At 41.1% G+C, this 1,153,433-nt stretch overlaps 6 protein-coding genes and 1 long non-coding RNA gene across 8 annotated transcripts; 2 read left to right on the forward strand and 5 right to left on the reverse strand.

Moving 5' to 3' along the window:
• Positions 1-813: 813 nt before the first annotated feature.
• LOC126464487 (uncharacterized) lies at positions 814-59,256 on the reverse strand. Of its 2 annotated transcripts, XM_050096238.1 has the most exons (4): positions 58,839-59,256; positions 12,334-12,399; positions 2,335-2,394; positions 814-1,308 (listed from the first exon to the last, which is right to left on the reverse strand). In XM_050096238.1, exons 1-4 carry the CDS (start codon positions 59,196-59,198, stop codon positions 991-993), a joined length of 804 nt encoding a protein of 267 aa, XP_049952195.1. In that variant the 5' UTR covers positions 59,199-59,256; the 3' UTR covers positions 814-990. The 2 variants fall into 2 exon arrangements, with proteins under 2 accessions (XP_049952195.1, XP_049952196.1); XM_050096239.1 differs by lacking the exons at positions 2,335-2,394; positions 12,334-12,399.
• LOC126464514 (uncharacterized) lies at positions 58,362-103,317 on the forward strand. Its single transcript, XR_007585965.1, has 3 exons — positions 58,362-58,463; positions 70,055-70,160; positions 103,240-103,317. It is a non-coding gene; the product is annotated as an uncharacterized LOC126464514 (long non-coding RNA).
• On the reverse strand, positions 80,615-206,273 carry LOC126464471 (protein phosphatase PTC7 homolog). Its single transcript, XM_050096237.1, has 5 exons — positions 205,926-206,273; positions 137,071-137,250; positions 124,052-124,250; positions 94,986-95,242; positions 80,615-81,363 (listed from the first exon to the last, which is right to left on the reverse strand). The coding sequence occupies exons 1-5, from the start codon at positions 206,149-206,151 to the stop codon at positions 81,314-81,316; spliced, it is 912 nt and encodes a 303-aa protein (XP_049952194.1). The 5' UTR covers positions 206,152-206,273; the 3' UTR covers positions 80,615-81,313.
• A 54,513-nt stretch (positions 206,274-260,786) lies between these two features.
• LOC126464525 (DNA polymerase beta-like) lies at positions 260,787-318,337 on the forward strand. The gene is made up of 7 exons (XM_050096240.1): positions 260,787-260,961; positions 273,399-273,598; positions 273,748-273,908; positions 288,396-288,518; positions 288,661-288,835; positions 310,484-310,691; positions 318,057-318,337. The coding sequence occupies exons 1-7, from the start codon at positions 260,895-260,897 to the stop codon at positions 318,149-318,151; spliced, it is 1,029 nt and encodes a 342-aa protein (XP_049952197.1). The 5' UTR covers positions 260,787-260,894; the 3' UTR covers positions 318,152-318,337.
• A 22,343-nt stretch (positions 318,338-340,680) lies between these two features.
• LOC126464541 (extracellular matrix organizing protein FRAS1-like) lies at positions 340,681-811,886 on the reverse strand. The gene is made up of 20 exons (XM_050096241.1): positions 811,859-811,886; positions 704,967-705,040; positions 584,731-584,792; positions 579,212-579,361; positions 565,075-565,296; positions 546,561-546,708; positions 535,853-536,184; positions 527,901-528,015; positions 499,284-499,417; positions 467,409-467,654; positions 463,129-463,539; positions 457,990-458,288; positions 430,037-430,193; positions 422,990-423,181; positions 413,296-413,526; positions 412,798-413,031; positions 395,728-395,916; positions 394,496-394,672; positions 379,203-379,370; positions 340,681-342,362 (listed from the first exon to the last, which is right to left on the reverse strand). The coding sequence occupies exons 2-20, from the start codon at positions 705,025-705,027 to the stop codon at positions 342,171-342,173; spliced, it is 3,720 nt and encodes a 1,239-aa protein (XP_049952198.1). The 5' UTR covers positions 705,028-705,040; positions 811,859-811,886; the 3' UTR covers positions 340,681-342,170.
• A 19,232-nt stretch (positions 811,887-831,118) lies between these two features.
• On the reverse strand, positions 831,119-858,726 carry LOC126457377 (heparan-alpha-glucosaminide N-acetyltransferase-like). The gene is made up of 5 exons (XM_050093668.1): positions 858,613-858,726; positions 855,087-855,105; positions 844,965-845,089; positions 843,030-843,213; positions 831,119-831,436 (listed from the first exon to the last, which is right to left on the reverse strand). The coding sequence occupies exons 1-5, from the start codon at positions 858,724-858,726 to the stop codon at positions 831,258-831,260; spliced, it is 621 nt and encodes a 206-aa protein (XP_049949625.1). The 3' UTR covers positions 831,119-831,257.
• LOC126464603 (uncharacterized) lies at positions 843,537-844,470 on the reverse strand. Its single transcript, XM_050096244.1, has 2 exons — positions 843,942-844,470; positions 843,537-843,857 (listed from the first exon to the last, which is right to left on the reverse strand). The coding sequence occupies exons 1-2, from the start codon at positions 844,209-844,211 to the stop codon at positions 843,570-843,572; spliced, it is 558 nt and encodes a 185-aa protein (XP_049952201.1). The 5' UTR covers positions 844,212-844,470; the 3' UTR covers positions 843,537-843,569.
• Positions 858,727-1,153,433: the final 294,707 nt, after the last annotated feature.

The following is a 1,153,433-nucleotide window of genomic DNA, read 5'->3' on the forward strand; positions in this document are numbered from 1 at the left end:
ATTTCTCTCTGCTAGCCTAATTCAAAAGCAGGTTTCACATCTAATCCTGGTATTGCTGATCCCACTGTCTGACATTTTGCCCACCAGACCTACAACAGAGTTTTGTTGCCCCTCCCCCCTCCCCTCCTCCGAATCTAAACAATATCCTTTTGAGACACTATGCTCCTTCTGCACCCACCTCCTAACCTCCTGATCATCCCCACTGTAAGACTTGCCTTTGCATCCTCTTACCACTATCTGTACAAGGCTTGTAACTGGCAAACACTTACTGTCAAAGAGAGAGCCACCTGTGAAATGACATGTATCATGTACTATCTGTTATGTAAATACTGTTCGCTATTCTGCATTGGCACATTGGCATGATTATTATCAACTTACCAGTTAGGATGAATGGGCATAGACACAGGGTGTATACTGGCCACAATATCCTGTAGCAGAACATGCTCTACAATGTGACATTGCTGCAGAGAGTCTGCATCTGATCAGATATGCTTGCCTAGGATGCTAAGGCTGTATGGTAGGGAACATTTGACAAGGGGAGGATGGCAACTGTCAAAATGTGAGTATTGTTGTTTTTTAGTAGGTTTAATGTGAGCAGAAGTAGGTAGCTGATCTTCAGCGAGGATGAAGTCAACGTCAATGAAAGTTGCACAGGATCTGGAATAGGACCATGTGAAATTTAAATGGGAGAATGTGTTTAGAGATTCCAAAAATTTTCGGCATCATTCTTATCATATGTCAATAAGGCAAAAATTTCATAAGTGGATCTAAACCTAACAAGACTGATCTATGGAAACACTATAGCTACTTTATTATTTACAAAAATATTACATCAAATTCGCAACATGAGAATATGTTCAGAAATCATCGTCGTCATTGTTATATGTGTGCATCATCATCACTATAAGAGAATCTCTCCATCAGTTTTTTTTCCCCAATTTGATGTTCTGAAGGAAAGTTGGACGGAGTATGAAACCACAAATGCTAATTTCAACTAGGAGTTGCCAGGATTCCTGATGAATGAACCACATAGCTGCCTCTGGTCAAGAGACCCATTTGAGCATCAAGTAATGTGTCATTGATTACTTTATCAGCAAACATTAGCTGTTGTGGAGTTAATTTCCTCAGCTTAACTGCGTAACCCTTTGCCAATGTCAGGAATTCATCATCTTCAGCTTCCAAATACCGTGTGGGCATTATAAAACGATCGTGTGATTGAGGAGCCATCATTACTTTTTTGCTGGATGCTGCAAATGAAGAACTGGATGTTTGCTCTGATGAAGTCAATCCGGGTGTGTGAACTGGAACCTATACAAACAGAAATATTTGGTCAAAATTAAGAATGAAAGTACAGAGTTAAATTTAAAAAATGCTAAATACACACTTTCAATTAAAGTTTATTTGTTATGGTAAATACCTATATACACTAAATGTAAATAACTGATTATTTCAATTTCAGGTTCCTCCAGTTGAAGGAAGGTGCTCGTAAGTTTCTAGGAAAATGACAATCTTTGCTCTGTCTTGGAGTGGCTGATGGAAAACACACATTCACATAAAGAAACAAGCAAATTCTGACTCTCTTTACATCAGCTACAAAGGCACATTAAGCTTCGTATTAAGGGCAATGGGTGATACAAATTATGAAGTTTTAATGGCTGCCATTGGAATGAGCCAGACTGATGTGATTAAAAACGTGCATATCTACGACAGTCTCAAAAAGAGAAGAGAGAGAGAAACTAAACATTCAATTTTCTGAGAACCTTTCAAAAACCACCTAGACTGATCCAGATATTTTCATTTCTGACGAGACATTCCAGTTGAAGGGTATTTTAATGAAGACATATTCTGTTTGCTCAGTGATGAATTACATATATCGTATCCCTATAGCAAGGAGAGTTCTTGAAATTGTTTTCATAATTTTGGTTTCGAGTTTCACAGTATCATACTTGGAAAGCATATCACTCTATTGCCTATGACTGTAAATACCGTAGTTATATATACCAGTAGTTATAGCGTGCTCGTGTTAACATAATATTTCATGAAGACATTTCAGCATTTATGTATACCGGTAATCAGTGGCTTCCCAAATGAAGATTTGGAATCTCAAACAGCTTCGAACAGTTGCAGTTATGCTTCTTCTATGTCTGCCTCTTTCCCGCAATCACTTTGACAGTTAAGGAAGAGGTGCAGGCAAGAGAATAAGGTTCGGATATTCACTTTCTTTTTTCTTGAAGAGGTGCAAGGCAAGAGCATAAGGTTCGGATATTCACTTTCTTTTTTCTAAAATACAAAATTAATATGGTATTATCATTTTATTGTTGCATGTCCACTTACCGACATTTCACCGCCTTGAGTATCAGCTGCACTAGTTGATTCACCTCGATCCGACATTTTCTGGTGGAACAAAAAATCAGTTCGTTGAAATACCAGAGACTCTGAACATAACTCCTTTAATCATTAACCTTCCATAATTCTTACCGCAAAGAGGACCTAAGGTTGTTTATTTTTTTCACTACACTATCACAAGTCGCATCTGGCTCTAGACATTTCAGTTTTTGTATTAAAACATTGTATGTGGTCGCTTTTTTTCCACAATTGGAATAAGCAGCACATTTTGTATCCCAAAGTTCAGAGAGATTCCGGTAACAGTCAATAAAATCTAAAAGTGCATCTTTCTTTTTCATATATGTCATGATTGTGACGGAATGGGGGTCTAGTGACGACAATTAGATTATCAGAAAGAACTGCACAGTTTATAGTCACAAAAGACAAGTCTGGCATCCTGCCTGTATTGCGCAGATATCTCTGGTAATCGTACAGTTTATCGCTCTGACATGATGTCATATGTGATAAACTGCGTAGTTAAATTGAAGGTATGTAGATACCTTTAATAAATTTACCCAGCCAGTTAGTTACCGGTATGCACATCCCTCAGTGAAGTTTATCGATGAGACAAAAGAAAATAATGGCATCAATTACGAGTATGTCAATGTGACAATTATAACAAAAATAAAATAAACATGTTTTCAGTGTCTGCAGAAAACTGTGTGTACAGTCACTATTTACAAAAAGTCTATATTTATTCTGTATTGCAGATTCTAATATTTACTATTCGTGTCATTTGTGTGATAACAAGGATTAATATACAAAGCTTGTAGGTACTGTAACACAGAGTCTATCTTCAAACTTTTGCAAAATTCGTACTTCATCGTCAATAATACACTACATTTGTCTTTCTTAGAAATGTTTGGCAACAGTATCCCAGTTCAAAAAAAAATTGTTTCCCATTAATCTCATTGTGTAGGGCTTCCTACGTGATAAGATGAATATTTTTGAGAATTTTCCAGCGCATACAAGTGTTTGCACGTCATGTAATTCGTGGTAAATTATGAACTACAGTTGAGTATTCTATAAACTTTAGAAGCTACTGTATATCTTTCCAGAAAATCATTTCCCCTTATCGCAGTGCTGGCACTTCTGTGATTAGTGCAATATTCCCACATTTTTCCGCTCACTGACCCCATTGCTCCTAACCTAGTGTATGAAATTTTACGATCGTGACAAATTTTGCTCTTATGAATTCAAGTGACAAATTTTGCTCTTATGAATTCAACTACAGCAATGTAATAAAGTGTATTGCACCGTTTATGACTGTCAGTTGTATTCCCTATTAGTTTCCCCTTAAACAATAGCATATATTATCAACATTTATTGTACAATCCACATTGTTATGCGGCTCTGTTATGTTGCAGTCACAGTGGCACCGATATCGGTGAATTCCCCCAACGACCGACATTGGACAAAGATGGTCCATCTTTTCAAATCAACATGCCACTTAGGCTCTGGTCACATAGTCAGTCCCATCTCCCAAACGTACAGGCTCCAGATGACAATCATTGAAATTCAAATCAGTTTGTTTTTTCGCTCAAATTGATGCCGTTCTTGCACATGAAATATGGAACGTGAGAAACTGATAAGTTTAATTCAAGAAAGAGTGAGTGAGTGGCAGCCTGAGGGTGAAAATATCATATTTGGGATATAGTCTGGAATCTAAGGACTGAAATCACAGGTTTATTTAAAACCTCAGATAACGCACAATCTTTTTTGGAAATTTTAGGCATAGATTATAACCTCAAAAATTAATTTGTTCAAGAGAAGAGGATGGCATGTCTATTATGCTTATAGCTACTGTACTGGATGTTTTTGTGGTAGGTTGTCATTAGTTGTGTACAAATTATTATTACTGCTTAGTGGTGTTTCATACCAGTAGCCTAGTAATACTGTTAATATGAAGTGGTTTGCGAATGTGGTGTAGAATATATATTGCCACTATTACGAGCTTTAGTTTTTCAGAACATCTTATGCTACACTTTATGCTTGTCTTTCACTCGTGTGCTAAAGGGCAGTCACTGCAAGTTAACTTACATGCATTAGCACAACTTTACATAAATACAGCAAAAACAGTATGTTGCATTTAATTACCACCACAAATTATCTGAAGTATGTAACAGAACATTTGTACCGTCATCTCATATACTCTTAAAACTTGTATGGTTATTCCGATAACTGAGGACAGAGTGTATAGTACTCACCATGTTCTTCACGAGACAGGAAAGCTTTTTTAGGTGTGGGATTATAACCTCAAAAAATAATTTGTTCAAGTGACAAGGATGACTTATCTTTTGCTTAAGTTACTGTAATGGATCTTTCTGGGTTGTGGTAGTGGACATCAGCTGTCTACAAATTATTATTACTGCTTACCGGCGTTGTTTTTATGGCAGTAGGGTGGTGATTCTGTTACATGAAATGGTTTGCAAATGTAATGTACGTGTTTCCACTTTTCAGTGCTGTATGTGTTCAGAGTATCTTACTCTAAACTTTGTCTGTCTTTCACGCGTATATGAATGAGTCATTGAAGGTTAATTTATGTATGCCTGCACAATGTTAAATATATTCAGCAAAGAGATTTTGAGTAGCCCCTACTTGTAGAGGTGAGAGTTGAGGTCTATTAAAAAATCCAGTTCTCACATTAAAGATGCAGTTCTGGTTCAAGCAAAACCACAAGTGACTCTTTTATATTTGACATCTGACAATTACATCTTTCTAATAATTGGGCCTATATCACATTCTGGAAAATACAGTTTCAATGCTTGTGTGTGCTATGTTAGATGTTATTTACGATGCTCTAAAAACTAATTTAAAATCTAATATTTTCACTCCTTCCCCCCCCCCCCCCCCCCAAACCGAATTTTGAAGCTGTGCAAGTGCACTAAGACACACTGTAATACTGATTTTCTTTATTAAAAGCAACATTCTATCTGAAATAATACTGCCACAAGGAATATTGATACCTGTGGACAAGGGCAATGCTACCATTGTTTTGGACAAGCAGGGTTACATTCAAAAGATGCAGTGTTTAATGTCTGATTCAGCATATCAGAGGGGGAGGGGGGGGGGGGGGAGAGAGAGAGAGAGAGAGAGGAGAGGAGAGATTCCTTATCGCTGGAGACTATCAAGAGTCTCAATTCTTATTGGTCATATTTTGTGGAAATATGATGTAAAGTGTGTGTTTCAACTACCATCAAATATCAGGGTTCTTTTAGGTTCCATAAAGGGCAATCTAGGCTTGCATAAGATGAGCATATACCATGTTTCTTGCAGTTCTGGCGTGTCATACATTGGTCAGACTACAAGGACTTTGGAGGACCAGTGTACTGAGAGCATAAGTGGCACACATTCTCACAACATCCGAGCAGATTTGCCATTGTCTTGGCACCAGTCATCCAATACAGTGTACTGAGAGCATAAGTGGCACACATTCTCACAACATCCGAGCAGATTTGCCATTGTCTTGGCACCAGTCATCCAATACAGTGTACTGAGAGCATAAGTGGCACACATTCTCACAACATCCGAGCAGATTTGCCATTGTCTTGGCACCAGTCATCCAATACAGTGTACTGAGAGCATAAGTGGCACACATTCTCACAACATCCGAGCAGATTTGCCATTGTCTTGGCACCAGTCATCCAATAATATATAACAACATGGAGGTTCTGACATACACTTCATCTACATCTACATTTACACTCTGCAAGCCACCCAACAGAGTGTGGCGGAGAGCACTTTATGTGCCACTATCATTACCTTCCTTTCCTGTTCCAGTTGCCTATGGTTCGTGGAAAGAACGACCGCCGGAAAGCCTCCGTGCGTGCTTGAATCTCTCTAATTTTATATTTGTGACCTCCTCGGGAGGTATAAGTAGGGGGAAGCAATATATTCGATACCTCATCCAGAAACGGACCCTCTCGAAACCTGGACAGCAAGCTACACCGCAATGCAGAGCGCCTCTCATGCAGAGTCTGCCACTTGAGTTTGCTAAACATCTCCGTAATGCTATCATGCTTACCAAATAACCCTGTGACAAAACGCGCCGCTCTTCTTTGGATCTTCTCTATCTCCTGTCAACACAACCTGGTACGGATCCCACACTGATGAGCAATACTCAAGTATCAGTTGAACGAGTGTTTTGTAAGCCACCTCCTTTGTTGATGGACTACATTTGCTAAGGACTCTCCCAATGAATCTCAACCTGGCACCCGCCTTACCAACAATTAATTTTATATGATCATTCCACTTCAAATCATTCCGCACGCATACTCCCAGGTATTTTACAGAAGTAACTGCTACCAGTGTTTGTTCCGCTATCATATAATGGGGAAATGCCCCCCCCCCCCCCCCACCATCAAGGGAGCAGGTGTAGTCTTCCAGCTCTGAAAGGTGACCTGAGTTTGCAGAGCTGATAGTGCCAGAAATGTAGTGGCGGCATAAGACAATGTCATACACATAGGATGCAGGCGTTCAAATTTTCTCTTAGCCTCAGTGTAGGTCAGTCAGTCCAGGGTCTTGTACTCCATGATTCTCCTTTCTTTCTGAAGAATCGTGCAGACAGGCGAGCAAGGTGAATGGTGCTCTCCGCAGTTGACACAGATGGGAGGCGGGGCACTTGGAGTATTGGGAAGTGACGTGCGTCCGCAATCTTGGCATGTGACGCTGGAAGTACAGCGGGAAGACATATGGCTGTACTTCCAGCACTTACAGCACCGCATGGGAGGGATATAGGGCTTTATGTCACACCGGTAGACAATCACCTTGACCTTCTCGAGCAATGTATCACCCTCAAAGGCCAGGATGAAGGCGCTGGTGGCAACCTGATTATTCTTCGGACCCCGGGGGACATGCCTGATGAAATGTAAACCTCGCCACTCTAAATTGGCCCACAGCTCATCGGCGGACTGCAAAAGACGATCTCTGTGAAATATGGCACCCTGGACAATATTTAAGCTCTTATGGGGCGTGATGGTTACGGAAACATCCCCTAGCTTGTAACAAGAGAGTAACTGCCGTGACTGGGCAGACGATGCTGTTTTGATCAAGACTGACCCAGATCTCACTTTAGACAAGGCCTCCACCTCCCCGAACTTGTCCTCTAAATGCTCAGCAAAAAACTGGGGCTTCGTTGTCATAAAAGATTTCCCAGGGGGATGGGCATCGACCACTTGGCATATGTTGGGAGTTAACGGTGCAGGAGGCTACAACCAACAGGGTACATGACAACCCCATCACAATGGATTGGCTACCATGCTGGATATCAGGTGCAAAGAAGTCCATGGTCATCGTCGACACATAAATCGACACTGCATTGTGCATGTTGGAAAACGCACCCAGGAAGGTGACCTCGCCCAAGAGATGGAGAATGGGCAGGATTGCAATGCAACGACGAGCAAGTGGGCTAAAGATCTCAATGCATGATGGACACGATGCACTTTGTAAGGTGCCCTTTCCCAACTGGCTCGCTCTTCGGGAAAATTTTGAAGAATGGAGGTCAAACACAACAGGGGACCATCACATAAAGGCCGAAACGTGTGGAACTCCTTTTAGTCGCTTCATACAACAGGCAGGGATACCTTGGACCGATTCTAATCCCTGGACCCACAGGGGGGAGATAGCAGGTGTAAAGCTGAACAGTTGCCGTAGCTCAGCCAGGCAGTGGAAAATAGGCAGTTCCACTGGAGGATGATGTTATCATGAGACTAGGAAGGCATGGAACATTCAATGAGGAAGTTTTCGCCTCAGAGTCACCTGCTGCCACCGACTTTTTGCCTGAGCTGTCTATATCCATTTTGTCTGGGGAGATCTAGGTCCTCAGCGGATGCCAAAATCTCCACCCCATCCTCAGACACAGAGCTTGTAGGTAGCGGTGTTGTTCATGCCACCACAGTTTCCTAGGTCTTAGGGGTTTTTCTTTTTGGATTTCTCTCGCTGCTCCTTGGGTTTCCCTGACTGGGAGGACTTCACTGGCTCGTCTCCTGGACTAAGGATGAGCGTGAAGCCCTACGACCAGCTGCTTTTGGGCTCTTCAGCCACTGGCGGGTGTTATCTATCCCACTAGCAGAAACCTGGGAAGGGAGTGACCCAAGGGACCTCTTCTTAGTCAGAGAAGCTGAAGAAGACTTAACACTTCTCCAGTTTAGAAGTGGGGATGGACATCCCTGATGGTTAGAGGGGTGTTGCTCCCAAAGTAGGTGGTGCAGGAGCAACAGGGAGGGAAATGCCCCGACCATCGAGGGGGCAGGTGTGGTCTTCCAGCTCTGAGAGGTGACTGGGTTTGGTGGAGCTGATGGTGCCAGAACTGTTGTAGCGGCGGTGTAAGATGATGTCATCTGTACAGAATGCGGGCGTTCAAATTTTCTCTTGGCCTCAGTGTAGGTCAGTCGGTCCAGGGTCTTGTACTCCAAGATTTTCCTCTCTTTCTGGAGAATGCTGTGGTCTAGCGAGCAAGGCGAATGGTGCTCTCTGCAGGTGACACAGATCGGAGGCAGGGCACATAGAGTATTGGGATGTGATGGGTGTCCGCAATCTCGACATGTGATGCTGGAAGTACAGTGGCAAGACATACGGCCTAACTTCCAGCACTTAAAGCACTGCATCGGGAGATGGATATAGGGCTTTGCATCACAGCAGTAGACCATCACCTTGATTTTCTTGGGCAATGTATATCCCTCCAAGGCCAAGATGGCACCGGTGGCAACACGATTATCCCCCGGACCCCGGTGGACACGCCGGACAAAATGTACACCTCGCCGCTCTGAATTGGTGTGCAGCTCGTCAGACTGCAAAAGGAGGTCCATGTGAAATATGATACATGGGACCATGTTTAAGCTCTTATCGGGTGTGATGGTTACAGAAACATCCCCCAGCTTGTCACAAGCAAATAACACCCGTGACTGGGCAGAGAATGCTGTTTTGATCAAGACTGACCCACCTCCCCAAACTTGTCCTCTAAGTGCTCAACAAAAAACTGAGGCTTCGTTGTCATAAAAGATTCTCCATTGTCTCTCAAACATACAAGGTACCGGGGCGAATAAGATCCACTGCCATCCTTAGCCTGACGTTCTCCCATGGTGTGGCCAGGGAGGGGAACGATTTGGGGTCGTACTTTTGTGTGTTGAATTGAGCTCTTGAATGCTTAGAGACTGCTGGTGTTCCATCACCAGCAAGAGATGATGGACTACGCATCATCACGTGTCATCTGCCCTGATGGCACCCACTCCGAACAGGGGCCCTCCCCACGGGCACCACCCAGCCAGAGCAGAGGCCACCTGACAAGATGGCCATTGCTAGGAGTCCTGATACCCCTTCGCATACGTGGGAAGTTAACAGCGCAGGCGTCAACAGAGCGATCCCTATGTGGTCAGGGGGCTCCAACCAACAGGGTACATGACGGCCCCACCACAACGGACTGGCTACCGTGCTGGATATCATCACTGACACAGAAACAGACACTGCATAGTGCAAGGTGAAAAATGCACCAAGGAAGGTGTCGTCGCCCAAGAGATGGAGAACGGGTGGGACTGCGATGCGACGACGAGAAAGTGGGCTAAAGATGTCAATGCACAATGGACACAATGCACCATGTAAGGCGCCCTTCCCCAGCTGGCTCGCTCTTTGGGAAAATTTTGAAAAATGGAGGTCAAATCCTAGAGAGGACCATCACATAAAGGCCAAAACGTGTGAAACTCCTTTTTATAGCCTCTTATGATAGGCATGAATAACTCGGACATATTCTTACCCCTCGACCCGCAGGAGGGAACACTGATATTAATAAAACCTTGCTGAAATAGTTTTTGTTCATATTTTCATTGATGTCTTAGTGAAAAAATAACATTATAAGAAAAAATGCCTATTAGTCTCTCAGACTCACATCAAGTGTCTACCATGATAAAATAGCTTGGGTATTCTAGGGTTAATACTGACACGTACAGGTGCACTGGTCAAATCCAAAAGGCACTTAAAATGATATGGCAGAGGCCATCGGATTAATTTTTAGCTCATATGATGGTAAATGATCCAATTTTTATTTGTTTTAAGTAGCTGTGAAAGATTGTGATGGTATGCAAAGAATAAATACAAAACTTTATTATGTAACCATGAACGGGGCATGGACAAAAATATGGAAACATAACACATTACAATGCCTAATACAGTGTACGAAATACTCTGAAATTCAGAACAGCTTCTAACTGTCTTGGAATGGATACATACACGCTGTGTGTGTGGTTTTGAAAGGAGATGTATACCAATTTAACTCCAAAATAGGGACAAGTTCAAGTAATGATTATCGAGGTTGATAGCAATCACTCACGCTTCTCTCCAAAGCAGACCATAATGACTCAATAATATTGAGATCCAGTGGCAAGGCACATGTGACAATTCATCCTTGGGCTCACAAAACCAGTCCTGGGTGATGCGAGTTGTGTGAACAGGGGACCTTTCATCTTGGAACACAGAATCACCATAGGGGAACAAATATTGTACAATGGGATGTACCTGCTCAGCAAAAACAGTCACATAATCATTCGCAGTAACAGGGCTTTGCAGACAAACCATGGGACTCATTGAATGCCACGATGTGACTGCATAAATCATCACTGAATCCTCAGAATGTTTCACTCTTGGGATGTAAACTCGGTCAAAAATTGGAAACAGTGTGAAACTAGACTCATCTGATCAAATTATTTTCTTCCATTGCTCCAAAGCCTGAAAGCCTGAATTGGCATTCATGGTTAGCGGTTTTGGAATGCCAGCTTGACCTGTAATTCCCTGCTTAAGGAGCTCATTTCATGCTATTTTGGTGGTGACAGGATTCACAAGCCTGCTGTTCAGTTCTGCAATGACTTTTTCAGCTGTCGGCCTTGTATTTTTCATCATAATTCTCTTCAGTGACCTTCATTCATGAACACTCACCATACACTTTTGTCTGTGTTTGACTTAATGGATGATGATTTTCCACTTGCCCTGTATGTGGTATAAATCTTCAACACAGTGCCTCTTGAAACTTCAGCTACTTTGGCTATGGAAGCACCTACCATACGACCACCCACAATTTGTCCACAATGAAATTCACTTAACTCAAACATAATGCACTCACAGAACATACACACAAAATTCAAGCTTTCGCAACAAACTGTTGCCTCATCAGGAAAGAGGGAAGGAGAGGGGAAGACGAAAGGAAGTGGGTTTTAAGGGAGAGGGTAAGGAGTCATTCCAATCCCGGGAGCGGAAAGACTTACCTTAGGGGGAAAAAAGGACAGGTATACACTAGCACACACGCACATATCCATCCACACATACAGACACAAGCAGACATATTTAAAGACAAAGAGTTTGGGGCAGGTATACACTAGCACACACGCACATATCCATCCACACATACAGACACAAGCAGACATATTTAAAGACAAAGCCCCAAACTCTTTGTCTTTAAATATGTCTGCTTGTGTCTGTATGTGTGGATGGATATGTGCGTGTGTGCTAGTGTATACCTGTCCTTTTTTCCCCCTAAGGTAAGTCTTTCCGCTCCCGGGATTGGAATGACTCCTTACCCTCTCCCTTAAAACCCACTTCCTTTCGTCTTCCCCTCTCCTTCCCTCTTTCCTGATGAGGCAACAGTTTGTTGCGAAAACTTGAATTTTGTGTGTATGTTTGTGTTTGTTTGTGTGTCTATCGACCTGCCAGCGCTTTTGTTCGGTAAGTCACCTCATCTTTGTTTTTATATATAATTTTTCCCACGTGGAATGTTTCCTTCTATTATATTGATATCAATAATGCACTCACATCTACACAAAACACTGTTCTGATGGTGAATGACACTTGTAATGTCTTTCTGGACATCTTACTGAGCATAACCTTGACAAATGTTAGAAACACGAAGATATCTTCAAGGGAAATGGAAATTTTATTCCAATTTTTTCTCTCGTTATAAACACTTACCACTTTCTTGTGTGCTGCAGCTTCAGATCTTAATGGAAACTTGCGATCCTTGTCACCTAACAGATCCTGAAATTAAAACAATACTAGTGAGGCTAATTTACAATTATTTGTTTAGTGTTCAGATAAACATTGCACTAGTCAAAATGCAGCAGCTTTGTGCTGTTCTCTGACATATTCAGAAAGAGCTGGAAATTCCCCTGACTGCTGTCAAAAAATTGGAATGTGCTTCGAGTGGGTGTATTGAGCAAACCACAGAGGGTCATGTATCAGAGATATCAAATAATATCGTCTGCAATGGATATTGTATCCTCTGCAAGAAGTATACAGTACAGCATCTGTCATGTTTGGCCACTTGACGGTGAGTGGCAATCAGTCGTAGGTCTAGGGATCTTGTACACAGAACGCAAGTGTACAGGGAGAACTCAGGGTATAACCCCATCCCCTTAACCAACAAGTTTTAAGTTTATCTTCCTAAAACTGAGCCAGTCTGACCACTGCCGAGTCTCGTGTCATGAGGAAGCAAATACAAAAGGGTGGGGTATGTTAACCATGGGCAGTTCAAATGCACAGTGAATGATGATACGTCTTAGGGAAATGGCAGTAAGAGCTGGGAAGGCTCACCTTGTGCTCTCTGTGAGAATATCTGGAGGTCTTATCCAACAATGAGAAGAGGCTGTTCCAACAGCCATTGAGGGAACAAGATGTAGTCAACTGCTGGTTGCAGTGCATTTTGAAATAAATGATGCCTGTTATCTGGGGTCTGAAAACGTACTTGGATCATTCCACTGACTGGCAGAGACAGTTGAGAAGGCCAGCATTGCTCAAGGAGTTTCAACAACTCTCACAATCCACAAAATTTTGCCCAGAATTGATAGGGGCCCTTTGGTTCTGGGCTGAGTAGAAGACTCAGTAACAAGCTAAGGTGTGAATAACTGGACATATGCCATAGGGTTAACAATTGTAGGACCCCTAAATGGGTCAAGGGTGCACCACACATCAGAGACTGCTATTGAGATCGCTGGCTGTGTGTGAAGTGTACACAAAGGCTTTTTAGTTTCAGTAACTCTCAGTCCAATCCACATAATGATAACTGTAGGATACTCCAAAGTACTAGTTTAAGAACCATAGAAACGGCCCTAGTGATGAAATGATTAAAATCCTAGTGATCAAATGGCAAAGCATTGGTAACAAAGTTGCATAGCGTGAAGCAGTCTAAAAATCAAAAGAGCTTGTATATTATTAGTTGCAGAAAGGTGGCTAAAACCACAGAAAGACAGCAATGACATTTCTGGGGTAAATCTAAGTGTATATCAAAAGGACAAGCTAATGGCAAAGGGAGGTGCTGTATTTGTCACAGTACACAAGGAATTCAGATCCACTGAGAAGAAATTGAAGCTTCATGCAAGATTGTTTGCACAAGACTAATTTTCAAGGGTGGGCATAAACTTGTTATTGGATCTTTCTATTCACCACCAGACTCACACCTAGGTATAAGTGAAAACTTTAGAAAAAACTTCAGTTTGCTAGTATGTATGTCATCATCAGAGGAGACTTTAAACATTGTCATTGGGACGATTACAGTGGTCAGAATGACGAGACATCCTGCAAGACATTACTAAATCCCTTCTCTGAAAACTACTTGGGACAGGTAGTTTTTAAACCTACTCATGATGATAATATATTAGACCCAGTGGCAACAGACCTAACATCTTTGTCCACGTTGAAACTGGTATCAGTGATCATGAGGCAATTGGAGCAACAATGATTACCAAAAGTACAAATGCAGCTTAAACAAATAGGGAGATTTACATATTCATTGCCTAAACAAAGAACTGGCTATGTCATATCTCATAGACAAATTCAAAGCATTTACCTCTTGTCATCCTGAAAGCCATGTATAATGGGAATCAGGTGGATGTAGTATCTCTTAACTTCCAAAAAGCATTTGACTGCACACCACACCCACATTTATTAACCAAAGTATGATTATATGGGGTACTAAAGAAAATATGTGACTGGATTGAGGAGGATCCCTAGATAGGCAGGTAGCAGCATGTTACCTTGACTAGACAGAAGTAGAAGTAAATTCAGATTTGCTCTAGGAAGGTGTGTTGGGACCTTTGTTGTTCATGTTGTATATTAAAGACATCACAGACAATATTACGAGTAAACTCAGACTTATCTCAGATGATGCAGTTATGTATAAGGGAATATTGCCTGCAAAAGTTGCGCAAATTGTCACTCAGATCTTGATATCATCTGAAACTTATGCAAAAACTGGCAACTTTTTTTTAAATATTCTTGAATGTAAAATTGTGTATAACACAAAATGCAAAATAGTAATATCCTATGACTGCATCATGAGTATCAGTTGTAATCCATCAACTCATATAAATACCTGGGTGTAACAATTTGTACAGATATGAAATCAAACGAACGCCTACAACAGTAGTACGAGCATATATGCTGACTAGCTGGGTAAAGAGAGTCAAAGAATGTCCCATAGCGCTTAGAGCCATTTGAGTAAAAGAAATTATTCAGATAGTTAAAAAAGAGGAAACCTGGAGACACCTGAAGGTTTTGGATAGATTATATAGTGGTAAGACAGAGGTTTCTATACCAGGTTTAAAATGAAAACCATTTCCAGGGGCTGACATAGCCTTTGACGATAATTTATTGGTTATGAACTGTAGATTAAAGCTGAAGATATTGCAGAGAGGTAGGAAATTAAGGAGATGGGATCTGTATAAATTTTCAAAATTGGAGATTGTTGAGATTTTCAGGGGAAGCATTAGGCAACAACTGTCTAAATCAGGGGAGACAAATAAATTAGAGCATAAATCAGTTGAAGCCCTTGAAAGAAGAAATAGTGAAAGCAGTGGTGATCAAAATATCAGAAAGACGAAGAAAGAGTTGAAAATAAATAATTTAATGGTATCAACACTGTCTTTTGTGTTTAAATATTAATTACAGTCACTGTGGTTCCTCAGTGGCATCAGAAATCATTAAAAAGACAAAGCTTAGTAGATATACTTGCATAAAGCATGAGATATTGGTCTAATTGACAAAAGGGAAAGTATAAGAATGCAATCAATGAAGCTCACAGAAGGGAGTACAGGCATCCAAAAAACAAGATTGACAGAAAATGAGAAATGGCACAGCAGGCTGGCTGGTTGGTGGGTTTAAAAGGAGGGGGGGGAGACCAGTTAGGTCATCGGTCCCTTGTTCCGAATAAAACAATGTCACAAGGGTGAGAATAAAACATGCAAGACTGACAACACAAAATGGAGAGAAAGAAAAAACCACAAGAACGACGGAAGGGCAACAAACACTTAAGTGGAAAAAAGGGAGAAGAAACGCAAGAAACAGGTAGAAGAGATTAAAATGACAAAACAGATTACCACAGCTGGCTGACCACGAGAATAAAAAGAAGCCCCCACTCTGCAATGCATTAAAACCTTCACCCAAAAAGCACTAGGGTGGAGGACACAGAGGGACAAAGGACATGCACTAAAATTTAGATCAAATGATAAAACCCACCCTCACGAATAAAACGTAAAATTAAATCAGCCGATGAGGCATTGTCGGATACAATTAGCAACAATGAGTCCAGTAAGCGAAGATTTCATCGCACAGGGCAGTGGGACAGTGCAACAGAATATGGGCCACTGCCAACTGGGCACCGCATCGACACTGAGGTGGGTCTTCACAGCACAGGAGGTAGCTGGCAACCACCCAAGCATGGCCAATGTGTAGCCTGTGCAGAACCACAGATTCCCTGTGAGAGGCCTGCATGGAGGACTGCCACACATTCGTAGTCTCCTTAATGGCACGCAGCTTGTTGTGCATACTGAGACGATGTCATTCTGTCTCCCAAAGCTGAAAAACCTGGGGATGTAAAAACGAACACAGGTCAGATATTGGAATGCCGATCTCCATAAGAGGTTTCCGTGTAGCCTGTTTGGCCAGCCTGTCTGCAAGTTCGTTGCCTGGGATTCCGACATGTCCTGGGGTCCACGCAAACACCACTGAACAACTGGACTGGCCAGGGGTGGGAAAAGGGGACAGTAATGTAGATGCGCACGGGAACCGTAGTCTGCGAAGTAACTGGTGAGCAATTGTGCACACCTGACCTGCAATGGAAGAACTCTCCAGCCTCCGCACTGAAGCTGGTCACTGGACTCATCCTAAAAGATCCTGTCACTAGTCAAATGCCACAGTGGTGCACTGGGTCGAGTAAATGCAATGCTGAGGGCACCGCTGAACCATAAACCAGACTCCCATAGTCAAGGCAGGATTGAACAAGGGCTCTGTATAGCTGCAGCAGCTTAAAGTGATCTGCACCCCAGTTGGTGTTGCTCAGGCAGTGGAGGGCATTGAGGTGCTGCCAGCACTTCCGCTTAAGCTGATGAAGGTGAGGAAGCCAAGTTAATCGGGTGTCGATAACCAGTCCTAAAAATCTATACGTCTCCAGTACAGTGAGGGGATCATCAGTAAGGTAAAGTTCTGGTTGCGGATCAACGGGTCAATGGCGACAGAAGTGCATAACACACGACTTAGCGGCTGAAAACTGGAAGCTGTGGGTTAGAGCCCATGATTGGACCTTGTGGATGGCTCCCTGTAGGTACCGTGCTCAGCAACACCAGCATTGGTGGCGCAGTAAGAAATGCAGAAGTCGTCTGCATACAGAGAGGGTGAGGCGGACAGCCCTACAGCTGCTGCTAGACCATTAATGGCCACTAAAAATAGAAATACACTCAATATAGAGCCCTGTGGGACCCCATTCTCCTGGATAAGTGTGGCGAGGCACCAACTTGGACACGGATAAAGTACAAAGTGACAGGAAATTCTGGATAAAAATCAGGAGCAGGCCTTGGATACCCCACTCGTATAATGTGGCAAGGATAGATTAGATTATTTTTTCGTTCCGTAGATCCGTGCTGAGGAGATCCTCATGGATGTGGAACATGTCAATTTTTTTTTTTTTTTTTTTAAGCTGAAATAACAATACTAGTAGTATGAATATATACAATACATCATTTGTTTCTATTAAAAATTTTGTCAATGGAGTAGAAGGAGTTGGCCACTAGTAAGTCTTTCAGGCTCCTTTTAAACTAATCTTTATTTGTAACTAAATTTTTTATGTTTGCTGGCAAATTATTGAAGATGAGTGTTCCTGAGTAGTGGACCCCTTTTTGAAATAAAGTAAGTGCTTTTAAGTCCTTGTGCAGATCATTTTTGTTTCTGGTATTGTATGTATGAACTGAGCTGTTTGTTGGAAAAAGAGATATATTATTTAGGACAAATTTCATTAAGGAGTAAATATACTGAGAGGCAGTAGTAAGTATACCCAGTTTCTACAGCACGTCCGTGAATTTACTCCACAAATAATACGTATTACACGCTTTTGGAATCTGAAAACTTTTGTTTGACTTGAAGAGTTACCCCAAAATATTATACCATATGACATTATGGAATGAAAGTAGGCAAATTATGCAAGCTTTTTTATTTTTATGTCGCCTATGTCTGCTAACACTCGAATTGCAAATATAGATTTGTTAAGGTGTTGCTGCAGTTCTGTGGTGTGCTCCTCCCAACCGAATTTATTATCAAGTTGTAATCCCAGGAATTTAAGACTGTCAACCTCTTCCATCTGCTCTTCTTCATACTTTATGCATATGCTGGGTGGAAATCTCTTACAGGTTCTGAATTGCATATAGTGAGTCTTTTCGAAGTGTAATGTCAGTGAGTTGGCTTTAAACCATTTACTAATATCCATGAAAATATCATTAGCAGATCTTTCTAGAACTACACTCGACATACTATTTATTGCAATATGATGTCATCAGGTGGTGTCATACACTTTTTGTACATAAAAAAAAGATGGCAACAAGGTCTGGAAAAGGCTGTTTGGATGGCAGACTCGAGGGACACAAGACTATCAGTGGTAGAGTGACCCAGGCAGAAGCCGCCCTGGCACAGAGCCGTAGGCCACGTGACTCCAGGGTCCAGAGCACTGGAACGATAGTGCTCTCCCACCATTGCGATGGAAAGATGCCATCACACTATATCCGGTTGAAGATCATGAGGAGATGTCGTTTGTAGTCAGTTGAGAGATGTTTAATCATATGATTGTGGATCCGATCAGGCCCAGGAGCTGTGTTGGGGCAATGTGCAAGGACACTGAGGAGCTCCCACTCTGTAAATGGGGCGTTATAGGGTTCACTGTGGCATGTAGTGAATGAGAGGATGTTCCCTTCCATCCGCTGTTTGAGAGTGCAAAAGGCTGGGGGGATAATTCTCGAGCAAAGTGCTCGGTAATCATGTTTGCATCAGTAGATAGCACACCTGCTGGAGTCTGGTACCCAGAAACTCACTTCATCTCTGCCCAGACTTGGGAAGGTGACATATGGTACCAATGGTCGAGACGTAGCTGTCTCAACACTCCTGTTTCTGCCTTTTGATAAGCTGGCGAACGCGGGCACGGAGCCATTTAAACGCAATGAGGTGCTCCAGGGAAGGGTGCCGCTTATGCTGCTGTAGAGCTCGCCGACGCTTCTTAATTGCCTCAGCAACTTCCGGCGACCACCAAAGGACTGTCTTTCACTGGGGGGCACCCTAAAGAACAAGGGATCGCTTTTTCCGCCATAGGAATGATCGTTGCAGTTACCTCCCACCACAACGATGTTACCGTGTGGGGGGGAGGTTCAATGGTGACAGCAGAAGTGAAAGTTTCACAGTCCACCTTGTTTAAAGCCCATCTGAGCAGGCATCCGTGAGCCTGACACCAGGACAATGACAGGAAGATGGGGAAGTGGTCACTACCACACAAGTCGTCATGTGCTCTCTAGTGGATAGATGGGTGAAGGCCAGGGCTGCAAACCAAGAGATCAATGGCCGAATATGTGCCATGTGCAACAATGAAATGTATGGCGGCCCCATTATTTAAGAGGCAGAGGTCGAGTTTGACAGTAAATTTTCGACATCTCAGCCTCGGCCAGTAAGAACTGCGCCACCCCACAAGGGGTTATGAGGGTTAAAATCTCCCAAAAGTAGAAAGGTTTAGGGAGTTGATCAATCAGTGCAGCCAATGCATTCAGGGCTACTGCACCATATGGAGGAAGATATATGTCGCAGACAGTTATTTCCTGAGTGTCGTTATCCTGACAGCCACAGCTTCAAAAAGGGTTTGAAGGGGGGCACGTTCACTGCATACTGAGTTCAGGACATAGATGCAAACTCCACCTGACACCCTATTATAGTCACTACTGTAATATCCCTTATAGCTGCTGAGGGCAGGGGCCTGCAGTAACAGGAACCAGGTTTCCTGGAGGACAATGCAGAAAGCAAGTGTAAAGCTTGACAGTTGCCGTAACTCAGCCAGGTGGTGGAAAAAACCGCCACAATTTCACTGGAGGATGATGTTATGGTGAGGCTGGGAAGGCATGAAGTGCGCAACGAGGCAGGTTATGCCTCAGGGTCACCTGCTGCCTCTGATTGAGTATTTGTAGCCATTTCTATGGTGAATGAGGCATCAGTGAGATCCAGGTCTGTAGGGGATGCTAAGATCTCCACTGCATCCTCAGATGCAGAATTTATAGGGAGTGGTGGTGTTGGGGCCACCAGAGGGTCCTGTTTCTTAGCAGATTACTTCTTAGTTTGCTTGCTCTCTCGCTTCTCTTTAGGGGCTTGCTGGGAAAATTTCTCCGAAGCAACTCCAGGCATGGAGGAAAACCGTGAAGCTCTTCGTCCAGCAGCTTTTGGCTACTAGAGCCACTGGTGAGTGTGCCCGTGGCATTAGTGGAGACCTTGGAAGAAAGTACCTCAAGGGACCCCTTCCGCAAGAGAAGTGCCAAAGGAGGCTGTTGCTTCTCCAGGAGGTGGGAGGGGACCAATGTCCCCTGCATTTGGGAGGGCCTTGCTCCTGAATTAGGTGCTTTGGGAGCAACAGAGGAAGATTTGCCCCCTACCACCAAGGGGGTGGATGTATTCTGGTGGCCCGGAGGGCCCACTGTTCTTGGCACAGAGTGAGGAACCGCTAGCACTTGGGACAGCGATGGTGATGTAGTTGCAGCGTATTTTCACATCAACTGAATGGGGTGTAATCCAGGGTCTTGTACTCCATAATTTTCTGCTCCTTTTGGAGTACTGGGCAGTCTGGCGAGCAGGGGGGGGGGGGGGGGTGCTTTCCACAGTTGATGCAAGTGGGATGTGGCACACATGGAGTATCTGGTGCAGTGGATGTCCACAGTCTCAACATGTGGCACTGCAAGTGCAGCAGGAAGACGTGCCCAAACTTCCAGCACTTGAAGCACCGCATAGAGGGAAGGATGTATGGTTTAACATCACAGCTGTATACCATCACCTTGTCCTTTTCTGGCAATGAATCACCCTCAAAGGCCAAGATGAAGGCACTGGTAGCAGCCCTGTTGTCTTTGGGTCCCCTGTAAACACGCCGGATGAAAAGAACACCCTGCTGTTCTAAGTTGGCATGGAACTCATCGTCAGGCTGCAAGAGGTCACAATGGAAAATAATCCCATGGACCATGTTGAGACTTTTATGGGGAGCGATGGAAACAGAAATATCACCCAGCTTGTCACAGGCGAGTAACGATCGGGATTGGGCCATCTGAATCAAGACTGCGCTGTTTCGCATCTTGGACAAAGCTGTCACTTCTCCAAACTTATACTCAAGATGTTCAACGGAAAATCGAGGCTTCATTGGAGGAAAACAGTCCCCATCGGTTCTGCTACAGACTAAAAACCGAGGTGCATATGGCTCTCTCCGTTCTGTAGCTCTACGTTCCTCAAATGGTGTAGCGAGGGAGGGAAACAATTTAGGGTTATACCTGTCGGCATTGTATTCTATCTTGCCTTCTTAGAGATGGCTGGTGTCGTACGGTTACCAGCAAGAGATGACTTAGTCTGCTTCACTGCGGGTCATCCGCTCTGATGCCACCCACCCCAATCAGGGGTTCTCCCCATGGGCACCACCCAGCCACAGCAAACTGGCATGATGGCTGTTGCCGGTAGCCCTGATGCCACAGGAAGACAGGCATCTACTCCTTGGCATACATGAGGAGTTTACGGCTCAGCATCAGAAGAGCGATCCCTGTGTTGTCGGGGGGCTACCACGAAATGGGTACATGACAGCGCCACCAGAACAGACTGGCTACCATGTTGGATATTAGATGCGGAGAAATCCAATATTGTCATGGGGGTGAAAGAGGACAGGAGACAATGGAAGAAAGTAACATACCCCGGAAAGTGTCCTCACCCTAATAGTTGAATTGCAGGTGGAGATGCAAAGCCATGACAAGAGATTCACGAGATCGAATCCAAGGGCACTCATGCACCATGTAAGGCGTCCTTCCCCATATGGCCCGCACTTCTGTAGAATTTTGGAAGTGACAGGTCAAACCATAGAATGGGACCTGAACTCACAGGGCTGAAAAGTGTGGACTCCTTTTAGTCGCCTCTTATGACAGGCAGGAATACCTTGGGTCTATTATAACCCCAGGACACTTAGGGTGGGGTGGAGGGGCGGGGGGGGGGGGGGGGGTGACAAAGCAGGAATGGCTACATAATAAACAAGAGGCTGTAAAAGCACGCTTGACTAGGGCAAAGATGGATACCACCTACAGGAAAATTAAAGAGGCATTTGGAGAAAAAGAACATTTATGAATGTTAAGACCTAAGATGGCAATCTGATAGGCCTTCTAAGCAAAGAAGATATACTGAAAGGTGGAAGGAATAGAGAGGCTCTATACAAGCAAAACAAATTTGAAAACAATGGTATAGAAAGAGACGAGGAAGTAGATGAATATTATATTGAGGATCTAACACTGTAGGAAGAATTTTATGGGGCACTGAAAGACCACAGTCAAAACGTAACCCCCAGAATAGACAGCATTCCCTAAGAGCTACTGAGATGATTTGAAGAGCCAGCAATGACAAACCTATTCTAGTGACAAACCTTCAGATTTAAAGAAGAATGTAATATTCCAGTGCCAAAGAAGACAGGTGTGAATATCACAGAAATACCTGTTAGTTGCAAAATACTGACTTTACAGAAAAAATATTAGAACTGGCAGAAGCTGACCTCAGAGAAGATCATTTTGGGTTCCAGAGAGACGTATGAATGCACAAGGCAGCACTGACACTGACAAACCTAAGTTTATTGCATTTGTTGATTCTGAGAAGGAAGAAAACAACAGCTATTCGAGAGCATATCACTGAATAAAACCACTTGGTGATGAACAAGGCACAAAAAATACAAATTTTGCACATTGCACTAATGTTTCAAGCATGATAGAAAAACTGAGAATTATTACAGCAAAAAAAGACACCCAAATCATATTTTAAGCAAACAAAGAGATGTAAACCAAAACTTTTATTTTTTTGAAGAGTCGACTTCCTGATAATATCCTGTACTCAAAAGAATATTTTTGTTGTTATGTGTTTCTCATGATGCACAAGAGCTGATATTGCAGCTCCAGCTTTCCTGTTTGTTCTGTGGGCATCCAGGACATACAAGAGCTTCTAGCCCATCTACACATGATCGTCACATCAGTCCAACTGAAAGGAATAAAAAGAAAACAAGAGCTCACCTACAGATCGTAACCACTGGCTGCTGCATTAAGATGTTTCTCATTCAGTTCTACTTTTTCGTTTTATGGTCCCTTGATGGCAAAATTATTTTACAATCAAGTTTATACTTACATTTTTTTACTTTATTTTTTTTTTATAATTTTATAGTCTCCTTAATTACAGTTGTGAACAAACACATTTGTTTTGTTTTATCAGTTGAGTGATTCCCACAGTTCCAGTAATCATTTACCTTACTTTCTTGACATCTACATCCATACTCAGCAAACTACTGTGAACTACATAGCAGAGGGTACTTCCGATTGTAGCAGTTTTAGGGTGTCTTCCTATTCCATTTATGTAGTGGGAAGAACGACTGCTTAAATGCCTCTGTGCATGCTGTAATTAATCTTGTTCTCATGATCCTTACAGGAGCAACAAATTGGGGGTTGTTGTATATTCCTAAATTAGCTCTTGAAACTTTGTAAGAAGGCTTTCACAATATAGTTGCATCTACCTTCAAAAGTGCCAATGCAATTTCTTCAGCATCTCTGTGGTTCTCTCCCACAGGCCAAACAAACCTGTGACCATTCATGCTGCCCTTCTCTCCATTATATGTTCAACTAGCTTATCATCCACTGCTTCGCTCATGTAGACTGTATAGCTGGCAGAGATTTTTTTGTTTTTATTTAATCGAATTTTTTATGTTGTTCACAAATTTCAACACATTCTAAGCTTCTCACGCTAATTAAAGCCAAATAACCATGATGTTTTCCAAATGTACTTCTGACCAAAAAGGATTCTGATAGCTGGAGTCCAAAGTTTTTTTTCATCATGCTTATTGCATTCTTGTGGAGATATTTCCATAGTAACTTTCATCCTCTAACAAATATTTCTTTATATCTAACCAAGAAATAAAATACCAATTTTTGTAAATTTAGCTTTAAAATTTTTAATGTAACAAAATATTTTCTTGAAAATGTTCATCCCCTACTGCACTCCCTTAAGGGTTGAATTTCTGAAACATGTTTTTTTTTACATATATTTTATTTCTAACCAATAAGTCAGATACCAATTGCATAGATGCAACCGTAAAAATCCTTTAGTCATTCTTCATTAATTATTTATTTTAAAAAAAATTTCACCCACTGTTCTAAAACCCTTGTTGTTGTCGTTTGTGGTCTTCAGTCCTGAGACTGGTTTGACGCAACTCTCTCTAAAACCCTTAGTGGATGAATATCTAAAAATGCTGAAATGTATTCTTTATTTTCTGACTGAGAAACCAAATACCAGTTTTCGTAGTTTTAGCTTCAAAATTCCCTTAATAGTGAAATACTTTCAAAAAGCCTTTCATCCCCTATTTTACCCCCTTAGGAGTGCAATATCAGACAATCCCTTCTTAAACGATGCCTGCAGTATAAGAACTACACCCTCTTCAAACTCGCCAAGTTTCTATCCTTAGCGATTTGCACCGGGCAGTGACGAGTCAGTGAATCAGTCTGATCCTGTTTCACCCCCTTAGGGGTTGAATTTCCAAAAGGAATGAAACAGGTATTTTTTTAATTTCTAACTGAGAAGACAAATTTAAATTTTCATAGATTTAGCTTTAAAAATGCTTTCATAATAAAATGTTTTCACAAAAAAATTTCCAGGAACACTGGAACATTTTTTTTTTTTTTTAACCAAGAAGTCATATACAAGTGTTCATAGATAAGCTTTAAAAATACTTTAGTAGTTCTTTAACTACATATTTTCAAAAACCTTTCATCCACTATTTCACACCCATAGAATTAAATTTCAAAAATTCTGAAACAAACATTTCTTTATTTCTGACCAAGAAACCAAATACCAATTTTCATAGGTCTAGGTTCAAACTGCTTTAACAGTGACATTTTTCAAGAAAAGCCTCCATCCTCTATTTCACCTCCTTAGGGTTGGGATTTCAAAAACTCCCTTTATAACAACGCTTAACGTATAAGATCTACATCTCCAAAATTCAAGTTTTTATCCTTAGTAGTTTGGGCTGGGTGATTTAGTAGTTTGGGCTGGGTGATGAGTCAATCAGTGAGAACAATGCCTATTAGCTCTACTTGGTATGGGTCCCACACACTTGAACAGTATTGTAGGATGGATCACACCAGTGTTTTGTAAGCAGTCTCCTATGTAGACTGATTGCATTTCCCTAGTATCTTAACCCCCCCCCCCCCTCCCCCATGAACCATGGACCTTGCCGTTGGTGGGGAGGCTTGCGTGCCTCAGCGATACAGATGGCCGTACCGTAGGTGCAACCACAACAGAGGGGTATCTGTTGAGAGGCCAGACAAACATGTGGTTCCTGAAGAGGGGCAGCAGTCTTTTCAGTAGTTGCAGGGGCAACAGTCTGGATGATTGACTGATCTGGCCTTGTAACATTAACCAAAACGGCCTTGCTGTGCTAGTACTGCGAACGGCTGAAAGCAAGGGGAAACTACAGCCATAATTTTTCCCGAGGACATGCAGCTTTACTGTATGATTAAATGATGATGGCGTCCTCTTGGGTAAAATATTCCGGAGGTAAAATAGTCCCCCATTCGGATCTCCGGGCAGGGACTACTCAGGAGGACGTCGTTATCAGGAGAAAGAAAACTGGCGTTCTACGGATCGGAGCGTGGAATGTCAGATCCCTTAATCGGGCAGGTAGGTTAGAAAATTTAAAAAGGGAAATGGGAGGGTTAAAGTTAGATATAGTGGGAATTAGTGAAGTTCGGTGGCAGGAGGAACAAGACTTTTGGTCAGGTGATTACAGGGTTATAAATACAAAATCAAATAGGGGTAATGCAGGAGTAGGTTTAATAATGAATAAAAAAATAGGAGTGTGGGTTAGCTTCTACAAACAGCATAGTGAACGCATTATTGTGGCCAAGATAGACACAAAGCCCATGCTTACTACAGTAGTACAAGTTTATATGCCAACTAGCTCTGCAGATGATGAAGAAATAGATGAAATGTATGACGAGATAAAAGAAATTATTCAGGTAGTGAAGGGAGACGAAAATTTAATAGTCATGGGTGACTGGAATTCCGTGGTAGGAAAAGGGAGAGAAGGAAACATAGTAGGTGAATATGGATTGGGGGGAAGAAATGAAAGAGGAAGCTGCCTTGTAGAATTTTTCACAGAGCGTAACTTAATCATAGCTAACACTTGGTTAAAGAATCATAAAAGAAGGTTGTATACCTGGAAGAATCCTGGAAATACTAAAAGGCATCAGATATATTATATAATGGTAAGACAGAGATTTAGGAACCAGGTTTTAAATTGTAAGACATTTCCAGGGGCAGATGTGGATTCTGACGACAATCTATTGGTTATGAATTGCAGATTGAACTGAAGAAACTGCAAAAAGGTGGGAATCTAAGGAGATGGGACATGGATAAACTGAAAGAACCAGAGGTTGTAGAGAGTTTCAGGGAGAGCATAAGGGAACAATTGACAGGAATGGGGGAAAGAAATACAGTAGAAGAAGAATGGGTAGCTCTGAGAGATGAAGTAGTGAAGGCAGCAGACGATCAAGTAGGTAAAAAGGCGAGGGCTAATAGAAATCCTTGGGTAACAGAAGAAATATTGAATTTAATTGATGAAAGGAGAAAATATAAAAATGCAGTAAATGAAGCAGGCAAAAAGGAATACAAACGTCTCAAAAATGAGATCGACAGGAAGTGCAAAATGGCTAAGCAGGGATGGCTAGAGCACAAATGTAAGGATGTAGAGGCTTATCTCACTAGGGGTGAGATAGATACTGCCTACAGGAAAATTAAAGAGACCTTTGGAGAAAAGAGAACCACTTGTATGAATATCAAGAGCTCAGATGGAAACCCAGTTCTACGCAAAGAAGGGAAAGCAGAAAGGTGGAAGGAGTATATAGAGGATCTATACAAGGGCGATGTACTTGAGGACAATATTATGGAAATGGAAGAAGATGTAGATGAAGATGAAATGGGAGATAACGATACTGCGTGAAGAGTTTGACAGAGCACTGAAAGACCTGAGTCGAAACAAGGCCCCAGGAGTACACAACATTGCGTTAGAACTACTGACAGCCTTGGGAGAGCCAGTCCTGACAATGCTCTACCAAATGGTGAGCACGATGTATAAGACTGGCGAAATACCCTCAGACTTCAAGACGAATATGATAATTCAAATCCCAAAGAAAGCAGGTGTTGACAGATGTGAAAATTACCGAACTATCAGTTTAATAAGTCATGGCGGCAAAATACTAACACGAATTCTTTACAGACGAATGGAGAAACTGGTAGAAGCCGACCTCGGGGAAGATCAGTTTGGATTCCATAAAAATATCGGAACACGTGAGGCAATACTGACCCTACGACTTATCTTAGAAGCCAGATTAAAGAAAGGCAAACCTACGTTCCTAGCATTTGTAGACTTAGAGAAAGCTTTTGACAATGTTGACTGGAATACTCTCTTTCAAATTCTGAAGGTGGCAGGGGTAAAATACAGGGAGCGAAAAGCTATTTACAATTTGTACAGAAACTAGATGGCAGTTATAAGAGTCGAGGGACATGAAAGGGAGGCAGTGGTTGGGAAGGGAGTGAGACAGGGTTGTAGCCTCTCCCCGATGTTATTCGATCTCTATATTGAGCAAGCAGTGAAGGAAACAAAAGAAAAATTCGGAGTAGGTATTAAAATCCATAGAGAAGAAATAAAAACTTTGAGGTTCGCCGATGACATTGTAATTCTGTCAGAGACAGCAAAGGACTTGGAAGAGCAGTTGAACGGAATGGGTAGTGTCTTGAAAGGAGGATATAAGATGAACATCAACAAAAGCAAAACAAGGATAATGGAATGTAGTCGAATTAAGTCGGGTGATGCTGAGGGAATTAGATTAGGACATGTTGTTGTTGTTGTTGTTGTTGTTGTTGTTGTTGTTGTGGTCTTCAGTCCTGAGATTGGTTTGATGCAGCTCTCCATGCTACTCTATCCTGTGCAAGCTTTTTCATCTCCCAGTACCTACTGCAACCTACATCCTTCTGAATCTGTTTAGTGTATTCATCTCTTGGTCTCCCTCTACGATTTTTACCCTCCACGCTGCCCTCCAATACTAAATTGGTGATCCCTTGATGCCTCAGAACATGTCCTACCAACCGATCCCTTCTTCTGGTCAAGTTGTGCCACAAACTTCTCTTCTCCCCAATCCTATTCAATACTTCCTCATTAGTTATGTGATCTACCCATCTAATCTTCAGCATTCTTCTGGATTAGGACATGAGACACTTAAAGTAGTAAAGGAGTTTTGCTGTTTGGGGAGCAAAATAACTGATGATGGTCGAAGTAGAGAGGATACAAAATGTAGACTGGCAATGGCAAGAAAAGCATTTCTGAAGAACAGAAATTTGTTAACATCGAGTATAGGTTTAAGAATCAGGAAGACATTTCTGAAAGTATTTGTATGGAGTGTAGCCATGTATGGAAGTGAAACATGGACGATAAATAGTTTGGACAAGAAGAGAATAGAAGCTTTTGAAATGTGGTGCTACAGAAGAATGCTGAAGATTAGATGGGTAGATCACATAACTAATGAGGAAGTATTGAATAGGATTGGGGAGAAGAGAAGTTTGTGGCACAACTTGACTAGAAGAAGGGATCGGTTGGTAGGACATATTCTGAGGCATCAAGGGATCACCAGTTTAGTATTGGAGGGCAGCGTGGAGGGTAAAAATCGTAGAGGGAGACCAAGAGATGAATACACTAAGCAGATTCAGAAGGATGTAGGTTGCAGTAGGTACTGGGAGATGAAGAAGCTTGCACAGGATAGAGTAGCGTGGAGAGCTGCATCAAACCAGTCTCAGGACTGAAGACCACAACAACAACAGTATCTTACCAATGAACTGAAGTCTGCTACCCGCTCTACCTGCTACTGAGCATGTATGACCATTCTGTTTCATGTTTCTACATATTGTTAACCCAGGTATTTGTATGAGTTGACTGTTTACAATTGTGGCTTGTTGGTACGCAAGTCATAGGGCACCATAGTTTTTCATTTTGTGAAGTGCACAATTTTACATTTCTAAACATTTAAAGCAATTTGCCAATCTTTGCAGCACTTTGAGACCTTATCAAGATTTCATTGAAGATTTTTGAAGCTTTTTAGACAGTACTTCATTATAGATAACTGCATCATTTAATAAGAGATTAATATATTAATATTATCTGCAATGCCATTAGTATGCAACATGAACAGCAAGGATCCCACTACACTTTCCTGGGACATACTCGAAGTTATTTCTACATCTGTTGATAACTCTCCATACACGATAATTTGCGTCCTCCCAACAACGCAATCTTCTGTCCCTTCACAAATGCCACTTGAAACCCATATGGTCATACTTTTGATAATAAGGGTAGATGTGTTACTGAATCTAAAGCTTTTGGGAAATCAAGAAATACTGCATCTACCTATCTGCACTGATCCACTGCTTTGTTGATGTCGTGTAAGAAAAGTGGGAGATGGATTTTGTATGACTGATTGTGGCATTTATGCCCCAAGTTGACCTACATTTTAGGGCTATAAGGTTTTACCATACAGTATAGAAAGGCTCACACTGCTGTACACCAGCTAGGAGTTACGATTGGTAGCTATTCCCATCCCATACAACAGAGTGTGAGAATGAAGGAGCGAATAGGAGCTGTTTAGTACAGGAGCTTACAGAGAATCTGGTGATTTATGTTGGGAGACTAGGTGGCAGACACGTAACTTTCATTATTAGATAATGGAAATGGAATTATGACAGTATTATGAAAATGATAGGTTACAACTCACCAGACAGAGGAGAGCTTCAGTTGCAAAAAAAAAAAAAAAAACTGCTGTACATTTGAGTTTTCGGCTAAAAGGCCTCCTTCTGAAGTAGAAAACATGCACACAAGCACAACTCACACCTACATGATCAGTCTCTGGCTGCTGAGGCTGGTTTATACAAGACTCGAGTAAGATTGTTGACATTATCCATACTTATAGGTTCCTAACCATGGTTCCAGTAATTTCAAAATCAAGCTCACACTGCAGTTAGAATATTATTAGTCACTGGGCAGCTAAACTGAATCAAAAACGTGCCATGTGCAGGCACATGCAAAACACTGAAGCTAACTCCTCAGGCAGTTTGTTCTAAACTCTTGAGAAATTCACAGACAGTCTTCAAGTAGAATTCAGGCTGACAACACGTACTTACTGCAAGTGAATATACTATGTTCTTCAATTTAAGCAAAAGCATTATTCATTCATGTGCAATCTTGTGTGTGAGTAATTTCATGTGGTCATTAAGGTCATGTGAAGAGTTTTGAGAGCCTGCAATGCTGCTCTGTAAGCGAAGATTAGGCTCCTTGATCATCGATCCAAATATTACTTTTAGACTGGCTCTATAGCTTTTATTTTTCCTTTGTTTCATTCAACACAAGGTGACATCTTTTTAACTAGTGTTGAGACTTTCCCACAGGTCATTTCAATTTAAAGTGGATTGTCCACATGTATGAGTCCATGATTGACGGAAGAAGAAGAAGAAGAAGAAGAAGACGACCAGTTGAGACACTGAGACAACTTTACAAAATGAGAGGTAAGCCAGCCTCTTAATGGTGAATTAGGGAACCTGCAGCTTGCAGATGTGCTGGACCTTTGCTTTATGGGTTGGTCAATGTATCCCTCCACATGCAACAATTTGTGAGGAACAACTCATGCTTTAGGATGTCTGAAGGAATGTGTCATAGCAGGAACTTTCCTTGTATCTCATCCTAATTAATTAATTAGCTAGGCAGTAGGTATATATTTAAAAGGAACCACTACACACGACATACTGACATACCTTGTGTGCTCCTGCAGTGGCGATTATTATTATTTCCCCCCCCCCCCCCCCCCCCTACAGCAGGTGAATGTCAAGAATAAAGGACAGTAGATTTGTGGATTGCTTCTCTCACCTTTCCTTAAGGTGAGTGTGTCCTGTGCTTTGTTTTCTATTTGAGGGATCTAAGGTAGATTATGATTAAAAAAAAAGGGCTAACTCTATCACAAATTCAGTATAGACTCTATCGGGCCGCAGAACTTGGTTCAAATTTAGCAATTTCAGCTGTTTCTCAACACCACTGACACCAATATCGGTATCAGCCACCTTTGCAGTAGAGTGAGAATTAAATTGGGCAATAATGCTGGATTTTAATTTGTAAAAGAACATTTTAAGATAGAGTTCAGCATTTCTACTTCAGCTTTCCTTACCTTCAGTTTCAGTCCATGTACTGTCTGTGAACGTCTACAGACTACACATATGACCAGAATCTCTTTGGGTTGTATGAGAGATACTTCAATACTGTACTGCTACAGTAGCAACTGAAGACTTCACGCATTGCTCTCTCGACAGCCAAATGCGTTTCATTCAGTATCTCCCTACCTATTGCCCTATGTTTTGTTTTACACCTATTATACAGTAGTCCCTGTTTCTTCACAGTGATTGTATACTGTAGGTAGTCCCTCTCATCATCAACCGTTCCATTAGGTACATATCTATTAAGTGCATGGTCAACTATTTTTCTAATCGTGATCCACAGTTCTACTTGATCTTCTCCATTGTTAAATGTTTTGAGTTTCTTATTGAGATACAACATTACTGCCTGTTTATCTAGTTTTCTGAACATCTAAATCCTTCTGCTTGTTTTAGTTTCCTTTTGTACTCTCATAATAATTGTTGCAACAACTGCGTCTTGATCACTGATACCAGTTTTTATGTGGACATCCCAATGTGGTCAGGTCTATTTGTTACTATTAGATCCCATATATTTCTGTCACGTGTGGTCTTCCAAACAATTTGATACAGGTAGTTCGCAGAGAAAGCATTTAGTATTTGGAAAATAATTTTTCCTGTAAATATGCTGTCAAGTTAATTACAGATTTTTATGTCCTTACTTGCCAGTAATTTCTTCACAGCTATCAGCACGCTCTCTCTCTCTCTCTCTCTCTCTCTCTCTCTCTCTCTCTCTCTCTCTCTCTCTCTCTCTCTCTCTCTGAAGGAACAAATGTCAGCAAAGGTTCAGATTGAAGAGTGAGTTGTTTGTAATGAATGAATGAATCAAAAGTAAACTGGAAGAATAACAGCATGGTAGTGCATAAATTATATTGGAAAAGGGTCATGGTATGGAGGAAAATGGGAAAAGCCTGTAAATTTATATACAAAGTACATGACTTAAGGAGAAATTTAGGTATAAGTTCACACAGTACAAAAACATTCACAGCAAAGACGAACAAGGAAAGGTTATGAAAAAAGACCAAGGAGAAAGAGCAAAGCATGATATTACACCAAATGGATGAAAATTGCTTAAAATGGCTTAACGTTGGTTCACACCTCTTAAGTTCAGAAGCACTGATGTTTTGAAGGACGATCCAGGTGACTTAATGGTGAAACAAGCAACTCAAGTCTACACTATCCCCACCACCACAGTACTTTATTTATTTATTATTTATTTGTCCCGTAGATCAAATCAGTACAATGGCTTGTACAACTGATATGGGATAAGTCAATACATATATACAGTTTACAGGAGTCTAAAACAGTAAACTAGAACAAAGACGAATGAATATTTTACGTTACCTACAAATTATGTTACTTAAAGTTACAGCTTTACAGAGAATTGTTACATGATGTGACAAAATTGACTTAATAAAATTCAGCTTTGATACATTATAATGCACTAAGACAATTTTGATTCCAAATATTCCTGGATGGTATAAAAGCAGTCTTTTAATAAAAGAGATTTCATCGTCTGTTTGAATTTATTTATTTCTTGGATTTCTTGTATAAAAGTTGGAAGATGGTTATATAATTTTATTCCCATCCACTTGACACCATCACTGTACAGTTTTGTTGAGTGGGGAAGTACAGGGTGATTCAAAAAGAATACCACAACTTTAGGAATTTAAAACTCTGCAACGACAAAAGGCAGAGCTAACCACTATCTGTCGGCGAATTAAGGGAGCTATAAAGTTTCATTTAGTTGTACATTTGTTCGCTTGAGGCGCTGTTGACTAGGCGTCAGCGTCTGTTGATGCTAAGATGGTGACCGCTCAACAGAAAGCTTTTTGTGTTATTGAGTACGGCAGAAGTGAATCGACGACAGTTGTTCAGCGTGCATTTCGAACGAAGTATGGTGTTAAACCTCCTGATAGGTGGTGTATTAAACGTTGGTATAAACAGTTTACAGAGAATGGGTGTTTGTGCAAAGGGAAAAGTTCTGGACGGCCGAGAACGAGTGATGAAAATGTAGCACGCATCCAGCAAGCATTTGTTCGCAGCCCAGGAAAATCGACTCGCAGAGCTAGCAGAGAGCTGCAAATTCCACAATCAACTGTATGGAGAGTCCTACGAAAAAGGTTAGTTATGAAACATTATCGTCTGAAATTGGTTCAAGCACTGTCTGCAGCTGATAAGATTAAAAGAATCGATTTCTGTGATTTTATCCTTGCTCAAATGGAAACAGATGAATCTTTCGTTTCAAAGATTGTGTTTAGTGATGAAGCAACTTTCCACACTAACGGGAAAGTCAACCGTCACAATGTCTGTATATGAGGCACTGAGAATCCGCGGGAAACAACTCAGTATGAACGTGACTTGCCTAAGGTGAACGTTTTCTGTGCCATTTCAGCCAATAAAGTTTTTGGTCCCTTTTTCTTTGAAGGTGCTACTGTAACTGGACTACAGTACCTGGAGATGTTAGAGAATTGGCTGTTCCCTCAGCTCGAACAAGAAGCACAACAATTCATATTTCAGCAGGATGGAGCGCCACCACATTGGCACTTATCTGGCCGTAACTACCTGAACGTCAACTACCCGAGGCGATGGATCGGCCGCCAGGCAGCCCGTGACAGAGCACTTCATCACTGGCCTCCAAGAAGCCCTGATCTTACCCCCTGCGATTTTTTCTTATGGGGGTATGTTAAGGATATGGTGTTTCAGCCACCTCTCCCAGCCACCATTGATGATTTGAAATGAGAAATAACAGCAGCTATCCAAACTGTTACGCCTGATATGCTACAGAGAGTGTGGAACGAGTTGGAGTATCGGGTTGATATTGCTCGAGTGTCTGGAGGGAGCCATATTGAACATCTCTGAACTTGTTTTTGAGTGAAAAAAAAACCTTTTTAAATACTCTTTGTAATGATGTATAACAGAAGGTTATATTATGTTTCTTTCATTAAATACACATTTTTGAAGTTGTGGTATTCTTTTTGAATCACCCTATATTCTCAGAGAGGTTTTTGATCTTGTGTCATAATCGTGGTAATCCATATTTTTGCTAATTTTGTTGATACTTGTTTTGGTAAAGATTAATAATTCTAGTATGTATTGGCATGGGAGAGGCAAAATATTTACTTTCTTAAATAATGGTTTACAAGTGTCTCTTTGTTTTTTGAACATAATTGTTCTGACTATCTTCTTTTGCAGTTTAAATATCTTAATTGATTCAGAATTTTGGCCCCAGAAGATGATTCCGTAGTTAAGTACAGCATGAAAGAGTGCATGGCACATTGTGGTTAGGGTACTTGTGTTAGTGATGTTCCTTATTGATCTAATCATGAAGCATACCTTACTAAGTTTTGTGCTGGTAACATCAATGTGCCTTTTCCATGTGAGTGTATCAGTAATAGTGACCCCCAAAAATTTTATTTCATTTTCAAGTTTAACATTATTTTTTCCTGTGATATAGTTGGTAGTAATGGATTTCTGTTTTGGGCAGTGTGGAAGGTTATTCCAATTGTCTTTTTTGCATTAAGAAGCAGCCTGTTACTTTGAAGCCATCGACTTATTTGATCTGTGGTCCTGTCTATATTAGATTGGAGAATTTGTTCGGACACAGATATGAGTACAGAGGTGTCATCAGCAAACAAAAGGGTTTTTGTGTCTGGTAGGCTGTGAGGAAGGTCATTTATGTAAAGTAAGAACAGCAAGGGGCCCAGGACGGAGCCTTGGGGAACACCTTGCTTTATGGTATGTATGGAAGAATGTACAGTGTGTAATATTATTGGTATTTCCGTCCTACGAAAGCTTTGAGTACCCTTTGAAAGACATTTGTTTTGTATAATTTACATAACTGTAAAGATGCGCATCTAGCGCGGACGCTAATACATCGATTGCGCAGTCAAAGAAACATTTTAACAGAAGCTGAACTGTCATTCCGCTTTGATCTAAATAAAAGATGACGGTAGAAAACTTTTGTAGATCTTCAGATTTTGATGTGCTTCTGCTTGTTATGTGAAAACGTAAAGGAGGTCGACTTTAAGTTAAAAAAAAAAAGTGAGCGGTCTTGCTAGCGTGCAGACAACATTATTAATTAATAAAATTAAAGTAATTTATGTTTGAAACTGTAAATCAGCAAGTTATTGTTATCGGAGGTGTTGAACAGTGCAAGAATTGTCTTTAACGAAAGGAGAAAAGTAGTGACTATAATTTGTGAAAAAAAAAAACGTGAACCAAGGAGATAGCACAGGACAGGCTGAAATCTGATCGCACCATAGTGTTAGAAAAGTAATTATGTAAGTTGTATTGTTTATAAATAAGCCCTAATTTGCTAGTGAGAATTGTTTGAATATATTTAGTGTTTACCAGACTTCTTATTCTGTTCTTTTCCTTTATACTTTTTTATCCTCCATGCCATATTATTTTTATAAATGTCAAACAGCCTTTATTGCAGCAGAGAATACTGCGGCATCCTGGTCGTAGACAGAAGGCTGCTCCTTGTCTTCTATACAATTCATAGCTGCCCCATTTATTAATTATTTCATTTGCAAATGCATTTTTTTTTTTTTTACTGTTCATTGTGAAAGGTCCCTTAGGTAATTATAAAATTTGTACTAATTACGTAAAGAAATCCGGGTTGTTCTTTTCCAAATAATAGAAGTCTTTGCGTAATCAAAACCTAGCCTCCTTCTAACAACGATCAGGAGCCGACCAGAAGACGGACGTCTTCGACCGCTTTCGTGTCTCCTGTGGCAAAGCTGTGCCAGACTGGAAACACGACATTCTAGTATGAAATACCGATTTAAATTGATAGAATTGAAATATATTTAACGAAAGAAAAATAATACTTTTTTTTTATCATACTAGATCTGGCTCCCGAACAGGGACTTGATAAAAAAAAAAATTTAATCTGTTCTGTTATTGTTTCATGACACCATCCGGTGGACATCGGGAAGCCGTAAAGGAAGTACTGAACGAAACCTAGGAAGTATTGAAAAAAAAAAAAAAATTCGAAAAGTAACAGCAGTGCGCAAAACGACTGATGTAAGTACGGTTTTCATTACGCATAAAATCTCGCGTCTTGTATAAAAAAAACTGATTTCCGGAATTTCTTTCCTTACTGCTTCATTTTATCCTATCGCTGTTATTTCCTTGCAGAGTTGCTTATTTACGTAGTTAGAATTCATTTCTGATCATCTCTTCATGCAAAGTTTATTTGTTAGCATTATTAGCATCTTCATTGTTGCTACGGTTAAGAACACAAGATGGATGCCATAATAGCTGGATTAAGTGTCTAGTAGGTGTCTGTCACTTATTTTCAAAGTTAGGTGCCATCTTGTCTTCTACCCGGTATAGCTCTGCAATTGTCACCTACCGCGGTGTGACGTTTGACTATCAGGAAGCGTCGCAGCGTGAGCATCTGAGAGTTGACGATCGGCGTGCCGCGAAATATTTCTTTGAGCAGTTACGTCACAAACTTGAAAATAAACATGGCAGATGACAAAGGAAAGCCGACAAACAGTGTGGATGACGGTGATGACACTGTTGTCAAGTCATATCCACTACGTTCGCGAACGGGAACAGGCATTCGCGAATGGAGAGAACGGCAGACGATGATGGTGTGCGTGACGTATCGTCACAGCAATCATCGTCACAGCAAGCGGGAGAAAATTCGATGGTTGAAATGATGAGAATTTTTTTTCAAGAAAGAGAACAGGAGAAACTGGAAAGGGAAGCTTATAAATTACAAGAACAACGTGATAGAGAACAGGAGAAACTGGAAAGGGGAGCTTATAAATTACAAGAACAACGTGATAGAGAACAGGAGAAACTGGAAAGGGAAGCTTATAAATTACAAAAACAACGTGATAGAGAACAGGAGAAACGGGAAAGGGAAGCTTATAAATTACAAAAACAACGAGCTAGACAAGAAAGGGAACAGAAAGAAAGGGAAAAGGAACGGGAGACAGAGCGAAAATGGTTTGACCTGAATACCATGATTGGTACAATGAAAAATAGGTTAGATAATATTGATGCCAACTTAGAGGCAAGAATAAGGACAGTCACGGTGGAATATATCTCGGAATTAAGTAGTAAAGTTAATGAAAGGATAGAAGGTATTCTGCAGAAGGTAGATGCATGTGAGAGCATAGTAGGTAACGTACACAAAGACATCAAAGTACAAATCGAAAGTTGCCAGGCAGTTACAACAGAAGTTTCAAAAAAATCCGCTGAGGTCGGAGCTAAAGTAAACAAGCTTGCAGACAATGTCGTCACTCTGCAAGGCCAGGTCAATGACCTAACACAGGTGCTATCCGAAATAAACATTGAAAAGAGGGTGAATGATGCTGCAGCCAACGTACGTTCCACGATAGGAAAAGAATTTGTAGAATGGGTCGAGACTAAGGAACAGTACATAGAAAACAAGGTTCAACACGACTTAAAAGAAGCCGTTAAGTCAGCCACAGTTGAAGTTTTAGCTGCTCCAGGTACATCAGGAGATACGATTCTCACTGAATTAGGAGAGATTCGTAGAGTTTTTCACCGAGATCTTCCCGAGTGGAAACGACACCTCACTGAGGAAATTGAGCAGTTGAAACGACAAGTCAATGATTTTCCTAATGACAATAGAAGTGAGCATTCACACTTGCTTTCTTCAGAACATGAATACAATAATAATCCCGTCTCTCGTGCAGAATTCTCTCCACTTGTACATGGACACAGTAGTAAGAATCCTTTAGTACGCAACCAGAATGATCAAGTAACTCTTGTCGAACTCATGAAAGAAGAAAGCGTTCTCAAGCACCGCGTGTTCCAGCCTTTTCTGCCAGAGAAACGCAACATCAACCCAATGGTTTTTCTGAAGTCATTTAATGGTGTTTTTCCTGAGAGCTGGGATGACAAGCAACGTATGCGCTTTATAGTAGGTTACATTGAAGGAGAGGGTTCTGTCTGGGGAACAGAAGTAATTGACAGATGTAATAATTACGCTGACTTCGAAAAGCAATTTCTGAACAAATTCTGGAGTTCAGGCATACAACAACGCCTTAGAAAGGAAGTATATAATGCTGCACCGTTTAATACGAGAAGTGCTGGTCTCCGTAGGTACTTCGAGAAATACCTGCGAAAAATACAATATTGGGACACGCCCATTTCCCCGAAGGACGTAATTATGATCCTTAAGTCAAAGCTACTGGTATCAATCAGGGAGAAGTTAGTAAATGTCAGTGACGACGACACGGAGGCTTTTCTGTCAGTACTTGACAACCTTGACATGATTCAAGAAGACGTGCATGCTAGTGCGCGGAGTAATTGTAATCTTGGCCCGCATACTACACAGCCGCACAGTGTAGGCGCAGACTCAGGTATGTCATACCAACCCAACAACAGTAAAGGACACGACGTTCCGTGCGATAATAACAACTACTATCGCCGTAACGGGAAGCAGAAACATAAATTCCAGGATCAAAACAGGTACCACCCCATATACCAGACAACACCACAGCAATACGGTAATTCACCAGTTAATTACAATGATCGCTATCACTACAATAACAATCGCCAAAATAATAATACTTTCAATGGAAAAGGACGTTGGATTAACACCAACAGTCAACAGCAGTATGGTAACCAGCCTAGATTCCAGCACTGTTCTCAAGGGAGAAATCCTCCAGATCCTTCCAAGCAATACAAACAACAGCATGCTCCAAACTTTAGGAATAGTCCTCCACCTTTTACTAACTACCAAAGTCAAAATCATGAACCTCAAAATTCTCGCATCTATTATGCCCGAGCAAACCCGCCAACACACACCATCTCGACTGAAATTCCGGCAAATAGCTCGCAACGTAGGTGGAATACGGAAGCAAACTTCGTACCGAGCGTACCGCCCGGTACTTCAAAAGTAATTGTGAGCGAAATTCAATCTAATGAACATGCGAAAAACTAAAAACACACTTCGACTAGTTTCACACCTTCAGAACTAATCTCCAGGCAAAAGGAAAGCAATGAATGGACTGATCCTATCCCCAAGATACAAGGTCCAGAAGTCAACCTAGATAATAAGTTAAGACAAGCCCTGATCTCTCTCACAACTCATGCCAATTTAAGAAAAAAGGCATTTGACAAGTATGTCAATAAAGTTCTGTCGTATCGCCTGAACGAGCGTGTTCTTCTGAGAACACACTTCAAACCATTTCTCATCTTACGTAAAAATCGTAAGTGGCAACACCTATACGAAGGACCGTTTATTATAGTCAGGAAGCCACATATTGGTTGTTACGTGTTGGCAGATCCAGTTAGTGGACGAATAAAAGGACTTTACCACCATGTAGACCTAAAGAAGTACCATGAAAAACATTAAAAAAATATATCATTTATTATGTTAAGCTGCAACTTGAAACAAGAGTGTGATCTGTTTAGAAAGTATGTGAATCAACAGCATGTACATGTATTCTGCAGGTGACGTAATCATTTGAGTGAGGTGGACACAAAGTAATGATGGAGCTTGAAAGATATGAAGTGATTGAAGAAGGTACTCTACGTATTTGGAAAATAAGATTTGCTTTAGTTTTAAGGTAGTTTTAAGTTTCTTGAGCAATAGAAGACTGCAGTCGTTGAATTGAGTAAGGGATGTGCCAAAGTGCCACCTGCTGTTTTAGTTTTAAGTTATGGCAAATCTCCTTTTTACCAAGTAGTAAAGGTTTTCTTTAAATCCCTCATTCAGATCAAAATGTCCATATATGTGAAGTATTAACCTAAGTTAAGCTTTCAAAGGACTGATATTTTAAGTCGCTACAACCATGTACGATGCAAAACTGATACATTGTAATCTGTAGATTACACAGAGTATAAGCAGCAACATATAGTTAATGTACAAAGAAATGAATAATGGTACCCGCATCTGGAGAGCAACTTTAATTTATTTATTACTATGAGTCAACCAGTTAAGAAATTTGCATTTATAATAAGAATTAGGGCCTGTATTGGAGAAACTTAGAGAGACTATTCCTATGTCACGAGTATTATACAGAAACCTTCGATATTAAGACACCTAGTTGAGGACTGAGATAATCTGCTTATATTCTTCTGCTATGTCCGCATGCCGTGATTTTGAGATATATTTGAAGATGCTTTGGGAGCGGATTTGTGCGACATTTTAATACTGAAGTCAAGTTATGCCACGTGGATGACACTAAAAACGGTGGAGCCGAAGAATGAATTTGCTAAACTGATTATTTCACCTATTATTTATCTTCGTATCTTTCATTTCCTTGCACTATCCTATTGTAGTTTTCTTCTTTAGCATTCTTACCTTTCTACCCTACCCGCTAGGGGAAGAAATTTGGAAATTGGTTCAAAAGACTTGACTTGTGTATGTTGTGTGTATTGACGATCGTGGCTCGTTGGTTAATGCGTATCTGCAGTTACTTATCGAAACGTGATGTAAATCTGATTTGCTGTGAGCAAAAGCATCCTAGGAAATAGGAATAATTTTCCCGATTTCTGTTAGATGAAGTTTTGAACGTAAACTGTTCGGCACGCCAAAGTGGGTATATTTTACTGATTATTGATGTAACCGAGAAAAAAAAAAAAAAGGCTGTTACAGAACAATAAGAAAAGGAAAAGAATCAGATTTAAAATATATATAAAATCTAACATGCTTCAGAAGCACCATTCAGAATAGCAAACACGTTTTTCGTTAGGTCTTGGACAGTAATAAAAAAAAAACTATGTATATTTTGTAAATGATCCTTTCATGATAAGTAATTTTAGCATTACCTGTGCTACTCTGTGGTATAGATACACCTATATATACACGTATGGATTGCTGCGTGTGACTCAGTGACAAAATAATGGACACGTGTGTAAAATCGTACTTTGACACATGTATGGACACGAAAAACTAGTTATCTCTTGTGTGAATCAAAACTGTAATAAACTTATGGACACGAGTGATGTTCCGCGTGTGAAGTAGCATTACAAGTATTCTCACGTTGTAACGACGATACAGTGACTATCAGTCAAAGGATAGACAAGCTATTGTACTCACTGAAATAGGTGACAGTAGTCATTTTCATCGATGACTGTTCTTCGTCGCTGGTGCAGTCAATTTACCGTCCAGGTTGACCATGTCGCCTTGTCGAGCTGCTCCAGTACCCACGATTCAACAAAATGCACAAGTTAAAAAAAAAAAAAAAGGTTGGCAGCCACTGAACTATCTACCTCGTGCAGGACGCGGACTGCCAACGCTGTCAAACCGCCAGTTCGTTACCACGTGACTGTGAAGCACTGTGGCAACATTTAATGACTGCTCGCCGGCTCACACTCAACAATAAGCATTCCTCTCCATAACGGGCACAAGTGTGCTCCAGATTTGAGATGAAAATGGACATAAAAATAATAAAACGTTGATAAACTACGCACGATTTTACTATATTTACATTAAAAGGACACTAATGATGACTTTTCCTTAACCATGAAAATTGCTACGGCAATATTGCTAAATACATTGCTTAAGAAAGACCTGTACAAGACGAAACGTGTTTTGCTAATATTTGCTAACGAAAGGACATAAAACCTAGACACAAAATATGAATAATATACAATGTATATGTACATAGTCTATGTAGTAATTTTTATTGTCTTAAATTCTTACTCTATATTCCCTTAGATTAAGATGCTAGTTAATGAGCAAGTCCTAATACAGATTTTTTTTCTGTATTTTCATGTGCTGGAACATGAATTGGAATGAGATTAAGACAGCCACCAAACTGACTCATTCGTCATTGAACCAGTCATCAACTTTCCTGATTCCCGACATGACCCGATGGATCGTCGAGTCAAGAAATATCACTTCCCCCTTCACATAGTGAAATTCCCAGTGTTTTCACCAGAATGTGAAAAGGTGATCCCCAGTTTTAGTGCAGTGAAAAGTGACAGGTGATGAAAGAATTCCCCTGTGAAAATCATCCGAGTCATAGGAAATACTCCCAACTACAAAGTGAAGAGTGGCGTCGCTACGAGAAAGACTGATAAAAGTTTTATGTTCTGTTCACAATTGGCGGAAATGCACCAATGCTGTAATAGAATTTTTTTTTTATTGTCAATATTTAGGTATATTTGTGTCTGTATGTGTATTTAATTTGTACTTGTATCTATGTTAGTATTTCAATGTTTCAATTGACTGAATGAGAGTAATTCTTGAGAACACGCAAAAAAAAGGAACCTATGTTAAATCCTTGAACACTTATGATGGCTTCATGCCACAACCAAGTTTGTTAATGATCAAGCAACTGTGAGCACTTTTGACGACTTAGTGTGAAACGTATATAATTCTATATGCCTTACGTTATGTTTGTTTTGCTCCCTACAAGGAGAGATCCTTAAGTACTTCATTCACTAAGTACGTGAATCCAATAATATTATGACTGCGCGTGAGTCGTAACGATCTTTCAGACTCATTACTCCTCACGCGGGAAGCGATGTAATATTATTGGTATTTCCGTCCTACGAAAGCTTTGAGTACCCTTTGAAAGACATTTGTTTTGTATAATTTACATAACTGTAAAGATGCGCATCTAGCGCGGACGCTAATACATCGATTGCGCAGTCAAAGAAACATTTTAACAGAAGCTGAACTGTCGTTCCGCTTCGATCTAAATAAAAGATGACGGTAGAAAACTTTTGTAGATCTTCAGATTTTGATGTGCTTCTGCTTGTTATGTGAAAACGTAAAGGAGGTCGACTTTAAGTTAAAAAAAAAAGTGAGCGGTCCTGCTAGCGTGCAGACAACATTATCAATTAATAAAATTAAAGTAATTTATGTTTGAAACTGTAAATCAGCAAGTTATTGTTATCGGAGGTGTTGAACAGTGCAAGAATTGTCTTTAACGAAAGGAGAAAAGTAGTGACTATAATTTGTGAAAAAAAAAAACGTGAACCAAGGAGATAGCACAGGACAGGCTGAAATCTGATCGCACCATAGTGTTAGAAAAGTAATTATGTAAGTTGTATTGTTTATAAATAAGCCCTAATTTGCTAGTGAGAATTGTTTGAATATATTTAGTGTTTACCAGACTTCTTATTCTGTTCTTTTCCTTTATACTTTTTTATCCTCCATGCCATATTATTTTTATAAATGTCAAACAGCCTTTATTGCAGCAGAGAATACTGCGGCATCCTGGTCGTAGACAGAAGGCCGCTCCTTGTCTTCTATACAATTCATAGCTGCCCCATTTATTAATTATTTCATTTGCAAATGCATTTTTTTTTTTTTACTGTTCATTGTGAAAGGTCCCTTAGGTAATTATAAAATTCGTACTAATTACGTAAAGAAATCCGGGTTGTTCTTTTCCAAATAATAGAAGTCTTTGCGTAATCAAAACCTAGCCTCCTTCTGACAACGATCAGGAGCCGACCAGAAGACGGACGTCTTCGACCGCTTTCGTGTCTCCTGTGGCAAAGCTGTGCCAGACTGGAAACACGACATTCTAGTATGAAATACCGATTTAAATTGATTGAATTGAAATATATTTAACGAAAGAAAAATAATTTTTTTTTTTATCATACTAGAAGTGCTAGCTGTACCTGAGAGCTTAGTTTCATTTAATTCGACATATTGCTGTCGATCTTCCAGATAGCCTTTAAACCAGTCATAGGCATTTCCTCTTATTCCATAGGAATGCATCTTTTGCAAAAGTATACTAGGTATGTTAACAGTTTGTTGACATCCGTTCTGAAAAGTAAAGTTGGTGGTAGTCATTGTAGTATACAACATAAGGAGCAGGACATCAAAAGATCTAAAACATGCTACAGAATGTGGGCATAAGGTAGAAAAGCTCTTTAAGAGGTGAGGTAGCATATACACAGTATTAATCTTATCTATGGATATGACTTAAAGAGGTTGTATCTTTGGCACAGAGGCCGATACTGTGTGATACTATGGTTACCTATCACTGCTTTGAAGGGACATAATTCAATTTGGTTTGAGCTATGTTATCTTGAGCTTATATCCAAGTACATCCTTCATCAAGGTAGTTTCAGGATAGAAAAGTGCTTATGAAATTGTTAGCGCAGATGTCACTCTCAAGAAGTCCAAGTACTGGAAGGGATAGCAATTATTGTAATAAAGATGCTGCTACAATTTTTTATGTTTAATGTGCATAGGTATGAAAGTAAGCAGAAGATTGATAGTTATCAAGAAAAGTAGCTTTCAATATGGGGAAGGGTATAAAATAATATACAATGACAGAAAATTGCATTGGCTGCTTAGGTAGAGCTCTTACTGGGACCTACAATTTCTTATTTATGCTACTTCTCATAACTTTCATCTATCCTTAGTTTAACCTCATCTGTATCACTGATTATGAGGGTTGCAATGTCACCCGCCAATCTTATCATTTATACATTTTCACTCTGAATTTTAATCCCATGCTTGAACTTTTCTTTTATTTCTGTTATTGCTTCTCCAGTGCATAGATTGTACAGTAGGGACAAAAGAGGACATCCCTTTCTTGCAACTTCTTCAACCCTAGTACTTCTTTCCTGGTCTTGCATTCTTATTTTTCATCTTGGATTTTATAAACATGGGTTAACAGTCATGTGTATGGGGCATATACTGTTTCCAAGAAGTGATGTGGATTTCTCCTCGATTTTGCGAAAATAAATTTTTGTCAAAAATTTATTTTTACTACTTTATTCAATTTAAAGAAGAAATAAATTTTGGAAAGTGATCGTTTGACACAGAAAAGACATTTGTTATACCATTTGCACATAAAGCATAGCTACATACACATTTCCAAGAAGTGATGTGGATTTCTCCTCGATTTTGCGAAAATAAATTTTTGTCAAAAATTTATTTTTACTGCTTTATTCAATTTAAAGAAGAAATAAATTTTGGAAAGTGATCGTTTGACACAGAAAAGACATTTGTTATACCATTTGCACATGAAGTATAGCTACATACACATAAGATATTTTGCATAGTGAACCACAGTGTGTTAAAGCTTGAAGCACGGGGTGACACACAAACCTACATTACACTCACTGCACTCATAAGAAGTATCTTTCCTCCCAACTTTCCCAGTAATGTTCTTTTGTTTTCCACTACACACTACACAACGTCTTTGTGCTTTCTTCTTCCCTTCTGTCCGCCCCGGTAGCTGAGTGGTCAGCGTGACAGACTGTCAATCCTAAGGGCCCGGGTTCGATTCCCGGCTGGGTCGGAGATTTTCTCCGCTCAGGGACTGGGTGTTGTGTTGTCCTAATCATCATCATTTCATTCCCATCGACGCGCAGGTCGCCGAAGTGGCGTCAAATCGAAAGACCTGCACCAGGCGAACGGTCTACCCGACTGGAGGCCCTAGCCACACGACATTTCCATTTTTTCTGCCCTTCTGCCATTTAAACACTGTTCGGAAAATGTTTCTGCGACAATCGAGCAATCGTTGCAGATCCATGAGAATCCTCAATTCTCTCTCCTCTCTGTAACACTAACGCAGTGCAGACCTCCTGTATAAACTTAGGAGTGCTCAGTTTCTTCTCATTGATGCAATTGTGCAAAATACAACCATTGGAAACTGCCATAATTATACAGTGGATGGCAAGCTTTCCCCACCACTTCACTGTTTTGTGATCAAGTGCTCCATATGAAAGACGCTGATCAAAAAGGTCTACACCAGCTTTATGTTTGTAATCCAGCACTGCCACTGGCTTCAACTTCTCATTGCCTTCTCTTGTAGCAACAGGCTACACTGAGGATGTGTGCCTGGTACTTATCATCCACACATCCCTCTTGTCTTTCCATCGCAATGCTAGCACATCCTTCTTGCGGCGAAATATTTGTTCACCCTTTTTGAGTTTACCCTCTTTGAGAGCCTTGGACAATCCTTTTCTGTTTGGCATTACAGTCCCTACAAGACCAGTGTTGGCTCTAGCCAGTTCTTCGGCTAGCTGAACACTGGTGTAAAATCTGTCAACATATACAGTGTGGCCCTTACCTTGGAGTGAGCCGAGCAATCACTTTACCACTGCAGAAGCACTGTTGTCCAGTTTATCGTCCCTTCCATGGTAAACTTCAAAGTTGTATATGTACCCAGTTTCGGATTCTGCAAGAATGTATAGCTTCATGCCATATTTGTTTGGCTTATTAGCCATATAAACTTTTGAAACCTACACGCCCTCTGAAAGGACACATACCTTCATCACTGGTTAGCGCTTCACCTGGTTGATAACTTTCTTTGAAATTCCTTACCAAATCATCCAGAAGAGGCCTGATCTTATGAAGGGCATCAAAGTCTACTTCACCTTTCTTTTTTTGCTTTGAATTGTCATTTATGTGGAACATAGACAAAATATTCTGAAATCTGTCCCTTGACATAATATTGGGGCAAAAATTGCAGCTAACCACTGGATCACTCCACCAGTGACTGGCCATACTTGGCCTCTCACTGATTGACATGTGGAGGATAATAGCCAGAAACGTCTTTGTTTCAGCAATTGTTGTCGTCCTCCACTGCTTGAATCTAGAATTGGGCCCTAATTTGTTTTGAGCTCTCAGTGTGGCCAGCTTCTGTCTAGCATATAGGTTTGTTTGTTCCTTCATAATTGAAATAACCCTGTCATTTATAAAATGAGAAAAAAAATTTAAATATTCACTAGACTGACCGAGTCCTACATTATTTAGCACACCATGAGACCCTGTAAATACCAAAATGTTTGGTGTTTGATCCACTATAATCCAGTCATCCTGTGCAATGTCACTCAATCTTGGCCTCTTTCGACACGACAAATCTGTGTCTGAAATAATACAGAACGTAACAGAAGAAACCGCAACATGAACTGTCTTGTTCTGCATCGATTTAGTAAGATGTTAGACTTACATGGACTATCGTTATTTTCCGGCATTTCGTTATCACCGTCACTATCGAAATCCGAAAAATCATCATCAGTAGGTTCAGCAAGTACTTCTTCAATCATTTTTCGAAGTTTTGCATCCTCATCACTCGCCATTGTGAGTGAAAAGAAGATAAACAAGCTAAAGCCAAAATACTAGCGCCAAAATCAACGGTAAACAAACGACAGGACACCACAGAACACGTAACATACGCGTGAAAAACACACGTGAATTCATTCGGAAATATATACGGATATATCGCATTACCTCACTAGGCGCTGCGATCTAGCGCTAATATGATGAACTACAAGCATTACAGGACCTACAGGTTGTAGCGGGAACGCTAACAATGTGTTTGAAACCCTAAAACAATGTGGAATGCGGCGGGACGTAATATTACGGCGGCCGCATTTTCTTCGTTTCCGCCCGCGACGTAATATTACGGCAGCGCACGGTAAGTGTTAGAGGGTCTCAGGAAATCACAGAAAGGGTATCCGTCTAAAAGGGGGCAAGTAACATACAGTAAGGTAGTTGTAGAAACGATTGGTATTGTAGTTGTAAATTCTTGTAGATGTGTTGGAAAAGAACCAGAGTGCCAAGCTCTAATAGAAAGCACTGAAGCTCAAATAGTTATAGGTATGGAAAGCTGGCTAAAACCGGAAATAAGTTTAGCCGAATTTTTTTCAAATGACAACAGTGTTCAGAAAGGATAGATTAAATACAGTTGGTGGAGGAGTATTTATTGCTGTCAGTAGTAGTTTACCTTGTAGCAAAATTGAAGTAGATAGTTCCTGCGAAATAGTATGGGTAGAGGTTATATTTGACAATCGGACTAAACTATTAATTGCATCGTTTTACCGACCCCCCACTCAGAAGATATAATTGATGAACAGTTCAAAGAAAACTTGAGTCTCATTTCAAATAGGTACCCCAATCATACTATTATAGTTGGTGGTGACTTCAATCTACCCTCAATACGCTGGAAAGATTACATGTTTAAAGCTGGCGGCAGGCAGCTGAAATTGTACTAAATGCTTTCCCAGAAAATTATTTTGAACAATTAGTACATGAGCCCACTTGAAGTAAGTGGTTGTGAAAGCATTCTTAGGAACAAATAATCCTGGACAAATAGGGAGTATCATGACAGTTACAGGGATTAGCAACCAAAATGCTCTTAAAGCCTTTTTAAGAGACAGTCTCACTCCTTCTGTTCTGATCATATAAGTGTAGAAAAGATGTGGAATGATTTCAAAGAGATAGTATCAACGGCAGTTGAGAGATGTATACCACATAAATTAATAATTGATGGTACTGACCCCCATAGTACACAAAATAGGTCAGATCGCTGTTGCAGAAGCAACGAAACAAGCATGACAAATTTAAAAGAATGCAAAATCCCCAAGATTGGCAAAGTTTTGCAGAAGTTTGAAAGATAGGGCGTACTTCAATACGAGGTGCTTATAATAGTTTCCACAACGAAATTTGGTCTCAAAATCTGGCAGAAAACCCAAAGAGATTCTGGTTATACAAAAAGCACACCAGAGCCAAGCCACAATCAATTCTTTCACCGCGCAATAGCACCGGTGGAGTCACTGATGGCAGTACCACAAAAGCAGAGTTATTAAACATGGTTTTCCACAACTCCTTCACCAAAGAAGAAAAAGTAAATATTCCTGAATTCCAAACAAGAACAACTGCCAAGATGAGAAACATAGAAGTAGATACCCTCGGTGTAGCAAAGCAGCTGAGATTACTTAATAAAGGCAAGGCCTCTGTTTCAGATTGTATACCAGTCAGGTTCCTTTTGGAGTATGCTGATACAATAGCTCCATATTTAGCAATTGTATATAACTGCTCGCTCACAGAAAGATCTGCACCTAAGACTGGAAAATTGCTCAAGCCACACCAATACCCGAAAAGGGAAATCGGAGTAATCCGCTGAATTACAGGTCCATATCAGTAATGTTGATTTGCAGTAAGGTTTTGGAGCATATACTGTGTTCGAACATTATGAATTATCTTGAAGAAAATGATTTATTGACACATACTCAGCACGGATTCAGAAAACATCATTCTTGTGAAACACAGCTCTTTATACTCATGAAGTAATGAGTGCTATCAACAGGGGATGTCAAATTGATTCCATATTTTTAGGTTTCCAGAACGCTTTCAACACCATTCCCCACAAGCGTCTTCCAGCCAAACTGCATGCCTATGGAATATCACCTCAGTTGTGCGATTGGATTCATGATTTCCTGTCAGAAAGGTCACAGTTCGTAGTAATAGACAGAAAGTCATTGAGTAAAACAGAAGTAAGATCCAGCATTCCACAAGGAAGTGTTAGGCCCTCTATTGTATTTAGATACGATATCTGTATGGTGCATAAAGTATCAATTGACCCTGAACAAAGAAAAAGTGTTAAGTTATTCATATGAGTACTAAAAGAAATCCACTAAAATGCGGTGTGGGATCCACATCAGGTGGAACTGGCAGATAACATTGAAAAAGTTCAAAGAAGTGCAGCTTGTTTTGTATTATCACGAAATAGGCGAGATAGGGCCACAGGCATGACATTGGAGTGGCAATCATTAAAACAAAGGCGTTTTTCCTTGCGACAGGATCTTCTCATGAAATTTCAATCACCAGTTTTCTCCTCTAATTGCTAAAACATTCTGTTGGCACCCACCTACATGGATAGAAATGATGATTACGATAAAGTAAGAGAAGTCAGGAACCGCACAAAAAAATTTAAGTGCTCATTTTTCCTGCGCGCCGTTCAAGAGTGGAACAGTAGAGAAACAGCTTGAGGGTAGTTCATTGTACTCTCTGCCAGGCACTTTATTGTGATTAGCAGAGTAATCACGTAGATGTAGATGAATTTCGAGCATCTTGCATGGTTTTCCTTTGTCGAATGCTCTTTCTAGGTTGACAAATCTTGTGAATGTCTCTTCATTTTTCTTGGTATCATTTTAAATTGTTGAATGCTTATTTTTTTTTAACTTTTGTTTCCATTAACAAGCGTAACATTGAAACTGCTTCTCAGGTGCCTTTACCTTTCCTAAAGCCAAACTGATTGGCACCTAACAGATCCTCAGTTTTTGATTTTATTCTGCTGCATGTTATTCTTGTCAGCAATTTGGATGCTTGAGATGTTACACAACTGACTGGACTGTAATTCTGGTCTTTTTGTCTTCAGAACTGTGTGGATTATATTTTTCTGGAAGTCTGATGGTATATCTTCAGTCTCATTGATTCTCGTGTGAACTTGAACAGTCACTTGATTGCCACTTACCTCGATGAGATAAGAAATTCTAAAGGAATGTTATCCATCTCATCTGCTTTTCCTTACTGCAAGTCTTCCAAAGACTGGATAAAGTCTGACTATTAGCAGACTCCTATTTCTTCTTCTATCAAGTAGTCAGATATTTCCTCGTCCTCGTAGAGGCCTTCAATATACTCTTTTCACCTATGCACTCTCTCCTCTGTGTTTAACAGTGGAATTCCTATTGCACTTTTTAAAGTTGATACACTTGCTTTTAATTTCAATGAAGATTGTATTGTTGAGATGAACAATCACTACTGGTTGCAGTCAAATTCCTATACCTTGCAAATCATTTGAATGTTTCTTTTTTAGTCTGCCACTAAGTCTTTATGAAATGTCTTTAAATTTTTCACATTAATTATGAATTGTCTCTTAAAAATTATTATGAGAGTAATTATTACCTGCGCTCATCACTTACATGCCAAAACTTTTCTGCACCTAGCCTTACTGATGGAAAAAAAATTATTTCAAGCTTCAGCACTGTGGAAGTGTTAACAATAACTTCTTTCAGCTTCTTTCTGTGCAAAACAAAATCTGTTCCTTTGTAATGTCACTATATTGTGAACTGGTACCAGCAATTTAACTATATTTGATAAACAAAATGTTCCAAGTCAGAGCAGATCCTTGTTCACATCAGAATGTAATGTTTGTACATTCTTGGTTTCAGAACTCATTTCTGCAAAAATCTAAAATCAATTGCTTTATACACTTGGCCCTAACTAAATTATTGGACTGACACAGCATTTAGCTGTCCCTAATCCAGAATATTAAGAAGCTGAGGCTCATCTTAAACCCATGAACTTGAACATGAATGCCATTAGCCCAGGAACTCACAAAATGACACCTCCCAAGTACTTGTGAAGAGGTTTGTGCAGGATGTAGCCACTGTGTTTCCCATTGCTATATACCTATTCCGTAGGTATGTTTAATCCCATTTAAGCAAAATAATTTTTGATAGAGAGAAATTTATTGCACTGATTAAGAATCCCCATGTTGCGGTCAGAGGGATGCAGGGAAATGATTTCAGAGGCAGAGAACCAAGCACACAGGAAGTACCATTAAGAGTGCTATGACACTGATGGTGATAATGTGAGTGTAATGTGTGAGTGAGTCATGAACTGATTTCAAGAAGTCCACAAAATTGTTACTGTTCATGATAAAGGTTGGTCTTTTATGTGCAGTGTGTCGTAATAGTTGGTCTAATCGAGACACATTTAGTAGTGGACTTGAAGCTTATAATGACAGGACAACCATAATGGTTCTATGTTTCCTGAAATATATAAGTGAGGAGTGAATGTAAGGTTGTTGTTGTTGTGGTCTTCAGTCCTGAGACTGGTTTGATGCAGCTCTCCATGCTACTCTATCCTGTGCAAGCTTCTTCATCTCCCAGTACCTACTGCAACCTACATCCTTCTGAATCTGCTTAGTGTATTCATCTCTTGGTCTCCCTCTACGATTTTTACCCTCCACGCTGCCCTCCAATACTAAATTGGTGATCCCTTGATGCCTCAGAACATGTCCTACCAACCGATCTCTTCTTCTAGTCAAGTTGTGCCACAAACTTCTCTTCTCCCCAATCCTATTCAATACTTCCTCATTAGTTATGTGATCTACCCATCTAATCTTCAGCATTCTTCTGTAGCACCACATTTCGAAAGCTTCTATTCTCTTCTTGTCCAAACTATTTATCGTCCATGTTTCACTTCCATACATGGCTACACTCCATACAAATACTTTCAGAAATGACTTCCTGACACTTAAATCTATACTCGATGTTAACAAATTTCTCTTCTTCAGAAACGCTTTCCAGGTAGGGCACATATAATTCTTGGGATGACCCAATATAGTTTATACGGCCTTGCCTTGGATTTGACTGCTAGAATTGTGGAGGCAGATTTAGTACGTACACAGTACTATGTGCCTTGTCTGAAAGACTGAGCAAATTAAAAAAAGCTGACAATTTTGTGTGTAATGGAACTAGCATGTGCTAAGGTGCACCTGTATAGCACTCCACTCTTGATATTTCTGACATACAGTATAATCCCACTTTTATGTTCCCGAAATTAATGTTTTCTTGCCATTTATGTTCAGAATGTTAATTCCCACCTGCTTTTGCATTGTTATAATTTTAAATTTCCTGTCATTTATGCTTAATGGAACAACATTACTAGAGGGGAAAAAAAACAGACATGACACTGACAAGGTGTTGGCTTTCAAGAGGGGTTTAAAAGAATTACCCAGTGAACTTTGAGTTCTGATCTGCCTTGTTCTGAATAGGCAAAAGTCATTAAAAGTTGGAAAAATTCATGCCACTAGTGATTAGCGAAGTGACAGGGAGAACAAAAATTCTGATCTAGTGAGTACATAGTTATCAACACAGAATCAAAGAGGGGTTATGCAAGAGTAGGCCTAATAATGGATAAGAAAATAGGAATGTGGACAGACTTCTATGAACAGCATAGTGAACACATTATTGTACCCAAGATAGGCAAGAAGCCAACATCCGCCACAGCAGTGCAAGGTTGTATGCCAACTGTCTCCACAGACAATGAAAAGATTGAAAGAATGTACAATTAGATAAAGGAATTATTCAAATAGTTAAGGGAGACTGGAATTTGACAGTGGAAAAGAAGGAGAAGGAAAAACAGGAGGAGAATATGGACTGAGAGAAAAGAATGAAAGATGCAGCTGCCTGGTAGCATTCTGCACAAAGCACATTTCAGTCATCACTGACGCTTCGTTTAAGAGTCATGAGAAAAGGATGTATACATGCAAGAGACTTGGGGACACTGGGATGTTTCAAATTGATTACATAATGGTAAGACAGAGATTTTGAAAGCATATATTAAATTGTAAGGCATTTCCAGGGGCAGATGTGGGCTCTGGCCACAATTTATTGGTTATGAAATGTCAATTAAAACTGAATAAATTGCAAAAGGGTAGGAAATTAAGGAGATGAGACCTGGATAATTGAAGGAACCTGAGATTGTTGAGCATTTCAAAGGAGCAGTAGTCAACAATTGATGGAAATACTGGAAAGAAATACAACAGAAGAAGAATCGGTAGCTTTGAGAGCGTGTGGAAGGCAGTAGACGACCACATCAGCAAAAAGACAATAAAACAGGAGGTATTGAATTTACCTTATGAAATGAAAAAAAAAATATATGAAAATGAAGCAAATGGAAGGGAATACAGGTTTCTCAAAAATGAACTGACAGAAAATGCAAAATTGTTGTGCAGGAACTGCGAGAATACAAAAGCAAGGCTGTAGTAGCGTCTGTGACTAGGGAAAAGATAGATGTCACCTGTAGGAAAACCAAAAAGACCTTTGGAGAAAACAGAAGCAGCTATTTGGATATCAAGGGCCCAGATGGCAAGCCAATACTAGCAAAGAAGGAAAATTGAATATTACCTCACTATCAGTTAAATAAGTCATGGGTTCCAAAATAATGACATGAATTATTTATAGAAGAATGGAAAAACAAGCGAAAGTCAACCTTAGGGAACATCAGTTTGGGTTCTGAAGAAAAAAATGAACATGGGAGGCTACACTGACATTATGCCTTATCCTAGAAGATTAGTTGAGGACCTGCAAACCTACATTTATAGCATTTGTAGATTTAAAGGAAGATTTTTAAAATGTTGTTTGGAATAAAGTATGAAACTGCAAAGATATCAGGAATAAAATAAAGGTACAACTTATACAAAAACCAGACTGCAGTTACAAGTGTCAAAGGACATAAAAGGGAAGTAATAATTGAGAATGGTGTGAGACAGGGTTGTAGCCTATCCCTGAACTTATTCAATCTGTACATTGAGCAAGCTGAGAAGGAAACCAGAGAGAAGCATGGAAAGAGGGTTGAAGTTCAGCAAGACAAAATTAAAATTCTTAAGTTTGCCACAGTTATTGCAATTCACATAGATGACATAAGATGAACATCAATGAAAGTAAAGCAACGTTAATGGAATGTAGTTGAATTCAGTCAAGTTGTGCTAAGGGAAATGGAGTAAGAAATTATAAACTAAGAGTTGTAAATGTGATTTACTATTTGGACAGCAAAATAATGATGACAGCTGAAATAGAGAGGAACTAATGTAGGATAGTAATAACAAGAAAATCATTTCTGAAAAAAAGAAAAAATTATTAATACCTGTTATAAATTTAAGTGTTAGGGAGTCTTTTCTGATGGTGTTTATCTATAGTGTAGCCTTGTACTGTAGTGAAACATAGACAATAAGTAGTTCAGACAAGAGAATACAAGCTTTTGAGATTTGGTGCTATAGAAGAATGCTGATTATTATATTGGTAGACACATAACCAATGAGTAGATACTGAACAGAATTGGGGAAACATTAAGTTTATGGCACAACTTGACTAAAAGATGAGATTGGTTGACAGGAAAACTGGTTGGGGTAAATTTGAGTGTATATTGAAAGGATAGGCAAATGGGAAGTGGAGGTGCTGTATTTGTCACAGTGGGCAAGAAACTCAAATCCACCAAGTAAGAAACTGAAGCTGTGAGTGAGATTGTTTGGGCAAAACTCAGTATTAACGGTGGACAAAAAATAATCAGATCCTTCTATTGCCCACCAGACTCAGCTCCCAATGTAACTGAAAACTTCCTCAGTTCACTTGTACTTAAGGTCCCCAGTCATTCCATAATCATCAGTGAGACTTTAATCATCCAACAATTAATTTGGAAAATTAGTTTTGTTAGTGGTGGGTGTGATAAGGCATACTGTGAAATTTTACTACTTGCCTTCTCTGAAAACTGTCTAGAACAGACAGTTAGGAATCCCACTCCTGATAAGAATATATTGGATATAATGGCAACAAACAGACCTGACCTCTATGAGGATGTCCACATCAGAACTGATACCAATGACCATGATGTGGTTGGGACAGCAATGATTACCAAACACAAAGGACAACTAAAACATGAGGAAAGATATACATGTCCAGTAACCTAAGTAAAAATTCAGTAGTGTCATATCTCAGTGAGGAAATTTAAACTTCCAGCACAGGGCAGGAGCATGTAGAGGAATTATGGCTTTAAATGAATAGTTGACCATGCACTGGATAGATATGTAACCAGTAGGGCAGTTCATAATGGGAGGGACCCTCCATAGTATACAGACATGGTAAAAAAGCTTCTAAAGAAACAGAAATTACTAGCAATGCTGAAATTGATTGTAGAAAAGCAAAATCTGAAATCCAGAATGAGATTTTCACTGTGCAGCGGAATGTGTACTGATATGTAACTTCCTGGCAGATTAAAACTGTGTGCCCGACCGAGACTCGAACTCGGGACCTTTGCCTTTTGCGGGCAGGTGCTCTACCAACTGAGCTACCGAAGCACGACTCACGCCCGGTACTCACAGCTTTACTTCTGCCAGTATCTCGTCTCCTACCTTCCAAACTTTACAGAAGCTCTCCTGCTTTTTTGCAAATGATGCAGTTATCTTTAATGAAATACCGTCTGAAAGAAGCTGCATAAATATTCTGACAGATCTTGATAAGATTTCTAACTGGAGCAAAGATTGGCAACTTGCTTCAAATGCTCAGGAATGTAAAACTGTGCACTTGACAAAATGAAAAAAATGTATCCTATGACTATAATACCACTGAGTCACTGCTGGAATAGGTCAAATCATACAAATACCTGGGTGTAACACTTTGTAGGGATATGAAATGGTATGATCACATAGGCTCAGTTGTGGGTAAAGCAGGTGGTAGACTTCAGTTTATTGACAGAATACTGGCAAAGTGGGATCAGTCTACAAAGGAGATTGCTTACAGATCAATTGTGCAACCAGTTCTAGAATATTACTCAAGTGTATGGGACCCATACCAAGTAGGACTAACAGGGGATATTGAACGTATACGGAGAAAGACATCATGAATGGTCACAGGGTTGTTTGATCCATGGGAAAGTAACACAGAGATATTTAAAGAGCTGAACTGACAGACTCTTCAAGATAGATACACAATATCCCACGAAAGTCTATTAACAAAGTTTTAAGTACCGGCTTTCAATGATGATTCTAGGAATATACAGGGCATTTGAAAAAAGAACGCCCTAGTTTTAAGTATAAATTCAATGGGAAAATTAATGAAAAATTGCATCAACGAGTATATATCATGAAAGAGAATTCCTTCAAGTTTTGTTCGATGTTGCAGGCTTCAATGTGCCCTGCACACATTAAGACGATATTCCACTTCTTGCCACATATTCCGCAAAATTCAGGTGTAACTGCCCCAACCGCCGTGACTATTCTTTCCTGTAAATTAATGATGTCTCTTATCTTTTCACTGCACACAACATTTTTTTATGTGGCCTCAAAAGATAAAGTCCAGTGGTGTTAAGTCTGGGCTCCGTGGTGGCCGAGGTATTGGTGCTGCCCTGCCTATCCACCACACACATCATCATACACAGTACCTTTAGGCATTCCTAATGTGGACTACGTCTGGCCAATGACTTCTTTGGGCTCCGAACACATAAAACACGGATCTGTTGAACATCATCTTCAGAAGTTCTCTGTCTACCTGGTGATTTTACTTTTAAGACACTACTGGTTTCCCCAAAAGACTTTAGCCAATGACGGATAGATTTTGCTGTAGGTGGTTCACCATGAAACTGATGTCTAAAATTAAGTTGCACTGTTATAACTAACTCAGGTTTCACAAGCCAAATAACACACCACACTATCTGTTGCGACGTACACATTGTTACCAAGTTGCACTGCACTGCACGCACGCCTGGACTGAACTGAGGAAAAAAAAAAACACAGCACTGGTGCCGTCTCAAGATCAAGCAGACCTGCCAACTGCAGGGGAGCCAAACTTGGCGAGTTGGTGAATCAAACACCACATACTGTGTAACAAATGCAAAATTTCCAGGAATGAATACTGATTCTCAGCTGAAGTGGTGTGAATACCAAACAGAATGTCATCAGCATGTTATGCCCTTAGGATCCTATCATCAGTGTGTAACATGCAGTGTCTTTTAGTTAGATACTATTCATATGTACACTCAGTTCTTAGCTATGGCATTCTGTTTTGGGGAACAAATGCACAAAATACGAACACAATTTTCAAACTCCAGAAAAGAGCCATAGGAATAATAACCAAAAATAGTAGTTGAGCCCATTGTAAAGTTCTGTTCAAAACACTGGGGATTTTAACTGCACCATGTGAATATATTTACCATTTAGTTGTACACATCAAAAATAACATTGGTAATTACTGCACAAACAGCTCCATCCATGACCATGGAACAATAGCCAGACTCACATTTACCAAGGAAAAATAAACATAAAACTCAAAACAGCATTTTCTTCCAAGAAATAAAAATGTACAAAAAATTACAAAATCAGATTAAAGAAATTGCAGAAATACACTTATTTAAAAAGGCAGCTAAAAAGTATCTGTTATGCAATACATTTTATACATTGAAGGATTACCTAGATAAAACAGAGAATAGGTTTGGTAAAAAAAAGTTACACAAATTATTATTATACATCCAACATTCCACATAACACCTTCACACTATATTTTCTCCCCCTTCTTTTTTCCTTTTCTATAACTAGTTACCCCCACGCTATGCATAGCACAACACTAACACCTCTTCCTGAGCTCAACATCTGTGGCATTACATTATTCAATAAGCTATTTGTAAAAATAAAAAATTGTACGCCAAGGGTAAGTCTAATGACTGGTTCTAAGTAGAAGTCTGTAAATGTATGCGTATACGAATTAGCTTATTTTAAATTGGTCTAAACTTGTAAATAGTTTGACATGTCCTATAACCTAGTATAAAGAGATCTACAGATGAATAACGCTGCTGCTGCGAGGTCATTAGGTTGTGAAACTTGTTTCCTGGAATCAGTTTCGCGAAAACGGTTTCGTATACAGCGATAGACGAAGCGACACCAGTCTACGTTTCGAGTTTCGTCGTTTTTGTGTGCAGCAGACTCTTGCCTGAAATGAAAGTTTTGGCAGATGCACATGTTAGGGCCTAGTGGCGGAGTTAATGCTTGTTTGCGTGAAATCGCTGCGTAAGTAAAGAAATGAAAGACGTAGTTGGATTAAAAAAAAAAGTCTGCTCTGTTGCTAAGCGACATTGTTAAACGAAATTACTGCGGGAGACACGAGAAGTTATTTCAACCATTTGACAATGTTACCAGAACAACTCACGTTTCTGCTGAATGGAGTTAAGGCCGCGATAAACAATAAATCTACTAATATGTGTGAAACACTGTCGCCAAATCTGAGTCTACATATAACTTTCCTTTTTTATTATTACTCGTCTGTACAGTAGGCTATGTATTTCGTGTTGCAAAATCGATTCAACTGTTCGTGATGTCATGACTCAATTAGTGTCTGTAATGAACTACTGAGACGTCATATACTAAATACAGAATTCAGCTTACCAAATTTGTGTAATTTTTCCTCTTATAAACAATCTCCCTTAAAAAGGAATCCGCCAGCTCGAACCATGGAATTTTTGTCTTGTAGATACGGTCTGTTCCACAGCTAGATGATTTACTTGCTTCCATTTTTCGTAATTCATTTGTGTATGTGTTTCTAATTGAATGAATTTTGGTCTGCAGCTCAGGCATCGTTAATCCATCCATGTTCAAGTCGCGCAGGATGGCCTCTAGTGCAGCGGCACGTTGTTGCTTGTTTTTATAGTCAGCATCGTTGAAATCCCACAAGCACCTATGCATAGCATAAATGTCCAAGAAGCGAATAATTTGCTCCGTACCCCACTTCATGTTCAACTTTGGCATACTACCGACAACACACCTAACCTCAAACCACACACAACTACAAGTTTCGTGTCGCCATACGTGGAAGTCGAAACTGTTTTCTTACGAAAGCGACTTGCGCAACAGCGCGTCGCGCATGCGCACTAGTCGGTAGCGCAGTTTCGAAACTTGGTTAGCAGCCTGGTACCGTCGAATGAATTAGCCTTCATTAGGCAGCCTCGTACCTATCTTTCAAACAAAAATCACTTAATACATAGCAGTTTTGTAAAATTACTTTTAAAAATAACGTTAGTATGTTCTGAAACAATGAAAAAATCACCTAGTAACACGCAAAGACATCAAAGATGATTTATTTATTCTGTATAATTTTATGATGTTCTAAAAATATGAGCAAAGTAGCCTCTGCAGTCGGTTACTTTGACCAATGTAAAATAAACATTGTTTTAAGACAGGATAACAGTTTGGGTTACCTTGTAGGACCAATAAAAATTCAAGGCAGTGTAACCGTTTATTTAAGCTATGAAAAAGTAACAAACATGAACAAAATTTGAGTTTGTTTGTTATCAACAAAAAGGCCAATGATTGATTAGTAATGTTGGTGTGTCAAAATGTCGGTAGCTAGGCATATACCAGAAAAATATTTTGCCCAAATTCGCCACTATTGACCAACTCTGGCACTGGGGTCATTCCACGTTAAGTGTCCTGGGGCTCCCAGCTCGACCATCTTTAATTTTGATGAAATTTGTACAGGGTATACCTGAGGGCCCTACATGAACTTATGCAAAGTTTCAGGCTCACCTGTAGCTTGGTTGAGGTGCCAGAGCCATTTTCGTGAAGACCACTTTTACAGAGAAGAAGAGTCGTGAAGAAATCGTTAAGTTTGGCATTCCACTGTTCCTAATGTAAAAGAGCTAGACTCTTCCTTCTTGGTATAGTGGTACAACTTTGTGTGCTCTACACACAAATGTTGCAAGTAGTGTTCAGAAAGCAATGCATTTGACATAATCTCAGTTCAAAGTGGGCATCAAATCATGTCACGAGAAATTAGCCCCATAGTTTAACGAGGCATAAGTAGTGGAGAAAGTGCGCTATGGACCTGGTCATTTGCCAAACTACTGTCTTTCTGGATGCTTAGTATATCACAAATTTTGGCCCGGCTTGTGTGTTTAATTGTTGTGCTACCATCCTGTAAATTTGCTAAAAAACATGAATGTATCATGTGTTCAAAGTCATGTATCTCAAAATGGACACCTACCACATTACATTCAGTAACACCATTCAACAGAGCACATTTCATTCTATTAGAAAAACTTATTTTCTTTTTGGTGTCTCTTTGGGTAAGGTGCAAAAATGTCGCCTAAAATTTGGAATTTTGTTGATTATGTCTTCATTGTTTAAATATTCATTTTGCTGTATTACTGTTCGGATAGATGGAGAAAAGACTAAAAAACAGAAATACTTACTACTGAGCAACTTAAAAGAAATGTTTGTTGCGTACCGCAATAAAAATGGACCTGAAATTGGATTTTCCAAATTTTGTTAATTAAGGCCGAAGTGGCGTGTGACTGTAGGCACAGCTGGTTCACATTCAGTTTGTGTCTGCACAATACATCAGAATGTGAAACTAATGTTGGCAACTAGCCCAATGAAGGAAGAATACAAAATTTTACTGAGCAAAATTGTCTGTAATTTGGAAACAAAGGATTGCATGCTTCATCACTATGAAGTATGTCCAGAAACAGAAGCTCTAAATGAATATTTGGAAAGTGCTGTTGCAGATATTGATGCTGAGGATACAATTCAGTTCAAATAATGCATTCACACTGATAGAGATACACTTGAAAGCAGAGAAATGACAGTTGAAGAATTCATTGAACTATTAGTTACAAAACTGTCGGCCCTTTCTACTCACTGCCACTTTGCAAAGCGTCAGAGCAAGCATTTGCAGTTCACTAAAGAAGGTCTCAAACCAGGAGAATTGATTATATTAATGGATTTTGCAGAAAATTACTCCTTTATTATCCAAGACGCAGTGCAGTGATTCCAATGGGAAAATAGTCAAGCTACAATACATCCATTTGTCATTTACTACAAAGGTAATGAAGACCTAAAGAGTGTCAGTTACTGCATAAATAGTGATTGCCTCCGACATGACACAGTTGCAGTGCATGTGTTTTTAACGTACTTGATCAAATCCCTTACGTGCATTTTTAAAGAAATTAAGCATATTCATTCCTAAATCTTTGCCATCATCAAAAAGATTTTGGCATTACTTCAGAATGGAATTTTTTTGGAACAAGCCATGGGAAATCAGCATGTGACGGAATTGGGGGCACAGTTAAGCGTTTAGCAGCAAGAGCTAGCCTTCAACGACCAATTGACGACCAAATCTTAACACCAACTGATCTGTTTGAACATTGCAAAAAAAAAAAAAATCTTCATGGCATTGAATTTATTTATATTAAAAAAGAAATTATTGAAGATGCAAAAATTGATCAAGAGAAACATTTTGAGAATGGATGTACAGTGTCTGGTACAACAGACCATCACCATTTTGTGCCAATTGATGAAAAGTGACTTAAGATTCACAGAGTATCGAATGGTACATTGTCCTTTATATCAAATCTTAAGCAACATGCTAAAGTTGCTACTAAACATGTTGCCATTAATGAACTACAGCCTGGCCAGTATGTTGGTTGCGTTTATGATGGAAAATGGTGTATAGGAAATATCTGTGAAGTTTCATGTGAAGAAAAATATGCCATGATTAATTTCATGCATCCTCATGGTGCTGCTCAATCATTTCATTGGCCTGAGGTCAACACGAAAGTGCAAAATGGCTAAGCAGGGATGGCTAGAGGACAAATGTAAGGATGTAGAGGCCTATCTCACTAGGGGTAAGATAGATACCGCCTACAGGAAAATTAAAGAGACCTTTGGAGATAAGAGAACGACTTGTATGAATATCAAGAGCTCAGATGGAAACCCAGTTCTAAGCAAAGAAGGGAAAGCAGAAAGGTGGAAGGAGTATGTAGAGGGTCTATACAAGGGCAATGTACTTGAGGACAATATTATGGAAATGGAAGAGGATGTAGACGAAGATGAATTGGGAGATATGATACTGCGTGAAGAGTTTGACAGAGCACTGAAAGACCTGAGTCGAAACAAGGCCCTGGGAGTAGACAACATTCCATTAGAACTACTGACAGCCTTGGGAGAGCCAATCTCTGACAAAACTCTACCATCTGGTGAGCAAGATGTATGAGACAGGCGAAATACCCTCAGACTTCAAGAAAAATATAATTATTCCAATCCCAAAGAAAGCAGGTGTTGACAGATGTGAAAAGTACCGAACTATCAGTTTAATAAGTCACGGCTGCAAAATACTAATGCGAATTCTTTATAGACGAATGGAGCAACTAGTAGAATCCGACCTCGAGGAAGATCAGTTTGGATTCTGTAGAAATGATGGAACACATGATGTCCTATCATCCTGTCCCTTCTCCTTATCAGTGTTTTCCACATATTCCTTTCCTCTCCGATTCTGCGTAGAACCTCCTCATTCCTTACCTTATCAGTCCATCTAATTTTCAACATTCGTCTATAGCACCACATCTCAAATGCTTCGATTCTCTTCTGTTCCGGTTTTCCCACAGTCCATGTTTCACTACCATACAATGCTGTACTCCAGACGTACATCCTCAGAAATTTCTTCCTCAAATTAAGGCCGGTATTTGATATTAGTAGACTTCCCTTGGCCAGAAATGCCTTTTTTGCCATAGCGAGTCTTTTTGATGTCCTCCTTGCTCCGTCCGTCATTGGTTATTTTACTGCCTAGGTAGCAGAATTCCTTAACTTCATTGACTTCGTGACTATCAATCCTGATGTTAAGTTTCTCGCTGTTCTCATTTCTACTACTTCTCATTACCTTCGTCTTTCTCCGATTTACTCTCAAACCATACTGTGTACTCATTAGACTGTTCATTCCGTTCAGCAGATCATTTAATTCTTCTTCACTTTCACTCAGGATAGCAATGTCATCAGCGAATCGTATCATTGACATCCTTTCACCTTGTATTTTAATTCCACTCCTGAACCTTTCTTTTATTTCCATCATTGCTTCCTCGATGCACAGATTGAAGAGTAGGGGTGAAAGGCTACAGCCTTGTCTTACGCTCTTCTTAATACGAGCACTTCGTTCTTGATCGTCCACTCTTATTATTCCCTCTTGGTTGTTGTACATATTGTATATGACCCGTCTCTCCCTATAGCTTACCCCTACTTTTTTCAGAATCTCGAACTGCTTGCACCATTTTGTATTGTCGATCGCTTTTTCCAGGTCGACAAATCCTATGAAAGTGTCTTGATTTTTCTTTAGCCTTGCTTCCATTATTAGCCGTAACGTCGGAATTGCCTCTCTTGTCCCTTTACTTTACCTAAAGCCAAACTGATCGTCACCTAGCGCATTCTCAATTTTCTTTTCCATTCTTCTGTATATTATTCTTGTAAGCAGCTTCGATGCATGAGCTGTTAAGCTGATTGTGCGATAATTCTCGCACTTGTCAGCTCTTGCCGTCTTCGGAATTGTGTGGATGATGCTTTTCCGAAAGTCAGATGGTATGTCGCCAGACTCACATATTCTACACACCAACGTGAATAGTCGTTTTGTTGCCACTTCCCCCAATGATTTCAGAAATTCTGATGGAATGTTATCTATCCCTTCTGCCTTACTTGACCGTAAGTCCTCCAAAGCTCTTTTAAATTCCGATTCTAATACTGGCTCCCCTATCTCTTCTAAATCGACTCCTGTTTCTTCTTCTATCACATCAGACAAATCTTCACCCTCATAGAGGCTTTCAATGTATTCTTTCCACCTATCTGCTCTCTCCTCTGCATTTAAAAGTGGAATTCCCGTTGCACTCTTAATGTTACCACCGTTGCTTTTAATGTCACCAAAGGTTGTTTTGACTTTCCTGGATGCTGAGTGTGTCCTTCCGACAATCATATCTTTTTTGATGTCTTCACATTTTTCCTGCAGCCATTTCGTCTTAGCTTCCCTGCACTTCCTATTTATTTCATTCCTCTGCGACTTGTATTTCTGTATTCCTGATTTTCCCGGAACATGTTTGTACTTCCTCCTTTCATCAATCAACTGAAGTATTTCTTCTGTTACCCATGGTGTCTTCGTAGCTACCTTCTTAGTACCTATGTTTTCCTTCCCAACTTCTGTGATGGCCCTTTTTAGAGATGTCCATTCCTCTTCAACTGTACTGCCTACTGCGCTATTCCTTATTGCTGTATCTATAGCGTTAGAGAACTTCAAACGTATCTCGTCATTCCTTAGGGGGAAGGAAAGACATGATACCGTTCATTATATTGAGACTACTGACAGACCTCCTACCTCTTGCAGGCCGGGATATTTAGCCCCAGATTGCCTCAAAATAGCAAAGGCAGAATTTGACTGTATGTTGCGCGAAGGTGTAATCTGGCCTTCCAACAACCCTTGGTCCTCACCATTACATCTAGTGCCAAAGAAGGAGGGTGCACAGAGACCATGCGGCGATTATAGAGCCCTGAACACCCGGACAATACCCGATCATTATCCTGTACCCTTGCGTGATTACAATTACGCATTGAGTGGCTCAGTAGTGTTCACTGTGTTAGACTGTGCAAAGACCTACACACAGATACCTATAGCCGAATGTGACAGTCCAAAGACAACCATCATCACTCCTTTTGGGTTATTCGAAAGCATGTTCATGACTTTTGGAATGAGGAATGCCGCACAGACATGGCAGCGCTTCATAGATTCTGTGCCACAGGGTTTACCTTTTGCGTTTGCATACGTGGACGACATTTTGGTTTTTTTTGTCGTTGCCTGAGGAACATTGCCACCATCTAACAGAAGTATTCAAGCGATTGGAACACTACGGAATTGTGCTCAATACCTCAAAATGTGTCTTTGGTCAGCCTGAAGTAGACTTTCTCGGTCATAGAATTTCTGCGGCAGGATCGCTACCACTACCTGAGAAGGTGGAAGCCATTTCGCGCATTCCAAGACCTGCTACAGCCAAGGAACTAATGCATTTCCTCTGGATGTTAAATTTTTTCCACCGCCATTTGCCACACTCTCCTGAGCTACAGGAACCTTTAGTCGCAGCGCTAACTGGTCCGAAAGCCAAGGGTAACGCACCCATAACTTGGACTCACGAAATGACTGTCGCATTGGAAGCAGCCACGAAAAGCATCGCCAACGCAGCCCTGCTGGCACATCCAGATCCTACCGGCACATTAGCACTGGTAGTCAATGCTAGCCAGACCGCAGTCAATCCTGTGTTGCAGCTACAATGTAGTGACACGTGGCAGCCACTCGCATTTTTTTCACACAAGTTGACAACCTCACAAAGACTTTGGCGCGCATACGACAGAGAACTTCTGGCCATATACGGACCTATCAGGTACTTCAGACCACAACTAGAAGCACGTGACTTTGTTATCTTTACGGATCACAAGCCACTAACATATGCATTCCGTCAGAACAACATGAACTGTTCCCCCAGACAACACAACCAGCTCATATTTATTTCTCAGTTTACCACTGATATGCGTCATGTATCTGGGATCGACAATGTAGTGGCCGACTGTTTGTCCAGAGTCAGCAGCATTGCCAATACGATCGATTACGCCAACCTCGCTGCAGCACAGCAAGCTGATGCGGAATTACAAGCGATTCTGTCAAATGGTGAATCAGCGCTGGACCTGCAGCTGGTAGACATTCCTGGAAGCGACGTAAAGCTATATTGTGACATGTCCACATCGAAGCTGAGACCCTTCCTACCTCTGGAATTTCGGAAGGACGCTTTCCATTCGCTGCACAACTTATGTCACCCATGCATACGAGCTACGACACGATTAGTAACAACGCGTTATGTGCGGCCTGGAATGCAAACGGCCTGCCGCGAATGGGCGAGATGCTGCTTGAAATGCCAGCGTACCAAGATAAATCGCCACGTCCACTCACTGGTAGGAAGCTTTCCAATCACGACAGCACGATTCACACATGTCCACATTGACATTGTTGGCCCAATGTCATCATCTGATGGTCACAGTTATGTACTTACGATGATTGATCGGTACACTCGATGGCCAGAAGCTGCACCAGTGGACAATGTTATGGCAGAAACTATCGCATTCGCCTTCATCACACACTGGGTGTCATGTTTTGGTTGCCGCTGCACATTACGATGGACAGGGGACATCAATTCGAATCTGATTTGTTTTGAGAGTTGACAAAATTTTGTGGTACACTTTACCATTGGACAACGAGCTACCACCCTGCCAGCAATGGTTTAATAGAGCGATGGCACCGTACCCTAAAAGCTGCCCTAATGTGTTATGACTCCAGATGGACCAAAGCAATTCCTATGGTATTACTTGGACTCCGAAGCACATTCAAGCCAGACCTGGATGCTTCTTCAGCCGAATTGGTTTATGGCGAAGCATTACTAATGCTGGGAGAATTCGTCACTACCGACGCTCTCCCGAACCCTATGGGTGACCAGCCGGAATTTCTCCGCCAACTGTGACAACATGTGGCTCACCTCTGTCTGCAGCAACCTTACCGACATGGGACTCCTGCCACGTTTGTCCATCGTGACCTATCCTCCTTCACACACGTCATGTTACGAACAGAAGGTATTAAACCCTCGCTTCAATCACCATATTCTGGCCCACACTGTGTCATAACCAGAGAAACCAAGACCTTGGATATCTTGATCAATGTGAAACTGACCACAGTCTCCATTGACCACGTGAAACCAGCGTACGTCTTTCCAGAAGCAACGACACCTGACCTACCACAACTTCCGCCTCACTCAGCAATCACTCCGACAACGTCGTTGCCGACGCAGCCAGGGGCCACAGTTGACCCACCACCATGCACCTCAAGATAAGGACGACATGTGAATTTTCCAGCAGGCTATTTGGAATGACGCTCCACTTCCACCATGGGGGCTGATGTGGCATCTTCTCTCATCATCCAGTGCTGACATGCTCGGGTGTTTGAAAGTACAGTGCTGCGAAACTTTCCTGCTGGACGCCAGAGATGCTATACACAAGCAACATTTGTTCTGTGTTTTATTCTTTTATTGTTGATTTCTGTTTCCACGTTCTACCCTGTGGCGAAAGCGTGAATCCAAGTGTGTTAGATACGAGATAATTTACCGTACTGAACTTTTCTCACTCCTTCGCACGAGTTATCAATTGCAGTGTAATATTGTCTGTTCTGACTGCAGGGTTTCGTGAATAAATTATTCCATCAAGCTGAGACAAGCCTACTTCTCTTATTCAGCCTACAAGCACACACAGATGTTAAACTGTCAATCACGGTAATTCAAACAGGTACCGACACCTATGTTTGTTATTTCTCCACACTGAAGACTTTTATTTATTTATTTATTTTGTCCACTTACTGAGTTTCTCATTCTACCACTGCATACTTTTAGTGAAACAGGGTTAAAAACAACACAGATTCTTAGTATGATTATATTTGAGTTTCTCCAACAGAATATTGTTAACTGCACAATGCAATGCTTTGGACAAGCCACAGAAAATGTTACGCAGTTGTCAATATTCTGTCTTTCAGATTTTGTATAACCTGATTTGTGTATCCCTTAAGAAATTCAAATTGAAACTGAGTGTCAAATTTTGGGAAAGGCATGTGTGTGTTCTTTAGCACAGTCTCTTCTAGTATCTTAGAAATGACGGTAAGTAGTGAAATCCACCAGTACCTATCTTACTAGTTTTCTTGTAAGACGTTTCTCATAGTAGTCTATTTTAAGCACATTTGGAGAAAAAAAAAAAAAAAAAAGAGGACACCTGTGATACTAAAGTGCTACTTTTGTGACAAAACGCACCAAACATACATTGTACTCCCGAATATTTGTGTGCAGATTATCCAGTTTGCAGATTATTCCTATACCTAAAAAAAATGCAATATCTTTCTCTAGCAAACAACAATAAGCAACACAGTCATGACGATAAGTGCTATTTCCATTGTTTAAACAACTGCCAAATGACAACAGAATACCATTTCCATTATTATCGGACAACCTGTTCTGTGTAAAATGAAAACAAACTAAGTTTTCTAATGTTAATAAGCATGTAAGTGTCAACAGAACAAGTTTAAAAAATTCATAAAAGAGATGGTGGAGAAACTTAGGAAATATGAATTGGAGTTAAAAGAAAATTTGGAATTAATTGAAAGATTTGAGAAGGGGAAACTGCTGCAAAACTAAGTGCTGATTATGGTACTCGAATGCAATCTGTTGGTGACATTAAAAAGAATAAGCAGAAAATACAGAGTTTTGTCAGAAAACACAATTCTAGTTCTGGACCATCTGCATGAGAAAGCATGAAGAGATCTACATTTGATGAATTAGATGCAGCTCTTTTGCAATGGTTTAGCCAAAAACAAGCAGAAGATGTCATTGTTTCAGGCGTGATGTATGCCGAAAAAGTTAATTTTTTTTTTTTTTCACGGAGCTCTAGGGTTAGAGGGAGTATTTAATGCCTCATCTGGATGACACACCAGATTCAAACATCAGGTGGTTCGCGAACTTATTGTGCAAGGACAGCAGCCTAGTATAAAAGTCACAGCAGCTGATTCTTTTCAGGAAGAGTTCCACAAATTTGTGGAAGAAGAAAATTTCACACCAGACCAAATTTATAATGCAAATGAAAGTCATGAGTACTGGAAATATCAACCAACCAGAATCCTTGATTTTAAGAGCAAAGTCTGTGCTCCTGGATATCAGCTGTCTAATGAACACTACAATTTTGTGTATCACAATTGCTACTAGCAACCATAAAGTGAAACTACTGCTGACTGGAAAAAACAATAAATAAATAAAATAAAATAAAAACTTTGTGCATTCCAGGATATCACAGCTAAGGATCTCTCTCTGTCCATTTGTCATGACAACCAGAAAGAAGCATGGATGGATACTGAACTTTTCACAAACTGGTTCCGCACCCATTTTGAACCCCAAGTTCAGCATTTTCTAGAAGAGAAAATACTGCCACAAAAGGCTGTCCTATTGCTTGATAGCATCCCTTCAAATCTCAGTGAGAGGATTCTTGTATCTGATGATGGTCTCATCGCAATTATACTCTGATAAAATTACTTGATAGTTGGCACTTCATGAATTTGAGCTAATTTTCTTCAATCAGAGCGCTCAGTGTCACGCCCAAACCGTTCACCGCTACCGAACTGCCACAACAATTTGTCAGTTCACTTCCAATTCCTTGTCAGGCATTCTTTCTTGATGTATTCGAATCCTGAGTCATGTGTCAGGCACTTTTATTTTGTATTTCATCATACATGATAACCACACCAAAACAACACACGCACATAACAATGACACTAATGAACCGCACATTTCACACCCAGCTCTAACTAAACACTACTGGATTCTTCCACGCAACATGTGATTCATGGTCACATAAGCAGTTATCATAATCACAGAGATCACCTTACATTATATAAGCACCACAAGACACTGGATGAAACCAAGTTTTTGGAGGCTGCAATTCATCATTGCAGCTGGGTGGTGATAGTCAAAATTATGACATACTGACTCAATGTTGCTCCATAGCATAACGGTTAGCGCATTAACCTGCAATGTAGGAGGTTGTAGGTTCTAACCTTGTCAAGTGACAATTTTTTTTAATTTCTAAATCTAATCAAAGGAGTTTATTATTTTTTGAGTCAATTGGTGTAAAAGTAATTTTTGTTATTTCTAATTCTTTGCCACATCATTTTCAACATCGTATTGACTTTTTATTCGCTCTTATTTTTCTACCTATCATTTTTTCAGCTGGAATCTACCTATGGAACCTATAACCTACAACCAAGTGCCAATGAGGACTGCTCTTCAGTTGGTAAAGTGGCAGCTTCGGTAGGCAGTGAGAGGATAGTGCCAGGTAACCAGTGACAGTAAGATATTACAGTTTGCTGGAATTGAGTGTTTCGTGTCTTGAGTTTGTTCATAGATATTAGCTTTAATAGCCATGAACAAAGTGATCATGTTTTTAGTTCTGATGCAGATTTCTGACCCCCACTTTCTCGGATACATTGTACTTCACGAGTTTAAATTCAGGGCTACAAAACACGTCTCATGTTTCAGTTCACTCATTGGTCAGCATTAACAAATCATCTCACAGTGGCCACTTCTGACATTGCTCCACATTACGAATTGACAGCATTTGTGAAGTAACTTGCTGTGTTTGTGCATTACCTATAACAGAGCAGTAGCCAGTGGCTGATGTTTTTGTTTTAGGGTGCAAAAGCAACTAAGATCATACTCACCCATGTCAAAACTGTAGAACATGAAGACGAAGAGAGAAGTTAGAAACAATTACACATCAATCCCTGTTGATGGAAGAGAAGACAGCTAAAAAAACCGGGATGTGGAGAAAGATCTATAAAATGTGCCATAGAGAAACAGAGGTCCTGAACTAAAAATTAAATGGCCTGCACCATATTGCTACGACAGATAAAAAGTTAAATATGGTCAACAGCCTGCACTTCATTCGTTAAAACAGTTGGTAACTCGGATGGCAAACACAAATGAGAATGTAAGGGCAAACACAAATGAGAATGTAAGCAGTTAAAGAAGGGGCATTCCGTCAGGAAATGGCATACTGTCAAAAGTCGAGCGCAATGTACACAGTGGTGGGGCAGCGTCACTTAAACGGTGAAGGCTAAAAAGACAGTGCCCAATACCCAACCTAATTAAAATGATCTCCTCGAGGCGAGAGGGCCGAGAGGAGGTCGTCCAAGATACTGGGAGAGGCTTAATAACCTGGAACTTGTTCCCATGAAGGGAGGACCAGTGGTGGTAAAGTGACACCAACTGCTGACAGATGGCAACATAAAAGATCATTGGAGGGAATGTGGGCTGAGATACGAGGATTGCAGCCTTGGCAGCAGCATCAGTGGCCTCATTTGCTGTCAGACACATGTGACCAGAAACACACACAAACATCACATGATCCCATTAAGAGTGAGCAAGTGACAGCTTTCCTGGACCTGCTGCACTAAGGGATGGACAGTGTACAGCACACAGAGGCTGTAAGGGAACTAAGAGTGAGTAGATGATGCAATTGAAAAAGCGTGCATTGTCAGATGAACTGCGTGGCCTGATAAAGGGTGAAGAGCTCTGCTGTAAATGCTGAGCAGTGTTCTAGAAGCAAATACTGAAAAACGTTGGCGCCACTGACGAAGGCACACCCAATACCATAGACAGTCCATGAGCTATCAGTGTACACAAAGCTTCTGTCATGAAGTTCCATGTGAATGTTGTGAAACTGAAGGCAGTAGAGTGAGGTTGGAGTAGTGTCCTTAGAAAGCGAATGAAGGTCAAAGTGAACACTGGCTGTTGCACGAAGCCAAGGTGGTGAAGGGTTCACATCCACCAGGAAAGTTGCAGGAAGCAGACGCACAAACGAAACACCCATAGTTTAGTTTCAAATGAAGAAGGAAACAGTACAAAAGAAGAAGCTCGTTTCGAACAGCTACCCAGGAAGTATAATTGAGGATACGTAGGACATTGATGGGCCGCATACAGCTGGCTGCCAGGAAAGATGTGGGATGACCAAGAAAGTTTCCTATTGGGCATGAGCCCCAAGAATGTCAGTTTCAATGAATGGAAGAGCAACAGGCCCAACATGTAAAGACAGTGGAAGAAACAAGCTGTGCCACCAGAAATTCATACAAATGATTTTGTCAGTGGGAAAATGAAAGCCATTGTCAATGCTCCATGAGTAAAGACAATCACGACATCGCTGAAGACACTGCTCAATGAGACAGGTCCTTGGAGAACAGCAATAGATGGCAAAATTGTCAATGAAAAGGGAGCTGGAGATGCCCGGCGGGAGACAGGACATTATAGGGTTAATGGAGATAGCAAAGAGGACGATGCTCAGGACATAACCCTGAGGCACACTGTTTTCCTGGATAAAGGTGTCCGACAAGGCAGAACCCACACATACTTTGAAAACTCTGTCTTTTTAAAATTCCAAAACAAAGTGGGGCATGCGGCCTCAGAAGACCCACATGTAGAGAGTACGGGGGATACCTGCCCTCCAGCAGGTGTCGTGGGCTTTCTCCAAATTGAAAAACATGGCCACAGCCTGGGATTTCCACAGAAAAGCATGCATGATATGGGTAGACGAGTAAGTCAACTGCAGAACAGCACATTTGAATTCCACTCTATGCAGTGGTTAGTAAACTGTGAGACTCTAACCACCCTACCAGCCGGGCATGAATCATGTTCCATCACCTTGCAAACACAGCTGGTGGGAGAAATTGGGAGGTAGCTGGAAGGAAGGTGTTTGTTGTTACCGTGCTTGGGCGTGTGTATGATAGTGCTTCATGGCAGCACCTGGGAAACGTGACCTCTGCCCAGATGCAGTTGTAGCTATGAAGTAAAAAGTGCGTACCCACAAGAGAAAGGTGATGCATCATCTGAATGAATGTTAACAGCGTCTGGCCCTTGGGTGGAGGACCGGGATGAAGTGAGAGCATGATCTAGCTACCTCACAGAAAAGGTGGCATTGTAGCACTCACGAATCTGGGAAGAGAAGAACATCACCAGAGCCGCCTCCACTCATTTCCGATGGAGGAAGGCAGGGTGATAGTGGGAGGAGCTCAAAATCTCCACAAAATGGTGGCCCAAGGTGTTGGAGATAGCAATATGGACAAGGTTACATTGTCTGCTACTGTAAGGCCGGATATTGGGGAATGGATCTTGGTTCGGTCTACATGACGGAACTGTCAAAAGAGTGAATGAAATCCATCTAGCCTTTTTGCTATCCCAAGGAATGCATCGACACTGTGCACACAACTGTTTATAATGAATGCAGTTTGCCATTGCAGGATGACAGTTAAAAACGCGGACAAAATGTCTCCGCATGCAAATGGTGTCGCGGCATGCCTCAGTCAATGAAGGGACTGTGAAACAGCATGGTAAAGAGGAAGTGCAAGGAATGGAACATTCTGCAGTGGTAAAGATAACGTTCACGCGATATTCTACCTGATCATAACGACCGGGGAAATTGTGTTTGTCGAAGGTCGCCAGGGAGAAGTAAACCCTGCAGTCAGCCTTAGTAACCTGCCATTTGGGTGAGCACGTGGGTGGGATGTGTATCAGTAAATGGATAGCACACAGGAGATAATCACTCAATTATGTATGAAAGAGAACGGACCATTCAAGCTGATTGGCAAGCTGGGCAGTGCAGGAGGATAGATCCAAATGGGAATAGGTGTGCATGGAGTCTGAAAGGAACGTGGATGTTCCTGTGCTAAAGCAGGAGAGGTTAAGTTGACTGAGAAGGTCAGCCAAGGGGTCACCTCTCTGACAGGTTCTGAGAGAACCCGAAAGGGGATGGTGAACATTAAAAGTCACTGAGCAGAAGAAAGGAGTGAGGTAGCTGCCCAATAAGCTGGAGGAAGTCTGCCATGGAGACATCGAATGATGGAGGGATGTCAACAGTACAAAGGGAAAAGGTCAAGTGAGGAAGGAAAAGGTGAACTGTAACAGCTTGAAGACAAGTAGTCAGGGAGATGGGTTGACTTTTGACTATGAATGTCATCCCGTACGAGCAGCATGGCTCCCCCATGAGATGGAATACTGTATTGCGCACGGAGGGCACGGGGAGGAGGGGGGGGGGGGGGGGAATGCAAGAGCTCAAAGCGGTTGTGAGAATGCAATTGTGTTTCCTGAAGGCAGAGAACAAATGGATGCTGTGATTCTAGGAGCAGCTGTAAATCCTCTTTGTTGGATCAAAGACCATGAACATTCCACTGGAGGAGAGTCATGATGAGGAAAAAATGAAGGGGTGTCATCTTGGCGGCTGCCGAGTACCAGCTTTCAAAGACTCATTGCTACAGGTCACAGAGGCAGGGGGATCCTGCTCCATGAGGTCTACAGAAGCATTGGCATTCTTCCGTCGGCCTGCAGAGTTCAGGGCAGAAAAACGGTTGGTGGTGTGCGCTAGCTATACAAAGATTGGCCGGGCAAGGGTATCACTTGGCGACACTGTCTAAGAGGATCTTAAAGGCAACAAACGAGAAGATTGTTTGCCTTTGTTCAACTGAGTGTTTCCAGTTGGCAGAGGAAGACTCAGATGATGTTTGTTGGCTGGAGGGCTGTAGGAAGTCTTCAGAGTATTCCTTCTGTCCTTTCCAGCCTACCAGTTGTGTAGTTGGTGACCTTGCCCCGTGAGGCGAAAGTTTGGTGGCTGTTGCACGGCTGGAGGAGGAGAGGGGGACGCTACAATGACACTGGGTGATTCACAACCGCAGTGCTAAATTTGAGGTCACATGTCTGCATCGCCATGTCCTTTGTGGTGCAAGATGTAGCAAGAACAGTACTGTAGGAGTCAGATGGTAGAACAATGGATTTCCAACTAGCCAACAATTAGTGAGCGAACAGGTAAAGCACGTTTTCCTTCACCCACATCTCCTGGACAGTCCGTGCATAATACATGGGATAATCATGGAAGGCGGCAGCATGTTCGTCATTGCAGTTGGGAGAAGGAGGCAGACCATCGCCCTTGTGAGCATCCCTTCCACAGGTTACACATTTGGCTGGGTGTCAATGGGACTCTCGAGTGTGGTTGTAATGATGACACTGGACAAAGTGTCCCAAAGGGACACCTGACACAGGGAACAATGAGCAATTTGGGAAGCTAGCAGCAGCTCAGGCAATCACCCCTCCCTGGACCCGGCCTACACCAGCGTATACATGCGAAAACTCTACCTGTCAACCAAGGGCTGGGAATCGTGCGTTCCCCAGTCACCTGTTATGCGTGAGATGTGTGGGTCAGCTTTCAGAAGCACACAGGGAGGAAGAAGAAAAAGAGGAAACAAACACAGAAGCGGAGGAAGGATAGGAGAAGGTGAATTAAGAAAGAAAAAATGAATGAAAAAACAGTGGAGAATATTCTGATATTGACTACCAAAAATGCAGAATACATTTCCAAAAACAGCCCAGACATGTTCCCCAAGGGAGGGGAAAAAATAAAAAACAGCAAGAGGACAGACATGCAGCATGGAAGGGAAAAGATGCTGCAAAGGGTGGAACCCAATGGTAGCCAAGCACAAACCTGCAAAAGAGTGGTGAATCCACTGGGGAGGGCAATGTGGTAATACTATCAACTATCAAGTAATTTTAAACAGGGTCCTAATGTAACTCCCATTATACACAAATCAAAAAAAGTTTTGCATCACCCCAGTTCCCAGAACTCCTGAAGGTAAACGTTGACTGTGGATATTGCATCACAGACAAAGTCCCTTTGACTGTTCGGAGATGTCACTAAACCTGTCCAATGATGGAGACAACCATGCATGAGCAGCACCTATTAGACGGAGGGGATCCGACAGCCGATCAGTTCCAGTCATTCCATCAGGAAGGAAGTACACGGCTTGTGTTGTCTGTAGTTCAACCACGCCTAGATGGTCAATACTGCAGTTCAATTGTGTCCGCATTGTTGCTTTGTGCCAGGAAGGGCTCTCAACAAGGGACGTGTCCATGCATCCCAGAGTAAACCAAAGCAATGTTGCTTGGACATGCAGGAGATACAGAGAGACAGGAACTGTCAATGACATGCCTTGCTCGGGCTTCCCAAGGGTTACTACTGCAGTGGATGACTGCTACCTATGGATTATGGCTCGAAGGAACCTTGATAGCAATGCCACCATGTTGAATAACGCTTTTCATGCAGCCACAGGACGTCATGTTATGACTCAAACTGTGCGCAATAGGCTGCATGATGTGCAACTTCAGTCCCCGACGTCCATGGCAAGGACCATCTTCGCAACCATGACACCATGCAGTTCGGTACAGATGGTCCCAACAACATGCTGAATGGAGTGCTCAGGATTGGCATCAAGTTCTCTTCACTGATGAGTGTCGGATATGCCTTCAACCAGACAACCGTCGGAGATGTGTTTGGAGGCAACCCAGTCAGGCTTAATGCCTTAGACACACTGACCAGCAAGTGCATCAAGGTGGAGGTTCTCGGCTGTTTTGGAGTGGCATTATGTGGGGCCAATGTACGCCACTGGTTGTCAAGGAAGGCGCTGTAACTGCTGTACGATAGTGAATGCCATCCTCCGACCAATAGTGCAACCATATCAGCAGCATGTTGGCGAGGCATTCATCTTCATCTTCATGGACAACAATTCGTGCCCCCATCGTGCACATCTTGTGAATGACTTCCTTCAGGATAACGACATCGCTCTACTAGAGTGTCCAGCATGCTCTCCAGGTATGAACCCTATCAAACTTGCCTGGGATAGACTGAAAAGTGCTGTTTATGGACGAACTGACCCACTAACCACTGTGAGGGACCTACACTGAATCGCCATTGAGAAGTGGGACGAACTTGTGGATAGTATGCCACGATGAATACAGGCATGCATCAGTGCAAGAGGACATGCTACTGGGTATTAGAGGTACTGGTGTGTACAGCAATCTGGAGTACCACCTCTGAAGGTCTCACTGTATTGTGGTACAATATGCAATGTGTGGTTTTCATTAGCAATAAAAAGGGAGGAAATGATGTTTATGTTGATCTCTACTCCAATTTTCTGTACAGGTTCCAGAACTCTCGTAGCCGAGGTGATGGAAAACTGCATCAGAAAAACTGTGGTTTTGGACGCGTCTACCAAAAATGCTAGTTGACAAGGATGATCTAGTGCCATTCTGGAAGACACTGAGAATTCTAAATGCCATAAACGGGATTTCTGATATCTGACAGGAAGTCAAGTTCTGAACACTAGTTCAATCATAGAAGAAAGTTCTTCCAAGTAAGTGATTTACAAGGTTTCAGTGATGAAGGAATAATGCACATATAATGACTCTGGCAACAGGTTTAAACAGTTTTGAATATGTCAAAGAAAACCTGAATGAGTGGCTGAGGATCAACGCATGTGAACCTGGCTTCCAGTACTTGAATGATGCCGAAATTATGACTGCTGCTTCACATTCACTGTCTTCTTCTTCTTCTTCTTTTTCTTCTGTTGTGTATTTGCGGATGAAGACAGTGTCCTTGTGCCATTATACTGTACAACAATGTGTTGGTACTCTTCTGGATTATATAAGCCAGAGGGAGTTTGAGTACAATGACTTTACTGAAGCAAGAAAAATTCAAAATGCCCTGCAAAAAAATGTCAGCTCCTCTCAGAAACAGACCAGCATCACAGACTATTTTAAGGAAGAAACAGGCCTACTTGGAAAAACTTTCACACAAAGAACACAGGTTCGAAAATATCTCTATTGTGTGTGTTTGTTCAATCATTCATACATCATCTTCATCACGTTACCCCCTATAATCAGGGGTATATTGTAGGTGCAAAATAGAATTTTAATTACACCCTTCAGATATTATCATCCTAATGGAAGTTTTTGTTTCTGAGAATTAATTACATTCTTAATTTCCTTGTCAGGGCATGAAAAAAATAGCTGATAGGAATGGAAAAAGTCTGTAAATCTCTAATGTTTCTCGAATTCCTCACAACTTTTCTTTAAGGATGCCTGATCAAATTCAAGAGTTCAATCACACTGTGAGTGAAATGATTGTCTGCATTCTTAACAAATAGGGCAAGACTGATTTAGGGCTGGAGGTTTAGCCTACAATTCACAGTGAATACAACACATTCAATCTGTTGCGGAAGGAGTGGGGGACAGTTTGAGATACCATTTCACTTGACCCCGATCAGTCAACTGATATGATTAAAGAAAGAGCACTAGAAGTACGTGACGTATTGTAGCTACTTGACTGACGGGAAAGTGCTGGATTCAGTCCACAACTACGAGTGGCTTTCGATAAATAATACAACACTTTTATCTGAAAGCAGGTTGATTTTATTCAGGATTCCAATACACCATATTATTCCACACTCTTATGGCTACAAAATCCAGTTTTTCAACTTAATGTCCATCCAATGCGATAGCCTTACGCCACCTAACGGGAGGGCCTATATGCCTGATGGCACCATCCCACTGGACGACATCTGAACCACCGCCTTGCTACATCAATAACCTCTTCATCATTCACATACTGCTTCCTGTGATGTGCATCCTTCATTGAACCAAACAAATGGAAGTTGGAAGGTGCGAGATCCCAGCTGTAGGGCGGATGAGGAAGAACAGTCCAATGAAATTTTATGAGCTCCTCTCTAGAGCGCAGACCTGTGTGAGGCCTTTTATTGTCATAGAGAAGGAGAAGTTCATTTGCACTATTATGGCAACAAACATGCTTAAGTCATTCCTTCAATTTCCTGAGCGTAGCACAGTACACTTCAGAGTTGTAACCTGAGGGAGGACGTCAAACAGAATAAACACTTCCGAGTCCCAGAAGGCAGTCACCATGATTTTATTGGCTAAGGGTGCACCTTTGAACTCTTTCTTCAGAAGTGGCATGGTGCCACTCCATGGACTGCCTTTTTGTTTCCGGTTCAAAGTGATGAAACCATGTTTTATCACCTGTGTATGATGTTCGACAACAAATTGTCATGATCAGCCTCACAGCATGCAAGCAATTCGGAACATTTGGTCCTTCGCTGCTCTTTATGGTCTTCTGTCCAGTGGCGAGAAACCCAGTGGACACACACTTTCAGAACCCCAACTGGTGGACAAGTGTCAGCACTATCAACAGAGTCATCCACCTGAGCTGTGAGGCATCTGATTGTGATCTGTCAATCACCTCAAAAGAGTATCCACACATTCCAACGTTGCAGGAGTCACAGCTGTGTGTGGCCAGCTGGCATGTGGGAGATTGGACAGGTTTGCACAACCTTGTTGCAATGATGGCAGACACCTTGCCCAACGGCTCACCATGCTTTGTTCACTGCCAGGTATCCATAGAGATTTTGCAAGCCCCTGTTAGTGTCTACAATGCTATGGCTTTCCACCTAAAGAAACTCAATGACAGCTCTTTGCTTGGAAAGCACTTCAATTACAGACACCATTTTGAAGGCTATGTATAGCACCATCACCTATTTAAACTTCAAGAAACTATAGGGGCTGAAGTGGAAATATTCAACCATATCTCACAACAAATTCCACATTTCTTCAACTGAAACTGGCTGAGAAAAAAATGTGTTGCATTACTTATTGAATGCTCTCGTACTACTACTTCAAACAGCAGTGACATCTAAATGGATACTGCCATGTGGAGTCAAATTTGAGCATATGCATAACATTAGGATCCATACAATATTTATTTTTACTGAATAGGAGTTTTTGCACACATTAAGGGCTGCAAAAAGGTAATCATGGGCTTTGAAATATTTTACAGATGTTTGGAACAGTGAACTTACATTCAAGAGAACTCTTGTAATTTTGTCATTTATATAATGTAGAGTATTGTTCAGTGAAAAACACTGTCTCTGTAGATCATTTCAACTGTAATTTGTCATTTGTGGCAGGTCCCATGTCTGAAGTTTTGCTATATTTTATTTTATCTTTGTTAGTTACATTGTGAATGTATTTTTTTTTAACCATGTCACTGTGTTGAAGAATCATCTGCTGTGTACTGTCTGCCTGGAGTTGTACATGACTGCCTTTATAGTAGGATGTGGTGTCAGGCAGCAAGAAGGTTCTGCCTGTATTTCACACACTGATTAACAGCTTGTATATCTAAATGCAAATAAATCAAATATGGGACTACTTATACACCAATCCCCCTAAGAAAACATTGTCTGGCAGATTCCTGGGAAGAGTCAAGGAGGAGGTTGCTAGATTACATTTATACATTTCTTAACAAATTCAGTTATATGAAAAGGGTGACTGAATATTTGCAAAGGCATACAAAGCTATTAGGGAAGTTCTTAATGGCATAGTATCAGTATCAGGCTCCACCAAGAGTAGTCATGGCCATGACAGGATAAGCTATTTATTTTGTTGTATATAGTGAAATTCAGTAGCTACAAATGTCATAAGAAATTAAGAAATGTAATTTCATAATTAAATTATTTCAAAATAATGACTACTCTGACTGTAATCCTGAAAGAACACTATTATTGACAACAGCTTGGGCTGTCCTTGTTCAAATGGACCAAAGGTATTTCGCAATGTGACAGCTCTCTACTAGCAATTTTATCTTGGCTTAAATTCCTGGCAGCAGAAACTAAACACATGAAACAGGCAGAAGAGGAGGAGAAGTAAGGGGAAAATATGTAACACCAGGAAAAACGTAAAGCAATAAAAATTTCAATGTAACTAAACATTTTGAAGAAAACTACGACAAATAATAACTTAAGATACAGGCAATTGCATGTAAATCTTAAGTTTACAGCATATTATTAATGCAAAGACAATTTCTGAATTGCAGGTGTTCATAATCTTCATATGAAAAAAAATCGTACATGACATGTTTATAATTATTTTATTAACTGTTTCACAGTTTGTTACATAATTGCATTTTCTGTCATTTACATCACTTCTTGTGTCTTATTTTCCACTTAAATCACTTCTGCAGCTCATTGAAGCTGCAGCATAACATATTTCATTGAATATGATACCATTCAGTCTCAAGGAAAGTTCCAGGAAAGGAATAACAATTTTTAATCTATCACAGTGTGAAGCACTGATGTATCTTAGCTGAATCTGCAGATATTACAGCTGACACATAAAGGCATAATAAATGATGTCTTCACAAAAATGTCTTTAATATGTAACCATGCAGGGGTATAAATATAAAAATGAAAGATGACAAAAATTAATGTAACATGCACTCCCTACACAGTACAAACAATGCAACAGGCACTGCTAGGAAGCTTTCCATTAAAGAGCATCAGTTTTACTCATTACTCTGGACCCACTGTCAGTCTCTGCAAAAGAGCAGTCAGCAAGTATTCTACACATCAGATATGAAGTACCCACTCATCTGTGTCAGAATTCAATACCTCTCGCAATCAGCACTTCAATGATCTAATGCCACTTCTACTTAGTTCTACACTGTAACATGACAATGAGACACTTCTACATAACATGCCTAATGTGTCTGAATGCACAAGACAAAATGTTTCAGTGCAGTGGACACCACCATCCTAAATGATATTAGTCTCATATAGTAACTGTTGCCAAGAGCACTGTTATATCATCTGGCTTCCCACCTGAAAATAAGACAGTTACATATGTAATTCAGAAATACCTTAACTGTTACCAATCACATTCAGAAGGAAAAACAAATATACAGAACAGAATCATATAAAATATAGTGAAAGAGGTTTATATTGTAGATTGTATAATGCAGTTTATGGACAGAAATAATTAATAGCTCTTTTACCAAGGAAACCTATGAAACACTCTTTTATTACATGTATGTAAGTCATCAACAGTTACATAAAAAAAAAGAATTAAAATGTATCCTTTAAACACACACACAGTACAGTGTACATAACTTCCTCCCCTTCCATTCCCACAATGTCACCAAGGTGAAAACCTAAATGGCTCCGATGTTTCAAATGATCACCTTCAATTTAAGACTAGTGAAATTATGTACTAAGTTATCACCTGGAATTACCATGGCTAGGTTAGTTCTTGATAGAATAATTTATGGCAAATCTGCCTATCCATTATTTAATTCTTAATAATACAGTCACTATGCAGTATTTGGATGTCAAAATTAAATCACTGCTGCATACTGTGCATCACATGTCATGTGACTGGTTCAAGAAAGTAAACTAATCTTAAATGTCATTCTAAATGTGAAGATAATTGCTATTATTATATCTGAAAATGAATGGTGATTTCAATGACAATGGAAACTTGCAGCTGTCACTATTCAGCTCAGAAGACAACTATGCTGAACAGTCTAATTTACAGAGCTAGGACCAATTTGGACAAGGAGCACCTTGACTCCAAGATGAACGACACAGGAAAATTAAAAGAAATGCTGTGATCTATTAAAATATAATCTCAAGCTGAGAATGCTATGGATTTATAATATTCTTGTGAGAGTAGCAACAGTTACATGAGTTAGTCTGTAGGGACTATTGTTGATCACTGTGTTTAACATCAGCATCACCTGAAGTACAGGAATTTTGAAAAATATGTTGTGCCTGTTACATAAAAAAACTTGGCATTTTATCCAAATTAGATGCTGCAAGTTTATTGAGAACTTTTTATCCATCACCCTGTAAAGTTTCTTGAGCCCTGGGCTCCATAGATCTGAATCAATCAAAGTATTAAATTAATATAATGGAAGGAAACATTCCACGTGGGAAAAATTATATATAAAAACAAAGATGAGGTGACTTACCAAACAAAAGCGCTGGCAGGTCGATAGACACACAAACAAACACAAACATACACACAAAATTCAAGCTTTCGCAACAAACTGTTGCCTCATCAGGAAAGAGGGAAGGAGAGGGGAAGACGAAAGGAAGTGGGTTTTAAAGGAGAGGGTAAGGAGTCATTCCAATCCCGGGAGCGGAAAGACTTACCTCCTTTTTTCCCCCTAAGGTAAGTCTTTCCGCTCCCGGGATTGGAATGACTCCTTACCCTCTCCTTTAAAACCCACTTCCTTTCGTCTTCCCCTCTCCTTCCCTCTTTCCTGATGAGGCAACAGTTTGTTGCGAAAGCTTGAATTTTGTGTGTATGTTTGTGTTTGTTTGTGTGTCTATCGACCTGCCAGCGCTTTTGTTTGGTAAGTCACCTCATCTTTGTTTTTATATATAAAGTATTAAATTAGAACAATTTATGCCACAAGTGCTTTGTCTCCTAAGACTGGCAGCCTAAAAAACTTAATTTTTATTTAGCATTGTTCATAGTTAAGTTACTGAACAAAGTGTTGAACTGGGCTTAACTTCAATATTAAACCAAACGGAAGGAGGTTATCAACAATAAACAAGAGCAAGAGCCTCTTGCAAAAACAACATGGGAATAATTGGTGTATTACTTCACTAAAAGTGCAGTAACTTCAATTTGCAGGGAGGCAGTATAAACTGGTGTTTTGAGTGAGGTTTTTGTTCGGAACATATAACAATTTTCAAGTTGGTGATTAGATTACAATCTAAAAGTACAGCTTAAATAGCTGTGAGTGAAACAAGAAGCAGTGACATTTAAATACAATCTCAATCATCCATACTTTTGGTGCTTGGTTGAGCTGGGACCTGACAACGGAGCTAAGATTTAACTGCACGTTCTGCTCCATATTAAGTTCTATATATGTACATGTCACATATCAAGCTTAATATACATGGTATGTGTAAAAATTTTGGTGAATGCTATCAGACAGCAAATAAAACGTAAGATACAAACAAATGTTCTTTATTGCCCTTCAAAATAGTTTCCACACGGTACAACACACTTTTGACAGTGCTCGTACAGCTTCTGGAAACTATCAGCAAAGGCCTCCTGTGGAATCAATCACAGAATGGCTGTCACATGATCTTTGATGGCATTCACGTCCACACAATTTTCACCTTTCATGGCCACCTTCAAGTAGGCAAACAGGAAGAAGCCTGCAGGAGCCAGATCAGGGGAGTACGGATGGTGTTCAAGAATAGTTACCATCTTCTGCACCAGGTATTGGTGCACACGACTCATACAGTGTGCAGGGTGCATTGTTGTGGACTAGCATCCATTTTCCAGTCTTGTGCAACTATGGCCAAACCTGCTGGATATGCTGTAGCAATCTGTTCAAAACAAACCGGTAAAATGCAGCATTAATGGTTTGATTTGCAGGAATAATTTCCTTGTGGATGATGCAGTTATTGTCAAAGAAGGTGATCAACAATGTTTTCACCTTGGATTTTTGCAGACAGCTTTCTTTGGTTGCGGGGAGGATGGTGAACACCATGACATCGATTGCCATTTTTATTCTGGATCGAACTGACAGCACCAGGTGTCACATCCTGTGACAATGGTGTTCAGAACCAATGAATCCTGGTCACCTATGAATTTTTTTAAGGGAGCAAAAACAACCAGAGTCACATACGCCCATGTCAAAACTATCGAACACAGACAGAGAGGAGTTGAAAAACGACTACATCTCAATCCCAATCAATGTAAGAGAAGACAGCTAAAAACAGGGACATGGAGAAAGGTCTATAAAATACACCATAAAGAAACGGAGGTACAGACTAAAATTTGAATGGCCTTAGCCATATTGCTAGGATGGATGAAAAGTAAAACACAGTCGACAGCATGCGTGTCCTTTGCTAAAATGGCCGATAACTCAGACAGGAAGCTTAAGTGGGGATTCCATCAGGAAATGGCAGACAGTTAAAACTTGGGTGCAATGTGTAAAAAGTGGTGGGGAAGTGCCACTTAACAAATGATGGCTCAAAAGGCAGTGCCCAATATGCAATCTAGTTAAAATGACCTCCATGTGGTGAGAGGGCCAAGAGGAGGCCATCCAAGCCGCTGGGTGAGACTTTTAATAACATGAAGCTTATTCCCATGAAGGGAGGACCAGTGGTGATGGTAAAGTGACGCTGCCTCCTGACAGATGGCAACACAGAGATCATCGGAGGGAATATAAGAACCAGTGGGCTGAGGTACAAGGACTGCAGCGTTTGCAGCAGGGTCAGCAGTCTTGTTTCCTCTTGGACCGACATGACCAGAAACCCACATAAACAGCACAGTGGCTCCACCAAGAGTGAGCAAGTGACTGTTTTCCTGGACCCATTGCACTAAGGGATGACCAGTCTACAGCGCACAGAGGCTTTGAAGTGCGCTGAGGGAGTTTGAGCATATGACAACTGAAAAAACTGTCGCCAGATGTACTGCGTGGCCTCATACAGGGTGAAGAGCTCTGCTGTAGAGTTGGTGACAGAAGCCAATGCTTGAAAATTCTGCGCCAATGACTAAGGCGCACTCGACACCACAGTCAGTCTGAGAGCCATCGGTGTGCACAAAGGTACTGTCGTGAAGTTCCATGCGAAACTGAAGGTGATAGAGCAAGGCTGGAGTAGTATCCTTAGGAAGGAAATGAAGGCCAAGGTGAACACGGGCCGCCACATGATGCCAAGGCGGTGAAGGGTTCACACCCACCAGGAAAGTTCAGGGAGTGAAAAGTTAAGCTGCTGGAGCAAGAGCCAAAAAGAGAACTCCAGGAGGTAACAGAAGAGGGATGTGCCCCACACTGGCGATCAAAGGTGTCATCAAAGAAGGAGGCATAGCACTGGTGGCCATGCTTGGCTGACAAACCACATGCATACCTCTGAGGAGAAAGTCACAGTGGTAGAACAGCGGTAGTTCAGCAGCTTCTGCATACAGACTCTCGATCGGGCTAGTGTAAACAGTGCCAGTGACCAAACAGATGCCACAATGGCAGATAGTATTGAGACATCATAAGAGGGATGGGCACGCAGACGCATAAACAAAGTACCCATAATGTAGTTTCAAACGGACAAGGGACAAGTAAAAACGGAGGGGAGTGGTTCAATCTGCGTCCCATGAAATACCATTGAGGACACACAGGACATTGAGGGATCATGTACAGGGAGCTGCCAAGAAAGACACATGGGAGGACCAAGAGTTTTTCCTATCAAGCTTAAGGCCCAGTAATTTCATAGTTTCAACAAATGGGAGAGCAACAGGCCCAAGATGTAAAGACGGTGGAAGGAACCAACTGTGCCGTCAGAAATTCGTACAAACAGTTTTGTCAGTGGAAAAACAAAAGCCATTGTGGATGCTCCATGAGTAAAGGCAATCAAGACATTGCTGAAGACTCCATTCAATGAGACAAGTATGTGGAGAACTGCAACAGATGGCAAAATTGTTTACAAAAAGGGAGCCGGAGATGCCTAATGGAAGACAGACCATTATATGGTTAATGGCGACAGCAAAGAGTATGCCACTCAGGACAGAACCCTAAGCCACACTGTTTTCTTGGATAAATGTGCCTGACAAGGCAGAACTCACACGGACCTGGAAAACTCTGTCTGTTAAAAATTCCTCAAGGAAATGGAGCAGGCAGCCACATGTGTAAAGTGAACAAAGGATACCAGTCCTCCAGCAGGTGTCCTAGGTTTTCTCCAAATCACAAAACATGGCCACAGTCTGGGATGTCCAGAGGAAACCATTCATGATATGGGTGGACAATGGACAAAGTGACGTGATGGTCAACAGCAGAATGGCACTCTCAAAATCCACACTGTGCAGTGGTTAGTAAAGTGCAAGACTCGAGCCACCATACCACCCGGGCATGAATCCTATGTTACATAACCTTGCAAATAGAGCTAGTGAGAGAGGTGGGACAGAAGCTATAAGGAAGGTGGTTTTCCTCACCGGGCTTAGGTATGGGTATGACAGTGGCTTCACGCCAGTGTCTTTGAAATGTGCGCTCTGCCTAGATGCAGTTTTATGTACTATGCAGAAAGTGCTGCAACATCTGAATGAATGTTAACATAGCATCTGGCCCTGGGGCAGAGGATTGCCATGAAGTGAGAGCATGATGTAGCTCTCTCATAGTAAAGGCGACACTGTAGCAATCACAATTCAGAGAAGAGAAGGATATCGCCCGAGCCTCCTCCACTCGTTTCTGGAGGAGGAAGGCTGGGTGATAGTGGGAAGAGCTCAAAATTTCCACAAAATGGCAGCCCAAGGTGTTGGAGATAGCAAAAGGGTCCACGATGACATCGTCCGCTAATGTCAGGCTGGAAATTGGGGAACGAGTCTTGGTCCTGCAGGGCTTTTGGAGGCTGATCCACGACAGAGGAGGGAGTGGAACTGTTAAAAGAACTAGTGAATGAAATCCAGCTAGCTTTTTTGCTATCCCGAAATATGCGACGACACTATTCACACATCTTTTTATAATGAATGCAGTTTGCAATTGTAGGATCGTGATTAAAAACGCGGAGAGCACATCTCCACATGCGAATTGTGTTGTGGCATGCCTCAATCCACGAAGGGACCAGGACATGGCATGGTAAAGAGGAAGTGCGGAGAATGGAACGTTCTGCAATGCAATGGTAATTATAAGCTTTGTAAGATAATGCACCTGGTCATCACAACTTTGGATATCGTGTTTGTCAAAGGTTGCCAGAGAGAAGTAAAGATGCCAGTCGGCCTTAGTAAGCTGCCATTTGGGTGCGCACACAGTTGGGATGTGTGTCAGCAAATGGATAGCACATGAGAAATGGTCACTCGAGTAAGTGTCAGAAAGAATGGACCACTCTAGATGATGGGCATGTTAGGCAGTGCAGAAAGATAGATCCAAATGGGAATAGGTGTGTGAAGAGTTGGAAAGAAACATGGGTGCTCCTGTGTTCAGGCAGAAGTAGTTCAGTTGATAAAGAAGGTGAGCCAAGAGGGTATCTCTCCAACAGGTTCTGGAAGAACCCCAAAAGGCCACCGAGTAGCAGAAATGGGGGAGGTATCTGCCTAATAAGCTGGAGGAAGTCTGGCCTGGTGACACTGAATAATGTAGGGATATAAATGGTACAAAGGGAAAATGACTGAGGAAGAGGCAAACTGCGACAGCTTTAAGATGGGTAGTCAGGGAGATGGGTTCACTGTTGACTATGAACATCATCCCTTATTAGCAGCAAGGCTCCCCCATGAGATGGAATGCTGACCTCAGGGGGAGGTCAAAATGGACCAGGAAGAAATGCAAAAGCTCAAAGTGATCATGAGGACGCAATTTTGTTTTCTGAAGACAGAGTACAAGGGGATGCTGCAATTCTAAAAGCAGCCATAAATCCTCTTTGTTGGATCGAAGGCTGTAAACGTTCCATTGGAGGAGAGTCATGAGGAGGAAAAACACAGAAAAATGGTTGGTAGTGCACTCCAGCAACACTGAGGCCGGCTGGGTGAATACAGGGTGTTACAAAAAGGTATGGCCAAATTTTCAGGAAACATTCCTCACACACAAAGAAAGAACATATGTTATGTGGACATGTGTCCGGAAACGCTTACTTTCCATGTTAGAGCTCATTTTATTACTTCTCTTCAAATCACATTAATCATGCAATGGAAACACAGCAACAGAACGTACCAGCGTGACTTCAAACAGATTGTTACAGGAAATGTTCAAAATGTCCTCTGTTAGCGAGGATACATGCATCCACCCTCTGTCACATGGAATCCCTGATGCGCTGATGCAGCCCTGGAGAATGGCGTATTGTATCACAGCCGTCCACAATACGAGCACGAAGAGACTCTACGTTTGGTACCGGGGTTGCGTAGACAAGAGCTTTCAAATGCCTCCATAAATGAAAGTCAAGAGGGTTGAGGTCAGGAGAGCGTGGAGACCATGGAATTGGTCAGCCTCTACCAATCCATCGGTCACCGAATCTGTTGTTGAGAAGCGTATGAACACTTCGACTGAAATGTGCAGGAGCTCCATCGTGCATGAACCACATGTTGTGTCGTACTTGGTAAAGGCACATGTTCTAGCAACACAGGTCGAGTATCCCGTACGAAATCATGATAACGTGCTCCATTGAGCATAGGTGGAAGGACATGGGGCCCAATCAAGACATCACCAACAATGCCTGCCCAAACGTTCACAGAAGATCTGTGTTGATGACGTGATTGCACAATTGCGTGCGGATTCTCATCAGCCCACACATGTTGATTGTGAAAATTTACAATTTGATCACGTTGGAATGAAGCCTCATCTGTAAAGAGAACATTTGCACTGAAATGAGGATTGACACATTGTTGGATGAACCATTCGCAGAAGTGTACCCATGGAGGCCAATCAGCTGCTGATAGTGCCTGCACACCCTGTACATGGTACGGAAACCAACTGGTTCTCCCGTAGCACTCTCCATACAGTGACGTGGTCAACGTTACCTTGTACAGCAGCAACTTCTCTGGCGCTGACATTAGGGTATCGTCAACTGCACGAAGAATTGCCTCGTCCGTTGCAGGTGTCCTCGTCGTTCTAGGTCTTCCCCAGTCGCAAGTCATAGACTGGAATGTTCCGTGCTCCCTACGACGCCGATCAATTGCTTCGAACATCTTCCTGTCGGGACACCTTCGTTCTGGAAATCTGTCTCGATACAAACGTACCGCACCACGGTTATTGCCCCGTGCTAATCCATACATCAAATGGGCATCTGCCAACTCGCATTTGTAAACATTGCACTGACTGCAAAACCACATTCATGATGAACACTAACCTGTTGATGCTACGTACTGATGTGCTTGATGCCATTACTGTAGAGCAATGAGTTGCATGTCAACACAAGCACCGAAATCAACATTACCTTCCTTCAACTGGGCCAACTGGTGGTGAATCGAGGAAGTACAGTACATACTGACGAAACTAAAATGAGCTCTAACATGGAAATTAAGCGTTTCCGGACACATGTCCACATAACATCTTTTCTTTATTTGTTTGTGAGGAATGTTTCCTGAAAGTTTGGCTGTACCTTTTTGTAACACCCTGTATATCACATGGTGACACCGTCAGAGAGGATCTTCAAGTCAGCGAAGGAGAAGACTGTTTGCCTTCTTGGAGCATTTCCACTTGGCAGAGGAATACTCAGATGTTGGTTGGCTGAAGGAAAGTAGGAAGTCTTCACGGGAGTGTTCCTTCTGTCCTTTCTGGCCTGCCAGTTGTGTAGCTGGTGACTTCACCCATTGAGAAGAGAAATTAATGGCTTGTTGCACAGCTGAATGAGGGGACAGTGATGGTACCTTCACAATGGGTGATTTCACAACCTCAGAGCTGAACTTGAGGTCGCATGACTGCATGGCCATGTCCGTCATGGAGTGAGACACAGCACAAACAGTACTGTAAGTGCCAAACAGTAGAATGCAGGGTTTGCAACAAGCCAATAACTTGCAAACGACTGGGTAAGGAACTTTTTTCTTTTATCTGATCTCCTGGACATCCCTCTTGTCAAGATACATGGGACAATCTCGAGTGGAGGCGGCATTGTCACCATTGAAGTTGATACATAGGGGATTGAAGTTGATACATAGGGGAGGAGGAGGCTGACAATCGCCCTCATGTGCATCACTACCACATGTTACACATTGGCCAGGTGTCAATAAAACATTGAAACAATGACACTGGTAGCAGTGCATCGGGGTCAGAACGTACAGTCTGACTGTGGTAACTTGATAGCCTGCTTTGATCTTTGATGGAAGCACCACACTCTGAAAGGTGAGAAAAAGGGTGCGTTTGGGCACTACGGAGGAATCTACCTTCAACAGATGGATGGCAATGACCCCCTGATCAGAGAGGTGTGTTTGGATTTTGGCCTCAGTCAGACTGTCGAACAGCCTAGTGTAAATAACACCATTGGAAGAATTCAGAGTTCTATGAGCCTCAACACAAACAGGATAGCTGTGGAGAAGCAAATCAACAAGCAGTTGTTGTGCTTGAGAATCAGAAGTAGTTTCCAAATGCAAAGCGCCATTCCACAAACAAGAGCAAGATTTCACAGTGCCAGCAATTGCATCAATGCACATGGAAGTGAAATCACCAGCAGTTTCCATCCGTTTTGCTTTCTTCTTGTCTGCGAGCTTGTGCAGCACAAATCGGGTGCACATCTTCCGCTTACCTAAATCATCGCGGACGATGTGTATCGTGACCTTGCTTATGCCCAATTCCTCCACAATCAATCTCAGAGTCCGTCGCTGATCTTGTGCCAGCATTTGTCGCACTTTCTCTAATTTTCTGGGGTTCTGCTTGTCAATGGCAGACCTGAATGTGGCTCGTCCTTAGTTGTTTCCTTCCCTTCACACAACTGTTTAAACAATTCGTAGACAATTCTTCTGCTCATGGCTTCCCTCCCGTACATCTGCATCAACATTTCATGTGTGTGTGTTGCAGTCTTCCCCAATTTGTAGCCAAACTTTATGTTTAGGTGTTGCTCCATTGCGCTGTGACACTTCCTCTCACACTGACCACATTCAACTGGTCACAGTCTGTTTACACAGCCAGACACATGCAGTGCATACCATATATTGATTCTCCTCAAGTCTCTGAAGACCAATGCGCATGCACGCACACATGTGCCAAGTTGCCGTTCAGATACAACACCATTCACCGAAATTTTTAGACACAAGATGTATGTATGTGTCATTAATTGAATATTAATTGCATATTTCAAGAAATTGCATGGGAACTATAATTCTGGATTTTTTGCTACAAAAGCATGAACTATGTATGCGTTAATCAAATGAAAAACTTATGAGAGACCAAAGGCATGAAATGTTCTTAAAAAGTAATTTCCTAGCAATTATATTATCCCTGATTTACTCAGTTTTTAAATGATCCCTTAACAAGTGCAAAAGATGGGTTTCACTATATTTCATTTTCAATGCTAGCAATGTATATCTCCCAGCTTTCTCTCTGCAATTTTCTTGTCAGTGTTTTGGTTCAGTTTTGTTGTGTGTTGACCTGTTCCCTACCATGGGGTTGTATGTTTGCTGCTACTCTTTTAAAGTTGTTTTAATTTCTTCATTCCGTGATTTTAAACCTTGCTTCCCGTTTTTATTTTTCTCTCCCTTCTCTCTTTCCAAGAACCTCACAATGAAATGATCTGGGCAATACCACAACAACAATGAGCAACTGTCCTTCCAACAGAATGGCACACTACTATTGAGACACACTGTATTTCACAGACATTAAGACACTACAGACTGTAAAACACACTAAGTTTTAAGCAGTTTTTTCAAATCATCATTAAACTGATCTAGCACAAGAAGCGAACTCTTTCAATAAAGCACCTTTCCTTCTCTCCCACACACTGTTAAATTCATAATTTCATAACAGCCTCGTCCATCCAACCCTTGTCATGTACGTGAACACCACCACCTGATAGTATTTCAGAAGACTTTGGCACTGTTTGCACTTGAGAATTATCACTCTAGTACATTTAGTGGACAACAGTCCAGTGCATTTTTTCATGTTCACTTGTTTTTATAGTTTTAGCACCTTTCATGGAAACAGTTTTGTTACTCAGCCCATCAACTGTCAGAAGTTTCATCCATACTCACTATTTGGCTTAGTTCCAAACGGGTTTTCTTTCAGTGTTGAATAATAAAGAGATGAAAATATAATATTTTGGTTTTAGTTTGCATGCTAAGTCCATGACTCTTCATAAACCTGTAGCACCAAACAACTCCATATTTAAAGTCTGTTAACTGTAGCACTAGCTTACGAGCATGTGTTTGAATCGTTTTTGTATCAATTCCAATGCCATTTCAATGGTGTCCTTAAGGTGGGAGAGTCACTCTGCACAGAATGCAGTTGGAGCACCCCAGAGCACGGTACGTGGTGGGAGAGACACCCTCTGCATCTGACCAGTACCACCTCACCATCCATTACCCCACAATAACGAGCAGCATAGATGAGATGATTGAATTTTAGAAAAGATAAAACATTAAAGAAATGGCGAACATAAAAGGAGAAGCAAAATAAAAAGGTGCGATGGGTAGGGGCTAGGACAGACTGCTGAGGAAGGGCCACCATGGAAACCTTGAGCCAGAGCAGGTGGTCCGAGCCTTCAGGCAGTCAATGAGGCCAAAGTGCCCCACCTCACAGAGATGAGCAGAAATCACCACAATGGGAGAAACGTAAAACCAGGTCAGTTGCTTTGGCATTGCCTGCCAGCACCAGAGGCAGTTCATCAGGAAGGTTAAGAGTTTGCCACAAAGCAGCCAAATTTGGGCAGTCCAGCAGGATGTGGGCCACTGTGAGGTGGGCACCATATCGGCAGTAAGGTGGGTCCCACGTCAGAAAATGTGATTGTGGGTAAACCAAGTGTGGTTAATGTGCAGCTGACAAAGGACGGGAGACACCCTGTGAGACGTGCAGAGGAAAGGCTGCCATGTGGTTGTGGCCTCCTTTATTGCTCTCAGTTTGGGAAGTCAAGGGCAAACCTTTCCAAGTTCCAGACATCCAACAATTGATGGCATATAGTCAACAGAAGTCCAGTTCTAGGATTCCTATTTCCAAAATCAGCATCCTGGTAGCCAACTTTGGCAAGTGATTGGCATGTTCATTCCCTCAGATCCCAACATATCCAGGGCTCCAAACAATCCAACTTGATGGAGGTCACAAAGAAGATCCTGGATAGCTGTGACTAATGAGTGACAAGGGTAGCACTGGTCTATATCCTGAATTCTCCTCAGGGGCTCAATGCAGATAAGAAGCACTTTGCCAGTGCAAGAGCGAGCATGGCTAGGGCTTGTCTGATGACTACCAATTCAGCAGTGAAGACACTGAATCCATTTGGCAAGGAGCACAGTTCACTGCATCTTGCATGTGTGAATGTATAGACGGTTTGTCCACCGATCTTTGAGCCATTGGTGTACACAATTTCTGAACCTAGAAATACATTGAGAACAGCCAGACACCATGGGGTCAACTGAATCTTTCAGGCCAAAGGATAAATCGAGACAGATCCAAGGTCAGGGTACACGTCATGGCGGTGTATGCGATTGCTCTCTGACAAGATGTGACACTGAGGGAAAGTAGAGTTCAGAGCAGAGACACTACAGCCTAACTGCAATTGTGACTCCAGTTCTGGGTCTCTGTTATGGAAGGTGGAGCTTCCTACAAGGGAAAAAGACAATTGTTTGTGTGCCTATTAGGGGAGCTGCGAATGCGTGTGGCATAACTCAGTAGCTGTTGCTGGCACCTGAGCCATGAGTAGGCTCTTCACGGGGCTAGTTCAAAAGGCTCTTGTTGCACGTCTGAGTCCATAATGGAGTATCAGGTCCAGTGACTGTAATGCTGAGGGCAATGCCAAACCATATGCAAGACTGCCATAATCGAGATGGGACAGTATTGGGACTTTGTAAATCTGCAGAAAATCTGGTCTTTTATAATCTTAGTTTGAATGCACACTTTTCTTCCAGCCTGCTGTTGGTCACTTAGACTGTCTTCAGTTTTTGATCCTTTCCACCCATTTACAGACTTTTGTATTTCTTAACCTGCTGTATCCATTCCTGTAAAGTTCAGACTGTTTCACCATCTCAGTGATATGGTAGGATGCAAGTCATTAGTGGCATCACCAAGTTTTACAGTCTTCTATGCAGAAGCACCTAATGAACCAACACTGCACTGGTGTAAGTACAGACATTTCCAAGTCAGCTATAGTAAAATTCCTGATATTTCAAGTCTTTTCCTCATAATCTGGCATTCTCTGTAAAACTTTCTTTTTCTTGTGTAAGACCATATCAACACATATTTATGACTTATGTAAGGTGGTGTTCTAAATGTTTGCTCTCACATCATGAGGATGATAATCTAACCCAATAATCTCATTTCACCTTCAAGCACTGCCAGTCACCTAGTTTAGACTGTAGAATGACATTTCTTGTTTCAATATGACACATGATGATCTAATCTTATCTGAATATTTTGGGACTGGTGATTAAAAGATACAAGGACTCAGTCTAGCCACATCACAGAATCTGTTATGAAGAGGAGGTGGAAGTATTAAACTGCAGGTAATCTTATTTATGTGTGAGTTAATTGGGCATAAATGTCAGTACAGGTTTGGCTGATGTGGATGCTCATTTCCAGGAAAAATTTATGAGCTCTGGATATGAGGCAGTTGAGGTACAGTTGATAGAACTAATTTAGGCATTAAAGTTAAACTCCTCTGCTTTCTTAAACAACAGCCCAGACTGCAAATAATGGCAGCAATACCTCTGTTAAAAAAAGGAAATGGAATGCATGTTCTGGAAGGTGAGTGAAACGCTATTGTTAATTAATTAACTAATTTTCAAATTTGCAGTGTAGGAGTAGTTGTATCAACAGAAAAGCATATCAAAAATCATCATCTATTATCATCTAATACACTTAACTTACCAATTGCTTCAATACCATTGTGGCGTGCATTCTGGGCAAATGGTGACAAGAAATTACTATCAAATGCTAGCGCACGGGCCATGAGAGCAATGGAATTTGCAACACCCTGAATCTTCAGTGGGTCACTTTCACCTTGGATCTTGCACAACTCTGCCAGCAGTAACTGGTCAGGCACATTGTCAAAAACACCATCTGTTGCCAATAGGATGACATCACCATCTTCAACAGGAAAATTGGATGTATCTGCAGCTTCAGGCCTGGAAGGAGAAGAGAGAGTAATAAGTACTGTAAAATACTGGAATGATTAATAACTGAAACATCCTGGCAGATTAAAACTGTGTCCTAGTATAGAATACTAACTCTGAACCTTTGCCTTTCATGGACAAATTCTCTACTGCCCACAAACCACTCTCATAGTAGTAAGTTGTGGACTGCATCTGGATAGTTCCATTGGTAGAGCATTTGCCAGCAACAGGCACAGCTATCTGGCTTGAAACGCTTTTGGCATACGATTTCAATCTGCCAAGAAGGCTCAGCTCCAATGCAAACTGAAAACTAATAATTGCTAGTATTTTCTTCCTCTGTCATCCTTCACTATCACTTATCGATTCACACCTTTTTCCTGGATCGAGGTGTCCAACAAGGCAGAACCCATACACACCTTGACAACTTGGCCTTTTAAAAATTCCTGTAGGAAACAGGGCAGTCTGCCATGGAAACCCACCTTTAAAAAGTACAAAGGATACCAGTTCTCCAGCAGGTGTCGTAGATCTTCTCCAAATCTAAAAACACGGTCTGGGATTTCAGCAGAAAACCATTCATGTCATAGGTGGACAAAGTAACGAGATGATCAACTGCAGAATGCTGCACTCTATATCCATACTGTGCATTCATTAGTAAATTGCACGACACAAGCCACCATACTAGCCGGGCATGAATCATACGTTCACCCACCTTGCAAACACAACTGGTGAGAGAGATGAGGCAGTAGCTAGAAGGAAGGTTTTTTGTCCATACCGGGCTTAGGTATGTGTATAATGGTGGATTCATGCCAAAGCCCGGAAAAAGTGTCCTCTGCCCAGATGTGGTTGTCCGTGTTAAGCAGAAAGTGCTTGCCCGCAAGAGAAAGGTTCTGTAACATCTGAATGCGGACAGTGTCTGACCCTGGGGTGGAGGATCAGAATGCATTGAGAGCATGATCTAGCTCCCTCATAGTAAAGGCGGCATTGTAGCACTCACAAATCAGAGAAGACAACAGTATCACCCGAGCCTCCTTCGCTTGTTTCCAATGGAAGAAGGTAGGGTGACAGTGGGGAGAGCTCAGAACTTCCACGAAATGGTGGCCCAAGGTGTTGGAGATAGCAATAGGGTCCATCGTAACAGTCTACTACCTGTAAGACCGAAATTAGCGAATGGACCTTAGTCCCAGATAGCCAATGGAAGATGGCCCACACAACATAGGAAGGCGTGAAACTTAAAAGAACTAGTGAATGAAATTAAGCTAGCTTTTCTGCTATCCCAAAGAACATGACTACACTTTGCACATGCCTGTTTAGGATGTCTGTTAAAAACGAGGAGAGCAAATCTAGGTGCGAGAATTGCATTGCGTCACACCTCTGTCTACTGAGGGACTGGTACATGATGTGGTAAAGAGGATGTGCAAGGAATGGAATATTCCGCAGCAGTAAGCAGAACGTATGTGAGATATTCCAGCTGGTCATCACAACTGGGGAAATCTTGTGCTTCGAAGGTTGCCAGGGAGGAGTAAAACTGCCAGTCAGCATTAGGCCAGTATTACACTATCAAATTTCTTTGTAAAAATTGATATGTCAAATATTTATGTCAAAGAAGTTTGATGGTGTAATAGGGCACTTTGTCAAATCTCGTCTGTTGTCAAATTGATCATATCTAGGGCCTTGCTGTACTTTTGATCATAAAAGTCACTTGTCTTCTGTTCACTGCAATGTGACATGTTACCACGTGGAGCGCTAGCATTGCTTTTAACAGTTTCAAAAACTACAAAATTAATAGAGATGTATGAAGCTGATGAGGTGCTTTACAACGTGAGGCACCCTGGGGGGGGGAGGGGGGGGGGGGGAGGGGGCGGGGAGGGGGGGGGGGGGAAGAGAGAGAGAGAGAGAGAGAGAGAGAGAGAGAGATTAAGAAGTTTTTTTTTTTTTTTGGTGGGGTTTAAGGGCGCTCAACTACTGAGGTCATTAGCGCCCAGTCACAGTTATTAGAGCACATGGAATCTAGTAAAACTCAAGGGGGGGGGGGGGGGGGGGGGACACCAGAAAGGCTTGACAAAGAGGCAGATAAAATAAGTAAAAAAGATTAGATGTCATCGGACAAGCCAGTCAAAGTTATAAAACGCAGAACACGAGCAGCTGCTCGAGCGTCATCAGCTAAAATATCCGGTAAAGTAGATGGCAGGGTCAGGACAACACGAGATTGACTAAAGCGGGGACATGACAATAAAACATGGCGCACTGTTAATGCCTGACCACAAGGGCACTGCGGGGCTGGGTCACCGGAGAGCAGGTAGCGGTGGCTAAACCGGCAATGCCCAATCCGCAACCTGGTCAGAAGGACCTCCTCTCGCCGAGATGGTCGGGAGGAGGTTGTCCAAGCAGTTGGGAGCGGTTTTACTGCCTGGAGCTTGTTTCCTTGGAGGGATGACCGAGCATCCCACCACAATGACACAAGCCTCTTACAAACATCCCCACGAACGTCAGATGATGGGACACAATGGGAGGCTGACTGAGGCAGGAGGACTGCAGCCTTGGCTGCAGCATCCGCAGCCTCATTCCCAGGCACTCCTACATGTCTGGGAACTCACAGTTGAGGACTCGCAGTCGAGCAGCCGACCCGAGCGGAACGCTGCTCTCTGCACCTGGCGTAGCTGCCCGCGGATAGCTCCTTGGAGTGGTCCCCAATAAGCTACAACTGGCGTAGCTGCCAGTGACGCTCTTCTGAGCGGCACGAACCCGCGCAAGCTGCTTAACGCTTTCGGACGCTAAGTGGCAAGAGCTTCGGCTCCACTTCCTGCAACTTCGGTTGCAAACCTCCCCAGCGGGACTCTCCCGTTCTTTGGTAGGGTAATCTCAGTGTCAGGGGCCCGTTCACGTCGGATAACCCCGCGCACTGTAGGCCGCTCTCTTCAACCCGCGCTCTCTTGCGCCGCGCATTGCACTCCGCGCAGATAGGTCGTAGGGACACCCCTCTTCTGTAGGAACAAGATACACAGCGCTTTCGCTAAAAAGCATTATTGTCGCTCCTTAAAAAGAGCAAAATTGTCGTGTTCCATCCTTCCCTATCCAAATAAATAATTACTCCTGAAACAGCGAAGATGTCCGATCTTTCCTGTGCTTCCCCACCACTCACCCGCAGCAAAGCTGCAGCACAAGAGGTGGTAATGCCGGCTACTCCCGCCATCATTTCCGTCCCACTGTCCACCTTCCAGGAGCAGGTTGCTGCCCTAAAGGACCAGCAGATCGCGGAACAGCTGGAGCTGATCGCAGAGCTGATGGGCAGCGAAAACACACAAACAGAAACACCCACACCACACACACACACAGGCACCTGCTGAACAACAGAAGGACATGCCCCCTATTTCACCTCTGGCGGCCCAGGCACTGACGGAACCGGATCCAGAGCCGACAGAGGATACAACAAACACAGATGAAGACGGGCTGTGGCAGCAGGTCGGCCCAAGGCGCAAACAGCAGCCAACTACGCAAACAAGTGAGCCCACAAACTCACGAGGCAACGGCCGAGCGCTGCTGCCAACACCATCCACGCCGCGAACAAACAATAACAACACAGGGACCAACACAAACAACCCTGCGACTGCAGCAACCACAAACATACACGCAGCTACGCAGAACACGAACAACACCGCGACTGGCTTCCCACCGGTCATCATTCACAACTATGGAGACCGAAGTCTCCTAAACAAAGAATTTAACAATAAGCACAGCCCCACAACATACTACTCTAAGCTCACCGGGGAACACGCCGCACTGTACGTGGCGAACAAGGCAGACTACACGAATCTACTGGACTTTCTCAAAGAAAGGAAGGTAGAACACTTCACGTACAGGACAGTCTTGGAAAAAACACAACAGTACGTGATTAAGGGGATAGACTCACGAACCCCGACCGACACGGTACACAACGAACTCTCTGCTCTCGGGTGGGAGTGCATTTGGGTAAACCGGATGTCAGAGTTCGGCACAGCGAGACCGTCACATAACTACATGGCGGAGCTGGCCGACACGGCCAAATCCCGCGACCTGCTGAAGTTAAAATTATTTCTTCACATGGTCGTTAATGTAGAGGTGTACAACACGCCGCGCACCCCCCAACAATGCCACAACTGCCAGCGCTATGCGCACGCGGGTATCAGATGCGGTCTCGCACCCCGCTGCCGCATTTGCGCTGGCGGTCACACAACCCAACGCTGCAAACTCCCCAATACAGCATCTCGCAAGTGCGCCAACTGTGGTGCTGCCCATCCGGCAAACTACAGAGGGTGCATTGCATACAAAGCAGCTCTGAGGCGCAAAATCGCGAAACATGCGAAACCAACCGCCATCACAGTTCCAAAACCGCCCCCGCGCCCAGTAAGAAGTGGAATATCTTTCGCTGGAGCGGTCGCTGGCAGCCCCAGCAGCGCGGGACGGTCAGAGGAGCCCCAGAGCTCAGAACACGCTCAGCAAACACCCCCAGCAACAGACACACAACAGACAAGCACAACAAACGACACCACACCCGCACCGGGCACACCACGCGAAACAAGCAACAACACCACCCTACCCCCTGAGATCGCGAACTGCAGCCCACCACAGGCTACAGAAAACGCACCCACACAGGGACAACCACAGCGCCAGAGGAGGAGGAGAAGGAGAAACAGCCGCAGCACGAGGAACACGACCGCACCACAACAAGTACACAGTCAACAGAACACCAACACCCACGAACACATCCCGGACACCAACTCAACAACCCACATAACACACCCACTCACCTCAGAAAATACACAGGCGCCCACAACTGCCACACGAACAACCGACTCGCAGGCCAGCCCTCACCAAACGCCAACACTGGAACAAGCGGCCGCTAACACGACCAACAACTCCCAGGCCGACATGACCAACATCACAACAACATTCCAGAGAATAATGGAAACATTATTCCCCGGACGCACGACCACCGAAATAGTCACGAAGATTATGGGGTGTGTCTCACAACTCTTCATGCAGTTCATGTCGGGTACGCTCAACTGGACTAGCTTCCAAGCCACTATCACACCGCTCTTTACACTACTACATGGATAATACACCACACCATACCCGAAACGCAGACTTAAACACAATCACACAGGTCCTGTTTTGGAATGCCAACGGGATCGCAAACAAAAAAAGCCAAGATGGCCGCGTTCATGGAGCGAAAGGGTATCCGAATCGCTCTTGTGAACGAAACACTGCTTACGCCTCGCAAACAACTAAACCTCCCAGGTTATTGCGTCTATCGTACCGACCGAGCGGATGGCAGGAGGGGAGGCGGCACGGCAATCATTATACACAGAGACATAGACCACACGAACATCGAGCTCCCAGCACTTGAAAGACTGGAGGCTACGGCCGTTAGGGTCAAGTTCAACGGAGCCAATACCACACTGGTATCGCTATACAATCCTCCTAAAAACATAGTAACACGCGATATCAGCACAGTACTCAACATGGCACCGCGGGTAATAGCCGCTGGAGACCTCAACGCAAAACACCCCGAATACGAACCTCCAACGGCAAGAAACTGTACGAACACGCACTAGGCCGAAACTACATTATACTTGGGCCGGACGTTCCCACGTTCGTGCCTACACAGGCCCGACATAGGCCAGACGTGTTAGACATAGCCCTCATAAAGGGCATCACATGCACACTCAACCTAACGGTTGAAAACGATCTGGACTCAGACCACATGCCTGTAATACTGCACATGGAAGAGACACTGCAGGACATCGAACCACGCAGGATGCTTAACTACAAGCGTGCGAACTGGACACTGTTCAAGGAAACGCTTGATAGTCGCATTCCTGACACCCACGAAATTAACAACACACAGCAAATCGATGAGGCTGTGGAGGCTCTCACAACTGCCGTCCAAGACGCAATGACTGACGCCATTCCATTTACAACACCAAGACAACACTCGACGGCCCTGCCCCAGGAAATCCTGGGCCTTATCTCAATGAGGAACCGCCTCAGGAGATACTGGCAGCGTACCAGGCGCCCGTTCTATAAACTGCACGTCAACAGACTCCAGGGCATAATACGGAATAAAATCCAAACATTCAGAAACGAACAATGGGGACAGAAACTCGCTCGGCTGGATACCACACGTCCTGGCGTGTGGCAGCTGGCCAGACACTTCACCAGGGAGAAACATTACATTCCCACGTTACAAGGACCAGACGGCCCAGCCTACTCCGCGACGGAGAAGGCAGAGCTTATGGCCACAACACTTGCAGCGTCCTTCATGCCGAATCTGGTTCCTTCAGACCCAGCATTCACACTTGAAACGGACCAGGAGGTTACACGACTTGTAGCCCAGCCCTCGCGCGACGAAATCAGACGTGCTAGCACAAATGAAGTCACATGGGCTATCAAGCACACCAACGCTAGAAAAGCCCCTGGGCCTGATGGCATTCAAAACCGTGTCCTCCAGGAGTTCACGGATAAAGCCGTAGAATACCTCACACACCTAACGAATGCCATCCTGACACACCAACACTTCCCTGACTTTTGGAAGGCGGCCAAGGTCCTGATGTTCAGGAAGCCAGGGAAAGACCACTCCCTCCCACAAAATTACCGACCCATCAGTCTGCTGTGCTCGCTCAGCAAGATTGTTGAGAAGGTAATACTAAAACGTATCACTACGCATTGCATCGCCAACGACACCCTAAGACCGGAGCAATTCGGCTTTAGGAATCACCACTCGACAACACAACAACTCCTCCGCGTAGTCGAACATATAACACACGGCTACAACATGAACAAAGCCACAGGGGCCATGTTCCTAGACATCGAAAAGGCTTTCGATCGTCTCTGGCACAACGGACTCATACGCAAACTAAGCGAAGCTGGTTTCCCAGACGGACTCGTACGTCTCATACACTCATATCTCACGAACAGATGTTTCAACACTAACGTGCAGGATAAACAATCAACACAACACGGTATCCAAGCTGGAGTACCCCAAGGAAGCATTCTGGGGCCCATCTTGTTTAACCTGTACATTAATGACTACCCAGCGACACGAAACACGACGTTAGCCGTCTACGCGGATGACACAGCCATCCTCGCGCAAGACTGGAAACCGTCGAACATCAACTCACGAATACAGACAGCACTCAGAACAGCTGAGCCTTGCCTGGAGCGATGGCGTATTAAAGTAAACGTCGACAAGTGCGAAGCAGTTCTGTTCACACGCAGACCGAAACTACTGCGCAAACACCAACACTGTAGACCGATAACACTACATACACGCCCAATACGTTTCCGAGAGAACGTCAGATACCTTGGTGTCTGGCTAGACCGGAAACTTACATGGGGGGACCACATCGAATACGTTGCCAACCGAGCGCACGCGAGGCTCAAACAGCTCTACCCAATGCTCAACAGGGAAAGCACACTGAATAGGAGGGTGTCGAGGTCCTTATACACGACACTGATTAGACCTCTGATGACGTACGCAGCTCCCGTCTGGGGATATGCAGCTCCCACATGACTGCGCCGCCTGCAGATCATACAGAACAAAGTGCTACGAATCATTAGCAATGCTCCACGCTACACACGCACCGTGGATCTTCACCATGAATACCGCCTTGATACCCTCAAGGAAGTATACAAGAAACACGCCACACGACTATACAGGAACTCGAGACACTCGAACAATCCTTTCATCCTCACTCTGGGAAACTACGATCACAACCACAGGTGGAAACACAAGCGACCAAAGACACTGCTAGCTAGGGCATAACCACCTATGGTAAACTAACATACGCAAACAGCGACAAACGTCGGTAAGCCCCTGCATATCAGCAATACTGACTGGCAGCTACCAGCTGCTATTAGAGCCGACGAGCTCGCCCACAGACGCACGAACAATCTCCCAACACTCCCTCACACTGTGCCTCCGGTATATGACCTATCGGACACAAGACCGATAACAAACATAACTGTTGCAGGTTGCAGGACGCTGAACGAGGACCCTGTACCAGCACCCAGCGCCAGCCGCCGAGCAGCACAAACGCACAACGTCAAGGTATCGACATGCATGATACCCACTACTAACAAAGCCTATCCTTGCACAACCTATCGCAGGCAGCAAGACAACCGCTACTGCTCTTGCCGCCCGACCTAACTTTCGCAGAGGTTTTTTTCCCTTGGCTCTGGCCTTGGCACTTTTTTTCCTCTGCCCTTCAAACCGCTACCCTTCGTCAGATTTCGACCAATCTATCTCCAGATGAGCGCGTATTAATGGTTAATCCTAACCAGACGTACACAAACATCGCAGCACCCACATCCTGCGACACCTCACTTTAGTGAATACTAACCCTTATGCAGAGATGGCAGTAGACCTTTTGTGTTGGCCATCATGCCGGTGTGGGCGTGGAGGGGCTCCACCTCTTGTGAAAAAAAAAGGGAACTCACAGAAAGCTGACAGGAGAACCATTATCAGCAAAAGAATGGAGGGACTGCTGGATCCGTTGAACCAAGGGATGGACCGGATAGGGAGCTCCAAGGCTCTGAAGAGCACTGAGTGAGTCAGAGCAGAGTACATATGATGAATGGCGGTGGCGGCGGGCATACTGAACGGCCTGATGGAGAGCAAAAAGCTCGGCCGTAAAGCTGGAACATTGGTCGAGGTGCCGGTATTTAAAGGTGGCGGCCCCGACGACAAAGGCACAGCCGACACCATCGTCAGTTTTGGAGCCATCGGTGTAAATAAAGGTGTGACCAGCAAGTCGAGCACGAAGTTCGACAAACCATGAGCAATACACTGCAGCCGGAGTACCCTCCTTCGGGAGTGAGCTGAGGTCGAGATAAATATGAACCGGAGCCTGGAGCCAAGGTGGTGTCGGGCTCTCACCCTCTCTGAAGGTGGTAGGGAGGGCAAAATCCAATTGTCGAAGCAGGCGACGGAAGCGGACTCCGGGGGGCAGCAGGGCAGACACATACAACCCGTACAGACGGTCGAGAGAATCGGCGAAGAAGGACTGGTAAGACGGGTGGTCGGGCATAGACAACAGCCGGCAGGCATACCGACACAGCAGTACGTCGCGCCAGTAGGTCAATGGTAATTCGGCAGCTTCTGCATAAAGACTCTCGACAGGACTAGTGTAGAAGGCTCCGGTCGCAAGACGTAACCCCCGATGGTGGATGGAGTTGAGACGGCATAAGAGGGATGGCCGAGCAGACGAGTAGACGAAGCTCCCATAATCCAGCTTCGATCGGACTATGGACCAATACAAGCGAAGCAGGACAGTGCGATCTGCTCCCCAAGATGAACCACTAAGAACTCTGAGGACATTAAGGGAACGTGTACAACGGGCCGCCAAATAAGAGACATGCGGAGACCAACAAAGTTTCCTGTCCAACGTGAGCCCTAGAAACTTAGTTGTTTCCACAAATGGGAGAACAACGGGACCGAGATGTAAGGATGGTGGAAGGAACACTTTATATCGCCAAAAGTTGATACAAACCGTCTTCTCTTCAGAAAACCGGAAGCCATTTGCCACGCTCCATGAGTATAGGCTGTCTAGAGAACGCTGAAGGCAGCGCTCCAGGAGGCATGTTCTCTGGGCACTGCGGTAGATCGCGAAGTCGTCGACAAAGAGAGAGCCTGAGACATTAGGTGGAATGCAATCCATAATTGGATTGATCGCGATGGCAAAAAGGGCTACGCTCAAGATGGAGCCCTGAGGCACTCCGTTCTCCTGGAGGAAGATGTCGGACAATACGGAACCCACACGTACCCTAAACTTTCGATCCGTTAAAAAGGAATCAATAAAAAGGGGCAGGCGACCGCGTAAGCCCCACCTGTGCATAGTGCAGAGGATACCTCCTCTCCAACAGGTATCATAAGCCTTCTCCAAATCGAAGAACACGGCTACCGTTTGGCGCCTTCGCAAAAAGTTGTTCATGATGAATGTCGACAAGGTCACAAGGTGGTCAACAGCGGAGCGGCGGCGACGAAAGCCGCATTGGACATTGGTAAGTAGCTGTCGAGATTCAAGAATCCAGACTAACCGAGCATTAACCATGCGCTCCATCACCTTACAGACACAGCTTGTAAGAGAAATGGGGCGGTAACTAGAAGGAAGGTGTCTATCCTTCCCGGGTTTGGGTATAGGAACAACGACGGCGTCATGCCAACGCCTGGGGATCTGACCTTCGGTCCAGATGCGATTGTAGGTACGAAGAAGGAAGCTTTTGCCCGCCGGAGAAAGGTGTGCCAGCATCTGAACGTGAATGCCATCTGGCCCCGGAGCAGACGACTGGGACAGTGCAAGCGCACGTTCGAGTTCCCGCATAGTAAAGGGGGCATTATAAGTTTCCAGATTCAGCGAGTGGAAGGAAGGTCGCCGAGCCTCTTCTGCCTCTTTCCTGGGAAGGAAGGCAGGGTGGTAATGGGCGGAGCTTGAAACCTCCGCGAAAAACCGGCCGAAGGCGTTGGAGACAGCCACAGGATCAACGAGGACCTCATTACCTGAGGTCAGGCCAGGTACCGAGGAGTGGGCCTTAATGCCCGACAGCCGGCGCAGGCCACCCCATATGACAGAAGAGGGAGTAAAACTGTTAAAGGAGCTGGTGAAAGAGGCCCAACAAGCTTTTTTGCTGTCTTTGATGACTCTACGGCATTGCGCTCTGAGTCGTTTGTATCCAATACAATTCGCCAACGTAGGATGGCGGCGAAAGGTGCGTAAAGCAAGTCGTCGAGCACAGATAGCGTCTCTACAAGCCTCGTTCCACCAGGGGACGGAAACGCGACGTGAAGAAGAGGTGGTACGAGGAATGGAACGTTCGGCAGCATTGATGATAACAACCGTGAGGTATTCGACCTGACTGTCACAACTGAGAAAATCGTGGTCCGGAAAGGTCGCCAGGGAGGAGTAAAGTCCCCAGTCAGCTTTCGGTATGTTCCAGCTCGAAGGACGTGGGGATGGGGTGTGGTGCAGGAGACGAACGACACAGGGGAAGTGGTCGCTCGAATAGGTGTCGGAAAGGACATACCACTCGAACCGACGGGCAAGAGTGGTAGAACAGATCGAGAGGTCCAAGTGGGAGTAGGTATGAGTAGAGTCCGAGAGGAAAGTCGGGACGCCAGTATTGAGGCAGACAAGATTGAGATGGTTGAAGACATCCGCCAAGAGTGAGCCTTTTTGACAGGATGCAGGAGAGCCCCAAAGGGGATGATGGGCATTGAAGTCGCCAAACAATAAAAACGGCGGGGGAAGCTGAACAATCAGGTGCATGATGTCAGCCCGACTAACAGCGGATGACGATGGAGTGTAGATGGTACAAACTGAAAAAGTAAAAGCAGAAAGAGTAATACGGACAGCTATTGCTTGGAGTGGGGTGGTCAATGGGATGAGATGGTAATAGACATCGTCCCGAACGAGCATCATGACCCCACCATGAACTGGGATACCATCCACAGGGGTGAGGTCATACTGCTCCGAGGTATAGTGGGTAAAGGCATTACGGTCAGTCGGGCGCAACTTGGTTTCCTGGAGACCAAGGACGAGCGGACAGTCCAGGCGGAGGAGCAGTTGTAATTCCTCCCGATTAGATCGAATACCTCTTATGTTCCAATGTGGGGCCATCGCGGGTCAAAAAAGAGGAGGAACGAGACGGGGGAAGAGCTGGTCACCTCGACGGCCACGGAGGGCCTTGTTTCGAGGGAACACCGCTACAACCGGCGGGTGGCGGATCCTGTTCCATCGAGTCATCGCAAGCTGCGGCCGCTGTCCCTGGTTGTGTAGGAGGGGCAGCATCATTTGCCGACGAGAGGCCAGCTGAGCGCCTGGCAGCAGAGTGTCCCGGCGAAACTGAGGACGGCCGGGAGCAGCGACTCACGGTTGGAGCGTCAGGCGAAACGCGCCGGGGTGGAGAGGGGGATAGAGACTTCTTCTTGGAGGCCTTCTTGGAAGTCCGAGGAGGCACAGCGATGGTGGGCTGGACCCGAAGAAGGTCCTCACGCGCGGGGTCCGTTTTGGAACGCCGGACCTCGGAAGCTGGGGTCCGGAACGTTTCCCCGATGGACGCCTGAGAAGAGGATCGCTTCTCAGGTGGTGGGGAAAGGAGGAGGAGGAGGAAGGGTGGCCCCTGGGGCAGAGGGGGCGGGGGCCACGAGGGAGGAGGATTTGGAAGGGAGGGATTTGGGAGGCGGAGGCAGAGACCCCGGATGGGGGGAGGAGGCGGAGGGGGGACAGGATAGGGGTGAGGATACCGCGGAAGGAGTGGACACAACTGAGGCAAACGAAGTGGTCAACGGCACGGGATGGAGGTGGTCATACTTCTTCCTGGCCTCAGAATAAGAGAGACGATCCAAAGTTTTGAGTTCTTGTATCTTCTTCTCCTTCTGATATGCAGGGCAGTCTGAGGATCTAGGCGAGTGGATGCCAGGACAATTAACGCACCGAGGTGGTGGGGTGCATGTATGTTCCTCACGAAGAGGACGTCCACAATCGCCACAAAGGGGCTCAGCCTCACACTGTGACGACATGTGCCCAAAGCGCAAACACCGAAAACAGCGCATAGGAGGCGGGACGTAAGGTCGCACATCGCACCGGTAGCACATCACCTTTACCTTCTCCGGGAGAACGTCCCCCTCGAAGGCGAGGATAAAGGCCCTGGTGTCGATGCGACGGTCTTTGGGGCCGCGCTGGACTCGCCGGACGAAATGCACGCCTCGGTGCTCCAGGTTGGCCCTGAGCTCCTCATCAGACTGCAGCAGGAGGTCCCGATGAAAAATAACCCCCTGCGTCCTATTTAGTGCCAGATGCGGGACAATGGACACTGGGATGTCCCCTAGGAGGTCGCACGCCTGGAGCGCCACCGACTGTGTGGCGGAGGTGGTCTTTATAAGAACGGAGCCCGAACGCATCTTACTGAGAGCCTCGATTTCCCCGAAGACGTCCTCAATGTGCTGAACAAAGAACATGGGCTTGGAGGTGGCGAACGTCCCCCCAACGGTTCGAGAACAGACCAAATAGCGGGGGAAGTACTTCACCCCAAACCGGCGGGCCTGTCCCTTCTCCCAGGGAGTGGCCAAGGGGGAAAGGGCAGGAGAACCAGAACTAGAGACAGTACCTTTCCTTTTGAAAGACTCGGCCGCAGAGCGACCTGATACGTGTTGACGTTTCATCTGCGAAACGTCCGCCTCGATGCCACCCACTCCGACCAGGGGCTCTCCCCACGGGCGCCACCCAGCCTCAGCACGGGCCACCTGGCAGAATGATCGTTGCCGGGAGTCCTGATGCCCCAAGGAGACGGGCATCTACTCCTTGGCCGACGTGGGGAGGGTGCAGCTCAGGTATCGGCAGTACGATCCCTGTGTTGTCAGGGGGCTACAACCTAGAGGGTACATGACGACCCCACCACAACGGGCTGGCTACCGTGCTGGATTTCTGGTGCCATGGAAAGTCCATCATGATTGTAGGTGCAGATGGGGACGCACTATGGGCGTAACTTGTACAACCCATCAGGCGTTTAGGCCCAATTTGAGGAATAGTGGGTATGGTTATGGTTACAACGCCGGTACAATGCTGAGTGCCAAGGTCTTAGTGCACTGAGGACCAGTGGTACACCACGTAAGGTGTCCTTCCCCAAAAGGCTCGTACTTCTGTAGAATTTTGAAAAATGGAGGTCAAACCCCAAGGGGGACCATCACATGGAAGGCCGAAACGGTTGGAACTCCTTTTAGTCGCCTCTTACGACAGGCAGGAATACCTCGGGCCTATTCTTACCCCAGACACACAGGGGGAGATTAAGAAGATTGAAGACCTAACCTAACCCAACCCAAACCTCTCCTGTAGCAAGGAATCTGGGTGTTACAGTAAGCCTGTCTTCTGCAGATATAACAGTTCTTAAGTGGGTATTGTGCTTTGTGATACGAGGACACACTTCACTGAGCAAATACTGAAATCTTTGCTCATCCATTCTTAAGTAATTTATGTACAACTTTATGTCCTCCACTACAAGCTCACGTAACAAGTTTTCTTGAATGCTTTTATCGTCTTCTTGTAAAACACACGGCTTCACCAAGGTATGTTTCATTTTTTTCCCCCGCTTCTCTTCCACATGTGCACACAGTGCAATTGAGGTATATGCAACTGCTGCGTTTAATAACAAGTTGTTGTTGTCACCCATCATGAACTTTGACAAAAAAAATGATGACAGTGTAATACCCCTTTTTGCGCCATGTCAAAGATCTTTGTCAAATAAATTTGACAAATATTTGATCATATCTTCGATCAAATCTTTGACAAATAAATTTGACAGTATAATACCAGCCTTAGTGAGCTGCCATTTGGGTGTGCACAGAGGTGGGGTAGGAATCAGCAAACGGATAGCACATGGGAAATGGTCACTCGAGTAGGCATCAGAAAGAACAGACCACTCAAGATGATGGGCAAGCTGGGCAGTGCAGAAGGAGACATCCAAATGGGAATAGGTGTGTGAGGAGTCAGAAAGGAAAGTAGGTGCTCCATTGTTAAGGCAGAAGAGGTTGAGTTGATTAAGATCAGCCAAGAAGGCATCTCTGACAGCACAGGTTCTGGGAGAACCAGAAAGGGGATGATGCACATTAAAGTCACTGAGTAGCAGAAATGGGGGGAGATATCTGCCCAATAAGCTGAAGGAAGTCTCCCCTGGTGACATCGAATGACGGAGGGACATAAATGACACAGAGGGAAAAAGTCAGGTGCGGAAGGACAAGGCAAACTGCAACAGATTGAAAAGGGGAGATGGGCTGACTGGTTGTCTTCCCATATGAGCAGTATGATGCCCCCATGAAATGGGATGCCAACCTCAAAGGGAAGATCATGAAGAGGAAGAGATGTAGGGGTGTCATCTCAGCGACTGCCGAGTGACATCCTGTGAAGAGCCACTACTACAGGGCACAGAAACAGGAGGATTCTGCTCCATGAGGTCCACAGAAGCATCTGCTTGCTTCTGCAGTTGGTCTGTGGAGTCCAATGCTGAAAAAAAGGTTGGTGGTGTGCACCACCGACATGGAGGCCAGCCAGGCTAAGATATCATGTGGCGACACCATCGAAGAGGATCTACGAGTCTGTGAAGGAGAAGATCATTTGCCTTTGGTGGACTTCAAGCTTCTCCAGTTAGAGGAAGACTCTGGTGTTGGTTGGCCGGAGTGACATAGGAAGTCATTGCGGGAGTACTATTCCTATCCTTTCCAGCCTACCAGTTGTGTAGCTGGTGGCTTCGCGTTTTGAGGCGAGAGTGTTCGGCTTCTTGCACAGTTGCATGGGGGGATGACAGTGCTACCTTGACACTGGGCGATTTCACAACCTCAGAGCTGAATCTGACGTCATACGTCAGCGTGGCCTTGTCCTTCGAGGAGTGAGGGGTAACAAGAACAGAACCATAGGTGCCGGACCGGAGCATGCAGAGTTCATGACTAGCCAATAACTTGCGAGCGATTGGGTAAGGCACTTTTTCATTTACCCGGATCTCTTTGACAGCCCACTCATCAAGATACATGGGACAATCCCAAGAGGAGGCAGCATGGCTGCCATTGCAGTTGATACAGCAGGGAGGAGGAGGCAGACAATCATCCTCACATGCATCCCTGCCACAGGTTACACATTTGGCTGTGTGTCGACAAGACGTTCTAGTGCGGTTGAAATTATGATACTGGTAGCAGCGCATTGGGTTCAGAATGTATGGCTGGACTGTGATAATTTCATAGCCCGCTTTGATCTTTGAAGGAAGCACTGCTATATCAAAGGTGAGAGAAAGAGTGCAAGTGGGCACTAAGGAGGAATCTACCTTTCTCGTTACCTGGTGGATGGCAATGGCACCATAAGGAGAGAGGCAAGATTGGCTTTCGGCCTCGGTTAGACCGTCGAACAGCCAACTGTAAATAACATCATGGGAAGAATTCAGAGTTATATGGGCCTCGACACAAACAGGGCAGCCGTGGAGAAGTGAGGAGGCAATCAGTCATTGTTCTTGAGAATCGAAACTAGTCTCCAAAAGCAAAGTGCCATTCCATAAACAAGAGCAGGATTTCACAACAGGGCCGGCAATTGTATCGACACCTTTCTGAATAATAACCAGATGTACCATGGCTAAGAACTGACCGTCTTCAGTATGTGAGACAATGAGGAACCATGGTGCAACGGGAAGGGTCTAGATTATTCTCTCATTGTGAGAAAATCCCCCATGATTACCAGTGTCTCTGATGGCATGCTCCTTCTGTGAAGGGCTCGCACCCGCATTAGGTGATTGTTTATACCTCACGAACACCTGACAGAGGGACCCCCAGATATGTTCCCCAAGAGAGGAGAAAAAGAATAGCAAGAGGATAGACATGCAGTGTGGAAGGGAATGATGCTGCAAAGGCTGGGGCCCCATGGTAGCCAAGCATGAACCCACCAAAGAGTGACGAGCCCCCTGGGTGGGGGGTTATGAAAAATCTGTATATCATCATTCACGAGTCAAACATTTGCTGTTCTTTCATATTAACATGTGGTGGTGGTGGTGTGTTAAAAAGGGACTAAACTACTGGGTCATCAGTCCCTCCATGTCATGAGATGAACACGTAAAAAGCTAAATACAAAAGAAGTTGGAACTTGGCTGCTCCAACTATATAAATAAGTCAAAGAGTTTAAAAAAGTGCATGACAATAGTTGTAATACGATCGGTAGAAGATAATTGAGATAATCAAGGCAGTATCATGCACAAGAGGGTTTAAAGGCAAAACAAAGTGACGGGGGGATGGGGGGGGGGGCATAAAGTTGCCTGCAGTCACATGGGGGGTACCCACCACAGAGTGAGGCTCTCCCCCCCACAACCACCCCTGACACTGAAAGTGGGAGAAGACATAGTTTAGTGTACAATCCGCTGTCTCTCTCAGGAAATACAACACTTGGGTAGTGGCTGTCTTGACATCTGCAAGCACCTGAGGTAGAGAGGTAGGCAAGCTGGGAACGTGCCATAGCTTGGCCAGCAGGGCGCAGTCAACAAGAGCATGTGCTATTGTCAGTAGACTACCACAACTGCAATGAGCAGGATTCTACGAACACAGAAGGACTTCTGTGTTTAGTCTGTAGTCAGCACGACACAATGGCACCTTTCCGAGAGGCCTGGAAAATGTAAGCCACATCTTAGTAGACGTCTTACTTGCTCTTAACTTGTTTTGGTTCCTAGTAGCCTGCCATTCCAATTCCCAGAGCCTCAAAATACTGTGTCAAAGTTGTAATCTGCTTATGTCCTACTGCGTGTGCAAAAGCATAACGAATCTTGTCATTGACTTTCAATCCATCGTTTAGATGCATACTGAATTAGAATAATCGTGGAGGATTGAACAAAACAAGTGTCAGAAGGGTAGAATCAACTTCCTGCTTGAAACAAAAAAGGTCTATTTGTATCATAGGACAGGGTACAAGTGGGGTGTGTCGAGAGGGAGCCCTAGGAACATAAAGGAGGCTGTTGGAGGTCCTTTAGTAGAGTATCAAGTCAGATCCCAGTTGTCTACCCAGTTTTAGGCAATGCACAAACAGTTTGAACTGTTGTTAATGGAACAGAGTTGAGTGACATACCGTGTAATTAGCCAGATACTGTTGTTGTCTAAACCGCAGTGATGGGGCACCAGCTTACACCAGGCGGCTGTTAACAGGACTTGTATGGAAGGCCCCTGTTGGCAACCGCATGTTAGTGTGGTGAATAGGATCCAGCAAGCTCAGCACCGATGGTGCTGCTGACCCATAGGCAACGCATCCATGGTCCAGAGCAGGATAAAATCAGTGCTTTGTAATCTCTGAAGAATTATACAGTCCATGTCCCACAAGGAGTTACTAATAAAACTGTGAGAATTTAGCTTCTTCACGCAAGTTGTCTTGAACCAGCGGACATGTGGCAACCAAGTTAGGTTGTTGACAAATAGAATACCAAAGAATTGAAAAGTTTCAGTGACTTCAAGAAACTGGTCACCAAGATAAATTTCTAGGTGTGATTGCAAAGTCTGGAGTTGGCAAAAATGCACAACTTGTGATTTTGCAGAAGAAAATTGATAGCTGTGATTCAGGGCCCAGTCATGTACTCTTCAGGCAGCCCCCTGAAATTGGCGCTCAGCGATGCACAGTGATGCGGAGGCTTAGTACAGGCAAAGATCATCGACTTACAATGATGCAGGGACTGTGGGATCCCACTGCATTTACAATACCGTTGATAGTAATAGCAAATGGTTTTACACTCAGAACCAATCCTTGAGGGACTCCAATTTCCTGTATTATTGATTGCTGAGAGTCGGAAAACATGGAAAAGTTGGAGAGATAGGAAATTCTGGATAAAAATGGGTAAACTGCCCCAGAAACGTCACTCATGCAGTGCAGATAGTATGCAAAGACACCAGGTGGTATCATTATGCCTTCTGTAGGTCAAAGAACACAGGAATCAGATATTGGTGATGGGTGAAGCTTTGCACACTGCACATTCCAGACAATCCATACGTTCTGTGGTGGACTGGAAAGCCTGAAAGCCACTTTGGAATCGTGATATATGCCCTTCAGCTTCAAAGTACTAACAAAGATGGCAGTCGACCATACATTCATATAGCTCACACAGCCCATTCATCAGAAAGACTGGCCAGTACTTAGTTAAAATATGTGGATCCTTTCCCAGTTTCATGACAGGAACAATAATATCTTCTCACCATTGAGAAGGAAATTCTCCTTCCTGCCAAATACGATTGAAAAGCCTGTGGGTATGTTTCATGCTGTCGGCACAAAAATGTTTCAGAATTTGATTGTGGATTTTGTCGGGTCCATGGGCCATATCTCGAAACTCTGCCAAAGCACTATGAAACACCTTCACTAAGAGGAACACTGTATGACAGGACCATGTGCATGAAAGGATAGCGGGCAGCACTCAGTGAGGATGGTAATCACTGCAAGTGGACACTTCAGTGAAGTGTGTCGCAAAATATTAGACAAGTACCATGGGATCAGCGCAGATATTACTATTGACACGGATGCGAGAAACCATCATGGGTGGTGGTTGGCCATGAATTTGGAGGAGTTTAGTCCATACTTGGAATGATGGGGTGTGGGACTGCATAGATGATACATATTACTCCCAACACTCCTGCTTCCTTTTCTTTATTAAAAACCGCACTTTCACCCGGAGTCCCTTGAATGCTGTTAAATAATCCAGAGATGGGCAGTGCTTGAGCCACTTAACTGCCCTGCGGTTTTCCCCAACAGCTGCGGCTATATCTTCAGACCACCACTGCACCAGCGGCCGTTAGGATGAGCTGGAGGAGTATGGTATCATGCTGCAGCAGCACGAATAATATTATCAACAGTATCCTGTACAACTTTGTCAATATCTGTTGCATGAATAGCTGCAAATGTGGCTGCAGAGTAGAAAGACTGTCAGTCAGCTAGAAAGCTGCAACCAACACAGCACATGTTCCAGATTTCTGTGAGTGAAGAGGGGGAGAACGATAGGAAAATGGTCACTGTCACAAAGATTGTCATGGACACACCACTGAACCAGGGATAAGATATTCAGGCTGCAAACTGTGAGATCAATAGTTGAGTATCTTCCATGGGCTGCACTGAAGTTTGTTGCAGCTGCAGTGTCGAGTCGGCAGACATCCACTTCTGAAAGGTCTCTCTGCGAGACATAGTGTCGCTCCTCCACAGAGGATTATGAGCATTAAAGTCCCTCAGTATGATGACTGAGGAGGTAGCTATTCCAGTAACTCTAAAAACTGATGGTAATGGAAAGGTCCGTCTGGGGGTGGGCACACATTAAAGACTGTCACCCAAATTGACAAGCAGACACTAATGGCCACGGCCTCTAGCTCAATGGTAAGGGGCACCTGCTCACTGAAAATATCAGAGCATATGAGGGAACAAACCCCACCACATGTTCTCTCAACAGTAACATGACTGGTACAGTAGGGTTTGTAGTTTTTCAGAGCAGGGAGATGTGTTGCCATAAACCACGTTTCCTGAAGTGCTATGTGCCAGTTACGAAATAAGTAGCCCTTAAATGACAGAGTTAGGTCAGATGGTGATAGTAGCTGTTACTGAAGGAGCTTTGGAGTCAGGTCTGAGAAATTGGCGAATGGAGAAGATGGGTGTGATTACTCCTCTGACAGGTCACAGTCCACCTTATTATGTAATACAACATCAAGGTGCAGGGTTGGGGAGCAGAACATCAGAAGCCTCTGAAAGTAGTTTATCTTGCTGCTTATCCTCCTTATCCTTGCGAGATTTAGATTTCTGTGAACATTTCCCCATTTTATCTTCCAGAGCAAAGAGAACCATACTTTTCTTTGGCCTGCAGCCTGTGCCTGTGTGTGCAAAAACTGAGACCATATCATTCTGATGAAGACTTTCAAACTTTTTCTTTGCCTCTTGATAAGACAGGGAGTCAAGTGTTTTATACTCTCGAATTTTCTTCTCCCTCTTAAGCACTGAGTAGTGCGATGAATGAGGAGGGTGCAGTTCTGGACAGTTGACACACTGAGAAGGCTGATCAGAACAGCTACCCTCCCACTGACGTTGGTCACAATAGCTACCCTCCCACTGAGGAGGATGGTCACAACAGCTACCCTCATAGTGTGCTTGTCCACATGCCCAACAGATATCCTCATTAAAACAGCGGGAGGACATGTGTCCTAACATTTGGTACTTAAATCATCTCATTTGAAGAGGAAAATAAGATCTGACATCAAAACCTATAGGCCATGACCTTAACCTTCTCAGGGTGGTTGGGGGAGGGGACCAAACAGTGAGGTCATCGGTCACATTGAATTAGGGAAGAATGGGGAAGGAAGTCGGCCATGCCCTTTCAAAGGCACAATCCCGGCATGTGCCTGAATTTAGGGCAATCACTGAAAACCTAAATCAGAATGGCCAGATGCAAGTTTGAGCCTTCTCAGGCAAGATGTTGCCTTCGAAGGCCAGGAGAAAGCTCCAGTGACCACTACATTATCTTTCGGTCCATTATGGATGTGGGCGAATAAAATGGACTATATGCCATGTCAGATTAGTAAGCAGCTCTTCATCAGTTTGTAACATTAGATCCCAATGGAAGGTAACACCTTGAATTCTATTGAGCTTGTTACATTGAGAAATGGTGACTGGTGTATCTCTATCTTTACACAGGCCTGAAGTTCCTCCATGTGACTGGTTGGTGTGTGATGTTTTGATTGGCAAAGATCCATTTCTCACTTTTTCTATTGCTACAACCTCCCCAAACCGATCTTCAATATTTCCAATGAAAAACAGCTCTACTCGGTGTTATGAATGGTTCACACAATTTAACAGAAGTTAAAGATGACCCTCATTCAGGACGCCCTTGAAACTCTACTGACTATGTTCATGTCAGGAACGTCAACAAAATTATGCATACCAACTGAAGACTGACTGTCCGAGAAATTGCAGAAGAATGTAATATTTCTGTTGGATCATGTCATTAAATCCCGACACATCATCTTGGAATGCATCATGTTGCTGCCAAGTTTGTTCCACAGCTCATGAGTCAAGAACAGAAAGACCTCCACCTTGCAATCAGTGAAGAGCTTTTGGGTTGCGCAAATAAGAACAAGACGTTCCTTAAGAGAATCATAATTGCTGATGAGATGTGGGCCTCCTGTTATGATGTTGAGACGAAGGTTCAATCTTCACAACTGGTTGGAACAGGTTCCAAGACGAGAAAAAGCTCATCAGGTCAGGTCAAATGCTGATAGTTTTCTTTGACTTTGAAGGATTAGTACCTCATGAATTCGTACCACAGGGACAAACTGTTAATCGATGATACTATCGGGACGTGTTGCAACACATGCGAGAAAATGTGAGAACGGTTGGCCTGAAATGGTTGGTCGGTTGGTTGGTTGGTTGAGGTTTAAGGGACCAAACAGCAAGGTCATCAGTCCCTTGTTGCAAATATGCGCCATTCCGCTAATGGGACAACTCAGTAAAGTCAGAACAATAAAACGGAAAAAGGGAAAAAACAAAAAGGCAGTCATGTTGTCAGTGGTAAAAAACAAAATGAGGGAAGTCGGCAAGAGAACGAACCCAACACTATGCTGAAGCAGCATAGGCAAGACCACCTGTGACTTAAAAGGTACAACTGCTATAATGTAGAAAGTACGTATGGGAATAGAAAGACTAACCAAGCCTTAAAAATGTAAAAACAGAGTAAAAGGGGAAGAAAAGAGGATTTCGGTCAGGGAGGTGAATTGGGAATCTCCGAACACTGCCTACAGTGTGAGACACCCAAACACTCACCGCCCTGCCCCAACACCAGAGAGAGATTAAAAACCTTAAAACTGAGAATAAAAACCACTTTCCCGGAGGAAACCGAGAACCAGAGAGACCATCCGGGAATCGTCAGCCAACATCAAAGGTAAAGTGTGGGGGAGCCTGTACTTAGCACGCAGAGCCAAAAGAAGGGGGCATTCAACCAAAATGTGGGCTACTGACTGGAAGGCTCCACAACCACATAGTGGGGGTGGCTCATCACGCAAAAGAAAACCATGGGTCAACCGAGTATGGCCAATGCGGAGACGACACAGTGTGGTCGAGTCCTTTCGGGAGATGCGAAAGGAAGAACGCCACGGGCCTGGTGTCACCTTAATTGCACGAAGTTTATTAGACAGGGGAGTAGCCTCCCAAGAACTGGCCCATGACTGTGCGAAGTGGGATTTGATGTGAAGCCGTAAATCCGCTGCAGGAGGGGCTACAGAAAACGGGGGGTAAGTAACTGCTCCCCCAGCCAAACAATCAGCGAGCTCATTACCCGGCATACCCACATGGCCAGGGACCCAAAGGAAGTCAATAGAACAAGCAGCACGGTGAATATCAGCGAGATGGTCATGGATGGCAGAGACCAAGGGTTGGTGCGAAAAACACCGGTCAATAGCAAGACTCATCGAGTCTGTGCATAACAAAACGCGGTTTTGTTGGGACTGTTTAATAAAGGTAAGGGCCTGGGAAATTGCCATCAATTCCGCAGTAAACACCCCACACGTAGGTGGCAGCAGATGACTTTCCGTTCCAACAGAGGACGTAAAGGCATACCCAACACGATCAGCAGATTTAGAGCCATCAGTGTAAAAAACAACAGCATCCCGAAACTCCCACAAAATTTGGCGGAAAAAGGAATGGAACACCACCGGGGGGATGGAATCTTTCGGACCGCGGTGGAGATCCATCTGAAGTCGAGGCCGAGGAACTAACCAAGGAGGGGTGGAGGGGAGGGAGCGAGGAAGACAGGACAAAGAAGGAAGCTGAAAATCACGGCAAAGAGACGCAAGGCGGAGCACAACTGGTAAACCCGCCCGAGGGCGGGAGTCGGGTGGGCGACGTCCATGGTCTGGGAACAGGATAGAATAGGAAGGATGAGTGGGAGAGGAACGGATAGTGAGTGCATAAGACACCAGAAGCTGGGACTGCCGAACAGAAAGGGGGGGGGGGGGGGGGGGGGGAGATCCCAGCTTCAACTAGGAGACTATCAACAGGGCTAGTAGGGAAGGCACCGGTGGCTAAACGGATACCACGATGGTGGACTGGATCCAGCATGTGCAGTGTGGAAGGAGCAGCTGAACCATAAACTTGACAACCATAGTCCAAGCGAGACAGAACTAGAGCATGATAAAGACGGAGGAGGAGGGAACAGTCCACACCCCAAGACGAGTGGGCAAGGAAGCGAAGGACATTGAGTTTACGGAAACATCCTACCTTCAGGAGTCTGATATGGGGCAGCCAAGTGAGCGTGTTGTCGAAAAGAAGACCCAGGAAACGAAACTGTGGGACCACAGGCAAACGTTGTGCAGCGAGATAGAGCTCTGGATCAGGGTAGATCGTAGTACGGCGACAGAAGTGGACCACTCATTATTTTAAAGGAGAGAATTGAAACCCGCGTGAGAGGGTCCATGCAGAGGCACGCCGTATAGCTACCTGGAGCTGCCACTCTGCAGATGCCATCGAGGAGGAACTAACCCAAATGCAGAATTCATCCACATACAGGGCAGGGGCGACCAAGGGACCGACAGAGGCCACATGTCCATCGACAGCAATGAGGAAAAGAAGGACACTCAAGACAGAACCCTGTGGGATGCCCGTCTCCTGGGTCCGTGGAGAACTAAAAGCAGTACCAACTCGAACTCTGAATGACCGATGGATCAGGAACTGGCGGATAAAAATCGGGAGTGGGCCCCGAAGACCCCACTTATGAAGGGTAAGTAAGATGTGATGGCGCCAGGCCGTGTCATAGGCCTTGCGAAGGTCAAAAAACACTGCAACCAAATGGCGGCGCTGGGAAAAAGCCTGCCGAACTGCGGATTCCAAGCGAAGTAAATGATCGATTGAAGACCGTCCCTCTCGAAAGCCACACTGGTAAGGCGACAATAGATCCCGAGATTCGAGGACCCAAATGAGCCAACGGGCTACCATCCGTTCAAGTAACTTACAAACAACATTGGTCAAACTAATTGGCCGATAGCTGTCAACAGAGAGGGGGTTCTTACCAGGCTTAAGGACAGGAACCACAATGCTATCCCTCCACTGAGAAGGGAAGTCACCCTGGAGCCAGATACGGTTAAACACCCGAAGAAGATGTTGCCGTTGTGGAGCACTGAGATGTTGAAACAGTTGGTTATGAATGGAATCTGGGCCAGGGGCCGTATCATGAGAAGAAGATAGAGCAGAAAGAAATTCCCATTCAGTAAAAGGTTCGTTGTAGGATTCTGGCTCACAAGGAGTGAAACATAAGGTGGAAGCTTCAGCCAGCTGTTTTTGATGAAGGAAAGCAGCTGGATAGGAGGCTGACGCTGATGCCACTGCAAAATGGGTCGCAAGATGTTCTGCAAGAACTAATGGGTCCGTACAAATGCCATCTGGGAGGTGAAGGCCCGGGAGGGTGGACTGCCGATGGCAACCTTGGAGAGAACGAAGTGTAGCCCATACCCATGACAGAGGGACAGTAGAACCAAGGGAAGAAACAAATCGTTCCCAACATATCCGCTTACCCTGTTTGATTAAATAACGGGCTTTAGCACGGAGGCGTTTAAAGGTAGTAAGGCTGGCTACAGATGGGTGCCTCTTAAAGTGTTGCAAAGCTCAACGGCGATCACGGATGGCAATGGCAATGGCCGTATTCCATCACGGGACTAGCCGGCGACGAAATGGTCCAGATGAGCGCGGGACAGCAAGGTTAGCAGCGCGAACAATCGCGTCAGACACGTCACGTAAGATGTCATCAATACAATCCGACAAGGAGGGAGAAAACTCGACCTGTGCAGTGTATAGAGGCCAATCGGCATGGTGGAAAGACCAACGAGGTAACCTGTCCATCGGGGAGCGGGAAGGGAGCGTGATAATCAACGGGAAATGGTCACTCTCACAAAGGTCGTCGTGTGGCGACCAGTGTAATGAAGGGAGGTGAGAGGGAGAAGAAAGAGAAAGATCAATGGCAGAAAAGGTACCATGACCGGCACTGAAATGAGTAGGGGAGCCATCATTAAGAAGGCACAGGTCGTGGTCTGCAATAAATTGGTCTATAAGAAGACCTCGTCTAGATGGAAAGGCACTGCCCCACAATGGATGATCAGCATTAAAATCCCCAAGAAGTAGGAAGGGAGGAGGAAGTTGCTGAAGAAGGGTGGATAAGGCAGCAGGTGTAAGAGTCCTGTCAGGAGGAAGATAAAGATTGCAAACTGTGACTGCAGAGTCCAAGTGGACCCTAACAGCAACCGCTTCCAATGTAGTTTGGAGAGGAATCCACATGCTAGCAATGTCTGTACGGACCAACGTACAAACGCCACCAGAAGCCCGCAAGGGTCCGACCCGCTTTCGACAGAAAACACGGAACCCACGGAGGGTCGGCGAGTGAGCATCAGTAAAATGAGATTCCTGGAGAACCACACAAGCTGCAGAGTAGGACGAAAGAAGGGATTTCAATTCCGGAAGGTGACGATAGTATCCATTACAATTCCATTGGAGAACAACAGAACGATGGTTTAAATGAGGGCTGAACATGCTAAATCCAGTCCGTCAGGTCCCCACCCGTCACCGACAAGGAGGGGGGCGACATCCATGAACGTCAGGTCAGAATCCGGTTGTGAAGTCGGGGAAGGGACCTCCAGTGACACCAGAGGCTCTTTGTCCCGGGACTTATGTTTCTTCTTCTTTTCAGGCTGAGATTGAGGAGGGCTGTGTGGCATAAAGGAGCCAGATGCAGCAAGATCAGGAACAGAAAGAGACCGGGCGACCTGGGGGCCGACAGACCGCGGCTCTTGCGGTCGCCGCGCGGCAGCAGACCTTTGACCTGGAAGGTGCCGGGAAGGGGCATCCCGGGAGAGGCGCCCTTGACCGGCAGACACCGAAGGAGTGGGAAACTTCTCCGGCTGGGGATGGGGAGCAGCGCCCATAGGAGAAGGTGTGGGAGCTGCAGGGGAGGGGGGGGAGGAGAGGGGTCCGGGATGGGGGTAAGGAAGGGGGAGGAAGGGGTGAAGATGTAACCAAGGCGTAACTAGATGTCACGGACACAGGGTGCAGTCGTGCATATTTCATACAGGCCTCTGTGTAGGTTAAACGATCGAGGGACTTATACTCCTGTATCTTTTTTTCTTTCTTATATACTGGGCAATCTGGTGAACGTGGAGAATGACTACCATGACAATTTACACATACAGGAGGGGGAACACAGGGACTCCCCTCATGGAGTGGACGTCCACAGTCACCACAGAGAGGGTCCTGGGAACAGTGAGAAGACATGTGGCCAAAACGCAAGCACTTAAAACACCTCATAGGAGGTGGGATGTACGGCTTCACATCACAGCGATAGACCATAATCTTAACTTTCTCAGGAAGGGTATCCCCTTCAAAGGCCAGGATAAAGGCACCAGTATCAATACGATTATCTTTAGGATCCTTCTGAACACGCTGAACAAAGTGAACACCCCGCCGTCCGAGATTGTCCCGAAGTTCCTCATCAGTTTTAAGGATGAGGTCCCTGTGAAAAATCACACCTTGTACCATATTTAGAGACTGGTGAGGGGTAATGGACACAGGAATTGTGCCAAGATGGGTACAGGCACGAAGGGTCGCAGATTGGGCAGCTGAAGCAGTTTTTATCAGCAACGAACCCGACCGCATCTTGCTCAGGGATCGCCAAACTTGTCTTCAATGTGTTCCACAAATAATAAAGGATTGACACTGGTGAAAGTATCTCCATCAGTCCTGGTGCAAACTAGATAACGGGGGAAAGGTTTTGCCCCTAGACGACGGGCCTGACCCGCTTCCCAGGGGGTAGCCATGGAAGGGAAGGCCGAAGGGGCAAGAGAAGCAGCACTTGAGGAATCAGTTCCACGCAGAGAGACGGCCACAGAAGAACGGCCAGAGTTTTGGACCCGTATGCGTTTCATCTGCATAGCGTCCGCCCTGATACCACCCACTCCGATCAGGGGCTCTCCTCACGGGCGCCACCCAGCCACAGCAAAGGCTGTCTGGCACGGCGGCCATTGCCGGGAGTTTCGATGCTCCAGGATGACGAGCAACCACTCCAAGGCATGCATGAGGAGGTCACAGCTCAGGTATCAGAAGTGTGATCCCTGTGTGTTCAGGGGGCTCAACCAAAAGGGTACATAGCGACCCCACCACACGGGCTGGCTACCGTGCTGGCTATGCACCCTAGCATCAGACAACGACGAAAAGGTGGAATGTACTAGAAGGGCACACGTCGGAGACACTAGGTAAGGTGCTCTTCCCCAAATGGCTCACACTACGGAGGAGAAATTTTGTAATGGAGGTCAAACCCCAGAGGGGGACCAAGGACTGCCAAAAGGAGGAGATGATTACGCAACAAAGCCGGAGAGTAAATCCAACAGAACCAGGAGGATAGCGGGGACCAACATAAGCAAGGACACCAATAGAGGGAGAGGAGAGGGCGAGGGGAAAGGAGCATGGAGGGGAAAGGAGGGGAAGGGATAGGAAATGCAGCCCGGGAGAGAAAGAAGGCTGCAATGGCTCAGGGCCCCGTGCTCGCCACGCACGAATCCACAAAAGAGTTGTGGACCCCCTGGGGGGTGGCCTGAAATGGGGTGAGACAATTCACGGCTCTTATATCACGATAATGCAACCATACATTCTTCCCCTTGGCACATGACTATTGTGCAAAAAACAAAATTACTGTGCAGCCTCATCCTTCATACTCTCCAGACCTAGTACAGCATAGTACATGAGAAGCACACACTGGGGTGGCCCTTACTTTTCAACATCTGACAGTTCTGCTCCCAATCCCTTATCTTGTTCCAACCAATAAAGAAAATGATCCATGAAGACTTTAGCAAATATATCTGCTTCATGCACGAAGTAGTCCTTCATGTAACACATAATTACCAATGGTGCATGAAAGTCTTTGTTCCTGACATTTTTTATGTTCAGCTCCAATCCTTATCTTTATAAGCAGCAGTAAGTCTTTTTTTTATCTTTCCATTAAAAACAATTTATTTCCCTTACACAAATTCATTTGAATATTTTGATATCAGTATTTTTTATGGTACACTATATCTATAGCTAATTTATCTCAATATTAAGTTATGGTCAACTGAACTGCCTCACTCATGCATAAACACTTCTGGATTACAAAATTTAAATATGTTATGTAATAAGGAGGGCCACAACCACTATAAATATTTGTTATTTCATCTGAGGCAGAGATCACCAGACAGCTAAATAAAAAACTTTTATTGACTTCTAGATTATCTAAAAGCTTCTAATTGATAGTTACCTGTCAGAGAGGACAAGCCCAGTGTGGCCAGGTGGTGGCATTGACAGCTGGAAAGGTGTATTAAAGTAGTGCTGCTGTTCTTCAGATCTGTGCACCACCTGTCCACGGCGTACGACAACAAACCCAGAGTCTCCGATGTTCGCTGTGTATGCCATGTGTGTCTCACGATTCAGCACAACCACGCATGCTGTGGTACTACCTGCAACACATTTGAGAATATTTTACCCATGTCTGATACGACAATTATTGTCAGACTTTTGTTCCTGTTTCTACTGGGAAAAATATTAGATATACTGAAAATCTAAATTGACTTACTGAAGTTTACATACGGCACAGCATTTGTAAATCTTTTCACTAATTATAAAACACGAATACTATTAAGGATACTAGCTGAAAATTAAACCCAATTAGCTTGGTCATTTTCATTTATTTTCTGAATTCCAACTAACAATCTCAAGTGCATATCATTAGCTTATTCAAATTATTGTTATAAACTGGATTTGATGTTTTGCTTTTGGGTAAAATGATGAATAAGTTTTGTGGCTATACAACACCCATACATGCTACATATATGTCTCTGTGCAACAAACACCCTCTGCAACAATGGAATGTTTTCCCTAGTGCCTCACTGATTGATATTCAACATATTATATGCCAACTTAACAGCCCTTTAAAGCCGAATGGCAAGTCAGTTGAAATAAGTAGAATTTTTGTACAAATACTGACTTGCCTTTTCAGGTTACTATTTCCATTCAATATGGCCGTAGGAAAAAAGGGAAGAACTTGAAAAGGAAATGGTCATTGAGAAGATTGATTCAGCATACAGAAAAATCAAAACAACTTTCATTGAACTTAATACCAAGTAGTACGAATGCAAGAGGAATTCTAGTGTCAAGCACAGACGAGAGAGTGAGTAGATGGAAAGCATACACAATTTGCTACCAAGGGACTATTCAAGTTGGTTCCTGTCTGGCGACATAGCATCATCAGACTTTTTGAGAAGTATAATCCACAAAATCTCAAAGGTAACAAGGGCAGATAGATCAAGAACAAAGTGCTCAGATTATAGAGGATCCAAGATAACTATTTCGTCTTCCACCCCTACTGTTCAAGTCAATGCACTGAAGAAGCAATGACTAAAATAAAAGAAAGATTCAAGTGTGGGATTAAAATTCAGAGTGAAAGTGTATCAATGATCAGCGTCGTCAATGACATTTATATCCTCAGTGAAAGTGAGACTTGTAGGACTTGCTGAATGGAATGAACAGACTAATGGGTATAGAATACTGATGAGGGTAAAAGTTATGAATAGTAGCATAAATGATATTTATTTACTATCAAAAACAGTCTTGATCACAATTTATTTATTACAGTGACCGGTTTCAACCACTACTGTTGTCATCATCAGACCTACAAGTCATAAACAAAGCTTTAATTAGAGGGCTATGTACATTAAAGAAAATACATGAAGTTACAAAGCTATAAAATGAAGAATTACCAACGAGTAAAAACCTCCTGCTGATAGTAAATCACTACTGGAGAAACCAGTGCACATCTTACTATATATAAAGGAGGCTCCGCCAACTTCTAACAGAATGATGTCATTGCTAACCAATGGCTTATCAGTTGAATAACAATGTAAAATTTCTTAGTTAAAAGAACATTGTCAAGAAATGAAAATAAACACACACTAAACTTACCTTGTTCGAAAGCTATTGTCAATTAAGAAGCTTTAAAAATATTTAAACATGTAGGATAAATGAACTTTGGTTTGACAGTACATGAGTTGCTCTCTCAAGGCCTGTTAGTGAACCATTTGGAACCACTGGTTGCCATGGTGAAGTTGGACTCCGTTCCAAAGATGTGGCAGCAGGCTTCTTTCTAACAAAGTTGTTGTGAAAGTGGAACGGCGAGGACTGTCACGTCAGATGATGTATCATTGAGCAGCAACATGTCTTTATTGAAACGATTTTCAATAAGTAGGCTGCAATAATCGTTAACTGACATGTGCAGGACATGCTGCACAGATACGATTTACTGGTGTAATAAGAGACTTCCATTTACATAGATTACATAATAATTCTTACAGATCAATACTAAGAAGAAAAAAAAAGAATCAAGAGGGAACAGTAGTTGTGCACATTTATGAAATATTGTCTATCAAGTTCATATGTAGATTCCATTTTTTTTATTGTTAATGAAAATGAAAGGAATTTGAAATTATAATACTACAAGCCATAGTGTCAAAAGTAAAGGAATGTGAATTAGCAATATGCAGTCTTAAAGCATATAAGCAAACATTCTAAAAACAGATAAATAACAGTCATAAATAATGTTTGGCGAAATAAAATTACGAAGTAAAGATAAAATATTTCCTAAAGGTTTGATAATTTTAAAAACGAGGGACAGATGAGAACATTCTAAAGCAGATCGTCAAAAAGCTCAAAGAAATGTGTCTTTGAATTCAAGTTGCTCATTTAAAACAGATAACGGTTTACTTCTGTGAAGTGAATAGATTTCAATTTCTTCTAAAGTATTTAGCAGTACTCCTTTTGGCACAGTATGTAATATTTTCAAATTGTTAGAAATGCAACCCTCAGAATGATTGTATCCATCAAGATGTTGACCAAATATTGATTTGGTATGTGCAGTACCACTAGTATGTTCCTTAAAACGTGTTGGAAAGTTACGGCCAGTTTGGCCAATGTACTGTTTCTCACAGTCATTACATAGTATTTTGTAAACACCTGACTTTTGGTATATATTTGATTCCCCAATTGTGTGTTTCAGTTTCACCTGTAGTGGGTTATTGGTTTTGAATGCTATTGTCACATTTTTATTCTTAAATTATTTATTTATTTTATCTGAAATAGGTCCCATGTATGTCATTTTAGTAAATCTCTTCTTGGAATTTATAACAGCATCATTTGTTTGTTGTAATTTTTGATATAACAGATCAACCTGATGGGCATTGTTTAATTATTAAATAATTTACATCCAAAACTTGTATTTACAGTAGAACACAAAAGTAACAATGTATTAATTTCCTGGACCTCACAATTGCAAACAGGAATGGAAAACAATTTCTATTTATAGAAAACCCACATCAACCAAAATAATAATAAATGCTTCATCATGCCATCCATTAAAATACAAACTGGCATTTTTTTAAACAGTAATACATAGGATATTGAAATTACCTCTTCAACCTGATGCAATCCAGAAGGAAATTGATACCTTGAAACAGATAGTAGTTGCTAACAATTATAATGCCCATCAGGTTGATCTGTTATATCAAAAATTACAACAAACAAATGACGCTGTTATAAATTCCAAGAAGAGATTTACTAAAATGACATACGTGGGACTTGTTTCAGAAGTCATAAAATATGTCAGATGTCATTAAAGAAGAAGATGAATATTGTTGTTATTTTGGATTTCAGGGAGATATAACTCCACATCAGAGAAAACAGCTGAAACATAATCTGGAATATAAATTTTCTTGTATTGCATCACATTTAAAATTATTCTGGGCCTCTGAAGACGCCAATGCATCAATTTATTGCACCCCTTGCTGTGTATTTGGAGGTCTGATACATCCAGATCCTTGAGATGGTCAGTAGTACATGTCCTGAATAGCTTGGTCGCTTGAGGTAGGAGATAGGGGCTGATCCATAAACCAAGCTGCCATAGTGTAAATGTGATCTGAAAAATGCCTTATAAAACTGTCAAGGCATTTTGAACATACAATGATTTGAAGCCCTTTGCTCACAGGAATATCAAGTGTGGAAGCCAGGCTAATTTTGAGTCAAATAATTGGCTCAAAAGCACACAGTGCAGTTAAAATGTAAAATATTGTCCCCCAATCATGAGCTACGGCTAGTTAGAACTTTGACAAGCATGGTTAAAATTGACACACTTTAGTTTCTCTGCTGAGAACCAAAAATCAGTTTCATTGGCACAAGCTTCCAGCCTCTTGACAGTTAGCTGAAATTGCCTCACTGTTGTATGTCATCATCTCCAGTACAATTAAACTGTCAAGGGCAGAACAGTAGCACTTGAAACTGCACTCTGAGTGGCACAGGTTACCTCAGGATTCAGAAGCCAGACGAGGCATCATCTGACCACGCATTGGAGTGTCTAACCGATGTAACTGGTATGGGCTACACTCTGATAACTGGTATGGTAGGTAAAATCCTTGCCCGGCTTCCATAATGGAATTAATATCGCCTCCTTCCAAGTCGTGGGGCACTGTCTACCAAACCAGATCTGATTACAACAAGAAAAAAGTTTTGCTTTGGCTTCAGGATGCAAATGATGCATGATGAATCTCATCAGGTCCTGGAGCAGTGTCTTTGGCCACAGACAGCTGATTCGAGGTCCCAGACGGAGAATGTAAGATTGTAGACCTCATCACATGGGTTACACAAGAAGAAGTGGAGCCACCTACTATCTCCCTGGTTCTACAAAACACTTGCAATGCAGGAGTTTGTCTGGGTGACACGGTGGCGGTAAAAAAGTGTTCTGCTAAAAACAGAGCCATGTCTTTAGGTGCATCCACCAAGACCCTATTTCTCAATATGACTATAAGAGAGGTGTACCGCCCTTGCCTGAAATCCACCTTACTGAGTCCCAAACGGACTGATTAACCGAAGTTGTATATTCCTTCCAGGAGTTCCCCTTCTGCTCATTTATCACTTGCCTTACTTGTGCTCTCGCAGATCAGAAACCATAAAGGTTTTCTCTGATTGGATGACGATTTAATTTCCGCAAAGCTGTGCATCAGGTTCTGATTACCAAGTGGTATTTGCTATTCCATCAATGGACAGACTGTCATCTGAAGTGGTTGCTAGACTGTGGAATGGAATCTGCAGCAGCCCATTTGATGTCACGGCTGATGTGGTCCACCATCTCCTGGGCACAATCATGTTGAAACTTCCTGGCAGATTAAAACTGTGTGCCGGACCGAGACTCGAACTCGGGACCTTTGCCTTTTGCGGGCAGGTGCTCTACCAACTGAGCTACCCAAGCACGACTCGCGCCCCGTCCTCACAGCTTTACTTCTGTCAGTACCTCGCCTCCTACCTTCCAAACTTTACAGAAGCTCTTCTGCGACCCTTGCAGAACTAGCACTCCTGAAAGAAAGGTTATTGCGGAGACATGGCTTAGCCACGGCCTTGGGGATGTTTCCAGAATGAGATTTTCACTCTGCATCGGAGTGTGCACCTCCCCCACTCCCTCTCCCAAACCAAAGATTTAAAGTCACTTACTTTGGTTTTCTTCTTCTTTTATGATATGTTACACATCCTGGAAGATCTCCTCCCTATGGATCAGTTGGAACGAAAAGTACATCTAATCCAATTTAACCCATCCACACTACCCTACATAACCAAGTTAACCAGTCCTCCATGAACGGAGTGTGATTAACCCATCCCTTCTTTTAGTCAAGTTATGCCTAAATTTCTTCTTTCCCCCAATTTGCTTAAGTACCTATCAATCAGTTACTCCATACACTCATTCAATCTTCAGTATTATTCTATAGCACAAGATTTTGAAACTATTTTCTTGGCTGAATGGTCTATTGTCCATGTTACACTTCCATACAAGGTTATACTCCAGACTTCCTAATATGCAGTGTTATTACCAATAAGTGTTTATATCCTGCCTACTATGGCAGTCAGTTACTTTCCTGCTCAAATAACAAAACTTGTCGATTACTTTTAGTGTCTTTGTCTAATCTAATTGTCAGCACTGTTTGATTTAATTTGACTACATTCTGTTACTTTGTTTTACTTTTGTTGATGCTCATTATATAACCTCCCTTTTATTTTCTTAGTGTTGGAATTACTGTCTCATTTCTACAGAAGTAGTACCGACTGGGCCAAACAAAACAAGCTCAGAAAATATGTCATACAACTAAAGATAGGCAACATGACATATCATCCACACCTAGGGCCTATCTTCAGGTGGTGGTGGTGGTGATGGTGGTTGTTGGGATGTTTAAGGGGGACTAAACAGCGAAGGTCATCAGTCCCCCATTCCGAAAACAGGCGAGCCGAAAATTTGCGGAGCAGGTAAAAAACCAAAGGGGGAAGGAGACTCCCCACCAGGCACTAAAAGAACACAAATGCAGCAACAAACACCACAGACAAGAAGAGTACAGATGAACACCAGACAGAAAGAAATAGAAGAAAAGAAGATGGCCGGAGACTGGTTGACTGACCACGAGAACAAAAAAAAGGGAAAGAGTCAACCATCCGACTACACACCAAAACAGCAACAAATTTTGAGAGACACGAGGACAAAAGACACAGAAAGGGAAAGGTGCAGGACCTCCCTAAATAGAACCATAAAAAGGACTACCACAGATAAAATTTAAAACGTCATCAGCCATGGAGGCATCGTCGCATAAAACCAAAGGCAAAGTGCCCGGGAGATTAAAAGACTGCCGGAGGGTGCGCAGTCGGGGACACTCCAACGAAATGTGGGCGACCATCAGCCGGGACCCACACCGACACAGGGGGGGATCCTCCTGACGCAAAAGATGGCCGTGCATCAGGTAGGTATGGCCGATGCGGAGCCGACACAGGATGACAGTCCCTGCGAGAAGCCCGCAGGGAGGAGCGCCACACATCGGTCGTCTCCTTAACAGCCCGCAGTCTATTCAGGGATGTCATGCCACGCCACTCAGCAGTCCACATCCCAAGCACCTTACGGCGCAACACCAACTGCTGATCGCGAGCCGTGAGGCCGATCTCCAAAGCTGGAGCATCGATCGCCCCTTTGGCCAGCCTGTCAACACGTTCGTTCCCCGGGATGCCAACGTGACCTGGTCCAAACAAAGACCACCGAACGACCAGAACGGGTAATGGCGGAAATAGATTCCTGAATAGAGGACACCAGAGGAGAAGAGGTATAGCAGTGGTTGATGGCCTGGAGGCTGCTCAGGGAGTCACTGCAGATGACGACGGACGTACCTGAGCAGGAACGCATATGCTCAAGAGCGCGCAATATGGCCACCAGCTCTGCAGTAAAAATACTGCAGCCAGCCGGCAAGGAGCGCTGTTCAACATGGGCAGCGTGAGCAAAAGTGAAGGCAGTGCGACCATCAACCAGGGAACCATCAGTGTAGACAGTCTCACAGCCCGAAAATGAGGCGAGGAGCGCAAGAAAACGGCGACGGAGGGCCACAGGCGGAACCGAGTCCTTGGGTCCCTGTGCCAAGTCCAGACGGACGGACGGACAGCCGGGGCAAACACCAGGGAGGCGTAGGTGCACGGACCCGGAAGGGAGGCAGAAGAGGGAATGACCCCAGTTCCGACAGCAGGGACTGGATGCGGACAGCTATGGAAAGCCCAGACCTAGGTCGCCTTTCGGGCAGATGGAGGACCATGGCAGGGAAAATCAGGCGATGATTGGGATGGCCCGGCAAGCAATGCACGTGGACAGCATAGTCGGCGAGCAGTCGATGGTGGCAAATCTGCAGCGGGGGAACCCCGGCCTCCTCCAGGAGACTATCCACCGGGCTCGTACGAAAAGCGCCAGTTGCAAGCCGAACCCGACAGTGGTGTATGGGGTCTAGCAACGTCAACACTGAGGGTGATGCAGACCCATAGGCCAGGCTCCCATAATCAAGCCTGGACTGCACAAGGGCTCTGTACAATCGCAACAGCGTGCAGCGATCTGCACCCTTGGCTCAGGCAGCGGAGTGCGTTGAGGTGCCGCCAGCACTTTTGCTTCAGCTGAGTAATATGAGGAACCCATGTGAGCCGGGCATCAAAGACGAGTCCTAAGAAGCGGCAAGTGTCCACCACTTCAAGCAGGCGGCCGTCGAGGTAAAGTTCAGGATGAGGGTGGACCGTCCGACGCCTGCAGAAGTGCATAACTCGAGTCTTGGCTGCAGAGAACTGAAAACCATGAGTCAGAGCCCACGATGCTGCCTTGCGAACGGCTACTTGCAGCCTGCGTTCGGCGACTCCCGTGGTCGTTGATCTAAATGAGACGCAGAAGTCGTCGGCATACAAAGAAGGAGACACCGACGACCCCACGGCTGCAGCCAGACCATTAATGGCCACGAGAAATAAGAAGACGCTGAACACCGAGCCCTGTGGGACCCCATTTTCCTGTGTATAAGATGAACTAGAGGCGGCACCAACTTGCACCCGGAAAGAGCGGCGCAATAGAAAGGTTTGAAGAAAAGCCGGGAGCCGACCACGAAGACCCCACTCATGCAACATAGCAAGGATGTGATGCCTCCATGTGGTGTCATACGCCTTCCGCAGATCAAAAAAGACAGCAACGAGATGCTGATGTCGGGCAAAGGCCGTACGGAGAGCAGATTCCAGCCGCACCAAATTGTCTGCAGCAGACCGGCCCTGACGGAAGCCACCCTGGGATGGAGCGAGGAGACCACGCGATTCAAGGACCCAACACAAACGCCGCCCCACCATACGTTCGAGCAATCTGCACAAAACGTTGGTGAGGGTAATGGGACGATAGCTGTCCACCGCCAGCGGGTCCGCACCGGGCTTCAAGATGGGGATAATAAGACCCTCTCGCCATTGCGACGGGAACACGCCCTCGCTCCAAATGCGGTTAAAGATGGTTAGGATGTGTCTCTGGCAGTCCCTGGAGAAATGCTTCAGCATCTGCGCGTGGGTGCAGTCTGGTCCTGGTGCGGTATCAGGGCAATCGGCGAGGGCAGCAAGGAATTCCCTCTCGCTGAAAGGAGCATTGTATTTTTCAGAACGACACGTGTGGAATGATAACGGCCTCTGCTCGGCTCGCTCCTTTAGAGAGCGAAAGGCGGGGGGACAAGTTGCAGTCGCAGAGCTCTTAGCAAAGTGCGCAGCAAGGTGTTCAGCAATGGTGGCAGCGTGTGTGCAGACAGCGCCGTCCAAGGAGATCCCAGGGACACCCATAGGGGTCTGGTATCCATAAATCAGCCGGATCTGGGACCACACGAGCGAGGGGGAGACACAGGAGCCCAAGGATGAGACATACCTCTCCCAGCACTCCTGCTTACGCTGTGCAATAAGACGGGCCAAGGCACGGAGCCTCTTAAAGGCGATGAGGGTCTCCAGAGACGGGTGCCGCCTATGACGCTGGAGAGCCCGCCTACGGTCACGAATAGCCTCAGCGATCTCTGGCGGCCACCAGGGTACAGCCTTCCTCCAAGGGAGCCCAGAAGAGCGGGGGATGGCAGCCTCGGCCGCCGAAATGATGGACGTGGTTAAGACACGGACCACCTCGTCAATGTCACCCTGTGGGGGAGACTCAATGGTGGCAGCGGAAGTAAAAGCCGGCCAGTCAGCCCTGTGGAGAGCCCAGCGGGGCAGGCGCCCAGAAGAATGACACTGGGGCAGTGACAAATAGATGGGAAAATGGTCACTACCATACAGGTCAGGATGCACTCTCCAGTGGAGGGATGGGACAAGTCCGGGGCTGCAAAGAGAGAGATCGACGGCCGATAATGAGCCATGGGCCACACTGAAATGCGTGGGAGCACTGGTATTCAAGAGGCTAAGGTCGAGCTGAGCCAACACATGCTCCACGGCACGACCGCTGTCATCGGAGACAGTCCCACCCCATAGAGGGTTGTGGGCATTGAAATCGCCCAGTAACAAGAAAGGTGGCGGCAATTGGGCCAGCAGCGCAGCCAACTCATGCTGCGCGACATCACCATCCGGTGGAAGGTAAAGACTGCAGACGGTAATAGCCTGTGGCGTCCACACCCTAACAGCGACAGCCTCTAAAGCCGTTTGTAGAGGGACAGACTCGCTATGAAGAGAGTTAAGGACATAGATTCAGACGCCACCAGACACCCTTTCATAAGCTGCTCGGTTCTTATAATAACCCCGATATCCACGGAGGACGGGGGTTCGCATTGCTGGAAACCAAGTTTCCTGCAGAGCAATGCAGAGGAAAGGATGAAGGCTGATAAGCTGGCGGAGCTCAGCTAGATGGTGGAAGAAACCGCTGCAGTTCCACTGGAGGATGGTATTAGCCACGGCTGAGAAAGGCGTGACGGGACTGGGAAGGCAGATTACGCCGCTGGGTCACCCGCTGCCTCCGATTGAGCACCTGCGCTAGTGCTTTCCATGGCGTCTGAGGGACCGGTGAGACTGAGGTTCTCAGCGGACGCCAGAATCTCCACCTCATCCTCCGATGCAGAGCTTGTAGGAAGCAGTGGTATGGGTGCCACCGCAATGTCGTTAGCCTTGGGGACTTTCTTCTTCTTCTGTTTCTCTCGCTGTGCCTTCGGTGGTTCAGGCTGGGAGGGCGTCACTGGGTCAGTCTCAGGCACAGACGATGACTGTGTGTCCCTACGACCAGGGACCGGCGGTTGTTTGAGCCACTTGCGGCTGTCGGCTTTGGTACCGGTCGGAACTTGCGAAGGGAGGTCCCCTAGAGACCCCTTCCTGGCGAGAGGAGTCGAAGAAGTCTTACGCTTCTCCGGATGGGAAGGGGGAACTGACGTCCTCGATGGTTGGGGGGGTGTTGCTCCTGAAGTAGGTGGAGCAGGAGCAACAGGGAGTTTAGTGCCCCCCACCATCAAGTGGGCAGGTGTGGTTCTCTGGCTCTGAGAGCTAACGGTGTGTGGTGCAGCTATAGGAACTGTAACAGGAGCGACAGTGGAGGCATAAGTGGACGTCAGTCGTACTGCATGCAGTCGTTCAAACTTACGCTTAGCCTCAGCGTAGGTCAGCCTATCCAGGGTCTTGTATTCCATTATTTTCCGCTCCTTCTGGAGAATCTTACAGTCCGGTGAGCAAGGGGGGTGGTGCTCCCCGCAGTCAGATGGGAGGCGGGGCACATGGAGTATCAGGATGGGACGGTCGACCACAATCGCAACAAATGAGGCTGGAAGCACAGCGAGAAGACATATGGCCAAACTTCCAACACTTGAAGCACCATATCGGGGGATGGATATAGGGCTTGACATCACAACGGTATACCATCACCTTGACCTTCTCAGGTAACGTGTCACCCTCGAAGGCCAAGATGAAGGCACCGGTTGCAACTTGGTGATCCCTCGGACCCTGGTGGACGCGCCGGACGAAATGGACCCCTCGTCGCTCTAAGTTGGCGCACAGCTCGTCATCGGACTGTAAAAGGAGATCCCTGTGAAAAATAATTCCCTGGACCATATTTAAGCTTTTATGTGGGGTGATAGTAACAGAAACATCCCCCAGCTTCGTACAAGTGAGCAAGGCTCGTGACTGGGCAGAGGATGCTGTTTTTATTAAGACTGACCCTGACCGCATCTTGGACAAGCCCTCCACCTCCCCGAACTTGTCCTCTAAATGTTCGACAAAGAACTGAGGCTTCACAGACACAAACGATTCCCCGTCAGATCTGGTACAGACGAGATATCGGGGCGAATACCTGTCGCTCTCATTCATAGCCTTTCGTTCCTCCCATGATGTGGCGAGGGAGGGGAACGATTTGGGGTCATAAACGTTGCCTTTAAAATGGGCCCTCGAATGCTTGGAGACTGCTGGTGGCTGGCCACCAGCAAGAGAAGATGTGCCATGCTTCACTGCGTGTCATCCACCCTGATGCCACCCACTCCGACCAAGGGCCCTCCCCACGGGCGCCACCCAGCCACAGCAAAGGCCACCTGGCAGGATGGCCATAGCCGGGAGTCCCGATGCCCCAGGGAGATGGGCATCTACTCCTTGGCATACGTGGGGAGTTAACGGCGCAGGCATCAGTAGAGCGATCCCTGTGTTGTCAGGGGGCTACAACCAACAGGGTACATGGCGGCCGCACCACAACGGACTGGCTACCGTGCTGGATCTTAGGTGCAAAAATGTATGAGGTCGTCATCGCAGCTAAAAGCAACACTGCACAGTGCAGCATGGTAATCGCACCCAGGGACGTATCCTCGCCCAAGAGATGGAAAACAAGCGGGACACCATTGCAACGACGAGAAAGCCGGCTAAAGGTCTCAATGCACGACAAAGACAGTGCACCATGTAAGGCGCCCTTCCCCAATTGGCTCGCTCTTCGGAACAATTTAGAAAGATGGAGGTCAAACCCGAGAGGGGACCATCACATAAGGCAGAAAAGGTTGAGACTCCTTTTAGTCGCCTCTTACGACAGGCAGGAATACCGCGGGCCTATTCTTACCCCCGAACCCGCAGGGGGGCCTATCTTCAGTTGCATGATGTATTTTCTGGGTCAGCTTTGTTTGCTCACTCTGTATAACAACATTTTGCCCCCATATTTAATACCTGCAACCTTTAAAATTTCAAAGAGTGTATTCCAGTAAACACTATCAAAATATGTCCCTAAATCTATAACTGCTATAAATGTATGTTAGCCTTTCTTCAACCTAACTTCTAACATTAGGCATAGGATTCGTGCTGCCTCGTGTGTTCCTGTACCTCTACAGTACCGAAACTGATCTTCGGTGCTGTCTACATGGCTACTGGGCAATTCACAATTAAGTGACTGGCAGAGGGTTCATCCTCTATTTCTGTGCCATTCACTCTCTAAGAGCACATGGGAAAAACGAACACAAATATTTCTGTATAACCTCCAACTTCTCTTATTTTATTATTATGATCATTCCTCCTTATACTGATGGGCACCAAAAAAATATTTCCTTCAGAGCATGAAAGTATTATGTTGGTCTCCACCTACATAGACGAGAAATGACCATCATAATAAAACAAGAGAAATCAGAGCGTGCACAGGAATATTTAAGTGTTCATTTTTCCCATGCACTGTTTGAGAGTGGAATGGAAGAGAAATAGCTTGAAGGTGCTTTGATGAACCCTCTGCTAGGCACTTAATTGTGAACTGCACAGTAATCACGAAGATGTAAAAATAGACTTCAGTTCACCTGAAAAAATCATGGTCATATCTGCAACAATATTTGTTCACAAGAATAAGTAACTGACAAGTAATTTTTATGAAACTTCCACTGTCAGCCATCTGTGTCCATGGAATCCTGCAAATCAGTGAGAAGGAGATTTAAAGAATAGAAAAAGTGTAGAGTAAGCACTCACCAAGCACAGGCCGCTTGTCTTCGAGCAGCTCATAGTACGAGCTGGCAAGCAGCGCCGCTGGCTCAGATGGTGCAAACCTGCCGTTGCAGACTAGCCGCTCACAGGCACGCATCAGTGACGATGAGAACTCTCCCGGATCGATTCCATAATGCCTCCAACCACCAACACCGTCCGCCACACCTGTGACATAACGGACAACCCAGACAGTCAAGTATATGTTGTGACACACACTGTGGAAGAGAAATTAAAATCTGACTACATAAGTGCAATAGTGCATCCCTTCTTATATTTTCTTGTTATGTAAAATATCACATCCAGGGAAAATGTAAGAATGCTATCATCAGCCTTTAAAAGAGGCCATCTGGAATTATTCAGATTCAAAACCATTAAAAGTCAGTGTTTGCCCCTGATAAATGAATTCCTACACAATCCATACTTGTGAAAGTCTATTGTCAATTTCCGAAGCCATTGGCAACTTAGCATCAGATCAGGTGAAGAATGTGTGTGGCATATACGGAACTCAAGTACATAATCATCACGTCAGCAATGTGAATCTGGTCGAGCACCAAAGGAGCCACAAAAAACATTAATATCTTAACTACTATACAGCTTGGAATGTTTGCTGCTAAGTCACACCACCACCACATATGGAATAATTGTGCTAGTAAATATGGTAATATTTTAATGTGTGGTCCATAAAGGTACACAGACAGCTGTCACTCAAAAATTTTAATTATAAGTAAATGATTCAACATATTGAAAATCAGTGCCACAAACGAAACAAGTCTGATAATTCTGAATGAAAGAAAATACAAGGGACTGGTAACCTTGCAGACTACCTGTGAAGGAAGGAAGGGCATTACTACAAGATTATCTTTTTTAGAAGAAGACTACATTAGTACCTGAAATTAGATAATCAAGGAATTGTTAAGAACCATACAGTTAGAGATGTTTAAGGGAATATTGAGTGTTAATGTGAAGAGGAACATAGATTATGATAGGTGCCAATTAGCATTGTTAGTTGTTATGGGAGTATGCTATCTATTAAGCAATATGTTGACGGGAAGGAAACTTGCCAAAATAATGCCTCAATATAATGAATTCTCAGATTTGAGATAGCAGACTTTTTCAGCTAATTGCACCAGACTTGAGACAGTAGACTTTTTCAGCTGATTGCACAGATACAGTATTCTCAACTCCTGAAGTTCTAAATTTTGCAATTATACTATGTTAGGTGGAAATTTTGACACATACAAAAATATTTATTCGCAGATGAATGCCACATATACTAAAATACAAAGTGCAACACATTATTCTAGAACATTGCCAAGCAACGACAGCAACTAGTACATTGGCAGCCGGTTCTCATGTACTAATATGCTAAAGCACAGTGTAAATATCTCACTAAAATTATGTCATTTCACTTTCAACGAGAGCCGAAAATTGCACTATAATTGTGCCATTTTCCTGTGAATGCATATTGGTATGCAAATAAAACAGAAGAAAACTTGTGTAGTGCTCTTTCTGTGATAATTAGAAACCAGTGTCAAGCACTGAAATGACAGTCAGCTGCACTATGATCAACTCAGAGGAGCAACACAGCTATCTGTTTTCTACTGCACATGCTCTGATGTAACGCCATCCCTTCTGCCACTCCTTGTGCTACATTGCTCACAGCACCAGGTCAGTATTTTTCTTTGAAACTGCATGTAGTGTATGGTGCAAGTATAGGTATGGGAACTCTTAAATAAAAGAGTAGCTGTCATGACTTGTCCTACATCAGAATGTACTGTTTATTTACTATATGATTACCGGGACCAATAAAACTCAACTCTACTCTACTCTAGCACTTTGGGTGAGGGGTCTAAGGTAGAGTGTTAAATTTTGGACCTGGGTTCAATTCCTGCTAATACTTTTTCCCCATTTTATTTTATTCCTCACAATCATAAAATTTAAAAATAACTATTCAATTTATGGACATAAAATTAATATATTCAATTTAGTTACAATTACTACACTTTTAAATCAAAAAGTAATTGATTGGATGCTGGTAAAACAAGTGAGAGTACAAGAAAATTTCGAATGAAAGTGTTTTCTGCACTTGACCTGCTAAAGAGGCCCTTTTCCAGTAGATCTTTGCAGAACAAAGTGAGATTTAAAGTGTTAGGCAAATGTACTTCAAACGTGAATCTAACAACAGAAGAGCATGGGACTGGCGCACCGATCTTGCTTATGTAATGCTGAAAATTTCGAACATTTTGATCAGTTTCTTATACGTTCTGAACCAATCCACAAGTCTGAATAATCAAACACTCACAGAAATCTGGAAGATGATTTATCCCTAACTATTAAAGAAACTGAAGAAGCTTAAAACCTTATAAAGCCAGCTGAGAAGAGGCTATTACAGCAAAACTTCTGAAATGGTCCCCACCAAATTAAAAAATGAACTAAAAATCTTTGAGAAAACTTGGAAAACAGAAAACCTCCAGGATAGTGCCAAGAGGTCTTGATACATTCACTGCATAAGAAAGGTGATGACAAGACGTAAACAACAGTGAAATTTGTGATGAATTTTATATAACCTATGTTCCCAAATTACACTAAACAGGATAGAAAAGCAACACTGGAGACTAATTTACGTGAATATCAAGAATTTTTGGAAGGGCAGATCATGGGCTGAACAAATGTTTCATCTTAAGCCAATAATTTGCCACAGATTAGTGACTTCAAAAGTTCAATATTTTTCTCCTGAAATTGTGTGTAGCATAAGAGATTTTTTTTTTTTTTTAAGGAACTGTTGTCATGAGTCCATTATAGACGAGTGGTCCAAAGCATAGAGTGGTAATTTATGGATCCAGGTTTGATTTCCGCAGATACTAACGCATTTTATTTCATTCCTTGCAATGTTAAGCTGTTGACCATAAAATTTTAATATGAAGTGTGGTCAAAACATGACTGGATTTTTTTTAAAAAATAGAATTTACTTGTATTCATCAATATCAATTTTGTTCCCCTCCGATATAGTACACCTGTGCCAGTGCTCTTTCCAATCCTGGAAGCACTTCTGGAAGCTACTTTTCGTAATGGCATTCAGCTCCTTCAGCTATTCTGATTTTATCCCATCAAAGGTGGCAGAACGACGTCCTTTCAGGGTTCTCTTCAGCCTCGGGAATAGAAAGAATTCGCAGGGGGGTCCACGTCCAGCAAATATGATGGCTGGAGCAACACAATGGTTATATCCTTTACCAAAAAAATCACGAACACACATTGCGGTGTGAGCGGGAGCGTTATAGTGATGCAATTACCAGGAGTGGTTTTGCCAAAATTTTGGATTGCTTCACTCAAACTGCGCATAATTTCCAGATATTATCCTTTATCGACTATACGGGAAAAAAAAGAAAAGAAAGAAAGGACAGTGAGAAGAATCTTCATATGTGATAGAACTTGTCGAACTTTTTTTCGATCTTGGATCTTCATGCAGTTTCCATTGGGACGACTGGATCTTTGTTTCGACATCTTTTCCTTATACCGATGTTTCGTCGCCTGTTATAATCTTTAGACGTTCTGGATCATTATCGACATTAATCACCAATTCCTGAGTGTTGTCCACGCGACGTCGTTTCTGGGCGAAATTCAACGAGTTCGGAAGAAACTTTGCTGCGACACGTTTCATGCCCAAATACCTGAAAAAAGTTGCTTGGTATGAGACAGAGGAGATGCCGACGTCATCTGCAACATCTCTGATGGTGATTCGGCAATTTTCCACAACCATTTTCTTTATACTCCCACAATGTCGTCAGTAATTTATGTGCTAGTGCGTCCAGGGCGGTCGTCGTCGTCTTCAATATCATCTCGACTCTTTGAAACGTTTATACCACTCGTAATCTCTGACTTATTCATGAGGGACTCGCCAAAAATCAAAGTTTTCGAATTCGGTGCGGCACTTTATTCTATTTTTCAAGAAAAATTTAATATAAGTTCTTTGGATCCATCTTAATCGGAAGAAAAAAAAATTGCCCGAACATTCGAAAACACGTACAACCTTTCCGACTGTCAACAATAAATTAAAGATTCAAAACAGCTGAAGATGCAAACATAGATCAGAAACATGTGTACCAATAAGACAAACTTTTTCGAAAATCGGATATATAAGAAACGCGAAATTGAAGAAAAAATTTCGTTACTTTTTTATCACCCCTCGCATATTTGAACAGTTACATTTACATACGTAACATGAATAAATGAAATTTAGTTACGATCATTACCCTTGAAGTCAAAAGCGCACAGGCTACCATATTTTAACACGTTGGCGTCCCGAGTAGAGGGCTCTTTGTTGCGAGAGCGCGGCTGCTATTTGGCGCCCGGCGTCGGCACCGGCCGGCGCTCGCGCTGGCACGGCGCCCTGCGTCACGAGGCGGCGTCCCACGCGTCGTCACGCGGTCCGACCGACGCCAACAGACGCGCGTGCTCCCTCACGTGACTGGCACGGCGCCCGCGCTGCGTCCACTTAGGTGGTGCGCTCCCCTTATGCCTCGTGTTCGAAGTGAACCACCCTCTATTCCCCGACAATTGCAGCGCAAATACACTACTGGCCATTAAAATTGCTACACCATGAATATGACTTGCTACAGACGCGAAATTTAACCGACAGGAAGAGGATGCTGTCATATGCAAATGATTAGCTTTTCAGAGCATTCACACAAGGTTGGCGCCGGTGGCGACACCTACAACGTGCTGACGGAAGGAAAGTTTCCAACCGATTTCTCATACACAAACAGCAGTTGACCGGCGTTGCCTGGTGAAACGTTGTTGTGATGCCTCGTGTAAGGAGGAGAAATGCGTACCACCACGTTTCCGACTTTGATAAAGGTCGGATTGTAGCCCATCGCGATTACGGTTTATCGTATCGCGACAAAGCTGCTCGCGTTGGTCGAGATCCAATGCTGTTAGCAGAATATGGAATCGGTGGGTTCTGGAGTGTAATACGGAACGCCGTGCTGGATCCCAACGGCCTCGTATCACTAGCAGTCGAGATGACAGGCATCTTATCCGCATGGCTGTAACGGATCGTGCACCCTCGTCTCGATCCCTTAGTCAACAGATGGGGACGTTTGCAAGACAACAACCATCTGGACGAACAGATCGACGACGTTTGTAGCAGCATGGACTATCAGCTCGGAGACCATGGCTGCGGTTACCCTTGACGCTGCATCACAGACAGGAGCGCCTGCGATGGTGTATTCAACGACAAACCTGGGTGCACGAATGGCAAAACGTCATTTTTTCGGATGAACCCAGGTTCTGTTTACAGCATCATGACGGTCGCATCCGTGTTTGGCGACATCGCGGTGAACGCACATTGGAAACGTGTATTCGTCATGGCCATGCTGGCGTATCACTCGGCGTGATGGTATGGGGTGCCACTGGTTACACGTCTCGGTCACCCTCTTGTTCGCATTGACGGCACTTTGAACAGTGGACGTTACATTTCAGATGTGTTACGACTCGTGGCTCTACCCTTCATTCGATCCCTCCCAAACCTTACATTTCAGCAGGATAATGCACGACCGCATGTTGCAGGTCCTGTACGGGCCTTTCTGGATGCAGAAAATGTTCGACTGCTGCCCTGGCCAGTACATTCTCCAGATCTCTCACCAACTGAAAACGTCTGGTCAATGGCAACTGGCTCGTCACAATATGCCAGTCACTACTCTTGATGAACTATGCTATCGTGTTGAAGCTGCATGGGCAGCTGTACCTGTACACGCCATCCAAGCTCTGTTTGAATCAATGCCCAGGCCTATCAAGGCCGTTATTACGGCCAGAGGTGGTTGGTCTGGGTACTGATTTCTCAGGATCTATGCACCCAAATTGCGTGAAAATTTAATCACATGTCAGTTCTAGTATAATATATTTGTCCAGTGAATACCCGTTTATCGTCTGCATTTCTTCTTGGTGTAGCAATTTTAATGGCCAGTAGTGTATTTTCTGAGTTTTACATTTTACCGCCATCTGCGTTATTTTTTTGTTTGCCCCATCATAAGGCTTATTTCCTCAAACAGTTTTCATAGCGTTACAAACTGTTTGAGCGAATAAAAACAAATTTTAATGGTTATTTTGCATAATATTCACTGCTCATGCAGTGAATGCAGTTTGATTTAAGTTAACAGTTTTAATTTAGTGGCGATATAAGTGGCAACGTGGAACAACACGCCACAGTCATCAGTTAAAAGAACATGCACATGTGCCACTCCTATTTACAAGTTCTCGTTACTGATCAACAAGGAAAGTAGCGAAATCTTACAGTCTATACTGTCAGAAAGTAAAATGCCAATTAATAGCTAGCAGCAATAGCATTAAAAGGACACATTAAAAGTGGGGTCATTTTAAAACTGCTAACCAACGGTGACAACTAATCATGCTTACATTAGATAAGTCCTGAGACGCACTTTACATCATGAAAGACAGGTATATTTTTTAATTAGTGGGGGCACAGATAATGCCACAGTACTATAATGCGCCATAGTCATAGGATAAAATGGAAACACGCAACTTTCATTAAGAGAGAACAATTTTACAGCTGTGTAAAATGAACTGGGTGGACCTTGCGGACCTCACTATAGGAAAGAGGCATATGCCGTACATTCGTTAAGGCTATTGAAGGCCACAAAAAATACTGACCCGACAAAAAATAGTATACATGTGTGGCCTACAGTAATCAGGGACCAGAAAGAGAAGGAAATGAGGCTGGGCGCTGCTTCAGAAAAGAAAAGTTATTCAGCAGGACTGCGTGCTTAAGCGCAGTTGGCTGGTTGAAAATGCCCCAGACGGATCACGGCAAATGCTGCGGATGATTTCTATTTCTTATAAAATGTTTAAAACCGAGCCGTTACGTTGAATATGTTGAATCCTGCAATTTGTGTTTAATTTGAAATGGAATGGTTATAATCCTTCAGGTGTCAGTGAGAGCGGATTTGGAATTGCTAAGATCCTGATGTTCTCTGAACCATATGTTAAAGGAACGGCCAGTTTGGCCTATGTATGAGGAAGGGCACTCACTTTACTGGATGCGATAGACGCCCGATTGTGCGTAACAATTGTCTGGTTTCGTGGTGTTTCAATAGATGCCCGATCTTACGCGGGGTGTAGAAGGCGTATACCCCCTCTTTTCTAAGCCCTTTGCCAATCCTGTCAAATATAACACCTACACACGGGATTCCGAAAAAAAAAGTGTTATCAATATTACAAGATGACAGGGCAATCCCGTACAGATCGTTGGAAGCGCCTTTCGATTGCATTTGCTGATGAACATCAACAACATTTGGCTGGCAGCCATTAGCATGTGCTATGAATTTAATGGTATCCAACTCGCACTGGTAATTTTCTTTTGAGAGAGGGACTCTGGCCGCGCGGTAAAGCATAGCACGAAGAGCTGCCATTTTTTGCTACTTTGGGTGAACTGGCGAGCAAAGAATAATAGAACTAGTCGTAATTGGTTTTCTAAATATGTTGAAGTGAACACTACTGTTCTGTAACGAAATTTCCATATCTAAAAATGGGAGTGTAAAGCCAGAGTGGTATCTAATGGTACACAATCTTGGGGGTGCATTTTGCTAAAGTCGTGTTAAAAAAGTTGCAGCTGGATGTCGGTCCCGTTATACAAAAGTATGATGTCATCTACGTATCTTTTGTAGCATACTACTCTTTGAAGATGTTGTGGGTGGGTAGAAAAAAAACTTATGTTCAATGTGATTTATGTAAATATTAGCTACTATACTAGCAATGGGGGATCCCATATATTACAGTCCAGGACAATTCTGAGCAAATGTAGGAATTCGGTAATTTTTGTGAATCTAGACGAGAGAACATCCGTAAGTTTGACTGAATAATAGGAATCACCTCTTTATTCGGAATATTCGTGTACATGCTTACGATGTCGAGACTTGCTAGATTCTTATCACTGGTTACAGTTACATGTTTGAGGTGGGTAATTAACTCATCTCCATTCTTAATGGCATGATCATCATGGAAAAAATAATGCTTACTGAGGACACTTTGCACTTCCTTAGCCAATAAGTAATCTGGGGCATTAATAGCGTTATGACTGGCCTTAAAGGAGCCTGTGGCTTACGAAGTTTCACGACGACCCTGAAAGTTTGCGTTCTCGGATTCATCGGTATTAAAGGTTTTTTTTAAAAAAAATGGGGCGAATATCGCATCTGTTTCTTTAAATGCCTCCTTAATTCCGCGACGAAATTAGCTGTGGGGTTAAATGAGTATTTTTTGAACTTAAGGCTGGAGAGGAAGTCCTGTGCTTTTCGTACGTAGTCGGCCTCGTATAGGGCTACTGACGTGTGGCCTTTGTCTCCCCGCACAATTATGGCTTGGTTCTCATGAATCTTCCTGTTAATGTCGCTCAAAATGGATTGGTCCCGTGCGTGGAAATACTTCTTGTGAGGACCGCAGTGCTTCTGATTTTTATGATTTACTGTGCCAAGTTCTAGTGCAATGGCTTTATTCAATTTTTGACAGACTGCGTTTTTTGTGGGGTTGTCTGACAGCCTGCTCCAGGGCAACGATGGTATGGGCCACCAACGAAGATGCCCTATGTTGATTAAATGGGGATCCGAGACTATGGGTTTGCCTTTTATTTAGGAAACACATTTCCTCGCGATTAAAAACGATGCTAGTTTGTTTCTCAACAGTATGGTAAAAATTAAAATTACGTTCAGTAGCTACTTCTAAAGCAGAGTCAAACCTCAGACCTAATATTTCCAGATTCCTCACATGATGACTAGTAATGTTATCCTTGAGACAATCAATGCGATACATAATACGCGCATACGCGTCGTCAAAAATAAAATGGGTCAGTTCATTAGAAAATTTAAGGTGCATTACATAGGCTTTCTTATTTAAGACATCTTTTTCTGGATATAAAGGTCTAATTTCTTTAATTATATCAGTTTTCAGGAGATGCTGAATGTAACATGGTGAGCTACCAGTAATTCTATTGAACATTCTTCTGATAAAATTGGGGATCACGTTACATGTTAGACACATTTTATTAAAATTAATGGCGGCTGATGTCAGATCGAGTCTCTTGCGTAAATTCAGAAATTCGTGATATATTCCAATTGCCCCGCGCGGTATTTTACAACAAACAGTCCTGTTGGAAGAACATCCGCAACTGAGCATTATAGCAGAGGTTGAAAATACCGCTTCAGTTGTAAATTTCTTTATTTTCACGCGACCGGTTTCGGTCTGTTATAAGCCCATCCTCTGGTGTCTTACTGGAAATAGCAAAAGACTTTTACCAAAGTGGTGCACATAAGATCATAATGAACGTCTCAATCCGTAGACCGCCAGCTGGCTTCTAGTAGCTGTCCCACAGAAGCCGCTGCTGGCGTCGAGTATTTTTGTTCTCTAATTGAAGATGTGTCGACACTACAGCTGCAACACGTTTAAGTCTGAGCAGCAGCTCTTGGGAGGGTATTATACGACCCACGTTCAACACAGAGTAGAAAGAATCCAAGGCAGTTCGAAAAATAAAGAGTGAAAACGTATTAATGAGCGTTTGCTGCGGTGACAGTCATTTCAGGGCGACTTCATACATTCCGAACACTGCATTACTTTTTACGGATTTCAACACATATTATACACAGACTGGTGACTGAAGACATAAAAAAAATATACCATTTCTTCCTTCATGCGAATGTAAACTCTTAACAGCGTTTACAAGCTTGTTGTTCACAGCGGATGGTAGTTTGCACTAGGTCAAGGCAGAGTGAAACAATATACACATTTCCTTGTTAGTTCAAGGCCGAAAATAATGCACGAACAAATACATCGATTGTAACATTGCTCACAATCGTCAAATTACTTCCCAATACGACTTAAGATGAAGAGTAAAACTAATGAAGACGATGCATCTGGAACTTTACTTCCGGGTTATCTGCATGCAGCTGGCAATCGTTTGTACTGTAACTTGAAAAGCGTGTTATAATATGCAGTCAATGGAGAAAGTTAACGAATGAGTAATAATTTATAAAATTTACTATGTCGTCGTCGTCGTCGTCCGAAGACTAGCTTGGCTCAAATGGTTCAAACGGCTCTGAGCACTATGGGACTTAACATCTTAGGTCATCAGTCCCCTAGAACTTAGAACTACTTAACTAACCTAAGGACATCACACATCCATGCCCGAGGCAGGATTCGAACCTGCGACCATAGCAGTCCCGCGGTTCCGGACTGAAGTGCCTAGAACCGGAAGACTAGTTTGATGCAGTTCTCCAAGTTAGTCTATACTGTGCAAGCCTCTTCATCTCTTCCAGAAACTGAAAATCATCAATGAGGCCTATAACTATGGAAATAATTGCTTATATCAGAAATCTCTGAAACGCTACGGAAAGTCGAAACAGCCTCCAGCGGGCTCGACAGACAACGCCTTTTTGATAATACGTCAGTAACAACATGAGATATTACGAGAGTTAGTCAAAACAAATGCACCAAACAAGAATAATGAAGCCTCATAACGTTCATGGAAGGAGAGGGGGGGGGGGGGGGGCGGCGGCACGTGTCTACGTATTGCATGTTTTGACTTATAAAACTGATCCTAATTTTGCTCGCGAATATTTAATTAGTGGTTCCAACCATATAAGCTATGATGATTAAAAACAGTTGAAAAGATAAAACTACAAATGAAATGATTGTTTGGCATTATTGGCCCGGATGCCTTGTCTGGGGTTGTTCGGCCGCCTAGTGCAAATATTTGTTTGACGTCACTTCGGTCTCTTATGTGCCTTTGTGATGAGGTTAAATGATCAGGACAACACAAAAATTCAGTCTCAGATTGAAGAAAACCTTCGATCCAGTCGGGGATCAAACCTGGGACCGAGCGATCTGGAGTCAGTGACGCTAACTAATACAGTGGTGGAAATTAGTATTAAGGCACGTGGTTATCTGTGGAAAAACAGGATTATTTACATATTTGGTACTGCACGCATTTTTCCTCGCACAGCTTAAAACAAAGCAAAACAAAATACATTCTCATTTTACCATTAGCACTGATACTTAAGAAATTTAGAGAAACAATACAAACTTAGGGGTGGAAATTTATGTAAAGGCGCTTATGAATTATTGTTAGAATAACCTAACGCAAACGGTAAATAGATCACAACTATGACCGTGTATTTAGTCGCTCCTCCATTGTTCTTAGGAACTGCGAAAATCCTCTTATGCATTTATTATATAGGACAGTGATCTCTTCATTCGAAACTTATGTCCACTCCATTCGAATTTCAGTTTACAGTCCGGCCACAGTCTCATACTGTCGTGCGCAGCGATAAACACGTCGTGCTGGAATCCCCCCCCCCCCCCCCCCCCTAGATCCTCTATAGGATTTAAAGCCGGACTTCTCGATGACCAGCTCAGAAGTGGAATTCCTTTACCTTGCAACCACAACTTTGTTTTGGCGACATGCGAATCTCAGCGTTATACTGACACAGTAAATCATCATCATCAAATACCTCATACATTCGAACCAATTCAATTTCTAAAATTCCTGTATAACCATCGGACTTCACTGTGGAGTGCAACCATGCTATGTTGGTCTTGCCTTTAGTACAAAATGCTGTCCAGATAATAACGTTGTCCCCGCTACAGTTTCTACTCATTCGAACGTATTCTGTGCATAGATCATGCCTGGAATACTGAAAGCCATCTGGCCCATCCAAATTCAACTACTAATCAATTAAAATTAGTTTGTTCGACTCTTAGTGTCCACGACATATGTTCTTGCGCAAACTTCAGTCGAGCCTCCTTAGGCGCATTGTTTAAAAGTGGCTTATGAAGCAGTTTCTTGAACGCCAGCTTCGTTTCTTGAGCCAGTATTTGCCTGATGTGTCTGTAAATCAGCCACGATTTGAGAGGAACACTAGCTGTTGACTTTTGCTTTACGCAGAATCAAACGCGCATCTTACGCTGGCAGTTTTCGTGTCCGGCCCTTTTTGCCATACTGAGTACCCTATCTGACAAAATTATCAGTAACATTGGTGGAACGCCCATCTTTTAGCAATCTTGCTATTAGACAGGCTCATTTCTTTGTGAGCTTTAAATTTGCTTGCTCGTAACCCGACAGAAGCTTTCCATGCAGCATTATCAGAGTAATTGCTGTACGACGTTAGCAGACAACTCCATACTGTAACCGTAGCGACATGTAACGAACTTGCCTTTATACCAATTTCCCTCTTTCCTACCCGAAAGACTGCCTTTTTCCAATTTTTACGTACTCGGCCTAATTCTAATGGTGAAATGAGAATGTATTTTGTTTTGCTTTGTTGTAAACTGTACGGGAAAATGCATGCAATACCAAACACATAAATAAACATGATTTTTCCACAAATAACCACGTGCCTTTACACTGATTTCCACCACTGTAGACCACGAACTGCTGACAATAAAACCACAGTTTCAATATTTTATGCACGATGCGCTCCAATTGCACAAGCTCTCGCCAACATCCGCACGAAATCAAAGAGTTATGTTCGAGGAACACAAAAAAGTTTTTAGTACTCTGGAAGAAAGTGCCAAGACTCGTTAAGGACGAGCCGAAAACCGAGCAAGCAAGGAATTCCTTTTAGCTGTAAAGCTATCAAACGGGTGCAGTCTAGTACGCTCCCTTACATTCGGAAGGAGCATGTTTCAACTCCCCGGTCAGCAATATTAAGATTTGGTTCTCCTAATTCACTTTAGATAAATGTTGTGGTGTACTTAATCCTCGTCAGTTCACAGTTTGTGCTCTGTCTTAAACTTGTCGTAGGCGGGACGTTAAACTCTACCTATCTTCCTTGAATTCACTATAGCACAAGTGTTTTCGACAGCTCCACATGCAGGAAAAGCTACGCGCTTTTTGGAGAAACCAGTACTTATGTACCGGGGTCACAGTCAGCAGAACTAACTTGTCTGAAAATATGGGCCAAACCAAAGTAATATTTGTTAGAGGGCGCCATACCGCAACATGGTAGGAGCAGCACTGTCCGAGCTGTTATTCACGACTTGCGGCACCAGTGTCCTCATCCGCCGTACCTCAGTCCGCAGCTCGTCGTCTAGTGGTCAGCATTGCTGCCTCTGGATCACGAAGTCCCGTTTTTGATTCCAGGACGAGTCGGGGGTTTTCTCTGCCCGGGGACTGGGTGTTTGTGTTGTCCTCTTCATTTTGTCTTCATTCGGGAAAATGGCGACACTGGACAGTGAAAAGATTGGGAATTTGTACGGGCGCTTATAACCATGTCGTCGAAAGCCCCACAAATTAAAATAATCGTCATCGTACGCCATACATCGCCGCCAGCGATTTCAAGCGACAAAAGAAGGGAATATCGTCTGTTGTTACGGCGACGTCTCCCCTTAAATATTAAGGGCAAGGATGGATTGCACGCCTCGTGGACTTCGAATTAACTGCCCGAGTATTTGCCTGAACCGTTTTAGAAGAAAAACCTAAATCGAGATAGCCTGTTCGGGATTTACCCTCTACTCTTTCGATTATGTCATATACAAATTGCGGTTTCCTCGGCCGGTCTCAGCGAGTGGTAGCAAAGGCCACTGTTGATTTTGGTCCGCTCACCAAACTGGAATATTTTTTGTTTTGAAGATCCCATGACGAGTTTCGAGAGGAGTTGACTATGACCGCCAGTGTCCCCCTCCACCCTCGCCTTCTCTTTGTGAACAGTTACATTATATACAGTAGCCTTACTCCGCAAACGTGCGCACGGACAAAGAAAGCAGTTTATGCACGCTTCTGAATTATTATCTAGCAGTACTTTCCAGCATTTCACCTAAATTCGATGGACATTATTCCACCACGCTGCGTTTAAAATATTTTACTTGTACTCCTAGTTTAGTGCACTGCAAATTCTCAAGTGGATCCATAGTACCAGATGTGGACACATTGTATTCGTTTCATTAAAAAAAAAAATAACCACGTTCCATCCATATTTGTGCATAGCACGGTCGCCAATGGCCACCATTTTTAATGTTTACCGCAGATCACGCTGTACAGAGTGTTTGGAAATTCCCGTTACAAACTTCTAGGGCTTGTAGAATGGAGTGAGCACATAATACTTGCAATAATAACCAATGTTCGATAACATACCGTTTCCGTTCTACATAGGTTTGAAAACATGTTTCCTAGGTAGGTTTGCAACAGGGTAGTCATGGTGGGCGGTGGTTACGTTCGATTGGCTGATGTCACCTAACGTCTATTGGTACTGTAACCTGTTTCGAACATTAGTCACGTGTCTGTGAGTGTTCAGCAACATGGCCGAGTACCGTTTGCCGAAGACGCAGACATGATCCTTCTGAATGGCGAAGCTCACGATAATGGAAGAACTGCACGGCGCCTTTATCAAGATATTTCTTCACATCGTCCAACTCCATTGCATATCCTTTTGGCAACAATAACGCAACGGCAGTATACCTTCACTGTCGGCAGGCGTGACTGGGGTGCTCCGGAGACGCCGCGGACCCGGATTAGAAGAGCCTGTACTGCATCACGTTGAAGAGAACCCGTCAACGAGCACATAAGCAATTTCTGTGGCTACTGATGAGTGGAGATGTACAACTAGTGATGTGATCGTTAACGCTTAATCAGTTACTTGTAAAAGTGATCGTATTAGCAAAATGTTTTTAAATGGTTGTGGAACGGAAACTGAACGTTTCGGGACATGAGCTCAAATTCAAAATACTATCTACCTACTCCCCTCTACAAGTCCTAGAAGTATGTAACGGGAATTTCCGAACACCCTGTATACAAATAAATGGTTCAAATGGCTCTGAGCACTATGGGACTGAACATCTGCGGTCATAAGTCCCCTAGAACTTAGAACTACTTAAACCAAACTAACCTAAGGACATCACACACATCCATGCCCGAGGCAGGATTCGAACCTGCGACCGTAGCGGTCACGTGGTTCCAGACGGAAGCGCCTAGAACCGCACGGCCACACCGGCCGGCCCCTGTATACACTTGTGGTTCATGGCACTGCCATATATGCATGACTGCATGGGAAAATCTTAACTCGAGTTACAGGGATCTGTGGTAAACATATCAAGACTATGACTGCTGACCACCGTTCTGTGCACAAATAGTGCATGTCACACGATTTGTTTAATGTAACGAAGACGATGTATCCACATGTGTTACTATAGATCCATAGGAAATGAGCAGTGCCCGAAACTAGCAGTGCAAGTAAAATATTTTAAACACAGCCCTGGTGGAATAATGTTGTTCTTCAAATTCATTGAGGTTGTTGGGCCCACCCAGATGAAAATGAATAATTCTAAACACCTACCTATACTACATTGTCAATACAGTGAGTAAAAACAAACCAAGTATGACAATCTGTAAGTTATTTTTACCTTTTCACATTCAATCCCGCATCTCTTCAGCTAATCGTCCTTAGTCTTTGACGTGGAGTTCTGAACTATTTTATTCGTCGAGTAGCAATGTGTCATTCTTTAGTGGCGTGCGTCAGCGACGCCACCTAAAACCTAGGGCCTTCTGGCCTCGGGCTGCAGCTTCTTTAGACCGGACTCCGCTGCCTCCGGGTCACGGCAGCGACTGTGGCCGCTGCTGCTTGACACAGGCGGCGCCATCCCCACCAGACAGCTAGCACACAGCCAGCCAGCCTGCCGGCCCGCCCGCCCCCAGTATTACTGCATCACGGGCGTCGCCTTGCGCAACGAACAGCTCGCCACGCTAAGTCACACAAGTTAGCTGGTGCGCGTGCAGACGCAAATAAACATCCTCCATCGCACCGTCAGCGGCTACTGCGCGAGCATCTGACTCCGCGGATGGGCAATTAGTTGATTACGCATTGTGAGCCAATTTCGAACAGAGTGTGCACTGCAACAGAGTGATACTGAAGTACTGAGCTATTTCACCTCTACAATATGTCAGAAACTGTTGGACACGCTAAGGAGAGAACTTGAAGGTGAAAATGTAGTAGATTAACCAGAAAATAACTGCGGCAGGTTAGTCAACGCACACCGCTAACTAGAACAGTTTAAATCAATGGTCGTCGAACTGCGGCGCGAACCAAATGTTCGTGCACAAGGCGGTTCTCAAACGTATTTTATACTACAGTACAGCAATATGCACCTAGTAGCAAACAGTCGAATTCAAAAATATCAGCTACCGTTAAGAGTTGGGAGTGGTGTTCTGCTCAGCAACAAACGAAAATATTTACAAGGACTGTAACATTTTAAGATGTGCTTAATTTTAAATGACGTGAACTAGGTAAAATTGTCGGCTTCTCTCATGGACAGAGAGGTAAACTTTAGCATAGCTACTGCAGGGTTAAAGGATATGAGGTGTGTGTGTGGTGGTGGGGAGGAACAATGTTTTATAGTTTTTCTTTCAGTACTGACAACTTAACGGGAGTGCGTGAGTCGTACCTATCAGCGGCTATGTTATAAATTTCAGACGGAAGTAACGTGGATTTGTGAATGCGCATTACAAAGCCCACCCGTCATATTCAAATGTGGTACGCATTTCCAGCGAGGAAGACGAAATTAAATTAAGGCTGTTGTAATACAACGCAATGGCTAGAAGAAAAGTGACATTCAAATCATTTGGTAAATATCTGTGGTCGGGTCTCATATTGCAGAATGCATGTAAGCACAATTATTGTTAATCACCAATTAATCATCCACTCATACAACAGCAACAGGCAATTACAGCGCGACTAATTTAGGGTCATTGAGGGACGCGGCAGTCTCGAACAGCTGACACGAAGTGATCCGCGTGGTGCTGACTTCTAACGACCTGTACTTCCGGCGGCCAACTCATTGCGCCCTTACTATATCTAGTCTATAGGGGACCTATAATATACAAACTTATGTAGGTTACCAGTCAGTAATAAGATCGATACATGTACGGTTCGAGGTGCCGCCACACAATGTCAGCAAGAAAGCTCGACGACCATTGGTTTAAATAAATCAGCGCACACGCTTCCCTTAATGCGGTTAGTGTGCACTGATTTTGGATCGGTGTATAAGTGCATGGCGTCACTGCGTTGAGGAGCATTCGTTTTTATTTATTCAATTGTTTTTCCTTCAGTATCCAGTTTATTCACTGCGAACAGGAGCTCGTATGTTGCTAACAGCTCGTTTTGGTCATTTCCAAGGCGAATCAGTATGGAGTGTCATGTACATCGAACTAAACACTTACGACATTTTACTCTTCGACTTAAATCGAGGATCTACTGAGGCAGAAGCCACGAGAAGAATTTGTGGTGTTTACAGGAGGGAAGCCTTTGCTAAGAGGACGGCACGGACAGGGTTTTCTTGTTTCCGAGAAGGAAACGTTCTGAATACCACATTTTTTTTATGAAAACTACCTAAATCAGTTGGTTCAAAGCAATCCCCACCAAACAACGCAGGATTAGCAAAAGGTATGGAATATGATCAGATCACATAAATATTGTGCCCCATTTGCATTCATTGGGTAAGGTCCAAAAATTGGATGCACAGATAGGACCAGTGTAGTACCCATATGTACTTCGCTGACTTTTCCGTTTGACTTTTAGGCAAAAGCAATTCCTTGGAGAGCACAAACAACACATCCCGCGAAGGATGATTGTTGCATATCCTCAAAAAATCATGTTGCGCGTTTGGTGAACCAAACTGGCATTCTTCATTATGGATTGCTACCAAGAAATGAATGCAGCGTATACTAAACAGCTACGACGACTCGGTGTTGCAACTGAAAATAAAACAGTTAGTAAACGTGCTGTTACTCTACGATATGCACACCCACATAAGGCCAGATCAACACACATGTGGTTGCTCAACTTTGTTAGGAACCGCGTCCTCATCCTCAAGATTCACCAGACTTACTCCCTTCTGGTTATCATCTTTTCTGGCCTCTTTCTAACAACATTCAGAACAAGCGTTTCATGATTAACCTTTTCTTGGCAAATGGATAACACAGTTCTTCAACTAGAAACCGTAACAGTTCCGCAAGAGAGACATTGAACTTTTATCTGAACGCTGGCAGGTGGTCACTGACAAAGATGGTGATTATGTCACTGAGTGAACCGTGAGAGTTATGATGTGGTGCGTCAATCTTGTTATTGTGTTGCAATGTAATATACTGCAATAAAAGAAAGGCGTTGTAAAAATGGTACAAACTTCTGCATCGACCCAATACTTAATGTGTGTCCATTCAATAGACATTTTACTGCGCCAGTGTACGTTTTGAAGTAATAATTTCACCATCACAGCTTCAATTGTTACGAAGGAAGTTTTAGAACACTGGTAATTGCAAATTGTGGTGGAACATATAAGGCGATTTAGCTGCCCCTACCTTTCAGTTTTTTGTAACCCGCAGTGCCTTCAAATACTACGTGCAAGATTTTCATATTCTTTCACATGCTAAATGCAAATTATTAGTCCAGCAGAAAAAATAAACAGGACTTACTTTGGAGGAAATCTAAAGTAATTGCATTTTTTACTGGCATACGTTTTCACTAGATGCTGTAGTTATTTAAGAAAAACGTACAAAACTGACCTTCAAACATGTTCTTGAGTAACTCAAACTGTGGCCTCCAGCGAAAACATATACCAGGACAAAATTTAACTAGATTAAATTTCCTACAGAAAGGTACTGTTCATTTTTCTGTGGGGCTAATAGTTTGCACAGAGCAAGCGAGAAAATATGAAACCCTTGTGAGTGGTATATGAAGACACTGCAGGTTGCATAAAACAACAATAGGGGCAGCTGACTCACCCTGTCGAAGAATTACAGATTCTAGCGAACTGCCATAGCAATGAAGGTCGTAAGGTCGTCACATAATGACCGAGGCGCCGATATCATTCCGTAACTTCGAAATGTGTGTGCGCGCGTGAAAGAGAGAGAGAGAGAGAGAGAGAGAGAGAGAGGGGGGGGGGGTGGGGGGGGGGCGACTGAACGACGAGGTTATCAACGCAATGGGGTAGTAAAAACGTTGTTGGAAGGACAATAGGCACTGTGACTTCACTTTGTTTACAGTGGCTGTTTTGCCAAGAATGGTCACTATAGCTACCAAGGAGTTTATTTATGTCCTTCAGCTGCGCTGTTATTTTGCCAGTAACATGATCAAACATTTTACTTACTATTCAGGATATACTAAAATGAATTTAACATTCTCGTTTCCAAGAGACATCCCTATTATAGATAGACTGCTATATTTATAATTTTTATCACAACGAGACAAAGTCGATGTCGGCACCATGCAGTACGGAGAGCGCAGTATTAAACACGGGAGCACATTGCACTATAATTTCGACAACTAACACTGCCGGCAGCAGTTTCTTCTGGTGTCGTTCCGCCATGTTCCCCTGTAGCGAAGATTACTTTGAGGTATTCTTGAAACGTCGAGCATTCTTCCCATCTTTATATTAATAAGATTTTGAGTTTACAAAACTTCCTGAAGCATTTTATCTCATTCAAGCACTACTACTAAATCTCACGTTCAGTCCTTTGTATCTGAATTATCTATTGCAAGGTACCAACATTTAAACTGTCATTAATTCTGCCTCATTGAACAAAACGTTCTTTTATTGTGTATTACAACATCAGCAACAACACAGTCCATAACAAAGTTAAACACTGTTTTACAGTACAAGTAACACTGTTTGTGTGTATTAGTAGGTTATGGGCGAATGAAAAATGCGCCCTGAAATGAACTAGATTAACACTTAAAGCAATGACGGCAGGAGGGTGGATGGGTCGCATCATATACACCACACAACACATTCAAGCCTCCCGCACTTAACGGATATTAGTAGGAACATATTACGGATGACTGCTGCTGAATACATGAGATTCATCCAATGCCGGCAGAATGACAAGTTTTAGACGGCTTTGAAACTAGTACGTTCAACCAGCGAACTGGTTCACTGAAGTAGAGCAAAGCATCCACGAGAACACACACGATCAACACTTGTGTCAACCGCTATGTCTTGCCACTAGACGACGAAAGTGGGTTTGTAAGTCTAACACTAACCTCCTAAGTAGTTAGTATAGTTAGCAGTGCGTTGTGAATGGCTACTCGCAACGGTTGTGTTTAGTCTTCTGTCACTAGAGTTCGTGTGACCATACGCCCGCAAAACCCGGATTGTTCGGGTTCTTCATCATTACATACTGTGTCCAGCAAAATTGTTTACGGAAGCTCAAAAATTCCAGGAATTAAATTTATATTTTGTGTAATTTTACATGTTTTTAGAGACTTCGCTCGATTAAATGGAATAAACGGGATACATAATTACACTATCAGTATTGGCACTCAAACACTATTATGAGCGGCACTGCGGCTAGACTGTAGTTGTATTGTTGTAGCAGTTCAGAACTTGCAACTTGATGCGAGTTATAAAAACTGTCCGATAGTCGCGTCACTTAGCACTGTCATTGTCAGACTAGTGTAGTATAGTGTAGTGTAGTGTAGTGGCTGATGCTATGTCAGACAAGCTGTACCAGTGGCTTCTTGTATTATTCGTTCACAGAGATCGTAACAATTGCAAAATACTTGTTTGCAACACCAGCCCATAATGCCAAGGCAGAAAGGACATTTTCGTTCACAGTTATTCATCGGACTGATGAAACGTACAGAATGGAGAAGGACCCTTTCGAAGCAATGCTGCAGGTCTTTTACAACTAAGAAATCGACTGTGTACAATTCTACCACTACGTCTCAAAGAACAAATACATAACCAAGAACGATGAAAGAAGTGAAAAATACCCTGTTCTCCGAGGACAATTAGCCCATCTACAAGCGCTCAGTAGTATTTAAAGCCTGTGTCAATTTTATTTTATTAAAAGTTCGATTGGCTATAATTTTAGAAATCATAAATTTGTTTTTAGTATGTATGTTAAATAATGTTGGTTAAAAAGACAATTTAGGAATCACAGTACATTTGTTTTCATCCTTTTTTCGACCAGTAAATAGGTAGTCACTGGGTTAACAAAATGTATTAACAAAACAATATTAAAAATTAAAATACCTCGGTACATTTGGGGGCAGGCTCCATTGGAACTTGGCTGCTTGTCATGGATTTCTCCGAAAATGATTTGGTCATCATAACTAGAGAGCAATATCACTGATCGTGACACATTCTTCTCGGCTTAGGAAAATTTCTGAATTTTTTCGAGATATAATTTTTCTGCAGGAACAGAGGTTTGTGTAATATCCTCACATATGTAGTTACAAAATTTTGTGTCACAAATATCTGGTTATTTATCAGTTTCCTGTATCGCTCTAACAATAGTGTAAGAATTACACTGCTTCTTTTAGCATCATTAAGCAGCAATGGATGACGAGACTATCACTTAGTTGATGATGCTCTTTTACTCTGACAGAGTACACGCCGACTTGATCATTTGTAACAACTGTATGTCGGACCGAGACTAAGGACATCTTCCTTTCGAGGGCACTTTTCTTTCCTGTGCAGCTAGGCAAATACACAATACAGCATAGAGCAAACATACATGTCAGTTAGTCGCAGACTTCTCAATTTTTTGTCAAACATCTTTGCACTTCCGAGCGGGGAAGAGTTAGCGGAAATGTGAAGCTTCTAGATCTAGTCGTTCTATGGCTGTGCTACACGACTTAGTTACTAAAAAAGGGTGCTCGTCGCATAAAGCAGGTTTTTTAGTTTGAGTCCACGACCAGTAAATTTTTGTCTATCTAAAACTGAAATTAACCATCCCATTATCGTGCTTACTAACTAGTTTTGAACATGCACAACGTACTTCTGTCAAAGTAATCAGCATACACCGATGGAAAGAGTTACACCACGAAGCACAAGTTCGATGTTTATCCAGCTTTCTGGAGATGTTTATTAATAATTCAACTCTCATTCCATTCGGAATGATGTCCATCACCAACATCTGAGTGAACCCGACACTCACGAACACACATTTGCCTTCATTGTAGCATGGAAGAAAACACCACTCTCCATATGTTATATCGAGGAATTTCTTGCTGTGCTTGAAACACAGGCAGTCTATGTTCATAAAGATTGCTGGCTGAAGACTCATATCTGTCTTACCATCGCACTCCAGACACCATGTGTGACAAAAAGGGACAGAGCACGCATGCATCTGTGGTGTGAACTGCAATGGAGAGTCTTCCATTATCCTCCTGTAATATTCCATTTGGTAACCTGGTCATGAACGGTACGACAATATTACCATTTTCACCAGATATGGTAATTCTTGAAAGGCGGTTGAATGTTCGTATATCAGTCCTGTTGTCATATCTAGTAAGCAATCGCACGAAGGCTCCAGGAGTTGAACAGGCGCAGATCTCGAGAAACTCTGGTTCTGATTACCTTTCACCAGGTCTTCCACGTGCACACTGGCGTCGATCTGACCGACACAGACAAAAGCGAGACTCTTAGCTGATCATACCAGTGAGTGCCCCAGCTGACTGGCTCCACTCCGAGCAAAGTCTCTGTTGCCCTACTATGGCGTTAACTGTCACGACGAACAATATTCGAGAGCTCCACCCAGCTCCCACTTCTCTTTTCGTCATAGTTCGTAGCGAAACACTGCCTGTAACTTCTACTCTGACTGTCGTCATCCTTCTAGTCATCAGAACCAGAAGAACAATCCAACAAACTTTTCGTGATGGGCTACTGGTTAAGCGTTTGGACTCATAGAAGGAAAAATGAAAGGACAGCACAGGGTCTATAGTGAGCACAGAAAAATTTACTCCTGCGCCTGACAGGCGCTTACAGAACAACACAATTTAAGACTCTGCTGGTGATACTAGACTTGCTACCTCTGGACCTAGCCGTAAGAAAGAAAGGTGCATAATGGTGCTCAAAAAGGGCGAATATGATACGGTAAAGGAGATGATGGGCACAAGAACGACCTCGAACATAGAAGTAATAGCTTGCACTGACAGACAACAGAAAGACTGTGGGACAGGACAAACTGAGAGGATAACATACCATTCCTTCCTAACAAAGGAAAGATTACTGAAAATACGACTACGCATCACACAGTTGTGATGATAATCAGCACCCGAGATCACATCCTCTGGAAATGTGCCATTAGACAAGGTGTTACAGACCAGTACAGGAACATCTTTGGTAATACAAATATGAGACAACAAGGAATGAGAAATGACGTAAGGAATGAGGAACTGTGGTATAAGTGACATCGGTACCAGCTGAAAGTATCAGCTTAATGAACTACAAGCCTATGTGGTTGAGAAACAACCTAGAAGAGGCCATACAGTATGACAACGAGACGCACCATGGCAGAACGTCCATCTACAGCAATCTTCGGGAAACAGTGAGGAGATGAGCCTTGGGGGAGGACCAGAGACTAACAGCCATATCCCAATCTCTATCTGTTGCATCTGTATCTTAGAAAGCCAGACGCTAAATATCCAAACAAATGAGAAAACTAGGTTTCTGATACGAAGTGGTGTACTGCATTACAGTGTTGTACAGTAGAATACTAAAAATTTAAAGTGTAAAATTTGTGATCCAGCAATGTAGCATGGTGCAGCAGGCAAGCAGGCAAGTACCTTCTGTATTCCAGATGAATATTTCTCTCTGTGACAGATAGTCAAGCGGCAGTATGTAGACTTTTTCTATTTAAAATCACTTTTTTTTCTTTTTATGCAGGTATTTTATGTAGATTTTCCGCCCTTAAACACTATTATACTAACACATTTTAAATTATGTTAAATATTATGTGCTATATTCATGCCAATTCATGTGCGACATTTGGTCTTTTTTTCATCCAGATAACAGACTAAAAGAAAGCAAATATATACATAAATAATGGTCTTCAGACAAGAACTGCGCCGACGCTTCTAGCCACACTGCTGTCCTACCTAGTCACCAGCCAGTCAGCTGCCAACTGTATTTGCGATATGCCAGCATGATGCCCTCATATCTCAAAGAAGGTGATCAGTTCTACACGCACGTTTCCTTGGCATGCTGTATTGCCATCTCCTGGTGAAAAGCATCAGTAAACGTCAGACACACCCAACAGCCATCCTTCATCTATACGAATGGCTCTCTTTCTGCAGTGTAAATAATTTCGCATAAGGATGTAATTTTAATCAATATATCCTGCGGGCATGGAAATCCTCGAGTATCAGTTTGGTGGTGTTAGGTCAAGGTGTTCATGGTATAACGCTTTTCATTTCCAACAGTGTACCTTTGGCCATTTCAGAGCACTTAGCCGTGCAATGACACTGGGCAAAGAAAGAGAAACAGCAAACTACTGAGGACTGGGAACATTATTCGGGGAGACGACTTGTCTCGCTAAACGTGCAATGAAATTCGGCATTATGTGCATCACACTACACAGCGTGAATCATGGAGAACAGCATCTGATTCGTGGTGCAGGCTGTAAATGGCTTCGTGAATTTCTAGACGTTGTTTTAAAATCTAGAAAATAGGCCATCTAGTCGAAATAATAGTTTACAAATCTACGCGCCGTAAATCTCAACAACAACAACAACACATATCTACCCGAATTCAAAGTCTTGCAACTGTAACTGATGCGCATATAGAGTGCTGACGAGCAGTGACATTATGTCTGACAGCAACTGAAAACCTAAGGATTTACGAAGTGTCAAACGTTAAATAAGGTACCCTGCAAACCTCAGATGATATGTAATAATTATTTAAAAAAAAGAATCTTTCACTTTTTTCTTCATACAGGTGCAGTAGAAGACCATCCCCGATGTCGTCCAAACATACGTTTATATCTGAGTGGATTAATAGTCTGCTGTGGGTTGTGCCGCTCCATGGAGGGTCTACTATTCCACTATATTTTTAACTTTATAATGTAACGTTACAGAGACGATATTCAAGTTTTTCTTTTGAATAATCTGTACCTGGGAACAACCCGATATACGGAGTGATTCCGTGATGTTACAAAATTTCAGGGATGATGCAGAAGGTTAAATGCATCAATTTGAAGTTAAGAACCCTGTTCGGAAACGACCGAGTCGAAAGTTATAAGTGAAAATCGTTGTCATAGCTCTGAAGGTGGAATACGTGTACCGGAGCTGCTGCTGCAAAAAATGTACAGTACCCATCTTTCAGAGTTGATAGTATGGACCAAAGAAGAAAAAATGTCCAGTAAATATGGGCTCTAAAATGCATACCTTAAGAGCTATGGGCATTTGTCCATTACAAGAGATGTGTCTCGCAGTAGCGAACATGAATAAGTGCTTATAGCTCTTAAGGTATGCACTTTAGAGCCCTTCCTCACTGGATATTTCTTCTTGTTTTGGTCCATCGTATCCATTTCTCGAAAAATATTCATGGTTGTTTTTCTGTAGAAAAATGCAAATGTTCAATGGCCTTGCTGGTTGGGATATTCTACATGCGTGTTCAGCCAATCCTCCTCTCGTCATGCTCGATGACCCCTTTCCTTGCGGATATATGAGACACCTCTGAAAGTGGCCTGGGCCTCAACTTAACAACAACGGCATCTGTACATGAATCACATTGTCACAGGTATCACAACAATTTTCGCTCATAACTTTCGAATGGGCAGCATCCGGACCTGGATCTCTTCTCAAACTGGTGCATTTACCCTTCTCCATTATCCCTGAAAGTTTGTAAAATCACGGTGTCACCCTGTATCAATCAAGCATAAGTAGCTAGCAGTGTACGAATTCAGAAACTTTCTGTCTAACAAACTGAACGGTTCTTGGTTTTCCACAGTTACGGCGACTGACGAAGTTGAAATTTGCAGGAATAGCGTATGGTAAGCGTAGTGTCGTGCGCCTGTTATAATTCTCCCGCGGCGGCGGAGGTTCCCACAATTTCATGGGAACGCACTACTCCCACGAATGTACTTTCATTGCAATGTTTACTCCTCAGACTGTCAAATCTCTTACAACTATTATTTCATAACGATGTAAGACTATGATAACGCTCTGTAGCAATCCGAGTACTTCTGATGCTTCACTGACTCTTAGTTACTGACCAACAGGAGCTACCGATGCAGGAACAGAGTCTTAGTTTCACGTAGCCTTGTGTGTATGTAGGCGCATTACAGGGAACACACGAACTCAACAGCTACATGCACGTTACGAGAATATTGCAATGACGACTAAACTTACGTGACCGATAACACACCCGTCAAGCGCTAGTACATAAACGGCAACGAAGACAAACTTATGAAGTATGTTGGCGTTAGCTGTTAGCATTGCGCAGCCTCTAGACACTTAGCACCTGATTTTTCTACGCTGCATACGCTTTCATCACCACTGGGCTTTCAGCAATACGTTCCGCAACAATAACCGAGTTACAAATGAACGTTTTTATACGTACACGCATGACTAACAGTCGACAAAAATGAGACTTGTCTTTTTTTCTTTAAAAAACTTCTGGGAATTTCTGAGTTTTTAATATCGGTGACTCATTGCGAAAGAGACAAGAACTATTCACACATGCACGCGTCTGCAGAATTTCAACTCCCGCTGTATGCATGAAAGTTACTTCTGCTATGTGGTGGATCGTACAGAGCTGTGGCAAATTATTAGCTGCGATAACGTATGTTTTCGCCAGAAACACAGGCTATAGAAAAGCATCCGATACTTTCTAGATAACACTTTCGCTCCCAAGGGAAAGGAGTGGAGTTAGTTCTGGGCTTGAACCAGAAGCACACAAATCGATGAGACTAAACACTATGCTCATCGCTTCCTGTAGTGCTGATCGAGTCTTGCCCGTAAACCATGGAATGACAAAAAGCACATAAAATTGTGAGTCTGGTTTACGCTAGGGCTGAGGTCAGATTTTGGCGTCAGTCGGTGAGAGTTGCCACTTGCTGTAACTGTTCATTATGAACCATCACCTATCAGCCAGCAAGTGGAACCGGCTTGAACTAGCTCTACTTTGGTGAACAGGACTGCCCGCCCAATTCGCTGTCTTCTTTCAGGCTGGCAGTGCCCCGTACATCAGGAGCAACAGTTTCAATCCACACATGGGCAAGTTTTTCTTCCCTTCAGACACCTGCGATACAGCTAAACTCTTCGTAACAACATTATACAACTATAATTGCGTAGGCTTCCGCGGCCAGAGTCAGTCGACATAAAAGTTTTCTGGGTATGGTACCGCGTCTTATTGCACAAAACTACTGCTGCTGAAGGAAAACCAACGTTTCGGCCACGGTTGCAGCGGCCTTCTTCTGGGTCTAATGGTGCGCTCTAGCTATGCAGTGTCCTTTATATTCTGTTGTTACTGTTCACTGCGCATGCCACTGCGTCATAATTTTAAACAGGTAGTTAGTTTCATTGGTCACTTAAGGAAAAGGAGAGTGAACTTTATTATTCTCCCTCCACCGCAATAACTTATTTTAATAAAGTTCCCTCTCCTTCTTCCTTAAGTGACCAACGAAGCTAACTACCTGTTTAAAATTATGACGCAATGGCATGCGCAGTGAACAGTAACAACATAATATAAAGGGCACTGCATAGGTAGAACGCACCATCAGACCCAGAAGAAGGCCGCTGCAACCGTGGCCGAAACGTTGGTTTTTCTCCAGCAGCAGTAGTTTTGTACATTATGACGCGGTACCATGCCCAGAAAACTTTTATGCCGATTATACAACTAGCATTATGATAGCTGCTATGACTTTAGTGGGAAAGGTGTTATCCCATACACTCACGGCGGAACGGCAACAGCTAATAAAATTAAGCTAGTATACGATGTTACCAAGCATTCCAACAGTCATAGGAACAGTAAAAGAAAATTACTTCTACAATAACACTTCCAACCACAAACTCAAAGAATAATTTCTGGAAATCAGAAAACAATTGCACCTAGAGGTGAACTTTTCAAGGTTTGTTCTCCCGCACTGGTTGAATTTCTATTAAAATCATTTAATGCCAGAAAGCATTTTGTTGTCGTGAACCCCAACGAAACATTTTACAGCCCTGCATATTCAGTTAATATTCAACCGGTTAGATAGTGTATCCTCTGTTAATTATGAGAAGGTGGAAGAGATTGCATCGCGTAAATAAGCACAGGATGAAATTTGCAGCAGAGCGCTACCGAAAAAAAATCTTCGAACTTGGAAAAGCAGTCAGCAACCAGAAGAATCATACCACAGTGCTTTACAAGGGGTGGTCCTATTGGAGACTGTCTTCTTGACTAACTTCAACCGAGAAGCGGAGTAATCTAGTAATTTATCGGAGCAGGTACATTTTAATACTTATACATACCACAGCCCAAGCTAATATTAATATTTTCGCAAGCACAGGGCAATGTGTCAGAAAAAATGCTGTATACATGCATGGATTCAACAATCCAGTTTTGCGTTTCCCGAAATCTCTTAAGGCAAATGTCGCGAAGTTGTTTCGAAAAGGCCCATCTGATTTTCTTCCCTATCCTTTCGTAATCCGAGCTTGTGCTCGATTAATAATGGCCTCGTTGTCGATGGGACGTTAAATTCGACGTCTTCTTTCCTGAGCCACAGTCAGTCTCGCTCTGAAAATAAATACAGGAAGTGGGAAATGCTGAACCGCATGGTCACAATAGTGGATGTAGCTAATGAGACTCTCTTGCGTGAGACTCTACCTGTGCATAACCAGTTCTTATCCCTGAGGTGGAAGAAAGGTTAACGCTAGAATTAGGCAGGAGAGAGAGAGATACAGGATATACAGTGGCTGACAAACAGACGGTATCTCAATGATCTAGGTTTAATTCCACATCATTTTGCAATATGAACTGGAATGAGGCTATGAGACTACTGTTGATTCGACTATTAGCTGAAGAAGTCACGTTCAGCGGCCCCTTCGGAGTAATCCAAGGGTTAGGGTTATGTACATACACTGCTTTATCTCATCACTGCCACCATCACAATATCGGCGGCCCTCTCCACTAAGCAGCGGCACGAAAGACAACTCTCACGTCGTGATGGAAAGGTGCCAAAGTGACCCACGAGAGAAGGTCTTTCCTGTTAACATTGCAGAACCTAACTTCAATAATAGAAGGAAACTTTACTTCCGAAAAATAAATAGCGACAAACTGGTGAGTCTCATCGGGGAAAAAACCGCATCATCCGCTGTCTTTCAAGAGCTACCGGTCAGCGCTAAAATTGGAGTATCAGAATGTTTTCTTTGTTTTTGCTGAATAATCATGAGTGCATCTTAACGCACTTAAATGAATGTTAAAAGTGTAAAACATGTTTATTTTTTGCTGAACCTAACGAATCACGATCTCTGCAACACCTTGTGAAATACCTCTATCTTCTATTACATCCTCATCGCTCTGAGCGTTAATTTTGCTACATGGACATGCCGAAAAAACCATCACATACACAAACAACATTTGTATACCGTTAGTCGGTTTCAATACATGTTACAGCCATAACTCTACAGACGCCACAAGCACTGCCGGCCGGGGTGGTCGAGCGGTTCTAGGCACTACAGTCTGGAACCGCGCGACCACTACGGTCGCAGGTTCGAGTCCTGCTTCGGGCATGGATGTGTGTGATGTCCTTAGGTTAGTTAGGTTTAAGTAGTTCTAAGTTATAGGGGACTGATGACCTCAGAAGTTAAGCCCCATAGTGCTCAGAGCCATTTGAACCATTTTGAACCACAAGCACTTCTTTGCCTGCGCACATCATCGACACGGGAACAAGTAATCATGATATTTTATTGCTGTTTTAAATTTTCTAATACGCCACAAACCGAGTTATCGTTAACACATTTTTGCGAAGTTTCAGCGAAAGATATTTAACTGTCTTCGAACAAAAAAAAATTTTTTTTTTAAGTATAGCGTTATGCCGTTGGGGAACAGTGATGTGGCCGCAGCTCGTGGTCGTGCGGTAGCGTTCTCGCTTCCCACGCCCGGATTCCCGGGTTCGATTCCCGGCGGGGTCAGGGATTTTCTCTGCCTCGTGATGGCTGGGCGTTGTGTGATGTCCTTAGGTTAGTTAGGTTTAAGTAGTTCTAAGTTTTGGGGGGACTGATGACCATAGATGTTAAGTCCCATAGTGCTCAGAGCCATTTGAACCATTTGAACAGTGATTACAGTGAAACTTTGTACCTCATAATAGTTTACTTCGATTACACAATTTGTAATCAATGATAAGTTTCGACTCTCTCACTTATCTTCATATCAGTGCAACACAAAAACAAAAATACACAGAAGCGATAAAACATACGCATAAAAATACATGAAACATACAAATTGCTGTATACAGCTCATGAATAAACACATCAAAAAGGTCACTGCAAAATGCAGTGCGTTCCGGATCTTAGTACTGCACGACATTCGTATAAATAGCTAAGCATAACGTGTTATTACGCAAGCGAGGTAATCAGCAAATTGGTCGTCTTTTGACATATGATAGAACACACGGCCTACTGTCTCCTAATACACTGTACATAAAACTACATGTAAACAATCTAAAAAAAGACATAAGTTGCATACTTTGTAAACATACTTATTATTTCACTTGTCTAGCTGCACGAGATGCTTCAGTAGTTGTAATGATCTGCATTTTGCAGTGAGTTTTTTTAGTATTTTTATGCATTAGTATATTGCAGCGTTATTTCATTATGTTTAATCGTTTTATATAATTCCTTTTATTAATTTTGTTGCATGGATCTGAAAACGACACAGTCGAAACCGATAATCAATAAAAACTGACGAAGCCAGACCATACTACCCTCCAGTTAAAATAATCACAGCTGTTCTGTGGTATGGCTGCAGTAAACTTTGCAAACATTTCCGCAAATTCATAATACACTTTGACTACCATAAAGCTTTTAAGTTGGTCAATTTTGAAGGAAATCTGTGATGTGGGACGCATGTGTCCCACTAACCTGACTAGATCCATGTTTTCTTGTGAACGTAGAATCTTCAAAATTATACTTTTGTTTGCAGAACGATTTTATCAGGATGGAAAATATGGAAGCAAGTATAACAAATCAGTATCATAACTTATTTTTGTGACAGTCAAAAACATGGAATTTCGCACTCTAATTTTCAACTTAAAATTTCGAGATGGGTCTGACGTATCTCATAGAAATGTTTTCTACAGTATATGAAGTTTTTCAGGCATGTATGTCCCACTAAATGTAAATTATGTACAAACCAACAGAATTACTTAGGAGTTTAGTGATATTTTAAAACAATATCGATAATGCATAAGAAAACACAATTAGTTTTTCAGACTTTCTTGGAACAGATTTGATCGGGCTTTCGTGATGCGGACGCACTGTACCAGGTATAAGCACACGCCCCTTCATTTGTTCGCTCACAGCCTGTTATAAATCCACTCCATGGTTCTTAGTAGTCTCCAAGTGTCGAAACCTCGTTAGACAGATGTGGCATATAGAATTCCGAGCACTCAAAAACTGCGTATTGCTTTAGTGGGACATTGTCCCATAAACAATGAAAATATTAAATGGCAGAAAATAAAAACCACCACCATTGTTCTGTCGAGTGGTTCATACACTGACAACCAGTTACTGCAGATAACTTAGTGCATTAAAAATTCCCTTTTCCACATGCATGACTCTTAACATGTTTTCTGCTTTCCACACTTATGAATCATTATAGTCATAAATATATCCTTTGGGTTGCCAACAAACCTCTTTTTTTTTAGCATTTAACCGCAATGGATATTGTTTCTAAATGTTTAGACCTTGTAAATAAATTTAAAAACGGTCTGCCTTCCGCACAATCACATGAAACAGTACTGAATTGGGAGCAATGGTATCGTGGTGACGCCGGGTAATTACTATATATCTATAAACACAATTACAATCGTAATGAGTTGTCATTCCACCACAAAATGGGATTATATAGTAGTATGTTAGTACGGTCCTGGGCGTTAGAAACATAGAACTACGATGCAACGACGGCTGAAAGAATTTATTGGCACCAAAATAGTTCTAGCTGTACTGCTTCCATGAAGAAGTACTACAGCTCGGCCACATGCATGTTGTCTCACCACAGACCAAACTATATATACTAGGGTAGCAAAATGTTCACGTCAAGTCAGTGTTCTTGAACTGGGGACACACTGCGAAAGAAGCCTCTAACGAGCTACGCTACAGACGAATCCGACATCATCCAATAAGAAGTGTAAATCTCTGCTGATAACGGACATGTCTCAATTCATGTTTAGTTGTCCTCGGCGGGTAACCTCTGAAAGCACTTCAAGGAAATTTGAAAATTTATCTAGAAATGATAGGAAAAAAAAATTCTATATAATATGCTCCTTAAAGTGAAGACCACTACAGGTAAATGGTTTTATGCATTACTGTATGGTGGTCACGCTGACTGATAACCCACTCAACACAACTTTAACAACCTGGATGAGAACAAGGCGATAATTATTACCTTCTTAGATAATGCCTTTTCGTATGTTTGACCAGATGGACGATTCCTTTCTAGGATGGATCTGGTTCTTCACAAGACGAGGCGAACCACTGTTATTTTTTTTAAACAATAAAGCTGTTTATCACTGAGCACGAAAAAATGAGAAAAGAAGACGTCACAGCCACAACTAGAATGAGCTCTGCAGAAGGAAACGGAAGCAATGGGGAGCGGTCTGGCATCAACACTTCAAATATTTGTCTTTCTTATTTACGTGAACTCGCTTCGGAAATGGAGCCATAAATACTAACAAATTTTTAGACGAATAAATCGACGATATAAGCATTAGCCAGTCGAATTCTTCACATTTTGTGAAGTGACAACACATTTATTAAAAGAACGTGAATTATTTCAGCAGACTGAGTCGAACAACTACTTCAGATCACTGCCAAGGGTGAAAGATGCGATACGTGAAAAAATTCTGGGACGGACTGAGTACTGAACTCCAGACTTTTGGTCTGCATGCTTGACACTTAATAACCATCGAGTCACGTTATCGGCGCAATGTTCTTTTTCCTATGAAGTATACGTTCTCTTTCCCTTGACATTAACTCGCGATAGTAAATAAACATACAGATTTAACAATAGCTCGCGAGAATAAAACAGATTTACTAAATTTAGTAAATTTTTGAGCAAACTTAGTCTGGTACCCCAAATCAGTTTCTTGGAATTCCGAGGAGATATTCCCAACAACCACAGCAGAAATTTGTTGCTGTGTTAACTCCTTTCGATGCGACATGCAGCACAACAATCACCAGAGTACCCACGAGAATCGCGTCTGCGAGGGAGAGCTGACTTCCCACAGTAAACATCGAGAATGACGTCATGCAAGTGGCTAGCGGTTGACAGCAAGCGCTCAGAGTGCATTTCAATGAAGCTGTTCACATCGAGAGCCGCAGACGCAGCTGTGGTCCTCTTTCGAGGAAGCTAATGTCATTCTAGTTGGCCTGCACATCTCTTCTTTCAAGTATAGATACTTTACTGAACGTTACCTCGCTGATGGATGGCAAGGCTACAACGAAGCCTCATCGAAGGAAGGATTATCAAGTAAAATTTCAACTAGCGGTTCAAAAAAGTTTTCGGATCTACAGACTTCACACAAGAAATGTGTTGAGAGTGGGGAACGGGGCGCAACTAATGTGTTTCGCGTTGAATGACGAAACAGTTTCAAGATTTCACGATAAACTGCTTTCTGCAGTCAGTATACATTAAATGTTATGGCTTTCTTCAAACTAATCTTTAATTAACGCGTCTGTGGTCGAGAGGCAAGATGTGAGTTTGGTTCGCTAATTGCTTCTAGGATGAAGAGGAGGGGTAAAATCAGTGGGGCAAAGGACAACCGCCACTTGTTGAGTTAGTCTTAGATCTAAACACGCATGTAACAAAATTTTCGAAGCTATTGCTGATGGTGGTTACTTTAATAGTAAAAAACAAATGGAACTTTATCACGAGTTTCAGGGCAAAACTTAAAATTCCGATGAACAATATGGCAATGCGACCATGGTTGCAGTTCTCATGAAAGAGACGTGGAGACAGGTAACATTCACCTTCCAGTGTTATAGGGCAGTAAGCTGCAATCAGCTGCTACCTCGGGGACTGAACAATGAAAAAGTGGAATAGAATGAAAGACCGCAATAGTAACACGAGAACCTGAACAGCCGAAGAAACGATTAGTCTCTAATCAACTACAATCGCACGTGTCACCACAGTTTTGTGAATAAGTACAATTTTTTAAGCCGTGTTTTGTGGGAGCACAGGAGTCAAAACACAGTCAAAAGTACTGAAATATTGTTCATGTTAGTAGCTTAGTAAACTTAACACAAGGAAAACAATTCACACATACTTATTATAGACACGTGTTTAATGAGGGCAGGTGGTCCCAAGTGCCGCTGTTGAAGGAACCACCTTGGCATTTGCCTAAAATTACTTAGAAACATCACGTACAATCTAAAACAACGTGACTCGAAAGGGCATGAGCCTCTGTTCACCCGGATTTCGGGCCAGTGTCTTAAATACTCTATTTCATTCGGTGCTAACAAACGTACAACCGTCTTACGTTTCTATATACTTTGCATAAGTTAGCTGAATACACGAAAAATAGTTATACGCTATTGGTTTACTCTCTCCACACACCACTCACACTTGCAATTGACTTTGGGCCCACGACCATGCCATCACGACTGTAACATCTCCACGTCTTCCTTTCTGCCTGTCTGAAACCGAGTCATTATTCCATTATGATGTGAAAGAAGTTAATCTCAGGAGCCGGCCGTGGTGGCCGAGCGCTTCTAGGCGCTACAGTCTGGAACCGCGCGACCGCTACGTCGCAGGTTCGAATCCTGCCTCGAGCATGGATGTTTGTGATGTCCTTAGGTTGGTTAGGTTTAAGTAGTTCTAAGTTCTAGGGGACTGATGACCTCAGAAGTTAAGTCCCATAGTGCTCAGAGCCATTTAAACTCAGGAAAATGGTGAAACACTCGTACTATGCACTGGTGATCATCATCATCATCATCATCATCATCATCATCATCATCATCAAGCAGCTGAGGTAGATCACTGTCTCTGTACCGAAGTCAGTAGCAAAATATCAGTACAACAGCTTTGGTGGTTTTGAAACGTTTTTTGTAAAAAATCATTCGTGTGAAAGGTGGGAGGCGAACATCACAACACTTTATGACGCGCTTCGACAGTCCGGGCTTGAACGGTTAAAACAATTTTAAAAAATCAACTGACTGGGTTAACATGGTTTACGGTTTTTCCTTAATTTACCAAATGTGGCTTAGAATCTACACCACGAACAATGCAATGATATTATGATCCTCTCTCATCATCATCTTTAAGAAATAGCGACGAACGTTGAAGAAACCCTTCTGGGAGAACGTTCGTTTCCCTGTTCCGTGGTGAATGAGCGACAGGTGACGCCATCTTCCATTACGTCATGCGTTGCGTAGCTGCCCCAGGAGGAAGTTGTCGACCCGCCTTCACAGGGGCATCACAGCCACCAGTACGGCAAGTAGCCTATACATCGGCTTTACACACAACGCGCCGACATTTCAGCTCATTCGTGCGCTAGTGCAGTTTCGTATTGTTGAGAGGTACCGAAGAAGAGACTAAACGAGATACAATGTTCTAGTTTTCGACTAATTTCGACAAACATTCCTCTGCTGTATGGAATATTTCATTCCGAAAGGAAGTTGACCGCCTGTTAAGACCTTTAGTCCCGCACAATCGCACTGAGCGGCTGAGAAACACTGACCAGTTTTGGAAGAGTAAGGGAGAGGGGGGGGGGGGGGGGGCGGCATAGACAGCAGTGGAGTGAAGATTCCAGTCGGTCCTTCAGATATCCTCCAGTGCCGCAAACACATATTCGGGTGCAGGTTTGTCCAATGCCACCACTTTCGAACTGCCTGCCACTAACGTCCGCTTGAAATGCCACTCCACCACGTTAAAACTTTTCGTTGCAGGATGCGGCATATTTACAAGCTTGTACTAAATCTGCTCGACGCTCTCTACTTTTCTTCGAAGAGAAATAAGGCGCAATATACAGAACAAAAAACCATATAATCGGCGTTTGAAGTGCGCCATCCTCTAAATTTCGATTGCTTGGTAGTTCACAAGCATGATCTGCTAACACTGCACAAATGGAACCTATGAAGTACTGATCTGTCTTTCTTTCTAATGCAATCACGAAATGATACGAGAACAGTGCTTAGAAATTCTGATGGGCAATGTGGCATAATACAAAAACTATTCGTCGTGATTGTAGCCAGCTGTTTTTCCACATTCTGCTAGCTGCTGTAGTCACGTGACCACCTGTCTATGATGATGACGACGACGTTAATAGTGACCCGGAAGCAATGAATGGGGAGGCTCGGTGACGCAGCTAGGCGGATAAACTGTTCTGTATTATTTACGTGACGGGGGAAAAGATAGCGCCGCGCTACATCTATACTTCGCAAATCACTTTATAGAGTGTGGCGGGGGGTAATTCCACTATCATTTCCCCCCGCCCTCTCCCCTTTTCTATCCCATTTATGAAAGTTGGATGGAAAGATTAATTATCATTAATTACGCGAGCTCGAATTTGATTTTTTTTTCCGCCAGTGTCATGTCGCGAGATGTGTGTGTAAGTAATGGGTTTCCTGATTCTTCTTGGATGTACACACACAAAATTTTAACTTAAGCCTCTACGTAATGCATAACACCCGTCGTGCCTCGTTTGCGACTGTAGTTTACCACCATCTCCGTAACACTCGCGCGCATACTAAACGGACCGGTGACGAAACACGTCGCGCTTCTTCCGATCGTCTCTATATTTTCCTTCCCCCTCCCCACGCCCTCTGCTAATCCTACCTGGTAAAGGTTCCAGGCTGACATGCAATACCAACGCTCACATATTGAGTATGGAACTGACTGAATTCTGACGAGCAGACAGACGCCTAATGTTCTGAACACGCCATGTATCTGAATGGAATCTCTACACTGTGAGATCATCTACAGTAAGTTAGTATTCTGAAAGATTTAGTCTGTAGTCGACTACATTATGAATGAAAAAGGAAGTAAATTGTTCGTCATCACTTTTCAACACATTAACTGAAAAACGATCCCTAAGAAAACATTCCCACATAAAACAGGCTGTCAAGAGAAATACAAAAGACCAGGAAAAGTGAAGTGACAAGCTTCAACATCCACTTCTTTGTTTACTGTTATATTAACAAACACTCTTAAAATGCAGAACGTAGATAGCGCGTAGTATCACGTCAGTTAGTGAGAATCATTCGGGTGTAATACATGTCAATGACGTTTAGAGCCATTAACACCAGTGGAAATACAATCTAGGTCCGGTGTTTAGCACAAACCAGGAAAAATCAAACTCTTCAGCTGGCATATCAATACCGACAATTGGTCACCACTAACGTTTTCTCTGGTTTTTTACAGTTTTAAGACTATACTGGGATGTGCAATTACACCAGGTAGGATAGTGTACAATCATGACAGTGGAGTTAACATACAAACTTATGAGAAACCTCTTTAGGCAAATAACTGTCAGACGCAGCAAATTTTCCAAACCCTCTGGCCTGACAAGGGTTTCGCAACCCTAAAACAGCCATCAACCGTGAGCGTGCACAGTGAAACTGTGTGGCTTCTTCGGCTCGATATGGTGAAAAACGCTTGCTTCATACCGGGGAGCTGAGGTCTGTTAGTATTGCTGCTTGTTACACAAAGCTTGACTACACAGCGAGGTGGCGCAGTGGCAACACATGGGCTCACATTCGGGAGGACAGCGATTAAAGTCGCGGTCCAGTCATCCAATTACAGATTTTCCGCGTTTCCCACCAATTACTTAACGCAAATGCCGGGATGTTTCCTTTGATACGGACACGGTAGATTTCCTTCACTATCCTTCCCCAATCTGAGCTTGTGCTTCGTCTCTAACGATCACGTCGTCGACGGGACGTTAAATTCTGATCTTCGTTCAACAAATATTTATTTTTAAACTATAAAAATAAGCAATTTATGCCGTGTCATATACGACGCCATTGTTCTAGGCTTACGAAGCAGCGGTAGTGCTCATCTTCAGTCCAGTTACGATCAAGTTTATACGTGACAGTTTCCTGCCATTTTGCGTATCAGAAAATGCGACAAGAAATCGTGTGGCCAAACAATATTTCGTCACTGACAGTCGTGACAGCAGTAACAAGTATGTTCCAGTAACACGGTACGAAAGGTTGTGAAATAAACCTCAGTAGCCAGTAAGACGTTTATCACGCGGCAAACACGCGAGACATTCGTTTTACGATTGAATGAATCACTCAACATCGTATTATTCTTTGGCATGTCATCCTCGGACTTGTTCGTAAAACTATGAACGTCAGCGTATGGAAAACTGACACCATTGTTAGTGAAGTCACGTAACCCCCAAACTATTTGTCGAAGCTGCGAACACGTGTCACTAGGAAATAAAATTTAATTATAAAACAGCGTGCAGGCGGTGGCACGTAATTTTTATATTTATTAGCCTGTGGTGAGCATACCAGTCAGCCAGAACGTTATGACGCCGGCAGTACAGCTGATGTTTAAAAAACTTGTTATTCATAAATGTAAGATTTATTAGATACAGGAAAGACTGGCAGCTGTCTTTTAGTTACAAAGAGAAAGCAATCTAGTCTTAGGATATCCAAATAAGCATGTATTTGTAAAAATTTAAAAAAGCAATACAGATTAAGTCCAACAATGCAGAAGTACATAATAAAGAGAAAAAATACACCACAAACTAAATCTACACAACTGTAACAAAAACGTTACTTCATCAACACAAAATGCCAAAAATCCACTATTTATTTCAGCATTTCACCAATGCCTAATGCTGGAAACATAAGTTGCGTTAAAGTTTTGGCAGAAATGTAAATATAGTCAACCTCATAATATCATACAGAAGTACATCGAAGTAAACTAACTGCTCAGGAGTATCCCAACACGTATTAATGGGAAGTTAACGTGAGATGGTTCACCATTCTCCTTTATGACTGCTTGAACTCTGCTAGAGACATTTTCAGTGAGGTGCCTGAATGTCTGTGGTGGAGTGGCGACCCAGTCTTCCTCAAGAGGTGAGACGAGAGACGGTAGCGTTGTTGGACGCTGGAGCTAAGTGTACTTCCTAACTCATCCCAAAGCTGTTCCACTGGGTTAAGGTCGGGAATTTTATTCTCCACAGACTACTGCCTCACACATTCTGCTTTCTGCCACAGTGCACTGTCATGCTGACACAATCATCTCCGGACTATTCCTCTACTGTATGCAGTACACAACGCTGTTAAATATTTTCATATACTTTCACATTGAGCGTTTTCTCAAGTGCAATAAGGAGACTAACTCCTAACTACGAAAAACACACCCATACCGTAACACACCTCCATACTTCACTGTTGGGACTACACATGACGGGGGATAAATTTTTTTCTTCAGGCAGTCAACAAATCCAAACCCTTCCATCAGACTGCCACGAGGTATGGAGTGATTCATCATTTCAAAGCAGTCGTTTCCAGTCATCCACTGTCCAGTGGCGTCACTCTTTACACCACTTGAAGTGTCAGTATTGGCAACAGGAATGCGTGGCTTATGAGGACCTGCTAGATCCGGTCATTCTGCTATCTGAACTACTGCTAGCATGTGGAATTCCCGAGTGATTCCAACCGCTGATTTCACGCTCTACCATGCTCGACCGTGTCTGTCCGTCATGACATAAGGTCTGTCTTATCTTGGTTGATACGTCTTTGTTCCTTTGCGTTTTCACTTCACTTCATAGTCACTTCTCCAACGGTCGCCTGATTTAGGAAAAAGCATAGGAAATTTATAGCAAAATGGCTGGACGAGGATTAGAAGCATCCTCCCTTGAAGACTGAGTAAATGTCCCAGCAGGAGACTGCAAACTGATCGACAAAACGAAACCGATATTCTCCTGAGAAAGGAAATGAGGACCCTCGTGTTCAATCGGAGTAAACAGGCTGAAAATTAATAATATGTTAATGTCTGTGCCGCGCCATTCAGAACCAACAAATGTGCTTAGCGAGTGACTGCCTTACGGAACCGGAAGGTCCGGTTCCACTCTCCCGAAGTATCGAGATTTCTCCTTGTTGGTAGGACGACAGGATCTGCTTACCGTCATTGAGTACAAATGAGAAGCTTCTTGAAGAGACAGCGGCTCCGATTTCGAAATCCGCCATTATTGAGAGAAAGAGTTACATGCTAACCACAGGCCTTTTAAGTGCCACGTCCGACAGACACCTCATGGTAGAGGAGGAGGAAGCAGATACCCGAATGCCGTGCGCAGCCTCTTGAGTCTGGGTCTGGTCGCGGAGTTTAGTTTATATGCCTAAACCCTTCCTCTCATTTCTCAGGAATTATTTCTATTTCATTACATGAGAAACTACGCAAATTGCTGTTGAGTATCTCCGTGATAATCACGCCAAAAAATCGCCGAAATAATCTCCCGCAGAATGTCAGACTAAAACCACCTTCCCGCCACCTCACTCACCAAGAGGCTGCAGTTTCTGTTTAAACTAAAGAATGTCCAGTCGATTCGATTACTGGGCCAGCATTGAAATATCACATAGGCGCAGGATCGATGGATTGATCGAGAAAGTTCTTGTCAGTACCAAAACACTACATTTACATTTAATGCATTGCATTGATCCTGTGTGAATAAACTGATGGAAATAGCTATGCAGCGAATCGTTTGCTGAACATTTCGTTCCGGAATAGAGAAAACGTAACTGTGCTTTTAAATACAACTCGCGATACACAGTGGAGTTTTCAGCGTACTGGCATATGAATGAACTTTGATATCGTTACAGATCCGTGTCGAAACGCATATTTACTGGTGAATTCTTTGTGACATTTTAGCTCTCTATTTCGCAACGCACTCACTATCCCAGTTAACTTAGCCTTTCACTCCCAGACAAATGTTAAGCAATGATATCGATATTCTAAAGAGTCATGATCCCGAGGCATTTTTAAAAGTACTTTCCTTCCATATCAATAGAACTACTACGATTAATACCGGAACTCCGAGAAAACAATCCTCCAGTTTTAAAACACATATCGCAACAAATAGCCAAGAAATCAACCAACGACGGCCTCTTTATACAAAGCGAAGTCTATCTTAACTCCCCGACATCGTAAGCTCTTGCTCCCCGTTCCTAAATTGTCAAAAATTAGGCTTTTTGACCTTATGAATTTATTTTCGTATTATACACGGTCTAGTCCCCTTAATGTAACCACCACCTATGTTCGTCGTCAATGTACAACAACTACTCACAGACGGAAGGTGGCAGCACTAGCAATGGAGGATATCTTGAGTGTTGAATGTCGGGGAGGGGGCGGGGCGGGCGGCGCGAGGAGACAATGTCGTAATGCGGAAACGGAGCGATTTATAGGACGTCCAAAAGGACATGGTAATGGATTTCGACCCAAGGGTGGAAGCATTTCCGAAACGGCTACGTTTTTAAACTGTTCGCGTGCCGCTGGGGTTAATGTATGCTATGCACAGAAAAATGGCGCTATCCAAAATCGGTGCCGAGGGAGCTGCGGTGAACCACAGACCACAGATGACAACAGTGAACGACGTCTGTGGAAATGTGTACTGGTTGACAGACATGCAACTACTGAGCAACTGATTGCTCAGATGAACCAAGCGGTTACCAACAATGTCTCCTCAACGACCGTTCAGCGAACGTTACTGTGTATGGACATCCGCAGTAAACAGGCGACAGGGTCATGCACCCATACCAAATGATGTTCATAGGCGACGAAGACTGGAATTTGCATGCCAATACCGCAACTGGACGTCCACCGAGTGTGCGACAGGGAGCCTTTACAGATGAGTCACGTTTTATGCTCCAATGAACAAGATGGCTGTTGGAGTTTTTTTGTTACGGCTTTAGGGCGCAAAACTGCTACGGTCATTAGCGCCCGGTCTGTGACTTAGGAAAAGGTAAAAAAACGGAACTGGAAACCAGCAGCAATGGGAACGAAACTAAAAAAACTGGAGAAACTAAAAAAACTGGAGAAACTAAAAAATCTGGAGAAACTAAAAAATCTGGAGAAACTAAAAAATCTGGAGAAACTAAAAAATCTGGAGAAACTAAAAAATCTGGAGAAACTAAAAAATCTGGAGAAACTAAAAAATCTGGAGAAACTAAAAAATCTGGAGAAACTAAAAAATCTGGAGAAACTAAAAAATCTGGAGAAACTAAAAAATCTGGAGAAACTAAAAAATCTGGAGAAACTAAAAAATCTGGAGAAACTAAAAAATCTGGAGAAACTAAAAAATCTGGAGAAACTAAAAAATCTGGAGAAACTAAAAAATCTGGAGAAACTAAAAAATCTGGAGAAACTAAAAAATCTGGAGAAACTAAAAAATCTGGAGAAACTAAAAAATCTGGAGAAACTAAAAAATCTGGAGAAACTAAAAAATCTGGAGAAACTAAAAAATCTGGAGAAACTAAAAAATCTGGAGAAACTAAAAAAACTGGAGAAACTAAAAAAACTGGAGAAACTAAAAAAACTGGAGAAACTAAAAAAACTGGAGAAACTAAAAAAACTGGAGAAACTAAAAAAACTGGAGAAACTAAAAAAATTGGAGAAACTAAAAAAATTGGAGAAACTAAAAAAATTGGAGAAACTAAAAAAATTGGAGAAACTAAAAAAATTGGAGAAACTAAAAAAATTGGAGAAACTAAAAAAATTGGAGAAACTAAAAACATTTCGGAAACTAAAAGTGTATGGCGTGAAACGCCTGAAAGCAAATGTCCTGCAACAATCGTCGGGAGATTCCTGGCCGGAGGAGGGAGCGTTATGGTCTGGGGAATGTTTTCGTAGCATTCCCTGGGTGTTCTCGTCATTCTGGAAGGCACTATACATCTATCCGGACAATGTCTACCATTACATGCAGTTTGTTTCTCCTGAGCACGATACCATCTATTAATACGGTACAACGAGTCACACAGCTCGCAGTGTACGTGGGTGGTTCGAAGAACACTATATGAGTTTACTGCACTCCCCTGACCACCAATCACGCCAAATTTAAACCCAATCGAGAATCTGTGGGGCCTCGTCGATCAGGGCCTTATGCGCGATGGATCCTCGACCTAGAAACCTAGTGTAGCTGGCCACGGCACGGGAGTCAGCATGGCTGCACATCTCTGTCGATACCTTCCAGAACTTAACAGACTCTTCTTGTACGTCTCGCTGCGGTCTCCGCTAGCAAAAGATGGTTACTCATGCTGGTCACAGGTGCTCACGTTAATGTGACTGGGCAGTGTTTTTAATACTAGTTTATACTGATGTTTAAGTGGTCATGTTGTAGTTAATAGTTCAGTGGTAAGTGCATACACATATACGACTAAATGCTGATCTACTTAGAGTTGCAAGAGTCAAAAATAAAAGTTGTTCATTCTAATATTTGTGGAAGTGATTACATTTAAGGACACAAATCTAAATTCAAATCGAACACATTATCACGCAAAAATGTTATTACTAGGACGCCTATTACTCAAATGAACGAAATGAGGAAGAGAACGAAAAGAACAAATAACGTACAAAAATACAAGTCTGTACTGAGATTCCTTTTGCGACAATTTCAGACCGCTTAGAACGACTTTCCGGCTGTTCACGAAAATCCCATCAGGAAATCCTTCAGGCAATTCTGTCAGTCTCTAAACAGCGAATAATGAACGTCCAACAATATTGTGTGGGTGGGGAGGGGGGGGGGGGGCGGGGGTGGTTCAAAAAACACTTCATATGCTTTATTTATGCAACATACACGACTAAAAAATTTAAAAACTCTTCAGGTTCCTGTTTGTCCATTCCTATAATGCAATATCACAGACTGCAAATGTTGCATAAGAATTTAAATTATCAGCAACTTGCGTTAATTCATATTTTCGCAACTTAGAGAGTTCGCATCTAGTTCCCTTCATACTCTATGTCGCAACTTTCGGTGATTGAATTTAGGGTTACTGATAATTCGATATGCATTTTAATTAGAGAACACTGCAAGCTTTCCATACACGTGGTTAAGAGAGAGAGAGTACTCAGAACTGAACCACAGAACGTCAGGGCCTCGTTCGGCGCCCTTCGCATTTTCTTCCTCTCTGTAATTCTGTCTCCTGTCTTTCGTCCATTGAGTCACTTTCGGCCTGAGTTTTTAGTTATAAGTAGTAGTAGTAGTAGTAGTAGTAGTAGTAGTAGTAGTTGTTGTTGTTGTTAACTGGTCCGCAGCTCTTAACTTTATTTTCTCCTTTTTCAGTTGATTCTTGTCTACGTAGAACATAGCGCAAGGCACCACACACACATATCCGGAGGAGGAACTTAAACCGGTGGCCATTTGTTTACGAAGCTAAAATGTAATAGACAGGCACGAAGATCAACCGGGAACAATATGATATAGCAATGTCATGTCTGATGGCCACATTGGCGGGATTTTTAACTCTTGAGAAAAATGACGTCTGACAACATGCAACGTCCTCACTCAGAATTTCACATGGGACAATTATTGTCGAAAACAGTGCAGGAGCCATAAGACACATACGTCTTTCCACTCTTACTGGTTAAGAACTACCTGTTCAATTCTTCATCAGTCGTGACTTCAATCATCATATGAGAAATCTAAACCCAGTTGCCTATAAACGTTTCCAGTCTTACGCTGTTCACTCTAAATTCAACAGGGAAGTAAACAGTGCACGTGTATTTCTCCGCATTTTTTCTACATATGCATACACACACTGCAAACCAGCGCGTGGTACGTGGCGGATTGTACCCTGTACCATTACTAGTCATTTCCTTACCTGTTCCACTCGCAAATTGAGCGTGGAACAAGGGAAAAAAAGCGACCATCTACATGCCTACGCATGCCTCTCTTATCTTCGTGGGCCGTATGTGAAATTTATGTTGGCAGCAGTAGAATCGTTCTGCAGTCAGCTTCAAATGCCGGTTCTCTCCGTTTTCTCAATAGCGTTCCTCGAAAATAAAGTCGCCTTTCCTCCAGGGATTCACATCTGAGTTTCCAAAGTATCTCCGCAATACTTGTGTTTGTTAGAAGCTACCGGTAACAGGCCGCCTCTGAACTGCTTCGGTATCCTATAACGTGACCTGGTGCGGATCCCAAACACTACAGCGGTACTCGAGAGGGTCGCACTGGTACCATCCTGCACATAAACAACGCCATGTTGAGCACAGACACGTACGTGCTGTTATAGGCCAATGGCAGGTTGGGGTTGCAATCACGTCGCTTACACATAGCCTTAGCGGTTGATACATGCGCGATTCGTTAAAAGGATGAACTGCAGGCGCGCAGAATAGGCCTAACAACAAATTCCATTTAGGACTATTTGTAAGAACGACGAAATAGTATCGGTAAAAACCCGTATTTGTGAATTCTGTAGTGTCAGTAGCGATTTTTTTTTAGAAAAACTTCTCGTACACGTCAACCACAGTCTCTTTCTCGTTACCGGTACTTTTTAGCGACTTCCCGCGCATGTGTTTTACAACAGAATACGGAAAAACGAAACGATACGAACGTGACTAGAAGGATACAGGAAGCTACTGGCAATGAGATTTGAAGCAAAAACTACACGAGTTAAACATTTAACGCGGTGATTGGCGAAATGAGGGAAGAAGTTCAGTGCATCAGCAGACCTCGTTGCGTCATTCACACTAGAATAACAACGAAATAACTTATATACAGTGTTGCAGCAGTGGACTTCCATTCGCAGGTGGTGTCAGGCCTGCATCACGATTCGCAGTCATAATTTCGAACACACTCTTTGATGACAATCGTTTGTCCTTATTTCTTGGTTACTCCTGTACTAAGCGTAATAAACATGTTTTTTTTACCCTGTTCGTGTCCTTCCTTTCTTGCATTTTGTGTCCGTCATCACCGCGAAAGCAAAGCGTTTCGACCATGCGCTGCTACGTGATTTTCCATCGTCTAGGTGTACGCTCACTCCCTCCCTCCCTCTCCTGAAAATTTCTAACCGCTGTGTTGAGACATCCTGTGTAAGTAGGGCTTATTTCGTGAAGCGCCACAAGATGTAGCGTAGGTACACTGCGCCTGACGGCCAATCACAGACTGCTGAGCGGGGGATTGTTTACATTAAGGGTAAACTTAGGATGAATACATCGCAGGTGTTCTGCAGTTCATCACAGGTTCTTTTTTTTCTTTTATTACTTTACATTCCGTACCTCTGATGGCAGAGTGGGCTGTTGTAGTAATGACCCACTGGAGAGTTGGGGAATTTTCAACCAAGCATCGGCAAGCCGGTCGATGGAAATATCTGGGAGAGTATTACTAGTTCAAGTACTTGCCTTACAAACCGAGGAAATCTCCGGAAAACGTTGATAAAAACAGGGGGATTGCAACTATTTAATTTAGCCCTGGGACACCTCTCAGACAAAAAAAATTGAGAGCCAGCCTGATGTATGTGAAAGTGTATTTGTTTTGCGCACACAATGTAGCGTCTATGATTGCTCCACATGTGGAGTGTACCTATGCAGTGCACACTGAGCGCGATTAATCGGCAGTGTGGGTGCATCATTTCTTCAAGTGAGCTGTGCTTCGAAAACTGAAGACGTTTGCATCAACGCTCTCTTCACTTCATCTGACAACTTCCGTTAAGTTAATACTCGATTTCTGTCAGTTCTCTTTAAGTTTTGAAAGGAAATTAAAACCCTGCACATGAAATATTCCTTGGTTACTAGCAACTATGTACACAAGACGAAGTTAATTGTATAGCGTTACTTAAGCTCGAATACTATAGGCAGGAATGCGCCCGTATAGAAATATGCACCCAGCATGGAAGTAATAAAGCGCCTCTGAATAAAAGAGCAAGAATAACAATTGTAGAGCAACGATGATGTAAGGCTGTCAGCCTAGCAGTGACATCATTCTGAGGTGCGCCCTCTGAACTGCCATCATCGATACATGCGGCGTTGATGCCACCTTTGGAAGTGCTGGGTGCGTAGCTGCGACCGGAAATTCCACCGGTAGTTTGATCGGTGAGGCGCCTCCATCGCGCGCTCCTCGGGACTACTGCAGAACCTCTGAAGACCCATACCATGCCCACGCCGGTAACACCAACACAAACTGTGATGAATCCTGTAAGCATTTAGATACAGATCTGACAACGTGACGAATCGAAAGCACTAAGGTGCAGCTCCATGATTCTTTGTGATGGGGTGGGGAGGTGTGGGGGTGCGTCACAATTTGTTACTTCCCGACTGTCTAGTGAGCATAGGTCTGCCGATTATGGCTATGCGAGCGTGTAACTGGGGAATACGGTTTCGATGAGTAGTGTCTGCCGACATTCGTGAAAGCTAATTATTTTTTCTTGGCGGATGGTCTCAACTTCCTGTAGTTTGCCGGTTCTGCCCGCGGACTGTGTCGAATTTGTTGTTAGCAGCACATACAGTCAGTCTGAACACATACACTCCTGGAAATTGAAATAAGAACACCGTGAATTCATTGTCCCAGGAAGGGGAAACTTTATTGACACATTCCTGGGGTCAGATACATCACATGATCACACTGACAGAACCACAGGCACATAGACACAGGCAACAGAGCATGCACAATGTCGGCACTAGTACAGTGTATATCCACCTTTCGCAGCAATGCAGGCTGCTATTCTCCCATGGAGACGATCGTAAAGATGCTGGATGTAGTCCTGTGGAACGGCTTGCCATGCCATTTCCACCTGGCGCCTCAGTTGGACCAGCGTTCGTGCTGGACGTGCAGACCGCGTGAGACGACGCTTCATCCAGTCCCAAACATGCTCAATGGGGGACAGATCCGGAGATCTTGCTGGCCAGGGTAGTTGACTTACACCTTCTAGAGCACGTTGGGTAGCACGGGATACATGCGGACGTGCATTGTCCTGTTGGAACAGCAAGTTCCCTTGCCGGTCTAGGAATGGTAGAACGATGGGTTCGATGACGGTTTGGATGTACCGTGCACTGTTCAGTGTCCCCTCGACGATCACCTGTGGTGTACGGCCAGTGTAGGAGATCGCTCCCCACACCATGATGCCGGGTGTTGGCCCTGTGTGCCTCGGTCGTATGCAGTCCAGATTGTGGCGCTCACCTGCACGGCGCCAAACACGCATACGACCATCATTGGCACCAAGGCAGAAGCGACTCTCATCGCTGAAGACGACACGTCTCCAATTCGTCCCTCCATTCACGCCTGTCGCGACACCACTGGAGGCGGGCTGCACGATGTTGGGGCGTGAGCGGAAGACGGCCTAACGGTGTGCGGGACCGTAGCCCAGCTTCATGGAGACGGTTGCGAATGGTCCTCGCCGATACCCCAAGAGCAACAGTGTCCCTAATTTGCTGGGAAGTGGCGGTGTGGTCCCCTACGGCACTGCGTAGGATCCTACGGTCTTGGCGTGCATCCGTGCGTCGCTGCGGTCCGGTCCCAGGTCGACGGGCACGTGCACCTTCCGCCGACCACTGGCGACAACATCGATGTACTGTGGAGACCTCACGCCCCACGTGTTGAGCAATTCGGCGGTACGTCCACCCGGCCTCCCGCATGCCCACTATACGCCCTCGCTCAAAGTCCGTCAACTGCACATACGGGTCACGTCCACGCTGTCGCGGCATGCTACCAGTGTTAAAGACTGCGATGGAGCTCCGTATGCCACGGCAAACTGGCTGACACTGACGGCGGCGGTGCACAAATGCTGCGCAGCTAGCGCCATTCGACGGCCAACACCGCGGTTCCTGGTGTGTCCGCTGTGCCGTGCGTGTGATCATTGCTTGTACAGCCCTCTCGCAGTGTCCGGAGCAAGTATGGTGGGTCTGACACACCGGTGTCAATGTGTTTTTTCCATTTCCAGGAGTGTACATGGAAGGTAGCACTCAGAGAAGCGTTGGAAACTGTTCTGTGTTACACATTCGAGGGTGATCCCAAAGTAATGTCCCAATTTTTAAAAAATATAAGGCAACGTTTATTTACAATAAATTGTACATTGTTCTGAAGCTTGAACAATTTTCTATTTTTCCACATAATCGACATTTCGATCGGAGCATTTTTGTGAACGCTGTAGCAGTTTTTGTATGCTCATGTCATACTAGCCCGCCGCCATGCTGTTGGAGAAGCGATGGACCTCATCTTAGACACTAAAGCGCCTTCCAGCCAAGGGTTTTTTTTTTCTCACCTCCATCTCGGGGAACAAGTGCTACTTACTGGGTGCGAAGTCTGGACTATACTGTGGATGTTGCAGAAGAGCCACAGTTTGACGTGCATAGTAAGGGGGGGGGGGGGAAAGAGCATTGTCGTGTGTCGTGGAGAAGGCTTGTGCCCTTGCTCAACATTCCTCTTATTCGGTTCTGAAATGCCCGTCAGAGATTTTTAATTTCTGACAATACTTGTCGGCATTTACTGTTGTCCCAGGAACCATGAAGTCAACCAGCAATATCCCCTTTCGATTCCAAAATACGGTTGCCATGACTTTACAGGGCAGATTGCGTTCTTTTGAATTTTCGCAGCTTCGATGAATCGGAATGCCGCCACTCGCGTGACTGTTGTTTGATCTCAGGTGTGAAGTGAAAGGGCCAGGTTTCATCACCGTGTGTGACTATTGAATCCGAAAGTTATCCTTTTCATCTGCATAGCTTTGAGTTGACAAAGTTTCGACGCGTTACCGTTCGTGGTCTTCTTGCAGCGTTCTTGAGAACCATCTTGCACACACCTTCCGAAATTTCAACACTTCAGTCAAAACCCGGTGAATGGCCTCCGAGAAACCTCAGGAACAACACTGCAGAGCTCACAGAGTGTGGTCCGCCTATCCTGAAGCACGATTTGTTCAACCTTTGAGGGATACGACCTGCAAACTCTTGCGGAAATTTCTGACATCCATTAACGACTCTCCACACGCCTCCATCAACTATCGATGAATGTCGATTGGTTTAACGCCTTTTGCACTCAAAAACCGAATAACTGAATCAACTTCGCACCTGGCGGTAGTGGCTAACGGGAGCTCCATTACAAATGGCTGGCAAGGCAAGACTGAAAGCTCAAGCGGATTTGCGGTGGTTCTGAAGAGATTAGTGGGCACAAGGTGAGGGAAAAAACAGTGTGGCCAACAGCCAAGGAAACAGTTTCCCTGAGTCCCCAGTGGTTTGGAGACAGTAATTTTGGGATTAACCTCTGTGTTCCCCTAATGCCTCGCTTGTCAGAGTAGTACATGAATAATCCGTGAACTACCTGCGCGATCCAGGAGGGCGATCCGGGCCTGTAAGTGTTTCGATGGTTCCTAAACATTTATTCGACTGCTATTCTAACTGTAAAGTGCGAGAACGTCTCTTCAACGACAGCTGTCCTAATTCGTCAATACAGTCAAGCTTTTAGTTCAACCAGGTAAGGACGATACGTTATTGCACAGAATGTAAAGATGGGAGATACAAGCTTGGGGAAAATTAAGAGCCATTAGCAGACGAGGAAAAAAAGTCAAAACAATGACATACGCCTGCCTTATGTTCATCGGGAATCTACAGAACCCATATCACGCAAAAAGACAGAAAAAATTAGTAGTTATTGGGTTTAACGTTCAGTCTTCATCGATATCATTGGATACTGAATATTAAGCTTGAATTCATTTGGTAAGGGATTGACTTTGCTGGCAGACACCTGGATTGAGATACCAACAAAAAACCTAACTCACAATGGTCGGATAAACATTTAAACCTCATTTTTCCGAATACGAGTGCAGTGCCGTCTTGACGACAGCGTCTCCTCTCAACATGGACGTATATGTTCTATGGTATCAGATTTATACATAAGACACTTTCGATTACATTATAAGTCGAATTTTCGAAATACCAAGCGATACCAAGTGCGAGGCACTTAAATCTTCAGAAGTGGAAATAGTTTACCGACGTAAATAAGTTTCGACACTATAGTCCCAAGTAAGAAACAGCGTTAGTGACGGCTGCTAGGGATAGAGCAGTGACGTAGTACGTTCCCGAAGCTCGAAGACTGGCACACTTGACAACTAGAAGTCTTTAAGAGAGAAAGTTCGGTTTATTCCACGAGTTAAACGATGTTGCGTAGGCTGGAATAGCACCTTTTCTGTTCTATTGCGGAGCATTTACGTTCCATTCTGGACCTCAGGAAATTTAAAGCTTTCTGTACTGCAAAGCTCCTGTATACTGAAACTGCTTCGAGACAAATATCGATACTTATGCTACATACGGGAGAGAGAAGTGTTTCTATTTGGTGGCGCGTTGATAGTAACACTTGATAATCCATCTTGTAAATCGGGAATCAGAACAATATGGGTTTGATCAGTTTAAATTTGAAAGGGTACGGGGCTTTCAATGGTCATAAAAAGAAAGGCTTTGTAATAAGCGACAACACGAATCCAACACATCCACCATACTGCTCACATCCGAGGAAGTCAAGCGACAACCGCTTGTATTTGATCTGTTTTTGAAACTTTGTTCAAGATCACTCAGAAACTTTGGAAAGACCTCTCTTGACGAACTCTGCTCAGTAACCTGTCCCTGAAACCGTTGAGTAAACTCTGAAGCTTCTCTCGAGTATAATTGCCCCATTTCAAAAATGTTTCAGTATGGACCGATACCCCATTTCATTCCGAGGTTCTTCTTCTCTGCACATTATCTTCCGTTCGTTCAACAAATTAACGGACATGCACCAAACATTATTAGTGCAAATATACAGGGTGGTCCATAGGAGTGGGACCACCATTCTAAAAAATAAAACATGTGGATGACCAGAAATTTGAAGTCAAGTAATATGAAATGGGAGAGGCTATGTCACCAACATGGTGACCATTTCAGATGATGTCTTGGGCGTAACCCGTAATTTTAAAACAAAGAGTGTCACGTAACGCACCAGATAATTGCGCGGGAAACACAATGATCCGTCATCTGAGTATAGCTTTAGTCATTCTCAAGCTATGGATGATGTTTCTTCCTGACAGGTACTGTTAAAGCTGGTGGCGTCACGTCTAACGCATTGAAATCGTCATGACATTCGGAGAGAGCGAATGCAGGTAATTTGCAGGTAAGTTCAACCAACGCCACTCACACGGACCACTAATCCATTACTCCGCGCAGTAGTGAAACTTCTCGCGATATTCCGCGAAACTGGCTCTGACGAAGGCAAACCGAAAGCCGGACGATCGAAAACGGCTGCGGATGAAGTAACATAAATCGCCGATGCGGTATCGTTCTGCAAGAGAACAGATGCCGTAATCGCCGCATCTCGCAAGAAACAGATCGGCCGTACATCAATAAGGATAATTCTGGTCACACAAGTGTAATCGTTAAAAAATTCAAATGTGTCAACATTTCACAGACGACGATCTAGGTTGTCGGGTTCAGCCTGCGAAAGTTTGACAAGCTGGACGAAAAAAATCGTTTCCACTGTGATGTACTATTTAGGAATGACGCTAATTTACTAGTACGTATGAACGGAGAGGTAAGTAAACAGAAATCACAGATACTGGTGAGATGTCAATCCTTGCTGGGTGGATCCATCGAAGATTGTTGGTTTATCGAAAGTGATTATTTGGTTATAGTTAATAGTCGGGTGATGCTGAGGGAATTAGATTAGGAAATGAGACACTTAAAGTAGTAAAGGAGTTTTGCTATTTGGGGAGCAAAATAATTGATGATGGTCGAAGTAAAGAGGATATAAAATGTAGACTATGTAGACTAGCAATGGCAAGGAAAGCGTTTCTGAAGAAGACAAATTTGTTAACATCGAGTATAGACTTAAGTGTCAGGAAGTCATTTCTGAAAGTATTTGTATGGAGTGTAGCCATGTATGGAAGTGAAACATGGACGATAAATAGTTTGGACAAGAAGAGAACAGAAGGTTTTGAAATGTGGTGATACAGAAGAATGCTGAAGATTAGATGGGTAGATCACATAACTAACGAGGAAGTATTGAATAGGACTGGGGAGAAGTGAAGTTTGTGGCACAACTTGACTAGAAGAAGGGATCGGTTGGTAGGACATGTTCTGAGGCATCAAGGGATCATCAATTTAGTATTGGAGGGCAGCGTGGAGGGTAATAATCGTAAAGGGAGACCAAGAGATGAATACACTAAGCAGATTCAGAAGGATGTAGGTTGCTGTAGGTACTGGGAGATGACGCTTGCACAGGATAGAGTAGCATAGAGAGCTGCATCAAACCAGTCTCAGGACTAAAGACAACAACAACAACAACAACAACAACAACAACAACAACAGTTAATAGCTTCTACAACGAAAATGTAGCGAAATATGGCAAAAAGTACGAACATTCTGGTTATACGTGAAGTACACCAGGATAATTAATACCTTCACTGCGCGACATTAATCATAATATTACCGATGACAGTACCACTACAGTGGAGTTACTAAACAGTTTTTCGAAATTCCTTCATAAAAGTAAATATTCAGAATTCGAATCAAGAAAAGCTACACACATGTGTAACTTATCTGCCTGAAAATCTATTTCGTTAGCTCTGCTCTTTGCTGGCTTCCTTCTTATCCTGTGCATATTATTCCTGTGTCTTTCTAATAACACTTTTTTGCACATTCGCTGAACTATCTTGGACACCGTCTGTCGGTACACCTTTTAGGGTACAATTCAACTGTTCTGTTCGCGTTCTTTCACGAATCTCCACAAAAGTAGCATGTCTAGTTTCTCTTGGTTTGTCTAAGATAATTACGTTTTGAGACTAACCAGCACTCAATGTAATTGAACGAGACAGGCAGAATGAACGTTACATTTCCGCTATGCCCCTCTCATACCGGTATTCCGGTGGCGCAACACTGTTTCCTCCTTATTTGACAAGATAATGAACCTTATTGGGCAATGAAATTGAGAGAACAACCGCATAAGATAGCAGTCAGTTTCATACGTAACACAGATAAAGTCTAAGTTCGAAATATTGTAATTACTCAAACTAATAATCCTATTTTGAATGAGTGTCCTTAAGAATTACCGTAACACCATTTTACAAACATAATCATCAAAATAGGCTATAAATAGTTTAATGGGGACTTCCTCACACTTCATGTTGGTGAAAACAATTACAATGTCTTAAATGCACAAACCTTTCCCCGCCTGTTTGTGACTCCTCCCTGAGCAAACCGTCCGACGTTTGCTTTAAGTACGTTATGCTGTAAGACGCGAGGCCACAGCACGTCGTGCAATACTAGAGTTGTCCCCACAACAGTAAACAGGCTTCATAACATGTAACTTAAACCAGCGTGTCAAGTGACTGAGCATTTTTTTGTTTTGTTTTGTTTTGCTAATGCTCTGCTGGTTTCACCGTCGTATGAATGCCTTCCCTTCCCCTTCGGTGCAGCGCGAGCAACAGACACCAAGAAAAGTAGCCTGCCAAATTTTAATTACGACGGAGAGAAGTGTCAAGTATATTATTACTATCTTCCATCTGCGGCTGCACTTGCGTATAGGTAGTTTTGTTCTGATGAGTGATGGTAAATAAGCTACTGTAACTGCAATAACGTTAGCGGGCCTCTGCGTGCCTGTTAGGATAAGCATAGCTCGTGGCGTGCTCGGGATGTACTGAGCCACAATAACGTTGACTGGTAAGTGCACCGTGTCCAAAGATTTGGAGGTTAGTACGCCCATGCACCATTTGACTCACCTGGACGACCAAATACATCAAGTACCACCATCTTGCTGGCTGCATTAAGCGTTCTCACCTCTTAGCAAACGAGGTTACGTCTAGAATCACTAGTCACACTGAATCTGCCCTCGTCGGAGAACAGCAACATGACACCACTCCTTGATAGTCCAGTCCCTATGCTCCTGGGACCATCGCAACCGGTGCGCCTACGTGCGGGTGTCAATGGAACACAACGTACTGGTCGCCAAGCAAAGAGACCCTCCCCCCCCCCCCCCCTAAAGCAGGTGACGTGCCACGGTGGAGAGAGAGAGAGAGAGAGAGAGAGAGATTGGGTGGATTTTAGTCCTCTTAAATGCAATTGCGATTGCTTTCGCTGTCTGACGTGCGTCCATCTTGCCTGCAGCATAATGTAGCCGTCGTCTGCTGTTGTAGGTGACGACGGTCGAGCAGCATCTCTCTTTCAGGAAGCAGTGCCAGTGGTTCGGAACGCTCCCCATGCGCGTGAAACAAAGCTGTGAGTAATACCGAACTCCTGGCCTACACTCTAACACTTCTTCCAGTGTCTCGATGATTCTTCCCAATGTGGAATCATTCAAATATTGTCTCCGGACCATCTTGCAATGAAGACCACCACCAGAAGACACTGTAACTGCTCACTGATTTTCTCTCTCTCTCTCTCTCTCTCTCTCTCTCTCTCTCTCACACACACACACACACACACACACACACACACACACCCCTTTCTCGTCCCTTCAACTGCCCCATTTGGTGCTACAGTCACGCTGACCTTACGCGGTTTGACGTGGAGCATTCCGTGCACGGCTGGGAGACCTCTGGCAATAACGCTCCCGCACTGTCATTCGTTCCCACCGTGTAGTTAATCTATATGTTACTTTATCTCTCCAGCCTTTAAAGTTTCGCAGAGCAGTGTACTTTTGACTCAATTCAAAAATATCTGTACTACCAGTCTTTGTGAAACACGTCATTTACTCAACAAACGTAAACATGCCGTGGAACATATACACCAGTAAGCTCATATTACACTTCGTCAGGGTAGTGGAAAATTCAGTTATGAAAGATGTCATGGAGGGGGATTTTATAATAAGAATAATGCTGTTGATTTCCAAACTGAAAAACATAAGGAACACATATCTGCAGAAGATATCTTAAATCATGTTCGTTTTGCTAGGTACGAAGTTACTGTTCTCGCCTCTTGTGCCAATAAACAACAATGGTTCAAAAAACTTAACTGGATACATTTTAAATTATAGTAAGACCAATATAACGCATACTACCTGACAAAAGTTGCGAATTCAGAAGACATGATAGGATGTCAATGTACACTGTGATCGAAAGTATCCGGACATCTGGCTGAAAATGACTTACAAGTTTGTGGCGCTCTCCATCGGTAATGCTGGAATTCAATACGGTGTTGGCCTACCCTTAGCCTTGGTGGCAGCTTCCACTCTCGCAGGCATACGTTATATCAGGTGCTGGAAGGTTTCCTGGGGAATGGCAGCCCATTCTTCACGGAGTGCTGCACTGGGGAGAGTTATCTATGTCTGTCGGTGAGGCGTGACGAAGTCGCGTTCCAAAACATCTCAAAGGTGTTCTATAGGAGTCAGGTCAGGATTCTGCGCAGTCCAGCCTATTACAGGGATCTTATTGTCGTGTAACCACTCCGCCACAGGCCGTGCATTATGAAAATGTGCTCGATCGTGTTGAAAGATGCAATCGCCGTCCCCGAATTGCTCTTCAACAATGGGAAGCAAGAAGGTGCTTAAAACATCAATTTAGGTCTGTGCTGTGATAGTGCCGCGGAAAACAACAAGGGGTAAAAAAACCCTTCCATGAAAAACACCACCACACCATAACATCACCGCCTCCGAATTTTACTGTTGGCACTACACACACTGTCAGATGGAGTTCACCGGGCATTCACCATACCCACACCCTGCCATCGGATCGCCAAATGTGTTCCGTGATTCGTCACTCCACACGTTTTTCCACTTTTCAATCGTCCAATGTTTATGCTCCTTACAGCAAGCGAGGCGTCGTTTGGCATTTACCAGTGTGATGTGTGGCTTATGAGCTGCTGCTTGACTATGAAATTCAAGTTTTCTCACCTCCCCCCTAACTGCCATAGTACTTAGTGTGGATCCTGATGCAGTTTGGAATTCCTGTGTGATGGTCTGGATAGATGTAAGCCTATTACACATTACGACCCTCTTCAACTGTCGGCAGTCTGTCAGACGAGGTCGGCCTGAACGCTATTGTGCTGTATGTGTCCCTTCATGTGTCCACTTTACTATCACATTGGGAACAGTGGGCCTAGAGATGTTTAGGAGTGTGGAAATCTCGTGTACAGACCTATGGCACAAGTGACACCCAACCACCTGACCACGTTCGAAGTCCGTGAGTTCCGCGGAGCGCCCCATTCTACTCTCTCACGATGTCTAATGATAACTAAGGTCGCTGAAATGGAGTACATGCCAGTAGGTGGCAGCACAATGCACCTAATATGAAAAACTTGTGTTTTTGGGGATGTCTGGATACTTTTGATCACATAGTGTAGCTTCGTACGCGTGCACATCATCTGACAGCCACCAGAGCTACTTCGTACTGTTACGTTTAGTATTGTTATCAGGCAATATCGAGACTTGCCAGTCATTCAGACGTGATAATTGCCCGAGGTTAGACTGCACCGGACCGCCAGGGTATGCATACTCCTCGACAAGGCTCCGGTCGACCACATCTGACCACCTCACCTCAAGGAAAGATCAGCGTATTGTGCACCGAGAACATCGTGATACACAGTTATGCCTGTCATCCGAGAGAACGTAATGGACTCCCTGCAAAGTGCCCTGAGATCCTGCAGCACTTGCCGGACCAGGGAATTACCATCCCATGCGTAGGTAGCCGTTAACACAGCATAAACGGCTGCATTCGGGCTGCGGCGTAACCAGGAAGCACGGACTGTTGATTAATGGCGCTGCATTGTGTTAAGCGATAATAGCATTTCTACACTACCCCAGAGGGCCATCGTCGGCGAGTATGGCGGCGACCTGGTGTGAGGTCCCATTCTTCCCAATGTTCTGGTAAGGTGCAGCGGTGTTATTCCCGGCGTTACGGCGGGGAGCCGTTGCGTGGGTTAATGTGGCAGTTATTGAGGGAGCTCTGACGGCCCAAACGAATCAGCACACGCATCCAGACCAGAGGGGGTGTAGCATCACACTTACAAGACGGCTCATACTGCCAAGTTATTCGTAAATTTTAGTCGATTTTGTAAGCACCGCAATAACAAACACACTCTGAACCTGTGAAGTTTCGCGTCTCCTTTCTCTTCTGGGTGCTTATTTTCTTTTTCAGGCAATGTATATGCAACACATTCCAAAGGACAAGGTACAAATGACAACATAACGAGTTAATGCGTTTATTGTCCGAAATGTTTACAACAAGTGTAAATTAACAGTTTTTACTTGTGAATATCGACTGTTAATGCACAAGCCTATTCACATCAGGCAAAGCATACACATGTTTTAACTAACTGTATAAAGTTTTTACATTTAATATTTTCACTGAGGCAAAAGGTTTATACTATTTAAGCGGTATCAGCCGAGATTGGCCATTGTCATAACAGCAACAACAACAACAATAATGATAATAATCTACTTTATCAGCTCTATAGCCAAGGGATAGCATAGAAATGAAAATTTTCATATCAACTGAAGCAGCATCAAGGTGGGATCAAAGTAACGTTTGTCAGACTGGATAAGTCGCAAGATGTAGGTGTCATACGGGAGAAAATTACCCCATGTTTTACGCGCAGACGAGAGAAGTCTGGGCACAGAGTTGGAAGAGTCTACAGCCATAGCTTAATTAAAAATTCCATTTTAATTAAAAGATTTCTTTAAAAAGTTTTAAGAACCCATGTCTCTATAAAAGACTTCGAAACAAATGGGATGTGAAGATGAATTACAGTACCAAAACGATACGACGAAATATCAAGGTAGAAGTTTTTGGTGATGTAAACTTCAAGAAATACGAAGGTTATTCAGTAGGCTAATATAAGTAAGTATTTGATGGTGCATGCTGTGACAGCATGAATAAAAACATCAGTTCCATAATAAACATGGAACAGAATGCACCGACATTTGAAAACTGGGTGGTGCTTGTGTTCAAGCCCCACAGCGTGCCAGGTGACAACCACACTCCTTGAGGACGTCGGTGGAAGGACTCCTCGCGGTCAACAGGGTAACAGCGGCTTAATTTTCTCCACTGAGAAACTTACATGTTTCCTCCTTTTCGCTGTATAAAAGTAACGTCTTCTACGATGTCTACTCTGCTTAACTGCATGTAGAATTTGGACATTTTCTTTGATAGGTCCGGTGTTATGTCCCTCCTCTTCAGTGTGTAGACCCCGTTCTCGGCACACGAATGCTTTTTAACAAAACGCATGTTGAATACTCGGCCAGTCTGGAACTGTATTCTGTAGACTCCTGGATTTTTCGTACTTTTACTTGAAAGAGTAGGGCGAATTTTAGATTTCAGGTTACTGTCTGTTTTAAAAGCGACATTAAATTTTTTCCTGCTGAAGATATGAGCCCCCTAATGCGATGTGTTGCCGGTGTATCTGTTTATCCCGTTACAACAAACTTTCTTTCCAGATTTTTTATGTAGTCTCTCGTTTGTGTTTGTAATTGCACCTAGCGTTTTATCTAATTTGAAAAAGCATTACTCTCAGACAATCCTGATGCTGCTTCAATTGGTATGAAAAGTTATTTTTGTTAGCCCAAATGCCTAGACTTGACACACCTCTCTTCTAATTCTGATTATGGTTTACAATATAAAACTTTTGTGTAATTGCGCTAATGAAAATATTCAATGTGCAAAGTAGGCTAGAAATCATGCTCGGAAGGTATTCAAGTAACTTAACACACAGTTCGGCGGTTACATGGGTCCGTAAGTTTATTCTAGGTTCAAAATACAGTAATGTCTGCCCGTAGCACGTCTTTATTCTGGTAGAGGTCACTCAAATTACAATGTCAGTTTCCCTCTATGAAAATATGACATGTGATCGTGTTCTTTTGCTTGTGGTTCTGGCGAATGCTATGGAATATGATCGTGTTCCGTTTGCTACCACGAGGACACCGTCTGTGGTGATACTATTGTATACATTTGTGTTATAATGACGAAGACACGCAGAGTCACAACAGAAGAATGTCTTCTTAGCGCACGGGTGCATGAAAGGAACGAACGGGTGAGGCATACGATGGAAGCAGGGACAATTTTTTTTAATCGCTTCAAGAAAGAATCCCAAGGGAGGCTAGTTTTCAGAAACTGAAAAGAAAAGCCTCGACAAGTGGGTCTGTGACAGATGCACAATGCAGAGGAAGACCCAAGAAATATGACGATACTGAAATCACTGTGTGTTTAAATGAGTCACTGGTTCGTTCCCCAGCAAAATCAACACGGAAGTAGTTGGCGGAGATGCATATTCCCGGAACCCCTATGCGTCGTTGGGTGAAGAAAGGTTACCATTTATTTTGACCTGACAGTATCTATGAATTGAGTGATCATGATACGAATACACGATGTGATTCGTACGAACAGTTACTTGCAGTTTTTCCAACATTAGTGGCTCGCCGCAAGGTTATGATGAGTGATGAATGCGCTGTGTATATCTAGGCGAAAGACAACACTGAGTATGATCACTCGCGAAAATCTGCGCCGGGCAAGCAGACGCATATGGCAGCGAATCCAACTCAGCGCCGAGAACGATGTTCAGCATACAGAGAAAGTTTAAAATATGTATGTAGTGTAAAAGAACATTCGTTTCTGTGTTAGTCTAGTCTTGAATGTATCTTCCTGTCAAATACAATATCTTCCAGAGCTAGAGAGTCGTTTGATGTTCCTGTTTGCCTTTCATGTTGCTATTGTTTCAACACAATAACATTAAACATTTCCTATCGTGACTTCTAGCCCACCCTGTACAAACAAAAAGTCAATCACTGTCTCCCAAAAAGATGTGATTCTGATATACGTAGGGGGCTGTAGTATACTTCTAAGAGTTCTTGAAACATAGTAGACTTTCTCAGGATAGTTTTCGTCAATCTTCAAGAGGCTGCCTGTTCTTTCTTCAGCATCTCTGGGACACTCTCCCACAGGTCAAACAAACCTGTGACCATTCGTGCTGCCCTTCTCTATATACGTTTAATATCCCCTGTTTGTCCCATCTGGTATGTGTCCCATACATTCGAGCAATATCCTAGAATGTGTTGCACAAGTGATTTGTAAGCAGTCTCCTTCCGTAGACTGTCTGCATTTCCCTAGTATTCTACCAATAAACCGAAGTCTACCACCTGCTTTAGCCACCACTGAGTGTATATAGCAATTCTATTTAATATCTCTACAATGTGTCATACCCACGTACTTTTATGAGTTGGCCGAGTATGTTTTTTTCATTTTGTGAAGCGCACAATTTTACATTTCCGAAAAGTTGCCAATCTTTGTACCACTTTGAAATTTTATAAAGATATGACAATATTCATTCCGCTTCTTTCAGACTGTACTTCGTTATAGATAACTGCATCATCTGTAAAATCTCTGAGGTTACTATTAATGTTGTCTGAAATGTCATTAATAGAGAACACGAACAGCAAGTGTCCCAACACACTTCCCTGGGGCACACCATAATATAAAGTTTAATTAATTATATGAAGTTTTAAGATGTAACATCAATATTTGTTTTGGTTACTAATTCTTAACATGTCACTGTCTATTTCTTGCTTCTTATCACAATGCCATGCATTAAACTCCTAACTAACTTTGACAGTCTTCACTGTGCAGCAACAGTTCCACCTGCCTATCTTATCTGAGGCTCCACGTGATTTCAGGAGAAGGCTGGGCGCACTCTTACGAAAAACTTCGCGGCCGCCGATTGCTTCCGCTTCCCCATCTGAGATAGTGTTTCTCTCTAACTTAGCTACGGTGGGTAGAAAAATGTTTTGCATACTGTGGTTGATGAATAGTGCCAAATACTGTAAAAATATTATCGGCCTGAAAACAGAGATTCCAAACAAAAGCATTCAGATGTAAGCACGAAACGCCATTAACCGTCTAATCAACAGAGAGAAAACCATAAGACGGTGCTGTTCACTTGCCATTAAGGACACAAGCCGAATCTGCCGCAGTTTTGTTGTTCGTGAGCAAGGGGGCGCAAATCTCTCTTGCAAGATGCGCATGCCAAACTTTTCTTAAGGTGTTTCACCAGTGCTAAGGGACACCAAGACGCTTCATGACATTAGCTAAGCAGCGGTAAAGTGGCAATATCTCGGATAGTGAGCTATGTCGTAAAGGGAGCTATTTGCGGAGCGCAAGTTCTTAGCCAAGAGCTATGTCAACGAACCATGCGGATTAACTGTCTTAGACTATGCTGTTACTAGCCCGTCTTGAAATGGATGAATATTTAACTTTCACAGATGAAAATACGGTTGGCATTAACTTTCTCCATCTCTTATTGGCAGACATGAGAACTACACATGTCGCCCCGAAAGTTCTTCGTCAGTAAGAGTAACAATTACTGTTACCAGTGATACATATGAGACAGGCACAAATGCCTTGGCCTATCATTTTTTATGTTTCTTTTAAATCAAAATACGACTTACACAGTCTCCTTGGTATTACGGAATTGAGAAACCAGTTTAAGTGAGAGTTAACAAGTAAATGATGCGCGCTGCTCTTTATCGAAGGTGCTGCTAAAGTGAAAAACTGTTTTTCTTTCCCTTACGACTAAATTTGGTTGAACTATTTGTACAAAATGTACCTGGGCGAGGAGATTACGATGTACCAAACATTTTAAACACTTCTGTTACCACACGAGATAAATATAGGACGGAGACCTAAACAAGAAACAGCTCAAAAAACAGAGCGGCAAGAAGAGAGATCTGCGAGAACAAGACTAGTAGATGATAGAAGGCAAAGGTCCCGAGTTCGAGTCTCAGTCCGGCACACAGTTTTAATCTGCTATGAAGTTTCTTATCAGCGCACACTCCGCTGCAGAGTGAAAATATCATTCTAGTAGATTATAGGTTTGACGTCGATCTGATGAACGGTTGCGAAGCCTTTTCATGGACGATGAAGTGGGATGGCGCTAAAGACACCAGAAGGAAGAAAAATATGAGCGAATACGCTCTGCCAATCACGTGTCTCACTTAGCGAAGGATTCACAAAAACGAGAGATTCACACACCATTTTACAACAGCTCAGTACTTCGTCGAGGTGAATATCAGCAGTTGGATGGAGCTGATACAGTAAAGGTACACGCGAACGGTCAGAAAAATATATAAACACTCGTTTCTTATAACGATGTCGGGCCTTCCTTGCCATTCAAAGCAGCCCGAATCATCCTGGGGATGTATACTAAATAGTAATCAATGCCATTTCATACCACTTTCACAGTTAAATGTTTCCAATTCCTAGGAGAATCCTGAAGGGGGTAAAGAGTGCTCCGCTATCTCCTCCCCCTTCAACATGAATCACAGTGGTTCGACAATATTTAAATCCATTGCTCGTGGAGGCTAGGAAAGGCGAGCTATTTCAGCCTCATGCTCATCAAGCCAATCTTTGACATCTCCTAGGCATGTGAGGAGGGGGTTATCTTGGAAAACGCACACTTCTTGTTGGAAATAATACTGAACGCAAGTATTAATATTACTTTTCCATTCTGACTGGCCACACCCATTAGAAGCTCCAAACTCTCCCCCTGCTTGCACCAACCATTACAGATCATCTACCTCGCCTCAGTTTTAAGACTATAGCTTGGATCGCTCGCTTCTTCAATGGAAACAGTAAAATGAGTGTTGTACGAACAACTGAACGATAGTTAAGTGTATGTGACGAGCAAATTTGTCAGCAGGCGTGTAGCCAGTTCTAAAGGCTCGCCCTCGTATGAGGACCGGTTTGACGAACTGGCTGGCTCAAGCGACTCCAAGACGATTCTGCTTTTGTGTGGGGGTTAGTAAGCGGCCGAGTAAGCTGTCCCAGGTCCGTTCTTCTTACCAGCAGACACATACATTTAGCGCAGGATCGAATGTAAACAAACAGCTAGGGGCTGCGGCCAAAAAATTTAAATTCTACATCTTAATTACACACAAAATATCAGCAATTATGATTTACCACAACAGAATAAATTCAACAAGAGAAATAAGTAATATAGAGTAATACACATGTTCTGCCGTTTACGTCTTCATACTAGAATTAATTTAATTTAGGAGAACTACTCCGCAACAGTTGACGAGGTCAACTATGTAAAAAAAAGCAGCAACTGGAAATCAAGGTTGGAGAGATTGTGTTTCATAGAAGAACAAACCTCCGTAACTGCAGTGCAGTAAAGGGTGTACCGACTTCCATAAATCCTAAAATGGTGTGTGTGTGTGTATGTGGGGAAGGGGGGGGGGAGGGGGAGGAGGAGAGATCTTTGATTATCGCAGGACGGATATAATAACCAAAAGGGAGACTTAATCGTTCGCCGTACGTCCCACATGTAGTTCTGCTGTTATTTCACGCAACGTTGCTCGTGTGTCAGCACACCGCTGCTCTCGGTCGTTAAGTGAGGGCCGTCGACCACTGCGTTGTCCATGGTGAGAGTAATGCCTGCCATGTATTCTCGCCCAGCTCATGACACTGGATCTCGGAATATTGGATTCCTTAACGAGTCCCGGTATAGAGTTTTCCATGTGTCTAGCTCCAACCAACATTCCGCGTTCAAAATCCGTTAATTCCGGTGAGAAAACTTTTCACACGAGTCATTCGAGTGCAAATGACAGCTCTGCCTGTGCACTGCCCTTTTATACCTTGTGTATGCGATACTACCGCCTGTTCGTGTGCATATCGCTATCACATGACTTTAGTCACCTCAGTGTGTTATCCTGATGCCCCTCCACAACTACACTAAACCAGTGTATGACGAAACCCTTTAGTTCCCTACAATTCATAGTGTTTAATACAATAACTTCTAAGCTATGAAAAACTATCTAGGAAGAAACTAAAGGGAAGCCAATTCCAAAACGCAAGATGTAGTTGTGCTGTCGTAGAATTTTTACGTCGCAAGGGCAAGTCATTGCCTTCCTTCAATTTGATAAAAGTGCCAATCAAGCAAATTTGCAACAAAGACACATTCTTAAAGCGAGAAAGGAGAGCTCCAAATACAGTGTCTTGCAGTCAAAGATAAGGCGTTGCCTTGCTGTGATATTCCGAAGGGAACAAGACTACTTTTTCTGCTCGTCTTGTACCATTCTCTACAGGATCGACACAGTTATACGTGTACTGGCAATGCTGATGACAGATGGTAATCGGATGCTCCTCCTGACACCACCCTTTTCCACCAGGGACAGGAGCACTGTAACACATTGTTTCTCGATAGATCTCATATGCAAGCGTGAGAATGTTTTCTAAATGTTTTCGAATCGTGTATTTGAGGAGGGACATGGGTACCAGGCCGCGATTCACCTAGTTGGATGTGTGCCTAAAAGCCACAGATACAGACCGGCCGGCTAAATAGCCATAGTCGTTAATCCTCGAGACTGATTCGATCCGGGGCAGGCTCGTCTCCCTATCGGGTCATGAAACGGACTATTAGAAACTTAACAAGCGCGCCTAATTATCGGACCTTTCGGGTTTTCTGCTGATATCTAATACTAAAGTCAAGGTTTCCTCACTTGGAACACATTGATATCAAACTTCGAAACAGTGAAAACTTCAATATGTATTCATCCTCCAAGCAAAGAATGCCCGTGTCAAGGCCTTTCTGAAATGCCAGCGTGTGCCAGCAACTACTACAGAACACCATTTTCAAAATTTGATTTAGTTTAATGATCGATTCAACAAATCCATTAAATAGATTTTCACAATTTCATGTCGTGTGTTATGCGTTAAATAAGACAGATGCAACAAATGCTGCCTCACTGATAAAGACAAACGAGACAGTCACTATAATTAAAAATGCAGGAAGAAACATGTCCAAATTAAGCAAACTTTGTATCATTTAAGGAGCTGAAAGCTTCGAGACTTTGGAAATTGAGTATTTTCATCACCACTTACTAATAAGAAACAAAACTGAAATCATCATTAGTTTTTATATAAAATCCTTAGCAGCTTGCAAAGAAAAATACTTGCACTGTAAATACACCAATCTTTTAAAAAAGTTATTGTTTTGGTGGTCTTCAGTCCACAGAGTGGTTCTGTTTCACTCTCCACTCTGGCCTATTCTGTACATTCCTCTTCATCTCTGTAACAACTGCAACCTTTATCCATTTGAACCTGCTTACCGTAGTAAAAGCCTACATTCCCTCTTTAATTTTTACTAAACTTCCCTCATTTACCAAAACTGACAATTCCTTGATATCTCAGGATACTTCCTGTCAATCAATTCCTTCATATGGTCAAGTTGTGCCATTAATTTCTCTTCTCTCCAATTCAGTTCAGTTCCTCTCCATTCATTATCTCATCTAAGCATCTTCAGTATCCTCATGTGGCACCACATTTCAAATGCTTCTAGTCTCTTCTTGTTTAACTGTTTATCATCCAGTATAAACAAAATTATCAATTATAATTAGAGCTATGTTGCAGCTCCCTAAAATAGTTGCACATCTGGAATGACAGAAGGGAAAGTGACATAAGCTGGTGATACAATGAGCTGAGCCACATCAAATCAAATCTGCATGCTACATTGACTTTAATACACCTGGGGTGAAAGACAAACATACTGTTTTACACGTTATGGAAACAGAATGGGCTTGAAGCTTTGGTCCTCGATGACTGCCAGAAATATTGCAGAAACGTCAAGACAAGATCACTATGTGAAGGCAGCACTTTCAGAGTGCAGTCCCAGGAAATTAATGGCAGATTAAAACTGTGTGCCAGACTGGGACTCAAACCTGGGACCTTTGCCTTTTGCAAGCAATGCTCTAGTGACTGAGCTACCCAAGCACAACTAACGACCCATCCTCATAGCTTTACTTTTGCCAGTACCCCACTATCCTACCTTCCATACTTCACAGTTCTCCCACTGAATTTACAGGACTAGCATACCTTTCTTCCTGGAATGCTAGTGTTGCAATTTTCGCAGGAGATCTTAGTGTGAAATGTGGAAAGTAGGAGATAAAGTACTGGTGGGTCATGATTTGAGCTTGAGTAGATCTGTCACTAGAGCGCTTACTTACAAAAGACAAAGTTAGCGGGTTCAAGTCCAACTCCGAAGCACAGCTTTAATCTGCCAGGAAATATACTACCAGCACACAAACTGCTGCAGTGTGAAAAGTTCATTCTTGTAGCTATCATATAATAAACAGATGATTGGGAAAACTGTTGCTATCATATAATCAACGGATGATTGGTAAAACTGTTGCACAATTTAAGTTTACTTAGAGAAAACGAATACAGCATAAGCAGTATAGTAATTTTCCTCCTCAAGCTAATCACTAGCTCAAAGCATGACCATAAACAATTCTCACTGTAGCATAAAATTTTCCAAAGTATATAAACTGAGCTGATTGAGAATACAACTCACAAGCCGAGGTACAAAGAGAAAGTGATTTAGCAGAAACACTACAAGACAAGCTATTAATTACAAAGAAAATAAAATTTTGGCTTCATCTGCAAACCCTTGTAACAGGCTGCCTGTTCAGAATAGAGCAGATACACACTAAAAAAGATATGACTTCTTTTAAGAATTACAATCCACAAATGATATTTAATATCTCATCAACAGCCATTAACTTGTGGATCATGAAATGTAGTGAATCCCAAATTGCAGAGTTGTCAAAGGAAAATACAATGATTTCATGTGTACAAAAGTGCAGCACTTTTCACTCCACTGCTCTTAATGTACAGTTTAATCTTGTCAACAGCATTTGAGAAGTTTATCTATCTACATCTTAAGAACTATTTATGGTACACATGTCGCCATGCAAAGTCACAAAGCAAACAATATGTAAGCTTAACCCCCCCCCCCCAACACACACACACACACACACACACACACACACACACACACACACACACACACACAGAGAGAGAGAGAGAGAGAGAGAGAGAGAGAGAGAGAGAGAGAGAGAGAGAACTGTATTAACTGGCACCTGACTGTTTGTAAACACAATGGTTTTCTTTTTAACATCAGAATGTTTGTCGTAGACACTTTTGTTAGGAGTATTACCTTATAGTAAGAAAAATTTCCCATATATATGCATCATTTCTTATGTTAGATGTAGCATGGGTGGTTCTGCAGATACCTACATATACTACAGAGAACGCAATTCATTCTTCTTTCGCGTTTATCAGTACTATTTCAAATTCTGCTCTATAGTGAACACTATGCGTTACAGAGTGAAAATAATCTGCTCTCAGACCAAATGAATGGGCAACTCAATAAACGGTTCGGTCCGTTAAATACAGATTTATAGAAAAGAACCAATTACTCAATATAACTAACTGCGCTTGTTGAATAGCGCAAGAGACGGAATGCCATTGAGGTAACCCACTGTTTTGAAACGAAGCTAATGAACAAATATTGTTGGGAAGGGGTGAGGGGTGCTTAATGGCGGTATACAATCTAACTAACAATACAAACAGTAAACTGTCACTTAACGCATAAACTACGATTTTAACCACGTTAGCACGTTAGATTACGGGAATAATTGTGTTAGTGGACACGCAGTGAACCTACGCCCATGACCTGTGAGTAGTTTAAACCCATACTATCGGTACCCCAGAAGTACAAGGCGTGTGATTCGTCCAGGGTAAGGCTACAGAGATCAGTGAATGTCTTTCATGAACCACACCGTATGGGATGTAAACTGATGTAAGACTATTGCCTCAAACGCACCGATAAAGTCTATGTTTACGTTGAGTTCTAGCACGATGATTGACGTAACCTTTTATTCACTGTACTAGTTTAACCAACAGCAAACGTTACTGCTACAACGAGGGCGTGATTAGTTTTAACCTGAATCTAAATTTTAAGCTGAGGATAAATCATTTTGTTACTTTTCATTCAGTGCTGAAATATACTACCTTCAGTAATCAGTAAACAAGACAAGTATTTAGTCCGCTGATTACAGAAGCCAAACATTTCTTCAAGATAACAATCTTTAGAGATCAGCATAAGTCGGCAGACCTTACACAAAACTCAATCACGGTCTATATCGATCACCGACACCCTCGGCGTTAAAGGTCCTCGATAACGCAACACGTTATGTAGTGCATACTCACCAATAACCTCCGCGGACTTGTACTTTGCAGTAAAGTACGCATCATCACCAAATTGTCCTTTCCTAAACTTGGCGTGAGAAAGTTCTTTTGGAAAACCACACACCGCAGACACTATTCGGGATTCACGTTTTCTGCTGAGATTCTGTTCACCGCAGTTCGTATAATTCGACAAGCCATTCCACAACGCTCGAGACAAAAGTCTCCCAGTCCAGACAATGGACTGCATTATCTAGGAGCCGAAGTCTTACTACAAACACTGCATTTTCACCTAACCTCATGCACTCTCACAAACACGCACGACACAAACCACTACTTGACCTCAACAGCCATCAATTCGTGATCGGAACTTTACATTCGCAGACATAACACACTCTTTGGTATAGCAAAGATAATATTAGTTGAGTTTCGGAAGACATGCAACACCTTTATATTAAGCCTATTATCAATTGTTTGCGTCTATTCCCTGCCTTCCATATAATGCTCCGTCATCTGAATTCTTATGAATATCGCACGGCTACCATTCCATGGTTAAAATCTCAAACGAACATCGGCGGGCCGAAGAACAGTGATATGACGCGGCTAGTAACATATGCCAACCTGATAATTATTAATCCGGGTTCACACAAGCAACAAAAGTGTCGTCACAGCTAGTCACATACTGCAGTTGCATGTGTCAACTCCCAGTTTTTAGTGGTGAAACTTAAGAGACGACACTTTTGTCACGCCACATGAAGTTTAGCTTGGTTGTATTTCGTTGCGCCAGTTTCCCACCACTACTGCTTCCTGGTGACAGTATTTAGAAACACGAGCATTCTGTCGCTGTTATCGTGGAGTAGTTGCTGCTGTACTCCATTCGAATTCAGTGTGTTTCTATTTTATTGGTGAAAACGATGATCAGCAGGTATAATTTCGCATGTTCTATAAATATAAGAACAGCAATGTATATTTCATTTTCTGCGTATGTATGTGGGGCAGGTAATATGTGCAAACCAATGATGTGTCTCACAGTCTTGCAAGATTTTCGAATGAATGAATTTAATGTATGTAACCAAAAAGGGCAAGTCGTATAAACAACGTAATTTGTGAGACCAAGCAGTGTACACATTGGGGATTATATGCAAGACATAGCTCCAGACTGTGATGTGGCAGATGTTAAACTAAAAATTAGTTATTCAGTATGCCTATATCAACGAATTCAATAAGATTCTAAAATCTTGGAAGATTGCCGTGTCTGCAGATGATACTTACATGCTAGCTGTTCTTTGGTTTGCCATTGCAAACAGCATTTTCGTCTATGAGTACTATTTCATCTCTAAATGTGCTTGTTTCCCCTGATTCATCCCTGTGCTAAATTTATTTTCGAATCCAACATTTGGATTTCGTCTTCCTTTTGTTTAACTCTTCTCACAATTCTAAGTCTATAATCTGCACTACAACTTTCATACTCGTCCATTCGATTTCAGTTGGCTCCATATTGAAAGCTGTGAAACTACGTAGAATTTTCTATATTTTTCTTGATGTACACTATGGTTTGGAATATATGTTCACAAGGAACAGTTAGAATTTCTAACATTTTGAAAAGTTCTCTGCAGTGGGCCCTCTTATTGCTTTTCGTTATAATTCTTACTGCTCTCTTTGCATTTTAAATACTGTTTGTCAATTCTGAGCACTGTGTCATCAGAAAATAATACCATATCTGATCACTGAATGAACATAACTAAAGTATACAGTTCTCAAACATTCATTACTGCATGCGGATACAAGGATTCTAAGTGTATAACACGTTGTGGATACCTTTTTCGAGAGTTTCATAGCATGTTCATTCCACTTCATTTGGCTGTCAATGTGCAACCCTAAGAATTTTGTTGTAGGTACATCATCTATGGAGATGTTATCTAGTTTTAAATTTAAGGGACTATGTTTTCTGTTCATTCTAAAGCATATTGTATTTGTTTTCTTTATGTTGAGAGTTACTTTGTTTTCCTGAGATCATTTGTGAACGTCCCTCAGCACTTCAGTAGAATTTTCCAGTATTTGTGCTACTGTCGTACTGGTGATTGCTGTGTTGCTGCCATCAGCAAACAATATCTTCTCTCCATGGCCGATAATGTGTGGGAAATCATTTATGTACATCAGAAACAATACTGGGTCTAGTACACTTCCTTGATGGTCCCCAGTATTGATATATTGTGGATCAGATATATGTTTCTCAATGTACTTTGAGCCACTGGATACATATTTGATTACTGCTGACTGTACTCTGTTTTCTGGATATGAACGAAACCATTTGAGAACCACTCCCCTTACTCCTAGTGCCTCTAACTTATGCAACAACTTCTGGTGGTCAACTGTATCAAATGCCTTAGACAGGTCTAGGAAAAGGCCGGATAACATTGCGGTTCTCATCTAGTGCTTCTAAAACTGTTTTTGTAAATTGTGCTATTGCAGATTATGTTCCTCTACCAGGCCTCAAACGATGCTGGTCATTGCAAGGGAGGTTGAATTTACTAGCTCATAAGCCTGTTTTACATTATTGTTTCTAACACTTTCGAAAAGCATGACAATGGGGCTATTGGTCTGTAGTTCTCAACGTTTTCTATGTCACCTTTCTTGTGCAATGGTCAAATTGTGGCGTGCTTCAGGTAGTCAGCTAAGCAACCAGTTTTGAAACATTCATTTATGATTTCTGTTAGTGGAGCTTTGATACCACTTATGCATTTTTTCAGCACACACGTTGGGATTTCATCTAAACCTGCCGAGTTTTTTTTTTTCTTTAATTGCCTGACAATATTGCATGCATCCTCATCAGTAGTTGGATGCAATACCACTGAGTGTTCTATATGCTTCTGTATTGGTTGATTAGCACTTCTTGGAAAATTATTCTGTAACGTCGTTGCAGTGCTCCTAAAGTAGGTGTTCACATAATTTGCTAATTCTTTTAGGTTACTTTCTAAGTTTTCCTTCTTCTTGATTTGTGTGTTTGTACCTCTCTTCTTCACAGTTCCGGTTTCTTGTTTCACTACAGCTCATGTAGCTTTACCTTTATTATAGGCTAAATTTATGAACCTATCGCTGGCTGATTTTTTTGCAGTTTGAGTACCTTCCTGTAGATCCCTTTGTAGTTTTTGTAGTAGTGCAAGAAAACTGGATCACTATTGTCCTTTTTAATGTAGTTTTGGTATTTACAAGTTTCAGCACTAATTCCTTTAGTAATCCATTTATTTTTGGTGGGTGTTCTAAAAGGAATTAATGCTTTGGGGATTGTTTGTTCAAATTTTAATTTAAACTCAGATATAAAATTGGAGAATTTGCAATTCACTTTAGTTTCTATATATACTCCTTCCCAACTTTAATGTGTTAACTTTAAGGAAAATTTTTGCAAAGCTGACGGAGAGTAGACTCTTTTATATATGTACAGTTTTGAATCTATTTTTACACAAGCGTTTACTGTTATAATCTGACATAAATGGTCAGACAGTCCCAGATTTTTAACAAGTACCTCACAGTTTTCTCTGCCTGTATCTAGGTACACGGTGTAATGCTACTTGAATTAAATAACCATTACAGAACCTTAACTCAACCTTTCGATGCCAGCAATATTCTACTGTGTTTCTGTAAAGTAGTTGACATATTTCTGAGACAACATTCATATTTGATTTCATTAATGTAGAGGTACTTTGAAACATATCGATATGTTTCAAAGTACCTCTACATTAATGAAATCAAATCTGAATGTTGTCTCAGAAATATGTCAACTGCTTTACAGAAATACAGTAGAATATGGCTGGTATCGAGAGGTTTAGTTGAGGTGCCGTAATGGTTATGTAATTCAAGTACCATTACAATGGTCAATGGTAGATGATGAATGTGTGGTTACTCTTGTTGCACAGTTGACTAGTGATGACATGCCAAAACTACGCAGGATATTAATAAATGTGTTACTGGTGTCATCTGTTTAAGCTGTATTTATGTTAAAGTCCCCACGCAAAAGGATATTATGTTTCAGAGTCAACGCTAGTTCTAGGCTTTCTATAAGTTTTGAAAAGAATATATCTAAATTACCACTGGGAGAACGGTAACACATAATATAGTTAGTTTGTTGGGCATATTTATAGCAACTACCTTTATTGCTGACACTTCAAAGTCTTTGTCTACACTTAGCATGATAATATCACTTCTGATCTTAAATTCAATACCATTCTTAACATAAATACAAGATCCTCCACCTTTCATTGTGTTTTGCTATAAACACATGCTTGGACGTATCTTGAATCATTTGATTATGTCATAAACTTTCTGAGTATAAGAGGTTTGTGTACATGAAATGTTAGGTTCGTGCCAAAATAATGAACTTCAACTAAGCAAATAATACCTTGTAAAGTGAAAAATATTCTTAAACCATGTGACAGAAACCTTATTCCAACGTTGAACAGTATCTTATAATCGCTTATTTAAAATACGGCTCTTCACAGCATCAATATAAATATTACAGTGAAGTTGAAATACAAAGTTTATTTGTGCCTTTAAATATCTAGGACCATTCTTAATCCTAATAGAAATCCTACATATCGGCACAATCACTGTGTAATGACTATTCTTCACAGTAGTACTAAATTTAATTACAAATATGTAATATGGAAATTTGGATCGCTCTTCAGCAGCCGCAATTTTTCTTGTTTTATTACCCAAACATGTTTCAGAGAAGGTTCTCCATCTACAGTGGTTTATTTGTTCATGTTCAATATCATATAACAATTTTTGCATGATAATACATAACAATTACTGAGATTACAGTATTACATTAGTGAAACTACTAACAGAAACATTAGTAGTATTACATACTGGTTTTCATATGGCTGCCTAATATTCGCAGTACAGCTCTAATTTTTGTCCCAATTATTGTCCTCCAGTATGTCATCTGCAATTAATAATGATTTCCAGTATTATTTTTAAGCCTAATATGAAATTATCGTTTTACTGTCGTTATTTTACGTTATGTTGTCAAAAAAATTGACTGTTTTACACTCTGACTATCGTTCTTTAGGTTACACTATTACTTTTGGAACTTGTGTTGGAGAATATGCTGATTGTGAATAGGCTCTGTGAGATGGCGAGTTGGGGGAGGGATCTATCTTAACTGTGTGTTCTTACTTTTGTACATACATAGCCCTCCCCCCTCCATCCAACTCACCATTTCACAAAGCATATTCACAATCAGCGTATTCTCCAACACATTTTCTAAAAATATGTGGGAAATCGAAAAGTAATTTACAATAATTTTATTACTAACAAGTTTAATAGGTAGAAAAACAAAACAAAATCACAAATTAACTTACATCTTTTATCGAATTTTATAGATTTCACCAACGTTCTCAGCACATTTCTCCCATCACTATAGTACTTTCAGTCCGGCCTGTTTATAGAAGCCCATTTGGTTGCAGCATAGCCATCTGTGGACTGCTGATTTCACTTCCACGTCTGCCACAAAGTGCTTATTGGCCAGGAAGCTCTTCATGTGACCATAGAAATGAAAGTCCGATAGTGCAAAGTCACGTCTGTATGGTGGATGCTTGAGCACCTCCTACCCAAATGTGGCGATTTTCTCATGAACAGGAGAGGAAACATGGGGGTGAGCATCATCATGAAAAAGTTTAACATCGTGTGTTGGGACCTTTGTCATGAAGGACGCAATGCAACTTAACCAGAGTTTTAGTGTAGACTACAGCATTCACAGTGGTCCTGTGTTCAGCAAAGTCTGCAGCAACATAATATGCATATCCCAGAACACTGTCACAAGTGCTTTACTACCAGCACTCACTTTGAATTTTTTTCATACTGGAGAAATCAGAATGTTTCCACTCCATAGAGCCCTGCTTGGTTTTGGGTGTCTAGTGGTATTCCACAACACATCACCAGTCTGGCAGTCCTGGCACATTAAAACTGTGTGCTGGACTGAGACTCGAACCCAGGACCATAGATTTTTGTGGTCAAGTGCTCTACCTACTGAGCTACCCAAGCACGACTCATGATCTGTCCTCACAACTCTATTTTTACTAATATCTGATCTCCTACCCTCCAAACTTCAGAGAAACTCTTCTGCAAAAATTACAAGAGTAGCACTCCTGGAAGAAGAAGAGTATTTGAGAGACATGGTTTAGCCACATCATGGGGGATATTTGCAGAATTTCATACCGGAAATACTTATTGCTGAACAGTGAATTTAAAACAGCCACATGAACATCAGTATGTAATACTAGAGTATACAGGGTGTTACAAAAAGGTACGGCCAAACTTTCAGGAAACATTCCTCACACACAAAGAAAGAAAATATGTTATGCGGACATGTGTTTGGAAACGCTTACTTTCCATGTTAGAGCTCATATTATTACTGTTGTGGCGTAACAAGACAGCTATGCCACACCGGAGTAGCCGAAAGGCACGCGTAATCTTAAGTAGTCTAGATAGAGGTCTGAAACAGGATACTTATTAATGGTATAAAGAAAAGTATGTAGCTACTAGAACACTTAACTTTTATCTTCATTGGTTTACAACGTTCTTGGTGATACAAGTGAGACTCTATCTTAAGGTACATGCAATGTTACAAATGGCGCCTTGCTAGGTCGTAGCCATGGACTTAGCTGAAGGCTATTCTAACTGTCTGCTCGGCTAATGAGCAATGCATGCTAACTATCTGCTCGGCTAATGAGCGATGCTTCGTCCGTGTAGTCGCTAGCAATGTCGTCCGTACAACTGGGGCGAGTGCTATTCCGTATCTCGAGACCTGCCTTGTGGTGGTGCTCAGTCTGCGATCACACAGTGGCGACACGCGGGTCCGACATGTACTAAATGGACCACGGCCGATTTAAGCTACCACCTAGCAAGTGTGGTGTCTGGCGGTGACACCACATTACTCCCCCGCAAATCGGCGAACGGTCGTGTTATAAGGCTTCCGCCCGCCGTGGGGAGGACGCCATGTTGACGTATGCGATGAGGTGGGGAGCCTAACAACAGGCGAGGCTGTGCCACCCGCACCCGGCCATTCGGTCCGAGGGGAGCTAGGAAACGCCTGAAAACCTAGTCCAGGGTGCACGTCAACATGCGGTGTATGCGCCCGTACAGAGACAGGAGGGGCCGAAGGGTCGACCTCCATTGCGTCGGGGTACCCGACGCGCGAAGACGCCCTGTGTTCCGGAGCGGGCAAGAGTGCCATGGCGGAGGACAGCTGGTCACGGGAAGCGATCGGCGGCGCGTGACCCAGGGAGGCGCTTGGCGGCTGCAGCGAAGCGTCGAATGCGGGCGGCGCCGGCGGAAGAACAGGCGGCGGCGGCGGCTGCGGCGGCGCGTCGCCATGGGGCAAAATGGAAGGCATCGTCGGTAACACCTGGGGATGAGGCGAGTCAGTAGATGGGTCCCCAGGGCGCTGACCGGACGGCACCGTCGCTGAAAGCAGATGGGGAGCGGCAGAACCCGTGCGACGACAGAGGCGCAGCTGATTGAGATGCCGACGCACCTCACCAGAGGCCCCCAAAACCAAATACATCGCGCGGCCGAGGCAGCGAAGAATGCGCCCTACGAGCCAACGCCGTGAACCTCGATAGTTGCGATAAAATACAACGTCGCCTGGAGCAAAAGCAGAAGTCTGCCGCTGCACAGGAACCTGATGCGGCGGATGTAGCAAAGACATCAAGGTTCGATGAGGACGACCATGGAGCAACTCAGCCGGCGAGCGACCATCTCGGGGCTGAGAGCGATACGATGACAAAAAGAGCAACAACGCGTCCTCCCGAGAATGCGACTCTTTCAACTTCAACATCTGTGACTTGAAAGTCCGGACCAATCGTTCAGCGGCACCGTTTGACTGAGGCGAAAACGGCGCGGATGTCAGATGTTGAATACCATTGGCCTGGCAGAATGACTGAAATTCTGCGGACATGAATTGTGGGCCATTATCGGAAACAATAGTCTGCGGAAGACCTTCAATCCAAAAGATAGCAGACAACGCTTGGATGGTGGCAGTTGACGTCGTGGAAGACATCCGGACAACAAAAGGAAAATTACTGAAGGCATCGACCAGAACCAACCATCGGGCATTCCAGAATGGACCAGCAAAATCGATGTGCAAGCGTTGCCAAGGGGAAGTGGCTTTTGGCCATGCAAAGACTTTCCGCGGCGGTGCGGATTGTTGTTCGGCACACACCATGCAAGAAGAACACATATTCGTAATCGCAGCATCGATTCCGAACCAAGTACAGTGCTGACGAGCAAGTTGTTTCGTTCGCACTATACCCCAATGTCCTTGGTGAAGAAGCCGTAAAACAGAGGACTGTAACGAATGTGGGACCACGACTCTGGACTGATCATTATCAGAACGCAACAACAAAACACCACGTCGAACAAAAAGCCTCTCCTTGTGAGCGAACCAACGGATCCTCGATCCAAGACTTTGACAAAGGCCATTGCGTAGCAACAAAACGCAAAACGGTAGCAAGGACAGGGTCAGCAGCTGTGGCTGTAGCTACACGACGAAAATCAATCGGAAACGAGTCGACCACTTCATCGGTTTCCGAATCAATGAACATGCAAGCAAGTTCGGAAGAATCGAATGCTCTATCCTCAGCAACCGGCAAACGGGACAACGCATCGGCGTTTCCGTGCTTAGCAGTGGACCGATACAAGATATCGTAGCGGTACTGCGAGAGGAAAATAGACCAGCGAATGAATTTCTGCGCTGTACGCGGAGGTACAGGCTTGTTCGGATGAAAAAGCGATGTCAAAGGTTTGTGGTCTGTGATGATGGTAAAGTGACGACCATACAAGAAATCATGGAACTTAGTAACACCAAACACGAGAGCCAAAGCTTCTTTCTCTATCTGTGAGTAATTTCTTTTCGCAGACGAGAGCAATTTTGACGCAAAGGCAATAGGGCGATCATGCGAGCCAACTTTGTGCGCAAGCACAGCACCGATCCCGTAATCCGTTGCATCTACCATTAACAAAAGGGGTTTCTGGGGATCGAATGGAGTAAGGCAAGTATTTGAAAGCAACGCCGATTTCAACTGGCGAAAGGCGCGCTCGCATTCCGTCGTCCAGACGAACGGAACACCCTTACGGCGTAAGCTATGAAGCGGAGCTGAAATAGAAGAGGCATTGCGCAGAAAGCGATGATAATAGTTAATTTTACCCAACACACTCTGTAGCTGTTTCTTATTCTGCGGCGAAGGCAATTTTTGTATGGCACGGAGGTGCTCTGGACTCGGATGTATGCCTTGGGCATTGATGACATGGCCCAGGTATGGTAAGTCACGAGCAAAAAACACACATTTGTCCTTCCGCAAACGAAGACCATGTCGGCGCAATACCTGAAATAATGTTCGTAGGTGTGCTAAATGCTCGTCTGCCGTCTTTCCGGAAATCACAATATCGTCCAAATAGTTCGCAGCAGGAGGGACCGACGCACAAATAGTTTGTAAATATTGCTGAAACAATGCAGGGGCGGATGCACACCCGAATGGCAGTCTTTTGAAGCGGTACAAACCAAGATGCGTGTTAACCACTAAGACGCGCTGGGATTCGGCGTCCACTGGGATTTGCAAGTACGCATCTGCTAGGTCCAACTTGGAAAAGTATTTACCCGGGCACAGTTTATCAAAAAGATCTTCCGGGCGGGATAAGGGAAAAGTTGCAATCACGAGTTGTGGATTCACTGTTGCCTTGAAGTCCTCACAAAGTCTCAGTTTACCGGAAGGTTTTGGCAAAATTACTAAGGGTGAGGCCCAGAGAGACGCTTGCACACGTTCAATTACACCTTGTGATTCTAAATCGTGTAATGTTCTTGCGACCTCATCACGCAATGCGTGAGGAACATTGCGCGCTCTGAAAAATTTCGGTTTCGCGTTTACTTTCAGTTCCAAATGTGCTTCATAGTTTTTAGCGCAACCTAGGCCCGGTGCAAAAATGTCTGCAAATTCTTCACACAGACGAGAAACACTGTCTGAAGGCTTAGTCTGATTCACTGATAGGACCTGATTTACAATAGACATGTTAAACAACTGAAATAAATCTAAGCCAAACAAGTTCACTGCAGTAGAAGAACGAAGAACGTAAAATGACACAAGTTTTGTGTGTCCCTTGTATGTTGCAAGAAGAGTGCACTGTCCTAACACAGGGATCTGCTGTCCTGAATAACTTTTGAACTGAACATTTGCGGCACGCAACGGAGGTGTGCCCAGTTGTTTGTACGTGTCGTGATTGAGCAATGAAACTGCAGCTCCGGTATCGAGCTGGAATGGAATGACCTTGCCATTAAAGTCCAAATCTACAAAAAGTTTATTGTCCTGCTGACGACAAGAGCGACTGTTTTGTGCAATTTGAACAGACACTGGTACAGAATCACTTGCTAACTGACGTGATTTCCGGCGACGTCGACGCACACTTTTTGTGGGACGAACACAGTCACTTTTAGAGAAAGTGGCACTGGGCGGAGTGGAATTAACTACATGAATGTCCATGGGTGAAGGTCCACGAGCCTGAGTGTCCTTGGTTGGATTCCGGCGCGAAGCAAAGGGCCTGGAATGATTAAGAGTGTCTGGTCTGAGCTTTTTCTGGCAAACACTTTGAACATGTCCTTTCTTGTTACAGAAAAAGCAAATAGCTTGGCGTGACGGGCAATGTTCACGCGAATGTCTTGTAGCACACCGCGGGCATGATTTCACTGCATTTGTGTGCTGGCGCGGCACACCTGGTTTAGAGCGTGGCGGCAGCTGCGTTGATATGCGCGAGGGCAGTTGACCGGGCCGCGCAGCGCGCCCGGCAGGCCGGGTAATGTTACACACGGCTGGCGAAGTTGCAAATGAGTCCTGAACACAGTCAAGTGTGTCTTGCCTATCCAATATGTCTATCACTTATTGAAGGGAGGGATTAACTAGTTTCAAAATTTGCTCCCGTATACGAACATCAGAAACGTTCTGTGCAATTGCATCACGTACCATTGTATCTGAATAAGGGAGGCCACATTCACATTCAAAATCACACTCCCTTGTAAGGCCTTGCAATGTTGCAACCCACTCCCTATTAGTTTGACCGGCCGTACGTTTTGTACGAAAGAAATTTTACCTTTTTGCAACTACATTGACTGTTTCTTTGAAATAGGCGTCCAATGCCGACAAAATTTCATCGTAGGACAGAGTCGCTACGTCGCGTCGGGGAAACAATTTCACTATCACACGGTAGGTGGACACACCGACACAAGACAATAAGTGAGGCTGCCGCTCGTTACCTTGAATTCTGTAGGCGGCGAGATGAAATCCAAACTGGCGTGACCACTCAGTCCATGTCTCGTGCGTCGCGTCAAAATCGCGAAACCGCGGTGCAACTGCAGGATGCGGCTGCGGGAGCGGTGAAGCGGCGGCGGCCGCATCGGTTTGCAGCGCACGTTGACCCTGGACGAGCTGTCCAAGGGCATCCAATAACGCCTGCGTCTGCTGATTCTGCAAGCGATAAAATTCGGACAGTACATCTGGCGAAGCCATGACACAAATAAATGTAAGCAATCAGAAAGAACAAAACCCTTTCCGTTGTCTCGTCGCCAACTGTTGTGGCGTAACAAGACAGCTACGCCACACTGAAGTAGCCGAAAGGCACGCGTAATCTTAAGTAGTCTAGATAGAGGTCTGAAACAGAATACTTATTAATGGTATAAAGAAAAGTATGTAGCTACTAGAACACTTAACTTTTATCTTCATTGGTTTACAACGTTCTTGGTGATACAAGTGAGACTCTATCTTAAGGTACATGCAATGTTACAAAAGGCGCCTTGCTAGGTCGTAGCCATGGAAAAAGAAAGCAAAAAGAATGATTGCTCACTATAAAACAAAGGAAGACTCAACATCTAGGACACATTACAAGAGGCGAAAGATATCAACTATTACAACTCATTGTTGAACAGAAAAATAGAAGGGTAAATGTCTTTTGGGAGACGAATGAAATCGTAGCTGAAAGATATTCAGAGATGGTATAATTGCATGTCAGAAGAGGTCTTCCATTCTGCAACGTCACATCCAGTTTGGCTATGTGCATCACCATTCTCCATCAGGAGAAGGCGCCTTAAGAAGAATAATCATGATGCAGAGGAGAAATTGATAGTTACAGCATGCTTAATTAATGTATGTATAAACTGCATCAGCGAAGTGATCACGTTGTTAAAGAAATCTCTGCATTCTTGTCTAATGACATAAACCCATAGCACTACGACGTTATGGAAACATTTGTTTTGCTCAGTGACATCAAATGTAAATGAATCATTCAGAATCCACTCATAGAAGGTAAGAAAGCTAGACTTTCCTAACCACATTCGACTTCTAAGGGTTAAAGGATTTTGGAATCAGCGCATTCAGATTTGCATCTACATCTACATCTATACTCTGCAAACCACTGTGAGGTGCATGGCAGAAGGTACATCCCATTGTATCAGTTATTAGGGTTTCTTCCTGTTCCATTCATGTATGGAGCATTGGAAAAATTATTGTTTGAATACCTCTGTGTGTGCAGTAATTCTAATCTTATCCTCATGATCCCTATGTGAGCAATAAATATGGGGTTATAGTATATTCCTAGAGTAATCATTTAAGGCCAGTTCTTGAAACTTTGTTGATAGACTTTCTCGGGATATCTTACATCTGTCATCGGACAAACCTGTGACCATTTGTGCTGCCCCTCTCTGCATATGTTCAATATCCCCTGTTAGTCCTATCTGGTACGGGCACCACGCACTTGAGCAATATTCTAGAATGGGCCACACAAGTGATTTGTAAGCAATCTTCTTTGTAGACTGACTGCATTTCCCAGTTTTCTACCAATAGACCGAAGTCTAGCATCTGCTTTACACATGACTGAACCTATGTGATCCATATTCCTTCAAAGTGTTACACCAAGTTATTCGTATGAGTTAACGAATTCCACAATGTGTTACATCCAGGTATTTGTACGAGTTTGTCCGATTCAAACAGTGACTTATTGATACTATAGTTATAGGATACTAGATTTTCTCGTTTTGTGAAGTGCATAATTTTACATTTATGAACGTTTAGAGCAAGTTACCAATACCTGCACCATCTTGAAATCTTATAAAATCTGACTGAATATTTATACACATTCTTTTATATAGTACTTCATTATAGATAACTGCATCATCTGCAAAAAGCCTGATTTTACTAGTAATATTGTCCGTGAGGTCATTAACATGCAATATCAACAGCAATGGCCCCAACACACTTCTCTGGGGCACACTCGAAGTTACTTCTATATCTCACAATTACTCTCCATCAAAGATCACATTCTGTATCCTCCCTATCAAAAAGTCCTCATCCAGTCACTAATTTCACTTGATACCCCATATGATTGTACTTTTGACAATAAGCATACATGTGGTACTATGTCAAATAGTTTTCGGAAATAAAGAAATACTGCATCTTCCTGGTTGCCTTGATCCAAAGCTCTCAGTGTGTCATGTGAGAAAAGTGCGTATTTGGTTGTACATGATCGATGTTTTCGAAATCCTTGCTGGTTGACATTGAGGAGGTCATTCTGTTCAACATTCCTCATTACGTTGAGCTCAGAATATGTTCTATGATTCTACAACAAACAGATGTCAGGTCTATAGGGCGGTAGTTTTGTGGATCACTTCTACTACCCTTCCTATACACGAGTGTGAACTGTGCTTTTTTCCAGTGTCTTGTTTGAGTGATCTACAATAGATTGTAATTAGAAGAGGGGGTAACACAGCCACAATTTCGTATGGAATATGACAGTGATTTCATCAGGCCCTAGAGCTTTTCTCAATTTTAACCATTTCAACTGTTTCTCAACACCACTGACACTAATACTTATATCATTCATTTCTTCACTGATACGAGAAGTAGATTGGGGCGATTCTCCTGGGTTGTTATCCTTTGCAAAGGAACATTTCAAAACTGAGTTAAGCGTTCCATCTTTTGCATTGCTGCCCTCAGTTTCAGTTCCTGTCTCATTCGCTAGGACTAGCTTTGGTGCCACTAACAAGCTTTACACACAACCAGAATTTCTTTGAGCTCTGTGAAAGATCACTTGACAATATTCTGCTGTGGTAGTCAATGAAGGTTCCACGCATTACTCCCTTGACAGGCAAACATGTTTCACTCAGCATATCTCTATCTATAGCACTATGATATGTTTTATACCTATTATGCAGTAATCTCTATTCCTTTAGAAGTTTCTTTAAGCTGACTGTTATACCACGGAGGTTCCCTATCATCATGAACTGTTCTATTGGGTACATATCTGTACAGTGCATGGTCAACTACGCTTTTAAACTTGAACCAAACTTCCTCTACATGCTCCAGCCCTGTGCTGAAAGTTCCTCGCTGGGATATATCACTACTGACTTTTTTTCTAGTTTACTGAAAATTTATAACTTTCTGCTTGTTTTAGTTGTCCTTTGTACTTTGGTAATCATTATTGCCATAACCATGTTATGGTCACTGATACCAGTTTCGATGTGAACATCCTCAAAGAGGTCAGGTGTATTTTTTGGCATTAGATCCAGAGTAATTCCATCACGGGTGGGATTCGTAACTATATGTTCTAGGCAGCTTTCTGAAAAGGCCTTTAGTAAAGTTGCACTGGCTGTCTCACCATGCCCATCACTAACATTATTGTAATTTTCCCAATTAATTGTTGGATGATTAAAGTCTCCACCAATGATTACAGTATGATTGGGGAACTTAACCTACATGTGAACTGAGGTTTTCTCTAAAGTCATCAGGAGGTGTGTCTGGTGGGTGACAGAACATCTATATCTACATCTACATGGTTACTCTGCAATTCACACTTAAGTGCCTGGCAGAGGGTTCATCGTACCATTTTCATAGTACTTCTCTACCATTCCACTCTCGAATGGTGTGTGGGAAAAAGGAACATCTAAATCTAAATCTTTCCGTTCTGAAGGATCCTATTAGCATTTTATGCACACCCCTGATATTGAGTCTTCCCCTAACAGTCTCTCATATAGCTTCAATTTGCACTTCAGTGGATTTGAATTTCTTGTCTACTGTGACAAATACACCACCTCTATTACCTATATACCTATCCTTTCGATATACACTTAAATTTTCCCAAAAATCTCACTGCTACCAGTTTCAGTTTTCAATTAGCTTTCTGTACCTAGTATTATGGGACCTTCACTGCTTTTTATGAGTACTTCAAACTCTGGCACATTATTGCAAATTCTTTGGCTTTTCACCATTTGTATTTTAATACTCTCACCTGTGGGAGACATTTCTATCGATCTTAAACTGATACTTCTGGGTTTCCTACAGCTATAGTTTCCTGGATTTGATAGAGTATCGCCTAATCTAAAAAAGCCTTGTGTGCACCCCACACACAGTCAGCTGCCTAAGTAGCAGCCTGGGATGTATAGTGCACACCTGACTATTTAGGGGAATCTTACAATTCTCAAAACTATGGCGCAAGTCCAGGAAGAAACGGCCCAGCATGTCACAGAACCTTCGAAATCATTGGTTCAATCCTTCCACTCGACTCAGAACCAAGGGACCATGATCAGTTCTGGAGAAAATTCTGCCAATTTTAAGCTTCGTTGAAACTCCAAACTCCACGTGCAAGGCTGGTCTTCTCAACTTTCTCTCACTGGAGTGACCCAGGGATGACCTCAGAGACCAGACATAAATGAGAAACCAAACTTATTCTTAAAGGCCAAAGGAATTAAGCATCAAACCATAGTTCCCTGCACTCCAGAACAAAATAATATTGCCAGTAGTATAATAGACTGATAATAGAAAACATGATATGTTTAATATTTGATGTGAAATAACCTGTGAAATTTAGGGAGAGAACCGACCCCCACCACATCTTGTCTTATTAAAAGGTTTTCAACAAAAGCTTTGAACTGTCTGATGCCAGGAGGAGCTTTCTTAGAGAAGAAACCAAACCTGAGATTATTCGATAACAGTGTGCATGTCTACAAACTGATAACAAATACGCCCAAATGGGACAGAAAATGTGCTGAGTGCATACTTGTCAAAAACTGTGAATATAACAATGTGTATCCATTGTTACTACCCATTGAACAAAGAAATATGGAAGCCAGAGACATAATATTTAAGCAAGAAAGGATTTAGAAGGGAAATGGCAAGCCAGGAACCTTTTGTGATTCATTGAAACCAAGTTGAATACTTATTTTATTCACAGAGGAGTAGAAGAAGTAATTAAATCGAACAAATTCAGAGAAAATTGTGTCAAAACCACAAAATATTGAGGTGGAAGACTACTCAATGGACACCATACCAGCAAAAAGCCTCTCAGAAAAATACGTATCAGTTTTTACTGGAAAATGATCGCGAACCATCTCAATAAGTTCGAGAACTGCAAATTTTCCTGATAAATAGACCATAGAAGATGGAATATTATCCATCTTACAATGCAAAAGATTTGCAGGAATCAGATACCTCAACTTAAGCTGAAAACTTGCAGTCTAATGACTCACAGAATTGGCTTTCTGCAATAGATGATCTACAATCACAAACAGAAAATAAAAAGGGAGCATAACGATTGATACCAACTGATCTATAAAGTGAAAAACAGATTTACAAGAATAAAGCATCCTCTGTAAGGCTCGCTTGTCAGTTAAGGGCAGTGGACATGTGAAAGTTATCTACCAAGACAAATCAGTAATGCAGTACAATACACTTAGTTATTTACTTACTCTAGTTGCTGAATAATAGTTAGATATTGATCACTTAATATAGTTACTTCGTTTTTAAAAGTAACTTGACACAGGAATTTTGTCTTAAACTTCCTATGGTTGAGTAAAAGAGGAGTACAGTAAAAGACTTAATCATTTAAAGCCTTAAGATAATAGTCTAGGGAGTTAAACAGGAAAATTGCAGTAGCAATGTAAATCTGATAATTCTCTACTAAGTTTTAATTTCAGCAGACCAAAAACTAACCCCTAAGTTTACCAGAAACATCTAGGTAGTTTCACATTCAACATAGTACTTTGGATCTTCCAAAAAAATCAAAGAAGTTCTGTATTCAACATAGCAGTATACATAGGCAACAAACTGTTTTAGTGACAACTCACAGCAGGAAACGAAACAGAAACTGAAAGAAAAATTTATTCCAGATTAGAAATATCAAATTGCCTACAAACCTGAGTATCAAGAGATAGCAGACATAGACCTTTATGAATGGACTAGACCCAAATCAATTGTTGTATAACAACAAAGGTGCAATTGACCAATTAAAGACAGGTGGATTGCACAGATCGTACCAAACAAGGAAAAATCGAATCAGGGGTCGTATCTGTGAAGCAAATTTCATGAATAGAATATTCCTGGACATGGTGGAAAATCCACACCAAGAACCAGTTATCATTAGTTAATCCAAAGATATAGATTATGAAGATGATGCATTGATTCAAATGGAAGTATTGGAAATTATGAATTGAAATTCATGCATCTAATCAAAAAATATGTTTTGGAACTGTTGCTATACCTGTTGCTTTAGGCCCTTTTTGTAGTAATTCCATTGACGTATATTGTATAAAAGTTTGTTTTAGATTCACTCTTTCTCAATATAAACCTGTGTTTTCTTAGATTCAAAATATAACAGCATTTTTGTGGGGAAGTAAAAACTGTCTAAACAAATAAATACTAGCATATCTTCTGAAATATAGTCTGATTTAAGCATAAGTAAGTAATATCTTCTTCTCATACAATAGTTCAATTGCCAGCTATGCTCAGCTCAATTGCCAATTACAAATATCTCTGACTTGTGCACTGAGTACTGTCTTGCACATGTCATTTTGAAGCAAATTAATTTGAAGCTACTGAATGAGATGATACAAAAGTTGAAAATATTAAATTATTACTATTATTATTTTTATTTACTATCTATCCTTAAGTATTAAAATGCAATAAATGTTGTTGTATTGTATATATACAGTTACATATACAAGTAAATAAATAACATACATGGTGTAAAATGTATTTTCAGGTCGTTATTGGCTATGCAGCATACTGCATAGGATGTACTCAACAAATTCGTATTAATAAGTTTAATCTAAATGAAATTATTATTAGTACTTAAGATCATCTTTAGGGCACATTTTGAACTGTTCTGTTCTATAATATGCTTTTTCTGTATTTTTAAACACACTTAGTGATACAATGTGTGCCTGTACTGGCAACATGCTAAATAGTTTTACCTACATGCGTTTGTAAATATCACAGTTTTATTAAGACCCGCGACTGATATTGATGTGCTGTTTGAGATTTGTGTGATATTGATGGACAGATAATTATGGTTTGAAACTGTGTTTTTTTCTGTGTATGTTACACAATGTAATATAAAAAGGGAATTTTTAGTTTTTTGAAGTATGGTCTACAAGACTCATTGTTTCTGACTCCACAAAATCGTCTGATTGCCTTGTGTTGCCTAATGAGAATTTGTTTTGCTCCATTGAATTTTTGCATAACAAACTGGCATATCTCAAGTTGGTGTGGGAAGGAACATATTATATCTTAAGAAGTAGCTTATTCATAAAACAAGACTTTACCCTACCTAAAAAATACTTAACATTGGCTAAATTAGTACCGGTACATATATAATGAGTATGATTTTTCGATTGTAACTTGGAGTCAAGAAGGATCCTAAGAAGATTAGGTGAAGTAGAGTCATTGCTATCATCTTTAATATTGCAATTTTTCAAGATTAATACACAGTTCATTGATTTGGAACCACTTACTGGCTGTTCTGAGATGATCTCTTCTTTCCTTCTTCAATGTTTCTAAGTCTTCCAACTGTAACAAAAGTGGCACAATCTGTATAGAGTGTGGATTTACACAACGTAATGGTGGGCAAGTCATTTACATGTATGTCATCAAGAGAAAAGGTCCAAACACTGACCCTTGTGATAAACTTTGCATGATATCCTAGACATTATATCTCATTTTGTTAAACCGAACAATTTTTTTCTGTTACTCAGGTAGAATCTGATCAGAGATAGTTCTGAGTCATTAAAACCAAAGTAGTAGCATTTTTCTGGGGGGATTCTATGGCTGACAGAGTCAAATATCTTGCTGATATCGACAAATATAGTATTAACAGATAATATCGATTGGAGTAAAGGAAACAGTATTTTCAGCTGATTTTACTATTGACAAGCTGGCCCTGAACCCATATAGTGATCACTAATAACATTATTTACAAATTGTAAATGCAAACTGTGTGCAATATGACAAAGCATTTGGAAGGATTGTACAAGAAAGATTGAGCAGTAATTATTAGGACAAAACTTGTCAACTTTTTTCTGCAGAGGAGTAACGACTGCCATTTTTAAGGATGAAGGGCAACAGCCACCAACAAACATCCAGATTGTAAGAAAACGTGATGTTTGTACTATTATAACAACAATCTTCTGATCAAAAAATTGGAAATACCATAAATGTCTTCTGATTTTAAGTGTCTTAACTTTGCTGTTCCATTTGTAATCTCGCTTACTTTTACTTCATTCCATTGAAAGACAGTGGGTACAACTTCAAAATTGAGGAGAAAGGAGTGTCATGCACGAATATAATTTATTTGTTCAACACATCATCAGCAATTATTTATAACCTCTACCTGTGAGTGTGCAAGGAGCATCTATATCTATCATTTGTTTTTAGTACAGAGGCAATATGACGACTCACCGAGCTTACACTACACACACATAAAATGTATCAGAGGATTCACTGTCAACATCACCCTCCCCCCACCCCAAGTGTCAACGACATCTATGGTGGCAACGTATGGAGGGCCATGAACAAGTTGTGACTTGAGGCCTACTTGGAAACATTAGCTAAGGAAGACTGCTGTCTCTGTACCAGTGTAAGTCTCAGTGGGGTAGAGACTGGCTTGAGTCTTTCAGCGGGTATTGTGATGGAAGAACCATTGATGTCAAAATACGAATGTTTCATCGTGACATGCAAATACCATGTATGGAGCATCGTATGGTGGTTGGAGAGGTTTCTGGATGGCTCCATGTGAGACGAAAACCTGTTTCCAGGACTGTAAGTCACAGAAAATGAATGGCTGCTGTTCTTTTGAAACAGCAACACAGACCTTGCAGATCAGTGAGTGAAGATAGTAATACTGTTTGATGTGTTAGTAAAGAACTCCCCAGTAGTCGAAGTGTTTGTCTACACACTAAGTCCGCCGTTATTGCCCTGAGAAACATTGCACTGGCGAACAGGTCCCTTGCAATGTTTCTCAATGTTTTGAGAACAAATGCTCTCTTCACAAGTCGTGCAGTGGCCCCTACTCCTTAATGAGAGAGGCTATTAGGAGGGGAAATTACGTGTCTGTGAAAAACTGGCATAACGAACCGCCGCGCCTATGGTGTTGACACATCGCAGTACAGCGCAACATTTCAACACGCTATTTGAGTGCGTCGGAGCTGCAAGTCTGACGATGTTTAAGGTGTAAAGTATACCTTCAATTTGCTGTCTTCTTCCTGGACGTTGGCAAGTGCGATGAAGTCAAGTCTCTTTGCGATGACGTCAATACAAAATCGTGCATCAGCTGCTCTATTCTTCCCACCATCAACATGTTGACTATCCACTGTATATTACACAATGAAGTCCAAATGCTGTAATTGGCGCGGTATTGCCTTATCTGGCTCCTGATGGAAAGTGAACACAATTGACTTATGGTCTGTGAGAAGCATAAAATGTGTACTTTCGAATATGTACCTAAATATTTTGATTGGGACATATGGTGCATAGAGCTCGTGGTCACACGATGACCAGTCTGGTTGCGGTGCTGATAATTTTTTGATGAACAAAACTATAGGTTGGCAGTCACGTTTCACATGTCGTTGTAAGGGAGCTCCGGTTGCAGTTGATGATGGATTCATCTTAACTGCAAGAGTTGCATCAGGTAGAGGACGAGCTAACAATGCAGCCTCTGCAGTAGCAGATATCACTCTGGCCAAAGATTCTTTCTTTTCATCATTCCACTGTAGTGCGTCTCCACATTTAGGCAAACCAGGCAGCATTTCATTGAGGCGCGCTGCCAACAATGTACAGTTGTGCACAAAAGTCGACAAAAGTTTGTCAAACACAAGAAACGGTGTGATTATTATATTTAGGGGGCTGGGGAAACTGAGGAATAGCTTCCACTCTTTCTTTAAATGGAAGATTTCTTGTGTGTTTATGAGGTACCCCAATAATTTTGGTTCAAATGGCTCTGAGCACTATGCTACTTAACTTCTGAGGTCATCAGTCCCCTAGAACTTAGAACTACTTAACTAGCCTAAGGACATCACACACATCCATGCCCGGGGCAGGAATCGAACCTGCGACCGTAGTGCTCTCGCGGTTCCAAACTGAAGTGCTTAGAACCGCTCGGTCACAATGGCCGGCCTTTATTATGCATTAGTCTTTGTTTCTTTATGTGTATCTTTACAGTTGCTGTATACCATGGATCATCCCTCCCATAGTGAACTATTCTACCGTGTACATAGATATCCGATGCATGGTCAACTATTCTTTTAAACTTTGGCAATAGTTCCTCTAAATATTCCTGAGTTAAAATTTGCAAGTTCCTCACTGAAATATGGCACTACTGCTTCTTTATCTAGTTTAAGGAACACATATATCTTTCTACTTGTTTTAGTTGACTTTTGTCCTTTCGATGCGGACATCCTCAAGGACACTTGGTCTGTTTGTTGCCATTGACTCTGTTTCTATCATGAGAGGGGTTCCAAACTGTTTGTTCCAAGCAGTTTTCAGATTAGGCATTTAGTAATTTTTCGCAAGATGTCTTTCAGGCACACCACTAAAAAATCTGAAATCATCTCAATCGAGTTTTGGATCATTAAAGTCGACTCTGGTGTTTAGAGTGATTGGTGAACTTACACACGATTACTTACGATTTCACTGAAGTGGGGTGAGATCAGTAGAAGGATCCAATTATAATTTTATGTTTATCCACTGAACTAAGTCTTGCCTAAACAATCTGCATATAATTCCAATTTCCATTGCAGTGGATTTGGGTTTCTTGTCTACTGCAACAAAAACATCAACTCCATTTCCCAGGAACTTATCCATTCGAAATGCACTTTGATTTTCCACAAAAATATCACTGCGGCCATTTTCAGATTTTAACCAGCTTTCTGTACCTAGCATAATTTGAGCCCCACTGCCTTTTAGAAGCACTTCAAATTATGGCACTTTGTTGCAAATCCTTTGGCAGGTAACGACTAGTACGTTAATTCTCTAGCCGGTGTGTGGTATTTATTTGCCTTTTGGTGGTATTTCTTTGGATATTGAAACTTCTGGGTCTCCTACCGCCATCGTTATCTGAACTGGATGGAGAGTCAATAATCTAAAAAGCCCTTGTGTGCACTGAAACTGGGTAGTAGCTTCTATGTGTAGTGCACACCTGCCCCACTTAAGGGGACCTTATAATTCTCAACCCTGTGGCGCAATTGTAGGAAATCATAGTCTAGCTTCTCACAGAACCTTGGCTGTCTCTGGCCTTCCAATTGGCTGATAACCAGGAGACCACAATCTGTTCTAGGAACAATGCTGCAGAATATCTGCTTCATTAAAACTCCATGAGCAAGGCTGGTAGTCTCTAGCTCTGGGAAACTGGATGTTTCTTTGACACAAAACTGTTACAAATCGGTTACTTCTAGGACAGCTCCGAGCGATACAACCTGTAGCCTTTCTACTTCAGTGGTGTCAAGCAAGAGCTGATTGGTTGGCAGAATGTAGGTCTGTTGTGTTTTCTGATGAAAGCCACATCTGCCTCAATGCCAGTGAAAACCATGTGCTGGTTAGGAGGGGGCCAGTTGAAGGTCTTCAACCAACCTGTCTGCGTGCTAGACACACTGAATCTACACCAGGAGTTATGGTCTGGGGTGCGATTTTTTTTTTGACAGCAAGAGCACTCTCGTAATTGTACCACACAACCTGTCTGCAATCTGGTGATTTGGCCAGCTGTGCTGCTATTCATGAACAGATTCCATGGGGTGTGTTCCAACAGGATAACACTCGCCCACATAGGGCTGTTGTCACCCAACATACTCTACAGAGTGTTGATACGTTTCCTGGACCTGCTTGATCACCATATTTGTCTTCAATTGAGTACATGTGGGACATCATCAGATGACAACTCGAACATCATACTGAAACAGCATTAACTGTCACTGTACTGACGAACCAAGTGCAACAGGTATGGAACTCCATCCCACAAATTGGCATCCGGCACCTGTACAACATAATACATGCAACTTTGCATGCCTGCATTCAACATTGTGGCTGCCACACTGGTTATTAATGTACCAGAGTTTCACATTTTCAGTGACTTATGTTACGCTTACATTAACCTGTGGTTTTACAATGTTAATCATATAAATATATTACATAGACGAATAACTTACCAAAATTTAATTACTGTACATTAATTATTTTTTGGTGTTGCTTGATGAATGTACAGCTGGCTTCTAAGGAAAATATGGCGTTATGTCACATGCTAATGTAGAATTTAATGCAGCACTTTCTGTACTCAAAAAATTGGCCTACTACAGTAAAACTAATCACATAGCGGTTTAGTTTCTGGTTTTTCTTTACAAACACTTGATAGTTTAGCGCAATCATTATTAAAAAAGTGGTTTTACTGTTTACCTGTACATAGTAAATTCTTCATAGCACATTTTCATGTGAATCACTACTCAAAGGTTTATACCTTATACATCTTCTCAGTTCAAGGTGGTCTTTCTGATACTGGCATGTTCAGTGGGTACAATTAACGTCTCCCTTACCAATTCTTCTAGTGTAGATTCTTCCTTGGGCCTGTATGGCAGTGAATTTATCCTAGTGTTGACTTCTTTCCTGTTGGTTAATAGATCTGGCAGTATATAAGAGGTGCGTAAATCAGCAATTTATTTACTGTGAGTTCAAAAGATCTGATAAATTCTACCTAATGTGTTTGTTGTGGCTTGCATATATGTGTATAAATCGATTAAACTCTTGGAAAATACGATCAATTGCATCACTTTGCAGATGAAATTTTGATATGAGAATATGTGTGATATTACAGTTTTGTAGAAAGTCTTTCCATTTTTTACATGTGAACTGTGATGCATTTTCTGTTAGAAATATGACAGGTTTGCAAACTGTTGGCATATAGTGTCTAAGATTCTTTCTGATAATGATAATGATGGATGCTGCTGTGGTCTTTATGGCTTATAACTTGAACTATTTCGAAAAAAGGTCATACTGTGCAAATAAGTACATAAGTGCACATTGTACAGAGGGTACTGGACCTGCAATGTGGATGGATACCATTTGTAAAAGTTGTGTTGGTAATACAGAATGCAGTTCCTCCTAGCGACACTTGCTTGTGGATCTCGTCTTTGGATATATCAAATAAATGTTTAACAACTGTCCTAAATATATTCACATATTGAAAGGTGGCTACACTGAGTCACAGCGCCAGAGATTGCGTCAAAGAGTTTAATTCCACCGCCTCCACTGGCAGTGCTTGTTCAGAAGTTGCTGTGGGAAGTAGTAGTTCTGAGGTTGCCGTAGTCTGTGCTTGTTGAGAGGATGTCGATAGCAGTACTAGTTGTGAGCATGTCGTGTGCAGTTGTTCTGATGGGCTAGACAGCCGATGCTGTTCGAATGGGGATTTTGTAATGATCAGATTAAATTTTTCGTTAATATATATGAAGGTAAAAAACATTTTTTTTTTTATTTTTTAAATTTCCTAACTAACAATGTCGCTTGGTCACAGGTTCAGTCAACAAAGCATCTGGCTTGTGTTCATGTATTAGAGTGTAATTCTGGTTTCTATGTGCAATTATAGTATTTCTGGTTTTTTTAATTACTTCATTGGAAATGATGCTTAAAATAACTTGTCTTATTGAGGAAGAACCATGCCAGATGTGTATGTTGAATCACACTTCCACACACAGAACAGTTACACTTGTGCCTTGTTGTTTCGTAGCTTTTATAGTTGCTGGGGACTTAATTAATTAATTGTACTAACGGAAATTTCCTTTCATTCTTTGTTGTTATTCTATGCAGTCAGATTGCGTACTAATGCTAGTCAGGGCCAACCGGTTACGAGACTGCATAACCGGACACAGCTACTAAAATTAAAATTATTTGCATTCTATTTAATTAAGCCCCCATGCACGTGGCGACCGCTGCTTCGGATCGTCCATTGGAATTCTTTTGATAGTAAAAATAGCAGACAGTAGTATTGTTGTAGTAATTTGTAGTTTAGTAATTGTAGTCTATATTGCATGTGTACATTTGGTAATTGAACGTTTGTAGTTGTCTTGTCATTCTTCTGACGGTATTTTTGCAGACTTTAATTTTTGATGTCATGTATATGGGTTTGACAATTTCGGGCAATTGTGAAGGTTTTAATTGTTCGTTAGGCGTGTTTGTCGGGAAGTATTTCGTGTGAATAGTATTGTCGGTGATAAAGTGTCATATTGTGTGTAATTTTCGTATAGTGACGAGTTTTGTATGTTTTGTAAATGATTACGTGATCGATGAAAAAGGCAAAAATGATGGATAGTCAGAACGACGAAATTGTTAACATGGCGAACTCGCCAACACAGGAGAACAGCAAGATGAATAATGAAGTAAAAAATAATTTAATAAGCAGTTCAAAACTTTTCACAATCAAAAAATTTTCAGAATACGAGATTAACGACAGAAGATTCTGGAATAGTATTGAACACAGATAGCTTTACAGCTTTGACGGAAGAAGTTGGTTTTGCGGGAAATGTTAGGAGCGAAAACAATTTCGAACCAGTTAATATTGAGCAGTTGATGAGTGCAACATTAAATTTGGGATCTGAATTAAAAACAGATATGGGAACATTGACAACATGGTTAGAAACTGATATGGGAACAATGGAAACACGGTTAGACTCACTGGGATCACAGTTAGGATCTGAATTAAAAACAGTGGCAACACGGTTAGACTCACAAATAGGAACAATTAAAACAGAGATGGAAACAATGGAAACACGGTTAAACTCAAGAATAGGGACATGTTTCAAAAATATGAAAGATGAATTAAAGAAAGAAATTAGAGAAGAAGTACAACCGATTTTGAATTCTCACAATAATAGTTTAATTTCAATAGAAATTAGACTAAAGGAACAGGATAGAGTACAGGAAGAAAGAGATCGCGTGATAGTACAAAAATTTTCAGAGTTAAATTTACAACGTGCACACGATAAGGAAGAAATATTTGAGAGAATCGCGGAACCCGTACCAAATGACAGAATAAATAATCTAACGCAACAATATGAACAGCTAACTACCAAATGTGTCAACACTGAAACCCGAGTCGCGACACTTACGGAAGACGTAAATAAACAGAAAGAAAAAATAGGTGACTTATCGGAAAGAGTTGAGGAGATTTCAGATAAATTGACAAATCTTAGTTTACAGGGGGACAGTGATTCAGATGATACAGCTCCATTGCCATTTGCAGAAACAGAAGAGTACCAGAGAATAAATAAACATGTTGAAAATCAGGGAAAATTTAATGAACCCGTTAAAATGGAATTTTAGGCATTACGAAAGCAAGTCAAACAAATTGAAGGCGAAATCGTAGGAAAAGACAGCATAAGAAATTTAGAATCACACATAGCAGAGGGCTTTGAAGAAAATAATTTATTTCATTTTCGAGATGCAACAAGAGAGCGCCAGGCGCGCGAACTTGACAATAATCGACATTCGGACTGGGACAGACGCGGTAGGTCTTTGTCGCCACGAGGCGAAAACTTTGACTATAAACACTTTTTAACTGTTCGGAAATTTAAGATCTTTCTCAATTCTAAGAATGTCATCCATCCATGTTCATGGTTAGATCAATTTATGTACGCAATTCCACCAAATTGGCCACCAAGTCACAAACTGGAATTTATGTGTGGATATTTAGAAAACGACTGGCGACGCGCATGCGCGCACTTACTAGAGATTGTAATAATTTAAATGATTTTTATCATGCATTTCTATCGGCATATTGGTCCGAAAACACGCAGGACAGAGTCAAACATAGTCTTATTATGCAGCGTAATTTTAAACAGTCGGAGTTCCGCACGCCGGCAGAATATTTTGAAGACATGATTCGAAAGAATCAGTTCCTTTCCAACCCTTATAGCCCGACTGAATTAATTCGCATTTGTTTAACTAAGCTGCCACAATCAATAAGACAAATTGCTTTAGCCGGAAGATGTAAAGACGACATTGAGACTTTTAAGACTTTGCTACAAGACCTTGAGTATGACAACGACGACGGGACTTCTTGTAATTTTTTCAGTAACGGTAATCACAATAGATTTTCAGAGAGAAGGGATAATGATCGGAACGGACATTATATGGGTAATTTTGAGAATGACAGGCGAAACAGACAGGACAATAGATACCAGCCTTATGACAATTACAGACGTTCTAACAGAAATTACACAGACAATTATAATAACGGAAATTCCTACCGGAATGATCAATCATACAGAAGCAGTAATCAGTATCATCAAGACAGAAATTATTCATACAATAATAGCAATTCTTACTACAGAAATAACCAGGGTAGTAGATCTAACAGTAATTTCGGAAGTGACAGTCGAAATTACACAAGAAGTAGTCATGCAGATAGCCAGGAAAACAGAAAATTTTATAACAGACACAACCAAGAATTTACATGTAACAGACAGGAGGGACCTAATTGGCATCCTCCGCGTGACAGAAATTCAGAGAGACAATTGCAAATCGTAGAAATTGATACGCGAAATGACGCGAATAATCAGAGACGTGACGCAAACAATTGACAATGACTTGTAGCTTCGGCTTCTGGCAGCAATATAGACGGTTCAGAAAGTAATGACACTACGACTTTACACTACGTACGCCTGGAAGACATGAGAGACATTTTGCTAGACGAAAAGGAAAATAATGTAGACGCATTTTTACATCCTGTTATTGAAGTATGTGTGGGTAAGATTAAGTTCACTGCGGTTTTAGATTCTGGGAACCCATTGAATGTTATTAGTGAATCAGTTTTTAGTATATGTGTAAGAACTGTTGCTTGTCCTGTGTTACCTGTTTCTAAAACTACAATTCGAGGAACTATTTCTGGAGAGAGTGTGGAAGTCAAACAACAGACCAACCTAAATTTCATTTGTCAAGGATACGAATTTTCTGCTAATTTTATTATTGTTCCATTACTCAATACACAAATTATATTAGGTATGGAGTTTCTTAACACACATAAGGCAATTTTAAACTTTGAAGAAGGAAGTGTGAATTTGACTGTTGCCGCAATGCCGAAATGTTTCAAATTTTTCGAGTGTTTAACAAACTCTGAATCAGACACAAAATGTTTAAGGTTTCTTACTTCTGATGTTTTCGCTGAGTATTATGACGACAATGTGTTCATTCATGACAACGACAATAGATACAGAGACGCGATGGATGATATAATTAATAGCGAAGAATTAATTAATGAAAAGGTTAAGAAAGCTGAAGTGTGAGATGATGTTGCAAGAGAAGAACTGCACCAAATTTTGACTTCACATGCTACAGTATTTAGTCATCACACAGGAACTATACAAGGCTTACAATATTTATATAAAGTAAAAGAACACACACCATTTCGAGGAAAAACGTACGCTATTCCTTTGGCTTATAGAGACAAGGTTAAGAGTGAACTTCAATACATGTTAGATCAAGGCATTATTGAGCCGGCAGTCAGTCCTTATACCAGCCCATTACATGTCGTTCTTAAAAAGGATGGGTCAATTCGTTTGGTTCTGGATTCCAGACAGGTAAATAATATCATCATTCCTGAAACTGACTGTCCACAAAATTTAAATGAACTTCTTCAACATTTCCATGGAATTAAAGTTTTATCCACGATTGATATGCGCGCAAGTTTTTGGCAAATAGAACTCCACCCTGATTGTAGAAGATACACTGCCTTTTTAGCCTTTGGTAACTGTTACCAATTTCGGAAATTACCGTTTGGACTTACTGTATCTTCTGCAGCATTCATTCGTAGTTTAAACGACATTTTACCTGTTTATATTCGTGACAATATTACTTCATATGTTGACGATATTCTTATTGCTAAACGTTCTTGGAGTGAGCATAACAAAATTTTGGATTCATTATTACGTATTTTTGCAGGAGTTGGCATTACAGTGAACTTGGAAAAATCTGAATTTGGTCGTTCTCAGGTGAAATTTCTTGGTCATATTATTTCTACAGAAGGTATTCTTCCTGATCCAGAGAAACTAGACGCTTTTCGTAATTATGCTGTTCCTACTACAAAACCTGATGGTCGTAGTTTCCTTGGTGTCTGTAATTTTCTTAGATGCTTTGTTAGATTGGACGATTTGGCCACACCTCGTGTATGTGAACTTTCTTGAAAGAATTCTAATTGGTGTTAGGATGAGGAAGCTCAATCAGAATTTCAACAACTTCGTAATGCTTTAGTTGCTGCTCCACTTCTTTCACATCCGGATTTATCTAAAGATTTTTGTTTGGCGACGGACTCATCATACAAAGGCCTAGGAGCACACTTATTTCAAGAGAATAGCGTACGTTTTTCCTCGAAATGGTGTGTGTTCTTTTACTTTATATAAATATTGTAAGCCTTGTATAGTTCCTGTGTGATGACTAAATACTGTAGCATGTGAAGTCAAAATTTGGTGCAGTTCTTCTCTTTCAACGTCATCTCACACTTCAGCTTTCTTAACCTTTTCATTAATTAATTCTTCGCTATTAATTATATCATCCATCGCGTCTCTGTATCTATTGTCATTGTCATGAATGAACACATTGTCGTCATAATACTCAGCGAAAACATCAGAAGTAAGAAACCTTAAACATTTTGTGTCTGATTCAGAGTTTGTTAAACACTCGAAAAATTTCAAACATTTCGGCATTGCGGCAACAGTCAAATTCACACTTCCTTCTTCAAAGTTTAAAATTGCCTTATGTGTGTTAAGAAACTCCATACCTAATATAATTTGTGTATTGAGTAATGGAACAATAATAAAATTAGCAGAAAATTCGTATCCTTGACAAATGAAATTTAGGTTGGTCTGTTGTGGTGCAGAAAACTATTGCATGTGGAAGTCGTGTTCTCTCTAAATCAGAAAAGAATTATTCGATTACGGTACTTGAAGCCTTTGCTGTTGTTTGGGGTTTCACAAAATTTGGCATATTTTTGTATGGCAGACATACTAAGGTTTATACCGATCATCGAGCTCTGGAATTTCTTATGTCAACAAAATTAACACATGGAAGATTGTCACGATGGGCGCTGTATCTACAGGAATTTGATTTTGCTATTGTTTACATACAGGGTTCTTCAAATATTATTGCTGATGCTTTATCACGTGCACCTATGGGTTTGAAACAAAGTGCTGAGGAGGACTGCAAAGAAAACAATTATTGTTTGATGTATATTCAAGGTGTTGCGTTTGAAAATTTTATTTCGTCTTCGCTCCAGGACATCGCTAAGGAGCAAAATAAGGATCCAATCTGGAAGGATATTAAGGAGAAGTGGAGGAGAAAGGAAAGCATAGCGATTAGACAGTATTATTTAGTTCGCAATGATATTCTTTTTAAACGAAAATCGGTCGACAACTCTGTTTGGTTAGTTTGCATTCCTGATGAGTGGGTTAATAAATTGTTTTGGTATACACATTTCAGTTATGCACACTTTGGTCCCAGAAAATGCTTTCATAAATTACGAGAAAATTGCTATTTCAATTATATGGAAAAACGTATTCGATCTGTTCTTGCCAAATGCAAATTATGTCGAAAGGCTAAGCCGCCAACTATTTCTCACAGAGCACCGTTGTTTCCTATCATTCCAGCGAAATTAAAGGAGATGGCTGCAGTCGATTTGTTCGGTCCAGTGGTTCGTTCTACTAATGGTTTTGCATACATTTTGGTAGCAGTGGAATTGACATCAAAATATGTGTGCTTTACACCTTTACGCAAAGCAGCAGCTCGTTCAGTATCTAATGCCTTCATCAAACATTTTCTTAAAGAATTGGGTCATGTTGATAAGGTTATATCAGATATGGATCACAGTTTCGCTCTAAAATTCGGCTTCATACTCTACGGCGTCGTAAGATTAAACAAATTTTCATTTCACTTTTTCACCCTCAATCTAACGCTTCAGAGAGATGGATGAAGGAAATCAATAAATTGTGTCAACTTTATTGTCATCAGAATCACAGAACATGGGATCAGTATCTTCATATTTTTCATAACGTTCTGAATGAACTCCTTAATGATTCAACTTCTTTACCGCCTATATTGATATTAAAAAATAAAGCACCGACAAATCGCATTTCTGAAATAGTTCCTTTTCCGCCTACACGGAAACTGTGGCATTCTGAAGTTGTGAACCTGGCTCTGCAAAATATTGCATCTGCAGCTGCTAGAAGAGAGAAATCAGCTAAACGTCCTGGTCGTTTAAAAACCTTGTCAGTTGGTCAAAAGGTGTTAATTAAGTCTCATCGTTTGTCTCACAAAGGAAAAGGCTTGTGTCGCAATTTTTTTCTGCTTTATAACGGTCCATATAGAGTTCGCAAAATTATTCATGATAACACTGTCGAATTAGAAACTCTTAAATCTCGGCGCTCTAAGGGAATACATCACATATCGAAAGTTAAAATTTTTGTGGAATGACATACTTTCGAGAAACCAACAGTTATACATAAACACACGGAGAATACAAGGATACCGCGCCGTGTTCCGGCGGCGGCACATACTCAAAGCAACAGTCAAGTCTGCGCGCCGCACAAGGCAGTCGTTGACCGCAAACAATTACTTCCTACGTCACGCATACCTACAGCTGATCGAGCGCTCAGTGCGAATGCACTGACAGCCGTAAACAAATACACAGTCTAATTTCTCTGATTCAATTCAGTATAAAGCTATAGTGACTTGATAAATTATGTTATTAACGTTCAGTATTTTTCAGGATACGGTTGTATAAAATATTTAAGAACTTCAGGTAAATTCTGTGTGAGTCCGACGTTAAGAGGACTTGCTATCGAGAAAATTTCAGGAAGAATCTAATTTCGAAGAAGAAACTAATAAACTAAAAAGGTAACTATTAATTGAGTTTATTTTTCAGGTAACATATTTCCACTTAGGTACGTACTTTAGACGCAATTTGCTGCTCGCAATTACGTGATTCATACTTTGTGCTAAATTTCATGTTCTATGAATTTACTTGTGAATCGACGGGCTTGCGTACATTAACTGATTTTGACAATGATTGATTAATGAACAGGATTGTTATTTGTGTATATTATGCATTGCATGGCTGCTACGCTTTTTCACTGATGTCACATTTTTTTTAATTGTGTGCCTGCTGTGCTTATTTATTTAAATTATAATTGTCATCTGATTAATTGTTCTGACTGTGGTTATGTATGTAAGTTATACTTTGTGATTTATCTGCTTGCGCCTTCATGTTTACTTATTAAGATTACATGTGAACATTTATTTGCTTATGCTGATATGATGCTAATGACCTGTTTATTATGTAAGATACATATTTGCTGCTTTGCATATGGATTGCATATTTACGCATTTCTGTTTTGTTGTCATAACTACTCTTTAATTTCGTATATAGAAATGCTGAAATACGGTGTATGAACACGGAGTTTAGGTCACACTATGGTATTAATTATAGATTGTACGCTTGGTAGAGCCTCGTTATAGGGATTGTGCTACATCCACTTGTTGACATTCTGTTCTCTACTGGTATATTTACTCGTTGTTGCATGTTTTGCTTATGCCCAGTGCCTTATATTTTAAGATAAGAAAATCAACTGCAATAATGCTACGAACGACATTGGTACAAGAAACTTCATTGAAGTCATATGAGCTGGAGGTTTTATGGAAGCTGTATAAATGTATGCTAACAGGAAGGAAGCTAACCACGTGACATACCAACACTAGGTTTAGACCATTGACAGTTATTACACTGCATTCTTCGTGAGCAACTGAAACAGCAGTGACACTTGACAAAAAAAAAAATTTACTCCACATGTTTGCTTCTGTCTTGCCATGATTTTTGAAGTGGTGTACACACTGTGAAATATTACGATCAATCACATTCCATACTCATACTTACTTACTGAAAGTTATTCAAACTAAAGGCTGTTAGAGTTCATGTATGCATTTCTCTTATTTAATGATGGACAAGGTAACCGAAATGTATTTTATAATTCATAATGAGTAGAAGATTTGGGTCAGATGGATTACACAGAGGTTGTGTGTGGACATTGTGTCTTCGGATTGTATGGGATGATGAATTGAAGTTTGCACTAGGATTTTATCTGTACTTGTTCGAGGAGACTGACTAGAGGAAAGAGTTGTTATGGAGGTGTAATGATATTGGTGATAAGGTTAACATGTATCGACGTATTGAAGGGGTATTATTAGGATATTTAGATTGTGTGAAGTTGATGATTATTGGAGTTTTGGTGGACAAGAGGTAAGGTAAATGATATTGATGATAAGGTTTATATGTATCGATGTAAGAGGTATTATTGAAGTATTAAGTTTATGTGATGATTATTGGAGTTTTGGTGGATAAGAGGTAAAGTAAGTGAGGACCATATTTTTTTGTTGGTTTGTATGGAACAAGGTGGATGAAGATGGCAGACTAGAACACTCAAGTGGAAGGAAGATCGTCACACACACTTTGTTAAATCACTAAGCAGTATATACTTTTTTTGGAGAGAGGCACACTGACAGTTGTTCAGCAACTGTACGTTTTGATTTGGCTTGGCAAACATTGGTCTTGACATGATGACTATTACGTTGACTAACTATTATTGTCTGTTATACACTGTTGCTACTACTACTTGATACACATGTAGAACATCAAATCTTTGACAGAATTGCATTTACACAGTTAACACTATTCAATTACACAGTAGTAATTAATGTGGATGAAAGATGAGTGAGTGTGTTTTGTGTGTTTTCCCTTCCTAATCCCAAATAATTGGTACCGACCTATCTCCTAAATATTATTTTACTTGAAACTTCCTGCAGATTAAAACTGTGAGCCCGGCCGAGACTCGAGCTCGGGACCTTTGCCTTTCGCGGGCAAGTGCTCTACCAACTGAGCTACCAAAGCACGACTCACGCCCGGTACTCACAGCTTTACTTCTGTCAGTATCTCGTCTCCTACCTTCCAAACTTTACAGAAGTTCTCCTGCGAACCTTGCAGAACTAGCACTCCTGAAAGAAAGGATATAGCGGAGACATGGCTTAGCCACAGACTGGGGGATGTTTCCAGAATGAGATTTTCACTCTGCAGCGGAGTGTGCGCTGATATGAAACTTCCTGGCAGATTGAAACTGTGTGCCCGACCGAGACTCGAACTCGGGACCTTTGCCTTTCGCGGGCAAGTGCCCTACCAAACGAGCTACCGAAGCACAACTCACGCCCGGTACTCACAGCTTTACTTCTGTCAGTATCTCGTCTCCTACCTTCCAAACTTTACAGAAGTTCTCCTGTGAACCTTGCAGAACTAGCACTCCTGAAAGAAAGGCAAAGGTCCCGATTTCGAGTCTCGATCGGGCACACAGTTTTAATCTGCCAGGAAGTTTCATATCAGCGCACACTCCGCTTCAGAATGAAAATCTCATTCTGGAAACATCCCCCAGGCTGTGGCTAAGCCATGTATCCGCTATATCCTTTCTTTCTGGAGTGCTAGTTCTGCAAGGTTCGAAGGAGAACTTCTGTAAAGTTTGGAAGGTAGGAGACGAGATACTGACAGAAGTAAAGCTGTGAGTACTGGGCGTGAGTCGTGCTTCGGTAGCTCAGTTGGTAGAGCACTTGCCCGCGAAGGGCAAAGGTCCCGAGTTCGAGTCTCGGTTGGGCACACAGTTTTAATCTGCCAGGAAGTTTCATATCAGCGCACACTCCGCTGCAGAGTGAAAATCTCATTCTGGATTATTTTACTTGTTTGTTGTGGCTTGCACCTATAAATATTATAGGTTTACTGGTATTCGTGTATTTGTAACAGTTAATATGACAATTATCTGATATCATTTGTGTGTTTGTTATAATTTGTATGTTTAGTGTAAGAGCATTAATAATAATTTTGTAAAAGCAATTGTGTGTGCCTTCAAACTGTTGTCCGTGCTTTCACATATTAACATTGGTGGGTGCCACTTGGAAATGTTCAATTTCTGCTGATAGACTCTGATGTACTGTCTGATTAGTGGTAGTGAATATTATGGACTGTTACTTGCACCTGTTCAACATTGCTGGGTGCCACTGATGGAACTGCTTCTACTGAAATGGTGTCACTTGTTGCTGTCTGCACCTGTTCAACATTGCTGGGTGCCACAGATGGAACTGATTCTAATGAAATAATGTCACTTGTTGCTGTCTGCACCTGTCAACATTACTGGGTGTCACTGATGGAACTGCTTCTACTGACATAATGTCACTTGTTGGTGTCTGCACCTGTTCAACATTGCTGGGTGCCACTAATGGAACTGCTTCTACTGAAATGATGTTACGTTTTGATGTCTGCACCTGCTCGCCATTTTTGGGTGCCACTGTTGGAGCTGTTTAATTACTGCTGATGAAATGTTATGAGACTGCTATTTGCACCTGTTGACCATTGCTGGGTGCTACTGCTGGAACTGTCAACTAGTCTGAGGAGTGCTACTTGTTTATTGAACTATTGAAAGGATTTTATGTGAATATTTGTATAAACTGATTTTTTGTGTATTATAAGACTCTTACCAACACCTATTCGTCATTGCTGGTGCCATTGATTGAATGATACTTGTGTAAACTATTATGTAAATCACATTTGTATTCCCTACTGTATTTTATATTAGGTTATTGAAGGGTCAGTGCAAAGCCAACATTTATTTAGATATGTGATATTTACTTATTAATATTATCTTTTATTTTTGTCTGTATTTTTTTTGGACGAATTTGGTGGTATTTTCACCACCAATGCTGGCAAAAATACCATCAAATTCTAGCCCGTGGAGGAGGGGCATACGAAAGGTGGCTACACTGAGTCACAGCGCCAGAGATTGCGTCAAAGAGTTTTATTCCGCCACCTCCACTGGCAGTGCTTGTTCAGAAGTTGCTGTGGGAAGTCATAGTTCTGAGGTTGCCGTAGTCTGTGCTTGTTGAGAGGCTGTCGATAGCAGTACTAGTTGTGAGCATGTTGTGTGCAGTTGTTCTGATGGGCTCGACAGTTGATGCTGTTCGAATGGGGATGTTGTAATGATCAGATTAAATTTTTCGTTAATATATATGAAGGTAAAAAACATTTTTTTTATTTTTTTAAATTTCCTAACTAACAATGTCGCTTGGTCACAGGTTCAGTCAACAAAGCATCTGGCTTGTGTTCATGTATTAGAGTGTAATTCTGGTTTCTATGTGCAATTATAGTATTTCTGTTTTTTTTTAATTACTTCATTGGAAATGATACTTAAAATACCTTATCTTATTGAGGAAGAACCGTGCCAAATGTGTACGTTGAATCACACTTCCACACACAGAACAGTTACACTTGTGCCTTGTTGTTTCGTAGCTTTTATAGTTGCTGGGGACTTAATTAATTAATTGTGTTAACGGAAATTTCCTTTCATTCTTTGTTGTTATTCTATGCAGTCAGATTGCGTACTAATGCTAGTCAGGGCCAACTGGTTACGAGACTACGTAACCAGACAGACAGCTACTAAAATTAAAATTATTTGCATTCTATTTAATTAAGCCCCCATGCAATATTCAGAAAATAAGAATGAAGGTTTCGCTTTCTCAAACATTTTTTGCACTGTAGTGCCCCCAAACATAATGAATAAGGCAAATTAAAGTGTTCCTGCAACTATTTGGTACACACACACACATGCCAGTTATTGCTTGGCGCATTATGTCTATAGAATTATACGTTATTCTATAATTTGTAGTGTTATAGGAGTTTCTCAGATGATTTTGTTTTCACGTTATTCCATCTAGGATCTGCACCTCGAATTGTAGCCATGTTAGCACACATATAAAGATAGTATTGCCTATCTGGAGTGTCTTTGATTAAAAGAATCTGGAAATCAGTGATTTGTTTAGGTAAGTTAGTAATATCATTTAGACCTTGTGGTAGATGTGACAAGGCATCTGCTACTACATTGTCTTTACCTTTCACATGCATTATTTCAAAACCATATTCATGAAGGAATGCTGTCCACCTTGCAATTCTAGCAAGAAGTAGCTAACGGGTCAACAAGAAGTTTAATGGTTGGTAATCACAAAATACTTTAGCATGTTTATGATAAGTGTAGTAGCTAAATTACTTGAACCACCATATTGTGGCTAGAGCTTTTAGCATAGTAGTCAAAAAAACACACATTAATGAAAGCGTTCAGTTTTCAAAACTAATAATTTTAACTTCATGTCTGTTATTTTACTCAGGAATCAGAAACTCACAGGCCAACCAAGTCCAGAAAAAAGTGGTTCCATTGCAGTACAAAAATCTAAATTCATGTCAGGATGACAAAGGATTTCAGAAATTAGTAATGCATTTCCTATAGTATCGAAATATTATTCCTGATCCAAAACCATATTACATTTTTCTTTAATAAACTTAACAGTGCTGGGCTATTCAGCAATTGAATCGGAGCATAATGATGAAAAAATGAACAGAGACAGATGAACATCTTTAATTGCTCCTTTGTTCTAGGAGTTGGAAAATACACTCCTGGAAATGGAAAAAAGAACACATTGACACCGGTGTGTCAGACCCACCATACTTGCTCCGGACACTGCGAGAGGGCTGTACAAGCCATGAACACACGCACGGCACAGCGGACACACCAGGAACCGCGGTGTTGGCCGTCGAATGGCGCTAGCTGCGCAGCATTTGTGCAACGCCGCCGTCAGTGTCAGCCAGTTTGCCGTGGCATACGGAGCTCCATCGCAGTCTTTAACACTGGTAGCATGCCGCGACAGCGTGGACGTGAACCGTATGTGCAGTTGACGGACTTTGAGCAAGGGCGTATAGTGGGCATGCGGGAGGCCGGGTGGACGTACCGCCGAATTGCTCAACACGTGGGGCGTGAGGTCTCCACAGTACATCGATGTTGTCGCCAGTGGTCGGCGGAAGGTGCACGTGCCCGTCGACCTGGGACCGGACCGCAGCGACGCACGGATGCACGCCAAGACCGTAGGATCCTACGCAGTGCCGTAGGGGACCGCACCGCCACTTCCTAGCAAATTAGGGACACTGTTGCTCCTGGGGTATCGGCGAGGACCATTCGCAACCGTCTCCATGAAGCTGGGCTACGGTCCCGCACACCGTTAGGCCGTCTTCCGCTCACGCCCCAACATCGTGCAGCCCGCCTTCAGTGGTGTCGCGACAGGCGTGAATGGAGGGACGAATGGAGACGTGTCGCCTTCAGCGATGAGAGTCGCTTCTGCCTTGGTGCCAATGATGATCGTATGCGTGTTTGGCGCCGTGCAGGTGAGCGCCACAATCAGGACTGCATACGACCGAGGCACACAGGGCCAACACCCGGCATCATGGTGTGGGGAGCGATCTCCTACACTGGCCGTACACCACTGGTGATCGTCGATGGGACACTGAATAGTGCACGGTACATCCAAACCGTCATTGAACCCATCGTTCTACCATTCCTAGACCGGCAAGGGAACTTGCTGTTCCAACAGGACAATGCACGTCCGCATGTATCCCGTGCCACTCAACGTGCTCTAGAAGGTGTAAGTCAACTACCCTGGCCAGCAAGATCTCCGGATCTGTCCCCCATTGAGCATGTTTGGGACTGGATGAAGCGTCATCTCACGCGGTCTGCACGTCCAGCACGAACGCTGGTCCAACTGAGGCGCCAGGTGGAAATGGCATGGCAAGCCGTTCCACAGGACTACATCCAGCATCTCTACGATCGTCTCCATGGGAGAATAGCAGCCTGCATTGCTGCGAAAGGTGGATATACACTGTACTAGTGCCGACATTGTGCATGCTCTGTTGCCTGTGTCTATGTGCCTGTGGTTCTGTCAGTGTGATCATGTGATGTATCTGACCCCAGGAATGTGTCAATAAAGTTTCCCCTTCCTGGGACAATGAATTCACGGTGTTCTTATTTCAATTTCCAGGAGTGTACTTTATTGCACTTGTTTTACTAGAACTGGATGTTATTTCTATAGGAAATATAATGTGTCCTAGAAATTTAATTTCTTCCCAACCAAACTTTGATTTTTGTAGGTTGACTGTCACTCCAGCCTGTGAATATTGATGTAATGTTCTATCAAGCAAATCAAGATGTTCCTCCTACATAGTAGTAGCAATTAAGATATCATCGACAAACAGTGTCGCTTTTTCTAACAGGTCCTTCTAGTGTAACAATAAACACTAGAACTTACATAGAGTCCAAACAGAAACAAGCAAAGGTAGTAACTTCTGATAGTATGGACAAAAGCCATATACTACCTAGATTCGTTACACAGTAGAATCTGATGTAGAAAGATCTGAGGCTGATGATAGAAAGTGTACATCATGAAATTTCTGCAATAGATCCTCTAAGCTCTCACATTGGCACAAATATCTTGTTAATGTTACATACATCTGGAACTAAATGAATTAATCTACTGCTAGTAATGGACTATATCACAGGTACTGAAATGTTTCAATGACATTCCAATGAAGAATTTGTCTTATTTCTCGAGCATCAGCCTCTTGTTTCACCCAAGGGATAGAGTAAGATTTTTGGCAAAATGTTTCGTGTGCCCTCATGTTCATGTGGTACACATAAGTATTTATTATACCTGATTTTTCTTCAGAAACTTGTAAATACTTTATAAATATATTTTTTTAGTTTTAGTGGCCTTTCTAAACTGGGGTAAGAAGATTTCATTACTTTATCATGGATGAAGGTTTTCTTGTTTTCACTCTGACCACAAAGACCAGAATAGTTATTTTCAGATGTACATTTTCACTAATTATTTTCAGATGTACTCTACAGTTTCACTAAATTTATATTAATATCTGGTAATATTTACAATGTTTCACTGGGGCTTGTACTATACAGAGATTTCTATACTACCTGGATGCTGAACTTTGGCTGTCTAGTCGTGTCAGCCGTAGATGCTCATATTTCGTTTCTCACCAAACTACAACATGGGAGCCAGGAACTTTCACTAGAACATCAAAAGAAAATACCTTTCGATTCTGCTCCCACATCAGCCTATTACAACACATATTGACATAAAGTTCAAAACAAGAAATTAGTCTGCAGTTCTTTGTCACTTCCAGACTGATGGAAATTTGTTTACCAAACTGCAGCATGGCGAATGATACCAAACACATGAATCTGCAAACATGCTGCAGTTCTATACTCAGAGACCAAATTTCTACATCCAAGTTGTATAGATATCAACCACAACAACTTTGCTCTCAGTGCAAAGATAGCATTTCCTCAAATAAAGACTAATATTCCGTCCTTTCAACAGAAAAACTCCATGCAAACTAAACATTCCGCTATGGCACCCCTCAAAATGAGGATCAGGCATAATATAACTCCATTTCTTATTATGACAACAACCAGTGTCTTCCACCTGACAAGTTGCGATCTTGTACACAGAGTTCTGATATATGGCAGTTCTAGTAAGTCAGCACTTTGTTTATCTCCTTAATATTGTTAAATAAATTCTATGGTATAACATTAACAGAGGCACCTGTGTCTAGAATGACTGAAGTAGGAATCTCCCCTACTACAGCCTTAACTGAAGGTTGAACTAATACTCGTGAGTTACTAGAAAACATATGTTGATCCACTGCCAATTCACCTCTTATATCAATTCCATCATTATATCTTAACAGAGTAATGTGATTGCCTCCACCCCATTAAGCAATTATCATTGGTGGACTTAATAAGGTCGCAATTTGTTTGAAAATATTTCGTTGTTAGTAGCTGGCTGTGCCTCATAGGTTACTTCAGTAATATTTACTAACGGGCATTGATTTTGCCAGCTGGTATTAGGCAGAGCATGGGGCATCTAATTATTCTGTGGGTGAATGTTATTCATATCCTCTTTGTCCTGGTTTGCATTAAGTGGATCCAGTAACTGTTGCTGTTATTTTTATAAAACTACCCACTCCATTTCCTGGATAGCCAGGATGAAACCGATTATTGAATAGTCTTCTGACATTATTTATTTATGGCGGCTGGTGTTCAGTACCAGGTAATGTAGGAGGTGACATCACTTGGGCAGTATGATAGGCATGTGGCTGACCTGAGCTGTGATTCTGCATGTGCAGCTGATTTGACTGTGGCGCACTATTGTGGCCATTACTGTTATCACGACTGACCTTTACATCTTCATAGATCAGGTCTATAGAGTCAAGTTTGGACACAAAATGTTTTAGATTATCTTCTGGTACATGCACTAATTTCTAGCGAATGTCTAAAGGCAGCATCGCCTTTGGAGTTTTCAGCATATCTTTATAAGAAATTGGCTCATCCCAAAAGCGAGTTTTGTTTAAATACTTCTCAAAGTATCTGCTGAGGTTAAACTGTTTGACATAAAATATTAAAGTATAAAAAAGTATTAAATACCTGTTTTCTAGGCCTTTCCTGGTGGCATCCTGACTAGAGATGGGCAAACTCGTTCATCCTTGAGAACTAGTTCACTGGTGAACATTCCTTTTTAGGAACCGCTCATTTTTACAAATTCACCGTTCATTTATGCGTGGTATATGGTTCTTAAGAAAAATGGAAAACTAATAGTGTTTTTGCCAATTGGAGCGTTATGTGACGGATGATAGGCAATTAATATAGGGTGGCGCACAGAAAACCAGCACAGAATACAGACTGCTCGCCAATTACGCTCGATTTGTTGCCTGTTATGAGCAGGAAAAACAAACAGATGAACATGTAATAATTAGGTAGTAAAGAAATAACAAATAAACTAATACAAGCAACAACTGCAAACAATAGATAACGATTGTTGGGGGACTATGGGCAGTCTAGTACTTGGAGCCTATTTTTCGTGCGCCAGTGTGTACCACTGAATATTACATTGTAGAAGTAATCATATTACAAAATTTGACACCAGACACACGATTGTGGAGTGTGGGATTCATTCTGTTGTAAATCGGCCTGCTCCATAACAATGAACATGCCGTTTTAGCTTGGATAAAAAAAAAAGACGTAAAATAGCCGCTCGTCTGTGCCGTGCCGACTTCCTTCACTGCCTTCTTCGAAATATTGTTGTGGAGTTGCATATTAGGTGTTTCACAGCTGTCATGGGAGCGAATTCCCTGTCACAGTTTTCTTAACGTGATCAGCAATAGCTTAAAGTAGCACATCATGGAGCAATGTTTTGTTTAAGAGAATGCCGTGTGCATTCCACTATGCCTTAAAATTTGTTTTCTGCATTATCACTTTGGAGAAAGATTAGTCAAAGGCTCTTTATGACTGATTCATTTTGTTTATAACCAAAAAGTATTCTCACTTCTGATTGTTTCAAACTTCAGATTTTTCACTTTCAGTATCAGTTTAACGTTACTATAATCCATTTATCATAAGAATAAAGTGATGTAAACAAACACAAATGCGAGGATTGGTCAGAAGCCATAGCACACGTACATTGTGTTGTTACGCACTTGGAAGTAGGTCTTACTTATGTATTAGATATCTTATTACTAAGTTATGTTAAATGAAATTTGTTGTTTTTGTGGTCTTCAGTCCTGAGACTGGTTTGATGCAGCTCTCCATGCTACTCTATCCTGTGCAAGCTTCTTCATCTCCCAGTACCTACTGCAACCTACATCCTTCTGAATCTGTTTAGTGTAGTCATCTCTTGGTCTCCCTCTACGATTTTTACCCTCTACTCTTCCCTCCAATAGTAAATTGATGATCCATTGATGCCTAAGAACATGTCCTACCAACCCATCTCTTCTTCTAGTCAAGTTGTGCCACAAACATCTCTTCTCCCCAATCCTATCCAATACCTCCTCATTAGTTATATGATCTACCCATCTAATCTTCAGCATTCTTCTGTAGCACCACGTTTCAAAACCTTCTATTCTCTTCTTTTCCAAACTAGTTATCGTTCATGTTTCACTTCCATACATGGTTATGCTCCACGCAAATACTATCAGCAACGACTTCCTGACACTTACATCTATACTTGATGTTAACGAATTTCTCTTTTTCAGAAACGCTTTCCTTGCCATTGCCAGTCTTCATTTTATATCCTCTCTACTTCGACCATCATAAGTTATTTTGCTCCCCAAATAGCAAAACTCCTTTACTACTTTAAGTGTCTCATTTCCTAATCTAATTCCCTCAGCATCACCCGACTTAAGATTGAATAACATCGGGGAGAGGCTACAATCCTGTCTACTCCCTTCCCAACCACTGCTTCCTTTTCATGTCCCTCGACTCTTATAACTGCCATCTGGTTTCTGTACAAATTGTAAATAGCCTTTTGCTCCCTGTATTTTACCCCTGCCGCCTTCAGAATTTGAAAGAGAGTATTCCAGTCAACATTGTCAAAAGCTTTCTCTAAGTCTACAAATGCTAGAAACGTAGGTTTGCTTTTCCTTAATCTAGCTTCTAACATAAGTCGTAGGGTCAGTATTGCTTCACGTGTTCCAATATTTCTACAGAATCCAAACTGATCTTCTCTGAGGTCGGCGTTTACCAGTATTTCCATTCGTCTGTAAAGAATTTGCGTTAGTATTTTGCAGCCGTGACTTATTAAACTGATAGTTCGGTACTTTTCACATCTGTCAGCACCTGCTTTCTTTGGGATTGGAATTGTTATATTCTTCTTGAAGTCTGAGCGTATTTCGCCTGTCTCATACATCTTGCTCACCAGATGGTAGAGTTTTGTTAGGACTGGCTCTCCCAAGGCCGTCAGTAGTTCCAATGGAATGTTGTCTACTCCCAGTGCCTTGTTTTGACTCAGTTCTTTCAGTGTTCTGTCAAACTCTTCACGCAGTAGTAATAGCTTACCCATTTGTTATTCATTATTAAACCGACTCCTGCACTACCCTTATTTGATTTTGTATTTATAACCCTGTATTCGCCTGACCAAAAGTCTTGTTCCTCCTACCAGCGAACTTCACGAATTCCTACTATATCTAACTTTAACCTATCCATTTCCTTTTTTAAATTTTCTAACCTACCTGCTCGATTAAGGGATCTGACATTCCGTGCTGCAATCTGTAGAACATCAGTTTTCTTTCTCCTGATAACGACGTCCTCCTGAGTAGTCCCCGCCTGGAAATCCGAATGGGGGACTATTTTACCTCCGGAATATTTTACCCAAGAGGACGCCATCATCATTTAACAATACAGTAAAGCTGCATGCCCTCGGGAAAAATTACGGCTTTAGTTTCCCCTTGCTTTCAGCTGTTTGCAGCACCAGCACAGTAAGGCATGCAAGCCTCCCCACCAACGGCAAGGTTCATGGTTCTTGGGGGGGGGGGGGGGGGGGGGGAACGAAATTTAAACTATTCAAATATATTAACAGCCATCAACGTTTTTCTTAATCATGAATTAGCTGCATAGTTTTTATTTCAAAAATCTTGTACAGTCACAGACTCTACAGCGTTTTACTCTAATTGTAGTGCTATTAATGCGCAGTATGAAAATAGCTGAGGCTGCTTTCTGTTCCATAGTGAAACACGTGCGTGAACATGGTTAAAAGTGCCGAGAAATAGGCTCTTCTTAATGTTTTTCATAAATTTATGGAGATAATCGGTTTTGAAGTTTTCTCAGAGCTGTATATATTGCAGTTGATGAGGAAACTCTCATTGGACGTGTGGCGCATTCGGTAGCAGAATGAAATGTGACTAACTGCGGTTATTTCAGCGTTGGTTTAAATCTCCTCAGTATAATTTTTTTCCGTTAAATTTGAAATACCTACATGTCGTAATTATAAAACTCACCACCATTTTTATGAATAATGCTCATCTTCTTGTTTCTAATTACATAGTGGACGTGAAATTTCTGTTTCCATTTCAACTACAAAATGTTAATTATCGTTATTTTATGAAGGACTGTTCATAAAAGTTGTTTAAATTAAGAAAACATAACAATTTAATTTTTAAGGCTAAAATGAAAAACCAAATCCTCTTTATATGGACTATGTCCATCGTTTTATACCATAGGGGTAGATATGTATCATAGAGGGATGAAAAACAACCATTTCCACAGCATCGAGCACATCACACAAATGCTGATTTTTACACTTGCTACTGTACCATTACAATATGAACCCAACAGAACTGATCTGGAGCCAAGCTGCAGGATTTGGCCTGAGAAGTGACAAGACTGTTAAGCTGCCAGATGTATTGGAACTAATGCACGCAGCTTTTCCACATGTCATTGGCGAACGCTAGCGTGATATAGAATGGCTCGTCATAACAGAAGAGAGAATGCTGCGCCTGGTTGGCTTCGTGGGTTCTGTTGATGATAGGCTCATTATCAGTGTAGCACTTCCAGAACTGAAATGTATTCCTCGGATTCGGATAAGCAAGGAACTTAGAGATTACCAGACAACTGACGGTAACTAATACCTTCAGTGTCTTAAATATTAACTATACGGTAAAATCCTTCAATATTCTCTTACGTTCCACACAGCTTATGCAAAAAGATTACTCTGTGGTTAAGTCAGGAATTTTCATCATTATTGTTTTTAATTACAATAGTAAGTTAGCTAAAAATGATAACGTGTTTTTCGACTAGTCGTCTAATGAGCGTATTGTGGGAGATTTGCAGTGTATTATTTCATTATGCTTAAAAATTAAATGACATTTGAAGCTGTATTGCTCCGTTGCTCATCTTTTTTTACATGTGAACTGCAGCTGGCCACGCCACTGCAGGCTAGCTGTACCAGCTGACTGGCCAGTGCCGCCAAAGCTAAATGTGCCAATATGGCTGTTGTCCCGTATTATCAGTAAGTCGATGTGCACGTAACACACAGCACGGAACACACCCTCATTATCCTACTTGACTGTACTTGAGAAAGCTTGGCTGCACTCCCACGTGAAATGGAAATCCAATGAGGCTCCAGCAAATGTGGAAGAATGTATAGTGCAATGTTTACATCAGGTTTATTCTTATGATGAATGGGTTATAGTACCCTATAAAAATATGTTGTCTAAATGTTTTACTGTTTCATTTCTTAACTTATTGGCCATTTTCTCGAATACATGTTAAATGCTATCATAAAATGATATAACATTAGATCATCAACTTCAGAAATGTGTCACGTCCAGAATCATATTAATAACACAGAGATGTTTACTTCAAAGAATATAATCGTGAGTCATGCCTGTATTGTGTATTAAAGTAGTCTACCCATAACAAATACGAATATTGAGTCTATATCAATCATATTGCGAAGAGTTCTGGTGGCATGGCACATCTCAAAAGTGATCAATTAATTTATATCAAGAATGGCCATTTTAGAGTCTTGCCCCCTCCGTGGAAAAATTTCTGCGGACACTCTGCACTAGTAGTGTTGTACCCTACAAACACTACATTTTAGACTATTGGATTAAAATTGTAGAAATAGTTTTTTAAAATTAAATTCATAAATCTCTTTCTTTCATGATACAGACACATTTCCAACAAAAAAAGTATTGCAGATAATACAAAAATTGTAGTATTTGAATAAATTTTTACATTTTATAAACTCAAGTGGGGTCAGACATTTTCGAAACATGTGCTACTTAAAAATGAATTTGTGATTTGAGTAAATGTAAACGAGATTAGAATGAACTCAAAGTAGTCAGACTGCCCTGTAATTCCTCCAAATGATTATGAACAGAATTTGAAATGTGAAACTGGTACAAGAGACTATTTAGATAAATTAATTTCGCTTCATTGTAAAAATATTTAATAGATCCTAGAACACATATATACAAACTTAAATATTGCCATTGATAAATATAATTTCTGAAATTTTTGATGGCTCCAATCGACTTCTTTTTTCAATCAGTGTTTGTCTAATTAGGGCCAATGAATATAAATGTGGGTAAAGAAGTTTCCTTTGTTCCCACCACAACAGTGGATCACCATCCATCAGGAGCAACATATTAGAAATGTATTTAAATGTATTCGTCCATTTCAGTTACAGCCGTAGCCTTAGAATCATAAGTTTGTATTGTTTTTGCCACTTCATTGTCAAAGGCTTTCCACAAATTAAAATTTGTTAATGTTGGAAAAGATGATGATGATGGAAGTCCGTTTGAAAAGGGAAGTTACTGAAGCAGATTCATTAGCTTTTTCTTGTGCTAATAGCTGATGAACTTCACTCACGATTCTATTATATGCCTGCATATACTTCTTGCTTCCTGCTGTAAACCCTTTTTTTAAAATCATGGATAAGGTAACATTGCTTGGCCAACTACATACGACGTATTAGGGGGGGGGGGGGAGCACCCTTCCTGATTTTTAAAGGTAGAAATGAAGTTTAAAAGCATCTAGGTTAAAACGTCTGTTTTGGCAATGACACAGCTTGCTCAACGCTCACCTCTTTAGTTACTTCATAAAAGATTTGAATTGATGTAGTTGAATGTCCTATGCTATCCCTCTTCTCTGGCGTCAGTTTATGTTCATCGTTTCCGAGAACAGCTATAGTGGAAATTATGGGCAATTTGTTTCCAAAAACAAATACTAGCATGTCAAAAAGCGAGTTCCATCACTTGGGGACTTCTTGTTTTAGTTTTAGTATCGGCAGATTCATTTGCACTTGCGTTTCCTGGAGTTTATTCATTGCAAGTGAACTTTTTTTGAAATACTGAACGAGACATGTAATCTTTTCGTCCACCCTCTCGAATGGTTTTATATCCAATTTAAAAATTAAATGTATACTGTGTGCGCGTAACAGGGGATGTGCGCCCATTTACAAATTTTGAGCACAGCAACCATGTTAGCTGCATTGTCGGTTACAACTGCCACTATTTTGTTGTTTATTCCCCAGTTGGTCGCCTCTCTTTGTAGAAAATTATCTATGTTTTCTGCAGTGTGCTGAAGTGAAAATTCCAGGCAACCCAAGACATTCAGATGAAGTTTCTTGCTATCATCCATACAGTGTGCAGTTTTCCAATAAAACTTTGATTGTTCAAGGAAGTCCATGCGTCAGTTGTCAGAGCGATTGCTGTTTTCAAATTCAGTTTTCCTCGTAAATTATCGTGCAGTTGATTGGGTAGTTGTGGCAGCAAGCTGGTGGAAAGGGTTTTCCTACTTGCAAGCTGGTAATTGGAGCAGAGCAGGGAAACAAACTTCCTAAATTCTTCCACAATGCTGAAGGGAAGGTATTTCTTAAAAATCATTTTAAGTAACTATAAGTTGATTTCTTTGCTTTTATAAATTGGGAGGGGCTTAATAATACTGACAAAATTTGTCGAAGATGACTGTCCTCCTCCTATTGAAACGGGTTGAAAGGTGGCAAATGCAGGCATCCTGCTGATCAGATTGTTCGACAATAGCGAATCAACATCGCTGACAGATTCACTCACAGAAGCCGAGGAGTTAGAGCATAGGGTGAATCGCTGGCGAGATGCAGTTGACATCATAGTGCTTGTTTCAGCACATGTTGACGATGGAGATCTAGATCGGAAATCCGTCCTCTCCAGTGGCACTGTGGAGTGTTTCTTTATAAGATGCGCTTTTAAATTACCCTAGGAACCTCCAGCAACATTTATGATGGCTTTGCAATATATGTATTCTCCTCTATCTACTTTTTTTATTGTAGTGATACTACAATACAGCAATTGACTTTTGTAATACTATTATAATTTCATTACTAACTCACCTTAAAAAGTTACCTTGAAAAGTCTGAAAGAGAATCTCTGTATTCATTGTACAAACCATTACAAATAAATATTGATATGTAAAACTACACATGATTAAAATAGCTGGAAATTGAATATCAGGGAATGGTGTTGATCGAGTCAATGATAAAAGATTCAAAGTATCATTATGGTTGCTTTTATGACAGTTTTAAAAGCTATGATTTCTTTTCTTGGCTACCACACTTCCCTCTCCTTTCCCCAACTGGGCTACATTCCATGTAGAAAGGACCTGTGAAATTTCAGCTCAGTGAGATCAGGGAAACGGAGGCCCCTGGACCATAAAAATTTGAAAACCCTGAAAAAATATTAAGTCCGCTCAAGTACTACTTATGCACAACTGCCTGATAAATTCATTGTTTGCCTAATGTAGACAGATTGTTTACCTAGAATTTCTTAACTGAATGCGTTTTCCTCATCGCAATAGCCGACCGATGTGGCCGAGCGGTTCTAGGCGCTTTAGTCTGGAACCGCGCGACCGCTACGGTCGCAGGTTCGAATCTTGCCTCGGGCATGGCTGTGTGTGATGTCCTTAGGTTAGTTAGGTTTAAGTAGTTCTAAGTTCTAGGGGACTGATGACCTCAGATGTTAAGTCCTATAGTGCTCAGAGCGATTTGAACCATTTTTTGAACCTCATCGCAATATTCGTGTGACGGGCCAGTAAATACGAGCATACAAAAATGTTACTCGGTGGCCACAAGCTCAGATAAAGACTAACAGATAGACCACCAGGCTCAGTGCGGACGGAAGTACGGATTTACGGAACCAAAACCTGTTTACGACCCAGCACAACCGCTCCAGAAAACAGTCGCCTTTCGGTTTCGAGGGAAGGTCGTAGAAAGTGCAAAATCTTTGTTTTCTGCTCGTTTACATAAAATAATTCACATTCGCAAGGGAATTGCTCACGTTAAATAAGTGGCCAGTAAAGAGCCGTCTATCAAACAAACATTAATAGTTTTCTTTTGCAATTTGCTGATGTCTGCATCACATTATCTATGCATTAAAGTGCCATACTAACTGTGTGGGAATTGAGGATTTATTTATATAAATCGTGACTTCCGACACAGGAGCTCAGAAACGGCATACTAAAATCAGAACCTTTGTACAGCAACAGTGGCGACTACATAAAGATGCTGGAATATAATCTTAACTTTATAAGTGAAAGAAAGAGGATGGGGGAAGGGTTTGTGAATGGAATTACTCATCAATTATTTGAGAAACAGATCTTCTAGACGAGCACGGGCAGTGAGCCAGCCATGTTAATGAGTGGAACGAATATGAAATTTTACAATTGCGTTTTACTGTACCTAAAATATAAACTTTACACAGCTGTACCTGAAAATAAAATGAAAGAGAAATCTGTTGCTTGTTCAATGTTAATAATTATGTTTAACGTAATATGGAAAAAGTTTCAAAGTCACTTTTATAAGTTTCTCTTTAATAAGTGGAATACCATGGCCTCTAGCGAAAACTTATCCCAATATGATATTTAACTACATTAAATTTCCTACAAAAAGAGGTCCTATTCGTTTTTTCTAGCATTAATAGTTTGCGTGTAGAGATCTGGAGAAGAGAACATGAAAATCTAATGTGACATGCATGGGCTATAGCTCAAGTAATCTTGTAAGCCTGTTTGTGGCTGTTTCCCAACTTAATATACCATAAGTGTCTTGCATAAAATTCTTTGTCTCGATTTCCTCTACACAACTATGCTACGTTGTAAACAATAATGGTCTCTGAATTCCTAGGTGAAGTAGACACTTTATGGAAGTATATTTGCCTCACACTCTTAGTAAAAAGTAGGTTCTTATGTTGCATTATTAAAGTTAATGGAGCAGTTAAGTTCACAGTAATAAAATTTTTGCTTTGAGAGCTCCTTCTGAGCAAATATTTTTGAGATAATAAGTAAATAAAGTTTTATGGCAATCTACATCTTTTCAAATAGGAGGCACTACCTTTTCCTACTGAGCCAAAATGATCCGCAAGTCACTTTTCTTTTTTTTTTTTTGCAAAGAAACCAAACTAGTAGGTAATGCAAATTGGAAACAACCAAACATAAAACAGATTAGAGCCTTTCTAAATGTAGTGTTTTATATATGAAACATACACGAAAATCGTTTTATATGAATTTTCTTACACTACAAATTTAGCTAATTATTGAGAGCTAGTTGTTAAATCAAGTCTATGAAACCATATATATATATATATATATATATATATATATATATAACAAAAAACTTGCCTTGTTATAAATATGTCTTCTGCTGTTGATCGAAATAATAAAGTGAGCTGATATGCTCTTTTATACCTGAAAAGATGTATCTATTACATGCAACTTAATTTTTATATAATTTACATAATTATAAAGTACTTTTTAATTACCAGTCGTCGACGCTGAATAGCCCGAATCAGAGTTCAAGAACGGTTTGAAACAGATGTAGAACGGACGAGCGCAGTGGACGAAACGAACAACTAGATACTGAACTAAGTAGGAGCAGTCGGCAGTGGAAATGCGACGAGTGGTCACGCGGAGAACGGCGAGTGCGACCGAGGGAGAACGAGACAGAGACGAGAATGGGACCGAGGCTCGAACGAGACCGGGCGATGTGCCATTGAGGGGACGAGACCGACCGTTTCTCGTTCCCAGGAACTGTAAGTAGACCACCGCGACCGAAGTGGACTATGAAAGACCGTTCCTTAGAATTCGTTCCTCAGGCCTTTCGTTCAGCTTGGTGAACCGTTCCTTTGGACCTGTTAGTACGTGAACTACCCATCTCTAATGCTGACCAGTACTTAGATCGAAATACTCTTTGAAACTGTTCATATGTTTGGCAAGATTCTGGCGTTTGCGTTGCCCAGAGGGCACCATCATCCTGAATATAGCCTGTTGTGCTTCAAGGAAGACAGAGGACACTAACAGTGTAATCCCTACTTTTCACAGTAAACAATTCGGCGATAGCCCATTGTAATTCATTTCATTACTGTACATCATGACAGGAGTATTGTAAGTATCAAATCTTCTATTAGCTGCTGGAGGGGTGCCATGAATTACTCTTCTAACTGCCGGCAGTTTCTGCTGTGTGTTTGTGATTTGCATTGTAACTTGCTCTCGCCAATCTGGCAATCTTTGATTCAAGTAGTTTTTATGTGTTCTAATTCTGACTTTATTGATTCACTAGTATTGTCCTGTGCAGACATTGCAGCTGTGACCAATTCATTTTTCATGTGTGCTAATCCTGAATCTAATTTGCTATTAATATCTTTGTCTTGTGTGGAGGTCATTACGAAAAGTCATCAACAATGTGCGTGCACTGATCATCAAATTCTTTCTGTACTTACAGCTCCCTGCTCTTCCACAAAAGAGTTAGCTTTATTTTATAACTCATGTATACCATCTGTTAATTGTTTTTGACCTTTGCCAAAGAATGTATGACATCTGGAGACGTTTTTAACTGTGCAACTTCACTTGGAAAAGGATTACACTGTAGTGACAAATTATAAAATTATTAGTCATTTTTATTAAATGATTGGATTGTTTTTCTAATTGTGCTGATAGGTTGTTAAAGTTCGTTTGTTGTTCAATTTTGAGGCTTTCTATACTTTCTTCCACTGTCTGCAAACTTTTCAACAGATGCATAATTGGATCAACTGGCTGATTAATTATTTGGACGCTAAATTCACATGAAATATCGTCCACTGGAGCATTTACGTCATATAAAACATCATTGGGCTGAACAGTTACATTACATAAAATGTTTTGTATGTGAATTTCACCCTCACATAAATGAACAATTACAGCATCTGTCTCGCTTTCAGAGTAAAATTCTATATTATGTTATGAAATGTGTGAATTTTAAATTTCTGAATAAGGTAATTCACTTTATTCGATGTCAATTTCCACATCATGATTTCCTCCCATAGCCATTTCAATAGTCTTCGCTATTTCTACCATTACACAAAATTTAAGCAAAAAATCATTAAAGAATTGTAAGTAACTTATGATCCAAAAAGTCTCTACATAGTAATAGTGCTTAATATTTACAATTAAATAATCAATAATTAAGGATTGTGCATATAACAATGTGATGTGGCTTCCACCATTACATTTTTATATCTTCTTCCTCTTCCTCTTCTCTGTAGGACCCCAGGTAGCCCCTTCATGGACTGCATTTTCCTCTTCTTCTCCCAGAACCTCTTCATTCTTTCTCTTCTTCTCTCCCATTCTTCTTCTGAGATCTTCAGTTTCCATTTCTCCTGTTGGCTCCGCTGGTGACACTCTAATCTTTTCCTGTATTCCTCTCTGTCATTCCAACCAGTCCTTCCAAAGTTCAACAACCCACTTGGTTCCTGTCTTTCCCCTTGTCCTCCCTGTTGTTTCCCACACTCTCTTCGTCGTTCTGTCCATACTCATTCTAACTACATGTCCAGCAAACCTTGACCTTTTGAGTCTGATTTCCCCGGGTATTGTTCTCATGTTCTGGTACAATTCTTCCCTAGATCTTCGCATCCACCTCTCTCCACCTCTTTAGGGACCTAGTATTTTTCTCACTTCTTTCTCTGGTTGTTCCTCCCCATTTCTTCCTAGTGTCATCGTCTCAGCAGCATATAATACTGCATTCCTCACCGTTGCCTTGTAGTGGCTTATGTTTGCCTCTATAGATATATTCTTTTTTTTATATCCTACTAGAACAGCCATCTTGTGGTCAAAAATTACTGTAGAATTAGAATTAGAAGTCGGGCTATTTGAAATTAGATAAAAATTTTCTTTTTAATGGACGAAGATCTTAAAGTTGAATGCTGTACACACATGATAAATAAGGAAAAATGCTGTTGTTATTATCTTGCATAAGAATATGATGTAGATTCCTGTTAATAATTCGCTTCTTTCCCTTTTTTGTAATTGAGTTTCCTCTATTGATATTTTATTCCAGTTCATTTTTCGTTAACATTTATTCTGTACTGTCTTGTCTAAATGAATGCGACGATCATAGAACATTAAAACGAGACCATGTAAAATATATAAATGTTGTGTTGCAATTTCGCCATTAAAATTCTGTTTCTTGAATATAAAAGGTTAATGTTTAATTATTTGATAACTAACAAGAAGAGAAAGTTGAGTTATCTTAATGACGTGACCTAGGAAAATCGTTGTAACCTATGGTAGCTGACTCGCTGTAAACAGGTTGATGCCTGACAGTGAATCGATATTTCAGTGCATTTATAGGCTTTATAATGGAGTGGTTCCTTATAAATCGTGGGACTTCGCGTAATAAATTTAAGATGAATGCAAGTTCTATTATTGACCATGCGATATTCATTCAACGCTACTGTAATGGCAGCTGGTCAAGGTCATCACCGTTTTAGCACCTTACAGTTTAAATCATCACTCACCATGACAACAGCTGTAAAAACAGGACAAGAAGTCATAATAATATTAAATAAAACATCATTTTTTTTAAAGACTATAGTATTAATTTACGAAACAGAAAATAAACATCTTAGAACAGTCGTAGAGCCAGGAAGCGCGCGAAAAAAGGGTGAATTATAGGATGCTAAACTTTTTCTATCACTTTTTTTCTTGGCGAAATCCAAACGATTATTCTGAGTTTAAACGTCCCACCATAGAGTAAATATTCACTCTTACAAGCGTTCATAATAATATCTGTGCATTGTGGGGCTATATTGTTCGATACCTTAATGAATCCTTGTGTATTTTCTGTAAATATGTACATGTGAGATGGCTGTATGTTGAAAATGACAAAAATCAATATCAAACCAATAATCATAATAAAGTTCGAGTTTTGGAAACACGACCTTTTACTCACAAACGATTCGTGATATCGATACCAAGCAATTGTCATATGTTTGTTTGAAATATCGATTCGTTACTTGTGTCGATTTCTATGTTATTGTTTGGTATTTTGAAAAGTTCGAAGTGAATTACATGAGACGGATACTTATTACGTTGAATTAAATATTGTATTATTTTTAGTCTGCAGTTCAAATATGAGTAAAAGAAAGGCCCAATCTAGTGAAAACAACCCTAATCATGATATTTGCGAATTATTACTGGGTGAGCTCAATGATGGAATTGTCATCGATTTGTTGTGTTTGTTTTTATCAATTTGTGCCGTAAAGAAATCAGCATTGGAGAACACACAAGCAAAAAGCTGCCCCCATTGTGTGTAGTTTACTTAGTTCTGGCATGCAACGTAGCGCTGCATTTCGATTCCATATAGGGCTTATATTTTATCTCCCACTCCGCCTCCCTATTACGCCTATCCTATACTACTACGTTATATGTTCTTATTTTCAGAAAATATACTTTTCTTCAATAGCGAGGTTTACCTCTTTAGTCTGCAGTGTAGTTGAAGATAAATTTCGTTGTTCGTTCAACATTATGTCTTTATTAGCCAAACCAATTTCCAAATGTTGGGTTATCCGAGATTGTACGAAAACAAGGAAGCAGCAGCAGAAATATTATTTATACTCGAAAACATCAAGTTCAGTACACAAAATAAAACAAAATGGCTGACATATCAGTCTGAAGAACTAATGTATTTCTAATTGTAGTATAAACCAATAGACAATACTATTTTCTCATATCAGTCTGAAATTTAGAGATGTATTTTTAACTTCTCAATTGCTTCAAATAATTCATTGGAAAATAATGTTCTTTGTTCAAAAGAAGTGATTAGTAAGAAAATTGTGTGTTACAATAGATTTTCCTTCTTGCCCAGGTTTCAGAATGTAATTGTGTAATGTGGTGGTCAGATTTTCAACAAACTCTTGTCTAGCAAAAGGCAAGAAATTGGGAATTCTTTTCAATTAAAAACATATCTCATTAGCTGCTCTACAATTTATGTGAATGTGTAGATTCAAGGTTTGAATAATTTCTATTAAACACATGGCAAGTAACAGTGTTTGTCATATCTACAGAATTGTCTAACTAGCGATACAGGTCGTGAATTAATGGGGGTTATTTTTTGTGATCTGACGTACTTGTTTAACATATATAATGCCTTGATATTCACTTCTATGTCACTTATTGTCTCTGGCAATTACTAGTAAAAAATGCCAAATTGCACTGTGGTTTTGGAGTCCATGTTAGACTGTAGGTCTTCCTGTAACTGATTTAGTAGGTCAGTTCAAAACGTTAAAGAAAGGGAAGGACGTATGGCTTGTGGTGGGACCATACCAAGTAGGCCTGCAGCACTATTAGTTTTCAAACCAAAATTGCTTTATAATTTCAGAAAATTTGAAATTGACTAAAATGTTCAGGACATCATAATTCCATATTGATGATCTGTATCATCATCCAGTTTCTCATTTCTTCTATGTTTATTTCTGCAAAATGGAATATGCCTTAATGCATCATTTTTTTTAAACTTAGTGTATAAAAACATTGGGCTAAGTATTTGGCAGTCCATAATCACTCGTCTAACAGAACCTTATTTACTGAACTTTTGCTTTCTATTTTGACAAGGTTTCATTAATTTGCATAAACATCTCACAATACTCTAGGAAATTTGTTCATGATGTTTGTTCAGTGTCACATCCTCTTAATTATAACATTATACTGTATCTAGGTTTTGTTATTTTATCATGCAAGCTTAGCCATACCTTATTGTTTGTCATTTTTAAGAATAAAATTTCTAAACCACATTTTAGCTATTATTGTGTGAGACAGTTTTGCTGTAAATCAGTTGCATTATGTCTATTAAGAAAAAAAAAAGTTGTACCTTCTCAGAACAAACGATTTCTGACGTCGAGAAATGATATGATAAATCAAGAACAATAACCTGCACATCTTTGAAGTACTCCATCACTAACTTTCCTGCACGTTGAAAAGTGTACTCTATTTTTTGAAAAGAAGCGTAGATTTCATTAGGTTATTGAGAACTGCCATGTGAAGAATGTGATGCATATTAAGTGTACATGTGGTAGAGGGTTTCATTTTGTGTTAACCCATACATTTAAGCAGTCATTGAGCTTAGTGAGACAACACCAATAATTAATCATTCTTAATTATTTGCATGTTTTGGAGCATGTTTACAGTTTTTTACTTTTATGTACTGTGTGTCAGTTGATTTACAAAGATCTCGGTGAGTATATAGCTATATTCTGATTATTTGCAAGAGTGACTTGTATCTATAATCATATCAAACTTAATGTTGGTCATGAAAGGCACAATGAAAATACACTTACGCATTAGCTTTCGGCCACATCTTTAGTCAGAAAGAAACTTTTCTGACGAAGACTGTGGGCGAAAGCTAATTTTAGCTCTGAACAGGAACATGTAGAAGAACTGACAGACGTGCCCAGTAGAACTGTTTGTGTTGGGAGGGACTCTCCATAGGATACAGTCACTGTAAAGGAAATCGTAAAAAAACAGTAACTGCTGCATAGCAGGTGTAAAACAAAGCAGAAGGCTATAGATAGAGATGTTGAATTAAACTAGTTTGGCTGTCAAGAGTGCAATCCATGAAACCTTCAGTGACTACCATACCAGAATAGTGTCAAAAGATCTTTCACAAAATCCAAAGAAACTCTGGTTGTATGCAGTGGCTGTTACTGGTACCGAAGTTGGTGTCCAGTCAGTTGTGGACAAAATAGGAACTGAAACTGAGAGTAGGAAAGCAAAATGAGAAGTACTTAATTCCACTTTCAAATGTTGGCATGATTATTACCTCTGTTTAATTCTCGCACCACTGAAAGGATTAGTGAAATAGATATTAGTGTCAGTGACATTGAAACAGCTGAAAGCCTTAAAATTGAACAAAGCTCCAGGGCCTGGTGGAATCCCTATCAGATTCTGTACTGAAATGTGGCTGAGTTGGTCCCACTTTTAAGGAAAATCTACTGTAGATCCCTGGAACAAAAAACTGTACCTATTAGTTGGAAGAAAGCACAAGCCACACCAGTCTACAAGTATGATAACAGAAGTGATCCACAACACTACCGTATAGACCCTTAACATGCATTTATTGTTGAATCTTAGAACATATTCTGAGTTCAAAAGTAATAATTTACCTTGAACAGAATGACCTCCATGCCAACCATCCAGGATTATGAAAACGTAGATAATGTGAAATCCAAATCTCACTTTTCTCATGTGGCATACTGAAAACCACAGATCAAGACAGTGAGGTAGAATTCCGAAAAACATTTGATTCAGTACCACACCTGTGGTTGTAATCAAAAGTAAAATTGTATGGAGTATCAACTGAAATTTGTGGAAGGATTAAGATCGTTTGGTAGGGAGAACACAGCAAGTTATCCTGAATTGAGAGTCTTCAATAGACATAGGATTTAGATTTTCCTGACCTTGCAGATGATATTAATAATAACTTCTGACTTTTTGCAGACAATACAATTATGTGCAGTGAAGTAATGCCTGAAACAAGCTGTGCAAATATTCAGTTAGATCTTGATAAGATTTCAAAGTGGTGCAAAGGTTGGCAACTAGTTTTAAATGAGGGCAGCACAAATTATCACAGGTTTGTTCATTCCAAGCAAGTGCATCATGAAGATGCTGAAATAACTGAACTGGCATGTGCATGAAGATAGACACAAACTATCTTTCTAGAGCCAACTTTAAGTGAGGAATTTAGGAATATATTACAGCCTTCTACGTATTGCTCCCAAAGGGATCAGGAAGATGTGATTAGACTACTTACAGCATGCACAAAGGCATTTAAGCAATCATTTTTTCATGACCTAAATGTGACTGGAATAGAAGAAAGCTCTAATAACTGGTACAATGGGAGGTGCCCTCTGCTGTGCACTTCACAGTGGTTTGCAGAGTGTTGATGTAGATATTAACTGAAAACTGCCCTATGACATAGAAACAGTCATGAATTAGAAGTCATAATTTTATAATTGTTCATAATAGTCATTTAGAAACTTTAATTTCAATTTAAGTTCATATACTTTTCAGTCTTCCTAATTTGCCCCTCAAGTGGTAGTTGGGTGAGGAAGTTCAGTTGTCCAACCCATGTTCCCACCATGCGTGATAGTCAATGAAAAGCATATCCCTCAACTTGTGTCTTGAAACGGATGCCGTTGTCACAGTGACATTTCAGCTGTGGCTACAGCCCAGCCATCTTAACGAAGCGATGACCCCAACTACACTTCATTTACACAGCTTACTCATTTAGGCCTACATTCACCCATGTCCTGATATTTTGGCACTGTATTACTGAGTTTCCATGACTGACAGGCAGTCACTGAAGCATATGTACTATTTACCCAAAGGTTTTCAGTTTATATCGACTGAGGGCTAACCTAGAGAAATTGTGGTAGAAATGCTTTCTTTGTGTAACCCTTTGGCTATCACTTTCATTGCTTCCATTTCAGTGTTCTGAAATTGTAACCTATTGTTAGTGACAAACATGAAAAGAAATAAATGTTTCATTCATAGTTGTTAATGTGCTTAAGTAGTAGTTACTGGAGGCCAGGGGATATACAACACACATTATCTGCATTACACCTTTTCATGTGCACAGTAAGTGCCCCAAGTGTTTGTAAAGCACCAAGAATCCACACATTCTCTTCTGATCACTCCAATTAATTATTTTCGTAGTCAACTTGTTTCAGTTAAAATTACTTATTCTAAAGCGGTACCTTGAATAGCATTCATACATCCCTTTTTTATACCAGTGCAACATGTATGTCTTTATTTTAAATGCCGGTATGTCTTGCATATTCACTGTACAACATAGCATAGAGTTAACTACTACTTTAATTATGTTGATCTAAGATTGTGCTTTACGGATTTGACTTAGCTTCAGTGTTGTTCATAAGATTTTGATAACTTTGTATGAGGTGATACAAATTGTAACAGCATGTAAGACAGGTGAAAACTGTGTGCTAGACTAGGACATGAATGATACAATACCTTTTTGAGCTGTGCTCTTCCAGTTGGACCATATGACCATTCATCTAAGGGCAGCTCACGTGTTTGTATGTCTTTACTTCTGTTGTAAACTTTAGAGACTTCCTCTCCATAATTATGTAGCACTAGCACCTTTGAGAAAAGAATATGGCGATCTAATGGATTTTTGTAACCCATAGCTTGTGATGATGTCATTCTCTCTGTCAGATTTGCGCTGTAGTGACAACACTAAGGCTGTGCTAAAGTCAATCTCTGGTATATTCTTTACCATTAAGGTTCATGGGTTTTGCTGGATAGCCTCTGAAGGGTTCTGACATGGCACTGTTTGTAGTGGTTTACTCAAATAAATTAGACATCCGGGTTAAGGTTCACATCTAGCACATAATAATCACTTGTCGCAAATGATCATCACAGTGTATTCTCTGCTGAACTGCTTAACTTGTGGTACTATCACTCCTGGAAGAAAGTGTATTGTGGAGACTTGGCTTAGCCACAGCCTGGGGGTTTGTTTCCAGAATGAATTTTTCACTCTGCATGGAGTATGTGCTGGTATGAGCCTTAATATCAGTTAAGGTACTGGCAGAAGTGAAGCCGTGAGGGAGTGTCGTGAGTCATGCTTGGGTAACTCAGTCAGTGAAGCACTCAGCTGTGAAGGACAAATATCCCCAGTTTGAGTCCGGTTCTTTTCACAGTTTTAATCTGCCAGGAAGTCTTATATCAGTGCAAAATCTAGTGCAGAGTAAAGAATTCACCCAGGAAACAATCCTGCAGGCTGTGTTTAAGTCATGTTTAAGATGTGTCCTCCTTCCAGAATTGCTAGTAAGTCAGGAAGGTGGGGGATGAGGTCCTGACAGAAGTGAAGCTGTAATACCAAGTTGTGAGTCCTGTTTCGGTAGCTCAGTCAGTAGAGCACTTGCCTACAAAAGGCAAAGGTTCCAGGTTCGAGTCCGGTCTGGCACACAGTTTTAATCTGCCAGGTAGTTTCATATCAGCACACACTACTGAAAAATGAAAATTCATTCTGAAGGAAGTAAGGAGGTAAACTGATTTGCATTCACAATACAAAATATAATGAAGTCACAAGGCCTGGGTGCCTTGGCTGTATGTGGAGACTTTAGTTTTCTACATATAATAGTTACGTCTTCTGCTTCATGTATCAACAAAATTTGTGAACTGGTTTGGTGTGGTCTTCAGTTACTTGTAACTTTTGTTTTGGCACCAGTGGGGCGTGTAACTGATGAAAATGAGAGTACCAACCAACTAAACTAATCCAATTGTGACTCATATTCTTTGACATTCTTTGATAATTCTATATTTAGAATTTTTAGTTGAGATGTAGAAAATTCTTGTATTTTGTTGCCGGGTCTGCCTGATTATCCATGTGGTAATTTTGTTAACATTTGTTCTTCATAACTTGTATATATGTATGTATGTCTTTATTAATGCATTAACTTACTCACCACCACTTCCAAACAATAATCAAAGGATAAATACATAGATTTCATTCAGTAGACGGAGTTGCTTCCCTTGAACACTTTGTGATGAATTTAACACATACTGGGTTGTAAATTGAATTTTAATACCTAGTTTCTGTGGTGTGGTGCTCTTCTGCTTGGACCACAGATTGACCGCAGATCGACTCAAAGCTTCAGCTAACTGGTAGTTCCATTCCACACCAATAATGTTCACTGCAGCATGTCACATAAAGAGTTAAGCCAGTGGTTGGCACACTGGACTCGCATTCGGAAGGATGACGGTTCAATCCCGCGTCCGGCCATCCTGATTTAGGTTTTCCGTGATTTTCCTAAATCTCTTCAGGCAAATGCCGGGATGGTTCCTTTGAAAAGGGCACGGCCGACTTCCTTCCCTAATCCGATGAGACCGATGACCTCGCAGTTTGGTCTCCTCCCCCAACACAACCCCCCAAAGAGTTAAGCCAGCTAATTGTGTTATGCTAATTAGGCATGAAAAATTATCGGAAAATAACATTTTAATTTTTTAAAATAGTAATAACATTATTTCCCCCCTCCATGAACCACGGAACTTGCCGTTGGTGGGGAGGCTTGCGTACCTCATTGATACAGATGACCGTACTGTAGGTGCAACCACAGCGGAGGTGTATCTGTTGAGAGGCCAGACAAACGTGTGGTTCCTAAAGAGGGGCAGCAGCCTTTTCAGCAGTTGCAGGGGCAACAGTCTGGATGATTGACTGATCTAGCCTTGTAACACTAACCAAAACAGCCTTGCTGTGCTGGTACTGCGAACGGCTGAAAGCAAGGGGAAACTACAGCCGTAATTTTTCCCGAGGGCATGCAGCTTACTGTATGGTTAAAAGATGATTGCGTCCTCTTGGGTAAAATATTCCGGAGGTAAAATAGTCCCCCATTCGGACCTCTGGGCGGGGACTACTCAAGAGGACGTCTTTATCAGGAGAAAGAAAACTGACATTCTACGGATCGGAGTGTGGAATGTCAGATCCCTTAATCAGACTGGTAGGTTAGAAAATTTAAAAAGGGAAATGGATAGGTTATGAATACACTAAGCAGATTCAGGAGGATGTATGTTGGAGTAAGTACTGGGAGATGATGAACCTTGCACAGGATAGAGTAGCATGGAGAGCTGCATCAAACCAGTCTCAGGACTGAAGACCACAACAACAACAATAACATTATTGAATATGACAGTAAAATATAGCTTCTGGTTTTGACAGAATAGGTTTTTCTTGGTAATATGTAACTTTTTTATTTCTTTGCATTGAAGAGAAAGATCATACCACAGTGACTAGAAAAAAACTTAATAATATGGTAATGGAAAGTTATGGTGGACTGTAGATAATTAAGGAGTAAAGGTAACAAACTCACTGAATAGTGGAGGCACTGAGTTGGTAATAGCCACATAAACAATACTGAAAACTACTGAATAGTGGAGCCACTAAGTCAATACACACACACACACACACACACACACACACACACACACACACACACACACACACAATATATATAAAAACAAAGATGAGGTGACTTACCGAACGAAAGCGCTGGCAGGTCGATAGACACACAAACATACACGCAAAATTCAAGCTTTCGCAACAAACTGTTGCCTCATCAGGAAAGAGGGAAGGAGAGGGGAAGACGAAAGGAAGTGGGTTTTAAGGGAGAGGGTAAGGAGTCATTCCAATCCCGGGAGCGGAAAGACTTACCTTAGGGGGAAAAAAGGACAGGTATACACCTGCACACACGCACATATCCATCCACACATACAGACACAAGCAGACATATTTGGTCTCTCCTTCCCTCTTTCCTGATGAGGCAACAGTTTGTTGCGAAAGCTTGAATTTTGTGTGTATGTTTGTGTTTGTTTGTGTGTCTATCGACCTGCCAGCGCTTTCGTTCGGTAAGTCACCTCATCTTTGTTTTTATATATAATTTTTTTCCCACGTGGAATGTTTCCTTCTATTTTTTATATACATATATATATCAGGAAATATATAATTTTTCCCACGTGGAATGTTTCCTTCTATTATATATATATATATATATATATATATTATATATAAAAACAAAGATGAGGTGACTTACCGAACAAAAGCGCTGGCAGGTCGATAGACACACAAACAAACACAAACATACACACAAAATTCAAGCTTTCGCAACAAACTGTTGCCTCATCAGGAAAGAGGGAAGGAGAGGGGAAGACGAAAGGAAGTGGGTTTTAAAGGAGAGGGTAAGGAGTCATTCCAATCCCGGGAGCGGAAAGACTTACCTTAGGGGGAAAAAAGGACAGGTATACACTCGCACACACGCACATATCCATCCACACATACAGACACAAGCAGACATATTTAAAGACAAAGAGTTTGGGCAGAGATGTCAGTCGAGGCAGAAGTGTAGAGGCAAAGAAGTTGTTGAAAGACAGGTGAGGTATGAGTGGCGGCAACTTGAAATTAGCGGAGATTGAGGCCTGGCGGATGACGAGAAGAGAGGATATACTGAAGGGCAAGTTCCCATCTCCGGAGTTCGGATAGGTTGGTGTTGGTGGGAAGTATCCAGATAACCCGGACGGTGTAACACTGTGCCAAGATGTGCTGGCCGTGCACCAAGGCATGTTTAGCCACAGGGTGATCCTCATTACCAACAAACACTGTCTGCCTGTGTCCATTCATGCGAATGGACAGTTTGTTGCTGGTCATTCCCACATAGAATGCGTCACAGTGTAGGCAGGTCAGTTGGTAAATCACGTGGGTGCTTTCACACGTGGCTCTGCCTTTGATCGTGTACACCTTCCGGGTTACAGGACTGGAGTAGGTGGTGGTGGGAGGGTGCATGGGACAGGTTTTGCATCGGGGGCGGTTACAAGGGTAGGAGCCAGAGGGTAGGGAAGGTGGTTTGGGGATTTCATAGGGATGAACTAACAGGTTACGAAGGTTAGGTGGACGGCGGAAAGACACTCTTGGTGGAGTGGGGAGGATTTCATGAAGGATGGATCTCATTTCAGGGCAGGATTTGAGGAAGTCCTTTTTTCCCCCTAAGGTAAGTCTTTCCGCTCCCGGGATTGGAATGACTCCTTACCCTCTCCTTTAAAACCCACTTCCTTTCGTCTTCCCCTCTCCTTCCCTCTTTCCTGATGAGGCAACAGTTTGTTGCGAAAGCTTGAATTTTGTGTGTATGTTTGTGTTTGTTTGTGTGTCTATCGACCTGCCAGCGCTTTTGTTCGGTAAGTCACCTCATCTTTGTTTTTATATATAATTTTTCCCACGTGGAATGTTTCCTTCCATTATATATATATATATATATATATATATATATATATATATATATATATATATATATATTGTTTATGTGTCTGTCAGCAAGTCAACACCTATACCATTCAGTGAGTTGTTACCGTTATTCATAAATTATGTACAAAAATGTTATTAAATTGCTTAAACCATTGTTAGTCATTATTTATATACTATGGCAATGTCTTTAAAATAAAGCAGTCTTTAGCTTTTAAGAAAAAAAGTGGGAGGTTCATTCGCACATTGTGTGCAGCTCTTGGCTGTTAGCTTCTCATAATCAATAACACAAGGAACAAGCTGGGATTACAAATAATTAGAGCGAAATAGACAAAAGTATAGAACGAAACAGTGTGTATGAATTGCCTGTTTCTAGTTTACATAGCTTTTGAGAAAGCATTCGTCTCATATTGATCAAAATTGCTATGTAGAGCCCCTGAAAAGTAAGGTATTGGTTCATTCTGCATCACTGTACCAAAAAGTAAATATGTTCAGTGCTACACCTTCATCAGGATAGTAGGAAATTCAAAATTGTAATAGGAATCAAACAACATGAGTTCAGATCACCAAAACTCTTCTCAGTAGTCACTGGGAAAGGATTCAGATTCCTAATCTATTGAAAATGAAGACAAAATACATATAATTGGAAGATATGGAAACCCCATTTGTTTTAGCTGATGGCACTGAACTCTATCCTGCCATGCAGATACACTTCAAAACCAGGTGCATGAACTTAATGCAAGAAGTTTGAAAGTGAGCTTCAAAATCAAATTTAGTAAGACTAAAATAAGAATGTAGACACTGAAAAATTAATTTTATAAATCTACAGTAAACTCACAGAACCAGTTGATGGGTTTTTATACTCAGGACAGTTGAAGACAATGGGATTATTATCAGATGAGATAAAAAGGAGAATCAATGTGTAGTGGTTGCCCACTGTAGTAGACAGTTGTTAATGTAGCTTCTTTGACATTTTTAGTTAGTCCTGAGGCTGCAAATGCACCCAGGGCACAAAACCAGCAGGGAGTATCCACTGGAGTGGACTGCATGCATTTTGAGCCTCAGGACTAATTAACAGCACCAAAGAAGCAACATTAACAGTTGCCCACTGCAGTGGAAGATTGCACCACAGGCTTAGAAAGGGCTCAGAGTGCTTATGAATATAGTACTGAATACAGCATATACTTTTTAAATAAAATGAAAAGGATTTCTCTATAGCTTCTGTTGAGTGATATGCCATTTTCTTGTCTTTCACTTGAATTTCCATAAAAAGGTGGGGAGAGGGAAGGAGAGGGTGAAAAAGTAAGATAGAGCTACAGTTAATTCAAATTTTTGTTCAGCAGGATTACAATAGGCATATAAAAGGAGATTGGTCGTATAATCATTCATTCATCCATCCATCCATCCATCCCCACATCTTGTTATGTCAATCCCATCACAAGGAGAACCTCAGGGATGTGGGCTGAGTCAAGTTATACATTAAGAGGGGGAAGAAACATTGTTGGCTACTTGTGTAATATATACTAACAAAAATAATGACTAGCACTAATCTACTCAAACTGATAATTGGGGCGTCTAGATGACAAGATATATTTATGTTAGGAGAAAAACAGTTCCTGTGAAAGAATCTGCTGCTCCTCCTCATGGTCTACTCAGCTTCTGTTTTTATCCAGTATTTCAGACAAAGAATTTATGTAGCTTTGCACAGAGCACTAATACAAATATGAAAGGTTTTCAAAATTTACATTCTTGATTCCAGTCATTCTGATAAATTGTATAAGGAGTGGCTAATGAGGAATTCTTTTAATTTGTTTTTAAATATTTGCGAATGTGCAATTTCCTGTCTGATGTTCACTGACAATCTGTTTAGCACTTTTGCACCAGAATATAAAACTCCATTCCATATCCTGATTCATAGTCTGTTTGGAGTTGACGACTGTGCTGGTATGGGTACACAGATTCTCATCAAATTACTTAAATTAATCACTGTTAGAGGTGGCCAGTACGTGCATGGATGATGGTCCAGGTAAAATTTTGTGCTGTTGATAATTTTCCCCTTGACTTTATGGCTGGTGCCGTAAAATCACTGATCACCAGTCTTTGTGCCTATGTCCTCGATAAAATTCCAAACTGTTCTGCAGTGTCTCATCTAGTGAGGGCATGTGCCATTGTTGATGCTGATCCACCCATCGAATGGGGATGTTAAGCACGGTGGCCCCATTGATGCTCTTCAAAAGGAATAGGCTATGTGCCAGCACTGGGTTTTACCCTCTCTCTCCTCATTATCTCCAACACAAATACGAAATGACACTTTGCACACATACACACCCATTACATTCATCTTCATTTAACAAATACACTTTCCCACACACCTCTCATACTTCATGTAGGAAAGGGCATGCAGGCGTGAAGATTAGGGAAAATCTTTCCAATTAGGTGGCTGAACCTGCCCTTTGGGGTTTCCCAACCATTCATGCTATACGACTTTCCTTTTAGTCTACTTGGAAATTATACCTTCTAATATTGTGAGTATGAATTGCTGAATCCATCCTAAATTTATTCTTGTTCTTAATCACAAGTAGCATTAGTGTATGTATTGGAATGTAAGTGTAAAAAGCTCTAGGTCACTGAAGAGGCTTCTGCAAGATGTTTGTTTATTAACTTTAAGTAATATTCTTACTAGATGCTTCTGTAGAATAACCACTGTTTTCACCTTAGCTGCAAGTCCCCAGAAGATTCTGCCAATAAAACATAATGAAATACAACCTTACTTCTTTTTTTCTGCTTGATTACTTCTGAATAGTTGACATGACACATCTCTCATTTTGATTAGAGTTGGCTGATTATGAGCGAAATGTTAGTCGCAATATCCACAAGTATAATGCATACCGTAAAGCGGCGTCAACTCTTGCGGCACACCCTACACGTGTCACATCTGGTGCAGAAGCTCGAAAGCTGCCGGGAGTGGGAGAAAGAATTGCCAAAAAGATAGATGAGTTCCTGGAGACAGGGAAGCTGCGGAAAGTGGAAAATGTAAGTGTTTTTGAAAGCTCCATGTTGAACGTAAGTCTTTTTAGTGGACTTGTCGAAAATATAATTTTTCAATTGGAGTAAAGCACAATTGTTTCAATGGGCACTTGTGTCTTGATGAATTTCATCTTTTTCCTTAATCTTTGTTTCAGATTAGAAATGATGATTCTTCAAAAGCAATACATGAGTTAACAAGAGTTTCAGGTATAGGACCAGCAAAAGCAAAAGAACTTGTTGATTCTGGTATTAAAAGCATTGAAGATTTGAAGAAAAACAAAGAGAAGCTTAATCATCACCAGCTTATTGGACTGAGGTGAGCTTAGTAGGGTTGTTTATTAGTGCTTCTGTTGGAATAATGCTAAATTAGTCTGGTATCATAATTGTCACTTACTCTGTTGTTGTAACTGCTAAATTTTCCTTGTACAGTTAAACTGCAGGTTTTGTCTTAATTTATGTGAGACTGACACATACTAGAACTTCCTATTATATTGTATGGAAGACAGGGTAAAACTGTTCTCAACCCAGACATTGTTTTGAATGTTTCAGCACGTTACTGTTGGAAGTGGTATGCTCTTGTCTTCCTCCAACATTTGAACTAATTCGCTCAGTCAGCTATTGGGAGCCTTACAGTTAAATGTGGATTTTGAACAGCAGTATAACTTGCCATTTTTCATGTTAACAAAACATTGTCAGTAGTAATGATAAGTGACCACAAAAAAAGGAGTGACTGAGGACTGAACCTTGGAACTTTGGATTTGCAATTGCAATTTGTTTACCCATGGTAGCCACTGAGACGTCTCTCTGTAATTTAACAAGAAGGCCACAAGGGATAGAAATAGTTTCCAGTAATATGCTGCCGAGATGACAGCACCAGGTTGTTGGTAATGATTTGTTGTAGTTCTCTTTTCTGCACCGAAGTTGGTACAGAGACATTTGAGATTCCATATTTATCCAGAAAAAGTCCTCGCATTAGTCCACAAGTTTATGATTCTCCAGGAACTTTCTATCTGATGTCTATGATTTTAATGAACTGCATTCTGAAATAGCTAAGTCGGTAATAAAGAGGAAATTGTAAAGAAACTAAATTATTGCATGAAAAACATTCATTATCCATTCTGTTTTTACCTGTAATGTGCATGGCAGTCATGAGGAAACTTAGCTGGAAAAGGATGTAAAACTTGAAGAAGGGGTGACTAGCTTGATATTTATTTGATATCACTCAATAGTACTTGTATCACATGTGAGAGGACTGACGTACCCTAAGTTTACTTTGTTTGTGTCATACTGGTAGCGTTGTAGTTTTAGGGTGTGATAATGCAGATTATTGCAGGGCTGTATATTATTAGTAGATTCATGATTTGCAAACTGTAAATCTGAGTACTGGGTGACAAAATAGTTCTGGTGAAGAGATTGGGTTGCTACTAGTGTACGAGCATAAATCTGACTAGTAGTGTACACAAGAGGGAGATTTGAATTTTGAGATTTTCTTCATCTACATTTTCCCATCATACTTAATACTGAATGATGTTTCAGGAGTGCAGCCAGGTTTTCTTCTGGGCACCTGCCAGATATCTTCAGGTGATCTACTGAAGACTGCCTTTGTCTACCTGTCATACACATTTTATTTGCACACAGTAAGCATTTTGCACATATGTCATGACTGTATCAGCAAGACCGACCACACTTCCTTGATGGTGGAAATTTACTGCCTCAGTGATCTGTCTTGCGGGTATGACGATGGTGCAAGCACGGAACGTAGACAATGTGCTAATTAATTGTGTGAATATGTAGTTAGTGTCAGTCTTCGACAGCTCACTTGTAGTTTTCTGGCAGGTGCCCAGATGAAATATCATGCTTGGTAGAAAATGTTGACCAGCTGCAGTCTCGAAACAATGCTAAGTAGAGAGAAGATATTTGCATATGATGATACTTTTGATTAGATGGGCTGGCCGGAGTGGCCGAGCGGTTCTAGGCGATACAGTCTCGAACCGCGCGGCCGCTACAGTCGCAGGTTCGAATCGTGCCTCGGGCATGGATGTGTGTGATGTCCTTAGGTTAGTTAGGTTTAAGTAGTTCTAAGTTCTAGGGGACTGATGACCTCAGAAGTTAAGTCTCATAGTGTTCAGAGCCATTTTGATTAGACAGTGATGTGCTACTCACCACATAGAGGAGGCTTTGTGTCACAGATGGGCACAGTGAAAAAAAATGTTAGAAATATTTTCAGCTTTCAGACACAGTTCTTGTTCAGAATTAGAAAACGCATGCATGCATACACACACACATTAGAAAACGCATGCATGCACACACACACACACACACACACACACACACACACACACACACACACACACACACACACACACACACATGCAGCCACTGTCTCTGTGCACTAATATGCGTCTGGATATGGCGTGAGTAGCAATCTAGCTGGAGTGGCTTGTGGGGGTAAGGAAGAGGTGCAGAGTGGGAAGGGGGAGGGATAACATGGTAGGGATGGGGAAAGATGCTAGTGCTGTCTGTGAGACCCTGCAGGGATGTGGTGAGGACAGGATAGGGCTGCTAGATGCAGCATCAGAAGGGAGTTTGGGGGGGGGGGGCTGTGGAAGAGACAGAAGTAGAGAAGAGGAAAGGACTGTAAGTAAACTGGTGAGATACAAGGCATGTGTAGTACTGGAATGGGAGTGTGGGTAGGGACAGGTGCTGGAGGACAGAGACTAGGGAAGGATGAGACAAGGGGGCTTAAGGGAGTGAAGGATATGTTATAGGGAAAGTTCCCAACTGCGCATCTCAGAAGAGCTGCCGTTGGTGGGGAGAATCTAGATGGCACAGGCTGTGAAGCAGTCGTTAAAGTGAAGCACACCGTACGGGTGGGCATGTTCAACAACTTGGTGATCCAGCTGTCTCTTGGCCACAGTCTGGCTGTGGCTACTCACGCAGACAGACATCTTGTTAGTTGTTATGCCCACGTAGAATGTGGCACAGGAGTTGCAGCTAATTAGGTAGATCACATGGCTGCTTTCACGTGTGGCCCTGCCATTGATTGGATAGGATACACTTGTGATAGGACTGGAGTAGGTAGTAGTGGAAGGATGTTTGGGATGGATCTGGCATCTGGGTCTGTTGCAGAGGTGTGATCCATGAGACAAGTGGTTTGGAGCAGGGGTGGCATAGGGACAGACAAGGGTATTGGGTAGTTGGGGTCTATGACGGTATAAGGGAGGCACAAGCAGCCAAGTCCAAATCTTTGTGATTACTGGAGTCAAAGGGGCACATTTTATAGGCTAGAATCAGGCTACAGACAGTACTGAAAGAAATTAGAGCAGAACAGGAGCATAATATATGTAACATTTTCCAGAAAAATAAAATTAATTTGTTTCATTAGAACATTAAAAGGTCGAAAAACAAGATAGATGAGTTTCTTGTATGCCTACAAGATGTGGAAAATTTGAAGTGATAGATATTATTTACTATCTGATCGCCATGTACCCAAAGAGATGGAGAAGTTAAATATCAGGAACTGTACATTTGCGTCATTTTCATGTAGACTTAACATGGAAAACGGAGGAGTTGCAACATGTGTAAAAGTTGGACAAAAAGTCAGTCATTGAAACAAGTAGCTTTTGTGTTGATAAGAAACCAGAAGCATTGGCTTGTGAGTTGTTACTGCAGATTACTTTTTGATGATTGTAACAGTCTACAAATCCCCTCTGGGAAACTTTCAATTTTAGTAGCTAATATTCCAACTCACATACAGCAAGATTGTGGGGCATTGATGACATTTTTGTTGACAGTACTCAGTCTGAAACAATTAGTATGTACCCATTGTGGACGATTAATTGAAATAAAAAAAAAACATGGTCCCTTACAACCCTGAGTCAGATTCACACAAAGCAGTGAGGCTTATTAATGAGAACAGGATACAGTGCTTTAAGAGTAAGTTAAAAGAGGTGGTGCAGGATGATGTATATGCAGAAGAAAGATATGCTAATGTCAGATTCAGTTTATTCTACAGTAAATTTGTGTCAATATTTGAAAGTTACTTTCCAAAAAAATTAGGAGGCAGGACAGCAAGTCACTATACAATAACACAATAACAATTAAACTAAATGACAATGTTGTGATGGATAATTCACAAGTGGCAAGCGCTTTTAACAGTCACTTTATAAATGTAGCAGCAAAAGTAGGATTAAATGGTTCAGTTAAGGAAGCAAGAGAATATATTAGGTTGTTGCATAAATTTGTGGCGTTTTCGTTTTGCATGTTGGTATTCTAGTTGCTATGGGTTCACTTATTGAATGTCATTTTTTATTTGTAGTTCACTGTTGCTAAATAAGTTTACACTTTGTGTAATTTTGTGAGTGGAACTGTGGATGCTAGGAAATGGAGTGCCAAGTGGAGAAATTGCAACTATTTTGACTTGTTCTTCTGTTTGAGTTCAATAGAAGGGTGGCAGCAGTGGGGGCAGCCAGAAACATTATCTTCTTATATGGGGATACACAGCGATAAAATGGTTTTCTTGTTTGAAGGAGGACTTGTATGGCATTATTGACCTTTCACAGTCAGAAAGGCTGTTTGGCTTCGATGAATTGTTTAAATGCATTAATCCACAATGACCCATGTCAGTGTGCGTGAGAACTGACAGATGTGATGAACTGTGATCATTTTAGCATTACGTGACATTTGCATGCAATTGGGAAGGCTAAAAAATCATGTGCATGAGTACCGCAAAACCAAAATCAAAAACTTTGTGGGTGGCCATATGTGCATTTGTACTTGCTTATCATCAGTTGGCTCTTGAACAATATTGATTCTTATCCAGATCATTACTGGTGACAAGAAATACACACATAAAAAAAAGGTTTGCATTGCCTTGGTTCCGAGAGTTTCGGAACATGTACAGAAAACTGGAATAGAGATCAACATAAACATCATCTCCGCCATTTTTATTGCTCATGAAAACTACACATTGCATGTTGTACCACCATACAGAGAGACCTCCAGGGGTGGTGGTCCAGATTGCTGTACACATTAGTACCTCTAATACCCAGCATGCCTGTATTTGTTGTGGCATACTATCCACTAGTTCATTAAGGCACTGTTGGTCCAGATTATCTCACTCCTCGATGACGATTTGGCTCAGATCCCTCAGACTGGTTGGTTGGTCAGGTCGTCCATAAACAGCCCTTTACAATCTATCCCAGGCATGTTCATTGGGATTCATGTCTGGAGAACATGCTGGCCACTCTAGTCAAGCGATGTCCTTATCCTGAAGAAAGTCACTCACAAGATGACCACGATGGGGGTGTGAATTGTCCCCATGAAGATGAATGCCACCCCAAAACAGCAGGGAACCTCCACCGTGCTGCACTTGCTGGACAATGTGTCTAAGGCATTCAACCTGACCGGATTGCCTCCAAACACGTCTCCAATGATTGTCTGGTTGAAGGCATATGCGACACTCATTGGTGAAGAGAATGTGATGCCAATCCTGAGTGGTCCATTCGGCATGTTGTTGGGCCCATCTGTCCCGCACTGCATGGTGTCACGGTTGCAAAGATAGACCTCGCCATGGACATCAGGAGTGAAGTTGCACTCATGCAGCCTATTGTGCTCAGTTTGAGTCATAACACGACGTCGTGAGGCTGCACAAAAAGCATTATTCAACATGGTGGCATTGCTGTCAGGGTTCCTCCGAGCCATAATCCATAGATAGCAGTCATCCACTGCAGTAGTAACCCTTGGGATGCCTGAGCGAGGCAGGTCATTGACAGTTCCAGTCTCTCTGTGTCTCCTCTATGTCTGAACAACATCACTTTGGTTCACTCCGAGACACCTGGACACTTCTCTTGTTTAGAGCCCTTCTTGACACAAAGTAACAATGCCGACATGATCGAACCATGGTATTGACCGTCTAGGCAAGGTTGAACTACAGACAACACGAGCCGTGTACCTCCTTCCCGGTGGAATGACTGGAACTGATCGGCTGTCGGACCCTCTCCGTCTAAGATGCTGCTCATGCGTGGTTGTTTACATCCTTGGGTGGGTTTAGTGACATCTCCGGTCATTCAAAGGGACTGCGTCTGTTATACAATATCCACAGTATATGTCTATCTTCAGGAATTCTGGGAACAAGGGTGATGCAAAACTTTTTTTGATGTGTGTAATTTTATGTTAATGTAATTTCCTTACAGGAAAGGAATGGTTGAGTTCAGAGAAAACACAACTCCTTGTACAAAGATCTGTGTACATTCATGCAATCCAAGAACAATGACCAAGAAGACTGTGTGAAGTAATGCTACTCCATGATAATGGCCTCCTGCTTTCTGGTAGACTGAGCATAAACACTATAGAGGAGGTGGGTTCAGAAGTCATTCCACACCCACTTTATTCACCTGATCTTGCACCTTCAGAACTTTGTTTCTGGATGAAAATGCACTCTGAACATGGCTTGACAAGTTCTTCACATCAAAACCGTGTGATATCTACAATTGAGAAATCAACAATGTATCCCAACAGTGACATACTGTTGTAAATAGTGAGGGAGGATATATTGATGACTGAGGTCTCTGTTATGTGTATTTGTTGTGTTTATTAAACTTATGGAAAAACACTGTGAACTTATGCACCAACCCAATATTAAAAATGTAATTCCACTAAACTTTAAACAACTAGATGTAGTACCTACATCCTATCCTGAAATTAACAGAATTCTAAAAATTCTAAATAACCAAAGCTCATGTGGTGTTGATGGAATTTCAAGCAGAATTCTGAGAAGCATTTCCAACTTAATAAGTAATAACATTAGTGGTATATGGAATGCATCACTGGCACAGGAAATTTTTCCAAACAGTTTAAAATATGCAGTTATTAAACCATTTCGCAGGAAAGGTAACAAGACAGACTTAAACAATTATCTTACAGTTTCCTTACTGAGTGTTTTTCACAAATATTCCAATAAGTAATGTACTCAAGATAAGTGGAAACAATTTACTTAGGTTTGTATTCCAGAAGAGTTGCACAACTAAGAAGCTGTTTACACGTTCATTCATCAAATAGTACATGCCTTAGAAAATGAAATATTGCCAGTTGGCATTTTTTGTGATATTTCCAAGGTGTTTGATTGCAGAGATCATGTTACTCTCTTAAACTCAAGTTATGGTATTGATGGTTTTACGCACAACTGGTATGAATCATAATTAAGAAACACGATTCAGAAGGTTGTGCTGAATAATACAGACAATGTAAGCAGAGTAAAAAATGTTAGTGTCTGGGGAGAAATCACAAAGAGAGTACCACACAGTTCAATTTTACACTCACTATTAGTCCTTATATATGAAAATGACCTTCCACTTAACATTCAGTAAACAGAATTGGCATTTTTTTTAAAGACAATAGTAGTGTTATGATAAGCCCCACCAGAAAGAAAGCAACAGAAGTGATTATAAGTGATATTTTGCAAATAATTATAATGTTTCTCTAAGAAAATGGACTGTCTGTACCATTTGGGGGGAAAAATGCAGTGTACATATTGGGTTATGTAAAATAAATCAAGTCATACCAGCAATTGATGTAACACATGGGCAGGAGTCAGAAATAGGGTAGAATGCCCAAATATTTGGGGGTACATTTTGATGAAAATTGAAATTGAAGAAGCGTATTACTGAGCTCCTCAAACAGTTAAGTTCAGCCACTTTTGCTCTTAGTATTATTGCTAATCTTGGAACAAATGAATCAACCTCCTGACATATTTTGAATACTTCTACTCAATAATGTCTGAGAATAATTTTCTGAGGCAACTCATCACTTACAAAGAAGGTATTGATTGCACAAAAGTGAGCAGTAAGAATAATATGTTGTGTTCACCAATAGACATGATGTAGTACCCCTTCAAGGAGCTAGGCATTTGAACTGCACCATCACAACATATATGGTTGCTAATGAAATTTCTCATAAATAATCTTTCACAATTTGGGATCAACAGTGATGTCTACACCTACAACACCAGGGACCGATGACCGTAGCAGTCTGGTCCCTTTAAATCCCCCAAACCAACAAACCAACCAACCTACAACACCAGAGGCAAAAATGACCTTTATTGCCTTTTATAATAGCTGTCAGTGGTTCAGAAAGGAGTTCAGTATACACCAACAAAAATTTTTGATCATTTACCAAATAACATAAAATTTCAGACGGTTAGCAAAGCAAATTGTAAATCTAACCTAAAATCACTTTCCTGGACAACTCCTCCTATTCCATTGATGAATTTCTATGTAAAAACTGGTAGCCAGTATAAAAAACAACTGTTTTTATAGTTTAGTGGGATGAGTAGGACTAAAACATTAAGCGTTCATTAATGTTAGCACTAATTTTGTATACATACCCTCTAAACTGACTCATTCCACATCACTTGATAAAAGAACCTTTGAGGCGATCTATGGAAAATGTAACTAACTAACCACTGTGTGAGGAGGATGTTTTGCATTTTTATCATCCACTATGGATCCTTCCACAATGATATCTGTGTGCACAAATTTTGTTGGTCCATAGCATGTACTGACCTACTCCTGCAATACCGTATAAATCAGCCCCCATGCATTACCTCCTCTCTGTTATCTGTAAAATTCTCTTTTCCAGAGGCCTTACCTTTTGCTCCAATTCCAAATTCAGTCAGGCTTGTTGAAGACATTGTCCTTTTCCTGGAACCTACAGTTTTTCATGACGAACTCTACAAGTTAGACTCAACCAAAAGCGAATATAGAACTTTGCCTGACTCAGTTTTGCACCTCCGACAAACTGTGGTTCAGCCCTACTACTCCTTTTCAACTTTGCCTCGCTCTTTTACCCCAAATCCCTCAACATGGAGACAAACCTCACATCTGCTGAAAGAGCTGCAGTCCACCACCTAAAAACTTATTCTGACCTTATAACTATACCTGCTGACAAAGGCTCCACCATTGTGGTTATAAACTGCAGGAATTATGTGGTGGAAGAACTCTTCCAGCTGTAAGATTTGTCCACCTACAAACCCTGCCACAGTGACCCCATTCCAGAAATCCATCAATATCTCCAGTTCCTCCTCAGGCTTGTAGGTGCATCCCAGCACCTCTCCACTGAGTCTATTTCTCTACCTTACTCCCATCATTCCCAACACTCCTACCTTCTACCTGTTTCCTAAAGTTCATAAACTGAACCCCTAAGGTGGTTAATTGTGGGTGGTTACTGTTTGCTCACAGAGAAAATCTCTGTTCACATGGATGAACACCTTCAGCCTACTACCATTAACCTAACCTAACCTCCTATACAAAAGATACCAACCATTTCATCCACCAACTCTATGCAGTTCTTCTTTTTTTACCACTTGATGCCATACATATCACTCTTGATTCCACCTCTCTCCACACTATCGTCTCCATTGTCCACACCTTTGCCACTATTGAACTCTGCTTTTTCCAATGCCAGATTGATTACAAACCCACAATCTCATTCCTGGTCACCATAACGAGCCATATCCCAGTACACAATTATTTCTCCTTTGAAGGCATCACCTACAAACAAATCCATGTTACAGCAGTTGGCACCTGCATGGCACTGTCTTATGTGAACCTATTCATGGAACACGTAGAGGAAGCCTTCATAACCACCTACTTAGTTTATATTCATTGGTGACATCTTGTTGATGTGGACTGAAGTTGAGGACCCCCTATCCATATTCCTCCTGAACCTCAGCAACTTCTCCACCGTTCCTTCTCAGCTCAACAAGCCACTTTAACAAGCCACTTTCCTCAGTGTCAATGTCAGTACCTCTGTCCACACCAAACCTACCAACCACTAACAATACCTCAACTTCAACAGATGCCAGCCACTCCACACCAAGAAGTCACATCCATAAAGCATAGCCACCTGCTGATGTCACATCTGTAGTGGTGACCAGTCACACTTCAAATACTCCTGTGTGTAACTGAGGCCTTCACGAACTGAATTACTCTCTCAACATTGTTCAGAAACAGATGTAACATGCCTCATCTCACCAGTCACCTATCATCCTCCACATTCCCACTGTCCGGCCACAAAGGAGCACTCCTCTTGTAACTCAGTGCCACTCAAACTTGAGCAGATAAAATACATTCTCTTTCAGGATTTTGAGTACCTCCCATTGTTCCCTGAAATGAGAAAAATCCTTCTTATTGTCCTCCCCACCACTCCCATAGTGGTAATCTACCACCCACCCAGCTTACATAATATTGTTATGCAGCCCTACTCCATCCCTGCTCCCATCCCTGTGCTTCATGCCTCATATCCCTGCTACAGACTTAGATGCAAGACTTCTCCCTTACATCCTTCCACTACCACCTACTCCAGTCCTGTCCCAAGCATTTCCTATCCCATCAGGGCTGCTTGTGAAAGCAGCCATGTGATCTACTTACTTAGCTGCAACCACTTTGCTGTATTCTACATGTGCATGACAACTAGCAAGCTTTCTGTCTGCATGAATGGCCACTCCTGGGCTGTGGCCAAGAGACAGCAGGACCACACAGTCGCTGAACGTGCTGTCTAACATGATGTGCTTCACTTTAATAACTGCTTTGCAGCCTGTGCCATCAGGATTCTTTCCACCAACACCAGTTTTCTGAATTGCATTGGGGACAGAATTCTCTCCAACATATTCTTTGTTCCCGTAACACCCCATGCTTCATCCTTCCCGAGTCCCTTTCCTCCACCACCTATCCTCTTCCATGCTCCCTCACTAAACACCTTCTATCATGCCAAGACATGTACATAGTCCTTTCCCCTTTTCTACTGCTCTTGTCTCACTTTACACATTCACTCCCCCCTCCCCCAAACTCCACCCACAGCACAGCCTCCTGACGCTGCACCCAGCAGCCCTGTTCTGTCTCCACCATATCCTTGCACGCTTCCACAGGCTGCACCCACATCTTCCTCCGTACCTACCACACTATTCCTCTCCCTCTCATATTTGCCTTGTTACCTCCACTACCCTTCCCAGCTAGACTGCTGTTCATGTCAGATGCAATCATGCCTTAGTTCATGGAGACAGTGGTCATGTCTGTCTCTGTGTGTGTGTGTGTGTGTGTGTGTGTGTGTGCGTGCGTGTGTTTTATACCTCTGAAGAAGAACTTTGTCCAACTGAACTACTTCCAGCATTCTTTTTCATTGTGCGTGTGTCTAGCTCAATGCTTAGTGCCTTCTCTATGTGGTGAGTAGCAATCCATCCTTTCCATATTGTTGTTATTCCATTGTGCACTTTCCATGTTTTATATTTTTTGTTAAATCACATGTGAGCAAGTATCTGAAAATAAATTAATATGCCATGTACAGTAGTTAGTTTCAGTTGACATAGTTGACGTTGACGGGAACTATTCTCTTATATGTGCAGCTGTCTGTATTGTATATATGTGCTTCTCTCCTATGTAAAATGTATGCGTAACAGGTGCATTAACAGAGAATGATAGATCAGTATATGAGCAAAATGTAATCACAAATAGTTATAAAATTATTTTGGTAGTATAACTGACTAAAGCCGTATTTGTTTTGTAATCATCATACAGTTATTTTATTGTCTTCGATACCAACCTACAGCACAAATGCTGGTTAATAGCTGTAAACTTGGAATAGACCCGTACTGTGATTGTAGGCCCTGCAGGCATTACTTATTGTTATTGTCTAAGTGTATGCTGGAGCTGCACTATTTTTAATACTTGGTGGTATTGTCATACATGGCAAATTGCTGACTTGTATTTACAGGGTAGAGCAAGTAAAAGTGGTCCAGAGAACAGAGTTCCAGGGTACCAACAAACACAGCAGAGGAGAGGAAATACAGTGCTAACCTGACTATAGCAGTTGTTGAAAGTAACCACTATTCATCTCTTGGTACTTGTGGTCCCAGGTCGGCAAGTTGCTGAAGGCAGATCAAAGGTGGACTGCTGGAATTGCTGCAGTTTGTTGCGATACACTTAGACTCGAGGGCTCCCCATACAAAATAACCACACATTGACAGCTCAGGTGACGTGGGTGGCCATCTAGGGTGGGCCACGGCCAGACTGACCTCAGCTAACAACTCTTGTCAGATGTGAAGATTGTATAAATGTCCTCCAACATTCGGCTGGCTGTATGGGCAGTTGCTCCATCCTGTTGGAAGTAACTGTAGGTCTTTTACTTCAACATTAATGCTACCACAAATGGTTTCAAAATGTTGGAAATATAATGCGCTGAACTGTGTCTGATGAAGGAAGGTGGGACCAGTAATGCAGCATGCAGATACTGCACACCTAACCCCTAACCTTCTGACCATGCCATAGTGTTTTGTGGAAGTTAAGCAGATTCTAATACTGCACAAAACGTGATTCTGTGAGTTGACACAACCATTTGGGTGAAACCAGGTTTCATTAGACATAAAGAACAGATCCATGTACAAGCTATTCGTTGTTATCTCAGTGGACAGCCACTCACAAAACTAGAGGCACTGAGGAGCATCTATTGGTTTTAAGACATAAACAACAGACTCTTCGAGGGATGCATATGCAGTCCCAGGTGGAGTATTTGTCTGTGTGATCGATGTGATATGCTGGTTTCTTGTGACAGGCATTGACTTGATTTGGTAGGACTCTGAAGCATTTTCTGATGAACTGCAGCTACATTTTGTGGTGTGCGGGCGTGTCTTGGAATATTTTTTTACTTGTTTGAAAACAGATTCTGTCTGTCACCATTTTCGCACTAAGCTTTGCAGGGCACTCTTTGCTGGCACTTTGACACCATTAAATTTCTCAGCAAACAAGTGACCATGCTATTTCCATGAATTTGTTGTCACATAACTTTTCTTAATGAACACCTGGTGCTTCACTGTAAGTACCATAATCCCATTTGCACTGCTCCACTCACACTGACACAGCCCGAACTACACTCTGAACTGGTGTGGACCACTTGGCATGCGTACATGTCATGTGCACGTCACGGGATGTGGTTATATGCATACATTCTTATCCAGTCATATCCACTAAAATGGGCCACTTTTATTTGCCTAACACTGTAGTAGTATAAGAGAAAGACAAGTGGAAGTAATAAAAATAAATCAGAGAAAGGAAAATATAATCAAAATAGGAAATGTATTGTGTTAAAGATAAAAGGAAGTGAGAACCACAACAATAAAACACATATAGCAGAGAAGATAGTTTTGGATTAGATTTACACATGAGCATATTACAGAGTTCCTGCAAATGTTTGTACCAGACATTAGGGACATGATTCCTAGGATCAGAAACAGACAACATATTCATATGAACATTTGTCCTACAGATGGTTTGCCATGAGTTGTTGGCAGTGTGCGTGTTGTATCATGAACTGCTACTTCAGCATACTACAGTGATACATTTGTTGTAAAAAACAAATATGTTTGTGTATTAATATGCATAAGTCATCTATGGTCACCCATGCTAACAGCGTATTGTTTCTTGGAGGGATGACACAGTTTTTCAGGAGAAAGAGAACTGAGTGGTGCAACAGGGCAGCTAGTTTGTCATGCGTTGGACCTTGACATTATTGAGGCCCATTTTGTCTTTAGTAATGGAATATTTTCACCAACAGTTGCCCCACCATGTAATTCATGGTTGGTAAGGCACACTATTCACAGTGGTTGTTTGGGTGCACTAATGTACTTGAGATCCTATACTTAATCCAGTGGAATTTTGACAGTGGAAACACATGGAAACTGGTGTATGTTGTTCCAGTTAATAACTTGAGTGATTTGCAGTAGGATATCCACAATATCTGTGTAGCTGTTTAGCAGAACCTGGATATCGTCAATGGCATAACGTGTCCATGTTGAGACATCGCCACATATTCAATGCTATCTCCTGCAGTGTGACCACTGTACCTCCTGTTATACTTCAGCATGCAACTGAAATGCAACTGAATAACAATATGTCATGTGATATATGTCAAAAGGAACATTTTGTTTTGTTCCTAGGATCCTGTGATACTTGTTAGAAATCTGTATAATACTGAAACTCTGCCTGTCAAATGATGACCTTGTTGGGAGGGGGGAATAGTTTTCAGCCAAACTTAGTTTTAAAAGATCTGTATTTTGCAAAACATGGTTACTTTTTTCCTTTCCTTCCTTCCTTTTGTTTATGTGTGCACCCAAACATTTCAGCATTTATTTATTTATATACCTGTCCTCATCAATATCTGTCTATTTTCATTATTAATACATTTATATCATATGTTATTAGTCACTAGTATCTATGCATATGTTTTGATGTTTTTAGTGTTTAGTTTCTAATACATATTTTTAATGTCTTAACCTATAGTGTAGCTCTTCAGAAGCAGACTGCCTGGAATGTCAAACCTGCTTAGTGGATGTGATTAACTGCTGGGTAAATTGGAGTTCCCAATTAGTGTGCTTCCTCTGGTTTTCTCCGTAGTATCATAGGTGGGGCTGAATGAATATGTTGCTGACCAGAGGACAAGGAGTATGCAGTGCATTGGTATGTCATTAGATCAAAAAAAGACAGTGAAAGGAGTTCACCACAGCTCGGTCTGTTGTGCCTATGACAGAGAGAAGCACGAACAAGTAACTTTACAAGGCGCAGTCTCTCTAAATGTAAAACGGCATGTGCTTTCTTGAAAATGCAATTACATTTGTAATCAAAATTTTATAACTATTATATGTCAGCATATTTTCTGTGATAACAATGCCATGTTTTAGAGAGAGAGAATAATAGACTTCTTCAAATATTTCACCGTCCTGCTCTGTTGTGTACCATACTGTTATATTTTGGCTCAGGTACTTAGAAGACTTTGAGAAGAGAATACCCAGGGAAGAGATCCAACAGATTGAAGCTGTAATTAAGAAACAACTTGCTGACAATGATGAAAAGTATGTGGCAACTATATGTGGAAGTTACAGGTAGAAACTTTTATGAAATTTCATGTAGGCATTTAGCTTCTATATTAGACCCCCTATTCTCCTACATATTCTTTTCTATGCCCCTGTATATGTTTGTGGTTAAATATTTCAAATTTTGACTATGAAACCCCATTTATTTCAGGAGGGGAAAGGCAGATAGTGGAGACATCGATGTACTAGTGACTCATACTGACTACATGTACACCACCAGAGATAAGAGCCACAACAAATCAAAAGTGTTCAAAGATGTTGTTGCGTCACTGGAGAAATGTGGTCTCATTGTTGATACCATTTCACAAGGTGACAGTAAATTCATGGTGGGTACTCTGCAGATATATACAAGTTTTTGTCCTAAAAAGAAGCCTAGTTGTATTAAGCAAACAAAAAACTTTTTTAGCCTTGTTCCACAACTTTATTGTTACTGTCGACCTAGGTTTCAGGTTATAATCCCATTTCCTAGTAGTTATGTATTAGTACATGTGTATTATGTGTTAAGAAATGGACTTATAATATGTAAAACATGTTGTAAAGTAATAATAAAATGTGTGAAACAAGGCTAAAAAGGTATTTTGTTTAGTTAATACAATACAATGTTTCACCTAGAGCCCAAAGTTGAATCAATTAAAAAGAAACATAATTATATAGACACACTGGATAAATATCTGTTGTCTACTTTAAGAAAAAAATACATCATGGAATTGTGGTTTGATGCCATTAAGAAAATCCAGTAATCTGCATGATAAAATAAATGTTTCTGTTGAGATATTAATCCTTTATAGGCCTGAAGACATAACAGAGATGTTAAGTGTGGTAAGAGCAGCATGTGATAGGTGTAATATGCTAGATTGGAGGTACTAGCTAATATGGAATGATTATATTTGAAAGCCAGCACAAGTCATTCAAGAACTTTTCTATTGAAGGACTACGAGAGACAGTTGCATTTCACAGATCATAATCTGAGCCACAAGGGATACACTGCAATGCAGTGTGCAATGTGCAGCAAGAGCATTGTTGCCTGTAGGCCAAAATTGCAACTATTGCTTGATTAAGGAATGTCAGCTGTGGAACTCTGTTGCACTCGTTTGCTTAAAGTATTTTCAGTGTTTTATTATTTGAGGCAGCTTGTCTTTTCAACCATTGTCATTGAGTAGTTTACCCCTAGTTTTACTCTTAATGCCATCCTTAAAAGCACATATTGCAGTTTGTGGAGTACAGGTGCCCATTGCTGTTTTGACGTATGGGATCTTGGTACAGATTCATTATTTTGAGAAATGTTCAGAATTTTGATTAGTACCAGGAATTAACTATTTATCTCAATACAGCACTAAATATCATATGAGAAGCTTTTCTAATGGGTTAATGTTACGGATTTGAGAGAGGATACAGAACACATAACAGAACTTATATGAGACAGTGCCTTCAATCATATTGGCAACAGTATATTTCTCTTGTGAAAATCTCATAGTCAGCTCAACTGTCAGTACTTCTTAGGCTACGTTATTAGCTAACTAATTTGGTCATTGTCTACTCGTGGTCTAGTGGCTACCTCTGGATCATGGGGTTCTGGGTTCGATTCCCGGCCAGGTTGGGGATTTTCTCTGCCCAGGGACTGGGTGTATTGTCCTCCTCATTTCATCATCATCATCATCATCATCATCCTCATCATTTGTGACAGTGGCTAGCTTGGACTGCAAAAAAAATTTGACTGTGAAAAAACTTGTGACTTTGTTCGGGCGCTGATGACCATGCAGTTCATCGCGCCACAAATTAATCATCATCATATTCTCTTGATCGACTGGCACAATACAAGGTGACATTTAGGCTCCCAAATGGACAGATTTGTCTGCCAGTTTCTTCGAGGTAAACTTTAAAAAGTGTAAGCAAATCACCCTCATACTCTTTTTTTATCTGAAGAAACAACATACATACAGGAGTGGGGAGGGAGAGGGGGGGGGGGGGGGAAGAGAGAGAGAGAGAGAGAGAGAGAGAGAGAGAGAGAGAGAGAGAGAGAGAGAGAGAGAGATCCACACATCCATGCACACATTGTAAAAACACAATGGGCTATTTCTACCTAAGAATATTGTGGTAAATCTTGAAATGACACTTAGTGAATATCATTTTCAAAATATTAGAGTGACTGCATGTTGTAAGACGCAATATGTATTTATCTAGTGCAGGGTCAGCCACACTGTGTGAAAACACACATTTTGTGGCATGTGTTTGCAACTGTAGCAGCTATAAAGCTAAGTTCTGTCAAATTTTTTTGTGGACTGTATTCAAATATTAAATTTAGTAGTTTTCAATTGTTCGTCCAAATGTTAGCAGTGTGTTTACATTTTGCGGCATGCAGTTGCAGCTGTAGTGCTTATGAAGTTAATTTCTGAGAAAGTTGTTTGTGCACTGTTATACTGTTATTAAATTTAGTAGATTTCAATGGTGTCTTGTGCTGTTTATGTCGAAATAACAGTTTACCAAACTTTTGGAAACATTCGCTTACTTTGTTTTTTAGAGTTTTCTGTGTGTTGAAGCATTTAGTAAACTTTGTGCAGCAGTTTTAAGCTGATGTTTCTTATTGTTTATAGTGAAATATTTCCGTAAAATCTTCATTCCCTGTTTTAACTTCAGTGAGTGTTCCAATGGCTGCTTGGATTTTTGGTTTTAGCTAGTAACATGTGTGAGGTTTTGTTAGTATTGGTATTACTTCTGGTTGAATAGTATTAATGAAAGTTGTTACTTTCTTAGTAGAGTGGGAATTTTGAGACCAGTATTGTTAGTTCTATAAATAGTTCTGCTGGTGTAGTTGAAGTTAGGTAAAATAGACACTTAGTTTTTTTCAGTAACTGTAAAATTTTACTGTAAGTGAGAAGTGTGGGCTTTGTTGTAGGTTTATGAGTAGTGGGTTACAGTGTGGGATTTGCTCAAAGTGTTTTCATTGGGGGGAATGCAGTGGGGAAGCCAGTGGGCATTCTAGCCAGATACTCTCTTGGGAATGCAGAATCTGTAGTAGAAATAAGTTGATAGAGGAGCAGGAGCATAAGATCTGCACCCTTCAGGTGCAGTTACAATGAAGGGTGCAGTTACAATACGCAAAGAAGGAACTATATAGTTTGAAGAGGGTAAAGAATGCTGGAGAATGGGAACTGGCAGTTGGCAGGAAGGCAGTTAGGAGGAGGAGGTATTCAGATAGTTGTATTTTGCATATCTGCAATAGATTGGACCAACTGTTAAGAGTTGGAGCCTCTTGCAGCTGTAGGCGTAGGAAACATGCAGCAGTCCTCAGCAGTTGCAAAGTCACAGAAAGAAGAAGGTTCTGCTGCTAGGTAGTCCACATGGTTGAGGTGGGGCCAGCAATTGCAGGAAGTGTTGGGGAGTGAGTACCAGGACGCCAGCATTGTGAAGCCTAGTGCAGGGCTGGGTCAGGTGACTGACAGCTTGCGAGAGTTATTGCAGGAATTTTGTGAAATAGTATCAGGTAGTGATTGTGGGCAGAGGTGGGAATAGTATTGATAGGGACGGGGAACATGATGTAGGTGGTGACCTGGTAGAGATAGCTACTCAAACTGGTGGTACAAATGTGCATTCCATGTAACTGTTTCAGCATCACAAACGGCCTTATCTTAATGCGGCTGCTGGTGTCTTAACATGGGGCTGGAGAAGGCACTGATGGCAGAGGACATGGGTCACAATGCAGTGGTGCCAGTTGAGTCTATCAGTAGATCGAGTTTTGCTAGGCATGTCCTGCACCTCAATAGGTATGGGAAGGGGAGGCTGGCAAAGCTTATAGTTGACAGTGTAGTGGGTGGTGGTGGAATCACTCATTGGAAAATTCCTGTAGTAGTTGGTGTTAGAACTGCACCTCTTTTAGATTGAAGTCAGCTTTAGGTATACCTGCTTAAAGGCAGTCACTCTAATTAAGGAATCACCTTCAGAGAAGGTCAGGTATCCTAGTAGAGAAGGAATTAGCATATTTCATCAAAATATAAGAGATAAAGTTAGTGAACTACTTATAGATGACATTATTGGTATATCAGAGCACTACTTAAATAATATGGCAATTCAGAGTCTTCCTTTACCAGGGTACAGATTAGCTGGCTGTTTTTCGAGGAGTTCCTTGCGGAGTGGGGGAGTAGCCATGTACGTAAAAAAACAGTATTCTGTTGAGTCCGTAGACGTATCACGGCACTGCACTGAATAAATATTTGAATGTTGTGCAGGGCAGTTGAGTTTAGTGAAAATGAACTTCTAATTGTTGTTGTTTATAGGTCCCCTAACTTTGACTTCAGAGCATTTCTGTTCAAGCTAGAGAGGTTTCGTGGTTCACTTTATAGAAAGTACCAAAAATTAGTTATATGTGGTGACTTCAGTATTGATCTTGTGCTTGATTGTGCAAGAAAAAGATCTCCTAAACTCATGTGATCTAAAGCGGACTGTGTTTTTTCCAACTAGGGTGCAAGGGAACAGTAGCACAGGCATAGACAATATTTTTATTCATTCTTCATTACCAGATGGGCATTCTGTTAGTATATGGGAGAATGGCCTTTCAGACCATGATGCACAAAGTCTAGCACTAAAAGGCTTTTGTACTCAAACAAATGTCACATATAATTACAAACTACGTAGCAAAACTAATCCAGTGGCAACAGAGTTTTTTAAACGTCGTTAAGGAACAAAAGTGGCAGGATGTTTGTAGTGCCGATAACATAGTTGACAAATATAATGCTTTCCTTAACACATTTCACATGCTCTTTGAGAGTTATTTTCCATTAGAATGTTCTAAACGTGGTACTAGCAGAAAAAGGCAGCCTGTGTGGCTGAGTAGTAGAACAAAGTGGGAATTGCATCAAAATGTTAGAAGTAGTCACAATCAGGCTACAGTAGCCCGTTACAAACAGTATTGTAAGGTGCCTAAAATGTTATTAGGAAGGCAAAGAGTACGTGGTGTGCAAATAGAATAGCTAATTCACAGGATAAAATTAAAAACGTATGGTCAGTTGTGAAGGAAGCGTCTGGGTTCGTAGCAAAAATATTTCTGTTACTGATAAATCAGATATATGTACAGTATTTAACAATCATTTTCTGAGCATTGCTAGTGAATTAAATAACATATCTTCTATAGGGAATCACATAACTCTCTTGGAAAATGCCTTTCTGAGACTGATGTTTGAATTACTCATCTGTGATACTGACAAGGGGGAAATTGAGTCAGTAATTAAATCTCTGAAGACTAAGGACTCTCATGGATATGATGGAATGCCTAGAAGAATCTTAAAGTACTGTGCTGCACATGTTAGCCCTGTACTTAGCCATATTTGTAATTTACCATTTAAGAATGGTCAGTTTTCTCAATGATTAAAGTACTCAGTAGTAAAACCCCTTTACAAAAAGGGAGAAAGGGATAATGTAGACAATTTTAGACCTATTTCTATGCCATCAGTGTTTGCAAAAATTATTGAAAAGGCTGTGTATGTAAGGAAAATTGATCATTTTATATCACATAATTTGTTATCAATAGTACAGTTCAGTTTTAGAAGTCATTTAACAACTGAAAATGCAATATTCTCATTTCTCTGTGAGGTACTGGATGGATTAAACAAAAGATTTCAAATGATAGACATACTTCTTGACTTAACTAAGGCGTTTGATTGGATTGATCACAAAATATTGCTCCAGAGGTAGGACCATTACGAAATACAGGGAGTAGTTCACAATTGGTTCATCTCTTACTTTAACAACAGACAGGAAAAGGTCAATATTCACAGTGTTGAGAAAGCCTGTGATGTGGGGTCTGAGTGGGGTATGGTCAAATGGGGTGGGGGGGGGGGGTGTCCCAGGGATCAGTGTTGAGGCCACTTCTGTTGCTTATTTGTATAAATGATATTCCCTCTAGTATTACGGTTAATTCTAAAATATTTCCGTTTGCTGATGACACTAGCTTGGTAGTAAAGGATGTTGTGTGCAACATTGGCTCTGTTTCAAATAGTGCAGTTCATGACGTAAGTTATTGGCTTGTAGAAAGTTAACTAATGGTAAATCACAGTACGACTCAGTTTTTATGGTTTCTAACACACAATTCAACAAAACCTGATGTTTCAATTTCAGAGAATGGGCATGTGATAGTGAAACTGAACAGCTCAAATTTCTAGGTATTCAGATGGATAGTAAGCTGTCATGGAAAGTCTACATTCAGGATGTTGTTCAAAGACTTAATGTTTCCATTTTCACTATTTGAACAGTATCTGAAGTAAGTGATCATTTGACACAAAAATTAGTCTAGTTTGCTTATTTTCATTTGCTGATGTCATATGGTATTATATGTTGGGATAACTCTTCCCATTCTAAAAGGATATTTTTGGCTCAGAAACAGGCGGTTCAGGCCATAAGCGGCATAAGTTCGCGAACCTCTTGTCGACCCCTGTTCACTAGTCTGGGTATTCTGACATTGGCCTCTCAATATATATATATATTCTTTACTGTCATTTCTTGTTAACAATATCAGCTTATTCCCAAGAATTATTAGCTTTCACTCAATTAAAACCCGGCAGGAATCCAATCTGCATTTGGATCACACTTCCTTAACTCTTGTGCAGAAAGCTGTGCAGTATACTGCTGCATCCATTTTCAGTAAGCTACCACAAGAATTCAAAAATCTTAGCAGGAATCAGCACACTTTGAATTTGAAACTGAAGAGTTTCTTTACGGGTCACACCTTCTATTCTGTTGAGGAGTCCCTTGAAAAAATTAAGCTGATTCTTACGTTATATTGTTTATTGCGTTTACTTCAACTTATGGCTTGATTTTTCAGGTCCATAAACATTTCATTTTATCTGTTATTACTTTTATGTTGTTATATCATGTACTGACACCTTCCATGATCTTGGAAATTTGCTCCTCAATTTGGTCCTGCGGAACTAGGTCAGTAAATAAATAAATAAAAATGATGTGTGGGCCATGACTTGGCCTGTCTCAGCTTTGCTCAGTCCTCCTCAGAAGTATCTGGTACAGCACAACATCAGTTTAGTGTCCCGGAGTGGCATTTTTTGGTCAGCATGGTTCTCTTTATTTCAGCTGAATTGTGGTGTCAGCACTGTTTTCTCTTTGGTATTTGTTCATGGTATGAAGGATGTTCACAGACCCAATGGCTGTTTACACAAAAAGAGGTAATCTAGCAATCTGTTGCCACAAGTCTTTAAAAATGAATGGGACTGACAGTAGAAAGTGATGAGAATTCTTGGTATGTGTTATGCAGTCACATAATTGACATTATAGTACCATGCAGAAAGAATTTAAAGATTTAGTTGACAGTGAAAGAGCACAGATGGGATTCATTGTTCTTTACATCAAAAACCATTTGTCCTAAATTGGTGGGCATGTAGCACGTGAAGAAGTAGGAAGTACATATAGTAAAATTTCCAACGTCTTGTGCATTATTCCTGTGAAATTGAAAGAAGAGTATATAGACTTTTATAATAAATGATTGGAGTGATTTCACAGATTTTCTGTAGCTGTATTATTTGATGTACTGCTACAGGATTTTGCAAACAAATACAAAAACTAAATTTTTTTCCCCCTTCACATTTTACAAGTGCTCCATAAGTGCCCCACTACTGATTCTACAGATATCAAGTCGATAATCAAGTTTTTCCCACAGTTGGCACAGCATGTCCCAATCAATCAGTCCAAAAGTACTTTTGATGTGAAATCGCAATTGTGGTAGGTTCGTTGGTAGAGGAGCCATAAATACAGAATATTTCATATAACTCCAGACAAAAGACTCATATGAAGTTAGGACAGGAGAGTGTGAAGGATATGACATGAATTGATGATCATCAACCCCACCGTGACCAATCCAGGGACGTCCTGAAGCTTTAAACTGCACTTATCATCACCTAATGGAATTGGCAGTTGGTGGATCTTTGTTGAACTTCTTTCTGGAGTATCATTGCAATGTTATGGCAGACTGATGTGAATGCATTTCAAGCACAACAAATGCTTTCTCAGTGCCATCTTGCCTAACTCCTCACTGCTGCACTCTCATGACAGAAATCTGAAGTGCAGCTGCAGTAGTACCAAACCTCTTGTGTTCTTCTATGAGGAGTGGTGAGTTTTCTAACAATATATCAAATAATGTAGCAACAGTGAATTTATGAAACCACTTCAGTCATTTGTGATAATCTTGTATTATTGCAGAGTATGTTGGCTAAGTCAAAGGGGATGCCTGAAACATTTTTTTTTATTTCAAACCCACTATTGAATTTGTGAAGGAAAAAGAAGTGCAGGAACGAAAATTAGAACATTCAGAATGGATTGCAGAGCTTGCATTCTAAGTGGACATGACTGCACACTTCCCACAGTAAGACATTGCAAGATGAGAAACAACTTATTTCTGATTTGATGGGATGCATTGAAAAAGAAAATCACATTGTGTAATGGACAAATTCTGACAAACACAGACCGGTTCCGTAAGTTCACTAGCATCAATGAAGATGCGAGGTTTGAAGAATTCATTGTAGCCTTGGAAGAATTACAAGGATTAGTTTTTTAAATGTTTTGAGGACACTGCAATTCTTACATCTGTCTTCGGGCTGTTTTCGAAACCGTTTGCCATTTCAGTTGAAAGGGCCTTGTGCATGTGCAGATTGATCTACAGTGTAGTTCCTGCTTTAAAGATAAATACTTTTACATTAAAACTATGCAGGATAACTACTTTGTTTCCACGTCCTCATAGTTAGATTGCAAACATGCTTTAATATTTGTGCCAACATATATGTGTGAAAGGCTTTTTTTGTATTATGAAACCAAATAAGTCATGACTGTGTGGCAACCTGAGTGCGAAAATCTGTGAAATGTCTGTGTGTGTACGTACTCCAGCTGAAAATTATATTAAATCTTCAGTGCACCAAAAATAATTAAATAATAGTGAAAATTTGTTTTGTTTGTGTTTTATGTTGTTGGAAAATATGAAACCAAGTCGTATTCAGTGTGAGTGTATTGCCCTCTAAATACAGTTTCCCCCATTCGCCCCTCATCCCCCTTAGACAGCATGCTGTGTTAGTGGAGAAAGTGTGCACCCAGGCTAAGTGCTGTTGTGCCATAGAGCAAGGGCATGGCTCACAAGGCAAATTATCAGCTGCTGCTGGTGTAGTGAGTATGTTAGTTATTTTTGTGCAACGCCTGCTCTGCAGCACTGCAGCAGGGACGATACATACATGGTTCTGAATGTGTGTGGTTTTGTTAAATAACTCTGTGGAAGGGTGTTATCCAAAAGCTTAGCAATGATTTCTTTCTGTTTTATGTGCTTGATGACCATTCAGTGTCACATCCCTACAGTGAATGGTTACCTTTAGCTCCCTACTTTCATTCTATATTTTAGTGCATTTTAGCTTCAGTGAGATCTCTGAAGTCATTTAATAAAATGCCCGAACCCCAACACCATACTGCCTATAAAATCCTCTAAGTACTGAAAGGTTTCGTACTGTCTCAAAGGCAACAGTCCTGCTCCCTACTGCCCACTCCTTTGCCTGACAATTTAAGCATCATATCTCTTCACTATCATTACAATTGCTGTTTACCCCTATTTTGATTATGTCTTATTTCGAACTGTCGATGACTGCACTGATAAATTGACTTTTGGTGTGAAATTAAACCATTGGGAGGTTGACGAACCACAACATCTCTGATCAGCAATTCTGCATATGATGTCTTCCACTCATAACAAGCAGAATTATACATGTGATTGAGGTCCTGGAGGTTGGCAATCCATCATGCATGTGATTAACTGATTTATGTAGCACATGAGTTAAAGTGCAGTTGAGCTGTCACAATGTGAGTTTGCCAACCATTTGATTGAATCAACATTTTACCAAGATACCTGAATTTAGAGTGCCCTTAGTTTCTGGATCACTTTGTATGACTGACTACACCATGACAGTGATAGAATATTCTTAGAGATAGTACCAATAACCTAATTAACCTTGAAGGAAATTGCGTAAATATGTATCCCGAGTCCCCTTAGACTCATCAAAACTGTTAAACAATGTATATGGAGTGCAGATGCCAAGTCCTTTTGTTGAACCATTTGTTGCTTTATGTATTTTGTCACTGTAATTGCTGCTGGGACAGGAGCATTTTTTGCTGTTATAGCTTCTGTTGTACCCACTGGTGCAATAACTACTGCTGAAGATGACACTGCTGTTATTGCTACAACTTTAATCGTTAGTGCCACTGATTGAGAAATTTTTGTCCATAATGCAAGCAGGTTACAGTCCGTGGCATCAGAATTCTGTGTCTCTGCAGGTACACCAAATCCCCGTGTATAGAAAATGACACTTCAGACTGCAGCACACTTACAACTAAGTCCAAGTCACAAACTTTCAAAGAAAGTGTGAGATTGCCATAGCTGTTGTAGACTGCGCTGACCAGTATCATCTGATGTGAAATCCAAATACATAAGCACGATGTTTATCAGCAGATAGTTATGGCCGAAACTATTATCTTCATAAATGGTAATGATATGATTTGACCAGCAATGGTGCATAGGTATTTAACAGAATTGGACTGTCCATTTCACGTGCTTATTGAGGTCCTGGCAGGTGTAACTGGTACTACCTATACGAGTCGAAACACTTTTTTATTTGTTTATTTATTTATCTGTCTATTTTGTTTCGAGTTGCAAAAGTACTGTAGAGTATTTTAAGTTAGTGTCAGTAGTGATAGTTTTCCTAGTAGCTTTAGTCAGTTAAGATTATAACTGTGTTACCCTGACATCAGGTGTGTTGCATACCTAGCAGGCGGTATCTCATTTTGATCACCTTGTCTGCATATGCGATAAGTATCTTACTAGATACCCCGAGTAACCGGACACTTGCCTTCAGGTGCCACGCTTAGAGGTCACTAAGATTTTACGAAGCATCTCTGGAGGTAGCAGGTGTAGTCAGTTTTCAATTGGTCTGTCACAGCTTTCAATATGACATTTGAAGGTTGCCAAAAAAACATACTTCAGTAACTTCTCAATTTTTCAAAAAGGAAAAAAACCATGCAGTGCCTGATCAGGAGAATGTAGAGGCTAAGATACTACAGAAGTGCTGATTTTCACTTTAAAAAAAAAGGAAATAATGGTGTATTGTGTGCAAGCGGTTTTATTGGTGCGTTCCACACTCACCCAAAGAACTCATTTCCTGTCTCTGAAGACATTCTTGGTAAAACTGCTTGTCATGACTTCGTTCCAAAAGAATCAAATCTTAATGAATAATGCTTTGCATATCTCAAGGTAAAGTAGTAGTTTTTGATTTTGGGTTAGATCATCGTTGTTTTCAAAAGATGTTTGTAGCTGGAAATAAGCTACTCTTCACTTTGACATCTAGTCCCAGTTTACACTCACACACATGTAATTTAATTTTTGCAGTAGCTGGATGTATACTACTGTTGACTGTAGCAACTTGTTACAATTTACACTCACACAGATGTAATTTAATTTTTACAGTACCCTTTATCAATTCCGAAGGACTCCAGAAGATTGGAACCAAGTTAGATGGTGCAGTTGTAAAGCACAGGATATACGTTTGGGAAGATTGGGTTCAGATTCCTGTCTGGTCATCCAGATTTAGGTATTCTGTAGTCTCTCTAAATTAATTGAGCAGAATACTGTGATGGTTCCTCCGAGAAGGAGATGACCAGTTACCATCTCCAATTTAAGCTTGTGTTCCATCCCTGAGGATCTTCTCATCACCAGGACATTGAATCCTAATATTGCTTTTTCCCCCAAAAGATTTACCGAGCTTTCTGATCTTCTTTTTGCTGTACTCTGCAAGCCATCATATGGTGTGTGATAAATTGTCCCTCTTAATGACCTCCACACAAACTTTCACGTACTCACTAATTTTCACTTACGGCCAATGGAGAGATGAGTCTAATCCAGGAGAGTTGTCTTTCTTATTAGATTTCATCTTCAACTTTCCCACAATTCTCTAAAAGGAACTCCTTGCATTCTCGTCCAGCAGAGATACAGTATCTACATATCTACTGCTTTTTGATGAAGATGTCAATGTGACCAGCATATGGCGTACTGCCGTGTGTCGAGTCAGAAGAGGCCATTGCAGATGCTGACTATGCTGTGCTACCATGTGCCATCAAACAGCCTATAAAGTCCACCACAATGTATGTCAGAGCAGATAACTCAGCTATATGAAGTTGAGTAGTGATGACCTCATTGTGTAGTTGGATTTCTCTTTGGACAGCTTGTACTCTACTGTTGACTGATTTTGCTATGTTTACAAATAGGTTAACTCTCTACTTCTCCTGTGACATCACTCAACCCCATCTCCAGGCAGTTATGAACTCCAGATGTAATCTCCATGTTTTCCAGCTAATCCACCACTGTTTAGTGGTTGTGGCCTCTAAGACGAACACCAGTTCGCAGGACTCACATTCTGTTGATTGTACACTAGAACCTGAGCACCACTTTGACAAACTTTTGTTTGGTGTGTCTAACATACAGCGTTTGTTTTAATCTTGTGATACACAGAAAACATTTGCTATCTTAAAATGTGAGCTTCCAATGAAAGTGTATCCATGTAATATTGCTAAATGCTCAGTCATTTCTCTTGTATTTTCACAAAGTGTGAAAAGACACTTTGGCACACTGTGTGGCCCAACTTTATTTGATTAATTTTAGTGATGTATTACAAAACTGAAACGTTAGGCAACATTACATAGTGGTAGTAGGGAAGTCCTGTGTACTCTGGCTGTTGAACAGATCTTTTCCTCTGCAGGAAGGAAGTTTGTGCCAGTGAGCTCAAACTTACCATACTGTGCAGTGCACAAGCATTTTCATGGTAATTTAAATCAGTCTTCTGTATGTGCAGTTGTCCACTGTAGGTGATGTTTGCAGGTAGTGTGTAGCATTGTATTGTGTTTGTGTTGTTTGTGAGGGTGATGAGGGAAGGGGTCTTCAGTCTGAAGACTGGTTTGATGCAGCTCTCTACGCTACTCAATCCTGTGCAAGCCTCTTCATCTCTGAGTAACTGCTGCAACATCCATCCTTCTGAATCTGCTTACTGTATTGACTCTCCACTCTCCATCTACGATTTTTACCCCATACGCTTCCCTCCAGTGCTAAATGGTAATCCTGTGATGTCTCAGAATTTGCCCTACCAACCAATCCCTTCTTCTAGTCAGGTTGTGCCACAGATGCCTGTTCTCCCCAATTCTATTCAGTACCTCCCCATTAGTTTTGTGATCCATCCATTTGATCTCCAGCATTCTTCTGTAGCACCACATTTCAAAAGCTTCTATTCTCTTCTTGTCTAAACTATTTATTGTCCACATTTCACTTCCATACGTGGCTACACTCCGTATAAATACTTTCAAAAAACACTTCCTTACACTTAAGTCTATACTCGATGTTAACAAATTTCACTTCTTCAGAAACACTTTTCTCACCATTGCCATTCTACATTTTACGTCCTCTCTACTTTGACCACTTTGCTTCCCAAATAACAAAATTCATCTACTACTTTAAGTGTCTCATTTCCTAATCTAATTCCTTCAAGATCACCTGATTTAATTCTACTTCATTCCATTATCTTGGTTTTGCTTTTGTCGATGTTCATCTCATACCCTCCTTTCAAGACACTGTCCATTCCTTTATTTCTTCTCTCTGGACTTTAATTCCTACTCTAATTTTTCTATTGTCTCCTTTACTGCTTGCTCAGTATACAGATTGAATAATGTCAGAGATAGGCTTCAACCCCATCTCACTCCCTTCTCAACCAGTGCTTGCCTTTCATGCTACTTGACTGTTATAACTGCCATCTGGTTACTGTGCAAATTGTAAATAGCCTTTTGCTCCCTCTGTTTTACTCCTACCTTCTTTAGAATTTGAAAGAGAGTGTTCCAGTCAATATTGTCAAAAGCTTTCTCTAAGTCTATAAATGCTAAAAACATAGGTTTGTCTTTCCTTTACCTATCATCTATGAGAAGTTGTAGCGTCAGTATAGCCTTGTGTATTCCTACATTTCTCCAGAATCCGAACTGATCTTCCTCAGGATCAGCTTCTACCAGTTTTGCCATTCTTCTGTACAGAATTCGTGTTAGTATTTTGCAACAATGACTTATTAAAATGATTGTTTGATAACTTTCACACTTGTCAGCACCTTCTTTCTTTGGAATTGGAATTATTATATTCTTCTTGAAGTTTGAGGGAATTCGCCTACCTCATACATCTTGCTTCACCAGATGGAGGAGTTTTGTCATGGCTGGCTCTCCCAAGGCTATTAGTAATTCTAACGGAATGTTAACTATTCCCAGGGCCTTGTTTTGACGTAGGTCTTTCAGTGCTCTGTCAAATTCTTCATTCAATATCATATCTCATCTTCATCTACATCCTCTTCCATTTCCATTATCTTGCCTCAAGTACATCACCCTTGTATAGCTCCCTATATATTCCTTCCACCTCTCTGCTTTCCCTTCTTTGCTTTAGCACTGGTTTTTGATCTGAGATCTCGATATTCATACAGATGGTTCTCTTTCCTCGAAAGGTCCCTTTAATTTCGTTGTAGGCTGCATCTATTTTCCCCCTAGTGATGTATGCTTTTAAATCCTTACATTTGTCATCTAGCTGTTCCTGCTTAGCCATTTTGCACTTCTTGTTATTCTCATTTTTTAGATGTTTGTATTCTCTTTCATCTGCTTCATTTACTGGATTTTTATATTTTCTCCTTTCATCAATTAAATTCAATATCTCCTGTGTTACCCAAGGATTTTTACTAAGCCTCGTCTTTTTATGTACTTGATCCTCTGTTGCCTTCAATATTTCATCTCTCAAAACTACCCATTCTTCTTCTACTGTATTCCTTTCCTCTGTTCTTGCCAATCATTCCCTAATGCTCCCTCTGAAACACTCTAGAACCTATGGTTCTTTCAATTTTATCCAGGTCCAATTTCCTTAAATTCCTACTTTTTTGCAGTTTCTTCAGTTTTAATCTACAGTTCATATGGTGAGAGTCTATATCTGCCCCTGAAAATGTTTTACAAGTTAAAATCTGGGTCCAAAATCGCTGTCATACCATTATGTAATCAATTTGAAACCTTCCAGAGTCTCCAGGTCTCTTCCACTTATACAACCTTCTTTCATGATTCTTAAACCAATTGTGAGCTATGTTAAATTAAGCTCTGTGCTAAATTATATCAGGTGGCTTCCTTTTTCATTCCTTTCCCCCAGTCCATATCCACTTACTATTTTTCCAGTTTCCCACGACTATTAAATTTTTGTCTCCTGTAACTATCTGAATAATTTCCTTTATTGCATTTTATGTTTCTTCAATCTCTTCATCATCTGCAGAGCTAGTTGGTATATAAACATGTGTTACTGTAGTGGGTGTGAGCTTCATGTTTATCTTGGCTACAATAATGCTTTCACTACACTGTTCACAGTAGCTTATCTGTATTTCTACTTTCCATTCATTATTAAACCTACTCTTGCATTACCCCTTTTTGATTTTGTGTTTAGAACCCTATATTCACCTGACCAGAAGTCCTGTTCCTCGTGCCACCAAACTTTACTAACTCCCACTATATCTAACTTTAATCTATCCATTTGACCAAGTGAGGTGGCTCAATGGTTAGTACACTGGACTTGCATTCAGGAGGACGGTGGTTCAAACCAGTGTCCGGCCATCCTGATTTAGGTTTGTCATGAGTTCCCTAAATCACTTCAGGAAAATGCTAGCATCGTTCCTTTGAAAGGACATGCCTGATTTCACTCCGTATCCTTCCATAATCCGATGGGACCGATAACCTTGCTGTTTGGTCCCCTCCCTCAAATCAACCAGCCAACCAACCCATTCCCCTTTTTAAGTTTTCTAATCTACCTTTCCAATTAAGGGCTCTAACATTTAATGCCCTGATCCATAGACTGCCAGTTTTGTTTCTCCTGATAATGACATCCTTCTGAGTAGTCCCTACCTGGAGATCTGAATGGTGGACTGTTTTACCCCTGGGATATTTAATCCAAGAGGATGCCATCCATCATCATTCAACCATACAGTAAGGCTGCATGCCGTAGGAAAAATTACAGCTGTAGTTTTCCATTGCTTTCTGCTGTTTGCTGTAACAGCACAGCAGGACTGTTTTGGTTGATGTTATAAGGCCAGATCAGTCATTCATCCAGACTGGTGCCCTTGCAACTACTGAAAAGGCTGCTGCCGCTCTTCAGGAACCACATGTTTGTCTGGCCTCTTAACAGATATGCAGTTGTGGCTGCAGCTACAGTACCTACCTTTATTGCTGAGGCATGCAAGCCTCCCTATCAGTGGCAAGGTCCGTGGTTCATGGGGGGACTCTACATTGATAAAATACATTTCACTTTCACTAATAAAATGACACTCATATATATTTGTGATATCTGCATTACAGTACCTGATGGTATTGAAAGTAACTGAAAGTAATCAATTTTATTGATACACCAAGGTACATATGCTAGCCTGCATTCTCTTTTGCCAAAGGAGAAATGCATAGGATTTGACAAACTTTATTGCTTCATTGATATTTATCTCATGATTGGGACAAAAAAGTGAGCAATCTTTGTTCAAAAGAATACTGCAGTTTCCCACAAAATTATTTTCTGACTGTGTTTTGCATAGTAGTGGTGAATGTTTCGCATCAGTGTTAATTCTTCCACTACCACGAAAAAGAGTTCATTCAAAATTAGGAGCTTTGTCAGTTAAGTTCATATGGCATCCCAGAATGAATTTATCCATATTAAAAGCCTGTAATGATGATAGTGTGTTGTTTGTGAAAGGACATTATCTTTTAAGCAGTTTATTCCATACAAATAAAGTAGGTTTTTATGGTAACATCTAGTATTGATGCCCAGATGTGTTTTTCTGTCTTCACAACTATTAACCACAGCTTGTGGTGCAATCTTTATGAATATGTTTAACCTATCAAAATTGCAGGAGAAACTGAGTCGATAAAAATTCCACTTTATGTCAGCTGATATACTGCTTGACAATCAAGTTGCAAGACACAAGAGAAGAATGAATATTGACCATTTGCAGTGCTGTGGGTACACTTGAGACAGAAAATACTGACAGCGAGACTAGGAAAAACATATATATCAAGGAACTGTAATTTGTTGGTTAAAATTTGAGTATGAGGTTGTTGACCATGCTAACCTGCTTACTGTAGTCTAATCTTGATCTACCTCTTCTATTTTTACACACTATACTTCCTTTATTATCAAATTGGCTATCCATTAATGCCACAGGCTGTCCACTATCAACTGAATCCTTTGTTTAGTCAATTTGTGCCTCAAATGAATTTCTTACTTAGTCTCATTCGGTATTTCTTTATTATTTATCCAATCTTCCCATCTATTCTTCAACATTCCTTTGTAGCATTACATTTCAAAAGCTGTTATTCTCTTCTTGACTGTATTATTTATCATCTACGTTTCACTTCCACAAAAGGCTACACAGCAGATGAATATTTTTAAAAAATTTTCCTAATACTTATACTTGTATTAGATATTAAAATATTTCTCTTTTTCAGAAACTGATTTGCTACTGCCAGTCATCATATTATTTCCTCTCTACTCTCAGTGTTGTCAGTTATCTTGTTGCCCAAGTAGCAGAACTGATCATCTACTATTTAAATTTCATAATCTAATTCCTTCATCATTGCGTGATTTAATTTGACTACATTCCATTACCCTTGTTTTAATATTGTTGCTACTCATCTTTTAACCTTTTTCCGAGACAATTTTCATTCCCGTCAACTGTTCTAAGTCCTTTCCAGTCTCCGAAAGAATGAAAATGTCATCAGCAAACGTTAGAGTTGTTATTTTTTCTCCTTAAACTTTAATTTCCTTTTCAAATTCCTCTGTTTACCACTAGTCTCCTTGCTCAGTTTACAGATTGAACAATTTTGTGTGTGTGTGTGTGTGTGTGTGTGTGTGTGTGTGTGAGTGAGGGGGGGTGGGGGGGGGGGGTGGGCTATAATCCTACCTTCAGAATTTCAAAGAGTGTACTCTGGTCACTATTGTCAAATGCTTTCTCTAAATCTACAACTGCTACAAAAATATCTTTTTAAGATAATGACAATACTATGAAAAGGATAGATTGCTACTCGCCATATAGTGGAGATTTTGAGCTGAAGATAGACTGCCAAAGACAGTGGTCGTGTGTGTGAGTTACGTTTGTGTGAGTGTGCATGTTGATGTTGTTTAATTCTGAAGATGGCATTTGTGACTGAAAGCTTACGTGTTTGACAGTTTTTTGTTGTTGTGCCTATCTGGGACTCAGCATCTCTGCTATATATCTTTTTCATAATATTGTAATTATTCCATCCTGAATTTTCCATTGTTTGATTTTTCTTTTTAAGATAAGTTGTAGGGTCAGTATTGCCTCACATGTTTCTACATTTCTGTGGAATCCCAAGGTGGGCTTCTAGAACTCTCTCTGTTCTTCTGTAAATAAAATTCGTATTAGTATTTTGCAACCATGATGTATCAAACTGATGGTCCAGTAATATCAATATAATAGAAGGAAACATTCCACGTGGTTCAGTAATATTCACACCCATCTTCTTTGGAATGGGAATTATTGCATTTACCTGATGGTATGTTGCCTGTTGCATATATCTTGCATACCAAATGGAATAGTTTTGTCCAAGGGTCTCAGTAATTCAGAGGGAGCGTTGTCTACTTCAGGGACCTTGTTTCGACTCGGGGTTCAATGGTGTTCAATTGAATGCTTCAAATACTATGATATCTTTGGTCTCATCTTCATTTATTTTCTCTTCCCTTTCCATAATATTGACTGAAAGTATGTTTCCTTTTTATAGCTCTTATATACATTTTTTCCACTTTTTCACCTTTCATTCTTTGCTTATTACTGGCTTTTGATCTGCACTTTTGATATTCATATCACCATTTCTCTTTTCTTCAAAAATTTCTTTGATTTTCCTATAGGCAGCATATTGATTTCCCCCAGGCTTTGCATTTATCATAGGGTCTATCCTGTTTCAACATTTTGCACGTCCTGCCAGTCTTATTTTTATATGTTTATATTTGCTTTTGCTTACTTAACTTTTATATTTCCTCTTTTTCACCATTCAGTTCAAGAATTTGTATGCTACCCAAGGATTTGTAGTGGGCCTTATATTTTTGTTTGTTTAATCTTCGGCTGCTTTCACTATTTCATCTCTGAAAGCTGCCCATTCATCTTCTGTCACATTCCTTTTCTCTGTTTCGTCCAGCCACTTGTGTAATGGCCCCTTTAAAAACCTCAGCATCTTTCATATTCATTACTTATTTATTTATCTATGTATCTATCTATCTATCATGTGCTGCGAGACCATATGAGTCCAAAGCGACTTTGTAATGAAAGGAGTAAACACGTAGTTTACAGGATGCTGATCATAAACAAAAAATTAAAGAATTACCGTATTTACTCGAATCTAAGCCGCACTTTTTTACCGGTTTTTGTAATCCAAAAAACCGCCTGTGGCTTAGAATCGAGTGCAAAGCAAGCGGAAGTTCTGAAAAATGTTGGTAGGTGCCACCACAACTAAGTTCTGCCGTCGAATATATGTAGCGCTACCCAGGCATGCTTTGTAGGCACAAAGATAAATACTGGCGCCAAAACCTCTGCGTCAGTAAATAAATTAAAAAAAAAAGGTGGAAGACGAGCTTTTTTTCTCTGCCCCGAGTTTAGACTACTGCATTTTTATATATTATCCAACGAAGTAAATACAAATTCCGTATTGTTCATCTTCGAATGTAGCAGAATTTCAATGTACTATGAAAATCCGACTGGCAAGACTGTTTGGGATGTTCGTCAATATGGCCAACTCTACGTTCTGAATTTTTTCCTACCTGTGAGAAGAGATGTTTGCTAATAGGAACCTGATGAAATGTGAATCACATGCAGTATTCTCTTCACCATAAGAATAATACGAATATAAACATTTTGCCATGTATTCTTTCGTGTTTCCTGCTATCTCATTTAAATCCTGTCTGCCTAATAAACTACGAAACTAGAGTGAGACAACAGCAAACGTGGAAGAAATACATATCGTGTCATGTTTATATTCGTATTATTCTTATGCCTAATAGTGATACAGTCAGAAATGAAGCACGGCAACTGACTAGATTTTTAAATCTAAGATGACTCTAATTTCTGTGCAGAATTTGATGTTCTAAAGAAGCGGCCGCAAAGATTTTCAAACACAGAAAAATTTTCACGTAACTCTCGTTCAGAACATGTTCAATCATACGCAGTCTATTATTTTGTTCTTGTTGATAATTATCAAAGAAAGCAGCAGTGTAAGTAACAACAAATAGCAGTCTCTTGCCATTGTTTCGCTAATGAGACGATTCCTCTCTTCTTCTTCTTCTTCTTCTTCTTCTTCTTCTCTTTTTTTTTTTTTTTTTTTTAATTGTAAGCGGCGGTAGCGCGCACAAAAGCAAGCCATGCCACGAGCGGCGACAGGCCATAAACACGAACTACCAGAATGTGACAAACAATGCATGACACAGTACAGTAATGCATTTTCAGCTTAGAGTGATGTAAACACCTATAACAAAGAAAACGGCACTTATCAGATCAAAGCAAAATAAGCAATCGATTCAAACCAGCGAAGCACGTGAAAAAGGAAGGGTACCCATATAAATACGGACGGAGCACCTGACGCATAGCAATGGCTACCTGGTAAAGCTTAACTGCTAAGCTTACAACTCGAACCAAACTACTGTAGCTGTATCGTCATTCATTTGACCTAAATTGTGTCTCTTATTACAATGGACCAACTTTGTTTCGATTTGGAGGTGTGGCCTAAAAGATTCGAGTGCGGCTTAGAATTGAGTAAATACGGTAATAGAACACAAAAAAATTGTGAGAGAGTGTACGAATAATTTAGACATTATAGAGGAAATTCCTTGACTATTGTGAGGAGCTCCTGTACAGAATAAGAGTGTTCCAGGAGGAAACCTTTATAATTGGAAACCTGTTGGAAATGAAACCTGCTGAAATAGTACATACTTTTCTGTACAAAGCTTCAGGAAGTGCTATCGCAAGCCCAATTTTTTTTTCTGCCTAATGTTCACTACAGAAATGTTGCAGTTCCTTCTGAATGAGTCAGTTTATCATTGTCATATCTTCTTAATTTCCCAACTTTCTGCAGATTCTTCAGTTTCAATCTGTAATCCATGACCAGTAAATTATGTTCCGAGCCCGTTTAATGATGTAATAAACTCAGCCGCAGAAATCATTAGCAAGTTACATAATGTAGTAGTGTACTTGTAACAGTGTTTGAACAGAAATCCTTTGACAAGGCACTCTTTGTCTAACAGTTCATGAGCTCTATGGACCAGGAACTTAAGGTTGACATTTCCCCATGAGTGATAGTGATTGGCTCAAGACATGGAGTGAAAGGTTTACCTGCATAGGTTAGCTACATACATTGTTGTCCAGGAATATGTATGCGTGTTTCTTAACCAGTGCATCAGATAAAGGTACCTGACCTGTTTCTTCATTGAGTTTCAAAGAGTAGGTGATATGTAACAGTAGAATGATGATAAATACACTGTTGGATTTTTCCAAGTAACTAAGGTTAAAGGTAGTGATCAAAGATCATGCCCTACTATGTACTATTTAGAGTTTAATTTCTATGAAGAATCCTTTGAATTTATTAAATATCATCATAATTTAATTGCTGCAACACAAAACAATATTTAATTTCTAAGTATTAGTCATTAGACTCAGTATTTCACATAAAATGTAAACTTTTTGACCTTCACAACAAGAAATGATTTTGTCATCTACTTTAAGAATTGTATTAATTTTGTGTTTCAAAAACTTTACAATGAAATCAATCTTGGAAATAGGTCTTTTCATGACTACAGTATTATGTTTATATAGTTATAGTTTTTCTATTGATGCTGTAATAGATGTCTGTATTTTCTGCAGGGTGCATGCAGGTTGTCTGGAGTTCAAAAGACATCCAAAGAGACACCAGTGAGACGACTGGACATCCGTTTTATACCATATGATCAGTTCTACTGTGCTATCCTGTATTTCACAGGTTCAGACTTGTTCAACAAAGAGATGAGAACACATGCTCTGTCAAAGGGCTTTACACTGAATGAATATTCATTACGTCCTGTTGGAAGCACAGGTATCTTAGTTACAACATTGTCACTAAGTAGTGATGATATTTATATATTACAGCAATACTCATTACAAAATTTCTTCAGTTCTGTCTTGTAGTTATTTTAGTTTGTGGAGAGGAAAACTAATATTTGACAATTATGTTTGTAACTAGCCTAAAACAGTTAATGTTTCAAAAACTTTTTAATCAGTAATCTGGAAAAAGGAAGATGTCCTCTGTTGTTGGTGAGGAAGATGTCTTCTCTTGTTGGCCTGTCAAAAGTGTTTCTTTGTAGCCAGTCATGGTGAAAGTAGTAAGAAAAGAGAAATGATATGTGTCTTGTCACCACTTGACATGTCTGTGTACTGTGGGATGTGACACATAAAAGCATGCTTGGGTTTATAAGTCGGAAGGGAGTGATAAGAAATATTGGCACTGCAGGACATCCAGCAACTTGGAGTGTCAGCTAAAAGAAGTCTATACAGATGTGGTAATGATAGTAGGAATTGAAGGAACTAAATTAAGGAATAATTTTATGTTAAGAGAGTACATTACTCTAAACATTCCCTTTGTATGTTCAATTATTCTTACCTCTGTCAGGTGAGTGGAAAAGCCTATGTTTCAGTGTAGTGTGTATACAGTTTATTCAGGAGGAAAAGAACCAGTTACGTGTTATTTTTTGTTCTGCTATAGTAGCGGGAATTGACAACTTGGTTCTTTCTTTCGCTTTTAATATAGTTAATAGCCTGCTACTGATGCTGTTATAGCTTTCAGAGCTCATCTTGTGCGTTATTCCATGTGTTTCAATGCTCGTCTTCTGCTGAGTGAATAAAAACAAAGCATAATTTATTATTAAAAAGGTTCAGTGAATATTCATGAAATAAACCCAAAAATGTAGGTAACATCCACATTTTACAGTTTGTGGATTTCACATATTCAGTAGGAGATGTGGTCATGAGTCACATATATAGTAACATGTTGTAGTGCAAGGCAGTAAGAGATAATTAAAAATTAGTTGTAGTGTGAGGAGAAATAATGGATCATTAAAATGAAACTTGGAAGTTTACTTTCTGTAGCCAATTCATTTATGATGCAACTGATCTTTTTCTTTTCAGATTTGCAATTTATTTCAGTTTATGGTGAATTTATTTTTAGCGACTGATGAGATACAATTATACGACACTAAAACCTAAAGTTTTCTGTGTGTTTGTGGCAGGACAGAAAATATTTGGAGAATGGTGCATTCGAGAAGTTTAACATGTCCAGTTTTAGATACAAACTGAGTTACATTTTTTTTTAAATTTGTACATGAAAGAAACTGAACAAAAATTCACAAATGATTTATTGATACATTAGTGTTGTTCTTCATGGTTAACTGTCCACAATGTGTGTGATAAAGGTAATGAGACTGACAACAGTGCAAGTGATCTGGCAATGCTGTGTTGTTCTACTTGTGTATGCCAATGTGTTCACCTCTTCTAGATGCTCTGTTCCAGTTTCAGTTCTGTTCAGCAATCATGTGACTTTTGAGAGTGCCATCAGTGAAGTTGCATGTTATGAAAATGGAACAGCAGAATTTAGAGCAATGTTATGCAATCAGGTTTTGTGTTAAACTTGGGGAATCCACAAGTACGATCTTTGAAAAGTTGAAATAAGCTTGTGGGTAACTTTCCTTATCAAGAGCAGAATTTTTTTTTGGTGGCACATATCATGTTTGGAAGCCCAAGAAAATTGGAAATGAACCTCACTCAAGGAGACTTTCGTCTTCAAAAACTGATGAAAATGTCCAACAGGTGCGTGCTCTTGTGAACTCAGACTGACGTTTGACAATAAGGATGATGGGTGACTTTTAAACTTAGACACTCCCACCATACATCAAATTTTGACCAAAGTTTTGCTCATAAGAAAGACCTGTGTCCAAATGGTGCTGAAAAGTCTCCTGACTGAGTAGCAGGAGAGTCAAAGAAACATGTTGATATTCTTGAAAAGATTGGTTCAGTCCTGCGATCACAAGTGGTGAATCTTGGATTTTTGAGTATGATACAGAGTGGCAAAATGAGAAGTGGCACACTGAGACATCTCCTTGACCGAAGAAAGCCCAAATGAGCAAATTAAAGATCAAGAGAACATTGATTTGCTTTTACTATAGTATGGGCATCATGCGTAAAGAATTTGTTCCTCAAGGACAAACTGTTGACCAAGTGTTTTACAAAGATCTGCTTGAAAGGCTAAGGAAAAGGGTGTATTGAGTGAGACCAGACATTTCAAACAAGTGGATGCAGCATCAGGACAACACCCCATGTCGCATGGCTACTTCCATCACAGAATTTTGACCCCAAAAGCCATTCCTGTTGTTCCACAGCTCACCCCATTCACTTGGTCTGAGTCCTCGTAACTTTTTTCTGTTGGCAAAATTGAATGTGAGTGACATTTTAAAGGTGCTATCAGTTGACGCCTTTCAGTGCTGCTACCAAGACCGGGAACAATGCCTGCCAGTGATAGCTGCTGGAGGAAACTTCTTTGAATGGGGCAATAGTGTTGTTTGAAAAAAAATATGTTAAAAAAAGTGTTGATAGATAAAAAGTAAGTCTCATTATTTTTCTCACACACCTCTTATGCTAGGTGATAGTAATGACTGCATACTCACTTTGCATCAATAGTGGTTGAGAAGGTAGAAGAAAGAAATTGTCACCTAGTGGCAGCACACAATATGTACCTCCTAATGTAACTGTTATTAGATAACCACATACATTTTTTTTATGAATAATGGAAGGTGTGAGGGTGGTAATCACACTCTGTATAGTTAATTTGTTGGGATATTGACAAGCATATAAAAAGGAATGAAAATGATGCTGAACTTTCAGGCACTGGATAATGTTTTCAGTCTTGTGCATGTTCCTGTTGATCACTCAATGCTACAACTATACAGTGATTGTGTACCTTTTGACCTTCCATTATTTGTATTCCAACCGAGACTCCAAGGACAATTCAATATGTATATAACAATTACAAACAGCTATAACTATTTAATGCACAGTGATAAGAATTAAAGAGAATAAAAAAGTTCATTTTTTAAAAAGAATATATACTTTATAGGATTTCTATACTACTACTCTTGGTCACATGGACATTGTCTAAACAGTAATCCGTTTCACTCCATCATTCTGAAACACATGTGAAGTAACTGATGCGAGCGTCATTAGAAATGTACATTTTGAGTTCTGGAGTTGATATTGACAAAGAAAGCACAAGACCTTTATGTAACCTGCCAAAAGAAATTCATTGCCTCAGGTCTGGAGATCTACATGGCCAAGAGCAGAATACAGTGTCATCAAGTTGCACAAACATCCTGTTTCTTCAAATTGTTGATGTCATCTGTGGAGGTTATTGCTATTTGTAGATGCTTGATAGCATTGCTGTTGAAATCTTCTTTGCACTGTGATGACAGAACAACTGTTAGAATTTAACATGCAGAATACCTTCTGTGTGGTATCCACCATTCTCACTTATGATATGAACTTTCCACATATGAATCACTCTGCACGTGCTGGGGTGTGATTTACTGTACTTGCACAACAATCAAAATTTTTATCTTTTTTTTACTATCTATAATTGTTATTGATACATCACTATGTGTTAAATAGTTATAGCTGTTTGCAGTTTGCTATAATCATTTTGAATTTATCTGAGCACTTATTTTATGAATTTTTCTCTTTTGTAGACAAGGAAAGGTTGTCTGGAGACAGCTCTCTGTTGGTCCAGTAATTCTTGTTGCTTCCATTTCTTACACAGGTGGAAGTATGTTTTTATTTTAGAAGCTTGTGGAAAAATTCCAGCCCAAAATATTGTAGAAATTGGATTTATTTTTGTATTATGTTGCTAGTATCTTAATGTCTAGAATTTTCTGAAAACAAATACCAACTACAGTTTCATAATATCTTTATTTCTTAATGGAATATATTTTTCAAACCAACAATTCATTTCATGGCATCATTGCTAAAAAGAAGAATTATCTTCACAGAGATTTAAAGTCAGTTACTTTGGTCCAGAAGGGTGTCCATGATTCAGGAATACACATTTTCAATAACTTATCAGCAGCCATAAAAAGTTTAACTACTGTACTAATAAAGTCCAGTTGTAGAGAAGCCCAAATGATTTACTGCTGGCCAACTCCTCCTTCTCCATTGATAAATTTCTTAGCAGAATCAAGTGATGTGTACATGTTATTATTAATATCAAATATGGGAGCATTTTGTACAATGTGACATCTGTACAACTTCAGTGCAGTAATGTGATCAATGTAAATAAGTGTTGTAAAATGATTTTTCTATTTGATGTTGTGTGGCTACAATAGCCTAAGAGTTGTCATATGCGCCTTTGTTTAAACATCTACATGTTTTGTGGCAAATTTGCCATTAACTTTTAAATGTAGATGTGTGTAAGGTTTTTGATGTAATTGCACTTCCATGAAAATCATTTAATTTAGAATCTGTGGAATATACAAAATCATACTTTTTTTGTAAATATTATTGTGTAGTCTTGTTTCCTGACATGTTCTACATGCTAGAGGATCTCCTCACTATGGATCTATAGGAATGATAAGTACATCTATTGTAATCAACTTGCAACTGTTAGAAAAATCTCATTGGTAGTGACTACTTGTTCACGTGTGGGACTTATCAGTAAAGTTGCCCATCCCTTCCAGTGCCCTCATAGTGTGAATCATGTTTCTGACATGCTCATGCTTCAAGGCATATGGAAGTCTAGTAATTGCCCATGATTATGGAAGTCAGAGACCTGTATTTGTCTCAGTTAATGCTAGTTTGGAGACAGGTAATGGATCAACAGGATAAACCAGAGCATTAGATACCATCCCTTGACTTAGACCAGTGATGTCATAACAAGTCCCAAGATGCAGCACAAACATGATTTCTAAATGCTGGCCAAGGATGTTACATGCTCCCATTGTGCCAAAAATGTACATCAAATAGAGAATCATACAAATTATTAATAATAAATATTGAAGTTAATGGGGCAGTGATAAGAAATTAGCACTTTTGCACAAGGACAAACTAATATCTAAAATAACAGCCACAAAATCATGTTGCAGCAAAATACACAAAACAAAACAAGAAGGGAATCACAATACCATGGCTGATTTGAAAGACGCAAAAAAACACAAAAGTATTGCAAACCGACTACACTGAAGAGCCAAAAGAATTGGTATACCTGCCTAATATTGCGTAGGGCCCCTGCGAGCACGCAGAAGTTTTGCAACATGACGTGGCATGGACTCAACTAATGTCTGAAGTAGAGCTGGAGGAAATTGACACCATGAATCTTGAAGAGCTGTCCGTATATTTGTGAGAGTGTGGGGGTGTGGAAATCTCTCCTGAACAGCATGTTGCAAGGCATCCCAGACAAGCTCAATAATGTTCATGCCCGGGGAGTTTGGTGGGCAGTGGAAGTGTTAAACTCAGAAGAGTGTTCCTGGAGCCACTCTGTAGCAGTTCTGAATGTGTGAGGTATTGCATTGTCGTCCTGCTGGCATTGTCCAAGTCCGTCGGAATGCACAATGGACATGAATGGATGCAGGTGACCAGACATCCCATATCACTCCCAACTGCACACTCCCCACACCATTATAGAACCTATATCAGCTTGATTAGTCCCCAGCTGACATTCAGGGTCCATGGATTCATGAGTAGTCTTCATAACCGTATACATCCATCCGCTCAATACAATTTGAAATCAGACTCGTCCGACCAGGCAACATGTATCCAGTCATCAACAGTCCAATGTCGGTGTCGACGGACCTAGGCGAGGCATAAGCTTTGTGTCGTGCAGTCATCAAGGGTACACGAGTGGACCTTCGGCTTGAAAGGCCCCTATCGATGATGGTTTACATGCTGACACTTGTTGATGGCCCAGCATTGAAATCTGCAGCAATTTGCAGAAGGGTTGATTTTTGTCATGTTGGAATGATTCTCTTTAGTTGTCATTAGTCCCATTTTTGCAGGATCTTTTTCCAGTCACAGCAATGTTGGAGATTTGATGTTTTACTGGATTCCTGATATTCAGGGTAAAATCATGAAATGGTTGCAAGGGAAAATCTCCACTTCATTGCTACCTCAGAGATGCTGTCTCCCATCTCTCATGCGCGTACTATAACACCATGTTGAAACTCAGTCAAATCTTGATAACCTGTCATTGTAACAATGTAACAACTGCGCCAGACACTTGTCTTCTATAGGCGTTGGTATTCTGCATGTTTACGTATCTCTGTATTTGAATACACATGCCTGTACCAGTTTCTTTGGTGTTTCAGTGTACAACTGGTATTGAAAACATCACTTAGCTCAACTTAAGAGACTGATAACAATACAGAAAGCCAAAAACCAATATCAGTATAAAAATGATACGAATACCATATATGTCTATAAGGAGGGGCAAAAGGAGGCACTTCCAACCCTTCCTCTGGGATCTGAAGCATACATTTTCTATTCATTTCTGGATTCTCACATGCTTCGTGATGTGCATGGATAACCATCAATTCTGTAATATATAACAAGATCTTTGTGGAACTAAAATTTAGTTCTTGTGGTACGACACGTATCAAGACTGACAAACTCTTTTAGGTAATAAGTGGAACTCATTTATATCATAAATAGAAATTTTTAAGTCTTGCCATCTCCCCAATCTCCCTTCCTCAAAAATGTTATAATGCCCATGACCAATACATAGTGAAATATCACAAGACCTAATGAAATGTGGTATCAAAAGCCTCACCTGATCTGTATAGCTCAACATAAAATGCCAATACCAATACAAAAGCCAAAAACTGATAGCAATACAAAAAGTCCAAAAATGATGCCAGTACAAATAACCACAAAATGTGGGAATTGGTGAAACACTGTATCAAAATAAAACAAATAATTAATGGTTTAGCGTGACTATAACTCACAAACTGACCCCTGTTCTCTGAAGGCAAGTAGCATGCCATTCAAGAATTTTATATTCAAAAGGAAAAAGCATTCATAAATAATTCCAAGTTCATGTAAACTGTTATCACCACTTTTGCTCGTTAGTAGGGCAGTGAAAGATGATGTTTAATTACTGACTGATTGGGATTGTAAGCTCATTAATGAATAATGTGACCCATGGCAACTATACTGTCTCATGGCCCAAAACTGATGAGGAATATTAAAGGCTCAGGTTAACTCTTTTGATGTACGTACTCCTTGTTTATCTAGGAAGAAACGTTCAAGTACATACATAATGTCTTTGAATGAGATTCAGTCTGTGAGGTTAGAAGTGATATGCAACACTAATGCTGCTTTGATGTTTCCTTGAGTTATTGTAGCTAGCTAGTGCATAAATTAACTGTTCCAGGTGTGGCTGGTGAACCGATTCCCATTACTAGCGAGGAGGACATTTTTAACTGCATTGACTTTAAGTATAGGAAACCAGAAGAAAGAGACTGGTGAACAGAACTGCTCAGGACAGCTCTAGAGTACACTGATGTACTTATATAATAGGAATAGAAACCCAGTACTTATTCATGTCTTTGCTTAAAACTTTCGATTGAGAGATTGTCTGATAAACTGTATTAATTTAGCACATTGTAATAACTGAAAAATTTTTAATACAAGATTTATGAACATCCAAAATAATTGTCCAGTATTGTCAACTTACCTCTCCTATATCCAATTTATCTGTATTTATTTAGTTCATGAATGACCTTTAGTTGAATTTAATTTTATATGATACTATAGGAAATATTATGAACAACAAGTGTGCATGTCATGTAGGTCATACTCAACACAGAAAACACTCAATAGTATAATCAAAACAGTTGCACTGTAGGAAATAATCCTAAAGTGCAACCAGATTCATTATATTAAGTAACGCCATTAATTACAAAGAACAATATACACAAATTTGACTTAAGAGATACTCCTTAAGACCGTAAAATTCCTTTTCCATCAGATAGTTTCTGAGTTACTTTGGAAAGTTAGTGTCATGTGTACTATGATGTAACTTTCTGGAGAGGCTTCTTAGTAAGCTGATTCTCAAGTACTGAGGTCCTGTATCAAGGATTGTCAGCCAGTGGCGTATGCTTCGTATCTTGTTCTTCCTTGATGTGTTGTGGGTACAGCTGTTGATAAAATATTGATATATTGATATTTTTTCTCAAAAATATTGATTTGTATCAATAGTGAAAAGGCAATATCGAGTGCCGATATTTTTATTTTATATTATATTTTTTTTTTGCAATTTTGGGCAAATATTTGAAATTGTTCTTTGAAAATCGTAGTAGAGCATAATTTTACTTTCACTGTGTGAAGGAGTCTTACAACTTTTTGAGCTATCATCATGTCCAGTCTCTCTCTCTGATTGTGTGGAGCAAGTATAGGTGGCACAAAGAAGAGGTCCAATTGCCCTGTAGGGGTGGGGGTGGGGGTGGGGGGGGGAGGCGGGAGGGTGGGGGGGGGGTGGCAGTGGTAATCGAATAACAAGATTTCTGATGTGAAGAAATAGCACATCAGTTGAATTAAGAGACAGTTTTTCATGCAACTAGTGTGCTACTTCTTCATTTCGGCATTCTTCAAAAAAATGCTGGAAATGATGAACAAAAATATAAATGACAAGATTGGTCTTTGCGGTGGGTGCATATGTGAGAGGGGAAATGCCGACGTAATTGGCACTTGGCACTACTAACAGAAACTGCAATGTTTGCCTTCACCATGCAATTTTGACACTACAACATTTCGCAGAAATGAAAAAAATAGGGATGTTGACATGAAGTGTTTGGATCAAACTGGATATGTGATGAAACCAAATGACAGACCCATTGGGCACCCTTTCTTTTGCCACTAACATGTAGTTACCATTGTTAGCAAAGTGGTTATTGCTGTGCGTTTTCCTTTCAATTCTTGCTCTAAGGGAGATAAGGAGGCTGCTAGCTTGTTGATGTACAGAATAACTAATAATAAATCAATATTTAAATATGCAGCTCTAAAACCAGCAGTATGTTTACAATGTGCAGCCAATATTTTTATAAGACAGTATGTCGACATTTTTTTCGTCGCTGTATCAAAACTTTTTTTGATATATCGAGGGCTGATAATGATATTTTTTAAAATTTTGATTTATTGGATTCCCAATACTTTTAATTAAAATATCAGCAGCCCTAGTAGCGGGTATGTACATTAGCATCAGTATGTATTACACTCAGCACTGATGAAAAGCTTCATTTTGTGTATGTGTGATAGAGCAGTGCTAAATTATTCTAGCGTGATTTTTCTTTTATTGATATTTATTAACAGGAACCACATAATGTGAAGAATTACCATTATTCCAACAGCAACTAAGCAATACTGTTGTATGGCAGTGACAGTCAGTGTGGGCCAGGGTGATGCTGTTACTGATGATGGAGTGCTGGTTTTTCTTCATGTTCCACTGGCACTTTTAATACATACTGATTAAACAAATATCAAGACAGACTAATTTGGGACCACTCTATTGAGTGGGCATATACAATTCTACTTTAAAAATAATTTTATGGTGTTCATGAAAGACATGATCGGCAGTATTTGTTGGGCTTACTCCAGCTACACACTGCAAAAACTAAATGCAAATATCTGCGGAAACAAGATTCTTAGAGCAGGTGTCCACTAGCAAGTAAATCTCCACAAGTCACTTATATGAGCTACTTCTGCAAGTTATTTGACATTGAAACTCCCCCAGCAAGTTGACTTCTGCAAGTTTCATCTACTTGCTGAATTAGGTTCCACAAGTTAATGGAAACACTTCCTAGCTTGTTGCTGCAAGTGCCTGCCAAACAGGCCAGTCTCTGGAAGTTTTTCTCAATCTTGCAAAAGTTTTGTATGTTGAATGGCAATACGAAAGTGTCAGTGTCAGAAAGAAGAACAGTGCAGAGACAGATGGACAGAAAGAAATGTACTATAGGAGCCACTAAACATAAATAATTAGTAACTATCAGCCACAAAAGTGCAAAATGAATCTACTGATTAATTTGTTTCACCAGAAGGGGACGTAGAATGACAGTATAGTCATCTTTAAATTTTAGCATGAACATAAACATTAGTAATAACTACTATTTGCAAAAATTGAAGAGTAATTAAAAGGTGCTCTTTTGGTGACACAGCTTGCAACATTTTTTGATATTGTTTTCAAATGAAATAACGTTTGGAATAAAAGTAGTAAATATTGTTTGCAAAAATAATAGAGTAATTAAAAGGTGATTCCAAGGTGATACAGATAACAACATTTTGGTATCTTGTTTTTGAGTGCAATACATTTGTAATAAAAGTAATAAACATTGATTGTGAAAATGTAAGAATAAGTAAAAAGTGATCTCTTGGTGATACAATTTGCAGCATTTTTGTGTCCTGTTTTCAAATATTTTATTGTACAATAGACAAGAGATTTTTGGACATTGCATACGAAACTCTCAGAAAGTTTTTAATCTGAGTGAAGTCAACTGATTTTTGATCATTCAGTAATGTTTCTTGATAATTTATATATGTATCCATCGTTATTTGTTCACACACACATTTTTTTCTTTTCTTAACTTTTTGATTTTCTTAACTATTTTTTCTTCAATAATAATAATAATAATAATAATAATAATAATAATAATAATGCAACAACAATGGTGGGGACTGCTCTGGTTTTTAACCATGACACTGTAAACATCTACTTGCCTATTCACCATGAAACTCTAGTGGAAACAATAGTTTCTTGCAGCAAGTTTTGGTGATAAACATATCAGTAAATTAGCCTACTATGCCTTTTCATTCACTACTTTCATGTGGCATCATATTTTGGGGCAATTCGTCATTAAAAGAGAAAGTATTACTTGCACAGAAGCATTTAATCAGAATAATAGCTGGAGCACACCCAAGATCACCTTGCAGACCTTTATTTAAGGAACTAGGGATATTCACAGTACCTTCGCAACACATATATTCACTTATGAAATTTGTCATTAATAGCCCAACCCAATTCAAAAAAACAGCGAAGTGCATAGCTACAGCACTAGAAGAAAGGATGATATTCACTATTCTGGATTAAATCTCACTTTGTCACAGAAAGGGGTGAATTATGCTGCCACAAAAATCTTTGGTCATTTGCCAAATAGTATTAAAAGTCTGGCAGATAGCCAACCAACAATTAAAAGCAAATTAAAAGAATTTCTGAATGACAACTCCTTCTACTCAATAGATGAATTCTTAGATGTGAAGTAGTAAGTGTAAATAAAAAAATAAAAAATACACAAAAAATAATAAAAAATTAAATTACTTAATTAATTATTTTGTGTAAAGAAAACTTAGGTTAAAATGGCACATTCCACATCATTACGAAATGTCATATTCATGATCTATGGAACAAGGATTAATGTATGTATGTATGTATGAAATTAGCTTGCCAAAGCGACTTGCTGGGAGCAATGGTCAGTATTCAAGGATATGACAAATGAATGAACATTCGAAACAAAAAAGTCTGGTAAACATGGACTCTAAAATGCATACCATAAGAGCTATAAGCACTTGTTCATATTCAGTACTGTGAAACACATCTCTTCTACTGAATATATGCTCATATCTCTTAAGGTATGCATTTTAGAGCCCATCTTTGGTAGACAGTTTTTTCTTTTTGGCCCATACTACCTCCTCCCAAAATATGAAAAGCAACGAGCTTGCAGTAGAAGAGATTCATTTCACGGTATTGAAGATGAAGTAGTGCTTATATCTCAAAAGGCATGCATCTTGGAGCCCATGTTTACTAGATTTTTTTGCTTCGAGTGATCATTACCATCATGTCCCTGAATACTGACCATTCCTTTTGTGACACCTTGTGTGTTTGCACACCTACATAAAGATGTCAAAGTTAAGATTCCTATAATTCTGAAGCAGTTTCTGCATGTTTCAGAAGGCCACCTTAAAATTATACTAACATTTTTTTCTCTCAGTGTAAACTCTTTTTGCTTCATGACTATTTGAGTTTCCCCACACTGCACCTCTGTATGACAGGTGTGGTTTAAAGAGTCTTTGATATACCATGCATGGTAACTGTTTGTCTGCATAATGTGATAGCAGCTTCATTATGAATATAATGAAGTCCTGTTTCTTACAGATAGAATTAAAAACTGTTTCCATTTAATCTCATTATTTGCATTAATGCCTAAGAATCTAGTGGATTCTATTTGTCCCAGTCTTGTTTCAACTACCTCTAAATCCACATGCTCAGACTTCTATCTGTTTTAGAACAATGCATACATAATCTTCTTATAACTAGTTCATTTCCCGTGAATCATTGGACAGTGTCATTTGCAGAAATATATGTGCTTCATTCAAGCCTTTCCGCATTTTGAGCACTATTCAGTACTGCCATGTCATTTGCATACAATATTTTCTTCTCTTTCAGTTTAACTCCTATATCATTTTATAAATAGATTACACAGCAATGTCATCATTACTGAACCCTGTGGCACCCCATATTTCATGCTTCTGTTTCTGACTGGTATTTGTTGCCAGTTGATACACACTGGTTACTGTTGCGTTGGTGTGATTGTATCCACTCTCCTGATTGCCTTCGAATGCCATAATTTTACTATTTTTGTATTAGTATTTCATGTACAGTGGTGCTGAATGATTTGGAGAGATCCAGAAACATTGGGAATACATCTTTTTTTCATCTACTAAGTGTGTAATTTATTTCTGTCAGTTGACAATATCTGATTTTCTGCATTTACCCTTTCTGAAAGCATGCTGTGATACTACAAAAATGCTGGTTTGTCCAGGAAAGAGCTAATTTGTTATACATAAACATATCAAGGTTTTTGAGAACCTGTTGTCAGTGAAATTGGTCAGTAGTTGTTGGTGTAGTCCTGATCCCCTTTCTTGTTTTTATGGAAAAGTTACACCTCTGAAAGAGCTGTTTTCTGTGTCCAGCCATTGTATGATCATTTATTCACTTACTGGCTTATTGTTATTATGCAAATTGGTTTTCCGTCATAAGCAGCTGATTTCTTGGACTTAAGTTTTCTGTATATTTTTCCTTAGTTCGTCTTTTGTGACTGCTTTCAAGAACTATATAATTTTTGGTACCGTAATGCTGTTCCATTCTGGGCTGTTTCTTTCCAGTTTTAAGCTCTACCACATTTAGATAATTATCATTGCATATGTTTGCTACTTCTGTACCATCTATAACCATTTTTCTGTCTATTTTCACTGTTGTGGACTATGTTCTTTGTTTGAGCCAACTTTTTCCTTCTGTCCTGCTTTAATTATTTTCCAGGTTGCCTTTAATGTTTTTTTTTGAGCTTGTTATGGTGGTGTTAGTTGCTTTTGCTTTTGCATCTCTCATTACTTTCCTATACTTTAATTATAATACTTTGTAGTTTTCAGTGTTGCCAGTCTGTCTCAGTCCATGCAGCTTCCTACATTGTTCTAATATTTCACTGATTATCTCCGATGTATGATCCTGCAGCTCTTACTTTGATGAATGTAACATTAAATGATATTTAATTGTAGTAATAAATAAATCATACTTTTCATTTACATTCTGTGCTTGTTGGGTTTTGATCTGGTTTTTCCTAATTAATATTGTTTCAAAGATGTTAATATTTTGCTAACTGATTATCCTGACTTCTTTAGTTGTTTTTATTGAGTGTGCTGTGATGTCATTACTTGTATAAAAGCATACCAGCTGTCTGTGATGATCACATATTTCTGTCTGAACTTCATGTGACTCGTAGCCACTTCTACTAATATTGATAATGATATTGTCAGTAACAGTCTGACCCTGAGAAGTCACTCTTTTTAAAACAAATGTTGTTGCCCTAACATTATAATGTTGTAACAGATCTTCAAAATCATGTCTTTTGTCATTTTTTCATGTCAGTATTAAAGTTTCCACATAGAACAATTTTTCTCTTCATATTAATTCATAGTGAGTTTGCAATTTTTTCAGGAAGATGCTACTATTGCCACCGTATATCTGTATATACAAAACACTCTTAAGTCATCTGTTATTACACCAATAATTTCAAAGTATTTTTCTTTAGCTATGTGTAATCTCATGTCTTCATGGTTTAATCTTTAGGAGCTTTCCTTTTTTAACATACAGCATGTTAAAAAAAAGTGTTCCATACATAGAAAGGTAATAGTGTGGACCAAAACACAAGAAAAAGTCCAGTAAACATGGGCTCTAAAATGCATGCCTTTAGAGCTACGTGCATTTGTTCAGTAGAAGAGAGATGTTTCACTGTAGCAAAGATGAAGAAATGCTCATAACTTATAAGATATGCAGTTTAGAACCCATGTTTACTGGAAATTTTTTCCTCAGATCAGTCCATACTACCATCTCTCAAAACATTGAAAGCAAAGACGTGGCAATAGAAGAGATGTGTGATGCATATGTCTGGTTGTATTTCACGTATTACTACTTCTGCTTCAAGTTTATTGGATCTTCTGGTATAGTGTTTATATGTAATTTTCCTTTTGATGACTGTGTTCTGAAATTATACTCTATAGTACCTCCTTTTTTGGTTGGTTAGCTTTCTCAGCAAGAGAATCTGATTTTTTCTCCCCGTTAAGCCATATTAGGTTCACTGTTTCGATTATTTTGCAGACATTAGTAAGCATTCTGCCAGATGTTACAGGTTTGTCTATTTAAATAATGATTATCCTTTCCTAGGCAGTTTTCACATAGGAATTTGTTTCGATGTATGAAAACTGCCCAAGACTATGAAATTCTTCTTTGATGGCACAGTTTATCTTGCAGATATATTTACTGCTCAATATATATTTGTTAGTGAGTATTTTATGACTGAATCACAATGGCACATGGACAACGGATAGTACTTTGGGTACTACAGTCCAGTACTGAGAAAATGGTGTATCTCCAGATGATGTCTTTCCATTAACAAACTACATTTTACATAGCTGAGTGCTAAATGAATGATGGGAATTACTGATAGTGAACACTGATTTTTCATGCTGCTGCCTTATCATAAAAGTCACTGTGTTAGCAGGGGAGGCTAGATGAAATGAAGTGACCCCTATTCAAAAAGTTTTAAGTCTGTGGAGAACTCAAACATATAATGGAGTGTTATGACACCCAGTCAACTATTATCACTCATGATCGCACTGCTAGACTCCCAACAAGTGCAAATCTTCTGTTTCCCCACTGATTTTCTCCTGCATTTTCCGCAATACATGGAAACTATTCTGACCCCCATGCAAGAGCTAACTGGAGTATGAAATATTTAAATTTAAGTGTTTTGTGAAGTGGCTAATGCACCATTTCTTGTTTAGCGAAAATCCAGCATTAAGCATCTGTTTACTGATGTATTACAAGCTTTTATATTTTGTGTGTGTGGTTGTGTGTTTGTGTGTGTGTGTGTGTGTGTGTGTGTGTGTGTGTGTGTGTGTGTGAAAATTTTTAGGAAATATTTTATGTTTTTATTCTACAATTCTTAATGCTTTTGCTCATCTTAGCTCCACTCATCTCCACAGACTTGGGAATGGGTGGTAAAGACCTTGCTGTTGTGCACCCAAATAATTCTGTCATCATGATGTGAAATATTTCATTCAGAAAGTGTGAGAGTAATGGCAGAATCTGATAAACTATATGCATCCCATGGATTGTGTTAAATGCTGTGTGCCTCAAGGAGCTCAGATACCAATAGCTGAATTGGGATTGGGCAAACCTGAGTGTTGAAACTGTAAGCTCTTCAGTGCCACTAGTCTAGTGTCATATCTTTGATTTTGGTTCATTGTGGTAGAAATGTCATTGAGAACAGAAATGTTGGGTTAACCTCTGAGCCCAGTATCATACATTTAATGAAAATGGTTTTCAATTGTAAGCTGAGAGCATCAGCTCAGACACAAATTGTAGAAACAAAAGACCTAATATTACTAAGTATCTTCTACTTGTTGTAAAGACAGTAGAGAGAAATTAGTAAAGGTGATAGTGAGGGCCACATTGAAGGCTATTGGTAGGAGCAGGATTAAAATCCCATCCTGCCATCCTGATTTAGGTTTTATATGTTTTCTGTTAATTGGATAGTTCCTTTGAATAGGTCATAGATGATTCCTGCCCTATCTCATCCAATCCATTTGGCCCTCTTCTTTAATGACCGTATTGTCAGTAGAACATTGAACACTAATGCTTCTCCTGTATAAGCAAAAATCTCCCATTCATAGATTTTCTGAAAGCAAAGTTTCTCCCTTCTCATCTTACGTCCATGCCAAGCTGTTGATCCTGCCATGTGACCAGATACTTGCATGCTACGGTCACTGTTTGCAGGCAGAGAACAAAAGCTCGGTCCATAGCGAGACTTCTGCTGATCTAGCCTCGATCAGTCTCCATCTTCTCCTCGCGTTGTCAACATTCTTTGCTGCTCTGCACCCACACTGCTATGGGCATGCCACATGTTGCCGCATACTGCAAAATTTTGAAAGACACCCACGCCGCACCATCTCTATTCCTGTCACTCAGTGGGGCCTGTAAGTGGTCTTTCGCCACATCTTCTGCCAAAGACTATTAAATCCACACCTCACATTGGAATATCATTGTGTTGGTGAAACGCGGGGGTGCTACCTTGCTCAGCATCTGCCTTTTATACTACAATGCATCTTTTTCCAGCACCAGCTACACCAGCAAGTGACGTGGTTCAGAAATTACGAATTTTGTTTCTTTATTGTTGCGTAATCGGTAATTAGATGTGTTCCTTGACCATGTATGAACATTTTGCTTTGTGTGGCACCTACCACATTTGCTCTGCTATTTGGTAATCGACTTATAAGTTAGGTAAGGAAACATTCTTGCACTGGTGACCTGACAGTAGAATCCGTTGACTTAATTTCCTATTTCAGCATGGTGTCAGCTATTTCGTTCTGTCAGCACTCATTTTGACCCTCGTACTTGTGTGTACCCCACCAACAACTTCTATTTTTGTGCACCATACACTAGTGTTTCACATCATGAGCAATTTGTCTTGTGTGTTTTGCCATCCATTGTGCAACCTAGTGGCGAAGACTTCTCCCTCCACCCCAGCCGACACCTCATTGCACATGGCTGCTGATCCAGCATCACATGTCATCACCGAGCTGACAGCGTGCCTCACAGAACTGAAATGCAGCAATGCTGACCGGTGTGCACAATTAGCGGTGATGCGATCACTTGCAGACACCCACAGGCAACAGACTCCACGCCAATGCCTGCACCAGCCCCTGCTTCTTCCACCTTTACCACCATCCCTCCCTGCCTCGATACACCGCTGCCCATTGTCCTGCAAGCCGCCACCACTCCATCAGGCCATGCAGCAGCTCACCTACTGCCTTTCAGTCCATGGGGCCTGTGCCTGTGCCTGTGGTTTTCCTCAATGGACGCCATCTTCGCCAGCTGCGGCATCACCCATGACACCACCAAGTTCACTGTGGTGATCAGCCAGCTTGAGCTGACATACGCAATGGAGATCCACAACATTATTTCATTGCTCCCAGCCACAGACTCCTATGAGACACTTGCTGCCACCTAATGACATAACTCACATCACGCGAAATGTAGCACATCCAGGTTCTCCTTTCCCTTGAGCAGTGTGGCGGCCAGAAACCTCCACAATTCCTGTGTCATCTCTGAAACCTGACAGAGCCACACACGGTCTCCAACTGCTTTCTATACAACATGTGGCTGGCTCGCCTCCCAGCCCCATTACAGATAACTGTGCCGATGCATGCCAATCTCTCCCTCACTGATGCCACCAGCCTCACCAACCAGGTTCATGAGACACTGGCCATCCTGCCTGCATCTGTCACCAATGTGCACAAGTCCTATCCACACACGGTGCAGCAAGCTGGCGGTCACTCTGCTGGCCACCTGTTTTGAGCCGTCCCCTTGCTGCTCGGAGGTATAAGACATCCTTGCCCACCTCAGCCCCAACATGCATTGCTGCAAGCAACCATGATCTGCCTCAATTCTGATTGCCACCATCCATGCAGCTCCAGCTGCTGGTGCAACGATGGCTATCACCACTGCAGCTCTAGTCGACCTGCTGACACCTCTCTTGACACAACCGACCTCTGCTAGTATCGCGAGCGTTTTGGCACCGATGATGCAAACTACTGGTAGCATGCCAATGGCCACTGGGATCAGATACGCCCGCCCATCTGTTGGCTTATCTCTCAGTTCCTGTTCGTCTGTGATGCTCACTCTGCCACTCCTTTCCTGATTAACGCAGGCTCTGAGTTGTCTATCTTCCCACAGCAACTTATACGGGATGCTGGCACTGCCTCAGCCATCTTCCTAATGGCAGTGAACGACTCCACCATCACCACCTACGGCATATATCGCGGCGTCCTTGACTCAGTCTGCAACGGGAGCTCCCTTGGATCTTCACCGTCACTGACGTCATTATTGGAGCGGACTTCATCAGACATTACTGCCTGCTCCCTGACATTTCAGGCTGACACCTCGTTGACAGTGGCACTGGGAGGTGAATGAAATGCACCACTTGTATGACGTGAAGCAGACGACGTATTCTGGCCCATACACGGACATACGAGTGCAATTTTATGCTCTCACACACCCTTACAGCCCAACTCGGGATGTCTGTCATTCAACTGTCCACTACGACACCACATCTAGACCACCTGTTATTTGCTGGCCATGGTGTCTACCACCTCACAAACTCATGATCGCCAGGACCGAGTTTGACGAGCTGCTCGCTGCCAGTGTGCTGCGTCCTTTGAAGAGCCTGTGGCATCCACCCTTCACCTTGTCAAGAAGAAGGATGGTTCCTGGCATCCATGCGTCAATTACCAGAAGCTAAACGTCCACACCATCCCTAACTGAATCACGGTGCTGTTCTTACACAGATACAACAATACACTGGCTGGAATACAATTTTCAGCACGATTTGCATGGAGGCTTTTACCCAGATTCTGGACACACTCACAAACATCCAGAAGACTGCCATCATCACACCATTTGGACTCCATGAGAGTGCCTTTATGACCTTAGGCCTCCGTAATACCAGCCAAACATGGCAGCATTTCTTTGACGACATGTTGGACAGCTTGCCCTGCTGTTTTGCCTACTTCGATGACATACTTGTGCTTTCCATGATGCCCAAGGAACACTGTGAGCACCTCCACAGCATTTTTAAAGCCTCCAGGATGCAGGCATCATCATCAACAAAGCAAAGTGCATTCTCGGTGCCACCGAGGCTGCTTCAGTTAACAGTGGGCTATGCCACCAACGGCACGTTGCAGCCCACATCACTTCCACAACAGCATTGTTTCACATGCTTCCATTGCTGCACCCTGGAGCTGCTTTCACCTGTCCTCACACCAGACACACTGCTGATTCACATCTGAAGTGCCCACCCAGCTGTCAAACGTAAACCACCAGGCTGTCAACCTCTCTTCACAGCCAACTGGCAACAACACTATGCCCTTGCCTGCACAACCCTGCACTGGCAATAGTGCCCAGTGCCTGCCCACCCATACGAGTGCAGCACTGAATGCAGGCTCAGGGTGCCCCAGCTTGTCTCCACTCACCCCACATTCCAGCAGATTCTTCATTGCTTGTGTCGGCTGCCAGTTCTGCACCTCTGCTAGCTGTCACACAGTGGACCCATGATACTGACAGCTGGCTGCCCCACCCATTTTGCACTCAGCACCCTGAAGTCCGGCGCCCATCCCCATCGCATGACCAGCAACTGCAAGGATGATGCCATTGCCCACATCCTCACCATGGGTAAAAGACATGTCACCCACCAGTACCAACCTTCGCTGTCACCACCTTGCTCACCACCCGAACTCCGTTCCCATGGGAGGGGCAAGGGGGGAACTGAGTGGTGGCCTGCTATCTTAGCTGTTCTGTATGTCTTTAACTTGCAATAACCATCTGCTAAGGCAGTGTGTTTCTCCCTTTGCATGTTACTTCTGTTGCAAGCTGTCGATCATGCTTTGTGACCAGATACCTGCATACTATGATCGCTGGCTACTGGCAGACAACAATAGCTTGATCCTTAGTGAGACTTATACACTTAGCCTTGACCAGTCTCCATCCTCTCCTTGCAACGTCAACATTGGTTCCTGCTCCGTGCCCACACAACAGTCATGCTATGTGGCAGTATGCACCGTGAAGTTTTGAGAGACATGCACGCTGTGCGCCATCTCTACCCTGCTCTGCTGGTAGGTGTGTAAATGGTGTTTCATACAATGTCTTGTGCCAATTCCATGCCTCGTGCCAGAATATTGTTGTGCTGGTGACACTTGGGGATGAGACTGACACCTTGCTCGTCATCTACCTGTTCTGTTGTGCCACACCTTTTTCCAGCACTAGCCACACCAACGACTGCCTGTGCCTTGGTTCAGAACTTATGAATTTTGGGACCATTTCGTGTGTTTCTTTGTAGTTGCACAGTCGGTAAATAGATGTGTTCCTTGACCACATGTGAATATTGTGCTTTGTGCAGTGCCTATCTTTTCTTGCTTTATTATTTGATAGATGACTTATTAGTTAGGTAAGGAAACATTCCCACAGAGTGTTTCCAGTAACCACAGAAATTCATCACTAAATGTCAGGAAGTGTGTTGTCTTGTGCAGAGATCTAAAGCATATCAGCATTGGAGATTCAGAGAAAGAATGGGAAGGAGAATATTTCACTGATGTGAGAAGCATGATAAAGAAACTCAATAGCAGGACTGGGAAAAAAAAGCCATGTCTATATTGTTGTGGGCAGTGACACATAACGTTGGGTTTCATCTGCTTTGAAGTAAAGTCTCTCATTCCTTATCTAATGAACTGCTTCAGATTTCACTACATTTCATGTAAAGAGCAATGTTTACCTGTGGGAAACAGGCAAACAGTCCCTTAGGCAGAAGTGTCTTGTTTGACACAAAACATATGTGAACGGATAGGACAGTCATCCACTCTGGCATTGAGACTTCCAGAATTTATTGAAGGAAATAAGTTAAATGAGATAAAAAGTTAGAAAACTCAGGACAAAAAAGTTTATCAGCTTCAAAATCCACCTGTCCTTGATGTACCCCTCACTTCTGTAGGAAAAGAAAGAAGAACGGAGGATGGAAAGAGTACATCAGTGTTAACATTAAAAAATATAGCAAATGTGTACTTGTGGACTATGTACCTGAAATTTTCTTAAGTAGCTCAACTATGACAAACACACACACACACACACACACACACACACACACACACACACACACTTGAATTGATGTGTAAAGGATAGCACAAGCATTCGTCTATTTTTGTTAATTTATGGAACACGAAATTCTTACCTTTATTTATTGTTTATAAATAATGTTTCTTTTCTGCAAATATAATGATGGAAAATTTATGATACTAAGTATCTGTATCAAAATGGATACTTGTCTGATAAACTGTAAATTAATTTATTCTGTCTTTTGTTCATGTGCTTCTGCAAAGAAGTGAACTGTGCATCACTATTTTACTGTGTAGACTAGTGGTTAGAAAATAAATAATCGTTTTAAGTCTTGTGTATATACTTGTGCTGGACAGCTTCCTAGTGTAAATTTTGCCGTCACCAGACTGCCTCGTCACCCGTCGTGTGACTCATTTGAGTGAATGACTGTTGACTACTCAATGTACCTGCAGCCACCAAGCGGCAGGAAGTGGCAACAAGGGTAGCGGAGTACGTGTGGAGTGCACATGTGGGTTTTTTAGGTTAGAGAATTCCCTCCCTAGGCCCGACAAGACGCTTCCTGAGATGCGCAAGGTAGGAGTAGGCAAAATGCAACAGGGAATAACAATATTAATCTGCTAATAGTAAACTGCAGGAGCGTCTATAGATAGGTCCCAGAACTGCTCTCATTAATAAACGGTCACAATGTCCACATAGTACTAGAGACAGAAAGTTGGCTGAAACCAGATGTAAACGGTAATGAAATTCTAAACTCAGATTAGAATGTATACCACAGAGACAGGCTGTACAGTGAACTGGGAGGTGTGTTTATAGTGATAAGAAGTGCAATAGTATTGAAGGAAATTGATGGAGATCTGAAATGTGAAATAATTCGGGTGAAGGTTACAGTTAAAGCAGGCTCAGACGTGGTAATTGGATGTCATGTGACGAATACCTGAAGGATAATTTGGAAAATATTTTGAGTAGATTTCCCCACCAAGTAATAGTTCTGGGTGGAGATTTTAATTTGCCAGATATACACTGGGAGACTCAAACGTTCATAACGGGTGGCAGGGACAAAGAATCCAGTGAAATTTTTTTGAGTGCTTTATCTGAAAACTACCTTGAGCAGTTAAACAGAAAACCGACTCGTGGCGATAACATATTAGACCTTCTGGTGACAAAGAGACCCGTACTATTTGAAACAGTTAATGTAGAACAGGGAATCAGCAATCATAAAGCAGTTACTGCATCGATGATTTCAGGCGTAAATAGAAATATTAAAAAAGGTAGGAAGATTTTTCTGTTTAGCAAAAGTGACTAAAAGCAGATTTCAGAGTACCTGACAGCTCAACACAAAAGTTTAGTCTCAAGTACAGATACTGTTGAGGATCAGTGGACAAAGATCAAAACCATCGTACAATATGCGTTAGATGAGTATGTGCCAAGCAAGATCGTAAGAGATGGAAAAGAGTCACCGTGGTACAACAACTGAGTTAGAAAACTGCTGCGGAAGCAAAGGGAACTTCACAGCAAACATAAACATAGCCAAAGCCTTGCAGACAAACAAAAATTACGCAAAGCGAAATGTAGTGTGAGGAGGGCTATGCGAGAGGCATTCAATGAATTCGAAAGTAAAGTTCTATGTACTGACTTGGCAGAAAATCCTAAGAAATTTTGGTCTTACGTCAAAGCGGTAGGTGGATCAAAACAAAATGTCCAAACACTCTGTGACCAAAATGGTACTGAAACAGAGGATGACAGACTAAAGGCCGAAATACTATATGTCTTTTTCCAAAGCTGTTTCACAGAGGAAGACTGCACTGTAGTTCCTTCTCTAGATTGTCTCACAAATCCCCATTTTCAAGAAGGGACGTCGAACAGATGTGCAAAACTATAGACCTATATCTCTAATGTCGATCAGTTGTAGAATTTTGGATCACTTATTATGTTCGAGTATAATGACTTTTCTGGAAACTAGAAATCTACTCTGTAGGAATCAGCATGGGTTTCGAAAAAGACGATCGTGTGAAACCCAGCTCGCGCTATTCATCCATGAGACTCAGAGGGCCATAGACACGGGTTCCCAGGTAGATGCCGTGTTTCTTGACTTCCGCAAGGCATTCGATACAGTTCCCCACAGTCGTTTAATGAACAAATTAAGAGCATATGGACTATCAGACCAATTTTGTGATTGGATTGAAGAGTTCCTAGGTAACAGAATGCAGCATGTCATTCTCAATGGAGAGAAGTCTTCCGAAGTAAGAGTGATTTCAGGTGTGCCGCAGGGGAGTGTCGTAGGACCGTTGCCATTCACAATATACATAAATGATCTTGTGGATGACGTCGGAAGTTCACTGAGGCTTTTTGCGGATGATGCTGTGGCATATCGAGAGGTTGTAACAATGGAAAATTGTACTGAAATGCAGGAGAATCTGCAGTGAATTGACGCACGGTGCAGGGAATGGCAATTGAATCTCAATGTAGACAAGTGTCTGCGAATACATAGAAAGAAAGATCCCTTATCATTTAGATACGATATAGCAGGTCAGCAAATGGGAGCAGTTAATTCCATAAATTATCTGGGAGTAAGCATTAGGAGTGATTTAAAATGGAATGCTCATATAAAGGTGATTGTCGGTAAAGCAGATGCCAGACTGAGATTCGTTGGAAGAATCCTAAGGAAATATAATCCAAAAACAAAGGAAGTAAGTTACAGTACGCTTGTTTGCCCACTGCTTGAATACTGCTCAGCAGTGTGGGATCCGTACCAGATAGGGTTGATAGAAGAGATAGAGAAGATCCAACAGAGGGCAGTGCGCTTCATTACAGGATCATTTAGCAATCGCGAAAGCGTTACGGAGATGATAGATAAACTCCAGTGGAAGACTCTGCAGGAGAACGCTCAGTAGCTCGGTACGGGCTTTTGTTGAAGTTTCGAGAACATACCTTCACCGAGGAGTCAAGTATATTGCTCCCTCCTACGTATATCTCGTGAAGAGACCATGAGGATAAAATCAGAGAGATTAGAGCCCACACAGAGGCATACCGGCAATCGTTCTTTCCACAACCAATATGAGACTGGAATAGAAGGGAGAACCAATAGAGGTACTAAAGGTACCCTCCACTACACACCATCAGGTGGCTTGCGGAATATGGATGTAAATGTAGATGTAGAAGCCGAGAGGATTTGTAGCAGAGCAGCAGCAGCGCTTGTTTGATAAACTGTAAATTAATTTAATTTTTGTTTTATATTCACGCACTTTTGCAAAGAAGTGAAATGTACATGTGTATTATACTGTGTAGACTAGTGGTTAGAAAATTAATCGTAGTTTTTATTTTTGTGTAAGTCTTGTGAATATCTTTGCGTAGGGCGGCTTCCTAGTGTAAATTTTCCTGTTCCCAGAAACTCCGTCACGTCACTAAGTTTTAATTTTGTGCTAGTAGACAGCACAAAGTTCAGATCAGTGCATTCTAGTTTGAATATTTATGTCATGCAGTAACTTTTCGGCAAACAGGATTTCCAATAACAGGTATCTGTAAGTACATCAACTTCAGTAGAGATATTTATTTCTGTTTAATAGCTTGTGGTCTCCAAGTACAGCGAGAAATCTGCATAGCAACTTTTAGTGTTACTTTATTCTTCTTTGGTATATGTTCAGACTCAGTAGCGCCATTTGAAACCCTATATCTATTTTATACACAGTACGATATGGCTAGGGACTGCGCTTGTTGTGAGCAGACACGAGGAGAGTTGGTTGCTGTCCATAAACAGCTGGAAACTGCGTTGGCTACTGTCGACAAGCTTCTAGCTAATGCTCAAAGTTGCGGTGATGTCAGGGCGTCAGTGATGAGACCTGCGACTTCTTTGGTGCCAGTGGAATCCTCTGGTGACCCAGACTTCACTGCGGCTTCTTATACACATCATCTGACCGGACCGTCCTCACTCCAGAGTGGGTGGCAGACAGTGTTGGGTTCACATGTCCCTGGGCAGAAGGCAAAAGAGGGAGCAGGCTGTGCAACTGGCTCCCTATGTCTTAGCAACAGGTACGAGGTGCTCACCTTTGTTGATGATACCTCTGAGCCAGCACATGATGCCTCTCCTGTTGGGCCAGCAGTCGATTTTCCTGCCCAGTCTGGACAAGTACAGAGGGTGGTTATGCTAGTCATTGGGAGCTCCAATGTTAGGCGGTTGATGGAGCCCCTCAGGGAGATTGCAGGTTAGATGGGAAAGAATTCCAGTGTGCATTCGGTATGTTTGCTGGGAGGTCTCATCTGTGATGTGGAGGAGTCCCTGCTGGTGGCTGTCGAGCGCACTGGGTGTAACTGGCTGCATGTAGTGGCACATATTGGCACAAATGACGCCTGCTGCTTGGGTTCTGAGACCATGCTCGGCTACTTTCGGTGGCTGGCTGATTTAGTGAAGGCAAGTAGCAATGCACGCGGGGTGCAGGCTAAGCTGTCTATTTGTTGCATCGTACCCAGGGTTGATCGCGGTCCTCTGGTCTGGAGCAGAGTGGAAGGTCTAAGCCAGAGGCTCAGACGACTCTGTGATGGTATCGGATGCAAATTTCTCGACCTCTGCTATTGGGTGCAGAATTGTAGGGTTCCCCTTAATAGGCCAGGCGTGCACTACATGCAGGAAGCAGCTACTAGTGTAACATAGTACGTGTGGCATGCACATGGGGCTTTTTTAGGTTGGAGAACCCCTCCCTTGGGATCAAAGATAATTTGCCTGTTAAATCAGCCACAGTGACCTCAGAGAATGTTGGTCCTCGTAGATCAGAGATAGAAAAGATTAATATGATTTTAGCAAACTGCAGGAGCATCCAAGAAAAAGTCCCAGAATTAGTATCGCTTACTGAAGGTTATAATGCACAGATAGTATTGGGAACGGACAGCTAGTTGAAACTAGACGTTAATGACGATGAAATCCTAAGTTCAAATTGGCAGCATATTTATTTCAGTAAAAAATTCGATAAATTCTAGCTAGGTTATCATGGATTCCGAATATGAATTAATCTTGGTGAAATTAAATATCAAGGAACGGTCAATAATGGTGATCAGATGCTTTTATAGACCACCTGGGTCAGGATCTGTAGTTGTAGAGTGCTTCAGACAGAACCTGCAGAATATCATAAGTAATTTTCCTGACCATGCCATTGTAATACGGGTGACTTCAACTTGCCAGATATAGACTGGAAGTGGCATGCCATCAAAACTGGTGCCAGAGACAGGGAATCATGTGACATTGTTCTGGATGTCTTGTCCGAAAATTACCTTGAGCACATAGAGAATCAGCTCATGAGGGTAACATCTTAGGCCTCCTGGCGACAAACAGACCTGAACTTATCGAATCAGTTAGTGCAGAGGAAGGCATTAGTGATCATAAGGCTGTGACAGCATCTATGACGACGGGTCTTACAAGAAATGTTAAGAAAGGTATTAAGATATATTTGCTCTGCAAGGGTGACAGGATACAAATTTCAGAATATCTCAGCAGTTAGCATCAAATATTCGGTAATGAGGACAAAGATGTGGAGAACAAAGAACAAATGGAAAAAATTCAAAACCATTGTTCAGTGTGCCCTAGACAAGTACGTTCTGAGTAAGGTTTTAAGGGATGGGAAAGATCCACCATGGTTTAATAGCTGTGTTAGAAAAGCGCTATGTAAACAAAGAGCACTTCATCTGAGATTCAAGAGAAGTAAAAACCTAGCTAACAAAAAAAAGCTGAATGAAGTGAAAATGAATGTAAGGAGAGCAATGAGAGAAATGTTCAATGATTTTGAAAGTAAGACGTTGTCAACTGACCTGAGTAAAAACCGTAAGAGATTTTGGTCATAGGTAAAATCAGTGAGTGGATCAAAATCATCTATTCATTCTCTCAGCGGACACACCGGCACCAAAACAGAAGGTAACAGAGAAGGCTGAAATACTGAATTCAGTCTTCCAAAGTTGTTTCACCATGGAAGATCGTAACACTGTCCCTCCTTTCAATTGTTGTGCAAACATTAAAATGGCAGATATTGAGATAACCGATCACAGAATTGGAAATCAGCTACAACTGCTTAGTAGTGGAAAGGCTTCAGGTGCGGATGAGATACCTATAAGATTCTATAAAGATTATGCAAAAGAACTTGCTCGCCTTCTAACAGTAATTTATCATAGATCGCTTGAGCAATGAAAGGTACCTAATGACTGGAAAAATACGCAAGCCATTCCCATTTTTAACAAAGGCTGTTAGACAGATTCACACAATTATAGACCTATATCTTTGACATCAATCTGCTGTAGAATTATGGAGCATGTTTTATGCTCAAGAATTATGACTTTTTTGGAAAATGAACATCTCTTTTATAAAAATCAACATGGATTCCGCAAACAGAGATCCTGCGAAACTCAGCTTGCTCTGTTCCTCCATGAGATCCACAACACAGTGGACAATGGCGCTCAAGTTGATGCTGCGTTCCTTGATTTCAGTAAGGCATTTGACACCATGTCGTATTGCTGTTTAATGAAAAAAATACAAGCTTATGGAGTATCGGAGCAGACTTGCAATTGGATTCAAGACTTCCTTGCAGATAGAACTCAACATGTTGCTCTTAACGGAACTAAATTGACAGATGTAAAGGTAATATCCTGAGTACCACAGGGAAGTGTGATAGGACTGTTGGTGTTTCCAATATATATAAATGATCTAATAGAAAGCGACAGATGCTCTTTAAGGCTATTCGCAGATGATGCAGTTGTCTATACGAAAGTAACAATGCCAGAAAACAGAATTTGCAGAACGACCTGCAGAGAATTGATGAATTGTGCAGGCTCTGGCAGTTGGCTCTGAACGTAAATAAATGTAACATATTGCGCATACATAGGAAAAGAAATCCACTACTGTACATCTACACTATTGATGACAAACAGCTGGAGACAGCGTCTGCCATAAAATATCTAGGCGTAACTACCCAGAGCGACCGACCTTAAGTGGAGTGACCATATAAAACAATAGTGGGAAAAGCAGACACCAGACTCAGATTCATCAAAAGAATCTTAAGGAAGTGTAACTCACCCACGAAAGAAGTGGCTTATAAGGCACTTGTTCACCCGATTATTGACTATTGTTCATCTAACTGGCATCCCCATCAGGTGGTACTGATAGAGATAGAGAAGCTCCAACAAAGAGCAGCACATTTCATCACGGGATCGTTTAGCTGGCGAGAGAGCGTTACGGAAATACTAAACAAACTCCACTGGCAGACGTTACAAGAGAGACGTTGTGCATCACGGAGAGATTTACTATCGAAATTTTGGGACAGCACTTTTCAGGAGGAGTTGGACAACATATTACTTTCCCCACATACATCTCGCATATTGACCATGAGGAGAAAATTCGAGTAATTAGAGCCTATACAGAGGCTTACCAACAATCATTCTTCCCATGCACTATTTGCTAGTGGAACAGGGCTGGAGCAATCAGATAGTAGTACTGAAAGTACCCTTCGCCACACGCCATTAGAGCATGATGTAAATCTAGATGTGGATCACAACTCATGTAACATAGATGTTAGGCAGTGGGTAGACATTTAGAAAAGTCCAGTTAACAACTGAATTTTGGTCAAAGCCCAAAAATAAGCTGATGTGTGTGTGTGTGTGTGTGTGTGTGTGTGTGTGTGTGAAGTCATCTCAGATCTAAAATTTGGATAACATCATATGAAGTAGAGAGCACATTAAAGATTTATTTTTTTCATGATGAATATGATTTCAAACACAGAGGAGCATTTAATCATTGTCTTATTTCCAGTGCTCAACTGATATAGATTTCAATAGCTTTAGTGTGGTTGTAAAATGAAGTATTGCAGTATGTACTTAAAACTCTGTTAATAGGTAATTGTTAACAGTGACCAGTTGCAAGAAATTTTATTACTTATTTCTGCAGAGATGATTAAGCAAGGATTTCTTAGATCCACAGAAATGCATGTTAGATTTCTCCAGTAGATATCAATACATTTTTGCCCTTTTTAATAGTAAGTATGTTTCTGTGTGGTCCCTTTGTTTCAGCAGTGTTTTTATACCAGAGCATGTTACTGTACTTGATATGTTCCGAGGAGCCAAATGTTATCTTCTTGTTGCCAATAATAAATGGTGTGTTAGGTGACCAGAGGATCTATTGCAGTAGGAATCTGGACAGACAAGCAAAACATTAGTTGGCACGAGTGCACTTTAAATAAATACATTGTGCTCATTTTGTGGGTCGAGAAATGCTACGTTGTTGACGAGGGCCAAATATCAGCAACTCGGTGTAACATTTGGCACCAACTAACAACATTGAAGTACTCTCAGGTAGCAGACGGGTGCCCAGGTTTCTGCCATATATAATGCCATCATCTTCAGTGGTTGGTGGCATGCAGGTTCTTTATTGGTGGTGATATTCCAAGTGCCGCTCGCGCTGCCCACAGAAATATTCGAGGCTTCGGCTTCAGCAGTATTGATAGGCTATGATACTACAATATTATTGATTTATTTGAACCAATGCTTTAGTAAACACTGCCTCCCCTCTCCTCTCCTCACTTAGTCTATGTCTGAGTTGTAAAGCATCAGATATCACTGCAGAATAAAATATGAAAGTCTTACAGATCTTTCATGACTGAGCGTAATTACAATGGCTGTAGGTTTCAATACAGTGCTAATAAAGGATTTTTCTTTTTGTGGAACACTGTTTTCATTTATCATAGTTTATTATCAGGAAATTAAATAATAACATTAACTTTTTCTAACAATTTATTTCAATACCAGAAGTACAAAAGTCATATTAACATGCAGTTAAAATTAAATATTACCTTAATTTTTTAAAGTAATATGAATATACAGGATAATAAATTGTAACAGTTACCAGTAACTGTTTATGCCATGGGAAAGATTTGTACTGTGCTCCTTTGATTTTTCTTCATTAAATTCTAATACATTGGTTGTAGCAGTGACGACATAGTAGCAGCAGCAGCAGCAGCAGGAGTAGTAGGTACAATAATAATAATAATAATAATAATAATAATAATAATGTATTTAATGGTGGATAACCAAGTTTGTGAAGTTATAGATTCCACCAGTACAGAACTTATTATAAAATCCTAGAAGGAAGATATTTTCTTGTTGTTAAAGAAACACTGTATAAGATTAGATAATGTGTGAGCTTGGACATAGAGCATTTGATGTGATACCTCCTGGTAGAATTTACAGATTCCATAAATTAGTCTATCATTATTCATGAATCACATTGGAACAAGGAAAGAGCTAACCAGCAACAAAAGCTCCCTAAAAGATCCAAAAGCCAGATATGATATAAAATATGGCATGTGTAGCAAGTTGGTACAACACTAGTATACTCATATTGGGTGCAATAGCTACTCATAAATAAAGCTATATTATTGAGTTAAATATGCCATTGAATATAATATTAGGCTTAGATAGTTAATAAATTATTTTTGTGCTAATTAAATAAATGCAAGAGCAGCTGCATTAAATTCATTTGTCATAAATAACAAAAGGACTGAAGATGGCTTTTTAACATATTGGCTGTATGTGGACTTGTAATATGGGTCATAGGAAATGTGTTCAATCTAAGCAGCTATCAAATTGTAGTAACCAGCAAAAAATGTTTTCTATTTGTTTCTCAGGAAACTGTATAAGTGGTAGCACTAATTTCCAAGTTTCGGTGAGGTGTATCTTAGGCCATGTGAACACTGGCATGATTAATTGTGCTGTGTCGTGCACAGTTGTTGATTGCGAAAGATTGTATGTAGTGCACTGTTCATGGACATGAGTGGCTGGCAAGCCGGGTGTGACCAATTTTGTGGGTGCAACACAAATGTGATAGGAAAAATATGTAATTTAAGAAATTTACGATATGGTCACTGTGTTTCCCTAGGGAACATGGGTTGTCGGTGTACAGTTGTGTATCTTTCACTGTTTTATCTGCCTTTTTTTTATAGAACTTAACACTGAAGCAACTATTAAGAAAGTGAGACAATCAGTAACATTTTTTTAAAACAATAATTCAATAAATCTGACAATTCTATTTCAGTTATTTGATTTTCAGCTCTATTGGTAAGTCAGAGATCGGTGTCCTTGGTAATTTTAATTCTCACTTTTAACATTCATGCAATATCTAATGTGTGAGATTACAGTTAATCTCAAAAAATACTAGAATCTATAGTTGTCCACATAGTTAGTTCCTCCTCTGTCTAAAAAACTTAATAGTGGCAACATACAATGATATCACTACATGAGGTAGTATTTATAATATCACACTTCAGTGCCTTCGTTAGAAGCAAGGTCATTCCACACAGTGACTGGTATAGCTCTCAGCAGCACTTGTTGCTTCCCAGTATTGGGGCTTTGCAGTGAGCTATTGAGAGGGGCAACGACATCAGAAGTAGGTTGCCTTCTTGACTGACACAGTGCTCCTCCCAGGCAGCAAGCAGTCAGAAGAATTACCTGGACAAGAAACAAAGGCATTATACAGTTGGATCATTACAGACAAGTAGATTCTGATAGCTAATAAATATAAATATAAATGGAAAATAAATGCTTTTGGTAGGATTTAATATCAAATACAGGGAAACAGAGAAACACTAATTACAGATGCCAGCAAAAATATGCAGAAATGCTATATTAAATGGAACATTACCATCAGAGCTCTGATACCAGTGCAAAGTGGCATCAAAGCTTTCTTAACAACTGCTTTCTTTTGTTATACAAGTCAGTCTGTACATCATGTCTGCAGTTCTTAAAACAAACTAATTTCCAACTATTTTAATTTTGAACATGATCGATATGAGTTATGACTGTCAATTTATGTATGAATTGTGATTGAAATTTAGATGGAGTGTCATTTTTCAAGCACACATATAACTGGATCCTATTTCATTGCAGAAGAAATGATTATTATTGCTGAAAGAAAAAAAAGTGATGTTTGAAATCTGACACATATTGCTTTGTTTGGTGGTGGAATTAAAAATGCTGTCATTGTAGGACACTTAAATATGTGTTCCAAAGTGTTCAATATGTATGCTTGGAAATGACAAACTGTTGAAACTGCATTTACAACCAATAAATATATTGGCCATAAGTGGTAATTATGTCCAAAAATTATTGCTATTGCCCCTTTGTTAATCAAACAGTTTTATTGTGTGAAGAGCTTTGTACGTCTATATACATGACTGCATATTTGCAGAGTTTCATAAAATAAGAGTACTTGACTTAATCACAGAATGTAGACACGGGATAAAAATATCACATGCTAGAAAGATAGCTCTAAATTGTTTGATGAAAGGACTAGCTTTAATCTGATCCTGGAAAATTCACTATAAGCACTATAATGTGTCATCAAAGTGGCAAAAACCACGTACTATGCACAAAAAATTCAAAATTCCAAGAACAAGGCAAGAAAAATCCAGAGCATTATTAGGCATGAAATGAATAAAACTGGCAAGGAAAATGATATTGAACTCACAAATGGCAGTAGAAGTAATACAGATGATATGAAATTAAAACCATTGGCTATTAAATCCAATGGATTCTTCCTAACAGTAACTGAGAACTCAGGGGGGGGGGGGGGGGGCAAAAAAAATATTGAAAGAAGATTTATTTATTCATCCGTGGAACAATAAATATTGTATGGATGTCGTCAGTTTACAATACATGAGCACACATTTACATTTACAATGAAACAGGTTTCTCATATTTTGTGTAGTTTTTATAACAAGTCATACACACATTTATAATTACATAATATTTTGGTGATAATGTCATATGTTGCTAATAATCTACATCTATGTTAAATATTCTTTTGCAGTATAACAACTTTTACTTACTAGAAAGGTTTTAAGCTTTTGTCTGAAAGTGAGGGGCTCATTTATTTCTTTAATTTCTTGTGGTAATTTGTTATACAGTTTTATCCCATTATAAAATATACTTTTTTGCGTCTTTGCCTTGTTCTTTCTATCTAGATGGAGGTGGTGACAAGCTCTTGTTTCATGGTCATGTATTAGGCTTTTTGTGTTGTACATGTTGAGATTTTTCTTAATGAACATTATGTTCTGAAAGATATACTCACAAGAAACAGTTAGAATTCCTAGCTTTCTAAATAATTCTAGACAGTGGGCCCTGTTGTTGCTGTTTGTTATTATCCTTATGGCTCTTTTTTTGTACTTTGAACACAGTTTGTATGTTACTGGCACTTGTTCCCCAAAACATGATCCCATAGATCTGATAAAGTTACTTATACAAGTGATGTATACTACAACACAAGACATTAGTTTCGTTTACTCATTTGTTAGAGAGATCATGAAAATCATTAGGTTACTAAAAGGTAGTTATTCTTCTGGTTATGATGGTATCTCAGCCAAAGTATTAAAATCTTGTGCTCACTTGGCAGCACTGTCCTTGAGATACCATTATAAGCAGTCAATGAATCAAGGAATATTATCTGAAATACTGAATTATGCAGTAGTAACAAAATATACAAAAGCGCAAGTAAGTGACCTCTAATTATAGGCCAACCTCACTTATTTCCATGTTCTGGAACTTTTTTTGGGAGCCTTACAACAAAATACTGAAACAATTCAGTTTGGCTTCCTCAGAGACTTCTCTGCCAACCATACAATATGTGATCTCAAAAACTCAGTTCGTGTAGAGCTAAATGTAAAATTCTGCCAGGGAAATTGAAATGATAGTACATTAAAAGTCTTCCCCTTGCATGGATGAAGTAATACCTTAACAACAGAAAAGAGAGTGTCACATTAGCAAATGTTACAATGGGAATAAGATAAAATTCAGAGTGGGGAACCTATTAAATATGGTGTGCCACAAAGCTCAGTGCATGGCCTAATCCTACTTTTGTTCTAAATTAATGGTTTCCTGAGGAAATTGAAGAACTCATAGAAAACAGTAATGTTTTGATGTGATATGAGTTTATTGAGAAAAGTTCCAAACACATACATACCATACGCAGTCAGGAAAATAATGGAAGAGGCTTACAACTGGTTCACAGCCAGTAGCTTAAACCTTAATCTTGCAAAAACTCACACAATCCCATACAAATAAAAATGACTAACAGGTAACAGAACTAGAGATCAATAGGCATACACTGGATGAGGCTCCATGTGTGAAGTTCCCACTTCAGATGGGTAATAAAATGATGTGACACCAGCATGTGGGTAAGGTAACAAGAAACCCCAACTCTGCACGCTTTGCACTCAGAAATTTCTGTCTCATTGTTGACCTGTAGAAAAAATTGCTACTACACTTTGACTACTTTTTCTCAGTTCAGTCCTATGACAATCTTCTGGGGCACTTGAGCTGAGATGAAATAAGAGTTTATTCTACAGAAACATGCAATAAGATTACTGTGTAAAGTTGTAACTGATGATCTTGCAGAGACCTGGGAGTCTGATGTTTATACACTAATACATATTCTCCCTAATGTTATTTGTGGTTAATAACAAGAGTGAATTAGGATGGACTGAGCAATTGACAACCACCTTGCTAGGATCAGAAATAATTTCAGTATAGACTATGCATCCATCTGTAGGATTCAGAATGAAGTTTTATATTCTGGTGCCAAAGTCTACAATATGTTGGCAGGGGCCATCTGGCAGGAAACTGCAAGTCCCCACACAATAAAGAATACATCTTTAGCCATTCCTTCTACAATATATCTGAATATCTGGACTCAGGAATGTAAATTCTGTGTAACTAATGTGTGTATCAGGTAGATCCTAATATTATCAGTATGTAGACAGCTAATAGTGACCTGTCTAAAATTAAAATCATTCTTTGAAGTATTAGATAATAACAGCCCCTGAGTAGTATAGGAGTAGGATTGATGGAACATGATGCGTGAAAGAATGAGTGAATGAATGGATGAATTATACCTTAAGAGATCCCTGTAAAATTAGATTTGAGAAACATAGATTACAGACAAACCATTGTATGGGAGTCAAGGAAAGCTTTTTTTATTGTATATAAATATTAACTCAGGTTGTGGGAATGGAGAGCTATTTTTATGGTGTTTTTGTCACGTTCATCTGTAGTAATTTTGAACCATAGAAAACTTCTGTATGGTGATGAGAGCACAGAGGATAAAGATTGTAACTGCTTCATCATAGAGTGCCTTATCAACCTTGAAAAGATCAAAGGATGCACTGACTGCCCATAAACCACACACACACACACACACACACACACACACACACACACACACACACACACACACACACACACATAAGGAATGGAGATCATGTTCTCATTGTTTGACAGTCATAAAAAATGGAATGTCTTTGGAGATTTGAAATGGTGCATCAGAACGTAAATGTATCAAAGGAAGCAGGAGACTAATCTTTTTAAATGTGTATGTATGTTTTTGAAGAAGTCCAAGAAACCTAAACTTTATTGAATCAAAAACATTAATTTTTTCATTTAGATCCTTTAAGCCCAAAATTGGATCCTCAATTAAACACCCATATGCATTGCAAATACAGTAAGGCTCAGAATGGAAGGCAGTAATACTAATAATAGCAATAATAATAATAATATTAATAATAAACCCCGTGGAGGCCCGGGAAAAGAATAGGCCTCCGGTATGTTCTGCCAGTCGTAAAAGGCGACGAAAAGAACAAACCACTAATAGGGCTAACCCCCCTTTCAGTGTGATTACTTGATTCAGGACAGAACTAAAGAAGCCTCGGACAAGCGCCGTCATGGTCGGGGACGACGCTTGAACCCTATGCCCGCCCACAATGGTAACAACACTGCTAGCCAACTGGAAAATGATTTAAATCCAAATAGAGGTGTTTTGCAGGATATGCTTCCTGCAACCACCCTAGAAGGAAAACAAAGACAGAGGATGAGATGGTCAGATGAAGTTAATCGACACCTCATGTTCTGTTATTACCAAGCAACAAACCTAGGAACCAACACAACTGGATACAGATCGCAAGTATACACAACATTTATTACCAGATACCCGGAATTAAAATTTTTAACAGAACAACGACTAGCTGATCAGATCCGTGTAATAATAAAAAATAACAGGATACCCCAGTCAGAATTAGAAAACATCAAACAACAAGTACAACAAATACTGGAACAAAATAATGTGCAATCAGAAGAAGAAGAAAATACAGTAATGGACTCAAACATCCCAGAGCAAACAAACAAAGAACAACACGCATCAATTAAACAATCAGAGGAAAACGAAATCTTAAGACAGCCACCAGAACAAGCACAAATAGAACACGAAGAGACACACGTGTTAGATATAGAAGAGAAATTTCAGCTGACATATATAGAATACAAAGACACAAATACAGACATCAGACCATTCTTGCATAGACCGCCAAATAACCCACAAGTCGAAACAACAATAAAAACTATCAACACAATCATACACAACAAAATAAATGAAAATACAACTATGGAAGAGTTACAACTACTGGTTTATATAGGAGCACTCACTACACTAAATATACACACTAGGCAGAGATCAGAACAAACCAATACACAGAAGAAACCCACAAAACCAGCATGGCAACGCAGGCTACAGATCAGAATAGAAAAACTGAGAAAAGACATCGGACAGCTAACACAATTTATAAGAAATGAAATATCAGACAAAAAACGAAAAAGGTTAGGTAAAATCTCACAACAAGAAGCAATAGAGCAATTAGATGAAAAGAAGCAGAAATTACAAGCATTGGCCAAACGACTTAGAAGATACAAAAAAAGTGAAAATAGAAGGAAACAAAACCAAACATTCAACACAAACCAAAAGAGATTTTACCAAACAATAGATAACACACACATTAAAACAGACAATCCACCAAACATAACAGACATGGAACACTTCTGGAGCAACATATGGTCAAACCTGGTACAACATAACAGGCATGCACGGTGGATACAAGCAGAAACAGACACATACAAGATGATACCACAAATGCCTGAAGTGATAATTTTGCAACATGAAGTCACCCAAGCAATTAATTCTACTCACAATTGGAAAGCCCCTGGAAAAGATAAAATAGCAAATTTCTGGTTAAAGAAGTTCACCTCAACACATACACATCTAACTAAATTATTTAACAGTTACATTGCAGACCCATACACATTCCCTGATACACTTACACATGGAATAACGTATCTGAAACCTAAAGATCAAGCAGACACAGCAAACCCAGCAAAATATCGCCCCATAACATGCCTACCAACAATATACAAAATATTAACTTCAGTCATTACACAGAAATTAATGACACATACAACACAGAACAAAATTATCAATGAAGAACAAAAAGGCTGTTGCAAAGGAGCACGAGGATGTAAAGAGCTACTGATAATAGATACAGAGGTGACATATCAAGCTAAAACTAAACAAAGGTCACTACACTACGCATACATTGATTACCAAAAAGCTTTTGATAGTGTACCCCACTCATGGTTACTACAAATATTGAAAATATACAAAGTAGATCCTAAATTGATACAGTTCCTAAACATAGTAATGAAAAATTGGAAAACCACACTTAATATCCAAACAAATTCAAATAATATCACATCACAGCCAATACAGATTAAGCGTGGAATATACCAAGGAGACTCATTAAGTCCAATGTGGTTCTGCCTTGCCCTGAACCCACTATCCAACATGCTAAATAATACAAATTATGGATACAATATTACTGGAACATACCCACACAAAATCACACATTTGCTATACATGGATGATCTAAAACTACTGGCAGCAACAAATCAACAACTCAACCAATTACTAAAGATAACAGAAGTATTCAGCAATGATATAAATATGGCTTTTGGAACAGACAAATGTAAGAAAAATAGCATAGTCAAGGGAAAACACACTAAACAAGAAGATTACATACTAGATAACCACAGCGACTGCATAGAAGCGATGGAAAAAACAGATGCCTATAAATATCTAGGATACAGACAAAAAATAGGAATAGATAATACAAATATTAAAGAAGAACTAAAAGAAAAATATAGACAAAGACTAACCAAAATACTGAAAACAGAATTGACAGCAAGAAACAAGACAAAAGCTGTAAATACTTACGCCATACCAATATTGACCTACTCATTTGGAGTAGTGAAATGGAGTAACACAGACCTAGAAGCACTCAATACACTTACATGATCACAATGCCACAAATATAGAATACATCACATACATTCAGCAACAGAAAGATTCACATTAAGCAGAAAGGAAGGAGGAAGGGGATTTATTGACATAAAAAACCTACATTATGGACAGGTAGACAATTTAAGAAAATTCTTTCTAGAACGAGCAGAAACTAGCAAAATACACAAAGCAATCACCCACATAAATACATCGGCTACACCACTACAATTTCATAACCACCTCTACAACCCTTTAGATCACATAACATCAACAGACATGAAGAAAGTAAATTGGAAAAAGAAAACACTACATGGCAAGCACCCGTATCATCTAACACAGCCACACATCGATCAAGACGCATCCAACACATGGCTAAGAAAAGGCAATATATACAGTGAGACGGAAGGATTCATGATTGCAATACAGGATCAAACAATAAACACCAGATATTACAGCAAGCATATTATTAAAGATCCCAATACCACAACAGATAAATGCAGACTTTGCAAACAACAAACAGAAACAGTAGATCACACCACAAGCGGATGTACAATACTAGCAAATACAGAATACCCCAGAAGACATGACAATGTAGCAAAAATAATACATCAACAACTTGCCATACAACATAAACTAATAAAACAACACGTTCCCACATACAAGTATGCACCACAAAATGTACTGGAGAATGTTGAATACAAATTATACTGGAACAGAACCATTATAACAGATAAAACAACACCACATAACAAACCTGACATCATACTCACCAATAAAAAGAAGAAATTAACACAACTAATTGAAATATCCATACCCAACACAGCAAATATACAGAAGAAAACAGGAGAAAAAATTGAAAAATACATCCAACTGGCTGAGGAAGTCAAGGACATGTGGCATCAGGATAAAGTTGACATTATACCAATTATACTTTCAACTACAGTAGTCATACCACGCAATATCCACCAGTACATCAATGCAATACAGCTACATCCAAACTTATATATACAACTTCAGAAATCCGTAATTATTGATACATGTTCAATTACCCGAAAGTTCTTAAACGCAATGTAACATATACCGTACAGTTAAAAGGAAGTGACGCTTGACCAAGGTCCACGTCACTTTCATTCCGAACCAGACCTAAGGTCTGAGAAAGGAAAGGTAATAATAATAATAAACCCCGTGGAGGCCCGGGAAAAGAATCGGCCTCCGGTATGTTCTGCCAGTCGTAAAAGACGACGAAAAGAACAAACCACTAATAGGGCTAACCCCCCTTTTAGTGTGATTAGTTGGTTCAGGACAGAACTAAAGAAGCCTCGGACAAGCGCCGTCATGGTCGGGGACGAAGCTTGAACCCTATGCCCGCCCACAATGGTAACGACACTGCTAGCCAACTGGAAAATGATTTAAATCCAAATAGAGGTGTTTTGCCGGATATGCTTCCTGCAACCACCCTAGAAGGAAAACAAAGACAGAGGATGAGATGGTCAGATGAAGTTAATCGACACCTCATGTTCTGTTATTACCAAGCAACAAACCTAGGAACCAACACAACTGGATACAGATCACAAGTATACACAACATTTATTACCAGATACCCAGAATTAAAATTTTTAACAGAACAACGATTAGCTGATCAGATTCGTGTAATAATAAAAAATAACAGGATACCCCAGTCAGAATTAGAAAACATCAAACAACAAGTACAACAAATACTGGAACAAAATAATGTGCAATCAGAAGAAGAAGAAAATACAGTAATGGACTCAAACATCCCAGAGCAAACAAACAAAGAACAACATGCACCAATTAAACAATCAGAGGAAAACGAAATCTTAAGACAGCCACCAGAACAAGCACAAATAGAACACGAAGTGACACAGATGTTAGATATACAAGAAAAATTTCAGCTAACATATATAGAATACAAAGACACAAATACAGACATTAGACCATTCTTGCGTAGACCACCAAATAACCCACAAGTCGAAACAACAATAAAAACTATCAACACAATCATACACAACAAAATAAATGAAAACACAACTATGGAAGAGTTACAACTACTGGTTTATATAGGAGCACTCACTACACTAAATATACACACTAGGCAGAGATCAGAACCAACCAACACACAGAAGAAACCCACAAAACCAGCATGGCAACACAGGCTACAGATCAAAATAGAAAAACTGAGAAAAGACATCGGACAGCTAACACAATTTATAAGAAATGAAATCTCGGAAAAAAAACGAAAAAGGTTAGGTAAAATCTCACAACAAGAAGCGACAGAGCAATTAGACGAAAAGAAGCAGAAATTACAAGCATTAGCCAAACGACTCAGAAGATACAAAAAAAGTGAAAATAGAAGGAAACAAAACCAAACATTCAACACAAACCAAAAGAAATTTTACCAAACAATAGATAACACACACATTAAAATAAACAATCCACCAAACATAACAGACATGGAACACTTCTGGAGCAACATATGGTCAAACCCGTTACAACATAACAGGCATGCACGGTGGATACAAGCAGAAACAGACACATACAAGATGATACCACAAATGCCTGAAGTGATAATTTTGCAACAGGAAGTCACCCAAGCAATTAATTCTACTCACAATTGGAAAGCCCCTGGAAATGATAAAATAGCAAATTTCTGGTTAAAGAAGTTCACCTCAACACATTCACATCTAACTAAATTATTTAACAGTTACATTGCAGACCCATACACATTCCCTGATACACTTACACATGGAATAACATATCTGAAACCTAAAGATCAAGCAGACACAGCGAACCCAGCTAAATATCGCCCCATAACATGCCTACCAATAATATACAAAATATTAACTTCAGTCATTAAACAGAAATTAATGACACATACAACACAGAACAAAATTATAAATGAAGAACAAAAAGGCTGTTGCAAAGGAGCACGAGGATGTAAAGAGCAACTGATAATAGATGCAGAGGTGACATATCAAGCTAAAACTAAACAAAGGTCACTACACTACGCATACATTGATTACCAAAAAGCTTTTGATAGTGTGCCCCACTCATGGTTACTACAAATATTGGAAATATACAAAGTAGATCCTAAATTGATACAGTTCCTAAACATAGTAATGAAAAATTGGAAAACCACACTTAATATCCAAACAAATTCAAATAATATCACATCACAGCCAATACAGATTAAGCGTGGAATATACCAAGGAGACTCATTAAGTCCAATGTGGTTCTGCCTTGCTCTGAACCCACTATCCAACATGCTAAATAATACAAATTATGGATACAATATTACTGGAACATACCCACACAAAATCACACATTTGCTATACATGGATGATCTAAAACTACTGGCAGCAACAAATCAACAACTCAACCAATTACTAAAGATAACAGAAGTATTCAGCAATGATATAAGTATGGCTTTTGGAACAGACAAATGTAAGAAAAATAGCATAGTCAAGGGAAAACATACTAAACAAGAAGATTACATATTGGATAACCACAGCGACTGCATAGAAGCGATGGAAAAAACGGATGCCTATAAATATCTAGGATACAGGCAAAAAATAGGAATAGATAATACAAATATCAAAGAAGAACTAAAAGAAAAATATAGACAAAAACTAACAAAAATACTGAAAACAGAATTGACAGCAAGAAACAAGACAAAAGCTGTAAATACCTATGCCATAGCAATATTGACCTACTCATTTGGAGTAGTGAAATGGAGTAACACAGACCTAGAAGCACTCAATACACTTACATGATCACAATGCCACAAATATAGAATACATCACATACATTCAGCAACAGAAAGATTCACATTAAGCAGAAAGGAAGGAGGAAGGGGATTTATCGACATAAAAAACCTACGTTATGGACAGGTAGACAGTTTAAGAAAATTCTTTCTAGAACGAGCAGAAACTAGCAAAATACCCAAGGCAATCACTCATATAAATACATCGGCTACACCACTGCAATTTCATAACCACTTCTACAACACTTTAGATCACATAACATCAACAGACATGAAGAAAGTAAATTGGAAAAAGAAAACACTTCATGGCAAGCACCCGTATCATCTAACACAGCCACACATCGATCAAGACGCATCCAACACATGGCTAAGAAAAGGCAATATATACAGTGAGACAGAAGGATTCATGATTGCAATACAGGATCAAACAATAAACACCAAGTATTACAGCAAGCATATTATTAAAGATCCCAATACCACAACGGATAAATGCAGACTTTGTAAACAACAAATAGAAACAGTAGATCACATCACAAGCGGATGTACAATACTAGCAAATACAGAATACCCCAGAAGACATGACAATGTCGCAAAAATAATACATCAACAGCTTGCCTTACAACATAAACTTTTAAAACAACACGTTCCTACATACAAGTATACACCACAAAATGTACTGGAGAATGATGAATACAAATTATACTGGAACAGAACCATTATAACAGATAAAACAACGCCACATAACAAACCTGACATCATACTCACCAATAAAAAGAAGAAATTAACACAACTAATCGAAATATCTATACCCAATACAACAAATATACAAAAGAAAACAGGAGAAAAAATTGAAAAATACATCCAACTGGCTGAGGAAGTCAAAGACATGTGGCATCAGGATAAAGTTGACATCATACCAATTATACTATCAACTACAGGAGTCATACCACACAATATCCACCAGTACCTCAATGCAATACAGCTACATCCAAACATATATATACAGCTACAGAAATCCGTAATTATTGATACATGTTCAATTACCCGAAAGTTCCTAAATGCAATATAACACATACCGTACAGTTAAAAGGAAGTGACGCTTGATCAAGGTCCGTGTCACTCCATTTTTAACCGGACTTAACGTCTGAGAAAGTGAAGGAAATAATAATAATAATAATAATAACTGCCCACCTCTGCAGTTAAAGTGAGTGCTTTTTGGGATAGGAAATGATGTCTTTATTTACAGCTATTGTTACGTAATGGAAAATACAGTATGGAATAATGACAATATCATGAAAAAGGATAGTGGCTACTCAACATATGGCAAAGATGTTGAGTCACATATAGGCCTGTGGGGCCAAAAGCTTTGACAGTCTTTTCGTTGCGTCTATCTGCAATATAGCATCTCTGCTATGTGGTGAGCAGCAACTTTTCATAATATTGTTACATAAGGGTAATATCAGGCCGGCCATGGTGGCCGAGCCGTTCTAGGTGCTTCAGTCTGGAACTGCACGACTGCTACCGTCCCTGGTTTGAATCCTGCCTCGGGCATGGATGTGTACGGTGTCATCAGGTTAGTTAGGTTTAAGTAGTTCTAAGTTCTAGGGGACTGATGACCTCAGATGTTAAGTCCCATAGTGCTCAGAGCCATTTGAACCATTTGTAATATCAGATGTGGTACTGTTCAGTGCAGGTATGTTACCCTAGAATGAGACTGGAGTCATATTTTATTGTTTGTACACGTCTATACTTAGTAAAACTCTCACATACAAAAAGAATTGCTTTTGTTTATGATGACATTGAGTGTCAAATATATCTCAAGATGGGAGTGTCAACTTAGTTCAAAGAATAATTTCAGATCGTAACACAGGTACTCAAGTAATCAGCTTTCTAAGGAATATGTCTCATATACTTTAATAGGGTACATATTGCAGAAATGTGATCCTTCTTGAAACAGAGGTATCTGAGAGCACAGGACACAAGACAAAAATATTGTTGGTATTCTGTACAAGTCAAAAATTCTCTAATTTTACCCTTGAGGTCATTAGTGAGATTTCAGTTGGATAAAGGAAGAACCATGAACCATGGACCTTGCTGCTGATGGGGAAGCTTGCATGCCTCAGCAATGCAATAGCCATGCCATAAGTGCAACCAACCGTAATGTAGGAGTATCTGTTGAGAGGCCAGACAAATGTGTGGTTCCTGAAGAGTGGCAGCAGCCTTTTCAATAGTTGCAGGGGCAACAGTCTGGATGATTGGCTGAGCTGGCCATGTAACATTAACCAAAACAGCCTTGCTGTGCTGGTACTATGAACAGCTGAAAGCAAGGGGCCATGCAGCTTTACTGTATGGTTAAATGATGATGGCATCATCTTGGGTAAAATGTTCTGGAGGTAAAATAGTCCTCCATGATGTCCAGGCGGGGAATACTCAGGAGGATGTTTTTATCAGGAGAAACAAAACTGGCATTCTGCAGATTGGAACGTGTAATGTCAGACCCAATAATCAGACAGATAGGTTAGAAAATTTAAAAAGGGAAATGGATAGATTAAAGTTAGATACAGTGGAAATTAGTGAAGTTCAGTGGCAGGAAGAACAAGACTTCTGGTCAGGTGAATACAGTGTGATAAATACAAAATCAAATAGGGGTAATGCAGGAGTAGGTTTAAAATAATAATAATAATATGGGTAACAGAAGAGATATTGAATTTAACTGATGAAAGGAGAAAATAAAAAAATGCAGTAAATGAAGCAGGCAAAAAGGAATACAAACGTCTCAAAAATGAGATCTACAGGAAGTGCAAAATGGCTAAGCAGTGATGGCTACAGGACAAATGTAAGGATGTAGAGGCATATGTCACTAGGGGTAAGATAGATACTGCGTACAGGAAAATTACATGAGACCTTTCGAGAAAAGAGACCTGCTTGTATGAAACCAGATAGCAGTTATAAGAGTCGAGGGGCATGAAAAGGAAGCAGTGGTTGGGAAGGGAAAGAGACAGGTTTGTAGTCTATCCCTGATGTTTTTCAATCTATATATTGAGCAAGCAGTAAAGGAAATAAAAGAAAAATTTGGAGTAGGAATTAAAATCCATGGAGAAGAAATAAAAACTTTGAGGTTTGCCAATGACATTGTAATTCTGTCAGAGACAGCAAAGGAACTGGAAGAGCAGTTGAATGAAATGGACAGTGTCTTGAATGAATGATAGAAGATGAACATCAACAAAAGCAAAATGAAGATAATGGAATGTAGTCGAATTAAGTCAGGTGATGCTGAGGGAATTAGATTAGGAAATGAGACACTTAAAGTAGTAGATGAGGTTTGCTATTTGGGGAGCAAAATAACTGATGTTGGCTGAAGTAGAGAGGATATAAAATGTAGACTGGCAATGGCAAGGAAAGCATTTCTGAAGAAGAGGAATTTGTTAAAATCGAGTATGGATTTAAGTGAAGCCATTTCTGAAAGAATTTGTATGGAGTGTAGCCATGTATGGAAGTGAAACATGTACGATAAATAGTTTGGACAAGAAAAGAATAGAAGCTTTTGAAGTGTGGCGCTACAGAAGAATGCCGAAGATTAGATGACTAGATCACGTAACTAATGAGGAGGTACTGAATAGAATTGGGGAGAAGAGGAATTTGTGATACGACTCGACTAGAAGAAGGGATCGGTTGGTAGGGTACATTCTGAGGCATCAAGGGATCACCAATTTAGTATTGGAGGGCAGCGTGGAGGGTAAAAATCATAGAGGGAGACCAAGAGATGAATACAGTAAGCAGATTCAGAAGGATGTAGGTTGCAGTAGGTACTTGGAGATGAAGAGGCTTGCACAGGATAGAATAGCATAGAGAGCTGCATCAAATCAGTCTCTGGACGGAAGACCACAACAACAACAAATGAAGATGTTTCTTGGCTCTCATTGGAATGTGATTTCTTGGAATTCTATGACTAAAGTTCACTGTGGTAAAAACTGAATTTCTTTTAGAGTCTCCATTCATAAATAGTCTTTACCTCTTCATTTAATCTTAATTGGCAACACACTCAGACTAACAGTAATCAGGAATTGGTTAAATTAAGGTTTCGTAAGTGATATCCTTAGCTTAGCTTTCTTCTAGTAAGTCTCAATATGGCATCTGCCTTCCCATGGCATAAATTGTGTAATTCCACTTTAAATTGTTGTGAACAGATATTCATACATACTTGATGGTTGTGACTGATTACAATGACTGAACTGCAATTTTTTAGTTACATGTAGTGGGTCTTTCTGACTGTTTATGCAGATTATGCTACATTTATTTGTGTTCATGGCCAGTTTTCTAGTTATGTCACCTCCTTGTATGAAACTGCATTGCCTACGAATAGCCTGGTGGGGAGGTATAAATATAATTTTACGCCGCCCACATATCTGTGGATTTAGCTTCCAGAAGAGAAAGAAAGCGTTATGCTGAGTTGCTGAGAGGCACAACAAAAAGACTGTCACAACATAAGCTTTTGGCCAACAAAGCTTTTGTCAAGAATAGACAATGGACACACACACACACACACACACACACACACACACACACACGCACAAATGCAACTCACATGACCACACTCTTTGGCAGCTTGGACTATGAACAGCACCACATGATGGGTTAGGCAACTGGGTGGGTGTAAGGAAGAGGCTGGGGCAGGGAGGGGGAGGGATAGCAGGGTAAGGTTGGGGATCGATAAAGTGCTGCTGGGGAAATGTGGAGGAATGAGGTGGAGAGAAGGATATGCAAGCTAGATCCAGTCAGGAGGTTAGATGGAGAGTCGTGAGAAGCGGGGAGGGGGGGGGGGGGGAGGAGTAGCGGAAAAGGAGAGTAGTAAAAAGACTGCGTGTGTTGGCGGAACAGAGGGCTGCATAGTGCTGGAATGGGTACAGGGAAGGGGCTAGATGGGTACAGACAATGACTAATGAAGGTTGAGGCCGGAAGGGTTACAGGAATGTAACCCCTCCCCCATCTCTTCCCCAACCACTTGTGTGAGTGTGTGTGTGTGTTTCAGTTGTCTGTTTTTGACAAAGGCCTTTTAGGTCAAAAGCTTATTTTGTGACAGTCCTTTTGTTTTGCTTATCTGCCACTCAGCGTCTTCACCGTATGGTGAGTACCAACTATCATGTTCATAATTCTGTTACTTCCATCCTGGATTTTCCGATGTTTGATAATAAGCCTTATGAAACTCGAAAAGTAACCTTGCTGTGAAATGAGGGATATCCTACCCAAGATCCTTCCCACCCTCCTAAAGTGTTGAGCTGTCCTCCTTCCAATCTCCACAACATCCTAATTTATCCCTTTGTCACCTGATCCCTGTGGAAGACCCAGGTGCAAGACTTGCCCAGCCCACCTACCCAGCACTTCCTATTCCTGTCCCGTCACTGGCTTGTCCCACCCTATTAAGGACTGGTACACTGGCGAAAACAGCCATGTCATATTTAGGATGAGTGGCCTCTGCAAAACTGTGGCCAAGAGCATGGTATACCACCCTGTGGTACAACTTGCTGTTGAACATAACCTGATTTCAATGGCTGCTTTACAACCTAGGCCATCTGGTTCCTCACTTCCACTACCAACTTCCCCAAACTGCGTAGATGGGAGTTATCCTTACAACATATTCTTCTCTCCTGAACTTATCCCAACCTCAACCTATGGCAACCTAGTGTCCCCACATCCTGTCTTATCACTGTAACAGTTGCATTCCAGTCCAAGCTGCCGGAGATGGCAGTCATATGTGCATGAGGTGGGCTTGCTTTTATGAATGTTTGTGTGTTTTCTTTTCTGAAGAAGGCTTTTGGCGAAAGTTAGATGTGTAACAGTCTTTTGTATCAATCTATCCTTTTATTAATGTTGTTGAATTGAATTGAATTGAATTGAATTTTATTTGATCCTGTAAGATTACATTGTGTACAGTAAATGTACGTGTAATATAGGACATGTCAAAGTATTAAAATTCTTTATCAATTATTTTTCTACACCTTTAGCTTACATTTTGCCCCCAGGGGCTCAGCATTCATTTGCTGAGTACGGGCTTGGCGACCCCGGGGTCCTGAGCTGGGGACTGGTCGGCGCCGCCAGTCTCCTGTCACCGTAACCCCCGGTCATGCTTCAGCGACCACCGTATGGTGCGGCGGTGGAATGTTGTGTGCTGCGGGGAATGGTAATCTTGGCTTGACCGCCTGGATTGCGAGGAAGGCCGACCTCTCTAAAAACCCCTCAATCTTCCGGTGTGCTCTGCGCCTATGAGATGCATGGCTGTTGAGGTGGAACAGTCGCAAGCGGGCAACCTCTGGGGCACCTGCCGCACCCCAGTTGTATCAGGCTTACTCAGGCATGCGGGGCTCTGTCTGAGCGGACCTTTAGTTCCCTAGCTGCTCGTGGGACCGCAATGGACCCTTCGACCTCTACATTTCCCCCTACCAGTGGCTTGGGTGGGCCACTGGTAGAAAAACACACCCCATCGAAGAAGCGACTTCATGCTGCGAGTCCTCCAGCGCCTAGTGTTGATCGAGATTTGTCAGACTGTCGTAACAGAGCACATGCTGATAATCAGACTGTGTTTTTGATTATTAAACGGAAGGAGGGTAGCTTTGAGAGGGTTTCTCCCTTTTACATCCACAACGGTCTTGAGGGAATTGCAGGAACACTTAAATCTGTGAAGCGACTGCGCAATGGGACTCTGTTAGTTGAGACATCTAGTTCCCGTCAAGTCGCTTCTCTTCGGAAAGCAACCTGTCTCGGTGAGTACGCTATCGAGACCGAGCTTCACTCCACTCTGAACTACAGTAAGGGTGTTGTGACATGTAGGGACCTGGTGGATATCCCCACAGACGAGTTAAAATCTGAATGGGCTGATGAAGGTATTGTTGACGTGCAGCATATTATGAAACGAGTCGATGGGGACCTAGTCAAATCCGACTCGTTTATTCTCACGTTCAGTTGCCCATGACTCCCAGAGCATGTTAAAGCGGGGTTCTTACGTTTGCCAGTAAGGCCATATTTCCCTAACCCAATGCGCTGCTTTAAATGTCAGGGCTTTGGGCATACTACGTTGGGGTGCAATGGGATAACCACTTGTGGTAAATGTGGTCAGCCTGCCCATGAAGGAGCTGATTGTTCATCGCCTGTGAAGTGCGTGAATTGCTCTGGGAGTCACCCTGTCTGGAGCCGGGTCTGCCCCATCTATCTTGACGAACGGGAGATACAGGAGATTAAAACATCTAAGCGCATCCCCTATGGTGAGGCCAAGTAGCTCTTTAAGGCCATGCAACCTCCTGTGTTTACTACATCTTTCGCATCCGTTCTGAAAAAAACCGGTACAAATGGCCACTGTTGCTACGCAAACTGAGGTTGCTAGTGTTAGCACTAATACCTGCATTTGCCAGTGCACTTGTGCTGCTGCGGTTGTTTTGCAACCTGCGGCTCTCCCCGCAACGTCGGACAAGGCTGTGGTTGCTGACATTGGGGTACTTCCTCCCTCTCCCCATATGGGGCCTTGTGCCCAGGCGAGTAATGCTCCACCTGTTGACAAGGCTCTGCCTTCTAAGCCCCCCAAGACAAAGATGCCGAAGCTGAAGGTTTTGCCACCTGCGGAGACTAGTCAGGGTCAGTCCGATGACGAGGCCATCATACTGTCTGACGTCTCCCGTGGGTCGTCATCGGAGCTGATGGACATTGACGTCGACCGGGGGTGATCTTCTCGCCCCAGGAATAAATCTCTGGCCAGTACGGGCTCTCCTCCAAAGCACAGAGGCAGGGTGAGAGTTCAGCCCCCCTGATCACTGGCTCCCATATTACAGTGGAACCTGAATGGGTTCAGGACGCATGTGGCCGAATTACAGCTCCTTGTACGAGAGTGCCCTTTGTGCTTATGTCTCCAAGAGACACATTTTCGGGCCACTGATGCTCCTTCTTTACGGGGCTATACCATCTATCGGAAAGATGATCTGACCGGGGAAAGGGCAAAGGGTGGTGTTGCGGTTTTTGTCTGTGACATGCACCCCTCATCTGAGCTCCCTCTCGTTACAGACTTGCAAGCAGTTGCAGTTGACCTTCTTGTGGGTTGGAGGCTCGCAGTCTGTTCACTTTACTTACCACCTCAGGATGCGATAGACTCTGAGGCTCTCGCAGACCTTATTAGCCAACTCCCCCGCCCATTTCTTCTTCTGGGGGACTTCAATGCTCATAATGTCTTATGGGGCTCTTCAACTACTTGCCCCAGGGGTCGCATTCTGGAAAGCCTCATGATGTCTGAAGAACTATGCATCCTCAACTCTGGTGCTCCCACTCATTTCTGTACTGCTTCTGGGTCATCATCAGCTATTGACCTTTCCTTTTGCTCTCCAGCACTCGCGGATTCTGCTCTGTGGGAGGTTGCTGCAGACCTCCATTCTAGTGACCACTTCCCCCTTTGGATTCGCCTCCTGGGTGAGGCTATGGCATTACCAGTGCCGCCCCGGTGGCACCTCTGCAGAGCTGACTGGACACTTTTCAGCCAACTGGCTGTTTTGGAACACCGTGCCAGCATCCACGAATGGGTAGACCATGTTACAGCCGTGATCTCCCATGCTGCTGAATTGTCAATTCCACGGTCATCCGGTCGTCCCAAGAGGCGTCCTGTCCCTTGGTGGACCACTGAGTGCCGCTCAGCCATCCGAGCCCGCCGTGAAGCTCTGCGCCGCTTCAAGTGCCGTCCCTCAGCTGACAATCTTGCGGCCTTTCGGGTGGCAAGGGCCAAAGCGCGGCGAGTGATTAAAGAGAGTAAACGACGATCATGGCAATCGTTCTTGAACTCCATCTCCCGCTCCACTAGTTCTACGAAAGTATGGGAAGCCATCAGGAGAATTTCCGGGAAACTCGGCCAGCTACCTGTCACGGCATTGCTGCATCAGGGAAGTCTCCTCACGGCGCCGAGAGACATTGCCCAGACACTGGCCATGCATTTTGCGGAATCTACCGCTACTATTAACTGTGATCCAGATTTCTGCTGCTACCGCACTGCCATCGAGAGGGGTCACTTGGACTTCCGGTCTCCAAATTCTGAACCCTACAACTGCCCCTTCACAATGTGGGAACTGGATTCGGCGCTGTCTGAGGCTCATGATACTGCGCCTGGCCATGATCAAATCCGGTACAGCATGCTGCAGCACTTGTTACTGCCTTCCAAGGAAGTTCTCCTGAATTTTTTTAATATGATATGGTTATCTGGCACATACCCTGACTCGTGGAAGGAGGCGATTTTGATCCCCCTCCTCAAATCGGGGAAGGACCGAACGCATCCCAGCAGTTACCGAAGTATTGCTTTGACGAGCTGTGTCGGGAAGACGTTAGAACGCATGGTCAACCGTCGCCTGGTTTGGCTGCTCAAAACCAGGCAGCTCCTTAGCCCCTCGCAGTGTGGCTTTCGGAGATGTCGTTCAACTATAGACAACTTGACCCTGCTTGAGGCGGCCATCCAGCAGGCCTTCCTCCGTAACCAGCATTGTCTCGGTGTCTTCTTTGACATTCATAAGGCGTATGACACTACTTGGCACCGCCATATCCTCAATCAACTCCATGGGTGGGGTTTTCGTGGCCGTCTCCCCATCTTCCTTCGGTCCTTTTTTTCCCACCGCCTCTTTTGATATAGGGTTGGTAATGTGCTATCTGATTTGTATGTGCAGGAGAATGGTGTTCCTCAGGGAAGCGTTTTAAGTGTCACCCTCTTTGCTGTCGCCATTAACAGTATCACGTCCACTATCCGGAGTCCTGCCCAATGCTCCTTGTTTGTGGACGATTTTGCTGTTTTCTGTTCTTCCTCCAGTCTTGTCACTGCTAGTCGGCAGTTGCAGCTTACGATACAGCGATTAGAGGCATGGACTGCGAAGACGGGTTTTACCTTTTCTGCCGACAAATGTGTGTGTGTTCATTTTAATCGTTCTCGACGTCTTTTTACCTCCCCTGAATTGCGTCTGAGGGACACCATTCTTCCTTTTAGCGACACTGTGCGGTTCCTGGGCCTCACTTTTGATTCCAAACTGTCGTGGTTGCCTCACCTTAAAGACGGCCCTGAAGGCACTGAATATTTTGAAGTGTCTGAGCCATCGGTCCTGGGGAGCAGATCGGGCGCGTCTGCTGCAGTTTTATAGGGCTTTCGTCCGATCGCGTCTTGACTATGGTTGCACTGTGTATGGGTCAGCAAGGCCTTCGTATCTGAAGATACTTGACGCAGTACACCATGAGGGTATCAGGCTGGCCACTGGTGCCTTCCGTACCAGTCCCATCCCCAGCCTGTGTGCTGAGGCAGGGGATCCGCCGCTCGCCATCCGGCGGAAACTCCTCATGGTGCGACGGGTGTGTCAATTCCTTGCCTGTCCTACATCCCCTGCGTACCCTACCTATGCCCGACCGCCTATGGAACGTCTCTTTTCCAGTCGTCCCAGGGCAACGAGACCATTTGGGATTCGTGCCAAGCATTTGCTTGAGTCCCTTGGTGTGGAGCGTGTGGCCCCCCAACAACAAGGTTTTACTCGCCTGCCTCCCTGGTTGCTCCAGAGGCCCAGCGTCCTTTTAGACGTGTCGGAGTACCGGAGGAGCTGCACTCCTGCGTTTGTTTTTACCTCCTTATTTTATGATATTTTAAACCAGCATCCCGACCATGTACCAGTATTTACGGATGGCTCTAAACAGGGGGACACTGTTGGTTGTGCTGTTGTTTTCCCTGATCGACTCGTCAAGTTACGGCTTCCTGCAGCGTTTACCATCTTTGATGCCGAATTGTTTGTGATCTTGCGGGCATTGGAGCGGATGAGATGTGTTCCCAGTCGTAAGTTCCTCATCTGTTCTGACTCCCTGAGTGCCCTTCAGACCATGCAACACTTGTACCCAGCGGATACGGTCGTCCAGAACATCCATGATGCCCTACTCCACCTGCAGCGGCAGGGGAAGGAGGTTTTCTTCTGCTGGGTGCCGGGGCACGTGGGTATTAGGGGAAACGAACTGGCGGATGTGGCTGCCAAAGATGCATGTTCCCTCCCACATGTTGTTGACTGTGCCATCCCCCTCCATGCTGTTACCTCCCTCCTGCGTTTTCGCGTTATGCGTCAGTGGGAAGAGGAGTGGCTGGCAGTTGGTGAAAATAAGCTGTGTCTGGTCAAGGCCACGACGCGGCCATGGCGTACGTCCTACCAGTCATGCAGGCGGGATGAGGTTCTCCTCACTCGCCTCCGCATCGGGCACAGTCCCTTCACACATGGTTTTTTACTCCGGCGGGAGGATCCCCCCCTCTGCAGTGCTTGTGGCGTCCAGATTACTGTCCACCACATTTTACTTGACTGTCTTTTATTCTCTGACCAGAGGGCGGTGGTTTCTTTGCCACCGGATTTGCCCTCTATTTTGAAAGACGACGCAACGTCTGTGTTTAAGGTTTTACGGTTTTGTGTCCTGTCCAATTTGTTGCCACGGCTTTTAGGGAGAGGTTTTTAATGTGCTGCTGGATGACTGGCTCACCCAGATTTTAGGTAAGAGGTCAACCAGTCACGTCTACCTCCTTGTTTCCCTTCGGTTTCTGTCCTCCCTTCCTTGTGTTTCCTTTCCTTTTTTAGTGCACTCCTTCTCCTCTTGTTTTGCCTCTGTATGTGAGGATTTGGAACTGCATCAGGTCTGTATCTTTTAGCTGTTCCCCTTGTTCGTTGTTCGTCTTAGTCCTTTCACTGCATGTGTTCCTGTTTTTATGCGTTTGGGCGCTGATGACCCCGCTGTTTAGTGCCCGTAAACCTCAAACACACACACACACACACAGCTTACATTTTTACATAACTGATAATCAGTAACAATATATACAAATTTAGTGGCATAAGTATTCTGCAACACTGTAAAACTCTTTTTCAATGAGATAGTCTTTAAGTTTGTTTGTAAATTCATTGTGAAGTACACTATCTTGCAGGGTTTTGGGTAGACTTCTTAGTAGTCTGATACCAGAGTACTGGGGTCCTTTTTCTAGCATTGCCAGTCGGTGGGGTATGCTCCGTACTTCATTCTTCTTTCTTGTATTGTGGGTGTGTACACTAGCATTTGTAATCCAGTCCTCACTACCTTTTGTGATGTACATTATTGTTTTGTATATATACAACGATGAAAAAGTTAAGATACCTAAATTCTTGAAACAGTTTCTGCATGTTTCAGAGGTCTTTATTCTTAAAATGGTCCTCATTTCTTTTTTTTGTAATGTGAACACTCGTTTTGTCTCTTGTTTGTTTGAGTTTCCCCACACCGTCACTCCATACTGTAAGTATGGTTCGAAAAGTCCATGATACACTGTACACAGAAGGTTCTTGTCTGAATACTGTGATAGCTGCATCATTAAGAATATGACAGAGCTCAGTTTCTTACAGACATTATTAATATGTTTTTTCCATTTCAGTTCATTATCCACAAGAATACCTAAGAATCTAGCAGATTCTACTTCTTCCAGCCTTGTTCCGTCAACCTCTAAATCCATGTCTACAGCCTTTTCCTTGTTTTTAAACACTGCATACATAGTCTTTTTTAGATTTATAACCAATTCATTTTCCAACAGCCATTGAGCTCTGACATTTGCAGATATGTATGCTCTTCTCTCAAGCTGTTCCATATTTTGGTCACTATTTAGTATTGTCATGTCATCAGCATACAATATTTTCTTTTCTTCCTCCTCAACACCTATATCATTAACAAATACATTAAATAACAATGGCCCCATTACCGAACCCTGCGGCACTCCATATTTGATGGATTTGGTTTCTGATTGGTACGAGTTTGCTAATGATACATACTGCTTGCGGTTGCACAAGTATGATTTTATCCATTCACCTGGTTGCCCCCGAATGCCATAGTTGCTTAATTTTTGTATCAGCATTTCATGGTCAATGGTGTCAAATGCCTTTGAAAGATCCAGAAACATTGCAGAGACAACCTTTTTCTCATCTAAGGACTGTAAAATGTATTCTGTTAGACTGACAATTGCTGATTCTGTAGATTTACCCTTTCTGAAACCATGTTGTGAGGTCATGACAATGTTATGTTTGTCCAAATAGTTAACTAATCTGGTATACATAAGCATTTCTAGGATTTTTGAGAAACCTGATATCAGTGAAACTGGTCTGTAGTAGTTGGGATCATCCTTACACCCTTTCTTGCACACTGGCACTACCTTCGTTATCTTCAGTTTTTCTGGAAAAATTGCATCTCTGAAAGAACAGTTTGCTATGTTCAGCAGTGGTGTTATTATCTCCTCACATACCAGCTTTATTACATGATTTGATATTTCATCATCACCAGCTGATTTCTTGGACTTCAGTTTCTGTATAGTTTTCCGCAATTCATCTTCCGTGACTGGTCTTAAGAACATAGTACTGCATGATCTTTTTGGTACCTTAATACCCTTCTGTTTTTGACTATTTCTTTCCAATTTTAGGTTTTCTACTACACTGATATAGTTATTATTCAGTATGTTTGCTATTTCCATACCATCTGTGACCACTGTGTTGTCTACTTTAATTGACCTAATACCTTCTTCTTTGTTTGACCCATCTTTTTCCTTTCTTTCAGCATTGATTGCATTCCAAGCTGCCTTTGCCTTGTTTTTTGAGTTCGCTAGAGTGGTGTCAATTGCTCTTGCTTTTGCTTCTCTTATTGTTTTTCTATACTTCTTTTTTAACATTTTATAGTTTTCAGTTTCGCCCATCCGTCTCACGTCCTGAAGCTTCCTTCGCTGTTCTAGTATTTCACTCGTAATCCACTGTGTTTGATAATCAATGTTAAAAGAGAGCCCAAACAGACAAGAGAACAAAGTAAATTCATGCCTCCACTCTATCTATCTCTATCAATGAAATCATTCACATACCAAAAACCTTCAAAAAATGCCCTCAGGAATTGATGATATTCCAGATGTTATCACAAAGGAATGTCTTACAAATAACTCTTGGAGAGATAATTTTGATAGGAACTTTATTATTACTTTTTGCCAAACTCACTGAATGAATCATATACAACATATTAAAGAAATTTCTGGACAAGAACAAAATGCCCCACAGAGTTTCTGTAAAAATAAATGCTTGACTAGTGCCATCTATAGTTTATTACAAAATGTCCTAGATGAACTGGACAAAAAACAAAATGGTGTTGATATTTTCTTAGATCTAAACCAAGCTTTTGACTTTGTGGACTATAGAATCCTGTTGGAAATGCTCCAAAAGTATGGCATTAGAGGCACTGCATTAAAATGGTTCTTCTCATGCATAACAAATCAGAATCAGAAAGTAGTAGTAACATACAAACTGAATGATAGCACTTGAACATATTTTTTCAGACACAGGAATAATATAAAGTGTAGTCCATCAAGGATTCATTCTTAGGCCTATTCTTTTCCTTCTGTACATAAAAGACCTAGATCTAAACATTGACTCACCAATAAATACATTGTTTGCAAATGATGCTAACATCCTTCTAAGAGAGAGAACTGTGACACAACTACAAACAAATATAAATAAAGCTACAGACCAGCTGAATGACTGGTTTGGAGGAAATAAACTAATAATAAATACATCCAAAAGAACTGTTCCTAATTTCTGTTTAAAAGGGAGAGCCTTCAACATCTCCATCACAATAAACACCAGTGGAATTACACTCTCATTGGAAACAAAAATGTAGGCATATTGCTTCAACATGATTTTGAATGGCAAACACATAACAAAAACAAATATGACACTGAAGAAAGTATGCTACAGTCTAAGTTTGCTTACACGTAAAGCAAGCTTCAACACTGTTTGATTGCATACTTTGCCCAGTTCTGCAGTGTTCTACAGTATAGGATTATATTCCAGAGTAGCACAACTAACTCAGTCAGCTTCTTCACCCAAAAGAGGGCTTTAAATGCAATACGCCATGCACAAGAAACAAATTCCTGCAGGCTCCGCTTTCAGAAATCTTCAGTCCTCCCACTCCCCTAAATTGTTACTCTAGAAATTTGCAGACATGTGAGAGAATTTAAAAGAGATAAATAAAACTTAAATGTGCATGAATGTGACACCAGGCAAAAAGACAAATTCCATGTCCACTCACTAAGAAAAACAGCCCTTAAAACCTCCACTACAAGTGGTGCAATACAAATGTACAATGGCCTGTCTCATAAAATAAAAGTTATTTCTGCATTTTCAGTATTTTACAAAACCCTAAGGGCATTCTACTTTGATCACAACTTCTATTCAGTGGCAGAATTTTTAGATCATATGAAGTACAACAGACTTGAAGCAAGAATACACAGAACCTGCTGCTTCTAAAGCAAGAGCAAATAGTGTGTGTGTGTGTGTGGGTGGGGGGAGGGGAGGGGGGGGGGGACACTTGTGAATGAATGACAAATGACGTCTCACTATCTGTAGAGATTTACTGGTTGAATGAAGAATATATAATAAAAGAATGGAAAATCCAGGATGGAGTAATAACAATATTATTTTCATAATACTGAACATACATAAACCAACACAAGAAAGACAATACTGTTTCCACTGACCAGGGATCCCAAACTTTTCCTCTGATGGAATGGTGGTATTTGATGGAATACACTATTTATTTTGAAGGTTAATAAAATATAAAATGAGAAAAACATGCTGTATTCAGTGATTACTTCAATTTTAAATCATAACAAACAACACAGAAATCATAAGAGACAGCCTACATTACACTTGTTCATCCTCTGCTGGAATATTGCTGCATGGTATGGGATCGTTACCAGGTAGAATTGACAGAGGACATCGAAAAAGTGCAAAGAAGGACAGATATCACGCAATAGATGTGAGAGTGTCACTGATATGATACATGAGTTGGGGTGGCAGTCACTGAAACAAAGGCGGTTTTCTTTGCAGCAAAATCTATTTACAAAATTTCAAACACCAGCTTTCTCTTCCAAATGCAAAAATATTTTGTTGACAACCACCTACGTAGGGAGAAATGATCATCATAATAAAATAAGAGAAATCAGAGCTCGAACGGAAAGATGTAGGTGTTACTTTTTCTCATGCACCATTCGAGAGTGGAATGGTAGAGAAGTAGTATGAAAATGGTTCAATGAACCCTCTGCCAGGCACTTAAGTGTGAATTGCAGAGTAACCACGTAGATGTAGATGTAGATAATAAAATTTTAAGAAAAAAACATATTATTCATATTTTTTGTGGAATACTTATTTACTTCCAGTGGAACATCAGCGTTCTACATCTATATCTACATCTGTACTCTGAAAACCACTGAAGTGCGTGGCTGAGGGCATGTGTCATTGTACCAGTTATTAGGGCTTCTTCCTGTTCCATCCACGCATGGAGCATGGGAAGAATAGTTGTTTCAATGTGTTTGAGTGTGCTGTAAATATTCTGATCTTATTCTCCCAATCCCTATGTGAGTGATACATATGGGATTGTAGTATATCCATAGAATAATAGTATATTCATAGAATCATCTTTTAAAGCCAGTTCTCAAAACTGTTAGTACACTTTTTTGGGATAGTTTACATCTATCTTCAAGAGGCTGCTAGTTAAGTTACTTCAGCATTTCTGTAACACTTTCCCAAGATTCAAACAAACCTGATATCATTTGTGCTGGCCTTCTCTGTATATGTTCAATATCCCCTGTTAGCCCAACTTGATACAGATCTGACACACTTGACCAATATTCTAGAATGGGTTACACAAGTGATTTGTAAGCAATCTCCTTTGCAGACTGATTGCACTTCCCCAGTATTCTACCTATGAAATGAAGTCTACCACCCACTTTAGCCACAGCTGAGCTATGTGAGCATTCCATTTCATATCCCTACAAAGTGGTGCACCGAGGTATCTATATGAATTGACTCATTCCAACTGTGACTTATTGGTATTGTAGTCATAGGATATTACTTTTTTTCATTTTGTGAAGTGCTCAATTTTACTTTTCTGAACATTTAGAGTAAATTGCCAATCTTAGCATCAGTCTGAAATCTTATCCAAGGTCTGACTGAATATTTATGCAGCAGCTTTCAGACAGTGCTTCATTATAGAGAGCTACATCATCTGAAAAAAGTCTTAGGTTATTACTAATATTATCTACAACATCATTAATATAATTCATGAACAGCAAGGGCCCCAGCACACTTCCCTGGGGTACACCTAAAGTTACTTCTGCATCTAATGATAACTCTCCATCCAAGGTAACATGTTGTGCCCTCCCTACCAAAAAGTCCTCAATCCAGTTACAAATTTCATTTGGTACTCCATATGAGCATACTTTTGACAATAAATGTAACTGTGGTACCGAGTCAAATGTTTTTTGGACATCAAGAAATACTGCATCTACCTGACTGCTTTGATCAAAAGCTTCCAGTATGTCATGAGAGAAGTATGAGTTGAGTTTCACATGATCAATGTTTTCAGAATCAATGCTGGTTGGCACGGAGAAGGTCATTATATTCAAGATGTGTCATTATGTTTGAGCTCAGAATACATTCTAAGATTTTACAACAAATCAATTTCAAAGATATTGGATGATAGTTTCAATACGAGAGAAGGAAAGTTGCTACTTCACCATATAGCGGAGATGCTGAGCCACAATAGTCACAGTAAAAAGATTCACACAATCATAGCTTTTGGCCATTAAGGCCTTTGTCAGCAGTAGACACACATACACACAGGCACACACACACTCACGCAAGCGCAACTAGGACACACATCTGCAGTCTCAGAGAGCTGAAACTACACTGCGAGCAGCAGCACCAGTGCATGATGGGAATGGCAGCTGGGTGGGGGTAAGGAGGAGGCTGGTGCAGGGAGGGGAGGGATAGTATGGTGGGAATGGTGGACAGTGAAATGTTGCGGTTTAAAGGGAGGGTAGGAGAGAAGGTGCGGAGGGGGGAGGGGGTGAGTAGCGAAAAGGAGAGAAATAAAAATACTAATACTAATAATAATAATAATAAAGGAAATTAAAAGACTGGGTATGGTGGTGAAATGATGACTGTGTAGTGCTGGAATAGGAACAGGGAGGGGACTGGATGGCTGAGGACAGTGACTAGCGAAGGTTGAGGCCAGGAGGGTTACGGGAACCTAGGATGTATTGTATGAAAAGTTCCCACCTGTGCAATTCAGAAAAGCTGGTGTTGGTGGGAAGGATCCATATGGCACAGGCTGTCAAGCAGTCATTGAGATGAGGGGTATCATGTTTGGCAGCGTGTTCAGCTACAAGGTGGTCCACTTGTTTTTTGGCCACAGTTTGTCGGTGGCCGTTCATGAGGACAGACAGCTTGTTGGTTGTCACGCCTACATAGAAAGCACACAGTGGTTGCAGCTTAGCTTGCAAATCACATGACTGCTTTCACCGGTAGCCCTGCCTTTGATGTGATAGGTAATGTTAGTGACCGGACTGGAGTAGGTGGCGGTAGGAGGATGTATGGGACAAGTCTTGCATCTAGGTCTATTAGACAGGTATGAGCCATGAGGTAAGAGATTGGGAGCAGGGGTTGTGTAAGGATGGACGAGTATATTGTGTAGGTTCCACTATCGTCATCTTCCTCAGATTTCATCTCTTTTTTTTCCCTCTGTGCATCTATTTCGTACACGTATTTGGGTGTTTTTTTGTGTAATTTTTCAGACATAATTCTTCTTTCTTACGTATTTTTTCGCATTTTTGCACCACCTTGCTCCTTCCATCTGCATCAATACGGAAAAGTTTCCTTATCCCTAGCCAGATCCCAGTCCCACATACTGTTCCTGCCTTGTTGCTTAGCTCATGAAATCCCCCCTAGTGGCCTTACCATCAAATTACCCATCTCTGGTTGCCACCCCTCCTTCCACAATGACCTCTACCTGTTCAGATTCCACCAATCCTTAGCCCTCACCAACATAGTCCTGCAAAACCATATCAACCAAGCCCAATCCTCCTTGCAGTACCTTCTCTCCATCAGCAAAATTCTCCTGCTATATAATCCCAGATTCCTGGAACCCATAACACACATTGAAACTCTTGCCCTTCAGGAATTTAAGCAACATGCATAACGCCACCTCAAAAAGCTCTCCATCCTGCTCACTTCCTACTCCTGCCACTGTCCACCACTTCTACAACAACCTCCAAACCTCCCCCACGCCCCCTCATAGCTGACAAACCTTGTCTCGCAGACCTACTACACTTACCCCACCCTCCGAAACTCCCTCCCACCACGACACAGAGCTCAAATCCTAAACAGACCCACAACACAGTCACGAATCTTTCCTCCAGAAGCCTTAGTCCCACAGAAATATCAGTCCTTTTCAAAGGCCTCACCTTTTGCCCCACTCCCAAATTCAACCATGCAGGACTAGTTAAAGACCTTCTCTCCTTTTCCCGGTCCCTACAGTGGAAACACTTTTTCACCACAATCCTACCAATCAGACTCAACCAAAGACCAACATTGAACCTTGCCTAACTCAGTTCACTCCTCCATCCAACTGTGATCATCCCCACTGCCTCCAAACCATCCCCTGTTAACTTTCCAGAATTTCTTATCCTTGAACCTTGCCTCACCATCATTTCCCAAATCCTTCGACATGCATACTAACCTCACATCTGCAGAAAGAACCACAGTCCACCATCTAAATACTGATCCCGATCTTATAATTCTACATGCAGACAAAGGCTCCACCACCGTAGTTTTGAACCACAAGGATTACATGGCAGAAGGACTCCGTCAGCTGTCAGATACTTCCACCTATAAACCATGCCACAGTGATCCCATTCCAGCAATCCAGCAGGATCTCCAGTCACTACTCAAATCGTTAGGCCCATCTCAGAACCTCTCTCCAGAGTCCATCTCTCTACTTGCCCCTACCACTCCCCGCACTCCTACCTTCTACATGCTTTCTAAAGTCCATAAACCCAACCACCCAGGACACCCCATTGTGGCCAGTTACTGTGCCCCCACTGAGAGAATCTCTGCTCTCGTAGACCAACACCTCCAACCTATTACCCGGAACCTATCCTCCTATATAAAAGATACCAACCATTTCCTCGACCGACTCTCCACAGTTCCTCTCCCTTTACCACACGGTGCCCTGCTCATCACTATTGATGCCACCTTCCTGTACACTAACATTCCTAATGCCCTTTGCCTTACTGCTATTGAACACTACCTTTCCATATGCCTTATGGATTCCAAACCAACAACCTCCTTCCTAGTCTCCATGACCAACTATATCCTCACCCACAATTACTTCTCCTTGGAAGGCATTACCTACAAACAAATCCGCGGTACAGCTATGGGTACCTGCATGGCACCATCCTATGCTAACCTATTCATGGGCCATCTAGAGGAATCCTTCCTAAAAACCCAGAATCCTAAACCACTCAGCTGGTTCAGATTCATTGATGACATCTTTGCTATCTGGATTGAAGGTGATGACATCTTATTCACATTCCTCCAGAACCTCAACAACTTCTCCCCCATTTGCTTCACCTGGTCCTACTCAACCCAACAAGCCACCTTCCTAGATGTTGACCTCCGCCTCAGAGATGGCTATATCAGTACCTCCGTCCATATCAAACCTATTAACCACCAGCAATACCTCCACTTCGACAGCTGCCACCCATTTCATACCAAGAAGTCCCTTCTGTACAGCGTAGCCACCTGTGGTCGTCACACCTGCAGTGACGAGCAGTCTCTCTCTAAATATACCGAGGGTCTTACGGAAGCCTTCACTGACCGTAATTGTCATCCCATCCTTGTACAAAAACAAATCTCCCATGCCTTATCTTTCTAGTCTCCAGCACCTCCCAAAGTCCCACAGTCCAGCCACAGAGGAGCATTCCCCTCATAACTCAGTACCATCCGGGGCTGGAGCAACTGAATTACTTTCTCCGCCAGGGTATCGATTACCTCTCGTTGTGCCCTGAAATAAGAAGTGTCCTACCGACTATCCTTCCCACCCCTCCTACCGTGCTATTCCGCCGTCCATCGAACCTACACAATACACTCGTCCATCCTTACACAACCCCTGCTCCCAGTCCCTTATCTCATGGCTCATACCTGTGTAATAGACCTAGATGCAAGACCTGTCCCATACATCCTCCTACCACCACCTACTCCAGTCCGGTCACTAACATTACCTATCACATCAAAGGCAGGGCTACCTGTGAAACCATTCATATTATCTACAAGCTAAGCTGCAACCACTGTGCTGCGTTCTATGTGGGCATGACAACCAACAAGCTGTCTGTCCTCATGAACGGCCACCGACAAACTGTGGCCAAAAAACAAGTGGACCACCTTGTAGCTGAACACGCTGCCAAACATGATACCCCTCATCTCAATGATTGCTTCACAGCCTGAGCCATATGGATCCTTCCCACCAACACCAGCTTTTCTGAATTGTGCAGGTGGGAACTTTCCATGCAATACATCCTAGGTTCCCGTAACCCTCCCAGCCTCAACATTCGTTAGTCACTGTCTTCACCCATCTAGCCCCCTCCCTGTTCCCACTCCAGCATTACATGGCTACCATTTCACTGCCACACCCAGTCATTTAATTTCCTTTATTTTTATTTTTATTATTATTATTTTTATTTCTCTCCTTTTCACTACTTACCCCCTTCCCCCTCCGCACCTTCTCTCCTACCCTCCATCTAAACTGCAACACTTCAATGTTCGCCACTCCCACCATACTATCCCTCCCCCTCCCTGCCCCAGCCTACTCCTCACCGCCACCCAGTTGCCACTCCCATCATGCACTGGTGCTGCTGCTCGCAGTGTAGTTTCAGCTCTCTGAGACTGCAGATGTGTGTCCTAGTTGCGCTTGCGTGAGTGTGTGTGTGCGTGTGTGTATGTGTGTCTACTGCTAACAAAGGCCTTAATGGCTGAAAGCTATGATTGTTTGAATCTTTTTATTGTGCCTATCATGGCTTAGCATCTCCGCTATATGGTGAGTAGCAACTTACCCTCTCTCATATTGTTACATTCCATCCTGGATTTTCCATTGGATGATACTTTTGTTGATCACTTCTACTACCCTTCTTGTAGATGGATGTGTCCTGTGCTTTTTCCAACTACTGGGCACAATTTTCTGTTTGAGGGATCTACAATATTTTATATTTAGAAGAGTACCTCTCAGTTGCACATTCAGTATAGAATTTAATAGGGATTCCATTGGGCTCTGGAGCCCTGTTCAATTTTAATGACTTCAGCTTTTCTCAGTACTACTGATGGTAATACTGATTGCACTTATCTTTTCAGTGGTATGAGGATTGAATTAGGATGATTCTCTTGTGTTTTCCTTTGTAAAGAAACATTTGGAAAAAAAGAGTTAAACATTTCAGCTTTTGTTTTGCTACTCAGTTTCAGCTTCCGTCTCATTCGCTAGGGACTCGACACTAACTTTGGTGTTGCTAACAGCCTTTACATATGACCAGAATTTCTTTGGATTTTATGAAAGATCATTTGACAATATTCTGCTATGGTAATCATTGAAGACTTCATGCCTTGCCCTCTTGACTGTCAAACGCATTTCATTCAGCATCTATCTATAGTCCTATGCTTTATTTTACATCTGTTATACTTTAGTCTCTGTTTCTTTAGAATTGTCTTTACAGTGACTGTATACCATGGAGGACTCATGGAACACAGTTTGGGAAACTCTGCTATACACTCTAATGTAATAAATGTATATTTTAAAAACTGTACAGACTATCATCATTCAAGCTGCAACAACAGCTCAGTTTTTGAGTCACTTCTACCCCAAGAAAAACATTTAAGTACATTTTCATGGTCTAAAATTACTCCCCACAATATTAGTAAAGCAATTAACAAGCTTGGAAATTCTAAAACAGAGGAATGTTATGGAATGACTAACTTTGTCATAAAGAGCATAGCAAATAAAATTAAAATTCCATTGCTTTATCTAGCCAAGACATATGTGGCAGATGATATTTTCACAGAAGCTCTTAAAATCAGTGTTACTCTTTTGATATTTAAGAAAGGAGAAAGACACCTCCCTGGTAACTATAGACCAATGTCAATTGTTCCAATTGTATCAAAAATAATAGAATGCTGTATACACAGACAAATACATGCATATTTTGAAAATAACAGGTTACTGATTGCAAACCAGTTTGGCTTTAGATTAGATCTGTCAAAAGTAAAAGCAGCAGGAAATCTGTTAAATATTATACATGTGGTATACTTATATTCTTGAGCTAAGCTATCTACTGAGTGTCACACAATCCTACCTTAATAAAATTAGCTCACTATGGAATTAGAAATAAATTGTCAGGTGTATTTAGAACCTATCTGACTGGCATGCTATGCAAGTATATGCAAATAATTGGACATCACACTTGCTGAATATAAAAAAAGAAATACCACAGGGGTTGGTTCTTGGATCCCTTCTCTTCAATTTTTATATAAATGATTTCTCAAGTTATATACCATGTGAGAATGTGCTGTATGCCAGTGACCTCACACTGATAACAACAGATAAAAGCTTAAAAAGTGTTCAAAATTACAACAGAGAAATAACCAAGATGACTAAACACTGGTGCTAGCCAACCAGCTGCCCATTAACAAAATAAAAACAAGACAACTATATTTAAGTCTCAGAACAACGAAGTCTGAGAATAAGAATGTGAAGTTACGTGGGCTTGAGGTTTATAAAAGACTGTTGTGTGATGGACACAGAAATTACTTAAGCAATAAATTAGCAAGAGTATATTTTTTTTTATATAAATTAAGATGAATTGTCAATAAGAATCTGCTACTATACTAGAAAGCCATTAGTGTGTTCTACGTCTGCGCCCCCTGCCCCCCCCCCCCCCCCCCCCCTCAGAAAGACTTGCAGAAAGAAGTCTGTTCAGATCATTAACATTCTGACAGTCCCCAGCCTCTACATCTACAGGTGTATAATTTATCCTACAGAAAATCTAAACAAATTAGACTAAGAAATAGACCACATCTACACAACGCAATGGGGGGAGGGGGGGGGGGGGATACCTCAAAAGAAACCAAACTTTTTTTTTTTTTAAACATATTTATTCACATTCAATGTACTCTCCGCTTGCACTAATACACTTGTCTAATCTTTTGTTCTATTTTTCTAAACATTGTTTAAATTCATGTTTTATGATGCTTGACAGTGCCTCCATCATTTTTTCTTCACCTCAGCAACCTCAACAAAATGATTTCCTTTCATGTCTCCTGTCCTCGTCAGAAAAAAAGAAGTTGCAAGGGGCAAAGTTGGGTGAGTATGGGGGCTGAAGAACAAGAGTCATACTATTTGTGGTCAAGGGTTGTTGTGCAGACTTGGCTTTGTGAGAAGGGGCTGTGTCACAATGGAAGAACCAGTCACCTGACTGCCACAAATCAAGCTGCTTATGCTACACACTGTTGCTCAGTATTTTCAAAACTTCCAAGCAGAAAGCCTGGTTAACTGACCAACCCTGTGGAACAAACTCTGAATTGATGACCTCTTCTCATATAAAAAAACCAGTCATCATTGTTTTAATGTCTGATTTCACCTGACAAGCTTTCTTGGTGTGAGATGAATTTGAAGTCTTTCATTGGCTTTGATTGTTGCTGTGATTCAGGTTCATAAGCATAGCATCAAGTTTCATCCCCAGTGATACTTCTGAAAAAAAATTTGGATCATTTTGTGACTCTTCTTTCCAAGCACAGCATGCCTCCATGTGTCTTTTTTTTCTTCAGCAGTCAGCAAAAATTTGGCACCCACCCTTTCCATTCCCAAATCTGCCACAATGCACTCACTGCACTGAATTGAAAGTCACTCTATCATCAACCTTCATTGACAATCCCATGATTTTTTTCAAGATTTTCAGGTGTTTGGGCCAGTGAAGGTTGACCAAAATGAAGTTCATCACCAACTGACATTTCACAATTTCTGAAATGGAAAAACCATTCAAAGACTTGAGTTTTCCCCATAGCATTGTCCTCATACACTCTCTTTAACATTTCAAGAGTTTCTGTTCCATTTTTTCTGAGCAAAAAGCAGAATTTCACCAGCATATACTGTTCACAAAAATCTGCCATTGCAAAAATGGCAATCACACAAAACAGTTGTGACTGTAACTTCTGTCGAAACTAGGCCTGACCTTCAGCAGTATCAATCAGCTTACTGATTCTGGAGTGTTTGCTCTATGTGCTCATAGTGGCAAAACATGGTACTACGAAAGCTGTGCCCACCAAAAAATTAGTTTTTTTTGGGCCCCCTTTGTAATCACATGATAGATTTACCATACTCAAGGCTTTCTCACACACAGATTAGACAAATCTTCTTTGCAGATGTAACTCACAAATTTGGGCAGCAGCCATTAAATTTCTGAATGCTAATGCTACTGGCTATAGGAAGTCTTTGAGGTTTTCATGACATTATTGTTCCAGAAGATAATGGAAGACCCTGTGTTGCCCATATTGCCCAGGCCTACCTCTACACAGAGGCTGTCTGACTGCTGCCCTGGCCAACTCACTTGCCAGATCTACCACTCTTTTAATACATTTGATCGTAGGTTGCCAGGAGACAGGTATGCCACCATTCACATTCCACTTAGATTGATGAACACTGGCATAGAGTTGAAGCTGTGTTATATGACATGTCCACAGCTGACTTAGTTTGGCTCAAATCCAGATAGGAATATCAACAATGTAGGAGAATACAGATTGCTACTTACCATAAGGAAGACATGTAAAGTTGCAGACAGGCACAATTGTAAGACACTTACATAAAGCCACACATAAGTGAGCACACCTCACACACACACACACACACACACACACACACACACACGACTTCCAACTCCAGCATCTCGGGCTGCGATGCAACTATCATGTGGGATGCAAGTAGCAATCAGACATGGCAGTCTAGTCCCGGTACACTCCATCAGACAGCATTCGTCTATCTCTCCACACGTACACTACTATCCTTACCCCTTCCCCACCCCCTCCAGATTGCTGCTTGCATCGAATGTGATATTTGCATTCCAGCCTGAGATGCTGGAGTTGGAAGTCTTGTGTGCATGAAGTGTGCTTTGTTGTGTGAGTGAATAGTGTGTGTCCCTCTGTTACTGATGAGGGCTGTGGATGAAAGCTTTATGTAAGTGTCTTTTAATTGTGCCTGTCTGCAACTTGATGTGTGTTCTTTATGGTAAGCAGCAATCTGTGTTTTCCTACATTGTTGTTAGTTTGACTCAATGCACACCTGGGTTAGAGCCATTGTTGCCATGAGATGTGACAGCCCTATGTATTAAATTTCACACTCTGTACACTCCAAAATCAATTATAAATATTACATATTGTTCCTACCAAAAATTAGTTTGTTCTAGACATACCCCAGCAGCTGCAATAAATGTTCCTGGAGCCAACACTTCTTTTGCGTGAGGTACGTTGATGGATGGTTCAAGCAAAAATGGTTTTACAGTTGAGGCATTCTCTGGCAGTCCATTGTCTACACTTCTTGTATATCGTGTGGCACTTCTTGGACCAATACTGTACAATGCCTGTAGAATTAAAGAACATGTGCATAAAGTAAATATCATTAGCTGTTTGATGCCAAGAACATGTTTAGTGCCAAGAACATAATAATTTCACCCTTGATTCAGAATTTTTCCATTTAATTTCTATTATGTATGTGTTGTAATGTTAAATGTTTAGTTAGAAGACAAAATAAAAAAAATTGGTCAAGTATGAGTAGGCCTCTTGCATTGAGGGGTTCTGCAGAAACTTAATTATGTATATGGACAGATTATCAATCCTCAGAACTGAGGATCTCAATGATTTTGCCTGTTAATGATATTGATACTGACAAGATACCAGTCCCAGGAATTCCAAGACAATATGAAGATCTGTACAGTAGTTCTTGATACTAGCCCAGACATACAAACAGAAGCAAGAAAGGGACTTATGTTTATATATAGAGAAAGAGAAGATTTAAGAAAATATTTTTATTACTTACTAAAATGTGACTACAATTTACATTTTATGTTGGCATGAAGTAATACTTTCTATTATGCTTCTGACAGATGATGAACGCAATGTAAATCCCAAAGGCAAAAAGAGATTTTTTGTGTGATATAATTTTTCCTTTACTTGTACTGTAAAACCTTGCTTCTTGATGATTTCATGGTTCTAGGTCAATGGACGTACTCAATAGGTTTTAGTGAGTAAGTTTATGGATATCAAAATACGTAACATAAATGGCTGTATCTTTTGATTGCACTGACTTAAAAACTTAAATGTTTTACACTGTCAATGGATTGTAAATTTTAATATGTGAAATGATTGTCAACTTGATAAGTTTACCTGTTTCTGAGAAATATGTTTCGAACAGACAAATAAAAAATGACAAAAAAAAATATTTTTTCATTTGGTGTAACTTCTTGTCAAATTTAATTGTTCTAGCTCAATGGGAAATACTTTAGAAATTTTGATGAGGGAATTTGCAAATATCAAAATATGTGACATAAATCAGCATATCTTTAGAATGCAATGACTTAGAATATTAAATGCTTTGCACCACCAAGCGACCAGAGACATTAGTATGTGATGTAAATCTGAATCCGATATATCTACCCATTTGCGAAAAAAAGGATTCTTACCAGTGTACAGATAGACAGACAGACTGACAACATAGTGATCCTGTAAGGGTCCATTCTCACCAAGGTAGGGAATCCTAAAAAAATGTATTATAGGGTAAAAAAAATAGACACATTATGAAACTGAGAAGGGAGAGTCCACTTAACTTGTGAGCAACTGATCTAGATAAAACGGTTGTGAAGGGGAGAAACCATTTCTGTCTTCTTTTACTGGTCACCAGTATGGCAGTCAAGCACAAGATAGGTGAGACCAATGTTATCATCACATTTGCCTGAGGCCAGATAGTTGTTGCCTGATGCGTAGGGCACAACACTTTACACATGCCACCATTTCATGGGTGTACTATGAGTTCTTCAGTTAGAGGAAAATCAATGCCACTGGGGTGAACTGTCATGGACAATGACATGTTGATGACATGGATCACTGTTAATTACACTGAATGATAACAGTAGGTAGATGACAGTACTTCACTTGCCAGTTCAATGCTGTGTAGCAATTGTACCATAAAGAACCACCACCTCTCTGCAACATACAGAAGCCACTGCTCCACACACACACATCTTTGCTCACTACATGTCACAGGGCACAGAAAATAGTATGAGCAGGGGAGTGGGATCACTGGAAGCATGAACTACAGAAAAATGTATCTTAGGCTGACAAGTCACTTACTACAAACCAAGTGATGGTTCAAGTCTCTCAAAAACCACATGAGGTGGCACATTCTGCTTGCCAGCAGGACATCCTTTAGGTATTCTCATGTGGGGGATGATCACTGAAATAAAATGGGGCACCTGGTACATCAGCCACTGTCTCTCTGGTGAAGAGTACAGCAACATACTATGTGTTCATGTGCATCTGTTTGCCTATAGCACCCAGCAGGTGACCTTTATCTTCAGTGTGACAGTGAACTTCCTCATTGCTCTTTAACTGTACAGAATCATTTGAGCAACACTGCACAGACAGTAGAATGCATGTTTGGCCACTCAGGTCACCTAACTTTGAATCCATTGAGCACATATGGCACATCTGAATGAGATGTCTATGTCTTGGATTTACTGCTGACCAGTCTTCATGAGTTTGGGTGGTAGTTAAACTGTCATGGATCAGGAGGGCTTCCCAGTGTGTCCAGTGTCTCACAAAGTCCATGTATAACACTGCTGTCATAAATTCTGAAGGACTGAAGGGGGGTGCTGCATATTTATAGATAGATGTCTTCAATTCATTTCCACATGTGTGTATGAACTACAGCAAAATTCAAACACAAAAAACACATTGACATGTTGTCGTGGAAAAATCAGTGTACTTGTAATGAGCTGTGTACGATACAATGCGAGAAGACAAGGAGAGGTCATTCTGAAGAGAGGCAACATTGTCAGCCAACTGGGAAAGAAGAATAAAAAGGAGAAGAAGAAGAAGAAGAAGTGAGAAAGGGCCAGACTGCTTCATTCAAGACTTTTATGGTATTTTATCTATGTGATAGGTAGCCTTCTAAATGCTAAGTGTTTTTCTCAAAACAATTTAGTTTGTGATTGGCAGGTACTTGAACAAGTTGTGGCAACTGCATGACCTCATAACTTCTTCACATCATGTTGCATCTCCTCTGGCCTGAGAGAATTCAATGATTCATTTGTGAAGAGGGTCATAAAGCTGTCATATTCTCTTCTGAGGCAAGCAGGCCCACATTTATTGTACCTGGTCTTTGATATCCCGTATACTGACAGTGGGATGGAGCTGATGTTTGTGCTGGGCCCACAAGTATTCTGTCAGGGACATATTGGGCGATCTTGTTGACTGCAGGATTACAACACCATGTAGACATTTCATATGTATCATGTGGGCAAGCACTGTCCTGTTGAGAAATGGCACCTTAATAATATCACATGAAAGGTAATACAAGAGGACACAGGTAGTCTGTGACGTACCATTGTGCCACTAGAACTTCCTCAGTCACTACCAGCCATGACCTGCAGTCGTACTTGATGGTTCCCCACATCATGATTCTTCCTCTTCTTTTCAGTGATCACAGGCCCTGTAGAACATGCACTGCATCAGTGATCTGCTTACATCTTATTCTGTCTCTCACTGTCTCTTTCCATCCTGTTGGGATTCCTAATGCTGCACCATCCTTCTCTGTGTCATCTTTCCACTGTGTGTGAAGTCATCCCAATGGTCTTGTTGTTTTGAGAGTGCCCTCAAATGCCTTCTTGGGAATTCTGTTGCTTCCATTCTAGCTGCATGCCCAGCCCATCGTAGTCTCCTACTTTTTAATTTCTGTGTGACAGTGGGTTGCTTCATTAACTGAAAAAATTATGTGTTCTTTCAAACTTTCCAGATATCATTCTCCATCACAGGTCTCCAGATTGTTCTCATCACATTTCTTCCAAAAGCATTCAGTTTTTCTCTTTCTTTCTTGGTAAATGTACAGCTTTCCTGACCATACAGTACTACTGGGCATATGGTGGTGGTATATATCTCCATCTTTGTGGGGATTAACAAAGCTTTACATTTGAATGGGCTGTTTAGAGCATACAGACATCTTGAGCCTGAGGCTATTCTCTCATTTATATCCAGTGTTATGACATTTTTACTGCGGAAGTGCAATCCAAGGTATTTAAATTCATGAAATTTTCTGAATATAGAATGGTGGTCAATTTAAAAGTGTAGATTTTGGTTTATGACTCAACCTATTTCCATATATTCTGTTTTCTCTTAGGTTATCAAAATCTCATTTTACTGGCTCTGTGCCTGAGAGATCTGTACATGTCTTTTAGCTCTTATTCTGTTTCATTGAATAAGACTACATCATCTATGCATGCCAGGAGTTTTACTTCACTGTGTTCAAATCAGAGACCATTGTAGAGCTGTAAATTACTCTTTAAAACCATTTTCTTCACTGCCAGATTGAAGAGAACACATAAAACAGTATCTCCTTGTTGTAAGCCTGTTTTCATTGGGAAGTTGGGGAATATGGATCCTCTGAACTTCACTTCTGCCTGTGAGCCATCCATGCACAGTTGTATTATCCTAATGATTTTACTGATATCCTAAATTCTCTTAGTATGTTGTAGAGGCTACTTCTGTGGATGCTATCATAGACCTGCTGGAAATTGTATGTTTTCATTAAATTCCCAGTATTTCTCAAAATTCTACCACAGAATAAACAGTTTGTTAGTTGTGGAATGGTTTGGTTGAGATCCAGCCGGGTATTCTTGAATAATGTTTTCTGTGTAAGGCTTAATTTTGTTAAGAATGATCATTGACAGAGCTTTGTATGTTATGTTCAGCAGACTGATTCCTGTGTAATTTACACATCTCATTTTGTTTCCTTTATTGTGTATGGGGCAAATTATTGCAGTTTTCCAGTCTTCAGTAATGTTTTAGTTTTTGAGATCATTGTGATAAGGTTATAAATTTCTTTGTGTAGTTTGTTTTCACCTCTTTTAACATCTCTGCTGATATCTGGTCCTTGCCTGCAGTCTTGTTGTTTTTCAGCTTTTGAATGGTGTGTACCACTTCCTGTTCTGTAATGCTGTATTTGTCATTATTACTGTTGTTACTCTCAATCATTGCACAGTTGAAGGCTATGTGAGGGTCAGTGCAATTTAACATTTCTGAGAAATACTCTTCCCAGATTGCAGAATATCTTCCAGCTGTTAGTGTATTTTGATTTTTATGTTTTATGAATATGTTTTCACTTGGATAACCTGTCTTCCTGTTCTTTGCATACTGAAACTGCGTCTTTGATCCTCTATTTCTGCTTTCCACTTCTATAGATTCCAAGACTCTAGTTAGATATTTCCTTTTCTCTGTTTGTAGAACTCTTGCTGTCTCTCACCTCACTGTGTTGAATGTCTCTCCCCTGTCCTCACTCTCCATATTATGCAGCCGCAGCATCCTGGCTTTTTTCCTCTTTTGCACTGGTCTCTGACATTTTTTGTTGGACCATTTCTGTTTCTCCAGTTTCTCTTTCTTGCCCAATGTTTCCTCTGCTGCATCTGTTACTACTGTCTTCATTCTTTTCCAAATCTTCTCAACACTGTTTTCCTCCCCAACTTCTTGCAATGCTGTAAACTGATTAATAATTTCAATCATGTATGTTTCTTTAACAGACAATTCCTTCAGGAATTCTACATTAAATTTAGGTTCTGGCATGGATTTTGGTCGTTGATTCCAAATCATCTTGATTTGCCATAACATGGCCCATTTGATTTACAGTTTTGCCACCTGGAGAGCACCATATACCTTTGTGACTTTCTTTGTGGGGAAGCATCATGGAGCAAATTCACATATTCTTTGACAATGTGAAGTTGATCATTTGTAATCCATTTTCATTTGTGGTGGAGTGCTTCTATGTTTTCCTGTTGTGGCAGTGAACATATCCTCTTTACCTATTTTTCCATTAAAATGTCCTAGGATAATTCTCACACCATGACACCAGGATTAAAACCACTGTACCTCTCCAAAACATCCAAAGGGTAGGACCTCTCCCCAGATCGCTGCCATACTCTTCAATGATGGCTTGCTGATGATATTACCCAGGGCAGTGCAGGAATGCAATTCATTGCCGAATACAATGCAATGCCATTCATCAGCAGTCCAAGCTTCCTTGTCACAGCACTACTCCAAATGCAGCATTTTGTGTTGTGGTGTTTATTACCTAGTCTAGCTGCTGCTAGCCTCTGATCACTGGTGCAGGGTGACATAGAATGTTGCAGGAAGTCAAGTACTTCTCATCAGATGGCAGGCACAGATGCAAAGTGATTATGATATACTTGGGGCATATAACAATCTTCCCATGTGGTGATCAACAGAAACCTTGATGATGAATATTCCTGTCCTAACATTCCTGTGCAGTCCAATGTTAGACCACTATCACTAGAAAATTGAAGGCCCACAATGAGGCTTCTTTCAAACTATGCCAGGTGCTAATGAAGCTGTCTCACATCAGTATGCAGCATCTCCATGTCCTTTACAATTATCATTCAACATCTAAAGCCATTCACACTACTTGTTGTTGTTGTGGTCTTCAGTCCTGAGCCTGGTTTGAAGCAGCTCTCCATGCTACTCTATCCTGTGCAAGCTTCTTCATCTCCCAGTACCTACTGCAACCTATATCCTTCTGAATCTGCTTAGTGTATTCATCTCTTGGTCTCCCTCTACGATTTTTACCCTCCACGCTGCCCTCCAATACTAAATTGGTGATCCCTCGATGTCTCAGAACATGTCCTACCAACCGATCCCTTCTTCTAGTCAAGTTGTGCCACAAGCTCCTCTTCTCCCCAATTCTATTCAATACCTCCTCATTAGTTATGTGATCAACCCATCTAGTCTTCAGCATTCTTCTGTAGCACCACATTTCGAAAACTTCTATTCTCTTCTTGTCTAAGCTATTTATCGTCCACGTTTCACTTCCATACATGGCTACACTCCGCACAAATACTTTCAGAAACGACTTCCTGACACTTAAATCTATACTCGATGTTAACAAATTTTTCTTCTTCAGAAACGCTTTCCTTGCCATTGCCAGTCTACATTTTATATCCTCTCTACTTTGACCATCATCAGTTATTTTACTCCCTAAGTAGCAAAATTCCTTTACTACTTTAAGTGTCTCATTTCCTAATCTAATTTCCTCAGCATCACCCCATTTAATTCGACTACATTCCATTATCCTTGTTTTGCTTTTGTTGATGGTCATCTCATATCCTCCTTTCAAGATACTGTCCACTCCGTTCAACTGCTCTTCCAAGTCCTTTGCTGTCTCTGATAGAATTACAATGTCATCGGCGAACCTCAAAGTTTTTATTTCTTCTCCATGGATTTTAATACCTACTCTGAACTTTTCTTTTGTTTCCTTTATTGCTTGCTCAATATACAGATTGAATAACATCAGGGATAGGCTACAACCCTGTCTCACTCCCTTCCCAACCACTGCTTCCCTTTCATACCCCTCGACTCTTATAACTGCCATCTGCTTTCTGTACAAATTGTAAATAGCCTTTCACTCTCTGTATTTTACCCCTGCCACCTTCAGAATTTCAAAGAGAGTATTCCAATCTACATTGTCAAAAGCTTTCCCTAAGTCTACAAATGCTAGTAACATAGGTTTGCCTTTCCTTAATCTTTCTTCTAAGATAAGTCGTAGGGTCAGTATTGCCTCACGTGTTCCAACATTTCTATGGAATCCAAACTGATCTTCCCCGACGTCGGATTCTATCAGTTTTTCCATTCGTCTGTAAAGAATTCGCATTAGAATTTGCAGCTGTGACTTATTAAACTGATAGTTCGGTAATTTTCACATCTGTCAACACCTGCTTTCTTTGGGATTGGGATTATTATATTCTTCTTGATGTCTGAGGGAATTTGGCCTGTCTCATACATCTTGCTCACCAGATGGTAAAGTTTTGTCAGGACTGGCTCTCCCAAGGTTGCCAGTATTTCTAATGGAATGTTATCTAGTCCAGGGGCCTTGTTTCGACTCAGGTCTTTCAGTGCTCTGTCAAACTCTTCATGCAGTATCATATCTCCCATTTCATCTTCATCTACATCCTCTTCCATTTCCATGATATTGTCCTCAAGTACATTGCCCTTGTATAGGCCCTCTATATGCTCCTTCCACCTTCCTGCTTTCCCTTCTTTACTTAGAACAGGGTTTCTATCAAAGCTCTTGATATTCATGCAAGTGGTTCTCCTTTATCCAAAGGTCTCTTTAATTTTCCTGTAGGCAGTATCTATCTTACCCCTAGTGAGATAAGCCTCTACATCCTTACATTTATCCTGTAGCCATCCCTGCTTAGCCATTTTGCACTTCCTGTCGATATCATTTTTGAGACGTTTATATTCCTTTTTGCCAGCTTCATTTACTGCATTTTTATATTTTCTCCTTTCATCAATTAAATTCAATATTTCTTCTGTTACCCAAGGGTTTCTACTAGTCCTCGTGTTTATACCTATGTGATCCTCTGCTGCCTTCACTATTTAATCCCTCAAAGCTACCCATTCTTCTTCTACTGTATTTCTTTCCCCCATTCCTGTCAATTGTTCCCTTATGCTCTCCCTGAAACTCTGTACAATCTCTGGCTCTTTCAGTTTATACAGGTCCCATCTCCTTAAATTCCCACCTTTTTGCAGTTTCTTCAGTTTTAATCTACAGTTCATAACCAATAGATTGTGGTTAGAGTCCACATCTGCCCCTGGAAATGTCTTACAATTTAAAACCTGGTTCCTAAATCTCTGTCTTACCATTATATAATCTATCTGATACCTTTTAGTATCTCCAGGGTTCTTCCATGTATACAACCTTCTTTCACACCACTTATGTGCTCTAAAAGGCCTGGTCAGAACACTAAACATAAACAAAGCTAACACACTCTGGTGACCATTCTGCTAATCACAGAGAATTGTAACTGATCAGTTACATACCTTGCCAATGGTGTACATTTATATGTAGTTACACTGACATCTGACCATGCCTATTGTGTGCTTTCTTGAGATGCAGTATATGTATACAACTGCTTAGCATTTTTATATGGCCAGTCACAGCCCTGCTTGCCACACATTGTATTCATCAGTCTGAAGACTGGTGTGTTCAAGTAGCAGAACACATGGTGTGTGCGTCTGTGACTGCCCCCATTATACTTTCAACAGCAACCGCAACATATCACACTTCAGATTAATGAATAGAATGGTAACAAGCAGGGCTGTGATTGGTCACAGATACGGTTATTATCCTATGCTTATGGTTATGTTAAGCAGTTGCTGAGACTCAGATCACAACATGAAGACAGCAGAAACATGAAATGTTAGTAACATATTCTGTGGAAAGACTGCTTAATGTGCTAAGGTTGCTTCTTTGAGGATGCTACTCATTTGATAGGTGAAGCTTGTGGTGGTACATGTTGCTATTCAAGGCTCCAACATGTCCCACTTCCTTTCTACTGTGCCAATGAAAGATGTTCATGTAGAAATATTAATTTATGGTAGTGGTGGTAGAGGAAAGATTGCACATTGTGCACACATTTTTTATTGATGCACATATATGTAATGAAAATGTGAGCACAGTACAGCCACACGGCATGACAGAGGGTGAGCGTTTTACTGGTGGGGAAGGAGCTATTTCAATTTTGATATTGCAATTTTGTGTGCCATGGATGCCAAATAAGATGATGTCAGGGTGATAAGGGCTGTTGTTCTGAATAAGAAAAATTAAAAAAAAGATTGTATGGGATTACTTAATTAATTACTTATTTACTTCCAGACTTTGGGAAACTAATGATCTGTCTGTCAATGAGTTTGGTTATTAAGAGGAGAGAATTTACATGATCTACGACTGAATATGAGGTATGGGTTTACCTAACAATGGGAAACCAAGATGGAAATAATAACAATGGCTTTACTAATCATTCATTTGCAGAGTCTTGCAAATGCAATGGTCTTAGTTGTATTCATGTAATTCAGTAATATATTTGCACTTACAATATGTACTGACTACATTGGTGACTACTTTGTAACAATATATTTCATATCCATCTGAAGTTGGCCAGTGGCCCAAAATTGTAAGGAAATTAATAAAATATTTGTAGTTCGGAAAAATATATAATTACAGTATAGATTTGCATAATGTTGTGCTGTTTGAGATGAAATGTTTCCCTTCTAAGATGGCATTAAGCCATTGGTTTATGTGGCTTTAAGTATGCCATTACTTTACTTACCATTACTAAATAACCCACTGTTAGATATTTGACTAAAATAATCCAAGTCATAACTAGATACTGTGGGACATTTGCAACAACAGTAAGTAATAGAAAGTGAAAGAGATATGATATGACCTGAAAGCCTACATACTCACACAGTTTGTTTCTGAGTGTCCATCCATGCATAATTTTTAGTTGATTGACTTACTTATAGGCACAAATAGTTGTGAATGATTGTTTAAGTGTACTTGCTGTCTGGACTCCAACCATGCCAAACTGGAGCAGCTCAGAAAGTTAACATTTGTATGTCAGTTGCTTATTAATACCTGTTGATAATGACACATACAATATGTTGTCGTTGTTGTGGTCTTCAGTCCTGAGACTGGTTTGATGCAGCTCTCCATGCTACTCTATCCTGTGCAAGCTTTTTCATCTCCCAGTACCTACTGCAACCTACATCCTTCTGAATATGCTTAGTGTATTCATCTCTTGGTCTCCCTCTACGATTTTTACCCTCCACGCTGCCCTCCAATACTAAATTGGTGATCCCTTGATGCCTCAGAACATGTCCTACCAACCGATCCCTTCTTCTGGTCAAGTTGTGCCACAAACTTCTCTTCTTCCCAATCCTATTCAATACTTCCTCATTAGTTATGCGATCTACCCATCTAATCTTCAGCATTCTTCTGTAGCACCACATTTCGAAAGCTTCTACTCTCTTCTTGTCCAAACTATTTATCGTCCATGTTTCACTTCCATACATGGCTACACTCCATACGAATACTTTCAGAAATGACTTCCTGACACTTAAATCAATACTGGATGTTAACAAATTTCTCTTCTTCAGAAACGCTTTCCTTGCCATTGCCAGCCTACATTTTATATCCTCTCTACTTCGACCATCATCAGTTATTTTGCTCCCCAAATAGCAAAACTCCTTTACTACTTTAAGTGCCTCATTTCCTAATCTAATTCCCTCAGCATCACCCGACTTAATTAGACTACATTCCATTATCCTTGTTTTGCTTTTGTTGATGTTCATCTTATATCCTCCTTTCAAGACACTGTCCATTCCATTCAACTGCTCTTCCAAGTCCTTTGCTGTCTCTGACAGAATTACAATGTCATCAGCGAACCTCAAAGTTTTTATTTCCTCTCCATGAATTTTAATACCTACTCCGAATTTTTCTTTTGTTTCCTTTACTGCTTGCTCAATATACAGATTGAACAACATCGGGGAGAGGCTACAACCCTGTCTTACTCCCTTCCCAACCACTGCTTCCCTTTCATGTCCCTCGACTCTTATAACTGCCATCTGGTTTCTGTACAAATTGTAAATAGCCTTTCGCTCCCTGTATTTTACCCCTGCCACCTTTAGAATTTGAAAGAGAGTATTCCAGTCAACATTGTCAAAAGCTGTTTCATACATCTTGCTCACCAGATGGTAGAGTTTTGTCAGGACTGGCTCTCCCACAGCCGTCAGTAGTTCCAATGGAATATTGTCTACTCTGGGGGCCTTGTTTCGACTCAGGTCTTTCAGTGCTCTGTCAAACTCTTCACGCAGTATCATATCTCCCATTTCATCTTCATCTACATCCTCTTCCATTTCCATAATATTGTCCTCAAGTACATCGCCCTTGTATAGACCCTCTATATACTCCTTCCACCTTTCTGCTTTCCCTTCTTTGCTTAGAACTGGGTTTCCATCTGAGCTCTTGATATTCATGCAAGTGGTTCTCTTATCTCCAAAGGTCTCTTTAATTTTCCTGTAGGCGATATCTATCTTACCCCTAGTGAGATAGGCCTCTACATCCTTACCTTTGTCCTCTAACCATCCCTGCTTAGCCATTTTGCACTTCCTGTCGATCTCATTTTTGAGACGTTTGTATTCCTTTTTGCCTGTTTCACTTACTGCATTTTTATATTTTCTCCTTTCATCAATTAAATTCAATATTTCTTCTGTTACCCAAGGATTTCTACTAGCCCTCGTCTTTTTACCTACTTGATCCTCTGCTGCCTTCACTACTTCATCCCTCAAAGCTACCCATTCTTCTTCTACTGTATTTCTTTCCCCCATTCCTGTCAATTGTTCCCTTATGCTCTCCCTGAATCTCTGTACAACCTCTGGGTCTTTTAGTTTATCCAGGTCCCATCTCCTTAAATTCCCACCTTTTTGCAGTTTCTTCAGTTTTAATCTACAGGTCATAACCAATAGATTGTGGTCAGAGTCCACATCTGCCCCTGGAAATGTCTTATAATTTAAAACCTGGTTCCTAAATCTCTGTCTTACCATTATATAATCTATCTGAAACCTTTTAGTATCTCCAGGGTTCTTCCATGTATACAACCTTCTTTCATGATTCTTAAACCAAGTGTTAGTTATGATTATGTTGTGCTCTGTGCAAAATTCGACCAGACAGCTTCCTCTTTCCTTTCTGTCCCCCAATCCATATTCACCTACTATGTTTCCTTCTCTCCCTTTTCCTACACTCGAATTCCAGTCACCCATGACTATTAAATTTTCGTCTCCCTTCACAATCTGAATAATTTCTTTTATTTCATCATACATTTCTTCAATTTCTTCGTCATCTGCAGAGCTAGTTGGCATATAAACTTGTACTACTGTAGTAGGCGTGGGCTTCGTATCTATCTTGGCCACAATAATGCGTTCACTATGCTGTTTGTAGTAGATTACCCGCATTCCTATTTTCCTATTCATTATTAAACCTACTCCTGCATTACCCCTATTTGATTTTGTGTTTATAACCCTGTAGTCACCTGACCAGAAGTCTTGTTCCTCCTGCCACCGAACTTCACTAATTCCCACTATATCTAACTTCAACCTATCCATTTCCCTTTTTAAATTTTCTAACCTACCTGCCTGATTAAGGGATCTGACATTCCACACTCTGATCCGTAGAACGCCAGTTTTCTTTCTCCTGATAACGACATCCTCTTGAGTAGTCCCCGCCCGGAGATCCGAATGGGGGACTATTTTACCTCCGGAATATTTTACCCAAGAGGACGCCATCATCATGTAATCATACAGTAAAGCTGCATGCCCTCGGGAAAAATTATGGCTGTAGTTTCCCCTTGCTTTCAGCCGTTCGCAGTACCAGCACAGCAAGGCCGTTTTGGTTATTGTTACAAGGCCAGATCAGTCAATCATCCAGACTGTTGCCCTTGCAACTACTGAAAAGGCTGCTGCCCCTCTTCAGGAACCACACGTTTGTCTGGCCTCTCAACAGATACCCCTCCGTTGTGGTTGCACCTACGGTACGGCTATCTGTATCGCTGAGGCACGCAAGCCTCCCCACCAACGGCAAGGTCCACGGTTCATGGGGGGGTCATATAAATGACCCTCTATGATAAGCAGTATTACAGTAGGCGGTTCAGTTGAAGTGATTGACAAAAGAAGGAAGTACAAAAATGTTCAGGGAAACACAGGAATACTGTGATATAAGCCACTTGCGAATGAAATAAATAGGATATACAGGGAAGCCAAGATGAAATGGCCGCATGAAAAATGTGAAGAAATTGAAAAAGAAATGGTCATTGGAGGTACGGGTTCACCACATAGAAAAATCCAAAGAACCTTTAGTGAGACTGAAAACAAGGGTATCAATGGTAAGAATGCAAAGGGAATTCCCCAGTTAAGCACAAAAGAGAGAGCAGGCTGGTGGAAAGAGTACACTGAAGGCCTCTATGAGGGGGAATACTTTTCTGATGACACAATAGACAAAGGAATTGTGTTTTGATATCAAAGGCATAGGAAATTCAGTGTTGGAGTCAGAATTTGAAAGAACTTTGGAAGATTTGAGGTCAAGTAAGGCAGAAGGGATAGATAACATTCCTTTGGAATTAGTAGAATCATTGGGAAAAGTGGCAACCAACCAACTATTGTAGATGGTGTATAGATAGCAAGAGCAGATAAGTGCAAGAACTATTTTACAATGAGACTGACAACTTATGCAGTCAAGCTGCTGACAAGAATCATATACAAAGAATGGAAAAGAAAAATGAGAATATATTAGATGCCAAACAGTTTGGATTTAGGAAAGGCAAAGGCATCAGACCAGCAGTTCTGATGATTTGCTTGATAAGGAAACCAAGACTGAAGAAAAATCAAGACGAGTTCATAGGAACTGTTGACCTAGAAAAAAGCATTTGACAGTGTAAAATAGTGCAAGATGTTTGAAAATCTGAGAAAAATAGGAGTAAGCTATAGGGAATAATGGGCAATGTACAATATGTACAAGAACTGAGAGGGAAAAATAAGACTGGAAGACCAAGAACAAAAGGGTGTAAGACAGGGATGCAGTCTTTTACTCCTACTGATCAATCTATATATTGATGAAACAGTGACAGAAACAAAAGAAATGTTCGAGAATGGGATTAACATTCAGGGTGAAAGGATATCAGTATTAAGATTCACTGATGGCACTGCTATCCTCAGTGAAAGTGGAGAATAATTTGGGACCTGTTGAGTGGAATGAACAGTCTAATGAGCACAGAATATGGAAGAGGGTAAACCAAAGAAAGGCAAAAGTGATGAGAAGTAGCAGGAATGAGAATAATGATTAGCTTAACTTCGAAATTGGTGATCAAAAAGTCGAAGATGTTAAAGAATTCTGGCACGTTGGAAGCAAAATAACTCATGATGGACAAAGAAAGGACATAAAAACAGACAACTACAGGCAAAGAGGGCATTTCTGGCCAAAGAAAGTCTATTAGCATTAAACATTGGCCTTAATTTGAGGAAGAAATTTCTGAGAGTGTTCGTTAGGAGCACTGCATTGTATGGTAGTAAATTGTGGACTGTGGGAAGCTGGAACAGTACAGAATCAAAGCATTTGAGATGTGATGCTACATAAGAATGTTGAAAATTAGGTGGACTGATAAGATAAGGGAAGAGGTGGTTTTCTGTAGAAATGGTGAAGAAAGGAACATATGGAGAACACTAACAAGAAGAGAGGACAGGATGATAGGTCATGTGTTAAGACACCAACAAATAAGTTCTATGGAACTAGAGGGAGCTGTAAAGGGGAAAAACTGTAGGGGAAGACAGAGACTGGAATGTGGCCAAACAATAATTACTCTCTCTGAGTTGAAGGAATTTGTGATTAGCTCCATCAAACCAGTCATAGACTGAAGCTGGGGGTGGGGATGTGGGGTTTGGGGGTGGGGAATCTGCTGATTGTCAATGCTCTATTATTTTGCAGCACACAGTTTCCCCCAGGCATAGTCTTTAGGAAAGCTTTTGTAATGTATTTACTTGAATGTTGATTTTAAAACATTTGAGCACAAATCTTAGTAGTTTAATCTATTTGTCTTACCTGTAGATACCATTGATTACCAACATTCATACTATATAAAGGTGCTACTTTGAAGATGAAGCCATCAGCTCCAGGAAAATGAGTGAGCTTGCCAAAATCATCCATTTCAGAAGCAAAACGTGCTTCAAAGGAGTTATCATTGTAAGAGTCATCAGAAATTTCTGGATCATCTCTATCCTGTTTAAAAATATATAGAAACATGTAAGTATTTTCTGGTAATCAAAGAATTTGTTAATGACATCATTTGAGCCCATGTAAACTGTACATAAAATGTCACTCACCATAGGAAGGAAATGTTGACCAGTAGATAGGCACATAATTTGTGATGTGAACATGAAATGCTAATTCCACATCATTATTTTATCATGCAAATGATCCATGGAACATGAAACTAACCAAACGAGGTGTTGAACATCATGACTCAGCTTTGATACTTACCTTTCTTGTTAGGACACACACACACACACACACACACACACACACACACACACACACACACGCACACACACACAGAGTATGAAAGCCTCTTAATAATATTAATTAAAACCTACAAGTTCCTTGTATTTTCTAATTAGGAAGAGGCTGTAATAAAACTGAGAACTCCAAAAAGGAATACCTGTTGTAAACAGGAAATTTTTGTCTTAAAAAGTAAAATAATGAAAATATATTGATGTAGTTATGTAACAATTGTAAATGAGTGGAATATTTTGACTTGATTAAGTACTCAAGGTAACAGAGTTTTATGTGTATCACCAGTAAATACCTCTCATTTTCATTCTTGGAGGAAATAAAAAATGACAATTCAAATCAGAAAATGTGTTTTCAGATTGTGAGAACATGAAAAAAGAAGTGTGTTCAGCATTCTGAGTAGATTCATCAAATTAGAAAATATTGGTTATCTCTTTCATCCCAGTTTTCATAGTACCATGTCATTTTGAAGATAGAACAGAAGTCTGATGCTGCAAAAAGTTATAAATTTGAGTAAAGCAAATCATTTTTACAAAATGCTAAGTGATGCAAAGAAAAGAAATTAGTCAAGCAATTGCTAAAGAAAGAATAATTAACAGCATGAGTTCTCCATGTGCTTTGCAAAACACAAATTCTTCATTATTTACCAATGACTACTAGTTATGAAAATAAGAAGGAGTTGTTTTAACTAAACTCTGATTTCAGTGGCTTATAGAAATGTTCTATTGCCAAAATAGAAACCATTTAAGCTAAAGTAGCAGTACCAGTAATAAGATAGTGTGGCCCAGTCCTGGAGATCCCCGTAGGCAACTGGTAGGGGCAGTATCAGCATTTCCAGAACAAACATAGACACGATGTACTGTTAACTGATATGCTGAGTGCAATTGGTGGGTAGGAAGCCAAAGGATATGCCCAACAACTGTTTCCTCAGGAAAGTAGGGGCCTTTGTAATCCTGAAAATAAAAAAAATAAATAATTTTTGTTAGTCCAGATAAAGAAGTTATAATATAATATATATCATGAAATTTTTGAGAGAAATATGACTGGAACTGTCTGTTTATTTACTTGCCCTACCTTTGTACCTTAGAGGAAAACAGCTAATGCATGTGACTTAGGGTTTGCAAAACATTTTTCTATATTTGTTGAAATACAGCTGACTGAAAACCAAAATTTGAAGTATTAGTGATGAATTCAGATTTTTTTCCAGCAACTTTTTGTACTTAGTGTTTATTACTCTATGTTGGTCTTGTTTGTATTTCTTTAATAAAATATGGTTTTAGTTTGTGAAAGTCATTGCCACTCAAATGACACACAACTGTGTTACTGTTATACATTATTAAGCCAAGAGATTTGGACCACTTTCCTAACAGTGTGACGGTGCTCATTTGACATACATAATATCTACAGTCATATGTCAAAGTCCTGAATGTAAGCTAGATGGTCCTAACAATGCATGCATAGGTCTCAAAGGTCATGGACAGGACTGCAGCCTGATGACCTACACCACAATAATTTAAAATAGTGAAGTATTATTTCAGTATTGAGGTGCAGGCCCTCGTGTAATTGTAAAGATGTTGACTTTACTTTGCATGGACTTACTTAGCTGGATGGATTTACTATTCAACTGAGTTTTCCAGTAAACAGATGATATGAATTAAGTCCGCTTGAAATGAAATTAGATTTCATGAAAAGCCAGCTTCTTCCATAATTCAGTTCATCCAAACTAGGACCCATTAAATGTTAAAGGTGTTGTCCTATTATCAAGATCACTCTAAGAATGTATCCATTACTTACGATTACAAACAGCAGTGAAAAAGATCATTTTGAAAACTTAAGCTCATCAAAAACAGTTTTCATATCTTCATGTTGGATTAAAGGCTCAATATTTTGGCTTTTCTCAGTATTAAATTGATAGTTTAAGACAACTAATTATGAAGGCATAATTAGTAGCTTAGACAGAAGTGTAGGCACAAACCAATTAGCCTTAAGATAATTCCTTTTGTTATTTTGAATTTTCCATGTCATTTTTAGGGTTACATGCCTCAACAGAACCCTTATAGGATCACTTTCTTGTCTGTCTGTTTGTCTGTCTGTCTGTCTGTCTATCTGACTGTTAAAAACCACCTTTCTCAGGAATGGGTAGGCATATCAAGTTTAAAATGTATGCCACATACTGAGGTCTATAGGTCCTTGGTGATATAAGAAACTGAAGCTTCTAAGCCAAGGCCATCAAAAGATATGGCCATTTATGTCACATATTTTAATATTTGCAAACTCACACATCAAAACCTAAAGGATACTTCCCATTGTCCTAGAATCATAAAAATTGCCAAAAAGGAAGATTTCATGGCATAACCAAAGAAAAAACCCTAAAACTGTAAATTTGTAATTATCACAAATGAAAAATATTTTTTTGGTAATTTGTTATCAACTGTCTGTCTGTCCATCTGGCTGTTAAGGCCCCTTTCACTCATGAATGGGTAGACATATGTTGAAATTTACGTCACATGCTGAGATCTATGGTTCCTTGGTGGTATAATAAATGTTAGCTTCAAGTCAATGCAGTCAAAAGGTATGGCCATTTATGATACATATTTTGATACAAATTCGGTCATCAAAATCTATAGGGTACTTCCTGTTGCCTTAAAATCATGAAATTTGGCAAAAAGGAAGGTTTCACAGTACAACCACAGGAAGAAAATCCAAAAACTGTAAATTAGTTACCAATCTCGTGAAGAAATTTTTTTTGTCATTTTCTAGTAGACTGTCTGTCTGTTCGTCCATCTGTTAAAACCCCTTTTTCTCAGAAATGGGTTGACATATCAAGTTGAAATTTATGTCACATACTAAGGTCCTTTGGTGTTATAATAAACATTATCTTCTAAGTCAATGCAGTCAAAAGGCACAGTCATTTAGGACACATGTTTTGATACTTGCAAACTCACTCATCAAAATCTGTATGGTGCTTTCTGTTGATCTACAATGATGAAATTTGGCAGCAAGTAAGGTTTCACAGTACAAGTGTAGCAAAGAATTGAAAACTGTTAACTTGTAATTATATCACACGAAGGAAATATTTCTTTTGTCATTTGTTATCTGTGCCAAACTTGAAATTAAAACAATCAGTAGGCTGACTGGGCCACAAGGATAGAAGTCTGTGAACGTTTGTTTCACATATAACTTGAAACACAATATATATGTGCAGTAATTGCTCCTGTCTATTTGATGGTGGATAAATTTGGAAATGCATCATATGAGCAATACAGTCATTCCTTGCCTGAAGTTTGACTTTTACCATTGTGACATAGTAAGCCGGAATGAAGAACCATTGATTATTATAAAAATGGTCACCTGCTTCTTGCACCACTTTGTCACATGTATATTATTGAAACAGAAACATTCTGAAAGTCTTGGAATCCTGGGACCAATACCTTCCCAGTATCAATGTTGACAACAGACAAAAATTGGTGAGATTTTCTATTCCCAGAATGGGTGACTGCTTACATACATAATTAAGTTTGTATGGAACCCTCAGTGCATGAGTCCTACCAGAACCTCGCCGATTTTTTAAAATTGACATACTGATTGTTGCACAGATCAACTACGATGATGGCCAGAGATTGACCAGCACCTGGCACTGGGAAGCTGGAACCTCAGGGTGCTGCATGTGAAGGAGGCAGCCAATGGCATGGGAGTGCCTCCACAGCAGATGACAATGGGCTTGAGGTGGAGGGTGCAGGGGCAGGCTGTGGTGGCAGGGCTGCACCCATGAACTGGTAACTTCCAGTGGTAAGCAGGGGCACAGCTGATCAAAATTGTGCACCACCAGCCCATTCACTGTTCAGATATCACAAAGATGGCATCCCTGGTGGCAGACAACAGTGGCCAGTATACACTTGCTGACCAAACACCCATGCCTTGGCAACTGTGACATGAAGCGAGCAGATGAATCCGACCATGGCAGATGTGCACACCTTGGAAGGTGGAGGAACATATGTGGCTGCCAGCCATGAAGCAACTCAGCTGGCTCAACTCCCCCATAGGCATGAAATGATAGGTGCTGAGAAAACAGGGAAGAATCCACAACAAACTTTTTCATTTGGGATTTGAATGTACACTTTAGTCATTCTGCCTCACCATTTTATTGAGGTTGGAATGGGGGAGCCAGGACATGATGAATGCTGTGACAGGAACAAGACAATTGAAAGCTGTGGGAAATGAACTGGGTCCCATTATTGGAAACCACTCAAAAGCGCACAAATTGTGATATCAGCTGATGTTAACTCACATTGGAGAATGTAAGGAAACCAGCAAACTGCATCCATAACCAAGGGCCAATAATAATTCAAGAAGGGACCCACAATGCTCATATTATGCATTTCCAAATGAATGCATTTCCGTATCTGGCATGAAGTGGGCCACGGGGTAGGGATGCCCCATTGTTGGGTACACTGCTGAAAAGCCACAACAAAACAGATGAAATGCCATCAATCCCTGGCCAAAAAACATGTCTCCTATCCAACAGGTTAGTGCATGAAACTCCTCAAAGACCCTGTTGGAGAAGGCGTAGAACCTCACACCATAATACAGTGGGAATGACTACTCTGGGAGAGTGATAATGTGAGGAGAAAAGGTCATGCAAGGGGTCCAAAGACTAACCCACTGCTTTATCTGGCTAGCCCTTTGAACAAAACAGAACCATGTAGCAGAGAACCAGGTCAGCGGCAATGGCAGGTGCTACATCTGAGCTCGCAACTGGAAAATCCTTGACCACAGGCTGTGTTTCTGTATCAAGATGGAAGCAAAGCAGTTCTTCAATTGTAGTGAGACAAGAACAGCACTCAGCATTGTAGGCAGTGTTCTGCCTCATCAAGGAAGAAAGTGTAAGGCTTAAACAAGGAAATGAAGGGTATGGTCAGTAATAGGGTGAAACTTGAAGCCACAGGAAAAAGACATGAAATTCCTGGAGAGCATAGACTGTGGCAAGAGCTTCTTTTTTCACTTGGGAGTAACGCTGCTGGGTCAGATTGAGAGATTTAGAGGTGAAAGCAACAGATCGTTCACATCCATTGGCACACTGGCATGCTAGGATTACATTGAGGCCACACTGTGAGGCATCAGTCACCAAAATGATGTGCTAGTCCAGAGAGAATGTAGCTAAACAAGGGACCAAGACTAGTTTAGATTTCAGCATTTGAAAAGCATGTTCACAGTCTGGGCTCCAGTGAAAAGATACAATCTTGCATAACAAGTTATGCAGTTGGTGGGCCAACATTGTTTCCCCTGTCAGGAATTTATGGTAGTAGGCTATCTTCTCTAGGTGGGCCTGAAGCTTCTTCATGGATGAAGGGTGAGGCATAGACATAACAGAAAAGATGTGGTCTGGCAGAGGGTGAACCTCATCCCGCAAGACCTTGAACCCCAATAAACAAAAGTAGGTTGAAAAAACTGAGCTTCTGTGATGTCTCACCATAAGCCTGCAGATTGTAAGACAGAAAACAAAGTGCACAAATTTTTCAAGTGACTGACCGTGGAAGAGCCCATGTCAACAATATCACCCACGTGATTAATGTAACCCAGGACAGGCATATTCAGTTGCTCTAAAAATCGTTGGAAAATTGCAGGGCCACTAGCCACACCAAAAGGAAAGTGCAAATATTATTAGAGACTGAAAGGAGTATTCAGAACTGGAACTTGCTGAGAGTTTTTATCTACATGGACTGTTGCAGATATGCTGTAGACAAATTGATTTTAGGAAAGTAGTGGTCACTTGACATTTTTGCCAATGGCTCCTCCTGCTATGGGAGAGGATATGTACCCACCCACAGAGGGCAAGTTTCCCTGATGGCTTATGAAATACAACTAGCGGAGATGACCATTCACTAACCATAACAGGTTGCACCACTCCTAAGGCTGGAAGTCTGTCCAACTCTGTTTTCACTTCAGCTTTGAAGTCTGTCCAATTCTGCTTTCACTTGATCTTTGTGGGTGACAGGAATAGGATGTGTAAGACAGAAATGAGCCAAGCCATGAACTTCAAAGAAATATCAGTAGAAAAATTTGCAACACGCCCTATATCTTTGGAAAACTACTTCAAAGATTCCTCACACAGTGTTTCCAATTGAGAATATATTACCTGACTGGACACAAGGTGAACTGCACTGGTGATAGAAAATCCAAAGGACTGAAATGCGTCCATCTTGAACAAGTTCTCAACACCTGCATCAGCAGCCACCAAAAACATAATAGAAAGAGGCAGAAGCTATAAGTTGTCTCAACAATGCAATGTTCTGTTAGTTATAACTGACCGGCTTGTGTGTAACTGGTGTTCTGTGAGCTTAAACTCACATAGGTTTGAGAGTTCAATAACGTCGCTGCAGCACCTATGTCAATTTGTAGCCACAGCACTTGGCGAAAAACACTTAAATCAGTAAACAACTTGGGAGAAGTCACAAGCATTGGAGTCACACAGTTTACATCCCTGTCTGTATCCTGAACAACCTTCAGTGAATGGACACATGGAGACGATCTAGCCTTTCTTCTGTCAAGCCCTACAAATAGCCCTGTGCTTAGGGCACACTGAATGTTCATGCTATACAGAACAGGAAGGACAAGATGGAAACAGAGAATGTTGGCGCTGGCACTGTGGTGATAATGACTGCTTGGGCTGACCTTGGTCTGCTCGGCACTGGGAATGCATGTTTACCACTGCCACTGCCACTTCCTTGTGCAAGCTATCTGTCGTCCTAGTGGGAACATCCTGTGACACTACTGCCATATCACCCCAGTTTGATCAACTGCTGCCTAAGAAACTTCAAAAGATTCTGCTGCTTGCAAAACTTCTGCTGACAGAGGATTTTCATAGAGTAAAGCCTTCTGACTCACTTCCTTGTCTGGAGCTAAACAGATATTTGTGTTGCACACCATAGAGTCTAAATAAGAATCATTATGGGCATCAGTAATCAACTGATTCTTATGACTAAGGCCTTGAAATTAGGCTGTCTAAACTCTATATGACCGGATTCGTTTTTTACAGCATTGGTAGAATTCAACTCATGCCTCTATAATGTGCAATTATTCGTGATGTTAGTTGGACATAAACTGCACATGTGGTCAGAAGTAAGAGCTCAGGATTTTTGTAAAGGGGCAAGCCGACACAGTAACTGACACATTTTAGGTGGAATCCATGAGAGGAAGAAGGCTTTGCACAGTCTGTCACACCAAAAGCCAAAAAATGCTGTCTTTTTTTGCAAGCTTCCCAATCTTCAGTTAAATTGTCATTTGGAGGGAAAGTTGTTGGAATAGCATGGAAGCCAACAAAGTGGTCAATGATGAAGTACACTGTTCAGTCAGGGCTGGTGGCACAGTGTTCATAATGACTAAACCTAATGAAACTGCACTTAAAGACTGCACACGCAGAAACCATACCAGATTCATCACCAGTAACACAACTGCAGATCAGGGGAGACTTATCAGATGGAATGAGAAGGAAAGACTGATTGTTGGGGACTGCACCAGATGAGATTTCAAAACCTGAGAGCTTAAAGATGGAAGACAGGGTAATATGCAAGACAGAAATTACTGCTTAAACATAGTGCATGAGTTAGTAAGAATGAAAAGCTAAGTTCATTCTACGTGATAGAGGTGGGAGGCGGGCAGCAAAAAATAGACAGTTATGAAAATGAAAAATGTAGAAAAGTAAAATGGAGTGAAGAGAGCAGTAGTTACTGTGAAGAAATGCTGAGACAGAAGGAATTTATCTAAATTATGGCCTGATGGGTGGTGAGAACCAAGGACATGTTGTAGCACTACTTCCCACCTCCAGAGTTCTGAGAAACTGGTGTCGGGGAAGAATTCAGATGGCACGTGGGGTGAAACAGGCACTGAGGTCATCATTGTCATGTTGTAGAGCATGCTCTTCAATAGGGTATTTCATGTTGCCAGTACACACCCACTGCCTATGCCCATTCATCCTAACTGATAATTTCGTGGTAGTAATGCCTATGTAATGTTATACATTCCAGACCAGGATAATACTGAGTGACCAGTGGTGTGCTCCAAAGTTGTTTTTGGAGGGATCAGTAGTACCAGGATTAGATGTGATGGCCCAGGAAATTTGCTTTTGGATTAGGCTGGTGGGGTAATTATGTCCCGTGAAGGCTGAGGTGAGAATGGTCGTGTATTGCTGTAAAGATCTGCATCCAAGCAAATACATTTGCCTTGAATGCCAGTGCTGTAGGGGAGAGAACGTTGGGCATGGAAAGGATGGCAACTGTCAAAATGTAAGTACTGTTGTTTATTAGCAGATTTAATCTGGACAGTAGTAGTAATATTTGTAGCTGGCCTTCGGTGAGGATGAGATCAACATCAAGGAAAGTGGCATGGGATTCAGAATAGGACCTTGTGAAATTTAATTGGGAAAAAGTATTCAGAGATTCCAGGAATTTTAACTGGTCAGCCTCACCATGGGTTCATATGGTAAAGATGTCATCAATGTATCTAAACCAAACCAGGGGCTGAAGACTTACAGATCCCTGGAACCCTCTCCCAGTGACCCATGAAAAGGTTGGCATAGGAAGGAGCCATCTTGGTTCCCATGGCTAAACCCCTGATCTGTTTGTACATATACCCCTGAAAGGTGAAGTAGCTGTTTGTAATTATAAAGTTGATTAAGGTGAGTAGGAAGGATATCGTAGGTTTGGAATCAGGGGGGTGCTGACTGAGGAAATGTTCAGCAGCAGACATATGATGTATGTGTGAGGTGGTGGCATCAATGGTGACAAGCAAGGTGCATGGTGGGAGAGGGAGAGGGGCATGAATTTCATATGATATAGGAAATGATTGGTATCTTTGATATAGGAGGGAAGACTTTGTACTATGGGTTGCAGGTGCTGATCAATAAGGCAGATATACGCCGAGTGGGTGCTTTGAGCCAGCAACTACAGGATGGCCAGGATGATTAGGTTTTCGGATCTTAGGAAGAAGGTAAAACAAAGGTGGGGGTGTGGGGTTTGGGTGGGGTTAGAAGTTCTATGGACTGAGGTGTTAGTCCTTTTGAGGGGCCTAAGGTTTTAAGGAGGGACTGCAGGTCAGTTCAATCACAGGAATGGAATCTTGATGGCAGATGCTGTATGTAGAGGTGTCAGACAGCTGGCATAGACCTTCACAAACATACTCCTTTTGAGAATGAGATTTTCACTCTGCAGCGGAGTGTGTGCTGATATGAAACTTCCTGCAAGGCTCGCAGGAGAGCTTCTGTAAAGTTTGGAAGGTAGGAGACGAGATACTGGCAGAAGTAAAGCTGTGAGTACCGGGCGTGAGTCGTGCTTCGGTAGCTCAGATGGTAGAGCACTTGCCCGCGAAAGGCAAAGGTCCCGAGTTCGAGTCTCGGTCAGGCACACAGTTTTAATCTGCCAGGAAGGTTCATACTCCTTTTGGTCAAACACCACAGTGGTAGATTCTTTGTCTGATGGCAGGATAATGGTGGAGTCATCAGCTTTTAGGGAACATAGAGCTGGGATTTCTGCAGAGGACAGGTTAGGGTCATGTTGTAGGGACATGAGGAAGGGCTGTGAAGCAATGCTGGATGTGAGAAATTCTTTGAAGGCTTGTAAGAGATGATTTTGAGGTAGTTGTGGTGGATCAAATTGGGATCGTGGTCAGAATTGTTCAAGGCGGAGTTCAGTGTCAGCTTTACTGCTGGACAGGTTTTGGGATTGGGTTGCAAAATGATATTTCCAGTTGACATTATGTGTGAAGAAAAGTATGTCCTTCACCAAATCAACATGATCAAAAGCAGGTTTAGTGCTGAAAGTGGGACACCAGCATGACTACCACCAAATTATCAGTTAGGATGAATGGGCATAGGCAGAGGCAACATGCAGATGGCAACATGAAATATCCTGTTGCAGAGCATGCTCTACAACATGACAAGCATGACCTTGATGCCTGTTTCAGCACAAGCACCATCTAGATTCTTCCCCCAGACACCAGTTTCTCAGAACTCCTCAGGTGTGAACAAGCACTACAACATGTCCCTTGTTCTCGCCATCCATCAGGCCTTAATTTATGTAAATTTCTTCTGTCTCAGCATTTCTTCACAGTAACTACTGCTCTCTTCACTCCATTTTAGGTTTCTACATTTTTCATTTTCTTAACTGTCTATTTTATGCTGCCCCCTTCCACCTCTGTTACATAAAATGAACTTAGCTTTCCATTCTTCTTAACTCATGTATGACATTTAAGCAGTAATCTCTGTCTTGCATATTACCCTGTTTTCCAACTTCAAGCTCTCAGATTTTCAAATTTCATCTGGTGCAATCCCCAATAATCAGTCTTTCCTTTTCATCCTGTCTGGTAAGTCTCTCCTGACTTGCAGTTCTGGATGACTTTCCCAAAATCTACCCCTTTTTCCAGACCTCTCCAGTCCTTTTCCTTCACCCCACTTCCTTCCCTTTCAACTCCTCTGCCTGAGGAAGGAGCCAATCGCTTCAAAAGATTGCCTAGTTATAACCTTATTTTATGTGTTTGTTCTGCTGCTGCTTGGTGAGTTGATCCTTTATCTATCCACTTACATTAATTGAATATAACAGAGGGAAACATTCCACATGGGAAAAATATATCTCAAAACAAAGATGGTGTGGCTTACCAAATGAAAGCGCTGGCATGTCGATAGACACACAAACAAACACAAACATACACACAAAATTCAAGCTTTTGCAACCAACGGTTGCTTCGTCAGGAAAGAGGGAAGGAGAGGGAAAGACAAAAGGATGTGGGTTTTAAGGGAAAGGGTAAGGAGTCATTCCAATCCTGGGAGTGGAAAGACTTACCTTAGGGGGAAAAAAGGACAGGTATACACTCACACACACACACACATATCCATCCGCACATACACAGACACAAGCAGACATTTCCCTCTGTCCTAACGAAGCAGCCGTTGGCTGCGAAAGCTTGAATTTTGTGTGTATGTTTGTGTTTGTTTGTGTGTCTATCGACACGCCAGCGCTTTCATTTGGTAAGTCACATCATCTTTGTTTTTAGATATACAATTACATTAATTGTACTATGAGAGAGTTATGTGTCATAGTGTCTTACAGGTGTCATTGTGAACACTGGAACTGCACTGAACTGCACAGAGACTAAGTAACATATTGTAAATCCAGCTGTATCTTTGAATTTTGTTTTGTCTACAAATGAATAAATTATCAAAATGCACCATTCATTCAGATTGTTCTTTTAAGTAGTTGACTCCTCCCATTTTCCTCTATAATTTTACAGAAAAAGAGAGTATGCAATGCATATTAAGATAAGAAATATATTGCTGCATATTCGAGTATAATAAAAAGCCACATTACAGAAGAACTGGTGACAAGATTATACAATTAAAAATAATGTTCCTTCAATAAAGGTAGCTAAGAGTGGTCATACTTTTGAGTGAAGCCAGTTGAAGTGGATTTAACTGAAAGATTTGTGATTATTTAATTATTGTGAGGATTTAGCTGTTTAATGTAATGAAAATATTCCATATGAACTTTACAAAAAAGGTAGATAAAATTTTGAATAGAAAATCTTGTGATCATTGCTAAATTACCACTATTGGAACTAAAATTTATTTTAGAGAGTCACTGTTTTCATTTAATGTGCCAGATATGAATCTGAAGGTCACCATGGTCATTTATTAGATCTCTCTCTCTGTTTCTCTCTCTCTTCCTTTCTCTACTCTTGTAGTTGATTCCACTCTCCATGACCTCATGAACTAAAGCACACCAATTTCTTTCATTGTGCACTTTCTTCTGCTTTCTTCTGCAGACTTTTCAGTTTAGAATCTGTTACATTTGTGATGTCATAAATCCATCTCATCCTTTTCTGTCATCTTCTTGTCTCTTCAGTCTTCCCCAGCATTAAAAACTTTTCCAGCAAATCATGTCTTCTCAAGATTGCCCAAAGGAGCTCAGTTTTTGTTTCAGTATGAAACCTTCAAGGAGCAATCAAGCTTTATTTGCTGTAATACTGACATATTTGTTCTCTTTGCAGTCCATGTAACTCTATGGAGTTTCTTCCAGCACTACAACTCAAAGGTGTATATTCTACACTGTTCCCAGCCTTTCTTATGGTCCTGCTTTCACACCCAAGCACGGTACTTGTACAACATGTGTTTCCATTCTGTTAGTTGTAACAAAATGTTGGGTATCCAATTTGCATGTGATCAACATTCATTATTAGAAAATTATCTAAATTATAAAACCTGATGACCACATTACAACATCACTTGAAACAACTTCTGATTTAACAAACAAACTTTCACTCTTCAGTGTCATGCATGCTATAATGAAACTTCAGTTGTTATCACCATCACTGTCACCAACACCAATAAGAAGAACAAAATTATCATCATCCATCAGTAGTACAAAAATAACAAGAACATAATTATCATATCCATTAGTAATACTGGCTGATGTCCCATTCAGCAACTCCAGAGATTGTTCAGTTCTGACAGATAATTTTTCTAGTCTTTCAAGTGAGATACTGAAGCATTGTGACTATCCCAGGATTCATACTTCTCTTTAACGGGCAACACTCCATTAACCAAGCTCTCTGACCAAAACTCCAGCACTGACTCCAAAATAAGGATAAGCTAAAGTTTTAATTCATGCTGTGAAATAGACTTAGGCAATTAAACTGATAAAATGTTGCCAACAAAAGACAGAGGTCCCAGTTTGAGTCCAGCACAGTTTCAATTTCTACTTACTTATAGGAGTCTTAATTATTAGAAATAGTTTAAAACAGAGTTTGTTTAATTGATTTGTAGAGATTGATTATACACACAGATTGTCATTTTATTCTAAGACAACACATACTTTCACTACGCTTATGTTTATGTAATGTGACTTAGCGGAAATTTTCAACTTCAGGGCATGATTGCATTGCAAAGAGGCACATTAGTTGTATGATAAATACTCAAAACTTTTGTATTCATTGAGGTATGGAAGTAACTCATCTGCAGCAGAGAGAGGTCGGTTGATCAGGGCATAAACATGTCAATAGCAATTCAAGGGAACGCAGGGGCCGTGTTTAAACATGTCCTCAGCACTTGGGGAGTGGCAGAGGATGATGAGTACACTCATCTACAGAAGTTAAATTGTTATGAGTAAAGAAAGTTATTCCTAGCTTTCAGAATATAGGGTGTCCCTTCTAAAAGTCATCAGGCTTGTTTTCTCTGCTGTTTTGGCACAGATTTGCAATTTAATATGGCAATGTGTAGCTGGAGTCAACCCAAACAAACACTGCACATCATTCCTTCATATAATGCCCAGTGTTGACAGAAAGTATTGGCTTGTTTCCTGTTACAAACAAAATGTTTTTTAAAGTGGAATTTTACACATCCATTTGATAGAGTGGTCCCAAATTAGTCTACTGCAATATTCATTTTATCAATATTTATTAACAGGGACACTAAAACATGAAGAACAACCAATACTCCAGCAGCAACTGGGCAGAACTGCTGCATGGTGGTAGCAGTCAACATGGGCCGATGTGTCGCTGTTGCCATTGGTTTATTAATTATTCTTTGTATTGTAAATAAAATGCTGTGTGGCTAGGGCCTCCCGGCGGGTAGACTGTTCACCTGGTGCAAGTCTTTTGAGTTGACGCCACTTCAGCGACTTGCGTGTTGATGGGGATGAAATGATGATGATAAAGACAACACAACACCCAGTCCCGGAGCAGAGAAAATCTCTGACCCAGCCAGGAATTGAACCCAGGCTGTTAGGTATGACATTCCGTCGTGCTGACCACTCATCTACCAGGGGTGGACTTTGTATTGTCATGTACCTGTTAATGAAAGATTAATGAATTCCAGACTAGAGTAATCTGGAATCATTTTATCAAATGGACATGTAAAATTCCAATTTAAAAAACATTCTACTTGTAATGGCTAAAACCAATTCTTTCTGTAGACAATGGGCATTGCATAGAAGCTGTGGTGAGCAGTATTTGTTTAGGCAGACTCCAGTTACACATCGCAAGAAAAAAAAAGTCTGTCAAAACGCCAGAGAAAACGTGCCTGGCAACTTAAGTGGGGCACCCAGTATATGCACATATATGCACAACACAAATTGTCAGAACTGATTGCAATTGTTTTTGGTAGACTAGAAACCTAACACCCAGTGAGGAAATTTCTCTAACGTCTGACATCTGCTCACAAGATAGCAGGTGAATTCTTCCCATTTGCTATGTTTTTTTGTACTCCCATAAATAATCATTATTTTTTGTTTTCGCTAATTCATATTATTACTTTCAATACATTTATCTATTGGCATGTAACACTCAGATAAAAATCTCATGTTCTTGTTTAGACTTGATTTCACTTGAATTTATTGTCAGATTATAAAGCGTTTGTTCTGTTTACTTTGACACAATTAACTTTTATTGGGCACTCCCAATGAGAAAATACAGTTAATTGACGTTAGTACTGCAATTCACAAAGTACAAAACCCTTTGGATACAATCAAGGAAGGTGACCCACTCTAACAGAAATTGTGGCAGTGCCATTTCCTGTAAAATACTTTGGATTATCAGAAACTAATTAATTGAAGAGATAATTAGCATCAAGTTCATAAGTAGACCCATTATCCATTTCAGTTTTTGTCATAACCATTTTTAGATTCTGAACTTTGACAAAATGTTTTTGTTACCTTAATTTTTTTGTACAAAATGACATTCAGAATTAATTAATTAACTAAATAATTAATAACTTCAAGTAATTTATCCTAATTTACAATATGGTGGTACATGTAAACAAGGAGAGCCACATCATGTAAGAATAATATTGTCAGTGTGTTTTCTGAATTTCTGACCAACAACTTTTTTTATAAGCCAAAATCGCAGTAGTTCTGGTAGTTCATCCAAAAACTTTGATATAGCCAATATTCCAAATATAATGTAGCTTACAAAATAATAGTTTATTCTTACGTCGATGTTTAAGTAGTCAGATGTCACCCAAAATGGCAGTTCACAGTTAGAAAGCCCTTGAGTAAGACATATGCAGGATGCATTCTTGGTGTTGCCTCATGCCACTCCACATACTGATACCCATGAAACACAAGAACTTATTGTTTAAAGACTGTTGAGTGTTTTCTGTAACTTAAATTAATGAAAATTGTACTGAACTGTGTTGTGATTAACAAATGATACAAAAAGAGAAGTCTCCTTGTACTGTTTTTTTCCCATAATGTTTAGAATGTAGGAGTAGAGGTAGTGGCAGAAGTAAAGCTGTGAGGATGGGTTGTGAGTCATGCTTGGGTAGCTCAATTGGTAGAGCATTTGCCCATGGAAGGCAAAGACCCTGACTTTGAGTCATGGTCTGGAACATTGTTTTAATCTGCAGTAAGTTTTGTATCAGCACACACATCACTGCAAAGTGACAAACTCATTATGGAAGCATCCCATAGGCTGTGGCTAATCCATGTTTCTGCAGTATCCTTTCTTCCAGGAGTCCTGCAAGTCTCGTAGGACAACTTCTGCAATGTTTGGAAGGTAAGGGATGAATTACTGGTGGAAGTAAAGTTGTGAGGATTGGCTGTGAGTCATGCTTGGGTAGATCGGCCAGCAGAGCATTAGCTTGCAAAAGCCAAATGACCCAAGTTTGAGTCTCATCTGGCACAAACTTTAGAGCTGCCAGGTAGTTTCATATCATTACACATTCGGCTGCAGAGTGAAAAATTTATTCTTGATTTATCCATTCATTGCCTAAATTCAGGACAAGTCTCTGAAATGGTTGTATAATAGAACCATTCTTACTCGCAAAAAATGACCATGTGCCTGCCATCAATAATATTTTCCTGAAATAATTCCAGGTAAAAGAACTGCTGTGATTAATTCAGACACATGAGTATGTTACTCTGTAGCATTTTTAAATACTCTGAATTCACCATGTCTGTCATACTACAAACTTATCAGTCATTATTATTGAGAATTTTGAAGCTGTCAAAACTCTATAACAGCATTAGGGCCCAAGTTACAGATCCAACTGGATCTGCTCTGGGAGAAACAATGTTTGTGCCTTCACTGATCCACAGTGAGCTCTCTTTTGAAATAAAGAGGCTACAGTTCTACTCCAAAGTGTGCTGATGACATTAAATAAATGAGAGACAAATGCCGTAATTCACAGAAGCTGACGTGGGTAGGACCTTTTATCACCTTCAGTTTTACTTGACTTGCTTGCAAGCAAGTGCACCATACAGCCAGTTTACTGGGTAGGATCATATGATGGCTCTTGAACCTGGGTCTCTCATAGATATGACTCATGTGCAGGAGGTTGGTGGTAAAAGTGGCATAAGAATGAACCAGGCCATTTTGTAATTTCAGTCTATACAAAGTATTAGTTTGGAAAATGTGGGAAGAATTTTGGAGAACAGATTTCTCATTTCAGGTCATGATGAAAGGTCATTAAAGCTATGGCAGAGAATGGGATTTAGCTGTTAAGGACACCACATCCTCTCTTGCATCTGACTAGGCATTCTATATATTTTACATTATATTCCTCATGACACAAAAGAAGTCTTATGTTTAATGTGAAATCCAGCATTTAGATATAACAAATGACATAAATAGTGAAAACAGTACTAGCTCTTAAAAAAAATGTGCTCTAGGTTTTTTTGGGGGGAGTGGGAGGGGAGAGGGGGGGGAGGGATAATGCCCATCATAGGCTTTGTCATACTAGTAAAGAACCACTCATTGTTATATATGTATCTTACGCAGCTGGAAAGACTGGATTATGAAGAAGGGATGGTATCTCAGAGTGGGGATATGGCTGATAGTTTTGGTATTGAGGAATACTTTCTACTCACACAAAACCCTGAAACCTTGTTCAGCTTAGCCTCATTGATGATATCTTCATTATCTGGACCTGTGGCAAAAACACTATCCACATTCCTCAACACTCTCATAACTGTCTATTTTCCTGGCCCTCTTTAGCTCGTTGATTAACTTCATCTTTTATGGATGTCAGTCCCCACTACTCTGATTGCTACATATGAATCTTAAATACATCAAACCCACCAACCACCAAGAATTAATAATTTTCAGTCTTTTCATCCCTTTCTTCTTGAGTTGCAACAGATTACACTTGGTTTCTATTAACTACTAGAAAGAGACGCAAACTTTTGGTTCTTTTCTTGCTTAAATATGTAACTTTTCTGCCACAAAATGACAAAAATTCCTTTTAAAATATTATAAAGCTAGATTAAAAATATCTGCTCACCAACAGGCAGCAGGAGGAAATACATAAAAGATGTGGAAATGCATGAGCTTTCATAGCCAGTGACACTTTCTTCTGGAAGAAGGGATGAACAAAGAGGAAGACAGATCAAACAAAAGATCTTTGAGGTTTAAGAAAGGGGAAGAGTTATAGAAAACTTTTCCAGAACTCTGAATCTGGGGAAATTTCCTGGATGTGATGAGGACAAGCTGATTGTTGGCAATCCTTTTACTTCATCCATGTGCCTTTCCCTTCAGCCCTTCTGGCAGAAGGTGGAGCTATTGACTCTGGCTGCTCATTGTTCACACATCTTCATGCATTTTCCCCTGCTGCCACTTGGTGGATACATTTTTTATCTATCTACTTCATACTTTTCAAATGCTCATTATTTTCATTAAAATCAATTTACATCAAGAAAAATTAACTGCTTACTAAACAAATGTTCTTGTGGTGCACATAATGCAGTACTGACTATTCCTTTGTATTAAAAAAGAGAAAAATCTTAAACTGAATTATTGAAGCTATGAGAACAGACATAGAATGTTACTTATTTGCTTTGCTCGATTAAACATACCTGAAGATTTTCTGGTGGTCCTAGTAAACTGTCAAGGTTATTGCTGATGACAAAATGTGTCTCAAGTCCATATGACAGTGCTGCTGGTTTAGCACTATGCTGAAAATTTACAGGAATAGACAACCTTACAGGTGGTACTTGAGGTATGCAGTCACTGGCAGCATTTGGTGTGTACTGAAGCCCAGGAGCAGCAACACATGCCACAAGACTGGCTGTGTAGTTTCCAGAGTAATCCTGTCAGTGTGCATAAGGGTTGCTTGAAAAATAAATTCTACTCGAATGTTTACTATATATAAAGGGAGAGAGCAATCAAAGCAGTAAACACAAAATGTTCATTAGTAAAATATTTCTTAATTAAATGGTCAATGATGCAGAACAGTAAGAGCTGTAGATGACCAATAAGAAGCTCATATCTGAGAAAAACTATACAACTATACATAAAAATTAAAAAAAATTGAAATGACTATATCATTCTAGTACCCAGTCTTTGTATTTTACCTGGAGACTGTAATCACTAGTTGCCCTCCAAGACTGCACTGGACTGTTCCATGTTGCCTGTGACCATATGAGATGCAGTGACATGTTGGTAAGTAGTCCATGTGGAGGGTAAACAGTGGACCTCACATGAGGGGCTCCTCTGTGAGATGTCACAAACCAGCCATGAAAGTGAGTAGTTGTTGTAAAATCCAGCAGCAACCGGCCATCTGAATCGGCAGCCACTCTCTTCAGCTGTGTATAATGAAATAAATTTGTTGTGTATCAGAAATTTTAAAATAACATTGAATCAATGATATAAAGCAAGTAATTTATCTTCAGCAAACATGCTTCAGCTCAAAAAATGCATTAATAAATAAACTCTAAATTCATTTCAGGTTTAATAGTTTTTTTTAGTTATGCACAAAATGAGAATATATACAGTGGATAATAATTTTTAATATTTCTGGTCTCCCAAAAATAATGAAATTTCAATGCTAGTCCTTGTTTTGTTTGGCTATTTCATCTCTGATGAAGTTTTGTGAGGTTTTCTTTGTGTTACTGAATGTGATGAATTTTTTAGCCTTTTTTAGTAGTACTGTTTAATGTTTTTGCAGTAAAGTATTTTCATTCTGCCATTACTCCATTTCCACAAGATCCTGCATGATTATGTCATAAAAGATGTTTTGAAAGTGTGACGTGTGATGTATCTAGGGCCAGTTTTCAGAGATTGTATTATTGATTACATGTTAAAGGAATACTCCTATATAAACCCTTCCTGATATTAGATATGGAGTATCATCAAAACTACACAGACTCAATTGCCCTCTTAACATTATACAAGCTCTTTCCAAGGCCTGTGACTTTCTAGATGCCTCCTACATAACTAGAGTCTTGCCTCCATGGTGAAAAACAGTGTGTGTTGTGGTATCACTTCGAAACACAGGGTCAAACTGACAGACATCTCATTAATATTAAGAATGAACTGAGAGTGAGTGAGAATTGATTTTAACACCCATAAAAATTTGCTACTTAATGTGCTACTGTTAAGCCTAGCCAATATGATGAGAAATGTGCAAGCTTTCCTTCAAGAATGATGGATACAACTGATTCTACAACATGCAAACTTGTCTGGTGTATCACACATTGACCATATCTGGGATGCAGCTGGTTGCCAGTTATTCTTTGTGGTCATCCAACAACCACTGTTGATGTTATGTGGACTCCATTAAGCAACACACAGAGGGAAGTTTCTTGAAAAACATCCAATCCCTCTTTTATTTCATTTCACGGTATTCAGAGGTTTTAATTGCAGCATATGGGAGCTTCGTATTACACTTAGTTTCTTAATTTCTTTGCGTGTTTTTGGGTACTTGCATTGTTTAAGTCATAAATTTCGGGCATATTATAGTATTTGAGAGTTGTAGCATCAGGTTTTAGTACCTGAATAGTGTAAATTCGCGTAGTCGTTTGTCTTCTGTTTTTGTTTCGAACAGCCGGTGTCGGTTGGTCACAGCCAGTGTGCTCCCTGCCGCCGTTGGATAAGCAGCTGCCAGCAGCAAGTCGTATACTCCTAGCTCACTTATTTGTTACATAGTTTAATTCTTAATTTCTTTGCGTGTTTTTGTGTACTTGCATTGTTTAATTCATACATTTCAAGTGTATTATAGTATGAGAGTTGTAGCATCGCATTTTAGTACCTGAATAGTGTAAATTCACATAGTCATTTGTCTTCTGTTTTTGTTTTGAATGGCCAGTGTTGGTTGGTCACAGCCAGTGTGCTCCCTGCCGCTGTCGGATAAGCAGCTGCCAGCAGCAAGTCGTATACTCCTAGCTCACTTATTTGTTACATAGTTTCGTATAGGAGGTGTAATTTCGAGTTTTAGTTACTGTAATCATAAATTCAGGCAGATTGTAGCACAGTCATTAGGCATTTGTACAGGTTAGTTCATACATTCTTTGCATGTTTCCCTTGCATTATCTAGGCATGGACTCGTGTTTCAGTAAACGTTGTTCAACATCGATTAGAATGGACAGGAACTGTGATTGCTGTGTTCGGATGAGGGCTGAGTTGGCATCCCTTCACTCACAGCTGCAGGCGGCACTGACTTCAGTCATGCAGCTTGAGGCTGTTGCCAATGGGCACCACTGTGGGGAGCCAGACTTGGGTATCACGGGAAGTCAACCTCATCCCGTCTGTCCCCAGATTGATCTGCTGCTGTGGTGCCCATTGGCAACAGCCTCAAGCTGCACCACCGAAGTCAGCACAGCCTGCTGTGGTTGCCCCGGTTGCTGCCCGCAGTGGGACTGAGCCCTCACCTGTGGTTGATCGGGAGGTCATTCCAAGGCATGGCAGACAGCGAAAGACGTCCCCAGAGGCTGATCAGAAAGCCTCCCCTGTGTGTCTGACAAACAGGTTTCAGGTACTGTCTCTGGCTGAGCCAGATGCAGCTGCCTGCCATGTTTCAGAGGATGATTCTCAGCCTTCAAGGTCCGGGCAATTGCAGAGGGTGGGCTTATTGGTAGTTGGGAGCTCCAATGTTAGGCGCATAATGGGGCCCCTTAGGGATATGGTGGCTAAGGAGGGGAAGAAATCCAGTGTGCACTCCGTGTGCATTCCAGGTTGAATCATTTCTGATGTGGAAAGGGTCCTTCTGGATGCCATTAAGAGCACAGGGTGCAGCCACCTGAAGGTGGTGGCACATGTCATCACTAATGACGTGTGTCGCTTTGGATCTGAGGAAATTCTGTCTGGATTCCAGCAGCTATCTGATTTGGTGAAGGCTGCTGGTCTTGCTTACGAGATGGAAGGCAGAGCTTACCATCTGCAGCATCGTTGACAGAACCGACTGCGGACCTTTGGTGCAGAGCCAGGTGGAGGGTCTGAATCAGAGGCTCAGATGGTTTTGCGACCGTGTTTTCTGCAGATTCCTTGACTTGCGCCGTAGGGTGGTGGGGATTCGGTTTCCGCTGAATAGGTCAGGAGTTCACTACACTCAGCTGGTGGCTACATGGGTAGCGGAGGCTGTGTGGCATGGACTGGGCAGTTTTTTAGGTTAGAAGGCCTCGGGAAAGTATGCGGTGGGCTGCAATCTCAAAGGGTGCATGGCAAATACAGGACGTGCTTGGATCAAGGAACAGTCAGAATTGTAGTTGTAAATTGTTTTAGTTGTGCTGGGAAAGTCCCTGAGCTTCAAGCGCTAATAGAAAGCACAGAAGCTGAAATCATTATAGGTACAGAAAGCTGGCTAAAGCCTGAAATAAGTTCTGCAGAAATTTTTACGAAGTCTCAGATGGTGTTCAGGAAAGATAGATTAGGCAGAATTGGTGGTGGAGTGTTTGTGTCTGTCAGTAGTGGTTTATCTTGTAGTGAAGTCGAAGTAGATACTCCGTGCGAATTGATATGGGTGAAGGTTATACTTAACAGCCGAACTATGTTAATAATTGGCTCCTTCTACTGACCCCCAGACTCCGATGATATAGTTGCTGAACAGTTCAGAGAAAATTTGAGTCTCGTAACAAATAAATCCCCCACTCATACTGTTATAGTTGGTGGGGACTTCAACCTTCCCTCAATATGTTGGCAAAAATACTTGTTCAAAACCGGTGGTAGACAGAAAGTTCCGAGATTGTCCTAAATGCTTTCTCTGAAAATTATTTCGAGCAGTTAGTCCATGAAACCACGTGAATTGTAAATGGTTGCAAAAACACACTTGACCTCTTAGCCACAAACAATCCAGAGCTAATAGAGAGCATCATGACTGATACAGGGATTAGTGATCACAAGGTCGTTGTAGCAAGGCTCAATACCGTTTCTTCCAAATCCACTAGAAACAAATGCAAAATAATTTTATTTAAAATAGCGGATAAAGTCTCACTAGATGCCTTCCTAAGAGACAATCTCCATTCCTTCTGAACTGACTATGCAAGTGTAGATGAGATGTGGCTCAAATTCAAAGATATAGTAGCAACAGCAATTGAGAGATTCATACCTCATAAATTGGTAAGAGATGGAACTGATTCCCCATGGTACACAAAACAGGTCCGAACGCCATTGCAGAGGCAACGGAAAAAGCATGCAAAGTTCAGAAGAATGCGAAATCCCGAAGATTGGCTAAAACTTACAGACGCGTGAAATTTGGCATGGACTTCAATGCAAGATGCCTTTAATAGGTTCCACGACGAAATATTGTCTCGAAATTTGGTAGAAAATCCAAAGAAATTCTGGTTGTATGTAAAGTACACAAGCGGCAAGATGCATTCAATTCCTTCACTGCGCAGTGCCAATGGTACTGTTACCGATGACTGTGCCGCTAAAGCGGAGTTATTGAACGCAGTTTTCCGATATTCCTTCACCAGGGAAGATGAATGGAATATTCCAGAATTTGAAACATGAACAGCTGCTAGCATGAGTTTCTTAGAAGTAGATACCTTAGGGGTTGCGAAGCAACTCAAATCGCTTGATACGGACAAGTCTTCAGGTCCAGTTTGTATATTGATTAGGTTCCTTTCAGATTATGCTGATACAATAACTCACCAATAGATCTGTACCTACAAATTGGAAAATTGTGCAGGTTGCACCAGTGTTTAACAAGGGTAGTAGGAGTAATCCATCGAACTACAGACCTATATCATTGACATCGGTTAGCAGTAGGGTTTTGGAGCATATACTGTATGCAAACATTGTGAATCACCTCGAAGGGAATGATCTATTGATACGTAATCAGCATGGTTTCAGAAAACATCGTTCTTGTGCAATGCAGCTAGCTCTTTATTCGCATGAAGTAATGGCCGCTATCGACAGGGGATCTCAAGTTGATTCCGTATTTCTAGATTTCCGGAAAGCTTTTGACACCATTCCTCACAAGCAACTTCTAATCAAGCTGTGGGCCTATGGGGTATCGTCTCAGTTGTGTGACTGGATTCGTGATTTCCTGTCAGGAAGGTCGCAGTTCGTAGTAATAGACGGCAAATCATCGAGTAAAATTGAAGTGATATCATGTGTTCCACAGGGAAGCGTCCTGGGACCTCTGCTGTTCCTGATCTATATAAATGACCTGGATGACAATCTGAGCAGTTCTCTTAGGTTGCTCACAGATGATGCTGTAATTTACCGCCTAGTAAGGTCATCCAAAGACCAGTATCAGTTGCAAAGCGATTTAGAAAAGATTTCTGTATGGTGTGGCAGGTGGCAGTTGACGCTAAATAACAAAAAGTGTGAGGTTATCCACATGAGTTCCAAAAGAAATCTGTTGGCATTCAATTACTCGATAAATAGTACAATTCTCAAGGCTGTCAATTCAACTAAGTACCTGGGTGTAAAAATTACGAACAACTTCAGTTGGAAAGACCACATAGATAATATTGTGGGGAAGGCAAGCCAAAGGTTGCGTTTCATTGGCAGGACACTTAAAAGATGCAATAAGTCCACTAAAGAGACAGCTTACACTACACTCTTCGTCCTCTGTCAGAATATTGCTGCACAGTGTGGGATCCTTACCAGGTGGTATTGATGGAGGACATCGAAATGGTGCAAAAAAAAGGGCAGCACGTTTTGTATTATCACGTAATAGGGGAGAGAGTGTAGCAGATATGATATGGGAGTTGGGATGGAAATCATTAAAGCAAAGACGTTTTTCGTCGCTGCGAGATCTATTTACGAAATTTCTGTCACCAACTTTCTCTTCCGAATGTGAAAATATTTTGTTGAGCCCAACCTACATAGGTAGGAATGATCATCAAAATAAAATAAGAGAAATCAGAGCTCGAACAGAAAGGTTTAGGTGTTCGTTTTTGCCGCGCGCTGTTCAGGAGTGAAATGGTAGGGAGATAGTATGATTGTGGTTTGATGAACCCTCTACCAAGCACTTAAATGTGAATTGCAGAGTAATCATGTAGATGTAGATGTAGATGTAGTTTTTAGAACCAGAGTTGATATACAGTTCTGTAAACCTAATAATTTGCATATATGACATAATTGGATTGTTAAAGATCTACTCACAAAGTGGTGGCAGGAGAAAACACATAAAAGAAAGTTAAGGAAATGTGCAAGCTTTCGGATGAGGCATTTCATCTAGTGGAGCCTCCAACGATCAGTCTTTCTTTCTCATCCTGTCTGGTAAGTCTCACCTGATCTGGGATTCTGGGTGACTTTTCTGTAGCTCACCCCATTTCCTAAACCTCACCAGTCCTTTTCTTTCATCCCTCTCCCTTTTCCTTCTCCGAGAAGAAGTAGCCATGCTCCAAAAGCTTGCACCTACTCTTAACTTTTCTGTGTGTCTTTTCTCCTGCTGCCACTTGGTGAGTAGATATAGTATCTATCCAATTATATTATATTTTCAAAAACTGATTACTATTTATTGATATAATCATTTGTTTAGCGTCATGTACCTAGTCTGTGGTATAAAATTCACTTCAGTCAAGTGAATCTTGTTTCAGTGTTGTAATTTTCAGTAATGTTAGTGTAGGAGAAGGTAACTTTAACCTTACTGGACAGTGACATGACCACATTCTCAAGAAATAATTCTGAATTCACACTTTGCTAACAATTTCAAATAACTTCTTCAACAGCCTATATGTGATAGAAGTATTTTAGTCCTCTCTCCAACAAATAGACTCAAACTTAAAGACACAATCATATAGCCCCAAAAGGGTCAGTGCTCATGATATGCACAGTGCATAGAAAGCTGTATTTATATGACATAAGACGTCACAAAAAAATGAACAGAATATTATGGTGTTCATATTTACAAAATGTCAGTTGTTTGAAGATGGAACAGCTGTGTACAGTGAAAGTGTCAGTGATGAGTAACTGAAGCACAGTTCTAAACAACTTAGGCAATAAAGTTAGTTAACGAATGACAGCTTGCCTTATATGTAAATAAATGCAAGCTACTATTGATGGGGAGAAGGAAAAAAAACTGTTACCTAGAGAACAGTATTAGAAGTATGTCACTTAACTCATACACTTAGGTCTTATGTTACAAAATGGTATTAACTAGATTGATTGTGTAAAATAATATGTTTTAATGAAAACTCTAAGGATCTTATAAATATATAGCATTTATAAAGAAGACCATGTACAGAACTCATATGCAACTCATTCTTGAGCAACAATATGTGTATGATGTGTGTTCAAAAAATATCAGGAATTTTCATTGTTTGAATAACTTTATTTATTTGTCTACATTAAATGTAATCTCCTACAAAGTAGTCCCTATTAGATATTATACAGTTATGACTTAAATTCTTCCAATCCCTGAAACACTTTTGGAACTTGATCTTTGGGCTAGCTTTTAGCTCGTCAGCTGTGAACCTTTAATCTCATCTAAGCTTGTAAAACAACGGCCCTTTTAGGTTCTCTTATTTTTTGAAATAGAAAAAAGTCACACAGAGTTATATCTGGCAACTATGGAGGCTGGGGCATCATTACAATATTGTTTTTCACCAAAAATTCATGACCAAGCAATGAAATGGGGCAGGCACATTATTGTGGTGCAAAACCATGAATTGATTTGCCACAAATCTTGTTGATCTTTTTTTCTTCTTTTTTTTCCTTCTAGACTGCTTCCTACAAATGATGTAGAACTTGCAGATAGTACTCCTTACTGACTGTTTGACCTTTTGGCTCATGATGCACAATGCCATTAAATTTAAAGAAAACAATGAGTAGAACCTTCACATTTGACTGCACTTGCTTAGCTTTTTTTGGTCTTGGTGATCCAGAATGCCTCCACTAGGACAATCAAGCCTTAGTTTCAACATCATGCCCTTATGCCCATGTTTTGGCACCTGTTATGATGTGTTTAAGTGATTCTGCATTGTTGTTGACTTCATTAAGTGACTCCTGAGCAACTTGCATTCACCGCTGTTTTTATCAAAATTCAACACCTTTGTCACAGATATGACTGTCACACATTTTGTCATCCAAAACATCCAAAAAGATTTCATGGTGTGAGCCAGTTGATATGCCAACATTATCAACTACTTCTCTGATTGTGATTCAGCAATCATTCATAATCATTTCTTTCACTTTTTCCATGTTTTCAGTGGTCATTGATGTGCTGGGTTGTCCAGAATGTTTGTTGTCTTCAACTTGTTCACAGCCATCTTGGAAAGACTTACATGACTCATAAACCCTTGTTTTGCTCATAGCAGATCCATCAAAAAGAATATTCAGTGTTTCTAAAACTTTGATATATTTTATTCCATTTTTATAGCAGGATTTAATGCAAATTCTCTGTTCCATTTTTAAAACAAATCAGTAGTCCCAGTTTTAAACAAACACATCACCTTCTTGATGACTGATGACAGGCTAAACATTCAGTCAAATAATTTTCAGACATGTCAACAACAAAATTGCATGAACTGGACTAATACAACCCACAAAGCTGGAAAATTCCCAATATGTTTTGAAGAAACATCATATGTTCTGCTTAAATACATGAGGGTCTTTGAGGAAAAATACTATGTTCCTTTTTTTTGTAAAAGGTTATTGTGCGAATTTAAGTAACTAACATTTTAGATGGAGTAAAATTACACTATTTTTTTATATGGCACAGTTGCATGCCAATGTTAAGAGAAATTAATGTACAAAAATATTCAGTCAGACAGTAATTTTTTTTCCTGTTTTCCATAAGTTATTGGAATAAAATGATGAATCACAGCTGGTGATTACTTCATAGATAAGATTGTTCTGCAACACCCTCAAAGCTGCTTGATGTAAGTCCTATTAGAACATACAGTGTGTGATTATGAAAGTGATGTTCATACTTGAAATTTATTTCAATTAGTCTCCATGAGTTGTGAAGAGCTGTTGAGCAGTCACAGGTTAATGAGGATCTCCAACATATATCATGATTTGTGGAGTCCACACCATCATCAGAATTCAATGAGAAATTGTGTTAATTTAAATACTCATCAGAAAAACAGTGTAAAATTACAGTTGTCTTTGTCAACTACAATGTAATAACTAAATGGTCAGAGGTTTATTTTACAAAATAATGCACAAAACATACCCCAACTTTCCACATACTACAAATTGTGAAATTCCCATCCAGCCATCCAACTTTCAATTTCCTGTGGTTACCCATAACTGAATTAGGCAAATACAAGGATGGTTTAACTGAAATTGAGTCATATGATTTCCATCACCATCTTGTTATTAGAGCCTGTTCTCTGTCTCTAATGATCCCTTCACTGACATGATGCTAAAATATTAGATCCCATTCCTTGTCATTTGTTTCAATGAAGTAAGTTTGCAACCTTCTGTGACAATCATGCTACATTCTCATTAATTTAAATAAGTGCATGAAAGGAGCAGAACACTCATGTTGAGACTAAACACAGCCCTCCACTTGGTCGCCTATCCTCCCGTGTGGATGTCCCTGTGTCCACACCCAAACTCAAATGCACACCTACACCTACAGAGCCCATCCCCCTCCTCAAAACCTACTATGCCCTTACCCCCCCCCCCCCCCTCCCCTCCCAGCCACCAACACACAATGATTTGTTACTGCACCACCAACACACAAGGATTTGTTACTGCACAATTATTTTAAAAAGAGTAGAAATTTTGCTTCATCAGACAAATGTTTATAAGTTTTTTGTTAATTTTAAACTTACAAATGGAGCTGCTGAAAACATCTGCATTACACAGGTATTCTAAACACAATTTACTTAACTTTTATATCTGTCAAAATATAAACATTTTACACACCTGTAGAGTTGCATTCAACAGTTGCTGAAGTTTTAATTGACTGCCCCAAAGCAATGGCCGATAATGGAAAGACACCTCCAGCTCTGTCTGATGCTCAACAGTACTCCAACCAATGGGGGGTCCAGAGGCTGATAACCTTTTTAGGTATAGTGATAGAGAAACAGTCACATGGTTCTTGTCACTTCCTTCTACCTGCCAAAAGTGTTATTGTTTAGCACAGCAGTTTGTTTAGCTATTTTTATGTGGTGAAGAACACTAATTTTTGTTCTTTAGGTTCATGTTTTCCTCATTTCCTTTTAGATGTATGAAATTATATCAAATAAAAAGGTCACAATTTTTTTACATCAATTTTTAGTCCTTGATCTATCAATATTTCATGAAATGTATAGACAGTTCAGAATAACATAGGCACTGAAATATCATATTAATATATCAGTTTTATGACATTTGATGATCAAACCTAATCCAAAAATTAGTGAAATGATTGTACAGTATTGTAGCAATAACAGTTTCAACTCCAAGATAAACTATTTTCACGTGTACAAAAACTACCCCGCACTATTCAGCCTCTCTGGGGTATTACTTGTCTTGTTGCCAGGAAAATCTTTAAATTCCCTATCTGAATCCCATGAGCTGACCTAAAAAGTTTGCCAAATGCTATTGTAAAACAAAGAAAACAAAAAGGTACAAACCAAATACTGAATATCTTTATTCAGCTTTAAAGTAATCTCCATTTGCAACCATTCAGGTATGGTAATACCTATAAAGATGTTGCAAGCTTTATAACAGGCTTCTTTTAGAATTCATTGTCACATTGAGATCTCTGTCTTTGGATGTTCTTTGAATCTGTGCAGTTGTGTATTGTAAACTTGATAGTTGCTTAACTTACTCTATATTAAACTGATAGCATCAGGTCTCACTCTCAGTGATGATAGTTTGCAGAAAAGATCAATCACACACATGTCAATCAGATCTCCAGATGTGAGATTTAAAACTTTCCCGGTGAACATATTTTTCCACAAAATTTCAGGAGAACTGTCGGATGTTGTAACTTCCTGCCACAATATTTCAGCGCAGAGTCTTCTGGCCATCTTCAGGTGATACTGAGCTCTGGTATTTAAGGCCACAATGGCACATATGTGGTGGATTCACTTGGCATTGCATGTGTGCTACTTGAGTGTGTTCGATACTGCTATGTAGTGTGCTCTCTGTGGTGAAAACTCGCCGCATCGATTTCAGTTCAATTGTCTTCCCATGGTTCCATCACAGAACTACACCAGCTACATAGGATACGAAGTTTTTCAATGATTGGATTCCATGCCGAATTCAATCAAAAATGGGAGACTCAATTAATAAGAGACTCCCTCTCAGACAGTCATATTTCCAAATATTCATTAATAATAGAACCCCAAAAGTTAGAAACATGGGCCACAATTTTTGTCTCATTGTAATTCATGAAATGACCAGTGGAAATACAGTGTTCAGTGATGGCAGACTTACAAGGCTGAAGAAGGCAAGTATGCTGCTGATTTTCTACAATGTGATCCTGCACAGTATGTGTTAGCCCTATATAAGATATGCTGCATTCACACAGAATCCTGTAAACACCTGCCTTGTGCAGCTCTAGGTCATCTTTGACAGATCCTGACAGCCATGAAATTTTTGCAGGAGTGTGAAAGATTGCTTTCATGTTATATTTTCTTAGTATTTTGCCTATTTTCAATGGAATATTACCAATATATGGTAAATAGGCAGTCGTTTTAAAGGCCTCTTCCTCTTCTTTGCTCCGTTGTTTACAGGTCTGCAGTGCTCTCTCTACTTGCTGGGACAAATACCCATTCTTCAGAAATACAGTCTGCAGGTGCTCCAGTTCCATTGGCAAACTATTGGTGTCTGAGATGGCATGGGCTCGGTGAATCAATGTCTTCAAAACACCCATCATTTGTGCCAAATGGTGACAACTAGCCACTTGTAAGTGAAGGTCTGTGTGAGTGGGCTTTCTCTATACTGTATGACCAAGTGTGCCATCACTCTTAAGTCACACCAAGATGTCTAAAAACAGCAGACAACCCTCCTTCTCCAACTCCACAGTAAATTTTATGTTTTCATGTATGGAGGTCAGATGTTGTAGGATCTCTTGCAGCCAATCCAAAACATGAGGTCAAACTATAAAAGTATTGTCAACATATTGCCAAAATACTGCTGTTTTAAAAGTGGCTGAGGCAAGTGCTCGCTCCTCAGGATGATCAAGTTGTGTGGCTGACTAACAGGGGAAATGCCATGGTCAGTCTTAATCCTACAGAGTGTTACAGCAAAGTGCCATTGCATTTGGAATACAATACATATAAATGCCTAAAATATGAATGCACTATGTCATATAGCAGAAAAACGGAAGAATTCTGGTCTACCATCAGAGCTTGAACTCGTAGACCTCCCAAGTTGCGCAACTTATCCAAAATCACAAAGAAAGCATTCCATTGTGACCTATGGTCAGTACTACTGATTCTCTTACCTCTAGGCTAGCTCTATATCTAATCAGTTTAATGACTCCCTTAGCTGGCCACTGTGAATACGATTTCAGATCTCTCAGATCCTCAGTGACAAAATCAGAGATAGTCCAAACAAAAGTTCCTGTAGAGGCCATGTTGAATCTGTTGGCAGACCACTTTCTGTCTGAAACTATAAAGTTGTCCTATCATGCATTGACAATCACATACTTCATGTATGGTGGTAAATTTTATGAAGTAACCAATGAAATGTCTTCAGAAGTGGCTAATTTCTTCATGAAGCTTTCTGAGGAACACACATAAAGATGGCTCCATTTCCCCCCATCATCATTGTAACAATATGTTGTGAACAGGTTTATGATATGGCCATGTAGCACCAAAGCTACTGAAAAGTTTCTTGGTCACATGATTCGAATACACCTGAACATTTGGTTCACTCTCAATACAAAGGGAGAAGGAAATTTAAATGATTAATGGAAAATCTCATATGAGATGTGAAACAAATATAACAAAGAGATAGAGGGGTTGGCCAGTACTTACCTCAGCTCAGTACAGCCGATAGATACACATAAAACACATAAAACAGAACCGAAAATTTAGGTTCCTAGCTTTCGGAACAAATGTTCCTTCATCGGGGAGGAGAGAGGGGAAAGAAAGGGAAGAAGGGAAAGGAGATTCAGTTACTCACAACCCATGTTATGAAGCAACAGGGAAAGGAAAATAGGGAGGGTAGCAAGGATGGAGGCATGGTTGTCAGAGGGAAGCCAAAGATAATCTACTGTAAGTACTGTGCCAGCTTCAAACCAAAGAGGATGCATACAGAAGTAAAGAGGTATATAGTATAAAGATAAACACAACTATGTAGGATGAAAAGATGCGTGAATGGCTAAAGAGGAAAGGGAAAGAGGAGAAGACTGAAGAGTAAATGGGATTGAGGTTGTTTAACGTAGGTTCAGTCCAGGGGGATGGCGGGATGAAAGGATGTGTTGGAGTGCAAGTTCCCATCTCCGCAGTTCAGAGGGACTGGTGTTGGGTGGGAGAAGCCAAATGGCACATACGGTGTAGCAGGTTCCTAGGTCCCTAGAATTATGCTGGAGGGCATGCTCCGCTACTGGGTATTGGGCATCTCCTAGGCGGACAGTTCGTCTGTGTCCGTTCATGCGCTCAGCCAGTTTAGTTGTTGTCATGCCGATGTAAAAGGCTGTGCAGTGCAGGCATGTCAGTTGATAAATGACATGTGTAGTTTCACACGTGGCCCTGCCTTGAATTGTGTATGTTTTACCAGTAGCGGGGCTGGAGTAGGTGGTTGTGGGGGGATGCATGGGGCAGGTTTTGCAGCGGGGTCGGTTACAGGGGTAGGAACCGCTGGGTGGAGAAGGTAGTCTGGGAATATTGTAGGGTTTAACAAGGATGTTACGGAGGTTAGGGGGGCGACGAAAGGCAACTTTGGGTGGTGTGGGGAGAATTTTGTCAAGGGATGATCTCATTTCAGGGGTTGACTTGAGAAAGTCATATCCCTGGCGGAGTAATTTGTTGATGTTTTCGAGGCCAGGATAATATTGGGTGACAAGGGGGATGCTTCTGTGTGGTCTGGGGGTAGGAACATTGTTGTTGGATGGGGAGGAATGTATTGCTCGGGAAATCTGTTTGTGGACAAGGTCTGCGGGATAGTTGCGGGAGAGGAAAGCATTGGTCAGGTTATTGGTGTAATTGTTGAGGGATTCGTCACTGGAGCAGATACGTTTGCCACGAATACCTAGGCTAACCTCCGTAACATCCTTGTTAAACTCTACAATATTCCCAGACTACCTTCTCCACCCAGCGGTTCCTACCCCTGTAACCGACCCCGCTGCAAAACCTGCCCCATGCATCCCCCCACAACCACCTACTCCAGCCCCGCTACTGGTAAAACATACACAATTCAAGGCAGGGCCACATGTGAAACTACACATGTCATTTATCAACTGACATGCCTGCACTGCACAGCCTTTTACATCAGCATGACAACAACTAAACTGGCTGAGCGCATGAACGGACACAGACAAACTGTCCACCTAGGAGATGCCCAATACCCAGTAGCGGAGCATGCCCTCCAGCATAATTCTAGGGACCTAGGAACCTGCTACACCGTATGTGCCATTTGGCTTCTCCCACCCAACACCAGTCCCTCTGAACTGCGGAGATGGGAACTTGCACTCCAACACATCCTTTCATCCCGCCATCCCCCTGGACTGAACCTACGTTAAACAACCTCAATCCCATTTACTCTTCAGTCTTCTCCTCTTTCCCTTTCCTCTTTAGCCATTCACGCATCTTTTCATCCTACATAGTTGTGTTTATCTTTATACTATATACCTCTTTACTTCTGTATGCATCCTCTTTGGTTTGAAGCTGGCACAGTACTTACAGTAGATTATCTTTGGCTTCCCTCTGACAACCATGCCTCCATCCTTGCTACCCTCCCTATTTTCCTTTCCCTGTTGCTTCATAACCTGGGTTGTGAGTAACTGAATCTCCTTTCCCTTCTTCCCTTTCTTTCCCCTCTCTCCTCCCCGATGAAGGAACATTTGTTCCGAAAGCTAGGAACCTAAATTTTCGGTTCTGTTTTATGTGTTTTATGTGTATCTATCGGCTGTACTGAGCTGAGGTAAGTACTGGAGAAGGAAATTTGTCATTTTAGATCTTTTTCTTGAACAACAGCAAGATAAGCATCTCAGTCATTCTGTATGCCACTAGCTGATGGACACAGATTTATATCTCAGCATACAGCCATTGTAAATAGATTATTATACAGATCTACAACAATTTCTGGGAAGGACCACTTGGGTTCCAAGGTGAAACATCTGAAATGTATGTTCTGAAAGAATGGGTATGGGGTATGAGATACAATGTTAGTACTTTACAAGAAACAAAAATGGGGAAATGCAGAAGTATCACTAGATGATCCACCTATTGTTTTTCTTCCACATCTAACAAAATAGGTCGGGTCATGGAAAGATGAGGCATAAGACATTTTTTAGCACTTAAGAGTATTAAGGAGACACTGATGAGTTAAGGACTGTCTTGGCTTCAAGGTCTCTGGAAATAATCTAATTTTCCAGCCACTGTTGCAGAACACTAAGGGCAAAAAAAATTGAAAACTTGAGCCATTAGGATTTTGTGAGTACAGCCTCACAAATAAACACTGAATAATGTTTGATGATATTAAAAATCTTGTGCCATGTTTCTACGTACCAGGATTCTGTTATGAAAAAGATAGTATAAATTAGAATGTGAGAGAACAACATCAATCAGAACAGGGGCAATAATCTTAGTGATGTGTGGAAGAAAATTCTTGATACTGAAAAAATAGAGGATTCACCAAAAACTGATACATCTACCGCTGACATTGACAGTCTCTGGGTGCATGGCAAAATGATAATGTACTCTGATCAATTTCAAGCTGTCTCTCAGCTACAAAAGGCAACCACTATAGCAGCCATAACAGTCAATTGCCCCTAACAAAGACAATGAAGATGATCATCAAAAACTTGAATTTTTACTCTGATTTGATGCAGAGAATGTTTTGTGCTTATTCTCACCTTTGAATCTCAAGAGATTGTTACCAATTTTGTGGCAGAAACTGTTACATTGGATAAAAGTTTCTGTCATTATTCTTGTTGATGGTAAGCCTGATAAAGGGACATCAACATAGGTTTCCTTCCATTCCAAAAGTATTTGATCTAGTTAGAATTACATTTTTTATTCAGTTTCTTATCATTTTTACATCAACACTATAATCATCCCAATCATGGTTGAAAATTTGTGACACTGCTTGATGTATATGCATTGATCTGTTCCACTATTGTGCACATCTTCAAGTTACTATATCAATGAAAATAAACAAATTATGAAAATATAATGTAATTGGATAGGTAAAAAAATTTACTCACCTTACAGTGGCAGGAAAACACACATATAAAGGTATAGAAACGTGCAAGCTTTGGGAGCAAGTGGTTCCTTCTTCTGGCAGAAGGGTTGGAGAAGGAATGAAGAGAGCTGAAGGAAAAGGACTGGTGAGGCTTAAGAAATGGGGAGATTTCAGAAAGGTCACCTAGAACCATGGGTCAGGGGAGACTTACCAGATGGGATGAGAAGGAAAGACTCTTACCTTCTCATCCTATCTGGTAATCTTTCCTGACTTAATGTTCTAGGTGACTTTTCTGAACTCTCCCCATTTCTTAAAGCTCACCAGTCCTTTTCCTTCACTCATATTCCTTTCCCCTTCAACCCTTCATCCAGAAGAAGGAACCATTGGCTCCGAAAGCTTGCACATTTCTATACCATTATATATGTACTTTCCTGCTGCCACTTCATAGGTAGATTCTTTTAGCTCACTGTGTTTGATTTGCTTCAGCTTTGTGATCATGGATATTTTAATTTTAATTTCAGTTTGCTCTGAATGTCCTTCACACTTTAAGTTCTGTTAAATGTATTGCTAAGTTTCAGATGCACTCGTCGCATTAACTACATACATCAATTAATAAAAGTTGTACTGTACCTGTACTTCAGATTTGATTCTTCCGCCACAGTCATTCACAATTTCATTCATGTTAAACCATGCATCAAATGTCCAAAGGCATGTGTCAAGATCCAGATGAGTGTATAACTCTGGTGTTTTAACATTCTGAAGAGTGGAGTATGGGTTACTGCGATATCTGTGCAACAGGCAAAGAGAGAACACAGTTAAAAATGAATGCTTATGTATTTTCAAACAATGGAAACTCCAAGTAGGAGTATCAACAAGATAGGAAAAGAAAGATTGCCACACACACACACACACACACACACACACACACACACACAAGGAAGCATATCATATGCACAAGTGACTGCCAACTCATGCGTCTTGGGCTGAATACTGGAGTTGGTGGTCAGGTGGTCATGTGTGTGTGTGCCTCTCTTTTACTGATGAAGGCTGTTTCCAAAAGCTTTATGTAAGTGTCTTCTAATTGTGCCTGTCTGCAACTTAACATGTCTTCTTTATGGTAAGTAGCAATCTGTCTTTTACTACATTGCTGCTTACATATTTTCTTATTGGTTAACCTTCTATCAAAAATATTTAATGTCACAAAGTGTTTAAATACCTGAGTGATATGATATCATCAAGTAACTGACATTCAAATAACTCTAAACCCTTACTTTTGAATGTAAATATATTTTCAGCACAGTAATGAGCTGTAAGTTGATAGTTGTCTTCAACTGCTCTGTGGCTTACTTTATCCCATTGCAAGGTTCTCCTTTCTGATTAAATACCATGAGATAACTGATAAAATTTGTTTAATCTTTTACACCATTATTTTAGAATCACACAATCCAAATAGAAGCTGAAGTGGAAATTGTCTGTGTGTCTGATAATATACAGGAAGATCTGGATTATTCTGCGAAATGCTTCAATTTTGGTACATATGCTCATATGTTAAACACAGCAAAGATGAATGATTGAATTGGGCAGTTATCCAGGAATCTAGCTAATGTGTAACACTGCATGCACAAAACACAAATTCAAATTCAAATTAGCTAAGAAGAGGGAAAATGAAAAATGACACAACCAAGAAAAAAAAATTAGGGCAGTTGGAAGAAAGGGGAAAATAATATTCAAATGGAAAACTAAAAATGTGAAGGGTGAAAATAAATACCAAAAGTCTTAAACAAGAAGCAGTAAAATGACAGAAATAGGGAGGTGAACTAAGAGAAAAAAGGTATGGAACTGGCAATGGTAAATATTAATGTTGTATCCACAGACCCAACTAACCAACCAACTCAAGCATTCGCACCCTGACCATAACATCACTGGCCACAGTTCCTATCATGGCCGTAGGTGTCTCAGGGCATTACCGCCAATGGAAGAGGTCATGCCATGGCAGTGGTTGGGTCCGCAGCGCCCTCTGCCTTTTGCATATAAGGAGGAGCGCTGGCCCCGTGACGGACAGCCTATTGTCGATTGTCTATGCCTTTCGTGGAGTTTATAGTCAAGCAATTGCAGTATGATATTTGCTATTGTATTTGACTAGGCTCAGTACACGGATTGCTCTTGGATATTACTTGGACTTGTATTGCTGGTGCACATTTCGTCAGAAATAAAGATAAGTTATCTCTTCATTCTAGCTGGAGCAATTCTTGTCATTATTTATTTTTCGGCCAACAGACATAGCTACATCCTGGTCACTACCCATGCTTTATACAATTTGTGGTGGCTGCCCCAAAAGTACTGGTGAGGACCTTGGGTTTGGGAGCCGTCACAAAAGTGGCGACGAGGATTTTGGAGAAGCGATCGGACCTTGCCTCCTGACGTCGCTGTCAACCCCACTTGCCTCATCGTTCGCTTTTCGCTTGTGCACCATTTGCAAATTGTTTCTTGCTTGCACCTAACCAAACTAACAGAATTGTTTGTGGACATTTTTTGATTACAGTGTGGAGCGCTTCACTCCTTTGTTTCATTTATTGGTATCTTGTTCTCAACAGTTGCACTGTACTAACATGGTTATTCCCGCACCTCCACCCATACAGAGCCTTCAATCAAGAGGAAGAAACTTAGAAAGAGTATATGGCCTTACTCGAATTGCACATGGCAGCACACCAACACCCAGGTCAGCTAAAACTTTCTTTTCTCTTGGCCTCCGCTGGTGTTGAAGTGTACCGTTTATTGGAAAAACTTTTCCCGGCCTCCTGACCTGAACTTTTGCAATATGAACAGTGCATCCAGGCCTTATCACAGTACTTTGACTCACAAACTCTAGCTGCTGTGGCCAGATTCAGATTTTTTTGTTATTGCAAACAGCTGGGTCAAACTTACAAACAGTGGATCACTGACCTTAAGGGCTTAACTCGTGACTGTCGTTTTGTGTGTGACTGTGGAAAACTTTTTGCAGATAATATGATTCATGACACAATAACTCAGAATGTGCAAGACATTCACGTAAGGGAACAGATTTTGCAGATCCCCGATCCCTCTCTAGACCAAGTCGTAGCTATCTTGTAGAGTAGAGATGGATGTGAAAGTGCTCAAAATAGTTTTGACTTGCCTACCATTTGTCATGTGTCAGACGGACATTGTGTACAACAGACCGACCATTGTTGGGCGCAGTTGCCATGCACACCGCGTGCTCCCAATCAGCAAGGCGAAAGTAGCTTGCATCTCTGCCAACAGCTTTTGCATCAAAACAGACAGTTTGCTTCTTCGCGGGCGCCTTTGAAATCGTGCCCAAAGTGTCATGTGTGTCATAATGCAACAATTGCCAATCGCATAATTATTCGTGCTACAATTGTGGAGAGGTTGGACAGGTTGGACATGTACAATCCGTGTGCCAACAGCATAAATGTAACTCAATTGCTTCTCGTGCTTCTGGACACACACATTCTGTTCATGCTATTAGTTCTACAGACAACAGTGTTGAAGACAGTGTTCTAGCAAATGGTTTGCATAGTAGTGTCAATTTAGTTACTAGTGCTTTGCCACCCTCTGTGCAATGTCAGGTGAACAAATTGTACATTGAGTTGCACGTTGCCTCACATTGTGTGAAATTTCAGTTGGATACAGGCTCTTCCGTTACACTGATAAATAGCCGGGTGTATGAATTGCTAGGAAAGCCTCAACTTGCTCCACCTTCTGCTCCGCTTACGGCATATAGTGGCAAATGTGTTATAGTACTGGGTACATGTAGCATGCCAGCACAATTCCACAATGTGGCCAGGACAATTCAATTGCATGTTGTCATCGCACATTTGTGCAAAAATATTTTTGGACTGGACTGCTTCGATTTGTTTGGCCTCAGCATCCAAGACCAGATGTTAGCTGTTAGTGAATGTCCTACTCCTGATGCTGTTGTTCCTCTTTGTGAAGAGTTCCCTGATTTGTTTGGCAGTGGTTTGGGCTGCGTATGTGATTATGTTGCACACGTCACGCTGAAGGATAATGCCCGCCCACGTTTTTGCAAAGCAAGACCAGTGCCTCCCCTTTAGTTGTACTAAAGAAACCCAATGGTTCCTCATGTTTGTGTGTGGACTTCAAGAGTACAGTGAATCCACAGACAATTGTTGATAGCTGTCCTCTCCCTCACCCTGAGGAATTAATGGACAAACTAGGCATGGGCCGATACTATTTCAAGATTGATTTGTGGGATGCGTATTTGCAAATTCCTTTAGATGAACCATCCCAGGACATTTTTGTGATCAACACTCACCTGGGTCTCTTTAAATATTTGCGCCTCCCCTTTGGCAGCTCCTCCACTCCTGCAAACATTCAGTGCTACTTGTTGCAATTGACTGCCAAAGTACCTTTTTGCTCAAAGTCTCTGGATGACATTGTGGTTGCCAGTCATACTCCAGAGTAACACTTGCAGAATTTGTGTCACTTGTTTACAGTGTTGTCGGAAGCAGGGCTCAAAGTGAACAAGGAAAAGTGTGTATTTTTTCGTACTGAAATAGAATATCTTGGACATGTTATCAATGCACAAGGTGTACATCCCTTGCAGTCGCACCCTAGTGCCATTGCCAGCCTTCCTTCACCTAAGAACTTGTCTGAGTTGCAATCTGTGTTAGGCAAGATTACCTATTATCATAGGTTCATACCCAATGCTGCGCAAATAGCTGCCCCCTTGCACCGATTACGTCGGCGCAACGTTCCGTTTGTGTGGTGCCAAGCGGCATTCCAGAAACGGAAAACAGCACTGTTGAGTGATTGTTGCCTTGTACATTTCGACCCTTCTAAACCAGTTGTTCTTGCTGTGGATGCTTCATCCTATGGTTTTTGCTTCCAAATTGCTCATCACCACACAACAGAACTATTTCCAAATTGAGAAGGAAGCCTTAGCCATCATATATGGAGTAACAAAGTTCCATGAATACTTGTATGGCAGGAAATTTTTTCTTGTGATGGACCATAAGCCGTTACAGTCATTGTTTCATCCTGCAAAGCCAATCTCCCCCCTCCCCCCCCCCCCCCCCTCCCCCCTGTACCACTCAGAAATTGCAACGGTGGGCCTTGTTATCGTCAAATTACCAGTATGAAATTTTGTATCACCCCACATCTCACCATTGCAATGCTGATGTGTTGTCTTGTTTGCCAATCGCCCATGACACATCTTTTGATGAATCAGACATTGCTTGTTGTCACATCGACTCTCAAGACAGTGACGTCGTACTTAGTTTTCCTCTGGACATTCGCAAGATTTCACAGGCCACAGCTTCAGACGCTGAGATGAGTGAACTTCTGCATCTTCTTTGCATGGCATGGCCACGTTCGCCGAAGATCATTGCAAATCCTGTCGTGCTCTGTTACTTTGCTCAACGCCACGACCTGACAGTGCAACGTGATGTTTTGCTCCTGCGCTCTCCGTCAGCACAAACTTGTGTGGTGATTCCTACGGCTTTGTAACACAAAGTTTTGCAATTGCTACATCAGGGCCACTGGGTAATGGTACGCACTAAGCAACTTGCATGCCAGCATTGCACATTGTACATAGATATAGAACAGTTAATCACTCAGTGCCGTTCATGCATCAGACACCAGTCGGCCCCGCCCCAGAAGTTTGTTTCATGGCCCACACCCTCTGCGCCTTGGCAGCATGTTCACCTCGACTTTGTGGGCCCACTCTGGGGTACTCGATGGCTTCTTGTCGTGGATGCCTATAGCAAGTTTCCTTTTGTAATGGCAATAAACAATATTACTACTCAGAGTACCATCCACGCACTTTCGTCGATCTTTTGCATTGAAGGTTTGCCTGAACTGTTTGTCACAGACAATGGACCCTCTTTTGTTCCGCATGATTTTGAACAGTTTTGTGTTGATAATGGAATTGCTCATCTCACAAGTGCTCCTTTTCACCCTCAGTCCAATGGCGAGGCTGAGCAGTTTGTTCATACTTTCAAACAACAGATGAGCAAACTTCGTGCCAACCACATGAGAGACCAAGCTTTGTTACTCTTCCTGTCATCAAATCGTTCACTGCCTCGCGACAGCCCATCGCCGGCAGAATTGTTCTATGGACGTCGTCACCGAACTCTCCTCATCCTGCTTTGCGCCTAACACTCCAGTGTATTTCAAGTTGTTTTCAGGCCGCCGCCGCTGGGAGAAGGGTACTGTCATACGGTGCTTGGGGTCCCATATGTATCTTTTGTCCACCCCACTTGGCTTGCAGCGCCACCACCACAATCAGCTGCAGCTTAGCCACACTCGCTATACTGCCGTGGACCTAAATGTTGCAGACCCACATGCAGCCTTGCCCCGGTTCCTGGATGGCGGGCATCCCTCACTGCCCCCGCCCCTGCTCCCGCCCCCATCCCCACAGCCATCGCCGCTACAGGCGCCAACCCCGATGGAAGTCGACGCCATTGCCCAGGCTGCTCCAGCCCGCCCTTCGGCTCTTCCGGAAGGGGCCTCCATTGCCTTCACTTCGAATGGGTCATCGTCACCATTGCCTGAGGCTACATTGCTGTTGTCTTTGAGAGTCGGGGCGAATTAATTGGGTCCATCTTGGCTGCTGTGAGTTGCATCCTTGGGGCTGTTTCGGCTGGTTCCGGCTCCAGCGCAGGGCGAATGCCGGGATGCGGGAGTCAACAACCCCCAGCCTCGCTACGTTGGTTCTCCATCACCTCACAGTAGCCACACGCCCCTTTGTCATCAGGCCCTTGCAGCACCTGACGTCTTGGTGGCCTTTCAAGGGGGGAGGAATGTTGTATCCACAGAACCATCCAACCAACCAACTCACGCATGCGTGCCCTGACGGTGACATCGCTGGCCACAGTTCCTGTCGCGGCCGTCGGCGTCTCAGGGCGTTACCGCCAATGGAAGAGGTCACGCCATGGGTGAGCTCGGGTCTGCAGCGCCCTCTGCCTTTTGCATATAAGGAGGAGCGCTGGCCCCGAGATGGACAGTCTATTGTCGATTGTCTATTTCTAGCCTTTCGTGGAGTTTATAGCGGAGCCATTGCAGTGTGATATTTGCTATTGTATTCGACTAGGCTCAGTACATGGATTAGTCTTGGATATTACTTGGACTTGTATTGCTGGTGCACGTTTCGTCAGAAATAAAGATAAGTTATCTCTTCATCCTAGCTGGCGCAATTCTTGTCATTATTTATTTTTTGGCCAACAGACATAGCTACATCCTGGTCACCACCCATGCTTTATACAATTTGTGGTGGCTGCCCCTAAAGTACCACCGAGGACCTTGGGTTTGGGAGCCATCACAAAAATTAACTTTAGACTGGCTAGATTGTGAGGATCAAGCAAATGTTATACAGCATGTTTACAATTCTTAAGTTTTATCTGATCCTCATATACAAATGTTAACAATAAAATACACTGAGGCTGCCCCAAAAGTACCGCCGAGGACCTTGGGTTTGGGAGCCATCACAAAAATTAAATTTAGACTGGCTTGATTGTGAGGATCAAGCAAATGTTATACAGCATGTTTACAGTTCTTAAGTTTTATCTGATCCTCATATACAAATGTTAACAATAAAATACACTGATCAGTTGGGTATAGAGCATAAAAGAAAAGTATTTTAACACTGAATCAGTGGACAATGACCCAATAACATTGTTTAGAGAGAAACTAGCTTATGACCATGACTTTATCCACATGTATTTCAAACGCTAATGAATTTTGAAAAATCCTGAACCTTATTATCAATGAGAAAAAAAGACATAATAAGCTGAAATGAAGCTGTCAAAAGCATGCAGTGGTAAAGAATTGATAACAGTTTTTTAGTGTCAATTTGTCAAACATATCAAGGGCACTAGTAGCATCAACTCTACATACTTATCACTGGTAGTAGTTATACCAACTCAAGAATGAATTCAAGAATGTCTATGGATAATGGGATTAAATTGTAAACACCATTATTATGATCATAAAATATTCATAAATATTAACTTTTATGGATTATATCACTTCTGTCCTGGTTTATTTAGCTTAGTTTTATAAAATTCTGCTGTCCTGATTTTTTTCTTCCAACATAATGAAATGATCCTGACACAAAACTGAGTCAATCCACATTTTTTTAAAAAATGTCAATTTTACTCACTTCCGTGGACAACTCATGCTTGACCAAAAATTTGATTATGGCAAAATTGTTTTCACAAAAAAAGCACCTAAAGGTTCCTAAGACAGTTTCCCTGTATCTCCTATGGATTACAATTTCTCCATACTTACCCAGTTAAAGAAACACTCTGTACGTATAAATATCTCAACTTCTAGGTGGCATACCAAGATGAAACATGAACCAGATTTTAAGTTAGACCTCCAACAATACAACTGTGAAAACCTCATGCAATTTCATGCAAAAGTTTTCATGTGATACACATACAAACATAAGGACAAACAGACAAACTCCCATGGGGAGATGCCTGATAAGAAATAAAAAGACGTAGGTAAACAAAAACAAAGGTTTATTACAACCACAGTAGAGAGGTTTAGTAACAATGGAAAACTCTTCAATAAAAATAACACAGCTTCTCAGACACTAAATGAACACACAGTGAATAAACATAGTGGGACATCAACATTATGCCACTGATAATCCCTACTGATGGAGGCTGAGTGTTCAGTGTAGGTGACTGCCAGGTAGGTCTCAGGATATCGCTAGAAAGTCATAGGTCCCATTGAGGTGGCTTCAAGCTGGGCTCTATTGATTGGCTGCTAAGAGCTGGCATATGAATTGGCCCAGAGCTCCGGTGGAGCAAACTGTTGACATGTTGGCTTGCACTGCCCTATATAGCCAGGGTGCACAGGAATTTGTACCAGGCCAGTTCTGCACACATGATGTGATGGAGGAAATAGGTCCCTGGCATGGAGAGCCTCTGATGGTATTCATCCTGCTGCTTGCCATCCTTGCTGTGATTGATGCAGTTTGGGGAGACAATTCTTCATACATATGCAAACACTTGACACTTCATTGTCTGAGGGGTTGCCAAACCCTTTAGGCAAACACCACATACATTGCACAAACAACCAAACAAAAAGTCAAAAATAATTGTTGTGGCTTCTATTGCTGTTGTAAAGACCCCTCATATTAAAGTTTCTTAAATATCTCCTACGTACAGACATCAACCAGTGACAGTTTTCTTATATATACAGTTTACTAGAACATTGCTGGCAATAAATTTATAAAGCAGAAGTGAAGATGGAAAATTCAACTCTTTGATTAACATAGTCCTACATCACTTAATTAACAGACTTTGTCACAGGCATGAAACTAACCTCAGAACAGGGAAACATAATATTTAGAGACCCATAGGTATCTGTACTGAATTCACTCTTCTTTCTTGTCTGCATAAATCATCTTCCAGTGACTTTAAAAGGTGGTCAAAATTGTAATGTTTGCTTATGGAGTAGGTGTAGCAACCTTAGGTCTACAGATGTTAATATTTTGTTCACTGATGTTTATGATTCCTCTGGTTGTTTGTTTTGGTTCTGATGTTATGCCCTTACGTCTGCAGAAGCAGATAAGCTATTCTTAACGATCAGATATTTCTGTTTGGACTGCATGTGATGTAGTTATACTTGCTAATATTAGTAATGATATTGTCAATAACTGTCTGACTTTGAGAGGTCACTCTTGATGGTACAGATATTGCTGCCTCTGTATTGTGTTGTATTAACAAATCTTGAGAATATTGTTTGGTTTTGATTCTTTTCCCATGTTCATATTGAACTCTCCACATTCTCTTTTCTCTTTGAGGTACTGGATGGATTAAACAAAAGGTTTCAAATGCTAGGCATATTTTTTTGATTTAACTAAGGCGTTTGATTGTGTTGATCACAAAATATTGCTTCAGAAGTTGGACCATTATGGAATATGGGGAGTAGCTCACAATTGGTTCACCTCTTACTTTAACAACAGACAGCAAGAGGTCATTATTCACAGTGTTGAGAATGGCTGTGATGTGGGGTCTGAGTGGGGTACATTCAAATTGGGGATGCCTCAGGGATCAGTGTTGGGGCCATGCCTGTTCCTTATTTACACGCATCAAAACAAGTTTTGCATCACCCCGGTTCCCCAAACTCCTGAAGATAGACGTTGACTGTGGATATTGTATCACAAACACAGTCCTTTTGGCTGTTCAGAGATGTCACTAAACCTATCCAAGGAAGTAAACAATCGTGCATGCACTTGGAAAGAGGTACACAGCTCGTGTTGTCTGTAGTTCAACCATGCATAGCCAGTCAATACTGTAGTTCAATCATGCGTACATTGTTACTTTGCATCAGGGAGGGCGCTGCTCTCAACAAGGGAAGTGTCCAGGCGTCTTGAAGTGAACCAAAGTGATTTTTTTCAGACATGGAGGAGATACAGAGTGACAGAATTTGTCCATGACATGCCTTGCTCAGGATGCCCAAGGGCTACTACTGCAGTGGATGACCGCTACCTATGGATTATGGCTCGGAGGAATCCTGACAACAATGCCACCATGTTGAATAATTCTTTTCGTGCAGCCATAGGATGTCATGTTATGACTCAAACTGTGGGCAGCAGTCTGCATGATGCGCAACTTCACTCGCGACTGACATCCATGGCGAAGTCCATCTTTGCAACCACAACACCATGCAGCTCAGTACAGATGGGCCCAACAAAATGTTGAATGGACCACTCAGGATTGACATCATGTTCTTTTTACCTATGAGTGTTGCATATGCCTTCAACCAGACAATTTTCGGAGACATGTTTGGAGGAAAACCTGTCAGGCTGAATGCTGAATGCCTTACACACACTGTCCAGCGAGTGCAGCAAGGTGGAGGCTCCTTTCTGTTTTGGGATGGCATTACGTGGGTTCAACATGGAAGGCGCCGTAAGGGCTGTGCAGTACGTGAATGCCATCCTCCGACCAATAGTGCAACCATATCAGCAACATATTGGCAAGGCATTCGTCTTCATGGATGACAATCTGCGCCCCTGTCATGCACATCTTGTGAATGACTTCCTTCAGGATAACGACATCGCTCGACTAGAGTGGCCAGCATGTTCTCCAGACATGAACCCTATCAAACAGGCCTGGGGTAGATTGAAAAGGGCCATTTATTGATGACGTGACCCACCAACCACTCTGAGGGATCTATGCTGAATCGCCATGGAGGAGTGGGAAAATCTGGACCAACTGTGTCTTGATGAACTTGTGGATAGTATGCCATGATGAATACAGGACCAACTATGTCTTGATGAACTTGTGGATAGTATGCCATGACGAATACAGGACCAACTATGTCTTGATGAACTTGTGGATAGTATGCCATGATGAATACAGGCATGCATCAATGCAAGAGGATGTGCTACTGGGTATTAGAAGTACTGGTGTGCACAGCAATCTGAACCACCACCTCTGAAGGTGTTGCTATATGGTGGTACAACATGCAATGTGTGGTTTTCATGAGCAATAAAAAGGGAAGAAATGATGTTTGTGTTGATCTCTATTCCAATTTCCTGTACAGGTTCTGGAACTCTCGGAACCGAAGTGATGCAAAACTTCTTTTGATATGTGCATATAAATGATATGCCTGCTAGTATTTTGGGTAATTCTAAAATATTTCTATTTGCTGATGACATTAGCTTGGTAATAAAGGATGTCGAGTGCAACATTCTCTGTTTCAAATAGTGCAGTTCATGACATAAGTTCATGGCTGGTAGAAAATAAACTAATGCCAAATCACAGTTGTTGTTGTTGTTGTGGTCTTCAGTCCAGAGACTGGTTTCATGCAGCTCTCCAAGCTATTCTGTCCTGTGCAAGTCTCTTCATATTCAAGTAGCTACTGTAATCTACATACTTCTGAATCTGCTTAGTCTATTCATCTCATAGTCTCCCTGTACAATTTTTACCCTCCACACTTCTCTCCAGTACTAAAATTGTGATTTCTTGATGCCTCAGAACATGTCCTACCAACTGATCCCCTCTTCCAGTCAAGCTGTGCCACAAATTCCATTTCTCCCCAACTCTATTCAGTACCTCCTCATTAGTTATGTGTTCTATCCATCTAATCTTCAGCATTCTTCCGTAGCACCGTATTTTCAAAGTTTCTATTCTCTTACTGTCTAAACTATTTATCATCCATGTTTCACTCCCATATGTGGCTGCACTCCATACAAATACTTACAGAAAAGATTTCTTGACAGTTAAATCTATACTCAATGTTAACAGATTTCTCTTCTTCAGAAATGCTTTCCTTGCCATTGCCAGTATAAATTTTATATCCTCTCTACTTTGACCATTATTAGTTATTTTGCTCCCCAAATAGCAAAACTCATCTACTACTTTAAGTGTCTCATTTCCTAATATATTTACCTCAGCATCATCTGATTTAACTCAACTACATTCCATTATTCTTGTTTTGCTTCCTTACAAGACACTGTCCATTCCATTCAATTGCTGTTCCAGGCCCTTTGCTGTCTCTGCCAGAATTACAATGACATCGGCAAACCTCAAAGTTTTTATTTCTTTTCCATGGATTTTAATCGCTACTCCAAATTTTTCTCTTGTTTCCTTTACTGCGTGCTCAATATACAGTCTGAATAACATTGGGGATAGGCTACAATCCTGTCTCACTCCCTTCCCAACCATTGGCTCCCTTTCATGTCCCTCAACTCTTATAACTACCATCCGGTATCTGCACAAATTGTAAATAGCCCTTTGTTCCCTATGTTTGATCCCTGCCACCTTCAGAATTTGAAAGAGAGTGTTCCAGTCAACACTGTCAAAAGCTTTCTCAAAGTCTACAGATGCTAAAAATGTAGGTTTGTCTTTCCTTAATCTATCTTCTAAGATTAGTCATAGCAACAGTATTGCCTCACATGTTCTAACATTTCTACAGAATCCAAACTGATCTTCTCCAAGGTCAGCTTCTACCAGTTTTTCCATTTGTCTGTAAAGAATTCATGTATTTTGCAACAGTGACTTATTAAACTGATAATCTGATAATTTTCACACTTGCAGCACCTATTTTCTTTGAAGTTGGAATTATTATATTATTCTTGAAGTCTGAGTGTATTTCACCTGTCTCATACATCTTGCTCACCAGATGGTAAAGTTTTGTCATGGCTGGCTCTCCCAAGGCTACCAGTAGTTGTAATGGAATGTTGTCTACTACTGGGACCTTGTTTTGAATTAGGTCTTTCAGTGCACTATCAAATTCTTCATGCAGTCTCATATCTCCCATTTCATCTTCATCTAGTCTGCCCCTGGTAGCTGAGTGGTCAGCACGACAGAATGTCATACCTAATGGTCCGAGTTCGATTCCTGGCTGGGTCGGAGATTTTCTCGGCTCAGGGACTGGGTGTTGTGTTGTCCTTATCATCCCCATTGACATGCAAGTCACCAAAGTGGTGTCAACTCGAAAGACTTGCACCAGGCGAACGGTCTACCCGATGGGAGGCCCTAGCCACATGGCATTTCCATTTCCATCTTCATCTACAGCCTCTTCCATTTCCATAATATTGCCCTCAAGTACATAGCCCTTGTATAGACCCTCTATGTACTCCTTCCACCTTTCTGCTTTCCCTTCTTTGCTTAGGACTGGTTTTCCATCTGAGCTCTTGATATTCATACAGGTGGTTCTCTTGTCTCTGAGGGTCTCTTTAATTTTCCTGTAGACAGTATCTATTTTACCCCTAGTGATATATGCCTTTACATTCTTGTATTTAGCCATCCCTGCAAAGCCATTTTGCACTTCCTGTTGATCTCATTTTTGAGATGTTTGTATTCTTTTTTGCCTCCTTCATTTACTGCATTTTTATATTTTCTCCTTTCATCACTTAAATTTAGTATCTCTTCTGTTACCCAAGGATTTCTACTCCCCCTCGTATTTTTACCTACTTGTTCCTCTGCTGCCTTCACTATTTCATCTCTCAAAGCTACCCATTCTTCTTCTACTGGCGCCGTTAGATAAGCAGCAGCCAGCAGCAAGTTGTACTCTGAGTTCACTTATTTGTTTCTTAGTTTAATTCTTAATTTCTTTGCGTGTTTTTGGGTACTTGCATAGTTTAATTTATAAATTTTGTGTGTATTATAGTATTTGAGGGTTGTAGCATTGTGTTTTAGGACCTGTACAGTGCAAATTCACATAGTCATCAGTCATCTGCTTGCTTTGAACGGCTTGTGAGATAAAAGAGAGGAAAAAGAATTGTTAGGGATGGATAGGGACTGCACCTGTTGTGTACGGTTTCAGGGGGAATTGGCCACCGTCCGTAAATAGCTGGAAGCTGTGTTGGCCGTGGTCGACAGGCTCCAGGATGTTGCCCTGGGCTGTGGTGACACTGGGACACCCGAGGTGAGCACTTTGGCACCTCTGGAACCTGTAGCATCACCTGTGATCTCTGATGCCACTGTGCCCTCAGATTTGGGCATCCTTGCTGGTCAACACTTGCACGATGATGATTGGCAAACCGTGGCGGGGTCACAAATCCCTGGGCAGAAGTTGGTGCTGGCCGCAAGGCTGTACCCTTATGCCTCCGTAACAGGTTTGAGGTGCTGCCCACTGCTGAAAGTACTTCTGAGCAAGCAAGGGTGGCCTCCCCTGTTGTGGCAGTGGCCAGTCTTGCTGAGAGGTCCGGACAAGCGCAGAGGGCAGGATTACTTGTCATTGGGAGCTCCAATGTTAGGCAGGTGATGGAGCCCCTTGGGGATATGGCAGCTAAGGATGTGAAGAAAGCCAATGTGAACTCTGTGTGTGCACTGGGGAGGAGTCATCCATAATGTGGAAGGGGTCCTTCCGGATGCCATGAAGGGTACAGGGTGCAACCAACTGCAGATGGTGGCTCATGTCAGCACTAATGATGTGTGTCGCTATTGACCAGAAGAGATTCTTTCTGTTTTCTGGCGGCTATCTGAGTTGGTGAAGACTGCCAGACTTGCTAGCAAGATAAAGGCAGAGCTCACCATCTGCAGCATTGTCGACAGGACCGATTGTGGACCTTTAGTACAGAGCCAAGTGGAGGGACTGAATCAGAGGCTCAGACAGTTCTGTGACCATGTAGGCTTCAGATTCCTCGACTTGCGCTATAGGGTGGTGGGGTTTCGGGTTCTGCTAAATAGATCAGGTGTCACTATACACAGGAAGTGGCTACATGGGTAGCAGGGGCTTTGTGGCGTGGACTGGGTGGTTTTTTAGGTTAGACAGTCTTGGGAAAGATCAAAAAGGGGTCCAGTCTCAAAGGGTACAGGGCAAAGAAACGACAAGAATTGGCCAAGCAACAGTCAGTACTGTAGTTTTAAATTGTTGTAGCTGTGTTGGAAAAGTACCAGAGCTTCAAGCGCTGATAGAAAGCACTGAAGCTGAAATTGTTATAGGAACAGAAAGCTGGTAAAAGCCAGATATAAATTCTGCTGAAATTTTTACAGACATGCAAACTGTGTTCAGAAAGGATAGATTAAATAAAGTAGGTGGTGATGTGTTTGTGTCTGTTGGTAGTAGTTTATCTTGTAATGAAGTTGAAATAGATAGTTCCTGCAAGTTACTATGGGTAGAGGTTATACTCAACAGCCATACCAAAATAATAATTGGCTCCTTCTACCGACCCTCTGACTCAGATGATATAATAGCTGAATGCTTCAAAGAAAACTTGAATCTTATTACAAACAAGTACCCCACTAATACAGTTATATTTGGTGGAGACTTCAATCTGTCCTTGATTTGTTTGCAAAAATACATGTTCAAAGCTGGTGGTAGACAGAAAACATCTTCCGAAATTGTACTAAATGCTTTCTCTGAGAATTACATTCAACAATTAATTCTTGAGCCCACACAAATTGTAAATGGTTGCAAAAACACACTTGACCTCTTAGCCATAAATAATCCTGATCTAATAGAGAACGTCATGATGCATACAGGGATTAGTGAACACTAGGTCATTGTAGCGAGGCTCAAAACCATATCAAACAAAACCACTAAAAATAAATCCAAAATATATTGATTTAAAACAGCAGATAAAAATTCACTTGATGCCTTCCTAAGAGAGAGTCTCCATTCCTTCCAATCTAATTATGTAAGTGTAGACCAGATATGGCTCAAATTCAAAGATACAGTATCGACAGCAATAGATAGATTCATACCGCATAAGATGGGACTGATCCACCATGGTACACAAAACATGTCAGAACACTGTTGCAGAAGCAATGATAGAAGCATGCCAAATTCAGAAGAACGCAAAATACCCAAGACTGGTTAAGTTCCACGGAAGCTCAAAATTTAGTGCAGATGTCAATGCAAGATGCTTCTAATAGTTTCCTCAATGAAATATTGTCTCAAAATATGGTAGATAACCCAAAGAGATCCTGGTTGTATGTAAAGTACACCAGTGGCAAAAACAGTCAATACCATCACTGTGTGATAGCAATGGAAATGTTACCGGATGATGACGCCACTAAAGCAGAATTACTAAATACAGTTTTCCATAATTCCTTCATGAAAGAAGACAAAGTAAATAATCCAGAATTTGAAGCCAGAACAGCTGTTAACATGAGTGACATAAAAGTAGATATTTTAGGTGTTGCGAAACAACTCAAATGACTTAAGAAAGGCAAGTCTTCTGATCCCGATGGTATACCAATCAGGCTCCTCTCAGAGTATGCAGACACAATAAAATTTTTCTTAGCAGTTATATACACTCAATCACTTGACAAAAGGTCTGTTCCTAAAGACTGGAAAGTAGCACATGTCACACCAATATTCAAGAAGGGAAATAGGAGTAACCCATTGAATTACAGGACCATATCACTGACCTCAATTTGCAGTAGGCTTTTGGAGCATATATTGTACTCAAACATTATGAATCACCTTGAAGAAAATGACTTATTGATGCATGACCAACATGGATTCAGAAAATATTGTTCTTGTGTGACACAGCTAGCTCTTTATTCCCATGAAGTAATGAGTGCTGTCGACAAGGTATCTCAGATCGATTTCATATTCCTAGATTTCCAGAAGGCTTTTGATACCATTCCTCACAAATGACTTTTAATCAAATTGCATGCATATGGAGTATCATCTCAGCTGTGTGACTGGATTCGTGATTTCCTCTCAGAGAGGCCACAGTTCATAGTGAGAGACAGTAAATCATTGAGTAGAACAGAAGTGATATCTGGTATTCCACAAGGTAGTGTCATAGGCCCTCTGCTGTTCCTGATTTATATAAATGATCTAGATGATAATCTGAGCAGCCCCCTTAGATTGTTTGCAGATGATGCTGTAATTTACCATCTAGTAAAATCATCAGACATTCAATTCCCAATTACAAAATGATCTAGAGATAATTTCTGTATGGTGTGAAAAGTGGTAATTAGCACTAAACAAAGAAAAACAATTACGAGCAACTTAAATTGGAAACACCACATGGATAATATTGTGGGGAAGGCAAAACAAAGACTGTGATTTTTTGGCAGAACACTTAGAAGATGCGACAAACCCACTAAAGAGACAGCTTACATTACACTTGTCTGCCTTCTGCTGGAATATTGCTGCGTAGTATGGGATCCTTACCAGGTTGGATTGACGGAGGGCATTGAAAAAGTGCAGAGAAGTACAGCTTGTTTCGTTCTATCATGCAGTAGGGGTGAGAGTATCACTGATATGATACGTGAGTTGGGGTGGCAGTCACTGAAACAAACGCCGTTTTCTTTGCGGCGAGATCTATTTACAAAATTTGAATCGCCAACTTTCTCTTCCGTATGAGAAAATATTTTGTTGACACCCATCTACTTAGGGAGAAATAATCATCATAATAAAATAAGAGAAATCAGAGCTCAAACAGAAAGATTTAGTTGTTCCTTTTTCCCACGCGTCATTTGAGAGTGGAATGGTAGAGAAGTAGTATTAAAATGGTTCGATGAACCCTCTGCCAGGCACTTATGTGTGAATAGTAGAGTAACCATGTAGATTTAGATGTAGATGTAGATTTTGTTCCCCCATTCCTGTCAATTGTTCCCTAATGCACTCTCTGAAACTCTCTACAAACTCTGGTTCTTTCAGTTTATCCAGGTTCCATCCCCATAAATTCCCTACTTTTTGCAGTTTATTCAGTTTTAATCTACAGTTCATAACCAATAAATTGTGGTCAGTGTCCACATCTGCCCCTGGGAATATCTTAAAATTTAAAACCTGGTTCCTAAATCTCTATCTTACCATTATATAATCTATCTGAAACCTTCCAGCATCTCCAGACCTCTTCCACATATACAGCCTTCTTTCATGATTCTTAAACTAAGTCTTAGCTATGATTAAGTTACGCTCTGTGCAAAATTCTACCAGGCGGCTTCCCCTTTCATTCCTTACCCCCATTCCATATTCACCTACTGCTTTTCCTTCTCCTCCTTTTCCCACTATCAAGTTCCAGTCCCCTGTGACTATTAAATTTTCATCTCCCATCACTATCTGAATAATTTCTTTTATTGCATAGTACATTTCTTCAATCTCTTCATCATCTAAGGAGCTAGTTGGCATATAATATTGTACAACTGTGGTAGGTGTGGTATTTGTGTCTATCTTGGCTACAGTAATGCGTTCACTATGCTGTTTGTAGTAGCTTACCCATGCTCCTACATTTTTATTCATGATTAAACCTACTCCTGCGTTATTCCTATTAAGTTTTGTATTTATAGCCCTAAAAGGTATCAGATAGATTATATAATGGTAAGACAGGGATTTAGGAACCAGATTTTAAATTGTAAGACATTTCCAGGGGCAGATGTGGACTCTGATCACAATCTATTGGTTATGACCTGTAGATTAAAACTGAAGAAACTGCAAAAAGGTGGCAATTTAAGGAGATGGGACCTGGATAAACTGAAAGAACCAGAGGTTGTACAGAGTTTCAGGGAGAGCATAAGGGAACAATTGACAGGAATGGGGGAAAGAAATACAGTAGAAGAAGAATGGGCAGCTTTGAGGGATGAAGTAGCGAAGGCAGCAGAGGATCAAGTAGATAAAAAGACGAGGGCTAGTAGAAACCCTTGGGTAACAGAAGAAATATTGAATTTAATTGAAGAAAGGAGAAAATATAAAAATGCAGTAAATGAAGCACGCAAAAAGGAATACAAACGTCTCAAAAATGAGATCGACAGGAAGTGCAAAATGGCTAAGCAGGGATGGCTAGAGGACAAATGTAAGGATGTAGAGGCCTATCTCACTAGGGGTAAGATAGATACTGCCTACAGGAAAATTAAAGAGACCTTTGGAGATAAGAGAACGACTTGTATGAATATCAAGAGCTCAGATGGAAACCCAGTTCTAAGCAAAGAAGGGAAAGCAGAAAGGTGGAAGGAGTATATAGAGGGTCTATACAAGGGCGATGTACTTGAGGACAATATTATGGAAATGGAAGAGGATGTAGATGAAGATGAAATGGGAGATATGATACTGCGTGAAGAGTTTGACAGAGCACTGAAAGACCTGAGTCGAAACAAGGCCCCCGGAGTAGACACATTCCATTGGAACTACTGACGGCCTTGGGAGAGCCAGTCCTGACAAAGCTCTACCATCTGGTGAACAAGATGTATGAAACAGGCGAAATACCCTCAGACTTCAAGAAGAATATAATAATTCCAATCCCAAAGAAAGCAGCTGTTAACAGATGTGAAAATTACAGAACTATCAGTTTAATAAGTCACAGCTGCAAAATATTAACACGAATTCTTTACAGACGAATGGAAAAACTAGTAGAAGCCAACCTCGGGGAAGATCAGTTTGGATTCCGTAGAAACACTGGAACACGTGAGGCAATACTGACCTTACGACTTATCTTAGAAGAAAGATTAAGGAAAGGCAAACCTATGTTTCTAGCATTTGTAGACTTAGAGAAAGCTTTTGACAATGTTGACTGGAATACTCTCTTTCAAATTCTAAAGGTGGCAGGGGTAAAATACAGGGAGCGAAAGGCTATTTACAATTTGTACAGAAACCAGATGGCAGTTATAAGAGTCGAGGGACGTGAAAGGGAAGCAGTGGTTGGGAAGGGAGTAAGACAGGGTTGTAGCCTCTCCCCGATGTTGTTCAATCTATATATCGAGCAAGCAGTAAAGGAAACAAAAGAAAAATTCAGAGTAGGTATTAAAATTCATGGAGAAGAAATAAAAACTTTGAGGTTCGCCGATGACATTGTAATTCTGTCAGAGACAGCAAAGGACTTGGAAGAGCAGTTGAATGGAATGGACAGTGTCTTGAAAGGAGGATATAAGATGAACATCAACAAAAGCAAAACGAGGATAATGGAATGTAGTCGAATTAAGTCGGGTGATGCTGAGGGAATTAGATTAGGAAATGAGACACTTAAAGTAGTAAAGGAGTTTTGCTATTTGGGGAGCAAAATAACTGATGATGGTCGAAGTAGAGAGGATATAAAATGTAGACTGGCAATGGCAAGGAAAGCGTTTCTGAAGAAGAGAAATTTGTTAACATGGAGTATAGATTTAAGTGTCAGGAAGTCCTTTCTGAACGTATTTGTATGGAGTGTAGCCATGTATGGAAGTGAAACATGGACGATAAATAGTTTGGACAAGAAGACAATAGAAGCTTTCAAAATGTGGTGCTACAGAAGAATGCTGAAGATTAGATGGGTAGATCACATAACTAATGAGGAAGTATTGAATAGGATTGGGGAGAAGAGAAGTTTGTGGCACAACTTGACCAGAAGAAGGGATCGGTTGGTAGGACATGTTCTGAGGCATCAAGGGATCACCAATTTAGTATTGGAGGGCAGCGTGGAGGGTAAAAATCGTAGAGGGAGACCAAGAGATGAATACACTAAGCAGATTCAGAAGGATGTAGGTTGCAGTAGGTACTGGGAGATGAAAAAGCTTGCACAGGATAGAGTAGCATGGAGAGCTGCATCAAACCAGTCTCAGGACTGAAGACCACAACAACAACCCTATATTCACTTGACCAGAAGTCTTGTTCCTCCTGCCACAAAAGTTCACTAATTCCCACTATATCTACCTTTAATTTATCCATTTCCATTTTTAAATTTTCTAACCTACCTGCCCAATTAAGGGATCTAACATTCCATACTCTGATTCCTAGAATGCCAGTTTTATTTCTTCTGATAACATTGTTTTCAGGAGAAAGAAATCACAGTAGGACTCAGTTTCTACAGTTTCTACCACACAATTCAACAATACCCAATGTTTAAATTAATAGGGAAACATTCCACCTGGGAAAAATATATCTAAAAACAAAGATGATGGGACTTACCAAACAAAAGCGCTGGCACGTCGATAGACACACAAACAAACACAAACGTACACAAAAAATTCAAGCTTTCGCAACAAACTGTTGCCTCATCAGGAAAGAGGGAAGGAGAGGGAAAGACGAAAGGATGTGGGTTTTAAGGGAGAGGGTAAGGAGTCATTCCAATCCCAGGAAAGGAAAGACTTACCTTAGGGGGAAAAAAGGACGGGTATACACTCGCACACACACACATATCCATCCACACACATACATCCTGATGAGGCAACAGTTTGTTGTGAAAGCTTGAATTTTGTGTGTATGTTTGTGTTTGTTTGTGTGTCTATCGATGTGCCAGCGCTTTCGTTTGGTAAGTCACATCATCTTTGTTTTTAGATATACCCAATGTTTAATTTCACAGAATGGGCATACAATTATTGAAACAGAATAGTTCAAGTTTCTAGTTGTTCAGAAAGATAGTAAACTGTCATGGAAAGCCATGTTCAGGATCTTGTTCAAGACTTAATGCGGCCATTTTCACTATTCGAACGATATCTGAAGTAAGTGATCATTTGACATGAAAATTAGTCTACTTTGCTTATTTTCATTCGCTTATGTCATATGGTATCATATTTTGAGGTAACTCTTCCCATTCTAAATGGATATTTTTGGCTCAAAAATGGACTGTTTAGGCAATAAGTGGTGCAAGTTCTCGTACCTCTTGTCGACCTCTGTTCACTAGACTGGGTATTTTGACATTGCCCTCGCAATATACATATTCTTTACGGTCATTTCTTGTCAACAATATCAGCTTATTCCTAAGAATTAGCAGCTTTCACTCAGTTAATACTTGGCAGAAATGTGATCTGCAACTGAATCGCACTTCCCTAACTCTCATGCAGAAAGGTGTGCAGTATACTGCTGCATCCATTTTCAATAGGCTACCATGAGAATTCAAAAATGTTAGCAGTAATCCATATGCTTTAAAATCGAAACTGAAGAATTTTCTCATGGTTCACTCCTTTTATTCTGTTGATGAGTTCCTTGAAATATTAAGCTGATTCTTATGTTTTGTTGTTGGTTGTGTTTACTTAAACTTGTGGCTTGACTTTTTTTCTGGTTCATAAACTTTTAATTTTATCTGTTATTACTTTTATGTTGTAATTTCATGTACTGACATGTTCCATGACCTCGGAGATTTGCTCCTCAATTTGGTCCTATGAAACTAGACGCGTAAATAAATAAATAAATAAATAAATAAATAAATAAATAAACATATAACCATGCTTTACTTCATGTTCATTCTTAGTAAGTTGGCAATTCTTTTTAGGAAGATGCTAATCTTACCATTTGGTGATCTGCACACACGAAACAATCTAAAATCATTAGTCACTACACCAGTAATTTCAAAGTCTTTTTCTGTAGCTATGGGTTGTCTCACACATTTATTGTTTGTAGTCTTTAGGGCTTTCCTGTTTTAATGTATACAGAAACTCCACCACCTTTGTGTTTAGGCCCATGGAAGTAACAGGATAAGATATAGTCCTTTATTGTCCAGTGATCTACCTGGCTTCCAGTTAGACCCAGCTCACTGATACATAATACGAGGTTTGTTAAAAAAAATCCGGAACTTTGTCCACAAAATTTTTCTATGCTTACCTTTTACTGTTGTGTGAGGTCTTCTTCAAAATACTCTCCTTTGCAATTGATACACCACTCCCAATGCTGTTTGCACTGCTGGAAGCAGTCTTGGTACTCCTCTTGCTGGATTGTGTGAAGTGCTGTCTGCAAATTTTCTTTTACCACGTCTACATTGCAAATCTTTGCCCTTTCAATAGGGTTTTCAACTTTGGAAATACAAAAAACTCCACAGGGGTCATCTCTGGAGAATATGGAGGAAAAGGCAGCAAAGTGATTTCTTTACTTGTGCAATAGTCATGCATCAACAGGGATTAATATGTTGGTACATTATTGTGATGCAAGAGCCATGAATTGTCTCACCATGTTACAGGCTGTTTCCTTCTCACATTTTCTGGCAGGAGTTGCGACACTTCCTAATAGTACCACTGATTAATAGTTTGTCACTGTGTACAAAATCATGATGAACTAATCCTGCAAACTCAAAGAAAACTGTCAACATGGCTTTGACATTTGAACTGACCTGTTGAGCATTTTATGGTCTTGTAGAACCTTTCCCAAACCATTGTGAAGCTTGAACCTTGGTATCAACATCATAGTCATAGACCCACATCTTATCATCAGCTGTAATTTTCTTAATGAACATCTTGTTCTCATTTGTGTGATCCAGAAGCTCTTCACAGATTGCAAGGTTAAGATCTTTCTGGTCTTGAGTGATGAGCCGTGGGATGAACTTGGCAGCAACACAATGTATTCCAAGATCCTCTGTCAGGATTTGATGACAAGATCCAAGTGAAATGTTACATTCTTCTGCAATCTCTTGGATAGTCAGTAATTGATTGGCATGCACAATTTTGTTGATGTTCCTAATGTGAGTGTCATCAGTAGATGTCCAATGACATCAATAATGAGGGTTATCTTTAACTCCTGTCTGACCATTTTTAAGCCATGTGAACCATTCGTAATACCAAGTACAACTGAAGCACTCATCACTGTAGGCCTCCTGCTTTATTTGGTGTGTCTCTGTAAAGGTTTTCTTTAGTTACATGTAAAATTTAATGCAAACATGTTGCTCCCCTACCCCTGCCATCTAAAAATTTGCAAACTATGGGACACAACATTCCACTCAACACAACCTTGAAAAATAACTAACAGACATAATTAACAATGAAACACAGGTGTGTGCAGGGATTCCAACTGCATTTTGCTCCAACACTCCATTAGAGCAAAATTATGAATGTACCAGAATTTTTTGAACAGACCTGCACACTTAGGACTACTTCTGCTTCAAGTTTTTTGTTTCCAATATGTTGAATATTCTGATGTAGTACTTTTATATAACTTTTGTTTTGCTATGTTACATGGACTATGCCACCACTCAGGTAAAACATTACTTATGTAGGAATTAACTGCTACTCTCACTGCTATATTAAAATCATGTTCTATTATTGTGAATTTTAGTTTCTGTACGATCACCAATTGAGGGAATGTGTTTGCTGACTGTAATATATTTAAAGCTGAGATAAGACCTGTGTCAGGACACATCATTGTTCACATGGACCATTCCTAGTTTCTTACTTGGTTTTTCATATTTGTGCTTTAAATTGCTCAATAGCCTAGATTGTTACCAAATTTATGTAGGGCACAATGAAATAGCATACAACCAGCCCTACACCAGTAATTAAGTCACAAAATGTATTAAATGGTGTGTGCTTGGCCAGTGGTAGTCGTACAAGGGACATTGCTGTTGGTTGGTCTCATCCGAGAGAAAACAGCAATAGCATGCTATGGGTTTAATACAGCCCGAAGTAATGATTTAACAACTTTTTCAGTGGTCCTACTTTCGACATACGACTACTTGAAAAGTTACGAAACCATTACTTTATGCTGTATTGAATGCTCCATCACTAGTCAGACATGACATATTAAGTTGAGGATTATAACCCTTCATCAAGAAGACAAAGGTATAGAGATATCACCCATACCCTTTGTATATAGCGCTCCTACAGGTCTGAGGCACAACTGATGATGGGAGTTTCTCATTCTAGGCCAACACAGTGAGTGCAAAACTTTGATGGGAGGGATTATCTTCAATGCTCATCATAGTGAAGAGGAAGTAACATGACCCAAACATGAAGATTGTCCAGCACAACCATACAGAGTACCACTGACAAGGTCTATATCTAGGATGCTGTTGTTGGCTTCTGAAAACACTGGAAGAGGGAGCAATGCTACAAGCTGCATTGATTGCAATACATGGTGGCAATTAATTTTGCTGCCTGTTAAGTTGTGGGTCAGCATTTCAGATCTGATCACTAGCAAATAATTGTCATTTAGTAGTTACCATTTCTAGAAGCTTCTCAAAATTTCTTATGTTTGGAATATTCTGGAATATTTTATGTTCATATAAACAGTAGCAATCTATGTCCAAGAGGAATTTCTGTTCTGTCTGTACACTGGTGTCCACAATAAATATATTTTCAGTGCTAAGTGTCATATTTCACTGATGACGCTACTTTGAGGTTTGAACTTGATAGTAGTTATAAAGTGACAATACTGTATAAAGTAAATGACCACACATCTTAGCCCGCATCTCGTGGTCGTGCGGTAGCATTCTCGCTTCCCACGCCCGGGTTCGATTCCCGGCGGGGTCAGGGATTTTCTCTGCCTCGTGATGGCTGGGTGTTGTGTGCTGTCCTTAGGTTAGTTAGGTTTAAGTCGTTCTAAGTTCTAGGGGACTGATGACCATAGATGTTAAGTCCCATAGTGCTCAGAGCCATTTGAACCATTTTTGAACCACACATCTTACAGAAGAATTTTTAAGTATCTTGGAATTCTTACACTCAGTTCCCAATCATTTACTACATAATCATTTTTTCCCTCTTTTTTCTCATAATAAAAATGATTTTTTGCCAAACTGTTATTTACACAGTCATAATACAAGACACAAAAATAATTTCTATGTAAACATTCTCATTGTCTTGCGTTCAGAATGGAGTTATGTACTCTTTGATATTCAGCAAGTTCTTGACTGACAGAAAACAGGAAATTGGGAAACCCGGCAAAATCAAAATAAAATTAAAAACATACCTCACTAACCACTCATTCTACAAATTACCTAAGTATCTAAATTCAGAAGTCGAGAAGTTCTGTTAGCTACATGGCAAGTAGCAATGTTCATAATAAAGCTACAGGACAAAACCCAATGTACTATAAATAAGGCTCAGTATTTACAGACCTATGATGTATTTGCTTTGAAAAATAAGACATATATGCATTGAAAAAGACCTTCATAATCAAGTAAATATTAAGCTGCTAACAGCACAAAAACTTCAGTTCTATGGTACAACTGAAGAGACAGAAGCCTTTTTTCCCAAAGAAGCAGTTTTCTTTCTAACGTACTCAGTTAAATTTAGATATCACAAACATGTACAGCATTAAGCAGCATAATGATAGTTTATTGTTAATACAGGACACAGTCTTTCCTTCTCACCCTGTCTGGTAAGTCTGCCATGCCCTGGGATTCTGGGTGACTTTTCAAATCTCTACCCCTTTTCCTAATCCTCTTCAGCTCCTCTCCATTCATCCCTCTTCATTCACTTTCAAACCTTCTTCTGGAGGAAGCAGTCACTGGCTCCGAAAGCTTGCTTTTTTTATATGTGCATTCTCCTACCACCACTTGGTGACTAGATTTTTTACCTATCTAATTACATTATATTGTCAGGTATTCATATTATGAGTGTTATCAGAGCAAGTGATGCTATTCAACCTCTTTACATTTGGTGGTAGTCATTCATTCAAATGGACAATTGGTTGGCAGTCGTGCAACCATAAAATACTGTGCATATTTTACAGTATACCTCTGACAGGGTATGGTGTGCTTGTGATGAGACTGGATTAGAATGGCTGGATAGGCACAAAGACCAGTCCTTGCATCTAAGTCTTTGCAGGGATACTATTCACATACAGCAGACTAGGGTTGGTGGGATATAAGGACACATCAGAGTGTTTCATAGATATGTTGGGTGCTGGAGTAGCACTTCAGAATGTATGGTAAGGATTTATCTAATTCTGAGGGCAACAATATGTACCGTAAAACGGGTTGACTTTGAAATTTTAAATTCATTTTTGTAAATTAAACAGAATCTCCTGGAGATATCAACATGAAACCTTTTGAAAAGTTGCAAGAGGTGTTGCTGAATATGATAAAGCAGATTATATATTTTTATCCCCCAGGCCTAGCTAATTTTTTAAAAAATTTTTCACTGTTCAATTTCACCGCATGGGTTGGGGTCACTTTGAACATGGAAACATTTGCCTATTATGTGGGAATCATGTCAATTACTGTTAAATGACACCCCTATCATATGAAACAGCATGATATTTTGTATATAAATATAGTGTTGAAAGTAACTTATTTAGAAAAATTTGAGTATTTTTTACGAGTTTTCTTTAATCACCTGAAACTGTTCATATGATATGGCTTAGTTTGCTAATAATTGAAATGGGTGCTGAGCTAGTTATGAAATAAGAAAATTATTTAAAAACAGATCTTTTCAAAACAGTCTGTATGACTTTAATAAAATAAATGAAAAAAATTTATCACCTTTTAAAGAATTACATCTGTAAACACTCTACAGAAAAGGAAGTTGCCACAAAAGGGTGTCCACTCTAGCAGATGTCATAGACATCAAATTTAAACTCAAAATGAAGCCTTTCCCTTCTATCTACCTCAGAATCAGGTAGAATCCTACAAATGACATCTTTCTCAAAATCTGACACATTGGGAACATTCGGCCACAGAAAAAAACTTCATCTGATTCCACATTGGAATGCCATTTCCTCGTAAGTGTAATTTCATCATCTGTGATAACATGTCCAACACTATTTTACACTTTTCTTTGAAGAAAACTTCACTAAAACATGATTTCCATGGAGATGAGGGAAGGCACTGTTCAAAGTCACCCCTTGAAAGATAAGCCTCCATATTTTATTTTTTTACACCACCAAAGAATAATTTTAACATTTTATGCTTTCTGTAAATGTTCATTCAAGTGTTAACCTTGCCCATAAAAACCCATTTCAAATTCTAAACTAAAAAATGCTTCTAATAATAGGCAAATGTTTTTGTGGTTGTGAAGGACCTTACTTTTCCAGAAAATTATTTTATTTTCTGGCGTTGGTATACAATGTTATTTCATATCAACTGTCATATCATCTGAAAGTATCGATTATTGACAATATTTAATGACTCTGGACTCAGTTCCATATTTACACACTAGAGTGCAGCAATTGTTTTAAAAAGATGCTAAATTGCTGTTCAAAGCCGCCTCGCTGTTCAAAGTCACCCTACTTTACGGTAGTCAAAGTCCTGGAGAAAGATACTATTTTAATCTTTCTGAGATAGCATGTCTTGGAAATGATGTGTTACCTCATGACAAGGTACACAGCTATATCAGGGAAACAGACATTTAATGTTTTAAGTTAAAGATGTTATCTTGATGTTTCATTAACAGACATCATGATGAATTTCATTTTTGAAGTACTTAATTATATTATTACTTTCCCTAGAACTAATAGCAATAACACAAAGCTGACTGAATATTTCTGGTGCTACTTGTCACATATACTGACACATCACAATCACAGGAAGCAGTTCTGCAATAACAAACCTGTTATTTTCTTTGTCATTGAGGAAGGCACTTCCTTGATATGTGTTGGAACAGGGATTTTGGTTAATGTATTGACTCTCTCTCATGAGCTGATGTGGTGCTTCAATCGGTCCAGTAGAAATAATAGGCACTGTTCCATCAATATGTGGTACCTCCACACGAATGTGCACCTTACTGTTGTTTTGTTTTTCATTACCACTGGTGAATGTAGCTAAGAATGATGGAGCTTCATTGGAAGCTGGACACAGCTTTTTGGATCCAACTTTCACTGTTGCACTTCTCACAGGTAGACCTTCCACCTGAAAATGTAATAATCTAAGTAGGATGTTTTCAATATGACCATGAATATACAGTGGCTATTGCAGTATTCTGATTGTTGTATAAACTAATTACTAATTCTACAAATGTGATTTTCTATGTAGCTGTGAAGTCAGAGACTTAACCTGTGTCACTGATGTGACAAAATATTATCTGAGGGGAATATCAAGAGACTCAATGATTAATTTGTGTAACAGGTGTGATACACCTTTCACATTAAACATCATTTACTGTTTATATGTAACTGAATTAATATAATCACACATCCTTGATTTATATATTCTGCATGATAATGAACATGCCAAAATTAAATATTTACTTAATACAATATTGATTAGCACTCCCCCGATAACCCCTACAAAGTAGCAGTCTGGAATGTGTGTTGATGTACATGTGAATCTATAGTACTGTGTACTGCCACCAGATGGTGATGCTGCTTCCCATTGGTGGCACATTGCAGCAACACTTGTTCTGGCTTATGAATACACTGGTGGACATCGATAAGACAAAATGGAAGCAGACAAGCATGGGACAATGTTTCAAACATCCATGAGAGGTTAGCAGCAATATGTGCAGATAAGCATAAAGTCGCTGATCCATATTTTGTTGGGTATCAGAGTTCTTAGACAGCAGGAACTGTGCTGAAAAATGCAAAAGCACTCAGCATCAAGCAACTGCACACAAACTGTCACTGCCCTGTGTGTCAATTGATCATGGGGTATAGGTGAATTACATTTGATGAACTTAGAGAAGGCCATGGGTCTATCATGGGGAACACTCCACAACATTATCCATGAGGATCTGAAGAAGAAGGTGTGTGTACAATGAGGGCCCCATCCCATCTCCATTGCATAGAAACAGAAGTATGTGGAGATACATCAACAGTTGGAGCAACAGTAAAGCGAAGATCAAGTAGAGTTCTTTAAGAGTCTGCTTACAATCACAGACTCATGGTTCTTCCACAATACTCCAGAAAAGAAACATCAATACATGGAGTGGAAGTATACTGTGAGCCCTCGTCACAGACAGGACTATTCGTACAGAAACAAGTGGTAATGTGTTCTGAAATGAGGAAGGGATACTGCTGGTGAATTTGCTTGCTCCCAACATGACCCTCAACAGTGATCAGTACTATAGTTCACTGACACATTCAACTACACTGCCACCGAAATAGGAATTGTGATGTTCCGCTCCAACACGACAATGTGCAGCCATATGCCAGTGGCCAGATCATTTCCACTGAGCGTGAAATGGCATTTACTGTGCTCCACAATCTCCATATTCACTGGATCCAGGTCCTAGCAACTGTGCCATGTTAATAGCAATGAAAGAGGTCGTTGGGCTAAGGAGTTCACCACAAATTATGAACTTTATGCAATCGCCCACCAGTCATCCATGATACTCCCAAATAATGGTTTGTTACACACATACAGAAACTACCAGAATGATAGCAAAAGTGCATAGACATTGTCAGGAAATATCCATAACACAATCTGTATTCATTTGCTCAGTAAATGGTTCCTGAGGACACAAAAAAATTTTAGTGCCAATCATTTTTGAATGCTCCAAGTAAAATACGTCCTATGCTTATGTTTTTCATTATCTTGATGTGCAGTGACCTAAAGATATGCCACACCTCCCCCTCTCTCTTCCTCTTTTGTGTAGGGCTGAAATGATTAAGCATCATACAGGATAACAAGTGGGCATGAATATTTTGTGTGGATATTGGCTGTTAGCTCTTGTCTGCATCTGGCTAAAGATGGCAACTATTTTCAACAAAACATGTAACACTTTCCAGAATGAATCTATCTCTCTGAAACTTCCTGGCAAATTAAAGTTGTGTGCTAGACCATGATTTGAACCTGAATTCAAGTGTTACATGGACTATTCTCTTACTGACTGAGCTATCTATGCACAACACACCCTTACATTCTACTTCCATTAGTACCTCAGCTCCTATCTTCCAAACTTCACAGAATTTCTCCTGCAACATGAGCACTTCTTGAAGAAATGATATAGTGGAGAACTGGCTTATTCACAGCCTAGGGGACTGTTTCCAGAATGAATCTTTTGCTCATCAATATCCTTTTGTCTAGGGGTGTTAAAGAATACAAGAGAACTGTGTGGTTTTAAGATAGTGGAGAGCTACTGGCAGGAACTAAGCTGTGTGGCAAGTTGTGAATTAACCCTAGATATCTTAGTTGATAGGAACACTGCACAAAAAAGCCAAGGTTCTCAGTTTGAGTCCCAGTTTGGTACATGGTTTCATCTACCAGGAAGTTTTGAAACAGTGCACATTCTGCTGCAGAGTGACCTGCTACACCTTTCTAACACAGTATGGAAATGTCCTCATGTAGTTGTACAAATCCACTGATAACAGTGCTGTCTTTTCTGCCTGAGTAAGATCCAGAAAATATTTATAAGTTTTTTATTTCAATGTGTTTATGTTAGCTATTACTCAATATATTCACACAATTGTGTTTCATGTGGAGTTAACAGTAACCTTACAAAGTAGTATCCCCTTGCTCAAATGAGACAGGACTTTGCACAACTTTGACCACCACGATGCATTAGCTGAGGGCCAATAAAAACAAGAAATGGGAACCTCATTGTCAAGAGCCACATTGCACTTTATTCTAATAATTGAATGAAAAGCAATGAAAAAGAATTGTAGCTGTCCCAAATAACAAATGTTACAAAAATATTCAGTCCTTGTCTTACACTCAAAGGTGGTTATTGTCTGCAACAGCGCACAATCTTTTGTATGTTATTTTAAAAGTGTGCATTGGGGGTATAGTCACTGTGTATAAGGTGATTAATAAACAGTAGTTAAAGAAGAAGTATTCAGAAGAAAAACTATTTGAAGTTTCATGTTTTTGTTATTTACAAATTTCATTTATTTTACCTCAATTTAAAAGAGTTATTGGAAATTTTATCATATAAAAGATAAAGAAGGTTGAATGAATAAAACAAAAATTATGAAATCAAACAATAGAAAATCCAGGATGGAATGTAACAGTATTATGAAAAGGAAAGTTGCTCCTCACCATATAGCAGAGATGCTGAGTCACAGATAGGCATAACAAAAAGATTGTCACAAATAAGCTTTCGGTCAGCAAGGCCTTTGCCAAAAATAGACACCCCCCCCACACACACACATATGCGCATGCATGATTGCAATCTCTGGTAACTGAAGCCACACTACAGCGTGTGGATTCATATGCCAGAGACTGCAGTCATGTGTGTGTGAGTTGCATTTGTGTGAGTATGTGTGTTTGTCTGTCATCTATTTTTGATGAAGGCTTTGCTGGTCAAAATCTTATTTGTGACTCAGCATCTCCACTATATGGTGAGTAATAACTTTCTTTTTCATAATATTGTTACATTCCATCCTGGATTTTCCATTGTTTGGTTTTTGCCAGTAGAAAGAGTACAATATATTTTACATGAAGCGTTGACACTGAGAAGGATAGGTCCAAGATGGGGGCCCGATATGTCATTCACTGATACAATAACATGCAAAACTGAAATCATCATCAAGGCCAAATAGGGAATGAATCATTTTCTAGATCAAATTGTTACTACAGATGAGACAGGGTTTAGTACTTCATATCAGAAATCAGACAGTGATCAAAGCAGTTGGTGGAAGCTGGTAATCCTGCACTAAAGAGGAAAAAGTCAATTGTACCTCCTGAAATGTATATGTTCGGTATCTTCTGGGAGAAAAGAGAGATTCTTTTTACTAATTATCTTGAAAAAGTATTCTACAGGTTTTCTAGACCAACTGGATGAAAAGAATATGTGGGAAGAATCACAGATTGGAATATGTATGGAAAACTATCTTTCATCAGAAAGGTTCTTTGCCTAGATAAAGACTGAGGGATATGAAGCACAATTTTCTGGAGCATCCACTTCCATTCATAAAATTTGGCAACCTCTGACTTCTACCTGTTCTCACATCTAAAGCAGTTTCTGGCTGAAATATATTTTGAGTCTAGTGAAGATTTAGTGGCAATTTTAGACTAGTATTTTCAGGTGCTCACACTACTTAATTTCAACAATGGAGTCTGCTCACTGGAAAATGCTGCACAAATTGTATTGACAGGAAAAGGGCCAATATGAAAAAGTACTTTTTACCTAAAAATAAAGTGGGAAACTTAATAACAAAGATTGTCTACTGTTTTTTCAACAGATGTTTTACTTTCACAATGTACATTTTGAAGTCACAGCATCATTGTCAGGGTTTCAGCTGTTAAGAAAGGACCTACACTGTGATGTGAGCATGGCAGAAACATGTATCTGTGGGACTTACAATCCATTCTCAATTGCAGTTTATGAAATTGTATACATTGATGTATGCATAGACCTGTAATTTTAGATAGTTATGTGTTCAATATCTCATTATAAATACTACAATGTGTAATGTATTGTATGTGATATATAATATTAGGGAAAGGCAACCACTCACCTATAGCAGACTGGTATGTGGCATATAGAAACATGTAACAGAAAAATTTTCGCTAGCTTTCGAACTCTGGTGCTTTTTCTAGTAGAAAGTACACAAATTCACACACACAACTACACAGACACATAAATGCACACTACTGAGGCTGTTGCAAAAGTTTTATTGATAAAGCAGTTTTGTGAAAAGATTTAGCAGTTTGATTTGCTACATGTCAATTTGCAGATTACAACAATTATTTTAAAACTTTGTCTGTGAAATCAGAATTATCAGATACAATATCACTAAACTGGTAAGTTTGTCATTAGATCTAACATGAATGCATTGTACAAAAATAATAAAATATTAAGAATGCTTACCTTTTTTCCCCATTCTTCATTCAGTGGGATAGCTGTGCAGCGTATTTTGAACCCAGAAGTAAAGAATACAGGATCTAGCACACGAGGAGCATGTCTTGTACTAAGCATATCAATAGGAGCTGTAGACACTGTCCTGTAAGGATGTCCAGTACCAGTGGAAACCTCCCAGTGTACCACGATGTCTGTGAGAGGATCAGAAATACCTGCTGCTGAACACAGTAAGTTAATAGTCTGTCCATAATCTGGATGCTGCACATCACATGGTGTCACACAAGTAACGGGGTATCCTGGTTGCACTTCCATGTTATTGTCAGGAAATTGTGTTCCATTGCTTCCCCATGACAAAATAACTGGGCGTGTTGGCAGAATACGACTTGCTGCAGACCTGGAGTTCCTTGATGAGTTGTTCAGCTGCAATTTTCAAAGCCATATGTCTACAGTGTGATCAAAGGTAGAGTATGATGTAATTGTTGAGGTAGATTGGTAAACAATAAAATCACAGTGTGAGAAGTTCCATGAAATTCCTTCCTCAAAAGTAAAATGATGGGAACAGCCTTAATTATAAACAGAATTACATATGGATACACAGAATAAGCTACACATCAATAAATTCAAATCAATATTTGTGTGTTTCTGGATGAAGCAACTGTTGAAAAAGAGTATCATGAGAAATTTTCCTATAACATTTAATGGTCCTGGAAAGGTTATGGCTGAATGGAATGTTAAAGGCCAAGGCATTTCTGTGTACAAGATACTGAGGAAACAGGATAGATGGTTGTGTAGCTAACATCAGAGTTGTTCAACACATATTTTCACGTCATGCTTGTCATATGGGCTGTACTATGTTAGTTACACTGGTTGTTACCTGATACATTCAGTCTTATTCATTTCATACATTTATAAGTTCTTTTGCAGCCCATTCAATCTACTTGTCCATAAGCCTGGATCCAGTATACATGTCAGATTTCATTTGGCAAAAGAGAACTGCTTTGCTGCAGTTGTTGCTTTTGTAGTAAATACTGTAGTCAGCTTCATATTTTATTTCTGCAATGCATTATTCCCATAATGTGCAACTATACAACAATTTGACTATAAAAGGCAATTTACATTTAGTTGATTACAAATGAGCAAGAAAAGCCCGTGATTGATAGTACACCTGAATGACAGCTACCCTCTTCTTTGTCAAAGAAGGATTCTCTGCTTCAAAAAATTGATGTTTATATCATCTTTTGTTCCCATGCATTTTTGTCTCTTTGGGCAGAAGAGTCCTGCTGCATTGCAATAAACAGTGTTCAAACTGGTTAGGTGCCATTTGTCTGGTGATTGACAAGGAGTATATTACCGTAATTCAGTATTAATACAAACCATCAAAGTCAACTGAAAGTCAATGTTCAACATGTGTGGGCTTCTGGCAGATGGTCTTTATGATATTCAAACTTAATAAAAGTGAAAATGCAACAGTAAGCTCAACAAACTAGAATGGATTCAGTAAACAGGATGATATTCATCTGGCACATATCATCTGAAAAAAATTGCTGGAGTGCAACACATTTCTCTGGCTTCCATAGTGACATGCAATAAGTTCAATCAAATTCATAAGTACAGGATGTACAACTGGGCATGTGAGAAGCATGATTAAGTTTACACCAGAATATTGGAATATTTGGTCCAATGCTTCATTGAAGGTCATGCTGTAAGCCAACTTTACTGAAAACCGCAATCGGCTTAAACTGAAGACCATCCCAGATGATACTAAAGATACTCGCAATATAAACAGCATCTACCCTTTCTCTTTGTTAGTCATTATACTGGCTTTGATGATGTCATTTTACAACTGTTTGACGCAGAGTCTTTTACCATTACACAGTTTCAGTGAATTCAGTTTCTGTAGTAAAATGACTGGGGAACAAACCTTTTATTTGACGCAATGTAATGGCATTCCTGGAACATTCAAAGAATTAAAAAATTTTGCAGTTTATTTCCACACTATTATGAAAAGGAAAGCTGCTACTCACCATATAATAGCGATGCTGAGTTGCAAATAGGCACAATAAAAAGCCTGTCACAAATACACCTTTCACCCAGAAAGGCCTTCGTCAAAATTACATTACAGACACACACATACACAATCACACAAATGCAGCTCACACACACATGCCTGCAGTCTGAGGCAACTGAGGCCACACTGCCAGGCATTTGCGACTCAGAGTTACATCTTTCAATTTTTCTGTGTAGCAGAACGTGCATGTTTTGACCATTTTCCTAATGATGCACATTTGGATGTTCATTGTATTTTTTTGTGGAATCATAATGGATTTCCTCAAGTTCGAAATTGTGGTTTCTATGTGTGAAACTCCTAGATACTCAGGTGGAGTGGCCATTCTTTCTCTATTTTTTTATTCATTTGATATTGATTACCTGATTCATATTTTCTAATTGAACTTACTCTAATTCACATCTCTTTGTTAATATTTGCTTTTTGTTATTCACTTTGCCTTTCTCTTATTTGTTGAACTCCTTGAAATTTCATAAGTCATCTTTCTTTTTCTTCCTCTGTTTTGTTTCTACATTCTGCATTTCTTCTTTGCAAATTCGCATACAGTTGCATAAGCACTGTCATATGCTTTGACATTTTATATACAACAACTATTTCACAAAATAAATCATTATACAGGGAGATACAACTGCCCCTGCTGATGTTTTATGCAACCTGGAAAGTTATATTTGGTATTCAAAGACCACATGCAAGGTGTTCATATTCTTTTGCTCACTATGCACAAACTATTAGTCCTACAGAAAAATTGAACAGGATCTGTTTGTAGGAAATTTAATGTAGTTAAATTTTATAATGGATTATGTTTCCACAGAAAGCTGTGTTTTCATAGCTATTAAAAAAAAAAAAAAAAAAAAAAAAAAAAAAAAAAAAAAAAAAAAAAAAAAACCCGTACAAAAGTGACCTTCAAACACACCTCTACCCTCACACTCAGCCCTCACCAGTGAGAATTTCTAGTACATTATTCACATGAAATTCCCTCCTACCAGTGTACACAAACTTGCAACTACATGAATTATTCTCCATATTCAACCTTTTTTTGTCTCTATTGTTTGGAGTATTATAACGGCAACATAGTCAGCTGTTTCACTGATATTATTAGTGTAAGTGAGCCTGTGAGGGTGAGGGAAAAAAAATCACTTTTGTAAATGTAATGCTAAAACTAATTACATTGACAGTTCAATTCAGAGTTAGCCATTACAGCCAGTGGTTTTGCAGTCAGCAGGTCTGACAAATACAAAGATATAATTACTTATTTCATGCTGTTAAAACTCACAGAACTGTTAGGCAAAATTCATACAATCACCAATTTTACAATTTTAGTGCTCAACTGAACTGGTGATATAATAAAGCCAGTTAATAAAGACCAAAAAAGGTCCAATGTGGGAAATAATTTGCGCAGTAACAAATTTTTGTACAGTGGTAGGAGGAGTGCCATGAACAACGTACTAAAAATCCTGTCTGGTGGGGGGCTTAGTGTGGAGGTAGGCTTGTATTTGAAGATCTCTTTTGTAGGTTTTTCTTGAATAACCTGAAAACTACAATAATTTTCCTACAAAAAGCTACTGTTCATTTTTTATGAGGATTTAGGCTTATAATTACTGTAATTACTGATAGTAACATTATTATAGTGTTAAGTCGCATATATCTACAAAGGTTTTGGAAGTTTCTGGGAAAATCTGGTTCAAAAGATACTTTCTAGAAAATTCTGATTATATCTCCATCCCTCACTGATACATGAAATGCCACTCAAAACATTTTAGACACCGTTAAGAAACACAATATGTGAGAAAATATTTTTTGCCATCCACAATCACCCACTTCCACTCACCATGACCAAACTCCCTTACTAAAAGCAGGAGACCAAAGGCTATCTACCACCACAACCACATTTAGGTGCCAGTGCTTGGTCATGGAAAAAGTGTGTCTTTATGTACACACATTTGCCTTATATATATGTTGATTTTGGTTACCTTATGTGACTAGCTAGGAGAAAATATAACAAACATGAGTTACAGATTAAGTGTAGTCCAATGACACAGTAAAAAATTCATCATTCATGAAATCTGTTATGCAAGTTATTTTAACAGTAATTGTTATAAATATGTCTGGTTAAGTACTGAGTATTTCTCTCACTCCCCCCCCCCCCCCTCTCTCTCTCCCCTCCCCCCCCTCCCCCCCCTCCATTTCTCTCTTTCTGAAGAGACAGAATGTTATGTATACTTACCAGAACTGTAACTGTTGAAATTTCACCCAGAACTGTGGGATGTTCAGCTTTCAGTGTTAATGAGAAACTGCGAGTGGTTGTTTTATAAAACTGCTTCAGTCTGACGTGCACTGGCAAGCTTGTGACATATGGTGCAAACAGTAGCCTCTGTGAGTAAGATTCATAGTCTACAAGAGACTGCACTGTCCCTTCTTCAGATAGAATGCTGACAACTGATTCCATATTCATACCTCCTGTCCGGAGTACCTTAATATAAAAAAAACAGCTAGTTTTAAAAATGTAATGGCAAAAGGTATAGTCTTTCTGAATATAAACCATTATCCAATACAAATTAAGAGAACATAATTTGACTCAGAAACCACAAATTAATCAATAATTTTGATTGTATATTTCAGCGTCAGGTCACGTAAACATATCATAATCACACGATTTGAATATGTTGCATACTGGGTGCAGCACTTAACTCTGGAGAAATTTCAATCTAAATTTCCTGCCATATCACAGTTCCACTGGAGTTATGATGGGTGTTCTTGAAGGACATATGCATCTACTAAACATTCAGAATCTCAAAATGACCGAGATATTATGGACAAGTGTGGAGTACAACGAAAGAGCCATGATTGTCAAAAGTCTTCACACTGGGCATTCACCCACTAAAATAGTTTGATTCTTTGGGTACCCAAGATCAATAATTACAATATTGTGGACAAGTATAATGCTTAAGGGAAGTCTGGGGTTCGCATCCTAGGCATTGTGTTCAGTGAGGGGGATATCAGGCCATTATATTTCTTTGTAAAGGGACAAGCGGTCACAAAAGAAGTTTATCTGCAAGTATTGACAAATGTTGTGAATCTGTGGATGGTAACTGCAGCCTTGTGGAGACAAAATGTCTTTCAACAGGATGGTGCACCAGCTCATACAAGCCATTGTGTCCAAAACTGACTCTCGGATAATATTGACATGTTTTGATCAAAACATTTCTGGTCCCTGAATAGCCCAGGTTAGAACCCCCTTGACTACTATGTTTGGTGTGTACTTGAAAGTGTTACCATTAAGACGAGGCACGCTAATGTCATATCTCTATGCACCGCCATCAAAGATGCATTTGTGAATATGGACAGCTCTGTTTTAAAGAGTGCAAGCGATCCTTTCAGAACAAGATTGGAGGCAGTTATTGTGATTGAAGAGGATTACAGTGAGTAACGTTACTCTTGAAAGATACCACTACTTCTATGTAAAAGGATTTTCATTTTGATTTGTATCTCATTTTAATATATTTGCTTTTAAATGAAAGGAAACAAATCTTTAGTTATTGCTGAATTCATCATATTACCCTGATTTCAGCAAAGTAACACTGATGATAATGAATATATAACATTGCAGTAAATGAAATAAAAAACTTTCTTCAAAAATTAATTTTCTGGTGTGAAGCACAATTCCAGATGGAACATATCCTGGGTAAAATACTAATTCTCTGATAAATAAATTAAAGTACATGTAGATGAATGGAAGTCACATATGGACTAGACAAATCTACCTATAGTTATAGACACATTTCAGCAATTAGTGAAGAAAAAATGGTAGTTTTGATAGCATAAAAGATAAAAATTGAAACACATTTGCACTTTTAATAAAAAAGATGAGATTCTCACAACACTACAGGAAAATTAAAAATTCGAAGGTATTTAGATCTACAGGTGTATCGTGTATAAAAGAACATCAGTTATTGTGATATAACACTATCTTCTTGGGGATTGCAACTAAGGTAAATAAATATTAATTCTACAGAAGTATCCGTTAATTGTATGAGGGTCATTTTGACATGTGACCACATACCCCCCCCTCCCCCCTTCCCCCTCCCCCCCCCCCCCCTCCCTCCATCACCACTGCTGACGGACCACTGATCTTGGCACTCATCTGCTTCAGTTTGGCAGCAGCTACAATCCAACATGGGTGATCACTGCTTAGAAGTGTGGCTTTAAAATATGTGACAAAATTGGTGATCCCACCAGGTGTGATGTGCATAGTGTTATTCGCTTTTTAAATACAGTGTTACCCACTTCTTAGACACAAAAAAAGTCTGACCTATTGAAATTTATAGACATATAATTAAGGTTTACAGTAATGTGACGAACAAATTAGCGGTTTGGAAGCGGTGTATCATGTTTAAGGGCAGACGGAGGAATGTTCACAATGAAGTGGTGACTGATGGATTCAAAGCAACAATTGAAACAAAAATCCAAGAAGACAGGTGTTTCACAATTATTGGACTGCAGAGGCCTATTGTCAAATGCTCAGTGACTTCCTTGCACCATTAAAAACAAGTAATATGGAATGCTAACCAGAGGAGTCATCCTCCTTCATGATAATGTGCATCCACATGCAGTAGGAGTGACACAGGACAAGCTTCAGTGGGAAATGCTTCAACATCTGCCATAAAGTCTGGTCTTAGCCCCAAGTGATTATCACTCATTCCCTAAATTGAAATATTTTTTGAATGGACGAACCTATGGAATAGATGATAAACTTAAAGAATCTGTCAATCAGTGGCTCAACAACTTGGTAGCAACTGTGTCTACAGAAGGCATAGAAAAGCTGGTGAAATGGTATGACATATGCCTAAGTCTGAACAGTGATGAGGTAGAAACGTAGCTTGGGTATCAAATTGTATGTAAAACACATATTCATTTAATTATATCAATAAAAATTTCTGTAGAAAAAAATGTTCTTTACTTTCCACATGACCCTTGTATTACATAAATTTTACAAGTAAACATTTTGCAGAAGTCCCTTCAGGATCATTGGGATTCTTACAGTAATGTGCCATTATATTTACCCCCTAATGGTATTGTTGTTAACAATAAGTGCATGTTTACTATGAACTCTGAAATTCCCAATTGCATTATTAGAAATAAAATAAGTGTCATGCAGATTGTGCACACCTGTCTAGGGCTCATAAGGGAGTTTTGCATTCTGGTGCAAATATCTTTAAGAGACTGTTAGTAGACATCAGGCAGGAGATTACAAAATTTTTCAGGTGTACAAAACTCAAACTGAAGTGTACCTTATTAGGCACTCCTAGTATTATTTTCTCAAGGAGTAAATTTTGGTTAATATTGGGTTGGTGCATAAGTTCATAGTGTTTTTGTTTTGCATATTGGTATTCTGGTTGCTATGAGTTCATTTATCAACTGTCATTCTTTTATTATAGCTCAATTTTGATATATTGTCATTTTGCCTTTTGGAGATAGTGAGTGGAACTGTGGACATTAGAAAATGGAGTGCCAGGTAGAGAAACTGAAACATTTATGACATGTTCTGTTTGAGTTCAACAGAGGGGTGACAGTAGTGGAGGCAGCTAGAAACATCTGTACCATGTATGGGGATAATGCCACTGGACAGAGCACAGCAAGAAAATGGTTTTCTCATTTTAAGGAGGCTAGTTTTGACATTAATGACTCTCAATGTTCAGGAAGACCTTAGGCGTTTGATGAAGATTTTTTACATGCATTAATGCACAATGATCCACGTCAGTGTACTTGAGAACTGGCAAATGTGATGAACCATTGTTGTGCGACATTTGCATGCAATGGGGTAGGTTCAGAAATTGGGTGTGTGTGGGTACCACATACTCTAAGGCAAATTCACAAAAATCAATAGGTTCATCTCTCCTTGGTCATCATCAGTTGGCTCATGAACAGCACCAGTCATTCCCATCCTGTATCTTTTCTGGTCATGAGAAATGTTAGCATAAAGAATGCTAGCATAGGGAAAAGAAAGGATTGGTTGAGCCTAGACAAAACAGCAACTATCATTATGAAGGCCTGTTAGCATTCCCAAAACTGACTACGAATGCTTGATACTGAATTACCATTGTTTGTCAGTCACTAATACACTCCTGGAAATGGAAAAAAGAACACATTGACACCGGTGTGTCAGACCCACCATACTTGCTCCGGACACTGCGAGAGGGCTGTACAAGCAATGATCACACGCACGGCACAGCGGACACACCAGGAACCGCGGTGTTGGCCGTCGAATGGCGCTAGCTGCGCAGCATTTGTGCACCGCCGCCGTCAGTGTCAGCCAGTTTGCCGTGGCATACGGAGCTCCATCGCAGTCTTTAACACTGGTAGCATGCCGCGACAGCGTGGATGTGAACCGTATGTGCAGTTGACGGACTTTGAGTGAGGGCGTATAGTGAGCATGCGGGAGGCCGGGTGGACATACCACCGAATTGCTCAACACGTGGGGCGTGAGGTCTCCACAGTACTTCGATGTTGTCGCCAGTGGTCGGCGGAAGGTGCACGTGCCCGTCGACCTGGGACCGGACCGCAGCGATGCACGGATGCACGCCAAGACCGTAGGATCCTACGCAGTGCCGTAGGGGACCGCACCGCCACTTCCCAGCAAATTAGGGACACTGTTGCTCCTGGGGTTTCGGCGAGGACCATTCGCAACCGTCTCCATGAAGCTGGGCTATGGTCCTGCACACCGTTAGGCCGTCTTCCGCTCACGCCCCAACATCGTGCAGCCCGCCTCCAGTGGTGTCGCGACAGGCGTGAATGGAGGGACGAATGGAGACGTGTCGTCTTCAGCGATGAGAGTCGCTTCTTCCTTGGTGCCAATGATGGTCGTATGCGTGTTTGGCGCCGTGCAGGTGAGCGCCACAATCAGGACTGCATACGACCGAGGCACACAGGGCCAACACCCGGCATCATGGTGTGGGGAGCGATCTCCTACACTGGCGGTACACCACTGGTGATCGTCGAGGGGACACTGAATAGTGCACGGTACATCCAAACCGTCATCGAACCCATCGTTGTACCATTCCTAGACCGGCGAGGGAACTTGCTGTTCCAACAGGACAATGCACGTCCGCATGTATCCCGTGCCACCCAACGTGCTCTATAAGGTGTAAGTCAACTACCCTGGCCAGCAAGATCTCCGGATCTGTCCCCCATTGAGCATGTTTGGGACTGGATGAAGCGTCGTCTCACGCGGTCTGCACGTCCAGCACGAACGCTGGTCCAACTGAGGCGCCAGGTGGAAATGGCATGGCAAGCCGTTCCACAGGACTACATCCAGCATCTCTACGATCGTCTCCATGGGAGAATAGCAGCCTGCATTGCTGCGAAAGGTGGATATACACTGTACTAGTGCCGACATTGTGCATGCTCTGTTGCCTGTGTCTATGTGCCTGTGGTTCTGTCCGTGTGATCATGTGATGTATCTGACACCAGGAATGTGTCAATAAAGTTTCCCCTTCCTGGGACAATGAATTCACGGTGTTCTTATTTCAATTTCCAGGAGTGTATCAATGATGGCCTAGCAGTGACAGACCATAACAATGTCTGTGCTACCCCATTTGGAGACTCACAGAGGACAATTTTTACAACACGTTATGAGACAGGATAATTACATATTTAATAATAATATAACAGTAAATGTAGACAATACTTATACACATTTGGCAATGAAGTTATTTTGTTGAACTATGGGCTGTTTATTGCTCAAATGGTTTTAATACTGGATGGTGGAATGACAGACCAAGAACTGCCGTCCTTAACAGGAACAACATGTTTTGAAAATACTTCAGAGCCTGTACAAACCATAATAACGAAACATGTAGACTTGCTAAGAAAGAAGAAAGAGTGGCTGAACAAGTGGAGTGATGAAATGAGAGAGACTGTTAATGTCATTAAGAGAAAGCTATATGGGATAATGAAGAACAGAAAAAGAGATAAGGGACATTCCAAGTACCTAACAGATGTTAATAGGAATCTCATCACAGATGATGATAAGATTAAAGAAATTTTGAGGATTTACTTTGATGAGCTGTTAAAAGTAAATTATATAAAGCATACACATCCATTTGACTCAGACAATGGAAGGTCCAGGATGGAATAACAACAACACAAAAAGGATAGATTGCTACTCACCAGAGAGAGGAGACACTGGGTCACATACTGGTTCAATGAAAAAGACTGCTAAATATTTGAGTGTTCAGACAAAAAAGTCCATCTTCTAAAATAGAAAATATAAACACATTCACACAAGCACAACTCACACACACATGGCCCTGTCAATCTTGTCCAGAGATGGATCTCCAATGCTTTGTGAATTGTGGATAGTGGTTTATTTGTCTCATAACATACATAATCTAAATCATTTGATTCAGCTACAGGAGATCTGTCAAATTGTGGTAAAATTTCACCATAAACAAAGAACAGCTGATGTTAATAAACAGCATTGTAATAATAATACAATTTTGTTCTACATACAAAAAAATCTAACCTTAATTACCCATTGCTCAAATTATCACTTTGTCCTCTATGAATTCTTCTATTGAATAATAACATTTCTCCCATAGAATTTGCTGTAGCCACATTTTTAAAATTGCTGGTTTCATATTAAATACGTTTTTGCCCATTAACTTCTTGTATATTGTCATCCCCCTATTACTGTCGAGTCCGTGCTTATAATTTCAACTGGTGTGTGGGTATCATAAAATTATTTTTATATTTTGAGTTATATGTATGATTAAATGATTATCCTCAGATAATTTTTTCTGCTGTGTAGGAAGATAATAATTTCATAAATGTATATGGAGGGAACAGTTAGGATTTGCAGTTTCCAAAATAATGGGCAACAAGAATCTGACTGCTGTGCAATACATATGTATCAGACAATTTTCTTTAGCAGTTTCAGTATTGAAGATACACTACTTGAACTTCCTCAGAAACGTATCCCATATCTAATGACAGATTCAAAATAACTATGATAAGCACTCTTTTGTGTACTCAAATCAGTGAAATTTGCTAGTATTTGCAATGCAAATGCAAAACTGTACAGTTTATTTGATAGGAAGTCAATGTGTGTATTCCAGCTTAAGTTCTTGTCCACATTTAGCCCCAGGAACTTGACCATGCCAACTTCTTTCAAAGGTTGATTGTTATGTTTTATTTTAAATTCTGCACATTTTGAATGTTTGGTTTTGAAATGTACCATTTGCGTTTTTGCAATGTTCAGTTTCAACCCATTTAACCGGAACCAGTTTTCTCAGGGATCCAGTATGCTTATGATGGAGCTTGGAATTTTTCCTGCGTTGTCATCTTCAATTAAAAGAGAAGTACCATCTGCAAACAGAACTGATGGGGAATTTATATTCATGGGTGAGAATAATAATTCACTGCACCTGAGGTGATAGAACCCTTTGTTTTCTGTTGTGTAAGTATGATTTTAACCAATTTAGAGCATTGGCCTTCATCCCATATTTGTCTAATTGTAGATATGCAAGTCATGGTTTATGGAATCAAATGCTTTTGTCTCTTCAGTCAGATACAATCCTCCACACATCCATTGTCTGGCCACAAAGGAGAACTCCTCACGTGACTCAGTACTCTCCAATACCGGTTTCTAGTACTTCTCATTGACCCCTTAAATGAGGAATATCTCTCAATTTTCCTCCCCACTCCCCACAGTGGTATTTCCACTGTTCATCAAACCTGTGCAATATTCTTGTCCATTCCTACTCGACTCCTGCTCCCAGCCCCTTGCCCCATGGCTCTTATCAATGCAATAGACCTGGATGCAAGACCTGTCCCATACGTCATTCCACTATCATCTACTCCAGTCCTTTCACAGGTATCTACTATCCCATCAAAGACAAGGGCACCTGTGAAAGCAGCCACATGATCTACAAAACTGAGCTGCAATTGCTTTGCTGCTTGCTATGTGGGCATGACAATGAACACACTATCTGTCTGCATGAATGGCCGCTAACAAACTATGGCTAAAGACAGCTGGACCACCCAGTTGCTGAACATGCTATCCAACACAAGCACTTCACTTCAATGACTGCTTCACAACTTTCACCATCTAGATTCTTTCTACCAATACCAGCTTATTTGAGTTGTGCAAGTGAAAACTCTTCCTAAAACATATACTTCATTCCTATAACACTACCTTTCACCCAACGGCACAATTACTTGACTCTGCATTTAGCAACCTTATCCTGTCCACACCATGTCCCTGCATGTTCCCACAGGCAGTACATCATCCTCTCCCATCTCTACACTGCTGTCCCTGCCCTTCGTTGACCCATGACTTGTCTTTATCCCCACCACTCACCTCAGCAGACTGCTACCCACATCAGACACATTTACAACATTTACAATCTGCAGTTGGGCCCCAGTGCCATGAGACAGTGGCCAAGTGTGTGTGAGTTGTGCTTGTGTGAATGTGTGTGTGGTTTCTATTTTGGAAGAAGGTTTCTTTGTCTGAAAGTTTAAATATTTATAGTCTTCTTCATTGTGCCTTCTCTATGTGGACTCATTGCCTCCTGTATGTGATGGTAGCAATCTATCCTTTTCATGTTGTTTTGACTTAGACTACAAGGAAGACATAAGTAGGAATGATGTAGATTGTAGAATATGGAAGGAAATACACTGGTGTTAATGAAATAATTGGAGAAGCGGTCAGGGCTTTAGGAGTTGCTGGAAAGAAAGTACAAATTTTTATTGTAGGGACATAAATAAATAAATAAATTTATATTTTATCATCACAATTCATTCAAGAGATTTTCTTCAATGAGGGATCTGACCTTTCACTCTATAATTCTTTCATAAAGTTTTCCTGCTTGAGACACCTATAATTACACATTTCTTTTGATCAACTTTTTGGAAAATTGGGATTATGATGCCCATTTTACAAGCAGTAGGTGGCTATAATTATAGAGTTATCACTTTAATGTCTCAAGTGGGCAGACTTTATGAAAGAATTATACAGTATAAGATCAGATCCCGCATTGAAGAAAATCTCTTGAATGAACTGTGATGATAAAATGTAAATTTATTTATTATTTATGTCATTGCAATAAAAATGTGTTCTTTCATTATTCTTCTAGAAAACTGCAGGCTGTAATATTATATGCAACCAACTGTTCTTAGAAAATAAGAAAAATTATATGTACAGTGGAACCTTGCTTAAGGAGCACCTCCTGTAATGTTCCCAAGATAAAGCTGTGAGAAGAAGACCATAAGAGAAAGAAAATGACTTTAGAAATGAAATGTAAAACCACTGAAAGATGCAAACATGGCGTGGGCATTGCTGATTTAGCACACACATACAGTTGGTCCAAATCAACTATTTGCACTATCCTCAAGAACGAGGACAAGATTAAAGAGATAGATGCTTCAAAGGGTGTGATAAGAATATCCTGGATGATGTTGAAAGGTTGCTTCTTATGTGGATAAATGAAAATCAATTGCAAGGTGACACTATTAATGAGAACATCATTTGTGAGAAGGTGAGAATGATTTTTGCTAACCTTGTTAAAAAGACACCAGGATCATCAGTGGCTGAAGAAGTGTTTAAAGGAAGCTATTGGTGGTTCAAGAAGTTTAAGAGAAGGACCAGCACCCACAGCATTGTGAAGCATGGCAAAGCAGACAGCTCCAACACAAAGGCAGCAGAGAAGTTTATAAGCAGCTTCAAAATTCTTGTAGATTCTGAGTGTTATCTGAAACAACAGGTTTTTAATTGTGATGAGATGGATGTATTCTGGAAGAAGATTCTGAAGCTTACCTTTATAACAGCATAGGAGAATGCATTGCACAGTCACAAGCCAATGAAAGACAGTCTCACACCGCTATTCTGTGCCTATACAAGTGGCAATTTGAAAATTAAACCACTGCTTGTTTACCATTAGAAACTGCACAAGCCTTCAAGAAGTGTAAAATCCAGAAGAGCAGGTTAAATGTGATGTGGAGGTCCAACAACAAGGCTTGGGTGACACATGATCTTTTTTGGGATTGTATCAATGAAGTGTTTGGTCCTTCAGTGAAAAAATATTTGTTTGAGATGAATCTGCCACTCCATGTCTTGCTTGTTATGGAAAATGCTCCAGTGCATTCTCCAGGCATACAAGACCACCTCCTTGAAGAATTTCAATTCTTCAAGATCCAATTTCTGCGCCCCAACACTACTCCATTATCCCAGTCTACGGACCAGCAGATTATTTCTAACTTTAAGAAGCTCTACACTACAGCACTCTTTGAGCATTGCTTTGAGTTGACTGAAGCTACCAATATCACTCTCAGATAGTTTTTGAGATATCACTTCAACATTGTCGACTACATCACGATGATGAAAAACGTATGGGAAGGGGTTACCAAGAGAACTCTCACTTCTGCTTGGAAGGAGCTTTGGCCAGAATGTGTTGTTGAATGTGGCTCTGAGGCATTTGAGTCAGTACCTGTTAATGAGACTGTGTCTTTGGACAAGAGCATGGGACTAGAAGTGGATAACAATTATCTTGATGAGCTTGTGGAAGATCACAGCCAAGAAATGACCACCAAAGAGCAGTGTGTTTCATAGCACGAAGGTGTGGAGAGGAGGAGGTGGTAACAGCAAAGCAGCAATCTTCTGGCACAATAAGAGAAATGCTGATAGCATGGGAATCAGTTACATTATACTCTGAAAATCATCACCCCAACAAAGCAGTGGTTATACAGATTATAAATTTGACAATAATGCTGTGTCACATTTTTGCCAAGTGTTGAAGCATTGGTAGAAAAAAAAATGACTATAGATAGCTTCCTAGTAAAACAGAATTAGTATCATGAATAATAAAGTACATAATACTGTATGTGTAATTTTCTTCGAATAGATGGCATGAATAAGATAAAATTTTAGTACTTTTTCTGCACGGAGCTCAGTATTGTATTTTACATCAATTTATATGGGATAAATTCTTTTGCTTAATGAGTGTTTTGCACTATGAGTAAGATTTTGGAATAAATTATGCTCACTATATGAAGTTCCACAGCATGTGATGTATTAAATGCTCATGTAATAATTTATTATTTACCTGGGCCTGTTATGCATTACTAGTACACTACTTGTACAGTATGTTATCAACAGGACCAAATAAAAATCATATCAAATCAGGAATGGAAGCTCAACAATATGATTCTTCAATTTCTCCAGGCTTATTTTATAATGAAATAAATCTCGGGTGAACAGCCTGGTTTGAGTGTGCATAGGACACAATATTTCAGCAATTGACCACATTGCCATCATCAGGTGTGCTGATGTTCTGACCGGCAGTGGGTCAGTGCCATGTATATATAGGACAATCCCCCTCCCACTCCTCCCTCAGGCACTTCCTATGAGTTGATGGGGTCCGCACCCCTCGCGCGGTCCAGGTACAGCGTCCGTTCTTCCGCCATCTGGGTGCTGTGTCCTAGGTCTTCTTATTCAGGAGGGTCTGCCAGCACCGCTCTTGTTATTCTTCCCTCCTCCCCCAAAGTCGGTACACTCTGGGAAATATCCTTTTTGTTCTTAATCAGGATGATCGCAGGTTCCCACGCCTTGCTAAGGATGTAACCGCTGTCACGATTTAGTTGTAGTTCCCTTACTCTGATCTCTATGGTTTCTTTGATGACACAGTCCCAGTATTTGGAAGTCTGTGTCAGGACTTTGGTTGGGTCATTATCCATGCTGTGGAGTTCCGACAGGCAATGCTCAGTGATTGCCGACTTACTGGGCTGTTGCAGTCTAGTGTGCCATTGATGTTCTCAGCATCGGTCCTCAATGGTACGAATGGTCTGCCCAATGTATACACTAACATATTGGAAAGGTATCTGATAAACCCCTGATTTACGTAGACCAAGATTGTCCTTGACACTACCAAGAAGGTTCTTGGTTTTGCTTGGAGGACGGAAGATGGTTTTCACTTGGTGTTTACATAAAATGCGTCCAATTTTTCTGGATAAGGTCCCACAAAATGGAATAATAGTGAATGCCACCTCCTCCTGAGGTTCATCCTCAGTTTCCGCCGGTGCTGCAGGTGTGGGATGTAGTGTCTTCCAAATTTGCCCTTCCTTGTAACCGTTCCTCCAGAACACGACGTTCAGATGGTCCAATTCTTGTTGGAGACTGTCCCTGTTAGAGATGGTGTGAGCTCTGTGTGCTGGGTGGTGGCAGCTATCTGCACGTAGGTACAAATCGGTGTGCGTCTTCTTCCTATACATGCTGTGGCCCAAAGTGCCTTCAGCTCATCTTCTAATCAAAACATCTGGGAAAGGGGGCATCCCATTCGTTTTGATCTCCATGGTGAACATAATATTCTCATGTCGGGAGTTGAAATGTGTGGGGAAGTCTGCCAGTTTATCTCTTCCATGTGGCCAGATAATGAAGGTGTCATTCACATATCTAAAGAAACAGGTGGGTTATAGATGTGCTGATTCAAGGGCTTCCTCCTAGAAATATTCCATGGACATATTTGTGACAACAGGTGAAAGTGGACTCCCCATGGGTACTCCTTCTGTCTGGTCATAGTATTCACTGTCATATAAGAATTAAGTTGATGTCAGTACATGTCTGAAAGGGTTGGTGGTCTCTTCATCAAATTTATGGCTGATGAGTTCCAAGTATTCTTGTAATGGAACTTACCACATTGAAGCTCACCAGTAGTCAGATTCCTTAAGCGTAAGGTCCAGCAGTCCAGCCGAAGGTATACAAGGAATCGATTCCTTTACGTCACATTGTCAGCAGTATTGGTGCCCCAATGTACCTTCTTGCCAAGCACCTCAAACAACTGCTTAGCCATATGTTGGGAGATGTACAAACCATATCCGTAACTCTGTGGATTTCAGTAGGATGCATCAACAACCTTGCGCTTAAGGAATCTGACATACTGGTGAGCTTCGACGTGGAATCTCTATTCACTAAAGTTCCATTACAAGAATCCTTGGAACTCATCAGCCAGAAATTTGATGAAGAGACCACCAACACTTTCAGACATGTGCTGACATCAACTTAATTCTTATTTGACAGTGAATACTATGAGCAGACAGAAGGAGTAGCCATGGGGAGTCTACTCTCACCTGTTGTCACAAATATGTACATGGAGCATTTCGAGGCGGAAGCTCTTGAATCAGCACATCTAAAACACACCTGTTTCTTTAGATATGTGAATGACACCTTCGTTATCTGGCCACATGGAAGAGATAAACTGGCAGACTTTCTCACACATCTCAACTCCCAACACAAGAATATTAAGTTCACCATGGAGATCAAAATGGATGGGATGCTCCCTTTCCTAGATGTTTTGATTAGAAGACGGGCTGATGGCACTTTGGGCCACAGCATGTATAGGAAGAAGATGCACACCGATTTGTACCTACATGCGGATAGCAGCCACCACCTGGCACAAAAGAATGGCGTACTCAAAACTTTTGTGCACAGAGCTCACACCATCTCCAACAGGGACTGTCTCCAACAAGAATTGGACCATCTGAACACTGTGTTCCAGAGAAACAGTTACTAGGAAGGGCAAATTTGGAAGACACTACATCCAACATCTGCAGCACCGGCGGAAACTGTGGATGAACCTCAGGAGGAGGCGGCCTTCGCTATTATTCTGTTTCGTGGGGCCTTATCCAGAAAAATTCGACGCATTTTACGTAAACACCAAGTGAAAACCATCTTCCGTCCTCCAAACAAAACCAAGAGTCTTCTTGGTAGTGTCAAGGACAACCTTGGTCTACGTAAATCAGGGGTTTATCAGATACCTTTCCAATATGGTAGTGTATACTTAGGGCAGACCATTCATACCATTGAGGACCGATTTGAGAACATCAACAGCACATTAGACTGCAACAGCCCAGTAAGTTGCAATCGCTGAGCATCGCCTATCAGAACTCCACAGCATGGATTATGACCAAACCAAAGTCCTGACACAGACTTCCAAATACTGGGACTGTGTCATCAAAGAAGCCATAGAAATCAGAGTAAGGGAGCTGCACCTAAACTGTGACAGCGGTTACATCCTTAGCAAGGCGTGGGAACCCACGATCTCCCGGATTAAGAAGAAAAAGAATATTTCCCAGAGTTACTGACTTTGGTGGAGGAGGGAAGAATAACAAGAGGGGTACCGACAGACCCCCCTGAATGCTTAGACCTAGGATGCAGCACCCAGATGGCGGGAGAACGGACATTGTACCTGGACCGTGCGTGGGGCGTGGACCACACCGACTCATAGGAAGCACCTGAGGGAGGCTCAGGAGGGGGATTTTCCTATATATACATGCACCGTCCCATCATTGGTACATCAGCGCACCTGATGATGGCAATGTGGTTGATTGCCAAAATATTGTGTCTTATTCACACTCAAACCAGGCTGTTCACCCGAGATTTATTTCGTGAGCTCAACAATAGATTTAATTTTTGCCCACTGCCTACTAATCAAAAAATACTATGAACACAACGAAGAACAGTGGTTAACTTTTCTAGATATAAGGGAAGCATTTGATACTGTGAAGAGGGAAAAAGTGTGGGAACACTATGCACAAGATCAGGGGTTTGCATGAAGATACCAACATTAAAATCAAAACACCCTCAGGAATCACTGAAAATTTGATATGACATCTGTGTGAAGGCATGATGGAGTTCTACATCCTCTTCTTTTTGTTATTGTACTTAATGTTGTTCACTGATGATGAATTTCTGTGGAGCAGCTCTAAAGGAGATTTTCAAGATCAAATGAACACCTGGGCAGCAGCTCCTAAAGTATAAGGTCTCATCTCCAGATAGGTTAAAAATGAGATGATGGCCATCACAAAATATGCATAATCAATGGGAAACATTGAAATGGAAGCAAAACAGCTACAGATGACCCATCATTTCAAATACGTTGGCAGTGTTGTTTCTGATACTGGTTGTATGGACAAAAAAATCACTCACAGAACTCAAGCAGGTAGTAACTTGTATGAAACAGTTAAATACTTAATATGAATCAATGCAGTTCCACTAAAATGTAAGAGTCATCTATGAGACCTATAACATGCTAATTTTTACATGTGGTTGTGAAACATGGAACCTGAGAAGTACAGGCATCAGAAGAATTCAGGCAGCCAGGATGAGTTTTGCTTGTAGAATGGCCAGGATACACAAATGAATAAACTCTGAAATGAGGAAATCCAAAGACAGTCTCAAATTTTAAGACAAAATAACCTCATAGCAGCTGAGATGATATGGCTACCAAGACTAATGTATGATTTGAAACTCAAGAGGAAGACCAAGACTGAGTTACAAGGATATAGTGAAATCTGACACTGTGCAGCATCAAAAATGAAAAGAACTTAAAGGACCATAATTGGTGAAGTCTTGTTTGCCGACCTATCAAATAAGATGGAGAGACATGATATATCATAACAAATAATGATTTGTAAATACAAAATTTTGAATTAAGACAAAATTTTCTTTACATATAAGAAAAACAAGGCTTTAAAATGGAGTGTCAATTCTGAAATGTACTTATTAGTGGGATCCAAATTTTAATGAATCTTACACATTCATTATTTCCTTAAGAACAATGTTTTTATACATACTATTTATACCACTGTCATCAGCCAACTGTATGATGTGCTTTAAATAATAAGGATCAGAAAATTTCCATTTGTAAAAGATTTTTGACATTTCATTTACATACTGTTTTCAGATTAGGTAAGAAAAAAGAAGAAGAAAAATAACAATATTTATGTTAGGAGAAATATCAGAACAAGTGGAGCTATACCACCTTGTTAAGATGAAAATCAGGAGATCAAAATATTTTCATGTTAAAACTTTTTTGGGTTAAATGATGAATGCAAAAAATGAGCAAAACAGTATTTTTCATCTTGCCAAATATTATTACTACCAGTATATCAATTTCATACAACATTTAACTACTGCAAGTTCATACTCTATATTGGAAGATTATATACAAAATGTTTTAGATAGTGTTTTTTTTTTTTTTTTAAATTTTGCAACGTCAATTTTTCCACAAATTGTTCGATGTCATCCATTGTTTTATCTGTTATGTAACTCAAATGCACAGCTAAATTACTGCACCTACATTTCCATATGTTCTGCATTTATGGAATAGTGGGGACAGGAACTGCATATTGATTTCATGCTCAAATTCATTGTGATCATTGTCTACATCACTACAATCTTTTGATCTCCAATCTCAAAATGGTTCTAACACTTTGGATGACGATTTAAGTGTGAAGTAACTTCCACTCCTCTTGTACAAGATGACTTACTTATTATCTGCAGCCGATTTTCTTGACTGGCTTCTGGAATCTCTTTAAACTTTTTCTCCAAAGAGTGATGCTAGGTATAGGAATATTGAAAATTCTCCCTCTACTTGTGAAATAAGTAGGTACTTGAAGGTTACTTTTTATCAACTATTGCTATATTAAAACTTCATACACAACATAATTTTCACTTCTCACATAAACATCTGACTTCTTGTAAGTCACTCATATCGTCTCATGTCAGAAACAAAGTTAATTACATTTGAAAATGAGTTGGCTTAATAACCATGACTCTGTCATAGGATACATAAAATATGTCTTGCCTCTAGCAAGGCTGGAATAAGAGCTTCTTTTTTTTAAGATTTCTTTCTCCACTGTTCTTTTTTCACTAACAATACCCACGGACACTATTATCACAGAGTTACATAAATATTCCATGGTCCTCTCGTAAGTACTTTCAGTAAAACTTCTGTGGATTGCCCGCAGGTACTTGTCGGTGCAGTTTCACCTCTGCATCTACATTCTTCTCGCGACTGAATTTCGAACCTGCACATACAAACATGTGATGTGCAGTAGGTAGGATTCTATCATCCCACACTCGCGTCTAAAATATCATGTTTTGAGACGGTAGAAGGCCAAGTGGTTCTAGAATTTACACTGAAATTCTTGAATCACTACACGGCTTTTACAGTAATAATCAATACTGTACATATATCATCACTGACTCCCCATGAACCATAGACCTTGCCATTGGTGGGGAGGATTTTGTGCCTCAGTGATACAATAGCTATACCATATGTGCAACCACAACAAAGGGCTATCTGTTGAGAGGCCAGACAAATGTGTGGTTCCTGAAGAGGAGCAGCAGCCTTTTCAGTAGTTGCAGGGGCAACAGTCTGGATGATTGACTGTCCTGACCGTGTAGCATTAACCAAAACTGCCTTGCTATGCTGATAGTGTGAACAGCTGAAAGCAAGGGGAAACTACAGCTGTAATTTTTCCCAAGGGCATGCAGCTTTACTGTATGGTTAAATGATGATGGCGTCCTCTTGGGTAAAATATTTCAGAGGTAAAATAGTCCCCCATTTGGATCTCTGGGTGGGGACTACTCAGGAGGATGTCGTTATCAGGTGAAAGAAAACTGGTGTTCTACAGATCGGGGTGTGGAATGTCAGATCCCTTAATTGGGCAGGTAGGTTAGAAAATTTAAAAAGGGAAAGTTAGATATACTGGGAATTAGTGAAGTTCAGTTGCAGGAGGAACAAGACTTCTGGTCAGGTGAATACAGGGTTATAAATACAAAATAAAGTGGAGGTAATACCAGAGTAGGTTTAATAATGAATAAAAAAAAATAAAAAAATAGGAGCACAGGTCAGCTACTATGAACAGCATAGTGAATGCATTATTGTAGCCAAGATAGACACAAGGCCCACACCTACCACAGTAGTACAAGTTTATATGCCAACTAGCTCCGCAGATGATGAAGAGATTGATGAAATGTATGATGAGATAAAAGAAATTATTCAGATAGTGAAGGGAGATGAAAATTTAATAGTCACTGGGGACCGGAATTCAATAGTAGGAAAAGGAGGAGAAGGAAAAGCAGTAGGTGAATATGGAATGGGGGTAAGGAATGGAAGGGGGAAGCACAGAGCATAACCTGATCATAGCTAACAGTTGGTTTAAGAATCATGAAAGAAGGTTGAATACATGGAAGAGGCATGGAGACACTGGAAGGTTTCAGATAGATTATATAATGGTAAGACAGAGATTTAGGAATCAGGTTTTAAATTGTAAGACATTTCCAGGGGCAGATGTGGACTCTGACCACAATTTATTGGTTATGAACTGTACAGTAAAACTGAAGAAACTGCAAAGAGGTGGGAATTTATTTATATGGGACCTGGATAAACTGAAAGAACCAGAGGTTGTAGAGAGTTTCAAAGAGAGCATTAGGGAATGATTGACAGGAACAGGGAAAAAAATATGATAGAAGGACATTGGGTAGCTTTGAGAGATGAAATAGTGAAGGCAGCAGAGGATCAAGTAGGTAAAAAGCCGAGGGCTATTAGAAATCCTTGGGTAATGGAAGAGATATTGAATTTAATTGATGAAAGGAGAAAATATAAAAATGCAGTAAATGAAGCAGGCAAAAAGGAATACAAACGTCTCAAAAATGAGATCGATGGGAAGTGCAAAATGGCTAAGCAGGGTTGGCTAGAGGACAAGTGTAAGGATGCAGAGGCATATATCACTAGGGGTAAGATAGATACTGCCTACAGGAAAATTAAAGAGACCTTTGATGAAAAGAGAACGACTTGTATGAATATTAAGAGCTCAGATGGAAACCCAATTCTAAGCAAAGAAAGGAAAGCAGAAAGTTGGAAGCAATGTATAGAGAATCTATACAAGGGCGATGTACTTGAGAGCAATGTTATGGAAATGGAAGAGGACATAAGTGAAGATGAAATGGGAGATGTGATACTGTGTGAAGAATTTGACAGAGCACTGAAAGACCTAAGTCGAAACACGGGCCCGGGTGTAGACAACATTCCATTAGAAGTACTGACAGCCTTGGGAAAGCCAGCTACAACAAAACTGTACTGTCTGGTGAGCAAGATGTATGAGACAGGCGAAACACCCTCAGACTTCAAGAAGAATATAATAATTCCAATCCCAAAGTAAGCAGATGTTGACAGGCGTGAAAATTACTGAACTATCAGTTTAATAAGTTACAGCTGAAAAATACTTACACGAATTCTTTACAGATGAATGGAAAAACTGGTATAAGCTGATCTTGGGGAAGATCAGTTTGGATTCCATAGACATGTTGGAACACGTGAGACAATACTGTCCGTATGACTTACCTTTGAAGATAGGTTAAGGAAAGGCAAACCTACGTTTCTAGCATTTGCAGACTTAGAGGAAACTTTTGTCAAGGTTGACTGGAATACCTCTTTCAAATTTTGAAGGTAGCAGGGGTCAAATACAGGGAGTGAAAGGCCATTTGCAATTTTTAGAAGAACCAGTTATAAGAATTGAGGGGCATGAAAGGGAACAGCGGGTGGGAAGGGAGTGAGACAGGGTTGAAGCCTACCCCACTGTTATTCAAAGTGTACATTGAGCAAGCAGTAAAGGAAACAAAAGAAAAATTTGGAGTAGGAATTAAAATGAATGAAGAAGAAATAAAAAGTTTGAAATTTGCGAATGAATTTGTAATTCTGTCAGAGACAGCAAAGGACCTGGAAGAGCAGTTGAACGGAATGGACAGTGTCTTGAAAGGCATATGGTACAACACGCCGCGGAATTTGAATCTGTGCCAGATGACATGGATGTCAAAGACCCCGTTGTCATTGTTTTGAGCTTGTTGTTGTTCATTAGGTCCTTCATTGGTTGTGTCAGTCGTCTCCTGTTGTGTTTTTGTTTGCGGGCCGCTCCGTGGGTCCCGCCGCACTTTCCATCACATCAACCCCATGACCGTTCCGGCCGCAGTTACAAGGTAAATATAAGATGAACATCAACAAAAGCAAAACAAGGACAATGGAATGTAGTGTAATTAAATCAGGTGATGCTAAGGGAATTAGATTAGGAAATGAGACACTTAAAGTAGTAGATGAGTTCTGTTATTTGGGGAACAAAATAACTGATTATTGTCTAAGTAGAGAGGATATAGAATGTAGACTGGCAATGGCAAGTAATGTGTTTCTGAAGAAGAGAAATTTGCTAACATTGAGTATAGATTTAAGTGTCAGGAAGTCTTTTTCTAAAAGTACACTCCTGGAAATGGAAAAAAGAACACATTGACACCGGTGTGTCAGACCCACCATACTTGCTCCAGACACTGCGAGAGGGCTGTACAAGCAATGATCACACGCACGGCACAGCGGACACACCAGGAACCGCGGTGTTGGCCATCGAATGGCGCTAGCTGCGCAGCATTTGTGCACCGCCGCCGTCAGTGTCAGCCAGTTTGCCGTGGCATACGGAGCTCCATCGCAGTCTTTAACACTGGTAGCACGCCGCGACAGCGTGGACGGACTTTGAGCGAGGGCGTATAGTGGACATGCGGGAGGCCGGGTGGACGTACCGCCGAATTGCTCAACACGTGGGGCGTGAGGTCTCCACAGTACATCGATGTTGTCGCCAGTGGTCGGCGGAAGGTGCACGTGTCCGTCGACCTGGGACCGGACCGCAGCGACGCACGGATGCACGCCAAGACCGTAGGATCCTACGCAGTGCCGTAGGGGACCGCACCGCCACTTCCCAGCAAATTAGGGACACTGTTGCTCCCGGGGTATCGGCGAGGACCATTCGCAACCGTCTCCATGAAGCTGGGCTACGGTCCCGCACACCGTTAGGCCGTCTTCCGCTCACGCCCCAACATCGTGCAGCCCGCCTCCAGTGGTGTCGCGACAGGCGTGAATGGAGGGACGAATGGAGACGTGTCGTCTTCAGCGATGAGAGTCGCTTCTGCCTTGGTGCCAATGATGGTCGTATGCGTGTTTGGCGCCGTGCAGGTGAGCGCCACAATCAGGACTGCATACGACCGAGGCACACACGGCCAACACCCGGCATCATGGTGTGGGGAGCGATCTCCTACACTGGCCGTACACCACTGGTGATCGTCGAGGGGACACTGAGTAGTGCACGGTACATCCAAACCGTCATCGAACCCATCGTTCTACCATTCCTAGACCGGCAAGGGAACATGCTGTTCCAACAGGACAATGCACGTCCGCATGTATCCCGTGCCACCCAACGTGCTCTAGAAGGTGTAAGTCAACTACCCTGGCCAGCAAGATCTCCGGATCTGTCCCCCATTGAGCATGTTTGGGACTGGATGAAGCGTCGTCTCACGCGGTCTGCACGTCCAGCACGAACGCTGGTCCAACTGAGGCGCCAGGTGGAAATGGCGTGGCAAGCCGTTCCACAGGACTACATCCAGCATATCTACGATCGTCTCCATGGGAGAATAGCAGCCTGCATTGCTGCGAAAGGTGGATATACACTGTACTAGTGCCGTCTTTGTGCATGCTCTGTTGCCTGTGTCTATGTGCCTGTGGTTCTGTCAGTGTGATCATGTGATGTATCTGACCCCAGGAATGTGTCAATAAAGTTTCCCCTTCCTGGGACAATGAATTCACGGTGTTCTTATTTCAATTTCCAGGAGTGTATTTGTATGGAGTGTCGCCATGTCTGGATGTGAAACATGGGCGATAAATAGTTTTGACAAGAAGAGAATTGAAACTTTCGAAATGTGGTGCTGTAGAAGAATACTGAAGATTAGATGAGTAGATCATGTAACTAATGAGGAGGTACTGAATAGAATTGGGGAGAAGAAGAATTTGTGGCACAGCTTGACTAGAAGAAGGTTTCAGTTAGTAGGAGACATTCTGTGGCATCAAGGGATCATCAATTTAGTGGTGTAGGGAAGTGTGGAGGGTAAGAATCATAGAGAGAGACCAAGAGATGAGTATACTAAGCAGGTTCAGAAGGATGTAGATTGCAGTAGTTGCTCGGAGATGAAGAAGCTTACACAGGATAGAATAGATAGAGCTGCATCAAACCAGTCTCTGGATTGAAGACCACCAGAACAACAACAATAACAACAACATCACTGACTGCAACACATTCATCCAGTCCTACTCCAGGACAATATAATAATCTAGAAGCTTTCATTTCATGATTAAGTTTCTGTATGCGAATCTGATTCCTTGAAAAATCCCAGAAAATCAAAAACAATTCCATACAGATGTGTAACGCATATAATAAATTTGGAACTGGCAGAATGTAATTTGAAGATTACTGGCTGAATAGTAGATGTACTGAGTCATCAAAAGGTACATAAACCTGGAACTTCACTTGATTTTGGACAAATCCTTTTTCAAAGCTATACATTACACATATACACACACATACAAAAACAAAAACATGCACATGTATAGCTACATTGTCCCAGCTGAGTATGTTGTGGTAGCACTGTAGCCCAGCTGGGGTAAGGGGTTGTGTCAGGTGTAGTGGGCAGGGGAAGAAAGGAGGAGGAAAGTGGGAGGGACAGCTTGAGGAAGGGTGGCATACGGCTGGGAGGGAGACAAAGTAAGTACACAGAATAGGATTATGACACCAGTGAAATCATTCTGGCTGCCGGCAGGGGAGTTCTGTGTGCAGTGCACAATGACATAGAGGAGTGGATTCGGAGGCTTCAAGGAAGAGGGCATCGGTATATGGTGACTGACATTACATCCTGGAGTATTGTGGAGGTGCACGTGTGACAGTGGCTAGTCGAGATTCAGGCTAGGAAGACTATATCATTGAAGGATGAGCCGGAAGAACAACTCCCACCTTTATAATTAAGAGAAGCTCATGTTGAGTAGAAGGACTCAAATGTTATGGGTTGTGAAGCAGCCATTCTGGTTGAGCATGCTGAGGCCATCAATGTTCTGCCACTAGGTAGTCAACTCTGCCATTGCCAAAGTTTGCTGGTCACTATTCATTTGGGTGGATGAATGATTGATAGTCATGCCCACATAAAATACTGCATAGAAATTACTGCACACCAGGTAAATGACATGTCTGCTTACACATGTGGCCCTGCCTCTGACAGGATAGGACAAGTGCATGACACCATGTGTGGTGTGATGGGTGGGTGCTTCAGACATTTTATTTAGCGTATGGCTGTACATGCAACATTAATACATCAAGTGTTAAACATTAAAATCTTACAACAATCATAAATATAATTTATGTTTATATTGGTCAGTTAAAAGGTTATATCGAGGTTTGAGATCCATTCTAGCGCCGATGGGGATGCCTCCAGGAAGTCGGACCAGTTCCCTGCATATGCTTGCAAGGAGCATTCACCATGGATGTGTTGGATCGTCTGTCTAGGGGCACCGCAGTCGCATTCTGGTGACATCGCTCTTCCCCATTTGTGTAGTGAATCCGCACACCTGCCATGTCCAGTACGTATTCGATTTAATGCGGACCATGTTTTCCGTGTTAGTTCCATTCCAGAGATGTTGCAGTTATAGCTCTCAAACCAGGTCTGTAGTTGGTCATTTGTCTTTTGGTTCCAATCTAGTCTCCATTGTTTCATGTGGTCATAGTTATTATTTTGAAGCTGCTCAGCTGTGCGTATGGGTGGCTTTCTTGATTTCAATCGAGTGTGTCGCAGTTGTGAGAATTCTTCTTTAATTGGTAGTTCTGGTTTTGTCTCAATCTTTCTGAATTTGTGCAGTAGGGCCACTTTTCTACACAGGTCCAGGGGCAGTATATTACATAGCACTGGTAACCAGTACGTGGGCATTGATTTAACAGTTCTAGAAATCAACCTCATTGTGTTATTTAATTGCCTGTCAATAAGTTTGGTGTGACAGCTATTAATCCAGACTGGAGCGCAGTACTCAGCCACAGAGAACACTAAGGCGATAGATGAGGTGCGTAATGTTTTTGCGTTAGCTCCCCAAGTAGTACCGCTAAGTTTTTGTATGATGTTATTCCGTGTTCCAATTTTTGCAGTGGTGTTCTCCAGATGTTTTCAGTAAGAAAGAGTGTGATCCAATGTTATACCTAAGTACTTTGGAAACTTATTATGTTTGAGGTTGGTGTTTCCGAGTTTTATGTTAATAATTTCAGTTGCCATTTTCTTATTAAGATGGAATGTAGATACTTCAGTTTTGTTAGGGTTTGGCTTGAGTCTCCATTTCTTGAAATAATTGTATAGTATTTCAACGTCATTATTAGGGACTTCCTCTGTATTGAAGAGATACTTGTCTTTGGTAGCCAGTGCTATGTCATCCGCATAGCAAAATTTTCTTGACTTTGTGTTTGAGAGATCTGCTATATAGAGGTTAAACAGAAGAGGGGCCAATACAGAGCCTTGCGGAAGCCCATTGTTAATAAGTTTTATTTTGCTTGTCTTTCCGTTTAGGGTGACCTGGAAGGTTCTGTTACTCAGCATATTATGTATTAAGGATGTTAGAATCAGGCAAGGAATCACTCTTAAGAGTTTGTAAATTATTCCATCTCTCCAAACAGTATCATATGCAGATGTTAAGTCTAGAAATACAGCACTTGTTTTCAATTTCTGTTGAAATCCAGCCTCTATGTAGGATGTTAATGCCAGCACTTGGTCACAACAGCTATGGCCAGGTCTGAAGCCTGCCTATTCTATAGGTAAGTTCTCCATAATAATGCCGCTAATTCGATTATGGACAAGTCGTTCGAGAAGTTTGTATGTACAGCTAAGAAGTGCTATTGGTCTGTAGCTTAGCAGTTGGTCTGCTGGTTTCCCTGGTTTCAGCAAAGCTATTATTCTTGCCTTTTTGAATTCTCTAGGGAGATGGTTTGTAGTCAAAATGTTCGAAAAGAAATTTGCCAGCCATTTGACTATGTTCTTTCCAGTGTAGGTTAGAAATTCTGGATGTATGTTGTCAAAACCTGGGGCTTTGCCCGGTTTCATATCCTTGAGGGCAGTAATGACATCATCCTCAGTGAATGGTCTGGAAAGCTCTGATATATTTGGAGTATTCTTTTTTAGTGTTCTGAGTTCGCGCTTAATCATCCTGGTATGTGGTTTGTCTCTCGGAGCTCTTGAAATTTCTACAATGTTATTTGCAATTTTCTCTGGTGTTATGGTTGGATTTTTCTGGGCTGGTCTTGTCGTACCTCCGAGTTTACGTAACAAACTCCATGCCTTCCTACTTGATTGAGTGAAATTCATTCTTTCAGTTGCTTCAGTCCATCATTGTCTTCTTGTGGAATCTAGATTGTGGAGGAGGTCATCAGCTATTTCTTGGTCACCACTACTAGTAAAATCCTCATATAGATGATGGCATTTTGCATCCCATCCTGGGATGTATTCTTTTCGAAACCCCCTAGGGATGTGTTTTTTAGCTGTGGTAATTATAGCTTTCCTGAAACGATCGTAGCATTTAGGTAGTGACGGTATAAACTGGATGCATTTATCATGGTCCGCTGAATACTTCTCCCAGTCAGCTTTTTGGAAATTCCATCTAGGTCGGGGGAAGGACCGTATCAGCGGTATAGTGACACTGATGTCTAAAATAACAGGCCTATGCTGGCTATGTGGGAAATCTGTGGCAACCCTTCTATGTATAGGCACTGGTTTTCCCTCGTTATCGGTAGTTACAAAGCAGAGGTCCGGATTATAGTCCCTGCACCAGTCGGCCGAGTAGAATGTGCCCCTCTCCTTGGCATCGAATATAAGATGTAGATTGTTCTCATTGGCCCATTCCACCAGCCCTTCTCCATGTTCATTATTTTGGGTGTATCGCCACATTTCATGATGGCTATTAAAATCACCGGCATATATCGTTGGGTGTTCATGTACGGGTAGTACAATACTTGGCCAGATTTGGTTTGGTGGTTTGTAGACATTTATAAGTCTTATGTTGTCTACTTTTATATCAATGACATGGATGTTGTTTTCTGTGCTTGTGGACAGCAGGTGTGCATGTTCAATATCGGATTGGGCATATGTGGCAGTGCCATAAGCGTGATGATATGTTGCGCCTATTTGTTGGAAGCCTTGAATACGTCCTCATCTTTGTAAGTCTTCCTGCGAGTCGGTATGTGTTTCCTGAAGGAGTACCACATTGATGCTATTGTCCAACAGAAACTTTGAAAGATATTCAGATTTGGATCGACTAATTCCCTCAATATTTAGCTGGCAGATCCGGACTTGTGGTCCCAATCTTCTAGTTGGATGGTTCCCAAAGGAATCATTCATTTGGTCTCTTCGTTGCATGTTTGAATTACCAGGAGATCCCAAAGGATAGTCTGGTAGCCAAGTTTGTAGACTATTTGGCCACGATATAATCACGTTGCCCGGGGTGCACCACGTGGAGGCTAGTCTACTACGCACCCCGGTGCTTCAGACAAATCTCACACCTCTGTATGACCTGCATGGTAAGAGGTTTGGATTAGGTGTGGTTTAAGGATTGACTACAGTATTGTGTAGACTGTGTGAGCAGTGGAATACTACTTTGTTCTTTGAGAGGAGTGGGACAGATTGTGTGTAGGATGCTCCTCATTTCCAGTCACTACGATAAATAGTTGAAGTCCTGGAGAAGAAAATGGTTCAGCTGTACCTGGGATGATACTGGGTGATGAGGGATGTGCTCTTTTGCAGCTGGTTGCTGGGACTGGTTGAAGGATAAGATTCTGTGTGTAGGGGAGGGAGGAGGGGGGGGGAGTAGGGGATTGGACTTTCAGTATAATGAGTAAGAGAATGCCCATTACCACAGATGCAATGTCTACAAGTGGCCAGACTATACAGAAGTAAGTTTTGGTGTGGAAGGCATTTCAGCTATCAAAATGTAGGCACTGTTGATGGCTAGTGGGCCTGATATGGACAGCGTTTTGGTTGAAACCATCAGAGCGGTGGAAGTGAAGATCCAAAAAAGTGGCACACTTAGCTGAGGAGGACCAGGTGAAGTGGAAGAGAGAGAAGGTGTTGATGTAATTCGTGTTGTAGGAATGTGGATAGGTGTATTGACCCTGTTTCCTGATCAAGAATATATAAAAAATGAACCTGAACTAAACAAGAGGTTTGGGACTTTGGGTGGCTAGTAAGGCTTCCTGTAGATGGCTCATACACAGTATGACACAGAAAAGTGCCATGCTTAAGCCTATGGTAGTGCTGTAGATTTGTTTGTACATCCTTGATTCAAAAGAGAAGTCTGAGTAACTAGTTCGATGTATAAGGAATGAGGTGGTGGGATTGGAGTCAGACAGGTGTTGGAAGAAGTAGTGTTCAATAGTGGTTTGGCCATGAGGATGGGGGATGTTGTCAACAGTTACATGCAGAAATCCTGGTGCGAATAATGTGAGGTCAGTGAAGGAAGTGGCTTGTTATTCAATACAGCAGGCTAGCCTGTGGGAATTCATTGGAGGCACCTTCTGTCAGATAATCACTGGGTTTCATCACAACGGAGGAGAATTCTTTGTGTGCAGAGAGGATTATAAAACTGTTATCTGTCTTATGGTTCAGGATGGCTATTCTGTACTCCACTGAGAGATTTACATTCCTGGGAAAGTGCCTGGGAAAGAAGTGTGAGGCAAAGTTGGAGATAATGAATTCCTAGAAGATAATCAGGCAGTGAGTGGGGAATGGTCATGGTTGGACAGCAGTTTGAAACGGGAGGGGCTGGACTCAGTGTTCAATTTTGGTAGGCTTTTGTTAAAGGGACCGGTGGCAAATACATGTTCCTGCTGTAGGAATTTAAAAAAAAATCCTGACTGGTCGGGAGGCCATTTAGTTCTCACTTTTGTATTTTTCTTGACTAATTTGAAAATGGGGGCTTCTGTAGAAAATGTTTCCCAGTGCAAAGTTAAACTAAATTAAGTTTCTTGCAGAAAAGGTCCTATGAATTTTTTTTCTAGGACAGATAGTTTCCAAAATGTATTAATACTGAACCAATATCCATTATTTTGACAATGTTTTATTAGGCAATGTTCCAATCACATCATCTTCAGGCCTGTTTCACATCGCAGAGGGCGGAAAAATCACAGATTGCTGAAAATAATGTTTTAATGGTATAAAATATATTTTTACTGTTAAATGAAGTGGGTTAAGAAGAAGTAATAAATTTGTGTACCACATCTAGGTGCAGTAGAGCCATATTAAGGGATGTAATAGGCTGTGTTGTGGGGATGCAATAGGCTGCAAAGGGTGAGGGTTGGAACGGTTGGCATAGATGCCTGAGGGATGGTAGATTGCCAGATTGTGGTCATGCACTGCCCACCTTCATAGGTTTGGTGACTGTAGCATTTTTCCAGGAAAGACCATTTCCCCCACACTGAGCACTGCTTGCTTCTCAGTTTACAGACAGACTATACCTCCCCAGAATTTTCTGTCCAGTTCTGTTATGAGAGCAGATAAAATAACTTCGCTGAGCTAGTGCTTATTTGCAGCCAGTTGGCTGTGTTAGCTCTCCATTGAAACTTATATATGGTTGCTAAAAGACAGCTATTTTCAAAACTGTTATATAATTAGAGTTATTTTCAGTTTATTGGCTACCTTTTTTTGCAGTTGTTAAATTATACAAAAAAGCTCAACAGCTGGAGCTGTCAGCTGCCTACCACACTGAAAAGCCCATCCCAAGTGTAAAACACAGTCAATACATATTTCATTTCTCCATTATCAATGGGTGGAATACTTTTCACAGCATAAGGATTATCAAATGCATCACCCTATCCTCACCTCTCCCCAATACCTTCAGAAGAACAAGGCTTAAACTGTTGCCCTCTGCAATGGAAGTAGGTCACCTAGCATTTATATAAATTCAGATATTTAAAAACGGGTTAAGCAATGCATTACAGCAGACTTGTGTTCTAGAACTGAATATGACCAGTCCTGTTTCATCAGACATATTCACACCTATCTAGAAAGTGTGGCAAGTGGCTCCACTTAGTGCAGCCCACTCTACAAATGATAGTATTTCCTAAATGAAAGAGGTTTCCGCAATCTACCAGAAACACAGTTAAGAGTGAGAGAAGTACACTAATTCACCATCAAGTAGTTACACCACAGTGTTAATGACAGACAGTAGCCAGGTGCCAAATTTACCAATCCAATCCCTTTTTGACCAACACTCCACAGATCACCAAAAAAATCATATTTACAAATTAAACGCTTTTCAGCCATCACATAGAGGAATGAATTTTACACAAAAGTTCATTTAAAAACTGCAAATAAGTAGTCAATTAATAAACTGAAAATAACTCCTCTACACAAACCCTACACAAACCCTTGCGGTGGGTGAAATGGCCTTTCCTGGATGAATGCTGGAACTACTATACAGGATGATCGAGAAACAATTTCCTCTCTAGATGTGTAGAACGACGTGCAGAGATTTACATACATTCTGTTCACATATGTTTCTTGCATTAGTGTTGTAACTCATATCTGTACTCCATGTGTATCAATTAACTTTGTGAAAATAAACATCCCTCCCCACACCTTTCAGATATTTATGCAGCACTGTGTCACCAGTGAATCGTAAGGAGAGCATTGGAAAGGCCCTGTTACAGCCTCAGAACAGAATTATCCATTAATACAGCTCTACAGGTATTGCATTTGTATATAGCAATGGATATTTAAAATTTGTTCTTAACCCACTTCATCTGACAATAAACTTTAATTTTAAACCATTAAAATACAATTTTTAATGAATGTGATTTTTCATCTCCTGTAAAGCTGAAACTATTACTCTTAGAGAAGAAATGAAAGGGACCTTTTTTGTAGGACAGTTTATGTAATTTAATTTTGTACTGGGTAATATTTTTGTTGGGAGCCATGGGTTTTGAGTTATTTAAGAAGAACATAAAAAAGTAAAATATAAATGCTCCTCCATCCCCACACTCACATCCCAACACTCTGGACTTCTAATATGTTATTCATGGCACTCTGTCCTGCCACTGTATAAAAACCTGCGACTATATGAATTTTTCTCCTGTTTCACCTATTTGGTCTTTGCTGTTTGGGTTAAAAGGGAGAGTAGATCTTTGACAAATCCTGCAAGATTTACCTTGGGTTTGGGGCTAAAGATGAGGCCTTTTGATGGGACTTAAACTTCTGTAGAATTAAGGTTTTTGGTGGATAGGTTGACAACATTGTTTTGGGTTGTTTAAGTTCTGGGTTGTTAAATGTTCTGAGGGAGTTTTGGGGGATGTTGCCAATGGAGAAAAGATCAGCAAGGCAGGGCATAGACTCTATGGGGAATTAATATGGGGTTCAATGGGGTTTAGGAATATGGGGGTTCACTGGGGTTTTGGAAGATAATGACGGGTAATGAGCGGTGTTATGAGGTGGAAATGGGAGGTCAGTAAATTGGAAAATTTTTTGAGGTGGTGTCTCAATTGCTTTTTCATAATTCTCTCATAGGAGCCAAGCTGTACCTTGCACACAGTTTTAAAATGGTGAGAAGTTCAGAGACAAAAATTTAAGTGTCATAAATTTGCACAGGGTAGAGTAGCATGGAGTCGCTGGACTGAAGAGCACAACAACAACAATTTTGAATTTAATACTGGAGTATTCTGGACAATTATCAACAGTAATTTGGGCTTAATGATTTCCTCATAAAAATTGCTTATTCAAATTTCTGACTCTGACTGATGATTAGTGTCCACATTTATTCAACTATGATATTGTTACATTTTAAAATACTCTTTTTAATTGATTCCCAGTGACAAATAAGAATAACTTTTTCAGAACAGCCTGAATTACAGCTAACCAATACAATAAGTATTTTTTTAAGAGATCCCCCACTCCCCTGGAAACAATAGTCTCCTTAAACAACAATGATTTATTGGGGAAGTACCAGTAAAATAAGCCTGTTTTCTCAACACTGAAGACATCTTTTATAACATATTGCTCAAGTACGGAAGCCAACATATACTGCAATGAATCTGTAGCTATAGTTGGTGAGCTTCTTTATTCCTTTTCTTTATACATTCCAACCCAGCATGACTTTGCATAAAATTCAATACCTTTTTGCTGTGCTAATTCATCAACATTTTCCAGCTACAAATATTTGGATATAGGAGCATTGTGGAACCAAGTTTGTTTTGGCCAAACAAGTAACATAGTCTCTACATCTTCATGTTCAGTCATTACCCACATTTTCTGCGTGTCTCAAACATACTACAGTAAAACATTGTTCTATTTTGATCCATATTTTAATTATTGTTGACTGTGCACAGTTATCAGTGCCATACTATTTACAAACTTCCATTACTGAACTTTGTTTGATAAACCATAAACTACCTAAGCAGCTCCATTTTCATTTTAAATGAAATAGCAATTTGTTTTCTTCTTGTTTTTTGTGCATTAAAAGGTGAATTTACAATACCATATTTAAAAACAAAACGCACAAAATTTTTTTGATCTAAAATTCACTGATTTTGACATGTAATTAAGTGACTTGTCAGGATGCCTGAGTCTGTGCAGCACAAAATTTTACTTGTAAAACCAAATTTTTAATTGCATTAATATCATCACTTATCTCCAAGATCTCGAAATAAGGATATGTTGATTTTTTGGAGGGCGGGGGTCAATATCTGGCTCTTCTTCTCCTATACCTAACCATAAATCAGACTCAAATAGTTTTGTATTACTAATAAAAACTGTTTTATTTGCTCAAACCACAAGCATATTAATCAATGGCTCAAATTCAACATGTCATGCACAGCTTTTATGGTAGATTAATGCATTTACAACTGGTTCACAGAAAACAGTTTAAGTCTTACTCACATTTGAGATAATTAAAAGTGACTTGCTGGTATCTGAAATAAATTTGAATGATAATAAGCTAAATTAAGTACTATGTTTAAATGTCTCCTGGGTATAAAAGTTTTTTTTAACAGTTATTTCATCTATGTATGTCTATCTTCACATGTTCTACATCCCTGAAGGTTCTCCTTTGGATGGAATTTACAAAACATGATTAATGTATTAGTATTAATAATACAATAAAATAACATCTAGTTTGAAGGAATGAATGAGGATCTATGTGCAAGAGTATACACCCTCCCCTCCCTCCCTTTAAAAAAAAAAAAAAAAAAAAAAAAAACTTTAGAAAAGCATTACAACAATTGCAAGGGTTTATTCACAAATGTTATCAAAGAAAAAACAAAAGTGCAAAATAATAACATAATACTACATACACACACTATACTCAGATGTATCCTACATTTTCTATCATTGTGACAAGTACTGCAGGATGATTATATATAAGCAGCTAGAAACAAGTTATAGACTCACGTTAATAGTGACCATTCTGCTTGGTTGACTCACGTTGACAGCAACATGGCTTCTCTCAAATTGTACAACTGGTCTGTCCTCCACATCAACTATCTTCACATGAAGTTTAGAGACAATTCCTAACTCAGCTGCACCTGCAAAACTGTATTTGGTATGACTTCACGAATAGCACACCAGACAAAATAATCACACAGTTTCGTTTTCAAAAGTAAAGTAGCTGTAACATAGTATTTAATGTCATATATTGATAATATTTCAATAACAAAATATATAGAAAACTTCTCTAGGTAATCTATAGTTCCCTCACAATCTGCTAAGATAATTAAAATTACAGAAGTTTCCCGAAAATTAGTTTTGAAGGTTTACTAAATCTATTGATCTACATTTTCCTCCCCTACATTTGTAGATGACATTAGATGTTTCAAATTAAATTATGGAAAAACTTAATATTTCTCAAATGATCAGTGGATTCTCCTGTGGAAATCTGTTTGTATGTGGCTGTACATAGAATATTGATATGTAAGATGTGGGGTTAGTCAGAGCTGGACTGAATCCACATACTGGGTTAATAATTTCAGATCTGGTACACTGGCTGTTATGTGTGTGTTAGCAGAATGTCTCCACAGATATTTAGACAGATGCTGTGAAGTGATTCGAGAATTTCTATGTAAATTCTAGAACCACTTAGCCTTCTACTGTCTCGAACACATGATATTCTAGAGTGTGGGATGGTAGAATCCTACCTACTGCATGTCACATGTTTGTGTGTGCAGGTTTAAAATCAGTCATGGGAAGAAAGTAGACGCAGTGGTCAGATGGCACTGACAAGTACATGTCGGGCAATCCATAGAGGTTTTAGTGAGTGTGTTGGGAAGAACCGTGGATTTTATAGGCTGCTCTGTGCTTATTGTGTCATAGGCTATTGTTATGTGAAACAAGAACAGTTGAAAAAGTTCTCTTGTAGACTCCTGACTCAGCCTTGGAAGAGGCAAGACATATTTTCTGATTCATTTCAAGAAAGTCATGGTAATCAAGCCAACTTTCATTTAACTGTAGCTCATTTTGTTTCTAATGTTTGACAATATGAAGTACTTACAGAAAGTTACATATGTCTGTTGAAAGTGTGACTTATATTGTGCATGAAAGTCAAATGCATCATAAACTGGTGAAAAGGAAAGTTTGTATGTCTACTTTCACACTTTCATTCGTCACAACACGTTAGAGTGCTGCTCGAGCGTTTGGTATCGCTATCAGGTCGGATTGAGGGAGGACATAGAAGCAATTCAGAGGCGGGCTGCTAGATTTGTTACTGGTAGGTTTGATCATCACACGAGTGTTACGGAAATGCTTCAGATACTTGGGTGGGAGGCTCTAGAGGAAAGGAGGCATTCTTTTCATGAATCGCTAGTGAGGGAATTTATAGAACCAGCATTTGAGGCTGACTGCAGTACAGTTTTACTGCTGCCAACTTACATTTCATGGAAAGACCACAAAGATAAGATAAGAGAGATTAGGGCTTGTACAGAGGCATTTTTCCCTCGTTCTGTTTGGGAGTGGAACAGGGAGAGAAGATGCTAGTTGTGGTATGAGGTACCCTCCCCACACACCGTATGGTGGATTGCGGAGTATGTATGTAGATGTAGATGTAGAACATGGCAACCTGTGTGAAATGACTGAGAAAACAGGAATTTTAAGTCAAAAATGAGAAAATAAGCTGTTATGTGTTGCCATAGCAACCAAACATAATAAGACAGAGGGTCAACTCTGAGACATTGGAATATGTTCAAGTATCCAATGGAGCAAAATTTGAATAAAAGAACGGTGAAGACATGAAAAATTCACAACAATAAAAACAGCAAATAAGATTTTGACATATTTGTCTAAGAAGAAATAAGCATAGAATGTTTTAACCAAGAAGATCCAATGTGGGGAGTATACAGCTCTCACACACATCGAGGGGGCGCATACGTGGAAACCAACATACATCCAGTGCCACTGGCACCAGCTGCTGTTCACCAGTGTTGACCTGCCTGCACATCCGATCACCTATGCAATGAGAATCCTATGCTGGGTGAGCATGAAACAAAACTTTCTTACTTCAGTATGAAGTGGTACCAGATACTGTTGAGTGAACTTTTGTTGTGTAATTAGCATATTTGAAGTTAGTTTTAAATGCTTACAAGAGCTAAAGCATATAAAAGTATGGAAAATCTACAACAGGTTGGGGAAACTCAAGACCCATCTATGGCCATGAAAATTAGCAAAGAAGTGCCTGACTGGGCTGAGTTGGTAAATTTAATCAAAGTTCAGAGTGTGACTCTAAGTTTAGTAAATTCTCAGATACCCAGAGTGAAGCTTTGAATGCCCAGAGTGAAGCTTTAAGTACTCTGAGGAAACGGTCAATATTCAAACATTAAATTTAGGTTTGTTAAGCACCAAAGTAGACTCTCAAAGTAAAGAATTGAGTAATCCATGTGAAGGCATGGGTGCTTTGAAGACCAAATTTTATGCTACAAGTACTAAAGTAGAGAATTTAAAAATAGATTTAAAGAATGAGTTGACAAATTCTTTAACCACTAATATAAATCATATGTTAGAATGACAATTTGCAAGATTTATCAAAACGGTTAGAACTGGACATTGCGAACAAATGTAATAGTGTAGAATCGGAACTTACTGAAAAGTTAGGATCCTTCAAAAAAGTGTTCAGTATTAAGTATAATGATGTAAGGCATGGGGCGTATACTTTGCAAGAGAGTGTATATAAGCAGAATTAGTTAATACCAGTCATTCAATTGCAAATTACAGGTTCAATACATGTTTAGATAATGTAGGAAGAAATTTCAAAGAGAAAATAGCTAACTCTGATATTATCAATGTAATTAGTTTGTATTTGTATTTGTATTTGTATTTTGGAGGAACAATTTGGGGAAATTATAGATCAAAAAGTTACCGAGAGTATAACATCTTGGAATGTATCACCTATTCCTTCTTCTGAACTTAATGATACCAGGAAGGGTATGGATGACCTGTGGAAAGAGATTAAGCTTCTCCAGGATAAAGTAGAAAAAAGAGTATATTCACCTAATGTTGTACGAACTAGTGAAGCTGTGACTAATTTACATTGGGGAGCTAATTCAGGGTTATCCAGTCAATTCCCTAAATTTAACCTGGACGTAGATGTACATCCGACCCATTTCTTAAAAAGGTTTAACCAAGCATTACCAAAATATTGGGAAGATTATAAGAAGATCAAATTTGCTGTGGGGCACCTCATAGGGGAAGCCACAGAATGGGGTACAGTAAATACTGAGAATTTTTCCTCTTGGAAAGACTATCAAAAGAAATTTAGAGAAAATTACTGGTCTGCCAGTGCACAAGAAAAGTTAATATCAGATCCATGGGACCCGGGTGGAGTCATCTACCTCCAGGGACATTAACATTCTGAATTAATGGGTGGAGTGATGATCATCAGATCCCAAGTTGTTTTTGGTGTTTTTCCAAATAGTTTCCTGCACTGAATTCCTTTAAAATCTTGAACTATTCTGTCATCTATCCCCCAGGGACATTAACATGCTGCGTTAACGGGCGGAGTGACGACCATTGGATCCCGCGTTGCTTTCGGTGTTTTATCCAAATAGTTTCCTGAACTGAATTCATTTAAGATCTAGAACTATCCTGTAATGTTATTAAAAAAAACTGGATGTGGCTATAATATAGAGACTGACTTAAGAGAATCACAGAAACAAAGTGATATCTAGATGAAACAAAATAAATAGAGTATTATATTTGTAGAAAATGTAATATGATGTGACTGATTGAACAATTGTTGTACTGAAGTGTATAGCTTTTCTATTTTGTATAGAGTATTTTATACCTTTTATGAGATGTGATAGCCGGCCGCGGTGGTCTCGCGGTTCTAGGCGCGCAGTCCGGAACCGTGCGACTGCTACAGTCGCAGGTTTGAATCCTGCCTTGGGCACGGATGTGTGATGTCCTTAGGTTAATTAGGTTTAAGTAGTTTTAAGTTCTAGGGGACTGATGACCACAGCAGTTGAGTCCCATAGTGCTCAGAGCCATTTGAGATGTGATATAGATGCGAGGGTGTGTATAAATTTTGAAAGGGGTGGGTACTGAGCTGAAAGCTTGATTTGCAAGAACAAATAAATCATGACTAACACAAAATGCACATCGCACCTTTCGAACAACCCTCACAAACAAGTGTGCCTCTTTCTTCTTCATTTGCTGTTTCCATAGGGTTGCAAGGTTTCCGTTGGGGACCTCAAAGGGTGAAGGTGGGACAAGTCCATTCTGCAGGAGATGATTTAACAGCAAACCTCCTCTGGCATCTCACTCATGTACCTGAGAGGTAGGAATCCTGGGGAAGGGGGCTGGGAAGGGTTTCCTGTCTTTGAGGCTATCTTCTTTCTCTTCTTTGATCCTAGCAACCGCATCTGTTTTTTTCCTTTCTTACTTCTCATCTTGGGGACCTGTCTATCTTTTCCCTCTTTCCATATTCATAAACTTCTATCGCTGAAGTCCTTCCTTATTTCCGTGGTTACTAATAACCTATGGTACATCTTATCTTTAGATAAGAAGGCTGAAGACTCAGACTACATGAACACACATCCACATATACACAAATATACACTTCTACGCAAACACTAAATTATATAAGTCAAAGCCTGTCATGATGTGAGAACCACCAGGTGTTGTAGGGGAAAATGTGTGTACATAAGGTTATCTGCACATATATAGGGAGTTATGATGGTTCTACATCAAATATACATAGCAGAGGTGCCCATACATAATGAACAACTATAAAATAGTAATGGATAAATAAGAAAAAGGCATGAGCAATGTCAGTGCAATAAAAACTCTGATGAATTGAAGGATAGTGGGATGTAAGTAATATCTACAGACATAATACCAATTGAAAGTATAGAAGTTGATAAGTAGAGGGGGGACTCTAGGGAGTAAATGATGCCGGCCGCGGTGGTCTAGTGGATCTAGGCGCTCAGTCCGGAACCGCGCGACTGCTACGGTCGCAGGTTTGAATCCTGCCTCGGGCATGGATGTGTGTGATGTCCTTAGGTTAGTTAGGTTTAAGTAGTTCTAAGTTCTAGGGGACTGATGACCACAGATGTTTAGTCCCATAGTGCTCAGAGCCATTTGAACCATTTGAGTAAATGATATATAAAAGAATGAATGCGAAGTTTAAGATAGATTTATAACTTTACCAGAAGATACTTAATTATGGTATACATAGAAATGTACAGTAGGGTAATGATCCATGAGGCCTACTCAGGGGGACATACCTGGAAATCACTAAGTATAAAGGGCAGATAATACCTATGTGGAGATAGGAAGATCTGTAGCCTAAAAAATAGAGATGTTTTGTCAGGGGTGTACCTAGCAGAATGTAAAGATGAAGTGCTCTCATAAGATCAACCCACAAGCAAAGAATAGCTGCTGATCCTGGGAGAAGGGGACAGTATCATGACAAAAGTCGCAAATTTTATAGGAATAATTCTGGAAAGGGTAAATTCTATGAATGACTAGCATTAGTATGTTTTGTGGAAGTAAATGAGTGTCAAAAGAACACTTTCATTTCACCCAGAGTTCCTACAAGCTACAACTAATGAAAATAGTACATATTAGGAAAAAGGAAGTACAAAAAGATAAGAATAGAAAATGGATTACTCATGTGTCATAAACACTTGAAGTATACGATTGAAAAAGGAAATAAAGAAAAGAAAAAGTGTCCTCACAATACCTAAATATTAGTAAAGCTGACTAAAGCCATGAGTAAATGCTCATGTCTTAATAACAAAGTAAAATAAGAAAAGAATAGAGAAACAATACTAGAAAGATTGTTGTTATGGAAAGAAGAGACATGTATATAAACATATGTAAGACATATACTGTTAAGATGTGAAATTGTATTATGAGTGATATTATTTGCATAATGATTATGTATAAAATATCATGTGTTCGATCAGAGGGGTGGGGATATGTAATGATTCGAGAATTTCTGTGTAAATTCTAGAACCACTCAGCCCTCTACAATCTTGAACACACAATATTCTAGATATGAGTGTGGGATGATAGAATCCTACCTACTGTATGTCACATGTTTGTGTGTGCAAGTTTAAAATCAGTCGCAGGAAGAAAGTAGATGCTGCGGTCAGACGGCACCGACAAGTACCTGTTGGGCAATCCATAGAGATGTTTGTGAGTGTTTCAGGAAGAACCACGGAGTTTATAGGCTGGTTCAAATGGTTCAAATGGCTCTGAGCACTATGGGACTTAACATCTGAGATCATCAGTCCCCTAGACTTAGAACTACTTAAAACTAACTAAGCTAAGGACATCACGCACATCCAAGCCTGAGGCAGGATTTGAATCTGTGACTGTAGCAGCAGCACTGTTCCAGACTGAAGTGCCTAGAACTGCTCAGCCACAGCGGCTGGCAATTTATGGGCCGCTCTGTGCTTATTGTGTCATTGACTATTGTTATGTGAAACAAGAACAGCTGAAAAAGTGCTCTTGTAGGCTCTTGACTCAGCCTTGGTAGAGGAAAGTCGTATTTTCTGATTCATTTTAAGAAAGTCATGGTAGTCAAGCCAATTTTCTTTTAACCATAACAAATTTTATTTTTAATGTTCAACGGTATGAGGTACTAACAGAAAGTTACATATGTATGTTGAAAGTGTGAATTATATTGTGCAGGAAAGTAAATTACATCATTAACTGACAAAAAAGAAAGTTTGTATGTCTACTCATTTTATAAGTAGAAAGAGGCTTAAAAGTTCCTGTACCTAGCACTATTCGATGGAGTAGAAGTCAAGAGTTTTCCAGCAGCTGACTATCCTGTAAGGAAGAGGGGCTGCAAAATTCCAAGTAAGTCACCTCTTAAAGAAGTGGAATGTTGTTTGGAGAAATAAATCAGTATAACCCACACCCATACTCACACTTTAAGTCATCAGAATGTTAGAGCTGGAGTTTTCACAATACCAAATTTGTAAACAGCTGAAATGTTGTGGGCTTAAAATGAATGAGTGCAGACTTGACAGATAAATTAATTGAAATTCCAATATACAATAATAAACAATGCCCATCTGGACCCCAGCACTGAGAAGTAACAGTTGATTATGTGCATGTGTATTTGCTAGCACTGAAGAAAAACTTTACTGAAAACCCTTACAAGTTACAATTCTTTTCTACATTACTTTGTGACACTCACTGCCCTGTTATTTGGTAGAAAGGATATTTTGGCATAAAAACAAAATGCCTCATCTAGGATTAATAATTGCTCAAGAAGGAGCTATTCAATAGCAATGACGTACTTATTTATCATACTGACACTGAAAAGTGTGACTAAAACTGAATGCTGAAAGTCTTCATGCCTTTTTTGTCACCATTGCACAATATTACATGTTCTGTGTAATATTGTCATGCAGATGTAAAATTTAGTCTAAAGCAACATTTATCCATAAAACAAACACATTTAAAATTTATAGGAAATGTATCAGAGCTGGCTCCACTTCCAGCTGTTGTTTACAAAAGGTTCTCCACTGGTGATGATGATGATCATGATGATGTTTGGTTTGTGGGGCGTTCAACTACGCAGTCATCAACACCCGTAAGGAGTCCCAATTTTTTCACAGTCCATTCTAGCTACTGTCACGAATGATGAGGATGAAGATGAAATGATGAGGAAAACACAAACACCCAGTCCCCGGGTAGAGAAAAATCCCCAATCCAGCCGCAAATCGAACCTGGGACCCCGTGAGCCAGAGTTAGCAACGCCAGCCACTACACCACGAGCTGTGGGTGTTCTCCACTGGCAATACTGTACATGCAATGTCATTTCCATTTTCAAGAAGAACATTAAGACCAATCCACAGAATGCTGTTTTTATTTAATTAAAAGAAATACACTGTTAATATCTTCCAATACAGACAGCCTTATCTCTGACCACAATAGAAATGCTTGAGATTCAGGCAGAAGCTTTACTTTTATATATGTGAAAGCAGCAGCCCCAAAAGTTTCGAATTTGTAGTACATGTGTAAAAGGCAATATTCAGATCTATAAAATCATAGTGTTAGTAGCATCCAACATTCTGTAAAGTCACTGCATGTTATGATAAGAGGCACATGATGTATCACCAGGACCTGCCCAAGAGGTTATTTCTAAATTTCACTATGGAACTTCCATGGACCAGTGATCAAGACACTCCATTTCCTTAATATTTAGTGAATACAGTGAACTGAGATAACAAGGATGAAGTGATATTCTCTTCACTGTGCAAAAGGCTTGAAAATATTGGTCTTGTCTTGTGTGTGGGCCCATATGGAAACAGCAGCTGTAGCCAACATCCATTTTGTAATATGTGCTCATGCTCTTACAGTAACCAATGACATTCATGGCAGATCAATAATACCCCTATAAAGGAATGTTTATATATCAGGGGAGGACAGATAGCACTGGTCTGATGTCAGCCAACACTAAATTAAACAATGCTCCCACAGTATTATAAACATCCTTAGAAGAACAAACTTGTCTCCCTGGTATGTAGGATGTATGAGGCAGGGGAAATACTCTCAGACTTATAGAAGAACGTAATAATTCCAATACTAAGGATTGCACATGATGATTGGTGTGAATATCACCAAACTGTAAGTTTAATAGGTCATGGTTTAATAAACTGATGTGAATTACTTAAAGAAGCATTGAAAGAATGACAGAAGTCAAGATAATGGAAGATCAGTTTGGGTTCCAAAACAGTGAAGAAATATGTAACTCTACAAGTTATCTTAGAAGCTAGATTAAAGAGGGGAAAACCTATATTGTAGCATTTGTAGATTTACAGAAAGTTTATGGCAATGTTTAAAATTATAAAGGTAGCAATGATAAAATAGAGGAAATAAAATATTGTCTACAATTTGTACAGAAACCAGAATGCTGTTATATGGATTAATCACATTAAATGGGCACAGCAGTTGACAAGCAAGTGATATGTGGTTGTAGCCCATTCCCAATGTTATTTAGTTTGTACATTGAACACGGAGAAGTTCAGAAAGGGAACTAAAGTTCAGGGATCCTGTGAAAGGCTGGGAAGATGAGTTGAACTGAGTAGATAGTCTTGAAAAGGGTTATAAGATAAACATGAACAATAGTAACATGAAGAGTAATCAAATTAAACTGGTAGATACTAAGGGAATAAAATTAGGAAATAAGACAAGTAGTAGATGAGTTTTGCTATTTGAAGAGCAAAGTAACTGACAATGGTAAAAACAGATAGAACATAAAAAAACAGACAGATAGTGGCAAGAAAACTGGGAGAATTCGCTAACATCTAAATTAAATTAAACTTATCTGGAGTGTAGGTTTATACAGAACTGAAACTTGGATGACAAGCAGTGTAGACAAAAACAGGGCTTAAACATTTGAAATGTGTTGCTACAGGAGAAGACTGAAGACTAGATGGGTAGACTGGATAACTAGTATAGAGGTACTGAACAATCTATTCAGAAGAAAATAAATTTAATGGCACAACTTGACTAAAAGAAAGGATCAGTTGGTAAGACACAACATGAGACATTCTGGAACAGTTAACTGGGTAACATAGGGCAGTTTTGGCGTAAAAATGGTAGAAGAACTCCAAAATGTGACCTCAGTAAGCAGATTCAAGTGGACATAAGTTGGTCTAGTGTTTCAGCAGCTATGAAGAGACATGAACAGCACAAAGTAGCATTGTGAGCTGCATCAAACTAGTCTTTGGACTGAAAAGCATCACAACAAGAACATCATAAATATCGGAACTTTACAGAAGTAACCTAAGGTGGCCACTTCTGCCTGTTAATGTACAGTTTGACTTTTTGCACATGCCTCTAGTCTCATTGTTACTGATTATCAGTAATGCAATTCATTATGTAGTAAATATATTGTGAGGCTGTTGTGAGCATTCTTAATGACTTAAATAGTTGCTACAAGAGGTTTAAGGATTCACACAACATTCTGTCCAAATTGTTCATAGTTATATAGTCAATGCTCCACATCTTGTTAATTTAAGCATGGTAAGATAACATTTTATCATTTTCTGTTACTAAAATCAATCAAAGAGAAGTTGTGGTGTCTTAGGTTATCTATGATACATGCCTTCCACTTCAAAAATAGAGAACATTATTTTTTACTATTGATCCATCCCATCTTTGTACAGGTAGCACTAAGCATCTACAGTTGGACAACTTGTCTGGCAAAGTAGTTATTTTTTTTACAGCCAGTGCTTAGAGTTATGAAAAAAAATCACTGCAATACCAGTTAAATATGGAACTGAGAACTTGCTGACTCTAGTGCCATTGCAGCATGGTTATCAAAATCCTTCCAATAGTTCCTGAGATTAGCTCTTGCATGGAGGCAGAAAAATGGGAAGGGGCTTTATAATGTGTGTGGAAGAAGAACATACATTGACCAAAAAATCCCAATGTCAAAAAATAATTAATGTGTAGTAACGAAATTTTGGGAACACATTTGTCTAGGTAACATACTTCAGTGATTAACGCTGCAAGAAAACAGGTTAATATAAGTACGAGACAAGCCACTACAAGTATGAAACACTGCTACATTGATAACTGATATAACTGCCAAAATGTTAAATACAAGCATGTAAATGTGCATTATACAGTTGTGGGATGGCAGTTTGTGGAATGGAGGTTCATGCCCATTGCACTTGGTCAGTCATTACAGGGGTGGTTAATGCTGTTTGTGGACGACTCTGGAGCTGTCATCCAATGATGCCCCATATGACATAGATTGGTGACAAATCTGGTGATTGAGCAGGCCAAGAGAACATGTAGACACTTTATAGAGCATGTTGGGTTACGAGACTGGTATGTGGGCAAGCATTATCCCGTTAGAAAATACCACCTGGAATACTGTTCATAAATGGCAGCACAACACATCAAATCACCAGACTGACATACACATTTACAGTCAGGGTAGATTTAATAACCATGAGAGAGTTCCTGCTCTCATATGAAACTGCACTTTAGACCATAACTTTAGGTGCAGGCCAAGTGTGTCTGGCATGCAAACAGATTGGTTGCAGGCCCTCAACTGTTGTCCTTCTAACTAATGTGTTGCCATCACTGGCACAGAGGCAGAATCAGCTTCCATCAGGAAACATAACAGACCTTTATCCTGTCCTCCAATGAACACTTGCTTGACACCACTGAGCTGCAAATGGTGGTCAGTAGAATGCACACTATATAGCATCTGGTTCAGAGCTCTCCTTGAAGTAACTGATTTGTAACAGTTCAATGCACCAGAGCCACATGTAGAACATGATGGTCTTCCCTCTCAGTAGTGCCATGTGGCTGTCTGGGACCTGGCCTTCTTGTGATGCCACATTCCTGTGACAGCTGCTGCCAACAATCATGTACAGTGGCTACATTCCTGCCAAGTCTTTCTGCAGTATCACGAAAGGAACATCCAGCTCTTGATAGCCCTATTACACAACCACATACAAACTCAGTGAGGTGCTGACAATGGCATCTTTGTTGCCTTAAAGACATTCTTGACTAACATCAACTCAATATGTCCAATCTCAGAGGTGACTAATGTTCATGACCATTACAGTGTGTATTTAAGTCAAACCTGATTTGCAATTTCATAGTGGTTCTACTAGTGCCACTCTTATGTGACTGTCATGAAACTGGAATACAAATCCTCTTCCTGATGTGGAAACATGCCTACCAACTTTCATTTGTGTCAAACAACTCCTTGGTGTTGCAGTTTTTTTCCAGCAGCATATGTATAGATACATAGCTTGTGGTAATAATAATTTCATGTGGCTCAGTGGCCTGGTGCAAGTCTTTCAATTAGACATCACTAGTTATCCTACTGGGAAATGGGCACTACAGTTTAATGCAAAGTATGAACTTCATTTTGTTTCTGGCAAACCTCACATGACTGAGAAGTGAATGATGGTTTAAAAGGCAGAGTGAAAAATCTGTAGTCCACCCAGGATTTCATCCCACAAGCTTTCAGTTTCCGGACATGCACTTTAGTGCTGTACCACCAGGCCCAACACACAATTTGGTCAAGCTTTGTTGCTCTCTGGTGTTGCAGTGTCTGTACTTCAAGGTTGCAGTGACATTCTTTCCAAAGTGGGAAGTGGCAATAGTTCAGTCAGTTTCCAAGAAATATTTATAAATTATATGCACCCACTTTCTTCATGAATCAGTCTATCTATTAATCAAAATTGGATCAAAATCACTGCAATAGTTCCTGACATCAGGTTGAACATACAGACAGAAAGCATTGCAGGAACTTTTAATTTCTATAGATATTAGCAACATGATTTTGCATGGGTAGCACTGAGTATCTACAGCTGGAAGACTTGGCTGGTGCAGCCATGATTTTGTTTACAGGTCACTGCATAGAATTGTAATTAAAATGTAGAAAACAAAGTTAGGTAACTAAATATTGCCAGTTTCATATAAATTAAACTATTTAACAAGCATACACCTCTTTCAGGCACACTGTGGTGCCTGAAGGTGTGAGCAGACAGCCTGATTCAACTCACTAACAATTAGAGCTCTGCACAAAGGCACTGTGTCTCTGCAGCCACACATCTGTCAACAGGATGGTCACAACAGTTTGCGTAAGTATCAAAATCCCTATTGTAGATCCTGTGAGTAGCTATCATATATAGGCAGAAGAACATTCAGCCAATTTGCACAAAATATTTATAAATTATGTACACAGAACTTCCTCATATCTTTATAACATGTGTAGTTGTTGTTGTGTTCCTCAGTATGAAGACTGGTTTGATGCAGCTCTCCATGCTAGTCTATCCTGTGCAAACCTCTTCATCTCTGACTAAAATTGCGACCTACATCCTTCTGAATCTGCTTACTGTAGTCATTTCTTGGTCCCTCTCTATGATTTTTATGCTCCATGTTTCCCTCCAGTACAAAATTGGTGATCCCTTGATGTCTCAGAATATGTTTTACCAACTAATCCCTTCTTCTAGTCAGGTTGTGCCACAAATTTCCTTTCTCCCCAATTCTATTCACTATTCCCCATTAGTTACATGATCTATACATCTAATCTTCAGCAGTCTTCTATAGCACCACATTTCAAAAGCTTCTATTCTCTTCTTGTCTAAACTTCTTTACCGTTCATGTTTCATTTCCATACATGGCTACATTCCATAAAAATACTTTCAGAACAGACTTCCTGACACTTAAATCTATACTCAATGTTAACAAATTTCTGTTCTTCAGAAACACTTTTCTTGCCATTGCCAGTTTACATTTTACATCCTCTCTACTTCAACCATCACCAGCTATTTTGCTGCCCAAATAGCAAAACTCATCTACTACTTTAAGTGCTGTATTTCCTAATATAAATCCCTTAGCATCACCTGAGTTAATTCAACTACATTTCATTATCCTTGTTTTACTTTTGTTGGTGTTCATCTTATGTCCTCCTTTCAAGACACCACCCATTCCATTCACCTGCTCTTCCAAGTCCTTTGCTGTCTCTGACAGAATTACAATGTCACTGGCAAACCTCAAAGTTTCCATTTCTTCTCCCTGGATTTTAATTCCTACTCCTAATTTTTCTTTTGTTTCCTTTACTGCTTGCTCAATATACAGACGGAATAACATTGGGGATAGGCTACAACCCTGTCTTACTCCATTCCCAACTACTGCTTCCCTTTCTTGCCCCTCAACTAATACAACTACCATCTGGTTTCTATACAAATTGGACATAGCCTTTCGCTCCCTGTATTTTACTCCTGACATCTTTAGAATTTGAAAGAGAGTATTCCTGTCAACCTGTCAAAAGTTTTCTCTAAGTCTACAAATTCTATAAATGTAGATTTGTCTTTCCTTATTCTATCTTCTATAAGAAGTTGTAGGATCAGTATTTACTTTCATTTTCCTACATTTCTCCAGAATCCAAACTAATCTTCCAGAAGGTTGGCTTCTACCAGCTTTTCCATTCTACAGTAAAGAATTTGTGTTAGTATTGTGCACCTTTTTTTTTTTCTTTGGTCATCAGTCTACTGACTGGTTTGATGCGGCCCGCCATGAATTCCTTTCCTGTGCTAACCTCTTCATCTCAGAGTAGCACTTGCAACCTACGTCCTCAATTATTTGCTTGACGTATTCCAATCTCTGTCTTCCTCTACAGTTTTTGCCCTCTACAGCTCCCTCTAGTACCATGGAAGTCATTCCCTCATGTCTTAGCGGATGTCCTATCATCCTGTCCCATCTCCTTATCAGTGTTTTCCACATATTCCTTTCCACTCCAATTCTGCGTAGAACCTCCTCATTCCTTACCTTATCAGTCCACCCAATTTTCAACATTCGTCTATAGCACCACATCTCAAATGCACCTATGATGTATTAAACTGATAGTTCAGGAATTTTAACATCTGTCAGCACCTGCTTTCTTTGGGACTGGAATTATTATATTCTTCTTGAAGATTGAGGTATTTCTCCTGTTTTGTACATTTTGCTCACCAGATGGAAGAGTTTTGTCATGGCTAGCTCTCCCAAGCCTATTAGCAGTCTAGCAAAACATGGTCTAATCCTGGGGCTTGTTTTAGTTTAGGTCTTGCAGTGCTCTGCCAAATTCTTCATGCAATATCGTATGTCCCATCTCGTCTTCATATATGTCCTCTTCTGTTTTCATAATATTGCTCTCAAGTACATCTCCATTGTGTAGATCTTCTATATACTCCTTCTATCTTTCTGTTTTCCCTTTGTTACTTAGGACTGTCTTTCCATCTGAGTTCTTGATATTCATACAGGTGATTCTTTGCTCAAAAGATCTCTTTAATTTTCCTGTAGACAGCATCTGTCTGTTCTCTAGTGATACATGCTTTGAAATCCTTTCATTTGTCCTCTATCCATTCCTACTAAGCCACTTTACACTTCCTGTCAATCTTATTTTTAGATTTTTGTATTCCGTTTTGTCTATTTTGTTCACTGCATTTTTATATTTTCTCCTTTAATCAATTAAATTCAGTATCTCTTAAGTTACCCACGGATTTCTACTAGGCCTCATCATGCTGCCTTCACTATTTCATCCCTCAAAGCTACCTGTTCTTCTTCTACTGTATTCCTTTTCACTGTTCTTGTCAATCATTCCCTAAAACTCCCTCTGAAACTCTCCATAACCTCTGGCTCTTTCAGTTTATCCAGGTCCCACCTCCTAAAATTCCTACCTTCCTACAGTTTTTTCAGTTTTAATCTGCAGTTCATAACCAATAAATTGTTGCCCGAGTCCCCATCTGCCCTAGGAAATGTCTTAAAACTTAAAATCTCTGTCTTACCATTATCTAATCACTCAGAACATGAGTAGAGGGAGATTGGTAATAATTTCATGTGAGTTAATGGCCTGGTGCAGGTCTTTCAACTGAATGTCACTTCAGAGATTTGTGACTTTAGATATTTGTGCCAGTTGTCCAACTGGAAAAAGACAACATACAGTCTGATGTAGAATCCACACTATGTTTCATTTCTGGTGAATCTCTACCTTATTGGGAGGAAAATGTTAGGTTAAAAGAGAGAGATAAAAATCTGTGGTTTGACTGAGATTCTATGCCAGAACCTTCTGGTTGTCAGGTATGCAGTCTATCACTAGATTAACAGGTCTGACATGATTTCTACTATTTGAAAAGGAGACTTGCAGTCTGACAAGGAATCTGAGGCATGTTTTGTGTCCAGTGAATTTTAACATCATTGAGACATAAATGCCATGTTAGGAGACAGGGTGCAAAATGTGTGTTCCAACCTTTTGGCTTGCAGGTGTGTGCTTTACTGCTAGCCCATTTTCTGTTCCCCGCCCCCCCCCCCCTTTTTGGCTCCTTTCTTTTGACCTATTTCATCAATGTTTTTTGTTAGTGGCTCTTAGTGATTGTCACATGATGTCTTTCAAATTTCATAGATGAGAACTTCACTCAGTCATTTTATTACACAAGATGGGCAGTCTCCTGTCTGAACATACTAGCGTACCATTCCACTATCAGACAAGATCGTATTCTGCTCAAGCTTTTCTACTCTATAGAGCTGCAGTGGCTGTACTGCAGAGAGCAAACTTTAATTCATCATAGTTCAGCCAATTTCCATGAAAGATTTATAAATTAATACACACAAGCTTCCTCATGAATCAATGTGTTTATTAGTTGAAACTGAACTGAAATCCATACAGTAGTTCTCACGATTATCCCAAACACACAAACAGAAGTGAGAATGGTAATTTAGTTTGTACATGTAGAAATAGTTTGGCCAATTTTCAGAAAATATTTATAAATTACACAGACAAACCTTTCTCATGAATCAATCTACCTACTGGTCAAAATCAGATCAAAATCCTTACAGTAGTTCTTGAGATTAGCCCAAACATACAGTCAGAGTGCATGCAATGGGACTTTGGTTTATATACGTATGCAATAGAAGATAGATGTTCTACCCCCAAAAATGTACAGTGGCACATGAACGTTCCTTGTAGTGGCAATTTCAAGTGGTATTAGTGTAGTTCTTTGGTTTACTTCCTGTTTATTATTCCATGCTTTATGTTGTGTATGCATTCATGTTTGTATAAGTTCAAGCAGTTACTTAGTGTATGTGGGAATAAATATCTTGTTTTCTCTGATACCTACATATTTCATAGCTCCAACCAATTGTGACATGATCATGCTGGCTTCAGAGTTTCATGCAGTTTCACAACATTGATGCTTGTAACAACCACACCAGCTGCACTCATTCCCACGTGAGACCGAACAATTCACCAGTTGTAATTGAACTGGCAGCCAGCACTACAGTTGACAGGGTGACAATAAAACCCCCACCATTCTGGCAATATAATCCTCTTATTATGGTTTGCCCAGCTAAAAAGTCACACTACTTAAACTAACTTATGCTATGAACAACACACACACACACACACCCATGCCTGAGGGAGGACATGAACCTCCAGCAGGAGGGACCTCACAATCCGTGACATGTCACCTCAAACCACACAGTCACTCTGTGTGGCAGTTCATCGTTTCACAAATATCAGCAGATGAGACTAGATGTGGTTGCAGTGCTCATGGAGGACCCAGCAGCAGAAATCCAGTATATTGTAGCCACACCAGCAGATACCCTTGGTATTAATTGATTAAAAATGCACTGATCACATGCTTGTTGCAGTCAGAAGCAAAACAGTTAGAGAAGCTTTTGCGCACATAGGAGCTCAGGGACTGGACAATGTCACAACTCATAGAACATTTACACACATTGGCAAGTAGCACTGTAAGTGATGATGTGCTATGGAATATATGATTGCCTCGATTGCAATCAGACACCCAAAAATTCTCATAGTGAGTGTGGGTGATTGAAATGCACTGGCACAAATGGCTGACAGGATAGTTGAAATTTATCTGGCATCAAGTGTCTCAACATTGATGGTGCAACAAGAAAATGTGCCCATGGTGATGCTAGACTGCCTAAAATTACAATTGATGGAGTTAGCCACACATTAGCTGCATTACAAATAATACAGCTATACTGCCGACAGTCATGAGGTCATAAATGATTGCAATCAGCACAGAACTTAAGTTGGTACCACAGGAAGTTTGGTAATGATGTGCAAAAGTGTACATCACCTTCCAAGTGGAAGCATGAATCACACACTGTAGCAGCACCAACTTCTACTGCAAACATGCACTGATGTTTTGTGATGGACCTTGATATGAAAGTACAATACCAGGTCAAGTTGGGGCAGAAGTGTCAGTACATCCAACAAATTGCCTACCATGCAAGAGCTGTGATGATTGCTGCCTGTTAACCACTACTGACTCCAAGACTACAATGTATGGTTGAGTAACATTATTCCTTAACCTGGGGCTATGTCGTGTGTTTGAATGGCAGTTTATAGTGACAGATATATCACACCCTATTATCAGAGCAGATTTTTTGTCCTTATACAAACTTACTGCCAGATCTGTGACAGCAGCAACTAATAGGTTTGACTACTAATCTGCATACACCAGGGATGAAGCCCCTGAGGTGCCTATTGCCAACTCAATGCAAGGACCATCCCAGACCAGTACATGGTCCTACACATGACAACTTTTCAGCAAATGTTTACTGTAACATGATATTTTCTACCACTGTCCTAGTATGAAGCACATTATCCAATTCTTTTAGCTACAAAAGGCATTCCCAAAACAGCAGTGACAATATCATTTGGCCTATTTCAGTTTACCAGGATGTAATTTGGACTATGCAATGTGACTCAGACCTTCCACTGCTTTATGGATGTGATGATAAAAGATTTAGATTTTTACTATGTGGACATAAATGATATGTTGGTGGTGTCCACACAAAAAAAATGGAGGTAATAAGCAAATACTCCCTACCTACCATAGACTAAGAACTATGATGGTTCCTAGGAGTAGTAAATTTCTGATTCATTCATTCATTCACAATCACATAGTGATAACCACACTGTTGAATGAATACCTTAAGGGCACACCAATGCCTAAGTGCAGAGTAGCTTGAACCAGCAAGGCAGACACAGTGTTTCAGCCTGTGAAAACAGCTACTACAGAGGCTGCCCAGTCAGCACACACAGTTGCACACATCCCACTTCTTGCTTATATTCGTTTTTGATGCTTTGTCCGCTGCCATTGGTGCTGCACTTCAGCAATATGTTGATCAGTATTGGCAGGCCATTGCATTCTATAGTCATAAGTTGTTGCCATATAAGCAGCATTGGGCAACATGGGTGACCTGTATGCCACTTATGCTTTTTCAAAAAGTTCACACTCATTAGAAGGCTGATAGTTCACTACCTATATGAATCATAATCTCCTTACCTATATGCCTTTAAGGTAAAGCTGGAGAAAGCATTTCTTAGACAGCTGCAACACTTAAATCGTATCAGCCAGTTCATGACCAGCATTATGTAGGTGGAAAGGAAGCTAAATATTCCAGCTGATGCACTTTTGTGTGTGGAAACAGTGAATGTGGTAGCAGATGACATCACATGTGTGGAAGCAGTGACAAATGCCATTGGTTATGAGACCCTCATGCACAGGCAACAAGGTGATAGTGAGTTGTGTGATTTATAGCAACAATCAAAAGGATTGAGATTATAGATCATGACATCACTTGAAGAAAATGGAAAGTTATATCGTGACATAGAAAAAGGCAACAGCATCAATGCACAATCTTGTACACTTGGGAGTAAGGAGTACTGCCAGATTAGTCAAACAGAACTTTATACGGCCAGATATGCACAGAGACTGCAGAAAATTTGTGTGTGTGCCAGAGGAATAAAATCACATGGAACTTCAAAGCACCAATTGGCCACATTTTATCAACTAAAACAGCATTTTGAACATATGAATACTGACATTGTAGGTCCACTCACAGCATCGAAGGCTACAGTGTTGCCTCATGGTGGTAGACAGGTTCACCAAGTGGCCTGAGGCATTTATATTCAAGAACGGCATGGCAGAAACTGTAGTGCAAACTTTTTTCATGGTTGTATTGCCCAATTTGGAGTCTGCAGAAAATTACCACTTGTTAGCGATGGGAATCTGAAGCCTACATCTTCAGAGTATTGGACATGTTATTAGGTATTAAGTATTTATATGCACCACAGCATGTTCCACAACAGCTGATCTGTCAATTTCCCTCTTCTGCAATTTCCCTTGTGCTGTTCTAGTCGTTTTTTGACAATTATTTTTCCAGTATCAATGTATACCTCCACAAAACTATACAGAACTTACAAATTCCTGCTTTTTCCAGTGTTTAGTGAGCATCCTTAGCTGATTTTACATGATCTTGTATCTTCCAGGTGGGTTTTGTAGAGTGCGGTACCATGATGTTCCACTTTTTCAAGAGTTTTTCTATGCCATCATTAAAGAGCTTAATCAAAGGCAAAAAAACTTCTGATTTCACTGGTGCTTGAGCATTGCTATGATTTTTATGTGGTGTTTGTAATGTTCTTTTTACCTCAGTGAATGAATAACCACTCTTACGCAATGCATTGGTGAGATGTTTTAATTCTGTGTCAAGCAGCTGTTATTGGCAGATGTTGCTTGCTCTATCTGCCAACATTTTTATGATGCCTTGCCTTTGTTGTGTGTGGTGGTTCAAATCCTAGTGTAGGTAACGGTTGTGGTGCATGGGTCTTCGGTAAACCATGTGCCCCAAGCTATTATCTGCAGCTGGAGATGAGACATTCGGTTTTAATGTGAAATCCATTCAACCACTGCATAATAGCCTGGAACATTTTATTAACTGTAACTATGAGTTATTGTCAAATATATATGGGAATAAATATCTTGTTTTCTCTGATACCCACAATATTATTGTATTTCTTCCATTTTATGCTGTTGTTGATGTAGTTGAATCCAAACTCATATCAAAAATTGTCTGTTGATTGTCATTTGTAAGTTAAATGACATTATGTGTGCATGATACTCCTTCATGATTTTAGTGAATATTTCTTACTGCTATTGGAGAGCTCTGGTAGATTTGTACATAATGCCTGCATTATTAACAAACAATTTTTTTCATGCCGTAGAAATGAGGAGTGTTTTATACAATTATGGACAGAAAAGAACTGTAACGTGGAAAATTATTATTATTATTATTATTATTATTATTAGTATTAGTATTAGTATTATTATTAAAATAATCTCCACTGTGATAATGCAAATTTGTGATCAACTACTGGAACCCAAGTACGAACAAATCTTCAGAATAACAGCTTAACTAGCCCTTCCACTTCATTCTCATTTGAAATGTCTTGCCACACAATGGTTCCTTGAAGTGTTGTAATGTTTTCAAGGGCATAGGTTTTTATTTTACAGAGTTTTGGTATTTTCACATATTGCTGCAGTATGGCTTTTGTTTGTTTTGCAATAGATTTAAAATGAGATATGCAATCCACTGCCACAATACTAGAGGTAATAATAATTCCTGTACAGATTACACATCTAGGGTTTAGAATGGTATTTTATATTCTGGTGAAAATTCTGTAACAGGTGATCAGGAGATATTAAGTAGGAAGCTGAAAATTCTCAGATACACACAAACAAAGTAAAAGACTAGCACATCAGCCACTCCTACAATTTTATCAGATCTAGACACAGGGAAATCGTATGTATCTCCAGTGTCCATATACACATTGTGTGGTAGTGGTGTGAGGCAAGGGGTTGGGGGGAGGGCTGGTTTTGTATGTTAATGCAGTTCTTCACTCTTTCCAAATTGTCATGATGTGCTGGAATTTATGAATCGTGAAGTGTGAATATGAATAAATTTGAGACTATGTGGATTCTCCCTCTCTCTCTCTTTCTCTTTCTCTCTCTCTCTCTCTCTCTCTCTCTCTCTCTCTCTCTCTCTCTCCCTCTCCCTCTCCCTCTCCCTCTCCCTCCCTTCTTTGCTCCCTCCCTCCCGTGGTCCCTTGCTCCCTCTCTGTCCCACGCTCTTCCCTCCCCCCTCCCCCCTCTCTTGTCTCCTATACATTGTCTTCAATAAAGCGGTATTTCTCTATGTACAGATCATGTATTCAATATTCTACACCTGTCTACATCTCAAGTTTCCACATTAGTGATCCCAGTGATTTATGATGACCATATATGAGGTAAAATTCACATTATACAGTTATAACAGCGTGACCCACACATAACCACTGACTGTGGAAATTTGCACACCACATTGATGGTTTCCATTCTTGACAGTGTAGTGCTTCTCATCCAACTCTTCCACTGTCTTTAGTTCTGTGCTTCAACTTAAGATGCTAGTCCTGAACAACTGACAGCAACAAACAATCTACTGTGGGACCTCTTTGCTGCATCCTACTTGCCAAAATCCTATGAACCAATTGCACTGCAACATCCTCGCTGCAGAGATCTGTATTTGTTCAACACAGACAGCACATATTTTGCACCATGTACAAATTCATTTGATCTGCCCTTGCTCCACCAGTTGTCCTATTTTTGAAAATAACCGCAGAACAGACCTAGGTTCATCCAGATCAATCTCAGACCTGACCAAATTAAAATAATCTCCTGTCCCACTCTCTTCCCTCCCCTCTCTCCCCTCTCTTGTCTCCTATACATTGTCTTCAATAAAGTGGTATTTCTCTATGTACAGATCATGTATTCAATATTCTACACCTGTCTACATCTCAAGTTTCTACTTTAGTGACCCCAGTGATTTATGATGACCAAATATGAGGTAAGATTCACATTATACAGTTATAACAGTGTGTCCCACACATAACCACTGTTGTTTGTCGTTTGTTGTGGTCTTCAGTCCTGAGACTGGTTTGATGCAGCTCTCCATGCTACTCTATCCTGTGCAAGCTTCTTCATCTCCCAGTACCTACTGCAAGCTACATCCTTCTGAATCTGCTTAGTGTATTGATCTCTTGGTCTCTCTCTATGATTTTTACCCTCCACGCTGCCCTCCAATGCTAAATTTGTGATCCCTTGATGCCTCAAAACATGTCCTACCAACCGATCCCTTCTTCTGGTCAAGTTGTGCCACAAACTTCTCTTCTCCCCAATCCTATTCAATACCTCCTCATTAGTTATGTGATCTACCATCTAATCTTCAGCATTCTTCTGTAGCACCACATTTTGAAAGCTTCTATTCTCTCCTTGTCTAAACTATTTATCGTCCATGTTTCACTTCCATACGTGGCTACACTACATACGAATACTTTCAGAAATGACATCCTGACACTTAAATCTATACTTGATGTTAACAAATTTCTCTTCTTCAGAAACGCTTTCCTTGCCATTGCCAGTGTACATTTGATATCCTCACTACTTCGACCATCATCAGTTATTTTGCTCCCCAGATAGCTAAACTGCTTTACTACTGTAAGTATCTCATTTCCTAATCTAATTCCCTCAGCATCACCCGACTTAATTTGACTACATTCCATTATCCTCGTTTTGCTTTTGTTGATGTTCATCTTATGTCCTCCTTTCAAGACACTGTCCATTCCGTTCAACTGCTCTTCCAAGTCCTTTGCTGTCTCTGACAGAATTACAATGTCATCGGCGAACCTCAAAGTTTTTACTTCTTCTCCATGAATTTTAATACCTACTCTGAATTTTTCTTTTGTTTCCTTTACTGCTTGCTCAATATACAGATTGAATAACATCGGGGAGAGGCTACAACCCTGTCTCACTCCTTTCCCAACCACTGCTTCCCTTTCATGCCCCTCGACTTTTATAACTGCCACCTGGTTTCTGTACAAATTGTAAATAGCCTTTCGCTCCTTGTATTTTACCCCTGCCACCTTCAGAATTTGAAAGAGAGTATTCCAGTTAACGTTGTCAAAAGCTTTCTCTAAATCTACAAATGCTAGAAATGTAGGTTTTCCTTTCCTTAATCTTTCTTCTAAGATAAGTCGTAAGGTTAGTATTGCCTCACGTGTTCCAACATTTCTACGGAATCCAAACTGATCTTCCCCGAGGTCCGCTTCTACCAGTTTTTCGTCTGTAAAGAATTCGCGTTAGTATTTTGTAGCTGTGACTTATTAAACTGATAGTTCGGTAATTTTCACATCTGTCAACACCTGCTTTCTTTGGAATTGGAATTATTATATTCTTCTTGAAGTCTGTGGGTATTTCGCCTGTCTCATACATCTTGCTCACCAGATGGTAGAGTTTTGTCATGACTGGCTCTCCCAAGGCTGTCAGTAGTTCTAATGGAATGTTGTCTACTCCCGGGGCCTTGTTTCAATTCAGGTCTTTCAGTGCTCTGTCAAACTCTTCACGCAGTATCTTATCTCCCATTTCATCTTCATCTACATCCTCTTCCATTTCCATAATATTGTCCTCAAGTACATCGCCCTTGTATAAACCCTCTATATACTCCTTCCACCTTTCTGCTTTCCCTTCTTTGCTTAGAACTGGGTTGCCATCTGAGCTCTTGATATTCATACAAGTGGTTCTCTTTTCTCCAAAGGTCTCTTTAATTTTCCTGTAGGCAGTATCTATCTTACCCCTAGTGTCACAAGCCTCTACATCCTTACATTTGTCATCTAGCCATCCCTGCTTAGCCATTTTGCACTTCCTGTCGATCTTATTTTTGAGACGTTTGTATTCCTTTTTGCCTGCTTCTTTTACTGCATTTTTATATTTTCTCCTTTCATCAATTAAATTCAATATTTCTTCTGTTACCCAAGGATTTCTATTAGCCCTCGTCTTTTTACCTACTTGATCCTCTGCTGCCTTCACTACTTTATCCCTCAGAGCTACCCATTCTTCTTCTACTGTATTTCTTTCCCCCATTCCTGTCAATTGTTCCCTTATGCTCTCCCTGAAACTCTCTACAACCTCTGGTTCTTACAGTTTATCCAGGTCCCATCTCCTTAAATTCCCACCTTTTTGCAGTTTCTTCAGTTTCAATCTGCAGTTCATAACCAATAGATTGTGGTCAGAATACACATCTGCCCCTGGAAATGTCTTACAATTTAAAACCTGGTTCCTAAATCTCTGTGTTACCATTATATAATCTATCTGATACCTTTTAGTATCTCCAGGATTCTTCCAGGTATACAACCTTCTTTTATGATTCTTGAACCAAGTGTTAGCTATGATTAAGTTATGCTCTGTGCGAAATTCTACAAGGCGGCTTCCTCTTTCATTTCTTCCCCCCAATCCATATTCACCTACTATGTTTCCTTCTCTCCCTTTTCCCACTGACGAATTCCAGTCACCCATGACTATTAAATTTTTGTCTCCCTTCACTACCTGAATAATTTCTTTTATCTCGTCATACATTTCATCTACTTCTTCATCATCTGCAGAGCTAGTTGGCATATAAACTTGTACTACTGTAGTAGGCATGGGCTTTGTGTCTATCTTGGCCACAATAATGCGTTCACTATGCTGTTTGTAGTAGCTAACCCGCACTCCTATTTTTTTTTATTCATTATTAAACCTACTCCTGCTTTACCCCTATTTGATTTTGTATTTATAACCCTGTAATCACCTGACCAAATGTCTTGTTCCTCCTGCCACCAAACTTCACTAATTCCCACTATATCTAACTTTAACCTATCCATTTCCCTTTTTAAATTTTCTAACCTACCTGCCCGATTAAGGGATCTGACATTCCACACTCCGATCCGTAAAATGCCAGTTTTCTTTCTCCTGATAACGACGTCCTCTTGAGTAGTCCCCGTCCATAGATCCGAATGGGGGACTATTTTACCTCCGGAATATTTTACCCAAGAGGACACCATCATCATTTAATCATACAGTAAAGCTGCATGTCCTCGGGAAAAATAACGGCTGTAGTTTCCCCTTGCTTTCAGCCGTTCACAGTACCAGCACAGCAAGGCCATTTTGGTTAATGTTACAAGGCCAGATCAGTCAATCATCCAGACTGTTGTCCCTGAAACTACTGAAAAGGCTGCTGCCCCTCTTCAGGAACCATATGTTTGTCTGCCTTCTCAACAGATACCCCTCCGTTGTGGTTGCAGCTACGGTACGGCCATCTGTATCGCTGAGGCACGCAAGCCTCCCCACCAACGGCAAGGTCCATGGTTCATGGGTAAGGACATAACCACTTACTGTGGAAATTTGCACACCACATTGATGGTTTCCATTCTTGACAGTGTAGTGCTTCTCATCCAACTCTTCCACTGTCTTTAGTTCTGTGCTTCAACTTAAGATGCTAGTCCTGAACAACTGACAGCTACAAACAATCTACTGTGGAACCTCTTTGCTGCACCCTACTTGCCAAAATCCTATGAACCAATTGCACTGCAACATCCTCGCTGCAGAGATCTGTATTTGTTCAACACAGACAGCACATATTTTGCACCATGTACAAATTCATTTGATCTGCCCTTGCTCCACCAGTTGTCCTATTTTTGAAAATAACCACAGAACAGACCTAGGTTCATCCTGATCAATCTCAGACCTGACCAATGATTGTGTACAATTCATTTCTAGATATCTGTGTCGTAAATGAACTTTCACATGTGCCACAGCAACAGCCTCGGCATTCTTCCTTTCATGCAGCAGCCAAGCCTGACTGACTTAGTCCTATCACTTCTGATTCTGACGTCATCACACCCAAGTGGTGCATGTCAACAAAGCCTGGCCTCCCCACAATACACTCCATGCCTGCGCATGCACATACCATCACCATCACTGTCCACCCAGGTCTGCAGAGAATTCTGCCAAGCATGCTGCTTCCACTCCTACACAGAACAGCCCCAACTGAATCACACTCAGGCCTGGGCAGAACGCTGCCATGCATACTACGCTGTCGCCTGTGCAAAACATTGTCAACTGTGCTGTGCCACCACAGATGCCACAAGTGGCCAACTCTACCACACCTGAGCAGAGTCACTTCCATGTGTATCATGTCCATGCCACAGCTCAGCACAGTAACCTGCAAACTGTCAAAATAAATAACTTTGAAGTATGTGATCACTCCCCACATGCTGTTACATCCACGCGTGACTGTCACTTGCTTTATGACTACTCAATAGTGCTCACAACAAGTCTATCTATTCAAGAAGACTGTCCTTGTTGCCTCTACATACCATACCATGCCAAATCGGATTCACTCTGTATGCAGATCACAATGTTCCCACAATATAATAATGACACATCAGCTACCCTCACCACAATGTATGAGCAGCTCAGTGTCATGAGCTACAACCATCAAAATGGCAAGGCACTTGTGACCCCAGTCCTGATGACTGGTCATGGCTTCCTGATGTCTGACCATGCCCATCCGCTCCATCCCGCATCTGCAGTGTCACCAAACCCAGACATGAAACACAACAGGCATAACAGAACACCATGTTTCTCTTTGCCACCTGGCTCCTCTGCTGATGGCATCTTCTGGCATGTCCCTTTGGCTGGGCAGTGCACTGTTGCCATGTTCCTCTACCATGACTCACCAGAATGCAGCTCAATCATTGTCTGCTGCCGATCTTCACACATCATTGACTACACTGACTACATTCCCCTGGTTCCACATTCGATTACCACACAACTACCATGTGTTGAAGATTTTCTACAACACCACATTTGGAACACATCAGAGGAATTGCACACAACACACACAAGGACAACCACTGTCAGTTGCACTATTTATCTTCAACTGTCACTGACAACTTCAGTGCCTCTTCCCAACATGAATTCAACACAACAATGCTTGACTCTGTGACTGCATTTCCACCTACATTGACTTCAACCAAGACCCTAAACGGATTGGTACCCAGAATTTCTGCCTCCTCTTGGTCTCCAGTGCCACATGGTCAGTCACCTTAAAGGCCACTTGCTAATAAATTAGTGATCCACATCAATTGGCCTACCCTCTGAACATATCTCCACATACTCCATCACTTCAATCAGAACAGAGTCCCTTTGATGTGAGCAGCCTGTGTAGAAATCCTCACCACAGACGCCCTACCCTCCTCTATTTGGTCTGACCACCTGTGTTCTGTGTGTACACATCAGACATTTCCCATGTCAGCCACAGATAAACCACATGTCCAGCATTCATACAATGCCCAACGTGACTTCAAGATATGGCCCAGTGATGTCTCATGAAAGTGTCAGCCACAGCACAACTGGTCATGTGCATCTGTGCCTCATTGTCTGTAAGAAACAGACTAACTGTGTCTGGTTCCTGCCCCCACAACACAGTTATTCAGAAGAGACTTACACCTGTGAGAAAGAGCCCAGCTGCATCCCCCTTCTGTGCCAACCATTACACGGATGGTCAGGCAATCTTGCCATACATGATGCCAGATGCCAACTAACTACCGCATCACCTTGTTGACCTCAGTGCCGCTTCTTCATTTCCTACCCTGTGCCCCACACTGTTAGGCCTCTGTGGCAGCTATTGACCAGAACAACATCACTGGATGTCTTGTGTACATTGTCTTCAATAAAGTGGTATTACCCTATGTACATATCATGTATTCGATTTTCTACATATGTCTGTATCCCATGTTCCCACAAATTAATGAATCCAATAACTGTATACTCTCACCTTTCTAAACAAGAAACTTATGAAAGCTATGTATTACTTATATGTCATGCCAGTAAAAATACTAGCTGCTCTAAAATGGTAATTTTTTTCAAAGCATTTAAACATTTTCTTGGTTTGCCTGAGTTGACCTTAAATTAAATACAATGATGACCATCCTGCTTCTGAATCACTACTATGCTTTTTCTTCTGAATTCTCTCCACTGACTTGCTCTATGATTTCTAGGAAATGATCATTACAATGTTTGCATAGTGTAGGGTTACATATCATTTTCTTTATTCTACTTTTCTTATAGACTCCAACATTTGCTTTTCAATGATCTCCATATTTTTTTCATTTATACTGACAAAGTGAACTTTTTTGTTGCTTATGTAACTATTAGAAGGACTAAAAATAACATTTTAGACATATTTGATTGAGAAAATACTGCAGATATTTTTTTAATTTCTGTAAGCCTATTAACCTGGGATATATCACATGACAAACATTTATAGGTACACATGAAGTAGAAGATATATATCATTTAAAGTTGAATAATGATGACAAACCATTTGGGATTCTTTCCAGCTGGATAAAAAAGTTTTCTTCTCCTTCATACAATGAGTCATCAACAGGTTTTACTTCACAAACAGAAGATTTTGACCCTTTTTGGAATGTCACTACCTGCAGAGAAATGAAAACTGTATGAAATATTAACTTTGGGGTGTTTAGGGGCCATTACTAAAATATTTTGTTGAAGGTTACATATTGTGAAAAATATTCATAGAATTTTTTTAACAAATATTCTGACCATTTCAGAGCTCAAATAATTCATAAATGAAAAATTCTGTCTTATAATTAATCAATTAATTATAAAGAAGCTAGCAGTTATACTATTTATGCGCAAATGGCTGATGTGAATGGATCAATTTCAGACGAAAGATGTACCCAAACCTTATTAAATTGCAAATACTGATATACATATATCAAAAAAAGTTTTGCATCACCTCGGTTCCCAGAACTCCTGAAGATAGTGACTGTGGATACTGTATCACAGACACAGTCCATTTTACTGTTCATATATGTCACTAAACCCACCCAAAGATGTAAACAACCATGCATGAGCAGCGCCTTTTAGACAGAGGGGGTCTGACAGCTGATCAGTTCCAGACATTCCACCAGGGAGGAGGAACAAGGCTCATTTTGTCTGTAGTTCAACTACCTCTAGACAGTTAATACTGTGATCTGATTGCATTCGCATTGTTGTTTTGTATTGGGAAGGGCCTTCAACAAGGGAAGTGTCCAGGTATCTAGGAGTGAAACAAAGCGATATTGTTTGGACATGGAAGAAATGCAGAGAGACAGGAACTGTTGATGACATGACTCACTCAGGCCGTCCAAGGGCTACTACGTCAGTGGATGACCACTACCTACAGATTATGGCTCGGAGGAACCCTGACAGCAATGCCAACATGTTGAATAATGCTTTTTGTGCAGCCACAGGATGTTGTGTTAGGACTCAAACTATGGGCAATAGGCTGCATGATGCGCAACTTCACTCCTGACATCCATGGCTAGGTCCATTTTTGCAACCATGACACCATGCAGCGTGGTACAGATGGGCCCAACAACATGCCAAATCCACCACTCAGGATTGGCATCATTTTCTCTTCACCAATGAGTGTCCCATATGCCTTCAACCAGATAATTGTTCAAGACATGTTTGGAGGCAACCTGGTCAAGCTGAATGCCTTAGACACATTGTATAGTGAGTGCAGCAGGGTGGAGGTTGCCTGCTGTTTTGTGGTGCTGACGTATGCTGCAGGTGCTCATGGAAAGTGCCGTAATGGCTGTATGATGCATGAATGCCATCCTCTGACAGATAGTGCAACCATATCAGGAGCATATGGGCGAGGCAATCATCTTCATGGACGACAATTCGCACCCCCATCATGCGCTTCTTGTGAATGACTTCCTTCAGGATAATGACATCGCTCGACTACAGTGGCCAGCATGTCTCCACACATGAACCCTGTCGAACATGCCTGGGATAGATTGAAAAGGGCTGTTTATGACCCACCAACCACTCTGAGGGATCTATGCTGAATCACCATTGAGGAGTGGGACAATCTTGTGGATAGTATGCCATGACAAATACAGGCATGCTTCAGTGCAAGAGAATGTGCTACTGGTGTGTACCAGTGTGTACAGTAATCTGGACCACCACCTTTGGAGATCTCACTGTATGGTGGTACAACATGCAATGTGTGGTTTTCATGAGCAATAAAAAGAGTGGAACTGGTGTTTATGTTGATCTATATTCCAATTTTCTGTACTTGTTCCGGAACTCTAAGAAACAAGGTGATGCAAAACTTTTTTTGATGTGTGTATTACATAGAGGAGCTCGAACCAACTGTTGCAGTACAATGAATGAAACATCAAGTTACACACACATTTATGCCAGAGCTACAGAGTATTGAGTATGCTTATAGACTGTTTTCTTTGTTAGGAAATGAGGTATCAAATTCACAACACAAAGTAATCAACTTATTTAACTTACATCCATTGATTACTGCATAAAATTGATTCAGTGATACCACAGAAAACATAAATTTATATCAGCAGATTGATATTTGAACATTCTTTTCTTAGTTTGTTTTCGTTTGTTTCACTTTTCTGTGACTTACATTTCTTTCTTTGAATGAGAACATGACAACATACTATTTGCCACACTTACTGAATTATAAACACACTTCCTCAAATTGTTTGCATCCATTATTACACGAAAAACACCTGCTTCTTAATCCTATCCTGCCCTCCCCTCCCCCCCAAATTCTCTCTCTCTCTCTCTCTCTCTCTCTCTCTCTCTCTCTCTGTCTCTCTCTCTCTCTCTCTCTCTCCCTCCCTCTCTCTCTCTCTTTTTCTCTTTCTCTTTCAGGGGGTAATCTGTTCCATCATCTGAACACAGCAGGGAATATGGACTGAGAAACTGCAAGATTGTTTTATATGGCATTTCCTGATTTGATTGCAATTCAGCATTTATTTGTTCACCCAAAAATCACAATTACAGCACAAGACAAATGCCTTCACAGAAATATCACTGTTTCATCGCATCAAGTTATAAACACTCCAGACTGGACACAAACAAAACATTAAATGTCAAAAGTTTAGAACTGAAAACACAAAAAATTAAGCATGCAGTGAAGTTAACATACATATAATTGAAGATGTCCCCAAAATGCATCTTTTAGTATGATTTGTTGTGATAAAGTGTTGGGAAATGTGATGTCAATGGATAAATGTGCTTTCTATGGATCTTGTCTTTGAATTAGTTTTTCATGTTATTTAGTAGTTATATGTGAAACACAAAGAAGATGCAATATCTAAACTTTTGGCTACAGTGATATTGCCCACTGTCAACCCTGTAATCATAGATGTGGTGGTGGGCATGTTTAACATAACTTGGGGTCTAAGTCAGTTCTGATCCATGAGTGTTTCAGACTTCCTTCCAAAGCCACACCTGACTATGCGTATGTCTTCTAAGGAATGTGAGAAAATACAATGGAAATTTAATAAAGTAAACATCTGAAAACAATAAAAGTATGAAGAAAAGAAAACCAAAACTTCTTGAGTGGATAGAAAATTTCATTAGTAACTAACAACAGCGATAAAATTGTACAAACATTTCTTTAAATGTTTATGTAGGCATCAGTTCATCAGAAGCACAGAAATTTGATCATGAAAGTAATGACATTCCAAAGTAATCCTAGGAGTGGTGTGAAAAAGTATTCATTGTATGAAGAAAGAGAAGGTGGCAGAAAAGGAGAGTGTTTCAGTTGAAACCATTAAAGCTGTAGCAAATATTTGCAAAATATGAAAACTGCCAAAACTGAAACAATTTTGTGTTTATTGTTCTTGCAAAGAAAAGAGATAGAAAAAGATAAAAAATATAGGCCCATCAGCTTCCTAACCACAGTGTACTAGATATTTACTAAAACTGTCATTGGACAAAACATCAAATTTTAATTTGGCAAAGGAACAAGATGGCTTTAAAAATGGATGTAGCACAATGGACCATTTACAAGTCACATAACTCACACTGCCATCTCAGTTTCTCAGCTAAGTAGTTTACTTGGATCTTGTTTGGAGATTTATCCATGCAGCTCAAATAAGGTCCCTGATTTCTTCTGTTAACTTTCTACATATCCCTCTTCACCTTACTAACATCTCAAATTCCCTAGGAAACACTCATCTGTGTGCTATGGTATAAGAATATTAAAGTATACAACAAGCAAAACAACAGTACTGCAGGAATATTATGCACAGTTCCACTCACTGCTTCAGTATGGGATCATTTTATGGGGACACTCAACACACAGCATAAAGATTTTTAGAATTTTTTTCTTTTTAAAAAAGCTCTAATTTGTGGCCTTAAAAGATGGAGTCCTGTAAGTCTCATTTTAATGATCTTGGTGTTCGAATGTCCAAGCTTGTACATTTATGAAACTATCTTGTTCACTAGAGACTACATCTTGAAAGCAGGCAAACTAACCCAAAACAAAAATAAACACATCTATTGTACCAGAGGGAAATCAAATATTCACCAAAAATATCACAGAACTACAGAGTAGTGTCTTGAGGTATAGTAAAACCTATCCTCCTGGGGGGAAAATGACTGATAACAAATCCTGACAGCTCAGGAGCAGAAACGTGAAAGCCCCACTACTGGGATACTCCTTCACTGCACCCATAATGTGGACAGGGGACATTTATCATTACCAAGAATCTTACAAGTGTGCCTCAGGTTAGGTTGGAACTGTACAAGATGAAAATGGCTAGACACATTGGTTTACAAGTCAGTATATGGAATGTTAGAAGTTTACATAGACCAGGAGCTGCCAAAATCATAGTGTCCAAGTTGGAGGAATATAGTTGATGTATGTATTACAAGAAACTAGATGGCAAGGGGAAGAGATTTTACATGACAATAAATCAGTAATCTTTTGTGGAAACTGTGAAGGCATGAACATCAAACAGTATTTGTGGTGACTGATCATTTGCTAATGTAAGCAAAGAGATTAAGTGCAGTCAGCAAGAGAGTATCATATCTTACTATGTGGAATAAGTATGAAGATCACTTGTTCATACATAAGCACCAACAGACATAAGCAACAAAGTGAGTTTTATGAAATACTAGAAAGAACAATGGAAAGCATTAGAATCTGAAATATTAAGATTATTTTGGGAGATTTAAATGCCAAATTGGGATAAGAAGATGTGTGTAAGCTGACAATCTGTAGAGCTTCAAGAATTTCCGTGTAAATTCCAGAACCACTCATCCTTCTACTTTCTCAAACACACGATGTTTTAAAAATAAGTGTGAGACAATGTACATATTGCGTGACACATGTTTGTGTGTGCAGGCTGGAAAGGAGTCACAAGCACAAGGTAGACGCGACAGTCAAACGACATCGACAACTGTTTGCTGCTCGTACCATGGAAGTTGTAATGGAAGAGCAAGAAGTAATCATGTAGTATTCCTTGTTGTTTTAGGGTCTGTGATTATTGTTAAAGAAAATGAACAATTGATTACAGACACTTTAATTGTACTTCATGTGTTGGACTTGCTAGAAGCAAGACATGTTCATAAATTATGTGGTTGTAAAAAGTACGCTACTGCAGAGGTATTTTATCAAGCGTATCGCAAGACAAATCGGTTGATTTATAAACATTCGAATATTGATGTAAGAAATATTGAATTTGTTCTCTGTGGAAGTTGAAATATACTATGTCTGAGTTTAAAGTATTCTTTGAGTACTAAATTGTTTCAAAAGTAGAGAGAGTGTCTTACAAATTCCCATAACCAGCATTATTCTTCGTAGAAGAAGGTTTTGGAGATCGACAGAGCCAGCAATCTAGAAAAGAAGATCGGCTGCACAGATCATGTAAGTCAACCAATGTGAGAGAGGTGTGGATTTTGCTTGCAATCCGAAGTCACTCCGCTTTTTATCATTGCACATCGTTAGAAATCAGAAAACAGAGTAAACTTGTGGAAACAGATGACAGCGAACTGTGCCTCATTGGTTTTACCTTAAGCCAGAACTATGTGATGAGCTCAGTGTCCTTCCCCCACAAACAGATATACAAAGGTGCATAGACTTTCCCAGATGGTAACACCACCAATCATATTGATAATATTCTTACAGATGAGAGGTGCAAGAAGTATATGACAGATATTAGAGATTTCAGAAGGGCTGATGCAGATGCAGACCATTACTCAGTAATCAGCAAATTGCAACTACAGCTGCACTATAAAAGGAAGAAGAAAGGCATGGTTAAGAGACAGTATGATGTTGAGAAGCTATAGATCCACAGTTGTGCCACAAGTATGATATGAGAGTGCACAAATAAATTTGAAGTCCTGGTATCAAGCCACAATGATGAAAGAATTGTTAATGATTAATAGGAAAAAATAAAAATTGCTGTAACTGAAGTAGCAAGAGATAATCTAGAAGAAAAATGCCAACAACCAGAAAGAACTAGTTCAATGATACGTGTGAACAAGCTATGAAGGTCAGAGCAAATGAGGCACACATGCTCGGTAGAAATTGTGCAGGAAAACAGGAAGCAGACAAGAACATAAAAAGAGAAACAAGCAAGATTCTAAGGACAGAGAAAGGAAAATTCACGACCAACATGATCAATGAAATAGAGAGAGCACACAAAATATTTTACAGTAGAAAATGTTTCAGATGAGACATGGAAAGGATACTGGAGAGATAGGAGCATGGGCAACCATATGATTTGTATGGGGAGGGGAGGGGGGGGGGGGGGGGGGAGCAAGACCTTGGGTAAGAAGTATTTTTAAGATTTTGGAAGACACATGGGGAATTGTGTGCAGGCATAAAAATGTTACAGTACCTGCGTGATACTGTCCTTTAAATAATTTTCTTGAGAAAAAACACCTAACTAAACTATGGTTTTTCCTTTTCCTGACAACTAGGGGGAGGGGTTGGGCATTCAGCACCCCCTCAACCCGCATGACTCTTGGTATGGGCACTCTTGGCTGGAAGTAATGTTTTGAGAAGTAACTGGATGCTGAATATTGAGTCTTCCCAGAAAGAAGAATTGCAGAGGACATGAAGGAAGAAGAAATTGAAGTGACTCAGTAGGACATAGAAAGAGCAATTAAGAAACTGAAGAATAACAAGTTGCCAGGAGAAGATAGGATAGTGGTAGAGATGTTGAGGATGGGAGGTGAAACACTTCAGAAAGAGGTACACAATCATAAGCAAAGTGTGGGGAAAGAAAGAGATTCCAAAAGGGTGGAAGTCATCTACCAGACTGTGGATCAATATTCTCCATGAGACAAATCTGGCAGAGGTGCTGCAAATTTATCCATTGGTCTCTGGTGACATTTGATTCCTCAAAGAAGTATGATAATATACACAGATTAAATATGTATCACTTCCTGAGGGGCTTGACCTATCAAAGAAGTTACTTAACTTGAAGGCATGTACAGTGTAGACAAAAGCCAAGGTGAAATACATGATGGAGCTGTCCAAGGAATTCAGGATCAGAACTGGTGTAAGACAAGGTGATGTAATTTCACCATTGATTATAATTTGCTCATAGAGAAAGTAATTCAGGAAACAGAAAGAGAAGGTAAAGGGGGAAACTAAATGGAAAAACTTGGTAATTGGGATTTGCAGATGACACTACAGCCACAGTGGAGTCAGAGAAAGAGATGGCACAAACTGTGGAGGACTTAGAAAATAATACCAGTAAGACTGAGCTGTGGATTAATGTGGAGAAGACTGAAATGATAGAAGTATCCAGATAAGACCCTAACAATGCTTCATTACAGATAGGAATATGGAACAGAGCCAGAGTGGTGGATACTTTTAAATACTTTGGCAACTGGTTCAAAAGGTATAATAACTTAAAACAAGAAATTAAGAACCAGTCTGGGAACAGAACACATGGAGATGCAGAAAGAACCAGGAACTGTACAACATGATGAAACAACCAAACATTGTGCAGAAAATGAAAGTGCGGGGAATAATCCTGGCAGGACACACTGCCATGAGACTAGACACTTGCCAGACTAAAGCCATGGTTACGTGAAAACCTGATAACATCCAAAAAATTGAAAGACTAAGTAAGCTATGGGAGGATTAACTACAGAAAGACCCACACCAGCTGGGTGTCCATGAGAACTGTATGCAAAGACTTTGTATGGTCTGTGCATGTTTGAAGTGTGTGTGTGTGTGTGTGTGTGTGTGTGTGTGTGTGTGTGTGTGTGTGTGTGTGTGTGTGTGTCTGAACTAATATACATCTTGTAATCACACATAAAAAATTTCAACATTTCCATGAGTCTTGTGAATGTACATATTTGGTCATTCAGTAAAAACTTGCCAAGAGTCATGAGGAAATAAAAGTACATGAATGAATGACAGATACTCATAGGACATGTAAGAGAAGACTGTTTATTGTTTGGATTTCTTGCTCTGGATCTTACCTTCTCAATGTGCTCATAATCTTGGTCTGGTGTTGCATCGCCTGGTGATGTTACACAAAGGACTTGTGACTCCTCGGATAGATCTGAACCAACTCGTAAAATTGGAATCTGAAGTGGAGGACCATTTTCCTCCATCGTGAACACAGTGTCCCCAGCACTGACAGCAAACTGTATTGTCACTGGTTTCTCAATTGTCAGATGAACACTGTTTATTGCCTCAGATATTCCATCTGTTGCCAGAACCTCAAAATGGTCTTTCCTGTGATGATATGAAGTATTATGGCTGTATTGGATGGTACCATTCTTTAGATGCTGAAGTTTAAATTCATGTCCTGTTACAGAGTTATAGATCAATTACATTAAAACATATAAAAATTTCATAGACAAATGGTGTGTGTATATATATACAGGGTTATTACAAATGATTGAAGTGATTTCACAGCTCTACAATAACTTTATTATTTGAGATATTTTCACAATGCTTTGCACACACATACAAAAACTCAAAAAGTTTCTTTAGGCATTCACAAATGTTCGATATGTGCCCCTTTAGTGATTCGGCAGACATCAAGCTGATAATCAAGTTCCTCCTACACTCGGCGCAGCATGTCCCCATCGATGAGTTCGAAAGCATTGTTGATGCGAGCTCGCAGTTCTGGCACGTTTTTTGGTAGAGGAGGTTTAAACACTGATTCTTTCACATCACTATGCGTGAAACTTGCCCACACGCGTTCAACCATTTCTTCGTTCACTGCAGGCTGACCCGTTGATTTCCCTTACAGAGGCATCCAGAAGCTTTAAACTGCACATACCATCGCCAAATGGAGTTAGCAGTTAGTGGATCTTTGTTGAACTTCGTCCTGAAGTGTCGTTGCACTGTTATGACTGACTGATGTGAGTGCATTTCAAGCACGACATACGCTTTCTCGGCTCCTGTCGCCATTTTGTCTCACTGCGCTCTCGAGCGCTCTGGCGGCAGAAACCTGAAGTGCGGCTTCAGCCGAACAAAACTTTATGAGTTTTTCTACGTATCTGTAGTGTGTTGTGACCATATGTCAATGAATGGAGCTACAGTGAATTTATGAAATCGCTTCAATCATTTGTAATAGCCCTGTATATATATGAAAAATAAAATGGATTTCAACACAAATCAAACTTAATTATTTTTTCATAAGGTTTGACAAATGTCTGTGAGCTCATTTTTAAACATAAGCACTTATTACATTTGTTTGACACTTGCCTTTAATGCAGACAACGTAAATGAAATCCAAGAAGTGAGTCATTAAATACACATTATCTTCAGTAGAGTGGTTTTTCCTCTATAGAACACTGTTTTTGATGGCAAGTATACACCAATTTAACAAGAATCAACTCAAATATATGTGATCCTACAGTAGTTTTGTTAGGTATGTTTAGTTAATGATATGTCACATACTTTGTTACATTTTGGCTGTGACATTGATGATTGAAAATGAAGATCTGCCAGCCTGATAATGGCAATAATATTGCTGGACTTGATTTATTGTTGGTTGATGACCAATATTTCAGGAACACAGCACTGATTTTCATTACTCCTACATATGAACTAATGACTTTCTGTTCCAACATCAACAAAGACAGATGATTACAGCAGTGTTACTTCTGTAGATATGTTAGCCACATTGGCCACTTATGATTTTGTACTTAAAGAATAGAGACATTAGAATCATAGTGTTCTAGCAATTTGTTGCTAATATGACATCTTTAACAACATGAGTTAACAAATTATGTCTTCCAGAAATTTTTAAGTGTAAATACTGAAGCATCTGATATCACTATCAAAATATGTCTCCACATCTTCAGAACTTCAGTGTCCCTGAATTACAGCATGGTACTATTTAGTTTGGCCTTCAGTAACAAAATTGGTGACATATTACATCCAGTAATAATCTCTGAGTGACTGTGAATATCAATGGAATATATACAATTGTAAAAATAATTAGGTAGGGAGATAGTTATATGTTTGATCCATCTGTAAAGGATATTAACAGTGTGGAACATGTAAAATTATGAGACAGAATAGCTGTCCATTACTTATTACCAGGAGACAAGGCACTTAAAAGTACGCACAGAATCCTAGCTTTCAGAACTGACAGTTTCTTCCTCTGGGAGCAGAAAGGAATAGATTTTCACAAAAGGTACTTATCATCTTCTTCTTTTTCATCTCATAAAAACCACGACTTTTCTATAAAACACCAGTCTTTACTTGGAGCTGTACTCCTCTTTTCTTAACCATCTTGATTCTTTGTTACTTTAAGAACAATCTACTATAATTTTCTGCCATTACCTACCCTTGACTTTCTTGTCCAAAACAATGGGTTAAGGATCAAAGAAAAAAAATCAGGTTTTTTCCCATCAGATGCTCCATTCAAATGGGCAGTGGAAAATTCTTTTTTCACAATTTAGCATTTAAATGCCTTTGTCAGACTTTTAAATTTGGTGGAGCATCAGTTCTGCCCCTTTTAAATATGTTGTTTGACAGGTATTTTCCTTTGCCTTCGTTGATAGATATAATTATTGAGAAAAATTTTAAACTGTGCAAACTCCAGGTTGGAACATCAGAAATATTATGAAAATAATAGCTAGCTATTCACCATAAAGATGAGCCATTGATTTTCAGACATGCACAATGAATAGACTGTTAATATGAGCTTCCTTCAGAAAATAAAAATGCACACACATTCACACAAGCAAGCACACCACACACACACACACACACACACACACACACACACACACACACATACACACAGACACACACACACACACACACACACACACACACACACACACACACACACACACATGCTCATGACTGATACCTATGGCTGCTCCAGCCAACTGTAACTTCATCCATCGGTTTCTGCTAACCTTTTGTACATTTCTCAAGGATGTATGATAGAATGCATATATTAATACATACCAACTGAAAAAGCTGGAAATAGCAGTCATGTCTGTGATGTGTGCTTGCTTGTGTAAATGAGAGTGTGTTTTTCTTCTCAGAAGAAGGTTTTGACCTAAAGCTTATAAGTAACAGTCTTTACATCGTGCCTGTCTGCAACTCAACATGTCATCTTTATGGTGAGTAACACTCTCTCCTTTTGATAATATTGTTGAGCAAAATTTCAATTAGGAATTGGCATTACTGACTGTGCATAATCTTTGTGTGGAACTGTTTTCAATTTACACTCTAGTTTGTGGATTTATGTGGGGATATAATTGTGGCCTTTGACAGCTCATTCAGTGGTGAAAACTTTCTTCTGTGAATGGAGCTGTCACATACACTTCTCTGTGTAATGACAAGGATATTGACTCTGAATGCTTCACAAAACAGTGCTGCAGTTGTAGGTACCATGACAAGTGTTTTGCTCAAAATTTTTCCAAGAATTCTGAGGGCTACAGTTCTAGAATGGAATGTGAAGGAGAGGTCAAACTTTTCTAGAAGTCTCAAACATTATTAGATACATTAGTTGCCTTGGGGATGGAGATTCAAAATGTTTTACAAAAGTAAAAGGACCTAAAGTATATGGAACAACAGAAATTTCAAAATTGGAATCTTGTGGAAGGCTGGGAAGACCTAGGAGGCTAATAAAAGAATGAAACTGTCTGATGATAAGCCATTTACAGGCCATGAGAAAGCTTTTCTGCAGTGTAACTATAGTTTGGCAATCAGGAGAAATGCTGCATCAAGTAGAGAATATGAAAAGAATGGTGTGGGTGATATTTTTTTCAAAAACTCTTATAGACAACACTGCACAATAAGCTCACTGGCCAAAAGTTGCTGGCTCATGATGTGGGTTTCAAAAGGCACTAATTAGTGGGGAAACATAAACACACAAGCACTTATTACCTTAAGCAGTGATGACAGTGATAAAACCTATTTTTCAAAACTTGAACAATTAAAGCCTTTTAGTAAATTGCGATCAGGATTACACAGAAAACCCAAATGAAGGTTTGAACATTTCGGCCAAATAATATGGGTTGGGTACCAAAAACTGTATTTGCTGTTTGTTGGAATAAGTACCTTGGGACTTTACCTCCTGATGTCAGACACTCAGGTTGGTACGTAACACTGTATATCAATAGAGCATGAACCAGAACACCAATTTCATTCATCCTGTGTGCTGTCGTCCAGCAGAACATGTATCACAAAAGCTACAGAGAACAGGAAAAGCATATATGTGAGTAATTGTATTGTAGATCTCAGGTGGATGAGAAGGTAGAGCATTCCCCACTGATAATAATTTTTTTTAACTGTTTTCACATGAAACTGTTGTATGGGAAAACATTTTCCTGACTTGTAAAACAACTTTTCATCATTTGTAGCAATGTTCTTTTGGAAGTCTGCTTTTGCTTTGTTATTTGAATGTTATGTACTTATTATTGATATTATTATTTTGTTTATTATTAATTATTAATATTTAGGTTTACTACTTTCAAAGAAATGAAGCAAAAGCAGATTGTCAAGAGAACATTCCAAACAACCCTTTTTCATGTCATAAACACATTGTGCCATATAACACTTTAATGCATAATACAGGAAAAAAAAAAACTTTTCCTCATTGAGTTTGAACCCGAAACCCTTAGTACAATGATCTAATGCTCTGCCAACCTCCCCATGGAAGCAACATCTGTTTTATACTCACAGTTATGCTTCTGATGTGGTCCTTAGTTCTGGCGTTGATTTTAATTAATGTTTATGCCCGTTCTGTTGGATGACAGTACACAGCATGAACTAAATTGGAGTTTTGATTGATACTCTATCGACTTACAATGTTTGGTACTGATTTGAGTGTTTGACATCTGGAGGTTTGGGTGTTAGTATGCTGGATTCTATAATATGTTTCAATGATGCAGCAGCAAGTAGAATGAAAGTTTAGAAAGTGCTGGGAATATCAGCTGGAGAAATCATTGTTACTGTTCTCACTGATATCAACAAGGAATGTATTGCCAGTGCAGAAAGGTATACTCTTCAACCAACAAAGGAAACTAGAACTCAGGCAAAGTTAGAGAAAAGGAAAAAAGACCATCATCCAAAGTATGAAAATGACTATGCTCTGATACTGCCCTGATGCCATATAAGTGTATTAAATGAATGGTTAGTTTATTTCAATTTCTCACAAGTTAATTTTTCACAGGAAATACTTGCAATAGGGGAGTGAAAACATTGCATGTCCTTTAATTTATTGAGCAAAATAATCTTCCCTAACTTTTTAAAAAAAATGAGTAAGAAATTTGAAAATGTAAGTCTTTTTTGGGCAGTTTTTAAAATATCATCTTCTTTGTTTTATAACTGGTAGTACGGATTCAAATTAAAAATTTTCTACTTATGATTTTGTTTCTTATGTGTTTTTAACAGTTTTTGCAAATTTTTCTGTTCTGATCCAAAAACAATATGTCAAAACTGTACCAAATATGACTACTGCATGTATAAAAATCTTTTTTTTCCTCACAATTACCAACATGTTATATTACAACAAACTGTGCTATGTCAGTTGTTATTACTTCTACATAACTGAAACAATCTATTTAACATTATGTATCAAGCAGTTGCTTCAAAATTGTACAGAAACGGAGAAAATTTGATTTTTAAACACCTTCAAAATGGTCATCTACATGCCCCGTGCTCTTAAATGAAGGTAAATGACCAAAATGTCTCACTCACATCAGCTTCAGCCAATACCACACACAGATCACCACATGAGACATGACTTCAGCACTCCCTTCTCCCCTTACCTTCCCATCCTGAAACATCTATGATTTCTCAAGTTGCTTGGTGCATGTGGTTCAAAGTCCTGTGGATCTCAATATAGTCGGTTTGGACACAGGGAGCAACTGCATTTGACTTCCTTTTCTTGTTCAAGCATTCTATGCTTGAATGGCTCAACCATCCACTCCATGTTCCAGATCCTACATATAATTTCCAAATACACTGCACTGTAAAAGAATCTGCAATATGCTGCAGTGTGATAAAATGACTTTCAAAATAGTCCTGTTAATGTTTCACCTTGTAAAGAGTACTGCAATTAAAAACACTTACTGGTTAGGTTCATTTCTGTGGAAAACTCCCACCACACATTTATTTGACTGTCACAACAGTGACAGTTTTCAACAATCTGGTCTCATAATGACCTGTCTTTATAAACTAAATTAATAAATTTTTCAGTATCCTTTGCACACAACAGGCAGGCCATACAGCTCTGCTTCTAAACCACTGAATTGCAAATCCATATCACTGATGTCAATCTGCAGTACAGTTTTGGAACATACGCTGTGTTTGGACATTATGAATTATCTCAAAGAAAATGATCTATTGAAAGATAGTCAGCTTGGATCTAGACAATATCATCCTTGTGAAATACAACTATCTGTCATTAAGGCACTAGCAAACATTTGTGACTTGTCAGAAGGGTGGCAAACTGCATATCTAGGTTCCTGTCTGCTTTTACAGTTCTTCTTCAGTACTTCTTCAGTTAGTCTTGCTAGGAAGGGTAGGATGTGTGCATGCCATAGTTTACAGTTGAATTCAATTTTGGCTATGGTGAGCTACCTTCAGGCTGCTGCCTAGGGGTGTAGTAGTGCCAGAGAATCTGGGGCATTGCTTTGGACACCTCTGGTGCCAGGGTGGAAGAGCATTCACGTTGTTCGAGGCAGAGGGCCAATGTGGAGGCTGGCTATTGGGTCTCACCTGTTAACCCTGTGAATGAGCAGTAGCTGTTCCTTTGGCAGGGTCTCAGCAGCCACATGTGGGCAAGGATTTGCTATTTATGAGGAGCTCCAATGTTAGGTTTGTTAAGGAGACTTAAGCAGATAGTGTCCAGGGCTAGAAAGAAAGACAATATGCACTCCATTATTCAGCTGGTGGCCTTATCCAAGGTATGGAAATGACCTTGCCTGTGGCTATCAAGTATGCAAGTTGTGGTTCATGGCTTCACATGTGAGATGCCAACAGAGCTCACAATGTGTAACATTGTTCCCAGAGTTGATGAGTGTCCTTTGGTTTGGAGCCAAGTGAAGGGTGTCAACCGAAAGCTTTGTTGACTTTATGACAGCCTTGGCTGCAGACTCCTGGACCTGCATTACTGAATTGGCAATTATAGGACTCCCCTTGATAGGTCAGGGGTGTACTGTACAATGAAAGCAGCTACTTGGGTAGCAGAGTACGTGTGGAGTGCACATGGGGTTTTTCTAGGGTATGTTAATAGTAAAAACACTTCGACTGTCAACATTTTATCAGTAAATTGTGAAAGTATTCATAACAAACTTCCCAAATTTAGTGCCCTGTAGGAAAGTTCTCACACATAAATTATTCTTGGGACTGAGAGCTGGCTGAAACCTGAAGGAGAAAGCCCTGAAATATTTAGCAAGTCATGGAACATATATCGGAAAGACAGATTAAATGCCACAGTAGGGGCAGTGTTCATTGCAGTTGACAAAACTTTTGTCTCTATTGATGTCAAAAATGAGTGTGACAGTGAAGTTATCCGGTCATGTGTAACAGTGTACATGAAACCAAGTTAATTTTTGTATGTTTTCCCTAGACACCTGAGTCTACAGTGACAGTTTTAGAGGCTCGAATCAATAGTGTATAAATACCCAGATCAAGCAGTACTAGTTGGAGGCAACTTTAACCTACTGAGTATAGACTGGAATGTTTCTGGATTTATTGCAGGGGGTACAGACAGACAGTCTTGCAAAGTACTTTTGAACGTGTTTTTCAAAAACTGTCTTGAGCAGCTAATTTGGCATCCCACATGCATTGGAAATATCTACAAACAGGCTGGTCCTTATTGATTGCATCAGTATAGAGATTTTTTTATTTTTATTTTTTATGTTTTGAATGATTTCTTGAAGCCTTCAGCTGCCATTTTCTTTATTTCCTGTACAGTTGTTGAATTTCGGCCTTAGCCCATTTCCAAGTATTTTACGGATGATTGTTTGGTAACAGATCATGTCATATACATCGTTATTCCTATGACATCATGTTATGCTCATAAATTAGTTCAAGGTGTTCACATTATATTAGGAGCTTGTATCTACAAGGAATGGTGTTCCCTTCTGACAAGGAGAGCTCCCCAGTGGTGGGATCAACTTTTTGAAAGCATCTTATATGGTGATGTAGGTTAAAGTCCCACATCATGCAACCATTTAACCTTGTGGGCCCTCATTTGCAAGTAACTGACAAAAAATTTTTTCAGAATATCACGTGATGGTCTACTGCTTTAAAAAAGATATTTTTAATAGACTGGTTGTGCAGTGTAACGGTTAAGGTACAGGCCTCACATGGGTCGAATCTAGTCAGTCTTTATCAAAATGGCTTTGTTAATTATTATTATTATTTTAATTGAGTTAAATGTATTTTTTATTTGTACATCATTTTAATCACCAAATTAACTTTTTCAGTTTCTTTTTTCTTCCTATCATTCATTTTCCACTTGGATTCTTTGTTAATGTGAATTTAATTCTTTTTATTTATCTATAATAATATTTAAACATTTGAAACTGCCAGTGTATCAGTTAAAAAACAAAAGATGAAATAATCTACTTACATTGACTGTGCAATGGGGTCAAAATGTGTTTTTCAATACAAGATGTAGGTACATTTTTTGGATAGCTATTGTCATACAAACATTTATTGTACTATAGACAAAATAATGCAGATGAAGTTTTAAACAAAAGACAGGATTATAAATGAAATGAAATTCAAGCTAAATGAGGGATGAAAATAATGAACGCAATAAGATCGACAGAAATATAGGATGATAAAACTGAAGAAATTAAACTGAAGTTACAAAAATAATCAAAATCACATCAACAAAGATTCTGTGTGAAAAAAAAATCATACAAAGAAAAATGAGATCAGATGAAAAAATTAATATGATGATTAAAATGACTCAACTAAGCAACAGAAATTAAAAAAAATACATTTAAAAAAATTAACTGAATAAAAATAAAGATCAAAGTCATTTCATTAAGATTTAAAAATAAAAATTTTCAAAGAGCGTGATGAGATTCAAACCCACAGCCTTTTGTATGTGAGGCCTGTACCTTAACCATTACACTGCACAACCAATCTGTTACATATCCTGTTTTCAAAGCTATAGAGCAGCATGCTAAATTCTGAAATTTTGTTCCTTTAGTCATTCGCAAATCAGGGTTCACTAGGGTGAATGACTGCATAGTGTGATACTTGGGACATTAACCAACATCACCATACATATGGTTTCAAAAAGTCTGTCCAACCACTGAGGACCTCTTCTTGTGAGTCATGTAACTCGGAGTAAGAACACTGATTATAAAAAGACACTAACCGACAGGAACTGGAGATGAGCATCATGTCCAATCAATGGCAGTTGGTCTCAAACTCAACAGGTTCAGGTCTGGAGAACATGCTGGCCACTCTAGTCAAGTGGTGTCATTATCCTGAAGGAAGTCATTCACAAGATGTGCACAATGGGAGCACAAATTGTAATCCATGAAGACAAATGCCTAGCCAATACGCTGCTGATATGGTTGCACTGTTGGTCGGAGGATGGCATTCACATATTGTACAGCCGTTATGGCGTCTTCCATGACCACCAGTGGCATACGTCGGACCGACAAATGCCACCCCAAAACATCAGGGAACATCCACCTTGCTGCACTTGCTGGACAGTGTGTCTAAGGCATTCAGCCTGACTGGGTTACCTCCAAACATGCCTCCGACCATTGTCTGGTTGAAGGCATATGCGACACTCATCGGTGAAGAGAACATGATGCCAATCCTGAGCATTCCATTCGGCATGTTGTTGGTTTGATCTGTACTGTGCTGCATGGTGTCATTGTTGCAAAGATGCACCTTTCCATGGATGTTGGGAGTTAAGTTTCGCATCATGCAGTGTATTGTGCACAGTTTTAGTCGTAACACGATGTAAATCTGGCTGCACCAAAAGCATTATTTAACATGGTGGTGTTGCTATCAGGTTTTCTCTGAGGCATAATCTGTAGGGAGTGGTCGTCCACTGTAGTAGTAGCCCTTGGGTGGCCTGAGCGAGGCATGTCATTGACAGTTCCTGTTCTCTGTATCTCCTCCATGTCTGAACAACATTGCTTTGGTTCACTCTGAGATGCCTGAACACTTCCCTTGTTGAGAGCCCTTCCTGGCACAAAGTAACAATGCGGATGTGATCAAACTGTGGTATTGACCATCGGGGCATGGTTGAACTACAGACAACATGAGCCATGTACTTCCTTCCTGGTTGAATGACTGGAACTGATCAGCTGTTGGATCCCCTTTGTCTAATAGGTGCTGCTCATTCATGGTTGTTTACATCTTTGGGTGGGCTTAGTGACATCTCTGAACATTCAAAGGGACTGTGTCTATGATTCAATATTCACAGTCAACGTCTGTCTTCAGGAGTTCGGGGAATTGGGGTGATGCAAAACTTTTTTTGATGTGTGTATTAGCCCGATTCTTCCTGGGTATAAGTGTGTGTGTGTGTGTGTGTGTGTGTGTGTGTGTGTGTGTGTGTGTGTGTGTGTGTGTGTGTGTGTGTGTAGGTGGGTGGGTGGGTGGGTGGGTGTGTATGCTTAAGATACACATCCTTTTTGCAATAAATGCCAAAATAATTTCACAATCTTCATTTTTAGACATAGAAGAAAATAAACATTTCTTAGATGTTATACGTACCAATTCCAAGTTTTATAACTGTTCCATTAGCAAATAGTAGAGACAGAACTCCTCTTCTTGGTATATCAATTATTACATATCGTATATCATGAAGTCTGTTCTTGATGTCATCAAGCTCAAAAACATGTGTAACATTTATTGTTTGCCCCTGTAACAAAATTTTAAAAGAAGTAAAAGAATAATTTGTTAGTTGTAGTAGGTGCTGAGAAGTGATTTGTAAAGGTGGAATCATGTAGAGGGACATGGAAACTACAGAAAATGAGGGAAACATATTTTGAACTATGCTAAAATTACATGAAAATGGAAAGGAATGTTATATATTGGCATGAGCTGTTGTTATTTCTCGGCTTTATATTTCTGTTTCACTTCAATAAATAATATGACAATGAATTTTTTTTGAAGAGCCAGCTAGATAACCAACTGTCCTGATTGGGGTTTCATGTGGTTCCCCCTAATCACACTAAGTGAATCTTGAGAGGATACCTTTAATAACATCAAAGCTGAATTACTTATCATCCTTGACAAAGTGAGCTATTGCCATTCCCACACCACTCATTACTGCCTTATGTTCCCCTCCTAACCTCCTTGATATTCTTTTCAAACCATATGACATTAACTGACCATAATCTCCATTCCAAGGTTCTTACTCCTACCATTGTTCCCACTGTAAAACCTGTCTCATGCAGCCATCCACTACCTTCTACAATATTTAAAGACATAGCAACATGAGAAACCACATATATTGTTTAGCAATTACCACATATCCACTGCACAGGAATGACTACCACTAAACCAGCTGAATGCATGAATGGACACAGAAGAAGCATTCACTTTGGAGAGACCCATACCCAATTGCTGAGCAGGATTTACAGCATGACAAGTAACATGACTGCTTGCTACACAATGTCGACCATTCGCATCATCCTAATCAGCCATAGTTCCCCTAAATTCCATTGACAGGAACCTGCTCACCAACATATCATCAAATCTTCCTGGACTAAACCACCATTAATTAATCCCCTCTCCCATTTATTCATATGGTTTTTTGCCAGCAGCTTCTTTTTTTTTTTTTTTTTTTAAATTACTCAACTCTTTCTCTATTTCCCTCTTTTTCCTTTTTGTTTTTTCTTTATTTATCTTCTGCTTTACTTTTTTGTCTGTATCTTTCTCTCTTTTTCTTGTCCCTCCCCCCCTCTGACTTTGCCAGAAGATGGGTAGTATGACACTTCCTGAAACATCATATCAACACTATCACCCGGCTGGAGACCCAAGAAACCTTCATCACTAGTTTACGCTGGGAAAGCCTACAGTCACATAGGATGCCTAAGGTTTTGTTGGTCATGTAATTTTGGTGGTGAGACTTCATTTTGTTTTATGTTATCAGATGACATACTACAATCTTCAGAGACATCAGAGAAACAATAATCAGATATCTGTGTTTCTTCTGGATATTTTAATTAATTCATTCCACCTGTGAAAGATTTAATTACACTAGCTCCTTATCTACCTTGTATTCTTTCATCAAATATGACATTATCAGAGGTAACTATGTCTTTTCCATCAGGTAGATAGATTCTGGAGCAGGGTGAATCCAAATCATACCTGACAAAGGTTCCTTCCTTTGATTTCTTTTCAGTTTTTTGTTGTTTATGATCTTCAGTCAAAACATAATAGTCACATCCAAAACTTCTCAACTTATCAAAATCTATTTTTTGTCCAAACCACATTTCAGCAGGACTTCTTCCTTTTACTGAACTTCTAACAGTTTGATTTAGCATAAAGATGGCATAATTTATTGCTTCAGCACAAAGATTCTCATTCAGGTTTTGTGTGTGTATTGCCAGTTGTGCTGACTTGACAACTGTGCACATTTCTCTTTCAATTCTGCCATTTTGCTGAGGTGTGTATGTGTTCGTCTTGATGTGAAAAACACCAAGTTCATCTAGCAGCCTTTTAGTGAGTGCATTCTTGATTTTGGTCCTGTTGTCTAACTTTAAACATTTTACTTTCTTCCCAAACTTATTTTCTACTATTTTCATGAAAGTTTCTAATTTGGAAACAGCTTCATCTTTTGTCTTGAGAAAATAAACAATTCAGAGATGAGGAAAATCATCTTTAGACAACAAGAAATATCTTGCTCCTCCTAACGACATGAGATTCATTTCACACAAGTCAACATGAATTACATCCAAAGTATTTTCAGCAACTTTCATATCTGTCAGATGAGACTTGTGATGTTGCTTGCCATGGGACATTTTGATGTGCTAACTTTTCATGCCACATATTAATTGAGACTGCTGTCATACATTTGTTAAATTCTTTTGTATGAAACAACATCTTGTACAGCTGTTGTTCACGTCGACCTATTGCTACATTTTCCAGATTGTCAACAGTTTTGAAAACTGAGAGATCTGCATCTGCAGTCTGAACATAGCCTTTGTCTAAGACTTGAGAAACAGAAAGTAAATTAAAGTTTATGTTCCTTACATACATTCTGCAGAACTACTTCATACTAGTGTTCTACATCAAAAGCCTTTAATTCAGCATCTCCCACTCCAATTCCTTCTAATCTGGTTGCACCACCAATTAACACTTTTGTACAGTGATTTAATTTTACATAATTTATTGCTCAGTCCCTTCTAAATGTCATATGTTGTGTGGCACCACAGTTTTGGTACCAAATGTTCTCTCGACCTGATTGCAAATTTATTTCATTTATATTGGCAATAGATAATCCAACAGTGACCAGTGCTTTATGTTTGTAACCTTTTATTTCTTTACTGTCAAGTTTATTGCTTGTCTTGTTTCTGTATAACTTTGGACTTGGACATTCCCTGGCAAAATGACCCTCTTGTTTGCAGGTGTTACATGAATAATTCTCTCTACAGTATACTACATATTTGGCACATGGTCTATTTCTGCAGTGTTTCTTTACATGCCCATTTTTGCTGCATTTGAAACTTTGAACTGTAGACATTTCCTGCTGACCTGCTTTGACAAATGGTTTACTTTGTTTTGAGATAAAAGCATCAGTGTGCAACATGCTTAATGGTTCTGTCTCATTTAACCTGTCTCCCTCCAGACACAAACGTTCAAACAATGAGTTAAGATTTTTGTCAGCTACTGCTACATTATCCCACGCAGTACAGAAGTGGTGAAGTTTCGGTGGTAACATCCCAAGAATTTGCAACATAATCCAGTTCTCTTTCATGGCTTTGCCTTCTGGTGTTAAATCTTCTGCACATTCTTGAATATGCATGCAGTTTTGAATAGCAGAGTTACTTGTATCATATTTGTAAATGAAGAAATTTCTCTGCGAACCTTTAATTGTCAAATCCAATTTCTTGTCATATAGCATTTCCAGTTTTTTTAAGCATTTGACTAGCAGACTTGCAATTTCCTATTTTCCTGCCTATGTCGCTACTGACATTTAAACCTATAAAAATTTGTGCCTCAAGATCTTTCTCAATCCAAGCTTGTACATGTTGATCAGTTTCTCCTCCTGTCAGTTTAATTTCCTGTCCGGTTGCTACTGAATACAATTTCATTGACTTTAATGTGAAATCAAGTTTAAATTGCCAAGAAACGTAGTTAACATTTCCGTGATGATCCTCTGACAAAACTTCCAATTGTGACTTAATAGAATCTGTTGGTAATGGATAAAAACTCTACTGTCTTTGAAGTTAATACATGTAATTGACTTTTCTGACTGTACTTTGACGATTAACGAAGTTTTCGTGACTTTTATTTTTGTATCACTAATTTACCAATTGATGCTACTTCTGACTATTTACTGATATGCAGTGCATCACTGAACTGTTGGTGCTCTCCTTTAAAAATAACAGATGAATAGTTACATATCCAGTTTATCTGGGCAAGCTTATAGATTCGTTCTGGGCCCATAACCTCATGATAAATTCTTGTTTTAAAGATAAGTAACTACTTTGTGGTATATAAAGGAGAACACTTTAATATATCATTGAATTATGTACAGCACTGCAGCATGCTTGGATAAGAAAACAACTGACTGACACAGAGTAAATATTTCAGCATTATTGCATGGAACATGGAAGATATACAAAAACACCTTGCATAACATATTACAAGACACAGAACACACTTAACAATTCTTCATTTACTAATTAAGGAGAATCTGTCCATTGACTTATAATGAATTCCATGGTTTTTTCTCCTTTCCTGCACAGTTCACAAGTTTTTAATATTAGCCCATTGACTGCAACCTGAAAGAGCCCTATACATCTTCCTTAATCTACAAATACTGCTTGGAGTTTCTAATGAGTTCTATTTCAAGTCTTGTATCATGGCAGTCACACAAAACAGTGCTTAAAATTACTTTGGGCACCTCTTGTTGCTCTTCTACATCTTCAGGGTCAAAAATTTGGATATGGGTTTTGTGGGTCCCACATAATACAGCTGCATTTAGCAGTATGCCTCTTGCTTTATCTGCCTTGAGAAGTTCTTCAAAAGTATCATTACTTGGAAGACCTCATTTCCCTTGTACACTGCATATCTCACATGAAGATCTCAATACTGTATACTACCCGATGTCACTCTTAGATATCTCTCTGAATTACACTCAAATATTGTTTTGGTCTTATGGAGCAGAAGCTTACCAATTTGTTCTTGCTTGCATTGGTACTCATTCCATTTTTGTTAACCATGTTACGAGGGTTACTCTGAAACTAATGAATTCCTTTTTCTTGAGCACCCAAGCTAGATTATGCTGGTGTGTCTTAATTTTTTAATCTTCCCACTAATGTTCTATTAATTTTGTGGTGTTGATAGGTCATATCGACCATAGACAACATTACTCTTTGGGACTGAGGTTGCTCATCAGAGCTGCCTTGTTAATTCAGTCTGTTCTTATACCATGTACTGTGTGCAGATTTTGTTTTATGTTATCAGATGACATACTATAATCTTCAGAGACGTCAGAGAAACAATAATCATATGTTGTCAAAACATATGTATGTGCAGATATTAGTGGGGACAGTTTATTCCATATACCACTATTCATATCCTGCTGCCATACTGGTAACCCCAAAGTTTCTACAACTTCTGCGCCGGGTGTTGTAAATCAACAGATTATGTGCACGCCGCCATGACCATCTCACCCAACGCTTTGTTCGAAGACTTGGAAGCCCAACTAAGACCGCCGGGCCTCTTCAATCCTTCGGCAATGGCCAGGTCTTCATTACTCCATCGTGATTTGCAATCTCCAACCACGTTAACCTCAAACTTTGTTGTTCTACACTGGTCGAGTGCTACACTGTTAACTCAAACAATGGACCCAGGTTTCGTGTTGCTGGACTGTGCTCACCAACATGTGAAGTGTAAAGTGGATAATATTCAGAACTGTGCACTTACCAATTGATGCTATTCTTTGACTCTCAAAGGGCTGCAACAGCAGTTAGTGTCATGCCATGTGCAATGCTGTCATTTGCGCAAAACACATCCGGCAACTATCAATCTTGACCTGTTGTTTGCAGACTAACAATGGACATTTTTGTGCCCAAAATTCTCCTTGCTCACCCCCCAGACCTCTTACTCAACTTTTCGACCACATGGGTTCGAGTACATCTTTTGGCATTTCTCGTTCCAGTGGCATCTTACCACACTGCAGTGATCTTCTGCAAGTTCCACTGGTAATTTATAGTCTGACCCCATGGGGCATGTTCCCAGTGTGCACGGAGAACTCACAATTTTGTCATATGAGTTACCAACCTACACCACTCTCCTGCCCCCCCCCCCCCACCCCCCGCCCCACTCGCAGGTGGCCCCAGTTCTGACCGCTCAGCCACTCACTCACCTCTCCCACTGCTCTGCCTGTGTCTGCCACGCCTTCTGCATTATTTTTAAGGTGGGCAAAATCAAATCAATACCTGTAACCCATGGTCCAGTTTATGGGACTCCTACATGTATCGCGCAACTGCTCATTCCCACGATACCGGCCGTGCCAACCGCGTCGTGTTTTAGCGACACATCAAAGACAATGCAACCCACCGTTGCCACGGACGTTCTTGCCAGGAATACACCAATGACTATTGTACTGTCCTGCTGTACGGCCTCTCCTGCCAAGAACCAGCCGGTTTTCCAAGGGACACTGAAGCTGCCTTCATCCCCTCTCCCAGGTCATCTGCCGAAACTGCCACCTTTACACAAAGACAACCCTGTATCATGGTTTGCGCTTATCGAGCATCTTTTTGATTTGCATCACATGTCTCGTCATGCATCTCCGTGATCACTTGGACTTAATTTGTGATCTATTCCTCTCGCCACCACCTCCACCGAAGTACAAGTTCGCAAAGAAAATGATCATGGAATGACTCGCCTGCTCACCACAAGAATTAATCATCATGATCTTGCACAAGGAACACCTGAGGGAGCGAACTCCCTCACAACTCTTGTGCCACCTTCGGTTACTTCTGAGTGAGCATACCATGCTGGACGTCACTCTGTGGGCGGTGTGGTCTGCCAAATTTCTTACCAACCTACAGATCCACCTGCTACCGCACTCCATCGCGTCAATCAGCTCTTGTCTCCGCATCACACACCAACTATATTCATTGCTACGACAACACCAACCAGCTCACCACTCATTGCTAGTTGGCACAACTTCTACTGCTTACCAGCTGTCTGCTAGCAGAGGCAGGGCTCGCTCTGCCTCCACGCCTTCTACATCTCCTGGCAGTATCCGCTCGTTCTCTCCACCATATGAGCACTCCATACCATACGTGCCGGTATACATGCTGGAACAAATCAATGAGGACAAGCCTCCTCCACTGCTGCAGTCACCACCACCACTGCACCCACTCATCTGTACTGCTGGTACCACAATATTTTTGGCGAAAATGCCAAGAAGTGCTGATTACCTTGCCAGCACCCAAACGCCAACTGCAGGACCTAAAAGATGCTGAGTCCTGCAGAGAACCTCACAGACATCCTCATACATTGCACTCCGTCCACTCATCTGCCCAGCCGAACAGTCATTTGTACGTGACTGACATTTCATCATGGCTAGTTTTCCTAGTCGACACTGGTGCTGACATGTCTATCATACCTACATCGATGGCTTCCCCTGTCTTTTCACTGACGAAGTCACTTCTACAAGCTGTCAACGCATCAACATTACAAACCTCAGGCTCTGTCAAAGTTATGGTGCACCTACCTCCTTCTCTGTGTTTTCCGTGTACTGTCTACATTGCTGACATCGATGAACCAATTTTCAGTGAGGATCTTTTGTCCCATTACAAACCTTCTCTGAAGGTAGTTCAGGGCTCAGTGCCACATCATCCCACTAACACTCAGATACTGTGCTCCCGCACCTATGTTCCACGTTCTGTTTCTATTGTGACATGCAAACCTACTGTCAGAATATGACTCGGCGGCACAAAACCACCGGGAAAATGACAAGCTGAAACAATGAATAGCACACATTTACAATGAGCTTGTCACGGCTTGTACCTCGCTGCTGAAACTGCAGTCCACAGCCCTGCCACCTAATCGTGTTTCTCCAGCAGACATCAGCTCAGACACTCATCAGGTTAGTTCAAATACATTTATTGCGTGACATGATTCACATCCGGTAGACTCTGCATCCTCAACGCGCTTGCCACGTTCGCTGCCATATCTATCAGACAGTGCTTCTAATAACAGTCGTGCATGCAATATGACCACACACACCACGCAGGCAACCGACCTGCGAGTTGATAAACATTCCCCCTCTCTTGCGTGCCAGACACGTGCGACACCAATGCCGCTCTCGTCCGCACCAGGTACCAAGTGCAAGGTTGACAGCAGACAGTCGCCATGCATTCCGACCTGCTCCACGCTGCGCACACAGCTGCCCTCTCCAAACAAGCACATGCCGTGCTCACATACTAGACATGTGTTGCCTTTTCCCACTCCCATTAATGGCTACACCTCTTTGCACCCTACCCATCCAAAAACTTCGCGTCAGGACACTGATCAACCGCGTGTGCAGTTCTCTGTTTCTTCCGTCACTGATGGAATGACACACAAGATAGTTACCACTGCCAGCCCTCTATTACGCACAAGGTTAGACACCTCAACCCTATTAAGTTGAGCATAGCCTGGCAGCAAATTAATGGACTTTTGGAGGCAGGTATCCTGCAACCATCAGACAGCAACTGGTCTTCACCGATCCACCTCGTCCTCAAACATGATGGTTCTTTCTGAATGTGCAGTGACTACAGATGTTTAAATGCTCATACTGTCGTGGACTATTACCCTTTGCCTAACATAAATGATTTCACTCTTATGTTATCGAGCGCTACAATCTTCAGTGTCATTGACTGTAAACACGCCTACCACCAGATTCCCGTAGCTCTGGATGACATCCCTAAAACAGCTATTATCATGTCTCTTGGTTTGCTCCAATACAACTTCATGCCATTCGGTCTAAAAAACACGGCGCAAACGTGGCAGCATTTCATTGACTCCATCTTACAACAATTCGAGTTTTGCTTTGCATACCTGGACGACATACTCATTTTCAGCATGTCAGCAGAGGAACATGAAAATCATTTATCCATGGTTCTCCAGACGTTGAACTCCAATGGCGTCGAGGTCAACTAAGAAAAATTCCAGTTGCGTCAGCTTTCCATCTCTTTCTTGGGTTACACCGTCTCCATCAACAGAATACAGCCTCCCAAATCTCACATGCACACCATCACTTCACTGCTGCCCCCGGCTACTTACAAGTCACTGTGCAGGCCCCGCTGACAGACTCACTGTCGGGTAAACAGGCTTCAGGACTCAAACCTATTCGCTGGACTGCACCTATGCTGGAGGCTTTCAATGCATTAAAGACTTCTTCAGCTCACGCTGTAACACTCACCCACCCCACCCCCTCGGCCGAGTTTTTTATCACTACAGATGCCAGTGACATCACAGTGGGAGTGGCACTACAGCAACGCAAGCAGACATTGTTTCCCCTCTTCATTTCTTCTCTAAAACACTATCAACATATCAGAAGAAATACTCTGCTTTCGATAGAGAACTCCTTATGGTCTACAAGGCTGTCAAACACTTCCACCCCGATGTGGAGAGTCGTTCATTCTTCATCCTCATGGATCACAAACCACTCACAGACCCTTTCTGAAACCCCCTCGAGGACCCACCTCCTCGGCATTTCCATCACTTTGATCTAGTCTCCCAATTCAAAACTGACATTCGCAACATCAAGGGAATGGACAACATCGCCACAGATTTTTTTTCGCGTATCAATACTATTTCATGCATCATTGACTTATCCAACCTGGCTGCCTCCAACGAGGAATCTCAAGCTCTCCTTATGGACCCTCAAACATCTCTTGTGTTTACTAAAGCTAAATTCCCTGGCGTTGTGGACAAGGTGTGGTGCGTCTCTTCTACCGGTACCTTATGCCCATTACTCCTACCTCCCCTGTGCCGGCAGGCCTTCGACGCTCTGCATAACCTCACTCACTCGCTCACCCTGTCATCCACTCATCTCTGAGCGTTTCATTTGGGAAAATATAAAATGGGACTGGCACACCTGAGCATGCAGCTGCATCCCCTGCCAACGCAACAAAATCGGCCGCCATACCACTCTACCACTGGGCAAGTTTGACATCCCTCCAGGACGATTTCATCATGTACATATCAATCTTATTGGTCCTCTTCCACCATCAGAGGGCCACAGATATATTCTATCCACAATTGACCTCATGTCCTGCTGGGTAGAGGCAGTCTCCTTACCTAACATCACTGCCAAAACCATAGCCAAGGGTTTTATCTCCTCGTGGATTGCTAGGTTCGGTTGTCCAACCACCATCACAACCGACCAGGGACAGCAGTTTGAATCTTCCCTGTTCACCATTTTATGTAACGTCTGCGGCACAAAGAAAATTCACACCACAGCCTACCACTCGCAAAGCAATGGGTTAGTGGAACGGTGACACCGCGCTCTAAAAACAGCGCTCAGGTCCCACGACTGCCACTGGTCCGAAGCACTTCCATGGGTACTGTTTGGCCTCTGTTGAACTTTCAAGCCTGACTTACAGGAAACTATCTCAGAATTCGTTTATGGGGAGAACCCCTTCCTACCAGGGGAACTCATTCAGTCTCAGATACCTGAAGACTTCGCCCCCTCCAGGGATTTCAGAAGTCGCATGCACACCCACTTCAAACACGCACAACTGCACTCACCTATCAGCCACTCCCCCCCGGACACTTACAGGCCACCTGCTCTCAACACTGGCTTCCATGTAATGCTGAGAGATGATTAGGTCCAACAACCTCTGCAACCACCTTATCTCGGCCCCTTTGAAGTCCTCTGGTGGGGCGATACAACTTTTGACATGAAACTTCCTGGCAGATTAAAACTGTGTGCTGGACCGAGACTCGAACTCGGGACCTTATCCTTTCAGGAGTGCTAGTTCTGCAAGGTTTGCAGGAGAGCTTCTGTGAAGTTTGGAAGGTAGGAGATGAGGTACTGGCGGAATTAAAACTGTGAGGACGGGGCGTGAGTCGTGCTTGGGTAGCTCGGTTGGTAGAGCACTTGCCCACGAAAGGCAAAGGTCCCGAGTTTGAGTCTCGGTCCGGCACACAGTTTTAATCTGCCAGGAAGTTTCATATCAGTGCACACTCTGCTGTAGAGTGAAAATTTCATTCTAGTAACTTTCGACATCATAAGCAATGACAGTCCATAAACTGTTTTGTTACACTGACTCAAACCAGCATTCATGGACACTGACGTCCCTCTGCTGGTGCAGTCTGATTCTCCTAACGACTCTCCCACCAGTCTCCCTCCTGCTATGGAGTCTGACAATGTTTCTCCTCAGGCCACACACCGTTTTGATCACCCGATGCCTCCCTGTCATGTTTTGTGGGTTTCTCAGACATGTCACCCTCCACCCCATGTGCGAGTTTTGCTGCTACCTCATTGAGTAGGAGACACCCTCTCCCATAGTCACCCTGCTCTGCAATATACACCCACACTGCATGAACAACATTTCAATCATCACTATCGACGACCGAGTCCTCATTCTACTCACAGACACCGCGGCCTCGCCACCCAATGACCAGTTAAACATCAGTGTTGTGCATAGCCTCAACCTCCCTCGTGAGTGTCACTCGCTGACAATTCTTGCCTTCATCTCACCGGACGGCTCGATTAGCATCCGGGCTAGCCACACCTATGCCCCGCCATCTGCCGTTCAACCCACCTGTTCTTGGGCTGGCCACTGCATCGTCCATCCTCACTTGTTCAATGACTTTGAGGTGGACCTGCCTCCTCCCGTCACTCTGCCTCTGCACCCCGCCCCGGTCGGGGTGGAGGTCCTGGTGGTACATCTACCAGCTCATATGACCACCAACAGCATCAATGCCTTCATGGTTTTCCCTCAAGACTCACATGCGGTACTCCGTACTGCGAAGGGGGGGGGGCTGGCGGGCTGTGTGGCATCGATAGGTCATATAGGCCATAGACAACATCAATCTTTGGGATTGAGATCACTCATCAGAGCTGCCATGTTAATTCAGTCTGTTCTTATGCCTTGTATTGTGTGCAAGTGTATGATAATTGCCGAAATATATGTATGTGCAGATATTAGTGGGGACAGTTTATTCCGTATGCCGCTATTTGAATCCTGTTCCCATAGTTTCACTGTTCTGCAGTGGACTATTTCAGGGGAACATTCCTAAATGGTGTCTGATGTCATTTTGTGTACAAAACAGAAGTGTGGCATTGAATTCCTCACTGTTGAACAAATTGGACCAACTAAAATATATTGATGTTGCTAAAGGAATATAGATAGAGATGCTACAATTGACATGAGCAATGTTAGGTTGTGTGCTTCAATAGTGATGAAAAGGGCACTGCAAGAAGTCACATCCAGATGAACTCTGCTCAGCTATCATTATGAGCAGTGTCTTGATCAACTCACCCATGATGATCAGTGGATTTTGACCAAGGAATTGAACAATACTGTGCACAGCTGAATGTTGGCTGTAATGTCTCAGACAAGGTGTTATGAAGGCATGGTTATAACAAAATGTGTGCAAGATGGGTGCAGAGGGTGCTTACACGAGACCAAAATGTCACTCAATGGAAATTTTTTATGGTCTGCTAGACCAATATGAGGCAGAAGGTGACAATTTTCTGAACATTCTCATCACCAGAGATGAGATGTGGTGTCAGTCACTGTGAGTTGGAATCCAGAAGACAATCCATGGAGGGCGGACACAGGAATTCTCCAATAAAGGAGATGTTAAAGACACATGTACTTGCAGGTAAAGTAATCTACACAGTCTTCTCAGGCAGGCAGTGTGTCGTTATCTTGAATGTCTTGGAGGATCAAGTAACTGTCAGTTCGGAATGCTTCAACATGAAACTCTTTAGGATGAAAGCCTGAATTCCAGGGCCAGGTCAGGAAATAAGACAAACTTCCACTTGCAACATGATAACACCAGGCCCAAAACCAGGCTTGAAAATTCCAGGGCCAGGTCAGGAAATAAGACAAACTTCCACTTGCAACATGATAACACCAGCTGCTAAACAATATTGTGACACCAAAACTCTTGTCAAATTTGGCTGTACAGTCTACTATATTGACATACAGTCCTGATTTAGCACTCTCTGACTCTGTCTCTTTGGCTTATGACAAGTGGAATATGTGGTCATCATTTTCTAGACTTAGATGTCATCAATGCTGCAGGAAAGTGACTATCCTCATATGGTTAAGGTTTTTACAATTGTGACAGGTAGGCCATTGTTCATCTTTGAGAAAATAGCATAAAAATGGTGGTGACTCTGTAGAAAAATGACCATATGTAGCTGACCTATTGCTCTATTTAATTTTGTTGTAGTGTTTTCTGTACCTATTACAGTTCACTTTCAATGAAAATAATGTGAGGCATTAATTTCATAATGACCTTATTATTATGTACAGCTCATATACTGCAGGATACTGTAGAAAAATGTAAGTTAGAGTAGAAGAGTAGGAAAAACAATCAAGTAATGTTCAAATATAGCATAGGTGGTGCACTGCTCCACATGACTGGTCTGATTAAATACCTAGGCACAAAGCTGCAAAGCTATAAGAAATGGGATGAGCACATCAGGTTGGTAACAGGGAAGGCAAATGGTCAACTTCATTTTATTGGGATAATTTTAGAGAAGTGTAGCTCATCTATAAAGAAGATGGCATATAGGATACTATGCAATCCAATCTTGAATATTGCTTGAGTGTTTGGGATCTCTACCAGGTCAGATTAAAGGAAGGCGTAAAAGCAGTTCACAGGTGTGCTGCTAGATTTGCTACTGGTAGCTTTGATCAGCATGCAAGTATTATGGAGGTGCTTTGTGAATTCGAATGGGAATCCCTGATGGAAGATGACATTATTGAAGCACTATTGTGGAAATTTAGAGAACTGGCATTTGAGGCTGACTGCAGAACGATTCTACTGCCACCAACATATGCTTTGTCAGAGGACCATGACAATAAGTTGAGAGGCATTAGGGATCACGTAGACACTTATAGACAGCTGTTTCTCTCTCACTCTCTTTATGACTGGAATAGGCACAGACATGAATCGTAGTGGTACGTGGTACACTACACCATGATCTGTATGATGGTTCTGGAATATGCATGTAGATGTATTATTATTATTATTATTATTATTAATGCTTACTGTAATGTTAACTCACTAAGAATGCCATCTGGATGTAAATTTTTCAGGTGAGGTAAATGCATAAAAAAATAAACTATTATTATTGATCAAAACAACAGAAAGGGGACACAACAAGCACAATTATCACTGTTTGCAAATACATTAAGACTGGAACTTTAACCTAATTTATACTTTAATCCACCTGTCAGTGTGTTAAGTATTTGAATTTTGTATACGGTGCTCTATTTTCCAAGCATTTTCTCTCTCTCTACTTTTATACTACCTTAAAAAATATTATGTCTACTACGCATGCTTTAGTTTTAACCTTCAAGTTCACAGTTTGAAGATCTGTTTACTTGCATAATATAATACCTGTGAATACTTCTCAACATACACTGAACATTTATCAGCACTGACTTGGTGGAAGCAGAACAAGTATAAACGAACATTGGTTAAAGGAAGAGGATATAAAATTGTATGTACCATCAGGTTTCAGATTAGCTACATACTTCTGCAGACCCAGTGAATCCTATGGGGGTTCATCCATATATATTAGCAATGATCTAGACCTAAAGTTTTCTGTTCTTGAAGTTAGTGACCTATGCACTAAAGGTGTTTTTGAAGCAGCTGCTTTTATTATACCTAGTATACAGCTCATAACTGTGTCTTTATATCACACTCCTGAAAGTAATGTAGAACAATTTATAGAACGTTTAGAAAAACTTGTGATCAGTATACAAAAATATACTAAATACAAAATTTTAATCTTTGGGGATCTAAACATAGACATTAGGAAAATGACAGCCAGAAATGTTAATTTAGTAAATATGTTAAGATCCTATAATCTCTTTTGTGCTAATGAAAGTCCTACAAGGCACTCCTCCTGTCTTGACAATCTAATAACAAATGTATACAAATGTGATTTTGAGCTAGGCTTACTTAATGTCGATTACCTGTCAGACCATAGAGGTATATGGGTGAAACTAATTACTAAAAAACCAAAAGAAGACGAGGAACAAACTCAGTGTGTCAGACTATCTACAGATACAAATATTAGCAAGTATAGAGAAGAACTTAAGTCTATAGATTGGAATACTGTTATACATTCCTCCAGAAATGTTGATGAAGCCTTCAGCACATTCCTCAAAATCATTTCTGAAATCTTCCACACATGCTGTCCACTGGTTAAAAAACAAAAAAACAAAAATGTTAGGAAACCTAGCCACTCAACTTTACAGAAGTGGTTTTCACCCCAATTACAAAAACTGAGACTATTGGTAATTACTTGTCACGATAAGGTCAAAAAGGGAGCAGTAGATAAAGAAACTTACAAAAACCTGAAAAGAAAATATAGATCTGAAATTAAAATAGCCAAGTATAAGGCAAATGGTGATTTCATTAAAAAATCACACAATAAATGTAAGGCTGCATGGAAAGTAATAAAAGCAGAGCTAGGTATGGATATAAACTACAAAGACAACACAAATGCTGCTAACGTCACTGCTGATGATTTCAATCACTTTTTTGTCAACTCTGCCAATCTTAGCCTTCCAACCCATAGCAACCAGAATTCCAATTCAACACATACACCTATTTCTCACCCCATATCTGGCAGAAATTTTCAACAAAACATTACAAACATAGTGTCAGCTTGTAAATGGAGAGAAGTACAAGTAACTGATATAATTAAAGCAACCTCTAAATTAGGATACTCTAGATCTGAAGATGTGTATGGCCTGTCAAACTATGTAATTAAAAAAGTTGTAGATCTCATAACATACCCCCTTTGCATACTGATAAACTGGATGCTCTCGAGTGGACACTTTCCAGAATGTCTCAAAAAAACCATTATACAAAAAGGGTGACAAGTCCTGTATCAATAATTATAGACCAATCTCACTTGTGCCTATTCTTTCAAAAATAATAGAACATTGCATAATGCAGCAAATATGCATACACCTATCAGACAATAATATATTAAATGATTCTCAGTATGGATTCAGGTCAAACTTATCAACAGTCAAAGCAGTTGAAAACCTTATCTCTTTTGTACTAAGTGCATTTGAGTCAGAATTATCTGCTGAAGCCATTCTAATTGACTTGAGTAAGGCTTTCGACTCAGTTAACCACAAATTATTATTAGATAAACTGTGTTGCTATGGAATCAAACACCTGGAACTCTCACTAATTGAATCATACCTCAGCAATAGAAAACAAATAGTAAAGCATAATGACCAACAGTCACAGACTTTAAGTATAAAACGAGGTGTTCCTCAGGGCTCAGTGCTTGGCCCTCTACTATTTATATTGTTTGTAAATGACTTTCCGAACAACTTACCCTGTAAATCTATCCTCTATGCTGATGACACAACATTAGCTAATTCTGGAAAGGATATAAACATATTGAAGGAGGAAAGTGAAGAGTGTCTCAAAATATCTAATATGTGGTTTAAAGCTAATGACTTATCTATGAACCATGAAAAGACTGTCAAGATAATCTTCAGTTTATCAAACAGTAACATGGAGTTATCATCTGTTAAACTACTAGGAATACACATTGACTCAAAATTAATTTGGGACACACATACAGATTATGTATGTCGAAAGCTATCACGAGTTATCTACCTACTAGCCAAACTACACACATGTGTTACACAAGATTTATTGCTTCAGTCATACTATGCCTTCTTTCATTGCCATCTACAATATGGCATTCTTTTATGGGGTAACTCTCCAGGAGCCAAAAAAATTTTCACTTGGCAGAAGAAAGCAATTAGACGTTTGTACGGAATCACAGACAACAAGACCTCATGTAGACCTTATTTTAGAGACTTAAAAATTCTCACAGTCCCATCTCTTTACGTATATTGTTGCCTATTAAACATAAAAGAAAACTTAAACAACTACACTATAAGGAAATCGGTTCATCAACACAATACTCGACAAACAAATATGATTGATATACCCACAACCAGGCTTAAGAAAACCCAATCTAGCTATGAATACATAGGCATAAAATTATTCAACACTTTACCCGTACAGGCTCAATTGGTTTCAATGGATATTTTCAAAACTAAAACCAAAGTGTGGATGAAGAAAAATACTTTCTACAGTGTAGAAGAATTTCAGAATAGTTGTAAAGATGATCTAATTTATTGATAAACTAAGGCTTACTATTATGTATAGTTATGGATGTAGAGACAGCTAGCTATAAGCTAATAGGGTACAACACTATCTTTTTTTTTCCATGTAATATTTTTGCTATATGAAACATAATGTACAAATAGCTATAATACTTCTGACAACATTGATTGCATGTTAATGCTGATAAATTATGGCTTACTGTTATGTATGGATCTAGGTGTAGAGGCTGTTGTAAGCTAATAGTTTACAACATTGCCATATTTTTACTATGTAATATTTTGGTATGTAAAACATAATGTACAAATAGCTGTAACTCTTCTGACGACATCGATTGCATGTAGGTGCTGAAAGATGGATAAAATAAATAAATAAATAAATAAATAAATAACGATGACAGAGAAATGCTACAAATGAGACTGTTAAGAGTGACCTAATACACCAGAAGAAAGAGATAAATATGATGAAACTAGCTATACAGACATACTGTGAAATGTATTGAAAAGGGGGAAATTTTGATGTAGTTATAACCATGTACTCTGCAGACAGCACAACAGACATTTGAAAAATTATGACTAAGAGACTTACTTTGAGCAGTGCAGTAGAAAAAGTATCATTTTTCAGAACTGGAAATATAAAACACAACAGTAATCACCACTGCATAGAATTACATGTGCACATCACAAACTTATGATAAAAACTAATATACAAAATACGTGAGAAAGCTAATGTATGGATGAAATGTATGAATGTGGATAAGGAACCAATAGTTATGGAGAATAGAATGTGAGAGCAAAAGAGATAAAATAATTGCTATGAAAAAGGAGTGAGAGAGCAATAGAGCTTCTGCAGTTTTAGTAAGCAATTCTTTTTTTTTTTTTGGCTACTTAGGACATAGAACACTGTTACAACCACAAATTAAATGATTTCATCAGTAAAAATGTGTATTCTGGCCTCAGTGAATCATTGCAGTGAGTGGTGAAGCTGAAATTATGTTGGGGGAAGAAGAGGAAACTTGAAATAATGAATACAGAATTTTGATCTGAGTAGGTATTCAAACAGGAACCGGCAACAGAAATTATAGAACAAGGATGACACATCACATTTGAAAATAGTATATTTGAATATAATATACCTGAAAGAAAAATGAATAATAACCACTAAAGAGAACTCTTAAATTTATAACTGTCTTTTACACAGCTGTAATATGTCTTGTACCAATATTTGTTTAAGCATTACCGATGTAATGTCATTAGCACAATGGTAACTATAATAAAGAGTGTGCCATTTTGGAGCATTTATGGTGGCTTACATTATGAGAAGAAATGAATGGAGTTGCAATACAGATGGACTGAACACTATGAAGATGGTCAAATTAAACAAAAACAATGACATAAATTATACAGATTAGCTACTTTAATAAAAGATTTTAATATTTCATTTACTTTTTTCATGTTTGACACATTTTGGATAAAATTATTTTAAAAATTATGAAGAGGCAACATTACAGAAGACAAAAAGAATCAACTTTTTAAATGCAGCATGCTTCGAGAAGTAGTTAAGTAAGACAGAAGAGATTAAAATATGGTCTCTTAACACATTAAGGACGTGTTAATACACAACTAATAAGCACATTAGTCAATGGGCTATGAAAGAGCATTTGCATGCATACTCTTGAACTTCAAATATTACTCACAGATTTCAGCTGTAGATGAGGACTCTTCTGCCTGAATATCAGCTGCATAGCTGAATATGAATGCACTCTAAACCTGAGTTCAAAGTTGTAAGTTGGACCACCTTGCCGCATTGTCACTAATAAAGCTATTGTGAACACACTTTCACTAGACTCTTGTACTTGTTGTGGTGGGAGATAGACTATTTTCAGGGCATCCACATCTGCCTGAGTGAATGAGTTCACCTGGAAAACAAAATGTCTTCTGGAATTCATTAAATTAGTGATATAAAATGTTAAATTCAATTTCTTGTCACATAAAAAACAGTTTCTTTTTGTGGAATATACAATCAAAACACTACAAGGAGATACAATGGCTGACCAGTATTTATCTTCAAGGTGAAATTACAAGTATTGCTGATAAATTTAAAAGTAGAACAGCATACATTCACATATAGATATAAAATAACAAATGAACATATCTCATTTGGAACTTTCCCTTAGAATGTGGACACATGTGATTTATCTTTGAAGGGATTCTTTAAATCACAATTTTGAAAAATAAAAAAGATAAAATATATCATCTTTCAAGGAATTAAATATAAAAATGCTGATGATATTAGCAGCGGATTTTCAGACAAAGCTACTTACACTGCAAGGAGAAAAAATCAATGAAATCTTTAAACAAAGTAAGAACAAGATTAAGAGAATGTAAATAATTAAAAGAATGTAAATAACCACAAAAAGAAAGAAATGGTTTATGTTGCTGCTAGAGCCCCACATGAAAGCAAGACATTGGTGAACCCTATCAGTTCAAAAGAAAATTAAAAACTTATCTCATTAGCCAGTCTTTTTACAAATTATCTGAATATCTACATTCAGAGATTGAAAAGTTCTGTTAACTACACGGTTAGTAACCCTGTCTCCCTGACTGTTTTAAAGCTGCATGACAAGCAGTAATGTACTGTAAACAAGATTCAGAATTTAGTGATGTTAATATAAGTTAAGCTCTGCCTTTCTGGCCTCACATGGGCTACTAGGGACTGACCAACTGCCATGTTATCTTCAGCCAATGGCATCATTTGGATGTGATATGGAGGGGCATGGAGCCAGAACACCACTCCTGGCTGCTGTCAGCTTTGCAGATCTTGGAGCCACTATTTGACATCACAGGGCTGGGTGGGCCCCAGTCCTGTTCTCCAAACAAGGAAAAATCCCTGGCTGTACAAGGACTGGAACCTCGATTCACCTCATGGCAGTCAGTCACTCTGATCATTCAGTTACGGAGGTGGACCAAATTTACAGATCTATGAAATATTATCTGTCAAAAGTGCCATTGTGGTCAAATAAATATCAAGATACTAATAGCAGGTACAGACCAGGTATAAAGTAAGTATGTGTCACTTCTGCTGTGCAGCGAGGTACGTTAATTTAAGTATTAACTGTATTTTTCTTAATTGTCACTTCTTCTTCCGTATGTTTTTGCTTTTAGGAAGCTTTAATTGTCAAATGCTAGTAATAGTGTTCCATAGATTTCGTGTTTGTTTTGAATACAGTCAGAGAGAGTCTCTTTAGTCACCCATAGTGCCAGTAGTGCTAGTGTTTGTTTTCAATACAGTCCAGAGACAGATAGTGCTATTTTCATTGTTTTCTACAAGAAGTGTCTAGTAACCACAGTTTAGTCAACTATCAGCCGCCTTTAGTGAATTAGCAGTCTAGTTAAAAGTTGATTAACTCTCTACAGTAATTTGATTTCTTAGGATGGATAGGATGTGTGACTGCTGTGTACGGACGCAGAAGGAGCTGGCCACTGTTCGCGAACAGCTAAACGTGTTGATGGCCGCGGTCAGCCGTCTACAGGCTGCTGCCTCAGAGTGTAGCAGAAGTGGGGAGACGCTGCATCGCATGGTACATCCCAGGTGTTACATGCTTCACCCACTGTCCCTGCTGTCGAGACATCTTCGCGGGCACCGGACGCGGTTGGGCCACCCTCTCCCCAAGGGGAGTGGCGGGTTCAGCAGCATTCGCGGCGCATGAGGCAGAGGGTCAATGTGGAGGCTGGCTGTGTGACATCGCCTGCTCTGCCTGTGAGTGGACATGTGGCTGCTCCTTCAGCAAGGTCTGAGCAGGCACACGGGCAGACGGGTTTATTAGTTATTGGGAGCTCCAACGTTAGGCAGGTGATGGAGCCCATTAGGGAAATAGCAGAAAGGTCGGGGAAGAAGGCCAGTGTTCACTCTGTCTGCTTGCTGGGGGTCTCATCCGAGATGTGGAGGAGGCCCTGCCGGCAGCAATAGAGAGCACTGGGTGCACCCGACTGCAAATTGTTGCTCATGTCGGCACCAATGACTCCTGCCGTCTGGGTTCAGAGGTCATCCTCAGTTCGTACAGGCGGTTGGCCGAGTTGGTGAAGGTGGAAAGCCTCACTCATGGGGTGGAATCTGAACTAACTATTTGTAGTATCGTTCCCAGAACCGATCGCGGTCCTCTGGTTTGGAGTCGAGTAGAAGGCTTAAACCAGAGGCTCAGACGATTCTGCGGAGATCTGGGATGCAAATTTCTCAACCTCCGCTATTGGGTGGAGAAATGTAGGGTCCCCCTGAATAGGTCAGGCATGCACTACACGCAGGAAGCGGCTACAAGTGTAGTGGAGTACGTGTGGAGTGTGCATGTGGGTTTTTTAGGTTAGAGAATTCCCTCCCTAGGCCCGACAAGATGCCTCCTGAGACGCGGCAAGGTAGGAGTAGGCAAAATGCAACAGGGAATAACAATATTAATCTGCTAATAGTAAACTGCAGGAGCGTCTATAGAAAGGTCCCAGAACTGCTCTCATTAATAAATGGTCACAATGCCCACCTAGTACTAGGGACAGAAAGTTGGCTGAAACCAGGCGTAAACAGTAACGAAATCCTAAACTCAGATTGGAATGAATACTGCAGAGACAGGCTGGACAGTGAAGGGGGAGGCGTGTTTATAGCGATAAGAAGTGCAATAGTATCAAAGGAAATTGACGGAGATCCGAAATGTGAAATAATTTGGGTGAAAGTCACGGATAAAGCAGGCTCAGACATGGTAATTGGATGTCTCTATAGGCCCCCTGACTCAGCAGCTGTTATGGCTGAGCACCAGAAGGATAATTTGGAAAATATTTCAAGTAGATTTCCCCACCATGTTATAGTTCTGGGTGGAGATTTTAGTTTGCCAGATATAGACTGGGAGATTCAAACGTTCATAATGTGTAGCAGGGACAAAGAATCCAGTGAAATTTTTTTAAGTGCTTTATCTGAAAACCACCTTGAGCAATTAAACAGAGAACCGACTCGTGGTGATAACATATTAGACCTTCTGGTGACAAACAGACCCGAACTATTTGAAACAATTAACGCAGAACAGGGAATCAGCGATCATAAAGTGGTTACTGCATTGATGATTTCAGCCATAAATAGAAATATTAAAAAAGGTAGGAAGATTTTTCTGTTTAGCAAAAGCAACAAAAAGCAGATTTCAGAGTACCTGATGGCTCAACACAAAAGTTTTGTCTCAAGTACAGATAGTGTTGAGGATCAGTGGACAAAGTTCAAAACCATCGTACAATATCTGTTAGATAAGTATGTGCCAAGCAAGATCGTAAGAGATGGAAAAGAGCCACCGTGGTACAACAACTGAGTTAGAAAACTGCTGCGGAATCAAAGGGAACTTCACAGCAAACATAAACGTAGCAAAAGCCTTGCAGACAAACAGGAATTCGTGAAGTGAAATATAGTGTGAGGATGGCTATGTGAGAGGCGTTCAATGAATTCGAAAGTAAAGCTCTACGTACTGACTTGGCAGAAAATCCTAAGAAATTTTGGTCTTATGTCAAAGCGGTAGGTGGATCAAAACAAAACGTCCAGACACTCTGTGACCAAAATGGCACTGAAACAGAGGATGACAGACTTAAGGCTGAAATACTAAATGTCTTTTTCCAAAGCTGTTTCACAGAGGAAGACTGCACTGTAGTTCCTTCTCTAGATTGTCGCACAGATGACAAAATGATAGATATCGAAATAGATGACAGAGGGATAAAGAAACAATTAAAATCGCTCAAAAGAGGAAAGGCCGCTGGACCTGATGGTATACCAGTTCGATTTTACACAGAGTACGCGAAGGAACTTGCCCCCCTTCTTGCAGCAGTGTACTGTAGGTCTCTAGAAGAGCGTAGCGTTTCAAAGGATTGGAAAAGGGCACTGGTCATTCGCATTTTCAAGAAGGGATGTCGAACAGATGTGCAGAAATATAGACCTATATCTCTAACATCGATCAGTTGCAGAATGTTGGAACACGTATTATGTTTGAGTATAATGACTTTTCTGGAAACTAGAAATCTACTCCGTAGGAATCAGCATGGGTTTTGAAAAAGACGGCCGTGTGAAACCCAGCTCACGCTATTCGTCCACGAGACTCAGAGGACCATAGACACGGGTTCACAGGTAGATGCCGTGTTTCTTGACTTCCGCAAGGCGTTTGATACAGTTCCCCACAGTCGTTTAATGAACAAAGTAAGAGCATATGGACTGTCAGACCAATTGTGTGATTGGATTGAAGAGTTCCTAGATAACAGAATGCAGCATGTCATTCTCAATGGAGAGAAGTCTTCCGAAGTAAGAGTGATTTCAGGTGTGCCGCAGGGGAGTGTCGTAGGACCGTTGCTATTCACAATATACATAAATGACCTTGTGGATGAATCCGGAAGTTCACTGAGGCTTTTAGTGGATGATGCTGTGGTATATCAAGAGGTTGTAACAATGGAAAATTATACTGAAATGCAGGAGGATCTGCAGCGAATTGACGCAAGGTGCAGGGAATGGCAATTGAATCTCAATGTAGACAAGTGTAATGTGCTGTGAATACATAGAAAGATAGATACCTTATCATTTAGCTACAAAATAGCAGGTCAGCAACTGGAAGCAGTTAATTTCATAAATTATCTGGGAGTACGCATTAGGAGTGATTTAAAATAGAATGATCATATAAAGTTGATCGTCGGTAAAGCAGATGCCAGACTGAGATTAATTGGAAGAATCCTAAGTAAATGCAATCCGAAAACAAAGGAAGTAGGTTACAGTACGCTTGTTCGCCCGCTGCTTGAATACTGCTCAGCAGTGTGGGATCTGTACCAGATAGGGTTGATAGAAGAGATAGAGAAGATCCAACAGAGAGCAGCGCACTTTGTTACAGGATCATTTAGTAATCGGGAAAGTGTTACAGAGATGATAGATAAACTCCAGTGGAAGACTCTGCAGGAGAGACACTCACTAGCTCAGTACGGGCTTTTGTTGAAGTTTCGAGAACATACCTTCACCAAGGAGTCAAGCAGTATATTGCTCCCTCCTACGTATGTCTTTCGAAGAGACCATGAGGATAAAATCAGAGAGATTAGAGCTCACACAGAGGCATAGCGACAATCCTTCTTTCCACGAACAATACGAGACTGGAATAGAAGGGAGAACCGATAGAGGGACTCAAGGTACCCTCATCAACACACTGTCAGGTGGCTTGCGGAGTATGGATGTAGATGTCCAGGTTTCGAGAGGGTGCGTTTCTGGATGAGGTATCAAATATATTGCTTCCCCCTACTTACACCTCCCGAGGAAATCATGAATGTAAAATTAGAGAGATTCGAGCGCGCACGGAGGCTTTCCGGCAGTAGTTCTTCCCGCGAACCATACACGACTGGAACAGGAAACGGAGGTAATGCAGTGTCACGTAAAGTGCCCTCCACCACACACCGTTTGGTGGCTTGCGGAGTATAAATGTAGATGTAGGCAGCATCTTTCTGCAAAGTAATAGCTTCTTTGATTAAATATACATAAAGATACAAACAATCAAAAATCCAGAGTTAATAATGACAGTATTATGAAAATGATAGATTGCTACTCAGAGATTGTGGAGACATTGAGTTGCAGACAGGTACAACAAAACGACTGCTAAACAAGTAAACTTTCAGACAAAGGCCTTCCTCTGAAATAGACAGCACACACACATGTTCACGCACACACACACATGACCACTGTCTCTGGCCACTGAGGCCAGACTGTGAGCAACTGTACATGATGGGAGAAGCAATCTGTGTGGTGGGGGTAAGGAGGAGGCTGGAGGAGGGGGAGGGATAGCAGTGTAAGGCTGGGCGACAGTAACGTGCTGTTTGTCGAAGTATACAGGGAGATGGTAGGGACAGGGTAGGGCAGCCTGGTGCAGTTGGGATGTTGGATGGAGTGCCAGGTGGTGGAAGGTAGAGGAAAGGGCCATAGGGACTGCAAAAGGAGAAAAGTAAAAAAACTGAGGATGCCTTGGTGGAGTAAAGGGCTATGTAGTGCTGGATGGTTCAAATGGCTCTGAGCACTATGGAACTCAACTGCAGTGGTCATCAGTCCCCTAGAACTTAGAACTACTTAAACCTAACTAACCTGAGGACATCACACACATCCATGCCCAAGGCAGGATTCGAACCTGCAACTGTAGCCGTCACGCAGTTCCAGACTATAGCGCCTAGAACCACTTGGCCACCCCAGCCGGTGTAGTGCTGGAGTGGGAACAGGGAAGGAGATAGGTAGGTGATGCACAGTGACCACTGAAGGCTGAGGCTGGGGGTGTTATGGGAACATTAGATGAAACTTCCTGGTAGAAAATAACTGTGTGCCACACCCAGACTTGAACTTGGAACCTTTGCCTTTCACGGGCAAATACTCTACAGTCTGAGCCACTGAAGCATGACTCACGACCCATCCTCACAGCTTTAATTCTGCAGTACCTCATCTCTTACCTTCCAAACTTCACTTTTCTGCAAACCTTGTAGAATAAGAACTCCTGGAAGAAAGGATATTGCAGAGACATGGTGTAGCCACAACCTGGGGGATGTTCCCGAATGAACTTTTCACTGTGCAGTGGAGTGTGTGCTGATATGAAACTTAAAGGCAGATTAAAACTGTGTGCCAGACTGAGAAACTGGTGTTGGCAGGAAGGGTCCAAATGGCACAGGCTGTGAGGCAGTCATTGAAGTGAAGAACATTGTTTTAGAGGGTTGGGCATTGTGCTCAGCAATTGGGTGATGTAGTTGTTTCTTAGTACCAGTTTGTCAGTGGGCATTCATGTGGGCAGAAAGCTTGTTTGTAGTCATGCCCGCATAGAATGCAGCACAGTGGTTGTGGCTTAGCTTGTAGATGACAAGACTGCTTTGATGGGATAGGTGATGCTTTTGACAGGACTGGAGTAGATGGTGATGGAGGGATGTATGGGACAGGTCTTGTGTCTAGGTCTATTACAGGGATATGAGCCATGAGGCCAGTGATTGGGAGTAGGGTAGGAGTAGGGATGGGAGAGGCTATTGTGTATGTTCAGTGGGTGGCAGAATACCACTGTGAGGTGGTGAGAAATATAGTATCCAATAGCAGCAAGTCCATTGGCAGTTGGAATGTTAATATAAAGAAAGGTGGCATCAATAGTGATGAGCAGGACACCATGCAGTAAATGAACAGGAACTGTGGAGAGACAGAAGAGAAAATGGCTGGTGTCTTTTACATAGGAGGGTCAGTTGTGGGTAATAAGCTTAAGATGTTGCTCTACAACAGCAGACATTCTCTCAGTAGGAGCACGATAGAGCATCATGGGTGGTTGGGTTTATTGACTTCAGGAAGCATGTAGAAGGTAACAGTGCGGGAAGTGGTAGGGGTGAGGAGAGAGAGAGAGAGAGAGAGAGACTCAGGGAGAGATTCTGGGATAGGTCTAAGGCTCTGAGGAGAGACTGGAGATAATGCTGTATTTCTGGAATGGGGTCACTGTGGCAGGATTTGTAGGCAGATGAATCTGATAGCTGGTACAGTCCTTCTGCCAGGTAATCCTTTCAGTTCAAAACACAATGGTGGAGCCTTTGTCAGCAGGTTGCAATCAGCTTTTATGTTGTGGGTTGCAGTTCTTTCTGTGAATGTAAGGTTAGCTTGCATGTGAGGGATGTGGACAATGATAATGAGGCATGGTTAGAGATTAAGATCTTCTGGAAAGTTAACAGGGGGTAATTTAGGGACAATTTGGGAGGACCAAAGTTGGATAGGAGGAATGAACTGAGTCAGGCAGGGTTTAACATTGGTTTTGGGTTGAGTCTGGTTGTTAGGTAGGTGGTGAAAAAGCGTTTCCACTGTAGGGGCTGGGAGAAGGTCCTTAACGAGTCCATCATGTTTGAATTTGGCAGAGGGGCAAAAGATAAGGCCTTTGGAAAGGCACTGTAACTGGCCACAGTGAGTTGTCCTGTGTGATTGGTTTTATGGACTTTAGGAAGCATGTAGAAAGTAGGAGCGTGGGGAATGGTAGAGGTGAGGAGTCAGATGGACTCCTATGCCAGCCTTTTCATGTTACGTCCAGAGGAATCCTTCCTGAACACCCAGAATCCCAAACAGCTCACCTGGCTCAGATTCACTGATGACATCTTCGTAATCTTGATCAAGGATGAGGACACTGTACCCACATTCCTCCAGAACCTCAACATCTTCTCCCCCATTTGCTTCACCCTGTCCTCCTCATCCCAACAAGCCACCTTCCTTGATGTTGGCCTCCACCTAACAGATGGCTATCCCTGTACTTCCATCCATATCAAAATTACCAACCACCAGCAATAACTCCACTTTGACAGCTGCCACCCATTCCATACCAAGAAGTCCCTTCCATACAGCCTAGCCACCCACAGCCGCCACCTCTGTAGTGATGAGCTGTCCTCTTCAGAATATACCAAGGGTCCCTCTAAGGTCTTCACAGACTGAAATTACCCTTCTGATCTAGTACAGAAACAGATCTCCTGTGCCTCATCTCTCCAGTCACTCACCACATCCCAAAGTCCCACCACCTGGCCAAAAAGGAACGGTCACCTCGTGCCTCAGTACCATCTAGGACTGTAGCAACTGGATCACATTCTCCATCAGGGTATCGACTGCTTCTCATCATGCCCTGAAATGTAGAATACCCTACCCACTATCCTTCCCATCCATCCCAGTATTCTGCTGCCCACCAAATGTACACGATATCCTCATCCATCCCTATTCCAACCCCTGGCCTCATGGCTCATATCCCTGTAATGGACCTAGATACAAGACCTGTCACATACACCCTCCCACAATCACCTATACTAGGCCAGTCACAAGCATCACCAATTCCATCAAACGAATGGCTATCTGTGAAAGCAATCAAGTGGTCTACAAGCTTAGCTGCAACCACTGTGTTGCATTCTATGTGGGCTTGACTACCAACAAGCTGTCTGTTCATATGAATGGCCACTGACAAACTGTGGCCAAGAAACAGCTGCTGAGCAAGCTGCCCAACACATTGTTTTTCACATCATTGACTGCTTCACAACCTGTGCTTTTTGGACCCTTCCTATCAGCACCAGCTTTCTTGAATAATTGTCTCTGCAACACAACCTTTGTAATTCACTATTTTTCACCCACCTATCCACTTGACCCACCTATCACCTTCCACTAACACACCTGCAGTCTTTTTACTTCTCTCCTTTTCCTCTCCCTACACTGCACACACTACCCAAGTAGCAGTGTTTGTTATCAAGCTGTATGACAATCAGTAATGTACTGTAAATAAGAGTCAGGGTTGACCAGAAGTAAAAAAAAAGGTTCTTTGAAAATACCATAGTAATCAAGTGAATATTAGACCACTAACAGCAGATAACCAGCAGCTATGTGTATAGTAAAAATGAGGAAGAAGCAGGGTGTTTTTAATTGTTATTCAAAAGTAGCTACTTCACTTATTTACTTGATTAGGGTGCACAGCATTAAACAGTACTGTGATAATGTATTGTTAATATAAAGACTAAGTCTCTATGATTCCTTCTCTTTTGTTAACGTCCACCTTGACTCATTCCACTTTTATTAACAGCAGTATTCAAGCGATTGGATTCTCATAAGTCGTCCGGGATGGGTCCAGGTTTGACCCCTGTGGTCGAGGCAGTGGCTATCTTCGTTGTTTCCATTTCGTACACAGAAGTGGCTGCTTTAGTTTGGAGATAGGTAGAGGCAGCATGTTTACTTTCGTCAGAGTAAGTATAGACTTTTTAAGTAACTGTTCCGTATGCTTTTGGAAACAATTCGGTGTTTTAATTTTTCCTCTTTTCCATTTTTTCTCTTCATTAGCTCAATTTTTCCGCCGTTTGATTTTAAATTAATTTTTTCCGCTCTTAGCCGCCGCTAAAGTTTTGGTGCCCTAGTGTTGCCTAATGGTAGAAACGGCCCTGGAGCCGTCACATTTATAGCGTGGTAAGTGGAACATTGTTGGTAGGCTGTGACACCGACGTCATCTGACTTGCGTATACTATACTTTGTTCGTCATAAGAATAAACCTGACGCAAACAAATACAAACGTGATGATTAGTGATCTGGTATTGTTATGCTCTTGGAAGTAGGTTTCACTTACGTATCAAATATCTTATTACTATGTTACAGTAAACTTTAAAACATTCTAATGTATGACAACCATCAACGTTTTTCTTAATCATATTTCAGCAATGTCCGCCCCAGTAGCTGAGTGGTCAGCGTGACGGATTGCCGTCCTCTGGGCCCGGGTTCGATTCCCGGCTGGGTCGGAGGTTTTCTCCGCTCAGGGACTGGGTGTTGTGTTGTGTTCATCATCATTTCATCCCCATCCGGCGTGCAGGTCGCCCAATGTGGCGCCGAATGTAATAAGACCTGCGATATGGCGGCCGGACCTGCCCCGCGAGGGGCCTCCCGGCCAATGACGCCAAACGCTCATCATCATCATTTCAGCAATGTAGTTTTTATTTCAAAAATCGTGTACAGTCGCAATCTCTGTACTGTTGTGCTATGATTGTCGTTCTGTTAATACGTAGTATGAAAATGTCTGACGCTGCTTGCTGCTTCGTACTGAAACAAACGCGTGGAACACCGTCAAAAAGTGAGGAGAGCCAAGTCGTTCTTAGTGTTTTTCACAAGTCTTTAGAGAAAAATCACCTTTGAACTTTCCTGCGGAACTGTATGTATTGAAGTTAAAGAATTTTTGAATACGGAATGCATAGCTGAACCGGTGGCGTTAATGAATCATCGCTTAGGCTGCTCTTCTCTTTTTGTTAACTTTGGAATGCGTACATCATTTAAATGTAAAACTCATCAAACATATGCTAACTACCACATATCTAATGATTATTTTAATTAAAACTGCACGTCTTCTTCTTTCTAATTACATGTCGCAGGGAAGACTCCAGTTTTCATCGCAAATATAAATGTTTAATTATCGATTTTTATAAAAGATTGATATTAAAGATTATTTAACTTGAGAAAACATTAGAAATTAAAATTTTAGGACGAAAATGAAAATCAGATTCTCTTTATTCGGACTATGTCCAGCGTCTTGTTGCACAGACGTGGCCCCGCACGAGACCGAGTGATTAGAGTCGTGGAAACATGGAGAACAGTGATTTTCACAGCATTAAGCACACCATTCAAATGCTGCATTTTTGTGGTTGCCACCGTACTACTGCAACATGGACCCAAAACAATTGATCTGGAGCCAAGTTTAGGGATTTGTCGCGAGAAATAACAAGTAAAAGAATAACGGACTGGAACTAATGCAAATTAATGAACAATGCTTTGGCACACGGCACTGTCAAACGCTGACAGGATACAGAAGAGGAGTAACTGTGGCGGTTGTTTGGCTTCGTGGCTTCTGTTGTTGACCGATTCGTTATCAATGTAGCAGATGAAAGTTCCAGTACTGAAATGTTTTCCCCGATGGGATAGGGAAGGAATTGAGAGAGTATCAGACGACTGACTGTAAGTTAATACTTAGTATTTAACTATACTGTGAAATCCCTGCAGTACGCTTTTGCGTCACATATATCTCGCGGAGAAGTACTACATCTGCTTTTAATCTAGGAATTTTCATCACCTTTGTTTTTAATTACAATATTGCGATAACTAAGAACGAGAGCATGTTATGCTTTCTGTCTGATTCTCTAAGAAGCGTGCGGTATTGTTGGATTTTTGACGAATATTATTTCATTTTCTCTAAAAATTAAATTACATACGAAGCTATATTGTTTCTACGCTCGTCTCCTTTTTCGTCGTAATGGCAACTGCTCATATCACTGCTGGTTAGCTAGACCAGCAGGACAACCACTGCTGTCCAAGTTAAAATGGTTCAAATGGCTCTGAGCACTATGGAACTTAACTTCTGAGGTCATCAGTCCCCTAGAACTTAGAACTACTTAAACCTAACTAACCTAAGACATCACACACATCCATGCTCGAGGCTGTCCAAGTTAAATGCGGCGGTAAAACTGTTGTCAGATATTATCCGCTATCGATCTGCGCATAACGCACAGTATAAAACGAATCTTTATAATCGTACTTGACTAAACCGAGACATCTTGGCTTCCGTTCCACGTGAAACCAAATCCAATAACATTCCAGCAAACGCGGTAGAATACATGACGTAATGTTTACATCAGGTTTATTGTTATGATGATCATACACTGAAGAGCTAAAGAAACTGGTACACCTGCCTAATATCGTGTAGGGACCCCGAGATCACGCAGAAGTTGCGCAACATGACGTGGGATGGACTCGGCTAATGTATGAAGTAGTGCTGGAGGGAACTGACGCCATGAATCCTTCAGGGCTGCCCATAAATCCGAAAGAGTACGAGGGGACGGGGATATCTTCTGAACAACACGTTGCAAGGCATCCCAGATATGCTCAATAATAATCATGTATGGGGGAGTTTGGTGGTCAGTGGAAGTGTACAAATTCAGAAGAGGGCTCCTGGGGCCGTCTGTAGCAATTCTGGATGTGTGGGGTGTCGCACTGTCGTGCTGCGTCTGGAGCTCATGGTCTAGTGGCTAGCATTGCTACCTCTGGATCACGGGGTCCCAGGTCAGATTCCCAGCTAGGGTTGGGGATTTTCTCTGCCCAGAGATTGGGTGTTTGTGTTGTCCTCATCTTTTCATCATCATCATTATCCTCATCATTCGTGACAGTGGCTACACTGGACTGTGAAAAAAATTGGACTGCGAAAAAATTGGGACTTTGTACGGGCGCCGACAACTGCGCAGTTGAGCGCCCCACAAACCAAACATCACCATCATAATTGTCGTGCTGGAATTGCCCAAATCCGTCGGAATGCACAATGGGCATGAATGGATGTAGGTGATCATACAGGATGCTTATGTACTTGTCACCTGTCAGAGTCGTATCTAGACGTATCAGGAGTCCCATATCACTCCAACTGCACATGCCCTACACCATTCCAGAGCATCCACCTACTTGGACAGCCCCCTGTTGACATACAGGGTTCACGGAGTCATGGGGTTGTCCTCATACTCGTACACGCCCATCCGCTCGATACAATCTGAAACGAAATTCATCCGACTAGGCAACATGTTTCCAGTCATCAACACTCCAATGTCGCTGTTGACAAGTCCAAGCGAGCTGTAAAACTTTGTGTCATGCAGTCATCAATAGTACATGAGTGGGCCTTCAGCTTCGAAAGCCCATATCAATGATGTTTCTTTGAATGGTATGCACGCTGACGCTTGTTGATGGCCCAACATTGAAATCTGGAGCAATTTGCGGAAGGGTTGCAGTTGTGTCACGTTGAACTATTCTCTTCAGTCGTCGTTGGTATAGTTCTTGCAGGATCTTTTCCCGGCCTCAGCGATGTCGGAGATTTGATATTTTACCGTATTCGTGATATTCACGGTACACTCGTGAAATAGTCGTACGGGAAAATCCCCTCTTCATCGCTGCCTCGGAGATGCTGTGACCCATCGCTCGTGCGCCGACTATAACATCACGTTCAAACTGAGTTAAATCTCGATAACATGCCATTGTAGCAGTAGTAACCGATCTAACAACTGCACCAGACACTTGCTGTCATATAGAGGCGTTGCCGACTGCAGCGCCTTGTTCTGCCTGTTTACATATCTCTGAATACGCGTGCCTATACCAGTTTCTTTGGCGCTTCAGTGTATATACAGTAGCGTACGTCACCCATTCGCGACGTGGTTGGGTACTGAGTTACATTCAGGAGTGTAAAGCGCGCCCATCGCGAGTAGTCGATTGTGAGCAGAGAGTTGCTCGTATGGGGTGTAACCTCGGTGGCAGGTAAAACTTACAGGGGCGAGCGGGCGGTCGGCGTGCAGCAGGCGTCCCTCGTCGGGAGTCAGCGGCCGCTGCACGTGGAACAGCACGTCCTGCGACGCCGCGCCGGCGGCAACCAGCTGCAGGTGGTGCTGAGACAGCGCCGTCGCCTGGCCCGCCGGCACCTGTCAACATCACCAACAGCTGTTCAAAATGGTTCAAATGGCTCTGAGCACTATGGGACTTAACTTCTGAGGTCATCAGTCCCCTAGATCTAGAACTACTTAAACCTAACTAACCTAAGGACATCACACACATCCATGCCCGAGGCAGGATTCGAACCTGCGACCGTAGCGGTCGCGCGGTTCCAGTCACCAACAGCTGTACTCACAGCTCTGCTTGCACGACTGTGTACAACGCGCTTTGTATACACACACCACTTTCTCACCTAAAATTACCGTGCAACGCGTTGGACTCTTAGAACATACTAGGTGCGATCAAAAAGAAACGGGAACATTTTAATTTCGTGTCGTTTATACATCCGATTTTTTTTTCCATTTTATTGGTACACATGTTACTGACGTATGCTAGTATTTTCAGTTTATTTTAGTTTATTGTTGACAATCGGAAAAGTTACACGTGTTTCCGAAATTTTATGGAACAATCATTGCGCCGCGAAAATATGAAGGTGCACAAGGTTATAAGTGTTTTCGAGTTACTGCCAAATTTTTACTTTCGAAAAAGACGGCCGAAAGAAATTGCATTAAACTTTGCTTGAAGAATGGAATAAAGTGCAGCACCACATTTGAAATGTAGAATGTGGCTTTTGGCGAATCTGCTGTAAGTAAAACAGGAGTTTACGAGTGGTATAAAAGTTTCAAAGGTCGAGGATACGGTGAGAACGACGACCACCCTGGACGCCCTAGGAAATCAATTACTGACGACAGTGTGGGAAGAGTAAAGAAAAAGGTTCTGGAAAGTCGCCGAATCACCATCAGAGAGGTTGCTAATAATGTCGGCATATCCTCTGGCTCATGTCAAGCGGCTTTATCGGATGTTTTGGGTATGAAACGTGTAGCAACAAAATTTGTTATGAAACTGTTGAATTTCGACCAAAAACGACGTCGCATAGACATCGCTCAGGAACTGCTGAATGAAGGCGACAGCGACCTAGAACGTCTAAAGAGTATTATGGTTCAAATGGCTCTAAGCACTATGGAACTTAACATCTGAGGTCATTAGTCCCGTAGACTTAGAACTACTTAAACCTAACCAACCTAAGGACATCACACACATCCATGCCCGAGGCAGGATTGGAACCTGCGACCGCAGCAGCAGCGCAGTTCCAGACTGAAGCGCCTAGAACCGCTCGGCCACAGCGACCAGCACAGACTATTATAACAGATGACGAAACGTAGGTATACAGGTATGGTCTCGAACCCAGTGCCCAATCGTTTCGATGTAAACTTCCTGTAGAGCCAAGACCGAAAGAAATTCGACAACTTCGAACACATATGAAGGTTCTTCTCACTGTTTTCTACAATTAGAACGGATTCCTGCCTTATGGACGTATCGTTAATAAGGAATGTTGTTGTTGTTGTGGTCTTCAGTCCTGAGACTGGTTTGATGCAGCTCTCCATGCTACTGTATCCTGTGCAAGCTTTTTCATCTCCCAGTACCTACTGCAACCTACATCCTTCTGAATCTGCTTAGTGTATTCATCTCTTGGTCTCCCTATACGATTTTTACCCTCCACGCTGCCCTCCAATATTAAATTGGTGATCCCTTGATGCCTCAGAACATGTCCTACCAACCGATCCCTTCTTCTGGTCAAGTTGTGCCACAAACTTCTCTTCTCCCCAATCCTATTCAATACTTCCTCATTAGTTATGTGATCTACCGATCTAATCTTCAGCATTCTTCTGTAGCACCACATTTCGAAAGATTCTATTCTCTTCTTGTCCAAACTATTTATCGTCCATGTTTCACTTCCATACATGGCTACACTCCATACGAATACTTTCAGAAATGACTTCCTGACACTTAAATCAATACTGGATGTTAACAAATTTCTCTTCTTCAGAAACGCTTTCCTTGCCATTGCCAGCCTACATTTTATATCCTCTCTACTTCGACCATCATCAGTTATTTTACTCCCCAAATAGCAAAACTCCTTTACTACTTTAAGTGCCTCATTTCCTAATCTAATTCCCTCAGCATCACCCGACTTAATTAGACTACATTCCATTATCCTTGTTTTGCTTTTGTTGATGTTCATCTTATATCCTCCTTTCAAGACACTGTCCATTCCATTCAACTGCTCTTCCAAGTCCTTTGCTGTCTGTGACAGAATTACAATGTCATCGGCGAACCTCAAAGTTTTTATTTCTTCTCCATGAATTTTAATACCTACTCCGAATTTTTCTTTTGTTTCCTTTACTGATTGCTCAATATACAGATTGAACAACATCGGGGAGAGGCTACAACCCTGTCTTACTCCCTTCCCAACCACTGCTTCCCTTTCATGTCCCTCGACTCTTATAACTGCCATCTGGTTTCTGTACAAATTGTAAATAGCCTTTCGCTCCCTGTATTTTACCCCTGCCACCTTTAGAATTTGAAAGAGAGTATTCCAGTCAACATTGTCAAAAGCTTTCGCTAAGTCTACAAATGCTAGAAACGTAGGTTTGCCTTTCCTTAATCTTTCTTCTAAGATAAGTCGTAAGGTCAGTATCGCCTCACGTGTTCCAGTGTTTCTACGGAATCCAAACTGATCTTCCCCGAGGTTGGCTTCTACTAATTTTTCCATTCGTCTGTAAAGAATTCGTGTTAGTATTTTGCAGCTGTGACTTATTAAGCTGATAGTTCGGTAATTTTCACATCTGTCAACACCTGCTTTCTTTGGGATTGGAATTATTATATTCTTCTTGAAGTCTGAGGGTATTTCGCCTGTTTCATACATCTTGCTCACCAGATGGTAGAGTTTTGTCAGGACTGGCTCTCCCACGGCCGTCAGTAGTTCCAATGGAATATTGTCTACTCCGGGGGCCTTCTTTCGACTCAGGTCTTTCAGTGCTCTGTCAAACTCTTCACGCAGTATCATATCTCCCATTTCATCTTCATCTACATCCTCTTCCATTTCCATAATATTGTCCTCAAGGAATAAGGAATACTACCTGGAAGTTATGCGCCTTTTGCGTGAAGCAATCCGAAGAAACCGAGCAGAATTGTGGTAAAACCACTCGTGGAAATTCCATCACAGTGGTGCTCCCTCTCACACCTCAATCCTTATTTGTCATTTTTTGGCAAAAAAAAAACTGTTATGATACCTAAGCCACCGGATTCGACGGACTGGCAATCTGCGACTTCTTTCTCTTCCCGTGGCTGAAGAGAGGTCGTTTTGCCACCATTGATAAGATAAAAACAGAATTGCTGAAAGAGTTGAACACCACGACGAAAAGCGAGTTCCAGAAGTGCTTCCAAGATTGGAAAAAGTGATGGCACGAGTGTATTATACCTGAGGGGGAATATTTTGAAGGGGACAAAGTTAATATGACGAATAAATAAAGATTCTTTAAGAGAAACAAAAATTCCCGTTACTTTTTGATCACACCTCGTACTCTGAGTGCAGACCTAATCTACTCCTAGGAGTATTCTTCAGAATGTAACTGAACTTTATTTTTTTATGCTTTGTTGTTAATAATAGAGATTATTGGTCCTTGTCTCCTCCAAATTACTCTGCTTCACACACTTTTCCCAGCAGTGTTTTCATTTCGTGAAGCAGTCCTGGATAGCTTCATTTAATCCAGGAGCCCGTGACAAAAAGGTGCTATTATTTTATACTACTTGGTCTTCGTCACTGACGACTCAACAAACGAAATCCTATTATCAAAAAGTTCGGATTCTGGGACATGTGACGTCCGTGCACTTTCAAACGTGTCGTAAAATGTAATGTTCTGAAACTATCTTATACTAGCTAAAACTGTTTTTACGCATTATTCACAATATTAATTGTTGATATAAAAAGACAGCAAGCACCTAACTGGGATTAACGTCGCCAACAATGTTGTGAAGGTGTGAAAAAGTGTTTATGGGGAAACCATGAAACCTTTGACTCTTGCTTCGTCTCTCATCATATTATTATAAAAAAACTAAAAAAAACAGACATTTTTTGGGACTAGGACAGTCAGTAATGCTGAAAGCGAAAATGCACCTACGTTTTACTGCTTTTTATTCAAAGTTTTTTATTTATATAGCCCTTTTTCAAGTTTGATTGTTTAAGTCTATTATTAATAGAAGTTTATTTTTAATATTTACAGCGTAATATAACTATTATTAATAACATTCATTACAAAGAAAATTATTTGAATAGTATACAGCTTGCTGACTTTTTCTACTGACAGTTTATATTGCTAACAATGCATAAAAAAGTTCTCGCTAGTAGGTCTATATGATGTCTGTTCTGAACAGAACAGAAGAAACTTCCTGGCAGATTAAAACTGTGTGCCGGACCGAGACTCGAACTTGGGACCACTCTCCGTTGCAGAGTGAAAATCTCAATCTGGAAACATCCCTCACGCTGTGGCTAAGCTATGTCTCCGCAGTATCCTTTCTTCCAGGAGTGCTAGTTCTGCAAGGTTCGCAGGAGAGCTTCTGTAAAGTTTGGAAGGTAGGAGACGAGGTGCTGGCAGAATTGAAGCTGTGAGGACGGATCGTGAGTCGTGCTTGGGTAGCTCAGATGGTAGAGCACTTGCCGGCGAGTCTAGGTCCGGCACACAGTTTTAATCTGCCAGGAAGTTTCATATCATCGTACACTCCTCTGCAGAGTGAAAATTTCATTGAAGAGCAAGACTTTGCACAAGACGACAACCAGAACACAGAATAAGAAACTACCGCCTATCGTCTTGCAGTACGACCAGAGCTACGTAGAGACGAACAGCTGGCTGAAAGATAACTGCCAAACGCAATAGACCTGCAGACGGGTCAACGGCGACGTGTTGAAGGCACAGGTCACGTCCACAGGAGATTACTTGAAGCTCATGGTTATGGCGGGTGAGAAGGGAAAACCCATTTACAACTTTCCAACGGTACGGCCGAAACTAATATAGGCGGTCATCAAGTATTTACCATGAAACACGCCACTAAAATATCTGAAAGAAGATCTAGAGAAGATTAGTTCCGCAGTGCAAACCGTCTCCAAAATGAAGCTTCCTGGGTTAGACATAACACAGCCAAAGTTCGTAGTCATCTTAAGGGACACAGAAGAACACAGGAAGACCTTTCAGTTAGAATGACTGAACAACCTTGTCATTAAGGTTGAAGAACTACGCTCAAAACGCGGACCCATCATGTGCTTCCGATGTCCATGTATGAAAAACACGGCGAGACACTGCATAATGCCGCCAACATGTGTAAAGAGCGGCGAAGGACATGACAGCTGGCAGTGCACCCTCTCCAAAAACGTTTACTGTACTAACAGCCTTTCCAGTAATCACGATATCTTACCAACGAAACAGAAGGATACTTAAAACAGTGAATTATGGCTAGTACTTACCGAGACCACTAGATTCGCATCTGATCTGAGGGTGCCGAGAGGTGTCTGCAGCTCTAGACATCCTGTGGGCACAATAAAAATGTTTTTGTGTGAGAGATCAGCACATAACGTCACAGATGAAAAAATAAACATGAAATTTTCTAGGAGAATGTAAAAATGTGATGATAATGTTGTAGCTGGTAGTTTCTACATTGTGAGTTGCTGCTTCTGAAACGGTTTGACGTCCGCCATGTAGGCGGCTGCTGTAGATTGTGTGTCGTCCGTTAAGTGCTGGTTTGATGCGATAGTCATAGTGTTCATTTTATACACGGTGTCCCAAAAGAAATGGTAAATATGCATGCATACGACAGAAACGCTCATTTGCGGCAAAAAAACTTCACATGGATATATATACCGTATTCTGAATGGTTTCCGAGATAGAAAGCATGTTATGTACATTTGTTTTTGGGCTAGTGGCGTGCAAGCTTATGTGTCTCACCCACGCAACCTCTTTGATGTTTTACTCTAGTCCGGTCAATCTCGTTGATTTTAATTTCTTTGCTCGGAATGTCTTTCTGCCTTGAAGCTAGCCCACTGAACGTGCATTTGTCCGTGGTGTGTTGTGAGTGAAGCAGTCCGAGCAATTGAGAGTGTATCAGGGAGAAGCATCCGTTAAATGGGTTTGTTCATGCGCTGTCTAAAATACACTCCTGGAAATTGAAATAAGAACACCGTGAATTCATTGTCCCAGGAAGTTGAAACTTTATTGACACATTCCTGGGGTCAGATACATCACATGATCACACTGAGAGAACCACAGGCACATAGACACAGGCAACAGAGCATGCACAATGTCGGCACTAGTACAGTGTATATCCACCTTTCGCAGCAATGCAGGCTGCTATTCTCCCATGGAGACGATCGTAGAGATGCTGGATGTAGTCCTGTGGAACGGCTTGCCATGCCATTTCCACCTGGCGCCTCAGTTGGACCAGCGTTCGTGCTGGACGTGCAGACCGCGTGAGACGACGCTTCATCCAGTCCCAAACATGCTCAATGGGGGACAGATCCGGAGATCTTGCTGGCCAGGGTAGTTGACTTACACCTTCTAGAGCACGTTGGGTGGCACGGGATACATGCGGACGTGCATTGTCCTGTTGGAACAGCAAGTTCCCTTGCCGGTCTAGGAATGGTAGAACGATGGGTTCGATGACGGTTTGGATGTACCGTGCACTATTCAGTGTCCCCTCGACGATCACCAGTGGTGTACGGCCAGTGTAGGAGATCGCTCCCCACACCATGATGCCGGGTGTTGGCCCTGTGTGCCTCGGTCGTATGCAGTCCTGATTGTGGCGCTCACCTGCACGGCGCCAAACACGCATACGACCATCATTGGCATCAAGGCAGAAGCGACTCTCATCGCTGAAGACGATACGTCTCCATTCGTCCCTCCATTCACGCCTGTCGCGACACCACTGGAGGCGGGCTGCACGATGTTGGGGCGTGAGCGGAAGACGGCCTAACGGTGTGCGGGGCCGTAGCCCAGCTTCATGGAGACGGTTGCGAATGGTCCTCGCCGATACCCCAGGAGCAACAGTGTCCCTAATTTGCTGGGAAGTGGCGGTGCGGTCCCCTACGGCACTGCGTAGGATCCTACGGTCTTGGCGTGCATCCGTGCGTCGCTGCGGTCCGGTCCCAGGTCGACGGGCACGTGCACCTTCCGCCGACCACTGGCGACAACATCGATGTACTGTGGAGACCTCACGCCCCACGTGTTGAGCAATTCGGCGGTACGTCCACCCGGCCTCCCGCATGACCACTATACGCCCTCGCTCAAAGTCCGTCAACTGCACATACGGTTCACGTCCACGCTGTCGCGGCATGCTACCAGTGTTAAAGACTGCGATGGAGCTCCGTATGCCACGGCAAACTGGCTGACACTGACGGCGGCGGTGCACAAATGCTGCGCAGCTAGCGCCATTCGACGGCCAACACCGCGGTTCCTGGTGTGTCTGCTGTGCCGTGCGTGTGATCATTGCTTGTACAGCCCTCTCACAGTGTCCGGAGCAAGTATGGTGGGTCTGACACACCGGTGTCAATGTGTTCTTTTTTCCATTTCCAGGAGTGTATAACATATCTACACTAGTGAAGAATATGCAGACATGGTGTACGTTTGCGGTTTCTGTGATGGTGGTGCTCCTGCTGCGGTAGAGAAATATCGTTGTTGTTTTCCGACACGTCAAGTTCCTGATTGTAGAGTACTTATCAGAGTTTTCAGAAAATTGATACTTTGTAAAACGCATGTTGTAATGTTTAGTAACTGTTGTACATGTGTAAACCTGACAATGTATTGATTAATACAGGAAATAAGTAGCAATGTACACTGAATTTGTCTCATCTCGCAAAAATTTCTGAGTAGGGCATAAGCCCGAATGAAGCTTTTTGCTTCAAATGCTTCAAATAATGGTTCCCATTGTATCCCTGAATATTGAACATGCCTCCTGGAACGCCCTGTTTAGTTACGATGAGTTTAAAATGCCATAGGAATTTACATACAGTATATTGCAGAAATGTAGCCCAAGAAAGACAGGAGTCCATCTAACGTAGGCTGTGCGTCAAATTATGAATAGACGTGGGACTGGATCTTGTGATTAGAATGTGGAAGCTCAATCGAGTTACCAGAAATGACAGGGTTAACGTCACATGGGTGCATGCTATGGAATACATAACAAGGAAAAGTGCTGGCTGTTTTGTGAGGCAACCTGTCTTAAAGCTGTGCTAGATCAGTACTCTTTCAGCGTTAATGGTCGAACATAACTCTAAAAATATGGTATTAAGCATATAGTCTGCTGTATCGAAGGCAGAATATTTCGCCAAAAACATAGCACTAGTCTACAGTACATTCTAGGCCATAATAATATTGACGAAATATTGTGTATTTGTGTCCTTTTAATGTGGTATGTTCAACTTTTATTTTCTACTTATATGTGAAAGTACGTGCTTTTGCCTTATAAAACTACATCACATTTGTTTTCTATCTGGTAGATTGCTGATGATGACTTTGGTCGAAACGCATTAAAGTTGTGTAGTCAGTGAAAATAAACTGTGATAAAGACGGAACATTATATTAATGATAATCACACAGTAGCCATGATCTAGGAATTTAAACTCCGTCCTGCAGATGCGGATGTACGAGGGCGGTTCAGAAAGTAACCTCCGATTGGTCACAGTGCGGGTTGTGGGGGGAGTAGCGACGCCATCTGTGCGTTCACGCACTCAACAGGTCAGTCGGCATCAAGCCATGGTCGAGTGAACGTCGTACCTGCGCTAGTTTAGTTTTTGTGGCAGTTTGAAATGTGTGCTGCAATAGAAAACCCCGCCAAATGTGAAGTGCGTGCTGTCATAAGGTTTTTTACAGCCAAAGGATATTCTGCAGCAGCTATTCATCGTGAGCTTTGTGCCGTGTATGGACCAAGAGTTATGAGTGAAGGAGTTGTCCGTGAATGGGTATGTTTATTTAAAAGTGGACGAGAAAACGTTCATGATGAAGAGAGGAGTGGTAGACCATCATTGGTGACTGACGAACTCGTTCAGACAGTTGATGCAAAAGTTCGTGAAAATCGACGTTTCTCAATGTCGGAGTTGTCTACTGGTTTTCCACAGATTTCTAAGACTCTCTTGTACGAGATAGTGACAGCAAGATTGGGTTACCGTAAGTTCTGTGCACGATGGGTGCCCAAAATTCTTACCGACCACCACAAAACTCAAAGAATGGCCTCTGCATTAGACTTTCTGTCACGTTATGAGGACGAAGGACAACCATTGTTAAACAGAATCGTGACCGGTGACGAAACCTGGATTAAGTACGTGAACCCTGAGACAAAAGAACAATCAAAGATGTGGGCACATTCAAATTCGCCTACCAAACCAAGAAAAGCCTCGCAAGATTTTTCTGCCAGAAAACTGATGGCAACGGTGTTTTGGGATGCCAAAGGGGTGTTGTTGGTTGAATTCATGGAACGTGGTACGACCATTAATCAAGACGTGTACTGTGAAACAATAAAAAAGTTACGACGGGCTATACAGAACAAACGCCGTGGTATGCAGACTTCCGGTATCGTTTTTTTGCACGATAACGCCCGTCCTCACTCTGCTCGCAGAACAACGGCCCTTCTTGAGTCCTTCAAGTGGGACGTTATCAACCATCCACCTTACAGCCCAGACCTGGCGCCAAGTGATTATCACCTCTTCTTGCATTTGAAGAAATGGCTCGGGTCACAGCGGTTTGATGACGATGAAGAGCTCAAAGATGCGGTCACAGGCTGGCTCCAGGCACAAGCGGGTGATTTTTATGCAGAAGGAATTTCAAAGCTTCTGAAGAGATACGATAAGTGCCTCAATCGCTATGGAGACTATGTAGAAAAATAGTGCAAAGATGTAGTTGTAAGATGTATATATTAAAATATTTTTATTTAACTTGGTGTATTTTTTTAAATCAACCGGAGGTTACTTTCTGAACGGCCCTCGTACATATTTGTACATGCCATATACCTGATAATAACTTGATTTGTTCTGGTGTACTTTATATATGCCGGATGATGGGAAAGGCGTTTAAGTCATTGGGTTGTTGGCTTTCTAGAAACTCTACGAAGATCATAAAAATTTAAATTACTGGATCCAAACAGCTGGTGTATTAGGTTCCACCTCACCACAACATCAGTTATATGTCCTGTCATCTGATTTCCGGTGTTATTTCCTGCGACTGGCTGACAGAATAAAAACGAGCACCTGCCATGTTAATTTCAGTGTCTGCGAAGGTAACATGCCATATTTTGTGGTTTTGGTATTTATACTTGTGTACTGCGAAAATATGCAGTTTCAGCGATGCATCGCATCATAGATCGCTCAAAGTGCGTCACTTTCAGTAAGGTTTGTTTTGCTAACGCGCCGCGAAATACTATGTCGAAGTATGAAACCTTTCATTAAACTATGATAAAAGGCTATCAGTGTGAACAGATCAAGTGCGTACTATCCTGTCGAGCAGCGTCGTCTTAACGATGAAACTACATAAGAATAGCGCGAATAAATTTAACAAAGTCCCCATAATTGAACTTTGAAGTGGTCCGAAAAGTTTAAAAACTTCATCTTTAACTGAGTACAAACAAAGGTACTAACGACAACAGGCAAGGCGGATTTAAGGCAACAGTCTTGAATAGAGACAAGATCAAGTGAAAAGACAAATCTGACTCATTCAATTCTGTTCATATTGCTATGTTCATCTTCATTCACACACGCAGTCTTACAACACATACAAACAATTGGTCATTAGTAAAAGCAAAGAGCCACATTTCGTTTATGTCAATGCGAAGAGTCTTGTACAATAACAAATACTCGTAGTAATATGCCTGTCACGAATTAAGAATTTACTTCTACAGTACTAGAAAACTTCCAGTATATGAACAAAAGAAAAAAATTAATTTAAATACAGGCAGCTATTATCAAGATATTAATTTTATTTGGTTCTGCAAGATCTCAGTTATGACCAGGAATAATTAGGAACACTATCCTATATGAACAAAAGAAAAAAAAATGAATTTAAATAAAGGCAGTTATCATTATCAAGATATTAATTTTATTTGGTCGTGCAAGATCTCAGTTATGACCAAGAATAATTAGGAACACTATCCTGAGGAGGAGAACAACTTCTACGGGACACACATGTTACTAACACTGAAAATCAGAATTTCCTTTTGAACGCAACGTCGCAAGACGGTCACGATTTAGACGTGTGAAATTTAAGCTAGTAACTGAAATGAAGCAGAGTTGTGTCGGTTCTGCTCGATGAGTCGTCTGGTGCCATCTTCCTGTGTATTGTTACATGGTAATTAGTACATCTCTCCTTCCTTCCCTTGCACTTCAAGGGTAGATTGATGGGCAGCGTATTATATGCACCTTGGCATGCCCACTGTCGACGCACTTCACAGTTGTTGGACAGGCACCACGGCAGGGGGATCACGACTCCTCAATGATCCAGTGTCGCTCTTCCTGTGAGCTACCTGCGAGACACCTCCATATACACTGAGGTTACAAAGATCATGGGATGTCTATTAATACCGTATCGTACCTCCTTTTGCCCTATGTAATACAGCGACTCGACGTAGCATGCGGTCAACAAGTCGCTGAAAGTTCCTTCACAAATATTAATCCGTTCTTCCTCTGTAGCCGTCCATAACTGCGAAAGTGTTGGGGTCGCAGGATTTGACGTCTCGATTATGTCGAATAAATGTTCGGTGGGATTCATGTCGGGCGATCTCGGTGGCCAAATCATTCGCTCGAATTGTCCACAATGTTCTTCAAATTAATCGCGAACAGTTGTCGCCCTGTGTGACAATTCAATGGTTGTTTGGGAACATGAAGTCCATGAATGACTGCAAATGTCTCCAAATAGCCGAACATGACCATTTCCAGCGAATGATAGATTCAGTTGGACCAAGGGACCCAGTCCATTCCATGTAAACACAGCCACACCATTATAGAGCCACGACTAACTTGACCAGCACCTTGTTGACAAGGTGGGTCCATGTCTTTACGGGGACTGCGCCACGCGTGAACCCTTGCATCAGCCCTTACCAACTGAAATCGAGGCTCATCTGACTAGGTCACAGTTTTCCAGTCGTCCAGGGCCCAAAAGATATGGTCACGAGCCCACGAGAGGTGTTGCAGGCGACTTCGTTAGCAAAGATTATTTCACGCAGTGTTGCTCGTCTGTCAGCACTGACAACTCTACGCTAATGCCGCTGCTCTATGGACGATGAGTGAAGGCCATTGGCCACTGCATTGTCTGTAATGAGAGGTAATGCCTGAAATTTGATATTCTCGGCACCTTCTTGACACCGTGCATCTCGAAGTATTGAATTCTCTAACGATTTCCGAAGTGGAAAGTCCCATTCCTCTAGTTCCAACTACCATTCCGCGTTCCAAGTCTGTTAATTCCCCTCGTGCTGCCCTAATCACGTCGTAAAACTTTTCACATGAATCACCTGAGTACAAATGACAGCTCCTCCAATGCACTGCCCTTTTATACCTTGTGTACGCGACACTACCGCCATCTGCATATGTGCACATCGCTGCCTCATGACTTCTGTCACCACAGTGTAGATAGGCTATGCCGTCTCAATATATACACACTACGCTTCGTATGTAGCGTCAACCTCTTCCCTCCCCAATAATAGTAATTACATTCACACTACATCAAATCGTTCAAATCGCTCTATGCACTATGGGACTTAACAGCTGAGGTCATCAGTCCCCTAGACTTAGAAATACTTAAACCTAACTACCTAAAGACCTCACACACATCCATGTCCGAGGTAGGATTCGAACCTGCGACCGTAGCAGCAGCGCGGTTCCGGACAGAAGCGACTAGAACCGCTCGGAAACAGTGGCCGGCACACTACATCAACACGTTAATACAATGCATAGTTTAAAATTATAAGGTAATAGTTAGATAACACTTACTAGAGATCCTAAATTTTCTGGTTTTCCCCAGTGTAATATAAAGCTATTAGGTCCACAATAAGTAACTGAAAATTATTTGGGTATGAAAAACAAGATATTCAACGCTTTCAGGCCACTATCCTCAGCAATGAACACTCCCCCCCTCCCGCCAAAAAAAAAAAAAAAAAAAAAAAAAAAAAAAAAAAAAAAAAACACTGAAATGGCCTTTGAACGTGTTACATGAAACAAAGAAAACTTTACCTGGTCGATTCGCATCATTTACGGATCATCAAGAAAACTGTAGTAAATGGCTAATATTTCATTATTCTCTGCATTCGTCCGACGTGCAAACAGCTTCACAACGGATTGTTCAGTATCACAGGTATTCGCTTTAGCCTTGTATAAAATAAAAATCTAGAAGTGCTGCCTTAGTGTCACTTGGAGGATCGATATCCTGTTATAGCCGATAGCAGACTGAATTTCACTTTGCTACGCTACCTAGTTGTACATCTCGTGTGGTCTGGAACAAACAAGACGGCCGTCTGACGATTCGCCACTCTGTGTACAAAGTCTGTAGCGTAATATAAAGCATTAAAGTAAAATAGTAAGAAACCCTCTAACCTATTCTCTATTCTTATTAAGCCACGTTCAATACATAGTGAAGGTATCTGACGTCAAACTTGAATCGAGGGTATTAAGCATGAAGCTTTTCCGATACAATGTTTTTGTATTACGCGCTGCTGAACGGTACGTGGAGTGCGAGTAATGATGGTTTCTGAGTTGGCCTCTGCAGGCTGGTTGTATGCACTTTTTTTTTTATTTTTTCGCTTAAGGGGGAAGTAGGATTTGTGGTCACAAACCCTATTCGTCCCCCAAGTATAAAAATAAATAAAAGAGAATAAAATAAAAATTTAAAAAACCAAACATGGGCATACAGTCAGAAAAAATTAATGAAAAGAATAAACGGGAAAATTGGCAACACTAACAAAACTACTGACGCTCTAGACATGCCTGTTGAAATGTTATGATACGAATTCACAGTGACTACACGGAAAAGTAGAGGCTTTAAACCAGTTTTCTACACGAGGGACATTTGCATTGCTCTCAAACAGCTTTACTAAGTACCTTCTCATTTTTTTTAATAAAAAAGCTTTCATTGACTGTATTTAAATCTGTAACAAGTAAGTGAAATCGAAAAAAGTCATGGAATTTTCCAGGACGCCCATTGAAGATGGATTGTTAAAAATGAGAAATGCATATCGTTATACAAACAAAATAAAAAATTACTGTGTAGCGTGCAAAAATGAGTTTTTCTTGTAAACTACTTCTATTTATATACAAGTGCTTCGTTGAAGTATTCAACCGAAAACTCTTGTGTCCAGAAAAGTGCTTATTAGACAACTGGTGTGGTGGTACCAAACTTCTGGTCCATGGCTATTTAGTTTAAACTAATTGCTTTTCCCGTATGATGATAAAATAGAGATTTTAGTTTAAAACTGGAGGAAATAAGTTCTACACCAACCGGAAAATTTGTCTAAGTTGGCTTGTGTCTTCCTACAGTCACTTAACTTCGACACATTAGCATATACCAAACAATCACACATTGCTGACCACCCTGTCAGCCAAATCTTGTTTGTACTCGTATGTAGAGAACAACAGCCGTCCTATCACACTTCCCTGGGGCACACCTGACGAGACTCTTGTCTCTGATGAATATTTGCCGTTAAGGGCAGCATGCTGGGTTCTATAACTTAAGAAGTCTTTGAGCCACTCACATATCTGTGAACTCATTCCAGATGCTCGAACCTTCGTAAACATGATGCAATGGGGCACCGTATCAGATGCTTTCCGGAAATCTAGAAATATGAAATCTGCCTCTTGCCCTTCATCCGTAGTTCTCAGTATATCATGTGAGAAAAGGACAAGCTGTGTTTCGCACGAGCCATTCTTTTTGATACGTGGACATGATCTTCTCAGTCTCAAGAAAGTTTGTTGTATTCGAACTGACAATATGTGAAAGGGTTGTGCAGCAGACCGAAGTTAGGGATACTGGTGTGTAATTTTGCGGATCCATTATTTTACCCCTCTTATATATTGGAGTCACCTGCGCTTTTTTGCAGTCGCTTGGGACTTTGATCTGGGCGAGAGGTTCACGATAAAAGCAAGCCAGGTAAGGGCCAATGACGTAGAGTACTCTTTGAAAATCGAACTGGGATTCCATCCGGACCTGGTGATTTATTTGCTTTCATATTTTCCCGTTGTTTCTCTATGCCAGGTATGCTTATTACTATGTATTGTAAGCTTATTACTATGTATACGGAGTCTGTCGTATGGTCAAATGACTGCATGTTTGTTCGATTCTTCAGTGAGAACATACTGAAGCGCGAGCATCAAAGACTTTCTCAATGAAATAAAAATGTGAGTGGATGTGAAACCCATACCAAATATGATAATGGAATAAAAATGTGAGTGGATGTGAAACCCATATCAAATATGATTAACAGTAGATATTAGACGTATATAAAGAAGGGAAACACGAATAATTACATGGAGTGTAACAAAAAGGTATGACCAGACTTTCAGGAAACATTCCTCACACATGGAGCAATGAGTTGTGTTATTCTGACATGACTCTGGAAACGCTTTATTTGATTTTTTACTTTTCTTCATAATCAAATTAATCATGGGAAACACAGTTGGTTTGAATCATATTTCGGAAACAGAAAGCAAAACATTGTGCCGACTAATTCAAACAGTGTTGGAAAGACAAAAATTTTAATGTCAACGGAGAAATCACAAAGTGAGTCCCACAAGATTCAATTTTTGATCCACTCCGATTCCTTGTAATAGGCTGATCAGAATCCTCACGGAATTGTGCAGTCAAGTCATTGACAAAGATTTTCTGTCAGCGTTTTGGCCGGCATTGTTGGTGACTTTGTTAAGGTCTCACATTCTTCCACCCAGACTCGATGGGGCTTTCTCAGAGAATGCTCTGCCTGTTCCGCTACAACATGAGCCATTACGAGTGTGACAAAACATGTACTTCATGAACAAAGGAGAGTGTGACCGATCAAAAGGAAATAGTCATTTGAAGAGTCGTCACGGTAGTCCTGTTTCGTCTTAACATATTGTTGCAGTGGACGGATTGTAAATAAGATGTGTTGATTTTAATATTGTATAATGTTTATATGTGTTCTTCGAACAATATGTTATAGTGACGCAGGCTGATGAGTGGCCGAGGTACAAGTTTTAGGGGCAAAGATGCTATTTACCGTGAGCAGACAGAGTGAGTGCGTCGGGGGCCAAAGACTACGTTGATAGCAATCGGCCATGAGAAGAAGAGCTGATGTCCCTCTAAAAACTTAAATCATCATTAAAAGTAATGATATCACTCTACACTTGTTCGGTAAATGGTTCCTAAACAGTTTCGAACGGGATTAAGTCAGTCACGAGCTTCGTAATTTCAGTACATTGGACGAGACGATAGATATTGCTAGCTATATTGGTATTAGCCGGAGCGGAACAGAAGCGCTCGCACTGTGGAATGAATTAGGTTTTTTATCTGCGTAGCTAAAAGAGATTTAGAAGAGATAGGGGATCCAGTAGTAGAATCGGAATTTAAAATAGCTTTGGAGGACTTACGGTCAAATAAGGCTGAAGGGATAGATAACATTCCATCAGAATTTCTAAAATCATTGGGGGAAGTGGCAACAAAACGACTATTCACGTTGGTGTGTAGAATATATGAGTCTGGCGATATACCATCTGACTTTCGGAAAAGCATCATCCACACAATTCCGAAGACGGCAAGAGCTGACAAGTGCGAGAATTATCGCACAATCAGCTTAACAGCTCATGCATCGAAGCTGCTTACAAAAATAATATACAGAAGAATGGGAAAGAAAATTGAGAATGCGCTAGGTGACGATCAGTTTGGCTTTAGGAAAAGTAAAGGGACGAGAGAGGCAATTCTGACATTACGGCTAATAATGGAAGCAAGGCTAAAGAAAAATCAAGACACTTTCATAGGATTTGTCGACCTGGAAAAAGCGTTCGACAATATAAAATGGTGCAAGCTGTTCGAGATTCTGAAAAAATTAGGGGTAAGCTATAGGGAGAGACGGGTCATATACAATATGTACAACAACCTAGAGGGAATAATAAGAGTGGACGATCAAGAACGAAGTGCTCGTATTAAGAAGGGTGTAAGACAAGGCTGTAGCCTTTCGCCCCTACTCTTCAATCTGTACGTCGAGGAAGCTATGATGGAAATAAAAGAAAGGTTCAGGAGTGGAATTAAAATACAAGGCGAAAGGATATCAATGATACAATTCGCTGATGACATTGCTATCCTGAGTGAAAGTGAAGAAGAATTAAATGATCTGCTGAATGGAATGAACAGTCTAATGAGTACACAGTATGGTTTGAGAGTAAATCGGAGTAAGACGAAGGTAATGAGAAGTAGTAGAAATGAGAACAGCGAGAAACTTAACATCAGGATTGATGGTCACGAAGTGGTGGTGGTTGTTGGGATGTTTAAGGGGGACTAAACAGCTAAGGTCATTAGTCCCCCATTACAAAAAACAGGCGAGACGAAAATTTGCGGAGCAGGTAAAACCCCAAGGGGAAGGAGACTCCCCCCCCCCCCCCCCCCCTCAGGCACTGAAAGAACACAAAGGCGGCAACGAACACTACAGACAAGAAGAGTACAGATGAACACCAGACAGAAAGAAACAGAAGAAAAGAAGATGGCCCGAGACTGGTTGACTGACCACGAGAACAAAAAAAAGGGAAAGAGTCAACCATCCGACTACACACCAAAAGCTGCAACCAATTATGAGAGACTCGAGGACAAGAGACACAGAAAGGCAAAGGTGCAGGACCTCCCTAAATGGAACCATAAAAACGACTACCATGGATAAAATTTAAAATGTCGTCAGCCATGGAGGCATCGTCGCATAAAACCAAAGGCAAAGTGCCCGGGAGATTAAAAGACTGCCGGAGGGTGTGCAGTCGAGGACACGCCAACAAAATGTGGACGACCATCAGCCGGGATGCACACCGACACAAGGGGGGATCCTCCTGACGCAAAAGATGGCCTTGCGTCAGGTAGGTATGGCCGATGCGGAGCCGACACAGGACGACAGAGTCCCTGCGAGAAGCCCGCAGGGAGGACCGCCATACATCGGTCAACTCCTTAACAGCTTGCAGTTTATTCGGGGATGTCAGGCCATGCCACTCAGCATTCCACATCCCAAGCACCTTACGGCGCAACACCAACTGCAGATCACGAGCCGGGAGGCCGATCTCCAAAGCTGGGGCATCGATCGCCCCTTTGGCCAGCCTGTCGACACATTCGTTCCCCGGGATGCCAACGTGACCTGGCGTCCAAACAAAGACCACCGAACGACCAGAGTGGGTAATGGCAGAAACAGACTCCTGAATAGATGATACCAGAGGAGAAGAGGTATAGCAGCGGTCGATAGCCTGGAGGCTGCTCAGGGAGTCACTGCAGATGACGATGGACGTACCTGAGCAGGAACGCATATGCTCAAGAGCGCGCAAGATGGCCACCAGCTATGCAGTAAAAATACTGCAGCCAGCCGGCAAGGAGTGCTGTTCAACATGGGCAGTGTGAGCAAAAGCGTAGGCAGTACCACCATCAACCAGGGAACCATCGGTGTAGACAGTCTCACAGCCCGAAAATGAGGCGAGGAGCGCAAGAAAACGGTGACAGAGTGCCACAGGCAGAACCGAGTCCTTGGGTCCCCATGCCAAGTCCAGACAGACGGACGGCTGGGGCAGACACCAGGGAGACGTAGATGCATGGACCCGGAAGGGAGGCAGAAGAGGGAATGACCCCAGTTCCGACAGCAGGGATTGGACGAGGACAGCAATGGAAAGTCCAGACCTAGATCGCCGTTCGGGCAGATGGAGGACCATGGCAGGGAAAAGCAGGCGATGATTGGGATGGCCCGGCGAGCAATGCACGTGGACAGCATAGTCGGCGAGCAGTTGATGGCGGTGAATCTGCAGCAGGGGAACCCCAGCCTCCACCAGTAGACTATCCACGGGGCTCGTACGAAAAGCGCCAGTTGCAAGCCGAACCCCACAGTGGTGTATGGGGTCCAACAACGTTAACACTGAGGGGGATGCAGACCCATAGGCCAGGCTCCCATAATCAAGCCGGGACTGCACAAGGGCTCTGTACAATCTCAACAGCAAGCAGCGATCTGCACCCCAAGACGTGTGGCTCAGGCAGCGGAGGGCGTTGAGGTTCCGCCAGCACTTTTGCTTCAGCTGAGTAATATGAGGAACCCATGTGAGCTGGGCATCAAAGAAGAGTCCTAAGAAGCGGCTAGTGTCCACCACTTGAAGTAGGTGGCCGTTGAGGTAAAGTTCAGGATGAGGGTGCACCGTCCGACGCCTGCAGAAGTGCATAACTCGAGTCTTGGCTCCAGAGAACTGAAAACCATGAGTCAGAGCCCATGATGCTGCCTTGTGAATGGCTACTTGCAGCCTGCATTTGGTGACTCCCGTAGTCGTTGAGCTAAATGAGATGCAGAGGTCGTCGGCATACAAAGAAGGAGACACCGAAGACCCCATGGCTGCAGCCAGACCATTAATGGCCACTAGAGATAAGGAGACGCTCAACACCGAGCCCTGCGGGACCGCATTTTCCTGTATACAAGATGAACTAGAGGTGACACCGCAATAAAAAGGTTTGGAGAAAAGCCGGGAGCTGACCACGAAGACCCCACTCATGCAACGTAACAAGGATGTGATGCCTCCATGTGGTGTCATATGCCTTTTGCAGATCAAAAAATACAGCAACGAGATGCTGATGGCGGGCAAAGGCTGTACGGATAGCAGATTCCAGCTGCACCAAATTGTCCGCAGGAGACTGGCCCCGACGGAAGCCACCCTGGGATGGAGCGAGGAGACCGCGCGACTCAAGGACCCAACACAAACGCCGCCCCACCATACGTTCTAGCAAATTGCACAAAACGTTGGGGAGGGTAACGGGACAATAGCTGTCCACCGCCAGTGGGTCCTCACCGGGCTTCAAGATGGGGACAATAACACCCTCTCGCCATTGCGACGGGAACACGCCCTCGCTCCAAATGCGGTTAAAGATGGTGAGGATGTGTCTCTGGCAGTCCCTGGAGAGATGCTTCAGCATCTGCGCGTGGATGCAGTCTGGTCCTGGTGATGTATCAGGGCAATCGGCGAGGGAAGCGAGGAATTCCCTCTCGCTGAAAGGAGCATTGTATTTTTCAGAACAACGCGTGTGGAATGATAACGGCGTCTGCTCGGCTTGCTCCTTTAGAGAGCGAAAGGCGGGGGGGGGGGGGGGAGGGGGGGTTAAGTTGCAGTCGCAGAGCTCATAGCAAAGTGCACGGCAAGGTGTTCAGCAATGGCGGCAGCGTCCGTGCAAACAGCGCCGTCCAGGGAGATCCCAGGGACACCCATAGGGGTCCGGTATCCATAAATCCTGCGGATCCAGGACCACACGAGCGAGGGAGAGACATGGGAGCCCAAGGATGAGACATACCTCTCCCAGAACTCCTGCTTACGCCGTGCAATAAGACAACGGGCCAAAGCACGGAGCCTCTTAAAGGCGATGAGGGTCTCCAGAGACGGGTGCCACCTATGACGCTGGAGAGCCCGCCTACGGTCGTGAATAGCCTCAGCAATTTCCGGCGACCACCAGGGTACAGCCTTCCTCCGAGGGAGACCAGAAGAGCGGGGGATGGCAGCCTCGGCCGCAGAAATGATTGACGTGGTCAAGACACAGACCACCTCGTCAATGTCACCCTGTGGGGGAGATGCAATGGTGGCAGCGGAAGTAAAAGCTGCCCAGTCAGCCCCGTTGAGAGCCCAGCGGGGCAGGCGCCCAGAAGAATGACACTGGGGCAGTGACAAATAGATGGGAAAATGGTCACTACCACACAGGTCAGGATGCACTCTTCAATGGAGGGATGGGACAAGTCCGGGGCTGCAAAGAGAGAGATCGATGGCCGAGAACGAGCCATGGGCCACACTGAAATGCGTGAGAGCACCGGTGTTCAAGAGGCTAAGGTCGAGCTGAGCCAACACATGCTCCACAGTACCGCGGTCGCGGTCATCGGAGACAGTCCCACCCCATAGAGGGTTGTGGGCATTGAAATCGCCCAGAAGCAGCAATGGTGGCGGGAGTTGAGCCAGCAGTGCAGCCAAGACATGTCGGGGGAGCTCCCCATCTGGAGGAATGTAAACAGAGCAAACAGTAATAGCCGGCGAGAGCTCAACCCTGGCAGCGACTGCCTCTAAAGGCGTCAGAAGGGGTACTGGCGAGCTACAGACAGAGTGGTGAACAAAGAGGCAAACCCCACCTGTCGCTCGTTGACAGGCAGCGTGGTTCTTATAGTATCCCTGATAACCGCGAAGGGCGGGGGTCCGCATTGCTGGAAACCGAGTTTCCTGCAGAGCAATGCAGAGAACAGGGGAAACACTCAGAAGCATCCCGAGCTCAGGCAGGCGGCGGAAATAACCGCTGCAGTTCCACTGGAGAATGGAAGCAGGAAGGGACTGGGAGGGCATGAAGGCAACTAAGAGGCAGACGGCGCCTCAGAGCCAACTGCCGCCACCGGGGGAGAGTCAGCTGTGTCCATAGGAAAGGCCCCCGAGGGTTCTGCGAGGGCGAGATCCGCGGCAGAGGCGAGGATCTCCTCCTCATCCACGGAGCCAGAACTATTTACAGCAGGTGGTGCTGAAACCGCCGGAACGTCCTTCTTCTTGGACACGTTCCGTTCCTTCTTCTCGCGTCTGTCCTTAGGGTTAGAGGGCTGGGAGAGCTTCTCTGAAGGAGCGTCAGAGGCTGACGACGACGCAGAAGCCCTACGACCAGCAGGTGGCGGAACCTTCAGCCACTGGCTGACACCCGGCTGGGTAGGAGAAGAAACGGAGGAAGGGAGAGCCCCGAGGGACCACTTCCACGAGAGAGGAACTGGCAGAGGTAACGCTGGCGGAGAGGGAGGGGGAGGGATCGAGCCTCCCGAATTTGGAGCAGATGTCACTCCCGAAGAAAGCGTGGCGGGAGCGACAGAAGAGGGTTTGCCCCCAACTGCTAAGGGGGCAACAGAGGAAGGCTTGCCCCCAGACAGAGATGCACGGCCCTGAGGGCCCACTGAAGGTGGCACAGATGAGGCGACAACCGCCGCTGGCGAGGGCGACGATAATGTGGCTGCAGCATAAGATGTTCGAAGGGAAGCAGGATACAACCTTTCAAATTTCAGTTTGGCCTCTCGATAAGTAAGCCGGTCCAGGGTCTTAAATTCCATTATCTTCCGCTCCTTATGAAGAACGGGGCAATCTGGCGAGCATGGAGAGTGGTGCTCCCGGCAGTTGACACATACAGGCGGAGGCGCACATGGAGAATCGGGATGAGAGGGGCGTCCGCAATCTCGACATGTGGCGCTGGATGGGCAACGGGAGGACATATGCCCAAACTTCCAGCACTGGAAGCATGGCATCGGGGGGGGGGAGGGGGGGGGGGGAACGTATGGCTTGACGTCACAACGGTAAACCATTACCTTGACCTTCTCGGGCAATACAGCACCCTCGAAGGCCAAGATAAAGGCACCGGTGGCCACCCTGTTAGTCTTGGGGCCTCTATGTACACGACGGACAAAATATACACCACGTCGTTCCAAGTCGGCTCTCAGCTCGTCGTCGGATTGTAACAATAGGTCACGATGGTAAATAATCCCCTGCCTTAATTTGAGGAAGAAATTTTTGAGGATGTACGTCTAGAGTACATCATTGTATGGTAGTGGAACATGGACTGTGGGAAAACCGGAACAGAAGAGAATCGAAGCATTTGAGATGTGGTGCTATAGACGAATGTTGAAAATTAGGTGGACTGATAAGGTAAGGAATGAGGAGGTTCTACGCAGAATCGGGGAGGAAAGGAATATGTGGAAAACACTGATAAGGAGAAAGGACAGGATGATAGGACATCTGCTAAGACATGAGGGAATGACTGCCATGGTACAGAGGTTCTACGCAGAATCGGGGAGGAAAGGAATATGTGGAAAACACTGATAAGGAGAAAGGACAGGATGATAGGACATCTGCTAAGACATGAGGGAATGACTGCCATGGTACTAGAGGGAGCTGTAGAGGGCAAAAACTGTAGAGGAAGACAGAGATTGGAATACGTCAAGCAAATAATTGAGGACGTAGGTTGCAAGTGCTACTCTGAGATGAAGAGGTTAGCACAGGAATGGAATTCGTGGCGGGCCGCATCAAACCAGTCAGTAGACTGATGACCAAATGACAAGATAAAACATGAGAATATTTCGTTGGTAGCGAGAATTCAGTAACGTAAATTGTGCAGAGACCAGACCCTGGTTAATGAGTTATCATTGCAAAGAGCGATCATTTACTGATCGGAATAGTTAACCAAACTCGTTTTTGTGTGCTCGTTTTGTAGGCTCTCTGATGGCTCAGTGTTGTAACTGTTGCTTGGCGTGTAAATTTGATACACTCTGATTGACTCAGTGTTCGACGTAGGAAATTGTAATTACGCACATACTGAGGTAACAGTGTGGTGGTTCATAATTGTAGAAGTTCGTTTATTTTTGTTCCGGGTAATAGTAACTTGGAAGTGACGAGTATTATTTTGCTGGCACTAACGAATTTAGGAAAGTGATAATTGGTGCTTGGTCTTAGAGTGTAAGCTTTTGCCCACTCAATGTGAAGATCTTGCCTCGGAAGTTGAATAATACTAATTGGAACCATTTACATAAACAAGTCAAGGCTGTACCACACCTTTTTAAAATCTTTTTTGAAAGTTATCTTTAAAGCAGGACCAGATAGTGGGTCGCGGGATTTATGTTTATACTTTTTTGAATATCGGACCGACTGATTAGAGTTTAGAGTTCTGTGGTCATTAGTTCACTATCATCGACTGCTTCTGTATGTGAAAACAAAATAAATAAAGTTACGGTGGGTTATAGTGAAATAAAACTCCGACTCATAATTTACTTTATAATAAGAAAGAAAGTGTAAGATGTGGTGTCATCGCCAGATGTGGTGTCACCGCCAGACACCACACTTGCTTGGTGGTAGCTGTTAAATCGGCCGCGGTCCGTTAGTATACGCCGGACCCGCGTGTCGCCACTGTCAGTGATTGCAGACCGAGCGCCGCCACACGGCAGGTCTAGAGACTTACTAGCACTCGCCTCAGTTGTACAGCCGACTTTGCAAGGAACGGTTCACTGACAACTACGCTCTCATTTGCCGAGACGATAGTTAGCATAGCCTTCAGCTACGTCATTTGCTATGACCTAGCAAGGCGCCGTATTCAATTGATATTTATTATGTGAAGCATGTATCATCAAGAGAGATGTTCTACAATTGTGGATTAAAGTTAAGTATTACATCATCTACGTACTTTATTTGCAATTCTCAAGATATTGTCCTGTTCCAGACCTCACGCCAGTCAGCGTGTAATTAAACGCGTGCATTTCGGCCTCCTCTAGAAACACAGTGTTGGCTCTTCTGCCAACACAACACCAGACACCACACTTGCTAGGTGGTAGCCTTTAAATCGGCCGCGGTCCGTTAGTATACGTCGGACCCGCGTGTCGCCACTGTCAGTGATTGCAGACCGAGCGCCGCCACACGGCAGGTCTAAAGAGACTTCCTAGCACTCGCCCCAGTTGTACAGCCGACTTTGGTAGCGATGGTTCACTGACAGATTACGCTCTCATTTGCCGAGACGATAGTTAGCATAGCCTTCAGCTACGTCATTTGCTACGACCTAGCAAGGCGCCATTATCATTTGCTATTTATCTTGTGATGCATGTACCGTCATACCGATGTTCACCAATTGTGGATTAAAGTTAAGTATTCCAGCAGCTATGTACCTTTTTTGCTAGACTCAATTCCTTTAACTGTTCCAGACCTCACGCCAGCCTGCGTGAGCTTAAACGCGTGCCTTTCGGCTACCCGTCACAGTGGATTGGCTGTCTTACCAGTCCACAACAATTGGCGATGAGGATGGGATATTGATATTGCCTGATTTACTTGTGTCATGGCTTCGCCACAATCTCCAGATGTACTGTCCGAATTTTATCGCTTACAGAATCAGCAATGCAGGCCTTGCTGGATGCCCGTGGACAGCTCGTCCAGGGTCAACGTGCAATGCAAAACGATGTGGCGGCCGCCGCGCCACCGCTACCGCAGCCACAACACGCTGTTGCACCAACTTTTCGTCCTTTTGATGCTGCACTGGAAAGTTGGACGGAGTGGTCACGCCAATTTGGATTCCATCTCGCTGCCTACAGAATTCAAGGTAATGAGCGGCAGCCTTTTCTCCTTTCTTGCATCGGCGTGGCCACGTACCACGTGATAGTGAAATTATTACCCCGACACGACGTCGCAACTCTGTCCTAAGACGAAATTTTGTCTGCTTTAGATGCATATTTCAAAGAATCAATGTAGTTGCAAAAACGTATACCTACATTCGTACTAAACGTACGGCCGGTCAGACTAATAGGGAGTGGGTTGCAACTTTGCAAGGCCTTACTAGGGATTGTGCTTTTGAGTGTGAATGTGGACTCCCTTATTCAGATACTATGGTGCATGATGCAATTGCACAGAACGTTTCTGATGTTCGTATAAGGGAACAGATTTTGAAACTAGTCAATCCCTCCCTTCAACGAGGGATAGACATATTGGATCGGCAGGACACACTTGACTTTGCTCAGAAATCATTTGAAACTTCACCAGCTGTGTGTCACATTCACCGGCCTGCCAGGCACGCTGCACGGAACAGTAAAAAGCCCTCACGCCCGTCCGCGCAGCTGCCGCGCAAGCAAGCAAATGCAGTGCTAAAATCATGCCCGCGTTGTGCTACTCGACATTCGCGTGAGAATTGCCCGTCGCGACAGGCTATTTGCTTTTTCTGTAATAAAAAAGGCCATGTTCAAAGTGTTTGCCAGAAAAAGCTCCGATCGGAAGCTCAAAACCATTCCAGGCCTTTTGCTTCGCGCCGGAATCGAACCAAGAATACTCAGGCTAGTGAACCTTCGCCCAAGGAAATTCATGTAGTTCATTCCACTCTGCCCAGTGCCACTCTCTCTAACAGTGACTGTGTTCGTCCCACAAATAGTGTGCGTCGACATCGCCGGAAATCCCGTTAAGTCGCAAGTGATTCTGTACCAGTGTCAGTTCACATTGCACGAGACAGTCGCTCTTGTCGTCAGCAGGACAATAAACTTTTTGTAGACTTGGAGATTAATGGCATCATGATACCATTCCAGCTCGATACCGGAGCTGCAGTTTCACTGATCAATCAAGACATGTACAAACAGCTGGGCACACCTCCGTTGCGTGCCACAAATGTTAAGCTGAGTAGCTATTCCGGTCAGCATATCCCTGAGTTAGGACAGTGCAGCCTTCTTGAAACATACAAGGGACAAACAAAACTTGTGTCATTGTACGTCCTTCGTTCTTCTTCTGCAGTGAACTTGTTTGGTTTAGATTTATTTCAGTTTTTTAACTTGTCTATAGTCAATCGGGTCCTATCAGTGAACCAGACTGTACCTTCAGACAGTGTTTCTCATCTATGTGACGAATTTGCAGACATTTTTGCACCGGGACTCGGTTGTGCTACGAACTATAAAGCACATTTGCAACTGAAAGTAACCGCGCAATCGAAATTTTTCAGAGCGCGCAATGTTCCCCACGCATTGCGTGATGAGGTCGCAAGAACATTACACGATTTGGAATCACAAGGTGTGATTGAACGTGTGCAGGCTTCTCTCTGGGCATCACCCTTAGTAATTTTGCCAAAACCTTCGGGAAACTTGAGACTTTGTGTGGACTTCAAGGCAACAGTGAAACCACAACTAGTGATTGCAACTTTTCCTTTACCCTGCCCGGAAGATCTTTTTGACAAACTGTGCCCGGGTAAATATTTTTTCGAAGTAGGACCTAGCAGATGCGTACTTGCAAATACCGGTGGAGGAAGAATCCCAGTGCGTTTTGGTGGTTAACACGCATCTTGGTTTGTATCGATTCAAACGACTGCCATTCGGGTGTGCATCCGCCCCTGCATTGTTTCAGAAATATCTACAAACTGTTTGTGCGTCGGTCCCTACTGCAGCAAACTATCTGGACGATATTGTGATCTCCGGAAAGACGGAAGAAGAACATTTAACCAATCTCAGGACATTATTTCAGGTCTTGCGACAAAATGGTCTTCGCTTGCGGAAGGACAAATGTGCGTTTTTTGCTCGGTACTTACCATATCTGGGACATGTAATCAATGCCCATGGCATACATCCCAGTCCAGAGCACCTCCGTGTCATACAAGACTTGCCTTCGCCGGAGAATTTGAAGCAGCTACAGAGTGTGCTGGGAAAAATCAATTATTATCATCGCTATGTGCGCCACGCCTCTTCCATTTCAGCTCCGCTTCATCGCTTACGCCGTAAAGGTGTTCCGTTCGTCTGGACGACAGAATGCGAACGCGCCTTCCGCCAGTTGAAATCGGCGTTTCTTTCCAATACTTGCCTTACGCCATTCTATCCCCAGAAACCCCTTTTGTTGATGGTGGATGCACCGGATTTCGGGATCGGTGCTGTGCTTGCGCACAAAGATGGTTCGCACGATCGCCCTATTGCCTTTGCGTCCAAATTGCTCTCGTCTGCGCAAAGAAATTATTCTCAGATCGAGAAAGAAGCATTCGCTCTCGTATTTGGTGTTACTAAGTTTCATGATTTTTTGTATGGTCGTCACTTTACCATCATCACAGACCACAAACCTTTGACGTCGCTTTTTCATCCGAACAAGCCTGTACCTCCACGTACAGCGCAGAAATTCATTCGCTGGTCTATTTTCCTCTCGCAGTACCGCTACGATATCTTGTATCGGTCCACTGCTAAGCACGGAAACGCCGATGCGTTGTCCCGTTTGCCTGTTGCTGAGGATAGAGCATTTGATTCTTCCGAACTTGCTTGCATGTTCATTGATGCGGAAACCGATGACGTGGTCGAATTGTTTCCGATTGATTTTCGTCGTGTAGCTACAGCCACAGCTGCTGACCCTGTCCTTGCTACCGTTTTGCGTTTTGTTGCTACGCAATGGCCCTTGTCAAAGTCACGGATCGAGGATCCGTTGGTTCGCCGATTTTTTGCTCACAAGGAGACTTTTTGTACGACGTGGTGTTTTGCTGTTGCGTTCTGATGATGATCAGTCCAGGGTCGTGGTTCCACGTTCGTTACAGTCCTCTGTCTTACAGCTTCTCCACCAAGGACATTGGGGTATAGCGCGAACGAAACAACTTGCTCGTCAGCACTGTACTTGGTTCGGAATCGATGCCGCGATTAAGAATATGTGCTCTTCTTGCATGGCGTGTGCCGAACAACAATCCGCACCACCGTGGAATTTCTTTGCATGGCCAACAGCCACTTCCCCTTGGCAACGCTTACACATGGATTTTGCTGGTCCATTCTGGAATGCTTGATGGTTGGTTGTTGTCGATTCATTCAGTAATTTCCCTTTTGTTGTCCGGATGTCTTCCACGACGTCATCTGCCACCATCCAAGCGTTATCCGCTATCTTTTGCATTGAAGGTCTTCCACAGACTATTGTTTCCGACAATGGCCCACAATTTATGTCTGCAGAATTTCAGTCATTCTGCAAGGCCAATGGTATTCAACATCTGACATCCGCGCCGTTTTCGCCTCAGTCAAACGGTGCCGCTGAACGATTGGTCCGGACTTTCAAGTCACAGATGTTGAAGTTGAAAGAGTCTCATTCTCGGGAGGACGCGTTATTGCTCTTTTTGTCCACGTATCGCTCTCAGCCCCGAGATGGTCGCTCACCGGCTGAGTTGCTGCACGGTCGCCCTCATCGTACCTTGATGTCTTTGCTACATCCGCCGCATCAGGTTCCTGTGCAGCGGCAAACACCTGCTTTTGCTCCAGGCGACGTGGTCTACTACCGCAACTACCGAGGTTCACGGCGTTGGCTCGCAGGGCGCATTCTTCGCTGCCTCGGCCGCGCTATGTATCTGGTTTTGGGGGCCTCTGGGGAGGTGCGCCGGCATCTCAATCAGCTGCGCCTCTGTCGTCGCCTGGGTTCTGCCGCTTCCCGTCAGCTTTCAGCGACGGTGCCGTCCGGTCAGTGCCCTGGGGATCCATCTACTGGCTCGCCTCAGCCCCAGGTGTTACCGACGCTGCCTTCCATTTTGCCCCATGGCGACGCGCCGCCGCCGCCGCCTGTCCTCCCGCCAGCGACGCCCGCAGTGGACGCGTCGCTGCAACCGCCGGGCGCCTTCCTGGGTCACGCGCCGCCGATCGCTTCCCGTGACCAGTTGTCCTCCGCCATGGAATTCTTGCCCGCTCCGCACCATATGTCGTCTTCGCCCGTCGGGTGCCCCGACTCGATGGAGGTCGACCCTTCGGCCCCTCCTATTTCTCTACGGGCGCATACACCGCATGTTGGCGTGCACCCTGGACTAGGTTTTCAGGCGTTTCCTAGCTCCCCTCGGACCGAATGGCAGGGTGCGGGTGGCACAGCCTCGCCTGTTGTTAGGCTCCACACCCCGTCGCATACGTCAACATGGGATCCTCTCCACGGCGGGCGGAAGCCTTATGCCACAACCGTCCGCCGATTTGCGGGGGAGGAATGTGGTGTCACCGCCAGACACCACACTTGCTAGGTGGTAGCCTTTAAATCGGCCGCGGTCCGTTAGTATACGTCGGACCCGCGTGTCGCCACTGTCAGTGATTGCAGACCGAGCGCCGCCACACGGCAGGTCTAGAGAGACTTCCTAGCACTCGCCCCAGTTGTACAGCCGACTTTGGTAGCGATGGTTCACTGACAAATTACGCTCTCATTTGCCGAGACGATAGTTAGCATAGCCTTCAGCTACGTCATTTGCTACGACCTAGCAAGGCGCCATTATCATTTGCTATTTATCTTGTGATGCATGTACCGTCATACCGATGTTCACCAATTGTGGATTAAAGTTAAGTATTCCAGCAGCTATGTACCTTTTTTGCTAGACTTAATTCCTTTAACTGTTCCAGACCTCACGCCAGCCTGCATGAGCTTAAACGCGTGCCTTTCGGCTACCCGTCACAGTGGATTGGCTTTCTCGCCAGTCCACAACATAAGATATTTTCCTCTCAAAGAAAGCGAAAGAATCATTTGAATGAAAATTACAAAAAGTAAAATTAAAGTAATTATTAGTGAATGATCTGTCAAAGACATTCTTTGACGTTAACATTTCGCTGTGAGAAGTCACGAAACGTCAGAGATGATGTAGTTAATCAGCAAGCCTGAAATAATATTAACAAACAGTTCTTGTGTCAGAAAAATACAAAACATTCTAGTTACCCCTCCTAACTTAAAGATAGGAGATAAATAAAAAGATAAAAATACTGAACGGTTACTTGAAAGAGAAATAAAAGAAATAAGCAGGCAGCAAAAATTCTGATACCAGAATGAGACGAAAAGAAACAAAACAATAATTTGCAGTGAGAAAATTTTATCGCTGACAGCGATCTGGTACATCTATGAATTTTCAATTTCTAAAAAAGCAGCATTGCAGGTAGAAGGCCATTGGTAATTGTCTAATTAACTGTAATATACAGGGTGAATCACCTAAAGCTTGGACCACAAGTGTTGCGGAAATGGGAAGTGTTGTTGGTGCGCGGTTTTCAATAGAATGGTTTCGCAATCAAGGGCTCGTATTGTTAGCCATAAACATATTGTAATAATACTTTGAAAGTGTATTTTCTCTGCAAACATACACTTTCTAAATGGAACAATGTCTATTGACATTAACAAACTAAAAGTAGCAAAATTAGAAAGTCAGTGGTGTATGTTGCAGGATACTAGTACGAGTCGTTTACGAGATAATGTATTTTGATAAGTTTCCACACCGACACTTTTTTGTGTCATTCAGCCTGCGTAGTTGCTAGGTACGGTGTTGTTATGTTTGCTTACAGTGTGCTCGTGTGTTCCTTAAGTGTATTGCAACTTGCTGGTCAGTCAGTGTGTGAGAGTCCAAGCATTAAGTCGTGAGCGGACGATGAGTTTTACAAATGCAGAAAAAGCCGATATGCGCACGGTATACGGAGAGTGTAGGAAGAATGCAGTTTGTTCTTGTATGGTGTATGCTCCAAGATATCGCAACAGGCGTCGATCATCTCTTACCGACCTCTTCAACGAGGTACGTAAAAGTGGCAGTGTAAGACCTAGACAACGAACAGAAGAACACTAGTGACGACAGAAGAGGGGAATTTAATGTTCTTGCTCCTGTTGCAGTTGATCCGCATGGTTTCACAGAATCGGCATATGATTTGTGAAACTGAACAGTTCAATTTTCTAGGTGTTTAGAATAGTAAACTGCCGTGGAAAGCCCACGTTTAGGATCTTGTTCAAAGACTTAATGCTGTCATTTTTACTATTCGAACGGTATCTGAAGTGAGTGATCGTTCGACCCGAAAATTAGTCTTTTGCTTATTTTCATTCTCTTATGTCGTATGCTATTATATTTTGGGGTAACTCTTCCCAATCTGAAAGGATATTCTTGGCTCAGAAACGGGTGGATCGGGCAATAAGTGGTGTAAGTTCACGAAACTTGTCGACCCCTGTTCACGGGTCTGGGTATTAAGACATAGGCCTCTCAATATGTATATTCCTTACTGTCATTTCTTGTTAACACAATTAGCTTATTCTCAAGAACAAGCAGCTTTCACTCTGTTAATACTCGGCAGAAATCAAACCTGCATTTTGATAGGACTTCCTTAACTCTTGTACAGAAAGGTATGCAGTATCCTGCTGCATCCATTTTCAATAAGCTACTGCTCGAATTCAAACATCTTAGCAATAATCCACGCGCTTTCAAATCGAAACCGGAGAGTTTCCTCATGGGTCACTCCTATTCTGTCGAGGAGTTCCTTGAAAAATTATGTTGATTCATCTTGCATTGTTGATTGCGCTTACTTAAACTTATGGACTGACTTGTTTAGGGCTAATAAACATTTTATTTTTATGTGTTATTTTGTGTTATAATTTCATGTACTTACATGTTCCATGAACTTGGAGATTTGCTCCTCAATTTGGTCCTGCGGGACTTGACGTGTAAATAAATAAAATAAATCGCACGAGGAAGTGGTATTAGTCAGGCAAGTGTCCTACGCATTCTCCGTCGACATAGATTCTATCCCTGTTACATCTCTCTCCATCAAGAGCTGCATGGAAAGGATTACGTGAATCGTGTTAACTTCTGTACATGGACGTTAAGGCAGAATACTTCAGATTTATCATGTATCTTGTTTAATGGCGAAGCCACGTTTACCAGTCATGGCCAGATACACCGCCGAAACTTTCACTATTCGTCCATTGACAATTCCGATCGGCTTCGTCGGGTGGAACATCAGTTTCTATGAAGCGTAACCGTGTGGTGTGGGATAGTGAACCATAACCTCATCGGCCTGTTTTTCATAGACGGAAAACTGAACGCGCACAGGTATCGCAGTATCCCAACAGAACATCTTCCATGGATGTTAGAAGACGTTCCACTGCAGAAGAGAAACGTGTGATAACAACCTGATGGCTACCCAGCCCATAGGCCACCAAGTGCCACAGTATGCCTTCACGAATTGTTTCCAGATCGCTAGATTGGATATAGAGGACATGTACCGTGGCTGGTCCATTCTCCGGTTTTGATGTCTATAAAAATTTTTCGTTGGGGAAAGCTGTACAAGGACATACTTTATCGATGCCTCTTCTTTTAGTCTTCTTTTTGTTTCTTCTTGTTTGTCCCGGCTGCCTGAGATCTCTTAATGAAGAGACACTCTATAAAATTTCCGTAGTGATACAATGAAGTTACACAACAGTTGGTGATTTAACTTTTGAAACTGCCGTTTTATTGGCATTTATGGAAAGAAAAACACTCTCATACTCTCATGGGGTCAACTGTAACATTATCTACATCTACATCTACATTTATACTCCGCAAGCCACCCAACGGTGTGTCGCGGAGAGCACTTAATACGTGCCACTGTCATCACCTCCCTTTCCTGTTCTAGTCGCGTATGGTTCGCGGGAAGAATGACTGCCAGAAAGACTCCGTGCGCGCTCGAATCTCTCTAATTTTACATTCGTGATCTCCTCGGGAGGTATAAGTAGGGGGAAGCAATATATTCGATACCTCATCCAGAAACGCACCCTCTCGAAACCTGGACAGCAAGCTACACCACGATGCAGAGTTCCTCTCTTGCAGAGTCTGCCACTTGAGTTTGCTAAACGTCTCCGTGACGCTATCACGCTTACCAAATAACCCTGTGACGAAACGTGCCGCTCTTCTTTGGATCTTCTCTATCTCCTCTGTCAACCCGACCTGTTACGGATCCCACACTGATGAGCAATACTCAAGTATAGGTCGAAAGAGTGTTTTGTAAGCCACCTCCTTTGTTGATGGACTATATTGCTAAGGACTCTCCCAATGAATCTCAACCTGGTACCCGCCTTACCAACAATTAATTTTGCGTGCGTAATGGGACATACTGCGTCGCAAATCGTTCTGAGTTAATTAAGCTGCATTAAAGTGTTGCCAGGCAACGTAATCAACACGTTGATACGTGTCTCAATTAAAACTGAACCTCGATATCTTAATTAAACTTTCGGTTCATTTTTGTCAAAATCAGTACTTTTCTCAAAATTAACTTCCAACTTAATGCATTAAGTACAAGTGCATTTGCCACTATTTTATGCGATTTACAGAACAGCTCTACCACTCACTGGCGTGTAACGTACTTCAAATCGAGCGCGCAAGTTTCAGTCTTCCCTAATGGGCTAAACGACTCTTTTGTAATAACGTGATCTCACATAAAGTCTAACTGGAACTGGATTTATCTCCATCCGAGTCAAAATCATAAAAATAAAATTCACCACACAGGTCAACGAACTGTACACACGCACTTTTGCACTCTAAGTGATAACTCGTTTCAGAGTAGAAGCCGCACATAAATTCACATTTTTTTATGCATACAAAAATCAAAACACCTTTATATTAAACAGATAAATTATGGCATGCAATTACTAATTAAACGTTTCCGATTATGAATAAGCTTCAAGAACTTGCATATCATGATCAATAAAATTTATCGCCTGAGAGAAACTATTAGTTTGCTAAAACGGATTCATATTACAGTCAACTCGAGTCTGGACGATAGCATCACGAATCGAAACTTACTTGGAATGAACGAAATACCTGTACTGAAAACTATTACTGTCCGTTGAGTGATTTACTGACTTTTACGACAAATTTTGGTACCCCTCCCTTGCATCGCTGCAATACCAATTGCACCGAATGATACGCAACGGCGTATTACTGCAGCCTGCAGGGGAGCTGAAGTGTTAGCACGTGTGTTGCAGTCCTTCTGTACCCTATTGGAAGCATGTATTGCCACTGCCGGTGGTCGTGTTGAACACAACATGTGATGGTCAGTTGTCTCGTTACTGGTCAGAATCCTCACAACTAGTGTATGCACTTTTGTTGCTCTTTACTGTGTGCTACAACAGGTATTGTACAGGTGTCAGTGTGGGAACTTTTCAAAATACGATAACTCGTAAACGAGTCACACCAAAATCGTGCAACAAACACCAGTGAGATTCTGATTTGCCCTACTTTTAGTCTGTTAATGTCAATAGGCATTATTCCATTTAAGAATTGTATGTTTGCACAAAAAAATACGCTTTTTAAGTATCATCACAATCTGTTGATTGGCTGACAATAAGAGCCACTGACTACCAATCCTGTGTGTAAAACCGCACAGCAATAGCACTTTCCATTCTCGCAATATTTGGTTTGCATATTTTCGATGATTCAGCCTGTATAGTTGGATTTCATCACACATTAAAGTGGAGAGCAAGGATGTAGACGAATCTGTGTACGTGTAAGTATCTTCTGATTGCCATTTCTCTAAGAAGATTTGTTTATTATTCACATAGCTGATTTTAAGGAGTTACACTGAGAATCTGAATTAATTATTTGATTACAGTAATCACTTGCGGTGAATTCAGGTTGTATCAGTACTGAGTGCGTGGAGTGTACAATGTCAATCATTATTCGCAGAAGTAGTTGGTACAATTAAATACCTTTTGTAAGCTGACTATACGCTAGTAAGGAGATAAGTCTATTATATGGTTAGACTCTGTTTTGATGTATATTATTACAATATTAGGATTTATCCTAAACTCACGATATCACGTATACAAACAACGTGTGCTAGAACACTGATTTCTTTTCACTATCAGTTCATATGCGCAGACATAATTTTTTTGTATGGTGTTAATTACTTGTTAATTATGTAATATTTAGCTAGAACGGAGTAACATTCGACGAATCAGTAGGGCTTTAGCACACATTTACAATTTCGTCATGTGTCGAAACTATTAGCCTTTCGTATCGTACTAAAGTGGAACTTATATCGATTTTTATGTTGTGTGACTGGCTAAAATTTGAAGCACATTGGTACCTTGTTTCCTCTTACGTAATACAATGTAAGAAACACCACGTGTCGTTAGATCGCACTTCTTACAAATCAACTCAAGGAAGCGTCGCTAGTTACTACGCAGGTACAGAAGGGTTGCTCCATGACAGTACAAGTTCCTCCTCCTTTCAGTGTGAATGTTCGTAGACTTCTAATTAACAGATTCCGTGACAGACGGATAGGTAGAAGTCGACCAGTTCCTTGGAGTCAACGATCTCTGGACCTAAACCTACTATATTTTTGTCTCTGGGAGAATTTGAAAGCTCTTGCGTACGGAACCTTGGTACAGGATAATTTCGAGTCATTGTGCCCATTCCCCGGAAGGCTGTGAAACAATATGCAATTCCCCAGTGGTACATCAGTGCAACATTGATTCAGTGTGTTGCCGGGTTGGTGCATGTATCTTTGCTAACGGAGGGCATTTTGAACATTACATTTAAGAAAGTGGTTCATACTGTGCTTATACGTTCTTTGCCTGTGTGTTATTGTGTTGAGGAGTTGCAGAAACTGAGCTCCAACATGGAAATAGAGCGTTTTCGGTCCCATGACCGTATAGAGTATTTTCTCCCTCTACGTGAGAGGACTGTTTCCTGAAAGTTAGGCCTTACCCTTTTGTTACACTCCATATTTGTTGGATCAGCTGGAGACCGCCACGGAAGTACTGAAAAGTCTAAACTGGCAGGCGTTTGAAAATAGACTACAATTGTTCCGCAAAAGCCTACTTGGAATCTTTGCAAGAGCCAGTATTAAGTGAGAAATCTAGAATGTTCTAGCCTTCCACGTATTGTTCCGATAGGAAACTCAAAGACAAGCGTAGACTTATTACTGCAAGCACACAGGCATTTAAGGAGTCATTCTGCGCGTATTTCATAAGCGAATGTAGCGGGAAGAAACCAAATGCGTGGTAAAGGAATGTACCGTCTGCCAAGCATTTCACAGTGGTCTTCCGGGTATAAACTGATGAGCGAAGACATTATAAACATAAGCTTGACAGCGCTGTGGTCCACCTTACGAACACATTAACGCAGCGATTCGGCGTGTCATGGATTGGTTGGTTGCTTGGTTGATTTGGGGGAGGGAACCAAACAGCGAGGTCATCGATCCCATCGGGTTGGGGAAGGATGGGGGAAAAGTCGGCTGTGCCCTGTGAAAGGAACCACTTGCCCGATGCGATTTAGGGAAATCACGGAAAACCTAAATCAGGATGGGCGGATGCGGGTTTCAACCGTCGTCCTCCCGAATGCGAGTACAGTGAACTAACTACTGCGCCACCCCGCTCGGTTGCCATGGATTCGACAAGTCCTTGGTAGGTGGAGTAATGGACACCATATGTCCACTTTCAGGTCACGCAGTTCCCGTAATTTACGGGCCGGCGATTTGTGAGCGTGAAACTGACGCAAAATAGTGTCGCAGGCAAATTTAGTGTTCAAGACATCGATGTGAGTTCGGTATTATCCTCCTCAACGCAATTTAGAACGATTCTGGCCTTGTGACAGGGACTGTTAACCTGTTGGACGATGCCATCGCCGTCGGGGAAGGCGTCAAACATGAGAGAAAGGATGCAAAGGGTCCGCAATAATGTTCACCAGTCCACAGCTGTCGTGGTGCCTTCGATTGCAAAGGTCCATGGAAACTCCAGTGAATGCCTCACACTGACCTGCGACTGTGACACACTGCGTGTTTCCGGAAGCCGTTCGCCTGGATGACGGGATATCCGGGTACTACTATCGATATGGTGAAACAACAAACCAGGCGACAGTTTTCCATCGACCCACGGCCAAATATCACTGATCCCTTGCCTACTGAAATTGTAACAGACGATGTCGCTGGGTCAACATATGAACGCGCAGGGATCGTCCGCTGCGGAGCCTCGTCTTCAACAGTGTGCTCTGAATTGCGCGCTGTGAAACACTTGTGTCTGCTCCAGCATTGTACGCTCTCGTCGTACAGGGTGTTTCAAAAATGACCGGTGTATTTGAAACGGCAAGAAAAACTAAACGAGCAGCGATAGAAATACACCGTTTGTTGCAATATGCTTGGGACAACAGTACATTTTCAGGCGGACAAACTTTCGAAATTACAGTAGTTACAATTTTCAACAACAGATGGCGCTGCAAGTGATGTGAGAGATATAGAAGACAACGCAGTCTGTGGGTGCGCCATTCTGTACGTCGTCTTTCTGCTGTAAGCGTGTGCTGTTCACAACGTGCAAGTGTGCTGTAGACAACACGGTTTATTCCTTAGAACAGAGGATTTTTCTGGTGTTGGAATTCCACCGCCTAGAACACAGTGTTGTTGCAACGAGACGAAGTTTTCAACGGAGGTTTAATGTAACCAAAGGACCGAAAAGCGATACAATAAAGGATCTGTTTGAAAAATTTCAACGGACTGGGAACGTGACGGATGAACGTGCTGGAAAGGTAGGGCGACCGCGTACGGCAACCACAGAGGGCAACGCCCAGCTAGTGCAGCAGGTGATCAAACAGCGGCCTCGGGTTTCCGTTCGCCGTGTTGCAGCTGCGGTCCAAATGACGCCAACGTCCACGTATCGTCTCATGCGCCAGAGTTTACACCTCTATCCATACAAAATTCAAACGCGGCAACCCCTCAGCGCCGCTACCATTGCTGCACAAGAGACATTCGCTAACGATATAGTGCAGAGGACTGATGACGGCGATATGCATGTGAGCAGCATTTGGTTTACTGACGAAGCTTAGTTTTACCTGGACGGCATCGTCAATAAACAGAACTGGCGCATATGGGGAACCGAAAAGCCCCATGTTGCAGTCCCATCGTCCCTGCATCCTCAAAAAGTACTGGTCTGGGCCGCCATTTCTTCCAAAGGAATCATTGGCCCATTTTTCAGATCCGAAACGATTACTGCATCACGCTATCTGGACATTCTTCGTGAATTTGTGGCGGTACAAACTGCCTTAGACGACACTGCGAACACCTCGTGGTTTATGCAAGATGGTGCCCGGCCACATCGCACGGCCGACGTCTTTAATTTCCTGAATGAATATTTCGATGATCGTGTGATTGCTTTGGGCTATCCGAAACATACAGGAGGCGGCGTGGATTGGCCTCCCTATTCGCCAGATATGAACCCCTGTGACTTCTTTCTGTGGGGACACTTGAAAGACCAGGTGTACCGCCAGAATCCAGAAACAATTGAACAGCTGAAGCAGTACATCTCATCTGCATGTGAAGCCATTCCGCCAGACACGTTGTCAAAGGTTTCGGGTAATTTCATTCAGAGACTACGCCATATTATTGCTACGCATGGTGGATATGTGGAAAATATCGTACTATAGAGTTTCCCAGACCGCAGCGCCATCTGTTGTTGAAAATTGTAACTACTGTAATTTCGAAAGTTTGTCTGCCTGAAAATGTACTGTTGTCCCAAGCATATTGCAACAAACGGTGTATTTCTATCGCTGCTCGTTTAGTTTTTATTGCCGTTTCAAATATACCGGTCATTTTTGAAACACCCTGTATCTTCCGCAGATCACCGCCTATCGCGCTTTACAGAGCAGGCAAGTCCCCTGCCTCCGCGTCCTGTAATTAATCGTGGACGTCAGACTAGAGACACTAAAAGTATCGACACTTCTTGGTATCGAGTACTTTCATGTAGATATTCCTACTTTTTTATTTGCTGCTTTGAAGTGAAACTTTTACTCATATCAGTACTTTATGGAATGTATCGTACTGAATGATCGTAGCAATCATTTATTACATTTTCATTATTTACCCATAATTTTGGCAGCAAGACTCAGTTCAAATACTTTCAACAATTGAACGGGCGAGCATCAACAGGCCAACAAATGAACGAGCGGTGTGCGTTGAGAGCGACAGAGTGGTGTACGAAAACATTTGCGGCAGTTCGCTAATCTTTGCAAAGTTTCGTTCACTGTCAAACATTTAAAAATTGTAATCTGTATTTAAAATCTTACGATACAAGTTGTCAGAGAAGTATCAATACGATCACGTCCCTGCCTCCAATATCTTGTAGCCTATTCGTGGTTGCACCGACATTGGACTACTTTCTATACGGGGTGGTCAGAAACAATGTGGCCGGCCGTTGGTGGCCGTGCGGTTCTGGCGCTACAGTCTGGAACCGCGCGACCGCTACGGTCGCAGGTTCGAATCCTGCCTCGGGCATGGATGTGTGTGTTGTCCTTAGGTTAGTTAGGTTTAAGTAGTTCTAAGTTCTAGGGGACTTATGACCTCAGCAGTTGAGTCCCATAGTGCTCAGAGCCATTTGAACCAGAAACAATCTGAAAAATTTGAAAGGGTGTTGGAAGGTAGGTTGTGCTGAGAAACAATGTTTAAGAAAAAAATCGATACGCGGAGCCGTTTGCGAGTTAATTAACATTGAAGTTAGCCAATCAGGGCGTTGCGCGCAAATTCAAATAGCACGCCAAAGACGGTGTCTCGAAATGGGTTCTTTGTTTGGTTTCCTCAATCCGAACAAGAGAACGATACAAAAATTGGACATGGGACGGTAGTAAGGGTAGTAAGTTTCGAACCCAAGTCAAAAGGGTGAGTCATACGGCCAAAATTATTGATAAATAATGGAAGTGTAATAAAAGATTTCTACGATCATTCAGTACGATACATATTATAAAGAACTGATATGAGTAAAAGCTTCACTTCAAAGTAGCAAGTACAAAAGTATCAGTATCTACATGAATGTACTCGATACTAAGAAGTATCGATTTGATGCTCAGCCAGGAATTATTACAGCATATCACCTAATCTAGTACAATTTAAAAAAATAAAAAACCATAAGAAAAAGAAATTATGTAATTCAATAAAGAAAAATCACCAAAACTGTCAACGAAATTATTATATTAAAAACGAGGGAAAAGTAATAAAAGCAAGTAATTTGATGTAATAAGCTATCAACTACGATATGAGAACAGCTGAGACTAATTGTATTTGATGGGCCGCTTGAATTTGCGACTGACTTCAGTGTTAATTAACTCGGAAACGGAACAACGTGTCGAATTTTTTTCTAAACAGTTATTTCTCAGAAAAACCTACCCTGATACACCTTTACAAACACTGCAAACTCTTTCTGACCACCCTATAGACTCTCATGACGGTAGTACGCGATCAGCTGACCAGTTTCACCGTTCACGGGCACCGGACTATAACAATATGCCCTTTGTAAAAGCTGATTATCTCGGTGAATTGTTCCATTTGCGGGTCACATCATCGCTAGAATGATTTCCCATTCGTTTCTTCTCCGTTTAGATACTTCCAAGTCAGAGTTACGTGCTCGCAACACCACCAAGAGCCATTCAGTCTCGCGTTGGGTAGTGGTCATAATGTTTTGGCTCACCAGTGTAGATGTAGATATAAATGTGAAAATGATTATATCACGAGGCAGGTGCTAACAAAAGCTGGAGCAGAGTTCTGTGTTATTCATTTAGAGGGGGAAAGCGAGTAGTGGTAATATTTGCTTCATGGAATTTCGCATTCTTATTGTGTGGAAAGGCTGCACATTGTGCAATCATTTTACTGACTTTCCGTCTCCAGTTCAGTACTTTAGAGATTCAGGTCAGAGTGGAAATTCGGTGTCAGATGGAAAACATGTGTACAGCAGTCGGGAAGGTATCACAGTGCTTTTATGCGGCGGGACACAAAAAACATGGAAAACGGCAGTGTGTTTCGCTGTCGTAAAACAGTCTCCTGTTGTAAATCAGTTGTTCTCTGACACCCCTCGGGGGCCCGTAAAAAGTGAGCTCTAACCCTTCCTTTTCTTTTGACAGTATCCATAAATATTGTGGAGCCGAATGGTGATGTCTAATGAGCTGCAAGTGGTGTTTTATTTTCGATACTCTTTACACGGAACATTTAATACATGCGACTGCAAGTGGCTGCGGAATTTCACATCATTCTTGCCAGAAATTTGGATGTAAGCTACACTGCAGTCAGTGGCAATCTCACTACTTTTCATTACTTTTGCAAATATCTACATTTCGGCTTCAGTGCATTTGAGACAGCTTTCTTCTGCCTATACACCATTATGATGGTATGGTGACATGAACTCCCATGAGTTTGTTGGATTCTAGGTCAAATGCCCTGAAGATAGCTACTTACAGCCGAAATCTAGTTATGCAAGAGTAATAAAACTAATGAGGCCGGCCGATGTGATCCAGCGGTTCTAGGCGCTTCAGTCCGGAACCGCGTGAATGCTACGGTCGCAGGTTCGAATCCTGCCTTGGGCTTGGATGTGTGTGATGTCCTTAGGTTAGTCAGGTTTAAGTAGTTCTAAGTTCTAGGGGACTGATGACCTCGTAGTGCCATAGTGCTCAGAGCCATGTTGAAAACTAATGGGATTGCGATTGACTGTTGTGTGACTCTCCTTTCTTTATAGGCTACGGTCGCTGTGCACAACAGTTCTCTGTCGAATCAAAGCTGGTAAGCTATGGGATCCAACCAAGGCTGCAAAAATAAAATAAAGAAGGGACACAGCGTCGGATTAAATGGTTCGCTACTCTATAATGTCAACCATGGTCTAAAATTTGAGTAAAAAAACATAAAGAACCAAAATATAGAGAACAATGGTACTAAGTCGTGAGGCGGTACAAGATTTAAGACTAGAAACCAATTTTCTGGAGTGGTAGAATTCACATCTCCATCGGGCCAGCTTGTTTCAGATTTGCAATGGTCTCTCCTAACCGCTTTATGGGACTTTAGATATTACCTCTTCAATAAGATCTCGTGATACCTGTCCCTCTCTTGTCAGCACACCAACCATTGATCGCTCTCCTACAACAACGTCACCTGAATGTGTTATTCAGCTTCTCTGTATTCATATGCTAACGAGATGGACACTCTTTCCCTACATGGTTTGCTATTTCCAATAAGCTGTTAGCTGGGAGTGATATGACAGTTCCTTCACCCGATGAGTCTGTACAACAGTTTTATCAAGTAGCTGTGTGGGAATTTCAAACCACCATGCGTTACGCTGTTTTCCACATATAAAACATAGGTCTGCTTGAACGGCACTGTGGTTTACTGTGCCTTTGAACTGCCTCCCCATGCTGATGGTGGTGGAACCAATGGTTCAGCCTGGACTCCGACCAAAGGTGCAAATTTCACGTTAAATATTCGTTGGTAGAAGTAATAGAAAAAAATCCTAGGGCTGCCCGAAGACAGGCAGAACAGCAGATATTTGGATTTATAATTAGTGGCTTATCAGTTTAGCCACTGAATCAATTCTCAGACGTAAAAAGTATTTAAAGGTAAAATAAATTTCGCGTGGCTCAGAGGCGTGGTGCAAGTCTTTCAACTGGACCCTACTTCGGCGACTTGCATGTCGCTAACCTATCCCTGTTATCCTGCCGGCACGGTAGCTCAGCGTGTTCGGTCAGAGGGTTATGTGCCCTCTGTAATAAAATAACTGAGTTAATAGATCAACAACAAACTTAAATGGGTGTCTTACTACGTCCGCCCCGAGCAGATGCAACGAACTAAAGCGAACAAAATGAAAATTGAAAAAAAAAAGTTATCCAGATGGCCAACTGGGAAAAGAGAACCTGCAGTTTAACGTGGAATCCGAAGCACGCATAGTTTCTCGTGACTCTTCACATCACTGAGAGTTCAAAGCTAGATTAAAGGCAGACAGAAAAAAATTCGTGGCCCAACCGGATTCGATCCCGCAACCTTCCAGGCAAGCATTTTACCGCTAGGCCACTACCCCCGACATCTAAAAATTTGAACGCCATGTATTGTGTTACAAGAGAGGCATGGGGACTGCAGTGAATTTAGTGTTTGGGTTTATATTCTAACACTTTCCCTCGACCGTGAAGTCATGGCTATAATTTACTATGACAATTGAAAGGTGTACTTCCATGCGCAACCATGTCTGTAGCTGAGGACACTAACATGTTTGTGCGACTCAACACGAAGGTAGCTTGTAACATCCTGGTGGTAGAATTTTTATCACAGACCTGCAATGGAGGGAGAAGTGGTTGCGTACAGTTTCTAATGTTCAGACTGGGGGCCAGAGTTATTGGCTGTACCCCTGATGTTACCACTAAGCTCAACGACCTTCTTCGTCTTATTTTCAGGAGAAAATAGGGTGAAGGTTTAAGGGGCTCCGGAACGCCCTATACTTGCAATGTTAAAATAACGCTTATAAATTACATCTTTCCTCACTAAGTATTTGAGGTAGGAAGTTGAACATTTTTGCAGATTATTTATTGGAATATGGGCTACAACTTAACACAGGGATTTTATGAAATTTTAGTTCAGTTATTAAAGATGATTTTTTTTCAATTGTAATGAAAATTCACAACATTTTTTTGCAATTTTTTATTTATATATTCAAAAATATACAGTTTTTTGGAAAAAGGCTGTGTTAAATTATGCAGAAGGTACTTTGTAACATTTACTGAAAGTTTGAAACAAATATGTTTGGAAGATCCTTAGAAAACATGTAATTAGTATGAGAAAATAAAAGTTTTGGGAATCGAGCGACAAAGATTGGATTAACTTTTTAGTGCATTCCAGGTCCATAGGACGGATTATCTTCATCCTCTGCAAACTCCTCCTCCAGCTTCCTCTTGTTCCTCCTCCTGTTTACTCTTGCTTGTATTTCTAGACTCTTTACAGCCCTGTCTGCAGCCCGAAGGCGTTCCTTGTCTAAATCAAGCATCGCTCGTTGTTGTGTTCGTAGATTTTGCTACCATTTTCTTCAGTTGCAGTTACTGCAACACTGTTCCAAAAGGTGGTCATGTATGAACACTTATCACATTTCAGTTGTATTTCACTAGCAAGTCCTACGTGCTTTAGTATGCAGAGTTCCAGACCAACTTCACTACAATGAATACATCTTACACAGTTTGAAAAAATTCCTTTGAGAACCGACATATCAAATATTTCATTCACATCCGATTCGCCCATAAAACATTCATAGTTTTCACTCATTGAACCAAGCTTCTTCTGTGAAGTATTTTCTTTCCCACTTTGACTGCTATGGGCAGGTGTACTTGAGAGGTTAGGTTCACTCACTTGGTTATAGTCTTTATTGTTTACAGTAATAACACATATCTTTGGCTTTCCAACATTTCTCCTTTTCTTAAAAGCCTTCAGAGGATTTCTAATAACTTTACTTTTACTCATTATTATACTTCAACAAAACAGAGACTCAAGAAACAGAATTAATTACGAATATTTTCGAGATAACGAGAGAGTAAATAAACATGAAACAAACGACAATCACACCAGCGATATATATTGAACCATCACAGGTTAGCCACAACACATACTTTATCTCACATCACTAAAATGTACCTGATGAACACGGACGTTAATAATAACACCATTTGACAGCAGTTTAACAGCGCCACAGTGGATCACGTCCATGTAGAACACATTTCAAAAAAAAATTAAAAATAGTTGTAGTCTTCGGAATTGAATAAATTATGTATCTATTAAAAGGTAATAGTCTGCAGATTCAGAAAACGCAAAAAAGTAAAAATTGAACTTTTCAATGTTTTGAACCTTTCCGGAGCCCCTTAACAGCAGTTAGCCTAGCGTCATCAATGAGTACTAGTCCGATACTAATATCGGCCGTTTACGACAATTTTCACTCGTTGCCACCCTTCGCCATATCCCTACCGATAAGGGTACCCGACAAACACATTGGTAAGTCATATGTTTACATTATTTTATTGGAAGTGCTCCATATATTCCATAGTTTCACCTATATACCTGTCCCTATGCGTGCTAGGGGATCTCACATACACAGTATTTTTTTCCAGATAGTATGTCACAGAGTTATCCTAACTATTATCTGTCACACTCTTCTCACTTCAACTTCCACCCTTCCACTTTTTCTTACGGTAAGTCGGACATGAACCAAATTGTTTGAAATTGGTTCAGGTATTCTAAAGTTCCCATCTCCAACCTCATCTCAGGGGTGTCTTATCCAACAGTTGTTATTTTCAATTTAGTAGGTTTTATTGAGGATGCCCCACAATATATATATAAATGACCTAGTAGATAGTGTCGGAAGTTCCATGCGGCTTTTCGCGGATGATGCTGTAGTATACAGAGAAGTTGCAGCATTAGAAAATTGTAGCGAAATGCAGGAAGATCTGCAGCGGATAGGCACTTGGTGCAGGGAGTGGCAACTGACCCTTAACATAGACAAATGTAATGTATTGCGAATACATAGAAAGAAGGATCCTTTATTGTATGATTATATGATAGTGGAACAAACACTGGTAGTAGTTACTTCTGTAAAATATCTGGGAGTATGCGTGCGGAACGATTTGAAGTGGAATGATCAGATAAAATTATTTGTTGGTAAGGCGGGTACCAGGTTGAGATTCATTGGGAGAGTCCTTAGAAAATGTAGTCCATCAACAAAGGAGGTGGCTTACAAAACACTCGTTCGACCTATACTTGAGTATTGCTCATCAGTGTGGGATCCGTACCAGATCGGGTTGACGGAGGAGATAGAGAAGATCCAAAGAAGAGCGGCGCGTTTTGTCACAGGGTTATTTGGTAACCATGATAGCGTTACGGATATGTTTAGCAAACTCAAGTGGCAGACTCTGCAAGAGAGGCGCTCTGCATCGCTGTGTAGCTTGCTCGCCAGGTTTCGAGAGGGTGCGTTTCTGGATGAGGTATCGAATATTTTGCTTCCCCCTACTTATACCTCCAGAGGAGATTACGAATGTAAAATTAGAGAAATTCGAGCGCGCACGGAGGCTTTCAGACAGTCGTTCTTCCCGCGAACCATACGCGACTGGAACAGAAAAAGGAGGTAATGACAGTGGCACGTAAAGTGCCCTCCGCCACACACCGTTGGGTGGCATGCGGAGTATAAATGTAGATGTAGATATATTCCGGGATAATGTTGCAACATACTCACCTTCATCTGGCACTTACATCCATTTATATTTAAGTATAGTTCAGTTCAATATGCATACTTATGTCAATATTACAATGAAATGAAATGGTCGTGTAGTATTGATGGCTAGGAGTCCCCGCCTGGGGAAATTCGACCGCTCAGGTGCAAGTCTTTCTCAGCTGACGCCACATCGACGACTTGCGTGTCGATGATGATGATGAGGTGAACACAACACCCAGTCCCTGCGAGGAGAAAATCTCCTACCCGACTAGGAATCGAACCCAGGCCCTCTGTGCTGACCACTCACCTAAGGGGGCGGATTAATATTATATTGCGATGTGCATATAGAATCAAGACAGTAAATGATAGCTATTTATTTTTTGTCTACTTTGCTTCTACATAAATAAAAAAAGTGGCGTCGCCAACGACTAACGAAACTTGCAAAATAATTACGCTTGACTATCACACAGAAACACAAATGAAGACGATCGTAAGTGAGCAGAATCAGAGGTATGTAAGATCTGTCTGGCGCGCTGCATAATGTCACTCTGCTTGGAAGCGAAAGGTAAAGCAACTGGATAGCAAGTATTTGTTGTCCTTGATTCAATGAATAGATGAGGATTACTGATGGCAGCCCAGTCCAGGCATTCCGTACCTAATCATACAGTATCGTGATCGTTGCTTGTTTAATAGCTGCTCTGTTGCATCTCTCTCGAGTTATGATTTGCATACTTATGTCAGTACCGTACACCTTAATGCTGGACATCATAGTGTCTGATTTTTTTGAGACGCCGTGTACCTGCTTGTTCAGTTTTTTCGTAACGATTGTACGCGAGCGCTTTTAACGTGTATCACACATGTCCTGCAGGAGAAGGAATAGAGATGCTCTTTTTCTAATGAGCTCAATGTCGCCCGGACTAAAATACGTCCCCTAAATCCCTGCCAACAACGCCGGCGTAAGCTACTCGCTTTGGTACAAGAGGACGCATAAGAACGGTCGTGTTGTAGTCCGCAGGCTGGAGATAATCCCCGAAAGAATACACTCGAGAATCGGGGTCCGCCTGAGAAGCAACAAGTAGACCTACCAAACGGGAGCTTCGCCGGGAATGCACAGCCCGCTGTTGGTGGCAGGGCGGGAATTAGCATTATAAAAGAGAGGAATGGGGCCTGTCAGGCGGGGAACCGCCGGCTGACGAGTGAGACAAACTCTGTTTTTGTTCGCAGCGTTTTACGAGCCCGCCGTCGACCGCGCGGGTCTAAATCAGCCTCCGCGCCCGCTCGAACGGCGCCAACACACAACTCAGGCGCCCAACAAAAGGCGCAGACGCGGGCTCGCGGCTCCTGTTGCACACGTCACAGTCACAGCCCCACCGGCCTCGCCCCTCTACGTCACTGCTACTGCAGCGAGGCCAACGAGAAAGACAGGCCGCGCCGCGTACGTCACACAGAGGATGTCACGTGACCAGCAGCGTCCTAACATCTTGTCACTTCAGAACAGATAGCACCTCTTTCTCAAATGCGTCCACGAAAGTTTTATACGAATTAAAGTTGTGCTGGGTACATATATACTAGATTTCTGAATACTGGTAAACTTCGATGCGAGATATACTTAGAAACCTAGCAATCAAGAACACTGATGTAGGCACACGTATTTAATAGCTGAAAAACAGCAGGTCTGGCATGACAAATAAAACATATGCATCCCAATTACGAGTTTATTCAATTTGTTTGCTTACTAACCAAGCACAGTTTACGTCTAGATGTATGTGGTTTTAGACATTTTTGTCTCCAGTAACCGGTAAAGTAATTACACTTCACAATAATTGCATGAAGGAAAGGAAAGAATGTGTACAGATTTTTATCTAAAATGCAGTTACAGACAACTAATTTTCGACAGTCTCTCACATAGAATTCCATTCATAACATTATTTGTAAGTGTATGAACATTTCTAACAGATAGCGAAATATTCAAATCATAATGATCGAAACAAGTTAAAAGATAGACGTGTCGCAGGCATTTTCGTTCTAGATTACATTCACGCAAGGCGCAGAGAAATATAGGTAGGCCGCCTTTGCTTTCAGTAGGTGTTTTTTTCCTCACACGAAAGAAAATGTGAGCAGCCGATATTTTTCCTCTTATATTTCGCCGAATTTTCTCCAAGGTGTTTCATTTTTAATGAGTGAAAATTTAATTACAAAAGATGCTCATCTCTAGAGAATGATTTCGACGACGTTGTGCATTACGCCACAGTTTTGACAACACTTGTAGGGCGATCACCTGAATGTAATAGATGTACCTTATTTCCTGTTTTGCACAAATGCCACGTTGTTTCTAAGAGGCATAATAAAATTGCTTCTATTAAATACTCTAAGATAGGAATTATTACGTTCTTGGATATGAACAAACCTAATGTATCGAATTGTCAGAAGCAAATTCTCACCTGTATTTTTCTTACATATTTTATTCATTGCAATTAGAACATATTTATGCACCATTTCAGTGCAGTAATGTGTTCATTGTAAATAAGTATTACAGTAGTTCTATTACCTTGTAAATTAATAAAAAACTTTTTTATTTTAAATTCAGTGCATTAGTATTTGTAAAATGACTCTTAGTGTTCATTAAAAAATGACGATCATTCCACTTGGGACCTGTGGAATGGTACATTAGCTTATTTGTTTTAGTTGTAAATATATGTCATGTATTGTTGTTTTTCTGACATGTTCCACATCCTGGAGGGCCTCCTCACTACGGATCAATTGGAATGAAAGTTAATCTAATCTAATCTAAAAACAAAAATCTCACCTGTAGTTTGACAAGAATTTGTCACTTACCTGTCTCTTGAGGAAGTCAGTGTTGATGCAGATATTATGTTTATGGAATAAGGGCTATTAGTTTTTTGGAAGAACTGCTACATCATTTCAGAGTTCTCCACAATGGAAAAATTTCTACTTGGAGTACTGACTGTGTAGTAATTTTTAATACACATTCACAAGGCTACGAAGTCAAAAAAATACTTTGTCAATATATATATATTGGTTTGTGTCTGAAGATGACACTACAAAATGCATAATCTAAGTTGTGTATTTTTTCCATTTTATGCTCACTGTATATTCTAAGTAGTTCCAATATAAAATTGAACATTTACCATCTTGGATTACCAGTTTAATTCTCTACTGGCCCCCTAACTGTCAAGCAGCACCCACATATACAAATAGAAGGAGCTGATGGAGAAGGAACCAAATAAAAGTAAATGAATTTCCAAATTGAAAGGACAATTTCAATTTATAAGGGGCCCTGTATCCAGGACAGTAGTATCTAAAACTTTTTTGAATATACCCACATGTGTTTGTTGGCTTACATCTGCAACACCTGAGATAAACTATCATGAAACAGTATACTACATGTAAGTTTCCACAAATCAGCAACAAGCACTACTTGATAAACATTCAAATTTCTTTAGCTTTATGCTTTCTGTACAACACGAATTTATACCAAGGTCTCTCTGTCCTAATACCCCCCCCCCCTCCAAAACAAACAAACAAACAAACACACACACACACACACACACACACACACACACACACACACACACACACACACAGAGAGAGAGAGAGAGAGAGAGAGAGAGAGAGAGAGAGAGACTTGAATATACCAAGAATAAACATCAGTAGATTTTTTTCACTTTTCACTTCATTCCTAACTGAAGTGTAGTATAGCAAGAACCAGGTATCAGACAATAATGAACAGGAACAAGCATTTCACATACATAATTTATTTTAACAAATTTGTAATGCATTTAAAAACACACATTTTCATTACTCATAACAGTTGATATTAATTGAGGTAAGATAATAGATTAGTTCATAAACATTAGGGAGGTAAATTTGTGGCATCTTTTAAACTCACTACAGTAGTGTGATAAATTTGTAAATATAATTTTACATCTTACTGTGAGCTTTCAAGTTTCCAATAGAAGTGACTCTATATGCCCCTTTGAAGGTTTTAATGAAACAAGATGTTTCAACCTATTGGTGCTATACATTTCATGGCAATACGATACTGCCTTAGGTCAATTTATTATTCATTTAATGATACTATTCTCAAAAATTTAGAGGCAGTTTACACTTCTAATAAATTCTTTACAGGCATTGTAGAAAATATGATAGAATTAGCCAAATAATCACAAAATCTGTTGCTGCCATGGATGTGACACCAAGAAAAACAAAAACATATGCTTCAATCAGACTAAATGCCTGACTATATAATAGAAATTAGACACAAAGTTCTCTGAAAATGCTTTACAACCATATTTGCAGTATCACTACTTTATCAAACAATATTTGCAGTTGAATTTTCTTTCTCATGCTGTGTGTGTGTATATATGCAATCTGAGGTATAGATGCCAAGTGTGGAGACACTGAAGCATTTGTACCAAGATTTATTTTCTGCTCCACTCTATGTATGCTACCTTATAATGACACATCTGTGTTCAATGTAATTTTAATGTAAACAAACCAGCCACAGAAACAACATATGCATAAGCATTATGTAATTGTAGATTATATGTGTAATGTTTGCAGTCTGGACAAAAATAAAGAAATGAAAACTCAAGCAATCAAGTGGGCTACTAGTGTGCCCTGTTGCACTTTTCATTATCAGTAAAGCATGAATAGACACAAGAAATCTAACAGGAGGAATTGAATCTGTTACATTCTGTTTCCTGCTATGTGAAATGAACTGAATGGGAGGGTGGAGATGCAAGTATGACAAAAGAAAAAAAATAAACATACTTCACAGAGGAAATAAACAAATTCCTGACAATCCATGGTGTTTCCATGGCATTATCTGTAAGTTACTGAAAACATCATCCTCACCTACATCAGAAGCTGCAGAATCACCATTAGCAGCAGTAACAACATCAACAGCACTTTTGAGGGATGAGAAGTCAATACAAGCAACATTCTGTAGTACTGTGTGGAAACAGAAAATCATGCCTGCTCTTCATCCAAAGGATTTTTAGTCAAGGACAAAAAGAGAGAGAAACCTTCAAGGTAAGGTTTCTTAATCCTCCTCCAAAATATTCTGTCCATGAGAAATAAAGTCCAGCAACTACAAGTGGAACTGCAGACTATAGACAACTCACTCGTTTGCATCACAGAAGATTGATGTAGCACACCTTACATAAGTCTTAATGGTTTAAACTCTTATAATCTAGCATTTCAGTATAGCAGAACCTTTATGCGGGATGGTGGGCCATGCATGTATGTTAAGGAAGGCATTATGTATGAAGTCCAAAATGATATTATTTCATTAAGTGGAGAAAAACATATAGAAATATCAGCCATAAACATATGGGACACAAATATGTTCCAAAGCCTAAACATATTATATATACATCGTTCTCCTAGCAGTGATATGGAAATTTTCATCACAAAACTGAACCTTCTGGGAGGTAAATGGGCAGAATATAGAAACACTTGCAACTAAAACAAAGGGTTATACATATTATATTAAACAGTAACTAGAGTGCTCACTGGAGAGTGCTGCTTAAAAACGTGGGTATCCTGACAGTTCCATGTGAATACGATTTTCAAACAGTGAGATACATAGAGAAAAATATTGACCAGTACCCAACCAACAGTTGCTTCCACAAACATGGAACCACATCTGGTCACTATTTACACCTCCACAGGAAAAACAAAGTAAAAATCAAAAATAGTGTGTTACATAATGAAATAAAATTGTACAATAAGAACAGTGAGATATCTGTAAAACTTGATAACATGAGGAAGTACAAAAAAAGAAATGGTATCTGTGTAGAGGGCTTCAAACTTATGTGTCAGTCCTAAGCTTCTTCACTTTCCTTGAATCTATTTTGGACTTACTTGCCTTATCATTATGCATTTTCTCAAAATTGTTAATGAGTATCCTGTTGGCACAGAGAGATACATATTCCAGTTTGCTTAACAATGTGTTGTGAAGCAAACACATACATTCAGCATTATCCACTGCTTTCACAACTTTTGACATGCATATCTTCTGAGAAATGGAAAGCTGTTTACCACACGACATAAATTGCTGAAGAAAGTCATTCACAAGTAGAGAGACTGTATGCCACACTATTCCAACTGTGATCACTACTGTCTCTGTAGGCAAAGTCAGTTTACCCCTGTCCAGTTCCTTCACAAAGTTGTAAGAAGAATCTACCTCAACTTCTTTGTTCAGCTGCAACCATTCAGTACATTTGTCACACTTAGATTTCTGAAGGGCTTTCCTAGCTGCATAACCTCCTATGTATGTCAAAATAGGTAACATGTTAGGTGGAACATCATCCATACCGAAGGTGATGTCCATAATGTCAGAAAAAATGCTAATGTCAATATTACGGTCTAGCTGTTGTTGGGCAGGAATTATGTGTTTCAAGTGCACATTATCATTTTGAGCTGCAAACAGTACATCATTTTTGAATCTTAATTTTCTTTCATTTTCTAAAACTTGGATGTAACTAATGTAGTAATTTGCTCCACTCAACTGTCGGTAGCACCCAAAGCGGCCCTCTAAATCATCACTTTGAAATTTTCCTAGCAATATGTAGTCAATGTCATATTTCTCAAATAAGTATGGAATTATCTGCAGAAAAGATTCAGTTGTTAATATTAAAGACTGGAATGTCTGTGATGTTAAAGCATCACTTATTGGTACAGATACTCTCCAAACTTTTAGCCAATGACACAGATTATTTAGAAATGTCACCTGATTGTCTGTTGTCTTCCTGATGGCTTCTCTGTAAGGATCATTGAATCTTTGTCCTTCAAATACACTTCTAACATTCACAATCTTCCACCAGTTCACAATCACCTGAAGGAAAGTCACTGTCTGATTTATGTGCTCAGTAACATTAGGCATATCCTTTGTTGCATGTTTCAAAGCTACTATGTTATTATCATTGAAAATTTTCAAAGCTAATTTAACATTTTGTTTTTGAATAGACGATGGATACAGTACTCTAGCTGATAGTGTGTGGCCATATTTGACTAAAGAGTTTCTTTCTTTCTCATATACCAGCTCCAAATGCTTGTACTGTGCTGTCAATATTACTGAATGATCAGTCATGTCAGGAAACTGTAACGCTTTATTAACACTTCTCTTTGTCTGCCAATTGTTCCTGATACATTTCAGAATGTGTACAGTGTCAAACATAAAAAAAAGTTTCCTGGAAGGATCTAGAGGGTGTTCAATACTGGGTTGGAGAATTCTACTGGGGGTAAACAGTTCATATGCCTTCCTGTTTACACTGTTGTTATCTGCTATCAGACTAACGACTTTGAAGCCCACTCTTTCCACCATGCACAGAACATTACTGATCAAAGATTTCAGCTCTTCACTTGTCATATTAGCTACTGGTATAATTGCTACAACATCAACATATTTTGACAAAAGGGAAGAGACCATAAAAACCTGTGCTGTTTTGGCACACGTCTCAGGATGAAAAAAGCTACTCCCATGTATTGAGCCAGATTTAAATGAAAGTTGTGGTTGCACATAAATCTCATCTAACAACAGAGACACTAATAACTCATGTTTTTCTAAATATTTCACCCTGTTTTCTAAATAAGGACTCGTTTGAACTGATGAAGTGACTAGCTGGTAATTACCAATTATTTTCTGCAGGGTTCGTGGGTGGGGTAAAAACATTAAATCACATTTCCTCAAGGCATTGTATGCACTGACAGAATGTACATATAAGCAGCATGCCACTATCATGGTGTTGTTGCCATAGTGTCTGTTGTTTTTTGAGATTTGTGATACATGGAGTTGTTCTACAATAAATTTCAGTTGTGCATTTTCATCATAATTTGGGATAGTCTGCAAGCAATTGACAGCACAGTTTATTTTATCTGTAACACTAGGCAAAATTTCCCCTTTCTCAACCATTGACATTACATTTTCTAAAACGTTTATGGAAGTTAATTTCTTCACATCATTGATGGATGCATTAATTGCAAAATGAATTCCTTCACTAACATTTACTCTAAAGCTCAAATCACTATTAACAGTGATGAATGCAGTAACACAAGGTATTCCCCCGTCTAATCCCAAAAGACAGATATGCAATTTTTCATCATCTCTAATCACAGACCACTTGTTGCTGCAAATTTTCTGGCCTTCTAGAAATACAGAAATATCATTGAGACACGAAAGTGAATTTTGTTGGAGGTGTAAGTTGTTTGACTCAATACTGTCTTGAATAGCTTTTCTAAGATTATCGTCTTCCACATCAGCAAGACGTCTCACTTTTGTAGTTGACTTAGAACAGTATGAGGGAGTGTTGGGAAAAATAGTTGGCACAGCATTTTCGGTGAGTTTTGGGATTATTCTGGGAAATTCTTTCAGTTGTCCTCTGTCCATAATTACGTCCACTCGAATTACACATGATTCATCGAAGTGTTTTACACAAATATTTGGTCGTTTTAGTTTGGTTAAGTCTGTTGGGATATTTCGAAGCCACAGTGCACGTCGACTCTCGTCAGATGGCAAAGAAAATGTAGTCGTTCTCTCTGTTTCAGAATCATAATTCGACCGACAGCCGAACACACTACATCGACGTGGCATTTCAAGAGTTCCAGATCTAGAAATAAAATGAAACCGTATTTCAATACGTTACCTCGAAGTTACAGTCAGGTGTAAGATCTCAAAATCACGTCAGGATAAACACACACAGACGGTTAGAATCTTCTAAAGTAGTAAACGAAGATGCATTTGAGGTTAACATACCTTGCTCACAATTATCAATGTTTCGCACACAGCACCGCAAACATAACAAATTGTGGATGCATCACCATCACACATGCACATATACACACGTATTCTGTCGATGCACTTAGTTAAACACCACTTTTGTAGTACGAAAAACAACGAGGCAAATAGCAATGCTCTTTCACACACGTTGCTTCCACTAGCAAATCAAGACGCCGAGTGTGACGTCACGTTCACGCACCGGGGCCTGTCTTTCTCGTTGGCCTCGTACTGCAGCTCTGCAGCGGACAATAGGCATTTCGAGCGTTGGCAGCGTGTACCGATAAATCTCCCTTCTGAGCCGCGCTTTTGCTTCTGCTACCAGAGTTTCTGATTTCCCTCCGATTACGTTATTATTGTTGGGAATGCTGAGGCACTCGAACACAGAGAGCTGTAATCCGTAATTTGAGGTTCCACGAATGATAAATAAATATTTCACGGAGTTCTTGCCGCGTGAGATTTCAATTCAGTCTCAACCTTCTGACACACGTACTTCCTCCATCTTCATTGACAGGTTTCTGTAGGTCGTGAGATACGTTATTTAGGTGACTGAAATATGTCACGGAGACATTACGAATTCGCGGAACTTCCACATACTATCAGAGATTATGTCGATTTATACGACTGGAGAAAACTGGTAGCGAAGCTGATTTCGTTGAATTGATCATCATCATTTAAGACTGATTATGCCTTTCAGTGTCAGTCTGGAGCATATCCCCCTTATAAAATTCCTCCATGATTCCCTATTCAGTGCTAACATTGGTGCCTCTTGTGATGTTAAGCCTATTACTTCAAAATCATTCTTAACCGAATCTAGGTACCTCCTCCTTGGTCTACCCCGACTGCTCCTACCCTCTACTGCTGAACCTATGAGTCTCTTGGGTAACCTTGCTTCTCCCATGCGTGTAACATGACCCCACCATCTAAGCCTGTTCGCCCTGACTGCTACATCTATAGAGTTCATTCCCAGTTCTTCTTTAATTTCTCCATTGAATTGATGACTTAGTTAATTTCTCTGGTGCCTTTTAACATCAAGCGCCCTTTTCCATGCAGCACTAAGGACGTAGCCACTGCCCCGGTTAAAGCTGTTGATGGCAGAACGCCAATGGACGCATGGGCAGTAGATGGAACGGCAAGTCAAATGAAAACAACACAGATGGAAAAAAAGTTCACTGTTTTTTTAAGAGGGGCGCTCAATAAGTAACGCAACACTTTTTTTGAAAGCGGATTGGTTTAATTCAGGATTCCAGACACCATATTATTCCCCACTCTTGTGCCTTCAATAATCTGGTTTTCAACATAATCTCCGTTCAATGTAACGCCCTTATGCCGCCTTACTGCGAGAGACTGTATGCCCACATGGTACCACTCTACTATCGATGTCGGAACCAATGTCTTGATGACTCAATAACCTCCCATGAGCCATGTACTTCTTCTCGTGGAGCGCATCCTTCATTGGGCCAAGCAGATGGAAGTCTGAAGGTGCGAGATCACGGCTATAGGACTGATAGGGAACAACAGTCCAAAGAAGTTCTGTGGGCTCCTTTCAGTTGAACACACTTGTGTGAGGACTTGTGTTGTCACAGAGAAGGAGTGAGTTTGCATTTTTGTGGCAAAGAACACGCTGAAGTAATTTCTTCAATTCCCTGAGGCTAGCACAATGCTCGTTGCACCATGAGGGAAGACATGAAACCGAGTAACCTCATCAGCGTCCTACAAGACCCCATCCAAGACCTTACCGGTAGAGAGTGCGGCTTTGACGTTTTCCTTCGGAGGAGAGGAGATGTGGCATCAATCCATGGATTGCTCTTTTGTTCCCGATTCGAAGTGACGAACCCGTGTTTCAATGCCTGTAATGTTGTTAGACGAAAAATTGTCACGGTCGGCCTCGTACCACTCAAGAAATTGTGCGTGCACAAATGGTAGTTCATTGCTCTTTATGGTCTTCTGTCAGGCGACGAGAAACACAATGGACGAGTGTGGACGAGTGTGGACGAGTGTGTCGCCACTACCAACAGAGACGCCCGGTTGTTCAGCGACATGTTTGATTGTGATCCGTCGATCACCTCGAATGAGAGTGTCCGCACGTTCCAACATTCTAGGAGTCGCATCTGTGTGCGGCCGCCCAGCACCTGGGAGATTGGACAGGTATATGTGATCTTGTTGCGATGATTGCAGACGCCTCGCCCAACAATTCACCATGCTTATGTTCACTGTCAGGTCTCCATAGACATTCTATAAGCGTTTATGAGTATCTGCGATGCTCTAGTTTTCCACTAAAGGAAACTCAATGAGAGTCTCAGCTTGGAACACACCTCGGTTACAGATACTATTTTGAAAGCTACATACAGCACCGCCACCAATCGGAACTTCATGCAACTATAGGGGCCGATGTGGGAATATTCCACGATGTCCCACAAAAAATTCCACATTTTTTCAAAGTGGCCGAGAAAAAAAAAATACATTACTTTTTGAATGTCCCATGTATTTCAGTAGTAATCGCTAACTGTTATTATGGTTACCCCACTGTGAGACAACCATCCATGAAAAAAAAAAAAGTCTGCTGTTGCCTACGCAACCATGATTGTACCCAGGCGTGGACCTCATTGTCCAAAGAAAATCGACGGCTACGAATGTCTTTCTTCAGGGCTCCAGAAATACGTAAAGCACATGGGGAGAGACGTTTAAGCGCTTTCCAGGAAAACTTAAAAAAAAAAAAAAGGCTCTGAGCGCTAAGGGACTTAACATTTGAGGTCATCAGTCCCCTAGAACTTAGAACTAGTTAAACCTAACTAACCTAAGGACATCCCACACAACCATGCCCGAGGCAGGATTCGAACCTGCGACCGTAGCGGTCGCGCGGTTCCAGACTGAAGCGCCTAGAACCGCTCAACCACAACGGCCGGCTCCACGTAAACTTCTGCAACGTAGTCGAAACAGACTCGGCAGTGTGGGCTGGCGGAAGTTCCGCTGGGAAGTCCTTACACGTTCTCCGTACAGTCCCGATCTCTCTTCACGCGATTTCCATAGTTTTGGAGCTCGGAAGAAAGACATTCGGGGCCGTCGAACTGCTTCGGAAGAAGAGATGCACGCCTGGGCACAATCCTGGTTCCCTAGCAACTGAAAACATTTTTCCATGAAGGCACTGACCTTACGGTGTGATAAATGTATTAACAATTATGGCGATTAGTTTTGAAAGTTTGCTTACTCTGTCTCATTTTCATTTGACTGTCCCTTATTGCCGGCCTGGGTGGCCGAGTGGTTCTAGGCGTTACAGTCTGGAACCGCGCGACCGCTACGGTCGCAGGTTCGTATCCTGCCTCGGGCATGGATGTTTGTGATGTCCTTAGGTTAGTTAGGTTTAAGTAGTTCTAAGTTCTAGGGGACTGATGACCTCAGAAGTTAAGTCCCATAGTGCTCAGAGCCATTTGAACCAATTTGTCCCTTATAGGTAAACCACGGAAAATATAAATCAAGGCGACCGGATGAAGGCTGGAGACTCCACCCTCCCGAATACAAAACCAGACCTTTGCAACAGTGCTACCTCATTCGGTTGCGAGCGGTTACAATATTTTACTAATACGTAGCACTTGTGCTGATGGTGAGCACGAAATAATGGCTGAAAGTTGAGTCGGAGGAAAGGACCACTGTTCTTAGCGACAATTATTAAATTATTTTTATTTCCGATCGTTTCCTACAACTTCTCAAGCTACTGTATTTTTAAGTTACAGCGTTCGTTAATCGAAAAATTGAAATGTTATCTAAAATTAATGCATATGGGAATCTCATTCAGGATGTCACCAGACTGTCTGGCTGTATGTTAACCAGACTCGTGAAGATAAGTTCCGTTAATACTCCAAAAAATATAATACCTCGTTCAGAAACTGTGTTCCCATGATAAAGGCCTAGTCATTACATCGAACCAGAAATTTTTGGCACACACTCATAACCGCCAATACCACTATCATCATTTATTTTCAGCCACTTATGGGGGACGCCCCTCTGAACTTTTTCGTGCGTTACGATATTCGGCTACGCATACCCATGTTGCTCCTGTATGAGTTTGTCATGGACTCCACCCTCCAGTAGGCCGCCGTGTGTCTATTTCGTTGCCACTTGAAACCCAGCAAAATACCTCCTGGGTCGATCTGCGAGGGCTACTCAAAATGTACCCGACTTTTATATATAAAATCAATTTTTATTCGTATTGATCTATTGTCTGAGACTAGTCAGCTTTAAAGCAGTCCACTTCAGCTTCTACACTGCTTTCACTGCTGGAAGCATCACTGGAAAGCCTCCTTTGGTATGATGCGCAACTTCTCCGTTGAATACTGCGTAATGCCTTTCCTGTTCTGAAATCTGACCCCTTTCAGTGTCTTTTTCAGTTTAGGAAAAAACCAGAAGTCACTCGGTGGTAGGTCAGGGGAACAGGAGGGTGACAAACCACAGCCCTGTTGTGTTTGGCCAAAAAACTCTGAATTAATTGAGAATGATGAGCGGGTGCGTTATCGTGGTGAAGATATCAACTGGTCTCTCCCAACAAGTCCTGCCGTTTGCAACTCACTGCTTCACGAAGGCGACGCAGGACCTTTTGTCAATACTCCTTATTGCCACAAGTACCTTCTGAGACGAACTCGTGATAGCCCACGCCATCAGAGTGAGAAAAAATAACTCTTTCAAATTTTTGAGGACTTTCCTCTCTTTTTTGCATCTCGGAGATGATGGATCCTGCCATTGCGATGACTGGAACTTTGTTTCTGGCTCATACTCATAAACCCAGGACTCAATGAATGATCACTGTATTAAGAAAGTTGGGATTGCTGTTCGCAATATCTAGCATGTCCTGTGCGATCTCCGAACAAATTGCTCTGCTCATCTGTTAGCAAATCAGGCACAAATTTTGCTGAGATCCTCCGGAGATATAAAAGTTCCATTAAAATAGAATGAATAGATCTAATGCTAATTTTAACTTCATCTGCAAGGTCTCTGATCATGAGTCGTCCACCCTGCATCCCTAGGATCGTTAAGTGATCAGTAACAACCTCATTTGCCGATGCTGACAGCCGAACTAAACGTGCTTAACTCTTCACCGATGAGCATGCATCTTTGAAGTTGTTATACCACTCTTTTATCTCTTTGGTGTCTATTGCTTCGTCCCCAAACATTTGTCCATTCTTGCGGATTGTTTCAACTTGAGAATCGCCAAGCTTAAAACAGAATTTGATGCAATGACATTGTTCCACTTTTTCTGTCATTTAGATCACAACAGAAAATCCGACGACTACGACTTACATGTGTTCACTTGTCAACGGCGAGCCAGCGACTGGCTGTTTCTGCAGCCGTGAAAAAATCAGGGTTGCGTACTACGTATGCCGAAAAACATAAGAGAGTGTGCGCACCCCAATACCTCTGTTAGTTCCAAGAATAAAAAATTCGGCAAGATACTTTTTGAACAACCCTCGTACAATCCATACACGTGACTGCATGTCTCCTCTACCTTCAGTTCATCCTTATTACGTTCCACTCATTACATCTTTCAGTCGAGTCTGTTTGCTGAAACTTTTGTTTTTCTTCCTTTAACTTGCATGTTTCCATTGCTCGCAAAGTAAGCTTCAGTTTCTCATGGATTGTCTCATTTAAAGCCCATATCTCACTGTAATAACGAAAAGTGATAATATTGTACGGTTATCCTCACATAAGAAGCTTAGAGACCCCTATTTAGTGCACGCCAGGCTATTTTTACTCTTTTATTCTGCCCACCAGCTCGTTGTTTTCAAATGCCTTAAATATAAAAATGCGTCATATGGTTCTGCGACGTGAATGGTAATTTGTGCTGTTTTCTGTACGATACATTGGTTCTATCTTACGGTTACTGCTTATCATGTCTACTTTTAAACTTGCCCCATCAAGTTCTTCCATTCGGTTATTGACCTTTATCTGTACCAGAGGCAAACAGTACAATGTCGTCAGCAAAACGGAGAAGGTTCAGATTCTCTCCCTTAAGACGCATTCCTTCTCCATTTTTTTCGGATTAAGCGTCTGAGCTTTTCTATTTGGATTGCTACGAATGGTTTTCGTGACATGGCGTCTCCGAGCTTTTAATTATAAATTCTCTACAATCCTAATGAAGTCCCACTGAAGCTGTAGCACTGTTGTTTATGTTCTTCTGTTTACAAACGTAGTTTGAGTCAAAGCCTTGCCTTGAAGACTGTTAGTGTAGGTGTTATTGAAACTGAGTTCTGAGCTTTCTCAAAAGAGGTGGCTCATATTCATTACCTTGTTCTATGGGGGCTGATTTTTTTTCCCCCAAGGTCCGATCGATCGCAAAATGGAATCGACAGTGAAAATCAAAAATGTTTTATTTGCAACATTTACCTACATATTAGACTTGGAAATTTGTTGTAGCATTGTACCAGCTTTCCAATACCCTCATCATGAAGTCAGCCACCAGTGCCTTATGCAAATTCTCTAGGCTGGTCTGCAACTTGTTGTCTGTGCCAAAATGCTGTTCTCATAGCCACTGGTTCATATGAGCAAAGAGATGAAAATCAGAGGGAGGCCAAACAGGGTTGAATTATCGAAGATCGAATGCATCATATAGAAAACGCTGCAGGAGCGTCTTTGTTCCAGCGGCAGCGTGTAGTCGAGCATTGTTATGAAGAAGTACTTTGCTGTCACGCATGACAGTTACGTTATGTGGGTTGCATGAAATCAGGCGGAACTCCCCAGCATGAAGACATCGAATGACAGCACGCACATCACACTTGGCAGGAGCCTAGACATCGTGCGCTAAGAACTTAAAAGTGCGACCTTGTGTGATCGACGGGCATACTAGAGACATTGCACAAAGCTTCATCGGATTTTCACTGCTTTGGTAATTACGCGACCGATCGGACCTTGGGAAGAAAAAGCCCTCGTACGAAGTGCATCTGAAAAGTTTCGCGAATAGGCTCAGAGAATAAAGGAAACAAGAGTTACGAACAAAATACCTTTACTGGCCTTCAAAGTAATCACAATCACTTCAACACATTTCTGACATCGGTTGTAAGGCTGTTGGAAACTGTCAGCAAACACTTTCCGTGGAATCGCTCGAAACACAGTGGTCACACGTTTTTGAATATCCGAAACTTCTGCGAATGCTGCTTATACTGTCTTTGGCTACTTCAACTCTTCTGCTCTCATTCTCAAAGGCAGTCGTCGATCATCCTCAAACATCCGTCGCACTCGTGTCATTTCAAAATGGAGCAATGCGTTAACGTGAAATTTTAGTTAAAATTAGGGAACACAGCGATGGAGACTCGTCGAATATTAGTGCACAGCGTTAAAGCTGTGAGTGAAAAGTTTGTGTCTGGGTTGTTTAAACGCTTTAGAGACGGAAAGAACAGTGTCAATGGTGAATCGCGTTCGTGTCAACGCGCACAATCCCAGACAATATCGAACGTCTATGGAGTGAGGGTAGAATGACTCCTTAAATGCATGTGTGCGTGCTGTGATTAGTCTCGTGTTAGCGGTTACTACCGGACTGAGAAATACAGGGCTGTAGTATATTCCTAGATTCCTCACTTAATACTGATTCTTGAAACTTTCTAAGTAGTCTTCAAACCTATACTGTGCAGAAATCTGTATACGGTTGCCGGTAGCCTTTGCGACTTGCTCATTTCTCAAAATTCTAATATGCATTGTTTATACATACGTGTTCGCTCCCCCGTTTTATATTATGTGAAGACACTGATTTTACCCTCTCTCGATACTGTGTGTTTTTCACTACAGTATGACCCATGCTAATGTCTTTCATCAACATCTACTTTATCACAGCGTGTTCACGCATTAACTTTATGAGTGTTCGTACTTGTGCTCTTATAACGGTTTCAATGTGAGCTAGCGTCCTTTAAGTTTTAATGTACGTTAGCGCCCTTGCAATCTTATAAGAGTTTTAATGATAAGTTTGCGTCCTTTAACATTCTTTATTTCTCTCTGTTCTCTCACTTCCTTGCCTCCCCTCCACTCCTCGATGCATTTCCACTTATTGCCTGTTAATACCACAACCGTACTTCGATTTCGGCGAACGTGTCATCTGCCTTGTTTTCCTGGTGTTCACGCTCTCCATTTCCTGTCAGTCGGCGTGAAGCTCATAACATGACCAGACATTTTATTTGATTCGTTATATTTCTGGATTTTAATTATTATTACTGGACAAGTCCTGATCATAGGGGCCGGCATATTTAATAATGTACACCACGATGTGCTCGGACAGCATATTTTTGTTGGAAAAATGTCAGATTGCTTCATTATTTTGTGTTTTTCCAATGTGAAATGTTGGTCACTACTAGGTTTCTTTTAGTTATATTTTATGATATATGTGATATTCCCACCCCTTTGTGGGAATCTAGACTCTGTATGACGCATAATTTTGATATGTATGTTTCCGGGTTTGTAGTTATTGCTGTTACATTGTCTTCAAGTTACAAATATTTGTAAAGAAGACGGGTTTACATCCGTCGAAACCATGGTCAAAGGTTGAATAAAACCGCCATTTCTTGCAACTGACTGATTGCTTTAGATTCATTTACTTTCTAAACAGGCTTTTGCGACATAGTTGGCAGAGACTCTCTTCAAGCGACTGCGTCAGATCTTCCGTGGCACTCTCTTGTTAGTCAAACAAACCTGTCACCACTTGCGCTGCCCTTCTTTGTAAATGTTCGACATTCCTTGTTAGTCCTATATGGTCGTGGATCCCACACAGTTTTAGTCATATGCTAAGACACAACAAAGAAATGATTTCTAAACAGTCTTCTTGTAAGCCTGATCGCATTTTCCCAGTATTCTACCAATGACCCAAAGTCTGACACTTGCCCTATCCACTACTGAGACTATGTGACTGTTTCATTTCATTCCTTCTATAGACTGTTACACCCAAGTAATTGTGTGAGTTGATTGATCCCAACAGTGAACCACTGATGCCCAACGTAAGTTTTCCTTGAGACTCTTATTCTTTTCTATGTCTTCCTTCACCAGTTTTCCACTGTATCTTCCACATCTGCATTTACAAGCTTCCTCTACAATTCATAATCAGGTGCCTGAAAGAGGGTTCTTCGAACAACATTCAGGTTATTTCTCCACCGATCCACTCTCGAACGGCATGCGGGAAAAACGAGCGCAATCTTCCCTTACGAGCTCTGATTTATTTTATTTCGTCGATCATTCTCCAGTGTAGATGAGGGCCAACAGGATACTTTCACACTCTGAGGAGAAAGTTGGTGACTGAAATTTCATGAGAAGATCCTATCATAACGAGAAACGTCTGTTTTAGAGACTGCCACTCCAACTGGCATATCATATCCGTGGCACTCTCCCCTATAAAATATTAAAAGAACATCCTTCTTTATACTTTTACGATGTTCTCTGTCAGTCGTAACCCACATCGCACATAATACTTCAGAAGAGGGTGAACAGTCTCTTTAGCAGACGTGTTACATTTTCTAAGCATTCTGCCAACAAGTGGCAGTCTTTGGTTTGCGTTTCCCACAACATTGTCTATGTGATCGTTCCAGTTTAAATTATTCGTAATTGTAATCCGTAAGTATTAAGTTGAATTTACAACCTTTAGATTTGTTAGATATATAGTGTAACCGAAATTTAGAGAATTCTTTGTAGTACTCACGTGGATGACTTCACACTTTCCATTATTTACAGCCAGTTGTCAATTTTCACAACACACGAGTATATATTCTAACTCATTTTTCAATTAGTGGCTTAACAAGACGGTAAATGACAGCATCATCTGCAAATAATCTGAGAGGGCTGCTCAGATTGTCCCCTAAATCGTTTATGTAGAACAGGAACAGTAGAGGTTCTATAACACTTCCTCGAGGTACGCCAGATATTACCTCTACTTTATTCAATGACTTTGCGTCTGTTGGTACGAACTATGACGTTTCTGACAGGATAACACGAATCCAGTTGCACAAGTGAAGCGATCCTTCATAGGAACGCAATTTTATTAGAAGTCCCTAGTGAGGAACGGTGTCAAATGCCTTTTGGAAATCTAAAAATATGGAATCAGTTTTATATCCCCTGTCGATAACACACATTACTTATCGAGGATAACGCGCTACTTGTGTTTTACAAGAACGATATTTTCTGAATCCGTGATATGGCTCTGTAACTCAACAGGTTACTCCTATTTCCCTTGTTTTGTATTTGTGTGACTTGTGCAACTTGCCGATCTTTAGGTACGGGTATTTCTACGAGTGTGCAGTTTCATATGATTGGTAAGTACGGAGCTATTGTGTCAATATCCTCTGACAGGAACCTAACTGGTTTACAAATTGAACCGGAGGCCTTGCCTTTATTGAGAAATTTAAGTTGCCTTGCTACTTGTAAGTTACTAAATTGACAGCTGTTCTTGATCCGAATTCTGGAATATTTACTTCAGCATCTTTGAAGAAGGAATTTCGGAAAATTCCACTTCAATGGCAGTACCATCAGTGACATCACTATTGTTATCGTGCAGGGAAGGTACTGTTTGCGCTTGTCGCTGGTATAATTAACGTACGACTAGAATCTCTTTGGATTTTCTGGCAGATTCCGAGACAGAGATTCGTTGTGGAAACTATTAAAAGACTTCGGACTAAAGTTCACCCTAAAATTCGAGCTTCTGTAAAACTTCGCCAATTTTGAGGGTTTTGCGTCCTTTTAAATTTGGCATGGTTTTTACGTTGCTTCTGCAACAATGTTCTTAACAGTTTTGTATACCGTGGAGGACGAGTAACATGTCTTATTAATTTATTTGGTATACTTCCGACATCTACTAGAAGACTTTTCCAGTGTTTTAGTTAAATCAGTACACTGAGATGACAAAAGTCCTGGGATAGCGATATGAGGTAGTATCGGGTAGACATGGTATAAAAAAGCAGTACATTGGCGGAGCTGTCATTTGGACTCAGTAATTTATTTGGAAAGGTTACCAACGTGATTACGGCTGTACGACGTGAGTTAACAGACACTGAACACAGAATGATAGTTAGAGCTAGACGCATCAGACATTACATTTCGACAATCGTTAGGGAATTCAATATTCCGAGATCCACTGTGTTAAAAGTGTGCTGAGAATACGAAACTTCAGGCATTGCCTCCCCCTATGGACAATGCAGGACTTACGACCAAGAGCAGCAACGTTCGCGTAGAGTTGTCAGTGCTAACAGACAAGCAATACTGTGTTAAATAATCGCAGAAATCATTGTGAGACGTACGACTAGCGTATCCATTATGACAGTGCGGCTTAATTTGGCGTTAATGGGCTATGACAGCAGACAACCGACGCGAGTGACTTTGCTAACAGTAGCTTGCAGCACTTCCCCTGGGCTCGTGACCGTACCGGTTGGACTCTAGACGACTGAAGAACCGTGGCGTTATGAGACAAGTCCCGATTTCAGTTGGTATGAGCTGATGGGTCGGTTCGAGTGTGGTGCAGTCACCACAGAGCCATGAACCCAAGTAGTCAACAAGGCACCGTGAAAGCTGCTGATGGCTCCATATGAGGTGCGATTTGTTTGTGGGTCCTCTGCTCCAATTGAAGCTATCATTGACTGGAAATCGTTACGTTCTGCTACTTAGAGACCATTTTTCATTTTTTTAAAATTCTTTATGTCAAATCATAATAATTAGACAAGAGTAATCCACCACCTTAATGATTAGTGGATCCTAATATTATACAATGTTATTTACAATTGCAGATACTTCATATTAATTTGCAAGACTACAGACAGTATTACTTGTGTTAATGGGCAGACTATTTCTAATGTTAACATTACTTTATAATGACTACTGGTGATTAGTGTTAACTGCCTGCAGCGTTACACGTGTGCCAGTGTTAGCATAAACCTACTTGAGTGCCTTGCTCATCGAGCTAAACCCGATGAGCGTGCCCCTGACACAAGGCAGGCAAGGAGTTTATTGTCGCTGCAGGTTCCTAATCTACTATCCTGTTCTATTCTACTAAACTACTAACTAATCTGCGTCATATCCGGTGCAAGTGTCAAATCCGTGAAATAGATCACCCCAGTTCCCCTAGTTTTGCAGGTGGCGGATTCCAACTGTTTAGTCGACCTATCCACGAACGGGCGGTACGGGATCGGGGTGCTGGACGCGATTGGTGATTAGCAACTAGTCACGAAAGTCTCTCAAGAATATTGTCAATACTTTTCGTGATACCTCGTTGGCTAATGTATTCAGTGTTTGAAAAGTCTCTCCTTGTCTCAGTAGGTCGTAAGCATTGTTACTCGGCAGTTGTTGTCGTAGTGCGGCTGCTACATCATAGAAAAGGGGGCACTCGTAAACCACATGGTCAGGAGTACCCTCCGATGCGCCACAAAAAAATGGCTCTGAGCACTATGCGACCTAACTTCTGAGGTCATCAGTCGCCTAGGACTTAGAACTAATTAAACCTAACTAACCTAAGGACATCACACACATTCATGCCCGAGGCAGGATTCGAACCTGCGACCGTAGCGGTCGCTCGGCTCCAGACTGTAGCGCCTAGAACCGCACGGCCACCGATGCGCCACAGTCACACCATTTGCAGCCATTCATGGACTTCATGTTCCCAACAACGATAGAATTTTTATGGATGAAAATGCGCCCTGTCACTGGGCTACATTTGTTCGCGACTGATTTCAAGAACGTTCTGGACAATGCGAGCGAATGATTTGGCAACCCAGATAGCCCGATATGAATCCCATCGAACATTTTTGGCACATAATCAGGAGCTCAGTTCGTGCACAAAATCCTGCACTGGCAACACTTTCTCAATTATGGACGTCTATAGAGGCAGCATGGCTCAAAAATTCTACAGGGGTCTTTCAACGACTTGCTGAGTCTATGCACTACGCCAGACAAAAGAAGGTCCGAACGATGTCAGGAGGTACCCCATGACATTTGTCACCTCAGTATATATCCTATAGCGTCTCTGTTTTTAACTTTCACTGTGTGCATCGCATAGCGTGTAGCTAAGGTAGTACTGGGTGACAAGACGAGGCTGGCAGTGGGCCCGCCTGGCGAGACGCGTCGCTTTGGCTGCCAGGACACGCGGCGGTGCGAGCGCAGCGCCATATCCCTGCTCAGCATGCCTGCCGCCGTGTTGAGTCGCCTCCGCGGAACTCATTAATCTCTGCATGGCGGATCCCGCGGGCGCGCGCAGGCATTCACGCACACGTACGCGCTAACTGCGAGACGCAGATCTTCTGGTCTGTCTGTAGGAGGGCGTGCTCCAGCGTTCTGCACAGGACGTATTCCTCGTCTCACAAAGACATCAGCTACAGAAATAATACTCAGCTGGTGAGCGATTCTCAAATATATTCCATCCTCCACAGATAAGTAATTGATCTACTAGCTAACGTTTCTAGGCTGCTACGTGACCCATGTCAAGGATAAACATTGCATTTGTTTATTTACAGACGAATGGAATAACTGTTAGAAGGCGACCTCGGGGAAGATCAGTTTGGATTCCGTAGAAATATTGGAACACGTGAGGCAATACTGACCTTACGACTTATCTTAGAGGAAAGATTAAGGAAAGGTAAACCTACGTTTCTAGCATTTGTAGACTTAGAGAGAGCTTTTGACAATGTTGACTGGAGTACTCTCTTTCAAATTCTAAAGGCGGCAGGGGTAAAATACAGGGAGCGAAAGGCTATTTACAATTTGTACAGAAACCAGATGGCAGTTATAAGAGTCGAGGGGCATGAAAGGGAAGCAGTGGTTGGGAAAGGAGTGAGACAGGGTTGTAGCCGATGTTATTCAATCTGTATATTGAGCAAGCAGTAAAGGAAACAAAAGAAAAATTAGGACTAGGTATTAAAATCCATGGAGAAGAAACAAAAACTTTGAGGTTCGCCGATGACATTGTAATTCTGTCAGAGACATCAAAGTACTTCGAAGAGCACTTGAACGGAATGGACAGTGTCTTGAAAGGAGGATATAAGATCAACATCAACAAAAGCAAAACGAGGATAATGGAATGTAGTCGAATTAAGTCGGGTGATGCTGAGGGAATTAGATTAGGAAATGAGATACTTACAGTAGTAAAGAAGTTTAGCTATTTGGGGAGCAAAATAACTGATGATGGTCGAAGTAGAGAGGATATCAAATGTACACTGGCAATGGCAAGGAAAGCGTTTCTGAAGAAGAGAAATTTGCTAACATTGAGTATAGATTTAAGTGTCAGGAAGTCGTTTCTGAAAGTATTTGTATGGAGTGTAGCCATGTATGGAAGTGAAACATGGACGATAAATAGTTCGAACAAGAAGGGAATAGAAGCATTCGAAATGTGGTGCTACAGAAGAATGCTGAAGATTAGATGGGTAGACCACATAACTAATGAGGAGGTATTGAATAGAACTGAAGAGGAGTTTTTGGCACAACTTGACTAGAAGAAGGGATCGGTTGGTAGGACATGTTCTGAGGCATCTTGGGATCACCAATTTAGTATTTGAGGGCAGCGTGGAAGGTAAAAATCGTAGAGGGAGACCAAGAGATGAATACACTAAGCAGATTCAGAAGGATGTAGGCCGCAGAAGGTACTGGGAGATGAAGAAGCTTGCACAGGGTAGAATAGCATGGAGAGCTGCATCAAACCAGTCTCATTACTGAAGACCACAACAACAACAACATTTACTGCTGTATTTATTGCACTTGTTGCTATGTTATCTAAAACGGGTTTCAGTCTACACAAGTGTTTCAAGAATTTCCATAGTACAAGCAGTTTCATAGTTTAAATAAATTTAAAGCTAACAGTACTTCTTTTTGTTGCTGTCGTCTTCAGTCCGAAGACTGGTTTGATGCAGCTCTCCATGCTACTCCGTCCTGCACAAGCCTCCTCAATTACGAATAACTACTGCAATTTACATCCTTCTGACACGGCTTACTGTATTTATCTCCACAATTTTTATCTCCCACACTTCCCTCCATCACTAAATTGGTGACCCCTTGATGTCTCAGAACGTGTCCCATCAACTGCTCCCTTCGTTTATTCAAATTATGTCTCAAAATTTCTTTTCTCCTCAGTTATATTCAGCACCTCCTCATCGCCTACATGATCTACCCACCTAATCTGTGCACAGTTACGCAATTCAATATCTAACAAGCATTCTTGAAATGTTATGTGTGTGGAGAGCCCTAGTTACACAAGGCGCTTTTTAACTGTATTGTTTTTACTCGTGGCAGAGAAGGTTTTATTTTCATTTTAACAAACCTGCATGGAATGCTCTAGATAACATCCACAAGAATGTCAACATCATGTGTATGATACTGTCTAATGGAACATGACGTATAACAACAAGTTATTTAAAGATCAAAAGAAGGCAGTCTTAACTGTTGAAACGGGTAATCAGCAGTAAATAATTGGCTATTAAATTTTCTCTTCAGGAATGATTTTCTCGAAATGGATCAAATGACTCTGAGCACTACGGGACTCAACATCTGAGGCCATCAGTCCCCTAGACTTAGAAGTACTTAAACCTAACTAACCTAAAGACATCACACACATCCATGCCCGAGCCATGGATGTGTGTGCGGTCGCGCAGTTCCAGATTGAAGCGCCTAGAACCGCTCCGCCATAACGGCCGGCTGATTTTCTCGTCATTGGAAGTCTACATTTTATATCTTCTCTGATTCGGCCATCATCAGTTATTTTGCTGCACAAACGGCAAAATTCGTCTACTGTTTTACGTATCTTCTTTTCTAATCTAATTCCCTCAGCATCACCCGATTTCATTCGGTTGCATTCCACTATTTTTGTTTTGCTTTCGTTGATATTCATTTTATATCCTCCTTTCAAGACACTGCCCATTCCGTTCAATTGCTCTTCGAAGTCTTTTGGTGTCTGAAAGTCTGAGGGTATTTTGCCTGTCTCATACATCTTGCATGCCATATGGAAGAGTTTTATCATGACTGGCTCTCCCGAGCTTATCAGTAGCTCTCACGGAATGTCATCTATTAGCGGAGCCTTGTTTCGACTTAGGCCTTTCAGTGCTCTGTCAAATTCCTCTCGCTTTATCATGTCTCCTATCTCTTCTTCATGTAGGTCCTCTTCCACTTCTATAATAATGCCTTCAAGTTCATCTCCCTTGGTCAGATCCTCTACATATTCCTTCCACCTTTCCGCTTTCCCTTCTTTGCTTAGGAATGGTTTTTCATCTGAACCCTCATTATTCATAGCTGCTACTCTTTTCTCCAAAGGCCTATTTAACTTTCCTGCATGCTGTATCTATCTTTCCCCTAATGATATATGTTTCTAAATCCTTACGTTTCTCCTCTAGTCATTCCTGCTTAGCTATCTTGTATTTCCTGTCAGTCTTATTTTTTAGATGTTTGTGTTCCCCTTCGCCTGCTTCATTTGCTGCAGTTTTTTATTTTCTCCTTTCATCATTTAAATTCAATATCTCCTGTGTAGCGCAAGGATTTCGACTAAGCCTTGTCACTTTACTTATTTGATCCTCTGTCGCCTTCACTATTTCGTCTCTGTAAGCTATCCATTCAAATTCTGCTGTACTCCTTTCCCCTGTTCTAGTTAACCATTGTCTAATGTTCACTCGAAACTCTCAATAAACTCTGGTTCTTTAAATTTATCCTGGTCCCATCTCTTTAATTTTCTACCATTTTGCTATTTCTTCAGTTTTAATCTACATTTCATAACCATAAATCGTGGTCAGGGTCCACATCTCCTCTGGAAATATCTTACAGTTCAAAATCTCGTTACGAAATCTTCCTTTTACCATTGTATAATCAAGCTAAAACCTTCCGTTGTCTCCAGGTCTCTTCCACGTAGGCAACTTTATTTCATGATCCTTAAATCAATTGTTAGCGATGATTAAATTACGCTCTGTGCATAATTCTACAAGGTGGTTTCCTCTTTCATTCCTTTCCCCCGCTCCACATTCCTTTACTATTTATCCTTCCCTTTTTTTCCAATTATGGGATTCCAGTCCCCCATCACAATTAAATTTTCATCTCCCTTAACTGTCGGAATAATGTCCTTTACCTCACTATGCGTTCCTTCAATCTCAATCCTCTGTGGAACTAGTTGGCATATAAACTGGTACTGCTGTGGTGAGTGCGGGTTTCGTGTCTATCTTAGTTACGATAACGCGTTTACTATGATTTAATAGTATCTTACCCGTATTCCTCTTTTCTTATTAATTATTAAACCTATTTCTGCATTATCCCCACTTGATTTTGTATTTATAACCCTGTATTCACCTCATCTCCTACTCCTCCTGCCACCGTACTACACTAATTCCCGCTACATCTGTCTTTAATGTACCCATTTTCTAACCTACGTGCCCGGTTAAGGGGTCTAACATTCCGTGCTCCTATCCGTAGGACGCCAGTTTCGCTTCTTCTGATTATGACATCCTCCTGGGTAGTTGTTGCCAGGAGATCCGATTGGGGAGCTATTTTACCTTTGGAGTATTTTACCCAAGATGGTGCCATCATCATTTAACCATACAGTAGATCTGCATGCCCTCGGGAAACATTAAGGCTTTAGTTTCCATCTGCTTTCAGCCGTTCGCAGTACAGCAAGATCGTATTGTTGGTGTTACAAGGCCAGAGCAGCCAATCATTCTGACTGTTGCTCTGCAACTATTAAAAGGCTGCTGCCCCTCTTCAGGTTCAGGAACCACACGTTTGCCTAGCCTCTCAACAGATACCCCTCCGCTGTAGTCTCACTTACAGTGCGACTATCTGTATCGCTGAGGTACGCAAGCCACCGCAACAAGGGCAAGGTCTATGGTTCATTGGGGGGGGGGGGGGGGGTGCGTAGTCTAAAATTCATATTTCGTCGCGCTTACGTTTTGTGCCATATATTTCTAGCCATGCATGTTGATGATCTGGTTGCCTTTCGTGCTCGTAAAGTGAGTATAACTAGAAAAGTGAATCTAAAATTATAGTGAAACGGAATAGGAAAGAGAAAAACATGTAGCTGCAGCAGCTCAAGAAATTAGGGAATACATACTTTCACAATCCTTTGTCCAAATAAAGTTTTCGGGAGATTTGCCTTGGTTATCAGGCGAATGCCGGAACTGAAGACCCTCTTCCAGAGGCTTTTAATTGCGAACTCCTTCACCACACTAACTGTTTGCTGGAATTTGGCTGATGAGGATGGAGTTCAACAACAGATCGCGGTGCTCTCATAGGTATGGAATGAAAAATGAAAAGAAAAAGCAAAGATAACGGCAGCTGTATGCAGGGAGAAAGCCTATGAAAGTAAATATAACCTGCTTGCGACGGTGACTCCCGTCACGAAGTACCCTTGAATTCCTTTTCTCTATTAAGCGCTTGTCTCATTCCGTCAGTGTATGGCGAAGTATTGCCGAATGGGGCTGGTCTCGCAATACGAGGCACTTGAAGGAACGGGAACAGACGATGTGTGTCAATCAGCGAGCAGTTGCAGTGCACGGTGGCGGTATTCTTAATGACAACATGGTCTGAAGACTACATTTGGATGACTTCATACGGGAAAGAATAATCGGTAAACTGGAAGAACGACTAAGTGTGACGAGTGTAGGAGTTTAATACAGTTCACAGCATTGTTTCACGTACATGGGGAGCGTTCCGAGCCACAGGCACTGCTGCGCGAAGGAGAGGAGGTGGTCGATCACGGTCAACGTGTTAGATGAGTGCTGCATTGTGCAACTGTCAGAAAGGGGCCCACGCCAAACAGCAGGTGCAATCACAATCGTATTTAACAGGGCTGCAAGGCACGCAATCTGCCACTCCCCAGTGGCCAGGTGACTGCATGGGAGTGGTCTCTTTGCCCGATAACCAGTGCTTCGTGTTCCGTTGACACCTGCAAATCGGCGGCATCGTTTGCGATGGCGCAAAGAGCATGCAGAAGGGACCAACGAAGAGGGGAGGGGAAGGTCGCATTCTCTTCTCAGATGAGAACAGATTCAGTATGAGGAGTGATTCTGAACGTCTCTGATACGGCGACTGGTGGGAACACGTAATACACCCAGGAACATGGCTGAATATGATCATTTTGGTGGTCTAGGTGTGGGGAGAGATAATATCACTTGGGCGTACTGACCTCCAAATCTCACAACACGGTGCCACAATGGTCAACGTTACTGTAACACTGTATTCCTTCCCCATGTGCGTATTTTCAGGGATGCAGTTGCCCCTCAACTCATTTTTAGGGTTCCGTGCCTGAATCTGTACAAACGGAACACTTATACGGTCGCTTTGTTGTCTGTCCGACTGTTAAGAACCCTTTTACTCAGGAACGGGTAGACGTTTCAAGTTGAACTTTATGCCTCATTTTAAGATCTATGGCCCACGGCAGTGTAAAAATTTTAGGCTGCTAAATCTGTTCAGCCAAAACAAACAACCATTTATGTCACATATTTCGATACTCGAAAACTCGCTCATCACAAACTATAGGGTACTTCCCATTGACATAGAATCATGAAATTAGCAAAGACGCACAGTAAAGTAAAAGATCCCAAAATTGTTAAATTGTAATTATACCACATAAAAATATCTTTTTGCCATTAGAACGTACATTGCATTCATCATCAATCAAAAGCATAATAGATGAACATTACTGCAAACAAACATAAAATTTAAGTTGTAATCGTGTTTTAGTAAGGAAATAAAAATATTTTGTTAAGCCTTTTAGATCTACTTACGTAAGCTGTTGTCCCTTGCGCGCCGCTTTTGTATGTCGGAGCTATTCTGAAGAACTACTGTAGACATTTTGATACGGTCTTAGAATTCTCGGGGCCTACGCATAAGTTTGCACGGAACCCTTAGTGCGCAAGTCCTACTTGCACTTCTGCAATTTTTATGGATGGCATTGTGCGACCGCATCGAACACCACATGTGGAGAAGCCATTCGAATGAGAGTATATTCCGCGAATGGACTGACCTGCCTGTTCCCCGACTTAAATCCCACCTGGCACGTGTGCGATGCTTTGGGGAGAAGTATTGCAGCAGGTCCTCAGGCACCAACCACCACCCAGCAGGTGGCAACAGCGTTGGTGAAGGAATGGAACGGCCTACCACAAGAACACCTTAGCAACCTTGTGCTCAGCATGGTAACAGGTTGCAGAGCACACTCTGCCGTTCGTGATGACGACACACCCATTATCCCACCTCTTGTAATGTCTAGGGACCCATGATAAACGGCGGTGACTGCAGTGTAATCACTGTCTTTGAATAAAAGTCTCATTCTGTTCCTCTCATGCGTGTTTCTTTCAATTAACTTCTGTGCTACATTGTAGTAGTTCTTTCTACATATGATCTAAGTTTCGCTGAGGTATGTTACTTGGCAGAATGAGATTTTCACTCTGCGGCGGAGTGTGCGCTGATATGAAACTTCCTGACAGATTAAAACGGTGTGCCGGACTAAGACTCGAACTAAGGACCTTTGTCTTTCATGGGCAAGTGCTCTACCAAGGCAAAGGTCCCGAGTTCGAGCTCGGTCCGGCACACGGTTTTAATCTATCAGGAAGTTTTATGTTACTTGGCAATTACACATCATGCGAAAGTTAATTTCGTCCTTAAGTTTTGCGCGCCTAACTATTCACACTTTCCACTAACAGAAGTCAAACCTGCTACGGGCCAGTGCTTTCAAAGTTCATTTCCCACGGGGTCTTAGGAATCACCATTCTGCGCAAAATTACTTGGCCTTCGGAAGAGCCCTGTCCACCCCGACCACCGGGGCAGGCCCATCAGCTCCAAGCTGCACAAACCTAACCTGTCGAGCACACAGGCAGGGGAAGTGCTGTGTTACAGTTTGAGTTAAGTATACAGGGTGGTTACTAACAGTCTGAGGAGCTTGTAAGGGTGTCGTAGGATAGATTTTGGTGAGAAATAAACAAGAAAAAATCGATACGTTGGGCCATTTCTGAGTTAATTAGCCTTGAAGTTAGCCAATCACGCCGTTGCGCTCAAGTTCAAGCGGCCCACCAGGTCCAGTTAGTTTCAGTTGTTCCCGTAGCGTAGATGATACTGCACGAGACTGCTCAGCCTTTGGCTCGGGTTCGATCGTTACTACTGGCCTGCGTCAAGTTTTTGTATCGCCCTTTTGTTTGGCTTTAGAAAGGAAACGAGAACGCGTATGGCGACACTGTTTGTGGCGGGCCGCTTGAACTTGTGCGCGCAAAAAAGGCCTGATCGGTTAACTAACGTCAACGCTAATTAACTCGGAAACGGCTTAACGTACCGGACTTTTCTTAACAATCACTTCTCATCAGAACCTACACTGCAACACGCTTTCAAGCTTTTCAGACTGTTTCTATCACCCCGGATATCTCCTTATTATTGTAAGGAGAGATCCAGTTCGAAGTCCGTGCAGTCCAATCAGGTAAAATCGCCGAGTGGTTTCAGGCAATCATCCACTACGCACCGGGTTGAAGATACGCATCTGGTGAAACAACGCGTCCCGAGGCGTGAAGAAGCCCGTAACTGTCTCCTGCACACCCTTGACCGATAGGAATCGTCGACCATTGAAGGCACCTTTTAAGTGACCGAAGGCGTGATAATCGCAAGGAGAGAGATCGGGATTATAGGGCGGTTGCTCGAGTGCCTTCCACTTGAGTTGGCATAACTTCTGCGTTACGTCATCTGCGATACAGGGACGCGCGTTATTATGAACCATCAACAGCCCTTGTCACACGGTGGCTTTCGACAGGCATGCTACCCTACACGCGCTCTTCACTCTCCAGTGGATGTCTGCGGGGTTTTGTCCTACGGCAGACAAGAAAAGAACAACAGCACGTTGGTCCCGTTAGTAATAACGTCACCATAGTTCACGTCTCCATATTTACCGCACGCATGTCGGAAAGACACGAATGTCATATTAATCCCTTGCCTACATGTCGATGCTTACATTCCCGCATCGAAGTCACGCTGCGTTGCATGTACGCTCCAGCAACGCTATCAAAGGCGAACTTTTTAACCGCCCCAACGCCCTTGCCGCTATGGTAATACCGGTTCGTGTCAGATCACCGAAGTTAAGTGCTGTCGGCCTTGGCTAGGACTTGGACGGGTGACCGTCCAGTCTGACGAGCGCTGTTGGCAAGCGGGTTGCACTCTGCCCTTGTGAGGCCAATTGAGGAGTTACTTCACTGAGAAGTAGCGGCTCCCGTCACGAAAACTGACAACGGCCGGTAGACCGATGTGCTGACCACATACCCGCCATATGTGCATCCAGTGACGCCTGCCAGTTGAGGATGACATGGCGGTCGGTCGGTTCCGTTGGGCCTTGAGAGACCTGTTCGGACGGACTTTTATAATATGAATGTGAAAATCACGATCTGAAATTACATTATTTTTATGATTTATTCCTGCCTCTCCGATCAATTATCCTCAATAAATATTTATGTTAATACACCAATTATGTTATATTGTCACTGAAAATTGAGAAAAGTAAAACAGAAACGATGAAGAAAATATTTTTAGAATTCAACAAAAACTATCCGGAGACAATGCCAAAGCAATATTTCTCAAAGTGGAAAAGCGGAAATAAACTTTAAAAGAAAGCAAAGAAAACAGACTATTTCCTATTGAAGCACTGCTAAATTTTCTATTTAATAGCACTGGATACAATCATGGCTAAAACTGTGCGAGAATTTTGTAGTAAACGTAAAGTCTCTACCAGCAGATTCCAGGAGGACTACTATGCGGCAACCTATGCATATAATCACTTGGTGCAGCGTCTTAAGGGGCGAGCTTTTCACGGTGGGTGGTCGGTGCGCCAGCCGTAACGGCGTACGTCACGGGCGCTGCCTCTGCAGCTCAGCTCGGGCTCAGGTTACTAAGCGGACCCTGAGGCGACTGCACTGGCAGCGTGGGTCGTACGGGCTGTCGCAGCGGTACCTAGCAAGCACGCAGTACCTTCGTAACAGTAATTATACAGGTTGTCCCTAAAATGAATGTAAAAAATGAGAGGGCTGGGAAAGTGGGTCTTAATGAGCAACTTTTATGTGTACGCATCCCTTAGCGTTCGGCGCTATGCGTTATTTAACAGCAACTCACGGCGCCGGGAAGTTAGGCATACAGCCAGCCATCCAAGTTGACACGGTAGCAGGTCAACAGGGGAACGTATTCAAAATCATTGCGACATCAAGGTAAGAGTGGTGGAGTTGACATTTCATGACCTTTATTTGCAAACAGTTACAAAAACTGCTCGAAATTACGCCCTCCCGCTTGAATGCAATAACGTCTGAGTGGCTGTCATACTCTTTCAAACACACCTGGCAAAGTGGAGATTGCATGAGACGCTGCCGAAGTTCACGCTATCAGCTCTTCATCCATCTGGAAAGGTGTTTCATAAATAGCAAATTTGTCCCCAGACAAGAAGTCAAAGGGCGTCAAGTCGTGGGAATGTGTAGACCATACCACTGGCCCACTGCACTCTATCCCGTTCTCGCCATAGGTCTAATCGAAATTGTTTGACACCGCACGAACGAAGTGCATAGATGCAGCACGCTGTTGGTACCATATGCCATCTCGCACCTTGAGTGGGACGTGTATCAGTAACTTCGGCAGGGTTTCTCTTAAGAAGATTAAGTTCCTGTTTGCATTCAGTCGCCGGGGGAGCATGGACCAATCAGATTATCGCCTACCAAACCAGTCCAGTGGCGAAGTGTTCTTGGTGACCACGAAAAAAGGCAGCGAGCGGATTTTCCACTGTCCAGAAGTGTTGATTGCCGCTGCTGTAGAACACACGTTCACTTGTAAGGGATGTATCATCCGTAAAAAGTATTAAGTGTGGGAATTCAGGTTCAATGGCATACTTCTGTAAAAACCACTGGCAGATGTCAATGCGACGCGGAAAATTTTTCAGGTTAAGGGCTAGAACTCTTTCTGAAGGCGGTAAGGGTGAAAATGATCTTCATTCCACACAAGCAGTACAGTGAAATGGATTATACCCAATTCTCGAGCAACAGTCCGCGAACTTGTTGAAAGGATGTTTTGCAGCAGGCATACGCCTCTTCCAACACTGGTGTACGCACTATGCTATGACAACCGTGTCCGTCCGAGCTTTCACCCCTGTATCACAAAATGAATGCATCGGCCTCCATTGTAAGCCTTATATACACATGCACCATTACAGTACCTTGTCAGTCGATAACTCGCTGTAAATGCTCCCGTCCCTCTTAGCGACTTGTCAATGGCGCTGAATGTGTGTGGATCCGGCACTCGACGATTCAGAAACCACTGAACGTATGACCATTGAGCAGCAAGAGCATTCTGTCTGTCGCCACGCAAGCGCAGTTCGTTTGCCCTTTTCCCCCAGGAAAAGCGCTACATATTCCATCCACTTCGTACAGTACCAAACACAAGAGTGTCCCCGTATGTTGACACACTGACGCAGTGCCAGTGCCAGTGCCAGCTGTTCTAGGCGCTACAGTCTGGAAGCACGCGACCACTACGGTCGCAGCTTCGAATCCTGCCTCGGGCATGGATGTGTGTGATGTCCTTAGGTTAGTTAGATTTAAGTAGTAAGTTCTAGGGGACTGATGACCTCAGATGCTAAGTCCCATAGTGCTCAGAGCCATTTCAACCATTTTTGAACCAGACTGTGCAGTGTGCACAGTTGCCGCCCTCTGTGGGACATCGTATCAAACAGACATTTTCACTTCCAAAAGCAATCCCATCGTGTCCCAGCAACTGCTGGAAGAAACTCTTCAGTGTTCTCCCTCCCGGAATACCCACTACCATTTCGACTTGGATGACGGGCTGTACGCCTGCCTCCCCGGCGGCACGTGACGCTGTTAAATGACGAGCTGAGAGGTTCTAGGCGCTTCAGTCCGGAACCACGCGGCTGCTACGGTCGCAGGTTCGAATCCGGCCTCGGGCAAGGATGTGTGTGATGTCCTTAGGTTAGTTAGGTTTAAGTAGTTTCTGAGTCTAGGGGACTGATGACCTCAGAAGTTAAGCCCCATAGTGCTCAGAGCCATTTGAACCATTTTTGTTAAATGACGCCTAGCATCAAACGCTAAGGGGTGCAGACATGGGTTGCTGTATGAAAATTTCTTACCAGCCCTCTCATTTTCTACAGTCATTTTAGAAACACCCTTTATACTGAATTTCAGAGGTTGGCAGGGTATTTGGTCATTTTAGTGATCACAAAATCGAGTCAAATTTACAATGAATTTGGCGGTTTGAGTCCACTTATCAGCATGATGCCGCACCCTGTCTGGCCTGGATTCATACATTGCTTCCTTTAGGAAGGCCTTCATATAGATGTATCCTTTCCAGAACCAACCTCCCTCACAACTGTTGTACCTGGCCCATGATCTCATAGACACTGGCACAGTGACGGATTTGACGTCTGAGATGGTCCCACGCTTGTCCTATCAGGGACAGATCTCAGGGTCTTGCTGGCCTCATGAATACCTCAACATCACGCAGACATTTCATAGAGACACGCTATAAGTGAACGAGCATTGTCGTGTTAAAACTGGTATCACGTTGAAGATACAGATGTTCGCGGCTTACCGTTGTGCCATCAGAGTAACCTCAGTCACTGCCAGCCGTAACCCGGTCGCTCCCCACACCATGAGGTCAGCAGTAACACTGTTGCGCTTCTCTAAAACATCGGAAGAATGGGACATTTCTCCAGGTCGCCACCATTCTCGCCGACGATGGTCATCTGGGATAGCGCAGAGCACAGACGCCATTCATCATCAATCCACTCCAAACGTAGTCGTTTGTGTTGTGGTGCCAATGGCAGCCACACATGGGGCGATTATTCTTCCTGTTGATAGTCTGCGATCAATGGTGCGAGATGATACAGAATGTTGTAGTGACTACATTACTTGTTCTAGGATGGTAGGCGCAGATGTGAAGAGTTTACGATGTGCTTACTGCACAATACTGCGATCATGTTTTGTGGTGGTCAGACGTGGTCGATTGGAACCGTGACAACGAGTATGGCTGCCGTCAGATTCCCGTGCTGTCCAACATCGGGCTTCTGTCACATCCGAATACCACAGAAATATGAGCATTGATGGATTCGACTAGCCATCCCCGTTCAACCATCCAGATTTAGGTTTTCTGTAACTTCCCTAAATCGCGCCAGGAAAATGCCAGGTTCGTTCCTCTGGAAAGTGTACGGCCGATTTCCTTCCCTATCCATGAATCATTCCGAGTTATGCTCCGTCTGTAATCACAGCGCTGTCGACGCGACGTTAACCTCTAATCATACTTCCTTTTCTTTCGATAAGCTGCCTAAATGGAGACCCACAATGTGGCCCCTTTCAAACTGTCATGTGCTGATAACGCAGTCTCACGCGACTACGCAGCATCTCCTTGTCCTTTTTGCTGAGTGACCACTCAGCGTTTGACGCCGTTCACATCCCTAACACAAATGCACTCTGTGGCCGTTCTAGATACCGCAGAGAACTGCAGCTTTAATTATTTACATACCTGCCAATGGCGTGTACGTGTACAAAGTTACATTGACTTCTGACGGTGTGTATATGTCGTTATTCTCGATTATTCCCCTTCAGGAGAGCGTACATACTTGAGCCAATCACAGCTTCGCTTATTTTTCTTATTTTTTTTTCTTTTTTTCACAAAACGTCTTCATTACTTCACTGTGTTTTTTCTGCTTTTCGTCTTTTTCGTTTAGACTTCTTCAAGTTTCTTGTCTTTGATTTTACTTCTGAACTGTCTTCAGTAAATTTTCACTCGTTGTAGGTCTTTTCTTGTTTCTTTTATCCAGTTGGTCTTCAATTTGCTTGCATTAAACTGTTAAAATTTTTCTTTGTGAGCCTGTTTTCATCCATCTTATGTAGCTCTCCGCACTTTTCCTAAATTTATCTGTGACGTTGATTGTGTTCTTGAGTTCCTTTGTGGGGTGTCTGACACAAGTTCCGTCTTGGAGAACAGCGCAGTAGACTTTTCTAAGAATTTTTCGTTCTTGTTTCACTGTTATGAATTTTTGCCATCCCTCTAATAATTGTGGTTTCTGCCGCACACAACGGTTCTGGTAAAACACCCGTATTGTGGAACCATAGTCTTGCATTACGAGATATTGCTCTTTTGTTGAAGAGATTCCGTGCCAGTCTGTACACCTTTTGCAGTTTGAATACTCTTTATGTTCTGGAGACTGTGTCAATCCTGTGGGTTGGATGGTTTCTTATAAGTACTTGATGTGACTGACCTGCGAGATTTTTCCATTTGCAGACTAATACACTGACGGAAAAGAAATCGCAATACCAAGAAGGAGGTGATAGGCGAGTTTCTACATTTGAAAGACGATACCAATCGCTTAAGAATAGCGCTTGGAGCACCACTATGTAGGTGTATATCAGGTTTGCTTTACACACTCGTTGTAATGGTCATGAGCACAAGTCACCTTTGGACGTGGTGAGTTGATGTTAATCAAGAATGTCTTAAGAGCGACAAAGATGCCGTTATCAACACCACACTGAGTTTGAATGGGGTCGTGTAATATGTCTACGAGAAAGTAGATGGTGCTTCTGCGATATGTCAGAAATGAAGCCACTGTACATGATTGCTGGCAGCGGTGGACATGGAAATGTCCGGTTGAAAGAAGACGGGGCTCCGGATGGCCACTTGGCACTACAGAGAGGGAAGACCATCTTATTCGGTGGACTGTCGTGGCGCATCGTATTGTATGTGCAGCAGCAATCTGAGCAGCAGTTAGCACGTCAGATATACAACGAACTCTTAAAAATCGGTTACTTCAAGGACAGCTCCGAGCCAGGCGCCCTGTAGTGTGTACTCCACTCGCCGCAAACTACCGCCACTCGCGACTACAGTGGTGTCAAACGAGAGCTCATTGGAGTACAGGGTGAAGGTCTGTTATGTTTTCTGATGAAAGTTGGCTCTGCCTCCGTGATTGCAGGGTGTTGGTTAGGAGCCTGTACCAAGCTGTTGTAAGTAGGCTGTTTAGGTTTTTATGTTGGTAACGCCACGTAGCGCTCTGTATGAAAATCACTGATTGTGCTGTCTGCAGTCTGTGGCTGGTTTACATTGTTGGAATTTTTGCTATTGTAGTGTTGGGCAGTTGGATGTGAACAGCGCGTAGCGTTGCGCAGTTGGAGGTGCACCGCCAGCAGTGGTGGATGTGGGGAGACGGATGGAGTAAATTTGTAATACTATATATCATGTACTGATATATATATATATATATATATATATATATATATATATATATATATGATGACTTTTCTAGTTAATTGCAAGTGCAGCTGCGAAATACTTGGTGCAAATCTACATGCATGCCACAACTGTTTACTGTACAACAATGAAAAACTACAACTACAAAAGAGATTCTCTCTACAACTATGCGCTAGCAATTAACAATAGCTACCCTAATTACACAAACTACAAGAAAAAATCAGAAGATTCCAGTGAGGTATCCTGGCAGGGTCAACATATGTAACATCCCCTTAGAAAATATGACGGCTTTTGTATATTATAAAGGTAAATCCATTGTTTGTTCTCTACGAAAATCTTTCATTTGCTAAATATGCCTATCAGTAGTTAGTGCCTTCAGTAGTTAAATTCATTTATTTAGCAGGCAGTATTGGCACTCGCTGTATTGCAGTAGTTCGAGTTTTTTGTGAAGTAAGTGATTCATGAAAGGTATAGGTTATTGTTAGTCAGGGCCATTCTTTTGTATGGATTATTGAAAGTCAGATTCCGTTGCGCTAAAATTATTGTGTCAGTTTAGTGTTGATCAGAATAAGTAAAGTGAGAAATGTCTGAGTACGTTCAGTTCTGATCAGCTGTTTGAAAATCAAATTTTCTAAGGGGATGTTACACTGTCTGCGTGCTATACAAACAGAACCTACACCTGGAGTTACGATCTGGCGCACGATTTCCTATGACAACAGGATAATTCTCGAGGTTACCAACACCCGCCCTGAATGTAAATTTATACGTCAATCTGCTGATGTGAGTTGTTGCGCTGCCATTCATGAACAGCATTGCAGGGGTGTTTTCCAACATGATAACACTTGCACACACACAGCTTTTGTGACCTAAAATCTTCTAAAGAGTGTCGGCATGTTGCCTTGACCTACTCGACACCAGATTTGTCCCACGAATTGACATCCGACACATGTACAGCACAACACATTCATGTTTGCGTGTTTGCATTCAACATTCTGGCGGCTACACCGGTTGTTAACGTACCATCATTTCACGTTTGCAATGGATAATCTTGCACATACATTAACCAGAGATCTTGCAAAGTTAATCACTTAAATATCGTAACGAGAGAACCGTATTCCTGAAATTTCATTCTCTCCATTAATTACTTTTCGTGGATGCGATTTTTTCCATCAGTACATAAATGAGCCAAAACATTATGAACACCCACTTAATAGGATTTTTGTCTATCTTTGGAACGAAATACATCACTTACTTTGTATATAAGAAATCCGACAGTTTGTTGGTAGATTTGTGGAGGTATATGGCAGTAGATGTCTACGCACAGGTCATGTTAATTCACGTAAATAATGGGCCGCCAATTTTTGCGTACGCGGTGATGGCACCGTATAGCGACCAATATGGGTTCCATAGAATTTACATCAGACGAATTTGGTTACCGAGATATCAAGATGAGTTCACTACAATACTAATCAAACCACAATTGACAATTCTGGCTCCGAGACACGGTCAATTATACTGCTGAAAGATGACATCGTCGTCGTGAAAGACATCAAGCTTGAAGAGATGCAGGTGGTTCGCAGCTTCAGCGTGTCTTCGATTACTACCATAGGTCCCATGCAAGCGAAGGAGACTCTCTCCCATAGCATAATACTGCTCCCACCAGCCTGCGTCCGTGGCGTGCTGCACATTTCGAGCCGCCGACACACTGTACATATTTTACATGTACACACGTCAATTTGTTGGTTATTTTTTCTCTGCGTCGAACATAGTTTCCATAAACATGCCACAAACTTTATGAGCTGATGTTTTCTGCACGGTCATAACTGTGCCACTAAGAGGGCTATATCTATCAGTACAAACCAACATGTTTTGCTTCCACGTGTCCACACTGTCCACGTGTCGACACTTGAACATATGACTCGCTCCTCATGAGAAAGTAAGCATTAATGACTTGCCCTTGCAACATGTACCTGGAGATACTAATCAACCTAAAAACATGCTACTCCTAATAGCCATAATTATTAGTCTGCGAATGAAATAAATATTGATATAATGTTGTTTAGTACACTGTCCTCATATATATATATATATATATATATATATATATATATATATATATATATATATATATATATATATTGAAAGGTGGCTACACTGAGTCACAGCGCCAGAGATTGCGCCAAAGATTATTACTCCGCCGCCTCCACTGGGCAGAAGTAGTTCAGAGGATGTCGAGAGCAGTCGTTCTGTTGAGCGAGAGAGTAGACGATCTGAGTGTTGACTGAAATGTTGTACTGTTCGGTTGGTGTAATGTATAGCTGGAAGAAGATGCACTTGTCAGAATATATTTGAGAAAGGAGATGGGCTTTTGATTTATGATGCTGGTGTAATGGAATATTTTCGTCAATAGATAATGAGGTAAAACGGTATTACAGTTCTCTTTAATAACAATCCCTCTTGCTCACAGGTACAGTCAACAAAGCATCTGGCTCGTGTCATTTATTAGACTTGTAATTCTGGTTTCTATGTGCAATTATAGTATTTCTGATTTTTCAATTAGTTCATTGTAAATGGTGTTTAAAATATTTTGTCGTATTGAGAAAGAACCGAGCCAGATACATGAACGTTAAGTCACACTACCACACACAGAACAGTTACACTTGTGCTTTGTTGTTTCGTAGCTTTTATAGTAGCAGGGGACTTAGTTAATCAATTGTGTTAATGGAAATTCCTTGTCATTCTTTATTTTTATTTTATGCCGTCAGATTGCCATGTCGGAGGCTCTCGCCTAATATAGTCGGATCTTGATAATCCATGATAATCCGGCATGCTCGGGGATCTGCCAATGCCCGATTAATAAGAACATTTTTAAACAGCTGTTTTAAAATATGGACATAAGCAAAACATATAGTTCTGACGTACAAAAAGGAATAACTGTCATTTATTTAACACAACTGGATAGATATTACACTACAAGAAATTAAAAGTATGTATTACTTTTGCGTAAAAACAAAACTGAATTAAAAGTCCAATGCAGTACTGCTTTATGACATCAGTTTAAGGCTCAAAGATTTAGAAAATTTCAATGTACATAAATAAGTGTTTTTACGGCAGTTATGAAATAAAATAAGCAACATTAATTTAAAAAATCGAAAACAACCTAATTAATAAAAATTGTTACCAAGCTTTTGGTGCAGTTCAGTTGAATTCACTATTTTCAGGAATAGCACAGATAAGCCTATCTGACGTCGGGTAAGTGGAACATGTCGGACTCGTATCCGTCATTCATACACTCCTGGAAATTGAAATAAGAACACCGTGAATTCATTGTCCCAGGAAGGGGAAACTTTATTGACACATTCCTGGGGTCAGATACATCACATGATCACACTGACAGAACCACAGGCACACAGACACAGGCAACAGAGCATGCACAATGTCGGCACTAGTACAGTGTATATCCACCTTTCGCAGCAATGCAGGCTGCTATTCTCCCATGGAGACGATCGTAGAGATGCTGGATGTAGACGGCTTGCCATGCCATTTCCACCTGGCGCCTCAGTTGGACCAGCGTTCGTGCTGGACGCGCAGACCGCGTGAGACGACGCATCATCCAGTCCCAAACATGCTCAATGGGGGACAGATCCGGAGATCTTGCTGGCCAGGGTAGTTGACTTACACCTTCTAGAGCACGTTGGGTGGCACGGGATACATGCGGACGTGCATTGTCCTGTTGGAACAGCAAGTTCCCATGCCGGTCTAGGAATGGTAGAACGATGGGTTCGATGACGGTTTGGATGTACCGTGCACTATTCAGTGTCCCCTCGACGATCACCAGTGGTGTACGGCCAGTGTAGGAGATCGCTCCCCACACCATGATGTCGGGTGTTGGCCCTGTGTGCCTCGGTCGTATGCAGTCCTGATTGTGGCGCTCACCTGCACGGGGCCAAACACGCATACGACCATCATTGGCACCAAGGCAGAAGCGACTCTCATCGCTGAAGACGACACGTCTCCATTCGTCCCTCCATTCACGCCTGTCGCGACACCACTGGAGGCGGGCTGCACGATGTTGGGGCGTGAGCGGAAGACGGCCTAACGGTGTGCGGGACCGTAGCCCAGCTTCATGGAGACGGTTGCGAATGGTCCTCGACGATACCCCAGGAGCAACAGTGTCCCTAATTTGCTGGGAAGTGGCAGTGCGGTCCCCTACGGCACTGCGTAGGATCCTACGGTCTTGGCGTGCATCCGTGCGTCGCTGCGGTCCGGTCCCAGGTCGACGGGCACGTGCACCTTCCGCCGACCACTGGCGACAACATCGATGTACTGTGGAGACCTCACGCCCCACGTGTTGAGCAATTCGGCGGTACGTCCACCCGGCCTCCCGCATGCCCACTATACGCCCTCGCTCAAAGTCCGTCAACTGCACATACGGTTCACGTCCACGCTGTCGCGGCATGCTACCAGTGTTAAAGACTGCGATGGAGCTCCGTATGCCACGGCAAACTGGCTGACACTGACGGCGGCGGTGCACAAATGCTGCGCAGCTAGCGCCATTCGACGGCCAACACCGCGGTTCCTGGTGTGTCCGCTGTGCCGTGCGTGTGATCATTGCTTGTACAGCCCTCTCGCAGTGTCCGGAGCAAGTATGGCGGGCCTGACACACCGGTGTCAATGTGTTCTTTTTTCCATTTCCAGGAGTGTAGTTTAGCTAACTTATTTCCGGGATTGAGCTCTTTTATGGGAAAACATTAAGTAGTACGCTGTACAGCTTTATAACTTCGGAAGCGTCGTGTGACTGGCTACTTAAAAGAGCGAATTTCTCAAAAGTGTTTAACGCTTCTGAAACCTCAGCCAAAGAGATGGGAGTTGTAAGCGTTTATTCATCGTCATTCTGGTGCCTCCTGTAGGTTGAAAACACTTTGTAATGTCATATCGTCAGTCAGCTCTTCTTCGATAGGTAAATTTCTGTCAATATCGATCCATTAATCGACTTCTTCCACCGAAAACGCACTCGGTTCATTAGTGGATGCAGAATTGATCACTCGTACAATTTCAGAGCTATTAGTTGTCGACTCATCAGCATTTCAATCGTTTTCCATCTCGGCTTCATCGGCCAGGCTTCATAGATCAGTTTAGGCCATAGTTTCTACCAGGAGCTGTGCAATGTAGTACCCGCATTTTTCAAATGTTCAAATGTGTGTGAAATCTTATGGGACTTAACTGCCAAGGTCATCAGTCCCTAAGCTTACACACTACTTAACCTAAATTATCCTAAGGATACACACACCCATGCCCGAGGGAGAACTCGAACCTCCGCCGGGACCAGCCGCCGCATTTTTCACAGAGGTCCAAGCAAATGCAGCCGTGCAATTAACGCCTTTAACGTTAAAACTGTGTTGTAACTCTTTGACGGTGCAATCTGACCGCAGTAGATTTTGCACAAACATTTCTCCCTACCAGCACTTGAAATTTTGTTTGATTGTTTGAATTAGTGACGTAACACTAGCAGGAAGATACGTGCGAAAAATATTACCCGACACAAGCTCAAATTCGGGAGGGTGATCTTGGAAGTTGTCACGGATGAGAATCGCCTTAGAATTTGTAGGTAGTCCTATTTTTTCGAAATTTTCTTTCACGGCTGGAACGAAATGGTGGAAGAACCAGTTTTTGAACAGCTGAGATCTCATCCAGACATTAGTCTGTGCACCGTAATTAAACGAGTTAAAAATATGGCAATTTTTTTGATATGTGCTTGACTATGCAACCTGCCAGATCATCTAGTGCTAGATTTTCGCAGTCTTACTTTACATCGGCAACCCTTCGAACAACTCCATCACACGTGCATCCATCAATGCCCCTGCCTCGCAAGCATGACACATTGCCGTCAAGCTTCTGCGACCATGGTCTTTCCCATAGACATGGATATTGCACTTCGTGCGGCCCAGCATCACGATGCAGACACTGAGATGGGTTGCAGCCTCTGGCATCCTCCCCTGGGCGGGAGAGCGGTGGATACAAAGTCAGAGGGTCTCGTCTAATTGATCGGCAACCCTGCGAGCAACTACATCACACATGCACGCATGCAGCCATCACTGCCCCTGCACGCCTTATCGTCGCATGTACGACACGCCGCCATCAGAGCGGCCACCAGAAGACGAAGCCGGTGCCTGCAGAAGGCGAAGAATGTGTGTGAAATCTTATGGGACTTAACTGCTAAGGTCATCAGTCCCTAAGCTTACACACTACTTATCCTAAATTATCCTAAGGATAAACACACACAACCATGCCCGAGGGAGGACCCGGACCTCCGCCGCGACCAGCCGCACAGTCCATGACTGCAGCGCCTGAGACCGCACGGCTAATTCCGCGCGCCTGCAGAAGGTGCCGCCAACAAGGAAGCTACTCGTGTACATGCGCCACGTGATAGTGGTATAGTTCCAAAGTATTTAGCCGTAGGTACCTATTTAAGCTGTCGCCAGCACGACACAGGTCAGTCAGGCTTCGAGAGCGACAGGTGCAACTCACCCGAATAAACAGCACTGCTCTCATATTCCATCGTTAGGGACAAACGCCACCCTCAGAAGTCACCGTCGTTTCTTTTTCCGTCCCCTCACGTCGGCTGATACCCAGGAACATTAGCTTCTGTTGCAGCACAGCATGTTCATCATTAGTGAGGTTATTCTGAGTTGGACGTTCCTGCATTCGGCCCCAAACTCTAAGTACGAGGCGTGTTCTTTAAGCAAGTACCGTTTTGAAATTAAAAAAAGACGTGCTAAGATATCTCAATAATTTCATTTTTACATGAAAGCCTGTACCTTCATCTACTTTTCTACATATTTTCCGTCAATACTGAGGAACTTGTCATAAAGTTGTACCGGTTTTTGAATACCCTCCTCATAGAAGTCTGATACCTGATTTGTTAATCACTGCATCACCACTGTTTTGACTTCGTCATCATCTTGAAGACGCTGACCGCCCAGGGGTTTCTTCAAGTGCAGGAACACATGGTAGCCACTGGGCGCAAGATCGGGGCTGTACAGAGGATGATTTCGAGTTTCCCATCGAAAAGATGTGATGAGATCTTTGGTGTGATTCGCCACATGCAGACGGGCATTGTCTTGCAGCAAAACGATGCCCTTGCTCAACTTCCATGGACTGTTGCTTTGATTCTGGTGTGACGTAGGCCACTCATGTTTCATCGCCCGTAACAATTTGACTTAAGAAATCATCACCGTCGTTGTGGTACCGTTCAAGGAAAGTCAATGCACTGTCTAAACGTTTGGTTTTGTGCACATCGCCGGCCGGAGTGGCCGAGCGGTTCTAGGCGCTACAGTCTGGAACCGCGCGGCTGCTGCGGTCGCTGGTCGAATCCTGCCTCGGGCATGGATGTGTGTGATGTCCTTAGGTTAGTTAGGTTTAAGTAGTTCTAAGTTATAGGGGACTGATGACCTCAGAAGTTGTCCCATAGTGCTCAGAGCCATTTGAACCTTTTTGGTGCACATCCGTCAACATATTCGGTACGCAACGTGCGCACTCTTTTCGGTAATTCAAGTGCTCGGTCACAATGCCATACAAAACACTACGAGAAACATTAGGAAAGTCATCCCGCAAGGAGCAAATCGTAAAGCGTCTGTTTTCTGTCACCTTCTTAGCCACGTCCTGCACCAAACTTTCATTAACGACCGAAGGACGCCCACTTCGTTGTTCATCATGCACATTTGTGCGGCCATCTTTCAGTGTTCTCACCCACCTTCTTACCATTCCATCACTCATAATGTTTTCTCCGTAAACTGCACAGATCTCACGATGAGTATCGATCGCTTTTAGGCCTTTAGCACTAACAAATCTTATAACAGCCCGTACTTCACAGTCGGCGGGATTCAAGATTATCGATTATCGGAGGCATCTTAAACACTCAGTACACAACGTAAACAAGGAAGAATCAGACTGTAATAGAGTCAGTGCGTAGATTAAAGTACAGGTTTTCATGTAAAAATAAAATTATTGAGATAGCATGTCTTTTTTTTTAATTTCAAAACGATACTTACTTAAAAAAACACGCCTCGTACTATCTGAATGTACTTCATGCAGAACAGTCGTCATCTTCGGACTTACATACCACGAACGTAGCATTCAACCAGTGATCATTGCCGAACGTATCACCCAGCGGGTGCTCCCTCATGGCTTGGCCCCAGGTAGTGTTTAGTTCCGAACGGAGAGTTCCGCCAGTGTTTTCTCTGCGAACTTCGTCTCCGACAAGTGAACTCAGTGCTTAGTGCAAGTCTGACCCCATTGAGACCCGCAGTTTTTTCAGTATCTGAGCCAGTACTTTTGTACCTGTTATGATACTCTTGTTATTTTTTGTTTTTATTTCCCTGCCATCGAAACAAACGTTTTGTTCAAAAAGTTGTTATATCCTTGATGTTGTTTTCATGTGTCGTGGAGTGTGACACCACACTTCCCGTTTAGTCTTCTTTGGAAGACGTATCCATATAAAATAACCTTATTATCATTTAGAGGAAAATGACTTTTCTTAATTTCTTAAGATGTAATAAAATTACCTCTTCTGCTGGAGGGAGCAGATCTGTTTAAAACCTCTGAGGACCTAACTGGCCTTCCCTTCAACAAAATGAACATTAGGAACCGAGTAAATAGCACCTGATGATGTGATACTTCAGGTGATGAAGGCCCATTGCCCATCTACGGAATCAAAGCAGCCAGTATACCGCGGCTACAAAGTCACTATGACTGGTGAGTGCTTAGAAAAAGTAATTAAAAAATAATAACCTGTTAGGTTGAATCAAGACTGTCTAGAGGATTATTATTCCAGAAAGGTTGCGCTCTAGGACACTTGCTAAAAATGCAAACTTTGATAGTCCTATATTTGCTAAGGACACAAGTAAACCGTCTATATCTACTTCCATAGAAGTTATAACAGTAGCAGAAGACTGTGCTCCACGTAACACGTTTTACTTTTCGTAATACACGTCGATTCTGGTCTGATCGGGAACACTGAGACAAAATTGCCTATACTTTATTACTAACAGAGTCATGTTTCACTTTAAAACCTTCTGTGAAACGCGACATGGTCATTAGCGTTATCTTCATTGTCATTAGTTGCTCCTGAGGTCCTCATTTTACTTACTTCTTACTAATATGGCTAAATTTTGAAGAGGTTTGGTACTAACTACCTGGTCAAGTTTCCTCTTTTGCGGAGATAACGAAATAAAGTTGTTAAGATATTTTTTCGCAGATATGTCGTATCTGAGAATTGCTCTCTTTTTAACAGCCAAAGGTAAATAGTAAGCATTTAAAATTCACGAAGCACACATATATAACGAAAAAAAGACAGATTTGGGAAAGTGTTTGTTGACACTTGTTTCTCCTACATTGCCAGGGTCTGTTATACCACTCTGAATTTTGTCCCCCTACAAGATTTTCTCTGTAAAGGAGCAGCGTTCGTTGTCTGTGACGAGACGGATCTAAGACCTTATTTTAAAAAATCCTACGTATAATCATCAATGTTCTGAGCATATCTTTCAATTATGAAAATTTTATCCACTTCTTTTACACCAAGATACCGACGTGCTCTGAGCAGTACATTTTTCGGTACAAGGTGATAAATAATATTATTTTTAAAGGCAGTGTTGTTGCAATGAGCAAATACGCTGCATCTTACTTATTTCACCTGAAATTCATCTTTTACTGGAAAAGTAGCAATGAATATACAAACCACAGCACCACTTGCACACGAAATGAACAGTAGTTGGAGCCTGGATTCAGGGACAGTGCTGGGTTTGCCGAGATTTCTGTCCAGTAATGTCACATCGGGTAGTCATGGCTAACCGAATCTCACGCACGCAGACGTAATACACCCTCTTCGTTCCTAACACGACATTAAGCTTACACCTCTGAAGACGCTTACTGGTTTTTGTCGATAGATATATTTGTGGCTTCACTGTCAGTGATGTCGTTTTATCTATACCCTATGAATGCTATAATTTCCAAAAACGTTTATTTTGTAGCTCAAGTATGTTGCCGCGGAAGGTCGTAGTTTCCATGTCGGTTTGCAGATTGAATTTTGTTTGCATGCTACTCGATTTGTTCTTGAAATGGCATTTTAAGGTATTTCGTCAATGTTTCCTTGGGTACAGTACTAGACCCATCAAATACACGAGAAATGCAACATTTGTGAACGCTACCGCGCAACTCGTATGCGGAACTGGAAACAATGTGAGCTTTGCGTATGACGCCGGTTCAAATCCCTGTCAGGCCATCCAAATTTAGGTTTAGTATGACTTCCTTAAATCTGTTAACGTAAATTTCGGTATGATCCCTCTGAAGAAGAATCAATTCCGCCATCCTTTCCCTGTCGGAGCTTGCATCTACATCTACATCTACATCCACATCCATACTCTGCGAGCCACCTGACGGTGTGGGGCGGAGGGTACCTTGAGTACCTCTATCGGTTCTTCCTTCTATTCCAGTCTCGTATTGTTCGTGGAAAGAAGGATTGTCGGTATGCCTCTGTGTGGGCTCTAATCTCTCTGATTTTATCCTCATGGTCTCTTCGCGAGATATACGTAGGAGGGAGCAATATACTGCTTGACTCCTCGGTGAAGGTATGTTCTCGAAACTTCAACAAAAGCCCGTACCGAGCCACTGAGCGTCTCTCCTGCAGATCTTCTCTCTCTCTTCTATCAACCCTATCTGGTACGGAGCAGTATTCAAGCAGTGGGCGAACAAGCGCACTGTAACCTACTTCCTTTGTTTTCGGATTGCATTTCTTTAGAATTCTTCCAATGAATCTCAGTCTGGCATCTGCTTTACCGACAATCAACTTTATATGATCATTCCATTTTAAATCACTCCTAATGCCTACTCCCAGAGAATTTATGGAATTAACTGCTTCCAGTTGCTGACCTGCTATATTGTAGCTAAATGATAAGGGATCTTTCTTTCTATGTATTCGTAGCACATTACACTTGTCTACATTGAGATTCAATTGCCATTCCCTGCACCATGCGTCAATTCGCTGCAGATCCTCCCGCATTTCAGTACAATTTTCCATTGTTACAACCTCTCGATACACCACAGCATCATCTGCAAAAAGCCTCAGTGAACTTGCGATGTCATCCACAAGGTCATTTATGTATATTGTGAATAGCAACGGTCATGCGACACTCCCCTGCGGCACACCTGAAATCACTCTTACTTCGGAAGACTTCTCTCCATTGAGAATGACATGCTGCGTTCTGTTATCTAGGAACTCTTCAATCCAATCACACAATTGGTCTGACAGTCCATATGCTCTTACTTTGTTCATTAAACGACTGTGGGGAACTGTATCGAACGCCTTGCATCTACCTGGGAACCCGTGTCTATGGCCCTCTGAGCCTCGTGGACGAATAGCGCGAGCTGGGTTTCACACGATCGTCTTTTTCGAAACTCATGCTGATTCCTACAGAGTAGATCTCTAGTCACCCGTCTCTAATAACCTTGACGTTGACGAGATGAGAGAGATCTTCCCTCCTTCCTAAAATTGTAAGTGTAAGAGTAAAAACGACAGATAATCATCCCCTGTTCGGACCCAGTTTATGTCTCCTTTTCAGTTGACACCCATTTTCTTACATCCATCACAAAACCTATCGTTTTACGGGAAGAGTCCAGTATTGTGGTAGTAGGACTGCTGCGTGACGCAAATCATAAATGGTGAAAAAAGAGTTTACAAGGTTCAAATATCCTGTGTACGAATACCACAAGCACAAGCTGTGGATGTAGGCGATCCGTTTTTGTACCACAGCTCCATCGAGGTCGCGATGCGATGTTTCGGTCTGCGCTTCAGTTCGCTGGTCCGATTATCTTGACAGCGCTAACGAGATCAGTCTTGTGAAGGCAGACAGCCAAGTGGGCCGCCCTCCGATTAAAGGTGCCGCTCAGGGGAGGACGGGAAGATTGATCCAGACGGAACGTCGTGGGGAGCCGCTGGCCGCGTCGTTATTACTTGTACCTCGCAGCCAGAAACCCGAGTCACTCGCCGCCGTTCACACAGGGCGGGTAATTGGACGCAGAGCGTGACCCCGGCAGAGTGGCCGCGTCACGGCGCGGCCTCTGCCCGAGACAAATGAATGGCGACAGGAGGCCGTATTTCGGCTGTGACAATCGTCCCTGTGTGTCCGACATTCCTGACGAAAGAAAAGAACAGAAAATATCGCCATCGGTCTATTACCTACACACAGTTCTACTTACTGGCTCTGAGTAACTTCATATAGTAATTCATTTCTCCTTCACACATTACAACCCTGTATCGATCTTAGCTGCTTCAACAATTTTCCTTTATTCTGTTTTCTGCAATACGGTGTCCGCCTCCGTAGCACAGCGGCAGCGTTACCCCCCACCACGCAGGGGGCCCGTGTTGTGAGTGCTTTATTATCATTTTCATTATCATTGACTCGCAAGTCGCCGATGTGGTCGCCGATGTGGCGTCAACTAAAGAGGAATTGCAATACGGCGGCCCAACTCCCCCGAATGGGGCCTCCCGGCCATCAATGCCATACGCTCATTTCATTTTCATTTGTAACACGGTTCTTCGGCTTCCTCCAATTTTGAGATTTTGTATATACTCTCCCACATCAACTATGGACCAGTTTCGTGATTCTTACTCTATGTCTGCTTTCTGCTGACTTTCAATTACAAATCTGTTTTTCGATCTTCCGACATTCACCCGAAGGACATGTGCAAGCACAGCTGTTCTCCTACTAACCACCGCGGCGAAGTCCTCGGTTTCGCATCATTCGCATTCCTAAGATGTATACTAGGGTTATGACTTTTTAACTTTTTTGAAAATATTAACTTTCCTGAAGTTGCATTTGATGAACTTTTGCCTATATGTTACTTTTTTGTATTGTTTTGATCCAGTCAAGTAAAAACTTCCCGCGCCCAATATAATTTCATTTATATGGTATGGGAAAATAATACATTACATTTGTTTGGAACAGTGCTTCCTCAATTACCATTTCTAATAGCGTTTATTTTATCTTCAGGTTTAAACATGTCGTTTAAAATTAAACTACCCATATCAGCAGTGGATTCGGGTGGAAAGGTATGGACGAGAAATCTGACAACTACAAAGCGCCGTCCCAAGATACTAGAAAAGAAAAAAGGACATGAATGAGATTCCGCGCAAAATGTCTTTGAACAGAGACATCGTTAGTACCTTTTTGGTATTGTACGATGTACTCAAAGCGCGAGCTGACACTATAAAGAAGATAGCACAAGAATTACTGAAGCTCTGGGAAAAGGGTGAGCTTCCCCTTTCTTTACAGACAGGAAATTTACGCAAAAATTGAAAAACTTATTAAAGTGTTGGAAAATTACAGGAAGTGGAGGAATAAAGTGTTTGAAAAATATCTTACTTATATTTTCGATGTTACAAAACCGAGTGGAAATTGAATTTGCAGTGAAGACGAAGAACTGCAGAAAACAGGTTGAAACAGGATGCCGAGTGGCGTACAGTACTGTGAAAGTGGCTACTATGACAACTATCAAAACGTCGAAGAAACTTACCAGATCAGTCAGCAAGCAAAGTGCAGGGGTTCAGTAATATCAATAATAGCAGTACTGTAGGAGACAAGGGTAGCGGCAGCAACATTGATAGTGATATTGCGGAAAACTGTCCTGCTATGAAACTTAAGCATCAACCTACAAAGCCTACAGCCAGGTTGTGACAAAAGGGTCCATGTCAACAAGAAAAGCACCAAAACCTGGCTGAAGACAGAGTAGATGTGCCTAGACTATCACCATCGGGGATTTGGCGTCGATTGATCCAGAATGCAGAAGAAGTCAAGAACTGGCTCAAAGAACTTATTGGTGAAGAGGAATTGTGCTTGAATTTAGGTGGAAAGAGAATTAATAATAGAGAATATCAACTCGTTTGTCTGAGGAATTCTACAAGAACTCTACACCTCGTAATTTGGCTTGTGAAAGCGGATACGTTGAAGATATCAGTACCGAATTGCAGGCCCTCTCGGATGAATACAATACATGGAGGAGTGTCAAAATGATTATTTCTGACACAAAAACAGTCAATAAAGTGGTGTAATTGTTAGACTCCATAGTCAGTTCAGGCAAAAAGGTCTAGAAGAGCCTCGGTCTACAGAGTGTCAACATCATATTCTCGAGCGGGTTTTACACACTTGAAGGGTTCTTCATTCTCGACAAAATAACAATCACCCAGCATCAACCACCATATCACTGAAGATGTTTGGCAGTATATGAAGACTTGCAAAGAAGGTATTCTGGCTCAGAAGAGACACCGGCACTTGAAAACCCAGGATGGAGAGACGACTTCAGGTTTCGTTTTTAAACTCTGTGAAGGATATAATTGCTATCAGGAGGAGAAAAAATGACCTCTAATCAAATGCAGAAGCTATCTTCCCTTCGTACTGCCAGATGGAATTCACGGGCAATCTTTGCATCACTTACTTATTTTCTTCTTAAGAAATGGAGACATCAGGTCAAAGCTACTTGTGACTTTATTGCAGCTCTATGGGCAAAGGCATGGTTTTGAAATCGGCGCAATCTAGTGGAAACATGCGTGCAATGAACTGCATGATGCTATGTCCAGACTGAAGTGCCATAAGGCTTTAAAATCCACTCACAGGAAAAACTAATGATTCGTGTTTGATGTGCTCACTCAAATATGGCGGTCGAGCGAGCCGTAAATATGATGTAATAGCTTCACAGCACTTGTAAAACTGGCAGATATCTTAACAGCAAGTTGATAAACAGTAATAAACAAATTTTAAACCTTCTTATAACTTATTGCATGTTATATTGCTTTTGCAAATGAAGGCTGTGTCAATTTGTTTTAGATAATTCCTTTTAATTTAACGTATTGTTGCTGCGGGAGTATTTTTACAATTTAATAAAAATCGACATTTTTGAGAGTTTGAGGCAAAAGTTCATCGTTTGCACCCGCAGGCTTTTAAATTTGGAGATGGTTATAATCCTAATGTATAAGCGTTACGGATAAAGTGGGTGAACAGTCGCCGACGCATTGAAGATGGGCATCGCTAATGTGATGACGCCGACTGGGAAGGCAGAAGAGCTGATATGCTTCGTGAAGACGGAGAATGGAGGAAGTCTGGGGCTTGGTGAAGTCAGGTGGAAGAGAAAAGAAAGGAGGAAAATGAGGAAAGCATACATACTTCGTGGAGTGGCGGACAAGAGACCAAAATCAAAGTGGATATAACAGAAAAACCAACTCTAGGAGAATACATGGAAGCAGTAGAATACACAAGTGACAGCATAATGATGATTCGGCTGAGAACAAGTAACAAAGTGAAGCACTTCATCCAAGTAAACGCACCACAGACAGGAAATCAAGAATACCAAATAGTAACTGATTGAAATAGTCTTTTTTAAACTAATAAACGTCGTTGGACGGTGGCTATCTGAAGTGTCTGACAGAATGAAGTGTTTTATCGAAATGTAACGAGGGAAATGTTTTTTCGTCGTCTTCGTTTCCGCTTTACCCAGCAACAGGCTATGTTTTGGCGTTTATAATACTTCTCCGCTTCAGTCCGTCTTCGACCATTGTTCTTCTATAACTCTTTTGTTCCAGTCATATTCCTCCTCCTTAAACTCGTCTTTATTGAGTCCATCCATCGTATTCTAGGTCTCTCAAAATTGCCCTCCATCATTCGTTCTGGTATTCTTCTGCTTTCTATTCTCTTTACAAATCCAAACCATTTTAACCTGTTGTTCTCAATTCTCTCATTCTACGCCAATTCCTTTCCTATAATCTTCATTTCTCTCTGTCTCTCCTCTTTTTTTCGAATATACTTCTTAGGAATTTCATTTCACTGGCTTGTATTCTTGTCTTCTCTCTTCTTGTCATTGTCCAGATCTCAGATGCATATGTCAGCATGGGTGTAAAGTACGTCTTGTACAGCGCTTCGTTATACTTTATTGGCACCTCCCTTCTTCACACTAAACCCTTCACACGTTAGTAAAATACATTGCTCTGTTGTGCCCTTTTGCTAACTTCTGCATTCTTCATTTTCCATTATCACATTTCTAGATATTAAGTTATTCACAAATTCAATATTCTGTCCTTTAATATTAATTTGTTCCTTGCCTTCTCTGTCTCCTCATCTTACCTCCAGTGTCTTGCTTCTCTGCACACTTAATTTCATTCCACGTTCCTCGATTTTTTTTAAATTTAAAATTTCTGTTTTTCTTGTATCTTCTTGCTGTTTGTCCCCCGTACCAAAATATCATCGGCAAATAGTAACAACTTCATCTCCCTTCGTATATGAGCTTCTTTTGTCTCTTTCACAATTTCATTCATCACCATTATAAATAATTATGATTACATCATACTTCTTTGTCTCAACCCCGTAACATTCCGAACCAATCAGTTCTTCCAACTTGGGTCTGGACCCAGCTGAAGCTTTCGTCATACATTGCTTGAAGGAGTTGTTTGTTTTCCAGCTGCCTTTCTCTCCAATGTATCCCATAACTTTTCTCTGGGGACACTGTTGTAAGACTTTATTAAGTCAAGAGATGTCGTCACCAGATCTTTCCCATACTCCCTATGCCTTTCCATCAACTATCTACTACTAAAAATTGAGTACACTGTTGCCTTTCCTGTTTTTATTCCTCTCAGTGCTAGTTTTACTTTTAACTTTGTAATGTCTTTCTCTTCCTCCAGGCCCATGTCCCCGTCCTACCTGTCTATTCCCTTTTCATTACTGTTATTCAAGTATTGTAGTTTTTCAAAGTACCCTTTCCATCTTTTCTTATCTTCTCTGGTTGCGTTATTAGCTCTCCATTTTCCCCCTTTCACCAGCTGTATGTAAGTGCTTTTCTTCATTTTACTCTTTGTAATTCCATACAGCATCCTTTTACCCCCACTAACATCCTTTTCCAACTCGTGTGTGAATTCCTCCCAATTTTTTCTCTTTTCTTTCGCTAACACTTTCTCACACTTCTTTCACGTTTCCTGGTATTTCCTTTTCCATGCTTTCTTCTTTTCTTTTATTGCTTTCTTCACGTTCTCGTTCCACCGTGTGTCTCCTTATCCTTTGTTCTTCCAGACATTCTGTCACAGGTGTTCTCTGTAGAGCTTCCAAATGCCTCATTGAACTTACCAAATTCCTCTTCCACTCTTCCACGTTGGGTGCTTGGGATTTTAAGCTTAAGTAACTTACTGCATTTTTCTTATACCTTCCAATCTTTCAGTTTCCACACTCTAATTTCCTTCTCCCTTTCTGTCTTTATTCCTTCCATTTTGCCCATCCTCATCTTTGCCACCACTGGTCGATGGTCTCTGTCAAATGCTTTACCTGGGAGCGCAGTTACATCCATCAACTGCCTATGATTTTGTTTTTCCAGCAGAAAGTAGTCAATGACTGTCTTTGTCCTTCTCTCACCCCCCACCCATATCTTGTTATCTTTTGGCTATTTTTCTTCCTGAACCACGTGGTGCCTACAATCAAAAAATTTCTTTCGCATAACTCAATAAATTTCTCTCCTTCATTTTTTTCCATATCCTTATGGACCAACTATATGTTTCTTCTCTAATCTTTCGTTTCCAGCCTGTGCGTTTAATTCATCCATTACTATCGCTTCCACATCAGTAATTTCATTCTCTAATTTCTCTAGGAATTCCTCAATATTTCCTGCCTGTGGTGCACATACTTGTGCGTATACTTGGATGAGTTCTTCACTCCGTTGTTCTCAGCCGAATCATCATTATGCTGTCACTTGTGTATTCTACTGCTTCCATGTATTCTCCTAGAGTTGGTTTTTCTGTTATATCCACTTTGATTTTGGTCTCTTGTCCGCCACTCCACGAAGTATGTATGCTTTCCTCATTTTCCTCCTTTCTTTTCTCTTCCACCTGACTTCACCAAGCCCCAAACTTCCTCCATTCTCCGTCTTCATGAAGCATATCAGCTCTTCTGCCTTCCCAGTCGGCGTCATCACATTAGCGATGCTCACCTTCAATGCGTCGGTGACTGTTCACCCACTTCTACAAGTTACCCGAGCATGCCAAGAACTGCGCATCGTCTGCAAGGTACGCCATAACCTTTTCCGGAGCTGGTTTTGAAGTACCATTCCATATAAAGGCTACTGTTACGATGAGGTCGCCACTTCCAAAGGTATTTTGTAGCCACTTCCAGCGTAGGTTTAGGCTGCTTCTAACGATGCATTTTGTAGGCGCTTCTCTAGAGAACAGACGCTGCAGGTAATATGACATGAAGACAGTTCCTCCGCTTTTTCCACCGTTGATGCTTTTGTATTCACTGCCACTTTCAAAGCCGTTGACTGTCTTTACCTCTTACCTTGACAAGCGCCACTTGCAGGGAATTACTATCCGGAGGCAAATGGACGCAGGATTTTTAAAGAGGGGTAACACCTTGCTCCCCTTCTTTCTCACCACTTGCAAGAAGAGACCCGGAAGTCGGACCGGTACTGGTGGAGGAAAATGTTATTGTAAACCAGAAATGGGTAGGTACGGAGTTTATCACAGCATGTAATCGTAAAGAGTGCGTGCGTGTGTGTGTGTGTGTGTGTGTGTGTGTGTGTGTGTGTGTGTGCGTGTGCGAGAGAGAGAGAGAGAGAGAGAAAGTGGAATGGTGGAGTGAGAAACGCGTGCCGAGAGTATTTCTGATTCGCTGTCTAAACACTAACTGCAGCAGTGTTACGCAATGTCCACACTAGTGGTAATAGCTGTCATCCTCTGCATTTTATGTTATTGGATCTTGCAAGCCTGCTACACGTGCCAGCTACCTCGAGATCTGTCGAGAACAAACTGGCGATAATGGGAACGGAATCTCCAAAGAGGATCACCTTCAGCAGCCAGTCTGCAGCCACGCCCAACCCACCACCGACTGTATCCACGAGGGTGCATAGACGACGCGGTAGCCATCCGCGCTGTCTTGGGCCTACGATGTTGACTTTCGTTTAAAGTGCCGAAACTGTCGCGAAGTTGCTCCATGTTACGTTATGAACGTATTCGCGGGAGCAGATCCATGGCCTCATGTCAGCCGTTAGAGCTGTCTCTAACTTCTAACCGTTTTGTTACTTGTGAGCTTGTTAGTATCTTGAATTTTCATAGCGCCTAGAGAGTGCTGCAGAATTGCTACGTAATGAGCAATTATATTGAAACTCGAATTATTTTGTGTACTCAGTGAAGCAATGCAGATGTAATGAACTCGTTTCGAGCTAGTGATTTACGCAGGTATATCTATGCACTGTGTGGCGAGCTATGAGCGACGTAGGTTTCAAACTAGACACACTTTTGCAAATGTAGCATCTGTGTACTACACTCCACACCACATCGGAGTCTGAGTAAAACCAAATCATTTGTGCCGCTACTTGAAGAAAAGTTACTCTGTTTCCTAACATTGTCTTAAGCTGTCGGCACACGGACCGTGCATCCGAACGTTGAGCGTTGAGCGTGCCGAGTTTCTGACGTCATAGCGTGGAATAGCGCGTTCGGGAGTCTTTCCGAACGTGCAGAGCAATATCTGGCACGTCAGATATTCTGAGCGTGCGTCTCAGCGTTGACCAATGAGATAGCACAACGCCACCTATGTCACAAGCACGCTGTCTCCCTTCAGTACAGAGTTGTGAGACGCCATATTGGCATTAATTTCAAGCCCATATGTATATATGCTGCTTCTGAGCACCAGCAAATTGAGAATCACTGGAAATCCCGTTGTTAACTGTGTGATTCGTTCCAATAAAATAATGAGAAACATCATATTTGTGGCAAAAGAATTATTGTAACTTGCGTATTATGAGAGTAGGCTATTTGAGGGCAGCGACACACTGAAGGTCCACCCAAAACGCATTGTTCTTGGTACAATTTCTTATAATTAAATCTCAAGTAGTAACATATCTACCATTAAGGTTTTCAGCAAGAGGTAACATAATATAATTAGAGGCGAGGAGTGTGATGTTGATTTAGCGTAATGAGTAGCCTCACTGTCCAATATTGAGTTGTTTGTTGCAGGCAGTGGTTCGTGTCTTGAAACTTCCAATTTTTTTCCTAACGTTCGCGTTTTTATTAGGTCCTGATACTTTATTATTAGTTTAATATAAGTATATAATTTATCTGATGTTATGTAAATATAAGTTCCCCTTACTTTTGAGGGGTGACTTTGTTAGATTGGCTTAATCTACAGGACAGCTTGTGCTACTTGCATAAAGATATTTTGCTCCTTTTTCTATTACGCTTCGTAATTCACATGTTGCAAAGATTCTGCTGGGTAGGAACTGTGATCAAGTAAGTCTAACCTTGGGGTTTTTCTAAAATGTGGGAATGATGAAATAACGTTTATCTTATGCGGAGAAGTATTCCAAATTTGTAACACACTGTTTGTAATGGAACTTTTATAAGCCTGTGTCCCTATTGATTGGACATGGTACTTTCCTTTTCGTGGAAGATGGAGGAAATGTGCGTTTTAATACAGCCTACGTGGGAATTTTACGCGCGTCCGTTGAGTAAACAGTGTGATTTACGAACTAGAAACATCCGTCAACTGCCGCTGGAGTGCGTTGCGATCACGTATACCACGTTGGGGCCCACGTACCGTATGCACAAGTCGCATCGTTCCTGAGCGTTCAGCAGCACGTTGAACTTGGCACGCTCAACGTTAACGTCCGACAGCAAGGTCCGTGTGCCGACGGCTTTACGGCACAACTCAACTCGCAGTTGTGTGAAGTCAGCTACGAGGTAGGATGTATACCACGCAAAGTTTGCGTTTCCCATCTCTCTTTTACCTGTCCATCAGCACGAAGAACCTCAACATAAGTGTTTACAACTGTAGAGAGCAACGTAAAAATAAAAGCTGGCCACATTTCTCTTATTTACTTGATTAGTGGCAATGAACGTATACTATGGCTTTGAGGCCACATTTTCTTACATGACAGTCTTTAAAGTATATATAGGCCTATTCCGACTTTTTGTTTCGTACATATCTGTGTATGTTTTTATATACGGAATAATGGGTAAACGTGCTAATATTTCTATTAGTGACTGAGGACGGTATACTGAACAACATTACATCAACGTTTGCTTCATTTGCAGACAACAATTATAGCTGTTAGGAGTAGTATGTTTTTATGTTGATTCGTATCTCCAAGTACATGTTGCAAGAGCAAGCCATTAATGCTTATTTTCCCCACGGCAGCAGGTCAAGTGTTCATGTGGGGACACATGGACAGAACAGGTTAGTCTGCATTGACAGGCGTAGTCTGCTTTGTCATCAGGGCCTGGAATCTCACTGACTGGAGCAGAACGATCTTGAGTGAGGAGCCCCTCTTCGAAATGAGCTGCGATGACTAGCGAAGATTTATCTGAGACATTCCGGACAGCGATGGGATACCAACCTGGCTGTCGCTCGTGGTAGGCCATGACAACTAGCAGTGATGCTTTGGGATGGCATTTCATTTCAAAGCGGGAACCCTTCGGTTATTCACGGCACCCTTAGAAGAAAGCGATACGTCGACGATATTCTACACTCTGTTGTATTGCCCTTCATGGCAAACCATCCTGGGCTGTCATTTCAGCAAGATAATGTCCGCCCGCGCGCGGAGAGATTTTCTGCCGCTTGTTTTCGTACTTGACGTACCCTACCTTGGCCGGCAGTGTCGCCAGATCTCTCCCCAATTGAGAACGTTTGGACCATTACGGGCGGGGACCTGCAACCAGCTCTGGATTCTGACGATCTAACACGCTAATTGGACAGAATCTGGCACGATATTTTTCAAGAGGACATCTAACAACGCTTACAATCAGTGCCAAGCCGAGTAACTGCCTGCATAAGGAGCAGAGGTGAACCAAGGCGCTATTAACTTGCTCTATTTCTGAAGCTATTTCTCTTATAATCATCAATTTTTGTGAAATTTTGATCATTTCTTTGCCTGCACTTGTACATCAACCGATTTATGTCCCATTCGGATAATGCCTTCGTGGTACGTTGGTTTTTTTAAATTTTATGTAGAGTTTATTTTAAGAGGGAACTTTAAAAAAATAAGTTATACATTATTATGGCAGCCCAAGAAACTTTTACTGAATGTTCAGCTACAATTGAAAGCGACACAGATACATGAAATTATACTTCAGCTCCCACCAAGTCTCTGTCAACAACGGTCGCAATGTTCTATCAATCTCTCGGTTTCTCGAAGACAGAAATTCGCACCTTGGTCACGGGGCCATTCGAGGACAGCTGCGTGGACGTCCTTTCAGCTTGCGTGGTGCAAGATCCTGACTTCCCGATCAGTATGACCTTCGTTCTGAGGCCTTGGTCAAATTGTTTGCATCATTCCACTATGGCTGAACGTACCACAGCACTGGGTCCGGATCTCCGGGAGGGGAATGCCAAGGAGGAGGTTACCATGAGAAAAAGATTGAATAATCAACGAAAGGATAACGTTCTACGAGTTGGGGCGTGGAATGTCAGAAGCTTGAACGTGGTAGGGAAACTAGAAAATCTGAAAAGGGAAATGCAAAGGCTCAATCTAGATATAGTAGGGGTCAGTGAAGTGAAGTGGAAGGAGGACAAGGATTTCTGGTCAGATGAGTATCGGGTAATATCAACAGCAGCAGAAAATGGTATAACAGGTGTAGGATTCGTTATGAATAGGAAGGTAGGGCAGAGGGTGTGTTACCGTGAACAGTTCAGTGACCGGGTTGTTCTAATCAGAATCGACAGCAGACCAACACCGACAACGATAGTTCAGGTATACATGCCGACGTCGCAAGCTGAAGATGAACAGATAGAGAAAGTGTATGAGGATATTGAAAGGGTAATGCAGTATGTAAAGGGGGACGAAAATCTAATAGTCATGGGTGACTGGAATGCAGTTGTAGGGGAAGGAGTAGAAGAAAAGGTTACAGGAGAATATGGGCTTGGGACGAGGAATGAAAGAAGAGAAAGACTAATTGAGTTCTGTAACAAGTTTCAGCTAGTAATAGTGAATACCCTGTTCAAGAATCACAATAGGAGGAGGTATACTTGGAAAAGGCCGGGAGATACGGAAGATTTCAATTAGATTACATCATGGTCAGACAGAGATTCCGAAATCAGATACTGGATTGTAAGGCGTACCCAGGAGCAGATATAGACTCAGATCACAATATAGTAGTGATGAAGAGTAGGCTGAAGTTCAAGACACTAGTCAGGAAGAATCAATACGCAAAAAAGTGGGATACGGAAGTAATAAGGAATGACGAGATACGTTTGAAGTTCTCTAACGCTATAGATACAGCAATAAGGAATAGCGCAGTAGGCAGTACAGTTGAAGAGGAATGGACATCTCTAAAAAGGGCCATCACAGAAGTTGGGAAGGAAAACATAGGTACAAGGAAGGTAGCTGTGAAGAAACCATGGGTAACAGAAGAAATACTTCAGTTGATTGATGAAAGGAGGAAGTGCAAACATGTTCCGGGAAAATCAGGAATACAGAAACACAAGTCGCTGAGGAATGAAATAAATAGGAAGTGCAGGGAAGCTAAGACGAAATGGCTGCAGGAAAAATGTGAAGACATCGAAAAAGATATGATTGTCGGAAGGACAGAGCATACAGGAAAGTCAAAACAACCTTTGGTGACATTAAAAGCAACGGTGGTAACATTAAGAGTGTAACAGGAAATCCACTGTTAAATGCAGAGGAGAGAGCAGATAGGTGGAAAGAATACATTGAAAGCCTCTATGAGGGTGAAGATTTGTCTGATGTGATAGAAGAAGAAACAGGAGTCGAGTTAGAAGAGATAGGGGATCCAGTATTAGAACCGGAATTTAAAAGAGCTTTGGAGGACTTACGGTCAAATAAGGCACAAGGGATAGATATCATTCCATCAGAATTTCTAAAATCATTGGGGGAAGTGGCAACAAAACGACTATTCACGTTGGTGTGTAGAATATATGAGTCTGGCGATATGCCATCTGACTTTCGGAAAAGCATCATTCACACAGTGCCGAAGACGGCAAAAGCTGACAAGTACGAGAATTATCGCACAATCAGCTTAACAGCTCATGCATCGAAGCTGCTTACAAGAATAATATACAGAAGAATGGAAAAGAAAATTGAGAATGCGCTAGGTGACGATCAGTTTGGCTTTAGGAAAAGTAAAGGGACGAGAAAGGCAATTCTGACGTTACGGCTAAAGAAAAATCAAGACACTTTCATAGGATTTGTCGACCTGGAAAAAGCGTTCGACAATATAAAATGGTGCAAGCTGTTCGAGATTCTGATAAAAGTAGGGGTAAGCTATAGGGAGAGACGGGTCATATACAATATGTACAACAACCAAGAGTGGACGATCAAGAACGAAGTGCTCGTATTAAGAAGGGGGTAAGACAAGGCTGTAGCCTTTCGCCCCTACTCTTCAATCTGTACATCGAGGAAGCAATGATGGAAATAAAAGAAACGTTCAGGCGTGGAATTAAAATACAAGGTGAAAGGATATCAATGATACGATTCGCTGATGACATTGCTATCCTGAGTGAAAGTGAAGAAGAATTAAATGATCTGCTGAACGGAATGAACAGTCTAATGAGTACACTGTATGGTTTGAGAGTAAATCGGAGAAAGACGAAGGTAATGAGAAGTAGTAGAAATGAGAACAGCGAGAAACTTAACATCAGGATTGATGGTCACGAAGTCAATGAAGTTAAGGAATTCTGCTACCTAGGCAGTAAAATAACCAATGACGGACGGAGCAAGGAGGACATCAAAAGCAGACTCGCTATGGCAAAAAAGGCATTTCTGGCCAAGAGAAGTCTACTAATATCAAATACCGGCCTTAATTTGAGGAAGAAATTTCTAAGGATGTACGTCTGGAGTACAGCATTGTATGGTAGTGAAACGTGGACTGTGGGAAAACAGGAACAGAAGAGAATCGAAGCATTTGAGATGTGGTGCTATAGACGAATGTTGAAAATTAGGTGGACTGATAAGGTAAGGAATGAGGAGGTTCTACGTAGAATCGGAGAGGAAAGGAACATGTGGAAAACACTGATAAGGAGAAGGGACAGGATGATAGGACATCTGCTAAGACATGAGGGAATGACTTCCATGGTACTAGAGGGAGCTGTAGAGGGCAAAAACTGTAGAGGAAGACAGAGATGGGAATACGTCAAGCAAATAATTGAGAACGTAGGTTGCAAGTGCTACTCTGAGACGAAGAGGTTAGCACAGGAAAGGAATTCGTGGCGGGCCGCATCAAACCAGTCAGTAGACTGATGACCAAAAAAAAAAAAAAAAAAAAAAGTTCTAAGATCTAGGGGACTGAAGACCTCAGATGTTAAGTCCCATACCGCTCAGAGCCATTTGAAATTTTTTTAAGCTCAACAGGGAAGCCTGCGGCGATGCGTGATTCGGACATACACGGTGTTACGAATGGTTCACACGGTTTAAAAATGGCCGGACGGAAGTTAAAGATTACCTTCGTTCATGACGCCCTTCGATATCTACCGACGACGCTCATGTCCTGAACATCAACGAAATTGTGCGTGTCAATCGAAGACTGACTGTTCGAGAGACTGCAGAAGACTGTAGCATTTCAGATGGATCATGTCGTGAAATTTTGACACAGCATCTTGGAATGGATCATGTTGCTGCCAACTTTGTCCCACAGCTCACGAACCAAGACCAGAAAAGACCTTTGCCTCGCAATGTGTGAAGAGCTTTTGGATCACGCAGATGAGAACGAGCTGTTCCCGAAGAGAATCATAACTAGTGATGATGAGATGTTGAGACCAAGGTTCAATCTTCACAATGGGTCGGGGAAGGTTCTCCAACACCAACAAAAGATCGTCAGGTCAGGTCAAATGTCAAAGCCATGCTGGTAGTTTTTTTCGCATTTGAAGGATCAGTTCATCATGAATTCGTGCCACAGGGACAAACTGCTGTTCGCTGGTACTATTGGGACGTGTTGCGAGCCTGCGAGAAAATGTGAGAAGAAAACGGCCTAAAGTGTGGCGAGACAATTCATGGCTCTTGCATCACGATAACGCACCCGCACATTCATCTTAGTTGGTGCGTGACTATTGCACAAGAAACGAAATCACTATGCTGCCTCATCCTCTGTACTCTCCAGACCTGGCCCCTGCGGACTTTTTTTATTTTCGAAGTTGAAAACTCCGTTGAAATAACTAAGATTTGCAACGATAGAGGAGATAAAAGAAAATTCGTAGACCGCGCTTTGCGCGATCCAGCAAGAGGCGTACCAAGACTGCTTCCGGAAGTGGAAACTGCGTTGGGAGCTGTGTATCAATTGTGGAGGAGAGTATTTCGAAGGAGACCATGCACAATAAGTAAAAGGTAAGCGTAGAAAAATTTTTAGGGAAAAGTTCCGGAATTTTCTGAACAGACCTCGTACTCTCTTCTGACAGTGATCTACTCGTGTTGCACAGTGATCTAAGCTTGGGATGACATGTGTAATTTACTTTCTAAAGTCCCTGGGTATCGCGTTTCTGCGTTTTGTGAAGTGCACAGTTTTACACTTCTGAATCTTTAAAGCAATTTGCCAATCTCCCCACCACACCCAAATCCTATAAGGATCTGACTGAATATTTCTGCAGCTGTTTGCAGATAGTACTTCATTATAGGAAACTAAATTATCTGCAATAACTCAGACGTTACTACTAATATTGCCGGCCTGTGTGGCCGTGCGGTTCCAGGCGCTTCAGTCTGGAACCGCGTGACCACTACGGTCGCAGGTTCGAATCCTGCCTCGGGCATGGATGTGTGTGATGTCCTTAGGTTAGTTAGGTTTAAGTAGTTCTAAGTTCTAGGGGACTGATGACCACAGATGTTATGTCCCATGGTGCTCAGAGCCATTTGAACTACTAATATTGTCTGCTAGATCCTTAACACACAACATGGACAGTTGTGGAACGTCGTCCTAACAAAAAGATCTTCAATCCATTCTCCAATTTCGTTTGAAAGGAGGTAATTATGATCTTACTTTCGTTAATAAGCATTTGTTTGGAACTAACTCAAAAGCTTTTCTATCTGTTTACCTTGACCCATACCTTCCTGGACATCAAGAGAAAAAAAGTGCAATTTCAGTTCGCATAACAGGTGTTTTTGAAATCCATTCTCGTTGGTATGGAGGCCATTTCTTACGACTTGCCTCATCACATTTGCACTAACAATATATTTTAAAATTCTCCCACAGATAATAATTTCTTCATAATGCGGGGCCACAGTCATAATATATTCCTTTAATGTCAGTACCGCCATTAGACCGTTGTTTATTTACAGAGTTACATTTACACTTACACAATCATGATTTCGGCTTCAATGTGCCATTATCAAGTGTTTTGAGTGTTATACAGTGCCTAAGATGACATACTGTCGTACTTAAAATACACTATTAGACACATTGTCTAAGAGTCGAATGTCTAATAGTGTATTTTCAATACGACAGTATGCCATCTTAGCCACCGTATGATACTTAAAACACTTGATAATGGAATTTTGAAGCCGAAATCATGATTATGTAGGTGTAAATGTAATACTGTAAATAAACAACAGTCTAATGGTGGTACTGAGATAAAAAAAAAAGGAAAAAAAGGTCTCCCACAGATGAATGTCACTGTAGACTGGTTAACGTCCGGTTTCTGCTCTCGGCGAGGTGGCTGATGGAATTAACTGAATCGATATAAATCGAAATACGTTGATTGATATTGAATGTTTCCGGATTTCTACCAGTCTAAACTGCCACTGTTCAACTCCTGTAACTCGTCAATAAAAAAGATTATTTTAAACTCAGTTACAAATAAAATTTGAGCGAGCATCAACTAAATGTGTCATTTCTGCTTTTGTAGACAGAGAAGTGCTAAACGCAGCGTTGTCTGCTAGCCAATGCTGGTGGCTATCTAAAATCAACCAACTTCGGGAATGATTTTTATCTATTCATGTGCTTCCGTATGACGAAATTTGACGCTGAAACGCATGCAGTCCAACCAGCACTTAACAACCTTATATGTGGAATAACGTACCTACATAATCAGTAATACAGGTTGATTCTAGAGCTGCTATACCAGCTCTCTCAACAAACCACTCCACAGAACGAACAACCGAAGCTAAGACACGCCTAATTGTCAATAATGGACTAAAATAAAGGAAAAAAGTGTTTCATTGGATACCTACATATGTAGGAATGTCGGAAATAAGACTGGAGACACAATGGCCAAAGAAGGAAAACATATATAAACTAAAAAAAAAAAACACCCATTCCACGTGACACGCTTAATGAACTTACTTACAAGACAGTTATGGAATGTCATATAACAGACTTAATAAGAAAAGCTAACAAAAAGCCCATTCCACGTGACACACTTAATGAACTTACTTACAAGACAGTTATGAAATATCATATAACAGACTTGATAAGAAAAATAAATTGAAAAATTTGAGGAAACATTCAAAACTATTGGGAGCTATTCAGTAATAAACCGAGGAAGGTAGCAGTAGCCAATTGTCGACTAACAACGGGACATGAGTGCCTCCCCCAATACAGGAGGAGCACTTCCCACAGTTGAATGTTCTGTTTGCAAAACTGCAGTGATGGATTTAGATCATCTACTGATATGCTCAGCTTTGGATGCAGGAGCACGAAAGGAAACTAACATCTGCAAATTATGCAGGGACACCAGAAATTAAATGTTTTTGCAACTTCTCCATCATTATTGCTTTTACATTTCTAAGCTACCACGTAGATCTGCAAATTTTACTGGGACACTAGAAACTGTATGCTGTAAGGTTTCTGTAACTTGTGTTTTTTATTATTACTTTCAAAGTAATGGTTCAAATGGCTCTGAGCACTATGGGACTCAACTGCTGAGGTCATAAGTCCCCTAGAACTTAGAACTACTTAAACCTAACTAACCTAAGGACAACACACACATCCATGCCCGAGGCAGGATTCGAACCTGCGACCGTAGTGGTCGCGCGGTTCCAGACTGTAGCGCCAGAACCGCTCGGCCACCAGCGGCCGGCCTTCAAAGTAATCATGTGTGAAGCTGTAAATAATATCACACCTATAACCCATGACCTAGTGGTTAGTATCGCTGTTTGTAGACCATGGGGTCATGGGTTTGATTCTCGGGCAGGTCGGAGACTTCATTCACTCCGGGACTGCGTGTTGGCGAGATCCTAATCGTTTCATTTCATCTTCTTCTAAACACCGCGCAAGTCGGCGCTGTGGCATCAAATACACTATCCAGTAACGTTAATGTCACTACCGGTCAAAAGACTGAATAACCACCTTTTGCAGCGCGGATGCGCAGGAAGAGAGTCTGTGAGGTTCTGGAAGAAACCGACAGGGGTGTGGAGCCATACCGACTCCAGTACTGTGGCCACCTGCGATAGGTTTCACGGCTGAAAAACCATGGCGCGAACAGTCAGATCGAGGTGGTCCCACAGGTTCTCGATTGGGTTGCGTCTGGGGAGTCTGGTGGCCAGGGAAGTACGGTAAACTCATCCTGGTGCTCTTCGAACCACCTATGTACACTGTGTCACACTTTGCATTGTCCTTCTGGTAGATGCCATCATGCCGAGGAGGAACAAACTGGATGAAGGTTTGCACCAAGTCTCCAAGGATACTTGTGTTGGTCCATTCTGCCTTCCAGAATGATGTGATCACCCAGGGAACGCCACGAAAAAATTCCCCAGAGCATAACGCTCCCTCCTCCGGCGTGGACCCTTTTTACAATCGATTTCAGGGCGGTACACGCCAAAAGCCGCCTGTCCAATGGAGCGTGAAACAAGACTTCTCTAAAAAGGCCACCTGTCGCCACTCAGCGCGCGTTGCGGTATTGGAGAGCAGTCAGCATGGGTGCACGAACCAGACGCCGGCTGCATAGATCAATACGGCGCAACGTACAGTGGACTGTTGTTGAGGAAACACTGTCGGTAGTTCTGTGATTTATCTGGGCGGTCAGTTGTTCAACAGTTGCACGTCTATTCGCCGGTACACATCTCTGCAGCCGTCGTTCACACCTGTCACCTATATCCCTTGGACCACCACAGTTACCTCTGCGTCGATTTTAGATAGCGCCATTTTGCCATACGCAGTATACTTTAACAGCGGCGGCGCGCGAATAGTTTACGGACTTACAAGGGGAAGGCCTCAGACACGGCCAACCGACTCGGCTCAAATGTGGCAGGTACACCCCCGCAATTTTGAGAAAATCACCCCTAAGGTTATAATGAGCAATCGACTCAAAATTGGCGGGATCGATAGATAATGGTAAACAGAGCATTTTTCATCATCAGGTATGGGGTCCGAAAAAGCACACTTTTCCAGAAATCGAGGTAAGAAACTTTTACAAGTGTCGTTTCTGTACCCACATTGTAAACACTTTTCGCCAACAGCACTGATAGCGCAACGGCAAGGTAACTGGCTGGGAATCAATCTCGAAGAAACCCAGCGGATATTCTTCTTTTCGTTTGTATTTTTTTATATCTCAATTGATAGGGATAAGAGGGTTAATAAGGTAAGTAAATCAATAGAGAATGATAATAACAAGGTAAGCAATTTAATTTCCCAAAGGGCGTGAGTTAGTAAAGTATTAAACTTTTAATCCTAGTCACACGAAAACAACTCCGAGTAAGAGTGCTGCGAATTCCTCACGAGAGATCACAGATAGCCAACCTCGCGACTCTTGTTTACAGCGAGGCACGGGATAGAATGCACGCGGGGAGATTTATGTTGTCCCGGTTGCCACTTCGTCATATCATAGTTGTGGACCTGGAAGAGTGCAAATGACCATCACGAGCCTTATAGAAGTCAATCGGAAAGAGTTTTTTTTCGTCATTAGGCTGCCGCGAACCTCGCGGATACATATAGTGATTTTTTCATCGTTAATGCGCCGAAGTAACATATGACGAGTACTGCATGTAGTTTGTAGTAATTAGCTCGTCTGTTTATGCCGTAGTAACTAGTTATTGTTTGTAGTGTCATATCTTTCATATGCATAATGTGAATAATGGAGGATGTACACCCTTCGACTAGCGCTGTAATATATATCTGGGAGCCTGACACAGTATTACCGACGCTGTGTTTGGTTTGTAAAAGTGTTGCAAGACAGATGCATTATCAATGCACTACTGAAAGCAAGCAGTTCTGTTTCTCGGCGTTCCAGATTGATATGAGCGGCTATCGTCGAGCGATTTTTGGAGCTGACGAACGAAATGACTTTTGTTGATACTGAAGTACTATACCATGAAGGTTTCTAGGAAGTTCGAACCCGAGTTTACTGATTCCCTGCGAGTTACCTTATCCGTTGCGCTATCGGCGCTACCGCCAAAAAGCGTTTACCATGTGGGTACAGAAGCGGCAGTTGTAAAAGTTTCTTTCCTCGATTTCTCGAAAAGTTTGCATTTGCGGACCCCATACCTGGTGATGAAAAATCCTCTATTTACGATTATCTATCGATCCCTCCAATTTTGAGTCGATTGCTCGTCAAAACCTATTGGGGTGATCTTCTCAAAATTGCGGGGGTGTTGACCCAAAATATCTTGGAGTCCTTCGTTTCAGGTTGTACTCAAGCGACCTGCCAAATTTGAGCCGAATCGGTTGGCCATGTCTGAGGCCTTCCCCTTGGTAGCCGTTTCGGAAATGCTTCCGCCCTCGGCCCGACAGCCAATGATCATGCCCTTTAGGAGGTCAGATAAATCGCTGTTTCTCGAATTACGAGAACAACTGCACTGTTTTCACAGTTTTCCGCGTCCCCCGACACGGTTTATATTCCGTCTACTGCTAGAGCTCCCACATGCCGTTTGTTAGTGGTTATTGCACGTAGTATTAATGTAACTCAACTGTGTAGAAAGTCTTGTACCAGGCGGCCAAAGATCCCCAGACGTCTCTCAACGAATAATGCCATACGATCATTTCGGCACTTTCATACTGATATGCACTGAGATGTTAATGCACATATAATGGATTGATTTCCAGTAAAACTGTAGGTAACAGCAACTTTCATCAGCCATCTCACATAGAGTGCGCGTGTAGTGTCTGAACGGACGCAGGGGAACACTATGGAGTGGTGAAGACGTACAGCTTTTCGAGCAGCTGATGCCTGACGGTTACGGGACGTGTCTGCCGTGTCTGGACAGAGACAGGCCCGCGTGGAGCCCATAACAAACGCCCCGTCCCGGTCCTAACAACGTGCCACGGGATTCCACGGCGCGGCAGAGGCCCGCACCCAGCCAGCCATTCGGGACGCCGGACAAGGCGGCGCCGCCCCTCGCCCTGCGCCCTAATGGATGGGGCTTTCATTAATTTATACGCGGCATGAGAATAGAGTAATGTCTCAATAAGGCGCCGCGCGTATATTTATGCGCGGGCCGGCTGCTACATATTCAGATCACAGCCTGTAACGGCCGCCGCGGCCCACGGAGCAATCGCCTCGGTTCCGCCCCCTGTGCACCAATTCACGGCACGCATGTTTCATTTTTTTTTTCGTTTTAGAATTTATGTCCCATCACTCTTCGCCGATACGCCGTTTATCAAGCGTTATATCACGGTTATTAAAGCTGTAGCCTGTCAGGGAGGACATTGGTTCGTTTCTTAAACGAATTAGTCCAGTTTCACAAATGATCGATGGCTTTCCAGAGTGAATCTTTGACTCTGTAGCGGAGTGCGTGCTGTTTTGAAACTTCCCGGCGGATTGAAACCGTGTACCATGCCAGTACTCTAAGCTGGAACCTTGCCTTTCGCTGGCAACGGTCTTACCAACTGAACTATCCAAGCACGACGTCACAGCTTCTTTACTGCCAGTACCTTATGTGCTACCTTCCAACCTTCACGGAAGGTCTCCTGCACATCTTGGTAGACTAGCACACCTGCAAGAAAGGCTGCTGGGCAGAAATACATAGCGTGGCAAAAAATGAATGGAAACAAAAAAAATGGGGAAACACAATGAACTTCACGGAATGGAGGGTAGATGATGTTATTCCAACCGATTCAAATTTATAAAGAACTTGACAGTATGAGACCATGCTAGGCAGAAATACATAGCGTGGCAAAAAATGAAAGAAAACAAAAAAGATGGGGAAACACAATGTACTTCACGGAATGGAGGGTAGATGATGTTATTCCAACCGATTCAAATTTATAAAGAACTTGACAGTATGAGACCATGCTAGGCAGAAATACATAGCGTGGCAAAAAATGAAAGAAAACAAAAAAGATGGGGAAACACAATGAACTTCACGGAATGGAGGGTAGATGAAGTTATTCCAACCGATTCAAATTTATAAACAACTTGACAGTATGAGACCATTTATCTTGCACTCCATCTGACCTCAATGATTGCACTGATTCACTTGGGAAGGGTTTCATGAAGTCACTGTACCCGCTCCTGAGGCATGCTGACCCACTACTGTTGTAACTGGTACTTGATATCGTACACACTACCACTGTGACTGAGCCCGCCCGGTTGGCCGTGCGGTCTGACGCACGGCTTTCCGGGCGGGAAGGAGCGCCTGGTCCCCGGCACGAATCCCCCGACGGACTTGTGTCGAGGTCCGGTGAACTGGCCAGTCTGTGGATGGTTTTTAGGCAGTTTTCCATCTGCCTCGGCGAATGCAGGCTGGTTCCCCTTATTCCGCCTCAGTTACACTACGTCGGCGATTGCTGCGCAAACTAGTTCTCCACATACGCGTACACCACCATTACTCTACCGGACAAACATAGGGGCTACACTCGTCTGGTGTGAGACGTTCCCTGGGGGGTCCACTGGGGGCCGAACCGCACAATAACCTGGGTTCGGTGTGAGGCGGCGGAGGGGTGAAGTGGACTGCGGTAGTCGTCGTGGGGTTGTAGACCACTGTGGCTGCGGCGGGGACGGAGCCTCTCCGTCGTTTCTAGGTCCCCGGTTAACATACAACATACATACAATACAATACCACTGTGACTGAGTTGACATCCGAAACGGTCCCATACATGATCTGTCAGGGGACAATTCTGGGTATCTTGATGACCACGGGAGTGTATGCTCCCTTAGATAAGTGGTTAGTGCGTGAGACTGCCATGCAGTGGGCCCGGGTTTGTTCCCTGAGTCGGAGATTTTGTCTCATCAGGGACTGGGTGTTGTTTGTCCTCACCATCATCTCATCGTCATCGACATGCAGGTCGCCCAATGTAACGTCAACTGAAAAGACTTACAGCTCGGCAGCCGAACTTACATAGGTGGGGACTCCTGGCTATCAACACCATGCGATCATTCACGGGAGTACCGCAACTAAACGCAGCCAAATCGTAGATACACTCGCCATATGTGAACGAGCATTGTCCTGCTGAAACAAAAGGCACAACGATATTATCGCATGAGATGTAACGCATGAGGACACAGGATACCCATAGTGCTGTCAGTTTCCTCAGTCACTACCAGCCATGATCTACCCAGTATACCCAGTGACTCCTCACAACTTGGCTCTCCAAATCATTCCAAGAATCGGACCTCTCGCCAGGCCGCTCCACAGTTGCTGATGATGGCCATCTGGGGTAGAGCAGAACCGTAATTCATCGCTAAAGACAATGCAACGCCACTCATCAGCAGTTGATCACCAGTAGTGTTAACACCAGCCTACCAATGGAACGCTAATTCCTTAGTCCGGCTGCTGCTAATCTCCGACCACTGACGCGGAGTGACACAGAACGTTTCAGGGACTTTATTACTTGTCCTCATATGACAGGAACAGGTGTGAAGGGGTTATGCTTGGTGCACAATATGGCGATCGTCCCCTGTGGTGGTGAGGTATGGTCAACCATGCTAGCCCATACGTTCTCATGCAGTCCACTACAGGGCCTCTGACACCTCCCAGTGCCCCACAACTATGGACATTAGAGGATACGACCAACAGGAAAAATGGAGATTCACAGTGAGGTATCTTTAAATCTCTGTCAAATGCTGATATCGCTTTTTCACACATGTACGTGGCATCACCGTGACTTCACGGTGCTCACTCAACGTCTGACGCTCTTCACGCCCCTTATGTACCCTCCCAGACGTCTTAACAGAAATAAACACGACAAACACATATGGGCTCTAGTGGCCATTCTAACTTGTCACATAGATTCGCAGTTCTAGTCATTGGGTGGGTACGTGTATACGTCCGAAATTACACAGAGATTCTACAATGTCTGCTGGGTGCTTCACTTCACTCTGCAGCTGAGTGTGCGCCGAAGTGAAACTTCCTGGTAGATTAAAACTGTTTGCCAGACCAGAACTCGAATACTGGAAAGTATGCAAGATACTGTATGAAGGACCGGAAGCAGGAGAGAGTTACTGGCAGATTTGATGATGTAAGGGCGGATCGTGATTCGTATGTGATATCTTAGTCGGTATGAGCGTTTCCCGTCATTGCATTTCAATCCTATTCAATTCGATATCACAACGGTTTGACTGCAGTGCTTACCAGCTACATCAGATACCGAATTTTGACAAGTGCCATTGATTTACAATAAGTACAAGTAAGATACACAGTCCAGAATGAAATTTTAACTCTACAGTGGAGTGTTCGCTGATATGAAACTTCCTGGCAGATTAAAACTGTGTGCCGGACAGAGACTCGAGCTCGGGACCTTTGTGTTCCGGAAGAAAGTGCTCCACCAACTTTTTTTATTATTATTTGTTTAAGTTGAACGAGAAAAAAACTGACTCGGGCGAGACCTGAACCAGCGAACCATTTACTGGAATAAGATATCAAGCTGGTACGCTACTGTTTCTTTTTAAACCTCCTGGAAGATTAAAACGTTATGCCGGACCGAGACTCATAAACGCTACCCTCTGTACCAACTGCACAGCATACCAGCTGAGCTACAAATGCAAGACACAGGATCCGTTCTTATAGCTTTACTCCCACCAGTACCTCATCTCCTACCTTCCAGACTTTACAGAATTTCTCCTGCGAAACTTGCAACATTATCACTTCTGGAGGAGACATGGCTTAGCCACAGCGTGGGGGTTGTTTCCAGAATCAAATTTTCACTCTGCAGTGCAGTGTGCGCTTCTTTGAAGCCTGAAAGGTAGGAAAAGAAGTGCTGGCGGATATAAATCTATGAGGAGCGCTCGTGAGCCGTGCTTTGGTAGCTCGGTTGGTAGAGCACTTGCGTGCGAGAGCCAAAGCTCCCAGTTCGAGTCTCGGTCCGCACGCAGTTTTAATCTACCACGAAGTTTTAAAATGCACATTATCACGACAGGCAAAGTAGCTTTTACTGAATGCTGCGCTACACTTCAAAGTGACCGAGATACTCGACAATATCTCTCAATACAGTTACCAAACCTCTGTAAACTAAGGTCGGGACTTTCTATCAGTCGTTCACTTCCTCAACGAGAGAAATTCGCTCCGTGGTCACGGAGTCATTCGAGAACCGTTGTGTGAACGTCCTCATTGTTGGAAAATACCCCCCCCCCTCTCTCTCTCTCTCTCTCTCTCTCTTGTCCCTCTCCTCCAGATGATGTTCCTCGACTGCCTGGACATTGCCGTCCGTGGTCGATGTCGGTGGCCTCCCTTCCCGATCAGCATCATCCACTTCTGTGCCGCATTCGTCAAATTGTTGGCACCATTTCACCAAGGCTCGAGGCGTCATTGTATTTGGTCCATATATAGCCAGAATTTCACGGTGAATCTGTAATTTAGACGTTTTGCACAAAACAACGATACCGTACCGCGTACTTCAACTTTGGAATACCATTCCAGTTGCATTCCATGTCCCTTGCTCACTATTGTGCACCTGTTATCCGTACCGCAGCAGAAACGTGTCTGCAGGGAATCCTGGAACACGTACTCTCTCCTGATAATGCGGCACTCGTGCTGCGCAATGGTCTTAGCGTGCGACAACATGGGTAACTTACTTTCCGAAGCCCCTACGCACATTTAATCGAATCTTTGAATGACCGATTATATTTAACTACTACACCCGCTTCGTTCGCGTAGGCTATGCGATATGTACAGATCACTTTTTTTGTTTTTCTTTAATCGAATTCCTATGCTGTTCATAAACTGCAATGTTTGTCTAAACACTTCACGCTAATTAAGACAGTAGAAGCATGGTCTTTTCCGAATGCACTTCTGACCAAAAAGCAATTCTGGCAGCTAGAGTCCGAGGTCTTTGTTAATCGTGCGTTTTGAGTTTTTGTGGTGATATTTCCATGGAAACTCCCACCCCAAACACATATTTCTTTGAAAGACCAATACCAGTTTTCATAGCTATACATTTAAAGCTATTTTAAAATAACGACATATTTTCATAAAAATTTTCATCCCGTATTTCATCCCCTTCGAGGCTGAATTTCCAAATATATTGAAGCATACATTTTTTTATTTCTTACGAAGAAACCAATTACAATTTTCGCATTTCTGTCTTCAAAATTGCCTTAATAGTGACATTAAAAAAAAAAAAAAAAAAGCCGTTCATCCAGTACTTCAATCCCTCAGGAGTGAAATTTCGAACAATCCCTTACTAAACGAAGCTTACAGTATAAGATCAACAAGCTTTCCAAATCTCAAGATTCTATCCTTAGCGGTTTGGCCAGGGTGAGGATGAGCCAGTGAATCAGTCAGGCCCTATTTCACTCCATTTAGGGGCTGAATGTCTAAAAACATTGAAACATGCAATTTTTTATTTGCAACCGAGAAGCCAAATATACTAGTACATTTTAATAGGTGTAGGTTTATAAATGCTTTCATAATAAAATATTTTCATAAAACATTTCGTCCTCTATTTCATCTCATTAGGGGTTGATTTCCAAAACCACTGATAATTTTTTTTTTTTTAAATTTCTAACTGAAAAGTCTAATACCAATTTTCATAGATGTAGCTTTAAAATGCTTTAGTAGTATTTAAGTAATTAATTAAAAAACTTTCATCCACTATTTCACACCCACAGGGGGGCATACAGTTAACCGTGTGTATAACTATGGTGCCCTTACCCTGGATTGTCCGCCCGGTAGCTGAGTGGTCAGCGTGACAGACTGTCAATCCTAAGGGCCCGGGTTCGATTCCCGGCTGGGTCGGAGATTTTCGCCGCTCAGGGACTGGGTGTTGTGTTGTCATCATTTCATCCCCATCGACGCGCAGGTCGCCGAAGTGGCGTCAAATCGAAAGACCTGCACCAGGCGAACGGTCTACCCGACGGGAGGCCCTAGTCACACGACATTTCCATTTTTACCCTGGATTGTCTACTGCCGGCGTGTATTAGTAACGCTGATCTCTTTCAAACAGAGTCCATCTGTTTGTTTTAGTATCAGCTGCATCCTTGGGGAATGGTCTAAGGCTCAATACAATCGAACAGTCTTCTGACTGACAACGAACGGCATTCGGCATTTTCTGTAACGGTAACCGAGCTGCATTAAGGATATTCCTGCTCGTTTATTGCTGAACTGATCATGATTTCCTCTAAGTTTTTATGAGTCCTACACCCTTCTTTTTCTTTTCGTTGACGTTACAGAGAAGTTGCGTGTACACGGAGTCTGAATTTACATGTTGGTCACACTGTATGCCTGTAAAGAAACAGAAAGTAGAGAGTTTTCTGTCGTACAAATTACCATTTTAATCTAATAGTGCTTCTTACAAAGCAGTAATAATAATCTCAATATGCTTGGTCAGCGTTCAGTAAACGTCTCAATAGCTTCCGAGCACAGATTTTCTGTAGTATTGTGTATATTATACACCGCAGAAGAGGAACTAATAACTCTCGTGTCAAGTGGCCATGAATAATGCAGATGCACATAAGTGGTTTAAATTGATCCCGAGATTGAATAGCGTGTACTGAAATCAAGTTACTCGTGATTCGTGATCGGCCGGTAGATTTAATGTGGTGCAATACGGAAGATCGGCCAGCGACAACAAGGGACAAAGATGCGGCACTGACGACTAATGATGTGGATGTGGAGGATTATGGTAATTCCAAGGCTGTCTGGCCGAGGTAACGCGGAACTTAGCTCAGCGGACAGCTGCTTGCATACGGACTGCGCTTGCGGTACGAGAACTGATTGAATGATCCGCCCCGTGCTGACGTTGAATAATTCAGTGCTTGCTGAGGAATGTGGACAGCACGTCAGTCTGGTTACAAGCCACGCCCCCGTCAATACTTTTCACATACTGAGAAGTTTCAAACTGGCAAATAACGATAGTGAAAGTCGTTTAGTCATCTATCTAGTGGCACTGCCTTTCAGAAAATTTAATTTGACTCGTGTTATATATTTTATGTCACAAAGGTAGGTGAGGAAAATCTCAGGGTGCATCATCCCACAGTAAAATGTTTACGTACGAACATTGAAACATTTATGCAACTGCATGGAAGATTGTAATCTGCGAGGAGACAGCTTTCTACCATTGTGACTTCTCGGAGCACAGAATCTTATTCATGGAGCCCCAGTACAAACTAGGTACTTGCTTCCAAGATCTCTACTTGTCCCCTGCAAAACAATTACAAATTACATCCTGCCTACATCCTCCAGATTCACGCGTCCACAAAAAGACTTAAAATCAAGTTGACGCCGCACCTCGTAAGTTGGCTCCCGGAGTATAGATGTAGATGTTGACTTAGCGATAGCGACACCGTATGAAGTACGTAAAGGTCACGTAAAGAATAACTAAAAATGCCTGCCGGATGGGAATGCAAGTATGTGGTAGTTGTTTGTGCTTCGCTCATTATTTTATGATCAAAACATTCTATCTACTTTACAAATCAACAGTCTCGTATCTCATTGCGCTTTGAATGCTAATTCCTTTTTTCTCCTTGTTATGGAAATGGAACGGAGGGTACGGCGTCAGGTAACGGTTGTTAGACATGAAGAAACAAAACCATCGTATTTTGTTTTCATGTCGTTCAGGGGAGTATCAGCTTTATCTCTAATAACAAATGAAAATCTCATCCCCCTCCTCAAAGAACGCAAAATGGGCAAGAGTTGTTTGCGAGAATAGCAAATGAATTATAGATGATTTTTTTGGCTAGTCTCTTACAGCTTTATCAGAAAAATAGTAATGCCTCGGGATTGTCTCGAATAGCTGCACTTAGGGCCGGTGAGAGAATTAGGTGTAATCCAGTTATTTGTGTCTGACGTCATCTAAATTCTGCTCTTATGCGACGTAGTGTATCACCGGCATGTGGACGGTAATTTTACAAAACAGCCGACATCCAGAACCTCTGTTATTTCGTGTACACATGTTTCCACAGCGTTCTGTAATACCTGATCCGGACTACAATTTCTCAAAGAAATGGATTTATGAATATTTCTTTCCGGTAGCCATACTTTCTGAAAAGTCTGCGAAACTGCTGTCTAAAGTCCAACAAACAATGGCTGATGATGTTATTAGTAATTGAAGATGGAAGGCCGTATGTCACGCCTCTAACATATCAAGAGAAGATTTTAAGGACTCGTCGAGATAACAGGAGGTGGACGACTGTTTAAGTTCAGCAAAGACAGGGAATAAAATTGGCCAAGAGATTGCTCCAGTAATCACAGAAACATTTATGTTGTATATGGACTGAAGCGGGGAGTGAAAATTTGTGCCAAGGCCGGGAAAGGAAACTGGGTTTCCTGCTTACGAGGCTTGAGCGTTAGCTGCTAAGCCATTCACAGGACTGCACGGATTACCCTGGCATGCCTGCCTCCTCGACACACATACTCACTGCCGCCCCCAACTACTGTAAATTCCACTTTACACACGAACAGAATTGCCGAGGCTCTCCATGTTCTGGGATAGCACTTCCGCATGGAACGTAAATGGTGAATTCAGTCTGAAATCCAGTTCATTTGTATAAGTGTGGTGTCACCGGCAGACACCACACTTGCTAGGTGGTAGCTTTTAAATCGGCAGCGGTCCGTTAGTATACGTCGGACCCGCGTGTCGCCACTATCAGTGATTGCAGACCGAGCGCCGCCACACGGCAGGTCTAGTCTAGAGAGACTCCCTAGCACTCGCCCCAGTTGTACGGCCGACTTTGCTAACGATGGTTCACTGTCTACATACGCTCTCATTTGCAGAGACAACAGTTTAGCATAGCCTTCAGCTACGTCATTTGCTACGACCTAGCAAGGCGCCATATTCAGTTACTATAAGTACTATCTTCAAGAATGTATTCTGAACAGATAATGTTGTGAATCATGTACCGTCAAGAGCGACGTTCATCTTTAATGGATTAAAGTTAAGTATCAAATTAATTACGCCCGCTTTCTGAATTCTCACTCCTTTTCATGTTCCAGACCTCACGTCAGTCTGCGTGAGCTAAAACGCGTGCATTTCGGCCTCCACTCGTAACACGGTGTTGGCTCTTCAGCTAACACAAAAATAAGTACCTGCACTTGTTTCGCGCTGGATGCTCCATTTACGTTCGATGCTGAGAAGCTATTCCAGAACATGGAGGGTCTCGGTAATTCTGTTAATGGACGTAAATCTTACTGAATGGACAAAAGACTTCAGCTGATGATGTATCAGAGAAAAAGTACAACCACAGCTGTATCTTGGGAATGTCTTTATTCTATCACTCAACTAGTTTCGGCGGCATTGTCATTGGCATTGGAGACAACACGGTTTCGAGTATAAACTCTTCATGGAAGCTAGCCCACGTGTGCTAGCAATAAGGATCCCGCAGTAAATGGGCCATAGATATCAAATACTGGTTTGGCAATGGTGGGGACTGAGGATGGAGGTAATGTGCTGTCGAAACTAGTCCCGTACTAGAATAAAGACATCCCAAGGTACAGCTGTGGAGCTACTTTTTCTCACGCTCTGTAAGACTGCTCGTGTGTAAGGGAGAATTTAATGTAAACTGCGGCGGCAGTGAGAATTTAGAACGAGGAGGGAGGCATGCCACGGTAATCTGTGCAGTTGTGTGAACCGCTGTGCCACGGTGGCTTAGTGGCTGACGCAACTTCCTGCTACGCCGGAGACCCAGGTTCGATTCCCGACCTTGGTACAGATTTTCACTCACCATTTCAGTCAACACCCATAAAATAATATCTGTATGAGGCCAGTAAAGTCTCTGAAATTCTGTCATTTCGTTTGTTTACAGAAACTCAAACAAACGTCAGGATGGGCAGCCTGGACATCGAACACAGATCCCTTCTAATAATAAAGCCAGCCCGCTCGAAAATGACACTTGAGTGAGGAAATGTTCCCCCCACGACCGATAAACGTACAATTTACGTTTAACCGAAGTTCATTTTTCATTTGTCAACTATGAAAAAATTACTTTGACAACGAACTTCGATGTAAAGAATATGTAAACTGTGACGATATGGAGCACTGCAGTAGTGTTTTCTCATGCAACCGCAATGGGCTTAGGTCAAAGCAGCCTCTTACCTGCGAGGTGAAGAGAGACCATCCACAGTACAGCGACGCACCAAGCAGCGCCTCGAATCATCGTCGCTGTGCACCTGCAGCACAAAACACAGTGAATCAGGCATGTCACACCCCTGACGCTAACTAGAGGTAGATACAATAAGAATAACAGCAAAAACGAATTAGAACGTCTTATGATTTACACTCGGCGTCCAGGTGAATACTGTGTTCCTTGCATTCCTCAAGGCATACCATACAGTTACGCCCTGTCGCTTAGAGAACAAAATACGAGTATGCAGATTCTCGGATCAGATCTGTGATTGAATGCTGGACTACTTTGCATATGGGTCCCAACACCCCGTTCTTAAAGCAGCAGAATAGACAAATGTGAAGGTAATTTTGGGAGTACCCCAAGAGAGTGTTACAGGGCAGCTAAAGTTGACAGTCTGCGTCAGCGAACTAGTGGATAACGTTTGGAAGCTGTTGTCATTATGAAGGCTGCAACGCCATAAGGCTGTAGCGAAACGCAGGAAGGCCTGTAGTGAAGCGACGATTGGTGCAGGGAGTGCAGTTGACCCTGAACGTCAATAAATGTGACGAACTGCGCGTACAAAGGTGAGGAGATACGCTTCTGTTCTATTACACTGTTGGCGACACATCACAGGAAACAGTAGCTCCCGTAAAATACCGAGGATTAACTACACTGAGGTGACAAAAGTCACGGTATACCCCCTAATATCATGTCGGACCTCCTACTGCCAGGTGTAGTGCAGCTACTCCAGGTGGCATGGACTCATCAAGTCGTTCCAAGTACCCTGCAGACGTATGGCCGTCCACAATTTCGAAAGTGTTGCCGGTGCAGGAGTTTGTGCACGAACTGACCTCTCCATTATGTCCCATAATTGTTCGATGGGATTTGTGACGGGCGATCTGGGTGGCTAAATTATTCGCTCGAATTGTTCAGAATGTTCTTCAAACCATTCTTGAACAACTGTGGCCCAGTGGTGTGACCCATTTTACCCATAAAAATTCCATCGTTGTTTAGGAACATAAAGTCCATGAATGGCTGCAAATGCTCTCTAAAAGGTTGAGCTGGATTAGAGGACCCAGCCCATTCTATGCAAACACTGTCCACACCATTATGGAGCCGTCACCAAAATGCACAGTGCTTTGTTGACAACTTGGATCCGTGGCTTCGTGGGGTCTATGCCACACTCGAACCCTATCAGTGCTTACCAATTGAAATCGGCACTCATCTGACTATGCCGCGGTTTTCCAGTCGTCTAGTGTCCAACCGAAATGGTCATGAGACCAGGACAGGCGCTGCAGCCAATGTCGTGCTGTTAGTAAAGACACTCGTGTCGGTCGTCTGCTACCATAGCCCGTTAATGCTAGATTTCCCTGCACCGTTCTAACGTATACGGTTATCGTACGCCTCGTTAATTTTTGCGGTTATTTCATACAGTGTTGCTTACTTGTCAGTACTGACAACTCTAAGCAAAAGTTGCTGCTCTCGATCGTTAAGTGAAGGCCGTCGACAACTGCATTTTCCGCGGTGAGAGGTAATGCCTGAAATGTGGTATTCTCTTCACACTCTTGACACTGTGATTTTCGGAATATTGAATTCCCTAATTATTTCCGAAATAGAGTGTCCCATGCATGTTCCTCCAACTGTCATTCCGCTATCAAAGTTTGTTAATTGCCGTCATGCAGCCGTAATGACGTCGAAGACCTTTTCACATGACTCACTTGAGTACAAACGACAGTTCCACCAATGCGCTGCCATTTTATACCCTGTGTACGCGAAACGACTTCCATCTCTATATGTGCGTATCGCTAACCCATGACTTTTGTCACCTCAGTATACGCCGAGCGACCTAAAGCGCAATAACCACATCAAACAAATACAAGATTCCGGCCTAGAGATATGCACGAAACAAACCCATATAACGGAAGAACTCGACATTTCACACTGTTGGGCAAATAGGCAATCAATAGAGGCACTCTCCAAGATGCCAAATGGTTCAAATGGCTCTAAGCACTACGGGACTTAACAGCTGAGGTCATCAGTCCCCTAAACTTAGAACTACTTTAACCTAACTAACCTAAGGACATCACACACATCCATGCCCGAGGCAGGATTCGAACCTGCGACCGTAGCAGCTGCGTGGTTCCGGACTGAAGTGCCTAGAACCGCTTGTCCACTGCGGCCGGCTCCAAGATGTGATCCTCACCATTTCACGTCATGCGCTGAGTCGCATGGCGCATGCGAGCCAGTGAGAGGGCACTCCTGCATCGACATGTCGGCGAACTGTGCAGTTGTAAGGTGTCTCCCGACGTCATTTTCCAGCAGGATGATGCCACACCTCGCTATCATGGAGATGTTACCACATTCCTCCATGAGATGTTTTCTGAGGGCTTTATCGGAAGGGGGATCCTGTGTCTGGCCCTGGCCCTTCTTTTACAACTTTCTAAATATGTAGCTCCCATCCTTCTGTTTAGTCCCGATCAATAAAAAAAGTATGTGCAAAATTTGACCTCAATCGGATAACTACAAGACGGCCCTCATCGACCATGAAGTTTCAAATATTTGCTGTAGGAATTTTGTTACAGTTTCTCATTATCATCAGTATTAAATAAAGCCTTATCATTGGAAATACTTTAATAAACTTGTTTTAAGACTTTAATCCTAATATGTAATCATATATAACATACATCCTTATATATAAAATTCTCGTGTCACAGTGTTAGTTGCCATATACCTCCGAAACGGCTCGATCGATTCTGATGAAATTTTACGTGTATATGCGGTAGGTCTGAGAGTCGGTCGTAATCTATTTTTCATACCCCTAAGTGATAAGGGTGGACACGACTGTTTATTTTTATTTTTTTATGATGTGGCATTACAAAATACACGAAACTCTAAATTTTTTACCCTTCTACCACCAACCCCTATTTTTTAATAGCGCTTTTAGTAATTTAATAATTTTCAACCCCGGTTGATAACTGATCAATTATCACTTGATCAGTTATCCCCGCCAGGTGTCTATCGGTGATACTCTTTTACTATTAGATAGATAGGTAATTGAAGAAAACGCACCAAAAGCTGCGACTCGAAATCCCTCTTTGAATCGACGTAACTATACCGAGAAGTTTAACTAGGTAGCACACGTCATTCGCCAAACCGACATTTAGGCCTAGCGCACACACATCGATTTTTATCGTACGGAATTATATACGATCAAATTCTTTTAGTGGAACAAAGAAGTTCCTCTGCTCTCCTTTGTTCCTGTAAAAGAATTTAATCGTACAATATTTTCACGTACGATAATAATCGTTGCCTGTGCGCTTGTCCTTATTCATAATGCTTGCGAACACGTTTCGACACGAAATTGCTGCTGCTCTTAAACGAGCCGTGTATCGGCTGCAGTTGTTAAATCCGCGCGATCTACCGTAGAAACGCAAGAACTTTTCCCACTCTCTGCACAATTTTCGGCCATCATTATTGTTTGTGTCACGAGCTCTCGCCGCAAAGGCTATTGTGTTACACGTATACATCGAAGTTCGCCGGGTATACATTGTGTCACACATATAAATTATTCTTGTAGACTAGAGAGAATTTATATGGCAAAACAACGTTTGCCGGGTCAGCTATAATATATAAAGATTTTCAGAGGCGGAATGAAGTTCGCCGGGTATAGCTAGTACAATATAACATCAAGAAGCAGGTGATCGTAGTAACGACAACGAAAATTTCTCTGTTATTCAGCAAACATTATCGGGAGTAAGAGTCGTAGCAGTAAAAAAACTCGAGATACACCTGTCAAACAAGACGAAACAGCTAGTAAGTTGTGGTGATTTCAGTGCAGATTTATTAAAAGGTTCTGACAAGAAGAATCAACTGGATTCATTCTTTGGCCCTTTCAATCTGATTTCAGTAGTTAATTTTCCAGCGCATGTGGAGAAATATTGCAGGAAACTGATTGATAGCATTATAGACATTTCCCAGGATGAAAGCGTTAATATGTAATCAATCGTTAACAGACTATCTGATCATATGGACAATTGATGGAAATAAACATTGAAACACGTTACGATTCTGAGGGATGTTCCAACAAAAACAGTGAGCCTTAGTCATGATACCTCAATGCAATGTCTTAGTATAAGTTAAACAGTATGATGTATATTTGGAAAGAGATACCAATGTGAAATACAATGTCTTCAACAGTCAGTTTGTGTCAACAATAAAGAACAGCTTTCCCTTAACAAAACGAGTTAACCACGGATAACTAAAGTAATTAAAATGTGATGTAAGAGAAAAAGGCAAATTTATATAAAGGGCAGATGAAGACAAGAATCAACGAGATTTCAAGTTTACAAATGATACTGTAATATTTTGAAGTACAGAAACATGCATATCAAGGCATAATTTAATAATGTAGTTAACAGTATTAAAACCCTGTGGGACACTGTGTAACGGGAGTCAGACAGCCAGTCAGTGTACAAAATATCGCAATTAAATTGAATGCCAAAGTTGTTACTGACAATCCGCAACTTACGAACAATTCTAACAACCGCTTTGTAAATGTTACGGCAAAAACAGGATTAATGACTCAACTGAAGAAACAAGAGAATGTACTAAAAATATTATTCCATTAAAATTCAGACGACTAGAAGTAGTACCAACATTCTTCACTGCAACCAAAAAAATTATAAAAGTTCTCGAAAACAAAATATATTGTGGTGTTGATTCAAACAGAATTTTAAGATTTGTTCTAACAAGTAATGTCCTTTCTGATACATGTAATGCATGATTGGCACACGAAATTTTCCCAGAGAGATTAAAATTGCATTTGTTAAATAGCTTTATAAGAAAAGTGACAAGAAAAACTTAAATAATTATCGCCCATTTTCCTCAAAAACGTTTTGGAGTTGATGGCTTTACAAACAACGAGCTTTAATCATATTTAATAAACGGACTGCAAAAATTTGTGCTGACTTGTCAATGTTGGAAGGAGAGAAAATTTTAGTGACTAGTAAGTAATAACTAAAGGAGTTCCAAAATGTCCGGTTTTGGCCCTGTTCCTATTCACAAAGAAAAGTGAAGCACAACGAAACGGGAGACGGAAGCGAAATGAAACTTCACTGTTTGGGGCGGTATGTAATATAAACTAACGAGTCGAAAGTTACAAGGGAAAAGGATTATGATATCTCTGACAGTGAAATACACCCATGTTCAGAAAAAACAGAACTCCTTGGACGACTAGAGATAGGACATTCGTATTTACAGAACATGTACGTTAGTATGTTCTGCAGAAATGATTACCGTTTGAGTCATCTAGGTTAAGGATGTGTCCTTTGCCTAGTAGCTATAGTGTGCACTGTGGGCCTGAAAACTTGTTCCATGCGTGATGGCATCGATGCGTATAAGGCGCGAATGGCGTCTTGTGGTGTAGCCATACTTGCCACATTCACCAGTTCCAAAGTTCATCTGTGATGGTCGTCCGTCGTTTCACCATATCCCACACATTTTCGATTGGCGACAAGTCTGCTTACGTGCCGGGCTAGAGTAAAAGGCTGACATCCTGTGACAGCACGAAGGCGAGTGTTCGCACTGTAACGTGTGGTCGTACATTGTCTTGCCGAAAAATGCCGTCTGGGCTGTTGTGCAGGAAGGGTATGGTTCTGGTCGCAGGGTGTCATTTACGTAAGTCACACTGGTCACAGTGCCCTAGACACGCACCGACCGTGATTTGTGGTTGTACTCAATAGCACCCCACATCACAACGCCTTCAGATGGCTCTGTGTGTCTTGTGTGAATGCAGTCACTGTCATGACGCTCCCCCTATCTGCGGCGACCCAAAAATCTAACCATCATTTACAAACAAACAGAACCTGGATTCATCCGGAAACACTACCAGATGCCATTCCTGTACCCAGTGACGTCGTCCATACATCATTGCCGTCTAATATGTTTCTGCACAATCGTCAAAGGTAGACGGAGAAGTGGACGACGCGCACGCAACGCATCTACATCTACATCTACATCTATACTCCGCGAGCCACCTTACGGTGTGTGGCGGAGGGTACTTATTGTACCACTATCTGATCCCCCCTTCACTGTTCCATTCACGAATTGTGCGTGGAAAGAACGACTGCTTGTAAGTCTCCGTATTTGCTCTAATTTCTCGGATGTTTTCGTTGTGATCATTACGCGAGATATATGTGGGCGGTAGTAATATGTTGCCCATCTCTTCCCGGAATGTGCTCTCTCGTAATTTCGATAATAAACCTCTCCGTATTGCGTAACGCCTTTCTTGAAGTGTCCGCCACTGGAGCTTGTTCAGCGTCTCCGTAACGCTCTCGCGCTGACTAAATGTCCCCATGACGAATCGCGCTGCTTTTCGCTGGATCATGTCTATCTCTTCTATTAATCCAACCTGGTAAGGGTCCCATACTGATGAGCAATACTCAAGAATCGGACGAACAAGCGTTTTGTAAGCTACTTCTTTCGTCGATGAGTCACATTTTCTTAGAATTCTTCCTATGAATCTCAACTTGGCGCCTGCTTTTCCCACTATTTGTTTTATGTGATCATTCCACTTCAGATCGCTCCGGATAGTAACTCCTAAGTATTTTACGGTCGTTACCGCTTCCAATGATTTACCACCTATGGCATAATCGTACTGGAATGGATTTCTGCCCCTATGTATGCGCATTATATTACATTTATCTACGTTTAGGGAAAGCTGCCAGCTGTCGCACCATGCATTAATCCTCTGCAGGTCCTCCTGGAGTACGTACGAGTCTTCTGATGTTGCTACTTTCTTGTAGACAACCGTGTCATCTGCAAATAGCCTCACGGAGCTACCGATGTTGTCAACTAAGTCATTTATGTATATTGTAAACAATAAAGGTCCTATCACGCTTCCCTGCGGTACTCCCGAAATTACCTCTACATCTGCAGATTTTGAACCGTTAAGAATGACATGTTGTGTTCTTTCTTCTAGGAAATCCTGAATCCAATCACAAACCTGGTCCGATATTCCGTAAGCTCGTATTTTTTTCACTAAACGTAAGTGCGGAACCGTATCAAATGCCTTCCTGAAGTCCAGGAATACGGCATCAATCTGCTCGCCAGTGTCTACGGCACTGTGAATTTCTTGGGCAAATAGCGCGAGTTGAGTTTCACATGATCTCTGTTTGCGGAATCCATGTTGGTTATGATGAAGGAGATTTGTATTATCTAAGAACGTCATAATACGAGAACACAAAACATGTTCCATTATTCTACAACAGATTGACGTAAGCGAAATAGGCCTATAATTATTCGCATCTGATTTATGACCCTTCTTGAAAATGGGAACGACCTGCGCTTTCTTCCAGTCGCTAGGTACTTTACGTTCTTCCAGCGATCTACGATAAATTGCTGATAGAAAGGGGGCAAGTTCTTTAGCATAATCACTGTAGAATCTTAAGGGTATCTCGTCTGGTCCGGATGCTTTTCCGCTACTAAGTGATAGCAGTTGTTTTTCAATTCCGATATCGTTTATTTCAATATTTTCCATTTTGGCGTCCGTGCGACGGCTGAAGTCAGGGACCGTGTTACGATTTTCCGCAGTGAAACAGTTTCGGAACACTGAATTCAGTATTTCTGCCTTTCTTCGGTCGTCCTCTGTTTCGGTTCCATCGTGGTCAACGAGTGACTGAATAGGGGATTTAGATCCGCTTACCGATTTTACATATGACCAAAACTTTTTAGGGTTCTTGTTTAGATTGTTTGCCAATGTTTTATGTTCGAATTCGTTGAATGCTTCTCTCATTGCTCTCTTTACGCTCTTTTTCGCTTCGTTCAGCTTTTCCTTATCAGCTATGATTCGACTACTCTTAAACCTATGATGAAGCTTTCTTTGTCTCCGTAGTACCTTTCGTACATGATTGTTATACCACGGTGGATCTTTCCCCTCGCTTTGGACCTTAGTCGGTACGAACTTATCTAAGGCGTACTGGACGATGTTTCTGAATTTTTTCCATTTTTGTTCCACATCCTCTTCCTCAGAAATGAACGTTTGATGGTGGTCACTCAGATATTCTGCGATTTGTGCCCTATCACTCTTGTTAAGCAAATATATTTTCCTTCCTTTCTTGGCATTTCTTATTACACTTGTAGTCATTGATGCAACCACTGACTTATGATCACTGATACCCTCTTCTACATTCACGGAGTCGAAAAGTTCCGGTCTATTTGTTGCTATGAGGTCTAAAACGTTAGCTTCACGAGTTGGTTCTCTAACTATCTGCTCGAAGTAATTCTCGGACAAGGCAGTCAGGATAATGTCACAAGAGTCTCTGTCCCTGGCTCCAGTTCTGATTGTGTGACTATCCCATTCTATACCTGGTAGATTGAAGTCTCCCCCTATTACAATAGTATGATCACGAAACTTCTTCACGACGTTCTGCAGGTTCTCTCTGAGGCGCTCAACTACTACGGTTGCTGATGCAGGTGGTCTATAGAAGCATCCGACTATCATATCTGACCCACCTTTGATACTTAACTTAACCCAGATTATTTCACATTCGCATTCGCTAATAACTTCACTGGATATTATTGAATTCTTTACTGCTATAAATACTCCTCCACCATTGGCGTTTATCCTATCCTTGCGGTATATATTCCATTCTGTGTCTAGGATTTCGTTACTGTTCACTTCCGGTTTTAACCAACTTTCCGTTCCTAATACTATATGCGCACTATTTCCTTCAATAAGAGATACTAATTCAGGAACCTTGCCGTGTCAGCGCTGATAGTGTACGATGGGTTACATTGTTCCATTGTTGCGCCAGCCCATCTCGTCCTGTTCCGTGAACCATTCTGCACACACCCGTTGCACTGGCGAAACACTTCGTCTGACACAAGCAGCAATTTCCCAGATGCGTGCATCGCATTCTCTCACGCCAATAATGCGACCCCTTGAAAACTCATTGATTTGACGGTGCGGCTCGCTCTTACGTCTGCGAGGCATCCTGCATGTCTGCTCAAGTCACACTGATCCATTATCTTCGGTTTATAGGGACAACGAGGGCCGCAGGCATGTTTTACCTGTAGGTAGTGTTGCGCCGCGATATCGAAGTTGATCTTAAACCTGCAGGGACGACTTGGTTCCAATGCTAATCATTTATGCAGAACATACTAATGTACATGTCCTGTGAATATGAACGTCCTGTCTCTAGTTGTTGAAGATGTTCTGCTTTTTTCTGAATATGGGTGTACATGTACCAGTTGTACCGCTACTGTTGTTACTAAGATCGTAGGGTATACAACAGTAAGAGATGATAGTAAAAAGAAAAAACGTGTAGTAAACATGAGCTTTTAAATGCATACCTGAGGAGCTATGGGGACTCGTTCATCTTCGCTAGTGTAAAACAAATCTCCGCTATTGAACAAGTGCTGAGAGCTCTTAAGATGTACGTTGTAGAGCCCAATGTCCACTAAACATTCGTTCTTGTTTTGGTCCACACTAGTTGCCTACCCTGCAATCTCAGCTACAACAGTACTGGTAGATGTATTGCACTGTCAGAGGTTTTTGAACGGTTTTCACCTTTAACTTTCGACTCGTTCGTTTCCGGTAAAGGGAACCTTACCTCAAATTGACATATTTGCCGCTGCCTATCATCCTTGAAATTTTGTAACATCATCTTGGAATCACGCTGTATAGATGTACAGATACCGGTACTTATAACTTTGACACTCCGTACCGTCGTTCGATGACATTTACGAACATGGGTTCCTATGTAAAAACTGGTCTACTACGTCCCTTCTACAACCTCTAGAAGTGCGTAGCATGAATCGTGAAACACCTGTATGTAAATGACTTGCCACTTAATATTCATCGAGAAGAACTGGTACTTTCTACAGACAATATTATCCTAGTAGAAAGAAGGCAACAGACGGAATTGTTATTGATTTTTCTCAAAGAACTATTAAACGGTTCTCTGAAAAAGGAGTCTCCTTAAATTTTCGGAAAATACGGCCTATCCATTTCTGTACAATAAGCAGAGTCATACGAACAATTGATGTAACACATGAATAGGTTCTGGTACAGAAGATTAAATGCTCTAAATTTTTCTGTGTACATATTGATGAAAACTTTAATTGGATGAAACATATTACTGAGTTGCTCAAATAGCTAAGTTCAGCTACTTTCGTTCGTCGTATAATTGCTAGACTTGGCAATGGACGTGTAACCCATTAAATTTATTCTGTATATTTCCACTCACAGTTGTGGTATGGAATATTTTTCTGGGGTAACTCAGCACTTACAATGAACTGATTATATGCCTAATACGGGTAGGAAACCCGTTGGCATTCAAAGTATATTCCAGTCGTCACGGAATGGATAATTATAAGTCCGGTATGGTTTTCAAGGAAGTCTTATACCATTCTTCCTGCAAACTAATGGCAAGTCAGATAACGATGAAGAAGTTGGATAGCGATCACACACCCTTCCCTCCAAAAGTAGGCAGCAAAGGCTCAGTAATATTAGGATCTAGTGACTGTGTCGTCCAGGAGAAATGCGACAATTCATCCTCGTACTCACGAAACCACTGTGTGAATAGAGGCCCTGTCGCCTTGGAATAAGGCACCACCATTTGGGAACAAACATTGTTCCATGGGATGTACCTGCTCATCCAAAATGGCCACATAACCCTTGGGAGTAATGCGACCTCGCAGAGTAAACATGGAACCCATGGAATCAAACGTCCTCGTTAATTTCTTCTACTCGCAGAATTTCTGAATTTGTTATAACACGTGTGAATGTTCGTGTGTTTTATGGGTGAGAGAGAGATTGCACATAGAGTTAATTTCAAAATGGTTCAAATTCCTCTGAGCACTATGGGACTTAACATCTTAGATGATTAGTCCCCTAGAACTTAGAACTACTTAAACCTAACTAACCTAAGGACATCACACATACATCCATGCCCGATGTAGGATTCGAACCTGCGACCGTAGCGGTCGCGCGGTTCCAGACTGAAGCGCCTAGAGTTAAGTTTAAATCAACCTACGAAGCAACGTACCGTGATGAGGACGTGAGTGAAAACAATGTAAATGGCCAGCATGATACTTTTAATCGTTGTTGTTGTTGTTGTTGTGGTCTTCAGTCCTGAGACTGGTTTGATGCAGCTCTCCATGCTACTCTACCCTGTGCAAGCTTCTTCATCTCCCAGTACTTACTGCAACCTACGTCCTTCTGAATCTGCTTAGTGTATTCATCTCTTGGTCACCCTCTATGATTTTTACCCTCCACACTGCCCTCCAATGCTAAATTTGTGATCCCTTGATGCCTCAGAACATGTCCTACCAACCGGTCCCTTCTTCTTGTCAAGTTGTGCCACAAAATCCTCTTCTCCCCAATTCTATTCAATACCTCCTCATTAGTTATGTGATCTACCCATCTAATCTTCAGCATTCTTCTGTAGCACCACATTTCGAAAGCTTCTATTCTCTCCTTGTCTAAACTATTTATCGTCCATGTTTCACTTCCATACGTGGCTACACTCCATACGAATACTTTCAGAAACGACTTCCTGACACTTAAATCTATACTCGATGTTAACAAATTTCTCTTCTTCAGAAACGCTTTTCGTGCCATTGCCAGTCTACATTTTCTGTCCTCTCTACTTCGACCATCATCAGTTATTTTGCTGTCCAAATAGCAAAACTCCTTTACTACTTTAAGTGTCTCATTTCCTAATCTAATTCCCTCAGCATCACCCGACTTAATTCGACTACATTCCATTATCCTCGTTTTGCTTTTGTTGATGTTCATCTTATATCCTCCTTTCATGAACCTGTCCATTCCATTCAACTGCTCTTCCAAGCCCTTTGCTGTCTCTGACAGAATTACAAAGTTTTTATTTCTTCTCCATGGATTTTAATTCCTTCTCCGAACTTTTCTTTTGTTTCCTTTACTGCTTGCTCAATATACATAATAATTGAATAACATCGGGGAGAGGCTACAACGCTGTCTCACTCCCTTCCCAAACGCTGCTTCCCTTTCATGTCCCTCGACTGTTATAACTGCCATCTGCTATCTGTACAAATTGTAAATAGCCTTTCGCTCCCTGTATTTTACCCCTGCCACCTTTAGAATTTGAAAGAGAGTATTCCAGTCAACATTGTCAAAAGCTTTCTCTAATTCTACAAATGCTACAAACGTTGGTTTGCCTTTCCTTAATCTTCCTTCCAAGATAAGTCGTAAGGTCAGTATTGCCTCACGTGTTCCAATATTTCTACGGAATCCAAACTGATCTTCCCCAAGGTTGGCTTCTACTAGTTTTTCCATTCGTTTGTAAAGAATTCACGTTAGTATTTTGCAGCTGTGGCTTCTTAAACTGATTGTTTGGTAATTTTCACATCTGTCAACACCTGCTTTTGGGATTGGAATTATTATATTCTTCTTGAAGTCTGAGGGTATTTCGCCTGTCTCATACATCTTGCTCACCAGATGGTAGGGTTTTGTCAGGACTGGCTCTCCCAAGGCCGTCAGTAGTTTTAATGGATGTTGTCTACTCCCGGGGTCTTGTTTCGACTTAGGTCTTTCAGTGCTCTGTCAAACTCTTCACGCACTATTCTATCTCCTATTTCGTCTTCATCTACATTCTCTTCCATTTCCAGAATATTGTCCTCAAGTACGTCGCCCTTGTATAGACCCTCTATATACTCCTTCCACCTTTCTGCTTTCCCTTCTTTGCTTAGAACTGGGTTTCCATTTGAGCTCTTGATATTCATACAAGTGGTTCTCTTTTCTTCAAAGGTCTCTTTAATTTTCCTGTAGGCAGTATCTATCTTACCCCTAGTGAGATAAGCCTCTACATCCTTACATTTGTCCTCCAGCCATCCCTGCTACCCATTTTGCACTTCCTATCGATCTCATTTTTGAGACGTTTGTATCCATTTTTGCCTGCTTCATTTACTGCATTTTTATATTTTCTCCTTTAATCAATTAAATTCAATATTTCTTCTGTTACCCAAGGATTTCTACTAGCCCTCGTCTTTTTACCTACTTGATCCTCTGCTGCCTTCACTACTTCATCCCTCAGAGCTACCCATTCTTCTTCTACTGTATTTTTTCCCCCATTTGTGACAATTGTTCCCTTATGCTCTTCCTGAAACTCTGTACAACCTCTGGTTTAATCAGTTTGTCCAGATCCCATCTCCTTAAATTCCCACTTTTTGCAGTTTCATCAGTTTTAATCTACAGCTCATAACGAATAGATTGTGGTCAGAGTCCACATCTGCCCCTGGAAATGTCTTACAATTTAATACCTGGTTCCTAAATCTCTGTCTTACCATTATATAATTATATAATTTCCAGGATTCTTCAATGTGTACAATCTTCTTTTATGATTCTTGAACCAAGTGTTAGCTATGATTAAGTTATGCTCTGTGTAAAATTCTACCAAACGGCTTCCTCTTTCAATTGTTTCCCCCAATCCATAATCACCTACTATGTTATCTTCTCTCCCTTTTCCTACTCTCGAATTCCAGTCACCCATGACTGTTAAATTTTCGTTTCCCTTCACTACCTGAATAATTTCTTTTATCTCATCATACATTTCATCAATTTCTTCATCATCTACAGAGCTAGTTCGCATATAAACTTGTACTATTGTTGTAGGTGTGGGCTTCGTGTCTATCTTGGCCACAATAATGCGTTCACTATGCTGTTTGTAGTAGCTTACGCGGACTCCTATTTTTTTATTCATTATTAAACCTACTCCTGCATTACCCCTATTTGATTCTGTATTTATAACACTGTATTCACCTGACCAGAAGTCTTGTTCCTCCTGCCACCGAACTTCACTAATTCCCACTATATCTAACTTTAACCTATCCATTTCCCTTTTTAAATTTTCTAACCTACCTGCCCGATTAAAGGATCTGACATTCCACGCTCCGATCCGTAGAATGCCAGTTTTCTTTCTCCTGATAACGACGTCCTCTTGAGCAGTCCCCGCCCGGAGATCCGAATGGGGGACTATTTTACCTCCGGGATATTTTACCCAAGAGGACGCCATCATCATTTAACCATTCAGTAAAGCTGCATGCCCTCGGGAAAAATTACGGCTGTAGTTTCCCCTTGCTTTCAACCGTTCGCAGTACCAGCACAGAAAGGCCGTTTTGGTTAGTGTTACAGTGCCAGATCAGTCAATCATCCAGACTGTTGCCCCTGCAACTACTGAAAAGGCTGCTGCCCCTCTTCACGAACCACACGTTTAACCGAGAAGGTGAAATATAATTATAAACCACCCTTCTAGATGCACGTTCTACATCTACATCTGAACTCTGGAAACCACTGTGAAGTGCATCGCAAAGGATACGTCCCATTTTATCAGTTATTAAGCCTTTTTCAAGTTCCATTCAGGTGTGGAACACTTGAAAGCTCCTGTGTGCGCTGTAATTCATTTACTTTTATCCTCGCGATCCTCACTGGAACGATCAATAGGTGGTTGTACTATATTCCTAGATTCATCCCTTAAAATTGCTTCTAGAAACTTTCTAAGTAGGCTTTCAAGGGATAGTTTACATCTATCTTCATGTTTATGCCAGTTCAGTTCTTTCAGAATCTTCATGACATTTTCCCGTGATTGAAACCAATCTGTGACCATTCGTGCTGCACTTGTTTGTATTCGTTAAATATACCCTTAGTTCTATTTGGCACAGGTGTTGCACACTTGAGCAGTATTCCAGGATGGGTCGCACGAGTGTGGAATTCCCTTTGTAGGCTAATTGCATTTTCCTAGTATTCTACCAATGAACCGTAGTCTGCCACCTGCTTTACCTACGACTGAGACCATGTGATCGGTCCATTTCATACCTCTCAGGTATTTTCATGAATTTTCCGGCTCCAGTTGGCACTCATTGGTAATATTATGATGGGATCCTACGATTTTTCGTTTTGAGCAGTGCACAACTTTACATTTCTGAACACTTGAGGTGAGTTGCCAGTCTTTGCACCGCTGTGGAAGCTTATCAATATCTGCATGAATATTTTTGCAGTTTTATAGAGATCTCCGTAACAGATGATTTCATCATCTGCGGTAGGTCTGATGTTACTATTATTGCATTCTGTAATGTCATGAATATACAATATATTAATGTATATCCTTGGGTCACACCGAAGTTACTTCTACGTATATCGAAGACTCTCCATCCACGTTTCAACGACTTTGCTGCAGTGGTAACACTGGTTCCCATCAGATCACCGAAGTTAAGCGCTGTCGGGCTGGGCTAGCTCTTGGATGGGTGACCATCCGGTCTGCCGAACGCTGTTGGCAAGCGGGATGCACTCAGCCCTTGTGAGGCAAAGTGAGGAGCTACTTGATTGAGAAGTAGTGGCTCCGGTCTCGGAGACTGACATACGGCGGCCGGGAGAGCGGTGTGCTGACCACACGCCCCTCCGTATCCGCATCCAGTGACGCCTATGGGCTGAGGATGACGCGGCGGCCGGTAGGTACCGTTGTGCCTTCATGACCTTTTGATGAGTTTAGTTTTTTAGTTCTCCATCCAAGATAACATACTGTGTCGTCCGCCCCTAGAAATCCTCAGTCCAGTCATATTGTAGCGAGAGATGGCAATCACGATCCATGAAACATTCAAGTAAGTAATTCACCGTCGGAAGCGGTTTCAGATGTATAGTTGTATAACAGACTTCGAGTCATCATCTTCAGAAACGCCTAACACTCTACAAACCGTTGTATGTAAGTTTCACTATTTATTTGTCCGAAGAAATTTGTTCACTGCTGGTTAACATATAGCAACGGAACAATCGGTATACCGTCGTATCCATAGCACCAAGTGGCACAGAGCCCTTTCAATGGGCGGTGTGAGAACTTTGGGTACATTGTGTGTCTGAAGACACGAATTCCCGTTCACGACTGTTAGTTGTAAATAACAGCAACACATTCGAGGAAAATCATGAAACGAGAAACAGCTATAGTAAAGAGAGCAACTGCTTCATACGGTGTCGCTGATGTGCGCTACGAAGCCTTTGCAAACCAGTCGGAGTGTGAACGTAAATATACTGTCTTTTTAAATTCTGAGAATTTCATAAATTTTGTTGTTTGCCTGAGAAGCAGCAGCGAGGTCTGTCTCGATTGCTTTCCAAATGTGGAGTTAACACGTGTCTGCCTTCTGCGCCCCAAGAAACGTTACTTAATGGCCAGCACAAGGCTGCCACAACTGCGGTGGCCGCTGCTGGTGTGCGACAATGGCATCTGGTCATGTATCAGTAGATACAATCGTTTAGTTGGGGTGACGAAACGACAAACAGGAAAAGAGCCCGACAGCAGTTTCCTCGCAGAGACTGCCAGCTAGGTCTCTGTCTCTTTGTACATACTTGCTCGGCAAAACTTAAGGACGAGACAGATTAAGTGACATAACATATACACAACTCGATGGGAATGAATGAAGGGGCTGGCCAGCAACACGAGGCACTTAAAGGAACGAGAAAAGACAGTGTGCGTCAGTTGGCGAACAGTTACGGTGGACTTTCGTTGTGCTCTTCAATACAAGTACAACATGGTACCGAGGCAACATGTGGTTGACTTCACAAGAGGAACAATCATCGGGAAACTGGAAGGAGGACGAAGTGTAACAAATGTAGCGCAGGGGTTTTGTATTTCTCACTGCATTGTTTCACGTGCTTGGAGAGCGTTCCGAACCACTGACACTGTCGCCCGAAGGAGATGAGGTGGTCGACCGTGTTCAGCTACAGCTTCAGACGTTCGCTACATTGTGCAGCTGGCAAGAAAGGGTCTCACGTCAAACAGAGGGTTCAACTCCAACCACATTTAATAGGACTGCAAGGCATGCAATTTCACTCTCCGCAGTGGTACGCCGAGACGGGACGGTCTCTTTTCCCAACGACCAGTACGTCCTGTTCCATTGGCACCCGCTCATCGGCGGTGCCAGGAGCGTAGGGACTGGACCAACGAGGAGCGAGGTCACGTGCTCTTCTCGCAGGAAAGCAGATTCAGTGTGAGTAGTGATTCTGGAAGTGCCCTCACATGGTGAGCGATGGGAACACGTAATGCGCCCAGGAACCTGTCTAACAAAATCGGTCCAATCGCTATGGTGTAGGAAGGCATACTCGTAATGTTCTACGGGCGTAATGACCTGATCTTATAAGGCAGCACACTCACTAGTCAACGTTATTTTGACACTGTACTCCTCCCTCATGTGCGTCCTTTTAGGACTGCATTCGGCCCTGACTTCATTTTTATGTATGGCAGTTCGCGACCGCATCGTACAGCGCAGGTGGAGGAACTCTTGGAAAGAAAGGATATTTGGCGAAAGGACTGGGCTGCTCGTTCTCCTTTCTTAAACCGACTTAAATCGCATCGGGCACGTGTGGGATGCGTTGGGCAGACGTACTGCAGAATTTCAAATAACTTCCGGGAATTCAGCCAGGTAACACTTTCAGCGACCGCCGATATTTCAGCGGCAGAACACCCCGCCATTTTCAAGGCAAACTGCAACGGACAGGCGGCGTGCATACAAATTTAAAACCTCGGTTCTCGGACTGAAGCAGGAAAGATAACACACACACTGAACACTAGTGCCACCAAAGATGACCAAAGTCAGAGCTATCGATAGTGAGACTATGAATTCGCAGGTGAGGTAGCATTGACTCTGTCCCTCTGTTTTTTGACAAGGGAGAGAGCCGGATTCCAAACAGAGTTTAAACAGAAACCTCCATCCCTGTTAACGAGGTTGCTCGCTAATTTAATCTCAATTGCCTCCCTAATAACACTGTCCCAATAGCTGGACGTGCATGCCAATATCTCGGTGTTATTATATAACATGGGGTGACCAGTATCCAAGCAATGTTCGGCAATAGCAGATCTATTTGGCTGCTGTAATCGTGTGTGCCGTTTATGCTCAGTACATCGGTCCTCCACGGTTCTGATTGTTTGACCAATATATGCCATGCCGCAGCTACAAGGAATACGATATACGCCCGCCTTACGCAGTCCAAGATCATCCTAAAAGGAACTCAAAAGCGCTCTAATTTTAGATGGATGTCGGAAAACACATTTCACCTCGTATTTCCGTAAAATACGACTGATATTGTTGGACGTGTTTCCTACGTAAGGCAAAAAGGTAGTAGACTTAGGTGTTGACTCAGAATTACCATCAATCACCCGATGTGCAGTTGGTCGATAGCGCAACGCACGTTCAATCTGTCTATCACTATAACCATTTTGACGAAATGTAACTTCAAGATGGGACAGCTCAGCTGGCAAAGTCTCAGCGTCAGAAACGACATGTGCCCTGTGTACCAAGGTACGAAGTACCCCTTCACGCTGAGCCGGATGGTGACAACTATTAGCCTGTAAGTACAAGTCGGTGTAAGTACGTTTCCTGTAAACTGAATGTCCCAATGATCCATCATCCTTCCTTCTAACCAACACGTCAAGAAAGTGAAGGCAACCATCCTCTTCCACCTCCATCGTAAAACGAATGTTCGGGTGGCTCGAGTTCAGATGTTCTAGAAAGGTATTCAAGGGAGAGGGAGAATTTGAATGCCTCGTTAAGAGGGATGGAGGATTTTGTTTGAACTCTGTTTGGAATCCGGCTCTCTTCCCTGTCAAAAAACAGAGAGACAGAGTCAATGCTACCTCACCTGCGAATTCATAGTCTCACTATCGATCACTCTGACTTTAGTCATCTTTTGTGGCACTAGTGTTCAGTGTGTGTGTGTTATCTTTCCTGCTTCAGTCCGAAAACCGAGGTTTTAAATTTGCATGTACGTCGCCTGTCCGTTGCAGTTTGCCTTGAAAATGGTGGGGTGTTCTCCCGCCGAAATATCGGCGGTCGCTGAAAGTGTTACCTGGCTGAATTCCCGGAAGTTATTTGAAAGTTGTATATGCCAGGAGAAACTCAGGTCTCGTACTGCAGAGTGTTTACACGCACGATCGACCATCCAACAGTTATCAACCGCGCTGGTGGAGGAATGGAACTCCGTAAAACAAGAAGTCGTTACCAGCCTTGTGGCCAGCATGGGAGCACATTGCAGAGCACGCTTTGCCGACCGTGGTGACCCTGGTAAGAACCATGCCCCGCCTTTTGTAATGTCTAAGGCACCATTATGAATAGCGGTGACTTCAATGTAATTATTGTCTTTGAGTGAAAGTCTCATTTCTGTTCGTCTCAGTGCGTATCTCTTTTAATTATCTTCTGTGTAACACGGTAGCTACACTACTGGCCGTTAAAATTGCTACACCACGAAGATGACGTGCTACAGACGCGAAATTTAACCGACAGGAAGAAGATGCTGTGATATGCAAATGTAAACAATCACACAAGGTTGGCGCCGGTGGCGACACCTACAATGTACTGACATGAGGAAAGTTTCCAACAGATTTCTCATACACAAACAGCAGTTGACCGGCGTTGCCTGGTGAAACGTTGTTATGATGCCTCGTGTAAGGAGGTGAAATGCGTACCATCACGTTTCAGACTTTGATAAAGGTCGGATTGTAGCCTACAGCGATTGCGGTTTATCGTATCGCGGCATTGTTGCTCGCGTTGATCGAGGTCCAATGACTGTTAGCAGAATATCGAATCGGTGGGTTCAGAAGGGTAATACGGAACGCCGTGCTGGATCCCAACGGCCTCGTATCACTAGCAGTCGACATGACAGGCATCTTATCCGCATGGCTGTAACGGATCGTGCAGCCACGTCTCAATCCATGAGTCAACAGATGGGGACATGTGCAAGACAACAACCATCTGCACGAAAAGTTCCACGACGTTTCCAGTTGCATGGACTATCAGCTCACAGACCTTGGCTGCGGTTACCCCTGACGCTACATCACAGACAGGAGGGCCTGCGATGGTGTACTCAACGACGAACCTGGGTGCACGAATGGCAAAACGTCATTTTTTCGGATGAATGTAGGTTCTGCTTACAGCATCATGATGGTCGCATCCGTGTATGGCGACATCGCTGTGAACGCACATTGGAAGCGTGTATTCGTCATCGCCATACTGGCGTATCACCCGGCGTGATGGTATGAGGTGCCATTGGTTACACGTCTCGGTCACCTCTTGTTCGAATTGACAGCACTTTGATCAGTGGACGTTACATTTCAGATGTGTTACGACCCGTGGCTCTACCCTTCATTCGATCCCTTCGAAACCCTACATTTCAGCAGGATAATGCACTACCGCATGTTGCAGGTCCTGCACGGGCCTTTCTGGATACAGAAAATATTCGACTGCTGCCCTGGCCAGCACATTCTCCAGATCTCTCACCAATTGAAAACGTCTGGTCAACGGTGGACGAGCAACTGGCTCGTCACAATACGCCAGTCACTACTCTTGATGAACTGTGGTATCGTGTTGAAGCTGCATGGGCAACTGTACGTGTACACGCCATCCATGCTCTGTTTGAATCAATGCCCAGGCGTATCAAGGTCGTTATTACGGCCAGAGGTGGTTGTTCTGGGTACTGATCACTGAGGATCTATGCACCCAAATTGCGTGAAAATGTAATCACGTGTCCGTTCTAGTAAAATATATTTGTCCAATGAATACCCGTGTATCATCTGTATTTCTTCTTGGTGTAGCAATTTTAATGGCCAGTAGTGTATCATTTCTATGCATGCTCCAAGTTTCATCGAGCTACGTTCTTCGTCCGTCATGACACATCACGCGAAAGTTACTTTCGTCATTCAGTTTTCCACGTCGGTGTACTTCTTGGACGGCGCTGGGGACTGGTTTTGGAAGGCGCATGCAAAGAATTCTTCAGTGTTACCAGTGAAGAACGTTACAGCTCTTTGCGCCATTCACTACCGACGCTTATGCGATAAATATACTACTGTACATGTGCGTGAAGGATGTCCCAACACTTCACTGCGTCCACAAAGGGCAAGTACGTGATAAATATCGTCTCTGTCCGTGGTGAATGTACCTGCTTCCTTGTCATCTGCCACATTCACATTTGTTGCATGATAAACGTGACGTTGCCCAGCGACACGTGAGAGGAATGCGTGAAGCACAGAAGTTACCCCATACGTGCCCAACGTTTGCAATGCTGGAGATATTCCAGAGTCACATGTAATATACAAGGCCGAATTAGAACTGACTTCCTGTTTCTGAATGTAATGAGTCTTTCATATTTACGGTAACAAAGAATTATTGGAACAAGTAATAGTGGTTCAATGCTAAATCGGATCTCACGTGCCCACAGCTATAGAGGAACAATTTCGATGACTGATATAAGGGAAAGGGTCGTCCGTCGTAGCACCTTGTTCATTAACTTGAGAAGAGTAGTAAAGCAGTCACCCATGTATAGAAAATATGAGCATCGAAAACTACATAATTCGTCTCCGTCTGTTCATCAGATAAATAAACACTATTGTACAAGAGTTTTAGGCTTTCAGATCTGTCTGAATGAAAAGCGACGTGCATTAATTGTGGTCTTATTACATGCTTGCTGACGTCGCTAACCTATATTCAACACAGCTTGAGTTACAACAGGCAAAACAGGGGAGAGCTGAACATTGCTCGCGTACGCGTACGGGAGAGAAAGTTACGTGGCATCAAAGGTCACGAAAAAGGAAGTATGACAAAGGTTTAACGTTTCATTGATTACGAAGCCATAACACACGCATCTTAAGTTTGAATTGGAGAATAATGGGAAAGAAATCGGCTGGGTTCCTTCCAATGAAGCTACCCCAGCGTTCACACTACATGGTTCAGGTAAATCAAGTGAATACCTAACTCGTAATGACTCGTCACTAATGTGAACTAATCATCGACGTTGTCTCAGATTTACGCAATAGCGTCTAAACATCCGCAGCCGATAATAGTCGAACCTAGAACGTTGATGTGTTGCTATGTAGGTCACATATTTACATTCCTTCCACGTAGCTTCGTCTGGGTTGTACCAATGATGTAGTTTCTGGTCTCTAATGGATCGTTTTTAATGTCTAGAAGATAAAAACTAACTATAGTGATAGGTCCGTATCTGTTCCAGTTGGCAAATTACTTTTACCTGTTCTATTTTGTACTGTCTGTTCCATAAATTAAATTTGTTTTCATTATTTTCCTATAATACAGTACGAAAGTGATGTCTGTCCCTGATTAAAAATCTTATTACCAAGAAACAATGCTAGATACGCTGATCAGGTTCGTTGCAAATGGTAGGATCCGGGTTTTCTTATTTTTCAAATAGTAACTGCACTTATGTAATTTGTACTGATACACTTGTACATGTGCTCTGAAAGCATCTGATTTCTTTTTCTCGCTCTCTTGTTACAGGTAGCGTACAAGGGCGTCTATGCAGGAGAAAGCGCAATCCCATAATCATTATTTATCGTACAACACCCAAATGTGAGGAACGGAAGCCACTGCTACACGTTTCAAAACTCAAGGTCCCATCATCTGGCTGTCTACGTTTAATCCTTGATTAACAAGCACCTTAAAAGCACGAAGTAGTCGTAAATATAATAACATAATCAACATATACAGACAGACGTCTTAATTTAAAAAAGGCAGCACCTCAATCTCCGTTGAATGGTGGGTAATGTAGAGAAGGGCAGCAGAGAATCAGTTGATGTCGAGTTTAAAGTAAGACGTGGACTTTATATCTGTATATTTTTATTATTTTTTTTTTACTTTTACGAGTACTTTGTGCTTTTTAGGTGCGTGTTCGTCAAGGACCGAACGCAGGCGGCCAGGTGACGGGAGCGTGACTCCTCAAACGTGTAGTTGTGGACCACATTCCTCACTTTCGTGTCTCGTATTCTAAACAAAGATAACCATCAGCTTCACAACCGCTGCTCCACTCCTGGAGATGGGTAATTTTAGGAAGGGCATTGTATTTTGCCGTTTCATGATGCACGGTCACCTTCAGCGATAGTTCCGAAGTGCCTACGGTCGAGATCCGCCAGATGTGAAGAGCCTCAGAGGACAGTAGGCAAAGTTTATTGAAACTGGCAGTGTTGGTGACAGGGCAAGAAACAGTAGGCTTAGAACTAGTGAAGGCATTCTTGATACGTGCGTATTTCATTTTAACACAGTCTGCGGAAATCGACGTGTTGTGTTCCCAGAGAAGGAGGCATACCTGAGAAGATTTTACACCAATGGCTGCATTCCCATACAAAGTGCTAATCCTGCAAGCCTTGCAGTCAGATTATACTGCCAGACAAGCCGAGTTTGCTAGGAACAGGCTGGAACGAATCCATGCAGACTACTTTAATAAAGTTTGCTTTTTCGATGAAGCGGCGTTTAACGTCTCTGGAAAAGAAAACAGCGATAATGTCCGGATCTAGGGTCGGACATCCCACATACAGTGATACAGCAGGTAAGAGGCAGACCAAAAGTGAATATGCGGTGTGGCTTAATACAGAATAGAAGTATTGGACATTTCTTTTTCAATAAGTGTACCACAGCGGCGACAGTTTAAATTGACAAGTTGGAACTTTACGTTACGCCACAGTCACAGGAATTCCAACAATGATAGCTGTGATCAGGCGAAACTACTTTGGTCTGACCACAACTATGGGTTCTGTAACTGCTTGGTGAAGTGGCACAACAAATTGGAACACATGAAATGTTAGTTCACTTTATTACATGAATTAATAAGAGATTTACTTAACTTGAACACATTTCCTTTCCACAGGAGTACTGGATAATTTGAAACTGTCATGGACTAGCAAAGCGACACTTGATGCACTAATTAATAAGTTACTCTCTTGGGGTAGAATGTTCAACGTTAAGAACACTACAAGTTCGTTTGAAACTTTAACTGCCCGTTTGTCCTAGACGCTGCTGACTGACGTAGCTGAGGTCCCTAACTGGGACAGAGTGCTTGTATCCTGGACACTATATTGACCTCAGTGCGAGAGCGCTACAGTGCTGGGGAATAGGTGTGGTCTTCAAGAGCATCTCTCGCATGCCCTTGCGGTTGCAGCGAGCCCGCGTTATGTCCGTGAGTGGAAGGTCGAAATCAGATAGATCATCTTCTTTTGGAAGAATCGCAGAACGACGCTGTGCATCCAGAACACTTAGTTTTTCAATGAGAGGACTGCGTGTGTTGTCTAATAGTAAATCGCCATCCCAGTTGATAAGAAGTATTTACACTGACTCATTGATAACAGTATTCCAAAAGTTTGAAGTGTGGGCCACATTGTTGGATATATTTCATCGAATGGCTAGTGGAAACCTGTAAGCGAAATTGGAATACCACCAAACTGTGTTCCTGGAAAACAGGTATGCATCTCAAGAGCAGACAGAGCGGTACTGACATTCAAACGGAACAAAAACGAAGAGGATAAGGCCTTCAAGACGACAGCTACCTGCCGTTAGAAGTTTCCGTGAAAACAGGCAGAGTACTAAGAAAACATAAGATTAAAGTGATCTTTCGCCCTCCATCAAAATTCTTGGTGCTGCTAGGATCAGTCAAAGACGGCTTAGAGGTGAGATTCCGTGAGGATAGTCATGTATAGGGCAAACGACGCGCAGTGTTCAAGAACGCCTCGTGGAATACCAAAGGGGCACTTGGCTCCCTCAAGTCAGTAAATCTGCTCTGGCAAAACACTGTATTTCTGCTGGTCATTCGATGACATACAACGCGGAGAAAACTGAGAGTTGTTTCGTACATTGAACATGCAGCAGCAATGGCTTACTCTACAATTATAAAAAGACAGTGGAGACTTCATTTCGGAAGAACATGGTGCTCCACCACACTTTACTTCAGACGTTCATGATTATTTCAGTGCCGATGTGCGTTGGATTGGACGTATTGCCCATTGTGAATCTCTTCCGAAGTGGTCCCCTCGATCACTTGACTTAACTCATGTGATTTCATTTTGTGGGATTGAAAGACGGAGAGTCCTGAGGGCATCTAGACTGATGAGTCAAAACTTTATGACCACTACCCACCAGGAAGCTGAATGCCTCTTTGTGTTGTTGCAGGCACGTGACGCAGTAAGAAAAGAATGTAAGCGGAAGAGAGACGAATGGGTAGTCATTATAGCGAAACGCGGAAACCCACTGGTATAAGCGGTTCTGACAAAGGACAATTTGTTGTGCCGCGTGGCTGGAAACGAGAATCTCTCAAACGGCGAAACTGGTCGGCTGTTTGCGTACTAGTGTCGTGAGCACCTATGGAAAGTGATTAAAGGATGGTGAAGTAAAGCGTAGGCCATATGATACTGGACGTCCACGTCTCGTTATAAAACGTAGAGGTCGGAGGATCCTCCACAGTGTAATCCAGGGCAGGCAGCGATCTGTGTCAGATCAGACGACAGAGTACAGTGCTGGCGCAGGCACAAGTGCCCGGAGCACACCTGTCGACGGCCATTATTGAACGTGGAGCTCAACATCACACGACCTCTAAGTCTTTCTGTGTTGATCCATCGACATCGTCAGTTACGATTGCAGAGGGCACAGCATCACTGAATGTTCACCGTGGATCAATAGAAAGGTGTCATCCGTTGAATGAATCGAATTTCTTGTTACACCAGGTCGATGGATAGGTCCTTACAAGCCTTAAAGGCGAGCCGGCCGGAGTGGCCGAGCGATTCTAGGCGCTACAGTCTGCAACCGCGCGACCGCTACTGTCGCAGGTTCGAATCCTGCCTCGGGCATGGATGTGTGTGATGTCCTTAGGTTAGTTAGGTTTAAGTAGTTTTAAGTTCTAGGGACTGATGACCTCAGAAGTTAAGTCCCATAGTGCTCAGAGCCATTTCAACCACTTTGAACTTTAAAGGCGAATGGCTGCGCGGAACAATCACCACGCCACAGATGCAGGCTGGTGAGAGCAGATTATGCTATAGCGTACTCTGAGTTTGGTTTCTATGGGACCCATGGTAGTACTCGAAGACACAATGACAGCAGCGAACTACGATAACATTATTGTGGACTACCTGCACCCCTTCATGGCTGAAGTCTTCTCTGATGGCGATGACATCTTCCAGCAGGATAACTCTCCGCGACACAACTCAGAATCGTGATGCAGTGGTTTGAGGAACATGATTGCGAACTCACATTATTGTCTTATCCAGAAAATGCCCCTGATCTGTACCCACTGTAAGACATATCGGGCGCTAGCTGCGCGCCCACAACCACCGTCCCGTAATTTGCGGGACTTTAGTGACCTGTGAGCAGACATCTGGTGCGACATATTTCTGGAGACCTACCAAGGACTTGTAGAATCCATGCCAAGGAGAATCGCTGCTGTACTGTGTTTGAAAAGTGGACCAAAATGCTATTAAACATGTGGTCATAATGTTTTAGCACATCTGTGTAGCTGCACTGAGTAACTAGAGGTGACAGGTCTTGCCTTCTGTTGACTAAGATTCTATGTTCTGTCTGTGTTGCAGTTATGTGAAGAAAAATGTGTGGTGTCACCGCCAGACACCACACTTGCTAGGTGGTAGCTTAAATCGGCCGCGGTCCATTTAGTACATGTCGGACCCGCGTGTCGCCACTGTGTAATCGCAGACCTAGCGCCACCACCAAGGCAGGTCTCGTGATACGAGAGAGCACTCGCCCCAGTTGTACGAGAACCTAGCTACCGACCAGATGTACGAAGCCTTTCTCTCTCATTAACCGAGAGACAGAATAGCCATCAGCTAAGTTAATGGCTACGATCTAGCAAGGCGCCATTAGCCATACAGTGATCGTACTTAAAGTCTCCTGTGTATCGTCAAGATCGATGTACCACAATGATTGAGTAAAGTTAAGTATTAAACCTGCTCCGTACTTTTCTTCCTAACATTAATTACGTATCCTGTTCCAGTACTTCACGCCCGTCTGCGTTAGTCTAGCTTGCCTTTTCAGCCATCTCAACTTCACGGTGTCGGCCCAGCTACCGACACAACATTGGCGGCGAGGGAAAAGAGTTCTTTCTGATTGCTTACATTTAATTGTGTCATGGCTTCGCCACATTCTCCAGATGTACTGTCCGAATTTTATCGCTTGCAGAATCAGCAGACGCAGGCGTTATTGGATGCCCTTGGACAGCTCGTCCAGGGTCAACGTGCGCTGCACACCGATGCGGCCGCCGCCGCTTCACCGCTACCGCAGCCACAACCTGCCGTTGCACCGCCTTTTAGGCCCTACGACCAGAACCAAGAAACCTGGCACGAGTGGTCCCGCCAGTTTGCGTTCCACCTCGCTGCCTACAGAATTCAAGGTAATGAGCGGCAGCCGTTTTTGCTTTCTTGTGTAGGTGTGTCCACATACCGTGTGATAGTGAAATTGTTTCCCCGACGCGACGTAGCAACTCTGTCCTACGAGGAAATTTTGTCTGCATTAGATGCCTATTTCAAAGAAACAGTTAATGTGGTTGCGAAACGGTATACGTTCTTTCGTACAAAACGTACGGCCGGTCAAACTAATAGGGAGTGGGTAGCAACATTGCAAGGACTTACTAGGGACTGTGCCTTTGAATGTGACTGTGGTCTTTCTTATTCAGATACAATGGTGCGTGATGCAATTGCACAGAACGTTTCTGATGTTCGCATACGGGAGCAAATTTTGAAACTAGTTAATCCCTCCCTTCAACAAGTGATAGACATATTGGATAGACAGGACACACTTGACTGTGCTCAGGAATCTTTTGAAACTTCGCCAGCCGTGTGTCACATTAACCGGCCCGCTGGACGCGCTGCGCGGCCCGGTAACCGGGCCTCGCGCACGTCCGCACAGCTGCCGCCGCGCGCTAAGCCACGTGTGCCGCGCCAGCCCACAAATGTAGTGAAATCGTGCCCGCGGTGTGCTACTAGACATTCGCGTGAACATTGCCCGTCACGCCAAGCTATTTGCTTTTTCTGCAATAAGAAAGGACATGTTCAAAGTGTTTGCCAGAAAAAGCTCAGATCAGACAATCACCATCATTCCAGGCCCTTTGCTTCGCGCCGGAATCGAACCAAGGACACTCAGGCTCGTGGACCTTCGCCTATGGACATTCATGTCGTTAATTCCACTTCGTCCAGTGACACTTTAACTAACAGTAACTGTGTTCGTCCCACAAAAACTGTGCATCGACGTCGCCGGAAATCACGTCAATTAGCAAGTGATTCTGTACCAGTGTCTGTTCCAATTGCACAAAACAGTCGCTCTTGTCGTCAGCAGGACAATAAACTTTTTGTGGACTTAGACTTTGAAGGCAAAGTGATACCATTCCAGCTCGATACCGGAGCTGCAGTTTCATTGCTCAATCATGCCACGTACAAACAACTGGGCAAACCTCCATTGCGTTCCACAAATGTTAAGCTAACTGCATATTCCGGACAGAAAATTCCTGTGTTAGGACAGTGCAGCCTTCTTGCAACATACAAGGGACAAACAAAACTTGTGTCATTTCACGTTCTTCGTTCTTCTTCTGCAGTGAACTTGTTTGGTCTAGATTTATTTCAGTTGTTTAACATGTCTATTGTAAATCAGGTCCTATCAGTGAATCAGACTGTGCCTACAGACAGTGTTTCTCGGCTGTGTGACGAATTTGCAGACATTTTTGCACCGGGCTTAGGTTGCGCTAAAAACTATGAAGCACATTTAGAACTGAAGGTAAACGCGCAACCGAAATTTTTCAGGGCGCGCAATGTTCCCCACGCATTGCGTGATGAGGTCGCAAGAACGTTACACGATCTCGAATCACAGGGTGTAATTGAATGTGTGCAAGCTTCTCTCTGGGCCTCACCCTTAGTAATTTTGCCAAAACCTTCCGGAAAATGATGACTTTGCATGGACTTCAAGGCCACAGTGAATCCACAGCTAGTGACTGCTACTTTTCCTTTGCCCCGCCCGGAAGATCTTTTTGCTAAACTGTGCCCGGGAAAATATTTTTCAAAGTTGGACCTAGCCGATGCGTACTTGCAAATACCGGTGGACGACGAATCCCAGCGCGTATTGGTGGTTAACACGCATCTTGGATTGTACCGCTTCAAAAGACTGCCTTTCGGGTGTGCATCCGCCCCTGCCTTGTTTCAGCAATATTTACAAACTATTTGTGCGTCGGTCCCTACTGCAGCAAACTATCTGGACGATATAGTGATCTCCGGACAGACAGAAGAAGATCATCTTGCGAACTTACGAACATTATTTCAGGTCTTGCGGCAAAATGGTCTTCGCTTGAGGAAGGACAAATGTGTGTTTTTTGCTCGTGACTTACCATACCTGGGACATGTCATTAATGCCCAAGGCATACATCCGAGTCCAGAGCACCTCCGTGCCATACAAGAATTGCCTTCCCCTCAAAATGTGAAACAGCTACAGAGTGTGTTGGGTAAAATTAATTATTACAATAAATATGTGCGCAATGCCTCTTCCATTTCAGCTCCGCTTCATCGCTTACGCCGTAAAGGTGTTCCGTTCGTCTGAACGACGGAATGTGAACGCGCCTTTCGCCAGTTGAAATCGGCGTTGCTTTCTAATACTTGCCTTACGCCATTCGATCCCCAGAAACCCCTTTTGTTGATGGTAGATGCATCGGATTTCGGGATCGGTGCTGTGCTTGCGCACAAAGTTGGCTCCCATGATCGCCCTATTGCCTTTGCGTCCAAATTGCTCTCGTCTGCGCAAAGAAATTATTCACAGATAGAGAAAGAAGCTTTGGCTCTCGTGTTTGGTGTTACTAAGTTCCATGATTTCTTGTATGGTCGTCACTTTACCATCATCACAGACCACAAACCTTTGACTTCGCTTTTTCATCCGACCAAGCCTGTACCTCCACGTACAGCGCCGAAATTCATTCGCTGGTCTATTTTCCTCTCGCAGTACCGCTACGATATCTTGTATCGGTCCACTGCTAAGCACGGAAACGCCGATGCGTTGTCCCGTTTGCCTGTTGCTGAGGATAATGCATTCGATTCTTCCGAACTTGCTTGCATGTTCATTGATTCGGAAACCGATGAAGTGGTCGAATCGTTTCCGATTGATTTTCGTCGTGTCGCTACAGCCACAGCTGCTGACCCTGTCCTTGCTACTGTTTTACGTTTTGTTGCTACGCAATGGCCTTTGTCAAAGTCTCGGATCGAGGATCCGTTGGTTCGCCGATTTTTTGCTCACAAGGAGAGACTTTTTGTTCGACGTGGTGTTTTGTTGTTGCGTTCTGATAATGATCAGTCCAGAGTCGTGGTCCCACGTTCGTTACAGTCCTCTGTTTTACGGCTTCTTCACCAAGGACATTGGGGTATAGTGCGAACGAAACAACTTGCTCGTCAGCACTGTACTTGGTTCGGAATCGATGCTGCGATTACGAATATGTGTTCTTCGTGCCCGGCGTGTGCCGAACAACAGTCCGCACCGCCGCGGAAAGTCTTTGCGTGGCCAAAAGCCACTTCCCCTTGGCAACGCTTGCACATTGATTTTGCTGGTCCATTCTGGAATGCTCGATGGTTGGTTCTGGTCGACGCCTTCAGTAATTTTCCTTTTGTTGTCCGGATGTCTTCCACGACGTCCTCCGCCACCATCCAAGCGTTGTCTGCTATCTTTTGCATTGAAGGTCTTCCGCAGACTATTGTTTCCGACAATGGCCCACAATTCATGTCCGCAGAATTTCAGTCATTCTGCCAGGCCAATGGTATTCAACATCTGACATCCGCGCCGTTTTCGCCTCAGTCCAACGGTGCCGCTGAACGATTGGTCCGGACTTTCAAGTCACAGATGTTGAAATTGCAAGAGTCGCATTCTCGGGAGGACGCATTGTTGCTCTTTTTGTCTTCGTATCGCTCTCAGCCCCGAGATGGTCGCTCGCCGGCTGAGTTGCTCCACGGTCGTCCTCATCGCACCTTGATGTCTTTGCTGCATCCGCCGCATCAGGTTCCTGTGCAGCGGCAGACTCCTGCTTTTGCTCCAGGCGACGTTGTATTTTATCGTAACTATCGAGGTTCACGGCGTTGGCTCGCAGGGCGCATTCTTCGCTGCCTCGGCCGCGCGATGTATTTGGTTTTGGGGGCCTCTGGTGAGGTGCGTCGGCATCTCAATCAGCTGCGCCTCTGTCGTCGCTCGGGTTCTGCCGCTCCCCGTCTGCTTTCAGCGACGGTGCCGTCCGGTCAGCGCCCTGGGGCCCCATCTACTGGCTCGCCTCATCCCCAGGTGTTACCGACGATGCCTTCCATTTTGCCCCATGGCGACGCGCCGCCGCCGCCGCAGCAGCAGCAGCCGCCGCCGCCGCCGCTTGTTCTCCCGCCGGCGCCGCCCGCATTCGACGCTTCGTTGCAGCCGCCAAGCGCCTCCCAGGGTCACGCGCCGCCGATCGCTTCCCGTGACCAGCTGTCCTCCGCCATGGAACTCCCGCCCGCTCCGGACCACATGACGTCATCGCGCGTCGGCTACCCCGACGCAATGGAGGTTGATCCTTCGGTCCCTCCTGTCTCTTTACGGGCGCATACACCGCATGTTGACGTGCACCCTGGACTAGTTTTTCAGGCGTTTCCTAGCTCCCCTCGGACCGAATGGCCGGGTGCGGGTGGCACAGCCTCTCCTGTTGTTCGGCTCCCCACCTCATCGCATACGTCAACATGTGGTCCTCCCCACGGCGGGCGGAAGCCTTATCACACGACCGTTCGCCGATTTGCGGGGGAGGAATGTGGTGTCACCGCCAGACACCACACTTGCTAGGTGGTAGCTTAAATCGGCCGCGGTCCATTTAGTACATGTCGGACCCGCGTGTCGCCACTGTGTAATCGCAGACCTAGCGCCACCACCAAGGCAGGTCTCGTGATACGAGAGAGCACTCGCCCCAGTTGTACGAGAACCTAGCTACCGACCAGATGTACGAAGCCTTTCTCTCTCATTAGCCGAGAGACAGAATAGCCATCAGCTAAGTTAATGGCTACGATCTAGCAAGGCGCCATTAGCCATACAGTGATTGTACTTAAAGTCTCCTGTGTATCGTCAAGATCGATGTACCACAATGATTGAGTAAAGTTAAGTATTAAACCTGCTCCGTACTTTTCTTCCTAACATTAATTACGTATCCTGTTCCAGTACTTCACGCCCGTCTGCGTTAGTCTAGCTTGCCTTTTCAGCCATCTCAACTTCACGGTGTCGGCCCAGCTACCGACACAACAAAATGCGCTGCTCAGAGTCCTACGTAAGGGCCTCCTTAATGAGTCGAATTCAGGGAAGGCGGAAACAGCTAGCTGCAGGTAGAACGGTAGAGAGCGCGTGGGGGCTCGTGTCTGCTTCCACGTTACGGGAGTTAGCGTAAGGGCAGTCTCTAAGCGACCAGCAATGGCCTGCTGGTTATAACACAGCCCGCAGTATCTTCGCTGATGCTCACCGAAGTAACTTACGGCTTTCTGGCCTTCTGGCATGACGTACCGGCGGCATTAAAATTTTCACAGTCGGAAGAATAATTGTTTTGGAACCTGCAGGTATCTGCGAGCCGGATGGCCAAGGGTCGAGAGAAGCGAATCCGCTAACATAGTAAAGTGTTCTCCTCTGAATCTGAGATAGTCTCGCTCTGCTGGATGTCTGGTAGTCTGTAGCGATCCTGCCGGTGAATTTTTTTATTTTTTGAAAAATTGCGTTCCCACACCAAATGATTTCCTGCGCGCTCTAAAAATAAGCGCCATGATTGGCAATTAGACTGTGACGTCAGAGACGTACTGGTGGCGTCAGTAACTTTTGGCGGCAAGCCTTTCTTTCGGGACTGAGAGATGTGGCGCAGTGGTTAGCACGCTGCACTCGCATCCGGAGTACGACGGTTCAAAACCGCGTCCCGCCACCCTGATTTAGGTTTTCGGTGATTTCCCTAGATCGCTCAAGGCAAATTCCGAAATGGTTGCTTTGAAAGGGCTCAGCCGGTTTCCTTCCCCGTCCTTCCCTTATCCGAGCTTGCGCTCCGTCTCTATTAACCTCGTTGTCGACGGGACGTTAAACATTAATCTGATCCTCTCTATTGTTTACGATTGATCCAGTTAAGCCATGTATTTTAACACTCGTAAACCCTGTCATCAAAACCTATAGGGTACTTCCCGTTGAAACAGAATCATGAAATTTGGTAATAAGCGAGTTTTTACGGTGCAACCAAAGGAAAAAAAAATCTGAAAAGTGTTAATTCGCATAATACGAAAAAATTTTCTTATTCATGTATTGTGCGACTGTTGTCTGTCCGTCCGTCTGTTAAGACCTTTTTCTAAAGAACGGGTGCATATATCAAGCTAAACTATATGTCCCATAATAAGGTCTACTGTCCCCTGACGGTGTAAAAAATTTGACAGTCTGAGTTAATGCAGACAAAAGATACGGCCATTTATGTCACTTATTTTGATACTCGCAAATTTACACATGAAAAGCTGTAGGGTACTTCCCACTGACCTGGAATAATGAAATATGTCAGGGAGCAGGGTTGCACAGTAAAAGTAAAGGAAAAAGATTTGAAAATTGTCAATGTATAATTATATCATATGACAAAATAATGTTTTTTTCTTATTTGTTATCCAACTGTCTGTCTGTCCGTCCGTTTGTTAAGATGCCTCTTTCTCAGGTACAGGTAAACGTATCAAGTTCGAGTTTATCTCATATACTAAGGTCTACTCTCCCTTGGCGGAGTTTCAAATTTGAGCTTAAAAGTCAATAAACTCAAAAGATACGGCCATTTAGGTCACATATTTTGATGCTCTAAAATTTACTCATCAAAAAGTAGAGGGTACTTCCTGTAGACATAGAATCATGATATTTGCCACGAAACAAAATCAGAGAATTGTTAATCTGTGAATATATCACACGAAATAAATATTTTTTTTCGTCTTCTTCGAAAGTCCTGGAACTCCTGGGACCGATATTTTGCCAGTGTCGTTATCGATAACAGGCAAAAGTCCTCGAGATTCTCGATTCACGGGACGGATGAACTGTTTGCATTCATTCGATGCGCGAGTCCTGTTCGCACCTGTCCAGATTTTTGCAAAGAAACTGCGTGATTTGAGCTACATCTGCAGCCGAGAACTGAGGCCGTAAACCACGACGTGGAGCACGTTCCCTGAGATGTTCCAGAGCGTGCGGAAACCACGACAGACACCACGTCTGGCGTCCTTCGCCATTAGAAACACGTGGCGTGTGGGGACGGCTTAAGCGACAGTGCTGGATCGAATGCCTTCCGGATCATCATTCGTGTTGCACTTACAAGCAGTAATGTAAAGAACGTCATTGAATAAAACAAAAATAAATTAACTAAATATAAATATCTAGATTCTAATCCATACTACCGCTGTGACATTGGCATTCATAAGATCATTACATGTGGCCTTACAGCGCCGTAGGAGCACTCCTCTCCTACATGTCTGACAGTGTTTCAGTGCACCACAGGCACAACTCGGAGCCTCCACAATACCACATTTCGATGGCAGACAATGAAAATCTCGTAACTCCGTATGTTACATTCTATTTAACGAGAAGCAAAACCGGTCTCTTACAAAACAATGTACAGTGGTACAAATAAAGTTCCTACATGTGTAACTACGATGGCAATCTCAAAAATAAGGTCTCTTATTCCAGAATGAGATTTTCACTCTGCAGCGGAGTGTGCGCTGATATGAAACTTCCTGGCAGATTAAAACTGTGTGCCCGACCGGGACTCGAACTCGGGACCTTTGCCTTTCGCGGGCAAGTGCTCTACCAGCTGAGCTACCGAAGCACAACTCACGCCCTGTACTCACAGCTTTACTTCTGCCAGTATCTCGTCTCCTACCTTCCAAACTTTACTGGCAGAAGTAAAGCTGTGAGTACCAGGCGTGAGTTGTGCTTCGGTAGCTCAGATGGTAGAGCACTTGCCCGCGAAAGGCAAAGGTCCCGAGTCCGAGTCTCGGTCGGGCATACAGTTTTAATCTGCCAGGAAGTTTCAAGGTCTCTTATTTTTTTACAAGTATAGAACTCTGTTTGTGTGGCAGTTGGTCACACTGTTGTGAAGAGTGCTTCACGCGCTCTATGTAAACATGCGCACGCCGCGTTGAGGCGCTCAGTCTTGGCTTGGCAGCCGTTGGGAATGGATGTTACCGTCAAGTGCGAATTCGGTTTTTGAACTCAAAGGGCACTGCGCAGATTGAAATCCATCGCCAAGTGACGGAAGTGTATGGTCTGTCGTGCGCGGATGTCAAAAATGTTCGTAAGTGGTGTAGAGAGTTTGCAGCTGGTCGGACCGAAATTCACGACGAACAAAGGAGCGGGAGACCATCAGTTTCTGAGGAGACAGTGTTGAAAATTGAGCAAAGCATGCGTGAAGATCGGCGGATCACCCTGGATGATCTCTGCATGTTGGCTCCTGAGGTTTCGCGAAGCACCGCTCACAGAATTTTAACGGAAACATTGAACTACCGGAAGGTGTGTGCAAGATGGGTGCCACGCATGCTGACTGAAGACCACATGCGGCAACGAGTTGATGCTTCCCGCGCATTTCTTCACCGCCTTCCAGCCGAATAGGACAACTTTCTGAATTCAATTGTCACGGGTGACGAAACCTGAGCATACCACTTTACACCTGAGACAAAGCAACAGCCACGCCAGTGGCGGCATCCTTCTTCGCCAAAGCCGCGGAGCTGGCGGCGAGCTGGTATGACATGGACATACAAAAACTGCCACAACGTCTACAAAAATGCATCGACAGAAATGGTGATTATGTCGAAAAATAGCTAAATGTTCAAGCTGTAAACTGATGTAAACCATTGTAGAAATAAACAGGTCTATGTACTTATAAAAAATAGGAGACCTTACTTTTGGGATTACCCTCGTATATAGCAAAGCCTAATAACTGACAAATTAGAGAAATCTATGCACTTTCAAATCTTTCTTTGTTTTAGAATTACTGGTTACTGACATTATGAGATTTTCACAGGCAGACGGAATTACGAGCGTTTAATTGCATACCATTAGTTAGTTAGAACATCGACCATATCCAGCACCGATGCTATTTGATTTGTGCCAGAGTTTCCGGTCAAGTTCGACACAGTTATATTTCTCGAACCGTTCTCATTCTTAGTCATTTCCGATGTGGTGCCAGTTCTTGCTCCAGAATCTCCCCACTTTTGTGTTACTCGTCGCCAGCTGTTCATCGTGCAGTAGTAGCGGGTGACTCCAACGAAACTTTGGGTGTTGTTTTACCCTGAGCCTTGTTTGCGTCTGGATCAAGGGACTGATGACCCTGTAGTTTGGTCCCTTTATCCCCCAAACCAACCATCTCCAACGAAGCCTGTTTCTTCGTTAACGGGTGGCGCGGATAAAAGTAGTCCGCGTAAGTATGAAGGAAATGGAATGAAATTACAGAAACGATGAGCTGAAACGGGCTTACCACTTATTTACAGTGAAAAACACAATTATAGAACATGCTGAAAGTGCCCCCCTGCAACATCAGTACACAGCTGTGCACGTCTAAGCATATTCAGATACACCCTGCGTAAAGATCGGATATCGACGGCGGTAGCTTCAAGGCTGATGTTGTCTTTGAGTTCCTATATTGTGTATGGATTTGTTTCGCGGACCTTGCTCTTCAAGTGACCCCACAGGAAAAAATCACATGCTGTTAGACCCGGCGAACGTGTTTGCTGAGAGTTCGTTCTTCGGTGAAGACATCATGGACTCGTTCCAGGGACACGATAGACGTGTGACATGCTGCCCCCATCTTGCTGGAAGAAGCAGTGTTGTCTTTCATATTCAGTGAGTTAAGCACAAAATGTATGGAAAATTTCCATATATGTAACCGTGTTGGGGGTAACGTCAAAAAATATCGGTCCAATGATGCGCGTTCCTGTTACACCGCAACCAACGACGAGTTTTTCGCCGTGGATTGGTTGCTGACACGCAATGTTAGGGTTCTCCGTTGCCCAGTACCTCGTGTTCTGTGAATTCACATGACCGCAAAGATGAAACCATACTTCATCACTCGTACTGTAATGGAAAAGCTCTAACAAAGCATCGTTGATGTTATTCAAAAGCTACGTGCAGTTATCTACACGTTTCTGACTGTCATCCTCCCGTAACTGCTTCACCACCGTCATACGATATGGCTTCAAATGAAGACTTTTCAATACCCGGTGGCAACTCCTTCTACTTATAAGCGCCTTTTGAACCAATTTACGTGTAGCCTTCTTTCGGCTCTAAATAATTCTGCGGCGAATGTCTACAGTAACATCTGGTGTGTGAACTGAAGGAATTCCTTGTCGTTTTACATTTTGCACAGATCTGTAGACGCCCCTGTTTTTATGCAGACTCTGTATATGCTCTCTTTGCTTATAGTCCTCTCTCTGGAAAACCTCGAAAATTTCGCGAGTTTCCTTAATCGAACCCGTTTTCGCACATGCTTCCTCAATTTCAATTCTTTCTTCTATCGAGAAAGTAATTTTACAGGCCGCAAATTTCACTGATGAAATAAAGTGCAATGCTGACAGAAGAACGCTAACAATCGATTATTGCATAAAACTTCATTGTTGTAGGCGTTTATTTCATTTCAGAACTTGAAATATTGCGTTCGCATGCAAAAGGGAGGCGGGCTGTTTTTAGCTGCGCCACCGTATATACTGTGGTAATCTCTAAGCAGGGTTTCAGTTCTGCGGATCTGCGCTGGATAGACATTGCTTATCAACGGAAACCAGTAGACAGTTGATCTGACTGTACCAGTAATCATGCGCATCGTGTTGCTGAGTTGCGCATCGATGAGGCTGGAATGTCTGACATTACTCCACACTCAAGAACAATACCGTACTCCACGGAAAAAAAAAGTGCAAGTGCCGAAGAGCCGACGCACGAAAAGTCTCCATTAAAAATTACGAGCCGCCTTCTCCTCCCCGCACCCCAAAAAAGTACGCAAAGTCTCCGTTAAAAACCCTCAGATTGTGCAACGCAGCCTCTCAATGATGTTGGGAGTTTTTATCTTGACTGACGTCTTTTCCAGATGCTTTTTTTTATAAGATAGAGTGCCTTCCGAACGTCAAGGAACACACGTATTTGAGGGGCATTTCATAAATAATGCACACTAAGTTTTTTACTTACACGTTTAACTTTTTTTTTCAAATTCTATTTACAGTCCTTCAGTATAACCTCCCTTCTTCTCCATGACTGAATCTCAACGTCTCAGAAGCTCTATTATTCCACCCAGGACAACATTTCTGTTCATCTGTCGAATTGCTCAGGTAACGGTGATAGAAAACTCTTCCAGAGAAAGATAACTGACGTCCACGCATAGGTTATTTCAACTTCAGGGACAAGTCGAAGTCTAGTGGACTCATGGGCTGGCTGTAGGGAGGATGCGGCAACTCTTTCCATCCGCATTCGGGCAGTTTATTTGCTACAACATTTCTGATATGCGGGCGAGCATTGTCGTGGGGAATGAGTGGCACAGCCTCGAGCAGATGAGGTCGGGTTTTGTGGATTTTTCTGCACAGGTTTTGGATGAACTTACGGTAATACACTGCTGTGAGCCTTGTTCCATATGGGACTCTATCTGTAATGATGATGCCTTGATGATCATAAGCAAAAATCATCATTTACTTGAGCTTTGAATGAGCGCGTCGAAATTTTTCTTTGGACGTGGAGAATCTGAAGCTCTTCACTCATTGGACTGTTATTTCAACTCCGGTTGAAAGTTTCTAATCCACATTTCATCAATAGCGACAACTCGACACAAGAAGTCTTGACCTTCACGGTCGAATCGTTGTCTGAACAGGGATGCAATGTTCTGGAGTTTCTGCTTCTCTTCAGCAGTCAAACAGCGTGGGATCCATCTCGTAGAAATGTTTCTCTTTTCAAATCATTTGTCTGAATATGGAATACTGATGGTGCGATCTTCTTCAAGAGCACCTGCCACACTTCGTTCGTCTGTTGACGTTTCTGGCCCTGCGGGTCTCGGATTATCATCTACGCTCAAACGACCACCTTGAGGACTATTAATCCAACGTGAAACTGTTCTACCACTGTAAACTCACCACAAACTTCACTTAACGCACTGTCGATTTCTGTCAGATTTTGCCGCGTAAAGTTTCGATCTTGATGTACGACCTCCGGTCTTCAACAGTCATACGAGGTGCATTCAAGTTCTAAGGCCTCCGATTTTTTTTCTGCAGACTGGAAAGAGATAGAAACATGCGCATTGTTTTAAAATGAGGCCGCGTTCATTGTCAATACGTCCCAGAGATGGCAGCACCGTATGGCAGATGGAATTTTACCGCCAGCGGCGAGAATGAGAACTGTTTTAAACACTTAAAATGGCGACGTTTTCCTTACTTGAACAGCGTGCAATCATTCGTTTTCTGAATTTGCGTGGTGTGAAACCAATTGAAATTCATCGACAGTTGAAGGAGACATGTGGTGATGGAGTTATGGATGTGTCGAAAGTGCGTTCATGGGTGCGACAGTTTAATGAAGGCAGAACATCGTATGACAAAAAACCGAAACAACCTCGGGCTCGCACAAGCCGGTCTGACGACATGATCGAGAAAGTGGAGAGAATTGTTTTGGAGGATCGCCGAATGACTGTTGAACAGATCGCCTCCAGAGTTGGCATTTCTGTGGGTTCTGTGCACACAATCCTGCATGACGACCTGAAAGTGCGAAAAGTGTCATCCAGGTGGGTGCCACGAATGCTGACGGACGACCACACGGATGCCCGTGTGGCATGTTGCCGAGCAATGTTGACGCGCAACGACAGCATGAATGGGACTTTCTTTTCGTCGGTTGTGACAATGGATGAGACGTGGATGCCATTTTTCAATCCACAGACAAAGCGCCAGTCAGCTCAATGGAAGCACACAGATTCACCGCCACCAAAAAAATTTCGGGTAACCGCCAGTGCTGAAAAAATGATGGTGTCCATGTTCTGGGACAGCGAGGGCGTAATCCTTACCCATTGCATTCCAAAGGGCACTACAGTAACAGGTGCATCCTACGAAAATGTTTTGAAGAACAAATTCCTTCCTGCACTGCAACAAAAACGTCCGGGAAGGGCTGCACGTGTGCTGTTTCACCAAGACAACGCACCCGCACATCGAGCTAACGTTACGCAACCGTTTCTTCGTGATAACAACTTTGAAGTGATTCCTCATGCTCCCTACTCACCTGACCTGGCTCCTAGTGACTTTTGGCTTTTTCCAACAATGAAAGACACTCTCCATGGCCGCACATTCACCAGCCTTGCTGCTATTGCCTCAGCGATTTTCCAGTGGTCAAAACAGACTCCTAAAGATGCCTTCGCCGCTGCCATGGAATCATGGCGTCAGCGTTGTGAAAAATGTGTACGTCTGCAGGGCGATTACGTCGAGAAGTAACGCCAGTTTCATCGATTTCGGGTGAGTAAATTAGAAAAAAAATCGGAGGCCTTAGAACTTGAATGCACCTCGTAGTACCTGAGAGGCCTGCAGGGTCCGTTTCTATCTCACGCCAGTTTAATGTTAGAGTACACAGCGTAAAAATAAAAACACGCGCTTCTTCCTAAGCTCCCAACTACATCTGACGTAATTTTAATTGTTACTGCATCAAACAATCCACAGTAATACCAACCTGTGCGTTATTTATGAAGTGTCACCTGTATGCGGTTAATTTAGACAGTAAAACAAAGCCCCTTGTAGTTGCTTTTGAAGACAGTTGACCACAGAGTCCCAGCGTGGCCGTTCGTTAAGGAAGCGGCAGGCGCGGAGGGAGGCGAAGAGTCCACACGTGCTGCGGGCGCCACTCCAGCAGAGCCCGGGAGTCGCTAATGAGGCCGGCTGCGACCTCTCGCGGAAGAGACCGCCACCGAGGACGACTCGGCGTGGCTCTCGCGCCTTGCGGCTGTTAAGGGCTGCGCCACAGAACACCTCGTGTGACCACCTTTCGGCGTTCACGGTTCACCGTCTCCACACGAGAGAACTACCGTCACACTTCCGAAGGAGGCACGTGCCCGTAAGTATGCGAGCTGTCGGACATTCAGTGTTGTGACCATAAAAGACACTGAGCTGAGAAAAAGTCGTGGGATAGAGATATGCCCGTATATACATGGCGGTAGTATCGCGTACACAAAGTATAAAGAGGCAGTGTGTTGGCGGAACTGTCATTTCTACTCAGGTGGTTCATGCGAAAAGTCTCTCACTTGATTATGGCCTCACCACGACAGGAATTAACAGCCTTTGAATGCAGAATGGTACACTACTTGCCATTAAAATTGCTACACCACAAAGATGACGTGCTACAGACGCGAAATTTAATCTACAGGAAGAAGATGCTGTGATATGCAAATGATTAGCTTTTCAGAGCATTCACACAAGGTTGGCGCCGGTGGCGACACCTACAACGTGCTGACATGAGGAAAGTTTCCAACCGATTTCTCATACACAAACAGCAGTTGACCGGCGTTGCCTGGTGAAACGTTGTTGTGATGCCTCGTGTAAGGAGGAGAAATGCGCACCATCACGTTTCCGACTTTGATAAAGATCGGATTGTAGCCTATCGCGATTGCGGTTTATCGTATTGCGCCATTGCTGCTCGCGTTGGTCGAGATCCAATGACTGTTAGCAGAATACGGAATCATGGGTTCAGGAGGGTAATACGGAACGCCGTGCTGGATCCCAACGGCCTGGTATCACTAGCAGTCGAGATGACAGGCATCTTATCCGCATGGCTGTAACGGATCGTGCAGATACGTCTCAATGCATGAATCAACAGATGGGGACGTTTGCAAGACAACAACCATCTGCACGAAAAGTTCCACGACGTTTGCAGCAGCATGGACTATCAGCTCGGAGACCATGGCTGCGGTTACCCTTGACGCTGCATCACAGACCGGAACGCCTGTGATGGTGTACTCAACGATGACCCTGCATGCACGAAAGGTAAAACGTCATTTTTTCGGATGAATCCAGGTTCTGTTTACAGCTTCATGATGGTCGCATCCGTGTTTGGCGACATCGCGGTGAACGCACATTGGAAGCGTGTATTCGTCATCGCCATACTGGCGTATCACCCAGCGTGATGGTATGGGGTGCCATTGGTTACACGTCTCGGTCACCTCTTGTTCTCATTGACGGCACTTTGAACAGTGGACGTTACATTTCAGATGTGTTACGACCCGTGGCTCTACCCTTCATTTGATCCCTGCGAAACCCTACATTTCAGCAGGATAATGCACGACCGCATGTTGGAAGTCCTGCACGGGCCTTTCTGGATACAGAAAATGTTCGACTGCTGCCCTACCCAGCACATTCTCCAGATCTCTCACCAATTGAAAACGTCTGGTCAATGGTGGCCGAGCAAGTGGCTCGTCACAATACGCCAGTCACCACTCATGATGAACTGTGGTATCGTGTTGAAGCTGCATGTGCAGCTGTACCTGTACACGCCATCCAAGCTCTGTTTGACTCAGTGCCCAGGCGTATCAAGGCCATTATTACGGCCAGAGGTGGTTGTTCTGGGTACTGATTTCTCAGGATCTATGCACCGAAATTGCGTGAAAATGTAATCACATGTCAGTTCTAATTTAATACATTTGTCCAATGGTTACCCATTTGTCATCTGTATTTCTTCTTGGTGTAGCAATTTTAATGGTCAGTAGTGTAGTTGGAGGTAAATGCATGGGACATTCCATTTCGGGAATACTTAGAGAATTCAATATTCCGAGATCCACGTGTCAAGAGTGTGCTGAGTGTACCAAATATTAGTCGTCACCTCTCACCATGGACATCAGAGTGGCCGACGCCCTTCACGTAACGACCGAGAGCAGCGTCGTTTGCGGAGAGTTGTCAGTGCTAACAGACAAGCAACACAGCGTGAAATAACTGCAGAAATCAATGTGCGACGTATGACGAACGTATCTTTTGCGACGGTGCGGCGATATTTACCGTTAGTGGGCTATGGCCGCAGACGACCGACGCGAGTGTCTTTGCTGACAGTACGTCATCGTCTTCAGAGCCTCTTCCGGGCTCGTGACTACATCAGTTCGGTCACAGACGACTGCAAAACCGAGACTTGCTGAGATGAATCACGATTGCAACGATGACAGGGTTCGAGTGTGACGCAGGCGCCACGAAGCCACAGGCCGAGGTTGTCAATAAGGCACTGTGGAAGCTGGTGATGGATTCAATATGGCGTGGGTTGTGTTTACATGGAATAGACCACGGCCTCTGGCGAACCGGTCTTTGGCTAGAAATGTTTATGTTCGGCTCTTTGGAGACATTCATGGAGTTCCCTAACAAGGACGGAATTTTTCTGGATGAGTATGCGCCGTGTCACTGGGTCACAATTGTTCGCGATTGGTTTGAAGAATATTCTGGACAATTCGAGTGAATACTTAGCCCGCCAGACATGAATGGCATCGAACATTAATGGAACATAGCGGAGAGGTCAGTTCGTGTACAAAGTCCTGCAGCGACAAAAATTCTGCAATTATGGAAGGATATAGAGACAGCATGGCTCAATATTTCTGCAATGTACTTACAGAGACTTTTTAAATCCGTGCCACGTTGAGCTGCCGTAATACGCCGGGGAACGGGAGGTCCGACACGAGATTAGGAGGTAACATATTGCGTTTGTCACCTGAGTGGACCATAGATCCCTCGTGCAAAATACGGTCCTCAGTAGTTGGAAGAAAACACAGGTCTACAGAAACGATAGCAGAAGGGTGTAAGACACTGATGTAGTATTTCGCCCCCACTGTTCAATCTATATATGAAAGAAGCAATGATGCAAATAAAAGAAAGCTTCAAGGTTAGGATTAGAATTCAGTGTGAAAGGATATCAACGATAAGATTGCGTGAGGGCATGCTGAATGGAATGAACAATGTGATGCGTACGGAATATGGATTAAGAATAAATCGAAAAAGACGAAAGTATTGAGGAGTGGCAGAAATACGACTACAGATAAACTTAACATAAAAATTGGGTACCACGAAGTAGGCGAAGTTAAGGAATTCCTCTGCCTTGGAAGCAAAGTAACAAATAACGGACGAAGCAAGAGGGTTAAAAAGCAGAGCAGCACAAGTAAACAGGGCATTCTTGGTCATGAGAAGTCTACTAGTATCAAACACAGGCCTTAATTTCAGGAAGAAATTTCTGAGAATTGTACGTTTAGAGCACAGCATTGTATGGGAGCCAAACATGGACATCGGGAAAATCGGAACAGAAGAGAATCGAAACATTTGAGGTGAGGTGCTACAAATGAATATTGAAAAATAGGTGGATTGATACCAAAAGGAATGAGGAAGCTCTCTGTAGTGTCAGTGAGGGAAGAAATATATGGAAATCACTAACAAGAAGAATGGACAAGATGATAGGACGTCAATTGAGATATCAGGGAATAATTTCTATGGTACTAGAGGAAGGTGTAGAGGGTAAAAACTGTAGGTTAAGACAGAGATTGGAATACATCCAACAAAAATCTGAGAACAGATGGTAGAAGTGTAAGGGCAAGTACTGGTCTGAGATGAAGTCAGAATACTCATCTCACATACACAAACACATACTCGAAGAACAGCAGAAGTGAATTACGAAACCGACTCGTATATTTGACATCTGTCTGTTATACGTCTGGCTCAAACACAGTGAGGTATCTTAAACTGAATGCCAACCAGCATGGATTCCGGAAACGTGAGTCATGCGAAATCCAAAGAACGCTGCGCTTACCTCGTCCAGAACGCCTCTGGGTTATGACAGTCGGATGGATACTGTATTTCTCGACTTTCAGAAAAACGTTTTCGTTAGTACGACACATACGCTTATTATCTAAAGTATGGTCATATGAGGCATCAAGTGAAATTTGTGACTAGGCTGAATATTTCTTTTTAAGGTGGACGCAACATGTGATTTCGATGTGAAAGTCATCAACAGATGTAGAAGTAACCAGATGCGTGCCCCAGGGACTCTGTTGGGGCAGTTGCTGTTCATGTTGTATATTAATGACCTTGCAGACAATATTAATAGTAATGTTAGACCTTTTGCAAATGATGAAGTAGTCTGTAATGAAGTACTGTCTGAAAAAGCTGCATAAATATTCAGCCACATCTTGATAAGATTTCAAAATGGAGCAAAAAATGGCAGCTTGCTTTAAAAGAACAGAAATGTAAAATTATACACTTCACAAAACGAAAAAAGAAGAACTTAGTAATTTTTTATTACAACATCGATGAGTGACAGTCGGAGTCAGTCAGCTTATACAAGGACCTGGCCGTAACAATTTCTGCGTATATGTAATGGAACGATCGCACAGGTTCACTCGTAGGTGAAACAGATGGCAGACTTCAGTTTATTGCTAGGATACTAGGAAAATGCAATCAGGCCACAAAGGAAATTGCTTACAAAGCCATCTAGGGTGGCGGAGGGTACTTCATGTACAACTAACTGATCCCCCCCCTTCCCTGCTTCATTCACGAATTGCGCTTAGGGAGAATGATTGTCGGTAAACTTCTGTATTGGCTCTAATTTTTCGAATTTTCTTGTCGCCGTCATTTTGCGAGATATGTGTGGGAGGAAGTAATACGTTGTCCTACTCTTTCTCCAAAGTATTCACTCGAAATTTCAATAGCAAATGTCTCCGTGATACACAATGGCTCTCTTGTAACATCTACCACTGGAGTTTGTTGAGCATCTCCGTAACGCTCTCACGCCGACTAAACCATCCCGTTGCAAAAGCACCCCTCTTTGCTGGACCTTCTATATCTGTTCTATCAGTCCTACCTGGTAAGAATCCCAGACTGATTACCAATACTCAAGAATCGGTCGCACAAGCGCCTTGTAAGCCATTTCCTTTGTCGACGAGCTACATTTCCTTAAGATTATGCCTATGAATCTCACTCTGGCATCTGCTCCTCCTACTATTTGTTTTATGTGGTGATTCAACTTAAGGTCGCTCAAGGTAGTTATCATGGATATTTTACACTAGGTACTGTATCCAGCAATTTGGAATCGATAGCGAAGTTTTACGGTAGTGGATTTGTTTTCCTGTGTATACAGTATATATTTCGTTTGTTTGAGTTCCGGATCAACTGCCAGAGCCTGTACTATTCATCAGTGCTCTGCAGGTCATTCTGCCTTCTGACATCGCTATTTTCTTATAGTTCTATAGACAACCGTATCATCCGCGAACAACCTTCCGACGCTTTCTACCAGGTCGTTTATAAACATTGTAAACAGTAATGGTCCTGTCACACTTTCTTGGGGTAGTTCGGAAATTACCTTTACATCTGTCGATTTTGTTCCGTTAAGAACGACATGTGGACTTCTGTCTGCAAGAAAGTGTTGCACCCAGTCGCAAATCTGGTCCAATACTCGGTAAGCTCGTATTTTTTCTCTAATCGGCAGTGCGGGACAGTGTCAAATGCCTTCCTGAAGTCAAAGAAAGTGGCATCAATCTAAGCGCTACGGATCACATGAAGGAACAGAGAGAGCTGAGCTTCGCAAGATCTCTGTTTGCGGAATACGTGTTAATTTTTATAGAGAGATTTTCGTTCTTCAAAAACGTCGTAATTCTTGAGCATAAGACATGTCCTATAATTCTACAACAGTCTGACGTCAACGATATAGACCTATAATTATGTGCATCTGTCTTACGACCTTTCTTGAAAACGGGAATGACCTGAGCTTTTTTCCAGTCACTAGGTACCCTTCCTTGCTCCAGCGATGTACGATAAGCTGCTGCTAGAATGGGAGCAAGTTCTTTCGCTTAATCTGTGTAGAATCTGTCATCCATCTTAGACTGTTGCTCAACTACGTAGGACCCTACTAAATAGGACTAAAAAGGAACCTTGAATGTATGCAAATAAGAGCAACGCGAATGGATGCAAGTTTTTTGACCTATTGGAGAGCGTTACGGTAATGCTGTAAAGCTGAACTGGTAAATGCTTTAAGACAGTTGCCAACTATCCCGGGAAAGCCTAATTACAATGTTTCAAGAACAAGCGTGAAGTGGAAATTACAGGAATATTCTACAACTCTTTATGTATCATTGCCGTCGGGATCGTGAAGGGCAGACTAGACTAGCTGCAGCGAGCAAAAAGCCGTTTAAGCAGCCATTCATACACTCCAAACGTGAATGGGACGGGAACGAGCCTTAAAACTGGTACAACGGGAAATACCCTCTGCCAGGCACCTCACAGTGTTCTGCAGAGTACCACTGTACATATTTCACACTTATAAACAGCTGCCTAGAATAATAAAGACTCTGTCAAGAAAAAATATAACACTCTCAAGGACTGTGTTCAGAGCACCAGGGTATTATACAGTATGTGCATACTGTGGGATTGTAGTGTTAGTAATTCACTTGTCATGGTCATCGGCAATCAGATACCACTCAGAAGCCCTGTCTGTCCATCTTCTGTTTTTGTAAACAGCAGCTGTGCTGAGTTTAGAGGTGAAAAGTGTTTGTAACATTCATTCTAGTAATTCATTCTCACTAATTCTAGAAATATAGCCCAGTGGCATAATTCTGACTGGGGAGAAATCATGTGTGGGTTTTGCCAAGGTTCAGTCTTAGCTTCACTTCTTTTCTTCATATATGCAAACGATCTTCCGTTTAATATATTATAACAAGCAGAATTAGTTCTTTTTGCAGATGACATTAGCATTGTAATCAATCCAAGCGCACGTACAGAAATAGAAGAAAATGTAAATAACGTTCTTAAAAGTATCATTGACTAGTTTGCTGCGAATGACCTCATCCTCAATTTTAAAAAGACACACCATATTCAGTTCTGCACATCTAGGGGTACTACACCAATGTAAGTGTAACACATGGTGAGGAAATAATAAATATGGTTGAAACTTCACAATTCTTAGCGGTCCATATTAATGAGAATTTAAATGGGAAAAAACACATTTTGGAATCGCTAAAGGAATTTGGTTCAGTCACAATTGCGCTTAGAATCGTTTGCAAATCTTGCGAAGAGAAAATTCAGTAAGTTGACACATTTTCCATATTTTCATTCAATAATGTCATATCGAATAATATTGTGAAGGTTTTCATTGCGCAGAAAATTTGCTGTAAGAATAATATGTGGCCCTCCTCCACGACCATCTTGTAGACATATGATTAAGGAGTTGGGCAGTCTGACTACTGCTTCACAATACATTCGTTCCCTCATGAAGATTGTTGGAAACAATCCACTACAGTTCAAAAAGAACAATGATGTACATAATTACAACACCAGAAGGAAACATAACATTCACTACTCCACGTTAAGGTTGTCTTTAGCACAAAAAGGGGTTCACTCTGTTGCAACAAAAATTTTTGATCACTTACAAAGTGTATGAAATGTCTGACTGACGCGAAAGTAAATTTTGAACACAAACTGAGCAAGTTTCTCCTTAACAACTCCTTCTATTCCATAGAAGAATTTCTATTACTGTAATGTGTAATAGGTAGTGGATAGGAATTACTAACTCTGTATATATATATATATATATATATATATATATATATATATATATATATATATATTTGTAATGAAAAAATAAAAATATAAAAACTTGGAAATGTTCAGAATGTAAGTGTGTGTACAAATTAATTTGCGATGTGAATGTAAAATGACTCGTCCAACATCATTACGATCTATCGAGTAAAATGATCCATGGAACATGTGTCTAACTAGGGTGCAACCACACCTCACCGACGAGCACGTTTATCAGCTTCAGTATTTTCAGGGAGGTCGTATTGCTGGCCTGCGGGAAGCTTAATGGACATAAAGTCGGATAGCTGGCCACGTTGGACAGAATGTATCCATGGTCTGTCGCTGCTTTCAACAGTAGTTTGTGGAACATTCCCACATCTGTAAACCAGATAAACAAGATTCTGGACGTCTGCGTAGTACAAACACACGTCAATATCGATGCATTCTGCGAGCAGCGGTGCCCGACTGAAGAATATCCAGGGACGAAATCCAGGCACATGTTGTACCTGCTGTGGCATCATATACCATTGGGAACCGTCCGCTTGCAATGGGATTAAAATCATGTGTGCCTCTGGTCGGGCTACGACACACATCTCGACACCGCCAAGAACGGCTACTCCGGTGTCGTGAATCAGTTGCCTAGATGAAACTTCCTGGCAGATTAAAACTGTGTGCCGGACCGGGACCCGAACTCGGGACGTTTGCCTTTCGCGGGCAAGTGCTCTACCATATGTGTTACCCAAGTATGACACACGCCCCGTCCTCACAGCTTTAACCAGCCAGTACCTCGTCTCCTACCTTCCAAACTTCACAGAAGCTCTCCTTTCTTCCAGGGGTGCTAGTTCTGCAAGGTTCACAGGAGAGCTTCTGTGAAGTTTGGAAGGTAGGAGATGAGGTACTAGCGGGATTAAAGCTGTGAGGACGGGGCGTGAGTCGTGCTAGGATTGCTCAGATGGTAGAGCACTTTCCCGCGAAAGGCAAAGGTCTCGATTTCGAGTCTCGGTCCGGCACACAGTTTTATCCTGCTAGGAAGTTTCATATCAGCGCACACTCCGCTGCAGAGTGAAAATTTCATTCTGCAGTTGCCTAGATATTGAAATGGCGCTATGTTGTCTTCAGCGGCGAGAATAAGTTCTTTCTGTAAGTAATTGATGGCCGTACACCTGTATCGTGTAGACCCGGTAAGCTGCCTATTACAGGGTGCCTTCGCTCCAAGGATTAATGGCGAGGGGGAGGGCATCAATTACCATTCGCGCTCATACTTGGTGGTTCTGCAGCTTAAAGTAACCAGTGCCTGCTGCTTCGCATAGGCTGTTATCCCCGTGCTGCTGCCATTTCTTCGATAGGGAGGTGATGCGATTTTTCAGGAGGACAATGCACGTCCACATACGGCTGCTGCGACGCAAAGTGCTGTTCGTGATGTACAACAACTGTCCTGGCCACCAAGATCGCCAGATCTCTCACCAATTGGTCATTTATGGGACATGATGAAATGGGAACATACTCATTCTCCAGGCCTTGAAAGAGCCATTGCCGAATTGCAACAAAAGGCGCAATGTGCTTGGGACAATCTGTTGCACTATGCCACTTGGCACGTTTATGATCGTTTCTACGCAAGACTACCAGCCTTCGTTGGCGCCAGACAGAATTACATTGTGTGTTGATGCGACAGTTTGGCCGCCTTTTACTGTGACATATTTCATGTGGTCTGAATTTGTTATCGTATACTCCTACAATGACGCGCTGCAGTCACCTCACTTGTCAATAAAACGACCTTCTCCTTTAGGGTGTCGCATATTTTTCTGGCAGTGTAGAAGTATGCGTGCGCAAGAAGAAAGTCTCACGTCCTAGCACGAGGATGGCGTCAGTATTAATGAAAACTGGTTTTTGGTACGTTAGTAAATGTAAGCTATAAAGCCTCTCACACATATTCCGATGTACCAGCACAGGCAAACGAGAGCGTGTGTCTCAACATTGTGCAAAAGAACACGACTGTACAGATGACCAGAGAAGGATCAAAATATAGTTCTCACCACTTGTGCTGGTGCCCAGATCGGAGCTTGTGTTAAAAGAATCTATTGCACAAGTTTTAGTCTGCTTCTATCACTTTACCGTTTGTCTTCCAATAAGCACGTAAAAATTGAGCTGTGAATTCTGATGATGTTCTCGTTGTGGTAACTTCTAGTATAATCAGTAGTGTTGTGTGTCTTTCACATAGTGTGTTCCTTTGTCAAAAACACTTTTAGCCATTCTGACTCTTAACCTCCCAACACAACCCGTATGTTTAAAAGGTGTCTTTTTCCCCTTAAGAGTGTTGAAGCTTTTATTCTACTATGGTAACTGTGGCATTACGCCAGTGTCAAGCATTTATATTCCATGTCACGGCACAGATATAAGTAATAATATTCTTGTAGGGTTTATTCCACTTTAGAGCCAGTTAACAAGTCATAGGCATGTAGTTACGTACAATACTACTGCAGTTTGAATCTGTAGCGTTATATGTAACTACAGTATATTTGCTAAAGTATCCGGACACCTGTTAGTGGACATTAATATGGGATCCACCTCTTAGTGGACGTTATGACCGCTTGAACTCTGCTGGGGACACTTTGTGGTGTGAATTTCTATGTAGCAATGGCAGCCCATTTTTACTCAAGAGCCGAAACGAGAGAAGGTAGAGAGATTGAACGCTAGGGTCGAGAGCGGAGTAAAAATTCTAACTCATCCCAAAGCTGTCTCACTGGATTCAGATCGGGACTCTGGGCTGCTCAGTTGACTTCAGGACTATTATTGTCCACAAACCACTGACTCACAGATTCCATTTTATGGCAGGATGTAATGCCATGCTGATTCAACAATTGTCTCAGAACTGTTCCTTTACGGTACACAGTAGTCAATGCTGTAAAATGTGTTCGTATCTGTCCGCATTCGACGTTTTCTTAAGCGCAATAAGGAGACAACGCCTCAACCACGAAAAACACCCCCATACCGCAACACCATACTTCACTGATAGCAGGTAATGTTCTCCAGCCATTCGGCAAACCCAAATCCCCACGGGGTGTAGCGTGATCCATCACTGCCAACCACTAGTTTTCAGACATCCACTGTCCAGTGGCCTCGCTCTTTACGCCACCACAAACATGGCTTACCACTGACTGCAGAAATTTGCGACACTGGAGGGGCTGCTAGACCACTGCACCCCATTCTTATTAATTCCCCACGCACAGTTATTGTGCTGGCTGGACTGATGGTAGTGTATTGGAACTCACGAGTGATTCCTTCCATTGAATTCATGCCATCTTTTACAACCAGCAATCTCAATGCCCGACGGCTTGTGTCGGTCTGTACATGAGTTATGTCTGCTCTCGGTTTAGCTGTGGTTTTTCCTTCGCGTTTCCACATCAATATGACGTCACCATCAATCGATTGGGTCAGCTTTGGAAGGCTTAAAATGTCCCTGATTGATATGTTACTCATGTGACATCCAATGACTACTCCACGTTCGACGTCACTGAGCTCTCTTGATCGACCAATAATTCTGCTGTTACTACTTCTATGCTCACAACGCAATATTCCCCACCAATTTTCATAACGGAGAGACCACCTCTCGTGACATTCTAGTTTTTTCTTTTTGAGTCATCATTCTTTTCACTGGTTTGGAGTGGCCCCTCACGAATTCCTGTCCTATGCCAACCTTTTCATCTCAGAGTAGCAATTGCACCCCACGTCCTCAATTATCTGCTGGATGTATTCCAATCTCTGTCTTCCTCTGCAGTTTTTACCATCTACAACTCCATCTAGTATCATGTAAGTGATTCCCTGACACCTTAACAGGTGCCCTATCATCCTGTCCCTTCTTGTCAGTGTTTTCCACACGTTCCTGACTGCGCCGATTTTGTCCAGAACCTCCACATTCCTTACCTTATCAGTCCACCTAATTTTCAGCATTCTTCTGTAGCACCACACCTCAAAGGCTTCGAATCTCTTGTATTCTGGTTTCCCCTCATTCCATGTCTCACTACAGTACAATGCTGTGATCGAAACATACATTCTCGGAAGTTTCTTCCTCAGGTCAAGAAATATGTGTGATGCAGATTTCTCTCGGCCAGGAACGCCGTTTTTGGCCAGTGCTAGTCTGCTTCTTACGCCCTCCTTGCTCCGTCCATTATGGATTATTTTGCTGCCTAGGTAGCAGAATGCCTTAACGTAGCCTACTTCTTGATCACCAATTGTAATGTTAACTTTCTCGCTCTTTTCGTTTCTGCTACTACGCATTACTTTCGTCTTTGTTCGATTTGCTCTCAATCCACATTACACTGTTCATTCTGTTCACCACATTCTGTAATTTTCCTTCACTTTCACCTAGGATAGCAATGTCATCAGCGAATCTTTTCATTGATATTTTTTTCACCTTAAATTTTAATGACACCTTTCTTTTATTTCCCTCATTGCTTCTTCGATGTTTAGATTGAACAGTAGAGGCGAAAGACTACATACCAGTCTTACACCCTTTTTAATCCGAGCACTTCGTTCTCGGTCTTCCACTTTTATTGTTCCCTCTTGGTTCTTGTACATTTTGTATGTTATTCGCCTCTCCCTACAGCTTACCGCTGTTCTTCTCAGAATTCCGAACATTGACATTGAAGGCCATCAGTTTATTTGTACCAATGCAAACAACATACGTCTCTCCACTAGGAAAAATCAGCCAGTACCTGAAGCACACCACCCAACATGATAACACCCTTCTATATCCAGATGAAAAATCTTACCCCAAAATGAAGAAAATTGGTGTCCACTGGTTAAAAGGACATACGATATTTTACATATTCTGAAAAAGGGACCGGACTGAAGAAGAATTCTTGTTATACTCGATTATGCAACACCAGAAACTGCAACAAATTAACAATAGTTAAGAGAAATATGCATTCTTCGTTAAAAGAACTGTAATGTGAATCCTACACAAGGTTATCCAAGAAATTACTCAGTTCACAATTATTTCAGATTTCCTTACTGAAGACGTAAATGTGATATGTGTTGTGGAGTGTTTTGTTTCCTGTTACTTTCTGGTGTGTGATATATCAATGAGAAAGGGTTAAATGTTAAAAACAATTGAAGGAGAAGAAGGAAAAAAGTGATAATTTGTAATTACTTACGTGTGTCCAGATATTTCTGGACTATTGCGGTATATCTCTATGCTACGGATTCAAGCATGTAAGTCTTACTCTAAGGTTTGTTAACAGGCCATAAAGGGAATAATCGTACAAGGATATAGTTACTTATATCTGTGCCGTGACATGGCATCGAATATTTATGCCTGACAATGTCATTACGCCGAAATTGAATAAAAACTTGTACAGCCATAAGCGGCATCCGACGTCGTTTTAAATACTGATTCTCGTTTGTTCGGGACTGTCAGGAGAATGTAGCTACGAAGGTTAGTCAGATAGTAAGCTTCCTTTGTTTATATGTCATGGATGCGTAGTGATAGCCTAATAATCGCCCTGTGTTAAGTCGATCTACGTCGTCGTTATGTTATGCTGCCAGAGATCGTGTCGACATCTCTGACGCTAGTAACACCCATTGGAACGTAAAAAACTCCTTGAATTTCTCCGTAGAATGCCGGAAGCCACTTCCATGACCCACAAATATTGTATTCGCTCTCTCGTTTAATGGTTTTGTTGCAGATTCTCTTCTCTGATCTAGTGCTGAACGCCAAGAAAATGAAAATTATAGCAACCGCACCTATCACTTCATGGCACATAAGAGAAGAAATACTGGACGTAGTTGCTGTGTTCAGTTATCTCGGTTCCCAGATTTTCCGCTGATGGTGACTGCGGCCACGAAATCGAGAGAAGCCTGGCAGAAAGGTAATGTCCATCCTTGACAATGTTTCAAGGAGTAGCAACATAACTTGAACAACAAAGGTCCGTATTGTAAGGGCTATGAACTTTCCAGTTGTGAAGTACAAATGTGACACTGGGTCCATAAAAAAGGCTGAGAAGCGTAAGAATAGACATCGAAGCACTTCAGAGGCGGGCTGCTACATTTGTTACAGGTAGGTTCGAATAACATACAAGTGTTATGGGGATGGCTACGGGAACTCAAATGGCAGTCCCTGGAGGGAAGGCTACGTTCTTTTCGAGGAAAGTTACTGAGAAAATTTACAGAACCGGGATTTGACGCTGACTGCAGAATGATTCTATTGCCTCCAAAATCCATTGCGCGTAAGGACCACGAAGATGAGAAATTTGGGCTCATGCGATGGCATATACATAGTCGTTTTTCCCCCGTTCTGTTTGCGAGTAGAACAGGAAAGGAAGTGACTACTCGTAGTATTGGTACGGAGTACGCTCCGCCACGTGCCGTAAGGTAGACTGCGGAGTATCGATATAGATGTCGATGCAAATGTAGACCTTTGCATTGTGATGTTGGAGGAAGCATTTTGGAGTTCCATGGACCACAAAGAGAACGAGTAGGTATGTATTACATCAAATAATACCAGATCGCTCTTTGCAAGGCCTGACATTGAAACAAAAATTTACCTGCTTTCAACACATTATGAGAAGACATGACTCGCTGGAAGAGACGTTAATGCTGACACAAGGGAAAGAGGACGACAAAGGATGAGGTGGATCGATGGAAATGGAAATGAGCGTTTGGCGTCATTGGCCGGGAGGCCCCTCGCGGGGCAGGTCCGGCCGCCATATCGCAGGTCTTATTACATTCGGCGCCACATTGGGCGACCTGCACGCCGGATGGGGATGAAATGATGATGAACACAACACAACACCCAGTCCCTGAGCGGAGAAAATCTCCGACCCAGCCGGGAATCGAACCCGGGCCCAGAGGACGGCAATCCGTCACGCTGACCACTCAGCTACTGGGGCGGACAGGTGGATCGATAGAATCGCACAAGTAATGGATTGTAACTTTAATAGTCTGCTGGAGGAAGTGCAGAACAGAATAAAATGGGGTATCTCCTTGGTTCATGGGTTCACGAAGAGTCCAAATCGACTAATGAATAGTGTGTGTGTGTGTGTGTGTGTGTGTGTGTGTGTGTGTGTATGTGTGTGAGTGAGACAGAGAGAGAGAGAGAGAGAGAGAGAGTCAGAGAGACAGAGAGAGAGAGAGAGAGATAGAGAGAGAGAGAGAGAGACACAAAGAGAGAGAGAATTATGGTAACAAAACCGAATTACTCATAACTGCGTTATTACTCTGTAAAGGGCCATCTGAGACTATTTCTTTATACCAAAATACTCAGAAAATATCCCTGAATAACTCCTGAAAGTTTGTCGGTCATTGGTAATGAATGAATTGAAATTGTAGGAAACTGAATGCCAGTGGTTGTCCACTGCTTGCAAATCTGTCGGGATTGTTCACAAGCCAATTGATGAGGAGCAAGCAGAGACGCACATATGACCGCCCGCTGATTTTCGTGATTTTGCCTTAGAGCATGTGGTACCTATACGTCCGAGTTTTGTACCTTCCTCATTGGATGCAAATGTCGCACGACGGTGGAATGATCTCAGTTCTCCAGTACACTTGCGTGGATCATTGTGGATTAGTTCATTCAAATGATCTTCATCAAACCCAAAGGTCTTCCTGAATGTGGAGAGTCACTAATGTCAAAATAATCCTCCTTAAAACGAGAAAACCATGTTATTGCCGTGCTCTGTGCAATGGCGTTATCCACATACACAACGTAAATGTTTTTGGTTGCCTACGCTGCTGTTACCCTTCTTTTGAACAAAAATAGAGGAATATGTCTCAAATGTTTCGATTTCTTCACTTGGCACTACATTTTCTAGCATCCACAGCTCCACTCACTATTTCCAAATGACAATTTTTAAAGTCAAATTGCAACAGTGAACTACCAATAAAAATGATAATCGATAGATAAATCCCTAGCAACCGGAATACCAACATACAAAACGAAAACGCTACGAACTTAGGCACCAACCTAATATGTAGCACGTCTCTGATATCGAGCAGGAAGTGGCCCAGTCGTCACCTACAGACTATAACGATGTAAATGACACACCAAATGATTTTATGCTCGAATATCTCCCAAACATCTAGAACCATTAGACAGGAAACGCTCAATCTAACTGGGTAGAAGTAAGGAACCGAATGCATTAACCTGGAAATAAGCAGTTGAACAATGAAACTCGTCTTAATGGTTAGTATGTTCTTTGAGATAGGGTAACTGCAATCTAGTTTTTGTAAGAATGCGTCTTCTTTTCATGCTGACACGATTTAGTATGCACATTACCACCAGGACGCGAGGTGCTCACTCGAAGGAACGAAGGCGGCAAACTTTAAACGCGAGCCGAGTGACCTCCTGTAGGTCAACAAAAAATGGGATCCCTGTCGAGCCCTGGGGCGAGAAGAGAAAGATATTAAGTTCTCAGGCGTTAAAAAACCCAGGGAGAACGACTGTCAGACTGGGCTGGGTGTAGTTAACACAAATCTTACAACTAAAAGCATCACAGCTTGTCTTAATCGAAGTGTTAATGGAAGGAAATGCAGAACTCTTACTAGCCACGGTTTACCTGCCCTCTACTTCAAACAACGTATTTAATATTATCTGTTAAATTTCAATTATTTGTTAAGTCAATAAAATAAAAGATACAGGTTCACATAACAGCAAAAATGTTGCGGGTTGGGAAGAGATGTAGACTATACTTTCTGAGTGCGGTCTACATACGGGTAACGGGACACATTATGTTTAAACTGCAGAAGAGCTAAGAGGAGAGCTACGATACGTTTTTTTTAATTTTTTAAATGAGAATTGACAGTTGCGGTTACGGCTCGAAACTGCAGTTTGATTACGATTAATCTTGTACACATGGGTTTGAAAGACAACAGGAAGTTGTGTCTCAGTACTTTGCTAATTCGCGCTCTACCAGTTTCCCGACAGAATGTTTCCGAAGGTTTTTCGGTACATTTTTAATGTCAGATGGAGATTGCTGATCGCCTGAATACGATTATAATGTCAGTAGAAAGATGCGCATTGCTTTGTCAAAACATTCATTAACTTCCAATGTCTCTGCTCACGGTATGCTTCAGTGGAATATTGCCTCAGAACTACAAACATTTGAATCCTCTGAATGAGAAAGAGGAGTACGTCTGCGTACTTATTCGTTAGACGACGCCGAAAAACTACCAGTCTTTCTTTCTTTTTTAAAAAAATTGTGGCCTGAAGAGTTTCTCTGAGAGGGAAAGAGAAATCGCGTTCCTTCACCAGGATAGCAAGCCCTAGTATAGCCTTTACGTTGCTTCAAATCTATCTAAGGAAGCGCCAGTCTAGTCTCCTAAATTGTTTTTATCTACTATCAACAATATTACAAACACGGAACTGGAATCTGAAATAAGATTGGGTTATAGCATAAGTCCGTAGCCTTTTTCCGTAAGTTTAGTAAACAAACCAGATACGAGAGGCGCTTGAAAAGTCCGTGCAAAAATAGAACCTACTTACGTGTTTGAGGTAAACCTTTTTTATTTTTCGACATAGTCTCCTTTTAGACTTATACACTTCGTCCAATGCTGTTTTAATTTGTTCATCCCTTCCGAATAATAGGAGTTGTCCAAGTCTGCAACATAGCTATTAGTTGCTGCAATCACCTCCTCGTATGAATAAAAGCTTTCTCCTGCCAACCATTTCTTCAAATTGGGGAACAAATAGTAGTCTGAGGGAGCCAAGTCTGGAGAATAGGGGCGATGTGAAACGAGATGAAATCCTATTTCCATTAATTTTGCGACCACACCTGCTGAGGTGTGTGCTGGTGCATTGTCGTGATGGAAAAGGACTTTTTTGCGGTCCAATCGCAGGCGTTTTTCTTGCAGCTCGGTTTTCAAACGGTCCAACAACGATGAATAATATGCGCCTGTAATAGTTTTACCTTTTTCCAGATAGTCGATGAGGATTATCCCTTGCGAATCCCAAAAGACGGTCGCCATAATCTTTCCGGCCAAAGGAATGGTCTTCGCTTTTTTGGTGCAGATTCTCCCTTGGTAACCCATTGTTTAGATTGTTCTTTGGTCTCAGGAGTATAGTAATGTATCCATGTTTCATACACAGTGACGAAACGACGCTTAAAGTCCTGCGGATTCTTCCTGAACAGCTGCAAACCATCTTTGCAACACTTCACACGATTCCGTTTTTGGTCAAGTGTGAGCAATCGCGGAACCCATCTTGCGAATAGCTTTCTCGCGTCCAAATGTTTGTGCAAAATACTATGTACCCGTTCATTCGAGATGCCCACACTCCTGTCATCCATCACCATATCATGGATTTTATCAATGAATTTGGAGTCTTAACCTCTATAAGGCGTACAGAACGTTCAGCATCACTTGTGCCCATATGGCCACTCCGAAAATTTTGAAACGACTTATAAACTGTTGTAACCGAAGGTGCAGAGTCACTGTAATGTTTATCAAGCTTCTCTTTAGTCTCATGAGGCGTTTTGCCTTTCATAAAGTAAAGTTTAATCACCACACGAAATTCTTTTTCGTCCATTTTTTGACAATCACTCGACTTCCTTGATTCACACGAATGCCAAACACAAAGAAATAGACCAATATGGCTGAAACTTGGTGTGCGTTCTTTCCGAAGATGCTACTAACTAAACATGACCTCGATACGCGCCAGTGGTGCCATCTCTCGGACTTTGCACGGACTTTTCAAACGCCACTCGTACACATAACACAGACTTGGTCGTCAATAATATATTTTTTTACTACGTACTACAGTCTGCCAACGCTGGGGTAACTTTTATACTCCGTGGCTGAAGAAATCATGTGGTTTTGAGGGAAGAACTTGTCGCGCCATGTTCAGAGCGCATTTTCATCTGAAAAAGAAGTTCCTTGAAGGTTGTTCGATAGAGAACGGAAAAGGTGAAAATCTTGGTGTGCAAGATGATGTGAATAAGGTGACTTCCAAACCCAACTTCTGTATAGCGTTTTTTGTCAGTGTAGCAGAATGCGTGTTGGCGTTATCGTGGAGTAGCGTCACTTAACGCAGTCTTCCTGGTCGTTGTTTTTGGACTGCGTGTGCAAGATGTCTCAGTTGTTGACAATAAATGTCAGCAGTGATGTTTACACCCCAGGGAAGCAATTCGTAGTAAGCTCCCGCTAACGGAAGAGCTGCTCGTCGCCTTTATCAAGATCGTTCTCTACAACGTCCGACTACATCGCATACCCTTTTCGCCACAATTACGCAACGGCTTCAATAAGGATGTACCTCCACCATCAGCAGGCGTGACAGTGGTGCTCCAAGGAGACGCCAGATACCCAGACTGGAAGAGGCCGTACTGCATCACGTTGAAGAGAACCCGTCAACAAGTACACGATCAATTTCTCTGGATATTAATGAGTAGAATTATAATACAAGTGATGCACTGGGTCACGCCTAATCAATTACTTGTAAAACTGGTCGCTTACCAACATGTTTTCAAATGGTTGTAGCGCGGAAACGGTACGTTTCCGGACATGGGTTCCAGTTCAAATTACTATCTACTCATTCCCGTCCACATGTCCTAGAAGTTTACAACGGGAATTTTCGAACACCCTGTAGATGAAGAGATAAGACGTAATAAAGACACACATTAGTGAAAAAATGCCGCATCATGCATGAAGTTTTAATATATTTATTCTTTGTTACAAAGACACTCTTACAGTCGAATCAAGTCACGGAAATCCCTGACACCTGGCGGCGCGTTTGACAGCTTTCAAATACGAAGTGCAGACAGCTGTAGGCGAAAACAATAGCCGTCTATAAAGCTTGTGTGGTGCTGCCGCAGAGACGTTTACAAAATCGCCTCAGTATGGTCCGCCTTCGTAGCTCTGCGGCCACCGCGGCGGATTGCTAACCGAAGGGGCCTGGATTCGGTTCCCACCGGATCGAAGATTTTCTCTGCTTAGAGATTGGGTGTTGTGTTGTTCTCACGTTCGTAGCGTCATAACTAACATTCCACTGCTGAGATGGCTGCGTGGGCACTTCCCAAAAGCCAAGAAATAAATAAATAATAACAGCAAAATTTTTTCTGTATTACACTATAAACAGAGTTTGTGTTCGTTTCTAATTGAAAACTGGCAAAATTAATACCTGGGCAACGCCGGGTTTGTCAGCTAGAAGAATATATAAAAAGTCACGTACATATCAAAAGTGTTATTAAAAGTACTTTTTATTGTTTCTCAGTCCTAAGTCTTTCTTGAGTCTTCGTCCTGAAGAAAAGATGTTAGACTCGCATTGGAATGAACATGGCGTTCAGTTCTTCAGCTGACCTTCCATATTTACATTTTCCTTGGTTTTCTTATATCGAGTGAGACAAATGGTTTTTATGAAGGGGACGCGAACGATTTTATTCTCTAAAGCTCGTCACTTCGACGGGACTTTTATCGTCCTTCTCGTGAATGCCTGTAACTCATTAGTAATTACATGATTAATTTTATTGTGGCTAGTGCCAAAGGCTGATAGGTTACAGAGTCAGTCTTTCATTCCCAAATCCACTGTTTAAATTCATCTGATTTCAGTGATCTGTTTCTGCTGGTTCGAAAGTTAACTGCACGCTGTGACGTACAGCAGTACCACATCTAAGCGAACACTGTGTACGTTTACTGTACTCACGCTCAAATGTTCTCGGCCTGAATAGCTATAACTGAGTCGGCGTAAGTTGATCCCTTACAGCTGCAGTGGGCTGGGCACGGGAGCTTCGCGGGAATGCCTCAAGCAATTAAGTAACGCGGTTTTGTAAAAGTCTCTATGGCGGCGCCTCACTGTTGTCGCAGCTCTGTAGACGGCCACCGTTTTCGGTTTTCGCCTGCAGCAGTCAGCGCTTCAGAGCTGAAATCTGGCAACAGCGCAGCAGCGAGCTATCAGGGATCCTTTTACTCCGTTGAACTATAGTAGTAGTATTGTTGTTGCGGTCTGGAGCCCAAAAACTGGTTCGATGCAGGCTTTCCATGCTAGTCTATCCTGTTCAAGCGCCTTTGTCTCCACATAACTACTGCATCCTAGATCTATTTGAACATACTTACTATGCTCAAGCCTTGATCTCCCTCGCCAGTTTTCACCTGCACACTTTCCTCCACTACCAAACCGACGATAAATTGAAACCTCAGGATGTGTCTTATCAACTGATCCCTTCTTTAATTCGAGTTGTCCTATAAATTTCTATTCTCCACAGTCCGATTCAGTGCTTCTTCATTAGCTATCTGATCTACTGATCTAGTCTTCAGTATTCTTCTTTAACACCACATTTCAAAAGCTCTTGTACTCTTCTAATCTGAACTGCTTATTGCCCACATTTCACTACTGTACAAGACCACATTCCAGACAAATACCGGGTGATTACACTGAGGTGACAGAAGTCAAGGGATACCTTCTAATATCGTGTCGGACCACCTTTTGCCCATCATAGTGCAGCTATTCGATGTTGGATGGACTCAGAAAGTTATTGGAAGTCCCCTGCAGAAACATTTACCTATGCTGCCCTTATAGCTGTCCATAATTGCGAATGTGTTGGTGGTGTAGGATTTTGTGAACGAAACGACCTCTCTATTATGTCCCATAAACGATTCATGGAGTTCAAGTCAGGCGATCTGGGTGACCAACTCATTCGCTCGAGTTGTTCAGACCGTCCTTCAAACTAATTGCGAACACTGTAGCCCGCTGATATGTCATCCATAAAAAATCCACCACTGTTTTGGAACATGAAGTCCAAGAATGGCTGCAACTGGTCTCAGAGTATGCAAACATAACCATTTAGAGTCAATGATAGATTTAGATGGATCTTTCCATTTAAACACGGCGCACACCATTATGAAGCCACCACTAGCTAACACAGTGCTTTGTTGACAACTAGTGTCCACAGCTTCGCAGAGCTGCGCCACACTCGACAACCGATACGGTCACGAGCCCAGGAGAGACGGTGCAGGCGATGTCGTGCTGTCAGCAAAGGCATTCGCATCGGTCGTCTGCTACCGTAGCCCCTTAATGCCAAATTTCGCAGCACTGTCCTAGCAGATACGATTGTCATACTCCCATGTTGACTTCTGCTGTTTTTCACGCAGTGTTGCTTGTCTGTTAGCACTGAAAACTCCTATCGGCCGTTAAGTGAAAGCCGTTCACTGGCGGGAGGTAATGGTTGAAATTTGGTATTCTCGCTTCACTCTTGACACTGTGGATCTCAGAATATTGATTTCCCTAACGATTTACGAAACAGAATGTCCAAACTACCATTCCAAAAAATGTTTCAAATGTGTGTGAAATCTTATGGGACTTAACTGCTAAGGTCATCAGTCGCTAAGCTTACACACTACTTAACCTAAATTATCCTAAGGACAAACACACACACACCCATACCCGAGGGAGGACTCGAACCAGCCACACAGTCCATGACTGCAGTGCCTTAGACCACTAGGCTAATCCTGTGCGGCACTACCATTCCATGTTCAAAGTTTCTTAATTCCCGTCGTGTGGCCATAATCACGTCGAAAACCTTTTCAAATGAATCACCTGAGCATATATTTCCCAATAAATACTTCTCTTGCCAGCCGGCCGAGGTGGCCGAGCGGTTCTAGGCGCTTCAGTCCGGAACCGCGCGACTGCTACGGTTGCAGGTACGAATCCTGCCTCGGGCATGGATGTGTGTGATGTCCTTAGGTTAGTTAGGTTTAAGTAGTTCTAAGTTCTAGGGGACTGATGACCTCAGATGTTAAGTCCCATAGTGCTCAGAGCCATTTGAACCATTTGAATTTCTCTTGCTACAGCAAGGTTCCATTTTATATCCTCTATACTTCGGCCATCTTCTGTTATTTTCCTGTCCAAACGAAAATTATTTACAATTTTACAGTTCCATTTCCTAATCTAATTAACTTTATAACCGCTTTCCAAGACACAATCCATTTCGTTAAACTGATCTTTTGCCATCTCTGACAAAATTACAATGTTAAAGTTTTCATTTCTTCTCCCTAAACATTATTTTCTTTTCCAGATTTCTCCTTGATTTCCTTTATTGCTTGCTCAGTGTGCAGATTGAACAACTTCAGCGATAGGATACAACCCTGCCTCACCACCTTCTTGACTACTCCTTCCGTTTCATATCCTTTGACTATTAGAATTTCAGTCTGTTTCCCATACATGTGGCAGACAACATTTGACTCCCCATATTTTATCCCTGCTCTCTCTAGAATTTCAGTGAATATAGGAGGGTCGTTCAATAAGTAATGCTACACTTTTTTTCAGCCAGTTTCGATTGAAAAAATGCGGAATTTGTCATGGAACATCATGGAATATTCCTGCATCAGCCTCTATTGTTTCATGAAGTTCCGAGGTGGCGGCGCTATATGTAGCCTTCAAAATGGTGTCTGTAATGGAGGTGCATTCCATGCAGAGAGCTACGAGGGTGGTACGAAAAGTAGGGTTCCCAATAACCTACAGCCTCGAGGAAAGGTACTAGGCTAAATCCGACAACGGTGCCGTGTGCAGTGGTTCTCCCACTTTTGAGCCCGCCCGTCCGCGATTTGCTACGTCGCTCAGTGCTGGCTTGGCAGCCGTCAGAGATGGAAGTGTTGATCGCCGTTCCCACCAAGTGCGAGGTTCGAGCAGTAATCCGGTTTCTCCACGCCAGGAACTTTCTGCCCATGGAGATTCATTGGCAACTGACTGAGGTTTATGGTGAAGAGTGCATGTCCGTTCAGCACATCCGCAAATGGTGCAGGGCTTTCGCTGAGGGGCTCACGGAAGTTCATAATGAAGAACGAAGAGGAAGGCCGTCGGTTTCGGAAGCGATTGTCCACAAGATCAACAGTGAGCCGCTCAAAGATCGGAAGGTCACTGTCCATGAACTTGTTGAACGCATTCCTGAAGCTTCCCATGGCAAAACTGAAAGAATTTTAACAGAAACGTTGGATTATTGCAAGGTGTGCACTCCCTGGGCCCCCGGATGCTGACTGATGGACTGTGCTCGCAAGTTTCTTCAACAGTGTGAGGGGGGAAGCAACAACGAAAAGTTGTTGGACTCTATCGTCACCGAAGATGAAACGTGGGTCATTCATTACACCTCCGTAACAAAACAACAATCTCGTCAGTGGCGTCACCCCAGTTCACTGCCACCAAAGAAATTCAAACAAACACAGATGGCAGGAAAGATTATGGCGACTGTGTTTTTGGATCGCAAGGGGATACTCCTCATCGATTTCATGCAACCTGGGACGACAATAAACTGAGACGGATATTGTGAAATTTTGAACATACTCTGACGAGCGGTCCAGAATCGCTGGAGAGGACGACTGAAGGAGGGAGTAGTGCTTCTTCATGACAACACACGACCCCACATTGCTCTTAAGACACAGGAGCTCTTGATGAAATTTGGGTGGACTGTTATGTCCCATCCCCCGTACAGCACGGGCTTAGCCCCCAGCGATTATCACCTCTTCCCCAAGCGACAGGAACACTTAGCTGGCAAACGCTTCAAGATCGACGATGAAGTCCGAGCAGAGGTCACACGCTTCCTTAACGGGTTGGTGGGAGACTTCTTCAACTTAGGAATACAAAAGCTGGATCACCATCTTCAAAAACGTGTTGAAAAAAAATGGAGACTATGTTGAAAAATAGACAAAACTGTAAGCCTTTCAACGATGTATAAATTAGTAATAATAAACAATATTTTCTATTTATAAAAAATGTGGGAACCTTACTTTTGGTACAACCATCGTATGATTGTTTCTTTTGTCAGAAAACCAGAGCATCACAGATATTCAAAGGCGCTTGCAGAATACTTGCAGAGACCTGGCACTTAATGTAACCATGGTGAGCCATTGGGCGAGGCGTCTGTCACCATCGAACGAAGTCACACAAACCTGTCGGATCTCCGATGTTCCGCCTGGCCGCACACAGCTGTGACTCCTGCGTGTTGGAACGTGCGGACATTATTATTCCAGCTGATCGACGGATCATAATCAAACACCTCGCTCCTCCACTGGACGCCTCTGTTGGTAGTGATGACACTGTGGTCCACCAGTTGGAGTGTGACAAAGGTGTGTGCCGGCTGGGTTCTTCGCCTCCTAGCAGAAGGCCGTGAAGAGCAACAAAGGACCAAGCGTGTGGAATTACTGGCAGGTAAACATCGTCCAAGCGATGAAATATGGGTTCATCACTTCGAACCGGTAACAGAATGGCAATCTACGTTGGTTCAAATGGCTCTGAGCTCTATGGGACTTAACAGCGATGGTCATCAGTCCCCTAGAACTTAGAACTACTTAAACCTAACTAACCTAAGGACATCACACAACACCCAGTCATCACGAGGCAGAGAAAATCCCTGACCCCGCCGGGAATCGAACCCGGGAACCCAGGCGCGGGAAGTGAGAACGCTACCACACGACCACGAGCTACGGACTTGCATTCTTGTTTCCTGAATTTCCATAATTCTGAAACACTATTACTTTCTTATTGCTATCCTGTTTTCATTTAGTTATTTTTTTATCACTAAATGTCAGGAACTGATTCTAAACATGAAAGCTGTTATAAATTATATTCTTTTGTGGCAAAGAGATAAAAAACGAAATGATAACCTTACTCACCAACCGAGCGAGGTGGCTCAGTGGTTGCGCACTGGACTCGCATTCAGGAGGACGACGGTTCATATGCCATTTTTGAGTTACAACTCAGTGACGCCATGCAGTACATGGCGTACCTGAGGGAATGTCATTAACGATTTGCAACGTTCACCGCAGTACCGCGAAGAATTTGCCAACAGAATGAGATTTTCACCCTGCAGCGGAGTGTGCGCTGATATGAAACTTCCTGGCAAATTAAAAATGTGTGCTGGACCGAGACTCGAACTCGGGACCTTTGCCTTTCGCGGGCAAGTGCTCTACCAACTGAGCTACCCAAGCACGACTCGTGCCCTGTCCTCACAGCTTTACTTCTGGAAGAGCACTTGCCCGCAAAAGGCAAAAGTCCCAAGTTCGGGTCTCAGTCCGGCACACAGTTTCAATCTGCGAGGAAGTTTCAATTTGCCAACAATTTATCGGTTGCGTTATTGTACGGATATCAGAGGACGCTTCACTTACAGTCAATACTTTCGCTATAAGTATCCCATTTGTTTTTCTTTTTCTCATTAGAGCTTTCCATTTTCTCTTAGTTTCTTACCTAATAACTTATTTCAATTTTTTTTTTACGTTTCACAACCCCTACTGTTTCTTTTTTTTTATATTTGTTACTAAAAGCTCTCTATGAATAACTTGTCACACATTTCAGTTGTATTTATTTCTGTTCTTAAAGGATTTCGATCATCGATCATGTGAAATATTGACCAGCTATTCACAGTTACATTTGTTCATGTATTTTTGTAACGATGTTATGTTCACAAATAAATTTAAAAAAAAATACGCGTCCCTCGGGCGCATATTTTTTGGTAGTCAGAATTGTGTTCGCACTGACCTGACAAAAAAATCGCTTCAGACAAATTTCAGGGTGGTTCCTTTGAAAGGACACGGCTGACTTCCTTTCCCATCTTTCCATAATCTGATGGGGCTAACGACCTTGCTGTTTGGTCCCCTACTCCAAATCGACCAACCAACCGTACTCACCAGCTTAATGAGCAGTTACTATAGCCTTCTACTTGAGTATTAAAATTTCTTATGATGGGTTCCTGATTTAAACGAATGATTCGCGAACTGTCACCTCAACCATTCAGGACCACTTGCACTGTCGCAGAAATGCAATAATTGTTGTGTTCTCAACACTTTGATTATAAACAGCAAAGAGCAAGTGAATCACAGACACATTCTTTAAAGGACGAGATTATGCGAGCTTGATACGCAAGTAAACAGAGGGTGCAGTATACGTAGCAGCAGGCTCCTTCTTCAAGTCAACTGGAGCCTCGAAATGTTTTTGAAAATGCCTGTAATTGTAAGTCAGCGTCGCGTCTGGAAAACTGCTGTGCAGTCTACTCTTATCTTGACAGAAATAGTTACTAGTTTACTTCATGTCACTTGGAATGCAGGGAAGGAATAGCCTCTCCCTATAAAATTATGTGTAAATTTTCGTGTTCTCAAAGAGGGCTAACCAATATTTTTTGATCAATTCCTAAAAATTCTCTACACGTTCAATTTTAATTATATCATTGAGCTACAAATATTGAATGTAATACGGAAAGAAAGTTAACTGGCCGTCCGATTGGGGAAACTATTTATGCTTTTGTTGTAGAGAATGAGTACAGAGTGGGAACAAGTCAAAAGGAAAATAGCTTCCAAGAGGTGATGGGGAAGGCACTGCACTATTACCAACTGTTTATTCGTGCTTAACAGAGGTTCTGGGGAGAGGGCTGCACTACTACCAACTACGAGGGTAATCCCAAAAATAAGGTCCCCTATTTGTTGATAAGTACAGAACTCCGTTTGTCTGGCAGTTGGTCACACTGTTATGAAGACTGCTTCACGCGCTGCGTGTAAATGTGTACACGCCGCGCTGAGGCGCTCAGTCTTGGCTTGGCAGCCATTGAGAATGGAGCTCCCGTTCGATGTTGCCGCCAAGTGCGAATTGCGAGCAGTTATTCGGTTTTTGAACGCAAAGGGCATTGCGCCGATTGAAATCCATCGCCAACTGTCGGTAGTGTATGGTGAGTCGTGCATGGATGTCAAAAATGTTCGTAAGTGGTGTAGAGAGTTTGCAGCTGGTCGGACCGAAATTCAGGATGAACAAAGGAGCGGGAGACCGTCAATTTCTGAGGAGACAGTGTTGAAGGTTGAGCAAAGCATGCGTGAAGATCTTCGGATCAGCTTGGATGATCTATGCACGTTGGTCCCTAGGTTAAAAGAACATTTGGCTGGAAAGCGATTCAGCTCTGACGACGAGGTGAAAGAAGAGGTTCATAACTTTCTGAACAGCATGGCGGCGAGCTGGTATGACAAGGGCACACAATAACTGCCATAGCGTCTACAAAAATGCATCGACAGAAATGTTGAAGCTGTAAACTGATGTAAACTACCGTAGAAATAAACAGGTCTATGTACTTATAAAAAAATAGGAGACCTTACTTTTGGGATTACCCTCGTATTTACCCATGCTTAACAGCTTTTCCAGTCTACCATTACCTCAATTTTACATTGGTATTTGACAGAACATAAAAATGATATTAAGAAGGAAATACTTTCATGATGTTGTACAGCATTTCTGCATTTTTTTAAATTATTTTTCCTTCGATAATAATATTCAGTATCATGTTTGAACGTTGATAATTGTGTTTTGTGCAGAATTATCATGAAACTGTATGATAAGAATACGTTCGAAAGCACAGTGAACTGAATCAGTTGAAAGATAACTCTGAAGATGAGGAGTAGAATGGCAAGAGGAAGAACTATCAACGTCAAGATTTGTGAATGACAGTGCCCTTGTGATTGAAATTAAGGATCATTTGATAAACTTAGCATTTAATAGAGTTATTATAATTCTGGAAACAAAAGAAAGACCAGACTAATGACGAGAGGGGACGCAAAAATAAACACGTGCTAGAAGCAAAAGTTGTTTTAGTGTATACGATGTGAAGGAATGTTCTAGGTTAAAAAATACACTCCTGGAAATGGAAAAAAGAACACATTGACACCGGTGTGTCAGACCCACCATACTTGCTCCGGACACTGCGAGAGGGCTGTACAAGCAATGATCACACGCACGGCACAGCGGACACACCAGGAACCGCGGTGTTGGCCGTCAAATGGCGCTAGCTGCGCAGCATTTGTGCACCGCCGCCGTCAGTGTCAGCCAGTTTGCCGTGGCATACGGAGCTCCATCGCAGTCTTTAACACTGGTAGCATGCCGCGACAGCGTGGACGTGAACCGTATGTGCAGTTGACGGACTTTGAGCGAGGGCGTATAGTGGGCATGCGGGAGGCCGGGTGGACGTACCGCCGAATTGCTCAACACGTGGGGCGTGAGGTCTCCACAGTACATCGATGTTGTCGCCAGTGGTCGGCGGAAGGTGCACGTGCCCGTCGACCTGGGACCGGACCGCAGCGACGCACGGATGCACGCCAAGACCATAGGATCCTACGCAGTGCCGTAGGGGACCGCACCGCCACTTCCCAGCAAATTAGGGACACTGTTGCTCCTGGGGTATCGGCGAGGACCATTCGCAACCGTCTCCATGAAGCTGGGCTACGGTCCCGCACACCGTTAGGCCGTCTTCCGCTCACGCCCCAACATCATGCAGCCCGCCTCCAGTGGTGTCGCGACAGGCGTGAATGGAGGGACGAATGGAGACGTGTCGTCTTCAGCGATGAGAGTCGCTTCTGCCTTGGTGCCAATGATGGTCGTATGCGTGTTTGGCGCCGTGCAGGTGAGCGCCACAATCAGGACTGCATACGACCGAGGCACACAGGGCCAACACCCGGCATCATGGTGTGGGGAGCGATCTCCTACACTGGCCGTACACCACTGGTGATCGTCGAGGGGACACTGAATAGTGCACAGTACATCCAAACCGTCATCGAACCCATCGTTCTACCATTCCTAGACCGGCAAGGGAACTTGCTGTTCCAACAGGACAATGCACGTCCGCATGTATCCCGTGCCACCCAACGCGCTCTAGAAGGTGTAAGTCAACTACCCTGGCCAGCAAGATCTCCGGATCTGTCCCCCATTGAGCATGTTTGGGACTGGATGAAGCGTCGTCTCACGCGGTCTGCACGTCCAGCACGAACGCTGGTCCAACTGAGGCGCCAGGTGGAAATGGCATGGCAAGCCGTCTACATCCAGCATCTCTACGATCGTCTCCATGGGAGAATAGCAGCCTGCATTGCTGCGAAAGGTGGATATACACTGTACTAGTGCCGACATTGTGCATGATCTGTTGCCTGTGTCTATGTGCCTGTGGTTCTGTCAGTGTGATCATGTGATGTATCTGACCCCAGGAATGTGTCAATAAAGTTTCCCCTTCCTGGGACAATGAATTCACGGTGTTCTTATTTCAATTTCCAGGAGTGTACATAATTTCACCAAACAAGGAAAAAAAGGTTGAGAAGCACCAGGAGAGAAACGTCTTTAACAAAATAAATCTGCCAGTATCAAACACTGAATTACTAAACCTGTTTACTTGAGGTACCAATCGATACGGAAGTGACACCTGGGTCACCGAAAAATCAGTTTAGATTAGACTGGATGCATTTAGAAGCTCCCTATTACAAATGAAATGGACAAATCAAGTTGTAATCGAATAAGTCTATCTAGGAATGGAGGAAAAACATTGGAACAAAAGTCCATGCCAGGAAAAGAAATGAAAACCATTTGGTGAGACGTGCTCCAAGGTATCAAGGATTAGTGGACTGGAGAAACAGTGGATGAGAAGAATTGTAAGGGATGATAAAGAAAAAAGCGTTTCAAAAGCAGGGAACTGTTGGTATTGTTGCAATAACGGGTCACACATGAAATGAGTGACGCAATGTAAGGAAGAAAAGGAGCACAGAATTAAAACAAGTCGAAAGACGGATAACACAATACAGAGAAACCCAATTCGTGGTAAAATGTTTGGAGTATACTCTTGTGGCACAAAGAAAGGTAAAAAGCCTAAAGCATAGTAACTGAAAATTATTAAGGGCTGTTTGTCTTTGTAGAACGCAACACCATGGCAGGAAGGACTACAACATGCAGAAGCACATGTCGGCTTGTCACGAGAGAGAGGCATTTGGGCTGCATTCCGATGCAAGAGGCCGCATCGTTCTGATTTATTACTAGGCTTTTTTCTCTCAAATGGCCCATTAGAGCGTCCCATAACATGTATCTTCTTAAACACGCAACATCGTATTTTTACTTCAACACTGTCGCTCTTACATTAATAGTCGCCTCCCTAAGACTCTACCAAGCGTAATGAACATCGACAGGACGACAGAGATCGAACTACTTTATATTGGAATGCACTAAATATGTATCGTACCAAAATCAAAACTGTAGGAAAAACTAATGAAATCGCGGGCTGAATGTCACGTGATACCACGTACTTATACGTTTGTGACTATTACAGCACCATCCATCACAAAGCGAAAAAAGTGGTCCAACTAAAACATTCATGTTTCTTTACGTACGACACGAATATGTAATAAAAATGGGGGTTCCTATTTAAAAAACGCAGTTGATATCCGTTTGACCTATGGCAGCGCCATCTAGCGGGCCAACCATAGCGCCATCTGGTTTCCCCATTCAAGCTAGACAAGTTTCGTTCTTTGTAGTTTTTCGTTTGACGCTTACTTCTGCCAGTACCTCGTCTCCTACCTTCGAAACTTTACAGAAGCTCTCCTGCGAACCTTGCAGAACTAGCTGTGAGTAAGGCAAAGGTCCCGAGTTCGAGTCTCGGTCGGGCACACAGTTTTAATCTGCCAGGAAGTTTCATATCAGCGCACACTCCGCTGCAGAGTGAAAATCTCATTCTGGAAACATCCCCCAGGCTGTGGCTAAGCCATGTCTCTGCAGTATCCTTTCTTTCAGGAGTGCTAGTTCTGCAAGGTTCGCAGGAGAGATTCTGTAAAGTTTGGAAGGTAGGAGACGAGGTACTGGCAGAAGTAAAGCTGTGAGTACCGGGCGTGAGTCGTGCTTTGGTAGCTCAGTTGGTAGAGCACTTGCCCGCGAAAGGCAAAGGTCCGGAGTTCGAGTCTCGGTCGGGCACACAGTTTTAATCTGCCAGGAAGTTTCATATCAGCGCACACTCCACTGCAGAGTGAAAATCTCATTCTGGATATAAGACCTGTTAGTCCTTCACTAACTTTTAACGCCGGGTTAGTACCGTTAGAAAAATAATAAAAAGATAAAAAAAAAAAACGAGACTTGAGCATTGGCAGAGATGTCTGAATGTTGAGCATTGAGATGTCTGAATGTTCGTCCAGGGCTACTGAATTCCAAGCAAACTTAGATGCCTCTTCTTGTAACTGATTTGGAAAATTACAAGTTGTAGTATCAATGTTCGATACCACACTTGTTAGGGGTTGCAGGTATCGACCTCCGTCTGTACTAGTATCGCTGGGCCCGCGAGTCGAGACTAGCGCCGCTCCGCGGCTTGTAACAAGTCTCTAGCGTTCGCTCGGCCGCTCTTGCTCGGGACGTCAAGTAGGAAAGTAGTATATCCTTCAGCTGATAGAAGCGACCTCTAACAAGGCTGTTAGTTAAAGTATGGCCTGTGGGATGCCTCTGTAGCTCCATGTTTCCTCCTGACTATGAAGACTCCTGTACCACCAGTTAAGTACAATATGTTATTTTTTACCAACGACTTCTAATTATTTTAGTCGTTGTAGACCCAGACCATGCAGCCAGATCCTTATCGACTTCACTGACAAACCTGCTGTGTATGCAAAGAAGAGATCTGTATGTTTCTACTTAGCATTGGCCACGAGTCATTCACATTGGCGACGATTCGTTCGTCGTCATCATAACACAAGTAATATCTTCAACTCATGCTCCACTATATTTGCTGAAAGATCAATTGCTTTGTACTGATCAGTTATATCAGGTAACAGCTCTTCAGAAGTAATTAAAATGCATCTTTGTATGTGATCAGCGTCAGGGACTTCCAGTGTTTGGGGATTTCATTACCAGTTCGTAAAATTATTTTATAAAGGCATCACTTTACTGAAAACGTTTCCTTAAAACGTTTTGTTGAATACAGTGTTCACGTTTCAGTGTTTCAGGGTTATGTTCACGTACCTTGTCTTTGATCCTATCAAACAGTGTACCATTTCGTTTTCGTAGTGAGAGGTAAAAAAGTGGAAACAACCGCGAGCTACTTTAAAAAGCTATCGTTCAGGTCGGGTATGACTGAATATCTTCCTGTGCTGGATGTAGCCTGCTGGCCGTATTTTGGAGACCCCTGATGTAAGGTAAAAATGTGTAACGGGACAGTATCTTCCATAAACCCTGATGTCTCGTTACCTTATTTGGTTTCTTCGTGAAAAAAGATCAAGTAGATCTTCGCTTATGCAAAGCAGAATATATAACGAATGTGAATCAAATGCCACATGCCACATAAGTTGCTATAAAATAAAGCGCCAAGCCAAAACGACAATTACTGGCAATAAACATTTAGTGTATCGTTGTGTCAGACGGACACACATTGTGCAGTGTGTGGCAAGTGGTGTGAGTAACGTCACGAGACTACTACAGCGTCCAGTCACGTTAATGCGATCACCTGTTAAAAGCCTGAATAACCGCAGACTGCTGCGCGACTACAGGGAGAGAAACAATGAGGTTCAGGAAGGTACCGACAGGAATGTGGAACCATGGTGACTCTAGTGCCGTGAGGAGATGCGTTGGGTTTAGACTCCATGGCGCGAATATGCCTATCGAAGTGGTCCCACATATTCTAGATTGCGTATAAATCCATGGAGTCTGGTGGCTAGGGGATTACAGTAAACTCACCTTAGTTCTCTTCAAATCACGCGCGTGCAACGTGAGCTGTGTGACACATTGCATTGTCGTGTTGGTAGATGTCATCATGCCGAGGAAAGACAAATTGAATGTAGGAATGGACATGGTCGCCAAATATAGATGCATGCTCTTATTGATCCATTGTGCCTTCCAGAATCATAAAAATGAAACGAGCGTGTGGCATTGTTGGCCGGGAGGCCCCATCCGGGGAAGTTAGGCCGCCGAGTGCAAGTCTTATTTCAGTCGGCGTCACGTTAGGTGACTTGTGTGCCGGTGATGAGGATGAAATGATGATGAGGACAACACGATTTCCAGTATACGAGCGGAGAAAATCCCTAGCCCCGCTGGAAATCGAACCCGGGCACGCTGCATGGGAGGCAAGCACGTTACCCCTCAGCTAAGCAGGCGGACGCCAAAATGATGAAAACAATCCCCAGACCATTACGCTCCCTCTTTCGGCCTGGACCCATCTGACGATTTTTACAGGGTTTTAATTCCAGACATTTCGCGCGCTGCATGCCAACGGCCAACTGACAAATCAAACACAAAACATGATTCATCTGAAAAGGCCTCCTGTTGCCACTCAGTGGAAGTCAGTTGTGGTACTGACGTTCAAATTCCAGACTTTGTCGCCGACGAACAGCAGTCAGCAAGGATGCATGAAACAGGCACCTGCTGTGGAGGCCCACATGCAGCAATGTTCACGGAACAGTTATTGAGAAGAGCGGTTGGTAGCCCCTTGGTTCATCTGGGTGGTCAGTTGCTCAACAGTTACACGTCTATTCGCTTGCACACATCTCTGCAGCCGTCATACATCTACTGGCCATGGTGCACTACAGTTCCCTCAACATAAGTTTTGGATAGTACCATTTTGCCATGATCTGCGTACTTTAACGACGCCAGCAAGGGAACAGTTTATAGGCTTAGCTGCTACAGAAATGCTCCCACCCTTGTCCCACTGATTGTGCCCTTCTGAGCATCAGATAATCACTCAATTTATACATTGTGACAACGACTGCACTGTTTTCCACGTCCCCCTGACACACTTTATATACAATCGACTGCTATTACAGCCACCTGCAGTCTGAGTGGCTATTGCACGACGATGTTGGACATGGGTGGTGGTCACATCAATATGACTGGACCGTGTAGAAGGATCGCAACGAACACATATAAGTGTAATGTTTTCATCAAGAGGCCATGGCCATGGCAGAAGGCTGCACGATGATGTCAGGTAAAATGGACAGTAGATGAGGCAGATTAAGAATGATTAATCTTATTTGAACAAATAGGTTAATTGGTAGAGGAAAAATAATATATTACAATGAAAGAGAGAAATGACATGTGATTATAGTGGTGTCAACAAATGAATAAATGGACAGAAACATCTTGGAGTCAGGTAATGATGTGTCTGATGGAAGTTAGTGTCATAGCTAAAGCGAAATCAGAAAGAGATTAGTGAAACGAAATGATCATAGTTATTTATGACATTCTTCAACCGAATGCTTTTAAACATAATTTAACTAGAGGAAGAAACGAAACACCACCACAACGTCTCATGGATAGTGGCTTGGTCGATGAGGCCCTGTCCACTGTGAAACACGTCAGGCTGGACCCAGTCTGTCCTTTCATTCTTGATTACTATGATTCACTCTTTGATTATGCAATATTCAAATCTGTTTTTTTTTTTTAATTTTGTTCCTCAAGACATGCAAGATTTTATATTCATATGGGACATGGATGATTGCAGAGGTCATCACTTCTCTCTAATAATGTAATTCCAGTTAATTGTGTATTGGGTCTGCATGCGGTACTGGGCTGGTAAATTAGCTGAGTCTCAGAAAGCCATAACAGCAATGGTCATCTTGCTACCTACAGCCTGAAGGTTTCTCGAGCTCTAAGGCCACCCATTCACAGAATGACCTGTTGGCCAGCCCTCCCTACCGAACGGGTCTGCCACGACACATTCACCTTTGTGTAGGCGATTTTATAGTGGTCAGGTCTATGGTCTGGGTGGGATGACCCCACCACCTCACCATTACCAGTCGGCCAACCCTCCCTGCCGAGTGGGTCTGCCATGGCACATTTACCTTTGCATAGGTGCAAAGGTACCTTTGCATAGGTGATTTTATAATGATTAGATCCATGGTCTGGGTGTGTTGCCTCCACCAGCTCATCGTTACCTGCTAGCCCTGACCACTACCTGCCACCTCGCATTTGCCTTTCCCCCTTTGTTTTGGAATGGTGAAATCTGCCATGTGACTCAGGAAGGGTCCGCTATGCTGTCGCAGCATTCCCACATGGTCAGATGGTTCAGCTGTCTGCTGAGTGGGGGGAGGGGTGTTGGATGACTCGGCAGCCTGTGAACGGGCGGTTGTAATCCAACCTGTTGGCGAATCCCGCCCCTGTCCTTCCGCCTCCCCTGGCGGAGCTGGTCTGCCCCAACCAGCCAGGTTCAGATCCAGGTGTGTAAGCTCCACTGGCCATTACCTGCTAGCCCAGCCCCGACCTCTACCTGCCACCACACACACTGTCCTTTTCGCTTCTGTTTTGACATTGTGAAAACTGCTACGCAACTGGACGCAGGTATAGTCCAACAGACAGTCGCATTGTGCCACACACAGTCAGATGGGCTGGCATTCTGCTCATCAGGGAGTCCAAGACCAGGGGCAGGCCACACCCCTCTGACCACTGTGTAGCAGGTCGCGTGTTGGCAAAGCAGAAGACTTTTTCACAGAAACTGGACTGGCGCCTGGCTGATGGATTGCATAAAATAGTATCCAACATTATAGAATAAATAAATACCTGGAACTGTGGGAGACCTTCGTATTTCCATACACTGTGTCCCATTAAACCTAGGTGCCCCCTGCAGAGTGTGCTGGTCACAGGCCATAAGTAACAGAATGTAGGCAGATGGTATTGCAGATAACATCTTTCCTGGTCCGTGGAAGTGCAAAACTGTTTGGCCTGCTTTTGAAAATAGCCAGCCTTCCTTCTCACGTAAAGAACAGGACACGTCATGATTGGACAGTGCCTAAAAAAGTAGGCAGAGTGGGGGGGGGGGGGGGAGTCAGGCACAATTTTCTAAGAATACGGAATGTGGGTTTGCTTGCATCGGTCTGAGCTGCAACTTTTTCTAGAGTGGGACGTCACTGCCAGATTGTTAGTATTTTGTTTAATTTGAAAAATTTTGAGACAGACTAGTGGGAAATAAAATTTTTGGAGGAGTGAGGATGAAGTTTGTTACATAGCATACCCCACGAAACTCTTCTAACAAACTTCCTGATTGGCGAACTAGCGTTTTCCGGCGACTACTCAGAACTCAGAATTGGGGTGTTTCATAGACATCTTCTTAGCATTATTTTTGAGGCACTTCACTGCTAGACTTCGCCAAGTACTTCTTCACTAGACTCTGCCACTTGGGCTCTTGCATGAACTGCAGTTCAGTGTCTGTGTCTACTTAAGTTGCAGAGACCTCTTAGTTGACTCTCCTAGACTTCACTTTTGGCACTTCTCCGTTTACAGAGGTTGCAGTCCACCTCCTCGTCATGCAGAATTATGGGAAGTTCACGGTGTCAAGGCGAGCGGGGGATGACACTGATGTGGCAGTGGTAGGCGCGTTTCGTTCTAAGGTTAAAGGGACCCTGTTAATTACGTTGCGTTTGATGGCTCACTTATGATCCAGTATTTAGGGGTCGGTACGTGTTTTCCTTTACCCCACAAAGATCGATGGAATCATCATTTCGCATACAGAACCGTGTTTTCGACTAAGTTTGGTGGAGCATGGGTTAATTACTAGATTCTTTTCTATACACCTTCCAAGCGAATTTTAGCGCTCAGCGGCTATATTTAACTAAACGTATTACAAGGATTTGGTGTTCCAATTTTCTTTTATCTACGTTGTTTGGGAGAAGTTACGTTTCTTTTATAAATATGTCTTTGTTTTCCTTCTGTGTTTTTATAACACTGAACTATGGTTAAAGTAAACCTATCTTGGACTTCAGTAGACAGATAAACCCCGTAATCCTATTTCTCTAGACACGTATTTGGCGCGGAAGCTCACTGTCTTTAGCGATGAGTCCTGCTTCGAACTGAGTACCGGTGACCAGCGAAGACGTATCTGGAGAGGCCCCAGACAGCGTGTGATACCAATCTGACTGTCGCCTGCCGTACAGTCCCACAACCAGGTGTGACGGTGTTGAGTCGTGGTGGTTCGGTTTGCTGGCCTAACGGCCTCTGGCACCAGTATCGATGGTCACTTCCCTTGTGGCTCGTGTTTGGTTTTCCTGGTTTACGTGTGGAGGCTCGACGGGGCGGAGTGAGTTGTGAACTGCACATGGCGGAAGGAGGTGAAACGTCTCTGTGAAGTTGTTTCATAAGACGCTTGTCGAATTCGGTACAACTTCTTCACATACCTAACCTGATTTTAGCTCAATTAATGAACTCTTCCAGAAAGACTGAGCACTGAAATAAGGCCTATTGTTTATTATATGTGTGTTTTAATGTGGGGTTTAGATTTTGTTTTGTGGGAAACGCTGAGTTGGTCACCGTCTGCGGGGAGCAGACGATGTTGCTTCTCGTTCGAAGGAGAGCACAGGATGACCAACTTAGGCTTTCAATATCTGAACAGAGAGGTTTACCCATCTTAGTCGAAGGCTGTTTTTGTGTGTGAGGTTGGTGACGAGGGCTACCCCTCTGGTAGCTCCCGCTGCTAGGTAATCTCACTTCGGTGAACGCTTGGTGAGTACTCTTGGGGGGGGGGGGGGGGGGGGGAGGTTGTTTCAAGTGATAGGAAGCACGTTGAGTTAGGACTTCGTTATGTTTAACTGTTGAAATACTTAAGAACTTCAGCTTAACTAAAGCGTGTGAGGCGAGTTATTTTTCCAAAAGTGCCATAATTATATTGCTTTAAATAAGCGATTTTTGGGTGTTTGAGTTAAAAGTGTGGAAGTTACTTTGTTCATTTTTAACAACGATGAAGCAGAATTTAAAATGGTAAATCTGATTAGTAAAAGCTGGTTAGGATCACTTCAACAGTACGTGAGTGTAATACTGTGTCGAAGCGAGTAAGATTTTTAATGATTTTAATCTTATATTTTGTGGAAGTTGTTTTGGTCTTTTTGTGTCGATTTTGTGCCACGTGTTTAGTAATCAATGACCCTTCTGGTCCACCACGGCACCGCAGTAGGCTTTTTTTTTTAACAGTTTGCTTGTTTAATGAGCTATAATTTTGCAAGAATATCTGTTCTTTCGTGCGCTTTCTACAAAGCAGCACAACAGTTTGAGCCGGAATGCACCACGTACTCTAGTTCAGGCGTTTGCAAGCAGCAGTCGCAGTTAGTATATTGAATAATTATCGCACAACCTCGTGCATTGTCCAGAATAGTGCATACGTACAGTCGTAATGCGAATCTCACTGAGATATTTTTATGCTATGAATGCAAAGGAGATGGTAGTATCACTGTCTCCCACCCCCGTTTTCTGTGTTTCTTCTTGTTGTAGTTAAATTGTGCTCTGTTTCATTTCACTTAATTCTTACTTAAATATTTTGAGTCAGGCACCAGTAATGTGTAGTTAGGGTGTGCAACCAAATATTTAGTTACAATAAATAATCTACGTGAAAGATAAATTCTTTGGTGTCGATCTTACCCCCTTACTCCGATTTCCAATCCTCAATTAAACAAGTTGCTTCATGCACGACATACGACATAGAGTGCTATTTATCTGGCTGCTTAAAGAAATTTGCGTACTAGTAATTAAATTATGGAAGTAATTAAACTAATAATTTTCCAGCTCCGTTTTTTATTTTAATGGTTAGGAAGGGCTTGGGCTGGTGGCGACCCTGAATTTCTGTGAGAGAAGCAACTAGAAATGCGAGATAACGTATATGGCTCGATGAGAAACGTCGTAAACAAAGTAATACGTTACAGAGGGTTGGAGCAGCAGTGCCTAGCGGCGGGGTTAGGTTGGGCAGATTTTGGATGGACAACGCATGTACCCAGCCGGATCGCCGAGCGACTTCTTGAATGTCGAGCAAACGCTGAAGAAGATGACAAAGGTCGTGCTCTGAAGCTCTGGTGACGGGGACCTCCTTCTGTTATTTGAAGTGGAGTTCAAAGGATAATTCACGTGTGCCTTGGCTTGAGAATGACCATCTATCTATCTATCTACATCTATCTATCTACATCCATACTCCGCAAGCCACCTGACGGTGTGTGGCGGAGGGTAATGGTTGTTAATGCGTCTTCTTCAAAGCCACGTGATTCTGTTAATTGGTAAATCGCTTGCGTGCACCTGTTTGGAGTGCGACGTTATGAACTGTAGTCGTAACACCGGTGAGTAGCACTGCACCAAGTCGCAATGTCGTGGTACTGTGTCAGGTAGTGGGTATGAATTTGAAACCAAATTGTGATTTAGTAAAGTGTATTTGTTCTAGCCTACGTTGATGTGTCTTAGTCATAATTGAGTTACGTAGGGCTACTACTGACAGAAATTTTCTGCCTTGCTTAAGGGTTTAACTGCAACTGCTCTGTTTGTACCTGCACCTTGTCAGTTACATGTACTCGCTCATCACCTTACCTAGACAAAGCCGTATGTATTTGTGTACGACAATATCCTTTCTAAATATCTCTGTCAGTCTTAGCGAGTTTCCCCTGATCTGATTAAAAGCGTTGTATTTATTTAAGTTTGGTTCAAATGGCTCCAAGCACTATGGGACTTAACATCTGAGGTTCAAATGGCTCTGTAACATTTGAGGTCATCAGCCCCCTAGACTTAGAACTACTTAAACCTAACTAACCTAAGGACATCACACACATCCATGCCCGTGGCAGGATTCGAGCCTGCGACCGAAGCAGCAGCGCGGTTCCGGACTGAAGCGCCTAGAACCGCTCGGCCACAGCGGTCTTTAAGTTTGACTTTAATTCTTTGTTATATCTAGGGTTAGGAGATGTATTTACCTTGCTAAAGCGAGTCTCATCATTTGTGAATGTATATTCTGTTACTGTTTGAGAGTGCTGCCTCGCGTATGATTTAAGTTCACAGCTGACTGCAAAACGCGCGTCTACCTTGGTGTTTGCAGCCGTGACTTCCGGGCCGCTACCTTCGCGGCATCCTGCCCAACGCCCGAGGTCTACGTTACTGCCGCGGGAGCGCTGTGGTGCGTCGCGTGTCATACCTACCAAAAGTTGAGTAGTTGTCTTGTTCCTTGGAGCTATACCTGGGTTGAGCGACTGCCGCCAGGGTTGTAGGCTGTGGAGTTTGGCGGGGTTAATTCATGAATTTTGTAAATTACGATTCAAATTTCATTCTTACTGTTATAAACTCAGATGCTTTGTATTTGTTGAATACTGTTTCCTTTTGCTTATGTTGGTAAATTACAGTAGTTTGTCACTTTATATGTCACTATAATTCTGATGGTTTTCATGATTATTATTAATCTGGAATTTAATTTATCAGTATGTTTTCCTTAAACAAATGTTAATTTGGTGAAAACGACGAACTATCTGATGGGTCTCCCTTCCATGCATTGATGTTTGATCCTTTCCTATCCTGGACCTGTTACCTGGGTTTCAAGTGTGGAGAGCATTTCTTCTATAATATTTCGAACCTCCTTGATTGTCATCTGCGTCACCCTTACAGCACAGCGGGACATCAACGATATTCTACGCCTCTTTTGTTAGCCTATATGGCAAGAATCCTGGGCTTACATTTCAGGAAGATAATACCCACCCGCAAACTGCGAGAGTTTATACTGTTTGTCTTGGTGCTTGCTAAATAATACTTTGGCTAGCAAGATCGTTGGATCTCGCCCCGACTGAGAACGTTTAGACCATTATGGCCAGGGTCCTCCAACTACCTCGAGATTTTGACACTTTAACACGCCAATTGGACAGAATTTGGGACTATATCCCTTAAGAGGACATCCAACAACTCTGTCTGTCAGTGCCGTGCCGAATAACAGCCTGCATAATGGCGAAAGGAGGACCAACGCGTTATTTACGTGCTCAGTTTCTGAAGTTATTTCTCTTGAATGAACCATTCAATCTTTCCGTCCCATTTAGGTAATCCCTTCGTGGTGCGTCGTTTGTTTTTCGTATTAGGCTGTAACTCACTGCCTTGAACTTTGTGTTTTAGCTAGCTTCCTGTGCATAGTGTCGTGTGAGCTTCATTCCTGTCTACGTCGTTGATGACGGAACATTAATCCCCGATCTTCACTCCCCTCTTCGAGTGATGCAAAATAGTGGGTGATCAAAAAGTCAGTATAAATTTGAAAATTGAATAAATCACAGAATAATGTAGATAGAGGTACAAATCGACATACATGCTTGGAATGACATGAGGTTTTATTAGAGCCAAAAAAATACAAACGTTCAAAAATGTCCGACAGATGGCGCTTCATCTGATCAGAATAGCAATTGGCCGGCCGGTGTTGGCGTGCGGTTCTAGGCGCTTCAGTTTGGAACCGCGTGACCGCTACGGTCGCAGGTTCGAATCCTGCCTCGGGCATGGATGTGTGAGATGTATTCAGGTTAGTTAGGTTTAAGTAGTTCTAAGTTCTAGGGGACTGATGACCTCTGAAGTTAAGTCCAGTAGTGCTCAGAGCCATTTGAACCAAGAATGGCAATTATTAGCATAACAAAGTAAGACAAAGCAAATATGATGTTCTTTACAGGAAATGCTCAATATGTCCACCATCATTCATCAACAATAGCTGTAGTCGAAGAATAATGTTGTGAACAGCACTGTAAAGCATGTCCGGAGTTATGGCGAGGCATTGGCGTCGGATGTTGTCTTTCAGCATTCCTAGAGATGTCGGTCGATCACGATACACTTGCGACTTCAGGTAATCCCAAAGTCAATAATCGCACGGACTGAGGTCTGGGGACGTGGGAGGCCAAGGATGACGAAAGTGGCGGCTGAGCACACGATCATCACCAAACGACGAGCGCAAGAGATCTTTCACGCGTCCAGCAATATGGGGTGGAGCGCCATCCTGCATAAACATCGTACGTTCCAGCAGGTGTTTATGATGCGATTCTGTAACATATCGCCGTACCTCTCACCCGTCACGGTAGCAGTTTTGCTGTCCAGCGCCATCCGTCGGACAATTTATGAACTTTGTTTGTTTGTTTTCTAATAAAACCCCATGTCATTCCAAGCATGTGTGTCAATTTTTACCTCTGTATCTACATTGTTCCGTGGTTTATTAAGTTTTCAAATTTATACTGACTTTTTGATCACCCTGTCTATCTTGTCCTACAACAGTAGATGTGAGAGGGCGTGCTGTCTGCACCTTACCAATCTGACGCTCTACAACGGCCGCTCGTGAAACCAAAACTAGAGACCGATTTGCATTTGAGTGAAGGTACCGCAACGCAGTGAGATACTGGTCATCTTTCGGCTAAGAGGCGTTGTCTCCTTAACGCGTTAACCTGGGGACGACACGCAGCCGCCCGCCGACCGATCTGCTGGAACGGCTGGCGCTGAGCCGGCCCGTAAATCTTTTGGTCGGCGGTGGGGGGAGGGGGGGGGGGGGAAGGGGGCGTTGGTGGGAGGAGGCGTGATGCTAATGCCAGACCCTCCGGCGAGAGAGGGTGCGCCCGCAGCTGCCATCAAAATACGTCGACCGCAGCGAGCGCAGTTTTACTCCATGGCTCACGTAGCCTTCGCAATCGCTTGAGGACGCGTGGCGTTCTCTCAGGGTCCTTCGTTGCTACGCACCTGGTGCATACCCAAATAATCAATCGTGTGTGATCTGACTAATGAACATCGCGAAACTTCGCTCAGAAACGCCACTAGCACGATATTTGACAGGCTGTGGCGTCTGTTTCTCATGGGGCGGCGATCTCATTTACATCTACGAAACGGCTGCTCGTAACACTTGAGCGCCTGGCAGATAGTTCATGGAACCACCTTTGGATCATTTCTCTACCGTGACCCTCCGGAACAGAGCGTGGCAAAAACGAACACTGATCTTTCCGTGCGAGCACTTACTTCTCTTTTTTTTATTAAGATGATCATTTCTTCGTATGTAGGAGTGTGTCAGTAAAATATTTTCGCATTTCAGGAAGAAAGTCAATCATCGAAATTTCGTGAAAACATCTCGCGCAACGAAAAACGCTTTTGTTGTAATGATAGCTACTTCAGCTCGTGCCTCGTATCCGTCACACTCTCTCCCCTATTTTGAAATAATACAAAACGAACTGCTCTTCTTTGAACTTTTTCTATGTCCAATACCATGCCGCAATACCTCAAAAGAAGACGCACAAGCGTAATATAGGCGGTCTCTTTATTAGTTCTGTTGCATCTTCTAAGTGTTATGCCAATAAAACGCAGGCTTTGATTTGCCTTACCAACATTTTCTGTGTGTTCTTTCCAATTTAAATTGTTCGTAATTGTAATTACTAGGTGTTTAATTGAATTTATGGCCTTTAGATGTGACTAATTTATCGTGTAACCGAAATTAACGGATTATAGCGTGTAGAATAATAACCACTACCAGTCACAATAGAAGGTGATTTTATTTGATGCACAACCGGTACGGGCTTGTGTCTGTGGTTTCACATTCAGTTGCATGTTTCAATGCTGTGTTGGAGACCACCGTTTACATAGAAAACAGATAATGTTATGATGACTAAACAGACCCAACTGATGCAACTGGAAGTTGCTAAACGACATGTGATGTACAGTATTATAGTACTTAGATACAGCTGGAGTGTCCATTTCGTTTCCTCATTGCATTCATCGCTTTGTTTTACAAAAATATCTCGATTTTTTTTACATATTAAGTTTATATTATACCTCATGGCACATAATGGTACTCTCATGTTCTGCCTTTGATACAGTAGGCGTTAATAACGTCAGAAGCACATACACTCACAACATCTAACCTGTTTACATAGGAAAACGTGGACAAAATTCGTACAGCGTATTCCTTTCAGTACTCATATGGATGACCTGACACTTTCCATTATATGGTCAGTGCCATTTTTCGCGCCATACAGATATCGCGTGTGAATCATTTTTCATCTTTTGATGACTTTACGACAAGGTAAGCGACAGCAGCACCTGTAAACAGTTTAAGAGGGCTGCTCAAATTGTCTCGTTAATACAGATTAGGAACAGCAGACTGTTTAACTCAGTGACTTCCCATCAGTCACTATAAACTGTTACCTTTCTGACAGGAAATGACGAATCTGTTCGCACAACTGAGACGATACTCCGTAGGCACGTAGTATGACAAGAATTTGCTTGTGAGCAAGGATGTTCCAAAAGCCTTCTAGAACCGAAGTCATGCGGGGAAAAACTTAAGAGGTAAGTGTTGCCATGTGTTATTGGATACGGGAACTATGAAAATTTTGATAGTTACCGTAACCAGCAACAGATGCCAACACTTATCGCTAAGCTTTTACATTTGTGGGTCAGCCCGTTTTTTCCGCGCATGTCTTTAATTGTAAAAATATGGAACCAATTTGAGACCCCTTGTCAATAGTAATCAGCACTTCGTGTGAGTAAGGTGCACTTAATTAAATAGCAGACAGAAACAAATAGAAGTAGGTACTGAAGATAAAAATCAATAGCAAAACATTCTTAGTTATAATTACGAAAATTTAAATATTAATTACAGGACAGAGAGACGGCGACAACGAAATGTTGTTTCTCAGTTACAGTTATATTTCTTCCTCATTTTTGTGGCCCAGTAAGTAGTGACATTAATCTGTTAATGGTACAAATTAAATGGAAGCAGCACCCCCCCTCCCCCACTCCCCCAAAGAAAACCACATTCCCTTGTCAGCTTTGGGGAATTATAGATCTAGTCCTCCACAACTTCTTCCTCAAACAAATATTTGCTGAGGGATGTCTGTGACCACATTTTCGATAGTCTCTCGGCTTTGTGCGACGTGTACTAGTGACCGAATGTCAGTTTGTCCCTCCCGTTACTTAATGTTTCGCAGTCCCTTCCTCCCAGGTTCTCTCCTACCTACAATTACCAGTTGCTAGAAACAGGGTTTTAAGATGCGCGTCGCAAGTACTAAATCGCTTTTTGTCTCTTCTTAACTATACTAAATAGTTCTCGGTTTCTGCTGACTCAGAGACTTCCTCATTTGTCATTTTCGCCGAATGCAGTGTCTTACGTAATCCGTGAGATATCTATAACTTGAAAGCTTTCTTACTCTTAATGTTCAACACCGAGCGAGGTGGAGCAGTGGCTAACACACTGGACTCGCATTCGGAAGGGTGACGGTTCAAACCAGCGTCCAGGTATCCTGATTTAGGTTTTCTGTGATTTCCCTAAATCGCTTCAGGCAAATTCTGGGATCGTTCCTTTGAAAGGGCTCGCCCGATTTCCTTCCCCATCCTTTCCTAATCCGAGCTTGTACTCCGTCTCTAATCACCTCGTCATCGACGCGACAGAAAACGCTAATCTCCTCCTCCTCATTTTAATGCCCAACATTTTACACCTGAAGAAGTACTGATAAGACGTAACATTTCACATGCCTCAGTCTTAAGTCCACGTCGAAATACGAATGTATGAGAACGTTTCTTAATTGTAAGAACGTCTCTCAAGCTCATTCAGTGCGGCATTTTACTTCGTTGTCAGGTGTTGATTCTTTGGAAAGTCATGTGCGGAAATAACTTGGAGATTTCCACTAGAACGAAGCTTTTGTGAATAGCAACGCGGCTTCATGCGCAGGGTATGCCTGCAAGGTGAAATGGAAGATAAAAAATCACCAGAGTTCGACAATCTAGTACCACAGAGCGGTTCCTTCAGATCTTACTGCAAAAAGACCTAGTTAGATTGGTCACAAAAAGTAGTTTCACTTTCATGAGTCAACTTTTTTTTGGGATGTTCTAATTGGATCTGTGATTTGGGCACGTGTTGGTATAAGTATCAGTGAGGGCTGAAGCCCCAGAAGAACAGCAAAAGCATCTATATCGAAGAGCAATAATTTCTTCCGATTTATTATTTGCAAGTCACGGTAACATGTTGATTGTTTTAACGATGGTGGCACGAATGTACGATCATCAGCTAGGCTCATGATCAACTGTGCTGCCGCTCATGTAACGCCAAAATGCTCCATGTACTTTCTGCATATCATTACTCGTCTGTATCTTTCCATCGCTTGCTTTGTTATCTAATGCTTTTTACTCACTTATCCAATGCAAATTAATTTATAAGACCACCATGGTTTCAGAAGGCAACTGCGCGAAAACTGAAAAAGGAACAGTATAAAGACGCACATCAGTGAACAAAGTTTCCATTCGTAAGATGCTCCGTGGCATAGCTGCAGACGTGTCAGGACATGTACCAGGTGTAGAAATATGAAACCGGAATATGGTTACAATAATTGCAAGTCTGTTGTTTGAAACTGATAAACAATATTTTATTCAAAATAATCTCCAGTGCTGTTTATACATTTCTCCCACCTCTCCACCAGGCTATGAATGCCACGCAAAATAAATAAATAAATAAATAAATAAAGACAGTTTTTCTTTGGAAGCGAACAAGCCAGCGAGCCATTTTCGTACATTATCATACGAACCTGACCCGTTTTGCTGTGTTATGGGGGGTTATCATGGAGCAATATGACTTTATGTGGCCTTTTTCCACATTCCGGTCGTTTATCACGTAATGGTCGATTGAAATCGATCATTTGCTGTTGGTAGCGATCAGTGCTAACGGTTTCACCTGGTTTTAGCAGCTCATAATAGATGACACCATTCTGATCCCACCAAACACCATTGTCTTCTTTCCAAAGCGATTTGGTCTTGCAGTGGATGTCGATGGTTTACCTGGATTCACCCATGATTTACGACGCTTATGATTCTCAAAATATATCAATTTTTTGTCACCTGGCACTATTTGATGGAGAAACGACTTTCTTTTGTATCTGGCAAGCAGCATTTCATAAGTGGTCTTTCGATTTTCTTGCTGCCTTTCATTGAGTTCATGCGGAACCCATTCTCCCACATTCTGCACCTTTCACATAGCTTTCAAGCGAAGAGTAACGGCTTTCTGCGTCACATTCAATTGTTCCGCGAGTTCTTGTTGCGGTTGAGTATCATCTTTATCCAATAAGTCGTTGACTTCGAACTTTTTCGGTGGTTTCCCGCGTCAAAATCACCACTCAAAACACTGTGTTTTCCCAAGAGCAGGTTCGCCGAAAGCTTTGACAAGCATTCGATGCGATTCTGCAGCAGTTTTCTTCAAGTGATAACAGAATGTTATCTGTCCGCAAATCGTAGTTCGCAGGCACAAAATTCGACCTGCTTACGGGTTTGAAACAGATACCGATGTATGGAACTTTGGTTACTGAGTGTTGACATTCATTGTCAGCCGTTACAGGAACCAGATGGCGCTGCAGCCGCGGTCTCACGGGCCCTACACTGACGGCTAGCACCATGTATAGGAAAATTCCGGTTTCATACTTCTGCACCTGGTAGACCAGGCCTGGCCAAGATTTGCGCTCCCAGTGCACAGCTCCAGTTTCCCCCACCACTGTTCTATTCAAAGCTTGTGCGCGAGTGCGACGACTATACGGCTAAGGCCGTACACGTAGGAAACTTAGAAAGACATGTTTGCAACATAGTGCGACTACTTCAGAGAGACCAATATAGCAGCATACTTTTATTAGATAGATTTTATCGGTAGTGTTTATTTTCAACTTTTTATTTTCCACCGAATCAATAATTTTACTACTTTTTCAGTAGTCAATGCTTGTACTTTGAAAAGCTTTACGGTCTGATGTTTATAAATTTATACCCATTTCGATTTTAGAATAAGTAACATATATGGAACTATGGTTCGTGATACAAATACATGGTGTTATGCATATTAAAATCTGTTAAACCCAAAAGTTCGTGGGGCTTTTTCAGTTTCATAGCAGGAAGAAAATCCGTTTGCACATATTCGTTGAACCAAATATCGAAATAGCTTCAAAGGTTTGTTGTGCAGTCGAGTATATAGCTCTTGGGTTAACATTTAATAACAGATTTATAAAGGCTTGAATTGGACAGACAGGTCTTTGAGCTGGGTGGTATGCTGTACGTCTATAAGCTCAAGTTGGACGCAGAGAGCAGCACATCTAAATCAGTCCTCAATGTGCAAAGTCTTGAAATCTCTTTGAGAACTCATTGGTTGAAACATAGTCGATCATGGTTGGTCAACATATGACTACGTTGGCAAATGGGAATGTTTCACAGTATGAACTTGAAGCTGATTTTTTCCACAGGATTAGTTTTTACGACACAAAGGAAATACGGACATTGGCTGCGAGCGGGCATTAATTGAAATCAGTGGGGAGAGTTGAAAATTTGTGCTGGACCAGGATTCGAACCCAGGTCTCCTGCTTGCTAGGCAGATGCTCGGACCACTAAGCCATCTGGACATAGTGGTCAGTGCAACTGTATGGACTGTTCTTCCAGCTCGTAACAGTGCGATGGAGTATTGAGCACTTTCCATGCGCTTCGAACCCATTCAGTATTGAACGGGCTGGCTCTTCCACCTTCTCTTTCTTTGGACGAGTGTGTAGACTACGTGGTGTTCGTAATGCAGGACGTAAATCTAATGTAACACAATTAGCGTTGTTAGCAAATGTGATAAGGGACATGTGCAGCACAAAAACGTACAGGCCCGCCTCATCTGTTGACTGACAGATACTGCCGAGAGTTGAAGAGGTTGTAATGTGAAATAGGTAGAGATGTGCCAGTAGTGGAGCTAGGAAGTTGTCAATCCACTCTCCATTGTTGCCGGATGTATCCAAGATAGCGGCGATGACATCATCCAAGATGGCGGCATGTAGACTTGGCTACAGCACATGTCGTCATCCAAGCTGGCAGCGATGACGTCATTCAAGATGGCGGATTTTGATGGGAAGGTAGGTCGACTTGGCTACCTCCACTAACCTAACTCCTACCCCCAGAAAAATTGCGGGAAGTTTAAATTCCAACAGGATAATTCATCACACCATGGTTACCTCCACAAAGCTAAGAAATGAGGGAAGATAGGTCGCTTGGGCTACCTCCACTAACGTAAGTCACCCGACCGCCACCTCTTCCTAGGAACTGGCGCCAAGTTTGAATATTGGTGGTAAACCACTAACCTAAGTCATCTGACTGTCTCCTCTTCCTAGGAATAGTGGGGGAAAGGAATCAGCCTGCACTGGGCTGCTGGAGAGAGGAAGGAGTGTACTTTATTTATTTGTTCTGAAACAATTTATTTAGGGATGGAATATATTTATCACACTGATACAAACACATGCTCTGACATGCCACACAGCCTACAGACGTGCAAACCTCTAAAAAGACTCTGCAAACATGCTTGCTTATCATCAACTGTCGAAATCGTGCACCAGTCTTTATTTAAACAATTTGAGCCACTACCACCATCCAGTGTGTGTGTTCGCCTCCAGGTCCAGAGCCCAACTGACCTAGTACACAGTACTGCCACCAGAGGGCACTGTCATCTGTTTCATGACATAACCCAAGATGGCCGTCTGGGGTGGGGGAAATGGCAGTAAAAGGACTCTGCCTGTGCTGGACATGAGTCTTTATTTTGCAGGAAGTTTCTTCACCACGAGATCTAGTCCAACCGACCTAGTACACAGTACTGCCACCAGAAGGTGCTGTCATCCCTCCTGTGATGTAATCCAAGATGATGGTCTGTAGGGGGAAAATGGCGCGAAAATGACTCAGTCTGCGCTTGGCTGCTGGGAGAAGTAAGGGAGGAGTGTGCTCTGTTTATTTTGGAACAGTTTATTTAGTAATGGAGTGTATTTATCACACTGATACAGAACACACGCTCTGACATGCTTGGAGTCACACCAAACACCCCACAGACCTGTAAACCACTCCTAAACAACGCTCTGCAGACACGCAAACAGCTCTTAAATTACCGAAATAATTTCAGTACAGACATGCAAACTCCTCCTAAATAATGCAGTACACAGATATGCAGACACGAAATCAACTCATAAACTATCCAAATAACGAATAGCCCACACAGCTTCACTTAAGAAGTGACTTGTTTTAAATTTTTTCTTTAGTTTAAACTCATTAATTTTGTTCCTGTTTGTTCATTTATGAGGCACAGTTCTGCGTTCATTAACAGTCTAGAGTACATTTTCGCCATCTTTGGTATGAATAGGAACTTTTCTGCTGTGTTCGGATGCGGGCTGATTTGGTGACTCTTTGCTCACATCTCCAGGCGGTGTTGGCTTCAGTCACATAGTTTGAAGCTACTGCCAATGGTCATGTGCATGGGTGGCCAGCACATGTAATTTGTCCCCCGATACGTCCACTACTGTGAAAGCCTGGGGAACAGCCTGCACTGATGTTCACCCTCACCTGTGGTCGAGTGGAAGGGTGTTCCAAAATGTGCAGGCAGCAAAAGACCTTCCGAGCAGCCGATACAAGGGCCTCCTTGGTTTGTCTGACCGACAGGTTTTGGACTCTGTCTGTGGCTGATGAAGTCCCTGAGCCAGATGCAGTCACTCGCACTTTTCCAGAGGAAGAGTCTTGACCTGCAAGGTCTGGGCATTCACAGAGCGAGGAATTTCTGGTAGTTGGGAGCTCCAAAGTTAGGCGCATATTGGGACCCCTTATGGGTACGGCTGTCAAGGAGGGGAAGAAATCCAGTGTACACTGTGTGCGCATAGTGGGAGGAATCATTCAAGATGTGGAACGGGTGCTTTCAGATCTCATGAGGAGCACAGGGTGCAGCCACTTGCTGGAGGTGCCTCATGTTGGCACCAGTGATGTCTGTCTCTTTGGATTGGAAAAGCTTCTCTCTGGTTTTTGGTAGCTAGCTGAATCCCCAGTCTTGCTTGCAGTATGAAGGCAGAGCACACCGCCAGCTGTTGTGGCCGAGCGGTTCTAGGCGCTTCAATCCGGAACCGCGCTGCTGCTATGGTCACAGGTTCGAATCCTGCCTCGGGCATGGATGTGTGTGATGTTCTTAGGTTAGTTAGGTTGAAGTAGTTCTAAGTCTAGGGGACTGATAACCTCAGATGTTAATTCCCATAGTGCTTAGAGCCATTTAAACCAGAGTACACCATCTGACACAGCTGACTATGGTGCTATGGCACACAGCCAGGTGGAGAGTCTCAATCAGAGGCTCAGACATTTCTGTAGATTCTTCGACTTGTCCCATCGGGTGGTTGGTTTCCAGGTTCTGTGTAGTAGGAGTCCGCTACATACAGAAATCAGTTACACAGGTAGCAGGGGCTGTGTGGAAGGGACTGGACAGATTTTTAGATTAAAAGGTCCCAGGAAAACATAGAAAGGTTGTCACAACTCCCCCAGTGCATTGCCGTTTTATACCTTGTGAACGCGATACTACCTCCATCTGTATAGCTACATATCGCTATTCCATGACTTTCGTCACCTCAGTGTATGAAACCTCTACTTCACACAATTTTCTTTACTTTCCTTTCTTGTAGGCTTGTTGGCTAGTGGCCTGTGACGTTACAGGAAATGGTCTAGAACTCGTCCCAAATAATTTAGAAAACTATGTAATGTTGAAATCTAAAATTCAAACTACTTTCACTGCAGTAGTACTACAAGGATTTATAATATCGTCACGACGCCAAAGAATATTTTTTTTCGATTCAGGGCGCTGGTAAGATAATGGACTCGTATTCGCGAGGATTAGACTTCATATCCCTCCCGTCTCCTACCCGACTTTTCAAATTTACGTATGTCACGGTCACCTTAAACCGTCCTGCTTGGACGTTGGGATAATTTATCTGGATGGTTACTGCCAGATTCAAGCTATGGCCTTGTTCAGACCGTTTGTAATCGACTCGTCGCCGACGAGATGTTAATCCATTATCTTCTTCCATCCGGACGGTACATTCCACTTGTTTGGACGTACTCTTGGAATTCTGTGTTCTTGCGTCGTGCGGAATAATGTGGCTGCCTGTCTCCCTCCTTACTCCTTGCCTTATCTGTCCACCTAATTTTCAACATTCGTCTTCAGCACCATATCTCAGATGCTTCGATTCCCTTCTGTCCCGGTTTACCCACAGTCCATGTAAACGACCATACAATGCTGTGTTCTAAACGTACATACTCAGAAATTTCGTCCTCAAATTAAGGCCTATGTTTGAGACTTCTCTTGGTCAGGAATGCCCTTTTTGGCAGTACTAGCTTGCTTTTAATGTCCTCCTCGCTCCGTCCATCATGGGTTATTTTGCTGCCCAGGTAGCAAAATACTTTAACTTCTTCTACTTCGTGATCACCAATTTTCATGTTAAGTTTCTCGCTATTCTCTTTCTGCTACTCCTCATTACTCTCGTCTTTCTTCGGTTTACTATCAATCTATGTTCTGTAAATGTCATCAGCGAATCTTTTCATTGATATTATTTCAAATTTAATTTTAATTCCACTCTTGAATGTATCCTTTATTTCCTTCATTGCTTCTTCGTTGTATAGATTGAACAGTAGGGGTGAAAGACTATATCCCTGTCTCACACCCTTTTTAACCCGAGCAGTTCGTCCTTCGATTTCCAGTCTTGCTGTTCCCTCTTGTTCCTTGTACATATTGCACATCACCCGTTTTTCCCTAAAGCTAACATCCACTTTCTTCAGAACTTCGAACTTGTTGCACCATTTTACATTGCCGAAAGTTCTTTGCAGTGAACAAATCCTACGAACGTACCTTGATTTTTCTTCAGTCTTGATTCCATTATCAACCGCAACGTCAGAACTGCCTCTCTGGTCACTTTACCTTTCCTAATGCCAAACTGATCGTCATCTAAGAGGTCCTCAGTTATCTTTTCTATTCTTCTGTATACTATTCTTGTCAGCAGCTTGGATACGTGAGCTGTTAAGCCGATTGTGCGATAGTTCTCGCACGTGTCAGCTCTTGCAGTCTTCGGAATTGTGAGGATGATGCTTTTTCCAAAAGTCTGACGCTACATTGCCCATCTCATACATTTGTCGTACATTCTCCCTACCAACATGAACAGTCGCTTTGTTGTCACTTCCCCCAATGATTTTAGATATCTGATGGAATGTTATCTATCCCCTCTGCCTTATTTGATCCTAAGTTTTCCAAAGCTCTTTTAAATTCTGATTCTAGTACTGTATCCCCGATCTCTTCCCTACCGACGCTTGTTTCTTTTTCTATCACGTCACCAGAGAAGTCGTCCACTCGTAGAGGCTTCCAGTGAACTCTCTCCGCCTATTCGCTCTCTCCTCTGCATTTAATAGTAGGATTCCCATAGTACTCTTAATGTTAAAGCTCTTGCTTTTAGTTTCACATAAAGTTATTTTCACTTTTCTATATGCTGAGTCAGTCCTTCCGACAATCTTCTTTTCGATTTCTTTACATTTTTCATTCAGCGATTTCGCCTTAGCTTCCCTCTATTTCTTATTTCTTCCATTCGTAAGTGACTTGTATTTCTACCTTAATTTCCCTGAACATTTTTGTATTTCCCTATTTCGTCGATTAACTGAAGTATTTCTTCCGTTACCCATAGTTTCTTCGAAGTTACCTTCCTTGTACCTGTGTTTTTCTTTCCAACTCCTGTGATTGCCCTTTTAAAACAAGTCCATTCCTTTTTAAGTGGGCTGACTACTGAGCTGCTCTTCATGTTTCCCAGTAAGTCATGTAAACTTTCTTCATGGCTAAGTTTGCGAAGTTCTTAGAAATATTGGGGTGCTAAATACATGAGAGAGTGTAGAGTCCTTAGTGCCCAGTGAAAGTTTATCTGTTTGTTAATTTTCGCTTTTTTTAGCGTACGCAGTTTCTATTTGATCGTAGAAAACCGCTGGCCAAGTTTCACAGTTCGGCGAGTCTAGCTGTCTCGAAAACTACTTCACACCCAATGTCGTGTATTTTTCCCCAATTTTTTGTGCAAAGGAATGTGTTCTCATCGTGTTAGCACATAATGATGAAACACCCCGTTTACCTAAGAAGTTTGTTTTTGTACATATAGATGAAGGGTGTAAAAAACTATATATTCAAAATTTTAGCGTGTTAAGGGGTGATAAAAAGAAACACTTTTTTGTGACAAAAATGTCACACGTGCACTCAAAACCAGGTAGTTCACGTATTCACGAATAATGGCTGCAGCTTCAGTCAAACAAGTAACAAACTGTGATGGAGTGCCTATCGATGTCTCGAAACCAAAAGCTTCATCTGCCACCCCCCTTCCCACCACACACACACACACACACACACACACACACACAAAGAAATCCATAGGAGGTCAGCAACATCTCTAAAGCAATATTTAAGCCACGAAACGTCTCTGAACGTGTCGCCTTTAAACACAAAGATTTTGTGAATGTATTTCGTTACTCGCTCTTCTCTCTATCTCTCTTACTCTCAACCTATCTTTCCCCCTCTCCTCCCCCCCCCCTCTCTCTCTCTCTCTCTCTCTCTCTCTCTCTCTCTCTCTCTCTCTCTCTCTCTCTCTCTCTGCCGTCCGAAGTAGCCGAGCGGTTCTAGGCACTACAGTCTGGAACCGCGCGACCGCTATGGTCGCAGGTTCGAATTCTGCCTCGGGAATGGATGTCTGTGATGTCCTTAGGTTAATTGGGTTTAAGTAGTTGTAAGTTCTGGGGGACCGATGACCTCAGAAGTTAAGTCCCATAGTGCTCAGAGCCATTAGATCCTCTCTCTCTCTCTCTCTCTCTCTCTCTCTCTCTCTGTGTGTGTGTGTGTGTGTGTGTGTGTGTGTGTGTGTGTTTGTTTCATAGAGGGCTAACCGAAAAGTAAGAGCCCAAGGGTCACAAAATAGAAACCACTGTGAAAACGAAAAATGTTTTATTTGCAACAGTTAGCAACGTCTTCCAGTTACATCTCTACATAGGCGTCGATCCGACTCGTAGCGTTGTACCAACTTTAACTTTTCACTGCCCTCGTCATAGAAGGCAGCGGCTTGTGCTTTCCGCCAAATTTCTGCGATGGCCTACAGCTCGTCGTCTGTGCCAAATTGTTGTCTTCATGGCCAGCCGCTAATGTTAGCAGAGATAAAATAAATGTCGTGTGACTAAGGCCTCCAATTGGGTAGACCGTTTACCGGGTGCAAGTCTTTCGATTTGACGCCACTTCGGCGACTTTGGCGCGTCGATGGGGATGAAATGTTGATGATTAGGACAACACAACTCCCAGTTCCTGAGCGGAGGAAATCTCCGACCCAGCCAGGAATCGAACCCAGGCCCTTAGGATTGACATTCTGTCACGGTGACCACTGAGCTACCGGGGGCGGACGTCATCAGAGCTAAAACTCAGGGAGAGCCGATTACAGTCTATATTGTACCTGATCAAACACTTGCCATCGAAAACGCTGCAGGAACATCTTCATTGCCCCTACAGAGTGCAGCTGAGAATTGTCTTTAAGAAGGAAACGCATGACAGTTACGTTATGTGGGATGCATGACATCAGGCGAAATCTCTCACCAGGTCCTCATACCTGGCAGGAGACATTTTTTGTCTAGGTATCTGTATGTGCTAACTGTACGCTCAGTACTAAAAGGAGCGACGTGAGGCGATCGATGGACATACTAGAGAGTAGAGACACTGCTCAGCACATCTGTGTAAAGATTTATCAGGTTTTCGCTGTGGTTTTCATTTCGCGCCCAGTCGGACCTTACTTTCTGAACAGCCCTCGTAAGTATGAAAGCAAACACTATTTCGCAAAGTTTTTTGGGAGCAGAACATCCACAAAGCTTTTATTACTTATTGTTCAATTTATTCCAGTAGCACTGTCGATTTTTCCATAAGCTTTACACAATTTGTTTTGATGTTCAGTTCGTCCACAATAGATTTCAAGTCAATACAGTTTCATCACCAGATCCCATACGTGGATGAAAAAGAAATTCAGTGTGCCGTAATTTCCACACGCTGAATTCGAGAATGGCTAATTTCACCATGGCCGGCCGGAGTGGCCGTGTGGTTCTAGGCGCTACAGTCTGGAACCGAGCGACCGCTACGGTCGCAGGTTCGAATCGTGCCTCGGGCATGGATGTGTGTGATGTCCTTAGGTTAGTTAGGTTTAATTAGTTCTAAGTTCTAGGCGACTGATGACCTCAGAAGGTAAGTCGCATAGTGCTCAGAGCCATTTGCAGCCATTTAATTTCACCATGGTGCCTTCTCGTTCTGTAATAATGGTCGTGCTACTTACGGCTCTTGGTTTCCAGGGCACCTTTGGATCCTTAGTCATTAAGGAAATAAATTTCTTGAATGAATATGCGATCATTGTGGATATTTTGTGAAGGAAACAGTCTATATCAGTTAATGAATTACTTGATTTATAACGTCTTTTCGGCTACTGCCATTATGAGAGGTGTAATTATCATTAAAGGAATATGAGAACGATGGATGTTCGTTGTCCATTATCGGGATACAAAGGACGAAAATTTAAAAGATTGAAAAAATTTAAAAAGCTCGCTCACCAAGACTTTGAACCTGTTGTTTGACGACGCTCCATATCGAGCAGTTGAACCTAAGCCTAAGTGGGATGTCAAATGTCAATTGAACATTTTTTTTTACTATGATACTAATGATACTAGAGAGATGGTGTTACCAGAGAGGTGGCGATAGTGTGGGGATTTTATATCTTTTCATTTTTTAAATTCTTGCTTATAAAATGACAGTCACTCTTTAAAATAAAAATCATTGAATCTCAAATTATAAGATACGGTTTAAGTGAGTTTACATGAAATTAGTTTATTTGAAATAAATTTTATCGTAACATGCTTTTGTGATTGTAGAAATTGTGTTTGCTCTGTTAGGTTTTAAGTTTTCGTCCTTTGTAGACTGATAAGGTCGAGCAAAATACACTAACGTGGTGAAAGTCATGGGACATCTCCTGATATCGTGTCAGCCCTCCTTTTTCCCGAAGCAGTGCAGCAACTCTACGTGGCATGGACTCAACAACTCGTTCAAAGTCCCCTGCAGAAATATTGAGCCATGATGTCTTTATAGCCATCCATAGTTGCGATAGTGTTGCCAGTGCAGGATTTTTTGGACGAACTGATCTCTCGCTTATGTTTCATAAATGTTCGTTGGGATTCATGTCGGGAAATCTGGGTGGCCAAATCATTTGCTCGAACTGCCCAGAATGTTCTTCAAACCAGTCGCGAACAGTTGTGGCCCGGTGACATGGCGCGTTGTCATCCATAAAGATTCCGTTGTTGTTTAGGAACACGAAGTCCATGAATGACTGCAAATGCTCTCCAGGTAGCTGAATATAACAATTTCCAGTCATTGTTTGGTTCAGCTAGACCAGAGGACGCAGTACATTCCGTGTAAACACAGCCCACACCATTGTGGAGCCACCAACAGCTTACACAATGCCTTGTTGACATCTTGGGTCCATTGCTTCGTATGGTCTGCGCCACACTCGAAATCCACCACCAGCTCTCACCAACTGAAATCCGGACTCATCTGACCAGGCCACGGTTTTCGATTCGTCTAGGGTACAACCGATATGATCACGAGGTCAGGTGAGGCACAACAGGCAAACATACTTGCGTCTGTCGCCTGCTGACATAGCCCATCAACGCCAAATTTCGCAGCACTGTCCTAACCAATACGTTCGTCGTACGTCCCACATTGATTTTTGCGGTTATTTCATGCAATATTGCTTGTCGGTTAGCACTAACAACTCTACGGCGCTGCTCTCAGTCGTTAAGTGAAGGCCTTCGGCCGCTGCGTTGTCTGTGGTGAGAAGTAATGTCTGAAATTTGGCGTTCTCGGCAAACTCTTGAATTCCCTAGAGATTTCCGAACTGGAACGTTCCACGCGTCTAGCTTCAACTACCATTTCGCGTTCGAAGTCTGTTAATGCCCGTCATGCGGCCATAATCAATGTGGAAACCTTTTCACATGAATCACCTGCGTTCAAAAGACAGCTCCGCCAGTGCGCTGCCTTTTTACACCTTGTGTACGCGATACTTCTGCCATCTGTATATGTGCATATATGTGCACTTTCGCCACCTCCGTGTAAAACTGTCCCTGAAGATACTTCATGTGCCTTAAGATAAGCAACCCAACTTACACCTTCTGCGTGTGGTGCATGAAATGTTTTGTGTGCCAGACTAGTTTTGTCCACCCTGTATAATAAACAGCTCTCATCCTTACGTTCCTCTAATCTTAATTATAGATCTTATGGGGCAGTTGCTGAACGACATAAAAAATAATAAAATGTATTACACGATCTAGACGTTTTCTTTCAAAAAATTGTTAGCATCTAATGATGCATGGACTGAACCAACTAAGAGAATTTTATTCCTGTGTAAACTCCGCCAAAAAATCGATAATCATCCTTCTAATCTCCGAATTATTAAATTCTTTCTCCTGAAATCGCTTAACTGAAGAAGATCGCATACTTCCGCCTTTTAGGTCGTTTCAGATACACGAAAAGAACAGATAAAAACATTAGCCAGGCAGGCCCAAAAAAAGGCACGTGAGTGTCAGTGCTTCCAATCCATCAAGTCCCTCCCTCCTTTAAAAACCTATAATCTCTGCAAACCAAACTCGCACTCTGTCACTCCAAACAGGCAGACGAATTAATTTAGTTGCAGTCTAGCTTACGGTGATAGACCGTCGTTAAATCGAAAAGGAACTTAAGACCGATGTGAACGATCTGATATCTCTTCTACCAGTGGTCTGTCTCAGATTTCTGATGAAACAGATCGTCCCTTATAACTAGCATAGCAAACTGTGCAGTTTTTAACAAGAGATAAATGTAGATAACAACGTACCTATATCACTAACATCATTTTTAAGGAAGACAACAATCACCCCTTCAGTTCCAAAATTGTGTGAAATTCGAAATGAGTGTTTCGTTTAGAAGACAGAGAAGACCCTTGACAGCAGGGCTTATACTTCATACCACGTTTCTTCACTCCGGAGATGCTTGCGATACAAAACCCCAGAAAAAACTAGATGAGTGCCAACACAACATCAGGCGAGGTAGACGACGTTTCTGAAGACTACTCGACAAACAGAGTTCCCTACATTACTCTGCATGATGAAGTACTTCCAGAAACGAAAGAGTTATCAGATAGACCTAAAAGAAGTATGTATATTGGATGGCTCTGCTGAGAGTCTTTAGGTTCCGTTTCTGTGGTGTTTCGGAAGAAATATTCTATTCGGTTTTGTGATGTATTGGGGGTGACAAAAAAATAGACACAAGAAATGCTATGTATCGATATTCTTTGCTTCGTTTGTCAATAAAATAGCGAGGAAAGTTCGTATAAAGACACCTGGATGTCAAAAATGGTCCAAATGGTTCTGAGCACTATGGGACTTAACATCTGAGGTAATAAGTCCCCTAGAACTTAAGAACTACTTAAACCTAACTAACCTAAGGACATCACACACATCCATGACCGAGGCTGAAGCGCCTAGAACCGCTCGGCCACAGCGGCCGGCACCTGGATGTCGCAGTTAACAAAATGGTTATTTGCATGTATATTGCAGTTGCCTCCAATATTACAAAGGATTTCTACGAGTAAACACTATACGTGTGTTCGCATTCTCATGCCACAGTATAACATAAAAACGAAAAAATTATATTTTATGGACGCTAATACCCACCTCCGTAGCCGAAGATGCTATAATCAGGATTGGCAGCAGGGGTGTTGCAGTAGTGGCGTAAAATTCCTGATTAGCAGATCAGGTACTGCGCCATATGTTGAGGATTCAGCAGAAGTTACCAACAGCGCCACTTGGAGTAGCCGCAGTAACAAAGTTGGGCATTGTACTCTGTAGAAGTAACCAATAACAAGTTTTCACGTGTTTAGTGCTTTTAATTACTTCACTTGTTTTTGCCTTTGCATGAACAAGGCTTACGTATAACAACCACCAGTAAACATGGCTAGGGATTGTGTTCGTTGAGAGATCTTAATGGACGAGTCGGCTTTTGTTCACGATCAGCTAAAAACAGCGTTGGCAGCTATCGACCGACTTGATGGGGCCACTGCGAATTGCGCCTGTGGTGAAATGTCAGGACGGGTTTTTGATGTCTTAAACGCTTCACGGAGCTATGAAGTTTCTCCCACTACCGTCGTGACTTGCAGAAAATCCCGACCTAATACAAAGTGGTCATCTAGTGGTGCCAAGATCTGAAGCTGTTGCACGGAGAAAGCTGTGACTTGCTAATGGCCGTACTTATAACCCTAGGTGTGAACCAGTGCCTTACGCTGATAATGTGATAGCGCTAGCTGGCCTTGCCTCTCCTGGTGAAGCGCCGGTCTCTCGTCCTTTTTGAGGTCCTGGCAACCACAGCGTGTAAAAACGGGTTGTGCGCCCCTGTTGCAGAAACTGCGTCACGGGAGGCCTGCGCCGCTAATGTTACTATATAAAGACGAGTAAACTAGGTGCTAGCCACAGGATTCGCCCTCTCCATTATCATAATCGTCATCAACAACAATAACAACAAGTGAAACCAGAAACTATATGCACTCATCGCAGTCACCCACACAAGGCATTGACAGTTAGCCACTTATCATTCAAGCTGCAAAAATGATGTAAACTAGAGTGTCTTGTACCGGGCCGTTAGCCACAAGAATAAGTAAATAGAAAAATGATGGAAATCGGTAAACTATATTTCCCCGACTAATGCATCTGACCCATGCAGAGAAGGGAAGTGTGACGCTAAAATGAGTTGGACCTCTCCAGTCGTCAAATCGTCAAGGACTTAGAACGTTCAAGTTGTGTTATCGCTAGTTTTTTGAAACCGGCAGTTGAATGAACGCTCAAACAATTAAATCTGAGCGGAACAAGAGGGAGAAATTGTGTGTGTCCTCTTAAACAGTGATTATTTTCATTATAATAGTCATCATCAGACGTGCAAAATAAACTACGGCAGCAGATGAATGCTTGGAATTTAAGAAATGCCTACAGGAATTACCTTACAACGACGTCCATAGAAAGGCAAGAAAGCTGCCCTCACTCTCCGAAACAGGTAAATGATTTTGAGCGACGTAAAGAAGAGTTATTTTGATTTCAGTATTAGCCTACTGGTACAACGATTCGTACAAAGGACTCAGTGCTAACAGGCAAGGTGAGCGGGGTGGCACATTGCTTATGGCAACGCTCTCAGACTCCGGGGGAGGCGGTTCAAATTCTCGTCCCAAGATTCTGAATGAGGTTTGCGTATCCTCCCAAAATCAGTCTGTGTGTGTTCCGACTCTAATGACTTCATTGTCGACGGGACGTTAAGTCCTAATCTTCGTTCCTGAATGAGTTGAAATTATTAGGCGCAAGTATTCCGATCTGGTGATCGTTCTGCACAAGGTAGATTGTGTGGTGTCACCGCCAGACACCACACTTGCTAGGTGGTAGCCTTTAAATCGGCCTCGATCCGGTAGTATACGTCGTGCCCAAGTGTCGCTACTGTCAGTGATTGCAGACCGAGCGCCGCCACACGGCAGGTCTAGAGAGACTTCCTAGCACTCGTCCCAGTTGTACAACCGACTTTGGTAGCGATGGTTCACTGACAAAATACGCTCTCATTTGCCGAGACGATAGTTTAGCATAGCCTTCAGCTACGTCATTTGCTACGACTTAGCAAGGCGCCATATTCAGTTACTATTGATATCGTGTATCATGTACCGTCAAGAGCGACGTTCATCATTAATGCATTAAAGTTAAGTATTCCACCAGCTACGTCCGTTTTTTCTAAATTCTAATTTCCTTGTCCTGTTCCAGATCTCACGCCAGCCTGCGTGAGCTAAAACGCGTGCATTTCGACCTCCTCTAGTAACACGGTGTTGGCTCTCCTGCCCACCACAACAGATTGAATCTGGAATGTACAAATACCAGCAAGACATCTGCTACTTACATAGGTGTACTGGAATCAGAGTTGATTCAGGTGCATAGAGAGTTTGATGACACACAACTTTTACAATAAGTTGACTAACAACTTTGTACTAAGTGAGCCGAATAATTCTATTCGCAAATAGTGGGCTCAATTTCAATTGACAACTTGCACAACCTGATTCAGTCAATAACAAGAAGCATCTTCCATGTGATTAAGCACAGTGAAGGTTCAACTGAGTAGTGGAACCCAAATGTGAAAGATATATTTATTGTTTTTATTTTACTTTATTCTTTGCAGTACTTATACCAATTTCCATTCGAGAAACATTTCTCGTTCATTTTCACGTCTTGTGGCATACAGCGACCTTGACGATCAATATTCATTGCGCAATTCTGAGTGTTGCACAGTAATATTAACCGCCCGAGAGCGTCATTGACGGTTTGCACAATATATTGGAATGTTGCTGCATCGAGCCAAAAAGTAAATGACAAAAGATCAGGGAGTGTGCTGGAGAATTAGAGCACCACGCGACACTTTGAGAACTGACTGTTTAGGAAAAGCCAGATACCTCCTTGTCCACAATAGCATAGGAAACGTAAGATGATGATGTTATGACAATAAGCAGCATTGCTTATTTTACTTGTAGCAGTTTTCAGGGTTGACAAATAAGATCAGATCAGATTTTTAGTAAGCATACATGTTTCTTTTTCCTTGCAAGTATTATCTGACCACCAACAAGAGATCAGGTAAGTTTTCAATCAGTAGTCAGTAAATAATGGTTTTATTTCGTTTGCAACGTTATCACAGTGGAAAAATACGTAGGAAACAGCACATGTACACGATAAATCACGCAGTTCTGTTGTTTAATTTGTAATTAGTTGTTGTTCTGGTTTACGAGTCTGTGCTGCAGTGAATGAGCGTGTGGTCCATTGAAATATTTACTTGAAGCTTTTCACACTTATTTCGTCCGTTATACGTAATTTCTACTTTTGTCCCGTAAGACAAAGAAGTCAGTCGTAGTGCATACGAATTCCAAGTCGTCAACCGCCGACGTGTTCGTTACGAAGGCAGAGTTCTAACCACCGCGTCCGAGCATAAATATTGCGCCGTTCTTGGGCTCGCACCCATGCGCAATAGTTTGACATAATATTATTGTGCAATAAGTACCGAGCGTATGAGGACCCCTCAAGAGATGTGTATTGAGTTATATTCCGAGCGACCATATAAAGAGTCAGAGGAGAGAACCAGGAAAGCCACTTTTTCCAAAACTGAGTTATTGCTACAGCTCAATTCAGACTGATCATACGCAGATGTTCACAGGCTAAAATTGGGAAAAACAAAGCGAGAGCTACTAGCGTCCAATGTTTTGCTGTAAGGAAAAGAACCAGGTAAGTCATTTTCTCTGGGGAAAGAAGCAAGCAAGTCAGTGGTGACTTGTCCGGCCACGAGAAGGCAGAGCAAACAGAATTAAGTTGCATTCTTCCCCCCACCCCCGCACACCAGTAAACTGGAGGCAAGGGAAAACAGAAATAAGGGTAGTATCTGCACAGTTTGCAAAAATGTATCCCTGCGAAATATAGCGACCAGTGACTTTTACTTTAAGCGACAACTTTTCGATTTTCGTTCAATATCCATGTCCCTGTGACAGGTGAATCCTTTTTTTTATGTATGTGCTGAATGCACCAAGAGAAGGGGCACAAATGAAGTGACGTCATTCCTTTTTCACGTCATCACTCGTGCCTTGAATGGGAACATTGGAAAGCTCTGTAAAGGATGTCCCGCGAGGAACAGTTAATGTTCAGGGATAAGACAGGAGCGATTATTCGAAGCAAAAGAGGCTAGTGGGCGTGGCCTTTAAAACACAGACCTTAAGGCTTAAGAACTATGAGCACTTCTTCACCTTCGAAATTGTGAAATAAATATCTTCTACTGCAAGCTCTTTGCTTTCCATGTTTTGGGAGGAAATAACATGGACCAAAACAAGAAAAAAATATCGTCGTTTCATCCGTTTTCCGTCGTTCCTTCGTTGCTTCAACATTCTTGGAAGTGTATTTACAAACGGTCACTTCCATGAAGAAAATATTGTCCAGCAAAGATGGGTTTAATGCACATCTTACGAGCTATAAAGACATGTTCAGTAGAATAGATGTTTTTCACAGTTGCGAAGTTGAAAAAATGCCCATAGCTCTTATGGTATACAGTTTAGACCCAACGCTTATTGGATATTTTTGCTAAGAATGACCGCTCCTATCATATCCCCGAATACTGCCTGTTCCCCCTGGGACGTACTGTAAGTATATTTTGTGATTCCGCTGGTGGTCAAAATAAAAACTTCTCCGTCAACCTCTTCTTTCGTTATGTAACTCTCAAATTACTGGCCTCAAGAAGATGAAAATTACGTTCCCTGTGCGTGGTCGTGGAAACTCTTGAAGATTTCAAAGAAATGATAGAAGCATCCAGGTGCGGGCCACCTTCTTGGACTGTGAACAGTGTTAATCAAGACACGGAAAACGCTCTTTAACTCAAAGTACGCTGCAAAATGCCCTTTCAAAACACAGGAAATTAAGATAATATTATCTGACTCCAGCTACTACGTAATGCTATAATACCAAACAATTTATCACGGAGGAATGCAGAATGGCAATATAAGGACACCGTGACGATATCAACTTTTTGGATGGGCTGTTTGAACTGTCCACATCTGCATGCAATTGTATTTTTAGGTGCGTGATTCCCTACTTGCCGAGGGTACAATAGCTTGGCAGTTACGTTTACTGCAATATAACGCAAACAATTCTATTCTTTATTCTAGATCTCCTTCCAATTTCCTGGCAAAAATATAAAGAACTGCAAAACCTGATTAAGTTTTTGCCGTCCTGGAACTGTGAAATTTTTAAGTCCGATGCCTCAGCTAAATATACGTGAATACGAGTACTGCAGCTGTATTATCACAACCTGAAATTCGTTTAGTCGTGATTATTACGAAATTATTCCGTCTGTTTTGCTTAACTGTTTCTTTCCTCTTACAGAGTGACGTTTGAGAGCATTTTGGTTCAAAAATGGTTCAAATGGCTCTGAGCACTATGGGACTCAACTGCTGTGGTCATAAGTCCCCTAGAACTTAGAACTACTTAAACCTAACTAACCTAAGGACATCACACACACCCATGCCCATGGCAGGATTCGAACCTGCGACCGTAGCAGTCGCACGGTTCCGGACTGCGCGCCTAGAACCGCGAGACCACCGCGGCCGGCAGAGCATTTTGGTAAATGATTTCATTCTAGGAACACACCTGGTGCAAATAACACTATTTCCACATTCGATGCACCCTAAGATGTCTAATTTATGAAATAAAAAGTGTTGTATGTTGCTGTGTATTGATGTAATCACAGTTCAAACATTAAATCGCTTTTTCTCGAGTTTCGTAAAAAGTGACTTACCTGGAGATTTTTTCTTCTGGCTCCTCATATGCAATAATTGACAGAAATACGATACATCAACAGGAAACCCAAGTGTTTCCACAAAAATCTCTCTCACTCTGTGTTGGTGAACAATGAAAGTAATAACGAGCTTTTGCCTTTTACTGGTGAAAATAAATCTGCTCAGACATTAGTCTACCATTGTAATAATGTATGATATAAGCTGTAATTCTGAACCACATCCATACGCCCCAACCTGTTAAGGTAGTGGACCAATGTAGTCTACACAGGGTATAAACGAAAGGGGAGAGTAGAACACAACGGGACAAGGAAATAGTCCTGCTGCACATAGGTCCGGAAACCAAATTTTTTCCCGATATGGCGTATTACGACTGAGTACATGAGCACCTTACAACAGAATCCTCGCGGATTCAAACCGCAGATATGCACTTGAGATAAACACATTGCAACAAGTGTTCGTGTGAAGATAGGCTTCGGCACATCTCATTCATGCCAGTAGACTTTTAAAAGTTCCAGTCGTGTACCGTAAACTTACAACGCGTTCTCGGAGTTCATAGGCACTGTTAACAAGAGTCAAACACACCAAAGCCTTTAGATATCCGAAAAAAAAGAAAAAAAAGTCCAACTGGTTCACGATTTCCGGACCTATGTTTATTATTTTTTTGTTACATTGTCGTCTACTCGTCCATTTCGTGTGAACCGAATAGTAAAATCCAGCATAGGCCTCTAGGAGAAGCCACCGATAAGCAGCCACAGGGAAGTCACGTGGAACGCAACCATTGCTCTCGGAGCGAAATTTGAAACTCACATAAATAAATTGCAGAGGCACGACAGTGTTGAAAGAATAAAAGATCAGCGAACTGCAGAGCTACTGGTTGCACGCAGAGGCGGCGGCCGGGATGAACTCACCTGGCCGGTGCTGTGCGGGAAGACGACGAAGGACTGCCCCATGCGGTCGGCCGCCTCTCCCTTAAGAAGGCGCCGCTGCCCCCACTACCTGTACCCCAAGCAAGCGCGCCTGTTCCACACTCACATCTGCATCTGCACTTACCGTAGCACGCTTCATTGCGTGGCGGCAACTCCTCAAATATATGCGACCACGCGACTTTTGATTTGAAGCAGGGTCAGTATAAGGAAGGGATGGGAAAAACCGACCGGTTAAGACCGATACCTCTGTTTTAGTTCTGAATAACCGGTATTTTTCTGTATTTGTTTGGTCTCGGCTATAACAGCTGTTCTTTGTGTTGTACTAACAGCCGGGTATGAAAACTGAAGCGTCAATTAGCCATCACGGCAGTGCTAAAATTTTTATTTTTTTAAATAAACCTTGAAAAAAAAGTTAATATTACTCGTAAAATTTCCATTACTTTGAAACATTGCGTTTTTGAAGAAAATGGGAAAAGCAGCTTTTGAAACTGTACCATACAAGGGCTCGTAATAAAATTGTATGCTTATGGAATGTGGTTTCAGTTATGTGACTGGATTTACAATTTCCTGTCAGAGAGGTCACAGTTCGTAGTAATTGACGGAAATTCATCGAGTAAAACAGAAGTGATTTCAGGCGTTCCCCAAGGTAGTGTTATAGGCCCTTTGCTGTTCCTTATCTATATAAACGAATTGGGAGACAATCTGAGCAGCCGTCCTAGGTTGTTTGCAGATGACGCTGTCGTTTATCGACTAATAAAGTCATCAGAAGATCAAAACAAACTGCAAAACGATTTAGAAAAAAATATCTGAATGGTGCGAAAGGTGGCAGTTGAACCTAAATAACGAAAAGTGTGAGGTCATCCACGTGAGTACTAAAAGGAACTCGTTAAACTTCGGTTGCACGATAAACCAGTCTAATCTAAAAGCCGTAAATTCAACTTAATACCTTGGTATGACAATTACGAACGACTTAAATTGGAAAGAACACACAGAAAATGTTGTGGCGAAGGCTAACCAAAGGCTGCGTTTTATTGGCAGGACACTTAGAAAATGTAACAGACCTACTAAGGAGACTGCCTACACTACACTTGTCCGTCCTCTTTTAGAATACTACTGCGCGATGTGGGATCCTTACCAGGTAGGACTGATGGAGTACATTGAAAAAGTTCAAAGAAAGACAGCACGTTTCGTATTATCGCGAAATATGGGAGAGAGTGGCACAGAAATGATACAGGATTTGGGCTGGAAATAATTAAAAGAAAGACGTTTTTCGTTGCGACAGAATCTTCTCACGAAATTCCAATCACTAACTTTCTGCTCCGAATGCGAAAATACACTCCTGGAAATGGAAAAAAGAACACATTGACACCGGTGTGTCAGACCCACCATACTTGCTCCGGACACTGCGAGAGGGCTGTACAAGCAATGATCACACGCACGGCACAGCGGACACACCAGGAACCGCGGTGTTGGCCGTCGAATGGCGCTAGCTGCGCAGCATTTGTGCACCGCCGCCGTCAGTGTCAGCCAGTTTGCCGTGGCATACGGAGCTCCATCGCAGTCTTTAACACTGGTAGCATGCCACGACAGCGTGAACGTGAACCGTATGTGCAGTTGACGCACTTTGAGCAAGGGCGTATAGTGGGCATGCGGGAGGCCGGGTGGACGTACCGCCGAATTGCTCAACACGTGGGGCGTGAGGTCTCCACAGTACATCGATGTTGTCGCCAGTGGTCGGCGGAAGGTGCACGTGCCCGTCGACCTGGGACCGGACCGCAGCGACGCACGGATGCACGCCAAGACGTAGGATCCTACGCAGTGCCGTAGGGGACCGCACCGCCACTTCCCAGCAAATTAGGGACACTGTTGCTCCTGGGGTATCGGCGAGGACCATTCGCAACCGTCTCCATGAAGCTGGGCTACGGTCCCGCACACCGTTAGGCCGTCTTCCGCTCACGCCCCAACATCGTGCAGCCCGCCTCCAGTGGTGTCGCGACAGGTGTGAATGGAGGGACGAATGGAGACGTGTCGTCTTCAGCGATGAGAGTCGCTTCTGGCTTGGTGCCAATGATGGTCGTATGCGTGTTTGGCGCCGTGCAGGTGAGCGCCACAATCAGGACTGCATACGACCGAGGCACACAGGGCCAACACCCGGCATCATGGTGTGGGGAGCGATCTCCTACACTGGCCGTACACCACTGGTGATCGTCGAGGGGACACTGAATAGTGCACGGTACATCCAAACCGTCATCGAACCCATCGTTCTACCATTACTAGTCCGGCAAGGGAACTTGCTGTTCCAACAGGACAATGCACGTCCGCTGTATCCCGTGCCACCCAACGTGCTCTAGAAGGTGTAAGTCAACTACCCTGGACAGCAAGATCTCCGGATCTGTCCCCCATTGAGCGTGTTTGGGACTGGATGAAGCGTCGTCTCACGCGGTCTGCACGTCCAGCACGAACGCTGGTCCAACTGAGGCGCCAGGTGGAAATGGCATGGCAAGCCGTTCCACAGGACTACATCCAGCATCTCTACGATCGTCTCCATGGGAGAATAGCAGCCTGCATTGCTGCGAAAGGTGGATATACACTGTACTAGTGCCGACATTGTGCATGCTCTGTTGCCTGTGTCTAATTGCCTGTGGTTCTGTCAGTGTGATCATGTGATGTATCTGACCCCAGGAATGTGTCAATAAAGTTTCCCCTTCCCGGGACAATGAATTCACGGTGTTCTTATTTCAATTTCCAGGAGTGCATTTTGTTGACACCGACCTACATAGGGCGGAACGATCACCGCGATAAAATAGGGGAAATCAGAGCTCGTACGGAAAGATATAGGTGTTCATTCTTTCCTCGCGCTATACGAGATTCGAATAATAGAGAATTGTGAAGGTGGTTCGATGAACCCTCTGCCAGGCTCTTAAATGTGATTTGCAGAGTATCCATATAGATGTAGATGTAGATGCTGTTGTAATAATAATGACGACAGAGGAGATCACATGGCATAAAACTGGTACAGCACTGCTGAGTCAGTAAGTTACCTGTTACCATGTGGCGTGGCCTGTTACCTGGTACGCGTGTACCTGCAGCGTGCAAAACTTGTCCTACATGGTATATATGGTAGTTTCCCGCTGTTGTCTTTGGACATCATTTGCATTACAGAATGATGTAATACTTTTGGCTCTGCAGCCATCATATTCGGCTACAAGAAACTTTTTTTTAGAACAGTTGAGAAGGCAGCTGTGGCAAGATGACACATGGGTTCTTCGGTACGGTACGCCTAGATTGTGGTCCTTCTCCGCGACTGGCTGCTGCGCTCGGAAGTTGCGCGCCAAAATGGTTATCTTCTATTATTAATTTTTGAAAAAATAAACAGCGTATTTACTTGAATTTCAAATTAAAGCATCTCTCAATAGCGTGCTATCATTGCATTATTTAAGAAGTACTGATAACCTGCAGAATAATAAACAACTGCGAAACGAAAAGGCAGCGAAGCACTTCGGCGATCTTCGAATCGCACCTAACTAGGAGGGCGGGCAAAGTGGTTTGGCTGTAAGATCAGAGCAGGTTCGGCAGTCTTGAAGGACGGACATGTCCGCCGCGGTATCAGTTAAGACTTTGCAATATCTAGTGTGTAAATCAGAGTGGTTCGGCAGTGTTGGAAGACAGACATGTAGTCTGCCGCAGTCAGTATAAGTTAAGACTTTATTAGCAATATATGATTATTTGGACATATAGTTGAGAACAGTATAATAGTAATTACGGAAATATGCAGTTCATTAATTTGATATAGAATAAAAATCGGTTGTGACTCTAAAAAGGAACTTAATCGTGTTCTGCCAATAAAAAGCGAGTGGCATCCAGTACAAACAAACAGATTGGGAATGTAATAATTCCTGAAGCAACAGTCCCTCGCTAAGAGTTTCTTACAACCTCAAGATTACAGATTCACGACCTACGTGCTGTTTTCTGCGCAGGGTGTAACAACTATAGAAGACTGTATGTTGGTGAACATTTGTTAGAACTTATGCATTCCACACAGGGCGGTGGAGGCAAATAAGCACCTCGCGTGCACTGCAGTCTTAGTACAAATGAGATCAGTGACACGTCACCTGTGGTAACACAGAGGAGGTATGAAGAAGAGAAATATTTCTGAGTGAAGGAGTTGATCATATACACGTAAATATCACCTTCAATTCTTCCTCACTCTATTTCAACCTTCCGTAATGGCACCATTCCCTGTCTGGAAGTATTTTATGAAGTGCTGTTATCAGTGTAAGTAGGCCTACAATGCCCCATTTGCTTTAAAAGGCGAAGTAGGGTATGAGTCACAGCAAACTTGTCACATCATATAACTTAAAACTTAACATTTCATACGTAGTATACAATAAAAACAGAAATTACCCGATCTAATGTAATGCCTGTGTGTACATAACAAGCCTGTATCTGCCTACAGCTTTTCAAAATCGACAAATAACAAGAAAATTATAATTCTTGAACCTTAGTTTTCATTCTTGGGCATTCACTACTCGTAATGTTGAAATTAGTGCTATGGTCCTCGATTACATTATTTTTGAGCAGAGTTTCAAAACATTGATTGTCAATGCAAAATAACTGAGCCCAGACAACATTTTAAATGATCAGCTATATTAGAACCTAGTTATGAACTCAACTCATCATAGACAGTTAGAAAGTTAAGAAATTGTAATGTAGCCACAAAGGCTGGTTACATTTTAATGTTGTGGACTAGCTGGGATCAATGGACAGTCAAGACAGATGTGGTAACCGACTTTTGAGTTTCAAATTTCTATGCAACACAAAACTTAATTTCAAATAAAATTCTAAATTGTGAACAGGTACATTGCTGAGAACATTACTGGATGAAAATGAAACTACAGGGATGGACAAGAAATGTGACAAAGTGAATGACTGGAAATAATCATGTAGAGCTTCAATATCATCTACACAAAAGAGGTAGGTACTGTAATTTTCATATTTTTACTGTATAGTAGTGAAAAAGAGTGATTCGGTCAATGAAATAATTTTTGGTGTCAGTATGTTAATATGCATTGCCCAGGAAATGGAAGATCAGGAAGAGATAGTTGGCAATTAACCAGTTTCAAAAGACAAAATAAAACTAAACTGAAGTCTTGGCAAGGCAGAAATGGTTTTAGACAATGATAAACTTAATCAGAGGGAGCAAAAGATGTAAGTCTGCAGTCCATTCTGAGGTTTTGATAATGGAGAACTTTTAGGACCCAACAATGAGTTTTTTGAACAAGTTACACAGTTTTCTTAGCACAAAAAAGAAATTGACAACTTACATAATGATTTACATTATAAGAAGAAAGAAATGGGCAGTAAAATCAAGGTAGTGACATGTGAACTAAGAAACAGTTTAGAATAGCAACAGGGTAGTAGAAATGAGATGTCAAAAAATTATTTAAGTGAAGACTTGGGTGGTAAAATGAAGGTAATGACAATTGTTCCAAGTAACATATTAGAGCAGTTGTTGATAACACTTGTGTACATTATGCTGACCAAAAAATGAAGAGGTGACTGTACTACGGAAGAACACACCAAACTAAGACTGATTTATCAACGCAGTACACTGTGTTCAAATAAGAAAGCACTTATTGTTGCTTAAACAATATTTTGTAAGATGATTATCTAAAGCTGTGAATATTTATGTAATTACTACCTATCAATTTGCTAGCTTATATCATTAAATAAGCAAACTATAGATAGAGGAAGATAAGAAAATAATTTATAGCTTTTTGCCACTTGCAGTCTAAACTGAGCAAAACTGTTTGAGTGTCAGCTAAATAGATGGTAAATTTATCAGGAAAATTGTTCACCAAATAAACTGCAGCCTTTTGGTCAGGAAACAAAATACAATCTAGTAAAATGTGGCACACTGTGATCTGTATGCTGCAAGCACCACACATTGAAGGGTCCTCTTATTGGAGCAAGAAGCCATGTATCATAGTGCTCTAGCCTATATGAAGACAAGTCAGAAGGACCTCATCCCACCTGCATGGCTGGAAGGAAGTATGTAACTAGCATGCTGTGGACTTGATGAGACCCAGCTTACTATCTGTCACTTCTAGTCAGTCTTCTTCCCATTGGCACATGACTCTGTTCTTCAACAGAAAGATAAGAGCATGCCAGAGGTGGCACACTGCACTAACTGTGTGTATGAAATGCCTCCTTGGCTGGTACATCTGCCCTTTCATTCCCCACAATACCCATGTTCCCTAGCACCCAGCAGAAAGACACCTCCTTCCCCAACCTTTGTAGTTGGAGGAGGGTGTCCTGGATATTCTAGACTACTTTGTCTGCTGAGTACAAGCATTGTAGAGAATGAAGGACACTCAGGGAATCAGCATAGACAAGGAATTTAGTGCTCAAAACATGTCTCATCTGCCCAAGTGCCTACAAGATCATATATAATTCTTCACGAAAGACAGTAAAGTTTTGAGGCAGTCAGATCTTGAGGATACTATCAGGCAAAACAACAGAGCAACCAATGAAGTCCCCCAGTTTAGACCCATCTGTAAATACAGCTGCAGAGTTGTGGTGCTGACTGATCCATATACTGTGCATCCATTTTCTAACCACAATCACACAAAAGCCCTATAAAACTGGAGCACACAAACCCTGTCCACCCACAAGAAGCCAAACGGAGTGGCCGCGTGGTTTGAGGCATCATGCCATGGACCGCACAGCCCCTCCTGCCGGAGGTTAGAGTCCTCCCTTGGGCATGGGTGTGTGTGTTGTTATTAGCATAAGTTAAGGGACTGATGACCTAAGCAGTTTGGTCCCTTAGGAATTCACACACATTTGAACATTTGAACCCCAAGACTTGTGGCAAAGGCACATTAAGATATATCATGCCTTCTAGGTTCTGGTTTTCAGACCTCTCAGGTGTGGTAACCACAATTTGCAGTCAACAATGAGGCCCAGGAACCTCAATGAGTCTTTAAAAAGTAGAGTGGTGACCATCACATGCATGTCAGGTAAATTAAAAATATGGTGAGACTGATTAAAATGAACGAATACACCTTTATCTGCAGAAAACTGAAAACCCATATTTGCCACCTACTCCTCTAAATTCTCCACTATATTCTCCACTATAAGTTACAACTGATGAGTTGCTGTTGCAACACTGGAGGAGGAACAGAGAACTACAAAATTGTCCACAAATAAGGAGCATTGCACAGGACACCTTACCATAGATATGGTACTGTTTATGGCTATGGCAAAGAGGGAAACATGTAAAACACTAACCTAGGAATACCGTTCTCCTGTTCAAAACAATTTGACAGCATGTCACCAACTCAGAATCTAAAACATTGCTTAGACTGGAAAGGCGTACGAAGATTGGGAAGTACCCATGAAAGCCCCAATGATGTAAATTGAAAGCAATATTTTATCTGAAGATTCTAAAAATAACCCCAAAAAATTTTGGTCATACATAAAATCTGTGAACGCTACAAATAATTCAATACCTTCTCTTGCTGACAGTATGGGTAATGTAACGGATAACGATAAACAGAAAAACGAAATTCTAAATCTAGCTTTGAAAAACTCGTTCATGGAAGAGGACTGCAGCACCATTGCCCCCCTTTCAACTATCAAACAAACACAAGGATGGCTGACGTACTATTTAGTGTATCTGGGATTGTAAAACAGTTAAGATCTTTAGATGCCAGGGAGGCATCTGGCCCAGATGGTATCCCTGTAAGATTTTATGTTGACTATGCTACAAATATAGCACCGTTCTTATCCATGATCTATTAGAGATCATTGGAACAACGGGAAGTTCCATGGGACTGGAAGAAGGCCATGGTCATAGCAATCTATAAAAAGGGTAGAAAATCAGATAAACATAATTACCAGCCAATTTCACTGACATCCATTTGTTGTAGAATCATGGAACATATTTTGTGTCCAGACATAATGACCTGTCTAGACTCTGAGATGCTCATCTGCAGAAACCAGCATGGTTTTAGGAAACTGGTCATGCGAGACACAGCTGGCCCTCTTTGCACAAGATATACAACAGGCTCTTGATACTGGCTCCCAGGTTGATGCCATATTCCTTGACTTTCGAAAGACATTCGACTCAGTTCTGCACTGTCACTTGTTCCAAAAAGTCTGCATTTATGGTGTATCCAATGACATATGCTGTTGGATACAAAGTTTTCTAACAGATAAGCAGTATGTTTCCCTGAATGGCGAGACTTCATCAGAAACAAGCGTAACATCAGGTGTGTGCCACGGCAGTATAATAGGTCCTCTTCTTTTTACAACTTGCATAAATGATCTGGTTGATGGTACTGACAGCAGCATTAGACTGTTTGTCGATGATGCTGTAATCTGCAGGAAAGTAGTATCACACAAAAGTTGTGAACAAATCAATGAGGATTTGCAGAAAATAAATGAGTGGTGTAATGACTGGCAGTTGTCTCTCAATACTAACAAGTGTAGCCTACTGTGTATAACAAAGCGAAAATCCCCATTATTGTATGAGTACAAAATAAATGCCCAGTCTTTGGAAACGGTAACATCAGTCAAGTGCCTTGGTGTGACTATTCGAAATTATTTCAAATGGAATGATCAGATTACACAAATAACAGGTAAGGTGAACTCCAGATTGTGTTTTATTGGTAGAATCCTGAAGTGATGCAGTCCTTCAACATAGGAGATTGCTTACAATACTTTGGTTCATCCAGTCTTAGAATATTGAGGATCTGTATGGGATCCTTACCAGTTGGGTCTGATTCAAGAGACTGAGAAGGTACAAAGAAGAGCGGCAAGATTCGTAACTGCTACATTTAGCCATTGCGAGAGCATTACAAATCTCATAGAAAGTTGGAAGTGGGATACACTTGCAGATAGACGACGTGCTAAACAGAAGGGGCTGCTCACTAAATTCCAAAATCTGATCTTAGCTGAGGATGTAGAGCATATATTATTACCTCCAACTTTCAGATCACACAATGATCACCATTCAAAGATAAGGTAAATTAGAGCTTATACTGAGGCATTGAAACAGTTGTTTTTTCCTCACGCAATCTGCAAGTGGAACAGAGGGAGGAAATATGACTTTGGAGTGAATAGTGCTTGGTGGCCAGCAGAGTATATATGTAGATGTAGATGTAGATGTAGAGCTGCATGCAATTACTGTGTCTTCAATTAGTGTCATATGCCTTACTGATGTCAAAGAAAATGATAAAGACAGTGATTTTTATGTAGAAAATCCTGCTGAACAGCTGCTTCTAGCAATGGTAGGTTGCTGACAGTGGAATGAAATTTTCAGAACTGTTTCTGAGAGCAACTATGGAGTTGCCTGGTCTCTAAGAACCAGACCAGATGATGGTCAACCGTATCTTTTTTTACAGTTTGTTAAGGTGGCACTCCTGTAACTACTGTGAAATGTGTGATCCTTTCCTGGTGTGGGGAGAGGCACCAAAATTGCATCTCTCCATGGTATGGGAGAGAGACCTGTCTGGCATATCAGATTAAAATATTAAAGGAGGATTTCCTTTGACTCTGGTGGTAAATGTTGTAGCACGCAGTACTGATTTGATGTGACCTGGCACAGACAGTGCCAACTCTAGCTACCACATAGAGAAAGGGCAGTTGTAAGACTCAGAATTATTTGATATGAAGAACAACTTGCCCCTCCCTACAGTTGTACAGTAGCAGCAAAATGCTAGATACAGGCTGGCATTGGCAATAGCTGTTATAAAATCCTCTGCCACACTCTGAGCAATGTCTCCAGGTGTTGTTCAGAGACATCCCTGCTTCAGCAGTACTGCTATTGGTAAACTACTATGTTTACCAGAAATCCTCCTGGTGGCTTCCCATATTTTTTTAGAAAATGTGGAACAGTTGCTAGAGTCCAGGAACACTTCCCATGACCTATAATTGCTCTCCTTACTTATGTGTCAAGCACTGTGTCTCACAACTCTGAAGGCTGTGATGTTGTTTACTGTTGGGCAATAATTAAATTGTTGAATAACCAGATGCCTGTCCCAGATTTTAGAGCAGCACTTATTGGTCCACCAAGGTGCAGATTGCCTTCCAAGATGACCTGAGGACTTTGGGATGGATAAGTCAACAGCATGATGGATTACTCGTGTGATGTGGCTGTTGCAGTGTGCAAACACAACCAGCTGGCTGCAAAGCATCCAGTTAGTCCTACTGACCACCCATTTCTGTGGCTTCTGCTCAAGTAATGCTCCATCCGGTAAGTGGATTCACAGTGAGAAGTGGTCACTGGTACGAAGGTCATCAGATGCTTCCCAGTGAACAGAGTCTGTAAGGTTTGGAGAGCAGAAAGAGTTTAATGGCTGAGGATGACCCAGCAGCAGCTGAGAGTAGGACTGCCTATGTTGAGGATGCACAGCTCCTGAGCAGCAAGACTCAACCTCAAGCATAAGTATACTTGAACCCTATGATACATTATGGGCATTTAAGTCACCCAGTAGGAGAAATGGATGGAGAAGTTGTTTTATAAGGTCTGTGTGGGCCTCAAAGTCTATCATATACTGCAGTGGTAGGTATAATGAGCAGACAGTGATCTTCTGGCCCTTATCAACTGCAATGGTTACTGCTTGGAGGTCAGTAACTGAGAAGAGAGCAGAGAAGTGGCGTGTGTTACTGATAAACACAGAAAACCCTTCACTGGCTTTTTCTCAGTCACATTATCCTTTCAGCAGAGGGTAAGGCCGCATAGCAGAAGGCCATCAGTGGCTTTAAAATGTGTTTTTTGTAAACATAAGCACAGGTGCTGTGCCTGTGTAGTGAGTTTCAGTAGCTCCACATGAGTCCTGAACCCATTGATGTTCCACTGTCATGTGGGAGCCATTTCTCACAGGGGTTGCACCTTCACCCCCTTCCCATTAGAGTGGGGAGCCTGCAATGAGTGTAAGTTCAGCAATGGGGTAAAATGATTGCCCTGGCTAACTTCACATTCCATTAACTCTGAAGCAGAAGTAGCGGAACGACCATCAGGTCCAATGACATTGACTTGTTCTGAAAGTCTACAGCCTGTTTTGCCTGCAGTGAAAGCTTCCTATTTGCTTTTTTTGGCTGGAAGGGCTTTTTAGGAACTACACAGCAGCAGTGAGGCAGTGCTGGATTTCTTACCAAACTCTGCCTCTGGAGGTACAGTAAGCTGTGCAATGGTGGCAACTGTGGCCTTACCTGATGTAAGTGCTCTGAAACAGCTCCAACTGAACACATGTACTGACAAATGCAGTTATTAGTGCTGCCTCTAGAAACCTTCATTTCTGTAGCAGCATCAGTTTTCTGAACTGGCTGTTGAAGAACTTTAGTAAAGGAATCAGTGAACGTGAGGGGCTGCAAGGTCTTATAGATCTTTCTGGCCTCACCATGCAGCAACTGATTCATTGTCTTAATCTCCTGCATCTTCTTTTCTTCAAGGAAGACTCCCCAGTCACCACTCCAAACAGGGTGATCGCCACATTTTAAACATTACTACATCATAATAAATTCGCAGACTTAAAATTATATTCAGTTGTTGTTGGACGATCAAAATTTTATTTCAAAACTATATCTTTCCCTCTGGAATGTAACTTAATTATTTTTTCATATAATCCATTTTTAAGATGTTTACAGGTAGTTTGGCTTTACAGACAGGTTTGTTGAGAAGTTTTAGATTCATATGAGTATTTCATAAATAAAAGCTTTCAACTCACAGGCCACTGACGCTTATCTTATGCTGAGCAACATGTGCTGTATCTTTGCTGACACGAAATTCAAGATAGGGTGACAGAAATCTCCTTCTACTTTGGAACACATTTTTTATCACTAAGGAGTGTGCTCTGTGATGTCTTCTGTTTCCATCAGAACATTAGTAAATTTGTTTTTCTTTTGTGAAGAATACAGTATTAGATCTATCACCTTGCTAGTGGCATAATATCATTCCTGTCTTCTCAGTTTTCTTCAGATGATGTCAAAATCTGCAGTAATGTGTGAATTATACCTGTTTTTAGTGGATGCACTTTACAGACTGCGTGAAAGTTCTGCATCTGCAGTAAATTATGCTTCTACCCAGTTGGACTTCTTTGATGTAATAAAATGAATTTTGAAAATTTTCATGTTTCCTTTCAGCAGCTAGCAATTCATATACATAAAACAATATTAGACAATTAAAATAAAAATGTGCAATAGTAATTACTCTATATAACAAACTTTCTATGCTGGTACATCAATGCCTTGTGAGAGTCTAGTCCACAATTCTTATGTTTGATAAATGGGGGTGGGGGCAGTGTGGGTCAGTAAACATTAATGAACAGATTGATGTCAATTATTTTGGAGATTGTGACACTATTATACTTGTAATTGTATTATCTTACATTTGCCAATTGGGATGAAATTAGGTGCATAACATACAAATTTAATTAGCTTATGCAAGTGTTGCACTGCAAACTCAAATTACATTAGGCCAAATGTAAACACACACTGAGACTATTATTTGTGAGAACAGGCTAAAATAAAGCACTAGTAATAAAGAGAGAATTCAATGCCAAAATGCTAAAGTCATGTTAATATCAAAAGTCATAACATAATTACAATGCAATTAAAGAATGTAATTACTCAATTGCTTACCATACATAAAATTTCAATGTAAAAAACCAGTTTATTTCAATGTCCAGATTACTTCAAAATAATTACTAAATTACGTCAAAGCAAAATCTGTAATCAGAACCAAGAAAACTGGTAAACTCAAATTGTGAGTTTCATTATGTATTATTTTAACAATATTGAAAACAGCTGTTGAGATTCATATAAAGTATAAATTCTGTAGATGGGGCAGTATCAGACACAGGTACATTCATATGGAAATGGTATATTTCTCTTCTTACAATGATGTCACTGAATGCAAGCTTTTATTTCATATATGCATTTTGCTGTTTACCCCTTGGGTACTGTCAAGCAGATTCGAACATACATTGTTTGCACTTAAAAGTTGAGACTGGTGTGTAGTAATTTTCAGTATAGTGTAAAATTATTGTTATATATCTTTATGTTAATACTTTCATTATTGTACTAGAAGAGCAAAAAGTGGTAGGCACAATTTCCTTATAATGTACTTATTTAAATGTTAAGAGAGAAATGTGAATGTAATTTGTCCATGTATCTCACTTGCACTAATGTCTATAAAACTATCTACAAATATCTACATTCATTGTGGGAACATTGGACACTGCCATGGACTTTTAAAAGGAGGCTTGAGGCTCTTCCAAGATGCAATTGTGACCATCAAAATCTGCTCCTTTAAGATATGAAAAACTGTCATACAGGAAGGCTCTAAACAAATTTAACATAGCACATTGACCATTACAAAATGAACACAAGATGAGGAGTAAACAGCTAAACAGGCAGTTTATCAGCATTGTAACAGAAATAAGTGCAAAAGAGGTGGCAGTCAGATTTCTGCATCCATATCAAGGCAGTTAATTTGTGGTCATTTTTCCTGAGATTCCAGATGATGATACTGTGATCGAACACCAAACTGCCAAAGTACTGCTGATTCTTGGAGAAGAAGAGAGGGAGTTTTGTTCACTGAGAACATATTGGAGATTTATGATTAATGCTATGTGTAAATTGTCATTATTAATCAAATATTTTCTAAGTATGTGTTTCAAAGCTTTTCTAAAAATGTGTAAAATATTTTCTGAACATGTATAAAGAATTTCTGAGCATGTTTATTTTTAAAAAAGATAATTTATGTCTAAAATTACCCCATTAGAGGGAAATGTGCAACTTTGGTTGGGAATACAGTGACCATCTGAAATTACCCTGTCGTGCAGGTACATGTTCTTTGATCATATTATTCTTTAATGTTATCCCAAATATCTCATGCTTTTTGTTGCATGAGTATAATATTTTTTTCTGATTCTACCTTAAAGTATATTAAAATTCTGTCCAATACTACCCTATATTATGGTACAAGTATGACAGTAGCCACAGAGTGTTAGTCTGTGGTAGTTTTGAGCCAATTATGTGAATGATAAATTCATGTCTGTTTTGTCTGTGATGTTTTGTAATAAATATATTTTAAAAGTATCTTTCTGATTTTTGACTACATTATTTGTTGGTCAACACACTGCAGAGTGCATGTCAGTGCAAAATAACTGAGTTCAGGTAACATTTTAAACAGATCGGATATATTAGAAATGAGTTAGACACCCACCTCTTCAACTGTCAGCAAGTTAAATAATCATAGCGTAGCCACAATAGCTGGTTATCTTTTAACTTCATCATTGGCCTTGACTTTTTAAGGTAAAAAGGCACAGGACTTATCTTTTCTCTAGGCAAGTGCTGTTTCAGAGTTTATGAGGTCCAAGTTTCTGTAGATTTAGTTAGGAAGGAACAGACGTTTTTGGCTTTTATAAGATGTAGATTCCCAGTTTATTCTTGATTAGAGATCCCTGTGACTGATGTTCACATGCATAGGCTGAACTCCTGTGTGATTCAGGAGCAGTGCTGATCAGATTGTGATTTGTGGACAATGGTATAATTTGTTAGTAGTGGCATCTTCTATTACAATAACTGTCTTCACCTTCACTACCATGGATTGAAATACTGCTGCAGATGCTGGAAGTTCTGTGAACTGGAGTGGAGACTGTTTGATTTGCTGCAATTAAGACTACAGCAGTGTGGGATCCTTGAGTTATTTGTATGCATGTAGGGCATATGACTCATGGGTGCAACACTCGTGTAAGTGCCATGGAAAGGTAAACATTTCAGTGCACACACAATGTGTACGAGTAAGCTGCTACTGTTGGCGGATTGTTGCTCAACATATGGTACATCCTGGACAGTACTGTTGATGCAATGGTTGAATTAGTGCATTATTCAATTTAAATGGATGTTGACGACTGTGCAGTGCTAAATAAAGACACTCTGCGACTGTGCTTGCGAGTTCCTGAATAGGTTTTGGTGAGAAACTCTGAAGGACAGAGATTACATTTTGATGTTGTCTTGACTGAGATAAGACATTTATGGAAAATTGTCATGTTAACATCAGGTGTTTGTAATCAGACTTATATTCCTGGATCACTTATGATTCTAGTGAAATTAGTTTATTATACCTCTGCTACCATATTTGTACAGCTGTTGTTGTTAATCAGTTACTTTTTAGGAAATTTTGTTTGATTTGAGTACTTACACTTGTATGCATATTGCATGTTCATTCACAATCAGTTCCTGGATGGCACTCTCTGACTCCTTCCTTCATCCTTCCTGTGGGTCCTTCCTGCACTCTCAATCACACAATTCTGACTGATAACCAAGAAGGGCTACAATGTTCATCACACCAAGTTCTTCACTGACATTTGTTCTGGCTTCCACATAGATGTCACCCTCATCTCAAGATCATTGATTAAAGAATGATTATACTGAATGTTTTGTCATTTCAAAGTATGTTCACCATAATGACATTCTCCATTCAAATCACAAAATGAACAAATGGAAGCCATTACATCAATATTTATGCTTTCTCAATGATTGTTTGCATATTAAGAAAAAACTTACAGAGTATTATGTAAAATACCTAACTTTGTAATTATCTTCAAATTTTAACTGAGTTTTCAACACAGTAGATATATTCTATATATTTAGCTGAAGAATCCATTCTCTGAGAGTTAAACACAATATTTCAGCCTGTGTAACCAATGTAGCTCAAGGCTGACATCTTTGTTCAAGGTTTTACCTTGGTATTCCTGAGCCTTTTAGCCCTGATGGTGAAGTGTAATCAGTCTTTAAATGTGAGGTAGTACTAGTATTTGTGATGGGAACTAGTGTAAAAGAAAATCAACCTTGAGAAATGTAGTTGTAGTAACATAGTGTGGTACGCAAGCTTAAGCGTATGTCATGCTAAACTGCAAATATCTTAAATTCACAACACAGAAAAAACTTTGTTGTAATTGTGACATTTGATTAATCAGAGATAATAACACATTAATTTTTTATGATATGGCTCTACCATAGGAAACTATAAATGAACTTTAAGTGAAGAGCCAAAGAAACTGGTACACGTGCCTAATATCGTGTAGGGCCCCTGTGCACACGCAGAAGTGCCACAGCCAATGTGGCACATACTCGACTAATGTCTAAAGTAGTGCTGGATGGAACTGAAAACATGAATTCTGCAGGGCTCTCCATAAATCTGTAAGAGTATGAGGGAGTTGAGGTCTCTTCTGAACAGCACATTGCAAGGCATCCCAGATATGCTCAGTAACGTTCATCTCTGGGAGTGTGGTGGCCAGTGGAAGTGTTTAAACTCAGAAGAGCGTTCCTGGAGCCACTCTGTAGCTGGATGTGTGGGGTGTCACATTGTCCTGCTGGAATTGCCCAAGTCTGTAAGAATGCACAATGGACATGAATGGATGCAGGTGATCAGACAGGATGCTTACGTACATGTCACCTGTCAGAGTCATATCTAAACATATCAGGGGTCCCATATCACTCCAACTGCATAAGCCCCACACCATTAAGGAGCCTCCACCAGCTTGAACAATCCCCTGCTGACAAGCAGGGTCCATGGATTTATGAGACTGTCTCCATACCCATATACAAACATCCACTCGATACAATTTGCAACGAGACTTGTCTGACTAGGCAACATGTTTCCAATCATCAACAGCCCAATGTCGATGTTGATTAGCCCAAGTGAGGCAAAAAACTTCGTGTCATCCAGTCATCAAGGGTATATGAGTGGACCGTTGCCTCCAAAAGCCCATATTGATTTTGTTTCATTGAATGGTTTACACGCTGACACTTGTTGATGGCCCAGCGTTGAAATCTACAGCAGTTTGCAGAAGGGATGCACTTCTGTCACGTTGAACAATTGTCTTCAGTTTTCATTGGTTCCATTCATGTGGAATCTTTTCCTCAGCAACGTCAGAGATTTGATGTTTTACTAGATTCCTGATGTCCCATTGGCCGGCCGGAGTGGTCGAGCGGTTCTAGAGGCTTCAGTCTGGAACTGCGCGACCGCTACGGTCACAGGTTCGAATCCTGCCTCAGGCATGGATGTGTGTGATGTCCTTAGGTTAGTTAGGTTTAAGTAGTTCTAAGTTCTAGGGGACTGATGACCTCAGAAGTTAGTCCCATAGTGCTCAGAGCCATTTGATGTCCACTGTTCATGTGCTGACTATAACACCATGTTCTTACTCATTTAAATCTTTATAATCTGCCGTTTTAGCACCAGCAACCGATCTAACAACTGTGCCAGACAGCACCATATTCTGCCTGTTTACATATCTCTGTATTTGAATATGCATGCCTATGCCAGTTTCTTTGCCACTTCAGTGTATAATATTTGAAAGTTTTATTATGATGCAGCAACACATCTGATTTATGAACTTTTAAAATGCTATGCAAACATATTAACTGCTGACTTTACCTCACATACTGATTTTCAGGTAAAATGTAAATTTAATTTGAATATGAGTGTCCTGCAGAATTCTGTAAATAACAGTCCACTGTTCAATGAATTCCTATGAAGGCAATTAGAAGTAACTTTTAATATTCCAAATGAAACCAAAAACCTATTGCATAAAGAACCCTGCCCCCACTGGAGGCTGTGTAATGTCTCTTTATGTTAATTATTTGTTTGGCTTTAATCAGAATAGAAGTTTGTAAGCCAATATAGTAAAGAGCACAAAGAAGGAAGAAAGATTAGCATTTAATGTCCCTTTGACAGTGAGGTTGTTAGAGATGGAGCACAATCTCAGTTCATTTTGTTAAGGACAGGGAAGGAAATCTACTGTGCCCTTTCAGAGGAAACATCCTGGCATTTGCACCGAGAAGTTTAGAGAAATCATGGAAAATCTAAATCTGGGTGGGCATAGTTTGATTTGAACAGCCTTTGCCCAAATATGAGTCCAGTGAGCTGATCTCAATGCCACCTGGCTTAGTGAGCACAAAAGTGCATATTGTATCTGCAATACTGCTACCATTCAGTCATTTTCAACTTGCCACACTGAGAACTTTCATGAGGGCTTTATTGTGAGCTTATGACTAGAACGACATGGGGTTGTTATTTGATTCAGCCATCTTTAGAAACTGTTTGCATGGTCACAATATGTGCTAATCTTGTTTGTGTATGAAGAATATGGAACTGAAACGTGAGTCTAGTGAGACTATTATAGTTTACTTACCAGATTTCATTTTACATAAAACATTCCTGATCTCTCATGAGAATACTGTGATATGGAATTATTTGCACATTTATGGCCACGTGATTAGAGGCTGCAGTGTTCAGAATTTGCTTAAAATATTTCCACCTCTTGAAAACAAAACACAAGACATATACTGCTGGTCATTAGCATGCTGAATGTGCAATACTTCTCCAACCACATTATGTTCATGTGTTCACCATAATAATTTACAATTTGATTATTCAAAAACAAGTAACAGAACAGTTTTAAAGAATTTTAAATTGTTCATGAAGCACTTAGATGTTTTCTTATATAATTGGAAATAATTTCTGTTTTATATGTAAGAGGTGTATACATTAGCAAGTGATAGTTTAAGGGGCACAAAATCATGAATACAAGTTGCGAGGAAGCATTCACATCACTGCATAAATGATAGAGCCAGTATTCCTAATTAGGAAGGGACTCTTTCAATGATAACAATGATGAATACATTTTAAGCAACATTAAAACAATACAAAGTTAAAAGGGATTAAGACAAGAGACCAAAATGTTAAAATAATCACAAACTTATTTGTAAAATAAAGTGTCAGCTCCCCAGGGTGGCTTCTAAAGTGCAGATGTTGAAAGAGGACAAAATACGATGAAATCCAACCAGCTGAATGATAAAATAATTTGTTGACAAAAACATAATGACTTTTGATGGAATGTAACATTTACTTTGAGGGAAGAAAACATTAAATAAAATGTAACCTCATGGTTTACTAGGAGTGCTTATGAGATCCTCACTGAACCAACAGAACTGTAAAATGTAAAATTTTTGTGCTGCAGTAACATAAAACATCTAATATCAAATGACGGCTGTCTCAAAATTAATATCAACTGGGATATGCATTTTTACACATTATTCAGAAAACAATAATTAACAGTAAACCTGTCGAATGTTGTGCTGAGAGGACAATATAGTTTATTAATTCTGGTTCATTCAACAAAGACTAAAAAGATATCAAAATCAACTTATAAATTTTTTGATGTGCTGTACAATCAATTCTTGTGTATCTTGTAGTAGACTACTCACTGACAATAAACAATGCACAAGCTATATCCTTGAGTATTCATCTCATATCATGCCTGTGTGTCATGTATATCACTTAAAATCAGTCTCTTAGTAACATTTCTCAGACAGTCACAAAGCAATTTTTGCGATACATAAAATATGCTATTATTAACCACAGAGCAGTACCCCATATATCCATGGCCAACAGCTCAGAATGATTATTGTAGAAAGGTTTCCAGGTCCATGGAAACACGTGTCTTGTCATCTTATGGCCAACAAATAGTGCCAGTGAATTCATGCCTAAATAATGGAAATAACCAATCAATTTCATCAGTAGTAAATTTTCCAATTATTTTCCAAACATTATAAACAAGCAACAAAGAAAATAATGTTCTTAAAACAAATAAAGCATCAAGTAAGATTATCAAAACTGTCCATTTTCATGAAGAAGCATGCTATGAAAGCAAAAAATTAAAACAGTGTAGATAGAAATTATCAGATGTATATGCAAAGAGTTATTCATAACTTCCAATTTAATGCTTTTTCTTACAGGAGATTTTTACTGTGAATATATTGCAGCAGTAAATTTTATGCTTGAATAATATACTGTGATAAACACGACTTAGAACTACTGCAACAATAGCTTCAGTATTACATTAATATTCACCTTCTGTTCTACCCAGTGCAAGGGTTTGTACTGGATTTTATAGGAGGTTTAAATGCCTGATTACAAATTTTTTTTGTTCCAAAGTAAATGTAATGCTTAACTTGTTCACAAATAAAGCATTTCAACATACATAGCTTTCACAAAATGCTCAGTCTTCATACTATAAATTCTTTCGGTCCCCCTCATACCACAAATGATTAAGCCAGCACCCTAAACTGTTTGCTTATACGTGAAAATAGTATTAGGACACACATTTCCAAGACCAGTGTCAATCTGAATAAAATATTTTCGATCATTAGGCTGTGCCATTTTGTTTAACCAGTAGCAACATTAAAATGAAAGCTAATGTTATGACTGAACTAAAATTCCTCTTTGAAGTGACAAAATTTTAAGATTTATTTTCAGTACCCCAAAAAGACCCACTGAATTCACTACATAGAGGAGGTACTGAGTCACAAATAAGCACAAAGGAAGGACTACTGAACATTTAAGCTTTTAGCCAAAAGGCCTACAGAAATAGAAAGCACACACACATTCACATAAGCACAACTCGCACATGAATGGGCACTATTTCTGGCTCCTGTGGTCTGACTGTGGACTGGAATTGTGTTACGTGAGCATCAATCCAAAGTGAGTGGTAGAGGTAAGGGGGAATGCATGGGGTGAGAAGGCGGATGGATAACAAGGTAGGGATGAGGGACGAAGTTGTGCTATCTATGAGAACATGCAGGAACATGGTGAGGACAGGATAGGGCTGCTAGGAGAGTGGAAAAGGGAGACAGGACAGAAGTAGAGAAGGGCAAAAGACTAAGGATACATATAATAGAAGTTGTATGTTGTGCTGGAGTGCAAGCAGGGAGGGGATATGTAGGTGGAGGGCTTAGATTAGCGAGAGTTCCCACCTGCGCAATTCAGAAAAGCTGGTACTGGTAGAAAAGATCCAGATGGTGCAGACTGTGCAGCAGACCCTGAAATGAAGCACATTATGTTGGGAAGTATGTTAATAAACTGGTTGGTACAGCTGTCTCTTAGCCACAGTTTGGCAGTGACCATTTATGTGAACAGACAGCTTGTTAGTTGTCATGCCCACATAGAAAGAGACACAGTAAATGCAGCTTAGTTGCAGCTTAGTTTGTAGATCACATGGCTGCCTTCACAGGTAGCCCTGACTCTGATGGGATAAGAAATGCCTGTGGCAGGACTGTAGTAGGTGGTTCTGGAGGGATGTAAGGGACAGGCCCTGCATCTAGGTCTAGTTCAGGGATATGAGCTACAAGGCAAAGGGTTGGGAGCTGGGGTGGACTAGGGATGGACGAGGATATTGCATAGATTAATTTGGCACATCCTGGTGCAAATGTGATTCAGTTGCCTCAGTCCCATGTAATACTGAGTCATGAGAAGAGTGCTCCTTTGTGATCAGACAGTGGAAGATGGTAGCAGTCTGAGGAGACAAGGCATAGGAGATCTGTTACTGGACAAGATTTGCAGAGTAATTTTGGTCTGTGAAGGCCTCAGTGAGACACTTGGCATATTTGGAGAGAGATTGCTCTCACTATAGATGCAACAACCATGGGCAGCTGGGTTGTATGGAAGGTACTTTTTGGTATGGGGTTGGTGGCAGTTGTCAAAATGGGGATACTGTTTATGGTTGGTAGGTTTGTTGTGGATGGAAGTACTGATGTAGCTGTCCTTGCAGAGGAGGTCAACACTGAGGAAGGTGACTTGTTCGATTGAAGGGGATCAAGTGTAGCAAATAGGGGAGAAGGTTCTGAATGAATATAAATAGGGTGTCCTCACAACCATGTCATCACTGAATCTGAACCAGGTAAGGGTTTTGGGATTCTGGGTTGTTGGAAGGATTCCCCTAGATGGTTCATGAATAGGTTTGCATAGGACACCATCGCGTGGACACCCACTGCAATACTATGGATTTGTTTGTAGGTTATGTCTTCAAAGGAGGTGTAATTGTGAGTGAAGATATAGTTGATCATGGTAACCAGGAAGGATGTTGTAGGTCTGGAGTCAGCCAGGGACTGGGAAAGGTGGTGTTTAATAGCAACAAGTCCATGAATCTTGTGGATGCTGGCATAGGAGGCATCAGCAGTGACAAACAGGGCTCTGTGCAATAAAGGAATAGAAACTGTGGAGAGTCAGTAGAGAAAATGGTTGGACTCTTTTATATGGGAGGGTAGGCTAGGGGTAATAGACTGAAGTTGTTGGTTCATGAGAAGAAAGATTCTCTCAGTGGGTACACAGCAACTGGCCACAAAGTGGCATCCTGGGTGGTTGCGACCTTACACACATGTAGTCACAATCTCCTGCCACTGTGGCCTGACTGCAGATTAGAAGCATGTCTGACATGACCAGCCATCGTGGGTGGGTGCTGGGGCTAAGCAGGAGGTGTGGGGTGGGAAGGAAGAGAGGTAGCAGGGTAGGGGTGAGTTATGCTTGTGTGAATATGTGTGTGCTTCCGATTTCTGAAGAAGGTCTGTTTGGCTATAAGTTTAAATTTTTAATAATATTTACAGTGTGCGTGTCTTCAACTCAACTCCTCCCCTATATGGTGAGCAGAAGTCAATCCTTCTCATAATATTGTTGTTATTCCATCTTGTTCCTTCTGTTGTCTGTTTGAAAGGTGTGTGTTAGACAGTTTGGTACACAGGTGAATTTGGGTATGAGAACATCTAATATTCTTGTTACACTGTGAAGAGTTATCACCCAGTGGCCAGAAGTTTCTCACCATCCACAACACAAAGGCTGGCACAGGAGATGAACATTAACGCAAACAAGTTTTACCTGTTCCCAGAATATTTTAAGGTATCAAATGCTTTTGAGAGACCTTGCCTTCCGGACAGTCAGGGAGGTAGCGACTGGCTTTTCATCAAAAATTAGGACCAGAAATGTGCCCAATCCCTAAAATTAAAATGGTGTCTCTTTTTCATATTACATGAAAATTAGAAACAACATGAGAACATTTAAAAAGGATACACACAAATTTTTCAGGAAACAAATTAAAACTCTTATCTCTTACACAATCTTCCAAAGTTTGTTAGATGCAGGTGATGTGTGGCTACTAGGAAGCTGGAAAAAGAACAGATAACTGAAAATTATCCAAAAATAAGGAAGACTAAAAGAGGCACCTTTTCGCAGGCAATGCTATATACAGCAATTAAAAACAGGGTAATATTTGATATGCCATCTTGTGGGACGTTATTCTCCTGTGCAAAATGCTGTAATACAGTGTCAGTAATGCCATAAGAATAGAGTGGAGAGAGGAAGGATCTTAAAAATGTCAGAAGATATTCATGTAATCTCTTAACCCATACCAAAAGTGATAAAAAAGATGCATGTATTCTAAAAACCAGTCAATCTTTTGACAGTCAAGTACAATTTCTTCCATGCGCATAGTACAATTACACAAATATTGGCAATCATGGAAGGTTTTACACAAAACTTACAATATTCCTACATATATGGCAATCTTTATACTCTGGATCCAGTTTTCATGGACACCAAGCTACTGAAGGTCTTTCTGCAGTTCATCCTCCCATTGCTTCTTTTGTCTTCCAATTGGACAGATAGCACCAGGTTTCCCATAAGCACAATTTTGACCTTGCCTCCTGACAATACACTTTGTGATGCTTATTCTCTGCACTTTCATTTTCTGCATGATGTTCAGTTGTTTCATTAGAGTGTATAGTTCTTAGTTCTATCTGTGTCTCCAGATGTTTTCTTTAGGGATGAGTTGCAACAAAATTTTACTTTTACCAGGATTTACACTGACTATGGATTTCTTCATCAGAAAATCCACAATTACTTGCAGTAACTGATGAACAAATTTAACCCTCAGGTGGGAGCACCAATTTTCATAACACAAGCAGGTGCAGGTGTGCTTTGTATGCATGTAAAGAAAAGCTGTTTTTATGATATCAAGATAAACATATATGAGAAAAATCACAGTTTAACCTTAGTTTAATTAAATGATGATAAAATACACTTATATTATGTGAGCTAAATCACTGGTTAATTAAACAATAATAAAATAAACTTTCATTATATCACTCTGTTGTCATGCTCAAGTGTTATCTCATGGTAACAGCCTGCTCAAAGCAGTTGCATTAGATTGTAGCCAAAAACTTAGTCAATCACTAATTATCTCTAGATAACTGCCTCATTGTATAACTCTGCTGCTAGCTCAAAACCTGGGGCATTTTCTTGCAAACATCAGATTTTTTCCTCACCTAGTTCCCTGTTTATTTTATGTTACTGCTTCTCACTTGAACATATGACAACATAACTTACTACTGTGTTAGCTGATGCAATAATGAAGGAACAGGCACGAGTTCACAATTGTACAAGGCAATGTTATTTGTAGATGCCATACCTTATAGATAGGCATGCCTGCTCAAGCATTAAGAGCAGTAATGCTCTTGTCACATAAAATACTTCATTAAGAAGTTACCATTATGACCATATAAAATTAAAGACATTGAAACTGAGATAAAGCTGGTAACTACCAGTAAAATTATAACATGGTGTAGAATGGTACAAGCTGCTAAGGGCTATATGAGGTCAACACTCACTGGAGGTGGCATCAGACATATAAGTTTGGTCTCATTTGACAAATTTCTTGATGACATTATCTACTTCAGACATTTAAATTTTAGACCCATTGACAATGTTCGTTAATTTCTTTTTTAAGTTATTATACCTATTGGATTTTCCACTCTGGCTATGTTCCATATTCCTACCTGTAATTCAGCAATATTAGGGGCTTACTTAGATACTTCTATCATTTCAGTCTTCTCTGCTTTAACCTACAGTCCAGTCTTACTAGAATTCTTTTCTAAATCTGCTACAGTTTCTGCCAGCTGTTCCTCTGGTTCAGCTATGACTGCAGTGTCAACTGCATATCCCACTAACTGTGTTCTTCCATTTAGCTCCATGCCTTTGCTTACTCTTTTCATTACCTGAACTACATTCTCCATAATCAAATTAAAAACAAATGGTTAAATGACATCTTCTTGTATTACACCTGTTCTGATGTGGATTTACTGGGATATCTCCCCATGGCATGATATAATTGGAGTTGTTATTTATTCAGACAACTACACTTACTTTGCTCATATGATCCTTTCCAAGTCTGAGAATGGAAATTAAAATGGCTTCTTTCCTTGAGCAGAAAAACTGTACTGCTCCAAATACAAATTTCATAAAGGAAAGAAAGTTTGAAGGTACTTCTTTAGCATTAATGGCAAGGTACTACAACATGATGTAATGGTTTGGTCATGATGTGGTGACATGTCACAAGTTGCAGCATACAGGTGGGATCTGAGCCCGAAAAAATTTTTAAGCTTCAGAATAAGGTATGCATATTGAAACCATTCTCTCCTTTATCTTCAGTGAATCCCTTACAGCATCTGTTCAAGACTAGCTGACTGCAAAACAGTTTACACATTTTATTGGTGCTGCAACAAGATTCTAGCCTCAAGTGTGGCTTGTGTGCACGATATTAGGAATACAGGGCCACACCCTCAGGCAGAAGAAATCAGTTGTTATGGACTTCGGCTGAGAAGATGAATTACATGTTGCTATAAATGTAGCCACATTTTTGAGCTACTCATTTACTCTCTACTTTGTATTCATCATATCAATTACACTTTCTCCTTCTCATCCATCCTTTAATTCTTTGATGTCAGTGTGCACAATACATCTTCAGTACACCTGACAGTTCACTGAAGTTCCATGTCTATTTGCCCAATACTTTTGCATTCATTATTTGCAGGCGTGATAGTTCATGGCCTTATCAACTAAAAGCTGCTTCATCAATTTCAGGACTCTATATCAAAAGAAAGAAAACACCTTGTTTTAATAATCAACAAAACAGTTTATGAGGGCTGTAAAAATAACAACCAAGTTTTCTACCATATGAATTCAGTATTGTCAATCCATACCCATCACAAAGTATTTGTTAATCATTACTTTTGCTACTAAATGTCATTACTGATATAGCCATTCCACATAAATATATTTTCCCTAGTTTATCAAGTTGTGGGTATTATGTGCTCATGAATGTGGCATTTGACTGGGATCTCTTTTCTGAACAGATTTTTCTCTTCTGCATCCTCACCAATTCTGTACTTGCATTATTGGTAACAGCTGAAGCTGCAAGAGCTGAAATTGTCATGTCAAAATACAAGGGGCATTCAATAAACAACACAACACATTTTTTTCTCAGCAACTTCAGTTGAAAAAGTGCAGAATTAGTCGTGGAACATTGTGGAGTATTCATGCTACAGACTTATAGTTTAAAGAAGTGCCAATAGGTGGCAGTGCTATACATAGCCTTCAAGAAGGCTTCTTAAATGTAGGTGCAATCCAAGCAGAGAGCTGTCATTGAGTTTCTTTTGACAGGAAACCAGAGCATCACAAATATTTGTAGGAATTTGCAGAATGTCTATGGAGATCTGGTAGTGCGAAAAAGCATGGTGATTCATTGGGCAAGGTGTCTGTCATCATCAAAAAAAGGTCCCACAAACTGTCTGATTCCTTGTAAGCCAGCCAGCAGCATACAGCTGTGACTCCTGCATTGTTGGAACATGCACACACTCTCATGTGAGGTGACTGACTCACAGTCAAACACATTGCTGCACAACAGGAAGTCACTATTGATAGTGTTGACACGCTTGTCCACCAGTTGGGGTACTCAAGGGTGTGTGCCCATTGGTTTCCTTGTCACCTAACAGAAGACTGGAAAGAGCAACAAAGAACCATCTGTGTGGAATGAGGCTGATCAAACATCACAGGTGATGAAATATGGGTTCATCACTTAAAATCAGAAATAAAATGGCAATCCATGGAGTTGTCCCCCACACCTCTTTTGTGAAGAAAAAGCTCAGAGCTGCACTCTCACCCAATAAAGTCATAGTGACAACCTTGTGGGACTTTGGAGGGGCTATTCTGTTTGATGTCCTCTCTCTTGGTTCAATGATCAGCTCTCAAGTGTATTATACTACCCTCAAGAAACTGAAGTAATGACTTCAGCGTGTTTGCAGTCACAAAAATGCAAACAAACTTCTATGTTTCCATGACAATGTAAGGCATTACACAAGTCTGCACACCTGAGAGGAACTCAAACTTCGTTAGACTGTTGTTTCTCATGCACCCTACAGCCCTGATCTTGCACATTCTGACTTCCATCTGTTTGGCCCAAAGAAGGATGCACTCTTCAAGAAGGAGTGTGAGTGTGGATGGTAGGGAGCGGTTATTCATGCAGCAAGACACTGGCTCGATCACTGACCGGTAAAGTGGTACCACTTGGGCATTCAGGTCCTCCCATTAAGGTGGCATAAGGTTGTCACACTGAATAGAGATTATGTTGAAAAATGTTTGTAGCAAAAAGAGTGGTGAATAAAATCACATATTGGAATTCTGAGTAAAACTGCATAGCTTTCACAAAAAAAAAATTTGCTGCATTATTTATTGAATGCCCCTCATAATTTCAAACTGAATCCCCATGACACTGTCTCACATACACCATTACATGCAGACAAGGCAGTTCTGCTGTACTGCAGCTGACCTCTGTCCTGGCAAAGCAGGACACATATGGTCTTTAGATGATGGTAGCTGTGTTGTGGCTGCATTTAAAACCCCACTTAATGCTGTGGGCTATTGAGAAGCTGGCAGTATGATGCCCAGTGGAAATTATATAACATGAGAAAAAAAGGAACTGAAGAATAAAAAAATATTGCTGACACCACCTGAGTTTCACACAAACTACATGCAAGAGGGTGGGGAGGTGGGCGTACTCCACATCACTAACAATGTGCTCTGTTAAGAATAATAATTAAGTAATACAAGGGTTGTTTTTTAAGTAAGGGCCGTTCGTGCGTATAGTCCTGTAGTCCGCGCGGACGCCGCAACAAGCCGCCGCGCCACTTGCCGGCATCCTTCCCGTTCACACTGATGCAGCTCTGTAGCTGACGTGTACGCATCGCTGTGCTACTTTATAATGTTTACGATTATTGAATCGCCCACCGCGTGTGAGATACGGTCAGTGATAAGTTTTTTGACCGCGAGAAGCCTATCAGCTGCAGAAATTCATCGTCAGTTAACAGAAGTTTATGGCTTGAATGCAATCAGTGAAGGTAAAGTGCATCAATGGGTTAGAGAGTTTAAAAATGGCCGTCAAAATGTCCATGATGAAGAACGCTCAGGCTGGCCCTCTATGATCAGTGATGATTTGGTGGCTGCAGTCGAAACAAAGATTCGTGAGGACAGAAGATTCACAATTTCCTCTCTTTCTTTGGAATTTCCACAAGTTTCAAGATCGGTTTTGTACAGAATTGTGTCTGAAAACCTAAACTTTAAGAAACTGTGTTCTTGGTGGGTACCCAGACTCCAGGGAAGAGATTTGCCACTTCATTGGAGTTTTTGATTTGTTACGAGGAAGAAGGGGATGGCATGTTAAGTCAAATTGTCACTGGAGACGAAATATGGGTATCCCATATCACTCCCAAAAGCAAGCGACAATCAATGGAATGATGACACACAACCTCACCCGTCAAGGTCAAAGCCAAACAGACGCTGTCAAAGCGCAAGATTATGGCAACTGTGTTCTGGGACCGACGCGGTGTTTTGCTAGTGGACTTTATGCCACGAGGAACGACAATCAACTCAGATGCTCCACAGAGCAATTCAAAACAAAAGCCGCGGCAGGCTGACAAAAGGACTTTTGCTCCTGCTCGATAACGCTAGGCCTCACACCTCTCAAAAGACTCGGGATTTGATTGATTCTCTTGGCTGGGAAGTTTTGGACCATGCACCATACAGCCCCGACCTTGCTCCTAGCGATTTTCACCTTTTCTGGAACCTGAAACACCATCTTGGTGGGCAGCGCTTCAATGACGATGATGAAGTGGAAGCGGCCGTGAACTCTTGGCTGTTGGAGCAGGCGGCCGAATTCTTTGAAGAGGGAATTGAAAACTTAGTTGTATGGTATGACAAGTGCTTAAATAAACAAGGAAACTATGTAGAAAAATAGGTAAAAGTGTGTAGAATCAGAAAATAAAAGTTTTTTTACAAAAATAATTTGTATCTTTTTAAAAAAATAAAAATGGCCCTTACTTAAAAAACAAACCTCATACAAACACTACAGAGTTGCCATGAATGTCCAGGAAAGAATGGAGTAATGAAATGCTTCCATTACTCCAGGTTTGCAGAGTGTAATAAATTGGAGTAATACAAAAACTACTGACTTAGCCCATGTCAGGTACAAAGTGTATCTGGGGAGGAAACTATGCAAGTAATAAAATGGTTTCAGATAGTAATGAAACAATACTTCGAATCTGCTGGAATTCTCACTAGTAAGAAATACATGCAATTTGTAACATCCTTAGTTCTGTTCAAATTGAGTGTCCTTTTCTTAGCTGGAGCTCTAGATGGCTATCCAGAAACCTCTTAGTTGAATGGATGTTATAGCTCCCAGATAGTACACTCAAGCTGTTGGAAAGATATAATTAGAGGAATTGAAAACTATGCTGCTCTTTTGGGGAGCTATGGAAATAAAGGTTGATTCAGACAGAGCCCCACCATTCTCAGCAAGGAAGGAAGGAAGGTTAGAGTTTAATATTTCATCTACAAGGCTAATAAAACAGAGTGCTGCAGGTGCCCTATAGGTTGATTATTAATGACAGTTTTGCCTCTACAGCTATCCACCCTCTCAGTACATAGCACACATTTAGACTAGAGTTTCATTTAATACACCATTGTCACAATCTGAGCAGATCAGCCAAGATTCCCATCCCTTATGACTAACAACATTCCATTGCACACTACACAGTGCTTGCTGAAGCATACAAAAAGCTTATGGTTATGGATGACTGGCAGTGTTCACCAGTCCCCAGCTCAGGTTCACAGCAAGCTTCTGGCATTGAAGATATGTTCCAGTTCATTGTGGAATGGTTAACATCAAACTGCACCATGAATGAATGGCGGACTGAACTCTTCACACATGGATCTCATTCCAGATTGCAGAAACATTCTTGGTATACCATCATCTTAAAGGAAAATGGTATCAACTTTGTGGAAACAGATGAGTTTGGTTGAGGTGAGATACTAATGAATGGCAGTACATGAATACATAATTTATGTTCATGGCTGGATGAATATTACCAATCCCTAGATGTAGAGAGATGAGGAAATGTGTTTATTTGAAACGTATTCATATAATGCCTGCCTGCACAGAAATGTTTGGTGGATTCATAGATGAAGACATTCATCAGATGGAGAGCCCTGGATCTGAATCCTATGGAAGCTTGAAACAGGTGAACTGCAGTTTATTAGCTGCCACCAAGGACTGTTCCAGACTTCCTACCACTTTTTTGTCAGGAGATGGAATAGACAAATGATAGTTTTTAATTTGATCAATACAGAGAGCATGCTATGCAAATTCTAAGAATATATGTCATCTAAGTGTATGTGTATAATTTTGCTGCTATGGAAGGGAATTAATTCCTCAGTAACTTTTCCTTGACTCTTCTCTCTTCACTTTCATAAGTTTTCTAATTATGTGCTTTGTTACTCAAATGGCTTCTGATTAAGCCATATCTTGCTCTGTAAGCTTAATGAGATCGATCCTGTTCAGAAAATAAGCACTTGTTCTTTGTTTATGCTTAACTTTCATGCACTATTTTAGTTGTAATTATGATTCAAAAAATTAAAACTGGAAATATCACAAAGAGAACAAAGGAGGAAGAAACCTTAGATGCTGCCATTATAAACCTTTGAATTATGTGAGGAATGACTGGCAGATTGAGAGGATAAGATACAGGACAAGTCAACCAATGTTTGCTTCATTCTACACAAGGTGGCTTTGTTCTGTTATTGTTCAAATGTGTGTGAAATCTTATGGGACTTAACTGCTAAGATCATCAGTCTCTAAGCTTACACACTACTTAACCTAAATTATCCAAAGGACAAACACACACACCCATGCCCAAGGGAGGACTCGAACCTGTGCCAGGTCCAGCCGCACAGTCCATGACTGTGGTGCCCTAGACCGCTCAGCTAATCCCGCGCGGCTGTTCTATTATTAAAAGAGCCTACATATTTATAAAGATTGGTTATAAATATTTGCCAAAGGTCACTTTTTGACAGCAGTTACAAATTGTGATGTATTCAAAATATCATCAGTAAGAACATATTGTTAAATGAGTCTTAATTTACCTGCATATAGGAATGGAGCTCCACTCCACCAGTCATGATAGTCTGCCACAAAGTACAATAAGCTAAGCAAAAGGAAAGCCATGCTTGCAGTTGCCAGCACAAATGATAGGGACCAGAGACTCTTATTGACTGGGATGATTCCATCTTCTTTCGAGAAATGACAGAGGATTCCAGCTAATATGCCCTGTGTAATTTTTGAATGAAATGTTGTTTTCATGAATAATTGATAAAACAAGCAAGATAAATGAATCTAAAAAAATCCTGCTAGTTGACTCTTAACTGTAATTCACTACACCAGTTTAATCTCAAAGTGAAGTATATAATCAAAACTGCAGTGCTTTAATTAATGTACGTGGTGTATCAAAAAGAATCATCCAATTTGGCACATATATATTTCTTAAACTAATAAACATATACAATTAATTTTGTTTTTTGATGAATGGAAAACTCAAAAAGCTTTTTTCTCTTACATTTTCATAGGTGTTCAATATGCCCCCTTTGAGATGCATGGCATATGTCAATGCGGTATTCAAATTATTCTCACACTGCAGTGACCATGTATTGAGTTACAGCTTCCACAGCTGCTGTTATGTGATGTCTCAGTTCATTCACTGATGTTGGTAAAGGAGGCATACAAATAGAGCCTTTTATAAACCCCCACAAGAAATAATCACATTCAGTCAGGTCTGGTGACCTTGGAGGCCAGTAATGTATGACTGAATCATTTGGTCCAGTGCAACTGATCCATTGTTCAGTAATCCTTTGATTTAAAAATTCCTGCACTTCCAGTTTCCAGTGTGGTGGTGAGTCATTCAAATCAGCCTCCAACTGTGGGAAAAGAAAGTTTTCAAGCATATGAATATATTTGCTTCCTGTAACAGTGTTCTTGGCAAAGAAAAATGCACCATGCACCTTTTTCTGTGAAACTGCGCAAAACACATGAAATTTTGGAGAGTCCCTCTCATGTTGTACAACTTCATGTGGTTGTTCTATACCCCATATACTCACATTATGATGGTTCATCTTTCCATTTAAATGGAATGTTCCCTCATCACTAAACACTAAGTGTGGAAGAAAACTGTCATCCTCCAACTTGCCAAGAACAAAATTACAGAATGCCTCACATTGTTGTCTGTCACCTTCACAAAGAGCTTGCAGCAGCTGAATTTTGTAAGATTTCATGTGTAAACGTTGATGCCAGATGGACTTCAGGGGTATGTTGAGCTGTTGAGTTGCACGGTGAATGGATTTCTATGGACTCCTTGTGAAATTATGGCAGATACGTTCGACATCTGTGTCAGACACTTGAGTACAGCCCAGCAGTTTTCCTTCACACTGTTTCTAAGATCTTTTCATGCCATCATCTAATGCTCAGTGCTGTAGGAGGATCCACATTGTGCCTAGTACGAAAGTCACGCTAAACTGTTACCACTGACCTGCACTGCATATAATGTACAACACAAAATGCTATCTGTTGTCCCAACACCATTTTTTTCTAGAACTGAAGTGGGTGCACACTGCTGCTACCTAGTGGGAACCACATAAGACTCAAGAGTTTGGTCTTTCCAACAGTATGTTGTACGCGCACATGTCTCAAGTAACATGATAGTTATGTCTCAAATAACATGATAGTTATGATTTTTTAAAATCAGTTCATTCTTTTTGATACAGCCTGTTATAATTCTTCCTTACATTCTAATCTTTTCCCTTGCTAAGCCAGTCTGAATATTCAGAAACTGGTAATAATCACTTTCTTCTGCAGCTGTTGCAGTGCCAGAAGATTCTGAATTCTCTGTTACCAACTTACAGACTACAGGCCACTGGCATACACTCTACTGCTAAAGTAACTTACAAAGGTTAATAAGTAAATGACATACTAATAGAGATAGAAGGATGGAGAGAATATTATTTATACAGGAGACTTTATAGACTCACAGTAACCACTCCCCATGACAACCAGCGGGAGATTCTCATAAAGGTGCAGTTATAGCACTGAAGGATTCTACCAGCATGAACTCCTAGGTACACTGTCAGAACAGATGTTAAGGTTCCAAGTATACCTGCAAAGCCAAAAATAAAATTGTGGAATAGTAGCAACCTGCAGATATAAATATTAGTTATTAGTGACTGTCTGTCTTCACTCTAGGACATCTTGCACTGTGAAAATCAGTATGTTCCATCTGTTGGTGGGATGGTACTTTGCAAAAATGTAAATAATTAATTTCAATACAAGCTGACTCTGCAGTTAAGACAAACCACTAGAGCAATAGTGCTCGACTCAGTGGTAGGCTGTTTTAATTCTCATATTTGAAGAAATATTTATTACAAGATTGTGCTCAACTAGGTGAGACTAGGTAGTGATGTAAAGTTTCCAATCTGTATACTGTGCATCAGTGAATCCATCATTAAAACTTTCTACAACAGCTGAAAATGGCACATCACTGAAATCAGCTGATTATGTGAAATAAATGACTGTAATCATAACACAGCTGAGGTGGAAAATGGAATGATTGTTTAGTAAATTTGTGGCAATGCAGAATGTGATTTCTAGGTAATTTTGTGTTCTTCAGTTTGGTAGCTACCTCAGTGCTATTGGAGAGAAAGAGACTCTGAACTATGATTAGGTTTCATCTTTCACTTGCTCTCTCTCTCTCTCTCTCTCTCTCTCTCTCTCTCTCTCTCTCTCTCTCTCTCTCTCTCTTTCTCTCTCTCTTTCTCTCTCTCTCTCTCTCTCTTACTGTCATCAAAGCCATATCACATAGACCCAACATTATACTCTACATGCTCTCATCACAATCACCTTTATGAAGCAAATATATCTGAGATATAGCTCTCATGTTTTACAATTTAAGAAAAGTGTAGGAAGGAACATTATAATTAAAACTGTTGACAATGATGTCATTAAGGGTTGAACACAACCTCTGACTGGGAAAAGATTGGGGTGGTACTCTGTTGCATGTTTGTTCATTTGCCATTAGTGGTTTAGGGAAACCATGGAAAACCTAAATATTGTTTGCCAGAGTGGATCTGAACTACCATCCTCTCAGATCCTCTTAGGATTGCTCCACTGTGGCAGGTCTGAAATAACGAAATAAAAAATTTGGGTGGCTGAAGCCATAGGGAAATCACAACCACCAATGTCATAGAACATTAACGCTTTTATGGTACTAAACACAGTAGATTTGCAATGCTATCAGCACCATCTAAGAACACAAATTTGCAAAGAATTGCATTCTGTATTGTCAAATTGAATCAACATTATTTATCCATTATGTGGGAATGTTGTCTTTATGATGGTGGTGGTGGTGGTAATGGTAGTGGTGACGGAGATGATGGTGGTGGCAATGGCAATGGAGGAGGAGGAAGAGGAGAAGGAGGAGGAGGAGGAGGAGGAGGAAGAAGAAGCAAACATGAGTAATTGCAAAATGTGAGATAGTGGGAGGATGCGAAAGCCATGGACAACTGTTTCAGTAAACTTACATTGAATTACTATAAAACTGATAGTTATTAAAGGAAGTTTGTACATTACAAGGACAAATTTTCTGGAGAAAAAAAATTAGGGATAGGTCAACCATTTTCTGCTATACTATTGAATCCCATGGAAAGTAATAGTGAAGAAACATGCATACAATTAATATTCAAGTAACTTTCTTCTTACTTTTGTAACGCCTTTATGTGGTAAGCATTTGCTCAGAAGGTGTACACTGAGGTGACAGAAGTCATGATATACCTCCTAATATCATGCTGGGTCTCCTTTTTCCTGGTGTAGTGCAAGAACTCAACATGGCATGAACTCAACAAGTTGTTGCAAGTCCCTTCAGAAATAATGAACCATGTTGCCTCTATAGCCATCCACAATTGCACAATTGAAAATTGTCTCCAAGTAGCCAAACATAACCATTTCCAGTCAATGATCAGTTCAGTTGGATCAGAGGACCAAGTCCATTCCATGTAAACACAGCCCACAACATTAGGGAACCACCACCACCTTGCACAGGGTCTTGCTGACAACTTGTTACCATGGCTTTGTGGGATCTACACCACACTCAAGCCCTACCATCAGCTCTTATCAATTGGAATTAGGACTCATCTGACCAGGCCACAGTTTTCCAGTCATCTATGGTTCAACCAATATGGTCACAAGCCTAGGAGAGGCATCACAGGTGATGTCATGCTGTTAGCACCTTCTGCCACTCTGTCCTATCAGATACATTCATCATACATCCCACATTGATTTCTGTGATTATTTCATGCAGTGTGGCTTGTCAGTTAGCATAGACAACTATATACAAACACTGCTGCTCTTGGTCATGAAACAAGGGCCAGCAGGCACTCCATTATCTGTGTTAAGAGGTAATGCGTGAAGTTCTGTTTTCTCGGCACAGTCTTAACGCTGTGGATCTCAGAATATTGAATTCCCTACCAATTTAGGAAATGGAATGTCCCATGTGCCTAGCTACAACTACCATTCTGTGTCCAAAGTCTTAATTCTTGTCTTGCGGCCAAAATTGCATCATAAACCATTTCACATAAATCATCTTAGTACAAATGACAGCTTTGCCAATGCACTGCCCTTTTATGGTGTGAATGTATTGATAACCCATGACTTTTGTCACTTCAGTATATTTATATGGTTGAACATAATTCTTGCTACAATTTCACATTAACACAACCATTATGAAACAGATACAAGCCTGGAACTTTACACCTAGGTAGTCTGTGTTTCATGTACATCCGCATTTAGACTTCTAGTGTATTAAATATTTGAGACAGAAGAGGAAAAAAAGTCCAGTTGTTGTTAAGCTGATGAGAAGATTCAATCATAATCTGGGTGAGGTTCCTGTCACAACCAATATCTGGATACTTTTATCTTAGAACAGCAGTGTGCAACATACGTGCCAAATAAAATTACTATGGTTGATATGCACCCAATATAGAAAATTTGAGGCAAACATGTTAATCAGAAAGGAGGCTCAGAAGATAATATGGGGGTTGGAAATTAAACAGTGGCAACTATTTATTTACAGCTCGTACAAAATAGATACGTGTTTCAAAGTTTTGCTGACCTCCAAAGTAGTCATCAACATTGTGTATAACCAATTGCCAGTGATGTGGAAGTCATAGGATACTCTTAGCAGTGCCAGTTGTGTTCACAGTTCAAGTGGCACAGTCTATTGCCCAACGAATTTGTAGCAGTTCTGAAGTGAATTCCGTGAAATGTTTCCTTCAGTTTAGAAATCAAGTTGAACTCACAAGGGCTAAGTCAGGGGAGTGGAGTAGGTGGTATAGCACATAGCAGTCCCATCAGTCAAACAAATCAGTAACAGCTTGCACTGTACATGCTTGAGTACTGTCCTGCAAAATGATGGTCAGGTCCTGCAGAAAGTGTCATCACTTCTGTCTCTAAGCTGGTCATAGGTTGTGTTCCAAAAATGAACAACATAGAGGCAGAAGTGATGACACTTTCTGCAGGATCTCACCATCATTTTGTAGGACAATGCTCAAGGACGTACAGTGCAAGCTGTTACTGATTTGTTTGACATTCACTTCAGAACTGCTACACATTCATTGGGCAATAGACCACTCCACTCGAACAGTCAACACAACTGGCACTGCTAAGAGTATCCTACGACTTTCACATTGCTGGCAATGGGTTACACACAATGCTGGTGACTACTTTGACAGTCAGTAAAACTTTGAAACTTGTATCTATTTTGTACAAGCTGTAAATAAATAGTTGCCACCATTAAAGTTCCAACCATCGTAGTTGTACCCTATCAAAATCCTGAGCTGACTGGAGGGTCCTGTCCATAATGCTCCAAATGTTCTCAACTGGAGAGAGATCTGACAACCTCGCTTGCCAAGGTACAGTTTGGCAAGCACAAAGACAGGCAGCAGAAACCCTTGCCATGTGTGGGAGAGCATTACCTTTCTGAAATGTACCCACATGAGAGCTTGCCATGAAGGATAACAAAATGTGGCATAGAGTATCATAGTGTACTGCTGTACTGTAAGGATGCCGAGGATGACAACCCAAGAAGTCTTGCTATGAAAATAAAAGGCACACTAGACCACTGCTCAGGCCGTGTGGTGGGTGACAGTGAGGCTGATATCCCATTACTGTCTGGAGTGTCTACACACAGACATACGAGGTGTGTTTATAATTTTAATTAATATTGTGTTTATACTGGTTGCTGGTGAGGAGGAAAGTTTAATTAATATTGTGTTTATACTGGTTGCTGGTGAGGAGGAAAGTTAGTTATTAGTATTTTATTAATGATCTCATTCATAATCAGCCATATCATAGTCATCACAGTCGATCAAGAAAGTTATAATTAAGCTTTACTTGTTTAATCAGAATCAGACGATGACTCTCCTTGTCTGCAGTCTCGATGATTTGAAGCGATCTGCAATCCTGTGTAAATAAAATGTCTTGGTTTTTCTTGCATTGTGTAGTCAGTCAGGAAACCTCATATCAAGGTTAAAGTTTGTTTTGATAGAGTTTAATTATCTGATGAAATAATGGAGCTCTTGGATCTAATAATTCCAGGTTCGTTTCCAATTCATCGGAAGTTCCCTTCTGATTACCAACGAAACGACACCTCCGGACAAATTTCCAATTAGAGAATATATATATATATAATGAAATTCCTTACACACCTTTGATGTAAATGCTCAGTATATATTTTCTTGAGTAGCATACAATATATTTTCAATCTCTTTCTTCCAGTAATCTCGATAGCAAAATTACAACTATTCAGTGTGGCTATTGGGCACGGAGAAGATCCTAGAAGTCCCCTCAACAAACAAGAGAGAATATTACAAAGAGTAATTATGTACTCATGGAATAGTAATAGTACTGTACTACTTTGCGCATTGATTCTGTGAGTACATAGATGGTCAAGTAGGAAACGTAATTCACTCATAGAATTGTGCAAGGATAATTAGTAGAATATAAAGAGATATTACATGTTCAAAAAGTAAGATGACTATATTTTTATGAAAAAATATTTATTTAGTCATCAACATTCATGTGGTCCCCTACAAAGTAATCCCTGTCAGATACAATGTGCTTGTGCCAATGCTTCTTCCAATCCTCGAAGCACTTCTCATAAGCACTTTTTGGTACAGCCTTGAGTCCTTTCAAAAATCTCTTCAGTTTTGGGAACAGGAAAAAGTCACAGAGGCCAAATCCAGTGAATATGGTGGCTGAGGCATGATTGTCGTGTTGATTTTGGCCAAAAAATCTCTCACAAGCAACGATGAATGAGCAGGTGTATTGTTGTGATGCAAAAGCCATGAATTGTTTTTCCACAATTCCGGACTTTTTTGTGTATTGCTTCTCACAAATGGCATGTTGACCATATGACCTTGAGGCAAAAATTCATGATTCACTACACCAAGGTACCTGAAAAGAAAAAAAAACGGTGAGAAAAGCTTTGATATTTGATCGAACTTGGCGTGCTTTTTTCAGTCTTGGCTCTCTGAGATGCTTCCATTGAGATGACTGGGCTTTGGTCTCAGTGTCATAATCATAAACCATTGTTTTGTCACCAGTTATGACCCTTTTGAGCAAATCAAGATCATCACTGATGTCATTCGATAGCTCCTGAGCAATGCTCATGTGACGGTTCTTATGATCAAAATTGAGAAGTTTTGGAACAAACTTCACTGACATATCTTCTGGTAAACCTTCCGGGATGTCTTACTGTCTTACTTCCAGTCATTTCCAGTGGAATAATGAGTTTTACGAACAACTTAATGGCGTAGCAATGGGTAACCCATTGGGTCCTGCAGTAGCTAATTTCTACATGGAGAAATTCGAACAGTCAGCCTTGGAAAAAGCAGATAAGAAACCATCTCACTGGTATCAGTATGTAGACGATACATTTGTGGTCTGGCCACATGGTAGAGAAGCCTTAGGCGAATTTTTTGATTACCTTAATAATATAAATCCAAGAATCCAGTTTACCATGGAGAGAGAAAATGATAACAAAATACCGTTTTTGGATGTTTTAGTTATGAGACAGACGGATGGAAGCTTGAAACAACAGATTTTTAGAAAAATAACGCACACAGACAGATACTTACATAAAAACTCTAACCACCATCCAAAACAAAAAAGAGGTGTGATTACAAGTCTCGTTGACAGAGCCAGACGGATTTGCACGCCGGAGTATCTAGACGATGAATTAAAACATCTGAAGCATGCTTTTGAGAAAAATGGCTACTCAAAGAAAGAAGTAAGCAGAATTCTTCACCCAAACAACAAAAAGCTTAAGGACAAGTCCGAAAAATGATGGAAGAATACAGTCTCTCTCCCTTTTATAAAGAAAGTAACGGATCAGATTGGAAAGATTTTAAGTAAACATGATATTAGACCTGTTTTTAGACCAACGAAGAAAATTTGTCATGTTCTTCGGTCTGTAAAAGATAAACGCGCTCCTCTATCAGCCAGTGGCGTATATAAAATTCCGTGTACATGTGGTAAAGTTTATGTTGGAACAACAAAAAGAAGCGTAAATACACGGTTAAAAGAACACAGAAGTCTTTGCCGATTAGGAAAAACAGGTAAATTGGCTGTAGCAGAACATGCTTTTCAGCCAGGAAATCATCAAGTGAAGTTTTCCGAAACAAAAATTTTATCTACGACGACGAACTATTACCCACGGCTTTGTAGAGAAGCAATTGAAATATATAAACATAGGGATAATTTTAATCGGAAAGAAGAGACCATGAAACTTAGTGATATTTGGACAGTAGCACTACAGAATTGCTAGACAGTTTTATCCGTGATGAGATTACGATCGATAGTTAAGTTTTATCTCTGACAAAGGTTATCTCTGCATATCACGTGTAACTCTGGTCACGCCCACTTTCTACGATACATAATCACTTTCAGACGTCCGACCCGTCAGTCGGCAAGACTCACCGGAGGAGAAACACCCCTCTGAAGATGTCCAGCGCAGCTCTGGATGAAACGTTAGGAGCTGAAGAGTTTCATGAACCACGACCTTACATCCCGGAAGGTTTACCAGAAGATATGTCATCCGGTCGTGAAAGCCTTCATACTATGAAACTTCACTGACACCCATTTCATGCCCAAAACATCTGAAAAAATTGCATGACATGAGCTGGCTGATATGCCAACATCATCAGAAACTTCTCTTATGATAATTCAATGATTTTTCAAAATAATTTTCTTCACGGCTTTGACGTTATCATCTGCTGTTGTTGTGCTGGGGCGTCCAGCGTGAGGTTCATCATTGGCATCTTCTCGGCCATCTTGTAAGAGCTTGTACCACTCGTAAATGTTTTTTTTACTTAGAGGAGACTCACCATATGCCACTGCCAACATTTCAAGTGTTATAGAGCACTTGATTCCATTTTTCACACAAAATTTGATGCAAATTCTTTGCTCTGTTTTTTATAATAATTGAAAATCATGGAGCGCACTAAAACACATCTAATCTTTTGATCTGTCAAAACCAAATGAAGTATGCTGTACTCTTGAAACTGTGAACATATATTCAAGACTTGTATACCAACATAACCAAAAAGAAATCGACAATCAAATGTACATTGCCCGTGCAATTTGAAAAGTCACCTTACATTTTGAACAGCCCTTGTATCTTTGCTGGTCATCAAGGCTTGATTTAATGCAGGACTTACCATTGAAGACAATTCTACTTCAGTCAATGAGATTCCAGACTGCAGACAATACCAACCTCACTGTCCCATACCATACAGCCTGACAATCAGGAGTAATGGTCTGGGATACCTTTTGCCCCACCAACACATGATGAGTGTTTCTGCTGCTTGTCTTCACACTTGCCAAACAATACCTTGGCCAGCAAGGTTGTTGGATCTGTCTCCAACTGAGAATGTCTGGATCGTTATAGGCAGGGTCCCAGAACCATCTAGGGGTTTCAATGATTGAACACACTGCCTGGATAGAATTTGGCATGATATTCCTTAGGAGGACATCCAACAACTCTGTCAATCAATGCCAAGGCTGCTTGCATAAGGGCCAGAGATGGAACAACATATTACTGACTTGCTCAATTTGTGAAGCTATTTTTCTTAAATAACTCATCCAATTTTTCTGTAATTGTTGTCTTTTTTTTTTTTTTCTGTACATGTGCATCATATAGGGTGACAATTATTGAACTATATGAAATAAAATTGTCATAACTTCTGAGCGGATTGTATTAGGACATTCAAATTATGTAGTTGGCCATGGGGCACAGTGGGAACTAGTGCAGGGTATTTATTTATTTATTTATTATTTACTTATCTCCTGTTCTGGTGATCCATGTTGTGACTCTATCACAGGATATGGAACATGTCAATTTTACAAGCTTTTGGCCAGAATTTATGGTAATAAGTAAAACAAACCAAAAACAGTATACAGTAACTTAGGTACCAGTACAAAAAATACATTTTAGAGATAGATAGAGATTGCAAAACAAAAACAGTAAACAGTAACTTAGGTCCTACTACAAAAAATACATTTTAGAGATAAAGATTACAAAATAATAAGTGTTACAGAGAAATAAATATTGCAAAATATATGTTTACAACAAAAATATTTGGTATTACAAATACAAATTTGTGCATACATTTGCAATTTACAATACAAGAAAATTATAAACACTGTAGTTCATGAACTCTTCTATTGTATAAAATGATCCTTGCAATAGGAACTGCCTTAAGGTTTTTTTTAAACAAGAGATCATCGTCTACCAAACACTTAGTTCTTGAAGAGAGGGCATTAAAAATCTTACAGACACTGAAATGGACTCCTTTCTGCACCATATTTACATTTGGATTTTCATAGTGGATATCATGTTTCCTTCTAGTATTGTGACTGTGATATGCACTATTCAGCTTAAAGATGGATTTTTCTTTCCTTATGAAGCAAAGAGAATATATATTGCGCAGTGGATGTAAGTATTTCAAGCTTCTTAAAAAGATTCCTATATGTGGCTCTAGGATGGACTCCACACATGATCCTTATGACTCTTTTTTGTACACACAGTACTTTTTTAACCAGTGGCTGATTTCCCCAAAATATAATTCCAATGCCATAATTGCATGAAAGTAACCGTAATACACTGACTTCATGATTTCCATATTTTTATAAGAAGAAACAATGCGCAATGCGTATGTTGCTGAACTTGGTCTTTTGCATAGATTCAGGATGTGGTTTGACGAATTCAGTTTGCTATCAATATGCAAGCCTAGGTATTTTGAGGAATCTACCCTGATTATTATCTGCTCACTTATTTTTACTACTATTTCCTCATCTTTGGATGATGTGTGGAACTGAATGTAGTTTGTTTTACAGTACTTTAAAGAAAGACCATTAAGCTAGGCCAACAGAATATACTACAAATGCCGAATACAAAATTCTTAGGAATTTGGTTAGATGAGCATCTAAAATGGGACAAGCATATAGATGTGCTCAATAAAAAGTTAAGTAAATGTTGCTATGTATTTAGAATGCTCAAAAATTGCTGCAGTGATCAAACAGTATTGTGTACATATTATGCATTTATGCATAGTCTTTTGCGATATGGTGTCATATTTTGGGGCAATTCAAGTCAGGAAAAACGCTCCTTTATTATTCAAAAACGAGTGATAAGAATCATAAAAGGAGCTGCACCTAGAGATCCATGTAGGGAAATATTCAAGGAATATAAAATCATGACTCTTCCATCCATTTACATCTATGAAAGTATATGCTTTCTGAAGTCTCATCCCCAGTTTTCTTCTTTAAACAGTGAGTTCCATGACTATACAACAAGACAGAGTAATGAATTTCACAGAGAAGTGCATAAGAAAGCCCAATACAACAAGAGTGCAATATACCACCCAAAAATTCTCTATAGTGCTCTTCCCTTAAAAATAAAAAGGATTCAGCAGCTGAGCAGTTTTAAAAGTGAACTCAAAAGAATGTTAATCAGTAATAGTTTTTACAGTGTTAGTGAATATATGAATTCTTCAGAAAGATAGCGTGCCTTCACCTATCTTATAAGTTACTCATATACAAACTTGTGTCGTGGGGTAGACTCTTTTATGTACACACAAAAATTAATTAATGTGTCAATCGAGGCCAACGAGAAAGACAGGCCGCGCCGCGTACGTCACACAGAGGATGTCACGTGACCAGCAGCGTCCTAACATCTTGTCACTTCAGAACAGATAGCACCTCTTTCTCAAATGCGTCCACGAAAGTTTTATACGAATTAAAGTTGTGCTGGGTACATATATACTAGATTTCTGAATACTGGTAAACTTCGATGCGAGATATACTTAGAAACCTAGCAATCAAGAACACTGATGTAGGCACACGTATTTAATAGCTGAAAAACAGCAGGTCTGGCATGACAAATAAAACATATGCATCCCAATTACGAGTTTATTCAATTTGTTTGCTTACTAACCAAGCACAGTTTACGTCTAGATGTATGTGGTTTTAGACATTTTTGTCTCCAGTAACCGGTAAAGTAATTACACTTCACAATAATTGCATGAAGGAAAGGAAAGAATGTGTACAGATTTTTATCTAAAATGCAGTTACAGACAACTAATTTTCGACAGTCTCTCACATAGAATTCCATTCATAACATTATTTGTAAGTGTATGAACATTTCTAACAGATAGCGAAATATTCAAATCATAATGATCGAAACAAGTTAAAAGATAGACGTGTCGCAGGCATTTTCGTTCTAGATTACATTCACGCAAGGCGCAGAGAAATATAGGTAGGCCGCCTTTGCTTTCAGTAGGTGTTTTTTTCCTCACACGAAAGAAAATGTGAGCAGCCGATATTTTTCCTCTTATATTTCGCCGAATTTTCTCCAAGGTGTTTCATTTTTAATGAGTGAAAATTTAATTACAAAAGATGCTCATCTCTAGAGAATGATTTCGACGACGTTGTGCATTACGCCACAGTTTTGACAACACTTGTAGGGCGATCACCTGAATGTAATAGATGTACCTTATTTCCTGTTTTGCACAAATGCCACGTTGTTTCTAAGAGGCATAATAAAATTGCTTCTATTAAATACTCTAAGATAGGAATTATTACGTTCTTGGATATGAACAAACCTAATGTATCGAATTGTCAGAAGCAAATTCTCACCTGTATTTTTCTTACATATTTTATTCATTGCAATTAGAACATATTTATGCACCATTTCAGTGCAGTAATGTGTTCATTGTAAATAAGTATTACAGTAGTTCTATTACCTTGTAAATTAATAAAAAACTTTTTTATTTTAAATTCAGTGCATTAGTATTTGTAAAATGACTCTTAGTGTTCATTAAAAAATGACGATCATTCCACTTGGGACCTGTGGAATGGTACATTAGCTTATTTGTTTTAGTTGTAAATATATGTCATGTATTGTTGTTTTTCTGACATGTTCCACATCCTGGAGGGCCTCCTCACTACGGATCAATTGGAATGAAAGTTAATCTAATCTAATCTAAAAACAAAAATCTCACCTGTAGTTTGACAAGAATTTGTCACTTACCTGTCTCTTGAGGAAGTCAGTGTTGATGCAGATATTATGTTTATGGAATAAGGGCTATTAGTTTTTTGGAAGAACTGCTACATCATTTCAGAGTTCTCCACAATGGAAAAATTTCTACTTGGAGTACTGACTGTGTAGTAATTTTTAATACACATTCACAAGGCTACGAAGTCAAAAAAATACTTTGTCAATATATATATATTGGTTTGTGTCTGAAGATGACACTACAAAATGCATAATCTAAGTTGTGTATTTTTTCCATTTTATGCTCACTGTATATTCTAAGTAGTTCCAATATAAAATTGAACATTTACCATCTTGGATTACCAGTTTAATTCTCTACTGGCCCCCTAACTGTCAAGCAGCACCCACATATACAAATAGAAGGAGCTGATGGAGAAGGAACCAAATAAAAGTAAATGAATTTCCAAATTGAAAGGACAATTTCAATTTATAAGGGGCCCTGTATCCAGGACAGTAGTATCTAAAACTTTTTTGAATATACCCACATGTGTTTGTTGGCTTACATCTGCAACACCTGAGATAAACTATCATGAAACAGTATACTACATGTAAGTTTCCACAAATCAGCAACAAGCACTACTTGATAAACATTCAAATTTCTTTAGCTTTATGCTTTCTGTACAACACGAATTTATACCAAGGTCTCTCTGTCCTAATACCCCCCCCCCCTCCAAAACAAACAAACAAACAAACACACACACACACACACACACACACACACACACACACACACACACAGAGAGAGAGAGAGAGAGAGAGAGAGAGAGAGAGAGAGAGACTTGAATATACCAAGAATAAACATCAGTAGATTTTTTTCACTTTTCACTTCATTCCTAACTGAAGTGTAGTATAGCAAGAACCAGGTATCAGACAATAATGAACAGGAACAAGCATTTCACATACATAATTTATTTTAACAAATTTGTAATGCATTTAAAAACACACATTTTCATTACTCATAACAGTTGATATTAATTGAGGTAAGATAATAGATTAGTTCATAAACATTAGGGAGGTAAATTTGTGGCATCTTTTAAACTCACTACAGTAGTGTGATAAATTTGTAAATATAATTTTACATCTTACTGTGAGCTTTCAAGTTTCCAATAGAAGTGACTCTATATGCCCCTTTGAAGGTTTTAATGAAACAAGATGTTTCAACCTATTGGTGCTATACATTTCATGGCAATACGATACTGCCTTAGGTCAATTTATTATTCATTTAATGATACTATTCTCAAAAATTTAGAGGCAGTTTACACTTCTAATAAATTCTTTACAGGCATTGTAGAAAATATGATAGAATTAGCCAAATAATCACAAAATCTGTTGCTGCCATGGATGTGACACCAAGAAAAACAAAAACATATGCTTCAATCAGACTAAATGCCTGACTATATAATAGAAATTAGACACAAAGTTCTCTGAAAATGCTTTACAACCATATTTGCAGTATCACTACTTTATCAAACAATATTTGCAGTTGAATTTTCTTTCTCATGCTGTGTGTGTGTATATATGCAATCTGAGGTATAGATGCCAAGTGTGGAGACACTGAAGCATTTGTACCAAGATTTATTTTCTGCTCCACTCTATGTATGCTACCTTATAATGACACATCTGTGTTCAATGTAATTTTAATGTAAACAAACCAGCCACAGAAACAACATATGCATAAGCATTATGTAATTGTAGATTATATGTGTAATGTTTGCAGTCTGGACAAAAATAAAGAAATGAAAACTCAAGCAATCAAGTGGGCTACTAGTGTGCCCTGTTGCACTTTTCATTATCAGTAAAGCATGAATAGACACAAGAAATCTAACAGGAGGAATTGAATCTGTTACATTCTGTTTCCTGCTATGTGAAATGAACTGAATGGGAGGGTGGAGATGCAAGTATGACAAAAGAAAAAAAATAAACATACTTCACAGAGGAAATAAACAAATTCCTGACAATCCATGGTGTTTCCATGGCATTATCTGTAAGTTACTGAAAACATCATCCTCACCTACATCAGAAGCTGCAGAATCACCATTAGCAGCAGTAACAACATCAACAGCACTTTTGAGGGATGAGAAGTCAATACAAGCAACATTCTGTAGTACTGTGTGGAAACAGAAAATCATGCCTGCTCTTCATCCAAAGGATTTTTAGTCAAGGACAAAAAGAGAGAGAAACCTTCAAGGTAAGGTTTCTTAATCCTCCTCCAAAATATTCTGTCCATGAGAAATAAAGTCCAGCAACTACAAGTGGAACTGCAGACTATAGACAACTCACTCGTTTGCATCACAGAAGATTGATGTAGCACACCTTACATAAGTCTTAATGGTTTAAACTCTTATAATCTAGCATTTCAGTATAGCAGAACCTTTATGCGGGATGGTGGGCCATGCATGTATGTTAAGGAAGGCATTATGTATGAAGTCCAAAATGATATTATTTCATTAAGTGGAGAAAAACATATAGAAATATCAGCCATAAACATATGGGACACAAATATGTTCCAAAGCCTAAACATATTATATATACATCGTTCTCCTAGCAGTGATATGGAAATTTTCATCACAAAACTGAACCTTCTGGGAGGTAAATGGGCAGAATATAGAAACACTTGCAACTAAAACAAAGGGTTATACATATTATATTAAACAGTAACTAGAGTGCTCACTGGAGAGTGCTGCTTAAAAACGTGGGTATCCTGACAGTTCCATGTGAATACGATTTTCAAACAGTGAGATACATAGAGAAAAATATTGACCAGTACCCAACCAACAGTTGCTTCCACAAACATGGAACCACATCTGGTCACTATTTACACCTCCACAGGAAAAACAAAGTAAAAATCAAAAATAGTGTGTTACATAATGAAATAAAATTGTACAATAAGAACAGTGAGATATCTGTAAAACTTGATAACATGAGGAAGTACAAAAAAAGAAATGGTATCTGTGTAGAGGGCTTCAAACTTATGTGTCAGTCCTAAGCTTCTTCACTTTCCTTGAATCTATTTTGGACTTACTTGCCTTATCATTATGCATTTTCTCAAAATTGTTAATGAGTATCCTGTTGGCACAGAGAGATACATATTCCAGTTTGCTTAACAATGTGTTGTGAAGCAAACACATACATTCAGCATTATCCACTGCTTTCACAACTTTTGACATGCATATCTTCTGAGAAATGGAAAGCTGTTTACCACACGACATAAATTGCTGAAGAAAGTCATTCACAAGTAGAGAGACTGTATGCCACACTATTCCAACTGTGATCACTACTGTCTCTGTAGGCAAAGTCAGTTTACCCCTGTCCAGTTCCTTCACAAAGTTGTAAGAAGAATCTACCTCAACTTCTTTGTTCAGCTGCAACCATTCAGTACATTTGTCACACTTAGATTTCTGAAGGGCTTTCCTAGCTGCATAACCTCCTATGTATGTCAAAATAGGTAACATGTTAGGTGGAACATCATCCATACCGAAGGTGATGTCCATAATGTCAGAAAAAATGCTAATGTCAATATTACGGTCTAGCTGTTGTTGGGCAGGAATTATGTGTTTCAAGTGCACATTATCATTTTGAGCTGCAAACAGTACATCATTTTTGAATCTTAATTTTCTTTCATTTTCTAAAACTTGGATGTAACTAATGTAGTAATTTGCTCCACTCAACTGTCGGTAGCACCCAAAGCGGCCCTCTAAATCATCACTTTGAAATTTTCCTAGCAATATGTAGTCAATGTCATATTTCTCAAATAAGTATGGAATTATCTGCAGAAAAGATTCAGTTGTTAATATTAAAGACTGGAATGTCTGTGATGTTAAAGCATCACTTATTGGTACAGATACTCTCCAAACTTTTAGCCAATGACACAGATTATTTAGAAATGTCACCTGATTGTCTGTTGTCTTCCTGATGGCTTCTCTGTAAGGATCATTGAATCTTTGTCCTTCAAATACACTTCTAACATTCACAATCTTCCACCAGTTCACAATCACCTGAAGGAAAGTCACTGTCTGATTTATGTGCTCAGTAACATTAGGCATATCCTTTGTTGCATGTTTCAAAGCTACTATGTTATTATCATTGAAAATTTTCAAAGCTAATTTAACATTTTGTTTTTGAATAGACGATGGATACAGTACTCTAGCTGATAGTGTGTGGCCATATTTGACTAAAGAGTTTCTTTCTTTCTCATATACCAGCTCCAAATGCTTGTACTGTGCTGTCAATATTACTGAATGATCAGTCATGTCAGGAAACTGTAACGCTTTATTAACACTTCTCTTTGTCTGCCAATTGTTCCTGATACATTTCAGAATGTGTACAGTGTCAAACATAAAAAAAAGTTTCCTGGAAGGATCTAGAGGGTGTTCAATACTGGGTTGGAGAATTCTACTGGGGGTAAACAGTTCATATGCCTTCCTGTTTACACTGTTGTTATCTGCTATCAGACTAACGACTTTGAAGCCCACTCTTTCCACCATGCACAGAACATTACTGATCAAAGATTTCAGCTCTTCACTTGTCATATTAGCTACTGGTATAATTGCTACAACATCAACATATTTTGACAAAAGGGAAGAGACCATAAAAACCTGTGCTGTTTTGGCACACGTCTCAGGATGAAAAAAGCTACTCCCATGTATTGAGCCAGATTTAAATGAAAGTTGTGGTTGCACATAAATCTCATCTAACAACAGAGACACTAATAACTCATGTTTTTCTAAATATTTCACCCTGTTTTCTAAATAAGGACTCGTTTGAACTGATGAAGTGACTAGCTGGTAATTACCAATTATTTTCTGCAGGGTTCGTGGGTGGGGTAAAAACATTAAATCACATTTCCTCAAGGCATTGTATGCACTGACAGAATGTACATATAAGCAGCATGCCACTATCATGGTGTTGTTGCCATAGTGTCTGTTGTTTTTTGAGATTTGTGATACATGGAGTTGTTCTACAATAAATTTCAGTTGTGCATTTTCATCATAATTTGGGATAGTCTGCAAGCAATTGACAGCACAGTTTATTTTATCTGTAACACTAGGCAAAATTTCCCCTTTCTCAACCATTGACATTACATTTTCTAAAACGTTTATGGAAGTTAATTTCTTCACATCATTGATGGATGCATTAATTGCAAAATGAATTCCTTCACTAACATTTACTCTAAAGCTCAAATCACTATTAACAGTGATGAATGCAGTAACACAAGGTATTCCCCCGTCTAATCCCAAAAGACAGATATGCAATTTTTCATCATCTCTAATCACAGACCACTTGTTGCTGCAAATTTTCTGGCCTTCTAGAAATACAGAAATATCATTGAGACACGAAAGTGAATTTTGTTGGAGGTGTAAGTTGTTTGACTCAATACTGTCTTGAATAGCTTTTCTAAGATTATCGTCTTCCACATCAGCAAGACGTCTCACTTTTGTAGTTGACTTAGAACAGTATGAGGGAGTGTTGGGAAAAATAGTTGGCACAGCATTTTCGGTGAGTTTTGGGATTATTCTGGGAAATTCTTTCAGTTGTCCTCTGTCCATAATTACGTCCACTCGAATTACACATGATTCATCGAAGTGTTTTACACAAATATTTGGTCGTTTTAGTTTGGTTAAGTCTGTTGGGATATTTCGAAGCCACAGTGCACGTCGACTCTCGTCAGATGGCAAAGAAAATGTAGTCGTTCTCTCTGTTTCAGAATCATAATTCGACCGACAGCCGAACACACTACATCGACGTGGCATTTCAAGAGTTCCAGATCTAGAAATAAAATGAAACCGTATTTCAATACGTTACCTCGAAGTTACAGTCAGGTGTAAGATCTCAAAATCACGTCAGGATAAACACACACAGACGGTTAGAATCTTCTAAAGTAGTAAACGAAGATGCATTTGAGGTTAACATACCTTGCTCACAATTATCAATGTTTCGCACACAGCACCGCAAACATAACAAATTGTGGATGCATCACCATCACACATGCACATATACACACGTATTCTGTCGATGCACTTAGTTAAACACCACTTTTGTAGTACGAAAAACAACGAGGCAAATAGCAATGCTCTTTCACACACGTTGCTTCCACTAGCAAATCAAGACGCCGAGTGTGACGTCACGTTCACGCACCGGGGCCTGTCTTTCTCGTTGGCCTCGTGTGTCAATATAGAGTGTTATAATCATTGTTTCTTGTTGCTGACCATTATACACAGAATATATGTAACTTATTTGTGTCCTATATTGTTACAAATTTATATCGTGTAAGCTATAATTGTTTTGCCCATCTATTTAATTCAGATTATTCACTGATAGTTTTTACATAATATGTTGTTATTCATATTTTTTCTGTATGTAACATATGACAAATCCCATATCATTGTACATGATAAAACGGGTGCTCAATAAACTGAAACTGAAACCAGTTCACCATTTCATTTAAAACCTTATTTGCTGTTACCTCAAGTTTATCTACTGAATTATCAATAAGTAGTGTAGTGTCATCAGTGAAAATGGTGAATCTACAATATTCTGTAGTGAGAGGGAGATCATTTATAAATATAATAAAAAGTAGGGGGCCCAGAACTGAGCCCCAAGGTGTATTGGAAAACCTTCAAATTCTGTGGGATCATGTTATAAGAACCATGTTTCTCTAATGGGGAGTTTTAAGTTCAGCAGATACAAGTTGGAACACCACAGAATCTCTTTATGTACAGCCTGAATATTAAAAATTTGATCTTAGATTCTAAACAAGTAATATACAAGAAAATATTTGTGAGAACACACAAAAAAAAAAAAAAAATAAATTATATATATATATAGGGAGCGGAAAGACTTACCTTAGGGGGAAAAAAGGACAGGTATACACTCGCACACACGCACATATCCATCCACACATACAGACACAAGCAGACATATTTGAAATATGTCTGCTTGTGTCTGTATGTGTGGATGGATATGTGCGTGTGTGCGAGTGTATACCTGTCCTTTTTTCCCCCTAAGGTAAGTCTTTCCGCTCCCGGGATTGGAATGACTCCTTACTCCCTCCTTTAAAACCCACTTCCTTTCGTCTACCCCTCTCCTTCCCTCTTTCCTGATGAGGCAACAGTTTGTTGCGAAAGCTTGAATTTTGTGTGTATGTTTGTGTTTGTTTGTGTGTCTATCGACCTGCCAGCGCTTTTGTTCGGTAAGTCACCTCATCTTTGTTTTTATATATAATTTTTCCCACGTGGAATGTTTCCTTCCATTATATATATATATATATATATATATATATATATATATATATATATATATATATATATATATATATATATATATATATATATATATATATATAATGATTAAAAAAAACATTCATTAGTGCAAAAGTTTACACCCTTTCCTTGCTTCACCTTTTATATTTTGCAGTTGATATAAGGGTAGTGGGTTGCTTAAGCTGCTTGCTGTTGTGAGACATTCTAACTGGAAAAGAAATTCTACTTTCACACATTTTTGTGATTTCATCAAAGACTCTTGTTGCCGAAAAAATTGACTGAGCAAAATGGGCCAGCATATGCTACTACGATTCAATTCAAATACAATACAATTCAAAATAGCTCAGCATAAGAAACAGATCAACAAAGACAAGTCATATTTCAGGCAGTATATTACACAGGAGTTTGCAGAAATCACAATGTGCATGATGCAGATGTGTATATTCTTCTTAATGTGAAGCAGTACATAAAACAATAAGTAGCACAGTTTTTATATGATTGCTGCAAGTTCTACTCACCATAAATGTCATGTACTTGACTACTGTGATAAATGTATTTGTAATTAGTGAGCTTGTGCATGTGCCGCGGAGTGAGAATCAGGCGATCAATGTAACTGGCAGCTCCGCCTGAGCAGTTGGCATACTGTCCATGCATGTGCCATCCACCAGGTCCCAAGTAGCCCCGCGGGCACCCAGGAACAGGTAAGGCTAGTGAGATAGCAACTTGGGCCACAGCCAAAGCAATCACCAACAGCCACTGACGCCAGGATTCTATAATATCTGACAGTACTATATACTGTCCATACCTGCAAGGGAAGGACATAACTATTGTAAGGCATCTGTTAGTTACCCAAATATGCTTCTGAAAGCCCGTTTATAACATTAAAATAAAATCTAATTAAAAGTCTTGCAAATGTAGGCCCAATAAACATGTTGTTATAGGACAAAGGGGGAATTACAAATATCCTAATCAATTTTCTATAACAATGAAAACATTCAATTAGTGACAAAATTATTTAATTGGATAGATAAAAAAAAACTACACACCAAATGGCAGCAGAACACACACATAAACAAAACACAAGTGTGTATTCTGCTTCCACTTGGTGAGTAGATTTTTTATTTATCCATTTAAATAATTTGAATAAAATAGAAAGAAACATTCCACATGGGGAAAATATATTAAAAACAAAGATTCTGTGACTTACAAAATGGGAAAGCGCTGGTAGATAGACACAATAAAAACATATTTCATTACGCACTACATGAATGTGTAATAAATAACAGGGGTTCCTATTTAAAAAGACACAGTTGATGCCTGTTTCACCTGTGGCAGCGCCATCCTTTTTGTTAGAAGCTTATTTCCTGAGATATTTTTTATTGTGTCTATCTAACAGCGTTTTCCCGTTTGGTAAGTCACAGAATCTTTGTTTTTAATACAATTAAATAATTTAATCAATTATCTACATCTGAGCAAGTAACTTATTCTGAAGACTGTCATGAGAAATCAGTGAGGATTTACATGCCATTTTTATATTAAATCTCTACTGACACATAAATGTTGCTTTTATTGTTGGCTGAAGGGAAAATAGTTTAAACACTGCAATGTCAAAAATAATACAAAAAATCAAAGCTGTGATATAACTTCAAGTTCAGCAGCACAAATTGTCATTTGGAATGTCATTTAGAGTATGACTGACAGAAGAGTAATATAACAGTATCAAACCAAAGTGACTGAAGACAACACTTTGAAGTGGCACTGGGAAAAATCAACACAATTTCTACCAGGTCTGAGATATCAAAAATATAAAAAACAAGATGTAGTACACATCTCCAGAGTCAATTTTTCGGTTATTATGCACTATTATCATTGAGTATCAGGAGGCAATACGAATTCTCTGAGACAAAAAGAGTAATTTTATAAGTGAACACAATCTGTAACCTTAATGAGAAGATTTGTCTTTTTATTGTTGTGCTATGTGCATCAAACAAATACTTCCATAAATGACATAATCAATATCTTTTCTATAATTTGCAGTGAGAGATTAGAGATTTCATAACATGTAATTTTCTATGTCTTGTCCCATCATCATCATCATCATCATCATCCTAGAACATATGTTGAGCTCAAACATGATGACATATATTAAACAGATTAACCTCCCAAATGCCTACCAGCATGGATTTGGAAAATATCAATCAATCATGTTAAACTCAAAAGCGCACTTTTCTCATGTGACATACTGAAAGCTTTGGATCAAGGCAACCAGATAGATGCAGTGTTTCTTGATTTTCAAAAAGCATTTGACTCAATACCATACCTATGCTTATTATCAAAAGTCTGATCATATGGGGTATCAAGTGAAATCTATGAGTGGACTGGGAACTTTTTGGTAGAAGGAGACAGCATGTTATCTTGGATGGAGAGTCATCATTAGATGTAGAAGAAACTTTGGGTGTGCCACAGGGGAGTGTGTTGGGACTCTTGCTTTCATGTTGTATATTAATGGCCTTACAGACAACATTAATAGCATGATCAGGCTTTTTGCAATTGATACAGTTATCTATAATGAAGTACTACATTAGAGCAGTTGCATAATTATTCAGTCAGATCTTGATAAGATTACAACAGGGTGCAGATATTGGGAACTTGCTCTAAATGTTCAGAACTGTGAAATTTTACACTCCACAAAATGATAAAAATGTTATGACTATAATATCAATGAGTCATTGTTGGAATTGGTCAAATCAGTAAAATAAATACATAAGTATAACATTTTATAGGGATATGAAATGGAATGATCACATAGTTTCAGTTGTGGGTAAAGTAGGTGGTAGTCTTCTGTTTATTGGTGGAATACTGGGGAAGGGCTATCAGTCTAAAAAAAGAGATTGCATACAAATCACTTGTGTGTCCAATCCTAGAATACTGCTCAAGTGTGTGGAACCATTCCAGATGGGACTAACAGGGGCTATTGAACATATACAGAGAATGGAAGCTGGGTCATAGATTTGTTTAATCCATGGGAGAGTGTCACAGAGATACTGAAGGAAATGAACTGGCAGACTCTTGAAGACAGACATAAACTATCCCAAGAATGTCTATTAACAACAAAGTTACAAAAATTGGCTTTAAATGACTACTCTAGGGATATACAACAATCCTCTATGTATTGCTCACATAGTGATTGTGAGGATTACATTAGAATAATTACTGCAGGCACAGTGGCATTCAAATAATCATTAGTCCTGCACTCTGTATGTGAGTGATAACCCTAACAACTGGTACAAAGGGGACTTACCCTCTGCCATGCACCTCAAAGCAATTTGCATGGCATGTATGTAGATGTAGATGTAGACATCATCATCATCATCATCTTGAATAGTTTCCAGACCCAGGGTGTGTCAGTTGCTTAGAATGTAAGCCTCACCATTTAGTATTGTTTTCCTGGCATCTTTCTATGTTCACTCTGATCCAGTCCTTGTATCTTTTTTCAACAGACTCTTCCACACTTTTGAGCTCTCTGTACCTTGGTCTTTCTCTTGGTTATTTCAATGACATCTCCATTTCATGTATCTTCTTGGGAATCCTCTAGTTTACCATTCTCTTTAAGTGCCTATACCATCTTGACCGTGATGTTTCTATCCTGCTCTGCTAGGGTTCCTCTTTCTCTATTTCCCTTACCCTTTCATTCCTCAACCTGGTCCTGTCTCTCTTTGTTACTCCTATCTTTATTCTGAGGAACTTCATTTCACATGCCTGTAATCTGCTTACATCTCTTTTCTTCATTACCCATGTTCAGATGTGTAGGTCAGCACTGGGATGTAGTAATTTCTTTTTGTGAGATGTCTTTATTCCAAACCAGGCTCCTAACACTTTGATGGAATGCTTCTGCCCTGTCTGCCATGTTCACTGATCTCTTTCTCATTTCTTTCATTTACTTTGTCACACTTTCCAAGTATTTAACACATTCCACCTTCTTCAATTGTTCACCTTCAATCCTTATTCTGCTAGTTGGTCTATCTTTCTCTCAAGTTGCAATCAGGATCTCAGATTTATTTACATTAAATTTCATTCAATACTGTCTCACAGTTTCTTTCCAAGCATCCAGCTGTTCCTGAATCTCCTCCTCCTTGTTTCCCCAGTTCATCTGTGAACACCTTTGCTTTCATCTTGTCTTTTCCAATTTTTTCTGCCACCTTAGTCGTTAACTCATGCAAGACCATAATGAAGAGGAGAGGTGACAATAAACCGTGCTGTTTCATATCACTTGTTTACTGGGACCAATGCACCCTTTTATGTCCCACTTTCACGTGACTCAGATTTTCACAGAACGTTTCCCACTCTGCTTGTTGTGTCTTTTCTCACCCCCTTCTTTTCTAGTGCTTCCCAGACCTTTCTTCCATAGATACTATCAAATACCTTTTTTTATTGAGAAAGGCCATATAACAAGGTCTACCCCTAATTCATAGTGGTGCTCCTTGAGCTGCGTCATGAAAATTTGTCAACAGTCCCATGCATATCATTATTATCTGTTAGAACACAGTAACATATGTGCACCTATTGGAGCACCGGAGCTCCTTTAAAGCATGAAAAGTGTACTATCTGCCTTAATCTCCTTTGTAACAGGTGTATTGGTAGTATTCTGAAGTTTATCAGTTGACCATTTTATTCTTTCATATGTTTACATATCATAGTAAACTCCACTAGCTGATACAGCAATGTCTGTACATAAACCAGGGGACAATGACTTTTTGCGTCTGTGACATGCCATAAGTCAGACTGTCCTCTGGAACAGATAATCTCAAAGATTTCCTTGCTAAAATAATTTGTCACAAGACATGGGCTAACATGATTCTTCTCAGGATCTTCCTGCTATAAACTTTGGACCAGTTATCAGGATGTACCAAATCAACATTGAAGGCATAAGTAAATCCAAATGTCAAGTCTTACAGAAGATTTTATCAAAATATAACATAAATGTTGTTGTTGTTCAGGAAACTCATACTGAAATTGAAGAGCAAATGAATCAGAGAGGAAAAATTCCTGGGTTTGAATTACTAGGAGCTACGTACCACCATGCTTAAGGAGTGGCAACATACAAATGATCTTCAATCAAGAACGCACATCTATGCTCTGTATCTGATCTCAATGACATCCACAAAGTTACCATGAAAATAGGAAACTAACAGTAATTAATGTATACAAACCACAGGTTATTTCTTGGCCTTCACAGGTCATCCCAGTATCACAACACCCCACCATATACCTTGGAGATTTTAACAGCCATCAGCCATCATACTCAATGAAAGTATAAAGAAAGTGATGGAAATGGTGAAGCCAACCTAAATTGGGCAGAAGACAATAGGTTATATTTGATGTTTGGTGCAAATAATAAAGGAACCTTTGTATCAACAGGTTGGAGACAGGAATATAATCCCAATCTATGCTTTATAACAACTAATGAAAATAAATTACCCCTCCAAAGTTCATATTACAAGACTTCCCTCACAGCCAACACCATCCAATCTTAATAGAAATGGGGCAAACATCCCACTTGATCCATCTTTTCTACAACTTAGATGGAACTTCAAAAAAGTGAAGTGCTAAAAATATGGACAAATGTCTTGGTTGGAATCCTCCAAAAACAAAAAGCTATGAGAGGCTTGTTGGAGCTATGATAAGTGCAGCAAAGAAGACAATCCTTAGGGGTTACCAGAAGCAATAGATTCCAGGTTGGAATGGAACTACTGAGAAACAATATAATAAATTTCCCAAAAAATTGGAGACCCAGAAATAGTGGATTACCTACTTCATAACCTCAATACAGCCAGACAAATTAGGTAGACTGTTGAGTCACTCAATTTTCAAACATCAAGTAGAAAAGCATGGTCATTACTAAGGAAGTTGGATAGAAACAAAGTGAAAGTAAGGAACAACACTCATATTTCAGCTAATAGGACTCCATCACATCTGCTGTCCACATCAAAAGCATCAAGGAATAAAACTCATATAAGATTCATCAGACGCAAACTTACATAGTTCAAAAGGAACACAAAGAAACAATCTGACTTCTCAAGAACTTCCTCTATACCTGAAATTTCTGCTGCTCTTGTTGTTGTTGTTGTGGTCTTCAGTCCCGAGACTGGTTTGATGCAGCTCTCCATGCTACTCTATCCTGTGCAAGCTTTTTCATCTCCCAGTACCTACTGCAACCTACATCCTTCTGAATCTGCTTAGTGTATTCATCTCTTGGTCTCCCTCTACGATTTTTACCCTCCACGCTGCCCTCCAATACTAAATTGGTGATCCCTTGATGCCTCAGAACATGTCCTACCAACCGATCCCTTCTTCTGGTCAAGTTGTGCCACAAACTTCTCTTCTCCCCAATCCTATTCAATACTTCCTCATTAGTTATGTGATCTACCCATCTAATCTTTAGCATTCTTCTGTAGCACCACATTTCGAAAGCTTCTATTCTCTTCTTGTCCAAACTATTTATCGTCCATGTTTCACTTCCATACATGGCTACACTCCATACGAATACTTTCAGAAATGACTTCCTGACACTTAAATCAATACTGGATGTTAACAAATTTCTCTTCTTCAGAAACGATTTCCTTGCCATTGCCAGCCTACATTTTATATCCTCTCTACTTCGACCATCATCAGTTATTTTGCTCCCCAAATAGCAAAACTCCTTTACTACTTTCAGTGCCTCATTTCCTAATCTAATTCCCTCAGCATCACCCGACTTAATTAGACTACATTCCATTATCCTTGTTTTGCTTTTGTTGATGTTCATCTTATATCCTCCTTTCAAGACACTGTCCATTCCATTCAACTGCTCTTCCAAGTCCTTTGCTGTCTCTGACAGAATTACAATGTCATCAGCGAACCTCAAAGTTTTTATTTCTTCTCCATGAATTTTAATACCTACTCCGAATTTTTCTTTTGTTTCCTTTACTGCTTGCTCAATATACAGATTGAACAACATCGGGGAGAGGCTACAACCCTGTCTTACTCCCTTCCCAACCACTGCTTCCCTTTCATGCCCCTCGACTCTTATAACTGCCATCTGGTTTCTGTACAAATTGTAAATAGCCTTTCGCTCCCTGTATTTTACCCCTGCCACCTTTAGAATTTGAAAGAGAGTATTCCAGTCAACATTGTCAAAAGCTTTCTCTAAGTCTACAAATGCTAGAAACGTAGGTTTGCCTTTCCTTAATCTTTCTTCTAAGATAAGTCGTAAGGTCAGTATTGCCTCACGTGTTCCAGTGTTTCTACGGAATCCAAACTGATCTTCCCCGAGGTTGGCTTCTACTAGTTTTTCCATTCGTCTGTAAAGAATTCGTGTTAGTATTTTGCAGCTGTGACTTATTAAGCTGATAGTTCGGTAATTTTCACATCTGTCAACACCCGCTTTCTTTGGGATTGGAATTATTATATTCTTCTTGAAGTCTGAGGGTATTTCGCCTGTTTCATACATCTTGCTCACCAGATGGTAGAGTTTTGTCAGGACTGGCTCTCCCACGGCCGTCAGTAGTTCCAATGGAATATTGTCTACTCCGGGGGCCTTGTTTCGACTCAGGTCTTTCAGTGCTCTGTCAAACTCTTCACGCAGTATCATATCTCCCATTTCATCTTCATCTACATCCTCTTCCATTTCCATAATATTGTCCTCAAGTACATCGCCCTTGTATAGACCCTCTATATACTCCTTCCACCTTTTTGCTTTCCCTTCTTTGCTTAGCACTGGGTTTCCATCTGAGCTCTTGATATTCATACAAGTCGTTCTCTTATCTCCAAAGGTCTCTTTAATTTTCCTGTAGGTGGTATCTATCTTACCCCTAGTGAGATAGGCCTCTACATCCTTACATTTGTCCTCTAGCCATCCCTGCTTAACCATTTTGCACTTCCTGTCGATCTCATTTTTGAGACGTTTGTATTCCTTTTTGCCTGTTTCACTTACTGCATTTTTATATTTTCTCCTTTCATCAATTAAATTCAATATTTCTTCTGTTACCCAAGGATTTCTACTAGCCCTCGTCTTTTTACCTACTTGATCCTCTGCTGCTGTCACTACTTCATCCCTCAAAGCTACCCATTCTTCTTCTACTGTATTTATTTCCCCCATTCCTGTCAATTGCTCCCTTATGCTCTCCCTGAAACTCTGTACAACCTCTGGTTCTTTTAGTTTATCCAGGTCCCATCTCCTTAAATTCCCACCTTTTTGCAGTTTCTTCAGTTTTAATCTACAGGTCATAACCAATAGATTGTGGTCAGAGTCCACATCTGCCCCTGGAAATGTCTTACAATTTAAAACCTGGTTCCTAAATCTCTGTCTTACCATTATATAATCTATCTGATATCTTTTAGTATCTCCAGGGTTCTTCCATGTATACAACCTTCTTTCATGATTCTTAAACCAAGTGTTAGCTATGATTATGTTGTGCTCTGTGCAAAATTCTACCAGGCGGCTTCCTCTTTCATTTCTGTCCCCCAATCCATATTCACCTACTATGTTTCCTTCTCTCCCTTTTCCTACACTCGAATTCCAGTCACCCATGACTATTAAATTTTCGTCTCCCTTCACAATCTGAATAATTTCTTTTATTTCATCATACATTTCTTCAATTTCTTCGTCATCTGCAGAGCTAGTTGGCATATAAACTTGTACTACTGTAGTAGGTGTGGGCTTCGTATCTATCTTGGCCACAATAATGCGTTCACTATGCTGTTTGTAGTAGCTTACCCGCATTCCTATTTTCCTATTCATTATTAAACCTACTCCTGCATTACCCCTATTTGATTTTGTGTTTATAACCCTGTAGTCACCTGACCATAAGTCTTGTTCCTCCTGCCACCGAACTTCACTAATTCCCACTATATCTAAGTTCAACCTATCCATTTCCCTTTTTAAATTTTCTAACCTACCTGCCCGATTAAGGGATCTGACATTCCACGCTCCGATCCGTAGAACGCCAGTTTTCTTTCTCCTGATAACGACATCCTCTTGAGTAGTCCCCGCCCGGAGATCCGAATGGGGGACTATTTTACCTCCGGAATATTTTACCCAAGAGGACGCCATCATCATGTAATCATACAGTAAAGCTGCATGCCCTCGGGAAAAATTACGGCTGTAGTTTCCCCTTGCTTTCAGCCGTTCGCAGTACCAGCACAGCAAGGCCGTTTTGGTTATTGTTACAAGGCCAGATCAGTCAATCATCCAGACTGTAGGCCTTGCAACTACTGAAAAGGCTGCTGCCCCTCTTCAGGAACCACACGTTTGTCTGGCCTCTCAACAGATACCTCTCCGTTGTGGTTGCACCTACGGTACGGCTATCTGTATCGCTGAGGCACGCAAGCCTCCCCACCAACGGCAAGGTCCATGGTTCATGGGGGGAGGCTGCTGCTCTTAAAACTCTTAAACCTGGAAGGCTCCCAAGAAGTGATGTAATCCACCTAGAATTTCTTCTGCATAGTGTGAAACATGCAAAAAGATGGCTGACAGATTTCTTCTCTGACATTACGATATCTGGTTCAGTCCCACAAAAAAAATGAAGCAATCAAAAATCATAGCAATACTCAAGCCCAACAAGGCCAACCAGCCTAAGAACTACTGCCCAGTTTCACTATCAAGCACTATTTATAAATTCCTAGAAAGAATTCTATATAATTGTATTAGGCCAGTAAGCTATCAGAACCTTCCTCTTGAGCAAGCTGGTTTTTGTCCAGGATACAGTTTCACAGATCAACTCTTATTGTTAACAACATTTATTGAAGCAGGTTACCAAATGAAGCAGAAAACATCAGTTGCTTCCATCAACCTATGTGCAACATATGACACAGTTTGGAAGCATGGGCTACTTTATATATTATGGCAACTTGCCCCATCCAAACAGACAACAAAACTAATTGACAATATGTTAACTGGAAGGACATTTACTGTAACTACAGAAAAATACACTAGCTGCCCAAAAGTACTGAATTATGGCTTCCAATAGGGATCCATCTTTGCTCCTCTCTTGTTTAATCTATATATATATCTGATATCCCTCCAACACAGTCCAGAAAGTACAGCTATGCAGACGACTGGGCAATAGCTACTGAACACAAAACTTCTGAAACAACTGAAGAAATTCTAACTTCTGATCAACATATCTTAAGCTTCTGTTTCTGCAAATGGAAGTTACAACCAAACTCAAATAAAACAGAAGTTTCATGTTTTTGTCTGTCCAATAGATTGTCACACGGAGCCCTCAGTGTCTATTTTGAAGAAGATAAACTTCATCATAATATATCTTGGGATCACATTAGATAGGACACTTTCTTTTAAGGAGCACTTGACATGAACATCTACTAAGCTCAAAACCTGAAACAACTTTCTCCATAAATCCTGCAGCTCTTGTTGGGGATCATCATCAGACACTCTCCAGGTATCAGCACTTGGTTTGGTATACTCAGCAGCAGAGTACTTTTCATCTGTCTGGCCTAATAGTCCACACATAAAAAAGATATGTGTACAATTTAATGAGGCCATGCAGATTGTTAGTGGGCCAATATGATCTACTCCCACATAATTGCTACCCATCTTGAGCTACATTCCACCTCCTGATATCAGACACAAGAGTGCACTACTGTGTGAATACCAGAAGATTAACAATAACACTGACCTTCCATTAGAGGATGAGATATTCCCCGTGGAGCGAAAAAGACTAACATCAAGATGTCCCACTCTCATCACAGCCAGGACTCTCATGGAAACTGAATTCAAGCCCATCAATGAATGGAAATGCTGCTGGTAACAAAACTGTTCCCTACAATTTGCACTACCTGACAATTTGCACTATCTAGAATCACATCTGAATGGGTCATGGATGATGTGCAGACACTCTCTACAAGTGGAGAAAATCTTTATCATCATCCTGTGACTGTGATGCTGAAGACAGACAGTTGCTCATGTTGTATTGACATGTCTTGCACATGCCTACGAGGATCCTTTTGAAGATTTCCTCATAATGACAAGTCATGTTATAAAACACGTAAAAAGATCCTGATACCCACCTACAGCTGTTGTTATTTGCGTTATTTTATGCTGGAGAGCTGTGCTTAAATGTTGATGTGTAGTAGTTTTATAATCTTTGTATATGTATTGCCATATGATAAATAATAAAAAAATAAATCTGCATAAACTAAAAAGGGAGACTTTCAGCATAAAAATGCAAAATAATGTGATGAAACAAAAGACAATAATACTATATTCTGCACCTAGTATAAGTGTAATCAAAGTTGTCATATGATTTGTATATAATACCTGAAAGGAAATGCTAATAAACACAAATCTTTATTGCAATAAATACACCAACAATTATGTTTACACTGATGCTTAAATCTCCTGCAATTGTAGCATAATTAACAAGGTGTAAGTCACTGAATTGTTAGGATTGTGAAGACACATGAGAAAAACTTGTAAAGTCACATACTAATAGCCACCTGCAAATGCTGAATAAAACTATCATTATGATTACAATGTTGCTCACAGTCATAAAAAGGTTGATATACTATGGCTTGATACTTTGCATACTTTCATTCCTTGATGATACATAGAATAATATATTAGAATGGTTCAGTTCAGGCCTGAAGAATGGTTTTAGCTGAAAAATGAGATACATAGTGTTATTTATATACCTTATTAGGCCTATACAGAGTTAATTTTCAAAAGTAGTTACACACATAAACACTTGCATATTCATTTAACACAAACTTGTTTAAGTGTAATATGGAGTGCTCACCCTCTGACTGCATATAAGTAACTGTTTAAAATATTAGCCATACCAACAACAGTCTCTCAATATATTTGCCCTCTTATGAAGTTTGCTTTGAAGAATCAAGTGTAATTTTAAAATATCTGTAGCATTAATAAATATTGTATAACACTAGGAACAAAAGTAAGCTTCAATATCCATAACTCAATCTCGTGCATGCACAGAAAGGAGCAAAAGTATGCAGCCACAAAAATATTTTAGCACCTCAGCAGTGCATTAAAAGTGCTGGCACTGGCATATAATGAAAGTTTTAAAAAGAAATTGAAAGAATTTCTATTTGACAACTACTCCTACTCCATATATGAATGTCAAAGTAGACAATATACATGTGGTTGGGATACATTTATCAAATTTTGTTTTAGATTAAGATTAAAAAATATCCAGTTATATAACTAGCCAACATGGAGTGGGTACACCCCTGGAACTGTGGTTAGAAACTTTAAAAACAAATGTGATGTTGCATGTGCATTCTGTTTGTGATGAGAGACAGGTGCAGTTGACCTGGCACAAGCTTTTTGACAGCTGAGGAAACATGGAGGCTGAGCTAGGCAAAAATTAGTAGCCACACAAGTGTTGCAGTGTCATCAATAGATGGTGCCACCATTTGAGCATCAGTGATTTGTGAATGCCCTGAGTATGAGAATTATACCAGTATATCTCACTGAGCACTATTGAACTATCATAACAGACTTTTGTAAACATTACATATATTAAATTATTGGCTGGAATGTGTATTCTGTGCAGAAAAGCCTGAATTTTTACCTAAATAATAAGCAAAACACAAATTAGTGGCAGCATTACTAACAAGGTAGATGTTTCAACTGTATGAGTCATATTTGGGCGAAACTCATAAATCAGGTTCATTTGCAGTTGGTGAATGCAGCAGTGAAGACTTGTCATTAATGAAATGCCTCATTTTTGAACAATAAGGCTGTACATTCATGAATTATACTCTCATTTTGCAGGCATTTGGCAGTGTTATTCCCTAACAAAAATAAACTCCACAATATACTGAACAGTACGTAACAAATAGACTGTTTAAACACTAATGAACACTTTTATTTTCATCCTTTAACATGCATACATACACAAGTACATGAATAATTGTATGTAAAAAGTTTATATTTATTCACAGTCTGTAAAAGATATAATGTTTCTATAAATATGCACTTGTGCTTTTCTATTGTAATATTGTACTTCTATATTGATGAGTTTTGCTGCATCATTTTATAGTCAGTGTTCATATGTGGCAATGAGGTCTCATTACAAAATTTACTGGGCAAAACTCTTGAGAGCAGGACAAGCAATTAATTACAGCTCCATATTCACAATGTTTGATACCACAATCTCTATTTCCAATGCATAATATTCATTCCAACATGCTATTGAAATTCATTAGTTTCCTGTGTCACATACCCACAGGTATATGAAGAATTACTGAACTTGTCCTTGAAAACTTGTGAAAACATGTGGTGATAAACAATTGAATGAAGTTTCATTATTAATGCTTTGTGATGTAATGTATCTGCAATGCCTCCAATGTAAAGTTATTTTTAATGTAATCTGCAAGCCAGTGAACAACAAGATAATATTGCCTGAAAAAGCATATGTCTTACTGCTGGATATATCCTTTAGTGGTTCCGTGCAAATATGTTTTCCATTTAATGATTTCAGAATTTCAGGTTATTGAAGCATTGTCCTTTAAAACTCAAATGAAAACAATTTTGAACCAATGGGTAAGATGGTTCCATGTAAGCATACGAGAGGTGCTAGCATCAACAACTATGTTGAAAGCAGTCTCCTATGTTATTAGCTGTCCCAGCCTTGGTCCAAAATGTCCATTCTGTTTTTGGAAACAAATGTATATCTTAAAACAAAGAAATCTGATAGGTGACATATGAAGGTGGACATTATAAGCATTTATTAGAGATGAAATAAAGTTCACCACAGCGTACACCATCTCCTGCCCCAATACCCTGATCCAATGTGTGTCCCCACACCAGCTAGTTGTGTGCTGTTATCTCATGGCCTAATCTATTAAACTGCATTCACAGCCATCTGCCACCTGTCCCCTCTATCTGCACCACTAGCTAGCCCACAGATGGCTCCCCACTCTCCCATGAGCTGCTAGACACTTTCTCCCAAACTTCTCCCTAGCTCCCACCTCTCTCTATCCCTCACCTCACAAACACGAAATAATAAAAGTGCTTCAGAGTGATATTGATGCTTTAAACAATAGGTACATTGCTCTCAATGAAAAATACAGCAACTTAGAAAAGAGACTATGTGGAAAACAGTCCCATCTGAATGGCTTCCACACTTCAAGTATGGATACATGGCACCGAGCAAAAAACATTGTTTCCCGAGTATCGTGCAGGAGAAAATCAAGAGGGTAAGCAAAATAACACTGACCAATTAATTCGCTGCACTGGGTTTTCAAGAATGTTATGAAATATGGCGTGAAAAAAAGACTGTTCAGCACTCGATTGCTAACAAATACAAGATGTCTGACGTGAAAGTGCAGCAGTGTCCGCAGAAACACGCTGCCACGCATGAAACAACTCAAGTTTAATGTCAATGCAGGCCAAGAACAGTATAAGTATTTAGAGTGAAGTAAAACCAGGGGTAAATTTCGACACAGTTACTGCTGGTATAAACAATGAATGCTCCAAACCCACAAAAAAGGACAACAAGGAGCAAATGTTGTAAACAAAAACAATGCCAACAGATTCATCAAGAAACTGATCTTAATAATACAATACTTACACTTCACCAATGTTATTGTAGCCACTCTACCACTCAAGTATAACCTGCCTGATTGGTCATGTGTCAATACAGAAATTAGGCAAACTAATGATAAACTGAGATATTTTAATGCTAAATTTACAAACGTAAAATTGTTAGATATTAGTGGCTATGAAAGGCACAGCTTCACTGGACATTATATACACTCCTGGAAATGGAAAAAAGAACACATTGACACCGGTGTGTCAGACCCACCATACTTGCTCCGGACACTGCGAGAGGGCGGTACAAGCAATGATCACACGCACGGCACAGCGGACACACCAGGAACCGCAGTGTTGGCCATCGAATGGCGCTAGCTGCGCAGCATTTGTGCACCGCCGCCGTCAGTGTCACTCAGTTTGCCGTGGCATACGGAGCTCCATCGCAGTCTTTAACACTGGTAGCATGCCGCGACAGCGTGGACGTGAACCGTATGTGCAGTTGACGGAGTTTGAGCGAGGGCGTATAGTGGGCATGCGGGAGGCCGGGTGGACGTACCACCGAATTGCTCAACACGTGGGGCGTGAGGTCTCCACAGTACATCGATGTTGTCGCCAGTGGTCGGCGGAAGGTGCACGTGCCCGTCGACCTGGGACCGGACCGCAGCGACGCACGGATGCACGCCAAGACCGTAGGATCCTACGCAGTGCCGTAGGGGACCGCACCGCCACTTCCCAGCAAATTAGGGACACTGTTGCTCCTGGGGTATCGGCGAGGACCATTCGCAACCGTCTCCATGAAGCTGGGCTACGGTCCTGCACACCGTTAGGCCGTCTTCCGCTCACGCCCCAACATCGTGCAGCCCGCCTCCAGTGGTGTCGCGACAGGCGTGAATGGAGGGACGAATGGAGACGTGTTGTCTTCAGCGATGAGAGTCGCTTCTGCCTTGGTGCCAATGATGGTCGTATGCGTGTTTGGCGCCGTGCAGGTGAGCGCCACAATCAGGACTGCATACGACCGAGGCACACAGGGCCAACACCCGGCATCATGGTGTGGGGAACGATCTCCTACACTGGCCGTACACCACTGGTGATCGTCGAGGGGACACTGAATAGTGCACGGTACATCCAAACCGTCATCGAACCCATCGTTCTACCATTCCTAGACCGGCAAGGGAACTTGCTGTTCCAACAGGACAATGCACGTCCGCATGTATCCCGTGCCACCCAACGTGCTCTAGAAGGTGTAAGTCAACTACCCTGGCCAGCAAGATCTCCGGATCTGTCCCCCATTGAGCATGTTTGGGACTGGATGAAGCGTCGCCTCACGCGGTCTGCACGTCCAGCACGAATGCTGGTCCAACTGAGGCGCCAGGTGGAAATGGCATGGCACGCCGTTCCACAGGACTACATCCAGCATCTCTACGATCGTCTCCATAGGAGAATAGCAGCCTGCATTGCTGCGAAAGGTGGATATACACTGTACTAGTGCCGACATTGTGCATGCTCTGTTGCCTGTGTCTATGTGCCTGTGGTTCTGTCAGTGTGATCATGTGATGTATCTGACCCCAGGAATGTGTCAATAAAGTTTCCCCTTCCTGGGACAATGAATTCACGGTGTTCTTATTTCAATTTCCAGGAGTGTACATGTAAATCAGCATGGCAAAAGGGAACAGATCACAAATATAAACCATGCTACAGAAGAAATATTTCATGAAAAAAACACCATTATTAAGTCTATAATTGTGCTGGATGCTCCTTTACAGGGAAACTGCTAAAACGAACCAAATCTTACAGGGTTTGGTCCAAAAATAATGAAAAGCTTCCTGAAGAGGAAATTAAAACACAAAAAAGTAAAAAACAAGATCTTAATGGCTCAGAGAGGGAGCAATATATATATAAAGTAGGCCCACTTACTATCGTGCATGTCAACATCTGCAGCATTAGGAACAAGCTGTTAGAGATGGAACATTTTTGTAAAATAAAAAAATGTGATATGCTGTGTGTCTCAGAACATTGGCTTATAGAATATCAAGTATATTTATTCATACCTTACGAGTACATTCTGGCACCTATAATGTGTAGAAACAAGAGAAAAAAATGGAGGGGCTGCAATATTTATCAGACAATGTATACAATTCTCAAAAATAGATGCAAATTCATACTCCTCAGAATTAAATAGCAAATTTACTTGTATAAGACTGATAGACCAAAATATTGTAATTGTTAGCTTGTATAGATCTCCAACGGTGATGTTAACTTATTTTTCGAGAAATTTGAACAGATGATGAGAAAAATCTTACAACTCAAAACAAAAGTAGTAATATGTGGTGATTGCAACATTGACTTGCTAGACACAGAGGAACTCAACACAAAAACGTTCTTAAACCTGCTCAGATCACTAAATCTATGTTATACTAACAATAGCCTGACACATGGAAATGCCTGTTTGGACAACATTATAGTTAATTTTTCAAGAGACCTATATAGTGTAAGCATTACAGCTGAGTGTTCTGCAGATCATGATCCTCTGCTCCTAACATACCAGTACACACAGTCAGGTAAGAATTATAAGGTTGCAAATAAGAGGCCAAGCATGACATGCTTTAGAGATCAGAAAGAGGAGTATGTAAAGTTATTCACAGACTCCCTCAGAAAGGTAAACTGGAACTTTGTTTATGAATATGGCGCAGATCAATAACTGTTGAAACTCTATTTAATAATTTCCTTAAGACATATACTGACTTATGGTACTCTTGCTCACCAATGAAAAGAAAAATTACTGTACCAAATAGAAAAGGTAAAAAGCTTAAATGGTACACAGATGACCTTGCTAGTATCTGGGAAAAGATGCTTTCACTGTAAAAAACATATCAAAACAATGGAAAATGTGGGACAGAACAAAATGATACTTATTATAAAGGCTAACTGAAATGTAAAAACCATTACAAAGCCAACCTTAAACATGCCAAACAAGCTGCCTATGAAAATTACATAGAAGGAGCCCCAAACAAATGCAAGGCTGCTTGGGACATTATAAAACAAGTACATACTTCTAACTAAACACAAGATGTTCTACTTGAGCCAGAAGAGCTCAATAAATACTTTACAACTACGGTAAATGAATTAAAACCAAAACTGAAACCATTAAGACATATCAGCAATTGATATACTTCCTGATCAGTTACCTCAAGGGCATGAATTTCATTGGGACCCTGTCACCCACAGATATAATAAATATTGTTAGAAAATTTTCAAACTCGAAAAACGTGGGCTACTATTGGCTATCTAACTGCACAATAAAAAGGACAATACACCTCATTTGCAATCCACTTGCTTTTATTATGAACAAATGCCTAGAAGTTCGAGTTTCCCTGGTCAGCTCAAAATTTCCAAAGTTATATCTGTATAGAAAAAGGGAGAAAAACATCTCCCTGAAAACTGTAGACTAGTGTCTATTGCACCAATCTTTTCCAAAATATTTGAAGCAATTTTCCACAAACAGCTAAACAACTATTTTGAAAAGTATGACCTTCTCTGTAATAGACAGCACAGTTTTTGACAAGGGAAAAATACCATCTCTGCAGTCCTTGAAATAGTTAATCAGACATTTACTACATTTGAAAATAAACAAAGAATCTCACTTGATGATTTGCCATCTTATGTTGGGCCTGAGTCAGTTATCTGCTATGAAAATGATACAGCTCTAATCAGCACAGATCGAGATTTATCAAAGCTACACCAGAAGTCACAGGACACACTCACCTTAACACTAAACTGGTTCTCAGCTAACAAACTTTTATGTAATCCAGAGAAAACTCCGCATCTCCAGTTGGGACTGGCTAAAGAGGTAGAACCAAAATCCATAAGACTGCCTGGAGTAAACATTGATTCCAAACTTAACTGGCAACCCCATACCAACCAGGTCTGCAAAAAGTCATCAAGGGTGTCCTATCTCATCTGGAAACTGTCTGATCTAGTGAGTAACAAATATCTCAGAACAGCTTACTTTAGACTTTTTCAGTCTCATAAACCTTATGAGCTGTTACTATCAGGCCACTCATGTCATGTCAGTAATGTACTACAGGTGTAGAAAAAGATGCTACAAATAATGTGCAAGGTTGGTCCAAGGGAACACTATTGTCCCTTATTCATCAAAATGAAAATAAGGATTCTGATAAATCTTTATATTTTTGCGTCACTGATATATGCTAAAAAGAACAGAACCAAAGTTAACAACAGAGAGAACATACACTTTCATGACATGAGAAACAAAGAGAGTATTCACATTCCTAGACATAGGCTGACAAAAACAGGCAACTCTCACAAAGTGAACTGTTTGAAATTATTTAACAAATTACCACACACTGCACTCAATACACCTTTCAACAATTTTAAAAGTAAACTGCACAAATGGTTAACAGACAATCCATACTACAATCTTACAGAATTCTTGGATACTTGTAACATAGAAAGTGAGTTTTAAGTCTATGATTGCAATTGATTTATGTAGCATAAATAATTTGTACTTGTAATGTAAACACTAAGTAATATAGTAACGTATTTTGTACCTTGACATCATTATAAAGCCTATTTCACTACATGTGGTCAATGGCAAATAAAGAATCCGAATAAAGAATCTGAAACCCCACTCCACTACACACCCCCACCTCACCCAAGCACGCTCACTGTGGGCCAGTAAAGACTGAGCACAATGTAGTGAGATCAGATGTGTGCATGTGAGTGAGTAGGCATGTGTCTGTGTGCACATTTTTCCTACAGCTAGAAAAGGGAAGTGCATTCTGACAGCTAGCCAAGCTCAGTACCATCTGTTTGTGTGCCTATTGATGACGCAGCACTTCTGCCTTTTGGTGAGCTGTCTCCTTTATTTCTAAATAATTTGTAGCTTAACAATTTATTTTTAATGCAGAAGCATGTGGGCACTCATGAGCTAAAAGTTTACTCAACAGTTATTTCATGGAATAAACAAGATAGCCACAAGTGTAGCTTCAAATTTTAATTTTGTTATATTGCATATGTGCACCCGGATCTGGGATGGTTAATAGTGAACTCTGTAGTCAGTGTAGGATTGCATGTGAAGCCAGTTCAGTGATCTGCATAAACACATTGGAGTGGCCATCAGCATAAATGTGTGACAATAATTCGAGCTCTGACCAGCCAAAGGAAATTGCAGGCCCAACTGACCCCATATGCCACATCATATCATGGCACACTTTGCCGGCACATGGTAAGCAGTCCAGGCTAGCAGTTGGCAGCTTTTCTCGTGCATTGGGACACTTTGTGCTGCAGTGGACCAGCCTACTACAGCAGCAGTAGAGTCACACTCACAACAAAATGGTAATGTTTGCAGTGTGCACATTAATTTTTCTGTATTTCAGCTATCTTGTTAGCCATAGAGATGGAGAAGGAAAGCAAAACATGCCAAGTAATTTCAAATCCATGATTAGTGCTAGTCTGCTTGCAAAAGTAGAAAGACATAAGAAATAAGTGAAGCTGGTACTACAACATTAACTTGCCGTGAAACAAGCTAATGTTACCCTCTGAGAGGAATTCAAAAATTGACAGTGCGTGGGTCTAATGGACAATGGTATGGGACTACATTTTGAATATGGTGAAATTAACAGAAAAACTAAACGGGCTTTAACCTTGGGAGTTAATGAAAGTGGTAAAATCATAAGGGAATGTAAAAAAAAATGAATGGTTGCCAGCACAATTAGGCTCATTAATTTGGAAATATATGTTTAAGAAAATTGGATATTGGTAATTGAAGTTACTTTCATTGATGTTTCTGGCCGAGCAGTTCTAGGCGCTTCAATCTAGAACCGAGCGACCGCTATGGTCGCCGGTTCGAATCCTGCCTCGGGCATGGATGTGTGTTATGTCCTTAGGTTAGTTAGGTTTAAGTAGTTCTAAGTTCTAGGGGACTGATGACCTCGGATGTTAAGTCCCATAGTGCTCAGAGCCATTTGAACCCATTGATGTTTCCCTTTGAATACCACATAGGATACAAACTGCACAGTGCACTCTGAACTGTGTGTAGCAGCAGTTACCAATAACACACACACCAGTGAATTACAGGAAGCAAATTTGCACCATGTTCATATTGATGACAGTTACACTCAAGATCATTATTTAATCAAATTCTGAAATGTTACTCCATGAAGTGCAGAACCAAATTTGGTCATGAGGGGCTTTTATCTTAACTGACATGAAAAAAAAGATGAATAATAACATAAATACACAGTTTGAACTCCTCTTCACATCAGTTTTCCTAGGCAACAGTAATACTTCAATTTTTCTTTATAAATGGAGAATATGATGGAAACCCATAAACTAGTATAGTTTCACTAGTCAACACTCTCTGGTTATTGCAGTAGAAAAGACTAATTCAAAAAGCTAATCATTCACTTCACTTGGAGTAGTTCATAGTTTACTTTGTAAGACAGTAAAATGCAACACTGTGCTTAATCAACTTCAAAAATAAGGAACCATCCATAATAAAAACCAAAACAACACTATTTTTGAAAATGAGATTAACTTATTTGCCTTTTTATCACCTGTGAAGCTAGTATTTTAGACAATAATATTTACACAATCTTGCACTGTATTCCTACAAAACTATACGTTGTAATATAAATCCTATCTAACTTCACTTTTGTGGTTTTAACTTTAACTTTTACTACGCCTTTTACATAAGACAAAAAATCACTTTTAAAGACTTGAATGCAAGAACTGTTCATTTAAATCAGGGTACTGATACTCAATTTTATTAGCACTTAGGTGAGGACCATGTATAGGTTTGTAATCAGCATAGAAAATATGGTTCTGGACACAAATTTGTTTTTATGCTTATTATTAAAACCACATACAAATTAACTGGTCGATGCCCATATACCTTACTGAATGTATGTAGTTAGTAAAGCAGTGGTGAAGATTGGTGGCAAGCGACATGGTGGCTAACTGTACTCATGGGTCTCAATGTTCGAATGCTCCATAAAATATCTTCTTGGCGTCAGACTTTCACCACATCAGAGCCATTCCTTTTTGCCAAGAATACCAAATAATAGCCAGATCCACATCTGAGGCAAATCCTTTGTAAAGCAGCTTCCAATTGCCTCTCTTAGCATCGTTGAAGTGTACCGTGCTACGTCTAGCCACATACTGGCTATCGTTCACACCAAGGACCTGCTCAGTTCGACCGCCAAACCCACCTTTTCCATCATGCCATGCTGCTTCCATTGTGGAGGGACTCCCCTACATCTTTTATGTATTGCAAAGACAAGTGCCGCAGCATGAACAAGCTTTCAATAAACATTTTCTTTTTATGAACATACACATATTAAAATAATTTATTATTTTAACAAATCCTTTTGCTTTTTTCAAATAGACATTAGAAAACTCTAATTTTCCTGTCACAAATCAAGGACTTTAAATAATAAAGAATACACACTCCATAATTGCAGATACACAGTTACATAATATAAACCTACTTTTAATCTATATAAGTGTTGCAGTACTGTAAAACTGATTGAAATAATTAGACTATTGGAAAGGATCAACAATAAAGTGGAAACCTGGAGAGACAAATGGGGGAGTGGTTTAAAAAAAGAAACTGGGAGTATAGATACTAAAGCAGGAGCAAGATGAGGTAGAACAGAAGCTGAAATCAAAAGTTGATGCAGTCAAGACTGAATTTAAGAATAAACAGATTTGAGTGGGCAGAAGAGTGATGATGGGGATGTGGAGTCTCTGACTGAAATGGATGAAGAGGTTATGGCTGGCAATGGTGAATCAAAATTTGTAGTGAGAAGCTAAATGACAGGCTCAGATGGCAATTTAAGGGAGCTGTTTGAAAATGTAGTGGTGAATATTTGTGGGCAGGTAGTGGTTTCTGTACCAAATTTTTTTAGGTGGTGTTAAATTAGATGAAACGGAATCTGCTTTAGTGGAATTCAGTGTTAAATATGTGGAGGCAATTGAGTCTGAACTACTGGTGTTATGGGTGCTGGTGAACAAGAAGTTGCATGCTTCAATGATATGGTAGGGATTCATCACATGCAAACAGTGTATCTAGTATCAGATGTTTCTGGAGGTCTGCCAGTGGTAAAGTGTAACAGATATCTTTGGTGGTGATGTTACTAATATGCATGTAGCTGTAGATAATGATCCTTCTATGGAAGAAACTGTGGATGGTAGACTGAATACTAATGGGAAAAGGTTTGTTGCAATTAAGAGTGAAGTTAGCCAGATGGACAGAAGCACAAGAAATTTTTGAAGCTAAAGTTTTTGGAAATGTGGGATGGTCTGTGATTCAGAAACATATGCCATACAGTAAATTTTCATGATGCATGCACAGATTCTTTTCTACAAAGTGTGAACAAGGAGCAGAAAATTATGTTTATGAAATGATTGATGAATGATTCCGATCAGACCTTATGTAGTGTTTAGGAAAATTTTTGTTAACACAGGCTGGAGGGCAGTCTAAACGAATCAGATTTCATGATGAAGTTCTGAATTCACAATGAGGGAGTTTTAGCAGGCATTATTCACAAAATTTGCACATCTAAAAAGGCCATGTAAGTTTGAAATGAAATGGGACAGAATTTCAAAAACTGACATTTGATGCAACTGGGATGTAACTTCGGTATTGAATAAGGAAAGAAATAGAGCTAAGAGATGAAGTAATTGCAGGCAGAATGATGGTAGAAGGGAAGTTAAGTAAGGAATTATTATTTGGAGAAGCAGATAGTGATGGGAAGGTATTAAATATTGGGGTTTTATTTATAAGATTGAAAATGTTGAGGATACAATGTGGATTTGGCATAATTAATATACAGTAGTAGATCAAAATTAAAATTCATGTGTGGTATTTTAGAGGATTTGTGTGTGCTATGATGAGACATGTGTATGTGTGAATGGCAACATTAATAAATTGATTTAGATGAAGTGAAATCCAACCCAGTGGAGGTTGATGTTATTTGTGTGCAGGTAGCAAGGTCTGCAATAGAAGTTATTTTGTGGATGGAGATATACAAATGTATAGGCTCTAGCTATGAGGATGATGTTATTTGTGTTCAAGCAACAGGAACTATGGTTGATATTTTCGTGGACGCACATGGACATGGAGGTGTATGTTCCAATTTGAGAGGTTATCTGTATTCAGGCAGCATGGCCTGTTGTTAATTTGATTGAAGGTAATCATGAAGAGTCAATGTCCACAGACATCTCAGAACGGCATAAAGTAATTGATACCTTAAAAAAAGTTATTTATGAACAAAGTACATGGCGGTTATAATTAAAACTTTCATTACTTGAGTCGGTATAGACAGAAAACTATTTACTGTATGGGCACCAAACTTTATAGGAATGTTGTTCAGGCTGTGCAATACAGGTTTTGCATTGTTAGTAGTGTTAGTATCATGACTTACTATTGGCATTGGTACTGGGATGGTGACATTTTTGGGAAAAACTGTTCATGTAAAGAAGGCTCAGATTTCTTTAGATTATTCTAGCATGCTGATTTGGACTTTGTGTGGTTATCCAAAATCACATTGCAAAATAAACTAAACATGCTGTATGTTTATAAGTGTAATAACTGCTCTTTCCACATTTATTTTCCTTTTGGAAATTTCATAATTCAACAAAATCTTATTCTGGCATACTTTTTTCTGAAATGTTTTGGGTGTATTATGACACTTTCTATGAGTTTAAGTAACTGACAAAGAGGAATAGAATAAAAGGTAAATAAATATGACACCCATTCTCAGAAATAGGTGTACTGGGGTGCAATATTTTCCTTACACTTTGTAGTGATTCAAGAATTTCTAGAACCACATGGCCTTCCACCATCTAGAACACACAATATTTTAGATGTGAGTGGGAAAAATCAACCCTATCTGTGTGTGCAGGTCTGACGTTTGTTGTGAGAAGACTGTAGACATGGCAGTCAAACGGCACCGACAAGTAATAGTCGGTCGCTCCATGGAAGTACTAGTGAAAGCACGCGGAAGAACCAAGGAACTTCAGTGTTGTTCGGTGCTGTTTTGTTATAGTGACTATTGTTGGTGACAAAAGAACAATTGAGTTGAGAAAGACATTTCAGTAATTCTTAAATTCAACTTCCTAGAGGCAAGACATGTTCTTGATATCTGTGTAATAGAGACATGATTGTTAAACCAACTACGTTGTAAATGTAACTTAATGGTGTCTAATGGGAGACGACATGGGTGAATTACAAGAAGTCAATTATTTATGTGGAAATGACAACTTGTTCTTTGTGGAAGTTGAAATATACTGAGAGGGAACTAAAAGTATTTCTTCAAGTACCTATTTATTTCACAAGTAGAGAGAGAGAGAGTCTTATATGTTCCTTTAACTAGCATCATTCTTCAGAGAAGAAGTTTTTAGAGATTCCAGTAGCCATCTAACCAGCAAAGAGGATCAGCTGTGCATTTACAAGTAATTTGACTCGTGTAAAAGAAGTGGGAAGGTTGCACACATACTTCAACACTTTAAGCTGTCCAAACCATTAGAACATGGTGACTGGTGTGAAAGGACTGAAGGAAAAAAGGAATTTTTAGACAAAAATAAGAGAAAAAGCTATCAAGTGTTGCCATAGCAACTGAGCATAACAAGACAAGAAAACAATTAAGAGAAAAAGGATTATGCTGGAGTATACAAAGAAGAAAATTTGTAAATGCAAATAAGGGAGAAGACGTGAGAAAGTCACAACTTGAAAAACAGGAGAGATTTCGACATAGTAGACTAAGAAGAGATATGCCTAGAACAATAAGACTAAGAAGATTTGGTGTAGGGAGTATAAAGCTCTCACTTGCATTGCAGGGACACAGACGTGGAAACCATCCTACATCTGAAGTCGCCAGCACCAGCTGCTGTTCACCAGTGCTGACCTGCCGTCACATCCGCTCACGTACACTGCAATAAATCTATACTGCGTGAGCACAAAACAAAACTTTTGTACCTTAGCAAGAAGTGATACAAATTATTGAATGAAATTTATTAGTGTAGTTATTATACTTAAAGTTAATTTTTAAATGCTGACAAGGTCTAAACTTTGTAAAATCATGGATAACATTCAGCAAGTTGGAGAAACTTCAAAAACAGCCATGGCTATGAAAATTGGTCTGAGTTAGTAAATCTAATCAAAGCTCAGAGTACACAGTTAGGCCTCATGAATTCTTGATTAGATGATCAAAGTAAAACTTTAAATGCTAAGTTAGATGACCAGAGTCAGCAGTCATATTCTCAGAGTGAAACTCTGAGGAAAGAAATAGGTGTGATACATTCTAGTTTAAATGCTCAGAGGGAAGTTCTAAATAACCAGAGTGAAACCTTGAATATCAAGCAACAAATCTAGGTTTATTAAATGCCAAAGCTGACACACAGAGTAGAGAATTTAGTGATCTATGTGAAGGCTTGGATATTTTAAAGACTGAATTTGACACCCTAATTAGTAAAGTTGAAAATCTGAAATTAGATTTAAAGAATGAACTAATTAATTCTTTGAACATTCATGTAAATCAAATGTTTACTGACTTCAACCAAAAACACAATGATGATTAGCAGGATCTGACAAAAAGGCTGGAATTGAACATTGAGGATAAATGTCATAGTGTGGAGTCAGAGATTAAGTTAGGATTAGTGGAAAATGTAATGTGAAGTTTGATGCTGTAATGCAGGGACTGCACTCTTCGAAAGAGTGCGTCAACAAGCAAGGTAAGTTAATGCTAATAATCCACTCACAAATTACAGGTGTTAATACATGAGTAGATAATGTAGAAAGAAACTTCAAAGAGAAAATTATGAACTGAGACATCATAAATGTAAGTAGTTTGGAGGAACAGGTGGAGAAAATGATAGATCGAAAAGTTGCCATGAGAGTAATCTCTAGGAATGTATCACCTATTGTTTCCGAACTTTCAGATGCCTGAAAGGATATAGATGACTTGTGGAAAGAATTTAAACTTATCCAAGATAAAGTAGACAAGAGGGCAACTTCTCCTTATGTGGTATTGATTAGTGAAGTGGTGACTGATTTACAATGGGGGGGCCAATTCAGGATTATTCAGGCAATTCCCTAAGTTTAAGGTGGGAATGTACATCTGACTCATTTTTTGAAAAGATTCAAACAAGCTTTGCCAAAGAACTGGGAGGATTCTAAAAAGATTGAATTTGTTGTGGGGAGCTTTCTAGGGGGAGCCTCAGAATGGGATACTCTAAATATTGAGAACTTTTTTTCTTAGGAAGACTTCCAGAATAAATTTAAAGAGAAACGCTGGTCTGTTAGTGCACAAGAGAAATTAATATCAGATTTGTGGGACCTGAAATATTACAATAATACATGGGGTACCATGAGAAAGTATTCTGACTGGCATCTAACATGGACAAAGTACTTAGATAAGCCAATGGAAGAAGAAGGGTTAGTGTGAATTTTAATAAGACAATTACCCATTTATGCGAGGAGAGATATATTATGTAGTGGTTCAAAAACAGTAGAAGAATTGTTGTCCTTTGTGGATGCACTGGATGCATTAAATAAGGACTGCAATGAAAACTTAAACCAAGGTGATAGCCTGAACTACAAAAGGAACAGTGGTAAAACTTTAAAAAATATGAGGCTAACCTAGCTAGAGTACACCAGTACAACAGAAAAAATGGTAATGACAATCACCAGAAGAAACATCCACCTTCAAATTTATGTCCAGTTACTTAGCAGGAATTTGTACTGAGTAATAATAGAATACATAGTGGTAACATAGTATCTCGATTCGATAACCAACTTGTCATTGCTAATAATGAAGAAAATGTAGTGTGATCTGGATCCAGGGCTAGGACCCAGGTCATGGAAATACACTAGGAGGCCTTAGTCCATGCAAGTATGTTAACTTTACCCACAAAATATCTACAGAGGAATGGTTGCTCCTGGAAGAACCAAGCTTGCCTACCAATAATCCATAACCTATAATAGCAGGGACCATGGAGAATTCTAAGGTTAACATATTTATAGATTCAGGGAGTGAGGTATCACTCATCTCCAACACATTCTTTACTTCACTACAGACTAAACAACACTTGCCGTTATTACCAGTGACCAGAGTTTACATAGTTGGAATAACAGGAACAAAAAGTAAGATTGTAAAGTACGAGATTCAAGTGAACTGCAGCATTGGAAATATGTTATTTTGTCAAACACTGTTAATAGTAGAGAATATCAATTGAGATAGGTATTGTTTGATTTATATTCGCTATTAAAGTTTAAAGTTATCTTGACTTTGATGAAAATCTTCTATGTTTTGGTAAAGGGGACAGTAGATATTGGACACCATTTGCGACAAACAGCTATATGGAAAAACAAACAACTAAGTGTCAATGTCTGCGATTAACAGCTACAGCTCAACTTTCACTAAAGATGGATAATGTAGATCAAGTAACACATCGAATTGACATACAGGACAAAGTTAACAAATCCCTAATATTGACTGATCAACAAAAGCAAGATTTGAATAAAATTTTAATGGTGTATGTGGTAGTGTTCTCCAATTGTCCTGGTAAAATCAGCAACTATATTTGTAAATTCAAAATCAAAGATGACACTCCATTTTTCTGTAAGCCGTGTCCAATACATGTAAGTCTGAAAGAAACAGTTAAGGAGGAAATCAGCAAAATGATTGATAACAATATAATAGAATGTAGCTCTGGCATCATGAATAACTCTTTGGTCGTGGTGAAAAAGCTATAGGCGGGGTATGATTAGTGTTAAACGCTTGTACATTGAATAAGCATATACAGACAGAAAGAGACAGACTGATTAATATTGATGAATTGTTATCTAAATCTGAAAAAGCAAGGTTTTTTTAGCATGATGGACCAGACTATGGGTTATTGGCAAATAAAATTACACTCAGAATCCAAAAAGTATACAGGTTTTCTGTTTGATGGTAAATCATATCATTTCAATGTACTGCCATTTGGACTTAATATTTCTGTATTTGTATTTATACATGCACTGGATGAGGCATTAGGGAGAGATTTATTAAGGGATTTGAACATATATGTAGACGATATCCTAATAATATTAGCTACTTGGCAAGAACATTGTCTCACCTTATATAGAACTCTGAAAAAATTTAAAGAGAATGGTATTACAGTAAAGCTATCAAAACTGTATTTCATGCACCAAGAGCTTAAGTTTTTAGGTCATATTGTAGGGGTGAAGAGAATTAGACTGGACCCTGAACTCATCAAAGCTGTTAAAGAACATCCACACCCTTGAAATATAAGACAGTTGAAGGAATTTATATGAATGGCTGGATACTATTGATGATACATACGAGGTCATTAACTGAATGAACCAAGAATTTTATGTTTATTAAGGAAGGGAGTATTGTGGATTTGGAATCAAGAGGAAAATGATGTGTTTGAAAATGTCAAAAGTGTGCTTGTTGAATCACTGATATTACATCATCTGGTTATGGGTAAACTGTTTAAAATTTCAACAGATGCATCTGATTATGGTATTGCTGCAGAACTTTTCCAAGGTGAGTGGGAGCTAAATAATGTAGAACACTGAACCATAGCTTTTGCTAGCTGTGTAGTGGCTACTGAAAAAGAAATGTTGGGAATTGTATGGAGTATCCAAAAATTTCAAACACTAGTATGGGGGTCAGAAATCCATGTTTATACAGATCATCAAGCTCTATCCTTTCTAATGAGTAGTCAATTGTTACACAGTAGATTAATGCGATGGATGCTTTTCCTACAGGAATATGATATTAGGATACAATATGTAAAAGGTTCCAAGAATATTGTACCAAATGCTTTGTCTAGGTTACCCATAGAAATGGAAGAATTAAAACATATGGAAGGACCTGGTGTTATTTTTGCAATTAATTTTATGTCAGTAGAATATCCAAGCATCAGGGTACAAGAAATGGCTCAAAGAATAACAGAAAATATCCATCATAATCCCTATTTTACAAAAATTTTTTCTATGTTTATCCAGAATTCCTTACCTCCTAATCAACTAGGAAAATGGAAAATTATAAGTCATAATTTGTTTTGGAGAGACAGCATAACATTGCAACATTGGCACTTATGCATTCCGAAGGAAATGGAAGACGCACTTATGTGGTATGTTTAAAAAAGGATATGGACACTTTGGAATGAAAAAGCGTATAACCCATATGAATAAATTCCATTATTTTAAGAAGTTAGGGTATAAGATAGCATCTTTGATTAGAACTTGTGAAAGCTGTCAGAAGGTGAAAGAGAATAGTACTCCTGTGAAATTCAAAATGTATCCTATTATTCCTAAGTCGTTACACGATCTCACAGCAGCAGATTTTTTTAGACCAGTTCCAAAAGGAAAGGGTGGAGTGTCAGACATTTTGGTCATCATAGAAGAGTTTTGGTCAAAATATGTTAAACTATATCCAATCAAAAGAGCCAATATGCAGACAGTTATACACTGTTTACAACAATGCTTTCTGGAAGTAGGTAAACCAAAATGGTTTCTTATGGATAATGGCCCACAATTTGTGAGTAACGAATTTAAAAAATTTCTAGCATGGGAAGGTATTCGTGAAGTGTTAATATCCAACTATAACCCATCCTCAAATCCGTGCAATCGAGTAATGAAGGAAACTGCAAAACTATGCCATACCTACTGCCACGAAAAACATGCTTTATGGGCAATGAAAATTAAAGACTTTGAACTTATTCTAATTGAATTACCACATTTATCAACTGGGTTGACACATTTAGAAGTAATAGGCAAACTCTTTGTAGGAGAATCTCTGATTAAATGTTTTAATTGGCCTGAACAACCTACTATTGATTACGAACTGAATCAGAATATAGTTCCTAAGAATTTAATTGAAAAAGCACAACAAAGAGTAAGTAAACATAATGAAAAAGCTGTTGAACCTCAGTACAAGGACCTAGTTCTAGTAAAACAACATCTTCAAAGCTCTGCCCTGAAGAAAGAGACATAGATAAATTTAAAAGATGTAAACTTGTACATATCCCCCAGGGACGTTAACATTCTGATTTAATGTGCAGAGGGCTACCCTCAGATCCTGAGTTGTTTCAGTGTTTCTTCTGTAATAGTTCTTCTGCACCGAATTCCTATCAAACTGTTCTGTTATCTATCCCCCAGGGACATTAATATTCTGAGTTAGCAGTCACAGTGATGACCGTCAGATCCTGAGTTGTTTTCGGTGTTTCTTCTACAATAGTTTTACTGCTTCGAATTCCTTTAAAATCTTAAACTATCCTATCATCCCACACTCAGAGATACTATGAAAAAAAAAAGTCATACCAGCTAGGATTTGTGATTACTTGATCCACAATTTTTCCTGGTGGGGACTTCCTTGTTCCATTCAGTTAGACTACTAACAACCTCTGCCACCGTATATAATCTCTCATGGAACTAAAGAAGCTTCTGCATACGTGCTTCTGGTACTACTCTTATGTGCCCTGCAAGAGCATGCATGCGGTAGAGATTTGCACAGTGCATTCATACCCTTCAGTCCCAACCAGGCCCTTCAGTCCTGACTTGTTCCGACTCTGCTCGGCTGCAGCATGAGGTGGAAATTTGCACATATGTTGTCTCTGATCCCTGTCATTTGGCACAGCCCTGAGACAAGATATATTAAGTCCACTTGGTCAGCTTTATTCCCCCTCAGTTTCAGTCAGCGCAGTCTCCAAGTATATTTAGGTCATGTTTTTGCTGGAAATGGTCTTTGTATGTAATATATTCATCAGTTTCTTTGAAAACCTGTGTGTAGAGGTCTTGGTGAAATCAACGTCATCAATTTTGTATGTTCTATTGATATAAGGTGTCATTACAATGACTTCAACACTGGTTTTCTTGAAAGATGCCTGGTAATCACTTTATTTGTCACATATTCCTGTGTAAATATGGAGAACCATGTCCTGACGCATAACTTTCAAAGTAATTTCTGAATTCATGAGAATACTATTCTCATACTGAATGTAATATTATCAGGCCAAAGTTCCAATTTATACTTCTTGATGCACATTTTTCTTATTGAACTGAAGGAAATATTAAGTTAGCAGAGGGTATAATATTGGTGACTAATTGAACAACTGTGATAATATACTATATAGATTTTCTACTTTATACAGAATATTTTATACTTTTTATGAGATGTGATGTAGATGGGACAGTTTGTACCAGTTTTGAAAAGGGTGGGTTTTGTGGATAAAAGGATGGTTTATGAGAACCCATACATCATGACTAACACAAAACACACACCATATCTTTCAAACAACCCTCACAAACAAGTGTGCCTGATTCTTCATCATTTGCTAGAAGCAAGACATGTTTCTGATATCTGTGTAATAGAGACGTGATTGTTAAACCAACTATGTTGTAAATGCAACTTAATGGTGTCTAATGGGAGATGACATGGGTGACTTACAAGAAGTCAATTATTTATGTGAGAAATGACAAGTTGTTCTTTATGGAAGTTGAAATATACCGAGAGTGAACTAAAAGTATTTCTTCAAGTACCTACATCTGAATGGACTGAGGGGGTTTGAACATCATTTATCCTTATTAATCCCTGTGCATCCTTGCTCAGTGGTGTATGGTTCAGTAAAGCTCAACACAAAAAAGGGAGTGAGACTATTATCTTGTAGTATTCATAATGCTTACTGTGCCTCTAAACTGAATGTTGATAGCTAAAACAGTTGTGTTGTTGGTTAGTCACTATGAAAATATTCAGTCACAAAATTGTAAAACATGTTTTTTTTTATGATGTGGATAATAAACAAGAATAATTTTTTAATTAGATGCTCAGCATCTAACACCACAAAATAATAAGGCTTCTAGAAGACCATCATCTTTGAATCTGATTTTAGTAACTAGGCACTGCCACAAACAGTTTCACTGATGAAAAGATACTGTGGTGTCACCGCCAGATGCCACACTTGCTAGGTGGTAGCCTTTAAATTGGCCACGGTCCGTTAGTATACGTTGGACCCGCGTGTCGCCACTATCAGTGATTGCAGACCGAGCGCCACCACACGGCAGGTCTAGAGACACTTCCTAGCACTCGTCTCAGTTGTACAGCCGACTTTGCTAGCGATGGTTCACTGACAAAATACGCTCTCATTTGCCGAGACGATAGTTAGCATAGTCTTCAGCTACGTCATTTGCTATGACCTAGCAAGGCACCATTACCAGTTACTATTGATGCTGTAAAACATGTACCGTCAAGAGCGATGTTCACCATGTATGGATTAAAGTTAAGTATTCCACGTCCTTTTTTGCTAGTCTAATTCCTTGACCTGTTCCAGACCTCACGCCAGCCTGTGTGAGCTAATACGCGTGCCTTTCCGCTTCCTCTCATAGTGGGTTGGATGTCTTGCCAATCCACAACATTTGGCGATGAGGCCAATTTACGTTCGTAACTATACTGCCCTGATTTACTTGTGTAATGGCTTCGCCACAATCTCCAGATGTAGTGTCTGAATTTTATCGCTTACAGAATCAGCAGACGCAGGCCTTACTGGATGCCCTTGGACAGCTCATCCAGTGTCAATGTGTAATGCAAAACGATGCGGCAGCCGCCACTCCACCGCTATCACAGCCACAACATGCAGTTGCACCAACTTTTCGCCCTTTTGATGCTGCACTGGAAAGCTGGACGGAGTGGTCACGCCAATTTGGATTCCATCTCGCCGCCTACAGAATTCAAGGTAACGAGCGGCAGCCTTTCTTATTATCTTCTGTCAGAGTGACCACGTACCGTGTGATAGTCAAATTATTTCCCCGATGTGACATAGCAACTCTGTCCTACGAAGAAATTTTGTCTGCATTAGATGCATATTTCAAAGAATCAGTCAATTTAGTTGCGATAAGGTATACCTTCTTTCGTACAAAATGTATGGCAGGTCAGACTGATAGGGAGTGAGTTGCAACCTTGCAAGGCCTTACTAGGGATTGTGCTTTTGAGTGTGAATGTGGACTCCCTTATTCAGATACTACAGTGCGTGATGCAATTGCACAGAACGTTTCTGATGTTCGTATAAGGGAACAAATTTTGAAACTAGTCAATCCCTCCCTTCAACAAGTGATGGACATATTGGATCGGCAGGACACAATTGACTTTGCTCAGGAATCATTTGAAACTTTGCCACCCGTGTGTCAGGTTAACTGGCCCGCTGGGCGAGCTGTACGGAACAATAAACAGTCCTCGCGCCCAGCCGCGCCAAAGCCGCCTGGCTCTCAGCCACGTGTACCACGCCAGCAAGCAAATGCAGTGCTAAAATCATGCCCGCGGTGTGCTACTAGACATTCGCATGAGAATTGCCCATCATGCCAAGCTATTTGCTTTTTCTGTAATAAAAAAGGACATGTTCAAAGTGTTTGCCAGAAAAAGCTCAAACCGGAAGCTCAAAACCATTCCAGGCCTTTTGCTTCGGGCTGGAATCGAACCAAGGATACTCAGGCTCGCAAAACTTCGCCCATGGAAATTCATATAGTTCATTCCACTCCGCCCAGTGCCACTCTCTCTCACAGTGACTGTGTTCGTTCCACAAATAGTGCGCGTTGACATCGCAGGAACTCCCGTCAAGTCGCAAGTGATTTTGTACCAGTGTCAGTTCACATTGCACGAGACAGTTGCTGTTGTCGTCAGCAGGACAATAAACTTTTTGTGGACATGGACATTAACGGCAAAGTGATACCATTCCAGCTCGATACCGGGGCTGCAGTTTCACTGATCAATCAAGACACGTACAAACAGCTGGGCACACCTCTGTTGCATGCCGCAAATGTTAAGTTAAGTAGTTATTCAGGACAAGCAATCCCTGTGTTAGGACAGTGCAGCCTTCTGGCAACATACAAAGGACAAACAAAACTTGTGTCATTTTACGTCCTTTGTTCTTCTGCTGCAGTCAACTTGTTTGGTTTCGATTTATTTCAGTTGTTTAACTTGTCTATAGTAAATCAGGTCCTATCAGTGAACCAGACTGTGCCTTCGGACAGTGTTTCTCGTCTATGTGGAGAATTTGCAGACATTTTTGTACCGGACCTCGGTTGCGCTAAGAACTATAAAGCACATTTGGAACTGAAAGTAAACGCGCAACCGAAATTTTTCAGAGTGCGCAATATTCCCCACGCATTGCATGATGAGGTCGCAAAAACATTACACGATTTAAAATCACAAGGTGTAATTGAACGTGTGCAGGCTTCTCTCTGGGCATCACCCTTAGTAATTTTGCCAAAACCTTCGGGAAAATTGAGACTTGTGTGGACTTAAAGGCAACAGTGAATCCACAACTAGTGACTGCAACTTTTCCTTTACCCTGCCTGGAAGATCTTTTTGACAAACTGTGCCCGGGTAAATATTTTTTGAGGTTGGACCTAGCAGATGCGTACTTGCAAATACCGGTGGAAAAAGAATCCCAGCGCATTTTGGTGGTTAACACACATCTGGGTTTGTATCGATTCAAACAACTGCCATTCGGGAGTGCATCCGCCCCTGCATTGTTTCAGCAATATCTACAAACTGTTTGTGCGTCGGTCCCTACTGCAGCAAACTATCTGGACGATATTGTGATCTCCGGAAAGACAGAAGAAGAACATTTAGCCAATCTCAGAACATTATTTCAGGTCTTGTGACAAAATGGTCTTCGCTTGCGGAAGGACAAATGTGTGTTTTTTGCTTGTGATTTGCCATATCTGGGACATGTACTTAATGCCCAAGGCATACATCCCAGTCCAGAGCACCTCCGTGCCATACAAAACTTGCCTTTCCCGCAGAATTTGAAGCAGCTACAGAGTGTGCTGGGCAAAATAAATTACTATAACAAATATGTTCCCCATGCCTCTTCCATTTCAGCTCCGCTTCATCGCTTATGCCGTAAAGGTGTTCTGTTCGTCTGGACGACGGAATGTGAACGTGCCTTTCGCCAGTTGAAATCGCCGTTGCTTTCCAATACTTGCTCTACGCCATTCGATCCCTGGAAGCCCCTTTTGTTGATGGTGGATGCATCGGATTTCGGGATCGGTGCTGTGCTTGTGCACAAAGATGGTTCGCACGCTCGCCCTATTGCCTTTACATCCAAATTGCTCTCGTCTGCACAAAGAAATTATTCACAGATCGAGAAAGAAGCATTGGCTCTCATAGTTGGTGTTACTAAGTTTCATGATTTCTTGTATGGTCGTCACTTTACCATCATCACAGACCACAAACCTTTGACAACGCTTTTTCATCCGACCAAGCCTGTACCTCCACGTACAGCACAGAAATTCATTCGCTGGTCTATTTTCCTCTCGCAGTACCGCTACGATATCTTGTATCGGTCCACTGCTAAGCACGGAAACGCTGATGCGTTATCCCGTTTGCCTGTTGCTGAGGATAGAGCATTTGATTCCTCCGAACTTGCTTGCATGTTCATTGATTCGGAAACCAATGCCGTGGTCGACTTGTTTCCGATTGATTTTCGTCGTGTAGCTACAGCCACGGCTGCCGACTCTGTCCTGGCTCCCGTTCAGCGTTTTGTTGCTACGCAATGGCCCTTGCCAAAGTCATGGATCTGGGATCCGTTGGTTCGTCGATTTTTTGCTCACAAGGAGAGACTTTTTGTACGACGTGGTGTTTTGCTGTTGCGTTCAGATAATGATCAGTCCAGGGTCGTGGTCCAACGTTCGTTACAGTGCTCTGTCTTACAGCTTCTCCACCAAGGACATTGGGGTATAGTGAGAACAAAACAACTTGCTCGTCAGCTCTGTACTTGGTTCGGAATCGATGCCGCGATTACGAATATGTGCTCTTCTTGCATGGTGTGCACCGAACAACAATCAGCACCACCGCGGAAATTTTTTGCATGGCCAAAAGCCACTTCCCCTTGACAACGCTTACACATCGATTTTGCTGGTCCATTCTGGAATGCTTGATGGTTGGTTGTGGTAGATTCATTCAGTAATTTTCCTTTTGTTGTCCAGATGTCTTCCACGACATCATCTGCCACCATCCACGCGTTATCTGCTATCTTTTGCATTGAAGGTCTTCCACAGACTATTGTTTCCGACAATGGCCCACAATTCATGTCCGCATAATTTTAGACATTCTGCAAGGCCAATGGTATTCAACACCTGATGTCCGCGCCGTTTTCGCCACAGTCATACGGTGCCGCTGAACGATTGGTCAGCACTTTCAAGTCACAGATGTTGAAGTTGAATGAGTCGCATTCTCGAAAGGACGCATTATTGCTCTTTTTGTCCTCGTATCACTCTCAGCCTCGAGATGGTCGCTCGCCGGCTGAGTTGCTCCACGGTCGCACTCATCGAACCTTGATGTCTTTGCTACATCCGCCGCATCAGGTTCCTGTGCAGCGGCAGACACCTGCTTTTGCTCCAGGCGACATTGTCTACTACTGCAAGTGTCGAGGTTCTCGGCGTTGGCTCGAAGGGCGCCTTCTTTGCTGCCTCGGCCGTGCTATGTATCTCGTTTTGGGGGCCTCTCTGTTGAGGTGCGTCGGCATCTCAATCAGCTGCGCCTATGTCGTCACACAAGATCAGCCGCTCCCCGTCTGCTTTCAGCGACAGTGCTGTCCCGTCAGTGCCCTGGGGACCCATCTAATGGCTTGCTTCAGCCCCAGGTGTTACCGACGCTGCCTTCCATTTTGCCCCATGGCGACGCGACGCCGCCGCCGCCACCGCCTGTTCTCCCGCCGGCGACACCCGCAGTGGATGCGTCGCTGTAACCACCAGGCGCCTCCCTGGGTCACGCGCCGCTGATCGCTTCCCGTGACCAGTTGGCATAGAACTCTTGCCCACTCCGGACCATATGTCATCTTCGCCCGTCGGGTGCCCCGGCCCAATGGAGGTCGACCCTCCAGCCCCTCCTGTCTCTCTACGGGCGCATACACCGCATGTTGGCGTGCACCCTGGAGCAGGTTTCCAGGCGTATCCTAGCTCCCCTCGGTCCGAATGGCAGGGTGCGGGTGGCACAGCCTCGCCTGTTGTTAGGCTCCCCACCTCATCGCATACGTCAACATGGGGTCCTCCCCATGGCAGGCGGAAGCTGTATGCCACAACCGTCCGCCGATTTGCAGGGGAGGAATGTGGTGTCACTGCCAGACACCACACTTGCTAGGTGGTAGCCTTTAAATCGGCTGCGGTCCGTTAGTATACGTCGGACCCGCGTGTCGCCACTATCAGTGATTGCAGACCGAGTGCCGCCACACAGCAGGTCTAGAGACACTTCCTAGCACTCGCCCCAGTTGTACAGCCGACTTTGCTAGCGATGGTTCACAGACAAAATACGCTCTCATTTGCCGAGATGATAGTTATCATAGCCTTCAGCTACGTCATTTGCTACGACCTAGCAAGGCGCCATTACCAGTTACTATTGATGCTGTAAAACATGTACCGTCAAGAGCGATGTTCACCATTTATGGATTAAAGTTAAGTATTCCACAGCTACATCCTTTTTTGCTAGTCTAATTCCTTGACCTGTTCCAGACCTCACGCCAGCCTGCGTGAGCTAAAACGCGTGCCTTTCGGCTTCCTCTCATAGTGGGTTGGCTGTCTTGCCAATCCACAACAGATATTTAAACATATTTTCTTGAAGACTGTTCACATAATATTGATACTACTTCCTACAATTTTGAGGATATACAAATGACACAAATAGTTGCAAATTGTCTCTGTACCACTTTGCATTGAAACTACCATGAGCTGATGAAAATATGATAACCACCAAATGACACAAATAGTTGCAAATTGTCTCTGTACCACTTTGCATTGAAACTACCATGAGCTGATGAAAATATGATAACCACCAATAGCTTACTCTATGGGGATTTACAACCATATTCCAAACCCTCAGATACTCTATACTGTATCTGACAATTTCACCACGAGGCAGAAAGTACCAAGACTCAGACTTGGAATACAAATTCTTCAAGCCTTCTCCTTCCAAGTGACATCTGCCTTATTACTGAAATCTTAGTATGTGGTGTCGCTGCTTGTGTTGGTGCTTTTTTTGTTTTATGATTGTTACTACCTGTTGTGTCGTTTGAGGCTATGTTGTGGTGTGCAGTGTCTCATGTTGTTGGTTGGTGTTCATCATGTGTTGATCCCTTCTGAGTCATTTTCACTTTGTGTGTTGGTCCCTTCCTCAGATTTGGAATCTGTGGTCATGCTTGGGTTCTCCCATGCAGTTTCTTGTGTTGTTTTTGCTTGTCTATGCCTCCTTCTATATGGGTTTTGGCACTTGTATCCTTCATGCAGTGCGTTAAATACAAGATCAGTTACACTGTTTATTGTGTTCCAATAGACTGCATATTATTCTGGCAATGTCATTGTCATTTCGCATAGGTCTCACATGTGCTAGTGTGTTGTATTGTAGTGTGATGTGTTCTGGTGTCCCAGTTTCTTCAGAAATGCATATTTCATTGTTAGTTAGTCCAATGTGATTTAAGTGTATCAGGTATGCCCCATACCCAGCTTGGGTTGACATGTTTTAGTTGTAATCTTTTGCATACATCAGAGAAGAAAGAGTGTACCCTGTGACCTCTATCAGATGCCTCCCAATCTCTCTGCCACATTTGAATCTGCCATTGTTTCATTTATGTTTTGTTTATAATGTTGGTTCCTGTAATCTTGATGAATTTATTGAATCTGCCCCTTTAAACCCAGTAAAGTGCAGGTCTATAACACATTTTTATGTCTATGGGGCAAGCCACATCACAGTGCACAGTGCCTCCAGTGATGTGGTGCAGAAGGTTCCCCTCATTCTCAGGAGTACACTACGCTGACCTCATCTTGCAATTGTCTTGCTAGTCTGTGTGTTCAATCCGTGAGCCTAAGCACTCATGGAGAAGCATGCGATGGGTTCCAATACTACAATATGGTAGGTCCTTATTGTCTTAATAGGTAATTTGTACTGTGTTGTGGCGAATCTTACTAGTTTGTGCATAATTTAGGAAGCTTTATCAATTGTCAGTATGATATGTTCATTGAAAGTCTGTTTTTCATCAAGATACAGTCCTAGACAGTATGCTAGAATTGTCTAATTTTATAATTGGATTATCCTCTGAGCAGTAAATATAGAGGTTTGTTGAGTGCTATTTTTAGTTTATTTTCATTGCACCAATTGTTCATTTTCTGAAGCAGTTGTGTGCCTTTTGTCTCAACTGCAGCTCTCGAGTTGGCTGACACCACTATGAACAGTCACTGTCCAGGGTGTTCAGCAAGGGCTCGACTGTGATATCCCAAAATATTGGTCTGCAGATCTTGACAACCTTGCATGTAACAGCCCCCCATTCTGTCACTCTGCCTCTGGAGTAATTGATGAGGCTGTTGTAGAGGGAAGCTGATAGCCACATTTTCCTTAACCTGGAAAAGAGGAACAGCCACCACAGGTAGTCAAAAACTCTGGCTATGTCGATTAGTATGGCAGCCATGTATTTGTTGCTGATGTTATTTGTTACTGTCAGTGTCTGGTTGATGATGTCCTCTACCGATCTATGTTCCCTGAAACCAAATTGATGGGGTGTTAGGCTGAAGGGGGGTGTGTCTATGATCGTAGGCACTCACACAGGAGCTTTTCCTGCACCTTGGCGAGAGTGGTTAAGTGGCAGATCGATCAGCATGTTTTGGGGTCTCTTGTCTCTTTGTCTTTATATTTCCTGATTATTAGTACATTAGCAGTTTCCAAGAGGTTTGGAACCATGCTTGTTAGTAGTTCCTCATTGAACACGGTCATAAGAAAAGGCGTGATTTGTGTTACTATTTGTTTTAATGTTTCTGAAACTATTTTGTATGGGTCAGTTTCTTTTCAGTTTCAAACGCTGCTCATTGCTATTGCAACCTCTTCTTGTGAGAATGGTATGGTTATACTGTCATTAATGCACATCTGTTTCATATTGTCTCTTAGGTCAGTGTGCTGTTACCTGTCCCGTGTGGAGTCATCTTCTGGGAGGAACCTTTTCAGAAGATATCCTGCTGTGCTTCTTCATCCCTTAGTCATAGTGTCATCAGCTTGTTTTAGTGTTAACAGAACTGTTGGTGTCCTAACTTGTCCTATTTCTATCTTCAGTGGATGTTCCCAGATGTTATTTTGCAATTGGGTTTTGACAAAATTGGTCCAGTAGCCTTGCCTTGCTATCTTTAGTTGTTTCTTGTATTTCTGTGTCACAAAACGGATCAAGTCTTATCTGTCCTTCAGGAGCTGTCTTTGCTTGGTGCTGGGACTTTCTTTTGTTCAATGAATCCTTCCTTAATCTTGACAGTTCTGTTGACCACAGTTGTTTCCATCCTTACGCAGTCTTTGCCCATGGTATAGTTGCTTCCTGTGCTCTTTGAATGACCTTTGTTGGAACAGGCATTTTATAATTTGTACGGCCTTGAACAGTACAGTGTGTAGTGGCAATGTCTAAACAATCTCTTGAACTTTCTGCCTTTCTATGAGTAGATGCTGCTATTCACGGTCCATGTTATGTGTACTGACTTATTTGTCTGTGGTTATAATGATTGTGTTGTGGTCACTGTGTGTGCGGCTCTATCAAATACCCTCCATTTGTTGAATAGCGGATGAGATTTTGTGTTCCCTAGAGAAGAATTTATGTTACTTACGCCACCAGAATCTCTGCAGTAGGAAGGTGGCTGCCCCTCACTATTCAGTATGAAAATGTTGCTTTCACTTACCACATCAAGCACTGGTTTTCTTCTGTTGTCAGTTCTATCTGAGTTTTGTGTTGATATCAGTTAGAATGGGTAGCCTCTTTCTTAGAGTGCAATATACTTTAGTTTGTTTAAGAAATGTTCTGTTATTTCTGCAGTGACAATATGTTCAGAGCAAAACTAGGTGATCTGTGTTACTATGAGGCATTTATTAACTACTATTATTGTATTTGGTGTTTCTGGTATTGTGATGTAAGGGAAGCCCTGGAATCTTCCCACCTCACAGAAAGGGTTCCTGAACACAGGTGATGTTTGCTTTTGTTTCATCTAAGAGGCTACCTAGTTCTGTGCCTAATAGGTCAATGCCCTGGCAACTTAGTTATATCACTTTCAGAATGGGTATCTAGTGATGGAAAAACACTTAGATGTGGTTTCTTTAGAATCCAGAAATGAACGTCCATGAGCCCTCATGAAATTCTTATATACTTTCTCTAGGTTTATGCACTCTCCCCTTCATGCACATGCCTCCCCTAAAAGCTTACATAGTTCTTTGGGGTTCGCTGGAAGATTTTCATTGTTTAGAATCATTCTGTCCATTTGCTTTGTTATTGAGAAGCAGGTTTTATCCACATTTTTAGTCGTAGTTTATATTATATAGTGATGAGCTGTTTCAAAAAATATATCCTTTTTTTAGCCTGCTATGCTGCAGGTGAGCTTCTAAGTTGTCATAATTTACATGAATTATGGTTTGCTGCTTGGGGTCCTCAGTTGTGTCTGGTTGGTGTACTTGACTATTCATTAGTTGCTCTGAATTCAAGTGATTATGTAGTGTTGCGTGTTTTCCCTGCTTTATGCTTTCTGGTAGTATGGAGTGTGATGTGGTTTTGCTGAGCATTTCCCTTGATAGTGGCTTGCATTTGATCTCCCCTGGGGACTTCTTGTTCATAAAAGCTGACTATTGTATCTCCATTTCTGGGATGGTTGTGTCTGGTGTTGTGCCAGTGCAGAATGTGTCTTTTTGTTCACTACCTCACTACTTTTTTTTTATAGTGACTGTGTTTATTGCCCCCACAGACAAAATGAACAAGTGTAATATAGGGTCTGCTTTTAGTTGTATCATATTCTACTTGTTGCCCAGGTAGTGTGCAATTGCCTTTGTTTGTGTTTCCCTGTGGTGTTGCATTTCCTGTGACATTTCATTCCCAGGATGTTCAAAGATGTTGTGACATTACTCTGCACTATCTCATAGTACTTTGTCTTCTGGTTCATCAACTTGTAAAAGGAGAACAGCTATAAGACAGCCTAGTCAAACATTATGTTGTAGGTACATGGCCACTTCATATTCAATTGCATCCTGCATGCAACTATTGTTTATATACTCAGTAATTCTGAAGCACTTAAATTGTATTGTGCCCCAGAACTGAAGTATTACATTAGTATTAATATCTGCATTTGGGGTTGCAATAACTCCACGTGTTTCCACCAGGCAACAGCTCACCATCAGCCTCTCATCCTAGTTGACAGCGATTTATACCTTCACCTGTCTGCATTATTAGTTACACCTGTTTCTGTGTGTGTTAGGAGGGTGGGTGGATTTCTGACACTTGTGGTAGCACTCCTTATTGTACTTGGTGCACTCTATTTGTCTTTCATACAGCTGCTTACAAGTAGCACAGTCTAGGCCCCCTGTCTTATTGCATGTTCAGTGTCTATGCTTGCTTGGTATACAACCTACAGATTCTCCTCCCTGTATTCCAACTTTCTGTGTCACAGTTTTGCACATCCCCCACATAATGGGTCCTTGTCACAACAGCGATTGACCAAAGGCCCAACAGTTAAAACATTCTTGTACAGCAACAGAGTCAACAACACACAAAGAAATAATTCAAAAGCCAAAATCGCTTAAATACTGTTTATTAGCTAACCGGTTTCAACACATTAAAGGTGCCATCATTGGATCTGAATGTAGATTAACATTTATAAACCATTTGGATATAATGATACATGAGGCAGACCAGCTGATATAAAATCATTGTCACAAAAAATAAAAAACAACTGCTCTCATGGTCATTGTTTTCCGTATGATATGTAAAACTGAAGTCACAAGATAAAACTATTTGGTGTGTGACCGCTGCTCAACTTGAGCTGACTTACGTGAAAAGTCAGTTACAGTTTCAGGTGAACACTTTTTTTCATCACATGGTGCTGCTCAAGACCTTACATCATACTGGGCCTCCCACATGATTTCTCAGGGGTTTTATATACCCTAGCTAATAATTCATGTATTGTTGTATATAGTAAATTTGCTAATTACAATTACAAAACTTGGTGAGAATTACAAAAAATGTTGTCTTCTGTTTGTTACAACTGAAACACATGGAATGTGGCACAAAGATGATCATATAGGTCTTGTTTTCATGGAAAAATAAGTGAAATGGTATGAATAAATAATTCTGATGACATTTTTGTTAATTAAAATGAAACCACATCTGAGTATTGCAACCATGTTGCCTGTTTCAAATATGAGCACATTATGTTTTAGTGTGAACATATTTTCAATACATAATACAGCAACCCAAATAAACACTTTGTTTACATTGTTAATCTGGTTTTGTTTTATGAATTACTGACACATTAGCCATTAGCTTAGCAAGCTGATAATATGCTGAACAGAGTTATTACATGTTTCGAGCTTTATGATTACAGTATACTTTGTATCTCTTTTGTTACTCAATAGTTTGTAAATGAACAGACATAATTGCAACTGAACAAACTTACAATACATGTTCATACCAATGGATGTCTGGCCCTGGTAGCTGAGTGATCAGTGTGACAGAATGTCAGTCCTAAGGGCCTGGATTTGATTCCCGGCTGGGTAGGAGATTTTCTCCGATCAGGGACTGGGTGTTGTGTTGCCCAAATCATCATTATTTCATCCCCATTGATGCGCAAGTGGCCAAAGTGGTGTCAGATTGAAAGACTTGCATCCGGCAAATGGTCTACCTGACAGGAGGCCCTAGTCACACGACATTTACATTTTTATGCCAATGGATATAAGTAATATTAGTGAGTACTCTAGCATGGAGCTGTCAAAAATTATGTTGCAGACCTCAAAAGATGAAATTAGTTATACAGGTCCTATTTAATGACACAACAGTTAATCATACAATCCAAATTAGCTCCAAAATCATGCAAAAAATGAGTTATTGTGTCTCAGTACACCCTCAAAAGTATTGTACGTCCACTTTTTGCACTAACGTTTGCAAGGCCGCGTGGTTAGAGGCACCATGTCACTGATTGTGTAGCCCCTCCCGACTGAGGTTCGAGTCCTCCCTTGGGCATGGGCGTGTGTGTTGTTCTTAGCATAAGTTAATTTAAGTAGCGTGTAAGTCTAGGAACCGATGACCTCAGCAGTTTGGTCCCATAGGAATTCACACACATTTGAACATTTTCAGACATTTTATGAAACAGAAATCAGGGTACAATAACTTCAGCATTCATACATATGACAGTAAATATAAAACAAACAATACATCCTCTAGTAGTAATTGGTCAAGTGAAATGGTAATACCATGTACAGAACAAAAAAATTTCAAGTTTCTTTTACATACTACAAAATTAGTTTTTTTCGTGACATGACTCATTTTTCAATAGTGTTGGAATGAGGCAGACAAATCTAACGTATCTCCTAACTTCCATTTTGAGGTAGGAAAGCACAATTCATATCTCAATTTTTCACTTCAAACAGGACACACAATGATAATTTCATAGGTCTCCTTATACAAATAATCAATTTACAGTATATCATTTCTCCATGTTTTATCTCAGTCTAACAACCACCAGTCTCTTCTTAGTGCTAAAAGCACATAAGTCGACTACCAGTATTTACCCAACATAGATTATTCACATTCAAATACATACTTTCTGTTCACACGGAGCATATAAGTATAACTTTCTTTCTCTATGACAGAGCACTCTGAGTAAAATGCCATATGTTCCCTCATTTGCATAATCACATAAAAAGTCTAATATCAATTTCATGTTCAAGGTAAGTAATGTAAATCAGTAGTGTTTGTACCAGTTGTGTTAGTGCACACTAAAGAAATAAATGATAATTCTGAATTCAACAAATCTCATATACTTAGCTCAAGTAAAACATCCATGTATCAGCGTAGTAGTTTTGATGCACACCATATGACTAAAGTAAGAAAAAACATCATTCCATGAATCTCCTATTCAAGCATATACATATATACATAACTAACTAATACCTTTTGAATTTAAATCTCCTGGTAATGCTATCCACTACTAAATGTGGTGATGTCAACTACATCCAAATCTTGGTTACATCATCAATAAAAGTTCAAGCTTCAAACATAAAACCAAAAGTAAGCCTATCCTTCTCTCCATTTCTCAAAATAAAATTCAAATAATATGTATGACAAAACAGCAGAACTTCATTTCCTATCTCAGTGTCACTTTATCATCAAAGTGCAATTATCTCAGTGTCACTGTATCGTCAAAGTGCAACAACAAGTACAGAGTAGCACAATGACATAAGTGGTCAACTTTGTATCAAAGAATGAGTCAGTACTACCATGTTATACATCTGGTTGTTTACCATAGTGTCTTTCTCCTAAAATATTTCTCACCAATACTATACATAGGCAGTGTGTGTGTTTTTATACAAGGGTTGGAACTTTAATAGTGGCAACTATTTATTTACAGCTCATACAAAATAGATAATTGTTTCAAAGTTGTACTGACCTTTAAAGTAGTCAGCATTGTGTACAAGCTGTTGCCAGTGATGTGGAAGTCAAAGGATACTCTCAGCACTACCAGTTGTGTAGTGCCGTAGCACTCAAACTGTGAACACAACTGGCACTGCTAAGAGTATCCTACGACTTCCACATCCCTGGCAATGGGTTATACACAATGCTGGTGACTACTTTGAAGGTCAGTAAACCTTTTAAACACGTGAAATGAACAATAAACATGATATAACTGCAATGTGTCATCTATGTTTAAGGCATACTTTCTAACTCACCAAATTTGGCAGGACTTAAAATGAGAGTCTTCTGGCAATATGTAGATGACACTTTTGTGGTGTGGCCCCATGGTGAAGAAGAGCTGTCATGTTTCTTGCAACATCTGAATGAAATCCACAAGAACACAGTGAAGGATGGTTGCTTGCTGTTTTTGGACATCTTGGTTACTAGGAGAGTGGGTGGGTCATTAGGGCATTCTGTCTACCGTAAGCCCACACTTACAGACCTTTACCTGCAAGAGTTGAGTTGCCATCACCATTCACACTCAACCGGCATCCTTAGAACATTGGTGCACCGGGCTCATGTTGTTTCTGATGGAGACAGCCTTACAAAGGAGCTAGAACATCTACAGTCAGTGTTCAAAGATAATGGTTACTCTCCACATCAGATTAGTACAGCGCTAAGAAGAAAGAAATGTGAACACCCATAACATCAAGAAGGTAAGGAGCTGCTCAAGTCCAGGGCATTCCTTCCATACATCAGCAACCTTTCATCTCAAGCAGCCAGGATTCTAAGGAAACATCAAGCTAAAATAATCTTCTGACCACCGACATAGATTAGTGCCCTTCCCAGTTTGGTAAGAGACAATTTGCGTCTGCAGAAGGCCGGGATCTACAAATTCCTTGCCAGTGTGGCAAAGCTTACATAGGTCAGATGATATGTACAATATATGAAAGGTGCTTTGAACAGGAGCACCACACTTGCCTTTTGCAGACCAATAAGTTGGCCGTAGCTGAGCATTGTATTACCACAGGACACTCGATGGATTTTTCTGCCACAAAAATGTTTGCCCCAGCAAGAACATTTTGGGATGCAGTAATTAAAGAATCTGTGGAAATATGTCTCTCACAAAGTCTTATAAATCATTATGGAGGTTTCCAACTGGATAAGGCTTGGAACCCAGTGGGCTCTCTAATATCTTCTGAGAGAAGACAGTTTATTCATAATGACACATCTGGTGATATCTGAGGTCTGGTTTTTAGTGGTGCGAGCATGCATTCTGACAGAGGGTGGGCCTGTAGTTTCACCTGAATGCATGCGCCTGTGCACCACAGATAGAACAGCACTTGCAGAGGGCATGATAGAGGACACTCCTGTGATGGCCGCCAGTGTGAATGAGTTTCTGCATCAATTTTTGCTATAAAACCAACACTGAGAACTTGCAGTCTCCAGTGGCAGACACTCACCTGAGGATTGCTGGACAATTGCCAGTCAAAATACTGTGGCAAGAAGTCATCATGATCCGGCTGCATTCCCAAAACCTTGCTGAACATTCAGTACACCAGGAAAACTTTAAGGATCACAAGTTCATGAACAGTTTTGACTTGCTAAGAGATTCCTTCTATTTTTAAATTCTAATTTTTCTTCCAGATAACAGTATGTATCTCAAATTTTAGCAGAGTAATTCACAACTTCATTATCAATATCTCTCATGTGTGAATACTATAAGCTACAATTCATAATTTGTAACACAAAATGTAAAGTATTTTCAATTCTCATCATCAATGACAGTTTAAGAGCTAAATGCAATAGTGATCTGAATAAGCAAATGTAGTGTCATCTCCTCATTCACATAATCAAAATACCATAGTGTAGTGTAATAAACAATATCCATAATCATCAGTGTATCATCATGCTCAACAAAGCTAAATAAATTTTCCACTCATAAGATACTGTGTATTCAAGATATATATATGGAGAATCTACTTCACAGGCGCTGAACTTTAAGTACTTACAATTTAAAATAAGTAATTACGTGAGTATATAGTTCAAAAAGTTCTGAAAGACATGGCTTAACAAGATGTATGCAATAAGATTCTATTCATGGTTACTGGTCTAATACTGTGCATCATTTTGGTAAAAGGTGTTGAAGTCTAAAATGGATGCACCTAATAGTTTTCCAGACACATGGAAGAATACAGTAAGAACACAAATAAAAAAATTATCAGTAAACAAGAGATATGTATTTATATGTGTATAATATAGTGTAATCAAAATAATCTCCTCGTAACATGACAGAATTAATCATAGTACAAATGTTATAAAAGCAGTATATGTATTTGGGAAAAAACAAAGTAAACAAAATAATCTCATCATAACATGACAAAATTAATCATAGTACAAATGTTATAAAAGCAGCATATGCATTTGTGAAAAAACCAAGTACATCTTCTCTCAAGTATGTGCCTATTCAAAGATCACAGTGTATAAATCAAATAGTCAAGTGTATAGATATAAGTATGTAAGTCAGAGATAAAGGACAGTTTAATAAAATATGTGACATTAGAAATGTGTCACTGTGGAAGTAAATGTCACTTTGGTTGCATTTGCCACACACACGATGCATGTATGAATGTGCACCCAATGAGGGAAATTTATTACTTATCCACTTCTTCAACTGTAGTCTTCCTTCCAACACTTTTCTTTTACTAATCAGTACACCATAAGGTTTCAGCTTTAGCTTACATTGCTAATTCTTCACTCTGCCTGGTCTCTCACCAAAAATGTCACTACATTCACATAAAAAATTTTCTTGTTCCTCTTTACCCTCCATACTCAAAGCTTTAGTGTCCCTTATCGCCCGCATCTCGTGGTCGTGCGGTAGCGTTCTCACTTCCCACGTCCGGGTTCCCGGGTTCGATTCCCAGCGGGGTCAGGGATTTTCTCTGCCTCGTGACGGCTGGGTGTTGTGTGCTGTCCTTAGGTTAGTTAGGTTTAAGTAGTTCTAAGTTCTAGGGGACTGATGACCATAGATGTTAAGTCCCATAGCGCTCAGAGCCATTTGAACCATTTTGTCCCTTATCTTTCTTCACTGTAAGAATCATTAGTTATTTCCTAATCACAAAATTCTTCGTCTTCCTCATAGTATCTTGTATTATCAAATTCCTCTCCCACACACCAAATCTGATAGCTATTACTATTATCATGACAATATCTGTCTCCCCAAAAATTCCCCACTGAAGATTAGTAAATGACAATTTTATCTCATTCAAATTAAGTTAACTTTGGCATTGACAGTCCAGTTCACTCCCAGTATTAAACTTTCATTTAAACCTTCAGTAACTAAACAACCCTGCACAAAATAAACACTATTTATTTTGAAAAACAATTAAGCTTGTCTGGTGATATCTTTACCACATTTAGAGTGGCACCTGTAATTCTGGCTCCAGTTGCAGGAAACTATGCATAATTCTCCCCATCTTTCATTCTGTCTCTTAGCTTTTTTGATATTCCACATATAGGACTTACAGTGGCAACAAGACACCTCTCCAATTATCACTTTGTACACAAATATATGGATTTCCATGAACAGACTTACAGTGGCAACAAGACACCTCTCCAATTATCACTTTGTACACAAATATATGGATTCCCATGAACAGACTTACAGTGGCAACAAGACACCTCTCCAATTATCACTTTGTACACAAATACATAGATAAATATATAGATTCCCATGTATATCACAATTATCAATACTTTCATCTTCATACAGCAAATTCTCTTCTATCTCTCTGAAATCTATACCTTTTTCTTTCACTGCAGATTCTACATTTTTGACAGGTTGTAAGCTCTCCTTAACTACATTGTGATCTACTGGCTCTTCATTACACTCAAAATTTATCTCTCACTCTAGATGTATGTACAGACAAATTCCCTTCAAAACATCATTCATTTCATTACCATTTCCAACACTATCAAAATAATGGCAAGTTACTTTCAAAATCTCATCACTTTGCTTGCTGACAACAGACCAAGTGGACACTATTTCACTGATATTAACTGGTATAAGCAGGTTATCACATACTTCCCTATTCTTCACTACATCATCATCAAGGCCTACATTTGACTTTTATCTTCAGCTTTCATCAATCTTCCCCCTATAATCTCAGCATAAATCATCCCATCAAATTCTTTACAAAGCATAATATCATCATCACTGTCAACATCAGAAACAGCATAATACCATCGTTACCTAAATCATGATCAATCACATTATTATTCACAGCACACTCCTCATCATCACCACCATCGTAACTACTATCCATCCTATCTTCTCCCCACTCAAGTGTGTGATTCTCTGTCTCAACACATTTTACCACAGCACACTTCTTTATATTTTCGTTATTCATTAATCCCACAAGACCAAACTTATCACAATTATCATTATCAGTATCTTCAATCAAAGCTCTGTTACAGCTACAAGACCCATCAAACAGGTTAGGCAAAACATGAGCATCAAGATCAACTTCTGCCCTCTGCTTTCTATTTTCTTTCTCTTTCATCACTCTTAATATGTATTCCAAAAATTCCCTACTAAACTCTAATCTATTTACCTGAATTAAATTACCATAATCTCCACTGTGGAACTCCCTCTGAAAATTACCTCTTGCTTTTCTAAAATTATAAATCTATTAAAATCCCTGTTCTCTTTGCCTATCCCTCTGCCTGTCATTTCTTTCCCAAACCATATGTAGTTTATCAACATATTTTAAAAATTGTTCAATGGAATCAACTGGTCCATATATTAGCCCCCACTCCCTGTACTTTATGTGTCAATCACTACTTTAATCCATTTACATGTATTATCTCATGTAATGGTTCATCGAAGTGTGCGAAAGTTTTTAAGTTGCTGTTCACAAAAGTCTTTTATATGAATGCTGCCTTCACTGAAACATAATCCACTCTAAAATTCTGGTTTGAACCTGTATTGCTTGGCTTCAGACCAAAATTTGTTCAAAAAACATTTTTCAAATTCTGTAAACATCATATCTGTACATATATTCCAATTATCCCCTGACAGAACCTCCCCACCTACAAATTTCTTTATGAATTTAATTTTCAAGTTGCCTGACAAACTGCAAGTAAAATAATCCCTACACTAGGATATGAATTCCACTGTGTGGAATTTCTATTCCCTGGAAAAATTCTTTATGTTGATACTATTCCAAGTACTACCTCTGCTACTAAAAATGTTTCTCTTTGCAACGTCCTCAATTTCATCTACTTTTGCCATAAAATTTGAAATAGTGAAAACACATGCAACAACACTATCTCTTACATCTGACAATTCTTTGTTAAATATTCTATTTCTTTCATTTAGTCTCAAATCAATATTGCCATTTTGACTTTTAATCACAGAATGTAAGATTTTTGGGCTCCTGTCATTGCCCTCTATCTCATTGATCAGTTTTCAGCCTTCTCAATTTTGTTTTCTGCTGAAGTAATACATGTTTAAACAAAATGTATTTCAAATTTTCTAATCTCTGTCTTTACATGTGTTTTAAAATCATTTAAATGTACTTCTAATCCCTCAGTTGTCTCTACAGTTTTCTCTACCTGAACTTTAGCATGGCACATTTTAGTGCTTGACCTTGCCTCTCCGAGTTTTTATCCAAATAACTTAATTTTCTCCCTTGTTGCTCCAACATTTTGTCTAATTTATAACTCTGCTTTTTCAGTTTTTTCCAATCCTCTGATATACTTTCTAGATTTGTTAACCTAATTTATCCCCAATGAGTTTTGCAAGCATATTAAAAAGATTGCCAATTATCTCCTCATAACTGCAACCTTGAATCGATGAACAAATACTGTCTGAATTTCCACCTACTTCTTCCCATTCCAGTTCTATATCACTAACATTATTTTCAACAGTCTTCATATTATCTTGTATCAAATTTTTTACCTTTTCCATCTCTTGACTGTCAACACTACTGTCATCACACATCATGAAAATATTATGTTACATGAAAAACACACACACCACAACAAAAGAACATTGCCTCAACAAAAAGTGTTCATACAGCCTACTGCATTGATGACTGTAGCAAAGATGAAATAATTGTAGATGGTATACCTCAGTTATTGCAATGTCCAGGTTAATTGTAGATGCCATTGTGTTAGCCAATATCTTAAGAAGTTGACAGAATGAGAATCAGAGTTGTTACATGTTTCAGATATTATGATTTGGTGTATTTGCTTGTCCTTTCTGTTACTTGACTGTTCATAAATGAAAAGCCCAAGATTTAATTGAATGAATTGACTTAAATGTTCCTACCAATGGATGCAAGTAATATTAATGTGTGCTTTGACATGGAGTTGTTGCAAACTACATTACAGAGTTCTAAAGGTGACATAACTTATATGGACCCTACCTAATGACATGCAGTTAATGATGCAATGCAAATTAGGCTAATTATGTGTTTATAAACTGGCATGCGGTGGCAATGATGACGATACACAGTTGGTGCACATCGACAGCGCAGAAAGAAACGTATATATCTTCTTTTCTGTGTTTACTTCGTAGATTCTTACTTACATTGCATGTGAGTGTCATATAGGAGGCATAATTTCGAGTTCTAGTTACTGTAATCGTAAATTCAGGCAGATTGTAGTGCAGTCATTAGGCATTTGTACAGGTTAGTTCATACATTCTTTGCGTGTTTCCCTTGTGTTATCTAGGCACGGACTCGTGTTTCAGTAACTGTTGTTAAACATTGATTAGAACGGACAGGGACTGTGATTGCTGTGTTCAGATGAGGGCTGAGTTGGCATTCCTTCGCTCACAGCTGCAGGCAGCACTGACTTCGGTTGCGCAGCTTGAGGCTGTTGCCAATGAGCACCACTGTGGGGAGCCGGACTTGGGTATCACAGGGATGTCAACCTCATCCTGTCTGTCCCCAGATCGGTCTGCTGCTGTGGTTGCCCCAGTTGTTGCCCGCAGTGGGGCTGAGCCCTCGCCTGTGGTTGATTGGGAGGTCGTTCCAAGGTGTGGCGGGCAGCGAAAGACGTCCCCGGAGGCTGATCATAAAGCCTCCCCAATGCGTCTGACAAACAGGTTTCAGGTACTGTCTCTGGCTGAGCCAGATGCAGCTGCCTGCCCTGTTTCAGTGGATGATTCTCAGCCTTCAGGGTCCGGGCAATTGCAGAGGGTGGGCTTATTGGTAATTGGGAGCACCAGTGTCAGGCGCATAATGGGGCCCCTGAGTGATATGGCGGATAAGGAGGGGAAGAAATCCAGTAAGTACTCCATTTGCATTCCAGCTGGAGTCATTCCTGATGTGGAAAGGGTCCTTCTGGATGCCATGAAGAGCGCAGGGTGCAGCCAGCTGCAGGTGGTGGCACATGTCAGCACTAATGACATGTGTCGCTTTAGATCTGAGGAAATTCTCTCTGGATTCCAGCGGCTATGTGATTTGGTGAAGTTCCATCCTTACCATGTACACCTACATCAAGAATTTCATGAGAATGATTTTCAGAATCATGTACAGTTCTGTCAGTAGGAACAACAGCAAATCCTCAGCAACCCGAACTTCTTCTCCAATGTTCTATTTATTGATGAATGTTCTTTCTCAAAGGGCAGGTAAGTAATTTTAACATGCATTATTGGTCCAGTGACAACCCATGATGGCTTAGACAGGTGGAACATCAGCGTCAATGGAGAGTTAATGTCTGGTGTGGGATGCTTGGTACTGCAATTATTGGCCCTTATTTCATCAGTGGTAGTCTAATAGTCACAGCATATGCCAACTTTCTCAGACGAATTCTTCCTCCTCACCGGATGAAACACCGCTAAGAACCTGAATGCTTATGTGGTATCAACACGATGGATGTCCAGCACATAATGCCTTGCATGCACGTCATGTTCTGAACTGAAGGTACCCCGCCAAATGGATTGGTCAAGGAGGAACAGTTACTTGGCCTGATAGGTCTTCTGATTTAAATTCTCTGGACTTTTTTCTTTTGGGATGCATTAAAGATGTTGTCTATCACAATATTCCAGCAACTCCAGAGGACAGGCAGGAAAGTATCCTGCTTGCTTGTAATTCTCTTCAGCAGGCAATACTGGAAGCAGTAAATAATTCTTTCATTCAATGAGTGCACCAGCGTATCGGTGTCCAGGGTCACCACTCTGAGCGCCTTTGAATGTTCTACTGCTGGGCAATGGGACAGGAGAGTCAAAGTCAATTTTGTGCTATGTTTTTACTTGGTGTTCATTTGTTTTCTAGCAACTCCAGCAAGTGGACAAGTTTGTGATACTGGGCTCAAAGTCAATTTTGTATTATGTAATTAATAATGTTGTGTTTCAGTGAATGGTACACTGTAACTCATTTTTGAATAGGTCTTTAGGAGAGGAAATGAATTACAAAATAAAAAATACAGGGTGCCATTTAAAAAAGTCATACCGCTGTTCATATCTGTTTAAAAAAATAAAACTACTATGAAGGCAGTCATGTTGATTGATGTCTCCCTGATGGCTAAAGAACATTTGTTTGAAACATTTTGTAATTTGCATCTGGACAAACAGTTACTTAGGGTGTTCAAGATAAATGGGACACCCTGTATGTGCATACAATAAAATCTAACACTTAATGACCTATTGCTCAAATTGTCATTTCATCCTCTGTGAATTCTTCTATTGAATAGTAGCACATTTCCCACAGAATCTGCTGTAGCCTCATTTTTAAAATTTCTGGCTTCATATTAAATGTGTTTTTGCTCATTAACTTATTATATATTGTCATCACCATGTACTAATGTGGTCCATGCATGTAATTTCAACTGGTGTGTAGGCAGCATAAAATTATTTTTATTTCTTGTGTTGTATGTATGGTTAAAATGATTCTCCTCAAATAATTTTTGTCTGCTGTGTAGAAAGATTTTGATTTCGTAAATGTACATGGGGGTAATAGTTAAAATTCTTAGTTCCTGAAATAATGGGTGACAAGACTCTGTTGTGCAGTACACATGTATCGGCAAAAACACTTCCAGTGGGTGTAAGATGCAATGGTCCGAAGACATGATTCACGTATTCAATGACTTCAATAGATATCTTACAGACACTGTGATTCTCACACACACAATCACCCATTAGCAAGTGAATCTTTGATCAGCACTGTCTTGCATCAACATGGTGTTTGCCAGAAACCTTTCCTCTTCACAAATGGTTGGCCCATGACAGAATTTTTGTTGATCTATGAGACCATATGTTACTTCTGTGAGGACATACGAGGGCAAGAGAGCATGATTTTTATGTATCACTGATGACTTGTGGATGCACTTTGTAACCATGTGACTGATCTCCCTCCACACCATTTCTGGCACATGGACTTTATCTGTCAATATGAGTACACCACGGATGTTCACTACATCAAAGGAGCTAACAACATTGTGGCTGACTATATGTTGTATATGCACTCTATTGGCTTCCTACTTGACTTGAATGAAGTAGTTTACCTGCAAATGCAAGACACCTACATCCAAAACTTGTTATGTGATACTTCTTTCTCATTGACTGTGCAATCACGTCATCTTCCCCGTTCTTCATTGTTGGGTTTTGTGTGATGTATCTACAGGTACACCTTGACTTGTTCCTACATTTCTATGGTCTAAGTTTCTTTTGGCCATTCATGATTGTTTTAGGTACATTCTCTCCATGATTGACCATGCCAGCAGATGGATGCAAGCAGTGCCTCTGACTGACACTTTGGCCAATCCCATCATGTCAAGATATGGATCACCTACTTTGGTTGCTCCTCCTCTTTTGTCCAAGCTGTGTGCCTTGTGTGTTGCCAACAAATCCCACACAATTGCATAGCATTGGTGCCACAATTTGAAAATGGCCCTGATGTGTCACAGTGGATCCCGTTCCAAAATGCCACCTTGGGTGTTACTCAATATACAGGGTGTTACAAAAACGTACAGCCAAACTTTCAGGAAACATTCCTCACACACAAAGAAAGAAAATATATTGTGTGGACATGTGTCCGGAAACGCTTACTTTCCATATTAGAGCTCATTTTATTACTTCTCTTCAAATCACATTAATCATGGAATGGAAACACACAGCAACAGAACGTACCAGCGTGACTTCAAACACTTTGTTACAGGAAATGTTCAAAATGTCCTCCGTTAGCGAGGATACATGCATCCACCCTCCATCGCATAGAATCCCTGATGCGCTGATGCAGCCCTGGAGAATGGCGTATTGTATCACAAACCTCCACAATATGAGCACGAAGAGTCTCTACATTTGGTACCGGGGTTGCGTAGACAAGAGCTTTCAAATGCCCCCATAAATGAAAGTCAAGAGGGTTGAGGTCAGGAGAGCGTGGAGGCCATGGAATTGGTCCATCTCTACCAATCCATTGGTCACTGAATCTGTTGTTGAGAAGTGTACAAACACTTCGACTGAAATGTGCAGGAGCTCCATCGTGCATGAATCACATGTTGTGTCGTAAAGGCACATGTTCTAGCAGCACGGGTAGAGTATCCCACATGAAATCAATTCTTCGTGCAGTTGACGATAACCCTAATGCCAGCGTCAGAGAAGTTGCTGCTGTACAAGGTAACGTTGACCACGTCACTGTATGGAGAGTGATACGGGAGAACCAGTTGTTTCCGTACCATGTACAGCGTGTGCAGGCTCTATCAGCAGCTGATTGGCCTCCACGGGTACACATCTGCGAATGCACGATGGAGCTCCTGCACATTTCAGTCGAAGTGTTTGTACACTTCTCAACAACAGATTCAGTGACCGATGGATTGGTAGAGATGGACCAATTCCATGGCCTCCACGCTCTCCTGACCTCAACCCTCTTGACTTTCATTTATGGGGGCATTTGAAAGCTCTTGTCTTCGCAACCCCAGTACCAAATGTAGAGACTCTTCGTGCTCATATTGTGGACGTCTGTGATACAATACGCCATTTTCCAGGGCTGCATCAGCGCATCAGGGATTCTATGCGATGGAGGGTGGATGCATGTATCCTCGCTAACGGAGGACATTTTGAACATTTCCTGTAACAAAGTGTTTGAAGTCACGCTGGTACGTTCTGTTGCTGTGTGTTTCCATTCTATGATTAATGTGATTTGAAGAGAAGTAATAAAATGAGCTCTAATATGGAAAGTAAGCGTTTCCGGACACATGTCCACACAATATATTTTCTTTCTTTGTGTGTGAGGAATGTTTCCTGAAAGTTTGGCTGTACATTTTTGTAACACCCTGTATATTAAGTAACACCCAAGGTGGCATTTTGGAACGGGATCCACTGTGACACATCAGGGCCATTTTCAAATTGTGGCACCAATGCTATGCAATTGTGTGGGATTTGTTGGCAACACACAAGGCACACAGCTTGGACAAAAGAGGAGGAGCAACCAAAGTAGGTGATCCATGTCTTGACATGATGGGATTGGCCAAAGTGTCAGTCAGAGGCACTGCTTGCATCCATCTGCTGGCATGGTCAATCATGGAGAGAATGTACCTAAAACAATCATGAATGGCCAAAAGAAACTTAGACCATAGAAATGTAGGAACAAGTCAAGGTGTACCTGTCAATACATCACACAAAACCCAACAATGAAGAACGGGGAAGATGACGTGATTGCACAGTCAATGAGAAAGAAGTATCACATAACAAGTTTTGGCTGTAGGTGTCTTGCATTTGCAGGTAAACTACTTCATTCAAGTCAAGTAGGAAGCCAATAGAGTGCATATACAACATATAGTCAGCCACAATGTTGTTAGCTCCTTTGATGTAGTGAACATCCGTGGTGTACTCATATTGACAGATAAAGTCCATGTGCCAGAAATGGTGTGGAGGGAGATCAGTCACATGGTTACAAAGTGCATCCACAAGTCATCAGTGATACATAAAAATCATGCTCTCTTGCCCTCGTATGTCCTCACAGAGGTAACATATGGTCTCATAGATCAACAAAAATTCTGTCATGGGCCAACCATTTGTGAAGAGGAAAGGTTTCTGGCAAACACCATGTTGATGCAAAACAGTGCTGATCAAAGATTCACTTGCTAATGGGTGATTGTGTGTGTGAGAATCACAGTGTCTGTAAGATATCTATTGAAGTCATTGAATACGTGAATCATGTCTTCGGACCATTGCATCTTACACCCACTGGAAGTGTTTTTGCCGATACATGTGTACTGCACAACAGAGTCTTGTCACCCATTATTTCAGAAACTAAGAATTTTAACTATTACCCCCATGTACATTTACGAAATCAAAATCTTCCTACACAGCAGACAAAAATTATTTGAGGAGAATCATTTTAACCATACATATAACACAAGAAATAAAAATAATTTTATGCTGCCTACACAACAGTTGAAATTACACGCATGGACTACATTAGTACATGGGGATGACAATATATAATAAGTTAATGAGCAAAAACACATTTAATATGAAGCCAGAAATTTTAAAAATGAGGCTACAGCAGATTCCGCGGGAAATGTGCTACTATTCAATAGAAGAATTCACAGAGGATGAAATGACAATTTGAGCAATAGGTCATTAAGTGTTAGATTTTATTGTATGTACATACAGGGTGTCCCATTTATCTTGAACACCCTAAGTAACTGTTTGTCCAGATGCAAATTACAAAATGTTTCAAACAAATGTTCTTTAGCCATCAGGGGACATCAATCAACATGACTGCCGTCATAGTAGTTTTATTTTTTAAACAGATATGAACAGTGGTATGACTTTTTTAAATGGCACCCTGTATTTTTTATTTGGTAATTCATTTCCTCTCCTAAAGACCTATTCAAAAATGAATTACAGTGTACCATTCACTGAAACACAACGTTATTAATTACATAATACAAAATTGACTTTGAGCCCAGTATCACAAAGTTGTCCACTTGCTGGAGTTGCCAGAAAACAAATGAACACCAAGTAAAAACATAGCACAAAATTGACTTTGACTCTCCTGTCCCATTGCCCAGCAGTAGAACATTCAAAGGCACTCAGAGTGGTGACCCTGGACACCAATACGCTGGTGCACTCATTGAATGAAAGAATTATTTACTGCTTCCAGTATTGCCTGCTGAAGAGAATTACAAGCAAGCAGGATGCCTTCCTGCATGTCCTCTGGAGTTGTTGGAATATTGTGATAGACAACATCTTTAATGCATCCCAAAAGAAAAAAGTCCAGAGAATTTAAATCAGGAGACCTATCAGGCCAAGTAACTGTTCCTCCTTGACCAATCCATCTGGCAGGGGACCTTCAGTTCAGAACATGACGTGCATGCAAGGCATTATGTGCTGGACATCCATCGTGTTGATACCACATAAGCATTCAGGTTCTTAGCGGTGTTTCATCCGGTGAGGAGGAAGAATTCGTCTGAGAAAGTTGGCATATGCTGTGACTATTAGACTACCACTGATGAAATAAGGGCCAATAATTGCAGTACCAAGCATCCCACACCAGACATTAACTCTCCATTGACGTTGATGTTCCACCTGTCTAAGCCATCATGGGTTGTCACTGGACCAATAATGCATGTTCAAATTACTTACCTGCCCTTTGAGAAAGAACATTCATCAATAAATAGAACACTGGAGAAGAAGTTCGGGTTGCTGAGGATTTGCTGCTGTGCCTACTGACAGAACTGTACACGATTCTGAAAATCATTCTCATGAAATTCTTGATGTAGGTGTACATGGTAAGGATGGAACTGGTGACGTGTAAGAATACAATGTACATTGGTTTTTAGAAATGCCAATCTCGTGTTCAAGCTGTCATGTGCTCACAAGAGGATTCATAGCAACAGAAGCGAGAACAGCAACTTTGGCAGCTTTGTCTGTGCGAGTGCTATGACGACTGTACTGTCATGGACTGAAACTTCCTGTTTCCTAAGAAAACATCCATTAGGAAGGTGGGTTCTTGTCAGGATATTGCTCTCTGTACAGTTCTGCTGCCTGTGTAGGTAGCATTTTGCTTACCTTCAACAACAATAAAAAAAATCTTATGTTGATGCAATTTGTAGGAAGGACAGCCTTTATTGTATGCCCACTCTACACAACAGTATTTAAAAGGACTAAACTACTGCACTAAATGTACCCGTACATATGAAAACAGTATTGCAATTACTGCTCTGCTAACTTTCATTCCCCATAGATGAGTAGCATTTCAACCTTCTCTTCATTGGTGTACAGTCTACTCACACAACACTTCAACTGATAATGGTTGACAGAATGACAGGTGTGCATTCTACTTATGTTGCATTTGTCCTCTGTCAACATCAGCACGTGGATGTGTTCCATTACCCCAAGTACCTGCACTAAGCGCTCGGAGCGTCAACATCAGTGTTGTGTTATGTAATTAATAACGTTGTGTTTCAGTGAATGGTACACTGTGATACATTTTTGAATAGGTCTTTAGGAGGGGAAGTGAATTACTGAATAAAAAATACAGGGGAACATTTAAAAAAGTCATACTGCTGTTCGTATCTTTGTAAAAAACAAACCTACAACAAAGGCAATCATGCTGATTGATGTATCCCTGACGGCTAAAGAACATTAGTTTGAAACATTTCGTAATTTGCATCTGGACAAATGGTTATTTAGGGTAGTCAAACTAAATAGGACACCCTGTATAACAAAATTGTATTATTATTAAGCGGTTTGTTAACATCAGCTGTTCGTTCTTTGTGGTGAAATTTCACAATAACTTGATGTGTCTCTTGTACCTGAATCAAATGATTTAGATTATATAATAATAAGACAAATATACTACAATCCACAATCCCACCAGGGTATTTGCCAGTGGAGCTTTAAGAGTAGCAGAGGAATACAAAGCCAGAAAAAGTTCACCATGCCAAGAAACTGTATGAGGTCACAATAAGTTTCAGATGGAGGTATTTCATTATTGAAAGCTATGTGGTTAGGCATTGGCCGGAATCCATCAGAAGTGATGGCGTAACCAAGGAAGTTGACACTACAGCATCAAAGTTGACTTGTTGTGGTTGATGCCATTGAGAGAGAATTTTGAATACCTAAGGTAAGTGCCGCTCATGCTCTTTGGTGGAGGCAGAGAAGAACATCTAGGTAAGTTTAGTAGAAAGGTAAGGAAAGCTGTACAGAGTCGATAAATTGTTGCCAAGTTTGGGCAGTGGTCTTCAGATCATAAGGAATAATGTAATACTCAGACAGACCGAACTGTGTGATGATGGCAGTTTTTGGAATATCATCCTTGTGCATAGTATCAGATGTTAAACTTTTTGACAGCCAATAACACTAAAGAACTGTGTGCCATGGAGCTGCTGCACAAAGTCCAGACTGTGAAGGGTTGGCTAGTTGTGCACAACAATGGACAGTCTCCACATAACCTAAATGTACCGTCTTTCTTAGAAACCAGGCAGATGGATGATGACCAACTGATATCATATGAGTGCACCATACCTAAATCTAAGAGTCCTTACATGGAAACCACATGGCAAAATTTTTTACCTGTGACACATTTAGCTTTGTAATGGATAGAAGAACCTTCTGTCATGGATAACCTATAACAGGTACCATTCAATATAATGCCAATGAATGTGTCTGTAGGACTCGGAAGCACTGCATGTGTAGATTTTCACATGAAACATTGATAGTTTGTTGTCACTGACCTGAAATGTCTGCATTGTAGGCAGTTATGAGGTAGTGGCAGATGCACAGTTGGAGCCCTCAACAGGAGGCTTCTGCACAGAGGTGAGGTCATTGAGTCTACAGAGAGCATGCACCAGGTTGGCTTATGCATCGGTGATCAGCTGACAGAGGGTGTGTATAGGTACATAAAGAAAAGCCCCAACAAGCTATGACAAAAGTTTAAAACCAATGATAATAATTATTAGTGCAGCTGCTGTAAGCGCCAATAAAGATATATTTTGCTGGAAGGCAGATAACAAATGATAAAAAAATCATTCCCCCTCCCCCCCCCCCCCAGTTTTTTTTTTTTTTTTTTTTTTTTTTTTTTTTTTTTTTTTTTTTTTTTTTTTAAAAGAGAGAGAGAGACTCTGACTTTAGTTCACAAGTGGAGAAGACGCATTTTTGTAAAATATGTGTGTTAGCCATTTGTGTTGGCTGAATAATAATAATTATTTGTGCAAAATGAAGAAAGTTTTCCTTTCTTACGCGCATCATCTCGATGTCAGTGGCCTGCATTAGTAGAAGAAGCCCAATCAAGAACTAATGTTAAACACATGGTCAAGAGAATACTTATGGTTATGGCAGAAGAAGATGAATATAACCAAGGACACCAGAAGTAAGATCATGACCCAACTGGCTCACATTTTATGAGATTTATAAATTAAAAGTGAAAGACAATTTATTCCCTCCAAAAACTAAAAAAAAATCAAGTATTCCAAGAGTAATACAAGCAATTTGTTTAAATTTGCACAACTGCCGACCTGGTGACATGACATTGAGAAAGCCATGAAAACAGTTGTGTAAATTATTCAAAATTATTTATGACACTGTATGAGATTTTTTTTTGTATGTACTAATTATTTTCAAATTTTCATGTGCAACATCACGACTGGGAGCAAAATAATCAGAACCAAATATTCTTGTGGAGAAAACCCATTCAAAAAGGAAGCAAAAAGAAACTGGAATTTGTGGAAAATTTTGGAAATACACTTTTTGTTTCATCGCAGCAAAGGTAGGACCGCTATGCAACGGCTTGCTTAGCTGTGCTTGGTAGCATCCCCTGCATAATAATTGGAAGTAGCCTTCCTTTAATTTCCTTTTCTAAATGCATTGTAGTGAATTTTTCAGAAATTTTATGTTATCAGCAGTAAGAGAAAAGTTTGAACTTTTTGTGTCATAACATTTTGTGCATCGTAAAAGTAACTATTTAACGCTTGATGATTGATTGATTGATTGATTTGATTTATTGGTCCATTTTCATCAACAGCTGCACAATGTGCAAGAGATATTTGGATTTTTTTTGTTAATATTAACAGTTTTACATATCTTCATCTACATCTACATCCATACTCCGCAAGCCACTTGACTGTGTGTGGCGGAGGGTACCTTGAGTACCTCTATTGGTTTTCCCTTCTATTCCAGTCCCGTATTGTTCGTGGAAAGAAGGATTGTCGGTATGCTTCTGTGTGGGCTCTAATCTCTCTGATTTTATCCTCATGGTCTCTTTGTGAGATATACGTAAGGGGGAGCAATACACTGCTTGACTCTTCGGTGAAGGTATGTTCTCGAAACTTCAACAAAAGCTCATACTCCTGCAGAGTCTTCCACTGGAGTTTATCTATCATCTCCGTAACGCTTTCGTGATTACTAAATGATCCTGTAACGAAGCGAGCTGCTCTCAATTGGATCCTCTCTATCTCATCTATCAATTCTATCTGGTACGGATCCCACACTGCTGAGCAGTATTCAAGCAGTGGGTGAACAAGCGTACTGTAACCTACTTCCCTTGTTTTCAGATTGCATTTCCTTAGGATTCTTCCACTGAATCTCAGTGTGGCATCTGCTTCACCAACGATCAACTTTATATGATCATTCCATTTTAAATCACTCCTAATGTGTACTCCCAGATAATTTATGAAATTAACTGCTTCCAGTTGCTGACCTGCTATTTTGTAGCTAAATGATAAGGTATCTATCTTTCTATGTATTCACAGCACATTACACTTGTCTACATTGAGATTCAATTGCCATTCCCTGCACCATGCATGCAGATCCTCCTGCATTTCAGTACAATTTTCCATTGTTACAACCTCTCGATATACCACAGCATCATCCGCAAAAAGCCTCAGTGAACTTCTGATGTCATCCACGAGGTCATTTATGTATATTGTGAATAGCAACGGTCCTACGACACTCCCCTGCAAAACACCTGAAATCACTCTTACTTTGGAAGACTTCTCTCCATTGAGAATGACATGCTGCGTTCTGTTATCTAGGAACTCTTCAATGCTCTTACTTTGTTCATCAAACGACTGTGGGGAACTGTATCGAACACCTTGCGGAAGTCAAGAAACACAGCATCTACCTGGGAACCCATGTCTATGGCCCTCTGAGTCTCATGAATGAATAGCGCGAGCTGGGTTTCACATGATCGTCTTTTTCGAAACCCATGCTGATTCCTACAGAGTAGATTTCTAGTCTCCAGAAAAGTCATCATACTCTAACATAACACATGTTCCAAAATTCTACAACTGATCGAAGTTAGAGATATAGGTCTGTAGTTCAGTACATCTGTTCGATGTCCCTTCTTGAAAATGGGGATGACCTGTGCCCTTTTCCAATCCTTTGGAATGCTACGCTCTTCTAGAGACCTACGGTACACCGCTGGAAGAAGGGGGCAAGTTCCTTCATGTACTCTGTGTAAAATCGAACTGGTATCCCATCAGGTCCAGCAAACTTTCCTCTTTTGAGCGATTTTAATTGTTTCTCTATCCCTCTATTGTCTATTTTGATATCTACCATTTTGTTATCTGTGCAACAATCTAGAGAAGGAACTACAGTGCAGTCTCCCTGCAGCTTTGGAAAAAGACATTTAGTATTTTGGCCTTTAGTCTGTCATCCTCTGTTTCAGTACCATTTTGGTCACAGAGTGTCTGAACATTTTGTTTTGATCCACCTACCACTTTGACATAAGACCAAAATTTCTTAGGATTTTCTGCCAAGTCAGTACATAGAACTTTACTTTTGAATTCATTGAACGCCTCTCACATAGCCCTACCCACACTACATTTCACTTCACGTAATTTTTGTTTGTCTGTAAGGCTTTGGCTATGTTTATGTTTGCTGTGAAGTTCCCTTTGCTTCCACAGCAGTTTTCTGATTCGGTTGTTGTACCATGGTGGCTCTTTTCCATCTCTTACGATCTTGCTTGGCACATACTCATCCAACGCATATTGTACTATGGTTTTGAACTTTGGCCACTGATCCTCAACACTATCTGTACTCGAGACAAAACTTTTGTGTTGAGCTGTCAGGTGCTCTGTAATCTGCTTTTTGTCACTTTTGCTAAACAGAAAAATCTTCCTACCTTTTTTAATATTTCTATTTATGGCTGAAATCATTGATACAGTAACCACTTTATGATCGCTGAATCCCTGTTCTGTGTTAACTGTTTCAAATAGTTCGGGTATGTTTGTCACCAGAAGGTCTAATATGTTATCACCATGAGTCGGTTCTCTGTTTAACTGCTCTAGGTAGTTTTCAGATAAAGCACTTAAAAAAATTTCACTGGATTCTTTGTCTATGCCACCCATTATGAACGTTTGAGTCTCCCAGTCTATATCTGGCAAATTAAAATCTCCACCCAGAACTATAACATGTTGGGGAAATCTACTCGAAATATTTTCCAAATTATCCTTCAGGTGCTCAGCCACAACAGCTGCTGAGCCAGGGGGCCTATAGAGACATCCAATTACCATGTCTGATCCTACTTTAACCGTGACCTTCACCCAAATTATTTCACATTTCGGATCTCGGACAATTTCCTTCAATACTATTGCACTTCTTATCCCTTTGTATATAATAACACACATTAATATATCAGTTAATGATGAATACTTAAATAAATGTTGTTACACTATATACAGAGAGATAAAGTACAAATTTTCTTCTCAATGAGACTACATTGGGTAAACAAACAAAAATTTTGTTTTGTAGGTATTCATTTACTGTGTAAAAGCAGTGATCAACCAAGTACGACTTCAGTTTAGATTTGAAGTGACCAATGTTTTGTATGTGTTTAATGGTATCTGGTAAGACATTGTATAGTTTGATACTAGGATGGATAAGGCTGTTTTGAAATAACTTTGTGTTGGCACTTTGAACATCTACATCCAAATTTTGTCTTGTATCATAGTGGTGTACTGTGTGATTTTGAGTGATGAGTGGTCTTTTTGTATGTAAGTTTTGCTTTAAATACATTATATTTTCAAGTATATGTATACAAGGAAGTTGCAGGATCATCCTTTTTTGAAATAATGGTCTACATGATTTGCGATTATCTACCCCTTCCATTATTCTTACAATTTCTTTTTTGAATTTTGAATGTTTTGATGGCATCTCCAGAATTTCTCCAGAACACAATCCCATATCGGAGGTGTACAACTGCATAATATACACACTGAAGGGCGTTGTAGCTGGTACATTTTTTTAATGTACACAGCACAAAACAAGAAGTACTTAATTTTTTGTTCATTTGCTCAATATGTGCTTTCCATTTCAAGTTGTCTTGTAGATTAAGTCCAAGAAATTTGGTACAGACTGTTTTGGCAATTGTCTGTCCGTATAGCTCTAGATTGGGTGATATCAGATTTTTAGTTTGTACTGTGTGTATATCCATAGCTACAGATTTTTCAGTGTTTATTATTAAATCATTGTCATCAAAGTAAGATGTTAGCCTGTCAGTGGCTTCTTTTATGTTTTTTACAAGAGTTTCTTTTGAGTTTCCTGTAATTAGAACACTCGTATCATCAGCAAATTGATATATTTTACTGCTGTCATTGCTTATGTTTAGGTCATTTACATAGAGTAAGAACAGAACAGGACCCATTACTGATCCTTGTGGCACTCCATATTTAACAGTCAGTAGCTTGGAATTATATTTCTTGATGACATTGTCCCTTTCTTGATCTATTTCCACATATTGTTCCCTGTTCTTAAGATAAGAGCTGAGCCAGTTGTTAGCTGTTCCCCTAATGCCAAGATTTTCTAGCTTGTGTAGCAATTTGTCATGATTTATGGTGTAAAATGCCTTTGAAAATCTAAAAATATGCCCATGGTAAGTTTTTTGTTGTCTAATGCTATCAGTGCCTCTAATAGAAAGGAGTGAACTGCAGATTCGGTTGAGCGGTTTGCTCTAAATCCATGTTGAGATTCTGACAGAATGCCATTTACCTCTAAGAAGTCTGTTAGCCTCTTATTGAAAAGTCTTTCTAATATTTTTGAGAAAACAGACAGAGGTGCCAGTGGTCTGTAGTTGGAAATATCATCTTTGTTTCCTTTCTTGTATAATGGTTTTACGTCCTCACACTTCTTTATAATGAAATCAGGTATATCATCTACACCTGCAGAGTGTTTTATTTTGAGACTTTTTATTGTAACCTGTACTACTTCTACATTTGTTGGGTACAGAAACATTGATCTGCTTGAGACTTTTTTCCCTGTTTCCGTATGCTGTTTTCTATTAGAAGTCTGTTGTAGTAGTTTCTCTGTTACATTTATAAAATAGTTATTAAACATATTAGCTACTTCCTGTGGGTTATTAATGTTATCCAAGCCAGCCTTTAATACTATATTATTAACTCTACTTTTGTAAGATTTGGTTTCTTTTTTTACAACTTGCCAGATTGCTTTGGTTCTGTTTGAAGCGTCTTCTATGTATTTATCATTGTATCGTTTCTTTGCCTCCTTTATTGTTTTATTTAAGATAGATTTATAGTTTTTGAAGTAACTATCAAACTCCTGAGTTGTGTTGTAGCTTCTTGCAATATTGTGAAGGTACCATTTTCTAACACAAGATTTCCTTATACCACTAGCAATCCACTTGTTGCTTTTAGTGGTTTGCATTGTTTTGGCTTTCAATGGAAAAGCAAGATCAAAATAATACCTAAAAATATTCATGAATGTCTGAAACTTACCAGAAATATTTTCTGTACTATACACTATCTCCCATGATTCTTGTTGAAGATAATTCTGGAATGTTTGTACTGCAGTATTACTGAAAGTTCTGCCCATGTGTGTAGTCTTCCTCATATAATTATAGGATGGATTAGTGTTTACACAAAAGCTTATAGCCTGTACATGATGGTCTGCCAGTCCAGCTTCTATTACAACTGATTTATATTTTGTTTTGGAGCTTATTATTATTATTTGGTCTATGGTAGTGCTAGAATGATTCGTTTTACGTGTAGGGGAGTGGATTGTAATCTCCAAATTATTGGCTGTTAATATGTTCATCAGCTCACATTTTCAACTGCTTTGCTTATTAAAGTCTACATTTAGGTCTCCACATATAAGAACTGTTTTTAAATTTGTACTACTTTATTTAGTAATTTTTTTAGGTGGGTATCTGAAGATCTGTATAAACATATTACAATTAACTTGAATGCTGGAATTTCTATGCCTGATATTTCAAAATCTTTCTCAGTGTTTAAGGATTCAGCATTGTCTAAGTTATTGAATTCAATATCTTTCTTTATGTATATGCAGTTCCCTCCACGTGTAAACTTATTTCTACAAGTTTTTGCTGCTAACACATAATCTGTTATTTTCACTGCCTTTAACTGATTTTCTTTCAGCCAGTGTTCACTTAAGCACAGTATATTAACGTATCTGAGTTTACTTTATAGTAAGATTTCAAGCTCTCTTACTTTATTCCTAAGTGACTGTATATTCTGATGAAGAATGACATGGTGAGATTTTAGGTTTGTTCTGATTGTACTTGGTTGACCACTTACCTTTATTCCTGAATTTAAATTGTGTGAGAAATCTTCATTCTCATCTAGAAGCATGAGTTGGTTTCTTCCATTGGTCATAAGAAAATGTCCTGATGGTGAAAAGGGGCAGTTCTCCCTCTCTCTGGTCATTTTACTTGTGTGGTCGATGTTCTACATCTACATCTACATCTACATCCATACTCTGCAAGCCACCTGACGGTGTGTGGCGGAGGGTACCTTGAGTACCTCTATCGGTTCTCCCTTCTATTCCATTCTCGTATTGTTCGTGGAAAGGAGGATTGTCGGTATGCCTCTGTGTGGGCTCTAATCTCTCTGATTTTATCCTCATGGTCTCTTCGCGAGATATACGTAGGAGGGAGCAATATACTGCTTGACTCTTCGGTGAAGGTATGTTCTCGAAACTTTGACAAAAGCCCGTACCGAGCTACTGAGCGTCTCTCCTGCAGAGTCTTCCACTGGAGTTTATCTATCATCTCCGTAACGCTTTCGCGATTACTAAATGATCCTGTAACGAAGCGCGCTGCTCTCCGTTGGATCTTCTCTATATCTTCTATCAACCCTATCTGGTACGGATCCCACACTGCTGAGCAGTATTCAAGCAGTGGGCGAACAAGCGTACTGTAACCTACTTCCTTTGTTTTCGGATTGCATTTCCTTAGGATTCTTCCAATGAACGTCAGTCTGGCATCTGCTTTACCGACGATCAACATTATATGATCATTCCATTTTAAATCACTCCTAATGCGTACTCCCAGATAATTTATGGTATTAACTGCTTCCAGTTGCTGACCTGCTATTTTGTAGCTAAATGATAAAGGATCTTTCTTTCTGTGTATTCGCAGTACATTACACTTGTCTACATTGTGATTCAATGTAAACATGTAAATGTTGAGGTGGTTTCTGTTTTTGCTGCAAGGACTGCTACTGGAGGTGGTGTTGATAGGTGCGCTAGTTATCCTAATTTGGTCTTGAGGCTCTTTGGGAATAAAAAATCTTTTAGATGACATGGTCGCCTTACATTTCTTCTCACTGGAATTGCTGAACTTCCTCCTGTTGCTGGGGTGGTAGTAGTTGATTGTTAGTGTTCACTGATACATGTAAAATTAGATGTCCTTGGTGATACGTTTAAGACTGGATCTGATGATGTCCTTAGTGGGTCTGCTGTAGGTACTGCTTCTGGTTTCCAGTGCCCCTTGTTGTATCTTGAATATCTTTGGGTGTGGAACTTGGTTCTGTTGCTTTTTTTTGGGTTAGATGCTTTTGCCAGTATCACAGCCTGGTTTAGTCAATGGTAGTTTTGTTTCGCTCTGTCTTCTTTGAGTGATGAAGGTGTAGTACAGTTCTTTCTTGCACCTCCTCATTTATCTTTCATAACTATCGAGTTGGATAAGTCCGTTTCTGCTGCTGATTTTTCTTGTGTTTTCACTGTCATATTTGCTGAAAGATCTTCACATTGTATGTATGTTAGAGCTGGTATTTGCAGATTGGCACTTACTGCTGGTTGTAAATGTCTACATAATTTCTCTTTGCCTACCATTCATAAGTGAAGTCCATGCTTTATATAATCGCTTCTACTGAGGAATGTATTGACGTCCACTACCACTACATGCTCATAATTTTTTGCTCTCCTCATTGAGAATGACACGTAAATCACATGTTTAAATTCACAAAAATAATATATTTCAATTTCCTATTTTTCAAAATTTTAATTTTAATATTCAAGCAAAATGGCACAAAAATCAGTTTTCATTATTGTTGACAATGGCGAAAACGCAATGAGCCAAGATGGCATACAATTGCAGGATAGAACATCTGAAGTACCAGCACCATGTCTTCCACACTCAGAAGTATTAAGTAGGTCAGAGATGAACATAACCGAAGTAACAAGTGCTAGTGAACTTACACAGAGTTCTAACTATGATGATATGTTGAAGACAATAGATGAAACTACACCACGTATCTCCACGAGCAGCATTCTGTTCTCACAGCAAAGCATAGAAAGTGCAGATAACATCATTTTTTATGACACTTTACCATCACCGATCACACAAAATTCAAATGTTGATTTGCAGAGTACAGTTGTCAATAACCAACGTACATTAGACAGCAACCAAAACAGCACACTTTTTGCTAGTCTTCAAAAACTTGATAGCTTGATCAAAGAAATAAAAAATACAAACACCAATAACACCAATTTGTGTGCAGACATAAATACAAAATTTGACAGTTTGTCGCACAACATTAACATAGTCACACAAGACATAAACAACATAAAACAAGAGCAAAAACAAGTTTTAAAAGATTTTTGGGATACAGTCACATAACAGATCAGCGATTTGACTAAGAATTTTCATGTGGAAATGAATGTAAAATTCAAAGACATGGAAAAACAGCTAAAGCAAGATTTACTTTCCGAAGTAAACAATGACATCACGGCTATAAAACAGAAATTAGACACTCTTAATAAGCAGAATGATACAGTAGAGCAGCAAATAAAAGCGATGAAAGATACACACACAAATCTGGAAGCTACACAAACACAATTAACTACCACAGTAAAGAACATCTCTAGTGTAGTAAACAAACTGCACAAGAATTAGGAAAATATACCAGCAGCAATAGATAAACTCACTTGAAAAGTAGCATCACTTGAAATCGAATCAGTCTGTGCCAAAAATGAAAGAGACAAAATTAATGAAAATTTATCTGACGTGATTACACAACCTGAAGCAGGTACTTTAGACAAAACTAGTTCCGCAGCGGCAAAGGTAGTGAAGGAATGTAATTTAATCAATGATGTAGTTGAAAGGGTTATTCAACGAAAGGAAAATGACATTATCGACAAAGTGAACACCAATTTGCAAGATGGCAGCTATGTAAACACAGCACAAAATGCAAACAGCTTGTCCACTATATTTGCTGACAAAAGTCTATTAAGACACTGTCAATTTCTGACATTTACAAGTGAAGGTAAGAAGATGAATCCTGTTGTGTTTATTAGTGCTTTTCCACATATGTTTCCTAGAAATTGGACGGAAGCACAAAAGATCAGGTTTGTTGTTGGGTACACGCAAGGCGATGTACTTTTGTGGGCAACTGAGGTAGCTGAGTGTTGTACCACATATTTACAATTTGAACAGGCATTTCTTGACAAATACTGGTCAGAAGCCGTACAGGAGACTTAGGCGAGAGGTTTTTAACCCCGCCTCTTTTAACAGCAAATATGGTACCTTGCAAAGATATTTTGAGAAGTATCTCAACAAAACACGTTATTGGATGAATCCTATTTCTCATGTGGATGTTTTAAAAATTTTGAAAAATTGTTTTCCGTCACACATTCGTGAAAAATTAATTACTACACCTGAGCTTGACACAGAATAATTTCTATCCATTTTAGTTTCAATCAACCTAATAAATGAAGAGAAAGTAGTAACAAATAGGATGTCAGACAGCCAAACATCACAACAACGTAACTTTAATGGTCAATACAAAAAGCCAGACACGAATACACAGCAAAGCTGATACGCGCAACCGCAAGGATACATTAACCATGGTAATGGATACGGGAATGGGAATGGTAGGAACAAGAGATTTAAACAAAACTTTCTGTATAAGAGGAATAATTACCATCCACAAGCTAATTTCAATCCCTCCTCTGAAAACTATGCACTGCGTGTAAATAAAAACAGTCAGCCGCATCGGTGGCCAGCGCGCAGCAACAACAATAGCATACAACACGCCGTACCGCAGCCAACCTTTGCACAGCAAAACCACAATACAGCAACATTTCACAACAGCCATATGAACACATGAGAAAGCATGTTGTGAACTGGAAATGATACACATTGGAGAAACAATCACACAGTACAACTGACAGAAGTTGTCCCGTGTACCGAAGTAGATCAGACTACACCACATGAAAACCCGAATCAGTCTTAGTTGAGCCCCATAGACCTTATAAGCGATGGGGGCAAAACATTTTTCTGTGCAGTGTAATTTTTTAATAGTAGACAAACATATAGTCAACTGCTTGATAGGTATGGACACATTTAGAACTTACAAAAAACAAATAGACATAGGGAATGGTAAGTGCCATTTCTTTGTGAAGGACCGAAAATTTTCTATCAGCCTGATTACCACACCGAAGAGGTATGACAAAGTAAACAGAGAACCCCATGTCACTGTATTCATATCCCACCATGTATTTTGTGAACAAATGTGATAATGAACACAAGAATGACACTGAAGTTAGCCAGGAATTAGTAGAATAAAAATTGAATGAAGCAAATATTCTATATGCTACACAACAACAAGAGCTTTCTGACTTACTTTTTAAATATGCAAGTGTTTTTAATAAGACTCCAGGAGTAATCAAAGATTATGAACATAAACTTAATGTCTATCCTCATGAAACATTTTGTGTTAAGTCTTATCCTATACCGTGGGCAAAGCGTGAAGCAGTTAAGCAGGAAATCAATAGAATGTGCAAATGGAGAATCATACAGCCATCATTTTCTCCATATTGCAGCCCAATACTACCAGTTAGCAAACCTGATGGATCAGTATGACTAGTTTTAGATGCTAGAGGCATAAACAAAATCTTAGTACTAGTAAGAACAAAACCAGATAATTTAGATGAACAATTGCTAAAATTTCATAACACCAAATATTTCAGCACCCTTGACCTTAAAAAATCTTACTGGCAAATAAAGTAACATGAGGAGAGTATAAAATACACAGTATTTGTCTGCAATGGCAGGAGTTATGAATTTCAAGTTCTACCCTTTGGCTTAAACATTAGCACAGACATATTTATGTCAGCCTTGGACAAGGTCTTACGACCTGAATTGCTCAGTAAAGTTGTCATTTATGTTGATGATATGTTAATAGCCACATCAACTTGGGCAGAACACATCAGTATTATAGAAAAGATATTTCAGAGATTTACAAAGTATGGAGTAACAGCAAATCTAAAGAAATCTAACTATGTCAAAGTACAAGTTAAATTTTTAGGACATATTGTATCAGAACAGGGTATATTAACAGACCCGAAGAGACTAGATGCCATACGTAATTGCCCACCCCCGAGGAACAGAAAACAATTGAAAGCATATCTAGGACTAACTTCCTTTTTCCAAAAATTTATACAACAGCAGCTTATGAATAGCGATGTCCTACTTAACCTGTCGAGAAAGAATAAGCCTTGGATATGGGATGAGAGATGCCAGGAGGACATTACCAAAATTAAAAATGCATTAATATCAGCAAACATTTTGAGTCATCCTGACATGTTCAAAGACTTTTGTTTCAGCATGGACGCCTGGTCTCAAGGGCTGGGGGCATGTTTGTTCCAGATACAAGAAGAAAAAGGAAAAACCATACCCAAAGTCATCAGTTTTGCCAGTAGAACTTCATCAGTGGCAGAAAGATCATATTCCATATCAGAACCTTAAAGTTTAGCAGTAATTTGGGCATTCAAGAAATTTGAGTATTTTCTTTGGCGTAAAAACACTAAAGTCTATTGTGATTACCAATCATTATCTTTTCTCTTAACATGTGAACTGTTACACCAAAGACTAGTGAGGTGGTGTTTGTACCTGCAGGAATTCAATTTTGAAATAATATACACAAAGGGCAGTCAGAATGTTATTGCAGATGCATTATCCAGATTACTGCATCGACTAGACGAGTTCAGTGAACTGTCTGAACAAGATTCAGAAATCCATACATTATTGATGCAAAGTAGTACACAAAAATCAGACAACAAAAAATTTTGCAAACAAATGGGAATAAAACAACAGCAAGACAACAGGTGGAAAAAGGTAATACAAAATCTTAACCACAATGCAAATCAAAATGTAAGTAAATGATATCAGTTATACAAAGGCGTTTTGTTCCACCGAAGTACAAAAGTTCTAACCATTGGTGTGTATGCCTTCCAGAGGAATATATCAACGAATTTATCAAACACACACACAAAGTATGGGGACACTACGGAGTAACAAAATGTACAGACAAGATTTCCAAACTTTGTTACTTTCCTAATATACGATGACATGTTTCACAAATATTTAAGAAGTGTGCTATTTTCCAAAGAACAAAACCATCCAATATGTCAAAGTTTACAGAACTACACCCCATAATAACCAAAGCTCCACTGGAAATGGTTTCTCTGGATATCGCAGGGCCATATCCTTGAGCAAAAGGTGGTGTCACATACATAATAGCTCTTTATGATATTTTCACAAAATACATCAAACTTTATGCTATCAAAACCACTACAGCCAGTAGCATCACAAGGAGAATTGAAGAGGATTATTTATGAAGAGTATGGAAACCAAAAGTCATATTAACAGACAATGCAGCCTATTTCGTAGGGAGAAAATGGAAACAATTCATGAGCACACAGGGCATTAAACACATCTTGGTAAGTTTTTTCCACCCTAAAGCAAGTCCCGTGGAAAGGGCGTTACACTCATAACAAACATTCATGATGGATTAAATACATTACTCCATTTATGCAAATAGTAAACAATCTCCCCCACTCTTCCACAGGTTTCACTCCTAATCAACTTACGTTTAACACAAAGCAAAATGACGAATGGGAATCACCCATACCAAAATTATCTACTAAAGAGTTAACATTGCAGAATAAAATCAGACAAGCAATAATTACACTAGAGAATAGAGCAGAATACAGAAAGAGAATATACGACAAAAAGTTAAAATGAGTTACACATTTTTTTCGAAGGGCAACGAGTCCTCTTGAGAAGACATCCCAAATCAACAAAGATCAGATAGTTGAACAAAAAATGGTAATTACTATACTCAGGGCCCTATATTACTGCAAAAATTCCTTGTCCTGGAACTTATAGGTTGGTATATGAAAGAACAGGGAGAGACAAACATCTCCACCCTCACAAAGACTTAAAAGCTTTTCACAAGTAGTGACACAATGCACAGCAGTTTTCTTGTAATAAAATGTATTTATAAGTAATGTCATAGTTTTATAAGTAAGAAATCTTATTATGTATATTTTTACATGAAATGTGTATAAACTCAAGTAATTTTCTTGTTTTGTAAGCAAAGACAAACATTTGTTTGGGAGGAAATTAAGAAACAGCCTCACACGAAGCGAAATGCAAACTGGAGCAGCATACAACTCAGCTCAGCATGCTCAACAATGCATGTTTACATCAGTACTACGGAAGAGACACTGACCTTGCGCAAGCCCAACAGGCTAACTCATGGCACAACCAAACAGAAACACAAAGCTGCACAAGTATTAAGCCCAATTTCAAAATAAATAATAACACGTAACTACTATATTTATTATCAGGTAATGAAGAAATATAATATTACATTTATATCAACATGCAAAGTTGTGTCAATACTAAAATATAAACACTGTAACTAGAATTAACAGAAATCATTACAGCAAAACATACAGTAAATGTTAGCTTACAAAAGGATAAGATACTGTAGGAGATATCAAAGTAACTTTCTTTGTAGGGTAAATGAATAAAAGGAATACAAATGCAAGTAGATAAATATATAAACAAATAAGAATGAAATATGAAAAAGTCTGCAAACAACTGCGATGACCGAGTATCTGTGTGGCCTATGAGCTACAAAACACAATTAGTTTTCAAGTTAGTTATAAGTTTTTTACATTGCAGCGACCAATGCATCGACACGGCGCAAAAGAAGAGATTTATGATGGGTGTTATAGGTACCGAATGAAAAAAATGGGCCACACCTCAAGGAAATGATTTAGTTATTAGTATGTCTATGTGTATATTTTGCATCAATCAAATGAAGAATAAGAATATACATCATCACAGAGCAACTACAAAACATTTACCTGTACCTACTGACTACAAATTGCACATAAACACGGAGAATTTTCTACATTTGACAGAAATAATGGATGGAGTGTCAGCCTTAGATGTAAGACATTGTAATATGCATTGTTATGTCAAAAATTTTTATGTGAATTTTAAATGTATATTGAGCCATATGTAAAAGATGAAGTTGAAAAACTAACAAAAAAGGAAAAAACCTCCAGGACTAAAACAATTCTCACAGCAAACTGAACGACAAAATATATAGTGGTATCCAAACGTGTGTGCAATAGTGCAACGAATCAGTTTTGGTAATGTTATGCTACACAATGTCTGATATATTAGTCAGTAAACTACAAGTGTGCAAATATCACTTTCCTTGATGTCAGGTGTTGATGTGCAGTATTCACCCCACTGAAAATGTGGATACGATGGAGAAGATCCTTCCCGGGCCATATGAAAGGTGAATTATTTGCCACAGCATCGGTACTTGAAGAGTAAACGCACATGCATTGCACTCACGTAGGAAAACCATGCCACAGCGACCTATTTGATGGATAGTACGGCACTCAGAGTGAAAATGACACTAAAAGTGCAAGTGGAATCACGGATGACCACACCCAATAATATGTGGAACATTTAACAGTCGTTGCACAGTCAACAAGCATATTTAGCACGCATGTGTACAGAGACTAGCAATATAGGCAAAGAGACAAGTGTATGGATCGGAGTGTGGAATGTTACATCCCTTAATTGGACAGTAGGTTAGAAAATTTAAAAAGGGGAATGGTTAGGTTGAAGTTAGATACAGTGGGAATTAGTGAACTTTGGTGGCAGGGGGGACAAGACTTCTGGTCAGATATATATATTCCCATGTGGAATGTTACCAGTGAGATGACAAGGTTACCTGTCAGGCAAGAGCATTCGTAGGTAGTGCAAACAAAGGGGACCCACTGAACTGCAGATGAGGGAGGAGAAAGGTTGCAGGACAAATAATCTGCATGCTCGGTGTGTGTTGGAGTAAGTTACCAGAATGTAGTTCAGGGGAGAGATCAAAATGTTTAAGAAAATCAATCCTAAGGACAGGATGCTCCACTTCAACCACATGTGAGGTCCAAGAGAATTGTAGATATGGCATAAGGTGAAGCCAAAGATCGGCATCATCATGGATGGTGCTATCAAAGCTCTTAGCTGTTCAAAGAACTTTTGATGTCAGGAGAAGACTTGAATGAGCAAAGGAGGGAGGGATGACATTCAGATCTACACTCATGTTGACAAGGGACTCGATATTATTTGCTAGATCAAACACATAAACTCTGAGAGACACTGAGAATGATGACTGATTCTGAAGACAGCACCCTGTTGCAGCAATGTGCTTAAATTGGCCCATGTGACGAGGTTTGGTGCCACAGTTTCTTGCAGTATTGCCAAACATCACATGAAACCAACATTGCAGGCAGATGGGGTGTGGAGCAAGGCAGGTGTCACCTGCACCATCTGCTGGGTCCTACTGGTGATTAGCAGTGTCAGAGAGTGTATCTGCAGTTGGAGTAGATGAGGAAGCAGGAGCTAGTAATGCTAAGGGCTGGTCCCCAGACGGCAGCATGACATTGTCAGGTGTTGCATGAGATCTAGCATGATCTCTGCCATGTGACCATGAAGGAGGAGTTGGTGGGGCAGGGGTTGAAGCACTGCTACCAACAATGTCTGTCTCATAGCGACTTGTTGCAGGAAGGAGCTGACGATGGTAAATGATGTGAAAAGCATGATTAGTGAGCTAGCATTGAGCATCCAATGGCTCCATGGCACATGACAGTACTGTCTGAGGACAATGATAACACAAGTGCCCCACATGTTTTAACTATTGGAGATTGTTATTAAAGTAAATTATTAAAGTTTGTAAAGAACACTTGAAGTTCATGAGCCAGTGTTATGAACCATAATATCCATAGAGCAATATGAGGCATCATCTCTGGGTCCAGGAGAGCATGTAGTCTCCAACAGCGCAGTGAAGGGGTTTTGTCTCTGAGGTGCTCATCATGGGTGATGTGCCATAAAGCATTCTCAGAGGAGAATGGAAAAAGTGTTCTACGATAATCACATGTACACTGCCATATTTTGAAGGGGATAGAGATGTCAGAAACAAGTCACTGAGACGTCTGAATGTTCTCTACCCTAAGCATACAAATCTGGCGTAATCATTGTGGATGCCATGTATGTCCAGGATATTGTTGAGCAAAGTGTACCATGTTTTCAAATAGTTTTAAACTGCTGTGGTAGCTTGGGGAAATGTCCGACATGACCTTGTTGCATTACTGAGGAAGAACTCAGTATAGAATGGACAGGGGGCAGAGTGGCTGTATGTAGCAATGATATTTTGGAGGCATCTGGAACACTTCCAAAGTGCAGCAACAATGTCCAAGTGGCATATAGCCTTGATGAAGGTGCAGGCTGGGAGATAGCCACATGAGGAACACAATATGGTAGACACAAATGAAGACACAACTGGTACAGACGGAATGGCTGTAGCAGTTGAGAAGCAGCTTAAATTGTTCGGCTGTGACTGGTCCTGAAATGGGATGAGGCAACATTGTTCATATATGAAAGACAAGTCTCTCACCAGTTGTGATGGTATAGTCAAAGGCAGGGAAGGATGTACCACTGCAGCCAAAAATGCACTATGCTCATACTGAAATGATCTCATCGCTGAGGAGAATATTCACAGGACATAGCTACCAGCCAAAGCCGTGGTATGGTGGCAGCATGGCATTTAGTTCTTACCATGGCAGCATTGTCATGCTCAGGTTACATACATGTGCTGACATGTCTTACAACAGGGCTTGATGATGCTGAATTGGTAACTGCACAAAGAAACACAGCTGTGAAATGTGGGTGATGTCTGGAGTAAAAGACATCAAACGACACTCATAGGGAACCAATCCATTGTCCAGCACTGTTTCTCACTGTCATGCATAAAAAGAAGGGTGTGAAGCAGTGAAATCTGGATTACCACTATGGGAAATTGGGACCTATACTCACTGGAGAAGAGAATGCTTCACCACTTGACAGTAAGACTGAGGTGATAGTAATCCAAGAAACACAAACAACATTACATGAGAACAAGATTGAGCTTAGTAGCATAGAGGCAAAGATCTTTGGCTGAAGCTCCAGAGACAATCGATTGTGTAACTACTGATAGCCACCACACATTGTTTGGATTTATGTAGATGCAAGAAACCCAGATCACTAGTGGTCATTGTTGTTTGCAAGTTTCATGATGCAATATGTATGTTACAGTGTACAATAAACCTGCAATGAGAAATATTAAGGTGTACCTGTTTCTTATTTCACATATCACATTGATTGACTCTAAAATATGAATCCAGTTCTCGGCAAGAACTCCAGGCCACTGAGCAGATCTCACGACAAGTTACATCACCCACATATACAGTTCATATTTCATCATGATTTTGACTGCAATAACTTAATGTAAGTATGTCATCATGAGAAACAAAACTGGCATTCTATGGATCAGAGTGTGGAATGTTAGATCCCTTAATTGGACAGTAGGTTAGAAAATTTAAAAGGGGAATGGTTAGGTTGAAGTTAGATACAGTGGGAATTAGTGAACTTTGGTGGCAGGAGGGACAAGACTTCTGGTCAGATGAATTCACAGATATAAATATAAAGTAAAAGAGGGGTAATGCAGGAGAGGGTTTAACCACATAGAAGAAAATAGGAATATTGGTAAGCTACTATGAACAGCATAGTCAATCCATTATCTCACCCCAGATTGACATGAAGCCCACTCCTGCTACAGTAATACAAGTTTACATGTCAACTAGCTGCACAGATAATTGAAGAGATTGAAGAAATGTATGATGAGGTAAAAGAAATTATTCAGATAGTTAAATGAGATGAAAATTTAATTGTTACAGGGGACTGGAATCTGATAATAGGAAAAGGAACAGAAGGAATAATAGTAGGTGAATATGAACTGGGGGAAAGGAATGAAAGAGGAAACTGTCTGGTAGAGCATAACTTAAACACCACTAACACTTGGTTTAAGAATCATAAAAGAAGCCTGTATACCTGGAAGACACCTGGAGACACTATAATGTTTCAGATTGATAACATAATGGGTAGACACTGATTTAGGAAGCAGATTGTAAGACATTTTCAGGGGCAGATGTGGATTACAACCACAATTTATTGGCTATGAATTGTAGATTAAAACTATACAAATTGGAAACAGAAAGGAAACTAAGGACATAAGACCTGAATAAGTTGAAAGAACCAGTGGTTTTTTAGAGCTAGAGAGGGAACATCAGGAAATGGTTGACTAGAACAGGGGAAAGGAATACAGTACAAGACAAATGGATAGCTTTAAGAGGTGAAATATTAAAGGCAGCAAAGGATGAAATAGATAAAAAGATAAGGCCCAATATGAATTCTTGGATAACACAAAAGATACTGAATTTAATTGATTAAAGGAGAAAATTTTAAAATCCCAGCAAATGAAGCAGTCAAAAGGTAATACAAATGTCTTTAAAAAATGAGATTTACAGGAAGTGCAAAATTGCTGACCAGGAATGGCTAGAGTACAAATGTAAGGATTTATAAGCATATTTCACTAGGGGAAAGATACATACCACCTACAGGAAAATTAAAGAGGCTTTTGGAGAAAAGAGAAGCAGCTATGTGAATATCAATAAGCCAGATGGTAAACCAGTCCTAAGCAAAGAAGGGAAAGCTGAGAAGTGGTAGAAGTATGTACAGGGTCTATACAAGGGAGATGAACCTGAAAACAATATTATAGAAAGCAAAGTAGATATAAATGAAGATGAGATGGGATAAATGATACTATGAGAATAATTTGATAAATGTTTGAGAGATCTAAGTTGGAACATGGCCTGGAGTAGACGAGATTCCATAAGAGCTACTAATAACTTTTGGAGAGCCAGCCATGACAAAACTCTTCGATACAGTGTGTAAGATTCATGGCACAGGGAAAATACCCTCAGACTCCAAGAAGAATTTGGTGATTCCAATTCCAAAGAAAGTAGTTGCTGACCGATGTGAAAATTACTGAACTATAAGTTTCAAAAGTCATGGTTACAAGAATGTAACAAAAATTCTTCACAGAAGAATGGAAATACTGGTAGAAGCAGACCTTGGGGAAGAACAGTTTGGATTCTGGAGAAATGTAGGAACACATGAGGCAACACAGGCCCTATGACTTACGGCATCTTATAAGATAGGTTAAGGAAAGGCAAACAAATTTATTTATTATTTTATTTACACTTCAAGTTCTGTAGGACCAAATTGAGGAGCACGCCTCCAAGGTCATGAAATGTCTCAGTACATGAAAGTATGATATAAAAGTAATAACAAATAAAATTAAAATATTTATAAACCTGAAAAAAGTCAAGCCATAAGTTTAAGTAAATGCAATCAATAATACAACAAGAATCATGTTAATTTTTTGAGGAACTCCTCGACATAATAGAAGGAGTCACCTATGAGGAAGCTCCAGTTTTGATTTGAAAGCGCATGGATTACTGCTAATATTTTTGAATTCTTGTGGTAATTTACTGAAAATTAATCCAGCAGTATACTGTACACCTTTCTGCACAAGAGTTAAGGAAGTCAGATCCAAATGGATGTTGGATTTCTGCCAAGTATTAACTAAGTGAAAGCTGCTTATTCTTGGGAATAAGCTGATATTGTTCACAAGAAGTGACAGTAAAGAACATCTATTTTGAGAGTCCAGTATCAAAATACCCAGACTAGTGAACAGAGGTTGACAAGAGGTTCACAAACTTACATCTTTTATTGCCTGAACCGCCCATTTCTGAGCCAAAAATATCCTTTTAGAATGGGAAGCGTTACCCCGATATATACTACCATATAACATAAGCAAATGAAAAAATGGCAAGTAAACTAATTTTTGTGTCAAAAAATCAGTTACTTCAGATACCATTTGAATAGAAAAAATGGCAGCAATAAGTCTTTCAACAAGATCCTGAAATTTGGCTTTCCACAACAATTTACTATCTATCTGAATACCTAGAGATTTGAACTGTTCACTAATCATATGCCCGTTTTGTGAAATTAAAATGTCAGGTTTTGTTGAATTATGTGTTAGAAACTGTAAAAATTGAGTCTGACTGTGATTTAGCATTAGTTTATTTTCTACAAGCCATGAACTTATGTCATGAACTGCACTGTTTGAAACTGAACAGGCGTGGCCTCAACACTGATCCCTGGGACACCCCCCATCTGAGCATACCCCTCTCAGACCCCACATCACAAACCTTCTCAATGCAGTGAATAACAACCTTTTGCTGTCTGTTGCTAAAGTAAGAGGTGAACCAATTGTGAGCTATTCCCCGTATTCCGTAATGGTCCAACTTCTGGAGCAATATTTTGTAATCAACACAATCAAATGCTTTAGTTAAATCAAAAAATATGCCTAGCATTCAAAACCTTTTGTTTAACACTTCCAGTACCTCACAGAGAAAAGAAAATAAAGCACTTTCATTTGTTAAATGACTTGTTAAGTCGAACTGCACCTTCAATAGCAAATCGTGTGATACAAAATGATCTATTATCCTTACATTTACAGCCTTTTCGATAACTTTAGCGAACACTGACAGCATACAAATAGGTCTAAAATTGCCTACATTATCCCTTTCTCCCTTTTTATAAAGCAGCTTTACTGAGTTCTTTAACTGTTCACCTTTACTACTCAGTTCTTTAATTGTTCAGGAAGCTGACCATTCCTAAAGGAAAAATTACAAATATGGCTAAACACAGGGCTAACATGCGCAGCACAGTACTTTAATATTCTGATAGGCACTCCATCATGTCTATGGGAGTCCTTAGTCTTCAGTGATTTAATTATTGACTCAATCTCCCCCTTGTCTATATCACAGAGGTGTATTTCAGACATCAATCTCGGAAAGGCATTTGACAAAAGAGTTATATGATACCCTGTAGAAACTAAATTTTTATTTAATTCACCAGAAATGCTCATAAAATGATTGTTAAGTGCTGTACATATATGTGATTTATCACTAACAGAAATATTTTTACTGCAAACTGACTTTATATCATCAATCTTGTGCTGCTGACCAGACACTTCCTTCGCAACTGACCATATGGTTTTAATTTTATCCTGTGAATTAGCCTCTCTATTTGTGTAGCATATTTTAACATTTGTAGACCTACAGAAAGCTTTTGACAATGTTAATTGGAATACTCTCTTTGAAATTCTGAAGATAGCAGGGGTATTATACAGGGAGCAAAAGGTGATGTACAACTTGTATAGAAACCAGATGGCAGTAATAAGAGTTGAGGGGTATGAAAGGGAAGCAGTGGTTGAGAATGGAGTGCGAAGGGTTATAGCCTGTCCCCAATGTTATTCCAATCTGTACATTGAACAAGCAGTAAAGGAAACCAAAGAAAAAAATGGAGTATGAATTAAAGTTCATGGATAAGAAGTAAAACCTTTGAGGTGTGATCTGGGGTTTTCCCAGTGTACGTAAATCTTGAAAATTTATCAGGTATTTGGCTGAACACCCAAGAAATTTCCAAAAACTTTGAGGTTTGCCGATGATGTAATAGTTCTTTCAGAGACTGCAAAGGACTTGTAAGAGCAATTGAATGGAATGGACAGTGTTTTGAAAAGAGGTTATAGGACCAACATCAACAAAAGCAAACCAAGGATAATAGAAAGTATTGGAATTAAATCAGGTGATGCTTAGGGAATCACATTAGGAAATGTTGCACTTAACACAGTGATTTAGTTTTGCTATCTGGGCAGCAAAATAACTGGTGATGGCCAAAGTAGAGAGGTTATAAAATGTAGACTGGGAGTGGCAAGAAAAATATTTCTGAAGAAGAGAAATCTGTTAACATTGAATATAGAGTTAAGTGTTAGGAAGTCTTTTCTAAAGGTATTCATCTGGAGTGTAGCCATGTATGGAAGTGAAACATGGATAATACACAGTTTAGATAAAATGAGAATAGAAGCATTTGAAATGTGGTGCTACAGAAGAAAGCTGAGAAATAGATGGACTGATCACATAACTAATGAGGTGCACTGAGTACAATTGTGAAGACAAGAAATTTGTGGGACAACTTGACCAAAAGAAGGGATAAGTTGATAGGACACATTCTGAGACACCAAGGGATCACAAATTTAGTATTTGAGATTGTGGCGGTAAAATCACAGAGAAAGACCAAGAAAGGAATACAGTAAGCACATTCAGAAAGATGTACGTTGTAGTAGTTATTCGAAGATGAAGAGGCTCACACAGGATAGAGTAGCGTGGAGAGCTGCAGCAAACAAGTCTTTGGACGATGACCACAACAATAAATTTTTTACATTTAAAGAAGAATATGTTACATCTCAAAGTGACTGGAATATTGAAGTGTCACACAGAATAAACAGAAATGTAACAGCATGGTGGAAGAGTTGGGATATGAGGTACTGGACAAAGGGCTAATTCTGTTTAAAATTTCAGGTTCACCAAACGTACAAAAAACAAGAAAATAAAATGGAAAATAGACTCAACAATAATGAATTAAATCTGTAGAAATAAATGCTGGAGCTAACCTGTGTGGGTAGAAACTTAAGTTTGGAACAAAAGTCAAATATGTGACAATCAACAATGAGAACTTCACAACAAACAAGATAAGTACTTTTCAAAATCAGTACTATTTACTTTTCTCTGTGTAGTGTGTTTAGGACATGTGAAAAACTTTTTGTTTATGTTTGTTTGTTAGTAAATCATTGAAAATGAGTGATCTTGGTGACATGTTAGTCAAGAACAGGAGATGGACAAAAGTTTAGATTCTGAATAGGACAGTATTAATGTGCAGATTTTAGTTAACAATGACAATTTAAATGATAAAAGTCATGAAGTGAGAGCTGTAGGTGTTTACTTGAGGAGTGCACATTTTCCTTTTCCTGGATTTGACCACCAGGAATGGTTAGGCAGCAGCACTAATCTATTTGAACAACTAAAAACATTCTTAGGGGAAGATTTGGACAAATAGGGTGATTGAGATTAGATTCCATTATACAGCACTGACTTAAGAACTGTATTGTTTTTCTTGCATTGAAATTGTATATACCGATGGACTTTATTTTTGCATGTCATCATTTGCTTGCAACACACCTTTATGAATATGCAAAGTTAAGTATTGTTATTTCCCATATTGTAACAAAAATTTATTACTGTGATTTGCTTGAATTGTTGTCTAGCAATCTGAGAAAGCAGCTTTCCTAGGTACCTTATATTATATGTGTGGGCAGAACACAACGTCACAAGTGTTGCAAACAAGGGAAATTCCAGCACTGGTCAAATAAAACTGAAACCAGTCTTTTATTATTACTGCATATCAATTTCAATCACACAATGATGATATTCAGTGTTAAAATAAAAATAAAATCAGAAAAAGTGGAACCTAAACAATCAATGTACGAACATATGTATCATTTTACAATAGGGAACATTGAGTTTTACAAAGTAAAATACATACCAAGACTAAGTTCTGTGGATTCATACAATCATGAACAAAATACAACTTCAAACACAGTGGCTTACTGTGAAGAATGTGCCACCTAGCAGATAAGAGTCAAACGAAGATAGCTGGTTTTATTGAATACATTAATGAAAGAGTTTTCGTTGTACAAAAGAAGACAAAAGTTTGTATGGAAATTTATATGAAAACAGAATACAGTATTACTGAATGATAAACATTGCCATAAAAAGATAATACAAGAAAATAAAATGCTGCTAATGTTATGTACATTGTTGAATAGAATTACAAGCAATTTTGACTTGCTTATATATCAATAAAATTGTCTTTCCACAAATATGTGTTAATGAAACCATGATATCATCAACAAAACTGCAGCAGACATTCAAGACACATATATTTCTTATTAAAATATCTTGTCCACATAGAACTTAAAGCCAGAACAAAATCATACAACTATGCCTGCTAGCATGTTAAATCCGAATAACTCTATATCAGTGTAATTTTTTTAAACTATTTACCTGGTAGTGTACAAAATTGCAGATGCAAGACTTTTATTCTTTCAATAAACTAACACTTATATTGCAGATAAACTGTTTTAAAAATATTTACTTGCAGGTGCTGGCCACTAGTTGTACTGACACAGTGTGCTTTATGTGATATTAATAACAATGTTTTTTAGTAAGAAATGTACGTTAAGAGAAATGTGGTAACATAGTTTGATGTTACAAATCATTAAGTACACAATGAGTGCAAAGTTAGCAAAATAAATGTGTACAGGTAAACTGCATGGAAAACGTTCTTATACTGTGAGCAACCAGAGTGACACTGTATAAGTGCTCACTCAGAGGTGCGTTAACGACTCTGGTCATCAGCACCAACCAAATGGAAAGCTTTCCCCTCTAGTTTCATTTGTTGGTACTTTCATAGTGCATAGACTGGTAAGTGCCACTCTCCTGTGCTTTGCAATACATGTGTGTTCACTTGTGTACTTTGCTTGTTTGTCAAGACTGTCTTCTGCGTGTGCGTACATCTTCTCCTTGCATGTCATCATTTTCTTGTCACCGTCACCATTGTCATGGTGTTCAGTTGTCATCACATAATCATAGGCATTGCTGGCACCACCTCTCTGCCTGATTCATTACTGTCACTGTCATCACTACTGCCAGCACCGCAGTCTACTCACTACCTTCTCTGCCTCTGTCTTCACCACTGCCACCATCGTCATCTACTGTCATTATATCACAACGGATGTTGCTGCCATGTTTCCCCGCTATCCTGGGTATAGTTTGCCACCGGTAACCATGGTCATGATCTCCTGTTTCCCTGCTTCCACTGACCAATAATGGACACTCCAGCCAGCACTGTTATTTTCACCACCTCCTCCTTTGCTCCAACTATCACTACGTAGAGCACTTCCTCTGGCCCACCACCCTATAACCACCCACCTCTTCCAACAGTATTGTCTGAATTCACAGTAGCCTCTTTTGCCTACCCTGTCATTCCCATGACCTGTTACATGTCTTCCACTACATCTTTTGACTATCCCCCACTTCCAGCTTTTCCTCACCAAACACCTCTACTGCAACTCCTACCAAAATAACAACTCACCAAGCTACCATCACAACACCTGAAATCACACTATCATTGACATGTGACCAAATTTACTCAAGCCCACTCCAAGGATATGCAAGCAGCTGCAGATTGTGACAAACATTGGAATAAATGAAACCTCTTGCCTGGACTCTGAGGCCAAACTTGGATCATTCCAGCAACTGACAGAGAAGTACGAGAAGACCAGCCTTGCACATTGAGTTCCCAATTTGCCGCATTGTCTCCATAACTGACTGTCAGCCCTTGGTTCTGAGTCAAGTGGAAGAACTGAAACCAAGACTTCAAAATTTGTGTGACAAGCAAGATTGCAACTTCCTGGACTTGTGTCATAGGTTTGAGAACTGTAGGGCCCCCTCAAATGGGTCCATGTGCATTACGCATCCAGGTAGCTGACTGCATGTGAGGTGCATGCAAGGGGTTTTTGGATTAAATTATTGTCCACCCAACCCAGAAAACAATAGCCATAGGAAAACCCAGAAGCATCTGTGTAAGATCAAAAGAAATGCCTGCCACAGGTGGGGATAGTAAAATCCTAATGGTTAACTACCAAAGCATTCCCAACAAATTGCTAGAGTTTGAAGCACTCCTGAAAGGCATTGAAGCCCATACAGTACCAGGTACAGAAAGCTGGTTGAAACCTGAAAATGGTAACAGTGAGATTTTTTGGGGGAAAATTAAGTGTATATTGGGAGGAAAGACAAGAGGGAAATGGAAATGGTATATTTGTTGCAGTAGACAAGGAATTCAAATCCACCATGACAAAAAAAATAGAAGCTTGATGTAAAATTGTTTGGGCAAGACTCAGTATCAGAGCTTTGGCACAAAATGATAATTAGATCCTTCTATCACCCACCAGACACATCTCCTGGTGTAACCAAAAACTTTAGAGAAAACCTCAAGTTTGCTTTTACTTATGTTCCCCATTCATACTGTAATCATTGGTCCAGACTTTGATCATCCAACAATCAATTGGGAAAATTACAATTTTGCTATGGTGAATGTGATAAGACAGCCTCTGAAACTTTACTAAATACCTTCTCTGAAAATTATGTAGAATGAATAGTTTGGAACCCCACTAATGATGGAAATGTACTGGATCTAATGGCAACAAATAGACTCCACCATTTTGAGAATGTGTGCTTCAAAACTTGTATCTGTGATGATGATATGATTATCAAAGTACAAAGGACAACTAAAACAAGAAGAAAGATGTATATGTTCAGTAAACTAGATGAAAAATCAGTAATGTCATATCTCAATGAGGAGCTTGAAACTTTCAGCACAGGGCTATAGCATGTACTAGGATTATGGCTCAAGATTAAAAGAATAGTTGACCATGCACTGGATAGATATGCATCCAGTAGAAAGGTGCATAATGGGAGGGAGCCTCCATGGTATTCAGTCATTGTAAAGAAACAGAGACTTCTGCATAAACAGGTGTAAAAAAAAGTATAGGACTATAGATAGACATGCTGAAGGAAACGTGTTTGGGTGGCAAGAGAGTGTAGCAACTGCTACACACTGGCACCGCACTCAGCGCCTGCAATAGTCACTCACGTTGAAGTTCACATGTGAGAATGCCGTCCTTACACCGAGCATTTTCGCCACTAGGGGCACGGTAATTCGCCTACAGTGTTGTGCCATATTTGCTCTTAGAATAGCAGGGAAACTACCGATATTTACTCTTTGTTATTTGTAGAGGTTCTGTGACTCTTGTCGTAGTAGTGCTTGTACACAACTGAGAATGTGGAGAGTTAATAAATCTGTTTGACGTTCCATCTCATCTTTGATTGTACAGAAGTTCAAGTGCAGGATTTTCTCACATAGTTACACCTCTTGTCAGTGGTGACCCCAATGTGATTTTTCTAAAGGAAGTAGCAAACATCGATGGAACCATTTACGGTATCATGCCTGGCCGTGCACCTCCCACCATTTTAACCCCAAAATCATGTATTGTAGTTTGCTCAGGTGGAAGCAAGCTTTTGCTACACCAGAATAACCACCACAACACAAAATTTTCTTTAGTCATAAGCCAGCTTGTCCAGTGATATGCTACAGAGGTCCAAGACTTAATAACAGCTCCTCCAATGGAAAATGCCTATGACAGATTAAAATCAGAACTCATACAGCATATAGCAGCTGCACAGGAAGATCGCATTTTCCAGGTATTGACTCAAGAAGAAATGGGCAACAGGAGAACTTCACAATACCTTCACCATCTTCGCAACAAAGTGGACATCAGCACCATTCCTGGCAACCTCCTGTGCATGATTTGGGCTGTCTGCCAGCCCAGATAAAAGCCATCATTGCTACACAGTTGGACATGTCACTGGACGCAGTCGCAAAACTTGCTGACTGCCTTCAAGATGCTATCACACTGTGCTCACAGGTCAGTACAGTAACTGTTGCTTCCAGTGTTACATCCATAATCCCTACGGTGTTGCATGCTGATTACAATGCCCTGGCCCCTAGGTGGATCTCTTAAGTGCACAGATGGCTGCTTTGCTTTCACACAGTAATATGAGCCACCATAGCAGGTGTAGCCAGCGACATTCCAGGAGGCGCTCTTCTTCACTTACCACATCAGAGTCTGACCCCACTGTTTGCTGGTACCACCACAGATATGACAAGCAGGCGGAAAAGTGCACAAACCCATGCACATTCCCAAATGGAAGTGGCAGTCTTCAGTAGGCACTACCAACTGCCACAACACCTCTCAGCATCTATTTATAATTGATCAGACCTCAGGAAGGAAATATCTAATTGATACTGGATTTGATCTGCGTATTTTACAAAGAAAGTCACTCCACTGCTGCAGGCCATTCTCAGCAGTCAACTTAGCAGCTGCTAACAATACAGAGATCCCAACTTGCAGTACACGGCATGAGGATGCAAATCTAGGCCTGTGTAGACAATGTACATGTAATTTCACAGCAGCGGATATTGCTGAGGTGATAATAGGCGCTGACTTCTTAGAATATTTTAAACATTTGCCTGATGTATCTAATGCCTGCCTCGTGGACAGCATTACTGGTCTGACAACCACTGGATATCACTGTGATACTGGAACCAGTAGCATCAACCTTGTGCAAGTAGCAGACCAAGAGTACCGTGCAATTTTACAAGATTTTCCAGCCTTAACTAGGTGACCGGGAACACCACAACATGTGTTGCATGGCACTGTCCACCACATCAAAATTACTGATGGACCACAAGTGTCATGCCACCCATCCAGATTAGCACCCAGACGCTTCCCAATAGCAAAGACAGGGCTTCATCTTATGTTGAAGGAGGGAATTATTTGCCTATCATCCAATCCATGGCCATCAGCATTACACCTAGTACCTAAAAAAGGTGGAGCCTGGCACCCATATGGCGATTATCGAGTGCTGAATGCTACGACTATTCCCGACCGCTACCCTGTACCATTATTACATGACTATAATCAAGCTCTTCATGGCTCAAAACTATTTAGCATCATTGATTGTGTGAAGTCCTACACACAGATCCCGCTCGCACCAGAGGACATTCCCAAGACAGCTGCAGTTATACCCTTCAGACTATTTGAGTCAAAGTTATGACATTCAAGTTCGGAAGGAGTCACAGACCTGGCGGCGGTTTATAGATTCCATCTAGCATGCACTACCTTTCTGCTTTGCATACATGGATGATGTGATGGTTTAGTCGGAAACCAGAGAACAGCACCACAGCCACTTATGTGAGGTTTTTAAATGACTGGAGAATTACAGCATAGTTTTAAACACTGCGAAATGCCATTTTGCCAGACTGAAGTTGATTCTATGCCACCACATATTGTCCTCTCATTTGGCACCACTACCAGAAAAAGTAGAGGCCATCTCACAACTGCCAAAGCCTACCACCGTAAAAGAGCTACACAGATACCACAGGATGCTGAATTTTTACCAGTGTCACCACATACCACTGAGCAACAAGCTCTGTTAAATGCAGCACTATTTGGTGCAAAGGTATGGGGTAACACTCCCATGCAATGGAATGAGAGTATGGATGTGGCATTTAAAGTGGGAAAGACAGTCATGTTCAGGTCACCCTACCGGCTCACCCAACACTTGACACTTTGCTCGCCTTAATGGTTGATGCCAGCCAGTTTGCAGTCAGCTCTGCTTTACAACAATGGGTAGATGGTGCATGGCAGCTGCTGGCATATTTTCCACATAAACTGACGCCTTCACAGCAGTGCTGGAGCACATATGATAGGGAGCTGTTGGCCATCTACCAATTGATCAAGCCCTTCAGACCACATGTCAAGGCACAGGATTTTGCAGTTTATAACAATCACAAACCATTGGTATACGCCTTCAGTAAGAACAGTGACATGTGTTCACCAAGTTAGTACTCTCAACTCGAGCTTATAAGCCAATTCACTGCAGACTTGCAACACATCACCGGACTGACCAACGTGGTGGCTGACTGCTCATCCAGAGTATCTGGTGTTTCACAACCACTGAACATGACAGAGCTAGCAGTCACGCAGCAAGAAGAGCCCGAACTACAAGTAATATTAAGCAACAACAAAACTTTGCTAAAATTGCAGCAGGTCATCATTCCTGGCGAAACTGGCAAAGGTCTACTGTGATGTACTGCATGGCAGATCGCAACCATATGTACAACTGCATTCAACGTCCATAACCTGTGTTACCCTGGAGTGTGCATGTTGGTTAAGTGGTATCAAAGGGGTTTGTGTGGCCAGGCATGGACAGAGGTTGTCGTCAGTGGACTAGAGTTTGCCCGCACTGCCAGTTATGCAAAGTTGTCCACCACGTACCCGCTCCAATAGGGAAGTTCCCAGATGTCAGCACACGTTTTGCTCACGTTCACTTAGACGTGGTAGGACCACAGCCTCCCTTCGACAGCTGTCACTGTTTAACGACAGTGATCGACAGTTAGATGTATTGGTCGGAATCAGTACCTACTGATGAAATTTTGGCAGAAATGCTAGCGGCAGCTTTCACATCAACATGGCATCGCCAGATTCGGTTGCCCTCTCCAACTGACAGGGAGAGACAGTTTGAGTCTGAAATGTTCATGCAGCTAGCCAAGTTCTGTGGATACTTGCACCGTAAGACCACTGTGTACCACCCAGCTAGTAATGACATGCTGGAAGATGGCACCGCACTTTGAAAGCAGCACTGATGTGCCACCGGACCACAAGGACTTCAGCACTGCCCATTGTCGTACTTGGTCTGAGGACTGCATTCAAGCCAGACATTGAAGCTACACCAGTAGAGCTTGCATAAGGAGAGTCACTGTGTCTACTAGGTGAATTTGTTGATGCCACAAAGATACGTGATGTTAATGATCAACCACAATTTCTACTTGCTTTACGTGAGACTGTGGATTGCATGAAACCAGTACAAGTAACTAGGCATAGACAGCACATGATAGTCATGCATAAGGATCTGGACACATGCAATCATGTTATGTTTTGCATAGACACTGTCAAACCACCACTGCAACCACTCTACTACACTGGACCACTCCATGTGCTGTGCAGGAGTTTACGTACCATGGACATTAATGGAAAACAAGCTACAGTTTCAATTAATAGAGTTAAGCCAGCCTTCATGTTCAAAGAGGCCCTGACTACACTGCCAAAGATTTTGAGAGAGAGGAGAAGGAAGGGGCTACAATCCAGCCACCCATTCCATCACCACCTCAAACACATCAAGAAAAGCAAAATGCATGACTTGTTCAGGAAGAAACATTCATTTTCTTGCCAGTACAGAGAAGACTTACCATGCTCCGCTGTCGCCAAGGGGGTTCCTGTAGCGATTGCTACACACTGACACCACAGTCGGCATATGAGATAGTCACTCGCATCGAAATTCATGCGTGAGTGTGAAATGAAGACAGAAGGATGCCGTCCTTATGCCGAGTGTCTCCGCTGCTAGTGGCATGGTGATTCGCCTGCAGCAACATGCCACATTTGCTCTTAGCATAGCAGGGCAACTACCGATTTTTGTAGAGATTCTGTGACTCTTGTTGTTATAGTATAGTTTCATCTCATCTTTGATTGTACGTAAGTTCAAGTGCGGGATTTTCTCACATAGTTATTCCTCCTGTCAAGAGTAATGTGGTGAAGCCTTCAATGACTACTGTAACAGAATATTGTCATGTCATCTTTCACAAAACCCAAAGAAATTCTTATCTTATGTAAAGGCTGTTGGTGGCACCAAAGTTGGTGTTCAACCACTGATGAATGAGACAGGAACTGAAACTTGGGGTAGCAAAGCAAAAGCTGAAATTCTTAACTCTGTTTTAAAATGTTCCTTTACAAATGAAAATCCAGGAAAATTGCCCCAATTTAATCCTCATACCAGTGAAAAGATGACTGAACTCAGTGTCAGTGGTGTTGAGAAACAGCTGAAATCAATAAAATTTAACAAAGCTCCAGGTCTTGACGTAGTGCCCATCAGATTCTATGCTGAATTTGCAGCTGAGATTGCACCTTCCAAGAAGTGCAGTATAAGTGATCCACAAAACTACCATCCAATATCCTTGACATTAATTTGTTGTAGAAGCTTAGAACATATTCTGAGCTCAAACGTAATGAGGTATCTTGGGCAGAATTATCTGCTCCATGTCAACCAACATGGATTCTGATAACATCGATCATGTGATCAAGGCAGTCACATAGATGCAGTATTGCTTGATTTCTGAAAAGCATTTGACTCAGTACCACACCTATTCTTATTGTCAAAAGATCAGTCATATGGGGTATCAATTGAAATTTGTGATTGGATTGACAACTTTGTGGGAAGGAGGATGCAACTTGTTATCTTGAATGGCGAGTCATTGTCAGATGTAGAAGTAACTTTGGATATGCCCCATGGAAGTGTGTTAGGACCCTTACTGTTCATGTTATCAATAAATGATGTAGAAGACAGTATTAATAGCAACCTCAGATTTTTTGTAATATTAATTTTCAGATCATCCAATTTTTATAGAAAATATGTAAAAACATAGGCATTTAATGCACCATGTCTGAATATCCTCTTCAAGAAAAACTCTACATGGGAGTGGAGTGAGAAATGCCAGGTAGCTTTCGATGAGATATAACAACTTTGTGGAAGTGAAATAGTACACAGACTGATCTTTCCATACCATTTTGTTAGATCAGAGGCAGTTGCAATTTTTGATTAGGAGTTCATTGATTCCAAGAGAAGATGGTTAATGAGAAAATAAAACATCATCATTCAAATGGCATTGCAAGTAGGAGACTTCAAAAATATGAAAATAATTAAGAAAGAACTTAAATCATTATATGGGAATTTCTGGAGTTTAGGAATTACTTAATTGGACACAAAGTCATTGTCTATATTAATCACAAGGCTCCATGTTATGTCCAAGAGTGTAAATTATATCACACAAGAATTAATAGGTGGGCAGTCTATATGCAACAGTTTGATTACACAGTAAAATATATAAAAGGGAAACAGAATTTTATTTCAGATGCCTTATCCAGGTTACCATGGGGGGGAGCAGGGGGGGAGGGGGGGAGGAGGTCAGAATGGTACTGAGGAAGGAGAGAGAAATTTAAAATTATGTACATAAAAGTCTAAAGTATGAAGTAATGACAATATTATGAAAAGTATAGCTTGCTACTCAGCATATAGCAGAGATGTAGAGTTGCAGGTAGACAAGTAAGCCATTGGCAAAAAGGTCATCTTCCAAATAAGACAACATATACACACACATTTATGCAAATACAACTCACACACACATAACCAATGTCTCTGGCTGTCAAGGCCAGATGGAGTCTGATTCAAGAAAATTTCTGCAGCATTGCTTGGAGAGTTAGAAAATGATTAACTACATGTGATAGGTGTCAGCACATAAAAGTCTGCAGTGAAACATGTAAAGGATATTTACACAGTGTGCAACATTGCTTGGAGAGTTAGAAAGTGAATAACTACATGTGATAGGTTTCAGCACGTAAAAGTCTGCAATGAAACATGTAAGGGATATTTACAGAGTGTTACCCCAAAAAGACTGATAGATCTAGTAGGAAATGGCTTGTTTGGGTAACTACCTGAAACAAAACAGGGGGTACAGCTATATATTTGTCATGATGGATTTGTTTTATAAGTTTATGAAGATATATACTTTAAAGAAAGTCACAAGTAACAAAATTATATCAAAGAGCACTCAAGATTATTTTCAAAATTTAGGTGTTAGTAAGACAATTCTTTCTGATAATGGGAATCATTTTTCATCAAAAACATGGAAAAATTTTGTTGAAGAGAAAAGCATATATTAATTTTGATTTATTCTCCATTATGCAATCCAACTGAGAGTCAGATGAGAGAGATAGGTCAATTGTGCAGAACTTGTAGCAAATATAATTCAGACTGGACAGAATTCATTAGTTGTTTTGAAAATGTTTTAAACAGTTTACAGCATTCTACCACAGGCTACTCATCACATGAAGTGCTTTATAATAAGAAACCTGCTATCTACTCACTGAGTTGGTTGAATACCTAGTGTACAAAAACATTACTGCAGATGAGGTGAAGAAATAGTTAGAAAAACCATGGAACAGTGTCATAGTAAGAGAAAACAGAAGCATGAAACTAAAGTGAAAGTAATACAGTTTAAAATCAGTGATCTAGATGGAGCAAAAAGTTATGAGAAATCATAAGCAATAAACAGTTCTCTGTCATTTACATTAGTCCATTTCAGATAGCAGAAAACCCTCATCCAAATGCTTACAGATTGGTGTATCCAAAATCAATTAGCAAGTAAATCTGAACTTAAATGTTATATCTAATAGTAATTTTACGTTTGCCAAATCTTTCATGAAATGTATATCTGACATTAAAAAAAAGTACCCAAGGGTCATAATCTATAATGTCTTGAAATCCATATATTACTGGTTATTGATAAGATACTTTATTGTCACATAACATGTCTTTATACAATCATTTGATTGAGAACATTGGTGACTCATCTGTTTTTAACGTATTTTATATACTACATGAAATACATAATACATACATTGCTTATTATAATAAAAATACAACATTATATTTTAAATCTTTTCATAACTCATCCAATCATTACCATAGACTTCACATCACACACCTATATGAAGTATGGATGTACTGCACGGAATACAAACTACCATTCAAACTATAATTCTGTACATAAACATGAATATAAAGTGAATGTGTGTATATATATGTGTGTGTGTGTGTGTGTGTATAGATATATATATATATATATATATATATATATATATATATATATATATATATATATATATATATATATATATATGGTTATAATAGAGGGAAACATTCCATGTAGGAAAAATATATCTAAAAACAAAGATGATGTGACTTACCAAATGAAAGTGCTGGCAGGTCGACAGACACACAAACAAACACAAACATACACACAAAATTCAAGCTTTCGCAACAAACTGTTGCCTCATCAGGAAAGAGGGAAGGAGAGGGAAAGACATAAGGATGTGGGTTTTAAGGGAGAGGGTAAGGAGTCATTCCAATCCCGGGAGCGGAAAGAATCTTTGTCTTTAAATATGTCTGCTTGTGTCTGTATATGTGTGGATGGATATGTGTGTGTGTGCGCGAGTGTATACCCGTCCTTTTTTCCCCCTAAGGTAATTCTTTCCGCTCCCGGGATTGGAATGACTCCTTACCCTCTCCCTTAAAACCCACATCCTTTCGTCTTTCCCTCTCCTTCCCTCTTTCCTGATGAGGCAACAGTTTGTTGCGAAAGCTTGAATTTTGTGTGTATGTTTGTGTTTGTTTGTGTGTCTGTCGACCTGCCAGCACTTTCATTTGGTAACTCACATCATCTTTGTTTTTTTTTTTATATATATATATTTAAAAATTCTTCTAGACTATAATAACATTTGCTTTTTAGGTATGTGCCAATGGTCTCCAATGTGGATTCCCCAAATATTGACCTTATCTTATTTCTGAGCTTCAGAGCCATGTAATATGGAGTATTTTCATATAATGAGAGTCTGTGACAAGCTAGCATGTATTTCAATTTATGTCTAGTTTCATAGGCATGTGTGAATGTATTTCCTTCTAACAGATGCGAGTTTTTCTGTTCAAAGTGAAGTATTTCATCATTGCTCCGATTTTTTTTTTTCATGTGACATCGAATTTAGGTATGATATGTTATATCTGTGAAAGCATAAGTGTCCACTGTGTGATGTTTCAGTCTACATTTTTAAATATTTTTTGTGTTTTTATCAATGTAGCATTATGTCAAAGCTTACTATTTTTTCTTACTGTTAACTGAATGACCTCCACATTGCAACTGCTTTTTTTTTTTTTTTTTAGATTTTAAGAAAAGGAGCTTGTCACATATGAATGTTTGGCAAATACTTACTTATAATCAGAATAATGACACCTATTGCTATGCTGATTATGTGTGACAAGAGGATAGTAGGTAATTTGGCTCTTTTTCTATAGTCCTTCGTGAACCATATGATAGCACAAGTATATTAACTTGCAACATTATATTCTCAATTAATTACTATATGATTTTTATTAAATTAACCTTGTCTTAGCAGACCCATTGTGATCTAAATGACTGAACAATTTTGCACCTTGTATATGTACATTATGACCAACGTGAAACATGAATGAAATGGTTTGATCTATCACTACACTAGACAACAAGAAATATGATTAGCAATCAAAACTGTGCCTGTGATCACAATCTATACTGTCTTGAAATCCATATATCATTGGTTTTGGAGAATGTCTATAACAAATCATTAAAACAAACAGCTATACAAGATGAGAAATTAACACACGAGTAAGCTATTCCATACTACATTAGGGAATTTGTACTATTTGTTTATTCAGTGTGAACATTAATTACTTCTTTTAGTACATGTAACTAACTCACCACAAAACATTAATAATGAACATGTTGATACTATACTGTCTTTTCAAAGATGTATAGGAAAGGATGTCAGATGTATGTAGTTCATATGGATAACCTAAATGGTTCCTGGTTATTACCATTCAGTTCATTATTTGCATTCAGAAAAGTTAATTTACTATCATGGATAAGTTTCACATTTGATAAATTAATCTACACAGTGAAAGTTACAATATAATGATAAGGCTGCTTATGATTCAAGAACTGTCACGCGCAGGTTTGTGCTGTATTGAGTGAGAGAGACTGATACAGTATTTCAACTTATATACTCTCTCTACTCAATCTGTAGAATTTGGAATGCATATATTCTATGTGAATGCCATGTTGTTGTAAAATAACTAACTGATTTTAAGTTTTAAGTCAATCTTGTATAGCACATGTCTTTGCACTAATGTGATGCTTTACTGTTAATTAAGTTAGCACACTTATTGAAAATGATTAATGGTAAAATAGATCTTATGTTATAGAAAGAGAGATTAGCTGGCATGATTACTGATCATTAACACTGAGTATAGCATATGTCATTGTATTAGAGACGTGTTACTGCACAAAATATGAGACTGGTAATTGTTATGATGAAAATGAAAATAATAATTACAACAGTGATACATGAATTGTGGATATGTAATTGTTTAGAATGAAATGCATGAACATTATTGAGTTAGGCTTATCTTTTCCTGTACAAAACTGTAGTTGATACTGTGGTTCATTTTTATCTTAATGAATTTCTTTGATGTTCTCTACCTCATATTTTTTATTGTGCTTTCAGTCACCTATAAAGAGACATGTTTTATGTAAGTCCCTTGTTGATAGAAAAAGTGACCAGATTTGTGTGATTTCTTCAGGACAAAATGACATATGACATATAAGGGGAGATTACTATGTACTACAGTGAAAAAGAAGGTGGACTGAGACAGTCAAACCAATACTGATGACAAAGATGAGAAGTAATTTAAAGAAAGGTAAAAGTGTATATGTTGAGCAGGTCTGCAGTTTGGAGAATGGACAAGAAGTCTCCTGGGTTCATCTGTGGTGAGAAGCATCTACCTCCTGTCTCACTGCAGCTGACGCAATATGGCGGTAAGATAGTATTCGAATAAATAATCCTTCTATTGGGTAGAGCTGAGATCCACGATAGCAAAACTGAATAGGCTAAAAACATAATGAACAGTAGTGGGAGTGACAATAGTGACATAAGCTGAGAGAAATAATCAGCTCTGTAGGTGGGTGGGTGCAGTCACGTGGTCCCAGGGGATCAACATGCAGATTGCAGCTTCACTCTCACAACTGTCTCACCCTTATTCTGCTGCAGTTACTCCACGATTTTGTACTGGGTCCAATAATTTCAAAGCCTGAAGTGCCATGGAGTGTGAGACTTAGCCTGGCAATCATAGTACAGTCAGGACAAGAACAGTGCCCAGAAAATACGAAGTAGAATAGTGCAAAACTTCCTGGTAGATTAAAACTGTGTGCTGGACCAAGACTCGAACTCGGGACCTTTGCCTTCTGTGGGCAAGTGCTCTATCACTGAGCTACCCAAGCATGACTCATGCCCCTTCCTCACAGCTTTACTTCTGCAAAGGTCCCGAGTTCGAGTCTCGGTCTGGCACACAGTTTTAATCTGCCAGGAAGTTTCATATCAGCGCACACTCTGCTGCAGAGTGAAAATCCCACTCTAGAATAGTGCAATCTGTACCCCAAGAGGAGAGGGCAAAGAAGCAACGAGTGTTAATCTTGCAGTGCGCACTCCGCTGCAGAGTGAAAATCTCATTCTAGAATAGTGCAATCTGTACCCCAAGAGGAGAGGCAAAGAAGTAACAAGTGTTAATCTTGCATGAAGCCAATCTTAAATTGATGAATATAAGGAGGCAGTGTAAGCATTTTGACAAAGAGGAGCCATAAAAATCATCCCTGTGCAACAATGTCCGAGTGCTGGGTACCCAAGTAGAGGGGGATCAACATCCTGTCAGCAGTGTTATTAGAGACCCAAGTATAGTATTCAGTCAGGAAGAACCATGGTATGATGAAAGTAATTACTGAAGTGCAGAATAAAACTGGAAGGCGTGGAAATGGGTTTGGAGATGGCTCTGTAGAGGGCTCCTTGAACTGACACTGAGACAATGATATAGACTGACAACTACACCAAATGCACAAAGTGTCAACATTAGAGTTCAGGGTACGCTACTGGCCCAATGGAAATCTCTAAATCATTTATTGTGATAATGAAGAGTATAACAATCAGCACAGAGTCCTGGTGGATGCTGTTCTTTTGGATCTGTGGGGACCTTAGTTACATACCAATTCTTACTTGAAACAATCAGTGTAAGTAAGAAATAAAAATCGGTGGGGAGCCCTGAAAGACTATCATGGAGGGTAAGAAAAATGTGAAAATGTGAGACATATGTCAAAAATGTCTCAATGAAATGTTAATGTTCAGAAAAAGTTCATTGGATTACTGTTCCCTACTTAACCAGATGCTAAGTTGTGGATCATCCATCCTAAAAAGCCTACTGAAAGAAGGGCAAAAGGCCCCATGATTCAACAACCCAGCATAATCACTGAATGATCATCCTTTCAAGCAATTTGTAGAGCATGTTGGTGAGGCTAACTGGTTGGTAACTGTCGATGGAATTGGGTTTTTGCCTGGTTTGAGGGTTTGGGATGGTGACACTATTACCCCACTGCAAAACATCTTAGCATAGTTGGAGACCTTGAGTAGGTGGAATCTATGACTTGTGTTCAAATATTGAATCATCTTATTATGAAATGAATGTGGGCCTTGGGCTGTATTGTGTGACGAGTCTCCGACAACCTCACTGATATAATCTGATGAGAGGAGTGAAGGTGAAAATGGAGGTATACAATGGCCAACGTGGCAGTTGATGACAGATGGTGACAGAGATGTGACAAGATCATCAGAAAGTGATGGCTGCCACAAAGATTGTCATATAGTGATGATTGTAGGTAAGCCATGAGACTGGGAAAAAGAGATCATAAGGTTGATGGCCAAAATGGTGGCAAGGGCAGCAGTGGGTGGGGATACCATCAGCGAGGAAACACAGATCAAGATCAGAAAGAAGTTGGTCAATCAGAAGGCTTCTGCCAAATGATGTGCCACTGCCCCACAAAGGGTGGTGAGCATTGAAATCCCCAAGTAGGAGAAACTTGGTTTTCATACAATATGAAGACATATGCCTGAAGCATTGTCAAAGCACCACATTGGGGTTGGAAAATACAGCTTCATGTCATAATGATAGACCAAGATTTTTACTTTCACAGGAAGCAAATCCCACTCAAATGTGAGGATGAACACTGCGGTATTAGTCTGGTTATAGTGAGCCTTGATGTATGTGACATACAAATGTCAACCCTTGCTTCTCCAAGATTTCATATAATTTCGGATCTGTATGCTTGGTTAAGTCCCAGTGAAAAATTAACTGTTCAGTGAGTAAGTAAATGTTATACTGGTCTAAAACTGAAGTTTATCTCAACCACAAATGTAATTATTTCTACACATCATCAGTAATTACAATTTTAACACAAGAATTATAATACTAAAAAACATCACTGACAATTTAAAAAGATTGTTATATAAGCAACAGCAACAGTGGTGATGAGCATCTCTTAGTCTGTTGTGATTTCATATGTAGACAAGTAAGAAAGACTTTGTACTTCATTAACTCCATGGCATAATATATATTATGTAATAACAATCAGTGGGAAGACTAGGATGGAATAACAACAAAAATGGCGTTGATTCGTAGATGGCACAAGGAAACAACTGCTGAACATTTAATCGTTTGGTCAAAAGGCCTTCTTCAAAAATAAAAAAAAACACACACAGACATTCACACAAGCACAACTGACACCACATGGCCACTGTCTCTGGCTGCTGTGGTCCAACTGGGAACTGCAAATGTACCTGGCATAGCAGAACTCTGGGGTGATCACAAGGGTATGAAGGAGGCAATGGGGGAGGGGGTGGGGGAGGGGGTGGTGGGAAAAGGTATCGTGCTGCCTATGCCAGCATGAAATGACATAGTGAGGACAGGATATGGCTGACAGGGAGAGTCGAAAAAGGAGAGAGTGTAATATAACTTTTGCTCATGTAGCATGAATGTTAATGTGTAACTGAGCAAGTAATTTGTGTGTCTCAAAGACTCCTTATGACTGCAAGGGCCAGATTATCTCTGACTCATGATATAAAAATCTGTGGATAGAATGTGGAACATTACCTGTAGAATGGACTTACTTACTTACTTCGGTTTGAGAATTGTGGAGAATAGGATTGCAGTGGAATGGTAATTAGTGGCATTGTTGTAAGCTGCCATTTGAATACCGAATGTAATTTGATGAATTACGATAACATTTCATCTCATACAAGAGGATGATGTATACTGAAATGTAGCTAGGAAGATCATTTGTAGAAAAATAATTTCCTGAATGGAAAATATACATTCAGTTCTTTGGTTATTTTAACTTATTCCTTGTCTGTGGCTCAGAACATTATTTGATGTGTTGTAACTTGGAAGGAACTTTGTGTCCTGGGAAGTCAGTAATGCCTGCACCACCGTCATTCAAGCTCTATTTTAAGAGATTAAATTCTGGACTTCATCAAAATTTATACACAACTTGGACACTGACTACCATGCTGCAGAGTGCCCAAGACAGCTTCCCTACATCACACTATTGTGCCTCTGATTACTTTAAGAATTTTCAGAGCTGATGATCGCCAGTATTCTGCAGAGCCACAGAGATCTTATTCCAGGTGGAGTAATTAATTTTACACCTGGAAGAGTGGGAGATAATTGTGTAAATATATTGGGGAACTGACTTCTAGTGTCCAAAAGTTTCCACTCAAGTAACTAAATATTATTCGGACATAATAATTTAAATTTAATTTCAGAGGGAGAAGGAAGTTAAACTGGCAACCGTGGCAGGACTCTGTGTATAATATTTATGCGCATCTGTTTCATGCCACAATGGAGGAGTACTGCTGCTAGGATATTGGGTGCAGATTGTGCAAGTCCATCACATGTGAATTACATACCAGAAACTAGATGGATGACAACATATAAAGGCAGGACCACTAATCACTTGTCTTTCTGAATCTTTTATGATTCCAACTTAGTTCTGGTAGTAAGTAGAAGTGGTAAGGACTCTGTTGCTTTTCAATGTAAAGAATAGTTTTCCATTTTCGCTATCATTTGGCAGACAAACTTCTGTAGCAGCAATTTGTGAAGTGTTACGATATTTTAATTGGGTGTGAAATAGTGACTCAATTTATTGTGTGTGTTAATCCAAACAGTAGAGTTTATGTAACTGCTGGCAGCATTTCATGGTTTTAACTCGCACGCAGTTCAAAATTCAAGTCAGCTAACGTAACAGAAATTATAGATGACCTGACAGCTGCAGCACAGGATCTTGCTATATTTTCAGCACCTGCAATTGATCCCCTCACCATAATTATGCAAAAGCTTGGTTTGCTATCTGATAATATGTCTCTTATGCAAGTGCAGTCATCCATGGCAGAAGCACAGTCTACCATGGCATGAGAGAAAAAGATATAAAAATTGAAGTCAATCAGATGGCACAAGCACAGTCTGAAATTGAGATACAAGTTGACTTAATTCCACTGATTGTGCAAAATCAAAATCGAATGCAAGAGACAATAGCTGACCTTATCAGAAAGCAAGAGGCCATGTCAAGTGAGTTACTATAATTGTGACAGGATCAAGAAAAATTCCTGATAGAGATAGAAAACAGAGGTGGTACTGTCAATGACATTATGAATCGACATAATCAGGTAGAAAAATGGTCGGTAGCTTCAGCAAAACAGTGTAAGATATTTCCTCATGACAGCAAGATAAAATCAAAGAAAATTTTGAGGTATGTGAGTGTTACTTTTTGGGGGAGATCAATAACTGGGCAAAGGCAAAGGAATAGCAGCTAAATCAGGCAGTAACAGATAGTGTAAGATCTGCTGTCTCATCCTTATCCCTGGATGAATTGCCAGAAGAGAATTTCTTTAATAAAGTACTAGATAAGGTTAAGACTCAGATAGAATCCAATTTTGTGAAGTGGAAGGGGCAAGTTGTGTTGAATCATATTATGTTTTCATTCTTGTCTTTTCTTCCATGCAAGCTATACGTGAAGCGAATGGGTTACAAACACCACCAAAGATAAATTAATGAGTTGTTTTGTGGCAAGGATAATGTTTTGATATGTCTGTATGAAACAAAATAAGAAATACATGCTTCAATTTATTAATTCCTGTATCTTCACCTGTTTGTTTTGGAAAGTAGTAGGGTATGGACATATGCTTGGATCCGTCATACCAGCATGGTTAAAAATGTGTATTTCAACCATACATTAAAAGTGTTACCAAAAGTTATTAGAAAGGCAAGATTATTCACACATTTAAGACATCCGACCATGTCTGTTCATCATTTCCCCTGCCGCCAAGATCCTGCATCAAGAGGTTTGGAACAGACAAGAAGAATTTACGTGAACAATGGAGGAGCGATCCTGCATCGACATTGTCATAATCGAGACTACACACAATGGAATTAATGTGAAGCAGAACATAATGCAGATTACGAATACTGACCTTGAATGTATTGATAGTGAAGGTCTATTGATACTGGTATCAGTTAAAGTTCACCCACGATTGTGTATAGATTTATAAATTACCTTCAAATTTCTTTCAACTATTCCTTCAAATCAATTTTTCCAAATATTCAAGAAATTGTTAACCAATTTCCATTATCTTCCCAACACACATATATACATATTCAAAGTCAAGGAATCTATTAAGATGACCAAAGGAAAGCTACAAGGGTTTCGAGGGTGATGAACAGTAGTAGCAAGGTATGTCAAACTCCATGACAACAAACTTCGGGTGACACATCCAGTTACGGAATCCAAATGTGTATTTGCCATACTATAGTCCTCCGTATAGTCCACAAGAACCCACTAAGGGCCAGTACATGCGTTCTACTCCAAATATCGAAACAAAAATTCAGAAGAGAAATTTCAGATATTTAATCCCAACAAGCAGACAGTAAATCCCATAGCATTCATGAAAAGCTTCAGGGGAGCTTTGCCAAGGAACTGGACTGAAGTACAGAAGATAAGCTGTGTATCAAGTTATATTCAAAGAGAAGGTGCGCTATAGGCAACCAACACATGTGAATCTAGTCAGACTTTATCTTAGTAAAATACTGGTCACATGGAATTCAACAAAGGTTGCAGCAAGAAGTATTTTATCCTGTACAATTCTCATTCAAAAAAGGGATATTAAGAAAGTACTTTAAAAAATATCTTAATAAATGTTGTTATTGGGACTATCCATTATGACAACAGGACATATTGAGAATATTAAAAGCTAGATTACTGGTCAGTGTCAGAATTCATGTAGTTAATGTGTCAGACAAAAATTTGGAAGAATTTTTATCTGTGTTAGATTCAATTAACCTGATTCAAGAAGACCTGAAGTCCACATAAAGATTGAATAATGGGTATAATAATGTGTACATGATGTCTATTACTCACCAAGTGGCTGTTGAAATGGTAATAATGCCCAAAGAACCAACCAAATGGATAAAGCAAACCCAAACAATCTACTATGTGGTAATCCAAACAATAGCTGGAAGAACAACAGTGGAAATGACAATGGTAGTAGCTTCTGACCGGCAAGAAACTAATTTAATAGATGGGATTGGAGGTATAATCCAGTCCAACCAAATAACCAGCAACTGTCAACTAGCGAGTTTTGGAACAATAACTTTCCACAACAGCAACAACAGAATCAGCTACTGTCTATGCCAGGAGATCGACACATGCAGACACCAAATAGTGGCAGTGGTGCAAATAGTGGCAGTGCAAATAGTGGCAGTGACGTGCATCCAACAAACTAATCATGACCACTTTGAGCCTGAGAGATGTGGTCAGGGATTCAAATAGGGGCTACGACCAGCAATTGCAGACGCTACAGTATAATAATGGAAAGCAATTATCAGAGGAATTGTGTGAGGATATTAATCAGTGTGACAAGGTTTATCCTTTCGTGCCAGTGTTGTAAATCCTTGCTACGGTTGAAGGAACTCCAGTCACTGTAACTTAGACAAGGTAACTTTGGCTAATGTGATACCAAGTGCTTTGTTCCAAAAGCTATCATAAAAACTGAAACTACCAGTTTTGCCAGAGGAGAACTGTAGGGTTATAGATGCACTAAGCACAAGAGCCACAAGTGTCAGGATGCAGACACTATTGAAACTGAATTTGGGAAATGCAGCAATTACATGCATGTTCCTAATTGTTGAAAATTGATAGTGGATTGTATCCTGGGCATTAGTAGCATACAAGAGAGGGACGGAAGTATTGGGGAGAAGCAAAATTTTGGATTGAAGCTGCTTTACTGGAGGTTGACTTAGTACAGAAAGAAGGAGTACATGAGTAGTACTGCCATGCGCATGCATAATCTTGATCATCGCAAATAATAAACCCTGAAAAACATTGTACTGGAACACAATGAAATTATCCACATTTTCAGATCAAGTAATTGAGAAAATAAAGGAACCCATGCACCTCACTGATGAACAGAAGCAGCAATTGTCAAGTCTCCTATCATTTATTTCAGTGGTTTTTGAAGAAACACCTAGAATGATCAAAGGATACATATGTCATCGTGATGTTATGCCACATAAGACATATGGTCGTAGCTTCCATCTGCTTCCTTGGTGTGTTAAGAAACCTGTAGAAGACGAAATTATGAACAACTTGCTTCATGCATCAGCCAAATTCGTGCTTGCTGAACTGATGTTTTGAAGAAAGGGAGGAAACGAATGGGTAGATAAAATTCCAAAAGGACAAGATAGCGACATACTTGGTGAAGAGAAAATTAGACAAGCTCTTCTTACTCTCAGGGGTCAGAAAGGGGGGATTATGACAGCAAACTCAAATGGATGCAGACATTTAGGATCAGAGAAAGGGTATTGCTATGAGCACATCTGCAATCCTCATTACTTTCCAAAAAGAATAGGAAGTGGCAATTATTATACACTGGACCATTCACAATTGTGAGAACTACAAATGCTGGTGCATATTTCTTGGTTTATCCATAAAGTTTATAAATCAAAGGACTTTATCTCCATCAGGATACTAAGAAATATCATTTGAAGTGATTTACTGTGTGAAAAGGAATATGATGGTTAAATCAATAGTTATTAAGAATTGCATAGTAAGGAGTGATGGATTATGATTAAATTTATAGTAATTGTGTTTTTTGTTGGACTATATGCACTCAAAGTGAGATCAGTTATTAATAAGAGACTATGCATTACATAGTGAGTACTTTAGAGAAGTAATGATAGTGTTTATCTAGTAAGTAACTAATTCATTCTTTTTACTGATGCCAAGTTAATTTTTTTAGGAAGATTGTATATATATTTGTATGGTTGTGTGACCTTCAATTTTAATGATTTAAGTTTTGATGCAGGATGCGTGTTTGTGTTTTATCCACTCAGTTTCATACATCATATGTTACTCCTTTGTGTGAGAGGAAATGTACCTGAATTGATTGAAATTTCTGATTTATAATGGTGGTGGCATTTTAGAGATTTGCAAGAATGATCTATTATGAAAATTTAAATTTTGCTACACTCTTGCCACTTAGTGAGTTGCAAGTTGGTTGGTATGTAAAGGGTGGATTGGGATTGGTTTGATGGTTCCTGAACCTAATGAATTTTACTTTCAGGAAGAGTAAATCCTTTTTTATATGTTAGTGTGATTTATTTGATTTCAAATGATTATGAATTTGAATTAACTTATCTACCTGCTCTAAACTGAATTCAGCTTCAGACATTGTCTGAAAAGAAATTGGGAAGGTATAGGAGTTTAAGAAACAAGTATATGATGAAACCATAGAAGTGGTGCAAAGGCAAGGTGATTTATAGTTTTCATCAGAAGCATTTCTCAGGTGGAATATCCACTTTGGGTATCCAAAATTTGTCTTATCTTACTAAGTAAGATGATAATGTGATTCTGATGCACAGAGAGAAGGATTTCTAAATGAAAGATGATCTTTCTTGGATACTGGCTCGTATGAAAAATTCATATATGTCGAGTTATGTGGTTAGAAAAAGTACTGAATGATCTGTGACTTCATATAGTCCAAGAACACCTGAATCTAATGATTGGTCATGAGCAGTGACTTACTTTGAAAGGACTTAATTAAAATATGTAAAATCTATTGTTTTGCAGTGCACACTGGAGTGGATCATACCTCTTTTGAATCTACTGAATTCATGAAGGTTCCAATGGAGAAACATGCAACTAACCTGTTCTTTTGCAGTGTGTAAAGTAAAGATCTCTGACTGATCCAGTGTTTGAAATTGTTTCGTGTCCTATTGGTCCTGTGTGGTGCCATGAGGCTCAAGATCATTCCACTTTCCTACAACCTTGTTCCTTATTCCCACAAGATTTGTCCTATATCAGCCTCCAACTATTGCTGTCAGCATCCAGCATCCAGCCATCCATCTGTGAATCCACTCCTTCCAACTCCATCAACTTTCATCAGATCTGTCTATTCAAGCCAGCAGATTGTTATTGTAATTTCCTGAACTGTTTTAAATACACAAACTGTAGTTTATTCCCTATTAGTAATCTGAACATTCAGACATTTAACCAAATGAAGCAGGTTAATATTTTGAAACATACAAGGTGATTTGTACATGCTATTTTAGTTTCCTCTTTTCTGTATGTAGTTTTCAAAATTTTAATATCCATATTATCTATATATTGTGAATAGGTCATGGTTGTGGGTCTGTATTCTGGGGTTTTTGATGGTTTCTGTCTGGAAAAAAGTTCCCTAATGGGTAGACCTGAATTTATTATGATCTTCCATGGTTGTGTGGTGGAATGAGATACACCCCTCTCCATGTGTGAAAGTCAGCAACCTTGTACCAAATAAGTAAACCCATGCCAAGATAAGGAGAATGTATAGAAATTTTGTAAAAATTGGTTAGGTACCAAAATTTGGTCTGTTGCAAATCAACATAATTAATATCTATTCATTCTCATTAAATTAATAAAATTGGATAATCCCTTTTAATTGGTAGAAACAAAATTTAATTGGCATTTAAAGTTTGTTGCTCCCACGAGGGGCATTTGTAGTATAACTTTTTCTCATGTAGCAGAAATATTAATGCATAACTCTGCAAGTGATTTATATGGCTCAAAGACTCCTTACAACTGCAAGAGACAGATTATCTCTGACTCATGATATAAAAACTCTGTCGATAGAATGCGGAACATTGCCTATAAAGTGGACTTACTTACTTTGGATTGAGAATTACGGAGAATACAATCACAGTGGAATTGCAATTGGTGGCATTGTTGTATGCTTCCATTTTTAATACCGAATTTAATTTGATGAATTATGATAACATTTTATCTCATATGAGAGGATAATGTATACTGAAATATATCTAGGAAGATCATTTATGGCGTCCCTTGTCTGTGGCTGGGAACATTGCATGCTGGGAAATCAGTAGAGCCTGCACCATAGTTATTCAAGTCCTATTTTAAGAGATTAAATTCTGGACTTTATCAAAACTGATACACAATTTGGACACTGCTTACCATGCTGCAGAGTGAATATGTCATAGCACCCAAGACGGCTTCTGTACATCACACAATTGTGCCTCTGATTACTTTAAGAATTTTCAGAGCTGATGATCACCAGAATTCTGCAGAGCCACAGAGATCTTATTCCAGGTAGAGTAATTAATTTTATACCTGGAAGAGTGGGAGGTAATTGTGTAAAAGTACTGGGGAACTGACTTCTGTTGCCCAAAAGTTTCCATTCAAGTAACTAGATATTATTCAGTCATAATATTTTAATTCAGTTTCAGAGGGGGAGGGAAGTTAAAAGAGGAGAGGTGAGAAGTACAAAACGGGAAAAGACTACAGCTACATTGATGGAATGGAAGGTGGGTGTAGTGCTCAACTGGGAGAAGGGAAAGGGATAGGTATGTGGAGGACAGGGAAAAGCAAATACATGAAATTAATTCACAGTTGGCAATATGTACAACCACCAGCTGAATAATGGAATGACGATAATGAAAATTTGTGCCGGACCGGGACTTAAACCTGGGTTTCCTGCTTATCGTGAGTGGTTGCCTTACATTAGGTTATGCAAACGCACTTCACAGCAAGATCCAAACATCCATATTTTGTCAATTATGTATTTACAATGTGCTCTTGTACATTCATTATGTATATCCCATACAGGGGAAGCATTTTTAATTGAAAGTCACTTTGCCTGGTGTTAGTGAATAAATACGATATTGAAGTGCCTGTGTTGTTCAGAATTATGATGCAATGTTCCTTCACACATGCACATGCATTGCGTCATAATTCTGAACAACACAGGTACTGCAATACCGTGACTAGCAAAGAGTGAGGAAAGGGGGTGGATGTGTGGAGGGAGAGTTTCCATCTACACAATTCAGAAAGGATAGACTTGGCAGGAAGGATCTAGATGGTGCGGATGGTGAAGCAGTCATTGAAGTGAAACACTTTGTGTTGGGAAGCTTGTTCAGCAACTAGATGAGTCAACTCCCTTTTGCCACTGATTGGCTGTAGCTATTCATGTGGACAGACAGCTTGTGCAGGTTGTGTTGGGAAGCATGTTCAGCAACTGGATGGGTCAGTTGTCTCTTGGCCACAGATTAGTGGTGGCTACTCATGCAGATAGACAGTTTGTTAGTTGTCTTGTGCATATAGAATGTGGCACAAATAGTTGCAGCTTAGTTGCAGATTACATGACTGCTTCCACAGATATGCATCTAGACCTGTTACAGAGATAAGAGACATGAGGTAACAGGTTGTGAACGGAATAGGGACTGCAAAACCTCACCTGAATCAGATTCATCTATGTTATCTTCACAACCTGGGCCAAGGGTGAGGAAACTCTATTCTCAGTCCTCCAGAAACACATCACCTCCTCCCCATTTGCTTCACATGCTCCTCCTCAACCCAACAGTCCATTTTCTTGCTGTTGATCTTGTAATCATATCCTCCCTCATATCACCATTAAATTTCTCTGAATCTCTTCATTATTTTCAAAAGCTTCAAGAGGCATAAGATATACAAAAGAAAAACTTTTTAATTATCTTCATTTTCTCTTCTTGTTGGCTCCTAGTCTTGCATCTAGGGGTACATTCTTGTGGCTGAAATTTTAATTTAACATTGTGGGTTCCTGGTGACTAAATAACTGATGAAGACGTGCCTGTATATTTCTTGAATTTTATTCTTTGTCACATTATTAAATATCACACCATCTTCACAATTTCCACTTTCATAAAACCATCAATTACACTGTTGTTGACAAGAGTAGCAAAATACATGAATTTCCATCAGAGGCATACCCACTACTCCCAACATTCTGCGGTACTCACAATATTCCAAAGAGTCTACAAAGCAAAAGGGTTAACAAACTTTTTTGACAAAACAAGAATCATCACTTTTGATTTATTGATCCATTTCATCTACAGCTGCACAATGTGCAAGAGATATTTGGATTTTTTGTTAATATTAACAGTTTTACATATAATACACCTTTGTACATAATAACACACATTAATATATCAATTAATGATGAATACTTAAATAAATGTTGTTACGCTATACACAGAGAGATAAAATACAAATGTTCTTCTGAATGAGACTACATTGGGTAAACACACAAAAATTTTGTTTTGTAGGTATTCATTTACTGCGTAAAAGCAGTGATCAACCAAGAACCTATCCTTAATAAAAGTCCTCAGTCTTTCCTCTCCCACATCCACACCGGCTGTTCAGAGCATCCTCCTACAGGCCAACTGCAAATTAGAACAGCATGCCACCCTCCACCTCAAAAAACTATCCAATCTCCTGGTTTCCCACCTCCGGAAAGGCAACTCACTCACCCTTCACAACCTTTCCAGCAAACCTCAACCTCCTCTCATTGCACACAGACCCAGTCTCTCCCATCTACTCAATCTCCCACTTCCAGCTCCACTCCCCCCAAAACCTCAAAATTCCAATCAACACAATCTGGAACCACAACACCCTAATTCAGTAGTTAACCTTTCCTACAAACCTCTCTCCCAATCCGAAACCTCTGTCCTATCCAAAGGCCTCACCTTCAGCCCCACTCCCAGATTCAACCAAACAGCCCTTGTCAAAGATTTACTGTCCTACACCCGTACTCTCTGCTGGAAATATCACTTTGCCATGAAGAAAAATCATCCTAATCCTACTCCTAATGATCCAACTCCCCAAGACACTATACAAATTGAACCCTGCCTGGAACAGTACCGTCCTCCGTCACAGCGGGACCCACCTCCTCTTCCTCAAAATCACCCTCTCCAAACTTTCCAGGAATTTCTGACTTCCAGCCTTGCATCTCAATCCTGCTTAAAAAACCTTAATCCTACTCCCAACATCACCACTGCTGAAGCCCAGGCCATCCGTGATCTGAAGGCTGACCGATCCATCGTCATTCTTCCGGCGGACAAGGGTTCCACGACCGTGGTACTTGATCGTCGGGAGTATGTGGCTGAGGGACTGCGTCAGCTTTCAGACAACACTACTTACAAAGTCTGTCAAGGTAATCCCATTCCTGATGTCCAGGCAGAGCTTCAAGGAATCCTCAGAACCTTAGGCCCCCTACAAAACCTTTCACCTAACTCCATCAACCTCCTGACCCCACCAACACCCCGCACCCCTACCTTCTTCCTAAAATTCACAAACCCAATCATCCCGGCCGTCCCATTGTAGCTGGTTACCAAGCCCCCACAGAACGTATCTCTGCTTACGTAGATCAACACCTTCAATCCATTACATGCAGTCTCCCATCCTTCATCAAAGACACCAACCACTTTCTCGAACGCCTGGAATCCTTACCCAATCTATTACCCCCGGAAACCATCCTTGTAACCATTGATGCCACTTCCTTATACACAAATATTCCACACATCCAGGGCCTCGCTGCGATGGAGCACTTCCTTTCACGCCGATCACCTGCCACCCTACCTAAAACCTCTTTCCTCATTACCTTAGCCAGACTCATCCTGACCCACAACTTCTCCACTTTCGAAGGCCAGATATACCAACAATTAAAGGGAACAGCCATGGGCACCAGGATGGCCCCCTCGTACACCAACCTATTCATGGGTCGCTTAGAGGAAGCCTTCTTCGTTACCCAGGCCTGCCAACCCAAAGTTTGGTACAGATTTATTGATGACATTTTCATGATCTGGACTCACAGTGAAGAAGAACTCCAGAATTTCCTCTCCAACCTCAACTCCTTTGGTTCCATCAGATTCACCTGGTCCTACTCCAAATCTCATGCCACTTTCCTTGACATTGACCTCCACCTGTCCAATGGCCAGCTTCACACGTCCGTCCACATCAAACCCACCAACAAGCAACAGTACCTCCATTACGACAGCTGCCACCCATTCCACATCAAACAGTCCCTTCCCTACAGCCTAGGTCTTTGTGGCAAACAAATCTGCTCCAGTCCGGAATCCCTGAACCATTACACCAACAACCTGAAAACAGCTTTCGCATCCCGCAACTACCCTCCTGACCTGGTACAGAAGCAAATAACCAGAGCCACTTCCTCATCTCCTCATACCCAGAACCTCCCACAGAAGAACCCCAAAAGTGCCCCACTTGTGACAGGATACTTTCTGGGACTGGATCAGACTCTGAATGTGGCTCTCCAGCAGATATATGACTTCCTCAAATCCTGCCCTGAAATGAGATCCATCCTTCATGAAATCCTCCCCACTCCACCAAGAGTGTCTTTCCGCCGGTCGCCTAACCTTCGTAACCTCTTAGGGATGTGGCTCTCCAGCAGGGATACGACTTCCTCAAATCCTGCCCTGAAATGAGATCAATCCTTCATGAAATCCTCCCCACTCCACCAAGAGTGTCTTTCCGCCGTCCGCCTAACCTTCGTAACCTCTTAGTTCATCCCTATGAAATCCCCAAACCACCTTCCCTATCCTCTGGCTCCTACCCATGTAACCGCCCCCGGTGTAAAACCTGTCCCATGCACCCTCCCACCACCATCTACTCCAGTCCTGTAACCCGGAAGGTGTACACGATCAAAGGCAGAGCCACGTGTGGAAGCACCCACTAGATTTACCAACTGACCTGCCTACACTGTGAAGCTTTCTATGTGGGAATGACCAGCAACAAACTGCCCATCTGCATGAATGGACACAGGCACACAGTGTTTGTTGGTAATGAGGATCACCCTGTGGCTAAACAGGCCTTGGTACACGGCCAGCACATCTTGCGACAGTGTTACACCATCCGGGTTATCTGGATACTTCCCATTAACACCAACCTATCCGAACTCCGGAGATGGGAACTTGCTCTTCAATATATCCTCTCTTCCCGTTACCCACCAGGCCTCAATCTCCGCTACTTTCAAGTTGCCGCCACTCATACCTCACCTGTCATTCAACAACATCTTTGCCTCTGCACTTCCGCCTCAACTGACATCTCTGTCCAAACTCTTTGTCTCTAAATATGTCTGCTTGTGTCTGCATATATGTGGATGGATAAGTGTGTGTGTGCGCGCGAGTGTATACCCGTCCTTTTTTCCCCCTAAGGTAAGTGTTTCCACTCCTGGGATTGGAATGACTCCTTACCCTCTCCCTTAAAACCCACATCCTTTCGTCTTTCCCTCTCCTTCCCTCTTTCCTGACGAAGCAACCGTTGGTTGCGAAAGCTAGAATTTTGTGTGTATGTTTGTTTGTTTGTGTGTCTATCGACCTGCCAGCGCTTTCGTTTGGTAAGCCACATCATCTTTGTTTTTAGATATATTTTTCCCACGTGGAATGTTTCCCTCTCTATATATATATATGGGTCATATATATATATATATATATATATATATTTTATGGTATCTCCAGAATTTACTCCCAGAACATAATCCCATACCGGAGGTGAGAGTGTACAACTGCATAATATACACACTGGTACAAGTTTTTAATGTACGCAGCACAAAACAAGAAGTACTTAATTTTTTGTTCATTTGCTCAATATGTGCTTTCCATTTCAAGTTGTCTTGTAGATTAAGTCCAAGAAATTTGGTACAGACTGTTTTGGCAATTGTCTGTCCGTATAGCTCTAGATTGGGTGATATCAGATTTTTAGTTTGTACTGTGTGTATATCCATAGCTACAGATTTTTCAGTGTTTATTATTAAGTCATTGTCATCAAAGTACCATGTTAGCCTGTCAGTGTTTCCTTTTATGTTTTTTACAAGAGTTTCTTCTGAGTTTCCTGTAATTAGAACACTTGTACCATCAGCAAATTGAAATATTTTACTGCTGTCATTGCTTAAGTTTAGGTCATTTACATAGAGTAAGAACAGAACAGGACCCATTACTGATCCTTGTGGCACTCCATATTTAACAGTCAGTAGCTTGGAATTATAGTTCTTGATGACATTGTCCCTTTCTTGATCTATTTACACATATTGTTCCCTGTTCTGTTTGAAGCAACTTCTATATATCTGTCATTGTCTCGTTCCTTTGCGTCCTTTATTATTTTATTTAAGATAGATTTATATTTTTTAAAGTAACTATCAAACTCCTGAGTTGTGTTGTAGCTTCTTGCAATATTGTGAAGGTACCGTTTTCTAGCACAAGATTTCCTTATACCACTAGTAATCCACTTGTTGCTTTTTGTGGTTTGCATTGTTTTGGCTTTCAATGGAAAAGCAAGATCAAAATAATATTTAAAAATATTCATGAATGTCTGAAACTGACCAGAAATATTTTCTGTACTATACACTATCTCCCATGATTCTTGTTGAAGATAATTCTGGAATGTTTGTACTGCAGTATTACTGAAAGTTCTGCCCATTTGTGTAGTCTTCCTCATATAATTATCGGATGGATTAGTGTTTACACAAAAGCTTATAGCCTGTGCATGATGGTCTGCCAGTCCAGCTCTAATTACAACTGATTTATATTTTGTTTTGGAGCTTATTATTATTTGGTCTATCGTAGTGCTAGAATGATTCATTTCACGTGTAGGGGAGTGGATTGTAATCTCCAAATTATTGGCTGTTAAAATGTTCATCAGCTCAGATTTTCAATTGCTTCGCTTATTAAAGTCTACATTTATGTCTCCACATATAAGAACTGTTTTTCTATTTGTTACTACTTTATTTAGTAAAGTATCAAGCCGAGTGTTGAATTTTTTTAGATGGGTATCTGGAGATCTATATAAACATATTACAATTAACTTGAATGCTGGAATTTCTATGCCTGATATTTCAAAATCTTTCTCAGTGTTTAAGGATTCAACATTGTCTAAGTTATTGAATTAGATATCTTTCTTTATGTATATGCAGTTCCCTCCACGTGTAAACTTATTTCTACAAGTTTGTGCTGCTAACACATAATCTTTTATTTTCACTGTCTTTGACTCATTTTCTTTCTGCCAGTGTTCAGTTAAGCACAGTATATTAACGTATCTGAGTTCACTTGATAGCAAGATCATCACCAAGATATTACATTATTTTATAAATTAATCCTGAAATAAATTTAACAATCAGTGCTAGACATGCAATTAATAAAATTAATTTTAAGCATGACAGATATTTCTAAAAGAAAAATAATTTTAGCTGTATTGATTGCAACAACTTAATTTCTTTTTACACATTCTAGTCTGAAACACAATACATCATATACAAAATCAAATGAAATTCCTTCAGTGAAACACCCAAGAAAGTTCACCTATACAGGAACCGATAGTACATATAGTATCGGTTATTTCTGGAAAAATAAAGGGTAGTGTTAGAGGAGGGTGTCCCATTACAACTTCCACCTCAAGGATGGCTACATCAGTACCTCCCGATACATCAAACCTACTAACCACTAACAATACCTCCACTTCAACAGCTGACACTTGTTCCGTACCAAGAGCCTGGCCACCCCTGGTCACTGAATCTGTAGTGATCAGTAGTCCCTCTCTTCATATGCCAAATGTCTCATTGAGTTCTTCACAGACCATAATGACAATCCCAACCATATTAAGTACAGATCACCACTGCCCTCTCTCTCCAGTTACCTACTGCCTCCTACATACATACCATCTGGCCACAAAGGAGCAGTCATCTTGTGACACGGTACCAACCAGGACTGCAGCAGCTGACTGACATTCTCCACCATGGTTTTGACTACCTCTCACCATGCTCTGAAATGAAGAAAATACTACCCACTATTCACTGTAACACCCCTCTCCCACAACGATTTTCCACCAACCATTGAACCCATGCAATATGTTTGTCCATCACTACTCTGGCCCTCCTCCGTACCCCTTACCTCATAGCTCATAGCCCTGCAATAGACCTAAATGTAAGACCTGTCCCATACAATGCTCCCATCACCATCTACTCCAGTCCTGTCATTAACTTCTAACCCATCAAATTCAAAGGTAGCTGTGAAAGAAGCTGTGTTATCTACAAACTTATCTCCATCCAAAGCATTGCTTTCAACATGACAATTAAGCAGCTGTCTGTCTGGATGATAGCCACCACCATAGTGCAGTCAAGAGACAGATGGACTAACCAGTTGCTGAACATGCTGCCCAACATCATGTGACTGATTCCCAGCCTGCATCATCTGTATTCTTCTTAGCAACACCAGTGTTCTGAACTACAACACATCCATCATTTCTGTAAGCACCCATCACTCACTTCCCTGCTCCTACTCCAGCAGTACACACACCTTCTACACCACCATTACACCCACTAGTGTTTTCCCCTTCTCTACTTCTCTCCTTTCTCTTCTTAGTTTTCTGCTCTCCTAGCAACCATATCCTGTCTCCAACACATCCCTATGTGCTCTCTCAAACAGCACAATGCATCTGCCCACCCCTACCCTCCAATTCTTCCACCACTCCCTCCATGCCCCATGCCTCCTCCTGATCTCCACCACCTACCCTAGATTCCTAATGACATCAAACACATTTTCAATTCGTAATCAGGCCACAGTGGCCGCAGACAGTGGCCACATGAATTGTGAATGTGTGTGGGTGTTTTTTGTTTCCAAAGGATGCCTTTTGGTCAAAAGCTTAAATGTTTAGAAGCCTTTTCATTGTGCTTGATTATAAATAATGCCTTGTCTATGTGATGAGTAGCAGTTGATCTTTTCAATAATGATAAAAAATAAACATCACAAAAACTAGATGAAACTTCGGACAGTAAAAGGATTCTAGAAGTTTCTAAATATATGCAGTGAGTTACCTGGAAGCCACTTCCCGTGACATTAGCAGACTCTCCATTGTGCCAGTAACCATGTAGCAGACACCAAGCCTCTGCAATACTCCAGGCAGTCGCAGGGTCCTTATATCAATTTTTCTGTAGTTGTCAAATGAGTTCAAAATCACTCCTATAGCAATTAGGAAAACTGATCTACGTAACACACGTCCGAGGACACAGGGTCTTGGTTTGCTGGAGTGCAACTGTGAGCGCAGTGATAATGCCAAGCTCAAACCCATTATCCACATAAACCTGTCAACAGAGAACACCTTCAAATCATTGTTTATTGTAAGACATGGAATATGGAAATGGCATACAATTTGCTCCTGTGTCAGGGCTTGTGGTCTAATGTGGGTGCCTGGAAACCGAAAGATCACAGGATCGAATCCTGGTCAGATCACATAAATTTTTCCTGCTGTTAATCTAGCCTTCACCATTCAACAATGTGAGGAGTCACCAAGGTGACATGTGGTTCAGAGTTCAGATGCCACATTAAACTGTAGATCCCTTTCCCCTGATTGGATAAGTGGATTAGACTGGCAAGATCCAAGTCACTGAAATAGCATCAAGTCGAAAGACTTGTACTTTGCCATTGATCCACAAGCAATTATTATTACGCTCTCTCTCTCTCTCTCTCTCTCTCTCTCTCTCTGTGTGTGTGTGTGTGTGTGTGTGTGTGAGTGTGTGTGTGTGTGTGTGTGTGTGTGTGTGTGTGTGTGTATGAAAAGAGAGAGAGAAAGAGAAAGAGAGGGGGGAGGGGGGGGCAGAGACAGAGAGCACCACTTGACTTGTCCACTGGATCATCTTGCTTCTACCGAGCGAGGTGGCGCAGTGGTTAGATGCTGGACTTGCATTCGGGAGGACGACGATTCAATTCCGTGTCCAGTCATCCTGATTTAGGTTTTCCATGATTTCCCTAAATCGCTCTAGGCAAACACCGGGATGGTTCCTTTCAAAGGGCATGGCTGACTTTCTTCCCCGTCCTTCCCTAATCCGATGAGGCCGATGACCTCGCTGTCTAGTCTCCTTCCCCAAACAACCCCAACCCAACCCCAACCCATCTTGCTTCTCACCATCTCCAATGAGATGCCAATGAAGTTCTTTTTTTGTTCCCTGTCTCCATTCTCTTCTACCCCTACCATAACACAAGAAAAAACATTTGTCTCTCACTTCTAGTATATCATTTCAGGCAACATATAACTCATTGTATGTGCTTGATCACACTTCCAGGTACTGGAAAATCAACATCAATTTGGAACTCAATCCACTTGCTGATGGTGGTGGTATGTGTTCTTTTTACAGCCTCAACATCAGCATATACTCAGCCTGACTTTCATTCACCTGCAGATTCACTTTTGGATCTCAGATAATACTCTTTAATGTAATGTACTAAATACATTAAATTTCTGACTAGCTGTCTCTTGCATATTTGTAAGTTGATGGTGGATGATGTCCTAGATAAAGGTAACTGTTAAGAGTTATGAAGAGTGTAGGTTATTGTTAGGGTGTTCACAGTCTTCTGTACCATCAGCATAAAACTTCAGCTGAATTCATATAAGGAATGTACAGAAATGTCATATATTAGGGTTTGAAATACCACTGATGACACAGTCATTATGCATGACAAGCTCAAATTTGACTAGCATGGGAAAGAAATCAGTCCTGTCCTTTATAAAGGAACCATCCTGTCATTAATCTTAACTATTTTATAGAAAACATACAAATCATACATAACTTAACCCATCTGTGTGAGATGGAATTTAAGCCCTTTCCTCCACAATGTAATCCCACTGCTTTCACATGCTGCATCACACTGCCTGATGCATGTATGAACCTTGAATGTTGCATGGGTTTGAAATTAGTGGCAAACCATGGTCACTTATACAAAAAGTTATTTACAATAATTTTTATGACTTATCCAATCACTCATTATCAAAATGGTGGTAGACACACTTTTGGTGTACAGGAGCCATCTTTTATCCTTTTTTCTGTAGTGCTTTGAGAAGTATTTCACCACGCTCATGCAATTGGAGAGCCTTTTGCTGTGCCATTTATCATTTCATTGTATTCTCCATCATAGTGTAAACATGCCAACTTCAAGGTGTATTGAAACAGTCTGATTTCAGACACAAAGTAACAAAGATGTACTTTGTCTCAAAAGGAAAATTCTCTTGATAAAGCTACAGAAATATGAGACAGAATTGTAGACCAGCACTTATCTTCAGAAGAAATATCAGCACTGTGAAAGTTAAAGAGAAGGAGCATATTACTCAGCATCAGTACGATAGGGACCCACCTGTTCTGAGGATGAGGGTCTCTCCTCATACTGATTAACAGTAACAGTGATGGAAACAACAATTATTACTGCCAACAGCACTATCACCTCCCCCCCCCCCCCCTTGCCAGCACCACCACCATCACCACCACCACTACCACCACCACCACCACCACCACCACCACCACAACTGCACGACTACTATTGCTACTACTACTGTTACTACTACTACAATGGTCTTTCGATCATTTGTTAAAAGAGAGTTATGTTTGAAGTATACAAACATTTCAGGTCTGATGTTATTGTTGCTTTAGGCAGGCTGAAAGAACACTAATGTCAGGCTTGAAGGCTTTGGATGAATACTTCAAATGTAACTCTCTCTCACTGAATCGCCAAAAGACCATTGTATCAACTTTCCATCTATACAATAAACAAGCAAACTGCAAAATTAACAACACATTTAGGGATCAGACTCTCCAATATTGCAACACTCCAAAATGTCAAAGAGTGACCCTAAACAGGTCATTGACATACAAAATCCATCTCCAAAACATGGCAACTAAAATGAAAACTCAGAACAATTTACTCTAGAAGTTTACAGGAACTGCCTGAAATTCCATTGGAACAATCCTCAGCTTTAGCACTTTCATACTCATGACAAAACTGAAATTCTGACATTAGCCACAGTCGGACATTAAATAAAGTCAACAGTGACGAGTAAAAATTTGTGCTGGACTGGGACTCGAACCCAGATTTCTTGTTTTACTTGAGAATTCATCTTAATCACTTCAGATATCCAAGCTTGCTTCACACCAGTGCAATATTCCCAACTTGTCCCATACTACAAATGTAGTGTTCCATGTCCATTACCCTCATTGCTCATAGCCTCACACGGATTCCCGTGCGTTCCACTACAAGCAACAAGCGGCTACACGGGTAGCAGGGGTTGTGTGGCGTGGGCTGGGCGGTTTTTTAGGTTAGATGGCCTTGGGCAAGTACAGAAAGGGCAACAGCCTCAACGGGTGCGGGGCAAAGTCAGGACATGCGGGGACCAAGCAGCAATTGGTATTGTAATTGTCAACTGTCGAAGCTGCGTTGGTAAAGTACCGGAACTTCAAGCACTGATAGAAAGCACCGAAGCTGAAATCGTTATAGGTACAGAAAGCTGGCTTAAGCCAGAGATAAATTCTGCCGAAATTTTTACAAAGGTACAGACGGTGTTTAGAAAGGATAGATTGCATGCAACCGGTGGTGGAGTGTTCGTCGCTGTTAGTGGTAGTTTATCCTGTAGTGAAGTAGAAGTGGATAGTTCCTGTGAATTATTATGGGTGGAGGTTACACTAAACAACCGAACTAGGTTAATAATTGGCTCCTTTTACCGACCTCCCGACTCAGCAGCATTAGTGGCAGAACAACTGAGAGAAAATTTGGAATACATTTCACATAAATTTTCTCAGCATGTTATAGTCTTAGGTGGAGATTTCAATTTACCAGATACAGACTGGGACACTCAGATGTTTAGGACGGGTGGTAGGGACAGAGCATCGAGTGGCATTATACTGAGTGCACTATCCGAAAACTACCTCGAGCAATTAAACAGAGAACCGACTCGTGGAGATAACATCTTGGACCTACTGATAACAAACAGACCCGAACTTTTCGACTCTGTATGTACAGAACAGGGAATCAGTGATCATAAGGCCGTTGCAGCATCCCTGAATATGGAAGTTAATAGGAATATAAAAAAAGGGAGGAAGGTTTATCTGTTTAGCAAGAGTAATAGAAGGCAGATTTCAGACTACCTAACAGATCAAAACGAAAATTTCTGTTCCGACACTGACAATGTTGAGTGTTTATGGAAAAAGTTCAAGGCAATCGTAAAATGCGTTTTAGACAGGTACGTGCCAAGTAAAACTGTGAGGGATGGGAAAAACCCACCGTGGTACAACAACAAAGTTAGGAAACTACTGCGAAAGCAAAGAGAGCTCCGCTCCAAGTTTAAACGCAGCCAAAACCTCTCAGACAAACAGAAGCTAAACGATGTCAAAGTTAGCGTAAGGAGGGCTATGCGTGAAGCGTTCATTGAATTCGAAAGTAAAATTCTATGTACCGACTTGACAGAAAATCCTAGGAAGTTCTGGTCTTACGTTAAATCAGTAAGTGGCTCGAAACAGCATATCCAGACACTACGGGATGATGATGGCATTGAAACAGAGGATGACACACATAAAGCCCAAATACTAAACACCTTTTTCCAAAGCTGTTTCACAGAGGAAGACCGCACTGCAGTTCCTTCTCTAAATCCTCGCACAAACGAAAAAATGGCTGACATCGAAATAAGTGTCCAAGGAATAGAAAAGCAACTGGAATCACTCAATAGAGGAAAGTCCACTGGACCTGACGGGATACCAATTCGATTCTACACAGAGTACGCGAAAGAACTTGCCCCCCTTCTAACAGCCGTGTACCACAAGTCTCTAGAGGAACGGAGGGTTCCAAATGATTGGAAAAGAGCACAGATAGTCCCAGTCTTCAAGAAGGGTCGTCGAGCAGATGCGCAAAACTATAGACCTATATCTCTTACGTCGATCTCTTGTAGAATTTTAGAACATGTTTTTTGCTCGCGTATCATGTCATTTCTGGAAACCCAGAATCTACTATGTAGGAATCAACATGGATTCCGGAAACAGCGATCGTGTGAGACCCAACTCGCCTTATTTGTTCATGAGACCCAGAAAATATTAGATACAGGCTCCCAGGTAGATGCTATTTTTCTTGACTTCCGGAAGGCGTTCGATACAGTTCCGCACTGTCGCCTGTTAAACAAAGTAAGAGCCTACGGAATATCAGACCAGCTGTGTGGCTGGATTGAAGAGTTTTTAGCAAACAGAACACAGCATGTTGTTATCAATGGAGAGACGTCTACAGACGTTAAAGTAACCTCTGGCGTGCCACAGGGGAGTGTTATGGGACCATTGCTTTTCACAATATATATAAATGACCTAGTAGATAGTGTCGGAAGTCCCATGCGGCTTTTCGCGAATGATGCTGTAGTATACAGAGAAGTTGCTGCATTAGAAAATTGTAGCGAAATACAGGAAGATCTGCAGCGGATAGGCACTTGGTGCAGGGAGTGGCAACTGACCCTTAACATAGACAAATGTAATGTATTGCGAATACATAGAAAGAAGGATCCTTTATTGTATGATTATATGATAGCGGAACAAACACTGGTAGCAGTTACTTCTGTAAAATATCTGGGAGTATGCGTACGGAACGATTTGAAGTGGAATGATCATATAAAATTAATTGTTGGTAAGGCGGGTACCAGGTTGAGATTCATTGGGAGAGTGCTTAGAAAATGTAGTCCATCAACAAAGGAGGTGGCTTACAAAACACTCATTCGACCTATACTTGAGTATTGCTCATCAGTGTGGGATCCGTACCAGGTCGGGTTGACGGAGGAGATAGAGAAGATCCAAAGAAGAGCGGCGCGTTTCGTCACCGGGTTATTTGGTAACCGTGATAGCGTTACGGAGATGTTTAATAAACTCAAGTGGCAGACTCTGCAAGAGAGGCGCTCTGCATCGCGGTGTAGATTGCTCGCCAGGTTTCGAGAGGGTGCGTTTCTGGATGAGGTATCGAATATATTGCTTCCCCCTACTAATACCTCCCGAGCAGATCACGAATGTAAAATTAGAGAGATTAGAGCGCGCACGGAGGCTTTCAGACAGTCGTTCTTCCCGCAAACCATACGCGACTGGAACAGGAAAGGGAGGTAATGACAGTGGCACGTAAAGTGCCCTCCGCCACACACCGTTGGGTGGCTTGCGGAGTATCAATGTAGATGTAGATGTAGATGAAGAGGTATAAAGAAAGTCACAGAATAGTGCTTCCCTATTTGGCTAAACAGTGCGCACATTGAAATATTTGACAGACAGCTCAATGCAATGCACCTCATCACAGAGTGTATTCATCCCACAAACATGCAATGCCTAATGCTTCCTAGTAATATTCCTCTGACATCTATAAGAAGATTACAGTCAAGCTGAACATATGGACAGGGATTAAAAATGAACCAGAAATACCAATTCATTCAGAATTATCACTATAAGAACCCCTACAACTAGGATCTAGAAAATCACCATGGCACACAGAAATCAACCTGCAGGACAATCCTTTCAACATGTAAAATGCCTTGACCAAACAATGGCAGGAGCAAACTTCCTTGAAGCAACACAAGCTAATTAAAACTCCCTGGGAGCAACCAGCAGGTTCACTCCTTGTAGGCTTTCACAGCCGGCGTCTTCATCAGTAAACACTTCCAGGCTAAGTTGCCGTGGTTGATCTGTAGAACTTCTTCTCCCTGACGTTTCGTTCTCAACTACGGAGAACATCTTCCAAGGTGAGTCAACGACTGGCTGCTAGGAGCTGGGGCCGCCGCTTATATGGATATCGTAGGGGGCACACACCGCACGTCACATGGCGTCAATGTGCAGCTATCTCTGGCTATCGTCTGATCTCTCGATTGCAGGCAATCGATTGTCACGTGATTGATGCAACGTCGACCGACATATCTTATCCAATTTTAATCCTTCGTCTTTACGATTAAAATTGTACTGATGTTTGTGGATTTCAATTGCCTCTCTATACATATGTGTATAATAATACAATGTCCTCGCTAGCACGCTTGTTTCACCAAATTTTATTTCGTGATCTCCATCCTTAAAAACATGTTCCGCTACTGTCGATTTGTCTCATTAGTCCCAAGCGACAGTTTCTTTTGTGCTCCGTCAACTGTGTATTGATGCTTCTTTTTGTAGTTCCTATGTAAACCCTGCCACAACTACATGGAATTTTATATACCCCTGGGGTGGCTAGGGGATGACGAGCATCTTTTGTTGATCTTAGGCATTCGCTAATTTTCTTAGTAGGTCTAAAAATGGTCTCTACCTGAAACTTGGCTAGTAGTTTCCCAATGCAATCCGTGATATTATGGATGAATGGAAGAAATACTTTTCCAGCTGATGGTTGTTGCTGCCTCCTATTTTTAGGCATTTTTCTATTTGGGTGAAGTGCTCGGTTAATCTCGTTTTTCGTATAACCATTTTTCGCAAAGGCCATTCCTAAATGATTTAGTTCTTCTTGTAAGTATCCTGGTTCACAAATATTATTGGCCCTATCCACTAGTGTTTTTATGACCCCCCTCTTTTGCCTAGGGTGGTGGTTTGAGTTCTTATGGAGGTAGCAATCAGTGTGTGTACCTTTCCTGTAGACCTTATGGCCTAAGGTCCCATCCGCCCGTTTAATAACTGATACATCCAAGAAGTTAAGTTGTCCATTCTTCTCCTTCTCCATAGTAAATTTAATCTTTGGGTTGATGCTATTTAAGTGTACCAGGAAATCATTCAAGTCTTCTTCCTCATGATTCCATATTACAAAGGTATCATCCACATACTGATACCACTTCAAGGGGCTTTTTTTGACCGACTGCAGTGCTTGATGTTCAGAATATTCCATGAGTGTTTCCTGTCAACCCTCTTGTAGACGATCAAACTTCTCCTTCTGCAGTCAGCCAAAAAAAAGCCCCTCGAAGTGGTATCAGTATGTGGATGATACCTTTGTAATATGGAATCATGAGGAAGAAGACTTGAATCAACCAGCAGGTTTTCATCCACCCCAACAACACTGGTGCACATTCTACTGGATTGGAACTATCTGGAGCAGACATGGGGCATAGCAGCACCACTGGGGATGGAAGTCATACCCTGCATGTGGCTATAACAAAGAGCAGCAAACAGTGTATCATATAACATTGTAATGAATCCTCAGAGCATACAAAAGGGACCTTCACAATTTGTCCACAGAAGCTTCTGACTTTGATAGTAATAATAACACACTAACATGCAAAATTACTTAAAATGGTTTTATGTAATTATAGAAAGAGATAAACTTACCATGGATATAAGAGGTCTGCTATCAAGAGGCCATTCCATACAGAATGGCGGAAAAACCAGTAGCTGCCTCCTCCATAGTTGACAAATATCATCAGTGCTATGCATAAGCTGAAAGATAAAAAAGAATAAATTTATAAAATATTCACATCAACATATTTAATTATTATTCTGATACTGATAGTAATACCCTCCTCTCTGTCACTCTCTTTTGAGATAATATAGATAAAAGCATTACATTATAACCAAACCATCAAAATTTGTGTTACAGTAACGGGCCCATCACAATTAAATTATCAAGTAAGATCAGGAAAGGAAACCACTCTCGTCCACTCCTGCAGATGGATGAATTGTGGTACACACACACACACACACACACACACACACACACACACACACACACACACACACACAAGTAATGAATAACTTACAGCCCCTACAGTTTCATGAAGTTCTGACAGGCGATGGCACTACATGTAGCCTCTAAAATGCCACCTTTAACAGAGATGCATGCAGGCAGCTGTCATTGAGTTTCTTTTTTTGCGGAAAACCAGACCATCACAAATAATGTCTAAAAGAACATGACAGTAAACAAAAACACAGCGATTTGTGAGGTGAGCCTCCTGTCATCATTGCACAAACCTCACTGATTTCCTGCAAATCAGCCAGCCACACAGCTGTGACTCCTGCAATGATGGAATATACAGACACTCTCATTCAAAAACATCAATAGGTCACAGACAGACATGTTGTTGCACAACTGGACATTCTGTCGATAGTGCTGACACACTCGTCCACCACTTCGGGTACTCAGAGGTGTGTGCCCACTGAGTTACTCGCTGTCTGACACAAGACCATAAAGAGCAATGAAGGACCATTCTGTGCAGAATTGCTTGCATTTTATGAGGCTGGTCATGACAATTTTTTGTTGAACATGGTCACAGATGATGAAACATGGGTTTATCACTTCAAAACAGAAACAAAATGGTAATCCACAGAGTAATACCACACCTCTCCTCCAAAGAAAAAGTTTTAAGCCACACCATCAGTTAGCAAAATCATGGTTATGGTCTTATGGAATGTTGAATGTTTGATGCTCTCCCTCTGATGCAACAATCTATTCTGGAGTGTATTGTGCTACCCTCAGGAAATTGAAGAAATGACTTCAACATGTTCATTGCCACAAAACTGCAAACGAGCTTCTCCTTCTCCATAACAATGCAAGACCTCACACAAGTGTGTGCACATTAGAGGAAGCCACAAATCTTCACTGGACTGCCCTTCCTCATCCACCATGCAATCCAGATCTCACACCTTCTGATATCCATCTGTTTGGACAATGAAGGATAGGCTCCACGGAAAACAGTACATGGATGATGGGGAAGTTATTGATGCGGCAGGATGTTGGATCTGACAGTGAACAGTAGACTGGTACCATGCAGGCATACAGGCTCTCCCAGTAAGGTAGCATAAGATCATCACATTTGATACAGATCATGTTGAAAAATAGTGTTTTCTAGCTATAAGAATGAGGATAATGTGGTGTATTGAATCCTGAATAAAACCAACCTGCTTTCAGAAAAAGAAAATGTGTTGGATGCCCATCATATATAATGCAACAAAAAAATCACAAAAACTTTTGAGCTACAATTTTGGTTTTACAATATGTGAAGAGGTAACACATTTACAATGTATTTGTCTTACATTCAATGTCAATAATATTCTCAGCCTGGAAAACTGTTTGCTGGTGATAATTCTACAAGGTCAGTAGAACAATCATGAGTATTGACGACCTTCATTTCAGCTGCCTTCTGTGTCATGGATTACTACAGACAGGGTGATTTAGAATTCCTATCACACAGTTATACACTGAAGAGCCAAATAAACTGGCAAACCTGCCTAATATCGTGCAGGGCCCCTGCGAGCATGCAAAAGTGCCACAACATGATGTGGAATGGCCTCAACTAATGTCTGAAGTAGTGTTGGACGGACCTGACACCATGAATCCTGCAGGGCTGTCCATAAATTCCTAACAGTATGAGGTAGTAGAGACCTCTTCTGAACAGTACATTGCAAGGAAGCCCAGATATACTCAATGATGTTCATGTCTGGGGAGTCTGATGGCCAGCAAAAGTGTTTAAACTCAGAAGAGTGGTCCTGGAGCCACTCTGTAGCAAATTCTGGATGTGTCAGGCGTTGCATTGTCCTGCTGGAATTGTCTAAGTCTATTGGAATGCACACTGGACATGAATGGATGCAGGTGATCAGACAGGATGCTTACATTTCACCTGTCAGTCATATCTAGACATATCAGGGGTCCCACATCACTCCAACCGCACAGCCCCACACCATTACAGAGCCTCCACCAGCATGAACAGCCCCTTCTGACACACAGGGTCCATGGATTCATGAAGTTGTATCCACACTCGTACACATTCATCCACCCGATAGAATTTGAAATGAGATTCAACCAACCAGGCAACATGTTTCCATTCATCAACAGTCCAATGTCAGTGTTGGCGGGCCCAAGCATAAAGCTTTGTGTCATGCAGTCAACAAGGGCACACCAGTGGCCCTTCATCTCTGAAAGCCTATACTGATGATGTTTTGTTGAACGGTTCACACGATGACACTTGTTGATGGCCCAGCATTAAAATCTGCAGCAATTTGTGGAAGGTTTGCACTTCTGTAACATTGAACAATTCTCTTCAGCCGTTATTGGTCCCATTCTTGCAGGATATTTTTCTGGACACAGTGATGTTAAAGATTTGATGTTTCACCAGATTCCTGATATTTATAGTACACTTGTGAAATGATTGAATGGGAGAATCCCCACTTCACTGTTACCTTGGAGAAGCTGTGTCCCATCGCTTGTGCGCTAACTAAAACACCCCTTTCAGACTCACTTAAATTTTGATAATATGCTATTGTAGCAGCATGAACTGACCTAACAACTGTGCCAGACACTTGTTGTCTTATGTAGGCATTGCCTACCACAGCACCATATTCTGCTTGTTTACATATCTCTCTATTTGAATACGCTTGCCTATACCAGTTTCTTGGGTGCTTCAGTGTTGTAAAATGGCCTCAGGACAGCAATATTTTCTAGTAAACCTATGTCTGTAAATACACCATTTGGAAGGTTAAAGACTTTGAGCAATGAAAGACAATACACAACAATAGAGGTCGGTGTCTCATGTCACATGATGTCTTGCATGATGCCATGTCACGTGTCATAAGAGAACAATCCAATGAACTGAAGTGCATATACATCAGTTGCCATGCACTGACTGAAAAAGACGGTGTGTTATGGAATGACAAAGAATACATTTTCTGAGTACACCAACATGTTGATAACCTATAGAGGAAGTGGATCAAATGGTCAGTTAGAACAATGCCTGTGTCATGAGTGATTTACAAGCTTTGCCCATCCATCCATGCCATTTTTGAAAGACTGTAACAATGACTTTTGGAAGCCAGCATCTTCAAGAGCTGCATTGTTGATGTGGAAGAGGAAGTCCTCCAACTGGTCAACCAGAACCTGTCAATGAGTGCCTGCAACACTGCAGGTTCTGTAGATGTATTCCAGAGCAGCATCTAGTGCATGTCTTCATGAGCAGCAACTTCACCCATATTACCTCCAGAGAGTACGCACAGTGGGTCTAGCTGATTTTGTGTCACATGCTAATTACTGTGCATAGTTTCTACACTATTGTGTCAACATTCCAGACTTCCCTTTGATAACTGATTTTCAAAGATGAAGTGCATTTCACAAATGAAGTTGTGCCCCACTGTCTTAACCATCACATCTGGAAAGAGGAAAGCCTTCATTCCACACATCCCCATGGATTTCAACATTATTCTGCTATTAATGTGTGGCCTGGTATTATCCACGTCATCTCATTGGCTCATGTATTCTACTGGCTAGTCTAACAGATCCTCCTGAAAGACATACTGGTGCAGCAATTGGAAGATGTTCCATTGCATATCCATCTGACAATGTGGTTCTAGCACAATGGTATGCCAGTCCATTTTTCACTTGGAATCCATCAGCATCTACACCATATATTCTGGGACAGATGGATAGGTCACAGTGGATTGATTTGTTGGCCACCACAATCATCTGCTTCAACACTTCTAGACTTTTTCCTGGGGGCTATATGAAGAGTAATGTTTATGAGACTCCTGCAGAGTCTGAGGATGCACTCCTTACCTGTATAGTGGCTGCAGCGTAGGTCATTCAGGACACTCCAAGATATTTAGACTATGTGTAAGTGAGCATTGTACACAGGTACACTTTGTATAATGAAAATTATGGCTGCCACTTCGAACATATGTTGCAGCTCAAGTTGGTTGATGCAAGTGCAGTATATCTCGATGTTGTTTCAGAGTAATTTATATTACAAACTGTACATTTCCAAACACGGGTTTATTACCAAATTTTGCTGTCTCCACAACACCTATAACAATGTAATAAGAATTATGAATCATTTTGAATCTGCCTGTACAGTTCTTTCTCTGTTGAGGAATGTGTATTTCTATACACAGAGCATAAGATGACATATAAAGACTGAGGTCTAGAAGCACAGACTGTGCTTGTATCAAACATCAAATGGAATGGTAATTTGAATAAATGGAAGAGAGCTCAAGCTTTATAAGTGCGTTCTCTGTAAATTAATGATGTTTTGTGCATTCTCATGTAATGAAATCTATTTAAGAGGACTTAGTGACTAAGGCAATGTCTAGTAGTACATTGTAGGGAATATTATAATAATCCCAATCATTTGTGTACAAATTACAATTCTATATGCATTGTTACAAAGTGGTAAGCACATGACTTTACAGCATACATCATTAACTGAGTGCAGGGAAGAGTGTTGTACTTTGGTATGGGCTTTTACTCAAGTCAGTCCCATAATAAAAGTTTTTTGCATTTCATTTTTATATGCTGCAGTCTTTTTCTGAAATTAATAAAATACTCCAGAAAATTTAGCTTTTTCAAATGTGAAAACATGTTTCAACACAGTGAAGCACCTAAAAACAAATAGTCTATTAAAATTAAAAGCACTGCAATGAAGAAAATATTGTCAGTGCCGTATTGCATACTCTATCTGTTACATTATTACTCTTCTACAGACTAATAATCAGTAAGTAAAATCAAATTAAGCAGAAGTATTGTGAAAAACCAGTTAAAGGTTAATTACAGTTTGAAACAGAAGCTAAAGGAAGCCAGCACAAATTTACATTTTCTAGATTGGTAAAATTGTTACGACATTAAAGAACTGTGTTCATTTGCAAGCGTCCTAAGTTATAAGATTGCCTTCTTCTGTTTCAAGCTACGAGATGGAGCATGACTAATGAAATATAGCATGACTGTCCATTTCATTAAATAAACAGTTCTAAAAATGATGTAACTATAGTGTTTTACTTGTCACAAAATTCTGTATGTAAAAAATTAACAATACATTCAAAGTAACATTCATATACATTACACAGCATTTAAATGTGGTGAATGTGAAATATTTACAAATGTTGCATAAAATGCAACTTTGTGTCTAACAACAACAAAAAACTGCGAAACTGCTTATGGTGGTCTCTAGTGTGCATTTCTTCATGTCTTTCTAAAATCAGACTAAACTAAAGATCCACCAAAAAACATTACGTGACCCAAGGTACACTATTCTCTAAGTATAACACTCACCATTTTTAAAGTGTGGTTCTCTGATAACACATATAAAAAGAAATGTCTGTTTCTATGAGAAGTAGTGAGCTACTGATATTCACAATCATAGCCTGAGAAATATGTAATAACACTGCGTATTGTAGTTGCTGAATGAAACCTTTCAACAGATCATTTATTTCTGACTACAAAGTAAAAAACAATAATGTCGTGTTTTAGTTGAGTCACAAGTTTATGCCACTCCCACTTATATTTGCTTTTTTTAATACAAATATATTTCAAACCCTAAGAGTTTAGGTGCTGCTTATAAAAAATGACAGAAGATTAGGATTTAACATTCGATGACATCAAGGTTGTTAGAAACAGAGTACAAGCTCAGACTGTGTCAAGTACAGGGGAGGAAATCATTTGTGCCTTCCAGTGGCACCGTCCCTGCATCTGGCTGAAGCAATTTAGTAAAACCACAGAAAAACTAAATCTGGATGACCAGATGTATATTTGAACTGTCATCCTTCCAAATACAAGTCCAGTGTGCTAACTATTGAACACTTCACTCAGTGAGCAGCGTATAGTCAAAACATACTGTTAGAGTGGATGTTGGTTATTTCCTGCAATTTGTTTATACTGTCCATCTTTGACATGTTGTAAAGTCACCTGTGAAAGTCGACTGTGTACTGATAAACAATGTATGTATGTCTTAGATAAGTGTACAGAGTTTCAGGGAGAGCATAAGGGAACAATTGACAGGAATGGTGGAAAGAAATACAGTAGAAGAAGAATGGGTAGCTTTGAGGAATGAAATAGTGGAGGCAGCAGAGGATCAAGTAGGTAACAAGACGAGGGCTAGTAGAAATCCTTTGGTAACAGAAAAGATACTGAATTTAGATGAAAGGAGAAAATACAAAAATGCAGTAAGTGAAGCAGGCAAAAAGGAATTCAAACATCTCAAAAATGAGATCGACAGGAAGAGCAAAATGGCTAAGCAGGGATGGCTAGAGGACAAATGTAAGGATGTAGAGGCTTATCTCACGAGGGGTACGATAGATACTGCCTACAGGAAAATTAAAGAGACCTTTGGAGAAAAGAGAGCCACTTGTATGAGTATCAAGAGCTCAGATGGAAACCCAGTTCTAAGCAAAGAAGGGAAAGCAGAAAGGTGGAAGGAGTATATAGAGGGTCTATACAGGGGCGATGTTCTTGAGGTCAATATTATGGAAATGGAAGAGGAGGTAGATGAAGATGAAATGGGAGATATGATACTGCGTGAAGAGTTTGACAGAGCACTGAAAGACCTAAGTCAAAACAAGGCCCCGGGAGTAGACGAAATTCCATTAGAACTACTGACAGCCTTGGGAGAGCCAGGCCTAACAAAACTCTACCATCTGGTAAGCAAGATGTATGAGACAGGCAAAATTCCGTCAGACTTCAAGAAGAATATAGTAATTCCAATCCCAAAGAAAGCAGGTGTTGACAGATGTGAAAATTACCGAACTATCAGTTTAATAAGTCACAGTGGCAATATAATAACGCAAATTCTTTACAGACGAATGGAAAAACTGGTAGAAGCTGACCTCGGGGAAGATCAGTTTGGATTCCGTAGAAATGTTGGAACATGTGAGGCAATACTGACCCTACGACATATCATAGAAGAAAGATTAAGGAAAGGCAAACCTACATTTCTAGCATTTGTAGACTTAGAGAAAGCTTTTGACAATGTTGACTGGAATACTCTCTTTCAAATTCTGAAGGTGGCAGGGGTAAAATACAGGGAGCGAAAGGCTATTTACAATTTGTACAGAAACCAGATGGCAGATATAAGAGTTGAGGGACATGAAAGGGAAGCAGTGGTTGGGAAGGGAGTGAGACAGAGCTGTAGCCTCTCCCCAATGCTATTCAATCTGTATATTGAGCAAGCACTAAAGGAAACAAAAGAAAAATTTGGAGTAGCTATTAAAATCCAGGGAGAAGAAATAAAAACTTTGAGGTTTGCCGATGACATTGTAATTCTGTCAGAGACAGCAAAGGACTTGGAAGAGCAGTTGAATGGAATGGACAGTGTCTTGAAAGGAGGATATAAGATGAACATCAACAAAAGCAAAACGAGGATAATGGAATGTAGTCAAATTAAATCGGGTGATGCTGAGGGAATTAGATTAGGAAATGAGACACTTAAAGTAGTAGAGGAGTTTTGCTATTTGGGGAGCAAAATAACTGATGATGGTAAAAGTAGAGAGGATATAAAATGTAGACTGGCAATGGCAAGGAAAGCGTTTCTGAAGAAGAGAAATTTGTTAACATCGAGTATAGATTTAAGTGTCAGGAAGTCGTTTCTGAAAGTTTTTGTATGGAGTGTAGCCATGTATGGATATGAAACATGGACGATAAATAGTTTAGACAAGAAGAGAATAGAAGCTTTCGAAATGTGGTGCTACAGAAGAATGCTGAAGATTAGATTGGGATCGGTTGGTAGGACAAGTTCTGAGGCATCAAGGGATCACCAATTTAGTACTGGAGGGCAGTGTGGAGGGTAAAAGTCATAGAGGGAGACCAAGAGATGAATACACTAAGCAGATTCAGAAGGATGTAGGCTGCAGTAGGTACTGGGAGATGAAGAAGATTGCACAGGATAGAGTAGCATGGAGAGCTGCATCAAACCAGTCTCAGGACTGAAGACCACAACAACAACAAGTGTTGTGTGAATAAAGAAGCATAAAACTATAATAATTTTTAATGTAGGGGAAGGTTGTGTAGCTTCTATCAGTTTTCATATTTATAATTATAAATGACCCAGTAATACTCTGAACAATATTTTAGTTATGTCATTCGAAAGTACATACCTTATCTCAAATATAATTTCAACAAATGGAAAATCCAGGATGGAAAGTGACAATATTATGAGAAGGAAAGTTGCTACTCACAATGCTGAGTCACAGATAGGCACAACAAAAAGATTTTCACACTTAAAGCTTTCAGCCAATGGCCTCTGTCAACAATAGACACATATACACACACACACACTCACGCAAATGCAACACACACACACACACACACACACGACTGCAGTCTCAGAAAACCGAAACCACACTGTGAGCAGCAGCACCAGTGCATGATGGGAATGGCAACTGGGTGGGGGAAAAAAGGAGGCTGGGGCAGAGAAGGAGAGGTATAGTATGGTGGGGATGGCGGACAGTGAAGTGCTGCATGTTGCACGGTGGGAGAGGGGGGAAGTAGTGGAAAAGGAGAGAAATAGAGAAGGGGCTGAATAGGTGAGGACAGCGACTAACAAAGGTTGAGGCCAGGAGGGTTACGGGAATGTTAGATGGATTGCAGGGAAAGTTCCCACCTGAGCAATTCAGAAAAGTTGGTGTTGGTGGGAAGGACCCATATGACACAGGCTGTGAAGCAGTTATTGAGATGAAGGATATTATGTTTGGCAGTGTGTTCAGCAACAGGGTGGTCCACTTGTTTCTTGGCAACAGTTTGTCAGTGGACATTCAAGCAGGGAGAAAGCTTATTGGTTGTCATGCCTACATATAATGCAGCACAATGGTTGCAGCTTAACTTGTAGTCCATACGACTGGTTTCACAGGTAGCCAGTCTTTGATGGGATAAGTGATGTTAGTGACCAGACTGGAGTAGGTGGTGGTGGGAGAATGTACGGGACAGGTCTTGCATCTAGGTCTATTACAGGGGTATGAGCCATGAGGTAAGGGATTGGGAGCAGAGGTTGTGTAAGAATGGCCGAGTATATTGTGTAGGTTTGGTGGACGGTGGAATACCACTGTGGGAGGGGTGGCAAGGATAGCGGGCAAGACATTTTTCATTTCAGGGTATGACAAGAGGTAATCAAAACCCTAGCAGTCAATGTAATTCAGTTGCTCCAGCCCATGGTGGTACTGAGTTACGAGAGGAATGCACCTCTGTGGCTGGACAGTTGGACTTTGAGAGGTGGTGGGAGACTGAAAGATAAGGCACGGGAGATTTGGTTTTGTGAAAGGTTGGGAGGATACTTACAGTCAGTGAAGGCATCAGTAAGACTCTCGGTATATTTTGAGAGGAACTGCTCATCACTGCAGATGCTGTGACCATGGGTGGCTATGCTGTATGGAGGGGACTTTTTGATATGGAATGGGTGGAAGCTGTCAAAGTGAAGGTATTGCTGATGGTTAGTAGGTTTGATATGTACGGAGGTATTTATGTAGCCATCTTCGAGGTGGTGGCCAACATCTAGGAAGGTGGTTTGTTGGGTTGAGTAGGACTAGGTGAAGCAAATGGGGGAGAAGTTGTTGACGTTCTGGAGGAATGTGGATAGGATGTCCTCACCTTCGATCCAGATAGCAAATATGTCATCAATGAATCTGAACCAGGTGAGGGGTTTGCCTGCCGCTTTGGCCGAGCAGTTCTAGGTGCTTCAGTCCGGAACCACACAGCTGCTATGGTCGCAAGTTTGAATCCTCCCTCAGGCATGGATGCGTGTGATGCCCTTAGGTTAGTTAGGTTTAAGTAGTTCTAACTCTAGGGGACTGATGACCTTAGATGTTAAGTCCCATAGTGTTTAGATACATTTGAACCAGGTGAGGGGTTTAGGATTCTGGGTGTTTAGAAAGGATTCCTCTAGATGGCCCATGAATAGGTTGGCATAGGATGGTGCCATGTGGGTACCCATAGCCATACTCCAGATTTGTTTGTAGGTAATGCCTTCAAAGGAGAAGTAATTGTGGGTGAGGACATAGTTGGTCATGGCGACTAGGAAAGAGATCGTTGGTTTGGAATCAGTCAAGCATTGGGAAAGGTAGTGTTCAATAGTGGTAAGGCCATGAGCATTAGGAATGTTAGCGTACAGGGAGGTGGCATCAATAGTGACGAGCAGGACACCGTGTGGTAAAGGGACAGGAACTGTAGAGAGTTGGTGGAGAAAATGGTTGGTATCTTTTACATAGGAGGGTAGGTTCTGGGTAATAGGTTGAAGGTGTTGGTCTATGAGAGCAGAGATTCTCTCAGTAACCGGCCACAATGACACTTTCTGGGTGGTTAGGTTTATGGACTTTAGGAAGCATGTAGAACGTAGGAGTGCGGGGAGTGGTAAGGGTGAGTAGAGAGATGGTCTCTGGGGAGAGGTTCTGGGAGGGGCCTAAAGACTTGAGTAGTGACTGGAGATCCAGCTGGATTACTGGTATGGGGTCACTGTGGCAAGGCTTGTAGGTGGAAGTATCTGACAGCTGGTGGAGTCCTTCTGCCAGGTAATCCTTGCGGTTCAGAACAACAATGGTGGAGCCTTTGTCCACAGGTAGGATTATAATGTCAGGATCAGTTTTTAGATGGTGGTCTGTGGTTCTTTCTGTGGATGTAAGGTTAGTATGCATGTTGAGGGATTTCGGGAATGATGCTGAGGCAAGGTTTGAGGTTAAGAAACTCTGGAAAGTTGACAGGGGGTGGTTTGGGGGCGGTGGGGGTGGATCACAGTTGTATGAAGTAGTGAACTGAGTTAGGAAGGGTTCAATATTGGTCTTTGGTTGAGTCTGGTTGGTAGGGTTAGTGGTGAAAAAGTGTTTCCACTGTAGGAACTGGAAGAAGGAGAGAAGATTTCTAATAAGTCCTGCACGATTGAATTTTGGAGTGGGGCAAAAGGTGAGGCCTTTGGAAAGAACTGATATTTCTGTGGGGCTAAGGCTTCTGGAGGAAAGGTTCATGACCGTGTTGTGGGTCTGTTTAGGTTCTGGATTCTGTGTGGTGGTGGGAGGGAGTTTCGAAGGGTGGGGTAAGTGTAGTAGGTCTGCGAGACAGGATTTGTCAGCTATGAGGGGGCATGGGAGAGGTTTGGAGGTTGTTGTAGAGGTGCTGGACAGTGGTACTCCAAGGCAGGAGTAGGAAGTGAGCAGGATGGAGAGCTTACAATTTTTTTTCTTAAACAGTTTCACAGAAGTATTACTTTTAGTAGAAGTGTGCAATTGGTCAAACATACAATGACATGGCTGTACCTTTGACTATCTCCAATAGTACTATTAAGAATGTGAAGAAACTGGAACAACACTGGTATGAAAACTGACTTTCAATTATGCTTTTATCTTTAACAAGACAGAAAATTAACACAAATGTGTTCTTATTTTTGTGGTGGCATATGAATGAAAAATTACAAAAAAATTTATTTGTCCATGACATTGTGGTTGCATTCATGTGAACTTTCCTACAACTTCTTCTTTGTACACCACACTGATGTCATCCACAAATGGCATTGTGAAAATCTTAATATGCCTCCTTTACTGTCTCATAAATTCCACCTCAAGTCTCTCTTTTCCAACTACTTTTAACACTTGAGCTGCAAAATGTTTAGCTACTTTTTCTGCACCAATAGGCACATTAACCCAAACATAATCTTCTTCTTTAACATTTTCTTGGCTCAAGGTTGTGTTGAAAATCTTCTTAGTTAGACATACTTCCATCTTGGTCTTTTGACTCACTTAATTCCTTTTCCCAATGCACTGATGACTCATCATCACAAAGGTCACTTGCATTCATGGCTTCATAATCAGAAAAATCATAAAAGAGATATCTCATAGCTGTAATTTTCTTCACTTTAAGGGTAGTAGGCCTATGTATAGGTTACTCTTGTTTCTGTGTAGTGCCTTTCTTCTTTATTTTCTCATGGCCTCCGTTTCCAAGGGTGTCAATTACTATTCTAGATTTTCCTCTCCTCTGACCTTTGCTGCTTTCTTTTCTTGGGTCAGCTCTTTGGAATGGACGAATCATTTCTGGAGTGACAGGCTGGTACTTGTAGTCTGTAGATGAATGAGCTTCAAGAAGTGGTTCTTCTGAGTTTTCGTGAGTTGGACTGCCCAAGGTTGCATTATCAATTGATCAGCCATTTATGCTTATGGTAGTAAACTCAACATCCCCCAAAACATTTTCATTCATGAGAACCAGTCCCAAAACATGAAACCCACTGATAATGTTTTCTGGGTAAAATGCTTTTGGATAGGTTATTCCTACAGGGGCTACAGTATGATACATTGTGGTATGTTTTCCTGTATTCCCAGGTGTTAATATCCAGTCATTCATGGCAGTGTCAAAGTAAGTTTTGTATCAAACACAGTCCTGTTAAGAGGCTGCATCTTATGGCTTGTACGAGAGTGAAAAGTCATCATGAAAATTCCTAGCTCTTACATTAATGTTACTGCTGGGAAACTAATATGGCTTCCATGTTTGTCCATCAGTTAAACCACAGGGCTTTCTCAACTGGACTTGACAAGTCAGATGAAATGCTTCAGAAAAGCCAAAAAAAGTTCTTCATTGGACCATCCTGGACAAGATCCTCCTCCAATGGACCCAGGTGGTGCACCATGCAACATAATATCCTTGAGGTGGAATCTTGGAAAAATTTGCATGGGCTGTTTGGAGTTCCCTGAAGCATCCATTGCAGCAACCATTGTCACATTCACATCTCTTCCCCAAGATGTGACAGCTCCAACTTATTTACACCCCTTCAGGGCTACAATTTTGTTGCAGACACGAACTGTTGACATTCCAGTCTCATTCAAGTTCCATATGTCAGATGGTTGGAAACGATGTCATTATAATTCTTCCTTATGATTCTGGAAAACAATTTTCACAGCCTCACAACTGAAGGCAAAGGCTCGAGCAAACATTGGATCCTTCTGGTTTTTACAGGGACAGTTCATTAGAGTACCTCTTAAGAAAATCTTTTACCCACTGTAATCCAGATTTCTCTTTGGTTTCCCAGGATGGAATAAAATTTTTATTGTTGACTATAGCATACTGGTGTGCCAATTGCCTTACAATCATCAGGCTCAAACCATGGTGCACCTTGGCTGCTTCTTTTATACATTTAACCAACAATAGTTTGTTAGCTTTATTGAAAACTTTTCAAACGTCCAAGTTATGTGAATACACAAACTCTCCTCTCCAAATGCTCTGAACTGTTTCAAATGAGGAATCAGTGTAGTTTTTTTACTCTGAACTGTTTTCCTGCCTTTCCTATAGTAAGATCTCCTGACTTTACAGCATTCACTGCTTCCTCCATATCTTCATTCACTATTTTTACTTGTCATTCCTGCCTTATTTCTTGGCAGTATGTAGTTAAAATTATTATTGGCTGAATATAAATCCATGTTGTGTCTTTGACCAGTCAAATGTACACACACACACACGCACACACACAAAAACACACACACACACACGCACACACACACACACACACACACACACACACACACAAAGAATGGTCAAAGGTACAACATATAGTAAGGCTTTCACTTAGGACCATATGTCAATGTTAGATTATGTTATAAGTTAAAACATTTTTTATAAATATTACTCAAGTTAACTATATTACACATCAATAATGATTAATTTAAGATTTAAACAAATTTACATGATAAAGTAACACCTTGAAGTTCAAAATGGCTCTGAGCACTATGGGACTTAACATCTGAGTTCACCAGTCCCGTAGAACTTAGAACTACTTAAACCTAACTAACCTAAGGACATCACACACATCCATGCCTGAGGCAGGTTTTGAACCTGCGACCATAGCAGTCGTGTGGTTCCAGACTGAAGCGCCTACAACCGTTCGGCCACTGCGGCTGGCCATTTTGAAGTATATGCATAATATGTACTTTCTGGATTCAAATGAATAACTTCTTATTTTACAAATATTCTTTCAACCACCTCCACAGAAACTTGTGCATGTGCTGCCTCTATGGCAAAACTGTGAACTAGAACATATAGTTCATCTCATCACGTACAGGTGGCCCCAAAAGCCACAGTGGTCAAAGGTACAAAGTAGTCAGGTGTACACAACCTTCCCCTACCACATTCTGAAATTGGAGTAGGATGTATAAGATAATTCATCCTATCTCATACAGGTTTGTGGCCCCATACAGATAGTCTTGTAAATTTGTTATTGACTTAAGAGATGAGAAGTGTGCCCAGAATGAGATTTTCACTTTACAGCGGAGTGTGCGCTGATATGAAACTTCCTGGCAGATTAAAACTGTGTGCCAGACCGAGACTCGAACTTGGGACCTCGCCTTTCATGGGTAAGTGCTCTACTATCAGAGCTACCCAAGCACGACTCACAACTTGTCCTCATATCTTCAATTCTGCCAGTACCTCATCTCCTACCTTCCAAACTTCACAGAAGCTCTTCTGCGAACCTTATATTTTGAGTCTCGGGCTGGCACAGAGTTTTAATCTGCCGGGAAGTTTCATATCAGTGCACATTCCACTGCATAGGGAAAATCTCAATCTGGAAACATCCCCCAGGTGTGGCTAAGTCATGTCTCCACAACATCCTTTATTCCAGGAGTGCTGGTTCTGTACGGTTCACAGAAGAGCTTCTGTGAAGTTTGGAAGGTAGGAGATGAGGTACTGGCAGAATTGAAGCTGTGAGGATGGGTCATGAGTCATGCTTGGGTAGCTCAGATGGTAGAGAACTTGCCCATGAAAGGCAGGTCCCGAGTTCGAGTCTCGGTCCGGCACACAGGTGTAATCTGCCAGGAAGTTTCAAGAAGTGTCCTAATTTTAAATGGATTGTGTCTATCAGTCATGTTGACAGTGTTTTATGGCACAGACTATAATTCAACAAACTCTACGCTAGGAATGTGTGGGATTTAAATTGGGTTGTACCCCAAGAAAACACACTCATTTCTGTAAGACTAGGTATATTTCAGTACAGATGTCCACATTACAACAAGTCATACAGTGAACTGAACAAGCAAGATGGCGTGGGCCATTATGTTACAGAGTCAAATAACTTGCAATGGGAGAGATATGCTATTCATACATGTCAATGCCACCCCCACCCCCTCCCCTCCCCATGCAGTGTGGAGCACAGTTTGAGTGCAGTGGAAGTGGGGCTTGTCTGGCAGTGAAGGCAGTGAGGGAGATGGCAGTGATGTGGTTCGGATGTCCATCTCCAGAGGTTGTTGTGGCAGGTAACACGCTAGAAGGTCGACGTGGAACTCCTGTAGGTGGTGTGGGCAGATGAGATGTCAGTCCACACATGAGGATGGAGTGATGTGGGAAGGGACTGTGCCCCCGCATGATCAGCTGGCAGCATTTGAACTGTAATCCTCCCTAGGAGGGTTACTGTAGCTTGGAGGAGCATGTGTTCAATCCCGTATGGGAGCGGGTAGGGGCCTGTGATCGTCTGATGAGCTGGGTCCCCGGTCGGGGTCACCACTGTTGGATTTCGGTTGGTTTGTAGCCCAAGAAAACACATTCATTTCTGTAAGACTTGATATATTTCATTACAGATGTCCACATTACAACAAGTCATACAGTGAACTGAACCAGCAAGATGGCGTGGGCTGTTAGGTTACAGAGTCAAAGGACTTGCAATGGCAGAGATATGTCATTCATACTTGTTGACAGCACATACCCTTGAAAATTAACATATCTGTGACAGCAAAAGAAGTGACTGTGAGAATAAATTCTGCATAGGAGATGGTACTCTTTGCTGATATACCATCCTTGACGTGGATTGATAATACTTTTGACTATGGGTTGAGATGCCGGAATACAGAGATGTGTTGTTGGAGTGTATCTCTTTGTTTTGTCACATGGCAGCCATTATGGAATTAATTAGAGGATTAAGTTTATTTAAATAATGAGGTGTAATATCTTGTGAATAGAAATACAAAACTGGTTGTTTTGTTAAAGAGAACTACCATATAAATAAATATTTATTCAAAGGTGAGCAATTTCATCATTTTAACAACTTTGGAAATTTGTGCTTTGAATTAACATATACACATGATTAGACATTTGTCACTGTACCTTTAATAGTGTTGGTTTGAGCCTGCACATGGTCCGTTTCAATAGCAATAGGCCATGTATGCACTGGGACTGTAATTTACTAATATTTTCTCCACCAAAAACCTGAGACTACTACATTCATACAACTGACAGTGTGCTATGAGTGTAGGTGGCACTGCAAGTCTAACAAGAGAAATAAACTTAAATAAGCTTTTCAGGAGAGCAGCACACAACAGCAGTGGTCTAGAGCCTACAGCTTCATATCACAATCATTTGATCATTATAGCAACTGCATGCACCTATATCATTCAGGTAAACTTAGTAAATATAGGCATAGCTGGACCATCCTGAAAGCTTAGATCCTTTTAAAGGCACCCTTAATTAGGGCGAAAATCTTCTCTGTGAAGCACATTAATGTTTAACTTAACAGTCAAGTAACATTCATTCCAACTTTAAGAGTTCAAGTTTAATACTCACTGAAGAAAATTGTTATTTAAATTTCTCTCCCTTTAATTTTTCTGTCACCATCTAAACAGTGGTGGTATTGTACAGTATCATTAATAGAACGTTTGGTGGAAATTTGTGTATTTCACAACTTGATCAGTGTGAAATCTCTGTTTTGCAAAATTTTGTTCATGCTTGCTCTGGAGCTGGGTGTACTCATGGTAGCTGAGCAGCCTGGTCATTTCAAAAACAAAATTCTAGACTCAGTAATGATTAATATAGGCAAGACCAGCAAATTGTCTTTGACTTTAGATTCCTGTTCTGGTCTTCTAACATACAGAGTCAATAACAAGAACACAAAATGTATTGTATGTATGTTCTAGTGGTTAGTGATCCATAGATATTGTGATGAAGCGAGCTGGGATCTTTTTACTTCCTCTCTTGTTTTGCCATATGCCTTCTTAAATTCATTTTATTTTCATTTTTGCCTAATTACCTTTAACATATATAAGTATAATCTGCATTTTCATATAAGAGAAAGTTTGGCCCTCGGTGTTAAGAAATATAGCACCAGATCTAATTTTGTGCTTAGTTTTGTGTATGTACTCAATTTCCTAATTTATTTTGGCTATTCTTATTTAATATATTTTGTTATAGGATGAAATAAGTAATTGTTTTGTGACTTAAATGCTATTGTTGACTTATAAACAAATATAAATTCTGTACTTATTATACAAATTTGGAAGAAGAACCATCAGGATTCTTTAAGTATTTATTTGGCTCTATTCGAAAACATGTTATCAAAACCAGTCCTTAATTAATTCAAAAATAATTACCAGATTTTTCAAAGCATTGTACATGCAGGGGTGCTGACTTATGAAAAATATTGGGGGGGGGGGGGGGAGAAGGGGGACGTACTGGAGGTCTTGCCCTGGGAAATTTTCTAAGTTTTAGATGAAAAATAGTGAGTTTTAAAGTTTTTTTTAAATGTTTTAGAGTCATATGATCAACATTAGAACCCCGAAAATTGGACTCTTGATAACTTGACACTCTCGGAAACTCAACAACCCTGGCACATTTTTTGGCTTTGAAAAAAGAAAGAAAACATAAGTATGCACAGTATTTTCGTAAAAAGCTAATTTAAATTACAGTAATAATCATGCTTATAGACTACAAAGAACAGTGAATATATAGGTCTGAAAAGACTGAAATTATATTGAAATAAATCCTAAACTATCATTAAAAGAATAAAACATAAAATATTGCTGTTGCACAGTAATAGCGCTTTGATTAATGAGTGAAATAATTAATTTAAGCTTTCTTTGAATAACGCTCAGGGTTCATTAAATAAAAACAATATTTCGAAGTTAATGCTTTTTAATACAGTTAATAAAGTTAATACAGTATGCTTAATACTTTCAGTTAAAAAGTATGTAAATATCAGGTTTTAAATGGGTCTTATACCCTAAAAATATTTAAGTATTTGAAAATAACTAATACAGTACTGTAGTAATATAGTAAAACAGTACTAAACTAGTACTAATATTTTGAAACTGAAAATTTAACATTATGTATGTCATAGTAGGAGGAGAGGTGATACTGCTACGTGGTGCATCCCAGGTGGAGGATAGGGAAGTCCTCACCAGTTTACCGGCAGACTTGAGTGAAATAAAAAAGCTCTCTCGGACCAAACACACCCTCTGCGGTTAACAACCGTAGTTGTAAATCGGAGTTTGCTCCAACTAAGGTTGACAACCTTCGAAAGTCAAAAATGGAAAGGTGTTTTAGGAAAAAAATTCCACTGTCCTGTTCAAAAAGGCAGGAAAAGGCTACATCGGATTTGGTGGGTAGTCAACTAGAAGACAGCAACGAATCGGAGCATTTGCAACCATCAAAAAGCACACTAAAACACAAAACAAAGATTAAACATGAGCAAATAAATTATATAGCAACACACAACATAAACTCACTACTTCAGACTGGAAAACTCAAGGAGCTCACAGATGAACTAAATAAACAAAAAAATTTAGTAACAGGGATCCAAGAAATGAGAAACACCACAGAGGAACCATTCGAATCACAAGGATACAGAATTTATAATGGGGAACCAGGACCGAGGGCAATGAAACAATGTCCCCAGTTTGGAACAGGGTCTTTATAAACATAAAAATAATAGATTCACTAACGGATTTCCAAGCAGTATCACCAAGAATTGCGACTCTAAGCTTTAAAGCAATGAATAAAACCTATACAATAATAAATGCTCATGCCCCAACAAATGAAAAAAAAAAATTGTCTAACAAAAACAAAGGAAGAGGTAGATAAATTTTGGGACCTTCTAGAACAAACTGTGAACAGCGTAAATAAAAAGAATGTAAAAATCTTATTGGGAGATTTCAATGCTCAGTTGGGAAAAGAAAGGAAATATAAAGATATAATTGGAAAATGGAGTCCACATAAATTTACAAACAAAAACAGTCAAATACTTGTAGAACTCTGCAGAGAACACAACCTTATATCTAAGTCAACGTACTTTAAGAGGAAGCCAAGCAAACTTAAAACATGGAAACATCCAGACTGGAGGAAGGGGGAGTGGCAGCTAGACCATGTCTGTATAGACAAAAATTTTCATAAGGAGATCCACAATGTTAAAGTACTGAGAGGAGTAGACACAGGCTCAGACCATTATATAGTTAAAATCAAATTCACTCTGTTAAAGAAGAGGTCTGGAGAAACTAGTAAAATAAAATGGAGATTTGACCCACATCAGCTAATTAAAAATAATAAATACCAACAAATAACACAAACCATCAAATTAACAGATGATCTAGAACAACTAGTGCCTAATCTTAAAAAAGAAGCAGAGAATCTAGCTCCCTTGAGCCCCCGAAGGAAACATGCGTAGTGGACATCAGAATGTGACAAATTCCATGAAGATAGACACCAAGCATGGTTAAAGTTTCAAACACATAAAACTGAAGGTAATGCCATTAACCTAAAAAATGAAAGAAAAAAATTCACACAAAATATTAGAAGAATCAAGAGAGGATTCCATAAAGATATTATAAACTCTATAGAAGATAACTATCATAAAACCAACTCCAGGAACTACTATAAAATCTTTGGGAAACAACTACAACAATATGAGGCCCCTACACTAATATTGAAAGATGAAGATGGAAGAAAGACACACAGTACCAAGGAAAATGCAGAAATCATGGCAAAATCATTTAACATACTTCTGAATTGTGAGGAACCCAAAGAACCCTTACAAATCAACATAAATACCCCAATAAAAACCAAACCTAACAAACTAGACCCTCCAACTTTCCAAGACGTAGAAAAAATTCTTAAAGAACAAAAAAATTATAAGGCATGTGGAGAAGATCAGGTTTTTGTTGAAATGTGGAAATATGCAAGTGACACAGTCAAGACCTCCTTACACATGGCTCTAACAAAAATTTGGGTAACAGAATGATTCCCCGAACATTGGACCACAGCTATCATCCACCCACTATATAAAAAGGGAGATAAGAGCAACCCAGACAACTACAGAGGAATCTCTCTAGGAGAGATTGCACATACAAAATTCTATCCAAGATCCTATATGAAAGAATCAAGGTGCAATTAGAACAGGAGTTAGGGGAATATCAGGGAGGTTTCAGACCATGGAGAAGCTGTGCAGAGCAGGTAATTAGTTTAAAATTGATTATGGCATACTACAAGAAACGGAACAAACCTCTGGCAATAACATTTGTAGATTTTAAGAAGGCATATGACTGTCTCCACAGACCTTCAGTGTTAAAAATTTTAAGAAATCTAGGACTCCATCCAAAACTAATTAAAATAATGCAACTCACTCTAACCAACACCAAATCAAAAGTGAAGTTTAGAGGAGAAATTTTGGAACCATTCCTCATAAAAACAGGCTTAACACAAGGTGACTGCCTATCACCATTACTGTTCAAATGTGCACTGGAATACATAATGAGAGAATGGTACAAGGACAATCCAAAGATGATAAGAACTGGAAGTGCAAAAGATGATATTAGCATAAACTGCTTGGGATTCACTGATGATCCTAGCCAACACTGTTCAAGAAGCCAGGCAACAAGTGGAATCACTACAAGAAATAGAAGAGAAAGTAGGCCTTAGAATATCATTTGAAAAAACGGAGATTATGCTAACTGATCCACCACTTGCAAACAAAATTACAATAGGAGAACAGGAAATCACAATTGTTCATAAATTTAAATATTTAGGTGAAATAATAACATACAATCTAAATGAGAAGCCATCATGACAGAATAGAATAAAAAAACTGAACTACGCAAATTAGCAAAACTACATACAATAAAAAAAGCCTATCTATAGATGCAAAATTATAACACTATAAAACAGTTACACAACCAGAAATAACATATGCAGCTGAAACTATCTTCAAAACAACTAATACAGCAGAAATTGACAGAATACTAAAAATAGAAAGAAGAATAATTAGGACATGTATAAATAAACAGTATAAAATAAATTGACATTGGAGAATAGCATCAAATGAAACAGTATATAAGAAAATAGAACCAGTCATGAGCACGATCAGGAAGAAACACATCTCATTCTTTGGACATCTGATGAGAACTCCAGAAAACAGAATTAGTAAAAAGATAATCCAAAAATTGTGGAATAGCAAGAGTGACATTAAATGGATCACAGAAATTAAGGAAGATATAAAAGAACTCCAAATTACAGTAGATGACCTAAAGAACAAGACAGAGAAAACCAGAATACTGCAAGACCCGCAAACCAGACTACAAATGAAAATCAATAAAAGGAGTACAGGAAGAGTGGTCTCAGATGAAGAAAAAAAGAAAATATCTGAAAGAATGAAGAAATATTGGGCAGACAGAAGAGCAAAACACCTTTCATATAAGAATAGACTCTAATAATTATATTACCTAAATATCATATTAAGTTATTGTTGAGCCAAATTGTATCCCTGTGTAATAACTTGTTTACAACTTTGTATTTTTGACTAGAGTGGTCCAATGAAGGCCATAAAATAAATAATTAAAAAAATAATAATAATTTAAGTCTCTATTTTATAAAGATTTTTAATATTGCTCTAAATGCCAATATTAGGGCTAGAGTGTCTTTATAAAGGTGTAAATGTCGACCGTATGACTGGATTACTGAATATGAACTAAGTGATGACTGGTCAGATATCCAATTCATTCAAAAATCTCAGTGGGCATGTAGAAAAGCCAAGTTGTTCAATTGCTCCTGTCCCATTGTTGACCGGAGATATGGCTTCAGACGTGTAAGGGCACTAAATGACTGTTCTGCTGTTGCTGTCATGATTGGAACTGCTTGGAGAAGCTTAATTCACTTCACTACTACACAAAACATTTCTCCAACTGGAGGCTCCAGTGTAATGTACTTTCTTACATCATGCATGTTTTTTTTAAGACCAGTTGTTTTTTATTAGCAATATCGGCTAACATATTCAAGTGTAAGCGAAGTCTCTCAATGTCTAGGTCATTTTTGAAAAACTCAGTTGATTTTTCCAAATTTGTTTCACCTCTGTTTACTAAACAAGCACTCTTGTTCAACTACAATGACCTGTGTGAGTCCACTTGAAGCCAACTGCTCAGTAATACAAGATTGCAATGTTTCACAAACTTCAGTGTAAATAGCTTTGTAGTATTCCCTTGGGGTTTTGAAAGTGTGCGGTGAGCTGGCTTCATTGTTTTCATACTTCTTTGGTATACTTTGATTCCGAGGAAGCGAAGAATTATCAACTTGTGAAGATTTTTCTTTTAAACGCAATTCGCAAAAGTGTTCAAAACTATTATGCCTTCCATTCAATATACAAATCAAGCCCTCATATATTTTTTTCAGATCAGCAACACTTGGATGAGGGCATTTTTCATTGACATCCTCTACTGGGTTCATTGCATGGCAATAAAGATGTAAGAAAAAGTAAGTCTTGAATTGTAACATTGACTCAAGGTACCATGCACATTTGTAACCTGCCTCTGTTTAGTCCTCTGCAGAAAATGTTTCAAAAACTCTAGAAGTTCTTCAAAGTTTTTCAATATTCTCAAGATACTAGAAACTCACACAGTCCATTGAGTCGGGCAAAGGGGTCGTAGATCAGCTTGGTAGTTAGCACTTTTACTGTGTTTGCTTCTGCAAAGTCCCATCCTTTTGTTGGATTCCCTTACAGAGTTTATTAAGTCCTTGGCTAAAGCCATAATATCCCTCACAGACGTAAGATGGGGGAGACTATCTACAACTGCTAAGTCTAAACTGTGAGTAGTGCAGTGCACATATGACGCTACTGGTTGTATATCCAAAACTAACTTTTTTAGTCCTTTGAACTTACCTCTCATATTTGAGAGTTCCTCTTAAATTATCCATTGACAAATGAAGATGAGCAAAAACATATTTTAACATACTAAACAAAGTTTGTGATTCAGTGTTGGGGGTCTCATAAAAGCCAATAAAGTCTTCATTGATGATTAAGGAATCATCGACAGTACATACAAACTGACACTTGTTCTTGAATCAAAGAATCACTTGTTTTGTCGACCATAATAGAAAAATGTTCAGTCTTCTTGATTGAAGCCAATACCTTTCTCAACACAGACTTTCCTAGTAGATCAATTATCTCATTTTGAATATCATGGGATGTCCACTCGTACACCAAACACCCTAACCAGTCTTTATACTCAGGTATGTCAGTCTTTCGGAGTTCCAACAATTGAAAAAAATTTTAGTTTACATGTGCATCTTCATATGTTCTAGATGCAAATACTGATCAATAAAATTTTGGGTAGCAGCCGCATAAATTTGACTTCTTCCTCTAATATTTCGGTTGAATACCATCCAGCCATCTTCGGAGTGAGCCGAGGTGACTGATGCTCCAGCACTTGCTCCGTCCTTTTAAAGGCATAGACCGCATCATTGTGCATGCAGATGCAGATACACAAGGTGGCAGAGACATTAATCGGCAGCAAAGATGTATGCCATATGCATGGAAATAGATCTATGGCTGCACAGTTGATCCACACGGTGATATCAATGTATCACTGCATCATTGTGATTTTATTAGAGAAATTGCAGGATTCCAACATTTGTCCAAGCTGGAGCTGCTATCTTTATTAATTGAATTTGTTGCCAAGTGAATTTCAATTGCTTCCTTCACTACTCAGTCCCAGAAGGATGAAGTCAAGGCTAAAATTTTGATGTTATCATACACCATAGAGTGCCCAGTATCAATACAGTGCTCGGCCAATGCAGATTTATTAGGTTGTAAGAGCCGGGTGTACCAGCGGTGTTCTGTGCATCTCTCCTGGATAGTACGTGTCATCTGTCCAATGTATGAATGGCCACACTCACAGGGGATCTCATAAACCCTAGGCTTCCGATGCACAAAATCATCTATAATGGAACGCAGGAGAGCTGCTGTCTTTGGTGGAGGGTGAAAAATTACTTTCAATTCATGCTTACTGAGGATCCATCCAATTTTTGACGATAGGTTTCCCACGTATGACAGACAAGCCATCAATTTAAAACTTTCCTTGTCTTCTCCTGATTTTCTTATACCCACAGTTGGTTTCATTTGTAGCACCTTACGTATCTGCTGTTGTGTGTACCCATTGGCTTCAAAAACTCTTCTCAGGTGTAAAAGCTCGTCCTCCAGACTGCTCTCATCAGCAATGACATGAGCTCAGTGTAGTAGAGTTCTGAGTACACTCATCATCTGTGAAGGATGGTGGCAGCTATTTGTGCGTAAATATAAATCCATATGGGTCAGTTTTCGATAAACTGCATGTCCCAAGGTGCCATCATCTTAATGTCACACCAGCACATCCAAAAATGGAAGGCATCCATCTTTTTTATTTCCATTGCAAACTGAATATATCTGTGGATGGAGTTCAGATGATCTAAGAATCCTTTTAACTTGTCTTCACCATGAGGCCACACTACAAACGTGCCGTCAACATACCTCCAAAACACTGTGGGCTTCAAGCTTGCAGATTCCAGCACCTTCTCCTTGAAGTCCTCCATAAAAAAGTTCATCACCAAAGGCGACAAAGGACTACCCATGGTGACGCCGTCAGTCTGTTCATAAAATTCTTTATTGAATAAAAAATATGTTGAGGTCAAAACATGTTCAAACAAAGCTGAAATCTCTTTATCAAAACTTTTTCCAATGAGAAACAATGATTCCAATAGAGGAACCTTTGTGAAAAATGACACTACATTAAAACTGACTGAAATATCAGTATTTTTCAGTTTGAGTGACTTCAGTTTGCCAATGAAGTCCACAGAGTTACGTATATGATGAGCACATTTGCCCACCAGGGGCCTTAATAATGATGCTAAGTGTTTGGTACAATCATAGGTTGGTAAGCTGATGTTACTCACTATTGGATGCAGAGGAACACCATTCTTGTGGATCTTTGGAAGTCCATAAAGCCTTAGAGGCACCGTACCACTTGGTTTCAATCTTTGCACAACTACTGGTGGAAGGGGGGAGGCATTCAGATGCGAAGCAGTCTTCCTAACAACCTGGTTGGTGGGGTCTTTACTGATCTCACTCTAAAGATGGCTGTACAGTATTCAGCAGAAATATTAGAAGAAGAAGTCAAATTTATGCGGCTGCTCCCCCAAAATTTTGTGGATCAGTATTTGCACCATGAAAATATGAAGATGCACATCAAGTACCTCTTCGGGGAGGAGATGGTTTTGATTGTTCACCGATTGGATAAGTTAAGACACTTGAGAGCGAGGTTACTGAGCTCTTTAACTTTTTCTATTAAGATGCCTTGACCGTGGTATAGTTTCAAAGTTTGCCAGGTTAGTACATTTTATAAAGTTGACTGCCATGAATAAGATTTTAAGGAAAGCTGGTGCTGCTACTGTTAAGGAGAGGATCCGTTTTACCCAGCAAAAATTGGACCTAGTTTCTGAACAACTGTATTGCCTACATCTAAAGATATCTGTGGAGTTATCCTACAATTCATGGAACTGGATTGATGGTATAACGCGGGCGAAGTCAGACTGGGTTCGTGAGGTAATCACATCGAGACAGATGGCAAAGTTTAGCCGGCTTGAGATGCCTTCACAGCAAGAAACTGTTATTCGATGCTCCATCATTAATATGATGGATAAAGATTTGGTCGTCGTTACGATGATGGTTTTAGCTAAAGGATTGAACTTTGCACCCACGTCGAAGGTTTTACCAATACCAGCTATCATCAGTGATGTTGAAGAAGCTGTTTGTCCTAGTTCTACAGAATCAGCAGAAGAAATAAGACGTGAAACTTGTTGAGCAGTTATGAATGCTCACCCACAAAAGAGTAACATATCTGTGGTCGAGATGGCTGCACTACGTAAACTTCACCAGGGTAACGAGACCGTGGTGCTTCCAGCTGATACGGGTAATGCTGCTGTTTTAATGTCTCATGATGATTATCATCATAAAATTAACAGTTTACTGAGTGACAGCACATACCAGAAGATCAGTAAAGACCCCACCAACCAGGTGGTTAGGAAGACTGTTTCACTTCTGAATGCCTGCCCCCTTCCTCCAGAAGTTGTGCAAAGATTGAAACCAAGTGTTGCAGTGCCTCCAAGGCTTTATGGACTTCCAAAGATCCACAAGAATGGTGTTCCTCTGCATCCAATAGTGAGTAACATCAGCTCGCCAACCTATGATTGTGCCAAACACTTAGCATCGTTATTAAGGCCCCTCATCATATACGTAACTCTGTGGGCTTCATTGGCAAACTGAAAGCACTCCAACTGAAAAATTCTGATATTTTAGTCAGTTTCAATGTAGTGTTGTTGTTCCTTTTGGAATCATTGTTTCTCATTGGAAAAAGTTTTGATAAAGAGATTTCAGCTTTGTTTGAACATGTTTTGACTTCAACATATTTTTTATTCAATAACAAATTTTATGAACAGACTGACGGTGTCGCCGTGGGTAGTTCTTTGTCGCCTTTGGTGGGCAAATTTTTTGGAGGACTTCGAGAAGAAGGTGCTGGAATCTGCAAGCTTGAAGCCCACAGTGTTTTGGAGGCATGTTGACAGCACGTTTGGAGTGTGGCCTCATGGTGAAGACAAGTTAAAAGGATTCTTAGATCATCTGAACTCCATCCACAGACAAATTCATTGTATAATGGAATTCAAAAAGATGGATGGCTTCCATTTTTTGATGTGCTGGTGCAGCGTTAAGATGATGGCATCTTGGGACATGCAGTTTATCAAAAACCAACCCTTACGGATTTATATTTACGCACAAATAGCTGCCACCATACTTCACAGACAATGAGTGTACTCAGAACTCTACTACACAGAACACATGTCATTGCTTATGAGAGCAGTCTGGAGGATGAGGTTTTACACCTGAGAAGAGTTTTTGAAGCCAATGGGTACACACAACAGCAGATACATAAGGTGCTATAAATGAAACCAACTGTGGGTATAAGAAAATCAGAAGACAACAAGGAAAGTTTTAAATCGATGGCTTTTCTGCCATATGTGGGAAGCCTATTGTTAAAAATAGGGTGGATCCTCAGTAGGCATGAATTGAAAGTAATTTTTCGCCCTCCACCAAAGACAGCAGCTCTCATGGGTTCCATTAAAGATGATTTGTTGCTTCGGAAGCCTGGAGTTTACAAGATCCCCTGTGAGTGCAGCCATTCATACATTGGACAGGTGACACATACTATCCAGGAGAGATGCACAGAACACCGCAGGTACACCCGGCTCTTACAACCTAATAATTCTGCAGTGGTCGAGCACTGTATTGATACTGGGCACTCTATGGTGTATGATAACGTCAAAATTTTAGCCTTGACTTCATCCTTCTGGGACTGAGTAGTGAAGGAAGCAATTGAAATTCACTTGGCAACAAATTTAATTAATAAAGATAGCAGCGTCAGCTTGGACAAATGTTGGAATCCTGCAATTTCTCTAATAAAATCACAAAGATGTCACGATGATGCAGCTCGCAGAGATACATCGATACCACGATGTGGATCAACTGTGCAGCCATAGCTCTATTTCCCAGCAGATGCCATACGTCTTTGCCGCCGATTATTATCTCTGGCTCCTTGTGTATCTGTGGCCGCATGCACAGTGGTGCGGTCCACGGCTTTAAAAGGACGGAGCAAGTGCTGGAGCGGCAGTCACCTTGGCTCACTCCGAAGATGACTGGACGGTATTCAGCCAAAATATTATAAGAAGAAATCAAATTCATGCGGCTGCCACCCAAAATTTATTGATCTTGAGTTTACATCTTCGTGCCCTCTAATTGCTAGTCCTTGTTGGCAAAGAAATTGCATGGTAGTAAAAATTGTCTCAAGAGCTTAATGGCCCTTCTTCGTATCACTATCTATCTGTTCATTCAGTTGGGTGGCCACACTTCAGTTAGTGATAGAATTTAGTTTCAGAACACCTTCTTTATGTGTAAAAGCATTTTCTTGAAGATGGAATTTTTCCAAAGCCTTTTTCCAGTTAGGAAACTCTACAGAAGTAAATTCATCTTCTTTTTTTGAAGAAAATTGTAATAGATTTTTAGCATCAGCCTCTCTGCAGATTTTGCAAAAAATTTTTTCAGTAGATGCTTCACATTCTAGCCATGAATATTTGATCAACCAAGACTTATGAAATGATCTTCCCTTATCAGATTGTCCAGATCTTGGCTGTGAACAGTTCTTGCCTGAAGCTGACAAAGCAATTGACAACACAATAATTGTTGGAGGTTGACTTGCTGTATCATCAACTCCCAAGCACACCTTTTTGGTAACAAATTTATCCATTGCAAACTTAATTGACAATACACAAAAGACTAAAGCAAAAAAATGAAATATAGTCATATAAAATAGTCGACTAGACACTAAAGCCAGAACACTAAACATTTCTGCAGCATGCACTGAACGAACCTATCCATACTGAATGACTGCGATAGCAGGGTGGGCATTATATAGCCGCAGCGTCATTATGTCATGACGCATCAAAGCAATGCGAAGTAGAGGGTTCCAGATGCTTCTGCTACAGTCCTTTTGATGTCGCTGCAACCGCAGCACTGCCCTCTGATGCCAGACTTTACCCGAAGGTCGCGTGCCAGGGTAAATTCTAAGTGTGCCCACAGCACCACATGATTCACACCACTCGTTTTCAGTTAACCTGCTTACTACTGTAAAAATTATTTGTTTTAACTCATTACTGAATGTATTTTAAAAGGTAACGATCTTCAAACAAGGAAAATAAAAAATTCCAACATAATTTTGTGATGTTACAAAGCATAATGTAACTAATAATTTTTGAGGGGGCTTGGGCCCCCCAGGCCCCATGAGATTGGCGCCTGTGTGTATGCGTAACTGTACCTGTTAATTTTATTATTAATCATATAATTTGGCCTAACATTTGTGATAGAAGGAACTGTTAAATAGAACAAATTTTTGATGGATCCACTTAATTAAATGAGTTATGTTTGAATTGTAATTTCTGTAAATTAAACGTTGAACAATGTATAGTTTCAGTACCTCTTACTGCGAGGATATATAAAGGTCCAATTTTTGGTCCCAATACAGAAAGTCCATGGCCGAATTTCAGATGGGAAGCCTGTACCAATTTAGAGAAGAACAATGTGTCAACTGAACAGTGGAATTGATGATGATGAGTCCCATACTTCTTTACAGAGCGTAGGGGAGCGACGCGGGAGAACCGTGCCGCCTTACTAGGCAAGGTCCTAGTGGAGGTGGTTTGCCATTGCCTTACTCCGACCGTAATGGGGATGAATGATAATGATGAAGACGACACAATAACACCCAGTCATCTCGAGGCTGGAAAAATTCCTCACCCCGCCGGAAATCGAACCCGGGACCCTGTGCTCGGGAAGCGAGAACGCTACCGCGAGACCACGAGGGGCAGACGAACAGTGGAATTAGTGTAACATAAATAGGTTGTGTGTTAAAACAACAACTGTGCCTGTTCATTTTATTTGAGAAATAGTGAACTGTGTGGTTAGGTATTTACTGCTCACAGATGTTTGACAGCAAACTATTGTAGCAGTATGCTGATATTTGCCTGCACACTATTAATGAGGCTTATAAAAAGTTAACCAATAGTGAACTGGCCATATAACTGTGTAATATTGGGGGGTTGTGAACAGTGAAAGTAAAGAACTGTGAAATGCAACTGTGCAACTGTCAGCTGCATCATTTGCAATATTATTGGAGTATGAAATTTAATTACTTTGAAATATTCAGAATTGATGTAGCCGCCATTAAACAGGGAGGGGCAACAGCCAATCAACGAGCATGTTCTATGGAAGCAGCCACTGAATACAGGAGCAGCCAATCAGCATGTGGGTGGAGGCAGGTGCCTGGGATAAACAATTCACCTCACGGAGAAAATTACAACTTGCAGCAGCTGTGCAGATGATGAATCAAGATGACAACCACAGCAACAGCAGCAGTAGCAGCAGCAGATGAGTGAATAAAAATAAGGTAATTCATAGTAAAAGCCATTTTATATTAAGTGATACATAATGTGTGGCCCTGATGAACAAGATAGTGTGATGGGGGAAAATGGACAACTGGGGAGTGATGTGATTGATAACAAAGCTTTGGACGTTAAGTTTTTAAATGAACAAAACATTTAACTGGAACTGGTTCCATAGATGATAGTGGCTATAAATTGAATGATTGGGACGAAAGTCCTATTGTAGATGAAATGATAAAAGCGTTATCTACATTGCGTAGTGATGTGAGCGAAATGGATGAAAACTGTACTGAAGTGGATGAAATTATTAAGGCTAAGGGATAGGAATCTAGTAGCGAAAGTCAGCAAGAGTAACAATTTATGGCAGGCAGAAACTGGAAACGATGTTAAGACAAATTAAGGGTAGTATGTGTCCGAAAGAAGACATTAGTAGGGTAGAAAAGTAAATTGATAGCATGAGAACTGGCATGGTTAGCTTAAAGAATGAACTGAAAAAAAAATTAAGAAAGGAGATTAAAGTCGTCAGCTATAATCTTTCAGAATTAAATAAGAAGGTTGAGGCGGCAGTTAAAGATTGTGATGAAAAGATAACGAAAGTAGTACATAACACTAATGAGAATTTAACATTAATGAGTAGTAAATGTGTAGAAGAGAGAAAGAGACTTTGTGATGACTATAGTAGTAGGGTGGAGGCTTCCAAGAAACACTGTAAGATGAAGTCAAAGCAACCAGGAAATTTTTTGCTCAAAATAGGGTTAAACTTGAGAACCAAATCAATCAGATTAAAAATGTTTTAGAAACAGAAGTAGAGCCAAGTGTGCAGTAGTGCTAGAGGAAAAACTGGTAGCAGTAAATAAAAATGTGGATTCAAAATTGGCTGAAATGGAGAAAAAAATGGAAGAGGTACAAAATCAGAAGCATAGAGTTGTGGTGTCCCAAACAGTCCTTCATTTGTTAGTTGTAAGAAATTTAATAATTTTGAACCATATGGGAAAGTGCATACACTCAATTTCATTAGGGAATTTAATGAAACAAGGATCAACTAATTAGCCAAGTATTTGAGGGCAATGGAAGTGATAGTGAGTCTGAATCTGACAAAGGTTGTAATGATGATAGCAGTGATGAATCCAGTAGTGATGAGGATGAGGTATTTGAATTTATAATAGATAATGATGGAAATGTGTTAAGTAAAGAAAGAATAAAGGAGGATAATATTAGGCCTAATGAAGAGTTAGACTTTGAGAGTGGTAATGAGGAAGAAGACCATGCTGCCATTTGACTGTGTCATAACTATTTTGGTAAGCAGGATGATAGTTTATCCATGGAAAGGATTAATGAGGATTTATTGTACGAAGATCACATGGTGAGTAAAAAGGAACTGTGGCACCCTGTAATAACAGCAAGTGCACCAGGGATACATGTTAAGTTGACAGCCCGATGCAGAAAAACTTGCTGCTATTGCAGATTTCCCATCCCCAAAGAACAAGAAGGATCTTAAAACTATGGTTGGCTTGTTTGGCTTCTACCAAAAGTTTGTATCAGTCATTTAGCTGTCCTAACCTTGGTAATTTGTTGAAAAAGAATGTGGTGTGGAATTGGGCAGAGGAGTGTGAAGAGGCATTTCAGAGTTTGAAAAAGAATTAGTAAGATGTTAGGACATCCAAATTTTTCACTGCCATTCTACATGAGTACTGATGCAAGTTTTTGTGGTTTTGAGGTAGAAATTTTGCAATTAGTAACTACTGAGATTGGGGTTGAACATAAAACTATTGCTTTTGCTAGTAGGACATTACATTTTAGAATTAGAGCCTTTGGCAATTATTTTTGGATTCCAAAAGTTTGAGTACTATTTGCTTGGACATAAGACCATAGTGTTATGAACCATAAGGCTTTGAATTATCTTCAGAAGTGCAGGGTGAAACACACCAGGTTAACTAGATGGGCTTCGTATTTGCAACAATTTGGTTTGGAGGTAAGGTGTATAAAAGGAAAAGATAATATTGTGGCTGATGCATTATCTAGGATGTCAGCAGGGAAGAAGGATACTGACAGTAGTAAGAAATGTGAAGAACAAGTAAGGTTGTTTTATTTGCTGGGAGTGAAGGAGGAGAAGCTTATTAGGAAAATTTGCAAGCAAATGAGAATGGAGCAGAATGAGGATTCAAATTTAAGGTTGGTTAAGCAGTATTACAATTCAGACAACATGCCAAAGGTAACACAGTACTATACTATACATAAAGGTTTGTTGTTTAGGAGGAAAAATTTCAATGATCAGGACTGAAATTTGTGCTTTCCTGACCACCATGTTGATAAATTTATAGACTATTTGTATGAAAGTTATGGACATTATGGGACCAGGAAAATAGTAGCTAAGATACAGGAGACAGTAATATTTAACAACTATTGGAGAAGGGTTAAGCAGAGACTAGAAAGGTATGATAAATGTCAGAGAGTAAAGACAACTGCTGTGCCATCAAAAGGCTTAATGCATTCTGTCCTTCCTAACAAACCTAAAAAGCTTATAGCAGTAGACCTTCTAGGAGCATTACCTTCATCTACAGGATATTATAAATATATTTTCATTGTTTTGGACACAGTCTCAAAATATGTAAAACTGTATCCAATTAAGAAGGCAAATACTAATACTATAATTGAGAAGCTGACATCTGATTACTTTTGCAATGTAGGCGTACCAAATCACATTTGTCTGACAATGGCCCACAATTTGTTTCTGAGAGGTTTGAACACTGTATGGCAATACCAAGATAAAACACAAAGATTTCTACCTATTTTCCACAAGGTAACATGAGTGAAACAGTTATGAGGGAGATTAATAACCTGTGTAGGACTTATTGTAGTAAGAAACACACTGCTTGGGCAGATTGGACATTTTGAAAACAGCTTGTGGAACAAATCGACAGGATATGCCCAATGTGAGCTTATATTCAATGAGAGACCCAGCAAAATCATCAGAGAAGAAGTGGATTTCCCTCAGATTAAGAGAAGAAGCACAGGATGAAAAGACCAGACTGGCTAAAGAGATGATGAAAAAGAAAGCAGCAGGAAGGAAGAGAAGGCATGACAAAGGAGTGAATCCAACTAGTTTCATAATAGATGACTTTGTCCTCATCAAAACCAAAAGAAAAAGCTAGCAAAGTAAATGATGAGATAAAGAACTTTTTGCATGTGTATTATTGTCCTTTCAGAGTGGTACACATTGCCCATGACAACTCTTATGAATTGGCTTACACAAAGACTAACAGGATTTTTGGATTCAAGAATATTGACCCGAAGCCCTATGTATCACCAATTAGATGTTTGAATATCAATCCACAACAGTTTAAAAGTTTCTAAGCTTGGGTAGCATTGATTTTGTTAGGAGAATAGAGTGTACATTGAACCAGAAGTAAGACCTACAAGCAAGTAGGGGGGTCCAACATTCTGTGTTTGATTCATTATGTGGCAATAATGCTTACCCCAGCTGTCTGTTTCATCTTTTGTGTTTCCTGAAACAGTCAAACTCTTCTCTTACCCTATTTGAAGTTTATAAGTGAATCAGAAACATTCTGTCTTTGACTTTCATGTGATTTTGTACAGCAGGATACTTTAGTATAGGAATATTTTAGAAAAGGTTTCTCCAGTGTCATTATATATATTTTGTTGAGTTTTGATAAGAAGTGGAATCATAAAAGAATGGAAGAAAAGGCAACAAAACAGCAGTGGTATTTGGTAGAAATTTATGAGGTACTGTGTTTATTCTGGTTTTACAAAATATGATGAAAGTAAACTGGTGTCAAGATTAAAGAATTTCTGTCAAACAAAGAGGTAGGGTAAATAGAAAATGAAAGGTGTCAGCATATGTGGAGGAGAAGGTGCAGATTACCTGAAAACTATAATTAACATCTGAAGTAATCAGCTCATGTGTGAAATTAGTGTAATTTGGGGCAGCAGCAGAGGCAGTATGCAATAAAAACCATCTTGAATACTAGGTCTTCATATTAATTGTGGTAGAAGTGTCTGTGTTTAGTGCAATCAGTATATGGAGATAATTATCTACCTATAGAAGTGTCATGGTACATCCTCTTTTAACATTAAGGAAATAAAACTTTAAACATAGTTGCCTGGAGTAATGTGTGTGGAAAGAATAAGCAAGAATTGTATGTATATCGCCTTTCAGGCTAGAATCTTGAGCAATTTGATGGAATATAGTGGAACAATAGTTTTTCTAAGCGATAATCTTGTCTGATCAGTAATGAGAGTTACGTTTGCCTTAGTATAAGGATCTGTCACTGTGGAATGTTTTTCAGTAGAATCAATTTTGCATTGGATAAGTAGGGCAGGTGTTTATTTATTAGATAATGAAGCAATAATGAAATAATAAAATAATGAATAAAAGTAGTGTCTTAATGGTTGGGGAGCCTTTCTCTGCAGTATGGATATTTTTGTGAGAATGCACTCCACTAGCTAACGAGATAAGAGATATTAGTAAAATAATGGAGCTGACAGACGTAATTAATGAAAAAGGTAAATGTGTACAAACAAATGTGGTGTCACTATACTGATCTATTTTTGAACTAGACAACATTGGGTTCTACTCTGTATATTGTGCAATTCATGACACTGCAGCTGGGAATGAGAGCTTAACAGAAAGAGCAATATTTTAGTGGGGTACAAGTCATATACTGCTGCATCATCAGATCTATAGATAATCTGAAAACTTCTATTTGTGTCTATATGAGCTTAAAGTGGTAATACTGGAATGAACAAAAGTAATTTGTCTGATTAACTGATAACTGTGGTGCTAGAGTGATGTGAATATTCTGACAGGTCAACTATTTGGTAACAATTTGTGACTTGGCGAGAATTTAATTTTCTGGTTGAATGACAGTAGTACTCAGAGTTGAGTGGAAGAGTAGGGCAATGATTTGGTACACCTTCCATCCCCTTAATTTTGATTTGTAGTAATTAAGTTATGTGATGGTGACTCTATTCTTTTTTGATAATGTAATGATTAGTAAATCTATGCTACTGCCCATCTTCAGTTTTTGTTAGAGGTAATGTATATATTTTAGACATTAACGTGATATGAGTCCATAAATTATGTGAATTTCAAACCAGGACTTGGCATTTTAGTGATTTTTCAAGTAGAAAAGAAACAAGTCTTTCAAGTTTAACCAGTTTGAGACAGAATTATGACATAGTGTAATGTTTTTTAGTGTATTGTGCACTTGATTTTAAATTTTTACAAGTCCTCACCTTTCATAGTGTGGTCAATTGTAGTGCTGATTATTTATGAAGTAATGACTACTATTTGCCATTAGTGTGAAACATTTATTCCTTATATTTATTTAGAAGTAAAAGTGATTGTACTAAAGTAGGGCGTTTTGTCTACTTTTTTCATGTACTGTGGTGGAGGGGAACCACATCAAAGGCAAGTGATAGCAGTGCATTTCATTACTAACTGCCATGTAGACCTGTTGAAGGTGTGGATGACGTGGTGAGATATTGTTAAAGCTCATTAAAAGAGAAAGTGCTTGTGCAAAATACAGAACATCAAAAAAGTTAAATTTTCTCTCTGAAAATGAAATGCAGTGTGCAGTGTGGTTTAACTTTTTGCAACTCAATATCATTTATTCTTTGAAGCAAGGCAGGACTTGTATAAAGTGATACGTATCTTCGAATGTAATCATTTATTAACCAAGAAGGACATCACTTATGATGAAGTTGCCTAAATGTTATTAAAAATATAATTTGTGGATATTTTGTGCCATGGTACAACATTATATATAAATATTTTGTATGGGGGTTTTCATATGGCCAGTTCATAGGAATAGAAGTTTGAAAAACATATGCATTGTAGTTTTTGATACGGAGATTTCTCATGTAACATGCTACTGTGTGTAGAATGTTGCGCCCACTTTCTGTTGTCACTTTTGGTCATTGAATTGCCCAGTTAACTATTTGCAATATCTATCTGGTCAATCCAGTGAGGGGGTAATGTCACGAAGGAAGCTGGGATCTTTTTCCATCCTCTGTTGTTTTGCCATCTCCCTCCTTAAATTCATTTTATTTTCATTTTCGCCTAATTACCTTAACACACATGAGTATAATCTGCATTTTCATAAAAGAGAAAGTTTGACCCTCAGTCTTAAGAAATAAAGCATGAGATCTAATTTTGTGCTTAGCTTCATGTATGCACTCAATTTCCTAATTTATTTTGACTATTCCTAGTTAATATTTTTTGTGATAGGGTGAAATCAGTAATTTTTTTGAGACTTAAATGCTATTGTTGACTTATAATCAAATATAAATTCTGTACTAATTATACACATTTGGAAGAATAACCATTATGATCCTTTAAGTATTTATTTGACTCAATTCGAAAACTTATTAGCAAAGCCAGCCCTTAATTAATCCCAAAATAATTACCAGATTTGTCAAAAGCATTGTATGCGTAACCATATCTGTTAGCTTTATTATTAATCATATAATTTGGCCTAACCTTTGTGATAGAAGGAACTGTTAAAAAGAAGAAATTTTTGAGGGATTCAGTTAATTGAATGAGTTATGTTTTAATTACAATTTCTGTAAATTAAACATTGAACAATGTATAGTTTCAGTACCTATTATTGTGAGGATATATAAAGGCCTGATTTTTGGTCCTGAGACAGTTAGTCCATGGCCGAATTTCAGATGGGAAGTCTGTGTCAATTAAGAGTAACAACAATTCATCACCTGAACAGTGGAATTAGTGTAACATAAATGAGCCTTGTGTTAAAACGATGACAGTGCCTGTTCATTTTATTTGAGAAATAGTGAACTGTGTGGTTAGGTATTTAAACAGCAAGCTATTGTATCAGTATGCTGATATTTGCCTCCAAAACTATTAATGAGGCTTATCAAAAGTTAATCAGTAGTGAACTGGCCATATAACTGTGTAATATTGTGTGTGTGTGTGGGGGGGGGGGGGGGGGGGGTTATGAACAGCAAAAGTAAAGAACTGTAAAACGAAACTTTCAACAGTAGGCTAGATCATTTGCAGTAGTCAATGTTGAACTTCCACACCCCAATTTTCAGCCAGTATAAGCAAAGAAATAAAGTTGGTGAATGTCACAGTGCATAAGAGTGCTGTGAGTTATATGTGTATTACATTTGATATTTGTGTACTGCAAATTCAGTGTGAGGATAAGTAAGGTCCAAGATCTGCTTATTGCTACTAGGTTACAGTAAGGACTCATGCTCAGTTGTACAAAATGCAGAGTGAACAGCAATCAGACATTCAGCCAGCTACTGAAGTTTCTGCAGATCAAACAATAACTGCAGTTAGGTTGAACATGGATCCTTTAATAGAAATATTGAACAGATTAAGTCTTTTGGCCAGCAAAGTAGATAAAATAGATCAGATGTAGAAGGGGTCCAAGGAGCACTGCAAACACCAAACATGGAGGAATGTGGTCAGCAAATGCCACAAGCCTCAAGCCCTGTATCAAGCAGAAATATGAGAAATAGGCAAGCATATCAAGCATTCAAGAATTACAATGCAGCTGCTGCTGCAGGTATATTGTCACTGACAAACATCTATGCAACCATGCTCATAGAAGAAAAATTACTGTAACACATGTCATTTCAACCATTCCCTGATGAGAGAAAATGTGTGAATCTGGCTGTTTACATATGAGGATCTCATGGAGTTTAGCCAAGAACATGGGCTGAAGCTCAGAAAATTAGCTATGAGGAAGGTTATTGCCAAGAAGACCCTGAATTATCAACTTTGCTGTATTTTCCTCATCACAATAAAACAACTACACACGTCTCACAAATCAAACCCGTCTGGAAAACCTTAGTACTTAACATATACCATTACAGTCTCTTTTGGTTTTAATAACCCTTGTCAAAACAGTTCTTGCTCCTAGAAAGTCAAACAACAGAGTATAAGAGTCTCTAGATGAAACATATTTCATTTGTTTCCAATAATCACTACTATTTCACTGCCAAAAAGCAGCCCTTGATTACTCCTTGTACCGGACATATGGCTTCCAAGGCATGCGCGCCCACCACTTGCAGCGCTGATAGACCACCACAACTTTAGTCTTCTTGTAACACATGCCTGTCCTGCACACACATAAACTGTGGTGCAGTAGACACATTTCAACTCTCACACACTCACCCTTAAAATATCGTGTGTTCGAGATGGTGAAATGTGAGTGTCTCTAGAATTTACTCCAAAATTCTTGAGGCATTACATATCCCTTCCCTTAGCTCAAACATGTGATATTTTATACATCTTCATTATGTACATCAAGATCATATTCACATAATGCTAATTTACATTTCAATCAGTTTATATGACATTTTTTTCTAGCAATTGTGTACCTAATACATAGTTCTTTTGATACTAACTATCTGAGCGTCTCACCTAATGTTGAAGTTCATACTTTTATATCTAGGGATCATGTGGACAGCATTTCTGATTTCCAATCAAACTCTAGATGTCATAGACACTTAATTATGTCGTTTCTTACTCTACTCCTCTGTACTGTTTATTCTTTGGTAGAATTCTTTGCCCTGGGCACATGGAAAGGTTCTTTCTGACACTTATAAATATAAAACCTGACAATGCTAGGGGAATAGAGAATTCAAACTTACTGGAATAATCTTTACGAAATGTGTGACTTTTGTCACGTACTGCCCTTTTCCTTTTAGGCACAGTACCTTACATAGAGGTTGATACTATGAATGCTCTTCCTTCTTCCATTTTGGTAGTTACGTCCCTTTAAACTTCCTAATCTGCTATGGTACAGGTCAATCCCCTTCTTAGTGCCCCTGCCCGCACAGTATAGGTCAGCCCTTCTTGGGTCTGCCTACCTGCCCTTTTCTTCATTCAATTAAAGCTGGGTATGTCCCCCTTATCCTTCCTGAGTAGGCTTCATAGTTCATTGCCCTGGTATACATCTTTATGTATACTATAATTCAAAACTACTTGGAAATATTAAAATCCACCTCACTCTACACTCATGCTTCTTAATACTTCGCTTCATATCCTAGAGTCCTCCATTACGTTTCCATTCCTACACTTCCCATGGACACCACAAGTATACAGGTAGATTTAAATAAATAATACTCATTCTTATGCTATACTTGTCCCAGTATTCTACAATTCGTCAGAATAGTTGTTAGACTGACATTCCTTGAATGATTATCACAATCCACTCTCCACTGGCTTGCTGTACTTAATTACTCATGCTTCCTTCTTAGTTGTATGTAATATTTCTGTACACTTAGCTATACGATGTAGCATGTTCATAATGAACCACAATGTGGACCTACTTCTGCAATGTACACATACCAATGTAATACCATTATAATAAACATTAATCCTCATAGTTCTTACATATATAAGCAAATCCCAGTAGATACCTATATGTGATGTGGAACCGTCACCGTAACTAACAATGTGCATGTACTTTCTTACATGCTCGTACTTCCCCTACAACACTTGACGGATCTCACATTATCTCAAACTGTACTTTTCCTGTTTGTGTCTTTGTGTTTCTTTGTGTGTGTGTGTGTGTGTATTGGTAGTTGTGTAGCCTGATTCTTCAGCCTACTTATGTAAAATAAGTTGAAGGTTATAGAAAACCATGGAAACTGAGAAAGACTTCAGCGATAGAAGTGTATGCATGTGGAAAGAGAGAAAGATAGACCAGTACTCAATAGAGAAGTATGAAAGGAGAAAGTAGAAAGGGTTGCTAAGATCTAAGAAGTGAAAGAAGATAGCCCCAAAGACAGGAAAACCCTTCCCATCCCCCTTCCTCAGGATCCCTACTTCGCCGTTAGTTGAGATGCCAGAGGAGGTATAATGTTAAACGTCTCCTGCAGAACAGACATTCTCACCTTCACCTTTGAAGCCCCCAAAGAAAAATCTTAACAACACCTATAGAACGGCAAATGGTGAAGAATCAGTCACTCTTGTTTGTAAGGGTCATCCGAAAGGTGTGGTGTGTGTGTGTGTGTGTGTGTGTGTGTGTGTGTGTGTAGTGTTAGTCATGTCTTTACCTACACAACCCACCCCTTTCAAGATTGATACAAACCCTCCCCATCTACATCACATCTCATCATAAGGTATAAAATATTCTGTAAAATTAGAAAATTATACACTATTGTATAAAATAGTCATCCAGTTAGTCACTTCATATTATCTTTTATACCCACATAAAATGCTATGTTCAGTCCATGTCGTCTCGATGTCATTCTGCTTACCTAATACCATCATATTAATTTTCCACTAAATTATTATTCTGTTTGTTCCATTTTATGTTTCAAGATCACTGTTTATTCATGACTCTCTTAAATTAGTCAAATCTTTAAGTCATATTCGGTCACTCGGTCACTTAAATACTAACATGATAGCATAGTTTAAGAGGTTATGAACAAATTACATAATAGTTGAAGATTTGAAGGGAATTTGGTGTAGGAAAACTAATGTGGAAGTAACACCAAAAACAACTCAGGAACTGACGGGTCATCACTCACAGAATCGTAACGTCCCTGGGAGATGGATGTGACTCTGCCCGGATCCCATGGATCTGATACTAACCTCACCTGAGCAAGCACAAACCAGTACTTTTCATTAAATTTTGAGTGAAAGTCTCCCCGCAGAAAAACAATCACCACTTTACTAGGTAACACATCATCAGTTAAAGTTACTGTGTTTTCAACTTTGTCATGGGCAAGTTTGAATTTCTCGCACAAGTTGTCTATAATCTTGTTAGTATCATTATGTTTGAAAAAAAGCAACAGTCGCAATGTTGCTAGAGATTATACTCCGGTATTACTGGAGTATAATCTCCAGCAACATTTCAACTGTATTACCGGAGTATAATCTCCAGCAACATTGTGACTGTTGCTTGCTTCTTGATCTATAATTAGCTCAAATAGTTCCACCGGACTACTTACATTTATAATGTCAAAGTTGACTATGTTTTCTTTGAAATTTTGTTCTACATTATTCACTCACATGTTGACGCCTGAAATTTGTGATTGGACAATAGGTATCATCTTATCCTGTCTTTCTATGCTGTCTTTTAAGGCATACAACATTTGATTCACCACATTGAATGCAATATTGCATACATTTTGAAATGATCCAAATTTTTAGACAAGTCCCGTTGCTACGTTATTACATTTATCTCCAATCTAATTTTTTAGTTAAATTTTGAAATTGCACCTCTTGTCTCTGGTTAAATTCAGTAAATAGTTGATTAATGTGAGTATTTAAAGAACTGGTTAGTTCACTCTTTAAATCTAACTTCAGATTCTTGACTTTATTATTCAGAGTGTCAAATTCAGTCTTTAGCAGACTTATATTTGTTGCTTGACTGTTTAAGATTTCTTTTTGGCTACTTAAAACCTCACTCTGAGCATCTAATTTGATGTTCAATTGTGTATTTACTGAATCTAGCTTAAGACTTTGAGCACTTACAGTGCCATTCAATTCCTTTCTTAAAGAAACACTTAGTTCCTGTGTTAATGAAGCATTTAGGGTATTTAGTTCTTGTCTTATAGAAGCTGAATCTGCTTTCTGTTCATCTAATCTGGTATTTAATTGTATACTCTGATCATTTATTAAATTTATTACTTCAGACAAGTCTGGCATTTCCTTATTCACTGTCATGGCCATGGCTGGTTCTGAAGTTTCTCCAGCTTTCTGAATATTACCCATTTCTCTATTCCTAATAAACATCTCCCCCCCCCCCCCCCCCATGCTTTACTGTTTAGTTAAATGACGATGGCGTCCTCTTGGTAAAATATTCTGGAGGTAAAATAGTCCCCCATTCGGATCTCCGGGCGGGGCTACTCAGGAGGACATTGTTATCAGGAGAAAGAAAACTGGCGTTATGCGGATCGGAGCATGGAATGTCAGATCCCTTAATCGGGCAGGTAGGTTAGAAAATATAAAAAGGGAAATGGATAGGTTAAAGTTAGATATAGTGGTGATTAGTGAAGTTCGGTGGCAGGAGGAAAAAGACTTTTGGTCAGGTGAATACAGGGATATAAATACAAAATCAAATAGGGGTAATGCAGGAGTAGGTTTAATAATGAATATCAAAATAGGAGTGTGGGTAAGCTACTACAAACAGCATAGTGAATGCATTATTGTGGCCAGGATAGACACAAAGCCCACACCTACTACAATAGTACAAGTTTATATGCCAACTAGCTCTGCAGATGAAGAAATTGATGAAATGTATGATGAGATAAAAGAAATTATTCAGGTAGTGAAGGGAGATGAAAATTTAATAGTCATGGGTGACTGGAATTCGATAGTAGGAAAAGGGAGAGAAGGAAATATGGATTGGGGGAAAGAAATGAAAGAGGAAGCTGTCTGGTAGAATTTTGCACAAAGCATAACTTAATCATATCTAACACTTGGTACAAGAATCATAAAACAAGGTTGTACACATGGAAGAACCCTGGAAATGCTAGAAGGTATCAGATGGATTATATAATGGTAAGACAGAGATTTAGGAACCAGGTATTAAATTGTAAGACATTTCCAGGGGCAGATGTGGACTCTGACCACAATCTATTGGTTATGAGCTGTAGATTAAAACGGTAGAAACTGGGAGTTTAAGGAGACAGGACCTGGATAAACTGACTAAACCAGAGGTTGTACAGAGTTTCAGGGAGAGCATAAGGGAACAATTGACAGGAATGGTGGAAAGAAATACAGTAGAAGAAGAATGGGTAGCTTTGAGGAATGAAATAGTGAAGGCAGCAGAGGATCAAGTAGGTAAAAAGACGAGGGCTAGTAGAAATCCTTTGGTAACAGAAGAGATACTGAATTTAGATGAAAGGAGAAAATACAAAAATGCAGTAAGTGAAGCAGGCAAAAAGGAATTCAAACATCTCAAAAATGAGATCGACAGGAAGAGCAAAATGGCTAAGCAGGGATGGCTAGAGGACAAATGTAAGGATGTAGAGGCTTATCTCACGAGGGGTACGATAGATACTGCCTACAGGAAAATTAAAGAGACCTTTGGAGAAAAGAGAGCCACTTGTATGAATATCAAGAGCTCAGATGGAAACCCAGTTCTAAGCAAAGAAGGGAAAGCAGAAAGGTGGAAGGAGTATATAGAGGGTCTATACAGGGGCGATGTTCTTGAGGTCAATATTATGGAAATGGAAGAGGAGGTAGATGAAGATGAAATGGGAGATATGATACTGCGTGAAGAGTTTGACAGAGCACTGAAAGACCTAAGTCAAAACAAGGCCCCGGGAGTAGACGAAATTCCATTAGAACTACTGACAGCCTTGGGAGAGCCAGGCCTAACAAAACTCTACCATCTGGTGAGCAAGATGTATGAGACAGGCGAAATTCCCTCAGACTTCACGAAGAATATAGTAATTCCAATCCCAAAGAAAGCAGGTGTTGACAGATGTGAAAATTACCGAACTATTAGTTTAATAAGTCACAGCGGCAAAACAGTAACGCAAATTCTTTACAGACGAATGGAAAAACTGGTAGAAGCTGACCTCGCGGAAGATCAGTTTGGATTCCGTAGAAATGTTGGAACACGTGAGGTAATACTGACCCTACGACATATCTTAGAAGAAAGATTAAGGAAAGGCAAACCTACATTTCTAGCATTTGTAGACTTAGAGAAAGCTTTTGACAATGTTGACTGGAATACTCTCTTTCAAATTCTGAAGGTGGCAGGGGTAAAATACAGGGAGCGAAAGGGTATTTACAATTTGTACAGAAACCAGATGGCAGTTATAAGAGTCGAGGGACATGAAAGGGATGCTGCGGTTGGGAAAGGAGTGAGACAGGGTTGTAGCCTCTCCTTGATGTTATTCAATCTGTATATTGAGCAAGCAGTAAAGGAAACAAAAGAAAAATTTGGAGTAGGTATTAAAAGCCCATGGAGAAGAAATAAAAACTTGAGGTTCACCAATGACATTGTAATTCGGTCAGAGACAGCAAAGGACTTGGAAGAGCAGTTGAATGAAATGGACAGTGTATTGAAAGGAGGATATAGGATGAACATCAACAAAAGCAAAATGAGGGTAATGGAATGTAGTCGAATTAAGTCGGGTGATGCTGAGGGAATTAGATTAGGAAATGAGACACTTAAAGTAGTAAAGGAGTTTTGCTATTTGGGGAGCAAAATAACTGATGATGGTCGAAGTAGAGAGGATATAAAATGTAGACTGGCAATGGCAAGGAAAGCGTTTCTGAAGAAGAGAAATTTGTTAACACCGAGTATAGATTTAAGTGTCAGGAAGTCGTTTCTGAAGGTATTCGTATGGAGTGTAGCCATGTATGGAAGTGAAACATGGACGATAAATAGTTTGGACAAGAAGAGAATAGAGGCTTTCAAAATGTGGTGCTACAGAAGAATGCTGAAGATTGGATGGGTAAATCACATAACTAATGAGGAGGTATTGAATAGAATTGGGGAGAAGAGGAGTTTGTGGCACGACTTGACAAGAAGAAGGGACCGGTTGGTAGGACATGTTCTGAGGCATTGAGGGATCACAAATTTAGCACTGGAGGGCAGTGTGGAGGGTAAAAATCATAGAGGGAGACCAAGAGATGAATACACTAAGCAAATTCAGAAGGACATAGGTTGCAGTAAGTACTGGGAGATAAAGGAGCTTGCACAGGATAGAGTAGCATGGAGAGCTGCATCAAACCAGTCTCAGGACTGAAGACCACAACAACAACAACAATAGTCATCTAACCGAAAAGACAATATTGTGTACAATAACTGTGGTGTCACCGCCAGACACCACACTTGCTAGGTGGTAGCTTTTAAATCGGCCGCGGTCCGTTAGTATACGTCGGACCTGCGTGTTGCCACTGTCAGTAATTGCAGACCGAGCGCCACCACACGGCAGGTCTAGAGAGACTTACTGGCACTCGCCCAAGTTGTACAGCCGACTTTGCTAGGAAAGGTTCACTGAGAATTACGCTCTCATTTGCCGAGACGATAGTTAGCATAGCCTTCAGCTAAGTCAATTGCTACGACCTAGCAAGGCGCCATTTATCCTTTGCTATGTATCTAATGAAGCATATAATGTATCAACAAGATCAATGTTCACCAATTGTGGATTAAAGGTAAGTATTCCAGCAGCTATGTACTTTTCAGTATAGCATTCATTACGTATCCTGTTTCAGACCTCACGCCAGCCTGCGTGAGTTTAAGCGCGTGCCTTTCGGTTACCCGTCACTGTGGATTGGCTGTCTTACCAGTCCACAACACTTTTGGCGACTCGGATACAAACGGTCTCCTTTATATATAACTAATTTCCTTGTGTCATGGCTTCGCCACAATCTCCAGATGTGCTGTCCGAATTTTATCGCTTGCAGAATCAGCAGACGCAGGCGTTATTGGATGCCCTTGGACAGCTCGTCCAGGGTCAACGTGCCATGCAACACGATGCGGCAGCCGCCGCTCCACCGCTACCGCAGCCACAACACGCAGTTGCACCACCTTTTCGGCATTTCGATGCGGCGATGGAAAGCTGGACGGAGTGGTCACGCCAATTTGGATTTCATCTCACCGCCTACAGCATTCAAGGTAACGAGCGGCAGCCTCATTTATTGGCGTGTGTAGGGGTGCAAACGTACCGTGTGATAGTAAAATTATTTCCCCAATGCGACGTAGCAACTCTGTCCTATGAAGAAATTTTGTCTGCTTTAGATGCCTATTTCAAGGAATCAGTTAATGTAGTTGCAAAATGGTATACGTTCTTTTGTACAAAACGTACGGCCGGTCAAACTAATCGAGAGTGGGTTGCAACTTTGCAAGGCCTTACAAGGGATTGTGCTTTTGAGTGTGAATGTGGACTCCCTTATTCAGATACTATGGTATGTGATGCAATTGCACAGAACGTTTCTGATGTTCGTATACGGGAGCAAATTTTGAAACTAGTCAATCCCTCCCTTCAACAAGTGATAGACATATTGGATAGGCAAGACACACTTGACTTTGCTCAGGAATCGTTTGAAACTTTGCCAGCTGTGTGTCACATTGACCGGCCCGCCGGGCGAGCTGCACGGAACTGTAAACAGCCCTCGCGCACGTCCGCGCAGCCACGTGTGCCACGCAAGCATGCAAATGCAGTGAAATCATGCCCGCGGTGTGCTACTAGACATTCGCGTGAGAATTGCCCGTCATGCCAGGCTATTTGCTTTTTCTGTAATAAAAAAGGACATGTTCAGAGTGTTTGCCAGAAAAAGCTCCAATCAGACATTCACAACCATTCCAGGCCCTTTGCTTCATGCCGGAATCGAACCAAGAATACTCAGGCTCGTGAACCTTTGCCCATGGACATTCATGTAGTTAATTCCACTCCGCCCAGTGCCACTCCTTCTAACAGTGACTGTGTTCGTCCCACAAAAAGTGTGCGTCGACATCGACAGAAATCACGTCAAGTCGCGAGTGATTCTGTACCAGTGTCTGTCCACGTTGCACGAGACAGTCGCTCTTGTCGTCAGCAGGACAATAAACTTTTTGTAGACTTGGACATTCATGGCAACGTGATCCCATTCCAGCTCGATACCGGAGCTGCAGTTTCATTGATCAATAAAGACATGTACAAACAACTGGGCACACCTCCGTTGCGTGCCGCAAATGTTAAGTTACATAGTTGTTCCGGACAGCATATCCCTGTGTTGGGACAGTGCAGCCTGCTTGCAACATACAAGGGACAAACAAAACTTGTGTCTTTTTACGTCCTTCGTTCTTCTTCTGCAGTGAACTTGTTTGGTTTAGATTTATTTCAGTTGTTTAACTTGTCTATAGTCAATCAGGTCCTATCAGTGAACCAGACTGTGTCATCGGACAGTGTTTCTCGTCTATGTGACGAATTCGCAGACATTTTTGCACCGGGCCTCGGTTGCGCTAAGACCTATCAAGCACATTTGGAACTGAAAGTCAACACGCAACCGAAATTTTTCAGAGCGCGCAATGTTCCCCACGCATTGCGTGATGAGGTCGCCAGAACGTTAAACAATTTAGAATCCCAAGGTGTAATTGAACGTGTGCAGGCTTCTCTCTGGGCCTCACCCTTAGTAATTTTGCCAAAACCTTCCGGAAAATTGAGACTTTGCGTGGACTTCAAGGCCACAGTGAATCCACAACTAGTGATTGTCACTTTTCCTTTACCCCTCCCGGAAGATCTTTTTGACAAACTGTGTCCGGGTAAATATTTTTCTAAGTTGGACCTAGCAGATGCATACTTGCAAATACCGGAGGACGACGAATCCCAGCGCGTATTGGTGGTTAACACGCATCTTGGTTTGTATCGATTCAAAAGACTGCCATTCGGGTGTGCCTCCGCCCCTGCATTGTTCCAGCAATATTTACAAACTGTTTGTGCGTCGGTCCCTACTGCAGCAAACTATCTGGACGATATTGTGATCTCCGGAAAGACAGAAGAAGAACATTTAGCCAACCTCTGAACATTATTTCAGGTCTTGCGACAAAATGGTCTTCGCTTGCGGAAGGACAAATATGTGTTTTTTGCTCATGACTTACCATATTTGGGACATGTAATCAATGCCCAAGGCATACATCCGAGTCCAGAGCACCTTCATGCCATACAAGACTTGCCTTTGCCGCAGAATTTGAAGCAGCTATAGAGTGTACTGGGAAAAATTACCTATTATCATAACCATATCCTGCATGCCTCTTCCATTTCAGCTCCGCCTCATCGCTTACACCGTAAAGGTGTTCTGTTCGTCTGGACGACGGAATGCAAACGCGCCTTTCGCCAGTTGAAATCGGCGTTGCTTTCAAATACTTGCCTTACGCCATTCGATCCCCAGGATCCCCTTTTGTTGATGGTAGATACATCGTATTTCGGGATCGGAGCTGTGCTTGCGCACAAAGATGGTTCGCATGATCGCCCTATTGCCTTTGCGTCCAAATTGCTCTCGTCAGTGCAAAGAAATTACTCACAAATCGAGAAAGAAGCTTTGGCTCTCGTGTTTGGTGTTACAAAGTTTCACGATTTCTTGTATGGTCGTCACTTTACCACCACCACAGACCACAAACCTTTGACATCGCTTTTTCATCCGAACAAGCCCGTACCTCCACGTACAGCGCAGAAATTTATTCGCTGGTCAATTTTCCTCTCGCAGTACCGCTACGATATCTTGTATCGGTCCACTGCTAAGCACGGAAACGCTGATGCGTTGTCCCGCGGAAATTCTTTGCATGGCCGAAAGCCACTTCCCCTTGGCAACGCTTGCACATCGATTTTGCTGGTCCATTCTGGAATGCTCGATGGTTGGTTGTGGTCGATTCTTTCAGTAATTTTCCTTTTGTTGTCCGGATGTCTTCCACGACGTCATCTGCCACCATCCAAGCGTTATCCGCTATCTTTTGCATTGAAGGTCTTCCACAGACTATAGTTTCCGACAATGGCCCACAATTCATGTCCGCAGAATTTCAGTCATTCTGCAAGGCCAATGGTATTCAACATTTGACATCCGCGCCGTTTTCGCCTCAGTCAAATGGTGCTGCTGAACGATTGGTCCGGACTTCCAAGTCACAGATGTTGAAGCTGAAAGAGTCGCATTCTCGGGAGGAAGCGTTATTGCTCTTCTTGTCCTCGTATCGCTCTCAGCCTCGAGATGGTCGCTCGCCGGCTGAGTTGTTCACGGTTGTCCTCATCGAACCTTGATGTCTTTGTTGCATCCGCCACATCAGGTTCCTGTGCAGCGGCAGACGCCTGCTTTTGCTCCAGGCGACATTGTATACTATCGCAACCATCGAGGTTCACGGCGTTGGCTTGCAGGGCGCATTCTTCGCTGCCTCGGCCGTGCTATTTATTTGGTTTTGGGGGCCTCTGGTGAGGTGTGTCGGCATCTCAATCAGCTGCGCCTCTGTCGTCACTCGGGTTCTGTTGCTCCCCGTCTGCTTTCAGCGACGGTGCCGTCCGGTCAGCGCCCTGGGGACCCATCTACTGGCTCGCCTCATCCCCAGGTGTTACCGATGCTACCTTCCATTTTGCCCCATGGCGACACGCCGCCGCCGCCTCCGCTGCCGCCGCCGCCTGTTCTCCCGCCGGCGACGCCCGCAGTGGACGCTTCGCTGCAACCGCCGGGCGCCTCCCTGGGTCACGCGCCGCCGATCGCTTCCCGTGACCAGCTGTCCTCCGACATGGAACTCTTGCCCGCTCCGGACCAAATGTGGTCTTCGCCCGTCGGGTGCTCCGACTCAATGGAGGTCGGCCCGTCGGCCCCTCCTGTCTATCTTAGGGCACATACACCGCATGTTGACGTGCACCCTGGACTAGGTTTTCAGGCATTTCCTAGCTCCCCTCGGACCGAATGGCAGGGTGCGGGTGGCACAGCCTCGCCTGTTGTTAGGCTCCCCACCTCGTCGCATACGTCACCATGGGGTCCTCTCCACAGCGGGCGGAAGCCTTATACCACAACCATCCGCCGATTTGCAGGGGAGGAATGTGGTGTCACCACCAGACACCACTCTTGCTAGGTGGTAGCTTTTAAATCGGCCGCGGTCCGTTAGTATACGTCGGACCTGCGTGTTGCCACTGTCAGTAATTGCAGACCGAGCGCCACCACACGGCAGGTCTAGAGAGACGTCCTAGCACTCGCCCCAGTTGTACAGCCGACTTTGCTAGGAAAGGTTCACTGAGAATTACGCTCTCATTTGCCGAGACGATAGTTAGCATAGCCTTCAGCTAAGTCAATTGCTACGACCTAGCAAGGCGCCATTTATCCGTTGCTATGTATCTAATGACGCATTTACTGCATCAACAAGACCAATGTTCACCAATTGTGGATTAAAGTTAAGTATTCCAGCAGCTACATACTTTTCTTTATAGCACTCATTACGTATCCTGTTTCAGACCTCACGCCAGCCTGCGTGAGTTTAAGCCCGTGCCTTTCGGTTACCTGTCACTGTGGATTGGCTGTCTTGCCAGTCCACAACAATAACTACACCAACAGTTTATTGTCCCTCAGTTCTTTCAACTTTACCAAACAGTTAATGGTTTTTGTTCATCCATTGTAGAGGTTTAGGCTGCATCAGTGAGCACGTGTAGAATTGGCACTGGTGAACAGCACGGCTGCCGGCAGCATCGAACGTTGGTTGCAGAATCGGCGTCAGCAAGCGGACATGAAGTAAGCAATGGTGAATGGCTGTTGCAGTCAGCGATGGTAGCTGGTTACCATGCCAGCATTGTTGGAAGGATACTGCGTCAGCTGTATTGACGTATGTGTAACTGCTTAGTTCCCCACACCAAATCTTCTTAGTCAAACTATTCTCTGTGTCTTCCCTTGTATGGTGCTTATTAACTTTTCACCCTTTTTACCTTTTAGGCAGAATCCAATTCTGCATAACTGTTTCTTCGTCTTGTTACTCTCAGTTGCTATGGCAACTCAATATCTTCTTATCTTGATTTCTGTCATAAAATTCCCGCTTTCTTCAGACCCTGTCATAGTCACCATGTTCAAACGTATTCCTGATGACTGGAGACTGTGTGATACTGGGGTGCAACACTCACACATCTCTTGCGGGTGATTTATGTATTGTGTGCAGCCAATCTTCTTCTCAGGACAGACGGCTACGTCGATCTTCACAATGCTTCTTCTCCGAAGATTTTGTGCTGGTTAGGGAAATGATACTGCACTACTTCTCTACTTTTGAAATGATTTCTTACTCTCAGAATACTTTCATATCTACTTCACTATATTTTCTTCTTCACAATAAAACAACTACACAAGTTTCACATGTGCTTTCAAGTCTCGCAAATGAACCCCATCTGGAAAACCTTAGTACTTAACATATACCATTGCAGTCTCCTCTGGTTGTAATAACCCTTGTCAAAACAGTTCTTGCTCCTAGCAAGTCAAACAACAGAGTAAAGAGTCTCTAGATAAAACATATTTCATTTGTTCCCAACAATCACTACTATTTCACTACCAAAGAGTAGCCCTTGATTACTCCTTGTACTGGACATAAAGCTTCCAAGGCACGCGTGGCCACCACTTGTCAGCACCGAAAGACTGCCACAACTTTAGTCTCCTCGTAACACATACCCATCCTGCACACACATAAACTGTGGTGCAGTAGACACATATCCACTCTCACACACTCATCCTTAAAATATTGTGTGTTCAAGATGGCGAAATAGGAGTGTCTCTAGAATTTACCCTGAAATTCTCAAGGCACTACACATTCCCTGATGAGAGAAAATCTGTGAATCTGGCTGCTTTCATATGAGGATTTCATGGAGTTTTGCCAAGAACTTGGGCTGAAGCTCAGAAGATTAGCTATGTGGTAGATTATTGCCAAGAAGACCCTGAATTATGGGCTACAGATATGTCTGAGCAGTGAATACTTATGAAGAATTTGAAACAGCTTTTCTAGCAATGTATTGGTCATATGGCAAACAAGAGAGGCTTAAAAACGAGCATTTAATACAGAAGTCTTCTCTTACAAAAACTGAAATTTAAGACAGTATTTTGAAAAGTATATAAATATGAATATGGCATACTACTGGGATGAGCTGATTGCCCAAAAAGATTTGCTGTGCATATTAAAATCAAAATTGTCATTCAACATCAGAAATAAGCCCATCCATGCCAATGAGAACAATGTCAAAGAGTTCTTGTCGGTATTAGAATTAATAGATCTGATTCAAGAGGGCATTAAAGCTACACAAGGACCAATGAGTAATAATATGCTTGGTCCTAGGCAGTACAACAGTCATGCATATAATTGTAACTGAATGAGTGGTCAAAGGGTTAACATTAGTAACAAAGTAAGAAAATCAACCAGAAGATCACCAGTAGAAAAATAGTCATAATTACCACAATAACTGAGCAATTGGAAGCGGTTCTGGTTTTAGACCGAATGCGAACAAGCATAAAACAACGTTCAACCCAGTGTATGGGAACAGCAATAATACCAATGATAACCACCAGGGGAATCTGACAAACAATCACTGGATCCAAACTGGCAGGAGTAGAAGCCAATAATCACGGATGTGACTGAAACAGTGCTCCACAACAGGGCAGTATTCTGTTGGCTATCAGCATGTTATGTCTTCTGATAAAATGAAAGTGTTGACTTGAAAGAAAAGCCTTGTGCAGATACTAACCAGTGTAGTGGAATTTATCCAACAGCACCAATTTCTGTGGTGAAAGCGACTGTGTAAGGGATCCAGTTACTATGGTGCTGGATACGGTGCATCAGTTAATGCAATCTCTCGCAGTTTGTTTGACAAAGTACTGCTGTGGAAAAGATTGCCTGTTCTTCCAGTATGCAATTGTAGGATAGGTGGTATAGTTAGCAGCTGATCACAATTAATTAAGTTACAAAAGATTATGGTAGCTGAACATGGAAATGTAGCATTGAAATGCATGTTCCATGAGACAAATAAGTTATTAATTGATTGTATTGTTGGTTGGGAAACTACTTGTGAGAAGGTCAACTTCTCAACAGGCAAATCTGTATTTAAAGTAGATGGCATCTAAGTTCAATTAGACATTCTCAGCCAGGAGAGTAAGCACAAGCAATACTGCAGAGAGACACATATTAAATTGTTTATGGACAGCAACTGTAATTACTCCATGTAGATTAAGAAAGATAAGACATCTCTTGGTTTGGAGGAACAGACCTGTAAGAAATCAAAAGAGCCAGGACACGTTGATCAAGATTAGAAGGATCAGTTAGGCAGTCTAATTAACAGTTATTATGAAGTCTAAGAGGAAAGGCCTGGCTGTGTAAAGAGATATATGTGCCACCTTGAAGTTTACCCATATAATACCTTCTGCCACAGTTTCTATTCAGGCACCTGAAAATCAAATCTACAGTAGAGGAAGAGATAAGTTGATCTGTTTTGTGGGACTTAGTTCAGACTTCAAACAGCCTCTACTGTAGCCCCTTCCTAGTGGTACCAAAAAGTGACAGCAAAGTTCAATTAGTACTCGACTCCTGGGTGATTAATACAATAATCGTTCCCATACATACACACCAAAAGAACACTGATGAGTTAATACAAAAGTTTCATGGTGTACAGTACTTGACCAATATAGATAGTTACACCTCCTACCGGCAGATTAGCCTTGATGAGCCTTTACAAAAATACACAGAATTCTTATATGAATTGTCCCATTCAGCCTTAATGTAAGCACCAGAGTAGTCATCCACGCTTTGGATTATGTTTTGGGAACTGCACTGAGAAGTCACTTGACACTCTTTGTGGATGATATGTTAATATCAACATCCACCTGAGAGAAACATCTGGTGCTATTAACAGGAGTACTAGAGGCTTTTAGAAAAGCTGGAGTGAGAGTAAATTTGCAAAAGTCACACTTTGTCTTAAAAAAGATGAAGTTTCTTGGCCCTGGGATTGGTGTAAAAGGAATTGTGCTGGGTTTCAAGATGATTCATGCAATTGAGAGCTTTTTCATCCCATGAATGAAAAAATAATTAAAGGGGTTTCTGGGACTAACCCTGTTCTTTCAAAGACTCATGCTAATCAACTGTTTAGTGCAGAAGCTCTGTTGAATCTGTGGCAGAAGAATTCCACATGGCATGGGGTGAGCGAATGTAATGAAGCATTTAATACTATCAAAAAGACACTGATATGATCCAAACTGTTGTACCATCCAGATATGTCACTAGATCTTGTTCTGACAATAGATACCTCTTTAGCCAAATTAGCAGATGCCCTGTTCCAAATGAGAATGAAAAATGGAAATCCAGTGTTTTGTCCAAAAGCATTTGCTAGCAGCACATTGTCATCTTGCAAAGGGTCATACATATGACACAACAGGAAGCACTGGCAGTTGTCTGGACTTTCCATAAGTTTAGTTACTATTTGCTATCTGTTTTGAACCAACAAAATGGTGTATTGTGACCACCAAGCTCTAAAGTTCTTGGAAACTTGTAAATTAATGCTTTCCAGGCTGTCAAGATAGATCTTAGCACTACCAGAATACAATTTTAAAATCGTATATAGGGTGGTTCATTGATCATGATTGGGCCAAATATCTCATGAAATAAGTGTCAAACGAAAAAAGTACAAAGAACAAAACTTGTCTAGCTTGAAGGGGGAAACCAGATGGCGCTAGGTTGGCCCACTAGATCGCACTGCTATAGGTCAAATGGCTATCAAACGCATTTTTTTAAATAGGAACCCCCATTTTTTATTACATATATGTGTAGTACGTGAAGAAATATGAATGTTTTAGTTGGACCACTTTTTTTGCTTTGTGATAGATGGTGCTGTAATAGTCACAAACATATGGCTCACAATTTTAGACAAATAGTTGGTAACAGGCAGCTTTTTAAATTAAAATACAGAACGTAGGTACGTTTGAACAATTTATTTCGGTTGTTCCAATGTGATACATGTACTTTTGTGAACTTATGATTTTTGAGAATGCATGCTGTTGCAGCGTGATTACCTGTAAATAACATATTAATGCAATAAATGCTCAAACTGATGTGCTTCAACCTGAATGCATTTGGCAATACGTGTAACGACATTCCTCTCAACAGTAAGTAATTCACCTTCCGTAATGTTTACAAATGCATTGACAATGCACTGTCGTATGTTGTCAGGCGTTGTTGGTGGATCACAATAGCAAATATCCTTCAACTTTCCCCACAGAAAGAAATCCGGGGACTTCAGATCTGGTGAATGTGCAGGTCATGGTGTGGTGTTTTGACGACCAAGACATCTGTCATGACATATGCTATTCAATACTGCTTCAACCACACGCGAACTATATGCTGGACATCCATCATGTTGGAAGTACATCGCCATTCTGTCACGGAGTGAAACATCTTGTAGTAACATCGGTAGAACATTATGTAGGAAATCAGCATACATTGCACCATTTAGATTGCCATCGATAAAATGGGGGCCAATTATCCTTCCTCCCATAATGCCACACCCATACGTTAACCTGCCAAGGTCACTGATGTTCCATTTGTCACAGTCATCGTGGACTTTCTGTTGCCCAATAGTGCATATTATGCCGGTTTACCTTACCGCTGTTGGTGAATGATGCTTCGTCGCTAAATAGAACACGTGCAAAAAATCTGTCATCATCCCGTAATTTCTCTTGTGCCCAGTGGCAGAACTGTACACGACATTCAAAGTCATCACCATGCAATTTCTGGTGCATAGAAATATGGTACGGGTGCAATCGATGTTGATGTAGCATTCTCAACACCGACGTTTTTGAGATTCCTGATTCTCACACAATTTGTCTGCTACTGGTGTGCGGATTAGCCACAACAGCAGCTAAAACACCTATTTGGGCATCATCATTTGTTGCAGGTAGTGGTTGATGTTTCACATGTGGCTGAACACTTCCTGTTTCCTTAAATAACGTAACTATCTGGCAAACGGTCTGGACAATTGGATGATGTCGTCCAGGATACTGAGCAGCATACATAGCACACGCCCGTTGGGCATTTTGATTACAATAGCCATACATCAACACAATATCGGCCTTTGTGGCAATTGGTAAATGGTCCATTTTAATATGGGTAATGTATCACTAAACAAATACTGTCCGTAATGGTGGAATGTTACGTGATACCACGTACTTATACATTTTTTACTATTAAAGTGCCATCTATCACAAAGCTAAAAAATTGGTCCAACTGAAACATTCATATTTCTTTATGTACTACATGAATGTGTAATAAAAAATGGGGGGTTCCTATTTTAAAAAACGCAGTTGATATCCGTTTGACGTATGGTAGCACCATCTAGCGGGCCAACCATAGTGCCATCTGGTTTCCACCTTCAAGCTAGATGAGTTTCATTTTTTGTAGTTTTTTTGTTTGATGATTATTTCGTGAGATATTTGGCCCGGTCACTATCAATGGACCATCCTGTATAGAAGTAGAAAAGAGATTACAGCAGCGGATGCCTCATCGTGACTTCCCAAAGGGTTAAATCCAGAAACAACTGTGGATGGTTGATATCCCTATCTTGTTGATGCAGGATCAGGTAAACAGGAGATACTACCTCGAACTCTTCTGGAGTATGACTTTACTGCAAGAACACGTCAACTGTTGGTCAAAAGTTGGGCTGTTGCTGCAACACCAACAAGAGCAGAGACTGCATAAGTTTTTAAGATCATAAATCAAGTACTGTTCATTCATAAGAGTAAGAATGTACAAGACTAGTACATCTGCAAAACTCAAGAGTGTAAAAACAACTTATTTGGTATATCTCACCATGTTTGGGGCCATTTTGGTGGATGCAGGTGCAGTGATAAGATTAGAACCCATTGCTACTTTCCTGATATTAGAAGTAAAATGTTGAAAGAACTCAAGTCTTGCCAAATATGTCAGAAAATTAAACCAAATAATCAAGAGAATAAAGGATCATTACACCCCACACTACCAGGCAAGCCCCTGGCCATCATATGTGTGTACATCTGTGGGTCAGTACCCAGGACCAGAGGTGGACGTAGGTACATCGTAGTATTCTTTGATGTTTTTAGAAAGTATTTCAAGGTGTGCTCATTGAAAATAGCAACTTGTGCTCCTATTCTGAAATGATTATTCAATGACTTCATGCAGCAACTTGGGAGACCACATGCTGTACTTTCAGACAATGCAGCAAATTACACATGTTTTGTAGGGAGGCATACATTCTCAAGAGCAGATATCAAGCAGGTACTAATGTCCAAGTAACACCCCTAAGGGAACCCAATTGAAAGAGTCTTCTGAGAATTAAATAGATTTATGTGAACATACTGCCGCAATTGGCAGACAAAATGGATTGGCTACTTGGCAAAGTTCAAAGAAATTATGAATCACTTACCAAGTGTGACAACCTAGTTCACACCAGTAGAACTGATGTTCCTGCAAGAAAAGAGGAATGAGTAGGTGCAAAAGATGTCCATTATAACAATTGAGAATCCTCAGTGGAAGAATAAAGTGTGACAAGCATTAGTCACTCTGACTGAACAAGCTCAAGTTTGGAAAAAGGTATATGATAAAAGGAGACTGCAGATGCAAACATAATGTGGATAAGCAAGCACTCTTGTGGACTCATTTGAAATCTTTGCTCTTGAAGAGAAGAAATAAAAAATGGGAACATTATATATTGGTCCACTTGTAATACTAAAAATTACACATCCTGGAGCTTACTTATTATGCTAGCCGGGAATGGACCACATAAAAGGATTGTACCCACATTAGGATATAAGGTGATATTCCTCCTGAGGAGACGAATCTCAGGTGAAGTGTAAATATGAAGATATTTTCTTGTAAACAGTAGATTTCAGTAGATGTTTTATGTATATTTTCTTTGTAGTATGTAATTTATTATTGTGTACTCAACTGTTAAAGAAACCTGAGGATAATATTTTATTTGAGTGTGGTTATGTGAATACATGTACTAATCCTGACTAATTTTCCAACACAAATAAGAGTTTATAATTGATTGACTGATATTCTTTGATTATTTCTATGCATAGTGTTAAAGTTCCATTTCTGAGCAAGGATATGCCAGATTAGTTACTCAATAATGCTGTTAGACAGTTATTTCTGTGGACTCTAGACAACACATAAGTGAAGTGTGATAATTTTGTGCCACAAGTGTGGCATGTAATGAATTTAGCGCAGGGTTTTATCACTATGAATCATTAAATTGTATTAGCAGGTCAGTTGGTACAGGGATTTATAGTGCACACTGTTTGTTAAAATCCTGCACAGAGAATATTTATATGTGTTTGAGCCTTCAGCTCATACTTAGTCAAGAATAAATGATCATGCCCAACAAAATTTTCTGATTTGGAATATGTAATCAAACTTAAATGGTAGGTGGGAGAGAGTAATGTCTTAAATTATTTGTTCCATAATCATCAATACTGAGAATGGACATCATAATACTAAGCACTATAAACTTCTAGTGAAGCAGTGGCAGTATCTATAGTGACAGTGTAAACCTTCAATTCAAACATAAAGTAACATAAATTAACTGATATGTTTGTAACTGTGATTTCAAAGTCAACTACTCTTTCAATTTAAAACCCCTGTGGGTTTTCAACCATTTAAAATTATCAACAAACTATGTAGTAAATTCTTATGATGGTTATTGGTTTGGAATCAGACAAACAGAAGGTTGATGGGTCTTTCTTGGTGTTTTCCATGGTTTTCTGGTGAGATGTGCACAAATGGGGAGACTTTAAGTTACATTGCCTTGGCACAATTTGTTCTCTTGTACCCCAACATCCAGTATAGCCAACCTAACAGAATGATAACTCGTTGTCTTATGCAACTCTTCTGCAGCTGTTATGTTCTTCACAGCATCTGATACTGAGAACATTGCATGCTCATCTTTAGTCATCCTTAGTGATTCAGAAATGTGTTTATTTAAATAATTTTGCTACCACAATGGGTATCATGCAGTGACACAAATCTGCTTAAGAGTTGAGAAATGTGCTGATTTTGAGATGGATGGTGTATACCAGTTGTGTTGAGAGTGTTTTACAGCACAGACTGTGGTTCAATGAACTCCTAGCTATGCACACTTTCAAATTAATGTATTTGCAGCAGTGAAGGAAAATGACTGCGAGAATAAACTCTGTGTAAGTGATACTATTCTTTGTTGATGTAGAGTCCTTGACAACTGATTAATAACACTTCCAACTATGGATTGAGATAGAGGAATAAGATGTTTTGTCAGAGCACATCTCATTGTATTGTTGCATGGCAGCCATTTCTAAATTAGTTAGAGAACTAAGTTTTAAATGCTGAGGCATAATATCGGAAATATGAAAGTAGTTGTTTTGTTAAAGAGAACTATCATATAAACAAACAGTTCATCAGAGTTGGGGAATTTCATCATATAAACAAACAGTTCATCAGAGTTGGGGAATTTCATCATTTAAGATTACATATACTCACAATTAGATATTCATCTCTGGGGCTTTAAGAGTGTTAGTCTGAGCCTACTTGTGGTCTGATTCCATTGCAATACACCATTTCTGCACCAGAACTGTGATTTCATACATCTACATCCATACTCCGCAAGCCACCTGACGGTGTGTGGCAGAGGGTACCTTGAGTACCTCTATCAGTTCTCCCTTCTATTCCAGTCTCGTATTTTTCATGGAGAGAAGGATTGTCGGTATGCCTCTGTGTGGGCTCTAATCTCTCTGATTTTATCCTCATGGTCTCTTCACAAGATATACATAGGAGGGAGCAATATACTGCTTGACTCCTTGGTGAAGGTATGTTCTCAAAACTTCAACAAAAGCCCGTACAGAGCTACTGAGCATCTCTCCTGCTGAGTCTTCCACTGGAGTTTATCTATCATCTCCGTAACGCTTTCGTGACTAATAAATGATCCTGTAACAAAGCGCGCTGCTCTCCGTTGGATCTTCTCTATTTCTTCTATCAACCCTATCTGGTATGGATCCCACACTGCTGAGCAGTATTCAAGCAGTGGGCGAACAAGAGTACTGTAACCTACTTTGTTTTCGGACTGCATTTCCTTAGGATTCTTCCAATGAATCTCAGTTTGGCATCTGCATTACCGACAATCAACTTGATATGATCATTCCATTTTAAATCACTCCTAATGCGTACTCACAGATAATTTATGGAATTAACTGCTTCCAGTTGCTGACCTGCTATATTGTAGCTAAATGATAAGGGATCTTTCTTTCTATGTATTCGCAGCACATTACACTTGTCTACATTGAGATTCGATTGCCATTCCCTGCACCATGCGTCAATTCACTGCAGATCCTCCTGCATTTCAGTACAATTTTCCATTGTTACAACCTCTCGATATACCACAGCATCATCCGCAAAAAGCCTCAGTGAACTTCCGATGTCGTCCACAAGGTCATTTATGTATATTGTGAATAGCAACGGTCCCATGACACTCCCCTGTGGCACACCTGAAATCACTCTTACTTCGGAAGACTTCTCTCCATTGAGAATGACATGCTGCGTTCTGTTATCTAGGAACTCGTCAATCCAATCACACAATTGGTCTGATAGTCCATATGCTTTTACTTTGTTCATTAAACAACTGTGGGGAACTGTATCGTATGCCTTGCAGAAGTCAAGAAACACGGCATCTACCTGGGAACCCATGTCTATGGCCCTCTGAGTCTCGTGGATGAATAGTGCGAGCTGGGGTCACACGATTGTCTTTTTCAAAAGCCTTGCTGATTCCTACAGAGTAGATTTCTAGTCTCCAGAAAAGTCATTATACTCTAACATAATAAGTGTTCCAAAATTCTACAACTGATCGACGTTAGAGATATAGGTCTATAGTGCTACACATCTGTTTGACGTCCCTTCTTGAAAACAGGGATGACCTGTGCCCTTTTCCAATCCTTTGGAACGCTACGCTCTTCTAGAGACCTACAATACACCGCTGCAAGAAGGGGCGCAAGTTCCTTCCCGTACTCTGTGTAAAATCGAACTGGTATCCCATCATATTCAGCGGCCTTTCCTCTTTTGAGTGATTTTAATTGTTTCTCCATCCCTCTGTCGTCTATTTCAATATCTACCATTTTGTCATCTGTGTGACAATCTAGAGGAGGAACTACAGTGCAGTCTTCCTCTGTGAAACAGCTTTGGAAAAAGACATTTAGTATTTCGGCCTTTAGTCTGTCTTCGTCTGTTTCAGTACCATTTTGGTCACAGAGTGTCTGGACATTTTGTTTTGATCCACCTACCGCTTTGACATAAGACCAAAATTTCTTAGGATTTTCTGCCAAGTCAGTACATAGAACTTTACTTTCAATGAATTCGAAAGTAAAGTTCTATGTACTGACTTGGTAGAAAATGCTAAGAAATTAATATTATTAATATTTTCTTCCCCCAAAACTGACATGACTACATTCATACAGCCCAGAGGGTGCTATGAGTGTAGGTGGCCCCATATGTCTAATAACTCAGCTTACATGATCATTCCACTTTGTATCCCTACAAAATGTTACATTCAGGTATTTTTATGAATTTGCTGATTCCAGCATGGACTCATTAATATTATAATCATAGGATACTACATTTATTTGTTTTGTGAAGTGCACAATTTTACATTTCTGAATATTTAAAGGAAGTTGTCAATCTTTGTACCACTTTGAAATCTTATCAAAATCTGACTGAATATTTATACAGCTTCTTCCAGAGAGTACTTCATCTCAGATAACTGCATAATCTGCAAAAAATCTCAGGTTACCATTAATATTGTCTGTAAGGTCAATGATATAATACATGAACAGCATGGGGCACATATGAAGTTACTTCTACATATGACAATTACTCTCCATCCAAGATAGCATGCTGTGTCGTCCCTACCAAAAGTCCTCAATCCAGTCACAAATTTCACTTGGTACCCCATATGATTGTACTTTTGACACTAAGCACAGATGTGATACTGAGTCAAATGTTTCTTGGAAATCAAGAAGTTCAGCATCTACCTGACTGCCTTGATCCAAGGCTTTCAGTATGTCATGTGAGGAATGAGCAAATTGGACTTCACATGATCGATGGTTTTGGAATTCACACTGGTTGGCACTGAGGAGGTCATTCTTATTATGTTTGAGCTCAGAATATGTTCTAAGTTTCTACAACAAAATAATGTCGAGGATACTGGATGGTAGTTTTGGGGGTCTCTTCTACTACCCTTCTTGTAGGTAGGTGTGACCTGTGCTTTCTTCAAATTACTGGACATGGTATTTTGTTTGAGGGATCTATGATAGATAATAGTTAGAGGAGGGGGCAGCTCAGCCACAAATTCAGTGTAAAATCTGACATGCATTAGATGGGGTCCTGGAGCTTTGTTCAATTTTAATGATTTCAGCTGTTTCTCTATACCACTGACACTAATACTGACAATTTATCTTTTCAGAGGGATGAGGATTAAATTGGGGCAATTCTCCTGGGTTTTCCCTCACAACAGAGCATTTGAAAATGAAGTTAAGCATTTCAGCTTTTGCTTGGCTACCCTCTGTTTCAGTTGCTGTCTCAATTGCTGGGGGCTGGATACTAATTTTTGTGCCACTAACAGCCTTTACACATGATCAGAATTTCTTTGGGTTTTTTGAAAAATCATTTGACAACATTCTGCTACGGTAGTCATTGAAGGATTCACTGCATTGCTTTCTTGAAAGCCAAATATGTCTCATTGAGCATTTCTATCTATAGTCCTAGGCTCTGTTTTACAGCTATTATGCAGTAGTCTCTGTTTCTTTCGACATTTCTTTGCAGTGACTGTATACCATGGATGGTTCCTCGCATTATGAACTGCTCTACTGAGTAATTATCTATCCAATGCATTGTCAACTAGTCTTTTAGACTTGAGCCATAGTTCCTCTACATGCTCCTGCCCTGTGCTGAAAGTTTCAAGTTCTTCATTGAGGTATGACACTACTGATTTTTTTATCTAGTTTATTGAACATATACATCTTTCTGCTTTTTTTAGATGTCTTTTGTACTTTGGTCATCATTGTTGCCACAACTGTGTCATGGTCACTGACACCAGTTTTTATGTGGACATCTTCAAAGAGGTCAGATCTATTTGTTGCCATTAGATGCAATATACTTCCATCATTAGTGGGATTCTGACTGAACTATCTGTTCTAGGCAGTTTTCAGAGAAGGTACTTAGTGATGTTTCACAGGCTGTCTTTTCATGCCCATCTCTAACAAAACTGTAATTTACCCAATTGATTGTTGGATGATCAAAGTCTCCAGTGATGATTATAGTATGATTGGGGAACGTACATATAAATGAACTGAGAATTTTTCTACAGTTTTCGGTTACATCAGGCATTGAGTCTGGTATGCAATAGAAGGATCCAGTTATCATTTTACGACCATCCCTAATACTGAGTCTTGCCCAGACAATCTCACATGCAGTTTCAATTTCTATCTGAGTGGATTTGAGTTTCTTGTCTGCTGTGACAAATACACCACCATCATTTTCCATTTGCCTATCCTCGGAATATTCACTCAAATTTTCCCCAAAAATCTCAATGCTGTTAATTTCAGGTTTCAAGCAGCTTTCTATATCTAGTGCTATGTTGGCTTCACTGCTTTTCAGGAATGCTTCAAACTCTGGCACTTTGTTGAGAATGCTTCAGCAGTTAACCATTAGGATTTTACTACTCTCACCTATGCGAGACGTTTCTTTCAATCTTACACTAATACTTCTGGGTTTTTCTGTGGCTGTTGTTTTTTGGATTGGATCGAGAACCACCTAATCTAAAAACTCCTTGTATGCCCCCCAAAGAGAGTCAGCTACCTGAGTAGCAGCCTCTGACATGTAGTACATACCTGACCCATTTAGGGGGACCCCACAGTTTTAAACACTATAGTTCAAGTCCAGGAAGTTACAGATTTGCTTGTCACAGAAACTTTGAAGTCTCAGCTTCAGTCCTTCCACTCCACTCAGAATTAAAGGACCATGATCAGTTTTGGGGACAATGCTGCAAATTGTGAACTTCATTGAAACTCTGTGTGTCAAGCTGGTCTTCTCAACCTTCTCTGCCAGTTGCTAGAATGATGTATGACCTCAGAAACCAGATGACAGGCATCATTCATTCCAACGTGTGCCACAATCTGCAGTTAGTTGCACCTTGTTACCTCAATGGCTGCTGGATTAGCCTCTTCAACATGTTTAATGAGGCTCCCAGATATACACACTGAGTGCACCTGCTATCTTTTCTTGTACCTTCTCACTATTTCCCTAAGAGGTACCATCATTTACCATGCATCTGAACTATCAACCCTTACCCTTTTGCATTTGCCTCCACCTGACACCGGACAGAACAGGTTTCCCCAAAACACGTGAAGCGAGTTCCGCTGGCTCGATTTCAGTTCAGTTTCAGTGAAAGATAGCACCTCCAACTTGTTGGTTAGGAGGATCAGTGCAACACTGAGTCCTCCCAGGCCCCTCTCCACCCCATATATGATTCCAAGATCTATCATTGACACACTACTTACAGACAAGTGGATTAGTAATGACAGATCCTGTACTTTCTGCAGAGGACACAGCATTCACTGGAGAGGATAGTATTTGAGGTACCTGTGGTACTGATATCAAATATACACAACCCTCAGGAGCTCTTCTGATACACTGATTCACAACAGCCAGCAATCATTTGAAAGTAGTCAGAGTGATTTCCAGCTGCTTATGAACATCAACCAACTCATCCCATGTTCAAGAACAGCAATCACAGTGGGGCTGCATTGTGGCTGGTGCAATGTATTAAGGCAGTGAACAAATAACTTTAAATTAAGCCCATTGATTATCGTTCAATCTGTTGAGCTAAGGAGAAGAACTGAAGCAAATATGCTAACGAGATTTCTGTTAAGGCAACACAAACACCTATGGTAAAAATTACTAGTTTCTTAGAATGTTTTGAGGTTATGTATAGTTCTTTATAGTTCTTAGCAAACTTGAAAACATAGTTAATTTATCATAAATGTTAATAATATACAAAGCTATGTCTTTTTAAGGAAAACTAGATGTCACACAATATGTTTATTAATCTGCTACAGTAACTAAATTGCAAACGCCAATTTACTACAAATTACTTCTAGATTATGCAAAGGACAATTGTAGCTTCTGAAGAGTCATGAAAAAGCACATTTATTTGCATTGATATACAACAAAATTCAGGGGTGATATATTCTTTGGCAGTAACTGTGAACCACAAATGCTGATTTGCTATGAAATATGTTATGTATACAAAATACACATACCAGTAAGTTCTGTAAGCATCTGAAAATTCTCAAAAATAACCTATTCTTCACATAAGTACACAATGGAATTAGAGAACAATTGTTTTGAACAATTATTCTGACCAATTATAGGTCTACTGTTCTCAAAAATTTTAAAAGAGCACAATCAAGCATAGCCTACAATTGACAACAACAGTGCGGGTTTATCGCAGCATGCGGGGGTGTTCAAAATTTCACAATTTACCACAATACATATGGATATTGGTATAATCAATGAAAGATTATCCAGAAGTGACATGACCAATGAAATATAGGTAACATATGTGGGTCTAGAACTTCATACTAGCACACGAATCTTGTACTTGCAGTCTATGTCAATAAATGTGTGTATTGCATGATATTTTTCACCTAGCTATTTCTCTGCACACTTCTACACTGATTTGCCAAAGAAGAACATTGTAACTTGAGTTTATCTTGGTCAGAATCACATGTCTTTCCATCTGATAATATCTGAATTAACTGCCTATTAATAATGCATCAATCTATTTAATTGTTATTTTCCTAAAAAAATAAAATCAAGAAGCAAACAAAATTAATTTTATATGATTTTTATAAGATTTTTTATTCCTACACTAGCTTTATATCTGTGGCTTTGCTGTTGTATCCATACATAACATATACTGATTACGCACATTTCCTTCCTCGCCTCTCTCTTTCTGTCTGTTTCCCCAGTTGTTGCCATCTTGTCCTATATCAGCCCCTCTCTTTGTCCATCACCTCCTCCCCCCTCTCTGCCCCCCCGTCTAACTTGCAGCACTTCACTGTCCACCACCCCTACCCTACTATCCCTCCCCCTCCCCACCCCAGCCTCCTCCTTACCCCCATGCAGTTGCCACTCCCATCATGCACTGGTGCTGATATTCGCAGTGTCATTTCAGTTGCCAGAGACTGTAGTATTGTGTGTGAGTTGCATTTGTGTGTGTGTGTGTGTGTGTGTGTGTGTGTGTGTGTGTGTGTGTGTGTGTGAGAGAGAGAGAGAGAGAGAGAGAGAGAGAGAGAGAGAGAGATCTATTTTTGATGAAGGCCTTACTGGCCGAAAGCTTTATTGTGACAGTCTTTTTGTTGTGCCTATCAGCGACTCAGCATCCTCGCTATTGGTGAATAGCAACTTTCCTTTTCTTCAAATTAAGTGTCTTTAAGCCAGTGGTTTCCATTGTCTTCTATATCCTCATGCTGTTGATCTTTGATGACTATTTCACCTTTTAGGGGCAGTTTCCCACTTTCAGGGCAATAGAATGCTCTGAGCCTCTTTTTATGCCTCTTGTGCTGGAAATCTTAGGCTGCCATTGCTGATGATTTTTATCAAAAATTTAAACAGTTGCTGAGATCAAAGCTAGGACTAAGAGCATTTTGACTATGAGTCAAAGGTTCTACTGCTAGACATGGTAACAGTGTCAATAGATTACTGCAACCAGTTCTAGAGTGCTGGTACAGTATTTGGAGTCCTTGTTGACCAGACACAGCAATAGACATAAAAAGAAAATACGATACATTCTGCTAGGTTCATAACAAGTCAGTACAGTAAATGTTAATGTGTAACATAAATACTGACTCAAATGAGAATCCTTGGGGAAGCAAATAAGATAAGATGTCTTAGGGCATTTATAGAGACACACAATCAGTCATTTTTCCCTCACTTAATACGCAAATGGAAGAAAACAGAAAATCGATAATACTGGCAGGAAGTAACCTTCACTGTGCACTGTACAGTGGGTTGCAGAGTTTACATGTAAATGAAGATGGACAACTTGGAATTACATATTCTCCTGAAACATGTAATTAATTTTTCCTATCTGTGAAAAAGTTTTCAAATGGTATGGAAGGAAATGAGCTACAAAAACACACCATATAAACAAGAGGGCAGAGGGGAAAAAGGGGGAGGAAGGGTCACACTCAATAGTCACTGAAAGTATTACTTTTACACATGACAATTGCCTAAATGACTAGTTGTAGTAAGTATTAACGATGATAAAATTTAAGAATACTAAAATCTGTGAGTAATTCATAGACATCTTTGTTACTGTATTCAACCTTGTTGTTACAATGCAACCAAACTGCTTGGAAGTTAAGCTACACAGTTGTTAAATGGTCAGCTGGTAACAGTAAATAATGGTGTGATTAGTAAACATAGACTAAGTAATTTAGATTTTTGTAGTGCTTCTGGAGCCAATGGCCTTGCCACAGTGGTAGCACCGGTTTATGTCATATCACTGAAGTTAAGTGCTGTTAGGGTTAGCTAGCACTTGTATGGGTGACCCATCAGGTATGCTAAGTGCTGTTGGCAAGTCAATTGAAGGACTACTTGACTGAAAAGTAGCGGCTCCGGTTACGAAAACTGAGAATGGCCAAGAGAGCTGTGTACTGAGTACATGCCCCTCCATATCTGCATCTAGTCATCCTTATTCCCTGAGGATGACACAATGGTTGGTCAGTACAGTTGGGCCTTACAAGGCCTGTTCTGGTGGAGTTTAGTTTTAATGGTTCTAGAAATGTGGGGTGGCCTATGATGACAAAACGTTTTCATGTGAAGACACGTACCATGCTGTGGACTTCCTCGCAGCATGCAAAGACCCTTTCATTGAAAAGATGAGTGATCAATACAGAATTAAGTTTGTGAAGAGATTGTTAGAATGGTTTGCTGAGACATGGGCAAATCCATGTGCTGATCAGTTCACTTCATGTAAAGTAACTGAATAGTTATTTTTAAATAGGTATTGGAGTCAAGTCAACTAATGTGAGTTACAAAATGAGTTTCTGAATGTACCAGCCAACCAGGGGGGCAAAAATTCTATAAGGGAGTTGTATCAGGAGGAATTACAGAAGTTGATGCATTCAGATAGGCCATTGGGGATACTAATTAATATTTCTACATTAAGGTTACCTGAGAATTTACAGTGGGACTTAATACACTGCCCTACAGATTCTGTTGAAAGTTTGTTAGATTTTATAGAGATGATGGATCAGGCATTGTGCATAAGCCAAGCTTTGGGGGTAATAATCTTGGAAACAATCAGAGGAATTATCAGGATAATAGGAACAACAGAAATTGAGGGAACAATCTCCAGGATCAGACTAAGAATAGGAATCATGATGAAAACTGGAGAGGAGGCAGAGAAAATTTTAATGACGAGAACAGGAATCAGGAGGGTCCATGGGAAAGAAATTTTGAAATGAACCAGTGCCAACAAATGAAAGTGAAAGCAGGTTGTTTATAATCACAGGATTCTGATATACAATATAATTCCCCAATCTTTTGGCTATAAAATGCTAATTTTCAACATAATTTCTGTTCAGTGGAATTACTTTGAGTGACCTTATTGAGAGGGCCTGTATGCTTCCAAGGCATCACTCCAGTGATTGACATCAGAGCCAACATGGTGCTGCATCAATAAAGTCCTCATTATCCATGTACTTTTTTCCATGGAGTGCGTCCTTCATTGTCTAAACAGACGGAAGTCAGAAGGTGTGAGATCTGGTTTACAGTGTGGATGAGGAAGAACAGTCCAATGAAAATTTTTGAGCTCCTCTCAGGTGCACAGGCTTGTATAAGGCCTTGCATTGCCATGGAGAAGGGGATGTTTGTTTGAATTTTTGTGGCAACAAACATGCTGAAGTAATTTCTTCAATTTCCTGTCAGTAGCACGGTACACTTCAGACCGATGACCTTGCTGTCTGGTCTCCTTCCCCAAACGACCCAAAGTACACTTCAGAGTTAATCAAGGCACCACGAGTGAGGACATCAAATGTAATACCCCTTCAGTATCCCACAAGACACTCGCCATGACTTCACTGACTGAAAATGAGGCTCGGAACTTTTTCCTCAGAGGAAAGGTCATGTGGCGCCTCTCCGTGGATAGCTATTTTGCTTCTGGTATGAAGTGATAAACCCATGTCTTGTCACCTGTGATTTCAATTTTCAACCAAGAAGTGTCATGAGGAGCCTCCTAACATGCAAGCAATTCTGCACGGATAATCCTTTATTGCTCTTTGTGGTCTTCTGTTAGGGGATGAGGAACCCAGCAGGCACACAGCTTTGAGTACCCAAACTGTGGACAAGTGTGTTAGCATGACTAACAGAGACATCTTGTTGAGCAGTGAGGTGTTTGACTGTGATCCACCAACCTCAAATTTGAGTATCCGCAAGTTCCAACATTGCAAGAGTTACAGCTGTGTGCAGCTGGCCAGCATGCAGGAGATCAGGCAGTTCTGCATGACCTTGTTGTGATGATGACAGACGCTTGCCCAATGACTCGTGATGCTGTTGCTCATTGCCAGGTCTCCATAAACATTCTGCAAACACCAATGAATGTGTGTGATGCTCTGGTTTCTGCCAAAAGAAACTCAAAGACAGCTGTCTGTTTGGAATGAACCTCCATTACAGTCACAATTTTGAACACGACTTATAGTGCAGTCACCAACTGGAGCTTCATGAAACTATAGGAGCTGAAATGGGAATATTCCATGATGCCCCACAGCAAATTCTGCATTATTTCAACCAAAATTGGACAAGAAAATAAGTGTTGCATTACTTATTGAATGGCCCTCACATGCAGACTGGTGATTTCTGCAGATAATCATTCTTTCATGTTAGAAGTTGTGAGTGATACTATTAATCCTAATGACATTTATTCTGTAGCACATAGTATGATAGAATGAAGGCACATTTCTTTGTTGAACTTTAGGAGAGTAAGATGAAGAGTGTCTTTGATTTTAGTGACTGAATAGTCAGGGTCAAGTAATGCACACAGCACTGCAATTTCACACAATCCCACATCTTCAAACTTTTTGCTATTCATCAGCAAATTCTGCACCTGCATATAATTCTTCAAACACAGAATGTAAGACTAATAAGCACAGCATTGGCTACACAGGGAGTTTGTACAAAACATACCTCATTTTTTTTTAAATTATCAGCCATTTTCAGTCCCATGCGTCTCTTGTAATATATCCTCTCAATAAACAACTTGACAATCTACTTTTACAAACTAATTTTGGCCGGCCGAAGTGGCCGTGTGGTTAAAGGCGCTGCAGTCTGGAACCGCAAGACCGCTACGGTCGCAGGTTCGAATCCTGCCTCGGGCATGGATGTTTGTGATGTCCTTAGGTTAGTTAGGTTTAACTAGTTCTAAGTTCTAGGGGACTAATGACCTCAGCAGTTGAGTCCCATAGTGCTCAGAGCAATTTGAACCATTTTTTTTGAACAAACTAATTTTAACCTACTTATGGGGCATATTACAACTGACTCACATAGACAGGACTAGAAGAAATAGGGAAATATTTTGTGTATATTTTGTGTGTTACATTATGTTGTTTTAATCTGTTTGTTGTTGTTTCATGCACTAACGATAAGTCCATACTGTGGGAAAAATATGATGATGGAAACCACAATCAAGTAAAATGGAAAAAGAGTGAAATGATTAAAATTTATTAGAGCCAAATCAGAACAATTATAATCCACAGATCAATAATAAAGCTGACTGTGATCACTGTATTACATCAGGTAAGAACAATACTATCTGCTTTGTGTACAGAGTTGTGTCAGTGTAGTCAGTACTGAGTGAATAGGATAAATAATTTCATTTTCAAGTGGTTAATAATAGTATGTAATGTGCTGTACAAGATGGAAGACCTCATTTTAGGTAGAGTGGTTTCACTATTTTAGCTTAGCCATCTTGTATTGTGAGAACATTCTTGCCCATTGAAACTAATTGTTTGGAGATTAAATTCGCTTAAGTATCTTATACTTAAAATATGAAAAATTCAATCATATTACATTGTTATGGAAAAGATAGGAAAATTAACTGCCATGGATCCCATAACACAATACAACTGTTCTACACTTACTGCAACTACCAGTCAGTTACCTGATTCCAGTGCTGTGTAAAACCTAGTGTTACAGAAGCTGAGTGAAATTTACACTGACATGTATGCGATAGATAATGAAATGTGTACTAAACGTGATAAGTTAGGATGGAAAAATGAAACACCACCTGAAGTACATGATGAGATACTTATTAATGACAGTCAAATGAAAAAATGAAATCTCAGAAATATCAGATCTAATATCTACTCATTTCCATGGAATATCAAATGTATGCCTACTAGACGTAATGAGATCTCAGATCAGTTATCACCTAAGGTGTCAGATCAAGCTTCACTTAACATTGGAAATTCCAGGTAGGAATATCACCAGTGTAGGGAAAGACAGATTGCTACTTACCATAGAGAAGACACAATGAGCTGCAGACAGGCACAATTAAAAGACACTTACATAAAGCTTTCAGCTACAGCCTTCAGCAGTGAAAGAGAGACACAATTTGTTCGCACACACAAGCAAGCACAGCTCACACACACATGACCGCCAACGCCAGCATCTCGGGTGGTCATGCGTGCATGTGGTGTGTTTGCTTGTGTGTGTGAATAGTGTGTGTCTCTCTTTCACTGATGAAGCCCGAGATGCTGGAGTTGGTCATCACGTGTGCTTTGTTTGTGTGTGTGAATGCTGTGTGTCTCTCTTTTACTGATGAAGGCTGTGGCTGAAAGCTTTGTGGAAGTGTCTTTTAATTGTGCCTGTCTACAACTTGACATGTCTTCTTTATGGTAAGTAGCAATCTGACTCTTCTTACATTGTTCAAAGCTCAATTAAAATACAGTAGACAGTGTATTTTCAACAAAATGCATCCACTGTAATTAACTTGACAATGAAACAAAATGTGTTAACCACAGAAGCAGTGGCACCAGCAGGGGAATGGGAGACTGCGGAAGTAGGAGGGGGAGAGTGTGTGTGGCAAAGGACATGTAACCAAAGGGCCCAGATTCTTATGACCTTAAATACCTGGAAAATTATCACTAAAATGACCTTGAAATAAAAAAATAAAATAAAATAAAATGACATAAAATGATATGAAACATATGTATAGTGAGTTATAAAATGAACAAGAGTTATAAGAACCTTCATAGGAGGCTGGAACTGATGTTACAGAAAGGATAATTTAAAATTGCTATATTTTTATTTAAGAAAACCCGTTCTTTGAAGATGTCCAGAAACTCTTCGATAACCATCTTAGAACTGGTACAGTGTATGATAGCACACAGAAGTTCTCAAAAGTGAGAGAATATCTGTTGTCAGATATGTGGTTCTAGTCAGAAAATTTTTCAACATTCGTTGAAACAAATAGAGCATTCACTTTCAAATTTTTCTTTGGTTTTAAAAATGAATGAAAAAATCAACACGTGATATTTGACAAACGGATATTATGTTCAAAGCAATATCAATAAAAATATCAATATCTTTCATCAGTAACCATACCTCGTACAAGAGTTATAAGAACCTTCATAGGAGGCTGGAACTGATGTTACGGAAAGGATAATTTAAAATTGCTATATTTTTATTTAAGAAAACCCGTTCTTTGAAGATGGCCAGAAACTCTTCGATAACCTTCTTAGAACTGGTACAGTGTATGATAGCACACAGATGTTCTCAAAAGTGAGAGAATATCTGTTGTCAGATATGTGGTTCTAGTCAGAAAATCTTTCAACATTCGTTGAAACAAATAGAGCATGCACTTTCATATTTTTCTTTGGTTTTAGAAATGAATAAAAAAATCAACACGTGATATTTGACAAACGGATATTATGTTCAAAGCAATATCAATAAAAATATCAATATCTTTCATCAGTAACCATACCTCGTACAAGAGTTATAAGAACCTTCATAGGAGGCTGGAACTGATGTTACAGAAAGGATAATTTAAAATTGCTATATTTTTATTTAAGAAAACCCGTTCTTTGAAGATGGCCAGAAACTCTTCGATAGCCTTCTTAGAACTGGTACAGTGTATGATAGCACACAGAAGTTCTCAAAAGTGAGAGAATATCTGTTGTCAGATATGTGGTTCCAGTCAGAAAATCTTTCAACATTCGTTGAAACAAATAGAACACGCACTTTCATATTTTTCTTTGGTTTTAAAAATGAATGAAAAAATCAACACGTGATATTTGACAAATGGATATTATGTTCAAAGCAATATCAATAAAAATATCAATATCTTTCATCAGTAACCATACCTCGTACAAGTAAGCAATGCAACAGTAAGTGATGCAGCAATGAAAATAAGCAGATGAACCATCATTTATTTACTACATGTAACATTAAAAGAATAAATTGTTGTGTCATGTAGTAGTAGTAGTAGTAGTAGTAGTAGTAGTAGTAGTTGTTGTTGTTGTTGTTGTTGTTGCTGCTGTAGTACTACTCTACTACTACTATACTACATGTAACAACAAATGAATTAATTGTTGTGTTATAAATGGACATTAAGCACAATCTCATAAAAACTGATGTACAATCTTGAAAATGATCACATCTTTGGAAAAATTAAATGAAGTCCAATACCTATATGACAAAACTGCAAAATAAAATTTAAATTTCTATAGCCAGAATTTTTGGGATTTTGGTGTTTGTGAACAATGCATAGCTCATAAGGAAAGAAATATTCCATGTCAACAAACTCCAACCAATACTAATAAGCTACAATAAATTGAAATGAAGCTGCCAGTCGAGTGAATGATGGAGCTACTACATGTGTGCGAGGTCCCATTAAGAAGGACATTCATGGTGAAAGGTCCATTTATGAAATTTTGCCTTTCTAGGGAATCAAAGAATCACCCTCCAAGTTCCCATGTCACTAGGTGTGCACATATTCGCCGGCCGGGGTGGTTAAGCGGTTCTAGGTGCTACAGTCTGGAACCACACGACCGCTACAGTCGCAGGTTCGAATCCTGCCTCGGGCATGGATGTGTGTGATGTCCTTAGGTTAGTTAGGTTTACGTAGTTCTAAGTTCTAGGGGACTGATGACCACAGAAGTTAAGTCCCATAGTGCTCAGAGCCATTTGAACCATTTTGCACATATTAAAACTGCAAACCTCAAATGGCCAGTGATGTAACAAAACAGCTATACAACAAAATAGACTTAACAAAAGCTTATTTCTTCAAAATTCAAATAATGGTTGACAACTTGGAAATTTGTGGTAAAGTTCTATGGGACAAACTGCTGAGGTCATCAGTCCCTAGGCTCACACACTAATTAATGTAACTTAAACTAACTTACACTAAGGAAAACACACACACCCATACCTGAGGGAGGACTCGAACCTCTGACACAGGAGAGCCACACAAATCGTGATGAGGTGCCTCATACCGCATGGCTACCCCGCATGGTGGTTGACAACTGTCAGATGCTAATTTAAAGAAGCATATTGTGTTGTATTTATTTGCGCTAGTGAAGGGATATTCATCTGTACTGTGTGGCCACTGACTGGCACTCATCAGTATACGTAAGAAGTCATCATCATTGGAACTACTAAGAACCTATGTAGTCCCACATTGCTCATTGAGTAATTGTCATACAACAGCCATTATCACTAATTTCATATTCACTGCTGCAAATAAGCACTACTTTTGGGCAAAAACATCACATAACTAAGCTAAGTGGTACGACATGAGAGTTTTGTTGGCAGTGAATGTCGTTAAGTTATCTCTGAATTTTTCCATAGTCAACAACGAGTTGTAAGCAAGCTCTGGTGCAGGAATGTAGTTTACTTAGAATTTTGTGCATTGTAATGCATAAAAGTGTAGAAAAACACAAATATCTTGATTAAAAATCCAAGTAATTGTACTACATAAAATAAAATAAACAATATGAGAGAAAGAGTAGACTGCTAATCACCATAAAGATGATACACTGAGCTGCGGACAGCCAAAACAAAAACACTTACACTTTTAGCATTTAGCCAAAGCCTTCTTCAGAAAAGAAAACACACGCACACATTCACATAAGCAAGCACACCTCATGTACATATAAGTGCTATCTCCAACGGTTTGGACAAGAGCTTGGTCCAAGTTGCCAGAGATAGCAGTCACGTGTGGGAGAGGCGTGTTTGCTTGTGTGAATGTGTGTGTGTTTACACTTTACTGACAGAGAAAACATAGTCCTAGCCAGTATCTCTGGTGGCTTCAAGTGCATTGATGCTCCTCATCTCTATTTCCAAAGTTGGAAATTACACTGAAAAAATGGAGGTTGACAATTCTCTAGCAGCAAATAAAATGGAGACTTATTGATTACTTCATGAGAATAATTGATTGTAGCTATGAAAAATTCTGTCTGCATCATGTTATTTGAAGTAACACCCATAAAGTCATCATGCATATCAGGTCTGCATCCACTGGACACAATGGCATCACAGTCCAAATGATGAAGCTTATTATCAATCCTCTACTGCCCCCTATAACAGACATCTTCAAACACGCCTTAATCACAAGTGTTTTCCCTGAGGCTTAGAAACAGAGACCAGTTAAGCCACTACCCAAAAAGTATGTTGCCGCAACATACTATTTGCATTCTTCTGACACTGTCCAACGCCTTATAATATAGAGTCCATACCAGCTAACCTACTACTTAACTAAAAACAGACTACCAGATGAATACCAATCAGGTTTCCATAAACACAGGAGTACAGATGACCTGAAGCCTGCTGTGGGTACTCAAGAGGCAACTCACCCCATCCACAACCCAAGTGGTTCTGTTTGGTCATTCTAGGCTCAATTCCCTACAACTGGCAATCCAAAACAGGACAAATATCTACTCCTCTCCCTTAGAAAAAAGTCTAGGAGTAATAACAGATGAAAATCTGAGAACACAACTGTAAAGTGTAAGAGGGTATCAGCATCTCTCCATGCCCTACATAAATACAAAAATCCCTCCCCTTTTGAACTGAAGAAGAAACTTGTACAAACATGTATACTCAAAATTGATCACTGTGATGTTGTCCTATAACATCTTTCTCCGGAAAGCTCTTGGCCCCTGGAAATGGTTAGGAATGGCTGTGTTTGAATCTTTTGACTTTCTACTCTTTGACCTCATATACACAGCTATCCTGACTGCGTGCAAATACAGTTATTTCTGTACACTTTGTCTTATCAATGTACACTGTCCCTCTCACTTCTTCTTGACTTTAACACTCTTGTCTGAACAACATGCAGAAACATTCATTCCCATCAAAGAAAAAGCTTATATTCCACAAGACTCAACCACTTTCTTAAACTCCTTTTCAACAGTACAAATCCAACTTTTTAATAACCTCCATCATTATATCCAAGAGCTGAATAACCTCTCCAGTTTCAAAAGACAGTTAATGACATATATAATGAAGCAACAATAATGTCTACCTTACAAGGGAATCACCAATCCAACATGTCAAAATCTACCCTGAAATTTTTCACGAAGGAAGAACACACCAAAAGAAATGTGCTGTCAGAATTTTAGATGCTAAGGCACATTGCAAGTATTTTTTTAAAGTTATTTATTTTTGCCATACAAATAACAGCTGATAACAGCAGTTTGTACAGAACTTCCTGCCCAACACGAATAAGCAGACACAGCTGTCTGAAAGCACATGCACATGAATTTTAAGCACTTAAAACATACCCAAAATGTCTCAAATCTTTAATTTCTTGAATAACTTGCAGTTCATATCAACAGCTAAACTGTTGCAGATGTAATCTTTATATGAGTGACTAGGGATAGAAAAACAAAGCTATGTATGATACTACATTATAGTTGACTTCCATCAGTCATGACTTTGATTCGTTGACATTAAATATTTTATAACAATTACTGTAGCATGGTTCTTATGATAGATCATATTTGAATAATGTATATTTTGCTAACAATGGGACAGTTCCTTATTTATTCTCTGTAGCCCTCACAAAAATGTAAAGTGTTTATTGGATGATGAGAATAAACATTTTCTTCACACTATTCACACCTGATTAAAAAAAATGCATTCAGGCACTACTCGGTAATTACTAGTTTTATTTAGACAGAACAGGAATAAGTAAGAAATGGTCATGGCTGTTGTTCTCCATATTGTGTTGCACACTGGGCATACTTGATAAAATTCGTGAAATGCGGTGGTGCAAACTGACAATGCAGAAATGACTAAGTGAGGGACACACATGTAGTCAGGGGATTCTTTGATGACACTGATCACTATTTAATCTGCAGTGAAATTGGTATTGTGAGGCCGAAAGTGCAGGAGGCCAGGTCCATATGTAGGAGGATAAGAGTGGAGAAACTTCAGGATAAGGAAATCAGGCACAAGTACATAAGAGTGATCTCAGAAAGGTACTAGTTAGTTGAATGTAGTCAATTACAGCCATTGGAAAAGGAATGGACAAGGTAAAGGGACACAGTACTAGAAGTGGCTAAAGAATGTCTTGGAACACAGTAGTGTGTAAAGGTAGGATGAAGCAAACAGCTTGGTGGAATGATACAATCAAGGCAGCCTGTAAAAGGAAAAAGAAGGTGTATCAAAAGTGGCTACATACTAGAACTCAGATAGACAGAGAAAGTTATGTTGAAGAAAGAAACAAAGCCAAACAGATGATTGCAGCATCCAAGAAGAAATCTTGGGAAGACTTTGGAAACAGGTTGGAGACTTTGGGTCAAGCTGCTGGAAAACCATTCTGGAGTGTAATTAGCAGTCTTTGAAAGGGAGGTAAGAAGGAAATGACAAGTATTTTGGACAGGTCAGGAAAACTGCTGGTGAATCCTGTTGATACCTTGGGCAGATGGAGGGAATATTTTGAAGAGTTGCTCAATGTAGGTGAAAATACAATCACTAATGTTTCAGATTTCAATGTACAATGGGATAGGAATGATGATGGAAATAGGATCACACTCGAGGAAGTGGAGAAAATGGTCAATAGATTGCAGTGCAATAAAGTGGCTGGGGTGGATGAAATTAAGTCGGAACTCATCAAACACAGTACAATGTCAGGTCTTAAATGGCTACACAGGATAATTGAAATGGCGTGGGAGTCGGGACAGGTTCCATCAGACTGGACGAAAGCAGTAATCATACCAATCTTTAAACATGGAAATTGAAAAGATTGTAACAACTACAGAGTTATCCCTTTAATCAGCGTTGTGGGTAAAATCTTCTCAGGTATTGCTGGAAGGAAAGTGCGAGTATTAGTTGAGGACAAACTGGATGAAAATCAGGCCTCTTGGAGGTTGTCAGGACCAGGTCTTTAGTTTATGGCAAATAATGGAGAAGTGTTACGGGTGGAAAAGGGAATTGTATCTATGCTTTATAGATCTAGAAAAGGCATATGACCAGGTTCCTAGGAGGAAGCTATTGACTGTTCTACGAGATTATGGAATAGGAGGCAAACTTTTACAAGAAATTAAAGGTCTTTACATAGATAGTCAGGCAGCAGTTAGAGTTGACGAGATTATGGAATAGGAGGCAAACTTTTACAAGAAATTAAAGGTCTTTACATAGATAGTCAGGCAGCAGTTAGAGTTGACGATAAATAGAGTTCATGGTTCAGAGTAGTGTCAGGGGTAAGACAAGGCTGCAACTTGTCTCCACTGTTGTTCATATTATTTATGGATCATATGTTGAAAACAGTAGACTGGCTGGGTGAGATTAAGATATGTGAACACAAAATAAGCAGTCTCGCATATGCAGATGACTTAGTTGTGATGGCAGATCCGATTGAAAGTTTGCAAAGTAATACTTCAGAGCTAGATCAGAAATGTAAGGACTATGGTATGAAGATTAGCATTTCCAAAACGAAAGTAATGTCAGTGGGAAAGAGATATAAATGGACTGAGTGCCAAATAGGAGGAACAAAGTTAGAACAGGTGGACGGTTTCAATACTTAGGATGCATATTCTCACAGGATGGCAACATAGTGAAAGAACTGGAAGCGAGGTGTAGCAAAGCTAATGCAGTGAGCGCTCAGCTACAATCTACTCTCTTCTGCAAGAAGGAAGTCAGTACCAAGACTAGGTAATCTGTGCACCGTTCAATCTTTCGACCAACTTTGTTGTATGGGAGCGAAAGCTGGGTGGATTCAGGTTACCTTATCAATAAGGTTAAGGTTACAGATATGAAAGTAGCTAGCATGATTGCAGGTACTAGTAGATGGGAGCAATGCAGGAGGGTGTCCACAATGAGGAAATCAAGGAAAAACTGGGAATGAACTCTATAGATGTACCAGTCAGGGCACACAGGCTTAGATGGTGGGGTCATGTTACACGCATGGGAGAAGCAAGGTTAGCCAAGAGACTCATGGGTTCAGCAGTAGAGGGTAGGAGGAGTTGGGATAGACCAAGGAGAAGGTACCTGGATTCGGTTAAGAATGATTTTGAAGTAATAGGCTTAACATCAGAAGAGGCACTAATGTTAGCACTGAATAGGGGATCATGGAGGAATTTTATAAGGGGGACTGTGCTCCAGACTGGACGCTGAAAGGCATAATCAGTCTTAAATGATGATGATGATGATCAAGAGGCTGAATCACACTGTTCGTTCTGGGTGAAATCCAAATTATATTAACAGTATTTTCATCATCCACTAAAAACATAGGTGTCATTATGTCCACACCAAGTATCATTCAAAAGCAATGAATTATTCTCAGCAGATGGTAAGAAGGTAATTTCGGATGTAACATTGAAAATTATGCTCTCCCATTTTTCCAGGTTTTGTTACATTGATTGCAAGACTTTTGCACATAAACAGTCCTCTTTTTAAATTTTTGGTTTGTGTTTGCCTTGATGTTCCAGAAGACAGAGATAAAGCTGTGGAAAAAGTAAGCCACTGATACTTATCACTGGTATTATTATATATGAAAGCGCCACAGCATTTATTGACTGCACTAGCAATTCTGTATCTCCCCCCCCCCTCCCCCCTCGCCACCAGTCAAAATTATAAAGCGAAGTTTGCACAAAACCTGACTTACTGGCTTTATATCCAGTTATAAGGGGATAGCAAGAAACTTCATCTTCACATCATTTATGAATTTCTCTATAGAATTATCTATTAATAACATCTACACATTTACTTCATAATTCTGTGACTTTCTTTTCCTTATCATTTCCTGAATATGTCTAGTGAAGTCAAGGGAGCCTGGATATCAGTAATGTTCATCTCGTTAACAATTCAGAGTGACCAGCCTCATAGATCTCCCTCAGTAATGATACACTGACTCTCATGAGCAGTTATGAATCTTTCAGGCCGTTCTTCTTTCTCACTTTTTCATTTTAGCATATATTTCATACTTAGTGTAAATTTTTTTTCCATGTTTATGATTCATATTCAGATTTTATGAAATGAAACCAGCTTTGCACACTGCATAAGTTTAAGCATTTCCTCAGTCCTTCATTTAACCAATATATTTACAGCCTTTTTTTCTCACTGAAAGCTATTACTGCACAGATTTTCTTTGAGGTTGGGATGTACTCTATTTTTGCTCTGCATTTTAATTTGCAAGAAAAATCATCATTCAAAAGACAATGCATGAAATTGTAATAATTACATTCCTTTTTTTATAATTTTTCCACAATTTCTAATGAAATGTTGACATATTTGGAATGAATGATCAATCACTAGTACATAACACAAATGCAGATCTTCAGGAGAAGTAGGTAATTTTGATTTAACACCACATTCTTCATATTTTATCTTTGCAAGGTTAAAAATATTAATTGGCTTTCACGTCACTGTCAAACTCTGGAATCAGTACATAGGTAGATGCTATTAGCAAGCATATAACAATAAACCACAAAGAAAATTAATACATTTTTACCTCCAGTGTTAAAAGCTAATGATACAACAAAGCTAACTACTAATTATTATGGGTATCAAATTCGAGTGAATAATAACTGCCAACAATTGTATCAGAGAAACTAGCAATGGAAACTGAAATTCGCTTTACAAATTATGATTGCATTGTGCAGTATTATATGTTTACCAATGTGCTGTCAACCAAGGATATGTGCCCACCGTGTTGTTCATGTGCTGTCTGCTACAGCTATTGTAGGGATATACATTTCACAGCTATTGTAGGGATATACATTTCACCAGCCACCTGGTAAACTAGGGATTTGAAAATTTCAACATTTAAAAAAAAATACTTGCAGTGTTTCTTAGCAACAAAAATTTTGGAATTGGGTTGCTTTTGGTGTATTTTGCTGCATAAAGCATTTCAGGGCTGGTTTTGACCTGTTGGATTGGACAGTTCCCTTGTTAGTTCCTAAAAGCTAGGATGGGCCGATATCCCATTCTTAATGGGATTGTCCCTGTTTTTCATTGTGTATCCTATTGCACAAATTAATTTTTAATGAGATGCCAAATGTCCCATTTTCTGCATATCCTTACTTGTCAATAACTAATTTTTTCATTTAGTTCTTTCTGGGTTTTATTTATTTTATGCATTAGTTTCGTCTCGTATGTTTTTCATACTTTCTTACTGAGGTCCAGGCACAATTCAAATGTTCAAGGGAATGTAATTGCTAGCTGTTGCATTACATATATTAAGATTTCTTGGCCCTTAAGCCATAACAAAAGTTGAAAGTACATGGTGACAAAAGAAGTACAGAGAGAAAACTTTCCAATATATTTCTCAGTACTGGCAGCTCTTGCATAAGCTTCATATTCATCATTTTTTTTGTGGCAGGAACGATATACTGAAGTGACAAGGTTTTGTGAGAGCCCATTATAGGGATGTTAATGTTCAAATGTGTGCTTATTTGTAGTAATTAATATGAATTAGTTACACACTGTTAGTTCTCACAGACTGGCTGTAGCTGCAAGTGGCTCAGTCTTCCAATTTCTACCAGAAATGTACCAATAAAAAGGAGAGAATAGCTTTTAACAGTGGGGACATGGTGAGTTCCCACTAGTGCATTTGTTTGTTTATTCTTCACTTTGTTCAAGACACATGTGTGTGTTAATATGGGGAAAATATAACGTACTTTCTCCAAAACTTTTAAAGTACAGTTTCCATTCTTGAAGCACAACACAACATTCATGAATGTAGAATGTACTTTATGTTGTTGAGTTTTCTTCACTGAACATGGAGTATCTCCCAACATGGCACAACACATTAAGAAGAAGGAACACATGTTGACAGTTTCCACATGAACTTCCAATAGTACAAATTCTTTAGCAAATACAAATCAACTACAAACTGAGCAAGATAATTGCATCGCTGCTGAGGAAGGGCTGTTAATGTATCACACTGCAAAATGGAACCATTCATTCTGTTCAATGGATTATACAGCTCTTATCACCAAAGAACTACAAGGGTCACTCTAGAAGAAATGCACACTACTTTTGTAAAAATACAGTTTTCATTATGCATATGTGAAAGTTTTACAATGTGTAGATACATCCTTCCCACTTGTTTTCAAACTTAGTTCAACCTGTTCCCGTGAGTGGTGTCATCACAGCATGTCTTCAAGATGGCTGCTACACTTGACGTTCACCAGAAGCAACGTGCTGTCATAGAATTCCTGTGCTGTAAAAACGAGACAGTGGGAAATACCCAGAAGAGGTTGAAAAAGGTGTATGGAGATGCTGCTGTCAATCACAGTACAGTTAGTTGGTGGGCAAGCAGGTTATGTGATGAAAGTGGGGACGGCAATATTGAGGATTGTCCTCACAGCAGCAGGCCTCATACTGCACACACTCCAGACAATGTGCAGAGAGTTAACGAACTGGTGACTGCTGACAGACGGACACCAGTGAACGAATTGTCATGCTACATTGCGATAAGAGAAGGAAGTGTTTTCAGAATACTGAGAGTGCTGGTATTAAAAAAGGTTTGTTCCAGGTGGGTTCCCAGGATGATGACAGTGGCTCACTCAGAAACAAGAAAAATGATATGCAGTGAACTTTTGGAACAGTATGAGAATGGTGGAGATGAATTTCTTGGAAGAATTGTGACAGGTGATGAAACATGGCTCCATCATTTTTCACCAGAGACAAAGATGCAATCAATGGAGTGGTATCATGAAAATTCACCCAAGAAAAAAAAAAAAATTCAAAACCACACATTCTGCTGGAAAAGTTATGGCTACGGTGTTTTTCGATTCTGAAAGACTCTTGCTTGTGGACATCATGACAAGTGGAACCACCATAAATTCTGATGCATATGTGACGACACTGAAGAAATTTCAAGCTTTACAGAGTCATGTTCGACCACATAGGCAAAAGCAGCATGTTTTTGCTGTTGCATGACAATGCACAGCCACATGACATTAAAAAAACCATGGAAGCGATCACATAACTCAGATGGACAACACTGTAACACCCGCCTTACAGTTCTGACCTGGCTCCATGTGACTATCATCTCTTTGGGAAACTGAAAGACTCTCTTCATGGAACAAGGTTCGAAGATGATGATTCCCTTGTGCATGCTGCCAAACAGTGGCTCCAACAGGTTGGTCCGGAATTTTACCGTGCACTGGTTCCCAGATGGTGTAAGGCAGTTGAGAGGGATGGAAATTATGTGGAGAAATGAAAATATTGTTCCTAAAAGATGTATCTAGACACTGTAAAACTTTCAAACATATAGAATAAAAGGTGGATTTTTAAAAAAAAAAAGTGTGCATTTCTTTTGGAGTGACCCCTGTATTTGACAAGAAATCCACGTTTCAGGAAAAAGTGTGAGTCAATTTTAATGAATGTTTTATCACCATATGCAATGCATGACCTTCAGTCAGAACTTAAAGATACTAAGTTCATGTCTGTGATGGTTAATGCATCAAATCACAAAACATAAAAATTAGCCTCTATCATAATTAGATATTTCACTCTTACCAAAGGTATTCAGTTGAAAATAATCTCTTCTCAGAATTTTGGTGGGGAATCAGCACACTTAGTAGCTAGTTATGTCCCCGGTATCTTAAGAAAGCATAATTTATGGGCCTGTTAGAAAAATATCCAACCACTGGCTGGGAAAAAAATTGGCTTACAAGGTCTGTTCAAAAAATTCTGGAACTTTGTCCACAAATATCTTCTGTTACCTATCATTTAATTATTGTGCATGGTCTCCTTCAAAAAACTCTCCTCCCAATGTCATTCCCATTTTCGGAAGTAGTCCTGGTACGCCTCCTGCTTGATCACTGAAGCACCATCTGTGAATTTTGTTTTATCTCTCCACCATTGCAAAATTTCATCCTTTCAATGGGGTTTTCAACTTTGGAAATAAAAAAAGTCTACAGGGGCCAGATCTGGATAATACGAAGTATCAGGCAGCACAGTGATTTTGTTTCTTGTGCAATAGCTGTGCACCAATGGGGATAAATGTGTGGGTGCACTATCGTGATGCAAGAGCCACAAATTGTCTCACCACATTTAAGGCCATTTCCTTCTCACATTTTCTCACAGGCATCACAACACGTCCTGAGAGTACCATCAATTAACAGTTTGTCCCTGTGGCATGAATTCATGATGAACTAATCCTTAGAGTCAAAGAAAATTATTAGCATGGCTTTGACATTTGACCTGACCTGATGAGCTTTTTTTTGTCTAGGAGAACCTTTCCTAAACCTTTCTGAGACTGAAACTTTGTCTCAATATCATAACCATAGGCCAATGTCTCATCACCAGTTATGATTCTCTTAAGGAACATCTCATTCTCACTAGTGTGATCCAAAAGTTCTTCACAGATTGTGAGGCAAAGGTCTTTCTAGTCTTGATTCATGAGCCGTGGGATGAACTTCGTGGCAACATGATGCATCCCAAGTTACTGTGTCAGGATTTCATGGCATGATCCAACTGAAATGTTACATTTTTCTGCAACCACTTGGTGTTTCAAATATACAGTATTTTTTTTAAATTTTAAACCATAGTTACCAAAGAAATAAAAATAGAATTCACATTAACATTAACACTGAAAGGATGAAGTTGTGCAACGGTGGACAAGATAAAAGAAAATTTGCAGATGGCGTTTCGCAAGATCCAGCAAGATGTATACCAACATTGCACTGTGCTCCCTCATTCTCCATACTATCCAGATCTGGCCCCTGCAGGCTTGTTTTATTTCCAAAGTTGAAAACGCCATTGAAAGGATGAAGCTTTGCAACGGTAGACGAGATAAAAGAAAATTCACAGACGGCACTTGGCACGATCCACCAAGAGGCATACCAAGACTGCTTCCAGAAGTGGCCATGGCAATGAATGTGGTATATCAATAACATTAACAGAATAACATCAGAATAATTAGAAATAGCAATAGAATTAAAAATGGTCTGAATACATGTAGAGACAATGTGAATAAACAGTACTGAGTAAGAACTAATACAGTTAATACTGGCAGTACTTCTACTGCTACTTCTGCAGCTGCATCCACAAATACAATAATAATAATAATAATAAACAGTGATAGTAGTAGATACAAAAAGTGTTTGTAGTTGTACAAAATTGATGTTTGCTGATAAAGTGAGCCCTGAAGGACGGAAGTGGACTCCATCAGCTGAGGAAACTGGGAAAGAGGAAGATCTGGTTGGAAAGGGAGATGCAATGGGGTAATCAGTGGTTTTCATAAGGTAATCACATTTTTATGTAAAAATAATGGGACACTTTGAAAAATATGTCCAGGTGTTCATGAACATTATAAACATTAATGCACATTGCAGCAACGATAGTATGCAGAGTGTTCCTCTCCACCATGCAAAAGGTAATATAGTCATGACATGTTTGAAAGTGATGATAGCAATTTTGTAACACAGTATACACAGCATGTGGAATGTGACCCACCAAATCTAATTTGATGGAACAGAGGTAGTAAAAAAACTGAACTAGTTACTACCACAGCTGACAAGTTCATTGTCAGGATTATAGTGCATATGCTGATCAGAGCATAAAAGTTTGTACTAAACTATACTGTTCATGTAAACAGACTAGTGAGGCATGGCACACAACATTATAAATAATAAGTTAAGAGGACCAACAAATATTTAACTTGGATGGTGTGGAGGCAAAATAGGATATATAGTTAAGATGCTATGTTACAACGATGATAATGACATCAGGGAAGAACTAGTAACCAGTCAGTTTAAGAGTCATGAACAAAATACAGAAACTGCTTTACTTGGAAGTATAGTGCCTAACATTGTGTTTGATACAGGTGCAATGATAAGTATTACGTCCACCACATAAACTGAGTAAGGTTAAGAGATACCCATGTATCCTGTTCATAATCATCAATTTCTGAATGCTATTGGAATTAAATTTCAAAATCTCATGATCCACGCACAAGTAGAAGAAAGATTAGGAAACTGAATAATACAACGCCCACTGTTAAACAGAAATTGAATAACAGTCAAATGCATTTTGGGCCTAGACATTTTACATGAGAAGGACATTACAATAGACTTCTCCATAGACAAATGGCATTTGAATATCAACAGCCAAAGAATCACAAGAGAATTGGTAAAGACATAGACGTAGAAGACAAATTTGTACCATGGTATGTACTGCCAGAGATAAAAGTTACTTGAAAACCTATAACACACCTACACAAAATAGTCAAGTTGATTACATAGAGAGTCAAATAATGAATAAAGTAACAGAGTTTACCATTATTGACTCATCACAATGCGATAATTTGCAAAGATTATTGCCGAAGTATGTACATGTCTTTAGTAAAAAAAACCTATTAACCTTTTTATCATAAACATATTCATCTGGATGTCTGAGATTTATTGCTACAACACATATTCCATCCCATGGTCAAAGAAATTGGCAGTCAGTAATGAAATAAAACAGATGTTTGAATGGCACATACAGAACTTTTGGAACAGGTGGTAAACAATCTTCCTTTGTGTAACACATAATTTACTCCAGCACATCTGATAAGTAAATCCAGAGAGAAGACTGAATCAATAGATCCACTGCCCAAGTATGCTGAGAAAAGTTTTGATTAGTTATTCTCTATTTTGACCCTCCTGACTTCTCATCAATTTTAGTGGGTTTTCGCCTTCCACTATTGTAGTCTTCCTCAGATTTCATCTTGTTTTTCCCACTTGTCCATCCATTTAGTACTTTTCACACCTATTTGGGTGTAATTTTGCAGACGTAATTCTACTTTCTTACATAATTTTTCGCATTTTTTTCACCACCATGGATCCTTGCTCCTTCCATCTGCATCAGTACAGAAAAGTTTCCTTATCCCTAGCCAGATCCCAGTCCCACATACTCTTCCTGCGTTGTTGCTTGGCTCATGAAATCCCCCCTAATGGCCTTACCATCAAATTACTCATCTCTGGTTGCCACTCCTCCTTCCACGATGAACTCTGAATGTTCAGATTCCACCAATCCTTAGCCCTCACCGACATAGTCCTGCAATACCATATCAACCAAGCCCAATCCTCCTTGCAGTACCTTCTCTCCATCCACAAAATTCTCCTGCTATGTAATCCCAAATTCCTGGAACCTATAACACACATTGAATCTCTTGCTCTGCAGTAACTTGAGCTACATGCACAACGCCACCTCAAAAGCTTGCCGCCCTACTCACTTCCTACCTCTGTCAATCACTTCTACAACAACCTCCAAACATCCCCCACGCCCCCTCATAGCTGACAAACCCTGTCTCGCAGACCTACTACACTTATCCCACCTTACAAAACTCCCTCCCACCACCACACAAAACACAGAACCTAAACAGACCCACAACAAAGTTATGAACCTTTCCTCCAGAAGCCTTAGTCCCACAGAAATATCAGTCCTTTCCAAAAGCCTCACCTTTTGTCCCACCCCCAAAATCAACCATGCAGGACTAGTTAAAGACCTTCTCACCTTCTCCCAGTCCCTACAGTGGAAACACTTTTTCGCCACCAACCTAACCAATCAGAGTCAACCTAAGACCAATATTGAACCTTGCCTAACTCAGTTCACTCTTCCATCCAACCATAATCCACACCCACTGCCTCCAAACCACCCCCTGTTAACTTTCCAGAATTTCTTAACCTCGAACCTTGCCTCAACATTTCCCAAAATCCCTCAACATGAGAATTAACCTTACATCCACAGAAATAACTGCAGACCACCATCTAAAAAGTGATCCTGACCTTATAATCCTACCTGCTGACAAAGGCTCCACCACCATTGTTTTAAACCGCAAGGATTATGTGGCAGAATGACTCCATCAGCTGTCAGATACTTTCATCTACAAAGCATGCCACAGTGATCCCATTCCAGTAATCCAGCAGGATCTCCAGTCACTACTCAAATCCTTAGGCCCATCCCAGAACCTCTCTCCAGAGTCCATCTCTCTACTTACCCCTACCACTCTCCGCACTCCCACTTTCTACATGCTTCCTAAAGTCCATAAACTCAACCACCAAGGATGCCCCATTGTGGCCGGTTACTGTGCCCCCACTGAGAGAATCTCTGCTCTTGTAGACCAACCTATTACGTGGAACCTATCCTTCTATATAAAAGATACCAACCATTTCCTCGATCGACTCTCCACAGTTCCTGTCCCATTGCCACACGGTGCCCTGCTCATCGCTATTGATGCCACCTCCCTATACACTAACATTCCTAATGCCCATGGCCTTACTGCTATCAAACATTACCTTTCCATATGCCCTATGGATTCCAAACCAACAATCTCCTTTCTAGTCTCCATGACCAACTATATCCTCACCCACAATTACCTCTCCTATGAAGGCATTACCTACAAACAAATCCATGGTATGGCTATGGGCACCCACATGGCACCATCCCATGATACCGTATTCATGGGCCATCTAGAGGAATCCTTCCTAAAACCCCAGAATCCTAAACTGCTCACCTGGTTCAAATTCATTGATGACATCTTTGCTATCTGGATTGAAGGTGAGGATACCTTATTCACATTCCTCCAGAACCTCAACAACTTCTCCCCCATTTGCTTCATCTGGTCCTTCTCAACCCAACAAGCCACCTTCCTAGAGGTTGACCTTCACCTCAGAGATAGCTACATCAGTACCTCCGTTCATATCAAACCTACTAACCACCAGCAATACCTCCACTTCAACAGCTGCCACCCACTCCATACCAAGAAGTCCCTTCCGTACAGCCTAGACACCCATGGTCATCGCATCTGCAGTGACGATCAATCCTTCTCAAAATATAGCAAGGGTCTCACTGAAGCCTTCACTGACCGTAATTATCCTCCCATCCTTGTACAAAAATGAATCTGTCGTGCCTTATCTTTCCAGTCTCCCACCACCTCCCAAAGTCCCACAGCCTGGCCACAGAGGAGCATTCCCCTCGCAACTCAGTACCATCCAGGAGCTAGCATCCCGTGGTCGTGCGGTAGCGTTCTCGCTTCCCACGCCCGGGTTCCTGGGTTCTATTCCTGGCGGGGTCAGGGATTTTCTCTGCCTCGTGATGGCTGGGTGTTGTGTGCTGTCCTTAGGTTAGTTAGGTTTAAGTAGTTCTAAGTTCTAGGGGACTGATGACCATAGATGTTAAGTCCCATAGTGCTCAGAGCCATTTGAACCATTTGAACCATCCAGGACTGGAGCAACTGAACTACATTCTTCGCCAGGGTTTCGAATACCTCTCGTCATGCTCTGAAATGAGAAATGTCCTGCCCACTATCCTTCCCACCCCCCCTACCGTGGTATTCCACTGTCCACCAAACCTACACAATGCATTCGTCCTTCTTTACACAACCCCTGCTCCCAATCCCTTACCTCATGGCTCATACCCCCATAATAGACCTAGATGCAAGACCTGTCCCATACATCGTCCTACCACCACCTACTCCAGTCCGGTCTCTAACATCACCTATTCCATCAAAGGCAGGGCTACCTGTGAAACCAGTCATATGATTTACAAGCTAAGCTGCAACCACTGTGTGCTTTCTAGGCATAACAACCAACAAGCTGTCTGTGCACATGAACGGCCACCGACAAACTGTGGCCAAAACACAAGTGGACCACCCTGTTGCTGAACACACTGCCAAACATGATATCCCCCATCTCAGTGACTGCTTCACAGCCTGTGCCATATGGATCCTTCCCACCAACACCAGCTTTTCTGAATTGTCCCTGCAATACATCCTACATTCCCGTAACCCTCCTGGCCTCAACCTTTGTTAGTTACTGTCCTCACCCATCCAGCCCCCTCCCTGTTCCCATTCCAGCACTACACAGCCTTCATTTCACCGTTCACCGCCACATCCAGTCTTTTAATTTATTTTTTTTCTCTCCTTTCTGCTACTTATTCCCTCACCCCTCAGCACCTTCTCTCCTGCACTCCATCTAAACTGCAACACTTCACTGTCCACCACTCCCACCATACTATCCCTCCCCCTTCTCCCCCCCCCCCCCCCAGCCTCCTCCTTACCCCCACCCAGTCGCCAATCCCATCATGCACTAGTGCTGCTGCTCGCAGTGTAGTTTCAGTTCTCCAAGACAGCAGACATGTGTGCAAGTTGTGTGTGTGTGTGTGTGTGTGTGTGTGTGTGTGTGTGTGTGTGTGTGTGTGTGTGTGTGTGCGTGCGCGTGTATGTATGTGTGTCTACTGCTGACAAAGGCCTTACTCTTCCCAAGTAGGAGATTACATTTTTTAAGAAAACACTGCAAATCAGCTCTTCTGCCTAAGAGTAATTGCAAGTGGCAACTTCTATATACTGGACCTTATAGGAGTGTATGAATACCACATGCAGGGAGCTATCTTCCACCTTATCATAAAAGTCGTAAAATAAAGAGATTATATTGCCATCAGGATTTTAAAAAATATTTTCAAAAGAAATGATTCTTAACTTTTTAAGTGTGAGTTTATGCTAAAAGGTAACACTGAAGGTAGTTTGTAACCAGTTAAGCCATGACATCTACAGGAATCTTGCTCCACAATGAAAGGAAGTCCTTAAGAAGTTATGGAAGAATACTACTACTTAGAAGTTACGCCATAACATCTACAGGAATCTTGGTCCACAATGAATGGAAGTCCTTAAGAAGTTATGGATGAATACTACTACTTAGATGAGAGTAATATTTAAGTACTTAAAGTAAAAGGAAGCACAAAAAGCTGATAATTAGTTAAACCTAACACCCATTTCCTAACTTTAAACTGGAAGAGAAACACTTTTTCCAGGCAGAATCGTTTCTTGACCATGAGAATATTTACCAATTTGTATGTAAGTATGTCAATGGTACAGATAATAATAGTCATTTGTAAAATCACTAAATAAACTAAACACAAAGAAAGTGGTGTGGTGAAACCAGTAATTGGTATATGTGCATAACATTATCAGCATCACTCATGTCAAAGCTATGTAAATGTTAGGATAAGAGATTACACAAGCTTTGAATAAGTACTGTGCTTGCTTTCTCATGAGCTGTACATATAAGTCTATATTCCACTCAGCTTTGAGCATAATTTGCTCTATGTTAATATGCCATTCTACCCAGAGATTAAATTTTTAACCTGCTATAGACTGTATTCTCCTATCCAGAGTACACATAGTACTTTGCTGAAGCAATATTCCATGAATCAGGCCAGGTTTGTATAATTGGACTATGGTATGACTGTCTCATGCACGCCAAAACCAATGATCTTCTGAAGTGACCTCGAGATGTTGGACGAATCAAATTGATGGTCCCTGCATACTGTTCCAACCAATGTCCTTTAATCCAGAAGCTGGCTGCCAAGATGGACCTTCACACAGATGAATGACATGCCCTGTGCCATTTCTTTGGTAGCAGCTCCAGTGGCCATCATCATCCACTACATGAGTCCTATTCTGACATCCTTCACCTCAATAAATAGAACATTGCTCAGCATGCCTCAAAGAAATGCAGTCAACTTGTTACCAGCACACCATGACCCTAACATGTGAAATATGCAAACAATACAATCCAACTGTGGAAAGTATATGTAAACAATGATATATGTTGCACATTTTAGGCTGTCAAATGCTAATAGAAAGAAATTGTATTGTGTATCTTCACCATAGACTGAACTTCAACTACAAATATTTATTAATTACAATATTATGAAAATGAAAGATTGCTACTTACCATACAGTGGAGATATTGAGACTCAGACAGGCACAACAAAAAAATTACTAAACACACAATACCTGTCCCATACATCCTCCAATCACTACTTGCTCCAGTCCCGTCATAACCCTCACCTATCCCATCAAAGGCAGGGCTACCTGTGAAACCAGTCATGTGATCTAAAAGCTAATCTGGCAACCATTGTGCATTATTCTGTGAGGGAATGAGAACCAACAAGCTGTCTGTCCACAAGAATGGCCACTGACAAACTGTGGCCGAGAAACACCTGGACCATCAATTGCCAAGCACACAGCCCAAAACAACATTCTTCATTTTAATTACAGCTTCACAACCTGTGCCATCTGGATTCTTCCTACCAATACCACATTTTCTGAATTGTGCAGATGCAATCTCTTCCTGCAATATACCATGTTTCCATAACCCTCTTGGCCTTAACCTTCATTAGTCATTGTCCTTCATGCAGCTATCCACTTCCAACTCCAGGACTACACAGTCTTCTATTCCACAAGCATACCCACAGTCTTTTTACTGGCCTCCTTCCCCATTTCCCCTCTCCACCTCCACTGTCTAACCAAAACTACACCTCGCTGCCCTGCTCTCTCTTCAACTCATTCCTGTATGCTCCCAGAAATAGCACTACACTGTCCCCCAACCGTACTCTGCTCCGCCTCCGCCTCCCTGCCCCAGCTACAACCACCACCTAGATTGCTTTCCCATCAAGCACAGTTGCGCATAGTCTGGCCCCAGCAGCCAGACAGTTGTCACATGTGTGAGAGCTGTGTTTACATATTATTGTGTGTGAATATGTTGGCTATTTCAGAAGAATGCCTTCTGGCCAAAAGCTTATGTGTTTAGTAGTCTTTTTGTTGAGCTTGTCTGTGACTCAACATCTCCACTATATGATAAACAGCAATCTTTCCCTATCATAATACTGTCATTATTCCATCCTGGATTTTCTATTTTTTAATAATTATTAACTTTTTACTGAATAACATGATGTATAATTCATTGTACTTATCACAATATTCTGTGTTGTGTGAGACAACCCTCATAAAGGTGTGTTGAAAGGCTACTCCAAGATGATATGACCCTTGCCTTAGCCACTCAATGGGGATGATATATCTTTACAATTTTTATTGTGAGAGTGTCACTTGTATATCTTTTCACCCTTATTTATCCACTATGAAGTACAAGTTGGGTGATGTGATGAATCTTTACTTCACTCATTTTAGAATCTGCAGTCTGATTTATTTTCAAATTATGTCCAAATTTTACTCCTATGCACTGTGATATGTTTCATTACTTTGTACTGCAATTTCACACATTCTTGCATCATCAAAGTTATTGTTATCCAACAATGATCTCTGTGCCTGTATGCAATTTTTCAAACACAGAAGGTAACAATAATAAACAGAGAATCAACTATAGAGGGAAACTAGTATAAAATATATCTCATTTTAAATTTTTTACACAATTTGTTCAATATGAGCATTGTAGATGTCAACAAGAAGCTGTATCTGTAAAATGATGTGCTCAAAAGTTGCTTGCAGCAGTTCTGATGGAATCTTAGCAACATGTTCCTATATCCTGGCCTTCAGATCAAGTAGAGAATGAATGTGTCCCAGATAAATGCATTCTTTTAGATATTCCCAGAGGCAAAAGTCACATGGATTCAGATTAGGCGAACTCGCAGGCCAAGCATCTGGAAAACATCCGAATATAATAAAGTTGTGGAAGGTTGCATTAAGCAGATCTTTCACTGGGTGAGTGAGCATGGGGACAGTGGTTTCTACATGGCTGCACTCTTCCAAAGCTGGTATCAGATGCTCGACAAGGAGGTCTTGAGAATGTGCAGACATCATGGTACAACTGACAAGCCCTGTAGGTATATACTCTTGAAAGAAGAATGGACGAAGAATCCGCACCACACAGTTGCGTACAGTGAGTGCAGTGGATCTACATGCACAACGCATGCTCTAACTGTCCCCAAATTCAGCAGTTCTATGTATTCATGACACTCTGCTGTGTAAAATGTGCTTCGTCACTCCATACAATATTGCCTGGCCACATGTCATCAACTTCAATCCATGCCAGAAATCAAAGAGGAAATTCAGGATGCTGCAGATGATGAGGTTTCAGTTGCTACACCATTTGGATCTTGTAAAGGTACCAGTGTAACATAAACATAAAACTTTATGCACTGCTTACCATGGGATGGACAATTATGACACTGCATGTGCACTAGCACTACCTGGGGCACATGCTGCATGGTCAGTTACAACAACAGCAACATCATCAATAACTTCCACTGTGTTAGGACACTTTACTCACCTAGGTGCCACACCAAGCTCACACATGTTTTCAAATTTCATTATCATCTTCTTTAAATAATTTAATGACATTAGGCCTCTCCTCAGACATTTCAGTCAGTGATACTCTCTCAATGCAGTAATGTAATTGCTGATGTTCACATAAAACAGTTTCACTAACAGTGCACAGTCTTTCTCCTCAACAGTCCTACTCTACACTCATTTTATTGCTTGTAAAATGACAGCATGGATGTAATGCTGTCACACAAACAGCGTACAGCACCAGATTTACACTCAGTGGCCAAAATTGGAACTAATTTCTTTCTAGTGTAAGTCAGTTCCACATTAACACATCAGTATATCCACCAAATTTCACTGCCATATGATAATTACAGCCCATACTGGAACTCCATGAGTAGCTGCACTTTAATAATAACCACCTGGTGGTACAGTGGCAGTGACTTGGGCTGTTCTAGCCTTGAGTGGAACAATTTGTTGCTACAGAAATTAAAACACTATACTTAGCACACACTCATTGCAATCACTTCGATTTATTTGTTTGTGTCAGGCTTTTAGTTTTTAATTGTGTGAAGTTTGGATAGCAAAAGAGATGGGATTCAATCAGACAGATCCTTGATATCCATACTCATGTAAACAATAACAATAGGTGACTCATTGGGTGATTTTTGTTACTTGGTAGCATCAAGTCAACTAGCTTGCATGAGAATTGAAAACAGCCCCAAAGTTCTGAGCCAATATGAAATTGTGCTGCCTTCTTGGAGCACCAGAGTTCGCTCTATCACTTGTGAATTTCTCACTTTCCCACAGTCATTGTTGTACTTTGCTAAACATGGTGTGACACGGAATCATAAAACTTGGAAAGTACTCATGGTACAAATGTTGAGCTTCTCTTCAATTATGACAAACTTCATCATAAATTAACAACATATCAGTGCACTCGGCAAATGAGTACTCAGGCTTCCTGTTGCTGCAATGCTAGTCACTGTAATGTCAACCGACTTGTCATCATGAAAACAAGGCAGGACATCACATGACACTGCATCAGTGTACCACTCCTGAATGTAGGTTGTTGTTGTTGTTGTTGTGGTCCTCAGTCCTGAGACTGGTTTGATGCAGCTCTCCATGCTACTCTATCCTGTGCAAGCTTCTTCATCTCCCAGTACCTACTGCAACCTACATCCTTCTGAATCTGCTTAGTGTATTCATCTCTTGGTCTCCCCCTATGATTTTTACCCTCCACGCTGCCCTCAAATACTAAATTGGTGATCCCTTGATGCCTCAGAACATGTCCTACCAACCGATCCCTTCTTCTGGTCAAGTTGTGCCACAAACTTCTCTTCTCCCCAATCCTATTCAATACTTCCTCATTACTTATGTGATTTACCCATCTAATCTTCAGCATTCTTCTGTAGCACCACATTTCAAAAGCTTCTATTCTCTTCTTGTCCAAACTATTTACCGTCCATGTTTCACTTCCATACATGGCTACACTCCATACAAATACTTTTAGAAATAACTTCCTGACACTTAAATCTATACTCGATGTTAACAAATTTCTCTTCTTCAGAAACACTTTCCTTGCCATTGCCAGTCTACATTTTATATCCTCTCTACTTCATCCATCATCAGTTATTTTGCTCCCCAAATAGCAAAACTCCTTTACTACTTTAAGTGTCTCATTTCCTAATCTAATACCCTCAGCATCACCCGACTTAACTCGACTACATTCCATTATCCTCGTTTTGCTTTTGTTGATGTTCATCTTATATCCTCCCTTCAAGACACCATCCATTCCGTTCAACTGCTCTTCCAAGTCCTTTGCTGTCTCTGACAGAATTACAATGTCATCGGCGAACCTCAAAGTTTTTATTTCTTCTCCATGGATTTTAATACCTACTCCAAATTTTTCTTTTGTTTCCTTTACTGCTTGCTCAATATAGAGATTGAATAACATCGGGGAGAGGCTACAACCCCTGTCTTACTCCCTTCCCAACCACTGCTTCCCTTTCATGTCCCTCAACTCTTATAACTGCCATCTGGTTTCTGTACAAGTTGTAAATAGCCTTTCGCTCCCTGTATTTTACCCCTGCCACCTTTAGAATTTGAAAGAGAGTATTCCAGTCAACATTGTCAAAAGCTTTCTCTAAGTCTACAAATGCTAGAAACGTAGGTTTGCCTTTCCTTAATCTTTCTTCTAAGATAAGTCGTAAGGTCAGTATTGCCTCACGTGTTCCAGTATTTCTACGGAATCCAAACTGATCTTCCCCGAGGTCAGCTTCTACTAGTTTTTCCATTCGTCTGTAAAGAATTCGTGTTAGTACTTTGCAGCTGTGGCTTATTAAACTGATTGTTCGGTAATTTTCACATCTGTCAACACCTGCTTTCTTTGGGATTGGAATTATTATATTCTTCTTGAAGTCTGAGGGTATTTCGCCTGTTTCATACATCTTGCTCACCAGATGGTAGAGTTTTGTCAGGACTGGCTCTCCCAAGGCCGTCAGTAGTTCCAATGGAATGTTGTCTACTCCAGGGGCCTTGTTTCGACTCAGGTCCTTCAGTGCTCTGTCAAACTCTTCACGCAGTATCGTATCTCCCATTTCATCTTCATCTACATCCTCTTCCATTTCCATAATATTGTCCTCAAGTGCATCGCCCTTGTATAGACCCTCTATATACTCCTTCCACCTTTCTGCTTTCCCTTCTTTGCTTAGAACTGGCTTTCCATCTGAGCTCTTGATGTTCATACATGTGGTTCTCTTATCTCCAAAGGTCTCTTTAATTTTCCTGTAGGCAGTATCTGTCTTACCCCTAGTGAGATAGGCCTCTACATCCTTACATTTGTCCTCTAGCCATCCCTGCTTAGCCATTTTGCACTTCCTGTCGATCTCATTTTTGAGACGTTTGTATTCCTTTTTGCCTGCTTCACTTACTGCATTTTTATATTTTCTCCTTTCATCAATTAAATTCAATATTTCTTCTGTTACCCAAGGATTTCTACTAACCCTCTTCTTTTTACCCACTTGATCATCTGCTGCCTTCACTACTTCATCCCTCAGAGCTGCACATTCTTCTTCTACTGTATTTCTTTCCCCCATTCCTTTCAATTGTTCCCTTATGCTCTCCCTGAAACTCTGTACAACCTCTGGTTCTTTCAGTTTATCCAGGTCCCATCTCCTTAAATTCCCACCTTTTTGCAGTTTCTTCAGTTTTAATCTACAGGTCATAACCAATAGATTGTGGTCAGAGTCCACATCTGCCCCTGGAAATGTCTTACAATTTAAAACCTGGTTCCTAAATCTCTGTGTTACCATTATATAATCTGTCTGATACCTTTTAGTATCTCCAGGGTTCTTCCATGTATACAACCTTCTATCATGATTCTTAAACCAAGTGTTAGCTATGATTAAGTTGTGCTCTGTGCAAAATTCTATCAGGCAGCTTCCTCTTTCATTTCTTAGCCCCAATCCATATTCACCTACTACGTTTCCTTCTCTCCCTTTTCCTACACTCGAATTCCAGTCACCCATGACTATTAAATTTTCGTCTCCCTTCACTATCTGAATAATTTCTTTTATTTCATCATACATTTCTTCAATTTCTTCGTCATCTGCAGAGCTAGTTGGCATATAAACTTGTACTACTGTAGTAGGTGTGGGCTTCGTATCTATCTTGGCCACAATAATGCGTTCACTATGCTGTTTGTAGTAGCTTACCCGAATTCCTATTTTCCTATTCATTATTAAACCTACTCCTGCATTACCCCTATTTGATTTTGTGTTTATAACCCTGTAGTCATCTGACCAGAAGTCTTGTTCCTCCTGCCACCGAACTTCACTAATTCCCACAATATCTAACTTTAACCTATCCATTTCCCTTTTGTAGGTATCCTCTCATAACAGGTGAAATGCATAAGTAACATTCACTGCATGATTGAATAGATCTTGTTTTTCTTGTAACATTAAGTCAAACTGTTTCTGGACATGGTTTCATATGAAAAACTTGACCTAATGAGTAACATGAGTTGTGACATTGTGAAATACGCTGTATGTAGACACACACACACACACACACACACACACACACACACACACACACATACATACATGCTCGTTAAGCAATTGTGATGATGGGTCTGTGACCACAGATATTGAATTTAAATCATTAGTTTATTAGGATATATTTTGTTGTTTGCTTTATTTCCAAATTTATACTGCATTTGTTTTTGGTTTCCACAGAGATACAAATATCTGAATATGCTTAAGATTATGTGTAGGTTAGGAAACGCTGCTACCTAAATTAGACAATTTTTTTTTTTTTATTTTTTAAAAAAAGGACGGGAAATAATATTTGTGGGTACATCACAATGCTTGGTGCTGATTGTGACACTACTTACTATATGTAAAGAGTGGTAAGCAGGGTATTGAGATAGCACATCCCAGAAATGGCTATGAAAAACTTTAACAGACACAGCCATGAATGCACATCCTGATGTAATACTGGCAGCCGAAGCAGGGAGTGCTGTGACGGCTAAGAGAGGATGTTTTGACAGCTGTGCAGGGGTAGGGGGGGGGCAGGGGGTCGGGGAGGGGGGGGGGGCAGAATGCTAGGCTGGTTGAGCTTTGCAGCATTGTCAATAGGTGGAGGAACCTTTGAGGCATTATGATTGGCAGGCCACAAACCACAAGAAATCCTGAGTGGAGGTCAGCCAGACTCCTAACATGTGGTGGGAAAAACCAGCTGTTTGAGTGCACTTGGAAGGGTAGCCACCATTAGAGAAACTCTAAATAAAAACTGTTATATCTAGCCAGTAATGCCACCCGAGCCCACTGCCAAAAGGTTGGCAGCATCAAAGTCCGGACGCCGTCCGCATAAGCAGCGCCAGTGAGACAGGAAATCGCCGCAAGTCTGCGCGCGCCACCGCTGGCTTCTGGCTTCTTAAGCGCTGGAGCCGCGAGCGCTAGGACAGTTCTGTATTCGCCGCTCAGTTGTGTACTCGCCACCGAATTGGGTACTTGCTAGTCAGTTGTGTGTTCATCACAGCAGAGTTGTTGTTTGTCGTCAGCCGACGCTGACATAGCCGCTCCGACTCGAACTAGACAGATTTCTGTAGACACGGAGTTCACGACCTTGTTTCAGTATCTTCGTTCATAAAGATAAGTACCGACTTTTATTTAATCGGAGTGTTTGGGTTTTCATCTTTCTGTTCACTGTTCCAGCGGACTGGTCGGCTCGCTATTAAAAGTGTGGCGGTGACTTCGTAAGCCGTTTCTACAGCAAATTGCTTGTCGCTACGAACACCGCCACAAAACTGGCGATGAGGACTGCCGAACTCGTGTGCAGGGCTGGTTCAAACTAATTATAGCGATAAAATTTTGGGGGCTGGTTTAATTTGTGTTCACTATGTCTGCCGAATTACAACAGTTGATCTTGTTACAGAGTCAGCAAATACAAAGTCTGGTGGAAGCAATCACCAAACAAGCGGCTAATCCTCCAACACCAAAGGAACAAGCACAGGCAGCACCACCTTTCCGTGCTTTTGATGCATCACGAGAAGAATGGCGAGAATATTTCGCGCAGTTGCAGGCGCACATGACAGTCTACAAAATCACAGGTACTGAGCAGCAGCTTTATTTAATTTCCGCTGCAGGCGTGGAAGACTATCAACTACTTTGTAAGTTGTTCCCGGAATCCCAGCCAGAAGCTTTAGACTATGACGTTGTTGTTAACAAGCTTGCTGAGTATTTCGAGTCGCGAGTTCATGTGGCAGCAGCCAGATTCAAGTTCTTCAGATTAAAGAAACTGCCTCATCAATCTAATAAACAGTGGTTAACAGATATACGGGGCCTCACCCGTCAGTGCCGATTTAATTGTGTGTGTGGAGCTTCCTACAGTGATGTCATGTTACGAGACGCTATTACTCAAAACATTGCAGATTCTCGTATTCGTGCTGCTATCTTAAAGTTGCCTGACCCGTCATTAGAGACTGTGATGAACATCATTGAAGCCCAAGATACTTTTGACTATGCTGAGTGTGAGTTAGATCAGCCATGTATTTCTCAAATTGCCTGTTCTAAGCAAGTTATGTCACGCCCGCGGCCCCACCGGCAGAGTCAGACTGTAAACACTAGCCGGCCGCGTCATGTTAAACACATTCGTCAGCCGCGTGTGCAAAATGATAGAGTTAAGTCTTGCCCTAAGTGTGTTCTTGCTCATCCTCGTGAACGTTGCCCGTTAAGAAACGCGGTTTGTCACTTTTGTCAAAGGAAAGAACACATCCAGACTGTTTGTTTGCGTAAACGCAAGAACAGTTCTAGTACTGCCCAGCCCATGGATATTCATGTTCTTCAAAGCCAGCCCGCCCAGAAGGTCGCGTTTAAAGACTCTTCCACGGTTCGTGTGGGTAATAAACTTGTTCGCAATAAGCCACCCACCCAGCCCTCTGCTATGCGACCCAGGCGTAATTCAAACGCTGTAAAAAGTAATGTACAGACTGCAAGTGAAGCGGGAGTTGTTGTTCCACCCGCCAAACCCACGAGTTGTCGTAAGGAGCGAACACGCGCTAAACGCGCTGATTTTGTGTCTTCCGCCTCCACTGCACCGATCCAGAGACAGTGTAATAAACTATTTGTGAAGCTACGCATCCAGGATAAGACCTTCAATTTTCAATTAGACACTGGTGCGTCTGTGACTCTCATAAATAGTGCTAAGTATGTGGCTATTGGCTGCCCTAAACTTTCAGCGGCAAAACATTCTTTGGCTACTTATAGTGGCGAACACATTCCTGTGTTAGGTGTATGTAGAGTGCCAGCCACATTCCGTGGCAATACAAAAACAGTTTCATTCACAGTGCTCCGCGCTACAGACAGTGTCAACATTTTCGGATTAGACTGCTTTGACTTGTTTGGCCTGTCTATCCAAGACAATGTGTTGCAAATTAATTCTGTTGTTGTTCCTCAAGACAGCATAACCGATTTGTGTAAACGATACAGTGACATATTTAAAGACGAACTAGGTTGTGCTGCGAACTTTGCCGCTCATATTACGTTAAAAGATAATGCTCAGCCTCGATTTTGTCGTGCTCATCCAGTGCCTCACGCCCTCCGGGCGCCTGTAGAAGATGAACTTCGTCGTTGGCAAAACAACGGTGTTATTCAACCCGTTTCAGTGAGCCAGTGGGCTTCTCCCTTAGTTATTATAAAGAAACCGTCTGGCAAGTTACGTTTGTGTGCTGATTTTAAGTCGACAGTTAATCCTCAGACTGTCATTGATTCTTTTCCTTTGCCTAGACCGGACGAGCTGATGGATAAGTTAGGGGAAGCTCGTTTCTTTTCCAAAATTGATCTCCGTGAAGCATATTTGCAATTGCCCCTCGACGAGCAATCACAACAGTATTTTGTCATAAACACGTCGTTGGGGTTGTTCCGTTTTCTGCGTTTGCCTTTTGGTTGTGCGTCAGCTCCAGCTGTTTTTCAGCGTTTTTTGTCACAACTTCTGGCTAATGTGCCATCGTGTTGCAACTATTTAGACGATATTGTTGTGTCCGGTCGGACGCCTGCTGAACATTTCCGTAATTTGGAGTGTTTGTTTAAAGTGTTGTCTCAGGCAGGCCTACGTTGCAACATCGATAAATGTTCATTTTTCCTTACGGAGTTGGAGTATCTGGGACATGTTATTAATGCTCAAGGCATTCATCCCTCCCAGTCACATTTAGCAGCTATTCGTGATTTGCCCGCCCCTCGCAATCTGCAGGAATTGCAAGCAGTTCTTGGCAAATTGACATATTATATTAGGTTTATACCTAATGCATCACAGATTGCTGCACCGTTGCATCGTCTCCGCCGTAAGAATGTTCCGTTTGTGTGGTCAGCTGATTGCCAATCAGCCTTTCAGCAGCTTAAAGAGGCTTTATTGAATGATCGTTGTCTGGTCCATTACGGCCCTAACAAGCCTCTGGTGTTAGCTTGTGACGCCTCTTCTTTCGGCCTCGGTGCTGTGTTGTCTCACCGAGTCGGTAACACCGAACGTCCTATTGCGTTCGCATCTTCCGAACGTCCTATTGCGTTCGCATCTAAATTGCTAAACAAAGCTCAGTGTAATTATAGCCGATTGGACAAGGAAGCGTTGGCTATTGTGTTCGGTGTCACAAAATTTCATCACTACCTCTATGGTAGACCATTCTATTTAGTCACAGATCACAAGCCCCTGACGTCACTGTTTCATCCGTCTAAACCAGTTCCTCAGCGGACGGCTCAGAGACTACAACGTTGGGCTCTTTTGTTATCACAATACCAGTATGAGATACTGTATCGCCCTACAGCTCAGCATGCAAACGCTGACGCGCTTTCTAGATTGCCGATTGCTGCGGATGATGTCTTCGATTCCTCTGACGACTCTTGCCATCAGATTGACGCCGATGAGCATCAATCCCTCCGGGATTTTCCGATTGATTATCGTCAGGTGGCACGTGAGACAGCTACGGATCCTCATCTGAGTTTACTATTACGTTTTGTTCAACGTGGTTGGCCGTCCAAGGCAAAGGACATATCGGATCCTGTGGTTCGTCACTATTATCCGCGAAGTCATCTGTTGTCTGTTTCGCACAGAGTTTTGCTGTTACGCACCAAGAATGACCAGCTTCGTGTAGTGGTTCCCCAAGTGCTCCAATCCAAGGTCCTCGACTTGTTGCATCAAGGTCATTGGGGAGTGGTCCGCACCAAGCAGCTTGCCCGCCGTCATTGTACATGGATCGGCATTGATAAGCAGATTACGCAGATGTCTACAGATTGTTCGACGTGTGCCGAACACCAAGCTGCTCCGCCTCAACGCTATTTTGAGTGGGCACGCCCTGCCGGTCCCTGGCAGCGAGTACATATTGATTTCGCTGGTCCATATTGGAATTCTCGTTGGCTAATCGTGATAGATGCATTTAGTAATTTTCCGTTTGTTGTGCCCATGCAGTCTACAACGTCTGCACAAACTATACAGGCGTTGACTTCAATTTTTTGTATTGAGGGTCTTCCAGAAGTTTTAGTGTCTGACAATGGTCCACAATTTACCTCTGCTGAATTTGAAAGTTTTTGTTCTGCCAATGGCATTCGCCATGTTCTTACTCCGCCGTTCCACCCTCAATCGAATGGTGCAGCGGAACGTTTTGTACGCACATTCAAGGATCATATGGACCACCTTCGTGCTACGCACTCTCGTCAGCAGGCCCTCATCACGTTCCTGTCGTTGTACCGGACCACGCCACGCGACGGCCCTTCGCATGCGGAGCTTCTCCACGGCCGTCGTCATTGCACCCTACTACGGTTGTTGCACCCCCCGGATCGACCCGCCGCTTCTGAGCATCGCACGCGTTTTCAGCGCAACAACGCCATTTTTTTCAGAGTTTATCACGGTCGCCGTCGTTGGGAACGTGGTACCGTGATAAGTGTCCAGGGTCGCGGTTTTTCTACTGTTCAAGGTGCTACTGGGGTGCACAGGAGGCATCAGAACCAGTTGCGCCGCGCTGGCCGCCCGGATTCTGCCGCTCGTTCTTTGTCCGCAGATTTGGTCCGCGGCGGGTTCCAGCCGTGCCTTCCGACTTCGCTGCCGCCCCCAGGGCAGCAGCAGCAGCCGTCGCCGCTACCACGCCGACAGACCGTCCCGTTGATGCCTCCCGCGCAGCTTCATTCGGGAGCACCCCAGGTGGTCGCTCCGGCGCCTGCGGTCCCTCTTCAGTCGCCACCGCCTTCGGAGCTGATGGACGTCGACCCCTCAGCCGGGCCGCCTTCCCAAGCGGTGGCTCTGCAGCCTGTCCTGCAGCCGCTTTCCTTGGGCACCCCCAAGGAGTCTGACACCGCAGCGCCTTGTCCAGCGCCCACTCAGCAGCCGTCGACGCAACGTCAGGAGACGCTGCCTCTCTTCGTGGGTCCCGACGCCCCGTCGCGTCCAGTACCAGAAGCTGCGCCCGTGGTCACAGGCGTGCACCCTGACCTCGGTTTTCAGTCGGTGTTTCCCGAGGCCCCGCGCAGCCAATGCTGGGGTGCGGGCCGGGGACTGCCACCGACAACAGTCTCCGCCCCGGTCTCTTCTGCTACGCCTGCGGCCAGACCCCTCCCCCGCTGTCGACGCTCGCCACGTCATTATTCAACGACGGTGCGGCGATTTGGGGGAGAGGAGTGTTATATCCTAGCCAGTAATGCCACCCGAGCCCGCTGCCAAAAGGTTGGCAGCATCAAAGTCCAGACGCCGTCCGCATAAGCAGCACCAGTGAGACAGGAAATCGCCGCAAGTCTGCGCGCGCCACCGCTGGCTTCTGGCTTCTTAAGCACTGGAGCCGCGAGCGCTAGGACAGTTCTGTATTCGCCGCTCAGTTGTGTACTCGCCACCGAATTGGGTACTTGCTAGTCAGTTGTTTGTTCATCGCAGCAGAGTTGTTGTTTGTCGTCAGCCGACGCTGACATAGCCGCTCCGACTCGAACTAGACAGATTTCTGTAGACACGGAGTTCACGACCTTGTTTCAGTATCTTCGTTCATAAAGATAAGTACCGACTTTTATTTAATCGGAGTGTTTGGGTTTTCATCTTTCTGTTCACTGTTCCAGCGGACTGGTCGGCCCGCTATTAAAAGTGTGGTGGTGACTTCGTAAGCCGTTTCTACAGCAAATTGCTTGTCGCTACGAACACCGCCACAAAAAAAACTAAACCAAACAAATAACCCACTAATACCTTGAGTGATTCATGCAAATGTCATGTCAATAGGTAGGTCTCAGTGAGTACTATCAAATAGTTATGGTAGATTTTTTGGTGAATGTTATTTACTTTAAATTAAAGGCCAGAATGTATATTGTGGGCATAAAAAAGTGAATTTTCTTGTACATAAAACATGAAACAGTGAATTTAGTGGCAGCGTTAGTAAGTAGATGTAATTATTTTATTTGCTTAGTTTTCATAGATGATATAACAATACAAAGTAACATCCATATGAACAAAAGCACTATCTGTGACCAAACTATTGAAACTACAGCTGATGAAAGTTGCATCCAAATACATGTGTAATATGTATATATAACATTAAATTTATAGTTTGTGTATGTTTTTGGAAGTCGGTAGTGTGTGGCTTTGACTCATGTCAGTTCAAGACTGTAAGTAACGGCAGCCATTTTCAAATGGGGTCACTTTTGTATTCAGTGGTCAGTTGGTGTGGAGTTGGCAAACAGACAGGACACACGTGAGGCTGGACATCACCACATGTGTGTATCAAAAATATTTTCTAAGTATTTGGTCATGGATTTTATCACTAATTTCATGTGTAATGATTGTTAGGACACTTGTGTGGACTTAGAAAAAATCCATGTTGGGCAAACTGGTTGGATGGGACTTGTAGTATTTTACATGAGATGGTCACAAAAGACTTTGACTTTTGGGTTAGGCGGATTAGACTAAACTTTAAAAAACTGTTCTGGAGTTAACTTTGAGAGAGATCAACACAGATTATCATTAGCTCACGATCACAGAACTTCAACTTAGAATTGTGCTGAAGCAACTTTAAATATTTTTTGTGGATTTTTGAAAGTTGAAGTGAACACATGATGCTGGTCAGTTTACTTAGGATCTCCAACTAAAAGATGTTATTTTAATTTTAACTGATTGTGAATAGTTGGAAGGAATATTTCAGTTTTCTGCGATAAAGTCAGTTTTTTAAGAAAATTAGAAACAGTATGTGAAGTGAAAATTACTGTTTTTGTATAAAAAGTATAGAGAAAATTTTCAGAAAAATAGATTCATTAAATATATTGATACAATGTTTCAAAATTCTTCAAACTACAGCCCTTGAGCATTGACATACTTTCGCGAGAAGCTTTTCCACAAATATAAGGGGCGTTCAAAAATAAATGAGCCGGATGCATAATTACAGAAACCAGTACCTGTATGTTAGAAGTATTGACCATGGCTGTTGAGACACCTGTCCCACTGTGACACAAGGTGGTGAATGGCTGTTGCATAAAATTGCCGGGGCTACGATGTTAACCAGTTTCGCACATACAGCTGGACATCATTGTCCGAGGTGAATCGTTTGACGTTCTTCTTTGACCAAGATGGCCCCCTTCTGCTTCACTTCCTGCATCACAGGACAAAAGTTAATGTCCAGTGTTACTCACAAACCTTGACCATCCTTCACCAAGTGATCAAATCAAAACGACCGGGAAATTTCACTCGTGTGATCATTCCACTCATATGGCCAACACAGTCATGGCACTCCTGCAGAAATTCAAATGTGATGTTCTTGGCCACCTTCCATACAGTCAGGACCTCTCTCCCTGTGATTACACCATTTTTGGTCCCCTTAAAAAGGCTCTGAGGGGCAAACGATTCACCTTGGACAATGACATCCAGCTGTAAGTGCAGAACTGGTATGTTAGAAGTATTGACCCTGGCTGTTGAGACACTTGTCCCACTGTGACACAAGGCAGTGAATGGCTGTCTCATAAAATTTCTGAGACAGCCATTCACTGTCTTGTGTCACAGTGAGACAAGTGTCTCAACAGCCAGAGTCAGTACTTCTAACATACAGGTACTGGTTTCTGTAATTATGCCTCTGGTTCATTTCTTTTTGAATGCCCCTTATATATGCATGTAGACTTCTTTGACAGTAGTTAGGGTGCCATCATGAAGTCCTTTGAGGGAATAGGAAATAGTCTACTGGTGCCAAGTCAGGACAGGGTTTTGGGGATCACCATGATGTCATTTATCATCAGGTAGTCAGAGACCTTCAAGCAGAAGTGATTGGGTGTATTGTTGTGATGCAATTTCCAATTTCTGGAGGTGATTGGCTCCACCTGGCTGTCCCTTAATCAGTATCTGCCCCTCAGGAATAAATTCACAGAGGACCATCCCCTTTCCGGACAGGGTGGCCGAGTGGTTCTAGGCGCTACAGTCTGGAACCAGGTGACCACTACGGTTGCAGGTTCGAATCCAGCCTTGGGCATGGATGTGTGTGATGCCCTTAGGTTAGTTGGTTTAAGTAGTTCTAAGTTCTAGGGGACTCATGACCTCACTAGTTAAGTCCCATAGTACTCAGAGCCTTTTTTTTTTAACCATCCCCTTGGCATCACTCTGAATTTTCTCATCCAACCGTTTTTTGGATGAGGTGATGCTTCAGTTTTCCATTTAGAACTTTCCTACTTTATTTCTGGGTCATATTCGAATTTCCAAGTTTAGTGTCCCATGATAACACTATCTAAAAAGTCAGGGTCTCCTTCAGTGAGGTGCAGGTCTTCGCAAGCAGACACTTGCCTCTGCTTTTGGTCATTTGTCAAGACCTTCTGAACAAATTTAGCAGAGATCTTTCACATTGCCAAATCTTCATTGATTGCACTATCATCTTATCAATGCCAATTACATCTGTGACCATGTGTACACTTAACCAATGGCCTGACTTCAGCACTTCACACACATGTTGCACATTGTCATCAATTCTTGATGTCAGTGGCTGCCCAGCATGGGGCTCATCCTCCATACATTCTCAGCCAACTTTGAGAGCTTGTGCCACTTGAAAACTACAATTTGGACATGCTCTCATCCTTGAACATTTGGCAAATCATGGGCAATATCTCTGTACCTGACTTCCCCTGTCCAACACAAAATTTGGTAGCTTAGCACTGTTCAATGCTTCACTCCCTTTTGTACTTGCACCGATTCACATGACATGGTCCTATTACAAACAATCTCACAAGACTGAACACCATAGGTGCATGGCCTTTGGTGTGTATTGCAGGTCACACACCCTGCCATCGAGCATGTGTGGTGGAGCACACTGCAACGAACAGTGACATCAGGAAGAAATTGTTTCTGATATTTTTTGTGCAGACTCTGTATTTCACTTCAGATTCCTACCTGCATATATTAAACTTGTGACTGGTATTATGTAGAGTTAATGCAGTGAATGTGTTGGTTGGCCCCTGGACAGTGATGTAGCTAACAATTTGAAATCCAACCATGCATTAGGGCCCTAAGAACAGTGCTCTTTCTTGCTTTTATTAATTTTTTTTATTTATTCAGTTGCACGTGGGGGCTCATGTGGTGATCTTTGATGGAAGCAAGAAGATTAACTTTACCATTAGCAAATTATTTCTCTGATAAGATTCAACAAGAAAAGCTGTGTATACATTCATTAACATTTAACATTCCCTAATTTATTCCACAACATCACAATTCCCTTTGAGATATGGTTTGACCTGTGATATATGTTTTCTAAAAATTCTTTTAGTTTGGTGGTTCCTTGCCAGCAAGGTGACTGGAGCCACAAAGTGCAAAATCTGAGTAAGCCGCAAAAACCGAGCAAGGGCTCTCCCATAATTTGTCTCTGTAATGCAATGCAATCAAGGCTGCTCCCAAACTGCGGTTCACATGTCCCACAAAGGAAGTATTTGGGTAATATGGTGTAGTAGTGCTGTGAACAATTCCTATTTCAAAACAAAAGTTACAAAAAGCAGTAGATTTGAATGTCATTACATTATCAGAAAATAAAGCACAGCAAGGACCAAAGATTACAAATATCCCCTGTAAACACTTCATTGATACTTGAGATATAACATGCAAGTAGGGAGCAAGCAGAAAAAGCATATAGACACATCTATGCATACATATTCATACCAGTTACCCACTCTAGAGCATAGGGATGGACTCACATAATCCACATATAATTTTTTCATAGGCTCATTAACCATATCTTGTTGGATATTTAATGGAGGTTTGCTACTACAACTGATTTTACAGTTCATCACCAATGAGTTAATATGTTTATCCATCCCCTTCCACATCAAATTCTCTCTAGCCTTCACCCATGCTTTGATAACACCAAACTGAAAGCCCACTGGTGTTTCATGATAATATTTGAAGACTAAAAAAACTAAATCAACCAGCATTAGGACCATAAAGTCTCAAAGGACAATTATTGGGATGGGGCCCATGTGAATATCCTTTCTTTCTTCAGAAAGTCATTTAAAGGAGCTGCTAACTGTGTCAAATTTATGGAAATAATTCATCATCCCAATAAAATATACCACTGTTTTTACGTTTTTTGGTATGGAACAGTAGTAAATAGACTTTGTCTCAGCTTGAACAATTCTAATACTTTAAGCAGAAACAACATGACCTAAGAAAGAAATTTCAGGCTGAGTAAATTTAACTTTTGAAGGATTAACTGTAAACTTGTTGCTACCCAACTACGGAAGCCCTCCTCAGTGTGGCCTATGTGCTTCTGAAATTTCTCATTGAAATCACCAAATAATCAAGATAATGACAGACATACTCACATTTAATCAAAAAGCTCTATCCAATACACCAGACAGCACAGCTGCTTCTATAGACACTGCAAATGGGACTGTATTATATTTATACAGCAACAAATCTGTTGCACTGGCTGTAACTTGCTTAGACTCCTCAGTTAGATGTCTTTGATAACGGGCTTGGTTTAGGTCAAAGGTGGTGAAGATCTTTACCTCTTAGAGCCATGAGAAGAATGAGTGCAAATCAGGAAGGCGTACAGATTGAAGAATTACTTTATTATTCAGGGCCCAATAGTCAACAACCAGTTTCATCCCACCTTGTTGCTTTGATACACAAATATAGGAGAGCAGTATGAGGATTTGGATGGATTAGTAATTCCCTCACATAACATATCGACATTCACCTTTAACTGTCTCATCCTACATGGGGACAATCTGTATGAGGGATGCTTTACACAAATATTGTCGAGTTATTCGATTTTATACTCTGCTCCTTTAACCTTATCTAATCCATCAGTAAGCACATTCCAACATTATTCACACAAACCCGCAATCTATTTTCTCTACTCAGCTGGTAAATGTTCTCGATCATAAGTCAGAACATCGGCATCGACTGAATTGGTAATTTGGTTTGATGCCCTGACCTTCCATTTGTCACATGCTTACAAAACTTAAAAAGACTTCCTTGTGTGCAAGTTCAAAATAAAACTTTCTCTGACATCACTGAAGACTAACCCAATCTTACAAATGAAGTCAGAACCTATAATCTCGATACAGACAAATTATGTGCCACTTTAGTTGGGAATCTCAATGTAAAATCACCAATTCAGATCTTAACTTTAATATTTCCAAAATCTGCATATATGTGAAATTGGCCAGCTTATAAAACTCAGCCCCAGCTGACAATCCTAGGAGTTTAAATGGCTCACAACAAGTGGAAGCCCAGTTTTCGCTGATCAAAGAAACAGACCTTCTGGTATCAAGAAGGCCACAAACAGGCTCCTCGTTTATAGTCAGACACATTAAGGTGACTTAGCCACTGTGAATAGCAATAATCCTCCTGCAAAGTGACCTCTTTCATGATTCCACCTTAATATACCATCAGCTTTTACTTAATTTTCTCTGCCTTGTGCAGTTCCTTCCTGTGTGCCCACCCACTCTATTGGTCAGCATATCCTATGGCTTGCACACAAATCACCAACTCATTTAACCAAAGGAAGCTTTGTGGCTGATCACAAAAAGCAACCTGAAGCAATCACTAGGACACATTCCTTTAATGACATTTTAAATTCTTTGCCCTTAACTATAAAACAAACACAAGCCTCTAGCTCTATCTTTGATTCTCTTAACATATCTTTCTAACAGTTACTCTTATCATTGCACCCAAAAGTAGCCCTTATTGATTAGCTCATGTTGAGCATGGGCACTCAAATAATTTTGACAAATTATGATCCAGAGTTAATTATAAGGTAGTTTGCATTGGATGGACTCAGACAATGCCTGCTCCAACTGCTTGCCCATCGTGTGGATCAGAAACTGATAGCAATGTTCAGTACTTGACCTCAATCTCACAATTCCCAAAGGCACTCTACACTTTCTCAATACTCGACCATCATAGACAGTCTCACTAATGGGTTAGGTAACTTGACAAACAGACCAGCTGTAACTATAGAAGAGGAGCCATGAGGGATCTGCTCTATGATCAGTTGAAGGCATGCTTAATTCAATTCGGCCAATTTCCCCCATCCAAGCTAAGGTACACTGTGTTTCTTTATCAGTAAATCGCACAGCTGTTCAAATGGTAATTTGCTCACAGAGTCAGATGGTCTGAGACTTCAAAAATCATGTGCACTGTTAACATAATGAATAACATGGGCTCTAATTCCATTTACCTGTGAGTGAGATGGTTCACTAACTTCTAAACAAGAGAGAATAGATTTTAAGCCTGCTAACACAATCTTAATGCTGGAGACAGTAACACTCATCTCTGCTTTCTGCAAGCTTGGCAGGGCCACAAATGAGCAATAACATCCCATAGATAGCTCACTAAACCCCCCATCCCCCCACACTGCCCCAGCAATGGAACCTTTAACTCATAAGCCAGATCTTCCTTCCTTAACTCTGCAATTCCAGGCTCGTTGCTGGCAGCCATGCTGTAACAGAACAGTAACGGGTAATATTTGATAAACAGAACACAAGACATGATATATCAGGTAGCAAAATTAATAAGATTTTCCCCCAACCCAAAAAACTGTCCTTAAGCAAAACACTGTTGAACAAAAGTGCCACTGGAGTAGTGACTGAGGCCCATTAAAACTAAAAAAGTAAAAAAAATAAAAAAATATCTCTGGCTGGGGGAGCAGAGAATGCATGTTCAATTCCCACATTCATTCTTCATTTGTTTTATTTATATTTTTTCTTTATCCCCATATTGAAATTTGGGGGATTAGGAGGGTTTAAGGTAATGAATCAGGAATAATAAGAAGGTACGCAAATAAATTTCTCAGATGAATTGGATTGGTGGAACTGTCCCTATCCATGTATGCTCTCTACTAACACAGTGGAACGCAATGATTGGAAGGGCTAGATCGAGGTAGGTGTGATACTTTCCTTCAAAATACTTCATCATTTAATACAACAAAAAAACTCCCATAAAAAAACAACAGTATTCATAAAATTATCATCAAATCACAATTTAGAATAGCACGTAATTTTAACCAATGAAACTGATATAGCTCCACAACTATCACACCAAATACAAAGTGCAGCTACAATAACTTTAGAAAAGGCACCATAATAAAACAATATGCTTACAATGCTAATAAAATAAAATGCTTAAAACTCATAATCTATAAATCTCTATTATCCATGGATGGAAAATACTGCTGTGACATTAATTGCATTAAACTCTGTAAAAAAAAAATTTTACACAGGCAAACAACCATCCACTTTTGTCAACATAGTTAATGAAAATTATATAATATTATTTGGTGGCTCCCCCATGACTGATATCTGATTAAATACAGCAAACCAGCAAGACTGGAGCCACCATACTTACAAATACTCAAGAGAATCAACCTGTCTCAGGCCATGTATGCCAACAGTTAGCTGAAACATGACCAGAGACATTCTAGATAATACTTAAGGCCACCCAGTATGTTCTTCACATGCAGCGACACACACCAAGGTTCACGATGCCAAACAGAGAAGCTTAACACATTGAACCGCATAACTGTAACTGGTACTGTCAATGATACAGCACCTGGAAAACAAGCATGTCCAGGAATGTGGAAACAGTGTGCTCAAGTGCGGTGGGCTCTATCAGTGGTAGTTACAAGTTGAAAGCCCATGGAGGAAAAAGGCCACTGATGTTGTTACTTTATGCAAGACAGCTTCGTTTACGGGCTGCACAGTCACACTAGCCACAGCGGCTCTCAAGACATTATGCAATGGAGGTGCTCGCAGCATCCCAAAGCATCACAATGGTGGCAACTATGAGTTGGCACTGTCCTCACACCTGTCTATAAGTAGTAAGACATCACCCAAATTAGGCAGTCTGCCATCTGGAAGTACATGAGTAACACCTATGTCATACAGACATTCATTGTTAACTCAGGTGATAGTTACATACATTTTATACACAAAAATACATTCACCGGTCATTGCAGAATGCAAGAACTTTCATGTTTAATTATTTACAAGTGATTTCTGTAAAATAAATCAATGAACATTTGAAATTAAGAGTATTATAATTATCAAAAGCTTGAAATGTAATTGTCAGTGAAGCAAACTGTTGTTGGACTCAGTAATTCATGTGCTGAACTCACTTAAATAAACCACCAAAGTATAATCAACCTTAACAGATTGATAAGGGACTGTGCTAAGTAGCAACAGAGATATTCTTGTATAAATATGAACATTTGTTTTTTGCCACAATAGAAAAAATTCCCACCAGAATTGTGTGGGCTTGACAAATGACTTGTGCTACTTATTTTTTGTAGTAGATAAAGTGGCCACTGTTCATATTATTCAAACTTTGAAAGTAATAAAATGTGTGTGCTATTGTCAACTAAACTGTTGGTGCCATGTACATTTCTGAATGCCACCATTCCACACTTACATGAACTTTCAGCTTTCAACTGATTAAGATTGATGCTACCGAGGATGAGACTCTGAATTACATGCCAGTCCATCACAAATTCATGACCTACGACTACATCTGTGGAAGAATACAAAACTTTTTTTCAACAAACATCTGATTCATCATTGAAGAACTATTTTAAGTAATACTGTAAGTTGAATCCTGGTTCAGTTTAAAAGATTAATATCATCAATTGACAAAATATGCCTGGTTGGTACTTTTACCATTTTTCATTACATATAAGTGCAAAACAGGGTCCTCAGCTTGTGTGTTGATAAAAAATAAATAGCACAAAAGCGTTACAAAACTTTTCATGAGAATTCAGCTTTCATCCATAAAGTCTATTATTATGAATGTCATTGAAATAAATTATCAGAATGACATATCCCAAGAAAAGTTAAATGTCTTATCTGCTTGTGCTACTTTCAGTTTACGTTAACATAAGAACTTTTAGATAATCTTGATATTATTTTGAAACAAACATTATTTGGAATGATTATCTTTGTTCCAAATAATCTATTTATAGAATGTTGCATTAAATACATACTATGGAAACATACCAGGGGCTCCATAATAAAAATGGTTATTGCAAAGGGTTTGACTCATTAAAAATTTATGGTCATTAATTTCTTACATATCTTGATTGAAAGTGGAAGAGAAACCATTGTGTTGGTGCTAAACCTGGTATAAAGTAATAGTGGCAGTACTGACAGTAGTAACAATATTAAAGATGGTAATACAAATCAGAACAAAATGATCTCTCTCTCTCTCTCTCTCTAACATTTTGCAGAGCATTGTATTTGGTTACACCTTCAGCTTTTTACCATTATCTGTCTTCATTTTACCAGTAACTGCAATTTTACATTTTTTAGAACAATTGTTTTGCACTGCATGTATGGTAACACGAAAATGCATTTCTTTAGTTAGTGGTGCAAGGAACTTTCACTTACCCTCTGAAGATGTCAACAGATGCAACTCTATTCTGTTGGTGGATTATTTGCTGTACCTCATTTCTTATTATTGGAGGTGCATCACCAGGTTTTGAGCTACCAAGGTCCTAAACAAAATTGAGAAAGAACACCTTAGGCCATCCTATATATATGTCCACACTGCAGATGTAATTTATAATGAATTTTTAATCCAAGAAACTTATAATGGGAACAGCTCAGAATTGGCATACCAATTCAGCTGATATCTGGTAGGTCACTTGTGCACAAATGAAAGACTCTAATGTATTTCGGCTCAAGATCCCTCCAGTTTTGAGAAAACCATCCCTGAAGATCATGTTGTACAGCTGACTTGAAATTCATAGAACTAATAGATAATTAAAAACTGAACATTTTTCATCATCATACATGGTGTCATCAAGTGCTTATCTTCCAAGAAACTGTGGAAATAAACTGTCATGACTTACATATCCACAAGGTAAATGTTGTTCAACAAAAGTACCACTGGCATTTTTTAAAAAAAAAATCTGTTTCAGAACTGATAGAAGTAGGAGGGTTAATAAGATAGACAGCCAACCACACAATGCTTGTTTACAGCAAGGCAGGATACAGAACTATATTTGAAGAGTTCAAGATTGTAACATGCTTCTGAAGACCCAGTTGAAAATGCACACCTGCACAGATACTACAACAATTCATAGCATAGTTCATAATTAAACTCAGTACCAATTTTTCATGTGAAGTTTTGTATGCACAATATGTGTTATGATTATTTCCTGAGAAAGAAATATTTCTATTTTATGTTAAATCTTCAGAAGGAACAATGTAGTTGTGTGAAGACTGCAATCACCAGATGTTCTTGGCACCACAAGTATATTTCCTGTGAATGTCTGTGTGAGAAGTGGCATTTGCACAGATGTTCAAGGAAAAGTAAGGACATGTAACACAGTAAGACAACCAGGATCAGAACTTTAAATCTTTGCCAATCCAAGTTCATCTGAGGAATTTATTTGCCTACCTTGTTATTATTCCTTATTAATTACCTTAACCCAACTATTCACACAAATTTCAAATCTTTACCAATCCAAGTTCATCTGAGAAATTTATTTGCCTATCTTGTTATTATTTCTTATTAATTACCATAATTCCCCCATATTTCAATATGGAAAAAAGTACAAATAAAACAACTGAGGAGAGCATGTGGGAATTGAACACACATTCTCCACTCCCCAGCCAGAGGTATTATTTTTTTCACTTTTTTAATTTTAGTGGGCTTCGTACTTTCATTCAACAGCATTTAACTTATGAGTACATAAGCAGCAGTTGTAACAGTTTCTTCATTCTTTCCTAGGAAATATGAATTTGTGGACCCTACATATGATGATGAAAAATGCTGTTTTCAAGATCCTGTCAATCCTGAATGACTCATACATCATGAAATTTAGGGGCACTTTCTCAAAAATAGAACAGTGTTGGGTCAAAATACGTGAGGAGCCTTTAATTTCAGGTTGTATGCAAGTGTTCTGTCAAATACGAGCCAAACTGGTTGGTCATGTGTGAGACCTTTCCCTTGCTAGTATCTCACAGTTAATGAAAATGATATTTGTATGATGTCCATTAGAACAATGCTAAAATATGTACAGTGAGGTACTGTCCAGAAAAAAATTACAGTTTCTTTTTGCAATTACTGTAAGTGAACAGTTCAGAAATGAAAATGGTATTGTAACAAATGTATTAGTATACTGCCCCACCCACCATCCCACCATGCTGATGTAATGCAAAAGAAGAAATTTCAGTGTGATGAATAGGAGCTGTAGCACTATATCATCAGTACTGAAAGCTGAAGTAAAACAATGACTGTTGAGGTAGTGTGCAAAACATTAGCATGTAGGGAAGTAAACAAGCAAGTTGCCCTTAAACCTGTTGTGTTGTTGATGATGAAATAACTATTAGGGAATGTATAAGAGGCAGCTCGAGGGACCAAATATTAAATCTCCTTCTTAAAAGAGTACATTGTGTACTTTGGAGCATTGTAGATGATGTACAACTGATACCAGGCGGTCATGTGACTCTCACCACTAATGTACATCATGACAGAAGTGGTCTGTATGTGACAGTCAACTATATGGAATTAATACATTAAGACAGAGGGGCATGGGGCCAGACTGAATTATAGAAAGGAGCTATTGTGTTTTGATGTGTCGTTGACCACACTGTTAATGAAATTAACTGACCTGTTGACATATCAATGTGAATTGTCCAATGTATCTACGAGGACTGGTGTTTTAGTCACAGACTGTAACACAGCTTAGGAGCAGTGGTCAGGAAAGGATCCTAACTGACAGGCACTGGAGATGAGTGTCTCACATTGTCAATGACATTTACATTCAAACTCAACAAAAATTGCTGCTGTCAATCTTAACTATTTCATGAGCAAACATAGGGAAGGCAGCTGCATGCAATGGATATAGAGTCAAGTCAGAGGACCATTGCTCAAAGCTGTGCATAAAGCTGAATGTCTTCAATGGCCCTACAACACAGAAACTGCACAGTAAGTAAGTAGAGGCATGAAGTGTGGTCTGGAAAGCCACAATTTTGTACTGTTTTTAAATGATGCAGGATATGAGAGTGCACTGATGGGCCAATGAGGCACTTGGTCCACAGTGTGTTGAGGAAGATCAAACTGAAGGTGGTTCTGTGATGTTTTGGAGATTTTTTTTGTGGTGTGACCTGGCCCCACTCATTCAGGTCACTGTGAATGTGAACATTCTTGTTGACAAAATGTTGCCCTTTGTTCAACATCTTCATAATGAGTATTCTGTTGACGCTGCCATCTTCCAAAATGACTGTGTGTGTGTGTTCACAGATCTGCAAAAACATATTCCAGGTCCATTGAATACTTAGGCATCCTATCATATCTTAACTAATCCACTACATAAACCAATCATAATCCGACATAGGAAATCTGGTTCTATTGCAGCAGGTGAAATGTAGCAGTCAACATGCTGGCAATTTTCTAGCTCTACAAGACCTAATTATAAATGAGTGGCTTCAACTGAATATGACATACCAAAAGAAACATGACTACCATCTTCCTTGCTGATCTGATGCCATTATTGAGGCCAGATGTGGTGGTACATGGTATTAGCATGATCTCTTCTGGTGGTGGTGAATTCTTTTCTTCAGTGTGCTTATACATCACATTTAAAGAGCTGAAGAAATGAGAGTTAAGCAGGAGCAAATGAGGCATGCAAAACACACATACAACCAAAGAAAGAAACCAAAAGCAAACAGAAAACTGCTGAACAAAATTGTGAACATGATAAAGAGGATACTGACAAACCCGAAAAGAGATGAAACACTAATTTTCAAGGAAAGTAGCCAACTGTGTAATTGAAGGACACATTGAAAGCCTTATGTAACTAGAACAGGACAATTCTGATGTAAGGAATAAAAACTTGTTTCAAAGTCCATTAGACATGTGGAAGAAGATCACACAAAAGTTACAGCATTACACTCTTTTTCTCTCCAGACATTATTTAAGTTTGACTGGAAAAGCTGCAAATAAACTACTATCTTCAGAAGGATTAGCTAACATCCAGCAGATCCATATATCACCTAGCTGAGACCAACTGAACTGTGCTAACTAACGCTGTCCAGTTATGTCCAACATAAAATAAAATTCTCCAAACAACAGACCATTCTTTCAGTTAGTTAAATATTGTTATTACAAGCTCACAATTTTCATCTATTGTGAGTGTGTTTTTGTCTGACCAGAGCAATGTTCAGTGAATCATTACATTAGCTGACAATAAACATGTGAATGTGACTTTAACAGCACCACATCCTATTACTTCCTTTTCCTCCTAGGAAATTTGAAAGATGGAGGGGCAGATACAGCATACATAACAGGAGTGAAATAGTGCAATACAATACATATACTAAGAGTATACAGATGCAACATAATACAATGGAAAAAAATCTTTAGTAGGACAGAACAAGATGAAAATGAAGTTAATATAATGAAGGTAATGACAAAAAAAGTAACACAAGAAACAGTATACCAGTAAATTGTTGCAGAGAACGAAATAAATGTAATACACTGGAAACACAGCTCAACAAATGTAAAACCTGAAGAGATATGATATGGGGACTTAGGAATTAAATTAATTTTATTCAGGACATTATCATTCAATGTTCCCCCCTTGCACAAAGTCACAGAAATTTTGGAAGCTGTGTTGCAGTTTATATAATAAGGAAGTGCTGTAAAATATATGAATGTAATGAAAGATGTGATATTTTTACGCTGATTTCTTGATTAATCAGACTACGACTACCATACACAAGAACAATACAGAGGATAATTTTTTGGGTACTTTTAAATACATTTAAAGTTTCCAATGAAGAAAACTATTTCATTACAGATAGCATCTGTGAGCTTGTCAGAATGTAGTTCACATACCTGCAATGTCAGCAGCATGCAAAAAAGATAACACTGTATTAAATGTTTCTCTCTAGAAGATCAGTTACTACAATCATAATACTAACCAGTGAAGTAAAAAATATACATGTAAATAACGGAGAAACAGAATTTTCTACTAACTTTTTCCAAATCTGGGAAGGAGGCACTCCTCCTCCCAAGGTTTGTGGGACATCCTGATTCTGCAACTGTTGCAAATACATAAGATATTATACCAAGAAGCAGCAGCAAGGAGGCAGCCACAATGATTGCTGTAAGAAACAGAAAGAACTGAGACATGACTGCAAGAAACTCTGTAAATAATTTTAAAAAGCTAATACAGACATAATTTAATAACCTTACATTAACATAATTAGATTAGCAATAATGACACAAATATGAACAGATTTCACTCTATTTTATCTCTCATTTGTATAAAATATACATACGAAGAAACTGTGCAACAGGCATCCTTATAATGTATAAGTCACTGCAAGCATCATCGGATATATTCCACCCATATAAACCATACTCTTTGAATGTAACATTCCTCCTGTAACAAATGAATCAGGTCATTCAAATTAAATCATTCAGCTCTTTCTTACACTGAGAAAAATACTAGTATGGAAGAAAGATTTATACTTACAAACACCATTTGGAGGCATTGAAAGAGTAACGAAATAATAAAGGAAATTTTGTTTCCACTTTAAATGAAACATTTTCTTGTGCCCCAACTGTGTGCCATGCTTCATAGTCACACTGTAAAGAAAAGAGCATACGTATGATTTCTTTTGAATTTCTAAAATATATTTGAATGTAGTGAGAATTAATTAAATTTTAGAGACCTCGTGAGTTAAGGACAACTACCTTTTTCAATACAGCAAAGGGCTACATTCAGTTGCATGATAAAATTATAAACAGAGTATACAATAAACTTAACCTTTTAATATTCAAATAATCCAGAATAGAATAACAATAACAATAAGAATTTGGATAGATTGCTACTCATTAAGCAGAGGTAGTGTTGAGCAGCAGACATGCGCCTCAAGAAACAGCACCTGGAAATGACAGTGGCCATGTGTGTGTGTGTGTGTGTGTGTGTGTGTGTGTGTGTGTGTGTGTGTGTGTGCAGATAACATCCAGCAATCTCCATTTAAAAGAACCTGTCTGCCATTCAATGCCTCCTCTATTATGTGGTGAGTATGGATCTATTGTAGATCATATTGTCACCCTTTGCATATTTTCTGCAAAAGCATACAACATTACACACTGTGATATTACAGTGAAACTCTTTGCTTGGTAGCCAAAGTCTCACTAAAAGAAGTAGGCATTGGTTTAACACTAAATTATGAAGGAGAAAAATTAAATGACATTTCATAAGACTTCATTTTTGGTGTGTGGATTTTCTGCATTTCTCTAAATAACAATCTCAATGTTGCTCTGTATGTAGGTAGTGTAGATATCATGATTAGCAACTCCCAAATATAACATGCAACTGATGCTTTAAAATATGACATAAATGGCATTTTATTCCATAATTTCGCTATCTTGTGGAACACTGTTCCTTAGAGAAACTGTCATGAAGTACTGACATACAGAAGTTAATGTATATACTGAATAAGTGTATAGAAATCAACAATATGCTGTTCCCAAGGTGCTATATATCACTATTACTGTGTGTAAGTTTGGGAGGCCTCCGGTGGGAGGCATGAGCATGGCACAATCTCTGCCGCACTGTCTGCGGGAAACTCACGCATATACTGTAATATGTGCAAAGCAGCCCTGAATGACTCTCTATGCTATTCTAGTTTTGTATCATCCACATCCATTGTTCTGTGTCATGTGGAGTCCCAAGAGTCTATTTCTTTATTTGGTCAGAGATTATAAATAAATTGGTTGTATTACTTGGTTACTATATGACTGGTACCAAGTTTGGAATGGTTTCTGCATGTGCTGTCCATTAGTGCAGTTTCATCAGGACTATTCATTATGGATGCCATGCTACTGGCCCTGATTGAATGGCTTATTTCAGCTGTAACTGCTTTGCTTCCATTAACAGAGAGGTGAACAATGAGGGCCGATACTGAATGGATTTAACAGTATAATTTTTTTTTTTTTTTTTACTTAATGTCCATCAGTGCCTTCTGCCTGGCGGTGCCTTCTGCCTGGCGGCTAGTTGCAGCAGATCAGTCATGTTGCAAAACCGGACAGAACCACTTTGAAACTCACGTGTTGACCCATCAGCAGCTAAATTCACGTGTTGCTGACGAGGTAACACCACCAAACTGCGCATCTACAATTTGGCCAACCAATAGGGAGGTTTGGAGGTGGTCACGTGGGGGGTGGAAGCACGGCCAGCTGCCGGGAATGGACACGCCATCTGTTCCCTTCTGCTGGCATCTTCTGAGCCAACCAGACGCTCTCCTCTCCTGCTCTCTTGGGCAGCAGCCCATTCAGTTTCAGCAGCTTCTATAGGCCTGCCATTCCTTTTTACGGCATTAAACATCCGTGCATTTAAAATATGTTTGATTTTTCACCTCAAAGGGTGCCCACTGCTTTCCCTTCCTCGCCAATCCTGATTCGTTATCATCTGGTGTCAGAAGTGGGATCACTGTCTTATTGATCTGACTGCAGTACCCAATGAAGTTGGCAGTAGTACTTCATGATTGATGCTCCAGATGCAATGCACAATAACACACACACGCAACGTGGTTCGCCATGCAGCCTTTTGCCATTTCGGTGTTCTTTCCAAGCTGCTGCCACAGTGAACGCCAGATCACTTGCATGGCCAAGCGCTTCACCATGCCACACAGACAGCAGCACTGCTGCCGCTTCCAGGCAGTCCGGTGCTACGCCATGCTGTGGGTAGCCGGCCTTCATGCTGCTCCAACGTAGCATGGTGGCATGTTCCGGCAATGCATTGCCATCCAGGAAACGTACACGTTCCAGCCGACTAGGTGAGGCACAGCCGTTGATACTGCCAACATCATCTTTGCCACCGTTTCCTGCTGCCATTGTCCAGCGAGATGCAGCCATCGACAATCTACCACTGCAACAACTACAGCTTCAGTAAGTTCATTGCTCAGATTTTCTTTGCCACCGCCTCCTTGCTGTCAAGTGTAGGCCCTTTTTTGTGCTGCCATTGTAAAATTTTTGGTGAGTGTTAGGTGTCCTAAAATTGTAACCATAGTACCGCCACTAGCGAAGGGAACTCCCCACCTATGGAAAAACCAGACCCAGTAGCTACCCTCCAAGCAGAAATTGATAGGTTAATGTTAAGGGAGATAGAATTGATAGAAGAATGCCAAAAATTGTCTCAAATCCAGTCTGCCAATCTATGTGCATCAGAAATACACCCTGCTGCGCCGAAAATGATGGCTGCAAGCACCTTAAGTAGCACAGTACCCCAACCACCCATTGCAACTTTGGCTAACAGTTTCCCTGCAGTCGATTTCATTCCGACATTTTCCAGAGAACCTAATGAGCAAATAAATTCCTTTCTACAGACTGTCTGAGATGTAGAACGCACTTGCACTTGGCCAAACAATTTCCTATTAACTGTACTCCACCTTAAATTGTCAGGTGATGCTCGTACCTATATAGAATCAGTTCGCACCCTTAGGGACACCACCTCTTTTCCCACATTAGAAGCTGGGTTGAAAGAGAGGTACTCAGAAGATGTGATGTCCGCTATTACAGGGACAAGTTGTCCACCCTCTGCCAGAAGCAAGGGGAGGATGTAGAGGCATTTGCTGACCGAATCCGTGCTATGGCTTGTGGCACTTACATGCTGGGATCAGACCCCATCCGTAACGAGGTGTTAATTCAGTAGGCGGAAGTCCGCTCGATTGACGTATTTATAGATGGAATCGACCCGTGTGTTGGAGGGGAGTTAAAGATAGCATCACCTGCCTTGTTGCATGATGCCACACAACTCGCAATGTCACGAGAGGAGGTAGTGCATTTAATTGCCAGTTCAGCACACTTGAATGAACAGCCACATCCAATTTTTAAATACGAGCAGGCATGCCAATGGTGCCAAAAGGCAGTCCATGCTGCCACCCAGTGCCATGCACCTTATTGTCCTCGGTGTGGAATCGTAGGACATATGAGTGAAAACTGCCCGCAGAACCCAGGAAACGGGAGGGGGGGGGGGGGGGGGGCCTCACACAACCAGCAGAGGGAACAATTCACTAACAAACTACCATGACCCCAAAATGAGCCGGGAAACAGTCAGGGGGCAAGTCACGCTGCCAGACCATGCCCCCTGTGAAATTCATGCACCCAGTCCACCATGGAGTCGTAAATGAGGCAGCGAATATCCTCCTCAATGGCAAAGTTTGAGGAAAGAATGTAAGAGTACTTGTCAACATGGGAGAGCAAACCAGCATATTATTCATAGAACATGAGAATAGACAAGTGTTAAAACCACCCTATCACCATATTAACCATCTGAGTAACGCGATAATCATACTTGCTGGGTATTGCCAAGTTCAATTGAAAATTGGAGCTAGCCACTACCCTTTTGACATGGATATAATTTGAAACCGAAGGCGAGATTTTGACGTCATCCTGGGGAGTGATTTCCTCCACCACTATCAGAGTGTAGTAGATTACAGAACACGAACTGTCCATCTCAGTGAGGAAACCTACCGTTTTGGTGCCCCCCACGTCACTGCATCCCAAGGTACTTCTGAAATGCAGTCGCTTTCACAGGTAATTTCCTCACAAATGTGAATGTTACGTACAACGACCTCTGTTAGAATCAGCGGTGGCACAGGACACATTCTCTGGCTTGGGGTAAAACCCAAACCCTACGAACTGCCGAGAATAGCCGTATTGATGGACCCCCTCCATCAATATGATGTCCTCAACAGACTACAGGTACATGTTAAATGTGGCTTAACAACAGTGGAAGTGCAGGGAAAGAAATTTTATGTTCCCATCTGTTTGGATAATTTTGGAATGAAACAGGTAGAAATTCCTAGGGTAACCATTCTAGCTAGCGGCTACGAGATTGAACAAAATCACCCTGTACAAGAGAAGCCAAAACTTAACCAAAAACAAAGGCTTCCAGAACACAGCATATGTCATCTTGCTCCCGTGCTCAGACACAAATTCAAAGATAAGTTAGCTCATCTGCCTGCGGCTGACCAAAACAAATGGCACTCCATCTTGAAGAACACTCCTGGTTATTCGAGGAAAGGCATTATTTGCTGGCCACTGACCTTGTTAACCTGAAATTCCCACCAGAGATGCGAGGCCATTGCACAGAAACCATATAGAATATCGTATACCTCCAGCCTGTTGTGGAGAAAACTATCCAACAGCAGCTAAAGTGATAATACAACCCCCTGTCAGTTCCTGGTCATCCCCAATCATCATGGTCCCAAAGAAATCAATCAATGGAGAAGACCTAACATCTAAGCATCGATATGAGAGCAGTAAATAAGGTAACCGCTCCTGATAGTTACCCTCTCCCCTGTATCGATGAAACACTGGACAGGTTAGGAAATTGCAAATACTTCACTATCCTTGATATGAAGAGTGGGTACCACCAGATTACTGATTGCACCACAGGACAGGCTGTTCGTCCGTTTGCTTGCGGATGGAATGGACTAGCGTGTAGTTTCTTTACCTTCAGTAACTTACACAGTTGCTTCATCAGATCAGACGTGAAATTAGTACCTTGATCCAAGATTAAGGACTGACGTATCCCATACCTGAGTAACCAATTATTAACTAAAGCTTGTGCCACCCTACTTACTTTCTGATCTGGTAATGCGACCATAACTAAATACATAGAAAAGGGGTCAATCACTGTTATCACATACTTATTCCCTGCTGAACTCCTATTACATGGGCCTAATACATCAATTTCGATTTTTTGGAAAGGTCTGTCTGCCTCTGGTAATCTTTGAAGCTGAATCTTAAATGGCTCAAGTCTGCACGCTGTGCGCATGGCACACAATTCCTGACATTCTCGTCCATGTCTTGACGTGTCCTCCACCAAAACTTCTCCACTATCTGCGTATCCGTAGCTCTTCTCCCGCCATGTCCTGAAAGAAAATGGTCATGCGCCTGTTGCAAAACTTCAGATCTTAACGCTGCTGGTATGACGGCGCGCAGGCCGCATTTTGTCGACCTGCAAAGTAACCCGTCCTGTACTAGACACTGCGGTTGATTTCTGAACAATTGGCAATCACTATCCATGGCTTGTGCCCCTTTCCACTCATCTTCAGTCACACCTGTTACTTGTAATACTGCCACTTTCCTGCTCAATGCGTCAGCATTGGCACGTTTCACACCTGGCTTGTGTATTACCTCATAATCGAACTCACTGAGTTTCAGCACCCATCTCACTAGCCTACTCGCTGGGTCTTTCAGACCTAATAACCATTTCAGAGCTGAATGATCCATCACAACCTTAAACCTTCTACCATACAGATAACATCAAAAGTATGAAATCCCGTATATTACCGCTAACAATTCCTTCTCTGTTGTGGAGTAATTTTGTTGACGAGACGCAAACACAATCGGATGTTCCTTGCAATCAATTTCTTGCCCATGCACAACCCCAACAGCGTGATTAGATGCGTCACATTGTAGTATAAACTCCTCCAAGAAGTCTGGAAACTTCAAAACTGGATCTGATGTCAGTATCCGTTTCAACTCTTGAAATGCTTTCTCACACTCTGACGTCCACTGGAAGGTAACACCTTTTCTTAGCAACTTAGTAAGTGGCCTCGCTATTTTTTGTTAACCGCTGTACGAATTTTCGATAATAGCTCACAAGACCAATATACGATTGCAGTTGTTTAACCGTTTGCAGAACTGGAAAATCTCGTACTGCAGAAGTGAGACGAGGATCTGTCCATACCCCGTCCTGACTGACAACATGCCCGAGATAATTTACTTGTGGTTGTGCAAAATAGCATTTGTCCAAACTTAATGTTAGCCGTGCTGCCTCTAATCTTTTAAACACCTCCTCTAACCGTTCCACGTGCTGCTCTATATCTCTTGAAAAACTATAATGTCATCCAGATACACCATGGATTTTTTCAGTTTCAACCCATGAAGGACTCCATCCAACAACCTCTGAAATGTTTCTGGAGCATTTTCTTGTCCAAACAGCGTTCTTTTATACTTGAAGTGACCACTATGCATCGTAAATGCTGTTTTTGGCCTGTCCTCCGGACATACTTCAATCTGGTGATAACCGCTTCGCAAATCCAAAGTGGAGAAAAATTTACACTGCCCTAGGTTGTCTAATGTTTCTGTGATATTCGGAATGGGATATATGTCCGCCACTGTCCATTCATTCAAATGTCTGTAATTGCAACAAAAGCAAAATTTTTTCGACCCGCCCACTGTCTTCTTCGGAACTAGGACCACGCTACTAGACCAAGGACAATTAGTGTGCTGAATTATCCCATCTTCCAGTTGTTGATCTATTAATTGCTCTACTATTGGATGTAATTGTTTCGGTAGTCTGTATGGCTTACAATACACCGGAGCATGATTCCCTGTCGGAATACGATGATGCGTTATCGGTGTAGCAGGTAACATACCCTGTGCATCAAGCAATGCTTTATACTTTAGTAATAATGCTTCCATACCCGAACGATCATTTCCTCTCAAATGATTTACCTTGTCACAAAGTGCAGACGTGCTGACGGTTTGCTTTACATCATAGTCTAGCCTCGAACTATCGATGTCCTCTTCATCCATTAACTCTACTGTGGCTATTACTAATCCCTTTGGCAGATCGACATCATTCCACTCAAAGCTATCTAAACTCACCAGAACCATAAACTGCCTGTTTATGTCCATTATCTGTGATACACTCCTACGAATAAAGCAATGCTTTTCGTCTAAAACCTCATTACTCGGTAGTGGCTCTACCAAGAATAACCCCTGCTGTGGCACATCGACATCCACCAATACCCAGATCAACTTCCCTGTACCTGTTCGTACTTTGTCACATGAAATCACCTTTAATGCACTTGTACGCAGTTTAGTTGGTATCACCTTAGCTATCGGTGCACCTTGCAACTCTGAAACATTTGCAACAGCTGTACCCATTGAGAACAAGTTCCCATCGAGATCCAGCGTACATTGCGAAAGGTCAGTTTTGGCGTGATGTTTAATCAGAAAGTCCAACCCAAGTATTGCTGAAAATCTCTGTCGCACAGTTGACAACAACTCCATTTGCTCCCGGAACCACACATTCCCTATCTTAAACTTCAGCTGTGCTGTCCCTAGTGCATCTAATTTTTTATCACCTACTGAGCTCAGGAGAAAGAAAACTGGCATTCTACAGATCGGATGCCTTAATCGGGCAGGTAGGTTAGAAAATTTAAAAAGGGAAATGGATAGGTTAAAGACAGATATAGTGGGAATTAGTGAAGTTCGGTGGCAGGACAAACAAGACTTCTGGTCAGGTGAATACAGGATTATAAATACAAAATCAAATAGGGCTAATGCAGGAGTAGGTTTAATAATGAATAAAAAAATAGGAGTGCGGGTTAGCTACTACAAACAGCATAGTGAACGTATTATAGTGGCCAAGATAGACATGAAGCCCATGCCTACTACAGTAGTACAAGTTTATATGCCAACTAGCTCTGCAGATGACAAAGAAATTGAACAAATGTATGATGAGATAAAAGAAATTATTCAGGTAGTGAGACGAGAATTTAATAGTCATGGGTGACTGGAATTCGACAGTAGGAAAAGGGAGAGAAGGAAACATAGTAGGTAAATATGGATTGAGGCTAAGAAATGAAAGAGGAAGCCATCTGTTAGAATTTTGCACAGAGCATAACTTAATCATAGCTAACACTTGGTTCAAGAATCATAAAAGAAGGTTGTATACATGGAAGAATCCTGGAGATACTAAAAGGTATCAGATAGATTATATAATGGTAAGACAGAGATTTAGGAACCAGGTTTTAAATTGTAGGACATTTCCAGGGGCAGATGTGGACTCTGACCACAATCTATTGGTTATGAACTGTAGATTAAAACTGAAGAAATTGCAAAAAAGGTGGGAATTTAAGGAGATGGGACCTGGATAAACTGACTAAACCAGAGGTTGTACAGAGTTTCAGGGACAGCATAAGGGAACAATTGACAGGAATGGGGGAAAGAAATACAGTAGAAGACGAATGGGTAGCTCTGAGGGATGAAGTAGCGAAGGCAGCAGAGGATCAAGTAGGTAAAAAGACGAGGGCTATTAGAAATCCTTGGGTAACAGAAGAAATATTGGTTTTAATTGATGAAAGGAGAAAATATAAAAATGCAGTAAATGAAGCAGGCAAAAAGGAATACAAACGTTTCAAAAATGAGATCGACAGGAAGTGCAAAATGGCTAAGCAGGCATGGCTGGAGGACAAATGTAAGGATGTAGAGGTTTATCTCACTATGGGTAAGATAGATACAGCCTACAGGAAAAAAGAAGAGACCTTTGGAGAAAAGAGAGCCACTTGTATGAATTTCAAGAGCTCAGATGGAAACCCATTTCTAAGCAAAGAGGGGAAAGCAGAAAGGTGGAAGGAGTATATAGAGGGTCTATACAAGGGCGATATACTTGAGGACAATATTATGGAAATGGAAGAGGATGCAGATGAAGATGAAATGGGAGATACAATACTGCGTGAAGAGTTTGACAGAGCACTGAAAGACCTGAGTCGAAAAAAGGCTCCAGGAGTAGACAACATTCCATTAGAACTACTGACAGCCTTGGGAGAGCCAGTCCTGACAAAACTCTACCATCTGGTGAGCAAGATGTACGAGACAGGCAAAATTCCCTCAGATTTCAAGAAGAATATAATAATTCCAATCCCAAAGAAAGCAGGTGTTGCCAGATGTGAAAATTACTGAACTATCAGTTTAATAAGTCACAGCTGCAAAATACTAACGCGAATTCTTTACATACGAATGGAAAAACTGGTAGAAGCGGACCTCGGGGAAGATCAGTTTGGATTCCATAGAAATGTTGGAACACGTGAGGCAATACTGACCTTACGACTTATCTTAGAAGAAAGATTAAGGAAAGGCAAACCTACGTTTCTAGCATTTGTAGACTTAGAGAAAGCTTTTGACAATGTTGACTGGAATACTCTCTTTCAAATTCTAAGGGTGACAGGGGTAAAATACAGGGAGCGAAAGGCTATTTACAATTTGTACAGAAACCAGATGGCAGTTATAAGAGTCGAGGGGCATGAAAGGGAAGCAGTGGTTGGGAAGGGAGTGAGACAGGGTTGTAGCCTGTCCCCAATGTTATTCAATCTGTATATTGAGCAAGCAGTAAAGGAAACAAAAGAAAAATTTGGAGTAGGTATTAAAATCCAAGGAGAAGAAATAAAAACTTTGAGGTTCGCCGATGACATTGTAATTCTGTCAGAGACAGCAAAGGACTTGGACGAGCAGTTGAACGGAATGGACAGTGTCTTGAAAGGAGGATATAAGATGAACATCAACAAAAGCAAAACGAGGATAATGGAATGTAGTCGAATTAAGTCGGGTGATGCTGAGGTAATTAGATTAGGAAATGAGACACTTAAAGTAGTAAAGGAGTTTTGCTATTTGGGGAGCAAAATAACACGAGTTCCACACTGACAACTGATACATGTGCTCCAGTATCCACTAAAACTCTTCACCACTTATCTTTTATCCAAACCATCAAACTACAATCTGCCTCTTTGTGCACTCTCTGAGTACCTCTTTTTACTGGGAATGCCACCTGATGGCAGGAACACTCCCTTTTTCGTTTAACAGTTTTTTACCTGCTGTATCATTAACCCGTTTCTTGGCTTTACACTGCCGCGTCTTATGCCCTATTTTCTGACAATTGAAACACTGTGGTTCCCGACATTTTCCCTTAAAATGACCTTGCTTCCCTCTTTGGAAGACGAAAAAATTTTCTCGTCATTGCAACTTCTAGTGGCGCTATCCACTTCCTGCAAATGTGTAACTACGTGCAATGCTGCTACTAAGTCACTTGGATTTTCCATCTGTATCCTGCATGAAAAATTCGGGGAGACCCCTCGCAAAAATGCGTCTAAAGCTCTATTCTCTGCTTCTTTCAATAGAACTTCATTTGCACTCTCATCTTGTGTTAACTCATACGTGTGCGCATTCATTCTCCTAATTCTGTCTGAAAATTCTTGTACCGTTTCATCCGTTTTTTGCATCATCCTTCCCAATTTTTCTCAAAAAATCTGGCACTGTTTTGTTTCCTAAACCTTTGTAATAATCCCTCAGCCAATTCTGTGAACGTAGTAGCATCCTTTAACCCTTCGTAGTATGCCACATAAGTCTTTGCTTCACCTACTAATCGTAACCTCGCCATTTGCAAACACATTTCATCTGACCAGCCACACAGTCTAGCCATACTACGTACGTCACCAATGAAAACATTCACATCCTCTGATGTTTTATCCGAGAAGTAAGTTATCAAATTAGCTGCTGAACAATCTGCCACACCGGAAAAGACAGTACCCTTGCATTCTACACTATCGCTTCCCGGGCCTGATTGAGTATTTTGCAACAATTGTTGCTCCACCCTCTGCATGTGCTGCTTTTGCAACTTATTTTCTTCAATCAGTTTCTTAACTTGCTCTATCAATGTGACTATGGCATCACTTGTCCCGGTTGCACGTGTGTCTGGCATTTTCCATGTGGTATACCTAACCTCACAAAAATAAAATTGTATTACCCAGAAGCAAGTTCATTCCTAGCACGTCTAGTGACAAGCCATCTAGACTTACCACATTGCCCCATTAGATGACCATAGAAGCCACACACATCACAAGTGCTTGGTACAAATTTATCGCAAGGAGTGACGTGGCCTGTTAATCCACACACTACACATTTAGATGGGACTAAGTTAACGTGACTATCATTCCCACGAAACCGCGATAAGTCTACAGGGCTGCTAAGCCTTTCAAATGACACTCTTGCACCCCTTAACATTACCCTTGACATGTCTAGCTACACAGAAAACATAGAGAGATGGCAGTTGCTAGACTCATCCTATTTGGTGTTTCTCGGTTGCTCCGCATGGTGCTCGTCAAAGTCATGGCGTGGGTGTGCCTGACACCACTTGTTACGACTTCTGCACCACTTGTTAACAGCAGACACAGTGGCTGCACCAAAGACCGAGACGGCGTGAAGTTTTACAATTATTTATTGAACTTTCTTTACAATTTCTCCCTCGTTGTCGCTGCCCAGCCCAGCGGTTCCCTCCGCCTGGCTGCTGCTGTGTAGATTCTCCGACAATGCACGCAACGCAAGCCACTGATTGCACTCGGAAGCCTCAAGCCACCAGTGCTCCGCTGAAGCCAGGATGCCCTGTGGTTGAGATGAACTCGTCGCCACTCAGCGCCCTCAGTACGGGCACGCCCATGGAGACGCGTCACTGTGAGGTCAGCTGCCAATGCCTGCTGCCCCGGCAGCTGGGAAGCCGGCAGTCGCGATGTCCGTGAGGTACCATCATGGACGGACCATGCGCCGTGGGGCCAGGTTGCCGTGAAGTCCGGGAGTCATTCCCCGGCGGCGCCTGTGACCAAGACCACGCTGTGGCCAGTCCTGCTGGAAGTTCTCACTGTAGTTAGTCAGTCATGGTGCCGACCGAACTCGAGCCGACCTCCAGAGCTGAAGTTGACTTTTGGCGGCGAACGGATGACTCCTGCGAGCTGGAACAGACTTCCAGAATCATCACCTACGAAGACTGGACATTCGGACATGGACCACGTCCATCCTCAGATCCGAACTGCTTCTGTCTGTTGCTGCCTGTGCTCCACTATTTATATCCGGCAGGAGGACATTTTTTACCCTCGGTGACAGCTTTTTGTTATTACTCCCACAGTATATTGCAGCATAACTTAGCGTGCTGGCCTCACTTCCCCTTACTCAGCACTCTCCAGGTTTCACTCGGCACTTGGTCTGTGTGCATCCTTGCATCAGCCTGCTGGTAGACTGCTGCTGTCAGCAAGGCTATCTGTGCCTGCCTGCTTTGCAACACCTTGGTCACCGGCATACCTCTGTTTTGCCATTCTCTACTGCATGAAGCAATGCTTACTACATGTGGCCGCAACAGATGTGTTAAGGGGCAAATGGTAAAGGGACAGGAGCACCTGGTGGCATATGCTTCCGGACAGTTAAATACTGAAGGGCGGAATTATTCCACAATGGAAAAGGAGATGTTAGCCATAATATATGGAGTAATGTATTTTCTTTGTTACCTTTATGGTAGGAAGTTTAAGGTCATGACAGATCATGCAGCATTGAGATGGTTACTGGGACTCAAGGAACCTTCTAGTCCATTAAAACAATGGGCTCTAAGATTAAGTGAGTTTGACTATGAAATAATTCATAAGCCAGGGAAGAAACACAGGAATGCAGATGCATTAAGTCACAAGTTAGACACATTAGAAGTAAAGGGTAAGAGTGTCACGGAATGGCAAAGGGCACAAGCAAAGGATGAGGAGTGCCAGGGTTTTAGAACTCAACCACATTTCATTGTGGAGGGAAATTTGTTGTGTAGAGTTACCAGGTGTTGACCACAGGTAGTGGTACCAAAGAGTTTGAGAGAAGAAGTCTTAAAGCAGGCCCATGATCATGTGCTTTCAGGGCATGGGGGTCGTTGAGCAATGGAAAGACAAGTAGCAGAATGATTTTGGTGGCGCACACAGAAAAGGGATGTGGAACAATATGTAGCAAATTGTGTACTGTGTGCGCAGCGAGTGGATGTGACGTGCAAGAATTCCATTGCAACAGTTAGCAGAGGCTTAGAAGCCTTTCGAGTTTATTGGGCTAGGTTTCTGCGGGCCATATAACAAAACACCGGCAGGGAATCATTAGGTTTTAACTATAATTGATCACTTTTCGTGGTTTCTAGCCATGGTTGCAATACCAGACCAACAGGCAAGTATGTTAGCACAAGCTTTAGTCAATAAATTGCTATTGAAGTTTGGGGTGCCTGCTGCCATAATTGTGGATCAGGAAATGAACTTCATGTCCGAATTAATGACACAGTTGTGTCGATTACTGAGAATTAAAACATTATGGAGCAATTCCTTTCATCCATAGGCAAATGGGAGAAAGGAGTGAGTACATAAGACAGTTTCAAAAATGCTAAGTTATTATTTGAATGGTAACCATGATAACTGGGACGTTTATCTTCCATACGTGGTATCAAGTTATAAGACCAAAATACATTCGAGGGGCAGAATGTCACCATTTGAGGTGGTCTATGGAAGAAAGATGCCATCACTGTTTGACATACTAGGACCAAAATTGGGAGCTAAAGGGGACACAGTGAGGAAATTTGCACAGACAATACAGGAAGTCTGGAAGAGGGTACATAAGGCCAATACAAAAGCATTGGAAAGGCAGAAAGAACAAAATAAGCGGTTGGAACCTTTACCACAGTACAGGGTAGGTCAATTGGTACTGATCATGAATCCATATACACCTAAGGGAAAGATGAAAAAATTCTTGACGAAGTACCACGGACCATACCAGGTCTTGGAGATGACTTCGCTGTAAATGTTAAAGTGCAGCTGCCAACAAAAACATCCATTATCCACGTAAGTAGAGTAAAGCCTTTTAAAGAAATGGTGGATGGATTAGCTCAATTACAAGGAAGTGACCCAATTGCAGAGGCTAGGCAAAGAAAACGGAAGAAGAAGGTCATGGCAGAGGAACAACAGTGGACGCATAACATTCCATATGCGTTACAGTGATGGAGGGAGTAAAGTATTATACGTGTAATATTGTATGGCATGTTTACATTTTGTGTTTTTGTATCAAGCAATAATTTTTGTTGGTTTTTTTGTGTTTTGGTTGGCCAGATAATAGTTGCATTTTTCTTGTTTGTTGTTTTAGTTTTGTCATTGTATAGGGGAGACCATGTTCAGAGAATCTGATATGGGCAGAGTGAACTATCGGGAAGTTTAGAAGATGTCATACGATGTTGTAGTAACTAGTAGTGGAAAAGAGGTGGTGCAAGCACGTTCGTTGCTTTCCTTCACAGGGACAAGTGATGATTTGCTCTAATCGACTGGTCTTTTCAGATAGTAGTACAACGTGCGAAGTTGGATTGTTCCTGGGGATTACCAGTGGCTCAGATTATGAGAAAGAGGTGTTGTTGGCACATTCCTGCTTCCAGGAGGTTGGGAGGCATTGGTTATATTTGGTATTTATGCCAATATGGGTGATGATCACTTGTTATATCAATCAGAGAGTGGATAAAATAAGGAGGTTGCAACTGTGGGAGAGTGGAATAATTATAAAGGGAGTAGTTCGTGAAATTGTAGGGAAGGATTTCTGTCTTCCAGCATTACATACAGGTGAAACAGCTTTGTCACAGGGAATGTTGTTTTATCTGGAATGGGTTCTGGAGATATGACCAATGCAGAATCTGACATTTAAACTCCATGTTAAATCCAGTTTTTTTGGAAATGTTGCATTCATTTACTAATGCACAGGAAGGATCTATCACGGTTAATAAAGTATTAGAACATGTTTGAACGTTACAACAGCATCGCACCAACAGAATAATGACAATGAGCATTTCAGCCACAGGGTGTGCCGTCTTTCTATTTTTCTTGAGTATAGCTTTGTGGAGAGTGTGGAAACGTGCACCAGTAGAGGAGGTGCCAACACATCAATTGCCTACGGCATGGGCAGCCAGTGTAAACAGTGTATAGGGGTAGTGTTAATGTTTTTATATTCTCATTAGTTTTAGTCTGTAGCATACAAGTTTTGTGAACAAGGTATGTTTACGCAGCCACAGGCCACGGATGTTATATTTCGATTCGGGATGAATCTTGTTGAAAGGAGGGAGGTGTGATACACTAGTACTAGTCTTAGTTGTAGAAAATGGGAATTTTGTTAAAATTCAGTAAAGGAGCGGTTGGGTGATGAAGTCTGGGGATGCTGGCAGTGTGTGGTAATAGTCAGCAGCCAATAAGCCAGACAGGGTGAACATGGTGCAGAGCTGTGATGGCGTTATTATATGCATTATTTGTCTTTAGTGGTGCAACAATGATGCAGGAAACCGCAGTGTTGCTTGAAGTTATTGCGATGTATGAGGCGAGGCAGTAGGCCAGAGCCGGGAATGGTGATGTGTAAGTGGCTGATGTATGGGAATTTACCCCTGCCATAGTTTCTGTCTCTCTGTGACACTACATCAGAAGTGAGGGGAAAAGCAGTATAAATAGTCAGGCACTTTTAGCTTGAGAGTGTGCCAGGTTAGTCGAGAGTCAGGTCGGACCTGTGTTGGTCTACACTTATAGGGGCCAGGCTGGCAGCAATGTTGTAAATATTCTGTGTAAACCTGTACTTTGTTTCTATGTACTTGTTCAGGCTGTATTCTGCCTCCGGGGACACAACACCGGGGCGGGACAGAATGGCAGCCGGGTACTTGGAGACTGTACGGTCTGCCTGAAGGAGGGCAGTGACAGTGGTCTGCAGTGGGTCCAGGACGGGCCACATTCGCTTCCCACCTGGCGTATCGGGGTCTGGGCAAGGTGTACACCATGGAAGACACAGCAGTGCTGAAACAGCATTAGGGATGGCAGCGGGTGTTGCCATCCAGCAAGCACCAGCAGTTGTGGCATGGCATCCAGGAGGGCGCATGTTCGAGTCCAGTCCTGTCCTGGGAGCAGCAGCGGCCGAAGGCCATGGGTGACCAGTACAACCACCTTCGACCCACGGTCAGACTGAGCAGGCCAAATGGGTTGGAGGGCGGCAGGGACCAGGGACTGTAACAGTCTCCGGAATGACAGGCAGTAGAGCGGCGCCAGTTGCTACGCCTCATTTCCTAAATTCAATTCAACCTGTGCCAGCCATTTTATATTTTGTGATTTTGTACCAACAGGTCCTGAAACCCTACAGATTTGCGCCAGCAAGGTAGGTATACATCTTGTCTCACTGATTTTGTTGTAAAAGTTGCTGGCCATCACATTCATCATGGCACCCATGTCCATGATAACAGTAGTAGGAATTTCTTCCACTATCACATTAACAGTGGCTTGTGCTACATCTTCTGTCTATTCCCTGCATGCCTCAATGTCATCACATAATTCATTACGAATGTCTAAATACATTGTTGTATCACAGCCTATTCATGATGGTATCATATCTACTGCCCTCGCTTCATTCCATGACAAGTACCAGACACTAATTCACCTGACACCTATACTGCCTGAAAAGGTTGATTTTGGCATGGTGACCAGGTTTGATTATCACGTCATGACCAATTCAGGTTATCATCTGGATTAGTCTTCCACCTATCTCCTACATTCACAGTGTTTACATGGGGTGGTTCCACGTTATTCATTCACTGTTGCCCCCACGTATTACTGGCACTATTCTGCCAGCTCTAGTTTTTGTTACTGTGTAAATGATTATTATACCATGGGTTAAACCTATGATTATTTTTCTTCCTTTTGTTGTAATATGGATTGTTATCCTGATTTTGCAGTCTGTTTATATTTGCAGATCTGCTATGCTGCTGCTCACCACTACTACACTAGCTCACATTCCCATCATGAGTGTTGTGGGCACTGCTGGCTGCCATCTGCTGAGCAGTGTTGTTGCCAGAAGTGCCTTTTAAATCCTCATTTATGGGATCCAGAGGGTTGAGAACCAATATGAACTGATCCAGATCTACCTCCTGTGTATGGATTAATTTTTCTTTTATACATGCAAGCAACTTCAGTTTTCATAATTTAATAACATTTTATGAGATCATCCCAACATCTCACCTTGTTTAAGTATCACTCAAAATATTTCCTGAAACTCCCCAAGTTCACACCTCTTTTCAAAGACATTCATGTATAGATGAAAATTGTCATTTCTCAGCTATTTCTTTATCCCAATGGATGGCATTTTCTTGTATATATGCCATGACTAGCTTAATTTTTTGTTGTTCATTTCATGTTTTCAGGCAACATCTCTGAATCCTCTGATGAATATGACTGTATGTGGACATTACTTCTCCATAAAACACCTGAAATTGCCAGTACTCAGTGAGCTCCCTACTAATAGGTTAGCTGACAAAGTCAGTCCTCCACCTGCATGACTGAACAAATTATTCATACAGGGAGTGACCGGTCCCATTGTTTCTCTGTACTGTCAGACAAATGTGCATTCCCAAATACACTCCTGGAAATTGAAATAAGAACACCGTGAATTCATTGTCCCAGGAAGGGGAAACTTTATTGACACATTCCTGGGGCCAGATACATCACATGATCACACTGACAGAACCACAGGCACATAGACACAGGCAACAGAGCATGCACAATGTCGGCACTAGTACAGTGTATATCCACATTTCGCAGCAATGCAGGCTGCTATTCTCCCATGGAGACGATCGTAGAGATGCTGGATGTAGTCCTGTGGAACGGCTTGCCATGCCATTTCCACCTGGCCCCTCAGTTGGACCAGCGTTCGTGCTGGACGTGCAGACCGCGTGAGACGACGCTTCATCCAGTCCCAAACATGCTCAATGGGGGACAGATCCGGAGATCTTGCTGGCCAGGGTAGTTGACTTACACCTTCTAGAGCACGTTGGGTGGCACGGGATACATGCGGACGTGCATTGTCCTGTTGGAACAGCAAGTTCCCTTGCCGGTCTAGGAATGGTAGAACGATGGGTTCGATGACGGTTTGGATGTACCGTGCACTATTCAGTGTCCCCTCGACGATCACCAGTGGTGTACGGCCAGTGTAGGAGATCGCTCCCCGCACCATGATGCCGGGTGTTGGCCCTGTGTGCCTCGGTCGTATGCAGTCCTGATTGTCGCGCTCACCTCCACGGCGCCAAACACGCATACGACCATCATTGGCACCAAGGCAGAAGCGACTCTCATCGCTGAAGACGACACGTCTCCATTCGTCCCTCCATTCACGCCTGTCGCGACACCACTGGAGGCGGGCTGCACGATGTTGGGGCGTGAGCGGAAGACGGCCAAAAGGTGTGCGGGACCGTAGCCCAGCTTCATGGAGACGGTTGCGAATGGTCCTCGCCGATACCCCAGGAGCAACAGTGTCCCTAATTTGCTGGGAAGTGGCGGTGCGGTCCCCTACGGCACTGCGTAGGATCCTACGGTCTTGGCGTGCATCCGTGCGTCGCAGCGGTCCGATCCCAGGTCGACGGGCACATGCACCTTCCACCGACCACTGGCGACAACATCGATGTACTGTGGAGACCTCACGCCCCACGTGTTGAGCAATTCGGCGGTACGTCCACCCGGCCTCCCGCATGCCCACTATACGCCCTCGCTCAAAGTCCGTCAACTGCACATACGGTTCACGTCCACGCTGTCGCAGCATGCTACCAGTGTTAAAGACTGCGATGGAACTCCGTATGCCACAGCAAACTGGCTGACACTGACGGCGGCAGTGCACAAATGCTGCGCAGCTAGCGCCATTCGACGGCCAACACCGCGGTTCCTGGTGTGTCCGCTGTGCCTGTGTTCGGATGCAGGCTGAGTTGGCATCCCTTCGCTCCCAGCTTCAGGCAGTGTTGGCTTCGGTCACACAGCTTGAGGCTGTTGCCAATGGGCATCACTGTTGGGCTCCGGATGGGGGTTTGTCGGGGATGGCCAGCTCATCCCACGCATCCCCTGATCGGACTACGACTGTGGTTGCCCGGGATACTGCCCGCATTGAGGCTGATCCCTCACCTGTGGTAGAGTGGGAGGTCGTTTCAAGGTGTGGCAGGGGGCGAAAGACATTCCGGAGGGCTGAACGGAAAGCCTCTCCAGTTTGTCTGACGAACCGGTTTCAGGCTCTGTCTCAGGCTGATACTGATCTTCGGCCTGACATGGCTGCTTGTCCTGTTCCAGAGGTTGCCCCTCAGTCTGCAAGATCCGGGCAGTCGCAGAGGGTGGGCTTACTGGTAGTTGGGAGCTCCAACGTCAGGCGCGTAATGGGGCCCCTTAGGGAAATGGCAGCAAGAGAGGGGAAGAAAACCAATGTGCACTCTGTGTGCATACCGGGGGGAGTCATTCCAGATGTGGAAAGGGTCCTTCCGGATGCCATGAAGGGTACAGGGTGCACCCATCTGCAAGTGGTCGCTCATGTCGGCACCAATGATGTGTGTCGCTATGGATCGGAGGAAATCCTCTCTGGCTTCCGGCGGCTATCTGATTTGGTGAAGACTGCCAGTCTCGCTAGCGGGATGAAAGCAGAGCTCACCATCTGCAGCATCGTCGACAGGACTGACTGCGGACCTTTGGTACAGAGCCGAGTGGAGGGTCTGAATCAGAGGCTGAGACGGTTCTGCGACCGTGTGGGCTGCAGATTCCTCGACTTGCGCCATAGGGTGGTGGGGTTTCGGGTTCCGCTGGATAGGTCAGGAGTCCACTACACGCAACAAGCGGCTACACGGGTAGCAGGGGTTGTGTGGCGTGGGCTGGGCGGTTTTTTAGGTTAGATGGCCTTGGGCAAGTACAGAAAGGGCAACAGCCTCAACGGGTGCAGGGCAAAGTCAGGACATGCGAGGACCAAGCAGCAATCGGTATTGTAATTGTCAACTGTCGAAGCTGCGTTGGTAAAGTACCGGAACTTCAAGCGCTGATAGAAAGCACCGAAGCTGAAATCGTTATAGGTACAGAAAGCTGGCTGAAGCCAGAGATAAATTCTGCCGAAATTTTTACAAAGGTACAGACGGTGTTTAGAAAGGATAGATTGCATGCAACCGGTGGTGGAGTGTTCGTCGCTGTTAGTAGTAGTTTATCCTGTAGTGAAGTAGAAGTGGATAGTTCCTGTGAATTATTATGGGTGGAGGTTACACTAAACAACCGAACTAGGTTAATAATTGGCTCCTTTTACCGACCTCCCGACTCAGCAGCATTAGTGGCAGAACAACTGAGAGAAAATTTGGAATACATTTCACATACATTTTCTCAGCATGTTATAGTCTTAGGTGGAGATTTCAATTTACCAGATATAGACTGGGACACTCAGATGTTTAGGACGGGTGGTAGGGACAGAGCATCGAGTGACATTATACTGAGTGCACTATCCGAAAATTACCTCGAGCAATCAAACAGAGAACCGACTCGTGGAGATAACATCTTGGACCTACTGAAAACAAACAGACCCGAACTTTTCGACTCTGTATGCACAGAACAGGGAATCAGTGATCATAAGGCCATTGCAGCATCCCTGGTTGGTTGGTTGGTTTGGGGAAGGAGACCAGACAGCGTGGTCATCGGTCTCATCGGATTAGGGAAGGATGGGGAAGGAAGTCGGCCGTGCCCTTTCAGAGGAACCGTCCCGGCATTTGCCTGGAGTGATTTAGGGAAATCACGGAAAACCTAAATCAGGATGGCTGCACGCGGGATTGAACCGTCGTCCTTCCGAATGCGAGTCCAGTGTGCAGCATCCCTGAATATGGAAGTTAATAGGAATATAAAAAAAGGGAGGAAGGTTTATCTGTTTAGCAAGAGTAATAGAAGGCAGATTTCAGACTACCTAACAGATCAAAACGAAAATTTCTGTTCCAACACTGACAATGTTGAGTGTTTATGGAAAAAGTTCAAGGCAATCGTAAAATGCGTTTTAGACAGGTACGTGCCGAGTAAAACTGTGAGGGACAGGAAAAACCCACCGTGGTACAACAACAAAGTTAGGAAACTACTGCGAAAGCAAAGAGAGCTCCACTCCAAGTTTAAACGCAGCCAAAACCTCTCAGACAAACAGAAGCTAAACGATGTCAAAGTTAGCGTAAGGAGGGCTATGCGTGAAGCGTTCATTGAATTCGAAAGTAAAATTCTATGTACCGACTTGACAGAAAATCCTAGGAAGTTCTGGTCTTACGTTAAATCAGTAAGTGGCTCGAAACAGCATATCCAGACACTACGGGATGATGATGGCATTGAAACAGAGGATGACACGCGTAAAGCTGAAATACTAAACACCTTTTTCCAAAGCTGTTTCACAGAGGAAGACCGCACTGCAGTTCCTTCTCTAAATCCTCGCACAAACGAAAAAATGGCTGACATCGAAATAAGTGTCCAAGGAATAGAAAAGCAACTGGAATCACTCAATAGAGGAAAGTCCACTGGACCTGACGGGATACCAATTCGATTCTACACAGAGTACGCGAAACTTGCCCCCCTTCTAACAGCCGTGTACCGCAAGTCTCTAGAGGAACGGAGGGTTCCAAATGATTGGAAAAGAGCACAGGTAGTCCCAGTCTTCAAGAAGGGTCGTCGAGCAGATGCGCAAAACTATAGACCTATATCTCTTACGTCGATCTCTTGTAGAATTTTAGAACATGTTTTTTGCTCACGTATCATGTCATTTCTGGAAACCCAGAATCTACTATGTAGGAATCAACATGGATTCCGGAAACAGCGATCGTGTGAGACCCAACTCGCCTTATTTGTTCATGAGACCCAGAAAATATTAGATACAGGCTCCCAGGTAGATGCTATTTTTCTTGACTTCCGGAAGGCGTTCGATACAGTTCCGCACTGTCGCCTGATAAACAAAGTAAGAGCCTACGGAATATCAGACCAGCTGTGTGGCTGGATTGAAGAGTTTTTAGCAAACAGAACACAGCATGTTGTTATCAATGGAGAGACGTCTACAGACGTTAAAGTAACCTCTGGCGTGCCACAGGGGAGTGTTATGGGACCATTGCTTTTCACAATATATATAAATGACGTAGTAGATAGTGTCGGAAGTTCCATGCGGCTTTTCGCGGATGATGCTGTAGTATACAGAGAAGTTGCTGCATTAGAAAATTGTAGCGAAATACAGGAAGATCTGCAGCGGATAGGCACTTGGTGCAGGGAGTGGCAACTGACCCTTAACATAGACAAATGTAATGTATTGCGAATACATAGAAAGAAGGATCCTTTATTGTATGATTATATGATAGCGGAACAAACACTGGTAGCAGTTACTTCTGTAAAATATCTGGGAGTATGCGTACGGAACGATTTGAAGTGGAATGATCATATAAAATTAATTGTTGGTAAGGCGGGTACCAGGTTGAGATTCATTGGGAGAGTGCTTAGAAAATGTAGTCCATCAATAAAGGAGGTGGCTTACAAAACACTCGTTCGACCTATACTTGAGTATTGCTCATCAGTGTGGGATCCGTACCAGGTCGGGTTGACGGAGGAGATAGAGAAGATCCAAAGAAGTGCGGCGCGTTTCGTCACCGGGTTATTTGGTAACCGTGATAGCGTTACGGAGATGTTTAATAAACTCAAGTGGCAGACTCTGCAAGAGAGGCGCTCTGCATCGCGGTGTAGCTTGCTCGCCAGGTTTCGAGAGGGTGCGTTTCTGGATGAGGTATCGAATATGTTGCTTCCCCCTACTTATACCTCCCGAGGAGATCACGAATGTAAAATTAGAGAGATTAGAGCGCGCACGGAGGCTTTCAGATAGTCGTTCTTCCCGCGAACCATACGCGACTGGAACAGGAAAGGGAGGTAATGACAGTGGCACGTAAAGTGCCCTCCGCCACACACCGTTGGGTGGCTTGCGGAGTATCAATGTAGATGTAGATGTAGATGTAGATGTGCCGTGCGTGTGATCATTGCTTGTACAGCCCTCTCGCAGTGTCCGGAGCAAGTATGGTGGGTCTGACACACCGGTGTCAATGTGTTCTTTTTTCCATTTCCAGGAGTGTACATCACCATCATGTGCACTTATCAGTCATTGTTCATGAGTGGTACCTGCTATAGCTGCTAATTCTTACCACAGGTCACTTACCTGAGCGTTTACTTCGTCATGCCATCATGGTATCTCACAATGTAATTAAGTTTTAATTTGTATTAACTCATTGCTTACAGCATCATTCAATGTGCTGCATTCATGCATCAGTTCTTGGCTTACACTCCGTGCAGCCACATGTAACTCAGTGCTAAGTTATTCATTAAGATGCAGTTTTTGAGTTCATAACCAAGAGAAAAAATCACTTGTAAGTTCTTGACACTGCCCGTCAAAACTTTCTTGGAACTTTGCTTCCTGTTCCACAAATAAATTTAGGAACTGGTTCATGATTTGTTGCACAGAGGTTTCCATTGCAGACTATGCTGTCTTTGATGCACTGACTTCATTCCCCGCGCGACCGCTACGGTCGCAGGTTCGAATCCTGCCACGGGCATGGATGTGTGTGATGTCCTTGGGTTCATTAAGTTTAAGTAGTTCTAAGTTCTAGGGGACTGATGACCTCAGAAGTTAAGTCTCATAGTGCTCAGAGCCATTTGAACCATTTGACTTCATTCCATAATTGCTTTATTGTTTCCAGAATACTTTCATACATGTTTTTCAATTCAAACAATGGAAAATCCAGGATGGGATGTAACAATATTATGAAAAGGATAATAGCAACTCACCATACAGCAAAGATGCTGATTTGCACACAGTCACAAAAAAAAGACTGTCAGAAAGTGTGCTTCCAGACGAAAAGGTCTTTGTCAGAAATAGGCAGCATACACACACACAAGCAAATGCAACTCACACACACATGACCACAGTCTCTGGCTGCTGAGGCCAGACTTGGAACATTTTCCTGCAAAATTTTCATTGATCCCATCTATCATGTCAAAGTTAATCTAATTTGATCTTATTGGTCCTTTACAACCTGATACAGTGTTGATTTGACCTGATTGAGTATCGTCTTAACTTGTTCTGATTGTTCCTTTGCTACATTATTCAGTGTAGCACACAACATTGCATCTAATTTTTGATAAAGCATTGCAAACGAATATGCTACTCCAGATGTCTGCTGAACTGCCTCTGCTGGGAGGAGATATATCTGTACCTCAGTCTCAGTGGTGGCAGCATCTGTAATTTCGACATTAGGTTCAGCCACGTTGCCATCTCTGACATTTTCTTGGCATGCTCCATGTTATCTTCTACCTGCTCCATGTTACCAAATTTGGCAATTTTCATCATAACACAACTAGTAATTCCAATATTGAATGTTACTGACTTAACTTGGGCTTGCATGGGTATGAGCAATGCAAGTAGCAATAATGGGATTCTAACTGAATTGTCAGGCATAAGCACACCACATTATAAAACATAACAAGGGAGTGCTGAACATTCAGCTACATGTCATACAAAAGTGATGATCTCAGTGCCATGATCCTTGAGCACACAATGATTAATATATTTACAAATTCTTTAAATTGCAAGGTTTTTAGTGTAACCTCAAGATTTGTCATCAATTGATACTTCTTTTAATTGTCCTTTTTCCTTCAATTCATCTAGGTATTTTTTTTTTTTTTTTCTAATCAGGTATCATAAGATATCTTAGTGGTGTATTTGTAATACTTGTACATGCAATTTGTCCTGTCATGTGTTGCCTGTTGTAACACATCTGTCCTCACCGGCAGAACAAAAAGTGGAAAAAATATTTAAATCTTGTAAAAAGTATGCAATGCATTAAGAAAGACTTGCCTTGCGAAAGACATGTCACAAATGCAATGGCAAGATGCAGTTACTACTATAACATGCACCAAATTATAATCAATTATAATTTTATATTACCTCCATTGACTTTTATAGGCCACTGTTGTTTACTTTTCCTTCTCAGGTATCGGGCCTGGAGATTGTGCATTATCATTCTTTAACAGCATTTCGACTGTGAAAATACTACATTAATTTCCATGTAAAAAGTGGTAATAAGTATTAATTCAGACTTTGGAGAAAAGAATATGCAGGTTCAAATTTGTGTGAATATTATACTTAAGTGACACAATGCAACATGCTATCAGTCAGTCTGTTCTAAAACAATGTGTGCACAATCCTGATACATCAAACTGTAACATAAAACTCACATACCAAAATTAATATGCTTTTGCTAAAAGGATCCTACTATGAATGCAGACACATTTACCAGAAAAATGATAATTATCATTCAGTAAACGAGATAGTACACAGAGCCCAACTACACATACCTCCTATCATCTTGCAGGTAACAACTGAAGATAATTCCCAGAAGAGGAAGTCCTTGCTTTCCATACATTTGTTTTAAGAAAAAATTGAAAGCGATCTAGAGATTATCGTTACCATTTCTTGTATACACTGTCTGTGAATTACAACCAATATTAGCTCTCTTACCCTTGATCTTATATTCATGTTCTATGACATGGTTCTCATACAGAGTAATTATTTCATTGTGAGAGTTCACTGCCCTCCTGAATTTGTGGCTCACTTCCAGGATTGAGAGAGATATGTTAATAGTCCACAGGAATATATACCTGAATAGGAATCCTGTACCCCCAATTGATTCCTTATGTAATCAACCTAAACTGAATATCTCTCTTATTGATGTACAAATATTTCTAGTGAGTTTCAGTGGAACACTAGTGAAGTGCCAAACTACAAAACTGAAGGTCATGGATTTGATCCTAGGATTTTAATCTGTCACTTCTCACTTCTTTCACTGCTGGCAATGTTTGTTACTGTGTAAAATGGTGGGTTTACCATACTTTGTGGCCCATGTTAAACTGTAGGTACCCATGTAACAGAGTGGAGAAGTCAGTTCAAAGACCAGAGGTAGGCAAGAGCATACCACCTCCAATATGACCATGACTAGCAAGGCACTATTGTATTCAAATCAACCTTCTGTTTATGACAGACTTATTTATGTATTTCCACCTCAAAAAATTCTCTGTTCTTAATATGACAGCAATAACAATGAGCATGGCAATTTGTATAACCCTACATATAAAATACAACATAGGTAGGAGCAAGATGTTACAGAGCTATTTTTATGAAGGAGCCTCCATCAAGCACAATGAGTTATATAAAAAATATATAGCTTTCAGTTCTGGTGAAATTTTATAAGATTTCTTGCTATAGGTTGTAAAGAATTTATTAATCCTATCTGTAACCTTGTCAGAATTAAATAGTTTGTCTTCATTTAAAGAAGATTTCCATTACAGTGTTCTGTGCAAGTTTTATCAGTTTCTTTTCGAATGCTGCAGTGTCATTCATTTTAATTGGGACATTTGTATTTTTTTCATTCTTTGATCATATATATAATATGGATTATACAACACTCTCAGTAAGTCCAAACTAATGGTACTTGATTGAGGAGCACAAGTTCAATGCACAGGTTGGCAAAAGGAACTAGAAGTAATGCATTCTTTCATCTATCTTAGGTCAATCATCTGTGATACAGGAAGCTGTGAGGCTGAGATAAGATGACAGATCACTTTAGGGTGAGCAGCTGTGAGGAAGTTCACAAAGATGTGGCAAAACAGAGTGATAATGAACATCACAAAGATCCATCTCGTTGAAACACTCATGTTTTCCATTTTCTTTTTGGTTGTCAAACATGGACACGTAAGGCCAGAGACAATCAGCATATTGTTGCATTTGAGCCTGCTAAACAACTTCACAGTGTCTTTTTAGCTTATATTTAAATTAAAACAAATAAATAAGCAATTTTTTATCAAATTCAGAGATACGTTGTTTCTTTCATCCTGCCAATTAAGATCCATCAAAGAAAAATCTATGTGAATGCAGTGATGGGACTCAACAACAGAAATGGTATTAATTTGTCAAATCATCATTTGTATTATTAAATATTTGTTACCATTTTTTGTGCAGTGGATAATTCTACAAAACCTTTGAAAGTATATATTTGATCATATAATTTGTTTAATAATGTAATTTCCCCATGATGTTTATCCATATTTAAACAGAGTTTCTGCAGCTTTAAACGTCCAGCTGCTAACAAAATGGTCAAATTCTACACCCTTTTATAAATTTATATTGATTAATGTAAAGAACCAGTTTGCCAGTAAAATCAAACAATTTATTTAAAGCTTCTCCCAGTTCACTTCCTCCCACCCTTATTGTGTGCTACTCTCTGTCAATGCACCAACCAGTCTCTTCCCTCCTCCCCCTTCCCCCCCCCCCTCCCCCTCCTGATGCTGCACCTGGCAGGCTTGGCATGCCTTGTTCTAGTCCCTCCAAACACCACCAGACAGCATTCTTCTCTCCCCCCCCCCCCCCCCCCATCTGTACACTGCTATCCCTATCCCTTCCTTGCCCCACTCAGGATTGCTGCTTTCCTTTAATGTAACAGCTTCAGTCTGGCCACAGTGGCCGGAGGTAGTGGTCACATGTGCATGAGGTGTGCCTGTTTGTATGAGTTTGTGTGTGTTTTCCTTTCTTTCTGAAAAAGGTTTTGGCTGAAAACTCAGTGCGTAACAGTTTCCATTGTGCCTGTCTGCAACTCAATGTGTCATCTTTATGGTGATTAACAATCTGGCCTTTTTGTAACTGTTGATAAACCATTTATTTAATTATCCTAAAATTTTGTCAACAAGTAATAAAAAGTTTGTACGAATTTTACTAGTTTTTACAGTTTAATTTTTTAACCTGACTCATATGCAAAGAAGAGAACTTGTTTTCTTTCTGTTAGGCCATTTTTGCAGATATCCATGATATTATACAAACCCAAAATTATTATGAATTTTACAGTTTTAATAAATAAATTTAAAATATGTCTACAAAAATTAAAGTAAATTTCATTCAACCCACTGCCAATGTTAATCATCAATAAGTTTTGCAAAATCATTGTACAGTTCACTCCTAAGCTTACAAAATAACTGATGATGGTTTACCAATTTAATAATAATGTAACTATGCAGAGTAAAAGGAAGAGACATCTTGTTCCCATATGGCATTTCACTTCAAGGGAATCTCCATCCACTGGCTCAACATTTTTTTCAATTCTTCCCTTTTAATAGCAGAGTTGGAAAAATGAACATAGCTTTTCAAAATTGCAGCCTCTAAGTCATTTAATAAAAAATTCATGGCACGATTCGTGCAGTTATGCACTGCGTGTCCGTAACAATTTCCTTTAAATAAATGTGGTGCCAAATATTTCATATATGTGAATAAAAAATGGTTAGCTCCAAAATTCACACTTTTGCTCTTAGCAATCTGAAAAGATAATTTTTATTTTTCTATTTACTTTTAAATTACTTGAAATATGCCATCAGCAGAACGATCACTATTTTCATAAAAAATCTATAAACTAATTTTGAAAGCCAGTTTTGACTGTCAAAAACCTCACCACCATGGAAACAGTTTTGTGCCTGATTAGAAGTATCTGTTTGTTAGCTGTGAAATTGTCTACGTTTAGATCATCTATTGCATTTTGAATAGCATACGGCCCCAACATGTCTGCAATTCTATTCCAGCTGAGGCTGATTTGCATTTTACATTACACTTATTTTGTGGATCATTAGTTACGCAAGTGGCATGTTTGATTTCCCATTGAATTTCATACTTCTGCAGTTGTTCTCTCTTCTGCACTGTTGTATCTGTAGTAACAGACTAACAGCACCATGAAGCTTTCACACCTGTTGGAGACATTCCCATCTCCAGCCCTCACCATTGGTGGTGTTGATGACTGGGAAAGATACTCATGAGATCTCCACCATCACTTCACTGGCTACAATGTAGATCCAGACCAGTGATGGTCTTATTTTGGTCTCCTTTTTCTTTTGTGGTCTTCACATAGTGTGTTTGGTTTGCTTCATAAGCTGTGTATCACGAAACATTCTGATAGTTTGTCTTTTACTGATCTTTTTAATCTGTGTCAGATCATTATGACTGTCAATCCTATGTGGAATTTGCTGGACTGAAATTTTACTGGCATTATAAACAACCGACAAGGAATTGATGAGATAAGGGCAGTCATCTTGAGGGCCTCCAATCTGTCCAATTCCGGTTTAACCATGACCTGTAAGAAATGAATAATCAGGCAGCCCCACATTACAGCTACATCCGCAGCCTGTCCTAAACTGGGGTAAACAGATCTGAATATGAGGCAGTTTTTTCACAAATGCCACAAAATGGAATCAACATGGAAACCACACAGGTATTCTTGGACATAAAAAAACCAAGCTGCTCAAATGCATCTAACCCAAAGATACTTTCCATTATATACCAAAGTTTGGTACAGATTTATTGATGACATCTTCATGATCTGGACTCACAGTGAAGAAGAACTCCAGAATTTCCTCTCCGACCTCAACTCCTTTGGTTCCATCAGATTCACCTGGTCATACTCCAAATCCCATGCCACTTTCCTTGACATTGACCTCCATCTGTCCAACAGCCAGCTTCACACATCCGTCCACATCAAACCCACCAACAAGCAACAGTACCTCCATTATGACAGCTGCCACCCATTCCATATCAAACGGTCCCTTCCCTACAGCCTAGGTCTTTGTGGCAAACGAATCTGCTCCAGTCCGGAATCCCTGAACCATTACACCGACAACCTGAAAACAGCTTTCTTATCCCGCAACTACCCTCCCGACCTGGTACAGAAGCAAATAACCAGAGCCACTTCCTCATCCCCTCAAACCCAGAACCTCCCACAGAAGAACCCCAAAAGTGCCCCACTTGTGACAGGACACTTTCCGGGACTGGATCAGACTCTGAATGTGGCTCTCCAGCAGGGATACGACTTCCTCAAATCCTGCCCTGAAATGAGATCCATCCTTCACAAAATCCTCCCCACTCCACCAAGAGTGTCTTTCCGCCATCCACCTAACCTTCGTAACCTCTCGGTTCATCCCTACGAAATCCCCAAACCACCTTCCCTACCCTCTGGCTCCTCCCCAAGTAACTGCCCATGGTGTAAAACCTGTCCCGTGCATCCTCCCACCACCACCTATTCCAGTCCTGTAACCCGGAAGGTGTACACGATCAAAGGCAGAGCCACATGTGAAAGCACCCACGTGATTTACCAACTGACCTGCCTACACTGTGAAGCTTTCTATGTGGGAATGACCAGCAACAAACTGTCCATTCGTATGAATGGGCACAGGCAGACAGTGTTTGTTGGTAATGAGGATCACCCTGTGGCTAAACATGCCTTGGTGCACAGCCAGCACATCTTGGCACAGTGTTACACCGTCCGGGTTATCTGGATACTTCACACTAACACCAACCTGTCAGAACTCCGAAGATGGGAACTTGCCCTTCAGTATATCCTCTCTTCCCATTACCCACCAGGCCTCAACCTCCACTAATTTCAAGTTGCCGCCGCTCATACCTCACCTGTCATTCGACAACATCTTTGCCTCTGTACTTCCGCCTCGACTGACATCTCTGCCCAAACTCTTTGCCTTCACAAATGTCTCCTTGTGTCTGTATATGTGTGGATGGATATGTGTGTGTGTGTGTGTGTGCAAGTGTATACCTGTCCTATTTTCCGCCCTAAGGTAAGTCTTTCCACTCCCGGGATTGGAATGATTCCTTGCCCTCTCCCTCAAAACCCACATCCTTTCGTCTTTCCCTCTCCTTCCCTCTTTCCTGATGAAGCAACCGTGGGTTGTGAAAGCTTGAATTTTGTGTGTGTGTTTGTGTTTATTTGTGTGTCTATCAACATATATAATGGCCACCATATGATGTTATTCTCCAATGAGAAGGATGTAGTGGAGGAGAATCTAACACAGCATAGATACTACTTAGTTATTTTCTTGTAATAAGTAGTACTGTTTGTTGTGACAGTGCCACGACATTCAAAAGTGCCGCTACGTTAGTACGCGAACACGGCGATAGAGGTGCTCCGCAGCTCGGCCGAGCACGGGAGCGCCACCTGGCTATGAACGGCGCCAGCCGCATGTCACGGCATGGCAGTCGAATGACAGATACGAAGTTAGTAACATGTAACCCGCTAGTGTTTCTACTTTTGTATATCCACACAATTTATTAGTGATTAAAGGTTATAACACTTTTTGGTGACGAGGTCGGGTATTTTTATCCTGCGTTGTGGAATTGTGTGTTCGTGTCGGGGCAGACATGGAACAGCTTATGCAAGCGCTTATTGAACAACAAACACAGCTGACAGCTGCTATTCAGGCGTTGTCGAGGTCGCTTACTCATCGTCTGTCTTCCTCTTCTCCGCCTCCGTTTCCTCCTAATGACGAGGCCGCTGAAGACTGGGAGGATTATGAGAAGCGTTTGCGGCAACACTTCTTGGCTTTCGGCGTTGACGACGCTCCTATGTGTAAGTCGTTATTTCTATCTTGGATTTCTCCACGGACCTATCAGCTGCTATCTCATTTAGCCCCTCTGCGGGAACCTGCCTCTCTGTCCTTCCAAGAAATGTGTGACTTATTGTCTAACTATTACCGAAAAAACACCCATGTCGTTGCCGCCCGCGTGGCGTTCTACTGGTGTCGTAAACAGCCCCATCAATCTTACCGGGCTTGGGCGGCGGAACTACACGGTCTGAGTCGGAAATGTCAGTTTGTCACGGACACTCATCATGAGTCTTACGCTGATTCAATGGTTAGGGACGCTATTTTACGGCTTGCTCCTGATAAAGAAGTTCAGCAACGTGCCTTACAATTGCCAAACCCGTCGTTGTCAGAAGTTCTCAGCATCGCTCAATCGTTTGAAGTGTCTCACGCTGCTGGTGCGCAAATAGACGCGTGGTGTGATGTAGGCACTGTACAAACCACTTTCGACGCGGACAATTTGCCTGTTTCACAGGGACACGACGATGTGGCGGCGGTGCACTCGCGTCAACAACGTCGTGTTGGGCCGCCACGCTCGCAGCGAAAACAGCAATCACAGAAACAGGTTCGTTCCGCCCTTCCTTCTTGTCCACGTTGTTTCGTACAGCATGACAGGGCCGCGTGTCCAAAATGTTGGGCCACGTGTAATTCATGTAGGAAAAAGGGCCACATTGCTTCTGTGTGTCAGTCCCCTCAAGTTCCTGTCGACGAGGACGGGGCATCGGACATGGATGTTAACTGTGTGCTTTCTCAAACGAATAAGTTGTTTGTTACTGTTCGTGTTCTGGATAAAGACATTCGCATGTAAGTGGACACTGGCTCTGCAGTAACTCTCATTAATTCTCGCACATATTTGGAGTTGGGCTCCCCTCCTTTGTCTCCAATCACGCGAAATCTACGAACTTATAATAAGCAGAAAATTCCTATCGTTGCCCAGTTTGATGCTTCCACTGCCTACAAGTCTGTTGTTAGGCCCCTCACGTTTTATGTGGTGGATCATGCGGGCACTGAAAACCTGTTTGGTTATGATGCTTTCCAGTTGTTCGGGTTCTCCATTGATGATGATGTGCACCTCATATCTGAGGACATTCCGTATCAACAGCTGGATGGCTTGTGTTCTGAATTCTCGTCCATGTTCTCTGCTGGTCTGGGTCGTGCCAAGGATTTTGAAGCCCACATTACTCTTAAACCTATGGCTCGCCCTAAGTTTTTCCGGGCATGCCCTATTCCGATGGCATTGCGTGCACCTGTCAAAGCTGAGATAGACAGGTTAACAGCTTCGGGGATTCTCCTTCCTGTTACCTCCAGCGAATGGGCATCGCCCATCGTGGTGGTTTCTAAACCAAACGGGAGTCTGCGATTGTGTGGTGATTTTAAAGCCACTGTCAACGCTCAAAGCCTCATTGACACTTATCCTCTTCCCCGTCCTGAGGAGTTATTTACCAAGCTCGCTGGGGCCAGTTCTTTTCCAAACTTGACTTATCGGAGGCGTACCATCAGTTGCCATTGGATGCATCTTCCAAGGAATTTCTCGTCATCAACACTCCTTGTGGGTTGTATCAGTACCAGCGGTTACCATTTAGCGTCGCTAGCGCGCCGGCCATTTTTCAGCGGTTTTTGGAACAGCTCACGGCTTCCGTTCCCGGCTGCATCAACTACCTGGATGACATTGTTGTCACGGGGGCCTCCACTGAGGAGCACCTTCGCAATTTGCGTTCACTGTTTCGGGTTCTGCATTCAGCAGTGTTGAAGTGCAATCTGGACAAGTCACAGTTCTTCCAACCCTCCATTGTGTATCTTGGTTTCCACTTGTCCCGTGAGGGTATACGTCCTCTACGACAGAACGTTGCGGCCATTACCGCTCTACCCCGGCCGTCTACGGTCAAAGAACTTCAGGCGTTTCTAGGCAAGGTTGCTTATTATCACAAATTCATACCCTCCGCTGTGGCGGTGGCTCATCCTCTGCATCAGCTGTTACGCAAAAACATTCCTATCTGTTGGTCCGCCGAGTGTGAGCAGGCTTTTGTCCGCCTGAAGGCTCATTTGCAGCCGGCGCCTTGTCTTGCCACATTCCGTCCGGGTCAGCACTTGGTTCTGGCGACTGATGCGTCACAGTATGGCCTAGGGGCTGTTCTCGCCCATCGGTATGAGGATGGGTCAGAACGACCCATCGCCTACGCTTCCAAGACCCTCAACAATGCCCAACGGCGTTACTCTCAAATAGAAAAGGAGGCACTCGCTATCATTTATGCTCTAAAAAAGTTCAGCGTTTTTTTGTATGGTTCTAAGTTTCACCTCATCACCGACCACAAGCCGCTGGTCTCTCTGTTCAGCCCCTCGGCGTTGCTTCCGGATAAGGCAGCTCACCGCCTGCAACGTTGGGCCTTATACTTGTCCCGTTTTCACTATGAGATTCACTATCGCCCCATGGCCCAGCACGCCAACGCTGACGCGTTGTTGCGTTTGCCGATGGGCCCCGACCCGGTTTTCGATCGAGATGAACTACTCTGTTTCCACATTGATGAGGAAGAACGTCGTGCAGTCGAGGGTTTTCCACTTACAGGTTCGCAGGTCGCGTCGGCTACTGCGCGGGACCCGGTCCTGCGTCAGGTGATCGGTTTTGTTCAGCGGGGTTGGCCGGACAGGACCAAGGGCCAGGCATCAGATCCCCTTCGCAACTACCACGCCTTGTGCCTTCGTCTGTCTGTTCGTGAGGGTGTTGTTCTTCTGGCCACGGATGGCGCATCTCCACGGGTTGTGGTGCCCGCCTCTCTTTGCAAAGATGTTCTCAAACTATTGCATGAGGGCCATTGGGGGATTTCTCGGACTAAGTCCCTGGCCCGCAGGCACGTTTATTGGCCCCGTATTGATTCGGACATCGCCCACATGGTTGCTGCGTGTGATCAGTGTGTTCAACAATTGGCTGCACCTCATACTCTGCCCTCTCCGTGGCCTGATCCGGCGCAGCCGTGGGAACGGGTGCACGCTGATTTTGCCGGCCCCTTCCTCGGCACTTATTGGCTACTGTTGATTGACGCCTTTTCGAAGTTTCCGTTTGTTGTTCGATGTCCGTCGCCCACCACTGCGGCGACGACGCTGGCTTTGTCCAAAATCTTTGCGCTAGAAGGTCTTCCATCCACGATTGTCACGGACAATGGCCCTCAGTTCTCTTCGCAGGCCTTCCGTGATTTTTGTACTGGACAAGGGATTCATCATGTTACAGCACCGCCCTTCCATCCGCAATCGAATGGGGAGGTCGAGCGCCTTGTCCACACTTTCAAAAGCCAAATGAAAAAATTCCTTAGCGATTTTTCCACAGATGACGCTCTGTTGCAATTTCTGAGTTCTTATCACTTCACGCCTCTGGGTGATCACAGCCCTGCTGAACTCTTGCATGGCCGCCAACCGCGCACTCTACTGCACCTGCTTCACCCTGTCAGGCCTTGTACTGTGTCCCCTAGTGCGGGAAAATACCCGGTGGGCGCCGACATGTGGGCATGGGTGTATGGATCTCGCCCTAAATGGATTCCAGGGGTGGTCCAGGCTCTTCGCGGCCGCCGGCTTTGTGAAATACGTACGGACGACGGCATGGTTGTTCGCCATTACGACCAGATGCGCCCACAAGTGGTGGCCACGCCGGTACCACCACCCCTTCTTTCGTCTCCACCGGCCCGAGAAGCCAGACCTGTCGCTGCTGCCGATCTGCCGGGCGTGTTGCTGCCGCCGCTGTCACTACCGCTTCCGAGTACGCCGGAACCGGCCCCAGTCGCGACGCCGCCTTCTCCGGGACCCATCTCGCTGGAGCACACCCCCAGGTCCACGACACCTATGGATGCTGCTCCGGAGTTTTCACCCATCATCTCGTCCACGAGGCACGTTCCACGCGCAAGCTTCCGTCCTGGACATTTTCGACCATACTCTCGTGTGTCTCCGCGGGATCTTCTCGGGGCTTCCCAAGAGGCCATGGATGTCTCCGCACTGTCCGTGTCTACAAGGAAATGAGTGTTTTTTTTTTCAAGGGGGGAAAAGTGTTGTGACAGTGCCACGACATTCAAAAGTGCCGCTACGTTAGTACGCGAACACGGCGATAGAGGCGCTCCGCAGCTCGGTCGAGCGTGGGAGCACCACCTGGCTATGAACGGCGCCGGCCGCATGTCACGGCATGGCAGTCGAATGACAGATACGAAGTTAGTAACATGTAACCCGCTAGTGTTTTTACTTTTGTATATCCACGCAATTTATTAGTGATTAAAGGTTATAACACTGTTCATAAAAGAAGAGAATGTGCCATTATCCAGCTGAAAAGGGACTTCCAGACATCTTTTAACACTGATTACCAGTCTGACAGGTTGACCTTTAGCAGGATGAGTCATCATGAGACTTCATTTCAAGAGAGGGCACTATGTCAGTAGGAAAGTTGTGACAAGATGCTGCAAAGGAAGAGACAAGAGAACCATACTCCTCATCATACCTATGCCCTTTGTAATTGTGAAAATACTGGACATTAATGCCCAGGACCACATCAATAATTTTCCCATTCCGCAACCAGAAACCTGTTTTTCCAAGTCACAAAACGGTTTCTGTTATACAAAACTTGATCTGTCAGAGACATACCTACAGCTACAGTGCAAATGCAGTCTCAAGATCTGTTGGTGCTCAAGACACCCCTTGGCCTCTACACGTATAACTGATTGCCCTTTGGTATCTCCAGTGGACCAGCAATCTTCCAGCATTACTTAGAGCAGCTGATGCTACAATTACACTCCTGGAAATTGAAATAAGAATACCGTGAATTCATTGTCCCAGGAAGGGGAAACTTTATTGACACATTCCTGGGGTCAGATACATCACATGATCACACTGACAGAACCACAGGCACATAGACACAGGCAACAGAGCATGCACAATGTCGGCACTAGTACAGTGTATATCCACATTTCGCAGCAATGCAGGCTGCTATTCTCCCATGGAGACGATCGTAGAGATGCTGGATGTAGTACTGTGGAACGGTTTGCCGTGCCATTTCCACCTGGCGCCTCAGTTGGACCAGCGTTCGTGCTGGACGTGCAGACCGCGTGAGACGACGCTTCATCCAGTCCCAAACATGCTCAATGGGGGACAGATCCGGAGATCTTGCTGGCCAGGGTATTTGACTTACACCTTCTAGAGCACGTTGGGTGGCACGGGATACATGCGGACGTGCATTGTCCTGTTGGAACAGCAAGTTCCCTTGCCGGTCTAGGAATGGTAGAACGATGGGTTCGATGATGGTTTGGATGTACCGTGCACTATTCAGTGTCCCCTCGATGATCACCAGTGGTGTACGGCCAGTGTAGGAGATCGCTCCCCACACCATGATGCCGGGTGTTGGCCCTGTGTGCCTCGGTCGTATGCAGTCCTGATTGTGGCGCTCACTTGCACGGCGCCAAACACGTATACGACCATCATTGGCACCAAGGCAGAAGCGACTCTCATCGCTGAAGACGACACGTCTCCATTCGTCCCTCCATTCACACCTGTCGCGACACTACTGGAGGCGGGCTGCACGATGTTGGGGCGTGAGCGGAAGACGGCCTAACGGTGTGCGGGACCGTAGCCCAGCTTCATGGAGACGGTTGCGAATGGTCCTCGCCTATACCCCAGGAGCAACAGTGTCCCTAATTTGCTGGGAGGTGGCGGTGCGGTCCCCTACGGCACTGCGTAGGATCCTACGGTCTTGGCGTGCATTCGTGCGTCGCTGCGGTCCGGTCCCAGGTCGACGGGCACGTGCACCTTCCGCCGACCACTGGCGACAACATCGATGTACTGTGGAGACCTCACGCCCCACGTGTTGAGCAATTCGGCGGTACGTCCACCCGGCCTCCCGCATGCCCACTATACGCCCTCGCTCAAAGTCCGTCAACTGCACATACGCTTCACGTCCACGCTGTCGCAGCATGCTACCAGTGTTAAAGACTGCGATGGAGCTCCGTATGCCACGGCAAACTGGCTGACACTGACGACGGCGGTGCACAAATGCTGCGCAGCTAGCGCCATTCGACGGCCAACACCGCGGTTCCTGGTGTGTCCGCTGTGCCGTGCGTGTGATCATTGCTTGTACAGCCCTCTCGCAGTGTCCGGAGCAAGTATGGTGGGTCTGACACACCGGTGTCAATGTGTTCTTTTTTCCATTTCCAGGAGTGTATTTAAATGGCATCCCAGGGATAGGAGTGTCAACTGATGAACACCATTAGAACTTGCAATCTTTTTTTTTTATTAACCAATGCTGGCCTAAAATGTAACCTCTAAAAATGTAAATTTTTCCAACAGTCCATTCAGTACCTCTGTTTTATCATTAGCAAACAGGCCATCCATCCTACCAGGTGGCAAGCCCGTACCATAGAAAACATACCCAAGCTCCAGAATCACAAGAAATTGCAATTCTTTATGAGCAAAATTAGCTATTACAGCCATGTCACCAAACTGTTCTATCCACTCAGCACATTGTGTAAACACAGGGTTCCATTCCAGTGGTCTCCAGAGTGCAAAGTAACTTTTTCTGCACTTAAATGGGACCTCCATTCAGCACCATACCTCATCTCATTTTCGCTGGGGACACCTGTTCTTCTTACCACAGATGCCTTGCAGCATGGGATGAGATGGTGTTGTCTCACAAGGAAGGGGGTAGTTCTGAGCATTCTATTGTGTTTGTGTCCAAGACACTAAATGCCGCCCAACACAATTATTCCCAGATTGAGAAAAAGGCAGTGGCCATGATTTGCACATTTAAGAAATTTCATATCTATCTGTATGGTGCCAAATTCCAGCTGCTTACACACCTCTGCCCTGAAATAGCATTTCCAGACTCCAGGAGGGCACTCTGTTCAAAATCTGACCCTGCCAACTTCCAGGAAGTTCCTATTGGAGTAGAGTCATTGTGAGGCCTACTCACCATGACATAGCCTGAGTCAATCATTGGGGAGTGAAGACACTTCCATCAAGCATGAACTGTGCCTACTCTCCAATGCTATCAGAACTTTGTCAATAAGTATCTACAAACTTTTGTTTCCTAGTTACTGTAGTGAAGCCACAGTATGGCCGTTCTGAACTTGTACCAGTTTGTCACTCAGTAATTGTGGCTCATTTAGGGTAGTTTGAAACTCAGGTCTGCATGTGCAGATTCATAGATAAGTTTCATTGTGATTAATAAAGTATTACTTATTCAGAGTTTCCTAATCAATGGTATATTACTAGCAGCCTGAGTGTCCAAGAAGTCGCAGACAATATAGACAATGGCCCCCAGTTTTCCAATTTCTGTGAAGCACATAGGCTACAACACCCTCTTACAGCACTCGTTTCACCCCCAGTCGAATGGGTAAGTGGAACGGATGGCATGTACTTTCAAAGAGAAGATGGGGGCCCTGGCACAATCCACATCATTGGACAATGCCCCCAACTTGTTCTTGGCCACCTATAGGGCCACCCCGATCACTGGGTAGAGCCCGGCTGAATTTCACCGTGGACGGCTGTGTTGTACCTCTCTCTCTCTCTCTCTCTATCTCTCTCTCTCTTTGTTCTTACCCCCAGACCTTAATCTGTTCTGGTCCCCATTCCATCCCTGCTACCAGATAGGTGCCATGGTGCGGGCGCGATCATTTGGTTGCCATCACACTTAGGTACTGGCCATCATCTGGGGTCCAAATGGCCACCAGATGTATGAAGTCTCCATGGAGGGTAATCTCTGGTGATGCCACCAGCATGCCCTTCTGGTCCATATAACTTGCGTACCTGGCCTCTGCCACCAATGCTGGGGCCCTGATGACCTGTTGGTAATTGACTGGGCACTGGCACTCCCACCTTCCTCTGTCCTCTGTACCAGAACCCGCATCTGCCATCTACAAGTGGTGTGGACTCCATGACAATAGTCCCATGAAGCCAGAAGTTGTTGAGCAGGAGATGCAGGACCTTCCAGCTCCAGCGGTGGTGCCTAGATCCAGCTCCAACAGTCGTGCCCCCATGCCTATGGTAGAGTAACAAAAGTTGGGTCACTTCCACCATTATGCATTGTCTCTGGGGGGTGGGGGGTAAGAATGTAGTGTCAGACTATAACAGCAAGATGGAGTTGTACAGCTGTCGGAGATTGATTCCAACCTCTAGCTCTCACCACCCGTGGCATCGCACTCTACGAGGAACATTCAGTAAGTAATGCAACATTCTTTTCTTGGCAATTTTCAGATGAAAGATGTAGAATTTGTTGTAGAACATTGTGCAACATTCTGTTTCAGCCCCTATAATTCCATGAACTTCCAATAGGTAGTGGTGCTATACAAAGCCTTCAAAATGTCATCTGTAATGGAGGTTTGTTCTATGCAGAGAGCTGTCATTGAGTTTCTTTTGGCAGAGCATCACAGATATTCATAGGTACTAGTTCAACAAAAGCACTCTGCAGGAAGCAATTCACGGATGATGGATGAGCTGTTGGGCAAGGTATCTGTCATCATTGCAATGAGGTCACACAAACTTGTCCGATCTCGCACATGCTAAATGGCCACACACAGCTGTGATTCTTTCAGTATTGAAAACTGAAGAAACGGCTTCAGAGTGTTCATTACCATGATAATGCAAATGGTCTTCTCTTTCTCCGTGACAATGCAAGGCCTCACACAAGTCTCCGCACCCAGGAGGAGATCACAAAATGTCATTGGACTGTTCTTCCTCGTCAATCCTATAGTCTGGATCTCGCCCTTCCTTCTTCCATTAATTTGGCCCAATGAAGGGTGCACTCTGTAGGAAGCAGTATGTGGATGATGAGGAGGTTATCGATGCAGCAAGACATTGGCTCTGACGTTGACCAACAGAGAGGTACCGTATGGGCATACAGGCCCTCCCAGTTAGGTGGCGTAAGGCCATAGCACTGGACAGCATTTATATTGTCAAACAGTGTTTTGTAGCCAAAACAATGGTGAATAATATAGTGTATAGGAATCCTCAATAAAACAAACCTGCTTTCAGAAAAAAGTATTGCATTACTTATTGAACACCCCTTGTACAAGCTGTCCCACAAGAGACACTATGGTAAGAGGCCACACCACAAGAGTTCATGCCACATCAATTCACCTGGAGGGGCCCCATGACTGCCAACTGGCTATAACCATGTGCTGCCATGCAGAGGACTCATTTCCTTGTGTGCTTGCTTGATGGAATGTTCACTGTACCCGTTGCTATTCGGACTACATAAGGACTTTAATATTGGCTGGGTACTTTCTGTTTTTGTGATATTGAACTTATGCATTGATGTATTTCCTATGTGTTTCTATTGCGTCATGTAATAAGCCAAATAAATTGTGTTCATAACTGCAGATTTTTGCAGCAGCAATCTGTTGGGTGCATTTTTTCAATGTAACGTTTTCGCTATCTATTTTGTCCATTTCATGATTAAAATTATGCTGTGTTGGGAGTACTCAGTTTACTAAAGTTCCTTTATCCATAATTTACTATTATAATAAAGACATAAAACCAAACAACCAAACTTTATTGCATTCAATATGCCTCACAGAAAATGAATTTAAACACACGACAACAGACTTTACCATACTACAGTAGTGCTACAGCCATTAGATCAATAAAGTTGTCAGTGGTCATCCGTAAGCATGCAAAATGTTGTGACCAGTGCAGACATGTAATGAGCAGTGCTATGGAGATTGTCAGCTACTTTCCATGAAATAAATAATCCACAGACTGATGTTTACTTAATTTACACAGTCTAGAAGACTCATAACTGTTACTTATTAGTTGCAAAGTCTATGAAATTAATGGTTTCTCTTCTTATCCCAATTGGAACTTTGACATTGGCAATACTGACATACAAAGTTAGTTTATATTTGAAAATAAGTACTCAGTTGGTGGTTCAGTTTCCACTACTTTGCTGATCCGTTGTACACAAAATCACAGTTAACTTTTGTAGCTTTTTAATGATTTATGTAAAATTAATCCTATAATTAATAACATACCATACTTTATAATAAAGTACAGGTGGCAACCCCAGCTTTATGATCTAAGCACATTGTTGATACATAATCCAAGTGGTGTATCTTTTTTTTTTTCTTTTTCCTCTGGTCAGTTATTGTGCCACTCTGTGCCTGCACTTATGGCAGGGGCCTATCTCACCATGGCCTCAGTATGGCCCTGCCCATAGCCTAAACTTTCACTCATGTCAGTTTAGGCTGTTTTGACAGTTGCACTGGACAATGTTCATCAGACGCAGGCCCACAGATTGCAAAATAACATAGGCCGAAGTTTGGTCACAGTGTGTCCAATCTCTTTCATTAGTTTTTGGTGAGGTCAAGGAGATGAGGTAAGGTTAGTTTTAACCTAGGGTGGGATGGATACCATGATGCCTCTGTGCTTGCAGTCAAGTGCTGCTTTCAGGCTTTTGCTGTGAATGAGTAATATCTGCCTTCTGAATGTGGGAAGTACTATACATTCCATTCACAGTTATTCGAATGACCAGTTAAGTTTTATGAATATATGAGATGAAGGGAGAAACATTGTTATGTACTTGAGATGATTCTTGGTGATCTTGAAAAGCAAGATCACAAAAACTCCATTTTGCTGAATTTATTTGAAGTCAGTCAGACATATGTCAATTAACCTTCAATGACTATCATCCAGTACATGTCTGAAAGACAAACATGAAGTTTACAATAAGATACTGTGAACGTCTAAAGTTGTGAAAAGTGGAGAAACCCCCACCACATTTGCAAACCACTTCACTTAATAGAATCAACACCCAGTTGGCATAAAAACACAATTATGCAATAATAACAATTTGTAAACAGCTAATGCCCACCCGCCACAACCTAAAAAAGATCCAGTACTGTAACTTTAAGCATAAGGCATGATACCCTTCTCACTTGAACAAATTCTTTTTGAGGTTATAATTTATGGCTACAATTTCTGATAAAGATTTTCCCTACTTCTGGTTTCCAATAAACCTGCAATTTCAGTCCATGGGCTACAAATACATCGTGCTGATATTTTTCATCCTCACAATGCCACAAACTCCTTCTTTGACTACCCTTGTGCATTTCTCACAGTCCAAATTTCACGTCATGTCAGCCAGTACGACCAAAGAAAACAAACTGATTTGAGTTTCACTGACTGTTGTCCAAAGTCTGTAAATCTGTGCAGTGAGACTGGCTACATTGTGATC

The sequence above is a fragment of the Schistocerca serialis genome, chromosome 1 (genome assembly GCF_023864345.2).
Source record: "Schistocerca serialis cubense isolate TAMUIC-IGC-003099 chromosome 1, iqSchSeri2.2, whole genome shotgun sequence".
Taxonomy (NCBI): domain Eukaryota; kingdom Metazoa; phylum Arthropoda; class Insecta; order Orthoptera; family Acrididae; genus Schistocerca; species Schistocerca serialis.

What these genes read in the sequence shown, in the direction of transcription:
- LOC126464487 (XM_050096238.1), bottom strand. Translation starts at nt 59,198, where the DNA reads ATGCCAAAGTTGAACATGAAGTGGGGTACGGAGCAAATTATTCGCTTC. An exon ending in GGAAAAATTACACAAATTTG is followed by an intron (nt 12,400 to 58,838) that starts GTAAGCTGAATT and finishes TTTTAATTTCAG; the next exon opens with GATCTGTTAGGTGACAAGGA. An exon ending in CTCAAGGCGGTGAAATGTCG is followed by an intron (nt 1,309 to 2,334) that starts GTAAGTGGACAT and finishes CTGTTTGTATAG; the next exon opens with GTTCCAGTTCACACACCCGG.
- LOC126464471 (XM_050096237.1), bottom strand. Translation starts at nt 206,151, where the DNA reads ATGCAGTCCATTGTCTGGACTGGGAGACTTTTGTCTCGAGCGTTGTGG. An exon ending in CAAGTCCGCGGAGGTTATTG is followed by an intron (nt 137,251 to 205,925) that starts GTGAGTATGCAC and finishes GTTATGTCACAG; the next exon opens with GTGTGGCGGACGGTGTTGGT. An exon ending in AGACAAGCGGCCTGTGCTTG is followed by an intron (nt 124,251 to 137,070) that starts GTGAGTGCTTAC and finishes AATGTGTTGCAG; the next exon opens with GTAGTACCACAGCATGCGTG.
- LOC126464525 (XM_050096240.1), top strand. Translation starts at nt 260,895, where the DNA reads ATGAGTAAAAGAAAGGCCCAATCTAGTGAAAACAACCCTAATCATGAT. An exon ending in CACCAGCTTATTGGACTGAG is followed by an intron (nt 273,909 to 288,395) that starts GTGAGCTTAGTA and finishes ATTTTGGCTCAG; the next exon opens with GTACTTAGAAGACTTTGAGA. An exon ending in ACTATATGTGGAAGTTACAG is followed by an intron (nt 288,519 to 288,660) that starts GTAGAAACTTTT and finishes CATTTATTTCAG; the next exon opens with GAGGGGAAAGGCAGATAGTG.
- LOC126464541 (XM_050096241.1), bottom strand. Translation starts at nt 705,027, where the DNA reads ATGATTCGAGGCGCTGCTTGGTGCGTCGCTGTACTGTGGATGGTCTCT. An exon ending in GTAATCAATGGTATCTACAG is followed by an intron (nt 379,371 to 394,495) that starts GTAAGACAAATA and finishes TTAATTCTACAG; the next exon opens with GCATTGTACAGTATTGGTCC. An exon ending in CATTTATTGCAGCTGCTGGG is followed by an intron (nt 342,363 to 379,202) that starts GTATGTCTAGAA and finishes TTTCTTGTCCAG; the next exon opens with GTAATTCTTCTGACTGCTTG.
- LOC126464603 (XM_050096244.1), bottom strand. Translation starts at nt 844,211, where the DNA reads ATGAAATCTTACAAAATTCAGCTGCTGCAAGCTCTTTGTGAAGGTGAC. An exon ending in GCGCAGTTTCACAGAAAAAG is followed by an intron (nt 843,858 to 843,941) that starts GTGCATGGTGCA and finishes CTTTTCCCACAG; the next exon opens with TTGGAGGCTGATTTGAATGA.
- LOC126457377 (XM_050093668.1), bottom strand. Translation starts at nt 858,726, where the DNA reads ATGATTTTCTGTTTCCACACAGTACTACAGAATGTTGCTTGTATTGAC. An exon ending in TGTCATGGGGAGTGGTTACT is followed by an intron (nt 843,214 to 844,964) that starts GTGAGTCTATAA and finishes AAAATTACACAG; the next exon opens with GGCATATTAGCTGGAATCCT. An exon ending in AGCTCCATTCCTATATGCAG is followed by an intron (nt 831,437 to 843,029) that starts GTAAATTAAGAC and finishes TCCATTATTTAG; the next exon opens with GCATGAATTCACTGGCACTA.